General features: G+C 40.3%; 5 protein-coding genes, 2 long non-coding RNA genes, 1 other non-coding gene and 6 pseudogenes across 16 annotated transcripts; 5 read left to right on the top strand and 9 right to left on the bottom strand.

The window, feature by feature from the left end:
* Positions 1-12,241: 12,241 nt before the first annotated feature.
* TRNAA-AGC (transfer RNA alanine (anticodon AGC)) lies at positions 12,242-12,313 on the bottom strand. Its single transcript has one exon. It is a non-coding gene; the product is annotated as a tRNA-Ala (tRNA).
* Positions 12,314-74,842: 62,529 nt separating this feature from the next.
* Positions 74,843-921,018, top strand: DLGAP1 (DLG associated protein 1). 5 transcript variants are annotated; one of them, XM_068562839.1, is made up of 13 exons: positions 74,843-75,132; positions 193,057-193,218; positions 376,202-376,319; positions 600,764-601,792; positions 667,531-667,745; positions 750,611-750,788; positions 760,180-760,420; positions 866,785-867,164; positions 872,192-872,283; positions 897,787-898,208; positions 913,796-913,887; positions 917,899-918,051; positions 920,809-921,018. In XM_068562839.1, exons 4-13 carry the CDS (start codon positions 600,836-600,838, stop codon positions 921,016-921,018), a joined length of 2,940 nt encoding a protein of 979 aa, XP_068418940.1. In that variant the 5' UTR covers positions 74,843-75,132; positions 193,057-193,218; positions 376,202-376,319; positions 600,764-600,835. The 5 variants fall into 5 exon arrangements, with proteins under 5 accessions (XP_068418940.1, XP_068418941.1, XP_068418942.1 ...); XM_068562840.1 differs by having other exon boundaries at positions 376,207-376,319; XM_068562841.1 differs by lacking the exon at positions 193,057-193,218.
* On the bottom strand, positions 93,110-94,039 carry LOC137776500 (serine/threonine-protein phosphatase 2A catalytic subunit beta isoform pseudogene; annotated as a pseudogene).
* On the bottom strand, positions 111,432-112,218 carry LOC137776553 (serine/arginine-rich splicing factor 10 pseudogene; annotated as a pseudogene).
* LOC137776795 (large ribosomal subunit protein eL28 pseudogene) lies at positions 305,287-305,692 on the top strand (annotated as a pseudogene).
* On the top strand, positions 485,431-488,862 carry LOC137776401 (PX domain-containing protein kinase-like protein; annotated as a pseudogene).
* Positions 630,470-631,229, bottom strand: LOC137776400 (cytochrome c oxidase assembly protein COX11, mitochondrial-like; annotated as a pseudogene).
* Positions 842,736-859,111, bottom strand: LOC137776402 (uncharacterized). 2 transcript variants are annotated; one of them, XR_011076209.1, is made up of 4 exons: positions 858,673-859,111; positions 850,875-851,346; positions 845,068-845,206; positions 842,736-843,557 (listed from the first exon to the last, which is right to left on the bottom strand). It is a non-coding gene; the product is annotated as an uncharacterized lncRNA (long non-coding RNA). The 2 variants fall into 2 exon arrangements; XR_011076210.1 differs by having other exon boundaries at positions 845,068-845,209.
* LOC137776399 (large ribosomal subunit protein uL10 pseudogene) lies at positions 882,466-883,560 on the top strand (annotated as a pseudogene).
* Positions 921,019-951,306: 30,288 nt separating the features above from the next.
* Positions 951,307-959,525, bottom strand: TGIF1 (TGFB induced factor homeobox 1). Of its 2 annotated transcripts, XM_068563017.1 has the most exons (4): positions 959,129-959,525; positions 958,693-958,877; positions 953,116-953,342; positions 951,307-952,298 (listed from the first exon to the last, which is right to left on the bottom strand). In XM_068563017.1, the coding sequence occupies exons 2-4, from the start codon at positions 958,706-958,708 to the stop codon at positions 951,723-951,725; spliced, it is 819 nt and encodes a 272-aa protein (XP_068419118.1). In that variant the 5' UTR covers positions 958,709-958,877; positions 959,129-959,525; the 3' UTR covers positions 951,307-951,722. The 2 variants fall into 2 exon arrangements, with proteins under 2 accessions (XP_068419118.1, XP_068419117.1); XM_068563016.1 differs by lacking the exons at positions 958,693-958,877; positions 959,129-959,525 and adding an exon at positions 957,470-957,699.
* A 1,428-nt stretch (positions 959,526-960,953) lies between these two features.
* LOC137776841 (uncharacterized) lies at positions 960,954-968,387 on the top strand. The gene is made up of 3 exons (XR_011076334.1): positions 960,954-961,229; positions 964,899-965,005; positions 968,310-968,387. It is a non-coding gene; the product is annotated as an uncharacterized lncRNA (long non-coding RNA).
* A 132,787-nt stretch (positions 968,388-1,101,174) lies between these two features.
* Positions 1,101,175-1,101,483, bottom strand: LOC137776718 (large ribosomal subunit protein eL31-like). Its single transcript, XM_068563391.1, has one exon. The coding sequence runs from the start codon at positions 1,101,481-1,101,483 to the stop codon at positions 1,101,175-1,101,177; it is 309 nt and encodes a 102-aa protein (XP_068419492.1).
* An 8,616-nt stretch (positions 1,101,484-1,110,099) lies between these two features.
* LOC137776101 (myosin regulatory light chain 12B) lies at positions 1,110,100-1,124,502 on the bottom strand. Of its 3 annotated transcripts, none has more exons than XM_068562219.1 (4): positions 1,124,342-1,124,502; positions 1,115,446-1,115,641; positions 1,111,462-1,111,623; positions 1,110,100-1,110,591 (listed from the first exon to the last, which is right to left on the bottom strand). In XM_068562219.1, exons 2-4 carry the CDS (start codon positions 1,115,624-1,115,626, stop codon positions 1,110,419-1,110,421), a joined length of 516 nt encoding a protein of 171 aa, XP_068418320.1. In that variant the 5' UTR covers positions 1,115,627-1,115,641; positions 1,124,342-1,124,502; the 3' UTR covers positions 1,110,100-1,110,418. The 3 variants fall into 3 exon arrangements, with proteins under 3 accessions (XP_068418320.1, XP_068418322.1, XP_068418321.1); XM_068562221.1 differs by lacking the exon at positions 1,124,342-1,124,502 and adding an exon at positions 1,124,158-1,124,169; XM_068562220.1 differs by lacking the exon at positions 1,124,342-1,124,502 and adding an exon at positions 1,119,026-1,119,205.
* A 5,476-nt stretch (positions 1,124,503-1,129,978) lies between these two features.
* LOC137776842 (myosin regulatory light polypeptide 9) lies at positions 1,129,979-1,139,689 on the bottom strand. Its single transcript, XM_068563538.1, has 4 exons — positions 1,139,531-1,139,689; positions 1,133,679-1,133,877; positions 1,133,031-1,133,192; positions 1,129,979-1,130,483 (listed from the first exon to the last, which is right to left on the bottom strand). Exons 2-4 carry the CDS (start codon positions 1,133,860-1,133,862, stop codon positions 1,130,311-1,130,313), a joined length of 519 nt encoding a protein of 172 aa, XP_068419639.1. The 5' UTR covers positions 1,133,863-1,133,877; positions 1,139,531-1,139,689; the 3' UTR covers positions 1,129,979-1,130,310.
* Between the last annotated feature and the right edge of the window lie 13,744 nt (positions 1,139,690-1,153,433).

Raw genomic sequence — 1,153,433 nt, forward strand, 5'->3', positions numbered from 1 at the left:
CGGAACTCATGGAAATATAAAGTAGAATGGTGGTGACCAGGGCTTGGGGAAATGGGGAGATGTTGGTCAAAGAGCACAAATTTCCAATTAGAAGATGATTAAGTTCTGGAAATTTTAGGCACAACATTTTGATTACAGTTAATAATAAGGTATTATATACCTGAAAGTTTTTAAGAGAATAGATCTTAAATGTTCTCACCACAAAAAAAATAATGGTAATTATGTGACATGATGAAGGTATTAGCTAACACTATTGTAATCATTTTGCAATAAAAGTATATCAATTCAGCAAACAGTACACCTTAAACTTACACAATGTTATATATCAATTGCATCTCAGTAAAGCTGGAAATAATTTTAATTAAGAAATACAACATATTTAGAAATGTAAATATATTTAGATAATATTTAGAAATGTAAACATATTTAGATTATATTAGCATATATTAATATTTCTATAAATTTTAGGCAGATAGCTATATGCTATCTATATAATATATTGCATTATGTGTAGTGATATAGTATTTATGTATAAATAACATAGCATGTATTGTTTTAATATTGTATGTTATATTGTATTAAATAAATGGTATTTCCGTATAGTTAATTAGTCTGGCCCGTGAAAAAGCAGAGAGTGTATAGTGGATAATGGTGCAAAAAAGAAGTGTAACAAAGTTGGATCCCTAATCACAGATGTTGTGATAGGTGCAATATCTTTGCAGATCAATGTAGCCTCTGAAATTCATATGTGGCCACATGCATTCTTTTTAACTCATAACCAGAAAGAGGATCAAAGCAGTTTGCATTCCCTTAAGATACCCAACAATATATATTTATTGTCTTGCCCCAGGGCCATGTCTTTCCTCAGTGACTTGTGCTCTCTCTCCTAATATTGACTGAAAGGAACTTAATTTTCTGGATATTCTGCAGAACATAACATGTGTTCACTGTATCAGTTGACCTCAGAGTAATAGAGGTGTCCTTAAATAAGACCCTAAAATATACCCCCCCAAAATGATACATTGATGCATTTTAAAGCATTAAAATTAAAAGACAAAAATGACTGTAATTTCATTATCACAATTATCTAATTTTGGGGAATGAGAGAGGAGAAGTATACCAAGACCTTAAAGATTGGTTTGGTTCTATTTCTTAAGTAAAATGGCTGGTACTTGGTGTTTTTACTATCAGTATTATTATTTAAATTGTGCATTCGTGTGTTAAATTGTCATTTTATGTATGATGCATTGCTCATTAATTTTTTATGAGCTGGAAGAGCGGATAAAAGAAATGAACATAAAATTAAATCATTATAAAAATGAATGATACATCAAAAGCAATAAAAAGGAGTTTGACATCATTGGAAACAGAGATCTGAAGGATAGGTTTTAGATATTCAAGCAAAATAGAATAGAGAAGAACATAATGTTTAAAGAGTTAAGAGAAAAAAATGGAGATATGACCAAAATATAATCAACATCTGCTGTTATAAACGCAATAGAACAAATGGAAAATAAACATGTTTTAAACACATAAAGGAAAACTTCCCTGATATAGAGGAAGAGAGAATAAAAGGTACAAAGATACAGAATAATGAACACCAGCAGATAAATTAGTAAAATTACTGGACTTTAAAGAAATAATTGTATTGGCATCTGAACAAAATACTAGGTTAGTCTCATACTTCTTCACTGCCATATTGAATGAGATAATAATTAAATGCCTAAAATTCTAATGAAAGACACTTTTATCCAGAAAGTTGCCATTTAAGAATCAAACCAAGAGATACAAATTCTCAAACATTAAATAATTAAGGACTTGTAGCATCTGTTAATCTACATCTAGAAAAATTCTTGTTGAGAATAAATGCCAATCAACACAAAAGTTGACTGGAAAAGCTATGATTAAGAGATTATTAGCATTTAATAATTTTCATATGAAACAGGCTAACAACTGTGAAGCTATGGTTAAATAATGGAATATAAATGTTATAAATCTGCATATTATAATAATGATGGTAATATAACTAACTATGAATCTGCAGGGGATAGAGAAATGGGAAATAGGTTATCTTACTTCTTTCTTAATGGAATAATGCTCATATCCATGAGAACAGGGAAATGAAGATGATTTAAATTTAGCCAGTGGTGGCTAGTGTTCCATTTTACCAGTTGGGAAAGAGTTTAGTCACACATTCTATACTTCATAAAAATTATTTCTGTCAAGTATTCTGCTTTTTAGCCTAAATAATTATATTTCCATAGCTACTAATTATTTGTTTTTCAAACATTTTCATTGAAATATATCTAACCTACTGAAAAGCCCATATCATACATATACAAGTTGATGAATTATACAAAGTGAAAATATCAATGAGACAACCACTAACTAGGTCAAGAAATAGAACAATATTAGAATCCTAGAGGTCTCTTTTTGTCCCTATCCAACCACATCCCCCTACCTCCTTCCCAAATGTAGCAGCTAGGCTGACTTCCAACATCACAAAGTTTTGGAAATTTACGTAAAGAAAAAGAAACTGCTTTGTGGCTTGCTTCTTTTGCCCAGGGATATGCTGATGTTGTCAGTCTTTTCCACTTTACCTGTTGTGGCTCAAATTAGCAATTCCCTGATGACTCATGAAGTTTCTCAATTCTTTATGTTTATCAGCTATTTGGATATGTTCTTTTGTGAATGACTATTCATGTCTTTTCCCATTTTTTCATCATCTATTTGTTATATTGGTTTGAAGAAGTTCTTTATATTTTCAAGATACAAGCCTTCTGTGGGTTTTACGTATATTAAATATCTTCTCCCACTTGGTGTCTTGCCTTGTTGCTTCATGATGTTCTCTTTTGATTACACCTAATTTTGGATCAGTGCATTTATCAACATCTTTTCTTACAGTGATTTTTGTGTCCTTTTGAAGAAGACTTTGACTATTCCATGTTTGCAGAGATATTCTCCTATCTTATCTTCAAGAAGCTTCATTCTTTTGCCTTTCACATACTGTACTAACATCTAATTGGAATGGAGGTTTGTGAAGGAGGTATTGAAATAGTTTGAAGGTGTAAGGGCTGATATTTTTAACAGCTTTATTGAGATATAATTGATATCCAAAAAACTGCACATGTTTAATGTATGCAATTTAATGAATTTGAACATATCAATACACTCATAATTCTATCAGCACAATCAAGGTAATAAATATATCCATCACCTCTAAGACTTTCCTTGTGTCCCTTTTTAATTGTGGTAAGAGAACTTAATGTGTGACCTACCTTCTTAACAAGCTTACTATACTGTGTTGATAACTATAGGTGCTATGTGTACAATGGATCTCTAGAATTTATTCACCCTGCAAAACTGAAACTTTATACCCATTGAACAATTCCCCATTTCCTCCTACCCACATCCCCTGGAAACCACCATTCTTTTCTCTGCTTCTATGAATCCAACTATTTTAGATACCTTATGTGAGTGGAATCACACTGTATTTGTCCTTTTAAGACTGGCTTATTTTACTTAGCATAAAATGTCTTCTAGGTTCATCCATGTTTTCACAAATGGTAGGATAACGTTCACTTGTAAGGCTGTATAATATTCCATTTTATGTATATGACACATTTTGTTTATCCGTTCTTCTGTCAATGGACATTTGTCTTGTTTTCATATCTTGGCTATTGTGAATAATGCTGTAGTGAACATGGGTGTGCAGATATCTCTTCAAGATACTGATTTTAATTTCTTTGGATATATACCCAGAAGTGGGATTGCTAGATCATATCATAATTCTATTTTACTTTTTTGAGGAACTTCCATAATGTTTTCCATAGTGGCTGCACCATTTTACATTTCTACCAACAGTGACAAGTGTTCTAATTTCTCCACATCCTTGCCAACACTTATCTTTTTATTTATCCACATATTCACTCTTTCCATTGCTCTTTCTTCCTTCTAACATCCCCATACTTTAATCTGGGGTAATTTTCCTTCTGCCTTAAAAATTTTTCCTCTACTATTCCCTTATAGTGGGTCTACTGGTGACACATAACTTCAGTTTTCCTTTGTCTGAAATTTCTTTGTTTTTCCTTCATTTTTAATGATTTTACTGGGATAAATTTTAGGTTAGTAGGGTTTTTATTTTTCTTTCAGCGTTTGAAGATGTAATTCAATCGTTCTCTGCTCTCATTGTCTTTTAGTTGATAATTAAGTTAGCTGTCTTATTTTTGCATCTTTGAAGGCAAGATATTTTGAATCTCCTGTTGTTTTTAAGATTTTTCTTTGTCTTAGATTTTCAACAGTGTAACTATGTACCTAGTTGTAATTTTCTCAGATTTTTATCACTTGAAATACATTTTAATTTTTTAACATATAATTTGTTGCCTTTTATAAGTTTTGGAAAATGCTCACCAATTATTTGTTCAAAAACTGTTTTTGTTCCATTCTTTCTGTACGCTTTTGTGAAATCCAATTACATGTGTATTAGGACAATTCACTGTGTTACATATGACTCATAAATACTTTTTCATGTTTTCCTTTTTTTTTTTGTCTCTATAAATTCTGTCTGGATATGTTTTTCTGGCCTATTTTCCATTCTACTAATTCTTTCTTCAACTGTAGCTAATAAGCTACTGAACACAATAGTTGAATTTTTAAGTCCAGTTTTGTGTTTTGAATTCTAAAACTTCCATTTGGTTCTTTTTTAATAGTTTCATTTTCTCTTCTAAAATCTCCATCCTGTCTTCAAATTTCTGAGTATATTAATCACACATACTTAATATTATAGTCTATTTCTGATAACTACAAGGTCTGGATCTCCTGTGGATCTCTCTCTCTCTCTCTCTCTCTCTCTCCTTTTTTTTGGTCATTTATTCTTATTTCCTGATATATCTGGCAATGTCTAATTGAATGCCACTCATTGTGTATGAACAACTGTAAAGATAAATTTAGGCTCTGCCTGATATTGTCTTCCTCCAGAAGGAACTTGATTTTACAGGCATACCTGGGATATTTTGTAGGTTCAGTTCCAGACAACCATAATAAAGCAAATATCACGATAAAATGAGTCACACGAATTTTTTTGGTTTCTCAGTGCATATAAAAGTTGTTTACACTATACTGTAATCTATTAAGTGTGCAATAGCATTATGTGTAAAAAACCTGACATACATACCTTAATTTAAAAAAATTTCTTGCTAAAAATACTGACCATAATCTGAGGCTTCAGCAAGTCATAATCTTTTTGCAATAGTAACATCAAAGATCACTGATCACACATCACCATACCAAATATAATAATAATGGAAAAGTTTGAAATATTGTGAGAATTACTAAAGTGTGACACAGAGATGCAAAAATGAGCAAATACTGTTGGGAAAATGGTGTCAATAGACTTGCTCGATACAGGGTTGCCACAAACTTTCAATTTGTAAAACATGCAGTATCTGCAAAGCCCAATAAAGGGAAGCACGATTTAAAGAGGTATGCCTTTACTTTTGGCAAGCAGTTATGCAGGGGCAGAGATTGAGTTAACTTTATGGTATGCTTTAGGCTTTGTGGAAGCTGGATTTAGCTGTGATTCACTCTTATTTTTGGAGTGTAGCCAGCTTTTCAGTGATTGTAATGAAAAAATTCTTTCCCTTCAACTTTTGAATGTCAAGCTATTACGACTTTGGAATCAGTGCTGAGCTTTTTGGCCTCTCCTTGGGAATTTGCAAATGGCCAGATTAAAAGGTATGTCAAATGGCGGTTCATCCCTTCTCTCTGGGACCTTTACACTTTAAGCACTTGCTGCCTTTTGTTAGCTTTTTGATGGAAACACTTATGTTTTTCATTTCCAGCAATTAGAGTTGATCTCAGTGGGAGAATTGTTCAGCAGGAAGCTAGTCTGCCTTTATTGGAAATGTTAACACTTCTAATTATATTTTAAAGACCATGTTTTTTTAATATAAGAAGATACGAGGAAACATTTTTTTCAGCAATTAGGAGTTTGGAGAGGGTCCTCTTACTCTTTGTTAATTGCAAAACCAGTACATTTTTGTCCAAGTTGTTGAAGAAGGCACTTGGGCAGAAAGAAAAAGAAAGCAGTTGGTAGGGCTCTTGGTCTTATATTTGTTCTGATTTGACTTCATCTTGCTTTTATGTTCCATGAATTGTTTCAGACTTCAGTCTAGATTTATGGAGTCATAGAAACATAAAATATTTGAATTGAACTTAGACTTCATCCTTAACATTTTCCCTTATTAAATCATCTACTTCCACTTTTGTCATTATATCCTATCATATCTTCTTTCCAGGGTTTTTAAAGTTTACTCTCTACTATCTTTATTTCCATTATCATCATCTTTATCATGTCAGGTATGAAACACACTTTATACCCTGTATTTCTAAGGGAGGTAGTTTAAATTTTCTAGCTTTGCCTCTACTGTAATGAAGGAAATTAGAATTGTTACTTCATAGATATTATCAAGAGTACCACTAACCCCATCTAAGACTAGAGTGTTGGTAAAAGACCTGAGGAAATATCCCAAGGAAACAATGAATCTCAGATTACAGAGGCCAAAGATACAATTTGTACCTGCTGTTCCATATGTAGAAAATTTCTATTTATTTTCAGTGAGCTTAATATAATTGAGGAAACTCATTTCCTTATAGTCTATACCTGAATCATTTTCCAACTAGTCTCATCATTTTCAAACTCATCCTTCTGGTACCTGCTGAAGTGAGCTATCTAAAACACAAATATGAGCATATTAATATATTACTATATTATACATATTGTATTTTAAATTATTGTATATTAATATTCTTCTTCCAACCTTTCAATGGGCCTCTATCACTTAAACACAAAGTTCAGATTCCTTGGGCTTTCCATGGTTCGTCTCATACCTATACCTCCCGTCTATCTAAATCTAAACTTTTCCACCTTGCATATGTATTAATGCACTTTGGCCATATTTACAGGTATTCTTCAAATGCATGTGATTACATTACATAGGAATTGAACAACCATCTTGTGAGGAGACCCTCTCTCTTGCTGGCATGATAAAGTAAGCAGCCTGTTGGGGGATCCCATATGGTTAAGAAGTGGGTAGGCCTCTAGAAAGGGAAGGCCACCTCCAGAAACAGCCAGCCCGGACCTGGTGTCCTCAGTTCTGTAGCAACAAATGAATGAATTCTGCCAAAAACTGGAGTGAGTTTGGAAGTGGATCTTTCCCTAGTCGAGCTTCTGATGAAACTGCAGTGCTTGCTGATAAGATTGAGACTCTGAAGCTAAGAACCCAGGTAAACCATCCCCAGACTCCTGTGCCACCAAAGCTGTGAGCTAATAAATGAGTGGAATTTTAGGCTGCTAATTGTGTGATGATACTGTTGTACAGAGGTAGAAAACGAGCGCTCCCATCATGCTGTTTCTCACATTCGTATTTTGCATTCGCTTGGCCTTGATGCTGTACCCTACCCACCTTTGTTCAACCAACACACTACTATTTGTCATTGACGAGACAATTCATCACTTCGACAAAACTTGTGAATTCTTGGCTAATGCTGCCTTTTGTGAAATACAAATCGTCATTCATCTTGCTCCTTAACCTAATTAATTTTCAACTTTAATTTTGCACACTTCACACTATATTAGGTGGGAATATTTTCCATAGACTAAACTTGAGGACAGAGACTGTGTCATATTCATCTTTGTAACCACAGCATCTATCACTGTGCCTGTTATGTAGGCCCCCAAACATTTCTTGTTCCACTCTTTTCAAGCCTATGACTATTGCTCTGACTTTACTCTTATTATTATTCCCTTTCTTAGACTGCCCTTTCTGTTTCCTCCCCTTCATGTAAATAGAAATCATTATTCAAGGTCAACTGCAATCGTACCACCTCTGATTATCTTTGAATATGCTTGACAGTCTAAAAATTCTTAACAAAGACTAAGTGTACATTTGATTGCAGAAGACAGGGCAGTGGCCTGGCTTCCTTATCATGCCTCACTGCTCAGAACTACTTCCTGTTCTCCACTGGATGCTAGACAGAAACTGCCTCTTACAGTGAAACCAGGCATCAATTAAAAACGAACTGATTCTGTGTCCTTAATGTACTTTGGTCTAAACTTTCTATGTTTAATCATTCATATTTTTGAGGGGCGTCAAAAGTAGGATTGTTTTAGCTTAATAGGGTTTCAGGGGGGGAAAAGCTTGCAACAAACGAGAAACGAATGATTTATAGCAGTACTCTGAAAAAAAAAGTACATACTTTCATAAGAAAATTTCAAAAGTACTGATGAATAATGAATAAAGTACATAGTGAATGAACAGAAAAAAAATTTTTGGCTACTAATTATAATGCTTTCTCTTTGTTTTGGTATAGTGCTAAAATGTTTTACATATGGATACTGTCTCATTTAAGCCTTCCAGCAGTCCTGTGGGGCAGCATGTTATAGGGGTTAACAGGGTAAATCGTGGTGTAATAGGAATGCCCTTTTCTCATGGAGTTGTGGAGGTTACCTGAATTGATATATAAAGTGCTCTTAGAATAGTGACGGCATTTTGTAAATGTTAGCTACCGTTATTATAATAGAAGAAACAGGCTAAAAGAGGTTAACGTTACTAGTCAAAGGAACATTACAAGTAGGTGGAGCTGCTGAGTTTAAACCCAATGTGTCTGACTCCAAATCCTGCAGTCTTAACCACTCAACTATATTGCACAGTAATAATTTTTTTAAATTAATTAATTAATCTATTTATGTTTGGCTGCATTAGGTCCTCGTTGCTGCACGTGGGCTTTCTCTAGCTGCGGCGAGTGGGGGCTACTCTTCGTTGCGGTGCGCAGGCTTCTCAATGCGGTGGCTTCTCTTGTTGTGGAGCTTCAGTAGTTGTGGTACATGGGCTCAGTAATTGTGACTCGCAGGCTCTAGAGCACAGGCTCAGGAGTGGTGGCGCACAGGCTTAGTTGCTCTGTGGCATGTGGGATCTTCCCAGACCGGGGCTTGAACCCACGTCCCCTGCATTGGCAGGCTGATTCTTAACCACTGCACCACCAAGGAAGGCCCTATGAAACCATTGAAATGATCAGTCTTATCTATTGGTGGCAGGAATTTAATGGTTAGACTCAGAATAAAAACTAACTCTATAGTATTACTACTTAATAATCTATTATTATTCTACTATTTCATAATATATTTAATAATTCCCATTCTATGGATCTATCCTAAGTGGGGAAAACAAAACAAATAATTAGGTACAAAGATCTTGATCACTGAATTATTTATAATATCCTTGACTGTTGAAGAATAGTACAATGGTTAAATACATTATATTTTTATATTATTGAATATTTTATTTCCATATATTTATAATTGAATATCATATGCATGTTTTTAAATAATGCTATTATATAGCTAGACAAAATTCTATTTTAAAATAGAATTATTTTGATACATTTTATAAAAGAATTGCCTAAGAAAGAAATCTAATATACAAAATGAAGTCTAAAGGGAAATAAAATCATAAATGAAAATAGCTCTCATATATGAGTAGAATAAATGAGTGACATTTTAGTTTTCTATTTGAACAGTTATTTACCATACACACCTCTATAATGAGCATGTGTTATGTTTAAAACCAGGAAAAGAACAATAAGTTTGATTTTTAAAACAAACTAAAAGCCTGATTCTCGTTTATGGGTTATAGGAGAAATAAAAATAAAAGATTTTTAATAGGTTCAAAATATTAAGTATTGATAAGATCACAAAAGCAGTATTTGCTCTAGATAAGCTACCAATTGATATAGTAATACTATGCTTTTGCTGCCCAAATACGACTATTTCGGTAATAGAGGTATTATAACTTGGAATGAATCTCACTGCATTTCCACTCATGTCATGATTCTGTGAATTACCAGCAGTACTACCAGAGGAAGGAAAAACACCCAGCCCAGGTCCATGTCCCATACTCCTGATCATTTCTTTCCATATTCTTGTGGTGATGGCTAACGTTCAGCCATGGCCAAGCATGTCCCTTTATAATCACTGCAAGAGCCTCATAGCCTATAAGGTCCTATCAGCAGGGAACCCTACTTATATTGTCTGTGTTGAACATATCTCACAGTTGAGTTTTTAACTTTAGCAACGATGGTCCTCAGGAGAAAAGGAGATGCAAAATATTCACGTCTTAGCAAAATGTCAGTTATCAGCATGTACATGTTGCATCTCCCTAATGACTTGGTTTAGTAAGCGAGCAGAAAACACCACCTTGTTACTGTGAAATAGGAAAACTATGAACCAAAGCCTGACCTTTTGCATTCCCTCCACGGGAAGCCTGGCTGTGTGGCTCCTTTATGACAGCATTTAAGCATATTTAAGTATCTCTAATAGTTACAAATAGGCTTCCTAGAACCAACATCCCCCTTTATTTCTCCTCCCCCTTACCATCAAACTTCTTGAACAATTGCACTCTCCACTTTCCCATTTCTTTCTTTTATCCAAAAAAAAAAAACAAAACACAATTTACACTGGCTTCCATCCTTAACACTCTACTGAAAGACATCTTCACGGTTACCAATAATCTTCTCATTGCTGTAACACATGGCTGACTTAAAGTTATTACTTAACATGATCTTTTTCCCCAGTTTTATTAAGAAGTAATTGACAAACATGAGTGTATAAGTTTAAGGTATACAGCATGATGATTTGGTTTACATATGGGTTTTTTTTTGAAGTATAGTTGATTTACAGTGTTGTGTTGGTTTCTGCTGTACAGCAATAGTATATACATTCTTTTTCAGATTCTTTTCCCTTATAGGTTATTACAAGATACTGAATATAGTTCCCTGTGCTATACAGTAGGCCCTTGTTGTTTATCTGTATTATATGTAGTAGTGTGTATCTGTTAATCCCAAGCTCCTAATTTATCCCTCCCCTCTCTTTCCCCTTTGGTAACCATAAGTTTGTTTTCTGTGTCTGTGAGCCTGTTTCTGTTTTGTAAATAAGTTCATTTGTATCTTTTTTTTAAGATTCCATATATAAGTGATATCATATGATATTAGTCTTTCTTCATCTGATTAACTTCACATAGTATGATAATCTCTAGGTCCATCCATGTTGCTGCAAATGGCATTATTTCATTCTTTTTTATGGCTGAGTAATAATCCATTGTATATATGTACCACATCTTCTTTATCCATGCACCTGTTTTTTTAATAAATTTATTTATTTATTTTTATTTTGGCTGCGTTGGGTCTTCGTCGCTGCACGTAGTTGCGGCAAGCAGGGGCTACTCTTCTTTACGATGCGTGGGCTTCTCATTGCGGTGGCTTCTCTTGTCGCGGGACACGGGCTCTGGGCACACGGGCTTCAGTAGTTGTGGCACACAGGCTTAGTTGCTCCACGGCATGTGAGATCTTCCCGGACCAGGGCTCGAACCCGTGTCCCCTACATTGGCAAGCAGATTCTTAACTACTGCACTGCCAGGGAACTCCCTATCCATTCACCTGTTGATGGACATTTAGGTAGTTTGTATGTCTTGGCTACTGTAAATAGTGTTGCTATGAACATTGGGGTGCAGATTTACATATGTTTTGAAATGACTATCACAGTAGGCTTAGTTAACATCTATCATCTCATATAGATACAATAAAAACAAAAGAAAAAAATTCTCCTTGTGATGAGAACGCTTAGGATCCACTCTCTAAACAACTTTCCTATACATCATGCAGCAGTGTAAATTATAGGCATTTGACACTGAAGACTTCCTTTAAAATTTGTCTATTTTCCTGGCTTCTATGACACACTGCTGTTTCTTGTTCAATTCCTTTTTATGGTTGCCTTTTCTCTGTCTTCTCTGTGAACTCTCTATCCCCTACTCTGTTTATGGCTCAGCACTCTATGTTGGACTCTGCATCTTCTCACTCTCCATGGACAGACATTCATGACCATCGAGTCACATTTACAAATTATATTGTCTCCCTCCTAAGCTCAAAATCTGAAATCGCCCGTTTTCCTACTTTGACATTTTCATTTTCAGATTGTACTGGGACCTCAAGCTCAAAACATAGAAAGCTAGTGAAAAACAAAAAGAGGCTGGGCTTCTGAGTTTGAATCTCACTTTCCCAATTTACCAGCTGTGTCACACTGGACGTATTATTTAAATAAACTCTCTGAGGCTCAGTTTCCTTATTTGAGTTTTTGGGAAGATTGACTAAGACAATGGTTTTTTTTTTTGTTTTTTTAATCAATCAAAAATGGAGGTGCTGGAAATTGAAACCAGAGCCTCATGCATGCTGAGCATGTGCTCTACCACTGAGCTACACCCCCTCCTCCCTCATCTATTGTACCTGATTTGGGCCTTTTAGTGAGACCTTGCCTATGCCAACCATGGTTTGCCATTCACAGTACATTTCTAAAATGTAAACTTTCAGTTGGTAGGGACTGCTGTTGCCAGAATATGCCATGTTTTCTCACTTACTATCATTTTGTACACTGTTTTCTTGCTTTGAATATTCTTTCCTGTTCTTAAGCTCTTTTCTTTAAATTCTACCCATCCTTCATGTCACATAACCTCCGGAAAGGCTGCTCTGAAGTCTTAACACTTGGTCTGGTTCCCTTTCTGTGTCTTGTCCTGTGGTTGCACTTCTCACCCTGACGTGTGATCACCTCATTCTTGTATGTGTCCCTGTTATACTGTCATCTCTGTAAGGTGAGGGACCTTTACTGATTCATCACTGTATGCCCAGAAGCTAGCAGAGTTCTGCCTGCCTTTTAAGAAGAGCTCAAAATACATTTGGAATCACACATTTAATACTTTTAAAAGGTGCAAGTCAAGAATCAGTGTTAAAAATCCTCTGCTTTCCTATAGAACCATTTTTTTAAATGTTTTCTATTTTCAATAATTTTCTCTAGCCAATGTTAATAAATGCTCTATTTGAAAATTAGTCCTATGACTAATTAGTCCAATGACACCTCTTTCAATAATGGGCTTAGTGCACTCAGGAGGCTGTCAGCAAATTCTTCTCTCATAATGAAGATCCCTTTCCTCATATGGGGACCTGTTTTGATTTTGGTGTTGCTTTCCTCATTCAATATTTTTCTCTTCCTAATTTCCTTTTAATTTTATTTCTTTATCATCTTGTCATCACCAAAGCATCCATTTTCTTTGTGCTGTTGTTTTCAGGGTGAAGGGAAATGACCTTCTTGTTAACACTTCTCTGGTGCCCGACAGCAGTCACTTCTCCTAGTGATTATGCTGGTAGCCGTGGGCCAGTCACTATCAAATATGAGGGTGCTGAAATTTTATGTAGAAGAGCACGATGGTAGTTTATCACTCCAAAGAACTGATGAATGTTTTTAGGCAATTAAAAAATCTGTTAAGCTTCTGGAATCTTCTTGAAGCTTTTATAGTCATAATTATCTGCCCAAAAGTTACTGCCATAAAAAAGCATTTTATCATAATTTACGGAAGTTACCTTAAAATTAGATTTTATTCTGTTTTTACAGTGAAAAAATAATAATCTGGCTATAGAATGATAAAAGTATAAGAGGAAATACAAATTGACATAAGAAGAGAAAAAAGACATTCTCTTGCCTTTAAGGAGTTTCCAGTGTGCTGGAAAAAACAGACACATATAGATAGAAATAATCAGAGTTTACTCACATGTGTGGTATAATAAAGCCAGGCATGGTGTGGAATTTCAGAGTGTGAGAATGACCCTAGACACGAAGATCTGTGTTTCCATCCTGTCAATAGTTTAGCGTTATAAACTCATGTACATTTATTAACCTTTTATTAAAGTCTTGGTTTCTTCATTTTGAAAAATCGGGTTATTAATGTACTTTACCTCACAAGAAGTATTTGAGGATTAAATGAGACAACATATATGCCTGATATATTGAACGTATAGCAAATGTTCAGTTCATGATAACTATTATTTTAATTTGCAAAGCGCTATAAACAGAGGAATGGATAAAGAAGATGTGGTACATATACACAATGGAATATTACTCAGCCATAGAGAAGAACAAAATAATGCCATTTGCAGCAACATGGATGGACCTACAGATTGTCATACTAAGTGAAGTAAGTCAGATAGAGAAAGACAAATATATCACTCATATGTGGAAACTAAAAAAAAAGGGTACAAATGAACTTATCTACAAAATAGAAATAGAGTTACAGATGTAGAAAACAAACTTACGGTTGCCAGGGGGTAAGGGTGGGGGAAGAATAAATTGGGAGATTGGGACTGACATGTACACACTACTATATATAAAATAGATAACTAATAAGGATCTGCTGTATAGCACAGGGAACTCTACTCAATACTCTGTTATGACCTTTATGGGAAAAGAATTGAAAAAAGAGTGGATATATGTAGTATATGTATAACTGAGTCACTTTGCTGTATACCTGAAACTAGCACAACATTGTAAATCAACTATACACCAATAAAAAATTTTTTAAAAGACAAAATAAGGGCTATAAAGAGAATACAGAGGAGAAACTTTTAACCATACCTGCAAAGGACAACTGAGGAAAAGACTCAGCCACAAGGGATGCCCTTGCGCTACTTGGAAGGCAGAAAGTAAGCAGCAACACTGTGTAGTTCATACGCATTGTTGCAGATCTGCTGACTGACCTTGTTGGCGTGAGAAGTAGCTGAATCTACCATTGCTTCACCTTTTCTTGCAACCTCCTTTAGCTCTCTGCCTCCTGTGCTACATGTCTTAGCTTCACGACAAAGGGGATGACTTCTGTGCTCATCGCCAAGGGCAGAGCCAACAGGACATGGGTTCAGCCCATCCATGTGGGTTTCCAGCTCATGCGTATGGATTCTATCCTGCTTTTGGTCTTCTCCATTTGCCTCCATACTCCTTTTGATTGCCTGCCTTGCTAACTTCAAGATCTAGCATTATATGAGGAGACACTGGTCTTACAGAGATGCTTAATAAGCCCCCACAATTGTGTAAGCCAATCCCCCAAAACAAATCCATATGGGCACACACTCACTCACACTCTCACCTACTGGTTCTTCTTCCCTGATTGTACCCTGACTGATATGTGTTCTGCTCTGCCAGTCTTCCAGTTTTTCTTTCTCTGCTTGATGGTCTTGTCTTCCATTGCATGTAAATATCATGCCCAGAACAAAATCATGACAAATTTCCCATTCGTGTCTCTGAACACAATAGCAAACTTGTACCATGACATTAGACATATATACATTTATTTCAGAATTTCATTATCCTTTTATAACATTAATCTATGAAATAAATGAAAATATAAATGTATAAATGAAATATTTAACAATAGAGCTGAATGACTGGTTGATATCATTTCTTCAAAAGCAAGATTACAGTATTTGTGTTTGCACTAAAACAAACAATACGTAACATTGAAGGAGCATACCATTTGTAAGACTGGTTATTCTAAAGGACAGCACGTGTGTCTTCTAATCAGTTCTGTAAACATTAGAGGTTTTTACAAATTGACGAAAAGAAAGGATCAAAATAGGATAGAATGCAAATAGCTGTTAATATTGCTTCTATCAAGCTCTTTTTCTGCTTCTGCTAGGAGGGACTTTGACATTTAAAAAGATCAGAGACTGAAACAAAAGAAAAACTCAGAAAATTGCAAGTAAATAATTATCTTTCAGAAATACATACTTTATATAAAGATACTATTCTTGGTTCTCATAATTTTTTTTCTCCCACTCATGATTTTCTGTACTGCACTGGTGTCCATGGTAACATCCGTAGTTAATGAGTAGATTACCACTAATGTCCTATAACTGCCAATCACTATTTTATTTTTTTTCTCAAATCATCATATTTTAAGCTTTACTTATTTATTTTTACATCTTTATTGGAGTATAATTGCTTTACAATGTTGTGTTAGTTTCTGCTGTGTAACAAACTGAATCAGCTATACATATACATATATCCCCATATCCCCTCCCTGTTGCATCTGCCTCCCACCCCCCCAACCCACCCCTCTAGGTGGACACAAAGCACTGAGCTGATCTCCCTGTGCTATACGGCTGCTTCCCACTAGCTATCTAGTTTACATTTGGTAGTATATACATGTCAGTGCTACTCTCTCACTTCATCCCAGCTTACCCTTCCTCCTCCCCATGTCCTCAAGTCCATTCTCTATGTCTGTGTCTTTATTCCCGTTCTGCCCCTAGGTTCTTCAGAATCTTTTTTTTTTTTTTCTTTTTTAGATTCCATATATATATGTGTTAGCATATGGTATTTGTTTTTCTCTTTCTGACTTACTTCACTCTGTATGACACTCTCCAGGTCCATCCACCTAGCTACAAATAACTCAATTTCATTTCTTTTTATCACTGAGTAATATTCCATTGCATATATGTGCCACGTCTTCTTTATCCATGCATCTGTTGATGGATATTTAGGTTGCTTCCATGTCCTGGCTATTGTAAGTAGAGCTACACTGAAAGTTGTAGTACACAACTCTTTTTGAATTATGGTTTTTTCAAGGTATATGCCCAGTAGTGGGATGGCTGGGTCATATGGTAGTTCTATTTTTAGCTTTTTGAGGAACCTCCATACTGTTCTCCATAGTGGCTGTATCAATTTACATTCCCACCAACAGTGCAAGCGGGTCCCCTTTTCTCCACACCCTCTCCAGCATTTATTGTTTGTAGATTTTTTTGATGATGGCCATTCTGACTGGTGTGAGGTGATACCTCATTGTAGTTTTGATTTGCATTTCTCTAATGATTAGTGATGTTGAGCATCCTTTCGTGTGTTTGTTGGCAATCTGTATATCTTCTTTGGAGAAATATCTCTTTAGATCTTCTAACCATTTCTGGATTGGGTTGTTTGTTTTTTTTTAATATTGATCTGCCTGCGCTGCTTGTATATTTTGGAGATTAATCCTTTGTCACTTGCTTCATTTGCAAATATTTTCTCCCATTCTGAGGGATGCCTTTTCATCTTGTTTATGATTTCCTTTGCTGTGCAAAAGCTTTTAAGTTTCATTAGGTCCCATTTGTTTATTTTTGTTTTTATTTCCATTTCTCTAGGAGGTGGGTCAGAAGGGGTCTTGCTGTGGTTTATATCATGGAGTGTTCTGCCTATGTTTTCCTCTAAGAGTTTTATAGTGTCTGGCCTTACATTTAGGTCTTTAATCCATTTTGAGTTTATTTTTGTGCATGGTGTTAGAGAGTGTTCTAATTTCATTCTTTTACATGTAGCTGTCCAGTTTTCCCAGCACCACTTATTGAAGAGGCTGTCTTTTCTCCATTGTATACTCTTGCCTCCTTTATCAAAGATAAGGTGACCATATGTACATGGGTTTATCTCTGGGCTTTCTATCCTGTTCCATTGATCTATATTTCTGTTTTTGTGCCAGTACCATACTGTCTTGATTACTGTAGCTTTGTAGTATAGTCTAAACTCAGGGAGCCTGATTTGTCCAGCTCCATTATTCTTTCTCAAGATTGCTTTAGCTATTCGGGTTCTTTTGTGTTTCCATACAAATTGTGAAATTTTTTGTTCTAGTTCTTTGAAAAATGCCATTGGTAGTTTGATAGGGATTGCATTGAATCTGCAGATTGCTTGGGTAATATATTCATTTTCACAATGTTGATTCTTCCAATCCAAGAACATGTTCTATCTCTCCATCTATTTGTATCATCTTTAATTTCTTTCATCAGTGTCTTATAGTTTTCTGAGTACAGGTCTTTTGTCTCCTTAGGTAGGTTTATTTCTAGGTATTTTATTCTTTTGGTTGCAGTGGTAAATAGAAGGGTTTCCTTAATTTCTCTTTCAGATTTTTCATCATTAGTGTATAAGAATGCAAGAGATTTCTGTGCATTAATTTTGTATCCTGCTACTTTACCAAATTCATTGATTAGCTCTAGTAGTTTTCTAGTAGCATCTTTAGGATTTTCCATGTATAGTATCCTGTCATCTACAAACAGTGACAGTTTTACTTCTTCTTTTCCGATTTAGATTCCTTTTATTTCTTTTTCTTCTCTTCTTGCTGTGGTTAAAACTTCCAAAACTATGTTGAATAATAGTGGTGAGAAAGGACAAACTTGTCCTGTTCCTGATCTTAGTGGAAATGGTTTCAGTTTTTCACCATTGAGAACGATGTTGGCTGTGCATTTGTCATAAATGGAATTTGTTATGTTGAGGTAAGTTCCCTCTATGCCTCCTTTCTGGAGACATTTTATCATAAATTGGTGTTGAATTTTGTCAAAAGCTTTTTCTGCATCGATTGAGATGATCATATGGTTTTTCTCCTTCAATTTGTTAATATGGTGTATCACATTAACTGACTTGCGCATATTGAAGAATCCTTGCTTTCCTGGGATAAACCCCATTTGATCATGGTGTATGGCCCTTTTAATGTGCTGCTGGATTCTGTTTACTAGTATTTTGTTGAGGAATTTTGCATCTATGTTATTCAGTGATATTAGCTTGTAGTTTTCTTTTTTTGTGACATCTTTGTCTGGTTTTGGTATCAGGGTGATGGTGGCCTCATAAAATGAGTTTGGGAGTGTTCCTCCCTCTGCTATATTTTGGAAGAATTTGAGAAGGATAGGTGTTAGCTCTTCTCTAAATTTTTGATGGAATTCGCCTGTGAGGCCATCTGGTCCTGGGTTTTTGTGTGTTGGAAGATTTATAATCACAGTTTCAATTTCAGTGCTTGTGATTGGTCTGTTTATATTTTCTATTTTTTCCTGGTTCAGTCTCAAAGGTTGTGCTTTTCTAAGAATTTGTCCATTTCTTCCAGGTTGTCCATTTTATTGGCATAGAGTTGCTTGTAGTAATCTCTCACGATCCTTTGTATTTCTGCAGTGTCAGCTGTTACTTCTTTTTCATTTCTAATTCTGTTGATTTGAGTCTTCTCCCTTTTTTTCTTGATGAGTCTGGCTAATGGTTTATTAATTTTATCCTCTCAAAGAACTAGTTTTTAGTTTTATTGATCTTTGCTATTGTTTCTTCATTTCTTTTTCATTTATTTCTGATCTGATTTTTATGATTTCTTTCCTTCTGCTAACTTTGGGTTTTTTTTGTTCTTCTTTCTCTAATAACTTTAGGTGTAAGGTTAGGTTGTTTATTTGAGGTGTTTCTTGAGGTAGGATTGTATTGCTATAAACTTCCCTCTTAGAACTGCTTTTGCTGCATCCCATAGGATTTCGTTCATCATGTTTTCACTGTCATTTGTTTCAGGTATTTTTTGATTAACTCTTTGATATCTTCAGTGATCTCTTGGTTATTTAGTAGCGTATTATTTAGCCTCCATGTGTTTGTATTTTTTACAATTTTTTTCCTGTAATTGATGTCTAGTCTCATAGTGTTGTGGTTGGAAAAGATACTTGATATGATTACAGTTTTCCCAAGTTTACCAAGGCTTGATTTGTGTCCCAGGATATGATCTATCCTGGAGAATGGTCCATGAGCACTTGAGAAGAAAGTGTATTCTGTTGTTTTTGGATGGAATGTCCTATAAATATCAATTAATTCCATCTTGTTTAATGTATCATTTAATGCTTGTGTTTCCTTATTTATTTTCCTTTTGGATGATCTGTCCATTGGTGAAAGTGGGGTGTTAAAGTCCCCTACTATGACTGTGTTATTGTCGATTTCCCCTTTCATGGCTGTTAACATTTGCCTTATGTATTGAGGTGCTCATATGTTGGGTGCATAAATATTTACAATTGTTATATCTTCTTCTTGGATTGATCCCTTGATCATTATGTAGTGTCCTTCTTTGTCTCTTGTAATAATCTTTATTTTAAAGTCTATTTTGTCTGATATGAGAATTGCTACTCCACCTTTCTTTTGCTTTCCATTTGCATGGAATGTCTTCTTCCATCCCCTCACTTTCAGTCTGTATGTGTCCCTAGGTCTGAAGTGGTTCTCTTGTAGACAGCATATATACAGGTCTTGTTTTTGTATCCATTCAGCCAGTCTGTGTCTTTTGATGGGAGCATTTAATCCATTTACATTTAAGGTAGTTATCGATATGTATGTTCCTGTTACCATTTTCTTAATTGTTTTGGGTTTGTTATTGTAGGTGTTTTCCTTCTCTTGTGTTTCTTGCCTAGAGAAGTTCCTTTAGCATTTGTTGTAAAGCTGGTTTTGTGGTGCTGAACTCTCTCAGCTTTTGCTTGTCTGTAAAGGTTTTAATTTCTCCATCACATCTGAATGAGATCCTTGCTGGGTAGAGTAATCTTGGCTGTAGGTTTTTCTCCTTCATCACTTTAAGTATATCCTGCCACTCCCTTCTGGCTTGCAGAGTTTCTGCTGAAAGATCAGCTGTTAACCTTATGGGGATTCCCTTGTATATTATTTGTTGTTTTTCCCTTGCTGCTTTTAATATTTTTTCTTTGTAATTAATTTTTGATAGTTCAATTAATATGTGTCTTGACGTGTTTCTCCTTGGATTTATCCTGTATGGTACTCTCTCTGCTTCCTGGACTTAACTATTTCCTTTCCCATGTTAGGGAAGTTTTCAACTATAATCTCTTCAAATATTTTCTCAGACCGTTTCTTTTTCTCTTCTTCTTCTGGACCCCTGTAATTCGAATGATGGTATGATTAATGTTGTCCCAGAGGTCTCTGAGACTGTCCTTAACTCTTTACATTCTTTTTTCTTTATTCTGCTCTGTGGTAGTTATTTCCACTATTTTATCTTCCAGCTCACTTATCCGTTCTTCTGCTATTGATTCCTCCTAGAGAATTTTTAATTTCATTTATTGTGTTGTTCATCATTGTTTGTTGGCTCTTTAGTTCTTCTAGGTCCTTGTTAAATGTTTCTTTTATTTTCTCAATTCTGTTTCCTAAATTTTGGATCATATTTACTATCATTACTCTGAATTCTTTTTCCGGTAGACTTCCTATTTCCTCTTCATTTGTTTGTTCTGGTGGGTGTTTACCTTGCTCCTTCATCTGCTATATATTTGTCTGTCTTCTCATTTTGCTTAACTTACTGTGTTTGGGGTATCCTTTTCACAGGCTGCAGGTTCGTAGTTTCTCTTCTTTTTGTATCTGCCCCCCAGTGGGTAAGGTTGGTTCAGTGGGTTGTGTAGGCTTCCTGGAGGGGAAGGGGGACTGGTGCCTGTGTTCTGGTGGGTGGGGCTGGAACTTGTCTTTCTGGTGGGCAAGGTGGCATACAGTGATGTGTTTTGGGTTGTCTGTGAACTTAGTATGATTTTAGGTAGCTTCTCTGCTAATGGGTGGGGTTGTGTTCCTGTCTTGCTAGTTGTTTGGCATGGCGTGTCCAGCATGGTCTTTGAGTGGAGCTGGGTCTTAGTATTGAGATGGAGATCTCTGGGAGAGGTCTCGCTGATTGATATTACGTGGGGCCGGGTGGTCTCTGGTGGTCCAATGTCCTGAACTCGGCTCTCCCACCTTAGAGGCTCAGGCCTGATACCAGTGTGGAGCTCAAGACCCTGTCACCCACATGGCTCAGAAGAAGAGGGAGGAAAAAAAGAAAGAAAATATATTAATTAATTAAAAAATAAAAATAAAATAAAATAATTAAAAGAAAAAATAATTATTAAAATAAAAAAGGTTTTAAAAAGTAAAAAAAAAAAGAAAATGAAGAGAGCAACCAAACCTAGTAAATAAACCCACCAATGATATTAAGTGCTAAAAACTGTACTAAGATAAAGATAAAAATCAGAAACAAGTCAGTTGCAGACAGCAAACCTTAAGTCTACAGTTACTCCCAAGGTCCACCGCCTCAATTTTCAGATGATTCGTTGTCTATTCAGGTATTCCACATATGAAGGGTACATCGAGTTGACTGTGGGGATTTAATCTGCTTCCCCTGAGGCTGCACGGAGAAATTTCCCTTTCTCTTCTTTGTTCGAACAGCTCCTGGCGTTCAGCTTTGGGTTCAGCCCTGCGTCTGCATGTAGGTCGCCTGAGGACGTTTGTTCCTGCCCAGACAGGAGGGGGTTAAAGGAGTGGCTGATTAGGGGACTCTGGCTCACTCAGGCTGGGGGGTGGGAGGGGTATGGAATGAGGGGCTAGCCTGTGGCGGCAGAGGCCAGCATGATGTTGGAACCACCTGGGGTGCACCGTTTGTTGTCCCGGGTTAGTTCTCCTTGGATCACGGGACCCTGGCAGTGGCGGGCTACATAGGCTCCTGGGAGGGGAGGTGTGGGTAGTGACCTGTGCTTGCACACAGACTTTTTGGTGGCTGCAGCAGCAGCGTTAGCATTTCATGCCTGTCTCTGGTTTCTGCGCTGATAGCCACGGCTTGAGCCCGTCTCTGAAGTTCGTTTAGGCGGGGCTCTGAATCCCCTCTCCTTGCGCACCCGGAAACAATGGTCTCTTGACTCCTATGGTCTCCAGACTTTTTCCCGGGCTCCCTCCCAGTTAGCTGTGGAGCACTAGCCCCCTTCAGGCTGTGTTCATGCAGCTAACCCCAGTCCTCTCCCTGGGAAATTACCTCCAAAGCTGGAGCCTCAGCTCCCAGTCCCCACCCGCCCCGGCAGGTGAGCAGACAAGTCTCTCAGGCTGGTGAGTGTTGGTCGGCACTGATCTTCTGTGCAGGAGTCTGTCTGCTTTGCCCTCTGCACCCCTGTTGCTGCGCTCTCCTCTGTGGCTCCGAAGCTTCCCCCCTGCCCGCTCCCCATCTCCGCCAGTGAAGGGACTTCCTAGTGTGTGGAAACTTTTCCTCCTTCACAGCTCCCTCCCCGAGGTGCAGGTCCCATCCCTATTCTTTTGTCTCTGTTTTTTCTTTTTTCTTTTGTCCTACCCAGGTACGTGGGGAGTTGCTTGCTTTTTGGGAAGTCTGAGGTCTTCTGCCAGTGTTCAGTAGGTGTTCTGTACGAGTTGTTCTACCTGTAGATGTAGTTTTGATATATTTGTGGGGAGGAAGGTAATCTCCACATCTTCCTCCTCTGCCAACTTGAAGAACCCCGTCCAGTCACTATTTTCTTAAAGTCAATGCAAATTCTCTCTAATTTCAGTGGTTTTCTCATTCGCTCTTTCCATGATAAACAAGAGCTGAATCTGTACCAGGAATGCATGGCATCAACACATGGCTATCTTCTGCCTTATCTGTTTTAGCACCTTGGAGAGTTTTATCAAGATAATAACATTTATTCATAAACACTTGGACAGATTGAAAACCTCCCTGTTCTCTTTATATAATGAACATGAAAATAATAGATGATCATATGTCAAATTATTCATGAAATGCACTGTGCCTTAGGTACCATATTGATGAGTATACCTCAATATTTTTCTATTAAAAGACTGTTTATAGTATTAAGAGCAACAGACAAGAGAAAAATATAATTTAAGAAACGGCAGCCATGTTTATTTCTAGTGAAGTACAGACTCCTTTTGGCTCTACTTCTAGTGAAGTACAGACTCCTTTTGGCTGAGCCAAAAGGAGTCTGTACTTCACTAGAAATAAATAGTGTAAGAAAGTTAGGGAGTGTGAGAAAGTTAGGGAGTGCTAGAGTAGCATTTTCCATACACACTACTTTCCAGAAATTGATTCACGAAATCAGCTTGGTTGGTCATGGTCATCCCTCTTTTATGACATAAAAGAGAATAGGATAGGATAGGACAGAACAGGATACACAAGTCAGATTGTATCATGTGCAGTAGGAGTTAATATTTTGTGAAATTTAATTTAATTTGAAATTAAATGTAAAATGTATTCGTCACCACTGTTTTTGTCCCCTAAAAGAATAATATCACACTTTCTCTTGATTCTGTGAGATTTTAAGTTAAATTTTTTTTAATTTTAAAAATATGTCATTTATTTCCTGGAATTATCATAAGAATAGGCAGGGAATAAAAAGACATGTCTGAAAAATATAAACAATTTCTACCATAAGAATTCTACTTATTTATGAACTTATTAAAAAATTAAAAGTTAACCAAAATTCTTCTCATGGACAAAATTGTCTTTGTTTATGACAACATGTTTATAAGCTGCTTGGGCTAGATGACGAAACCTTGATTGTATGGATTTACAGAAGAGAAGCCAAAAAGAGAATTAAACTGCTCAGCTTGGGAAAAAATGAGAGAATTAAGTTAACTTTTATTCCTTGAGATTATAGTCTGGATACCAACTGGATGTTCACATACCAACTGGATATTCATATGTGTAAGATGTTGCCTAATGGCTTCTAGATTCAAATCTATTTTTCTGAAGAATTCTAATTTCTTCATCACCATAAAATTTCTTGTATTCATTTCCTAGGGCTGCCATAACAAATTACTACAAACTAGGGAACTTAAAACAACAAAAATGTTTTTCACTGTTTTGAAGGCTACAGGTTTAAAATCAACGTGTTGGCATGCCCGTGTTCTCTATTCTCACTTCTGCTGGTTGCTGGCAGTGCTTGGTATCCCTGGGCTTGTATTTGAATAGCATCACAGGGCTGTGTGACCACATTGCATGTCCTCACTGTATGCATCTCTTCCGCTGTTAGTCCAAGCTGGCAGTGTTTCTGCTGAGATGGTTGATGGACCTATGCGTCACGTGCCTAATCTCTTCACCAAAAGATTAACCAGACATAACCTTGGCTCTATTTTCAGCTCTCTGAATAGGCTTAGAATATTCCCAGCCATCAAATTCTGGTTCCTTTTTGCTTAGCAGTTCCTTCCTCAAGTTATCTGTTTCCCCTAACTTTTTACTATGAGCAGCAAGAAGAAAGAAGACTGCACCTTCTACACTTTTCTTGGAAATCTCAGCTAAATATCCAGGTTCATCCCTTACAAATTCTACTTTTCACCCAACAGCAGAAGAGAATGTAGTCAAGTTCTCTGCCACTTTATAAATAGCATCATCTTTGATTCAGTTTCCAATAACATGTTACTCATCTCCACCTGAGACCTTACCAGAAGCACTTTGAATATTTCTAGACATATTCTGTTCATGTTGATATATGAGTTTGCCAACATAAAAGCTTTTTCTATAGTTCTCACTTCTTTCTGAGCCTTCACCAAAATCACCATTTATGTCTATATTTCTAACAACAGTCACTTCAAGGCAATCTAAGTTTTTCTATCATGCACCACAAAATTTTTCCAGTCCCTACCCATTATTCAATTCCAAAACATTTCACCATTTTTAGGTATTTGTTAGAGCAGCCTCCCACTCCTGGCACCAAAATCTATATCAGTTTCTTAGGGCTTCCATAACAAAGTACTACCTGGATTTAATATAATGCTACAGTAATCAGGACAGTGTGGTATTGGTGAAAGAATAGACACATAGATCAATGGAACAGAATAGAGCCCGGATATTGTCAACATATCTTTGACAAAGAAGCAAAGGAAATTCAATGGAGAAAGGATAGTTTTTTCAATAAGTTTTGCTATAATAAATGCACATGAACATGCAGAAAAATGAATCTAGACACAGACTTTTCTCCTTTCACAAAAATTAGCTCAAAATAAATCATTAGCCTAAATGTAAAATACAAAACTACACAACTTCTAGAAGATAACATAGGGGAAAATCTGTAGTGACCTTGGGTTGGGTGATAACTTTTTAGATACGACACTGAAATGTGATCCAAGAAAGAAAAAATTGATTGATAAGTTAGCTTCATTAAAATTAGGAAGTCATCTGGAACATGAACAAAAGTGTTAGGGTTTGCTAAAGTTGGGTGGTGGGCACATGGTTTGTTATGTTCTCATTGTACTTTATTGGGTGTCTGAAATTCTTAGTATTAAAAATAATTTAAACTAAAAAATAAGAAAATTCTGATATTTTTCCTGTATAACATTTCCTGAAAATATTTTATTTAACTCTGTACATTCTTTTTTTAAAAATGTATCTTCATCATCACTAAAAATGTGTTTTGAATGATCTAACATGATTATTGCTTGACATGCAGATGTTTGACCCAGGTATAGTATTGTAACTGAAAACTTGAGGACTCAAAGACTCATTTGCACAGCACTTCAACAGTTCTTCTTTCTTTAATTCTTCCTGTGGATGTAGATTTGTGGTCTCCACAGATAATTATTCCCTCTGTTGTTTTCATAATGACATTCAATACTCAAAACCATGATAACACCCCCAAGAATAATTAGCAAATTTGCATTAAATTTCTTTGCCCACTTTTACTTTAGAGAGATGACCTCTCTAAGAAGCCAAAGAGACTGTTGACAGTTTGGGTGGCGCCTTCCTTAAGTGTCAACTTTCAAAATAAAGTCATTGAGAGAGTGTTCTCTAATATGGAAGTCTATATCAGGGCTCAAATATAAAATTATTACACTTCTTCTGAAAGACAGTAAGGAGGGGACAATCCCATGTTTTATACTCAGATATAAGTTATTACCAGGTAAGCTTTTCCAGCAGAGACTAGGCTCCTTCATTTATGAGCTGTCCTGGGCATTCAAATACTCTAGTACCTAGAATTGTGCGTGGCTTATAGTATATGTTAAGTAAATGCTTGTGAATGAATGAATGAACGAAATAGAATTTGCATTAGTTAAGTATGAGTGTACATGAGGGTTGTGTGCTGTACAATACTCAGGGGTAAAACACATCACTGACAACATAATTGTCTGTTGAGTATGTCTTTTTTTCTGGTACTTGGCAAGCAAGTGTCTTGTTTTAACAAGTTAAGTATACATTAAGAGAAATTTCTGACAAGAAATAAGAAAACGTTGAACAGAGGTACAGTTACTATGGACTACGACCAGCAATAACGTTGGTATTGGTGCTAAAAACTACAAACTAGGTTCTGAAACAGTTTACTTCCTTGTGCATGAAAAGCATCCCAGAAAGAATTTTTGCTGTTGAAGAGAAAAGGATTATGTAAAATAGTTAAATTAAAAATATTTAAACATCAAAATTATGCAAAAATTTAAATATTTAAATATGGAGTCATATTATGAATCACTTGACTTTAAGAAAAAAAACCTTGATAAAATTAATAATTATATGTATTATGTAGCTTGAAATGTAGTAGCCATTATTGTCAATAGCAAATCAACACAAGAGTTGCATTTTGCAACAGTAATAGCTTACTTGGCACCTCTATTTACAAAAAATTCACTTTTGGTGAAACTTAATTATGTGTTTTGAAGACATATTACAAATATTCTCTTTCAGCTGCCTGGCATATTTGTTGTCTTCTGTAAAGCTGATTTTAAAATGGTATTTTACTTCAAACAGCAAAATAAATGGGCTTCAGGCAATTTCATACCTATTTTGTAAAGCTGTGTAAAGAAGCATATTACTCTGTTACAAATAAATTATTGTCATACGTATTTTCCACTCTATTCTTAACCAATAGATATCACTCACTTCTCTCTTCAGATTATTGAGTGCCCCTGAACTCTCTTAAAGAAGATTTTGACAGTCTGTCTAAACCATTTTTTATCACATTGCTTGCGGGAGACTACTCTGTTTTGACTAGAATATGAAGTGTCTGCAGCACAATAAGAAAAAAGGCAATTCATTAATAACTATAAAATCTTTGAAAAGGTAGTTAAATCATTTCATGCTACATTGTACTATTTAAATTGCCCTAAATGTTTATTACTGGTTTTGGTGATTCTAGGTAAATATACGACACAATGGTAACACCGGTAAACAAATGTTCCCCAAAGAGTAAATTGCATACCACTGGTGAAGCAAAATATTATTTTAGGTAACACAGAGACCAACATTGTCTAATAGTAACACATTTATATTAACACGTATGGTAGCTCGTCTACAAAAATGATCCCCAATGAACCATTCTTTCCTGTTTTCAAGCCATTTTTAGTTACCTGCCACATTGAGTCTAAGTGAGTTGCTTTAACCAGTAGGATGTGGCAGAAGTGATGTTGTGCCATTTTCAGACCTAATCTTTAAGGAGACCTGACCCCTTCAACTTTTTGTGATTTAGGAAGGTCTGAGCCACCAATTAAGGAATCTGGTTTCCATGCTAGACTATGGGACAAGACCATGAAAAAAAGCCATTTGGAGGGGAGAAGATCTGGAACCACATGCAGAGAGAGACAGAGGTCCAGCCACCTCAGTGTCCCAACTGAGCCCAGAGTTCCATCTGTCCCAAGAACAGAGTCACAGTCACATGAATAAAGACATCCTGGAGGTTCCAGCCTCAGCACCATCTAACTGCAGCAACAAAACAGACCCAGACCAGACCCAGATCAGCAGAAGAACCATCCAGCTGAGTTCTAGTCAATTCTTAAATCATGAGAGATAGTAAAATTGTGTGTGTGTGTGTGTTTTTAAAGGATACAAAGTTTTGGGGTGGTTTATTACACTGCAGCAGACAATCAAAATGGAAACTGATAGCAGAAGTGGGTACTGCCATAGCAAAAAAAAAAATGTGGTATTGGTTTTGTTATTACGCAGCAGGTAGAGACTGGAAGGGCCTGAAGGTATTGTTAATGGAACCTGGAAAGTATGGACATCAGGATGAGAGGCTGAAGAAAAGGGAACTCGAGTTGTATAACAATAGGAAATTCATAAAACAGCTGCCTGAGATGATGTGGAAGATAGAAGAGACATCTAAGGAACTTGTCATTTTAGCTATGGAGATTTCCAGACAGAAAGTTGAAAGTGCCTGTGGACTTATTTTGGCCCCCTTTGATGAAGTATGGGAGGCCTGAGATGAGCTAAAGAATTCAATTTGCAAACAGAATTTAGAGGAATGTAATGAAATCAAGGCTTGCTAAGTCTGAAAATACAACGGTTTCTCACCCCACGTATCTCCTTTAAAAAGACTCTCAAAAATAATAATAGACCTCAGTGCTAAGATCACATCTATAGCAAAATGTAACCTCAGGTAAAGATCAAGTACAGGTTACACCTGTAAGACCCTTTGTGAAAACCTCAGGAAAATGTAAGGCAAGTGTGCAGGCCATATCATCTAGACAAAAGATTTCTAAAAATCTGAGGGCATTCCTTATAGACCACCTCTGATAGATAATAGGGTGTCTAAGAGAACATCTAAGAATCTTAAGGGTGTTGTTCCATAGCAAGCTGACCCATGGCCCAAGTAGAGAGGGGCTTCTCTTGAAGAGATTTGTGCTTATGGCTTCTGTCTAGTGGAGCGAGTTATACCATAATACCTAGATGGCTTAAAAGTTCATTTAGGGGCTCTACTAGCTCAGACTAAAGGGTAAAGAGACAGTTGAATAAGAAAAGAGACCTCTGAGCCCTTGAACTACAAGAATAGAAAGCAGACAGAAATTTCCTTAAGTTGCCCACTCAGGCCATTTCTCATGGAAAAAGAAGAATAAGCACAGAAATTAGAACCAAGAGTCCAGAGGACAGAGCTGAGTGATTAGAAGAATCACTCTCAGGAAGCAAAATTTGGTCTAAATAAATATTCACTCCCTGGCCCAGAGCCAGGGCAATTGGAAACACGTATCTGTCTAGATTTCATAACTGCTATGGTCCAGTGTCTGTTACATACCTTCCCAAATCTTTTTGAATGAATTGTCTCTTTCAGTACTCCTGTTTCTGTCTCATCTTTGTTATATTTTGCCAATTCCAGGCCTAAGCCTTAAAAACTCTTTGTTATCTTCTGTTTTTTGCACTTTTGTAAGTCCTGAAAGACCACACAGGACATCCAGCTGCCCTGCTGAAGAGAACAATGTAGAGGCCTAGTGGAGAGGGAGAGACCCCAAGACTACATTGAGAGAGAGAGGCCCAGCCATCCCATTGCTACGGCTGAGCCCTGTCTTCTAGAACCATCCACATCAGGCCACCAGACATATCAGTGAAGCCACCTTGGACATTCCAGCCCAACCAGCAGTAAATGCTGCTACCTGGGGGTCCTCAAATAAGAAGAGCAAAAAATTCATCCAGGTGAACCATAGCCAAACCAGAGGATTTTGAAGAAAATAGAATGGTGGTTATTTTAAGATAATAGGCATTGGAGTGCCTTATTATGAACCAATAAAACGATGTGTTTTGGAAACAAATGTAGTGATTACATAACACCTGTGATCCCCAGCAGATTGCTGCCTTTAGTGGATCCACCCAGACAGTGGATTCACCATAACATTTCAAGCCTGCCCCCTGAATGCCTCAAACCTACAGAAATTGAAATGTCAATCATAATTTTTTAGAAGGATGCAAAGTATAAACAATGTGGGTTTTAACTGTGGATTTTTAAAAATTTTATTTTTTATTGAAGTATAGTTGATTCACAATGTTGTATTAATTTGTGCTGTACAAGAAAGTGACTAAGTTATACACATATATACATACTTTTTCATATTCTTTTCCATTATGGTTTATCACAGGATATTGACTATAGTTCCCTGTGCTATGCAGTAGGACCTCGTTGTTTATCCATTCTATTTATACCAGTTTGCATCTGTGAATCCCAAACTCCCAATCCATCCCTCTCCCACCCTCCTCCCCCTTGACAACTACAAGTCTATTCTCTCTTCCTGATTCTGTTTCATAATTAGGTTCATTTGTGTCATATTTTAGATTCCACATATAAGTGACATCATATGGTATTTATCTTTCTCTTTCTGACTTACTTCACTTAATATGGTAATCTCTAGGTCCATCCATGTTGCTGCAAAAGGCATTATTTCATTCTTTTTATGGCTGAGTAGTATTCCTACTGTGGATTATTAAATATTAAGTCTATAAGCACATCATTACATTTTTTCCCAGCAGTACTTTATTTTTTTTTTATTATTTTTTTTAAACAACTTTATTGAAGTATAATTGCTTTACAATGGTGTGTTAGTTTCTGCTTTATAACAAAGTGAATCAGTTATACATATACATATGTTCCCATATCTCTTCCCTCTTGCATCTCCCTCCCTCCCACCCTCCCCATCCCACCCCTCTAGGTGGTCACAAAGCACCGAGCTGATCTCCCTGTGCTATGCGGCTGCTTCCCAATAGCTATCTATTTTACATTTGGTAGTGTATATATGTCCATGACACTCTCTCACCCTGTCACATCTCACCCGTCCCCCTCCCTATATCCTCAAGTCCATTCTCTAGTAGGTCTGTGTCTCTATTCCCGTCTTGCCACTAGGTTCTTCACGGCCTTTTTTTTTTTTTTTTTCCCTTAGATTCCATATACATGTGTTAGCATACTGTATTTGTTTTTCTCTTTCTGACCTACTTCACTCTGTATGACAGACTCTAGGTCCATCCACCTCATTACAAATACCTCCATTTCATTTCTTTTTATGGCTGAGTAATATTCCATTGTATATATGTGCCACATCTTCTTTATCCATTCATCTGTCGATGGACATTTAGGTTGCTTCCATGTCCTGGCTATTGTAAATAGAGCTGCAATGAACATTTTGATACATGACTCTTTTTGAACTATGGTTTTCTCAGGGTATATGCCCAGTAGTGGGATTGCTGGGTCGTATGGTAGTTCTATTTGTAGTTTTTTAAGGAACCTCCATACTGTTCTCCATAGTGGCTGTATCAATTTACATTCCCACCAACAGTGCAAGAGTGTTCCCTTTCCTCCACACCCTCTCCAGCATTTATTGTTTCTAGATTTTTTGATGATGGCCATTCTGACAGGTGTGAGAAGATATCTCATTGTACTTTTGATTTGCATTTCTCTAATGATTAATGATGTTGAGCATTCTTTCATGTGTCTGTTGGAAATCTGTATATCTTCTTTGGAGAAATGTCTATTTAGGTCTTCTGCCCATTTTTGGATTGGGTTGTTCGTTTTTTTGTTATTGAGCTGCATGAGCTGCTTGTAAATCTTGGAGATTAATCCTTTGTCAGTTGCTTCATTTGCAAATATTTTCTCCCATTCTGATGGTTGTCTTTTGGTCTTGTTTATGGTTTCCTTTGCTGTGCAAAAGCTTTTAAGTTTCATTAGGTCCCATTTGTTTATTTGTGCTCTTATTTCCATTTCTCTAGGAGCTGGGTCAAAAAGAATCTTGCTGTGATGTATGTCATAGAGTGTTCTGCCTATGTTTTCTTCTAAGAGTTTGATAGTGTCTGGCCTTACACTTAGGTCTTTAATCCATTTTGAGTTTATTTTTGTGCATGGTGTCAGGGAGTGTTCTAATTTCATACTTTTACATGTATCCGTCCAATTTTCCCAGCACCACTTATTGAAGAGGCTGTCTTTTCTCCACTGTATATGCTTGCCTCCTTTATCAAAGATAAGGTGACCATATGTGTGTGGGTTTATCTCTGGGCTTTCTATCCTGTTCCATTGATCTCTATTTCTGTTTTTGTGCCAGTACCAAACTGTCTTGGTTACTGTAGCTTTGTAATATAGTCTGAAGTCAGGAAGCCTGATTCCCCCAGCTCCATTTTTCATTCTCAAGATTGCTTTGGCTATTCGGGGTCTTTTGTGTTTCCATACAAATTGTGAAATTTTTTGTTCTAGTTCTGTGAAAAATGCCAGTGGTAGTTTGATAGGGATTGCATTGAATTTGTAGATTGCTTTGGGTAGTAGAGTCATTTTCACAATGTTGATTCTTCCAATCCAAGAACATGGTATATCTCTCCATTTTTTGTATCATCTTTAATTTCTTTCATCAGTGTCTTATAATTTTCTGCATACAGGTCTTTTGTCTCCTTAGGTAGGTTTATTCCTAGATATTTTATTCTTTTTGTTGCAATGGTAAACGGGAGTGTTTTCTTAATTTCACTTTCAGATTTTTCGTCATTAGTGTATAGAAATGCAAGAGATTTCTGTGCATTAATTTTGTATCCTGCTACATTACCAAATTCATTGATTAGCTCTAGTAGTTTTCTGGTGGCAGTTTTAGGATTCTCTATGTATAGTATCATGTCATCTGCAAACAGTGACAGCTTTACTTCTTCTTTTCCGATTTGGATTCCTTTTATTTCTTTGTCTTCTCTGATTGCTGTGGCTAACACTTCCAAAACTATGTTGAATAATAGTGGTGAGAGTGGGCAACCTTGTCTTGTTCCTGATCTTAGTGGAAATGGTTTCAGTTTTTCACCATTGAGGACAATGTTGGTTGTGGGTTTGTCATCTATGGCCTTTATTATGTTGGGGAAAGTTCCCTCTATGCCTACTTTCTGCAGGGCTTTTATCATAAATGGGTGTTGAATTTTGTTGAAAGCTTTCGCTGCATCTATTGAGATGATCATATGGTTTTTCTCCTTCAATTTGTTAATATGGTGTATCACATTGATTGATTTGCGTATATTGAAGAATCCTTGCATTCCTGGGATAAACCCCACTTGATCATGGTGTATGATCCTTTTAATGTGCTGTTGGATTCTGTTTGCTAGTATTTTGTTGAGGATTTTTGCATCTATGTTCATCAGTGATATTGGCCTGTAGTTTTCTTTCTTTGTGACATCTTTGTCTGGTTTTGGTATCAGGGTGATGGTGGCCTCGTAGAATGAGTTTGGGAGTGTTCCTCCCTCTGCAATATTTTGGAAGAGTTTGAGAAGGATAGGTGTTAGCTCTTCTCTAGATGTTTGATAGAATTCACCTGTGAAGCCATCTTGTCCTGGGCTTTTGTTTGTTGGAAGGTTTTTAATCACAGTTTCAATTTCAGTGCTTGTGATTGGTCTGTTCATATTTTCTATTTCTTCCCGGTTCAGTCTCGGCAGGTCGTGCATTTCTAAGAATCTGTCCATTTCTTCCAGGTTGTCCATTTTATTGGCATAGAGTTGCTTGTAGTAATCTCTCATGATCTTTTGTATTTCTGCAGTGTCAGTGGTTACTTCTCCTTTTTCATTTCTAATTCTATTGATTTGAGTCTTCTCCCTTTTTCTCTTGATGAGTCTGGCTAATGGTTTATCAATTTTGTTTATCTTCTCAAAGAACCAGCTTTTAGTTTCATTGATTTTTGCTATTGTTTCCTTCATTTCTTTTTCATTTATTTCTGACCTGATCTTGATGATTTCTTTCCTTCTGCTAGCTTTGGGGTTTTTTGTTCTTTTTTCTCTAATTGCTTTAGGTGCAAGGTTAATTTGTTTATTCGAGATGTTTCCTGTTTCTTGAGGTAGGCTTGTATTGCTATAAACTTCCCTCTTAGCACTGCTTTTGCTGCGTCCCATAGGTTTTGTGTCATCGTGTCTCCATTGTCATTTGTTTCTAGGTATTTTTTGATTTCCCCTTTGATTTCTTCAGTGATCACTTCGTTATTAAGTAGTGTATTGTGTAGCCTCCATGTGTTTGTATTTTTTACAGATCTTTTCCTGTAATTGATATCTAGTCTCATAGCGTTGTGGTCGGAAAAGATACTTGATACGATTTCAATTTTCTTAATTTTACCAAGGCTTGATTTGTGACCCAAGATATGATCTATCCTGCAGAATGTTCCATGAGCACTTGAGAAAAATGTGTATTCTGTTGTTTTTGGGTGGAATGTCCTACAAATATCAATTAAGTCCATCTTGTTTAATGTATCATTTAAAGCTTGTGTTTCCTTATTTATTTTCATTTTGGATGATCTGTCCATTGGTGAAAGTGGGGTGTTAAAGTCCCCTACTATGATTGTGTTGCTGTCGATTTCCCCTTTTATGGCTGTTAGTATTTGCCTTAGGTATTGAGGTGCTCCTATGTTGGGTGCATAAATATTTACAACTGTTATACCTTCCTCTTGGATCGATCCCTTGATCATTATATAGTGTCCTTCTTTGTCTCTTGTAATAGTCTTTATTTTAAAGTCTATTTTGTCTGATATGAGAATTGCTACTCCAGCTTTCTTTTGATTTCCATTTGCATGGAATATCTTTTTCCATCCCCTCACTTTCAGTCTGTATGTGTCTCTAGGTCTGAAGTGGGTCTCTTGTAGACAGCATATATATGGGTCTTGTTATTGTATCCGTTCAGCCAGTCTGTGTCTTTTGGTGGGAGCATTTAATCCATTTACATTCAAGGTAATTATCGATATGTATGTTCCTATTCCCATTTTCTTAAATGTTTTGGGTTTGTTATTGTAGGTGTTTTCCTTCTCTTGTGTTTCTTGCCTAGAGAAGTTCCTTTAGCATTTGTTGTAAAGCTGGTTTTGTGGTGCTGAACTCTCTCAGCTTTTGCTTGTCTGTAAAGGTTTTAATTTCTCCATCACATCTGAATGAGATCCTTGCTGGGTAGAGTAATCTTGGCTGTAGGTTTTTCTCCTTCATCACTTTAAGTATATCCTGCCACTCCCTTCTGGCTTGCAGAGTTTCTGCTGAAAGATCAGATGTTAACCTTATGGGGATTCCCTTGTGTGTTATTTGTTGTTTTTCCCTTGCTGCTTTTAATATGTTTTCTTTATATTTAATTTTTGACAGTTTGATTAATATGTGTCTTGGCGTGTTTCTCCTTGGATTTATCCTGTATGGGACTCTCTGTGCTTCCAGGACTTGATTAACTATTTCCTTTCCCATATTAGGGAAGTTTTCAACTATAATCTCTTCAAATATTTTCTCAGTCCCTTTCTTTTTCTCTTCTTCTTCTGGGACCCCTATAGTTCGAATGTTGGTGCGTTTAATGTTGTCCCAGAGGTCTCTGAGACTGTCCTCAGTTCTTTTCATTCTTTTTTCTTTATCCTGCTCTGCAGTAGTTATTTCCACCATTTTATCTTCCAGGTCACTTATCCGTTCTTCTGCCTCAGTTATTCTGCTATTGATCCCATCTAGAGTATTTTTAATTTCATTTATTGTGTTTTTCATCGTTCCTTGGTTCCTCTTTAGTTCTTCTACGTCCTTGTTAAATGTTTCTTGCATTTTGTCTATTCTATTTCCCAGATTTTGGATCATCCTTACTATCATTATTCTGGATTCTTTTTCAGGTAGACTACCTATTTCCTCTTCATTTGTTAGGTCTGGTGTGTTTTGACCCTTCTCCTTTATCTGCTGTGTGTTTTTCTGTCGTCTCATTTTGCTTATCTTACTGTGTTTGGGGTCTCCTTTTCACAGTCTGCAGGTTCGCAGTTCCCGTTGTTTTTGGTATCTGTCCCCAGTGGCTAAGGTTGGTTCAGTGGGTTGTGTAGGCTTCCTGGTGGAGGGAACTAGTGCCTGAGTTCTGGTGGATGAGGCTGGATCTTGTCTTTCTGGTGGGCACGTCCACGTCTGGTGGTGTATTTTGGGGTGTCTGTGGCCTTATTATGATTTTAGGCAGCCTCTCTGCTAATGGATGGGGCTGTGTTCCTGTCTTGCTAGTTGTTTGGCATAGGGTGTCCTGCACTGTAGCTTGCTGGTCGTTGAGTGAAGCTGGGTCTTGATGTTGAGATGGAGATCTCTGAGAGATTTTCGCTGTTTGGTATTACGTGGAGCTGGGAGGTCTCTTGTGGACCAGTGTCCTGAAGTTGGCTCTCCCACCTCAGAGGCACAGCCCTGATGCCTGGCTGGAGCACCAAGAGCCTTTCATCCACACGGCTCAGCGTAAAAGGGAGAAAAAATAGAAAGAAAGATAGAAAGAGGCTATAATATAGTGAAGTAAAATAAAGGTATTATAAAGCAAAGCTATACAGACAAAATCTCACCCAGAAGCATATACATATACACTCACAAAAAAAGGAAAAGGGGAAGAATTAATATATCCTGCTCCCAAAGTCCACCTCCTGAATTTGGGATGATTCGTTGTCTATTCAGGTATTCCAGAGATGCCAGGTACATCAAGTTGATTGTGGAGCTTTAATCCGCTGCTTCTGAGGCTGCTGGGAGAGATTTCCCTTTCTCTTCTTTGTTCGCAGAGCTCCCAGGGTTCAGCTTTGGATTTGGACCCGCCTCTGCGTGTAGGTCGCCTGAGGGCGTCTCTTCCTCGCCCAGACAGGACGGGGTTAAAGGAGCAGCTGCTTTGGGGGCTCTGGCTCACCCAGGCTGCGGGAAGGGAGGGGTACAGAGGAGGCGGGGCGAGCCTGCGGCGGCAGAGGCGTCGTGACGTTGCAGCAGCCTGAGGCGTGCCGTGCGTTCTCCCGGGGAAGTTGTCCCCGGATCACGGGAGCCTGGCAGTGGCGGGCTGCACCAGCTCCTGGGAGGGGCAGTGTGGAGAGTGACCTGTGCTCGCACACAGGCTTCTTGGTGGCGGCAGCAGCAGCAGCCTTAGCGTCTCCTACCAGTCTCTGGGGTCCGCGCTGATGGCCGCGGCTCGCGCCGTCTCTGGAGTTCGTTTAGGCGGTGCTATGAATACCCTCTCCTCGCGCGCCGGGAAACAAAGAGGCAAGCAAAAGTCTCTTGCCTCTCCGGCAGCTGCAGGCTTTTTCCCGGTCTCCCTCCCAGCCAGCTGTGGTGCGCTAACCCCTTCAGGCTGTGTTCACGCCGCCAACCCCAGTCCTCTCCCTGCGATCCGACCAAAGCCCAACCCTCAGCTCCCAGCCCCGCCCGCCCCGGCAGGTGAGCAGACAAGCCTCTCGGCCTAGTGAGTGCTGCTCGGCATCGATCCTCTGTGCGGGAGTCTCTCCGCTTTGCCCTCCGCACCCCTGTGGCTGCGCTCTCCTCCGTGGCTCCGAAGCTTCCCCCCTCCGCCACCCGCAGTCTCTGCCCACGAAGGGGCTTCCTAGTGTGTGGACACCTTTCCTCCTTCACGGCTCCCTCCCACTGGTGCAGGTCCCGTCCCTATTCTTTTGTCTCTGTTATTTCTTTTTTCTTTTGCCCTACCCAAGTACGTGGGGAGTTTCTTGCCTTTTGGGAGGTCTGACGTTTTCTGCCAGCGTTCAGTGGGTGTTCTGTAGGAGCAGTTCCACGCGTAGATGTATTTCTACTGTATCTGTGGGAAGGAAGGTGATCTCCGCGTCTTACCTTTCCGCCATCTTCTCCGAGACCCCAGCAGTACTTTAAATCGTCACTTCTGGGGGTTGGCACCTATTGATTATTTAAAAATTCCTATAATTAAACATAATCGTGAATTGGAATAAGATCTGTCATTGGTATTTTTTTTGGTTTTCGTTTTTTATTTTGTTGTTGGTTATCCCATCATGGATGAATAATTTAAAAGAGAATTTTTAAAGCGTAATGACAAAGAGACTGATAGAAATGTGAGTAATATTACTGTTAGCAATACAGCCATACGTCTTCAAAGAGTTATGAAGACTAAGTAAATAAATTACTTAGTGTTTCATAAATATTATCTACAAAAGAACCCCAAAATATCATTAAAATGTATAAAATAGTTGACTACATCAAAGTAAAAATCTTCTGCACAGCAAAGGAAATCATTAACAAAATGAAACGGCAACATACTGAATGGGAGAAAATATTTGCAAATCGTATACCTGATGAGTGGTTAATATCCAAAATATAGAAAGAGCTTATATAACTCAATAGCCAAAAAAATCCAATTAAAAATGGGCAGAGGATCTGAAGAAGACATACACATGGCTTATAGGTACATGAAAAGATACTCAACATCACTAATCATCAGGGAAATGCAAATCAAAATCACAAAGAGGTATTACATCACACCTGTTAGAATGGCTCTTATCACAAAGATAAGAAATAAGTGTTAATGAGGTTGTGGAGAAAAGGGAACTCTGTGCACCTTTGATGGGAATGTAAATTTGTGCAGCCACTATGGAGAACAGTACAGAGGTTCCTCAAAAAAATTAAGAATAAAACTACCATATGAGCCAGCAATTCCACTTCAGGGTATTTATGGGAAGAAAACAAAAATACTAATTTGAAAAGATTTATGCACCCACATGTTCATTCCAGTATTATTATTTATAATATCTAAGACATGGAAACAACCTCAGTGTGCACCAATAGGTGAATGGATAAGAAGATGCGGCATACCTATACAAGGGAATACTATTCAGCCATAAAAAATGAAATATTGCCATTTGTGACAGCATGGATGGAACTTGAGAGTATTATGCTAAGTGAAATAGGTCAGAGAAAGACAAATACTATATGATCTCATTTATATTTAGAATTTAAAAAACAAACAAAAACAAGCCATAGATACTGATAACAGAATGGTGGTTGCCAGAGGCAGGGGATAGGAGGTGGGCAAAATGGGTGAAGGGAGTCAAAATGTCCAACCCAGTTAGAAAATAAGTAAATCATAGGGATACAACATGCAGCATGGTGACTGTAGTTAATAATCCTGTATTGCATATTTGAAAGTTGCTAAGAGAGTAGATCTTATAAGACCTCACCACAAGGAAAAAAATTTATTTTTTAACTATTTATGGTGACAGATGTTAACTAGACTAATTGTGGTGATCATTTCACAATATATACACATATTGAATCATTATGTTGTACACCTGAAACTAATGTAATGTTATATGTCAATTTTATCTCAATACAAATTTTTACATAAAATATATAGAAATATTTGATGTTTCTTATTTTGATGAACTGGCAATAAAATTTGTTCTGTTCCATTCTGAACCATAGATTTAGAGACACACATTAAACTAATCAACCTCAAGAATAATTTTGAAGTACCCGAAGTATGCCAAGCAGAATCTATCAAAATATTCAAAATTAAGTATAAAGATATTCAAATATGTCTCAAAAATTAATGTCTGTTGTGCCAGGGGACAAATGCAAAAGCTTCGGAATACTTGCGTTCAGTGTCACATTTAAACACAAGGTTAGAGATGCTGAACTTTTGGCAGGTTCTTTATTAAATTTGCCATTAAGACGTGATAAAAATCACGTTTGTGAACGGAATAAATACAGTGATCGATAAAGTGCTTTCATCAAAAAATTAAGTTTATTTTAATATTCTAGATATGGCAGAAACCAAAGAAATGATTACTATCTTAAGTGTGGCCATGTACAGTTCATTAACAACTGTTTTGCAGATATGAGTGAATAAAGAATTCCATGAAGACTTTTTTCATTCAACCATTGCAAATAGCTATGATTAGAGATTTCTAAATAATTTGACAGCTCCTTCCCAACTGGTGACATAGACTAAACGTGATAAACTGAGTTAAGCACTGACACTAAAGATGTATTTGGTCTTAGGCTAAGAAAACCTGTTTCAGGCATTTAAGTTGTTACAACAGAAGCAAATTATATTCTGTGCTGAACACACAAGCAATTTTTGGTCCCATTAGTTATACACAATTTTTTAGGAAAAGTATTTTTTCATCTGTTAAAATTTTCATCTACATTAAGGGTAGACCTCCAAATTCTTGACTGTTTGTGAAGAGATAGGGAATGTTTACAAAAAACTGTTCTTTCAGACTGAATTATGTTGACTCTCAGAAAATATTGAGTGTTTTATCTGGTAATTAGGTCTTTACCTTTCTCTGGAAGAAATATTTAATCAGTAAGATTTTTATGCAGGAATTTGCAAATTAATTTTGTACAAATAATGGCTCATTCGAAAAGTCTGAATGGATGAGGATTAGTCAGGATGGGTTAGATGAAGCTGTGGTGATAAATAGTCCCCCATATTCTTTGACTTGCAAAACATGAGTCTGTGTCCTACTCAGTTTGGCTAGAACCCAGGTCCACAACAGTGGCCTTCATTTTATTTTTTATTTTTTTGCTTTGAAGACGTATCTTTTAATAGGTGAGCAGGGGCCATTAGAGAGGAAAGTACCTATGTGGTGCCTTCCACAGTGCCAGCATTGGCATTCCAAGGCTGGTGAAAATGACTTTCTTTCTTTCTCTCTGTGTGTGTGTGTGTGTCATTTTTTTTTTTTTAAGTGAAGTATAGTTGATTTACAATGTTGTGTTAGTTTCAGGTGTACAGCACAGTGATTCAGTTACACTGTTTTTCAGATTCTTTTCGCATATAGGTTATTACAAGATATTGAGTATAGTTCCCTGTGCTATACAGTAGGTACTTGTTGATTATCTATTTTATATATAGTGATGTGTATCTGTTAATCCCAAATTTCTAATTTATCCCTCCTCCCCACCTTTCCCTTTTGGTGACCATAAGTTTGTTTTCTATGTCTGTGAGTCTGTTTCTATTTTGTAAATAAGTTCATTTGTATCATTTTTTTTAGATTCCATGTATAAATGATAGCATATGGTATTTATCTTTTTCTGTCTGACTTACTTCATTTAGTATGATAATCTCTAGGTCCATCTATGTTACTGCAAATGGCATTATTTCATTCTTTTTATGGCTGAGTAGTATTCCATTGTGTGTGTGTATATATATATACACGTATATATATATATACATATATATGTATATATATATATATACTTATGTGTATATATACCACATCTTCTTTATCCATTCATCTGTAGATGGACATTTCGGTTGCTTCCATGTCTTGACTATTGTAAATAGTGCTGTTTTAGAACCTGATGGGACAGATTGTCACTATCAAAGCACTGCCATTTGCCATGGGAGGGGCAAGAAAATATAAGGAATTGGGCACTGACTCTTAAAGCTTCTACCAGGAAGTGACCCACATCATTCCATTCACCAAAGCAAGTCACATGGTGAATTTCAAGAAGGCAGTGAAGTGCAAGCTTACTGTGGGCCAGGAATCATGAGAACTAGAATATTGTTAGCTTCCTAACGGCACCATAACTTCTTTACAAGTTAAGTTTGCTTAAGTATGAAGTCAAAAAGAATGTAAGCATCACATAATTAGAAGTACACCTACCTCCTTGATCAGATTGATATCTTGTCTAATCTGCTTACTTATGAAATTTTTTGAAGAGTTTGCTAAAAACCATTTGAATTATTATAAAAAGACACTTGAAATTTTTGGAAAAAGTGCTTGATAAACATTTTTCTCAGTCAGAAGGCACTGGTGAGTGGAGGATGAATCCTCTTCTTACCATGTGTGGGCAAAGTACTGATATAAGTGCATTCATTCACTCTGTAGATTACTTCAGATGACAATTCGAAATAAAAGTCTAACAAAGGTCACATATCTTCTCAGGAACTAACCCTCAGTATCCAACTATGTTAGAGAAAAAAGTAGTTATTTTGCTTTCTGATCCCATATGCAAAGTTTTGATTCTTTATTTAACATAAAAACTTTAAAAAGCAAAAGTATTTTATTCAGGAACCTCATCTTCACCTTATGCTAAACCAAATGTGCCTTTATCACTGACTAATCAAAAACATTATCATTTTTTCTCACTGAGCAACGTAATTTTTGATGTGCAGTTTTGCAAATTGACTAGATTTAGCATTACTTATGTAGTCTTTAACATAAAAGCTTGTTTTTAATCATATTTACATTTATAATCACTCTACTTAGGGCAAGTGAGATCATTTTAAATGCATGGCAGTGATACAAAATTATTTTAAATACATGTATTTTAATACAGGGTAACAAAGTATCACTTAAGCAAAAGTATAGGTGGGACACACATACAGCCAAAAACTGTGGAAGAGTTATGCAAATGCTGATGTTTAGAAAGCAGTAATGCAGGGCTTCCCGGGTGGCGCAGTGGTTAAGAATCCACCTGCCAATGCGCGGGACATGGGTTCGAGCCCTGGTCCGGGAAGATCCCACATGCCGGGGAGCAACTAAGCCTGTGTGCTACAACTGAGCCTGTGCTCTAGAGCCCGAGAGCCACAACTACTAAAGCCCTCGAGACTAGAGCCCGTGCTCCGCAACAAGAGAAGCCACTGCAACGAGAAGCCCGCACAACCCAACGAAGACCCAATGCAGCCAAAAGTAAATAAATAAATAAATTATAAAAAAAAAAAAAGAAAGCAGTAATACAATAAATGGATTATAAATAATTGTTTGAATTAAAATAGAAAAATAATTGGCTTAAGTTTGTTCTGAGTTAAAAGTTATCTTACTTTCTTTGGGACTTTCAATCATGAATAAATTTTGGAAGTGCTGAAGATTTAAAAGTACTACTTCCAATTTTAAAAAACCTGATTTTCTAAGGCTACTTATTAATAAACTTTCAAAAATCTGAAAAAAAAATGTACTGTGAAAAATAATTTACCTAAAGTTATTTGAATATGTACATATTGTTGCCTTTTTAGTATAAAATATTTGCAGTTACATAAATAAGTAAAGCATTTTCAGACCCACAGTGATAGTTATACTGTGACATTTTTCGCCCCACTCTAAATGGCTTTTTGAGTATATATAAGAATAGCAAACATTTCTTACCAAATGATTTACTGCTGTGAAAGTTTACTCTTAACCACAACTGGCTTAAGATAGGACAGGCAACTGCTTGGGTGAGGCAATTTTAGAGATGTCGAAAAGCCATCTAACTGCCATGAAACTTTACCAAAAACTTCACTTTGTTTGGTTTATGGTGTGAATTCTTATTAAAACCTAAGTAATCCTAAAAAGGACATAATATTCTCACCTGTTAGTTATTGTTTGTGATTTCAAGCCTCTGAAAACAAACTTTGATTAGGAAGGAGTAAGGGCTGATGTTTTAACTGAATATTTGAGAGAAAAGTGAGGAATGTAAGGATGAGGAGGAACATAGATTAAAAAGTTGAAAATGTCATGACTTTATTCAGGGCTGGCCCTGACAGTTAATCTAAAATCAGTAGCTAATGATATGCCACCAACCCCTTGCAGATACTTGAGATTCAAATCCAGAACCTATGCTAATTATTAAAGAACTGCAAATCAAAACTACAGTGAGGTTTCACCTCACATCAGTCAGAATGGCCATCATCAAAAAATCTACAAACTATAAATGCTTTAGAGGGTGTGGAAAAAAGGGAACCCTCTTGCACTGTTGGTGGGAATGTAAATTGATACAGTCACTATGGAGAACAGTATGGAGGTTCCTTAAAAAACTAAAAATAGAGTTGCTATATGATTCAGCAATCCCAATCCTGGGCATATATTTGGAAAAAATGAAAACTCTAATTCGAAAAGATACACTGGCATCTTTTTTTAAAAAAATACTTTTGTCAGTTTCATGTATTCATGTACCTCATAGTTTATTCAGGAAGATTTTTAAATAACAATTTAGATAAATCCTAACAAAGCATGCATTACTCCATCAAACAATTTTCAGTGACCTCCTATTTTGATACCAGTTGGTGATCATTTTTTTGTATGTGTATATGTGTCTTTTAATTTAGAAATGTTTCCATTTTGTATTGCCTTGGTATTTCATTTCTGTGGAAAGTCTAGTGGAGCCTTGAAAGTCCTCAGCTCAGTTTTTGGATTATTTTTTACTTTATTTTTGTTTTTGTTTAGCTATCTCTGATTTTTTCCCCTCCAATTAAACTTTCAATAGTTCAGATGTGTAATATATTTTAAATTACAAATCTAACCGTGTCCTACAATGTCCTAGAAATGGTAAGTGATTCGTTTTGTCCAGAAGCAATATCACCATGAAATCAGAATCTTCTTTTGTTTATTCCTGGGTTCTAAGGACACTAATAAAAAAGCTAGAGTTTTCCAAGCAGCAGTAATCACGGAAGGAGGGTTTTTCTTTAGTGTTTTATATACACAAAGTTTTCTATTTCTCTTATATATAATAATATATATATTATTATGACTTTATGAAATATCACAACCACAATTTGAATTTTAGACAGAAACTTAAAAGAGTATTTTTGAGGGTATGAAAAGTAAAACTTTCAGTTGTTTGGTTTGTTTAGTTGTTTCCTTTCTTCAAATTTCTCCTTTATCCCCAGAGAAAACCCCAAACAAAACTCTAATAATTTATTTTTCTTATATCAGTGTAGGTGTTCTATTACTAACCTACACAGTTCAGGTGATTAAAAAAAAAAACCAGCAAACTTCTAAGGACACACCAACTACTTCCAAGTTGCCTTGCTCCCAGATGAGTGCGAAACTGACCATTCACTTGAGTTTCTATGATGGTGGAACCACACAAGCCAGGAAACAGGGTCAGGAGCTGAGGCCATAGGATAGAGGATGTATAATAGCTTCCCTGTACCTTTAGCTACGCAATCTGAAGGAAGGCTTTAAAAGAGCTGAGGGTTTGATGCCAAAGAAGAAACTCTTTCAGATGCATTTACCAAATGTTAGCTTAACATTCTTGGTGTGGTTTTCTGTTAATTAAATTACATCATAAAAATTCCCATGATCTCATTAATTTCAGTCGTTGGGTAGAAGAAAACCCAAATAAACTACTAACTTGTCATTCACTTCTTTCAGCAGACGGAAACTCAGTTGGAAAATGCAGACACAAGATGAGCTACTGGAATATAAAGAGGTTGGATGGAGTAGGAGCCATAATGGAGACACGCATGACCTTCCTTGTGTGAAAGAGGAGACTGGCCAGGAGACAAACAACAGGAAAAAGCAAGAATGAAGGACTCTTGGCAGTGATCCAAGTAACAACCTAGGCTGGAGGAAAGAGAAAATCGGCTCCTCTAGACAGAACAAGGAATGATAGGTAAGTGCTTGGAGTGCAACCAGTGCTTCCAATGACAAGTTGGTATAGGAGAGTCAGGTGTTATAAAAAGGGCCAGGGACCGAGCAGGTATGAGAGAGAATCCAAACAGAAAAGTATAAAATAAACTTTTTAAAAAATGGAGCACTTTGCAATTAAGTATTGAGAAGCATATCTGATTTGTACTTAAAAGTTTTTGGTTTTTGTTTTGAGTGCTTGCTCTGATGGGGCATCTAAAGCTGTTTATAGATAAAAATAGAAAATATAGCTCTCTGCTTTTAAACCAGTAAAGGCACTTTTATGAAATCAAAAACAACTAATAAAATTGCCATGCAAAATAGATCGCGAACGAATTGCAAGAAACAGCACTTACTTTAATGGTTCCATCGATTTCATGGGGGTGATCCTAACACACAATTTGGCTAGCCCAGCTGTTAAAAAAGAAAATTCAACTGAGTAAATTTGAAGATCTAGCTGGCTTTATTGAGAGATTCATGGATCCGGCAGCATCCCATCCAATAAGTAGAAGGGTGATCCAAGGGGTTGTACAAAAGGGAAGGTATTTGTAGGCAGAAGGAGGGTGGGGCAAGGAAGGTATTAGCAAAATAAAGGACCTTTCAGGCCAGAAGTCACCTTCTTTGGGGAGAAGGGTGAGTGTCTTTCACCACACAGATTACTTCTCCTTCCTTTGGAGAGGGTCCATGTGGCAAATTACCTCACTGGTGCTGACCAGAAAATTCCACACCGACCAATTAAGATTACATTCCTGGGGAAGGTTGAAACTACAGTGAGGTCAAGTATTAAATCTAAGTTTAGTTTCATAGGTTTTAGCACAAGTGATGCCATCTTAGGCCTGTGGTTTTCTCCTTAACAAAGCTTAAATAAACTTTGATAAATACTCCCGTGTAGGCAGCGTATGACTCAAGGGGTTACAAAACAAAGAGAAAATAGCATATCCAAATTAAGGAATTTAAGGTTTGGGGATAATTGCAGTTTTCAAGATAATGATTAACGACAGTATACTCCCTGGCAATATCTGTTGCTAAGAAAACCCTGTGCTGGGACTTTGCTGAGAATCCACCAGCCAATGCAGGGGACACGGGTTCGAGCCCTGGTCCGGGAAGATTCCACATGCCGTGGAGCAACTAAGCCCATGCACCACAACTACGGAGCCTGCCCTCTAGGGCCCGCGAGCCACAACTGCTGAGCCCGTGCACCACAACTACTGAAGCCTGCATGCCTAGAGCCCATGCTCCACAACAATAGAAGCCACTGCAATGAGAAGCCCGCGTACCGCAACGAAGACCCAATGCAGCCAAAAATAAATAAATAATTTTATTAAAAAAAAGAAAGAAAACTGTGCTGTTGTTGGAGGCCACTAAGAGAGGAGGAAGGACAAGGTGGAGAGAATCACTCTATCAATTTGCTTTTTTTTCTGTTAATGAAGTAAAATTTAATAGCTGTCGTATCATCAAAGGTTTGTTAATGCAATTGTAAAGAATTACAGTTTTTTTTCCAGTGAAAAATTTATTGGATAGCATTTATAGAGTGCAAACGATATGCCACATATGATTCTATCATCTTATGCTCTGTGCTCTCTTATGCTCTGGGAACCCAGATGGAAGCTTGTCAGACCACAGTTCAAGTTCCCATAGGTGTTTATTCACATGCATTTTGAGGAAAATTTGTACGGAGAACCTAACCTAGCTACAAAACCTCAGACCACATCAGTGTTTTTGGAAAGTACAGAACCACAGAGACAATTTAACATGGAGGAATGTGTAAAAAGAAAGGAATTTTCCAACGATTTCCATTTAGCCAGTAATGGCAAACATGTTCGGATTTCCTTGGTTCCTTTGCAGAGCCGCTCCACTGGGGACAACTGCCCTCACGGCAGTGGCAGTGGCAGTGGTAAGGAATCAAACTTCCAGTGGTCCCCCCGCTTCACCTCTTGGAGGCAACAACATTAAGACACAGGATAGTCAAGACTCAGCTCATTTTCCCCTACTGTGCTTGTTCTCTGGTCTTTTCAGTAATGATGGCACCATCCACCTTTTCACAGAATCCAGAAACTTAGAACTTAGCAGAGACTGTCCTCAGGCTTTAACATCGCATTGTAATAAGCCTGTACATACTGTTGACTCAAGCTAATTAATATCCTAATCATCCATCCCCTTTGTTTGATTCCCCCGCCATATGACAAGCTTTATTTTCCCAGTCTGGACCCGACCATGGCTTCTTTCAACCTCCAGGCTTGACTGCCTTCAAAATGTCTGCTTTTTAAAGATTACCAGAGTAATCTTATAAAACTACAGATATTCTTCTGATTCTCTTGCTTAAAATGCAACATAGTTCCTTGGTGCCTATGAGTCAAGTCTCAATGTCTCAACTCCTTAGCAAGTATCTAAGGCCTAACTTAATCAGACTCCTTATTTCTTCAGTTGTATCCCCAAGTTCTTTATGCTCCAAAAATAGCAAATGACTTACATTTTCTTGTACGTATGTATTAGGTTTTATACTATGGGGAGTTCTCTCTGCCAGGACTTCTCCTGTTCTTCATATCGGCCTTGCAAAGTCTTATTCACCCTCTACAAACCTTCAATTTCCTATTCAAATGTGTCTTCCTCTCTGAGCCCCTCCCTACCTAAAAACAAAACAAAAAAATGTTCACTTTTTTCCTTGTCCACTTCCCTGCCTTTTATATACCTTTGTTAGGACACATATTTTTAGATTTTTTTTTTTTTTTTTTGGATTGCTTCTTTCTACTGTAGTGTGAAAACATACTTAATCTTAGTACTTGCAGTATTTTAAACACTCATATGCATGAAGTTCTCAGCATCTGTTTATAGAATTAAAGATTTGTCTTAGAGCTCACAAGAGAAAAAAAGGGTCATTACTGACAGCTGAAATGCAGGGAGTTATAAAAGAGTTCAGTATATCCTGGGAACGGTGGTTAGTTTTGTGTAACTGGAGCATATGGTCATATGTAATAGGAAGTGGTGGTATTCGTTGGGGACAGATTATAAAAGATCTCATATGAGAAATGTAGGCGGCTCTTGAAATAATCTAGAAATAATCTGGAATAATCTTGCAATAATCTAGAGCCTGATTTTAGCAGTGGCAGATTGGAGGGAATTTCCTAGACATTTCTGGGAATAGTGTCCATATTGGATGTGTGACATGAAGGAGAGTGAATAATGGGAGATCCCTCTGTGGTTTCAGCTTGAGAAACTGGGTAGATTGTGACACCATTATTTGAGATAAAGAATATAGAAGGCTGACCAAAATTAGGAGACATTCTTTTTTTTTTTTTTTTTTTTTTCCAGATAGGGGATTTCAGGTACTTGAAGTATAGAACACGGTTATTATCTGCATAAAAATTAAGGTTGAGTATGTTCGGACCTTACTGTCCCTGAGACAATTTCAGTCTAGAATGGCACCAAGATTAAATTCCCTGAATACCAGGAGGAATTTTGAAGAGGAGTAGCATATTGCCACCTCTGCCCTAATATCACCCTTCTCTGCCTTCTTGAAAAATGTCAAAATAAACAAACAATATATATTTTGTTTTTGACGACAGAAAAAAAGTCTCTCTTTGTGCATCTCCAGAGCACCTAAAAAACAGTAAGAACTTTACGTCTGGGCTAAGAGAAATAATGGAATGAACATGCTTTTGTGAATACATCTGGGAATGCCGTCAAATAGAGTCCTTGTTACCAAATACTTAACTAAAGGATATAAACACCAAACAACATCATGAACATTCAAGTCCCAGACAAGTGCCTTTATTTTAGTTAAAGGCCAATCTGATAAATTAATTCTGAATAATATTGTGTGGACAAAGTTTCAACTGTTTGTTCATGGTATCACTTTCCAGAAAGTTTACTTGGTGAGATTGTTTATAAAAACCATGCTTCTTTGTAAAGTTTGACTCACTTTTAAGTGCCCAAGACAAAGGAAATAATGTTTGAGGTATCACAAAAGGGTAGATCTCAATGCAAGGCAAGGAGCAAAAGCCCATTTGTATGTGACATATTTATATGTAAAACAGACCTCTTTGTCTTAGAGGAATGTAATCGCTCTTGTATATACCTTTGTATTATGCACAACGATTTAATCTTTCCATGAGCATTTACTGACAACTTTATTAGCAACGGAAAATACAAGATGAACAAATTCTCTACCTTCTTGGCTAACTGGTCGCTGTGTTTTCAACTTTTTCTTATGTAGTATGGATGCTAGTTTCTGTATCATTCTCCTTGTCCTACTCTGGACATATTCCATTTTCTTATCAGTGAACTCGAAATATAACTAGCAGATTGAATTTTAACCCTTCAGCCATTGACTGAGATAAGCTATAAATACTAAAAGGCTCAATTCCCCAGATCAAAGAGCTATTATGTCTGCTAATGAAATTTTATCTTACATTAAATTTTAAGGTTGGCATGCCTACTTTGGCTTCACATTGAGCTGATATTAAGCTTGTCACTTTTTAAAAATAAACTGTCAGTATAATTTCCCCATCTGCTTACTCAAGTGATCTTTTAAAATTTTAAGAAAAAACATTCTAACAAGAGGCCCTAAGATTTATTCCTATTAAGTTTCATGTTGTTGTAGCTCATTGTCTGAGCATGCCAGGACTTTATGAGTAGTTCATCGGTCCTCTGATGCAGCGCCTATCCTAACAGCATTGTGGCTTTGCAGACTTAAACAGCTTGGCTTCTTTATTCAGTGCAGTGACAAAATCCAGTTGTAAAAACGACATGGGAGAACCCTTTTCTATGTAACTATAGATTTTTCTGCCTGTCATCTTCAGTGACTGATAAATTGCATTCATCAACACTTTTCCGGATAATATTGTTCAGTTAAATATGATCTCAACTAATCGGACTATAGTATAGGCCACAGTTTTCAATATTGTCCACAGGCTATGAGTGATGTACTGAAGGGGAGCAGACTATGCCACCCCAAAATAAGCCACTTTGGCATGTTGATTATTTTTTATTCTTTATTTTTAAAATTTTATTGGCATATAGTTGATTTACAATGTTTTGTTAGTTTCAGGTGTAAAGTGGCTCAGTTATGCATATACATATATTCATTCTTTTTCAGATTCCTTCCTCATGTAGGTTATCACAGAATACTGAGTGGAGTTCCCTGTGCTGTACAGTAGATCCTTGTTAATTATCTATCTTATATTTAGTAGTGTGTATATGTTAATCCCAAGCTCCTGATTTATCCCTCCCTGCCACATTTTCCCTTTGGTAACCATAAGCTTCTTTTTGATATCTGTAAATCTGTTTCTCTTTTGTAAGTAAGTTCATTCGTATCATCTTTTTAAAAATTAGATTCCACATATGAGTGATATTATATGATATTTGTCTTTGTCTGACTTACTTAGTATGAAAATGTCTAGGTCCATCCACGTTGCTGCAAATGGCATTATTTTGTTCTTTTTTATGGCTGAGTAATATTCCATTGATTATTTTAAAGTTACTTAAGAAACAACCAGTGCAAGATGGACACGCTGACTTCCTTTGCCCCTCCCTGGAAGCATGAAATAAATCTCCCACGTGAAGGGTATCCTCCCTATACCAGGAGGTAGAAGGCATCCTTCTCACCAGAGATATTGAATTTAGGGCCAAGAAAGTTGTATAAAAACACCTTGTTACTTCTTCACTAACTTGGTACCCCAAGCTCAAACCCCTTTTACTTGTCAGTTCCTCACAGATTTATTTTTTCCTTGTCTAAAAGGTGTAAAAGCTGCCTGCTTGGGTCACTTTTTTTAGTCGCATTTTATAGATTCTGTACATACAAAATTAAATTTGTTTTTCTCCTGCTAATCTGTCTTATGTCAACTTAGTTATTAGACCAGCCAAAGAACCTAGAAGGGAAGAAGAAAAGTTTTCCTCCCCTACAGTACTTACATGAATTACTGAAAATTAAGATAACTTTCCCAGTATTTGTAAGTTTCTTTTGATCTAGTCAATAATCCTATCTTATTACATGTTAGTCCATGAGAATTTATGCCTTATGCCTTATGCATGTATATTTGTTTATATTGATGATCAACTTCTTAAGTGACTTATTAAATCATCTTTTTCACAGTCCTTTGTAGAATTTTCCTGGGGACCGATGTGAAATTTGGCAATATTTAATATCACAACTTTTTTTTATCCCCTTTTGAAAAAATACTATGGTGACATTGGTAAATCTAAAGTCACCCAACACTTCTCTCTATATCCAGGATTTTTTTTAAAACAAAGATTACTGACAATATTTCTTCACTTGTATCTGAAAGTTCCCTCAGTATATTTTACTTTAACACATTTTAAGTATCTAAGGATGACTTACTGTATCTCATCTTCATTAGACTTCAGCTCTCACTTAATAAAGTTTTAAAAACTTCTGTGTTACAGACCTTTCTCTTTGATTAAAAAATATTAGTAACGACAGAAAGGACACTGAAAATAAGACAAGTAGTTTGGTAACATTATGCCATCTACCTAAATGATTGTGCTTAGGCCATCTTTGGTCTTATTCCAATTTTTCTGTTTCCCTTATACTAAAATCATAAAAATGGAGTCTGGACCATGCTTTCGTAGATCCTTGGTTCTGTGCTTTACTTCATAGCATTTAAAATTGTAATTTTCAAAATCTGAGCTCAACACAAAGCCTGCTTTGAAACTCATTTTGTTTCTTTAGAAGCTTTGCTCTGTCAATTCAGAATAATTTGTGACTGTACTAATGTTAGAATGTTTCATCCCCATTGAATATTAGTTCATTGAAGAGTTTCTCACTATTAGATCATATCTATTTTCTCCAGGTTTTTGGAAATGAGGGAGTCATGTTTGATTGCAGTCATCTTTCCTACCTTTATAATTACTTCCTATGTCATTTTTACTTACAATTCATTCCAAATTTTGCTTATTGTTTGATTTTTCCAAACTAACCCATATACATGATAAAAATTAAATAGTATTAAAGAATTTATAACATTTCATCTTATTCCCCACCATTTCCAATCCTGCTACTGACAAGCAAGCATTTTGTAAATTTCTTCTAGTGTCTCTTCTGGTGGTTCTACCTGTAACTATTAATAATATAAAAACATTTCTCGATTTATTAAACAAAATTTTGATTCTCCTACAAATGAGTAAGAGTTAGTTAAAATTCAAATACCCCCATCTAGCTGTCTCATAATATTCTCAATTTTATTAGTTATATTATTACAGGCATACCTTGTTTTATTGGGCTTCACTTTCTTGCACTTCACATGTACTGTGTTTTTTACAAAATGATGGTTGTGGCAGCACTGCTTTGAGCAAGTCTATTTGTGCCATTTGTCAACCGTATTTGCTCACTGTGGGTCTATGTCATGTTTTAGTAATTCTCACAATATTTCAAGCATTTTCATTGTTATGATATTTGCTTTATTGTGGTGGTCTGGAATCGAACCGCACTATTTCTAATGTATGCCTCTCTTTTAGTTCAGTCATTGCTTGATTTTGTAATCTTGATCAATTAATTTCAGACAGTCTCTCCTTCAGTTGAAGGTACTAGCTCTCCTCACCTTCCTTACATCCACCTTCTAAATTCTGTCAGGTATAGCTTTATCTTTACAAAGGAAATACCAATGGTATACATATATATATATAGTTATATATATAGTTATGTGTATGTAGTTATATATATAGTTATATGTTGTGTAAGTTGATCCTTGAAACTCAATAAATAGCATGTAATGACAGCTATGTAACTACTGCCCAGGAAAGAACACTGTGGTCTATGATACCACTTTAATCTCTTCATGTCCAATGTCACATACCCAGGACCACTTGAGAAGAATGCTGCTTAAATCCCAAACAAATGTACTTTTTATATACTTCTTAAGTTGCCTGAAATCATGCCTTATTTTATTTTGTTTCATAAATTCACCATGGCTTTTTAGTATAGTTCTATTTTTTTTTTAGAATTTTTCACTTTCCCTACATTTTTGTGGCTGAGAGAGTAAATATATGCATTCTTCAATATAACACTAAGAATATCCAGTTACCTATTATTTCATCTGTTAATTGGAATGTATCCCATTCTTTTAAAAGATGTCTTTCTTGGAGTTCATTGTCTTAGGGATCTAATTTGAACCAATTTCTTTCTAGGCTTTTTACAAGCAAGTCATTCCAATATTTGTTTCACTGCATTCCTAACACAATTGCAGTGCTTCTCTTCCTTGATCTTTACCCTTGTTTTGTGGAGAACAACCTCAAGAAATTTCCTCAGAAAGGGAACATCAAAAGTGAACAGCAGGGAGATTCCTTAAAAAACTAGAAAAAGAGTTACCATATTATCCAGAGATCCCACTTCTGGGCATAGATCTGGAGAAAACTATAATTTGAAAAGATACATGCACCCCAGTGTTCATAGCAGCACTGTTTACAATAGCCAAGACATGAAAATAACCTAAATGTCCATTGACAGAGGAATGGATAAAGATGTGGTATATATACACAATGGAATATTACTCAGCCATAGAAAAGAATGAAATAATGCCACTTGCAGCAACGTGGATGACGCTAGAGATTATCCAACTAAGTGAAATAAGTCAGACAAAGACAAATATATGATACTGCTTATATGTGGAATTTAAAAAAATGATAGAAATGTACTCACTTACAAAACAGAAATAGACTCACAGACATAGAAAACAAACTTACGGTTACCAAAGGGGAGCGGGGGAGGGATAAATTAGGAGCTTGGGATTAACAGATACATACTACTATATATAAAATAGATAAACAATGAGGACCTACTATATAGCACAGGGAACTATACTCAATATGTTATAATAACCTATAATGGAAAAGAGTCTAAAAAAGAAGATATATACATATATATGTATAACTGAATCACTTTGCTGTACACCTGAAACTAACACAACATTGTAAATCAACTATATTTCAAAAAAAAAATTAAGTGCCAATATAAAATAAAAATTAAAAAAGACTTTAAAAAAGTGAACTGTCATTGTAGCTTATATTATCTTTATTTTATACCCACAACTGAGTAACAGATTGATCAGGTATAGGACTATATGTTAATTGTTTATAAACCTACCGTCAGTGGGATTTTGCTTGTTTTGTAAGTTTGATATCCTCTCTCTTTCTCTGCCTCTGTCTTTCTCAGACTTAAATTTGTTTATTTTTAGTGTTATGAGATTTCACAAGAATGTATATCTGTGTGGATTTTTTTAGCACCCATCTTTCTATGAATTGTACGGATCCTTTTTATTTGTATGTTTTAACCAAACCAAATAGTTTATGGTGTTTTTTATCTTTCTCTTCACTGTTTTTGGTGTTGCCATTTTCATTTTCATAACTATAATTGACTTTGGTGTAAAATTCTTTGAGTTTTGATAAAAGTGTAAACAAGACAAGATACTAAATGGTTCCATTATCCCCAAATATTCCCTGTGCTGCCTCTTTGCAGCCAACTCCTCCCCCTCTCCCCAATTCCTGGTAACTTCTGATGTGTTCACATTTCCTATAGATTTGTCAGGTAAATAGAATCATACAATATGTAGAGTTTGAATCTAGCTTCTCTCACTTAGTTTAATGTCATTGGGATTCATTTGTGTTGCGTGTATCACGAGTTCGTTCTATTACTGAGCACTATTCCTCTGTATGGATGTACCACAGTTTGCTTATCCCTTCACCAGCTAAAGAACATTGGCTTATTTTTATTTTGGACAATTATGAATATAGCCAATAAGCATTCACATATTAGCTATGGTGTGAACATAGGTTTTCATTTTATTTGGATAAATACTTAGGATGAGGGTTGCTCTGTACATGGCAAGTGTATATTTGAATATATAAGAAACCACTACACACTTTTCTGAAGTGCTGTAACATTTTGCATTTCTACCAGCCACACATGAAAGTTCCACTTGTTCCACATCCTCATTATCATTTGGTATTGTTCATTGTTCTTGGTCCTTGGCATTTTGGTGGTATCACATTGTGTTTTTAATTTTCATTTCCCTTATGAATAATGATATTGAAATTTTATTTATGGGTGAATTTACCATCTGTATATCTTCTTTAGTGAAGGGTCTGTTCAAATATTTTATACAGTTTGTAATCGGGTTGTTTCTTTTCTTATTGAGTTTTAAGTGTTCGGCAGGCATTTTAGATACAATTCCTTGGTCAGATATGTGATGTGCAAAAAATCTTTTCTAGGCTCTGTCTTTTGTTTTCATTCACATGATAGTGTTGTTTACAGAGCAAAAGTTTTAAACTTTGATGAAGTAAAGTGTGTGTGTGTGTGGGTGTGTGTATATATATATATATGTATATATATATATGGATTGTGCTTTTGGTGTATAACTAAGAATTCTTCACATAACTCCAGGTCCCAAAGACTTTCTCCTCTGTTTTTGTCTAGAATTTTTATAGTTTTAGGTTTTATAGTTAGTTCTGTGATTCATTTTGAGTTCATTGTTACGTGTGGTGTGAAGCATATAACAAACTTTTGAGGGTTTGGTTTTTTGTTTGTTTTTTTGCCTGTGAGCATCTACATTAAGTCCTTTAACAGGACTCATTTGGGAGTCAGTGCTCTACTGTCTTCTTCAAGGGTTGCCATTTTAGAAGGGCAGTGCCAATCTGAGTCTAAGACATGTTTCTTTTTTTCTCCAGAGAATACTGAGATTCTTCTTTTACCAACAGTGTTTTAAGATTTTATGATGATATACCCTAGTTTGAGACTTTCTATTCAATGTACTTGTTGGGGACATCAATACAAATGATAACTCAACCAAGAAATGTTGGCAGATGAAATGGATTCCAGGAAGCTCTGGGCCAGCATATGCAAAAGTATTAAGAGCAAAGAAGGGAAGAGGCAACAAACAAGGGAAATGAAAATAAGATGGATGGTTAACCTGGCACTTGGAGCAGCTGTGCTAGACAATAAACTTCCCAGAAGAAAACACCTAGGCTCTTCTCAAAAGAATTGGACCACATTCTATAGGAGAATTCAAGCAGCTTATCTGCATGTTAGTGACGTAGGAACCATTACTCTTTATTCCAGAATTTTGCAGAGTGGGGGAAAGTGTTGTGCAGAACCCAATCAAATGGTCATTTCCTGACTGTTGTAATCTCTAGTCATCTGGGGATCTGGTTAATGTAGGGTGGTGAGAGAACAACAGGTAAATGTAGTAGAATAACTGGGCAGCAGTAAGGACCAACTGTGCTTAGTGGTCTTCAGCATCTTCAGAGATGGGGCAGCATGGCTATGTGTCCATCTCTAGACTCATACATCTGCCTAGTGTGGGTACAGAGTAGGTGGAAGGTGGGAGTTTTGCCCAGAGCCATTACGTATACTAACTTATGAAATCTCACAATCATCCATTGCCATCATCTACTTAGTTCTCATCACAAAGCTTTCACTCCAGTTATTACCCAATCCCCATTTCAGGATTTCCTCAAAGCCAGTGCTTTTCAAACACAAGGATCTAGAACTCTCCACGAATGAATAACCCTCTTATCTGTCCATGCCTTTTGTGCCCTCGTCCCTCACTTGATTATCTTCTTATGTCGTGGATCCCCTTCTGAAGAGAAAGGAAAAGAATATGGTAAATAACCACTGCCTCCAAGGTGAGGATACCTACTAGACATGTCTAGTTGGACCGGCCAATGGAAAACTCTTTAAGACCATGTCTCCAGCAACGTTTGAAACACACCAGCAATCATGCAGAAGAGCAAGGTCCTGGAAGAAGCCAGCTCCATCTCCAACCTGCCAAAGGCACCAAGGTTGACAGGCTGATTATCTGAGGAGGGGCCACTCAAAGACAAGTGGCCTCCAATAGTTCACTGATGCCAGAGTGCCATTTGAGGAATACTAAAAGCAGAAATAGATGAGAGGCTAGATGGTGTCCCAGGATATGTGGCCTCCTTTGCACTCTGGTAGACCACTTGACCTCTAATATGTAGATGACTAAACCCTTGACCCTTGATTCTCTTTCTCAAATTCTATAAAGAGACTGTGGGCTGGAGCTGGACTGCAAAATATTTGCTGTTGGTCTCTGGGGAGATGAGTACTGAAAATGAGTAAACATTTAAAAACTCTTCTAGAAATGTAACATTGCTGTGACCTTTGAGCACATTTTGTATTTTATAAATGTATTGGTTCTTGACAGATTAGGATTTTTAAAAATTAAATCTGGCCTTTCTGAAATTCTGCTCCATGGAACATAATACACATAAAAAATTAGTGCATTTCTCAGGCTATTGTAAATGTGAAATAATGCTCTTTTATACTTTCTCAAAGAATATTTTTTAATTTTAATATTCCCACCCTCACCCCCTCCCAAACAAAAGCAAAAAAAGGAAAAATATTCTGCCAAAATGACAAACTATTTAAAATGACCAAATCTGTTCCATTTTTTCCTTAAGCTAAAGTATGACCGCCAGTCAGAAATGGGCTTCCCTCTGGTTGGTGTCATGTTTCAGTCCTACCAGGATCATGTCAGGAGTGAGAAGGTCTTCAAAACTCCCCCGTTTCTTCGTTTTATTCTTCCGATTCTCCATTTTCTATTTCCCTGAATTTTCCTGTTATTGATTTCAAGAGCAAGCAAGTTGAATATTTTGCAGGACTTTATTTAAATAGAAACAACCCTGGGGACTTCCCTGGTGGTCCAGTGGTTAAGACTCTGTACTTCCACTGCAGGGGGCACGGTTTGATCCCTGGTTGGGGAACTAAGATCCTGCATGCCACGAGGCATGGCAGATAGGTAGGTAGGTAGATAGATAGATAGATAGATAGATAGATAGATAGATAGATAGGAACAACCCTAAAGAATGTTACTTTCTAAAAATTTGATTTCTCACTTCTTTTGTTACTGCCATCCACAATATCTGATTTTTTTTAGTGTCCCTCGTTGTTGACCAAAACATCCCAGTGGCTCCCTGTTGCCAGCTCCATCAAAGCTCACTGCATCTTGCTCACAGAAGCTGAGTTGGTGGCCTTCCTTGCACTGTGCTGAGTGCGTGTGCGCACTTTCGCACCTCCACAACTTGACCCTCTTGTTTCCCAGGGGTGTGAAACGTTGAGCACTGCCCTGCAAAGCAGACTCAAAGGTGTTATGTTGTGAAATAAAATTTGAAGAGCTGAGCTTTGAAACAGAACATATTCACATCTCTACCTGAAATCTCTTTCCGAATGCCTGCACAGTATCAGGAAGTCCAAGATGAGAGCTGTGCTGACGTCTACATTCTACCAGCTCTAATGAGGTGGTAATTTTTGTGACCACCTCATTATTCTTCACTTGACTGTTATCAACTGGAAAAAAGAAAAGAAAAAGAATTGGCTGAAATATCAGGAGACTCTGTTTTAATTTCACACCGGTGAAGAACATAAATCTATGCTGCTCATTCCAGACTTGATAGGAACAGGTGTCTGAATTTCAAAACTAAATAGTCAAGGGGACAGGAAAGCAGCACATAAGGGATGGGATACTCTTTACAAGTGTAATGCACTTACTTCATTGGTCTTTTTAAACAGAAACTTTTCCATGGGGAAAAATTCCTCCATTTATCACAGGACTAATTAAGTGAAAATTACCAAATTTCCAGTAAACTAGCAACATTTATCTAGCACCTACTTCATATAGATTATCATCTTAGCACTCAGAGGGAGGCTTCCCTACTAAATTTAATTACTCCTTTTTTTTTTTAACAGTGATAAAATATACTTTTATTTACTTCATTGAGTAAGAGGGTCGTAAAAAAAATTATTGCTAAAGTAGATACCAGGCAAACAGAACGGTGCTTTAGAAGCCCAGTTACCTTGGAGTTTATTTAAACTAAGAGAAAAAGGTCATAATGTTTTCATGCAATACATACTTCGTTCTTTAAATAACAATTGTGACAAATAACAGAAAGAATTAAGGAATGCTGTTTTTGTAATCCATACAAAACACCAACATTTCGGGTTATACATAATTTAAAGAAATGTCCCAAACACTTTTCAAAATTCTGTAGTAGCCAATACGTAGAGGCATGCCTTAGGTGGCCATAGGAATGCAGTTTAGAAAATAAAGAAAAAAAATCAAACTGAAGCGCCTCAATATCTTCAAAATCACTGAGCAAGAAAAGCAACAATGAACTTCCATACTGATTTTACATAACTTCTACACAGTACCTTGACTTAAATCCAAGAGCAAAAGTTAAGGCTCTCCTCCTCTATTTTTGGTAAACAACTGCATGGTAAACTTAGATGACTTTTCCCCCAGATTTTACCTGGGAGTGGCCTTTAAAATTTTTTTATTTAAAAGAGGGCAGTTTGGCACTTTTATACTGATGTCACCAATGTTAATATTTCTTGGGATCTCAGGAAGATCTCCTGTACAATCAGAAAAGAACAAGAGATTTCTGTGGAAAAACATGACTTTGGGACAACCTGACACATAAAAACACATATCTGCCACCTATGAAGTTTTAAGGCCTTATATTAGACATAAAATCCCAAATAAGCTGGCTGTGCATATTAGTTCTTTGTGTTTGAATATTTCTCTTCCTTGAAATTTATATAAGTATAAATAATTTTTATCTATGTCTAAATGACTATACTGATAAGTTTTGCCATACACTTACAGAAGAAATATCATTTCTACACAAAAAATCTCAGAAAATTGAAACTCAACTCACCTTATGAGGCTGGTATTACTCTGATATCATAACCAGAAAAGACATACAAAGAAAATTACAGACTAATATACCTTGTGAATATAAAATTTTGAAAATTAATGAAATTTTAGCAAATTGAATCCAGCAATATTACAATAGGATCATAAATCATGACCAAATCAAGTTTTTCACTGGAAAGCAGGGTTGGTTTAACATTGCAAAATCAGTGTAATTCACTATTAATTGAGTTAAGAAAGGTGGGAAATGTGATCATCTCAGCTGATTCAGAGAAAACATCTGATAAAATACAGCATCCATTACTGATAAAAATTCTCACCAAGCTAGAAATTGCAGGAATATTACTTAACCTTATAAAAAGCATCTGTGAAAATACTATACCAACATCACAATCAATGACGAAGGAATTAATATTTCTGTGCTAAGTTCAGGACTGCAAGAAGAATGTCCTCTCTCACCACATATATTTAATGTTGTACTGGAGTTTCTAGCCAAGGACACAAGACAAGAAAAAGAAATAAAAGGAATCAAGATTACAGGAGAAGTGAAACTGTATTTATTCACAGATGACATCGTTACCTATTTAGAAAATCCTTTGGAATATACAAAAAGTTATTAAAACTAATAAGTGAGTTTAACAAGTTTGCAGGATAGAATATTAATATACAGATATCAACTGTATTTCTATATACTTTCAATGAACAATTAGAAATTGATATCAAAAGAGTACCATTTTAATAGTATCAAAAGTATGAAATGCTTCAGATAAATTTAAAAATAGATATCAAAATTTGTGTGCTGAAAACTACAGAACATTGATGAGAGAAACTAAAGACCTAAGTAAACGGAGAACTATATGGTGTTCATGTTAGGATGTCATTTATGCCCAAGTTGATCTTCAGATTCAAAGAGATCTTAATTGAAATCCCAGCAGTCTCTTTTGTAGACGCTGATGCTCTGACTCTAAAATTCATATGGAAGAGCAAAATACCAAGAATAGCAAAATAGCTTTTTAAAAAATAAACAAAGTTGAAGGATTTATACAACCTAATTTCAAGATTTATAGTAAAGCCATGGTAATCAAGGCAGTGCCGTATTGGCATAAAGACAGACACACAGATCAATGTAAAAGAATACAAAATCCAGAAATAGACCCACGCATATATGGTCAATTCATTTTTGAAAAAGTTGCAAAGGTAACGTGGTGGAGAGAGGATCGATTATTTTTTCAACAAATGGCACTGAAGCAAGTGCATATGTGTATGCAAAAAATACACTTTGATCCTCATACTATATACAAAAACTAACTCAAAATGCATCATAGGTCTCAGTATAAAATCTAAAACTGTAAGAATTCTTGACTAAAACGAAGGAGGAAAACCTTTGTGACCTTCGTTTAAGCAAAGATTTCTTTTTCATATAAATTTATTTATTTATTTATTTATTGGCTGCGTTAGGTCTTTGTTGCTGCTCGCGGGCTTTCTCTAGTTGCGGCGAATGGGGGCCACTCTTCCTTGCAGTGCACGGGCTTCTCATTGCAGTGGCTTCTCTTGTTGTGGAACACGGGCTCTAGGCGCTCCAGCTTCAGTAGGTGTGGCACATGGGCTCAGTAGTTGTGGCTTGTGGGCTCTAGAGCGCAGGCTCAGTAGTTGTGGCGCACGGGCTTAGTTGCTCCGCGGCATGTGGGATCTTCCTGGATTGGCAGGGAAGCCAGTGTGTCCCCTGCACTGGCAGGCGGATTCTTAACCACTGTGCCACCAGGGAAGCCCAAGCAAAGATTTCTTAGATCTAACATCAAGTGCATGATCCATAAGTGAAAAAAATAATAAACTGTATTTCATAGAAATTAATGACTTCTCCTCTTGCAAAGGCACTGTTTAGAATGAAAAGACAAGCCACAGTTTAGGAGAAAATATTTGCAAGTAACATATAAAGGACTAGTGCCCACAATATATAAAGAACTCTCAAAACTGAATAATAAAAAAGCAACCAATTAAAAATAGGCAAAAATTTAAAGATATGTTACTAAAGAAGATATTTGAATGGCAAATAAGCACATTAAAAATATGTTCAACATCTATAGATAAATGCAAATTAAAGCCACACCACAAGGGAATAACTCTACACATGGATTAGAATGCCTAAAACTAAAAAGATTGACCATACCAAGTATTAGTGAGGATGTGGAGGAATTTGAATTCTCATACACTTACGGTAGAAATGTAAAATGGTCCAAAAATGTTGGAAACAGTATGATGGTTTCTTGAAAATTAAAGACACACTTAACATATGATCAGTGATCACTCTCCTGTATATTTATCCAGAGAACATGTTCATACAAAGCATATGTCCAAACAAAGACTTGCACATAAGTGTTCATAAAAGATTATTTTGTAATAGCCAAAAAGTGGAGAAAAATATACATCAAGATGAGAATGGATAACCAAATTGTGGTATGTACACACAATGGAACACTACTCAGGAACAAAAAGGAGTAAGTTAGCGCCAGCAGTAAAGACAACAGCACAGATGACTCTCAGATACACTATAGTGAGTGAAATAAGCCAGAGGAGGAAAAATACATACTATATGCTTCCATTTCTACAAAATTTTAGAAATAATCTATTATTAGAACAGAAAGAGTAGGTTTGATAACTGGTAGGAGGGAGATTTTGGAGAGGATGCATATGTTCATTATCTTGATTATGGTGATGGTTTCATGATGGTCTCACATACTGATACATTCCACATACACACGCGTGTGCACAGACATACATATGTAAAAATTTACCAAATCGTGCAATTTAACGTGCAGTTTATTGTATATTATATTTCAACAAAGCTGTTTAATATAACTGCATCATTTTCTTCCATCTTAAACATTGTATACAAATCACATTTCCTTTTCCTTTCTAACTCAGGATAATTGTTTGGTATATTAACTGCATTTTTGAACCAAAGTGTACAAATAATGTCACTATCTGTTAGTTAATTAAGCCCGTTTACCCACACAAGTGGCCCTGGGCTTCTGTGTTTTGTGAAATTTTGTTTTAGCTTTTTAGAGTTTGTTATCGGTGGTTTCAAATATCAAAAATTTTGTCTTTTGATTTATTGCTTTAAACCTGTCATAGAATGTAACCCTTATCATCCAGTTAGAAGTCAACCAAAGATTATAGGAAGATGTGTTATAAAAATACCATCTCTGAAGTCAATAAACTCAGGTTCACATTCTGACTCTGCTGCTAACTGGCTGTGGATCCAAGGAAAGTTATTTTTAGTCAAGCCTCAGTCACCCCGTCATGAAATGGGACTGCTACTGGCTAATTCATTGGTTTAGTTTAGAGAATAAATAAAACATTGTATTTATATACAAGGTCTAGTACACAGTAGACACATCAAATTTTTGCATTCCTTTCTCTCTTTTTTAAAGTAATACCTGTTATTTACTTATTTTAAATGTTTGTTTATTTATTTGGCTGCGCCGGATCTTAGTTGTGGCACGCGGGATCTTCGCTGCGTGTGGGATCTTTGTTGCGACATGCGGGATCTTCACTGCGACACGCGGGATCTTTAGTTGTGGCATGTGGGATCTAGTTCCCTGACCAGAGATCAAACCTGGGCCCCCTGCATTGGGAGCACGGAGTCTTAGCCACTGGACCACCAGGGAAGTCCCTTGCATTCCTTTCTTCATTGTATTAGGTTAATTAACACTAACTCTCTAGCTGATAAAGCCCCAAAACCTCAGTGGCTAAGTGCCATAGAAATTTATTTCTTGCTCATGGAATGTCCAATTGGTAGCAGGGAGTGCGGGGGGGTAGCTTTTGGGGTCTTGACCATTCAATACAAGGCACACTGCAAGCATCGATATCCAGCCAGCCATGCAGAGAGAGTTAGTGCAGGATATTTTGAGAGGTTTCTATGGTCCAGGCTTGGAAGTAGCATATGTCATTTCTAGCAACATTCACTTCACCAGGACACAGTCTTGTGACCATAGCCTAGGAAGAAGTGGAAACCAAATTTTGGTGAATAGCTAGCATGTTTCTACCACATTCCCTGTGTCAATCAAGAATGGAAGTCTGAGAAACACTCAAATGAGCTTTAGGATATAGCGTTAGTAATATCCATTTGTTGTACAGAGCCCATGTCAGGGCTGTATTTTAGAATTGAGGTTGCTGATATGTGAATTTTTATGTGAGGTGTTATCACTCTAAATACTAATGGTTATAAAATTGTAATCATCATCATCCCTGTGGATGTCCTCAGCTACCAGTTCTTGAATGCCAGCTTTCCAACAAGCAGCAAACTCTGCATTTTACCAATATTATTTCATTAATTGCTGTTTTAGAGTGGAGAATTCTTAAAGACAGAAGGCATATCTTGTTTTTTTCCTGCAAGTATTCTGATGCTGAGTACAGTAAAAACAGACTATGATTGATATTTTTTGAAAGAATGAATATTAGAAACAGAATTTTCAAACCTAGGAAATCTACCTCAGTTGTTCAAGCTTCCCAGACACGAATGTATGCTCACCATATTTTTAAGTGTATCTTAAAATGTCTTAGAATGGACATATCAATGTTAATAATGCCTGTCTGGGAACTATGCTTCTGAGGATTCAATAAATTATATCTTATGACAAATTTGTATCTACAAAAACTGACAGAAAGTGATTCTCAAGAGAATATGGCTTATTTACAGAATTTTTTGTGTGTAATTTATTCAGCTATCCACACGAATACTGGAAATTCATTGCTGACTTTTCTTAAATTACACATTCTTTCACTAAGAAAGGAAGTTGTTTTGCTTTTTTTTGTTTGTTTTGTTTTGCTTTTGAATACAGCAATAAAAACAAAATAGAATTCTGCAAAAGTGTGTATGCTTATTGCTGATTTATTTGCTGGTTTATGCTAATTTGAGGTCATTTCAGTTTTACAAATTATTCTTTAATCTAGATTCTCTTTCACAGGGATAATGTTTAAAATGGCACTTTTCCTCTAGACATATCAAGTTCATATCTATCTTTATTATGAAAAAGTTAAATACAAACTGGAGTTGAAAAAGGCAGTCAAATTAAGTGTAATGCAAAAAAGAATTATTGAGACTAACGATGTAATGATGTATTCTTTCAGTTGACTGGATATTTTGCATGTAAAATTAAAAGTTAAATTCTAATCCTATTATTTGTTTTTAAACAATTTTACTTAATGTAGTCTGTCAAGAACATTTATGTCTCTGGAGATATTAGAAGACTTCATAATTATAAGCGATTTCCCAAAAGGGTAAAATGTCTTGCTCAATTAAAATACTTAAGGGAGAACTATTGTTTTCAGCTTTATTGAGGTATAATTGGCAAATAAAATTGTAAGATATTTAAAGTACACATTGTGATGATCTGATACATGGGTACGTTGTGAAAGGATCTCCCCCCTTCATTGAGTTAATTAACACATCCATCACCTCACATATTTATCATTTTATTTATTTAATTTTTTTGGTGAGAATGTTTCAGTTCTACTCACTTAGCAGATTTCAATTATACAGAGTGGTGGTATCAACTGTAGTCACCCCATTTTACATTAGATCCTCAGATCTTATTCATCATATAGCTGAAAGTTTATTCCTTTTTACCAACCTCTCTCGATTTCTCCCATCCCCCAGACTCTGGCAACCACTTTTCTACGCTGTTTCTATGAGTTTGACTGTTTTTTGGGTTTTTTTAAAGATTCCACACAGAAGTGATATCATGCAGTATTTTTCATCTTCTGTTGAGCTTATTTCACTTAGTATAAGGCTCTGCAATTTCATCCATGTTGTTGCAAATGGCAGGATTTCCTTTTTAAAGGCTGAATAATCTTCCACTGTATATCTGTACCACACTTTTAAAAAATCCATTCGTCTGTGGATGGACACGTAAGTCGCCTCCGTACATCTGCTATTGCAAACAGTGCTGCAGTCAGTCTGGCCCAACCTCAGAGCTGCCTCTCAGACTTCCGTGATTTCCGAGGCTCCTTCTTTGTTCTCGGTGGCCCCTGGCAGTCAGGGCTGTGCGAAGGGGAGGCTTGTAGTCCACACCTAGATGCAGGCTGATTGGAAGCTGGACCCGCAGGCTGCAGCTGGGAAAACAGGTGGTGGAGTCCCTTCCAGGAGGAAACCGGGATGGGCATTTTTGCCTGCCCCCTCTCTGCTGGGCCTACGTGTAGAGCTGCAGTGTCGGGGTGCTCCTAGGCCCATTAAGAACTGTTTCTTTGTTTGCTAGAGTCCTAGGGGACTCATGGATGCAAGCCCCATTGACTACCTGGGCCAGGAAATCCAGGCCACTCCCTCCGGTGGCAGCAACAAAAGCTGGAGCCACAGACATGTATACGATCTCCTTCCAGGATGATACTGGCACCTGGGTAGTGTTATTGGAGGAGGCTGGAGGGAGGAAGTGGGAGAGGTGTCCACCGGCTTCCCTGGCCTCAGGGGAGGACCACAGCCAACCCTTAGTACCTGCTAAGTTAGAAGCCTGACCCTCAGGCAGCAGCTTTTAAAGTATGCAGATAAACCTCTTTCAGGGAAATACTGGAAATGGGTGATTTTGCCTGCTTCCTCTGCGCTGAGCCCTCAGGGCGATAGGCCAGGTGCCTATCAGGAATTGTTGCTTTGCTATAGTCTTGCGGGTCTCCAGACACAAGCATGTTGGCCTTCACAGCTAGGTGTTTTGCGAGTCCTCCCTCCCGGTGGTTGTCTTAAATGCTGGAGTGATGATATATGTATATGTATAACTAAATCACTTTGCTGTACACCTGACACTAACACAACATTGTAGATCAACTCTACTCCAATATAAAATAAAAATGAAAGCTAAAAAATGAAAAAAAGAATACATGTAGATGTGTAACTGAATCACTTTGCTGTACAGTAGAAATTAACATAACATTGTCAATCAACTGTCCCTCAATAGAATAAATTTTTTTAAATGTTGGATTGGTAGATGTGGGGTCCAAAGCCTTCACTCCTCAGGGAGATGCTGGGAGTTAGGGGTTCCCTCCCGACTGTGTGGTGCTGTGCCAGGGGTGGGGCTTATTGCAAGTGTGTGTCTCAGTCTTTCCTACCATTTTGATGGGTATATTTTCTCATCCGTCCAGTGTGCACGAATTGCTCAGCTGGTTTCTGGCTCCTTTGGAGGCAGTTGCTCCATGTGTAGCTGTACATTCAATGCATCCATGGGAGGAGGGGGCTTCGAGAGCCTCCTACATAACCATCTTGGTGGACTCTTTCAATCTATTCTTTATTCTCTATTTTTTATTTTTTTAAAATATTAATTAATTACTTATTATTTATTATTTTGGGCCGCGTTGGGTCTTCTTTGCTGTGCGCAGGCTTTCTCTAGTTGTGGTGAGTGGGGGCTGCTCTTCGTTGCGGTGCGTGGGATTCTCATCGCGGTGGCTTCTCTTGTTGCAGAGCATGGGCTCTAGGCACACGGGCTTCAGTAGTTGTGGCTCGTGGGCTCTAGAGCGCAGGCTCAGTAGTTGTGGCGCACGGGCTTAGTTGCTCCGCAGCATGTGGGATCTTCCCGGACCAGGGCTCGAAACCGTATCCCCTGCATTGGCAGGCGGATTCTGAACCGCTGAGCCACCAGGGAAATCCTCTTTATTCTCTATTTTTAATTTCTTGAGGAACCTCCATACTCTTCCCTAGTGACTGTAACAGTTTACATTCCCACCAACAGTGTAAAAGGGATCACTTTTCTCCACATTCTCACCAGCATTTGTTATCTCTTGTCTTTTTGGTAATAGACATCTTAACAGGTCCTTTGCACACTTTTAAATCGGATTATTTGTGGGTTTTGTTTTAGTTTTTTGTTTTCTATTGAGTTGTATTGAGTTCCTTGTATATTTTGGATATTAATCCCTTATCCAATATGTGGTTTGCAAATATTTCCTCCCATTCCGTAGGTTGTCTTTTCGTTTTGTTGATGGTTCCCTTTGCTGTGTGGAAGCTTTCAAGTCTGATGTAGTCCCAGTTCTTTATCTGTGCTTTTGTTGCCTTTGTTTTTAGTGTCAAATCCAAAAAATCATTTCCAAGACCAATGTCAAGGAGTTTACCTCCTGTGTTTTCCTCTCTAAGTTTTATGGTTTCAGGTTCTAAATTCAAGTCTTTAATCCATTTGGAGTTGATTTTTGTGTTTGGTATAAGATAATGGTCCTGTTTCATTCTTTTTCATGTGTATATCCAGTTTTCCCAACACCATTTATTGATGAGAGTAGCCTTTCCCCTGTGAGTAGTCTTGGCTCCTTTGCTGTAAATCAACTGACCATATATGCTTGGATTTATTTCTGGGGTCTCGGTTCTATTCCATTGGTTTATTTGTCTGTTTTTATGCCAGTACCATACTATTTTGCTTACTATAGCTTTGTAATATGGTGTGGAATCAGGCAGTGTGATGTCTCCAGCTTTGTTCTTCTTTCTCAAGATTGCTTTAGCTATTCAGGGTTTTTTGTGTTTCCATACAAATTTTAGGATTGTTTTATCTATTTCTGGGAAAAATGCTATTGGAATTTTGATAGGGATTACATTAAACCTGTAGAGAGCTTTGGGTAGTGTGGACATTTTAACAATATTAATTCTTCCAAACTATGAGCACAGAAACTCTTTCCATTTATTTGTGTCTTCAGTTTCCTTCATCAGTGTCTTATAGTTTTCAGTGTACAGGTGTTTCACCTCCTTGGTTAAATTTCTTCCTAAGTATTTTAGGGATTGGGATTGTTTTAAAGGGAACTCTTAAATACAATACTTCTGAACAAAAAAATCTGTAGTAGGTCTTTTCTCAAAATGTATACAATAATATATTAATTTTTTTGTTATCAAGATATTCTGATTCTTTCTCTCCCTTTTACTATATGATGATATATAGTTTGCCCAGGGTCATTACTGTATATATTAGCAGTCTCTAGAATATATGGGTGAACATATGTTCTTTTTTGCGTTTATTGTTCTTGGTTTCATTTATTTTTATTTTTAACTATAAGTTTCAATTTCTAAACCGTTAAAAATTTTTTAAATAAAGTTTTCAATCCAGTATGTGAAAAGCCAATCCACTCAAATAAATTAGTTTGATAATTTAATGAAGAAAGAATCAGATTGTGAAGGGCTTTGGTTGTTATACATAAGCTTTCAGGTTTTTTCTTGAAGACAAGGAGGATGTACGGAATAATTTTAAACAGTAGCGTGAAATAGCTTATTGTTTTAGGAATTTGATAAAACTTGGTGACTAATTAGAGTAGATAAGGGAGGAGAAAGAGTATCAGAATGACTTCTAAATGTCTGGCTTCAGGGTCTGGGTATATGGTGGAGGGGATCATCAGGGAATACTGTGTGGGAAAGAGCTAACGCTGGATGGAAGGTGGACTGTTTGGTTTGTATCTACTGAATTGGTGATGTCTGTACATTTCTTGCAGGTGGAGATGTTACATGTATAGAAGTGCTAGTTTAAAATTCAGCATCAAATCCTATCTCCTAAAATGCTGTCATTCTTTGGTTTCCATGGAACCTGTCTTTTCATGGCACTGCTGTTCTGAGTCTCTTCCCACCTCTAACGTTGGCCTCTTCCTCTTTCACCAGTGGATATTGCAGAGACTCCCCAGGGTCCTGACCAAGGGCCCTTTCTCTTCAGAGACCTCACTCTCACCAGTGGTCTCAGCTACTATCTTGGGGGCACAATAATTACAGTTTAGGAGAGGTAGTAGGAAAGTTTGGGAGCAGCTAGAAGGGAAACCAGAAGACAGTAAAATAATGGACATTTCTAGTGGAAATTTTGAAAAATCACATATCCACTGCATAAAATTCTAATTAGGAGATCAAGGAAATAGGAACTACAAAGGGGCTTCTTGTTGGGAAAATTACACCACGTTTACCAGAACAAAGCCAGATTGCAATGCACAGGGCTCACACTGTATTGCAATGGATGAAAGAGTAAATGGGGGTGTTTGGGAGGTGACAGGAAGGGGACACAGTGTATATAGATTAACGTGTAAACAAGAATGATAGGGTATAAAAGTAGAGTTGGGACAGAAGCTAAATCAATTGTATTCCAGCATTTATATCTTTAATAAAAAAAATCACATAAAACATAAAGCAAAAATGTTCATTGAAAACCGTTTGAGGATAACAAGACCATTTCCTTTCACTGGATTGGCTCTTAAAAGGAAAAACGAGACATGACGTCTTCATATGTCTTTCCTCAGTTTTTTTTTGGCATTTGTTTAGCATGAAAAAGAACACTTTCCATTTATTAAACCTGTAAGTGATGGGTTCTAAAATTTGGCTACAGGTTATATTACATCACACACGGCCTTCTACTACCTAATATTAAGATATATTACAGACATCACAAAATATTCTCAAAGCCATTCAGGTTAATTCAGTCCCACAAATATATATTGATATTCTATTGAGAGGCAGTTACTATGCTAGGTATTGGGGATCCCTATAGGGATAGCTACAGTCTCAAAAATACAACCCAGATAACCTGAAAAACTTAATATAATGTCATAAAAACTAAGATAGTAGTAGGTTCAGTGAGCGTGGGCACGACTTAATCCAACCTAATGATTCAGGCATGAGGACCACTGAAGCAAGCCTTGAAGGAGAAATAAATACTAGCCAGCAAAATCAGAGAGAGGGCAGGCAAGACAGAAAGAATAGTATGAGAGAGTTACAGAAATATTCTAGAGCATGTTGCATGAATGGCATTATAAGCAGCAGTCTGATTTACTGAAGCATAATGTATAAATCATGAGAGCAAAGGCCTAAGAAAGAGATAAAAGCAGGAGAGCCTTGTATACCATTCTAAGGAACTGAACTTTATAAATTTATAAGGCGCTAAACCATAGCTTTAACGTGTGACGTGTAACGTGGTCTGAGTTGTATTTTTATAAGCCCATTCTTGCTTCAATGAAAAGGAGGCAAGCCTGGGGGAAAGGAAAGACGTTAAGAGGATAATAACCCAGAGGTGAGATGACAAAGCCTTATAGGGGCATACTGTTATAGAAATGGAAATATAGGAGGGAGTCAAGATCAGTTCAGATGGTGGGAGAAGTCAACAGTGTTTGGTGATGGATTAGAGGTGACTGGTGGGTGTAGAAGTCTAGGATAGCTCATGGGTTTCTGGTGTTGGTGACTTGGTGGATGACTGTGCCATGAATTCATATAGTATAACAGGAAAAGGAATAAAAATTTGAACAGATGGAAAGGGCAGAAATCGATGAGTTTAATTTGGATCTGTCACGTTTGGAGTGCCAGTGGAAGTTGTAAGTGGATTTGTCTAGCAGGTCTTTGGATTCCCAAATATGAAACCTAGCTGAGAGGTCAAGGCTGAAGATATAGATCTGGAATCACCATTTAAATGTTACTTAAAACCATGAGAATGAGTGAGAAGGCTTTGTTAAATGCAGAAGCAAACGTGTACGTCTTTCACACTTACCATTCAGGTTGTCCTTCGAGTTCTTTCTTCTTTCACAAGTATACTTCATTCTAATGGGATTTTATTGGTTTGACCATGTTGTGGTCTAGGGGGAGTGCCGCCACATTGATTTAACCAGAGAAATGGAAACGCCTGAATAGGAACCCTATCTGTTCATGGTTTCTAATTTCCTCTTCTTACCAACTTATTGCTGACTTAGCCTCCTTTGAGTTGTTCTCTTCAGAAGGAGCTATGCCTTTCTGTGTTTCTTCTACAGTAAAGGCTCTCACGCCACCTGCTACCAACATGTGCTTTGGGGAGGATGTTCCCAAGGGTTGGGTAAGTTGTCTATATTTGTTTCCTCTAGCTGCTGTTATTGCAACTTGGTGGCTTAAAGCAACATGAATTTACTATCTTAACAGTTCTGGAGATCAGAAATCGGAAATCAGTTTAACTGGGCTAAAATCAAGATAGTAGCAGACTGGCATGAGTTCTGGAGGCTCTAGGAGAGAATCTTTATCTTTTCTAGCTTCTGTATCCCTTGGCTCATGACCTCCTTCCTCCATCTTCAAAATGCATCGCTCCAACCTCTGCTTCCATCATTCCATCTTTTTCTTCTGCCTTTGACTTTCTTGTTTCCCTCTTATAAGGGCCTTTTTGATTACATTGGGCCCATTGAGGTAATCTGGGATAAACTTCCCATCTCAAGACCCTTTACTTAATCACACCTGCAAATTGTCATGCAAGATAACCATTCACTGGTTCGTGGGATTAGGACATGGTCACCTTTCCAGGGCGATTATTCCACTACTATACCGTCCATGACAAGAAATGAACACAGCTGCTCGCCCTGGCTTGCAGTAGTGCTTATAATAGGCACTATGCTTATTTAAATAAGATAACTGGCCATACATACAGTATTTAAACAGCATTCTTTTTTTTTTTTTTTAATAAACTTATTTATTTATTTATTTTTGGGTGTGTTGGGTTTTCATTTCTGTGCGAGGGCTTTCCCTAGTTGCGGCGAGTGGGGGCCACTCGTCATCGCGGTGCGCAGGCCTCTCACTGTCGCGGCCTCTCCCATTGCGGAGCACAGGCTCCAGACACGCAGGCTCAGTAGTTGTGGCTCACGGGCCCAGCTGCTCCGCGGCATGTGGGATCTTCCCAGACCAGGGCTCGAACCCGTGTGCCCTGCATTGGCAGGCAGATTCTCAACCACTGCGCCAGCAGGGAAGCCCCCTAAACAGCATTCTTTAAGTGAAACAAACTTGCGGTTTCACTTGTACTGCTCATTTCCAAACAACTCTAAGCATTACAGTGTAAATTTCACCGCCAGTCAATGTAACAGACATTGATCTTTTTTTGACCTCGGCATCAAATTCTCCTTCTTTATAGTTCCCTGAACTTGTTTTGAGGAATCACCTATCTCCAATCATGTGCACTTTTGGAAGCATGATAAATCCAGGTGCCTGCCTTACATTCTGGAAGTCAAAGAACCAAATGTTTCCTCTCCCTCTCCTGGCACAGCCAGGGAGTGGGAAACTGAAGTTTGGCCAGTCAGATGTTCTCCTTTGTGACTTGAATCTTGATCCAGTAACGTGAACTTTGAAGAAATAGTTGACATTTACTGACTGTAAACTGTACATTTTAGTGCAACACCAAACAGACCTGCTTCTGTCTTTCTGACTTTCTAGAGCTACAGTATTGCCACAAATCCTGCCTGTTTCAAGACTGCAAAGCTTTCAATATCTTTCCAATAAATAACTTTCTCTTCAGTTCACCAAATTTGGTTTCTGTCACTTACAGTCAGCAAACCCTAACAATAGCAGTGTTACATAGATATTATTGTTGTCTGGTTGAATCGACCATAAGAATTTTTAAGAAAATGATTTTCTGCTTCAAGCAAATTTATTCACTAAAGTCACCTAATTTGATTTAGGGTCTGACAGTTATAATGACCTTATTTATGTGACCTCATTAAAAATTCTATGGATTAGACACAGTTACAAATCTGGAAAGGCAAGGTAGTTGCTCTCTCCAGATTATGAAGGCTATTTTTCCTATATCAGTACTTTGCCTTTTCATGGAATCTTATTTGAAGAATAAGTGCCCCTATACAGTCACTCTTGAATTGGCTGGGGATAATTTTTAGAGCTTTGTTAAAGCATTATAATCACTGCTGAGGATTTACCTCCATTTCTTGGAGTGTTTCATGGTTTACAGATTTTTTTTCCCTCTTTAAAGGAAAATCACTCAGTGAAATTGCGGAAAAGCGATTATTTATCTGAGTCATATTTTTATGGAAACTGTTTTTCACTTCTCTATTTTTAGAAGGGTTTTCTTTAAAAAGGATATTCTATTAATATTTATAATTAGATATCACACAAAGCAGATGCTAAATCTTATGCTATAACTTTATGGGTACAATTACAGAAAGAAGATTGTATACTCTTTAGCATAATGTTCTCTCTGGGAGCTGTAGAACAAAGGGCAGACATTCTCCATGAAGATGCCCATTCTTTTTTGAGTGGAGGGAAACTGGAAGATGGTGATTAACCACTATTTAACTATTATCATCCATAGTATTGATACTTAAGTGGGTAGAGCAGAAGCTCAATAAACACTTAATTGATTGACTCTTTTCTCTCTTTGACCCAAATCTTAGTTCATCTATTCACACAATATTTATTTCTATTCTTACTTTGAAGCCTTACGGGTGCTTCCTACTTTCAGAGCACGTTGACTTGTGGTCCTCAGCCTGTGTGAATGGGCGTGGCTTCCAAATGCAGTTGGGATGGAGAGCGGGGAGTTTTCTGAGGTCAGAGGATAGGAAGAAAAGGGATTCGTTTTTCTAGTTACCTTTAGGCCAATACCTTGAGAAGCTGGTGGTAAAAATATTGTATAATCTAATCCACAAGAGCCTTCGTTGTACAAATGGGGAAACTGAGGCTCTGGGGGAGGTAATGGCACCGGGTGTGAACGTCAGTCCGGGTGAGTCTAGACTCTTTCCACGACCCCGGCTCCTCCCTGGCGATTGCTTCTTCAAAAATTCTACTAGGGATCCCGAGGATGGAGAGAGAGAAAGGCAAACCCTCTGCCCGTCAACATGAGTTCCTGTGATAGTGTTGAGCGCTCCCGATGACAAGGTTGGGAACGAGAGCTGTCAGGTGAGGAGGGACAGGTGCACTTCTCCGCGGACGCTGCGCCGGGGAACGCACGGGACACGCCCACTAACGCGCGGGCGCCTCGCGGTTCCTTCGAGGGGATGCGGGGCTTTCCCCTCCGCGTGGTGTGAGCGCACTTGCGGCCCGGAGCTGCGCGGGCATCACCCGCAGGACGCCGGGCGCCTCCCTGCGGCCCGGGCGCACGTGCCTGGGCTGGGTCAGGGCTGGTGGCCCGCCGTAGTAGCCGGGGCGGGTGGGAGTGCTGGCTCCGGGCCGCGGCCGCCGCCCGCCCGCCGGCTCCCGCGGTTGGGCGGAGGAAGCGCGGGACTCCTCCTCCCCACCGTATTAACATGCACCCAGGGGCGGGTGACCAGCCCAGCCTCGCCGCCCCAGCCCGCCGCGTCCCGGCGTTCAGCAGCCGCGCCAGAGGCGAGCGCTGCGCTCCGGGCCCCGCAATCCCGAGGACACGGCCTCTCCGACACCTCCGGCCCGGGGGCATCGGCGGCATCCGCGGCGGGAGCGGCCGTAGCCGCCTCGGCTCCTCACTCGAGTCCTTCCCATCGCCTCGCTGGGAGCCTGTCCCGGCCACGGGGACACCTCTTTCGTCCTCCCTCCAAGGCTCGCGGGACCGACGGACGGCCGCGGCGACCGAGGGCCGGACTGCGGGCAGTGGCAAGGTAACGCCGGGCTGCTCCGGGGGCTGGGGCGTGCGCTCGCGGCGGCGGCCACCGGAGCCCGGGCCGCCGCCACCGCCGCCGCCACCGCCGCGCGGCTCTTGCCCGCCGCGCGGTCACCGCTTCTGTCGCGGGCGGAGGGACTCTGAACTGGGCTCCCCTAGCCGCCGGCCGGCTTCTCCTTCGCCTTCCACCGCCCGGGGCGCACTCCAGCGACCCCCGGGGTACTCCGGGAACCCGGGGATCGGCGCGCCCCTCTCCGGCGTGCGGTTCTCGCGGTTCCCCCCGGGGCCTGAGGAGAGGACGGATTTCTAATTGCGACAGGGTCCCGGAAGGGGGAGGGGAGGAGAACAACAGTCCCCGTCACGTCCACCGGCCAAATTCCCACCCCTCCCCCCCCCCGACCCCAACCCCCGATGCACCTTGCAGGGAAGGAGGGGGCTGCTCCCTGCAGGGCATTTCTCGACTGGCTCCTGGGTCTTTGGCGAGGCAAGTTGTTGCACTTGTTTTTTAGGTGACATTTTGGCATTGGTAGTGGAGATAGCCCCCTCCCCTGTGTGTGTGCGCGCGTGTATGTATATGTGTGTGTGCGCGCGCGCGCGAGCGCGCAAGAGAGAGAAAGCCAGAGAAGCAGAGACAAAGAGAGACAGAGGCACGCAGGGAGAGACCGAGATACAGAAAGAGAGACGCACGGAGAGAACGGGGTCCAAGGGAGCGATCACGGGAGGGTCGACCCCCGCCCGCGGCCGAGGCCAAGGCCGATTCCCGGCCACTCGCGGCGCGGGCGGTGAGACCCGATATTCAGCCAGCTGAACAATCGAGGCTGAGCCGGGACCAGGCAGGGACACCCCTCCTCCGGGCCGGGAGGGATAACAAATTGCACTTTCATTGGGGGGGCGGCCGCAGCTGCAGGCGGGACTTCGGGGGCCGCGCGGAGATGGAGATCCTGCCTGCAGGGCTCGGGAGGCTGCGCCGCTCGCGGGAGGCGAGCCAGCCCAGCCTGGCGCGGTGGCCCCGGGAAGCGGTGGGAAGGGGCTGCTCAGGTGCCTGCGCCCGCGACACTGTCTGTGCCGGCGCGCCGTTCCCGCCCAGGGCTCTCAGGCTCGCCTCCCTCCCGGCCAGGAGGCTGCGGAATTTTCTGTCGGAGAAGGGGAGGGGGTTTGAGGCGGCGAGGAGGCTGGGACAGGACCCTCCGTGGGGGGGGCGGGGGCGGTGAGATGTTATCTCCTTTATGGACTCCTGCGAGACTGTCCCCTCTTGACACCGTGAGCTTGGCTCCGTTCTTGAGAGATCGATGCTCCTTCTCCCCCACCCTCCACCCCCAGCATAACACATGAAGTTATGGAATTACAGTGATGAAAAACATCATAAAAGTAACAATTCAAGGCAGATCTTTAGCTTTTAAAGTCTTCGAGAATGGCTTTGTAAACTGGTGATGGATCAGTCTGACTTGTAGTCAGATCCTGGGATGAGGAATGTTCAGAACTAGGAAAGCAGTTTTAGGACCAAATGCAAACATCTTGCAAATTATTTTTTACCAGGAAGGAGCTAACTGCCTTTTGACGGTTATTTATAGCCGAATTTCAGCTTCAGGAAGCAACTTTCTATTGGCCTAGGTAATTTTGCATGTAGAGCAGTAATCTTTATCCCAACTTGAACCAAAATGACAGGAAGGCAAGAGATGTTACAAGTATCCTAATTTATCCAATGTCAAAAGGATAAAGTTTTCTTTGTTTACATTTTTAAGAAGGAGATCCAAAGTCATAAAGAAATATCGAATAACTTTGCAAAACATTTGAAATTTAACTGTTTAGGTTACAAAAACTACCCTTGGTTCAGAAAATTCATATTGTGGCGTGAAATAGGAAAGTTCATAGAAATCTGGTATCAATGGCCTTGTTATTAATTTCCTTTGGGTGTATTAGTTCAGTTTAAAGTTGCTGCAGTAAAGTCACTTCCTTGAAATATTCCTAATTCTAGATCTAAAATTCCATGACTATTAAAAAAAACAACAACAACTGACTCACTTAAGAGAAAGTATTAGCTACTTTGTATGAAAAGAGACTTGAATGGCTTCACAAATATAGACTATTTTAAAAATTACGTCTGCTATTTCTCTATTTCTATCCCAAGGTTAGTTCGCTGAATAAAATATTTGATCTCAAAAATTATAGACAATATAAATATTGGCAAAATGAACTGGTAAACAGATTCTTTAAAAAATTATGAAGTAATTTTATGACTAAACTCTTCAAGTCACACACTAGCAATTGTGCTTTGCGGTGGGGGGAGGGGAATAATACTTGAGTTTTCCTTATGGGGAATTTTCATGGTTTAGAATCTGTAATTTCTCCTTCAATGTAAACTTCATTCTGCCAGGACTAAAACCTTGATATGAGTGATTATTGAAATCAAGACCTTCTTCTCAAAATATTATGTAGCCCATGCAGAGAAATAGCCTAAACTAACTATAAGTTGTTCTACTTTCTAAGTCCTTCTAAGCATAAACGTTCTATTGAATCAAATTTGGAAATACAGATTGCATGCACTTTGATTTAACTTCTACTAGGTTATGTATGCCTTTGTTCTATATGGCTGTCTAGACTGATTAATATTTATTTATTTATTTTTTAGATTACTTTTTGTTGTTGTTATTTTTTGGCTACGCAGCGCGGCTCACGGGATCTTAGTTCCCCGACCAGGAATCGAACCCGACCCCCTGCAACGGAAGCGTGGTGTCCTAATCAGTGGACCACCAGGGAATTCCCTAGATTGATTAATTTTTAAATATAAATTTAAAACTGGGAAGAGGGGAAATGAAGTTTTACTAACTACTCATTTAGAGATTTGTAGCATAGTAACAATTTCATGTACAACTCAGTTGAGACAAGTAACATTCTTTGAATAGCAACTTCTTCTGGAAACAAAGAGTTCAGTGTTCTGATTTGGATCTCATGTAATATTTCAAATTCAGAAAGAATAGTAATATGCCACCTAAATGCGTGTTTTCATAGTGAAGTTTCTATGACAGATTCACATTATGGTATCTTCTGGATCATTCCCACAAATTGTTCTCCCCTTATTCAGAGCAGCTCTGCTCCGTGCAGAAGGATCTGTTTCCTCTTAGGAAGCATTCCATTGGAAGACTGTCATGAAGATTTCATCTCTGTAGAAAGCACGCTTGCCTCTCATGATTAATCTAAGGAAACAATGTAGTTGTAAGTTCTTTTGTTTCCTTTTCTCCTTTATCCCGCTAAAGGAGCACCCTTAAAGCAGGAGCATCGTGAAAGGACTTTTGAAAAATCTGAGCACTTGTCTCCAATCCTCACCTCCCACACTTACAATCTATGCCTTACCGTCTATGAGATGTTGTTTTCTTTGTACATTTTTATTTTAAAGAAACACAATCACAAGAAGACCCTTTGTCTAGAATTCTAAACATTTTGTGCCACAGATACACTTGGAGGTTCAAAAGCACCCCATCATGTCTTGTGCCATCTCTTATTTCCAGAAGATCCTCAGGGCTTGTAATTCTTCATTTTCAAAGAAAGGAATCATTTCTTCTTTGACTTTCTTCCTTCTTTTTTTTTTTTTTAAATCATGGGGAATGTGTAGCCTGCTTCCTGTTACTCCCCAATGAAGGTGACTTTCATTGTGTGGTCTCTCAGGAATTGCCAAAGATGTTGTTCCTAGGAAGGTCTAAACCGTTCTTCTACCACAGAGGAGGATTTAGAACTAATCATCAGTCTTTCACTTTAATTTATTAAACATCCACTGACAACTCATTGTATGAGATACCAGGTACCAGTTCCTTTTCTTCTAACACATACCTCTTTGGCTTATGCAAAATGTATATTTGCTATGTATAATATACCATTAATGCATACCAAAATTTGTGACTTCTTTTTTTTTGTAACCCTGCAACACACAAACCACCTGCTAAGGAAAACGTGTGGTTGAGGGCAGAAAAAATGGGATGTGGATATAAGGTGGTTAAAATGGTGAATGGCTTTTCTTTGAGGTCTTTTCTTCCTTTCTCTGATTGCACAGAGGTTGGTATTGCATGTGAGCTGTGCTGACCCACAAATTTTCCATCTTTTAGTCTAGACAGTGGTAGGGCCAGACAGCTGGTGTACCGGTGAGAAACTGGAGATCTTCTCTGCCTTTATTGACCTAAGGTTTTTCCTGGATGGTGTTTATTGTTTTCTCCTTCCTGCAGGAGGTAATGATTACTGGGTAACAAGTGACAGCCCACTTGGGAGCCCAGCTCACACCCAGGAAACCCTCTGGATATGTGGCCACGGATCTTTGGCTCAGATTCTTGGGCCTTTTCTTTCCTGGGTAGGTGAGAACCTGCATAGCGGGGGATATCATTGCCCAGTTTGGGGTTGTTGTGAACTAGATATCAGTGCTCTGGGTCTTCTCTGAAGATGCAGACCCACCCTCCTCCTGGGATTTGCCTGACACTATACTGTTCATTTTCACATTCATTTATCATGGTTTGCTTCTCCGTCGTCATGGACAATTTCTATATCTTCTCCCAACGTTTCTTGTCGGATTTGTAAGCAACAGCACAAAAGCAAGCGTAAAGAGTGTGGTTTGGCAGGGCATTAACTGCCCGATCCTGCCAGGACTTCTTAGGATTCAGCAGACTGGTAGTCTCATTGGAGCCATGGATGAGCAATTAGGAGAGGGGGATTTGTGCTGGGACCTGAGTATCTCCTCGCTCCTGCATCCCCATCTGCACCGGGAGGGCTCAGAGGCATTTCAGTGGCTCCATCAGGCTGCTTGTGGGAAGGTCTCTCTTTCTCTCTCTCTCTCTCTGGGCGCATTTCCAGCTCTGCTACTCTACTCCCTGACATGGTTTTGGCTAATTTGGAAACATCTGCTAGAGTAACTTCCCTTTTAATTCTACTACAGGAGAACGTTTATGAGTATTCTGACAGGAGGACTGGCATTAACCCTCACTCTAACCTCCAGATTACATCCTTGCCCTGGGGACCCTTGCTTTCTGGGTTTCAGTTTCAGTGGAAACTCAGTGTGATATCTTTTTCCGGGCTAGAAATTGCCCCTGGTAGATAGCATGGAGATTTCTTTGCAAGACACAGGCTGCCGTTGAAGAGGAAAATGGCATTTTGATCTTGTCTCAGACTTTGCGAGCAGCTCTTCTTTGATATGATTCATCAGACTAGTCTAGCAAGAAGGCAAGGCACAGTCACTCTCCTCGAAGCTCTTTACCCAGACACGAATGCAGAAGCAAAGTCACCTTTTCTATCAGACAGGGATGAGCTTTCCCACTTGGAGCTGGGAAGGGGCAGCAGGGGAACCCTGAAGCAGTAACACATTTAGAAGTTTCCTGTGTGAACTCCCTGGAACATGTTTCTTACATTATTTCCACTTCCCTAGACCTCAGCTGAAAGGTCATTTAATCAGTGAAGCTGTCCGGTTGCAGGCAACTTAGTTGCCTTGATACTTTTTACCATGGTCCTTTTACAGTTAATAATGATGCCTTGACTTCTGTGATTATCTGATCGATTGTCTTCCCCACTGAACTATGCATTCCCTGAGATCAAGGACTAAAATCGCATGTTCACAAAGTATCACTGACGCCTAGCACGGCACCTGGGACTTAGTAAGTGGTCAGTAGACATTGACTGAGTGAATGAATGAATAATGAGTGCATGCAAATCTGCATTCCAACTGTGTAAGGACCGTAACTCTGAAGGTAGTATTACATGGCTTTTGCATGGCCCTCCTTGCAGTCTCAAACTCTGCCTCCTTTGGTCCTAAGCTTCTTCTGATAACACCTGGTAAACACAGGGCTGATCCCAGCATGGCCAGCATGTGATGGGTTAGGTTGTGCTCTGTTTCCAGCTACAGAAACTACAGTCTTCTGGTCAACAGAGGGAGGTTCTGAAATAAGATACGGATTTAAAAAACAAAGCAATACAAACCCCTCCCCCCCTGAAAAAAAACCCTCTTGCCCCTTTTCCTTTCTCCTCCTTCTCACTCACACATACAAATGGCTTAACCACCCCACTTGCCTTTATCAGATTCCACCCCCTCGCCCCGCCCTTTGATGCTAAACACAAACTTCTTTCCCACCCTTTACCCCCAAAGGATCAAGCATTCCTTCCTGTGTCTCCACTGAATCTGATGCACATTTATTTATTTTAAAACATTTATTTATTGATTGATTCGGCTGCGTCATGATTTATTTATTAGTTTCAATGTGCGGGATCTTTTGCTGCGGCGCAGGGCTCTAGAGCTCACGGGCTCAGTAGTTGCGGTGGGTGGGTTTAGTTGTCCTATGGCGTGTGGGACCTTAGTTCCCCGACCAGGGATCGAACCCAAGTTCCCTGCATTGTAAGGTGGATTCTTAACCAGAGGACTGCCAGGGAAGTCCTTGATGCATATTTATATTCCATTTTCTGTTGATGTGCTTGTCAACCTCTATGAGACCGTAAACTCAAGGGACAACAGAGATAGGGGCTAGGAGAGGGGTTGCTGATGGAAGGGATGCAAATGTTCACTGAAGATTGAAAGGTTGAATCAGATCACAGGGATGAGAGGTATGAAGTGGGAGGGGGAGAAGTGGCTACAACTGACTTTCTTGCTGGAGGTTGATTTCTGTAGAGGTACCTACTTAGAACCTATGTGGGGTGGCTCTTGATCATAGGGGATGTTGGAATCTACCATTTTAAATTATATGGGTTCACAGCCTCCTTGGTATTTCCATGACTTTCTTATACTAGTTTCTGGCCAGGCAAGTAGTATATTCTGTCCGATCTACACTGCTGAGACACTGGAACGATGAGGTGTGGTGGGCCAGCGGCATGGGTGTGCTAACCTGCCCTTCCCCCCGCCCCCAGCTTTAGATGTTACACCATTGCTCAGCCTTACAGATCTGCGAGGCAATGAAAGACTTAGCATGGACATGACCCACGTGTTTATAATAATGCATCACCATTTTTCTAGATTTGCCTCTACTTTATCGGTAACTTAAAATATTCTGCTTTGATGCTAAGAATACCAAGGGGTTTAGATGATCCATGGCAGATATTTGGCATGGATATAGCCTTTCCAAGGACGGGCGAACGAGCAAATGAAATCGTATGATCTTCCTTGTATTCATGAGTACGGAGACTGTCGAAGTGCAAAATATAGTTCAAATCCTTGGGCAGCTGAAAATCGAGCCCAAAGGAGTGGGATCGTTTTGGAATGCTTCCTAAAGAGGACGGTCTTACGTTGGACTTGCCTAGATGGTAAGAGTTAAGTAGGAGGAAGGGATGACTTTTCAGATAAAGCAAAACTTTGACAAAGACATGGAGATGCAAACCAACTTGGCAGATTGCTGGCTCAGGGAGATGGTCTTCTGCACCAGCTTCTCTAGTGCATTTTAATTAGACCTGGAAATGAATTTGACTGAGAAGGATGGAGGCACACTCTGGATGGTTTTACTGATGATTCAAGAATGTTTAGCGTTGATAGGAGCATTGAAGGACTTTGTATAGACAGTGACATGGAGAAGTGGCGTCTGGGACGGATGGAAGTGGATCAGTCTGCCACCAGATGGGGACAGAGGGACGCCTTAGGGGGCTATTGTGCTAATTCAGGTGTAAATGATGGGCTCCAGGTGGAGGGAAGTCGGAATGGGAGAAGAGAAGACATGAAATATTTTGGAAAATTCTCAAGTAATAGTCAACTCTTTTCTTTCTCTGTTACTGTGTACCTGTGCCTCAAACTACTTTTCAGTTCTTCATTACAAATTGAGAATTATTGTGAAATGTTTCAGCAACACGAAAAATTAAATATTATGGTAAACACACATGTACCCAATCACTGCACATGCTGTTGATACTCTCAGAGTCTCTCCAAGGCTATGTCCCCTCAGTGGTACCCTGTACACTGAATTTTGTGTTTATCATTGCCACACATTTCCTCATCCTTTGCTAGGTATGTAGGTATATGTGTGTACTACACAGTAGTCTTGTTTTGCTGTTTTAAAACTCTATAAATAGGAACACCATGCTCTTTGTAGTCTTCTTTACCCAACTTTAATTGATTACTATTTTGTTGATATGAATAGGTATTACTTACTCATTCTTACTACCCTATGGTATTCCATTGTATAATATATAGTGATTAATGTATTGATGGACATTCTATTTATTTTCCAACAAGGCTGCTACGAATGCTCATACACACATCTCCTTGTGCTAACAAAGGACCTTTCCTTGGGGTATATTCTTAGGAGAATTGTTAGGAGGGATTTGTACCTTCCCATTTAGCAGATAATGCCAAATTACCAAAAAGAGTTTTGTCTATTTATCCTCCCACCAGCCATCTATAAGAGCTCCTTTTGTTCTGTATCGTTGTCAACACTTAGTGGTATATGTTATTTTTTGCCAGCCTTTGGGATGTGAAATTTTATCTCCTTGCAGTTTTAATGTGTTGTTTCCTGACCGCTAATGTTGTTGACCATTTTTTTGCTCTCTTAACATTCAGATTTCTTTGGAATGTGTAGGCGTACATGTTGTCCACTCTGCCACTGCATAAAAAAACTCATTGATTTGTGAGAGTTATTTATATATTCTGGATATCAGAGTTTTTTCTGTAATTTCATTCCAGAAATGAAATGAAGCTCCTTTCAATGGGCTTCTCCCAACTGGTGGCTTGTCTTTTCATTTTTAGGACATCTTTGGGTGAAAAGATTCTTTTTAAAATTTAAAATAGATGCATTTTTGATTCTTCTTGTTATGGTATAGCTATCTTGTTTAAGAAATCTTTTCCATTTCTAAGTGGTAAAAGTATCACCCTTTTATATCTCATAAACTATTTTTTTTTTTTTTAATTTTTATTTTTGGCTGTGTTGGGTCTTCATCGTTGCTTGCGGGCTTTCTCTAGTTGCAGCGAGCGAGGGCTACTCTTCATTGTGGTGCGCGGGCTTTTCATTGCGGTGGCTTCTCCTGTTGCGGAGCACGGGCTCTAGGTGCGCGGGCTTCAGTAGTTGTGGCACGCGGGCTCAGTAGTTGTGGCTCGCGGGCTCTAGAGCACAGGCTCAGTAGTTGTGGCGCGTGGGCTTAGTTGCTCCGCGGCATGTGGGATCTTCCCGGACCAGAGCCCGAACCTGTGTCCCCTGCATTGGCAGGCGGATTCTTAACCACTGAGCCACCAGGGAAGCCCTCTCATAAACTATTAAAGTGTTATTTTCACATTTAGTTCTTCAAGACTTTCTTATCAAAGGTTATTTTATAAAGCCCTTAATTACATTCCAAATTTGGGCACAGTATATAACTTCTCTTGGTCTTAATTTCTTCCTCATGAAGTTAGACTTTGAAGCAGTTGTACTGTATGGATTCTGCTGCCGCCCCTCCACTTCAAGACTTCATCATGTTACGTCGGGAATGTACAGAGTCTCTTAATGGAACTTCTTGCCTCCAGGGTCTCCTTCTGATTCAACTTGCATCTAGATTTACTTTTCTAAAGACCTATCAAAGTCACTGTGAGACTCCTCAAACTCTGACCTTGAGACCATGAGGGCAGCAGCCACGACCATTTTTACTTCCCTGCATCCCCCAGACTCCAGCACAAACCTGGAACATGGCTGGTTGGTCCTCAGGTGTGTGAGTGAGAGAAGGCACAGCTGGCTCCCTTCGTGGCTCAGCTCCATTTCTTTTTCTTTTTAAAATTTTTATTGAAATATAGCTGCTTTACAATATTGTATTAGTTTCAGATATACAGCAAAGTGATTCAGTTATACATATATTTTATATAAAATATATATATATATATATATATATACACTTTTTTAGATTCTTTTCCTTTATAGGTTATTACAAGATATTGAGTAGAGTTCCCTGTAGGAGTTCCCAGTAGGTCCTTGTTGTTTGTCTCTTTTATATACAGTAGTGTGTACATGCTAATCCCAAACTCCTAATTTATCCCTCCCCCCCTCCATTTCTTAGCCTCTTACATCAAAACTCTTCTCCACCATGACCACCTCTGCTTGTCAGGACTGTGCTATTCTGGCCCTTCTTTCTTCCTCTTCCTTTGTTTCTTTTTCCTTCATGTATTTAAATTCTGTCGAATTGACAGATCGCCAGCAGCACATTCTCCTCGGGCCTAGAGAAGAGGAGTCTGGAATTTACTCTTCCCTTCATGTCCTTCTGTACAGTTTGAGTGTTTTACCATGAGCAAGAATTTCTTTTAAAATCATTGTTTCAATGCTTCCTCTATCCTTCAAGGCCCAGTCAAATCTCGCCTCTCACATGAAGCGTTTTATGACTATTCCAGCCCAGGGTAAACTGTCCTCTGAGTTCCAGTTGCGTTTTTCTGGATCATTTACTTCATGATTTACATTTTAAACATTTTATGTGAATACTGCTAGATTTTAAGCTCCTTCAGGTGATGAATTGGCTAATGTGCTTTTTGTCTGTCTTCTAGGCCTAAACCCAGTAGCCAGCAGAGTGGGTTTTTTTTTAGGAGGTGGCAGCTGCTTTCTTGATGATTGTAATTAGTTATTGGAGATGGCTTGGGCTGAGTGGAGACTTGGAGTGTGAGGACATTGGGAATAGTGACATTACTGGAACATGTAAGGATCTGGAATAAGAGGCTAAATTGTGGTGATAAAAATTTGAGCTCTATTTTGGTTATGTTGACTTTTGATATGACCTGTCCCATCAGCAACTTGGGAAACATTAAACCTGAGTTTTAAGAATTGATAAAGATTTGAGGTTGTTGATTAGGGTGTTCTCTGCTGGAAGTCGATCATTAGATTCAGGATACTAGCAGCTGTTTCTATGTTCCAGACAGGAATCTTACTCCTCACCACCCCCAGTCCTGATTCTACTATTCTGATATCTAACTAACTAGATGGCTCTGGGCAAGTTCATTCATTTTTCGGAGTTCAGTTTTCTCATGTGAACAAGGAGGGTAACTAAACTTACATATCAGAGGTTTTGAAAGGACTCAGTGAGCCAACCTTTGTAAAGTATCTCGCTCAGTGGTGGGCTTATGGTGGGCAAATAATAAATGCTGTTATTAACAATACATTTTTATCTGCAAGAACTCATCTGCCAACCATCTTTTTATAACAAAGTAGCACCTTGGTTTAAAAGGTGCTATTTTAAAAGAATTTAAAAATTATTTAGTCATGAAAGGTTTTTTTCTCCTAGTGAAAATTCCTAGATCTGCTTTCATTTTCCCTAATTATCTGATGAAAGTGAGAGCACTTCACTGAACAAGTGCAATAATAGCTAATATTTATTGAGCAACCCCGGTCTTTGGACTCCGGCAGTAGTGCCTTTAGGCTCCACAGGCAGCATTTACAGGGAAAGAGGCCCACAGCCCCTACAGTTCAGCCCTGTCTGATGTGGTACCATATGCTGTGAGGAGAGTACAAAAGAAATCAAAGTCATGTCTTTCTCCCCAAGGAAGATTTAATTGTCAAAAAATTAATGCAGCTAAAGCAACATGCAAAGTGTACATTTTAATTTACTCTGACCAGAATGCATATTTATTAAGGCAAGATGGGATATGGAAAAGGTCTCTAAGCTAACCAGAAAGAGGCAGTTATGCTTGACCCTAACAGAGGAGCATCTCTTAACGGTCACGGTGAGCCCCGGGTCCATTGTACTTTGGCAGGTGGGGTACTTGTCTTCTGATTGCATCCACCTTTTTCTGCTGCGTGTGGCTTATCTTCTGCCTCCGAGTCATGTGTCTTCACGCAGCTCACAGTGAAGACTCAGCTGTGTCTTCACAGCTTCTCTCTTAGAAGGGGCTCAGCAGATAAAAACCAATACTAAACAGAATGAGAACTTTACTGATTGATTAGATGGGAAAATTCCATTGTTTTTTCATTAAGGGAAGGGTTTCTGGACAGTTACATCTAGATTATTTGGGTTTTGTAGGATTTTTATGTGTTAGAGCAGCATGATATTTCATGTCTTTGTGATTTAGGTTTAAAACCCCATACACCCAAATACAAAATACTTTTTCACGTCCTTAATCTCACATCCTTAATTCTTTCAGGGAGTCCTCTTGGGTAGAAATGTTGGTACACACAAACTGGCTTGAGGTGATCCAAAGAGAGCTGATAAACACACATTAAATGTGAGAAATATTGGCAATACTAATTTACCAAGAGGTTGTGTTCCATAGGTGTGCTTATAAGCTGATTATTTTTGGACACCCAACAGAATTATCCCATAGAAATTATGTATCTGATAGTGGCTGGCTTCTAAAGTTAAATTTCTAGAGTCCTTTTTCACCCATTTTCTACAAGCAAATGAGTATTACTGTAATGAAAACCATAGCTATTTAAAATTCTGGACCCTATATCTATGAAAAAAAGGAATTCTCAGTTGTGACTAGGAACACATACCACCCTTTCTGCCACAGAATTAAGAAGTCTCTCGCTCTGCCAGGGGTCAGGTGCTGAACCATGTTCAGGCAGCAGCCGCTGCTAACACGGCGGTGTGATTTCCCCTTGATCCAGGACCAGACTGGTGAGGGGATGAGGGAACCAAGAGGCCCACTGATGGGCGCTAATAATTGTTAACGAGCTACATTTATATAAACCACTTCTCTTTATTTGAATATTTGAATGAAAGAAGAAAACTCTAGTATAGCTCAATTACCCATATTATGTCCTGCATTGAGAACCAAGATATGTAGGTGATTTCTAAGTCAGATGTCAATAAGGGAGTGATGGGTAGAAATGTATTCCTTTGTACTTAGTTCATTTTTCCAGATTTTTATTTTCCTATGCATTTCAGATCCTAAAGATGCCCACAGTTGGATGATAGGAATTACTGATTCATTCATTGATTCATTCAACTAACAACAGTTTATTGAGTAACTAGTACATGCCAGGCACTATTCTAGGTACTTTGAATTCGGTCCTGAGCAACAGCAAGAACGAAAGACAAAAGGCATCCCCTGTGGCGTTTACGTTCAAGTGTGAGGAAACAGACAGCAAACAATAAACATCAGACTTCTTTTCGCGTGTTAGAAGGAATAACAACTATGAAAAAAATAGAACCAGATGAGAGGGATTATTGAAGTACCGTTCTTTGATAGATTTCCAGTATAGAAGGAAATAAGCTTTTTTATTATTTTTATTTATTTATTTATTTAAAGACTTAAATAATAAATTTATTTTTAATTTATTTATTTTTGGCTGCGTTGGGTCTTTGTTGCTGTGCGCGGGCTTTCTCTAGTTGCGTTGAGCAGGGGCTACTCTTCGTTGCAGTGCGCGGGCTTCTGTTTGCGGTGGCTTCTCATTGCGGTGGCTTCTCTTGCTGCGGAGCATGGGCTCTAGGTGCGCGGGCTTCAGTAGTTGTGGCACGCGGGCTCACTAGTTGTGGCTCACGGCCCTAGAGCGCAGGCTCAGTAGTTGTGGCGCACGGGCTGTGGGATCTTCCCGGACCAGGGATCGAACCCGTGTCCCCTGTGTTGGCAGGCAGATTCCTAACCACTGCGCCACCAGGGAAGTCCAAGCTTTTTTATTTTTATTTTTTAAATTCAGACCTTCTCTTGAAAGGTTCTAGCTTTGGGATTTGGCAAGGCTCTTGGAGAGGTGTGGGGTGATGTTCACTGCTATGTAGTTCTTTTATCCTTTCTGTCTTAACAGCAGTCTGTATACTTTTCAGATATAGTATCTACCATATTGCATTGTAGCTGCTTGTGGTTTTTAATCTCCTGCTAGATTATGCACTGTAACAACATAGGGCATGCTTCTTAAGAACATATCCCTGTAATAATACTGCTAGTAATAATCATAGTTATTATATATCTTACTGAATGCTTTCTATGCACTAAGTGTATTATGCTGCCCCTAAATAGAAAGTGATATCATGCTTTAGAGAATATATTCTCAGACTGCAGAACTCTCACGGGTAGAGCTGATCATAGAACCGAGTTCTGTTAGCACCAGCCTCTGTACCCCTCTGGTGCCTAACCCAGTGCCTGGCATTTGGTTGGCATCCAAGAAGTATGGAGTGAAATGGGAATCAAGTAAGTGGCCATACTGTGAAACTGATAACTCTCAGAAATGTGTCTCCAGCTGCCTACAAGATATACCCTCTTGTTTTCAATTGTTTCACTTGACAGCGTAGCTGGCCCAGGAGGTGGTTCTTTGGAAATTTCTTGAAGTGACCCTTGTTTTATTTTTCTTGAATTCCTTCCTTCTGTTTCCACTCATCTCATTTGTGGAGAACTTGATGGAAATAGAAATATTTCTGCTAAAATCATAACCCTGTAGTCTGAAGGTAAAGCTTTTTGTTCTGTAATGTCTGTTATATGAGGGAATCTCCACATATCCTTTTTATGAGTTTTACCTTGCTGCTGACTGGGGCCTGCTCTGATGGGTTCTTTCAGGACGTAGGTGTTTCAATGGCACCAGGAACCAAGGGCCTCAATACCTTGTGTTTGGCTCACCTTCCACTTTCCACCTGCCTCTTCCCACTTGTCAGAGAAATTTTGTGTGACAGAGGTGAGTCTCTGCGGAATCTTCTGGGGGTGGGACCATCTGCTTGCTCCGAAGAAAGTCAGTTCCTTCTTTCCAGGAAAGGATCTGTCAGCTGTAGGAGAAATGTTAGCTTCTTTTTTTTTTTATTTTTTAACATCTTTATTGGAGTATAATTGCTTTACAATGGTGTGTTAGTTTCTGCTTTATAACGAAGTGAATCAGCTATACGTATACATATATCCCCATATCTCCTCCCTCTTACGTCTCCCTCCCATCCTCCCTATCCCACCTCTCTAGGTGGTCACAAAGCACCGAGCTGATCTCCCTGTGCTATGTGGCTGCTTCCCACTAGCTATCTATTTTATGTTTGGTAGTGTATATATGTCCATGCCACTCTCTCACTTTGTCCCAGCTTACCCTTCCCTCTCCCCGTGTCCTCAAGTCCATTCTCTAAGTCTGCGTCTTTACTCCTGTCCTACCCCTAGCTTCCGCTTCCCATCGAGTAATCTATTGGAAAGGACATTTAGAGCATCCCTCCAAGACAAAGCAGCACACACACAGGTGACATCGGCAATAAAGACAGAATTTAGGGAACACAGTGAACGAACCTGACACACCTTTGGCAACATTCAGATAAGGACTTTAATGGCAAGTGGGAAAAAAAAGATGTTAGATTGTCCTCCTAAGAAATCCCAGCAGAAAAGTGCTCATTGGCTGTTGGGATTCTTTGCGATTGAGCCTGATGGAATTAAACACTTCAATCTGTTTAAACAGACATTGACAAATCAACACTGTTGTATCCTTAACTCAAGTGCAAGGTAATTCAAGTGGCCTATAAAATACTAGCATGCTGCTATAGTTGTTTTTTAACTTTAATATTTTAAGAAAAAGGCAGGTTGACTGTATAAGCATCTCTATCTCAAATAAATATTGGTACGGGATGTTTGGCTCATGTAAGTTATCAGAAGCTGAAATGAAGATGGATATATGTCAAACTGGTAGAACAGTGAGCACCCTTTATAAAGTCCCTGCTGCCATAGTGTCACAGAAAACAAATGCATTTTATAAGTGCAATGTCTTCCATCTTTCTTTGCGTGTTTCTACATGTATTATTTCTGATGCTTTTGTTTGGGATTGCTTTACGTTCCTTATGTAAAATAAATTTGAGTGTTGAATTGCCTAGGGCATAAACTTAGTGAAAGTTCTAGAAAGGTACTAGTAAAAGTAATGTACTAATAGTAATACATTAATTTCTTGAAGACAGGAAATATATGGCCAAAGGCTTGGCAAGTTTTCAATCTATGAGTGTCCTACGTTGAAATTGAAATTCAATTTTTTTGATATTAGACACGTTCTTAAAATTAACTTGTATACACATGTATGGAGTGCACATGAGTCAAAACGTTTTATTAGAAATTATATCATTGAAATTGAGTAGTCTACCTCACACAGTCATATATGTTTAGGTGTAAAATGGAAGGATAACTAATCTTTTCTAAGATATTTTATTCCATCTGCCTGGAATTTTGCTCGCTCCCTCCTCCCAACTCGTTTTGCACATGACTGTTTTGTTTTGTTTTGTTTTCTCATTAATGCCACTCTTTCCCACCATTTGCAAAGTAGTTCAACTTATCACCATATTCTCTTCCCAGCATCCTGGTTAGCATAGAGATTCTTAATAAATAAATATTGCTTCCTAATAAATATTTATCCAAAGAATGATTGTGAATGAAGTTCTCAATGACTTAACATTTTTTTTTATAATAATGAGCCATCTTTGAACCATTATTTACTTCACACCTGACACAAAATTGATAAACAAAACCAAGATCATACAGCATGATTTGTTCCATTAGTTATTGTTAACTGATCAATTATTCAGTAATTCTGAAAAATGAGAAAGAGGTTGAAAACATTATCCTTGCATTCAAGCATCTCGCTTGGCTAGAATGTTCCAAGAGATTTGATTGCTTTCCCTATAAGGTGGCATTAAATAAACATTTGTCAATGTTTCAGTTCATCGATATTCTTCATAAAATTTCAGAAAGGAACCAGTCCATCTGTTCTTAGAGCACTGTCATTCCTTGGCAATTTTATTGGATTTTCCTCTTGGCTGCTTTATTGTTGTTTTGGAAAACTTGTTTTTCTTCTAAGTCCTGGCAGTGTGGATGGAGAAAACCAAAGTCTTCCTTCCATTGTTAGTGATTTCTCCTTTGTTTCCGAAAGATAAATTGAGCCTTCTATGATGGTTTATAAATTTTTGATGATGTTACCTAAACACTTTATTGGCATAAATAGGATTTTGGTTGAGCAGGAGCTGTAAGTGCTTTAGTTAAACATAACCATTATTGGACCCCATGAAGAGTTTAAGCCCATAGGATATTTGTCTTTCTCTGTCTGACTTACTAGGTCCATCTATGTTGCCGCAAATGGCATTATTTAGTTCTTTTTAAAAAATTTTTTTATGGCTGAGTAATATTCCATTGCATGTTTATACCACATGTCAGTCATTTTTTAAAAAAATTTATTTATTTTAGGCTGCGTTGGGTCTTTGTTGCTGTGTGCAGGCTTTCTCTAGTTGCGGCAAGCGGGGGCTACTCTTCTTTGCTGTGTGCAGGCTTCTCATTGTGGTGGCTTCTCTTGTTGCAGAGCACGGGCTTCAGTAGTTGTGGTACGTGGGCTCAGTAGTTGTGGCTTGCGGGCTCTAGAGCGCAGGCTCAGTAGTTGTGGCACACGGGCTTAGTTGCTCCGTGGCATGTGGGATCTTCCCGGACCAGGGCTCGAACCTCTGTCCCCTGCATTGGTAGGCGGATTCTTAACCACTGCGCCACCAGGGAAGCCCCCCCTCGCCTTTATTTTTGTTTAAAATGGAAAGTTTATTTGCTCAGTACACCAAATAGAATGCAAGCACTGTCATGACAAATATACAGAAATATGCAAATCAACATAAAATAGTAATTTAGTTTAAATGAAGGGAAATCTCTTTAAATGTTATGACAACGTACTCCTAAGAATCTGTTTTTCAGTTAATTATACATTTCAATAAAATAAACGGTAATGAATTAAGTGGAAGTTAGCTTGTAAATTTTTCTTAAAAATAAAAATCCAACCCTATTAATCCATGTCAGTTAAACACTCTAACTAAAATTTCCAAGTAAGTGCAAAAATAGATGGAGTTAGTTACCTTTTTTGCTTGAACAGTCCCAAGGAAAATGGTTCCTACAAATACAGCAGACAAACTGTTAAGACCGACCGATCTAGAACATAGTGTTGAACTAATTTCAGTCTCAAGTTGTGCTAAATGCTCATCATTAGTATGGCACAGTTTGGTCCATGATGTGGTTTAATGCCAAGACTGATCCCAATTTGTTACAGAAACACATAGATTACTGTTGCTTTATATATATATATGTATATATATATATATATATATATATTTTTTTTTTTTTTTTTTTTTTTTAAGCCAGGTATACTTCCATATACAAAGGCAGGTTTCCCAAGAGGAATTTACAGAAAGTAGTCTGGGGTGCTGTGGATCACATGAGGCTCTCCATGACGAGGTGCTGGGTCAAACTGAAGGAAGGAATATTTCAAAGTGTCATCTAATCCCATGATAGCAGCCTGGTTCCCACAACGATAACAGTAATTGGGTGCACTGAAAATGGTAACCACATTCCGATCGTGACACCAATTGTATCCCTCCGTCACAAGTTGGTGAGCATGAGAAACCAGTGTGAGACCATTGGCATGGTTAAATGTTTCAGAAATATCTTGTCCAAATGTGTAGCCAGCCCCGAGTGGTGAAATACCCCACCCACCATGATCATCTGGATCTGACCATAACAGATCACACATTGGGCCCTCATGTGGAACTTCTTGTAAACGATCCAGGGCTCTTATATGATCCAGTGTATCTATGGATGGGGAGAGGCCACCGTGGAGGCAGAATATCTGTCCATCTACTAAAGCTGTAAGTGGCAGATAATCAAACAGATCTGTAAAATATTTCCAAACATCGGCATTTCCATACTTTCGCAGACATTCATCATAAAAGCCATATACTTGGGTAACTTGTTGGCTTTCGTGGTTTCCTCTCAATCTTGTAATATGTTCTGGATAACGCACCTTTAATGCCACATGAAGAGTCACAGTCTCCACAGAATAATAACCTCTGTCTACATAGTCACCCATGAATAGATAGTTTGTATCTGGTGATCTCCCACCAATTTTAAAGAGTTCCATAAGATCATGGAATTGACCATGCACATCTTGACAGATGGTAACAGGACAACGGACCTCTTGCACATTTGATTCTTTTGTTAAAATTTCCTTAGCCTTTTTGCACAGGGTCCGCACCTGGTTCTCGGTAAGTTGTTTACACTCGTTCAGCTGCTCGACCCATTGGTCCAGCTCCTTGGTGAATGCCTTGTCGTCCATGGTGGCCCGAGTCCCTCCCCCACTGCCCCTGCCCAGGGCGCCGGTCCCTTCACCCGGCGCCACCACCGCCACCAGATCCCAGCTCCCAGCTCCCACATATCAGTCATATGTGGAATCTAATTTTTTAAAAAATGATATAAATGAACTTATTTACAAAACAGAAACAGAGTCACAGATTTCTAAAACAAACTTACAGTTACCAAAGGGGAAACATGGTGGGGAGGGATAAATTAGGAGCTTGGGAGTAACATACACACACTACTAAATATGAAATAGATAACTAAAAAGGACCTACTGTATAGCACAGGGAACTCTACCCAATATTCTGTAATAACCTATATGGGAAAAGAATCTGAAAAAAGAATGAATATATGCATAACTAAATCACTTTCCTGTATGCCTGAAATGAACACAACATTGTAAATCAACTATATTCCAGTAAAATTTTAAAAAATATGTTAATGAAAGAAAAAGAGTTTAAGCCCCTAGGTTTAAAGAGAGAAGCCAGCTTCCTTTCAGAAAGATACCCCAAACAGAACTAGTTTGTCATCATTTAACTTTATATCCCCACGTAGCAGTAATTCTCAACCTCGGGTAGGCATTGGAAACATCTAGGGAACTTTGGAAACATACCGATCTCAGGCTGTGTCCTAGATCACCTCATCTTCACCTCTAGGGTGGGTTCAGGTGTGAGCATTTACAAAGCTTGCCAAATGATTCTAGGGCACGTCTAAGGATGAGAACTGAGGACCCATGGCACTGGTTCTCAAAGTATGGTCTCTGGACCAGCAGCACCACATCATCTGGGAACTTGTCAGAGATGCAAATACTTGGGCCCAACTCGGACTTACTGAATCAGAAATTCTGGAGGTAGGGCTCAGAAGTCACATTTTAACAAGCTCTCCAGGTGATTATCACGCACATTAAAATTTCAGAATGATTGGCCTTTAGGTTCCTACCTCCAGCCAAATACTTACGTTTGTATGTCTCTGCCGAGAGTTCCCAGGCAATCACGCTTGGGAATTGGTACTTTTCATGGAGGGAGAAACATAAAACATCACTGCTTGAAACAAGGGATTGTTGCTCGAGTTTTCCTAACTTGGCCATGTTTGCCTGCTTTCCAGACCACTTCCCTGGGAGCTTTCCACCCTTGCCTACTGCTAGAAATGTTTCTCTGAGCTTCTGACTTTCTCCTTGCTCCCAAAGTCATCGTGCATGTTTTGAGCTTCTGGGCTGCTTGTTCTGGCCACCTTTCCTGGAGTTTGCTGGTTTCTAACCACCTAGCTGTGTGTGTCTGTGTGTCCATCTACTTGGCTCTGAGCCCATGAGCCCCTCCCAGCTCTTCTGCATTCCAAGCCTGTCCGCAACTTTCCTGGTTGTAATTCCTGTCTCTGTGACCTGCCGCTATCCAGGCTCTGGGTGCAAGTTTAATCTTTTCATGTTTTGGGAGAGGGAAGTGAAACAAAGACTTCAGAATTGAAGCAGCTAGCTTTCATCGCTCCAGAATGACATTTTTATTGAGTGATATTATGACTGTGATTAAAGAGTTATGAATTCGTAGAACATCTGGAGCGATTGCATTCAAATACCCAAACTCTTTTCAGAGTTCAGTGATGGATGCAGCTGAATCATGGTGATTTTCCATCAGTGCCCTCCCTCCTTTGATGTGGGGATTGAGAGATGACTGACTGCCGTGACCTCTCTTGTGACCATTTGAACTTTATCGACTTGGGAACTTCTCTTCTACCTTGTCCGTTGTTTTCTGGGATTGTGGGAGTTATCTTTCCAGACCCCTAGTCCTTCCCTTTTCATTTTACAAGAATACATGTCCATTATTCTGAAGTTTATGTCAGTGTTTTTATGTGACTGTATTTTTTGTTGCATGTACATTATCTTCCTAGTTACTGCTCAAGTCCGAAACCTGGGCGATTTCTGAGGTAGCTTTCAGGTGAGTGAAAAGAGAAGTGGCTTCTATTTTGACTTCTTCACATCCACTCGTAAATTTTACTAACCGCCCACCTTTATTCTCTGTTATTCTCTAACTGCCGACCTATTATTCTCACAAATCAACTTCCCTTCCACAAGTCAGCAACCTCCAGCCTACCTGGTCTCGTCACCGTCTATTTTTCTTTGCTAATCCAAGAGCCTCCTTTCCTGCTCATTCTGTTTTCCCATTCACCCTCCTCCAAACAATCCTCTGAAGTTATATTAGATAAATCATTTTGAAATGTTTCTTTTAGCTGAATTTCCAAATTAATTCATTTGATGTCTTGCCCTCATGACCTATTAGATGAAGTTCAACTCTGCAGTATGGCATTTAAGGTCTCTTATGACCTGGTCAGGTATACTTTCCCAGCCTTAACTCTTTAATTTGTAATTTTTGTACAATTTTAAGGTTATTTTCTATCTACAGTTATTACAAAATATTGGCTGTATTCCCCGTGTTGTACAATACATCCTTGAGCCCATCTTACACCCAGTAGTTTGTGCCTTCCCTCCCCCACCCCTATATTGCCCCTCCCCCCATCTCCCCACTGGTAACCACTAGTTTGTTCTCCTTATCTGTGAGTCTGCTTCTTTTTTGTTATATTCACTATTTTGTTGACTTTTTTAGATTCAACATATAAGTGATATCATACAGTATTTGTCTTTCTCTGTCTGACTTATTTCACTTAGCATAATGCCTTCCAAGTCCATCCATGTTGTTGCAAATGCAGAATTTTATTCTTTTTTATGGCTGAGTCATATTCCATCATATATATATATATATATATATATACACACACACACACCCCTACATCTTCTTTATCCAGTCTTCTGTCGATGGACATTTAGCTTGTTTCCATGTCTTGGCAATTGTAAATAGTGCTGCAGTGAACATTGAGGTGAATGTATCTTCTTGAATTAGTGTTTTTGGTTTTTTCAGATACATACCCAGGAGTGGGATTGCTGGGTCATATGGTGGCTCTATTTTTAGTTTTTTGAGAAACCTCCATTCAGTTCACCATAGTGTCTCAGTCTTAACTCTCAATCCTCTACCTCACGTACGTAGTTGTATGCTTCAGGCTGCCTTATGTGTAATTCCTCAAATCATGTTATCTCTTATCACGTTTCTGTCTCTGTGTTGCCTCTGTGGTTTCCTCATCTTGGTATGCCGTTACTTACTTTTCTGCCTGGCAGACATCTAAGCATTGCTCAGGATGGCTCAAGTTTCCCTCCCACAGCTTCCCGGGAAGTTTTACACACCACTTCCTCTGGTTCCAACAGTATCTTACGTGTACTTACTACAACATAGTGTAAGACTTTGTCGCCATGCTGGTCTCTTCATGAGCTGGTTGAGAAGAACTGACTTCTTGCAGGACCAACAGAAGAAGCATTCATCCCCCAGATAAGTGGAGAATTGGGAACACCAGACGATGCTGTTGGAACAAATGGAAAGCATGTGGGTCCCAGGGTGGGTGAACTGGGTGATGGAGGCCCAGTGGTATGAGAGTGATGTGCAGACTGTTTCTATAATCTGGACAGATTCAGGAAAAATGAGGGTTTGGGGAAAAAGTTCAAAAACCAGATTATAGCTCAAAAAACAAAGTGAGAGAGAGGAAGAGTTAGCATGACTGTTATCTTTTCTTGCTTAGCCAATCACTCACTACAAAACTTAGTGATACAAAATAACCATTTTATCACGCTTACAGATTCTGTGGGTCAAGAATTCAGACAGGGCATAACACACTTGTTGGAGAGACGTGTGTAGATGAGTGTCTGTGACATAAAGCAGCAGAGGAAAATGCTGTTGTATACGGACATGATGCTTTGGGGGGAAGGCACCTGCTTTAATTCCTAAAATAGAAAATAGGATGGAGAAGATGATGGAAGAGATACCTTTGGGGTTGGGCTCTGTAAGAGACGTCTCATAGCCAGGCTCAAGTTCTAGGGCTGGGTGAGGAAACAAAATGGGTAAACGTGATTAGATAGTGGTGAATAATTTGTGATGGTTGGAATGAAAGGCGTGTGGCAAGATATACATTGTAGAGAAGTTTTGGGACATAAACTAAAGAGCTTAATTTTATTTATTATTATATGCAGCAAAGGATCATTGACTTTGTTTGTTTGTTTCTTTAGCAGAGCTCTCTTTCTAGAGCCCAACCAGACGTTGATACTAGCATATACTAGAAATGTCTGGAGAAGGAATAGGTGAGTCAAGTAGATGGGTGTAGGGGTTTGTGTCGCCAGATCTCTAACAGATAAGATGCTTTCAGGTTCTGTTGTGATTATAGACTAAATGGTCAAAGAGATAGAGTATCCTTGCCCTTGGCTCACCGGGAATCTTTCAGAATAGGTACTTACTTGGTTGTGACAGGGAAGGAAGGTCTGTGAGGGCTGCTCTATTTACAGTGGTTAGAATAATGTCTAGTTTATTTATAAAAATCAGATTAATAAATGAATATGATAATTTTTGTACGTGTCTCAATCAGTCTATGTACCCATTTTCCTTTAACCCCTTCAAAAACAAGGTATTCCTGGTGGAACTTAGTGGTTTTCAGAAGTTTGGGTTTGGTACCTGATTTCTACAAGCTATTTGAATACTTTTTGTTAACAGTTGATTATTAGGTCAAAAAGTTGTTCCCAAGAGGAAACTTAAATTAGGTAGAATTATACTATGCTGGAACAGAAAATGTTTCCAGAGAGCTTTGATCCACTTCTGGTGCTTTACTACAGATGAATAAATTGAGGTCTAGAGAAGTTAAGTGACTTAACCACAGTCATCTAACTGGTAAATGTTGAAGCCAAGATTAGGAGTTGACTTCTAATAGACGGTTGGTATTATTTCCGTTGTGTAAAGCTGCACGCCACTTTGATTTTTCAAGTCAAATCTTAGCTTGAACTGTAGGAGAAAAAATTCTCCATCTGGCTCTGCTAAATTCCCAGAGGGAAATTTAAATCCTAGGGTGGCAGAACTCAGGAATGGAGAGGAAATTAACATTGTGTTTAGTTAAATAAGTGAGTGTTTAGAAAAGACACATGTGGACGCTTGTACATTTAACTTCTTGCGGGTTTGTTTTCAAGAATTAAATTCAGGTAGACTGGACACTGCCTAAGGTAGAAGGCTTGGAGATTTATACAATTGTAAGAATATTCTGTAGAAAAGCCCTAAGAGATTGTTACTTACGACCTGTATTTTCAGGTTGAAAGAAGAAGATCCTCAGAGAGATTAAGTGACATGTCCAAGGTCACAGAACAATGAGTGACTCTTTCAGAAATGGAAACCAGAACTCTTAATTTGGGAGAAGTGAATATTGCTCTTCAGGTATAAAATGCGTAGCCTTAAAGGAAATATTTGGGTTTAAAGTGGTGCATTTAAAAAATATTTTAATTGTTAAATGTCTATTTATAATATGAAACATAGCAGCGTAACACATCCCACAAACATGGCATCCACGTACAGGAAGAACCTCATCACCAGCCATGAGATGCTCCCCATGCCCTCGGCTTCCTACATTCGGTCCCCATCCTCCATCCTCCACCGTGAACTACTCTGTGGAGCTTTCCTCTCTGTCGTTCTCTGTTCTTTATTCTTTGACCATTATATGCATTATTGGTAAAAATCTATTTCTTAAAAATTGTGCTTGCTTTTGAACTTGATCAAAATGGCAGCAAAGTGTTCGTATTCTTCTGCACCTTGCTTTTTCTATCCAGCGGTATGCTTTGAAGATCCGGCCATGCTGACGGACATGGTCAATCTATTGCAGTGATGTGCAAGCTCCAGTTATGCACAGTTCATTCATCTCTTGTCTCATTTTTGTGTATTTGGTTTATTTGACAGTCGCTTTTGTTTGTTTGTTTTTGCTGTCACCAACCAGGCTGCCCCAGACATTCTTAGGCATGTCTCGTGATAAATCTCTGGGAAAGGCTGGGCTGGGCAGTGTCCCACCTTTTCCAGATGATGCCCAGCTGTTTTGCAAAGTGGCTGTGCCACTTGGGACTCCCAGCAGTGGCATCTCAGAGTCCCCAGTGTTCTAAGTCCTTGCCAACACTTAGTGTCACCAGCCTTCTTAATTTTTGCCAATCTGGTGGGTGGATATTAGCATTCAAAGGTGATTTTTATTGTGATTTGGGGTCTAATATTTTTCTGTTAGAAATAAATGGACAATATTGCAAGGGGATGTCAAAATAAGGCATTTTATAAATACTCACTTTAGGCAAAATGACTAAGAAAAACTTACAACACAGTCACATGAAGAAAGTCTAAAATGCGAGAAGAGAGATACTTTCGCACATTTAGCGTGATGGCTGTTGATATATTCAGCAATCACACTTTCATGTTTGTTAATATTTAATGATAGTCTTGAATTAATTAAGTGAAGTTCAATTTATTCATAGTTATTCATTTTATCCTGATGTTTTAACTCATCCTGGAAGAGAATATAGTAAGGTGGGATTTATATATATATATATATATATATATATATATATATATATATATATATACACATTAACATTTATATATATGTAAATGACTCAGGATGAAATCATATACTGACCTAAATAGATTACATTGCAAGGTTTGCAGAAGTAATAACACTGTAACTCTTTGGGCTGTTTTCAGATTTTCACAGTTTAATTTTTTAAAAACCCTCTTAGATCCTTGGTTGAAAAGTGTCCTGCCTGTGCTTATTATGTGACATTTGATGACCCCAGTGATGTGACACAGGATCTCTTGGTTCATGTTATAGACTGTTTTCTACCCCAGTGGGATCTGATCAGGTAGCACCAACTTCCTGTTTTAATATGATGGTAAAATTATGGAATCCCTGGTACCCATTTCTACCCTCTACTGATTAAGTAAGAGCAGTTTTGCTATAATAACTTGTTACCAAAGATAGATGATCAAACTCAGAGAAGTGGAACATCTTTTGATAAAGATCCAATAAATGCCCAAAGTTAAATGAGTTTTAATAAATGTCTCCCTCTATGATCACAGATCTGCACAGTTTATATTCCTGTTTGACAGAAAAGATCCTCTTTGTATTGTGAAGTTATTTTGTAATAAGACATTGAGCATGGACACAATGGGGTCACTTCAGGTGTTACTGTCGCCTTAAGGACTTGGGATGGTTACCTAGCAAGAATCAGAAGGGACAGAGTTAGGAGACCAAGTTTATTTTAGGATCCGCTCGGAGCTCAGCGTTTAACCTGTGACCGTCCTAGAGTTTCTAAAGCAGTGGACCCAAGCAGCAGATGGTTTTTCTATCTGAAGTTGGATTGAACAGGCATAGGCATGCTGGATTCCCACCCACCCCTCCTACTCTCTTTAGGTTGGGTCTCACCCTTTGGTGGCAGCAAGAGACATGATCCAAATTTCAAGATGTGAAAATTGCCAGAAGCCATCCAACTGACAAAAGCCGCCGAAAGAATAAGCTCTCCTAATCCTAGCTGCCTTCATTGCATCTTGAGGCCTAGCAGAAAAGCTGAGGTGATGTGGATTCCCAAACACCTATCTTACTTTTGTTGGCAGGTCTGCAGGATTCCAGAAGGTTCGGAGTTGACAAGTTGAGTATAGCCAAGGGTGTCCCTTGGGGTTCTGTCCTTTGTTGATTGCATAACTCCCTTCCCAACTCCACCACCAACCTTCACCCAAGGTGGACCTAACCCATCTGCTTGTTGCTCTGTCCCCATTTATTCTTTGCTTCCTCTGCATGTGGCTTTGCTCCATATGGTATCCCGAGCCTGGGAAAGCCGTCTCTGCTCCATTTGGTTAATTAGTCTCCGACTGTGTCTATGGCTCACCTTGTTCTTATGTTTACAAGATTATAAAAACTCTGAAACTTTCCCTTCCTAGTTTTCCTGCATCTTCAGGTATAACACCAAACCACAATTTCCCAAATCCACTACATTAAGGCATTCTATTTCCAGTAACTCAAAATCTGTAGTGATAGTTCTATAATCTATAATAACATTAATCATCTCATAATCATTTCTCAACAAATGATCTTCTTAACCAAATACATTTTGTATGCTTCTCATTTAATCTAATATCTTTCCTTTCTCATTATATTTCCCTTCTGATTACTGCTACTCGGTATTCTTGAAAGTACCCCATCACATTTTGTTGGTTTTGCATGATTTCAGATCTAATTGAGGAGATAATGCATATGTAAGAGGAAAACATAGCAATTTATTAATACCTAGAAAATTTACTGAGCTCTTATTTTGTCCTAGGAAGATGATAGTTTGCTCTGTGTGTGATGTGTATTATCATTTAATTCTTACAGTGAGTCACTGATGCAGTAACGTTATTATCCCCACCTTATAGATATGGAAACTGAGGCATGTAATGGTCCACGGTCACCCAGGAAGTAGCTTGTAGAACCAGTAGGGAGAGGGTGCAAATATGAGATATCTGTCCACGTCCCAACATTCTTCATCTCTGGTCTCTACTTCTTTATCAATATGATACATATTTCATCCTCTTTAAACCTTTTCTGAACAAGACAGGTCTTTTAATTTTTGAAACCTTTTTTCGTTGAACTATAGTTGATTTACAATACTGTATTAGTTGCAGATGTACAGCGAAGTGGTTCAGTTTTATATATATATATAATCTTTTTCAGATTCTTTTCCATGATAGGTTATTATAAGATATTGAATATAGTTCCTGTGCTATACAGTAGGTCCTTGTTTTTATCTATTGTATATGTAGTGGTGTGTATCTGTTAATCCCATATCCCTAATGTATCCCTCCCCTTTTCCCCTTAAGATGGGTCTTTTAAATAAATCAGTCTGTTCCTTGGTCTGAGAGAATGGCAGAAAGTAGTATAAGAATTCAAAAGCAGAAGCAATCACAGCCAGCACTTATATGTAAAAAGAGGCTTTCTGGACCCTAGCTCAAAGGCATGAGTAGGACGGGACTTTCAAATGCCTTATCAAGACCACTTGGGGCGAGACTTTGAAGTGGAAGACGTCTTCTCCTACAGTGGCCTCAAATCCGGCCATCCTGCTGTCCTACTTGTATTGGGGGTGTGGAGATGGAGTTAGGGTAGTTGGGGGACCAGAAAGGCTCAGCAGTTTGTGTGCACGTAGAGTGTCAGTTGTGTTGTCCCGTGACCAACACAACCATCATCCAGGCACCCTGCTCCTTTGAGAACCTGGATCTTATCTATGCTTCATCGGGTTCTGGGTGCTGTGATTTCCTTTTGCTATTCCGTTTCCCCGGAAGTGAATACGATCTTACCCATTTTGCAGGAAAAATGCTGGGTCAAGGTGAACCACTGGGCAATTGGGTGTTTGAGGAAGTCGTACAAATTCCTGTGATGTCCAGTTTCTGCCCTCAAGGAATTTACTATCATGTTAGAGAGAAAAGACGGGCATAACCAAATTCACTAGAGAAAACCCGCAAAACAAACTTAATAGAAATAACTATGAAATCATTATGAAGTAATGGCTTTGTGGAAATAACTATCGAATGATAATAATATGGAGGTGTTAGGGGTTTGCAGATGGAGGGAGGTAAGGAGTAGGTGTTTCCTGTGGTTTAGATTTCAGGAAGGCAGTGGTCATGTCTATCCTGGTCACTGCAATGCCATCAGCACCTGGCATAGTGCCTAGCCTGTAGCAGATGTTCAATACGTGTTTGATTGTATGAGTGAAAAGGCATTTGGGGCTGAAGAACATAGGGAAAACATTTTCTGCATCCCAAAAGCAAATTCCAGAGAACTAACTTTGTGTCTTTAAGCAGGCAGGTAAGCATCCTTGGCTCAGGTTCAATTCTGTTTGTGTCAAGTGCATCCTGTCGTAGAGGCTGGACCACGGAGCTGGTCCCTGGAAATCAGAGCTGACACCCTCCTTCGTCTTAACCTCAGCAGTGGGACAATAGGAGCCTGAGCTGAGATCAGGCCCAAACAAAAGCGTGAGTGTGGTTAGTCCTTGGTGGCCACCTTCAGTACTGGTGGCCAAATATTAAATAAACAGTCAGTTTTACACTTGGATTTCAAGAATGTTGTACGGTATATTATTTTGCTCAAATATAAATGAACTCTTCTGTTAACTCTCTTGTGATTTGTGGAACTACTTATTTTGTTTATTCTTTTTAACTTAATACTTCTGCTAGTTTTGAAATTGTTTTGAGCTTGAAAAAATAACAGCAGAAAAAGTAAAGAGAATGCAAATCAACTTTTAGCCCACCGAAGAATATGTAGCTGTGTTTCATTTCCCTAGACACTTGCACAGAGTTTGGTGTCTACTCGGCATTACATACGTGTTGGAGTGAATGGGTAGATGGACCTAACTGTATTTTAGATTTAAAAGCAGTTTCTTCCAGTAGAATAAACAGTAACAGTAAATGTCAGATTCATGCTGCTAGGGAAATCTACCGATAAATTGGTTTTGGAAAAGTAAATGAAGAATGAGGTGCAAATTCAGTAGTTAACTTCACCGTCTCTTGTATTTGCACTTTCCTTCCAAAAAAGGAGAAAAAGATAAAAGCAATCTAAGAAATAACTACTTAAGCCAAACTACTGCTTCTTTTTCTTTCCCCCAATTTGTGATGAATAGCTCTGCACTTTCAGATATGCCATGAATTAAATCAGATTCCCACAGAGAACAGTATGTTCAATACTTGGTCACAGTTTGAAGGCATCCCCAGATGGTTTTAAAGAAAAACTAATTTTACGGGAATGCAGGATAAATGACTGATTTTATCCTTGACATTACAAAGGTCCCTCTATCCCAGTGACTATGATCACTTTTTCTTATCTTTATATCAAATGTACATGAATTGAAATTTATATTTTAAAAAGTTGTTAATGCTGAAACTGGGAAGATGACATAACCAGCAGAAACAGAAGAGACGAATTCTAGCAAATGTGTGTTAATCTTTTACACTTTCTCTCAACTGGAATGAGGAACCTGGGGTCCTCAGATAGGGGATGCAGCATGTTATCAACTCAGTTGTTTAACTGGAGTCCTGTAAAATTAGAAAGGAGGACAAGTTTGCCTAGGTTCCCTCCCCATCTGCAAGGATCCTACTGCATCCTTTTAAGACTCTCCACCAACCTTCACCGAGTGCCTCGTAAATTCATGTGGTTTCAAATTCTCTGCCCTCTGCTTCCCCAGGCAGCCATAAGATCTTCTCTGACCACCTCCACTGACGTATTGTCCCCTGCCCTCAGGGTCCCTGCAGTCTGTCACCTTCCCAGGACGTCTGTAAACGTTGCTCTGGAATAGGCAACCTTTAAAGCATCTTCTGAACCGACAGAATTGAAGCAGCTTTTCCATGATGAGTTTCTGTATTTGAAGCTCATTCAGGAAGCACTGAGTTCTCATCCAGAACAAACAGCGGTATGAATGAGCACATCTGCCCTGTTTTCTAGCAAATTCTGTTGAGAAAATATGTATTTGGAAAATTTTCTCTTAGATTGTTTGTGATGTGAGCGAAGTTGAATCATTTTACTACACTTTGTTGTACAAAGCTGAGGGTTCCAACCTACAGTACGATCTAGGAAAACCATTCCTGTAGCTTGATGTGAAAGACCTTGCACTTAGTAGGCAAACAGATGGTCATAGTGAATTTAGAAAAAAATAGCTGCCTAATCACTGTCATAGTTAAATGAATTGTGAACTACTTCTCACCTTAATATTGATGCAAATGTTCTGCCAGTGAACATGGCACAACTTTCATTATTCATTTTTTTTTAACATCTTTATTGCAGTATAATTACTTTACAATGGTGTGTTAGTTTCTGCTTTATAACAAAGTGAATCAGTTATACATATACATATGTTCCCATATCTCTTCCCTCTTGCATCTCCCTCCCTCCCACCCTCCCTATCCCACCCCTCTAGGTGGTCACAAAGCACAGAGCTGATCTCCCTGTGCTATGCGGTTGCTTCCCACTAGCTATCTATTTTACGTTTGGTAGAGTATATATGTCCATGCCACTCTCTCACTTTGTCACAACTTACCCCCCCTCCCCATATCCTCAAGTCCATTCTCTAGTAGGTCTGCGTCTTTATTCCCATCTTGCCACTGGGTTCTTCATGACCTTTTTTTTTTTTTTTTTTCCTTAGATTCCATATATATGTGTTAGCATAAAGTTCTCCATAAAAACTCTAAGAGGACATTTTTTGATTAATCCATTTTCCAGATGAGGAAGCAAATACCCATAGAAGTGAATATGTACTGGTTTTGGAAGAATTGGTGGGTCACATTTAATGATAGCAAAAGAGCAATTTCATGATATTTTTTTAGGTTTGAGCTATAAAGTGTACTCTGTCCTAGTAGTGTATAAAAGATCACTCTTTTACGAGTTAGATATCAATCAAAATAAATCTTGAAAGATGCATTTTGTGGGCAATAACGTCACTAATCATGATGCTTAATAAGATTAGAACCTCTTCCAGAAACAATTAAATTTTATAATTTATGTGTATAAGTTTGTACGTGTAATTCATTCACAGTCTCATTTACCAAGCATACATACACATAATTGGCTTTTTAAAATGGCTTGTAGAGTATATTCACAGCTATAGGCTAGTATTTTCTTAAATAGTGAATGTTTACTACACTTAGGAATAAACGTTTTATTCTCACTTATTATATAAATAGATAATGCTAGTATTAATATTTTTACTTAAGTGGCTCAAGTTTCTTTCACATTTGGACTTTGCTTTATTTAGCAAACAGATATTTGGCTTTTATCCCCAAATTCATTTGTATATATTACTTTATAGTTTTCTTTTTTATCTATCAAAAGATAGATATCTATCAAAAGAAAATTTATGGCTAATTTACCAGTGAAATGTCTGAAACTTTGAGGGTTATAAATATATTTGAAGAAAAGTTAATATGTGTCTGATACATTAATTCACTTTTCAGTTATTTAAAAATATTATAAGTAAGCTCACTGAAGAAAAAATTCAAAATTATAAATAAAATGAATTGATAAAATCCCAGTGATTCTATTAATATTAATATTTGTATGATCAACTCATTGAGATTATTTTAGATGTACCTTTTTATTTACTAAAATACCATGCATGTCATTTAAAAAACTTTTTATTTGAGGATATTGCGAATCCTTTTACATGCTATAAACATGGAATTATATTACCAATTTTGATGGCTATACATGTCATTGATTCAATATATATATGTATATATGCATGTGTGTTATATATATATATATATACACACATATATATATATATATACACACACACACACATACACACACGCACACACACATAATTTAAATCCTATTTAAGCCCCTATTGTTGAGCATTTTAGGCTAGATCCAGGTTTTCTTTTCAAATAATAAAAAGACAGTGGTGAACATACTTGCACATTAATATATGAACCACATCTCTTTTGGGGATAAAGTTCTAAACTTGCAATTGTTTTACTAAAGGCAATATGCACATTTTCAAGCCTGTTTTTTTTCCTTAGCTTTGCCAAATTGTTTTCCAAAGAGGTCATGCCAATGTAACTTTTGTTAATAGTGTGTGAATATCCTTTCCCCAATCCCTTGCTAACAGTGAGTCTTATTATTTTATATTTTTGACGGAGTGCTTGTAGTGAGCTGAGTGGTGGCCCCCCAAAAGATATGTCCACGTTCTAACTCCAGAACCTGTCAATAACACCTAAAATGGCAAAAGAATGAACATGGCCTTATAATGCAAGGATGTGGCTAAGTTAACAATCTTGAGAGGAGGAGTGTATTCTAGATATCTGTCTGGGCCCTAAATGCCATCACATAAGAAAGAGGCAGAGGGAGTTTTGAGAGGGATACTGAGGAGGAGAAAGTACTGGGAAGACAGAGCAGAGGTGCTGCCACAAGCCAAGGAGTGCTGACAACTGTTAGAATTTGGAAGAGGGAAGGAATAGATTCTCCCCTAGAAGCTCCCTAGGAATGTGGCCCTTTCAACACTTTGATTTCAGACTTCTGGCCTCCAGAACTGTGACGGTATACATTTCAGTTGTTTTAAGCCGTGAAGTGTGTGATGATTTGCTACATCAGCCCCAGGAAGTTAGTCCAGTGCTGTACAGAATTCACTGTTTATGAAGAGGTATTATTACAGTTTGAAGGGAACATTTCTGAACCAAATGCTCAAACATCATCAATAACCTGGTCAAGTTCCCACTTCATCTTTAATACCTGCTTATAATTCTCTCTTATCACCTCGGTTGTCTTCAGTAGGTACCAGAGCCTTGGGTCACCTCTTTGGCTCTGTCCACAACTAAGTTCTTCTCCCTCAGAAAGAATCACCTGTGCCTGAGATGTCAGTTACTTCTCTGCACTAAGACCCAAATTCTTCTTTCTTCCTCACATGTCACTGCTGAGCTGTGACTAGACGGTGGCTTTCTGGAAAGCTTATTAGCACCTCAAAACCAGCGTACCTACTGCTAAACTCCCTGTCTTGCTCCGCGTAATATATTGTCTACCGTGGTGATTCATACGTTTCTCCACCCAGATGTTTAAGCCAGAATCATGCGTCTTAATTATCACTTCCATGTGGAATCGCTCACAAGGCACTCTTTTTTTTTTTTTTTTTCCACAAGGCACTCTTGATAAGCATTCTTAATATCTCTGTCCGTTCCATCTGGATTACATGATGAGACACCATCATGTATCGTATCTGTCAGAGTTGCCATCTTGATCCGTTGTACTGCCCCCAGCCCCAGACACCTAGTAAATATCCTGTATAGTGAAACCAGAAACTTGTAACAAAAACTGGCTGTGTCACTTTGTCATTCAGCACCTCGTTACAAGATAAAATATAAACTCTTATAAAATGTGGTCTTTGCATCTCTTCTTCCTGCCATCATACCTACCTGTCTTTGGAAAACTGTGCTCTAATAATCTGAACGAACTGCAGCTTCCCAGTTTGCATGCCACAGCTTCCAGCTTTGCTCAAGCCGTTCTGTCCTTGGAATGTCTCCTTTAATTTAGATAACTACTAATTCCTTAAACCTTGATAAGAGGTCTCCTATATCTGAGAAGCTTGCTTAATTCCCCCACTTTGGTATAGCGGCATTTCCCTGTGGTCCCAGTTTGATACTGGGAGTGGTAACTTTGATAAATCTGTTTGTCTCCCCATTAAATTGTGAGGTTCTTGAGGGTAAGGGCTGTTTGTCATCCTTATCTCCAGTTCTACCAAGATGTCTACTAATTATTAGAAATTAACAAAAAATTAGCTGATATATATTAAGTACTTAATTTATGCCAGACATTGTGCTAAGAGTTCTACATAATCACATCTAATCTTACAACACCCCTAGGAAGTTCCCTTCATCTTGTAGGTGAGGAGTTTGATCCACTGAGAAGTTAAGTGAATTGCCTGATACACATTTAGTATAAAGTGGGCCCATATTTGAATACTGGTGGTCTGACTTCAGAGTCATTTTTCTAATATAATCCTTTCAATACCATAAATTTCCTTCTAAGCATCGCTTTAGCTGCATCCCACAAAATTTGGTATGTTGGGTTTTCATTTTCTTTCAGTTCAAAATATTTAAAATGTTCCCTGACATTTCCTATTTGGCTCATAGGTTATTTAGAGGATATACTTTATATTATTAATATTTTTTGTCCTTTACTGATACATTATATATTTTTTATTTTTTTTAACTTATTTTTTTCCTTCACTTTGTTTTTATTATAGCATGTTTGCTTAATTTACAGCAAGCAGAAAATAGGCTGGGTCTTGTTTTGATCCAAACATTCATGTTTTAAAGGTTGTACACACTATTGGTTAAAAAGAACATACAAAAATACCTTTTTAGAAGCTTCTGTAAGAAAGAAAATACAAAGTTTAACCCCACAACTTTCCTCTTTGCTAGAACTGCAAACTACTGCTGCCGTTTTAAATAGACTTTTTGTTGTTTAAACTATACGTCCAGGAAAATCTAAAAAAATTAAAGAAACGTGCATATAAATGATTGCATAGCAGAGTATGAACATTAACTGCAGACAGTAAAGAAATGAACATTGGAAATACTATCAAATATACCAAGGTTCTAGAATCAATCCTTTAAACACATTCCACAAACAGTATTTAAAACCACCTTTTGTTCTTTACAGGCAAGGCCTAGATTACTAAAACCAAAATTGAAAAAAGTAATCCTGTAAAAGGAATGGTTTTCCCACAACACTTTTTACTTATTATGCCTGTAAGCAAGCAATCTAAAAAATTTAAAGATACCAGCTTTTATTCTGAAATGAGATTGGACACGTCAAGTCACTTTTTATTGCCCCCAAATGATCTCGTAGAGCGATGTTAGAAATTATAAAGAGTTAGGGTATTATTTTCATCAGGTACTACACTGATAATCAAAAACTCAAGAGATGTGACTTTCTTAAAATTAATTTTTTCCAGAATTATTTTAAATCTCATGGCACCACAGAATCACTTAGAATGGGAGTATTGTCTTTTAACTTGCCTCACATTAAATAAACTGAGGTGTGAAGAACAAGCCTCCTTCATAAACATATGGGCAAATTTTGATACAAATGCACACACCAAGTGCTTTAAGCATCAAAATTCAGTCCTTTTACACTATGCGCACACACAAACAAAACCTACTTTGAAACACTTTACTTGCTTTTAACAGCAGTAAGAAAACTAAGCGATATTATGGTCAACAATGCTCCTTAAAGTTTAGAGTAACTGCGTAAGAGCATTCTCTTCCCTTAAAATTATTTCTGCCATCATCAACCTGCCCAAAATTTAAGGTGAAGTTTTTCCAACGTTTGTATGGTTCCAAATCTTCACAGAAACCAGGAAAGTGAAGGCTCCGTGTTTCAATCAAAAACTCTATCTCCCTGAAGATGCTACTTAACCCAGTTAACGTCATTTCCCAAGACAGTGGGGTTAACAAAAGAACTATTCCACACTGTGCCAAAAATTATCATCGTGGGTCTAGACATCTTGACGAGACCAAAAGGTCCACCCTGAACCTAAATGTGTCTGGTCGGTCAGTGTTTTACGGTGGCTACAACTTCACTTTTGTATCATTCTACCTTATTGGCAAGCTACATTTCTAGGTTAACAGTTCTACCAAATATGGATATGAAAGGTTATTTTTAATAAGACAATGTTGCAAATTATGGTCAACCAACATCTTTTCACCAATACCTCAAGTATTAAAAAATGAGAATCATTACAAAAATATACAGAGACACCACAAATTGGTAGCTGCCCATAACATTAAACAAACTGGACTCTTAAGAGTGGCTTCTCAACAGCATTTCATTTTAATAATAACCATTGCCTGGTACAGGGAAAACTGACAAGTGTTTTTTAAGCATCATTGCAACACTGTATTCCTGATAATTTAAGTCAACCAAACTGGGAGTAAATGAATGATACATGCCTAAAAATATCATGGTTTCTACTATCAGTGGCCACTGGACTTAGGACTAGTCCAAGACCTTGATCTAGATTTTGACCTAGACCTAGACTGTGATCTTGACTGAGATTTGGATCTAGGTGGTTCTTTTTTCCTTGATTCCTTTTCATATCTTGAGCCAGACGTATAATGTGTTTTGGAATCTGTTTTAGAGGTGCCTCTAGTTTTGGTGTGAGATGCAGACCTAGAACGTGATTTAGCCTTCATTTCTTTCTTGGGCTGGGACTTGGACCGTGATCTTGAATTGGATTTGGATCTTGAAAAAGATTGATTTCGGTGTTTGAATCTATCATTGTCGGAATGGCTTCTGCTACGCCGTGGTCTTCCAGTCGGTCTACTGTTTCTAGGACTATAAGATCTTCTATAGTTGTAATCAAAGGAAGGACTTCTTGATCTCCTTCTTTCAGTAACTTCGGCTTCTAGAACGTCTGTATCTGTCATAATCATCGTAGCGTGCAGAACTATACACATTCCTCCCTTCCTTGGCTTCATCTGATTTGGAGTCTTTTGATCCCCCTGTGCAAATGTATTTCAGTTTGGCGTCCACAAATCCATTTTCTGTCCAAATTATGTAAAGCATCTTCTGCATCACGAACATCCTCAAATTGAACATATGCAAATCCTCTTGGACGGCGAGTGTAGAAATCAAGTGGAACATACACATCAACTATAGGACCATAACGACCGAATTTACGTCGCAAATCTTCAGACCTGGTATCGTCCGCAAGTTCCTTACAAAGAGCGACGTGTTGGGGGGACACAGGTACGGGGACATGACGGCGGCGTGAGTCTCAGCAGGGACACTAAGGGACTCAGCAAACCGTCTGCACCTCCGGCGCCGGATCCTCAAGACACACACAGCCAGAGAGCTGCGCTACGACCTATTTTATTTATTTTTTATGGAAGTGTAGTTAATTTACAATGTTGTGTTAGTTTCAAGCATACAGCAAAGTGATTCTATTATACAGATAAATACATATGTATTCTTTTTCATATTCTTTTCCATCATAGGTTATTACAAGGTATTGAGTATAGTTCCCTGTTCTATACAGTAGGTCCTACTTTATATTATTTTTATTATTTCAAAATTTTAAGTTTTCTTAATAAGCCAGCATATAGTATATGTTGGTGAATGTTTCATGTGAAATTGAAAAGATTATGTGTTCTGCTGTTGTCCAGAGGGGTGTTCTGTAAATGTAAACAGAAATTACGTCAAATAAGTTGATTGCATTGTTTAGGTCTTCTGTGATCTTACTAATGTACTCTGTACTTGTTCTACCCCTTCGAGAAGAATGGTGAAGTCTTCAACTGTAATTGTGGATTTGTCTGTTTCTCTTTTCAATTTTGCTTCATGTATCTTGACGTTCTATTGTAAGGTGCATGTGCATTTAGGATTGTTGTGTCTTTTTGGAGAATTAACCCCTTTATCGTGCCACGATGTCCCTCTTTATGACTAATAATATTCCTTTTTCTGAAGTCTACTTTATCTGTTATTAATATAGCAACTTCAGTTTTCTTTTGGTTAGTGTTTACATAGTTCATTTTTTAATTCTTTGTAAACTATCTGTATCTTTATATTTGAAGTGTGTTTCTTGCAGACGGCATATATTTGGGTCTTATTTTTTATTTTTTACTATCTTTTAAGCTGCTTTCTATTTGTTCCATCTGTTGTTTCTTCTTTTTTCTTTTATATTGTCTAATAAACAGCATGTTTTATAATTTCATTTTATCTGATATTAGCTTCTTTATTCATTTGTGTTAATGTTTTAGTGTTTGCCCTATGATTTGCAATACACTGTACATCTTTAATTAATTAGAGCCGCCCATCAAATGTCATTTTATCACTTCACACATGTTATGTAAGGTCTTTCAAGGCTCTTACAACAATATATTCTCTATTCCTCTGTCCCATCTTTTGTGCTTTTTTTCCCATAAATTTTACTTTTATGTATGCTATAAACATACAATATGTTGCTACTGTTTTTTTACTTTAGACAGTTTTATTTTCAATCAATTAAAAATAAGAAAAATATTTTATGTTATACTCACTGATTCCATTTTCAACACCATTTATTTGTGTCGATCCAAATTTGTTTCCTCTCATATTCCTTCTGCACGAAGAACTTCCCTTACCACTATTTGTAGGGAAGGTCTGCTGACAATGAATTGTCTCAGTTTTTCTTTTTATGAGAGTGTTTTTACTTTTTCATTTTTGAAAAATATTTTCACTGGGCGTAGAATTTTGGGTTGACTTTTTTTTCCTCTTTCAGCATTGCATTGTCTTCTAGCTACAATAAGTCCACTGTAATTTTAATCTTTGTTCCTCTGCATAGAATGTGCCTTTTTCTATAGCTGCTGTCAAGATTTCCTTTTTTTTCTAAAGTCGAATTTGTTTACTTTTTATCCTGCCTGTGTTCTCTGAATTTCTTGGATCTGTGTTTGCTTAGTGTCTTGGTTTTTTGTGTGTGTGTGAATATTATTTTTTAAAAATTTAATTATTATTTTATATTGGAGTATAGTTGATTTACATTGTTGAGTTAGTTTCAGGTGTACGGCAAAGCGATTCAGTTATACGTATACATATATCCATTCTTTTTCAGTTTCTTTTCCCATATAGGTTATTACAGAATATTGAGTAGAGTTTCCTGTGCTATAGAGTAGGTCCTTATTGTTTATCTATTTTATATATAATAGTGTGTATATGTTAACCCCAAACTCCTAATTTATCCCTCCTTCACCCCCCACATTTCCTTTGGTAACCAAAAGTTTGTTTTCCAAGTCTGTGAGTCTGTTTCTGTTTTGTAAATAGGTTCATTTGTATCATTTTTTTTTTAGATTCTGCATATGAGTGATATCATATGATATTTGTCTTTCTCTGTCTGACTTACTTCACTTAGTATGATAATCTTTAAGTCCATCCATGTTGCTGCAAATGGCATTATTTTATTCTTTTTTATGGCTAATATTCCTTAGTGTCCATTTTTAATTTTGGAAAATTCTTGACCATTATTTCCTCCAATATTAGTTCTGCCCTGGGAACTAATATTTCCTTCTGGGATTCTACTTCTGGGATATTTCCTTCTGGGATTCTCCTTCTGGGATTCCAATTACATAGTGTATTAAACCATTGGATATTGTCTCACCACTCTTGGATACCCTGTTACGTCCCTCATGCACATGTGCGCACGTGCACGCACACACACACACACACACACACACACACTCGTCTTTCTTTCTGTATTCTGGTTTGAGAATTTCCTATTGATGTATCTTCAAGTTCCTTGATTTTTTCTTCGGCTATGTTGAGTGAATCTGTTGACGGCATTCCTCACCTATTTTACTGTGGATTTTTAAAATTCTGGCATTTTCATTTGGTTTTTTCTTATAGTTTCCACCCTTCTGCTGAACCTTGTAATCTGAGCTTACATGCAATCCTCCTTTTTCAGTAGATTCTTTGACATATCAATCATAGTTATTTTAAATTTCCTATCAGGAAGTTTCACCGTCTGTGTCATAGTTGAGTCTGGTTCTACCAATTGCTTTGTCTATTGGGAGTGTGTTGTTTTTTCTTGCGTTTTCATATGCCCTGTATTTTTTGTTGTTGTTGAAATTTGGGTACCTTGTGTAGTTCAGTAGAGACTGAGGTAAACAGTTTTCATGCTTAGAAACAGGCATGTCTTTCCTTTCTTCTAGCCCTTTCATGTGAGAGTTTGAGAAATCTAGTTAGGATGTAGCTTACGCTTGAAGTTTGTTGTCTCTATCATGGACCTCAGTGAACCATGAGCTTCAAATTCCTCTAGTGGTACCTTGTGTTCAGGATCAGGTTAGGCTGTCAGAGGTGTTTTGTTTTTCCTCAATGTCTGCTCTGTTCTCAGCTTGAGATTTCTTCTTAGCTGAACCTCATATCAGGTCTCCTTCCATATTTTTTTCCTCTCTGAGCAGTGTTCTCTATGACTTGAGCTCTGTTAGCATTTAGTGTCACTACTGAGTGGAGAATGTATCCCTGGGTGTTTGGGGCGTGGCCTCCTGAGATCTCCTGCCCCTTCCCCATCTGTAATTCTGAGCCCAGCGTGTATTCTTTCTCCTCCCTCAAGAGTAGGTTGTTGGTTGTTCTGTTTCATTTGTTTTCTTCCCATGGCTGCAGTGCGTTTTCTCCAGTACTCAAGGCTGGTGGGGTTAGTTCCTCTACCTCCAGAAGATGAATGCTTTAGTTCTGTAGGAGAGATAGAGGGGAAGGTTCCAGGTGGAGTTCTGTGTGCTTCCCGTGGGAGTTGCTATTCCCTTTTCCCAGGTATGCATTACAAGGGATGCTTTACTTAGACATTTTCTCAGCTTTTCTGTGAGCACTTGGTGGGGATTTGTGGAGACATTGACCTGAAGGTGGCTGGACTCCTCTAATTTCTGTGACCTCCAGGGGCTTCTAAATCTCTTGCCACTTCACCCCTAGCTTCCGCCCTGACTGAAGTCTTCTTCCTGGTGCCTGGATGTGTCTCTCACAAGTACGCACAGCTCATTATTTCTCCCTGCAGTCAGCTGTCTTTCCTCAGATGTGAGGCCAGTTGTTTGCCTCACAACCTCAGCTCTCCTGTGGGTACAAAACAGTCATGAATTTTCAGTGTGTCCAGGTTTTTACTGTAAGTGTGGCAGTACTCTTTTTCTTCCTTTCCATATCCCTGAGTGGAAATTAAAAGTCCCCAGAGCTCTTATTTTCTTACTAAATCATTAAACTAAGGCAACATTTACCAACCCTTAAAGTTTCAGGACGCTGTTACATAAAATTTATTGAAAACCCCAAAGGTCTTTCATTTCTGTAATAGGTGATAGATAGATAGATAGATATTTACTGTATTAGAAATTAAAACATATTTTAAAATAATTTATTAATTAATTTAAAAATAAAAACAATAAACCCATTATATATTAACCTAACTTTTTTGGAAAATTAAACACATTTATAGAACAAAATATATTTAGTGATAAATATTTTACTGATTGTTTTATAATGTTCCAAATCTATTTGCTGCTTGGTTTAAGAGACAGTGCAGTTGGAATTTCATATCTCCTTTCTGCATTCAGTGGGTTGCTGTGTGACATCATATAACCTCTGGAAAATTCCACTGTAAACTCATGAAGGAATGAGAGTGAAAAGTAGAAATGATGTTTTAGCATTATTATGAAAATAGGTTTGACTTTGCAGACCCTCTGAACAAGATGGGATTGACCTCCCCCAATGGGAGGAAATGAAACTATACCCCTCACACAAATGAATATTTATCAAGTCCCAGTGTGTTAGAAGGTTCAGTTTTCTTATAACATACTACACTTCTGAGATCTTAGGAAAGAGAAAAATATAAAGGCAAATGTGGATCTAGTAAAGGACTGAAGTCATGTTTGAACCTAGGTCTACCTGACTCTAAGCCTATGTTCTGTCTCCCATGCCCTTCTGTCTTGGATGGATTGGAAAACAGGCACACCAAAGTGCACTCCACAGTTAGCACCTGTTTCCTATAGCATCTACATTGGTCTTCCCCAAACTGGGAACAGCATCTTGCACCCTCTATAGCTACAAATAATGTTTAGAAGATTGTTGGATCTTCTAGAAAGGTAAGTCATGAGCATTACCTTTGGATATTTAGAATTGTATAGGTCTATATGTATATAGTCAATTCATAGGTTTCTTACTGTTTCATATATTAACCAAGCATGTTTAATACTTTTTAAAAGTTCCCCTTGTATGTTGTTTTACAAATATCTCATGGATATCAACGTGTAACTTTTATTTTTCATGAGTGAAAGGAATTCAAAATCTGGAATTTGTTATCAATAAAATGCGCCTGTTTTGATATTAGCAGCCTGTTAGCAGTCTAACCTTGGTACAGTTCATCTTTGGAACTTGCAATTATTATAAGTTATTCACGAAGGATGTAATTGTCAGGGCACCTGATAATAAAGAGTGAGAGGACAGACAACATTATATGATGGAGTGTGAACATATGCTTTGTTCTTTCTTCAAGTCTGCTGCATCTTTGTTGAATTTCATGATGTATTAATATGTCACTACACATTTAGGTCCTGAAGCATGAAATATATTCTAGCCAGAATGCTTGCCAAGATACTAGTGCCAGAATTGGAATGCTGGCGTGTGTTTATTGAACAGCACTAACATACTAAATAGGGTTGCAGGTTTATATTTTACCGTGAAGCCTCAAAGTGATTAAATGAGGAGAGAAGGAAAGAGAACTGACAGGTTCTGTAAAAACTAAAATGGAATCAATTCTCAGGCACACACCAATATCATTCATAATGCAAATGTCCATGATATAAATAGCCTGCTTTATTGAACTCCTACTGTATTTCATTGTGTTAGGCTCTTTCCTGACATTGTTTCTGTCCTTCACAACTACCCTTGAGGTGGGTGATGCTCCCATTTTACAGATGAAAAAACTGAGGTTCAGAGACATAAGAAACTTAGTCCCAAACGCCAAATTAGTAAGTGACAGAGCTTATATTTGAGCTTGTATCAGCTGAGGTGCAAAATCTGTACATGTCACTTACATTCCACCAAGCTTTTGTTTTTTGCAACAGTAGAGGAAAGGTAAGCCAAATTTATAGTCGAAATATTAATATTTGTGCTTAGAAACTTGAGTTGTTAATTCTCTATTAAAAGGCAATTCATTATGCAGCATTATATCCTAAGGATTTGACAAATCTGTAACCTGATTCATTGCATACAAGTTTTCTGATTTAAAAAATTTAATTTACTAAGGCTTTTCAGGGGGTATGAGACAGAGACAGGGTACTTGATTTAAAAGCTCTTTGAAAATTATTAATTGAGTAAAAATTGTTCCTCTAATATTAACAGCTGTTATGTAAACATCATGTCCTTGGCCATAAGCGGGAGGAGGAGTGGGAAATTGTATTTCAGTGGACCCAGTGTTCAATCTTGTTTTGTATAATGTCACAAAATCCTGTACAGTGAGCATTATCTTTTCTTTAGAGACAAAGAGCTATAGATTGAGATGAGAACCAACTTGTGCAAATTGATGCAGCTCATAATTGGCAAAGTCAGAATTCATATATGAGAATATCACACGTTCATCTGACAATAAGAAGATGCCAGCAGCCCTCACTTTGCTGAGAGGGACTATCGTCTCTACGTTACTTATTACGATTTTTGTAACAGAGTAAACATTTGTCATAATCACATTGATTATATACTATACTAAGCATCCCGTAAACGTAACTCTTTCATGTACTCCAAGTCAAAACAATTAGGTAACTTTATGTACTTTTTTATGAGTAAAACAAAATAAACTATTTCATCTTTATTTTGAAAGGCAATTTCCAGGACATGTCCTGGCAGTAGTTTAAATTTACTTTAATGTCTTCATAAAAAAGGAACCAAAATAACCATGTTATTGAATATTTTCTGTATTCTATCTTAGCGTTGTCTTAGGTCTTTAAATGGATTTTCTTATTTGATAATTACAAAAATTCCATTCGGTACTGTTTTCAGTCATATTAGAGATTGAAGAAATGAGGTCCATAGAGTTGTAACTCTGACCACCTTCACATGGTTAGTCTAAGTCTGGCATTGAACACACAGTGTCAGATTCAGAGCCTAAGGATGAAGAATGGTAATTGGTACTCATTTTGATGATCTTGTGGCACCTCAAAAGAGAAATCCTTTCTGGATTGTCAAGAAGGATTGTGAAATGTAGGTTTCTAAAAAACATATTCTTGAAGTATAGAATATATAAACAATGCAGTAAACACAGTTTCCAGCTGGATGTATTTTCAGTGATCACATCCATGTCAATAGCCCCCAGATAAAAAGCAGAGCATTATTAGTTCTCTGGGAGCCCCTTATTCCCTCTTTGAGCCATTGCCACCCTTCCAAGGAAACCTCTGTCCCATACCTAACACTATGTTTGTTCTGCCTGAGTTTGAACTTTATAAAAAACATACTGTGTGTGTTCTTTTGTATTTTTTTTTCTGGAAATCTTATACTTTATTTTTATTTTTTTAATACCTTTATTGGAATATAATTGCTTTACAGTGTTGTGTTAGTTTCTGTTGTGCAACAAAGTGAATCAACTATATGTATACATATATCCCCATATCCCCTCCCTCTTGAGCCTCCCTCCCACCCTCCCTATCCCACCCCTCTAGGTCATCACAGAGCACTGAGCTGATCTCCCTGTGCTATGCGGCTGCTTCCCACTAGCCATTCTTTTTACATTTGGTAGTGTATATATGTCAGTGCTACTCTCTCACTTCGTCCCAGCTTCCCCTTCACCCCCTGTGTCCTCAAGTCTGTTCTCTATGTCTGCGTCTTTATTCCTGCCCTGCAACTAGTTTCATCAGTACCGTTCTTTTAGATTCCATGTATGTGCGTTAGCATACGGTATTTGTTTTTCTCTTTCTGACTTACTTCACTCTGTATGACAGACTCTAGGTCCATCCACCTCATTACAAATAACTCAGTTTTGTTCCTTTTTATGGCTAATATTCCATTGTATATATGTACCACATCTTCTTTATCCATTCATCTGTCGATGGACATTTAGGTTGCTTCCATGTCCTGGCTATTGTAAATAGAGCTGCAATGAACATTGTGGTACATGACTCTTTTTGAATTATGGTTTTCTCAGGGTATATGCCCAGTAGTGGGATTGCTGGGTCATATGGTAGTTCTGTTTTTCATTTTTTAAGGAACCTCCATACTGTTCTCCATAGTGGCTGCACCAATTTACATTCCCCCCAAAAGTGAAGGAGGGTTCCTGTTCTTTTGTATTTGGCTTCTAACTTAGAAACTGACCCTGAGATGCAGATTCACATGCTGGAAGTGTACTGGGAAGTCCTCTTGGCAACCACCTGGAGGGAGTAGGTGAAGGAGGTTTCAGCAAGAGGAAACTGAATTGAGATGCAGTTGCACCAAGGACCTGAGCCAGTCCCACACGGAACTCCAGGGCTGGGTGGCCAGAATGTGCAAGGGGCCTGGGTCCCTGTACCTCCACCTTGGCCATCTCAGTCTTGAAGCGGGGACTGGGGACTCTTAGAGTGCACCCACTGGGCCATTGAGATTCGCTCCATTCATTTACCCTTGTGGGGAAAAGCTCCCCAAGGGGAAAGGGGGGATAAATTGGAAATTTGGGATTAACAGATACACACAACCATGCATAAAATAGATAAACAACAAGGACCTTCTGTATAGCACAGGGAACTATACTCAGCATCTTGTAATAGCCTATGATGGAAAAGAGTCTGAAAAAGAATATATGTATATGAATCACTTTGCTGTATACCTGAAACGTTGTAAATCAACTATACTTTAAAAAGAGAGAAGGTGGAAAATCAGAGGTTAAAAAACAGATTCACTTTGCTATAAAGCAGAAACTAACACACCATTGTAAAGCAATTATACTCCAATGAAGATGTTAAAAAAGCAAACAAACAAAAAAAAAACAAAAAAAAAACCTAAGCAATAATAAACTTAAAAAAAAAAAACCTCCTCCAGGATTTTGGTTGGTCTGTTTCCTCAAGAAAACTTGCAAGAGGAGGTCTAGTGGGGTAAAATGAAGCCGTTGCTTCAGCAGCTGGTCTCTGGGCCACAACTCGTCATCCCCTTCCTCTCCTACCAATTCTAGAGCCCCTCACTCACAGTTACAGCACCTCTGCTTGTCTGGACAGATAACCGAGTAGAGTGATCCAAATCATCATCTCTAAAGGGTCTGCGTTCCTGAACACCATGCCCTTCTCAGGCTGCAGCACTTGTCCATCTACCACCACAGTTGGTCAGGAGGATATAAAAAAATGCCCTGCAGGGACTTCCCTGGCGGTCCAGTGTTTGAGACTTCGCCCTCCAATGCAGGGGGCACGGGTTCGATCCCTGGTCGGGAAACTAAGATCCCACGTGCCTCGCAGCCAAAAAACCAAACTATAAAAACAGAAACAATATTGTAACAAATTCAATAAAGATTTAAAAAATGGTCCAAATCAAAAAAAAAAAACTTTAAACAAAAATTTTAAAAAAAATGCCCTGCAAATTACCTGAGTGCTAAATATGTCCTTCACTGCCCTGTTGAGATACATCCACTTATCTTCCCCTAATGTTCAGAATCAAGTATTGCTGCCAGAATTGTGACTTCTTTCCAGGTTTGCTAGTCTCTTGATACAAGGTGCTCAGAGTGACTGGGGGGTAGCTATAGTTTAAAGTTTCATTTTTCCCTTGATGTGTCCCCTTTGGAAGTGTTTCCTCTCTGGGAACCAGCCCTTTAGACCTTTGGTACCTACAGTTTTGAGTACAGGAAGCACAAGTTTCCCAAATGGGTCACTGGGAGAAATTTTAAATGAGTCACTCTTACATCCACCTCCTGGTTCCTAAACAATCATCATAATTTAGGGTATAGCTTGCATCCTAGAAATATGGTGCCCCGTGCTGGCACGCTCCCATACCCAAGCAGGGACCTCAATTGCAAGTTCAAAAGGCCATTCCATCCTCTGTTGGGCTAGCAGCTTTTGGGTGGTGTGACATGTGATAGGACTGGTGGATCCTCATAGCTATGTGTCTGCTTCCATCCATCATTTGATATAGGTGGTCCTCTGGTCCAATGTGATATTACCCAGCCTCCTTTACCTGTGGAGTAAATACAAGCCCATGGACAGTGGTTCTCTCTGAGATCCTTTGGGCACTGAAAGCAGACTCATACTTGGAGTAGGTATCAATTCAGTTGAGATGAATCACTGCCTTTTCCAGAGTGTAAGGTTTCCAGTGTATTTCAGCTGGCCAAGCATCTGGTGATTCTCCCAGAGGGATAATGCCCTATTAGGGTATCAGTGTTACTTTCTGTTGCTGGCAAATTTGACAAGTGGCTGGGCAGTCGGTAGATCACGAGGATGTTGGCCCTGTGCACAGCATCCAGGTCCACTACCACGGCCTCTCTGTTCACGTACCCATTGTACTACCGCTGGAGTGATCAAGGGGCTGCTGGCTGATGTCAGTTGACCAGATCATCTGTCTGCCTGGTTGTGTCTGCCTCTTCTGTAGTGGCTGTTCCCTGGAGGGCTCTAACATAGGTTAACAAGTCCTTCAAGCTCTTCATACTTCGTGCTCACTCCCATGGTCTTTCCAAGACCCTCTTCCCAGACCTCCTTCCTCTCAATCTTTTTTTTTTTTTAATTTTATTGAAGTATAGTTGATTTACAATGTTGCGCTAATTTCTGCTCTACAGCAAAGTGACTCGGTTATACATATATATATATTCTTTTTCATATTCTTTTCCATTATGGTTTATCACAGGATGTTGGGTATGGTTCCCTTGCTATACAGTAGGACTTCACTTCCTCCCAATTTTCCAGTCATTCTCCTTCCATGTAGCACTGCCTGGAATTTTGCATCCTGTATCCAACAGTCCTTGACACCTCTAAGTATTCCCCTTTCCCTAGTCTCTGGGTACTGAGTAAATGGTTGTAGACCGCTTTGTGGAAGGACTGGGTGAATCATTAACATACATACTTGCCATGGGTTTCTGGGTCCTTCTTAGGAACCCAGTTTTTCCGTTAGTTAATGGGCTTGGTGTCCGAAAACTGGCTCAGGTCCAGACGTTAGGCAAAGGATCGTGAATTTTTGTTGAGGCAGCCCTTCTCAACTTCCTGATTATCCACCTTTGATTTGTTTTTTTTTAAAATTTTTATTTATTTATTTATTTATTTATGGCTGTGTTGGGTCTTCGTTTCTGTGTGAGGGCTTTCTCTAGTTGCAGCAAGTGGGGGCCACTCTTCATCGCAGTGCGCAGGCCTCTCACTATCGTGGCCTCTCCCGTTGCGGAGCACAGGCTTCAGACGCGCAGGCTCAGCAATTGTGGCTCACGGGCTTAGTCGCTCCGCGGCATGTGGGATCTTCCCAGACCAGGGCTCGAACCCGTGTCCCCTGCATTGGCAGGCAGATTCTCAACCACTGCGCCACCAGGGAAGCCCTTTTGATTTGTTTTGATCATATAATTGGACAGTATCGTTGTTGGCTGCCCATCTTTTTTTCCACAGAGAACGCTGAATTTGATTGACCGTCCCCATTACCCTGAAAGGGTCACCAATTCCTGGCTGCCATTCTTGATGATAATCATGCTCATCTTTGCTGCCAGGAGCATTGCTCGGTAATAGCATCTCCTACAGTCAGCCCTGGCGTAGGAAAACGGCACCACCAAGCATGTCAACGTAGTCTGTACCTATCTAACTAGTACATTTCTTATGACTTTGGTAAGCTGTGTGTCCTCCAGGACCTCCCACAGAATGTGGTCACCTGGTAGGTTTTCTGGCCTTAGTACATCCTGGAAAATATACTCTACCATGCCCACTTGTCTGTACATTTTGGTCCTTTTTTTTTCATTGTCTGCCATGGTGTGGACATTGCTTCCTCCAAATTTCTGAGAACTATTTTAGCAACACGTTTGCACTGTCTTCTAGGTTCATGTTTAGGGAGTTACATCCTATATCGTGGATGGTTGTTCCCATATCAGTAAACTGTTCCTTATTAAACTGTATGTCCCTCCCCACTAGGTCTGGGACTCTCAGCATCCTACCTGGACCCATCCTCTCAGCTCTGGCCATGCGCGTTTGTTTGGTCCCACAGCTCCTTCTAGTATTCTAGACTCTCTGCTCCCCCAGCAGACCCAGCACTTACCCAGCCAGGTTGTGTCGTGACTTGACCTAGTAATTTTTCTGGCAGATCAGAGGGGAAGTGGACTGAGTTGTAATGGTGACATTTGTTGTCTTGCAAGGAGAGGCCTCAACATCATCTTTATCCAGGGACTGGTGCCAGCCTTAGAGAAGGGAGTGGCCCGCTTTGTTAGGCCAAGGAGGTTCAGGGCAATCTCGTGATACAATATTTTCAAGTGCATTGACTGAGATGTTCTTATCTTGAATCTCAGGGTCCCTCTCGTTCCCGACAAGGGACCTGAGCTTGGCGCAGCAGACTTGCTGGGGCCGGCTGAGCAGTCAAGTTTCCTCTTATTTAAGCCCAGATTCTCTGACTGCAGGAGCTGAGAGTCTCTGTATACATTCACCAAGGAGGCTGTGTAGTGCCTCTTGCAAGATGAGGATACCTGCCACCCCTGCCGATTCTCCCCGTATAAGCGTGACCCGTCAAGAAATGGCACTTATTTCTGCTCTCCTTGAATGTGGGCTGAGTTTGTGACTGGCTCTGACCAATAGGATGTGGCAGAAGTGATGGTTATGTTCCTGGACTTCTGAGCCCATTAGAGGCCTGGCAGCTTTCTCTTTCTCCTCTTGGAACCCAGCCACTGTGCTATGAGGAGCCCAAGCCACAGGGAGAGGTCACATGAAAGACAAGTGAGGCTCTCAAGTGGAAATTCTAAGCCGATGTCTTAGGCACAAGCCAGAATCCAACGCCAGCGTAGGAGTGAACCACATTTCATGGGCCCTGAGATGACTCCAGGCAACACGACGTGAAGAAGCAAAGCTGACCAGCTGAGCCCAGTCAACCCACAGATCACAAGAGATAATAAAATGGCCATTGTATTAAGCCACTAAGGTTGGGGTGGTTTATTATGCGTCAGTGGAGATCAGAGAGAGTTCGCCTAAGCTTTACGCTGCGCTGTACATTGGTGGCCTCAGTTTTTCATTGTCTTTCTCTAGTGTATCCTTAGCAAGAGCTAGCTGATCCCATTGCCCTTATAATGACTAGTTCACCCAAATCTGTCAAACAGCCATGATATTGTACAGTGTCTTCCCTTCTGCCAGTAGAAGTTTTAATAATTGTACCATTATCGCATCCCAGGGGCTGTCAGTTCTCTACTGGTGATGGGTCCTCCTTGTTAGTTGTTGGGTGGGCGTTGTTATGCTATTCCTGGTATTAACCCTCTTAACTCGAGTCCACCAGGAAACACTGAACCTCAGAGGTTTGCAGGAAACAACAACATCTATAAGGGAAAGAGAGGAGCAGGTGAGGCAGGGGGAGAATTTGAACTGAGAGGTAGCGACACTAAGGGCCTCAGCCAAACCTGTGGGATGCTTGGGACCAAGACCAGCCCTTCAGAGATGTCCTGCATTGAAGCAATAGTGCCAGGGCCACATCACAGCCATTCATGGGATGCCGTTGATCCCTTTGACAGAGGAATCCAGGCATGAGCCTTCAGCGGTCAACACTCTGGGCAGCCAGGAAAATGAATGCCTTGGGTGTTGGGGGGATTCTGTGTGGTACACCAGACCAGCCACTACAGTTTCTTTTGTTGATTGTAATGGTGAGATTCATCCATGTGGTTGAGTGTAGCTGTTAATTGTCTGTCCTCATTGTGTGACTATACTGAAATGTATTGATGGGTTCTATTGCTCTGAACATTCTTGATCAGATCTTTTGATGAATGTGTGTCTATATGTAGGTATATGTGTATATATTTGGGGGGATTATATACCTGAGAGCAAAATTGCTGGATCAGAGTAGATATGAATTTCCAGCTTTAGCAAATACAGTTTTCCAAGATGTTGTAACCAACTTATACTTCTATCAGGAATGCATGAGGGTTCCGTTATATATAGTTTCATATTTCCTTTTAATTTTTGGAAATGTGATACTTTTATATACATATATGAGTATTTCTAATAATTCTTAACTAGAATGATACATTATTTAGAAATCTTGGGAGTTCACTAACGTTTAAAAAAGTCAAAGTTAATTTTATTTGGTTGTTTTGATATATTGGTATTGAAAATCTAGCTAGATTTATTGAATTTTTCTACCAATTTGATTTTTATCTGCTTAAAGCTTTAGCATATATAATTGGAGGATTGATTTCCTTTTACCAATCTTAATTTTGTGTGTCTGGATCCCTTCAAAAGGAGATAAATCTGTAGTTATTAAATTTTCTAAATTTGTATATTCTTTGATAGAGGTAGGAAGACCAAAGTGTTATCATTTCTCAACATGATGTCTATCTTTGAGGGGCCCAGATTCATGGCTATCTTGCTGTGCTTGACTGCCTTCCACACATGAACTTCCCTAAAGATTTTAACCACCTTGGAAAGAAACAAATAAAAAATTTAACCATAGTCTAAGGTGTCGTCTTTTTTTTTTTTTTTTTTTTTGGCTGCATGGTATGTGGGATCTTAGTTCTCTGACCAGGGATTGAACCCGCACCCCCTGAAGTGGAAGCATGGAGGCTTAACCACCGGACCACGAGGGAAGTCCCTGTCATCTTTTTTTTTAGCATCATTTTTTAAATGAACACTGTCAGTATACCAGAGTCAGGTGCCTTTTCTCACCTAGTATTTTATTATGGTTATTTTCCTTGTCAAAAGAAATCTGCATCATCATTTCATTTTATATATTCATGGTTTAGATATATCAGAATTTATTTAAATAACAGTGCTGAACATTTGGATTGTTTTCATTTTCTTGGCTCTTGTAAATAATGCTAATTATATATAAAAATATAGCTTTTCATGCTATTTTATCAATTAAGCTTAAATTTTGGAAGGAATTATTAGCTTGGGTTAGAGAGTTCTTCTAGATATTGTCAAATTACCTCCAGAAATATTCTTATTTGCTAATGTGTTACCTCTGCTGTTGGGTCTACAATTTTCCTACACTTTTGCTGCTGACACAGTATTTACAGTGTATCACTTTTGCCAGTCTGATATATGAATAATATATGTTGTTGCTTTAAATTTCATTGCTTGTTTAGTAGTGAGATGGAATATTTTAGCATATTTTCATTGGACATTTTACTATTTCTTTTGCAAATTGTCTTTCATCTGTTTTTAATTGGTTCATCTTTTATCAATTACTACCAACTATAAACCCTTTGCTTTCCTATATGCCAATATGGCCTATATGCCATATCCTATATGTCAATGTCATGTTTGTATCTTGCCTTTGCTTTTCAACTCTTCCTGTAATTTTGACAAATTTCTTTTTTTGTTTATGGTTTATGCTTTATGGTTTAACCTGATGCTTTTAGGACCTTTCCAGCCCCCAGGTTTTCCTCTGATTTAGATCTCAAATTAGACATGTCAGCCAGAGTGAGATGCTTACTGGTCTAGTTCTGTGGTTTTTCATGGTATTTTCTATGCCTGGCATAGCACTCCACCCCCAGATGTACAAATATACACACCACTATAACTGCTATAAAGAATTATCACCTGGTAAATATCAACCCTTTTGTCAAGACTTTGGTCAAAGATGACCGTCTCTTGGAGCCTTCCCTGAGTCTCCTCCCTTCCTCCTCTCTGTAAAGTTGATTGTTCTTTTCTCCTTGTTTCCTCTATCATCCTCAAAGTAACTATTATGAGACCTCCAACACTTTAAGCCTTGCATGCTCTTACTGAACTGTAAATTTTTTTGGACAAAATTTGTATTATGTCCATCTCCATACTCCCAGCAATGTAGGATACTTACACAGCAGATGTCTGTTGGGTACTTTCAGATACACGATTGATTGAAATGATTTGCCCAGGCTTGGAGGGCTGCTAAGAAGCACAGCCCAGCCTAATCCCAACATTCTGTTCACTTTTAAAAAGTTTTTTATTGAAGTATGGTTGATTTACAATGTTGTATAAGTTTCAGGTGTACAGCATAGCTGAATATACATATATATATATATATATATAGATTCTTTTCAGATTCTTTTCCCTTATAGGTTATTACATAATGTTGAGTAAAGTTCCCTGTGTTATACAGTAGATCCTTGTTAGTTATCTATTTTATACATAGTAGTGTGTGTATGTTAATTCCAGCCTCCTAGTTTATCCCTCGCCCCCACCCCCTTTCCCCTTTGGTAACCATAAGTTTGTTTTCTGTGTCTGGGAGTCTCTTTCTCTTTTGGAAATAAGATCATTTGTGTCTTTTTTTTATTTTTATTTTTACTGTACCCCATTGCCACTGTTCTGCTTGTGAGGTAGTGAGGACCAGGAATGGTTATCTTCTGCACAGATAATTCAATTCAGAAAGTTCACATCCTAATCCTTTCTTTTTCTTACCTAGTTTACACCCAGCTAGAACTTATTTAATTTACTTGTGTAAAGAAGAGATCTTTTTCTCCTTAAAGGGAAAAACTTGAGCAGCCAAATAATACTTTGGGATGGTTTTATGGAAGACTTGTCCATTTTCTTTAGACTTAAAAGTCCTCCCGCCTCCAGATTTTTTGTTTCTTACTGCAAATGTTACTTTTTTTTCCTTTTAACTAAATTGTGTTTTGCCCATTATTTTTTCTGGTTAGTAAAATTCGTATTGCTAAAGTGAGATTAAATTGAACGATTATTGTTTTGTGGCTAGAATTGCATGGAATAAGCCACCTTCTTCCATAAAGTAAATGGATTTCATGGTTCAGCAACTAACACAAAACTCATTTAATGTGACAGGAGAACATGATTTTAAAAGTTAAGATCCAGATGATCACAAAATCATTGACTTCTTTTGAGCTGGAAGTGACCACAGAAATTGTTCTTTCTTCAAATCACCAAAGTCAACATCGTAGAAATGTATTGATCTAGCTTTTGACTAAATTGCCTCTATTTGCATCCTCTCATAAGGCCACTAATTTTATATGGTTCTCATTTTTGTAAGGTTTCTTCCTATATCAAGTTCTGTTGGCCCCTTATCTCTCCATTGAATGCCTATTTGTTGGGAACCTACTAACCTTCTCTGTTATTTGGACTACTGCAGTAGTCTAACTGGCCTCTTGTTCCCGTCCAACTCACTCTGTCCCACAACCACTCCCAATCCACATCCACACTAATTCTAATGTGCTTGGGGTTGCCAAAGGACATCTGCTTACCATTGCCTGTCTTCCTACCTGGTGAAAAGTTACCTGCCACTTCCTGGCAGTGTGAACTTGGATATTCACTAAACCTCTGTTACTCGATATTCTCAGCTATATAGGCTAATAATAGGTCGCCCACCTCACTGAGTGGTTTTACAGGTTAAATGGTGTGCACAACAGCCACTATTACAACCACACCAGACCTTGTGGTCAGTGGCACAAGGTCCCAGACCTCTACATCTCTTCCATGGACCGTCCCAGGGAAGGTCTAATCCCATCTCAACAAGCCTCCTGAATGGTATAGCCCCGCTGGTGTGTCTTGAGTCCTCTTCCTCATCAACTATCCCTTGGAACTGAACACTTGCAGACGATTATTTGCTCATGTGCTACTTATTGAAACTCTATTTATTCTTGTGCTAGTTACTGAAACTCTATTTGTTCTCTGTTTATTCTATTTGTTCTTGTTTCTGCTCCCTGAGAGCAGGTGCATTTTGTTTGATTTCCTGTTCTCTTCAGCAGCAGAACAGTGCCCTTTGTAGCGGAAACTCAGGATGTGAGTGCTGTCATTTTCTCAACCCCCTGTCACCTTCCTTGGAGGCCAGTCTATTATTTCAAGCTAGTTTTGGTTCCCTGGGAGGGACACCATTGATCCTAATGCCATCAGGGAAGCCACTGGACCCAGTCTCTGTCCTGAGGAAAAGTCTTCTAAACACATAAGCCAATTAGGTGAGACACAGTGAAAAAGCCACTTTGTATTAGATGTGAGAGTGAGAAAGGTCACAGGAAAAAATAGGAAGCTGTTATATGCCATCCCCACCACCCGTGTCTGTGGTTATATTTTTAAATTCTCAGATGGCAACACATTTTCTGAGACAGAGAAAGTTGGCACTTTGAAAAATATTTATTTTCTTGTTTTTTGAGTAGTGCTTGAGGCAGTGCTGGCCTGAAAGAAATATGGGGCTTTCTTCCTCCCTTTCCTTCTCAGTTAATGGTGGGTGTTTCTATGCTGTGTCCAGATCACAGGAAGTATCCAGAGGAAATGAGCTAAATCCACCACACGTGTTGACCACCCTTGGGAAATAGGCCCGGCGTTGGCCTGTGACTTCACCATTAGCAAATATCTGTGGCATTAGCACTGCTGCTTGGCTACAGCTTCTTTCTAGGTACTGATGACCAGTTTCAAGTTGTAGTTAGTAATTGTGTGGAAACTCCCTTTTCTTTTTCAACCACTAACTGCACCAAGTGCCGAAAGTCCACTTATGAATGTGAATGTTTTTCCAGCTGTGTGGAGCTGAATATATTTCACGTTAAGTAGATCTCTGATATTCTTGTTCTTTTTCTAGAGAGCAAAGGTACCCTTCTCCACCACGGTTATTCTGTATCTCAGCAATTTGCCCAAAGAACTGGTAGGATATCGTTGTTCCTATTTTCAGCTTTTATTTCAGGATCATAGGAATGCATGGGGAGAAGATTTTTTTTAGTTTTATTGTATGTAAATTTTTTACATCCTTTTTTAAAAATATTCTTTTCCATTATGGTTTATCACAGGACATTGAATATAGTTCCCTGTGCTATACAGTAGGACCTTGTTGTTTATCCATTCTGTATATAATAGTTTGCATCTGCTAATCCCAAACTCCCAATCTTTCCTTTCCCCATCCCCATACCCCTGGGCAACCACAAGTCTGTTCTCTATGGAGAAGACTTTTTCTAATCATACGATGGATACCCTACATAATTGTCCCCCATAAACCATGTGGGGATGTTTCCTTCTGATGAATCTTCTGTGACTTTGCTATGTTTGCCAATCCCTTCTATGTTTTCCACATATTATTGCATCCTCTGATTTAATAGGATTCGATGTTTATATCGCTATTTTTCCTTTGAAAGAATTAGAAAAGAAAGAGATATATGACAAAATTATGTAGACTGAGAAAATAGAGTCCATTCCAACTCATTAGATTTATTTTAACCCTAAAAGCTGTTTCCTGGTAATGTATGTGAAAGTATACATTATATGTAGCAGTCAATTCATGATATCTATACTTCTATTACCACCTTGTGTATTAACTATGGTGAATATATGTATAGGTAACATCTTATGGAAAAACCCGAACAAACTTTTTGGCCAACCCTATATATTTGTTTGTTTATTTATTTATTTTATAAGCTTTATCCTCATTTCTTCCTTCTACCTGCCACATTTTCCATTTTATTACTATCTCACAGAGCAGTTGGACTGTGCCCACTAAATGCAAACTCATTTACATAATTATTAGAAAGGAAAACTGTCTTCATAGGAAAACAATCAAAATGTATTTCCAACTAAGCAGGAACTGACTTCTGTGTTATCTAATGCTGTTAAATGAGATTTCATTTGCTCACACTGCTTACTGCATGTCATTAAGCGTTGTCTGTTCTTTCCAAGTAAAATGTCCTGGAATATCGATAGGCTTGTAGAAATAAACCGCTGGATAGGGCTTCCCTGGTGACGCGGTGGTTAAGAATCCGCCTGCCAGTGCAGGGGACACAGGTTCGAACCCTGGTCCGGGAAGATCCCACATGCCACGGAGCAAGTAAGCCCATGTGCCACAACTACTGAGCCCGCGCTCTAGAGCCTGTGAGCCACAACTACTGAGCCTGCGCTCTAGAGCCCGTGAGCCACAACTACTGAGCCCACGTGCCACAATTACTGAAGCCCGCGCACCTAGAGCCCGTGCTGCGCAACAAGAGAAGCCACCGCAATGAGAAGCCCGCACGCCGCAATGAAGAGTAGCCCCCGCTCGCTGCAACTAGAGAAAGCCCACACAGCAATGAAGACCCAATGCAGCCAAAAATAAATAATATAATAAATTTATATATAAAAAAAAGAAACCGTTGGATAAAAAACATTTTCATCACCGTCTCCAAACCTCTGCCCCTTTCCTCCCTCTAGAGTCGTACGACTTTGGTGTCTGGCAAGAAGCCTCCCTCATTCAACAGTGGCCATCTGTGGGGTCTCTACAGGCCCCAATCTTGAGAGCCATTTAGCAGAGGAGGAGTTTTGACTGGAATTGGGATGTTTAGAGGTTGATGACCGGATAGTGTGGGAAGTTGCAGCCGGGACCGAGCAAGTGGGAAGAAGGGGCTGCAGAAGGGAGCCAGAGAGAAAAAAGGAAAGTGAGATTCAGTTCTCTGTAATATTGCAGAACCTAACATGTATACACACAACATTTTCTCTCAGAATATCAAATCGATCCTACAAATCAGCCATGGCCTCTCAACTAGAGTTTGGCAAGAAGAAAGGAAGAAAGAAAGAAGGGAGGGAGGAAGAAGGAAAGAAGGGAGGAAGGAAGGAAGGAGGAAAGAAGGGATGAAGGAGGGAGCGAGGATGGAGGAAGGAAGGAAGGAAGGAGGAGGAAGGAAGGAAGGAGGAACGAAGGGAGGAGGAAAGAAGGGATGAAGCGGGGAGGGAGGGAGGGAGAGAGGAAGGCAGGCTATGTCCATTCCAAGAGACAACCTCAGCCTTTTTTGTAAATTTTTTTTTAATTTTCATGAGCATGAGAACAAGGTTCCTTATTTTAAAATGTAAGAAAACATTGGTTTGCATAATTGAAACATTTCTGAAAACGTAATTTAGAATTTGGCAGGAATATAGACTTCACAGGGGAATGAAACTTTATCATCAGAATTTTTATATCTTGAAGAAATGCATGGTGAAGTATTGCCTATCATTTCAAAAAAAAATTCTTTTTTAAATTGTTTTCTTAAGGAGAATTTTTAGCTAAAGACCTTGCTTTTTTTTCTTTTAAAACACGGGTAGCATTAAACATCATTTTTATATTACTGAGTTTGAAAGATGAATTAAATAATTAGAATTGCCATTATCTTGGTCAAATTATATTTTCCGAATTTTAAAAATTCAGCCCCTATTTTCTGGGTATATTCTAGTTGATCATAAATGAGTGGCCTTTGTGGCAGAACTTCAGTACTTTGTTTACAGACCAGGTAAACATTACATTCCATTAATCCCCACTAGTGACTAACTACTCACATATGATAATGGAGACTTCTAAACAGCCATAGTCTTTATATTATAAATTGTAAAGTAAATTAAGCTACTTTGAAATTTGCTGACATTTCCAAACCAGTACTAATAATACCTCACGTCAATTTATTTAGAAAATAAGCCTTTAGTTTACAATATTATTCAGAAAAAAAGAAAAACAAAAGGTAAAGCTACTTTTTAATCTGATATTAGCCAGGGCCAGGGTTCTGCCATAACTGATAGATTGATCCATTATCTTTTGCAATATGATACTAAGTGAGGATTCCAAAATATGCAATATTGTTGGAGATAAAAACATCTATAAATCTGTACAGTTTCCATCAAAGCTGGCTTGACCTATAAGCATTCTAAATGATTACTTTGGGAGAGAAACAGGGAAATTTTGGTGGGAGCTGTGCGGAGAACAGTGGGCCAGACCCCATAATTTGCTGGCTACAGACCTCATTATGGCAGGCCTTTTGACTTTCTCTAATATTGCCTGTGGAATTTTGCCCATGGTTTGCCTATGGGAAACCTCTTTAAAACTGAAATATTGCCTAGAAAATGTGAGTAGGAGTAAAGTGAAAAGTGAATATAATTTACAGCATAAAAAAGTCCTACCTGAAAGGTACACAAAATGGCAACATTTAGTAGGAACTTCAAGTATTTGAGGATAAATCCTCCCTAGGCAAGTAGATAACTGAAAATAATTATAATTATTTTATTTGTTTTAGACAGGTTAATCCTTTTAATTAATCCTTTTACTAATCCTTAACTTTTTTTTTTGTTTACCAATTCAGTGCTTTTTAGTAATAACAAAATAGTACGCTATAGTGGTCAAGTCTTAAAGTCAGAAAACGTGGCTTTACTCTCCGATTCTGATGTTCATGGGCCATGTGACCTTGGAAATGTCATTTTGATCCACCTGCATCTTTCTTATCTGTAAAATAGAATTAACCATGCTTGCCCTGCCTGCCTCCCCTTGTTTTCTTGAAAAGCGGATAAGGTAATAAATATTAGTTATTTTGTTTTTTGTTTTTTATTGAGGTATAATTGACATAGAACATTATATTAGCTTCAGGTGTACAGCATAATGATTCAGTATTTGTATTTATTGCAAAACCACCATAAGCTTAGTTACCCATCACCGCATTATTTATTATTTTGAAAATGACTGTTTTAAATGAATGTATGGGATTATTTATGATTTTAGTTCCTAACATTAATAATATAAATGGAAGAGTCTCCTTCTGATTAACCTATTTTGTTCATAAATATAAAAATAATTTCCTCACATTTAGTGGATTTAATAAAACATTTAAAATATATAGTTACGAGTTCAACTTTGATCCCTCATATATCTTAATGTCCTAAAGGAATTTTAAACTTAATATCTGTTTTCACAGTTGGATAACACAAAGTTATTGATTGCTGTTTAGGTACTTATTGGCCACAGAGTAGACTGCAGCTGTTGCTACCCGGCACAATAAATCTTCCTTCTCTCGAAAAGCTACAATCAGTAGTCCACTCTGTTGGTTTAAATCTGTGATTCCTTTCTTTCAGGGACCCCTGTACACATTACTCTGTCTGTGCTCCTGTGATGCTTAAGTCACACTTGTTAAAATACAGATTCCCGGTCATTTCACCTGTGTGGTCTTAGGATTATGCTTTTCGAATAAGATCTCCAGGTGCTACTGATGTACACTAAATAATTCCATATCACTTTCTTGGCCACTAAATTCTCAATGTCTGACAAATTAGTAAGTGTAATTAATTCTTCTCAATTTTATATAAGGAAAACTCAAGGGGGAAAAAAAGACTTTTATCATGCCTAAGATAATAATCGGCACTTTCATTTTAGATTTTCTTTTTTACCAGCAGCTATGGCTAGCTTTTTTGTTCTATCTAGGATAGGCAGCATTATTTTTGCAAAAAAATTAAAAAATTAAAAAAACACAAAGATGAGGTTTAAAGATTTCAACTTCTTTCCCACCTTTCGTCCAACCAAAGCCTGTGAATGTCAACTAAGAAACCGCAGTATCTGTTTCAGCAGAAGAGTGTTGTGTTGCCAGCCATAATGGGCATCAGTTGGGCTCAACCTACAGCTGAAATAAATGGTTGAAATTTTTAATCTGACTGTTGATCATTTGGGAATGCTTCCACTGCCATTAGTAACAGTGTATAACTTGATTTCCGGCTTTTTACATGATTTACCCAACCTGATGTTAGTCTTGATACCCTGATAATGTCTAGGCTTCAAAGGAATTTAGAAGATTTTGCCATTTTTTTAAGCTATCTAAGAGAAGAGTTAATTTATGGTAGAATATGGAAAAAAAGGACATCCATTGCTCTCAAAAATAGTAAACTTTGGTAGGTGCCTGAGATGGAGGAAAGGAAACCTTCAAACCTTTGAAGCCAGAGTACATTGTTCTACAGCAGTGTTCTTAATGTGTTGTCCCTCGCCAGCAGGATCAGGACACAGGGAGCTTGTCAAAAATGCAAATTTTCAGGTCCCACCCCAGATCGACTGAATCAGAAACAATGCGGGTGGGCCCAGCAGTCTGTGCATTAACAGGCCCTCCAGGTGGTTCTTATGGGGGCTAGAGTTTGAGAACCATTTCTCTGAAGCATCGTTTGTGAACCCTGAGATGCAGTCCAACTATGCATTCTTTCAGTACCCCTAATGTAACACCTGATGATTTATTTCCATTGATCTAGATCAGTGCTTCTAGCCCAGCCCTTCTGAGAAGCACCAGGCTGCCATCCGCCACCAGCAGATGCTGAAGCAGCAGGCTAGACACCTCTGTCTGTCCTTTCTCTGTTCAGGACAACAGCAGGAGAATTGTCCTTGATGATACACGTAGGGCAAAGCTGGAATGTTTCTGCAAAATAATCCAGGTCAGCTTCTCTCTAGCTAAAATTCACCAGATCAGCCAGATGTTAATATCTCGTCAAGATCTTTGTTGGTTTCCTCTAGTCCTGAATGCGACACCTGCACCGTTCTTGGCTGCCCGTGTAGATGAGGCAGGTCCTGGGTTTGTTGGCATACCAGTGCCTTCTGTAGACAGGGCTTTGACAGTGATGCTCTCAGGGCCGTTCTGAGACTCGACCTATGTCGCTTTTTTGCCCATATCAAATTGCTACTTAGAATGCATAATAACTAGGCTGTACTTACACACAATTATGCACAGAAGGAGAAGAGGCAGGTCCTGGGAAATACAAGATGCTTACAGAATAGGTGCTTTAGCTACACACACCTTGAAGGTTTCTTTCCATTTTTTAAAATCCCTTTCCAATAGCTGGCTTGCTCTATGCCAACCTGCTTCTCCACCTGTCTCTCAACAAAACCTGCTCCTACACCTGTAATTTGAAAAAGGTAAGCATCACATACTTTGGGGTTAATTGTGCTGTCAGAGTGTTGGCTTTACTTTCAACAGCCTCAACAAAGGATTTCTGAGAAAAGATGGGGAAAAAACTTTACTAAACATCCTAGCATAGAGGAAGAAAAACCTCAAAACACTCGGCATCATTTATTATGTTTACATTTTTGTTTCTCTACTCATTAGGTGTTTAACTTTGGACAAATAGCTTCTGACCTTTAGTTTCATCACCTGTAAAATAGGATCATACTACCTATTTTTACAGGGTTATTTTGTGTGGTAGATATAATTAATGCAAGGTGAATGTACATAAGTGGATGCTTAAAAGCTGGTAACTATCATTTGTTACTTGTTATTTTTAGGGCTTCATGTTAGGAGTAGAAGATTAACTTTATTTGCAATGCAGAAATGCTAAGAAAGTGGTTTTTAAAAATAGAAATATATCCTTTCTTTTTAACAGTTTGACATTGAAATGAGTTATCAAAAAGATGTTTTGAAATCACCTCCCCTGAAGGTCTTTAAGATAGGTCACACTGGATGTGGAAGAGGCTGGCTTGTCTTAGATGACTAAACTCTAAAAATTCTTCCCCATTTTGAAATTTAGTGAGTTTATCCTTGGCCTGATGGACACATAGAAAATTGATTTAAGTGACACAGATGAAAGCAAAGAAATAACAGTTGTTCTCCATTGACCAATTTTAGTGTTTGTGAAGTGGTTTGTATAGTTATCTTTTAGTAGCAGCAATAATGCTTTTAACTTCCATACCCATCATCATCTTGCATCAGTTTCAACACATTTTCTGTAATAGCTATTAAGTCAATAGACACTGCAGCCTGCTAGACTCCGAGTTGGTAAACAATTTGTCCAGGATAGAGAGGGGCCAGGCCTGTGTAATTTCAGGTTAATATATCTGCTAAACCTACATGCAGTTTCCCCTTTCACTATGTTTGACTTCAACTCGTAAGGTAATTGGGAAAATTGAAAAGTAACATTTCCAGTAATGAAAAAAATCAATTTATTAAAATCTTTTTTTCCCTTTATTCTTGCAGAAGAGCAGAGGGAACTGTGATATAAGAAATATATATTTGGCGTTTGACCCCTTTAAGATACAGAGCTGCTAAAACCCTTGGAATTTCCTAAATGCAGCGAGCAATAAAGGTGTCCTTTGTTACATTAATGAAGTGACTTATGGAAAGCACCTGAGGATGGGGGCTGGTTGCCAGGGGCGCCAACCACGTGATTAGAGGGTGGGACCTTCCAGTCCCACCCCCTGACTTCCTGGGAGGGGAGAGGGGCTGGAGATTGAGTTCAATCGCCAATGACCAGTGATAGTCAATCATTCCTAAGTAAGGACGCTTCCTTAAAAACCCAGAAGAGCAGCATTCAGAGAACTTCCAGGAGAGTGAACGTAGGCAGGCGCTGCAAGAGTGATGCCCTCAGAGAGATGGAAGCTTCCAGCTCTTTCCCTGTGTGCCTTGCCTGTGCGTCTCTCCCATCTGGCTGTTCCGTGAGTTACATCCGTTGTAAGAAACAGGTAATCTAGTGAGTTAAATATTTACCTGGGTTCTGTGAGTTGCTCTAGCAAAATAATTGAACCCAAGGAGGGGGTCGGGGGAACCTCCAATTTAGAGCCCGTTGGTCAGAAGCACAGGTGACAACTTGTGATTGTCTGAAGCCCGGCGGTGGGGGCAGGGAAGCCTTGCGTGTTTGAGCCTCTAACCTGTGGCACCTGATGCTACCTCCAGGTAGATAGTGTTAGAATTGAGTTGAATTGTAGGGCACCCAGCTGGTGTTGGCAAATTGCGGGAAAAATCCACCGCACATTGGAATTGGGTGCAGAATCTTAGGGACAAATCGAAACGTGCAGGAATTCACATTGGATGTTGCCTATTGTTAAAAGACAAAATTCAACCGAGTGAGTTTTAAAGATTTTACTGGCTTTGTTCAACAGTTTATGAATCGGGTAGCATCCATTCTGGCAGAAGGAATGGAGCTCCAAGGAGCTGTACAAAATGAAAGACTTAACAGGCAAAAGGGAGCAAGACTAAAGAAGTTATACTGGGCAAAAATGTGGGTTGGTTATTGCATCTTTCCTTTAGAAGATGGCAGGGGTCTATCAGGATGATTTCCTAACTAGCGCTTATCAGGCTTTTCCGGATTGACTGGTTAAAGATTCCATTTCTGGGAGAGCCAGAAACCATAATGAAGTCTCAACTTGGTGACCTGGGGCTTAGCATAAGCAACTACATTTTAGGCCTGTTGGCTTGTTTTTAACACAACTCTATATGCTTAAAATGCTTAAATATAACATTTTTTCACTGCTTGCTTCCCATGAATGTGCCTTATCTCCGATATGATTTTATATGTCCTGTGGTTCTGAACACACAGTAGGCATTTATAAATATTCATTGAATTTAATTAGTATTAGGTATACACTGATATTTCTAAGAAATGTATATGGCAGAAATAACACACACCTGACTGTACTCCATTAACTAATATCATGCCATATGCCTCATTCTCTGTTTAGAATGAATGCCTTAGGAAGTCACTAAATCTTAAAAGCACACGGTAAATTAGAGTAACATATTAATGAATGGTCTGTAAAACAGCTTTATTCACTCATCAGCTCTGCTTAATAGCCAGATAAACATGTCCTGAATAAAAGTAGGATTAAGAAATCTTTACTTCTATCTGAATACCTTAAATGTTAAATACCACTGGTTCCCAAGATGTGGTTAAGATTGAGCTACAGAATTACCAGTTTGTCCTCATGTATCTTAACATTTTATTAACTGGAAATGTAATAATGGGTGAAATTGACTAATTTTGGCTCTAATAGTTCCAGATTTGTGATAGTTTCACCCCACTAAAAATTGCAGGACTTCTGTCTGTGCTGTTTATGAAAAAAGGACTTGTTAATGCCTGTAAGTGTAATTAAGAGCAATGAACGTAACAGTATTTGAGAAAAACTCCTTGGACTTTAACGTGTTTCCTTAAAATATACAAATGGACGCTGAGAATTTCAACTGAATGTTATCTGTTCAAAGAAGGTGGACGTGGGCTCCATTTTTTTTTTTGATGTAAATAAAGGGTGGCTTCTAAGAACATATAGAAGTAATAAAATTTTAAATTGTTATGTAGACTTTAGTAACGTAAATGCCTTGTCTTAAGATTAGTACTAGCTCTGACTTTGACATCAAATAATTACAGTGAACCAAAATCAGCCTTGTGAAGCCAAACTAAGGAAATACAGCTCTTTAATGACTAAGTCATGATTATTAAGAAAACTACTACTCATAATAATGATTACAAAGACTTGTTATACTTTTTATCGACTAGGTATTGTGCTAAGCAATAGAACAATAGAATAAGTGATTTATTTTCTTCTCAAAATTACTCTATGGCGAATGCTTTACCATACGCATTTGACAGGTGATGGCACAGAGGCTCGGAGAATTTAAGTGAACTGACTTGGTCATACAGGATCAGACCTCAGGTGTGTCTGGCTCTAGAGCCCATGTTATTAATGTTCGGCTCTAATTTAACAACTCGGCAGCTTTCCCTCTTATTTTCAGTTCTTCCCCCACCGTGAAGTATCACACAGATGATACTCCAAAGAGCTCGGAGAACAAATCAGTACAAATTACGCAGTATAGGTTTCAGAAATAATGTGTAAAACCCAGCCAGGACCCCTTAATTCAGTAAATGTCAAGCCCCACCCTCCAGCCCATGGGCCCGCTTCACCTATCCAGAAAGTACTCCTTCAGCCTCTTGTTGCAAGAAAGATGTAGGAGGTTCTTCTCTCTATTGGGCCTCTTTAGGCCACTCAGCCCTAGCGTGAGTTCCTGCCTTCCCAAATGAACCAGCCAGGTTGTTCTTGAAAGGGGAGAACATTTTGCTTTCTCTCAGAGACATCAGGTACCAATGCTTCTGTCCACTCCACATGGTTTGCTGTATGGAAAACTACCTTGATCTTTTATTCCTGGGAAAGGCTCTTCCTCACTCTCTCGGGCCTCAGAGTAGCAGAAGAAGAACATCGTAATTGAGAATAGCACAGTTTCCTTACTTAACTTTGCTATTTTGGAGGAATTCTTGGTCCTCACCATCATGAAGGACACTTAACTCTACAGAGGGGCTCCTGCCCCGTCCTTGGGGTGGAGATGGAATTCCCTGTTGGGTTTCCTGGTGGTCTTACCTTTGAAGGTAATGGACCATATAATGGCACTGTCTTTGTATCTTTGTAGAGCAGACTTTGGATCTGGAAGCTTTGTCAGTTTGCTCTCTTCCTTTCTTCACTCTCTTTTTCCTCAGACTTGGAATCAGGAGTTAAATTTTTATTTTCTCTTACTGAGTAATAGAGGCAAAAATCACCTGGAAAAGACTAATTCAGCATCTTTCACGTGTTTACAACTCAAGCTCTCCTTGCGAAACCTATGGGGTAGAAACTTCTCTTTGTGTATCTAAGTTAAGCTCAGGGTGGCGTCTCCATATGCCTTCTTTTGCAGGATGCGTGTTTCTTGAGTCGAATAGACCCTGAATCGCCCACAGAATCTGTCACTTTTCCAGTAGTCTGAGGTCAGAGTGCACGTGATCATGAATTTGTCTTTATCCCAGGATTTAGAAACATTATGTTAATTCAAGCTCACACATACAGTGTTAGTTGGGCAATTGACTACCCAGTGTTTTTGTATTCCTTTTTGGTATTCAGGAGAGGCTGCAGATTGTGTTTTCTCTCCTACAAATCAGGAGTTTTATAATTAATGGTTATTGACTTAAGCAGTTTGTTATAAACTCTTCTGGTATTCAAAAATCATTAGGTTGTAAAAAAAAAAAAAATGCTATTTGGCCCTCAAAATATACATTGTATCTATCTACATTTACCAGAATAATTCACCTTTTCATCTTTCCTGCGTCTTTTTCCATCCCTACTCTTAATTAATGGCAGATATTTATAGAGTCCCTACTATATGCCTAGTAGATTTACTAGGTTAAGAAATCACCAGCAGCTGGCCAGAGGTAATGCACTGAGTTCTCTCACTGAGATAGACATTACTATTTAAAAATAATGATTTTAAAAATGAGACCAAAGTCTTAATTTCGTTTTAAATTTGCTACTTGATTCCAAATGAGTTTATCTTGATTTCTTTGGACCCAAGAGACTGCAATACTTACTGCCCTAATTTTTTAGAGACAGTAACAGCAATATAAAAAGAAAAAATATCAGATTAAATAGAAGTTAGTGCTCATTTGGAATTTCATCTTCTTTATTTTATATGCTGATAGGAAAAAATGTGAGCTTAGATAAGGAATGCCAAATGCAGTATGCTATCTCTTTTACAACATGTGTTCTGCGTTGGAACACTTCAAAATTTTACATAAAATTCAAATGAAAGACTGAAAATCAGGAACTGGAATCTTAACATTGGCATTTCTCTGTAAGTAAATAGGATTCTTCCTTCTTTGACACTAATATTATTCTTTGACTATTCTGAGGAAGATTTAATTTTAACTAATGGCTTATTTCAGCATAGCTGGGCCTAATGAAGATATTCCCCATGTGTGTCTCATGTTCACTTCCTGGAACCAAATGCTCTTTATCCTCAACAGATGAGGACTGAAACCCCCATAAAGCAATTTCTAGAATCCTTGAAGAGAAAAGAAATCTTAAAATGTCACTGTTGACATCACAACCTTGCTAAATTCTCTGATCATCAAAATCTTGATTTCTAAAAATAGATTTGTTCCCACCTGCTTAAAATCATCTGATTCACTGAGGGAGGAATTTGTGTTTCAAAGAAGGAGTATTTTAACAATAAAACTGAAGTTTTCATGTACGAGCTACATTTTTATGAATAATTAAATTCTTTCAAAAAGCAATTGAAGCCAGAGATATGAGGGCTTTCCATTTGGGGGATTTTTTTCTTCAATTCTTCTCCAAGAGAATATTTCCATTTACAAGGGCATCTTTATGTGCTGTTGCTTGATTGTTTAGATGTTATCATATGTAGATTGAAGTAAGTTCTTTTTGAAATGCCAATGAAATAGGGAATGAAGAAAAAGGAAATTAATTTTTAAATTCTTACACCTTCAATAGCTCCTTGTTTCCTCCTGATTAAGAACAGTAGACATTTGATGATTGATATTTACTAAAATTTCAACAGTTTATACCAACAGCAAAATCCATGTCATCTAGTAAATGGATACTTTTTGAGGCTCACGGAGCCCCTAGTAGGACTTACTGTGGCTTTCTTTTTCTGATTTTCTTTGCATATACAGAAACTTTGTTGTCACATTACCCTATTCAGCCACATAGCTACTTTTGTATTCATTTATTCAATAAGTATTTATTGCAAACCTTCTATGTATTGTAAATACTAGGGCTTGGAGACGCAAGGGTGAGTAAAACGTCGTGTTTACCCGTAGTTCATCAGCTAGCAAGAGAGATGCACAGAAACAAACAAATGCAGACAAACATGTAATTACAAATTGTGTCACTAAGTAAAAAAACTGTGGATTGAGATGAAGAATAATGGGAGGGGACCTGGTTTAAATAGATTGGCCAAGGAAGGCCTTGAAGGAAATTGCATTTGAGATGGGATCTAGATGTTGAGGGTCAACCTTATGTATAATTGGAGGCAGAGTGCATTCCAGGTTTGTGCAAATATGTGCAGAAGCATTTGGGCGGAAAAGAAATTGACATGTTCAGGAAATGGGGGGAAAGACTGCTGTGGTTGAAGCAGAGAGAGAAGGGCACGGGATAAGATAGAAGCGTCTCCGTAGGCAAATAAATAGGAGTCCAGACATACTTTTCCAAGGTCACAGTAAGGAGTTAGGGTTTTAAATGCAAAGGGCAATCACCAAAATTGTTTAAGCATGCAAATGACAAAATCTAATTGATGCCTTAGGGTTGTTTCTTCTACTTCCAGGAAACCCCACCGATGGGAGTTTGATTTGACAGTCATTTTGGGGTCTGTTCTAAGTTTTAAGAGGTGATGAATGTCTTGTTCAAGGTGGTAGCAGAGGACATGCAGAAAAGTAAATCCATTCCTTAGCGTTTTGGAGCTTGAGTAGACATGACTTGCTGATGGATTAGGGATGGGGCATGTGGGAGAAGGAAGAAACAAGGGCAGCTGTTATGTTTGTGGAAGCACAGGTGCCCCCTGGTACCTTATCCTGAGAAGGAGAAACTTGGAAGCAGAGATGTCAGGATTCCGGTGTTTTCTCTTGGTCGGTCTCAGTTTGAAACAGCCTTGAAATACCAAAGTTAAGATGCCAGATAGGCAGCTTGAAATGTGAGGCTGGGCCTCAGAACCGAGACTTGGCCTGAGGCATATAAATGTGAGAATCATAAAACAAAGATGATTTTTATCCATGGGCCTGAGTAAGATCACCTTAGACTGTATGGTTATTATAGAGAGATGGGTAGATTATAAAATATCTTTTTTTAAAATTTTTTATTTATTATTTATTTATTATTTTTATTTTTGGCTGTGTTGGGTCTTTGTTTCTGTGTGAGGGCTTTCTCCAGTTGTGGCGAGCGGGGGCCACTCTTCATCGCGGTGCGCGGGCCTCTCACTGTCGCGGCCTCTCTTGTTGCGGAGCAGAGGCTCCAGACGCCCAGGCTCAGCAGTTGTGGCTCATGGGCCCAGTTGCTCCGTGGCATGTGGGATTCTCCCAGACCAGGGCTCGAACCCGTGTCCCCTGCATTGGCAGGCAGATTCCCAACCACTGCACCACCAGGGAAGCCCATAAAATATCTTCTCGTATATTAGCCCTTAAAATATAAGTAGGCACATCAGCCAGGATAAGATATCCACCAGCATTCTCGTTTGTGGTCCTCAGGAAGGCATGTTTCAGTGTATTGTGACAAGAGGCTAAATTCCTTTTCTTCCTGGAACACCTAAAGCTTGGGTACAGACTCAGAATAAATACTCTAGTAAATGATCTACATCGAGGACCCCTGGATCCTTGTTAACTTTTAGTTAGAAAACTCTGATGTATTTTCACTCTGATTTTTTTAAGGATCCAATCAAGCAATAAGTGAAAGAATCGCAGAGCTTCCAAAGGGAAGGTGCATAAGCCCCACCTGGGTGTAGACGCTCTTTTCCTAACATACCATAATGACGTGAGGTATAAGGTCTTTGTCAGTGGATCCAGGTTGTGCTCCCACCGCTTGTCTGTAAACAGGTTTGGAGCTGCCCATCTGGGTTGCTTCCGGCATTGCTGGCCCCAGGCCCCATTTTTGTACGACATCTGACTAAAGAAGGAGTAGGCTCCAATTTCCTTGACCCAGCTTACCAAAAGAATAAATTCACTTATTAGCATCTCCTCCTGAGTCAGCAGTTCATTTTCTCCCTTTAAGAGTTTCTAACCCAAAACAAATACACGAACGACAGTATATCAGTAACAACAACAAAAACCAATTACCTTAATCTTTTTCCGTACAAAATTTTTAAAATTTATTTTTAGATCAGGTAAAGAGGGCCTAGTATCAAAGCAACACACAGATGTGGTGGGATCACAGCCAGATTGCTTGTCCATTTCGGTGAACTACTCTCTGGCGATATTCAGAAAGGCCTCTGGTGCCAGGGGGATGATTGTTCTGCCTGAGAACATCTGTTTTTGGGAGCATCCCTTAACAAAGGCTATACCTCTTCTTGACCATGACACAACGTAAGAGCCAGTATTTGTACTTGAGCAACTCTAAAGATCGCTGCTGCTACGGAAGATCAGTTTATCTAAGTTGCAAGTCATCATCCCAAGGTGCTGCTGTGGACTATGGGGTGGTTTCTTCACTTGCCCTCAAGCTAAGGGGCCCTTCATCAATTAGTGCCATACGTGTCATCGAAAATAGATGACAGCCTGTGATTGGTTGGGGCTGACGTCACTCAGCATTCCAAGTTGCAAAGAAATAACCAGTGACTCCACTCAAGACTATTGTGTTATGGGAAAACAAGGATCTTCATTGAGCAAGGCATTGAGATCCCAGAAATGCAAGAAAACCCAATGTGGTTGAAGTTGGCCCAAGGCAAAAGTGTGATGAAGAAAGAAGATTTTTCTGAGCACATTCTCAGCAACTGGACTCTGTCATTTTTCTGGCATGAAAGGAGGGTGGGGAAAGTAACCTAGTTAAATTTCCCTAGTTTCAGAAGTCTCCTGCCCAGTGCTGTTGAAAAACAAGTGCCTGCATTTTAGAAAGTGATCACAGGAGGAGTCTTCTTCCCTAGGAAGTACTTTGTTTTGTTGCCTAGACAGATATATCTCCTTGAAGTTGATGTATATCTAGTTTAAAGCAAACTGATATACAAGCTTGACTTGACCAACTCTGTCAGTGGGAGTAGGCTAAGTTAAGTTGAGGTAATAAATAATGTTGCTTATGATTGATGTTCATTTTGGACGACTTATAGTCCTGCACCAAGCTGCTTTCTTCCAGGATACGTGCAGGCTAATGTAGCTGGCCCAATGGTAAGCTCTCCAGGTATAGGTCAGAGAAAAAAGAAAACTTGGAGGAACCGTGAAAGAGGTTTGAAAGGAGATGTGCTCAAAGGGGGCAAACACACCTGTACAGGGATGTTTAGGGCAGTTTTATTTGCAATTGCCAAAACTTGAAACCAACCAAGGTATCCTTCAGTAGGTGAATGGATAAATAAACTGTGGTACATTCAGACGATGGAGTGTTCAATGCTAAGAAAAAGTGAGCTATCAAGTCATGAAAAGACAGGGAGAGAAGATACTTAAATGCATATTACTCTGTGAAAGAAGCTATTTTGAAAAGGCTATCTACTGTATGATCCGAATTATATAACATTCTGGGAAAGGCATAACTATGGAGACAGAAGAAAGATTAATGGTTGCCAGGGATAAGGAAGGTGGGAGAGATGAGATGAGTAGGTGCAACACAGGATTCTTAGGGCAGTGAAACTATTAGATATGATATGGTATGGTACACAGCTCAGTAGTGTTAAGTACTTTCAATTATTGTGCAGCCAATTCCCAGCAATTTTTCATCTTGCAAAACTGAATCTTGGTCCCCATTAAACAACAGCAAATCCCCATTTCCCTGTCCCCTTAGCCCCTGGTAACCACCATTCTGCATTCTGTTTCTATGAATTTGACTACGCCAGGTACCTTATGTAAGTGGAATCATAACAATATTTGGCCTTTTGTGACTGGCTTATCTCACTTAGCATAATGTCCTCAAGGTGCATCCATGTTGTAGCATGTGTAAGAATTTCCTTCCTTTTTACGGCTAAATAATATTCCATTGTGTGCTATACCACATTTCGTTTATCCATTCATCTGTTGATAGACACTTGGGTTTCTTCCACCGTTTGCCTCTTGTGAATAATGCAGCTATGAACGTGGGTGTACAAATATCTCTTTGAGACACGGCTTTCAGTTCTTTTGGGTATATACCCAGAAGTGAAATTACTGTATCATATGGTAATTCATTTTTAACTTTTTGAAGAACTGCACTACTGTTTCCCATATTGGCTGCACCATTTTACATTCCCCCCAATAGTGCACAAGTGTTGCAGTTTCTCTACATCTTTGCCAATGCTTATTTTCTGTTTTTTTTTTTTTTTTTTATAGTAGACTTCCTGATGGGTGTGAGGTGATGTCTCATAGAGATACATTTTTGAGGTAATTTTGACATACGATGTAGTTTTTATTTATTTTTAAAAATTTTTGTTGAAACATAGTTATTTACAATGTTTTTCAGGTGTACAGCAGAGTGATTCAGTTATATATATATATATATATATATATATATATATAAATATATATATTTTATATTCTCTTCCATTATAGGTTATTATAAGATTGAGTATAGGTCCCTGTGCTATACAGTAGGTCCTTGTTGGTTATCTATTTTATATATAGTAGTGTGTATATTTTAATCCCAAACTCCTCAATTCTTTAATGGTTAAAATGTCTTTGGCTGCAGGTGACATATAACTTCCTTTCAAATTCACTGAAACAGAGAAGTCTAAGTATTTTGAGAGAATCCCATATTACATTTTGGAGAATTTCTGCATTGAAAAACTCTGTTTTAACATATTATACAGATAGCGTGAATGATGTATGTTTCAGGGAATACACTTTAAGAAGTGCTCTTGTAAGGGAGTAGAATGGGTTGTAGAGTTAGGAACATCAGGATTCAAATCCCAATTTTATCTCTTATAAACTGACTGGCCCACAGATAAATGCACTGACTGCAGCAGACCATAAAATATTATTATTCTGCAAGAGGCAATTTACACTTATCCAATGTCTTATCCAAAGATTTTTACCAGTGTTGGTTATTCCTGGGATTAGTAAATATTATCATCTCTGGGTTCTGATTCAGGCACCATTTCTGTGATATTTGCTAGCTATCACTAGCTAGCAAACGTCTTCTCTGAAACATCCTGTTATCTTCTTAAAATTTTTTCATGTTGCAATCATCACTGTGTCATCTACTGCTCACAAGAATGAGTAGTTGTTGCCGTGTGCCCAAATCTGTTGCCTTCTCTCATGAAAAAACATGATGTTTCAGGGGAACTCTCAGCTTTCTAGAATGCTATTATTATAGAGTGAGAGATGAGAGTGAAGAAGAGGTGAAACAGTGGGGGTTAAGTAAGGAACGAACTAGATAATGAAGTGTGTCGTGTGTCAAGTTCAGGGGGTTGGACCTTTTTTCTATAGGGATTGAATGGCTTGCAGTAAGTATTAGGGTAAACAGTATGGAGGATGGATTGGAGACTAGTTACCAACATCAAGATTAGGTCATAGATCTTTGCAGTGTTACAAGAGAGAAAGGAGGCTCTGTGTTGTAGTAATAGCAATGCTAAGGAGCCATTGCAAAATGGAACAGACAGGACGAGGTGAAGTAGGATAGGGAGAAAGAGAATTCTAGAATGACTTCCACGTTTCTGATCAGGGGAGAGTGAAGCTAATAACTCAGAAGGAGAAGATTTTGGAGGAAAGAAAATGACTTCCGTTTTGGACATGGATCCATGGAACAGCCCTTTGGAGATGTATAGGAGATAGATGAGTAGGCAGTTTTGGAACCTGGGAGGACTTGACCTGGGGATCGAGAGCTAGGAGTCTTCCGTGAAGAGATGGTGATAGGTTGCATCCATGACCTGGCTATTGTAAATAGTGCTGCAGTGAACATTGGGGTGCATGTGTCTTTTTGAATTATAGTTTTCTCAGGGTATATGCTCAGCAGTGGGATATGCTCAGCATGTGTCTTTTTGAATTATAGTTTTCTCAGGGTATATGCTCAGCAGTGGGATTGCTGGGTCATATGGTAGCTCTATTTTTAGTTTTTTAAGGCATCTCCATACTGTTCTCCATAGTGGCTGCACCAATTTACATTCCCTTCGCTGTACAGCAGAAACCAGCACAACATTGTGAAGCAACTGTACCCCAATAAAAAAAAAAAAAAAGAGTTGGTGATAGGAGCCATGGGGAAGGATGAGCTTGCCTAGTGAGAGCTTGTAATTCAGGAACAGAACCGTGAGGTCAGTAGCATCTCAGGGGTGGGCCAAGGCAGAGAAGATGGTGGAGAGAAATAAGAAGGAGTAACGAAATACCGAAATGATGGCAGGAGAGATGGCCAATTTTTTCTTTAACAAGGTCTGCATTAACTTTTTTGTAAATTTTTTTTAAAGATTTTTTTTTTTTTTGATGTGGACCATTTTTAAAGTCTTTATTGAATTTTTGTTACAATATTGCTTCTGTTTTATGTTTTGGTTTTTTGGCCCTGAGGCATGTGGCAATCTTAGCTCCCCGACCAGGGTTCAAACCTGCACCCCCTGCATTGGAAGGCAGAGCCTTAACCACTGGACCGCCAGGGAAATCCCTGCACTAACTTTAGATATCACATTAGCAAGGAAAAAGCTACTTTCCCCAACCTTTTTCAAGTGATAACTCAAAACTTGTATGAATTTGGCTCTTGGTATGACTCTCCCTATCTGGTTGTAATAAGAAGTATTATGATCTAACTGAAATCAACAATCTCAAGGTAAGAGACAGAACTGAACAAAAATTGACCCAGAAGAGTGACAGATGCTGGTGGTGGAAACTGCTTGAGAGAGTTGAAGTTCTGGGTGCTAGTTCAGATTTTTTGCTACGGAATAGCTGTGTGATCTTGAACTTCCAATTTAACTTATCAGGGACTCAGTTTTACCATCTGAAAATTAGTCTCTTCATTTCCTTCCTGCTGTAAAATTTTATTACTTTTAAAGCAAAGTCATACATTTTGCTCATTCAAGGTCAGAGAAGTCTTCCCTAGAATAAATGGTATATAGCATTCATTAATTTAAAATAAGGTACATTTATTTCATTTATGAATTAAATTTCCATCACAATTACTTTCAATAACATTTTAAAATCATCATCTGGTCAATGATACGGCCTTGCTTTAATCTTTATTACATAGATTTGTAAATTATGGCCTTGTTTTTCATCCACATCTCTTATTTCCCAATTAGGCCATTAAATTCTTTTTCACTCCCCAAATCATCAGACAAAATGCCTTGTAGATGTGTTTGTAATAAAGGCTCAATACATAGCTTTCAGTTGATTAATATCATTTACCTTTCCACTCCAACTTGACCCATCATTTCTTCTTTCTACCCTTTTCATCCATTCCCATTTACCATTCCAAAAAGGATTTGAGTAGTTAGAGCACTGTGGGTGTTTAATAAATAATAAGAACAGCATACTTCCCATTTTAACTTAAATCCTGTTTCGTTTACAAGACACATTAGAATAGGTAGTTTGATATCTCTGAGTGTTACAGAGGCAACACTTCTTTTACCCCAAACACTCTTGCTCCACAGACTTTATACCCTAATTTTACCTATTATGCAACTCTGATGCTTCACTATTTTCTTTCTTTGCCTCATTTCCTTTGTTGTAACTGGCATCTCCTTCATTCTAAATGTAGCCCTACTCTGTGTGCTTCTTTTCATTCTTGCATTTCTAGGTCTTACGTGTTGAGATCCCAGTTAATGATCTTCTAATGGTCTCTAAAATAGTTACTGCCTGCTACTCCATTTCCTCACAAACGCTATGCATGTATGATCCTTCTCATTAATACAAGAATCTGAAAAGACTCTTGCCCATATTTTCCCAGTACCACCTGTGTTCTTTTTAAATTTTTTTGAGTTTTATTGAAGTATAGTTGGTGTACAATATTATGTAAGTTACAGGTGTGTACATACCTGCGTTAACTCTTAACCAGCTCTTTGACCTTGGACAGGTGTATTGGCCTACCCAGGTGTGGCTAACTTACAAACGGGTGATACCTGCAACTGTTGCTTCTACATATTGCTAATGTAGTATTAAATCATGATGAACTGTATATCTGGTGATTTGCCGTATCTAGGGAACCATAAGCTCCTGAAGGGATGCTTTAGTTGCCAAAGGAGGTCATAGCTATCGTTACAGTCACCCTACAGCCCACCCATGGGCACAAATGTACTAAATATTTTCTTGAGTAACTTTCCTTTAGACACTTTGTCAGCCCACATCAATACATGTTCTAAATCTTCGTGGCAGTTTTTTTAAAGTCATGGTTTGTATTCTACGCATTTCTTTGTGCTTTTCTATGCTTGGAAAGCTTTCATATAATTTCCTCTAAAAACCTACAAAAACTTCATGTTCTCTACAAAAATGATTTGAACAACAGTATAACATTATTGTCAGTTTAGGGGCATGTTTACCCTAACTCTATTCTAACATTGTACCCTAATTAATATGGGATTATTCATAACTGAAGTGATAAAAGTAAAATGTGAAAAATAAATCTACTTTCCTTTTATTATATGTGTGTATATTTGTTTTTTTTTTTATTGTGTATCTTGTTTTAAAAGTCTCCGGATGGCAAGAGCCCTGAATATGTAGATTTCTTTTACTGGAACAGCCTGTCAGTTGTATGATACCCCGCGGTTTTTTGAGGTCCATATGCTAATTCCCAGGGCTCTTCTTTTATTTATTTATATAATGTGGTAAATTATTCCTTGCAGCAAGAAGCAATCTGCATCTCTCAAATCAGATGTGATTAGCAACAGAAGGGCTTTCTGCTAAGGTATGGACCAGTGACAAAATGAATGTATGTCACTAACTGAAACAGAATGAAAAATGAATGAAAAATAAATATCTAATCTACTTGACACCAGTTTGACCCAGATTTTAGGGGTTCTGAGGAAGGCATTTTAAGAGCTAATATCCTGAATAAAGTGGCTATGTAGCAGATGATAATCTCAAGTAATCAGAGAACAAGCTTCATTGTCTCACCATGACTTTGGCATTCTCTTGATTCAAAATCTGTGTGCTGCCTGATACCGTCTGGGAATACATGTATGAAAATGAGAGTGGAAAAAGGAAAGGGAAGTCTAGTGGTCTAATGGCTGGATCAAGGCAGTAGTTGTTCGTGTCAGGAAGGCTGAGTTCCACTTCTGGCTCTCTCCTCCCTTCCTGGCTACAGTACCGGCTGCCGAAGCTGTCGTTATTACTTATTGTATTGTTTTTTAAAGTGATTATTTCCATGGCAACGAGGCACCGTTCCAGGCATCAGGGAGGCGTGACAGCCACAGTGGAGTTGAGAATCAGCAAAGATAAAGGTATGTAGAACTTTGAGGGCAAAGATGTAGGATGGACCTGGCAAAGCAGCAAAGTTAGTCTAATTTCAAATGTCAGTTAATGGAAAATTTTGGTTCATGCTGACTAAGGCAAGCAAATAAGTAGCTCTTTTTATTTTTCTAAGAGTAAAAAAAAAAAACAAACCAATAGAAGACTCTTCTGAGAGGAAAACTGCGGGTGAAATTACAAGATCTAACCTGGAGATATCAACAGGTAGTCTTTCTTGGTCTGGCCATCAGTCTTATCTTTTTATGGATGTCCAATTGATTAATGGTGATGGGATAATTTTAGCGACGTCAGAATGAGGGAATAGAGAGAAAGAGTACTTGATCTGGAGGCTGCCTTGATATTAAAATATATGTTCCCACTATTGCTGTTAAGGTTCAACTTGTTTTCCAGAGATTAACAAATAAAATTATTTTTATGAATAAGACATGGTATGTGAAAATAGATTAATCCCTGCCATTCCATTCTGTCATCAGAGTGGGCTGCCTTGCTTCCACAGGAAAACAAAAACAGTTACCAGATCAGTAATAATAATCCTAAGGATCTCAACTTTTTGAGCACTTAATAAAATCCAGGTGCTGATCTAATCAATTTCAGTATGCTAGTTACTTCTCTGACAAGAGGGAGATCTTTTGAAATCCTATTTAGTGTGGATAGTTACCTTCTTAATGCAATTTAGCCCTTAAAATGTCCTCACTGGACCCAAGAAACCTAGATAAAGCTGATATTAGGTAGGTTAGGTAGTTACTTCTCATTATATGTCAGATACAATATTGAAGGACACATTTGATTGTGTTATTAATACTCGCCTTGGGAGGAAGCGCCTCAGCTCCTGTTGACCAAAGCCATTTTGGGGGATGCAAACTGCTTGTTGCCTCGAGGAATAATTTACCATTTTATGGCATTACCATATTGTCGGGAAGCTTTATTGACTTTTGCCCATTTTATTAGCGGAGTGAAAGAGCATTTTGGACTAATCTTTTCCAAGTCACTGAGTTTCAGAGAACTGATCTAGAGTTATTTTACTGAATAGGTAGGAGCCATTGAAATGATCTCAGTTAACTTTATTCTCAAAATTGCAGGTTGGATGTAGGTTCAAATGGGGATGGAAATACGTAGCTTCTTCTCTTCACTATCAAGATGCGTAGGTTTTCTCCATTTGGTTGCTTAAGAAGGCCACCTGGTCACATTACATGGGTTAAAAAGAAGGCAGGATAATAATCCATTATATTTGAGCACTTTGTACCTACATAGCATAGTCCCCAAACAATCCCACTTGATCCTCATGAGTAAACATTCCTTTGAAGTATATATTTTCCTTGTTTTATGTCTAGGGGTGCTTAGTTCTGTACAAATCCATACAAAGTTTAGTGACTAAGTTTAGAACCCAGACCTCTTAACTACCCGCCTCGTGTTATTTCTAGCATAGCCTCCTCCCGTTAAACCAGAGAGAGATATCTTACATTTTAATTTTATTAGGATTATCTTTTCAAAATTTAATTATATAAGAAAGAAGAATACTAATGGAAATATGAAAATCTCCTTAACATACTGAGTACTTGGGGTTTAAGTACATAATATGTTACTCGTTAGTAGATGTGCTTGCACAGTAGTTGAATTTTAAAAGTTGAAACTCCAAAGATAATGACCTTTCAATTAGATGAATATTAGAACATGATTCCCCAGGTTATGTTTTAACGTTTTGTTTGTGCTTCTGTACTGTCTGGAAGATGATGCTGTAATTCTTAGGACATTTAGCCTTTGTAAGAAAAGGGAGTGAAGGTAATTAACCTCTGATTTCTTTGCTAAACTCTGTTAGCAGGCAGGTGGGTCCTGTGACCTCTACAGGGCAAAATTATGTGAGGGAAAGACATGGCCAGGAATCACCTGCTAATTCTAAATACTGTTACTGAAATGCCCACTGGCCCTATACATGTTACTTGGTTTTCAAGGTATGTAGTTGCCCTGGCTTTGAACCCAATGTTGCTGAAATGTGTCAAATTCATGTTTGATTTAAAGAACTTCAGGAGAGCCGTTCAACAATCCTTATTAAATCCTTGCTGTCTTAATTACTATGCTTGACGTGAGAACTATATATATGTGAGAGAGCACAAAGTATAAAGTCAGTGATACAGGAGACCTTTCATTTTTCATATAGCCTTTTCTAAAAATGGATTAGCATTCCTACCCTTGAGGGTTAGCAAGTAAATATTTTATTTAAACCCAGGAGTTAAAAACCAGAAATCTACAAAAGAGAAGATTTATTTTAAATTGGAAAAATAATTGATTCTCCTCCACAGAAGTGCTATAGTTATATTCATCATATAGGAAGAAACTTTTCAAAAGCAACTTCATACCAAGATGTAATATTTCTCTCAAAAAGGAGCACAATGCTATGTTTTTATTGTCCCCAGAGTTGTTAAATCTTATTTCTGTGTTCTGAAATTTTGCCTACCGGGAAAATCTATTAATTGACCATGAGAAAAATAATAATGAAAATAATAACTGTAATGCAAAATACAAATAATCTAGTAATGGCTAATCCTTCATTGAGGTCTTAATATTTTGAAAGTGCTGCAAGCCTAAGAGATGACTTCTACAACTATCCTTTTATATACATAAATAAAATTGGTATATAAATAAAATTTATGATATTTATAACACATATATAAAAATTCATATATGAATTAAAGTTTAGTGAAGTTAGCTTGGAAATGGAATCCTGGTGAATCTGACCAGAGCCTGGGCTGAGTCACTGTATTCCACTGTGTGAGGTAAGAAAAATTAGAAAGAAACAAGTACCTGGAAGTGTAGAGTAAGAAGAGATCCCCTCAGTATAAAGCAATTGAGAAAGACTTCACAGAAACAGTGGTGCCTTAGTGGGACTTTGGAGGATGAACTGGATTTGAACACACTAGGGTTAAAAATAACATCAGATCAATTAAAATTTTAGTTAAGAGTTTATTGTGCGTAAAAGAACAGTTCATGAACTGGGAATCTTCAGACTGAAAGGGGAACGAAACTCAAAGGTGCATTGTGATAGGTCAGCTTATAAAGTGAAAATGAGGAAGCTGTTTAACCTTTACCATGACTGGTCACACAGTGGAGGTTCATGGATGGAAGGAGGTTGGTGAAAAGTGATTATCTTATACCATTTTAGGATAATGATTTAAGTTCTGTTTATGATTACTGGAGGCATTTGCAAGAAATAACCTAAATTTCGCTGTGTCACAGAATAAGGTAGATTGGGTTTTACTTGCACGGTTTACCGGTTTTGTCAGTGTAGGGAATTCTCAGGTCAGGTATCCATTTAATTTTCACCCTAGTGAGTGGAGAAGGTGAAATGCCAAAGGAATAGGAAATGGGGGACTCTTGTCTAGCCCCTTCCTATCTGTTGGAACGTGAAATGAAAATCGAGACAGATTGTTAGAGAGAAGATGAGAAACATGTTGTGGAAGACCTTAAATATGAAATTAATAGAAACGCATAATAATGCCACAGAGCCAGATCCTTTCACTTGGCTCCATGAAAGATGACTTTTGAAGATTGGGAGAGAAGAATCAGATTCATCAAATATTACCAGTGAACTGACTCTTTCAAAACGTGCTCCCAATCGTTTCTAGCAATTGGACATCATTGTGATTGTATTTTATGGTATAAATGTGCCTCTGAATATTTATCAGATTAGTCTTCATTTTTTATGTCTGTCTGTCTATCTACCTACCTGTCTGCCTACCTGCTTGTCTCTGAAGATAATTGTAGGCCCACTCTAATAGATACAATAATGGCCATACAAGGTCTCAAAATTCTAGGCCTTAGAGAGTAGAAGCACAATAATTTTAACATGAGAAAACTTTTCAGTAAGTCATATGTCAACCATTTCAAATTGTGTGTGTATATATATATATGCACACAAAGTACATACATATACTACTTAGATATACATATACACATATACTAGTACATATCATATACAATAGTATTGTATATATATAGGTATATCTTTGAGTAGTATATGGATAGACATATATAAATACTATTCTATGTATTTTTATATGTATAATATATACTATATGTATATTATGTGTATATATATAAGTGTATATATATATATATGTGTGTGTGTGTGTATGTATATATATGTATATCATTGAGTAGTATTTACCACTTGAGAAATGCTACATGACAGGCTGGTTGGAAATTAATGATTATTTGTGGGAAATTAATTAAGGAAATAGTATTCTTGATTGTTGTCTAACGCCCCTTAAATGTTAAATTAGGGTGTGCCTCACACTTGAACCATCTGTTTTAATCAGGTCAGTGGTGAGGTATATTGTGTGTGTGGCAGAGTCGAACTCAGCTGGTACCTGCGTTGCTAAGTTGCCCTCAGGAGTACATCCCCAGAGCGGCTGAGTCCTGACACCAGAACAGTGGATCGAAGACAGAGACATCTCATGGGCACTGTGTCTGAGCAGAGGAGATGAGATTGGTAAACTCATATAGAGAAGTGAGTTGAAATCCTGGGAAACAACATATTAATGATAAGGGAGAGCTTAAATGGGCTGGACAAACAGAAAGTCAAAGGTTTGTAAAGACGAAGAGATAGCTGATGCTGAGTATCTGTTAGATTAGATTCTACTCTCAATGGCATCGCTTAATGCTCAGCTTATGTGCTTCTGGGACTGGGAGCAGGTCTGTCACCTGCACGTAGATCATCTCTCTAGTAAATGGGAAGAGGGAGTGCTTTGGGAGAGGAAGGAAAGGGAGAAAGATGGAGATGTGTTAAAGTACGTCTTATTTTCTTTCTTCTATGACTCCTTACCCCCCATTTTTATTCTATCGGTAGTCACTTCTCCAGCCAAAGACAAATGCTTGTCCTCCTTTTCTGCTTGTTGAATTGGCAGATGTTTAAATGTTATTGTTATTTTGAACGGGTAGTTATTTTAGTATGTTGTAGTGAAAATTAGAACAATAATAATTTTCAAAATTGAGATATATTCCCTTTACTTTCTAGTGAATAATATTTGGGAAGTTATTAAGAATTGTATCTTATGCCTTGTGTTACCCGTTAGACTCCAACTCCTTTTAATAGTCATGAGTGTAATTTTACTTAAGATTTTCATCAATCTCATTTATTCTGTTCCTAGAGGAATATGTGTGTATAAGGGATGCAACACATCAACAATATTTTATTTGCCTTCTTTCTTTTTCTGTGAGATTACATCTGGGTTTTGAACATGAAATTGGCACTTGTACATGTACTTAAACTAACTCTAAATGTCTAAGCAGTGTATATTGGTTTATTCATTTTTTCAAAATTGTCTCCCATTTTCTAGTATATATCTCTTTAGGGACCTCTTCTTTCATTTAAATATTTTTATTAGATCTCAGTGGTGGAATACGTGCCTTAATTACTTAACTTGAGTGAGCTTCAGTTATATTTTTGGAACATAGGCACAGCAACTTAGTCAACATACTTCTTGAACGTATACTGAGTGTTCAATATACAGAAACTATTGAAGAAATGGAGCACTTTACCTCTGCCTAAAGAAGGCCCAGTCAAGTCAGCTTTACTAAGAAAATATTTACTAAAAGATGAGAGTGGTATCTAGTAGAACCGAAGGAGATGAAGACCCACTGGTTTGTCTCAGGGGTAGAATTAAAAAGCCCTTGGGGAGAAGGGAGCTATGTCTGTCCCCTCTACTCTGTTCTTTTCCTTCTCTGCACTCTTGTTCTCGCTGTTCATCCTCTGGTTCTTGTTTCTGCCTCTAAGTGCCTACAGTCTCTCTCTGTTTAGAAATTAGCACAAGTAGCCCCAGGAGCTTCCATGGCTCCTGATCCTACATGATTTTCTAGCCCCAAGAACAAGTAGTAATTTATTCAGTCTTGGAGCCTATGACTATGTTGGTGAAATGCTTAAGAAAGAGAGGACCTAATCACCCAACTTAGATGATGGGTAGGGAGTGGAGACAGGAGATGACATGCTAGGAACATGGAAGCAGGGACCCGCCCTCTCTGTGGAGGGGAGTGTGATGGGTGTGTAGTTGTCAAAAGACTCTCAGAAAAGGGAATGTTTGCTGAGGTGGCACCTCAAGTGCATCAAATGCAGAGGTACATAGGAAGAATGTGAAATACAAGATGTAAAATGTGGAAGTCTCTGTTCTTACCTCATTCCTGGCCTACCCATTTCCTACTCTTCCCCAATCTACTGTCTACACTGTAGATAACCATAGTTTGTAGCACTTTCAGACTTTGTTCTAATATACACACCCACTCACCCACACAAACGCATGGATGGATGGATGGATAAGTAGATAGATACAGAGTTTTAGTTTTTACATAAGTGAGGTCATGTTGGATACATTATTAATCTTGGCCTTTTATTTTTCTTTTAACAATGCATCTTTCTATATTCAGTGCCTGTGACTCTATTTTTCTATATTTAACTGCTGCATATTATTCTGCATATTATTCCATAATACAGGTATGGATTTAATTTAGTCATTCCCTAAGTTCACACCCAATAGAAGTTAAGGAATTATACTCTCAGGTTTATGCAATAATAAACTATCTTATACATATTTCTGTGCATATGTAATTATACTTAATATGATGGATTCCAAATTGTAGAATTTTTGGATCAAAGCCTAGGTACTCTTTAAATTTTGATACAGCCAAGATGCCTTCCGAAAAGACTGTACTAACTTACACTCCCACCAACAGTGTGTGAGATTACTTGTTTTCTATTCTCTCAGCAGCTCTATGAAGAATGTTTTCTTGGTACCCTTTCAAAGTGAATCATGACTGTGTTTATATTACCTCAGTGGTGTGGATTATATATTTTATAAGAAAGGTCTCGTACATGTCACAATATAAGGACAATGTAAGAGAATTAAGTGTGATTGAAGATGAAGTTAATTTAAAAACCCTAAGCAATGTCATCTCTTCACTAAAACTTGTTTATCCTTTAAAAGGAAATGTTGATTACACCCAAATCATTGTGATCAAAATATGCTCCATATTCTCTTAAACAAGAAAAACATGGCCAATGACTAAAGGTTTTAGAGCTTTTTATAAGTACTTGACATTTTCAAGCAATGTCTTTGCCTGAGAAAAATTAGCTCAGAGTCTGGGAATAATGAATTTAGAGGAATACGCCACTTCTTGTCTATTCTGAACTTGATTCTCTCCTTGAGATGATTAGAACGGTAGAAAATGATCTCTCCGAATTGCTAAAGGCAGAATGCATCATTCTCCTTTCCTTTGCCTCTTCTGTATTCATATCTGGAGGGAGTATTAGCTACAAATGCAACCATCATGCCTGAACTCTGCACACACACGTGTGCATGTGTGTGTGTGTGTGTGTATGAATGGGGAATGAATAGCAGACACCCAGAATAGCCCTCTGAAATCCTTGAAATGCATGGGTTGCATGGCAAAATCCAGACCTTTGAAGGTCCCTTATTTTGGGAAGAGAACAGTTCCTCCCATTGATTCACTGGATAGAGTCAAAATGTATGGAATCAGAAAGCTCTATCACAGTTATACTCACTTTGGGAACTCCCTGGTGGTCCAGTGGTTAGGACTCGGTGCTCTCACTGCCGAGGGCCTGGGTTCAATCCCTGGTCGGGGAACTAAGATCCCACAAGCCATGCGTTGCAGCCAAAAAATACAGAAAAAAAAAGTTATACTCATTTTAAATGACCTAATCAATAAGTAATCTAGGCAACAACCGTTGTCGAGGAAATAGTGTTTTAAGTATGCTCTGGATGGTTGTGGGTTAGTCTTGTTAAGTGCCCTGATGCACATGCCAGATTCCAAACACCTGAAAACCCAGGACATTGTTTTGTGTCCAATAAGCCCTTGATGCATCTGTTAAATAAAATTTGTTTCACCTCTACCTTCGACTAAAGAAGAGAAATATTGCCAACTAAGAATTACTGACCAAGTGCTCAGAATCTTTCTTCAACTAAACCCAGACTTTGTTGTAAGACTCTCCTTTTGTTACAGAACCAAAACTTGGGCCGCTCGCCCATACGCAGCAAAGCCAATCTACTGATACCAGATTGTGGTGAAGGAAAGTACAGTGGAGTCTGAGACAGCTAGCGCTCAAAAAGCCCAAACTCCCCGAGGAGTTTCTGCAAAGCGAGCGTGAGCGTTTTTAAAGGCGAGGCAAGGCAGGGGTATCCCAGCGTATGTGATCAGGTCATGCATAATTCTCTGACTGGTTGATGGTTAGATAAAGTAAAAAGGCGATAAATTGTTACAAATATTTCCTGGTTCCAGCCAGACTCCAGAGGGGTTGTGTTAATTTCTTCCAGTTGGTGGCGGTTTTAGCATCTGCAAAACTCAGGAAATGTGCATCAGGTACTGTTATCTAGGTACTTCAGAGGAGCTACAGCAGAGGATGGGGGGAGGGATCTGTCCCAGGAAGGCCCCATAGGGTCCTACTTGGTTATACTTTTAAGACTAAAGATGATTTACGCTTCTGACTTAGAAAGTTTCCTGTTGACACTATCTTGGCTAAAACTAATATTTCCTAAATTGATGGATATTCCTTGATAAGTGACGGCAAAGGTCACAGTCCTCAGATAGGAACAGTAGAGTTCTGATTGATTGAGATTGTGGTAAGGATACATCACTTTGGTTTCCACTGAAATTCAAGTAACCATTTCTAACAGTGTTAAGGCTACATGATGGAAAAGCAGAGGGAGAAAGGACAGAACTCAGCTGTTGCTACTTGGATCCCAGTAAGGGAGTTGTGGTTTTACATTATGGAAAACGTAATCAGATTGAAAGCTCTTGAGATAGAAGACAAGTTATGCAACTCAAGTATGTGCCAAAAGTAATTATTGGATATACTGAAAAACAAGTAAGTTGCGTAGGAGAGCCTAGTGACATCAACAGCTGGTTATTGCATTGGACCACATACACTATTTGAAATAATGCCAGAATATATGCCAAGCGTTATTTATGCTTGGGATGGTTTTAGGTAGCTATTTGCTATTTTCTATGATCAAATATGATTCAGTGTTTTTCGTTTGTTTTCATACTCTTCTGGAATGTTTTTCTTATTTTAGAATCTACAGATTTTCCTTTTTATAGCAGTATATCACATGTAAGTGTATTATAAATGAAAACTACCTGTGTTTGCCAAATTTCTCTACATCAACATTTATAAACTGAGTTTAAACTGATGAAGAGAAAAAAGTTGGTTTTGTATAGTTAGAAGCAGTAGGACTCATATATACGCGTAAATATTAACTGGACATAAGGGTTTGCTCTGTTTGAAAAAAGCACTCAGTATGATAAATTCAACTCTCAAGTCATAATCTAAAGGATTTTATTCTACTGCTTCTTCTTCAGCCTAGGACTTGGCACAGGTACATATTCGGATCCCGTTACATGCCAGGTGCCGTGCCCGGTGCAAGGCTGCGCGTGGAGGGTCAGGAGCCCAGGTTGGGCTGCTTACCACTCATAAGCCAATAATTCGAGAGGCAAGTGTCCGTAGGAAGAAAAGGTGCTTTAATAAGAAAAGCTGGCAATGTGGGGAGAAGGTGGACTCGTGTTCAGAGACCAACTCCAAAGATTCTGCTCAGCCATGACAGCTTTCAAAAGGAAGAATGGGGTGGGGTTTGGGGGGGAAGAATCTCAGTGAATCATCCAGGCAGGAGGTGGGGGTCTGCTTCATTCTCCACTGAGTGCAGACTGGCTGACTCTCTCTTCAGATGTTATCTCACCTTGTAATCTGCCTGCAGGATTGCTTAGTGGGCTGTTGCAGGTAGAGAGCTAGTCATTTTTGAACTGCTTAATTCTTTGTCCTTACTTCTTTTTATCTAGGAAAAGAATCAGCAGGTTAAACAAGGCATTGGTGTGCATTCAGGAGAGCATAAGTCAGGAGTTAGTTTCAATTGCTTAGTGATCTCATTCCTGTAATTAGATTCTTTTAAGATTAGAGGGGAACAGAAATGGGCAAACAGGAAACGGGAAAAAGAGGTGCTGTCACTCATGGCGTGTACAGGCTAGTATGAAACCTGAGGCTTACAGTAAAGACAGTAGAATAATACTGTTCCATTGCTTTTTTAAAAATTAATTATTTATTTTTGGTTGCATTGGGTCGGTTGCTGTGCGCGGGCTTTCTCTAGTTGCGGTGAGCAGGGGCTACTCTTCTTCGCGGTGTGTGGGCTTCTCATTGTGGTGGCTTCTCTTGTTGCGGAGCACGGGCTCTAGGCACGCGGGCTTCAGTAGTTGTGGCTCGCAGGCACTAGAGCACAGGCTCAGTAGTTGTGGCTCATGGGCTTAGTTGCTCCGTGGCATGTGGGATCTTCCCGGACCAGGGCTCGAACCCATGTCCCCTGCATTGGCAGGCAGATTCTCAACCACTTCGCCACGAGGGAAGCCCTGTTCCATTGCTTTTTAAATGTAATGTTGAATCAAATCAATCTTGGGGGCTCTTAGAAGTAAAACAATGCTTAGAAAACCATTTGCTCTAGAAAGAACTCAGTTTTGGTCTTGGGTTGGTTGGTCTCAGTTTGAATATCTAAATGTATTTCTCACAAAGGAGACCGTTGAATTCTGGAATTGCATATTGCTGTGGAAGGGTACTGAGCAAATAAAGAATATATGATATGTTTGCTTATCATCTGACTGAATGCTAGCAATAAACTCCTCTTCTTGTTGAAGCTCAGATTGGGTGAACAGTATCAACAAGATTTAAATTTGGGGACTAATCCACTTAATCCAAATGCTGCTGTATGACCTTGGAATACCATTCTGTAACTTCCTTTGGTTCCTTATCAGCATCCATGTATTAATATTTCTTTAAAAGACATGTTTGAGGCCTTCCCTGGTGGTGCAGTGGTTAAGAATCTGCCTGCCAATGCAGGGGACGTGGGTTCGAGCCCTGGTCCGGGAAGATCCCACATGCCACGGAGCAACTAAGCCTGTGCGCCGCAACTACTGAGCCTGCGCTCTAGAGCCCGCGAGCCACAACTACTGAGACCGCATGCCACAACCACTGGAGCCCGCGCACCTAGAGCCCATGCTCCGCAGCAAGGGAAGCCACCGCAATGAGAAGCCCGTGCACTGCAACGAAGAGTAGTCCCTGCTCGCTGCAACTACAGAGAGCCCACGTGCAGCAATGAAGACCGAACGCAAAAAAAAAAGAAAAGAGACATGTTTGAAACTCTTGGATCAGTGGGAAATATTGATAAAATGGTAAAATGGTAAATGGTAAAATGATAAAATTATATCCGATAAAAGAAGAGCTCATAATTATGAAGCACTTAAACACAAGTTCTGAATTTTCTCCCCAAATTATGGATCAGATTTCTTTTCTGGCAATTATGCAGAAATTGTTGTTGGTTTGAAAAGTATTAAATCCTCTAAGTTACTAGAAGAGAAAAAGTGCTATTTTAATTTTTTTCTGATCAATTTTTCTATTAATAATAGTTAAAAGTTATCTATTTCCTGTTCTTTATTTCCAATCTAGTAGTTACATTGAAAATACAGATTTACATTCTACCCATATGTCCCAAATAGTACTTTTAACTCCCTAGTATGAATTGATGTTGAAATCACTGTATTTTCTATTCTTTACTTCATAACCCTTTTCCCATCACTTGATTATGTTTCTTGACATTTACCTTTTTACTGGTAAATACACTTAAAGCCACCATGGTTTGATTTATCAGATTCAAGTGATGTATCGCTGAGCTCTAAAGGAAAGGAAATGAGAATCTTTAGGCTACATCCCATTTTTTTTTAACTTTCTCTCTACTTTGGTGAAAGTATTTTAAGCTTCTCCTCATCCTAATCCTGCATTTGTTTTAGTCTCAGTTCTGCTGTTGAACAGATTCAGTGCTCACTGCCAATCTGTTGCCATAGTCTTTCCGTTCGTCTCCTGATGGCTCTAGTAGTTTCGATTATAAGTGCTCATGGGAAAAATATTACTAAATATTTTTGCATATTAAAACATATTTGTATATGGGTTTTTTACCCACATGCCATCTTGGCAGAGTATAAACGCCAAATCATAGTTTCTTTCTTCGTGTGTGTGTGTGTGTGTTTACTGAATTTTGCAAGCGTCGTTCTCTTGTCCTCTGGACAGTGATCTGAAGTAGTCAGTGGGCAGCCTCACCATGTTTTCCCTTAGAAGTCTTTCTGCCTAGCTTCCCAACTACTCTTTTCCATATATTTTATTTTTGTTTTTATAGCTTATATTTTATATTTTAGAGTTTTCCTGGTTTTTTTAAATTTTATTTATTATTTATTTTATCTTTAGCTGTGTTGGGTCTTCGTTTCTGTGCGAGGGCTTTCTCTAGTTGCGGCAAGCAGCGGCCACTCTTCATCGCGGTGCGCGGGCCTCTCAGTATTGCGGCCTCTCTTGTGGCGGAGCACAGGCTCCAGACGCGCAGGCTCAGTAGTTGTGGCTCACAGGCCCAGCTGCTCCGCGGCATGTGGGATCTTCCCAGACCAGGGCTCGAACCCGTGTCCCCTGCATTGGCAGGCAGATTCTCAACCACTGTGCCACCAGGGAAGCCCAGAGTTTTCCTCTTTTAAAGTAACTTTATTAGGTCCTGTCTCAGGGTTGACCATTTCAATGAGTAGTTTTCTGAGAAAGGAGGGTGCCCTTTGAACCTATGGAGTCAAATGTTATTTAAAATTTTTTCTTTAAAATTTCCTTGACTTACATTGTTAAATACTTTCTGGTTCTTTTTTTTTTTTTTTTTGGCTGCACCGTGCAGCATGTGGGATCTCAGTTCCCTGACCAGGGATTGAACCCGCACCGCCTGCATTGGAAGCATGGAGTCTTAACCACTGTACCACCAGGGAAGTCCCTGGTTCTTTTTAAAAATTTTTTTTCTTTTAGAGATTCCTGTTACTGCCTACTTGAAACAAAATGCCCCAAACAGAAATACTTGTCTTTCCTTACACACTTGTTCCTTTTTATCTCCACTGACTTGACAAGATAAATGTGTTAAATCAAGTAGTTACACTGACTTCTTAACTCCCCAGACGTGCAAGAAAGGCAGACCTAAGGAGGTTCTATCTGCTCTTTGGACGAGCAGGGTGATGGGAGACAAATTGAAGAAAAGAAAAAAAGGCTAATAAATCATTCTACATAAGACAAGTGTAAACAGAAAATTCCAGACTGTTGGAGAGGTTTAAAGTTGTAAAGAAGAAGATAGATGTGAGAGAAAAGGAGAGACATAGTGACCCTGTGTGTCTGTGTGTGTGTGTGTCTGTGTGTGTGTGTGCGTGCACGCACTCATGTGCGCATGTGCGCACGCCCTGATGCAGTGATGTGCAAGGCTGGCCTGGAGGTGGCGCTATGTGTGAGCAGGGGAGGCATGAGATGGCCTGGGTACATTTCACTCCTAGGTCCTTGGATTTCCTTTCACACCCAAGTTAGAACCCTGGGAGGCTCCTTGGGTTCCTCCCATTTCCTCACCTTATTTTCTTACATCCATTGCCCCATGAATATTAGCCTCCATTATCTGTTGATTCTGCTTCTGATCTGGCCTTTCCCATCCATCACCACTGCTTGTCTTCAATTCCTGCCTTAGTCTGGCCTTCAGCCTGTCCCCTTAGTTTGTTCCTGTAGCTATTCTATTTCCTCTTCCTCTGTAATCAATTTTAGCACTATTATTAGAGTGATCTTGCCGAAATTCACATGCATCTGTCTCCCGATGAAGTTTTCTAGGTGGTTCCCTACTGTCTGTACTAAACAGGATAAAGGCCGGCTTCTTGAACGTGGCGTGGGACCTGTCAGCAGGTTCTTCTCTGACCATCTCCCACGCACGCCCTGTGTTCCAGCCATCCACAATCCCATGCATTATTTTCCTATTTCATATATTCTTTCTTTGTACCTTTTCTAGTGATGTGTCCTGCTGCCTCCCCCTCCCCCTAGCCTCAGTCCCTGTTTCTTCAAGACTCAGCTTCAGCAGCACTGGGATTGTCCCTTCGTGTTGGAACACGTGCCCCCGCCCCCACCCTCCACCGCATGTATCTTTTCGAAGTATAGTTTTGTCTGGATATATGCTCAGGAGTGGGATTGCTGGATCGTATGGCAATTGAGTACATTGTTGATGTCCAACTTGCACTGCTGCTAGAAGTGTGTGCTCTGGTGTGATTTCAAGGAAGAGGTTATTTTCTGTACCTGAGAACAGCGACCTGGGCTTAAAATTCTGTCTTTACAGAGATGCATTATGTCAGGTTAAGAATTAACACCCGTTCATGGACTTCCCTGGTGGCGCAGTGGTTAAGAACCCTCCTGCCAATGCAGGGGACCTGGGTTTGAGCCCTGGGCTGGGAAGGTCCCACGTGCCTCGGGGCAACTAAGCCCGTGTGCCACAACTACTGAGCCTGCGCTCTAGAGCCCGTGCTCCGCAACAAGAACAGCCACCGCAATGAGAAGCCCGCGCACCACAATGAAGAGTATCCCCTGCTCGCTGCAACTAGAGAAAGCCCGCGCTCAGCAACGAAAACCCAACACAGCCGAAGAAAAATTATTTAAAAAAAAAAATGAATTAACACCTGTTCTTGTGTCCTCCTTCATGATAGGAAATTAAAACAGCAGAACCTTGATCAGAATTGGACTGTCAAGGTCTTGGATCAGCCCAAGGTCAAACACAGCTCCCTGTGCATGCAGAAGGCTTGCTAAAAGGACAGAGAAGGAGGAGGATGTAGTCACAAACCAAGATTTTGCCTGCTTTGCTATTTTGCCTTAGGCTCATTCCGAAGACCAAAATATTTGCTCTCTGTGTGAAAGCCTCATGCATTTGTAATCTTCCTGCATTTTCTATTCCTGGCTGAAATAGGTGCACAAAGCCCAGTTTTAACAGACAATGATTAAGGACTGAAAAATCAAAACTAGAAGTTACAAGGGTGATTACAAAAAGCTTAGAGCAGTGCTGAAATCAAGCAGGAGATCATAGTAACATCTGAAGTGAGATGGGGTTTGAGTCATCAGAGCCTTTGTGGGTTAAGAGGGCTGTCTGTTTAAATCACAAATGCATGTGATGTGATCTGCCTTAATATACATTCCATGGATAGGTGAAAAACTGCAAGTTTTAAAGCTGAGATGCTTAAATGCAGGCTTTCTTAGTGCCATGCTTTTGTGCGGTAGAGGTCATGGAGTTTTCTTACGCTTCTCTCTGTCTGCCTCACGCCCCGGCCCTGCACTTAGCTGTATACATTGTACTTAACAAAGTCTATTTTTTAATTTTATTTTTCTTATTGGGGTATAGTTGCTTTACACTGTTGTTAGTTTCTGCTGTACAGCGAAGTCTATTTTAATTGCCTATTTGTCCGTTTCCCTTGCTAGACTGTAAACTCCTCAAGGACACTGACAGTCTTATTGACATTCTCTTTCTCTCTCTCTGTACCTAGCAACTACCTAATACAAGTTGTTTTTGAATGAATGAAAGGGACAACTGCTTATGCAATCTTTGAAGTTTCCTGAGTCTTTCTGTTTCATTTTTGTTGAGTGTGATTGTGTATGTGTGCTGTATTGTGTTGTTACATTGTTATTTTTGTCTAAAAAAGTACACTAGGCTGACTATTGGGAAATAATATGTTATTAAATAGACTTAGTTGATTACCTCCCATGAGGGTAGAAGGGGAGATGATTAGCATTTTCTTAATTTTCTGGGCATTGTTTCAGGTGGGTATCACAAGCATGCTTAGTTTTGAAAAAGATCAAAAATACACATGCGTATACACACACAACAGAATTGGGATATAGAGAAGCAGAGAATTGGGGATAAGAAATAAAAAGCTTGTACTTAGAGCCATCTTTTCACCTTTCTTCCTTAGGATCGTTAACAATTCTATCATCCACGTTTTTCTAGGGGAGATAGGAATCTAAGCTTTGCTTCATTTTCCTGTCCGGAGACATGAGACTGGAATTAGTTCTTAGTGCCATTAAATCCTAAAGCAAGACTAGGTAGATGATGTTGATTAAAAAGAAAAAAATATTGAGGACAAGAGAAAAACTCAAGAAAAAGCCATTCCACTTAAAAATGGTGCTTTGCCTGAGCCCTCATTAATGACTGTGGTTTCAGTTACTTGTGCACCGTTGATTCTCAAATTCCTATTTCCACCTCAACTTCTTCCATGGGCCTCCAACTTCAGTAGATGAATGATCATCTCCATGTGAATATCCCACAAGAACTTTGTATTCGTGATGTTACCATCTCCCGCCTCCACTTTCCTCTCCCCCAGATATGTTTTCCTGTGCCCCTTCTCTAGCTTAACTAAAATATTTAGACCATTCTTTACTCTGGCATCTTTCTCCTCCACATTCGAAACATTCAGTAGGTCTCGCTGCTTTTGCCTCCTGACTAGTTGTTCAAATCCACCCCCTCCCTCTAGTGTTACTACCTTCTTCCTAAGACTTAAGTCCTTGCCTTTGCCTTTCTCACCTGGTCTACAGTGCTGGCCCCTTAATTACAGTCGGCCTTTGGTGCCCACAGGTTCCAGATTTTGGTACCCGTGGCGAGTCCTGGAACCAATGCCCCATGGATCCCAAGGGACGACTGTGGTTTCCAGCCTCCATGATGCTCACTGCTTCCACTCCTGTAACAGTAATAGGTACAACAAAGTGTTCCTAATTGCATCACTCTCCGACTCAAGGATGCTCCCCCTTGATCACCTGCCTGGTCCTTTGTGTCTCCATCACTGAATTGCTTCAGTCCATTGCCTTGAGCACCATTCTCTTTTTTTTTTTTAAACTAAGGCAAGAGTTGTACCAGATTTTCTCCCCTAATCCCATTAGCCAATCCCCCAACTCCATCCACACGCTTCTATTCTCTTTCCCTCTGGGCAGAATTCCTGTCCTCTCTATTCCCCAAGAGCCTGGACTTGTCTTTCTGTCCAACACTCACTGTGGCATCAAAGTGAGGCATGTGTTTCTACTGCCTGGCATTGTACCTGGTTGTTCAGTAGGTATTTTAATTTGTCTGTAGAAAGACTAAGGCAGGGTCCTTAGACGGATATCATAATTCTAGGGAAAACAGACAATGTAAAATTACTTGAATTAGGAAAAAAGAAAGAAAAGTTGTGGGTAAGTAAGGAATTGCATAATGTTTGCAGTTCTTGATGATAATTCAAATCAGAAGATAAAACTGGAGAGGTTCTTGTCAGCTAGAGACAAGGTAGAATAACAAATATTTGTTCTTAATGAAATACACACACACGAAAAAAAAATTAGGGAGAATTATTCCAACTGATGACTACATCTCAGATATAGGGACAGGCAGTTCTATTTCTGGCTGTCCCATCAGATGATGTTGTGACCTTAGAGATTTGTCTTTGCTTATCTGAATGTTTCCTTCCATTGGAAAAATAGCTACATATCTCTAATGTAGGATGGGGGTCAGCTGTATTGCTTAAAATTTTGTACTAGTCTTTAATTTACTTTATTCCACAGTCACTGCTTCATCAGTGTTTGCAATAGAGAAATAGAGGGGATGAGAGAAATAGCACTTTTTTGCCCTCTGTTCTCTCTGTCTCTTATCAACTGAGAGAGAAGTATGAATTTTAATAACAGTTTTATTTCAAATAGCATTCCACGGGTGAGTTAATCATTCCTCTATTAAAAACCTTTCAGTAATATTATACCACCTTTAAAATTAAGAAAGTATTATAAATCTGTAGTAGTCAGGGTGCTCCAAAGAAATAGAACCAATAGGATATGAAATGTATATAGATACAGATATAATCTATCTACCGAGTGATTTATTTTAAGCACTTGGGGGCTGGCAAGTCCACAATCTGCAGGGCTGGCTAGCAGTCCAGAGACCCAGGGAAGTGTTAACATTGCAGTTGAAGTTTGAAGGCAGTCTGATGGCAGAATTCCCTCTTCCTTGGGGCAAATCAAGTCTTTTTCTAAAGGCCTTCAACTGATTGGATGAGGCCCATCCACATTATGGAGGAGAATCTGCTTTCTATGCTAATCTCATCTAAAAATACCTTCACAGCACCATCCAGGTGTGTTTGACCAAATACCTGGATACTGTGGCCTAGCCAAGCTGATACATACAATTAACCCTCACAATATCTGAGTCATAAAAATTAAATACCATTGGCCAAATTGGGAGAGAAAATTGTGAGGAATAGGAAGGAAAGATTTGTTAGAAAATGCTTAACGTTTCAGAACAAAATTTTAACCATGGTGATGCCTGTGATTTACCAACATTAAATCTATGTCTTAGGTATTATATTTAAATTGTTCTTTTCTCCTGAGAATCTTGAATTTACCCCAGTGCAGTCATACCATATGTGTATTGCTGTTTGTTTTGGAGGTCATTAAAATGAGTACATTCCTTATATCCTTTGTACAAATGTATGTTGACAAAACAAGATTCATTAAGATTTTTTAGCATTTTGAGAAAAATAGGTAACCAACTAAATATTAAAGTAGTATCATTTTAAAAAACCACTTAAGTTTCCTGAAGAAGCTAATTTACTATTTCTGAGTGTTCCCTCTGTCCCTGTAAATCATTTTATTTTTGTGTAACATTTGAAAGAATTGCTAAATTTCTTAAGGAAGAATTTGATTTCTTAGTACTTCTGAAAGAAGTAGATGCATTGAATTTGAAAGTTTGCAATTTTTTGTTGTAAAAGAAAGCTTATTTGGTAAGACAAAGTGAAAGCAATTTAAAGAGGATAAAATTAGGAAAGTGATCATAAAGAATACATTTTTGATTCTAAAAATATTGAATCAAATCATTAACCAGATGATTTTTTACAGAGTTCTGAAAGCCACGTGCCAACTGATTTCTCTGAAATTATACTATGCCAGTCCCTCTGATGTATCTACATTGGTACTCCTCTGAATAACTGACTGTATTATGTGTTAGATGTAATTGGTGTTTAAAATTAGCTTGCTTGGATCGTCTTGAAGCAAGTGCTTTATAATTTAGGTCATCAAAGAAAATGCAGTGTACTAGATTAGCACAGTTCTAGCCGTTTTTGTTCAGCAGCTGCAGAATAAGAAAACTTGACTATAAGATTCCCTCCCTCCCCGACTGACAAAGCAATGTACTACATTATTACATAGCATTTACGTCTTACGAAAGTGAAGAGCAAAGAATCAATTTTTCTGTGGGATTACTTTGCTACCTGTCTATATATTTGTCTAGAGTATGTTTGATTTATGGCGTGAAAGATCACAAGCACTGTTGACTCTTTGGATCTTGCCTCTAGAAATATGCATGGAAAGTGTTTGCGTGTGCTTAATGTTATCTCACAATATGAGGCAGGAAGAGTTCACTTTTGTAAGGGTGACTGACAGGTTCTTACTACAGTGAGAATCTTTAAAAATTAGGAGTTAGGGGAGAGCCAGATAAATTATTTTGAAATCATCCATACAGGTCTCATCTATAGCAGTGTTTCTTAGCTTCTTTTCATTATTGCCCCATTAAAGATCCTACATGGACATTTTTTTTCCTAAGCACTCCTGCGTGAAACTTTAATACATGGATAGATACTCTATTCCATTTATGTACTCTGGCTCTTGGAACAAAATAGCTAAGATTTTTCACTTCCTGCAAGAAACAGTCCTCGTGTTAATACATGACTTCCTCTTTATTAGTACTTTTCTATCAGATTTGCAAATGAAGTTTTATATTAAAGGGATTCAGATTTTTTTCCTCAGAACCCTAATTTCCAAGAAAAATTCAACTCCCCAACCTCCCGTAAAATGGTTCAAAATTTTCAATTTTTGATAGTTTGATTTAACATAGATTTATTTACAACTAAGCATATTTTAAGAGATGATTATTTGGGACCCAGATAGACTGTCTTAGATTTCAGGATGATTTAAATTCATTTTATTTTATTTTATTTATTTTTTATTTTTTAGGAGAAACATTCAGCAAACAAGAGCAGTGAGGGCCTTTGTTCTTGTAGGCATTACTTTTTTTTTTTTAACATCTTTATTGGAGTATAATTGCTTTACAATGGTGTGTTAGTTTTTGCTTTATAACGAAGTGAATCAGTTATACATATATAAATTCATTTTATATTGGAACTTTGCTAAGTAGAATCCAGATCTAGGGGAGTTTTATTGCAGAATGTGGTCCCTGACTACATCGGATGAATATATATTTGAATCATTTTGACAATATCTATATGTTTATAGATTTTTGGCCAAAATTATCATAATTTGTTGCAATCTTAATGTAAGTCCACTTGAAAAAAATCAGAGTATTTTGCTAAAGAGGAAAGACAAGATATATACATACTGATGCAAAAAAAAAAAAAAATCTTCAACTAATTACAAGCTATCACATTTTTGTGGGACTAGAGATACAGCTTTTGACTTAATATTAACTTTTTTTTTTGACATCTTTATTGGAGTATAATTGCTAATATTAACTTCTGAAATTTAAATTTATAGTTAAGACAACAGCCAAATAGTTATTTAAATATTTCATTTCTAATGGATAAAACTAGAAGAGGGTATTTTATTGACAATAAAATTGTAAAGACAGGATTAAATGAATTTTTTAGAAAATCTCTGCCTGTGAGTAGCACTGGATAACTCAATTTAGTAATACAGAATTTCATTTATTCGTGCAATTCTCATGCATATTTTCCCACTGCCAATCAGGTCATTTGTATTTTAATAGCTTTATTGAGGTATACATTACCTAGTCAGATTCATTCATTTTAGTTGTATAATTCACTGATTTAAAGTACACCTGTAGGGTTCCACAGTCATCATTCCGATCCACTTTTAGGACTTTTTCTGTCACATCAAAAAGACCATTGAGGCTTTTGGCAGTCAATTCTTGTTCCTTCCTCCAAGCCCCAGGCAGCCACTAATATGCTTTCTGTCTCTGTAAATTTGCCTTTTCTAAACTTTTCCTAATTATGGAATCTGCTTGCTATGGGTTTAGTTTGCTGTTCTGTTTCTAGTTTTTTTAAAAAAATGATGTCAAAGTTCTTAGACAGCTAGATCATAGGCCTGATTACTGATGCCCTGCTCTTTGTTCTTTTTTTTTAAAATTAAAAAAAATTTTTTCCTTTATAAATTTATTTATTTTACTTATTTTTGGCTGCGTTGGGTCTTCGTTGTTGGGCTTGGGCTTTCTCTAGTTGTGGTGAGCAGGGGCTACTCTCCGTTGCGGTGCGCGGGCTTCTCACTGGGTGGCTTCCCTTGTCGCAGAGCACGGGCTCTAGGTGCGCAGACTTCAGTAGTTGTGGCACGCAGGCTCTAGAGCGCAGGCTCAGTAGTTGTGGCACACGGGCTTAGTGGGGCATGTGGGATCTTCCCGCACCAGGGCTCGAACCCACGTCCCCTGCACTGGCAGGCGGATTCTTAAGCACTGCGCCACCAGGGAAGCCCTGTTTCTAGTGTTTTAAGGGGGAAACTTTATTGCAATATGGCTACATTTCTTTCCATCTCCTTGTGTTACTACTGTCATATTTTTACATCTTTATCTGCTATAAATCCAACAATAGAGATGTACAATGCTTATTTTATGCCGTTAGCTTTAAATCAGTTGAAGAAAAAACGTATTTACACAGCTTTTATATATTATCCTATGAATTTTTCTTTTTTTGGCACTGCATTTCTTCTTGTGGATTTAAGTTACCATCTGGTGTAATTTCCTTTCAGCTAAAGGACTTTCTTTAGAATTTCTTTTAGGGCAGGTCTGCTAGCAGTGAAGTATCTCAGCCCTTGCTTATCTTTTCTTCATCTTCATTTCTGAAGGGAAATCTTGCTAGATATAAGATTCTCAGTTGATAGTTGGTTTTTTTATCCCCAGCCCTTTACTAAATATGTTATCCTTCTGATTTCCCTGTAATACATCATTTTTTTCCGTTGTCTTTCAAGATTTTATATTTATATCGGCATTTCAACCATTTGTCCATGACGTTCCTGGGTGTACCTATTTCTGTTTGTTGGAATCCTTTGGGCTTTTTGTGGATTAATGTTTTTCATCAAATTTGAGAAGTTTTCGGGCACTATTATTTCTTCAAAAAACAGTCTATTCCTTTTTCTCTCTCATCTCCTCTGGGACCCTCATTTGCACATATGTTAGTGTGCTTGTTGGTATTCTGTAGGCGTCTGTTTACTCCCCATTCTTTTCTTTCTGTTTTTAATATTGTACAATTTCTATTGATCCTATGTTTAAGTTTGCTGATTCTTTCTTCTGCCAACTCAAACATGCTTTTGAGCCCTTCATGATTTTATTTCAGTTATTGTATTTTTAAACTCTAGAACTTTTCTTCTTCTTTATAATTTCTCTTTATTTATATTCTCTATTTGAAATTTCATTGTCATCATACTTTCCTTTAATTCTTTGAATTTGGTTTCCTTTAGTTCCTTGAATATATTTATAATATATTTGCAGTCTCTTTCTACTGAATCCCACATCTGGGCTCACTCAGACAGTTTCTGTTTTCTGCCCTTTTCCTGACTGTGGATCACAATTTCCTGTTTCTTTGCATGTCTCGTAAATTCTTTGTTGAAAACTGGACATCTTAGATAATATAGCAACCTTGGACTCTTCCCCACACCCACCACTCCCCCTTCCCTGGTTTTATTGCTATTGCTGTTTGGTGATTGGTTTAATTTGTTGCCTGAGCTAACTTTGTAACATCTGTATTTCCAGACTTCAGAAATGGTTGTTTTTGATAATTTTGTCAAGTTTTCTTATTGCTTTTGGGGGACAGGATTTGCAGAACCCCTCACTCCTTCATTTTAGAATTTCTGCCTCCAGTCTCTGTGTTTGTCAGTGTAATTTCTGCTCTCACTCATCTGTCTAATCTGTACTTGGAAATGTGAGTGTATTTTCTTTTGTATCTTCCTATTATCATATGTTTAAATAACTATATTGATTTAAGAATAGAATACATAAAAGACTATACATTGAACTTTACAGAATGATTTTTTTCTTTGTCCCTACTTCTTAAGGCTGTCATTTGAGAGGACTGTACTACATTTGGTGTTAGAAGGCCAGAAAATTCATTATTATATTTTGTACAATTAGTTTTAATATGGAAAAATTTAAGTCTTCAGTTCCTTTTGGGCATACCATCAATAAAACAGACTACTAATAATGTTTCTATTAATTAACATAATCTATTACTATATTAGATACTCCCTGAAAAACTCTTCTGATCCAAAGTCCTGATAGAAAAACTACAATTTCTGTTGGTTTTCTCTCTGCAGGAGGTAGCTTTAACTAAAGTTTAGGTTTAATGTTAATGTCTCATCATTTAACTCTTCTCACAAACAAGAGACAAATAGAAACAACTTTTATTGGTTCTTCTTTCATTCCACAGAAATTCTCCCCTTTTCATGCCCAGGAGTAAATCCTTTGACTACGAAGTGCTGTGATCCTAACACTGGATTGTAGACTTCTCATTTCCAACCAGCCTATCCAAATTTACTTCATTTATCTCATTCATCATCTTTTTTGTGTTTGAAAACTATTTCATTTGCAGAACTTCATTGAAGATGAAGTTTTCCTTTGCTCTCACTGTCATGAGGCCCACCTGTTCTTCCATTCATGTTTCTCTTCCATTTTGGTCTGCTCCAACATCCTAATCACTTAGCTTCTGCTTCATAACATTTCTGGTTGCTCCTTTTTTGTTGTCTCAATCTTTCCCTTTTTCTAACATAATCTTTTATGAATGAAATAAATTCCTGTCTCTGGTTTAATTAACCTCCAAGCACACATATCCAATTCCATCCTTTCTAGAATCATAGCATTACACCAACGTTGGCATTTCCCATACTTTTGTCCTCAGCGCTCCTCTCTTTTCTATCAGTATCCTCTCCCCAGGTACTCTATCTCTTATAATCCCAATGAATTTAAGCACAGCTGAAAACTCCCAAATTTATACTTTCTTCCTGACCTCTCTACTGGACTCCAAAGTTGTCTACCCTGCCTGAGAGCCACACTTGGATTATAGCTATTCCTTACCCACAGCCACTCAAGTTAGAAACCTGGAAGTCATATTTGATGCTGACTTGTTCTGAGCCCCACACCTAATTTACCAAATCTCTTTGGTTCCGACTTGAATATATATTCCAATTATTTCTCTCTCCCTGTCTACTATTCCCATTCCTAGTCCAAGCCACCACCATCTTTACCCTGAATAACCACTGCCATGCCCTCCCTGGTCCCTCTTCATTTTTCCTCTCTATAATCCAGTCTCCAAATAGAAGCCAGAGTAATCGTTCTAAAACATAAATTAGATCCCTGTATCTGTTGTTACAGACAGACAAACAAAACCTGTTGGAGTTTGAGAGGGCTAATGAGTTACATCCTCCTCCTCGCCACCAGAGTTTTAAAGCAACTGAAGGAGACAGAGGTATCAAACATGGAGACCAGAGTGTCAGCCAGTGATGAACTGGCCCAGGCAGTCACAGGCAGGGCTGAATACCTGCAAGCGAGGAGCTCCAGGGATAAAGACGTTACCACAAAGCTCAACTCTGGGCCCAAAGCAGACCAGAGCCTTGCTTTCTGCAGGCAAGAGGAAGGGGCTGCCTATTCACGGCTGGCTTTTCCTTCCAAACTCGCCACTCAAAGGTGTGAGAACATGAGAGAAGCCCCTAGTGATCATCTCACAGGTTTCCCTTCACATGAAGAAAACATTAAGAGTCAAGAGTCAGTATTCCAAAGTAATATCTCTAACGCTTTTCCCTGCACTTAGATTAAAATACAAACTGTTTGAATATACTTGCAAACCATATATCTGATTAGGAGTTAATATCCAAAATATACAAGGGACTCACACAGTTCAATAGCAAATAAACAACCTGATTAAAAAAATGTACCAAAGACCTGAATATATATTCTTCCAAAGAAGACACCCAAATGGCCAACAGGTACATGAAAAGATGCTCAACATCACTCATCATCAGAGAAATGCAAATCAAAACCACAATGAGATATCACCTCATATCTGTTAGAATGGCTATTACCGAAAAGACAAGAGACAGCAAGTATTAGTAAGGATGTGGAGAAAAAGAAACCTTTGTGCACTGTTGGTGGGAATGTAAATTGGGACAGCCACTGTGGAAAACAGTATGGTGGTTCCTCAGAAAATTGAAACTAGAACTCTACCATATGATCCAGCAATTCTTATCATTACTTCTGGGTGTACATCCAAAGGAAATGAAATCAGTATTTTAAAGAAACTCTGCACTCCCATGTTCATTACAGCGTTATTCACAATAGTCAAGATATAGAAATAACCAAAGTGTCTACTGACATTAATGGATAAGGAAAATGTGATATGTATATTTAATCCTATATATGTACATATTTTTATATTATACATATGTATAATATAAAATGAATATTATGCAGCCTTAAAAAAAGGAAATTCTGCCATATGCAACAACAGGATGAACCTGGAGCACATTATGCTAAGTGAAATAAGCCAGTCACAGAATGACAAATACGGCATGATCTCCCTTAGATAAGGAATCTACAAAAGTCGAACTCATAGAAGCCGAGAGTAAAATGGTGGTTGCCAGAAACTGGAATATGGGGGAAATGGGAAGTTACTGGTCACAGGATACAAACTTCCAGTCATAAGATGAATAAGTTCTGAGCGTCTAATTTACAGCATAGTGACCATAGTACATGTAATGAATTGTACACTTGAAAGTTGCCAAGATCTTAGATCTTGTGTTCTTCCCACATACACACAAAAATGGTAACTATGTGAGGTGACGAATGTGTTAATTAGCTTGATTGTGGTAATCATTTCACACTGTATACATATGTCAAATCACATTGTGTACCTTAAAGATAGACAATTTTAATTTGATAGTTAGACCTCGATAAAGCTGGGAAAAGACCCAAACCCTCCTTTCCTGGGGTTCCTAGGATTGAGTGGGTAGTACCTGCTTCTCTATTGTCAGCTTCTAGAACTTCCCCTCCCACTCCCTATGCTGCAGACATTCTGGCTTTCATTGTTTATTTCTCAAACACACCACACTAGTTAGTCCCTGAAGGCCTTTTAACTTTTTCTTCTTTTAGAAGCATTCTGCCCTCAGCTTTTGCATGACTAGTTCTTTTTAATTATTCACATTTGTGCTCAAAGGTCACCTCAGAGTAATAACATGACCACCCAATTTAAAGGAAATGCTTGAGCAATTTATCATCCCATTTTATTGTCTTCACAGAACCAATCATTATCTGAACTTAAATTGTTCATTCGTTTGCCTGTATAGTGTTTGTTGCTCTCTGACTCTGGAATATCAACTTCATGGGGTTAGAAGTATGGCCTGTTTTGTGCCTTACTTTATCCCAAGGGTCTAGAACAGTGTGTGATTCCAGTAGGCCGTTTGCAAAGATTTGTTGGATGAATGGACAGATTATTCTTTCTGTTATTCTGATGCTTTCAACAGACAAACATTTAATGGAAAGTTCCAGTCCTGGGCAAGCACATATGTAGATGTTTGTAACCTACATATGGTATTGGCTGCACTGGAGTTCATGTTTTAGATGACCTGGGATGAGAGGGAGCTAGTAGTGCAGGTCAATGCTTTCTACCAGCTATTGGGTTGGCCAAAAAGTTTGGTCGGGTTTTCCCAAACAGAAAAACCCAAATAAACTTTTTGGCCAATCCAATATATCCCTTGCTGCCCTGGGGCTGTGGAATCCCTGGCAATAAGGAGCAGATAGGTCCTGGCTCCAGGGGGTTCTGTTGGTTGCCCAGTGGAGAGGTGCTGTGACTGTGGCGTACTTGGCCATCAGACTGGCCGACCTTGCAGAAATCAGGGGATTGCCAGAGCTATCGGTCATAGAGCAGATGGGGTTCTCTGTGGTTTTTCAGGTCTTACGGAATTCTTAGAGCGCGTGCTGCTCTAACTACTCCATTTCTCATCCTGTCTGAAAGTAGAGCATTACTTGCATAATTGGTTAAATAATTCATTTGTACCACAGTTACTTACTGAGAGCCTTATTTGTTCCAGGCATGATTTGGAAACTGGCAATACAGAAGTGACAAAACACAAAATCTCATTTCCTATGAAGTTTGCCTTCTAATGGGGAAAGTACAGATAATAAAGAAAGAAATGGTATTTCATATAGATGATGAGGTGGTGGTGAGTCCAGTGGAACAGAGTAAGTCATGGGATGATAGGGATCTATTTACATGGTAACGTTTGAGTACCTGAATTGGGAAAAGGGAGCGTTATCCTTATGGCTATCCAGGCTGGGGAATGACAAATGCAAAGGCTCTGTGTCAGGGACTTGATATGTTCCAGAAGGGGCAAGGAGGCTAGTGGACTACAGCAGAGTGAACAAAGGGGATAATAATAGTAAGGTATGAATCCAGAAAGAATAGGGTATTTGGGGGCAGAGGAATGTCATGATCTAATTTATGATTTAAAAGGATTCCTGGCGCAGATGTAGAGAATGGACTTGAGGACACGGGGAGGGGGAAGGGTAAGCTGGGATGAAGTGAGAGAATAGCAATGACATATATACACTGTCAAATGTAAAATAGATAGCTAGTGGGAAGCAGCTGCATAGCACAGGGAGATCAGATCCGTGCTTTGCGACCACCTAGAGGAGGTGGGATAAGGGAGGGTGGGAGGGAGGCCCAAGAGGGGGAGGGGATATGGGGATATATGTATACATATAGCTGATTCACTTCGTTATACAGCAGAAACTAACACAACAATGTAAAGCAATTATACTTCAATAAAGATGTTAAAAAATAAATAAATAAAAAATAAAAGGATTCCTGGGACTTTTCCCGGTGGGGCAGTGGATAAGAATACTCCTGCCAGTGCAGGGGACACGGGTTTGATCCCTGGTCCGGGAAGATCCCACATGCCTCGGAGCAACTAAGCCTATGCGCCACAAGTACTGAGCCTGCGCTCTAGAGCCTGCGAGCCACAACTACTGAAACCCGCGTGCCTAGAGCCCGTGCTCTGCAACAAGAGAAGCCACTGCAATGAGAAGCCTGAGCACCACAACAGAGTAGCCTCTGCTCGCCGCAACTAGAGAAAGCCCGCGCGCAGCAACAAAGACCCAACACAGCCAAAAATAAATAAAATTAAATCTTAGAAAAAAAGAAAAGGATTCCTTAGGCCACTGCACTGAGCATATACTATAGGGAGCAAGGCCAGAGGAGAGAGGACACTGTTGGAAGAATACAGGCCAAAGATAATAGTGGACTAGATTAGGATGGTAACAGTGAAGGTGGTGGGAAGTGCTTAGATTCAGGATGTATTGGGTTGGCCAAAAAGTTCGTTCAGGTTTTTCCATAACATCTTACGGAATTCTCTGATAGATTGGACATGATGCGTGAGAGAGTGAGAGGAGAAAATGATGACATCATTATTTTTGGGTTGTGTTACAAGAAATAAGGAGTTGTCAATGTTTGATGTAGGGAAAAAATGGGAATAGGCAGATTTGGTGGGCTGTCAGGTGTTTGGTTTGGGGCATGTAACGTTGAAGATGCCTGTAAGTTGTCTACATAGAGATTTGCCAGGGCTGTTGGATACAAATCTGAAATTCAGGGAAGAGGACTGGGCAGGAGATACAAATTTGGGAGTTGTCAGTGGTTAGGTACTAGTTGAACCTAGGAGACTGGACGGGTTTACCAAAGGAATGGGTAGACAGAGAAGAGTTTCTTGGATCTAAGGAAGAAGCTCCAAATGAGACTGAGCATGAGACACTCAGGAGAGAGAAGGAAGAGTGGGGGAGGGCTCACGATGTAAGAAAGAGTACCAAGGACCAGTGTGAGCTCACTTCCGTCACAGGTGGTCCTTGGGTCAGGAGGGCGGGTCTACGATGCAGATGAAAGGCTGACCTGGGACCCAGGAATGTGGGCGTCACTGGTCACCTTGACGAGAGCAGTTTCCACGGAGCTGGTGGAGAAGTCGGAGCTGTGATTGGAGCAGATTTAAGATAGTGTAAGAAAGATATTAGAGATAGCAAACAGACGATTTTTGAGGCATCGCTGTAGGGAGAGTAGAAAGGGAAGCAGAAAAGTAGCTAGAGAAATATGGGGGACTCCCGAAAAGGTTTCTTTCTCTTTGTAACTTTTATTTTGAACTGATAGATTCACAGAAAATTGCAAAATGTACGGGGCGGGGGGAGGTTCTCTGTATTCTTAACCCAGTTTCCTGCAAAGGTAACAACTTGCATGACTATAGTAAAAATCACAACCAGGAAATAGACATTGGCACCAGGAAATAGACATTAAAGATTTTACTAGTTGTATATGCACTCGTGTGTGTGGGTATTCTATATGATTTTTATCACATGTATACATTTGTATAACCACCAGATCAAGATCCAGAACTTTCCATAACCACATGGCTCCCTTGTGCTACCCCTTTAAAGCCACACATTCCCCCTCCCTAACCCTGTCAACCACTAATCCATTCCTCACCTCTAAAATTTTACTTCAAGAATGTTACATAAATGGAATCATACCTATAACCTTAGGGGACTGACTTTTTACACTCAGCATCATTGCCTTGAGGTTCATCCAAGCCGTTGTACCTCTCAGGGTTTAGCTCCTTTTTATTGCTGAATAGTATTCCATGGTATTATGGACCCATTGAGAGACATCTGGTCTATTTCCAGTCATTGGTTATTAGGAATAAGTTGCTGTGAACAGTTGTGTACAGGGTTTATGTGAACAGAAGTTTCATTTCCCTGGGGCCAGATGCCCAAGAGTACATTACTAGGTTGTCTGTTAAATGCATGTGTACTTTTATAAGACACTGCCACGCTGTTCTCCAGAGTGGCTGCACCATTTTCCATTCCCACCAGCAGTGTGTAAGGGACCCAGGTCCTCCACATCCTGGCCAGTATCTTGTGTTGTTTCTCTCTTTTATTTTAGCCATTCTAATGCATGCATAGGCATAGAGATTTCTTGTTAAGAAGAGAGAAATTGCAGAGAAGTCGGAACCCTACTTATATCGCCAGCCTCTTGTTAGGTAGTTTGAGGACTGTTAAAAAATCCAGCCCATATTTTAAAGTATTGAGTGGCCGCTGTGACATGTATGACCGTAGAAGTCATGTTTCTTTAAAAGAAGTTCATGCCCCAACCTGGAAGCTGATTCACCTAAGTTATACACATCTGGGCACTAGGGTAAAATTTATGGTAGTTTTCAGCAACCTAGGAATTACAAATTTGAGCTTTTGTATTTTTTTAATCTATTCATGTGTTTGTCAGAGGGACAGTATGTAACTTCAATGTTCCTAAAAGTTGATTTAAGCTTATTAAACACAGGTGAGTAGGACAAATAAAAAACCTTGAAAACAGAGTGGAGGAAAATATATATTTAAATATAAATATACAGGCAGACCTCATTTTCTTGAGCCAGAATTGTCACCCAAATGCTCTCTTTCTTTCCCCTTGGTCACTGTACTTGATAGATAGCCTTAAGGCCTGCGTTTCTGCTTGAAAGTCTCTTTGGAGTGAGTGAAGGAGCTTCTATAATTCTGGGTTGATCATTGTCATAATCACAGAAGACATTAGTGTTTAATTGTGCTGACAGCTCAAAAAGTCGAGAGTTGATCTCTCTTCTCTAGGGATTTACAGTCACCCGTGCAAAGGTAGTGGAGAGTCACACATAGAGAATCACCTGTAAAGAAGCATCAAGTCAGATAAGAATAAAGGCTTAGATATTCCCCAAAAATACTGCCATGAGTATATGTTTCCAGGGGGGAGGGTGTACAGAATTAAGGGTGGTGGTAGAGGGGGGAGGGGGATGCTGGCTTTTCTTCATTCGAATGGAAACACTTATGGAAAAGACAAGATGACAGGTGTGGATAAGTGGATGAGAGTTTGTTTGGCTGCTAGGACAGGGAGGACGTGCCAGGCGTCAGGAGCTGCCTTATAAAACAGGAATCGCAGGACATTTATCTTTGTTGAAGGAAAGCCACGCCGTGGCCTGTGTGTATGTGTGTCCTTACAGCAAGTAGAACTGTGACTTTCACTTAGCAGGTGCTGAGTAAATGTCATTAGCTTGATCAATAGAACTTTAAAAAGGCTGAGGGGATGCTTTTCTAAGCCATGGTGAGAGAAAGCAGTGCTGTGAAACTGCAAACTTTGCACAAACACGGGGTGCTGAGGAAAGGGAGAGATTTGGGAGCATTTTTCTCCAAAGGCCAGAATTCTTGGCAGGTATAATAAAATGGGCCTGTCATGTGACAGATATGTCACCAAAAGCAAGTTTGTGTGCCCAGCGCACAGTGAAGCCAAGTAATGCCAAAACGTTGGAGTTTGGAGCAGAGAAAGGTTTATTGCAGGGCCATGCAAGGAGACTGGTGGCTCGTGCCCCACAAACCCCGAACTCCTGGAAGGGTTTCAGCAAACCATTGTTAAAGGCCAGGAGAGGGAGGGGCATGGTTGGTTGTTGCAGATTTCTTGGTGTTGGAATCCTTTGTTCTTGCATCTGTCCAGGTAGGTCAGGTCACGATGTTCTTGTAAATCTCCAAGACAAATGTTATTCTTTGTTTTGCAACCTTTTATCTCTGTATGAATGGAAAAGTGTTATACCTTTAAAGGTCAGAGCCTTGAGAATGGGCTATCCTGCATATTTCAGGCTATAGGCAACTTTCTTAACTCCAAGCAGAAGCAATAGAATACAAAGGTTAAAGTAAAAGAAACAGATCCAATATGGAGTCAGGTTTGTTCCTCCCTATTACATATAGAATCTAGAAGCCTGAAAGTTCCTTTCTTTGAGGTTGCAGGAAAGTACAAAGTCAGGGAAGAAAGAAATTTGGCATGAGATAGGGAGGTGTATCCTCATTTTGATGAAGTTGGCAAATGCCTCTGAGTGATTAAATCAGTGGTTTGGTGTTATCGCAGGAGTTGTGCAAACTTTTCTAGAAACTACTGTGAATATTTTTCTTCAATGAGGATCTTACTCTATGACTCATTTCAGTAACTCATAGTTTTATTCCACATTTGTAAATTAAGTTTGGCCGGGCAATCTGTATGATTCTCATGGCAAAACTACATGTTTGCATTTAAATGTATCAAATATGCCAAAACAGACTTCTAACTAAAGAAGGATCATTAGTTTTACATTTTAGCATAGTTCAAACAAAATGTATATAACAAACAAAATAAATTTGAACCCGGTATGACTTAAATTCATGGTTCTATTTGTGCATCAAATCTAGGTTATTCATGATGAAACACTAATATTTTGATGAGTGATTAGGTACTCAGACTTATCTTTATTCAAAAGGAGTCAGAATAAACCGAAGTAGAAGTCTATGGTTTTAGATATTGATTTTTTTCTGTTTATTTTCATATGCTGTAGATTTAAAAGTATTTTATTGTGCTGTGTGTATATATGTGTGTTTTAAGGTTAGAAACAAAAGTCTATTCACCTAAGAGAATGAACTAAGCATTTAGCACGTGTAATAAAATTGTTTATCTCAGAGCTGCTAAGAACTTACAAATGTGACCCTGTAATAAATAAGTATAGCTATTTTTGTAAGTTCTTACAAACCAGAAAACTCCTCCCCCAAAGATGTCAGGCTTAATTTTCTGCTCTATGGAGCACAGCTAGTAGGATAGCAAAACCCAGTGACATTTTCCACAGTGTGAGTTGCCAACCACTAGTAGCCTGTGGCAGTGTTTAAATCTACAGCAAACAAGCTAACAATTGGTGTTATGTAATAACACCAATTATGGATTATGTAATTCTTAAGATTCCTTTCTGTGGTGTTTACATCACTGTCGGAATCATAAAGGCAGAACTAGGGACTTTCTACTAAGGTAACATTTTCTTACACCCATGAGTCCGTATAATCTTTACGCTTCTCTGCAGGTTTTTTTGGGTTAACCTCTCCATCTTTTGCTGAACTCCTAATGAAATGGACTATATTTGAGTGTGCTCCCTTATGTGTGTGTTAGGGCTGTGATTTCAGTGGTCATTATTTTTGCAGAATGGCCTATATTAATTCCAAAGTCTCCTGGGGAGCATTAATTAGTAAGATAATAACATGCTGCTACCTGGGTTCTAATAAATGCTTCAGCAATTAGATCCAGCCTGCAAATTGAAACGTTGGTAATAGCAGTAGGAAGAGTTGAATTCAGAGGAACTGAGAAACTATTTATTGTATGAATAGAGCAGAGCAAAAGTCAAAAGAGGAGCATTACAATATAATGGACCAAAATATCTGTAGGTTATGAAACACTGTCAAAGTTCTAGCGGAAATAAGATTATCTAAATGGTCCTATTACAGTTCCTTTTTTTCCCCTGGATCTGTAAATGACATTTTATGAATAGACAGTAATACTTCAATTACCTGACAATGGTGTTGAACAGAAGGGTGATAAATAAGTAAAATTTCTAGATAATGGGAACACATCCCAACTGCCAGATTGAGTTTATTTTATTATTTTGCTTTTTATAATTGAATATGTATGTGTTTCCTGGTCATCTCTTAGAAGATATTGCTCATAATTGAAATTTTTCTTTTTGCCTTAAGTATTTAGCTTAATGGAATTTAGAAAAAAAAATATTGGTACCCAGCTGTGTTCAAGACACTGTGTTATAGGCCTTGTGAGTAGTATAGAGGCTAATAGAGACCCTGAACATCTCACGTGCTATTGGTGGAAATCAGTACTTGGGCAACTAGTCCTCACATTTCATATGTCAAGTACGTAGTTAGTTATATTGTAATACTCTGTCGTCCAGGACAGAATGTGAAATCCTGAAGGAAAGGGACTGTATATTATTCATTTTTTTAAAGTATAACTTTCAGAGAAAAAATCAGGGACGACTGCAGTTTAAGAGATTTCAAAGTAATGTTAGTTGAGTGGAGTTGGTGGAGATGGAAAATTCTAGAAATTTTACAATTATTGAGGGAAAATGTGATTATACTTACTTTTCATGTTGAGGAAAATTGAAATACGCTGTTTTGTATTAATACCTTTATATAGCTAGAAGTATTTTGTTTAGAAAAATATAATGCCTTATTTCATTTTATAATGCCTTATTTTAAACTGGTTTTTTCTTAAACAATCAGATTTGGTACACATAAGTTAACATATTTTTCTAAGATGTCCCAGAGAGCTGAACTGTACAGTATCCAATAACATTTCCCTCCATTTTTTGAGAAGAAATAAACACTTTGAACAGATGGGATAATCAGCTTTTATTGTAAAAGCCAGGATATTATCTCTTCTCACTCTACAGAGTAATGAACAGACAGCTAAAGCATCCATTTTCATCAAAGGAGTTGGACAATAAAAACTGTTTTTTCCTTTTTTATGTTATATGATGGAGAAATGCATTCTCAGAAATTAATACTTGGTTTTAATTGCATCCCTTGGAAAGCTGTCTGATAAGGTGGAATATTGAACTGTGAAAATGAAGACAAGAGGATTCATTCAAGAAAAAAATCTTTTCTCTTAATTTCCACTGATTTATAACCTACATACAATATAGCACATGAATCTTAAATGTACAGCTTAATGAAAAAGAGGTGAATACACCTGTATAACCCCTACTCATAGGAAGATACAGAATAACATCAGCCCAAAGAACTCCCTTGTTGCGCTTCCTAATTAATACCTCCCACAGGTAACCATTATGATGCATTTTTTTTTTTTACTATAAATTAGTGTTATTAGTTTCTTGAGTTTTATATAAATGGAATAATAGATTATGTTCTCTTGATTTTTTTTTATCCATATTATCTGTAGGATTGATTGATCCATGTTGTAGGCAACAGTTGTTCATCCTTCTTTGTGGCTATAGAGCAGTCAATTTTATAAATATAGCATAATTTATTAACTGATTCTATTATTGATGGACATTGCCTTATTGCTGGGTTTTGGCTTTTATGAATAAAACAGCTATTATGATTCTGGTACATGTCATTTGGTGCATATACCTACTCATCCCCTTGGCTATATCCCTGGAGTGCAATGTTGGTCAAAAGCTCTGTATTTGTTCAGCTTTAGCCCCACAATCTTTCAAGATGATTGAACCAATTTACACCTGGACCAGTCAAGTATGAATTGCACTTCCTCTGTATCTTTGTCAACACTTTGTATTGTTTTTTGTAATTTTAGCCATTTTTTTCCTAAAAGCTATCTTGTTTTACGTTTCATGTTAGTCTACAATCCATCTGGAATTATTGTTATGTTTTGCATACAGTGTGAGGAAGTAGTCAAGACTCATTTTTTTCCACATGCATTTTCAATTTATCAAGCACCATTTATTGAAAAGAACTAATTCATTGTTTTCCCTGCTTATTGAGTTGGCATGTTTGTCATAAACTAGGTGGCAATGCATGTGGGTTCTTCACTCTTTGTTCTGTTTTATAGGTTACTAGCATAAAGCTATTTCTAACATCATTTAATTTACTGTAGCGATGCCCTCATTTTCATGTGGTATTGCTCAATTTCATTTTTCTTCTTTTCTTAATGTCTTATGAAGAGTTTCTAGAAACAACTTTTGACATAGTTGGGTTTTTCCATTATATATCTTGCTTCAACTCAATTGTTTTCATACTCAATTTTGTTCATTTCTTTCATCTATTATTTTTGAATTTAGTTTGCTATTCATTTTCCAAGTACTTTTGAAATCTGTTTAAACTTTCATTTTGAAGTAAGTTGAGTTGCAAAACATTTGCAAGACTGTGACAAAGAGATCCGATGAACTCATCGCCCAGCTTTGCTAAATGTGGACATCTTATGTAACTGTAGTACAATTATAAAATCATGAAATTAATATTAGCTATAAAAATTGGTACCATTTATAAACCTTCTTTAAATTTTGCCAATTGTGCCGCAAATATTTTTTTTCCTAGTTCAGGATCAAATCCAGGATGACACATTGTATTTAGTTGTCATGTTTTTTTTTTTTGGTGCAGAAAAATGCTATTTATTTATTTATTTTTTAACATCTTTATTGTAGTATAATTGCTTTACAATGTTGTGTTACTTTCTGCTGTATAATAAAGTGAATCAGCTATATGTATACATATATCCCCATATCCTCTCCCTCTTGTGTCTCCCTCCCACCCTCCCTATCCCACCTCTCTAGGTGGTCCCAAAGCAGTGAGCTGATCTCCCTGTGCTATGCAGTGCTTCCCACTAGCTATCTGTTTTACATTTGGTAGTGTATATATGTCAGTGCTACCTCTCTCACTTCATCCCAGCTTACCCTTCCCCTCCCCGTGTCCTCAAGTCCATTCTCTGCATCTGTGTCTTTATCCCTGTCCTGCCCTAGGTTCATCAGAACCTTTTTTTTATTTCTTAGATTCCATATATGTGTGTTAGCATACGGTATTTGTTTTTCTGACTTCACTCTGTGTGACAGACTCTAGGTCCATCCACCTCACTGTAAATAACTCAATTATGTTTCTTTTTATGGCTGAGTAATATTACATTGTATATATGTGCCACGTCTTCTTTATCCATTCATCTGTCTATGGACACTTAGGTTGCTTCCATGTCCTGGCTATTGTAAATAGTGCTGCAGTGAACATTGTGGTACATGACTCATTTTGAATTTTGGTTTTCTCAGGGTATATGCCCAGTAGTGGGATTGCTGGGTCATATGGCAGTTCTATTTTTAGTTTTTTTAAGGAACCTCCATGCTGTTCTCCATAGTGGCTGTATCAATTTACATTCCCACCAGCAGTGCAAGAGGGTTCCCTTTTCTCCACACCCTCTCCAGCATTTTTTGTTTGTTTGTTTGTTTTTTGGGTTTTTTTATGTTTATCTTTTATCTATTTATTTTTTCTTATTAGTCACCCATTTTATACACATCAGTACATGTCAATCCCAGTCTCCCAATTCATCACACCACAATCCAGCATTTATTGTTTGTAGAGTTTTTGACGATGGCCATTCTGACCAGTATGAGGTGATACCTCATTGTGGTTTTGATTTGCATTTCTCTAATGATTAGTGATGTTGATCATCCTTTCATGTGTTTTTGGGCAATCTGTATATCTTCTTTGGAGAAATGTCTGTTTAGGTCTTCTGCCCATTTTTGGATTGGCTTGTTTGGTTTTTTGATATTGAGCTGCTGGAGCTGCTTGTATATTTTGGAGATTAATCCTTTGTCAGTTGCTTTGTTTGCAAATATTTTCTCCCATTCTGAGAGTTGTCTTTTTGTCTTGTTTATGGTTTCCTTTGCTGTGCAGAAGCTTTTAAGTTTCATTAGGTCCCATTTGTTTATTTTTGTTTTATTTCCATTTCTCTAGGAGGTGGGTCAAAAAGGATCTTGCTGTGATTTATGTCATAGAGTGTTCTGCCTGTGTTTTCCTCTAAGAGTTGTATAGTGTCTGGCCTTAGGTCTTTAATCCATTGTCATGTCTCTTTATTCTCCTTTCACTTGAGGAACATCTTTAGACTTTGTCTGTCTTCATGACCTTGACATTTTTGAAGAGTGCTGGCCAGGTAATTTGGGGAATGTCCCTCAATTTGGATTTGTCTGATGTTTCTTCATGATTAAATTCGGATTATTCATTCTTGGCAAGAATACCCCAGAAGCAATGATGTGACCTCAGTGAGTCATATAAGGAGGTAAACGATGTTGACACACCTCATTTCTGGTGTTGTTAAGTTTGATCACTTGATTGAAGTGGAGTCTGTCAGTTTTCTCCACTTTAAATTTATGGGTTTTTTTCCTTTGTAGTTAATAAGTATCTTGTGGGAAGACAGTCTGAGAATACGCAAGTATCCTGTTTTCTCATATACCTCTGCCCACTAATTTTATCCTCCATCACTGATTCAGGCCTCTGCAACAGTTATTATGGTGCTGGTTGTGAGATGGTGATTTTCCTTTGCCTCATTCCTTCTGTATTTATTAATTTGATTTCTACTCTAAGGATGAGCTATCTCATCCTTATTTATTCATTCAACCACTTTATCTGTAGTATGAACTCAAGCATATTTGTTTTATTCCATGAGATAAAATTCATTATTATTATCTGGTCATCGGGAGCGCCTTCAGGCTGGCTCCTCAGTCCTTTCGACTTGCCATCAAAGTTTGAGCACTTGCTTACTTTCTGGCCCCAAAAGATGGGGCTCATCTTGCTCCATCCCCTCACCATGCTCATCTCTGCCTCGTTCCTGAGATCAACCATTCCTCCCAGGATTTTTCATTCCTTTTATTGAAGAAGGATATTTGGAAACCAAGTTCTGGGTGCTAGGTGTGTTCATTAAACTTCTACAGTTGCTTCTAGGTTCTCTCTCATCTGACAGAGCTAGGACATAGGTGTATATATACAAACACACACACATCTATATCTATTTTATATCTATTTGTGTATATACACACACACATATAATCATGAGTTTATATTGATGCATCTGATTCCAGTCCGTCATCACAGGGTTCACTCAAGTCAACTTCCTTCTATTTCTAGTAACTTTAGCGCTGAGCAACCTCACTCTTATTATCATCAATGTATTTAAATTATTTACTCAATCTGGAAAATGCACATAGTTTCACAATTGCAATTTTATACCTCTGTAAAAATATCTTTAACTACAGTACAATATGTGTACAGTTCTTTTTGTCTTTAGCCTTAAAGTATGCAATCAAAACACTGTTTCTGAAGGTTACTTAGGTTAGCTCTGTTCTTTCCCATCCTCTTCAGTGTGGGTTATGTTATTTATTTATAATGCAATGTCTATGGAAGGTGTTCATTTCTGAGTATTAATTTCATATTCTGTTGCCTTAAAAAAAACCTCTTTTGTTGTTTGAGGTACTGTTTTTATTGATTCTGTAGAATTTTCCATTTTCCACTTTAGCGTCCACAAGTAGGAATAGTTTTACCTCTTACTTATTCTATAATTGATTTATTTCTTCTGATTGCATTTGCTAATAAAGTGAATAATAATGGAGATACTGGACCCCTTCCCCTTGTTCCTGATCTGAGTAGAAGTGCTTCTAGTGTTTTCCCATTAAGTAAGATATTGGTTTTAGGATTGAGGAATATAAATATTTTTCATGTTAAGAAAGTGTCCTTTCTTTTGTTTTCTTGACGGTTTTTATGATGAGTGAATGTTGAAATTTTTTTAGGCTTTTCAGCATGTATGGTAATATATATGGTTTATGATATTAATAGATTTTCTAATATGAACCAACCTTGCATTTCTGGAATAAGTCCTACTTGATTGTGTGTGATGTTGTATTCTGTTTGCTAAAATTTCTTTAGTACTTTTGTGTTGATATTCATAGACAACTATGGTCTGTAATTTCTTTTTTTGAACAAAGTTTTTTAGGTTTAGGTATCAACATTATACTGGCTTAAGAAGAAACAGAGGTTTTTCTATCACTTACAATTTATAGTGTGTTGGAACTAAGGGACAGGACCCCATAATCAAACCCATGGGTGTTTCTATTGTAAATTGTAGGAATATTCATATTAAGCGTCATAAATAATGATGATAAGTGACCTCACATCAGTTCAGGTCAGATCAGGTTTTCCTGACAAATAAGACACAAGACAATCTTATCTTCAAGAGACTTTTTGGGAGTTTGATATTGTCAGTAAGGGGTTTATTTATTATTCCATAATAATAAAAATATTAAAATTTTTATATAAAATGTATATTGCATTATTTAATAAGAAAATTGTTTACAAACTATTAAAACCTTGACCAGTTTATGCTATCTTAGGAAAATAAACAAGATTTAGTATTGTGTTATATATCTAGAAAAAAGCTAACCATAGGAAAATAGTCTAGAAGAAAATGCACCATATTAGTAGCAATGACTATGATGTGGTGGTTTAAATATTTTTATAAATATTTTATAAATTTTATATTTTAAATATTTTTATTTTATACTCTGCAGATTTTTAATGAAGATAGTAATTTTACAATGAAAATAATTTTTTTGTCAAATCGACTTTAGTACATAGTCTTCATTGTTCTGTAAGTTTGACTATAAGCAATTTGAAAAAGTCGCCTTTTGTTATCTTTTCATGGTGGTAAATTCCACTCTAAATCAGGTCCTTCATGATAGAGAGGGAGAGAAATTTCTTTGAATATTGTTTTAATGTGTTTGTTTCATGTGCTGAATTTTACTGGCTAATTTCATTCTCAGTCTGTCTCCTAAAACATGATAAATAAACTTGGGATGAGTTTATAAAAAACAGTTTTATATTAAACCAGTAGAGTTTAATCTGGCATATTGTCTGCTTTGCTGTGGAGAGCATCAAGATATAACAAATAGTCCCTCAAATATGAAAGAGTTCAGATGCAACAAGAACTTTGAAGAGCAGACATCTTTTAAGTGCTAACACTACTTTCTTGTAGTCTAACTTCAGCAAATTGCTAATTCCTGAATCTCAGTCTCCTTATTTATAAAACAGAAGGAAGAACACCTCATCTGAGGATGAAGTGAGGTCATTTCTATAAAGCACCAACCCAGTGCTTTATATTATGTGCTCCCTAAATGGACATCCTATCTTCCTAAGTTTTAACCAAGAACAGCAAAGAAAGAGGGAAAGAATAAAATACCTACTCTTCATCAAGCACTGTTAAAAGCACTTTATTTGTATTAATTTCATTATTCTTTTCATAGCCCTCTGTGGAGGGCGCACATAGCTTCCCAAAGAGGCAGGGTAGGTGGCTGGTCTGTGATGTCAAGTCCGTTCCTCTGACCCAGAGCCCACACTCTTGATGACTAGACAAGCCTGCCTCTGAACAATTAGTGTAAAAATGAGAGTAAGGCTGCTATTCGTGTGGTTTAGTATGTATAAGTAATATTGGAAAAGTAACTCTGAAGCTCAGTTAACAGATTGGTATTTCTTTTTTGTCCCCTTCTGTGTTTCAGCACACAGTGAATGGTGCTTTTGAGCGCCTACTGTGATTACCATTCACACCTTTTCTGGGGACACTTTCTTAAAAGAACCAGCAAGCATCCAGTTTACTGAGATATAATCCCAGATTCATGGAGTTGTTGCAGACCAGATACCGCTTGTCTCACTGAGACTGGGTAAGCGTTTAAAAATTCATTTACTGTTATGGATGATGTTGGGTGTGATGACCTCTTCTGAAATATTTCTGCTTTGATATAAATCGGAAAGTTTCAATAACTAGACACATGGTGGAGGGAAAAAGTAGGCTACCGTAAAAAGGCATTGGTATTTGATTGATGCATTTATTATTATATAAACATATGCTGATGTATTTGAAGATATTTTTATTACTTAATGTGAAGTATGATGTGTTAACATTGCAAGGGGAATTTCACGACAAGCATTCTTTTAAAATATAACTGCAGACTGGTTTTATGAAACCTGTGATTGCTACAATCTATGTTGTTTCTACCGCTATAAAATCGATAACTAAATTGGAGAGGCTATCTCCTTGAAATTGGTTATGATGAAAATGTACCTACTATGATTATCATCTATGCAAATCCTGCCCTGACTGTGAGCTTTCCTTACCTGTACTTCTAGTGCGTATAATTTTACTTCTGCGTACCTTTTCCTCAACGTTAAAATTTTCTGTTCCAATATACTAAATTGCCAGTCAGTCCATTTGGGGTTAATCATCGAAACAGAATTGAGGCTGGGAAAAGGTAGTGAAATCGAAGCAGATGGCAGAATAGGAGTAGTTGCTGCAGGGAGTTTGGGGGAGATGAAGAAGATGAGCAAGGTGACTCTGCATCACTTAGAAGGATGTTCCAGTGGCCTCCGTAAGGGCAGAAGTGAAGGGATGAAATAGGTGCTTCGGTCATGACATGAAGTTATCTTGGGTGGATAGATGTTGAGAAATAAAGGTCATCCAAAGGTTTTCCTTCTCAAGTTTCCTTCTCAAGAGTTGTTCTGCATCTCAAGTACCTGAGATTCAATGTGGGTCAGTACCTCTGAGACTGAAATAGAAAGATATTTACATGAACTAGACCTCTTGGAATGCATATTCATGTGCCACGTGTAAAAACTTTTCAAGTATTTCGTATACAGTGTAGGGAAGGGATATCAAGAAAGTTTCCCAGTGAACAAAGCCTGGGAAATGGAAATTAGTAAGCCTGAAGGTGTGAAAATGCCCCTGGTGATAGCACAGTGGCTGAGAACGTGGGCTTTGGGGAACAGATCAGTTTCTCTGATTTGAATCCTGATTCTGCCACCTTTTGGCAACCACTCCTGTGGTAGTTGTGAAAATTAAATAAACTAAATTACCAATTAGCACAAAGTAAGTGTTCAAAAATGGGTATGATTATGTTAGGTGATAGTGCACATATTTGTAAGGACTTTTTTTGTTTGGTAAGGACTTTTACAGTTTCACCAATTCTTGATCTTAATACCGTTTTCTCTATGAGGACTTAAATTTCTCATCTGTAAACCCTCCTACTATGTTGAATTTTCCTTAATCTCACCTAGCCAGCACAGTTAGGAAGACATTACTACATTTTTCAAGACGAGATTGTTGGCTTTCAAATCTGGCATATATTATATTTCTCACGATCATTGGTATTTTAAATTTTATGATATTAAATCTGCCACTTTCTAGCATCTTAATATAGGGTAAACTAACTTTTCTAAATAGTCTCATCTTTGAAATGGGAACAGTACAATATCTATGAGAGTTTTTGTGCGGAATAAATAATGTAAGATACAGTGCATGACACAGAAGTACTCGATACATATGGCTACTGTGACTATTACTAGCATTATTGTAATTATTCTTCTTAAACTCATTTACTAATGATGTGATTGCTGATGTTGTCAGTCTTTAATTTGTGGAACTCGAAGCAGGAAATTCTACAGTTTTTTCATTTTTATAAATTATTATACATGAAAAATCTTACACCACTTTTACACTTTTGAAAACATTATTCACCATCATCATTTTGTACCCTCTAAATACAGTATATTTCGTTTAAACACAAATCTCATTTCATGATGCTACTAAATTATCTCTAAGAACAACTGCTTTTAAAACTCCCCAAACTTGTTTCTTTCTAGAGGGAATTATAAAACTTCCATTTTACATTTTTCACATTTTGATGATTCTTAATATCAGAGTTTGGCTGTTTCACCCTTAACTTTAGACTGCTGACCCAACCTCCTAAGTCTGTAAAAATCGTAAAGTAAATACTAGGTAATCAGGATACTCTTTACTACTTACTCCGTCCAGCCGTTCTAACTTTGTACTCTGTCTTATCTCCATGGTTCTGAATGCTTAGAACTTGATTCCATAATCCAGCCTTAATGTCCAGCTCTGACTCAGATTATATTTGCCCCAGTGCAGTACTGGGTTTGAAATAACCAGTGAATTTTAGGAAACTGAAAAATGTGCCTCCTTCTTTCATATTAAGATCTGGTATTGACCATGCAAAGCTGTGTACCAGGGTTCCTGATAATGTTCTTATGAACTGTTGTAAATAATAAACAAAATTTTTTTTAGTTTTTCTCCATTTTATTTATTTTTCTGGTTTATTTCCAAAATGTTTTAAAGTAAGTTGTGTGAGCAAGTAGGAATGAGAATATATCAAATGTTTCGATATGTAGCTAAAAACTTATGGCATATGTAGGATTAACCAATAAAGTAAATTTTCAATAGAGCTAATTTATTTTTTTATGTAATCTGGGCCTAAACCAGATTTTTGACAATAACAGTGTAATTATTTCACTAAAGCTTTTACAGGTAGGTAGATCATAAGATCTTTCAGAGTGGGCAGCAAGGTAACATTAGACCATTTGAATACATTTTATAACTTTTTTATTTGCCACTTAAAGTATCTGGATAAACAAAAGGACTTATGCAATTATATATAAAAGTTAGAAACTGTTTTTATTGAAAAGACAGCAAAATTTTAAAACCACTTAGTCTTAGTGGTATAAAATATTTCCTTCCTAATTTTTAAAATAGAAGATCTTTGAGAGCGTTTATCCAAAAATTTAGCATTATTTTCTACTTATATCTTTGAACATAATTCTTATAGTTCAAAAACAAGAAATTTAAAGAATTCTCATTGCCTACCATTAAATTCCAAACATCATCAAGTGCAGGGTATTTGTTTTAGGTGATCTCAGTGTTACTGGTAACGCTCAGTGTTTCTAGAAAGACTCCACTGCCAAATTAGGTGATCAGAGAAGACTGTCACTTTTGGAGTGTTGTTCATTCCCAGGTGTTTAGTCTTGCCTTTCATTTTATCATGTTTTCCACTTCACTATTCTATCAAAGACTTTTTGAGGAAAAAAGCATCTTCCCAAGTAAGGTCTACAATAATTTCTCTTGCGTTTGATGTCTAACAGAAATAAGCAATGTCAAATACATCATTACCACTTCCTTAAAGTTTCTGGATAATCTGTCCTATTTCTCATATAGTTTCTGAGGACTGTTTCGATTGTTTCCTGGGAAGGGCAGGGGTGGAAGTAGGGGATTTTTGTAGAATGGGGAAGGTGTAAGGAGAAACTTGGGATGTCTGAGTACATAATCCTAGTGCATCCCAGGACAGTTCCTGAGAAGAAAAATCCTGTTACTTCTCCAATGTTCTGAAGGAAATGAAACATTTGGTATTGATATTGGTGGTTAATGAAAATTTAAGGCCAACTTTAATTGATATGACCTCTCATTAAGTCAATACTTAGTCATATTTATATTGTTTACTACAGTATTCACTGATAACCCAGATGTGTCATTTCATTAATTTAAATTGGGTTGGGAAATCTGCAGAGTCAAAAAGCACTTAATACTTAAGATTTTTTTTTCCCAAAGGGTATAATGTATTATTAGTATTTAGTCTAAGTTTGTATTTATTTTTATTTCTACTTTATAAGAAAACTGGTACTTTTCCCCTTATGCACATTTGCCTTATTGATTTTACTTATATAGCCTCATTCTGAAAGTATATGGATAATAGCAGTAATTCATAATTCTTGGTATGAATTGTAAGGAAAGAGCATAGAGTTTCATACCGATCTGGAATTATCGATAAACAGATTATATTTATGAAACATTTAAGTTCGCCTTAGTTCTTAAATAGTATCAAAACTCCAGTTGTTTTTACATTGTAGAGATTTTTCTAAATGAGTCATTTCATATGTAATTTCTTATTCAGGTTCAGTTTTATAATATGATTTTAAGAAGGTCGTGATCTAGTGAATTTTCCTTTTATATTGTTTGTAAAAGTCAATTTTATCTAGGAATGACAAAATGTTTATTTCTTGGCAAATTTGCTAAAAGAGATCTACTCAGGTGTATTGAAAATTTGACTGTATAATTAAGAAGTCAGGATTGTTGTCAGGCAAAGAATAAAGTGGGTCCACAAATACCTTCCAGCTTTTTATATTTGCCCTGAAACTAAATCTGTGTGAGGGAAAGCGCACTGGACATGAAGTCAGAAGACCAGGTTGTTTACTGTGATTTTAGGCCACTCACTTTCTTGGCCTCTTAAGATTTAGTTTACTTTTTTCTTAACAAACAAACAAACACACTTCTTTGGGTTATTGGGGAATTAAATGAGCTAATATTTGTGAAAGTGTTTTTGAACTTTAAGGCTCTATAAAAATGGTGCCTGTGAATGTTGCAGTTACCAGTGGTGTAATATGAAAACTTTTATTATAAATAGTTTAAAGAGTCTAAATGTGAAATTCTGTTAAATCTTTTAATTTAAAGAATTTCGAAAGGTAAGCATTTTCAACGGATTTGACGTCACACTTACTGTTACATGTCTCCTTTCATTTAGCACGTGATGATTTCTGTTCCTTTCATTGATTGAACATGTACATTCAGAGTAAATGGTATATATTGACATTTAATATTTTATTTTTGTTACATATTAAACCCTTGTTGGATTATTCAGAAGATTCAGAGTTCCCTGTCATTGGTGTCAGAGAAATGTTAAGCAAGGAATAATAAAGATTGTATAAATTTAGCAGTTCTGATGAAGTAAATTAAATTTATTTATGTTCCATAATATAAATTGGGAACTGGAGTGAAATATAGGTCCTTTTCTGATCATGTTATATGTGATAAGGAAAGACAGGTAATTTATAAGAAGCATAAATTTGCCTCTATGAACTATGTGTCTAGATACCAAGTAGATAGTTTTTCCAGTGTAGGTGAAAACTTGGTCCTGACTTACTAAGGTAGATGACATGGGAATTCATGGGGGTGGAGTCAAAACACAGTTTTGTCTAAGTCCGAAGTCAGGACTCAGCACCTAGCTACACCTTCTTCATGTATATTATAAAAGAAATCATTGATCTGCAGTGTGACACATATAGCTGATTCACTTCGTTGTACAGCAGAAACTAACACAACATTGTAAAGCAACTATACTCCAATTAAAAAAAAAAAAAAGACTATTTTGTCCCCATCAGTTGCACACAGAGTCTCAGTGCTATATAAACTGTGAAAGTGCTTATAGTAAGTTGTTTTAAAGGAAATTTTTAATACATGAGCAAGAAAGATATTTTTGAAGCTCTTCTACTAATTTTAGACCGTTTACATCTAATAAATGACCATTTTAATGTCCTGATAGGTACCTTCGTGACCTGTAGAATGATTCATAGATGACTACATAGGGGAAACAGTTTATCTGCATAGTCTTATTCTAAGAAATAAGTAGCTCCCTGCTCTAGGTTCATTTAACATTTTATTTATTCAACTTCTGTCCTACTTATCATCTTGTCCTGCAAAGAATGCACACTTGGCAGTTGACCCTTTCATCATGAGCTCCTAGAGAGAACAGTCTGTGATCTATTCATCGTGGTGTTCTTGCTCCCAGCCAGAGTTCCTGACAAATAATAGGCACTCAATAAATATTTAGGAAATGAAAGCTGGATAAAAATAATCAAGTACACATCTGGGGTCCTGTAACAAGTCGCTGTTGTAATTGATTGTGAAAGTCTTGTTTTTTTATTTCATGTACTAACACATTCTGTGACTCATTTATTTATTCAAGAAGCATTTATTAGATATATACTGTGTGCCCAGCCCTTCTCTGGATACCAAGGATACATCAATAAGCAAAATAGGTGAAAAGCCTGACCCTCAAATGTTAACATAGAAATCAATGTGAAATAGAATGTTATTCTTTGAATTAACCATTGACCTGACCCCTTATATGAGCAAAGAGGAGATTAGATGTCATAGGATCATTTTGTTATAAGGAATAGAATCCCTTTCTAGCTAGCTTAGATGGAGGGGATTTACTGGGGTGACACACGAGGAGTATTTTATGTAGGTTTGCTGTATGAGTTCGGCCTGGCCTACAGGCAGCCGTTACTTTCTTGAGTTGACAGTCTTTGTGGGTCTCATGGCCTCTCCTCTTCCGTTCTTCCTTTAAATCTACTTCATTGTCATCTTTCTACCTTCAGACCTGCTCCTTCCACACTTGCCTGTGGCCAGCACACTGGCCCCCAAAGGGTACTTTACACAGACTTTCCAGAGCAGCTGTCCAGAGCTGAGTCCATCTCTGTGGACCAGATTCCATTTCTGGAGTGGATCTGATTGGTCCACCTTGATCAGTTATTCATTTAAACCCAATAAGCAGTAGTTAGAAGAATGGAGTTACCTGGTGCATATATAAGCTCCCTCTACGCCAGAGGGCAGCAAAAGGACCCAAAAATGGGATGTGCGCACAAGCTGGCTTCTGTATAGTAATAGGCGAGTCACATCGTGTTAATAGTGATTATAGGTGGATTGGCATTTATGGTTTATTTTGGTGCTTCTTATGCGATAAATAGAAAGCATATATTCTGATACATCACTTTGTGCCCAAAGTAGCAGTGGCAACCAACCAATAGTCTTATATTTCTACATTATAAAAATGTCACAGATGATTCATGGCATATATTTAATATGCATACTTTACATGCCTGAATGTGATAAATTATTGGTAGGATTTTTAATTTAAAGGTTCAGTGGAGTTCACACTTTTTCTAACACCATAGCGTTTCAGTTCCGTGACGTTGCTGATTGTCTCCTTTCAAATACATCTTGCACCAAAAATCTAGTATATTTGGTTCTTGACGACTTCAAGCAGGATATGGGTCATTTTTACTTTTCTTACGTTCTCAGGTTTAGTATGTAAGCTTTGATGTCCAGACCTGGAGTTGGCCACATCCCTTAGTAAAAGGACCTTATTTCTTCCAGGCAGTACCTCCTTACCTTTCCTTCCTTTACCAGAGCCATGCCAAACTCTAGGACCTCCCATTTCAGCCCCAATCATTTGAATTTTCAACTAACATATAAACCCATGAATCCAAGTCCAACTAAAACAAGCTTAAGTGACTGTTTAATGAGGCTGCTTGGCTTTTTGAACTATTGAATTATGTATTCAGTAGTGTTTATTACTTTTATTGTGCAGAGCTCTGAGTTCAATGCTGGGGACCTAGCAGTGATCCTTGTTCTTTTTCTCCAGCAGTGGATGGTGTTGTGGGCAGTAGGGCAGGATAAAAAGCAACTTTCTTATTTGATACATTTTTGCCATTTAGTTCGATATTCCTGCTTGTTCTTCGAGATGACTTTAAAGCCCACCATGTAAGAATTACTGCTTCTACTCTGGACATTCTCACCCATAAGAAATTCGCCCCTATTCGGATAATTGTTTACTGCCCAGTTAACTGTTTTTTGAGGAATTAACTGTTTACTGCATTATTGTATCATCCTGTAGCCATTTGGTCTACAAGGCATAAAGAGGTTCTTGAACCAATTTGTTTTCAATAGTATTAGAGTCTTCATACATCTGTTGCATTAAATAATATACTAATTTGCACTCAGTTTTAATACTTGTTCAAAGTCTAATGTAAACACTATTGAGCTTTTAAAGTTCCTCGTGGGGCTTTCTTCACTGATTTTTCCCGCAGATTTAGAGTACCGCTATAATGTATTGCTACTGCCGTATTTCCTATAATTTAGGTAAAGTCAAAACTCAAAGGAACGTATTGCTTCTATTTAAAAGTCTGGATTTTTATCTTAAGAATGCTAAGACAGAGGTGGGCCTGAAAGTGAGAAATGGTATTAGTGGCTGTAGTTTCAAACTCTTCCCACCCTCCCCTAAAGAGACAGAAACCTTCTGCTCTGTCCTGCACCTAATATTCCTACAGAACTGACCCCTCTATTGAATGCGGTTTGAAGCTCACCTGTTTGACTTGAGGCTGTGAAGACACATCTCTAAACTCAGGCTGGGACCTTTTTTTTTTTTTTTTTTTATTTTAAACAAACTCTTTTGCAAACTGAGGTCCAGAAACTTTCAGTCATCATTAGAGCTGGTGGACTCATTTGCTACATACAGTAACAGGGAGATGCTTCTGCAACAAGCAAATTAGGCCAGGAAATCCTTGGTATTTCTCAGGTTTCATGTTATCCAATCAAGAACTTGTTACCCATTTCTTTCTTTCTTTCTTTCTTTTTTTTAAATTTATTTATTTTTGGCTGCGCATGGGCTTTCTCTAGTTGCGGCTACTCTTCGTTGCAGTGCACAGGCTTCTCATTGTGGTGGCTTCTCTTGTTGCAGAGCACGGGCTCTAGGCGCATGGGCTCAGTAGTTGTGGCGCACGGGCTTAGTTGCTCTGCGGCATATGGGATCTTCTTGGACCAGGGCTTGAACCCGTGTCCCCTGCATTGGCAGGTGGATTCTTAACCACTGCGCCACCAGGGAAGTCCTACCCCATTTCTTCGGATCATCTTGTATACAAATGGCATTAAACATAAAATGTCAATTGATACTTAAATTGTCACAGAGGCTGAGATATGAAATGAACTGAAGTGGGGAGCTTTTCACCCATCTATTCATTCAGTTAAGTGTTCAGTTGGAAATGCATTTTGAGAGCCTTTCTTACATGAGTGGAACTGATGTGGGGATTCAAAGGAAATGCTTATTGTTGTTTTAATCTGAGGATGTGGTCAGTTACAAATATGACCACACATTTCTCGCTCCTGGGATTGATGGTGAAGTTACAGATGTTCCCATCTAAAAGTAGTTTGCTTTGGTCAATGGGACATTAGCAAAAGTGATGCAAACAGTCTTGAAAAGTGCTTGCATGGTGCAGCTTGCCCTCTTGATGCTTTTTGTACCTGGTGTCCGTGGGAAGCAGCACAGGGCAGCTTGTTAGATGATTAGAAGCACATGCTGCCAGAGCCCTGAGTGAGGACGTGTAGGCCCCGCAGGCCCAGCTGACACTCAAACTGATCTCAGATGCATGAGCTGACCTAGCTGAGATCAATGGAACCTGACCCAGAACAGAATTTTGAGCTAAATAAATGGTGGGTGTATTCACACATTGGATCTGGGGGTGGTTTATTAAACAGCAAGGGTTAACTGAACCAGGATGGAAAGTAATACACCTTTAAGACAGTTACACTGGAAGGCAGGGGTAACTTACAACTAAATATTCTCAAGCTTAGATTACCAGAATTTGCAGGCAGAGAAACTTTTATAAAGATGGCAGAAGTTGGGGAAGAAGAGTTTAGTTTTAAGGTCAACTTTAAAATCTAAGTAGGCTTTGGGTAAATATAAGTAAGCAGAAAGGACAGTATAAATGAGGAGACACAGCTGAGAGGACAGTAGGAAACATGGGACTTGAATGTAAAATCTTACTTTTCAGTCAACTTGATGGAATATATCCAATGACGTCATACCTCTATGAAAGTACTAGCTTTACCTCGAACCCAGGCCATTTGAGGCGACCGCCCCGGAAACAAATCTGAAATATTCTAATGTTTCTGTCCCTTATATTCATCTGTTATGCCTCTAGCTTTAAGTTCAGGTCAGAAGAAGAGTTGAATTGGGTTGAGAAATTTGGGTGAGGCCTAAAAAATGTGCTTTTGGAAAAGGAAGTACTTCTTCTTTTTACTAAATTAATCTCTCCAGTCATGTAAATATGCTTTATTTTGCTAACTTTACAAATTAGGAATCAGAAGTTTGTTAAAAAGCATTCTATTTACTCTTTTTTAGTTCTTCTATCTCACCGTGCACAAAATATCGTTCCTCTCCATTTGAAATGATAAACCCATAATTTTGCTTTTAGATGTATGACAAGATTGTGCCAAATTGAGAGTTGTTATAACTAATTACTAATCATGGTGTGTCTAATCAAAATTGTCATATCTTGTTAATGGTACATGTATATGAGCTGAAATTTCAATTAATATGCTTTCTATCTCTACTGAATTCACAATATGCTATATAACACTATTTCTCCTTCAGATCATGGTCAAAGAACCCTTCCTCAAAGAGAGCTTATTTATAAATTCAGTCTATTTCAGTTTTACTAGGGTTTCATAGAGCTGAGCTCATTTTCTTTACGGGACTTCTTTCAGTCTTTGTTTGCACTTTGATTGAATGAAGTCTGTCATCTTCACTGAATGGTAAGCTCCTTAAGAGCAATGACCAAATGTCTTTAGACTTACTGTTTTGTTCTTGGCATGGAGCTCAGTGGCTGGCATCTAATAGGCACTGAACAAATATTTGTTGAAAGAATGTATTAATGAAGAGATAGCTCTTTTGCTCTATGAGGTCTCAGTTTCAATGCTAACAATAGAAAGGTGAGGTGAATTTATTCTAGTCAGAGACAACAGCTGAGGTCCTAAATGGAAAAGAGTTTCGTAGAGTCAAGAAACAGAAAGAGCAGGTGAAACCAAAGCTGGGTGGTCCACAGGGAGAGATGGCTTCAGAGAGGGAGTCAGGGCACCAATCAGATGGGGACTTCTAGGTCATGGTAAGAGCTTGGGTTTTGTTTTAAGTGCAGTGGGAGAAATTGTAGGATTTAAAACAGGGTAGTGATGTCGTGTATGCTGAGAAACCCTTGCTACTGTGCAGAGAATGGGCAGGAGTGGGAGCTTAGGAGGTAGGTCAGAAGCTCTAAAGTAGTGAGGATTTTGAACTCTTTGTTTCATGCTGAGGGTATGGAGAAAAGTAGATGAATATGTGATATTTTCTGAAGCATCATTAGGATGTGCTTGACAGATAAAGAGGAATTGCAATATTTCCCACGTTTCTGTCCTCACTGATCAAGTGTCTGGTGTTTCATTCACTGACGTGCAGAAAGCCTATGGATGGGGTGCAGGTGCATTGGTAGAGGGGTGGAGAAAACACAATCCTGTGAGTGAAAAGGTGGAAATCAGCATACCATGCAGGCACTAATCAAAAGAAAGCTAAGATGGCTTTATTACTGTCAAACAAGGAGATTTTAGAACTAGAAATATCAATATTACCAGGGGAAATAGGGATATTTCACAGTGATTAAGAGGTCAGTTCATCAAGGGTCCTAAATGTGTCTGCACCTGATAACAGAACCTCGCATCACAAGAAGCAAAGTTTAATGGAACCAAAAGGAGAAATAGACAAGTGCACAACCATAGTTGGATATTTTAACACTCTGCTGTCTGTAACTGATGAAACAGGTGGAGGAGGTGGGTAAGGTGTAGAAAACCAGAACAAAACTACCATGGTACATGACCTGCTTGAATATTTCACACAGCAGCAGAGAATATACACCCAGAACATTCACTGGGAGAGATCATATGCTGGGCTATAAAACAAGTCTCAAGAAATTAAAGAGGATTGAAGTCTTGCAAAGGATGGTCTCTGAACACAAAGGAATTAAACTGTATCTTAGTAAGACTTTCTTAAAATTTGGTAAATATTTGGAGATCAAACAACACTTATAAATAATCCATATTTCAAAGATGAAATCATAAGGGGAATTAGAAAATATTTTGAACTGACTGAGAATGAAATCATTTCAGATCAAAATGGGTAAGATGCAGCTAAGCAATAATTAGAAGGAATTGTTTCTGTATTAAGTCCTTATATTAGAAAAGAAGTATCAAATTAATGGGCTAAGCTAGTGCCTAATGAGACTATAGAAATATGAGACAATTAAACCCAAAGCGAGCAGAAGCAAGCATAAATCAAGGAGCATAAATCAAGAACTCAGTGAAATAGAAAAAAAAAACCAAAACACAAAAAGACAGGTTTTTAAAAATATTAGTGAAACTGGCAAATCTTTAGCCAGACTGACCAGAAAACAGAGAATAAACAGGTTAATATTAGGAAAGACAGATAATATAAAACAACTGAGTTTCATTCCAACGATGAGGTTTATTTAACATTCAGAAGTCAATGTAATTCATCATATTAACAATTCTAAAAATATGACTCATGTGATTATCTCAGTAAATGCAAAAAAATTATTTAACAGAATCCATAATAAAACTTGCAGCAGATAAAAGGGAAATTCTTCAGCCTGATAAAGGACATCAGATTTAACAATAATCATTTTTCATTGTTAAATCAGAAACAAGGCAAAGCTGTTTACTCTCACAAATTTTATTTAACGTTTTACTTGAGGTCCCTGGCAGTACAATAAAGCAAAAAAAAAAAAAAAAAAAAAAAAGGCATGTACATTGAAAATGAAGAAGTAAAACTGTTTTAATCAGAGATGAAGTGATAGTCTTTTTATTTTTTTTATTTTTTTATTTTTTTTAATTTTTTTTGTTTTTTTTTGATAGTCTTTTTAGAAAACCTTTTAAAATGTGCCAAAAAAGCTTTAGAACTAATAGACGAGTTCTGCAAGTTTGCAGGACACAAAAAAATCAATTGTATTTTTCTATACTAACAACAAACAATTGGAAATTGAAATTTAAAAAATTAATTTATAGTAGCGTAAGAATATTAAATATTTAGGAATAAATTTAACAATATATTCAGGATGTGTAGGCTGAAAAGTTCAAAATACAATTGAGAGAAATTGAAAAAACAAAATAAATGGAGCAACAGCCCCTGTTCATAGATTAGAAAACTCAATATTGTTAAACTTTCATTATCTCCGAAGTGTTCTGTAATTTCAATGTAAGCCCAGTGAAAATCCCATAAAACATCTTAGTAGATTGACCAGTTGATTAAACAATGTACACGAAATTTAAAAAAAAAGACTAGCCAAGACAAACTTTTAGTAAAAATGTAGTTGCAGAACTTGTATTACTTGATTTCATGCCTTACTATATGCTACAGGAGTACATTATATACTACAGAGGTACATCATATACTGCAGGGGTACATGATATACTAAGGCGTACATCATGTACTACAGGGGTACATCATGTACTACAGGGGTACGTCATGTACTACGGGGGTACGTCATGTACTACAGGGGTACATCATGTACTCCAGGGGTACATCAGTTACTCCAGGGGTACATCAGGTACTCCAGGGGTACATGATGTACTACAGGGGTACATTATATACTACAGTAGTCAAGACACTGTGGTGTTCAAGTAAGGATATTTTTATAGATCAATGAAAAAAATAGGAAGTCTACAAATATGATGAATTGACTTTTGACAAAGAAGCCAAAATAATTCAATATAGAAATGCTAGTTTCTTCAACAAATGACGTTAGAACAATTAGATATCCACACAGGAAAAAAATAAACCTCAACCATCACCTCACATCCTACACAGAAATTGATTCAAACTGGATGATAGACCTATGAACTGCATATAGACCTATAAATCATAAAATGAAGGGGAAAAACAGGAGATTATCTTTGTGACTTTGAGTGAGGCAAAAAGCACAAGTCATAAAAGGAAAACAAATTAATAAATTGGACTCTTAAAAATTAAAATATATTGCTTACAATATATTTGTGAATATATTGTATCACAGTACACTACTTAGAAAATTAAAAGACAAGCCACAGACTGGGAGAATATATTTGTAAAATATAGACAAAGATAACCTGATTTTTTTAATGCATAGGTTATTTGAGTAGATACTTCACCATGGAAGATAAAGAAATAGCAAATAAGCACATGAATAGATGCTCAACATCATTAGTAATCAGCGAAACACAAATGAAAATCACAATGATACACCCTTTCATTCCTGCTAGGATAGCTAAAGTGGAAACAGAATAACAAATGCTGTCAAGGATGCAAGGCAACTAGAAATATCATCCATCACTGGTAGAAATGCATAATGATACAGCTTCTTTGGAAGACATTATCACTGTATGTGTGCAGTTGATGAATTTTATTGTATGTAAAAGTATATGTATCATATAATCAGTAAATTATGAATATTATTATATTTCAGTAAAATGCATAAGGAAATGTTTATTCTACAGAGACCATAAGCGTAATCCAGTATAATTACAACTTGAGTAATTTCTAAATCTATTACTCGATCACTAGATTGAACCCAAAATTCCAGAATTTAAAAGCTCTTGATTACCTAAAACTTTGAAGAATGGAAAATATTGGCCAAATAGAATTGCTTATAACAACATTGGACTGCATACATAAAGAAAATATTCATGAAAAATTGTTTCATAGTGTACACGTAATGCCTGGTTACGTCCTCATTTTATTACATAATACCTAGAATCGAGGAGTGTCGTCAGTCGTAAAACATAGAATGTTCTTGCACTAGTTTCTAAATTACCTTTATTGTTTTCAATCATCAGTCTGAATTGGTTTAGTATTTTCCCCAGATGATCTATTGGTCTGCTCTGGCTTTTCTTGGGGTGTTCGAAAGCTGTCTCCAGTGTCTACGTGGATAGACACTGTTTAGGAATCATTAGTGACCTTAGAGGCTGATTTTAAAGAGAGTGTGGTCTGTGGGGTGGAGGCTACTTGAATTTGGAAGTTGCTAGAGATAAACTCTCAAGTACTATGTACAGCAGCTCTGCTATTTTCCACCGTAATTAAAGGGTCAGTGACAAATCATCCTCAACCCCAGACTGGAGCTACTGAGTGCTTTGCTCTAGCTGCCTCTCCTTTTCAATGACTGAGTGCTTTCCATGACCATGACACCCAGTGACTGGTCAAATGTTCATGATTATCCATCATAATACTTATAATTATGTAATATTTTGTATGGCTAACACAGATCGATCCTGTGTAAATTATTTCCACCATTTTATCTTAATATTGATCTCGTGTTTATAAATTTAGAATGATTATAAATGCTGACAGCACTGAAGAATCTAGGTTCTGCATATTGAGAATAGCATTTTTCTGTATTTGACTGCATAGTACTCAAACTAAGAGATGAGAAAAAGGTATTGATGACACTGCTTTTTAAAACGTTTTTCTTTTCCGACCGATGACAAAATAAAAAACTTTTTTTTCAATTGTGTCTAGTGCTATTTATTCAAAAAGATCTACTTTTCCATCCTGAAATTCTAGAAGTAAAAGTTTTAGAAAGGTTATTTTAATGTTAGCACCCAGAAAGGCTTCATTAAATTTCATCACGCATTAGAGATACAAAGATGGCAATGGTCCTGGGTATGTTTTCACTTCCTTTAAGCAACATATGAGAATTACAAGTTAGTCTTTTTCAGTCTTACGGGTTTGTTTGTTTGTTTGCAGTTGTTACGTGCATGTGTGTGTGTGTGTGTGTGTGTGTGTGTGTAAAATCGTAATTAGGGTTTCCACCACAGATTTAATGAAAGCTTGGAAAGGGCAACTTTAATCCATTATAAACGAGAGCAAGAATGAATTAAAATCATAGCTTTGGATCGTGTTGACAGGAGAGACAATGGGGGGACTTCGGCCCATTGAGTGTACAGTCCCCCATTTGAAAGGTTTCCTGTTGGTTTTATGTATTTGCCTCCTACTCAGTTTTGCTACTGCTTTGGCTAAGAATGTACTGTGGGGGGGTGTGTTGAAGAGAAAAAGAGAATTACAACTCTTTAGACTGTGACAGAATATACCATTTATTGAGCTAAAATTAAAAAAATAAATATATTTAATTCAACAAACCTTTAAAACATACAACCAGTTTAGCTGTTCAGCTTGAATGCATCTAGAAAGAAAAACAGAGTTCATCAACTAGGCATAGTCTTCCATATTTGGAGTTGTTATGGTCACTTCCCCCAGCCCGCCAGCTAAGATGACGCCAATAGCTGTAAAATCGTGAGAGGAACAAACGGTAGAGATGTGAGCAATTATACAGTATCTCACTCTGTTTTTCTCATAACTGCCTCCTTTCAATAGCATGCTGTGTTTAGGGGGAAATGCCCCTAGGACCTCCTACTTTGTTTCCATAATATTTTTGAAAGTGATTCTTCTGGAATTTAATTAACACTTGATACTGAAATTCTTATGAGGAAGTGTTAATGGCAAAGACAGGGTTGAAGGGAGAAGAGAGAGGAGACCAGTGATGGGTCACATTCCCTCTGGGAGTGGGAGGGCTGAGATCTGAGAAAGGTGGATGGAATGGCCTCAGGATTGAAGAGGAAAAAGGCAAAGATGTAAGTCAAGGAGTGGGAGTTCCTCCAAGTCCTGCCAAGTTCTGTTTCCAAAGTTCAATTGTTATTTCCTACTCAGAAAATTTCAATATACATAGACCAAATGGAGATTTAAGGTCACAAACGGCCGATCAGTCTCCTCTCTCATCAACTTTTCCTCATCCTTATGTTAATCCTGTCCCTTGAAATGCTGTATCCTCCATGCACCCAAGAAGATTTGAGCCTTTTCAAGAATATCTTTCCCTACCTTGTATTCCTGTTGTACCCAGTTGAAATGTTTCCACCTTTCATAATATTCTGTAACTCCCTGCAACAGTTAATTTCTCTTTTGGAACCTTCCTTCTGGTTTGTTAATGTACCTATAGTAGAGCTTGTTTCATGTACTAGGTTCATCCATTTTGGTCACCAAACCGGACTATGCACTGCTTTGTCTTTTTGTCTTCACATTCTTAGCATTTGTTGTGTAGCATGATTAGATACCCACTAAATGTTTAAATTTGAATATATAGAAGAAAATAATTTAAGATGTATGTTTAGAAAATAATCACAAAAAAGCATTAAGGCTACGTAAGATACTGTTACTGTTCTTTGCTGTTCTAAGATGATACATATATAATTTTTAAAACTTTTATGACAGATGCAAGTATTGGTAAGACAAGCAGAGCTAGGAATTTTGTGAAAAAAACCTCAAAAGACTCATATATGTCTCGAGATGAAAAATTCTAAGTTACATTAATCAGAAGTCCTGTGAAATATTTTTGATATGAATAATAACAAACATAAGATACTTCAAGACTTAAATATAAAAGATTATCTTCAGGGTGATGTTCTTATTTAGGCAGGTAAATACACTTTTTAAAATCATGGAAATATGGTACCTTAAGCTGGCATTTAGTTCTTAGTGGACTTGTAAATCGAAAATGACATTTTTGAAAAATAAAGAGAGCTAGCTCTTACCAGTTTTCTTTGCCGTAAGATGGAACTCAAGTATCTTCTCCAGGAAAGCCTTTGTGAGTATATTCTACTGATACTCTCCCCCTGACCTGTTCTGTCCTACATGGAAGGCAATTCCACATTGGGTAAGTGAAAACTCGTACTGAGAATTGGCTTAGTGCGTTGTTTTAGATTTTGCCTGCACTTGAGTTGGGCTTTGACTTTGACATCATGTTACAACTTTTAGATTTCCTACCACCTTTCAGACAGTGCAGTTTTATGGTCCAGCAGTTCACATCCTAATAATTCTTATTCTCTCTAAAGATTTGTAAATTTTTCTGTGTCAAGCAATCGAAATGCACTGCATTTTCTTTCAAATTAAGATTGGTGAAACCATAAGTGAAACATTCTTGTTTTAATGATGTCTGAAATAAAAAGAATCCTAGGAAGTGTGTGAACCATTTGCTATATCTAGATGCTATGCTATGTCTTTCTTTTTAAGTAGGTCTTTCCTTTTTCATATCACTTTCTCATAAGCAGAGTAATATCCCTATTAAAAAGCCAATTTTTATTTTAATATATTTTAGTCACTCTTCTGTACATTCCCAGTTGCAACAGCTGCTAAAGTTTGTGTTTGATCATTTGGGGATCAAATTCTAATTATTCTTCAGCTCTCTTTCTCCTCCATCCCATATCTGTACTTGAGATTCTGGAGGGAAGCAGACAGGTACTTAAATAGAAACAAAATCAGGCATGAATAGGGAGTATGCAACTCGCTTTTGGGAGCTTGTTAACTTTCAGACTTTTCAATATCAGTGAATTCAGTCAAGAATTATTCACAAAACAGTGACTTCAGAGCCCTGGAAAACTTATTTTCCTTACAATCCTTTACTCTTAACTTAAGGAGGAGAAAATAGAACAAGAAATATGCTCCTTTATTGTTAGAGTTTATAGGAAACTACACTGAGTAAATTTTCAAAGGTAATTCTGTGCCATGATACCTGAAAAATTATACTACTACTTGAAAACAATTACCATGTATCTTTTTCTATGTCATGTTATCGCTGATCATTGTCTGGCAAATGTTATTAGAGAAGAGCAAATTCATTAATAAATTGAGCCCAGTGAGTGGACCAAGTAATTCAGAAATGATGGTAACAAATTAAGAATTGTATGTCAATAACAGAAGTCCAACAGCAAGTCATCAGTAGGTGTCCCCACAGGAGGGAGGGCAGAGTAGTGAGGAATCTGTGGTCTGTAGTATGACTGTGACCATGTGTATGAAACAGGAAAGCATACAGAGTTATCTTTATCCCCTATACTCTTTTGTTTGGAAATATTAAAACCTGGCCAGGTATCAAAATCCATCCATCCCAGCTGGGTATTATTTCACGTCTAGGGTATCTCTCAGTGTGGATCTAGCCAGCAGGCTTGGGTTTAGGACATGCGGTGAGATTGGCAGGGTTAGGAAAGGGTAGAAAATGCCAGAAAAACCCAGAAAGAGACAAAACATCGAATCCCTGGAAGGGGTGGCAATAACAAGTCAAGTTCCCTACCCTCAATAAACTGGGATCTCAGCAAGGATGTAGACATGAGGCAGAAGTCATGCATCTGGTGACCAGATTGTGACACACGGTAAACAACAGGTGTTAGAAAAGGTTGATCCTGATATTCTCATCATAACTGGGGCACAGAGTAGTTCCAGAACTGCCACCCTAGTCCTGCCCGATTCCCTCTTCCCCATCCACCCTGTAACAGCACTTTTCCGTAGGATGAGGATAGAGATAAAAGCCACTTGTTTCCTATATTGTGCACCTGTGCATGGTAAACAGAACTTGTGGTATTTTCATATCCAATGTAGTGTAAACAGTACATTATTTCTTGTGATGCCCATGTGAGATTATTATTACTTTCAGAGAGTGCAATGCTATGTAATACATAGACAAACATTAGCTGTCCTACGTCGATGAAAAATATTTAGACGAGAAAATCAGTATGATGGATCCAGTTGGGCATAGGAAATGAACAGCTTCTGATTGCCATTTAATCTATGACATTTTCAACTGGTAGAAAAAGAAGTCCGAGATAGCAATGGAAGAAGATTGGAAAAATTATTTTTTCTCTGTGAGTCTGTTTCTCTTTCGTAGATAAGTTCATTTGTGTCATGCTTTAGATTCCATATAGTATAAGTGATATCATATAGTATTTATCTTTCTCTTCCTGTCTTACTTCACTTAGTATGATAATCTGTAGTTCCATCCATGTTGCTGCAAATGGCATTATTTCATTCTTTTTTATGGCTGAGTAGTATTCCATTGTACATATGCACCACATCTTCTTTATCCATTCATCTATTGGGGGAGAGATGGATTAGGAGTTTGAGATTAGCAGATGCAAACTATTATATATAGGATGGATAAACAACAAGGTCCCACTGTAGAGCACAGGGAACTATATTCAATATCCTGTGATAAACCACAATGGAAAAGGAGATGAAAAAAAATGTATATATGTATAGCTGAATCACTTTTTTGTACAGTAGAAATTAATACAACATTGTAAATCAGCTATACTATGATAAAATAAATTAAAACATTTTTTTTCTGTGTCAGTTCTTCCATGTTCTTCCTTACGTGCCAAGTGCCTGTGGCACAGCTGTGGGTAACATGCTTAGTAGGTGATGAATCATGCCAGTCATTCTGTGAGCTCCTTGTGATGCCTGTGTGAGATTATTATTGCTTTCAGAGGGTGTAATGCTATGTAATACATAGACAAACATTAGCAGTCACATATGAAATCTCATCAGTTCAAACCTTCATTCATTCAGTCAACATTCATTGAGTGCTTACTGTGTACTAAATTTTGTACTTCTTTACTCATTCCTACTTCAGAGTAAGACAATTAATATGATATGTCACGCAAATATTAGAAATAAATTTGATTATTATGAAGTATATTTGAAAGATTTGTGTAGGTTAATTATTTTTTCTTTAATAACTGGTACCTGGGCTGAATTAACTCTTATTAATTTAACTTTGAAAATCACTTTATTTTAAAATTAGGTGACCTTCAGCCTAATTTCAAAGATGTAATTGTAACAGATTTGGTAATTATAAGCATAATGAATAGCACTCAATGCATACTACCTAAAAGATTATAACTTTTCCCTTGTCTACTTCTACAAAGAATTTTAAGTAATTTACTGTTTTAAAACTCCTGTAAATAAATATAATTAGACACTAAGGGGGGAACATGGCGGGGGGATGGTGGTGGTGGTGTGATGAATTGGGAGATTGGGATTGACATATACACTAATATGTATAAAATGGATAACTAATAAGAACCTGCTGTATAAAAAAATAAAATAAAATTCAAATTTTATATATATATATATATATATATATATATATATAAAATTAGAGACTGTTCAAAAGAGTTATCAAAAGCGAATTAACTGGAGAAAGAATTTCTTGGTACCAGGGATTTTTTTTTATGGCAAAGAAGCATTTAATTCATTGCAAAATGTCTAAAAAGTAACATGGTAGCCTGTATAGTCCACATTATTATACTAAATACTAAATAAATTATAAATACTAAAAGTATTTATTTAATAATGATAGCAATAAATGTATACACCACTTAATTACCATATGGCAGGTACTAATATAGGCACTTTACATACATAATTATGTTCTTACACCTCTAAGGTTCAGTTTACGGTTACTAACCCAATTTTGTGGATGAGGAATTTGAAATGAAGCTAGTTGCCCATATAGTAAGTGATGTAGCTGGGACACCACCCTAGCAGTTTGAGCTCAGGGTCCGTGCTCACAAACCCTTCCTCAGATTACTAAGTTAATGACTGTATTATGGATAATACATTTAAATTTAATTCTTAAAATTTAATTTTGGGGAAAAGCTTGATGTTCTTCAGATAAATGTTTATGTTGTCCCTCTGTAAACCATGAAGGTATACCTGTTTTAACTTGTTGAAATCAGCACATTACCTTTGTTTCTGTAGACCCTGGGTATTTCATTATCTCCTCTTATCAACTGGCTAGTCAAACCTCTTTGATTTTTTCTTCTTTCTTCATCATATGCCTGTGCTCCATTGCACTAAAATAAGTGACTGCATTTTATGCTATAATCACTCCCGAGGCTCTGTTTTCAGGGTGTCCTCATTCATTTATTTGAACATTTATTGCGTGTTTCGTTTATCCAGGCACTGGGCTAGGTACTGGGGAAACAATGGGGAATGAGACCAGCAAACCTGATTCTTGCTCTTATGAAACTTAGAGGGAGAGTCATGCTATAAATCACTGTTGTATGATCAATCATTTAATTACAATTATAGGAGTCCTATGAGATTCTAAAGCCAGGCAACTTGATGTAGTAGGGGATTTGTGAAGCCTTCTTTGAGGAAGTAATATTTGAGTTGAGAAGTAAATGAGAATAACAAAAATTAGAAATTTGCAATTTGGGAAATCACAGAGGTTCATGAAATTGTATTCAATCCTCAGAGCACGTATTGCTCGGTTTCTCCTTCCAGGCATCCTTTCTCGGATCCCCGGGCATTATTATGTAGTGGGTGGTGTCTTCCGGGCATAGTTTCTAGAATCAGAATCTGCTTACCCACCTCTGAGTCAGTTTGATGCCAGCATTTGGCTAAAGCTCGGGCATTTGAAAAATCAGCTTCCAGAGGTTTTCCTAGATGCAGTTCTAGATTTGCCCCATTTATGTCCGCATGAGGAAGATAGGTCTCTCTCTACCCCACAGACTCCCCTTCTCTCTCCACTCTTGTGGGGACTGCAGATTTTGAAGCTGGCTTCTGAAACTCACTATCTTTATACCTGGCTGTAACCTTTGGTGAAGTTCAACTTGTTCCGTCTTCTTTTTAACTTTATTCCAATAAGAGATGCCATCATTTCAGGAGTCTGCTTGCTGATGGTCTTCTTGCTCTCCCAGTTCCAAGTTGGTGACCTCTCTCTTTGTTCAGACGAAAGCCTCGTGAATTTCTCTTCCTTATCTCAGAAATGCTCCTAAGTCAGAACCCACTTGTAAAGGAGAGATGAAGACTGTCTTGGGCTGTTAAATGATCCATCTGGTCCTTTACAGCTCAACTTTTCACTCTCAACGAACCGCCAAAGTTTTCTCTTCTGCTCCTATTCACAAGAGTTAGTTTTTACAATCAGTTTTAAGTGAAAGAGGTATCCTCAACTCACCAGAATAAACTTCCCTCGTAGAGCTGCAAGGCTCATGGCCTCTCTTAGGTAAGTCTTTTCTTCTGATGGGCTTTTCTCCATGGTACCTACTCAGACCACCCTATGCAATGTCACGGTTACCTCCACTTCCATTCCCAAGCACTTTCTGTCAACTAACCCAGCACTATTTTTTTCTTTATCCCACAGCACATAGCACCTTCTAACCTACTATAAAAGTCCCTTATTTATCACAGCAATTGTTTGTTGTCTGTCTTCTGGTCTATGGTGTAAACGCCACGTGGCAGATATTTTCTGTTTGTTGACTGATGTATTTCAAGCGCCATGAACAGTGCAACCAACAAATAGTTGCTGGATGGTTGAATATAACATCCAGAAAATGTTACAAGCAGAATTCTTCAGTAGAAGAATAAGTCCGTCGTTTTTTCATAGCCTTTAGAAATATAGGAAGGAAGTGAAGAGATAACATGGAAAAGCAAAGCTTCCACGAGTTTGTGTGTGCATACGTGGGCACTCATGCTGGTGGAATTTATACCAAGCGGTTATTACGGAGATTTGATTCATAAATAATTTTTACTTCTCCTAAACAGATTTTCCAGGGACATTATTATATTTCAAAGGCATTTATATTTTAGCAAAAACTAGACATAATAAGAAAATTCTGTATGTTGGTACAGAATTTAGTATATCATGAAATTATGAAGTATGAGAGAGTAATAAATATGAGATTAGTAATAAAAAGCGTTAATATAAAACTGATAGAGAAATCTAAGACTGAAAATAATAAATTGAGTGTAATAGCTTTTGTCAGGAATTTTATGATTCAACTCCATTTTTCAAAATTGGAGTTCTTCCTCAGTGGAGTATAAACTGTGTGGGTTGCAGTGGTAAAGACCATGGACTCCGGAGTCAATCTGTGTTCAAATCCCAGATTTGCATCTTAGCTGTATGACATGGAACAAGTTTTAAAATATTTTTCAATTTTTTGTATGTGAAGCACTTTATTTTTTTTTATAAATTTATTTATTTTATTTATTTATTTTTGGCTGCATTGGGTCTTCGTTGTTGTGTGCAGGCTTTCTCTAGTTGTGGTGAGCGAGGGCTATTCTTCCTTGTGCCGTGCGGGCTCCTCATTGCAGTGGCTTCTCTTGTTGTGGAGCACGGGCTCTAGGCACGCGGGCTTCAGTAGTTGTGGCATGTGGGCTCAGTAGTTGTGGCTCGCGGGCTCTAGAGCGCAGGCTCAGTAGTTGTGGCGCACGGGCTTAGTTGCTCCGTGGCATGTGGGATCTTCCCGGACCAGGGCTCCAACCCATGTTCCCTGCATTGGCAGGTGGATTCTTAACCACTGCGCCACCAGGGAAGTCCTAAAGCACTTTAAAAAGTGCCTGACAAAGTGTCAGCACTAAGAACACTCATTATTGAGTGTCCCTTAGAAAAAAATTTTAATGCAATTCTTGGCATTGGATCTAGAGGAAACCATATGTATGATTTAAATATAGCATTAAGCGTACCAATATTACGCAGCGTACCAATAATATGCTGCTAAAAATGTTCGAGAAGAAAAAATTCTAAATGGACACTAATGGCCTATAATTTCTTGGGTTGGAATCTATGTAGAAATCTCAAGAAGGAAGTAAACAGAACTTGACTCTAATATGGTCCCTGGACTGTTCAAAAGGATTTGTTACTGAAAGATGTTAAAACCTAGCATTGTTATTTCACAAATGTTGTTCACATATATTGTATTCAATGATATAGATAGAAACTGGAAAGATATCCCTGGCCTTTGGGGCTTATTATCTAAATAAAGCAGACAGGAGTGAAAGAACCACTATAATTATCCCAGTGGGCACTTTAAAAAAGTGAGGCTGATGTATAAATTAGGAGGTTTTATGATTTTGAGGGTAAAAAGATTTTGCCTTTGTCAAGGTTTAGCTGATGTAATAAAATGCTGAATAGTTACTGCCCAGGGGCCCTGATGCAGATGGATTTTGCCCAGAGGGAGAAGACTTCTTTAATCAAATAGGATGCTTGGGCCTAATGCATTAGAATTGTACTTTGACTAATACCTAGGCTTCCTTTGTTTAATGCTGTAGAATTTTGGATTTGTTTTTCTCTTTGGACCTAGACTTTAGAGGGAGAAATAAGTCAGCATTGTTTACATGTGAGCATAGAGTAAATGTGCATTTACTGGCCTAAGTAGAGAAGAACTTGAAAGAATTGAATCCAAGAGAGAATTACTAAGATGGTCTGTCGGTCATGGGATTGGAGAACTGCTTGCATTTGTAAAGAGCCAGGACAGGGAATCTTATATTCCAGAGTGACTTGGAGAAGCATGGAAGCAAGAATGAATGAAACCTTTCCCTTTGGATATGTGGAATAATATTTACTATTTTAATAGTACAGGAGAAGTTGACATTTTTGTTGCTTCGAGAGAAGTATCTTGTGTTCTTACCTACTGAGTGCCTGGTTACATGCCTGGGAACTAAACCCAGGATACACAGGGGAATCAGATGTTTCCTGCCGTCAGAGAACTCGCAGCCTGGTGTAGGAAAGAATATAAAAACAGATATGCTATGGGAAGCACAGTACTAAAGATGTGTTCAAGATATTATGAAATGAAAGAGACATCTAACCTGATTGGAGTAGAGGAGTGGGTTAGGGGAGCCCTTGAAGTAGTGACAGATGAACTAGTAAAGAATGAGATGGGAACCAAAGGGGAAAGACGGGGGTGGGAGGAGGGATAAATTAAGAGTTGGGGATTAACCTATACACACTACTATACATGAAATAGATGACCAACAATGACCTATTGTATAGCACAGGGAACTATACTCAATATTTTATAATAACCTATAAGGGAAAAGAATCTGAAAAAGAATATCTATCTATCTACATATCTATCTGTCTGTCTATGTATGTATGTATGTATCTATCTATCTGTCTCTGAATCACTGTGCTGTATACCTGAACCGAACACGACATTGTAAATCAACTATACTTCAATTAAAAAAAAATAAAAAGAATGAGATGGGAAACTTCCTGGGGAAGATGACAATTGAAACTTCATTGTAGATTTATAACTTGAAAAACACCAAATTAACTGCACATACCTGTGTACACTCATTACACACACATAAACACAACAGTGCTAAAAAGAGGATGAAAACAAAAAGAAAGTGTATAGTTGAATGCAATTAAAAGAAACTGGCAGCCAAGGAAATGAGAAGTATCTTCTGAATGAGGACTAGCATTTCCCATAGGAATGATTCTAGGCAGACCAACCCCTGGTGTAAGATTTTTAGCGAAGTGTCTCATAAGTGAGGACAGAGGAATTCTAATAAGGATGGCAAAGTGCTTCATCTGAGGCTTCCCCTTTTCTCCTGCCTTTTAATTAGATGATAAAATATGGATAAATCACAAAATATTTAGCTTGCAAGTGTAGCTTAGAAGAAAAGAAAACTGATTTCATGGATCGTTACAGAAATCCAAGAAGCCATTCATACTATCTCAGAGCAAACACTCTGGTCTTCCTTTTCTAGATTTTGAGAAGTGGTGTGAAGAGAAAGGAGTTAAACCTTATGGTAAGAATTTCATTTTCCAAAACCCTATGAATGGAGTTTTATCACCCCCATCTATGGAAAAAAAACTGAGGTTTAGAAATGCTAAATAACTTGTATGTTGCGGAAGGAAGAAAGTTCTGGAGTGAGGATTTGCCTTCATTCCTAAGGAGCCAAGGCTGTTGGTTTTTGTGACCTACCATGTTGCCTCCGCCATGCTGCCTCCGCCATGTTGCCTCCTTGGTTTTCATAATTGTCTTCTCTTCTCCACTAATCCTGAAGACATTGGGCTAAGGAAGAAAGAATGAGCTAAACTGAAATTCTTTCATATCTCTTTGGCGCTCAGTTCTGATTAAAGTTTTGGAGAAGGCAGAGGCTACCATTTAGAAGGAAGTGCTTAGTTCATGGTGATATTCCACCTTTCAGAGTTGACCTCCTTGTCCACGCCTGCTCTGGTAACTCTTCAAATTTCCATCCAAACTGCAAAACTCAGTGCAAATTCCCTTGTTCTCTCTTGCTTTTGACACTTACCTCAACGTTCTAAAACTTTTCTTTTTCTGACCTACAAAATTCAACACTGGCTCATATCCTCCCATGTATGTCGCATTATTTCTGTGTGCACTATTTTCATTTCCCTACGTGGTTAAAGGCCCAGTGTACATGGATGATGCTGTAACTTTCTCCTTCAGACCCCAAAGCACAATGCTGATCACACTGTGCATTTTCAGTGAAAGCTTTTGTCAGAAAGTGTACCGGTAACCAAGTCCCGAATTGAACATTGAAATCATTTATGTTGTCATATCTTGGTTACTGACATCTAGCCTGATCATATACAGGTCTGTAGTTTATGGGATATCGCCATATGCATTGTATTATTTGACACTGCATCAAATGTATTTATATGACTTAATTGTTATAATGATCAGAAAATGTTTGCTTTTCAACTCACTTGTTAATGAATGAAGCAATCACACTTGTTCTTCTGGCCTTTCTATCATTAAGAGCCTTGGATTTCACATGTATTACTGTTTAATAACTTATTTTAGCTTGGTTGGAGCTTTTAAAAGGTGAAGTTGATCTTATTTGGCAAAGCATGTGAGAGCAGTTCCTTAGCATGAGGCTTCCTGTTTTGTTAATTACGGTTGCTGCCAGCTTTTCACATAGAAATTGAAGTTGTCCTTTAGCGTTTTCCTCCTTTTTTTTTTCCCCTCCTGGAGGTTCACCAATAGATCTATTACTATTTGTACAAATGTGTATCTTTTAATTTATGAACACAGCCTGATCTTTCCTTTGGAATTCTTTGTCCGGTAACTACAGGGGCAGTCCCTGCATTTTTTTTTTAACATGTTTATTGGAGTATAATTGTTTTACAATGGTGTGTTAGTTTCTGCTGTATAACAAAATGAATCAGCTATATGTATACATATATCCCCATATCCTCTCCCTCTTGCGTCTCCCTCCCACCCTCCCTGTCCCACCCCTCTAGGTGGTCACAAAGCACCGAGCTCATCTCCCACTAGATATCTATTTTACATTTGTTAGTGTATATATGTCAGTGCTTCCCCCTCCCCGTGGCCTCAAGTCCATTCTCTACGTCTGTGTCTTTATTGCTGTCCTGCCCCTAGGATCATCAAAACCATTTTATTTTTTATGTTCCATATATATGTGTTAGCATACGGTATTTGTTTTTCTCTTTCTGACTTACTTCACTCTGTATGACAGACTCTAGGCCCATCCACCTCACGACAAATAACTCAATTTCATTTCTTTTTATGGCTGAGTAATATTACATTGTATATATGTGCCACATCTTCTTTTTCTATTCATCAATCAGTGAACACTTTGGTTGCTTCCATGTCCTGGCTAGTGTAAATAGTGCTGCAGTGAATACTGAGGTACATGACTCTTTTTATTTTTTTAATAAATTTATTTATTTTATTTATTTTTGGCTGCATTGGGTCTTTGTTGCTGCATGCGGGCTTTCTCTAGTTGTGGTGACCAGGGGCTACTCTTCGTTGCGGTACGTGGACTTCTCATTGCGGTGGCTGCTCTTGGTGCGGAACACGGGCTTTAGGCACGCGGGCTTCAGTAGTTGTGGCTCGCAGGCTCTAGAGCATAGGCTCAGTAGTTGTGACGCACAAGCTTAGTTGCTCTGCGGCATGTGAGATCTTCCCACACCAGGGCTCAACCCTGTATCCCCTGCATTGGCAGGCGAATTCTTAACCACTGCGCCACCAGGGAAGCCCCATGACTCTTTCTGAATTATGGTTTTTTCAGGGTATATACCCAGTAGTGGGATTGCTGGGTCATATGGTAGTTTTATTTTTAGTTTTTTAAGGAACCTCCATACTGTTCTCCATAGTGGCTGTATCAATTTACATTCACACCAACGGTGCAAGCCGGTCCCCTTTTCTCCACACCCTCTCCGGCATTTATTGTTTGTAGATTTTTTGATGATGGCCATTCTGACCGGTGTGAGGTGATACCTCATTGTAGTTTTGATTTGCATTTCTCTAATGATTAGTGATGTTGAGCATCCTTTCATATGTGTGTTGGCAATCTGTATATCTTTAGGTCTTCTGCCCATTTTTGGATTGGGTGGTTTGTTTTTTTGATATTGAGCTGCCTGAGCTGCTTGTATATTTTGGAGATTAATCCCTTGTCAGTTGCTTCGTTTGCAAATATTTTCTCCCATTCTAAGGGTTGTCTTTTCGTCTTGATCATGGTTTCCTTTGCTGTGCAAAAGCTTTTAAGTTTCATTAGGTCCCGTTTGTTTATTTTTGTTTTTATTTCCATTTCTCTAGGAGGTGGGTCAAAAAGGATCTTGCTGTGATTTATGTCTGTATGTGATTTATTCTGCCTGTGTTTCCCTCTAAGAGTTTTATAGTGTCTGGCCTTACATTTAGGTCTTTAATCCATTTTGATTTTAGTTTTGTGTATGGTAGTAGGAAGTGTTCTAGTTTCATTCTTTCACATGTAGTGGTCCAGTTTCCCCAGCACCAGTTATTGAAGAGGCTGTCTTTTCTCCATTGTATATTCTTGCCTCCTTTATCAAATATAAGGTGATCATATGTGTGTGGGTTTATCTCTGGGCTTTCTATCCTGTTCCATTGATCTGTATATCTGTTTTTGTGCCAGTACCATACTGTCTTGATGACTGTAGCTTTGTAGTATAGTCTGAAGTCAGGGAGCCTGATTTCTCCAGCTCCGTTTTTCTTTCTCAAGATTGCTTTGGCTATCCAGGGTCTTTTGTGTTTCCATACAAATCGTGAAATATTTTGTTCCAGTTCTGTGAAAAATGCCATTGGTAGTTTGATAGGAATTGCATTGAATCTGTAGATTGCTTTGGGTAGTAGAGTCATTTTCACAATGTTGATTCTTCCAATCCAAAAACATGGTATATCTCTCCATCTGTTTGTGTCATCTTTAATTTCTTTCATCAGTCTCTTATAGTTTTCTGAGTGTAGGTCTTTTACCTCCTTAGGTAGGTTTATTCCTAGGTATATTATTCTTTTTGTTGAAGTGGTAAATGGGAGTGTTTCCTTAATTTCTCTTTCAGATTTTTCATCAGTAGTGTATAGGAATGCAAGAGATTTCTGTGCATTAATTTTGTATCCTGCTACTTTACCAAATTCATTGATTAGCTCTAGGAGTTTTCTAGTAGCATCTTTAGGATTCTCCATGTATAGTATCATGTCATCTGCAAACAGTGACAGCTTTACTTCTTCTTTTCCGATGTGGATTCCTTTTATTTCTTTTTGTTCTCTGATTGCTGTGGCTAAAACTTCCAAAACTGTGTTGAATAGTGGTGAGAGTGGACAACCTTCTCTTGTTCCTGATCTTAGAGGAAATGGTTTCAGTTCTTTACCATTGAGAATGATGTTGGCTGTGGGTTTGTCATATATGGCCTTTATTATGTTGAGGTAAGTTCCCTCTATGCCTACTTTCTGGAGAGTTTTTATCATAAATGGGTGTTGAATTTTGTCAGAAGCTTTTTCTGCATCTATTGAGATGATCATATGGTTTTTATCCTGCAATTTGTTAATGTGGTGTATCACATTGATTGATTGGCATATACTGAAGAATCTTGCATTCCTGGGATAAACCCCACTTGTGCATGGTGTATGATCCTTTTAATGTGCTGTTGGATTCTGTTTACTAGTATTTTGTGGAGGATTTTTGCATCTATGTTCATCAGTGATATTGGCTTGTAGTTTTCTTTTTTTGTGACATCTTTGTCTGGTTTTGGTATCGGGGTGATGGTGGCCTTGTAGAATGAGTTTGGGAGTGTTCCTCCCTCTGCTGTATTTTGGAAGAGTTTGAGAAGGATAGGTGTTAACTCTTCTCTAAATGTTTGATAGAATTCGACTGTGAAGCCATCTGGTCCTGGGCTTTTCTTTCTTGGAAGGTTTTTAATCACAGTTTCAATTTCAGTGCTTGTGATTGGTCTGTGTATATTTTCTATTTCTTCCTGGTTCAGTCTCAGAAGGTTGTGCTTTTGTAAGAATTTGTCCATTTCTTCCAGGTTGTCCATTTTATTGGCATATGGGTGATTGTAGTAATCTCTCATGATCCTTTGTATTTCTGCAGTGTCAGTTGTTACTTCTCCTTTTTCATTTCTAATTCTGTTGATATGAGTCTTCTCCCTTTTTTTATTGATGAGTCTGGTTAGCTGTTTATCAATTTTGTTTATCTTCTCAAAGGACCACCTTTTAGTTTTATTGATCTTTGCTATTTCCTTCATTTCTTTTTCATTTATTTCTTATCTGATCTTTATGATTTCTTTCCTTCTGCTACCTTTAGGGGTTTTTTGTTGTTGTTGTTCTTCTTTCTCTAATTGCTTTAGGTGTAAGGTTAGGTTCTTTATTTGAGATTTTTCTTGTCTCTTGAGGTAGGATTGTATTGCTATAAACATCCCTCTTAGAACAGCTTTTGCTGCATCCCATAGGTTTGGGGTCATGTTTTCCTTGTCATTTGTTTCTAAGTATTTTTGATTTCCTCTTTGGTTTCTTCAGTGATCTCTTGGTTATTTAGTAGCATATTGTTTAGCCTCCATATGTTTGTATTTTTTATAGTTTCTTTCCTGTAATTAATATCTAGTCTCATAGCGTGGTGGTTGGAAAAGATACGTGATATGATTTCACTTTTCTTAAATTTACCAAGGGTTTTTTGTGATCCAAGATATGATTTATCCTGGAGAATGTTCCATGAGCACTTGAGAAGAAAGTGTATTCTGTTTTTTTGGATGGAATGCCATATTAATATCAATTAAGTCCATCTTTTCAATGTGTCATTTAAAACTTGTTTTTCCTTCTTTATTTTCATTTTGGATGATCTGTCCATTGTTGAAAGTAGGGTGTTAAAATCCCCTACTCTGATTGTGTTACTGACGATTTCCCCTTTTATGGCTGTTAGCATTTGCCTTATGTATTGAGGTGCGCCTGTGTTGGGTGCGTAAATATTTACAATTGTTATATCGTCTTCTTGGATTGAACCCTTGATCATTATGTAGTATCCTTCTTTGTCTCTTGTAATAGTCTTTGTTTTAAAGTCTATTTTGTCTGATATGAGAATTGCTACTCCAGCTTTCTTTTGATTTCCATTTGCATTGAATATCTTTTTCCATCCCTTCACTTTCAGTCTTTATGTGTCCCTAGGTCTGAAGTGGGTCTCTTGTAGACAGCATATATATGGGTCTTGTTTTTGTATCCATTCAGACAGTCTGTGTCTTTTGGTTGGAGCATTTAATCCATTTACATTTAAGGTGGTTATCAATATGTTTGTTCCTATTACCATTTTCTTAATTGTTTTGCATTTGTTATTGTAGCTCTTTTCCTTCTCTTGTGTTTCCTGCCTAGAGAAGTTCCTTTAGCATTTGTTGTAAAGCTGGTTTAGTGGTGCTGAATTCTTTTAGCTTTTGCTTGTCTGTAATGGTTTTAATTTCTCCGTCGAATCTGAATGAGATCCTTGCTAGGTAGAGTAATCTTGGTTGTAGGTTTTTCCCTTTCATCACTTTAAATATGTCCTGCCACTCCCTTCTGGCTTGCAGAGTTTCTGCTGATAGTTCAGCTGTTAACCTTATGGGGATTCCCTTGTATGTTATTTATTGTTTTTCCCTTGCTGCTTTTAATATTTTTTCTTTGTATTTAAGTTTTGATAGTTTGATTAATATGTGTCTTGGCATGTTTCTCCTTGGATTTATCCTGTATGGGACTCTCTGTGCTTCCTCGACTTGATTGACTATTTCCTTTCCCATTTTAGGGAAGTTTTCAACTATAATCTCCAAATATTTTCTCAGACCCTTTCTTTTTCTTGGACCCCTATAATTTGAATATTGGTGTGTTTTATGTTGTCCCAGAGGTATCTGAGACTGTCCACAATTCTTTTCATTCTTTTTTCTTTATTCTGCTCTGCGGTAGTTATTTCCACTATTTTATTTCTCAAGTCACTTATCCATTCTTCTGCCTCAGTTATTCTGCTATTGATTCCTTCTAGAGAATTTTTAATTCATTTATTGTGTTGTTCATCATTGTTTGTTTGCTCTTTAGTTCTTCTAGGTCCTTGCTAAACATTTCTTGTATTTTCTCCATTCTATTTCCAAGATTTTGGATTATCCTTACTATCATTACTGTGAATTCTTTTTCAGGCAGACTTCCTATTTCCTCTTCATTTGTTCGGTCTGGTGGGTTTTTACCTTGCTCTTTCATCTGTTGCGTATTTGTGTCTTCTCATTTTGCTTAACTTACTGTGTTTGGGGTCTCCTTTTCACAGTCTGTAGTTTCGTAGTTCCCATTGTTTTTGGTGTCTGCCCCCAGTGGGTAAGGTTGGTTCAGTGGATTGTGTAGGATTCCTGGTGGAGGGGACTGGTGCCTGTGTTCTGGTGGATGGGGCTGGATCTTGTCTTTCTGCTTGGCAGGGCTGTGTCCAGTAATGTGTTTTGGGGTGTGTGTGAACTTAGTATGATTTTAGGCAGCCTCTCTGATCATGGGTGGGGTTGTGTTCCTGTTTTGCTAGTTATTTGGCACGGGGTCTCCAGCACCAGAGCTTGCTGGCTGTTGGGTAGAGCTGGGTCTTAGCAGTGAGGCAGAGATCTCTTGGAGAGCTCTTGCTAATTGATATTATGGGAGAGCTCTTGCTAATTGATATTATGTGTGGCCCGGAGGTCTCTGGTGGTCCAGTGTCCTGAACTCGGCTCTCCCACCTCAGAGGCTCAAGCGTGACACCAGGTCGGAGCACCAAGACCCTGTCAGCCACACAGCTCAGAAGAAAAGGGAGAAAAAAGGAAAGAAAGAAAGAAAATAAATAAATAAATAAAATTATTTTTAAAATAAATATAATTATTAAAATTAAAAAATTTTAAAAGTAATAATAAATTTTTAAAAAAGAAGAGAGCAACCAAACCAATAAACAAATCCAGGAATGATAACAAGCACTAAAAACTATACTAAGATAAACATAAAAATCAGAAACAAGTCAGTCGCAGACAACAAACCCCAAGTCTACAGTTGTTCTTAAGGTCCACCACCTCACTTTTGGGTTGATTTGTTGTCTATTCAAGTATTCCACAGATGCAGGGTACATCAAGTTGATTGTGGGGATTTAGTCTGCTGCCCCTGAGGCTGCATGGAGAAATTTCCCTTTCTCTTTGTTCGCACACTACTGGGTTTCAGCTTTGGTTTCAGCCCCACCTCTGCATGTAGGTTGCTCTCAGGCATCTTTTCCTGCCCAGACAGGACGGGGTTAAAGGAGCAGCTGATTCGGGGGCTCTGGCTCACTCAGGTCGAGGGGAGGGAGGGGTACAGATGTGGGGCGAGCCTGCGGCGGCAGAGGGCAGCATGATGTTGCAGCAGCCTGAGGCACGCCGTGTGTTCTCCCGGGGAAGTTGTCCCTGGATCACGGGACCCTGGCAGTGGCGGGCTGCACAGGCTTCCGGGAGGGGAGGTGTGGATAGTGACCTGTGCTTGCACACAGGCTTCTTGGTGGCTGCAGCAGCAGCGTTAGGGTTTCATACCCATCTCTGGTGTCCGCGCTTATAGCCGAGGTTCGCGCCCATCTCTGGAGCTCGTTTAGGTGGTGCTCTGAATCCCCTCTCCTTGCACACCAGGAAACAATGGTCTCTTGCCTCTTAGGCAGGTCCAGACTTTTTCCCAACTCCCTCCTGGCTAGCTGTGGTGCACTAGCCCCCTTCAGGCTGTGTTCACGCAGCCAACCCCAGTTCTCTCCCTGGGATCTGACCTCCGAAGCCTGAGCCTCAGCTCCCAGCCCCCGCTCACCCCGGTGGGTGAGCAGACAAGCCTGTCGGGCTGGTGAATGCTGGTCGGCACCAATCCTCTGTGCGGGAATGTCTCTGCTTTGCCCTCCACACCCCTGTTGCTGCGCTCTCCTCCGTGGCTCCGAAGCTTCCCCCCCCGCCACCCCCAGTCTCCGCCAGTGAAGGGGTTTCCTAGTGTGTGGAAACCTTTCCTCCTTCACAGCTCCCTCCCAGAGGTGCAGGTCCCGTCCCTATTCTTTTGTCTCTGTTCTTTCTTTTTTCTTTTGCCCTACCCAGGTAGGTGAGGAGTTTCTTGCCTTTTGGGAAGTCTGAGGTTTTCTGCCAGTGTTCAGTAGGTGTTCTGTAGGAGTTGTTCCACATGTAGATGTATTTTTGATGTATTTGTGGGGAGGAAGGTGATCTCCATATCTTACGCCTCCGCCATCTTGAAGGTTCTCCGCCTGCATTTTTCTTGTTAATCTGATGGAAAGGTTTGATGATTTTCCTACACCTGAAAAAAAGAAAAAGATGTTTAAAGTTATACATATAGTACCAAAGTAGCGAATTCTCTTTTTACTTAGGGTTTTCTAGGTCAGTTTATCTTCCATAAAATTGCAAACATCATAGGAGGCTAACTATTACAGTGTACAGTCGATGAATTAAAGAGAAGCTGTTAGATATGGTAGTTTTGATCCCTATTTCATGTTTCTGGTATATCTATTAGCTGCTTTTTATGTGGCTCCAAAGAAATTAATATTTATTAAGTGTTTAGTGGAAATCAGCACATGGTTATAGGGTACCTGTGTTTGGCTACAGATATTTATGCAGCAATCAGTTTAAACATTAGAGCAAAGGCATCAGCCCAATAGGGAGGAACTCGGGCTCAGGACAGGACAGTCCTGGGGTCACATCACATGCCCACTTGGCCACTTGTCAGATGCACAGTCTTCCTCAAGTTACTTAGTCTCCGTAAGGCTCAGTTTCCTCATGTGCGTACGTGAGTAATGTGAATGAAGAATGTTGCCTGCCATATCAGTAAACAAAGATGTTGCATCCATCAAGCCATTACATTACAGCTGCCCCACTCCATGATGAACCCTGAGGGAAGTCAGAATGGAAAGGGGATGCCCATCCTTAAGGCCTCAGCCACTGCAGCCATCCCCCCACCAACGGTGCACCCTGAGGAGACTCAGGATGGGAAAGCACAGTGTACTGGCCCCAGACACACACACAAACACACACACAGAGACACTCTCTCGCGCTCTCTCTCTCTCTCTCTCTCTTAATTCTTATATCCTTCTAATATAATTATGTTAAAATTTGTGAAGGGACAGTCGTCTGATTGTTTGAAAAAGGAAAACCAACTGCAGTCTCCCTGCTTCCAGTGTAGGGTCTGTATCAACCACTCCACATGTACCCCTCTTGAAGTTCACTTTCCTGAGAACCTGGGGGATCAGACATGTGTAAATTCACTTGCCAGTGAGCTTCCTTCACTTAGAGCTTAGGCAGTGCCTTCCATAATCTGATTATGCCTTTATCAGTCATCCATCACTTTCCGGATTCGAAATTTCCTTGCTATCATCCCCATTTCTGTAATTCCCTCTATATGATGTTTCAGAAGTGGCATCATTCCTGAGACTATCACTGTACTCAGCAACTTCCCCCAAAACAAAACCTAAAATTCCCCTGACAAGTAAACAGTCATTATGTCACGTTTCCCTGGACTCTCCTCCCAGTTTTCACACACTGTCTTCTTCTTCCTTTGGTAGGTTGCTTTGTTTTGTTTTAACATTGGAAGTGATAGGTAATGTTGTGAAGTGATTAAAAACATGGGCTTTGGAGTCAGAAAGACAGAAATGGATACTTCAAATTACTGACTCTCAGATACTGACAATGTTATTGTATCTCTCTGAGCATGATTTTATTGTTTGTAAAGTTGGAATAACTACTTTACTTCACTTAGAAAATTGTTGGGAGTCTTATCTGGGAACAGCGTATATATAAAACTTATATCCTTCTGGACTCCATGTGACCTCGGGGGGGGGGGTTATTGTTGTTATTGTTTCTTGTTGTTGTTGTTATCGTAACTGCTGGTCTTCCTCCCTTCTTCCATTCCTATCCCCTCCCCCCCACTCACCCCCTCATCTGGCCCTACATGCACACTCAGACCAGGAGCTTCTTGACTTCAGTGTCTGTTCCTTTTCAATATTTATTGAATTAATTGAATTTATGAATGCATTTATTTAATAGTGTTAAGGCTGAATAGAAAAAAAACCTTTCTTGTTTCGGCTCAGAAAGACAGAAATGATCAGAAGCCACTCAAATGTCTTGCCGGTATTGGACCAACTGGACTCCATTCATTCCTTCATTCATTTTTTTCCATGGCCCCTATGGACCAGTCACTATTCCGGGAGCTGAGAATCCAGCAGTCAACAGAAAAGGTTCCAGCTCTTAAAATTCTAGTGGGTGGAAATAACCTATAAACAGATACATAAATGAGATCATTTTACTTAGTGGTAAGCGCCACCAAGAAAATTAAACAGGACAAAATGATCGAGTCATTGAATATCTTTGGTGACCTTTGATCTGAGAATTGAATGATCAAAAAATGCCTAACTTTGGAAGTGGGGGAGTGCTTTCTCCAAAGGAAATTGCACAAAGACCCTAATGTGCAAGAATATAGAAAGAATTCTTACAGATCAATAATGAACGTATCATTCAGGGGGCGATGACAGAACAAAACATGTTTCCACATGTCAGGACTCAGAATGTATCACATCTCCATATATATGTCATGGAGAAGACACTTGAACTATTCGATCTAAATTCTCTGGAAGGGAAGACATTTTAGAGCAAAAATAGTGGTGAGCAGTAACAATATTAGAGCTCAGAGTCAAGTCTAGACTATTGTTGTTAATATGGGTGTGACGTTTAATGCAAATATTAAAAAAGGATTTATGGAGAAAAAAATACAGGATTTTTTAAATTGTAAAATCAGGAGGAGCATGAGATATGTGTTTGTGGGTGTGTTTGTATGTGGTGTGGGAATAGGTGTTGGAAAACAATGAGGGAAATTCTGCTCGAGGTTTTGTCTTGCGTTTGACATTGATAGAAGGACGTAAAAATTTATAGGAAAACCATAGTAGAATACAGTTGGTAGGCATAACTTATAAATGGTTAAGGACTTTTTAAAAACTATTATTTTCGCAAAATCAGTCAAGAAGTGCTATAATAATAATATCAACAAAGTCATAAATAAAAAGGAAGAATAAGATGAACTATTGTTACCATTGTGGATTAAAGTCTCTCTTGAAAGACAGACCCTTTTAGAATGAATCAAAAAGCAATATTTATCTATATGCTTTATGTAAAAGTCTAACCTGAAGTGAAAGGTTCCACTTTTTTTTTTTTTTTTTTTTTTTACAAATAAAGACACGGGCAAAGCTTTATCACAAGAATGAGAAAGAAACTTTGCTATTACAAATGAGATTGTGTTTCTTTTGAAGGTTCTGAGTGGATTTGTTGGTACACAGGAAAGCTATGGATTGTTTGTAATTAAACATTTAGTGATCTCTTATTAGTTTTAATAATTTTCTGAATGAAGTTATCTTAAGAAATTACTTCTACCCCTGGACAATATTTTTTGCAATAAAAGTTTAAAAAATATAAATTTTTCTATCATACAGTAGAGGATGGATTGGTTATAAACAAATTATAGTTCAGAAGAAAACTGTACAGCCATTAAAACCTGGTATCTGATATTATCCTTAGGTAATCTTTTTTGGCAAAAACATTCTGGAAGAATATAGAGCAGATGTTAATAGCGTTTAGTTTTTTCATTCTTTTTATATACTCTGAGCTTTGTATGATGAACCATCACAATTTTAAAAAATCAATAATTATATTTTGAAAAGCAAGACATTTCTGCTTAGAAACAGTATGACAAAATGAGCTTTTCATTTTCATAGATGCTCAATACGGATTCTTTTTGGCTCGACTAAGTAATAAATTTAGAGTTGAGGCAATTCTTTGACTAGTGCTAAATCATGGTCATGAAGGTAGCGTTTGTACTACATTAGGGAATTTTCAAATAACAACTCAAAACACATAGGAGTGATTTACACATAGGAGTGATTTCTTCCAAGAAATCCAAAGTGCTTTAAAGATAGACCTGTTGGGTGTTCTTTCAAAATAAATTTATGTGAGCAGGGCACTTTTTTTTTTTTTTAAATTTTTTTTATTTTTTATTTTTTTTAGCAGGGCACTTTTAAATGGAATTACTATGACTAGAAATATATGAATAAAGTATATTTCAGAGGTTCATAAATTTTATTGTGTATCAGAGTCCTTGAATGGCTTATTAAAGAAGAAATTGTGAAGCTTCAACCCCAGAGTTACTGATTCCAGTAGATCTGGGCTAAGGCCCAATCATTTGCTTCTGTAACAAGTTTCCAAGCGATGCTAATGCAGCTGGTCTAGGAGCCCACTTTAAGAACCTCTGGTGTTAATTCAGAAACTGGGAAGGCTCTCAAAGTACCCTGCTTGCAAGCTAACAGTTGAGCCTGCCACAGTTTCATGCACATATATCAATACTAATAGAAGACACTATACCCTAGGTTAGAGACATAGATGGTTTATTACAGCAAAAGTGGCAGCCAGAGAACTGTCTTCATTCTGGTGCCTGCTCCACACACCCGAGTCTGCACAGGGCAGTGCTGTGAGGCTGGATGTTTACCTGTGCTTTTGCAATACGTTTGCATCATAGGAGAGGAACACCTCAGTTAGGAGACTCTGAGCTTTTATTGGTTGCTGGGCCATCTGCCTGCCCTCTATTACAGAGAGAGAAAGAGATTGATTTTCCCTTATCCTAGAATGTAAGCAAATCTCTTCCAGAGACTTAGGAAGGAGCTGGCTTTGTCTCCAGGGCTCTCTATCCTAATGGAGATCCTATCTCTAGCTTCTCAGGCTGTCTGAGATGCAAAGATCCCCACAGTAGCCTTTGCTCAGAAGGCTCGGGACCCTATGGAAGTGTGAAAATAACCAGGGATAATAAAATAACCAGAGACTATTGTTTCCCCACAGTGGGTATAGTGGATACGTGAAAATGACAGCCATTAACTATTTCTAATTAAGTCTTTTTTTATTTTCTCTTCATGAATGAGTTTTAATAAGGAGTTGCTCATTTTCCCATGTGTACTTCCCATATTATACTTCCATAATCTTTTGCCCACAGCACAGAGCTTCTTAGGCGCTATTAGGCAGAGCTGCGTCTTCTCCAGGTCACGAAGCTGCGTGGTATAAAGCGAGGGCATCCTCGCGGTCAGATTCACCGGCCTGGGAGTTTCTCCTTCGCTATTTGGTAGCATCTTCTCTGGATGCTAAACCTTAGTTAACCTCTTGGAGCTCCTGATTCCTTGCTTGTAATATCGGCACACATTCCTTGTTCTCTTAGCAGATAAAAATAATATATACCTAGTGCTTTGTATGACACCTACTATATAAAAGGTGTTCAAAAATTGTAATTATAATGATTATTAGGTGTGCCATAGCCAGCCAGAGTCCCCAGCTAATCCAAACTAATACACATAACCTATCCCACACTGAGTTGAGGTGAAATACGAGTGCCGTTACTTGGAGAATAACTCCAGATGACGCACCACTTATGGCGAAGTGCTCTTTGGGGATTAAAGATGTTGGAAGTTCAAAGCCCTCCATTGTCTGAGCAGGAAGTGGCTGCTTTGCCAGGCACAGGGAGCCGCTCGGGCAGATGCCACCCGTTCTACCCATTAGTCCACAGGTGATGGGGGAAGATAGGAAAAGAGGGTTTCTAAGGGCCGTAGCCTGTCCTCAGGAATGTGGTCTCAGGTAGTTATTTATTCTTCTGAAGCTGAGGTTGCCAACATCTAATGGTAAAGAATTATTTTTGGAACACGAAATGTTTCATCCGACAGAGAATGTAGATATCACAGAGCTATTCATCAAGGCAGCCATGCTGAAAGTGGTATGAACTGCAGGATTTAGGAGAGAAAGAAACTGGAATTAAACTATGAAATGATTCAAGATGCAAGGTGGAAGAACTAACTGAGTTCCAGATTGTAGAAATTCAAGTAATTGTACCGGAGAATGTGTAACTCTGAATGTGTTCCATTTGGGTGGTCTAGTTTATTTGCCCATTGCTAGTGTGGTTCTGAGGTCAGGCTTTCCTTTAGTTTGCTGAGTTTTTTCCACCAGAATGGAGCTCATCTTTCACCTTGTCTTCTGCATTTGTGTGTTGTATGCCTGTGGGTCCACGTGTGTGTGTACTCCAGTTTTGGGAGGGCTATAAAGGTGAGTGACACAATCTCTGTCCTCAGTGAGTTTATAATTAATAAGGAATGGAAAGAAAGGTAATGCATACAATAATAATAAGGCAAAGTCTAAGCAAAATCAAGACAAGAGGAGACTGGGCCATAATGTGTGTCTGTCTTCACAAAAGTTGGCTTGAGTGTTGCATATTTGCTGAGAGCCCAGATTATGAAGTGAGAATCTCAGTTTTTACTCTTTCTTCCTGATTAACCTTGCACCCGTTGTTTTCCTTTTAGCGTGTTTCCTCACAGCTAAAATTGTATAATGCAATAAAGATAAATGAAATGATGGATGACTAGACCATAGTAAACACTCAGTAAATACTGGCTCAGTTGACTCTCCTGCTTTAACCATTAGCATCTTTAAACACACTTAAGAAAGGCCTTTCTTGAGTACAGGAAGAGGTCTCTCAGAAATATATGTGATAATAGTAACTAACAGTGATTAAGCATAAACTTATGTTGCAGGTATGCTAAGTACTTTACCTACCTTTATTTAGTTTTATGAACATACCTAAGAGCTGAGTGCCTTTTTTACCCCCACTTTACAGATAATGAAATAGAAGATTAGAGAGTTTATGTAATTTTCCTAAAGCGTGTAAGTGATAGAGCCAGATGAAGTGGTACCAGCTCACTTAGTATTATGGTTCCTTGACCTTTATTCATTTGTTCCTTTGTCTGAAATCTATCTATCTGTCTGTCTATCTATCTATCTATCTGTCATCTTACTATTCTGTCCCCACCCCTGAACAGTGCTAGAAAAATCAGTCTTCTGAATATTTTACTCATTCACTATCTCAAGAATCATTTTTTGTGCTCCTACTAAGTATTAGACAGTGTGCTCTGGGGAATAAGGCACGATCTGTCTTTTGGAAGCATAATACAGCACAACCCAACAAATGTTTGTTGACACCCATCTAAGAATCGGGCACTGGGGCCACCATTAATCTATAGGGGAAGCCAGTCATATAACCAGATAACTCCGGTGCAGTGTGGTGGGTGCTGTCATGCAGGTGAACGTGGATTCCTTTGGAACCACAGGGGCAGAAAGAAGACAGACACGGAGATATTTCAGTATCTGCACCATGCTGGATGCCATGCATACCTCGTCCTATCCACGCCTTGCAGCAGCTCTGAATGATCCCAGAGGACATGTGTGGTTTTCTCACTAAACCCTGACTCCTAGCTTGTGGGATCAAGGATGCCATCAGGGAGATTGGGACATTCATGTTGTGTCTAGAAGGATAAGTGTTAAACGTCTGGGAAGACATCTTAGCTGGGAATAGAATGTAGAAAGCGTGGTCCATCTGGGAGGAATGTATAGTTTGGCCTGATTAGAAAATAGGATATTTTCAGAAGGATGAACAGGAAGTGAGGTGAGGAGAGTTATTTAGAATCAACTGATAAAAGGCTGTGAATGTGATGCCAAGGAGAGTTCTTGACTCACAAGTGAAAAACAAAGGCATGTCTCAAAGGATAAAAACTGTGGGTATGAGATACTCCAACGTTTGGCTCGATTTAAACCCTTGGAATTTATAACTCGCCGATTTGCTTGTAGTTGGGGATGGGAGGGAACAGGATGGAGACAAAGAAATAGAAGATACAAAGTTTAAAAGACATACATTTTTGGCATACCCCCAAGTTAAATTATTCTGTAACCTGAGAGAATACCCAATGCACCTGATTTGCTCTAATTTTAGACAGTTGGCAGAATAAGAGTATAATTATATAATTTCTAAGTAAATGATGATTTGTCCAACCAGTATTCCTAAAGTGGATCAAGCCCTTAATAAGTTTGTATTTGATCTATCCTTGCAGATAGACTATTAGTTTTACCTGTTCACCTACTATAATGAAATCATAACTTTTATGCATTAAATTTTAAGTCTGTTCTCTCCTGGGAGAGAATCTCCTAAACATGTATTAAATTCAGGAAATGAAGTAGGAATGTGTTTTTTTAAAGTGATCAACATTATTCTTAAAACATTGAATTCTCTCTTTGCTAGGGTGTAGGGGTACAGGTGGGAAATGGGCTGCAGAAAACCATTGAAATGCTACTTTTGTGATTTTAAATGCTATAAGGGTTTTTCTGAGCTAAAGCTTTTTGTCATAGGGATATTGATTCTGAATTCAGGAAAACACATGCAAACATAACCTCTTTAACAAATGCCAAATGGTTTTATCCATGTCTGAATAAAAATGAATCTTAATAATGACATAAGGTCTAGAGAATTTGGTGTTCTGTGACCTAATGGTTTTGTCTTTGCATGTGGAAACCTCCAAGAGGGACACTCTGCTCTTAAATCAATCAGTGTCGTTTGGGAGTGTAGTTTAATCTGATTTTGCCTGAAGTAGTGTTCTTATTTTAATCGTAGCTGTGATCTCTGTTGATATTATTGAATTTAACATGTAGACTGGATCTTACCTATCCCTTCTCCTGGAAATGAAGAGACTTGTTTCTGAGCCAAATTGGATTGTCCACTAACTGACTCCATCACAGGCATTTTTCGGAAGTATATTTGCAGGCAGTGTTTTCTCTGTTCCCGAATGCGTATGTGTGATAATCACATGCTTCATTATTGGAGTCAGTTCCTGCTTTTCTCATTTGCTTCTATCATCTTGTTCTAGTCAGAGAAGGAAGACATGTACATGGCAGCTTCCAGGCATTAGAATCATAATTACCTTTGTCCTTCAATAGCACCTTGACCCACCATAGATTCCATCTCCTTTTTCCTGTGTTCTTTGGAATACTGCGTGTATTGTAAGTACAGCTTTATCTAATTGAGTAAGTGATAATATTCAAAATTCCAAAGCTATCCCTTCCATAGGAATTCGTGTGTGGGCTACAGGATCTTCTCTGCCCACCCAGGCCTTTGTTAGTCCCTTGGAAGATGGGGACAGACATCAGCTGGTGTTGAAAGCAATGATGGGCCTCGTCTACTAGGCATTTGGTCCCATCTCACACTGTTCCTCACTGTCTTTTTAGCCTGTTTCTCCCTTCCATGGCTTCTGTTTCCCAGTTGGGGAAAAAAGGTTGTCCTGAAAATTCTATCTGGCCTAATTTTTACTTAGGCAAGAAAATGTGATACAATTGTGTATGTGTGTGTGTGTACTTAACCTCCAAGCCCATTCCTGGAAATATATAGGGAAATATTTATTGTTAAGGACATAATCAAAGAGCACTATTTATCGTAGATATTTTTCTTCTAATTTTTTCAATAATGAGAAACTAGTGAAGTGTTCTATTGCATGAACAAAGATAAATCACGAAAATATGAGGCTGACAACAGACAAAATGTTCATTTGTTGCTACATAAAAATCTTGTTAGAACAACTCTAATGATCTGATTTAAAAACATATATATTCAAACAGCAAAAAAATGCATATAAATCAACTATAATCCAATAAAATTTAAAAAAACACAAAAAAATAAAATTTCACGGTAGTGGCAGTTAATGAACATTTTGATAATGGGTGATTAGGCTTTTTGCTTTTACTTCTATTTTCCAAAACCAATCATTTATTGTCTATGTAATTAAAACATTAAACAAACAATGAGAAAAATTAATAATTTCGATAAAAAGGATAAGTTTCTCATTGCTCAGACCCATTTTTATGATTGCTAGCTCTGCTTGATTAGGGCAATTCCATATTACTTGTGCTATTCAGCTTTGAACCTTGAGCTCATTAATGGCAGAAAATGGATGGAAAACACCTATTTGTAATGTTTTAGATGAAAGCCATCTAAGAGTGATTTCTGTACATTGCTGGGATTTTAGCAAAAATATTTGTCACCTACTGAGTCAGAGTCTGTATGTAGGGCTCTGACAAATGTATTTTAAACAGTGCCCCCAGCAATTCTAACATACAGCTCAAATTTGGGAACTGCTAGCCTGGAGGCAGCTTTTCCAAAATACTTTCCCTTTCTAATTTTATTTTTTTGCAATTTGAACTTTTTGGCGTTTGTGATGCTCTTCCTTTAAGATCAGTGCTTCATAGTTTTTTTCTCACATCTATAATTTTCAGTATTCATTAAATTTCTCGGTGTGTATAGGGCTAGTACCTTCTTGGGCTTGCTTTTGCCAGGAAAAGATTTCAACTATCGGGAATTCCCTGGTGGTCCAGTGGTTAGGACTCCGCACTTCCACTGCCAGGGGCCCGGGTTTGATCCCTGGTCAGGGAACTAAGATCCTGCAAGTCACACAGCGTGGCCAAAAAAAAAAGGTTTTAACTATCAACTCAGTGTGAATTAATAGCGAGACATAAAGTACTACATAACATCATACCTTGTGTTTCTTATGGTAGATACAACTGTACCTCCCTTGTTGTAATGCCTGAGACCTGTTGTTGGCATTAAATTTGTTTGTGTGTATATGAGAAATAATCCAAAATGTATTTTTTAAGGAGTATATACCTATCACACCAGGTAATAGCTGTAATTTGGAAAGCTAGTTTTTAGTACGTCATTGGGCCATCTGGTTTGGAAAGTTCTGTAGACACTGTGCTTAAGTGAATATTTAATAGTTTTTTATGGTAAAGTCCACACCTAAGGGTATAACACCAAGAAAAAAAAGTCACGGCCTCCCAGGGGCACCTCTTCCCTAGGCCAAACCAGAGAAATGCCAGCAGCTCTGTTGTTAGTTGTATAAATACCTTCCACTGCATGTCTAATGAAGGCTGACATCATCTCAGTCTGTATTTTGGTTTCCATTTATATTATCTACCTGCACAGGACTGAGGGCAAGAAGCCTAGATATCATCACACATTGTGTAAATTTTCGAATTAGATTCCTTGTATTGTCAAAATCCAGCATCTCGGGATAAGAGGAAATATTTGTTTCAAAATGAAGCCCACATTCCCCTGTCTTCCTATTCCTCCGCTTACTATGCTTTTGAGTTTTTACAAGATTAATAAGATCTGAATAATAACTGAAACACAACTGTGTTACAGTTTCTCTTGTCAAATATTCATTTTGTTATTCATAGAAATAAGAAATATCAAAACATTTTGACTACTTCCTGCAGGGCAATTTGGGTTAGGGCTATAGAAAGTACATCATAGATCGAAAAAGTTAATAAGACCATGTATGTAGTTTTCTTGTTTTCTTAGAAAATTTTCATTTGTCTCTCCCCTTTCAAAACTCATTATTTGATGTTTAAATAATACATTTTTAGAGTTATAAATGTTAACCCTAAAAATCTGGGTGATCACTGATTGACAGCACAAGTAAATGATCTTCTGTTTGTTTTACTTTTCTTGGATTTTAATTTGCAATTTACATCAGCACCCTTGGGAAACCCAAATGTATTCCTTAGACAGGCTGTCTTTACTGAGTTCTAGAAGGTGGTTCAAAACAGACTGAACTTCACTTCTACAGTGACTGGCAGCTTTTCTCTGCGACATCACATTCAGAGACGTTGTCTGCTTTGTCAGCTGGTGCCCATGTTGTGTTTGATCTCCACACAAATGTACTCAGCTATTGTGTCTTGCTAACTAAGCAAGAACGGCTGATGGTTAGATTTCATAGATGATCCCAACTAAAATTAAAGTTATACATAATGTTCAAGTCTCTGTTTTATACTTACTTTTTTACTTCTATAAAGTTCACCTACAGAATACTTTTTCATATTAGTAGCTTTTATAATTTATGTAATTCTTCTAATACTTATTGTATTTCTTCATTTATTTTATTTTTTTAGTTTAAAAATTTTTTGATGTAGACCATTTTTTTTTTAAAGTCTTTATTGAACTTGTTACAATATACAATATTGCCTCTGTTCCACTCTCGGGCCTTTGGCCCCGAGGCATGTGGGATCCCAGCTCCCCGACCAGGGATCCAACCCACACCCCCTGCATTAGAAGGCGAAACCTCAACCACTGGACCACCAGGGAAGTCCCTTCATTGATTTTAGAAATTGTATGCACGTAGTGTATAAATACTACCTAGTATATACATACTAACTAATAAAAACTGAACACCTAGTATATAAACATTAATGAATAGAAATATTTTTGCAAGTTTTAAAAAATCTGACTGGCCTCAGTTTCCTCCTTTGGCCTAATGTTTCGCTCATGTGTGTAAAATGTTCACTCTGTTTCTGGTACCCCAAGCCTATCTCTGCATTATGACAGCCTTCACTGCCGTCAGTAGCAGGGCGCCCCTCTATCTTAACATAACGTTCAATTCTGTCCTGCTCTTGGACCTATTGGAATCAGACTTCCCAGTGTCCATCTGGCTGCACCCTCAATTGTTATAAAAAACTCCCCTCTTGGGCTTCCCTGGTGGCACAGAGGTTAAGAATCCGCCTGCCAATGCAGGGGACACGGGTTTGATCCCTGGTCTGGGAAGATCCCACATGCCGCGGAACAACTAAGCCCGTGCGCCACAACTACTGAGCCTGCAGTCTAGAGCCCACGAGCCACAACTACTGAAGCCCGTGCGCCACAACTGCTGAAGTCCATGCTCCTAGAGCCCATGCTCCACAACAAGAGAAGCCACCGCAGTGAGAAGCCCGTGCACCGCAACGAAGAGTAGCCCCCACTCACTGCAACTAGAGAAAGCCCACGCGCAGCAGCAAAGACCCAACACAGCCAAAAATAAATAAATAAATAAATAAGTTTATTTATTAAAAAAAGAAAAATACTCCCCTCTTTGCCTGGCCACCATATTTCAGCCCTCAACCTCTGTACTTTATTTATTTATTTTTTTAAAAATAAATATATTTATTTTATTTTTGGCTGTGTTGGGTCTTCCTTGCTGCAAGCAGGCTTTCTCCAGTTGCAGAGAGCAGGCTTCTCACTGCAGTGGCTTCTCTTGTTGCAGAGCACGGGCTCTAGGCGTGCAGGCTTCAGTAGTTGTGGCTCGCAGGCTCTAGAGCGCAGGCTCAGTAGTTGTAGCGCACGGGCTTAGTTGCTCCGCGGCATGTGGGATCTTCCCAGACCGGGCTCGAACCTGTGTCTCCTGCATCGGCAGGCGGATTCTTAACTACTGTGCCACCAGGGAAGCCCCCCCGAGTACTTTATTTAAAAAAAATTTTTTTAATTGAAGTATAGTTGATTCACAATTTTGTGTTAGTTTCAGGTGTACAGCACAGTAATTCAATTATATATATATTCTTTTTCAGATTATTTTCCCTTATAGGTTATTACAAAATATTGAATGTAGTTCCCTGTGCTATACAGTAGGTCCTTGTTGGTTATCTGTTTTATGTATAGTAGTGTGTATACGTTAATTCCAACCTCCTAGTTTTTCCCTTCCCCAGCCTTTCCCCTTTGGCAACCGCAAGTCTGTTCTCTATGTCTGTGAGTCTTTTTCTGTTTCATAGATAAGTTCATTGTGTCATATTTTAGATTCCACATATAAGTGACATCATATGGTATTTGTCTTTCTCTTTCTGACTTCACTTAGTATGATAATCTCTAGGTCCATCCATGTTGCTGCAAATGGCATTATTTCATTCTTTTTTATGGCTGAGTAATATTCCATTGTGTATATATATCACATCTCCTTTATCCAGTCATCTGTCGGTGGACATTGAGGTTGTTTCCATGTCTTGGCTATTGTGAGTAATGCTGCTATGAACATTAACCCTCGTACTTTATACCCTCCTTCCCTGCTTACTTTTTTCGTTTAAGATCCTCCCTCACATAAGATGATGTCACTCATTTATCTTGTTTATTTTCTTTCACCTTCCCTAGATTGTAAGTCCTACAAAGGCAACGTTTCCTGTCGGTTTTGTTCTTTTCTGTACCCTTAGCATCGTGCACAGGGATGCCAGCTGACCTCACTAGATATTTCTTGAATGAGTGATGAGGCCTGGATTTCCCAATCCTCCTCTTCTTTCTGTCTCTCTCCATCCGCAGCAAGATCCCACAGTAATCGTAGTTCTGTGTCAAATGGCACTGTGCTCTTCTCGCCCTGAATCCTCAAGGCCAGAGAATCCAGCCTCCTGGGGTGGCTTCCTCTTGGGCCCCGTAGCTTGAGAGTCATTTCTGGTCCCTGAATGGAGTCATGTGTGGATGTGTTTCCCTGCTTGTGCCCTGAGGGCCCTCAAACATGGTCTTTTCTCAGCTTCGAATCCTCCAGGCTTTGGGGAGTCATCCTTTTTGCCCTGTTTCTACTCCTCATGAGGGACCAGCCTGATGCTCTATCTGGTTCCTTTCTAACAGGCTTAGCTGGGTTTGCTTGCCTGCTTTCAGGTGTAGTTGTTTGTTTGCGTTTATTACATGCAGCTTAATTCGGCCCATCTTCCCTCTACCCTACTACACTCTTGGCCTCACGGTAATTTCGTTATTCTTCCTTCTTGGTTTCTAGATCCTGACATTGTTTTTGTCAACATTTTTGTCCAGACTCTGTCCCTCAAAGTATCCCCGAGTAAGAGATATAAAGTTACTGTGTTCTGAGTTTGCCAAAGCATCATTTTGTTTTTCAAATCAGTTTTTTCCACATTCCTCTCTCTGAGTATGGTAATTCTACCATCAGTCCAGGCTACTTTAAAAGTCATCAGGAGGTACAGAGTTATTTTTCCCCTGAAATCTGGCTGAACTGCCCTGTGGGTTCTTCACATTCTCCTAAAGTAATTTCTCTTTTCCTTCCACCGACATCTTATCTTTTCAGTTCTCTTCTCTACCTCTGTTCTTCCTATAGACTTTTGAGTTTTTTTTAAAGTATAGTTGATTTACAATGTGTTAGTTTCAGGTGTACAGGAAAATGATTCAGTTTTATATATATATATATATATATATATATATATATATATATATATATATATATATGCTACAGAGTAGGTCCTTGTTGTTTATCTATTTAATATATAGTAGTCTGTATATGTTAATCCCAACCTCCTAATTTATCCCTCCCTGCCTCCTTTCCCCTTTGGTAACCATAAGTTTGTTTTCTATTAGACTTTCAGTTTTAACTAGTCTAATTCTCTTTGAGCTTTGGGATTCTAGATTTGAAAGATAACTTACAGCATGATAGCTTTCAATTTCCATCCTATCTTCTAATTTGTGATAATTGCACCAAACTTTCCTCTGTGTGTACTTACATAGAAAATATTGATGAGATACGCCCCTTAGCCTACTTTGTTTTTTTTTAGCAATTAGGTCTACCACCCACAGTCTGGGTTCCTGGTATCCAAATGAGGATCAAGACCTAGGTGTGAACAGCAGTATCCCTGGAGACCTGTGAGACCATCACTCCAGAAACCCCATGGATCCAAACCACCTCCTTAGTTGTACGCCATTGAAAACAGAGCAGGGCAGCCCATTGGGTGGCAAACATCAGTGCTAGAGACCTGTGCTTGTAAAATTGAAGAATACCAGATTCAACGGCACAGGGAATGTAATAATTCTGCTACAGCCATAGGTCAAAGACAGCAGGTTCATTGACACCAAATTTTAGCCCTGGTGATTAAATTCAAGATTTGCTTGCTCAGAAACCTTTGGTGGGGTACTTTGTTGTATGTATTAAGTGGTTCCTCTTTCCACTATTATTTTTTGTTTCCTCCTCTGTCATCCCACTCCTACCCTACTCCACCCACATTCAGCTTGCACTTAGGGGACCTCTTCCCTCTAGGAAGAGCTGGCATTTATACATCTGCCCCTGAAGGGCTTCTCTCCACTTGGATGGCCATACTTAATCTTTAATTGAAAGTGACCTGTGTCCAATGAATTTGAATTCCACTCATATGTTCTCTTATGTGTTTCTTTTGGCTAGAGGATCATCATTGTGTTTGTTCCCACATCCAAGCCTTGACCTTCATTTAATTCTGTTGACCCATTAGGACTTTGGGTCCCAGCTTTCCTGGATCAGACAGAAGCATATTTGGCAGCTTGGCTGTGACTATATTCTGCTTGAAATTAAACTTATAAACAGTTTGATTAGAAATAGTGCTTTTTTACTTACGTGTTAACATCATTGAATAAAATGTGTGCAAGTGTGTGGATAACTTCATGGCAATGTCTGTTTCCCAATTATGTCTCCATTATCACATTTAGTAGGTTTCAAAAAATTCTTTACTCCACATTGCTTCATCTTTTGAAAATTTACTTTATAAGCTCTGCCGATGATAAAGTCTTGCATATTCTGCCGTTTAAAGTTGTACACAGGTTTCTTGAGGAAAAGGATGTGTAGACAGAAATATAATGAAATTATTTTCACCAGAGTTGGCGATCCATCTCAGTTTTTATTTTAATTCTCATATTGATTTTGTAGGGCTCTTAACCGGTATGTAGCAACTAATATATTTAGGTGTTAGTACTGGCTCAGTAAGTCTAAGTAAATCTAATCCTTCTGCTAGACAATAGCTCTTAAAATAGTTAAAGACCCAAATAGTTTCCTAACTATCCCATTTTACATGTTAAACATTCTCACTTTCTTTAACTATCACTCATATTGCCAGGTTTCGGGAGCACTTAATTCAGAAAGCACTTGAACTCATCAGTGTTCCTTTTGAAAAATGACTGCCAGAAATCCGCATTATACCTCTGATGGGGTCCAATTTGTGCATTATACATCTGATGGAGTCCAATGAGATTATCATGTTCTTATTGGGTTTACTACTTGGGTTAGGCAGGCAGATATTTCATTAGCTTCTTTTGACAGCCATGTATGCAGTAGATAGTATTGAGCCCTAAAGCCACGTCCATTTGCTTGTCCCATTCACTTTGTCATTTTTCACCTGACCCACTGTCAAAACAGTTTTCCCCATCCTATGTGGCTGGGGATGAGTTTGCTTTTTTTTTTTTGTAAACAAACTCATTACAATTTTTGAAAGTAAATATTATCAAAAAACGTGACTGAGACAAATACTCAAGAGAGTTTATTATGGTGTAGGCTGACTTACGACATATTTCCTATAATTATTTGCTGTGATCATATCTATATTCTATACAATTTAAGTTAGAGGCAGCTGCCCTGGCAGAACTGGAGAGAATGCTCTTTCCTTTCAATGCTGGGCCAGTTCCACCACCACAGATCACACTGATTCTACTTTTTCAGTGCATAAATTTTGTAAGGCTTTGCTTTCTTAACAAATACAGTTAAATATTTGTTAATGCTTTAATGATGACATTAACCCCTTCCATGGCAAACCCCTTTTTTGAGGTCTAAAGCATTTTACTGTTTTCTGAAATGCTGGCAATATTGAACATACATCAGATATATTCCTTTAGTTGGATTGCAGTGAAAATTGCTGAGTTTAGTTAAGATTAATTTATGGCTTTGTACACACTGTTTTCATTTCTACAGGGGGCTAATTTATGAGTATATGTTATCCTCAGATACCTTATCTGTACCAACTCTATTCACAAATCATTTTGTCTCACCATCGGAAAAATCTATCATATTTATTCTTTTGTCAAAAAGAATAAATTATAGATATTTATAGCAATTAGGTATACTGATCATGTAGATTATTAATGACAAGTTTTAGACATGTCTTAGTGACACAAGTACTCGTGACAAAGTAGAATGAGTTTTAGAGTTCATTAAGTTGACTACCCTTCTTATATTATAGGACTTTCACTCAGAAAAAAATCATCTCTATGATATACTAAATCATAGCTATAGGAATTATATATATATTTATTTATATGTGTTATATTTATTTATATGTATTTGTGCATTTATCCATTTTTAAATTTTTATTTCTGTGTAGCGTGTGTGTGTGTGTGTGTGTATAAGCCTAAGGAATTTAAGAAGTGTGCTCAACTTTGTGTTTTCCAGAGAAACCCTGAATACTTACCTTACAGAAGAATAGCTATGATATGAGAAACAACATAAAACAATAACTAACACATAGGAGTGAATGAAAGCTAATTATGGTAAATGTAACCAGTATCAATGCAAGCTTTTTAGATGGACCACATTTTCTAAAATTTCAAAGCATGAAAACACAAACTTACAGCTATGTGACTCTTAACATTCCTCCAACTTTTATACATCTCAGAAGTAGCTGCCTTCAGGCCGTTGATATAATATAGACATTAATGTTAACACCTAACAGGCATTCCTTTTGGGAATTTCAAATGATGAAAGCTGAAGCTAGAATAAAGTTAGGTTGATAGTTTATTTCAAAATTAGCAGGCAGAATTAATATATTTCTCATAGGCTTTGTCACGATTTAACCAAAGACAATTTTTTGGTTAGAGAGAAATGTTTATTTCTACCAAGGCCATAAAAAGGAAAATAGGCTTATTTTGGAAGAATACAGAGGATGGAATTAGTAATGATAGCTTAAAGTTTTTCTCATAATTCTGTATCAGAGGTAATCCATCATCAGGTATGTCCTGTCAATTCTCAGTGCCCGGTACTGTCAGACTCGCAAGTATAAGATGGGATCGTTGCTTACTTCATAATTGTCAGCATAAGACACATGGAACGTTCTCCACAGAAAGATATCTAAAGGGAAATGTGTCATTGCAAAGGCGGAAAGTTGTATTGTTTTCATCAGACTGTGGAAGAGTCTATATCAACATTTGATTAATTACTGTAAAAGCTTAATACAAACCCATAAGGGGTTGGTGGGATGGGAAGAGGGGGATGCAGTGTGGAATTGTGGGAATATCCCTAGCCTGGGACATAGGACCCATGGGTTTTGAGCCCAGATCTACCGTTAACTAGGTATATGATGGTTTGAAGGCAGGAAATAAACACTTAAAAAATAGACTAATCATATGCTTTGAACAGGTAATTTATTCATGCTGGGCCTCAGCTTCCTCATCTGTTTTAAGTGAAGCCATGAATCAGAGATTTTACCTGTTTTGTTCATTGATGCATTCCAAGAACTAGGAACAGCACTTGGCAAGATTGTTTCTCCATAAACATTTGTTGGATAGATGAATGAATGAATGAATAATTGCCAGAGTAGCTAGATGGATTCATATTATATACTTTAATTAACTTTTGCCTTGAAGAGTTGCCAGGACTTACACATGATTAAAAAATCTGAAAACTAACTTATACAGGTATTAAGATTTCATTCAGTATCAGGAATGTGAAGGTCATGTTGAGGTTAAATAGAAGCCAAAACCAGTGTTCGTTATTTGATAAAATCCATGAAAAAGAACGTAAATGTCAGAAAAATGTTAGCAATATTTCAAAAACAATACGTACTAAGAACAGTGCCTGGCAATTATAAAATGACAACTTATTTTTATTCATTGTAATGGAAAAGAAATTGGGCAAACTGTGATATAGTGACTTTTTTATGAATAAACCAACTTTTTGATTAAAAAGCAGTCACAGGCATACCTTGATAATTTTCATTAGAGCAAGATGAATTAACATCAGTAAAATTGTCTGGCATGTTTAGTCGAATATATAAAATACAAAATTAGTGGGAACCACAATATTGAGATTATATACTTAAGTTTTATCCATCTTTGAACAGTTGAAAAATCATTTTTTCATATTAGTAAATTTGATTTAAAATAATAGGGTTTCCCTGCTTTGTATGAAATATTTAGTTCAGAAAAATAGCTAATTAATAATAGTTTTCTTAATATTTAGAATGTCAAATATATTTAAATCATTTTTAAACTAAAGATACAGGCATTCAAGTATTTTTTAGGCTATGGGGAGACCAGATAATTTGTTTACCTACAGTTATGTCTGAATTTTACCCATCATGCTACTTCATCACTAGGACCAAGATTCAGTCAACATTTTATTTTTAAAGCCCATGAAATCTTTCCCAAATCAAAGGGCCCTTTGACTATTACCTTAAACTTAGCCTAACTTACAATCTCTTGTGCTAACTAAACTTATTATGGTAGACATTTCACAACATATACATATATCAGATGATCACCTTGTATACCTTAAACTTACACAATGTTATACGTCAAATCTCAATAAAGCTGGGGGAAAATAAATAAATAAATAAATAAATATTCGCAGCCTCTTGCAATCACAGTAAAAAGACATTATTACTTGGTGTATCTAAAATGCCCAAGATAAGGGATATTGGCCAAATAAAAATGAGTAAATACCAGTGCCACTTTTGTACTTAACCTAATGTTGAAAGTCAAAACCTCACGGATGTTTAAGGTTTTTCATTTCATAATCTAGTTTCACAAATGTTACACTTGACTCTGTGAAGTGTTATTATTTCTATTTCATGAAAGAAGCAGCACAGAAAATTTAAGTGACCTAAATAGAGTTACACAGCTACAAAGAACAATTAAGAACTTAAATCCAGGTCTGCTGTTTCCTACTTCAGTGCTTGTTCCCCGCATCACCACTCCCCATGTCACTGTGGCCATGTCACCTCTGCCCATGTCACCACGGCCCTCACCATCATTACCTTCACATATGGCAGCTTCCAGTAGGATTCTAGCTTGTTTGCGCAGCAAGTAGACAAACTGTACTAGTGTTTACAACTGCATCCAGGGTTAAGGGATACTTTTATGCTTGTTTTGGGGAGAAGAGGTAAAGATTTTTCTTGTTGTTGTTCACTTAAGAGAACCATATCACTCTTACAGATCAGCATTCTGAGAATGGAAGTACTATGTCAATGCAAAAATAACCCTCTCATGTACGTATATATCTTCTATAACGTGCCATATTGTATAAACTGTAGTTTGCAATGAGAACATTATTACAAATACTGAACGACAGCAACAGCAAAAGAATAACAAAGAACCAAAGGTAAGGAGGGCCTTTTTTATCGCCTAAATCAATTTGAACATGTCAAGAGTCCAAAAAATCAAAAGCTCTCTCCCATTATCAGATCCCCTAACTAAAGGGCTGTTTGATAGTAGGTTTGTAAGATAAAGAAGGTGGGGAGGAGGCTTTTAGAGGGCTGGGTGTCCAGTGAGGGCAGACACTGTATTTGCAATGACTGAAACTCCGTGAAGAATAGGGTTTAATGCCAATGTATTGCTGTTTGGGCAAATGAAAGTTCAGGCAGCCAAACTCTCACTACAGTGAGAGTTAAAGGCAGCTTTGTGCTACCCGTGCTGAGTTCTGTCACAGTAGTATCTCTGGAAACCGTCTGGGTTACAGTAATATGTGATAACAACCCACAAAACATAATTAGCACTAAATAACCCAGAAAGGATAGTTATAGCAGCAAGTGCAATTACAAAATGGCTTTTTACATAAAGCTAGCTTGGAGCAGTTCTCTTTTAAGATGCAAAAAATAGTCTATGGTTCATATACAAATCTACTAGACATCCTTCATGGAACACATGACGTATATCTTCCCCCACATAAAACCCACACAAACTATTCTTACTTTCAGAATACGAACATGCCTTGGGTTCAAAGTCATCATGACATCCTAAAATTATCAGACTTGGAATTATAGCTAAACTGTGCACACTGGCTTACACACTTACAAACACAGACACACACACGCACATTCCCCATGTGTGAAGTTGAGTTGTAAATAAAAACTGAGGGATTCTGTAAGCAAGTTTTAAATTGTGCAGTTCCATGCATTTATTGAAGTTTCTTTCTGATTGAAGAAACTTGCAGCATTGTTGGACCACGAGGACCTCCATTCTACATAATCCCCGATCAAAGCCTGCCTATTTTTCATAATCCTCTGTGTCACTTACATGCACAGAAGATGATCAAAAAACCACTACACCAAGGGGGGAGAGAAAGCTCCCACTGTTTTGGTGACAACATTTTATTTCGACTTTTTTTCCTTTTTAAAAATCAGCATGAACTAACTTGCTAAGGAAATTTATTTATGGTTAGAAACTATATTCCAAGTCTAATAAGCAACGAAAATGTGTAATGAGGCTAAGACCAATATTTATGAGTATTTAATAAATAAGATATTCATTTCTTTAAATATTACATATATATTTATATTTATGCATATATATATATATACACACACATATATATATAGTCAGATACATAGAAACTATATTTCTTTTTAAAGCCTTGCTTTTTAAATTAATTAATTAATTAATTAATTTTTAAATTTTGGCTGCGTTGGGTCTTCGTTGCTGTGCGCGGGCTTTTCTCTAGTTGCAGAGAGCGGGGGCTACTCTTCGTTGTGGTGCGTGGGCTTCTCACTGCGGTGGCTGCTCTTGTTGCAGAGCACGGGCTTTAGGCACACGGGCTTCAGTAGTCGTGGCACGTGGGCTCAGTAGTTGTGGCTCGCAGGCTCTAGAGTGCAGGCTCAGTAGTTGTGGCGCACGGGCTCAGTTGCTCCGCGGCATGTGGGATCTTCCTGGACCAGGGCTCGAACCCGTGTCCCCTGCCTTGGCAGGCAGATTCTTAACCACTGCGTCACCAGGGACGTCCTAAAGCCGTACTTTTAGGTTAATGGTGTCACATAGAATTTAGATGCCATACATTTGTTACATGATTTTTTTCCTCTGGCCTTATAAAATAGAGAATTTGAAAATTACCTATTGGTAGAATCATACTATAAGACATATTGTAATTTTACCATGAAATACTTCTAATTATGGGAAAATACAATTGTTTAATTTATTTTAACCTCTGTCTATAAACAGAACATCAAAAAGATCTCAAATAATCAAAAGAGCTCACTATGACTCCTCACGCTATAACCAAAGTCATCTCACCATAACATAATTACGGTCATGTCTCTCATGCTTCCTCACTCCTCACCCCCCACCAAATCCCCAAATGTCTGTGGTTTCACGTTATACTTGGATAATGACCGAAGCCATCTCATAGCCCACAAGGGCCTGTCTGGCTGGGCTCTTCCTCCCCTCCTGCTCCCCAACTTAAACCTTTCCCTTTGTTCCCACTGCTTAAAGGATATTTGCATGTGCTCGCTCTGGGACAGTCTCTCCTTTACTGTCTTTCCCTGAGATTTTATTGAATTGCAGCAAGGTTTTGCCCTGACTTAAAATGAAGAGTGCTGGCATGAATGAGTTGTCTATAGCTACGTGAACCTTGTAGACAGTCCTTTAAATTTGAGTAAAGTCAGCCAGATCTTAGCACCATAGCCTTTAATGCAAATCATATCCCAATGGAGAATTGGTGATAAATTACTTATGTTTTAACGTACACTAAAGATATTGAGTAAATTTTTGACTATCCAAAGTGACAGGAAAATGGATCATTTTCTAGAACAGATCATAAGCTAGGCCATAAAGCAAACCTCAGTAGTTTTGAAAGGATGTAAACAGTACAAAGTATGTTCTCTGATCACAGTGGAATGAAATTATAGAAATAAATAGCAGGAAAAAACATGGGGAACTCACAAATATATGGCAACTATACAACATATTACTAAATAACCAATGGGTCAAAGAAGAAATCAAAAGGGAAACCAGAAAATACTTTGAAGATGAATGAAAATGAAGGTACAACAAACTAAAATTGATAGAATGCAGATGAAGTGTTATTTAGGGAAATGTTTAGCCATAAATGCTTAAGAAAGATAAAAGAGTTTAAATCAATCAAAATAGATCACAGACCTAAATATAAGAGCTAAAACATGATACTCTTAGAAGAAAACAGGGGTAAATATTTATGACATGGGATTTGGCAAAGGATTCTTAGATAAGACACCAAAAGCATAAGCCGTAACAACAAAATAGGTAAATTAGACTTCACCAAAATTAAAAATTTTGTGCTTCAATGGACACCATAAATTAACTAAAAGTACAACCTGCAGAATGGAAAAAATGTTTGCAAGTCATATATTTGACAGGGGACTTGGATCTAGAATATATAAAGAACTCTTACAACTCAATAATAAAAAGACTAAGCAATGTAAACTTGGGCAAAAGATATAGCCAAGGCAGGTATACAAATGGCCAATAAGCACATAAAAAGATGTTCAATATCACTGGTCGTGAGAGAATTGCAGATCAAAAGCACAGTCAGATTATACTTCCCATCTACTAGGATGTCAGGTGAATAACAAGTCAGATAATAGGTGTAAGCTAGGATATGGAGAAATCTAAACTCTCATAAACTGCTGGTGGGGATGTAAAATGGTGTAGCTGCTTTGGAAAATAGTCTGATGGTTCCTTAAATGATTAAATGTAGAGTTACTTTATGATCCAGCAACCCCACTCCTATTTGTATGCCCAAGAGAATTGAAAACCTGTCTGCGCAGAAACTTGTGCAGCTATGTTTATAGCAGCATTTTTCATAATAGCCAAAAGATGGAAACAACTCAAGTGTCTGTCAGCTGACAATGGATAAAGAAAAAATGTGGTATGTCCATAGAATGGAATGTTAATTTGACCATGAAAAGAAATGCAGTATTGCTACATGCTACAATGTGGAAGAATCTTGCAAACATTATGCTAAGTATAAGAAGCTAATCACAAATGACCACATATTATATGATTCCACTCATGAAATAGCCAGAATAAAGAAACCCATAGAGAGAGAAGGTAGGTTAATGGTTGCTTATGGCTGGGGGGCATGGGCATGACAGGAGGATGGATTTGAATGCTAGCTAAAGGGTAAAGGGTACAGGGTTTCTTTTAGAAGTGGTGAAAATGTTCTAAAATTGACTGTGGTGACAGTTACATATAGCTGTGAATATGCTAAAAATCATTGAATTGTACAATATAAATGGGTGAATTGTATGGTATGTGAATTATATCTTAAGAAAGCTGTTTTTTTTAAGGTGATAGGGGAAAATATTAGCATAGGTAAGAGCTACCAAATAGCAGCGAATCTTAGTTTAGCCATCATCTTTTTCAAAGTTAGATTGGGGGCTATGGAATAAAACATTGTGTCTGAGTTTCATTCTCTGGAAGAGAATCTAATGAACAGCGTAAAGGAAAAAGGATCAGTCGGTAGATATAGAAAGAAAGAAGAGAGAGGGTCTACCAGTCTCCATCAGTCCAGTATAATTGTCAGTCATCTGTATACAGCTAGTGAAAGCCTGTCTTCCTCTGATCAAGGGCCACCTGGTCCTGCAGAAGACATCTCCTGTAGTGAATCATGGGGGAAAATCCGTGCTACTAACCAGCTGGGTAATGCCCAGACAATCTCAGTTCAGCTAAGTAAGTGTGCGTTTTTGGTAAACCTGTTCTGAATGCTAATGTTTTTGTAATGGAATATATTCTTAATAGCCGTTTGTATAAATTTGTGTGTAACCACCAAGAAGTACTATCTAGAAGATCCATTCATTGTCTCAGAAGAAATTTCTCATAGAATCTGGGGTCAGGCATGCCCCATAGGGTAGTCTGTGTTCCATCCCATTGGTGGGCAGTCTTTTTCTGCATAATGGCCAAGCTAAGAAAACGAAAAGTGTTTACTGGCAGTACTTTTATTTCAAATCACAAAGTGCAGAATCTGCGATCAGACTTCCATATAATTTTATTATCACTAAAGGATTTCTTTTTCTGGGGAAAAAAATCCATAAACCGTAAAAACAGCACGCATAGCATGATTACAGTGCTGTGCTTTTGAACATATATGTCAGGTAGGAACTGGTGGTGCTGGGTGAAGTGTTGGTGGGATTTCTTGGTTCAGTCAAAACCAGAACAAGAAAAGTGAGCACCAAGAACAGACCTGTGGGTGCTGGGGAGGCAGGAGGGGAAAGGATGGTTGAAGAGATCAAGTCATTTCCCAACACAGTGGGAGGTTAACAAGTGATTGCTTTTCTTCTCCACTCCCATTTGTTAAATGGAAAATTTTTGTTTTCATGCTGTATCAGTTTCTTAGGGCCGCCATAACAAATCACCACAAACTGGGGAGCTTAAAACAACAGAAACTGATTCTCTCATTTCTGAAGCTAGAAGTTCAAAATCAAAATCAGGGTGTTGGCAAGATCACTTTCTCTCTGACACTTCCTGGCTTCTGGTAGCTCCTGACAATCCTTACTATTTCTTGCCTTGGGGCTGCAATCTCTTCCTTTGTCTTCACATGGCCTTCTTGTAAAGACACCAGTGACTGAATTTAGAGGCTACCATAATCCAGTGTCATCTCATCATAACTAATTATCTCTACCCAGTGCCCCAGTCTGCCCTTTGGATGACGGCATATCCAGTTGACAGCTTGCCTGGAACCCCATGAGAGATCCTGAGCTAAACAGGTGCCAGATTCCTGAACCTCAGAAAGATAACACATGATTGTTGTTTTAAGCTGCTAAGTTTTGAAGTCATTTGTTCTGTAGCTCTCGATAAGTAACACACCATCTGACAGGAATACTTCCTTTGGGTGCAAAATTGGATTTTATGGTTTCAACATATCTTACAAACCTAGTAGTTTTTTCTTAAAAAATGTAAGTGAGGAGAAGTTCCTTGTTACACATGATAAGCAGACAATGTAATGGTAGAATTTAGCTGAAGTGATTTTATGGTAAATAAAATGTTTCTGAAAGGGAAAGATAAATAGTAAGAAATCTTTACAGTTTCTTACCGATAGCCTCTTCATCTCTGCTACAAATTAGAAGTTCCAAAGATTAGGAGAGCTAGTGTGCAGGTAGCCTTGCATTAATCATAGTATCCAGACAGCAGATGACTGAAATATTAGATTCATAAGATATATATATATGTGTATATATATGTATATATATACATTTACCTTACATTACAGTGATAGAAACAGATATTGATCTCTTATCTCACTAGGAGTCTTGTGTTTGTGTAAAGCTACTGTCATAAAATGTCCCGAACCAATATATAAAGATAAGAAAAATTCAAGCAAAAGGGGAAAATAAAGGAGAGTAGAGGCAGTAGGGTAAGTAAGGGTTGTTCAGGTAATTCACATAGTGAGTGAGTGAGCACATTGGCAAACCCATGCCTGACATGAGTCTCTGGTTATCAGACTTGCCCAGAATGTCAAATTTATATGAAGTTTACTCGGGTTTTTTGTTTTTGTTACCTAATAAATGACTAAAGGTTATACATATAACCCACATGCTGATGTCAGAAGTCTTCATTTAAAAATATCCCAGAGCGCTTTTTTGCCTGGAAGGCAGTTGATCCTTGATGGCTGTTGTCGTAATACATAGATATGTGTGATCTTCTGAAATTCACTTAAATAGTGTTTAGTTTGGTTTTAACTTTCTCCCCACGTGGGTTCTTGGAAGTGTGAAAAAGCAATTGAAATCATTACCTTGACTTCCTTCTTCTTTAAGCCTTTTGATGGACATGCCCATGGGCAGTGAAATAGGGAACAAAATGAGCAGACCAACAAAGAAGCCAAGGACCTGGTCTAGTCAGCCCTGAACAGTTCTACGCTGACCATTTAACTAGTCAGACACTCAGACATGGTTAGCACAGTAGGAGTCCTCCAGTTCTTAAGGTGAGCGGTTGTTGTACCCTCGTTGCCAGTGTGTTGACTTTCTAGGCTCCCTACCTCCATGTCATGGTTTTCTTGACCATCCAAGCAAGCACTTAGTGGAATCTCTTTATGCTTTATCTGTGGCAAACTCAAATTCACCCTCTTTCCTAAATCAAGAGCTGTTTATTTTACAGTTAGGTGGAAAGTAGAGGTACTTACGGAGAGAAGTGCTGGGAATTGGTGCTGATGGGGTAGTTACAGTCAATGTCATTTATTTTAGAAAATCAGCTGAAAGAAAAATTAACTCCCTCGTCAAAACGATCTCTCATGTATTCTACAAATTTCACATTCCATTAAGTCATTGAGATTAGTAATCACATTGTAGGAAGCAAAATGTCACAGGAGAGTTCTACATACAGAACAATTTAGTGTTAATTGTATTAAGCCGATTAAGACTTACCCAAAAATCTATCATTCTTTGAGAGAGAGGGTTATACCTGATGCCCAGGGGAAAGGAGGGGGAATCTGAGAAGTTCTAGTTAGGTATTTATTGCACAGCCAGAGGAGCATTGGGAAGCAAGTGAAAAGCACAAAAGGAAATTCAAAGGTGAGAATGGAAGATTCCATAGACAAATTCTGCCTTCTTCATGGTTTTGCCTTGGGCCATGGTGGCAGTTGGTTATACCTGGAGAAATCCCGGCCATCTGCTGCCTCCCGCTGCTTCCAGTTTGCCTCTGCAGGAGGTGAGCTTCCAGAACCAGTTGGAAAGACTCAGAATCTTAGGTTCTGTCAGTTCAGCTCAAAGTCCCCAAGGACTAGCATGGTTCATCTAGATCTACGAGATTCACCTGCATTTCTTGTGTATTCCAATCCTTCACTGCAAAAAGCTGAAGTATAAATGATCAAGTGAGAGTAACGAGTAGTATCAGGATTTGGCCCAAGGTGGGGATTCTGAGAAGCCAAGTGGCAGGCAGCCTGGGCAGAGGTCCAGACTAGGGGGAGGCAGGGGTGAGGCAAAGGGAGAATGCAGAGTTGAAGTGTAGGTGTAAGTGGGGGATGAATCTTATGAACCAGTTATTATTACAAGGGCAGTTATCCGGCGCTGATGGGAAGATCACCAAGGACCAAGAGTGAGGCTTATCCAGTACTTCCCAGAAAACAGTGCAGCTGGAATCCCTTCTTCTTGCTGGATTGGATCTCACAATCTGAGCTCATGGTGGGAGCTGAACCTGGCACAGACATTTGATGGCTTAAAGGGGACCTGGGTATGGGGATGAGGAATGATTACAGCACTTGGATGGACTCCCCGCCTCTTCTTTTTTTCCCTTTTTATTTTTAGTTCAATGTATAAGGATTTCCCTGGATTCAGGGAGTCTTAACACCTTTCCCTAAAAATATAAGAACCTGCTGGATGGACTTTATGAGCTTTCTATCTTTGTAATTGATTTTCCTACCACAACCATGCCCTCCAGAATGTAATTTAACAAAGCACATATGACGCATTTATAAGAAGTTGTGGGAAAATATCTTCATGTGTGCTGTGTAAAGAAACTTTCATTGGAAAATGACTCTTAGCTTCCATTATGATATACTATGTCTTAGGCAGTTCTGCAATAACAGAGAACCATGGACAGGGTGGCTTATAAACAACACAAATTTATTTTTGACAATTCTGAAGGCTGGGAAGCCCAAGACCAAGGTGCTGGCAGATTCTGTGTCTGGTGAGGACCCACTCTCTAGCTCACAGGTGGCCGTCTTCTCACTGTGTCCTTACATGGCAGAAGGGGTGAGGGAGCTCTGTGGGGTCTCTGTTATAAAGGCACTAATCTCATTCCTGAGGGCTCCACCCTCATGACCTAATCACCACCTCCCCAAAGGCTACATCACTAAATACCATCACATTGGGAATTAGGTTTCAATATAAGAATTTTGGTCAGATACGAACATTTAGTCTATAGCATAACACTGATTCAATCAATATTAATGAAACTTTTTAATGAGCAGGGGGTTGTTTATGTTTGTAAAACATGTCTTCTTGTTTATAAAGTTTAATATTCTAAAGTAACTGCAGTCTATTTCAAAGAAAAATCATTAAAAAATAGAAAAGACAGTGTACAAGGAACACCTTTCAAATTTGATAATAACCCCCTTTTCATAGTATATGTGGCGATAAACTATGATTGATTAATTGTACATCCATTCATTTATTTATATTAAAGTTCTAAGCACCAGTTCTACCAAGTTAAAGTGAGTGAAACAGATACAGGTCCTGCCCTTACTGAACTTAGAATTCCAGTGGAAATTATTTTTCATCTAAAATTTTCTTTGCCATCTTAGGCCATATATTTTGCACTTGGTCAGATTTTAGAACCATTTATAAAATCATTCTTTATGCTTTTCTTTAATTTTGCACTTCATATTTATTTTATTTAAATATATTTAAATGTAACACTTGAAACATTTTAATAAGAATTCATTAAAACTAATGTAAGACTTTATTAAATCTCATGAGGCATCCCTGCATTTCAGATAATGAAAAACTATGTATTGTAGAAAGATGCCTGTTGTGTTAGTTTTCTGTCACTGTTATAACAAATAACCACAAACTGAGTGGCTTAATACAATGCAAATTATCATCCAGTTCAGGAGGTCAGAAGTCTGACATGAGTCTGATTGGGCTAAAACAAAGGTATCAGCAGGGTTGTATACCTTTCTGGAAGGTCTAAGGGAGAATCCATTTCCTTACCTTCCTCACCTTCTAGAGGCCGCCCTCATTCCTTGGCTTATGGTCCTCCCGTCTTCAAAGTCAGCGGTGACCGGCTGAGTTCTCCTCATCCTGCCATCTCTCTGCGTCCCTCTTCCACTTTTCAGGACCCTTGTGATTTGTCCAACCTGGATAATCCAGAATCATCTCCCTATGTGAAGATAGGCTGGTTAGTGACCATAATTCTGTTTGCAACCTTAATTCCCCTTTGCCATGTAACCTAAAATATCCACAAGTCCTGAGCATTAGGACATGGGCACCTTTAGAGCTGTTATTCTGCCTCCCGTTTCTACTGTCAGTGTAAGAAATGACCACCCCGTCCAGCCAAGCACATGTCAGTTCTCTTCAGGAGGAGATTTCACTGTCTCTTTGAGTTACCTGTTGCAGTTTCTGTTAACATTTGCCTGATTGCCTGTGTGTAATCTCAAGCTCACCTTGCACTATTTGAGCCCTTTCCCTCTTCTCTGCAGCTCTGGGAGCCACTAGCCATTATTCTTCTCCATTTGAAAACAGTTCATTTCCAGAAACCATCACTGCATTCAGGCTTAGTTATTGATAGACATAGAAGAGATTAGCTTTACCTACAGTATTAAATACGTTTGTCTTACATGTTTGATAAGTGGGAAGAATAATAATGACAGCAGCTAAGCTCTTTGTCATTAGTAATTCATTTCATTGTTCTAACGGTGCTATGAGGTAGATTCTTACCCTGAGAATGAAAAGCTTGATGGGAAGGAATGTAATTTACACGTATCGAACAATCATGATTCTGTAACCTTTGAATCTAGTCCTGTAAATAAACACTCGTAAACAATAACATTTTACTTTGGCTTTTTTGTTTATTTTTCATTTTTTATTATTTTTTTATTGAAGTATAGTTGATTTACAATATTTTGTTTCAGGTGTACAGAACAGCGATTCAGTTATACATATACACATTTTTTCTTTTTCAGATTCTCTTCCCTTACAGGTTATGACAAAATATTGAGTATAGTTCCCTGTGCTATACAGTAGGTCCTTGTTGGTTATCTATCTTATATATAGTAGTGTGTATCTGTTAATCCCATACTCCTAATTTGTGTCTTTCCCCTTTGGCACCATAAATTTCTCTTTTATATCTGTGAGTCTCTTTCTGTTTGGAAATAATTTCATTTGTATTATTTTTTAGATTCCACATATAAGTGATATCATTTAATCTCTGTCTTTCTCTGTCTTACTTCACTTAGTATGATAATCTCTAGGTCCATCCATGTTGCTGCAAATGGCATCATTTCATTCTTTTTTGTGTCTGAGTAATCTTCCATTGTGTATACGTACCACATCTTCTTTATCCATTCATCTGTCGATGGACATTTAGGTTGCTTCCATGTCTTGGCTATTGTAAATAGTGCTGCAATGAATATAACATTTCACTTTGTATTGATAACTGTGGATCCACTAGTTTGAAAATGTGTCTTGGTACAATCATGACAGCTTACATTTGTGAATCCTTACCATGTGTCAACACTGTTCTTAGTGCTTTACAGGGCTTATCTCATTCAGTGCTCCTCAAATATCTATTAGGTAGGTGATATTATCCTCATTTTACAGTTATGGAAACTGAGGTAGACTGGAGTTAAGTAAGTTGCCCAGGAGCACACAGCTGTAGGTCACTGGTCCCAGCCCGGGAGACTGGGCACACAGTGCTTGCTTATTACCACCCTGCTCTGCTGCCCACAAATTGCCTGCATACTGCTGCATCTGTGAGGGTTTTGAAATCTATTCGCTTTCTTATTTGGACCCTGAGTCAGTAGTTCATTTGAACAATGGCCAGTTTTGTTCCTGTTTCACTGCATGTCATTAAATGCTAATAGTTATTCAATTTAGTGTCACTTAGTACAAAATGCATTCTCTCCTTTTATTTGTTCTAAAATGTGGCCACTTTTGATGATAATGCAGGAGTACATTCCAAGTGTGCAGTATTTTGTCTTCTGTAATTTCTGATAATAGAACCTAGACAAACATTTAACTGCATGTTTGCACACACAGATGGTGCACACACACGTACACAGAAATTGCACAGGAAATGCTTTTACTTCATTAGTTTAGGAAATTAGAAGTGCTAAGTACTAGCTCACATTTTAGCAGTTTGTTTTCTGGCTGTATCGTGACGCCCTGCAGCAAAAGCTTTCTTTGAGTACTTTAGTTAACTAAATGTAGAACTGCATAGCTTAAAAAAAAAAAAAAAAAAAAAAAAAAGAACTGCATAGCTATTGCTATGTTATTGAAAGATGCAAATGGATATGTTTCTCTCACCTTTGACAAGAAGTATAGCAGAAGACACTATAGCATCTTAGTGTTGGGAGGGCTCTTAGAAAGTTCCTAATGCTCTAATACAGCCTCCCAATTATGAAATAATTTTTATGTGGTGTTCCTGACACTTTCAATGATGGTGAACAAACTTCTTTACTAGGTGTTCTATTCCATTTCCAAGCAGATCTCCTTATTTAAAAGTTGTTCCAGGGACTTCTCTGGCGGTCCAGTGGTTAACACTCTGTGCTTCAGATGCAGGGGGCGCGGGTTTGATCCCTGGTCGGGGAACTAAGATCCCACCTGCTGCGTGGCATGGCCAAATAAATAAATAAGTGTTTGATTCTGGTAAAAAAAAAAAAAATTATAAAAAAAAAAGTTGTTGCATTACTGAGATGAGTATCTACTCGCTTTCTTTGTCTCTGGTATTAGCTAACTTAGCCCACTGCCTCACTGCTTGGCCCTTAATAGGAATTCAATATATATTTGTGTTTGATGGAAGCTCATTCACCTTTTAATATCATGGACATTCAGCTCAATTCAGCTAAAGTCATTCACAGCCATTAGAAGTTAGATTGAATCTCTGCTTTCCAGTTCTGCTAACAGAGAAGTTATACGTGGATCATTATAATTAAGTATATGCTATACATGTGCTCAGGATGCTGTAGAATCACAGAGGAGAGACTCTGGATGGGGCAGGGAGATGGAAAGTAGAGGAGGGGGCGAAAATGTTTTCAAGAGTAAATAAGTTTGATCTGAGTCTTAAAGATGAGGAGGAGTTATCCCAGGAAGAAGGAATGCAGAGGTGAAAGGGCACCTTAAGAAGAGAAATAGTAGCACAAAAGCAGGGAAGCATCCTGCTGTGTGTTGGCTCCATAATGCAGGAGTTATAGTTGAAGCGGAGAGGAGAGCAGAGGACTGGGGTGGAAATGGGGGGGTGGGGGGGCGTGGAGGGGGTAAAGTCATGAAGGCCCTGAGTGCTGTGTGTGGTCACTTTATATTTGTGGAAGTTGGGGATCAAGGGAGGCACAGAGTCACACTCGGATGCTCTCTTATTTTCCTGAATTTGGCTCCTTTTCAGACTAAGCAGCTACTCCCTTTCTTCCCCACCCCCGATGACATATTTTCAGTCCTGTCCCCATCATGCACATCCTCTGAATGTCTTCTAGATTTCAATGCACCACTTGAAATGGGAGTCCAAAAACTGAACTGAATATCCTGGTTGCTTCCTGAAAAAAATCAGGGTACCTAGAGATTAGTGTTTTTCTTTTTACTTTCCGCACTCTCATTCCATTAACACCGTCTATCTGTGCTACCTTTTTGGTAAGTCATGTTATACCTTTGATGCATTTGAGTGTGTAGCCAATTAAAATGCTCGGTCTTTTTCAGATGGCCTACTTTGTAGCCAAGACTTTCCAATCCTTTCTTAATGCTTTTTTATTTTGCTTAATCTCTGTGCATTCCTTGGCAATATGAGATATCACCCAGTTCACCATGCCTCATCACGACTGCTTGATGAGATCATTGGAATCCAGACTTTGCCTCTAGTGTAATCATAAATTTAGCCTTTTGCCATTTACCTATCTGCTGAGGATGTTATTGCATCTTGGGGCAAAGCAGCACAGATCTGTTTGCTCCTGAGAATATGATGTTTTGTAAAAGGCAAGAGAAAGATTCTCACTCACCTCCCCCATATAAAATATATAGCTGATATTTATTTCAAAATACAACTATTAAGTAACAAAAGCAACTTAACCATATCAAATATTCATTTATATTTAATATGTCTACTCATAGCAAAATAAACTAGAACACATGTTCCTAAAGAAGGTAATGTCAATTTATTTTCTTTTCTATTTCAGACAAAGGTAAATGCATTATTAGATAGTTAATGACAAAATAAATACCCCTTTTTTTCAACTTATATGATCCTGAAATTGTACATTGTTTCCTTGGTTTTCAAGATCACGTTCTTGTTATTATATAAAATTGTTTTCATCTTCAAAGGAGTTCTTGTCCTCAGTATTATAGGCTGGCACCTGTAGAAAAGTAACAGAGAATAGGCATAAAATAGAACAATAAAAGACAGCAGTAGACCTAATAGAGATTATTCTGATGGGCAGTAGATGTTTTGTTTGGGGAAATGTCTGGTTCACTAATGCACCTGTCTACTTGCTAAGAGTGCCATCAGCCCTTTGACAAAAGTTGACTGTTTAGATTATTTTTGTTCTTTATATTATTATTTCTATCATTTATATTATCTATCAAAGTGCATTAACCTTGATGCTAAATATCAGGTGTTATGCTGTGTAAGCACATACAGGTCAAGTACCCAACCCAGGAAATCTCAAGAGGATACTTACATTTCAGTGGAAATTGGTTTATTTTTAGAGATCACTTTCCTCCTCCTCCTGAGTGATGCAGGCCCAGAAACTGAGCCTGTCCACTACTGCCACCGAATAGGTAATATCAGTAGAAATTTTCAGACCAAAATCTTCTCTCCACCATTTATAGGGAGAAAGTTGACAGACTTAATTAATGAATCATTTGTCTCTTTCTTCTGTACCCCAAAGTATCCAACTTGTTTGTGATTTAGGCACAGGTCTAATTTACTGTCTTCTAAATTATATTTTTTAAATGTGGACTTTTAAAAAATTTTGATTTTGATTTCCAATGTGTTAATTTCTATTGTATAGCAAAGTGATTCAGTTATACATATATATAATATTCTTTTTCATATTCTTTTCCATTATGGTTTATCACAGGATATTGAATATAGTTCCTTGTGCTGCACAGTAGGACCCTGTTGTTTATCCATCCTATATATAATAGTTTGCATTTGCTAACCCCAAACTCCCAATCCTTCCCTCCCCCAACCCCCCCTTGGCAATCACAAGTCTGTTCTCTATGTCTGTGAGTCTGTTTCTGTTTTGTAGATAAGTCCAATTGTGTCATATTTTAGATTCCATATATAAGTGATATCATATGATATTTGTCTTTCTGTTTCTGGCTTAGTATGATAATCTCTAGGTCTATCCGTGTTGCTACAAATGGCATTATTTCATTCTTTTTTATGGCTGAGTAGTATTCCATTGTATATATGTACCACATCTTAAATGAGGACTTTTAAGATCTTTTGTCTAAATGACTTGTTAAAGAGATCTTGCAGATGAAAACAGTAAAGGACTATTTCTTTGGACTTATTCCACGTTCCACACTCATATACCTTAGACTCCTCTCGCCAGTGCCCTCTCTGTTTCCCTTGCTTCTCTCTCCTGCATTTCCTCCTCTGCTTTTCCTCCTTCCAACCTCAGCCCCTGCTGCTGGGCTCAGCTCCACACCCTATGGAGGGTGAATGATTGCTAGGAGTCCTTGAATGCAGTTGTGGCCCAGACATTGTCTGAAAAAATCTGTAAAAAATACAAACACATGGAGGGTAAACAATACGCTACTTAATAATCAAGAGATCACTGAAGAAATCAAAGAGGAAATCAAAAAACATCTAGAAACAAATGACAATGAAAACACGATGACCCAAAACCTATGGGATGCAGCAAAAGCAGTTCTAACAGGGAAGTTTATAGCAATACAATCCTACCTTAAGAAACAAGAAACATCTCAAACAACCTAACCTTACACCTAAAGCAATTAGATAAAGAAGAACAAACTAACCCCAAAGTTAGCAGAAGGAAAGAAATCATAAAGATCAGATCAGAAATAAATGAAAAAGAAATGAAGGAAATGATAGGAAAGATCAATAAAACTAAAAGCTGATTCTATGAGAAGATAAACAAAATTGATAAACCATTAGCCAGACTCATCAAGAAAAAAAGGGAGAAGACCCAAATCAATAGAAATAGAAATGAAAAAGGAGAGGTAACAACTGACACTGCAGAAATACAAAGGATCATGAGAGATTACTACAAGCAACTCTATGCCAATAAAATGGACAACCTGGAAGAAATGGACAAATTCTTAGAAATGCACAATCTTCCAAGACTGAACCAGGAAGAAATAGAAAATATGAACAGACCAGTCACAAGCACTGAAATTGAAACTGTGATTAAAAATCTTCCAACAAACAAAAGCCCAGGACCAGCTGGCTTCACAGGCAAATTCTATCAAACATTTAGAGAAGAGCTAACACCTATCCTTCTCAAACTCTTCCAAAATATAGCAGAGGGAGGAACACTCCCAAACTCATTCTACGAGGCCACCATCATCCTGATACCAAAACCAGACAAAGATGTCACAAAGAAAGAAAACTACAGGCCAATATCACTGATGAACATAGATGCAAAAATCCTCAACAAAATACTAGCAAACAGAATCCAACAGCACATTAAAAGAATCATACACCATGATCAAGTGGGGTTTATCCCAGGAATGCAAGGATTCTTCAATATACGCAAATCAATCAATGTGATACACCATGTTATCAAATTGAAGGAGAAAAACCATATGATCATCTCAATCGATGCAGAGAAAGCTTTCGACAAAATTCAACACCCATTTATGATAAAAACCCTCCAGAAAGTAGGCACAGAGGGAACTTTCCTCAACATAATAAAGGCCATATATGACAAACCCACAGCCAACATCGTCCTCAGTGGTGAAAAGCTGAAACCATTTCCACTCAGATCAGGAACAAGACAAGGTTGCCTACTCTCACCACTATTATTGAACATAGTTTTGGAAGTGTTAGCCACAGCAATCAGAGAAGAAAAAGAAAGGAATCCAAATTGCAAAAGAAGAAGTAAAGCTGTCACTGTTTGCAGATGACATGATACTATACATAGAGAATCCTAAAGATGCTACCAGAAAACTGCTAGAGCTAATCAATGAATTTGGTGAAGTAGCAGGATACAAAATTAATGCACAGAAATCTCTAGCATTCCTATACACTAATGATGAAAAATCTGAAAGTGAAATTAAGAAATCACTCCCATTTACCATTGCAAAAAAAGAATAAAATATCTAGGAATAAACCTACCCAAGGAGACAAAAGACCTGTATGCAGAAAATTGTAAGACACTGATGAAGGAAATTAAAGCTGATACATACAGATGGAGAGATATACCATGTTCTTGGATTGGAAGAATCAACATTGTGAAAATGACTCTACTACCCAAAGCAATCTACAGATTCAATTCAATCCCTATCAAACTACCACTGGCATTTTTCACAGAACTAGAACAAAAAATTTCACAATTTGTATGGAAACACAAAAGACCCCGAATAGCCAGAGCCATCTTGAGAAAGAAAAATGGAGCTGCAGGAATCAGGCTCCCTGAATTCAGACTGTATTACAAAGCTACAGTAATCAAGACAGTTTGGTACTGGCACAAAAACAGAAATATAGATCAATGGAACAGGATAGAAAGCCCAGAGATAAACCCACGCACATATGGTCACCTTATCTTTGATAAAGGAGGCAAGCATATACAGTGGAGTAAAGACAGCCTCTTCAATAAGTGGTGCTGGGAAAATTGGACAGATACATGTAAAAGTATGAAATTAGAACACTCCCTGACACCATACACAAAAATAAACTCAAAATGTATTAAAGACCTAAGTGTAAGGCCAGACACTATCAAACTCTTAGAGGAAGACATAGGCAGAACACTCTATGATGTAAATCACAGCAAGATCCTTTTTGACCCACCTCCTAGAGAAATGTTAATACAATCCAACATACTTTTTCAAGGCTTTGGTATAAAAGACACGTAATTGTAAAATGAAAACCTTAGTTAATCATGATGTGTGTGCCTGTGTACAAACACACACACACACACACACACACTCACTCTTCGCCTAAGAATTCTAAGTTGAGTAAGTCACAATAAATTTTACAGAACATATTGAAGTAAAATGAGTCCTTTTGAAGTAGTAGAACTTGGGTACAGAAGTATGATTTTTATTGCTAGGATTGCTTTTGACAAGGTGTTGCCACAGGGCTGGTCAGAAGGGCAGAGCATCAAATGATTTGCTTGAGTAATGTGGAAAGTCAGGGGTTCAACTTGCATTAGCATCTGCATGCTTGTGTGTTGCCTTGAGTTGTCAGAGCACACTGTTCTTTCCTCCAGTCTGTGTTCTTACACGTGAATATTAAGGTGAATCATTGGGTGGCACAGTAGAATCTAATCTTTCATTCTTTTACCAAAGAAACTAAATAAGGACAATTGATGGTGAATTTCCTTAGAATTAGTTGAAATTTTCTAGATAAAAGTCTATAACATTTTACATTAAACATGGTGGCTTTTGTATTTTCTTTTTCTTTGGCAAAATTTTTTTTTTAAACTTATGTTTATGTTTAGTTTCTTTGGGGAAAACCTTAATTTACATCACCCCAACTGAGATTTAAGTAGTAACATCTCTCAGCCTTGCCTTTACACCTGAGGCATGTGGAAATGATTTATGCGAAATGACCCGGACTTCAGGGTAGGTCAGACTGTGGCGGGAAGATGCTGAGTTTCATTGACGGTGCGCTTCTTTTCATGCTCAAAGCTGAAACTTTGCAGAATAGGGAAAACAATGGTCACTAATGAGTTTAGTGTAAAAAAGAAAAATATATGTGTATAAACAGTTGAAGTCAATTTGAAAGAAAATCAGAACAAAAGGTAAGAAAAAAACCCAATTTCCTTGGCAAGATGATGGAGAAGAAATATTTTGTTGAATAAAGGCATGAATTAAAAACTCAGAAATCTGCAGTTTAGGACTCATGAAAACAAGTTTTTGTTTTCACTTGTCACCTCCCTGGTTTCCACCTCTGCTTCCCAAACAGGTTCAATAAATTGTGGCAGAGGTCAATCTAAAGGATTGATAAACTTGGACGTGTACTCTATTCCGTAATGTATTAAATCTCAATCCCTGCTCTGAGGTTTCTGTCTGGAACGCCTGAAACAAATTCCTGCATTATCTCCCAGGCTGCCTCAGCACCTCTTCTCTGTTTTGTCCAGCTCAGTTTGATTTCCTCACTGGTCCGTCCTGCTAATTTGGGGCCTTTGTTTATGGTTTCTCCCTGTCTGCCTTTCAGAGGCTCTGCCTGTCTTCCTAGATCTTGTTCCACTGAACTGCTTTCTATTCCTGGAAGTTTAGCACTTGACTGCAGACTGTCATGATTCATGCTTTTGTATGTTACTATTCCTGCATGTAAGCTATTTTAGGTCACGTCTTATTCATTTGTGCTTCTACAGCTGTCAAAAAATCAAGGGTCACTACAAAACATTCCTTGATTCAAGGTGTTTCTGTGAGAATTAGGACGTAGAGTCAAGATGGGAAAAATTTTTTTAACTTCAACTGTTCCCCAATGTCCATAGACTGGAACAGGCCAAGATGTGCATATTTATGTAAAAATATGCTAAATTTTTTATGATTTCTTGCTTATGGACCTCAGAATGTGGTCTCATAGTCTGTCTTTTAAACAATGTGAAAATATAAACAATGTGATTGACAAGCATTATTTTAGATTCTGGATGTGTTCCCAAATGCAGGACAAGTTGACTAGAGGTAAGAGTGATGTCTTGGATGGGTCATGGTTGAGTCTAGTAATATGTAGATATTAGATCGGACTCAATTACCAGCAGTTGGGTATCTCAGAATTAAAATCTTGAGCTATCAGTTTTCTGCTAACAAGCTGGACGATCATGGGCATGGTATTTACCTTCTCTGCATATAAACATCCTTGACTTCAAGACAGTTTGGACCAGTTGACCAGTTGGCCCATCTCTAATCAACCTTGCAGCTCCAAAGTTTTGGTTTCCATTTAATTGTTGGTAACTGGGACCGTCAACAGAAGTACCTCTTTGTGCAAAAATAGGGTACCTGTGAATCATGGCACTTAGAGAGAAGAATAATTTCTAGGAATTAGGATTCCAACTTGCAGGTCTTGAGAAGAAGGAATCTCCTGGGCAACATTTGCCATGGATAAGCCTTCCCTCTCTCCTGTGAACTGTCTCTGCCTTATGTAGCACAGTGGGGGACACATTACATAGGTCTGGATCTTCAAACTTGTTGTGCATCAAGGGATGAGAAAGAAGGGGAGGCAGGATGAAATGTGAGATGTTACCTCCCAGAGACTTATTTTTATCTTCTCTGAAGCATACAAATTTTAGAAAGGGAAGGGAGGAAGGGAGGGGCTGACCCAGAGGTGGTAGATAGAGTGCCGACCCTGAGAACAAAAGAAGGTAGAAACACGCTTATATGTGGAATCTAAAAAAAAAATGATACAAATGAAGTTATTTATAATACAGAAAAAGACCCACAGACATCGAAAACAAACTTGTGGTTACCAAAGGGGAAAGCGGGGGGGAGGGATAAATTAGGAGTTTGGGATTAACATATACACACTACTATATATAAGGCAGATAAACAACAAGGACCTTCTGTATAGCACAGGGAACTATATTCAATATCTTGTAATAACCTAAAATGGAAAAGACTCTGAAAAAGAATAGATTTATATATATGTGTGTATAACTGAACCACTTTGCTGTATACCTGAAACTAACGCAACATTGTAAATCGACTACACTTCAATTAAAAAGTAAATAAAGACCCCAAAACATTATTTTTATAAGGTAGAAATGGTGTACAAAATACAAATGGAAGGAATTATTGGAATTTAGTTGAATTCCAAAGGAATGTAGTCTTGGGTTTAGCAAAATCAACCAGGGATTGGATCAGTATTTATGCTTATTCTGGTCCAAAGTCATTAGTATCAAGAGCCTGAACCAAAATCATCTTAGAATCAGGAAAAATGTCTTTTGATAATAAGAATTCTAAGAACTATCTCTTTTGTTTGCAATGTTTGAATGTTTCATAATATCATTTTCCTTTTCTCACTGAAACTTATCTTTTGCTTCTTCTTTTGTAACTCTTCATAGCATTCTGGAAAAGGTTAGTTTAGGGCTGGATGGATGGAGTTGAATGGCCATAAAAATCCTACTGCACAGCCCATGACTGTGTTTCCTAGGATTTTTCTTTTATGAGACTTTAGTGCGTTAATGAACGGTCCTTTGCTACTTCCCTGGAAGCAGAGCAAGTGGGTGAGTCTCTGCTGACACATAACCGCACACGGTGCTTACTGCGTCAGTTTCCTGCCTTTCTCTTCTCCCAGGGATTTCAAATGCCAGCCACCAGCGCTGGGCTTGTTGATAAAAATCTTTAACTGCTATGGTACTTTGAATCTGAAAATCAATCTCCCGGTGTCTTGAAAGCATTCAGCCTCAAAAATTCTCAAAAGTGAGGAAAATATGAGTTTGTTTAAGAAAAAAAAAAGGTGGCTTACGATTAGGGGCACAGCTATGCTATGGTGAGATGTGAATTGGTTTCTGATATTCAGCTCTCCGGCGATAAATAACACTGACATCTGGGGCAATGTGCTCCCGACTCACCAGCAGCAAATGTTTTATCTTCCGTGGCTGCATTTGAATTCTGCAAAAACTGTTCTTTTTGAATTTGAAGGTAAACCTGACTGCTTTGTTTTGTTTTGAACATTCACCTTCCCATTCTTAGCTACTGGTTTACAGCAAAAGCACAAATGTTTTAAAAGCCCACTGCTGTAAGAGCTAGGAGTGCTCTTTTGTGTTAAACAAAGGAGTCTAGAATACAGTGTTTCAGGAGAATATTGCCAATTTTTTCTTTCTTTGTTTTCTGACTCGCCTCAATATAAGTGATCACAAAGTTTATTTTCAGTGGATGCAGTGAAGCCACGGCCAGCTGCAACTTCAGATACTTTTCCCAGACCCCCCTATTGATACTAAACGGGGTTTTATTTATTTTCATAAGAATATTACCCACCCCCCCCAATTGCTCTTATGTCATGTTCCTATTTACAGTGTCCTGAATGCATAGATATGATTTGCACATTCACAGTTTCAGAATGAGACAGTGAGTTCTTAGTCTTTTTCAGCTCTAAGCAAATTCTGGAATTCTGCAAAGAGAGTGTGGTAAGGCAGGTTGTCTCCAACTTTGGTTACCGAGAAAAACGCAGGACGAAGTTGGAGGCCCCACTTGTCCCATCTGCTTGACCATGACTTGTTCTTCTCCCTCAGAGCTCAATGCTCCCATCTGTAAGGTCAAGTTCTTGGACTAAATGAACTTGACAGACCTTCCAGCTTTAAAAGTTATATAATCCCACGTCTGGAAAATTTTCCTAAAAGATAAACAATTTATAGGATATATGTCTATGAGGATTTTGGAGAGAAAGATAAACACTCATCCTCCCTCTCTCCCTCTCTCCCTCTCTCCCTCTCTCCCTCTCTCCCTCTCTCCCTCTCTCCCTCTCTCCCTCTCTGTCTCTCTGTCTGTCTCTCTGTCTCTCTGTCTCTCTCTCTCTCTCTCTCTCTCTCTATGCATCTAAGTGTATTTTACTGGAGGCTGCATTCCTCTGAGAATCCCTTTTACTTCCATGTTTCTAAAAGTGTTTAGTGCCCTAACATTCTGGTTTAACTTGGTTTCCTGGGGCATAATAGACTTTTTGTTTTTTTTGAGTATTGAATGAATCAGATATGATACCTGATTCAACTTATGTGGGTATATTCCTCCTAAGTCCATACTTTAGGATTTTGTTTTCTCTTTTCAGTATGTGAATCTGCTCTTAAATAAATTATTTAAGCAGTCAAATGTTTTTTAAAAGTCTTGTTTTATAGTCAGCTGTACATGGAGAGTCTGTAGGAAGGAAGTGACACGTTGTCACTCCATTCATAGTAGGAAGTCACGTGGTACAGGTCTGAAGACTCAGCTTTTATCCTTAAAGTGAAGTTTCCGAGTAAAAATCTTGCTTAAGAATGGTGGTGACAGGCATGAGAAGGTACAAGGTTACTAAATATAAACATAAAATTATAAGAACAAGCGTTCCTGAGCTGAAAAATTATTAGCCCCTCAGTAATCTAATTAACCATGAACTATAAAGCAGTAGCAAAATACTCTTTCATGGTGATCTTCTAAGTTGTTGGCATGAGGACTTTCTCAGGTACAGAGAAACAATGTGACACCAAAGCTGCGGAGTAGTTGTTGTTTTTGTTTTTTTGTTTTTTTTGTTCCTGTTAACTACACGGGGAGGTGACAGCTGTGGGTGTTGGACCTAATAGCAGAAGTGAGCTTACCACCAATTATAAATACCAAGGTGAATGGAGTGATAACTTCTCCCTCCTAAATGTTTTGCCCTCTTAGATAACAAGGCCTTTGATTTCTTCTAAGGGGTACCTTGTCTTCTGAAATGACTGTGGGCCAAAGGCAAAGAACGGATCTTAGAGTAGAAGGGAAAAGAGTGGTCCCCCCCTTCCCCAGCATCTGCAGGTTCCATCCCGTCTCTGGGGAGGTTCCAGAGGAATATCTGCTAGACTTTGGAAGTGCGATTTGCTTGGTGGAAACCAAATTATTCTTTTCCCTGTAAAGAGGCACAGAAAGGTGAAGTTACCTGCCCACAGACACCTGGCTGAAGGATATGAGCTTAGAGTCTATTGGATGTAACTATGGGCAGTGGAATAGAAGGATGGAGACGAGGAACGTTTACAAATGGCCTGTGGATCTGGGGAAATTGAAAGTTGAGAAACAAATACTAAAGTCTGTCTTTACTGCATGGCTACTATACTTCCTCAGGGTAAACATCATGCCTGGTTCCTTTGGGCCAGCATATCTAGAACCAATTTCACTGTTATTTATCTTTGCCAGAGCATCTGACCACATCAGGCCGTTCATGTGCATCAGGCTTCCAAATCAGGCTGTTGTGCATCCGACCGCATCAGGATTCTTACTGTCCCCACATAGCCAAGTGCATAGTTGGTCATTCCATCTAGTCTCTTTTCCTTATTTTGCAAAATGAAATTCTGTTTGTCATTCATTCATTCATTCCTTTAGTCATTGATTCAAGAAATACACATTGAGCACCTGCTACGTGCCCGGTGGTGTTCTATGCATTGGAAATTGAGTGCGGACAGAACAGACTCAGACTTGTCCTCATGCCATTCACGCTGCAGAGAGAGCATCTATACAGCCATGAACAGAGTACGTTATGACAGTAGATACAGTGTATGACATGGGGACAGGTGCAAGGGAGAGAAATAGAGCAGGGAGGTGAATGGAATGGCAGGGGACAAAGCTGCCATTCTCAGTAGGGGAGGGAAGGAAAGGAAACCTCACCAAGCAGGTCACGTTCACCTAACAATGGGAAGTAGATGAGTGCCACACGGGTGTCTGGATGCTCCAGATGGCGCCCAGGGCCCCGAGGTGGGAGAGTGTTCAGCGAACTTGAGGAACTGCCCGCAGACCAGTGCACTGATGCAGCAGAGGAGGCTGAGGCCAGAGGGGCCCTAACATCATGCAGGACCTGGATTCCACTGTGGTGACTTCAGCTTTACACTGAGAGAGAGAGGAAGCCACTTGGTAGGTTTTGAGAAATGTGATTTGATTTTTTTTCTTTGAGGTGTAGTTGACATATAAGATGATATTCATTTCAGATATAATTGACTGACTTTTTAAGAGGATCGCTCTGGCTGCTGGGCTGAAAATAGACTGAAAGGGAGAAGTGAGGAGGTCTTCTGTAAGCTTGAGAAGTGCAATAAACATCCAGGTGGAGATGACGAGGGGCAGCCTGATGGATGAGCCCAGGGTTCCGGGGCTGCCCACGGATACTTCCAGCTCTCCTTTTTCTGCATTCTTGGTAATGTGTCTACATGTCTTCCCTCTGCCCCCTTGAATAATTAACCAGATTCAGCAACTACAGTAAGTAAATGATATAAAAGGCAGTTAATTAAAGTAGAGAGCCATTCGTGAGGCTGATAGGCTGGAAAATAATGAGAAAGTTTGATTTCAGGAGAAAATAAGTCCTTACGCGGTGAAATCTTCACAAATGTAGACTTGAAGCAGTAAATATCCTGAAGGAATTGAAATATCCTGAAGGAATATGGTTAGAGCTCCTGCGTTGTGTTCTTTATTTCACCGCAAAGGTCATTGTTCATTTTTCCTTTGAGTTTTAAAGTCAACACCCCTGCTTGCTGCTTCAAGTTATTTTTTTCCTAGTAAGCTAATTAATGCCATTATATAGGAACCCCAGGACAGGCTCGCGGAGGTCAGCACGGGGCCTGTGGCTGGAGCTCCTGCAGGAAGGGCCAGGGAGCCAGGAGGCCACGTCTCACTCTTGCCATCTGAGGGTGACTTGGAGCAAAATCACCAAAGTTTTGTTCACCTCTCCATCCCCGGTGCCGTGTTAATACCCAGGGAATTAAAATGATTTTGCTGTGTCTGTCACTGGCATATTGAATTTTAGATCTCAGTATATACCGAGTTCTTAGATGATAGGGATTTAATTATATAGCAGAAACAGAGTGAAAACTTAGCTTGCATTCCCATCTCGCTCCTTTAGTAACCTTGGTAAAGGTGTCAGTCCTCTTAACTGCAGTGTCTTTATCTGTCAAACCTTTGCTGTGAAAAACATACAGGATAACATTTCTAAGGATGCTTTTTGCAGTAACAGGGCATAGAAATAAGGCAGCATTAGTGTAGTCATTGAAAAGCTGAGGCTGGCCTACGAGGATTCGATTTATGGTTCTATTCCTTCCTAGCCAGGTGAACTAGGCCAAGTTTCTTAACCCCTTTTTTCAGTTTCCTCATCGGAAAAATGGGACTGAGAGTATTCTGCCTCATATCCCAGGTGGTTCTGAAGATGAAATGCCTTAATCCATAAAAAATGCTTCCAACAGTGCCAAACTCACGAATGCACGCGGCCGTGATTTACGATAAGCCTCACTGCTGTGACTGTCAGGGGGACTCCTGTTGTTCCTTGTACCTTCCTCCCTGGCTCTGTGCTGCTACTGTAAGTGAAATTCTAAACCTTCCAAAGCTGCTTCACTACCAGGATCCCAGGACATGTTTTTGAAATAAGAGACCTTATCTCATGGGGCTTCACAGCTTTGAAACAAGATATGATGAAAGAATTAGTATCACTCTCTCCCTCTCTTTTATTTCTGAATGGAGAAATAAAGGTCAAATGAGTGAACAAACGTCATGAGGAATTGAAAAGAAGCCTAACTAACTAGGATGGAGCCCTCTCACTCCGCATCCGTGAAATCGTGCGCGGTGCTGTCACCTGTTGTGCGGACTGCAATTCCTAGACAAACTCTGTTGTCTTGTCTTTGTTACTCTTTTCCATCCTGTGATAAACTAGAAGAATCTTGTTTTCTAAAGAATTACCCTTAAGGGCTTCCCAGGTGGCGCAGCCGTTAAGAATCCGTCTGCCAATGCGGGGGACACGGGTTCGTGCCCTGGTCCGGGAAGATCCCACGTGCCGCGGAGCAACTAAGCCCGTGCGCCACAACTACTGAGCCTGCGCTCTAGACCCCGCGAGCCACAACTACTGCAGCCCACGTGCCTAGAGCCCGTGCTCCGCAGCAAGAGAAGCCACCGCAATGAGAAGCCCGCGCACCGCAGGGAAGAGTAGACCCTGCTCGCCGCAACTAGAGAAAAGCCCACACGCCACAACAAAGACCCAACTCAGCCAAAAATAAATAAATAAACTTATTAAGAAAAGAATTACCCTTAGGACTGAAGTCTTGGTAACCGAGGAGGTGTGGTGTAGGTAAATGGGGAGACTGGGGGGATATATCCTGTAGACTGTTGGAACAGGTACCCTGGCCCCGGGAGGATGGATGACGCCTCGCTGGAACAAGATGTTATGACCTGTTTTGTTCTTCGCTGCATCCTCAGCAACCCCCGAAGTGCCTTGTGTACACCGGACACGCAGTGGAGGAAGATGAAGTTAGAGGGGTGGCAATGTCCTAGATACAGCTTTAACATCCCATTGATATAAATGCTCTCAAAGGTCAGTGCTTAGGAAACAACACCCACTTTAAAACAAGGTTGTTTTCTAATTGAAATGTAGTTGATTTACAATATTGTGTTAGTTTCAGGTGTATAGCACAGCCGTATATATATATACACACACATATATATATATACACATATATATATATATATATATACACACACACACACACGTATACATAAACACACATATTCTTTTTCAGATTATTTTCTCTTATAGGTTATTACAAAATATTGAGTATAGTTCCCTGTGCTATACTAAAACAAACTTTTAAAAATCAGAAATCACCCCTTAACAGAACTTGATAATAGAGGCATTCTATGTCAATGGGTAACACAGAACAAGGATGGAATAGTTTGAAGCAATAGATATATAATACTTATTTACTTAAAGTTAAGTGTATATTTTATGGAGTACCTATAGACATACAAATGCTAACAATACAATTAGTTGGTACCTCTCTGTTACTGCCAGATCATCCAGTTTCATTGCATATAAAAGTGTTACACAGGAACACTTTGTCACCGAAATTCTGAAAACAATTTGTTCAATCTTCTGAAATAATACCTCATGAGAGTGAAGAAAATCATTTAGGACATTTCCTTAATATTGTTAAAAAAGCAAAGTTCCACTGAGTGAATTATAAAGATCTTATGGACTGTATTCAACGATTCCTGAATCTGGCAACATCCCAGGTAGTAAACAGAAGGGAGCTCCGAGGAGTTGTACAAAATGAAAGACTTTTAAGGTAGAAGGGAACAGGAACAAGGAAGTTATGCTAGCAAAAAGTGGACTGACTGGGGCAAGGTCACTTTCCTTTAGGGGATGGCAGGGGTCCATCAGGCCAATAACGTCACTAGCGTCGCCCAGGCAATTTCTGAGTGACTGGTTTAAGATTCCATTTCTGGCAGAGCCAAAACTGTTATTAAGTCTGGGTTTGGTGACGAGGGGCCTGGCATAAGTGACTCCATTTTGGGCCAGTTGTCTTGTTTTTAACATTATCTATGTGAAGAACTTGGTAAAACCTAATTATACTTTATTACATTTTATAATTGTATCGTGCTCTGCTTCTTCTGGGGAACATCAGGTAAGTATCTCCAAGATACATGCCCGCGCCCTCCCCCTCCTTCCAATAATAACGAACTCATACTCATAAACCCTTCAATAATAACTGAGACAAAAATATACATGAGGGTTTCTTTCTCATCAGCAAGTGGTGCTAAAAATTATAGGTTTTCAGTGTTAATGTTTGAACGTGTACTTAAGGCATTGGATTTTTATGAAAGGTTCCCCCTTCCATAAAGATGACTTGAAGTGGAACCGTGCATATGAAAAAAAAGAAACTGATGGATCTGAGCCCTGCCCCCAACCTCTTTGCTTTCTCTTCAGCACGTAGGTGTGATCATGTTAGGTGAATAAAGAACATGTGTGCATTCATTGATATAAATGCTCTCAAGCTCTCTAGAAATAGCAAAATCAAATCTGACTTGAAAAGGAAGCGTAATGCTTCTCAGCAAAGTGATACTGTCCCAGAGGATTCTGATGATACATCATTATTTCCTGCTGTAAGGTCAGTGAATTGCTCTGGGACTCTGTGTATTATCTCTGCACTGCTGTTGTCTGGGACTTACTGCTCCTTTCACAATGTGGGCCTATTGCTTATAAAGAAGAAAAACTGCTCGGATTAAGACTTTTGAGAGATTGAATGTTTGTTTTACTGCATTTTAAAAAAATAGCAGTAAAGCTGCTAAAACAGCAAGCTTTGCCTTTTTTTTTTTTTTCTGAAACGCTTTACTAAAGAAATGCGCTGAAAAATCTCTTCGTAACATAAGCTTCCAAACGTGAGCATATGTCTTTTGTGGATGACAGGTCATATCTGTAACTCATCACAATATATATATTTGCAATACCGATGGAAGAAAGGGTATGCATAAAATGTTAGAGCTTCAGTGGCAGTTAATATGGAAATATTTGGACTTTAGAGAATTAGTAGACAGAGTCACAGCCCTCATGAGTGTGCCAGGCGTTCTCCTAAGCACATAGAGGAGCTTATACAATTTGAATATCAGAGTAATAGCAGTAGTCATCGGAAGAGTAGTAGAATGTAGCTATTGCAACTGCCACGTTGAATGTTACGAAATTGCTAATGCTGGGTCATTTTTAATCTATAGGGTGATAATTTCATAGGACTTAACATTACTATGGTTATAAGAATAAAGACGAGCTAAAAGTTTATGGAATTTTACAGACTGTTCAGAAAATGTCTTACCAGACATTTGCTGCATTATAAGAAAAGTTCTACCAGTGTGGTATGCTATCACAGTGTACTTGGCTAAGACCCACTCCGTGACACTGAACTACAGCAGACATCATTGAAACGCACGTACCTGGGATTTATGATACGCCCTATCACGTATGAACTAAAAGCAATTTTATCCTGTATTCTTTAGCCTCTTAGTATCCTTGTGATGTGGATAGTGATAAAAACCTTTCCTATTTTGTGGTGGAAAACAATGATGCAGAGACCCAAGAACTCCTCTGTAGTCACTTAAATATTCTGGCTTGGGAGAGGGACAGCCTTTGGCACAGAATCAACAAAGAATGACCAGTGATATTTATTTTTGTGTTATTGCCATTTCTCCTATCACTAACTTGATGACTCATATAAATAAGAATCATATAAATATGATTACTGTCACATTTAAAGCAGTATTTACTCCAAAATAGGTACCACATGATTTTGTATAAATCGTATTAACTAGGCAGTTTTTATTTTCAAAAGATAAATTTAATGTGTTATGGCGATGTTGAAAATCTAAAAAAATCTCAAAAATCTAGAAAAAAAAAGAATGTTGTTTAATGCATAATTTTTTTAAATTAGAAAGTTAAAGTCATTGGTTAGATTCTTAAGAAGTGGCCCATTAATCGATCAAAGCATGGTCATCTTAAATATCTTCCCCTCCTACAGAGGACTTGGTGGGAGAAGCAGGACTTTGTTAGCCAGATATCCTGCTGGCACTCTTACCTATGGAAATGCATTTCAAATTATTAATAGAATGGACTGCATATTAGGTAATATTAGGGTATTAAAGTGACATTTTTGGGTGTACTTAAGGTAGGATGGTTATGTAGGAGAATGTCTTAGTTCTTAAGACATGCATGCTGATGTATGTAGGGTTCAAACATCATGATAACTTCAAATGGCATAGCACAGAAGAAAGAAAAAGATAACAAGGATGAGCAAAATAATAACAATTGATGAAATTAGGTGATGGGCACACAGATGTTTATTGTATTGCTATTAATTTTTTTGAAGGCCCGAACAATTTGGCAATATAAAGGTAGAGAGAAAATATTCCAACATATAGAGATCCTAAAGTCCATTTTTAAAGTCCACTTGGATGTTGCTTACCTTTGAGCCACAGTGTAGGGTAGCCCAGCTAGGAAAAAATAAAGTGGGTTTCCATTTTTCTAAAGCTACACCTGAATGAAATATCCAACTTTTCTTTTTTTAAAAAAATAGTGAACATTTCTGACACCAAGGGGAAATCCCCAGGAGATAATATTTATCATCCAAGTCAATGGACTTAGAAGTAAACATCGTGGGGCATGAAGATAGCATGGAATAGCCCATTGCTGTGAAACGGTTGTGTTTGGTATTCAATTTTGTTTGTGTTCTTGTGGGTTTCATAGTGAAATCTAAAACATACCATCATGGACTCTAAAGTGACCTTGAATTAGCTCTTGATCTGACAAGGTCATGGATGATGAATATCTCTGCCCATGGGAATGAATTCTCCTCTCATGATGACTCAGGGATGCCAAGTCTTGGGAATACCTGGCAGTAAGTTCACCGAAGCAAAACTGGGGCAAGAGTGTCCTAGTCCTCAGTGCCCATCAGTTGTAAGTCTGTGTTCCTACCTGAGAGATGACAACAAAGTTGCTCTTAAGGAACACTTACTATGTGCCAGGCACGGTACTAGGAACAGGCACTTCCTACGAGAAAGGAACTATTATTATATCCATCTCACAGATGGGGAAATGAAAACTTACAAAGATTGCAAGTAACATGGTTCAAGAAACAGTTTTTTGAAAATTTATTTTATTGAAGTATAGCTGATTCACAATGTTGTGTTAGTTTCTGCTGACAGCAAAGTGATTCAGTTGTACATATGTATTTGTTCTTTTTCATATTCTTCTCCATTATGGTTTATCACAGGGTATGCAATATAGCTCCCTGTGCTATACACTAGGACCTTGTTATTTACCCATTCTCTATATAATAGTTTGCATGTTCTAACCCCCAACTCCCAGTCTTCCTTCCCCCACCCCCTTTGGCAACCACAAGTCTTTTCTCTGTGTCTGTGAGTCTGTTTCGTAGATAAGTTCATTTGTGTCATATTTTAGATTCCACATATAAGTGATATCCTATGGTATTTGTCAAGAAACATAGTTTTTTTAAGTGTCCAAGGCCAACCATTTACGCAAATGACTGTGACTCCAGAACTCCCTACTTTGCCCCCCACTGCAGTGCACAAGCCTCACAAAGTGTTGCCTAAGGGCAGCTTCCTCCACCAAATTAGCTCTGGGTTTGGGGCAGCTGGGAGGGGAGGTGTGTGGCAGGTGTGTGTACACTCTCCCCGTGTCTGATGTACTGTCACCACGCTCATGTGACCTGCAGCAGCCTGAGCAGCTGAGGGCATGCTGCGTGAGTGCATCCCTAGCCCCAGTTGTGTATATGACACGCACCATCGCAGGCAGTACCAGCTGCCTGACTCCTACTGCTTCTGTCTACCCTTCTCCCCTGGTTGCCGCCCTGTTGTCCTCACGTTTCTGAAAAGAACTTCTGAATGCGCAAGTTAGCAAAATCTCTTTGCTCTGCCACTTCTCAGAGGAAATTGTGACTGTTTTTGAAGCTAAAAGTCCTTTGTATAAGTTCGTACTTCCAAGGCCAGCTTTAGCCCCAGATCTCCTTCACATCTGGCCACTTGTGTGTGCCTTCATTTCAGGTCTGTCTCCCGGAATGCTGGGCATACGGGCTTGCAGATGCTGGTGCAATCAGCTGCGAGACAGATAGTGTCCTTGAAAAGGTGATCCACACGAGCCAAGTTAATTCCCATGGCTTAAAAAAAAATGGAATGCATAAAATAGTTCAGGATGAGTCTTGGTAAAGTTGTCATAAGGGCAGTACTCCTTTGGCCTCTGAAAAGACTGGGGAGGAAGCTATAAAATGGAGTGCATTTTGTTGTTATGGAAAGCCACATTCTATAAAAAAAAAAATCAAAATTATGCAAGAATCGATTGAAGGCTCTGAGGATAAAGGGGAACCGTTTTTGAGTAGCAGATATGTTGGCATCTTATGGTTTCCATGAAGGAAGCATGTTAGCACATCATTATTCTACATAATGGCAGATGACCACCCCAGGTAAATAACTGTAAGGGAGAAAGTCCCCAGATAGTATCACTGGCTACTCAATATGCTAACAGAATCATTGCCTGGGCTTCTTTCCAAAATATTCAGGATCATACCAATGTGTAGCAATGTAATGGCAGTGCACAAAACCTATGTTTTTAAAAAATTGAATGAAGGGAGGAATGAGGCGCCATACTTTTTTTTTGCTGGTATTATCCCATATCTTACAGCCGGGGCTTTGGGATTTTGCATTTCTGTTTGTTTCAGATTGTTGACAAATTATTTCCTTTTTCTCATTCATCCATTCAACAAAGAGTTACCTCTTTGTAGGCGCTGTGTAATTTCTATTGTATTTTATATGAAACCATTCTTTTTAATTTTTTCGATTAAAGTATAGTTGATTTACAATATTACATTAATTTCAGGTATACAAAATTGTGATTCAATATTTTTATAAATTATACTCCATTTGAAGTTACTATAAAATATTGGCTATATTCCCTGTGCTGTACAATATGTCCTTGTGTCTTATTTCGTTTATACATAGTAGTTTGTACCTCTTAATCCGCTACCCCGTGTTGCCCCTCCCCCATCCTTCTCCCCACTGGTAACCACTAGTTGGTTCTTTATATCTGTGAGCCTGCTTCTTTTTCGTTATATTCACTAGTTTGTCATACTTTTTAGATTCTACATGTAAGTGATATCCTACGGTGTCTGTCTTTCTCTGACTTATTTCACTAAGCATAATACCCTCCAGGTCCATCCATGTTGTTTTAAATGGCAAAATTTCATTCTTTTATGGCTTCGTAATATTCTTCTATGTGTGTGTGTGTGTATCATCTTCTTTATCCATTCATGTGATGATGGATACTTAGGTTGCTTTCATGTCTGGGCTATTGTAAATAATGCTGCTATGAACATTGGGGTGCACATATCTTTTTGAATTAGAGTTTTCCTTCTCTTCAGCTATATGCCCAGGAGTGGGTTGTTTTGGTAGTTCTATTTTTAGTCTTTCGAGGAAACTTCATACTCCTGGTGGTTCTATTTTTAGTCTTTTTGAGGAACCTTCATACTTCACCTTTTCCACGGCGACTGCACCAATTTATATTTCTAGCAACAGCGTAGTAGGGTTTAAATACAACCATTCTTTGTAAGAGTTGTATTTTAAGCTGATGTGGTATATTCTTGTCTGGTTGCATCTATAGATTTATGGTGAAGTTTCATCATAATAACTTAATGCAATGAGAGGCACTCTAGGAAGATTCACAGACTGGTTTCACTCATCGATTCTGCAACCAGAGCTTGCTTCCCAGGCAGTAGCTTCAGGATCACCTGGAAACTTGTTAGAAATGCAAATTGGGGGGGCCTGACCTGCTGCATTGGACATCAACAATCAGTATTTGAATAATCACCATGCATCAGAATCCCCTGGAGGTTTGCTCAGTCACGCAGGCTGAACCCCATTCTCAGGAATCCTAACAGAAACAACTAGTAACAGGGGAGTTTTGAACAGTGGTGAAAGACATGACCCTGGGCCTGGTAACTTACTGCTTTGACTTTTTTTTTTTTTTTTTTAAAACATCTTTATTGAAGTATAATTGCCTTACAATGGTGTGTTAGCTTCTGCTTTATAACAAAGTGAATCAGTTATACATATACAATATGTTCCCATTTCTCTTCCCTCTTGCATCTCTCTCCCTCCCACCCTCCCCATCCCACCCCTCTAGGTGGTCACAAAGCACCGAGCTGATCTCCCTGTGCTATGCGGCTGCTTCCCACTAGCTATCTATTTTACATTTGGTAGTGTATATATGTCCATGACACTCTCTCACCCTGTCACATCTCACCCCACCCCCTCCCCATATCCTCAAGTCCATTCTCTAGTAGGCCTGTGTCTTTATTCCCGTCTTGCCACTAGGTTCTTCATGGCCTTTTTTTTTTTTGCCTTAGATTCCATATATATGTGTTAGCATATTGTATTTGTTTTTCTCTTTCTGACTTACCTCACTCTGTATGACAGACTCTAACTCCATCCACCTCGTTACAAATACCTCCATTTCATTTCTTTTTATGGCTGAGTAATATTCCATTGTATATATGTGCCACATCTTCTTTATCCATTCATCTGTCGATGGACATTTAGGTTGCTTCCATGTCCTGGCTATTGTAAATAGAGCTGCAATGAACATTTTGGTACATGACTCTTTTTGACCTATGGTTTTCTCAGGGTATATGCCCAGTAGTGGGATTGCTGGGTCGTGTGGTAGTTCTATTTGTAGTTTTTTAAGGAACCTCCATACTGTTCTCCATAGTGGCTGTATCAATTTACATTCCCACCAACAGTGCAAGAGTGTTCCCTTTCCTCCACACCCTCTCCAGCATTTATTGTTTCTAGATTTTTTGATGATGGCCATTCTGACCGGTGTGAGATGATATCTCATTGTAGTTTTGATTTGCATTTCTCTAATGATTAATGATGTTGAGCATTCTTTCATGTGTCTGTAGGCCATCTGTATATCTTCTTTGGAGAAATGTCTATTTAGGTCTTCTGCCCATTTTTGGATTGGGTTGTTCGTTTTTTTGTTATTGAGCTGCATGAGCTGCTTGTAAATCTTGGAGATTAATCCTTTGTCAGTTGCTTCATTTGCAAATATTTTCTCCCATTCTGAGGGTTGTCTTTTGGTCTTGTTTATGGTTTCCTTTGCTGTGCAAAAGCTTTTAAGTTTCATTAGGTCCCATTTGTTTATTTGTGTTCTTACTTCCATTTCTCTGGGAGCTGGGTCAAAAAGAATCTTGCTGTGATGTATGTCATAGAGTGTTCTGCCTATGTTTTCCTCTAAGAGTTTGATAGTGTCTGGCCTTACACTTAGGTCTTTAATCCATTTTGAGTTTATTTTTGTGCATGGTGTCAGGGAGTGTTCTAATTTCATACTTTTACATGTACCTGTCCAATTTTCCCAGCACCACTTATTGAAGAGGCTGTCTTTTCTCCACTGTATATGCTTGCCTCCTTTATCAAAGATAGGGTGACCATATGTGTGTGGGTTTATCTCTGGGCTTTCTATCCTGTTCCATTGATCTCTATTTCTGTTTTTGTGCCAGTACCAAACTGTCTTGATTACTGAAGCTTTGTAATATAGTCTGAAGTCAGGGAGCCTGATTCCCCCAGCTCCATTTTTCGTTCTCAAGATTGCTTTGGCTATTCGGGGTCTTTTGTGTTTCCATACAAATTGTGAAATTTTTTGTTCTAGTTCTGTGAAAAATGCCAGTGGTAGTTTGATAGGGATTGCATTGAATCTGTAGATTGCTTTGGGTAGTAGAGTCATTTTCACAATGTTGATTCTTCCAATCCAGGAACATGGTATATCTCTCCATCTACTTGTATCATCTTTAATTTCTTTCATCAGTGTCTTATAATTTTCTGCATACAGGTCTTTTGTCTCGTTAGGTAGGTTTATTCCTAGATATTTTATTCTTTTTGTTGCAATGGTAAATGGGAGTGTTTTCTTAATTTCACTTTCAGATTTTTCATCATTAGTGTATAGAAATGCAAGAGATTTCTGTGCATTAATTTTGTATCCTGCTACTTTACCAAATTCATTGATTAGCTCTAGGAGTTTTCTGGTAGCATCTTTAGGATTCTCTGTGTATAGTATCATGTCATCTGCAAATAGTGACAGCTTTACTTCTTCTTTTCCGATTTGGATTCCTTTTATTTCTTTGTCTTCTCTGATTGCTGTGGCTAACACTTCCAAAACTATGTTGAATAATAGTGGTGAGAGTGGGCAACCTTGTCTTGTTCCTGATCTTAGTGGAAATGGTTTCAGTTTTTCACCATTGAGGACAATGTTGGCTGTGGGTTTGTCATCTATGGCCTTTATTATGTTGAGGAAAGTTCCCTCTATGCCTACTTTCTGCAGGGCTTTTATCATAAATGGGTGTTGAATTTTGTCGAAAGCTTTCTCTGCATCTATTGAGATGATCATATGGTTTTTCTCCTTCAATTTGTTAATATGGTGTATCACATTGATTGATTTGCGTATGTTGAAGAATCCTTGCATTCCTGGGATAAACCCCACTTGATCATGGTGTATGATCCTTTTACTGTGCTGTTGGATTCTGTTTGCTAGTATTTTGTTGAGGATTTTTGCATCTATGTTCATCAGTGATATTGGCCTGTAGTTTTCTTTCTTTGTGACATCTTTGTCTGGTTTTGGTATCAGGGTGATGGTGGCCTCGTAGAATGAGTTTGGGAGTGTTCCTCCCTCTGCAATATTTTGGAAGAGTTTGAGAAGGATAGGTGTTAGCTCTTCTCTAAATGTTTGATAGAATTCGCCTGTGAAGCCATCTGGTCCTGGGCTTTTGTTTGTTGGAAGGTTTTTAATCACAGTTTCAATTTCAGTGCTTGTGATTGGTCTGTTCATATTTTCTATTTCTTCCCGGTTCAGTCTCGGCAGTTTGTGCATTTCTAAGAATCTGTCCATTTCTTCCAGGTTGTCCATTTTATTGGCATAGAGTTGCTTGTAGTAATCTCTCATGATCTTTTGTATTTCTGCAGTGTCAGTGGTTACTTCTCCTTTTTCATTTCTAATTCTATTGATTTGAGTCTTCTCCCTTTTTCTCTTGATGAGTCTGGCTAATGGTTTATCAATTTTGTTTATCTTCTCAAAGAACCAGCTTTTAGTTTCATTGATTTTTGCTATTGTTTCCTTCATTTCTTTTTCATTTATTTCTGACCTAATCTTTATGATTTCTTTCCTTCTGCTGGCTTTGGGGTTTTTTTGTTCTTCTTTCTCTAATTGCTTTAGGTGCAAGGTTAGGTTGTTTATTCGAGATGTTTCCTGTTTCTTGAGGTAGGCTTGTATTGCTATAAACTTCCCTCTTAGCACTGCTTTTGCTGCGTCCCATAGGTTTTGGGTCGTCGTGTCTCCATTGTCATTTGTTTCTAGGTATTTTTTGATTTCCCCTTTGATTTCTTCAGTGATCACTTCGTTATTAAGTAGTGTATTGTGTAGCCTCCATGTGTTTGTATTTTTTACAGATCTTTTCCTGTAATTGATATCTAGTCTCATAGCGTTGTGGTCGGAAAAGATACTTGATACGATTTCAATTTTCTTAAATTTACCAAGGCTTGATTTGTGACCCAAGATATGATCTATCCTGGAGAATGTTCCATGAGCACTTGAGAAAAATGTGTATTCTGTTGTTTTTGGGTGGAATGTCCTATAAATATCAATTAAGTCCATCTTGTTTAATGTATCATTTAAAGCTTGTGTTTCCTTATTTATTTTCATTTTGGATGATCTGTCCATTGGTGAAAGTGGGGTGTTAAAGTCCCCTACTATGATTGTGTTGCTGTCGATTTCCCCTTTTATGGCTGTTAGTATTTGCCTTATGTATTGAGGTGCCCCTATGTTGGGTGCATAAATATTTACAATAGTTATACCTTCCTCTTGGATCGATCCCTTGATCATTATATAGTGTCCTTCTTTGTCTCTTGTAATAGTCTTCATTTTAAAGTCTATTTTGTCTGATATGAGAATTGCTACTCCAGCTTTCTTTTGATTTCCATTTGCATGGAATATCTTTTTCCATCCCCTCACTTTCAGTCTGTATGTGTCTCTAGGTCTGAAGTGGGTCTCTTGTAGACAGCATATATATGGGTCTTGTTTTTGTATCCATTCAGCCAGCCTGTGTCTTTTGGTGGGAGCATTTAATCCATTTACATTCAAGGTAATTATCGATATGTATGTTCCTATTCCCATTTTCTTAAATATTTTGGGTTTGTTATTGTAGGTGTTTTCCTTCTCTTGTGTTTCTTGCCTAGAGAAGTTCCTTTAGCATTTGTTGTAAAGCTGGTTTGGTGGTGCTGAACTCTCTCAGCTTTTGCTTGTCTGTAAAGGTTTTAATTTCTCTATCGAATCTGAATGAGATCCTTGCTGGGTAGAGTAATCTTGGTTGTAGGTTTTTCTCCTTCATCACTTTAAGTATATCCTGCCACTCCCTTCTGGCTTGCCGAGTTTCTGCTGAAAGATCAGATGTTAACCTTATGGGGATTCCCTTGTGTGTTATTTATTTTTTTTCCCTTGCTGCCTTTAATATGTTTTCCTTATATTTAATTTTTGACAGTTTGATTAATATGTGTCTTGGCGTGTTTCTCCTTGGATTTATCCTGTATGGGACTCTCTGTGCTTCCAGGACTTGATTAACTATTTCCTTTCCCATATTAGGGAAGTTTTCAACCATAATCTCTTCAAATATTTTCTCAGTCCCTTTCTTTTTCTCTTCTTCTTCTGGGACCCCTATAATTCGAATGTTGGTGCGTTTAATGTTGTCCCAGAGGTCTCTGAGACTGTCCTCAGTTCTTTTCATTCTTTTTTCTTTATCCTGCTCTGCAGTAGTTATTTCCACCATTTTATCTTCCAGGTCACTTATCCTTTCTTCTGCCTCAGTTATTCTGCTATTGATCCCATCTAGAGTATTTTTAATTTCATTTATTGTGTTTTTCATCATTGCTTGGTTCCTCTTTAGTTCTTCTACGTCCTTGTTAAATGTTTCTTGCGTTTTGTCTATTCTATTTCCCAGATTTTGGATCATCCTTACTATCATTATTCTGAATTCTTTTTCAGGTATACTACCTATTTCCTCTTCATTTGTTAAGTCTGGTGTGTTTTGACCCTGCTCCTTCATCTGCTGTGTGTTTTTCTGTCATCTCATTTTGCTTATCTTCCTGAGTTTGGGGTCTCCTTTTCACAGGCTGCAGGTTCGTTGTTCCCGTTGTTTTTGGTATCTGTCCCCAGTGGCTAAGGTTGGTTCAGTGGGTTGTGTAGGCTTCCTGGTGGAGTGAACTAGTGCCTGAGTTCTGGTGGATGAGGCTGGATCTTGTCTTTCTGGTGGGCACGTCCACGTCTGGTGGTGTATTTTGGGGTGTCTGTGGCCTTATTATGATTTTAGGCAGCCTCTCTGCTAATGGATGGGGCTGTGTTCCTGTCTTGCTAGTTGTTTGGCATAGGGTGTCCAGCACTGTAGCTTGCTGGTCATTGAGTGATGCTGGGTCTTGATGTTGAGATGGAGATCTCTGAGAGATTTTCGCTGTTTGGTATTACGTGGAGCTGGGAGGTCTCTTGTGGACCAGTGTCCTGAAGTTGGCTCTCCCACCTCAGAGGCACAGCCTTGATGCCTGGCTGGAGCACCAAGAGCCTTTCGTCCACACGGCTCAGAGTAAACGGGAGAAAAAATAGAAAGAAAGAAAGAAAGAGGCTATAATATAGTGAAGTAAAATAAAGGTATTATAAAGCAAAGCTATACAGACAAAATCTCACCCAGAAGCATATACATATACACTCACAAAAAAAGGAAAAGGGGAAGAATTAATATATCCTGCTCCCAAAGTCCACCTCCTGAATTTGGGATGATTCGTTGTCTATTCAGGTATTCAGCAGATGCAGGCACATCAAGTTGTTTGTGGAGTTTTAATCCGCTGCTTCTGAGGCTGCTGGGAGAGACTTCCCCTTCTCTTCTCTGTTCGCACAGCTCCTGGGGATCAGCTTTGGATTTGGACCCGCCTCTGCGTGTAGGTCACCTGAGGGCGTCTGTTCCCCGCCCAGACAGGACGGGGTTAAAGGAGCAGCTGCTTCGGGGGTTCTGGCTCACCCAGGCCGCGGGGAGGGAGGGGTACAGAGGAGGCGGGGCGAGCCTGCGGCGTCAGAGGCGTTGTGACGTTGCACCACCCCGAGGCGCGCCGTGCGTTCTCCCGGGGAAGTTGTCCCTGGATCACGGGACCCTGGCAGTGGCGGGCTGCACAGGCTCCCGGGAGGGGCGGTGTAGAGAGTGACCTGTGCTCGCACACAGGATTTTTGGAGGCGGCAGCAGCAGCCCCAGCGTCTCACGCCCGTCTCTGGGGTCCGCGCTGATAGCCGCGGCTCGCGCCCGTCTGTGGAGCTTGTTTAGGCGGCGCTCTGAATCCCCTCTCCTTGCGCGCCGTGAAACAAAGAGGCAAGAAAAAATCTCTTGCCTCTCTGGCAGCTGCAGACTTTTTCCCGGTCTCCCTCCCGGCTAGCTGTGGTGCGCCAACCCCTTCAGGCTGTGTTCACGCTGCCAACCCCAGTCCTCTCCCTGCGATCCGACCGAAGCTGAGCCTCAGCTCCCAGCCCCGCCCGCCCCGGCGGGTGAGCAGACAAGCCTCTCCGGCTGGTGAGTGCTGCTCGCGCCGAGCCTCTGTGCGGGAGTCTCTCCGTTTTTTCCTCTGCGCCCCTTTTGCTGTGGGGTCTGCGCTGATAGCCGCGCCTCGCGCCTGTCTCTGGAGTTCGTTTAGGCGGCGCTCTGAATCCCCTCTCCTCGCGCACCAGGAAACAAAGAGGGAAGAAAAAGTCTCTTGCCTCTTCGGCAGCTGCAGACTTTTTCCTGGACTCCCTCCCGGCTAGCTGTGGTGCACTAACCCCTTCAGGCTGTGTTCACGCCGCCAACCCCAGTCCTCTCCCTGCGATCCAACCGAAGCCCGAGCCTCAGCTCCCAGCCCCACCCGCCCTGGCGGGTGAGCAGATAAGCCTCTCGGGCTGGTGAGTGCTGCTCGTTGCCGATCCTCCGTGCGGGAACCTCTCTGCTTTGCCCTCTGCACCCCTGTGGCTGCGCTCTCCTCCGTGGCTCCGAAGCTTCCCCCCTCTGCCACCTGCAGTCTCTGCCCGCGAAGGGGCTTCCTAGTGTGTGGAAATCTTTCCTGCTTCACAGCTCCCTCCCACTGGTGCAGGTCCCGTCCCTATTCTTTTGTCTCTGTTATTTCTTTTTTCTTTTGCCCTACCCAAGTACGTGGGGATTTTCTTGCCTTTTGGGAGGTCGGACGTTTTCTGCCAGCGTTCAGTGGGTGTTCTGTAGGAGCAGTTCCACGTGTAGATGTATTTCTACTGTATCTGTGGGAAGGAAGGTGATCTCCGCGTCTTACTCTTCCGCCATCTTCTCTCCTCCCCCTGCTTTGACTTTTAATAGAACAAAAAATGAATTTCTCAAGGTAACCAAGAAAAGAGGTGGAAAGGCCATTGTTTTTTTTTCCTCTAGTTCTCAGCATCTCCATTAAAATCGGGGAAAAAGTGATAGTAAACGATGGCCTCAGGAACAGCGAGATCAGAGGGCATGTGCATCTTATGGTATATTTGGTATCCATCATCACTGAGCCAAAATGGAATTAGGTTTGATGTTTGCCGGGAAACCACATGGGACTTATAAGAAACCCATCAGTTGTTGATCTTTTCAATAGGAACGTAGCATGCCTTGAAATATTAGATCCAAAAATGTTGCCAATTTCCAACAGAAAACTTTTTACATTCCAGTGCTCTGAGCAACTCAGTTTACATCATAAAAGATAAAGTTATTTCTATGATCATACCTGGAATTATCCAGAAGGCTCCGATTTTGTGAGTCATGTTAGAACACCTATGATTTTATTCGAATTGTTTCATTTTCACGTTTATCCATATATAGGAAGAAAAAATTATCGCATGGCTTAATCTTTTTTCTTTAGATTTTCAGTCATTTTACGGAAGTTCTACTTTCATCACAAAATCTGATTACAAGATTATTCGTTTGATATTATTTATTATTAGTCTGATGTTATAGTCTGATATAATTGTTATTAGTCTGATGTTGATTTTCTAGAAACTGTCTATCATTGAAAATGTTATTCTCTGAGGGTCTTAAATCCTTTTCCTCTCAATTCTCAATTTTTTTCCTAAGATAATATTTTATCATAACTATTTTTTCTGTAATAGTATATTAAATCTAATAATATTTAAATATATTATAGTAATATTTAAATCCAAATAGCATATTTGTAATAGTATATAAAAAAGTTACGGCATCATGGTGCTTATTCTTACTGATAAAATATACCAACTAGATTTTGATGCATAAGTACCTATGTGATAAAAATACATTGCCAGGGCTATAGGGAAAAAAACTACACGTTTTTTATTAAAAAAAAAATATATATATGTATATATATATATATATATATATATACATATATATAAATACTGTGGAAACCAAGGAAACAGTTAATCATTTCCTGGGATTTCCTTATCTGTTAAAAACAACAACTTGTGTCTGGTAACTGGTACTGCATTTCAGTAAAGGACTATTTGGCTACCTGAGAATTTCTAACACAAGTAAAGTACAAGATAAAGGAAGTATCACTTTAGAGGGCAAACTTGACATGCTTGAAGGACTAAGAAGATGAAACAAGATATTTAAGTAAACAGAGCGTGTAAAAAGAGGATAAAATATATGGGTGAGGAAACGATATGAAGGAGGTCCTAACAGATTCAGTCTCTATTATTGAAAATAACCATGAACATGCAGATAACCAGGAAGACTTATGTAGTTTGATTTTAAATGGAAGATACTTTGCTTAGCCTTTGATTTGAGAAAAATAGTTGTTGGGATGCTGCAATTCTGACTGTAGCTCTGAGAGCCATGAGCCTGATTATCACTTAACCACTGGCTAATTTTTCTAATGTGAGACTATTTATTAAAGAAGCAAATCGGGTTTTGGTACTTTTTTCAAAAGAAGAAATGTATTTTTAAAATAGATTTTTTTTTTTCTCTTCAGGGATCTTCTAAGTGTATACTGAAGAAGTATAGACTAAAGACTGATCATTCCCATTAGCTAAGATTGCTTAACCGATACTTTAATGGTCAAAATTTTCTAACAAAATATTTTTGTTTCTCTAGCTCCTTGTTTTAAAAACCTAGATTCCATGAAATAAATGATGGAACAAATTGAATTTTCCAAATGATGTCAATAGTTTATTTAACATATAGGGGGTAGATCAAAATGCAACCCTTCATACATCTCATACTTAATGACACTGATAACCGAGGCTTTGGAAAATGCAAATGGGGTGGATTCTCTGAGTTGCTATTTTGGTCACTACTTTTTGGCCGTTATTAGATATGACTTAAGTCTTGCAGTCAGAGCTGCTGTACTATAGACTGTAATATCAACAGTCTATATCAACTCCCCCAAAGCTGTCCAGTGTACCACTCTCCCACATCACATCATGGCCCTACTTTGCCGTCTGTCTGCTCGGTGATAAAGTCTGTCCCACGTGACCTACACTATAGTTCTCAAATTTTGATGTTCATGAAAATACATGGGTCATTTGGTATCAATGTTCATTCCTGTTTCTACTCCTCAAGAAATTGTAATTTAGTAAGTCAGAGGGTTGGGGGACATTTCACACATCTACTCCGCTAAAAAGTTACTCCAAGTAATTTAGATGCAGGGGGTCCATGGATTATTCTCAGAGATCTTTACCTAAAGGTTACCCATTTCTAGCAATCTGAAAACAAGCAGCTTCCATTGCCAGCTCATTTGCTTTCAGTAGCCTGAAAGGGAAGCTACATACTTTGATTAGAATTAATGGTGCTACTGTAAATGTATAATCCTTCAGTATGTTGTATCATCATGTTCTTTTTTACTATAGAAACCTTCTCAATAGTTACTGAATATGTTATTTTGAAGGAAGCATACCGAAAAAAGGAGTGAGAGGAGATAATTTTTCAAACTTCTACTGTATATTTGAACAGTTGAAAAATTTTTTTCAACACTGAGAAGGTTTTTCTGCTTCTATTTAATTAAAGGAAAACACAGTCCATCAAAACGTTGTCTGAAAATTGTCAAATTGACTTAAATTAAAAAGCTAGCTTTATTCGTTTTTAGGATCTAAATAACTTCAGATGTCAGCCCCTTTTTTTTCTACTTAACAAAGGCATAAACTTAACCTTAGGTTATCAATAGAAAATAGTTTAGAATTGTTATGTAGATTTGGGTCATAATTTATGGAGGGTCTTCTAAGAACTTTTATAGATATAATCTCATTTAACTCATGATACTTTGAGGAAAGTGGCATTCTCTTTTACAAATGATGAAACAGACTGACAGGAAATGTACCTGCTATAAATAGAGGTATGACATACCTGAAATACTCTAAATGGCATGTGTCATCTACAGATTGTTTTTGCAGGTGAGGAATCCTAATGAATTTTTTATTTTGCGTATACAATAATATTGCATCATAATATTTTCATTATAGCTTTACAACTCATAACTCATTTCACGCTAGTCATGATCAGTGACAGGAAGTAATTACAAAGTGATTCATGTTAACATAACTTAGTTTACGTTTCATAATTTATGCTATCACTGGAGCCATTTGTACATATTGAATTTCATCTACTCAAAACTCAGGCAACAATTGCTTCCTCCCCCCCCCACATGGAGTTTTGCACACACATATGCAAACATACAGGCATACACATGTACATGCACACACACATGCAAATGCACACATACATGTATGCACACATAAACATTCATACACACACATAAACACACACACACATAAACAGAGAAATCAAAAGTGACAGTGTCACCTCTTTAAGTCACAGTATAGTTTACAGCCAGTGGGCCTTGCCAGCCTCCCCTCTTAATGAGACAGACTCACACGTAGATACTCTAGATACTCGCGCAGCTGTGAGCTCCAGTGCCTCCACGGGTGGCCCCGACCAAATGGCAGCATGCAGACCAGTACGAAGCCTCCTCCCTGGCAGGCAAACCCAAAAGAAAGAAGGGGCAGAGGCCAATCTGAGCCTGCTCTGTTCCTTCTCTCACATCGCCCACTAAAATGTCAACCCTTTGACATGGGGAGGCATGCGGAAAAAGACCAGAGGTTATTATTCTAGCAGAAGTCTTTTCACCAAGACCTGAGGTCATGGAATTTGGGGCCACCCACCAAACATTATCCATTATAACTTTAATTTTTTGTATCATATAAGTGATTCTTGCACAGTGTAAAATTCAAGTCAATAAAGAAAAGTACAAATAACAAAATTAAACTTTCTCGTAACACCACCATCCCCTAAAAAAACACTTAACATTTTGATGCTCGTGCTTCTTTCATTTTAGACATTTATGTACATATGCATGCCTACATATATTTACTTATATTTTAACACACATCTTAACACATACACACATGTATGTCTCCATCTTCATAGGCATAATTCTAACATGACCCTAGTAATTCTTACTGCCGTAGAATCCACACTTTTGTGTAATCCCCTCTCCTTGAGTGTGGGCAGACTTTGTGACTTACTTCTTTTTTTCAACCATTTTAAAAAATTGAAGTGTAGTTAATTTACAATGTTTTGTTAGTTTCAGGTGTATAGCAAAGTGATTCAGTTATACGTGTGTGTATATATATACGTGTGTGTGTGTGTGTGAATATAAATATTCTTCTTCAGATTCTTTTCCATTTTAGGTTATTATAAGATACTCAATATAGTTCCCTGTGCTATACAGTAGGTCTTTGTTGGTTATTTATTTTATATATAGTGGTGTGTGTATGTTAATCCCAAACTCCTTTGGTCTACTTCTCTTTTTTAAATAAGTTCATTTATATTAGTTTTTTCGATTCCACATAAAAGTTGTTACGTGAGCTGACGCGGGTTGTGAAAGAATTCACAGAAGTATTAAGAAGGGAAGCAAAGAAAGTTTTTATTCACTTTCCAAGGAAGGAAAGGGGCCAGACACATAGAGTGGCATTAGCACTGAAGGGTGGGGTTTTGAGTCTTTTACTGAGTTTCAAAGGGCAAGATGCAGGAAAAGGGGGTGGGTTCATGTCTCTTCTGGTCCACAGCAGTACCCAGGCTGGCTGTGTCTCTATAGGATGTGGTTTTGTGGAGAATAAACTTGCAGTCTTCAGTATTTTCCAGTCTTTGGGTGTCTGAAAGAGACTCGATAGTGGCCCTTGACAGGCGCTACTCTATTGTGAACAATGTTAGATGGGTTTACGTAAGTGGTATCATATGATACTTGTCTTTCTCAGTCTGATGTACTTCACTTCATATGGGAATCTCTAAGTCCATGCATGTTGCTACAAATGGCATTATTTCATTCTTTTCATGGCTCAGTAGTATTCCATTGTGTATATATATCACATCTTCTTTATCTATTCATCTGTTGAGGGACACTTAAGTTGCTTCCATGAGCATAGTTTTATTATATGTAGGGGTAAATACGTCTGGACCCAAAGGAGCCATGGATGTGGTTTATTGAGTTTTCAAGAATAGGAAGAGTGCTTATGTATTGGTCTCTCCTGCTGAAGTATGCCACCAAGCACATTCCTTGGAATTTCTCAATAAATAGTTGCTAAATAAAAATGAGAGGGAAAGAATAAAAGAGTTAAATGTAAACAGTTGTTATTCAGCATTCTAAAAATCGGTAGGGATATAAGTCTTATAGGTTTTAAATCAGCTAGACCAGACAACTGTGTAGATAGTATTATTTACTTTTATGTAGTAAATCTCATCTCCTCGAGGATAAATATCAATGAAAATAGGGAAATAAACAGCATTGCATTAAAGTGTTAAGATAATTCATTTAGGGGGAGAAACATGCCACAATTTATTTATAAACCTTAGGGGATCTGAGCTATAAAATGCAGCTTGGGAATCAGAGAATCATTTCTGACTGGTCTTTGAAAACATTAGCTCAGTGTACCACTGTAGCATATGAGCCAACAGATTTCCTGAGCCTTATTAGGAAGATATATGAAAACAGAGGTGAAAATATTTCAGTGTTCTTATAACATTCCAAGCTTCACCATCATAAATATTATGTGTGATTTGCACACTGTCCCTCCAAGAGACCTAATGGACTTGATGAAGACCCAGAGAATGACCAGAGGGATCATGGCACTTCTATTAAAAATAATATTAAAAATAAATATTATTAAAAATAGATTATATTGAAAATAATTAAAATAAGAATATCCAGCACTGCTTCAGCTCTTACTCCAGTCCAAGTGGGAGTTTCTCTGCGTGTATTTACAGATCGAATCCTCACAAAATCTACTTGGGCAGGTAATATTATTTCATGCCCATTTTACAGATGAGGTTACCAAGGATCAGAGGATTTAAGTGACTCACCCAAGTTAGACAGCTAGTAAGTGGCTGAAGCAAAATTTGAACCCAGGAAATCTGGTCCTAAAATCCATGCTCTTAACCATGACACTCAACAGGGAACATCATATATTCTGTTCTGGGAAGTGGAAGGCAGGGACAAAGTATTATGGACATGTACAAAACAGAAAACCATGCCGAGAGACTGAACTTGGATTTGTCCTCCGTTTACCAAAATACTGAAAATAGGTTATATTTTCAGATGAATAAGAAAAAGTGTTACTTTGGACAGTACAGGCAAAAACAAGCAAAAAAACACACTTTTATTTAACACATTATTCCAAATAATGCTAGGAATAAAATAACCGGTTCAAAAAAGGCTTAGATAGTTTTATGGCTTATAGCACCAGAACTAGAATAACTGCTATTTCACCTACAAACATGAACAATTTTCATGTGGTTCACGTGATTATTAATCTCATGCTGGTGTCATGATGTCACCCCTGGCCTCCAGGTCACTTCCTCACATTTGGGGGTGGGGGGAAATGCACCAGACTCATTTCCTCCCCTAATGGGTGACTAGCACAGGTGATAGTGTCACAGTTACTTTTCCTTTATTCCGCATATTTTAGCAATTTCCCCATATTGGCGCACCTTGAACTTTGCTGTTACCCAAACCTCTCCATGTGTGAAACGTTTCATTGACAGTAAACCCATTCTTATATTAATCCTCTCCTTTTTAAAATTTGAGGCCGCCCTCCCCCTGCCCCGCCCCATCCCCCCGTCACTCTGATTCTTACTTTTCTGGACTCTGTCTCTCCTGGATAATTTCATTTCCTCCCTGACCAGTCATCATTTCATTAAGATTTGCAACACCCTCAATTCCTTTACCCCATAGTTATTGGACTCGTCCTGTCCTGATCCTAATCTTAAATCCAACCACATTTTTCCTTCCACTTCTGTTTTTAAACAGCTAGAGAGTGTCTAACATATGCATTTCCTAATATTTGTCAGGGAGATATTAAATATATGATTCATGAGTCAATAAATGCATGAGAAATACAACAGCTTTCCTAATTGGCTGTCACACATTCATGATTTCCAACCTCAGATGGTTCATTAATATCCATTGACAAGTGGCACTTAAAACCCTTTACAGTATACACGGTGGATGAGAAACTGACACTGGAGCCACATCCTTGGGCCACATAACATCTCTAAGCCTCAATTTCCACATCTGTAAAAGGGGATAACAATATTAGCCACCTTATAATTTTTTTCTTTTTTTTTCCTAATGGTGCTTCATTATTTTTCTTCATTAAATATGTGTGATTTTGAATTTTTAAAAGAAAAGATATTTTTAAAATTCCGTTGAACACATACTTAATGGGGTGTCCACTGTGTTTTGGACACCATGAGAGCACAAGATGAATGTGCTGTGCCCTCTGGTTTCAAGGAGCGCTTCATCAAGTCACAGAAGATGTGCTTCCAGTGAGCTGGAAAATAGGCTTGACTAGGATAAGTCTTAGAAGAGAAGGACAAAAATGTCCTGGGTGAGCTCAGTGAAGGGAACAGCTCTGACCTGTGCAGAAGTCAGGTTACTGTCAGCAAATGAGGTAAAATAGGCTCTGAAATTTTCTTTTTCGATCCAAAACAACAAAAAAAAAAGTTTAAAGAATAAGTTCTAGGATCCACTTGCTTTTCTGTTCCTTCTGCAGTAAACATCCTAACTCTTCTTTTAGATTCATTTTTATGAATCAATAAGAAAGGAGACAAAGAATGTCAAGATGTATTCAAATTGCCATGAGGAGAGAGGGGTGTAATTACTAGTTATAAGAGCAGCCCTAAATTCATTCACTTATTGTAATTCTTCTAAAGGAATATATATTGAATATTTTGAAACATATTGTTAAAATATGATTCAAAGAAGGGCGACTGTTTTGATAATTTATAAAACAGAAGGACTGCATTATATAAAATGTTTTCCATTTGATATAGTCTTTCAATCAAAGTTAAAAACCTAAAGAAATCTTCCAAAGGAAATTATTGTTCTCAGAAGGAAGGGTGGACAAGTTTGTGATTTGGAAATTAAATTGGCTGGGTGAATAAGTAAGAGCGGACTGAAAACTTAGAGCCCTTGTATTGGGAGGCATTAGCGTTGGGTTGAATCCCAAGTTTTCCTTGGTTACTGTCAAATGGAAATAGAAATTAAATGTAAGCAGAGCTTATTAAGAATTGTTAGTCTGAAGAGCACTTCATCAGTTCTAAAGTATATGTAAGTGTCATGGCTAATTAAAATTGAATTTTAGTGCTGCTAATATAATTTGCAGTCTTAAGAATCTGCTCTCTGGAAACCTCTCCAGTACTTGGTCGAGATATTCTTGGTACGGTAGTTAGTATTCATTTGGGACCAGTCTAGTTATGTCTAGTTGACCTTCCATCCAAGAAACAAACAAACAAACAAAAAACAAAGCAAAACAAAAAACTTTACATATCTTGGGTTTGGAGAAGAGTTTTTTGGTGTAATTGTTTATAGATACGTTGAATTCTTCTCAAATAGAATCAGGAGTGAAAGCTGAGATACGTAGGCTTTGAAACCATGCTTATCAAAGCATTTTAAAAAATTTTAGTGGAGTCATGACAGGAGGAAGATATAATTTATGTGGACTTTGTTTACTCATATTAAAATAAGAATAGGAATAAAGAAACGGTGACAGGCTACGAGTAGTCAAAAAGAGTAGAAATATTTTCCCAGATGTCCTATGGTGTTATCTATTTCCTATGCAGTTCTCTATCTCCACCAAAAATGGAGATACTCCTTATCTTCTATATTCCCACATTTGTATACATCCCTTTCATACTGAATCAGGACTGACCTGTGTACCACGATACTGCAAAAGGGTGGTTTGTGCTTTCTGAGCCTGGGTCCTCAAAGGCTGTTGTGACTTTCACCTTGGCCTGTTGGGTCACTTGCTATGGGAGCAAGTTGGCCTCTATGCTGTGAGGACTCTTTACAGACCTGTGGGAAGTCCCATGTAGAAAGGAATAAGACCTCTGGCTAATAGGCAGCACCAGCCTACTAGCATGTGTGTGAACCACCTAGTAAATGATCTTCTAGCCTCAGTTAGGCCTTCAGGTGGCCAGAGTCCAGTCAACATCTGTCTTTATAATCTCACGAGTGACCTTGCATCAAAAATTGATAATAATTATTGCTTTAGGCTATTAATCTTTGGAGTATTTGGTTATGCATTAATTGATTATCAATACAGTTGCTTACACTGTATGTATAATTTCATCAAATGCCATTCTGACCAAGGAGATGATACCACATATTATAAACAACTGTTGTAGCCATTTAATGCTACTTAGAATGTTTTAGAACTTACATCAGATGATCAACAATATCAGTTGCTACCAAATTTGGAGCTGAATGATTAATGAAACATCTGCTTATATTCCAGATAGTTGTAAGAGTAAGCCAGTGGAGGCCATGATCTACCAAGCTGAAGGATAATTAAATATTTGCCCCTATTTGAAACTACTTCTGTTTTTTCCACATTACTGTGAATAGCATGCATTCCTATTTTTTGAAGAGTAAAACTTGGCTAAACCTGAGACTTTAGATCTACCGAAGACTCAGCCTCCAAAGAAAACTCATAATAGTTTCACAAATCATCAGGTACGGTTAATGTCACTTTTTTGGTGACTCTTTCACATTTATTGGCTGTTATGTGTTTTTTTCAATGAGCTATATCAGGAATTTATCCTTGACCATCCCCTTGCACTGAGTAACTCTCTTGAACTCCAAAAACCAGAAATTGCAAAATTTCTCACATTTGTTATGTTAGCACATTGTTTTCCTACTCGAAATATCGGACTTTTATTTTATCTTATTTTTTTTAACATCTTTATTGGAGTATAATTGCTTTACAATGGTGTGTTAGTTTCTGCTGTATAACAAAATGAATCAGCTATATGTATACATATATCCCCATATCCCCTCCCTCTTGCGTCTCCCTCCCACCCTCCCTATCCCACCCCTCTAGATGGTCACAAAGCACCGAGCTGATCTCCCTGTGCTATGCGGCTGCTTCCCACTAGCTATCTATTTTACATTTGGTAGTGTATATATGTCCATGCCACTCTCTCACTTCTTCCCAGCTTACCCTTCCCCCTCCCCGTGTCCTCAAGTCCATTTTCTACATCTGTGTCTTTATTCCTATCCTGCCCCTAGGTTCTTCAGAACCATTTTTTTGTTTTTTGTTTTGATTCCATATGTATGTGTTAGCATACGGTATTTGTTTTCCTCTTTCTGACTTACTTCACTCTGTATGACAGACTCTAGGTCCATCCACCTCACTGCAAATAACTCAATTTCGTTTATTTTTATGGCTGAGTAATATTCCATTGTATATATGTGCTGCATCTTCTTTATCCATTCATCTGTCAGTGGACACTTAGGTTGCTTCCATGTCCTGGCTATTGTAAATAGAGCTGCAATGAACATTGTGGTACACTGACTTTTAAAGTTGATGGTGAATTCCAGGCTCTTACACTTATTTCTGCAAAAATGGCCATTACAGCAACCTTGTCCTCTTAATTCTTTTGCACTATTATAGTCTTTAGGCCTTCATTCATATAAAGGAACGCCTTCAGGGTGCTGATTTCTTGCAGGAAGATCATTACTGAGAAGACAAGTCTAACCTGTTACAATTTCTCTCTTCTATATGCCCTGGCCCATCAATTAGTACATTTGCATCTCCTATTAAGTATGAACACCTTAAACTGCATATAACCTTAAACTGAGCTGCTTTCAAGTATGAAGAATTTTCAAAAATGTTGATGACCTATCAATAGAGCAAGAGATCAGATAAATGTTTTCTGTAACTAATGTTGCATTCTTGACCAATGGCATCTATTTATGTGTTGGTGGCAGGAATTCTGGGGGTAGTCTTTGGGTTTTATGCCCAATTTTTTTCTCTTTCTGAAACTAATGAGTAAAATTAATAAGCTTAAGTATGACTAAAGGAATCCTTGATTTTAGTAATACTGTATTCTAAAATTTTGAGCTAACTCCATAGTAAACTCCAAATATTTAAAAAAATATTTATTGATACCTACTATTAATAATGGATGCATGAGTCAATCTTCAATTACATAGAAAAGTAGCCATGTATTTGCGTTCACAGTGCTTATAGCCCGTTCCCTTCTGACTTGTATATTTTATGGGCTTTTAATGTTAAGAGTAGTAATGTTCTACTATTCTGTCTTCTCAATTGAATATATTAGTTATGGTTCAAACACTTTCTGTATCACTCACGGACCTGGCAGGAAGTAAGTTGCACTCAGATGGTTTAAATGAAGAAAGTTTTTTAAAGGAGGGTTGACTTACAGAGTGGTTGGGAGGACTAAGAAAACAAACAAAAGATGTTGAAGCACCAGAGAATAGCAACGGTAGGAAGAAGTTATATCTATTAAAAACTAAGAAACAAGGGGATGAGCCCAGGAGAGCTAGAGCCCTAAACGAGATCATTTGGTAGATGTGCTAGTCTTCAAAAGTTATAATTATTCCTGAAAAACTGCCACAGCAGTGAATATGCAGCGAGGAAATATCTCAATCTCTCCCACCCTACCTGCTGATCTGCTGTCCTGCAGATGCTTCTTACAGGCATTTTCCATTCAGAAGCTAGTGTAACAATATGTCCTAGAGATCAGCCACCCAGGTCTGCAAAGCAGAGCAGAGAAGTATGGAGATCTTGGAAAGGGAATAAGGGAGAAAAACCAGCATACCTCCATATGAAAATGCATTTTTGGTAGCAGGCCTTCTGATCTTAGGTCATACTTAAAATGCACTTAAATATAAGGAAAAATTAGTAGTTGCTTGAAATTTTATTCAAATAGTAATATAAATTGAAGTAATTACAATATCCCTGAATGTGGCACGTTTCTTCTCAAAGGTAATATCAGACAATAAATAAGTAATAAAAAGTAACTGATAATCTTGAAATTAATTTATGTATCTGTTGACCATACAATTAACAAACCCCAGTGGGTGGCCTCTTCAGGACCATGGACAGATTTCACCTGGCTGTTCTGTAGTTCTCAACAGTATATTGTGCTTTTGCTACTTCCCTAGCTAAAACTTCCCAAGTTGTACTGAAATGATTGAAGCTGTTATCTGACTGATTTTATAAAGATGTTATGAGATTACAGCTAAAAACTTAGTTAAAATGATTAGGCACTTCGTGGTAGAAATTTTCGCTCGTATGGCAGGATCTACGAGCATCTGCCGTGATGACTCTCTTAAGGCTAATTCTCTCCTCTGTAGAAGCTGTGAAGGGTGATGTTTTGTGTTACAGAGCAGGATGCCGGAAAAAGTTAGTATTTTACCGCTACAGCTTCAAGAAGATTTGCATTTCTGGCACAGTAATGTAATAATTCAGAGTAGCTTTTAGAACTACAGTAATGCCTTTACATAGCAAGTGACCTTCAGCTGTTGTTACATAATCTTGAGATTTATTAAGATCATTATAGATAATGAAATTCCAGATGACCTCACTAATCACATTTTTCCAGCTACATCAACTAGATCATTTCCTTTATTATTTATTTACTTATTATAAATTCATTTATTTATTTTTGGCTGCATTGGGTCTTCGTTGCTGCGCGTGGGCTTTCTCTAGTTGCGGCGAGCAGGGGCTACTCTTCGTTGTGGTGCAAGGGCTTCTCATTGCGGTGGCTTCTCTTGTTGTGGAGCACGGGCTCTAGGCACGCGGGCTTCAGTAGTTGTGGCGTGTGGGTTTCAGTAGTTGTGGCTCACGGGCTCTAGAGCGGAAGCTCAGTAGTTGTGGCGCACGGGCTTAGTTGCTCCGCAGCATGTGGGATCTTCCCGGACCAGGGCTTGAACCCGTGTCCCCTGCATTGGCAGGCGGATTCTTAACCACTGCGCCACCAGGGAAGCCCGATCATTTCCTTTAAAACAAAAATCATAGTACTGTGGTTTTTTGTACTTAGCCCATCTTGTCCAGATGTCAGAAGCACCCACTAATACCTCAGAGGACTACATAGAAGGCTGCAACTACTTTGGTGCAGAATTATAGACTAAGCCACTAAACTAAAGGGTTTCAAAACATGGATCAGTTCTTGGAATACTTCTATAATTTAGGAAATATGAGGAATAGTGAACTAGGCTGGTCTTACTTTCTAATGAATTATAGATTTTACTTCTCCATAAACATGTTTCATACTCAGCTGGAGATAAGAAAATGCATTTTTATATTTTTATTAAATATTAGTTAATGCAATATTTATAAAACATCTGTAGGGTATAAAGAAAAATAGTACACTAAATACATAACCTACACACAGTTTTAAAAGAAAATGGTAACAGTATCCTGAATATGTATTATTCCCTTGATATTCTTTGTCGCTCCAATCTTGAATTATGTCCTTTCATTTTCCTTCTGTGTTTCAAAATTACACATTATGGTTTTATTCAGTAAATGTTTGTATAGATTTACCCACATATTGGCCACTCTCCTGTCCTGCATTATTCTTGCATCTCAGATTTCCATCTGGTATCATTTTTCTTCTGCCTAAAGTATATCTTTTGGGATTCTCTTTAGAGAGGAGCCACTGGCACTACATGCTCTTCAGTTTTTAATTTAGGTGAAAAAGTCTCTAATTCTGTTTCATTCTTGAAAGATCTTTTCATTGAATATACAATTCTAGATTGAGAGTGTGTTCTTGCAGCCTCTTAAATATACTATTCCACTAACTTCTGGCTTTCTCTGTCAGTTCTAAGAAGTCAGCTGTCTGACTATAGTCAATCCTCGAATGAAAAATACCTTTTCTTTTCACTTTAAACATTGTATCTTTATCTTCAGTTTCACCCTGATATGTATAATTGTTATTTTTAAAATTTATCATGCTTGGAATTTTTGCACCTTCTCAAAGGTACTGTAAGAGTCAAAAACAGACGTGGGCTCTGTCTTATGAAGCTTGTGAGGAAATGAGAGAAAATGAAATAAATGCTAGAAACAAACCTGGTTTTAGATATATTGAATGTGATGCATCTTGAAAGTATTTAAGTGGAGGTACTAAGTAGACAATATATATATTCTATATATATATAAACTCAGAAACTCAGAGAAATTTGGATTGAACATATAAGTTTGGACATCAGATAGATAAAGGAAGAAAATAGTATCATAGATCTGTTGAGACTTTTTAAGATTATAATGTAGAGTGAGAAGGGATGAAGTCTTAGGATAGATCTTGAGAAATTCTAGTATTCAATGGCCAAGGAAATGGGGACTGAGGACTGAGAGGAAGCAACAAGGGACTAGGGAGAAGTCAGGAAGAGTCTATGTTTGCAGATTGCAATATAATCTTTAAATGAGATAGCCCTGAAATCAGACTTAAGTGGGTCAAGGGTAATGGAGAGAGAGAAAATGGAGGCAAAAAGTCATGTACAAGTCAATGTAGACTATAGTATGAGGCAATAAAGAACAACTTTGAAATTTCTATGGGCATATGATTGCAAAGGTTGATTTGGTGCTCAGCCAGTATCCATTGTAGATTAACATCAGCCCTTCTGATGTCCTGAATCATTCAGAACCAGAATGAAGTGAGAGCCATTATCTGGGACATTATTGGTCTCATAGTGGTTAAAAAAAAAAAAAAAAAGCGGCAGGACCATGCAATTACTCTAAAAGCTTCTTCTTAGAAGTGACACGTATCACTCTCACATATAATTTCATTAACTAAAGAAAGTCACATGGCCAGACCTAATGTGAATGGGGGTAGCAATGGGGAGGGGATATTTTAATTAGATATACAATCTAATATGGTTAAGGTCTCATAGGTAGAGAGAGATTTTTTTTTCATTATTTTCATTGTAAATGAGGAGAATGGGAAATGAGAGGCCCTGTGAGTTGAGAGATTTTTTTTAAGGGAGATAATTAATGATGTTTAACTATGATGGGGGTGAATCTAGCTGTAAGAGAATTATTGACCGTATTGGGAGAATAGGGTCTAGTTGATATTTTGAGGTTTCCAAGAAATAGAATCCAATTTAGGAAGGGTAGCCCTGGTCCTAGATAGGAAGACCTTCTCCCTCACTAGTGAAATGTTTTAAAGAAGGGATAAGAGCTCCACTAAATATATTTGTAGGTTTGTTAGAGGGTACTAGATAGAATTCCAATATGTATGATGGTTTCTCTTTGCTCTGTGAAGTAGAACACAAGAAATATACTAAGACAATGGAGAAAAGTAAGGAAGGTGTCCTAGGTCGAAGAAAGCTAGGAATATAGAGAAATTCTTCAACTTGATAAAGAACATCTACAAACATCCTACAACTAAAGTTATACTTAATGGTGAGAAACTAGAAGCTTTTCCCTCTAAGATCAAGAACAAGGCAACGATGTCCCATATCACCACTCCCATTCAACACTGTACTGGAAGTCCTAGCTAATGCGATAAGACTAAAAAGGAAATAAAATTTGTACAGCTTGAGGAAGATGAAATAAAGCTGTCTGTTCACAGATGACATGATTGTCTATGTAGAAAAAGAATTGACAAAAACACTAGTGGAACTAATATGCAATTATATCAAGGTTACAGGGCACAAAATTAATATATAAAAGTCAATTTTTCTTATATACCAGAAATGAAACATTGGAATTTGAAACTAAAAACACAGTAACATTTATATTATTAGCACCAAAAAATTAAAATACTTAGATGTAAATCTAAAAAATATGTACAGGATCTGTATGAGGAAAACTACAAACTCTGATGAAAGAAATCAAAGAAGATCTAAATAGGTGGATATTCCATGTCCATGGATAGGAAGAGTCACTATGATTCAGGTGTCAATCCTTCCTAATTTAATCAGTAGATTTAACAGAATCTAAATAAAATTCCCAGCAAGTTTTTTGGCACTGTCAACCAACTGATTCTGAAGTATATGTGGAATGGCAAAAGGCTAAGAATAGCCAATATAATACTAAAGAAAAACAACAAAGCCAGAGGCCTTTCCGTCTCTGGCTGCCGCCAGGAGAGGAGCTGCCGCTGTCCGCGCATCTGCAGTGGATGGTCGTGAGGACCTGCTGCAGTTACTTGATCAAGAGGAACAAGCAGACGTACAGCACCAAACCCAATAACCTCAAGGCTCGCAACTCCTTCCACTACAACCGGCTCATTCACCGCAAGACTGTGGGCGTGGAGACAGCGGCGGACGGCAAAGGGGTCGTGGTGGCCAGGAAGAGAAGATCCGGCCAGGGAAAGCCAGCCACTTCCTACGTGCGGACCACCATCAACGAGAATGCCCAGGCCACCCTCAGCAGCAACCGACACATGATCCGAAAGAACAAGTACCGCCCAGATTTGCGCATGGCCGCCCTCCACAGAGCCAGCTGCCATCCTGCGCAGCCAGAAGCCTGAGATGGTGAAGAGGAAGTGGACCCGGCCCACCAAGAGCTCCTGAGCGATCTATCCCCTTCCCTCATGCAATAAAACTGTCAGCTGACATGCCACACACACACAAAAAAAAAAACCCAGAGAACTGACAACTAATACTACTTGACTTCAAGACTTAATATAAAGCTACAGTTAGTAAGATGGCATAGTAGTGGTGAAAGAATAGAAATAATACAACAGTGGAATAGAGAGCCCAGAAATAGACTCATACATTTATAATCAACTGATGTTTTACAAGGGAGAAAAGGCAATTCAATGGAGAAAGGATTGACTTTTCAACAAATGCTGTTTGAACAATTGGACATTCATACACAAAAATAATTTATACAGACCTTACACTTTTCACAAAGATTAAATCAAAACGGATCATAGACAAAAATGTAAATCACAAATCTATAAAACTTCGAGAAGATAGCAAGAGAATAAGCTAGGTGACCTTGGGTTTGATGGTGAATTTTTAGATACGGTACCAAAAGCACCATCTATGAAAGAAAATATTAAGTTGGGATTTACTAAAATGAAAAACTTCTGCTCTGTGGAAGACACTGTCAAGAGAAACAGAAGAAAAGCCACAGACTGGGAGAAAATATTTGCAAAAGACATATCTAAAGAACTGCTATCCAAAATATCCAAAGAGCTCTTAAAATCCAACAGTAGGAAAACACACACACACACACACACACACACAATCTGATTAAAAAATGAGGAAAAAACTTGAACAGATACTTCATGAAAGAAGATATGCTGATGGCAAATAACCTTAAAAAAGGTGCTCCATGTCTTACATCATCCCTTAGGGAAATGCAAATTAAAACAACAGTTACCACTATGTCTTAAAATGCCCAAAATCCAAAACACTAACAACACCAAACGCTGGCAAGGATATGGAACAGCATAAACAATTATCCATTGCTAGTGGGAATGCAAAGTGGTACAGCCACTTTGAAAGACAATTGGGCAGTTTTTTATAAAAATAAACATTTTTAGCATGCGATCCAGCAGTTGTGCTCCCTGGTATTTACCCAAATGAGTAGAAAACTAATGTCCACACAAAAACCTGCCACAGATATTTACAGCAGCTTTGTTAATAATTGCCAAAACTTGGAAGCAATCAAGATGTCCTTCAGTAGTGAATGGATAAATAAATGGTAGTATATCCAGACAATAAAATAATATTCAGTACTAAAAATATATGAGCTATTAAGCCATGAAAAGACATGGAGGAACAGGGGTTCCCTGGTGGCACAGTGGTTAAGAATCCGCCTGCCAGTGCAGGGGACACAGGTTGGAGCCCTGGTCTGGGAATATCCCACATGCTGCGGAGCAACTAAGCCCATGCGCCACAACTACTGAGCATGCGCTCCAGAGCCTGCGAGCCACAACTACTGAGGCTGCGTGCCGCAACTGCTGAAGCCTGCATGCCTGGAGCCTGTGCTCCACAGCAAGAGAAGCCACTTGCATCACAACGAAGAGTAGACCCCGCTCACCACAACTAAAGAAAGCCCACGCGCAGCAGTGAAGACGGAACACAGCCAAAAATAAATAAATTAATTAATTAAATTAAAAAAAATTTTCTTTTAAAGATATGGAGGAACATTAAATACATATTACTAAGTCAAAGAAGCCAGTCTGAAAAGGCTACATACTGTATAATTCCAATTATAGTTGGCTCTTGAACAAAGCAGGGGTTAGGGTTGACCCTCTATGAAGTCAAAAATCTGTGTATAACATAGTTGGTCCTCCATATATACAGTTCGTCCCTCTATATCTGCAGTTCCATATCCATGGATTCAGCCAATGGTGGATCGTGTAGTACTGTAGTATTTACTACTGAAAAAAATCTGTGTGTAAGTGGACCCATGCGGTTCAAACCTGTGTTGTCCAAGGGTCAACTGTATATGATGTTCTCGAAAAGGCAAAACTGTGGAGACAGTAAAAAAGATCAGTGGTTGACAGGGATTCCTGGGGAGTGAGGGAAAAGTGAGTAATACGGAGCACAGGCAATATTTAGGGCAGGGAAACTATTCTGCATGATACTGTAATGGTGGATGCATGCCATTAGACATTTGTCAAAACCCATAGACTGTACAACACAAAGAGTGAACCCTAATGCAAACTATGGGCTTTCATTAATAATAATAAGTCAACATTGGTTCATCAACTGTAACAAATGAATGGACCATACTAATGCAAGATGTTAATAATAGGGGAAACCGTAGAGGGTAAGAAGGGTATATGGGGACTTTCTATACTTTCTGTTGAATTTTTCTACGAACCTTAAACTGTTCTAACAATAAAGTCTATTAATATAAAAAATCGATATTAATCTAATTCCTTAACCCAACCCTTTGGAGGAATCAGATAGATGTTATCTACGCTTAAGCGTTTTGTACTTTTCTCAAAAACCAATGCCTACGATGATAGATGCAAGGTACAGCCACAGACTCATTCATTGTATGTACTAAGCTATGATATATTTATTAACGCTTAGCCAAATAAACATGAATGTGTCTAGAGCTGTGTTTGTGTATGCCATGCACATGTCTCTCCTAAGCATTCAAAATATTATTTAAATAGTTTGTGAATATGGATAAAATATAATAAGGAAGAAAAGTAAAGAGAAAGAGAGGGCAACTAATTTAACATCAGTTGATAAGAGGTACTGAATTTGTCGGAAGCAACGTGTTCTAAAATTGCTCCATGCTTACTCCTTTTTGTCTTTCCTTCTTTGGTGTAAACCTTGACACGTTCCAGTGAATTCCCAATGTCCCTCCTCCTTCCAAAACCTATTCCTACTCACACTTTTGGTGAGGAAAAGCTACACTGACCTGAAGAGAAGCTGCCGTGCCAGTGATGTGATGTTTTACCTTTGCTGTGGAAACTGCATTAGTTCTTGTTTTAAGGACACACCAAGCCTTTATTTATGTCTTTAATATCTGCAAACATCCTTGGCAGAGAGAGGATGCTCCAGATTAGAGTTGATCCTCCTCACTTTTGGCCAGTAAATGAGCCAGTCTGTTTTAATGAAGAGGTGGGCCAGGGAAATGTTCCTTTTACTTGCCACACAGAACCAGAAATTCTGACTGAAATATCAGAGTGGAGGCTTTGCTTCCGAGAGTATTTACTTTTAAGGTTCATTTGCTAAGTTAATTCAATAAAAGCACAGCAGGGAAGTCAGCTGAAACCTGGATTGTACGAACGTATTGAATACAAAGGATGAGACTCTGTTTGACCCCTTCAATATCTGTTCGCCCCCTTCAATATCTGTTCGTATGTTAACTCTTTGTCTTGAAAATCTTGGAAGTTGTATGAATTTATCTTTGAATATTGACATAGGTCATTGGTAACAACATATATGCTATGTTAACTAGCATTTTGTCCTACCTAGCCTTTATTTTAAGATATTTCATTGTGATCTCTCTCAGTTGATGTACATCTAGATAACATCATTGTGTTTTCACTTTGAAGTTTAAAAAAAAAAAAAAACTAAGGGTGCTATTTAAATGTATACAATAAAAATTTATGGGGGCTTCCCTGGTGGTGCAGTGGTTAAGAATCCGCCTGCCAATGCAGGGGACACAGGTTCAAGCCCTGGTCCAGGAAGATCGCACATGCCGCGGAGCAGTTAGGCCTGTGCGCCACAACTACTGAGCCTGCGCTCTAGAGCCTGTGAGCCACAACTACTGAGCCCACGTGCCACAACTACTGAAGCCCGTGTGCCTAGAGCCTGTGCTCCGCAACAAGAAAAGCCACTGCAATGAGAAGCCCACGCACCGCAACGAAGGGTAGCCCCCACTTGCCACAACTAGAGAAAGCCCATGCACAGCAACGAAGACCCAACGCAGCCAAAAATAAAATAAATATTTTTTTAAAAAAATTAAAAAATAAATTTATGCATTCTCCAAAAATGGCAGAATTTTGAAGTATTTTAGAAGAGTTTATAATATTCTTCTCTATTAGATATAGTAGGATATTAATAGCACAAAATTATCTTGCATCTCACATAAAGGGTAGCTGGAGCAAAATACAATGAAATAAAGTGAATGAAAAGAATGCATTTGATATTATAGTAAAATAAATCGCAGCTTTCCTGACAACGTAACCCAAATTTTCCACTTCTCTTTCCTTAACTATTTATAGATCTAAACTGTTGTCTTTATTTTACCGTGCATTTTTTTTATCAGAGAAAAGACACACTATCAAAAATGCATTATAATCTTAATAATCAAGGTAAAAATTCTGGTGTGTGTTTGTATGCTTTGTTCTGTTAGGGTTCCTTCCCTGAATGAACCAGATAATTAATCATGTTCTCCAGAGTGGAAAATTGGCCTGATTAGACCAAAGTCAAAATGCAGTTCATTGCTAAGGTTAATTAATTCCAGTACCCTGGCTAGATTAATAAGTAATCTAGCCATCCAGTGGTCAATATGTACGAGATTGTGATTTGCATTTCTATTCGAGTGGTGGACGCAGAGATAGAAAGGTATATAGGGCTTTTCTGTACTCATTGCAAGCTATAAATCAATGCTAAATTCATCACAGATTGCCTTGAAATTAGAAATGTCCGTGTGCACACTCTGCCTCCACCTGTTACTGGACCAAACGTGGGTCTCCTCCCCTGTGTGCAGTAAAGCCAATCTACTGACACCAGCTTGTGGTGAAGGAAAGTGCAGCATTTATTGCAGGGCGCCAAGCAAGGGAATGGGCAGCTTATGCTCAAAAGACCCAAATGCTCAGATGGCTTGCAGGGAAGGAGTTTTAAAGGCAGTGTGAGGGAGGGGGCTGCAGGGTACGTGATCGGCTTGTGCACAATTCTTGGATTGGTTGGCATCAAGGTGAAGTTTCAAGCATATCACAGCCTTCTGGTTTCAAGCAGTCTATGTTCTTGCAGTCAGCAGTTTTCATCTGGAGGGGGTCTGCTTCCTGTAAAAACAACTCAGAAATGTGTGTCAGGCCTTTATCTATCTCTTTCAGGGAACTGGGAGTTCAGTGTTTCTGCTGTGTGGTGGATTCATAGTCTAAATTGTACCACTTTCCTGGCCCGACAGCTATTCTTTGTTTCTACATCTTCACGTTCCTAATCATTATCTCTTGAGCCAGCCTTTTGAGACTCAAGAGAGGCCTGGGAAACTAAAGCAAAAGTCTTTTCCTTCAAAGAATAGGGACACAGGGGCATGCATATGGTTTGAATACCCCCTTTTCTTTGGTACTCCTCAATCTGGAAGGGAACATGTTCAGGAAAAGAAAGGGAATAAAGTTTGGGATAGAGAGGTTAATCATAAACTGAGCAGAGGAACTCAGTTTTAGGGGGACTCGGTTTCACACCCCACCACTAAAGCAGTGAGTTCCTTGTGGGGAGGGACCTTGTTTGATTTCCCACCATAACCTCTGTGTGCCTAGCACAGCATTGGGACAAGATTGACCTTCAATAAATCTTACTAAATGAATCTGAAAAATTGACTCTCTTTGGGGGAAATCAGGGTCACATGTGAGGTTTTACAATGAATGCTTTCCCAAATAAAACAAATAAAGGAAAACGCTGCCTCCTTAGGCTGCATCTTTATGCTCTGAGTTATCACTAGTTATCAGAACTCCAATTCCCATTCCCATCAGCCTCTTCCTTCTTCATCAGTTTCTCTTCCATTTTTTTTTTTAACATCCTTATTGGAGTATAATTGCTTTACAATATTGTGTTAGTTTCTGCTGTATAACAAAGTGAATCAGCTATACATATACATATATCCCCATATCTCCTCCCTCTTGCATCTCCCTCCCATACTCCCTGACCCACCACTCTAGGTGGACACAAAGCACCGAGCTGATCTCCCTCTGCTATGTCGCTGTGTCCCATTAGCTATCTGTTTTACATTTGGTAGTGTATGTATGTCCATGCCACTCTCTCACTTCATCCCAGCTTACCCTTCCCCCTCCCCGTATCCTCAAGTCCATTCTCTACGTCTGGGTTTTTATTCCTGTCCTGCCCCTAGGTTCTTCAGAAACATTTTATTTTGTTTTACATTCCATATATATGTATATTTGTATTTGTTTTTCTCTTTTTGACTTACTTCACTCTGTATGACAGACTCTAGGTTCATCCACCTCATGACAAATAACTCAATTTTGTTTCTTTTTATGGCTGAGTAAAATTCCATTGTATATATGTGACACATCTTCTTTATCCATTCATCTGTCAGTGGACATTTAGGTGCTTCCATGTCCCGGCTATTGTAAATAGAGCTGCAATGAACATTGTGGTACATGACTCTTTTTGAATTATGGTTTTCTAAAGGTATATGTCCAGTAGTGGGATTGCTGGGTCATATGGTAGTTCTATTTTTAGTTTTTTAAGGAACCTCCATACTGTTCTCCATAGTGGCTGTATCAATTTACATTCCCACCAACAGTGCAAGAGGGTTCCCTTTTCTCCAAATCCTCTCCAGCATTTATTGTTTGTAGATTTATTGATGATGGCCATTCTGACCGGTGTGAGGTGATACCTCATTGTACATTTGATTTGCATTTCTCTAATTATTAATGATGCCGAGCATCCTTTCATGTGTTTGTTGGCAATCTGTATATCTTCTTTGGAGAAATGTCTATTTAGGTCTTCTGCCCACTTTTGGATTGGGTTTTTGTTTTTTTCATGTTGAGCTGCATGAGCTGCTTGTGAATTTTGGAGATTAATCCTTTGTCAGTTGCTTCATTTGCAAATATTTTCTCCCATTCTGAGGGTTGTCTTTTGGTCTTGTTTATGGTTTCCTGTGCTGTGCAAAAGCTTTTAAGTTTCATTAGGTCCCATTTGTTTATTTTTGTTTTTATTTCCATTTCTCTAGGCATTGGGTCAAAAAGGATCTTGCTGTGATTTACATCATAGAGTGTTCTGCCTATGTTTTCCTCTAAGAGTTTGATAGTGTCTGGCCTTACATTTAGGTCTTTAATCCATTTTGAGTTTATTTTTGTGTATGGTGTTAGGGAGTGATCTAATTTCATACTTTTACATGTAGCTGTCCAGTTTTCCCAGCACCACTTATTGAAGAGGTGATCTTTTCTCCATTCTATATTCTTGCCTCCTTTATCAAAAATACGGTGACCATATGTGCGTGGGTTTATCTCTGGGCTTTCTATCCTGTTTCATTGATTTATATTTCTGTTTTTGTGCCAGTACCATACTGTCTTCATTACTGTAGCCTTGTGGTATAGTCTGAAGTCCAGGAGCCTGATTCCTCCAGCTCTGTTTTTCTTTCTCAAGATTGCTTTGGCTATTCGGGGTCTTTTGTGTTTCCATACAAATTGTGAAATATTTTGTTCTAGTTCTGTGAAAAATGCCATTGGTAGTTTGATAGGGATTGCCTTGAATCTCTAGATTGCTTTGGGTAGTAGAGTCATTTTCACAATGTTGATTCTTCCAATCTAAGAACATGGTATATCTCTCCATCTGTTTGTATCATCTTTAATTTCTTTCATCAGTGTCTTATAGTTCTCTGCATACAGGTCTTTTGTCTCCTTAGGTAGGTTTATTCCTAGATATTTTGTTCTTTTTGATGCAGTCGTAAATGGGAGTGTTTCCTTAATTTCTCTTTCAGATTTTTCATCATTAGTGTATAGGAATGCAAGAGATTTCTGTGCATTAATTTTGTGTCCTGCTACTTTACCAAATTCATTGATTAGCTCTAGTAGTTTTCTGGTAGCATCTTTAGGATTCTCTATGTATAGTATCATGTCATCTGCAAACTGTGACAGCTTTACTTCTTTTCCAATTTGGATTCCTTTTATTTCTTTTTCTTCTCTGATTGTTGTGGCTAAAACATCCAAAACTATGTTAAATAATAGTGGCGAGAATGGATAACCTTCTCTTCTTCCTGATGTTAGAGGAAATGGTTTCAGTTTTTCACCACTGAGAACGATGTTGGCTGTGGATTTGTCATATATGGCCTTTATTATGTTGACGTAAGTTCCCTCTATGCCTACTTTCTGGAGGGCTTTTATCATAAATGGTGTTGAATTTTGTCAAAAGCTTTTTCTGCATCTATTGAGATGATCATATGGTTTTTCTCCAATTTGTTAATATGGTTTATCACATTGATTTATTTGCATATATCGAAGAATCCTTGCATTCCTGGGATAAACCCCACTTGATCATGGTGTATGATCCTTTTAATGTGCTGTTGGATTCTGTTTGCTAGTATTTTGTTGAGGATTTTTGCATCTATGTTCATCAGTGATATTGGCCTGTAGTTTTCTTCTTTTGCAACATCTTTGTCTGGTTTTGGTATCAGGGTGATGGTGGCCTCATAGAATGAGTTTGGGAGTGTTGCTCCCTCTGCAATATTTTGGAAGAGTTTGAGAAGGATAGGTGTTAACTCTTCTCTAAATGTTTGGTAGAATTCGCCTGTGAAGCCATCTGGTCCTGGGTTTTTGTTTGTTGGAAGATTTTTAATCACAGTTTCAATTTCAGTGCTTGTGATTTGTCTGTTTATATTTTCTATTTCTTCCTGGTTCAGTCTTAGAAGGTTGTGCTTTTCTAAGAATTTGCCCATTTCTTCTGGGTTGTCCATTTCATTGGCATATAGTTGCTTGTAGTAATCTCTCACGATCCTTTGTATTTCTGCCATGTCAGTTGTTATTTCTTTTTCATTTCTAATTCTATTGATTTGAGTCTTCTCCCTTTTTTTCTTGATGAGTGTGGCTAATGGTTTATCAATTTTGTTTATCTTCTCAAAGAACCAGCTTTTAGTTTTATTGATCTTTGCTATCGTTTCCTTCTTTTCTTTTTGATTTATTTCTGATCTGGTCTTTATGATTTCTTTCCTTCTGCTAACTTTGCAGTTTTTTTGTTCTTTCTCTAATTGCTTTAGGTGTAAGGTTACGTTGTTTATTTGAGATGTTTCTTGTTTCCTGAGGTAGGATTGTATTGCTATAAAGTTCCCTCTTAGAACTGCTTTTGCTGCGTCCCATAGGTTTTGGGTCGTCGTGTTTTCATTGTCATGTGTTTCTAGGTATTTTTGATTTCCTCTTGGATTTCTTCAGTGATCTCTTGGTTTTTTTTACAGTTTTTTTTCTGTAATTGATATCCAGTCTCATAGCTTTGTGGTCAGAAAAGTTACTTGATACGATTTCAATTTTCTTAAATTTACCAAGGCTTGATTTGTGACCCAAAATATGATCTATCCTGGAGAATGTTCCATGAGCATTTGAGAATAAAGTGTATTCTGTTGTTTTTGGATGGAATGTCGTATAAATATCAATTAAGTCCGTCTGGTTTAATGTATCATTTAAAGCTTCTGTTTCCTTATTTATTTTCATTTTGGATGATCTGTCCATTGGTGAAAGTGGGGTGTTAAAGTCCCCTAGTATGATTGTGTTAATGTCGATTTCCCCTTTTATGGCCGTTAGCATTTGCCTTATGTATTGAGGTGCTCCTATGTTGGGTGCATAAATATTTACAATTGTTATATCTTCTTCTTGGATCGATCCCTTGATCATTATGTAGTGTCCTTCTTTGTCTCTTGTAATAGTCTTTATTTTAAAGTCTATTTTGTGTGATATGAGAATTGCTACTCCAGCTTTCCTTTGCTTTCCATTTGCATGGAATATCTTTTTCCATCCCCTCACTTTCAGTCTGTATGTGTCCCTAGGTCTGAAGTGGGTCTCTTGTAGACAGCATATATATGGGTCTTGTTTTTGTATACCTTCAGCCAGTATATGTCTTTTGGTTGGAACATTTGATCCATTTACATTTAAGGTAGTTAATGATATGTATGTTCCTATTACCATTTCAAACATTATTTTGGGTTTGTTATTGTAGGTCTTTTCCTTCTCTTGTGTTTCCTGCCTAGAGAAGTTCCTTTAGCATTTGTTGTAAAGCTGGTTGGTGGTGCTGAATTTTCTTAGCTTTTCTTGTCTGCAGAGGTTTTAATTTCTCTATCGAATCTGAATGAGATCCTTGCTGGGTAGAGTGATCTTGATTGTAGGTTTTTCCCTTTCATCACTTTAAATATGTCCTGCCACTCCCTTCTGGCTTGCAGAGTTTCTGCTGAAAGATCAGCTGTTAACTTTGTGGGGATTCCCTTGTATGTTATTTGTTGTTTTTCCCTTGCTGCTTTTAATATTTTTTCTTTGTATTTAATTTTTGATAGTTTGATTAATATGTGTCTTGGCATGTTTCTCCTTGAATTTTTCCTGTATGGGACTCTCTGTGCTTCCTGGACTTGATTGACTCTTTCCTTTCCCATATTAGGGATGTTTTCAACTATAATCTCTTCAAATATTTTTTCAGTCCCTTTCTTTTTCTCTTCTTCTTCTGGGACCCCTATAATTCAAATGTTGGTGCATTTAATGTTGTCCCAGAGGTCTGTAAGACTGTCCTCAATTCTTTTCATTCTTTTTTCTTTATTCTGCTCTGCGGTAGTTATTTCCACTATTTTATCTTCCAGGTCACTTATCCATTCTTCTCTGTCAGTTATTCTGCTGTTGATTCCTCCTAGAGAATTTTTATTCATCATTGTTGTTATTCATCATTGTTTGTTTGCTCTTTAGTTCTTCTAGGTCCTTGTTAAACGTTTCTTTTAGTTTCTCCATTCTATTTCCATGATTTTGGATCATCTTTACTTTGATTACTCTGAATCCTTCTTCAGGTAGACTGCCTATTTCCTGTTCATTTGTTTGGTCTGGTGGGTTTTTACCTTGCTCCTTCTTCTGCCGTGTGTTTCTCTGTCTTCTCATTTTGCTTAACTTACTGTGTTTGGGGTCTCCTTTTCGCAGGCTGCAGGGTCGTAGTCCCCTTTGTTTTAGGGGTCTGCCCCCAGTGGCTAAGGTTGGTTCAGTGGGTTGTGTAGTCTTCCTGGTGGAGGGTACTGGTGCCTATGTTCTGGTGGATGGGGCTGGATCTTGTGTTTTTGGTGGGCAGGACTGTGTTCGGTGGTGTGTTTTGGGGTGTCTCTGAATTTATTATGATTTTAGGCAGCCTCTCTGCTAATGGCTGTGTTCCTGTCTTGCTAGTTGTTTGGTGTAGGATGTCCAGCACTGTAGTTTTCTGATCATTGAGTGGAGCTGGGTCTTAGCGTTGAGATGGAGATCTCTGGGAGAGTTTTTGCCTTATGATATTACATGGAGCCAGGAGGTCTCTGGTGGACCAACGTCCTGAACTCAGCTCTCCCAGCTTAGAGGCACAGGCCTGATACCCAGACAGAGCATGAAGACCCTGTCAGCCACACGGCCAGGTACATGGGGAGTTTCTTGCCTTTTGGGAAGTCTGAGGTCTCTGCCAGCGTTCAGTAGGTGTTCTTTAGGAGTTGTTCCACATGTAGATGTATTTGTGGGGAGGAAGGTGATCTCCATGTCTTACTCCTCCGCCATCTTGAAGGTCTCTCTCTTTCGTTCTTTTGAGGCTCTGATATTTCTCTCTTGGCTCTTGAAACATCTCTGTCTTCAGACACACACAAATCAAAGCACCCTTTTGAGCCCTCATCCATCTTCATACTTTCTCGTAGCCTATAGTGTTAGCTGAGCTTCATGGAGGCATTGCCTTCATGTCATGACTCCCCCTTCCCACCTTCTGTGTCACCTGCTCCTCATTCCTGCGCTCCTGGACTCCACCAAGCTTCTCTGGTTGAAGACCCAGAAGACTCTCTGGAGCCAAATCAAGAGGTCTTCCTACCTGGACTCTGAATCACCCTACGCCATGTCCTCTTTCTTTACCTTTGGTTTCCAGGGCATTCCCACCACTCACTACTTTGAGTTTTCTCCTGCTGGTCTGGCTAATTTCTAGTCTTCTTGTCAGGATGATTCCTACCTAAATCTTCAGAGCCCAATACTTGTTCTTTGTTTTGATAAACTCTAAAAACATTTTCTGAATGGGGGAGGGGGTTTCTTAACATTTTCTGTAGCTATTAGAGACTATTGATGCCTCTGTGTGTGTGTATATATGTACATATATATGTATGTACACATATACACCTCCCACTTTAGAATCTCCCCTGAGCTTCAAAGAAAGCCATTTCTACTGGAATTTCCCACTGAGATTTCCAGTGTAATATGCCCAAAATGCATCTCATCATTTCCACAAGATTACACCCGCTCTTCTTCCTGTGTTAAGCATCTCTGTGATTGGCACCATCATCTCTCCAGAGACTCAAAGTTTGGGAATATGGACTTCCTTGGTGGTCCAGTAGTAGTTAAGACTCCATGCTCCCAGTGCAGGGGTCACAGGTTCTATCCCTGGTCAGAGAACTAAGATCCCACATGCTGTGCAGTGCGGCCAAAACAAAAACAAAAACAAAAACAAACCACAGATTAAAAAAAAAAGTTTGGGATAACCTCCACCTCATTAAACCTCAAACTAGTGGATTTTATGTTCTTAATATCTCTCCAGTGTATGTACTTCTCTCCATTTTTCCCGCCAACTCTGTGATGTCCGCCTGGCATCATTTCATGCCTGAATTACTGCAGTGGCCTCCCAGCTGGTCCCCTCTAATCATTTCTCATACCAATCTCAATGCAGAGCTGATTGTATCACTTCCCTCCTCCACGCCCTTCCACAGTGGTTTGTTGCACTCAGAGTAAAGATGGAATGCCTTAGGATAAACGCTTATGTTTAGACCCTATTTACTGTGGAATCTGCTTCACAGAAGGGCAGACATTGTTTCTCATTAATTTGTATACCCTCAAAAATCTAACTTAGTGACTTGTACTTAATTAATGCCCAAAACATATTTGCTTAATACATAAGCAAACAGATAAAGATACAAATAAGTGTTATCAGTATATTTTAATACAAGGAAGAGAAAGTACTTTATGGAATAATATAGTTTGTCACTTTATCATCCATAGATTTCTCTTAACTTGGTTTTCCTCACTGATGATAAATACGATAAGTGTTTGCGTCAATAATGTTGAGTTATTTGGGAAATAACGTTTTGAAAATTGTTTTAAATAGTCAGAAATTAAGTTACCTAAAATAGGATTTCAGTGATGGGGTACTTTTTATATCCATTAAAAATTAATGATCCATATATGATATAGATCCTATTAACCAGAATATCTGTATTATTAATGATATTATTAAAGGCATATGACATACCCATTAGGCTATATAATTTTCATAAAGGTCCTATGAACATGGTATAATTATTATTTCTACTTTAAAAAGTGAAATCACCCTCTTCCCTTCTCTTACATTTCCAGATTAATAGCAGAGTCAGTCAGTTTGGGAGTTATTGACACTGATGATGTGTTTGAAGGACTAAATGGCTCTGGCAGCATCCTAGGATCCAGCAAGAGCATCTCAAAGTCATCATGTTTGATGACATTTAGAGTTCAGTGTCCCCTGCCCTCCTGTGGGTACCACTCATTAGGCACGAGCTGCCTGCCTCCCTGTCACAGAGTTAAGTGACATATGATTGGACCTATGTAGATTCTAATTCTGCAGGGAAAATGTATTCCTATTGGAATATCTGCTTTTGCAAAAAGAAACACAGGAAAGAAGCAGTATCTACCAAGTGTGGTAAATTAATAACTTTTCAACAATGTACACCAAACACGTATATATTTATATTTTTAAAAATACTTTCCTATAACTGCTGAAAACATGAGAACATGCTTGCGTTCTGTCCTTACCTGGGTGAATGAACTGTGAAAGAATGACCAAAAAAACCAAGAATGGGTAGAAAGTGAAGCTAAAATATAATTCAGAAAAGCCTCTTTAATACAGTGACTTATGTTGCCATCGTAGAAATAGCATCCCATCACTCATGTATAGTGATTCAGTCATTTTACATAGTGATGTGTTGCTTTATCCTTGTCTCAAGAAATTAAAGGAAGGTCTTTACCATTGTTTCGCTGAAGAAGCATATTGAGTGATTGCTGATATTTCTGGGTAAAATGAAGGAAATAGTGATTTACCACCAAAACTTTCAAACAGGGTCTGGGCCAACTTATACTAATTCTGTTGGGGACAGTCTAGGCTGTTCTACTGAGGAAACACTTAAAAGGCTAGAGGTCTTACTGGGCTCTACTGAGACATCAACTCATATCACCCTCCACCATGTGCAGTGAATAGGTTTAATGCCTTCCAGATTTAGACTAAAAATCCCACCAAAAAGGACAATTAAGCAATCTCCCTTGATAACTCTAACACTTAGTAATGAACAGAGTTAATGCATACCTACTCCAAGTCTATAACACTAAAATGTTGGTCCATCTTTTTTCTCCTGTAGTTAGGCATTATGAACAACAGATCTTTATTGTCTTCTACCAGTGGCTCGTGATTAATGCCATTAATAACTCACCCCTCGGTGTAAAACACCCTGCCATCTGCAGATGCTTTGTCGTCACAGGTCTAGAGAATCTGTGAGATTTATTGTGATCAGAGTTCCCTAAACATAGTGGTTGCATTGTACTGTGTGGTCCCTTCTCACCCGTGTGGCTCAGTGCTCAGATGGAATAAAGTACAGTCTACTTTAACCTCAAAAATGTATTATTACAAGTGAATGAAGCTACATGATCTCTTTGGATTTTATTCTTCCAACTTCTGGCCAACTCTTGTGCTTCCTTAGATTTAATGCTATGGGCTCTGGCCTCAAGGTCAAGAGACTGGTCTTAGAGTCCTAGTTCTGCCAGTAACGGCTTAGCAATGGCAACATGTCTCTTCTGAGGTCAGTTTCCTTATGTGCAGATGAAAGAGTTGAACTAGATCAGAGGTTTTCTTTGCACATCAGGGTTGCCTGAAGGGCTCTCAGTAGATTTTTAGGCCTCACCCTAGTGAATTAGAATCTTCTGGGACTGGAATCTTCTGAGTTTTCCCAGGTTCCCTATCTTGGAGTCACTGGGGTAGATAAACTTCATGTCCACTCCAGCTCTTCAATCTCATGTACATTCTCTGAGAGGCTAGCACCCCACTTCCATCTGCAAAGTTTTCCGTTCCCCTGGCCCATTTTCCTGACTGGTGTCATATGTACAGTAAATACTGCATCAGTCAAGACAGCAAAAATCATGTTTAAAAGTCTCTTCCACTGGAATCATCTTTTCCTTTTCCTAGCCCAGTACGTAGGGGACATTAATGTTAACTGTTGAGTCGAATTCTCCATCAGTGATGTCCCACCTCAACAAAAAGACACCCATGTCACTCGATGAGCTGACTTCCGCTACATCTTCACCCTCATCCACAACCACTCTCTGCTTTGAACTTCTACTTATGGTCATAGACTCAGTCTTCCATTCATTTACTCTTTCTTCATTTGTAAACACTTAGCCCACACCTTGTAATTACCATACACTTGATAGGGAAATGAATCCCATGGCGAACCTGGCTGAAATGGTGACAGTCCTCAGGGAGCTAACAGGCCATGAAGTATATGGACAGATAATGGATCAACATTAAAAAATGTGTGAGGAGCGATAGAGGTCATAGAGCAGGCCATGGGAACACCTGGGAGGGTTCGTTGCCCTGTCTACACAATTAGGAATGGTCTTCCAAAGAAAGGAATTTTAAGCTCACGCAGAACTGCTAAAGAGAATTTAATTAAGCTGAAGGAGAGCATGTTCAAGTCCAATGTAAAACTGCCTCTGAAGATTCAGGGAGAGAAGTTCTAATGGAGTAGAGCTGAAGTCATATTGTAATAAATTAAGGAGCTGGTGGGGGGCCAGGAACTATAGATATTGAGTATTTTGTGTATTTTCCTAGAAATCTACCCCCTCTGCTCTCTCCCCTGGGCATTGGCAAGTCCTCTCATAGCACCCTGTGCACCAGCCTCAGTAATACACTGACTATGTTATACTGGCCAATTGCTATTATCCATCTTCCCTGACTACCAAACTCTTTGAAGACAAAGACTATCTTATTCTTGGTATCTTCAACCTCTAACACAGTGCAGTACACCTAGTAAGTGTACAATTACCTTTTAAACTGATCTGAACCAACATCCACCTCCTGCATTTCAGTATAGGCAATTTCCTGTTTTCCTGTCTCTTCTGATATGCTTTATCTTTCAAGAGGACAGAGAATATATCTTTCTTATATCGTTATATTCACTCTACCTAACATAGGCCCTGACACCAATGTGCACCCAATAAAATTTTGTTTGATGGATTACCTTTATAAATTATAGTTAAATTTCGAATAAACACATATTAAGTAATGTAGTATTCTGCTTAATAATGTATTTTATACACATTATTGTTCCAAAAATGGATTTAAGTTTGATATAATGTAGCCATCATAAGTATATTTAAATATGAGGCATGCAATCTTTTTTAAAACTTAAATAAAACAAGAGTGAGCACCTCAATGTTGGATGGCTGTATCAATTTAAATTTCTCAAGTTGAAGACATTAAAGAGTCCTTTAATCACGGTAGATGTGTGTCTCTAATCAGGATTAAAATAGAAGTCTCTTATTTAAGGACACATACCTGACTACTGTCCTTTAAATGAAATGGTGTTTCTCTCTGTGAACCTCCTTCTATTGGGCAAGAACAACTTGAGTTTGCCTGTTTGGGTGTATTTTTATGGCTTCAGTTCTTTCTTGCTGAGGTGATTCACCACTGCTGTAACCCTAACCCTCACCCCTCGGGCACCAAAGCCAAAGAGCCTCCGGCCCCCTGTCTTCTTTTACTGGTGGATGTGGGGCCGCCATTACCAGCAACTCCCCTGACCTCACTCAGTCCACTCATTCTTACCCTTTCCTCTCTTCCCTTTGATAGAGGGGGCAGCTTTTTTTTTTCCCTCAGGTTTTCCTCACTTTAGAATGGTTACTGTAGTTTATTTCTCTTCCCACTACTTGGCAACTTAATCGCCACTGACACCTGCTCTGGTTGTGTGGGAGCTCTCTCCTCTCTGCCTGTTGTAACTGCCATTTTGTCTTCCACCTGAGGGCAGGCCTGGAGAGGTGCCTTGTTCTCACAGCCCTCATACTCTCTGTCTCTCTCTCCACTCCCACCCAACTGGCGAGATGGGACCATCTTCATTATTGGCGTTTTAAGGTTTGCAGAAATCAAAATTACTTCTCTTATTGTCCCATTCCTCCTAAATTCCAATAACGTATTATGTTACTGGCATATTGAAAATAGGCCCAAGTGAGCTCCCAACTCCACCTGTGACTAAGACTCCAGCATTCAATTAGTCAAGCTAAGGAAACACTGTTCTTTGCATTGGTTCAAAAAGTGTTTTCATGTATGTAAAGGAAAACAAACTCTGATTCCATATGCTCTTTTCTATTGTTTCATGCAAATGTATCGTATTTCAAGTATATTGTGTCTCAAATTTGCTTGTCTGAGTTGGCTTGGAAACCAAATTATAATTTGTAATATTTTTTTCTATGGAAATCATGTTCTCTGTTCCAAACACACAATTTATAAGGGAAATTCCAATCACAGCAACTCAGGTGGAGACAGCCTGTACAGCAAATCATAACTGCAGTGATTGTATGTCTTACTTCCTCTCGGATTGTAGTATCGAGAATCAATAGAGCCATTTTCCTTTTAGATTTTAAGCGTGTAAAAGTTTTCTTTATGTAGCTGAACGTTCACGGAAAATTATGCAAAATAATTTACAGATAAAGATCCTCAGAGTTGGTTGAAATTCTAAGTATCAGAACTGAAATGGATACATGTTCATTCCTTCAGAAAATGTTTATGATTTCTGGTTAAAAAAAAAAAAAAAAACACCAACCACCTCACAGTTTGAGGCATCTATTCTCTCCTACATACGTCAATGATTTTAAAAACAGAAAAAAAAGAAAGTTTAAAAGACAGACCTAGGATCCAAACCAAGATAGAAACACAAATCTGGGATATGGGTCCCCAAAACAGGCAATGGTGAATGACAGTTGGCTCTTTGGGGGTCCCAAGGACTAAAGCATTCTGTGTGGAGGAGGGGTGGACCCAGAGCCGGGCTCTGCATTCGGCCTCTCCCGAGGCTACAGAATCTGCTTCCAAGCACTCCCTGGAGCCATGACTTAGATGGAGCCATATGAATCAGGAAGCAAGCTGTAGGCAGGCTCGGTGACTGTCTCTAATGGGTAATTCCTTTGATGCCTTCAGGATCAGGTTAGATGTTGTCTCCTCCAGGGTCTTCATTCTTGCTTCCTTTCCTTCTGTGATGACGGAACGGTGGTCCTTGCCCCACTCCAGTGCAAATCCACCCCCTGCACTTTAATCACATCTACTCCAGCCTTTTATGAGACCTCATCAAGGAATTTTTCTCTTCTGTATCTTTAACGTTTTGGCCTTTACTGTCTCTTTTACATGAATATTTAAACATTCAACTGACCACCATCCTAAAGAAATTCTGTCTCACCTCTCTGTCTCTCTGTATCGTTAACCAGTTGGACCGTATGCCTTCTGTGACTCTTTTTTGCAAACCAGCAAATAGATAGGGATGCCTTCCTGTGAAATAAGCAGGAAAGTAGAGATGCAGGAAGGTGGCAGGAACCTTGGAATTGGCATGTACTTCTGTGTTCTTTAGGAAGTCGGAGGCATATTCATTTGCTAAGAATAACGAGGAGGGGAATGAGAATTTTGGGGTGCAGACGTAGCATGAGGAAGTAAGAAGTAGAGTACCAAAGCCACTTTGAAGTGGTGCAAGAAGAATTTCCTTTTCTGATGGTAGGTAGACCCTTGAGCGGTGAGGTGGACCCTCTCCAGGCTTGTGGGTAGTAAATGCTGGAAGGCACAGTTTCCTTCCTCTGACCTGAGTCCCACAGGAATGGGCACTACACATCCTCAGACTTGGGAACTAAGGTTGCATCAGAGAGCAGTCGCCACTTCCTAGTATCCTTAGTTGGCGTATATCTTTGCCTGCTTATTTGCAGGTTTGGTAGCAAAATGAAGTGAAAGCAGCTTTAAACCTAGTCTCAGTCATTATTTTTGCCAGTTTGAGCCTCAACTCTCCTTTCTTCTTTAACCTACTTTATTTTTTTGTTTGTTTATGTTTTTTCTTAACATCTTTATTGGAGTATAATTGCTTTATATTGTTGTGTTAGTTGCTGCTGTATAACAAAGTGAATCAATTATATGTATACATATATCCGCATATCCCCTCCCTCTTGCATCTCCCTCCCACCCTCCCTATCCCACCCCTGCAGGTGGTCACAAAGCACTGAGCTTATCTCCCTGTGGGATGCAGCTGCTTCCCACTAGCTATCTATTTTACATTTGGTAGTATATATATTTCAGTGCTACTCTCTCACTTCGTCCCAGCTTACCCTTCCCCCTCCCCCTGTCCTCAAGTCCATTCTCTACGTCTGCGTCTTTATTCCTGTCCTGCCCCTAGGTTCTTCAGAACCACTTTTTTTTTCTTTTAGATTCCATATATATGTGTTAGCATACGGTATTTGTTTTTCTCTTTCTGACTTACTTCACTCTGTATGACAGACTCTAGGTCCATCCACCTCATGACAAATAACTCAATTCTGTTTCTTTTTATGGCTGAGTAATATTCCATTGTATATATGTGCCATATCTTCTTTATCCATTCATCTGTTGATGGACACTTAGGTTGCTTCCATGTCCTGGCTATTGTAAATAGTGCTGCAGTGAACACTGTGGTACATGACTCTTTCTGAATTATGGTTTTCTCAGGGTATATGCCCAGTAGTGGGATTGCTGGGTCATATGGTAGTTCTATTTTTAGTTTTTTAACGAACCTCCATACTGTTCTCCATAGTGGCTGTATCAATTTACATTCCCACCGACAGTGCAAGAGGGTTCCCTTTTCTCCACACCCTCTCCAGCATTTATTGTTTGTAGATTATTTGATGATGGCCATTCTGACCGCTGTGAGGTGATACCTCATTGTAGTTTTGATTTGCATTTAAAAACTATAGGAGCCATGTGACAGCTTAGAATGCTTGTTTTAGGCAATTGTGAAAGGAAGTCTACTGTAAAGGAAAAATGGCAAGAAATTACTTTTGAGACCTATTGACCCAAACCTCCTAAGTTCCAGGCACCTACATCTCAACGGGTCAAAAAGTTAACTCCTCTCCACCCCACTGAATTCCTCTGGCATCTTCTAGATAAGGCATCACCATCTTCCCAGTCATCTCCACTAGAAACTTAGCATGGTTCTCTTGGTTCTGCCCCTCCAAATCTACTGAAATAGGCAACTTCCCTCCACTTTCCCACAACTACTATTTTAGTTCAGACACTAGACAACTTCCTTCTTTTGGCACTCTGTCTCCAGTCCCACCAACTCTATGCCGATTTTTCACACTCTACTTTTTAATCAAGCACAGTTTTAAACAGGACGGTCTCTTGCTTTGTAATTAGCAGTTAGATGTGGTTTCTCCTAATGTAAGGCACCGCTGTCCAGTTGGACCTTCAGTGATAAACATTCTGTATCTGTCTATCCAATATGGTAGCCACTAGTTACACTACTGAGCACTTGGAATGTGGCTAGGGCAACTGAGCAATTGAAATTTTGCTTGTGTTTACTTTTCATTTAAGTAACCACATGTGGATAGTGGCTGTTATATTGGAGAATGAAAGTTGAAGGAATAAAATCCAAAATCCTTGGCATGGTGTGTAAGAGCGTTCACAGACCAACCACAGCTTTCCCACCTCCCGTCTCATCCATTCGGTACCTATGCTGTAGGTACTTCTTATCTCCTCAGAACTCCAAAAAGACCTCATATTCTGACTCGTTCTGTATGTGTCTTGGTTTGTGGGGTTTTTTGTCTGGTACATTCTTTCTCTTCTTAACCTCCTGTGAGCACCTATAAATCCTGTAAGGATGCTCAGATGTGACTTCTGAAAAGCCTCCTTCTACCTTCTCAGGCATCAGTTAACTTCTTTTTTCAGGGCTCCCATAACAATATGTATATCCTTTAATAAAGCATTTAACTACTGATTGGCAATTATTTGTTTCCTTAGCCATTATCCTAAATTTCATTTTCTCCTTAAGCAGTCAATTAGAAAGCAGGTTCCAAAATTATTACATATGATAGATAACTAATATGTTGAGGAAAAAAAAGATTCAAGCTAAATTTCAAGTGAATTATGAAAGGGCACAATGAAAAATAAAGTGGGAAGAGGATCACCCCCAGTTACCACCACTGCATGCTCTATGCATAGAAGTCTGTTGAGGGAATTTAAGGGAATTAGTTGGCTTTGAGCTTTATAGAACATCTAACATTTTCCTTTACAATTCCAAACTGTATTCTTTTACTTCTTACTTTGCCTATATTTCAGATGTGTTCCTGCTTGATGTCAAATCTCTAAAAGCTAATTAAGTGATAGATTTTCCATTGAGCACACCATATATCTTTCAAGGTTAAGCAAGAATAAAACACTTTGCCTGGATTTTCCATTGTGAAATTGATGGGGGGGAGGGGGGAGGGAGGATATTTTTAAAATGATGCGCGGCAGCACAGGAAAAAAAACAATGCTGTCAATTAAAACTGATAGATACAGCCAGCCTTATCAATGTTTTATAATCACTAAAAAAAAATCAAAGTGAATTAATGATATTTTTGAAATTTCCTGGGAAAATGACTTCCTGCTCATTGAATTATCTTGGCAACATTCCCACCTTTTGAGCTCACTGGAGGGTGAAGAGAATAGCATACTTTTTGTCCTGATTTTATGGAAAGCAAAGCAATCTGCTCTGTTTTTGAGGATGCTATTATTACCATTTAAAATAAATGAGTATTTAAATGAATCTGTTCCTTAGTACCTATTCAAACTCTTCTAGTTTCATTGACACTATTATGTACAGACAGTTGAAAGAATTATGGCTATTAAGCAGAGCTGAATATTATAGAAAGTGAATACATAATGACTGGGTTTCTGTTACTTCCTATTTTTATTATGAAGAGTTTTATAGTCAACCAGATTTTAAATTATGAACCATTTCTGGGCTGACAGTTGAATCTAGAAATGGTGGTAATCTTAAGCCTCTTGTTTTCGTGGGAATGGTATCAGGAATGACTTTTGAGAAAGAGTTTAAGTGTTAACCAAGCTACTTCCTCCTTTATTCCTTTCTGACCTCCGTGGACTCAGTGGAAACACTTTCCTCTCTGCTCCAAAGCACTCTGTGTAGACATGTATGTATCACTGAGTTTACCGGGTTATATTGTAATTAGATGTGTATATTTCTGCATCCCCACTGGCCTGGGTTCATCCACCCAGCGCCTTGCACATGGCCTTACACTAGATAGAGACTCAGTAAATGTGTCAGGGAGGAAGAACAGGAAGAAGAGAGGAAGGACAGTTATTTTCTGGGCAAAATGAATGATGAAAATATTCTCATTAAATTACACGAGACCTAAAAGCCTGAAAGCTTTAAAGTGTGTTAAAGTAGAAGCCTAAATAAAAACTCGTGGCAAAACAACAAATTTATATGTTAACAGAATAATTGATAGTTGCTTCTATATTGAAAATCTGAAAAATGGAACTAGATTCTACCCGTTCCTAAAGTATTTCCCCAAGACAAATCTGAGCCCTTTGGAAATGTTTAATATTTAAGCAAAAATATTATAACGAATGAGAAAACTAAAGTAACTCAATATATGAATGGTCATAGACAGGGACACTTAATAAACAGAAACTATGATCCAACAAATATGTGGGAAGTTATTCAACTTTCTAATTAATTAAAGAAGTGAAGTTAGGCTTAATTTATCATCTATTAAAAAACTCACAATAAAAGTAGAGCTAATCAACATCGCTAACTAGAGGAGAGTGCATATAATATCTGTACTATTATAAATAATATACAAGTAACTAGTATATTTGTTATACAAAAGTCTCAATAAAGTGAGTACCCACTGACATCCTAAATCTTGTGTCTTAAAGTCTGCCTAAATATTTCAAAATACATGAATCTTATAGCTTTTTGGAAACAATAGGGAAAATCTCATGTAAGATACAGTACATTCGTTTAAGAAAGTATTATGCAGCCCTTAAAGGTGGCAATTAACAAAGTCTGGATACCACTCAGTAAATACTTGTAATCCAGTTTTAACTAAATAGACACAAGATACAAACTTTTATATACATACAATAACAAAGTACAATTATGATTATGCAAGAAGACCAGAAGGATACACATTCATAATATTAACAGTTGTGTTTGAATAATGGACTCTAATTTTATAACTTTGACAACTGAAAATATATTGAAATGAAGGGCCTTCTGAAGAATGGCGTTATCTACCCAGGTAGTCAAACTATCACTATGCAGCATGATCTCCTGGAAATCTCTTGGGAAAATGTTTTTTAACCACAGCAAGACTCTTAACATCCTCTTTATAACATGAGGATGTCAACATTCTCAGAAAGAACTACCCCTGAGAATTAAAATACCCTGCTTCACCATTTTTCCATGGTCCTGATAAAGCTGACCTGTCAAGACTGTTTTCCCATAGAGTAGTTTTCCAAAGTTGGCTTCATTCCTAAAGAATGAAACCCAGAAATCAGAGATTCTCTATGTGTTTGTGGTGATTATTTGAAGTCAGTGGTTAAATGGGAGAACACTTCCCCCCCAGTTCACACATGCCAGATAATATTAACACAGATGACAGACACATTCCTGTTGGCATGACCAGAATTATTCATAATTATCTTAATTCACCACATCTGATACCAGTTGTAAAACACATCATATGTACCCTATGAGTCAGAAAAAAATGTTTATATGTAAACTATGACATGCTACTAATTGTAAGAAGCATCCTATTTCATAGATGTTAAAATGTTTCTAAAATGCATATTAACATTGATGAAAACAATGATTCTAGCTTGCTGACAGTCACTCTTCCTTTACCCTGCTCTGGAAAGGATGTCTTGAATGCTAGCAACAGAAGACAAAGATGTTTGCCTACACGGTGGGCAGGAGGCCCGACCTCCGTAAGGGTGGAAGGCCAGGTCAGGGTTATCAGAGCTTCTGTGCTGCTTCCCTGAGCGGTTTGCATAGGGCTTGAATTGCTTTTCCACTGTTTTCCACTCATAAATACCCCATCAGCGTTCATTGCCAATAAAACGCAGGGTAGGTGCAAAGTCGGACCCCTTGTTGAGAGCTCCACCCAGGCGTGCAGCTGCACCTTGCTTGGGGTGATGAGCACGTGGAGGGTGGAGCCTGCCTCTCGCCGATCTACTACCTTTTCGTTTCCGGTTCCTCCTCCCACCAAAACACTTGCTTTTCTTGAGTCCCAAGATGCCGCGGTGTTTGCGCCTCAGTCCATCACTCCAGAGCAAGTAAGTGAGGATGACTTTCTTCTAAGGATAACGTTGAATGTATCTTAATTGATTTTAAGTATACCATTGAAAAACTTCAGTGGGTAACAAATCATATGATATGTACCAATAAGGAGCTTGGGGAGAAAGGTGAATTGTAGCTTGAGGCCAAACACCATAAATATCTTGTCCTAATTCATGTGGTCATGTTAAAGAGGTAATTTTAAAAAACTGCAAATTTGGAGCGTTTTACAATACCATGGTAACTCAGAGTCTAGCAGTTTGCTGACATTCCTGGCAACTCTTTTATCTTAAGAAATTTGAGGCACTTCACTTTTGAGGTTACAGAGTTTTATAATACTATCAACGACAATCCAAGTATAATTTTTAAAGATTACTGACAAAGGATTAATCTCCAAAATATACAAGCAGCTCATGCAGCTCAATATCAAAAAAACAAACAACCCAATCCAAAAATGGGTGGAAGACCTAAATAGACGTTTCTCCAAAGAAGATATACAGATTGCCAACAAACACATGAAAGGATGCTCAACATCACTAATCATTAGAGAAATGCAAATCAAAACCACAATGAGGTATCACCTCACACCGGTCAGAGTGGCCATCATCAAAAAAATCTATAAAACAATAAATGCTGGAGAGGGTGTGGAGAAAAGGGAACCCTCTTGCACTGCTGTTGGAAATGTAAATTGATACAGCCACTATGGAGAACAGTATGGAGGTTCCTTAAAAAACTAAAAATAGAACTACCATATGACCCAGCAATCCCACTACTGGGCATATACCTTGAGAAAACCATAATTCAAAAAGAGTCATGTAAAACAATGTTCATTGCAGCACTATTTACAATAGCCAGGACATGGAAGCAACCTAAGTGTCCATTGACAGATGAATGGATAAAGAAGATGTGGCACATATATACAATGGAATATTACTCAGCCATAAAAAAGAAACGAAATTGAGTTATTTGTAGTGAGGTGGATGGACCTAGAGTCTGTCATACAGAGTGAAGTAAGTCAGAAAGAGAAAAACAAATACCATATGCTAACACATATGTATGGAATCTAAAAAAAAAAAGGATCTGAAGAACCTAGGGGCAGGACAGGAATAAAGATGCAGACATAGAGAATGGACTTGAGGACACGGGGAGGGGGAAGAGTAAGCGGGGATGAAGTGAGAGAGTGACATTGACATTTTACACACTACCAAATGTAAAATAGCTAGTGGGAAGCAGCTGCATAGCACAGAGAGATCAGCTCGGTGCTTTGTGTCCACCTAGAGGGGTGGGATGGGGCGTTGGGAGGGAGACGCAAGAGGGAGGAGATACGGGGATATATGTATCCGTATAGCTGATTCACTTTGTTATACAGCAGAAACTAACACAACATTGTAAAACAATTATAATCCCATAAAGATGTGAAAAAAAAATAGAACGGGTGACATCTGTCTGATGCATTATTTAAATATGCATTATCCAAATATGTTCTCTGATATCTACTAACTGTTTAGTGGGCACACTATTTGTTTTAGTACTTAAAGAAAAAGAAATATACAGTTTCATGTCATTTGTGGAGACAGAAGCTGATTGCTTTCATTGATAAAAGCCTCATTTGAGAAGTTCTGGGATTCCGGTTTTGTCTCCAGATGTGGCGTGTATCTCAAATAGGTCGTGACCTTCTCTTAGGAATCTAAGAATCATTTTCAGCATGTTTCTCCACGAAGCTTTGCAGTTTCCCATGTATTGAAGCAGCTATGAGGGCTCTGGGAAAGCAGTGCTGGTTCCCTACGCGTCTCAGTCAATATGTTCTCCCTACTTAATCTCCAATATTGAAGAGGTTTCAGCTGACCCCGGAATGTAAATGATTTCCAAACCTTTGCATCCTAACTTCTTCCAGAAATTCTAGTCCTGGATATTCTGCTGGCAGCTTGAACTCTGCATGAGTAAAGTGGAACCGATCAACCCTCTCCATACCTGCCCCTACTCTATTTTGTGTCTCATGGGAAACATTCCTATTTTCTCAGTAATCCAGGCTGGAAACATTGGGACCTTCTTTAACTTCATGCTCCCTCTCGTTCCCCATGTTTAATTAATTGCAAATCCTATCAATTTCATAGGGATTTTTGCAGTCTTTTATACTGTATGTCTCATGAACCTTGGATGGGAATGGCTTAATTTAGTAGTCTTCAAGTGCACGTAGACTGTCTGTGATAAAACTTTCTACTTTCCTATATTCCTGCTTTTCTAAAAGAGTAGTCATTAGGGATGGCAATTTCAATTTTTTTTGTTTTTTATCCTTCAAATGATCTTTGAGTTAAAGTGATAAATCTCTATTAAATAATAGAAGGTATCCTAACATTTCAAAACTGGCATAAAATATACTTAAATTTTCTTAAATATAAAGGCAGAATTAGTAACTCTATAGGTAGAGTTCTTTCATTGCTAGGTTTTAGCTCAAAAATAATTTATAAATCTGGAAAATATTAAGTGAAACACTAGGACATGTTTTAAATATGTATATAATTATTAATATGAACTCTTTCTTTATTGGTGTTAGTTCAAAACAATTCAGTATATCTTTGGTCTTGAATTTACTATTATAACTTGATAAGATTTTTCATCTGTAGCTAAGCTAATGATTTAAAGCTTGAAGAGTATATATATATATATTAATCCCTTTATCTCTGTATTTTTCAACAATCTTAAGAACTATTTCAAAATTTCAACTTTAGTTTCCACATTAGAAAAATAGAGACCAAGAAAATCTTTAAAGTAACAGCTGCTGGAAATTAATCTTTTCTGCTAATCTTTTCTACACCTAAGCTATTCAGTTAAACTTCCATGTTTTCCCATGAACTTTTGGATCTGAGCCATTGAGAATCCTCTTTATTGCGGGGGGTGGGGGGGAGTGTTATTGAATTCACCTGCACTTCAAAAATACATTCTAAGCAGAAAAGTCAAGGAACCAATGTAGAGGAGAGTATACAGACTCTGGGTTTTGGCTTTATTTCTCTTAATTTCCTGTCTCACATTCATTCATTATTTCATTTAACCAATATTTATAAAACACTAACGAGACATATTTTTCTCCAAACATCATCAAAAATTTACAAAATCCTACAAGATATAGTCATTGCTAGAATCCTGTCCTTTTAAAAATCAAAAACCATAAAGCTGTTCCATTTGATTTGTTGTTAAATTAATCTTCTCATAGATTCCAGGATTAAATTTGTGTTAGTCCAGGGTCTGACTCTTTTTTCCATAAAGCTGTGGTGTTTTGGACCATTTCACAAAGTCATGATGTTGGCCACACTTTAGTATGACTACAGACCTTCCCTAAGCTTTTATATTTGTGTAGGGCAAATTGCAAAGGTGAATTATTAAGTCTACTTAGCTGATGATTTCGTGTTTGACCTAGTTTCAATAATGTATGCATAATTTGGAAAATATAGAGAAAACACATTAGAAATGAGATCAAAAATGGATTCTTGCCAGAGCTGACTGTTTCCCAGTCCTGAAATCCAGGCCAGGCCGGCGTCTAGCTCAGCATTTTCTCTGCAGCACGTTCCAGAGAAGCCATGTTGTCATAGCAGAGGGCGTGGAGACAGTCAGGTCCTCAGTACCTCTCCCCTGAGTGTGAGGACGGTTTTGATGGCCCTGGCTTCCAATTCTGTTTGATGGCTGCCTTGGCAGCCTGCAGACATGACACACATCAGAAATTGAAAGTGAACATCCACAAGGGGAAGTATGAAAATCTACCATACTATGTAGTTTTCTGTCACCCTTCCCAGCGTAAGCTGAGTGAGATGTCTTTTCCTAGGACCTGGACCATCAGTGCCTTTCTTCAATCAGAAGTTGTTTCCTACCTTCGCCTCCCTTCTCACATGCAATTCATCAGCAACTTGTGTCCTCTCTTCTTTTTTTTTTTTTTTTTAACTTTTTATTTTATACTGGAGTCTAGTTGATTAACAATGTTGTGTTAGCTTCAGGTGTACAGCAAAGTGATTCAGTTATACATATACATGTATCTATTCTTTTTCAAATTCTTTTCCCAGTTAGGTTGTTACAGAATATTGAGCAGAGTTCCCTGTGCTATACAGTAGGTCCTTGTTGGTCATCCATTTTAAATATGGCAGTGTGTACATGACTCTTTAAACAAAACATAGCCTGAATTCCTCCCAAGCCCACAAAACCCATGACTTGATCTGCCCACAGCTTTCACCTCATCCCTCAATCTGCAACAGCCACATGGGTCACCTTGGGTCCATTTTCCCAGCTTAGGGAACACTCGCTCTTTCCGTTGCCTGGAATTTGCTTCCTCTAGATTTTCACTTGGATGCCTCCTCTTGGCTTAAATGTTTCTTCCTCTCAGAGGCACGTAATATTGTTACGCCATCAGAGAAATAGGAAACATCAACAGTCTACCTTTACCAAGTCTGTTCCAGTTGTGTCCCTCTGATAGGATGCCTGAAAGAGCAGTGCAGAGAGCAAAGTTCAAATTAGTTGAGGCTACAGGGTAAATGTGTTCCGTGATAGCTTCTGCTTTGTCGGATTAAATTATTGTACTTCATTTTATTCCAGTACCACTTCTCAGGACTGGCTGTTTTGGGGGAAAGAATAAGTTGCAGATGTTATCAAATCACATGCTTGGAATATCCCCATCCTTCTTTGGTAGGCACACTTGTACAATCCATGATTGTTCTCTCTGAGGACCACCCTACTTTCTTTTATGCAATGGACTCACCAGGCACTTTAGAACAGAATAGAAATTCAAACCAGGGTTTTGGGATACTTTTAATATTTTTCTGAGGATAATGGGAGACAGATTGTGACAAATTGAATCCCCTTCCCTCACCCTTAGGAAATTTTATAAATAAGAGCTTTTTGGTGGTCAGGGAAAAAGTGGTGTCCCAAACTAAATGTATTGTTGATGATTCTTTCCACATTTAGTTAAGTATGTTATCTAAATTTGATTATCCTTCCCCTTCTGTCATCTCTTTACAGTGAATCCTTGTGTTGCTTTTTGTTTCTGTTGATGATGAGTTAGTCATTCAAGAAATACGTATTGGGCATATATGTGCTGGGCCCTGTGCTGGATTTGGGGGATAAATACAAATCTTGTGCACCCATGGAACTTACTTTCCATTGGAAGAGATGAGTTCTACAGATCACTGTATCCTTACACTTGGACAAGTGCTCTGGAGGAAACATACAGCATCATCTGATGAGACTGTAAGAGGTGTCCTAACCTACTCTGGAGCTCAGAATGCACCTCCTTAAGAAAGTCCCATGTGAGCTGAGTTCTGAAGAATGAGAGACAATTAGCCACAGAGGTGGGGAGAAAAGAGTAAACTTTGTGCTTGGAGCCTTTGAAGGATTTTAAGCACAAATGTGACGTGATCAGATTACACTTAAGCAAGATCACTATGGTACTCTGTGGAGAATGGATTAGAGAGGAAGAAAATGAAAACAGAACAGTTAGAAGGCTATTAAAGTTGCCAAGGAAAGAAAGAGTTGTTGCTTAGATAAGGTACGGGTATTGAAGACGGAGAGAGTAGATATATTTTTGAGTTATAATTAAATCTTACGTAAGTACTATATGGGGACTTGCAAAATTCTGATTAATAGTACATCTGTGGTTTTCATCATGTAGCAGTCAGGCTTTATTTAAAGTAAAGTTTATATAAAGGTTTCTTTGGTATGAATTGTTAGATTGAAAAAACATTGAGAAATATGCTTGGTTTATCTGATCTCATAGAATAATCAAAAATTCATGATGCAGTCATAAAAGGTGTAGAAATAAATGTAAAACTGTAGGAAAATGTCACTTCATCTGTCATCAAGGCAAGCATATTTTGATGTGCTAAATACAACAAAACAGTTTTTTAAAGGAAAGAGTGGCAATTTTAAATTTGTAACTTTTGATAAGAGGGTATGTATGAAGTACGTTCTTTCTAGATAATTTTTCTTTCTAAATCAGAAGATTATAATAAAAAAGACTTTTAAGCCATTAGTTTCTTATTTAATATACATCACATGAGATTAATATGTTAATTTTTATGGCTGAGTAATATTCCATCTGTCGATGGACATGTAGATTGTTTTCATATCTTGGCTATTGTAAATAGTGCTTCTATGAACATAGGTGTGCATGTATCTTTTTGAATTATAGTTTTGTCTGGATGTATGCCCAGGAGTGGGATTGCTGGATCATATAGCAACACTATTTTTAGTGTTTTGAGGAACCTCCATACTGTTTTCCATAGTGACTGCACCAATTTACATTCCCACCAACAGTGTAAGAGGGTTCCCTTTTCTCCATACCCTCTGCAACATTTATTATTTGTAGACTTTTTAATGATGGCCATTCTGACTGTTGTGTGGTGGTACCTCATTGTAAACTACCACTATTTTTAAGTAATATTCTCTAGTCATCAAAACAAAAGCAAAAGGTGCAGCATCTGGGACGGTCTTAATAAAATAAAAATAAGACTGACATCAATAACAACTAGGAATTAACAAGAAACATAATTTTTATAAGTAAAATGATTCCTGGATGTTTATAATATTTGCTCCTCTACAAATTAGAAAGGAACCTGAAAAAAAGTAATAGTTCATAGTTATTGAGGGTCTTCCCACTGAGACAGATGAACTTTAATATGACTAAATGTGAAATAATAAACCACTGATGATATTATTGAAAAATAATATCTGCAAAGATATTATTTCTGCGAAAGAACTTCAGTAATGAAAAGTTCCATTTATTTGAGTTAACTTAATCTATCAATGACTTTAAATGATGCTTTGCTCTGTTACAAAGAGAATCTGAGGTAACTTAAGTGAATGAATCCACTTGGAAAATATTACCTATAGTGTAGTTGGTTTTCAATACAGGTTTTGAAACTGAATAAGTGACTGCATTCTAAAGTGAATAAATTAACAAGTAAATAGGGACAAGGAGAAAGTACTGACAGTTTTTAAGATGAAAATAGTACAGAAAAAAAAACAGAAAAATACATAACAAATTTTTGAAAAATCACTAGAATTATCTGATCAATCAAAACAAGGAGGGAAAGATAATCAGATACCACTGTCCTTTAGATATAAATTCTAGTTATACAATTTATTTGAAAAGGAACACAATTGAATAGCTGATTTAAGTTTTAAATAATGTAATTATTTCAAAAGAGAGATGCCTCTTTGTAGTCACATTTTCAGCAAATTAATTTTGTATAGGAATAGCCCAAATCTCACAGCAATAATACAGAAAATGGTTGATAATAATCACACTTTGGTTTTCATCTAAGTGAATTCATATATCTGTGTGTGTGCATTGTGTCTGTGTATACATAATAAATTATATATATGGTATGAGTATGTATATTATGTGTAGTATAATATATGCACAATATTAATGTGCTAAGAATTGAAAAGTGATTTTCTTAAAAGTGGTTTTAGTTCTTAATACTTTGTCATCTAAAATCTCCATATAATATATCAAGTAAGACATTTTAAAGAGAAATTCAACTTTAAAAACAAATACTTGTTTGGTACATATTTTGGAGCATTTAGAAGAGCATTCACTCTGCGTTATATATTCACTAAACACTTAGATAACAGTATCTAAGGGGCACTGTCCAGGGCCTGGGAATGAAAAGATGAAAAATGTAAGGATGACTAGGGAGTCTAGTGGGCAGGCAGGAATGTGTGCAGATCATAGTATTCCACTATGGAGACAGAACTACCATACAACCCAGCAATTCCACTACTGGGCATATACCCTGAGAAAACCATAATTCAAAAAGAGTCATGTACCGCAATGTTCAATGCAGCACTATTTACAATAGCCAAGACATGGAAGCAACCTAAGTGTCCATCGACAGATAAATGGATAAAGAAGATGTGGCACATATATACAATGGAATATTACTCAGCCATAAAAAGAAACAGAATTGAGTTATTTGTCATGAGGTGGATGGACCTAGAGTCTGTCATACCGAGTGAAGTAAGTCAGAAAGAGAAAAACAAATACCGTATGCTAACACATATATATGGAATCTAAAAAAAAAAAGGTTCTGAAGAACCTAGGGGCAGGACAGGAGTAAAGACACAGACATAGACAATGGACTTGAGGACATGGGGAGGGGGAAGAGTAAGCTGGGATGAAGTGAGAGAGTAGCATGGACATATATACACTACCAAATGTAAAATAGATAGCTAGTGGGAAGCAGCTGCATAGCACAGGGAGATCAGCTCGGTGCTTTGTGACCCCTAGAGGGGTGGGATAAGGAGGGTGGGAGGGAGGTGCAAGAGGGAGGGGATATGCGGATATATGTATATGTATAGCTGATTCACTTTGTTATACAGCAGAAACTAACACAAAACTGTAAAAGCAATGATACTCCAATAAAGATGTTAAGAATAAATAAACTGTATTAAGTGATCTGATGTACATATGTTTACAGAACATCAAGGGAACCGGGAAGTCAGCTGGGGAGAGGGAAGAATCTCTGAGTTGGGGTGCTGGACACAGGGCACATATATTCAGGCCTTAAAATATAAATGGCTTTTGGAAGGTTCTTAGAGGAAAACATTCCTCCATTAAAGCTGGATACACATGGTAACTTGCATAAAAGCATGATGGGATCCCAGAATTACAGTTCTGTGTGGCAAAATGGGCAGATTTCTAGCAATAAGAAAAGCACATGAGATTTACCTTTTATATTAAAAAAAAAAGAGGCATAGGACTGTTAATAGTTAGAAACATCACCATTGAACAAAAACAGTGTGTAATGTGTAATTCCAGTTTATTGAATCAATTTAGAATAATGACCCTACCTCCACACTGAGAGATTTGTCTTTTCTGGGTAAAGTAAAAGTATGGGTTGCCAAAGCCCAATGGGAGAATTCCTGGCTTTTGAAACAGTAACTTTTAATACAGCATTAACCAGTAGAGACCTAGTTATCTTGGCTCCCCCCAAATGATCTTTGTCTCTGTATTAACAAATGTAAACAATTCTTCTGCCATTTGATACTACTAGGATGGCTATGGATTTTCTTTCCCCAGGGCTTTGGTTGTGGTGCGTAACACAGCCCTATAAACTGTGCAGAAGCAAATTTAGATCCTGATCAATATAGGTCATTACAAAGTCTTTGTAAAGTGGCTCAGTCTTCGATTTCATTTAATTATTTTAGATCCAATGTGGGAAAAGCAAAGGTTACTTTTAACATTTATCCAGAATTGTTTCAAATATTTGAAGATCCTTTCACAGCACAGATTTGCTTTGCGTAAACTAGTTCGATTAGTCTAAAAATAGACTCTGGGTAGAGTATTATTAACTTACCTGTGTGGGCATTTATGAACATTTTGTTCTGTCACTGTAACAAGATGAGAAAATACCCTCAGGTCTCTTTTTTACTGTGAAAAGTTTTCTGGAAAAATAAAATGGAAAACTACTTAGACCATACTTGATGGGAAGAAAACTAAAGTGTTTTGCAGATCTTAGTAGGAAACTACCAGGCAGAATGAACTTACAGGTGTGACTAACACTTTGCATTGTTAAATGATTCTGCATGCACCTTATGTAGAGATTATTCGATGGTCTTTCAAGGGAAACTACATGGAACTTAGTTCTTGGCTTTTAGAAGTGAAATCCATGAATCTTACCTTTCTGAAGGAAAGAGGATATGGGCCACCCTAAAGTAGCCATGTAACTTATAAGGAGTAGTGAGATGAGACTTTTGTTGATAATGTGGTTTTTATTGTGAAATAATTATTTCTCTAAACTGCCTACTTTTGGTAAACATTATAATTTACACACACAGACACACACACACGAATCTTCTTTTTGATCTGTCTAGTTTCACATCATCTAAGAAATCCTGATATATCCTTCTTCTTTCTAAATCTTTATTTACTTAATTTGCCTTTCACATTAAATCAGTTGTCATTGTGTTTTGTGCTAGAATTAAACTTGGTCTACAATTTGCTCCATAGACACTAAGTTATGCAGAAAAGAAACTGATATTGTGTATTCAACTTTTTTGCATAATCAGAGGCCAAGAATTTTATTTAATGTACTTTTTTTATTTCTAAAGAGAATTTTTGGTTCTTGTTTTCTTTTAGTCTATCTTGGCAGCTCGTGCCTCTGTAACCATCACCCATTAGACTGTCTGTGAAGTAATAGAGATTTGTTTATAAAGAATCTGAAAAAATATCTATATATATATGTATAACTGAATCACTTTGCTGTATACCTGAAACTAACACAACATTGTAAATCAACTCTACTTCAATAAAAAGAAAAAAAATCATACCATCCTACACACACACACACACACACACACACACACACACACACACACACACACACACACACACACACACACACACACACACACTTGCTATTTCTAAGGAGCCCACCTATGATCATCCTTCACTGAAAATACCTTCTTTCCTTGTCCAGAATCCTCTCAAGCCTTGTTCTCTTTCTCCTGGCCTTTACAAGGTAGATTTAGTGCTATCAACTCTTGACAGACAACACTTAATTAAACTCAGTGCATTTTTATTTCTCTCAGTTCTACATGTCCTTGGTTTGGTATTTATAAAACCAGAGTCATCAGCCAAAGATCTTTTGTAGGCAGTGGTGTGCTGGTGATGTTTAATATTTAATAACCAGCTTTCAGAATAAGGTGTGTGATATTTATCCGTTGCTGTGGTGTGTTATACTTTCTCCATGGCCAACTTCAAGCTACCAGCAAGTCTTCGCTGACCCCAGCACAACCCTCTAAAATAATACCGAGCACGAGTTTCTGCAAATCCCTACATCATCTCCTCTTAAATTGGCTGCATTTAGCGCTGCAGATTGGGATACATGTGTTGCTACTGGTGTTTCTTCTCGTATTTATTAGAACTACTGCTGCTGCTTTCTCAGTAAGATCTCCCCTAATTTCTTTCCCTGGAGCAAGTAGAGCAAAATCAACCCAAAGTGTCAGCTGTAGATATGTTTGTTTGTTAGAACAACCCATACATAAGGCCCATGTGAGAAGTGAAAGTGCCAAATACTAGATGCTTTTTTTTAAAAAAAGAGAAGAAATCCAAAGAGATTTTTAACAAGGGAGCAATAAGGTAAATGAAAGGTTGATTTTTGTCCAGATATAGCAGTAAAAAAACAAAACAAAACACCACAAAGTGGATCCTTGAGGTTGTACAAGAAGATTAGGTAGAGAAACTTTAGGTTTTGTTTTGTATAAAAGTGTTTTCAATCAGGATGCTAGTGCTTCTAATTTTCTGATGTATATTCTTGTATCACAGGTGGTAGCCCTTGCTGAATTTACTCTTTTATACTGCGATAGTATATTTTTCAACCAACTGTGAAATTAAAAAATTCTTCCTGTAGCAGTTGGGTACAGTTTGTTAGTTTGTATCTTATCAAAAACTGCTTAAATGCACCTCTGGTGGCATTTCAGTGATAATTAAAAGCAGAATTCCAATGTTTCAGGAGTGAAGGATATTTTCAGTTACTACTTAACTCACCCCCATGTCACTCTGCCAGGAAACTAGTCCATCACACGAAATAACAGGGGCCTGATTCTTTGTTTGGTCCTTCATTTCGTCGCTCCATTTCTCAGTAGCCAGGGTGAGAAAATGGCTGTGATAAATGGGTCTCTGTTTCTTAACAGAAATGTGAAAAAACTTAGACATAAGTCGTCTTAGTAAGTCAGGTCAAATAGTCAAGGAAATGTGAGGCACTATTATCTAACTTGGGCAGAGAGAGAATATGATTTCATTTTCACGCCAACCCAGCAGTAGCTTCTGTCCGTGAGCAAAGTTCCTCGGCAAAGGAACTGCTGAGCTTTCTACTGACTAATCTGTTTCCAGATTTTTTTTCTTTCTAGACATTACTAGACACCCTTGCAATCGTTATCTTCCTAAAGCAGAACTGGGAACTTTTAACCTCCCAATAACTCTTCGTTTATGGCCAGTTCCTTCTGGTTAGAAGTGATTTCTCCTGTCTCTGAACCTATCTACACTATGTTAAACATTTTTTAATCCCCTACCATCTAAAAAAAACTAAAAGAATATTATATGTGACAGAGAGAGAGGGAACACATATGATAAAGGGGTAAAACATATTAACGTGTATCCAGGTGAATCTGGGTAAAAGGTCCGTGAGTATTCTTTGTACAGTCAGCCCCCCGTATCTGCAGTTTCTGTATCCACAGATTCAACCACCTGGGGATAGAAAATATTGGGAGAAAGAAAATCCAGAAAGTTCCAAAGAGCAAAACTTGAATTTGCTGCACTGGCAACTATTTATATAGCATTTACATTGTATTTACAACTATATACATAGCATTTACATTGTTTTTACAACTGCAGTTGACCCTTGAACAGTGGCAAGGTTAGGGGCACTGACCCTCCTTGAAGTCAAAAATCCGAGGATAACTTTACAGTCTGCCCTCTGTATCCACGGTTCCACATGTTTGGCTTCAACCAACTTAGGATCGTGTAGTTCTGTGTACAGTATTTAATGAAAAAAATTCTCATATAAGTGGACCCTTGCAGTTGTTATTAAAAGGGTCAGCTGTATTTACATATCATTTACATTGTATCATGTATTATAAGTAATCTAGAGATGATTTAAAGTAGGTATAACAGGTTATATGCAAATACTATGCCATGTATGTTTATATAAGGGACTTGAACATCCGTGGACTTTGGTTCTAGGACCCCCAAAGATACCAATCCCACGTGGATGCCAGGAGATTACTGTATTATACTTATTCTTGCAACTTTTTTGTATTTAAATTTTATTTACAAGTAAATAGAAGAAAAACAATTTCAGTATTTGATCTCAATCTATCAAACCCAGTGATAATCCTCCTGTAGGGGCCATCTGCTTCGGTTACCCCAGGTGATCCACATGATTACGGTGTTGTGTTTGGATTAAGCCTTGCAAGGTGTGCCCTGCCTGATAAAGCAACACAGGGGAAAAGTCACGTATGGGGAAATTTGGGAAAGTGGAATGCCTCTGAGGGAGGGTGACCAACTCTCCCAGTTTCCTTGGGACAGAGGGGTTTTCCAGGCGTAAGAGTTTCAGTGCTAGAAGTATGAAATCGCAGGCAAATCAGGATGAGTTGGTCATCCTATTTTAAGGGGACTCTGAACAGATGAATACAGCTGATGCTAAAAGCTGGGGTCAGGAGAGCTGGGAGAGGAGGCTTGAGCAGAACCGTAAATTCCAAGCGAAGGCCTTTCAGCTTCATTCCATGCACAGTGGGAGACGCGACGAGCTTGAACTACAACAGGAGAGAGTTGTGTTGTAGGAAGGGTAAGCTGTATTAAAGGAAAAGTAATCTTTGATTCGCAGGATTCTTCCGAGAGGGAGACCAGGTCAAAGATCTCTGTTGCTCCATTGTTCAAAGATTCCCAGTGAAGCCCAGGCTCCTTAGCTCAGAAGGAAAGACTTGTTTATAAGAACTGCTGTGTATCCAGGACTATTTAGTTGACTCTGCTTCACCACCCACCAAACTTAACCTTGTAAGGTTAGTGTTATTATGCCCAGTTTGCAGATATGGAAACTGGAAGATCAGAGAGATGAAGTGCCTATGGCCAAGGGCACTCAACTGCTCCTGGAAGAATTAGAAATCACACCACTGTCTGCCTCCAGATTCTTGCTTTTCTGTTCCAGGTTTATGGGTCACACCGTCCCCATAGGAGGCCCTGTGCTTGCCACCCAGTGCTCACCACTTCCTAGATGGGCTGCAGCCTTTTCCTGGGGTCGTGTCCTCCTCAGGTTCCACCCACCAAAAGTCTACCCAGCCTTTAATGATACTCCCTCCATGCAAATTCTGATACTAATGCAGCTAGAAATGATTTCTCTGCCCTTGAACACCTGGCATAGTTTGTAGCATACACGTAGTCCTTCCCTTTTAGATAGTTACTTGAAAAACAATATAATGGGTTAGAAATATGGAGTGTATTTTCAGGGGACCATTTGGTTAAATTCACAATCTACCCCATCACAGGTGTAGCATGTGGTCTTGGTCTGAGACCCCGTGCTATTAGAGCCTCCAGTCTCTCATATGTAAAATTGATACAATTTTATGTTATTTATACGATTAGCATAAAAAAATAACAAATATATAAAAGATGACTTAACATGGTATCTGACCATTGCCACCAATGAAATTATAAAGCTATGAAGGGCAAAAATTTGTCATGCTTTTATTTTTCTTTTTTTGAGTTCAAGCCCTGTTTTGAACATGTAAGGCACTCAGTGAGTATTTAATAAATAAGGGTTAATATAGAGTGGGACATTGGAATAGATATGAAGAAAGAAGTTTCAGGAAGAATAAAAGTGATTTAATAAATGGTTAGGGCTTCCCTGGTGGCGCAGTGGTTGAGCATCTGCCTGCCAATGCAGGGGACACGGGTTCGAGCCCTGGTCTGGGAAGATCCCACATGCCGCGGAGCAACTGGGCCCGTGAGCCACAATTACTGAGCCTGCGTGTCTGGAGCCTGTGCTCCGCAACAAGAGAGGCCGCGATAATGAGAGGCCTGCGCACCGCGATGAAGAGTGGCCCCCACTAGCCGCAACTAGAGAAAGCCCTCACACAGAAACGAAGACCCAACACAGCCATAAATAAATAAATAAATAAACCCAAAGTTTAAAAAAAATAAAATAAAATAAAATAAATGGTTAGCTATATGTTTGGTGAGGCCACTGCGGGGAAGATTCAAAATGCGTGAAGCTTTGAGTCAAAGATTCAGGTTCTAAAAGGAGGTGGGACAGAGCTGTCATTAATGTTTATTTAATTAAAAATAAAATTATCAAGCCATTGAAGCCACGTAAGAGAGAGTGAGGGTTCTAGAGGTTAGAGCTTGGGTGGATGTGTCAGTCTAGGCCAAAGTGCCAGTTCCACAAGCTGTATGGCATTGAAAAAATTACCTCACGTTTCATTTTCCTCGACTCGTGGAATGATAATAATCCTCTGTAATGAATGTAAAACATTCACCACAGTACCTGGTGGGCAGTAAGCACTAAATCACTGAGCACAATAGCAGAAGTAGTCAGGACTGTTTTAATGTTAAAAAGAAATGATCTATGAATTTTAACTGACGCGGAAGCTAGCTGTGCGTATTTGATGAACAGTGAACCTCACTGCCTGTGGAGAACCCTCAGGGCCATTGCTTCTGACAGCTGTTACAGCTGCTGATGTCATTTAGCAGAATACAGAGCACTCACAGATAATTCCTAGGAATAATGACAACCTCGCTTAACGTGTGGTGACATTTTTATGTTCCATACTCCCTATCAGTTTGAAGGCTAAAACAAATAACAGATGTAGCTGATAAATTAAAAACATACTACTTTTTCTTAAGTTTAAAGGCAGGGTTTGTCTTTTAGTCCACGCTTTGTTGGCTGCTGGTTGACTGTTAGCAAAGATAAAGTCAGTGGAGGTACCTTTACACAGATCGCTCTTAAGATGCAAATATTTTATAGTTTTAGTGATGGGAACCAGGTTTCTAACATACCATGAATTTTTGAAATAGACATAGTGTCTTTTTTGTCAGTGTTGATTTAGAAGAACATGTCATAAGAAACAAACAAAAAAAATCAGGTGGTACAAGCTTCTGACCCAGGTTTACCTGGAGAACCCAGACACTGGTAAAATTAAAGAACGAGTCCAGGCAGCTCAGGGCAGCCTTCAGTCCCTGACATAAGGACTGGACTTCTAGGCACAGACCGGAAGCCTCTTCCTGGGAGAAAGACAGGCCCCCCGGGGTGGGATAGGATATGGTGAGGGTTAAGATTGTTAGGAGCGTTGCGGGTACTCTGAGGCACCTAGAACTAGCACCCTGGGGACACTGGATCAAATGTCTGGTTGATCCAAAGAGGACTGGGGGTGAGGGTAGAGACTGGGTGGAATCTTGGTTCTAAGAGAATAACTTATTCCTAACTTACAGGGCGGGAGGTGGGGGAAATGGAAGTTAGACAGAGGTAGGGATGCAGAAAGGAAAGTGGAATTTATACAAATACTGACACAGGTTTTCCTCTGTGAATAAAGGAGCTAGAGATATCCCAGAAACCCAGAAGAAACCCTGAGTGGATCCAGTTGGGTGCAGTCATGGGAGAAGGGAGGAGAAGGACCACATACTTGAAATTGCCTTCTTATCAGGGAGGGCGCTCTCAGCAGCCATTAACGTGGCTCACATTCCCAACAGGTCTGTTCACTTCATTATCTTGTCTTTCATCAGCTCACAGAAGGTATTCCAGGCTCACGGTCTCGCTGGATTCATGTGTGCCTTCTTTTCCTCCTTTTGGTTGAGACTTTGTGCTCTGTGCTTGGACTGGGCTGTAGGATCACGCTTCACAGGAAGAGTACTTGAGGTACTCTTCCAACTTCAGTAAGTAGAACTTGGGTTTATTAATTTTCAGATAGAAAACAAGGAAAATGAGTTGATTAAAATGACGGACGCCTGAAGTGGTTGGACATCTTCCCACTTTCTACCCTTAATAATATATACATAGGTCAAAGGCCATTTACTTATTAACCCTGGCAAGAGAGGCATTCCATGGCCACCTCACCTCCACCAGTGAGAAAGGACTTGATCCACTTCAGAGACAAGTTCAGAAGTCTACCTTGACTCCCTGTAATCATATAGGCTTCTAGAAAAAGCCAGCATGGAATCCCTTTATACCTAGTTATAGGTCTGTATACCTAGTTACATCCTGAGACGGGGGCTCTGCAGAGGACCTTGAGCTCCGCACAGCCCAGGCCGATGTGATGGTCCATCCAAGTGTTAGGCTCGTTCCGCTCTTGGCTCTTCCAGCTTCTGTTGTCCTACCTCAAGACTCACTGCACTCCTCAGGATGACATCTTTACCCAATCTCAGAAAAGAGCTGGTGTTCACGGGAGTGGTTCCTTTCAAGATTTAGACCCTATTATGGGTGGTTGCATTGGCCTTTGAGTCACAAGGGAAAGGATCAGGTTCGCCCACCCTCTGGAAATGTCCAGGGATCAAATTCTTATGTGAAATGTGCCCAATATAGGTGCATAATGCCAGCTCATAGGCCTGTAACACCAAATTCACCCAATTTTAATGTTAATGACATTTTAGAATACTGATTTTAATCAACATATTTCATTTTAGATGTTAATATTCCTCAAGTGCTGATGAAGTAGATTTGTAACTACAGTAAATTTTTCTTTCAAATGATCCATTTAAAAATTATGGAAAACCTTTTATCTTAACAAAGTAAATAAAAGATTGTCTCTAACTTTTCAAGGAACATAACAGTTTGGCTGAGAACAACCTAGGAAGTTTGCACTTCAAAGCACTTGGCCTTGAGTGCTGTCATCAAAGTGGCTTTCACCCTGCACTGGAGCATTTACAGTTGCTAAGGAATAGTATCATTTAACATATGCACTCTCAGTAGGGATTTTGTTGTTGTTGTTGAAGAAAAATGTCATATTTGACTTTAATGTGGATTACACTTTTTTCTGAGAATATTTCTTCTAATTTTTCTGTGGTGAACCAGCTGCTGTTGCTATGCCATCAGCTCTGTTGCTATGGGGGATGCCTTGGGTGTTTGCCAGACTAGGATTGGTTATTTCAGCACCCTTATGTTCATCAGTTGACATTTTTCTGTGTTGAATCATGCTATTTTATCTTAATTCGATGGGTAGGCTCAATAGTGTTGATCAGCTTTGAAAGAACTGAAATTAGATATAAAGGAATCTGCCTATTTCTCTCCTCAGAAAACTTATTAAGAATTCAAGTGGTATGTGTAGGACACATGCACATATACACACACATGCAGCGCTAAATGGGGCTATATTTAGAAACAGGCCTGTTTACATGACATGTGACTCTTTAAGTCATGAGATTCAGAGAGATAAAAAGGGATGAATATTGGCATTTATGTAGTTATCCTGCACAGAGAAGTTATTTCAAATCGGAGGGGACCACATCCTGTCGACTTCATTGACAACTGTCAAAATGAATACAACAACTGCTATTTGGGATTTATTCTCCATAAATGCGGTTCTCCGCTCTCCTCTCTGCCTTCAAGATAATGTCTTTGGTAAATCTTTTCTACTATCAGATCAGATTTCTAATGAGCTGTCCTTATCTCTGTGATGTGGTGACATTAATTGAATATTTCAGACAAGTGCCAAACTTCAAATTGTCAAAATTTGAAACTCTTTGAAGAGGAAAAAAAAAAAAAAGAAACTCATTTTGATGATGATTGTCTCCCTTCTTGATCTTTTTCTCAAGTGCCGGGAGAAATAACCTTTGGAAAAAAAGATCTAGGAGCTTCTGTGCCCTGGTTGCTTAGTCACTAGTCTATTAGAACAGGACAGGACCCGAATGTGTAATTTTTCTCAATATACGTTCACAAGTAGGCTTTTATAAAAGGGATATAACTAAATGGGCTTAATACTGAGGAATCTAGATTTTACTTCTTAGAAGCATAGAATGACCGTGTCTTGTAATTACTATTTCTGTGGCCTTTTTACTCTTCAACGTTAGAGAACACTGGAAGCTACATTTATGAGTGAATTTGACATTTCCAAAATAAAATTTATTTTAGCAAATACTTTGAATCATTTCCTGAAAGCATTGATTCTCAACTGCTGAGTGGATTTTTAATCTCAATAATTACCCCCCGTCTAAAATTACTTTCTGTCTTTAACAGTTAAAGAGGCTGTGTGCATTTGGGTTTCAGAGAACACAATTTAACATTAATTTCAAGGAATTTTTTATACATATAGGTCTTTTCAGACTAGTGAGATATATACGTATATATAAATACATATAAAATTTTTACAATCAAAAATACTGTATTTTTGAATAAAAGGTATGTTTTTTGTATTCTAGATAGAAAATGATAACTGAAGAGAGCTTCAGAATGTGAATAATTTCCATGTCCAATTCATGATGGTATAATACATTTACTCTTCTGCATATTTAAAATTATGGTATATTTAGAAACAGAACTCAGTGAAGGAATAAGAACAGAAGCATATGTTGGTCTCAAGCTGTGTCCTCATCTCCCCCTTCCATATACCCTCCCCCCAAAAGCAAACAAAGAAATGTAAAACCTGGATGAACACTAGTATTCTATTTCAAGATTTGCAAAATAATTTGAATTATTCTTTTGGGGGGGCAACATTTGGGAGGGAAGGACATAATGTTATTCTTAGTTACCTCTATAAATGCTTTTAGATGGCATGAAGTTTGAGATGTGTAACATGGCAGAATAACGCTGGCAGAACTAAAAACAGGGATAAGCAATTTGCTTAATGTCATATTCCACAGGCATTTCAAACCCAGCTCCTTCATAAATGTGACCCCCATATCACTCATACATACCTCAGTTTTTACACATACAACACTCTGTTCTTTCTGTCATCACTTCCATGGGAGCTTCTCCATGGTTGGGTCTGTACTTGATTTAAGTTTTATCTGAATGACCTCAATTACTGATTGCTATGTAGCTTAACTCATCTTTGGCCTTTCACATTTGCCCCTTCTCCCACACTCTGTTGAACTGTCAATCTAAATGTCCCAGGCCAGACATCCTGGGGTCATCCAGGAGCCCTCCCTTTCTCCTTTATCGCACTTCCAATTGCCCATCAAGACCTGTTCAATTATACTACTTTATTTTTTATTTTTTAAATTTTATTTATTTACTTTTGGCTGTGTTGGGTCTTGGTTGCTGCATGCTGACTTTCTCTAGTTGCAGCAAGCAGGGGCTACTCTTCATTGCGGTGCACAGGCTTCTCATTGCGGTGGCTTCTCTTGTTGTGGAGCACAGGCTCTAGGGGCGCAGGCTTCAGTAGTTGTGGCACGAGGGCTCAGTAGTTGTGGCTCACAGGCTCTAGATCGCAGGCTCAGTAGTTGTGGCTCATGGGCTTAGTTGCTCTGCCGCATGTGCGATCTTCCTGGACCAGGGATCGAACCCATGTCCCCTGCATTGGCAGGCGGATTCTTAACCCCTGCGCCACCAGGGAAGTCCCTATAATACTTTAAATCCCTTCCTCATTCCATCCCCGCCGCCACCGAATTAGTTCACACCCTAACTCATTCTTGCTCAGACCATACCAGTAACTTCTGTCTGGTCCCTAGGTCCAATCTTGCTCTTTCCTAAGAATTTTTATAAAACACAAATCAGGTGTCTTACTCACCATACTTATTTGCATGTCTAGTAGACATTTTATAAACTTGTCCAAACCTAACATTTGAGCTTCCCTAACACCCAAAACTTTTTCAAACTCAATCTTCATCAAAGTAAATGGACCGAATCATTTCTTTTTTGTTTGTTTGTTTCCCAGTTTTATTGAGATATAATTGACATATAACACTGTATAAGTTTAAAGTGTAAAACATAGTGATCTGAGAACTGTATACATTGTGAAATGATCACCACAATAAGTTTAGTTAACATCCATCACCTCACATGGTTACATCCTGTGATGAGAACTTTTAAGATCTACTTTCTTAGCTACTTTCAAATATCCAAAACAACATTGTCCCCATGTTGTACATTACATCCCCAGAACTTATAACCGGCTATTAAGTCTTCTTTTCTTTCTTTAACGTTATGGTTTATTACAGGATATTGAATATATTTCCCTATGCTATACAGTAGGACCTTGTTGTCTATCCATTCTCTATATAATTGCTTGCATTTGCTAATCCCAAACTCCCAATCCATCCCTCCCCCACCTCCTCTCCCACTTGGCAACCACAAGTCTGTCTCTATGTCTGTGAGTCTGTTTCTGTTTTGTAGATAAGATCATTTGTGTCATATTTTAGATTCCACATATAAGTGAGATCATATATTGTCTTTCTCTCTGACTTACTTCACTTAGTATGATAATCTCTAGGTCCATCCATGTTGTTGCAAATGGCATTATTTCATTCTTTTTTATGAGTAAGTAGTATTCCATTGTATGTATATACCACACTATTTACAGTAGCCATGATGTGGAAACAACCTAAATGTCCATCAACAGATGAATGGATTGAATAATTTCTAAGGCCCAAAACCTTGGAGTCTTTCTCAACTCTTTTCTTTCATGCCCAACATTCAGTCAAACAGCAAATCCTATTGGCTTTGCCTTGAAGATATGTGTAGAATCTCACCATTTCTTCCCCCTTGCCCAGCCACCAGCCTGCTCTAAACCATCATCCCCTGATGCCCAGGCCTTTGCAATGGTTCCCAGCAGTCTGCCTGCATCCCTGTCTCCTGCAGTACCTTACTGGGTTCTGACAAAGAGGTGACTGTCAGGTGCAGTGAGTGGATTATTTTCACATTTTATAGCTAAAGATTCTGAGACTGTAAATGTTTGAGTGGAGCAGGGACTTGCCTCAGGTTCTGATTCCTAAGCTCAGGTTCTCTTCACCCACGACAGCTGTGTCTCGTAAAGCTTGAAGTGACTGGTTTACGGTGAGACAATTACAGAAGAATAAAGCCTGGAACTCGACTCAGTACTCTGCCCATCCAAGTACTGTATAATTCATACAAGGGAAACACTAATGATGCATTTATTTTGACAAATAACATTTTGAATTGAAAATACTCCTGGGAGTTTAGCAAATTGAGCTTTAGTTAATTCTTCAGGGAAACATGAAACTTTCCTTTGAGAGCTGAGATCAGGGCATTGAAGGACCTGGAGTTTTTAAAGTACATTCACAATTATATGTGAATGATTACACATGATAACTGCAACAACAGATACTTTTAACTGGCTGTATATGTTATATGAGGTTATCTTCCTTGAGTATAACTAATTTATGCACGTTTATTCCATAAGATTCATAGTAATATATTTTGGGGGTCATAACGGGTGGAACAGGTTGTATTCTTTTCATGCTTAAATAAATGTGTCTTTCTAAAATTATTATCTGCATTAGGGAAATGCAAACCAAAGCCACAGTGAGGTACTACTTCATACCCATTACGTTGGCTGTTAAAAAAAATAAAAATAGCAAGTGTGGGGCTTCCCTGGTGGCGCAGTGGTTAGAAATCCGCCTGCCAATGCAGGGGACACGGGTTCGTGCCCTGGTCCGGGAAGATCCCACATGCCGCGGAGCGGCTAGGCCTGTGAGCCACAACTACTGAGCCTGCGCGTCTGGAGCCTGTGCTCCGCAACAAGAGAGGCCGCGACAGTGAGAGGCCCGCGCACCGCGATGAAGAGTGGCTCCCGCTCGCCGCAACTGGAGAAAGCCCTTGCACAGAAACTAAGACCCAACACATCCAAAAATAAATAAATAAATAAATTTATAAAAAAAAAAAAAAATAGCAAGTGTGTTGTTTGTTGAGGATGTGGAGATATTGGACCTCTTGTGTATTGCTGGTGGGAGTTTAGATCAGTCACTGTGGCAAACAGTATGGTGGTTCCTCAAAAAGTTCAACAGAATTATCACATGAGCCAGCAAATCCATTCTAGGTACATACACAGAAGAATTGAAAGCAGGGACTCAAAGAGGTACTTGTACATCAGTGTTCCTAGCAGCATTAGTCACAATAACCAAAAGGTATAATCAACCCGTGTGTCCTTGAGCAGGTGATTAGATAAACATAATGTGGTTTATCCCCACATTGGGACATTACCCAGCTTTAAAATGGAATGAAATTCTGATACATGCTACAACATGGATGGACCTTGAAAATATTCTAAATAAAATAAGCCAGACATAATAGGACAAATATTATATGTTTCACCTCTAGGAGATATCTAAAATAAACAAATTCATAGAGACAAAGTAGAAGAGTGGTTACCAGGGACTGAGGAGAGGAGGAATGTGGAGTTACTGTTGAATGGGTACAGAATTTCTGTTTGGGATCATGAAAATGTTCTGGAAATGGAGAGTGGTGATGGTTGTACAACACTGTGAATGTAGTTAATGCCGATGAATTGTATAGTTAAAAATGGTTGGAAATGATGATTTTATGTTACATGTGTTTTACTGAAAAATTCTTATCCAAGAAAGAAATTAAAATGTAAATCATAGAGTGATTTTCTGATGAGCTTAGGACATACTATGTTGGAAATATAAGTTGTTCTGTTGTTTTGTGTTATCTTTCATGAATATTATGATTTTCATTGAACGTTAAATTTAAAGGGAGTTTATTCTCTTAGAGGAAAACATAGGCAGAACACTCTATGACATAAATCACAGCAAGATCCTTTTTGACCCATCTCCTAGAAAAATGGAAATAAAAACAAAAATAAACAAATGGGACGTAATTAAACTTAAAAGCTTTTACACAGCAAAGGAAAACATAAAGAAGACGAAAAGACAACCCTCAGAATGGGAGAAAATATTTGCAAACGAAGCAACTGACAAAGGATTAATCTCCAAAATATACAAGCAGCACATGCAGCTCAATATCAAAAAAACAAACAGCCCAATCCAAAAATGGGCAGAAGACCTAAACAGACATTTCTCCAAAGAAGATATACAGATTGCCAACAAACACATGAGAGGATGCTTAACATCACTAATCATTAGAGAAATGCAAATCAAAACCACAATGTGGGATCACCTCACACCAGTCAGAATGGCCATCATCAAAAAATCTAGAAACAATAAATGCTGGAGAGGGTGTGGAGAAAAGGGAACCCTCTTGCACTGTTGGTGGGAATGTAAATTGATACAGCCACTATGGAGAACAGTATGGAGGTTCCTCAAAAAACTAGAAATAGAACTACCGTCTGACCCAGCAATCCCACTACTGGGCATATACCCAGAAAAAACCATAATTCAAAAAGAGTCATGTACCAAAATGTTCATTGCAGCTCTATTTACAACAGCCAGGACATGGAAGCAACCTAAGTGTCCATCAACAGATGAATGGATAAAGAAGATGTGGCACATATATACAGTGGAATATTACTCAGCCATAAAAAGAAACGAAATTGAGTTATTTGTAGTGAGGTGGATGGACCTAGGGTCTGTCATACAGAGTAAGTCAGAAAGAGAAAAACAAATACCGAATGCTAACACATATGTATGTAATCAAAAAAAAAATAGTACTGAAGAACCTAGGGGCAGGACAGGAATAAAGACACAGATGTAGAGAATGGACTTGAGGACGTGGGGTGGGGGGAAGGGTAAGCTGGGACGAAGTGAGAGAGTGGCATGGACATATATACACTACCAAATGTAAAACAGATAGCTAGTGGGAAGCAGCTGCATAGCACAGGGAGATCAGCTCAGTGCTTTGTGACCACCTAGAGGGGTGGGATAGGGAGGGTGGGAGGGAGATGCAAGAGGGAGGGGATGTGGGGATAGCTGATTCACTTTGTTATATAGCAGCAACTAATACAACATTGTAAAGCAATTATACTCCAATAAAGATGTTAAGAAAAACAAAAAACAAAAAGATAAAGTGAGTTTATTGCTTTTTTGAAATTCTTATGGAGATAATTGTAGGTTCACATGCAGTTGTTTTTTTTTTAAGATTTTTTTTTTTAAAGTTTTATTTATTGATTGATTGCTTGATTGCTATGTTGGGTCTTTGTTTCCGTGCTAGGGCTTTCTTTAGTTGCGGCAAGCGGGGGCCACTCTTCATCGTGGTGCGCGGGCCTCTCACTATCGTGGCCTCTCTCGTTGCGGAGCATAGGCTCCAGACGCGCAGGCTCAGTAGTTGTGGCTCACGGGTCTAGTTGCTCCGCGGCATGTGGGATCTTCCCAGACCAGGGCGCGAAGCCGTGTCCCCTGCATTAGCAGGCAGATTCCCAACCACTGCGCCACCAGGGAAGCCCCACATGCAGTTTTAAGAAATAATGTATACTGCATATACTTTACCCAGTTTCTTCCAATAGTAACATTTTGAAAAACTATAGTATATCACAACTAGGATATTGGCATTGATAAAAATCCACTAGTCTTATTAAAATTCCACGGTTTTACGTGTACTCATTTGTAGGGATCTGTGTGTGTAGGTGTGTGCATATGTGCAGTGGACTCTCTGTATCTGCGGGTTCCACATCCACGGGTTCAACCAACCTCGGATTGTGTATCATGTTTATCTGAGGTTGATTTAACCCGTACTTGCGGATCCTGCAGATACAGAGGGGAAGGGCGACGTTGGGACATGAGCAAACATGCATTTTGGTATCCTCATGGGATCCTAGAACCAATCCCCCTTGGATACTGAGGGAGGATTGTTCTTAGTTGTACGCAATTTTATAACATGTATTTAGGTTCACGTATTTACCATCAGTATCAGGACCGGTTCCACTGCCACAAGGATCCCTAGTGAGACCCTTTCAGGGGCACACTCACCTCCCTCCAGCACCAGCCTTCCCCTCTTACCCACCTCATCCTACCACCCCACCCTCAGTCCCTAACTCTGGCTGGCACTAATCTGTTCTCTGCCTCCATAATTTTGTCATTTCGAAAATGTTGTATAAATGACATCATTTATAAATGTTATGTAACTTTTTTAGGATTGGCTTTTTTCACTCACATAATTCCTTAGAGATTAATCCAAGCCCTTGCTTGTATCCGTAGTTCATTTTTGTTTGTTTTAAGTTGCAGAGTGGAATTCCATTGTATGTAGATTTAACAGTTCATCTCTTGAACATCTGGTCTTTTTCCAGGTTTTGGCTATTATGAATAAAGCTGCTATAAATAAACATAAGTACTGGTTTCTTGTGTAAACATAATTTTTCACTTTTCTGCAGTAAACATACATGGATGCAATTTCTGAGTCATATTGTAATTGCATGTTTAGTTTTATAAGAAACTGCCAAACTGTTTGCTGGAGTGGCTATGTCATTTTACATTCCTACCAGCCATACACGAGTGATCCATTTTCTCTGCATTGTAATCAGCATTTGGTGTTTTCTCTATCATTTCTTTTAGCCATTCTCATAGGTATGTATTAATATTATGATTTTAATTTGGATTTCTCTGGCCAATGATGTTGAACATCTTTTTTTATGTACTTATTTACTGTCTGTATACCCTCTCTGATGAAATGTCTACTCAAGGCTTTTGTACATTTTCTAATTTGTTTGTTTTATTACTATTGAATCTGAGAGTTCTTTACTTACCGTAAATACTAGTCCTTTGTTGTATGTGTGATTTTGCTAATATTTTCTCCTGCTCTGTAGCTTTTCATCCTCTTTCCATGGATGTTCACAGAGCAATAGTTTTTTTTTTTTAATATATATATATACATCTTTATTGGAGTATAATTCCTTCACAATGCTGTGCTAGTTTCTGTTGTACAACGAAGTGAATCAGCCGTATGCATACATATATCCCCATATCCCCTCCCTCTTGAACCTCCCTCCCAGCCTCCCTATCCCACCCCTCTAGGTGGACACAAAGCACCAAGCTGATCTCCCTGTGCTATGCGGCTGCTTCCCACTAGCTAGCTATTATACATTTGGTAGTGTATATATGTCCATGCCACTCTCTCACTTCGTCCCAGGTTCCCCTTCCCCCTCTCCGTGTCCTCAAGTCCATTCTCTTTGTCTGCATCTTTATCCCTGCCCTGCCACTAGGTTCGTCAGTACCATTTTTTTTTCGATTCCACATATATGCGTTAGTGTACGGTATTTGTTTTTCTCTTTCTGACTTACTTCACTCTGTATGACAGACTCTAGGTCCATCCACCTCTCTACAAATAACTCAGTTTCGTTTCTTTTTATGGCTGAGTAACATTCCATTGTATATATGTGCCACATCTTCTTTATCTGATCATCTGTGGATGGACATTTAGTTATGACAAAGGAGGCAAGAACATACACTGGAGAAAAGATACCCTCTTCAATAAGTGGTGCTGGGAAAACTGGACGGCTACGTGTAAAAGAATGAAATTAGAACGCTACCTAGGACTGTATACAAAAATAAACTCCAGATGGACTAAAGACCTAAATGGAAGACCGGACACTATGAAACTCTTGGAGGAAAACGTAGGAAAAACACTCTTGGGCATAAACCACAGCAAGATCTTTTTTGACCCACCTCCTAGAGTAATGAAAATAAAAACAAAAATAAACAAATGGAACCTAATTAAACTTAAAAGCTTTTGCACAGCAAAGGAAACCATAAATAAGATGAAAAGACAACCCTCAGAATGAGAGAAAATATTTGCAAATGAAACAACAGACAAAGGATTAATGTCCAAAATATACAAACAACTCATGGAGCTCAATATCAAAAAAAAACAATAGTTTTTCATTTTGATGAAGTCAGGTTTTTTTTTCTTTTATGGGTCATGCTTTAGTGTCAAGTCCAATAACTCTTGTTTAGTCCTAGATCCCAGTGATTTTTTTGTTTGTTTTTTTCCTGCAAGTTTTATAGTTTTGCATTTTATACTTGAGTTCATGATTCATTCTGGCTTCATTTTTTTAATAAGGTGTGAGGTTTAGGTCGAGTTTTTTTCTTAGTTTTTGGGTTTTGCCTATAATGTTCGATTGCTCCAACACTATTTGTTGAAAGGCTATCCCTTCCTTCACTGAATTGCTCTTGCACCTTTGTCAAAAGCCAGTTGAGTATATTTGTGCGGGTCTGTTTTTGGATTCTGCCTTCTGATCCATAGAATTGTCTATACATCCACCAACACCAGTGTCTTTACTGCAGCCGTATACTAAGCCTCCGTATGATTGGATTGATTTCTCATTTTTATTTCTCTTTGTCATGATTATTTTAGCTATTCTGGGGTCTTTTTTCTTTCCATATAAACTTTAGACAAAGCTTCTCTATGTCTATGAAAGACCTGACCAAGATTTTAATAGGAATTGAGTTAAGCCTATAGATCAGTTTGGGCAGAATTGACATCTTTACTATGTTGAGTCTTCCAATCTATGAAGGCAGTATGTATTTCCATTTATTTTGATCATCCTTGATATCTTCATCAGTATTTTGTCATTTTCAACATATAGATTTTGCACATACTTTCTTAATTATTTAATTTGCAGTAGTTTTAAATGGCATTGTGTTTTTGTTTCCACATGTTCCTTGTTAGTATATTGAAATGTGATTGGTCATTGTGGCTTGACCTTGTTTTCTGCAAAATTGCTGAAGTCACTTATTGGTTCTGGGAGTTTTTTGTAGAGTCCTTGGAATCTTCCATATGTAATACAGTCATAACATATTTAAATAGAGGTGATTTTATCTCTTCTTTTCCAATCTGTATGCTGTTTATTTCTTTTTCCTGCCTTAATGCAGTGGCTAAAACTTCCAATACTATGTCAGTTAGAGAGTGGTGAAGGCAGATATCCTTGCCTTGTTCTGATCTGAGGGGAAAGCAGTCAGTATTTAAGTAGGATATTTAAGTATGATATTAGCTGTAGATTTTTTCTAGGTACTCTTTATCAGGTGGAGGTAATTTCTCTTTATCCCTAACTTGCAGAGAGTCATTATCATAAATGTATGTTGGATTTTATTAAATGATTTTTCTGTATCAATTGATATAATCATGTGATGTTTTTCTTCTTTAGCTTTTTCATGCATTGTATTACATTGACTGATTTTAGAATGTTGAACCAAGCTTGCACAATTGGTCATGGTGTATAATTCTGTTTATACATTGTTGGATTCAATTTACTACTGTTTTGTCGAGGACTTTTGCATTTATATTCATGAGGGGTACTGGTCTGAAGTTTTATTATTTTGTGTTTTCTTGTTTTGGTTTTGGTATTATAAAATGAGTTGAGACTTCTTCCTTGTGTTTCTGTTTTCTAGAAAAGATTGTGAAAGTTGGTTAGAGTAAGTCTTTAAATGTTTGGTATAATTCTCCAAGGAATCTATCTGGATTTGGTGATTTCTTTTTTAGTAGTTTTAGATTATGAACTGAATTCCTTTGATGGTTATAGGGCTATTCATATTATTTATCCCCTCTTAGTTGCTTTGTTAGCTTGTGGTTTTCGAGGAATTGGTCCTTTTTTACCAAGCTCTCATTTTTTAGCATAAAATTTTGCATTGTATTCTTTTATTATGTTTTTAACAGTTGCAGAATTTGTAATGATATTCCTTGTTTCATTTACAAAATTGGTGATGTGCATCCTCTCTTTATCTTTGTTGGTCTTGTTAAAGCTTTTTAAGTGTTGTTGATTTTCATTTTTTTGCAAAGAACAAGCTTTCTGTTTCACTGTTTCTCTATTTCTGCTTTGGGTTTATTTTGCTCATCTTTTTCTAGTTTCTCTTGTGGGAACTTAGATTATTGATTTGAGACCTTTCCTCATTTCTAGTGAGGAAATAGAAATTTCTCTCTGAGCATGGCTTTAACTGCATCCGTGTATTTTAAGTTTTCATTTTTATTCATTCTGATATTTTTTTAAATTTCTTTGAGACTTGCTCTTTGACACATGGATTACTTAGAAGTCTGTATTTTTTTAAATTTACTTATTTTATTTATTTTTGGCTGCGTTGGGTCTTTGTTGCTGCGCACAGACTTTCTCTAGTTGCAGTGAGCAGGGGCTACTCTTCGTTGCGGTGTGCGGACTTCTCATTGTGGTGGCTTCTCTTGTTGCAGAGCACGGGCTCTAGGCACATGGGCTTCAGTAGTGTGGCTCATGGTCTCTAGAGCGCAGGCTCAGTAGTTGTGGCGCGTGGGCTTAGTTGCTCTGCGGCATGTGGGATCTTCCCAGACCAGGGCTCGAACCCGTGTCCCCTGCATTGGCAGGCCGATTCTTAACCACTGTGCCACCAGGGAAGCCCTAGAAGTCTGTATTTTAATATTGACATATTTAGAAATTTTGTAAGCTTTCTATTATTAATTTCTAGTTTGATTCCATATGGTCAGAGAACACCTTATGTATGAGTTCAGTACTTTTAATTTTGTTGAGGTTTGTTTTATGGCTTAGGAGCTGTTGAGTCTTGGTGAAGGTTCAATGGGTGTTTGGAGAAAAAACTGTGTACTCTGCTATTGTTGGGTGTAGTGTTCTCATATGTCAGTGTGGTTCAGTTAGTTGACTGTGTTGTTCAGATCTTCTATAACTTTGCTGATTTTCTGTCTAGTCGTTTTATCAGTTTTTAAGGGGAGGATATTGAAGTCCTCAACCATAATGTGGATTTCTGTATTTTTCTTTACAGTAACATCAGTTTCCATTTCATGTATTCAGGCTCATGTTTTCAGGCTCTATTTGTTGAGTACAGATATAGGATTAGTGTTGTTATGTCTTCCTATCAGATTGGTCTTTGTGCCATTGTGTTATGTCTCTCTTTTTCTCTAGTAATAGTCCTTGTTCTGACGACTACTTTATCTGATATCAATATAGCCACACCTGTTTGTTAAAATTAATGTTTGCATGCTGTACTTTTTCTATTGAATTTGAAGTGGGTTTCTTGCAAAGGGCATTTAGTTGGGCCATGTATTCATTCACTCTGCCAATCTCTGTCTTTTAATTGGTGTATTGGACCATGTATACTTAAGATACTTGCTGAAATGTTAGTGTATAAATTGGCCATTTCATTATTTGTTTTCTGTTTGTTTCCTCTAGTTCTTGTTCTTCTGTTTGTCTTTTCTTGCCTTTCTGTGTGTCTTTTCTTGCCTTTCTGTGTATTACTCAAATAGTTTTGAGTTTTTCTTGATTTATTTATAATTTTTTTATTGTGATAAAATGTATATAACATTCACCATTTTAACCACTTTTAAGTGTATACAGTTCAGTGGCATTAAGTACATTCACATTGTTGTGGAACCATCACCACTGTCTTGTCCAGAACTTTTTCATTATCCCAAACTGAAACTCTGTGTCTATTAAACTCTCCCTTCCTCTCTGCTTCCAATCCCTGGTAACACTATTCTTTCTCTCTCTGTGAATTTGCTTGTTCTAGGAACCTCATATAAGTGGAATCACGTGATATGTGTCATTTTGTGTCTGGCTTATTTCACTTAGCATAATGTCTTCTAGGTATACCCATGTTATAGCATGCATCAGGATTTCATAAGGCTGAATAATATTCCATTTTATGTATACCATGTTTGTTTATTCATTCATTTTTAATAAATCTGTGGGTTATTTCCACCTTTTGGCTTTTGTGAGTAATGCTGCTGTGAACATAGGTGTATAAATATCTCTTTGAGTCCCTGCTTTCAATTCTTTTGCATATATACTTAAAGTAGCATTACTGGATCACATAGTAATTCAATCTTTAAGTTTTTGAGGAGCCGCCATACTGTTTTCCACAGTGGCTGCACCATTTTATGTTATTTTGTTTCCAACTTTATTGAGATATAATTACATATAACATTGTGTAAATTTAAGTTCTACAGTGGGTTGATTTGATACACTTATATATTACAGAATGGTTACCAGCATAACATTAACTGACACTTCTATCTTGTCACATTATTACCATTTCTTTTTTGTGGTAGGAACATTTAAGATCTACTCTCTTAGCAACTTTCAAATATGCAACACAGTATTATTGACAATAATAATCATACTGTACATTAGATGCCCAGAACTTACTCATCTTTTAAGTGGAGGTTTGGTCTCTTTGACCAACATCTCCCTATTTCCCCTACCCTTCAGCCCCTGGCAACTACTAATCTACTCTCTGTTTCTATGAGTTCAGTTATTTTAGATTCCATATATACGTGATATCATGTAGTATTTGTGTTTCTCTGTCTGACTTATTTCACTTAGCACAATGTCCTCAAGGTCCATCCATGTTTTTACTAGTGGCAAGATTTTCTTCTTTCTCATGATTGAATAATATTCCATTTGTGTGTGTGTGTATGCATTCATCCATTGATGGACACTTAGGTAGTCTCCATATTATGATTATTGTGAATTATGCTGCAGTGAACTTGGGAGTGCAGATATCTCTTTGCAATCCTGCTTTCATTTCTTTGGATATATATCCAGAGGTGGGACTCCTGGATCATATGGAAGTTCTGTGTTTAATATTTTCAAGAATCTCCATACTGTTTCCATAACAACTGCATCAATTTACATTTCCATCAACAGTGCACAAAGGTTCCCTTTTCTCCGTATCCTCACCAACACTTATCTCTTGTATTTTTATGATTGCCATTCTAACAGATTTGAGGTGGTATCTCATTGTGGTTTTATTTGCATTTCCCTGATGATTAGTGATGTTGAGCACCTTTTTCATGTGCCTGTTGACCATCTATATGTCTTCTTTGGAAAAATGTATATTCAGTTCTTCTGCCCATTTTTAAGCAAATTTCTTGGTGTTTCACTATTGAGTCCCACCAACCATGCACAACAGTTCCAATTTCTCCACATTATCGCCAACACTTGTCATTTTCTGGGGTTTTGTTTTGCTTTCTTTTGTTTATAATGTCCATCCTAATGGATGTGAAGTGATATCTTACTGTGGCTTTTACTTGCATTTCCCTAATGATTAGTAATGTTGGTCATCTTTTTATGTGCTTACTGTCCATTTGTATATATACTTGGAGAAATGTCTGTTCAAGTCCTTGACCATTTTTTAATTGGGTTGTTAGTTTTTTGTCATTGTTGAGTTGTGGGAGTTCTTTCCATGTTCCAAATATAAATCCCTTATCAGATATAAGGTTTAAAAATATTTTCTCTAGTGGTTTTGAGTATATCTTTTTGCATAGTTTTCATAGTGGCTGCTCTGTGTATTACAGCATACATACATTTCTTATCACAGTGTATTAATACCAACAGTTATCACATTAAGTAAAATTTGGAAACCATAGCCATTAGATCCCTTTACCTTCCAAACTTTTAGATATCATTGTCTTAAGTACTGGATTGCATTCTGTTTTTTTAATCATCAAATATATTTTATGAAACTCTTTAAATTAAAAGATTGCATATACCTGTCTTTCTGTTCATTTCCTTGTTCCTTTCCTTATGTTCCATGAGTCTTTTTTTTTTTTCTTTTTTTTTAATTTCCTTTCCATTCAAAGAACTTCCTTTAGCTAGTCTTTAAGATTAGGTTTGCCAGTGACATATTCTTTTTTTATTTTTTATTTTTTTAATAAATTTATTTATTTATTTATTTTATTTTTGGCTGTGTTGGGTCTTCGTTTCTGTGCAAGGGCTTTCCCTAGTTGTGGCAAGCGGGGGCCACTCTTCATCGCGGTGCGCAGGACTCTCACTGTTGCGGCCTCTCTTGTTGCGGAGCACAAGCTCCAGACGCGCAGGCTCAGTAGTTGTGGCTCACGGGCCTAGTTGCTCCGCGACATGTGGGATCTTCCCAGACCAGGGCTCAAACCCGTGTCCCCCGCATTGGCAGGCAGATTCTCAACCACTGAGCTACCAGGGAAGCCCGACATATTCTTTTACTTTTTCTTTGTGTAAGAATGTTTTCATTTCTTCTTCATTCCTGAAGGATCATTTTGATGAATATTAAACTTGCAACTGACAGTTATTTTCTTTTGTCATTTGAAAAATGCTTTACCACTTCCTTCTGGCCTCCAGAGTTTGAAGTGAGAAGTCTTCTGTTACTCACATTGGTCTTCCTCCATAGAAATGCTTGTTTCTCTTTGGCTGCTTTCAGATATTTTCTCTGTCTTTTATTTTCACAAGTTTTATTATAATGTGTTGGTGTCTACTTCTTTGCGTTTATCCTGTTTGGATTTTCCTCAGCTCCTTGGGTCTGCAGATGTGTGTATTTTACCAAATTTGAGAAGCATCCAGCCACTGTTTCTTTGAATATTCTCTCAGGCCCACTTTTTCTTTTTCTGAGACTCCGATGAAGTGAAATTTGGATCTTTTGCTATTGCCTTGCACACCCCTGAACTTTCTATTTATTTTTAAAATATTCTGTTTTCTCCCTGTTGTTCAGATGGGGTGAATTCAATGATACGTCCTTTGTCTGCTCCACCCCTCTTTTCATCCACCCACCAAGTTGTTTTCTTCTACTATTTCTGTTATTGTATTTTTCAATTCTATTAATTTCAGTTTGGTCCTTTATTATAACTTCTGTTTCTCTGCTGAAGTTTCTTTTGTTTCATATGTTCCAAAAGAATTTGCAGTTGATTGTTGAAACGTTGATCTGATGGCTGTTTAAAATTCTTGTTAGATAATTCAACCATCTGACTCCTCTCAGTATTGCCATCAGTTGGTTATTCTTACTTAAGTTGTGACTTCTCTTGAATTTTGGTATGACACGTGGTTTTTTATTGTATCCTGGACATTTTGTCTTTTAAATTAGGAGACTTTGGATCCTATTTAAGTATTTCATTGTAGCAGTAGTCACACTGCTGGAGTTTGGTATGAAGTCCTGGCCTACATATCTGGGCCATGGTTCCAATGGCAATTGAGTTTTCAGTGCCTTTCCATTTTTATTTCAGTTGGCTGGGTTTTTTCACCAGTCCGTGCTGGCATCACCTGAGGGAGCAGAATGGGCTTTTGATGGCCATGCCTCTGGATGCCTCTCAGTGAGAGAAGAGTGTCTCAAGTCTGTGTGGACAACGAGTCTTTCTTGGCTTACTACTTGTCAGGTATAGGAGTTTTAATGAAGGGACACTTGAAAAATGGTATCTGAGAAAAAGATACAAAATTGGTAAAGAGGTATACAAGATATATTCCCAAGAGTGGGGTTGCTGGATCATATGGCAACTCTATTTTTATTTTTTTTGAGGAACCTCCGTACTGTTCTCCATAGTGGCTGCACCAATTTACATTCCCACCAACAACGTAGGAGGGTTCCCTTTTCTCCACACCCTCTCCAGCATTTGTTATTTGTAGAGTTTTTTAATGATGGCCATCTGACCAATGTGAGGTGGTACCTCACTGTAGTTTTGATTTGCATTTTTCTAATAATTAGTGATGATGAGCATCTTTTCATGTGTCTGTTGGCCATCTGTATTATGTCTTCTTCGGAGAATGTATTACTGAATCACTTTGCTGTGCGGCAGAAACTATACAACATCGTATAGTTGTATGTTATATAGTTGTATGTTGTAATACAGCATTGTAGATCAGCTATACTTCAATAAAATAACTTTTAAAAAAGGAGGTATACAGGAAAAGGTCATAGAACTGTGCTGAAGACACAGCATTTTCTAGAGATGACCCTACATACTTTCCATCTGTGATGGAGGTAAAGGAAATAAAAAGAGGCTCCCTGTCTTTCTGTTCACTGCCTTTGCCTCTGGAACTGAGCATATCACCTAATTACCATAAAAATTAGCATCATTGCCTTCTATTTTAGCAGACATTTGATTGGGGTGGCATTGGCCATGGTAAGTAAGTACATAATTTACTTCTACTGAATCTGCTGCCCAGTGTGAACCGTGAGGGAACTGTAGAAATTAAGTTACAGCAAATTGCATTATTTGGGCACTCGACAGTTGCAGCATGGTTCCACGTAGATTAGCCAGGCTTGCCCCCGAGACATATTTCCCTTGCTGGGTCTTCTTTTAAAGGCACCGTGAGCAATGTAGGAACAAATGATAAAAGTTAGTTCAACTACAATTGCTAACCCTTTAGATTTTTCTCCAAAAGTTGCCATTCAGGATGTTTTCTGAGTGTGAATTCTTGTACGTTTACCCCTCAGAAGGGTGAATAAGGAATGCATGAGAGATGAAAATACTTGTGAATAGTGCGTTCTCAGCAGCTCAGCACGTATGCTGGCTTAACGAGCAAAGACACTTATGAATTGGTAATGATAAATTATATACCAGCTTCTCATGTCTTACTGTTGCTGGAATTTAATCAAGATGTTTTAGTATCGACCCTCCATGTCAGAGACTTCAAGGTAACATGATATCAGCCACATCTACTCAACATACTTAAGTGGGAGAGTCGGACTGAAGCATTTAATATCTTGGAAGACAACTAAAGCCTAGTTTGTGATCGAAACATAACTGTATTATATATTTTTTAATCCCTGGTTACTGCAGATAATGGTGTGTATTGACATTGCAAAATATTGTAATTAAAGAATAGGCTTAAAAAAAAAAAAAAGAATAGGCTTAGTATAGAACTTTAAACTGCACTGCTTTTTGTTTTCCATTATCGAAATAGCTTTAGGGTGGCCGTTTCTTTTCAGACTATTAGCAAATGCAGCCAGCCTTTGTGACTAAGAGCTCAGTTTTGTCACTTCGTTATCATTATTATTGACAAGAGAAAGAGGTTGGTTGTATGTTGATTTCAAGGCAAATTTACATTTTTTTAATTGTTATCTCTCTGCCACTGGACAAGTTGACACAAAATAAGGTATTCAGCATTTAAAAAGACTTTAAATAGATCAATTTCAGAAAATTTAACTGGGGCTTTGGGATTTCAGATTATTTGCTTAAGTATAGCTGTAATTCTCCGCAGCTATAGAGGGTGATTTTAAATTGTTACGGAGTAAAAGATAAGTTTGGAATGTTGTGGAATTTGCTTGAAGAGGTTTAATTTTAGGGGAAACCCTCTCCTCTAATCGACGTGACGCATGCTTCTTCCTTAAACTCCTTGAGGGCAGGCACCTTATCTTCTCCATCTCTCTGTTGATGCTGCAAAACCCACACCACCCCTATTTATGTGTAATGACCGGACTTTGATTATATATACAAAATAGTAGATATAACAATAGGCTCTAGGGCTTCCCTGGTGGCGCGGTGGTTGGGAGTCCGCCTGCCAATGCAGGGGACATGGGTTCGAGCCTTGGTCCGAGAGGATCCCGCATGCCGCGGAGCGGCTGGGCCTGTGAGCCGCAGTTACTGAGCCTGCGCGTCTGGAGCCTGTGCTCCGCGGCAAGAGAGGCCGCGATAGTGAGAGGCCCGCGCACTGCGATGAAGAGTGGCCCCCACTTGCCACAACTGGAGGGAGCCCTGGCGCAGAAACGAAGACCCAACACAGCCATAAATAAATAAAATTTAAAACAAAAACAAAAAACCAATAGGCTCTACCATCTCTTATGGCTTTGGACCATCCATATTTCAAGCCAGTGCTTCTTAAATAATCACTTTTTTTAAAAAAAAACAGTGATTAAATTCAAAGTAACTTAAATATAGATGCATTACGTTGTACCATTACAATGCTAGGTGGTAAAGCTCCTTGAGGGCAGGAATTTTTCTTTTTTATTTACAACCCCATTCCCAGTACCTGGAACAGTGTCTGGCACATAGTAGCCCCTCAATCTTTGTTGAATGCATGAAGGTATTTTTAAGACACTGTGAAAAATAGCCAGTTAGGCTGCCTTTGTATGGGAAGAAAACCCCAGTTTTCATGTCAGGAAATCTAAATTATTGTCCCATCTCTGCTACTAAACTGCTGTGTGATCTCAGTTATGACACCTAACCTCTCTGTGCCTTTCTTATCTATGAAATGAAGAAATTAGATTTTATGAATGATAAAGTCCAGTCCATGTTTAAAAGTGCATAATTCACTGATTGATGATTCTCAGCATGCATTGGGAAGTGGTGCTTGGAAACAAATTTACAATTTGTGGCCATGGAACCAGTGTTGCCAACTGGCATATCTGGGGGTTGGAACTAAGACTTGGGTCCCTGGCTATTAAAATATTGGCTCTAACAATTGAACTAACCATCAGCTAAATAAATAAATGAATGAATGAATGAATGAATGAATGAATGAATGAATGAATAAAGAAAGGAAGGAAGGAAGAAAGGAAGAAAGAAAGAAAGAAAGAGAAAGAAAGAAGGAAGGAAAGAAAGAAAGAAAAGGAAAGAAGGAAAGAAAAGACAGAAAAGTCAAAAGCTTTTCTATACTCTGGCATGGAAAAGTGATTTTTAAGAATAAGGAAAACTAAATCTAACAGAGAAGAGTAAAATGTCACACAGTGATAAAAAAGAACTAGATTTAAATCCTAACTCCAATATTTTCTGTGACCTTGGCCAAGTAATTTAATTTCTGTGCCTCTATTTTGGCATCTATAAAAATGAAATAATGATAATATCGAAATGAAGTCATTTATTTATAGTTTCTGGGACATCGTAGGCTTTGAAATCCTTACAGTCAGCCTGATATAAAGGAATTAGGTAGGTGGATGGAAATGAATTTGACGAAAGGTAAATCTGTATATTTGGCTTGAGGCAGACACCAAGAGGTGAAATAGTGGTTGAGTGCATGGCTGAGATCAGACTGTCTAGGTCTGATATAAATAAAGCTGGTACCTTCACTCACCAGCATTAATAATTTGGTCATTTTCTTACCATCTCTGCGTCTCAGTTTTCTCATCTGTAAAATGGCGCTAATAACAGTACCTCCCTCATAGGGTTATTGTGAATTTTCAATGAAGCAATCCATGTAATGTGCTTAGAACAATGCCTGGTGTATAGCCAGCACTCAATAAATGAGGCTCTTCTTATTATGTTCCATTAAGTTCATCCAGAGGGGGGCGAAATTGAAAGGGATGTAGAAGCCTGCCAGCCCAGTGAACGAAGAGAAAGCAATGGGGATTCAGTAGGACCAAAGAGATTATCATAGTCTAGTGGGTTTGGGGAGGGGAGTTGTTTGTTGTTTTTTTAGAAAACTATTTATAAACATATTAAGTTTTGAGATTTTAGGAAAGAAAGGCTGTGTAAATCCAAGACGTTGGGAGTTCCCACTTAAGTCATTGACAGTAAATATCACAGTCTCCTATTTATTCTTGGGTGGTGAAACTTCTTTTAAGAAATCTGCCATAGGGAAAAGGTCTTTTAGTCTTCAGCCACATGGGTTAAAAGGTATCACTAAATCGTGCTCCAACAGTTGTAAGTAGTCAGTCTTTTTATAACAGGGCAACAGCTGAGGTATCAGTGAGTCATTACGTACCCTGTGTCCACCAGGGAGCCCAAATCATTCTGTCTGTAGAGAAGTGAGTCAGGTGGGAGGCAGTACCTGTACATTTCAGCACAGAGGGTCCTCTAACCAAACTCTTGAAGCTGCGAAGCTGCCACAGATAAACTGAGATATGAGGACAGGATGGAAAGAATACAGGTCAAATTTAAAAAGACAATAAAATAGAGGCTAAGTTTCCAACTAGCACTACACATCTTAAAGTGCATTTCTTTGTGGTGAGCTTTAAAGAGACATGAAATAAGCCTGTGTGTTTCATGACTGTGAAACCTTTTTCAATTGATTGGGAAAATTTGGGTATGTCTGAGCACACATTACCTCATTTTTTTAAAAATTGTGTGCAAAAACAAACAACCTGATTAAAAAATGGGTAGAAGGAGTGAACAGACATTTTTCCAAAGAGGGCATGCAGATGGCCAACAGGCACAGGAAAAGATACTCAACATCACTAATCATCAGGAAAATGCAAATCAAAACCACAATGTGATAGCACCTCACACCTGTCAGAATGGCTGTCATCAAAAAGGACACAAATAACAAATGATGGCGAGGATGTGGAGAAAAAGAAATCCTTGTACACTGTTGCTGGGAATGTAAATTGGTGCAGCCACTGTGGAAAACAGTGTGGAGGTTTCTCAAAAGACTAAAAATAGAACTACCATATGACCCAGCAATTCAATTCCTGGCTATATATCAAAAAAAACCCAAAAACACTAATTCAAGAAAGATACATGCACCCCAGTGTTCATAGCAGCATTATTTGCAATAGCCAAGATATAGAAGCAACCTAGGTGTCCATCAACAGATGAATGGATAAAGAAGATGTGGTATATGGGTGTATATGTGCATATATATAATATATATATATATGCACATATACAAAGTGGAATACTACTCAGCCATAAAAAATGAAATCTTGCCATTTGCAGCAACATGGATGGGCTTGGAGGGCATTATGCTAAGTGAAATAAGTCAGAGAAAGACAAATACTGTATGATATCACTTATATATGAAATCTTAAAAATACAACACACTAGTGAATATAACAAAAAAGAAGCAGATTCACAGATATAGAGAACAAACTAGTGGTTAGCAGTGGGGAGAGGGAAGTGGGGAGGGGAAATAGAGGGGTGAGGGATTAAGAGGTAGAAACTTAGGTATAAAATAAGCTACAAGGATAGATTGTACAACATGGGGAGGATAACAAATATTTTACAATAACTATAAATGGAGTATAACCTCTAAAACTTGTGTATCACTGTATTGTATACCTGCAACTTACATAGTATTGTGCAGCAACTATACTTCAACTAAAAAAAAAAAAAAAGTGAACTTGTTCAGAAGTAGGTTAAGACTCATTATATCAAGTGGATTGGGGTAGAAGGGCCTTCTTAACAGAGAGTAATAGAAAGATTTCTCCCTTAGAAGCGTTGTTTCTTACACATTAAGGTCATCTAGACAGTATGAAGTGCATCTTTAAAATGTAAATATCCCTTGAAAGTGTCAGGTGTCTGCATTGTTTACACTTCAAAGTAAATCACTTTTATCACTGACTTTTCTCTCTTCCCCGGTTGAGGATTTGACCTTTAAGGCAATGAAGTTTCAAATGGAAGATAGACATTAAATTAAATTAGAAATTAAATTAAACACTGAGGGACTTCGGAGATAAGTTGGCTTGAGGTAGGACCTTTGATTAAATGTTCAAGTAGTCAGCTGGTAAAGAAGAAGACATTGAGGCATTTGAGAAGAACAGAGACTAGATTAATTTAGTTCACATTTACACCAGGATTTTCAGAAGTAGGTGGTCCAGTTCCAAAATTCTATATACAGTGCTTAAACTGTAATTTAGTAAGGCTTGAAGCTCTTGCTACAGTCTATGCCAGTTCATTACAACAGGGTGAATGTTAATGACTATATAATTAGCAGGGCTCAGGGCAAAATGAAAGGGCAGGCCCTTTGTTCAAAAAGCAGGACAAAGGGTTATTACATGTGCATAAATCTAAAACCATTTCTTTTCTTCCACCATCTCTCTCTCAACTTGTAGCATTTTTTATTGGCTATTTAATGTAGTTCCAGGTAAAGAAAAGCAAAAGTTTAAATTATTAGCATGACTTTAACCATTCATCTTTATATTGTGCAATACAAATATAAGAATATCTAACTTTCATGCAGAATCACCAAAATCATGCAATTTGTATGTCATAGATCATGCATACATACGTCATTCTTACCAGAACAGTGGAAACACTACACAAAACTTAGTCTACCATTTTTATTTCACTTATTGATACGTGTACCAACATGTACCAATAGTCTCCCTTTGGCTTTCTGATGAGTGAAGGAGAAAAAGAACTCTGATTGCCCTTCCTTTCTCTTCCTTTTTATGTTATCATCTTCAGCATAAGCAGCTGGCTAATACAATGGAAAACATGCAAGAAATAAAGGATATGATAGGGTTTCTTGGTCATCTGTGTTTCTTAGAACACCAACGTCTTCTTGCAAAGTTGGAACCAAATTCTGGTTCCCATGGAACGCATGGCCTCTTGGGACTGTCAGCCATAGACATAGCATACTCAGCAAATCTCACTGACCTCCCAGGAATTGTGGGTCTACCAGAATTCACATTCACGCATGTTATATGCAGATGAGGCAGCAAGGGATGTCTGGGGACAGGCATGTTATTCAGGTACCCCCGATCACACACGTGCTCCATTATCCTGTTGGACTGTACCCACAGAACACTGACTCAAATATAAAAGCATTAAACAGCACAGGGCTGTTCCGTGCATGGAGCCCCATGGAGCTGCCCAGGTGGGCACGCCCATGCATCCAGCCCTGCTTTGAAGTTTCTTACACACAAATGAGGAATCAATCAGCAAAGAGGTTTGCAAAGGAAGTGGCAACTGGCTAGTCTTCCTTTTTTTGCTTTTTATTTGATCTAAGGCTGCCTCAGGCATATGGGAAGTAGCAGAATAATTGCAGACCTTGTTGTGAAATTGATTCTTACTCTAAGACCTGCAGGGGTGAGAGCATCAGGAGGCTGGTAGCTAGTTTAACTTTTGGTCTTCAAACAAACACAGTGTGTTATGGACCATAAATGTGAGTAACATTTTAGGAGAAAACTTGAGATTTCAAAAACTGATGCTGCTTATTTGGTAAAAGAGGTAATTGGGTTAAAAAAAAAAAAGAAAAATTAAGAGAAACTATTTGAGTGGAAGGACAACTATACTGAAAGTTAGGAGGCCTATGGGCTAGCTCTGGCTTTGTTATCTACTAACTGTGACCTCAGGTAAAACAGGTCACCTCACTAGTACTCATTAACCTCATCTATAAAACAGGGATTGACCTTATGGGGTTTCTATTTTAAACTGTGTTTAGTTGAAGAGGCGTTTATAAATCAACAAACTCATTTTAAAGATACAATTGTAGACTTCAAAGAATTCTTTCTAGAATTTCCAGATCTCCCCTCTGTGCTTCCTCGGCTGTGCATGAGGACCTGTGGTTGAATGATCATCTCTCCCACATTTCTGCATCTTCTTTATCCCGAAGGACAATTAATCATTGCTAAAAATCAAGGGGGATTTGAGAGAATTCGAGTGACTTTTTAGGTCTGTGGATTTATTCCAGTTCTGTTTTTATTTTTACTTTAGATCTTTCAGCTCGTGCCCCAACCAAAATTTACCTTGCTCCCTGAAAGTTCTGCTTTATGACTTACTGAGTAGCATTATTAATATTTCATCCGGTGATTATTTTCACTGTATTTTAGAAAGGACTGCCAAAATGTAGAGCATGGTTTTTATTACGTCTTGCAGAAAATTGATTTTTTCACACAAAGGTAGACTTAATCTTTTTTTTAATCTTAATTTAATTTAATTTTTAACATCTTTATTGGAGTATAATTGCTTTACGATGGTGTGTTAGTTTCTGCTTTATAGCAAAGTGAGTCAGCTATACGTATACATATATCCCCATATCCCCTCCCTCTTGCGTCTCCCTCCCACTCTCCCTATCCCACCCCTCTAGGTGGTCACAAAGCACAGAGCTGATCTCCCTGTGCTATGCGGCTGCTTCCCACTAGCTATCTATTTTACATTTGGTAGTGTATATATGTCCATGCCACTCTCTCACTTCATCCCAGCATACCCTTCCCCCTTCCTGTGTCCTCAAGTCCATTCTCTATGTCTGCTAGACTTAATCTTATAGTCAACAGAGAAATAAATATTTGAAAATAAAAGCAGGAAACAGAAGGGAATTAAAATGTGCTGAGTTCTGTTATGTACCAGTTACTGTGTTTTACATGTGTTATTGCGTTTAATATCCACATAATCATCTGTAGTAGGTAATAATAAGAATACTACCAGTTTTCCATGGGAGGCCAGAAAGTCTTCTGGGAGCTTCCATTCCAATATTATATGTCCAACCTCCTGCATGAGAAGCCCACTTGGTACTGACCTCTCAAAGTCAATATGGCCAAATTAAGCTCATCCTTTTTCCCCAGAAGTCTTCTCTAGCCACAGGCTTTCTCGTCTAAGTGATAGATAGTAATGTCCTCTTCCGGTTGTGTGGGCTAGAAACCTTGAGGTCATCCTTGCCTCCCTCATTCCTTACCCCCTCCACCCACTCCATCAGGAAATCCTGTTGACTCTCCTTCAAAAGATGCCCAGCCTGGATCTGATGCCTCCTCACCAGCACTACGTTGAGTCTGAGCCAACATCTCCTCTCGCCAGGAAGGCGAGCTTTCCACCTGCCTCCATCCTGGCCTCCCCTGTGGTCTCTTCCCAACCAGCAGCCAGGATGAGGCTACTGAAACAGAAGCTGTGTCAGTTCTGAGCTCAAGCTCCTGTGGTGGCCCCCATCTCACTCTCAGAGTAAAAGCTAAAAAGCCTTGAGCTGCCCTGGATCCGTCCTTCCCTCCACCTCCCCACGGTACCACCCGCTGCCCCTCCATTTCTCTGCTACTAATCCTGTAGTAGCCAGCGCTACTCCATCCCCACGACCCCCTAGCAATTCCAGGAACAGCCCCTGGGAACACTCCTGCCTCAGGGCCCTAACCTTGGCCATTCCCTCTGCCTGGAACACGCTTCTCGTGCACATGACTAACCCCCTCACATCTTTCAAGATTTTGGTTACATGTCACTTTCTTAGTGAGCTCCCCTTACCGCCCCACAGCCAACGATGGCCATGGATGAGGATTCAATGACACACAATGGACAGAGGGCACCTCTGAAGGTTGGGGAAGGTGGTGGAAGGCTGGGCAGATCCTAGAGGACAGGGCTAAGCAGACACCCCAAAGTAGTGACTCTAGCACAACCCAGTGCGGTAGGGAAGAGCACACTATTGAAGCAGACTACTTAAGTTCAGATTCCTGTGTGTGTGTGTCAGGGTGTTTTGTTTTGTTTGTTGTTTTTTGGGTTTTGTTTATTTTTTTGTTTGTATTTTTGTTTTATACCTTTCCTTTGCTCTCATTCTTTCGCAGATATAGAGACTAAATATTGTTACTCGGTGATAGAAACAGGGCAGGAAGAAAAAGTTTAAAAGGGACTGTTGGGGTGAGGGAAGGGAAAAAAATACCCACAAATCACGAATTCTGCATTCTAATCTCAGTTCTGTCACCAAACAAATGCCTTGGGCAAGTCATTCCTTAGTTTCAGTTCCCTCATCTCTAGAATAAGGAAATTAGGCAAGAATCAGTAAGTTTCCCAAACCTGCTTGATCAGGAGAATGAACCTGGGAGCGTTTGCAAAATGCAGATTACCCTGAATCTACCCATGAATAGTCTGATTTAATAGGTCTTGCATGAAATTCTATAGTTTGTATTTTTCACGAACTTTCCAGACAATTGTGATGATCAACCACACTTGGGAACTGCTAGATTAGATGACATTTAAGACACCTCCCATTGTTTAAGATATTCATTTACCTAAATATTATTTAATTCAGAAAACATCCCAATTGTAATAAAATTGATTTTTAGTGTATATGTGGGTGTCTCTGTCAAAAACTGCATAATATTTTCATTTTTTTCTATGGAAAATTAAGAACAATATCTAGCACAAAATAGATTCTCAATACTTATAAATGAATAAATGGTCAGTTCCAAATGTTTAGAAAGTAAACATTGTTTAGTATCTCCTTGAGTAACCTATTTCTCATATATGTAGGGAAAAATTCAGAGTTTGTCTAGTGTCCTTCAATATTAAGAATATTTAACACAATAATCATACATAAACCAGGGCTCATAATGATAGTTATAACTGTAAGTTTTTGACAATGGAAAACCATTTTTATCTTTTATAACATAGGTAAATGAGATACACGTGAAAATATAATATTCCCAAGGTGCTTTATGTGCTATGAAAATACATGATATTTTTGTGCTACTGTTGTTCTAGCTTTTTACCACCCACAGCATCCTAATTCTTAACCTGTCAACTTTGCCAGCCTCAAATTATTGCTGGAACAACTTCTGCAGAGAATTGTATTAACCCCGAATTTTTTGAATGACCAGTGTTCTTTTTGGAAACAAATACAGTGTTGCGGGTTTTGAAAGGGGTTGAACTTTGAGGCAGAGAATCTGAGATGTCATTCTGTCTTTATGTCTCTTAACTTAATAAAATTAGGCAAGCCCTGTCACCTCTTCTGGCCTCTGATTCCTCTTCTGTGAAATGATTTCTCCATTTATTCAAGCACTATCATTCTTGTAAATAATTAGGAGGTAAGAAATTACTCACCCCCAGGTTCAATTCTGAATATCCCTCCACCTCTGCCTAATACTTAGATCGACTGTTTTTCTCATTCCCTCTGATGCTATTTGAATGTGCTACCGAGGGCCACAAAATCATATTGCTTAGAAGCAAACAGAAACAGAATTCTGTTGATACCTTCATTTTTCAACACCAGTCATTTGTGCATGTCCTTGTCTCCGTGACACAAGTCCTTGTCTCCGTGACCCTTCAGAAAGGAAAATGACAGCTCAGCATAAAGCATGTGATGTGGTCATACTAGGTACCCCCTCCTTAAGTCTGGGCCCAATTAGAAGTTCCATTTTATCGCTTTCATGAGAAAGTATTGTTACTAATTTGGGGTAATGCTTTGGTTTAGGCATCAGCCAGCACCTAGTAATGCCCTTGGAAAGATTCTGCCATAATTGGTGTCCTCCTGTGATATCAAAAGAACTACCCTGGAAAGAATATTTTTTAACCCCTTTTTTTAGTCACAGCTGCTTAGTTGCAGTGTTGTTAAAACAAATAATGCACAGGAAGTGAACACAGTCTTGTGTGTGTAATATGTCTTACAAAATCACATGATCAATGCTTGCATTTTATTGCTTTTTAAAGAGGATATAAATGTTAATAGTAGAAAAGTAGACTGTAGAAAAGCAAGCCTATTTATTACGGTGATATTGTTTTTTATTTGTATAGTTGATTTTCTTTTCTGAAAAGCATAAAAATAAAGTGTAACATCGTGCAAGAGCCCTGCCACACGAATTCTCTGTGAAACGCTCTTCTCACATCACTGAAGTTAATGGCTGCCCGGGTGGTTCTTAGGCAATCTTCTTAAGTATCTTTTTGTTGCAGGGTAGTTACTGCATCTAATTATTGCATTCCGTTGTGTTTCAGAACAGTTGAGCATCACATACCAAGAGGGACATCGGGTTAAAAAAAAAAAAAGAAAACTGCAACGTTTGGATCTTTTCCTGCTTTAGAAGCAAGAGGAATGGAAAATTGATAATCAAAGGTAAAACTGTCTCCTTTTCCCTTAAATCACATATCCCTACAGCTTCCTTTTCAGTCACCCTACGTAAAGCAACTTTTTTTTTTTTTCTTTTTTGATTGCATGGTGGAGTTTAATGAAAGTATTTCTGGCTTGTAATTCCAGGCATATTAATAGGCTGCTGACATATTCAAGTCTGTGTTGTTTTAACTCATTAGTTGCCTGTTCAGAATCTGGACCAGATGTGTTTTATATGTTTCATCTTTATTCTTGGTGTTGATCTGCAGCGGCAGAGCGGGCGGATGCCGTTTTCGTAAATCTGCGGGCTGAAATGTTGTGCTTTAGGTTCAGGCATGGAATTGTGGGAGTAGATGACATAGTATCAGCTTCTTTTTTCTTGGAGTGTTGGACAGGTTTGAATTTATCACCAGAGACGTGATCAGCTTGATCTGTGTGAGGTAAGAAAGGCAATGGAAACACTTGAGGCAATGCTATGATCTCTGCTCCTTTCATTTTATTGTGTAGTTTATGGAAAGAAAAAAGAAAGGTCTCGACAATGGAAAAATCAAAAATACTACATATGTGGTGTCAGATCTAAAGGGGATTGATACTGCTGAATATATTAACAATAGATCGTGTTTGTTTTGGTTGCTTGCCTGGGACAACTACTTGGGCATGATCCTTTATTGGGGAGCTGATCCCGAGCATTGGGGAGAGTGAATGGGGGAAGAAGCAAAGACCAAAGTAAGAGCAGGTGAATGAGTTCTCCACGGTGGACATGGGAACGTGGTCCCCCTGGGACTTCCAAGAGGATCTGGGATCCCTCCTGGAATTTCTGCCTGAAGGATGTGTGGCCAAAGGTTTATCCACTGGCTTTTTCCCCTTGGTTGTGGATTGCTCCTGGGTCATTAACTCCCCCACAGTTCTGGGCTGTGCTGGCACTTGTCATTTGTGGTAGACACTGCAAAGGCAAAGAGAATCTGAGTTGGCACAGAACCGTCCATCTGTGCAGCCATGGCTGAAATCAGAGGTGAACCAAGGGGGTGTGATGCAGGGAACCAGAGGTGTCTGTTGTAGTTCTTTTTACTTTATTTTCAATCATCAAATAAATCACATGATCCTCCTAAATGAACTATTTCCAGGAAGAAAATGTTTTGTGTTTTAAAGATATTGAAGCGTGATATCCAAATGGCATAGAACCAAAGGGAACTCTGTTTCAAAACTAACTTCTTCATCAATAAATTGTCCATGTTCAGAGTGAAAAGTACGTCTTGGCCCACGTGTGCATTGGATATTATATATAGTAAGATTTGAAGTATGACCAAAATATTGGAACAGAGATAATAGAATAATATTTTATAGTACCTGTACTTATTACTCACCGTATATTGATTTATGTACAAGAAGGTATCTGTGGAAACACAAAAATATAATTATTGTCCTTCCTATTTGGAAACAACCTCATTAGCAGTGTCATTATTTGTGTGAAAGGCGTGACAAATTATGCACGTCCGAGCATAAAGTTACAAGGATGGTCAGCTGGCAACATAGATTTAACATGTTAAAGTGAATCAGGGTTCGTTAGTTTGTTTTCGGCACGAGGATATTCAACAGATGAAAATGAAGCCAGGTAAAGGCTATGGTTGTGTTGTGACCTAGAAGATCCTTTGTGCAGAGGAGGAATGTAATCCATGGGCTCTCTAAGGAGCAGTTGTGAAAACAAATGAACAAGCAAACATTTCAACCGATGCAATTAACATGCAAATTCCTAATGAAGGAAATGAAAATGGGGGGGAGGAAGGAAAAGGGTAGCAGAAAGAGGCCGGGCAGGGGAACCCAGGAAGCAGTGACAGGTGGCAAGGCAGAAATCCCCAAACTGGACAGAATCAAACTATAGAATGAAGAGAATCCCACCAACAGTGGAGAGATACTTCTTAGAGCAGACCTCATCCTGAGCTCAGGATGCAGACTGAGCGAATGGTCCCAGTTCATTTGAGGCCTGATAAATTCCTGGGTCATCAGAGAAAGAATCAATGACTGTGTCTTCTCACCTGAACAATGCCGTCGCCTCTCATTTGTCTTCCTTTCTGTGGTCTCATGAGACTCCAAGGTCTCCTAAATAAAAGTTCTGACCATATCTGCTCTTTGCTCAGAAAATATTTCCTAATTGACCCAACTCATCATTGTCCAAACTTCTTAATCAAATATTTAAAACCTGCCACTCTAAGTTTTCAACTTATTTCTTATTCCTTGACTTCACTCACCAGTGGTCTAGACCCTTGGTTAGTACTGCAAATTCTGTGATGTGTCAAGTCTTCCAAGTGATTTGGATGCACTTGGGTTCTCAAACATAAGTTGATCTAGGACAAGGCCCAAGAATTTGCATTGCTAAGAAGTTCCCAGGCTGTGTTGCTGCTGTTGGTGCAGGAACCTTACTTTGAGAACCATTCCGTAAAACAAATGATCCAGTCTGGCACTACAGTTCCTACATTGCAGTTTGAACTCAAAGACTGCAATAAAAGGACTCACTTGCCAGCATCCACCATTGTGGAGAGGTGTACTAGGTTAAGTACAGGGTCTGTCTTCTGGTCAGAGACCATCTTAGCGTCATAAAGTCCCCAAGAGTAAGCTTTTTGATACATTTTTATATCCCCCACTGTGTTATAGACTCATAAATATTTGTTGGATGGATGGATGGACAGATGGATGGATAGAAGTGAAGGGAGGGAGGGAAGGTGGGAGGAACAGATAGACAGGTTTGGCAGGCAATGGTTGGTTTCAGCAGGGAACTTAACGCCTACAAAGAAACTGCTCTACAAAGAAACTGCCGTTAGGGAAAGACTAATTGACATCACATGAAAACCTCCTTATTGTGTAAGACCATAGTCAATATATCAGGCATTTGATTAGGTGGAATAACTATGTATTCAGAGCCTGAGTGTCTGCATATCAATAGTATTTTGCTCTTTAGTAAGCAGAGTCTTTCAAAAAAGACTTTTTGCCATTTGGTTGGGTACAACGGGGGGAGATATCGTTTCTATCAAGACAAATTGTACGTTTTGCTTTATAAAAGAGCCACTGGCTATGTGAAACCGGGAAATCACATCCAGTTAATAAATTCCTTTGCAAATGTCTCTTCCTGGAGTTTAAATTTTGCAGCTGCAACATCATTTGAATGTTTATTCACATTTCGGACAATTGTGCCTTCTGGTTTTTTGCTTTCTTGCATTCAAATGTGTTCGTGTATCAATGTTGCAGATTTTCTCTCTGAATCTTTTATCTGCACACATCATCCCATGATTGGCTTGGTAAATTTATCCTACTTTTCGTGCTAAAATAACTGTTCCTCCTGTCTGTTTTCTGCCTGCTCTTTGATTTTTTCCAGAAATTGGGCTGAAGGCCTGCTTTTAGAGCTCAGTGTGAAATTTATTCTGTATGTTTTTAAACCAAGTTCCCACATATTTCCTTCTGCTGTAGGTTCTGTAGTGGCATCAACTTCAAAACGCACCCTTGAAAGAGCCTCTTATAATTGTGTATTAGCATAAATAATAACAATGAATGAAAACTGGAATCTCAAAAATTTATTGCATCATTCACTTTAACGGTAGAAAATTAAAATTGTCACGTCCTCCTATGGCATGCCTCATGTTAAGCTTCAAGAAAAGAATCTAGTTCCAACTTTGTTATTACCTTGATGTACATCCTTGGTTGAGTCCTTAGGCCTCAGCTACCTCCATTATAAAAAGAAGGATTTAGGATAAATGTCCCTAAAGGACTATTCTAGTTACTTATCTTGCAATCTCAGGATGCAGGTCATATGAAATGCTACTTAAAATCAGGTGTGACAGTATGAGTGAGTCAATGCATCAACTAATATGTCACCTATTTGGCAGTGAAGTTGAAAGAGCAGGGTTTTGGATACAGAAAAATCTGTGCTCAAAACCCAGCTCTTTCACTTGTTAACAGTATGAGCTTGGAGAATTTAGTGCACCCCTCTATGTACCTTAGTATCTTCATCTGTAAAATGGGGACAGTGTGGTTACCATCTGCCAGGTTGCTTTAAAGACTAGGGTTAATCTGAAAAATATCCAGCACTTATCTGCTGAGCATGGTGATCTCTAAAGACCTCTCCAGGCCTCTAAGCCGACCAGAACCCAAACCATGGTTTTAGAGGTTAATGGAGATTCCATTCTTCTTCTCCACTATAATTCTACAAGGCTAAGAAATGTTTATCTGTGACTCTAAAAGATGAACCCAGTTTGGAAAATGTATCTGTAATTTAGTCATCTGAGACTTGGCAAGACTAATGGGAAAATTCAACCGTAGGCTTTCAGCTAGACAGGATATCTGGTTCCATGCATTGTGAGTGATTTACATAGAGCAAACAAGGCCCTTTTCATCATCAAGACCGACTCCCTCAGTGTCAAAGCTCAAAGTTTGCAAATCGCATTCTGGCTGTGTCTTGTTATGTGGCCACAGTTAGGGCAGAAGTGAAAAATTCTTCAAGACATCGGTTGAGTCTGAATAAATATTTATATGCTCTTGATTTGTATATGATTCCAGTAAGTTCAAAGGTATTCCTTATTTTTTTCTTTCTCGTCCTCTGAAAAATTATGTTTATAGCCAATTTGTCTGATGCAGCCTTATACCCAGAGGCAAAAGAAATTAAATTTTGGTCATTAGATGATTCGTTTACTACAGAATTCATATTGTATATTTTTCTGCTCTTTAAATTTATTCATTTCTTTTGAGGTTGAATTGTCACTTCGATATTGGTTAACCCCAGTCCTACCTCAGCAGAAATCCAGAGCTTTCTCCTTAATAGGGGTAGATCAATAAAGTTTTGGTGGACTATTTCATCTATCTTAGCAGAGGATTTCATCCTGTTGTCTTCTTTACTCTTTCAGTATTTTATAAATCCTCTGCAAGGTAATGTCTTTTGCGATAAAGCTTACTATATTTTATTCTTCTATACTTTTTCATCAGAAGTAATTTAGAGCCAAGAACTGCTGGTGCCATTTGAGTACATTGGTTATTTTAGACACCTGTAAGATAACTAAAATCTAATTGTGGAATATTGTGTTTGTCATGTCTCAGAGACATATGACCGTCAAGATGAAAATCATACTGATGAAGCAGTTTCAAACTCTAGGATATATATATATATATATATATATATATATATATATATATATATATATATATATACACACACACACATACACATTCAGTGCTTGTTGATGGTAGTGGTGGAGGTGATGGTGTGATATTGTTTATTTGGACAACCCAGTCATTCACAATAGTATAGTTATTTCTACATAGACCAATTATTACCAAAATTGGCCTTTTTTTAATGAAAAGATCTATTAAATACTGTCTGAAAGACACATATTCTCTGTTGTATGATAGAGTAATTCCTTTATTAAACAGAATATAATAGAGTTTATCACAACTCACATTTTTTTAGTATTTGTTGACACTTTAAGAATACCCAAGGACAACATTTACTATGTAGTAAAAAGACCTCAGCTTGATGAGAATTATAAGAAAAAAAGAAAAGAATGAAAGGCATGTTGGCCGAGTTTATTTCATTCTCACTGCATTTTCATCATGTGCTAGGAATTTTCACCTAAAATATTTATTTAAAAGCTACGTTTACAGAAAAGATGATACCACTTTAAACAACCAGCATTAGTGCTGGCATTTTTTTTACCATCCCAAGAGGATCTGGGAATTATAAATCAAATAATGTACAAATCTGACAAAATAATTGTAGTGATACACAATGCGTTTCTCTCTGGCACTTCAAATATTTGAGGTCTTTGTTTGTATTTATTTATGATTAAAAACGTAATAGCAAACATATGTTAAATACTTAGGTTTGTGCCCATTCAGGGGAGATATAATTTTATGTCAGCCCTTTTAGGGTCTTTGGCTGGGCCTGAAAATTAAATTGATGTAAGAAAGATCAACAGCAGAAAATTACACAAATTTATTTAATACAAGTTTTCTGTGACATGGGGTCTTCATAAGGAAATAAAGACCCAAAGAAGTAGCAGGACCTTCATGTTTATATACTAGGTTGAACAAAGAGGCAGAATTGTGGCAACCTAACTAAAATACACAGGGAGGCTAAAGGAGGATGAGTTATTTTGATAAGATCTCTTTGTACAGAATTCTCTCATCCTCCACTCTGGTGATAACAATGTTTCTTTCCTCCTAGTACAGGGAGGACATCTTTCACATGGGAGGTTTATCTCCTGCTTTTAGGAAGCAAAGGGGACAGTCAAAACACAATGTTCTACTTGTACCTGCTGTTTTTCAAATGCCTTTGACTCTAAATAATCCTCATGCCAAAGTGGCATATTTTGGGGTGGCGTATTCTGCTACCCTCCAGGCATTGTTTTGAGCACCTTCTCTGAGTTTACCTCCCTTATTCCTTACTCTAAACTTTGAGAACATTTTATACAACTTAAGGGAGAAATTGACAAATCCACCATCACAGTGGGTAGATGTCAAGATATTTTTCTCCAGGATAGAGGAAACTCACAAAAAACTCACTGAAGACATAGAAGACATGAACACACACTAAGAAGCTTCATTTGATGGTCATAAGTGGACTTTTTCAATCAACAATTGGAGAATACCGATTCTTCTGAAGTTCCTGTATAATATTTTAAAATTATGTACAGAGCCATAAACCAAGACTGAAACGTACTCTCCATTTCACAGATGAAGAAACTGAGGCATAAAGAAGCTAAAGAACTTGCCAAAGAACACAAAGCTAGTACATGGCAGAGCAGGGCACAGACCCATGGCAATCAGAGCCATCTGACTGCTGCATGACCTCTCCTTACTGGTCGTCCTACAGGGGAAAAGCAAAGAGCTGGTCTTTAAGAGATAATTTAAACTTATTTATCAGGGCAAGAGGGCCAGGATTACCCCAATTTTATAGATTATATTTGAAAGCAAGGATGTGGCCAATTTGAGATGATCCAGTTGGAGTGATAGTGACACTAGATTTAGGAGAAAATTCAAACCATAAGTTAAAGTAGATTTAGATAATTGCTAGATGTTTAAATAGCAAAAGCGAAGCAAAAATGACATAGTTTGAATTATTACTGTAAATTCATTCCCTTTAATAACCCAGCCCTGAATTATTGATCACATTTAGGTTCCTGTGTATGAAATAAGAAGACATCCCACTGGTGTTTCACGGTCACATCAAACTCTTTATTTCCAGCACTCAGCCCATAAACGCCCCTTCCCATCTTCTCCTCCTTCCTCTGCTGCTCTCTGTCCCCATCTATGTCACCATGACCCACACACCCAATTGCTTAAGTTGGAAACCTGGGAGTCATCTATGAAATCACTCCTCCCCCACCCACCACCATCTTTGGTAAATTTGAATGAACTTGTTGAATGAAGTTCCATATTACCCATCTAATACGTGAATGCCCAGCTAGTCGGGTGATTGCAGTCAGATTGTGGCGATCAGGCATTATGCTCTGATGTCTAACGTGTTCGGGTTTGTGGCCACACTATTCAATTCCCCGTATGGTTTTGGTTTTTTTTTTTTTTGCATTTTGTCGTGCGTGGTGGTGTGTCGTAGGTGTTGCATGTAATGACATGCAGGGACCATCCACTGTAGAACAGCTGAGATGTTCTCTCCTCTCCATGAAGGCATTGGATTTGTTGACAAATACAGCGTATTGCCTTTGGCACACACAGCTCTCAGCAGTACTGCCCTCTTTAATTTTGTCTCCTGGGGAAACAAAAATCACTTTCCTGGCAAGGCAGCTTTCCTAATCAAAGACTTCCTGGGTCTTAAGTAATAAGAAACTCAAATGTTTCAAACAGCAACTTACAGTGGGACTTAACTGGGCATGTATTTTAATCTCCTTTGGGGATCAAGAAACTCTAAATGTTACACATAAGAAAATATTTCATGAGGGGACACATGGATGGTTTCATATATTTTGGTCCATTTTTATTTAAGAAAAGTTACTGGCAAAATAACGTGTGCATTGGTATTAAAAGCTTGAGTAATGTATCTCTTTCTTGACCTGTAAATTACTGCTTCTCTCCTGATAATTTTATTGTCATTATTTTTCACTTGAACCTATTTCTAGGTATGGGAAATTTTGCATAGTTAGAATATGAAGGAAGGTGCCTTGGGCAGGTAAACGGAAGGCCTGAGTTCCAATAGGATTTTAATAAGATGAACCCTGCCCCCCAACCTCCCACCCCAGGGAGACGGTTAACAGAAAAAGAGAAGAATTATGGACTGAACTCCATGGAAGGCCCTCATTTAGGAGGCAGGAGAAGAAGGAATTAGCTGGGAAGTTCAAAGAAAATCAGAGCTAGACAGTGGTTAAAGCAGTTTAAAACACATCTATTCAGGACTATTGCAACAGGGCCAAACAGACCTCAGTAACGAACTGGTTTCAATTCCAAATAAAACATGGACAAGTAGGGATTTATAGCCAAGGAGCAGGTGGGAGTCAGTGGATGGAAATTACTAAGAGGAAACATCAGGAGCAAGAGAAGATTCTGGTTAAACAGACCTAATAGGATTCTTGCTAAAGGCAGACCAGGGTGATGAGGTACCAAGGGTGGAAGGTGAAGAATTTGATCAGATATCAAGGGTGATCAGTTATGGAGGGTGGGGAGTTCTGTCTAAACTGACTTAGCAAGATTCTTGGTACAACTGGATGGTGCAAGTCCAACCAGGGTGAACCTAAGGGGGAGGCCCTGAGGCTTCGAGGAGCCGGACTCCTTAATCAAACAGAGTCTTGGTCAGAAGGGTGCAAAGAGAGCCAGGAGAACAGGGATGGTTTTCGTCATGAAGGCGAAAAAGAAAGTTCCAGCATTCAGTCTAGCAAATGTAATTAATGTGCTTATGTCCTAATTCTAAATTTAGCAATTTCTTTTAAATATGGCATCTATTTTATAAGCCTGTATAACTACAAGTTGTGAAATGATAAAGTCAGTCAGCCCATCTCACGTGACTTATTCATTCTTTAAAAACTGGACCACCATTTGCTCAGTATCAAGATCTTGGCGTCATCTTTCCAGTCCTACTTATCTAGCCCATCCCTAGGTCCTGGTTGTTTTTTCCTTGGTTGTTTCGAATCCCTGCAGCCCTGACATGCTCTCCACCATCACTGGTCTGCCTCACGCCTCAGCCCCTGAAGAAGCACCGTTACCAAGCTTTGTGCCTCACGCTGACCTCATTCCCAAATTCCATTTTGCAAGCCGTCCTTAGATTAACCTCACAATACCATTCCTGATATATTTTTAATAGTTGCTGTTCGCTGAGTCCTTATGGACCCGATGCCATGTTAAGTACGCTGTTTCATTTAATTACTATAACCAATTTCAAATGGTAGGTGCTACTATTACTCCTCCTTTGCAAGTGAGAAAAATGGATCTTTCAAGAGTTTGAATAACTCACCGAAGGTCACAGCAACTAAGTAGAAAATTCTGTCTAACTCCAAAACCTGAACCCTTCACCACTCTGTGGCCGTGTGTAAAAGAGGTGATGGTAATCAGACAGCTGGGTAAACTGCGATTAGATTGTGAAAGATTCCATTGATCTCACCCAGTGGACAGAAGCTTATTCAAGATTCTTAAGCAGGGGGTGGGGAGAAACACGATCAGATGGTGAGTAGAGTAGAGGGTGAGGGATGTGAATTGCTCCCCTTCCTGAGCCCTGGCCGTGTTGCATTTCCTGCCCTCTCTGCATGGCATGTCCTTACTGCATTTCTCTGCCTCACAAATCTCCTTCTAGACAGTCCTCTGGTGTCATCTTCCTGGAAGAGTATGCCTCTCCTCCATACCCTTATGGCCTCTGCTCAAAGCTCTTAGGGTATCGATACTCTGTTATATTTCAGATCACTGTGCAGTGATTCACATATGATTCTCAGAAAATCTTCTTGGGGTGTTTCTAACTCCATCTCAAAGATGGGAAAGGAAGGCTCACAGAGTTGATGTTAGGTAAAATCATCTTTGCGTTACCAATGCCTGGTACCTAGTAAACGCTCAATAGATACGTAATGAGTACGTCAGCTACCTTTAACTGTGCATATATTTTACTGTATTAAAAAATTTAAACTCTTAGATAACAGGAATGAGTCTTTCCCATGTTTTTGTATCCCTCATAGTACCTCAGAATGCAGAGTGTATTGCACAAAGCAAATAAAAGTACTTGATTTATTCATCTTAATAGGTCTTCATTTTATGTTATAGGCAGACCTCAGAGACATTGAGGGTTTGGTTCCAGACCACTGCAATAAAGAAAATACCGTGATGAAGTGAGTCACATGAGGTTTTGGTTTCCCAGTGCATATAAAAGTTACATACACTATACTGTAGTCTAGTAAGTGTGCAATAGCATTATGTCTAAAAAAAAAAAAAAAAAAAAAAAAAGTACAGACCTTAATAAAAGAAATACTTTATTGCTAAAAAAAAAATGGCTAATCATCATCTGAGCCTTCAGCAAGGTGTAGTAATAACATCAAAAATCACTGATCACAGATCACCCTAACAAATGTGACAATAATGAAAATGTTAGAAATACCACCATTGTGAGAATTCCCACAATGTGACACAGAGACCCGAAGTGAGCAAATGCTATTGGAAAAATGGCACCAGTAGACTCGCTCAGCTCGGGTTGACACAAATGTTCAATTTGTAAAAAAAAAAAAAAAAAAAAAAAAAGAACACAATATCTGGGAAGTGCAATAAAGCAAAGCACAATAAAACGAGATATGCCTGTATTTTCTTCATTTCATTTTGAATGCAGGATACTTTAAAGTAGGGTTTTAAGTGAGTACTTTTTCCCAGAAATTAATACAATGCCTGGCTCTCTTGGAAGGCCATTTTTGCCCTAGAATTATATGAGGTTTGTATGCTCGATAACTATCAGACCTGGTAGAATGAAAATAGAAATGGAAATAATATTATCAACTTTTTTTGAAACTTGACCATGTAGCAGGCTCTATGCCATTCACTTTATAGACTATATTATTTTATTCTCATAGTGCCCTATGGAGGAGTAGGTGTTATTTTTAGCCCCATTTTACCAATGAGCAAGGAAGGCACAGAAAAGTTAAGTAAATTACCCAAGGTCACACAGCTAGTAAATGGCAGAGCTGGAAATTGAACCCTGGCACCATGATGCAGAGTCTATGCTCATTCCCTCAATTAATGAGTATTTTTATACCCTAGACTACATCAGTCTTGGTTTTAGGTTCTAATAGTTGGTCAGTGAATGTGTTCTTAATGATCGTGTGAGGTGTAGTTGAGGGTATTCACTGGCTGACGTATAAAAGTAGAATTATTATTTAGTGGTGGTTGACTCATTTCAATGAAAAAATCATTTTTCGAAAGCGCTTGTTCTTAGTTTTCAGATTTTACATGCTGTACTGATTCATCTGCAATTAAAAGAAAGCAATTGCAAAGTGACTAGGAAATAGTCAATTATTGTTCAAACTGCCAAGCTTCAGGAATTAGCATTCTAGAATTTGCACAAATGTTAAGCCAGGAAAAAGAAGTCATAAAACACCATTTCAACTGCTTTTGAAATTCTTCCACGTATTAGTAATTGTAGTATAATTTAAATTTTGGAATCACAGAATTTTAGACCTGGCTGGGAACATTGGGATCCTCTGGGCCAGCTTTCTATTTAATGCCAGAAGTGTTCACACACATTTAGAAAATAAGACATTTGACAAATATTCCTCTAACATTGATGTAGAGCCCATAGAAACAGTTAGTGGATTTTTTTACACTGTGGCATTACTTTGTGCCTGTGGCTAGTAAGATATTAGAATATTTAGCCAGTCCAGTCCAGCGGGATCTCTTGTCACTCTTTCCTGGGACTTTCCCATGCCACCATCTGGCCCTTGGAGAAAAAACTTACCACCCTCTATCTAAAGTATTGCAGCTCTTTATATATTTTATTTTTAAATCTCAAAATTATTTCTTCTTTCATTTGTCACGTGGAATAAAATGATTGTGACCGACTAAACAACACAAACACAAAGAGCCTACATATGGTTTCCATGTCTAATAAGTAATTCTTTTCCTCCCTCCCTCCCTCTCGCTCTCCCTCCCTCCCTCCCTCCCTCTCTCCCTCCCTCCCTCCCTCTCCCTCCCTCTCTCTCTCTCTCTCTCTCTCTCTCTCTCTCTCTCACACACACGCACACGCACACACACACACACACAACACACGCATGCACGCAGTTGTTCCTGAAGGTGATAAACTGGGCACCATAATGGTCTTTCTGTGCAAAATCTGAGTGTTGGCAGTTGCCCTAAGATACAAACAATGTTGCATAATGTATTTGTGAGGAAAGACATAGTAGTGTTGTTTATGATCATTTAAAGACATAATTTATTAGTATCCCATAGACTTGTGACTATGGTTTTTGAATAGAATCAGATGCAAATAGTCCCTTCTTCAGTAAATCCTTCCCCATGTGGCCCCTGCCCTCTCGCCACCCTTTCTCCTGATCCCTCCCACTGGCTACCTCCTCATCGACCAGGGCGACCATTTCCTCACAGGTTTTACCAAGGGCCAACTTCTTGCCACTCCTTCTTCCCAGACACTCCCTGGTCTTTTTCCTGCCTCCAGTGTCCTCCTTTAGGTCTTTGTTAAAATGCTGTCTTCTCAGAGTAGCCTTCCCTGACCACCCTTTAATGTCTACGTCAGCTCCCTTTTTGTTGACATTTGTGACACTCATCACAATATGCAGTTCTCCCGTTGTCCACCTATGTGTTACGTGTGTTTGCATATGTGTGTGTGCGTGCATGTGTGCAGGGGTCGTACCTTCTTTTCTACTTGGATGTAAATTTCCGAAGGTCAAGGACGGAATCTGTCTTGTTCACCAGTGTTTTTCTAGTTTCTAATATAGTGCTCAATCAATAAATATCAAATAAATGAATGTCCTGAAATTAGAAGTGTTGAAATGGTTAGAGGTATTAATGAGCATTCAAATGTCATTGGGATCTTTACCCAATTTCGCTGACACCAATTATGCATTCATTTATTAACTGATCACTTATCATTGAATAATCGTTATTCCAGGTGCTGTGTACGTATGTCCCTCTCCTTCTTCACGAGCAGTGATGTGGGTGTGTATTTGTGTCAGTGATGCCTCTGCAATTATACTTATTCGGAAAATTTGGGAAATAAGAAATAATTGTGTAACTGAGGACGGTGTTTTAGATTACATACTTTAAGAGCAGCCTGAAAGACCAACAGGGAGGGAAGGCGTTTGATGTTCTTAAAATGAAATCAGATGGACTCTAGTGGTGGAAGTCCCAGCGTTTGAGGATGTTTAGACATGATAGAAAGGCACCTGAATGACGGTGTGATTAAACATTTCCAAGCAGATACAATGAGGCTTCTGTTTAGCATGCTGTGGAGAGTGCCCAGAACGTCCTATTCGGATATGGAATAAATAGTTCAGGATGGTACTGATCATGTTGTATCATTAAGTGTCGGAAATAATTGTTTACCTGGCGGTCAGAACACTTTGAAACATGATTTTAGAGATTCTTACATCATCTCTTCCAATCACTATCTCAGAAAGAAATGATTTGCCTAAGGAATCGCACCTGTTATGAAATTGCCATAGACTGAATCCCGTAGTCCTAGCACTCTTCATGAAGCCAGTGCCAAAGTGGGCGGCGGGTGGAAGGCTCATCAGGTAGAGTGGTCAGAGGCAATTTAAAATGGTCCACAACTTCCACTGATCCTTCCTCACATTCCTGTGAGCCAGACGTCTCAGGGGAGGCTGGACAGCATCCTTGTGGTCACGGAGACCTGTGTGTGTCTGTGAAGATACAGACTGGCCTGTGTGGGTGATGGACCAGTGTACATGACACCTCATCCCAGGAGGCACCACTATTTCCCACCCTCTTCTTCAAGATTAGGGAAAAAGGAGAAGAGTTGCCCAACGTGGCCTCACAGGATTTTTGCAGAGCAGACAAGAGACAGACCGCTGAGATGTTAGTTACTGCAAGTGGTCCTCTTTCTGTCCGCTGCATGCTTGCCCGGCCCGTACATACAGTAGCTCTAAAGGCTCTTCCTTTCTTCATGCCCTCATTTCCCTGTTAGTTTTTCTTTCTGTGGAACTTACTGAAGGGACAGATTCGTTTCTTGTGCTGCATGCAGTGAGTCGTAATTTAGCCGTCACATTTCGGCTAAATTTGGAGAGCACAGTTGTGCTACAGGATGGCCTTTGACAGCAAATGCCTCTCCATCCCTTCCCCTACCAAGCCAAGAAACTTCTGCCGAAGCTATAGGCTCTTTATTCTGAACATAGCCTTCAAATGCCGAGCATAACCTTTAGATGGAAAATTTGGAAGCATTTTGGGAAAACTCAAAAGAAGACTTATTTCCACTTTTTACCACCACTTAGCAATTCAGTTGGGTCATTGGCGCACCATCATCTTCCGTGGCCCAAAATGTCAAGTTGAAAGTCAAGAGCTCTTCCATTTGTTTCTTGTGTGCCCATTGACTGTGCTTGACCTTGGGCATGTATTTTGCCCACCCCTTTAGTAAATGTGCCTGGCTGCAGAGGTTTTGTGAATTAACTTGGATTTTTTGCTGATGTCACGCTCTGTTTTCCTGCTTTTCCATGGCAATATTGTCTTTTAAGGCTCTGCTTGTCTTTGTGAGGACTCAGCCATTTCTCTTGTTCCCATTTATCATGCTTTTCTTCTCTACTCATTTGAATAACATGAGACTGTAAAGCATTTAGAAAACAGAAAGTGACCTAAATGGTAAGTAGTTATAGTCATGTTTTTCATGTGTGAAATCAGCAGTTACAGGAGATACGTAATTGCCTCTAGTGCCTGAGAATGCTGTTGTTACAAGAAACCCAGTGGTGGTCTTGGGGGAAAATACTAGGCAGCTAACAAAGGAGAAAATTTCCCATTAAAAATAAGGTTTATCCCAAACTCAACATGCTTTTGAAAAAACTCGGTCTTGCTGTGAACTATTGTATGATGATTTCTTTTAACACTTGAAGTTCTTTTATGCCATCTTGAACCATGCCAAATGAATTTTCTAGATGTGTTTCTCTTCACGGTGATTAGATAATTTAAGGCAATAAGCCAAGAAATTACATATGAAAACTTACCACAGCTGGTACCATATGTGGGATTAGAATCTTTAAAATCTATCTCTCAGGTCGTATTTTTTTTTTTTTGAGGTCTTAATTTACTATTATATTAGAAGAGAAATTAGCAACAAAATAGTATTTTTTTTAATTTATTTATTTATTTTTGGCTGTGTTGGGTCTTTGTTTCTGTGCGAGGGCTTTCTCTAGTTGCGGCGAGTGGGGGCCACTCTCAATCGCGGTGCGCGGGCCTCTCACCCTTCGCGGCCTCTCTTGTTGCGGAGCACAGGCTCCAGACGCACAGGCTCAGTAGTTGTGGCTCACGGGCTCAGTTGCTCCGCGGCATGTGGGATCTTCCCAGACCAGGGCTCGAACCCGTGTCCCCTGCATTGGCAGGCAGATTCTTAACCACTGCGCCACCAGGGAAGCCCCAACAAAATAGTATTTTAATATCTGTTTTTCTATTTTATAGCAAATACATGATCCTCACAATTGTGCTCAATTATGCTCTTCAGATAAAACATTTTTTTTTCCTGAAAAACCATCAAGTTGATTGCTAGCGAGCTACACGAGTCCGGTAATACCAATCTTGCTCTGTGATGTCAGTTGACATTTTTTGTTTCATCAATGAATCAAATAAATAAATGCTTCCAAATGTTTCTTCTGTTCTCATTTCTCTGAATCCAAGATCTTCTTTTTACCTACTTTCCCCCCTCCCTCTTTCCCCTGTTGCATTTCTCTCCCCCTCCATTTTTACAGTAAAATTTGACTAATGATTACGAGAAGGGTGTCAATAGTCAACATCCTGATAGGTTAGTAAGAAGAAATTAAATATGTTTTTCCTTTTGGACAAATATTTTTTTCTTTTTAAAATGTACTGGTGGCTACAAATCTATTTTCTATACAGTACCACATCCTACTTTGCACAGAGTGAATGTAGGTAGGTACCTGGCTTTTGAATAACCTTGAGGCCCGTGTTGATGATCAAAATTTCCACCTTTATATTTTCAACTCAGATGGCTTCTTCTAGATCCTTTCCTGAAACAATATAATTGTTCCTAGAAGTTTCAGCTGATACTAGAGTATTCTGGGTCAAATGACTAGGAATACAGAAGTATTATTATGCAAATCTTTGTCTTTAAAGTGGAGCCAAAAGGCAGCTGCTGTAAACGGACAGAAAAATCAAGCAAAGAAAATTCATCTTCTGGACATACTGTTAGGCTCCCTTTTGCTATTTCTTGTAGGATGTTTCTGTTTTTCTCTTGAGGGGGGAAAATGGTTTCATTAATCTGGGACAGCTCTCTGTAGAGGTTTTATCCTTTTTAGAGGTTGCCTTTGAAAAGTTGCTTTGATATCTATATATTTGGGTTTCTATGACTTAAAACTAAAAAAAATTTTCAGCACCGTATGTAACCCGTTAAGAGTCATAGGGTTGCTACTGTGAGCTTACACAACAGATTCATGGCAGGTCAGGGAAAAAGCTATTTTATGGGTTTTAAGCACCTTATATATCCTTAAAAGGAACTTCCAAAAAGACACACATCTCTATTTTTTAGAACTATAAATGCACGGATAAAATACATAGGCACATATACTATATATTTACACTATATGTGTATATGTTTATTTGTATGTGTGTGTATCATATATGTATTTGGGCAACTATATAATCAAAAGAAATAAGTGTGGAGATGTCTAAAAATATGCTATTGCAAGTGCTTTATGTCTTTTTGCATGGTATTTAACAGGTTAACCCTGGGCTTTTATGAGCTTCGTATTTTACAGAGATGATCGTAGACGCTGTCCCTTTGTAATTGTGAGCCAATGAGGTCGTGCACAGCCAAGATGCCTACTGCAATCTCTGCACTTAAAGGCAATGCAAAGTCAGCTCAGAGACAGTTTAATAATGGCAGAGAGATCCGCTCTATCCATCTTTGCAATCAGTTTTATTTATTTTTTAATGTGATCCCCGCCCCCATCCATGAGAGGATTCACTTACAGAAAGTTACAGCTGTGTCCGCGCTCTGCGTGCACTATCTTGGCCAGGTGCTTCTAATTGCAGGCTTCCGAGGAGAAGCCCAAGCCCAGCTGTGCTGGGATTGATTCCTGCCACCATGGGAAACTGGAGAGAAAGCCTGAACTAGGTCAGAAAATGGCTTCCCTCAGCAAGTCTCACTGACTCTGGCTGGTGCCCTTGTTTCCTGGTTTGCTGCTGCCTTGTCCCTTGGTCTCCGTGGTTCCTGGCCTCGTGATTCCAGTCACGCTGGCCCTGTAGACCTGATAGCACCCACCTGTGGACCCAACTCCCTGCTCTTGACTTTGAGAGAAATTCTTGGCCCCAGACCAAGACATACAAAGCAGTAAATCTCCGGCCAGGAAACAAGTCGCTCTGTATCTAGTCTCATTTACTTGGCAGCTTGAATCGAGTTTCTTCAGTGTCCCTCAGTTTTCCCTGTGATTAGGGTTCATGCCCTGGGATTAGTGATTTTTCTGAGTTCCCGGCTCAGCCTTCCTGGGTGACTGCATTTCCTGGCTCTGTCCATAGTCCTTAAAGACCTTGCCCTTGAGTCTCCATTATTCCAGTCCTATTTCTGCACAGCCAGATACAGGGGCTGGGTTTTTGCTAATACTGTTTGGGTCTCTGCGATCCTTAACAACACAATTTGAGACCAGCCTGTTGTCCCTAATGCTTGGAATGTTCTTTTTTTTTTTTTTTTTTTTTGTGGTCTGGTCAGTTGCTCTGTATCTGTTATGACTCAGCTCGGGCATCAGTGCATGAAGCCTTCTCTGGCCTCTCTCTGTACCCCACATCCCTACTGCTAGACTAGGCTAGGTGCTCTTTGCCTGTGCCCTCCTCATGGCCTGTGCACACTTCAAACATGGGCTGTGGTTTATATTATAATCACTTATTTACATGTTTTTCACTTCCCTGCCACACACACTGGTCTGTGTGTCTCCTGGTGCCAGGGACAAGGATGTGATTTTTAAATGTGTCTTGAGTGAATGAATAAATCTTCAGATGTGTGTTTCTGTGCGCTAAGTCTATATACCATAGCGGACCCTTTGCCTCGCTCCTATATATTGACCTCCAAGCTTCATCCAACTATCACTAGCCTTTGCTGGCCATCATCTGTACTTAAGCTATGACACTTGAGCACCAACTTAGACCACATGCTTGCTTGTCTGATGCCCTATGACCCAATTCCCATGTGCCTTGTCTTGCCCATTCTGGCTAGTTGTGGATGGTCTCCACAAGGTCCGTTGAAGTTCCTACTTCTGTTGACAGTAGCTAAACACCTGGGACTGACGCTTTCTCTGTCTCAGGCTAGGAAATAATCCATATCAGGATAATATGATTCTTGTGAACTCTGAACCCTTGAAAGAACATGCCAAGCCCTAGACCTTCCTCTTCAATCAGAAAATAAAAAGTATTGAATGAATCACCTTTAACAGTGATTATTGAGATAGCAAAATATTTTATGGCAAATAGTTTCTGAAAATTCAGGACCATTATTTCAAAGTGAGCAACGGTGTCAGCTAAGACCCAGGTTCTCTCTGGGGTCATAAGCTGTTTTGGTTCTTGCGAGCCAGAGGCCCTGCTCTGTCATTGCTTCAAGATCTGGGACCCAAAATACCAGAGATCTTCCTTTCCTCAACCACACCAAAATTCCATATCCTAAGCGACTTACAGTTGGTGAGAGATAAGACTACCTTTAGAGACAGATTCAAACATTTTTCCCAATAATATTACATTTTGACTATGTTCCTTTTGGGGACAAAAATCAACCCACACCTTGTCATCAGGAATCTTCCTTGTACCTAGCATTCTGTTGGGATTTGGCCCAAAATCTCTGTGAAAAGTTGACTTAGATGTAGGCACTGAGGAAGGGACAGTTTACCTTGACTTTTTGTGAAGATCAGTGGCTGACGAGTTTCCAGAACCTCTTTGGTCATAATCTGTTCAGTCAGTGACTCTAGGTATTTCCTTTGAGGTTCAAGAGCAGCGTCACCGTTTCTAATTGCTCTGCCCACCTGGGCACTTAGGATCCCTCGGTGATAAGAGGTAGACATTACTTGAGATTCTCACTTTGATGTGTTCCTGCCACAACATGGTTTCTCTCCCACATTCTGAGTTGATTCTAATAAAATCTACCCGTTTTTCCTTCAGTGCACTTCGAGGATTCTGCTTTTGCTGTTTCCTCAGCCCAGAATGTTCTCACTGGCAATTCCTTCTCATGCTCAGGTCTCGGGTGAACGTCTCCAAGAAAGCTTCCCATAATGGCCCAACTACAGTGCCCCCGCCCCCCGACTCTCCACCCCAACTCACCCCAGCCCTGCTTTAGACACGTTCAGTCACATCATCCTGCTGACTTTTTTCCTAACACTTATCAAAACGTGAAATCATCTTGTGTTTACTTGTTAACTGCCTGTCCATACCTCCTCCAACCACCACTATTAGAATGTGAGTGCTGAGAATGGGAAGCATGTTTATCTTGTCTTCTGTGATATACCCAGTTTCTACCAAAGTGCCCAGCCTACTGTAATCATTCAATGTGTACGTATTGAATGAATAAAAGAAATAAATAAAGGGGGGTAGGGTAAGAGGAGGGAGAGAGACAGAGATGAAGGGAGGGAGGGAGGGAGGAAGGAAGGAAGGAAGGAAGGAAGGAAGGAAGGAAGGAAGGAAGGAAGGAAGGAATTATGAATGTTTTGTTTTCATGACTGAGGATTTTGTATTTGGAAGAAAAAGAACCTGTGGAAATGACAACCAATTGCTCTACCATTTGTTGATGTCTTCTTTTGTTGGGGGGAATCTTCAGCCCTCCCTAGCTGCTTGGAGCACAGATCTCATTCTTAAATGTCCATCATTGCTGAACTAACACTGCATATCTTACAATTACCAGTTATCTCTCAGTGATTCACTTCAAGATTCATCTGTGGACAACGAGTTTGAAAAGTTAGGAGTGATGTGAAATTCACCTCTCTTACTGGCTTTCTGTCATGACATGGTTACACACAGAACCATGTGTAACCATGTATTGTCTGATCGTTTCCTTTGCCATGAAGCCTTTAACTTCAGCCTTTCTACCAGTCAGTGACCGGATGACCTGTAGCAATTTAATGGGGCATGCTGACATATTTAGTAGCAGCTCACTGCTCTTTTTAACAATTGGTAACATTGTGTGAACAACTAGAGGCTTAATTTTATGGGTGGTTTTCAAACAAGTGATGGTTTTTAAAGGTCTCTTAAAAAATAGTATTATAATTAATCTTCATTAGTTTTTAGTCAAGATAAATATCCATTTTCGAGCTAGTGACTGTATTGAAGAGAACCCTTCAGCTAAAAATGAACTGTGTGTAATTCAGCACATTTTCTTTATTAATTCGGCCAGCCCCCTCTGCTGTTTAAAAGGTATTTTTTTTTTCATTTTCAATAGCTTTTTTTTTTTTAACCTCAAAAAGATACTTAAAATTCAGTCATTGTATCAAATAAAGAACAGGTGCGGATGTCAAGTAATTTCACCAGTGAGAATATTTATATATCCAGATGATGTCTCATTTCATAGGAAATCTTATCAAAAGCCCAGGTTTCACCACATTGTTACTGAATTAAAATACAGAAAGAGAAAATTTCCAGTTTAATAATGATCTAATCTTTGTGGGTAGATAAGTAGACAGAAAATAAACAGATTTTTTAAGAGCACTCTTTCTAATGAAAAGAATGAGCGTTGGAAGTCGGGGACCCTGGATTCTAGTCTAGCTCTGCCACCAACACTTGTGTGCCCTTAGACAATCATCCTCACTGTCTGTCCATATTGTTAAGAACATTCCAGCCACTTTCCAGGGAGTTCAAAGTGCTATTATAATTTCAGTAGCATTGTGAAACAGTAAAATGCCACTTAAATGTAAACCAATTTGAGAGTGCATGAGCTTTTCTTTGTTCTATGATGCACTAATTATTGGTGGCTCTATCATTTAAAATACTGAGATAAAATTATTGGTATATACACACTACTATATATAAAATAGGTAATCAACCAGGACCTACTGTATAGCACAGGGAACTATACTCGGTACTCTGTAATAACCTATATGGGAAAAGAATCTGAAAAAGAATAGATATATGTATATGTATAACTGAATCACTTTGCTGTGTATCTGAAACTAACACAACATGGGAAATCAACTGTACTCCAATATAAAATAAAATTTTTTTTTAATTTACTGGTATGTAAAAACATGTATAATAGTAATAGAAGATACCATCTTTGTCATGAAAAAAAATAGGTTATCCACAAGAAGGAGTCATTTGTGTTTGCATGATATATAATGCAAAGGAAAAGATGACTTCCAGAATGGGGAGTGAAAAACACTGTAGATTCTCTTCCCAACAAACCATCACTTAACTGGGTACAATTTTTTTAAAAAAATTAATCATTTAAAGAGAATTGTCCTAAGGACATATAGCAAATAGAGAAAGACTCATTCAAAAAAATGAGAGGAAATCTACTAAATTTCCTTTAAGGCAAGAGTCTGTAGCATTTGAACTATGACCCCACCTCCCACCCCAAGTTCCAGGTGCTCTAATCAAGGCAGGTGCAACCAAGAAGATTGGGCTCCCTCATTCCCCACCTCCCAGTCAGGAGCGAGTTCCACCCAGGGAAGGACAGGTTGCCAGCTTTCTCATGTCTCCCCATTTTACAAAAACTATTCCAGGCAGGTGTGCCTAAGAGGTCCAGGACTCCTTTTCTCCACTTAACCCCCATTTGTAGGACAGAAACTCTCCCCCAGGCATAGAAAACCAAGGATATGAGGACCCAATTACTCTCACCCCAGCTCACTTGTAAACCCAAGGTTCCAGATGGGGAAAGGCAAGCCAAGAAGAGGGGGACCATCTCTGCCACCCCACCTGCTGGTGAGGCAAGGTGTCACTCTGGGAAAAGCGAGCCAATGTGTTCTGCCCCCAGCTCTTGTGTGGTGGTACAGAGGTTCTACCAGGGGAAGAGGTAGGACTCAAGGATGATGGACTCCACAGCTCTGCCTGAAGGAGCTGACTCTACTGGAAACAGTGCATGGAAAATTCCGTACCTAAGGACATTGTCAAAAGCAACAGACATCTTGTTAGAGAACAGTTAAGAAGGAGCTCATAGCTCCATGATAACAAGCAAAGTGGCAGAGCAGGCAGAAGTTTAACAGAGAAAAACAATAGAAAAAAACGAAGAAGAACCCTCCTGAGATCATGGTGGTCAGGAAGGCTGTGCACAAGTGCTAAACTGCACTCACTCAGGAGCAATCAGAGCTGGATGTGGACAGACCTGAAACCATCCCCTAAACCATCCACAGATCAATCAACAAAGGGCAGAAGCCTCACGGGCACTAGGGGTTTTACCAAAAACTGGCTGAACACCAATCTACCTTGACCCAGAGGCAAAACTCCTAGGAAAGCGGGCTTAAAAACAAAATCACACCTACCCCTGGCAGTCAGTGTGCATGCCTGAGACTGCACCTTCTCAGGGATGCTGGGAGAGGAAAAACCCACGCTGGTATTCCCTTACTAAATGTGGAGGCAACCACATAAACCACTTAAACTGTGATAGCAGCCTGCAAGCCACACACACACATCAAATGGCAAAGAGTAAAAAATATAACTGGCTAACAGAGCTTAAGCACAACCTTTGGCCAATAAGTGGCTTATGCTGTCCCAGGAGAAATTCCTAGGTAGCTAGGCTGAAACATAAAACAAGAGGCTTCACACAGTGGGGTGGGGGGGAGAGTAGATTTCAAGTCACTAAATGTATAAATAAATGACTGAGAAAACAAAACAAAAACAGTATCAGCCTGTGGAGGAAAAGGGGGCAGTCAGTATGTGTTCTAAACAGCTGACTTAAAAATGAACTTTGGGACAACCTGGAAGAAATATGGACAAATTCTCAGCAAAGCACAACCTTCCAAGACTGAACCAGGAAGAAACAGAAAATATAAAGAGACCAATCAAAAGCACTGAAATTGAAACTGTGATTAAAAATCTTCCAACAAACAAAAACCCAGGACCACATGGCTTCACAGGCGAATTCTATCAAACATTTAGAGAAGAGCTAACACCTATCCTTCTTAAACTCTTCCAAAATACAGCAGAGGGAGGAACACTCCCAAACTCATTCTACGAGGCCACCATCACCGTGATACCAAAACCCAACAAAGATGTCATAGAAAAAGAAAACTACAAGCCAATATCACTGATGAACATAGATGAAAAAATTCTCAACAAAATACTAGCAAACAGAATCCAACAGCATATTAAAAGGATCATACACCATGATCAAGTGGGGTTTAGCCCAGGAATGCAAGAATTCTTCCATATATGCAAATCAATCAATGTGATAAACCATATTAACAAATTGAACATATGATCATCTCAATAGATGCAGAAAAAGCTTTCGACAAAATTTAACACCCATTTATGATAAAAACTCTCCAGAAAGTAGGCATAGAGGGGACTTATGTCAACATAATAAAGGCCATATATGACAAATCCACAGCCAACATCGTTCTCAATGGTGAAAAACTGAAACCATTTCCTCTAAGATCAGGAACAAGAGAAGGTTGTCCACTCTCACCTCTATTATTCAACATAGTTTTGGATGTTTTAGCCACAGCAATCAGAGAAGAAGAAGAAATAAAAGAAATCCAAATTGGAAAAGAAGAAGTAAAGCTGTCACTGTTTGCCAATCACGTGATACTATACATAGAGAATCCTAAAGATGCTACCAGAAAACTAAAGCTAATCAATGAATTTGGTAAAGTAGCAGGATACAAAATTAATGCACAGAAACCTCTTGCATTCCTATACAGTAATGATGAAAAATCTGAAAGAGAAATTAAGGAAACACTCCCGTTTACCACTGCAACAAAAAGAATAAAATATCTAGGAATAAACCTACCTAAGGAGACAAAAGACCTGTATGCAGAAAACTATAAGACACTGATGAAAGAAATTAAAGATGACACAAACAGATGGAGAGAGATACCATGTTCTTGGATTGGAAGAATCAACATTGTGAAAATGACTCTACTACCCAAAGCAATCTACAGATTCAATGCAATCCCTATCAAACTACCAATGGCATTTTTCACAGAACTAGAACAAAACATTTCACAATTTGTATGGAAACACAAAAGACCCTGAATAGCCAAAGCAATCTTGAGAAGAAAAACGGAGCTGGAGGACTCAGGCTCCCTGGCTTCAGACTATACTACAAAGCTATAGTAATCAAGACAGTATGGTAGTGGCACCAAAACAAAAATATAGATCAATGGAACAGGATAGAAAGCCCAGAGATAAACCCACGCACACATGGTCACCTTATCTTTGATAAAGGAGGCAAGAATATACAATGGAGAAAAGACAGCCTCTCCAATAAGTGGTGCTGGGAAAACTGGACAGCTACATGTAAAAGAATGAAATTAGAACACTCCCTAACACCATACCCAAAAATAAACTCAAAATGGATTAAAGACCTAAATGTTAGGCCAGACACTATCAAACTCTTAGAGGAAAACATAGGCAGGACACTCTATGACATAAATCACAGCAAGATCCTTTTTGACCCACCTCCTAGAGTAATAGAAATAAAAACAAAAATAAACAAATGGGTCCTAATGAAACTTAAAAGATTTGCACAGCAAAGGAAACCATAAACAAGACCAAAAGACAACCGTCAGAATGGGAGAAAATATTTGCAAACAAAGCAACTGACAAAGGATTAATCTCCAAAATATACAAGCAGCTCATGCAGCTCAATATCAAAAAAACAAACAATCCAAAAATGGGCAGAAGACCTAAATAGACATTTCTCTAAAGAAGACATACAGATTGCCAACAAACAGTCAAAACTACAGTGAGGCATCATCACCTCACACCAGTCAGAATGGCCATCATCAAAAAGTCTACAAACGATAAATGCTGGAGAGGGTGTGGAGAAAAGGGAACACTCTTGCACTGTTGATGGGAATGTAAATTGATACAGCCACTATGGAGAACAGTATGGAGGTTCCTTAAAAAATGAAAAATAGAACTACCATATGACCTAGCAATCCCACTACTGGGCATATACCCTGAGAAAACCGTAATTCAATCAGAGTCATGTACCACAGTGTTCATTGCAGCACTATTTACAATAGCCAGGACATGGAAGCAACCTAAGTGTCCATCAACAGATGAATGGATAAAGAAGATGTGGTACATATATACAATGGAATATTACTCAGCCATAAAAAGAAACGAAGTTGAGTTATTTGTAGTGAGGTGGAGGGACCTAGAGTTTGTCATACAGAGTGAAGTAAGTCAGAAGGAGAAAAACAAATACCGTATGCTAACACATATATATGGAATCTAAAAAAAAAAAAAAAAACTGATTGTAAAGAACCTAGTGGCACGACAGGAATAAAGATGCAGACGTAGAGAATGGACTTGAGGACACGGGGAGGGGGAAGGGTAAGTTGGGACGAAGTGAGAGAGTGTCGTGGACATATTTACACTACCAAATGTAAAATAGATAGCTAGTGGGAAGCAGCCGCATAGCACAGGGAGATCAGCTCGGTGCTTTGTGACCACCTAGAGGGGTGGGATAGGGAGGGTGGGAGGGAGACGCAAGAGGGAGGGGATATGGGGTATATGTATACATATAGCTGATTCACTTTGTGATACAGCAGAAACTAACACACCATTGTAAAGCAATTATACTCCAATAAAGATGTTAAAAAAAACCCCAAAACTTTGGGGACCTGAAATAACCATAATTTGGAGATCACCTATACACAATTTTTTTTACACATGATTTATTTTCCTAATTACAGTTTATTAAACTTAATTCTGCAGTCAGTTTCCCTTCCCTGGATACACACTGGGGGAATTAGATGGCTTGAGAATAACCACCATAGCCCGATATATATGCTTTCTTTTTCTGGACACAAGAGAAATCCTCTAAATATGTCATGTGTATATATATTTATATTTTTATATATATATATACACACACACACACACACATATGTGTGTGTGTGTATATTATATGTATATGTGTATGTATATAGAGATTTTATAACATATATTTTTTATATTTAACATTCCAAGAGTTAAATGATCTCCCCAACAACAAGCTAGGAAAGGAAAAATGAATTAAAGGCTGAGGATTTAAGAAGAAAATTAATTTTTGGAATGGTCTGAGTTAGGATGAATGGTAATTAGATTTGTTAGCATTGGACTGGGTTCGGCTCTGAACTTGACGTAGGCTGCGGTCCTAGAGCAAAGATGCCAGGAGTGAACCTAGGGAGGAGAGGAATGGTTTCAGGAGTAGTGGCTCAGGAGATCCCTGCTGGCTAGTACCTAGAGATTTTTTCATTATGTGGAAAGGGCCTTCTTCACGGATCAGGAACAGAAAAACAATAACAGTGTCGGTAGCCAGGTAGGGAAGCAGGGGTCTAAAGTCAGTTGGCATTTGAGCCGCATCCAAACATCACAGTAACCATGAACTGTTTTAACACCAGTCACCCTGTGACAGGCAAAATTCTGAGAATGACCCCCAGTAGACCTCTATCTTGTATAATCTCCTCCTCTTTGAGTGAGGGTGGAACCTATGAAGATGAGGAGGTATCATCATCCTAATGTAGCAAAAGGGAGATGATTTCAGCTGGCCCTGTCTGATCACATGAACCCTTTCAGGGCATCATGGGTGTGCTCTGAGCCCCAAGTAGTAGGGGCTAACTCTAAACCCCACAGCTATTCCCCTAAAGTCCACCCAGTGTCATTGTGGATGCTGCAGGAAGATTTCCAGCTCTTAGTCATCAGGCGGGCCTGGGGTTAGCACATCCTTTTCTACAACATAATTATTGATGCTGAGCCCAGGTCATGAAACCAGACTCCTCAGATAGGAACTCAGCGGTTCAGGAAGCAACTCAATCCTGTCGGACAGCACCAAATATTGCAGAACTCTTCATGGGTCTCCCTCTAACTTATAGCTGTTGTACTCTTTGTACAACACAAACAGTTTTGCACAATAAGGTTATGTGCAAAAGTCTAGTTGTTCTTTCACTTGACAGCCCTTCATTTATTTAAAGGAGGGATAGTTTTCTCCTGAGTTTTCCCTGGGCTCTTTCTCTTTCCTGTGGAAGTATTCCAGGCCACAGTGTTGCTGAAAGCTGAACACAAAGCCTAGGTGTGTCTGACCAGCACCCAGCCGTGTCCTTCCTCAGTCTCAGCACCTTTCTTTAATAAAAGCTGCCTAAGATGGCTTTAAAATCTTTTGCTGCTGCATCATATAAATAGGAGCTTATTTCCATGTACCAGAAAGTGATCCCCAACCTCGTTCTGCATATAGACACACAGTAAATGTCATTAGTTAATAAATAACGTTTTAAAATAAAACAAATACAAGATGCTGTTGGATTCTCTTTGATTTGTGTAATACAGTTTTTCAATTCTTTGCTTCTAAAGAAACAAGAAACAAGACTGACTTTTAATCAGACCAGATGCTTTCAAAGGAAAATCTAGAAAGAAAATCACACACATATATATACACACACAAACACACATACAACACATGGAAACATAACAAAATGTAAAGGAAATGGAATCCAGTAGCCAAATTATGTTAATTTGACTCTCATTTTAGTTGAAAAGCAAGAGAGGTCAGACATTGCTATCTAAATTCGTAACTTACAGAGAAATTCCTTTTTTTAACAGCTTTATTGAGAAATAACTCACATACCATACAATTCACGCATTTAAAATGTATTCCTCAGTAGTTTTTAGTATATTCATTCACAGTGTTATGTAACCATCACCATAATCTAATGTTAGATTCCCCCCCACCCCGAAAGAAACCCCTAAATCCCTTTATCCATCATGGTGAGGTAGAAGGCATTGTCATCCATTGGGAGTCATGGAGAGCAAGTAATCTGGGAAAGGGGAGGAAAAAAGAGTAAGAGATGGGTAAAGGAATGTCTATATTCTCTGAAGATCGCCCTGGACTCCTGGGATTCTACTAGAAGGCAGACATCTTCACAACAATTTTGCCTGGGAAATTGAGCTTGTGGAAGATTCGCTGTGTGATTCCATTTAACCCTCATGGAAGTATCAGGGCTTGGATAAAGGCTGCATTGTGAATTACATTCCTCACCGCTGGGCTTGCCCTTTCCTTTCCAAAGGGGTTCAGGCTGAAGTAGAATCTGAGCATAGTGTGTGTTTTGCTTCAGCAAAGAGGCAATTGTCATCAAGTGGTGCTGTTTTCACTAGGAAACTGAGAAACAAATATTTGTACTGGGTTGCTTTTCATAATGCCTATGTGATTTCCTTTCATTTTCTGCCTTTTTAAGTTCCAGGGGCCAGTGTGTTAAAGAAAATCTAGTGCATTTTATTTTTAAATGATCGGAATGTGAATAGAATGTTCATTAAAGTCCACCAGCTGTAACCAAATGCAAGAGTCTTTTCCTTCCTGCGAGTTATAAACTCTGAATTGATCTAAGAATGGACTCAAACGTGAATGATGGCAGAAATGGCTGTTTATCCTGTTTACCTCATCTCAGCCCGAGGTTGGGTGTATCTGGAACTTTTTACATCAGAAACACCAACTGCTAAATTAGATATTGTTCTGATATGAAAAGCCTTGGTAAGCAGCCTTGTTCAAAAGTGCTATTTTTCTATATACTATTTTTCTAAAGCCACCAAGGGGAAACAGAGTTGTTGGTTTTGTGTTTTTTGCCCGTTGAGATAAGCATTATGTTACTGGGTGTCTGGAGTTCTGTTCCTTTGTTCCCTCTGCCGGCTGAAGAGAAGTATTACTGGCGCTCGAGGGTTTGATTTTTGCAAGCCTGGGAGCACATTTTCTCCTCCGCCACAATTAGAAGAGCTAAAAAAAAAAAAAAAAAAAAATGCAACGGTCCATATTAAAATTTCCAAAAGCAAATGAAATTTCTCCCACTTTCTCCTCTTCTTGGTCTCTTCCGTCACCCTCAGATCGTGAAAAAGTGGTCCACACAGGGCTTGGGGACCTGAGAGCTGAAAAGACAGCCTTGTGTCAGGCAGTGAGACAGTCATGTGTGTGTGGTTGTAAAAAGAAGTGAATTCCAGAGGAGGAAGTCTTGTGTGTGGGGAGTCCTCAGGAAGGATCTAGGATTCTGTGTGACTGATAGTTATGTCAGTTATTTTACCATATTGTAGGTATCTTGGCACTGAATATGCCTGTGCTCTGAGTTCAGGACATGAGAAATCTGTCTCTTTTCCCTGCCATGTATTATCTCTAAACTAGACATAGTTAGTAAACAACTGCTTCTGCTTTAAAAAATTGGGTCTTATTTAAGTTAAGCAGTTTTATGTTTAATTACTGCTTTTAAATACTCCTTTCCCTTGATACTTGAATATTGGGGTTAAAGAAGCAATGAACATTTTTCAAAATCGATTGCACTGAAATTATTTTAAATAGCAGTGCATTTCTATCATCTCCCTGTTTCTGTGGGTTAACCCCGAAGTTCAAAGCTGAATCAAATTTGCTAGTCTAATTCCTTCACAAACTCAGTGATAAATGTATACTATGACTCCAGGTGACGTTTACTAAGATAATTTAAAACTTGAGATTTAGACCAGATTTGCAGCTTAATTTCAGATGGTCTTTCTACTTCTGAAATCAGACTTCTTTTATTTCCTATTATATATTCTTGGCAGGAATGAGGGAATGTGGTCAAAGGTACAAACTTTCAGTTAAATGCTGAATGAGGTCTGGGGATGTGATGTACAGCATGGTGACTACAGGTAACAACAGTGTATTGTGTATTTGAAAGTTGCTGAGAGAGTACATCTTTAAAGTTCTCACCAAAACAATGAAAAGTAACTGTGAAAATGGTTGTGTTAACTAACCTTATTGTCCTTATCGTGGGAATCATTTTGCAATATATACATACATGAAATCATCACATAGTACACCTTAAACTTACACAATATTATGTGTCCATTATATCTCAAAGCTGGAATAGGAAAAAACCCGCTACTAAATAACCCATAGGTCAAAGAAAATGTCACAGTGGAAATTTTAGAATATTTTGAATGGGATGAAAATGAAAGCAATACACATCAAAACTTGGGAAGCATTTAAAGCAGTATTTACAGGAAAATTTATAGCACTCAATGCTTTTAGTAAGTGAAGGATTAAGTTATAGGTTAACTTAGTTAACTAAGTTAATTAGTAAGAATGTCACTTTTATTTAGCACTTTAGAGAGCAGCTTTATTCATACTTGTTTGGTCTTTGCTCTGAGGAGACCAAGACTGAGAAAGCTGTGAAATGATTAAATTCAAACCGGATGTAGTGAATGGCAGACAGCCTACACTTCAAAACGCAGTGCTCTCTGGAATGCCTTCTCAGCCCTCTTTTTCTACAGTTTGATCCAGCGGCTTCCCCAGGTTCTTCTCCCCCACCACCCACGTGGTATCACACACTACCCTTGCACTGGTTCCCAGGTCTAAACTTTCCCATTGCTTAGCTAGTCCCCACCAAGGAGAAGCAGACCTGAGCATTCTGCAATCTCCACCTGATGCCAAAAATCTTGGCTCCCTGTGCACCAATGCCAAATAGAAATACGGAGACAGAGATTTGGAGGGAAAGAGAGATGGCTTTATTCCTTTGCCAGGCAGAGGGGAAAATACAGCAGGCTAGTGCCCCAAGAACTGTGCCCCCCTCCCTGGGGAATTGAGAGCGGTTATATAGCCCTGGTCTATGGTAGGTCATAAGGCTCAAAGTAATGAAGGTCTTGCATTCTTCTTCCTGCCTTATTTCAAAATGGTTACGGGCAGCCCCGCTAATTGGGTCCGTTTGTCTCCGGGTTATTGGCCTGCGACCTTCTTTCTGAAATGCAAATACTACAAGGGAGTGCAGGATGTAATTCACATAGTGTTAAGGAGTGATAGGTTAGCTTCCTGAAGTACAAATCTAGTTACTGACACTACAGATTAGTAACAGTTAAAATAAAACTAGGCGTGATTAAGTCTTTCAGGCCATTTTATGTTTCTTCTCTAGCCTGTTCACTGTTCCCTTGTTTTCTTTGTTTATCAGAAAAGAAAAGTCTCATTTCTATTTTTGCTGCACACCTTTCAAATAAGTGACGACCTTCTCTTCCCATTTCTGCCCAGCTTAAGTTTCACATTATTCAGTCAAACCAAGGTGATGGCAAAGTCAATAATCACTTTGAAAAGAAGTTCCCACAGTGAGCAAAATAGAGATAATTGGGAATTCAAAAGAGAAGGAAAATAAAAAGACCTTTGAAACATGGAAGGAAGAAGGTGTCAGGTCAGAGAAATGTGCAGAACTTAATTTCTGATCGTTTGACTGGAGCAGGTAATTATATTCTGAGTTATCTAAGGAAATCCCTCTGTGTTTAAAGTGGAAAAACACATTTTGTTTTCATTTGGGGCAGGAACTGAGATCAGACAAGGTGAGCTGCCAGTACAAAGCCCTGTGATTTAAAAGCTACATCAAAGGAGCACAACCTTGTAAAGTTGGTAAAACGAAAATTGACAGAAAGTTTTGCTCTCAAGCTACCGCCATATGTTATTAAATTGAGGTATAAAAATACAACTTGACGACTCTAGATCTAGACTAAGTATTAACTGACAGTCTTGTCCTAAATGTGAAAGAAGTTTTCTCCTGTTAAAGATAAAGAGAGGATAGGAGGGAGACACAAGAGGGAGGAGATATGGGGATATAGGTATCCATATAGCTGATTCACTGCCTTGGTGAGTTGTCTGTGCAGTAAATAATTAGTTTCTTGATTTAAAGAGGTTGACATTTGGATAGATTCTGCAAAGAGTATTTTCCCTCTCCTTTTTCTTTTACCCATTTAATTCTACCATTCACTTGCGCCAAGACAGCCTGGTCTGCCTCAGTAATTTTCTTCTGGTATATATAGAACAATATAGAATGATCTGTTCTAAATTTATGTCCTGTAAGTACAGAAAACCCTCCTGATTCATAGACTTACAATCTGCAGTTTTGAGTATGCAACGTGTTCTCCGTTAACCATCCTGAATGTAATTGATACCTGCTCCTTGCCTTCAGAGTCAATTATAAAAACAACTTTTAAAAAGAAAGAGAACAAATCTAATTTTTAACCATAGATTGTTAAACAGGTTCTTGTAAAGAATCCTTTCTCCCCATAAGGGAACTCCTTAGAATAAATTAAATGAAAAAAGAAAACCACAGGATTCAAATTGAAACCATAAATTCTGTGATTCCAGGTAGATAGATGATAGATCAAGCCCTTAGTTGATCGATCAATAGACAGACATCAGTAAAAATAAAAATGTGTACCTAGACACATATCGATTCCTAAGAAAAAATGATATGTAACAAAATATTTTCTCCACTTAGCTAATTATGGGTGATTCTTTTTCTTCATATTTTCCACAAGAAACATGCCTTACTTTTATTATCAAAAAAAAGGTACATTGTTTTTACAGAAAGAGAAAGATGAGCTCCTAGTAGGAATGCTCTGTCCCTATTGTAACCAGAAGATGTTAAAAGCCAGTATTACGAAGCGAAATAAAATTAGAACTAAGTCACTTGGCCAGAAACTTAAACAGCAGAATTTATCAGGAGATCAAATCTTTATTAGTGATAAATCCTTACCAACACTTAGGTGGACTATTCCAGGCGTTTTTGCCCTGAGCAGCTTCCTACTCTGCCCCTCATTTATAGTGGGGATCATATGTACATTTATTCCTTCTTAGTAGAACTTTATCAGAATTTCTAGCTTCGAGTTTGAAATGTTTGGGGGATCCCAGGCTGAAGCAGGCCATGGAAATGAAATGAGCTACATAATTTGCAGGGCTGAGTGCAAAATGAAAATATAGAGCCCTGTGTTCAAAAGTTATTAAGCATTTCAAGGCAGCTACAGCAGAGCATTAGACCAAGCAGGGGGCACTTCCAAGCACGGGGTCCTGTGCAACCGTGCAAGTTGCCCATGCAGTGAAGCCAGCCCCAAAGAGAGTATGCGCTCGGGAGGGAAGAAGGTCTCCATTGGAATCTTGTTCTGACACCAGCTGTACCTGTCAGAGCCTCATTTCCCCCTTCTGCAAAAATGGAGGTCCTCTAAAGGGGTCTTCAGAGGGTAAAAGATCCGGTGCAGTGCCTGGTGTCAAACAAAGCCAGAGGCTAAAGTGGTAAAGACAGATTTTACTCAGTAGTACACTATTGTAATAGGGACAAGAATCCAGTGTGAACCAAACTCTAACTCACTTTGTACCAAGGTGACTGGTCATTTTAAAGGGAGGATGAGGTGGTAGGGAGTGGGGGGCAAGCTGGGGCTTTGTAGAGTCAGGCAAGTGAAAATTTACAAAAAGTACAAAGGGAAGGGTTGGTCCACGTGACACCATCTGGTTTGCTACCTGGCGCTTATCGAAATTAGGCTCCTCCCCTCCTGCAGAGGCAAACAACCATCTAGAAAATTCCTGTTCATTTCCTTAATTTACCTTTTACTTTGGATAGCTCCCGTTATCAAAAATAAGGTATTTCATGACGAGCAACAGTGTGGCGCAGTGAAATAGGATTTAAAATTAAATCCTTGTTCCACAGAGGAAAGCACTACACAGTGTCTAATTTGGGGCATAAAGAAGAACTTCGAATCAATTGTTCCCTCACTTCACATTCTTGGTAAATAGGAGTGTGACTCTTTGAAAAAATGTCATAAAGCCTTTTTAATAGAACAAACTCGAACTTGAAATTTTCTTTAAACGTGGAAATTACCCAGCAAAAGGAGAAGAAATGGCTCCTAGGCAGCTTATAATACCAATTTTATTGTTGACTTATTTCTGAACATTCTTAACTGAGAAGAATTTGATGAACAAACACTTTAGTATCCTGAATTAAACCATGACAGAAATTTATTTTCAGAGGTACATCTGCTGGTTAATGGGTGGTTCGGGCCACTGTTTTCTCCAAGAGTGTGTAAGTTTCACTAGAGGGAAATTGTTTAAATTACAGATTCCTGGCTTCACTCTGGATTTACTGAATCAGAGACTCTGGCATTGGGTCTCTGAAATCTTATTGTTAACAGGCTAGTGATTCTTATGCACATTGAAATTGGACAGACACACTCAATTAACCTCATATTCATGTGGAAATAGATGAGCATTTTGTAAGGTCTCCAATGTGTAAAGATCAGAAGCACAGCTTTCTTTTTACTTGTTTTCTCTCCCCTGGTCAGGAGATCTACCTCTGTTCCTATGACTCTACTGTATACGCAAGATATTTTTTTCACCTGAGCCAAGTACTAAATCCTGGATCTGGAATAAAAATGAAAACTGAAAGTGGCCCCTTGGCTCACATCCATGGGAAAAATTCCAACACACCCCCTCCCACCAACTCTTTCCTAGTTCCCTTCTCTCCACAAGCTGATGGGGGATGGTTGGTGAGTGTATGCCTCGTGGGGCTCAGAGCTCAACCCTGCCCCATCCACCTTCCTTTGCCTTGAATTTACATGGGAAATTGATGTTTCTAACTGGCCCTTTTCCGTACGTGGGGTCTTCCGGCAATAATGATGGTCTCTGAATCATCAGACCACACTCTCATCACCTAAGCTTTATGAACAGGAGAACATGTCTGTAAAACAGTCAAAGTTTAGGAATCTGATCTGTGGCCAGAAAGTAGAGAACGGCTAACTGGTCCACATGGGGACTAAATCACAGGGCATAAATCTGGACGTGACAAACTGTGTTACCTAAGAATTCTCAGGTTTTAAGGAAACACAAATCTATTTCTGTGTTCATCCGTATCTTCACCTTCCTCGCTCAAACCCTCCATTTTTCCACCCAGGAAACATTATTGAGTTTCAAGGTTAGGTGAAGTGACTTCAAAGTAAATGAGACAGACTATTGGTGTTTTGTAATATTGTGGCACTCATGCTACCATGTACGTTTATATAACCTCCTTGTGCACCAGTTTTGTTTTTTTTTTTTTTAAAGTAGGCTACAACACTACTTCTTTTTTTTTTCCTTCAGTTTTTCACTTTATTTATTTATTTATTTATTTGGCTGTGTTGGGTCTTCGTTACTGTGCAAGGGCTTTCTCTAGTTGCGGCAAGTGGGGGCCACTCTTCATCGCGGTGCGCGGGCCTCTCATTATCGCGGCCTCTCTTGCTGCAGAGCACAGGCTCCAGACGCGCAGGCTCAGTAGCTGTGGCTCACGGGCCCAGTTGCTCCGCGGCATGTGGGATCTTCCCAGACCAGGGCTCGAACCTGTGTCCCCTGCATTGGCAGGCGGATTCTTAACCACTGCGCCACCAGGGAAGCCCCGCACCAGTTTTTTCATCTGCAAAATGGAGATTTTGAGGGTTTAATCAGTTCCAGTGTCTGAAGCATCTACTGCTTCACTCCATATTTATACTTTCAGCTGCACTGGAGATTGTCAACCCTGGTTTCACTGGAGTTGTCATGGGGAGTTATGTCCCTCCCCGGAGATCCTGAGTGCCCTTTATGACCACTTGTCTTAAACTGGGCCAGCTATTCATTGAACCCACTTATTTAAAAAGCTTTGAACTAGGGGCCAATAGATGTGGATTCCAGATCTAGTTCTACTAACTGCCCAAACTAGGATAAGTTTATTCACCTCTCTGTGCATCAGCGACTTTTTTTTGGATCACATTATTGGATAGACATATTATTTACGAGGTTCTTTTTACTTCTAATACTCTAGTTAGACACACTGTTTAATTATATGGTATCTCAGGGGTTGAAGGCGTTCAGCAAGCTTCTCTCACTTAAATTTTCATAAAAATGGGTGAAGGGAGGGAGAATCTTTTAAATATAAGTGGGTGGAACTTTGAAAATGTGTCCTGCAGAGTTTTATGAGTCACATCAGCTGATCTAATGCTGGCCCTGCTTCCCTCAGTTTTCGATTGTAGGCGCTTTAATCTTCTAATATTTCAGTGTCAATTTATTAGTTACACGGAATAGCCTCTCTAGAAGCATATATGTGAGGATATTAGATTCCACTGTAACTCTGTCAAGTCTCTTAAGCCTTAAATAACTGACTTCCCTGAGGAAAGATGTGGTTTACCTTAAACTTTGAAAACTAAAAAGGCACCTAGGGAAGTATCTAGGTTTTTCAATGAATAGGAAAACTCCTAACATTGAAAACTTCGTGACATTTTTCACAGCAGTCAGACCATTGCCCTCAATGTCTAGTCCATATTCTATCATGAGTGTTGGCATCTGCGAGTTTACATGGCCTGTTTAAATTCCTATTAGGTGGACTTGTCACTTCTGTGGTTCAGAGCTCTTGAGTACCACATGCTTACTTTTACAGAATGCCTAAATGCAGAAATGACCTAATAGATAGTTTAAATTTACATAGTGCTTTGGCACCTTTAAACTTCTAAATAGCTTACTTTTCCTAGCATCATCTTTAAGATTTAGGAAGGTAAACATCAATGGGAATGTTGATTTCAAACATGGCTCTTCTCTACTTAGAGTTGAATGCCTATAAAATTAATGTCATTTAAAAAAATCATTGGATATTTAACCTATTTACTTAATCCATTTCCTTAACATTTTTGCATTACCTAAACGCATTTAGAAGATAAAATAATCAAAGGACAAAATCGGATTCTTTAACCATGACCCTTTGGATAGCATAGCATGAAGGTAATCCATTCATAAATTAATTGAACCAGAATCTATTGGAGACCTATTCTGAGCAGAATCAATTCCTGCCCTTGTGGCCTCCTTCAGTCTGTAAAGGAAACAAACATCCAGCAAACAGGCACTTATTATAGAATAACAAATAGTGGTAAACACGATGAAGAAAGAAAGAAAACAGGGTGTGTGGGAGACAAAAAATGGGAGGACAGCTTAATGGAAGTGCAGAGGGCAAAGTATTTCTATCAAGGCAAAAGCATTAGTGATGGTGCCACCGTATACAACATGCAAACCTTCGTTTTCCAAAACTTAGCTCTTTCACATTAGGGTGTCTTGTTTTGTTTTTCTCTCCTTCGTTGGGTTAATTCCTCATTTTAAGTCAAGCCCACGCATGAAAATACAGTTTCAACACTTACAAGGTATGGATGAGGTAGATGAGGCTCTTATCAGACCTTTGTCAACTTTCAGTTCTAGAAAGTTTATGCCAGATCCAGTCAGATGAACCAACTGTAGTGAGCTCTCTCCATGACACATAATTTCTAAAAAATAAGATATATGGTGTCATGCTAACAAGACAAGAAAAACAGCATATGTGGGGGAAACTGAGTTGAGAACTAAAAAACGTGAAGCTCAGCTCCAGGCACGCTGGAGAGGAGAGAGCCATCAGAAGACAAGAGTCTCAGGAATGTACTAGCATTGGGGGTGGTGATGGGGAAGGAACAGGAGGAGGAGGAAGGAGAAGAAAGAGATGACATAAGGTGAGATATTGACAGTTAACTCTGGAAGGAACCCCAGAGCTCTAGTGGGTCTGATCTTGGGGGGTGTGGGCATGGGGTGCAGCAACTTGAAGCAGGATCTTATTTCCCTGACCAGGAATTGAACCCAAGCTGTGGCAGTGAGAGCACTGAATCCTAACCCCTAGACTATGAGGGCCGGCAGGCTTGAAACAGGACCTCGGTCCTTGTCCTCTTTGAAGAAAGAATTCAGCAAAGAGATGGAGGTAGTGAAACAGGAGAAGTGTTTATCAGAAGCAAAGTGTGTGTGGAAGAACACACGGGCAGGCTTGGAGTGAGCTGCATGCTTTTGGAATGGCTTAAATTGCTTATGTGGGGGCAGTTCTCCAGGTTCCCTCTGGCCAATCATCTTGCTTGTTGCCCATATCTGGTCTGACTCAGGGCCCTTCCTGATGTGCATGCACACCTTTTAGCCACGATGGATTCCAGTACGAGGGTTTCTGGGAGGTTGGCAGGACGTATTATGGGCTGGCGACCCCTCCCTTCCCTGACCCCTGAGGATCTTTTCTGCACATGTGTGGTCTGGGAGATCTCCTTGATCCCAAGAAAAATATGGCCTCCTTATCTTTTACTCAAGCAGAACTCTGCTCCTGCCATTGTCTTTCTCTTGAAGTACCAGCAGGAGACAAGTTCCAGCTGCTCAGCCTGGGGCCCTGCTCTCTCCTGTCTCAGGTCCAGATCTGACAATAAGCTCCATTCTTAGATTACAGACAATAGATTCTGATCTTTTTCTGATCTTTACATTCTTTTCTGGATAATCAGCATGTCTCTTGTAAAGCATTGCAAATTCAGGTTGCATTTAAATACAACTGAACAAGTTGTTTGTGATGGTGAGAAGTAGTGCTTGGCTTATTGCTGTTGGAAAGAAATATCAATATTGAATCTGTTATTGTCTTACTTAATGCTGTTATTAATACTTATGTTCTAGATCGTTGAATAGCATTCTGTGCTTGCCGTCATTTCCCAGACCAGTCACGCCAGACAAAACAAGCTGTCCGATTTTGTTCAATGAGATTGTTGTCACTCACCATTTACTGTCTGTACTTTGGGAACAGTGTACCTGCGACTGAAATAATCAAAGGAATTGGGAGCCCAGTCCCATTTTTCCGATCTCATTGTAGCCATAAAAAAGTATGGGTGCCTTCAAATGGAGTGGAGTTGCTAAAATTTTTTCTAGTGATTTGAGATTCAGGTCATTTTCTGTTCCACTTGGTTGAATGGTTTTTAGTTTGTTATATGTGTTAAAGGAAGGAAAAGGAAGTATTTTCATTTCTTTCCTAGTTATTTCTTTTCACACAGTAAAGAAAGGTTGACCCAGTCATAGCTCAGAAGTCTAGAATTAGCAATCATATTAAAACATTCGAAGATTTCTTGCTATTAGTTTCTTGCTATTAGGTTTTCAGAAAACTGTTTGTTGTATTTGATCAGTTAGGAGTTTATGATATTGATTAAGCTTGGTGAACGTAGATTAGCTATGATTTGATACTTTAAATAAAATGTTAAAAACTAAAAACAAAAAGCTCCTTGGGCCCTAGGCAAGAAGACATTGGCATGATAATATAAGTGGCTGAACTATTTTTAAATCATACATTAACATCTTTTTTTTTTTTTTTGGCAATTGATTTGCCTTCCAAAATTAAGGCTAATGTTAAAATGAGTTTCTGGAGGTCATGCTGAAATTATGGAAAATTGACAATGGTGAAACTTTAGAATATATTTATTTCTGTGAAGCAGATTCTCCCTCCCTTCAGCCATTTTTATGAAAGTTTAAGTGAGAGAAGCTTGCTGAACCCCTTCAACCCCTGAGATACCATATAATTAAACAGTGTGTCTAACTAGAGTATTAGAAGTAGAAAGAACCTCATAAATAATATGTCCATCCAATAATGTGATCCAAAAAAAAGTCGCTGATGCACAGAGAGGTGAATAAACTTATCCTAGTTTGGACAGTTAGTGGAACTAGATCTGGAATCCACATCTATTGGCCTCTAGTTCAAAGCTCTTTATTTGACATGAAGCATTCTCATATCTTCTGCATGCATATCTCTTTTTTTTAATTGAGGTACAGTTGATGTACAATATTATGTAAGTTTCAGGTGTACAACATAGTGATTCACAATTTTAAAAGGTTATACTTCATTTATAGTTACTATAAAATATCGGCTATATTCCCTGTGTTGTACAGTATATTCTTGTAGCTTACTTGTTTTATACATAGTAGTTTGTACCTCTTAATCTCTTACCCCTTTCTTGCCCCTTCCCCCTTTCCCTCTCCCCACTGGTAACCACTAGTTCATTGTCTATATCTGTGAATCTCTTTCTTTTTTGTCATATTCACTAGTTTGTTGTAATTTTTAGATTCCACATATAAATGTTATCATACAGTATTTGGCTTTCTCTTTCTGACTTATTTCACTTATTAGCATAATGCCCTCCAAGTCCATTCATATTGTTGCAAATGGGGAGATTTCATTCCTTTTTATGGCTGAGTAGTATTCCATTTTGTGTGTGTGTGTGTGTGTGTGTGTGTGTGTGTCTGTGTGTCTGTGTACACACACACACCATAGCTTCTTTATCCATTCATCTGTTGATGGACACTTAGGTTGCTTCCATATCTTGGCTATTGTAAATAATGTTGCTGTGAACATTGGGGTGCATGTTACTTTTTTAATTAGCATTTTTGTTTTCTTCAGATATATGGATAAGTGGAATTTCTGGGTCATATGGTAGTTCTGTTTTTATTTTTTCTGAAAAACCTCCATACTGTTTTCCACAGTGGCTACACCACTTACATTCCCACCAACAGTGTACAAGGGTTCCCTTTTCTCTGCATCCTTGCCAACATTGTTATTTTTGGTCTTTTTGATGATAGCCGTTCTGACAGGTGTGAGATGATATCTCATCATGGTTTTGATTTGCATTTCCCTGATGATCAATGTGATGTTGAGCAGCTTTTCATGTACCTGTTGGCCATTTGAATATCTTCTTTGGAAAATTTTCTATTCAGGTCTTCTGCCCATATTTTAATTGGGTTGTTTTTGTTTTTTTACTGTTGAGTTGTTTGAGCTGTTTATATACGTTGGATATTAACCACTTATCGGTCATATCATTTACAAATATTTTCTCCCATTTAGTAGGTTGTCTTTTCACTTTATCAATGGTTTCCTTTGTTGTGCAAAAGCTTTTAAGTTTGATTAGGTCCCATTTGTTTATTTTTGCTTCCTTTGCATATCTCTTGATGAGTAAGTATTTCAAGTTTTATAAAGTATTGGTTGTGGGGAAAAGATGAATTTCAGTTATTTTCTTCAAAATAATCTATTCCTATAAATAAGGATATCAGCTCATAAGTTAAGTTAGAAAGAACTTATTTGTTCTTCAGTGGCTTCTCCATCACCTTATACCTTTTGGTTGAAAACATTGACTTTGTTTCATTCTTTTTGTTTTCATTTTATCTCCAGAAAGTCTTACTAGATTAGTAGTTCGTGGTGTTTAAATTATCAGAGTTTAAGTTGTGAACTAAGAAAATCTTTGCTATAAATAATCTGACTTTCATTGACTCATCTGACTAAGGAGCTACAAAACAGAAAGATTGTTAGTATCTAAATGTTGTTTCCTCCCAGTGTCAACAGAGTTGGGTTTTTTTTTTTTTTTTCTATTTCTTATTGAGCAGCTGATGTTGAAAGAAAATCACTCATAGGAAGTTTCTAGAACTTCTGTCTACTTAGTTTGTTAAGTGTGTAAAGAACCGCTTTGCTTATTTAGTTTGTTTCCGGCTAACATTAAAATAAGGTCACTTCGAGTTAGGCATTAAAACACTTGTGTCAGAATTTTTAGATTTGCTTCTTTCTTTTTTTTCCACCTTCATTATCCTCAGATAGCACTGCCTGAAGGTGACTTTCCTAATTTGAAAGTGTGAAGTTGGCGGATTAAAATGAATTCATCTTCTTTCTGGAAGAACGTGCTATGTTAGTGACAACAGGACATTTTAATATCTTCGTTCTCTCCTTACCAAAGTGTGAACTCTTAATTCCATTTGCCTCTTAGATAAACAGCTGTGTCTTCTAGGGTTTGTGTAGATTTTTACCTTCGAATCTACTTTGCATCAGAAACTGGCATTTGCCAAACCCTGCTTTTATTTGTGTAATTTGGTTATGGGTTAAGAGCTGGGTTACTTAGACATCTATAAGTAACAGCATAAATATAAAAAATGGTGAATAATAATGCGAGCTTATGCCATCCAGTTTGCCCAGTCTTCCGTCTTTCTACAGTTCATAGTCTCCCTGTTCCCCATCCCATCTTAACCTCCGTGGTCCATTATCGTGCACCGTTTTTACAGAAGAGCAAACTGAGCTTCAGGGAAGTTAAGAAACCTCCCTGCCATTACACTGTTTGTCCTGGGGGAGCCAGATTTTGAATCCAAGCAGACTCACTCCAAAACCCAAGTTCTGACTCGAGCATTTCTAACTCTGACCGTATGCAACTTACTTAAACTCCCCTGCCTTCGTCTCTTCGCATGTCAACTCACGATGTAATAATAATACTCGCCTCATGGGGTTGAGAGGGTTAACTGAGTTAATTAACACTGACATGTAACTCATAGCAGTATAAATAACTATAAAGATAATAGTGATGAAAATGGTGATGATGATGATGATGATGAAGATGAAGAACGTTGATTTCTAATAGGATTGATACACTGACTATTTAGGGCAGATCACATCTAAGAGAAGCCAATCTCAATCTATGAAAAAAAGTTTCACCTTCCCAATGGTGTCAGATTTCAACTAAAAATGCAGGAGGGGCTTCTTGCTTTGTGCCTCTAAACTATCTGGGCTCAAAAGAATTGTTCTAAAGAAAAAGTCTACAGAAAAACATAGATTTGGAGTCTTTGCTCCACGACGCTGAACGTCTACACAGAACCTATGTTACCTGTTTAATATTCATCACCCGTTGTACTGGGGCGTGTAACACAGCCAGGCACAGCAGATGCTCTCTGTTCTTAGAAGGCAGCTGGAGGAACTACGAGATAATTGAAATTGAGACACACATATGTGAGCACATTCTTTATCCTCTGTGTAAAGAAATACTTTTCAATGGCAGAGAAAGATACCACCTTAAGTCAGACGAAAACTCTTCTCTCGTACTACAGCTGTAGGGGCTGCAGTATACTTAAGGAACAATGGGAATTTTGAATTACAGAGTTGACATTCTCTCTGTAACATGAATGGATATTTGAACAGAGTTCAGAAATCATAATGACAGCCTGCAGGCAAGAAGGCTCTCATTGTCTCTTGCCCTTCGCCTTCAAGATGGCTCAGACAAGCAAGCCCATCTTTTGGACATATTACAATGTCACAGGAGAACTTTTTTGTAGTCGGGGATTTCAAAATAGTGTAATTGTTATACATTATGAAATAGGAATCACTAAAATAATGGGACTATTATTAGAGGTACTTCTGCCTTAAAATGATAGCCACATCGTTTTCCTGAAAGAACACTGGCGTGTATTTCTTTTTTTTTTTTTTTTTTTGAATTTCCTTTTATTTTTATTTTTTAACATTTAAAAAAATTTTTTATTGGAGTATAGTTGATTTACAATGTTGTGTCAGTTCCAGGTGTACAGCAAAGTGAATCAGTTATACATATACATATATTCATTCTTTTTCAGACTCTTTTCCCATATAGGTTATTACAGAATATTGAGTATAGTTCCCTGTGCTATACAGTAGGTCCTTGTTGGTTATCTACTTTATATATAGTAGTGTGTGTATGTTAATCCCAAGCTCCTAATTTATCCCTCCACTCCATGTTTCCCCTTTGGTAACCATAAGTTTGTTTTTGAAATCTGTGAGTCTGTTTCTATTTTATAAATAAGTTCATATACATCATTTTTAAAAACTAGATCCCACATGAGTGATATCATATGGTATTTGTCTTTCTCTTTCTGACTTCACTTAGTATGATAATCTCTGGGTCCATCCATGTTGCTGCAAATAACATTTTTCATTCTTTTTTATGGTTGAGTAATATTTCATTGTCTATATGTACCACATCTTCTGTATCCATTTCTCGGTCAATGGACATTTAGGTTGCTTCCATGACCTGGCTATTGTACATAGTGCTGCAATGAACATTGGGGTGCATGTATCTTTTTGAATTATGGTTTTCTTCAGACATATGCCCAGGTGGCGTGTATTTCTTGAGAGATATGGGAATGAACGTTGTGCCAGGTGGTCTGAGAGTTGATTAGCTGTATTTCACATCATTAAATTATAAAGCATTTTAAATAGCAAATGGACAACTGACCAGGAGAAGTGTAAACAATTATAAGATTTATCAGTTTATCATTTTGATGTGTATATTATCTCCTTATGAGAAAGTGTTAATATTTAAATCATCCCAAGGAAAGATTCACATAGGGACCAAGGATTTCTCAATAATTTTGCTTTTTCAAGAAATATTTTAATCAGGTTTAGGAATATATATACAGATGTATATTCAAATATAAAATATGCATACACACGTGTAAATATTATATTTACCCTTTAGGTTTTAGATAAGTATTTTCCCTTTTCTAAAAATCCTAATAAGTCAAATATTGATGTTCACAGTTACAGAATTATGTTATAATAGTAAAATTTTGAAATACCTAAAATTGACCAAAATTATCATGTAGTCCATCTCCCACGTTAGCTTGGGTTATCTCTGATAAAAAATACATTCTTTACAAACTATCAGGGGTTCCTAAAGAAGTATATCTTGGTTAAATAGAGATGTGAATAAAGATTACGACCTTACAGTAACACCAGTATTTTATGTAGGGCTCGTTTCTGATGATTTTTGTGGTCACTAAAGTCTAAGAAACAGTACTTCAATCCTCAACTTTAAAAAAATTTTTAAATCACTTAATAAGTAGATTTCTGAGGGGGCATGTAGTAAAGTCTCCCAACATGATTTTTGATCCCTTATGCCTATTATTTTTGCTTCAGATATTTAAGAAGGTATGTTGTTCTATATGTTTATGATTATTTTATCTTCTTTGTGGATTAAATAAACCTTGTTATCTATATGGAAATATCTCTTTCAGTCAGCAGGAAAGAAGGAAGGAAGGAAAGAAGTCACATTTAATTCTCATATAAATCATATAGTGTAAATATTATTCATCCCAAAAGGACAATAAAACTCAGAAAGTCTTAAGTAACTTGCTTAAGGCCATGCAGCTAAAATGCTAAACTAAGCCTATCTGATTCCAGAATGCGTGTTTTTGCCACTAAACAGCACTTCCTCCACATTCTGCTCTGCTGGTAACAAGACAACAACAAATGTGCAAGTCACTTAATTTCTCACATCCCTCTTTCTCACCTGTACCTGTAGAAGTTGGTTTGGATGGTTTCTAAAGTCCTTCCCAGCTCTCAGGTTTTAGACATTTGACACGTTTTGTTGCTGTTTTACCAACACACAGCAGATGGCAGTACAGATCAAAGACCAGCTCTTCCACTTCCCTCTATTCAGACTCTTTGATTCCCTAAATAATGATTCCTTTTCATTTCCATTATTAGTTATTACACAGTCACTACAAAATAAAAACATTCTTAGGCTACAATGTATATTGTAAAGTATATTTTATCATATATGTTTAAAAAATACATATTTGTGCATCATGTTTATCAGTACCTGCAAATACCTAAACATCTAAATCAGTCCGCATTATTGTTGATATTTAAAATATCTGGAAATCAGAAGATTAAAGTTACAGCTTCAAAACGTAAACATATATAAAAATACATAACATCTCTCACTATGTATTATACATACAGTATAGATATACATACAAAAACATACATAACATTAATATACCTGATTTAAAATTTATACCAAAACACAAAGTGTATAATTCACTCATTCAGTTAATATGTACTGAACACCTATTAAGTGAAACATAATTGCAAGCCTAGAGATCTGGTAGTAAACAGACAACTAATCCTGCCCTCCTGGAGTCTGTATTACATTGATTACATTTAATCATTTACAACAATTAAATGAAAAGAGAGTAAATATATACAGTATGTCAGATAGTGATAAATGCAAAATAGGAAAAATCAGAAGAGGAATATGTTTATGTGAGGATGGAGGGTGCGCTTATATCTTATTTATGTATATATTAGCATATGCATTATTTATATTATAGATTAACATATCATCGCTTTATTATAAAAGCTGATTGGAAAGTGTAACATATGACAGATACTATCCTGTAATCCAGAAAGTGGGGATATATGTATACATATAACTGATTCACTTTGCTGTACAGTAGAAAATAGCACAACATTGTAAAGCAACTACACTCAAATTTTAAAAAAAGGATAGAAAGATACTGTCCTTTTGGGACTTCCCTGGTGGTCTAGTGGTTAAGACTCCATGCTTGCAATGAAGGGGCCTCGAGTTCGATCCCTGATTGGGGAACTAAGATCCCTCATGCCATGGCACAGCCAAAAATTTTTTTAAAATAAATAAAATAAAAGCTAAAGCGATGCTCATTAAAAAAGAAAAAAAAAAGATATTATCCTTTTAATCCAAATGAGAATCGGTTAGTGAGAAAACCAAGGTAGAACCTAAGGACTAGATTGTGGTATAGAAAATCTCTGTAGAATATCAATCCTATAGAATATCAGATCAAGGGCACCAGGGCTTTGGAACGCTGATGCTAGACCTTAAAAGACTGGATAGTTGTTCGATCCATAAGGGTGTTTCAGGTGGGTGAAATTAAATGAGAAATGGTTTGTACTTGAAATTAAATACAGAATCCTCTCTCTTCTGCATCTTATATATTCAGATAAATAAAGGCGACTTTCCTCTTACGCAGGATTGCCTTAGCCAAGTTTATGTGCATCCTGACAACACAAGGACTCAGATTGCAGTCCCAGATGACAGTGCTTTGGTTTCAATGATGAATTAACATTCCTTAACCTCTAAAGTTTGCTTATGAGTGCACCAGTTGTTAACTTCCTTTGTACTCTCCAAGTAAGACCAGCGCTAATATTGGAATCGACAAGCTCTGAGCACCAAGTGTGGTGGCCTTAAAAACACACCATTCACGTTGTTACTGAGTCCAAGCTTGTACTGGTCACCATATGACAGGTCAATAAATGGAGAGACAAGTTGTTGGGACAAGGAATAGCAACTTTATTTGGAAAGCCAGCAGACCTAGAAGATGGTGGACTAGTGTCCCAAAGAACCATCTTCCCCGAGTTAGAATTCAGGCTTCTTTTGTACTCAAAGGGGAGGAGGTGTGGTTGGTTGTTTCAGACTTCTTGGTATCAGAATCCTTTGTTCTTGCAGCTGTCCATGTAGGTCAGGTCATGATGTTCCTGTAAACCTCCAACAAGACAAATGTTGTTCTCTGTTCTGCAACTTTTTATCTCTATATGAATGGAAAAGTGTTATACCTTTAAAGGTCAGAGCCTTAAGAATGGGCTGTTCTGTATATTTCCGGCTATAGGCAACATTCTTGTAGCAAAAGCAATAGAATACAAAGGTTAAAGGGAAAGAAACAGATCCAGTATGAAGTCAGATTTGTTCTTCCCTTTTACAGCATCTCTTACTGTAGGTGCGTCATTGTCTGAGGGCCCAGCTCTCTACGTTGGCTCTCGCACCACAGCTGTGCCAAGTCCTATTTCCCCTGTGCTGCTTTCAGCCAGTGACTAAGCACATCAGGACCGTGAAGACAGGCCCAACCAGTGAACAGGGGAGGACCCTCCTGCGAGTGGCTTTGGCTTGTGGACCTCCCATCAGCCTGCCCAAACCCTTCTTAGAAATGCATTGCACTCTAAGACTCCTCCTCCCTTTCCTCTGTCCTTCCTCAGTCATCAGGCCTACTTTGAAGTCCACACACCCTCCCCATCTTTTTTAGCTCCCTCTTCCATAAATCTCTTGCACAGTTAATCTCATCTTTGGCCTCTGCTTCACAGCAGACCCAGCTCAACATACCATGTGACTATGTATCTATCTTTAATGTGAAGACCACCCTCTGTTTTCCCATCTTCCCTGTATTTACACACCTTCTATCAGAGCACGGTCCGCCTCTGTGAGAGTCATCATCTTGATACCGACCAGGGTTCTTGACCTTCTCCAATCAATAGAAATTGATAAGAGGCCAGTCAAGAAATTCAGGCAAAGCTTTACTGGGGCTCCTGCGGCCACAGGAGGGAGCGAAAACAAGTAACAGGTTCCCTTGCTCGCTCGCCGAGTCGGGGCGAGCTGGTTCCTTATATGGGGTGAGTGTAGGGATGTGTCCAGGGGTCAGATCGGAGGGGTGGCTTAGGTCGTCTGCCCACCCCTTTGGTGGTGTTGAGTTCAGGGGGCATGTGCAGTACCCTGTTTTTGCTCCCGGCTCTTCAGAAGTGGCAGTTGGGGGGTTTTTTGTTTGGTTTGGCTTGGTTTGGGTCTTTTTGTATCTTGTTGTCCAGAATTTGCCCCAGCTGCACATGCACTCAGTTATTTTTAGCCCCTTATAGTTTCTTTGCACTTTGTTGCTCAAGAGGACGTTTGTCCAGGTGCAAGCACTGCAGAAAAGGGTCCCAGGTCCCAGCCTGTCTCAATCTCTGACTGACATTTAGAGAATCAGCCCTGGTAACACGGGGTGAAGGTGATGCATCCATCTGTTACTCCCCACCTCTCTTCTTTATGACAATGTAATTCTAAGCGAATCAGGGCATTCTGATGTCTTTCTTAAAACTTTGAGATGGCCCATTTCACTGGACTCTCTGATGGCGTGAGGGACACTGGGGTGGCCCACACATTCTGGTTGTGTCTCATCATTCTGCTGTAACATTAGTGCTGGTTATCAGATATCACTAACTCTTCTTCTGAGCACATGGTAGAGTCACACGTGTCCTCTTTAAAGTTAGATGTGACTATAGGACTTGCTTTGGCCAAAATTATGAACAGAGATGCCATGTCACTGCTGAGAAGAAACTTCAGGAGCCAGTGTGCAGCCCCCAGTCTCTTCCCACTGCCCTGGTGAACTCAGAAACCTGCGTCCAGATGAAACCTTTGTGAGCCTGTGCCCTCAGTGACTGCAGTAAACAGAGCCCCCCTGGCAACTCCTCTGGTCATATCATGTGAGCAAGAAATAAGCTTGCGTTCTGTTGTCACTGGGACGTTTAGAATTATTTGCTGTCAGAACATAGGCTGACACATACCGCTTCCCACTAAAAACTCCTTGAGAACAGAAAATATCCTATCAACTTTCTGTTCCCAAACCCCATAATACAATGTTGCAGGATAAATACTTACTGAGAGAGTGTTTAAATCATAAAATGTGATCTCAATTTGATTCAAGGTTTTGGTGCCTGCTTCCTAAATATAAAAAGAGAATTTTCTTTTAACCACTCTAAGAGAATGCATTTCCAAAGATGGTGCTCAAATAATGAACATACTGTTCATTTTCTTTGAGTCAAATGTTTTTAAAGAAGGGATATTATGAAGGATGTGATATTGTGGCTGAAACTTGAGCTAAATTTTAAATGTTACCAAATCTGAACAATCTCAACTCAGATTATCATCATCTAGCGTCATCATTTTGGGTGTGTTTGGGTCTTCTTACACTTTCAGTGTAATAGTTGAGAAAACAGAAAGAGTAAAGTTAGAGGGAATTTTCATTTCATTAAATTTATGCTAATGTTTGAACCAGTGTTTGCTTCTCTTCCTAAAGGAATGATATATCTCTTTTGTTTCTCTGTGTATACTATTGTATAGTTATGATTTATACTTGTTGATTTTCTATAGTTATTTTCATGAAGCTGTTCTATGAACTAATCTAATCCACACAGAATAGGGATTCTTTTCAGTGTGGAAGAACTATGCGCTCTTCAAAGACCAGATCAGTGGCTTACATGCCATCCTGAGGAGGCTTTTGATTAAATGCCTTGAGAAAAAAAATTTAATTTTAAAATAACCCACATCATTAGAGATTTGGGTTCCCCACCCCCGTGAGTTTGGTATCATTCATGGGTCTCCCTTGGGGACAATTTCTTAATAGTACCACTCAGAAACTCTTCAGAGAATGGATATTTATACCTGAAGGATCAGAGAGCAGGTGAGAACCATCAGGAGAATGTTCTCCATTCTACAAAACCAAGTGACAAAAATCACCTGAGGGCAAATGGCATAGAAGTAAGAGGGTGGCAATCACACTTCCCTTTGACCTCACCCCAATAGTTGTCAGGTTGCTTTCTGCTTAAGAGAATTCAAGAGTTATAAAACGACTTTTAAAATTTCTATAATATTCTTACTTCAAAGTAATCATGGCATCATAAAATCACTTGAAGTTTTATCTGCAGATACAGATTCCACATAAAAATTTAAAATTCCGTATTTTAACGATATTTCAACTATGTGATGTCAACTGCCAGACTTTTACCATCATTCTAGAAATAAAGTATACAGAAGAATGGATTAGCCAAAATATGATGGTGTGGAACACCTTTGAATTTTGCCTAGTAGCTTAGCATCTTAAAAATTTTACTGACTCTTGTGGATTGAAGGAGGCTGACCCTGAAAGGAAACTTTTTTAACTGAAGTTTCAAGAATGCAGGCTGTTTGGAGAAATGAATATTGGTATGTGAAGGGGAAAAAATGGAAAAGAAGAAGCAAACAACATATAACAATACATTCTGCTGACTCTAATTAAATATGGCAACAGGTGGTAAAAGGGTGTGTCTTCACCAATAGGGGTGATGGAGAGGAAGATGCCATAGTACAGCTTCAGCCTGAATCAACGTCTCCAAGTGTTCTTTGGAAAAGGTCTCAAGAGCTACCTGCTGTTTCTGTGAGGGTGTGGTGGTGATTTCACATCTTTCAAAGACAAGTTATTTCATCTTCCCACCTCCCCACTTGGGTTCACAGGTTGAAGTACTAAACATTTAATGGAGGATAGATCAACACTTTAGAGTTCCGTGTGCATTCTCTTTTCTCACTTTTCCAGAACAGGTGACATACAAGGCTATCCTGTGAGCATTAACCTGTTTAAAAATATAGATAGTAATACCTCCAACTGCCATTACTAAGATTTTAGAAACTGTACAAGTTTCTACTGAATTATTTTAAAAATGGATAGAATTTAATGTTAGCAATATTAAACCTTGTTTTAGCTTCAGCTCTAAACTTTATCAAAGCTATTTTACCTTCTAGGAACCTTAGTTTCTTTTCTATAAAATGAGGATGAAAATAATGCCTATCCTGCCTGTACCTCACAGGTGTGCTCTGAAGATCGAATAAGATCTGTAAATAAAAGGATTTGCATATTGTAAAACTCCATGCAAATCTAGGGGGTTCTTATATAAATATGCATATAATATTAATGTTTGCTCTCCTGACTTGAAATTATTTTCCCCCTAAACTTCTCAATAAGAGAACTGAAAATATTAGCCTGTTTGGCCTCAGCAGGATATAGCTTTGTGCTCACAGGGCAATAAAGAGCATGTGGGAACTTGGCATTGACCCTACCTACTCAGGAAGATGAGTGGAGAACCACTTATCACATTGTATTGCAATTGTTTAATTATCTGTCTCTCCTGCTAGTGCAGGGATAATGTCTGTCTTAGGAAGCATTGTTTCTCCAGCAGTAAGCATAGGGTCTGGATGGATGAATGGATGGATGGATGGATGGATGATCTCAGAGGCAATTAGCACTACAGTCAGGGGGAAAAGTCAAAACCTAGTCCAAACCCATGATTACAATGGGATATCCTAAAAGAGAGTACAGGCCTGGAACTCAGTAGTACGGCCCACCTGGCAGACCACATCTGGGAAGTCTGTTCTTGGGTAGCATGTTGAAGACAGTGACAAGAGCTAGGCAGTCAGATCATAGGTTAGCAGAAATCAGTGGGTCTAAGGCAGAAGATGTCTTAGCTCCCAGAATGGAGCTGGAATGCTTATCAGTTTACCAAAAAAAAAAAAAAAAAAAAAAGAAATTCCATAAGGGGCCTGGGACAAAAAATCTCAGACTTAGGAATTAAAGCCCAGAGGGGGATCAGATTTGGGCCAAGCAAGACCATCATTTTAAGAACAGGGAAATGATGGGAGGCTGGACCAGGGGAATCCTTTCAGGAGCACAGATGTGACAATCAGCATGAGTGAGTGTGTTGGCCAAATAGGAGGAGGAGACCCAAAGCCACCCAGCCAAGAGTGACTTTGGAATTGGGGCAGAACAGAGTTGGCATGAGGGCAACGTGAGTGAGAACAGAGCCACACAGCTAAACGGAGCCCAGGCATTGGCTGCCATCTGTGCGTCACGACCATCTATCCCCACGGGTATCAAGTTTTAAATTCTGATATGAGATTAAAGGTTACATGCAGACTAATGGTTTGCAAAGGGTAAAAGCATTTTACAGAACTGTGTAGGGAAGTAGTTACCAGGTTATACGGTGTGCCTTACTCTGAGCAGGGTGTTGTTCTAGAGACAGTGACTAACGTCAGCTCTTTTTCAATCCCAAGGCATTTTATTGCTGCTTCTACCTTGGCAACTACTATTCAGATTTTCCATAATTCTTGGCACTTAACAGCCAAAATTTTCCCCATGCTCTCCCCTGGTTTGGTATGGGATTAACCTAGCAGAGACCACAAATTTATTAGGTCATAATTTCCAGTTTCTATCCATCCCCCTACACTCTAGGATTTGTTTGCCTAGAAGAAAGGGAAGAAAGAATAAAATTATTAAAATTCCTCCTAAGTCTAGCTCAGATTATTACACTGCATGGGTGAGTGGGCATTGCTTGACTGACAGGACTCAAGATAAATGCTACTTCTGACCAAAAAAAGATTTGGCAAACTGCACGCTTCATGCTTTGTCATGCTGTGAAAAACGCCATGTGATTTAGAATCAATATGGTACAAGATAAGTATAAAAAGCCAGATTTGAATTTCATTACTTTAAAATGTCAAGAATGGGCTTTGATGGCTTAGATTAGTGTTTCGATTCTTCCTCCTAAATCTGAGCAATTACTTTTCTTCAAGAACTAACATATTTCTTGAAAATGGCTGATCAGCGTGTGTACGTACTCTTTGGTATGATACCATACACAATTTTCACATTTTATTTGTTTTTCTAATAATCTATTCAGATGAACATGGGATAGTTGGGTCGGACAGTTTCCTTCTCATTCAAACAGAAGCTTTTGTTCCTCCTTAAACCTCAGCAGTGTAATGGGAGAAGCCATTTGATAGGTGGGGAGCAAATGCACCCACCACAGAACAAGTCAGTTCTTGATTTGGATGCAAGTCATTGACCAAGGTTTTTTCCTCAGGGTAGTGTATGTCTTGAGACATCTGATACAAATGGACTAAAATTGTTAGCAAACTCAAGCTTGTGTGCCTGACACACCAGTGAGGCCAAACACTACCGAAACGTCACCTTATATTAATTAAATGGTAGGAGGGAAATGTGGTGATAAGATTATGACAACAAAAATTGTTTTTTAAAATTATGTAGCCTTTGCTACAATCTGACCTCTATTTCCTAGAAACTCAAAATGTGGATAGTTCTGAACATTGAAAGCCAATGATCAGGAATTATTGAAAGAGACCAAGGAGTTATCAGTTCCTTTTTTTCCCTTCATTTTGGATGCATATGAATCTAATATATATTTTTTTCAAATGGAGGAAGGAGATGATTAGAAGAGGTATCCGTGGAGCGTGATTAAGGGGCTAAGACCTTATGATAAGGAGAGACTCTGGAACCTGAGTGAGCAGAGCAATTAATTCAGTACAAGATGAGAATGGCTAGCCTTGGAATAGCTGTGCCCACGAGAACAGACCCATGCCTTAGCAGGGATGCACATGTAACATGGACTTGGGAAATCAATCTGGGTCAGTCTTCATAACTTGTCTTGAGTCATTCATTTCTTATGGATATATTTATTTCATGTATATTTATGTTTGTTGCTGTTTGTTTGCTTTGTGGGGAAGGGAGTTGGGAACATGCAATATTTCCTGAAGCTTCCCAACGGTAAGACTCAACAAGCACCTCGTGCTCATGCAGATTACCAGAATTCCTTCTTGGAGACACTCCTCATTTTAACCTGAGGTCAGGACTGGGGACCTCAACACTGGCCCATCTGGGGAGATGTCTACTTGTTTAATAATGTGCTGATTGATGGCAGTGTTCCAAATAGGGGTATGTGGAGAGATTCTTCATGCTTTTTTACTATGGCAAGTTACACTTATGTGAGGCCCTAAACAGCATTCAGACTGAGCCCCTTCACTGTGGGGTGACCCAATTATGAATGGGCCCAAAACCAGTCGTTAGGTGAAGTGACAGGCCTCTGTAGGAAGGAGAAATCAGACTTTAGTAGACTCTAAAAGAAATACCAAAAAAAGAAAGGAAAAGAAATATCACTTGTCGTATGTACTTTGCCTTTGCCTCTTGTAAGAAACGTGCTGTCCTTTGATTTTAAATTTTTTGAAAGAATTCTGGTTTGCCAGAGATGAACTTTGCATTTCTTCACGTTTTTTATTCACTTATCCTGATTTTCTGCCCTGTCACTGACGGTGCTCATTTAGTGTCTTGGTAATTATCTTTGCAGTTCCTGCATTCAATACACAGTGTAGAAGAAATAATCTATACTACTTAGCTTACATTCAGTGCTAATTGTAAATGCTTTTTAAATGTACAGTTGTGATATTTACCAGTCTTCGTTATTCACTGTTAAGACTGTTCAAAACTAGTATTGATTTCCCCCCGACACACACACTCAGTTTTCATTTACTAACACTTGAGATACTTTAGAATCTCACCACCAAGTTTCTGACTCAGCTTTTTCTTTCTCTCAGTAAATTTCTCCTGAGATTTGGTAGTCCTGGTGCGCTGGTGTATCCTTGAAAGATACACACAAAGGGAAAAACAAATTGCTTCTGTGGATATTATAAATCAGAGTATTGGTCTGTAAAGTTTTGTGTACTTGGCTGCTCTAACTTACGAAATCAAGCTGAGGATGTTGAATTATAAAAGACAAAATGTGTCTGTCTTTCCAAGACGATCTTCAGAGATGAACAGCAAAAAATAAGATCTAGGTTACATATAAACTGATCATCCTTTTGAAATCTTCCACATAGAGAACGTTCTCCCCCTGGAGATTTTATATGACTGAGCTAAATATAAGTCATGGTCTCTTGGAGGGTTTCAATATAAATAAGTGCAAATTTCATCAGATTACAGAAGAGGAATCTGCCCAAGAACCATGGAATTAGATACTGTTATGACTCATACATTCCTGCCTTGACAAATTTCTGTTTTGATGTCAGACAGTTGGTGAGTAATTCCAGGTTTGTCATCTTCTATATTTGCAGAAGGTCCAGCCAGAGTGACTATGCAAATGCTTTCCTTTAATTAAATGTCATTGTATTGCCGATAGTGGTATAGAAATTATATTTGTAGTAAATATTTCCAATAGAAATTAAATATGTGCAAATATTACTATAGTGATGAAAAATCACATAAGGAGCTCTACTCTTCCCTCTGCTTCCACAGAAAAAGGTCAAGAGAAACGTTAAAGTCTAAATTTTTGGTGGGTAGAGATATAAACATATTTTTTAGTGGTTGGAATGTAAAATATTACATTTTATGTCAAATGATTTGAATGCTACAAATGAATCTTTTAGAAGAGAAAAATTACCCTCTGTTCTACTGTTAACTATTAATCATACATAAGCTTTGAATATTTTAGGATATTTGTTTTAGCCAATGAGGACGATCTTTGGGGGGAATTGGGATGTTTTAGTCCAAAAACTATTAAAAATTAAAAGAAGTTTTCTGCATTGCTGCTTTGAACCATATTTTTAAAATAGATTAACTAATAATCAAAGGAGTGTCAGAACCTGTATTGGTATTCTGTAGCTGCATAACAGATAACCTCAAACTTAGTGGCTTAAAAAATAACATCCATTTATCTCAGAGTTCTGTAGGTCAGAAGTCCAGGCAGCTTGGCTGGGTTCTCAGCTTAGGGTACCACATGGTTGAAATCAAGGTGTCACCTGGCCTGGGCTCTCAGCTTAGGGTACCACATGGTTGAAATCAAGGTGTCACCTGGCCTGGGCTCTTATCTGACTCCGCTGGGGGAGAATCTGCTTACAGGCTCATTCAGGTTGTTGCCGTATTTTCGTTCCCTGCAGCTATAGGACTGAGGTTTCTGCTTCCTTGCTAACTGTTGGCCAGTGGTTTTCTCAGCTTCTGGAGGCTAACTACATTCCTTGACTTGTGACCCCTCCATCTTCAAAAATAGTAATGACACATCGAACCCCTCTTGTGCTTTTGGTCTCTCTGACTTCCCCTTCTGCCTACCTCTTCTGCCTTTTAAAGGGTTCGTGTGATTAGATCAAGTCAACATGATAATGTTCATAGCCTAAGGTCACCCTAGTTGGGACTTTAATTACAACTGCCTACTTTTTTTTTTTACAGCACCACCTAGATTGTTGAATGACTGAATAACCGTGGGGCCATCTTTAGAATTCTGCCTACCATAGAACTCTTGTAATACAGCTATCTGAAGGCTGTCTTCATCTTGGTGAAAAATAAACTGCCTGTGAATTCTAGTCTTGCAGATACAAACTTCATAGTTTCAGCAAATATCATGCAATACATTATTTAAAAGGAATTTGGAAAAGTTTGATGTTTTTAATTAAACCACAAATGTGAAATAAGTTACATTTTATGGGGAATGAAGAAGAGACTATTACTTATGGTAACTAGGACTTTTAAGGCATTTGATTTTTGCAACCTTTCCAAGTGACTTGAATGATTATGATAATACTTTATGAAATTCACCAACCCAAAACTGTCTACTCTAGTATTATAGGAAGAATGGCAAATCTGTTTTGAAAAAAATTGGTACATCAATCTTAGAAACATTTATTTCCTCTATTGTTCTTCTTTAAAGGGACACATGATTGTTAGAAATGTAGGTCTCATCAAGACATTTATATAAGACAATGGAATGAAGAAAACTCTTTTCTATAAAAATCAGCTTATTGTTTGTGCCATTCAACACCTCTACCCAAGGCCACAGTTAGATCAACCTGAGATTTCCAGCATTTTCTTTTAAAAGAGATTCGCAAAATGAGATTTCTTTAAACCTTGATTGTTAACCTCTTTGTATCTTGTTTAATATGGTCAAAAATTATTGTTTAAATCCCTAACAGAGACGAAGAGCAATTGGTCACCATCCTTTGTAGAAGGCACCTAGGGGAGGAAAAATCTTTCCCATGAGTAGAATCTCTCAGCAGTGGAACTAGTGGGTCCACCATTGCTAATGGTCTAGGTGCAATGGTGAACTATTAAGAAAGGATGGTTCCATGAGTGAAAGGTCCGTATAGCCCCACCCTTACTTATTCTTTAGTTCTATTTTGTCATAATAGCTTTGCTAATCTGAGAATGTCTCTTTTGGGAGGGTCAGCAAAAGTACAGAAGACACTCTCAAGTTAGAAATAGGCCAATTGTAAGAGAACATTGCTCAAACTAAACATGGACCATTACCAAGACCCCCTGGCCAGGGATTCCCCAAGGATGCCACATTTTGACATTGAGAATGTTTCTTAATCCTGTAACAATTTGACCTCTGTAACTGTAGCCTGAGGAGGGATACTTCCCACCTATATTGTTCATCTGTGAAAGGTGTTCTGAGGACGGATATGACAAGCCTGGATTGGCCTTCATCCTTCAGATAGAAGAGGATTAATAAATACAGTGTAACATGTGATGATCCTGGTGAACATTGATAAGCATCCTAACAAAGCCCATTGGATGTCTCCATTTCCTTCCCCTAAATGCGTCATTGACTCAACAAACTACAGGGAAATAGGACATATTTTACACTGACATCTCCCCACGATTTTATATAAAGGCAGACTTCTCTATAGTTGGAGGAACTTTTGGGGGCTACGTTTGGTCCCTATTCTGGCTGCTCTTATTACTATACTGCTTCTGAGTGTGAACCAAGGACACCAAGGACAGTGGAAATGTAGCTCCCATGTCTATTCAGGCTTTGCTTTATTTCCTTTCAAAGTTCCTCTATAGGCTGCTATATTGTGGAGTAAGAAATTGGGTTCAATCTCGTAAGCGAAGGTGTGGAGCTCGAAGGTTTACAACTGTAGCACTGTTAACACCTGGTCTCCAGGGAGCAGGTCTGGGGGAGGCGGATCACTGCAAACATGCATAGGTACTTTCAGCCGCAGTAGGAAAGCTGCCCCTTGACCCAAGGAGCTAAGCAGCTCCTTATGTTGTCAAAATTTGCCTACAAAGAATGCAGTGTTGAAACCTCAAGCCCAGGTAGCACACCACCACATTCATATGTCAGTTTCCAAAACAATAGACATTTTCTTCTTGAACATCATCTCCCAGACATTCTGCTGTTGAGCACAGCGTGTTACCAATCTGTGATTTCTTGGCTGAAATGAGTCAAGTTACTCCAGTTGTTTATGGCATGTCAGGATATGTGTGATGGGAGGAAAAGAAAAAAGAACCTATACGTATAGCCTCACTTAGTAGTTTTTCACCCCGTTGTGAAAATGGGATATTTCATTTTTTTCCTCTCTCTTTATTTGCGTAAAGATAGAAATCTCTCTGCTCTGAAATGGATGCCTAGACCTTGTTATGGATAAAATGTTTGGAGAACTGTATAGAAAAACTGAATATGACTCCATTTATATTTTATACATTATATTTTTTCAACCATAAAATCCTACTTTATTTTTTTAATTTCATTGTGATAAGAACACCTTACATGAAATCTTGCCTCTTAATGTATTTTGAATATACAGTACATTGTTGTTGACAATAGGTACAATGCTGTACGTCAGCTCTCTAGACCTTATTCATCTTATTTAACTGAAACTTTATGCCTCTTGATTATAACTCCTTATTTCTCCATCTCCCCGCCCCAGCCCCTGGTAACCACCATTCCAGTCTTTGATTTTATAAATTGAACTATTTTAAACCTCATGTAAGTGATGTCATAGACTTTTCTTTCTGTGTCTGGCTTATTTCACTTAGCATAATGTCCTCAAAGTCCATCCGTATCACATATTGCAGAATTTCTTTCTTTTTTAAGACTGAATCAGATTCCACTGTGTGTATTCACCACGTTTTCTTTGTCCATTCATCTGTTGATAGGCATTTAAGTTGTTTGGCTATTGTGAATAGTGCTGCAGGGAATATGGGTGCTAACATCTCTTCAAGATCCTGATTTCAATTTTTTCAGATATATACCCTGCAGTGGAATTGCTGGATCATATAGTAGTTCCAATTTTAATCTTGTGAGGAACCTTCATACTGGTTTCCATAGTGGCTGCACCAATTTACATTCCCACCAACAATATGCAAAGGTTCCAATTTCTCTACATCCTCACCACCAATACTTGTTGTCTTTTGTTTTTGGATAACAGCCCTCCTGCCAGGTTGGAGGTGATATCTCACTGCAGTTCTGATTTGCATTTCCCTGATGGTTAGTGATGATGAGTATTATTTTTTTTCCATATACCATTTGTTTTTCTTGTTGATGTAAAACCTCAGGAGTTCCCTGGGTGAAAGTCAACACTGTCCCCTATACACAGAGGCAAGGAGTGACGGAAGAAAGGCAGGTCACTCCAGATTAGTAGGTGGCAGTTTTAGTATGCAAGGAATTTACTTAAGAGGCCTGTTTGGGGTGGCCTCAAGATTGGTAGACCTCCGCACCCGCCAGCCAGAATTTTAGGAGTTTATTTAGAGGCCTTAATGGGGTTCAGTCACATGTACAGTCTAGATGGTCTCAGTAACATGTTAGTCTTTCAAAGCCGTGTCCTTGAAGTGGCTCCTAGTGTGGGAACAGTGGTCAGAACGTCCATTCCAAGGACCGGGAGTGGGAAGGAGCCTCTGATCACCCAGGTCCAGTTCCCAAGTCAACTAGTGGTCACGTCCTCACCATGGTCTCCTCCAACAGCTCTTTGGAGAAATGTCTGTTCAAGTACTTAGCCCATTTTAAAATCAAGTTATTAGGTGGGCTTTTTTGTTGTTTGTTTGTTTCTGGTTGTTATTGAGTTATGTGAGTTATATTTTGGAGAATTACCTCTTATCAGATATATGATTTACAAATATTTTCTCCCATTCCATAGGTTGCCTTTTCACTCTGTTGATTGTTTCTTTCACTGTGCAGAAGTTTTAGTTTGATAAAGTCCACTTGTCTTTGTAGCCTGTGCTTTTGGTGTCATATCCATGAAATCCAAGATCAAAGTCATGAAGTTTTTTCCCTGTGATTTCTTCAAGGAGTTTTATAGATTCAGGTCTTATGTTTAAGTCCTTAATCCATTTTGAATTTATTTTTGTGTATAGTGTAAGTGTCCAGTTTCATTCTGTTACTTGTAGATATTCAGTTTTCCCAACACCTTTTGTTGAAAAGACTATCCTTTCCCAACTGTGTATTCTTGGCACTTTTGTGGAAGATTAGTTGACTATATATAAAACCCAACTATATTTTACAATGACTATAATTATAATAGCTGATAGTGTGTGTTTACTCATACTGGTCTAAGCTCTTATACTACCCTATATAATCCTCACAGCCACATATGAGATATTATTATCTCCATTTGATAGATGAGGAAACTGAGGCACACAGAGGTTAAGGAACACAGCTGGCTAGTCGTAAATGAGTGTTTGAACCTAAAGAGTCTGAACTCTTGACTACTATGCTATAGCTCTTCTGAAATGCGTATTATTTTAAATGTCTTTAGAAAACAGGAATTGGTGCTCATTTGCCCCAGTTGGGAGTCCATGAATACAAAGCTCTTCTCTAGGTCGATGGAAAGGCGCTAACATGAAGGAAGCCATTTTTCCAAATTTTATTGTGTCCTCAACACGTAAATTTATGGCACTAGCTCAAAAGTAGTCTATCTTTGATAATTATAACTAATATTTTTGACAACATACAAAGAGATTTTGCATATAATCCTCTTAATACTATGAGACTTGAAATACTAAATGCATGTAAAATGGCGTACAGGTTACAAATATTGGTTCTTATTGTTTTGTCATTGCTTCTTTTGTATAGTATTTAACCATCTCAACAGATAAGTAAATTAGTGTTATCACCATCACCATTTTACATTTGAAGGGTCATACTCTAAGAAGTTAAAAGACTCACCCATGTTTACAGTATCTGATAACGAACCTCAATGATGGGAAGGAAAAAGGGAGAAAAAGTAAGTTACCAAAAGGAAAAACAACCTACAGAGCATTTCGAAAATATTTTCTGTGTTGTTTCTTGGTTATTCAATCAACGTTAGTTACTATTCGTGAACTATCTAGACCCGTAACTACTCTTCAGACCCGTAACTACTCTTTTTCTCTATTTTCAAACTCATTTATTTTTCTCTATTTTACAGCTTATTAAAGAGAATGAGAAAATGAAAAGTTTAAATAAGCCTACTTTATAAAATGGAGGGAGATTTGAAATGGAGGGAGATAAAAATTAGAACTGTCTTCAGGCTTTTTCATTCTTGCTCTCTGTTACTGCTCTCTTATAGGCTTCTGCTATTGGCTGTGAAATATGGACTGAATTATTCATAAGCCCTGTAGAAGGAAGGCCCACACATATGCCTTTAAGGGTGTGTGTTTATGTGAGTCTATATGAAAATAAATTACTAAAAGTTATCAACACTGGCTGAAAGAATGGCTCAAAACCAGTACTTTAAAAAAAAATAAATCACAAGTATTTGAGTATCTGGAAGTCCAAGTGATAAACGAGTAAATATTTAGAACCCAAGCAGGGCAACCTGGTATCAAACCATAACCAGACTATCCTCCACAGGGAGTGTGGTGAGCCAGCAGGTATTCAGGAACTCAGAGATGCTGACACAGCCAACTAAAAATCAGGTGATACTAGAGGACAGAGAAAGTAGTAAGTCCTTGATAAAGACTCAGGTCAAGAAGCATACTAAGGTTCCTCAGCCTCAGCGCCATATATGAGGTGTGGTCATCAAGGCATGAGGCAATAGCCAGAATCAACCCCAGAATCAACCGAATGCATCATAAGTTAGATTTAATACATGTTTGAATCATTGTTTAATGTTGGTTGAAATGTATTATCAAGTCTATTGCTCTGATGTAGGATCAATTCGCTTCTTTGTAGCTGTGGTATCCACAGTGAGAAATCACTCTTTAGATCTATGGGGAATTATGCCTGCATTGCTTAATTATGTATCTGGAGTTATCAGCAAATTTACCACTGAAAGACTATCAAAGGAAAAACCAAAAAAAAAACTTAAGGATATGCTAGCCGTGTCTTTCCCTCTCCAACTAAAGGGTAAATTCAGTCTGTGTTCTCTGCATTTAAAAGCTCTATCCAGGGGCTTCCCTGGTGGTGCAGTGGTTTAGAATCCGCCTGCCAATGCAGGGGACATGGGTTTGAGCCCTGGTCCGGGAAGATTCCACATGCTGCGGAGCAACTAAGCCCGTGTGCCACAACTACTGAGCCTGCACTCTAGAGCCCACGAGCCACAACTACTGAAGCTCATGCACCTAGAGCCCGTGCTCCACAACACGAGAAGCCACCGCAATGAGAAGCCCGCGCACCACAACGAAGAGTAGCCCCTGCTCGCCGCAACTGGAGAAAGCCCGTGCGCAGCAACAAAGACCCAACGCAGCCAAAAATAAATAAATAAAATAAATAATTTTTAAAAATAAAATAAAAACCTCTATCCAAAGTCTCTTAAGCCTTATCTTTTTCCCACATAGCCCCCCCAAAAGAGAAAGTACGGCTCAACTCAGAACAAAAGGCAAAGTTGGGTAAGAGGTGAGCTGCCGCCTTTCCAAAAGCCATGTTCAGATGTGATACAGTGACACAATAGGTATCAACTAGTGCGGATTTAACCAAGTCTAAGAAGTTTTAACGTGAAGTCTCCATATAATACATAGAAATGAAAGTTAGACCAACTGGCTATGGATAGTAATTGAAACACTGGATACCACCCTCTCTTCTTTTTCCCACAAGCTGACCATTTTTCTTAGCATAGATTCCATAGTCATATATTCATATTCATAATATACAGTATAAAATGTCTGTAGCCACAAGTGGAGTAATATACTTTTCAAATTGACCCTAAAATGGTGTTTCAGATCCCCTGACATGTTGGATACGAAATTTTACAAATGACACCTTGTTGCTCTTTTTCTATACCCTCTCTCCTTTCTTCTTTTTTTTTAAAAATCTTTATTGGAGTATAATTGCTTTACATTGTTGTGTTAGCTTATGCTTTATAACAAAGTGAATCAGCTATACGTATACATATGTCCCCATATCCCCTCCCTCTTGAGTCTCCCTCCCACCCTCCCTATCCCACCCCTCTAGGTGGTCACAGAGCACTGAGCTGATCTCCCTGTGCTATGCAGCTGCTTCCCACTAGCTAGCTATTTTACATTTGGTAGTGTATATATGTCATCTCTCCTTTCTTCTGAAGTACAACTTTGCCTTCTAGTATTTTAGTGCCAGCCAATGATCAGTTCTCACAAGTCAGTAGGCAAAGAGAATTTGTTATACTGTCCAACGTGGAATCTCTTCGTATGAAGTGACAGAACTCAGGTTTACAAGTTATAGAATTCTCAAGGGAATTCCATCATGCCAAAGAAGTTTCATGCCAATTTGCCCATATTAACGAAGAAAATGTTGCTAGAGTTTGAAAGATAAGAAGATACTGAAGAGAAAGCAACGCCACTTTTACTGAATACTTCTATTGAGCTTTATTTGTTTTGGTACTGAATTGTATTCTGGATTTTTTTCCTTCTCCTTTTCAAGCCTGAGAAATTTCAACATCCCTTTTCCCTCTACTTCACCTCCTGAAAAAAATGTTAAATTATAGTGGACTGAACGGTACCCAGCTGAGGCTTAAAATGTGTAATCTGTATCGAGAGAGCAAAGCAAGCTAAACACGAGCTCTGCGTCAATGTGACCATCTTCAATTTATCTTGAAAAAGTATATAGAACAAAGATGCACAGTGATGCAAATACTCGTGTGTTTTTTGGTAAAGAATCTCTGAGGTCACATCCCTGTATTCTCTAAGGGTTCTCGGGCGAGAAAATGCTGGTAGGGAAATGAGGAATATTCTACTCGAATAGAATGAGCTATAAGGTCTGGGGGTGGAGCCACCACAGCCAATGTTTCCGTCTCTGTAATCACATCAGGACTCAGTTTCTTCACCCAGGCTGCTGCATTTCGAAATGCAGTGCTTTTCCACTGAGACTCATTTTCAAATTCTCCTTGCACCTGCTTTGGCTTTTAACACATCTGCTTTTAAAAGACGCCTGAATTGGGGACCAGCTGTGCTCCTTCTAGCGTTACCTCCTGCCAAGGACTCGGTTTGTACAATAGTATCTAATCGGCTTAATAAAAATCTTTCAAAGCTGTCATAGAGAGCTACTAGCATTAAAGGTATCTGGCCTGTTTTTTCCTAACTGAAAAATAAATAGCTAAACTATAATCTTTCCCAAAGGGCATATGATTGTTACCTTTGGGTTTTTCCAGCAATATCTGTCCAAGAAGTGGACGTGAGTTGTAAATATTGAATCAGTTGTCACTGAAATTGGATTGATGGTATGCTTAAGGATTTTCAAAACAGAACTGAGAACTGCACTTTAGAACCAGATTAGCCAGTGGGCTGTGATCGATTTGGAAAGAGGTGATCCCTTGGTGATTAAGACAAAGAAAATCCTTAGCCAGAAACCATTAGCAACCGATACAATGTCGAGTGAGTAGGTGGCTTTGTGGCAGCATGAAAGCTTTTTAAAGCATGTAAGTGGCAATTTCCTTTTGTTCTCAGCTCAACAGTTTTATTTCGGGAACATTCCTATGACCCAGAACCTGGTGATGTGAAAGTTTATTATCTCCCCTAATCTAAGATATTATTTTCTGTAAATGATCAATTTTTGTGTCTTTCCATCCCTGGAATTTTTTTTTTTAATTAATTTATTTATTTATTTATGGCTGTGTTGGGTCTTCGTTTCTGTGCGAGGGCTTTCTCTAGTTGCGGCAAGCGGGGCCCACTCTTCATCGCGATGCGCGGGCCTCTCACTGTCGCGGCCTCTCTTGTTGCGGAGCACAGGCTCCAGATGTGCAGGCTCAGTAATTGTGGCTCACGGGCCTAGCCGCTCCGTGGCATGTGGGATCTTCCCAGACCAGGGCTCGAACCCGTGTCCCCTGCATTGGCAGGCAGATTCTCAACCACTGTGCCACCAGGGAAGCCCCTTGGAAAATTTTTAATTCATTTTGTTTTCAATAGCATAAAATATGAAACACCCTCAGAACAAAGCATCTGACTTACATTCTTTCATTTACTGACATTTCAGTATCTTTAACACTGACTCAGATACCTTATAACCTGTAATTTAATAGGTATTCTTTTCTCTGTAGTTGTAAAGAAAGAAAATCTTAGTCCGATAGAGTAAGACAGCTAAGTGGAAATTTGTACAGGTAACAGAAACAGCCTTGTTCCAATTACATTTTGGTGACTATAGGTACAATTTTGAGGGTTAGATATTTGATTATATGGCATATTTCAAAATACCCAAAGTGAGTGAGGTAGGCACAATAGGATGATAAATAGGAAATAATGGTGGAGTAGAAGCCCTGTTAACAGAAGCTGGAGTTAAAAACTGGTTTCTAAGAGCCAACATACTTCAAAATCTGAGAATAGAAAATATTAAATGGCCCTGTAGCTTCTTACTAAAAAATAATAGTTAGATTTATGTTATTCAAGTACATATTTCTGTGATCTTGCGAGAAATGCCTTGAGTGGAGGCTAGAGTTACTAGACTTACAGAGACACGTACTGTTCCTTCTTGCGAATTTCATCTCAAATATATTAAGGCTATTTCTATCTGAAAACTTAATGTTTCTAAAGCTTCTTCAAGTCACTGTTCCTTATTTAAGTGCTAACTAAAACTGTTCAGAATTTTACAGCTCCCTATTAATACCTAATAAAAAATAACATAAATTTCTTCAAGTGGATATAAAGGCATAATTATCAATTGGTGAGGATTTCTTCAGCTCCTGGACCTTCCTTCTTCATTGTTACCCAACATTCTATTCCTTTAAATACCTAACTTTTCACCTGTTTCAAAGCCGCCATCCTGCCTTCAGTGTTCAAGTTTTCCTTTTGCCTCTGGTCAGGATTTTTTTTAAAAAAACCTTTTTTTCAAAGTCTGTCTTTGAAGCCAAGCAGATTATTTAATTTCTCTGGACATCTGTGTGATTTATGTAAAATGGAGTTTCATAAAATGAATCCCAGAAACAGGCTCCAAACTTCCTCTGCACAACAGCAACTGTGTAGCTCAGGCTCTGCCACCTCACCGTGGGGCTCTGCTTGACAGCGAGCTGGCGCATCATCACAGGCTGGGGTATGTAGAAGCCTTGGCTAAGTGGGGAGCTGGACAGGATTGGTCCCCAGCTGCCTGCATGAGCCAGAAAGAACCCAGACTCCCTGCACCTATTAAAGCAGCCTTGTAGAGAAAGAAGATGGCTGAAATATCAAGTACCAGGAAGGTGAGGAACAAAATCAAAATCAAAGGCGTGTTAACAAACCGAACTTGGGTCTGCTCACTCATGCGCAGTAAAGCCAATCTACTGACACCAGGTTACGGTGAAAGAAAGTGCAGCATTTACTGTAAGGCACCAATAAAAGGAGAATGGGTGGCTGGAGCTCAAAAACCCCGAACTCCCTGAAGGGATTCAGCAAAGCGTTTTTAAAGGCAAGATGTGGGAGAGGGGTTGCAGGGTAGGTGATCAGCTGGTGCACAGTTCTCTGATTGGTTGATGGTGAGGTAACAGAGTGGTTAACAGTATCAATCCTTAGGTGCCAGTAGGTCTGGGGGCTACATGCTCATGGTCATCAAGTAGTTAATTTCTTCCATTTGGTGGGGGTTTTAGCATCTGTAAAACAACTCAGGAAGTGTGCATCAGTTACTGTTATCTAGGTACTTCAGAGAGGCGCTGAGTCTCTAGGGGAGAGAAGAGGCAGACGTGAGATGCTGAGTCAATTTGGACCCATTGATCACGAGTCTTTACTGATATCTCACCAGTAAGTCCTTTGGGACCTCAACCTTTGGCATTTTAGAACATGGAGGCTCTTTAGACTTTCCTCCAGCCCTTAGTTTAACTTTCAAATGAGTGTAGGGTCTACAGTGCATAAAAATAAATCAGGAAGGCCAGGTGACGCTACGTGAACTGGGATGTCTGTGGCCGAGTGGACAGTGGTGCCTCAGCTCCAGCTGGTGGTTAAAATGTAGGATTGATGGACCGGCATTGCCAGATCACCCAGGATTTCAAGAAGCACTTGAAATACTTGTCTTTGTGTGAAATCTCTAGTTTGTTTTTGTTTTTTCCCTGTTGGAAGGCAAATCAAGGAAATGGAGTTGGCATCCCTCAATCTAGATAAATCCCTTGTTTTGTTCAATAAGACACCAAAATTCAGAAAAATAATCACAAGAATTGCCCATTGTCGCATGGATGTTTAGTGGCAGGGACCAGATCTGAAGGCAGTCTCCTGATTCTCAGTTTAAGCTTTTTCACACATGATTATGAAATTCAGGGAGGTTGTTTATAAGTGAAAGAGGATGGAAGAATTTCAAGTTATATTATTCATTGAGCTAAAGTAAACTATAGTTCTTTAAAAATACTTCAAGTACTTAAAACAAGTTTTCCTGAATCTGAAACTATCTCATTTATTTTCACCAAGTCAGTGAATAATGAGCAGTATATATTGAAAATTTTATTCATACTTAGCCATTGAAAAGTTACTTTGACAGAACATAAACAGAGTCTAAACATTAATTTCAGTGCAATGGGAATTTGCTTTCTCCTTATCCATGATCTTTTATTTAAATAAAAGCAAACCCATTTTTAAAAAATTATAGAATTGTTCAGGACAAATATAGTTTGAAAAAATGAAGAACTTTTGTAATAATTTTCTTACCTTAATAATCCCTGTTCCAAAAATTATTAGTTCAAAAAATACCCAGCATTATACCATTCAGGATGTGTGTGTGTGTGTGTGTGTGTGTATATTTAAAATATCTTGACTAATACCTTTGTGTTTCCACTTATTCTCTTATACCCAATCACTATCTACACCATTCACTTTTTTAAAATTAATTAATTAATTAATTTATTTATTGGCTGTGTTGGGTCTTCGTTGCTATGTGCGGCCTTTCTCTAGTTGTGGTGAGCGGGGGCTACTCTTCGTTGTGGTGCGCAGGCTTCTCATTACAGTGGCTTCTCTTTGTTGCGAAGCACGGGCTCTAGGCACGCGGGCTCAGTAGTTGTGGTGCATGGGCTTAGTTGCTCCACGGCATGCAGGATCTTCCCAGACCAGGGCTCGAACCCGTGTCTCCTGCATTGGCAGGTGGATTCTTAACCACTGCGCTACCAGGGAAGTCCCCCCATTCACCTCTGCCTATTAAAAAAAAAAGAGATTTTTACGTGCCATAATGATCAGATAATTCAACTGATAATTTTTTACCCTTTGATCATAGTAGTCTTTTCGACTTATGATTTTGCTACTTGACAGCATAGGAAGGCTTGGCCATTTTTTTTCAAACAATGGTAGAATTAGAGTTTAGGGTAGGGAAAAGCAGCGTGAGAATGTGGTTTCTAGCATTTGAAAGTTTTTGTTATGCCTAGATGGCTAAATCTATAACAACTGTAATAGGTTTGTTCTCAGTGTACCAAAGCTCTGTGCTAGGCCTAAAGGCTGCAGAAGTAGACACGTAGTCTCTATCCATGAGACAGTAACGTGAGTGAGGGGAGATTCACTTAGAAAGTGGAAGAAGTGATGTTGTCTTGAAGTAAGAATTGTCCAGAAAGGTGACCAAATTTTCTGTAACGTATTGAAGGATTGCAGCCTCCCAGTGAGGAAGATTCTAAAACCTGGAGCACTGGCGATCTTTCAGCACCACATGAATAGATAATTGTATTTTTGTGAAGAGTTTAAAGGTTCAGTCTTACTTACAATAAGGCAATAAGGCTGGATAATTTATAGTGATGACATGGTTTTCGTATTTTTAATATAATTCAAAATATATTAACTGAAAATATAATAGTGACAAATTCTATATAAAAAACTTGCTAAGCTTCAGCAGTTATCTGAGAACTGCAAAATAATGCACTGTTTTTCACTCAAATTATTAGAAAAAATTTAATTCGATAAAAATATTTTGGTACAAGTATAGAAAATGCATATGGTCTACATTGCTGGCAGCAATGTAAATTTAATGAGGCATTTTGGGGGATGACAATTTGGCAGTATTTCAAATTTATGATAAAACAATTTCGTTTCTCAATCTCATCTAGAATACATTTCCCATAATAGCAAATCGTGTTAACCCCCTAAATGTCCATCCGTAGGGGAAAATTAACTTACAGTACAACCATTTCATGGAATCCTCTGCAGCCACAAAAAATAATGTAAGTAATCCATATTTCCTAAAATAGAAAGACCTCAAAGACAACCATTTTGCATGCCAAACCAACTACACAGTTTCCAGCACCATGGCTGATAGGTGATTTAGCTTTATCTCAAATGTTTGCATGTTCTACAATGTCATGCATTATGAAATCAGTAATAAATATGAATTTTAAACTAACGAGCAAAGCAGAAATTGGGGAAAGGTTAAGAACAATTATTCTAGTACTTTCTAATCTGATGAAAATATGGAACGTTAAGGACTTTTAAAATATATTTATTTATTTATTTATTTTTGGCTGCGTTAGGTCTTCTTTGCTGCGTGGGCTTTCTCTAGTTGTGGCGAGCGGGGGCTACTCTTCGTTGCAGTGCGCAGGTTTCTCATTGCAGTGGCTTCTCGTGTTGCGGAGCACGGGCTTTAGGCGCACAGGCTTCAGTAGTTGCGGCTCGTGGGCTCTAGAGTGCAGGCTCAGTAGTTGTGGTGCATGGACTTAGTTGCTCTGTGGCATGCGGGATCTTCCCGGACCAGGGCTCGAACCTGTGTCCCCTGAATTGGCAGGCGGATTCTTAACCACTGTGCCACCAGGGAAGCCCAAGGACTATTTTATTAAAGAGCTGCAGTTGGAAAAAAAACGAGTTCATCTGGTCCAATATTCTGTAGAGCACAAGAACATTCATTCATTCACTCTTTCTATTGTTCATTCAATGTATATTTATTCAACACCACTGTGGATACAAAAGTGACCATAATGCTTGCTGCCATCAAGAAGCTTACAGGGGGCAGTGGGTGGGAGGAAGGGAGGAGCTTACAATGATTCCTAAGAAATGGATAATGCTCTAATTGTGATGAGTACAGAGTATGATGGGAGTACATGGGTTCCAGAACCTTCCTTGTAGCTCCTAACTCTGTTCTGTAATCTCTAAGATGTTGACTTCCAAGTGGCTCATCTCCCAACTGTGTGACATGATCATCTGCCTCTGGAACTGACTGCCTCAGCCCTGCTACAAAAGGTCTCTATGGATGGGTTTTTATTTGGCTCTTTTTTTCAGAGGGAAGTTTCCTCTTTGCCTCCCGACTCCAACAATTAACTGTAAGGCCAGTCTTTCTCAGACCCCCTGCAAGGATAAAGCAACCTAGACCCAACTACTACTCAGCCACTTCTCTTTTTTTTTTTTCCCCTTGATTTCTTCTATGTTTTCTTGTATTTGAAACTTCACTGGAGGAAAACCTAGGTAGCTCTGTGCTTAATGTGCACTTCCCCAGCTGTGCTGTGCTGGGGAAGTGGTCCTTCTCAGGATATCCATAGGTAGAATAGGGAAAAAAAAATGGCATTTGGTCAAATGATTGATTGAGGGGAAAAATAATGTGTACTAAATCATTTATCTTAGTACAGAAATTTTCAGAGCCTTTAGTTAATAGTTGTATCGTGAATCTCCAATAGGGGTAAAATCTCATTTAATGACACATTCCTTTTTTTTAAATTGAAGTAGAGTTGATTTACAATGTTGTGTTAGTTTCTGGTGTACAGCAAAGCGATTGAGTTATACTCATATATATTCTTTTTCATTTTCTTTTCAATCTGGTTTATCACAGGATATTGAATGTAGTTCCCTGTGCTAAACAGTAGGACCTGTTGTTTATCCATCCTATATATACTAGTTTGCATTTGCTAATTCCAAACTCCCACTCCAACCTTCCCCCACACCCCCTCCCCCTTGCCAACCACAAGTCTGTTCTCTATGTCTATGAATCTGTTTCTGTTTCATAGATAAGTTCATTTGTCTCACGTCCCTTTTGTGTGTGGGCAATACAGCTATTATTATCTGGAAAATTCTGAACACAGTTTGGGAAATCACTTTCAAATGTCAGTCCAAACATGTCAGTAATTGCCTTCCACGTGAACCAATTTTTCCTTAGTTACCTTAGGAACTGCTGTCACTTATGCTCCATAATCAATATATTTCTCTTATTATTATTCTATTAGTTATAAAGTATCAAAGCTGGGAGATGAAGAAATCACTTTGCTTATTATTCATAATGTCACCTTCAAGTTTGTCCACATGCATATTTTTACATGGCTGCAGTCACCACATGTGGTTTCAAATATGTAAAGAATTTAATATTATTTTTAAAAATTTATTTGATTTATTTTTATTTTTGGCTGTGTTGGGTCTTCATTGCTGCACATGGGCTTTCTCTAGTTGAGGCAAGCAGGGGCTACTCTTCATTGCAGTGTGCGGGCTTTTCATTGTGGTGGCTTCTCTTGTTGCGGAGCATGGGCTCTAGGTGCATGGGCTTCAGTAGTTGTGGCACGCGGGCTCGGTAGTTGTGGCTCATGGGCTCTAGAGCCCAGGCTCAATAGTTGTGGCGCACGGGCTTAGTTGCTCCGTGGCATGTGGGATCTTCCTGGACCATTGATCAAACCTGTGTCCCCTGCATTGGCAGGCGGATTCTTAACCACTGCACCACCAGGGAAGTCCCGAGAATTTAATATTATTTCATAGGATTTTTCTAAGTTGCTCTCTGGTCTTTTTAGTTACCATTTTAACTGAAGCACCATTTTCCAGTCAGCAATTTACTTATTTCCCTACGGTTAAACAGTTAAGTTCCTTCCAATCCTCCCCTACAATAAAACCACAAAGTACATCTTAACTTAATTCATTATATTTTTCATTATTTTCAGACAAATTTCTCAAAGACTCATTCTCCTTTGAAACTCACTGCTATAAAGCTCTTTTATGTCCCTTATTGAAGATTATTCTTTAAAGTACCCAGCAACCCCTAGGGTTTTTACAAATAGTGATTTGACAAACACTGTTGTTGATTTCCCATCAACTAGCTCTAAAGTAGCCATATGACCTCCCTACCAAACAAGCAAGACCATTTTGGGGCAAAAATGGTCTGAAACACTGTGTACCTACTGGGTGCACTTATAGAGGATTTTCCTAAGTAGGTCATCATTTTATTTTCATTGATGGCACAGTCATCAGTGCTTTCAGTAGTTTGGTGGAAGTATATTTGTAAATGCAACATATATTTTATTCTATCATCTAAAAAGAAATTGTATGCTACAGATCAACCAGCTAAAACTCAACTTTACTTTTTTTTGTAACCATAGGACTTTGCTTAACAAATAATTTGGTTTTTTTAAACAATTTCTTAACCTTCTTCACCAACAAGTAGAGATAATAACTCAGAAACCCCCATATTGCAAACATTGTAACACCAGACTTATTCAGTTATCAAACTTCTGTGAAGTTTTAATCATTCAGACTAGTGACTTACTTGACAAATATTCACTGAGCACCTATTATTGGCCAGACATTGTTATAGAATACAGTCATGAACAAAAGAGACAAATACCCTTTCTTCACAAAGATGTCATTCTAGTGGTAGGAAGAGAAAGACAATAAAATAAAATAAGGTAGATTGCATATATAGAAGGTTAGAATGTGACAAATGATGTAGACAAAAAAGAAATCAGAGAAAAGTGAAAATAATGCCAGAGAACAGAGAGAGGGTTGCAAATTTAAATAGAGCCATCAGGGAGGACCTTACTGAAAAGGTAACAATTGAGGACAAACCCTGAAGGAGGTGAGAGAGTGAGGTATACGTGAACCTGAGGGTAGAATATGACAGGCAAGGGAAAGGGCACATAGCAAAAATCCAATATAATTGGGATTTACTGTGTACGAGAAAGAGCCCCGAAATTTGGAATTAGGGAACCTAGATTTTAGGGTGAGCTCCTGTAATATCTACCTACGTGACATTAATTAGCAAGTCACTCAGCATCTCTGAAGTTCAAGTAAAAAATATAGGGATGGGCTTGGGGAACGGAATCATTCCTGAATTTCTTCCCTACTCTAAAATTCCATAGCTATTTGTTCATGAATAACTGAGTCATTAAGAGGAGGTTAGATGGCATTTATTAGCACATCTAATTCACAAGGCAGGGAAACACAGGGAGCATTTAAGAAAACTCGACATGGCAGATGCCTCCAGTGAAAGGGTTCAGTGCTTCAGTGTTAAACATCAGTAATCTGGAAATCATAATTACACCAAATACCTCATTCTCTGAAACAGAGCAATATGCTGATTCTAGGAGTGATGAGGATAAAGGGATGAAAGGCTAATAGGTTTCACCTGCTGGTAGCACTATTAGTCTCATGAAAGTTCCTATTTAGTTTGATATGATGTATCATTTCAACATGTGGTATGGTATGTTCTGTCCATGCATTTTGAAAACTGTCCAAGGTCTGACGGTTATTTATCTGCTGCCAATCAGAGTGCCCAAGCAAGTTAGGACACTGGCATCCCATGGAACAAACCAAAGCAATGCCGTTCTCAGCATGTTCATTTTATGATTTGTCACGTGCTTTCATTTTTCCTTAAAACTACACTTTGCATAGAACCACGAATAAAAGTAATTGGTAGCTGTGTGATAGATATCCACACAGAGAGATGGTTCCCTGTATATTTACATGCTTTGGGTGACCTTTGGTGATTAAAAATTCATATGCCTGAGACAGTTTTTGCACTAATAGCACCTCATCAGGGAAAGAATGAGCGGAATTTTTAGCATCTTCCCAGCAGCCTTGCGTTTATTTCTAGATTTTTCTATTTAGGTCCACTTTACAGCTGTTTCTAGGGAAGAAGCATACCTGATTTTTCTCCAGCTTGGAATGTTTTTTTTTGTTTTGTTTTGTTTTTCTTTTTCATTTTTATTGAAGTAGATGAGACTGAAACTGATTGGCTCACCAAGGGCCCTTTAGGGAGGATATTGCCATTGTGCGCTATTTAAGCAAAACTGTCATGAAGATACCACAAAGAATGGTTTTAAATTTCAGCTCTTAGTGAAGTAAATCAGATTCAAGGTCATTTATGCCTCAAGCTCTGCCCAGGGCTGCTGAGCTGGAGACTCATGACCCGAGTCACCGTAAACAGAGGTATGTTTTATCTTCTCTTTTGCTACGGCTCTGTTTTTGCAGCAATGCTATTCTAAATTGACCTCAAATCAATGAAAATGTTATATAGCAAGTGGTCCTATGTGAACAAGAGCTGTAGAACTTACCTCCTCCTATGGAGACGGGAGGGAATGTGAGGGAACGAACATTTTTTTTTGAATACTTACTATGCTCCAGATTCTGGACTACATAGTAAAACATACCATTTCATTTAACCTTAGTACTGTAGATCGTTATTCCTATTTTTAAACAGGGAAACTGAGACTCGGGCAAATCTCACAGGTAGTACATAGTAAAAGACTTCCAAAATCTCTACACTTTCCCCCAAAAAAGCATGCTGACTCCCATTAGCTAGCCACTGATTGATTGCACTGGTCCAGTAGTCGTCTGACTTTGAACCCCAGAGCAGCACCGTGGCTGCCCCAGATGCAGGGGGGGGACTCCAGGAAGCAGGCGCCGTCTGTTGCCAGGGGACGTGGCTGGGGCAGCAGCTGATTCAGGCTGTGTCACTGGGGGCTGAGCCACCACCCCTAGAATTCATATCTTAATAACGACAGGTAGCTCCTGAACGTTGGGAAGTACCAAAACCCTCAGCCTGACTCACAGGACCTAATGCCAACTGATACATTTATTTTGTGAGACATTGCAGGACTGAGACCAAGGAACAGATTTTTGCATCCCCTTTCTGATAGATGGTTTCCCTGAGGAGTCTCTCTTGTAACCCAGAAAGTCACAGAAGAATCAGAGATAGGGACTTAGGCACTACTAAATGGATACCTGTCTAGCTAATCGAGTATGGGCTGATCTTCTGGTGCTTTTTCTAACCTCCAGAACTAGAAATGATTGTTTAGAATCAGAGCTTCATTCTTCTAGAAGGTGTTGTAGACTCAGAAGATTCTATTCTCTCAACTGTTCTCTTTTGGTACTTTTTTTTTTTTTACATCCTCTGGTAACACCCAACCCCTGTGTATTTATGACCCAGTATACTCTGAGGTTTCAGCATTCTACCCTGAAAAGTGAAAAAACCATCCTAAACTAGAGAAGAAAAATTTGGCCTCGTTATTTTCTTAAGGCAGCACTTTTTAATCCTCTTTTCTTCAGGCTCAGAGTGGCGCATGAGACTCTGGATGCCTCACAATGAAAGAGCGAGGGACATTTGTGCGACTCTCTTAGTCAAGAAGAACCACTAACACCTGGAATAGTTTTCAATGGTTTAGAAGCCTTTTTCTAGCACTGCTTAAACTAAATTCAGTTTAGCCTAACTAGTGTGTGTGGGGGGCGGGGGGGATGGCAGAGGTCAAGGGGAATCGACTTAAGAAGCACCTTTGTCTTTTGTAAATGGAAGTACCATTGCAGCCACAAGAACCCGACAGCAGTTTTTGACATAATGTTGTCGATGCTCTTCTGGGAAGAGCGGGCACCGTTTTGACCTTAAGGCTCACCTCCCACCACGAGGAAGCAGATTCGGATTCACTCATCTTAAGGCATCTGTGTTGGGCTGTTTTCTAGATAAGACCACTTGTATCCTGGCAAGAGATTGTTTCAAAGCAAAGTAACCGTTTTCTAAAACTGCTTGGCAATGTAAAATGTCAATTTGAGGAATTCCTTGAGGGTCATGGAAAGAATCCAAGAAGTGTCCTGTGTCTATGGTTAGATTAACATTCTGTTTACATTTGTAATCACAGCAAATAGGACTCAGGTGCAAAATGCCAATCTTAGAAAGTAAAGAGCTACGCTCAGGAAACTTTTCATTTGGTATTTGTGTTCTGGTGAGAATGGCAGCATCACAGTCTAAAAGTAAGATGAAAGGGGACTTTGGAGTCAGAGAACCGAGTCCTGGATCAGTTGTGTGATCGGGGGTCAGTGGCTTTACCTAATGCCCTGAAGGACCGTCACCACGTTCGTGGAATGGTTATGACAGTGATACCTCATTGAGTTGTCACAGGTATCAGATGCAACGTGTGCAAGAAATGCTCCGGGAAATGAAGGGTGCACGCACCTGACCTTGGACCGGGTCAGCGCTGTGTCCCTGCACACACTCCAGACTCCGTGTCCTTTATAATTACTGTGCACCCTCCAGCCGTCTCATTTCCTTCTAAATCCCCAGAACGCAGAATTGTGCTTGTAGCTTGGTCAGCGCACAAGAGGCAGTTGTGGCTGGCAGGCAGGCAGGTAGGCGGGTAAGTTCCCGCTCTTATCCGAGTTGCCCAGCATCCAGGTCTTTCTCTCTCCGTCTGGTCCCTTCATGCCACCTGGTTTCTTTTTCACTCCTGGATTATTGTCTCCTGGGTCAGCCATCTGAGTCTTGGAGACAACAGCCTGAGATCAGGCCCCATCACCCTCCCAGGTCAAGTCCATGCTCCACAGAAGTTGTCCCCACCTCCAGATCTGCCCTGGGTGCCTTTTAATGAGACATAGCAATACTCTGCAGAGAAAAAGAGGTTGTGCTCAGGACGCCCACCCAAAGGGAGGCTTTCAGAGTGTGGTCGTCAAGGATGCTCTTCACCAGGTATGTCTAGTCTCCCCATTTCTGGTTCATAAAGAACTGCACTCCCCCGACCCCTCTAGTTAGCTGTGGCCACGTGAGTTGCTTTGGCCAAGGACATGTGAGCGCGAATGGTTTTGCCGCTTCTGAGCACAGGCCCTCGGAGACAGAGGAGAATTTGACACGTCCCTTTTCTTGCCTTAGTGAAAACGGAAGCCAGTGTCCAGTCAAAAGCCTTAGTATTGGCATTGCTGGGGGTAATAGTCACTTGATCCAACTCAGAAAGACTGGAATCCTGCCCAGCGGTATTGCTCCCTGTCTGCCAGGCCTCATCGGGGAAGCTGGGATTCCACAAGGACATGAGGTCAGGGCTCCATCCTCTGAAGCTCCCGCCTCAACTGCAACTTTTCCTTCCAGTCCTAAAGCTGAGAGACTTCTTTTTTGTTGTTTTTTAATTGAAGTAGAGTTGATTTACAATGTTGTGTTAGTTTCTGCTGGACAGCCAAATGATTCAGTTATACATATACATTTTTTATATTCTTTTCCATTACAGTTTATCACAGGCTATTGAATATAGTTCCCTGTGCTATACAGTAGGACCTTGTTGTTTATCCATCCTATATATACCAGTTTGCATCTGCTAACCCCAAACTCCTACTCCATCCCTCCCCCGCCTCACCTGAGAGAGACTCTGATGCTGATACTTAATCTAGAAAAAGTTTTAGGCTTTCCTGAAAGCTATACGACTATCATGGGGAACAGTTTTGCCATGGCTTTCAGGAAACTTATAGCCATATTTGACATGTAATCACTGTTATTTTTCCCCTTTCGGTGAGTACATTTGCATTCTCTTTGAACCCCATTTTTTATTCCAATGTTGGTATTAACTTTTTTAAAAACATCTCTTATCATCACCTAACTAAAACATGTTTTGAAGGAGTCAAAAAGTTTATTTTTTTTTTCAAAAAACTTGCTTATCTGAGGTCCGTATTTTTTTGTGTGTTTTATTGAAGTATAGTTAATTTACAATGTTGTGTTAGTTTCAAGTGTACGGCAAAATGATTCAGTTATACACATATATATTCTTTTTCAGATTCTTTTCCATTATAGGTTATTACAAAACATTGAGTAGAGTTAAAAACATGTGGCGGTCACATCAGGTGAGGACAGGAACTGCATCTCATTCATTTGAGGGTCCCCCACCCCAGCATGGGACCCGGCATACAACAAGTACCCAAGAGTACTCTGTAGAGTGAATGAATTAGCATTTTAAAAACAAGTATTATTATTCTTGTAGCTAAGCCTTGGGGCAAATCTGAAAACAGGAGAAAGGTTCTTCCATTAAGTAAACAGGAACAGCTATGTCAATTGGACTCAATCCTGAAAATATGATTCAGACTCATCATGACATTCACTGCAAATAGAGACTAGTGCTGTTGTTTGTGCCCTGATTTATATTATGGGTCAAAATTTCAAAATAGGAATCCAGATTATTTTTCTTCCTTTAGACGGAAGCTGGATTAAAAGCAAGGTTTAGCCAAGCAGTGACTTCATTTATGGCTTCAAGAGAGGAATGGTTCTATTTTAAGACTGTCACTCTCACACTTGAAAGTAAAGTGAAGGTTACTGATGATAGTAGAAAAGGGAAACCATCTGCAGAATCATTAATGAAGGCACAGTGCTGTGTTGACTCTTATCTTTTATCCCTGGCTTTAAAAAAAAAAAAAAAAAAAAAATGTATGCCTTAGGTAGTGCCTGTCAGTAAATAAAATGTTAAATTTTCCATTATTATTTTTGAATTATTCTGAATTTTTTTTCAGGCTGATTCATGCATCAGACATACATCTGGGCAAAATTTAGCAATTCTTCCCTCTAACACAACAAAAGACATATTCCTCTACCTCTGTTTCTCCCCATCATCTTATTGATAACCCCGTTTAGGAATATTTTAACGGGAGACCATGAGAAGCACTAATCTTTACAGAAAGGGTATATAATTTGCCGTTGGTGGAATTTCAAGCTTCGGGGGAGACCCATGTGCACACGTGGCAGGTGTGCACGTGTGTCGCCTGTGTGTCTCCTGTCCCAGATTCCCTGCACAGGCATAGGCGTGATCCCGGCTGACTGGTCAGTTCTGCCAGATAGAGGTATCTTGTTTAATAATTCTTACCGTTAGAGCAAAAACTCCTGGAAAAGACCTGATAATCTCTTAAACTAAGCTAATATAAACTAATTCATAGGATGACCAAAAAGTTACATTCGTATTATGTAAACAGAATATTCTTTTTTTTTTTTTTTTTTTAACTTCTTTCATCCTTGAAATTCAATTACTTTGTCAGGATATGTCTCCTTTTGTAAAAAATATTTATTTATTTATTTATTTGGTGTGGCAAGCAGGCTCCCGGGCTCCTTAGGTGCGGCTTGCCATCTCCCCAGTTGCAGCACATGGGCTCCTTAGTTGTGGCATGGGAACTCTTAGTTGCGACATGCATGTGGGATCTAGTTCCCTGACCTGGGATTGAACCCAGGCCCCCTGCATTGGGAGCACAGGGTCCTATCCACTGTGCCACCAGGGAAGTCCCTAGACAGAATATTCTTCCCCAAATGCATTGAATTGAAGAGTCAAACAGGCTGATCTGGAAAATGCACATTTACCTAATAAAAATTAAAAGCAGTTTAAGAGAAAACTTGCTCTTTGGCATAAAAAATCGGTTGTCCTAAATATATTTAAATATTTATTTTTAAGTATGTTTTTTAAAAAAAATTTGTCAGTTTACTTGCTCTATCAGGATTCTTTTAAAGTAGGTATTAAGCTGGGACAAAGTGAGAGAGTGGCATGGACATATATACACTACCAAAGGTAAAATAGATAGCTAGTGGGAAGCAGCCGCATAGCACAGGGAGATCAGCTTGGTGCTTTTTGACCACCTAGAGGGGTGGGATAGGGAGGGTGGGAGGGAGGGAGACGCAAGAGGGAGGAGATATGGGGATACATGTATATGTATAGCTGATTCACTTTGTTATATAGCAGAAACTAACACACCATTGTAAAGCAATTATACTCCAATAAAGATTTTTTTTAAAAAAGTATGAAATAAAAAATATCTCTGAACTTTTAAAAAAAATAAAGTAGGTAGAGATGGCAGGATCATTTGGGATCCGTACAAAAATGATTTCATCTTAACAGGAACAGATCAGTGAGTCATAGTAAAAATTTACAGTTAGCACATTGGATTTATGCATTTTTGTTACAGTATCATGATAGTTTAAAGATATTTGATAAGTTATCTTTAAGTCTTTAATCAGATAAATCTTGGGGGGCAGAAATGCTTATGGGCTAAGAAAACCTAGTTTGAAGGCAACTGAAAATAAAAGGTGAAGTGTTTTTGAAATCACCATAGAAGTCACGGGATAAAACGGATTCACTGCAACATCTAATTTATATATCTCTTTTTTTAAATGTGGATGTTGAGTAAAGGACATCATCTAATGTAGGAATGCATAATGTTGGGAAAGTGCCTTTGTGATTAAATTGCTGGCTGCAAGGTGAGCAGGTCTAAACACTCAGAGAAAAGGGTGCTGGACCATTAGACAGCAGCATAGGCTGTGCCCAGAAATGACCTTCACAAAGAGCTTTAGATGATGATTACGTTAGTTGAAAGGGCTCCAAGCAGGAAGAGTCATTAATTTTGGGAGGAGTTGATCAGTGATGCTTTTCATTTCTCTCTGCTGCTTCACACAAGACTAATTATTTGTTTTTTAAAGATGTGACGTTTTCTGTCAAACTCTTATGTAGTGGAATAATCGCTATTTTACAGTGAAAGGGGGGGAGGGGTACCCTCACTTGTGGTAACTTGATTCCCCAAGTTCCTTTTTGGAACTTTTCTCTCTACCTTCTCCCCAAGGCTTACTAAATGCAGAATCTGAATAATTTTAATAATTCAGTCAAATGGCAAAGTACATTACAGATACCTGAGCTGGAGCTTTTCCTGGTTTCTGAGTGGATTCTGTATTTTCCTGTAGCCTCATTTTACATCCCTTCTGATGAAGTTTAAATCCAATGCTTATCATTCTTCCCTCATAATAACTACTCATTCACCCATTCAACAAATATTTACTAAATGTCCTTTCTGTGCAAATCATGAGTCAGTTACGCTGACTTAAATATAGGGTTGGCCAAAAAGTCCGTTCGGGTTTTTCCATAAGATCATATGGAGAAACCCAAACGAAGTTTTTGACCAGCCCAATATATTGTTATTTAAACCTGCCAGTTTCAGTGGCTGCTGTAATTGGCCATCCAGACACCCATTTAGGACCAAAGTATTTATTGCACCCGCTGCTGGGCGTGTTGGCAGCTGATGGCTCTCAGGTGCATCCCTTCTGAGGCATTTGGTTGAAAGGAGCTGCCTCACTCAAGGTTAAGCTTCTTCCCCAGGGCAGCCCACATCCAAGGACTAGTCAGTGATGGCGCTACAAAGGCTCAACTCCCTTGCCTCAATCTGGGACAATTCTGAAGGGCTATCTGAGCTCCAGAGCTCAGCATTTTCCTCCACCCAATCCTTCTTCCATGGCTACTTTAGTGATGGTTCTCCCCAGTGTACCCGCCACTGCATCCTGCTCTCAAATCTCCATCTCTGAGTCTGTCTCCATGGAACCCAACCTAAGACACGATAAACCATAGAGCATCACCTGTCCAAGCCATTCTTCACAGTTCCCTCTATTGTTTCCATCATCTCTCTTCATATTCAGAGCAGCACTGTATTTTTGGTTACCACAGTAGCCATTGCTTATCAGATTCTAGCCATCAAAACAGAATGCTCTGATATTTTCCCCCAAAACTTTGCAGTCTAACCAGTGGCAGGTGAATGATGCCGGGTGTCCAGACTCTGCTTAAAGAGAGTGGTAAGATTGATGCTCGGTGCCAGTCTGTTTTGAAAAGCAAACTGAATCATTAGCTCATCTGGCAGAATATTTTCAATTGACTCCCATTAACCTAACTTTCTTGTGTAGCACATTATGCTTTAAGTAGATTTCATTGTATATTGTTTCGCCCATCAGGAGAGCAAACAGTAGGAACTAGCAAAATTAGGTCCCATTTGTTTGTTTTTGTTTTTATTTCCATTACTCTACTCTAGGAGACAAATCCAAAAGATATTGCTGTGATTTATGTCAAAGAGTGTCTTGCCTATGTTTTCCTCTAGGGGTGTTAGAGTATGCAGTCTTACATTTAGGTCTTTAATCCATTTTGAGTTTATTTTTGTGTACAGGGTTAGAGAATGTTCTAATTTCATTCTTTTTTACATGTAACTGTCTAATTTTCCCAGCACCACTTATTGAAGAGACTGTCTTTTCTCCATTGTATATTCTTGCCTCCTTTGTCATAGATTAATTGACCATAGGGTGAGTGGGTTTACCATTTCTGGGCTTTCTATCCTGTCCCACTGATCTATATTTCTGTTTTTGTGCCAGTACTATACTGTTTTGATGACTGTAGCTTTGTGGTATAGTCTGAAGTCAGGGCACCTGATTCCTCCAGCTCTGTTTTTCTTTCTCAAGATTGCTTTGGCTATTCAGGGTCTTTTTTTTGTGAAACTTACATGAAACTGTAAATCAACTAATTTGTTCAGTTATCATGCAGGTGAACTACTTTGTCTCAGCCTTTGCACCTTTTACTTAAATTTGGGCTGTGTCAGAAGAGGGCGGGGGCCTCCTAATGGAAGAGGCATCAACTTTAGCAGGGCTTCTGTATGCTGGATTTATAACCTGTTACACTGGGGTTCCTGAGGCAGTTCACTGATGCTTTTTGCATGTACTTGAGGAAAATGAACAAGATCAAGCATCTTTTCTGTGGTGGAAACTTAAAGACTTCTTTCTGTTTTCTGATAGAAATCGTTACTTTCATCCCTGAACTCCAAGGAAAATAGGAACAGTCTAGGACTTGATATTCTATTTTCTTCCTCACTATTCAGTTCTCTATATCAAATATTTATGAAGCACCAAGTCCATATGAGAGGATGCTGACCTTCACACTTGGGACACATCAGGGAACAAAACAGGCACTGTCCCCACCCTAAGTTCCTACCTTTGTCCACCTTCTTTATCCCACTACCTATGGGAGGGAGGAGCTAGGAAAGGAAGCAGTGATTTTATGGAACATATTTCCAGATTTTCACACAGGCCTTCTTTCAGTTATTCTGTTCTATTATCAGATCATGTGGCTCACTTATTTGCTTAGATTTATTTTCTTGAACTATAGTTGATTTACAATGTTGTATTAATTTCTGCTGTACAGCAAAATGTATATATACATTCTTTTTCATATTCTTTTCCATTATGGTTTATCACAGGAGAGTGAATCTAGTTCCCTGTGCTATACACTAGGACCTTGTTGGTTTATCCATCCTATGTATAATAGTGTGCATCTGCTAACCCTAAACTCCCAATCCATCCCTCCCCAACCCCTTGGCAACTACAAGTCTGATCTCTACGTCTGTGAGTCTGTTTCTGTTTTGTAGATAAGTCCAATTGTGTGTCCTGTTTTAGATTCCACATATAAGTAAGTGATATCATATGGTATTTGTCTTTCTCTGACTTACATCACTCAGTATGATAATCTCTAGGTCCATCCATGTTGCTGCAGATGGCATTATTTCATTCTTTTTTATGGCTGTGTATATATATATTCCATTATATATACGTAGGTTATATGGTCACTTTTATTTTGACTACCAGAATGCGATTTTTGGTGTGAATAAGACTGAAAGCTCTCACCCTCCTCTACATCACCTGTAAATATTGCTGGAGTGATGAGGGGCTGGGAAGGTGAAGGGAGGGTATGTTTATTTAGTGTTTAGGATACTCCATGCACTTTACATAAGATGTGGCATGTGATCCGCACGGTGAATCTGAGAGTGGGATACTCTCTTTATCCCTATGTTCCGTATAAGAAAGCTGAGCCTTAGAGATGGACTCCGTAACTTTCTGGAGAGGACACAGATGGTGGGGGACTGAGCCAGGACTGATCCCAGGTCCACCTGCCTCTCCCTCCTGTGCTGATTCTGTAGGGAGAAACATCACACTCTGGTCTACCGGCCTTATCATTATACCCAGAGCTAGAGAAACCATTCCCCAATACAGTAAGCGTGTTTTCACATTTTGAAACAAACATGCTTTAAAATGAGTTTGAGCAATAGAGCCTCGTGGGCATAAGACATTCAGAAGAAGAGGACGTGTTACAAAGATGGGTGTGACATTTGAGGCGTCCCTCATGATGGCCGCCACATCTACAGAAATCTGTTAAGAGTATGTGTTTATTACTCTTCAATCCTAAAGTTGTAAACTTCATGAATTGTCTGAAGCCAAAGGAGGAGAGTTTGTGTTTCATGGAGGATTTAAAATAATGACACAGAAAATATTACTTGTTTGTTTCTATATATCCTGCTTTGTTTTGCAAAGGATGCGGAGTGGCCTGTAAGGGTAGTTATCAGTGGATCAATAAGGATATAAATAAAAATTAGTATCAATGTAGGTGGACTTTAAGGCCCTGAATAATTACTTACATTGAGCTGATATTCTTAAAGCAAAAAGGAAAACTGTATATTAGTTTGTTGGTAGTCTACCTTAATTGCCAGGACAAGGATGCCAAAAACACAGCCCAGCACCTGGCCTGGCACTTTCCTCACCCACACACAGTGTGAATGAGGTCATAGAGCTCTTTTGTGCAAAGGCCAAACGGGGTTCAGGTTCATTTAAAACAGTGCTCTTGGCCGGCACTACCAATGGATTACAATTGGCAAAAATGGAAGCCTCTTTTTGTCATCGTGGACTGGCTTCTCTAGGGTCAGTACGTGCTTCAGAGAGTACTCAGGCCTCTGAAAGGCTGAAATGGTGAAACACACCATTTGATGTGTGTTTCTCTATTTTTCTAGGGAGAGACTTCTGAGCTTTTGATCCATGAAAGGGTCACAGTCAGGAATGCATTGATCTTGGGTCCTTTAAACCCCCCTTCAATATTTCTGTCAAGGGCTTCAATAAAAGGTGAGCAGCACATAGTTCAAAGGCCCACTTCTCTGGCAAGGGCCTGGGGCCAGTGTTCTGTGTCACTGATTAAAGCAGGGCCGTATACGCTAAATGATCAAAGCCACCGTCAGCCAGCACCGTCTTGGGAGAACTGAGAGCCTCGTCCAGGCTGGCTCGGACACCCACCTGGGCAGGGAAAGGGTGAGGCAGAACCGATCAGATATGCTTCTTGAGGGTCTTCTCTGTGTCAGAAAATGAGGACACACTGTTAGATCAGGCTTATTCTCATGATCACACTATAATTAATTACTATTTTTGTTATTTGTTGCAAAGGACAGAAGGGCTGGAATTGTCCGTAAAATTGAGATGAGTATCTCCCAGAACAAACATATCTCCAAAATTTCCACCACGTATTTATTTTCAGAGTCTTTTAAAGGTCTAAAACTATCATGTCAGTTTAGGGATACACGAATATGCTTATAAGAAACAGATCTAAATTCATCTTGCTGGTTTAGGACTTATAGAAATCTACTGTTTATAACTCTGGCCATTGAAATAGTTTTTTGGTGCGTTAGATTCAGAGACTAGATTACTCAGGCAATACCGAGTAGATTTGTTAAATTTACACTGAAATATTTAATGCTCACCATCAAGAATTGATCATGTTTTAAGGAATTTAGTGTTTCTTAATTTTACGATTATTAGAAGGATCCTGTAGAAATGGGATGGAAGTTTGCACTCATCTGATGGCTTCAGTTTCTCCATGAATTAGGGGAAAGTTGCACAGGAGAGAAATGTCAGGTTTGAGGAGAACGTATTAGAAATGAACATTGTGGTTTGTTTTCCTACAAGCCAAGAAAATATTTGTCAACTTCATTTTTAACCATGCACAGATATCCAAAATGCACTACTCATTTGAAAAGTAGTCTACCATACAATTCTACGGTCGGATTATCTGGATTTGGATCCAGCTAACTTAGTTGTGTGATGTTGGGCAAGTAACACGCTGTGCCTGTTTCCTCATTTGCATAATGGGGAAGTAACAGGACCTACCTTAGAGAAGTGTCGTATATATTCGGTGTGATTGCTGTAGGTAAATGCTTACCTCTATGTCAGTAGTATCAATATCTGATACACAGTAAGCAAGTGCTGGCAATCATTATTTAAGGAAAACCGACAGCACCAGAGACAAGCTAAAATGAACATTCCAAATAAAGGACCCCGATGGAAAAAGAATTTTTAAAAAAGCATTAGAATTAGAGATTAGAATTTAAAATTGCTCATACAGAACATTGAGAAGCTATTGCAATCATGCAATAGAAGTGATTTGTTAATAAGATAGTCAAAGAAAATTTAGAGCATGAAAAGTGAAAGGACAAAGCTATAAAACAAACAAGAGCAGTTCAGGAGCTCCATGGCAGACTGCTCAACAAAATTGGCTTTCTCTTCTTCTGCCACAGCCCGACTGCAGTTCCAGCCTCCCTTGCAATTTGGTGTGGCCAAAAGCATGAGTTCTGGCCAGTGGAACCTGGGAAGTGATGTGTGTCACTCCCGAGCGCAGCCCTTTGTGCTGTGAGACAGTGGCCGGGATCGCACAGGAGCCAGGGTCTTGCTTTTGTCTGTGGCCACGGCAGAGAGGAGACTGGGCAGGTAGGCAGAGGGAACAGTGAAGTTCAGTGCTGCACTAGGAGTCTGAACTTTACCTTGGCGCTGGGAGTATCTACTGAAGTGTTGGTTTCCTATAGACGGGAGTATAATCAGCAGATGTACATTTCCAAAAATCCACTCCTTGGGCTGGTGGAGGAGATCTAAGGGGGGGTGGGTGGGATGGACGGCGGGGAGTGAAGGCTGAGACTTAACCCTTTCACCTGGGTGGTTACTTAAGTCCGATAGAGGCAGTGTTGGAGGAAGGACGACAAGTGAAATTTTGGCAGGTAGCAGCAGCAGTTGTGTTGGGCATGGGCTTGAGATGCCAGGGTAGGAAACAGAGGTGGTCACAAATGTCATAGCTCTGGGGGTGCTTGTGCCTCGGTCCTCTCCCCCATCACCTCCTGCAGTCTGTCTCAAACAATTTTCGGGCTGTTTTCTATCTGGAATATACAACCTCCCCCACCTGGACAGTCTAGAAAGTTCCTGAACTGCCTTTTCCCCCACATCACCTCTTCCGTGAAGGGCTTCTCTCTCCCCCAGACAAGACTGACTGCTCATCCTTTGCCCCTTCTCTCCCTTCATGACCTCTCCTCTCTTGTAGCATGTATGGAAAGGTGGTCATCATGTGCACCGGACGTTTTTCCCACTAGATGGAGAGCTTTGGGATGGTAGAGATTTTTCATCATCTTTATGACTAGCAGAGGACCTATGACATAATAGGTGCTCAGTAGAATGACATAATAGGTGCTCAGTAGATGTTTGAGCTAATTAATAAAATAAGGGGACAGGAAAAGGTATGAACCTTGAACTGGTACCATGCTCGCTTGCCTTCTCATACAGTCTACCCAATTGTATGATTCCTATTCTTATAAGGAAACTCTGCTTAGGAGCATGTGAACACACTTGCACTGGGGGAAGAGAAAGACAATTACTCCTGCCTTTCTTTTATTTATTTGTTTTTGGCTGCATTGGGTCTTCGTTGCGGCGCGCAGGCTTCAGTAGTTGTGGTGCACGGGCTTAGTTGCTCCGCAGCATGTGGGATCCTCCCGGACCAGGGCTTGAACCCGTGTCCCCTGCATTGGCAGGTGGATTCTTAACTACTGCGCCACCAGGGAAGCCCACTCCTGCCTTTCTAACAGCCAGAGTTTTCCAGAATTGTACATTACAGCATACTCAAGTGAATATATCATTCACATAGTGAAATGGTTAATGGTAACTTTAACTCTTAGGACATACATAGTTTTTCGTGAGTTGTTTACCCAATACATATTCTTTCCTTTCTCTTAGTATCAGAACTCCAGTTTTAGTTGGAGTAGCAATGTGAACAACTGAAAGACCACATTTCCCAGCCAACAGTACACCAAGATGTGGCCATTTACATAAAAAGAAACGAAATTGAGTTCATTGTTTGTCGTGAGGTGGATGGACCTAGAGTCTGTCATACAGAGTGAAGTAAGTCAGAAAGAGAAAAATAGATACCGTATGCTAACGCATATATATGGAATCTAAAAAAAGAAAAAAAAAATGGTTCTGAAGAACCTAGGGGCAGGACAGGAATAAAGACGCAGACCTACTAGAGAATGGACTTGAGGGGAGGGGGAAGGGTAAGCTGGGACGAAGTGAGAGAGTGGCATGGACATATATACACTACCAAATGTAAAATAGATAGCTAGTGGGAAGCAGCCGCATAGCACAGGGAGATCAGCTCTGTGCTTTGTGACCACCTAGAGGGGAGGGAGACGCAAGAGGGAGGGGATATGGGGATATACGTACGCATATAGCTGATTCACTTTGTTATACAGCAGAAACTAACACACCATTGTAAAGCAATTATACTCCAATAAAGGTTAAAAAAAAGAAAGATGTGGCCATTTAAATCAGTCCTGGCTAATGAGATGGTAGTGAAAAGGTAGTATGGAAGTTTACATGGCTCTTCAAAAAGAACTGACGTGCCTGGAAGATTTGTCCCTTTAACCTCCTTCTTCTGACCCTGATGGCTGGCACCCTAGCAGCTGTCTTGGAACAAGAGGTGACCTTAAATTTGGAGAGTAGTTAGTTGTAGAAGAGCATTAATCTAGTAAGCATCTGAATCTGGACTACCAAATGCAAGCAGAGGATGGGGTGTCTACTATTGTAGAAACCTAATACTATCTAGCATGGCTTCAACGTTTGGTAATTAATAGAAGTGCCCTAATGATTCTTAATTTTATTATGATTTCCACATTGTTTTGTGTATGCTCAGGAGGTAACAAATTTTCATCTCAGTGGAAAAATTAGAGAGATGATATGTAACACTGCAATGTGTCCTGAGACATCTGGAAGGGCCTGCAGCTAGAGCCCATTATGGAAAACAGCATAATCGTACTCCTTGTTGATTACACAACTCACAGTACTAACCACTCTGTGCTCACAGCTCCATGCTGATTACAAACACACACAAATTCTAGGATGTGCTGCAAATCACTGTTTGCCTTTTCTACATCTTTCTTTAGTCTTTAACAAGTCAGTCAGATAGGGTGGTCCAGAAATCCTTTTGTCCCTTGGCGTGCTGCTCTTCTTTTCCACTGCCCTGTTCTCCCCCCACCATAACCCAGCCCATCTCACTGCTGCTCCTTGTGGCCTGGCGAAGGGACTCATTCACCCAGTGGTTCTTGTTCCTGGGAGGGTGAGGATGGACACTGTCATTCTTTTTTTCCCTCAGCTGTAATGAGCTGTAAATTAACGTTGTGTAGGTTTAAAGTGTACAGCATGATGATTTGATACACATATATATTGCAAAATGATGAAGGTTAGTTAATATATACATCACCTCACTTAGTTACCATGTGCATATGTGTGTGTGGTTAGAACATTTACTCTTGGGGTAGCTTTCTAGTATTATTATTATTATTATAGTATTATTAACTATAGTCACCATGCTGTACCTTACATCCCCAGGGTACAACTGACAGTCTGTAGCCTTTGACCAGCATCTCCCCATTTCCCAGCCCCTGGCAACCACCATTCTACTCTCTATTTCTATGAGTTCAACTTCTTTAGATTCCACACATAAATGTTGTAATAATCTCACTTATTTCATTCAGTAAAATGGTCTTGAGGTCCCTCCATGTTGTTACAAAAGGTAGGATTTTTTCCTCCTTTTGATGGCTGAATAATATTCCGTTATGTATATATATTTATACCACCGTCTCTTTATCCATTCATCTGGTTCGGGACACTTAGGTTGTTTCTATGTCTTGGCTACTGTAAATAATGCTGCCGTGCACAGGGGCGTGCAGATACTGCTTCAAGACAGTGATTTCACTTCCTTCAGATACATACCCAGGAGTGGGATTGCTAGATCATGCTATTTTTAATTATTTGAGGGACCACCTTACTGTTTTCCATAATGGCTGAACCAATTTACATTCCTGCCAAGAGACACTGTCATTCTTTAATCACACTCATACCATAACTGCCGTGGGTTATTATGCTAAAAATTTCCATTCCCAATAGAACAAGGAGAGGAAGGGAAACAAAGTAACAAAGAGAAGAGAAAACGCCATCCTGCCATGGGCACGTGATGGTCTCCTCCACTCTTATCCCCAGTCTTATGCCTGGTACTCTCCTTATTTTAACAATTTTGTCATTAATTTGTTGAATGAGTGAATATGTAATGACTAAGCAAACGTTTGGTGCTGCCATGGTGGTTGTCCCAACATCAGCTGAAATACTAATGGGATCTCAAAGGAATGTTTGGTTAATACTGGCCACAAAGGATTGATTGATAATGCCAGACAGTAAAGCAAAAACCTGGCCACCTGCACCCACTCATTCAGGGAAAGAGGCATAAGTCAAAAGAAAACTGGCAGATATCACTCCCTTCCTATTTCCTGTATCAAGGCTTCACAGTATTTGTTCTTCTACTTTTGCCTTTGAATAACCTTGTTTCCCTTTTGTGCATTGGTTCAAAAGTCAGAAAAATATAACCCCCTAAAAGCAGCATATTGAGCACTTGTGCTACTTGAATAAAAAGCTATGGTAATTGTAGAGAAATGGAGATCATTATTTTTCCGCATCATTGGCTTTGGTTTGTCCGTCTTTCATAGTATGAGAATAAAACACTTTCTGCATTGTTCTGTGAAAGTTAGAAAATGCTGGGCATGAAAAATGATTTTCATTTTTGGACAGACGTGATATATCTTCAGAAGCTATTTCTATCCAACAGCTTACCTGTCTTTTTGAAAACCTTGACTCTGAAAATACCTCTAGCATGATGAAAACCTCTTCAGCTTTCTGCATGGAGTCTTTGTTGCTTGTATTTAAAGATAAAAACTAAGAACATACAAACACCTTGTAACCATAGGTGTCTTTGTTTATGTAACTGTACTTGAAAACTTACAGCTAGGTGTGTGATTTTGTAAAGGGATGACAACTTGATATTTTCATTTGCCAGAGTAGCTGGACAAGGTAACATTGTTGTTTCTATGTCATAAAATTCTACTAAAAAATCCTAATGGGTGGGCTGCCCAGATAGCTACTAACGAATCCTGGTGGGTGGGTGCTCTAACTCCATTTTTAAAAATGGTTTATGTGATAGTTAAGGAAGTAAAATTTGGAAAATTTGACTTCTTAGCTTGCATTGCCAGAAAAGGGAAAACCATCATAGAATAACAAACTTAAGACAATCTAAAACTAAAGATAGGGAATAACCTCAAAAAAATTCAGCCTACGTGAATGTTGACTAGTGTCCGTGTGGCTTATGCAATAAGCATGTAAATCCTTGAGACGTGTCACCACATAAGGACAGGAGAGCAAACCAATACAGAAACACAGAGTATCTAACTCACAATGATGAAGACAGGTGGTAATATAATGGTTTGTTCTATTGAGTGCTTAACACGAGCCCAGTGATATGCTGTATCCTATTTATTCCTCAGCACAGCCCTATTTCGATACAATCACCTTGGTTTTTTTTAGAGTTAAACATTGCCATACCTGCATTTCACGGAGGAGGGAACAGAGAGGAAATTCCAGTTCAAGATGGTCATAGGAGGATCCTAAACTCACCTGCTCCCACAGAACCCTGAATCTACATACTGAACAATTTCCTCTGAAAAAACGCCCAGAAACTTAGCTGAGTGACTCCTACACATTGGAGGAAAAAAAATGTCGAAGCACACAGGAGAGGCCATAAACCCCACGCACGGCAACTCCTAATCAAGAGGGAACTCATAACCTTGAGCTTTTCCCTAAAGAGGGAAGGGTTTGAACCCCACATTGGGTGCCCCAACATTTAAGAGCTGCACCTGAGAGATGAGCCCCAAGACATCGAACTTTGAAAGGCACTGAGGCTTCATCCACAAGACCCACAAGTCTATAGTGAAGTGAGAAATAGCTCTTCAAGGGCTGGTACAGGTTCACCTCTCCAGGTCCCAGAGCAGAGGCAGCCAAGTGAAAAGTGCGCAGTCTTTCTGTGAAAGAGGCTTATTTCCTTATCCTAAAGCTTCAGCCTTGAGGGGCAGGCATGTAATTTAACACTCATCCAGGGGCCTGTGAAATATTCTTCACAGAGGAGGCCAGCAGGTACCATTTTGCACCCTTCCTTGCCCCAGCTTGTCAGCACCTCTCAGAAAGGAGGATGGATATTTCACTGGCACCCTGAAGCTTGTGGCTGCTGACCAGGGGACACCACTATATTGCCAGGTTCTGGTGGCCAGTGAGGCTTTCACTCACAGGCCCTGCAGGACTGTTGCAAATGGAGAACAAGTTCTTAATTGGCTACCCCACCCAAGGCACAGCACGGAGAGAGCAGACTGCAACACACCCCAGCCTTTCTGTGAAAGAGGCTTATTTTCATAGCTGTGGCCCAAGGGGAAGGCTTGTAATTAAACACACAGGAAGGGGCCAATTACAATCCTAGCCAGAGGAGAAAGGCATAGGCCATCTTTGCGCCCTCCCTGACCTCAGGTCATCAGTGTGTCCAAGAAAGGAGACTTGTGTACATGTCAGGCACACTGGCTCTTGTGTCTGCCACCCAGAGGCCATAGTTCTTGTTATCCTGGCTCAGTGACCAGCAAGGCTTGTGTTCACAAGTTCAATGTGATGGTAGCAAAGACAAAAAAAAAAAAACAGTTCTTAACTATCACCCCAGGGCTCAGTGTAGAGAGAGCAGACAGAAACATCCGTCTGCCAGTCTTCCCCTGAAAAAGGTATATTTGCATACTTTAAGCTACTGCCTAAGGGTATGGCTTCCAGTCAGCCTAAATCTAAGTGTTTATTGAGCTCCTCACCTTTGGAACAGTTGGTTGATCATGGCATGCCCTAAAGTAGGGAACCTTTAAAAATCCAGTAGGCTACTTGAACAATCACGAAGGTTTGAGAGAAAACCAAGAGCTGGGGCAGGGTTGAATGATAAGTTTCATCCCCTATATGAGGTCACTCCAAAAATGGGAGAGGTGGCAGTTTTAGCTAATGCATAGAAACCAACAAGAGTCAAGCAAAATAAAGAAACAGAGGAATACGTTCCAAATGGAAGAACAAGATAAAACCTCAGGGAAAAATCCTTCATGAAATGGAGATAAGTGATTTACTTAATAAAGAGTCAATATAATAGTCATAAAGATGCTCACAGAGCTCATGCAAAGAATGGATGAACAAAGTGAGAATTTCAACAACGAAATGAAAAATATAAGAAAGCACAAACAGAAGTCACAGAGCTGAAGAATATAGTAACAACTGAAAAGTGCTCTAGAGGAGTCCAGAAGAAGAGAAAGGGGCAGAAAATTTATTTGAAGAAATAATGGCTGACAACGTCCCTAACCTGGGAAAGGAAACAGTCATTCAGATCCAGGAAGCCCTGGGAGTTTCAATGAGATAAACCAATCATTTCAAGACATTTTATAATTCGAGAATCTTAAAAGCAGGAAGAGAAAAAAAACTCATTTTGTACAAGGGAACCCCTACAAGACTATTAGCAGTTTTCTCAGGTGAAACATTGCAGGCCAGAAGGGAGTAGTATGATATATTCAAAGTGCTGAAAGGAAAAAAAACTGCCAATCAAGAATACTCTACCCACCAAAGTTTTCCTTCGATTTGAAGGACAGATAAAGAGTTTTCCTAACAAGCAGAAGCTGAAGGAGTACATCACCACTAGAGCAGCCTTACTAGAAATGTTAAAAGGACTTCTTTACTGATAGTAAAGGGCTCTAATTAGTAACAAAACATATGACAGTATAAATTTCACTGGTAAATATATAGTAAAATTCAGAATACTCTAATGATGTATAAAGGTGATTGGTTAATCATTTATAAATCTAGTATGAAGGTTAAAAGGCAGAAAAGGTAAAAACAACTGTAATTACAATAATTTGTTAATGGATACACAAGATAGATAAACAACGTAAATGGTGACATCAAAAACACAAAACATGGGGTGTGGGGCAAAAATGTAAAGCTTTAGAATGCATTCAAACTTAAGCTGCCATCAACTTATAACAGTCTATTTTATGTCAGCCTCATGGTGAACACTAAGCAAAAATTTTCGGTAGATACACAAAATATAAAGGCATCTATGCATAACACTATAGAAAATCATCAAGTCACAAAAGAAGAGAGCAAGATAAGGAACAAAGGAATTTCAACACAGCCAGAAAAAAAAAAAAAAGAAAACTTTAATGGCAATAAGCACATACCTATCAATACTCAAATGTAAATGGATTAAATGCTCCAATCCAAAGACAGAGAGTGGCTGAATGGATTATAAAAAACAAGACACATCTCTATCCTGCCTAAAGGAGACTCACTTCAGATGTAAGGGCACATGCAGAATGTAAGTGAAGGGATGGAAAAAGATAATCCATGCAAATGGAAACCAAAAGAAAGCTGGAGTAGTTGTACTTAGATCAAACAAAATAGACTTCTAGAGAAAGACTGTAATAAGGAATCGAGGAAGTCATTATATAATGATAAAGTGGTCAATCCAACAAGAGAATTTAACATTTGTAAATATTTATGCACCCAAAAGAGGAGCACCTAATTATATAAAGCAAATATTAACAGACCTAAGGGGAGAAATAGACAGCAATACAATCAGAGTAGGGATGTTAATCAGTGGATAGATCATCCCAGAGAATCAGTAAGGAAATATCAGCCTTAAATGACATTAATTAAGTCTGGTGTTAACTACATCAGTGACCTTAACGGACATGTCCAGAACATACCATCTAAAAAAGCAACAGAATACACAATCTTCTCAAGCATACATGGGACATTCTTCACAATAGGTCATATGTTAAAACAAGTCTTATGAAATTTAAGAAGGGTGAAATCATATCAAGCATATTTTCCATCCATAACAGTATGAAACTAGAAATCAATTAGGAGAATACAACTGAAAAGTTGCAAATATGTGGAGATTACACAACATGTTACTGACCAATCAATGGGTCAAAAAACAGATCAAAATATACCTCGAGGCAAGTAAAAATACAACATAACAAAACTTATGGGAAAAGTTCGAAGAGGGAAGCAAAAGGAGTTGGAAGAGGGAATTTCACAATGATAAATGCCTACATCAAGAAGCAAGAAACATCTCAAATAAACCACCTCACTTTACACCTCAAGAACTCAAAACAGAAGAAGAAATGACATCCGGTGTTAGTACACAGAGAGAAAATGACAAAGTTCAGAGTGGAATTAAATGAAATAGAGACTAAAAATGATCAATGAAACTAAGTCACTTGTTTTTTTAGAAAAGAAACAAAATTGACAAACCTTTAGCTAGTATCACCAAGGAAAAAAAGAGGGGCTCAAAATCAGAAATCAAAGAGGAGACATTACAGCTGATTACCACAGAAATACAAAAGATCAAGGAGACTATGAACAATTTTACTATAAACAAGTATACACTAACAACTTAGAAGAAATCGATAAATTTCTAGAAATGTACAGATAGTCCCTGAATGATGATGGTGCAAAAGTGACATGCATTTAGTAGAAACTATACTTCAAATCTGAATGTAAATCTTCTGTATGATTCTCTCTTGTGGTGCTGGACAGCAGCAGCAAGCTACAGTCAACCATGTAATCACAGGGTAAACAACCAGTGCACTTAACAACCATTCTGTTTTTCACTTTCAGTAGAATCTCAATAAATTACATTTTATTTTAAAATAGACTATGGGTTAGATGATTTTGCCCAACTGTAGGCGAATGTAAGTGGTGTGAGCATGTTTAAGGTAGGCTAGGCTAAGCTACGATGTTCAGTAGGTTAGCTGTATTAAATATATTTTCAATTTCTACAAAGAATTAGAAAATCTGAACAGACCAATTACCAGTAAGGAGATTGAATCAATAATCAAAAACCTCCCAACAAACCAAAATCCAGGACCAGGCAGCCACACGGGTAAATTCTACTAAATATTTAAAGAATTAGTATCAATTCTTCACAAACTCTTCCCCAAAAAACAGAAGAGGAAACACTTCCAAACAAGGTTTTAAAATGACTTTTTAAAAATGACTTGCCCTCATTTTACAAGGTCAGAATTACCCTGATACCAAAATCAAACAAGGATGCCACACACAAATACCACCCCCCCACACACACAAATTATAGGCCAATATCCCTGATGAATATAGATGCAAAAATCCTCAACAAAATACTAGCAAACTGAATTCAACAATACATTAAGAGGACCTTCAAGATGGCGGACGAGTAAGACGTGGACATCACCTTCCTCCCCACAAATACATCAGAAGTACATCTACATGTGGACCAACTCCTACAGAACACCTACTGAATGCTGACAGAAGACCTCAGACCTCCCAAAAGGCAAGAAACTCCCCACGTACCTGGGTAGGGCAAAAGAAAAAAGAAAAAACAGAGACAAAAGAACAGGGACAGGACCTGCACCAGTGGGAGAGAGCTGTGAAGGAGGAAAGGTTTCCACACACTAGGAAGCCCCTTCACGGGCGGAGACTGCGGGTGGCAGAGGGGGGAAGCTTCGGGGCCACAGAGGAGAGCGCAGACACAGGGGTGCAGTGGGCAAAGCAGAGAGATTTCTGCACAGAGGATGGGTGCCGACCAGCACTCACCACCCCAAGAGGCTTGTCTGCTCACCCGCCAGGGCAGGTGGGGGCTGGGAGCAGAGGCTCAGGCTTTAGAGGTCGGATCCCAGGGAGAGGACTGGGGTTGGCTGCATGAACACAGCCTGAAGGGGGCTAGTGCACCATAGCTAGCCAGAAGGGAGTCTGGGAAAAAGGCTGGACCTGCCTAAGACGCAAGAGACCATTGTTTTGGGGTGCATGAGGAGAGGAGGTTCAGAGCACCACCTAAACGAGCTTCAGAGACGGGCGCAAGCTGCGACTATCAGCGTGGACACCAGAGACAGGCATGAAACCCTAACGCTGCTGCTGCAGCCACCAAGAATCCTATGGGCAAGCACAGGTCACTATCCACACCTCCCCTCCTGGGAGCCAGTGCAGCCCACCACTGCCCAGGGTCCTGTGATCCAGGGACAACTTCCCCAGGAGAACACACGGCACGCCCCAGGCTGTTGCAACGTCATGTGGGCCTCTGCCGCTGCAGGCTCACCCCTCCTTCTGTACCCCTCCCTTCCCCCAGCTGAGTGAGACAGAGACCCCTAATCAGCCACTCCTTTAACCCCGTCCTGTCTGGGCAGGGAACAGACGCCCTCAGGCGACCTACACGCAGAGGAGGGGCCAATCCAAAGCTGAACCTCAGGAGCTGTGTGAACAAAGAACAGAAAGGGAAATTTCTCCATGCAGCCTCAAGAGCAATGGATTAAATCTCCACAATAAACTTGATGTACCCTGCATCTGTGGAATTCCTGAATAGACAACGAATCATCCCAAAATTGAGGCGGTGGACTTTGGGAGCAACTATAGACTTGGGGTTTGCTGTATGCGGCAGACTAGTTTCTGATTTTTATGTTTATCTTAGTTTAGTTTTTAATGCTTATCATTGGTGGATTTGTTTATTGGTTTGGTTGCTCTCTTTTTTAATTACTTCTTTATTTTAATAACTTTATTTCTTTTATTTTATTTATTTATTTTTCTCCCTTTTCTTCTGAGCCGTGTGGCTGACAGGGTCTTGGTGCTCCGGCCAGGTGTCAGGCCTGAGCCTCTGAAGTGGGAGAGCTGAGTTCAGGACATGACCAGAGGACACCTCCCAGCCCCACATATTAGTCAGCAAGAGCTCTCCCAGAGATCTCCGTCTCAATGCTAAGACCCAGCTCCACTCAACGAGCAGCAAGCTACAGTGCTGGACACCCCATGCCACACAACTAGCAACACAGGAACACAACCCCACCCATTAGCAGAGAGGCTGCCTAAAATCATAAGTTCACAGACACCCCAAAACACACCACCAGACATGGTCCTGCCCCACCAGAAAGACAAGATGCAGCCTCATCCACCAGAACACAGGCACCAGTCCCCTCCACCAGGAAACCTACACAACCCACTGAACCAACCTTACCCATTGGGGGCAGACACAAAAAGAACAGGAACTACAAACCTGCAGCCAGTGAAAAGAAGACCTCAAACACAGTAAGTTAAGCAAAATGACAGACAGATACACAGCAGATAAAGGAGCAAGGTAAAAACCCACCAGACCAAACAAATGAAGAAGAAATAGGCAGTCTACCTGAAAAAGAATTCAGAGTAATGATAGTAAAGATGATCCAAAATCTTAGGAAATAGAATGGAGAAAATACAAGAAACATTTAACAAGGACCTAGAAGAACTAAAGGGCCAACAAACAATGATGAACAACACAAATGAAATTAACAATCCTCTAGAAGGGATCAATAGCAGAATAACTGAGGCAGAAGAACAGATAAGTGACCTGGAAGATAAAATAGTGGAAATAACTACTGTAGAGCAGAATAAAGAAAAAAGAATGAAAATAATTGAGGACAGTCTCAGAGACCTCTGGGACAACATTAAACACACCAACACTCGAATTATAGGGGTCCCAGAAAAAGAAGAGGAATAAAATGGGACAGAGGAAATATTTGAAGAGATTATAGTTGAAAACTCCTCTAATATGGGACAGGAAATAAGTCCAGGAAGCCCAGAGAGTCCCATACAGGATAAATCCAAGGAGAAACACGCCAAGACACATTATCAAACTAGCAAAAATTAAATACAAAGAAAACATATTAAAAGCAGCTAGGGAAAAGCAACAAATAACATACAAGGGAATCCCCAATAAACTTAACAGCTGATGTTTCAGCAGAAACTCTGCAAGCCAGAAGGGAGTGGCAGGACATATTTAAAGTGATGAAAGGGAAAAACCTAAAACCAAGATTACTCTACCCAACAAGGATCTCATTCAGATTCAACAGAGAAATTAAAACCTTAACAGACAACCAAAAGCTAAGAGAATTCAGCACCACCAAACCAGCTTTACAACAAATGCTAAAGGAACTTCTCTAGGCAGGAAACACAAGAAGGAAAAGACCTACAATAAAAAACCCAAAACAATTAAGAAAATGGGAATAGGGACATACATATTGATAACCACCTTAAATGTAAATGGATTAAATGCTCCAACCAAAAGACATAGACTGGCTGAATGGATACAAAAACAAGACCTGTATATATGCTGTCTACAAGAGACCCACTTCAAACCTAGGGGCACATACGGACTGAAAGTGAAAGGATGGAAAAAGATATTCCATGCAAATGGAAATCAAAAGAAAGCTGGACTAGCAATTCTCATATCAGACAAAATAGACTTTAAAATAAAGAATATTATAAGAGACAAAGAAGGACACTATATAATGATCAAGGGATCGATCCAAGAGGAAGGTATAACAATTGTAAATATTTATGCACCCAACATAGGAGCACCTCAATACATAAGGCAAATACTAACAGCCATAAAAGGGGAAATTGACAGTAACACGATAATAGTAGGGAACTTTAACACCCCACTTTCACCAATGGACAGATCAACCATAATCAAAATAAATAAGGAAACACAAACTTTAAATGATACATTAAACAAGATGGACTTAATTGATATTCATAGGACATTCCATCCAAAAACAACAGAATACACTTTCTTCTCAAGTGCTCATGGAACATTCTCCAGGATAGATCATATCTTGAGTTACAAATCAACCCTTGATAAATTTAAGAAAATTGAAAACACATCAAGTATCTTTTCCGACCACAACACTATGAGACTAGATATCAATTACAGGAAAAAAAATGTAAAAAATACAAACACATGGAGGCTAAACAATACACTACTTAATAACCAGGAGATCACTGAAGAAATCAAAGAGGAAATAAAAAATTCATTGTCATTTGTTTCTAGGTAAACACGATGGCCCAAAACCCATGGGATGCAGCAAAAGCAGGTCTAAGAGGGAATTTTATAACAATACAATCCTACCTCAAGAAACAAGAAACATCTCAAATAAACAACCTAACCATACACCAAAAGCAATTAGAGAAAGAAGAACAAAAAACCCCCAAAATTAGCAGAAGGAAAGAAATCATAAAGATCAGATCAGAAATAAATGAAAAAGAAATGAAGGCAACGATAGCAAAGATCAATAAAACTAAGAGCTGGTTTTTTGAGAAAATAAACAAAATTGATAAAACTTTAGCCAGACTCATCAAGAAAAAGAGGGAGAAGACTCAAATCAACAGAATTAGAAATGAAAATGAAGTAACAAATGATACTGCAGAAAAAGAAGCGATCATGAGAGATTACCACAAGCAACTATATGCCAATAAAATGGACAATCTGGAAGAAATGGACAACTTCTTAGAAAAGCACAACCTTCCAAGACTGAACCAGGAAGAAATAGAAAATATAAACAGACCAATCACAAGCACTGAAATTGAAACTGTGATTAAAAATCTTCCAACAAACAAAAATCCAGGACCAGATGGCTGCACAGGCAAATTCTATCAAACATTTAGAGAAGAGCTAACACCTATCCTTCTCAAACTCTTCCAAAATATAGCAGAGGGAGGAAAACTCCCAAACTCATTCTACGAGGCCACCATCACCATGATACCAAAACCAGACAAAGATGTCACACACAATAAAAACTACCGGCCAATATCACTGATGAACATAGATGCAAAAGTCCTCAACAAAGTACTAGCAAACAAAATCCAACAGCACATTAAACGGATCATAAACCATGATCAAATGGGGTTTATCCCAGGAATGCAAGGATTCTTCAATATATGCAAATCAATCAATGTGATACACCATATTAACAAATTGAAGGATAAAACCCATATGATAATCTCACAGAAAAAGCTTTTGACAAAATTCAACACCCATTCATGATTTAAAAAACTCTCCAGAAAATAGGCAAAGAGGGAACTTACCTCAACATAATACAGGCCACATATGACAAACCCACAGCCAACATCGTTCTCAATGGTGAAAAACTGAAACCATTTCCACTAAGATCAGGAACAAGACAAGGTTGCCCACTCTCACCACTATTATTCAACATAGTTTTGGAAGTTTTATCCACAGCAATCAGAGAAGAAAAGAAATAAAGGGAATCAAAATCAGAAAAGAAGAAAAACTGTCACTGTTTGCAGATGACATGATACTATACAAAGAGAATCCTAAAGATGCTACCAGAAAACTACTAGAGCTAATCAATGACTTTGGTAAAGTAGCAGGATACAAAATTAACGCACAGAAATCTCTTGCATTCCTATACTCTAATGATGAAAAATCTGAAAGAGAAATTAAGGAAACACTCCCATTTACCACTGCAACAAAAAGAATAAAATATCTAGGAATAAACCTACCTAAGGAGACAAAAGACCTGTATGCAGAAAATTATAAGACACTGATGAAAGAAATTAAAGATGATACAAATAGATGGAGAGATATACCATGTTCTTGGATTGGAAGAATCAACATTGTGAAAATAACTATACTACCCAAAGCAATCTACAGATTCAATGCAATCCCTATCAAACTACCAATGGCATTTTTCACAGACCTACAACAAAAAATTTCACAATTTGTATGGAAACACAAAAGACCCCGAATAGCCAAAGCAATGTTGAGAAAAAAACGGAGCTGGAGGACTCAGGCTCCCTGACTTCAGACTATACTAGAAAGCTACAGTAATCAAGACAGTATGGTAGTGGCACCAAAACAGAAATATAGATCAATGGAACAGGATAGAAAGCCTAGAGATAAACCCACCCATATATGGTCACCTTATTTTTGATAAAGGAGGCAAGAATACACAATGGAGAAAAGAAAAACCTCTTCAATAAGTGGTGCTGGGAAAACTGGACAACTACATGTAAGAGAATGAAGTTAGAACACTTCCTAACACCATACACAAAAATAAACTCAAAATGGATTAAAGACCTCAATGTAAGGCCAGACACTATAAAACTCTTAGAGGAAAACATAGGCAGAACACATCTATGACATAAATCACAGCAAGATCCTCTTTGACCCACCTTCTAGAGAAATGGAAATAAGAACAAAAATAAACAAATGGGACCTAATGAAACTTAAAAGCTTTTGTACAGCAAAGGAAATGATAAACAAGATTAAAAGACAAGACACAGAATGGGAGAAAATATTTGCAAACAAAGCAACTGACAAAGGATTAATCTCCAAAATATACAAGCAGCTCATGCAGCTCAATATCAAAAAAACAAACAACCCAATCCAAAAATGGGCAGAAGACCTAAATAGACATTTTTCCAAAAAGATATACAGATTGCCAACAAACACATGAAAGGATGCTCAACATCACTAATCATTAGAGAAATGCAACTCAATACTACAGTGAGGTATCACCTCACACCAATCAGAATGGCCATCAACCAAAAATCTACAAACAATAAATGCTGGAGAGGGTGTGGAGAAAAGGGAACCCTCTTGCACTGTCAGTGGGAATGTAAATTGATAACAGCCACTGTGGAGAACAGTATGGAGGTTCCTTAAAAAACTAGAAATAGAACTACCATACGACCCAGCAATCCCACTACTGGGCATATACCCTGACAAAACCATAATTCAAAAAGAGTCATGTCCCACAATGTTCATTGCAGCACTATTTACAATAGCCAGGACATGGAAGCAACCTAAGTGTCCATCGACAGATGAATGGATAAAGAAGATGTGGCACATATATACAATGGAATATTACTCAGCCATAAAAGGAAACGAAACTGAGTTATTTGTAGTGAGGTGGATGGACCTAGAGTCTGTCATACAGAGTGAAGTAAGTCAGAGAGAGAAAAACGAATACTGTGTGCTAACACATATATATGCAATCTAAAAAAAAAATGGTTCTGAAGAACCTCGGGGCAGGACAGGAATAAAGATGCAGGCATAGAGAATGGACTTGAGGACACAGGGAGGGGGAAAGGTAAGCTGGGACGAAGTGAGAGAGTGGCATGAGCATATATACACTACCAAATGTAAAATAGCTAGCTAGTGGGAAGCAGCTGCATAGCACAAGGAGACTAGCTCAGTGCTTTGTGACCACCTAGAGCCGTGGGAGGGAGATGCAAGAGGGAGGGAGGGGATATGGGGATATATGTATACATATAGCTGATTCACTTTGTTATACAGCAGAAACTAACACAACAATGTAAAGCAATTATACTCCAATAAAGATGTTTTAAAATAAATAAATAACAAAAGGTGTATTTACTAGTAAAAAAAAAAAAATACATTAAAAGGGTCATACACTGTGATCAAGTGGGATTTATTCCAGGAATGCAAGGATGGGTCAACATCTGCAAATTAATCAATGTGATACACCACATTAACAGAATGAAAGATAAAAATCATATGATCATTTCAACAGAGACAGAAAAAGCATTTGACACAATTCAATATCCATTTATGATAAAAACTCTCCACACAGTGGGTATAGAGGGAACATACATGAACATAATAAAGGCCACATATGATAAGCACACAGCTAATATCATAACAGTGAAAAAAGCTGAAAGATTTTTCTCTAACATCAGGAAAAGACAAGGGTGCCCACTCTCATCACTTATATTTAACATAGTTTGTAAGTCCTAGCCAGAACAATTAGGCAAAAAAACCCCAATACATATAGGATTGGAATGGAATCTCTGGAATAGTCTAGGGCAATTAATGTATTAAAAATCTATATTTAAGAATAGAATGAATTTCAATAGAAAAAATAAATACATATAAAAAACCCTAAAGACTATCAAAAGTCTGTTAGAACTAATAAATTCAGTAAAGTTGCAGGATACAAAATCAATGTACAAAAATGTGTTGCATTTCTGTACACTAGCAAGAAAGTAAGGATACAATGCCATTTACATTTACCTAAGAATTAATTTAACCAAGGAGATAAAAGACCTGTACACGGAAAATTATAAGATCTTGATGCAAGAACTTGAAGACAAAAACAAATGTGTGCTCATGGATTGAAAGAATTAATGTTGTTAAAATGTTCATACTATTCAAAACAATCTGTGGAATCAATGCATTTCTTGGCCTCTAGGCTCTCGCGGTCTAGCAGAAAAGAGCGAGGCATACAGGAATGCCAACGCAGTCAATAAGAGGTAAGTACAAAGGACTACAGATGCAGAGAGGAGTGAATAACTGTCTTCTGTCTAGAAGCTCAGGGAAGGCATTGTTCAGAGATTACATGTGAACCAGCCCTAAGGTGAGTGAGGTTTCTCCAGATGAAGAAAGGGGGCAAGGCGTTCTAAAAGGAGCAGTACCATAAGGGCATATGGATGTGACAGAAGCAAGGTGCATTCTGAGAGCAGTACCTAAATAATGGGAGCATCTTTTGCTTGTGAAGAAATGACAGAGATGATACTGAAACAAAAGATGGGATCCAGATTTTAAGAGGCCTTGGGCATCACCTTGGAATTGTTCTTTATCTGTAATCACTGGGCACCATCACAGGCTTCTTCTGGGGTGGGGGTGGGGGTGAGTCCTGTCATGATACAATTGTTTTAGAAAAATTAACTCTGGCAGGAGAAGGAAGAGAGACTGAGAAGAATGTGGTGAAATGGTGGGGGGAGAGGGGCAGGAGCGCAGTGGGGGGCTGGAGGCTGCAGGCTGCCATCCTCTCCTCCAGGCCACCATGCAGCTGCCACATAACAGACTCTATAGCAAATCTGTAAAAGTCTTAGATGAAAACATAGGAAGTACATTCTTTGACATAAATCACAGCAATGTCCCTTTTGATCCATCTCCTAGAGTAATGGAAATAAAAATAAACAGGTGGGACATAATTAAACTGAAAAGCTTTTGCACAGCAAAGGAAACCATAAACAAAACTAAAACACAACCCACAGAATGGGAGAAAATATTTGCAAATGATCCAAACGATGGGATTAATCTTCAAAATCTACAAACAGCTCATGCAGCTCAATATCAAAATGAAAACAAGCAACCCAATCAAAAAATGGGAAGAAGACCTAAATAAACATTTCTCCAAAGAAGACATACAGATGGCCAAGAGGCACATGAAAAGATGCTCAACATCGCTAATTATTAGAGAAATTCAAATCAGAACTAAAATGCAATATCACCTCACACCAGTCAGAATGGCCATCATCAAAACAATCTACAAACAATAAATGCTGGAGAGGGTGTGGAGAAAAGGGAACTCTCCTACACTGTTGGCAGGAATGTAAATCAGTACAGCCACTACAGAGAACAATATGGAGGTTCCTTAAAAAACTAAAAACAGAGCTAACATATGATCCAGCAATCCCACTCCTGGGCATATATCTGGAGAAGACCATGGTTCGAAAGGATACACGCATCCCAGTGTTCACTGCAGCCTACTTACAGTAGCCAAGACATGGAAGCAACCTAAATGTCCATCAGCAGAGGAATGGATAAAGAAGATGGGGTATATGTATACAGTGGAATATTACTCAGCCGTAAAAAAGAATGAAATAATGCCATTTGCAGCAATATGGATGGACCTGGAGATATCATACTAACTGAAGTAAGTCAGAGAAAGACAAATGTCATATGATATCGCTTATGTGAAATCTTAAAAAGATACAAATGAACTTATTTACAAAACAGAAGCAGACGCACAGACTTAGAAAACAAATGTATGGTTACCAAAGGGGAAGGGTTGGGGGGAGGGATAAATTATGAGGTTGGGATTAACATATACACACTGCTATATATAAAATAGATAACCAACAAGGACCTACTGTATAGCACATGGAACTCTGCTCAATATTCTGTAATAACCTAAATGGGAAGAGAATCTGAAGAAGAATAGAGACATGTATATGTATAACTGAATCACTTTGCTGTAATCTGAAAATAACACAACATTGTTAATCAACTGTACCCCAATATAAAATAAAAGTTTTGGACTTCCCTGGTGGCGCAGTGGTTAAGAATCCGCCTGCCAATGCAGGGGACATGGGTTCGAGGCCTAGTCCAGGAAGATTCCACATGCCATGGAGCAGCTAAGCCACAACTACTGAGCCTGCGCACCACAACTACTGAAGCCCATGCACCTAGAGCCCGTGCTCCGCAACAAAAGAAGACACTGCAATGAGAAGCCCGTGCACCCCAACAAAGAGTAGCCCCTGCTCGACACAACTAGAGAGAAGCCCGCACACAGCAACGAAGACCCAATTCAGCCAAAAATAAATAAATTTATTAAAAAATAAAATAAAATAGAAATTTTTTTAAAAAAAGAGGCTGCTGAAGACTTAAAACCTGAAATATGAAGACTTAAATATGAGGGGGGGGATCGAAGCTGAGTCATGCGTGTGTAGGCAAGAAAGACTTTCCCTCTACTCTCCCACGTTCAATAGCTGGGTCTATGAAATAAACTAACAACACAGACTAACAGGAGAAAAAGTATACAAATGCACTAACTTTTTTTTTTTTTTTAAAACATCTTTACTGGAGTATAATTGCTTTACAACGGTGTGTTAGTTTCTGCTTTATAACAAAGTGAATCAGTTATACATATACATATTTCCCCACATCTCTTCCCTCTTGTGTCTGCCTCCCTCCCGCCCTCCCTATCCCACCTCTCTAGGTGGTCACAAAGCACCGAGCTGATCTCCCTGTGCTATATGGCTGCTTCCCACTAGCTATCTATTTTGCGTTTGGTAGTGTATATATGTCCATGCCACTCTCTCACCCTGTCACATCTTACCCCTCCCCCTCCCCATATCCTCAAGTCCATTCTCTACTAGGTCTGTGTCTTTATTCCCGTCTTGCCCCTAGGTTCTTCATGACCACTTTTTTTTTTTTTTTTTTAAGATTCCATATATATGTGTTAGCATACAGTATTTGTTTTCCTCTTTCTGACTTACTTCACTCTGTATGACAGACTCTAGGTCCATCCACCTCACTACAAATAACTCAATTTCGTTTCTTTTTATGGCTGAGTAATATTCCACTGTATACATGTGCCACATCTTCTTTATCCATTCATCTGTTGATGGACACTTAGGTTGCTTCCATGTCCTGGCTATTGTAAATAGAGCACAAATGCAATAACTTTTAATGTTATATCCATGGGGGCATCCCCGGGGGAAAAAAAGTGAATACCCAAAAGAGATGTGAGATTTGAGCATTTATATACCATACTGTTTTAATAGGGGAAGTGGAAGGGGGATGTAGGCCACTTCAAGGAGAGTGAATGATTTTTAGGAAAGATGGATGGGGCCTTGGAAGGGTAGATGGGAGACGTGATGGTTGTGACAGAGCCTGTCTGGCTGTGATGGGGACTTCCAGTGCCCTCTCCTTTGTTAACAGTCAGTCTTCCCTGGGTGATGAAACTCCCAGGAAGGGATGGATGAGAGTTGAGTTCCTTTGGGAGGATCTGTATGTCGGGGAATTCAGAGAAGACCTTTCCCTGCATTTGCATTTTTAGCTCGAAATTAGCCTTACACCAATGAGGCATATTTTAGGGTGGCGTATTCTGCCGCCCTTCACATTCAATAAATAATTCTTAATTGTTGGGAAAGTCAAAGATGAATATGGCATGGCATTTGCCATTAGGACTTGGAGCGAGAATTTAGGGCTCTGATAAGGGGAGAAACATTAGCTTCAGAGTAGAATGAAGAGCCAGAGGCAGGGGTGTGTGTGACATTTTTGAAGAATGGTGATTTTAGATCTGTTTAGCCTGCACAAGGTGAAGGTTTAGGTAGGTGACAAGTAAGAGAGTAAGTCTTTTCCAACCTGGCTCCGCATCAGCTCCAAGGGGAACTTTACTGACTCACCTACTTTCCAGGTGCTTCCTGGACATATGTGTTGCAAACAAATAACCAAGTAAAATTACCAATAGAACTTGATGCACGACTAGGGTTGAGAACTACTGGAACAGGTCAGATATTAGGAACTGGATTATGGATGCTCTGAGTTTTAGAGAAGACAGTGAGCAGTGGATTGCTGTGGACCAGGCATGATGGAGGGGGATCCCTGTCCGAGTGGCTAAGCAGGGATGAGAAGGAAGAAACGAGGCACAAAGATACACTGATAGTCATGGAGGCGTGGACAGAAGGGAGAGAGTAGGCAAACAGAAGTCTGCTGCATCGTAAAGTCTTGAGAACATGGCAATGTTCACTGCCCCACCCAGAGTACCCAGTATCTTGACTCACAGCATGGGAATGGAGTAGGTATTTGTTGAATAAATGACTGAATCAAGTAAACACATGGGAAAAAAACCCAGGAAGACTGAGGGGTTGTGGAATATGGTATCACCAAAACATAATTCAGAAGAATGAATGTTTAGTGGAAAAACCTGAATCCAATTTTAGACTTAGTAGGTTTAAGTAAACAGACATGATGATAGAGGTTCAAATGTTTGACAAGCCAGTGTACAAAAGGAAGCCGTCGGGCTCCTAAGTTTCTATAAGTTTCCATCACTCCCTCCTGTTTCGTTTGTATTTGACTAGGGGACTAAAATATGCATAATGTTTCTAACAGGCAAAATCTACCCTGGGATCCACTGAGTGCCACTAGAGTGTCTGGTATCTGCTCTAGCAAAATCCTGATTGAATGACAAAGACGCTAAGAACAGTAAGTCACGATGGAGGAGCAAGGTGGGAAGAATGGAGCCTGTGAACCGCAGATATTCCAAAGGAGGGAAGGATTAAGGTTGTAGGGAATGTCTGTCTATATTTCAAAGCCAACTGCCAGCTTCCCACTACGCCTCCCCAATCCAGCACACCCCACTCAACAACAAGCACGTGCGCGCGTGCGCACACACACCCCCAATTGCTTGGGCAGTTAGGGACCCAGAGAGTCTGTTGAGCAGGGTCTTGGCTTTTTTGGAACCACAATATAGAAAGAAATGCCTGAGGCAAAAGGTTAATGCACCGCCAGAAATCACGGCCACCTTCCATTTATCCAAGCTCAACGCTAACATTTTAACTTCAAAAATATGCCCCATTATTTCCAGCTTGATCTCCTAGTGATTTTATGTAGGTTATTTTGATGAAAGCTGAAAATCTTTCACACGCTGGTTGTTCTATACTGTGTAGCCAAAATTAATAGACCAGAAACACCTTCCTTTTAGTGACTCACTCTCTTTCCTTTTCTGATTCATATAGTTTACCTTTTTTTGTTTTTTTCACAGTACAGATCAGTGAGTATTCTGGTAGTCTAATTGATGTATATTTCAGGGCGAACAACAGAACATTAACATTGGCTGAGGGCAGGACTGGAGAATATTCACCTTACCTTCTGCGAAGAACAGGCTAACAAGGTTAGAAGGGAAAAGGGGGTTACTGAGGAGGAGGAGGAGGGAAGTCCTCCTAGCGTTTTGGTATTAACCTACCTGCTCCATCCATGATACCCAGGAAACAAGACAAAAAGTTTCAAAAAATATTAATACCATAGAGAGGAAAATAGAGTTTCAATTACCTCAAGTCCATTGATCCTTCTTCAATGATGAAAGAAACAGCATCTGAAACAGAGAACACATAAGTGGCTCAGAAATAGAAAGCTGCCCCTCTCTCTGAAGTCAACGTGACAAATCTTGCTTAAGGCAGACAAGTCTACTTACTTGAACCATACAGCTTAAACCATATATAAGAATTCTTTAATTATGATATGACCTTAAGTTAAATTCCCTGGAATTTCTGTGGATTCCTCAAAATTCATCCTGAATATTCAATGCTCTTAAGCTCTTAAATCATCCACTGGGACTCCAATCAGGCTGTCAGTTCTTTGAACTTCTCCACCTTTAGACCCTGTTACCCAGTCCTTGCTGGACTTCCTTCCCAGAGCCTGAGGCTGTGCCAGCACCGGCACCCACACCGAACACAGATGCACCCACACAGAACACGGACGCACCCACACGGAACACGGATGCACCCACACAGCACGTGAATGCACCCACACACCCTTTAACTGTGAACAAATGAAGATGAAAGCATTGATGAAACTGGCAGAACTAATGACCCCTTCCAGTGTCTGCTGGCTGGTCCCTGTCCTCCTGTTGGGAATTTTCTCCGTATCTATGACATCCCTCTCTCCAACCTCTCTGCCTCTCTTCTTCTCTCCTCTATTAAAACAGCAACAGATTTGATACCATCAGTTTGTCTTTGATAGAAACACTTTCACACAAAATGCCATGTCTTTCAAACGTTCCCATTGGATGCCTGTTTGTGTCAATCTCTATCTGTAAAATGAAAGATTTTCTGTTTCAAGTTGAAAGAGTTTCTAAGCTGAACATTAAGCAGGGATAACTTTAAATGCCTTGAAGATAAATCTGCTTCCGATGTTAAGCTGCCTGAACAAGAAGAAAATGGACCCCCAGAGAAATTAGATCCTTGGGCTACTGTCTTTCTTTCTTTTTTTTTCTATCTCTTAAGAGTCATTCTCTTCCCATTTCTCTGCCCAAGGCGTCTGGACCCAGGGCTAATTCTTAGGGCATCCTCTCTCTCTCCACCACCCAGAGTAGAGACTCCAAACACAACCCTAACAGATGTCTAATCGTCCCTTGGGAAGCTTTCTGTCCAACTACTGAATGCTTCCAGTGTATTTCCCTCATCTTTCTATCTTCCCACTGGGGTCACACTTCTCTAAGCCTCATCCTCTACCACCCTCATTAAGAATCAGTGCTAACACCAAAGGAAACCATAAACTAAATGAAAAGACAACCTACAGAATGGGAGAAAATATTTGCAAACGATGCAACCAACAAGGGCTTAATCTCCAAAATACACAAACAGCTCATACAATTCAACAACATAAAAAGCAAACAATCCAATAGAAAAATGGGCAGAAGACCTAAATGGACATTTCTCCAAAGAAGAAATACAGATGGCCAATAGGCACATGAAAAGATGCTCAACATTGCTAATTATTAGAGAAATGCAAATCAAAATTAGAATGAGATATCACCTCAGACCAGCTAGAATGGCCATCATTAAAAAGTCTGGGCAGTGGCAGCGGATCCCGGCAGGTGATGGGAGTCGGTGCCTCTGGACCTGCCCCTGGTCCCAAGGCGTTGGTGGTGGATGGGCACTCCGGGATGGCCTTCATGGAGAAGCCACCGGCCAGCAAGGTCCTGCTGGACAACACGGTGCCGCTGACAGCAGCCATCGAGGCAAGCCAGAGCCTGCAGTCCCACATGGAATATATCATTTGAGTACAAAGAGGAATTTCTGTAGAAAATAGCTGGCAGATTGTTAGGAGATACAGTGACTTTGATTTGCTGAACAACAGCTTGCAGACTGCAGGCCTAAGTCTACCTCTTCCTCCGAAAAAACTGATCGGTAACATGGATCGTGAATTCATAGCTGGGAGACAGAAAGGTCTTCAGAACTATCTCAACATTATCACCACAAATCATATCTTGTCTAATTGTGAGCTGTTTAAGAAGCTTTTAGATCCAAACAACTATTCTGCAGACTATACTGAGATTGCCTTACAACAGGTTTCCATGTTCTTCCAATCAGAACCAAAGTGGGAGATGGCGGAACCATTGAAATGCATAGGTTGGAGGATAAGGAAGAAATATTTCTTGATGAAGATTAAAAATCAGCCAAAGGAGCGGCTAGTGTTAAGCTGGGCTGACCTCGGTCCTGACAAGTATCTGTCAGATGAAGATTTTCAGTGTCTAATCGAACTTCTGTCGTCCTGTTTGCACCCTTACATCTATCATGTTACCTTTGCCACAGCTAACAAATCCTCAGCATTGCTAATTAGAATGTTTAATGAAAAAGGAACTTTGAAGGACCTGATCTACAAGGCAAAACCAAAAGACCCATTCCTAAGGTACTACTGCAACCCTAAGAAGATTCAAGGCCTTGAACTCCAGCAAATAAAAACATACGGGCAACAAATATTAGCAGTACTGAAGTTTCTCCTTGACAAGGGATTCCCTTATGGGCATCTTCATGCTTCCAACGTGTTGCTGGAAGGGGACACTTGCCAGCTGCTGGACCTTGAGAATTCCTTGTTGGGCCTTCCTTCTTTCTACTGATCTTATTTCTCACAATTCAGGAAAATCAATACATTGGAGAGTGTGGACGTCCACTGCTTTGGCCACTTACTGTATGAGATGACGACCGCCAGACTCGGTGCCTATAGACTCCTTCTCTCCTGCACTGTCTATGGTTGTGGTGGCCATGTTGGAGTCTATGCTGTCTTGTGAAGCCTGTAAAGATGGCAGGTCCACCATTTCCTGTCTCTTACAGATGCCATTATTCAGTGATGTTCTGCTAACTACTTCCAAAAAGCCACAGTTTAAGATCCCCACAAAGTTAAAAGAGGCATCGAGCATTGCCAAAGAATGTATAGAAAATAGGGTAACTGATGAACAGAAACAGGTGCACCAGCATCAAAGACTGATGAGAGCTCAGCCTCACCATGGATCTGAAGAAGAAAGAAAACAGAGGAAGATTATAGCTTGAAAGAAGTCAAAACAATCTGCTGTTGAAAATAGTGAAGAGCATTCAGCAAAATATAGCAACTCCAATAATTCAGCAGGATCTAGGGCCAGCTCACCTCTCACATCCCCGTCATCACCGACTCCCCTCCACAGCAGGGATGCCCGCATTACCTCCTCCTCCTCCACCTCCTCCTCCTCCACCTCCTCCCTCCTCCTCCTCCTCCACCTCCTCCACCTCCTCCACCTCCTCCTCCACCTCCTCCTCCGCCACCAGCAGCTCTCTTGCCTCCTGAGAGCACAGAGGCACCCACACAGCTTCTGCCCCAGGCTGTGAATGGCATGAGCCAAGGGGCCTTACTCAGCTCCATCCAGAATTTCCGAAAAGGAACTTTGAGGAAAGCCAAAACCTGTGATCATAGCGCCCCTAAGATCGGCTAAAGCTTTGTGTGTACACTTGGAGGGAAAAGTTCTTTTTTTTCCTTCCACCTCCAACCCCTAAAGTACCCTCTTTCTGGATGAATAATTGCTGAGCCAGTACAGCAACATATGACTTTGCAGATGCTCGTGTAAGAGGCTTTTTCAAGAGGGAAATAGTCTTCAATAGAGTAAAGTAAGGCTAGCATTGCTGCCTTAAGAAATATTTTGCTCCTTTGTTACTGTTGAAAAGGAATCTTGTTCATCCTCTAATGGTCATCTTTTGGTGGCAGCAGCATATTGGAATCAATTATTTCCAGCAACAGAAGGAAATGGACAAAAAACAAAAACAATGACAATATACAGTCACAGCAGTGAATGGCCTTTGTGTTGCAGTCCCTCCTGTCCTGTCAGATAGCTCCTAGAAATGTTCCTCTCATAGTTCATTTCTCTATCTAAAGCATTTTCTGGTTATTTCTTAGATAACTCCCATTTTTGCTACCTTAATTTCATCCTAGACATTAACGCTGTAGCCCAAAGCACAGTTATGCCGCTGAGAGTCAGAGAAGCAACTGAGTTCTTCATTTTCCCCTCAAATAGAACGGGGAAAGTTCATAACAGTCTCTTAAGTTCAAACAGGAGCTCCACTGTGGTTATAGAACTCAGGGCTGCTAAAGGAACTACTCTAGACTCTTAGTTCACTTTAGTTAGTATGTATCGAACAGACAAAAAAATGTTAACATCAGAAAAAGCTCTTTAGGGGCTTCCCTGGTGGCGAAGTGGTTGAGAGTCTGCCTGCTAATGCAGGGGACACAGGTTCGAGCCCTGGTCTGGGAAGATCCCACATGCCGCGGAGCAGCTGGGCCCGTGAGCCACAACTACTGAGCCTGCGCGTCTGGAGTCTGTGCTCCACAACAAGAGAGGCCACAATAGTGAGAGGCCCGCACACCGCGATGAAGAGTGGCCCCTGCTTGCCGCAACTAGAGAAAGCCCTCGCACAGAAACGAAGACCCAACACAGCCATAAATAAATAAATTAATTAATTAATTAATTAATTTTAAAAAAGAAAGAAAGAAAAAGCTCTTTAGAGGATCTTCTTAATCCTCAGCAATTAAGTCAAGTTTGGGGTTTGCCAGGGGAGGGTGTTATTATTACAACACAAGTACATTTGGCAAAATGAGTTCTGATTTTCGAAAGATTTATCCAAATATATCATCTTTTTAATGTTACTCATTTATTAGAAAGGTCCTTTATCCTATGATATGCTTAAACCCTTAAATAAATTGCACTTTAAAGGATTATAAATAATCCATCTAAAAATTCAAGTTACACACATCAGTGTTGGTTACGATGCAGAGAGAATGTCATTGTGTATAGTTTCATATAATCTGTGATAAATGTTCAGCTGTATTTTTTATTAAAATAAACCATATCACAAAAAAAAAGTCTACAAGTAACAAATGTGGAGAAAAGGGAACCCTCATACACTGTTGGTGAGAATGTAAGTTGGTGCAGCCACTGTGGAAAACAGTATGCAGGTTCCTCAGAAAACTAAAAATAGAGTTGCCATATGATCCAGCAATCCCACTCCTCGGCATATATCCAGACAAAACTATAATTCTAAAAGATATATGCACCTCTATGTTCATAGCAGCACTATTCACGATAGCCAAGACATGGAAACAACCTAAATGTCCATTGACAGATGAATGGATAAAGAAGATGTGGCAATATATATACAAAGGAATATTACTCAGCCATAAAAAAATGAAATAATGCCATTTGCAGCAACATGGATGCAACTAGAGATTATTATACTAAGTGAAGTCAGAAAGACAAAGACAAATATATGATATCATTTATTTGTGGAATCTAAAATATGACACAAATGAACCTATGAAACAGAAACAGAATCACAGACAATAGAGAATAGACTTCTGGTTGCCAAGGGGGAGGGGGGTGGGAGAGGGAAGGATTGGGAGTTTGGGATTAGCAGATGCAAACTATTATATGTAAAATAGATAAACAACAAAGTCCTACTGTATAGCACAGAGAACTAGATTCAATATCCTGAGATAAACCATAATGGAAAAGAATGTGAAAAAGAATGTATGTATATATATAACTGAGTCACTTTGCTGTACAGCAGAAATTAACACAACATTATAAATCAACTATACTTCAATTTAAAAAAAAAAAGGAATCATTGCTAATACCCTGTTGCAGGGTATTTCCTACTGTCCCAAGGCCCGGTGATCACGAAGGGGCACTTCTGAAGGGCGACCCGTGTTCTACTGGCCTCAGTGTCGGCGTCCAGGACACTCGGGACCGCAGTGGGATTCTTCCCAGACTGGAGAGGGGGGCATTAGATAGGGTCCTGGCAGTGTGAAAAGACATCAACAGATCCCCGAACTGCAGAGATTTCACTGCTGAAGATTCGAGTGTTAACATGCGTGGCTGATGATGGGACCAGGATGATGAAACAGTGTAGCGCATCAGAAAAACTGTTACCGTAGACAGAGGCAGAGAGATGCTCACCAACCACGTAAAACAGAAGCATCCAAACTTTTAGTCTTTTTAACAGTAATCTGGAAAATGGCAGCAAGCTGGCATCATTTTTGAACTCCCCAAATCACCCCATACAAACAGAGCAACTAGGAGAGCAAAAGCAAAACCTCACAGGCCACATCTACAGTCAAGTGGTGGGAAAACATATCCCTGTGAACCCCCGGTATATGTGTGGGTTGGAATCAATGACTGGTGATGTTAAGATATGCGTGTTACAGGAAACAGAAAGAAGGAGGCAGAAGGGCCTCCTGTGGCCCCAGGAGCCTGTAGAGTCTTGTTGGCTCCAGTTTGTGGGTGAACACAGAGCACCACTGTGGGTGGTGCTGGAGCAGCCTGGGCCCCATGGACCCTCAACAGAGACCCGTAACAGACGTAACCAACGTCCCCTCTGAGACAAAGCCCTGCACTGAGGAGAAAATGCTGGGGATGGAATCCGTATTGAGCAGGAAAGAGACAATAGGGGCAAAGGAGACAAGAGAAAGAGAAGATCCAGATAAAAGTAGGGGAGGGGGAAAGAGTAGCTACCAGACACTGTGAGGCTGTCATTGTGAACGCTTCCCAAGACAGATGCGGGGTGCTAGAGCTGTGAAGCCAGGGCGCTCTCCTGATCCCACCTTCCCTCCTAAGAGTAAAGAAAACTCATGCCAGTTAAACATTAGTACAGAAAACAATTGCGGTCAAAGCCATAAGGGAAAATGGACCTGTGAAACACAATAATGTCCCTACAGACATGAAACGTGTGCTGGCAAGACAGGCCGACCCAAAAATGACAGTTTAATAATTCATATCAAGCTAAAGAAAAGGGAAATAAATGATAGAAGCCTTGAAAGAACAGCATAACCCCAAATTTAAAAAACTCAAGAAGATGCTAATTAGAGAAAACACAGACTTGAAAAGCAAGTCTATAAAATTTGGGAAACTACTAGAGAAGAAAGAAAAATTCACTTTAAAATCTCAGACTAAATAAGAACAACCAAAGCCGTGAGTGAACACCACAGAAAAATGCTTTAAGAAAAATAGAATGGGAAAGAATGACTATCTTTTAAATAAAAGGATAAAATATATATACATACTTATATATATACATATATGTAAAAAAGATATAGACAACAGGAAAGGAGATCTAGTATCATAGAAGTACCTAAAAAAGAGAATCAGTGTAATGAAAGAGAACATATATTATCAATTATAATTCAAGAATATTTTTCTGAAATTAAAAAAAAATACTTGCACTACATATTGAAAGGACATACCTGGCAAAATTGACCCAGAATGGCCTGCACCTAAACATAGTCTAGTAAAACTACTGATCTTTAAATAAAAAGAAAAAATTCTTTCTGGTGCCAAATTTAAAGATTAATATCCCTTATAAAGAAAGAAAATGAGACTGTCATCAGATTTGGCAATAGCAGTGCTTTATGCCAGAGGACAACAGGGTAACGTTTAAGAAATACAAGGAAAGCAAACCTGAGCTAAGGAGTTTATATCCAGCTACACTGATCTTTAAATGTAATGGTCACAATTGTTTATGCCCATGTAAGAACCCAGAGTATAGTTCCTATGAGTCTTTCCTGGGAAATTTACCGGAGAACAAGCTTCAGACAACCAAAATGATGGAAGAGACATCAACAGTAGTAGTGGTAGTGAGCACTAAATACAGTGTATTTGTTTGTATAAGTTGGAGTCCCTGTAGGTTCTAAGGGAGAGGGTGTAAGAGGAAATGGCCAAAGGATGGAGGGTAGATGAGAAAGAGGATATGAGATGTAGAGGAAAGCCCTCTGATTGTCTCACAGGTATCAATGGGGAGCAAAAAGGTACTCGTTGAAAGTAGATTCTGGGGAATGGGAAACAGGGAGAAGAAGGGGTCACTAGCTAATGTCAATTTCGTTCATAGTAGGATGTTAGGAGGAAGTAGTAAAAGGGGGATTAAAGGTATCATACACAGATATTAGTAAGTTCATACATCATATTAGCTCATGTCAAAATATTAATAAAAAGGCATCAGAACAAAGAAACACAAACCTTTCTAAATACAAAAAGATATGCAAAAGGGAGAGAGCAAGCAAACATTGTAGACCAGTACTTCTCAAACTATTGGTCGGGAAGGACCAGTAGTTTTGTTTGTTTGTTTGCTTTTTGTTTTTTGTCCCCCCCCCCCCCCGAACAATGGCAAACCGCTATTTTTGTAAAATACACAGTCATATGCTTGGACTTTACAGCAGATTGCCTAAACATTTCTAAATGTGTTCTTTTGCTTTCTGTACATATGCCATGGCTTAGTAACAAACAGTTCATGGATCAGACTGGTAAAGACCATCCAGTGAAAGAATAGGAATGTAAAGCAATAAGATTAGGGGTGCGTGTATATATTATATATATGGAAATATACATAACATTAATGTGACAAAACTGATGCCTGTTAAATTAATTAAACAAGGAGGCCATTAGACTCATGCCCTGATGCCACAGAACCCTGTGTAAGCAAACCAAAACCTAAGACAGTAAATGCTTCCAGGTTACAAAATTAAGACCTAAGGACAACCCATCACAAAGAGCCAACTGGGCTTTAAGCTGCAGCTGATCAGTAATTTCCTTACTTCGCTTCCACCTTTTCTCTGTAACTTTCTCCCCAGGCTTCCGTCAGTGGAGCTATTAGAAAGTTCCAGTTTGGCACTGCCCTTTTGAATCAATTTTTGCTCAGATCTTAAATTTTTAAAGATCTTTTAACATGTCAAACATTTAGATCCTATTAATAAATGTAAAAGGGCTTAATTCACCAATTTCTTAGAAAGGATTTTCAGATTACTTAACAAAGCAAAATCCAACACTCCAGGTTAATATATTGATATATTATTTATGTATATTTTATATCTGTATACTTTCCTCCACTTGGAATAATACATGTAGTTTTTTCAGATGCAGGGAAGTCTGAAAATTACGCTAACACTTGTCTAATAAAGAGGAAGGGGATAAAAATAGATATGATCTAGGTGCATATGTAAAATTAATACATATATAAGTAAACATTACCCTTAATGAAAGGATAAAAATCAGAGCCTTTAAAAATAAAATAGTACCCAAAAGGTAGAGGTAGGAAATAGGACAGAGGGGAAGAGGGGATAAGAATAAAAACTAGATTTGTTTTCTAAATTTGACTTTAGAGTCATATAAAAATTTACATAATTATAAAATTAAATTTAACATAAAGCAATCTCTAAACATCAAAATGTGACAGCTGAGCCTTATGTCCAGCAGGTGGCATAACAACACCAGGAGTACCCTTTCCAAGTGTCTCTGAAACAGAGACTTGACTGTTGTCCTAAGTGGAATGTTACCATGAGAACAAAAACAACTACAGAGAAACCTAGCCTGATATTTTCATCATTTTCTTGGTGGTATCTTAATATTTATTCTGAGACCATGTGTGTGTATTATGGATAAAAGCAAATGGGTAATTATACTCATATCATTGAAAACCTGAATATTTGACATAAGGAAAGTACACGGCAAAAAATAAAATCCTCTACTACTGAATTTGAATAACAAGTATTTTATGATGCACATTATTTTATTAAACTAAATAATTCCTAGCTTTGTCCTCTGAAAAGACTTAGAAACAAGTGCTCGATCTCACACACTGAGATCATGGTCTCCACATACCATTTTCTACTAAAAGGAATCAAGTGCTCCTTGAAGAAACAGCTGATTACAGATCTGTGGCAGGAAATATATAAGATGATATCAGAATATCAAAGGCAGCTTTGATGATATCAGAATGCTGAAATTAAGTTAAAGAAGCTCCCAGCAGCCAAAGGTGAGAAAACTTAAACAATAATAAACACAGTAACTGCAATAAGTTGAAACACTTCAAGTGTGCTAAACTTCGTGTATTCCTAATGATAACTATGAAAATAAAATACTACTGACCATCCTTGAAAATGCAGGGAAACCAAAGTCATTACAAACTAGCAAAGAGGAAAGATCAGGGAGGATGGAGGAGGGATGGAATGGGAGTTTGGGGCTAGCAGATGCAAACTAGTATATAGGATGGGTAAACAACAAGGTCCTACTGTATAGCACAGGGGACTATATTTAATATCCTGTGATAAACCATAATGGAAAAGAATATGAAAAAGAATATATATATATATGTATAACTGAATCACTTTGCTGTACAGAAATTAACACAACATTTTAAATCAACTATACTTCGATTTAAAAAATTACAAATAAAAAATAAAGGGGAGAGATCAAATATTTATCCTGCTTTCTCTATACAAACTATTCCAAGTAACCAAGTAGTAGATGAGATGTTTCTTTTCATAGAAGTATTTCATCTAATAAATGAAGAAGGAATTTTAAAATGTCAATGCCACCATTTTACAACCTTTAATGAATCATCAGATTCAGACAATGGTAATCACTGACTGCCGATATCACCAAAAAGCCATTAGGCATGTGCTTCTGGATGGAGGTATACCCCACCACCTATGGGATATTTTTGCCAGAAACTGAACCTTAATCTGATGACATCGCTATTCAATACTAGTTCTCTGGAGCGATCGAGCATTTGAAATGTGCCGAAGCCAAATGGAGATGCGCTTTAAATGTAAAATACACACCAGATAGCAAAAACTTAGTATGAAAAAAAGAATGTAAACTACTTCAATAATATTTGTTATTGACTACAAGCTAAAATAATATATGCATATGTTAGATTTTTTTAAATTATATCATTAAAATGAATTTCAGCTAATTGTCTTCCTTTTTTAAATGTCATTATAAAATTTAAAAGTACATCGATGGTTAAAATAAGTGTATAAAAGGTAAAATAAAATTATGTTTATGGCTAATATTATATTTCTATTTGGACAGTCTTGCTCTAGTTGTAACTACAGCTTACAGGAAATACCTTGGACAAAGGAACATGTTACATGGCACCAGAAGAACGGAAATAGCAAAATCCAGGCTTTTGGAATCACTGTAATTCATATTTCTAATCCATTTTAACGAGAGTCAAATTTAACACAAATGTATGTGCCTGAGCATTATAATTCATGTAGAGGTAGTCATGAATATTAATATCTATGAAATCATAGATTTGGTTTCTCAGTTATATTCTCACTGTTGCTCATAAAAATAAATGTATAACAATTAAAAACTTATAAAACTTTGCATTGCCTAAAGTAATTTATTACCAGTGGTATGTGAACTGCCCTATGCAAAACAATGATGTATAATTTGTTCCTCCTGAAATTTTTAATTTTTAAATAAACGGAAAACTTACTATCTCAGTTTTATAAGCTATATACATACATAATTATTATCTCTATACTAGTAGAAAGCCTTGGTTTAAAATTTACTATGTCCTTAAGCCTCCAAATAGCATTCCTATAGCTCATGAGAACTTAATTTAAAATAATTTTCTCGATTAAAATGCAACACAAAACCAAATTAGACGTGAAATTTTAAAATCCTTTCCATCCTCTCTTCCATCTTTACTGTTGTCCCCAAAGTTAGACATTAAATGAATAAATGTACTATAAAATGTCAGAATAGGTACTGACTTAACGTTTGCTCATACTTCAATGTTAATGACTTTTTTACATACTTGATATAATAGGCAACGAAAAATATTAGGTAATTTGTGTCTCTGTTTATTAAATCAGAAATAATTTAATGGTATCTTAACTTCTATTTTTACTCATTTATGAAAAAAACTATGAAAATTTAGCATGCTTTAATCTTTTACCAGGACAGAAATGTCTAGCCAACTCACAGAAAGATATCTTACACACTCATACAGCAATGCACTGATAAAATACTGTATATATATTGAAAATCTTGGAATTTTTTTTCTTTACTCACGCTGCACCAAAGCAAGCAACCACTAGGGGGCAGTGCTGTTAAGGCAACGGTCTCTTGGGGATTGCAAAGGACAGCTCAGATCAAGCTACCAAAGGCTAATGAGATAAATAGCAACAAAGGCATGTGTTTGTTTCACCTTCCTTTTCTGAAGTTATAGGGACAATACGCAAATTCATCACAACCTCTTGGAAGAGACGTTTTGCTGAAAGCCTGAGCCCTTTAGCTTAGTGACAGTCTTTTGGTGACATCTTCAATTCAATTAAAATCAGCTGAATTCCAAGCAACAAAAGCATAGTAAGTAACTAACCCTATCGTTTCTCCGTTTTTTGGCTAAGATTGAAAGTAGTAATTAACCCATAAAGCCGCCCACTACCTACAAAAAGAATAGGGTCAAAACTTAAAAATCCAAAGCTATGAAAATCTTTTTACAGTTTCTAAGATTATATTTTTGCCTTTTATAAGGGCATAAAGTTCTTGTGAGCAGTTACTTGACAGTACATTTCTCAGAGTATTGGACATAGTCTATAAATCCTTAATCTGTGATAATGAGATAATCATTTATATGTCAGATGCAGAATAAGCAGACTGCTAAGTTCCAGTGCCTTTTACTATGATGTGAATTTTCTAATATTCAAGCAACAAATCACTTTTTTTTCATTTAGAATATTAGAAATCTAAGTATTATATAAGCTATACTTTGAATCATGGGTTTGACTTACTTATATTTTAATAAACTATTCTAGAGAGTTCACATTATTTAGTTTTGAACAATTCTTGAAGTCTCTTTGGAATATATAATTTCACAGCAGGTAGTTCAGGTGATCATAAAAGTGCATGATTAATATAATTAATCCTAGTTGACTTTGATTTATTTCTTCAGATCTTTTTGGCTTTGAAATTGTGCCTAGAATTTCTATAGCCTGTTTGTCTTGAGGTTTTTATAAACAGTAAATGCTTTGCTCCTCTCAATGTGGTGGCCATCATCTGGCTTTTGGCAACTAGAAATTGCAGCTCGCCGGGGTTTCTGTCAGGTTGGAGATATTTTTACTCTTACCGTATCGGTCAGCATCCCATTGCACAGAGACCTCGCTTCAAAGGGTTGAAAAGAGAATGTAAAGCAGCAGCTGTTTACAGAGCACTGGGCAGGTTAACAGAAAGCAACCAGAGAGGCTGAATTACCCAGAAATCAGCACAGTGAGAAGTGGTCCCCACCCTAGACGTGAAGGGATGGAAGCAAGGAAGAGTGTTTCCAGAGCCTGAGAGCACTGGAGCTGCCATCCTCGAGGGACCACTGCTGACACACGGATGCTGGGAGAAAGCACGCCAGACAGACCCACCCTCTGTCCGTCCTCCCACCCTCTACTCTCCACCAGTGCCTCACTTGACCACCCAGAGCTAGGCAGAGAGGGGTGGACCACAGGGAGAGAGGTGGCCACAGCAAATGGGGAAGAAACAGGACCACTGAAGGGACCGACTCAAAAGACAGTCTCACTACTGAAACTTGTCTGTATGGCTCCCCCCTGAGCTTTTTACTTCACTCCCCACATTCTTGCCAAACCAAAGCAGAAACAGTATTTTAGGGAAACGCTTCCTTACACACGCCAGGCTTTTAGACAAACGTTTTGTTCCCTACTGCCTGTCTCCCATCTTTTGTGCGATTCAAGAGGAAGCACTGTTTGTGCTAGAAAAGCCTAGAATTATTTCTTTTCAACATCTCACCATGACAAGCTTTTGAGTAGATTCAGTGAAGTCAGTGCTCCTTGAGTTTGGGGAGCTCAGTCAGCGATCCCCAGAGAAGGGAGACTGGATTAATTCCCTTCTGTATCTCTAAGGAGTTGCCATGAAAGACCCAGCTCAACTCAGCACCCCCAACTGAACCATTGGAATCTCACCTTGTTTGGCTGATTTTCAGTGTTTCCTTTCCTTCTTATAATCTATTTGAAACTCCAGCAGGAAAAAAAATTCAAATGCAAAACATGTCACTTTCATAAAATATGGCTCTCATTGTATCCTACCCCTTCCTTACCCTACCTCCCCTTCTTTTTTTAAAAAATTTATTTATTTATTTATTTATTTATGGCTGCGTTGGGTCTTCATTGTGGCGAGTGGGGGCTACTCTTTGTTGCAGTGCACGGGCTTCTCATCGTGGTGGCTTCTCTTGCTGCGGAGCACGGGCTCTAGGCACGCGGGCTTCAGTAGTTGTGGCACGCGGGCTTCAGTAGTTGTGGCTTGCGGGCTTTAGAGCGCAGGCTCAGTAGTTGTGGCTCACGAGCTTAGTTGCTCCTCGGCATGTGGGATCTTCCCAGACCAGGGCTCGAACCCGTGTCCCCTGCATTGGCAGGTGGATTCTTAACCACTGCGCCACCAGGGAAGTCCCCCTACCTCCCCTTCTGATCTTTCCTGAAAGGACGAAAGAAAAGGAAATCTCTATGGTTTCACTCTAATTACACTATCATTAAATGACTGATGATTTTGTCACACAAGTATGGGCAAAGCTCTGTAAGAAAGCAACTGATTAAAGCTGATGACTTTCTTTCAAAAAGCATATTCTGAAATTCAATCAGTGAATAAAAATTTATTCTTTTTTTTTCCCTTCTTTCCTCAGAGTCCTCTGCATTATGCAAAGGAAACCTCATCTTATTTTGTTTCCAAACCCCTTTTCTTTCTCTTTCGCCTGCACTATTGGCTCCCATCTTATTCCCACTTACATCACTGCTATACTGAGTGGTCCCAGGTGTGTGGGCTTTGTACAAGCAAGCTGTATCTCTTCATCTACTTGCTTCTGAAGATAAATCCTTGGCAGAAATGCAAACAAATGGAATGGGCTGTACCCTTCTGTCAGGGGCAAGGCCTTCCTATAGCAACCCAATCACAAAACTGACTTGATTTTCTTCTAACAGTTCTGAGCAAAATTAAAAACTGGATACCGCTACCTACATTGGGGCAGATTTAATATTGCTGGATTCTCTTGTGATTACAGGGTGCGTACACTCTCTCACACCTTTTCCAAATAGGTCTTACAAGTCTTCAAGGGACCTGTGTCAGCTAAATAATCTTGAGAGTTATTACAAAGAAAGTTTAATTGTTTTTTAAATATTTGTACATTTATCGATGCCAGTATTTATAGTTCAGTTTATTTGTACAGGTTGTACCACTTACTAACAATGAGACCTAATTAAAATAGGTAGCTTTTATGTCAATTTTGGGGGGAAAAAAAAAGGAAGAGAAAAGCTAACAGATCTATGCCTTAAAAATACAGATCTTATAATTTCAGTTCAAAGGAGCCAGTTGGGCCACCAGACTTCCCCACTTCACAAAAGAGCTGCTTGGCTAAGGGTGTTCCAAACAAGACATCTTTTTTTTTTTTTTTTAATGCTTTAAATCATTAAAAATAGAGGGGACAAATCTAAGAAGGTAAACCAATTAAGTAGGAACTTTTTAATGAACATTTTTTTAGGCATATAGAAATTGCAAATAGTAAGAGGATTTTTCTGCAGGCACTGTCTTATTAGGCTAGATTTATCCTGTTTATTGTGGAACCACATGACTGGATGTGCCATCCAGGGAGAGGAGTATTCTATGATGTAGAGAAACATCCAGTTTCTCTTCAATTTGTCATTTTTAGAAATAATCACAAAGAAGTGCATTTTTCCATAGTCTTCCATATACAAAGTATGTCAAGGCAGGACAAATATTATGATTTCGATTCCATTAAATAGTCATTGTAGGGTTATTACCTTTGAATAAATTATGACCTCAAATGTATCTAAGGAAATTATAAAAGTGAAAATAAATGTATCTGAACGCACTTTTTAAACTTTAATACTTAAAGGATAATTAAAACACTAGCACCTAGTGTTGTTCTATAGACTGAGTTTAAATACGCAAAGCACTTGGAACAAGACCTGGCAGAGGTCAATATAAGAACTCGCTATTATTATAGAGTTTTTAAAATAATTATGGTTATAATTGAATTTTAGAATTTTAAAATAGGATGAAAGAATTAGCGTTCAAGTCAGTGGTTTTCAACCTTTTTTTAAGCAGCAAAATCTAATTTTTCAAAAATTCTTTCTGCAAACACAAAAGGTCGAGTGCACCCCAATGAGTAGGCCAGATAAAAAGGAGTCTCTGCTTGAAGTGGGGCCCAGATTCCCGGCATCAGCTGAATCCCCCGAGGCAACTCCGGAACCCAGTCTGAAAGCTAAGCCAAGGCACCCCACCATTTCACAGATGAGGAAAATAAACCCTAGGGAGGGAGATGCCCTCATTCCCAAAGCCAGCACATTCAGATTGCTTCCCAGAAAATAACTAATACCTGGTCTACCTGAAAACAAATGCTTTTTGCAGGAGATACTCAAAGTAGTTAACCAGTAACCAACCAGAATATCTCTGCCTAGCTGGAGCCTCTCATAATCAGTATTAACTTGTTAGTTACTAAATTATAAGGCATTTTTGTGGGAGGCAGGATGTCACAGTGGAAAGACAGGGGAGCCAGGCCTTTAGTATCAAAGTGATGTTAACAACTGGTGATTTCCTGTTGATGGGAATGTAAATTGGTGCAGCCACTACAGAAAACAGTATGGAGGTTCCTCAAAAAACTAAAAATAGAGTTGCCGTATGATCCAGCAATCCCACTCCTGGGCATATACACAGACAAAACTATAATTTGAAGATACATGCACCCCTATGTTCATAGCAGCACTATTTACAATAGCCAAGACATAGAAACAACCTAAATGTCCATTGACAGATGAATGGATAAAGAAGATGTAGCGTGTGTACACACACACACACACACACACACACACACACAGGAATATTACTTAGCCATAAAAAAGAACGAAATAATGCCATTTGCAGCCACATGGATGGACCTAAAGATTATCATACTAAGTAAAGTAAGTCAAAAAGAGAAAGACAAATACCATATGATATAACTTATATGTGGAATCTAAAATACGACACAAATCAACATATCTATGAAACAAAAACAGACTCATAGATATAGAGAACAGACTTGTTTGTGGTCGCCAACGGGGTAGGAGAGAGAAGGAATGGGAGTTTGGGATTAGCAGAGGCACACTATTGTATATAGGATGGATAAACAACAAGGTCCTACTGTATAGCACAGGGAACTATATTCAATATTCTGTGACAAATCATAATGGAAAAGAATATGAAAAAATATATATGTATAACTGAGTGCTGTACAGTAGAAAGTAACACAACATTGTAAATCAACCATACTTCAGTAATTTTTTTAAAAATCTATATTAAAAAAAAAAGAACTGGTGATTTCAACAATGTATAGTCATACTGAATGCACACCAGCTAAATGTCAGCTCTGGGTGTTTGAGATGTCCTCTGCTGGAAAAAATCCACGTCAGATTGGAATCCTGTTGAGAATAGCTATTCTACAGATGGAAACTCCAGAGAACGGTTATCTATTTCCTCTCATTTGGTCTCTTTAGAAATTAAAGTTTTGTTCTCCTCTGGCCTTTTCCAAAACATTTAGGCATATTGTCATCCAAAAGAAGGAACTACTGATGATGTTCACCATTTTTAAAGAAAGTAACAGTATAAATCACCTCTCTTACATGGGAGAGAGTAATGTGAACCAAATATCCATTGCCATAAATGAATTTGTCTGTGATAAAGAACTACTGTGAAGTTAAAATTCTTAAACCCAGGTCATTGCAGAAAGTTGACAGTAGTTGTCTGGGATAGAAATTGCAAATGATTGCTTTGTATTTATCATTCAGAATAAGTTGAACAGTCCAAATAGCTGAGAGCTACTAATTGCAGAAGTGGATCCATCTTAACAGAAGAATTTACAAAAATACTTGTCGTTCCCTTGTAATTATTGAAATAAATGACTGTTGCCAGTGGTTCTTGACACAAAACGTTACCTGCATAATAGGCAGGTGATAGTGACAGGAGGTAAAAAAGAACACAGACCAGCCTGGTGCCCCAGATGGGAGAACTGGTATGCTGGATTGAACGGGAGGAGGGTGCGGGGAGAGATGTGTGCAGGGAGAGATGGGAATGGGAGACTGTGTGTGTGTGAGAAACCAGCAAAGCGGGTACAAACAGCTTCTTAACTTGAACTCGGATGGATTCCTGCGACTTTGTGAAGTTTAGACTAGACTCCCCTATGTCAAAAACAGGTCTGGCCCTCTGTCATATGCCAGAAAAATATCTCTGCATCACTTTTCTGGCTCCTGGAGGAAGGAAGGAGGGAGGCACAGGAGCAAATTCGTTTACGTGTGTGACTTCAAGGGAAGAGCATTTGGCTAATGAGTCAGCAGCTGTTTGGTTAAGCTAATGACTCATCCTGGGATATTCATGGAGCACAGCTATTTTTCAAGCTTGTAAAAATGTAAAGGAAAAAAAAAAAAAAGCTCCCTAAGACCCCAAAAGCAGATGTTTCTGCTATTATGAACAAAGTATACTGTTCATACAGTAAGAACTGTAAGCTCTTCCTCCAGATTCATCAGTTTATCTGTGAAAACATGCGAGTCTTCTTAAGAGGTGCTAGATTTATTGCCAGTGAACAGAGAACGTCTACCGATTACTTATTTTATGCCAAGCATTGTTCTGTGCAAAAGAAAGCATAAGACAGAAGCCCCAGCCTTTAAGGAGTAAAGTATGATAAGAAAGTTATATACCCCAAAAACATAACTAATAATGAAAAGTGATCTTTTTAATGATAACATGAGTGTCATGGGCTATAATTGGCATAACTTCTCATCTGCTTATAATAAATATATATTACATACTGGTTATATATAACTATATATTATATAATTACATTGTGTTATATATCAATTATATTAATGTGTATTAATATGGAATCTATTACAATCTATTATTGTTATATGATAATTACTATATAATTATTAATAGCTTATAATTAATAGTTGTTATCTATTGAAACCTTACTATGATCCAGGCCTTGTGCATCTGAGGCCTCCTGTCAGAAAAGCATGTATTCCAAAGAGAGTTTAAAATTGGACTAAAAGAAATAGCATAAACCCCACTGAGAGGAGACAGGTGAGTGTGACAGAGGCCTAAGAGATGGCTGTCGGGACGGTCATCACATTTGGCTCAGAGGTACTTGCTAATCAAGAAAGGGAAACTGGATATGTTACAGAAACTCAAGGAGGTGCTTCATCCAGCTGGTGTCTCTGAATAAGCGTTCGCGCAGGAATTAGATCTGAAATTGCCTTTGAAGCATGGGTAAGATTCATTTACTAATGGAAGGAATTTCCCAGCAGGAAAATGGCTTGAACAAAAACAGTGAGGCAGACACAGGACAGTCACAACTCGCTGCCTGAACAGCCACGCTCCGATCAGTACATAAACCCGTTTGATTAGAATGAAGGACACACGTGGGGAAGAGTGGGCAGGAATCCGGGGCTCCTGGGCTGGAGAAAGGCTCAAAGGCCGAAGTGGATTAGTAGCAGGAAGATTACTCTGGGCCGAGTGCAACGTGCGCGAGGCTGGCAGCGGGAATCTGGGTAGGGGTTTGCTCTAGACTGGCCTAGGGAAAATGAGACAGGACCTGCCACGCAGAGAGAATGCCAAAGAAAGGAAAAGGAAGCCACAGCGAAGGTAGGTGAGGACTACTCAACTGTGAGAAGCAACCAGAGAAAAAAACTAAAGATGGCTCTAGAGTCTGAAGCCGGGGTGACCGGATGAAAGCGGTGAGAGTAGACCTGTCTCGTCGGACAAGAAGTTCTTTTAGACACAGCACTGAGCTTAGAGTGCTGGCCGAGCTCATGCTAGTGATGGACACAAGAAACAAATCTCGCCCGCATCTAAAATACAGGGAACTGCAGCCAGGAGCTAAGTGGGGACCTGCGATTTCTATTTGAACAGTCAGGTCCAGGTGACACTCGGGTGATTGACTGATGAGATCTCAGGGAAAGTTGAGAAAAAAGCATCCTGATTGGGGGGGGAGGGGGGGTGATAGGTACCTGCGCTTAGAAGGCATATTAGTTTGGGTGGTTTAAAGGACATAAATTTTTCCCACAGTTTTGGAGGCTGGAAGTTCAAGATCAAGGTGTCAGTTTCTCCTGGGGCCTCTTCTCCTTGGCCTGCAGATAGCTGTCTTCTCCCTGTGTCCTCACATGGTCACCCCTCTGTACATGTCTATGTCCTAATCTCCTCTTCTTATAAGGGCCCCAGTCATATTGGATTAGGTCCCACCCATAGGACCTTACTTTAAACTTCATAATGTATTTAAAGGCCCTGCTTCCAAATACAGTCATAGTCTGCAATACCTGGGGGCTTAGGACTTCCACATATCAAATTTGAAGGGACACAATTCAGCCCATAACAGAAGATAAGAAAACTCGTAAATGGGGAAGAGAATGAGCATTAAAGCTTCAACAGACACAAAGGGCCCGGGAATTAAGGACTCCTCTTTTTGTTTGTATGTTAGGTGGTACCAGAACTGGCATTCTCTGAGATCTTGCCCAAACATCTCCCATTACACAGTAACATTACAAAGTGAATTTTCAATGCCGCATCTTTTCAGTTGTGCACACCTGAGAGCATGGTGCCTAGAGAGTCAAAAAAATGACCTAAATAAACCCAGTTAGTTAAGAAGCGTAAATGACGTCTAGGTGGTGTTGATTTTTTTTAATTAATTAATTAATTAATTTATTTATTTTTGGCTGTGTTGGGTCTTCGTTTCTGTGCGAGGGCTTTCTCTAGTTGCGGCAAGTGGGGGCCACTCTTCATCACGGTGCGCGGTCCTCTCACTGTCACAGCCTCTCTTGTTGCGGAGCACAGGCTCCAGACGCGCAGGCTCAGTAGTTGTGGCTCACGGGCCTAGTTGCTCCGTGGCATGTGGGATCTTCCCAGACCAGGGCTTGAACCCGTGTCCCCTGCATTGGCAGGCAGATTCTCAACCACTGCGCCACCAGGGAAGCCCTGATTTTTTTATATCAATAAATGCATCACAAAAGCAAGGTGAAAATCACAAGGAAGATGGTTGAGACACTGCACCGTTTTGTCTTATGATTTTCTGATTTTTGTTCTTTCAAAAGACTACTGGAGAAGTTTTCCAAGCTTTCCCATTCGGTGAGGGTGCTTATTTTCTTCTTTCTGTTCACAGGAGACTTCTCTTCTCTTCTTTCCATTACTTCTGACCAAATAGGGCTGTCTGTGCCTTTCTTTCCATTTAGAATTCCAAATTACCTGTCTTTTCATCTCTCCCCGTAAAGTCCAAGCTCCGGGCTCCGGTGGTAGCATTTCAGTGTTACCTGCTATCATTCTAGGGGCTGTTTGCTGGAAACCTGCCCAGCTGTAAGCTTCCTGCACATACTAATATCTCTTCAGAAAATAACACAGACTTTAGAGCAGGCTAATGATTTATTTCCCCATCCTGATAAGTTTTGCAAATGCTTCACTCACAATGGAAGACTATGGGTGGGGCTGGAATTTATATTTTTGTTCTCGGCAGGAGGGTGGGGTGTAAGAAACACCATAATCTCACATTGTGGTGTCAATCATTCTTTACTCAGTTTATGTTCTTTTACAGGTTTATTCTGGTATTTACTTTCAGTAGAGGACCCAAAGCATTTTTTTAAACCTAAATATGTCTCAGGTAAACTCTAGTACTCCAGAGACAGCTCACTTTGCACATGACTTAGTGGAACATATATTTTCAACCCCCCGTAACCAGCTAGTGGGAACTTGGCAAGTGACACATCCTTTGTCGGTCTGAGCTACCTCATCTAACAGCAGAGATTGTTACGGTGCTGAGTGCATCAGGAAAATGAGTTTTATTTTGGAAATACTGAGTTTAGGGTCCTGTTCGAACATACACGTATCCCTGTCCTTCTGGGACTGCTGTGAGACTAAATGAGTACTTGGTATAAAGTTAATTCAAGAAATGGCAGCCAGTGAGATTATTAATTCAAGGTAGCTTTTGCCTTTTCCTGATGAATAACCCCTAAACTCTCGCAAATATGAGATTAATGAGTAAGAAACAGATGTGCTCATAACTTTGCTCTGAAATCTCAAATAAGGCAAAAATAAATCTAAGTAACAAATATTCTTTTCTTTTTTTGTGGGTAAGAACAATTAACATGAGACCTACACTTAACGCACTTTTAACTGCACAATACTGTTAACTACAGATCTAATATTATACAGATCTCTTGAACTTAATCATCTAGCATAATTGAAACTTTGTACTCCTTGAACAGAAACTCCCCATTCTCCCTGCACCCCGGCCCCTGGCAACTACCATTCTACTCTCTGTTTCTGTGAGTTTGACTATTTTAGAGACCTCATATAAGTAGAATCATGCCATATTTATTCTTCTGTAACTGGTTTATTTTATTTAACATGATGTTCTCCAGATTCATCCATGGTGTCACATAGAGTAGGGTTTTCTTCTTAAAAGACAAATATATATCTGTATTCCTTTGATTTCTCTAATGTTTTCTGTAAGTAAATTTTATAGGAACTTGTTTCTGATGGGTGATCGTAACTCTTTAGATACGAACATGAGTGATTCCATTTTACTCTTCAAAGTTATCATATTAAAGTTTAATAATTGTAGAAAATTACCTTTAAGAAAAAAATTCTAACAAATCTCTTAAAATACAAGCAATTGAGGCTTCTCATTTTATCCTTTACTTTTCCATCATATTCTCAAACCAAATTAATAAGTAACTATTAATCACCTAAACTCTGTAAGGCACTGTGCTAGACTGCTGTAGAATATACTGAAAAGCACAAAATCAGCTGCTTTCCAACCATCTGGGAAGAAAAGGCATAATGATGAGGGAAAAGACGGATATAAATGCAATACATGTCTGAAGGGCCTACTGTGTGTCAGGCACATAGGGAGTAAGAACTACTGTAGACCATCTCATCGAAACCTCACCACATCCCCAAGATGTGCCTGACCCACTGATGTTCAGAGGAGGTAAATTGCCAGCCCTACGTCACAGGTCTGTCTTGCTCTAAAAGCCTAAGTATTTCCTATATCATAATACCCATCATGAAAAGTTAAACGGTAGCCAACAACATACTAACAATAAACAACTGTCAAAATAATTGCACAAGAGTTGTCATATGGTACTAGCGATGAAAAGTATGTGTTTTAAGAGATCAGAGGAGGCAAGAATCATTGGATTAAAATGATCAAGGAAAGTCCTACAAAATATAACCCGACACTATACCCTACATATCTATGTGGTTCAGTACCCCACAAATTCTCTATAACCCAGTCCAGTCCATCATGGGACAACCAGACAATATTCAATCAGCTCTCTATTTTAATTTCAAGCATTTTATTCCAAGCCATACAGAACTGAAGGGCACTGGAGATTTGGGGTGACCTTCCCTTATGTTGCCAGCTCTTCTCTAAGCTCCTTTGAGGCCCCTGCCCTTAGCTACTGGACCTTCTGGAGCAGGAGAAGCCACCACTTTGCAATGAGCACAGAACATTCCCAGGAACTCTTCCTTCCTTTCCTTCCCCTATGGTCCCTAAATCCTTTCGTTACCTTTTAACACCCCCAGGCCAAAGCCCTGCCTCCTGTTGTATATGACTCCGCCGTAGGTTGTCATCTCAGCCATGTCTGAGTTATGCTAGTGTGTCTACCTCCTTGCTGGCTTTGAGTCATATCACAAAAGGTGACAGAGGAGAAACTGGGGAGGAAAACCAAGCCTTCTCCAAATATAACTATGATCCAAGTCTTTTTAAAAGGTGTTCTGATTTAATAAATAAAGTACATTTTCCCCCTTAGGGACAAATACTCTGCATTCTGCCTGGCCAGAAATATGGACCTTTTGTAGGCGGGCATTTCTAATTTTTAATTTTCTTGTATTTTGAAGTTCTGCTGTTTCCAGTGCATTTGTTATTTGAGAATCCTTTAAAAATAGGAATCTACATAAAAACAAACTAGGATCTTGTCTTTAAAAAGTAACCTCTGAAAATGGGTGGCAGTGAGCATATGGATGTATTATCTGGACCCTAGAGAAAGAACAGTACAATGAAAATTGAATAATTTTGTTTCTTTCCAGAGAGGAATAAGAAAGATATGTGGCAGTCACACCTGCACAGCTAGTGCAAAGCTTAATTATTTCTGCTAGAAATTAGAAAAACATCCTTCCTTTTGCAAATACAATCTAAATCACACTGAACAAAATTACCATTGGCAAAGATGAAAATCCCACCTCATTTTGGACAGAAATTATTAGTTAGCCCATAAGTACTTCCTACTGATCGAGCACTGCTCCAAAACCTGATATCTCGAATTTGGCAAAGTCTTTCTTATCTAGCTGATGTTCCTGGTAAAAGTTGGGCCACTGCTCCCGTGTCCTCCAACCCCGCAATTAGCCAAGACCCATTGAGGCAGCATGTATCACCGGTGGGTAGACCATGCTGCATCAGATTCTTCTCCTTTCTTGCCGTTTCTACCCCTCATTATATCATCATGACTCAGTGCAATGACTTCACTCAGACAAGTGGATTATTCTTGCACTTCCCGCATACTCTTCATTTAATTCTACTTCTAAAATGTTGTTGTGCTTTTCCCCTAGTTTTTATGTCCTCCTCCTCCTCCACCTCACTGCCAGTCAAAATCTGGCCTATACACCCCAGAAAATTCCAAATGGAAGAGGAGCTGACTGCAAAATCCAACCGTTAGACAACTAGAGGGAAAAGAAGGAAATGGTCTTTAAAAAGTTCTAGAATGGGAAGAACTTTTAAGCTTTGGAACAATAAAAGAAACCATAAAAGAATCAATACAATTGATTGCATAACATTTTAAAATTTTGATATGGCTTTAAAGTAAATAAAATGAAAACCATTAACAAAAAGCTATATAGAAGTATCAGTAGATGTGTGTTAAGACACTTTTAAAGAGAAAAGAGGTAACTACTAAAGAGTCATAGAGACATGACTATGATTTAATGTCAGTTTAAATTATGAGAGGCAAGTTTTTTTCTATTAAATTAACATATTTTAATATTTCATCAGAGATTAGGTCATGATGATAATAGCACTTTTAATGTGTTGCTGATAGCATTATTATTTAATACAGATCTCTTGAAAAGCAATTTTAATCAAACATTAAAAGCTGAGAATAGACTCATGCCTTTGACTCAATGATTCCATTAAAAGAAATTATCCTAAGAAAACAATACAGCATCTTCAATAAATGGTGTTGGGAAAACTGGACAGCAACAGGCAAGAGAATGAAACTGGACCACTATCTTACATGGTACTCAAAATCATCAAAATGGGTTAAGGACTTGAACCATAAAACCTGAAACCCAAAATGATAAAACTCCTAGAAAAAATACATAAGGGGTAAGCTCTTAGACATCAGTCTTGGCAGTGATATTTTGGATTTGACACCAAAAGCAAAGGCAACAAACGCAAAAAATAAACAAGTGGAACTGCAAAAAAAATAAATAGCTTCTGTGCAGCAAAAGAAACCTTCAACAAAATGAAAAGACAACCTATGGAAAGGGAGAAAATGTTTGCATATCATATATTTGGTAAGAAGTTAATATAAAAAAATATATAAATAACTCTTAATACTCAATAGCAAAAAAAAAAAAGCAAACAACCCAATTAAAAAATGGGAAAAAGATCTGAATAGACAGTTTTCCAAAAAAGACACAGATGTCCAACAGGCACATGAAAAGATGCTCAACAGCAGTAATCATCAGGAAAGTACAAATCAAAACCACAATGAGACATCACCTCACACCTGTTAAAATAGCTACTATCAAAAAGACAAAAAATTGTAAGTGCTAGGAAGGATGTGGAGAAAGGGAACCCCTGTGCACTTTTGGTGGGAATGAAAATTGGTGTAGCCATTATTAAAAATAGTCTGGAGGTTCCTCAAACAATTATAAGTAGAAATACCATATAATCCAGCAATTCAACTTCTGAGTATTTTTCCAAAGCAAACAAAATCACTATGTCAAAACTGTATCTGTATCCCTATGTTCGCTGAAGCATTATTTACAATAGCCAAGACATGAAAGCAACCTAAGTGCCCACTGACAGATGAACGGATAAAGAAAATGTGATACACACACACACACACACACACACACACACACACACACACAATGGAATATCATTCAGCCATACAAAAGGAAATCCTGCCATTTGCAACATTTATACACTAACAATGAACTATCATAAAGAGAAATTAAGAAAGCACTGCATTTACAATGCATTAAAAAGAATGAGATACCTAGGAATAAATTTAACTGAGGTGAAAGACCTGTACTCTGAAAATTATAAGACATTGATGAAAGAAATTGAAGACAAATAAATGGAAAGATAGACCATCCTCATGGATTGGAAGACTTAATATTGTAAAAATGTCCATATTACCTCAAGCAGTCTACAGATTCAAAGCAATTTCCATCAAAATTCCAATGGCATTTTTCACAGAAATAGAACAAACGATTCTAAAATTTGTATGGAACCACCAAAGATCCCCAAGTAGCCAAAGCAGTCTTGAGATGCAAGAACAAAGCTGGACACATCATGCTCCCAGTTTTCAAATTATATTACAAAGCTACAGTAATCCAAACAGTATGGTATTGGCATAAAAACAGACACATAGATCAGTGGAACAGAATGGAGAGCCCAGAAATAAGCCCACGCATATATGACCAATTAATTTATGACACAGGAAGCAAGAATGTACAATGGGAAAAAACAGTCTCTTCAATAAGCCATGCTGGGAAAACTGGACGGCTACATTTAAAAGAATGAAACTGGACCACTATCTTACCCAATACACAAAAGTTAACTCAAAATGCATTAAAGACTTGACTGTAAGACTAGAAACTCTAAAACTCCTAGAAGAAAACGTAGGCAGTAAGCTCCTTGACATCACACTTAGCAATATTTTTTTTTATCTGACCTCAAAGGTGAGAAAAGCAACAAAAACAAAAATACACTAATGAGACTTCATCAAACTAAAAGGCTCCTGCACAGCAAAGGAAAATATCAACAAAAATAAAACGGCAACCTACTGAATGGGAGAAGAAATTTGCAAATCACGTATCTAATAAGGGGTTAATATCCAAAATATATAAAGAATTTGTATAGCTTAATAACAAAAAATAATAATTTGATTTAAAAATTGGCAGAGGATCTGAATATTTTTCCAAAGACATACAGATGGCCAACAGGCAAGTGAAAAGATGTTCAACATTGCTAATCATAAGGGAAATACAAATACAAATACAAATCACAGTGAGATATTACATCATAGCTGTCAGAATGGCTATCAAAAGGACTAGAAGTAACAAGTGTTGGCAGGGATATGGGGTAAAGGGAACCCTAGACACTGTTGGTGGGAATGTAAATGGGTGCAGCCACTATAGAAAATTATATGGAAGGTCCTAAAAAAATTTAAAAATGGAACTACCTTATGATCCAGCAATTCTATTTCTGGGTATTTATCCAAAGAAAATAAAAACACTAATTCAAAAAGATACATGCACCCTGTATTCATTGCAGCATTATTTACAGTAGCTAAGGTATAGAAACAACCTATGTGTCCACTGATGGATGAATGGATAAAGAAGGTATGGTATATATACCCAATGGAATACTACTCAGCAATAAAAAAGGAATGAAATCTTGCCTTTGCAACAACATAGATGGACCCTGAGGGTATCATGCTAAGTGAAGTAAGTCAGACAAAGAAAGACAAATACCATATGGTTTCACTTATGTGTGTAGTGGAATCTAAAAGACAAAACAAACAAACAAAACAAAACTCACAGCTACAGAGAACAGAATGGTGGTTGCCAGAGGTGAAGGGAGTTTGCCGATGGACAAAATGGGTGAAGGGAAATAAAAGGAACAACCTTCCAGTTATAAATAAGTAAGTCATGTGGATGTAACATACAGCATGATGAGTAGGGTCAATGATAATACTTTACTGCAAATTTGAAAGTTGCTCTCATTACAAGAAAAAAATTTTTTTGTAACTTGGTGACAGATAGTAACTAAACTTATTGTGGTGATCATTTCACAATGTATACAAATGTTGAATCACTGTGTTGTACACCTGAAACTAATGGCATGTTGTATGTCAGTTATCCTTCAATTAAATGAAATGAACAAAGCAATTTTCTGATACTATAGGTCCAGTTTTAAAAGACTTAAAGACCTCACAGTACCATGAAGAAAATAAATAATATATAAAAACATGCATGGAGAAGAAAACACCAAAAGGGAAGTGTAACAGTGATGTGAGAGGGTGGTAAGAATTATGGGTGTTGCTTATTTCATTTTGTCAATTCTCTACATTTTCTACAATGTATTTTTTCATTGTGATAAAATATACATAATATAAACTTTACCATTTTAACCATTAAGTGTACAGTTCATAAGCATTGAGTACATTCACATTGTTGTGTAATGGATCTCCAGAACTTTTTCACTTTGCAAAACGGAAACTCCATACCCCTTAAACACTAACTCCCCATCCCCCAGCAATGACCATTCTACTTTCTGTCTCTGGATTTGACTACTTGAGTCACCTCATACAAGTGCAATCAGACAATATTTGTCTTTTTGTGACCAGTTTATTTTACTTAGCATAATGTTCTCAAGGTTCATCCATGTTGTAGAATGTGACAGGATTTCCTTCCTTCTTAAGGCCATATTCCATTGTATGTATTGTATTGCTTTTATATTTTTTATTTACAAATTTTAAAATCCTACCCTACCATATGAATCTCATATTGACCTCTTCTCTGTTCAACCACCTAGAGCCCCTTTTCTACAGTAGGCCTTTTGACATTGAATTTATTCAGTGTCAAGCTCTCATTTACCTGCTTCATAGTAAGTTCTTTATATCTCACTTTTAAATGAAAGCAGAAGCCCTAGGACAGTTAACCCCATAAAAAAGAAAAGCATTCAGTGGCTGTGCTGGGAGAGACAAACCCCTGATGTATTATAGGAGAGGCTGGCCTTTTTGTCTCCTCCTATAGTGAGGTCTTTTTGGTTGAAGGATGTTGAAATCTGAAGCTCCCCTTAGGAAGCTGAAAAGTTTTTCAGAAAATATTTAAAAGTCCTGACTTGAAAGATCCTAATACATTATCTTCTATCTTCTCCTATGGACTCTGGGCCTTCCTTGAAACTTTCCAGCCTAGATTCATTTTGTCAGGTTTCAGAAAGAACAAAATTACCTAAAATAGAGAAAAAAAAAAAAAATTGGCAGGCAATTTGGCCAAAGCTCAGATGTGGTCAGCTAACAACTCTGGCAGAAGGAAATGCTATAAAGCCAGAAGCATGTTCCCCATGGGATGCTCACTCAGGAAGCCACAGGCCAACCAGGGAAGCCAATAGCTCCTGACACCTGAGCCAGGGCCACATAAGCTCTTGCAGCATCACTCCCTCTCCCAAAAGAAGGATCAATTCCCAAACCAGGCTATTTGATCCCCAGTAAAAGGGGCACAAGGTAACAGAGCTCTTCCTGAGATGAACTGCAGCTTCCAGGAGTGAAAAAACTGGTAGCTTATTATTTGTTATTGGCTCTAGAAAAATCTTACAGCCTCATTAAAAACAAATTTATTGACTGTTTTCTGCAAAGGGCAATGTAATAGTTAATTTGATATGTCAACTTGCCTAGGTGATGTTGTCTAGGTATTTGGTCAAACCCCAGCCTAAACGATGCTGTGAACACATTCTTTAGATGAGATTAACAGTTAAGTCAGTTGACATTAGAGCAGATTACCCTCCATGGTATGGGTGGGCCTCGTCTAATCAGTTGAAGTCCTTAAGAGAAAAAAGCTGGAGGTCCCCAGAGGAAGAGGGAATTCTGCCTCCAGACTGCTTTCAAACCTAAGCTGTAACATTCCCTGGGTCTCCAGCCTGCTGGCCTCTTCTGCAGATTTGGGACTTGTCATCCCCCACAATCACATGAGCCGATTCACTCCTTATTGGTTCCATTCCCTGGAGAGCCCTGAATAATGCAGGCAAGAAAAACCAGGTAATTCTCTATTTGCTTTGCCTAGTCTCTTTTACTGAATGTTGTTTTTTCTAATTAGATATAGGCAGCTTAAAGGCTGGATCTTTTATTATATTTCCCTGTGTCCCTTAAAGAATCTTGAAAAGTGCTTTGTAGATAGTAGGTATTCAATAAATATTTGATTTCTTAATTTGAATAAAAAGCCAGATGATAATACTGTCAAAATGAAGTCTTCCTGGGCAGTGATTTGTTGAGATTTTTAAAAATTAACTGTTAGACATGACAAGCCTGCAGCAAAAGACTTTGCTTCCATCAGTTGTCCTTTTTCTTGTTATCCTTTTGGAGCTCCAAACCTAATTAATGTAGAGGCCCAGAGTCTGGTTCCTATTCTGGGTCAGTGCTAACAATTGAAATCTAGGTAGGGAAACGTGACCTCAAGGTTATGCTCTAGCTACTGAAAGAGGCAGGTGGGGATGCTGGTTCTTTGGGACAGATGTGGGGTGCTGGTGGGGGCAGTTGTGGAATCAAAGGTTAATACAGCTGTCTCAATGCTTGATTGTTCCTTAGGCCTGTATTCCAGCATTCCTGGCTTCAGGAAGTAAACATACCACAGCTGGACTGGAACCTTGGCCAGAAGCAGACCACATAGGCCCCAGGGTGTAGGGCTTCTATGGTGTCCTCAGAGCAAGGGAGCAGGCTTATGCTCACTTCCTGAATCCCACTTAATATATTAAAGTGGGTTTACAAACCCACAGCCAACATCGTCCTCAATGGTGAAAAACTGAAACCATTTCCACTAAGATCAGGAACAAGACAAGGTTGCCCACTCTCACCACTATTATTCAACATAGTTTTGGAAGTGTTAGCCACAGCAATCAGAGAAGAAAAAGAAATAAAAGGAATCCAAATCGGAAAAGAAGAAGTAAAGCTGTCACTGTTTGCAGATGACATGATACTATACATACAGAATCCTAAAACTGCCACCAGAAAACTACTAGAGCTAATCAATGAATTTGGTACAGTAGCAGGATACAAAATTAATGCACAGAAATCTCTTGCATTCCTATATACTAATGATGAAAAATCTGAAAGTGAAATTAAGAAAACACTCCCGTTTACCATTGCAACAAAAAGAATAAAATATCTAGGAATAAACCTACCTAAGGAGACAAAAGACCTGTATGCAGAAAATTATAGGACACTGATGAAAGAAATTAAAGATGATACAAACAGATGGAGAGATATACCATGTTCTTGGATTGGAAGAATCAACACTGTGAAAATGACTCTACTACCCAAAGCAATCTACAGATTCAATGCAATCCCTATCAAACTACCACTGGCATTTTTTCACAGAACTAGAACAAAAAATTTCACAATTTGTATGGAAACACAAAAGACCCCGAATAGCCAAAGCAATCTTGAGAAAGAAAAACCAAGCTGGAGGAATCAGGCTCCCTGACTTAAGACTATACTACAAAGCTACAGTAATCAAGACAGTATGGTAGTGGCACCAAAACAGAAATATAGATCAATGGAACAGGATAGAAAGCCCAGAGATAAACCCATGCACATATGGTCACCTTATCTTTGATAAAGGAGGCAAGAATATAAAGTGGAGAAAAGACAGCCTCTTCAATAAGTGGTGCTGGGAAAACTGGACAGTTACATGTAAAAGAATGAAATTAGAACACTCCCTAACACCATATACAAAAATAAACTCAAAATAGATTAAAGACCTAAGTGTAAGGCCAGGCTCCATCAAACTCTTAGAGGAAAACATAGGCAGAACACTCTATGACATCACAGCAAGATCCTTTTTGACCCACCTCCTAGAGAAATGGAAATAAAAACAAAAATAAACAAATGGGACCTAATGAAACTTAAAAGCTTTTGCACAGCAAAGGAAACCATAAACAAGATGAAAAGACAGCCCTCAGAATGGGAGAAAATATTTGCAAATGAAGCAACTGACAAAGGATTAATCTCCATAACATACAATCAACTCATGCAGCTCAATATCAAAAAAACAAACAACCCAATCCAAAAATGGGCAGAAGACTTAAATAGACATTTCTCCAAAGAAGATATACAGATTGCCAACAAACACATGAAAGAATGCTCAACGTCATTAATCATTATAGAAATGCAAATCAAAACTACAATGAGATATCATCTCACACTGGTCAGATGGCCATCATCAAAAAATCTACAAACAATAAATGCTGGAGAGGGTGTGGAGAAAAGGGAACCCTCTTGCACTGTCAGTGGGAATGTAAATTGATACAGCCATTATGGAGAACAGTATGGAGGTTCCTTAAAAAACTAAAAATAGAACTACCATACAACCCAGCAATCCCACTACTGGGCATATACCCTGAGAAAACCATAATTCAAAAAGAGTCATGTACCAAAATGTTCATTGCAGCTCTATTTACAATAGCCAGGACATGGAAGCAACCTAAGTGTCCATCGACAGATGAATGGATAAAGAAGATGTGGCACATATATACAATGGAATATTACTCAGCCATAAAAAGGAACGAAACTGAGTTATTTGTAGTGAGGTGGATGGACCTAGAGACTGTCATACAGAGTGAAGTGAATCAGAAAGAGAAAAACAAATACCATATGCTAACACATATATATGGAATCTAAAAAAAGAAAAAAAAATGGTCAGAAGAACCTAGGGGCAAGACAGGAATAAAGATGCAGACCTACTAGAGAATGGACTTGAGGACACAGGGAGGGGGAAGGGTAAGCTGTGGCAAAGTGAGAGAGTGGCATGGACATATATACACTACCAAACGTAAAATAGCTAGTGGGAAGCAGCCGCGTAGCACAGGGAGATCAGCTCAGTGCTTTGTGACCACCTAGAGGGGTGGGATAGAGAGGGTGAGAGGGAGGGAGATGCAAGAGGTAAGAGATATGGGGACATATGTATATGTATAACTGATTCACTTTGTTATAAAGCAGAAATTTACACACCATTGTAAAGCAATTATACTCTAATAAAGATGTTAAAAATAAATAAAGTGGGTTTTAGTTACATTAGGAGAAAAAAATTTCTTATGCTTATCTTTAATGTTAATAGTAATCCTAAGATACCTCTAATATGACTTAATAAAATATCATTGGTTCTATTTGTAGTTTTGACTTGCATTTCTCTAATAATTAGCAATGTTGAGCATCTTTTCATGTGCCTCCTGGCCATCTGTATGTCTTCTTTGGGGAAATGTCTATTTAGATCTTCTGCCCAGTTTTTGATTGTTTTTTTTTTTTTTTGATATTGAGCTGTATAAGCTGTTTGTATATTTTGGAAATCCATCCCTTGTCAGTCACATGGTTAGCAAATATTTTCTTCCAGTCTGTAGGTTCTAGATTTTGTAACTGAGGGTTAACTGAGAGTAAAAACTATGACTGTTTTGCAGCCTCATAACAGGTCAAGATGTTTATTTCCATCTTTGTTTCCACTTTTTAAAAAATTCCCTAAAAGGTACATCACTTGTTTTATTGATTAGTCCAGTATTTCTCCCTCACCTCCCATATGTTTGTAATACATATTCGCTATGATTTGTAGCAATGACATATGTTGTAATACAGCATTTAACAGTTATACCTAAGTACAAAGTATGTTCATTACCAAGGCATTCTTTCTTTGGAGGACTTTTTATAGTTATTGGAGCCATTAGGATCAAGTTATGTAGCAATAAGAAACCTAGGATGAAATCTCTTTTTTAAGCTACCCTATTTTCCTAGAGCCCCAGGGTTTGAAAAATGCAAACAAATCATCTCATATGTTCTCTATGAGATTTAAAATGAAATCTCTGATCAGTTAGTGAAATTAATTTTTATATGAAATAAGGGAGGGATAAATTGTTTGAGTACAATAGAATTCTACTCATCTTAAATTCTGAATTTTCACTTTTGTGATATGTTTGCTTTATCCTGCTCTGAAAAACTATGTTCTGTTGCTCTACCTACAATGACAAGCATTAATCAAACTTACCATTATTATTAAGCACTGATTAAACGTCCACACCCTAACACAACAAATCTGCTAGCTTCTTTGCATGTGCCTTCCACCTTAATGCAGACAAGACAGACAAGAGGGCCTCTTTTTTTTTTTTTTTGGTCACACTGCACGGCATATGGGATCTTAGTTTTATCAAAGATATTTAATCCTGGAGTCTTCCTTTACATAATCTATATGTAAAAGGCCCTTTAGATGAGGCACATTAAAACATTAAATAAACACCAGCTTCGGATAGAGCCTCCTTAGCGGCAAGCTGACAGACGTGGAAGAGTTGGCAGAAGGAAGTTGGCGCTCTTATTAAGGGCAATAATTTTGATTTTTTCATAGTTTTGTGGCTATTCACAGCTAAAGTAAAAACCCGAAGAGCTTCATCTGTGCTGATTTCTTTGTTAGAATTTTTTTAAAGGACATTCTGAAAATTCTGTACTTGGGCCATGGTCCTCCTTTTCTGTGAATATGGGTATCTTTACTTGATTCCAGGTATCTTTTATAAATTAGGTCCTGGGCCACTCTCTTCTTTCTATACTTATTTTTTGGAGAGCATGCACCCTTATATTATTTTCCTAAAGTTGGAGTGTGTCAGTGGTGTAACATGTGGAGAAGAATGTGCAGGATATTTTGCAAAAACCAATGGTCACTATGTAATAGGAGACCTCCCTGTGCTCCTCTGCCATTTAATCTTCAAGAAGAAATGACTAAAGACTAATTTAAAGAATTACTGGATGTGTTGATTGGCCAACTGATAATCAGCGAGATTTCTAATAGAGCTCCATAATATTAGGGTACTGTAAAGTTTGGTACATGTAAATTCAAGTATTTCGACCTGGAGAGAGAAACCACCTTAATCTTCATAATTTTTCCTCTAAACACTTGCAGAGCAACACAATGCATAATCATCATATTCTTTGAATATTGTTAGTGAAAGTAGTATTCCTCTTTCAGAATAGACTCCTGTCTTCCCAGTGCTTTTCATTCATTAGTTACCTCTTTCTCCTTTTTGTCTCATCAGCCTGTTAACACCTGCAGTGGATGTCTTTTAGAAGGAAGTTGGAGGAACAATGCTCTTCCCCCCAAAATCAGTTGTTTTATCACTAGTTGTTTGTTGTTATGATTATTCTCTCCATAAAGTTGGGCAGGAAGAAGGAGAAATTAAAAAGCTCCTTTCTATGGTATCACTTGTGAGCTGTTCCAACAGAGGTTTGATGGAGTAGGATGATTTAAAGTAGTAAGAAAAGGTATTTCCCTTGAATTTCAATTATCTCTGCTTTTTCTAGGTAACATTTGCACAAATAATTGACTGCCAGTTCTAAATCATCCTGCAAACATTACTGTGCTCTTTCTAAAACTTCATAAGACAATTATTTGTCTTTTGAGGACCAGGAATATAAAGATGCTTGCTGTTTAAAACTTCCATGATGGTTTTCTCTAGGTAAAGAGATGATGCTTGATACACATTTTTTGTTAACTTTCTGTATTTTCAAGTTTTCTTTAAGGTGTACATTCAGCCATTTTATTCATCCAGTGTTAGTCAACTGACTGCCCTGAGACAAACGACATGCTGGTTGATGGGATTATAAAGAGAACAAGACAGACACGTACTAGAAATTTTGCTGCACAAAATAAAAGATTGAGATCAATAGCTTGAAAGTGATATGAAATTGAGACAAGATTCAGCTTTTCCTTTTAAGATGAAAGAGCCTCTTAACCATGATTAAATGCTGATGGAAAGATACTGATAGAGAGTGAAGGGCTTAAGATACAAAAGAAGAGGAGGCGAAGATGGGAGCCTGGTGAACTTATAGCTCCTTCCTCTAAGCATGGTCAAAGGAGGAAAGATGTGGTGGAGTTAGGTACATTTTCGGGACCAGTGTCAGGAAAATTTTCCAGTAAGTTATTTTACCAGAAAATAAAGAGTAAGAGGTAAGATTGATTGTTGGGAATGATTAACAAGTAGGCAGAAAGAACGTTCAGAACAGCTACCGGGAGAACATGAGGGAGCAGTGACAAGGAAGACGTGGGCCTCCACCTGGCATCTGGTGCCCAATGCAGCTGAGAGCTATACATTTATACTGGGACCAATCTGTACAGTTGGGTGATTTTCTCAGAAGTGCTCAACAGTCTTACTTACATAATGGAAATAAATAACCCCCCCCCCAACTTTTAAATAGCTTCACATAGTCTGAAGCCAAAAGTAGACTCAAATATGCCTTAAGCCAAAATAACCAAGGACGGGTTTCAGAAATGGAACGGAGAGTGACAAACACCACCATTAACCTCTGTATAGTCGTCCCTCAGTAGCCGTGGGGGATTGGGTCCAGGACCCCAGCGGATACCAAAATCCATGGATGCTCGAGTCCCGTATATAAAATGGCACAGTATTTGCATAGAACCTACACACATCCTCTCATGTACTTTAAATCATCTCCAGATTACTTGTAATACCTAATACAACGTAAGTGCTATGTAAATAGTTGCTGGCACGTGGCAAATTCAAGTTTTGCTTTTTGGAACTTTCTGGAATTTTTTTTAAGAATACTTTTGACCTGCGGTTGGTTGAATCCATCAGTGCGGAGCCCCCAGACATGGAGGGCTGACTGTGTGTGATGTCTTCTCCTTAGATACTGTCATTTTCAGATGGAGCTTAGATGATGGGGGGATTTCCAGGGTGATAGACTGCCTCCGTCCTTGCCAGTGATTCTCAAAGTTGAGCGTGCATCAGGATCACCTGCAGGGCTTGTTCCAACATGGACTGCTGATTCAGTTTCTGACTCAGTAGGTCTACGCTGGGGCCCTACAATTTGCATATCTAATAAGTTCCAGGGTGCCGCTGACACTGCTGGTCGGACACCACTGCTCTAAGTCAAACCCTGCAACAGGATGAATACGTGCAGTGGTTAAAGTTACCAGAGCTGCTATGTTCAGGGTCTATTTCTCATTCACTGCTGGTTCTCTGTGTACCTACCGCAGTGCCTGGCACGTAACTGACACCCAGTAACTGCTTTGAGGAAGGCACGCAAACCAGCATTACTTGAAATGCCCTCCACGAATGTGGCTGGCACATTGCTCTGTGGATGCCGAGAGGCACTTTCACATACACAGAAATATCAACTCATTGATAACTTCTCTTTGGCAAAGGAATAAAATGCCAAGTTACTGACATAGCCTAAGCTCCTAAACTAATAGCATTTATTTCAGGCTATGATCTTAGTTCTGTATAAATAGAAGGTCACAACTAACCACAAGTACAGATCTTTGCAAACTAGAAAATTTCAAAAAGTATATTATTTTCTCCTTTGACCCTATAAGCAAGGCATTATATTTAGCACCATAATCCCCACTTTAGGGAAAATCTTCAGAAACTTCTGCCTAGCTACTGACAGAACTAGGACCACAGTCTCTTAATTCTTGTGATGTCACCACTGACCTATGCCTTGCCAGGTCCCGTGGTCAGTCTTCTCTGCATCTTAGTCGGTCAGCAGTTTGAACCAGCTGACTAGTCCTTTTTCAAACCACTGTCTTCTCTAGGCCCCGTGCTGCCTGGTTTCCCTTCCGCTTCCTTCAGAAACTCTTGCTCTCTCATCCTCTCCTGGACCTTGGAATGTCAGAAGGCCCCGGGGAGCTCTTGCCCTGACTGCCTTCTCCTCTGTCCCTCGATGATCTCACCCAGCCCCAGGACTGCGGACAGCATGCTGAGGTCACCTGGGTCTGCATCCCCAGCCCAGACTTCCCTCTCGCCTTCACACTCATTTATTCAACTGCCAGCCTGGCATCTCCACCTGAATACCTAATACGCATCTCAAATGTCAGAGGTCCAAAACAGAATCCTCACCTGCCTCAAACCTACTTCTCCCCAGTCTTCCTCGTTTCAGGAGATGTCACCCCTGTATATCAGTTCCTCAGGCCAAAATCTTGGGCACCATCTTGGATTTCTTTCCTGCGCTAACTTTCCACAAACCCCTTTGATCAGCTTTTGCTCCCACACTCTTTCTGAAGCAACTCCTTTGTACCATCTCCCCTGCTGTAACCACAGTTGAAACTACTTTCTCTCTTCCTTTAATCCATGGCAAGAGCTTCATAACTTCCCACTCACCTCCACTGGTCCATGCTCCACCAAGCCACTGGAGTGATTTTGTTTTAAGGTGAGTCAGACCATAACAGTTCTCTGATTGTAACCTGCCAAAGGCTTCACCCCACAAGTAGAATAAATCCAAGTCTCTTACCATGACTATACGATGCTATTTCCCTATCCTCATCTTCCACCACTACCCTACCCAGCCAGCCCCATGGAATCCCAGCCACCCTGGCCTTCCTTCTCCCTCTTGAACATAACAAGCTTGTCCTGCCTCTGGGCTTTCCCCCTTTACAGCTGCTGTTCCCTCTGCCTGTACTGTCCTTTTCCAACCCCTTTCCTAACCACATTCGCCACAGTGGTTCCCCACCACCCCATCACTCTATCCCATTTTTATTTCCTTCTGAGCACTTACTTGAAATTATTTAAATAATTGTTTGTTTAAATATTTACCTGTATCTGGCAACTGGAATATAAACTCCAAGCAGGCAGGGATTTTGTCTTTTCCATCCCAGATCATTTAGAGCATTACTTAGAACATTGCACACCACACAAGCACGTTGAATTGACGAACTTTAAATCTGTTCTTCCTCTACAATGCCATGCTGGTGCCTCTGAATGTATTATTTCATAATTTGATCAGAATCTACTCCAATATCCAGAAGATAGGTTGTTCCAATCAATGGTAAAGCCACATACTCAAATCTCTTCTTGAATCCCAAAAGTCATTATTCCAAAGATAGATGCTTGGGCAGCTTAACAGAAATCTCACGCCATGGTCTTTATATAGTCCTCAATGTTTACTTTTAACCCAGACCATAGACTATGTTTTAAACTCCACATAAACTCCTTCTGACTAGTATTTTTCAAAATGCTACAAACAAGATCAAGTTTTTCATTCAAGTCCTGCAGAATATTCTAGATAGACTTTAATTTGAGAATTAGTTGAAGTTCCCATATTGACTCTATGCCCTAGCTCAAAACTATTTGACAGTGATTATCTGCTTTTTGGTGTCATTCAGCATTTTGTGTTCTGAATTTAGGCCACAGAAAAGAAATAAAGAGAATCCGTGCCTCAGGATGTTCACAGAGTTGTGGGTTTTTTCCCTCCATGTTTCAATTCTATTACTTTAGCATTAAAAACAACAGGAATCTCCCTTTGGCCAAGTACTTAGGATTTAAAACCACCTTGTGCTCTGCTTTAGATTAGGAGTTAACCTAAATTTGGTTACATTTCCTACCACAGCCAGTTAATTCTCTTAATAGAATCATTATAAACCTGCAGGAATAGAAGCAAGATTAATTCATCCCAAGTAGAGTGTACCAAGGTGAGACTCCCTTATTTCCACGCCAAACTCCCTTTGCCCACAGGTTTGTACTTTCTTCTTATATTTATGTACCACCTCCTGAAATCCCTTGACTGACAATAGCTTCCACTGGTTAAAACGTACGTCATGCTCTAGTAACTGCTGAAACACTAAGTGTATCGAAAGCTACTGTTAACACTTTGAGAGTAAGTTACGTTACACAAGTGTCCACCTGAGGCCTGTCTTGTACCTTTGCAATGCTAGGTGTCAGAGTATAGAAGTTGGTCAAGGTTCCTTTGGCTAATAGTCCCTTTTCCTTCAAGGCTCTTCCTCATCAGACCACACTTACCTCGTAGGTTTCCCAAAGCGCCAGCACTGAGGTATGTGCCCCGGGTGATTTCATCCACTGTACTGATGACCCCCATGTTTACCCCTAGCCGCATGCTCCTAGCATTGCTCACGCTGTCATCCGTCTATGGGGACATGTGGATGCCCAGGGACACCTCACACATCACAAATCTGAAACCAAACTCATTATTTTCCTACCTTCACTGACACGTCTGCTCTCCTTTCTTCCTGTATGACATCCCGATTCACATGATCGACAGGGCTATGACTGACCATCGTCCCCAGCTTGAAACACTGAATTTCTTCCTGAGCTCTGTACTCATAATAAATTGATCCCTAAATCACATAGGTTCTACTGAAGAATATGGTGCCTCTGGCCTGACCTCTCCTTTCCACCCACACTGCCAATTTTATGAGCATAATTTATCTCACTCTTTTGTGTCTTTGATGAGATTTGGGGGTGGATGGGTAGTCTACATCTCCATTTATATCTTGACCTCCTCCTCCTAATTTTATCTAAGGAATGACTCTTGCAGCAATGTGAGTAGCATTGTCCGATGGGAATACAATGAGCCACACATGAAATTTTACATTTTCTAGTAGCCATGTTGTAAGAGAACAAAGAAACCAGTGACATTAATTTTGAGACTGTATTCAATTTAAACCAGTACATCCAAAATATTACAATTTCAAACTATAATTTAGATTAAAATTTTCAGTAGATATTTCACAGTCCTTTTTCTTGGTTCAAAGTCAAGTGCTCAATGGCCTTATGTGGCCAGTGGCTGCCATATTCCATAATATTATTCTAGGTGGTGAACTGGAGTGGTGCTAACACTCATAGAGAAGGATATACCTATAGCATCAGTGAGCCGTAAGGCCATATAATGAGATACTGGTGATGGAAACAAAAAAATAACCCATAACTACACTGAAACATATGAAGGTAGCCATCAGGAGAGAACTCATAAAGCAGATGGAATCAAACTGAGGATAAAACCACAGCCCAAATTAGGGAGAGGGTCAAAGGGAAAACTTTGCAACCAGAAGATAAATAGGTCCTGGAGATCTAACGCACAGAACCCTGATTTTAGTCAAGCATACTGTATTACATGCCAGAATTGCTAAGGAACCAGATCTTAAATATTCTCACCACGAAAAAGAAATGATCATTATCTGATGTGAGAGAGGCGTTAATGAACATCAAGGTGGTAATCATCTTGCAATGTGTAAGTGGATCAAATCAACACACTGTACACCTTGAACTTACACAATGTTGCATGTCAATAATATCTCAAGTCAAAACAGAACATCACAGCCTAAAATACACAGAAGAGAATGGACCTTCAAGAATAAAGTTTCCTAAACAAATCCCACTAGAGAGCTAGAGGCACACTGTATCAGGCACTAGAAAGGGCCCTGGGGCAGATGAGTCGGTAATTAAGAGATGGCCTTGGGAAGAGCAAGGTAAGTAGGGCACCTCACCCTCATGCACCTGTGAGCCCAGGCAGCTGTGACTCTCTCCTCCAGACTAAATGGCTCAAAAACTATTGTTTGACCTAAGTGAAAGCTCTTCTGCTGGTTTTTCTTTAAGGGAAGCAGACAAGAACCTGGGGGAATGAAATGGGGCCAGTGAGGCTGGTGTCGGCCCCCAGGGTAGAGCACTGAGGGTGTATTTGGAGGTGGGGACTCCCAACAGGAGGGGCCCCTAGGCTTTGCTGCAGGTAAGGAGAAATGCCTCTCACCCATCCTGCCCTCCCCACAATGATAGAAGACAGACTGCTGAGATCAGAACGCACATTAATAGAAAAATTAATAGGGTTTCTTATTTCAGCTGAGGCAATTCAGACTTCAGTCCTGTCCTTGACCATAAGTGTGAACAGAAAGCCAAGAATCATCTAACTTTGAAAGAAAACACTTCAAAGAGAAACATCAAATTCAACAAAGTGAAGAACTCACTCCAAGGAAACAGTGTCAATAGAAAACTAAGGCAACTTGAAAATAAATATGAAAATAACATAATCCTCCTCCTCAAATATTCAATAATATTTATAAAAATAGAACAAGCTACTATTTTTTAAATGTCTGGGAATTAACCATATGACCAAACAACAAATATACAGTCTCAGCCTAAAGTCTGGAGAGCAGAATGAAACCGACTCAAAGAATGAATACTCTGGAAGGAACCTCTAAAATATCATGTAAACAAATGCAGGGATGGATAGAATGGGATGAGTCAGGACACGTAAGAATTGAAAATAGAGCCAAATCTTAAACATCTGTCTAATAGGAGTTTTAGAAGAGCAGAAACTGGAGGAGAGAAAATACTGAGCGACTTTGAAGAAAATTTCCCTGAGCTGAAGGGCACAGCACGGTTCACCTCCAGAATATTCAGATATAAATCAACTTATGCACGTATAACATCTTCCAGGCAGAGGGAGGGGTGGGCACAGATTAATTACAAGGGAGTGAGGACGAGGTGGGCCAGACTTGTCATCAGTAGTGCTGTGTGCCAGCACGCCTGGGGCCAACCTTCCCAAGTGCGGAGGGAAAACGAATAGTAGTTTGTATCTAGTTCATACTCAAATTTAATGTGGGAAAACAGAGTGTTTTGAATAAAGTTTACTAAATGAGGTCCTTTCTGAAAAAATAACTAGAGAATTTATTTCAGCAAATACATCCAAGGAAAAAGAAGGAATAAGGGTATCAGAAATAATACAATAGGGAAAATCTTACCACTAAGGTTTAAATGCCTGATTGTACATAGTACAATAAAATATAAAACCTCAAACAAAAATTCCCAGATCTTTTCACAAAATCAATATGCTAGGGTACTATCATGTTCCAAAGCAGGATCAAAGCGTTAGATGTGACACATTCCTGTGCAGCCGCGGAAGCCTTTACTGGATGTGACTCAAAGAGTCCAAGAATCGGCTCAATCACATCACATCGGCATCCTTCATCCATTTCTGACACCTGAGCAGCTGGGGCCACTGCCCCGGGCGCCCTGGATTAGAGGGCCCACTGTGGCCTTCCTCTGGCCATGCCCCCCACAGCAGCATGAGGTGTCTGTGGGCTCCCTGAAGTCCATGCCTCCCATCGCCCCACCTGTAGACCACGCTCCTCGTACCTGGGAAGCTGCAGTTCCCAATCAAGCGTCCCTGAGCCGACTTCCAATCCCTGCCTAGCTCTTCCTGAGGTCGCCCTCCTGTGGCTGACCAGGCACCGGGGTCCTCAATCCTCTGACGGGGATGGCCAGGGGGTGGGGAGTTAGGGCAGAGCCTGGACTCACACGCAGGTGCCCACATGCATCCCACTCCCGGCATGGGCTGCATCCAGGTGTGGGAAGAGAGACGCGCGAGGACCCTCCATTTGTGTTCCTGTTCTAAGCCCCCAAAATGTTAGGGACTGGCCTCCCCTCATCTTTGGCAGAGGAAGAAAGGCAGGGAGGGGAGAGAGAATTCAGTCCAGGAAGAAGTGGAGTTGAGAGCGGACTTCAGGAAATCACCAACCAGACATAGCGATTAGAGAGGGAAGAGATGAAAGCCCTCAGATGGAGTGTCAGGAGGTTTCCTGCACGAAGTTAAAAGTGGCCTAAACAACGTGTATACTTACTGCCGCACACAGCACGGGAGGGAGGCCCCAGGACGGTTTCTTCCGGTGGCTGTGTGACATCCTTCATAACCTGCTCCCTTCCATCTCTCCTCTCTGTGTCTGTAGTCAGTGCAAGCTTGACCTCTTCGGCCGTTGCCCTCAGGGGCCCAGCATGCTGACTCTAGCCCTAAGGGACGCAGCTAGGCAACAATGTCCAGAAGCAGAAAAATAACCAGCCTGTCTTGGGTCCCTTTTACAAAGCATGAGAAGTTCCTAGAAGCTCCGCCATCCCCCGCATCTCACTCGCCAGAACCCATCGCTGGCCAGAGAAAGTGCCTTTACCCTTGGCCAGGACTGACTCAGGCTGATGCCAGGTGGCCCTGAAGCACAGCCCACCTTGGGGCTCTGTGGGCCAGAAAAGGGGGTGTGGCTGCAGGGGAGGCACCTCCTGGGGGAAAGGCCAGAGGGCCAAGGACTGACACTTAGGGGATCTCCAAGCAGGGTTCCCAGACCAACAGCACCACCTGGGGACTTATTAGAAATGCAGATCTCCAGCTTCACCCCAGATCTCTGGAATCTGCAGCTCTGGAAGTGGGCCCAGCAGTATGTTAACATGTCCTCTGGGGGCTCTGAGGTGCTCAGGTTGGAGAACCACTGCCTGTACCCATCCCCCTCTATTGGGATGAATCTGCAAAGGCGAAGAAAAGAGGGAATGTGCAGGCAGCTGTGAAAGCACCCCAGGAGGGAAGGAGAGAGTTGTCAGCAACGTCTAAGGCAGTGAAGAGACCTAGGTTTTACTTACAGAGCTTATGGGGAACAGGAAATTGATCAATTGCACCCAAAGCAGTTACATGCAAGCCAAGGGCTTTCAGGAAGGCCTGTGCAGTTTAAAGGAAGACAAAAAGAATCCAATGGAAAACTCAAGACACTGGAAATGAAGTAATTCTCAGGGGAGGACTTTCCTGGGGGCTGTGAAGGGAGAGAAATTAGCGCCATGTGCTTTAACACCTGAACCACTTCTCAAGAGCGGCTGTTGAGCGTTTGGAATGAGGCTCATCTGAACTGAAATGTGCCATTGACATAAAATGCACACTGGATCTCAAGCCTCAGTATAAAAAGAGAAAATGGACCATAATCCCTTACTAATTTTATACTGATTACATGTAAAAAGAATAATACTTTTTGATAGATTGTTTTAAATATATTCCTAAAATTAATTGCACCTCTTTGTTTTTTAATGAGGCTACTAGAATTTTCACTTACATTTGTGGCTAACATATTGTTTCTGATGGAGAACTCTGGTCTAGAGCAAAAGGGAGTCTAATGTGTTTGGAGAAAAACTGGATGAAAAAGTTTAGAGAAGGGTTTAGAAGTTTCAGGTCAACATAAGGATCTAAGGAAAACACTACATGCAGTTGTTTCAAGATTCTTCTCATGTTAAATTGTGTCTTACAATATTGAGAGAGGAAAATGTTTCTGCCCCTTGAAAAGAAAAAAAAAAAAAACCTGAGGAGATTAAGAAGATACAGAAGTTCACCTATAAAAGACTGGCTACTCATTTTAAGCTGTCAAGGAAGAGCTGAGTTCATTGAGTGAAGATATAATTTGGTGCTGAAATTTCTCCCATGTTTGAAAGAAACCTCCAACTAGTAGGTTGAACTAAACTACTGGTGGAGAAAAGAAGAAAAAATACCAAAGGTCATCCCTGGCTTTTTTGGGTTCATGCTCGAGCAGAAAGATCAAGCTATAAGAATAAGAGGTCTGACAGTGTTCCTTGAGATGTTATAACTGAGTCCATCTCAGAAGTGCCTCAAACATCTAAACAGAGGACTTGCTTAGGAAGAGTCTGGTACCAACGACTACAGCAAACAGGAGGACAGTGCTAACTGGGGGCTTTTTTTTTAAAATTTTTTGGCTGTGTTGGGTCTTCGTTTCTGTGCGAGGGCTTTCTCCAGTTGTGGCAAGCGGGGGCCACTCTTCATCACGGTGCGCGGTCCTCTCACTGTCACAGCCTCTCTTGTTGCGGAGCACAGGCTCCAGACGCGCAGGCTCAGTAGTTGTGGCTCACGGGCCCAGTTGCTCCGCGGCATGTGGGATCTTCCCAGACCAGGGCTCGAACCTGTGTGCCCTGCACTGGCAGGCAGATTCTCAACCACTGCGCCACCAGGGAAGCCCCTGGGGGCTTTTTAAAAAAGCAACATGTTGCCTCCTGAGAAGCTGTCACTCAAAACCTTCCTCTCAGTGCTTGGAGGCCACACAGGGGAGAGAAAAGATGCTACAGAAAATATCCTTATTTATAACTCCATATCCTCAAATTCCACAGAACCTACAAACGCTTTTTTCCTCCACAGGCTTCAACTACAGCAACATGGATGGACCTAGAGATTGTCATACTAAGTCAGACAAAGAAAGACGAATATCATATGATATCACTTATATGTGGAACTTACAAAAAAGATACAAATGAACTTATATACAAAACAGAAATAGACTCACCAGACATAGAAAACAAACTTACGGTTACCAAAGGGGAAGGGGGGGAGGAGGGATAAATTAGGAATTTGGGATTAACAAATACACACTACTATATATAAAATAGGTAAACAACTAGGACCTACTGTATAGCACAGGGAACTATATTCAATATCTTGTAATAGCCTATGATGGAAAAGAATCTGAAAAATATATATGTATATATAGATATGTATAGAGAGACAGGTAACTGAATCACTTTGCTGTACACGTGCCACATTGTAAATTAACTATACTTCCAAAAAACCAGGATTAAACTGTCTTAGACTTTGTTTCTCAAATTGTGAACTCTCTTAACTTCCTTTTCTCAACCTTCATGTGTTTTCTTGGCCGATGCTAAGTACTTGACTTGGCTAGGAGACTACTTCTTGTTCATTCTGTAGCTTCTTTTTTTTTTTTTTTTGCCTCCCTCAGATTGCATTTTCTCTTAACAGTAGCACTGAAGTTCCAGCTACAACACCAGACAGTCCCCACTCTCCTTCTTATTATTGTTTAAAAAAATATGAAATGGGGAAAAAGTAAAAATGACCCCACTGGAGAATGTAGTCCCATCAAATACAGACTCTGAGATTCCCATACTGGGTTCTGCATGATTTACTATAAAAGAGAGATGAATGGCTAGGACCATAAGAAAGACATTCTTCAGAGAGAGAGAACTATAGATCTAAGTGCTTTGCTTCCAACGGCAAAGTTTTAACAACCAGAGGTTTTATGTGGTACATACGCACAATGGAATACTTCTCAGCCATAAAAAAGAATGAAATAATGCCATTTGCAGCAACATGGGTGGATCTAGAGATTATCATACTAAATGAAGTCAGTCAGAGAAAGACATACCATCTGATGCCTCTTATATATGGAATCTAAAAATATGACACGAATTTATCTACAAAACAGACTCACAGACATAGAGAACAGACTTGTGGTTGCCAAGCTGGGGGCTTGGGGGAGGGATGGAGTGGGAATTTGGGGTTAGAAGATGCAAACTATTATATATAGAGTGGATAAACAAGGTCCTACTGTATCCACAGGGAACTGTGTTCAATAGCCTGTGATAAACCATAATAGAAAATAATATAAAAAAGAATATATATATATAACAATCACTTTGCTGTACAGCAGAAATTAACACAACATTGTTTTTTTTTAGTTGAAGTATAGTTGATTTACAATCAGAATTTTTAAATTTTCAAGTAACCAATGTCTAAAATACTTTTGAAGCAGAAAAATGTTGAATACATTTTCAAGGTTAACCAAACAAAGGAATTATCAGTGTGGTCATCAACAAATAGATAAAGTTTTGAAAATATCTGACACGTGTAAAATCGACCTCCTTGGTCAATGAGAACACAAATGTCATCCCCTGAATGTGAGTATATTAAATTCCTATTGCTGCTATAACAAATTACCACCAACGTAGGGGCTTAAAACAGCACACATTTGTTAGCCTACATTTCTGGAAGCCAGAAGTCCAAAATGGGTGTCAGTGGGCTAAAGTCAAGGTGTTGGCAGGGCTGTATTCCTTCTGGAGGCTCTAGGGGAGAGGTTTCCCTTTCTTTTTCAGCTTCTGGAGACCCCCCCCCCCCAACAAAAAAACATTCCTTGGCTCATGGCCCCTCCTTCATCTTCAAATCAGTCTCTGGCTCTGACTCCCCTGTTTTCCTCTCACTTATAAGGACCCCTGTAATTACCTTTGACCTACCTAATTAGGATAATCTCCTGATCTCAAGATTTTTATCTCAATCACTCCTGCAAAGTCCCTTTTGCCACATAAGCTACCTTATGGACTGAATGTTTGTTTTCCCTTCAGAATTCATATGTTGAAATCCTAACCCCCAAGGTGATGGTATTAGGAGGCAGGGCCTTTGGGAGGTGCCTAAATCATGAGAGTGGAGCCCTCCAGGGTGGGATTAGTGCCCTCATACGGGAGACCCCACAGAGCTCTCCAGCTGTCCTTCCACCATGTGAGGGTACAAGGGTGAGCGGACAGTCTGCTCTCACAGAACCCGACCACCCCGGCACCCTGATCTCAGACTTCCATTCTCTAAAACTGAGAAATAAATGTTTGTTGTTTAAGCCTCCCAGTCTGTGGTACTTGTTATAGCAGCCTGAACTGACTGTATCCTATTCACAGATTCTGGAGATTAGGACATTGCCATCTTTGGGGGCCATCATTCTGCCTATTCAGTAGACCTCTAACGATTTGCACTTTCTGGAAAAGAAAAGAAATGAGATGTTAGAGGAATTCCTTCAGAGTGAAACATCTTTATTTCACCTTCGCTTTTGAGAGATAGTTTCCCCAGGTATAGATTTCTAGGTTGATAGGACTTTTTCTTCTTTAGGTACTATAAAGATAGATCTTTTTGGTTACATTGCTTCTGTGAGAAATCTGCCATTCTCATCTTTCTTCCTCTGTAAACAACATCCTCTTTCTTTGGCTGCTTTTAAGATTTCCCCTTTGTTACCAGCTCTATACAGTTAGATTATGCCTTGGTATAGTTGTCCTCATATTTCTCATGTTTGCAATTCATTGCGCTTCTTAGATTAGTAGATTTAATAGTTTTCACCAAATTTCAGCCATTATTTCTTCAGTAACCCCTTCAGGGGCTCCAACTACACAAATATTAGGCTGCTTAACATAGTCCCAGCTCACCAATGCTCTTTTGTCTTTCAGGGATTCTTTTTTCTCTATTTCATTTCAGATAGTTTCTATTTCTGTGTCTTGAAATCTACTCATCTTTCCTTCTGCAATATCTAGTCTTCCATTCATCCCATCCAGTGTATTTTTCATCTCACACATATTAATTTTCTCTCTATTCAGTTTGGGGCCCTTTTATATCTTCAGTGTCTCTACTGATCTTCTTGATTGGTTACTAGACACTGTGAATTTTACCTTGTTGAGTGCTGGATATTTTTGTATTTCTAAAGGAGATTCTTGAGCTTTGTTCTGTGATATAAATAAATCACTTGGAAACAGCTTGATTTTTTTTCTGAGTCGTGCTTTTATGATTTGTTAGATGGGTCCAGAGCAGCACTAGCTAGTTCTTCCCACTACTGAAGTTAAGACCTTCCTGAGGACTCCACCCAGCGTCCCATGAATTCTGAACTGTTCCAATCTGCCTGGTAAGGACAAGTGCTATTCTCGGCTCTGAATGGGCACCACATGTTGTTTGCTAATCTTTTCAGATGTGTTTTCCCCCAGACTTGGGTAGTTTCTTCACATGCATTTGCTGGTCAGACCCTCTGCACCTCTCTGGGATTCTCTCTGTATAGCTCTCCCCTCTTGGGTACTCTGTCCTGAGAACTCCATCTGCCTCGGTCTCCTTGGACTTTGTCTCCTACACTCATGCAGTCAGCTCAGCTGGGCTCTGCCTGGATTTTCCCCTCCCTGTGCCGTAGCCTGGAAACTCTCTTTGGAATAAGTGAGTGAAATCGACAGGTTTTCCTCATTTCTTTCCCATCTCTCAGGAATCACTGGTTTTCATTGCCTGATGTCTAGTGCTTTGAAAACTGTTGTTTCATATATTTTGTCCAGTGTTTTTGGTTGTTTCAGGCAGGAGATAAATCTGGTCCCTTGTGACTCTACCTTGGGCAGAAGTACCTCAACCCTTTAGCAATTTATAGACCCTTTGAGAATTTCCTAATCTTGTATTTATCATTATCTCAAACAGTTCTTTCACGTGTTTCTCGTAAACAATTCTGAGACTTTCCATTTATTTGAACACAAGGCTGTGGCACTAGGGACATAAGTCAAATAACTTTTTGCTTTAAAATCATTAAGTGTGACTGAACTGTCTAGTGTGAAATAGTTTTCTTATTTTACTTATTAGAATATTGTTCAACTTTCATTGAAGTACATTCACTGATCTTTCACTCATCCTATTACTCATCTTCCAATGTGTCAGTTAAAATAAAACCTGTTCACACCACTTAACATCAAATATCATGTTTTGACAGTTTGGTATCAGAGGCTTTTGAGCAGAGACTGTGCCCTACAGGGCCTTTTATTCCCATCCCTTGAGTGGCATCATATAAACATGGTTCTAATGTATGATAAGAAAGGAAGTGTTTCTAAGATAGTATCTTTTTAGGAAGATAGCTTTATTCTAAACTATGTTTGATCTTTTTATGTTTTCGACATTTGACCATTTCCTTCCTTAAAATAAAATACCTATGCATTCGCAAGTGATAAACCACTGCCTATAGCTTTTGTATATTGAGAAAAACAAAACAAATATGTACCTAATGTTAAGGGCAAGAGATGAAGTGTCTTCTCATAATAATAATGTTGAAAATAGTTTTCCTTCTTCAGTACAGTCTGACAGGGATGAAAATAAAAAGTCCCAAGCAAAAAGTCTTGGATGAAATAACTTCATCTAAGCCATAGAGTCCCCTCAGCCATTTTTTTTTTTTTTCCATCTTACTAGAGCCTAGTTTATGAGAATCCCAAAGAGATAACTAAAAAGGGTTCTGAACCCAATTCCAAGCGGTCGGGGGATGGCTGTTTCCCTATACCATCGAGCAATTTTCAATCCCCAAGTCAGGGTCCTACAGTTTAACTTAGTTCTGACACTGTCTACCTGGAGATAGAGTCAGACCACACAGGTTAAGGGCTCAGTCCTTCAAGACTGCCACCCTCCCTCCCCCACTTCAGATGCCAATCTCAAATCCAGGTTGTCACCTACATTTCTGACCAGACTATAAATCAGAGGTTCCCACAACCCCTCCTTGGGTGCAGTTAATTTGTCAGAGGCTCACAGAACTCAGGAAGCCAGTTTACTCACTAGATTGCTGATTTATTACAAAGGATACAAAAGGATACCCACCAATGGCTACATGAAGTGACAGATGGACAAGGTATGAGGCACAGAGCTTCCACGCCCTCTCCAGGCACGCCTCCCCACATCTCCCTGTGCTCACCAACCCTGAAGCTCTCCAAACCCCGTCCTTTTGGGGTCTTATGGGGGCTTCATTACATAGGCACAATTGATTAAAACATTGGCCATTGGTGACTGAACTCAACCTCAGCCTTCTCCCCTCCCCAGAGGTCAGGAAGTGGGACTGTAAGTTCCAGCCCTCTCATGTCTTGGCTGGTTTTCCTGCCAACCAGCCCCCATCCTTAGGTTCAGTCCAAAAGGCACCTTATTAACATAACAAAAGACACCTTTATTGCTCTCATCACTTAGGAAATTCCAAGAGTTTTGGAAGCTCTGTGCCAGAGTCACAATGACATAAAAGCTTAGTGTGTGTGACTGAAATATCAGACATCTTACTATCATCATTTAAGCATCCATATTTCAATGGTTTAAATATTTCCATTTGGAAAATTTAGAGTAGAACTCTTGGACATACCATTGCAGGAGCTAAGGAAGTTTAAAGGATTGTTTACTCAAAAATCTGAGCTAAAGCAATTTCTTATGACTTTTAATTTTTTAAAGAATTAGCTTATTTTCTATGCTGTATATCTGGTTTACAGCTAATAGACTTGGAGAGGACCTTCAGTCTCCTAAGGGCTGACCATAGAACCTAACTTTGGTGGGAACACAGTAGTATACGTAGACGAACCCTTCCATGGTTAAGTAGGCAAACGGCCCCAGACATCAAGAGAGCAACACGTCACAATCTGTCTTGAATGGTTTAAAGAGATTCCAAGTGCTTATTTACTTATTGTAAACTCTCTCTTACCTGTAATTTTATTCCGTTGCTTATGGTTCTGTGGCAATAAAGATAAATTGCTCAGCATCCTCCAAAATTGTTCGTATACTTAAAAATTATTCACCCAATCACCATCTTTCTTTATGTAAGACGATATCACTGAAGTTTGATAAATGAGTATGTGTTAAGGGATTAATATTAATTTATCCTATTCTCTGTGAACATTTGCAATGGTTTTGCTTCTAATCTCAGCACGCCCTTTTGTGTCACCTCTCGCCTGGCTCAGTCCGTTGAAACACAAGGCTAGTGGGGTCAAGGCTGCAGGTTGAGGATAAGAGTTGGCCAGTTCACTCGAGGAAAACCAACCCCTTGCAATGGTCAGAAGCCACCCAGGTATCTCCATTCAGGTAACTGGTTAATGAGTATCACAAGGGAAACCGGTCAGTGGTGTGAAGTTAACTCAGAACAGCCTTTGCACCAATCGGAAAACCTGCTCCGAGGCTGTATATAGGCTTGGTCACAGTGCCAGAGCACCATGATTTGATACAACGTATTAAAGAGCCAAGGAGTTTAAAGGAAATTAAAAAAATAAAAGCAGTAAAAGTCATCTCTGAAAGGGGAAATTTTTTTTTTCTTCCCAAGTAGGTCTGATCTGAGTTCAAGGTTAGTTGACTTTGGTCACATGCTCTACAGATGGAGCATCTTAAAAACCAACGAATCACTAACAAGAATGTAAAATGCCATGGGGAACCACTTCCCTCTAGTAGAGCAATTTCCGTATGTTTTTCTACCGTCTTGCATTTCCCATAAAATATCTCGATAATTCTAATAACCTAAATCTTCAAGAAAATGAACATTCAGTTAATCGGTCAACTTTTCTTCTTTGTAAACCAAAGAGGTTGTGGAATTACCAGAGATTTTAGTGGATACATTTAAAATTAAAGTCAGAGAGTTAGGCCAAACAATAAATCAGTAAACAAAAGAAAAATGAAAATGAAGAACCCGTATACCAATTTCAAGATACTTGGATAACTACTCTCCAAAAGTTTTCTGATACATTCATCAAAAGACACATTTTCCACCAAAATTTAAAACTCAACCATTTGAGACTTGTAAAATACCAACTTATTAGATGTCCATTTCTACTCTATTATAGTGATTTCCTCCCCCAGAAATATCTTTATGTATGCATTTGTCTATGTGTGTATTTGACGCTTTTGAGTGCTGAAATTAAAAACCACTTTGAGAAAACTACTGGCCATCACATTCTAATTCACTTATTTTATTCTAATTAGAGTATTAATGCTTGAATAAGCTCTAGACAAATGACATTAGTCCTACAGCATAGGCTACACACGTAGAAATAAGATGAGCTTTCTTCATTTGCTGTCTAGGGTCTGCTGACCCAAAAATGCTTTTTTTTTTTTTTTTTTTTTTAATACGAAGGGCAGATATGGTAACTTCTTACTTGATTGACAGTTTGCTTCTTGTGCTGCAGTTTAAGGAAAACTTTCTCACCTTTTCTTCCATGTTGGATTCCCCCTTCAGTCTTTCCATTCCTTGAACTTGGATTACTGTCATCCCATGTAATTCATTCACCTTGATATAGCTATACTTTTCTTTTAAAATGTCGACCTATCAAAATCCTCTGTTTTATAATACTACAATTAGAAAAACACCATGAACAAACAGTCCCTTTTGAGGGCTGGTAGGGATGAAATAATTGGCCAAGTGAATTTGCCTCAGACTAGGACAAATGCAAGCAGAGGTCAGAAGAATCACTTCGCACAGAAATTGGGGCCAGTTCCAGTGCCATGGCTACTTCCTCAGCTTGAGAAGTTCTGTGTCTATTCTTTACTCATTCACTCGGCTTGCATTAAGTATTGATGATGTGCTATCCACTAGGAAAATAAAAATAAGCAACATTAGAAACGGTTCCTGCCCTCACGTGGCTTTCTATGCAGTGGGAGAGAGAGATGCTTCTAATAATTCAGCAGACACGTGTGGACTTAAGTGTGATATGCAGCTGAGGGCAGGCGGGGTCTGTGAGACTTGACTGTAACAGAGAGGATTTGATTCCCTGAGGAGGCGCCGATTGACCGCAGCTTTGAAGGATAAGAGCAGTTATCTCCAGAATGTAAATTTAAATCGTGCCATGACTTTCCACAAATGATGAAATATTGGCTTGTGCCTCTTTTTCAGAGTTCCTGTCCTGTTAGGTTTATTAACTAGTCCTGTAAGGTTTGTAGGGATGCTCAAGCAATTGTACATTGATTGGTAAATCTAATAGGCAAAGCACCTTGGTCAGCCTGTTCCTGAACATGGAGATATTTGATTGGTGGCATGGAAAATCTTTGTATAATGTGAAATTCACTTCTCTGATATTGTTGTAAAGCTGCATCTCTTCTGATGCTTTTCCTAGCATATACCATCTGTGTTTTAGGAGTTCAGTAAATGAATTTGTTTTCCTTAAAAAAAAAAAACAAAATATCATGTGGACCACAAAAAGTGTAGACCGGTGGTCTTCGGTAAGACACATTTTCTTCCAATGTGATTTATACTACTATTTAGTCTAATAATTACTAACACCTCACCCATCTTAAAATGATCTTCTTAGAAAGATAGAAAATAGCAGATTTCTTTTTGAGAACAAAGAATAAACTGGTACTTATGCCAAATGTTTTATCTATGTGATATTCAATACAATCAATTATATATTATATTGAGTCAACCACACACACTCAACTCAACTCAACATTAACTCAGAGATGATGATGTCCTATGTAGAAAAAAAAAGTGTTGTTTAATAAAGAAAAAGTTGTTCTGACCAGTAAAATTATCTAGAGCAAGATAATGGAGCTATAACAGCCATAGTCCTGTGAGGAAAACAGAACCCATGCCACGTGATTCAATAGAGGTAATTTCATATAGGGAATTAGTTATAAAGATGGTGGCAAGAGCTGAAAAACAGAGTAGCAGCAGGAAACCTACACCACCCTGGAGCTGGGGGGTGGAGACACAGGGGAAAAGCTGTGTAACTAGGACCCAAAGCCACAGCTGCATCACTCCTACAACCACTGAGGTAACTGCAGCAGAGAGAGGGAGAAATACCCTGGCTTCTCCCTTCATTTTCCCACCAAGCTTCCCACCCACTCAACCTAACTCAAGCCAATTGTACAGGAGGCTGACATGGAGTTTGCAAATAGCCCCATGATGCAGAGCAGAGGAAGGGCAAAGAATAAACCTGAAGGCAGACAGACAGATGACTGGCACAGAGCCAGGAAATGATGCTGAATGGTCCCATGCCTAAGGATTCCAGACCCTAGGACTGTCAGTGCTTCTTTTTCTTAACCTTTTCCTTGAAACTGTCTTTCCTTAGAGCCACTTTTAACTGTTCCTTAACGAATGTGTTATTTTTTCCTTCTATACTTTGACCAATGTAGGCGTTGATGCTTGGCTATTCCCCTGTAAAAAAAAAAAAAAAAAACAAAAACGCCAGACTAACTAGATCCACTCATCTGCAGAGCTTGAAAAGCCAGGCTGTAGACATAGCCAGGCAGTGTAGACAGCCACGTGTGAAGCACAAAGAAAGAATTCTGTGAAACCCTAACAGCAGTGGGGGGAGCGGAGGGGGGAGCGGAGGGGGGACTAGTCTATACCCAACCCAAGTGTATAGACTGGAATGTAGTGGTTATCATGGGAAAAAATGGTGGGTTTAGGAAGTGGGGGGAGTGGAGCATGGTGGCCCAAGCGGCCCACCCTCCAGCCTACCTTCTCTATTGTTGGAGATCCACCCAAGGAATCAAGCAAGGAGCTATATCCCATTCATCATATAAGGCTGCCCCCTAACAATATCAAGAACTTAGTGGAAACATCTTATAAATACATCTTCAAATTAAGGTACGAAGTTCCAAAGCATCATGTCCGGGTTTAAATGAAATGAGACAAATGTGATTAGTTCTTTCGTTCAATCAAAATTCGGTGTTAATTTTAGCAGTGACTCAGATCATTTCTGGTATCCTTTATTAGCAACAAGTCAGAACCTTTAATTATGAGTAACTTGAGTCCACAAAGAAAATGATACTTTTCCAAAAAGGTTTTCATCAGAGACCAAATTATTGTAATACTTGATAGTTTTCTTCAGAGGAAATACTCTGCGTTTAAGATTTGTTGTTGTCGTTTATGTGTTTTAGATTTGGAAAATTCGCAGTAAAATCTTTTTACTGATATAATATAATGTAAATAACTTGACCAGGTAATAAAGCATATTTATAGTTGATCGAATCTATTTTGAATTGGCTTGGGAGATAACTTAATTTCTTAATGTTTGGCTTTATAGGGAAGCTGTTGATTTTTTAACTTTTTATCTTATATTGGAGTATAGTTGATTTACAGTGTTGTGTTAGTTTCAGGTGTACAGCAAAGTGATTCAGTTGTACATATACATATATCCATTCTTTTTCAGATTCTTTTCCCGTATAGGCCATTACAGAATATTGAGTAGAGTTCCCTATGCTATACAGATGTTGATTTTTAAAAAATTGATCCCTGTTGCTATGGAAACCATACCACTGACACATTAGTCAAGGCCCTGGAGCGATCTGGTTCAATAACTAATATGAAGCACAGAGAACAAATGCACCAAACCACAGTCTTCTTGCCTCGTAACTACCCCCCATATTGACAGGCTGGGCCGTCCATGGGTCAGAGCAAAGTCACAGTGGCCCTGCCATCTGAGACAGCAATGGAGAATAAGGACGCTTTTATGGGAGAAGCTCATTATTTTTCATGCTTTTAAAATTATTTGTGCAACTAAAAGATTTAAGAAACAAACAAGGGAATAAAGTAATCTAAGCCATGAAATCCCTAATCAGACAAATGTTGCTATTAAGTACACCTGCTGTAGCTTTCTACCAGAATCAAAACCATTGCTCGGCATCATTAAGATCAAAGTTTTGAGACGCAATTTCCTAGAAGACGAGGTGGCCAAGAGTATCATCCCTGGGCTTGGCTTATCTAATAATTTTCATCCACAGAGATTCTAAATATGTAGTCTAAGATTATCTTGGGTATCTATTATTGGAACTGTATGTTAATATTTTCATTATATTGGAAGGACACCTCATTATTTGAAACCATTGCTTTATGGAAGATATTAACTCTTGAAATCCCATAAGAAGATGCTCTTATCTTTCTTTTACAGGAAAGGTATTGAGCAAGTAAGTTTAAGAATTCTTGGTGGTGGTTCTTTTCTCTTCGAAAAATTTACTTTGACCTTCACGTTCACCTTTTTTATTTCTACTGAAATGTTAGAACCAACCATACTGCTCAGGGATACTTCCAAGCCCTACATCCTGCTCCAAACCAAACTATCTTTTAAATATTATTATATATTCCCAAACTATGAGACATGAAGAGGTCAAAGAGTAGTATATGTTTTTTCTTCAAGTTTGCTTCTATCTTATCAGGTGGTGCATACTTTGGCTGGTAAGTCCTATTTTCTTCCTCAATCACATTATTAGGTACAACTGGAGATATTCTAATAAGTAATGTTTCTGAGCTCACCACCAGGCACTGTGAAAGATTTTACATGTATTAACTCTCTTAATATCTGCATCAATCTGACAACGTAAATATTCTTATTATTCCCATTTTCGAGATAGGGAAACTGAAAAGCACAGAGAGGTTAGTTAAGGGCATGTGAGGTTCAGACCCAGGCTCTATGGCCCCAGAGCCTGGCTTTCAATGGCTCTGCTGCCTCTGAGATTTATACCCCAGATGTAACGAATTCAAAGAGTTTTTGAAAAGAAAACAAATATGATAAAAGGGCACCCCATTGTTTGTTAAATGCAACCAAACTCAACTGTTAGAATGAGAGCCACTTCCACTGTTTCCTCTGGGAATACTGTGGACAGGTTCCAATCCCTCGGTGCCTAGGCAGAAGGCTTGGTGGGTCCCTCTGTTCACCACAAAGGTGCAAGGTAGAAGCACACCAGGGACCCTCTCAATGACAAGGTGATTCTTACAGATGGCCAATAGGCACATGAAAAGATGTTCAACATTGCTAATTATTAGAGAAATGCACATCAAAACTATGATGAGGTACCACCTCACACTGGTCAGAATGGCCATCATCAAAAAGTCTACAAATAATAAATGCTAGAGAAGGTGTGGAGACAAAGGAACCCTCCTACACTGTTGGTGGGAATGTAAATTGGTACAACCACTAGAGAACAGTATGGAAGTTCCTTAAAAAACTAAAAACAGAGCTACCATATGATCCTGCAATCCCACTCCTGGGCATATATCTGGAGAAAACCATAAATCAAAAAGATACATGCACCCCAATGTTCATTGCACTACTATTTACAATAGCCAAGACATGGAAGCAACTGAAGTGTCCTTAACTGATGAATGGATAAAGAAGATGTGGTATATATACACAATGGAATATTACTCAGCCATTAAAAAGAATGAAATAATGCCATTTGCAGCAACACGGATTGACCTAGCGATTATCATACTAAGTGAAGTAAGCCAGACAAAGACAAATATCATATGATATCACTTATATGTGGAATCTAAAAAAAATGATACAAATGAACATATATAGAAAACAGAAATAGACCCACAGACATAGAAAAAAAAAAAAACTCACGGTTACCAAAGTGGGAGGACGGAAGGGATAAACTAGGAGGCTGGGACTGACATATACATACTACTATATATAAAATAGATAACCAACAAGGACCTACTGTATAGCACAGGGAACTCTACTCAGTACTCTGTAATGACCTATGAGGGAAAAGAATATGAAAAAAGATAAATATGTATATATTACTGAATCACTTTGCTGTACACCTGAAACTAATACAACATTGTAAATCAACTATACTTCAATTTTTTTAAAAAAGACCCTATCTCCAAAAAGAGTTACCTCCTGAGGTATTGGGGGTTAGGACTTCAACATATGATTTTGAAAGGGACACAATTTACCCACAACAGAGACCTAAATCCAAGGACTGTGATACCTTGGAGATAAGAGCTGCACATATAAGCTTATGTATATAAACATATGTATAAAGTGTACAATGTCACTTTACTTGCTGTATTATAGTAAATAGTTGGAATCATTCAGAAAGAAGAAAATTGGGATGTGGGTTACATTAATGGAATTTGGGTTTATTTCTAATGCCTGTTTTTCTTAGGTATGGTTTGCAGTCCCTGAGCTAATTCCTCTTTTCTAAGGTTGACCAGTCCTACTGATTTTTACACTCACAAAGGGAGTGATCCTCTGTGAGACCCAGACTATCTCCTGGCAGCAATGTTCTTTTTCTCACACCAGAAAAAAAAAAATCTCTTTCACAGTAGATAACCCTCTATCTTTGTAGTTTATCGCTTTTGAAACCTTGACATGAGTAAGCTCTCTGATGATGCCAAAATCAAAATAGTGTTTCATCATTACGTGAATGAAGCCTGGCATTCTATGAAGCCAAACTTTTAAATATCCAAGTAAAGTTTTTTTTTTCCTTTTTTCCTTCCTCCTAAAATATATATTGATCAATTTAACCTCTTTGACCCTTGGAAAATGACAGGCGAACAGCTTCAGAAGTGGGGGGGAGACCATAGGACTCAGTGAAATTACGACAGAAGATTGATCCCAGAAAACTAAATAACCAGAAAAGAGATGTGAAATAGGAAACTGAATGGAGAGCAAGAAAGAAAATGGGAACCAATTTCCTTTGAAAGTGAACGGTGAAAAAAGCTGAAAATGAAACCACTCCTTGCTTATTTTTAATAGCTGCATCAAGAGAGAGTTTCGGTAGAAAAAGCCTTAAAATGTTACTGGTCCTGATTCTCATCCTTAAGCTGACTCCCTCCTCACCAGGCGCCCCATCTCCCAAATTCTATCCAAACCACCACCCCCATATCTAATCCCTAGAGGGTATATTAGGTACAGGAACACAATGAATTCTCTTCATGGTGTGAACAAACCAAAGAATTTTCCATAAGAATTGTGAAAACAAATGATTTCAACTCAAGAAATATTAAGGATCTACTATTTATTAGGTACTGTATAAAATAAATTTCTGCCCTCAAGGGGGGGGGGGCGGAAAAAAAGCCCAGAACAGATAAAGGTTTCTGGTCTTGACTCTGGCTACAGACTGGCTTGGTTCCATGAAGGGGCACCTACACCCCATCATGTTCTGTTCCCTTCATCCTGTTCAGGATGAATGTGAGACTAAGATATAAAGGGACAAAGATAAGCCCTCTCCTAAGGCAAATGTGGTTGTCACAGATTCAGAACTAACAGATGTGTTCATCCTTCCGAGAACTCGCTTCCGAATCTGAATGAGATTTCCCCAGGTCATCTCTTCAGTCTCCGGAACCGGCGTGACACGTCTGCTACCCTGCAGTGTCGCCCTCCCGGGGAGGAAGTCATCTCATGCAGAGATGGAGAGCTCGGCCCGCGATCAGATGCCTGCCTTCTGCCACCAGCACTTTTAGTTCCGAGGCCTCGGCCAAGTGATTTAGCCTCTCTTTGGGCCGCAGTTTCTTCATTCAGGAAGGATAATAACACCGAGGATCATTGTTAGGGCCGTGTGTACACATCACTGGGCACAGGGCCTGGCACTCAGCGAAGGCTGTAAGTATTCACTTCTGTTAGCGTTCAGCGGATGGGGTGACCCCGGACGACTCCTCTCTTGCATAAAAAAGACATTTCTCTTTCTCTCTGAATCCCAAGACTCTTCCAGGCTTCTGAACTTACAGTTTTGCCCTCTGCCCTTTCTGGAATTCTCTGTCTCAGATTCCGGGAATGAACCTCTGTCTCGGCCCTTTTTTTCTCCAGCCTGTTCTGTTTGTCATCAAGACCCCTTCCTCCTCTGCTCAGCCGTGGCTGCGTCCCCAGGGCCCTCTCCAGCATCTCAGTTTAGGCGGAGTGGCCCCATGGGAGAAGTCACACATCCCTGAGCTCACGCCAGAGGCCAGGACACGTTTCTCTCCTGTCTTAACTGGTTCCACATCCATTTTGAGCCTGGTGTCCTGCACCATGTCCCCCGTCTGGCAAGTGCAAATCATAGATCACTGGCCAATTCTGAACTCCGTCAAAGGTAAATGTGTTTGCCCCAGGTTACATGTTCCATTCACATCCTGGTCTTCTGATTTACCAGAATTTAATCATTACAGTTTTGCGTTTACTGTACATTTAAAGTATTGTGGTAAACTAGCAGACATCGCTTCCAACAGGGAAGAAAATGCTATACTGGCTTCATCACCTTGGCTTTCTCCTCCGTGATGCACTAAGGTGTTCATTTGCTCCTGTCAAGTTCCTTAACAGCCTAAAGGACCTGTCACATGCCATTCTCTGCCCCCCTTCTCGCCTGTGGGAAATTTTTAAGTACTTACTAAAAGTCAGGAAATACAAGTCATTTCACTCATTTCAGTTCATCTGTTTATTATGTGTACTGCACATCTGTCTTTAAAAACTCTGTAAAGAGAACAAACAGGAGAGGTTTCCAAGCAAGGTGATGCTTTTTCAGAAGTCTGGATGATGAAGAAAAGGGAGCTTTAATGAAAACAACCATGTAACCTTAGGACTAATTGGTCTGTTTAAAGATGCAGCTAAGCCTGCCTGCAGTGCCAGCACTTGATTTTGCAAGGGCTGATTTTATAGGACTTGATTTTACCTGAACCAGGTGGTTACTTATCCTGACGTAAGTTATTGCATTTAGCACCTTTACCGATAGGTGAGGAATCAATCCCAAACTGAGCAAAGCTCTTATGCCCCAGCACCTCTCAGGAAGGCAGTTCTGGGGCAGAGTTCAAAGTACTGACTTAAATGGGGCCCATTTAATCTATCGTTGTGGAACAAATTACCCCAAAATTTAGCAACTTAAAACAATAACCATTTATTATCCACACAGTTTCTGTGAGCCAGGAATTCTGGGAGTGGTTTACGGTTGACTCTTGAACAATGCAGGGGGTTAAGGGCGCAGACCCTCTGCCCCCAGTTGAAAATCCACTATAACATACAGTCAGCCCTCTGTATCCGTGGTCCCACATCCTTGGATCCAACCAACCGCAGATCGGGCAGTACTTGCTGTAGTATTTGCTATTGAAAAAAATCCACTGATGAGTGGACGGACGCAGTTCAAACCCGTGTTGGTCAAGAGTCAACTGTGTTCACATGTTCTGGCTCAGAGACTCTCATGAGGTGGCACCGAAGATGTGGCCAGAGGGGTAAGTCTCCCATAAACCTCCAGCCCCCCTCGGAACCATTCCGAGATGGTTCACTCACGTGCCCGGCAAGTCTACTCTGGTTGTTGGCAGGAGGCCTCAGTTCCCGGCCACGTGGACCTCTCCACAGAGCTGCTCCCCCAACAGCAAGTGACCGAGAGCAGGGCACAAGCCAAAACGTCACTGATGACCCAGGCTCAAAGTCCCGCACGGCCAAGGAACCTCTGTAACATCCCACTGGTTCACAGGTCAACCCTGTTTCATGTGAGAAAGGACTAAACACGCAAACATCAGGAATCAGTGATGGTTGAGGGCCATCTTGGAGACTAGGGACCACAAAAGGAAAAAGACTTTCTAAATTATACACGTTTATAGAAAAATTGGTCATTGGAGGCTGAGGGTGTTATTTGTGTTTGAGCCTCAGGAGCCAAGATCCTTTACTCTCTTGAGTTTGGCATGTTTCTTGATTCATGGCACGTTACCACCACTGGCCTGGCACAGACTCTTTTGTTTGATTATTATTCCACTTCTTTGAAAATGGAAAATTTCCATTCTTCTTCCTCTAGTAGGCATCAGCTCAAAAGACCTTGATGTCTATCCTTAGATATACATGTATGTATGTATGCATCCCTATAAGATACATGAGGTCTGAGGGTTAATTTTAAATATACATAAATGGGATTGTGCCATAGGTGTTTGTCTTTCTGAAATGTATGCTCCACACCATGTTTTAAATGTCTATTCCTGTCTCTATCTGTGGATCTAGTTCATTGCTGCACAATTCTCAGTAATATTCAGTGGTCACATTTTACCCATCTCCTCCCTTCCTGCTGGTTACCTCGTCCTCCAATTGCCCACTTCTTCCAGTTATACAGTCATGAACACAGTGTACACCCAGAACCTGGCCACTGATTGCCACCTCTGCCTTCACTGTCCAGGTTCCAGCCCATCACCTCCAGCCTGGATTACCCTGCTACCTGGTCTCTCCATTTCCATTCTGTCCCCTGTAGTATATCCTCACCTGGCAGCCAGCATGATGCTTTTAAAAAGTGAGTCATCTCACATCATCCACTTGCTCCAAGCCCTGAGGGGCCTCCCATAGATCTCAGAGTGACATCTGACTGCTCACCTTAGGCCACAGGGCCAGGGCCTGGTCTGGACCCCACTGTCCTGCTGACCACTTCCTCCGGCTCTCTTGCTTCCAATGCTGCAGCTACACGGATCTCCCTGCATTCATTCTTCATTCCAGCACATTAACTGAGCAAATACTATCCGCCCAGCATCCTTCTAGGTACCTGGGGTACAGCAGTGACTACAACAGGCCAGCCTTGGGGAGCTTTCATTCCAATGTCGGCCACCCACCAAGCACACCCAGGCTCCCGGCCTGGCCCCTGCTGTTCCCTCTCCCAGCAGTACTCTTCCCCACATTTCCACATGGGTCGCTCCCCAGCATGTGGGTCTCAGCCCAGGCTCTTCCCCAGAGAGGCTTTCTCTGACCTCCTCCCCACGCGCCGCTTTATTTTCCCTCAAATCCCCATCATAGCTGACATGATAGGTTCAGCTGTTTAACCTCAGCTCCCTGGTCAGACTGAAAGATGCAAGAGGACGGCGCATTTTTTATTGTTTCAAGTTACTGGGTCAACAGCCCCAAAGTACCAGACTTTTTATATTTGTGTTTATGTTCTGACGCCTGTGTTGCTGCCAGGAGCTCAGCTGACGCGGCTCTCAGCACACCAGCCTCTGTAGCACCAGCCCATCTGCTGTTTCTAATCCATTCCGAGCTTGGAAACTAAATAACCACACCTCATAATAACAGCCAGTGTCCGCCCAGCGCTTTCATCCTCACGACAGCCCCGTCAGTTATGGTCTATTATTATCCCCACTGTTCAGTTCAAGAAACTGAGGCTCAGAGAGTATAAATACTGTGTTTCTGGTGACTCAGATAATAAATGTCAGAGCCAAATTAGAATCCATGCAGCCTGGCTCCAAAGCCCTCACGCTTAACCACTGTAATACAAGCCTATCCCTTCCTAGAACTGCAGGTCAAGAAAGAAAAACTGGCTGTGAGTAGTGCCTGAGGGGGCTTCCTATGAGGAAGGGACATAAATTTTGACACACCCATTTTGGTGACTTTGTACCTCAGAGAGGTCAAAGTATTAGGGGGAGGGGCTATGCAAAATAGATAGTACAGCACAGAGAACTATACTCAGTATTTTGTAATAAGCTATAGGGGAAAAGAATCTGAAAAAAAGATATATATGCATATATATGTATAACTGAATCACTTTGCTGTACACCTGAAACTAACACTACATTGTAAATCAACTATACTTCAATTAAAAAAAAAGAAAGAAAGAAAAAATAAAACACAAAGTATCAGGGGGCTAAATTCTAGACGTATGAGTTATATCCTATAAGCAGCGGAGTTGCAGTACATTGCAGGATAGTAACTTGAAAGCATGTGTAAATTCATGTGATCTAGAGCATCCCCTCCATCTCCTCCATGTATTCCGAAGCTGGCTTCTCCTGGGGGTACCCACGTTTAGCCTCCATTCACAGCTCATTCTCTCTCTGCCTCATAAGCACTCCATGTGCTCTCTCCATGAATCCCCTACAAACTGGTTTTTAATAAGAGCTGAGGCAGGCAGCTTATGTGTCAGAGCTGACTTCAAATGCCCACACAAGATCACTGTCTCTCTCTCTCCATCCAAATTCATTGGCTTTCAACATGAGGATTAGGACTTCTGAGTGGTGGGTCATCACTCCTGATTCTTTGCTCTTGGCTACGCTGACAGTTGCCACATTACCCTACGTGGGTCTCCAAATTGTGAATAGTTTTGTGGCTGTTGGAGGGCTGGAACTTTTCTCGAAGGCTATTCAACAGCATTTCGTCCACTCATGCACTCATTCAAACGTCATATTTAGACTCCTACTGTAGACCAGAAATCCTGCAAGTGTGATCAGACAGACCCCAGGGCCTTTGCTCAAGCCATTCACAGTCTAATAGGCAAGAATATACCCAGATGATTGTAATAGTGTTGCTAGGGAAATCATGGCAAAATGCCTATGGAATTATGGAGATGCTTGTTGGGAGTGGAGTACCTATCCTGAACAAGGGGAGAATCTCTTCCTTTTCAAATGCTAGACCAACTAAGAAGAACTGGCCACATGGAAAGGCCAAGATACAGGGAAGGGAAAAGCTCAGCTCCAGCCAGAAATGACATAATCTGTAGGGAAAACCTAGAATTGGTATGTCATTGGAGTAGTGAGGGGAGACCACAGAACAAGGAGGAAACAGGAGTGGAGCTGAGAGGGGCAGGGTCGTGCCGGCCTCGGTTATGGTGAAGGTTCGGGAATTGATTCACGTCAGGATGCGATCACAGCTTAAACAGAGCAAAGTCTGCGTGGAGATTGGACTGGCAAGAGGAGAGTGGGTTGGGGGCACCTAGCAAGTGTGAGGGATTCAGTCTGTAGCCCCGTAACAAGGTAGGACTAAAAGATGGTGGCTTGACCTCTAGAGGATGACCCCAGGATGGCTGCAAGGAGAGAGCTGTGTATTATGGGCTAAGTCTTTTATTAGAAGCAATGAGTGAAGCCAGGATCGGGGATTTGACTCTTATACAGGATTTGTATGAACAGGATATTTTCTTTCCCCTGGGAAAAGACAACCTCTCAAACCCTGAAGGCAGAGTGGAACAAGCTTGGACTTTGGAAGGAGAGCAGATTCAAATCTGTATTCTAGCACTAGCTGTGTGACCCTAGACAAGTTATCAAACCTCTCTGATCATAACAGCCCTCGCCTGCAATGTCTTACCATCTCCACACAGTTCTGACCCACTGTTGGGACTCAGACCCAGGAGCTATTAGCCGTGCGCATTGCTGTCCTCATGATCGTCATTGCTTTGCAAAGAAGAGGTAGACAGGACAGCAGATGGACGGCTGCGCCTGTCTTGTTGATGACGAAACCGTGTCAGCTCGTGTCATCAGCCCATCGTTGGGCACAGTGACCTGACACCCCTGTAAACAGCAGCAGCACCCAAAACACTTGCTTTGAGGCACACCTGAATAAGTTTTTTTTTTTTTTTTTCAACCCAATTTGCCCACCACTACCAGACTAACCTTCCCAAAATACTGTAGTTTAGAATTTTCTATTTAGAAGCTAACCATGGAGCACTGTTCCATTTCTACTTCCCTGAGGAAGAGTGGAAGAAATCTGCCAGGACCTGGAGAAGGAGAACGTCTACACCTGCTTTATCCACCTCACGAGGTTGCGGTGAGGATCAAAGTGGGTAGTCCCTGTGACGGGCTGTGCGTGTTACAAAGCTCTATACGGTAAGTCCCCTACATACGAACCTTCAAGCTGCGAACTTTCAAAAATGCGAATGTGCATACCAGGCCCTGTATGCCAGCTGTTGTACTGTACTACCGTACTTTTCAAGGTACTGTACTGTAAGATTTAAAATGTTTTCTTTATTTTTTGGTGTTTGTTTTTTATGTACGTATTATTTGTGTGAAAAGTATTATAAACCTATTACAGTACAGTACTACATAGCCGACTGTGTTAATTGGGTACCTAGGCTAACTTTGTTGGACTTAACGAGCAAATTGGACTTAACACACACACTCTTGGAATGGAACTCGTTCGTATGTAGGGGAGTTACTGTACAGAAAAGGGACATAGTGTTTACTGATGGCCTGCTATATGCCCAGTGAGTAAGTAGTCTTTCTTAGAGCCATTACGGTAACTCTTCTAGGTATTTTTAGTCCATTTTCAAAGATTAAGAATATCTGAGGCTTAGCAAGGTCAAGTCCCTTGGGCAAAGGTACACAGCTCTCAGGAACGAACAGGGTTGGGATTCAGAACTGTGCTTTGGATTCCTCGTTGGGTGCCCCATGCTCTTTCTAAAAGGACCCCCTCCCTCCAGGCAGACCGATCTAGCTAGCGCTCCATGGACACCTTCTCTTCGCTGTTATCCAATTTTATCCCCTCTGCACGGCCCCACTTAGGACCTGCCCTGGCTGCACCTCCATCCATCTGTCCCTTCCCCGAGATGCTTTACTTGGCATTAAATCATAACACAGAGAGCACGAGGGGTTTTTGCACTACTGTCTGGTTTAACTCTTAATTCTGAAAATTTCACTCTATGTATAGTTTTATGTCACCAATAGGTCTGAAAGTTTTCGGAAGGCAGAGACTACCCATTCTCTATCATGCCTAGATTGATTCTATCGATTGATCCATCTACACCCACATGTAGTAGATATCCCTAGATATTTTAATAGAAATACGGTCGACATACAATATTATGTTAGTTCCAGGTGTACTACGTAGTGATTTGATATTTGCATACATTATGAAATGATCACCACAATCAGTCTAGGAACCACCTGCCCCCATACAAAGTTATTATATTGATAGTATTACTAGTATTGATAGTATTACTGACCATACTGTATATTACATCCCTGTGGCTTAATGATCTGAGGTTTGGACCTCTTAACCCCCTTCACCTATTTTGCCCTCCCCCCACATCCCCTCTGGCAACCACCTGTTGTTCTCTGTCTCTATGAGTCTGTTTTCATTTTGTTTTTTAGATTCCACGTATAAGTGAGATCATACAGTGCTTGTCTTTCTCTGTCTGACTTATTTCATTGAGCGTACTCTCCCCTCTAGATCCGTCCATGTTGTTGCAAATGGCAAGATTTCATTTTTTAAATGGCTGCGTCGTATTCCATTGCAGGTATATATATAACATACACACATACACATATATAAGCCACAGCTTCTTGGTCCATTCATCTATAGATGGAAGCTTAGGTTGCTTCCACATCTTGGCTATCGTAAAGAATGCTGTGTATATCTTTTCGAATTAGTGCTTTTGTTTCCTTGGGGTAGATACCCAGACGTGGAATTGCTGGATCATATGGCAGTTTTATTTTTAGTTTTTTGAGGAACCTCCACACTGCTTTTCACAGTGGCTGCACCAATTTACACCAATTGATAGTCTTTTCAAAACAGATGGTATCTTCCTGCACAATATTCCAAAACAGTCTCCCATAGACACTCTGGTATGAAGGCAACAGCTTGCTGGGTCCCGGGTCAGTCAGGGTCTTTGAAAGTAGTCAAGTGGGCTCTTAAACACTAACTTATTGATCTGATCTTTGAGTCGCCCCAGGCAATGCATGAGGGTAGATACCCCTGGACATTTAAACATGTATTGAATGAATGAGTCAGTGAAGACTCATTCATTCAATACATGTTTAAAGAGGCCTCCTCTTTCCACGAGCCTCCTGGCTTGTTTACTGTGTATAGGCCTTGAAAGCGTTCTGTTCAGGCCCAACACCCTTAGGGAAATTCACACAACTGCAATCTCCTCTTACAGTGTCACGTGTATGGTCACTAATCAAAATGAAGAAACTGTAATGGAAGTGCCTGTACTTTGTCAATATTTTTTTTTTTTTCCAGTAAATGGAGTTTTGTTTTTAGTGACTAGGCAAAGTCACTAAATAAAAGTAACACTTAGTTAGCAGATCCTCGCAGAGAGACTTGTCTTTCCACATGACTGCTCCCTGCCTGGGGCAACAAGCAGCCAGAAGAAGCAGGCCCCCGCCCAGGGCTGTGCGTCTCTGCTCCTTCTGGCTGCCTTCTCTGCTCCTGGGTTCGAACCCAGAGAGGAAGATTGGGAGGATCAATTCTGGACAATGAGTTGAAACTCTGAATCAGTCCAACTTGATTTCCAAATTGACTGTGAAATTACCCAAAAAGTTATGAAAAAGACTCCTTCAACTCCTTAGCAGAAATGGGGTCTTGGGGCTTCCCTGGTGGCGCAGTGGTTGAGAATCTGCCTGCCAATGCAGGGGACACGGGTTCGAGCCCTGGTCTGGGAAGATCCCACATGCCGTGGAGCAACTAGACCCGTGAGCCACAACTACTGAGCCTGCGCGTCTGGAGCCTGTGCTCCGCAACAAGAGAGGCCGCGATAGTGAGAGGCCCGCGCACCGCGATGAAGAGTGGCCCCTGCTTGCCACAACTAGAGAAAGCCCTCGCACAGAAACGAAGACCCAACACAGGCAAAAATAAATAAATAAAATAAATAAACTCCAATCTCTAAAAAAAAAAAAAAAAAAAAAAAGGAAATGGGGTCTTGAGAACAAATGGAGTTCAGATATGGAACAACAGAGAACACTCCCTTTCTGCCACTTGAATTGTGACTAGAGATTCTGACCCCAATGCATGTATTTGGTCACTATTTCATTCATGTCCATTTGCCTCACTGGACGGGAAGCTACAAGAAGGCAGAGGCCATCTGTCTTTTCCTCTCATTTTATCCTCAACTCCAAGTTCAATGAGTGCCTTACTGAGTAGCAAGAGGCAGAGGTGTAAAGTGGGAAGAGTCCAGCCTCTGAAGCTGGGAGACCTGAGTCCTACAACATCAGTTGCATAAGTGAATGAATTCCCAAGTGCAACGCACCCCGCAGCGATCCACCACCTTGAACGCAGCCCAACTCCCAAGGTCAAATGTCTTCCCGTTCACCATCTGTAAGTTGCAGAGCCCCCTTGGACAGCAAGCTGAACCCCTAACCCCTGTCCCCTCCCCCCCTCCCCCTCGCCCGTCTGCCCTTCAGATGTCCCTCCAGTAGGAACCCGGCTGAGCCCAGCTTGCCCTACCTGGCTTCCACACAGCACAGGTGCGTGTTCTCAAAACTGAATCTTGTTTTTCTAATGACCTAGACAGCAACTGGCTTAAGTGTTTTCTACTTCTGGCCGGTCAGTGCCTAGCATCAAGTGGTCAAGTGCGTATGGAATGACAGTTCAGGGAGAGGAGAAGCCAATTCTAAGGCGACTGGTCCTTTCATGTTTCAGTCATGCCTCTGATTCAGTCGTTATCTGCGAGATGCTCTGAGCAGCGATGAAACCAGCCTCCTCCCAAGGTGGCTCCATCCCCGCTGCCTTTGTCACATCCTGCATGTTGACCTCATGGTCAGCCACGCCCCTTGAGCCCCTCAGGGTTCCCAGGAGGTGGAGATGTTCCTTCTGCTGGCGAGCAGGCCCTGAGCTCTTCCCGAGGGCACGTCTGCATGGTCCATCTTAGAGGCTGACTCCACATCTTCCTTCTGGCACAAACCTTGTGGCGGAGGTGGGGGAGTGTTGGGGGAGGTATTGTTCCTGTCTGCCACTGAGCTTCAGAAGATGCCCACGAGGCACTTTTTGTTGTCAGTGGCTAGATCTCCAGAGGGGAAAAAAGTGCCCAAGAGGATTTTTGGACCCCATACCCTGTGGGAGACCGGATGTCAGGACATCTTTGGTTTGGGCTCTACCCGTTCACGCATCTACCCACCGCAAGCTGCTGTGACAAGCCCCGTCTGCCCCGCGCCCTTCAAGTGGCCCTTCCCAAATGGCCAGAGCTCTTTAGAGCCCCCCATGTGGGCAAGTTGGGCAGGAGCGTTATTGGGCTGTTTAAGTACATTCCGGACACCCTGACATGGCCTTTCTACTTCTGTGACCGGGCCTGTGGTGGCCAGCATCTGCCGCAGCAGTCCTCGTCACAGGAGAGGTACAGGTCAGGGGTCAGTCCAAGCAGCAGGGTGGGAGGGAACGTGCAGAGACCCAGAGATCGGCCGCTCTCCTGAGGGCACGCAGGCTGGAGGCCGGCAGATGCACCCATCTTGCCACTGCTGGAAGAGGAGATGCATCAATCAAGGCCAAGATGATGCAGACAGCAAAATGTGACCCCAGTGCCTCCCTGGATGCTCTATTTGCAAAAAGCCGTCTTCTTTAAGTGGGCTTAATTATTGCCATAATTACTTTGTCTTTTGAAAAATAATCCTCTGTCCAAAAGTAACACTGAGCTGCTATTGAGATTTGTGGGAAGGAGCACGTTGAAAGGGATGCACCTTTAGATTGTTTTGGCCGAGACCAGTGACTGCTTCCTGTAGTCCTGCCAGGTGGGCTGGGTTAGAATTACCTTGGGCATAATGAATTAATTACAAGCACAGACTCCCAGGCCCTACCTTGTCCTACTGAGTCAGAGGGGATCAGGGCCCAGGAATCTAGATTTTAACAAGCATCCCAATTCATTAGGAATCATATCCAGACCTGAAAACCACTACCTGGCCATTGTCTGGCTCTGCACCTCACCTCCAGTCCCCGAGGAAGGCAGGTGCCTAGACAGGAAGCCAACAACATCTCGTTTCCAGACCCAAAGTCGGGGGCCAGGGCAGAAGTGCATGAAGGGCTCCTTCTCCGAGTTCCATCAGCCTAAAGGGCCAGAGCCAAAGTCAACGGAAAGACCACTTTGGCCTATTTCGACGCCAGCTCCCACACCCAAAGCTTACATCTCACCTCTCCATGCAGGGGAAGGCGAGAACGACCACGTAGATGCCAGCCAGAGGCTGAAGGGCGGTGACAGTATGTTTGCCAACAAGCCAGGCCTTGGTGGAGTGGGCAGGGGGAGTGGGGAGCACTTAGCGGGGCTGCCCCACCTTCAGCAAGGCACAGCCTCTGCACCCAGAATGATGCTGTGTCCTTCGGGCCTTCTTAAGGGAGAGAAGGGGCGGGCAGTAGAGAAAACGGTGGAGTCAGTACTTAGGCCCTGCTCAGAAGCTACCTTAGGGCCATTTTAGACCAGCTTTCACGTAACCATGACAACAAGGTAGACAACTCCCAAACCCACAAAAGGGATGCATCTGTTTCAGGATGTTTCAAGGGCCAACGGGTCATTCCTGTTCTTCCTCAATCCTAGCGCTGTGTGGTTTCCCACAGGTGCTTGGATAAATGTCCAAGAGCTCCCTGGACTGTTATGACCCCACCTTTCAGGGTCACTGGACAACGGTGTCATTGTCACCTCATCACGCCTACTCTCATGGTTCTGCCTCTTAGGAGTTGGTGGAAAGAGGAGGCAGGGGGCACAGAGGGATCCCCGCTGAGTCCCAGGGACCTAATTCTGATGTCACCACCAAGAGTCCCAGGCCAGAGCACCTGGGGGAGTGACCATGTGGACACCCCGTCAGGCTGGGGTCTTTCTAATGGAGGAGGGTCTCAGAGCCGCACAGACTCAGGGGCAGCCTACACAGGCTCTGCGCGTCTGTCCCCCACTCAAGACGTTAAATGCTAAAAATGAACTAATGCGGACTTCTAAAACAGACTGCTCCCAAAACCGCCTCGAGAAATAGGAGTGATGATTTCATTAGGAAAGTATTTTAAAATGCAAACCGCCTGGGAAAATATTTGCTGCGTATTTGATAGCAGTGGGCTCAGCCCAATGCCAGGCACAGTAGCTACTTGACAAGTTGTAGCTGTATTGTCGTCATTAAAATAGAGCTTCCTACAAGTTGATACAAAAATAAGAAAGTGCTCATAGCAGACAGGTCACAAAAGATGAGGTTTAGCTGGCCCACAAAGGGTATAAAATATCCTCCTCATTAAAAATCAAATAGTAAGTTAATAAAAGAACTTTCCCCCACACATTGAATTGACAAACTTTGCTTTTCTAGTTGTTATATTTTCAGATAATACCCAGTTCATTGCAGCCCGACACTCATCACCTTTCCATAGAGTGACCTGCCAGTTCATCTTATGAGATTACAAACTCTAGAAATGTTCGTATATACTTTGGTGCAATAATTCCATGTGTGGAGAATTCATTCTAAGAAAAAGAACATGCACAAATACTTATCTGCAGAATGTTCCTTACACTGTTGTTTATTAAAGCAAAACATGTTACGAATTATCTAAATATTTAACAATAGAGGTTGATGAAAAATATCACTGTACAATATAAAGATATTCAGACATATGTATGATGTTGCAGACCACCTTTCTGTTATCATGCAAAGACGGTCAGGATATCCAATATTGGGAAAGGGAACTTGCAAAACCTGAATGAAAGTGTAGAAAAATATAATGCGTGCTAACAATGATTGCCTATGCATGGTGGAATTATAAATTTTTTATTGTTTGGTTCTGCTTCACAGCATTTTCTAGTTTTTCTGTAGTGTATAAACATTGCTTCTATATTAAGAAAAGCAATAAACAATTTTGACTTTTAAGACTTCAGGACATAGTCCCAGACTTACACACATGTCTGAACTGGGATCCCTCTTTCATCTTGCTAATATTTATAGAGAACTTATATATGCCAGACTCTGCTGGTGCTGGGAAGAAAAGCATACATGTTAGCTGTTAACTATTGGCTTAGTACTTGTTTTACTATTAGCACGATTATTAGTATTGGTACTAGCATCCGTATCAGTATTGGCATTATTAGGGGAGTGAGTATAGATGAGAAAACAGGTCATTGCAGGATAGTATATTCAAGCACAGGGAGATATAGGAGGGGTCGCTAACCCAGACTTCAGGTGCCAGAGAAGGGAGGGCTTCCTGGAGGAAGGGGTAAGTTTAAGTCAAGAGAGCTGCTAAGGAAAAGGAAAGGGACGTGTTGCTGGCAGAAGGAATAGCACAGGCAGAGAATTCACTAAGAGAGCCATGGTGCAAAGAACCCAGGTCCTGGTTGAGTCATCCTTACCCACAGCTGTACACCCCCTTTGCAGAAAAATTTGACAAACACACTAAGGGACCTTTGTTCTGAGGAGACGATAAAAATCCACAGCAGAGAATTTAAAGTTCAGCAGAGAGAAATAAATTTAGTCTATATTACTCCTTCTTCTGCTAAAATACACATATCATAAGCATAGAAAATGTTTAGGTGGATTCATCTGCCCCCAAGGAGCAATCAATGGACTCATTTCTCAGCACACACCAGAGCCTGGGTAGGTCTGGAGGTGACCTCCAAGTGACAGGCAGCGGGGTCCCTCATGGCCTCTGAATGTCATCATTGGACTAGATGCGGTTAGGAGAGCACTTCCCAGTGTTGCCATGAGTGTTTGCACTAAGGCAGAAAACCACAAATGTAGCTTTGACTTAGATGAACCACACACCTCGGCCCCGCAGGGTCTCCTCTCTTCCGACACAGACACAGTGACCCAAAGCCATCGCTGGAACGGTCAGAACAGTGGGATTTGCTTTGCCAACTTATTCAAATTCACTTGCAAATCCACGGGAAGAATATGCTTTAGATTTGAAAGTCTTGGCTTAGGGAGTGATTAGATTAGGTAAGCAACCTTACTTTACTCTTAAGTTCCTTCCATCTAAAAATGAAAAACTGAAAATAGAGCTACCATATGATCCTACAGTCCCACTCCTGGACATATATCTAGAGAGAACCATAATTTGAAAAGATACATGCACCACAATGTTCATTGCAGCACTATTTACAATAGCCAAGACATGGAAGCAAACTAAATGTCCATCAACAGAGGAATGAATAAAGAAAATGTAGTACATATATACAAGGGAATACTACTCAGCCATAAAAAAGAATGAAATAATGCCATTTGCAGCAACGTGGATGGAACTAGCCATTATCATACTAAGTGAAGTCAGAGAAAAACAAATATCATATGATATTGCTTATATGTGGAATCTAAAAAAAATGATACAAATGAACTTATTTACAAAACAGAAATAGACCCACAGACATAGAAAACAAACTTATGGTTACCAAATGGGAAAGGGGGGGAGGGATAAATTAGGAGTTTGGGATTAACATATACACACTACTATATATAAAATACATAACCAATAAGGACCTGCTATATATCACGGGGAACTATATTCAATATTTTGTAATAACCTATATGGGAAAAGAATCTGAAAAAGAATAGATATGTATAACTGAATCACTTTGCTGTACATCTGAAACTAACATTGAAAATCAACTATACTTCAATAAAAAATAACAAAGTGAACCGCTAAAATAAGATTCCTTATGTAATTATTACATTAATATTTATCTCAAAAATAGAATACATGTTAACATACAAAATGTGTTAATACAATTAAATGTTCATAACAAAATTTTTTTTTAATTGTAAATGAAATCATCCAAAAGAACAAGAAAAGAAAATTGTACATGGAAATCGTAAGGCATAGATGGAGAAGAGTGGGTGGGTGAGGGCCCACACTCTGGCACCAGACCCTTGTATTTGGCCCTGTTTCCAAGATTTACCAGTTTCTTACCTTGAACAAATTATTTAACCTTTTCGTGGCTCTATTTCTTCATCTGAAAGTGGGGGGATCATTGTACCTACTCCACAGTATTGTCCTCAAGGTTCCATAAGCTAATGTATCTGAAGGACTTGGAACCATGCCTGAATGATGCATGGTTCCATATACAAGCCAACTATGGCTTGAGATGGTAGTAAGGTCCATATGTAAGCTCCATATACAAGCCGACTATTATCATCATCATTATTAAGTATTATTCATGTATCCCTTTACTTCTCTATTTATTTTTGTTGAAAATAATAAATTAGAGCACTTAATTCCAACCTCCTTTCCTGCCTCTTTAAAAATATTTTTAAGGAGCACAATGGACTTCGAGCATATGACTGATGTGAGAAATATGCCTCTGTGTTCAAATGCTCCTCCAAGGAGAAATGCTCAACAACTTAACTGCCCAGGGAGTTGTCAAAAGGTCTCATTCCAAAAACTGGATGCCTAGCTTCTTAACAATGAAAAACTGTATTACGTCCTTATCATCAGATAAGCTCAAAAAACCTCTTGGGAGCCAGTTGCTGTGCTGGACACAAATACAAATAGAAGACGGTACAGATGGATGCCATGAAGAAACAGGGAAAATAGTGATGTGGATGGGGTGGGAGGGAGGGGAGGTCCAAAAACTTCACACACAGGACCATGAGCTGCTTAGTGAGAGAGAAACCACCAATGGCAGGGGTGGGTGGGGGGACGCCATGTAGGAAGGGAAAATCCCTAAGCAGGTCTATCTCCAAGGTCGTCTTCTGTATGTAACTGGTTTGCAAGTCAGATTATCTCAGCTTTGTGAAAAATATCCTAATGGGGAGAAACTTTTTTACTGGCGTACAAGTACAAACCTAAACGATTCTAACATTTTTAAAATGAATTCATACTGTTTAATGACCTAATGTACCATGTACCTGTTACAATTTGCCTTCCTTAACAAATTCACCGGCTGGTATCCCATCAGTTTACTCCAGTGGACTTCATATTAAAAGACAATGAATGTAAAAGAACAATTCAGTTTTGCCTTCCTTATCTCACTAGTAGAAATGGTTTTTTTCAGCATCAAAACGCTAAATCATATGCATAGCTGAAGGCCTAACATTTAAAACTTCTCTGATGATGTAATAAACATTTATTTAGGCTAAGAAAATTGCAACTGGCTGCTTTCCTCCTATGTCACAATAGCACATTTACGATTCTTACACTGACATAACAGCCATTTATCATACTTAATGGGGTACATCATTCATTCAAATATTTATTTTTCTAGGCACTGATGCTGATAAGTATAATTATATATGCTCATTTGAATATGGAATGTACCATAATTTAGAGTTCTTTCAATCTTTCAATAAAGGCATTTATACAAGAATAATATGCCCTTCAATCAGGCCATTGGTTTTCCCCAAAATTTTAAGATGTAAATACACTGTTACTCATCTACTCTCGCCCGCTGCTTTTAGCATATATTAATTATTCTTGCCTGAATCAGTTATTAACCAGCCTATGTGATCTTCTGATAGAATCATCATCATTTCTAGATTCATTAGTTGATAGTCTACTGTAAAAAAAAGAGCTCTCATTTATTTAGCATGGACTGTGTATACTTATTTTATTCAATTCTATTCATTTTGCTGCTCAAATTTTTCTGCCCCAGATTTGGTCAGAGGGAGCACCTTCAAGTAAACTCCTATGACATTTGATATTTCCCAATGTTTCTTGAGATTTTCCTTACTTTATGACATAACAAGAAGTTCCAGGATCATCTTATATTTTCCCAGCCCCAGTATTGGATTTCACAGAGAAGCCATTTCCCCAAGGAGCCCTGATTCCTTTTAGTCAAGAACGGTAGTTAGAACCCAAGACGTGGGTGCTGGAGATACTCGTGGCTACAGTGGTGTCACTGCTTCCAAGTCCTCTCAGTACAACTAGGAAATATGTGTGTGTGTGTGTGTGTGTGTGTGCACACACACACGCACACACACACACCTCTATCTACATCTATTAGAAACCATTCGCTTAGACCAGTGGTTCTCCACCAGGGAGATTTTGCCCCCAAGGGACATTTGGCAATGTCTGCAGACAATTCTGACTGTCAGAGCTGGGGTTGGGTGGTGGGTACTACTCCCATCTACTAAGCAGAAGCCACAGTTACTGCTAAATATCCTACAAAGCACAGGACAGCCCCTCACAACGAAGAATTATCTGACCCAAAATGTCAGTAGTGCTGAAGTCGAGAAACCCTGCTTTACACTGTTATCTCGGATGTCAATCCGGCAACAGTGTTGGCTCTTGCATTTCCTGTGACAGTGAGGAACACGGCCACCTCCAGACACAGCGTGCTTACTTATGTGATCAATCCGCGAATACACAGAAAGTATCTTTCCGAATTGCTGTCCCATCTCTCTGCAGAGAAACAAACCTACGTACTGAAACAGTATTTGTCTAGGTGGGATTTCTTTTGTTTTAGTTTTTGGGTTTTTTTGTTTTTCTTTTTTGGTCTTTAGCCTAAAGATAGTCAAAGTACTGTATTCACAAGTTACTTGGGTTGGTTTTTTTTTCCTGAATCTAATTAATGCAGGAGAACAATCTGAGCTTTATTGCTTTGCTCTTCTCTATACTTGTAGCTCTGAAAATAAACTGTATTTTACTTAGATCCATATGTCCTGGAGTATGAAAGTCTTTAAATGTATGAGCCCTATTGGCCTGTGTGATTTTCTGGCTAAATTTCTTATACCAAAAGAGGTTATTTTCATAATATTGTTTTTTCCTTACACATTAGTCTTAAAAGAGCACGTTAAAATTTGAGTTATGACAACTCCGGGAATGCCAGGGCTGTAACAGGAGAGGCCAGGGCCTGAAAGTGACTTGCTCAGCGTTAAAAACGGTGCTCAGCCTTCACATCTAAGTTAGAGATAGATGGGCACTTCTCAGCATAGACACACTACTGTTAGGGGTACTAACAGAGGTAGTGCAAATTAAAATTTCTGCATTTGAAGATGACACATTCTTTGGAATCTTAAAAGTGAAAGAAAAAAAAACATCCCACGAATCTGTCACTAAATGGAAATACAACAAAAACGGGTTTATGTAAGGTAAATGCCACCAGACCACTTTACTCAGGGATGATGTATTTTGAACTCCCATTTACAACTCAAGAGCAGATTTTAGGTGATATCGTAGAGTATAATCAAAAGGTAGCAAAACAAACAGACGAAAAAACCAGTAACAAGATGTCTTTACTTCCAAGTCTAGATCTCTAAATAGAGCACTCTTCTGAGCTCCAGAACCTTGAATCCAACTCTCTGCTGGGCATTACCTCCTCCTAGGGACCACAGTCACCTACCCTCATCAAGTCCGAAGTAGATTTTATTACAGTTAACTCCAATTACTGGTGAACTGTTTTGATGCTGACCAGTGAACTGGGACTGTTCATCCCCATAGCCGGGCTCAGAAACTAGGGAAGGAGGTAGTCGCCTCTGAGCTATTTAATTTACCAGCTGCACGTCCTTACGACCCTAAGAAAGGCGTACTTGAGCTGTTCTATTTATTCTGACATTGACATATTACTTTACACTTTACAGTGTGGTTTGGCAAACATTTTTATTCGATCGTCGCGACAATCCTCTCCTACTAACCCCCTGCCTTTTTTTTAAGCAAAAAAATTCAACTTTAATAACATTCTCAAATGCACACTCATAGAAATGGATAGACCCAAGCTTCAAACCTGTATCTTCTGGCTCTAAACTCATGCTTTCTCAATTGTGTAGGAATTGCAGACACTAAGTTTCTCTCGTGGTGATGTTTCCACTGTGCACAGAGAAACAATGTGTGCACACACTTCCATATTTTTTTTTCTCAAACTCTTGCATTACACTGAAGTAGTCTTCCCATTATATAATTGGGGAAACTGTGTCTCAGAGTACTGAATGATCTTGCCCAATATTACCCAGATTGGAAATGGCAAAGCTAGAACAAGACAGCAGATATCAGAGTTCCTAGTTTAATTTTTTCTTTACATTTGTGGATCATAAAAGAATGCTTCCCTGAAAATGCTTTCTACTCCTGTTGAGCTATAGAATCAATCCAAATTGTATCAGTATATTAGGAAATTAAATAATCCCTTTTACCACGTAGTGACTATAAGTGTAGCAGAACTACAGTTTTATAAACTTACAAGTTGAATTTTTAATGGTTAAGGCTGTAGTTGCCGGGCAAAAAATTAATAATCCTTTCTAGCAGTTATCAGCACTGAAAGTTTCATTTTCGCCAGAGGAATGTAGAAAACTGACCTAAAATTACTCATATGAGTCAGAATGTAGCACTCACCATTCAGGAAAACTGTTGGGAAGGGGAAGCAATTGCCAAGAAGTGATCTCATCCTTGAAAGAGGGCATGACTATTGATTGCTGTCTGGTCAACAAGACCTCCTACATCAATAGACATTGCTTTGTGGATACTTTGACATGTCTCCTTGGGTGGGGTGGAGCGAGCCATGCTCTAAATGAAAGCCCAATACAACACAACACATTATAACACAACACAAACATTCATTTCATAGCTATCAAGGAAAAGTTGAAGGGTGAGGTATATGGCAGTAGGCAGCACTCAGTATACCCTGGGAAAGAAATGGTGCCTAAATTGGTCACGCCAGGTGGTGGCAGAAGGAAGGTAGAAACTTGAAACTGTGGCACAAAAATCAGAAATATAGATCAACGGAACAGATTAGAAAGCCCAGAGATAAACCCACGCACCTATGGTCAACTAATCCATGACAAAGGAGGCAAGGATGTACAATGGAGAAAAGACAGCCTCTTCAGTAAGTGGTGCTGGGAAAACTGGACAGCTACATGTAAAAGAATGAAATTAGAACACTCCCTAACACCATACACAAAAATAAACTCAAAATGGATTAAAGACCTAAATGTAAGGCCAGACACTATAAAACTCTTAGAGGAAAACATAGGCAGAACACTCTGTGACATAAATCACAGCAAGATCTTTTGACCCACCTCCTAGAGTAATGAAAATAAAAACAAAAATAAACAAATGGGACCTAATTAAACCCAAAAGCTTTTGCACAGCAAAAGAAACCATAAACAAAACAAAAAGACAACCTACAGAATGGGAGAAAATATTTGCAAACAAAGCAACTGACAAGGGATTAATCTCCAAAATATACAAACAGCTCGTGCAGATCAATAACAAAAAAAACCCAAACAACCCAATCAAAAAATGAGTGGAAGATCTAAATAGACATTTCTCCAAAGAAGATATACAGATGGCCAAAAAGCACATGAAAAGATGCTCAACATCACTGATTATTAGAGAAATGCAAATCAAAACTACAGTGAGGTATCACCTCACACCTGTCAGAATGGCCATCATCAAAAAATCTACAAACAATAAATGCTGGAGAGGGTGTGGAGAAAAGGGTTACCCTCCTACACTGTTGGTGGGAATGTAAATTGGTGCAGCCACTATGGAGAACAGTATGGAGGTTCTTTAAAAAACTAAAAATAGAGCTACCATATGATCCAGCAATCCCACTCCTGGGCATATATCCGGATAATTCAGAAAGATACATGCAACCCAATGTTCATCGCAGCACTACTTACAATAGCCAGGACATGGAAGCAACCTAAATGGAATGGATAAAGGACAGAGGAATGGATAAAGATGTGGTACATATACACAATGGACTATTACTCAGCCATAAAAAAGAATGAAATAATGCCATTTGCAGCAACATGGATGGACCTAGAGATTATCATACTGAGTGAAGTAAGTAAGGCAGAGAAGGACAACTATCATATGATATCACTTATATGTGGAATCTAAAAAAATGGTACAAATGGACTTATTTACAAAACAAAAATAGAGTTAAAGATGTAGAAAACAATCTCATGGTTACCAGGGGAAAAGCGGGGGAGGGATAAATTGGGAGACTGGGATTGACATATACACACTACTATATATAAAATAGGTAACTAATAAGGACCTACTGTGTAGCACAGGGAACTCTACTCAATACTCTGTAATGACCTATATGGGAAAAGAATCTAAAAGAGTGGATATATGTGTATGAATAACTGATTCACTTTGCTGTACACGTGAAACTAACACAACATTGTAAATCAACTATACTCCAATAAAAATTTTTTTAAAAAAGAAACTTGAAAGTGATGCATTGCAATTTCAGTGAACTCAGTGGTAGCCTGGCTTAGAACCAACCCATCAGAGGCATGGTGAGAGCAGCCAGCATGACAGATCGATCCCATCCTACTAGTTCTGCCTCCAAGCGTTTGTGAATTCCTTCTTACGTTCAAAGTGACTGATGTAAAAAGGAAGATTTCTTTTCTCAGGCTCATAACATCTGCAGAAAATCATCAGGCAATGACTCTCCCCTCCCAGGCAGCTTTATCTAACCATATGCCCACTATTTCACAGTGGGTCTTACACCAGCTCTTCCTTACTAGTGTCATTTTCTTAGTTTACTGGTTCTGAGCACAGGTTTGAAATCAGATGGGTCTTTGTTCAAAGCTGGCTTTGTCACTTACTAGCTGTGTGGCCTTAGGCAAGTGCCCTAGATTTTCTGAGCTTCTATGTATACTTCTGGAAAATGAAAGTGATAACATTGTAGCGTTGCTGTAAGGATTAAGTGAGATAATACAGGTCAAGCACTTTATTTAGCACCGTGCCTGGCATATCACAGTGGCTATTACAGTTGTATCGCCTTATATCTAGTACATTCCAGCAGGTTCCTATTTGATAGCATGACTCAAGAACCCTACTTTAATGGATCCATTTTTCCACTGCCTCCATATTAACTTGGTAAAGCAGTACGATGACTGTGGTACCCCTTATGCAGAAACCATCAGTAGCTCCCCCTTATCAATCCAGTAACTTAAAAACGTAAAGTCATTCCCAGTCTAGCCTCAACCTAACTCTCCAGCCTTAACTCCCAATTAAACCCATCGGGAATCTCCAGTCTGCCCCTGATGCATTGTAGTGAGCTACCCTTGAACATGAAAACTTGGTAACATCAGTGGATGGTATGGAGTTCCCTTAATAACTCCCAAGGAAGAGATACAGATTTGCCAAGGGGAACCTTCAAACAAAGCTAAGGATGTGAGATGTGGGAATTGCAGGTCTTTCCCAAGTGCCTACCAAGGAGATTAAAATTACTCAAGATGCTTGTGAAACCGAGGACCAGAGAAGGGGTAAGGCCTTCAGCAATCTTGCTAGTGGATCAACTCTACGTTCAGGAATCTTTGATACGGCATGTGTGTTATCTTGGCCAAACTCTCACTGGGCTGTGCATGTCTTAGACTATCCGAATGTTTCCTCCATCCCTTTGCATAGCTGGCCTGTGCTTCACTCTTGGAAACCTGTAAGCACCTGTGCTGAATGGTTGGGACCCCCAAGTGCTGCCTGCCACTCCTTTTCTGAGCCCTGCCTTCCTCCTCAATTCGGTTCCTCCATTTTCCTTCCATCTGCCCCTTCCTTTCCAGCCCTCCACCACCAGCAGTTCAGGGCACCATCACTGCTCCTTCTGTTTCAATAGACACCCGCTGGTTCTCCTCCTTCCACGTTCCCTTACTGCTCTTGTCCCCCCGAGGAACGGTAGTCTCCTCTCTGAATGCCAGTCCCTGGAGCAGCCGTAACCCTGGTAGAAACCATGCTTTCAGCAGAGAAAATGTGTGGGGGAAGGGCTCCAGAAACATATTTAATGGCCTAACGGGCTGCACCTCTAGTTCCTGAATCAAAACTTCTGAGATACAGTCCCTGAATGTCATTTGATTACTTTTCCCCCTTTAATGCCTGTGTTAGGCCTGTTGTTTAGTCACTTTCCACTGACTCTTCGAGGCTGCAGAGAGCCTGGAAAACATCTAACAGAGCATTGCTTATTTCAAAGAAACTGAGGCTCAGAGAGATGAAGTGACTGCTTTGACGTAGATGCGCTCAAAACGAGAATTATTCTGCGTGCCAATGTCTCCTGTAGCCAGCGTGTGTATTTCAAACCTTCCTCAGGAGTGTTTCATTTTCGTAGCAACAGACATGATATTTAAGCAACAACAAGAAAGCACACAGCCGGTCCAAGAGCCCGGTAATAACAGGTAAGGCATGCCTCACAGCTCAGCTTGAACAGAGATGATTGAGAGGAACCAGGACAACACAGATATGCCAGCAGCATCTCCATCCTTCAGAATGTTAATATCCCAGCACTTCCTTCTCTACCAGACCCTCTCCCCCTTGTCAGACATGAGAAAACCCGTAAAAGTGTTTCCTTCCTCTTTAAGGCAGCTTAAAGGTGGAGGGGGAGGGGAAGCAAGCTCCTTGAACCTGATTTCCTTTTTTTACCTTCTTCCCACAATTCGTGCTACCACCACAATCCCATATCCTCAGTCTGAGGGAGAATGTGTTATTTGTTCACTGTGATGTTGTTATCCGACATTTTCCCTTTCTCCCCACGTACTGACTTTCCCATATACACAATTTTCACAATATAAGTTTAGTGTGATTATTATTTACTGTAGCAGAGTATTTACTCCATATCCTTACGTACATAATGCTGCTTTGAGAACCACCCAGAATATGCTCAACGACTGTCAAAGCCCAAGTCTTCTCTTACTTATGCCACCATTTATTTAGTAGCGAATGACAGGTGAATGGGGCAGACCCTTGAGATTGGCCAGGTATATGTCTAATGACTTGACAAACATCCACATTTATAAATACTAGTGTCGCTCGTTACTCTATTATATGATGTAAAATATTTAGGTGACTGTTCCAGAAATGAGGACATAAAGATAACAATGATGGAGAAAGATATTAGGCTCCTTGGACCGCAGCCATCACTCTTAGACTGACCTCCGGCTTCTTCTGGTTCTTATCTACTGGCGCAAAGGCAGCATGCTGCTGCCCCCTGTCTGCAAGTCCTTCAGCCCCGAATGCAAACCCCTGCCTCTCTAATGGACACTGCAGCCATTCTCTGGGCAGTTCACTACAGTGCACTTGAAACAGCTTCTATGCTCCTTCCACCCATCCTACCCTCTCCTGCATCCACACTCCCCACTGCAGTGACCAACTAGTTCCTCCCACCCCTCTGCAAGCATCAGCTCCTAGATTAGGGGGAGGCAGTGATGGCTAGTGGTTACAAACACAGACTCCAGAGCCAGCCTTTCTTCACTGGTCTCCTGGCCCCCACAGTTTACAATCTGTATTACTTGGGGGTAAATTATCCTGTTTCTTTGTGCCACACTTTCCTCATTTGTAAAAGGGGGACATTAATAATACCTACACTGTAAAATTCTTAATAGGATTTGATGATTTGGAATATATAAAGAACTTAAACAGGGCATCTGAAACAGACGTTTAGTCTTCCAGGGTATCCTGCTCAATAAATAAACTGTTGGCAGACAGGTTGAAAGAATAACTCTGGAGTTTCAACGTACACAGTGATAAGTTTGGACAAGTTTTGAATCGGAAACTACCATGGTAACCTCATTGGACCATCCATCTCCTTACATAGGGTAGTCATATTAACTGTATGTTTTGTATTGTTTCATTTTGTAGATGTTGGTCCAAGTTAGGAGAAAAGGTAAGATTTTCAGAGTGATAAAGGACGATGCTAGAAAGGTCAGAATTCCGAGTTTTTTAAATAAAATTAATTCTCACTGCCATTTTTTTTTTTTTTTTTCTTTTTTGGCCGCGTGCACGCCTTGTGGGATCTTAGTTCCCCAGCCAGGAAACGAACCCATGCCCCCTACTGTGGCAACACAGAGTCCTAACCACCGGACCACCAGGGAGGTCCCTGCTATTTTCATACCTTACTTGTCAGGAACACAGGTAGATATGGAAGAGTGGTCCACAGGTCTCAGTTTCACTCATGAGGACATCACACGGTGCAAGTTCTTAGAAGTTAAAGGGAAGAGTTTCTGGGCAGCAGTTCAGTAAATGTTGTTATTATTTACAGTAATGTGATGATGATATTCTATAGCATGTGAATGAATGTTCAAGCTCAGGACAAACTAAGCAGGGTGTGAGGATTTTCTCCCCTCAAAGTTCTATCGATTAACCCATGAGAGCTTGGGGTAGATCTGAGAGAAGAACAAGAGTTGTTTCTGTTTCGTGGCTTCTCCCCGTCCCCATCTGAAAACTGTTCTTATCTGAGGGCAGCAGACCCTCACTATGGAAATTATCATCTCCCAAGCATCGGTGCAGATTGGCAATGCATGTGCCAGCTTGCCCACTCTCGACAGATGTCAAGGATCCCGAACGTTCCATATGCTCCTCTGTTCTCCGGGAAGGCACGGGGGCACAAGCAGATTTGGCTGGTGCAGCCGTGACCGTGGGTGTCTCTCAGGCAACGTCACTGTCCTTGGGCTATTTAGCACCAGACAAGTTTCCAGCAAGTTGAACATATTCCATGGTGGACAGCACGGGGAGCTAGTCAAGCTCTCAGATGTTTGGCTATAAGTCTACGGATATCTCTGGGGTTTCTAATTAGCTCACTTGAACAAGGGCGATATGGTTTGGTGAAGCATCATTTCTACAGGCTGTTGGGCATCTTGCTATAATAGAGAGCAGGGACTCTTCTGTTTTCATTGACGTTTCTTCTCACCAAAGGTCTCAGACTTGTCAGAGCTCACTCTTCTTTCTAAAGGCAGCAAAATGTCTTCAAAAATGACATTCTGCCAACAGAAAGAATTTACAAATATTGCATCCAACTGTAACTGGTATTTCAGAAGTAGCCCGTTCTGGGCTGGTCTGCTGTTTTCCTTATCTTTTCTTCCCCCTTGTGATCGTTATTTTCAAAATCAAAGGCTTAGTTGATTTTGAAACTCTCCAAGCTTACAAAAGCATTCCTAAGAACGGGTCAATCACATCCTCTCTTTGAGATTCGGTTCTAAAATGCCTTTTTCAGTTGCAACTAGCAGTTTCCATCTTTGTTTCTTTTCCTTTCCAATTTTCTTGGTTCCTTTTTAATCTTCTTGATCACCTCCTTAGGTCCTAACGGGGGCTACTTCTTCCCTGAGCTCTGGTGCAGAGACTTGGCATCTTCCTACCAGGTCTCTATGAGGTTCACTGCCAAGGCCTCTGACTGCGGCTCATTCCGTGTGCTTTAAGTATTCTCAGTTATTCTTGTACATAATTGTCACAGCTGAGCTTATTACACTCAGCTTATAATAAAACTATTAAAATTCTTTTTTAGGGACTCCCCTGGCGGTCCAGCGGTTAGGGCTCCCCACTTACACTGCAGGGAGGCACGGGTTCAATCCCTGGTCAGGGAACTAAGATTCCGAATGCCATGCGGCACAGCCAAAAAAAAAAAAACTCTTTTTTAAAAGAAGCCATAGTGAGCGTTGGAAGGGCTTTTAATTAAGACAGAGTTGGTAAATTGCTATGAAAGTAAAACATAAGTTTTCCAGTCCAAACTAGCTATGCATTTCCCATTTGTCATTTACTGCGTACTACTCTCCTGGTTTCTGCTTGAGGAAAAAATGTCATCTTTATTATAATGGTTTTAAGCTAGCAAGACATATGGCAGTGGATTAGGGAGGGAACATAATTTCAGTCACTGATTATTCATGAATAGACTAACTGAAGAGGGGAATTTAGTTTAAGGAGAAATAATGAGAACTTGAACTCTATGAAATTTTTCTTCCTTCAGTTGAGATTTTGATCTCTTTTGAAATTTTGGTCCAAGTCCAAAAGGGTCTGTATTTCAGTCCTGCCATAGAAGTCATTCTCTGTTCTTAAATCAGGATAGAAAACAGAAAAAGTAATTATATGCCTCTTAAGGAAAATTCAGGAATTCACTACTTTTATATCCCACTTCGAGTAATAAACAGAAGCTGTGTTTGACAGGAATATTATTTCACCTTGTAGTTCCATAACAATTTCCCTCAAATAATTCAGGGTACCTCTTCCTACTACTGAGTCCTCCCAGAACCTTATAGAGAAGTAGAGGCCACAGAACTGCAGAGCTGGAACAAACCTAACATCATCGAGTCTGGGGATTATTTTTTCTTCAGCTGTGAAACTTTTTGTTTCCAAACAAAAACTTACACTGGGGTCTGATAGACAAACAGACACAAGTTGCTGTTCTGGTTGAAGCGGAAGAGATAACAGAGTTGCCCCGACTCAGCTTCCCCCAACTCCCAACCCCTCCAAGTCAGCAAGGGGCCTTTCCAAATCCAATTCTAGCCCCACCTCAGACTGTTCTAGAAGCAAAGAAACAAGGGCACAGAAAGGGGGCTCGCCTTGGCTTGGCCAGGCTCACCGGCATCCCACAGCACCACCTGTTTCTGTTTGAGCTCAACCCCTGTCCCCTCCCTGGCTTTGCATTTCTCCAGGGAGCTTATGCGATGCTGTATATTTATATCATGTGTTTATGCATTTAAATAGATATATGGATATGTATAACTGAATCACTTTATTGTACACCTGAAACTAACAACACTGTAAATCAACTATACGCCAATGTAAGATAAAAATTTTTTTTAATAAATTAAAAAATACCCCCAGTTGATTGTAAGACCCTGGAAGGAAAGAGCTCGTCTGATTCCTTCATGCCACCCGACAGCCCCTCGGCATCCAGTGCCGAGCTTTACATGAAGCAGGTGCTCGGGCCACAGTGACTGGTGTGAACTGAAGTTGCCCCCCACCCTTAAAGATGGGCCACATTAGGTAAAGCGCTAGAGCTATTAGGAGTACAAGAAGTTCAGTTTTGGCTTGTTGAAGTTTCAATATCCAAGTTCATATGGAATGTAATATTTTATTTTCTGAATCAAAGTGGGCCTTAGTTGTGCATCAGAGTATTAAGTATCAGAGATCAGGGGTTTCAAAACATCAGCAGGTATCAGAATCACCTGAAGCACTTGTTTAAACGGCTTGATTCACTAGGCCTGGGGTCTGAGAATCTGCATCTTTAACAAGGTCCCAGGTGATACGGATGCGGCAGGTCCAGGTCCTCTTTGAGAACAAACTACCATTGACCTTACACAAAGATACTAATTTGGCATTAAGTACATTTTCAACCCCTGGCATAGGCTGAGCCTGGAGCAGCTAAGTAGACGTTATCAATTAACCTCTCCTTCTGCAGCTGGGCTGCCAAAGAGGCAAGGGAAGTGCTATGATTCAGTAAAAGGAATCAGGATTTACTTCAGTTCTGGCTAAATATTTCACCGAGGAGCCATTACTCAGCTCATTAGGTTGCCGTGTTGTAGGGTTGAAAATTTATGTCATTTCCTTGCCAGGTGATTCAGTGAGCTATCACATGCCATGTCACTGTATACCCCACCGTGAGCAATCCTCTAGTCACTGGACATCTTGAAGGTGAGCAACTTCCTACTTATTCTGAGTTCGAATCCATCTACTGACAGTGTGCGGGGAATACATTTCTCCTGATCACCTTAGAAAATGAAGGGAAATTCAGAAATAATGCCGTTTGCAGCAACATGGATGGACCTGGAGATTATCATACTAAGTAAGTCAGAAAGAGAAAGACAAACATCAGTACCATATGATATCACTTACACGTGTAATCTAAAGTATAACACAAATGAACCTATGTACGAAACAGAAACAGACTCACAGACATAGAGAACAGACTTGTGGTCGCCAAGGGGGAGGGGGTGTGAGGGAGGGAAGGGCTGGGAGTTTGAGATTAGCGGATGCAAACTATTATGTATAGGATGGATAAACAACAAGGTCCTACTGTATAGCACAGAGAACTGTATTCAATATCCTGTGATAAACCATAATGTAAAAGAATATGAAAAATTATATATATAGGTATAACTGAATCACTTTGCTGTACAGCAGAAATTAACACAACACTGTAAATCAACTATACTTCAATAAAATTTTTTTAAAATACAAAAATAAAATGAAGGGAAATTCAGTCATACTATCCTTTTTCATAAGGATCCAATCTTGACCTTCTTTGCATGATTACTACCACCATCCACTTCACCTACCATCAGAAGAAACTTTTTCCCTAATTTGTATGAGATAATTTATGCAAAATCAATTCAGTTCCACAAACACTGAGTACCGTAAGCCAACCACTGTACTGAGAAAAATCAGGTATGTGTAAGATCCAGGCTTCATCCTAGAGGCCTGCATAGTTCATGTAAAACAAGGAATGTGGCCCAAATGGACTCAAAACTAGGTGCCCAGTAAACTTTTTTTTTGTCTTCAGAGAGAGAGCCATTTGACCTGGTAGGCATTTACCATCCAGAACTTTCTAGGACTTACCTATTTGCTCTATTTGTACTCGCCTAATTAAGCCAGGGCTTTCTCAGCTCACAGCTGGAGAAATTAAACTCGGGAGGGTTTCAATGTCTTATCCTCAAGCAAATTCGTGCACCAAAACCAGGATTAGAACTCTGACTCCTTCTAATTCCCAGCAAGCAATCATCCTCGCAGGTTTTGCAGAAATTCTCCCACCTCCACCCAGGCTTTTGTTAGCATTCACGGTTTTTAGACACTACTGATGACATCAGAAAGATTCCTATTCTAATTTTCTTCAATATTTTCATATATTTAGAAAATGAGGCATCCCTTCTCAATCCTTTATTTCTATCCAGGAGAGGAGGTGAATCACTTCATTGAGGCTGGCAATGGATCCCGCTTCACCATTGACGGCCCCCAGATGCTGCCAAGGCGGCAGGCGCTAGCAGATGGCAGTGATTTCTAATCACCAATTTTGCCTTATTCTAGGGAGTTATTTATAGAGTTTTCATTGCTCTAGAGTCCACTAAGAAGGCAGTAAAAACCTTAGTCCACCTGAGGTCACTTACCCAAAGGTTGTGTTTTGTTCTAAGTTGTTATCCAATTTGAATTTTGGCTGATAGGAAACAGTAGGTTTTAATGGATGAAATTTTTGGTCTGGAACTTCTTGACTTTCTTTTTTAAAGCCAAACCCAACTCTGCGTGCCTTGTCTTAAAATCACTTGTGGTGGATCATACCAACATCGAAACTGCCAGCAAACACATTACATTTTCACCTCTTTAAAAACGGGGTTATGGAGAGAAAGCTGTCCTGCTGATAACAGATAACATCTTCCAATTACTGCCTGTTCCAATTACTGCACATTCTCATTGGAAAGATATTTTAATGATTCCTTAATATTAGCTAGGAATACTAGGTAATCTGTAAAAAGTTTTTAACTGTGAAAGAATAGCAAATGATTTCTTCCTGTTCCTTGGCCACCAGAAGGGCATTCTCAAGAACCTCTCATTAAACCCATCAGAAATAATGCTGGATCAAGAAAGCTGAAGTTTGTCAATATAAGCCCTGAACTTAACTTAAAAATAGGAGGCTTAAAAATAGGAGGAAAAAGTATTTCTTCTAGAAAACTCAAAACCACTTGAACATACCATAGTTAGATATCTAGGCAAGAGAAAATCATGTATGGGCTATATACTTCTCATAGAGTTTTCTAGCATTCTAGGTAAATAGAAAAGTGAATATACACAGAAGGTGTCTCAGGCAGGCAGTCAATAAGTGAACACCTTCTGTGTGCCGTACACCAAAGAGACGGCAAAAATGGAGACGTATGGTCCTTGCTGTTCAAGGAATTTACCCACGATTAACACTGTCTACTTGGAAGAACCAAGAGAAAGAGAAACCTATAAAGTTTTGCAGTTCCAAGTGTTTTTTTTATTCAACCACTCTCCCAGTGAAATAGAAGTAATTATCACTAATAAAAAGAAATCAAAAGCAGGAAGAAAAGATCCATGGTCATTAATAGCAGACTAGCATCCAGGGTTCATTAGGTGTCACCTGTAGACAGCTGGTCCCTTTTAAAACTCAGCCTGAGAATACAAGTTGCAGTTAATGGTCCATCAAGGTGATGTAACCCATGACATGAATTTAATACAAAAGTACAGATGAACTTATGACTAGTCAAGGACTAAACCTCAACTTCCATCCAGCCATTTGGTTTATGTGGTCTCAGGTCCTGAATGAGAAAACTTAGGTGCTAAATACCTGGAAGCTATGACTTCAAAAGTCTTTCTTGCCTGCAATCGAAAATTTCAGTCACATGCTACTAAATGGATGAACCTTGAGGACCTTATACTAAGTGAAATAAGCCAGCCATAAAAGGACAAATACTGTATGATTCCACTTACATGAGGCATCTAAAGTAGTCGAATTTATAAATAAAGAGAATAGAATGGAGGTTGGGGGGAGGGGGCTTGGGGGAGAGGGCAAGGGGGAGTTGTCGAATTGCTATAGAGTTTCAGTGCTGCCAGATGAAAAGGTTCTGGAGGTCTGTTTCACAACAATGTAAATATACCAAACACTACTAAACTGTGTACTTAAAAAATGTTCAAGGTGGTAAATTTTATGATATGTGTATTCTATCACAATAAAAAAGTTTTAATGACATGAAAAAAAGAGAACACCTCACTTAGGAAAGATCTTCAGCAATTGCTTTCAGCTGTTTAAGCCAGAACTTTTACCACTGCCCTTTGCCTTGTATAGCAAAAGGCTATCGTCGCAGTAAACAAGCAGCCAGGTGGTCTTGAGTATAGAATTATCACTGTTACTGAGATTTTTCCAAGCAGACAGAAGTTCATTTCTAACTTAAAAGTCCATATTCTAACCAAACACCACCACCTACTTTTAGATAGTATGCTTTGCATCTACTGATTTCAGCAACTCAAGCTAGAATTTCCTCAACACACACACCTTGCCACCCGAACTATGAAGAACAAAATCAGTGAGGCACCCATGACTGCGGCTCAAGCATCTTAAAAACTAAAATATCCAGACCTTCGCCTCAGACAAAATTTATTGTTCAAGAGTTAGGAATACGCTGTCCCTAGCATGACGCTTCAAACACATTTTTGTAAGTTACTTTTCACAAAGTTTATTAAAAGTGTATGCTAATTAATGCAAAATTGGATGCTACATGATAACGTTCTGTTTAAGGATATTTTCTCACTGAGAAATCATATTTGTGAGATAGCCTAAATGTTTCCTCCCCTCTTACGAATGCCACATAAAAGAATAATCAGGCATAAATAGAGAATCTCTTAAAAAAAAAAAAACACATAACCTTCCATGGCAGTGGCTACCAATGGGAGCAGCACAGCAGAATCGCCAAGGGAACATTCTGAAAAAACAGACGGCCAGGCCAAACCCCAGGTTTTCACGAGTGGGGGACCCGAAATCTTTTCTCAAGGGTGCCGCTGACGATCCTGAATCACAGCCAGAGTTAAGAGCAAACTTCGATAGTTATACACTCCTGAGATGTTTAATCAATGACTTAGGAGGGCACAGCTTTCGTCCCATGTAAGTTACCCCTAAATAACACGTCAGGAGATTTTTTATTCGTACTTCCTAATTATGTCACATTCATAACCACGCATCTAACCTGTTTCCCATCACACTCTTGGTATATTGTGTTCTCATTTTGCCCGTGAGCCAAACGAACAGGGATTTACGTCTGACTCAATGTTCAGTACAGTGTCTAGAACACTGGCACCGAGGTGTTAAAGTAGGAACTTAAAAAATTTTTTAAAAATAATAAAAAGTAGGAACTACGTGTGGCTTTCATACACCCAAAATTCTTTCATGTAGGTATATCAGGTTTAAAATCTACCCTTACACATCACGTGTGCAGGAACGTAACTTTTTCTTCTTTGCTGCAAGTAAATTAAGCTTACCTTTGAGACCCCCGGCTCCAGTCCAAATGGAGAACTTGGGATACTTGTGCCGTGAAAGTTAACAGTCACGCTGCGTGAGGTTCTCTCTTTTAGAGAGAGATTTGGTCAAATGAGGTGTTCTTTCTTCACGCGGGGAGGCTTACGCAGCGTCCCACGCGGGGCTGCCTCTGCCTCCTCCTCCTCCTCCTCCTCCTCCTCCTTGGCGTCTTCTCCCCGGCCCTCGGGGCCTCCGTGCTATCAAGTGTTGCTAACACCTGTGGTCCGCACCGCAGCCTCTGGTCATGAAGTGGGAGCACCTGTGTCCTCCCCGCCCGCACCTCGGGCCTCTGGTCCTTTCAGCACGTCTGCAACTACTCGGCACTGTTCCTTCCTCTCCTGGCTAGGGAGGGAGGGGCGTTCTGAGGTCGCCCGTCCACCGAGTCAGCCCTGGACCCTCACCAATCCCAGCGTGAATCAAACCTATGAGGCCTCTCTAGTAGGCTTGCCATCTTTCCAAGCGTGGGATGCAGGCAGAGATCTGTGACACTCCCAGGCCTGTCTCACCTGAGCCCACGCCAGGTTTCGACCCTAGGGGTTGATAGGGTGAGCGGTGAGCCTCCTTTCCAAATCTGTCTGGAAACACAAAAGACCCCGAAGAGCCAAAACAATCTCGAGAAAGAAGAACAGAGCTGGAGACACCACACTCCCTGACTTCACACTGGTCTTTTTTTACACACTGTTTTCTAAACTGTAGGTCAAGAAATAATTTAGTGTTCACAGCCAGCATTTTTAAATTACATGGGAGCCAATAGGATAGGGTCAACTAGAAGAGAACATTTGCTGTATTTCTTTTTTATATATACTGGATCAAGAAGTAAACTCTATTTTTTTTACTGTCAGTAAAGGATCAGAAACTCTGGTCTCTCATTCTGTCACCTTTTAAACTCTCTGGTGTCCCAATAAGATCTTTTATCTCTGCTATCTCTGGCTTTCCCAGTAAGAAAACACTTCCGTAGAATCACCCTTCAAGCTCTCTCCTCTCGGATTTATTTTGTAAACTGTACTCTAAGCGTTGCAGACTCTCCTGTGTCTGGCTTTTCTCCCTCCTGTGTCTGGTCCCATCAATGTCCAGTCAAGACGTTCCTAATGACCCCTTCTGAGCTGAGGACGTTTTCATTCCTGCTTTCTCTGTGTCCCCTTGTGTCCTTCCTCCCCTGGGGCCATTAGCTTCACCCTCGCCTAGTTTTAATGGTCAGAGGAGCCAGGGAATCAAGAGAGAGAAAATACAACACAGAGCAATTCGAAAATTTAACCTGCCACACAGGAATGTGGCGGTTTCCTAGCACTTTAAATAAGTATTTTTTTTAATGCCTAGATGCATAATAACAATCCCTCTAAACTGTTTGATTTGTTTATACTGGTAGTCACCTATTTTACAAGGCTAGATAAAGCAAAGAGTCATTTAAAAACGCTGCCCTCAAACATTTAGGTTTGAGCAATTATACTCCAATAAAGATGTTAAAAAAAAAAAAAAAGTAAAACACTGAAAACAACAGCTGATATGCAAGGTGCAGGCATGGAGGCCAGGTATATAAGAGAAAGCAAAAGTAGCTGGACCAGAATCAGAGTACAAAGTATGAAAAGCAACTTAATCTGGGATGAGAGAGGAACATACTACACACTTTGTCATTTATTTTACTGCTATAGTCTACACCGTAGTTTTGCTTTAGAGGCCAAAGTAACTAACTCTGAATATAATTGCATAAATTACCCTATTATAGTCTCATATCCCATTGTGCTACCTCCTCCACTCTCTGTCTTCCAGCCACTTTGGCTTTCTTTCAATTCCTTGGACTTGCCATGCTCCCTCCTGCCAAACAGCCTTTGCACATCTTTTCCCTTGCTTCTTTGCTGAGTTTGTCCCTACTTATCCTACAGCTCTCAGTTTAAGCGTCACTTCTGAGAAGTCTTCCTGGTGACTCCAATATAAATTGAATTCCTTTGTGGGGTTTTTTGTTTGTTTGTTTAAATTTCTTTTATTGAAGCATAGTTGATTTACAATGTTGTGTTAATTTCTGCTATACAGCAAAGTGATTCAGTTATGTGTGTGTCTGTGTATACACACACACACATTCTTTTTCATATTCTTTTCCATTATGGTTTATAATAGAATTTTGAATATAGTTTCCTGTGTTATACAGTAGGACCTTGTTGTTTACCCATTTTATATATAATAGTTTGCACCTGCTAATCCTAAACTCCCAATCCATCCCTCCCCCACTCCCTCTCCGCCTTGGCAACCATAAGTCTGTTCTCTATATCTGTCTGTTTCTGTTTCGTAGATAAGTTCATTTGTGTCATATTTTAGATTCCACATACAGGTGATATCATATGAAAAAAAACCATTTAGTTTTGACTTAAAACATGTAAATGGTTATTCATTCACTAACCTTTCATGAGGCATCAAGGCCTTTTTTTAAATGAATCTGTTGATTGAAGTTCCAAGCCGTCTTTCCTGCATGAGCCACATTCATGACGTATTACCTACAAATTCTGGTTTCGGTTTTCTTTAGGTTGGGATGTGCAAAACCATCTGAACGCAGCATCCTTCTAAGCTGTCATTATTTTTTCCATGATTTACACTTGTCTCACCCACAACTACTTTGGCAGCAATTTTTAACAACACTTTGTCTTGTCAACCTTCGCAAAGCTTTCTAAATTGAAAGAGAAACAATTTCTTTAAACTCTTTTTTGAAGAGATTTTAGAGAAATGGCTTTTCTGCACTCATAGTTCAACACTCTTTGTAATACTTAATTGAACTAAGTAATCGTAATGCCACGTTAGACTGACATAAATAGATTTGAGGAAGAGTCTAGAAAAGCTCTAAAGTAGCTTGATAGTATGAGCGTTCCTTGTGCCATGGGCAGCCTAGCTGTTTCTCCAGAGAGGATGAAGAGGGTCCATTAAGCTGGGAAGCGAGTTAGGTGTTTTGTGAAAAGGGTTTCTGGTGCACTAAGAAAAAAGATTCACCCTAAGATAAAGCAAAATGCAAGGTATGATAATTTCAGAAAAATGTCCTCATGTAGCGAAAAGAGCACTTTTTGATGGGGGAAGGAGAAAGCGGAAGTGAGGAAATTCTAGATTCTAGACACGGACACTGCTTCATTCGTGACTTTGCGTAAATCAAGTAAACTTCCTAGAGTTCAAGGTTTTTTAAATTTTTTTTTTGTTTTTCTTTTATTTTTTTAATGAAGCTAGACTAAGTCCTCTTCAGCTTCGAATCCTATTGTCCATACTCACCCAAAGTTCTCGTGGGTCAACGTGGTTTAGGTGGAAAAGGGGTGAATTGTGCTCAGTTTCTTCTTCCGTGAAATGGGGGACTTGGCATCCCCCCACCCCCGATTCCTCAGGTCTGCTCTGCAGGATGATCATTCTGAAAAATGGCAAGAGGTAGTCTTTTTTTTTTTTTTTTTTTAAACATCTTTATTGGAGTATAACTGCTTTACAATGGTATGTTAGTTTCTGCTGTATAACGAAGTGAATCAGCTATACATATACATATATCCCCATATCTCCTCCCTCTTGCGTTTCCCTCCCACCCTCTCTATCCCACCCCTCTAGGTGGTCACAAAGCACCGAGCTGATCTCCCTGTGCTATGCAAGAGGTAGTCTTCAAAAGATTCAGTGACCAGACAGTTTTACAAAATGCTGGGGTAAAAATGTTTAAAAGGTTTCTTTACTGAAAAACTTCACAGCCTTTAATAGGCTAAAGGGTTTGTGAATGTCTAAAAAGAGGATATAATAGCCAGCTTCCCCCAAATATATTGCACCAAATCTCTCTTTTTTTCTTTTCTTTTTTTCCTCATAGAATCTCTCTCAGGATTAGAGATCCACAGAAAACAACTTCGGGGAAATTCTAGCCCAGCTATTTCTGTGGTCCTTTCTATCTCCAAATTCCCTAGCCCACATCGTTGGCTAATTGAGGCTTTTAACAAACAAGGTATTGGAAATGGCCAGAGAAGCAATGGGGATTATTTTTAAAAGACAAAAGCTTGAACAGAGTCAGGAAGGGTATGGAAATTTACCAGAATCTTCTTTTTTATTTTTTAATTTTTATTAGAGTATAGTTGATTTGTAATGTTGTTAGCAGGACCTCCTTTTGATGTTTTCCCTGGCACCAAGAAATGACCACCAATAAACTACAATTACTTAAAAAATTGTGTACAATATTTGTATTGGTAGAAGTGATTTCCAAATTATCTCTATTAGTTCTTTGGTCCCTCCCTTGATGCATATACATTTCAACTCTCTTGATTTATTTTTATAATGTCAGTGATGAGACTATCCAGAGAAAATGGAACAGAGATTAAAGATGGTACTAGGAGTGAATAATAATAAAGAATAACAGAGTTGGGTCTTTCTACCAGGAAACCTTGCAAATTCATGTACAGAATTTGTCCAGAAAACGCATTTACCTCTATCTACCAAGTGAATAAGGCTCATGTTTTTATTCCTCTTTTATTTTATGTGCAAGGGATAAGTGAGCAAGAACCAAAGTGTATCTTGAAAGACTAATCTCAAGTCTTTTTAAGGAGTGACTAACATTAAATGTATTAACAGCTAAGAATTATAGAAATTATACTCTTTTGTAAGAACAAAATATTTAGTCTTGACAGCTTTGCTTTAATTATGAGGTCCGTCTCTTCCTCAAGTGCTGATTCATTAAGTGGTTAAACTATAAAAAGATCAAGTGCATTTTCTCCCAATTTGAATGGATTGTTTAATCATCACTGAAAACTCACTGAATGGCAGCTCCAAGAGTGCATATGATCAATGCCATTACAGTCTGACTCTACAGACTGAAGTTTGGAGGCAGGACCAGATGAAATCCACGGACTCCATTTTTCCATCAGCATCCTCAGAGGCCCAGCCTAACCTTGGCTTAACCCCAAGCTTGAGGACCCCAGAAGAATAAATAAAATTCCTAAAATTATATTTCCTTAAAGTTTGAGGTCATTCTGAAGCCAAGCCAGCATTGCTGCAGTGTTTGTAGATTTCACCAGGTCTAGTGCCACCTACTGGACCATATTACCACTGTTGACCCCAGAGCAACCCAAATCTGTTCTGGATCTTACCCTGCACTGCTTAGTCCCATGGCTATGGAGCAAGATGCCCTGTTTAGCATCTGTCTGGGTAGCACCCTGCAAAAAGGATTCTGATCTCATATGTCATCCTTCACAGCCTTTGGTTACTGAGAGAATTTGTCAACACGTAACCTAAACGCTGTGCCTGAGAGTGGATCCCCTCAATTCTGTTGGTATAAAGTGGAGCGAAAGGGAATTCTCACCAGATGAGGGTCAGGAAGGAAAACTTTTCCTCCAGCTCAGGGCTGTAGGCTTTATTACTGGTGTTTCCTTGTAAAAGGCACCCATCTCTCTGGGAAATCATGTCAGTAAAATTTCACTAAGTCCAATAGTCAGTCACAGGATAATCTCTTTTTTTTTGTCTTGTGTGTTTTTTGCTGAATAGTTCTTGACCTACGAATGTTACTTAATGTTACCTCTGCCATTTCAGGATCGCTGTTTTCCTGATGAGGCATCTGGTATGAAACAAAGCAACAATTAAAGGTCAGAGGCAGCTATTATACAAGGGTTTTCTTTGAAATGTGTTCCGTGATAATATCACTCCACCTGGAAGGAATGGTGAGCGTAATGAGCCCAGTGTTCCTATAAACAGCCAACAATATCAGACCCAGAGGAGCAGGCCGAGTAGTACAAATACAGCTCTTATTGTTTATGGCTGTATCTAGGTTAAGGGAATTTTAAAGGGTGTGATTCCTCTGCGGTTTGAGACACATTCTGCAAAGAACCAACGGGCCATTTTTCCCTGTGCATATTTGCAGTGTGAACTCTGGGCTGGTCATATATAAGTTTATATATGTCCGTATATTATATTCATAGTGTTATCTCAATTTTCTTGCCTCTAAAATGGAAAGATTTGGACTAGATTATATTGAATAAATAATGTTCAGTGGAAAAATTATTTTTAATATTATTACATATCATTTTTTTAAAGGAGGCAGATTTAGACAAATTGGCTGGATTGCCACATTCAAATTCCTAGTGAGCTTTCCCTTCTGCTGAGTTTGCATTTACTCAGTGGAGTAAGCAGTGCGCTGATTTTCTGCATTTCCTTACTTCGGCATATTCCCAGATATCCCCATTTATTTATTAATTTCAGTCAGTAAGGTATTTAGTCAACAAAAATAGGGCGGGGACAGAAAGATGCCTAAGAATCGGCTCTTGCCTTCTGAGAGCCTGCAATCCGAAAGAGAAAACAGGGCACTTAGGAAAACACTGAACGAATACCTTAAATATAATGTACACATACAGCAAAGTGCTGTCAGAGCTCAGAGAAGAGGCAGATCACCCCCGGACGGAATGAACAAAGAGGGCTTCATGGAGGGAGGAGAGTTGGAATGGGTCTTAAAAGATGAGTAGGAATCTGAGGGTTTTCCACTTAGAGTCTTCAGGCCAAGAAGATACCAAGCATATTCCAGGAATAACAAATACCCACACAGTTTATGCAGGGGAGCTTGGGCTGATGCGTTTGGAAAATAGATTTGAGCGAGGTTATCAAGGATCTTGAATGTCTGAAGTCAAGGCTTTATAAGCAAGAAGGAACCATGGAACGTTTGTGAGTAGGTGAGGCTTGCGCATGGGGGAGCTGAGCAGAGGCTAGAGGCAGGAATAGAGCTCAGAATAGGAGATCATTGTCGTCATACAAACTAGAGACAGAGCCAGATCTGGCGTGGAAGTTAGAGAAGTCAAAAGAAGAGGGGAGATGTGAGAGAGGTCCATTTATCCATTAAATTAACAATTACCGAGCATTAGCTGTATGCCACCGTTTTCCAAACATCCATCATTTGTATACCACCATCATGATTTTTGCCACATCTGCTTCTCCTGGTGTTATTTTTTTACTTAATATTGTTTTACAAGTAGACTCATTTTCAGTTTAAATACATTATCTTTTTCAAAAGAAGTTTGATGTCACTTCCACTTGCCTTGCCTCCAACAGAAGTTAACCATGAAACTAAGAATAAGCAACACAAAACAAGTTAATCACTTAGGTAGATGCTGTGTCTGCTGAAGCCTGCTTAAAAGGGAGGAAAAGCAAAAAAGAGATTTAAAAACATACCATCAATAAGCAGAGACGTTTCTGCTTTGACTAAACTCAATGGATTGTAAGAGAATTGAAATGGAAATAACTTTCTCATTATATGCCAGTACTGGGGTACTGTGCTCTGAGCCAGCTCCAGTGCTGGGTCCTAGGGATGCAAAGATGAACGTCATCCTCTGTTCTCAGAGGGCTTGGCTGAGCAGAAAGATAGGAAGCCCACAAATGAATCCCGACAGAGCAAGAAGAAAGCCCATAGTGGGCGGTGGATGCCCTAGGACACTGCTGGCCCATTGGGAGCTTGGGGCGCCCCTCTCAGACTTCTTCCTCAGCCCATGATTCCTTGGCAATTGAATCCTAGTTCTAGCGTTTAATTCCTATTTCATATGTGTGGGCTGCTTCCATCTAGTTGCTAAGAACAAGCATAACAACCTGCCCTTATTTTCTAAGATAACAAAACAAAGGGGGAGATTTCTTAGGCTGAGCAGAAAAGTTAAAATAGGGTGGGAAACACCCCAGGTAAGCGGTAAACTATTGCCACATAGGAGGATCCACAGGAGGCTGTCAGATCCTTCGCCCCTGTCAGAGCTACACCCTGAGATGAATCAACCTCTTAGATAGCCCGAGATCACGGGTCTGAGAGCCAGGGGCATGGAGCCCACTATCCCTCGGCAACCAGCTCCTAACTTCCTCCATGTGGTTCAGCTTTTATATTTTTAGGAGATTATAAAGCTCACTGTGGATGAACACTAGGCTGGCTGTAAACTGGAACGTGTATTGGCCTTAAGAGTAACGGAAGCCACCCCAGAGAGGGAGAGGCGGTAACTAGAAAGATGGCTGCAGAAACAATGGCTGAGCTCCATCAATATGATGCTGTGCGAGGTGAATAAGATGGTGGGGTAGGGAAGCAGTCGACTTCTGAAGGATGAATAGGAATTACTAGGCATTGAAGGGCATTCCGCAAGTGGAGGAAGTAAGCACCACGCAAACGTCATAAAGAACAGAAGAGCAGGATGGGTAAGGAAAACCACAGGTGGTCTGGGGGTTGTAGCCCAGAGCCTGGGGGATGGCGAGAGGGGATAGAAGTGAGGCTGGGGGATATTCATATCAAGGCCCCTAGGGGCTGTGCAGGCAGGCTACACGAGGGGTCAGGCTTTATGTTGATGGGAATGGAGACAGTTTTGGGCAGGGAAGGTGCGTGATCAGATTAGGAGGTGAGAAGATCATTCTGGAGGAATAGGAAGAGGAGGTGGAGGCAGTGAATGGAAGAGGCAGTGGGACTTGAAAATCATTTTTACCATTTCTAAATCTCTTTCTCCTTTGCCCGTTTTGCCGTTCTCAGCACCCACAAGCCGAATAAGGGATGTCCAAGGCAGGATTGCATTATAACAAACTCCCACACTGGAGAAAATAGTTTTCCGAAATCAAATTTCTTTTTTCTTCTAACCCATCATCTAATCTGTGTCGTTCCTCCTGCTTCCCGGAGGCGTACCGTTCCTCTTTCACAAGTCTTGGAGTATCCACTCAAATGCATTTATGGGACATGTAAGTGAGCCAGCAAACTGATGGGGTTTTCCCCCACCTTCTGTTTTATCCATTCAACATTTATTGAGCACTTACTCCGTGCGTGGCATTGGGTTAGATGCCGAGCAGTCAGATCCCTTGAGGAGTTCACATTATGGCGGAAGACAGAATAATGTGCAAATAAGGAGTCTTCAGTGAGGTGAATGCTTAGAAAGCACTAAAATGCGGTTCTTTCCAAGGGGCCATGAGTTGCCCAGGTCCAGGACTCAGTGGTGGAGGGAGGAGAGATGGTGAGGTCCCTGGGCAGGGCACCTGTGGGCTCAGATGAAGAACAGCAGTGTCCTGTGCTGGTACTTACCCAAGTGCCGTAAGTTACCTCGAATTTCCAGGAACCCACAGGAGAGACAAACTGTGTTGCCTGTAAAAGATTCCCTGTCCATCTCGCATTCCTGCACTCTTATCCCTTGGGCATAGAGAAGACGATTTCCCCAGGGCAGCCCTCCATTACCCATGGATCCAGTTTTACGCTGTGATTAGTTGCCATTGGATTCCAACCCTTTTCATAGAATTCATGTTCGTCCTTATAAACGTGTTTCTCCACTGCTTAATTTTTCAGGTTTTTTCATTTACATTCAGTGACCCAGAGCAATGCTCAGGGTCTATAAATAAAAGTAAATCTTGATAGAAAACTTAAACAATTCTAAAGGGATTTCCTCATCCAAAGGACACAGGATGTTGACCATGTTGAAAACCAGTTATGTGGCTGCCAGTTGTAGACCAAGGACCATAACAGGTGAACTCTTATAATTTATAGAGCTGTGTTGTCCTAAAATAGCCTTCTCTAAAGGAGAGGCAAAAAAAGAAAGAGGAAAAAAAATAATACATTGCTAAGCCCACACAAGCAAAAAAAGCAAAAAGTGGGATAGTAAGAGAAGACGCCCTGTTTCTAGTTAAACATTCTACGTGCTAGAAGCTCAAGGCAACAGCAAGGATGTTTTCTGAAATCTGACCAACCCTGGGCATCTTGGGTCCAGAGAATAAGTAGTAGGGCAAAAGCATCCCCGTTTTGAATCTCATTTCATCCAAAAGTTTTCTTGGAATCTAAAATGAACGATTTTCCTGCAAGCAGCATCCTTTTAACATTCCTATTCCCATTTGAAGCCACTTCCCACCTGACTTACACAGTTGGGTCTCACACTCACCACCCTTGCTCATTCTCAGATCTGCTGGGCTGGAATTTTAAGCTGCCCGTTTATTTGGCTGGAAAGTGAAACTTACAGTCCTCCTTCAGTGGAATTGTGTCTTGACACAGATTCAGGTAGAGGAAACGACACCCCTCAGTGATCAGAAGGAAAGCTGCCATGGGCGGTGGTTACAGCAGGGACCACTCATGGGATGCCAGTCCAGTGAAGTGTTGATTGTGAGTTCTCTCCCCTACTCTGATTTCCTTCATTTGTCTTTCGGGTCTTTACTTACCACTGTAGCGTAGGCTGCCTCCCTGAATGAAGGGAATTACGGCCCCCAGCCCCGTTAGCAGATGGTGAGGAGAAGCAGCCATACAGAAATTGAAAATTTCCAGGCTAAGTTTAGACATGTGAAGAGAAAAAAGGCGTCTTTCATGAAGAAGTTCGTAAATTCTCCTAGGTTTCTCGCATTTTTCCCTTTCAATGGCCTATCTACAAGTATAGGTAATATATATGTTAAGTATATGTCTATGTCTCTGAAATCTGTATGCAATTTCCATGGTTGAAATTATTGTCTTATTAGATAATAACAACAGATGAACAATCATACTTCTATATGATGCTGGAACATGTGATTTTTCTCCTGGGTCCTCTTTTTAAGTATGCTTATGTGACTATGTATTTAAATAAAAGTGCATCAGTGATGGCAAAGCGACAGGACTGCCACACTGCACGACATCAGCTTGCCCCCTGCAGGTGTGCTGCTGTACACAATGTGTGCATATGCTGCAGCCTTGGTGACATCCCATCGCTGTGGTTGAGTGACAAAGACGAACTTTGTCATTGACAGCGTAGGGGTGCACAGTGCAAGTGCTGGGATTCAACTTCCTGGATTAACTCTGAGTAAATGATTTAACCTCTCTGTGCCTCATTTTCCTCCTCTGGGAAATGCAGTCAATAAGAGCACCTACTTGCTAGGGCTGCTGTGATAACTAAGTAGACGATGCCTCTAAAGTGCCCAGGGCAGGGTCTGGCACATAGACCTATCTGCCTAATGCTTGCTGAAATATACTAACAGGTATAAACTTAACTGAACTACCTCTTTAATAAATAAGCCAGTGTCTTATACATCATCGCCTAACGGATAATATAATACAATTACCACTATTTTAAACATTATATATTGTCTCCCAACACAAGAATGTACTTTCCATGAAGGAATGGACATTTTGAGTTGTGTTCATGACGGAATCCTTGGTTCCTAGAACTATACCATCATTTAGTATATACTCAACAAATATTTGTTGGGAAAAAAGGAATACGTGAATGTTAGCTCTTTTATTAGCTTCTAGAGATAACTGAGAAGTGATTGTCTACACGGGCTCACTTCTGTATTGAGGCTGAAGACATTATCCACATAATATACAGAGGCCTAGGTGAGGTGGGGAGAAGGGGGCACGGGTAGTCGGGGCCCTGGGGTCAGCACATTCACAGGCTGACATCTATGATGTGTATAAAGTTGCTGAGTCCTGAACAAGATCTCAGGGCCACCTAGTCATACCTGAGGATGTGCATTCCCAAGGGGCAGTTTCCTCATTAGCTTATTAAATGCTTATTAGATGTTTAAGCTGGATGGGTCTTCTTATATAAAAAAAAAATTGATATGATGAAGTATGATAGTAGGTATTATCTTTTTTCTTTTCATTTTTTTCTTTTAGCAGCTAAACTTTTCTTCAAAGGAAAGTCCAAAAGCTGTGGAGGTCCACTGATGGCAGGCTGGTCCCTGCTGTGCTGCCCCCCGCATCCTAAAGTTTCTTGGAGCTGTCAATAGGGCCGGAAGCACAAGTGCTTTAAGTCTCACAGCCCCGGGGTCAAGTGTTAGCTTAGCTGCTTACTAGCTGTGCTCCCTGGGCAAGCCATTCAACTTCTGTAAACCTCAGTGTCTTCATCTGTGGGAAGGGGAGAAATCATGCCAAGCTTGCAAGGGTTCAAAAGGGATCTGTACTGAGTTCCTGCCCCATCATAGGCCTCTATAAAGTGCAGCTTGTATTTCACAGAATTCAGAAATACCAGTGAGATCATTCTGTAGCTTATTGAGTCCCTTGTAGGCCACCTCAGCAAGAGAAAAGGACTTCCCCTCGTGACATCGATGTATCGGCAGCCAGGTTCTAACCAGAAAGTTCTCCCATCTTCAAGATGTGCAGAGAATTTGACATGGAGTCTCCCAACATTTTCTCCCATCATTGTCATGGTAGCTCAAGAGCCTCTAATTGCTGAGAAGGTCAAGGAGGATGCCTGAGCCGCAGGATGGATGCAGCCCCTGTGCCGTGGATGGGACAGCAAAGTAGGCATCCATCCGCAATCTTCATGAGACTCCACTCACAGAACGATTAGCACAGTGCCCACACACAGACACGTTATTCCCAGGACAAAGAGAGTCATTTTATTTATAAATTACCACCTTTTTTACATAAAAATATTGTGTTTCTGAATTTCCCTGGTGGCACAGTGGTTAAGTATCTGCCTGCCAATGCAGGGGACATGGGTTTGATCCCTGGTCTGGGAAGATCCCACATGCCATGAAGCAACTAAACCCATGAGCCACAACTACTGAGCCTGTGCACCACAACTACTGAGCCTGTGCGCCACAACTACTGAGCCCACGTGCTGCAACTACTGAAGCCTGCGTGCCTAGAGCCTGTGCTCTGCAACAACAGAAACCACCTCAGTGAAGCCCGAGCACCATAACAAAGAGCAGCCCCCGCTTGTAGCAACTAGAGAAAGCCCACACACAGCAACGAAGACCCAACGCAGCCAAAAACAAATAAATAAAAAAAAATACAGATTGCCAAATGCAATGTGGTACCCTGGACTGGAAAAAAAAAATATTGTGTTTCTAAATTAGGAGGCTGGGATTAACATATACACACTACTATGTATAAAATAGATAACCAACAAGGACCAACTGTATAGCACAGGAAACTGTATTCAATATCTTGTAATAATCTATAAGGGAAAAGAATCTGAAAAGAAAATATATGTGTGTGTGTGTGTGTGTGTGTGTGTGTGTTTATAACTGAATCGCTGTGCTGTACACCTGAAGCTTACACAACACTGTAAATCAACTATACTTCAATTAAAAAATTTTAAAAAATATATTGTGTTTCTCAAAATTGAGAAAAAATATATTGTGTTTCCGAAGCAGGAGACCTGCCATTCATGTATTTATTCAGCTAACATTTACTGAGTACGTCCTATGGAACGGGGACTTTCCAGGAAATGGTTATACGAAAATGAGCGAGACCCCTTATGCCCACTAGAATCCCGTGGTCTCCTGGGAGAGATCCGCATAAAAGGCAATAAATGACCACAGACATTTCCAGTGCCTGGTGGCAGTTTGGATGATGTGCGTGAGAAAACACATGAGGCAGCTGTCAATTCTGCCCCCCTGGGTTCAGCAAAGGCGTCACCAAAGAAGTGACAACAGGGCTGGGGCTTGAAGAAAAAGTTTGAGTTTAGTCTAATGGAGGGAAGGACCATGTGCATCCCAGGAAGAATCACAGATGTAAGAAACAGAGCGTCTAGTTGAGTGGTTCTCACTGTGATTCCTCAACCAGCATCAACATCATCAGGGAATTTGTTAGAAATGCAAATTCTTGGGAACCACCCCTGAAACTCAGGATTGCGTCCAGCAATCTGTCTTAACAAGCCCTCCGGCTGATTCCCTGCACACCCAACTTTGAGAAGCATTGGTACAGTCAGTTGATGGTATCAAGGGAAAGAAAAAAATATATTAGCCAAGTATTTGTATTTTACATAATACAGAGATACCTAGCTATAGATTTTCCATCCCCCCAAAAGATTGAAGCAGGCTACATGATTACATACATCATCATTAAAAGGGATAAGGTACACAGCCAGAGAAAACAATGAAAGTAGAAAAAAAGTAGAAAAGCAATAACCATTACTATTTTATTGCAAATTTCCCAATAAACTTCCCGGGATTCAAATATAGATGGAAAGGCATTTATCTGACAAGAATAGCAGTACCTGCAAGATGTTAACAGTACCTGGCAGTTGTTAAACACACAGTTTTGCTAATACTAAGACCTGAGAGGGATTTCCTCATCACACCGCACTCAGAAGACAAGTTTTGCAGAGGTGGATGACATCCCAACAGTAAAAACCACACACGTACACATATCAGCTTCTTATAACTTCCTTACACAGGCTGAATATCAAAGAGAGTTCAGTGAAAGGAGTCCAGTGGGAGGCCTTAACAATGAGGTCAAGTTTGTAGCTCTCAGACGATCTGACTCACATCTGGATCGTATCCTCAGAGACGAACGACAAGGAAGCATTAAAAAGCCAAAGGAGAAATGGAATGGTTAGACCTCAACGAAACACAGGGCAGGCTTTACACATCATCCTAAGAGCCTCAGCTTTGAAGACTGTGCTGCTCTGGACTCTCCAAACCTCCCAAATTGAGACGTCTTTGCGTCCCTTAACTTTTGCACCTTCTAGACTTGTTTTTTTTCCAAAAGCTTTTTACCTGATGCATTACATATGGAACACAGACCACACAATCTAGGGCCTGATTAGATTCCAATTTGTACTATTCTTGATTATTTTATATTTATGTGGTTTATTTTCTCAACTAGACCATAAATTAGATAAGGCCGCTCATTTCCACGTGTCCTTTGGCGCAGGGAACATTTAAGAGGAGGCTTTATTGGTTTATTTTTTTATGGAAGTATAGTTGATTTACCATGTTGTGTTAGTTTCTGCTGTACCTCAAAGGGATTCAATTATACGTATATATACACTCTTTTTCATATGCTTTTCCATTATGGTTTGTCACAGGATATTGAATATAGTTCTCTGTGCTCTATAGTAGGACCTTGTTGTTTATCCATCCTATATATAAAAGCTTACATCTGCTAACCCCAACCTCCCACTCCATCCCTCCCCCAACCCCCTCCCCCTTGGCAACCACCAGTCTGTTCTCTATGTCCATGATTCCGTTTCTGTTTCATAGATAGGTTCATTTGTGTCATATTTTAGATTCCACATATAAATGATATCATATGGTATTTGTCTTTCTCTTTCTGACTTACTTCACTTAGTATGATAATCTCTAGGTTCGTCCCTGTTGCTACAAATGGCATTATTTCATTCCTTTTTATGGCTGAGTAGTATCCCACTGTATATATGTGCCACATCTTCTTTATCCATGCCTCTGTCGATGGACATCTAGGTTGTTTCCATGTCTTACTATTGTGAATAGTGCTGCTGTGAACATAGGGGTGCATGTATCTTTCTGAATTATAGTTTTGTCTGGTTATATGCCCAGGAGTGGGATTGCTGGATCCTATGGTAGTTCTATTTTTAGTTTCTTGAGGAACCTCCATAGTGTTCTCCATAGTGACTGTAGCAGTTTACATTCCCACCAACAGTGTAGGAGGGTTCCCTTTTCTCCTAGGTGGTGGTTCTAATACGCTTGCAGCTGCCCAGCTGGGCAGAAGGGTAAACTTTACTCGGATGAGTAAGCTTTAGTGGGCCTCCCATGGTTCCGCCACAGACAGTACAGGGTCTCAAGCCACTGAGGCCAGGGAGCTGGGCCTGGCCAGGCCTAGGAAGTTGATAGGCAGCCTCTGTGTTTCTTTCCCGGGGCTACGTGGAGTCTGGATCTGTTTCTCCCTGTATGTTTGCTCCTCTCTCTTCTCACATGCTCCCTCTGTAGGACCCTTGTTTCTGCTGCCCCACAGTCTGAAAGAGCACATGACTCTGGCTTCCGGTGGTGCCAACATTGACCCTTCCTGTACTTGACCTTGCGGATTAGCTCACCAGGGTTCAGTGACTCTAGGAACATCCTCATTTAAATTTCCAGGAGCCAGCATCTGATTGATTCAGCCAAGCCTCCACATGGATGCCCCTGAGCTGGGGTCTGCAAACCCAGCTCAATCAGCTCAGAGGATGTGGTGATCGCCTCAACATTCCTGGCCAGGACAGCGTCAGAAGATGCTGAGCTCAGGGGGAGAAATTCCCCAGAGCAGGTGTCAGCTGAACAGCTACCACAAAAGGGGGCCACTCTAGGTACTTTCTGGGCCTTAGCACTTGGTAAAGTAGATTTGTACAGCAAACTTGGTAAGAAAAGCAACAGCATTTAAAAGAAAGGAATTTATGAAAGGAAACTTTTGATTCAGGTAAAAAATACATAGATAGATAGATAGATAGATAGATAGATAGATAGATAGATAGATAGATAGATAGGTGATAGATAGGGAGTCGGGCTGTGAAGCAAGTTGTCTAGAATGTGCCAGAACATGTTCACGGGACTATTCAGCTAGTGACAAGAGATGTAGACAAAAATAACTCCGTTTTCATCAGAGGCTATTTCCACTGCTTCTTTTCAAGTTGTCTTGTGTTGTATCAGTCGTTATGTTTTCCATCATGGTTGTCTTTATATCCCATTAAACAGTTTAATTCTATCATCATTCCTGTTTCTCCTAGATTAGTCAATGGCTTGCATGTTTTTCTCAGCCTTTTTTTTTTTTGGAGTAGACACTCATGGTTTGTGCTCTTTTCTGTGAAAATTCTGCAGATTATCTGTTTTATCCCCATAAGGGTAGGGCGTCCCCCTGCCCACAGTGCCTCCTAAAGAGCTGATGGCCATGGCTGGTCAAGGTGACCACATTCTCTTAGCGACTCCCAGGGGAATCCATCTGCAGGCTTAGCTGAGATAATCACACCCTCTTCTAGAATGATCCAAATGAGGGTAATCCCATGGGGAGCACATCTCCAAAGTCACATAGAGTCAGGACAGCTACCGTCCCACCTGTGTCAATGCAAAATAATGTTAGGAAGTTTTATAATGTACTGCTTCAGTTACCTCCACATAAAAATCCTCTCCTAAGCCCTGTGTTCTTTTACCCAACCAGCAGTAAGTATAGACCAATAATAATGACGACTTACTAACCATTTCTCAAGGAACACTACTCTTCACCTTTTTATTCTCAAAAACCATAATGAAACCACTTTTGAAAGCTTTGTATGAAGACAAAGGCAATGGCAATTGTGCTACCAATGTGACCAAATTGGAAGAGGTCTGAGTTCTTGTTTCATTTGTTTTGTTTTTTGTATAACACCATATCTTTTGAAAGGGAACTGTTCCAACGGCATTTATTTGTAGCAGCAGCCTGATTGAAGGAGGTATTCACAAACAAAATCAAACTACAGATGATTAGGATAGCAATTAATGTTCATGAAAAGCCAAAATACATTCTGCATATATAAAACGGCTTAGCCTTATGCTTTGAGTAATAGAACTGGTGTATTTCAGCCTGTGCTTATACAAAGGTGCTCTAATGGTATTTGTACAGTTTTAAGTACTGATACATAGTACATGAAAATCATTGAGTGGGGAAGCCTGAAAAAGTGAAAGAAAATGGCATTCAGTTATCTTCTGCAGCTACAAATTCAGAAAGTGAGAAAATATCCCCAAAGTGGGCCTTTGGGCAAAGTTAACTCACATACGTTTTCTGTTTATTTTACCCTAAAATGGCATGACTTCATTTGTTAGTAGTATGTTAATGAGAACCATTCCCTATTTAAAAAAAAAAAAATTATTTAAAATCATGCACCTGTTAAACATTCATATCAGTCTTTATTCTCAATCTCCATAGAATGGGGGTTTATTAGTAGTAGAGGAAAACATTACTAATAAAAAATCTGCATCCATGTTGCATAGAATTTTGTTCTGCCTGGAAAAAGCGCCCTGTGTGTTTAGTCTGTAGTGGAAACACATGTGGGCGGAAGGTCTGAAGTGGGAGACACTGCCCCCATCGGCCAGGACATTCTCACCCTTTTGGGGGTTACTGTTAACTCCCTTTTAGTCTTCTCTCATGAACTGCCCAAGCAAGAAATAATTGCTTCTTTTAGATCTTCTTGCTCCTCCCCACCCCTAAACCTATCCTCTAACTACAGCCAGGGAAATCCCTAGTATAAGCATGGCTGTGTCGTTGCCTGGTTTGAATGGCTCTCACGGATGACCACCACCAGCAAAGTCAAGTCCTGTGTATTACAGCATAGCTGACAAATCTCTCCAGGATTCAGCCCTGACTACGCGTCTCACTTAGGACTTGGTTCAAATGCAAGGGTCAGAAAACAAATCACAGTGGTGTAGACAAAGATAAAGGTCCATTCCCTCCCCCATAAACAAGATGCCGGGTCCTTTATCTTGTGCTTCTACCATCCTCAGACTGTAACTTCCACCTCATGGTCCAAGATCACTGCTCCCCAAGCTCTCAAGTCTGAACCCCAGCCAGGGAAGGGGTAAAGAAGGTATGCCCTTCCCTTTAGAGTCATTTTCCAGAAATTGCATCTGCCATTTTCAATTATACTCCATTAGCCAGAATTAGTCACCTGTGCACATCTAGGGAGACTAGGAAACGAGTCATTAGTCTGGGACTGCTTTATACTCTTCAGTAAGAGAATCCTTTCTTTCTCTGCAGTTGAATGTTGTAACCTGGCACGGGCAGGTCACAGGTAAATGGGGGGAGGCAAAAAAGTGACTTGACCCTGAAAACATTCATGGAGATTTCTTCTTCCTGGCATCTCCTTAAACCAGATACAGTGCTCCCTGTTCTCCTGGGCAGGGTCCCCCACGTTGTCCTTTCTAAAGCAAGTTGTGATTGTCCAGCTGTCCTTCCCGATCGAGGGAGAGAGTGGACACCCTTCGGGTGGGTCTCCTCTCTCTGCATGTAAAGAGAAATGAAGCACAGCAGCTCTAAACAAAGACATGCACAGAAGTCAAAATAAGAACTTGCCAGCTTTGCAAGACTGTTTTCCATCTTGTCAGCATCTTCTAACATGTGGTTTGTTTGTTTTTCCCTTGGTGCTAATGAATGACCTGCCTTGAGAATTGCCTTTACAGTGCTGGATTGTTCTCGCTTTAGTCATCATCTGGACAGCAATGCGTCTGCTCCAGGTGTGAGAACTCTGTAAAAAGCGGTACATCTCACACTCAGAGCTCATCTCACAGTAGCCAATATAGGCAACATATTTTCCAAGCCAACAATCGGGACATGTCATCTGATGGTAAAATCGAACTTAGGAGGATAACAAAACATAATTTTGAAGTCATAGTGAACAAGAAAAAATGAGAGATGATCACCGTCGTCATAGAAACCCTTACGAAGGCATGTTGACTCACACTCCCCACCCTGGCTCAGAGAGGAAGGCACAAAAGACAATTTCCCTTTCTATTTTCAGAAATCTTTTACGGCCGCTTAAAACCTTATTCCGGGGCTAGCAGCTTCCTTTTCCAAGAATGTGGAAGGTAACAAGAATTGTTCTTTATCTTTTCTCATGACTAGGTCACATCTCTCTGAGCACATCACAAGCCCTTTGGCCATTAGGGATTTGCTGGTTGCATTTGGTTGTCTGCAGCAGCAAACGCTGAGCCCTGCAAGGGGGGGATGCTCAGTTAATTCTTCCCGGGATGGTGTTAGTCACACCGTGGGCTGCAGCAAGTGATGTCCATGGTTGCCACTTATGAACATGAATTAGGAGAGGGAAAAAAAGAAGTGACAGAAAGAAGTAGGCTGGGAAGGGAGTTCATGAGTAACAAAAGAAGAAAATAAAGAATGAGGGGAATACACATATGGACACCAAGGGGGGGAAGGGGGGGGGTGGGATGAATTGGGAGATTGGGATTGACATATATACACTAATATGTATAAAATAGATAACTAATGAGAACCTGCTGTTATAGCACAGGGAACTCTACTTAATGCTCTGTGGTGACCTAAACAGGAAGGAAATCCAAAAAAGAGGGGATCTATGTATATGTATAGCTGATTCACTTCGCTGTGTGGCAGAAACTAACACAACACTGTAAAGCAACCATACCCCAATTTAAGGGAAAAAAAAAAAAAAAACAACGAAGGGAGGAAGAGCAGGACTTCCATGGTAGGTGCCACAGCTATTATTTAGCCATTGAGGGTTTTAGATCATCTGCCCTCGCTCACCAGGAAGTCACTGAATGCGTTGCTTTAATTTATAATCACAAATTAATCAATTTTCCTTTTTAAAAGACAAGAGAGTAGAAGAGACTGTAAGATTTTCCCTAGAAAGAGCCAGAAAGTTAGATGGAGCATCTAGAAATGTTTACGATTATTTATTGCCATTTTTTTCATGACCTTATTTGCCTGCATCACAGAGGAAAAAGATCAAGATTTCAATATCCTTTTACAAATATTGAGTAAAGAAGGACCAAAGTTAACTTACTTATTCTTGATGCAATTTATTACTCTCTATGAAAATGTAAGTGCTTGCCACTAGGCTGAAAATAGCCCACTTAAGTTGTAGTAGAAATCACACTGTGCCTGTTTAACTTACAAAAATGATCATCAGTTACATCATTTAACAAATTTATCATTAATGGCCTTAAAAACCCTCTTCGTTTGTGTGTCCTCAGGCAACATCATCTTACATGAAATGCCATTCACAGATTAAAGATAATTACATAAATATTGAATACATGATTTCAAATAATCTTCTACGTTTTGGAGTAAATATGTGTAATTCATGTTTTCAGCTCTTGCCAGCTCCACATTTTATTTAGCAAAAAATATCCACCCAAGACCTAGATGCTTCAGAAGGAAAGGTTGAAGCATTATTTCATATTATTTTATATATTGAGATATATGTAATCATAAAACTTAGTATGTGACCATAATCCAACTGGTTTGCTATTTTTGTCTTTTATTTTTAAGTCTATATTTAAAAGGCAAAAATGTCTTCAGTGGGACCTGTTTTATCCAGAGAAACTTTCTCATGCAATGAATGTTTCCACCTTAATTAGTTTGTGCCACAGTTTTGCTGAAAACATGTATTTCATCTTTCTGGATCCCTCTTTGCCACAGCCTACTCTTGGTATTGTAACTTCATACAAAGTGGTCCCAAGGTATTTTATGCTAAAATTTCCTTTATATTAGTGTCCTCAGTGGGCAAGTTTTGATTTACAGGTTCTTCCTGAACCACAGGTGTCATGAGTCCTGCTTTTCCTTTTTGTCTCTTCAGGTGTCATTTTCCTTCTCTCCTTCCAACAGTTTGTCCTCAGTCTAGACATCCTGTAGTCAGCAGGCCAGGCAAACTCCCAGATTTTAACTCCAAGGCAGGGAGAACTTTGAGAGGTGAGATATTCATTGGTGGGTCGTGGAGAGGCAGAAGGGAAGGCTAACGGGTAGCAAAAGGCACATTCACCTGTATGCCTCCTGCCTCACCTTGAAAACCACTGGTCCCTAAAATGCCTGAGAGATGGTCCCTTCCTTCCTTCCTTGGCCCTTCCCTTGTCACACAGTCCTGTTCTCACTCAGTAGATGTGACTTGAACCACAGGATGGACCACCCTGGGAAATTTTGCACTGATGCATTAATTCACTGACTAAATGCTTTACTGAGTTCCCACCATCAGCCAAGCACTTTGCTGGCCACTGGATGCATAAAACATAGCCTCTACCGTCAAGAAGCTCCTAATTTAGTAGACTAACCAAGTTCAAAAGTTTCCAGTGATTAAAACCTCCCATCAGTTTTCCCGAGCAATGAATCCAGAAACTGAGAGCCTAGGAGGAGAAAAGGAGCTTCATAAAACATGGTTAGAGATTTTCGTCAGGAGCTCCCACACACAGTATGTCCCATGGAACAGACAAGTCCTGACCCCACAAAACTCTGTGTTTTTCTTCATTAGGCCATATGTGGGTGTTTCATTCTGTTTTTTTAATTAAACCAATTTCTCTCCCCGTCTGAATATCTGAAATGACGTTTGTGATATTTTTGGAAAGTCACATTGGCTTTTCCGGACAAATCTCTATATGACAATTTTTGTATTGTAGGAAGCTTTAAAAAAAAAAAAAATCTGGCTGTCAGGAGAATTGCATTCAGCTACTGAAGAACTCTCTCTGTTAGAGTCCAAAGAAGGTACTATACCCAGGAGAACAGCAGCCTCCAGTACTAAAGCGCGGGGAAGGCTTGGAATGACCTGATTTCCCACAGGTGGATCTGTAGAATGCCCTTCTCTCCCAGGCAGACATGACCCTTAGGTTCAGGCCCTTCATGTCCTCAGGAACATTTCAAGAGCCTTTCCTTTGGCCATCTTGCCATCACTTGTAAATATTTACCAGAAACTTTTAAACCAGCAAAAGGAGATGCCCTGATATTCAAATTAGCCAATTCAAGCTTATTTGTTCTTCATCGGCTCTCAGTTTGTTGACAGGAAGCTCTTAATTCTCTGATGACAGAAATACACGGGCAGATTTTCTCTACAGCTCTGATTTATTTGCCACACCATTAGTTTTTCCAACTCTAATTACCATGGGGAGATTGTTTGCTGTAATTGTTACCACGGAATTCTAACGGGAAAGTATGTGAAAGAAGATACAGAGATATATCCTAAAGTTATAAGGTGCCGGTAGCCTCTTTTATTTATGTTTTTCACTCACATTTATGGGGTGTTTACTGTGTGTCTGTGTGGCCCACCTGGTACAAGGTAGGGAGATGTAAAGGATGTAAAGGTGGCTAAGAGGTAAGCTAGCCTCAAGGAGCTTGAGCTAGCAGGGAAAGCATGAGACAAAGCATTCCAGAGGAGCTGGAGAGTGTGCAGTAGATGCCCTGCGAGCACAGAGGGGAACTAATTCTCTCTGCAGGGGGCGGATCAGCAAAAGCTTCCCAGATTAAGTGAGCCCTTCCGGTCTGCTAGCTTGACGATTAACATACAGTTAAGATTAAAAGGAGAGCAGCAGGGGAAAGATACAGTTATTGGAATCCTGGAGGGAGGGGCAGTTTTTCTCCCAAGTCATTTAAAAATAGTTTAGCATTTTTATACGTTCTTTTCCGGGTTTACTAGCTTTCACCCCTACTGTCTCTCCTATAGGACTGGCATGGGCTTTCCTGGCCTACAGAGGTAACAGGGCTTTTCCAACAATGCATTAAAGCTGCTTTTAGGGAGAGTCATGAGTTCTGCCAGAAAACCAACTCAGTAGCAGACACACGTGGAAAGAGAGCAATATCTATTGACCAAGCGAAGCGTTAACCATTGTCCCCCTCTCCTTCATTCCCCCAGGTCCTTGCGGGAGACGGGTCTGGAACCTAACCACCGGGTGTCCATGACCCCCGTGGTTGCACCCCATCAGCGATGAAAGGATTATCAGGCAGCCGCAGCCATCACCACGGAGTCACCTGCGATTCGGCCTGTGACTCGCTGTCGCACCACGCAGACCGCAAGCCATACCTGCTGAGCCCGGTGGAGCACCACCCGGCCGACCACCCCTACTACACTCAGCGTACCTCCTTCCAGGCGGAGTGCGTGGGCCCCTTCAGCGACCCGCTGGCCAGCAGCACCTTCCCACGCCGACACTACACCTCACAGCAGGAGCTGAAGGACGAGTGTGCCCTGGTGCCTCGCACCCTGGCCACCAAGGCCAACCGCATCCCCGCCAACCTCCTGGACCAGTTTGAGAGGCAGCTGCCTCTCAACAGGGATGGCTACCACACATTGCAGTACAAGCGCACGGCCGTGGAGCACCGCAGCGACAGCCCCGGCCGCATCCGCCACCTGGTCCACTCGGTCCAGAAACTCTTCACCAAATCGCACTCCCTGGAGGGGCCGTCCAAGGGCAGCGTCAACGGGGGCAAGGCCAGCCCCGACGAGACGCAGACCGTGAGGTACGGCAAGCGAAGCAAGAGTAAGGAGCGCCGCCCCGAGGCCAAGCCCCGCACCAACACTTCCCCGGGCTGGTGGAGCTCCGAAGACAACCTCGACGGCGACATGTGCATCTACCACGCCCCCTCGGGCGTGATGACCATGGGCAGGTGCCCGGACCGCTCGGCCTCACAGTACTTCATGGAGGCCTACAACACCATCAGCGAGCAGGCTGTGAAGGCCTCCCGGAGTAACAACGATGTCAAGTGCTCCACCTGTGCCAATCTGCCCGTCACCCTAGACGCGCCACTGCTGAAGAAGAGTGCCTGGTCCTCCACGCTGACCGTGAGTCGAGCCCGAGAGGTTTACCAGAAAGCCTCAGTTAACATGGACCAGGCCATGGTGAAGTCAGAGTCGTGTCAACAAGAACGTTCCTGCCAGTACCTTCAGGTACCATTTATGTGGAGGGATGGATGCTTAGATGTTGTACCTGCTGATTGTGTGGTATTTTCTCCTGGGTCCTAGTCTTGGCTCTACTATGAATTGCCTATATGAACCTGAGCGAATTACTTAGCATTTCTGGGGCTGAGGGCTCCTATCAGGAAACAAGCCTGCTAGCAACCACATCCAGTTATCTTGAGATACTATATATAAACGTGCTTTGAAAAGCATGCCTACCTAAAGGCAAGGAGTTATTAATGTTTTGTGTTCCTCTTTTGTCTGAAGGATCGTGGGATAGGGAGGAGAGAAAAGGGGAGTTTACACAGAATTTTAAAATAAATCCACCTTTTTACAAAAGTCAACAATGATCTTTGGAATTCTGGAAAGAGTTTAATTAGATCTATTCAGTTTTATTATTATTATTATTATTTTAAATTCTGCCTGAAGCTATTAGTTTGGAAAAATTAATCTACATCTTCACCATTGCAATTTTCGTACCACCACCAACACTAATCACACTCCCACCCAAGTCCCCAACCCCCAGAGCACAGGGAGTCGGGGTGATGCCCTGCGCCCTGAGGAGGTGGAGATGGAGCCAGTTTGGGGACCTGACAGGCACAGCTCCAGAGACTCAGGACAACAGAGAAGAGGAGGAAAAGAAGGGGAAGCATCTGCACGATAAAATACAATTAGTGTCAGAATGTAAATCCCACACACGTACAGACCCAAGACCACTCCTCCCCTTCCACGGTCTCCTATTTTTCCTACTGCCCTCCAATCCACTTAAAACAGATTTCACCTGGATAATAATATCAGGGGAAGAGTCTTTTTCTTCCCTACCTCCTCCTTCTAGTATTGTCATTTTTCCCAAGACACAACCTTCCATAAGAGGGATCCTCATATTTTTCCTTTTCAAAGTGTCTTTCTCCGCCCTCCCTTGCTATCCTCATCTTTTTAAAAAAGGTTTTACTGAACTATAAAATCATGACATAATCATTTCCCACTCTTAAGAATAAATGCAAGGGAAAAAGTCTTCCAGCAAGACATTCATCTTTTTGCTCTCTTTGGATTTCTTCTGACAAAGCTGACTCCCTTGGGAATGCCTTCACCAAGCCCTGAAAATATTCCAGTCACTGGACAGTCAATGGCAGTCACTGGACAAGGACAGTGCCAGAGCCCATTCCCAGAGTTCAGAAGAGGCCACTATTATGTGGATAGTTTTCACAAACAACACAGTATTTCCTACTGAAGGTGGCATCGTTTAATTTACTATAAGGTTGTTACATGTGTTAATTAAGTCATCAAGAACCACTAACAGAACTTTAGAGCTAAAGGGATCATCTAATCCAACCTCTTCATTCATTTAGCATATAAAAAACTAGACTCAAAGAAAGGTAAAGGCCTAGTGGGTCATACTGTTAGTATGTGGCAGAGGTAGGACCAGAACCCAAGTCTCTTAACTTATAGAAAAGACCATTACAAGGGTTACAACTGAAAGCTTTAGCAATTCTTTAAGCACATAAATCTCATCCACTATTGAGGATAAAGTATTTTGATAAGATATCTGTCTTGAAGAAAGGATGTGTAATGAGATAGAAAACCTAGGATACATTTTTGTCTCTGAAGGTTTTGTGACTAGCGGCAAAAACAAAACAAATTCAATTTTTTAAAAAAACTTGAACTTTAATAAGTAGTGATGCGATTAGATAAGAAATATCTAATTTAAAAGGATACTGTACATGGATCTAGGACCAGCCTTTGTTAGTAACAAAATGCTTTCATGATACTAGCATAATTGCCTGCTTCCTACCTTAAGTTCATTTTCTTTTCCTTTTTATAACCTTTTTGAAGTTAAAAGCTCAAGTAGTGGTGAAAAGTGGAAGGATAAGGAAAGGAAGAAGGAAAATGATATTAACTGAAAATCTACTATGTACCAGATACTGTAGCAAACATTTTCACATTTGTTATTTCATTTAATCCTCATAATAGTCCTGAGAGCTACAGATAATAACACTCAGTTTTTGCAAGAGAGGAAACCGAGGCTTAGAACTATCAAGTGACGTAATGCTGTGTGGCCAGTAAGTTGTAGAATTGAGATTTAGACTTAGATCTATCTGATGCAAAATAGCTCTTTCCAAAACACCCCAGCACAACTCCGGAATCAAGGACATGAAATGGTGAGCAAGGAGGAGGAAAAATCTTTAAAGTAAACATATTATTATTCAAGTTCTTCAGTAAAATAAGAATGAAAGCTTGAAGATTTAAGTATGGGATTTAGTATAGTAGCATTATTGGATCTCATAAAGATTTGGAAATTCTATTTTCAAATTGCTTGCCTTCTTTTAAGCTAGTTTTCTTTTTTAACATCTTTATTGGAGTATAATTGCTTTATAATGTTGTGTTAGTTTCTGCTGTATAACAAAGTGAATCAGCTATACGTATACATATATCCCCATCTCCCTTCCCTCTTGTGTCTCCCTCCCACCCTCCCTATCCCACCCCTCTAGGTGGTCACAAAGCACCAAGCTGATCTCCCTGTGCTATGAGGCTGCTTCCCACTTAAGCTAGTTTCTTTTAATGAAATATTTGAGGCTTACAGAAAGATACCAAGAAAAAAATAAATACCCATTTATACATCACCCAGCTAGAGAAATAAAACATTAATTACAATGGATCACACAGGTACCCTCCTCAATCCCATTTCCTTCCCTTCCTCCCGAGAGTAATAGCTAATGTGACTTGATACCAGAAGCACCTTTGTCTTTAATTCCGGAGTTACTGAAAGACTGAAAGAAATGTAGTATTTTCTGTTCTTCATTGAGCAATAATTAACTCTAAGACAAGCTAGTTCAACACTTGAAATATAAACTGAGCGCCAAGTCATATCTTCTTTAGCACTAACTCCAAGTCATATCTTCTTTAGCAAATATTGACATTTATTGAGCTCCTATTCTGTGCAAGACTTTCAAACTGAAAAAAAAATCCTATATTTCAAAGTGGGGACATAGTATGTTTAATAAATAAACTAAATGTAGAGCAGTGTGTTCTTCCTGACCAGTGTGCTGAGATGAAGAGCTCATATAAAGAAAGGGAAGAAGAAGCTGGACATTCACAAGGGGAGAGAGGAGATGGGAAACTCCTAAGAACTGGACGTCCTTCCAGCTCTCTTCTTGCTTTATAGGGAAGGGAGAATCTATGTCCTGCAGAAGCTCCCCTTAGGAAGATAGGTTTAGCCAGTCCCTGTCAGCTCCTATAGAATAATTTCATTTATAAGCTCATTCTTAGAAGCAAATTCGGGAACAAATAGGTTCTTTTTTTTTTTCTAGTTGTATTGCTTTAATTATCAACTAATATTGAAACTGGATGTACAAATGTGTTTGATTTCAATGTCACAAAGTTTAGTGGACAAAGCCTTGAACTTTAAATAAGAGGGTCTATGTTTTAGTTCCTATTTGCCGCTAACTAGTTGGTGATCACTCACTAATGATAGGGCTTAGAACCATCATTTCAGCTCTCCGGGTCTCCTTCTTCTACTATAAAGTAGGGCACTTGGTCAAGAAGGCCTGGGATCTCAGTCCACATCTTCAAACTCCTAAGTTACATATGCAGAGCACTAATTAGAGCCATTTTCAAGAGTTATAAAGCCTGGAGCTACCATTTAATACATGCTTAAAGTAGATGCTTTTCCAATGTTATCTAATTTGCTCTCTGAAACTCTACGAGATATTTTATAGTTGAAGAAACTGAGATTTAGTAAATTAGATTAAGTCACTTGCCCAAGGATACACAGCTAGTACATGGCAACACAGAGGATCAAACCTGATTTGTCTGCCTTCAAAGCCTGGATTTCTCCATTTACTTGCCTGATCCCTACCCATTCCAAATATAAAACAGAAGGAGGAAGCGACATATACTATATACCTATTATGTTCCAGAAATCATACAATAGCTCATTTAGGACCCAAAACACCTTTGCAAAATTAGTATTACTATTTACTCCAATTTTATGGATGACAAAACTGAGGCACAAAAGATGAAATCATTTGTCCAAGAACTCATGGATAGTCATTGGGAGAGCTAAAACTTGACTGTGGATCCGTCTGAGTCTATAATGTGCTTCAGAAATAGAAATAAATGCATTTTTTTCATATTAATATTTGTCTTATTCTGTAGCAAATGTATGCATTCATTTGACCTCCTCTGGGTGCACACAGTTAAGAATGCATGTCCATGAAATGTGACCCATCTCAGATGAGCAACGGAATGGCTGGAATGTCCCTAATTTAATTTGACTGAGCATAGGTTAATATTCACCAATAATGGAATTCTAAATACTAAAAAGTTCTGATCTGCTCTTTGTAGAATTATCACTTAGAAATCATTTAACTTAGGGCACTGCCACGATTATATAGAAAATGAGAGGTCTGTAGGTATTGGGTCTCCGTCTGACATTGATTTAAAAATAAAATACTGTAGCTTGAAATCGTTGCAAGTTCCAGTTAATACAATTGGTGAGATGTGCTTCCTCACAAGCTGTTTGTAGTTAATTTTAAAAAGACTCCCTTTTTTTTTTTTCCAATATTGTTATTTTTAAATGTCAAGAATCAGATGTCTGCTGTTTAGAACTACTGTACGGCTGCCAGTGACTGTCTGTGTCAGGATTTGTAGCAGAGACATGGATTTGAAGACATTAAAACTGTTTAATTCTCAGTTGAGATGTGGTTGGCTTTTGTATATTTGGAATAGAGCATTTATGGCACATCTCAGGGTAAGTGCTAATCGTTAAGTAAATAAAATAGGAAGGGGGTCAAAGGAGTAAAGGGAGTTTTGGTTGTTGATTTGTTTTCGCTTTAAGAAAGCAGGATTCTTGGTTCTGTATATGCCTCTTTACGTAAATGGGTGTTGAGTGACTGGCATAATAAGCTATTCAGAAGAGCAAGATTTTAGATTTCCAACCGTTAGCCTTAAAAAAAAAAAAAATTCCTTCAAACCCGTGTATTTTGCATTCATCCAGCGGCAGACACAGGAAAAAGGAAACAAAGCGCTCTTCGGTAAAAGTAGAGAGAGAGAGACACGGAGAGAGAGGGAGAGAGAGGGAGAGAGAGCGCGCGCGTACAAGACAGACAAGAAAGCAAGCACCCTCAGAGATGAAATTTTAGGAGAGCAAAATGATCGACCTTTTTAAGGCTGAGTGGGTTTCTTCAGTTTGTGTGCAAGTTTCAAGAAATGGAAGGACTGACCAGGTTTGAGTATAACTCTTTTATTACTTTGTATTTGGTGATAGTGTGTTGTTTGTTTAGGTGGGAGGTTTTTTTTTGGGGGGGGGGTAGTTTTTGTTATTTTATTTTTTCTCTAAATAATGGCTAGCACAACTGAAAGGGCTAAAATCTGATGTGTGTACAGATGGTAAGAAAACAGGTAGAGACATCAGATACCTACACATCTGTGTCTGCAAGAGGCTGCATAAAATCTTTAATTGACAGAGGATCTAAGGTGCTAGATGCCATGAGAGGACATTGTGTGTCTTAATGGTTGAAATGTGATCCGTTGTTTTCCATGACAACAATCCTGAATACTTACTGTTCCTTTGCAAAAGTAACATTTCTGGATGGTTGGGGTTTTTGTGGATTTTCTTGTGGCTTTTTTTCCCTGTTGGTTAAATAAGACTCCACAAAAGATCACTGAAGAATCATTCATAACAAGCATGAACCCAGAGTTATTTTTTCAATGCAGGTACAACTATTTTTCAAAATTTTGTTCAAGACTACGTCAGCCTTTGCCCAGTGGGGTTTTCTTTCTCCAGCTGAGGTTTTCCTTCCTCTTATTTTAGGACAATTTAAATTATGTTAAATCAGTTTAAAAAAAACTATGTGAAATGTGTGACAGGGCCGAGCAGTTCTGCTAGTGACTTTGGTTACTGTGATGTTTCCTTGCTGCCTTTTAAAAAAAAAAAAAAGTTAACCACATTGACGATTTTCTTTATTTTCAATTTAAATTGCCTTAATAATCCAGCAAAAAGTGTCAAGATTCTTGAATATATTCCCTACTTGGCTTGTACAATCTTCTCCCTATTTTTTCCCTGATCTTAGTAGAGATGTTCCTCTTTCTTGATAGAAAAATGAGGTTACTTCTGCCTGATCCTACTTTGAATGTAGAATCAGTGATTCTGGTAATTCTCTCTCTGATTCTCTATAACTCTCTCTGTTACTCATATCCCAGTATTGGGCAGGGGAGACAATTGGCAAAATATTCTGAGAAAGCAGGGGTCCAGAAAGAGTCAGTGGTAGTAAAAGAAAGATCAAAAATCCTTCCTGAAAGTTGTTCAACTTTATTATTCTTGGTCTGCAGTTTCATTATGCTAAAGACATTTTCGGCTATACCAAAAGTGCTTGGTTAGCCGCAATCACAGTTTTCATGGCACAGACTTTCAGATCCCACAGAGTCCAATCTACTAATGGAAGGTATAGCATTGCTTAGCACAGAGTAAAAAAGAAAAACCAGCTTTGGATCGCTGAGTGGCCGGTGGACTTCATCTCCTCTTTCTCCATTCTCCTTAGAGGACAGTTTGCTTGGTTGAAAATTAAATACAAGAGCCCAGGGTAAATATTTACCATTCAGTAAAGAAGCATTCATCGATAATCTCTGGTCCATTTGAGATCATGCCTTTACATGACCTAACACAAACAGTGATTTGTGAATGGTAGAACACATTGGTTTTTTGCTTACGGTTTTATAGGGGTCACTAAAATATATATGCAGTATGGCCAGCTGGCTTTGACTCGAGGGTTAGACTAGGTTTTTTACCATTTTAGTTTTAGGTTCAAAAGCAACAACCTCTCTTGGTGGATTACTGTGCTCATTGGTGAGTTGAATCATGGAAAAATTCCATCTTTATTGTTCCAAACAGCTGAAATCAGAAACTTCATATGGTTCAAACTGTAGTACCTCTGAACAGTCAGATTTTTTTTCTGTCATTTGCCAGGATAGCTTGGTAGAGAAAAAAAAAACTTGGCCTTTTCAGGTCAAATCAGGTTACTATTACTGAAATCCATAAGGAGTTATAAGACCTTACTATGATTTATGTTACTCATTTGAAATTTTGAATCCGTAAGTTTTCCTGTTGGCTAAAAATAACATGCATTTGGGACTTCACATGAACGGTTCACTTATCTGCTTCTCAAAACCATCTCGCCTCATTCCCCACCAGCAGGCTGTGTCCCTAGTAACTGCCATTTGGAACACATTAGGACACAGGGAAAAATCGTTTTACTCAATTTTTGTAAATGCATATTTAAGTGTTTTAATAAATTCTTGGACAGAAACCACGGTACGGTAAGGGGGGGGGTTAATTTTTTTTCAGTGAATGATTTATTCTCCTTCAGCCCAATCCTGTTTGTAACTAAAAGGTAAAGATAAGAGCTAATTACTGTTAAACAATTAGCAAAGGTAAAGGAGGGAATAGAGTGTAAGGAGATGCCCACCAGCTCATTCCTTCATTTGCCGTGACCAATTTCTTACTTCTATTGTCTAACACTTTTATTTCTTGGGGAACACTCATATGACCAAGGAACGACCTCTTCTGATTCTCTGATCTTTTAAGTTTAAGAATATAAACGATTATCTTGTAAAAAAAAAAAAATTGTTTTTTTCCACCTGTTAAAGTTTAGCAATATTCCCTGCCTTGTTTCCATTTCTAAAATAGACTTCTAATTACACTCACAAAATGGGCTTTCTAGGTAAGTATACCTTTTCTTTCATGTACATTGCCACTCTTCTCTATCAGTTGGAGCTTCTACTCCTTGTTCTCCCAGAATTTGGAAACTTCCTACAAAATTCAGGCTTGTGCTATCACAGAACTGTCTAGAAAGCAGAGTTATGTGGAGTCTAGAGTTACTGTATGTTGTACGCATGTGTCTAGGTCCATATATACACATTACATCTGCATAGGCATTCCTGTACCCATACTTCTAAAATATGCATTTATACTTATGCTTTCTTTGATTTCTGATTCATGACATAAGATCTATTTCAAACGTACCATTTCAGAAAGTCCACGAAGGAAGAATGACTATAAAGTGGGGAAACAGACTTTTCATAGATCCTGCTAAAAAAACACCTTGCCTTGCTTTTAAAGTGATTATTTTAAATCTCAGACCACTAGTATAAACCAGCTAGGGGGGTCCTGCTTCCTTAGTGTAAGGATAAATCCCTTTCATACAAAGAGACATCCAACAACAATGAAAGGAAATGACTTCTGTTCCTCTCATTTTTTTTAACCACTGTTAATTATATACTTGCAGGATTGTCAAACTCCTCGATGGTTTTACTCTCCAAGTCTCTAAAACTTTAAGGTGTGTAATTAAAGAAGCAGGCAGGCTTTATTTTCTGTTTTTCAGAAAAATGATGGGTTTTAGCGTTCTTGAGCCTCCTCATTGCAAGGCCGTCCGTTATACCTTCTCATTCACAAACTCTTCCCTGGAAGGTGGGCGTAGCATCTTTCCACCTACCTATTTCTCACCTAATAATCCCCTTACAGAACAATTGTTTGAGATTATTTAGTGCAACCTACTCTCTCTAAAAGTGGGAAAAATAAACCCTAAGGAAATACCTTGACTGACAAAGATGAGTAATCTCATCAGTAGCAGGCTGAGACTAGCACACAAACTGCCCAGCTACAGCCCTGTTCTTTTTCCCACTATGTCTTTCACATCTATGAAAACTTTTAAGGCTCTTTTCAAAGACTAACTCATCCTTTCTTACTCCATCCATTTAAGGCAGTGGGGTCAAGGTACAGGGAGGCAAAGAACTGATCTGAAAATGAGATTTGAAGCATGGTTTTGGCTTAAAAGGTTCACAAGAGATGAAGACAGTTGTTAACTAAATAATTACCTGAAGTTTGTAATTCTGTGGTTACAAATGGCAGGGTACGATTTTTAACTTCTAAATTAAAGAAATGGGTATGTTTCTCCTGTTATCCCTGTCGATCCCTCCTGCATCCCAATGGTTTTATTATGAGGAAACCCTGTACCAACGGAGGACAAAGTGAGCAGAACGGCTCCAAGTTCGGGTGTGTAATCTCTAGGCATTACACTCAGAGCCCTGGGACTGGATTGTGAGGACGACATGATTCTTTCTGGCATCTTCCACTATCTTGGCAGCCAGCTCCTCTCATCTCTCACCTCACTTTCCTAGGATAAAAATTATTAACATAGCTGTAACCATATTTTTCAAAGCAATGTGTGTGTGTGGGTGTGTGTGTGTATGTAATATGTGACACATAGGACATGCTATATTGGGATAATGGGAGCAAATATATTAAATCAGGGTAAGTCTAGAAAATGTGAAACAAATAATGCATAGGAGACATCAAGGGCTACAGGTTGATCTCTTGGTCATTGCTTTTGAAATTCAAAAGTGAGAAAACAGAAGATCTAGCTCTAAAGTTGAAAATGCTGTATGAAACGTTATATAGTGGCATCCATGTGGGTAAAAATGAGCGCAATGATACCACATTCGTCTGCATGTGTAGTCATATATGTGTGTGGCCACTTGCTCTGTCATTGAATATTTAGGGCAATATTTCCTTAACTTTGTGTGTGCAAGAACCACCTTGAGGGTGTCTATTAAATGAGGATTTGTGGCATCGATCCAAGAGATTCTGATTCTGTAGCTCTGGGATGAGCCCAGTACAGAGATCAATCTAAGGGCCACACTTGAACCTGATGCTAGGGAACTATCAGACTAGATTCATCATTGTATTTACTGAAGGGGGCAGTAGAGTCTAACAGATGAAAACATTGGCTTTACTATCACTACTGACCTCCCACGTGACTTTGGGCTCCCTCTACTTAGTACTTCCATTTCTATATCTGCAAAATGGGCATAATGATATGACTCTTGTGTTTGTTAAGGTCTTAGAAAAATATTTCATTTCAAATTTGGGAAAGAAGTAAAAACTATAATGTGAAATGTTTTGAGTTTACAAATCCTCAGATGTTAGCATGCTTCACTGCTTCTTCATGTGTTTCATATACCACTTTTTCTGTTACATTTTGCTTGATCGAACTTTCGTTACACCAAGGTTAGCCTGAACACATCCGATCCTGGGAAAGGAAAGCAGTCTCCCGATGTCGGATGACAAGTCTTCATCACAACGTAGATTTAAGGCTTCCTCGCCCCATGTGCCAACTAAACACATAAAGCTTTTGTCTGCAGATGAAAAGATCACAAAGGGTCAATCTTTTGATAGCTCAGCGTGGGTCAGGTTTCCCCCATGGCTCGATATTTGCTAATGGAACACAATTTTTCTGGTCTCCTCAAGCTTTCGTGTGTGTTTAGACAAAACCTGCTTTTGTTTTCAGATCCTAAGTCTGTCAAGACCTGCTGCCTTATTCCAGGCAGCTTTGGTAAGTCCACAGGGCAAGTCTAATTAAGAGCAACAGCTATGGGGCTTGTGTACAAGGGGACTCTATCCACTCACCTCCTTTCTTGGGTCTCTGTTGGGTGTTTCTACCAAGGCGGCTTCAGTGCGTGGGAGTTCTTCCACCGTTGCTGGCAGATGACAATAGGTCCTTGTCCATCACTCTTTTTTGCTCGTGTCTAAAGTCCCTTATCACTCCTGTTCATTCTCAGAAGCCAGCTCCATCACAGGCCACCTGCTGGCCCAGGTTGTACTCCAGGCATCAGTCTGACTGGTGGCCCCCAGCAGTAAATACATACAGAGAGACGCCCCTTTTAAGTCCCTTAAAGGATCCCGACTACTTGTAATCCTTGGATAATTCATCTTTTTTTCTTCTTCTTCTTCTTCTTCTCTCCTAACTAGTAGAAGTTCAGCGGGCTTTTCGGTAACTCAGGGGGTGTCAGTGCAAGTAACTGTCATTTGTTTGCAAATGAACCTGAGCTTTCTGAAAATGATTCCCCTGTAAAATCTTCCCCCCATCACACTCCTCCAGGCTTCTCGTTGATTTGAGATTGTTTCCTGTTCTCCCACCTCTTGGAAGTATTTCATGGCACGCTGAACAGACACTTTTAGTCAAAAACGCCTATAAATAACTGATTTTCCTGCTTGCTGCCTTCTCTCTAAGGCTTTCACAAAGGAGGTGAACAAATCCACTAGAAACAAGAACTCTCTGTGAGGGCTGCGTGGTGACGCTTATGAAAAATCCGATCTACAGGCCAACAATTATCGTGTGGGTCACTTTGCCATATTTGACTTAGGCAATCACTGCCCAGAAAAAGAAACATTTTATTTCATGCCAGCTGTTCTCATGAACTGAACAATCAATCAAAAATGTCTCATATGAGCTTTCCTGCTTCTTTAAAAACGTTTATTTTGACTTTCACGCTGCTTTAAAAAAAAAAAAATCCCAAAGCCAACAGCTGTTTCTTAGATTCTATTGGTAAATCTAGGTGACCAATTCCTATGGCTATTCTGTGGTAGGAAATGTGAAACTACTTCCACGTTCCTCCTCCAAACTGGCCTTGCTTATAGAGAGTTGCACTGTCTGGCCTGTCTTTGCTCTGTCTCCTATGTCACCCATCATCAGCACCCCCACATCTCCCAGGGTGGTGTCATGGAACTCCCTGGAAGACTGCACTCAGCTAGGCAAGGCCATAATACCAGCCTTCACTGACCTCACTGAAATGACCCTTAGAAATCAGACACATGACATTAATTATACTCCTTCCCTTCCTCCACACCTTACTGAGCAAAGGAGAATTGGGCTTAGCTATTTTATTATATAATTTGGAATGGGAAACTGTCCCAAAACCATGTTTACACCTGGGGAAACTGAGGCCTGGAGAGATTAACCAGCATTCCCTTGGCTCTTTGGTTGTAGGGGGGTGGGTGTCTTCTTCAGTCCTCTCACCCCACCTGTTAGCGGTCCTCAGTCATGGAACATGAGATCATCATTGATCTTGGTGTTCTGTCTACTCAAGAAATTCTGCCACCAGCCCTGCTCCCGGCTTTTTCTACTCTAGGCACTGGGTCTAATGTGGTTTGGGTTTAGTCTGTTGCTAAGATTTCTAGAAAGTACATCTCGTTAAGGCTTTCCTCTTTGTGAACTGAACACGCACAGTCAACACAATATGGGAAAGAACTTCAAAGGACAGTTAGCTCAGTGCTTTTGACATTTTTAACCATGGAATTCCTTGTTCATATAAAGCAGAATATATTAAACATAGAGCAGTCCCCACTCTGTATCCATGGGTTCCGCAAATGGAAAATATTAGAAAAATAAATAAATTTCAGAAAGTTCCAAAAAGGAAGCTTGAATTTGCCGTGTGCCAGCAACTATTTCCATAGCATTTCCATTGCATTTACAACTATTTTCAGAACATTTACACTGTATTAGGTATTATAAGTAATCTAGAGATGATTTAAAGTACACGAAGATGTGCATAGGTTATATGCAAATACTGCACCATTTCAAAGAAGGGACTTGAGCGTGCCTGGATACCAAGAGATGATTGCAGTACTCACACTGAAGCAAGACTAGGAGAATTCAAATCCAAATCCCCTTCCCTCCCATCCACTGCCCTGCATCCAAGTTTCCCTGAAGGTGGGGGGGGCTTCCAAAGCACAGTTTGAAACTTGTTGCCCATTCCTTAAGCAGATCTAAGCTAAGGAAGAGTTTAATGATTGGTGGGGGCGGAGGAGACACAGGAATGGGAAGGACCAGGATGGGGCAGAGGAGGGGAGTCTGTATCCACTCTTGATAAACCAACTCTTGACAAGTCAGAAAAATCAGAAAACCCTGATGAAGTCCAAAAACTGGCAGTTAACTGTCCCAAGCTTGGTAAATTTAATTGGCAGCTCTCCCAGGCTGCAGTCCAGCTGCCCTGTCTTTCCTGAAAACGACAACTGATCATAGGTGCCAAGAGTTCCTGATTGGCTCACAGTATGAAAGCACTTCTTGACTCCAACAGACTAGTTCTTACGTCACCTTCATTCCTTTTCCTCAGCTGTGACCCAGAGAGAGGGACTGACTTTTCTACGAACAGGCAGGCCTTTCAGCCCCAGGCCAGTGCTCAGTCCGTACACCATACTGAACACTTCCATATCTTCATCACATGCTTGATGTACTTACACGGGATAATGAACGATGGCAATGATAATAAGCCAATGATGAAAGAGAAGGAGAAAAAAGGGAGAAAAAGAAGGACGATAATTTACTGAGAAATTTCAATAGGCCTATGCTTAACATATATTATCCCTATTTCTGAAAGATACTAGAGTAGCAGTTCATACCCTCATTTTATACAAAATGGAGGTAATTAATTTGCCCAAGATTATACTGCTGGTAAGTGACAGAATGGAGATTTAAACCTTGATCTGTCTGATTCCATAATCTGTTCACTTCCCATCATACCATGCTGCCTCTGCTTGGTAAATATTCCCTCTGATCTTTTCCTGACGAATTGTTTCTCAATGAGAATTTATTTTAATGACAATTTTTTAAATGATTAACTATAATTAAAAAACAGATTCTACCTCTATGATTAGGTATAGTTTGGAAAGTGGCCATGTTAGAAAGTAACATATGAGATTCATTTGCAAAGTTAGATGTATAGTGTAAATTGGAGTAGAACAATATTATTTCATATAACTGGAAAATTACATCTCAGCCTATGAAAGAACCATCACTCAAAGCTGTTGTACTTATTCTTTTTTCAATGAGAAACAATACAGTTTATCCCTTGAGACTGCCAACCTGATTCTAGTTGTAACATTGTTAAAACACCATAAGGTTATGTCCCAATTAGAATTGTCTGCCCATTTAATATCCTTTGCTTGTATTAATTTGGGGATGTTTTCTTCCACAAGAATTAACTTCGCTGAAATGGTGAGGAAGGAAACGAGGAATCCCCAAACCCAGTATCTCTATAACAGTGTGACTTTATACTTTTGTCCTTTGGGGAGACCAGATAGTTATCTCCAAGGCATGTTTTGAGCCAGAATTCTACTGGGTGCATGAGCTCCACACATCCCAAATTGTTAACTAAATATTTGGGAAGTTCACAAACCTCACTATTTGTTAAATTATCACAGGTTCAAAGGAAAAGATATGTTTCCCTAAAGGTCAACCTTTAGAATGCTTCTTAATTACTTATATAACTGAAACAAGTAAGCCATGTAATTAATACCCAGTGCAGAGGACTCATGTGTATCAGTTGAAGGTGGCCGGGGGCTACAGATATCCAATAAATAGTGCTGTTAGGGAATGTTAGCAGAGTTTAAACTAAATTTCTATGATAGATAATACAGAACGTTCAGGCTTTTGAAATCCATCAGGATAAAAGGTGCCATACTCAGTTATGAATTTGGAAGTCGTGGAGTCCTCAGTATCCTACTTTTCAGCTCATTTTGGATTTTTCCTCACGTACATGTATCTCATCACAGAGAATTCAGTGTTCTAGCAATCCCTTATTTAATGCCCTCCTCCTTTGCTTAAGCCCAGATGAAGTTCGTTTAAAGTAATGGATACAGTCTTAATGTTTCCACAGCCTCCACTTTCTCTTGGTTCAATATTTTATAAAATATCCCCATGCATAAGAAGGAAATGTTAATTATTCACTTCACAGGGACATGTAAGTAACTAAGAAATGAAAGAGTTCACTAAAATTAAACCACGCCAATTTCATCTCATTGATGTTTTTGAACACTGTATTTCTTAGAGTCAACCAGCGATGATTTCACCCAACTGTCATAATATGTAGTCTCTTCGCGTTATCTAGATCGTGAGTGTATAATGAAAGATTCTGTTAAATCATTTACAAGGACAGCCTTCTCAACATCTTTCATTCAACCAAGATTTATTTAGCACCTCTTTGACCCACACTGAACTCTGGGAGAGGTGACTACATAAAAGTGGGAAAGGGAAAGACCGGTGTGGGGAAAGGAACAGCACAGACGGGGTAATGACCACCCAGCTGGAGAGAATAAGGAAATGGAGGACAGGATTGAGTCTCTAGTTGATGAGATGATATGGAATATGTTTTTTCTAAAACACTCAAGTTTCCCAAAGATGGAGGATACGGTCTAGTCTGGAGGCCAAGCACCAGCAGTTTAACTCTCTGTGCAGTATCTCTAAGGACAAGCAATGGTGAGGACGAGACAGAGCAGGGCCAGGCACCCCAGAAGGACATGGGAGGCATCAGACAACAAGCAAGCTGAGTCCAACAGCCAGGCTTCCGGCCCCGGAGGCAGTGGGGCTGCCCAGGGCCCTGAGAAGAAATCTGGGCAGACAGCAAACCTGCTGTGGGGAAACCATCCTCGCGTTCACGTAGCATCGCGTGCTCGTCCAGCAGCAGGCCGGTAGGATGGGACCGCCTGGATTCTGTGGGGGGCAGCACCACCCTGTACCCCCAGAGAACTGAGATGCCGCTGGGGCACCATAAGTTCACAGGCACGAGAACAGCAGAGGGACAGCAAATCGGGAGATAACCCCAGGGAATAACAGATGGGTTTCTCACACCAAAACCCAACTGTATCCCCAGCTCATACCCCTGATCAGGCAACTGTTAGGTAGGAAGATATTTCCTAACAAAGGCATCAGATCCCAAGTCAGGTGAAGACCTTCTTGCTATTAAAAATATGTAACGAGAGGCTGGCTGAACATGTCAGGGACAGAGCGAAGGAAATTTCCGTATTTGGGGAAAGGAGGGCAGGTGGCCCCCAGGGTTCCTTTCAAATCAAATAGTCTCAGCACATAGTGCTGTGCAATACGGTAGCCACTGGTCACGTGTGGCTATTTAAATTTACATTAATTAAAGTTAAATAAAAGGAAAGATTCAGCCCTTCGGTCACCATAGCCACATTTCTAGCGCTCAGTAGTCACATGTGACTGGTGTTTACCATATTGAACAACAAAGATATAAAACCTGCTCGTCACTACAGAAAGTTCTGTTGGACTGTGTGATTCTAGTTGTTTCTTGTCTATTTTAATATATTGAGTTCTACTAGATTTGGGCTTTGTCCCAAGAAGGTAACATCCTGTTGTGATGTCCCAGCGCTTACAGGTGTCAGAAGCAGGCACTACCTGTCCTGTGTGTCCCGGTGAGCGTGAGGGCTGCCGTGGGAATGCCTGTTTTCCGCCACTTACTCCTGACAAGGCATCAAATAAACCACTTCACCACTCATATCTTCTAGTTCTTCCTTTAGAAAAATATCTTGCCGAGTTATTGTGAAGAGTAAATTCTTTAAAGTACCTAGCGTTCAAAAAGCACAACTCATTTTTTACTAGAAACACAAGAACTAGCGTGGGATTTTGCCCAGATTCTCACCCACCATTTATCAGTACTTGCCATGCCTGGGGCCTTGCTCTGGGCGCAGAACGCACAGTGTTTCCCTGGGTCTTCCCATCCGCCCTGGAGCTGGCCCCTCCAAGGAGCCTGCTTGGCTCCCACTCTGCCTTTTGTACCTGACTAACCATGAGCTGCCCAGGCAGTACCCAGCCCAGCACTTCCACTCATACTCTGAGCTTTGGGCCGAAGCTCTCGCTCAGACAGTAACCCTCACCTGTGATTCTCATTTATGAAAGAGGGCTGCCAAAATTTTCTCCTACTCACATTGATTTGTAAATTACAATGTTGTGGCACCTCTGGGAGCTGCCGCTGGGTGCCAATGGACTCAGAAGTTGGCGATGCATGGTATTATCTGCTACAGCCAGCCACACGGCTGGTGCCAATCAGACGGGCCCCCCTCCCCCCGACAACAGGTACCGTTTGCACGTTACCTGAGACACTCCTGCATCCCTCACCTTCTCCTGCCTTTGACCAAATGGCAAGAGCTTTCTAGAGAGGCCCTTGGAGTATTGACTACGGGTTATTTGGGGGCAGTGTTTACTTCAGCCCTATTCACTGAGAAGAGTGGGCACCTTCCTGCTGCCCATGAAAAAAATCAATGTACCAATGGATGGGTGTCAGTGAGAGACTTAGCACACCATTCTGAGTTGGAAATAAGAGTCACCTGATTAGATAAGAGGCAGTAATCTCATGGAACAATAACCAGCACGTACGTTGTAGTCTTCTGTTTTAAGGTAACCGGTATTACCAAAAACATGCCGTCTGGCCACATTTGTTTACTTTCCAAACGTCAAAAGCCGTATTTTCTCACATTGTTCTCTGAAACCAAGTGTTCTTTGGCCAACTCTGAGGCCTAGAAAGAGATTGCTTCAGCCCCACAAGCCAGAAAAATGTCATTGGTGGCAGGCCAGTTGGAAAGCTTGCTTTCCAGAAAAGGCCTTTCTAGAAAAGCTTACAAGCCAGGGCTCCCTAACACAGACCCTCAGAGGAAGAGGGTTTCCAGGCCTGGAGTATCTCAGGAAGGTTACTTATAGCGCCGGGGCTGCCCGGAAGCAGAAGTGACAAGCTTGCACGTCTGACTGACTTTGGAAGTAATCCTACCTTGAGAAGACCGTTTGATGGGGTGGAGGAGAACTCAGATGCAGGAAGGCAGGGCACACCCATCCACCTAATTCAAGTGCTCTTAGCCTGCGACTGTGGACAGATAGGACACGTAGTCCCCAAGAATGGACTCTAGGGGGTCGTGAACTCCTGAACTTAACACATTAAGGAGGGGGTTGTGTGTATTCATCCTGCTCTGGAGAAAAGTCCTTAGCTTTTAGCATGTCCCCAAAAGACATAAAGGGCTACTAACAAGTTTAAATTATGATATCCTTAAAATTAGGTAGCTTTTTCCCCAGATGATCCAGCAATCCCACTCCTAGGCATATATCTGGAGAAAAACGTAATTCAAAAAGATACACACACCCCAGTGTTCATTGCAGCACTATTTACAATAGCCAAGACATGGCAGCAACCTAAATGTCCATCCACAGATGAATGGATAAAGAAGATGTGATACATACATACAATGGAATATTACACAGCCATATAAAAGAATGAAATAATGCCATTTGCAGCAACATGGATGGACCTAGAGATGATCATACTAAGTGAAGTAAGCCAGACAAAGACAAATATCTGCTATCTCTTATATGTGGCATCTAAAAAAAGGATACAAATGAACTTATTTATAAAACAGAAATAGACTCACAGAGATAGAAAGAAAACTTATGGTTACCAAAAGGGACGGGGGGAGAGGGATAAATTAGGAGTTTGGGATTAAAATATACACACTACCATATGTAAAATAGATAACCAACAAGGACCTACTGTATAGCACAGGGAACTAATATTCAATATCTTGTAATAACCTATAGTGGAAGACAATGTAAAAAAAGAATAGATAGATAGATATAATTGAATCACTTTACTGTACACCTGAAACTAACACAACATTGTAAACCAACTATATTTCAAGAAAAAAATTTTTTAAATTAGCTTTTTCTTAAAACCTTAAAGTTGATGACTTTCCTTCTTCCTTGTAACGTCTCATTAGAAAAGCATTTTGGGTTGCAACCTTAGAATACTTTGAGAAATGGGCAATTTTTAAAGAATTATTATTGTGGGTGCCTATTACCTGAAATAGATAGATCCTGTGTTGGAACTTGGAGATCCTGTTACAAAGTAAAGTGTGTAATAGGATTTATCGTAAAGGAGCTCTTCCTGAGTGATCAATTCAAGTAACAAAAAGTGATGTTCTGCTGTGTACAAGGGCTGAAGCTGAGAGGAGAGGGGAATTCAAAGATTTGTAAAATAACTCGTACTCTTAGAGAGTTTGTAGTCTAGTGGGACACTGGGTGGTTAGATAAATAGAATACAAGGCAAAGTAAGAAGCAGTATGAAGATACCTGAACAAGGAATATGGAGGTTGATAGGAAGAAAAATTCCAACCTGGAGTTTAGGAAAGGGAGGATAAAGAAGAAAGGTTTCCCCATTTGAAACAGTATGTCTCTGAAGCTTTGGTATCATTTCTTTGGAAGCATATTGGTAGGGATTTCTCTTAGCTTTTTCCCATTTTTACTAATCTCTCAGTAATTTAGCTCTGTATCTCCCATGCCTGACTTAGTGCCTAACAAACACCATTTATGTATGGATGGATGGATGGATGGACGGATGGGTGATGGATGGGTGGGTGGATAGGTGAGTGGGTGGATAGATGGATGAATTAATAGGCGAGTGGGTGGGTGGGTGAGTGGATTGATGGATGGATGGATGGATGGATGGATGGATCACAGGCAGGAGAGAGGAAAGGCACAGAGAGAGGGAGAGAAGAAGAAATAGAATTCACAGCATCATAGTAGTTATTTCACCAGCCAGCTCAGTTCAGAGTCTTGTGGGAGAGGAGTTTAGAAAGGTAAACATCTCCATGGATCAGGAGTCTGGACACAGTCTAGCTCAGCTGAGTGGCATGCTCAAGGCCTTCCAAGGCTGAAATGAAGATATCAGCTGGGCTGGGCTCTCATCTGCAGGCTCTGGGGAAGATTCTACTTCCAAATGAATTTAGGCAGATAGCAGAATTCAGTTCCCTGCAGCTGTACAACTGAGGTCCTTTCATCTGCAAGCCAACAAACGTCGTATCAAACCTTTGATCAAACTTTGAATCCCTCTGACTCTCTCTGCCACATCTCTCTGACTTCCTCTTCTGCACTCAGCCAGGAGAAAACTCTTCTTTTACTTTTTAATTTTATTTTATTATGGTAACATAGACATAACATAACACCCCTCTTCTTTTAAGGGCTCATGTGATTACACTGGGTCCACCCAGATTAATCCAGTATAATCTACCTATTTTAAGATCACCTATTGACATCTGCAAAGTCCCTTTTGCCATGAAACAGAACATATTCATGGGTGTGACAGCAGGGGTTAGAGATCATGGGAGTCAAAATTATGTCTACCACAATAGTTAACAACAGAGTGCATATAAATAGTAAATTGGTGAGGAGGGCACTTTCAGTGACAGTCATGCCATTCAAAGGCATGCAGTCAGTTTTAGGAAGATAAAGTACAGCTTTGGATCCAGACAGCTGTGTTCAAACCCTGTGTTTTACAGATTAGGCAACTCTGAGTGAGTTATTTAACCTCTCTCTGCCATGGGCTCCTCCTTTGTAATATGGTGGTAATAACAATCCTATCATGTAGGGGTCTTGAGAGGATTAAATGGGTGAATGTAATATAAAAGATGTAGAACAACGCTTGGAAAGGGAGCATTATATATTATATAATGCCTCAATGAATGCTATTATTATTACTATTAAGTGTGAAAACATGGTGGTACCAACATGAACTGAAACAAGGCAGCAGATTTAAGAGACATTGCAGAAGTTACTGTTAGAGGACACAATTTCATTTAGTCAGGCTTTTGAGGAAGTGAAATCCTACAGCATCTGTACTCGTTTCCTATTGCTGCTATAACAAGTAACCGCAAATCTAGTGGCTTAAACACAAATTTATTATCTTACAGCTCTGGGGATCAGAAGTCTGAAATGGGTCTCACTGAGCTAAAATCATAATATCAGCAGGGCTGTGTCCCTTCTGGAGGCTCTAGGGGAAAATGCATTTTCTTGACAATTTTCCAGCTTCTAGAGGCTGCCTGTATTCCTTGATGCCTGGCTCCCCCTTCATCTTCAGAGCCGGCAATCACATCACTCTGATCTCTGCTTCTGTGGTCACATCGTCTTCTCTGACTTTCCTGCCTCCCTCTTTCACTTACAAAGACCCCTGTAATCACATTGGGTTCATCTGGACAATCCAGGATAATCTCCCATCTCAAAATCATTAACCTAATCACCTCTGCAAAGTCCCTTTTGCCATGTAAGGTAACATTGTCACAGTTTCCCTGGCTTAAAACATGGGCATCTTTGGCGAGCCATTATGCCACCTGCCACAGAATCTACCACCTCATCTGTGATAATGTTTTTTTAACCTAATCATTTTTGAAACTTTGTATGAAAAGTGTGTGAAATCATCTGCCCAGAGCATATCAGCTAAATGAGATCGATGTACGCATTCAGTGGTCCTGGAGACTTCTTTCACGTGGAGATGGACTAAAAAGGGCATCAGTTTCTGTGTTTGTTAGATTATTTTAAACTATTTGACTATTTAGACTATTTAAACTATGTTAGTCTATTTTAAGCCATTTTAAACTATTTTAAACTATTGGGTCTAGATTCCTCTTTGCCTATGTGTTATATATTTGCTGCTTTTTTAAAATTTAGAATGTTTAATATTCACTTAAACTTACACTAAAATGCCAATTCTTCATATCACTTGAAGACATCTTTCCAATATCTATATGTAAATACATACATTTTACACATTTGCAATTAACATGTTGCATGTATTTTTGCCTTTTGTTGTACATAATATAATTTTTAAATCAAATACTTGTGAGCACTAAGTACATGTCAGGCACTCTGTTCAAGACTGGGCATACAAAGTTGAAAAATACAACTTCTATGCTCAAGGATTTCTTACCATAGTGGGAGAGAGGAGGGATGCTGATGGTAAGAATTTTTATTTTTTATTTTTATTGGAGTATAATTGCGTTACAATGTTGGGTTAGTTTCTGCTGTACCATGAAGTGAATCAGCTATATGTATGCATATATCCCCTCCCTCTTGGACCTCCCTCCCACCCCACCCCCCATCCCACCCATCTAGGTCATCACAGAGCACTGAGCTGAGCTCCCTGTGCTATACAGCAGTTTCCCACTAGCTAGCTATTTTACACATGGTAGTGTATTTATGTCAAACCTAATCTCCCAATTCATCCCACCCTCCCCTTCCCTGCTGTGTCCACATGTCCACTCTCTACATCTACATCTCTATTCCTACCCTACAAATAGGTTCATCTGTACCATTTTTCTAGATTCCCCATATATGCGTTAATATACGGTATTTGTTTTTCTCTTTCTGGCTTACTTCACTCTGTGTGACAGACTCTAGGTCCCTCCACATCTCTACAAATGACCCAGTTTCGTTCCTTTTTATGGCTGAGTAATATTCCCTTATATATATGTACCACATCTTCTTTACCCATTCAAAAGGAAAAAACATGTTTAAAATATATAGAATTGCCTAGGCTTGGAGGTTGAATGATTAGGTTGTCAGGAAAGAGAAGAGTAGAAATGAAGACCAATTCATGGTTTGAAAAATTGGATGCATGTCAGTATCTCCAATTGAGATAGGTAATCTGGGAGAAAAAATATGCTGGGATGGAAAAGATGATTTAGTTCTAGACATCCTGAATCTGATGTGCCTATAGAATATCCAGTTGAAGGTGTCCCATAGGCAAGCCTTCACTTATCTGAATATTATTTAGGAGGATATTACAATAATTCAGACAAGAGATGATTGTGGTTCAGACTAAGCTAGAAGCAATAAAGATGGAGAGAAGTAAATGTATCTTTCTACCATATCTTTAAGGTGCCAGGTTGGTCGAAAGTCCTCAGGTGAGGAAGACAGAGAAGTGAAGCCAGCTGAATTTATGAGTCTGGAGTTCAGGAAGCTGTCAGGGCTGGAGAAAAGTTAGCTGGGAATTATCACGTAGAAGGTAGAGGAAAGTTTGAGTGAATGAGATCACATTGGGACATGTATGTTAGAAGGTGGGGCAGCACAGACCAGTTTCCTAGGTTACACAGATATTTAAGCACAGACAGGTAGCAAAGGAAAACCATGCTAAAGAGTCAGCAAGATCAAAACAGCGTGGAAGTAAAGGGAGATCAGGATTTCAAGAAATAGGAAAAGTTGAACAAGGTCAACTACCAAAGAGGGGTCGAGTTAGACCTGGAATGAAAAGTCTATCAATGAATCTGGCAATTAAGAAGTAACTATTTAATTTGCCAGTAGTTTCATAATTATCATAACGTATCATTTTGTATATATACATTGTATGCCTATATAGCTTATCATTTTAATAAATGCTTATTATTTTTAATGTCTAGCATTTTAATAAAAATATTGTGGCTATTAACGTATGCTAACACACCATGGTTAGAATACTGATTTCTCAATTATTTCACATTTGAATGTTTTTTACATTTTTCTCCATTATGAATAATGCCTTAAATGTCTTTTTCAATAAAATGTGGACAGTTTTTTCTGGTTAGTATTCCCAAATATTATGCACTCCTCTTAAATTCAAAAAAAAAAAAAAAGACGTGCAAGTAAATCTTAGTATCTTCAAATAGTTTAAAAATTCTGATTTTGAATAATTATTCTGCAGAGACTTGTTTGCCCTTTCCGTTGTTTTCAGATGGAGACAATCACAAACATTTGGACTATGGTCTAGCACAGAAAGCACACTTCCAAAGCCAGCATTTCCTCAGTATATTACATCCTGAAGTCCTCTATTGATGTAGCATTATAGTGACTAATCTCCAGAGGAATCTGTTTCCTTTCTCTACATTACAAACCATTTAACACCCATTAGTAATAGGTTTCTTCACTTGCAAATGACTAAAGTAATTTCCCATTTATTAGCTATTTTTGTTGACCTCACTTCACTAGAGATCCTCAATCTAAGTTTTATTTTAGCAATCACAATTCTCTCATCTAATTAACAAAAAAATTGGGCCACTGCCTCAGTGGCCTGCATTCAACCCTATTTTGACTGGCGATTTTCTAATAATATCTCATGCTCCTTTCCACCCCTGTACTTGTAACAGTAGTTTCTGTTCCATTGAGTTCATTCTCTTTCCCTAATTCTCTTTGCCCCCATTCTGCTCTGTTTGGTTTTTTTCCCCTCACATTTCTTTTTTTCTTTTCCTTTATTTACTTAGTAACCTATCCAAATCTTTCACTGTTACAAATGCCTCAAGAAGCATCCAATTACTTATTCAGTAGGAATTCCTGGATTCGCTGGGCCAATGGGAATGCCAAATGGTAAGGCTTTTTGCACGTTACCAAATGACCTCTAGAAAGGGTCCCTGAATTTTCACCCCAGAAGCAGTTTCCATTCTTGACACCCTTTTTAGTAGATTCTTCTCTATTGTGAGTCCAAGCCCACCTCTCTTTCTTTAACTTGGATGTAGAACTATGTGAAATAAATCAAATTTTTCTTCTACAAGGCAGTCCTTCAAATGTTTGATTAAAACTATTGTTCGCCCATAAGTCTTCATTGTTCTATCTTCAAAAGACCTAGTTCCTTCAGCAATTCTCTGAGAATAGGACATCAAGCTCTTTTAGCTGACAACAGACAAATTGTATTTTGTTCCAAGAAAAGCAGCATCTCTCTTAACTTATGGTATTATTTTGTGAACAATATTTCAGTTGAATTTGGACTTCACAGCACCCATTGAAAATCTTTGGATATGAATACCCTACTTCTATCAAGGTACCAGCTCGTCTGATAGCCATGCCAACCTGTCTCACACTCAGATAAAAATTGTGAGCCATTCATTCACGTGAAATCATTTTGACATGTTTCTCTTACCTTGTACTATGCGCTTAGGTGGTTTAACATAATGTAGACTATTATGTTTATCTTTATTAAATGTCATCTTATAAATACAAATGTGTCTTTCTAGCCCAGGGTCACTCCTTACTATTGTGCACAGTCTAATTCTAGAGAACATCATTTATATTAGTAGTTATCTTAGTTATTTATTTATTACCATAATTTTCCAGAAAATGACAGTAGAGTCTTGAGGACGGGACAGCTTGTTTCTAATTCACCCACCTAAAAGTGCCATTTGGATGACCAGAAAGAATGCTTCTGCTGTCAAAATTGAAGAAATATTAAATCTGAAATCCAGTATTTTAAATATTTTCCCAAGATGTATTATATTGTATATTGTATTATATTGTAAATGTATATTGTATTATATTAGACATAATAGTGTCTAATATATCATCATGGAAGTTGATGATTAAAAAACTGTTCAGAATAGGGCCAAAAAGAAAGGCTTATGCATACCACTAAAGACCATTCTCCAGTTTTTCTTGAAATTATTTATATACCATTTAGGAAAAGCCATTCAACCAGTTGTGAATCTCCTATTCAGTCCACATTTTTTATTTTGTTCAAAAGTGTGTCACTTTATTACAGGTATTATTGGGAAGGTTCATAATATACGTTTATTGGGGAAATTTTGTAAAATACATAAGAAAATAAAGAAGATAATCAAAATCACCCAGGGATAATCAATGTAAAGATTTTTGTGTTAATTGCTGTTCTTTGAAAATACTGATATCACTAAACCGCTGAATAAGCTCGCCAAAAAGAGAAAAAGAAAGCATAATATAAACACTATTAGGAATGAAGACAGGAACAGGGATAAATTTACAGTAGATATTAAATCTATCATAGGAATAGAACAGAAATAGATTTTATACCAATATATTGAAAACTTAAGTGGATAATTTCTTAGAAAAATAAATTATTCAAAACTCAGTGAAAACAAGAACCTTGAATACATCCATAACAATTTAAGAAATTGACACATTAGTTTAACATTTACTCAGAAAAAGAAAGACCAGACCCAAATAGTTTCATGAAACCAGCGAGAAAAAGGTAATCCCTGTCATATAAAAATTCTTCTAGAGATCTGAACAAAGAAAAGGTGCCCAGTTCATTTTAGGATTTCGTATAATCTTAAATAGATGACGGCAGTCTGAGAAAGGAAAATTGTAATGCAATTTCTCTCATGAACCTGATGCAAAAATTCTTAATAAATATTTCAATAAAATTAAATAATTATAAATAATGTAAAATAATATGACCAGACAGGATTTATTTGCTAATGAAAGGAGCCTTAGCATTAGAAAAAAAATATTCATATAATTCACAGCAACTAGGAGATTAAAGGAGAAAACACACGTGACTATCTCAATATACGCATAAAAGACATTTTATAATATTCAACAGCCATTAAGGATTTAGAAAAAAAGTAAAACAAACTAGTAATAGAAAAAAATTCTTAAAGTATATGTACATATGTATAGCTATAGAAACTTCATGTCATATCAGATCATAAAGGTATTCCTTTTAAATCCATGAAAATGATATACCTCTTCTAAAATGTGTTGAGCTAGATTCTGGCCACTGGTTCTTTTTTTTATTGTTATTGAGGTATAACTGACATATAACGTTATATTAGTTTGAGGCATACGACATAATGATTCAGTATTTGTATATACTGCAAAAATGATCACCACCAGAAATAGAGACACAGATGTGGAGGACAAACATATGGACACCAAGGGGGGAAAGCAGGGGCGGGGGTGGGGGATGGTGGTGGTGTTGGGATGAATTGGGAGATTGGGATTGACATGTATACACTAATATGTATAAAATAGATAACCAATAAGAACCTGCTGTATAAAAATAAATAAATTAAATTAAATTTAAAAAAAAAAGATGATCACCACCGTAAGTCTAGTTTACATCTGTCACCATACACAGTTAAAAAAATTTTTTTCTTGTGATGAGAACTTTTAAGATCTACTCTCTTAGCAACTTTCAAATATGCAGTGCAGGATTATTAACTATAATCACCATGCTGTACATTACACCCCAGGACTTATTTATTTTATAACCGGAAGTTTGTACGTTTTGACCATCTTCACCATTTCACACAACCACCACCCCCCGCCTCTGGCAACCATCAATCTGTTCTCTGTATCTATAAGCTCAGGTTTTTTTTTTTTCAATTCCACACGTAAGTGAGATCATACAGTATTTGTCTTTCTCTGTCTGACTTGTTTCACGTAGCATAATGCCCTCAAGGTCCACCCATGTCACAAATGGCAATATTTCATTATTTTTATGGCTGAGTAATATTCCATTTCATATACACACACACACACACACACACACACACACACATATATATATATGCATGCCACATCTTCCTTATCCATTCATCCATCAATGGACACCTAGGTTGCTTCCATGTCTTGGCTATTGTGAATAGTGCTGTAATGAACATGGGGGTGTTGGCCACTGGTTCTTTGATGACATTTTTCTGTTGACATTTTCTGTTTCATGTCTGTCTACAGCCCATCCTCTAGGATTTTCCCCTAGAAAGTTTCATTTGAGCAATAGTACCCAAATTCTGGCATGTCCAAAGCTCTTTTTACCTGAGTCTTTACATTGGAAAGAGCTTAACTAGACAGAGAATCGTTGGCTCCTGCTTTCTTGGCTCAATCTCTTATAGATGCTGCTCTGTTCTGCGCTCAGCTTACATGTTTCTGCAGGTAAGTCTAATGTCCACCTCATTTTCTCTCCCTTAACCTCATTTTATCTTTTTGCTTGACCACCTAAAGGATTCTTTTCAAAACTTTTTCTGAGACATTTCTTTACATTGACCATTCTGAATGACTTCTCACCGATAAAATGGTTACCTTTTCATTAAATAGATTTTAGACTTTTTATTTCAGAAAAGCTCTCTTGCATTATATTTTAAGATAATTATTCTATTCCATTGGTTTGACTTCCTTTGCGAATCACAGCTATGCCTATGTTGGCTATATTGCCTTGTTTCTCTAATCCTTCTTTATCCTTTTTATCTCTGCACCATTTCTTTGCTCTTTTCATTCTTGTTTTTTGTGTCCCTTTATTTACCTTCCTTTCCTTCAATTCTGCCAGTTCCTATTTCACATCCTCCAGCTGTCTACCAGCAACCTTCGTTTTCTCACTTTTTTCCCTGAGTTCTTATAATTCTGCTTTGTGATCTTCCTTTATAGCTGTAACTGCTTCATGAATTACTGTTTCTAATTTGGGTTACGCTTTTAAACTTTGTGGCCACATATTTTCCTGGTACATTTTCATTATTTATAAGAAATTTGTGGCTGCTGTTTTCCATATTCCCTATAGGACCTGCATGCATGTTCCTTTTATGTTACTCTTATTTGAACAAGTTTTTTGGTTTTTTGGTGTGTTTTTTTTTTTTTTACTATTCAAACAGTTTAATAAATCTTTTTTCAGAAGAACTCTGCTGGCTGTAAATCTTCACAATCGCACTTACATTTTAAAATTCAGAGACTTGGAACTATCACAAGAAATGCTAGAAGCCTACTAGATATACATTTTATTTCAATTTCATGGTACTGAAATTTCAAAGTACTTGTTTAGTACTCTCAATGTAAAATAGCCCTAGATCTTAAAGGAAAAATACAGTCAAATTTGAAATCAGAATGTAATCTTTGGGCAAGCTGTTAGGGCTTTAGTGATTCCTCTTCCATTTTGAGCTTTTAAAAGAGTGACTGTTTGTAATGAAAGTAGTAACCAACTAGTTCAGAAATAATAATAAAAATTCATTGCTACAAGTATGAAGTGCTCATAATTTGAAAGGGGACCAGTGAATTAAGCTGAACCAAGTCCGTGCCAACATATTTAAGAAACAAAGCAGTTTCTTCTAATACTACTTAAACTCTAAGTATGATTTTACACAGTTATACATTCTAAGTAGGGTAAATTCGTTGGGTAAATTAGTGGGTAAATTAGTTGGGAAAATTAGTTATACATTCTAAGTAGGGTAAATTAGTTGGGTAAACTAGTTGGAAAATTAGTTATACATTCTAAGTAGGGTAAATTCGTTGGGAAATTAGTTGGGAAAATTAGTTGAACAGTTATACATTCTAAGTAGGGTAAATTAGTTGGAAAAGAACCATAAGGATATAACATTTAAAATAGAAGCCTTCACATTATTGTAAATATTTCTCCTCTGAGAAGACAAGATACATGATTTTTCAAAAATCACAAATCTGAAGCAGGACTTAGTTCTGACTTCAATGATAGCCTGGGAGCGGCAACCTATGACCCTCTTTTGCTTCAAAAAAAAGTATAAGAAAGAGTGATGAGATCAACATTCACCGTTCTTGGATCTTCAGCAAATTCAGGATCAATGTAGAAAAATACTGGCATATCTACTCCCTCTTGTGGATTAAGCCTTTGTTCTTCAAAACAGAAGCACTGTGTTTTATTGAAATACTGTCCAGCTTCAAATGGTACAACATTGTATGTAGAAATTCCGATTACTGGTTTGTCAGCAGGAGTCTTAGCTTTATAAAACGCCAGTGCAGTCTCCCCTGGCCCTACATATATTTCTGTTTGCTGAGGTCTAAAGTTGCACTGGAGACTTGCATGCACATCTGCATTAAAGGTGACTTCAGTGATGCGATCCTTAACAGGTACCATGTTTTCAGTCTGGTCTGATGCATGACCTGCTACTGCCGATTCTCCAGGTCCAGCAGTCTGGCAGTAGAGCCGGTAGAGGGGCACGGCGGCGTGGGACTCCCCCAGCATGCCCACGGCCGCCGCGGCCACGTTAGTGAGTGTCTCGTTCCGCCGCCGTCAATCCTCCTCCTGTGCGCGCGTGAGGGGCTTCGTGCTCTTCGGCCGCCGCCGCGGCTGCACCGCCAGCCTCGGGCGCCTCCCTGTCCCGAGCCGTCTCAGCTCCCTCTCAGCGGCCCCTGTCCCGCTCCTCCCCGACCTGAGACAAGGTTCTACCCTCTCCGCAGCCCTGGTCCGGTTCCCAGGGCCACCCGCAGAGAGCGACGCGCCTTCATCCCGGAGGCCAGAGCCCTCCCATGGCCTGAACAAGTTTTTTTTTTTTTTAAGAGAATCAGAAGAAGGTTGGCAGTCATTTTTCAAGCATTCATGAACCAAGGGCTTCCTTTGCTGTTGCTACAGTTACACTGTTTCTTTATAGCATGGTGTATCTGTGTACTCACACATCCTCTGACTCTCAGACAAAACCTAGTTCTTTCCTCCCTCAGTTACTTCATGGATGACCTCGCAGGTTGCCAGTCACGTGGGGACAGAAATGATACAGTCATTTTTAGAAAGAATCTTTCTGGCCCTTAGTGAGATTTGCTCATTCACCCTCCACCACTTACATTAGTCCCTGCCCTTCCACAGTGCAATGCTCTCAGACTGAGGTCCTCACTTCGGGGGACGGTGTATTTGTCAGAGCGTTCTGAGCTCTGCTACTGCTAGGTCCCCTTCATACCTCTCATTTACCTGCCACATTACTATCCCTTTTCTCCTTGGCTTTCTGCCTGACTCCGATTTGGGAGTTTGTGGAGGTTCTGCTGGGTTTGCTGAAAATGTGATTTGTGGGTGATTCTCTTTGTTTTGTTGTATTATTGTTTTTTGTTGTTTGGAACGGCTGCCAGGAAGAGAAGTGAGAAAATTCAGTGGAAACCAGTCCTGTTAACATTTAGAAGTATTTTCCTCCTGTTTTCTTTCTATAAAGATGAGTTTGCATAAGGAAGCTCAGGTTATATGTATACCCATCGACCAAGTTAATCTTCAAAAAATAAAAGTAAAACAGAGTCAGCTTAGCATACTACTTCTTCATAAACCCAAGCTGCTTCTTCCGATGCTCAGAGATCTTCCTTTTAACAGCCTGTTCTAGGATACTGCTGCTTTGTAAACTCAAGCCCATCAAGCTGTTATCTTTTGGATGATTCAAAAGACTTGTCCATCGTCCTCTTTCCCCATCACATTTTCTTTGACAGTTTTTAATTACCCACCTTGATTCTGGGGTCCTACCGAAAGCTCTTTGTGTGCACAAAGATGTAATTTTGTAATTGAGCACAGCAACTTAAGTTGATTGTTTTTAGGTGTGCCCTCCTTTAAAAAGGAAGATGTCTTCACTGGGAAAATTAAATTATGAATTTAATAAATCTTATGATATTTTAAAACATTCTGCATGCTAATTTTCTAGGCAAAATGCTTAATAGTGGATCTTCATGCAGTAGGGAGATCACAGCTGTGATGACAAGGGAACGATATAAAACGGTCAGATTTTATAAACAAGAAGACTAGTCCTGACACCCAACATAGAACACATGCTTTAAATGATTTCGCTAGTAGCAATTACGCTATCATTACCCTCCCACCACAGCCTGCCAATTTAAGAGCGCTTTCATTGATTCATTCAGAAACGATTTATTAAATGCCTACTTTTGCCAGGCCCTGTGTAGATGCAAAGGATTCAGTGATGATCAGAAACAGACCTGATTCCTACTCTCATGCTCCTTATTATCAGTGGGGAGATAAATATTACTCAAATCAATCACACAAATAAATTTAAATTTACTACCATGGCAGGGGCTACTGTTGAATTATGCTGGGAACTCTTCCCTGTCTGCAGTCCTGGTTGTCCCTTTCTTTGCTGGCAGGAACTGTGGCTGACTTCAGATTTCCATAGGACTAGGGCCCCTTTAGATTCTAGGGGATGGGCAACTAGTATTTCTTAGCACTACCCTAAACATCTTGCGCCTAAGATCAGACTGCTGGGTCCCTGAGCCAAAAATGCTTATTCCCTGCCTTCCCTCCATGCAATACATCCCTCGTCCCTGCCCTGTTAGAAGAGTGACCAGTGGGAAGGCAGGTCTCTCCATAGTGAGTTTAAAACTAAGAGGCAACCCAAGCAAGTGTCTTCAAAGATACCAAGAGTGTAGTAGCCCAAGCACCTTCTGAACCCTCTGCTCGTAAGTAAAAGCCTATTCCAAGTGATCAGTTTGCTCAGTACCTACAAAGGAGATTATGATACTGTGATAGCAGATTGACTTAAGAAGTTGGGGGAAACAGTGGTTGGGATTGGGTCTGAAGGAAGACTTAAAGTCAATTAGACAATGAGCCAGGGGAATCAGGCAAAGGCAGGGAGAAACAAAAGGGTCAGAAATAAATCTAGTGTGGTTAGGTCACCAAGGTGGTGCAAAATGAGTCTGGGAAGATATGCAGGACTCTATCAGTCAGGGTCCTGGAGGTAGTGTCTAAAATTTGAATCTTTATATCCTTGTTTGTGTGCGTAGAACAGCAGGAGTGGGGAGAGATGATATCCACGTTGCCTTCTGAAAACATCCCTTTAGAGGAAGTGAAAAGATAAATAAAATGAAAGAAGGAGAACCAGTTAGAAGACAAGTATAGCATCTCAGGTGAAAGAAAATGGTGACTGGGGCTAGGATGGTGACGGTTATGTTGAGGCAGGTGGATAGTTTCCAGAGATTCCCAGTCTATAGGACTTGGCGATGTGGAGGGAAAAGGAAGTGTCCGGAATGGTACCTATGTCTCTGACTTGCATAAAAGATGGTGTTCCCATTCACTGAAGTAGGGAGTTCGAGAAGAGCTACAGTGGGGTGTGGGCAGGAAAGGGGGAGGAGAAAATGAGTTTGATTTTGAAGGTGCTGCGTGTGAAGTGCTTCAAAGAATCTAAGTAAAGTTGTCAGGTACCTGAAGTTCATGTGGGAGATCTGGAATGAAAATACAAATTTATTTTGAGAAAACAGAATTTTTTTGAGGTATGGTTGATTTACAATGTCGTATTAGTTTTAGGTGTTCAGCACAGTGATTCAGTTTTATATATATATATATATATCAGTTTATATATATATATATATATATCAGTTTATATATATATATATATATTCTTTTTCAGATTCTTTTCCCTTATAGGTTATTACAAAATCTTGACTATAGCTCTCTGTGCTGTACAGTAGGTCCTTGTTGATTATCTGTTTTATATCTAGTACTATGTATGCGTTAATCCCAACCTCCTAATTTGTCCCCCCTCCTTCCCCTTTGGTAACCATAAGCTTGTTTTCTCTGTCTGTGGGTCTATTTCTGTTTTGTAAATAAGTTAATTTGTATCTTTTTTTTTTTTTTTAGATTCCACATATAAGCAATATCATATGATATTTGTCTTTGACTGGCTTACTTCACTTAGTATGATAATCTCTAGGTCCATCCATCTTGCTATAAATGACATTATTTTATTCTTTTTATGGCTGAGTAATATTCCATTGCATAAATACACCACATCTTCTTTATCCATTCCTCTGTCGATGGACATTTAGGTTGCTTCCATGACCTGGCTATTGTAAATAGTGCAGCTATGAACATTGGGGTATATGTATCTTCTCAAATTGTAGTTTTCTCCAGATCTATGCCCAGGAGTGGGATTGCTGGATCATATGGTAGCTCTGTTTTTAGTTTTGAAAATACAAATGTATGAGTCATCTGCATACAAGAGGTTTTCCTGGAATTCAGATTTCTCTTCACCGTGCTTCTTTTTCTAACCTTTCCAATTTGCAGATCCTTTTCTTTGATAGAGAAAATGGTAAAGTTTGAGAGTTTGATGTTTAGTCCTCCTCCTCCCCTTTCTCCTCCTTCATCATCATCTGTTCACATTACACCATCTGGACCACGTCTCAGGATTGTCCCTGTTCTTCTGTTTGTTCCAATTCATATCTTTCAAAAAGCCTTTTTTTTTTTTTTTTTTTTTTTTTTTTTTTACTGTCCCTGGCTTTTTTATCGCTTTTATTATTTTTTAATTCAAACTTCATTTAATTCTGGGTTTTAGCACTCTTGGTGCAATTCCTGTAGATGCTCATCACTTACGTGTATTCTCCCTTGATTGTGAACCCATCTCTCTTGTTAGAAACAAGTTCCTTTAATTTGAGCACTTCAAAACCCTCCTTGTTCAATTCTTTTGGTCTCTTTAAAGGCTTTCTTCTTTTATTCTCATCTCAACCATTTGCTGTTATATCATCAAAATTAAGGTTTGGGATCCTACTTTCCCTCTTGAATCACCTGTCCTTTCATACTATCTAATCAAAAACAAGTCTCCCCTTGTTAATCAACTATACTCCAATATAAAATTAAAAGTTAAATAAATAAAAATACTAGTCTCCCCCTTCCTCTCTTCCTCCTTCTTTCCCTTCCTCTTTCTTCTCTTCTTCTTCATCTTCTTCCTCTTGCTCTCACTCTCTCTGATTTGGGGGGTTTTTCTTACTGAAAATTAGCCATGATTAAAAACCAGCACAAATGGTTCTTCAGGTACGTCTACAGTCCATGAGTCCTCAAGGATTTTCCAAGTTTGGGGTTATCTTTACACTTTCCCCACCTCTCCCTATCTACCTTTTACAGAATTTATTATATATAACAAATTCTTATAGTTGCAACCATTATATGACAATATTTCTATGACAACTTAATAATTTTATTAAGATTTATTAAGATATCTGCAAACCATAAAATTCACCTATTTAAAATATACAATTCAGTGGTTTTAGTGTATTCACAGAGTTGTGCAAACATCACCACCATCTAAGATAAGAACATTTTCATCACTCCAGTAAGAGACCCATTTGTATTCACTTCCTAGTACACTGCCCACAAGCCTAGGGCAACCACCGAGCTACTTTCTGTCTCCATAGATTCTGCCTGTTCTGGACATTTCATATAAATGGGATCATACACTCTGTGATGACTTCTGTCAATCAGCATGCTGTTTGCAAAATTCATCCATGGTATAGCATGTGTCAATACTCGATTTTTAATGCCAAATCATATTCCATTATATGGCTATATCACATTTTTACATCCATTCATCAGCTTATGAACATTAGGACTGTTTCCACTTTTGTGTTTGGGCTCTTGTAAGACTGGTTCCACTTTTTTGTTTGGGGCTCTTGTAAATAATGGTGCTGTGAACATTTGTGTGCAAGTTTTCGTGTGGACACGTGTTTTCATTTCTCCTGAGTATATGCCTAAGAGCGAAATTGCTGAGTCATATGGTAACTCTATGTTTAACATTTTGAGGCAAATCAATCATTATTGCTTTTTCTTTATCATTTCTCATTAGAGGCAGCCATGCTCTCATTAATTCAGGAGGGGAGAACTGGGGGCTTGATTTTGCATGGTGACAAAGTCAAGGAAAGCTTAAACAGTCTTTAAGCTAAAATTGCTTTGCTCAGTAACACTGTCCTTGTCTATTGATTATCCAAGACTTGTGTCGCTGTTGTGATTGCATATTTTACTTGGTAAAGCTGGATTTTAGTAAATGAGACTGCTCGAATTCTGTGAAGTAAAACGCTTGAGAGAGGAAGCTGCAACACTTCCTTTGCCCATCTTGGAAATGAGACACTTTCACTAAATAAGGTTCTTCTGGGATGTTTTCTATGGAAGTCATTTTTTAAGAAAGAAAAGGTGTTTGCCCAAAGCTTTCTAAAACATGTTTAATTCATTTGAAGAAAATTAATCGATTATTAAAGAATGTGACTTTTTTTTCTGAAAGAGAATTTGATGACCCGAGGACAGATATCTATTGCTATCTTGCTTCTGGGTCTCCGTCTGTGGGAGCTACCAGAATGTTGTATCCAACACAATGTTGTGTGTGTCTGCACACTTATCTTCAAAATTGTAAAATGCATCTATCTTTCCATTCACTGGTCAGACAAGCAGGTTTTCTTTTTAAAGAAAATTGCAGAGATCGCTCCCCCACGTGGATTTCTCCTTGACAAAATATATATTATCCACTAATGTGCTGCAAAGTGAATCAATAGCCCAAGAATCCACCAAGCTAAAGAAAGACAGCAAGGTAATTTTGCGGGGACCGTGAACAGGCAGGACATTATCATTGCAACTGCCCTGCCTACTGAAACTTCGGTGATAAGATCTCTTTGGTGATAAGATCTGAGTTTGTTAACTGTCTTCATATGAAAGAAACTGTAAAGTTGCAGGTCTAGAGTTGTGAGCCATGGGCCAACCGCTCCCCACCTCCCAAGTTCTGTGTTTACTGCCTTACTCACACACTTTGCATCGGCAAATCACAGGGAGAAGCCAAATGCTCTCAGCTGCGCTAGACCAAATCAAAGCTGAGATGAATAATGAACTTACTTTTCCATAAAGACATTCTGTTTGGCATTTCAGCTAATAAGGTAAGCTAATGGCAATTCTGGGCTATGGAAAAGAAGATAAATAGTCTCTTTGTGTTTGTTTTCTGTGCTAATCCATAATTTTTCTTTTAACATACTGGAGTTAATGTCATGTTTCATGATGTCTGCGAATTTGGGATGAACAATTTCATAAAGAGTACCCACCCACCCCCATCAGTGTGCCCTTTTCCTTTGATTTGGTTGCTTATGGTACCGGAGGGGATGAGGGAGAAATCCAGCTTTTTAGTAAGAACGGCATCTGTATAATAATATTGTTATCATGTATAATGCAAAGTGAATTTAGCTTAAGAGCAGAATAGGTAGAGGCAGCAAAGACAGATAAAATGATATAAGCCCTGATCATTGAATGTAGTTAGCGTGATATATTGTAAATTAAATGTTGAATACGCTCCAAGGAAAGCAGCATACATACTTCGTGTTGGTTTCTGAGTCATTTCATTTCTAAGTACATGTTATTCTAGAGAAGGTAGTAATTTTCAATTGCTAAAATTATTCCACAGCTTCGGTTTAGGTGGGTTTTATTTTGTAAGACTGTTTTAAAAATAGCAGCATGCCGGTAATGTGCATTTTCCTTATTACTTTCTTGATTTACTGTGGCTGCAAGGATTTCAGTTCGTGTGGAAAACGTACTTGTTTGTCCACTGAAGTTCAGGGAATAAAAAAACATCAGACCTCTGTGAGACTTTCATGGCTACCTTGGCTACTATATCTTAAAAACAAAATGTGATGAAACAGCTATGAGATTGGGATTTCTTTTTGTGATCCAGCTTTTCAGGGTTTAACACGGAGATTTTTCTTTTAGTCATATCGGAGCACAAATCCCTGAGACTGGCAAAAGCTTAGCAAGATGGGGTGGGGAAGAAATTACCATCTTTTCTTTTCAATAAGAATGACAAAAATGAAAAATAAGATTTCTGTTTTCTGGGCTCATTGCTATGTCACCTGAAAATCAGAGACTCTGTTCTCTCAAAGTAGGTGACCTCAAAAGATATTTCAGAAGATCTATTCAAAACAGCCAAAGTATGTGGGAAATTTCGGAGAAATGGAAAGGAAATGGTTCTCCTTTTCCTAGCTAATTTTCCCATTTTGTTTTTATGCATGGGAGGTGAGCTGTGACACCAGATATTTTTGTTTCGTGGAAACCTTTAAACATTGCAATCAGACTCCCATAGAAAAGGAAGAATTTTTCTTCTCCCTTCCTCTAAATTGTTCACAGTATCTGTTTTTCCTAGAAGCATAAGGAGATACTAAGTTTGAGCAAAAGGACCAGCCACTGCTAAAGACTTAGTTCCACTTACATGTCCCCCATGTGCCACCTACAAATTTTAGGCATTTCTCTGGAGAAACCTCTAATTTAGCAAACCTATGAGAAGTAGGAGTGTAGCATTTTAGTCTACCACAGCTCATTTTTAAGAACATATGTTACCTATTCATACTTCAAGGTTTTAAAATATGTCCATTTCACGGCTTTTCCCTGTGTGGGGGACTGTTGGAAGCTCAAACATGGCGGACTGCTTGGGGTTTGTAAAGGTGTTTGTCTTCTTTTCCTCTTTCTCCCCTTCCCCTCTCAGACCTCATTACTCCAGACCATCCTTGACTGTCCCATGCACTTTTACTGCTTCTTTATTTCTGACATTTTCCCCCCATTTCCCTTCTCCCCAGCACCACTGACCCAGAGCCTGTGGGTTGCACTGTGTCCATTTGGAAGTTGGAAGAAATGAACAAACTAGAAAGCAAACTTTGATGACCCCCAAGTTGTTGTCTTCTATTTCCTGTCATTTATACAATAAGAAAACTTTGATACCAGCCTGACTTTTTTATCCACCACTGCCACCTAAAACCAACCCGATGATTTCAATATGCAGGGTTTTTGACCAGCATCCTCTTGGTGATTCTTTTTGTCTACAGTGGTCAACCCACTCACCCTTCACCATGAGATGCAAAGTTCCTAGTCCTTCCAGGCACTCTTAGTGATGCCAGATGAAGGCAGGTGTTACAGACTGACTCATTAACTCTTTGTGTTAATTAATGGAGAAAATCTAGAGAAAGCAGCGCCTCTGCCTTCCCTTCACACACACACACACACACACACACACACACACACACACACACACGTGGCAAAGACCACGAAGCAGCCATCCACGGAGGGCAGTGGTAACCGAGGCAACAGTGTGGTCACAGATGGCCCGCCATCCTAACAAGTTCTTGGCACACGGCGAGGAGGCTTAAGCAGAAGGCAGCAAACAGATTTGTTCCCAAATACATGTGAAGCCCATTTGTGGGGACAGTCAGGATTAAGTGGAGGAGGAGCAAAGATGAGAGGCGACTGGAACATCTCTAGACTTGGTCATGATCGCTAAGGTTACCTCGTTGACGCACACAGGCGGGAAGACCCGAGGGTATCTGCGTTGTAAAAGTAAAGGCATTACTGAAAAGCCAACATCTCTCAAACTGGGCTCACTATCTTCCCCACAAGACTTCTTAACCTGCGTTTCCTACTCCTGTAACTAGGACCACTGTCTACCCATTTTTTCAGCCTAGAAACAGAGGGGGAAACCTTGATTTTCCCCTCTACCTCCCCTCACATCTCTAAGGTAGACTCCTAAGAGTTGGTTGGATGGATGAATGAATGGATGGGAAAATCACCAAGTCCTACAGATTTTATTTCTATTCACTTCTCTTCAGCCCCTCTGCCACTATCCTTGTTGAACCTCCATAGTTTCTCACCTAGATTAGTATTAATTCCTCCTAAGTGTTCTTCCTGCCTCTAGGTTTCCTTTAATCCAGTTCATTCTATATATTGGGTTGGCCAAAAAAGTTTGCTCGGATTTTGCCGTAAGATGTTATGGAAAAACACGAGCGAACATCTTGGCCAACCCAATACTAGCGTCCAAATGACATTTCTGAAATACAGATAGAATCGGTAAATCTTCTGCTTTTACATCCTTCAATGGTTCCTCCATACTCCCAGTGGCAAAGTCCAGACTTCTTACCATGACTTACAGGGCATGACATACTTGGGGACCTTTTTCCTTCACAGCCTGATTTCTCAACACTCCCTCTGTCCACTCTGCATTTCATCCACACTGATGTACTTTTAACTTTCTCATATCCATTCACGCCAAACTCCTCTCTTCCCTACTTACGCCTTGTGAACTTTTTAGTCTTGGCTGAGATGACACTTCCTCCAAGAAGCCCTCTCTGACTGGCCATGTTTGTGTCCAGTCTCTCCCCATAGTTCTCATCGCATCCATTATTTCCTTATCACGCTCCTTCTGTTTTACATGGGGTTGCCTATTCCACTCAGTTTCATGAAGGTAGATATCTGGTCTCTTATTCACAGTCGTGGCCACAAACAAGCCCAAAGAAAATTCTATCCGACTGCATGAATAGAAACTTGGACTCCTTAACGACTTTATTACCTTTTGTTTTGATGAGGTTGCAGAAATCAAATGCAATGATTCTTTATGTTACTCATTCCTGCAAAGAATTGTGCTAAAGCCATTCATGTAAATTCTTTAATCTTCATGTGCTTATTCCCATTTTATAAATGAGATGACTGAGGCTCAAGTTGCCATGAGTAACACTGATATTAACGAATGGGCCCCCTGGTCTGTTTGATCCCAGGAGCCAGCTCTTTCTGTCCTCCACGTGGCCCACTGCTGCCCTGGAGTGAGAGAAAATTTTAATCTTAAAAATGAATAGTGGATGGTAGAAAAATCCTTGATTTTTCACCACCTGCCTGTTCCTTTGCTTTCTGACCTCCCCTAGTGCACCCCGAGCGTATTCTTCCCTTATTGTTAACCTGAAAGTACCTTTCTTTGTGCTGTATTCTTTCTTCTCCAGCCTCAGTGCCTTTTTCTGCCTTTCTTGTTCTCTCCATGGTGAGAGTAGCTGGGCCTCATGTTTCTGTTCTATTTCCATTGTCCTTTTCAACATGAATTTCTTTCCCGGTCCCGCTCTGTGATTACTCTTTCCACAGCGCTTTTGCCTGAGCTCAGTTAGATCTTAACATTCATCAGTCATAGCATGACATCAGACTACTCAGGGGGCTTCCAGTGGCCTTTCAGGGGGAAGCAAATTGCTGCTGTTACCACCCAACCGCTTAATTAGTGGTGCTCTCTGTGGGAGAAATCTCTAGAAGTGCAGCTAGAAAAGGGGCATCTACAACTTCTGGACAACGATCCACGTTGTGTTGACCGTGATTGTCTTTAGGGTCCTTGTGATCCAAACCAACCCATGGACGCACATGGTCCCAAAAGAGAGACAATAGTACAGCATCGTGTGAGGACCACACACTTTTAAGGTGGATGGACCTCGGTTTCTCTATCTATGTGGCCTCGAGACATCAGTTTACCTTTCTGTGCCTGTTTCTTCATCTGTAAAACAGAGATAATAACGGTGCCCACCTCGTAAACTGTCGCCCAGCACAGAGTAAGTCCTCTTCCACGTTGGTAGTGTTGGTGGATGGGGTATATGAAAAAATGGCTCTGAATATGGCCCATCCTCATCCTAGAAAATTGTGAATGTGACTGTTCATGGCAAATGTGACTTTGCAGGTGGGACTGAGCTAAGGATCTTGGGATGGGAAAATGATCCTGGATTATCTGGGTGAGCCCTCAATGGAATCACAAGGGTCCTTGTAAGAGGGAAGCAGAGGGAGACTTGACCACAGGGGAAGGCCATGTGACCATGGAAACAGAGAGAGATTTGAAGATGCTGTGCTGCTAGTTTTGAAGTGGAGGAAAGATGGGCAAGGCAAGGACATGGACCCTCCCCTAGAGCTTCCAGAGGGAGCTCAGGGCTGCTGATAACCTTGGTTTCAGCCCAGGAAACCAACTTTAGACTTCTGGCCTCCAGAACTGTAAGGGAAGAAATGTGAGTTGTTTGAAGCCACTAAATGTGTACAATTTGATACAGCAGCCCCAGGAAACTAATACAGCGGTGATATTTTAGGAAACGAAAGATGACTCCAAATGAGCTGATAGTGTAAGAAAGGGGATATTACAAAGGCTGCTGCATGGGGGGCTGGAGGGGGCAGGTGGGGATTGGGGAGGCCCTCTGAGCCTTAGATGTGTGCCCGACAGGTGGTTGGAGGTACCGCAGTGCCGTGTGTTGGAGGAAGGGCAGAAGGAGAAAGTGGAAGGGTGCTGCCTGGGTGGGGATTTTAGGCAGAACCAGAAGGGAGGTCTTGTGGAGGTGGGAGCTGGTGAGTGGTGGTTGAGGCTGGGATGTGGCAGGGAGGGTGCCGAGCCAAGGGTAGAATGCCCTGCTCGGCAAGGAGTGATCAGTTCAGAAGAAAGGATGGTTTGGGGGATTTCCTTGAGGAGGGAAAAGAAATGTGGACTTAGAAAAGACCCACAGAAACCAAAGGACCCATTTTCTATTGTTCCCAGCTCCCTATTACTCATAGAAAAAAGGCAATCCAAGAAAAGGCGTTTTGAAAAAGACCTGTTGTGCTTTAAACCAAGTCAAGACTATTAGCAAGAGATTGAGTGCCTTCAGCTTAATCTATAAAGCGGTCCCGTCCAGAGAGGCTGAGTCTGGAGTGAAGTTTGTTTTGAACTCTCCATGTATTGTACGTAATCTGGTGTTTCCTGTAGAACACACTGCCCTTTCTCAAGGCCATGCCTCCACATATGCTGTTTCCTCTCGTGTAATACCCTCTTTTTCTCCCCGGGTCCAGCTGGCAGTCTGGACCACCATCCAAGTCTCAAGTCAAGTATGACCTCCTTGAAGTAGTTTCCATGGTAACTGCACTATCTAGTATGTATTTTCCAGCAATGTCGTCACTTCATTGCAACCACACCTGAGTGCTTCTCGCTCCCCTCCCGCTACAAATTCTACCTCTCCCTCCACAGATTGAGATCCCTGGGGGCAAATACCAATCTATTAGTACTTGTGTCTTCTGCTTCCATAGTGCATGGCATATAGGAAGCCCTCAATAAATGTGAATCGTTGCTAAGAGAGTAGATCTTAAACATTCTCAGCGTAAAAAAAAGAAAAAATGGCACTGAAGTGATGTGGTGAGGTGTTAGCTATGTTAAGTTATGGTGGTCATCATTTTACACTATATAAGTGTATAAAGTCAATAGGTGGTACCCCTTAAATTAACACAGTGTTATATATCAATTATAGCTCAGTAAAGCTGGAAACAGCACACACACAAAAATGTATAAGGGGGCTTCAAGAACAAAAAATAAATGTGAATGGATGGATGGATGGATGGATGGATGGATGGATGGATTCATGAATTTTATCCTGTGGGCAGAGTTATCGTGGAATAAAGAAAACAATACAGTTCATGAATCCTAATATCAGTGTCTTGAGAAAGTAAGGCCTTCTACACTATTCTTTCAAAAGCAGGAAATTATAAAACGAAATAACACCAGAACTGCATGAAACAAGTATTAATTAATTCCTTTATCATCTATTGTATAGTTCAAACAACAACTCAAAATCAGAGCTAGAATTTAAGAACAAGTTTTCTGGACTTCCAGATCTAATTCACCATCCCTCCTATGACATGATTTTTTTTTTTTTAACTGAGGCAGTCTATCAAAGGAGAACAACAAAATACCATGTTAAATGCACACTGATTTATTTTCAAGTGCAATAAAACCGCAGGTGGGTTTTTACCTATTGTATTTCACAATTGAGGAAAACTTGCCTAAAATTCACAATTTTTTTCTTAAAAAAGATAAATATGTCATGTTCAGTGCATGCTACTATCATTAATGGTTGCTACTATTATCTTTTTTTTATAAAAATGGATAGTAAGAGCAGTAGTCAAACATGTCATGTTCATATTGGGAATAAAATTATATGAACTGACTCACAGATAAAGAAAACAAACTTATAGTTACCAAAGGGGAGAGGGATAAATTAGGGGTATGGGATTAACAGATACAAACTGCTCTATGTAAAATAGATAAGCAACAAGGATATGCTGCATAGGACAGGGAATTATACCCATTATCTTGTAATAACCTATAATGGAGTATAATCTGCTAAAACACTGAATCACTATGCTCTACACCTGCAACTAACACAATATTGTAAATCAACTATTCTTCAATTTTAAAAGTTATCTTATAGTAATTAAATGCATCACTAATAAATTATCAAGTGATTAAATACCTACAGTCTCTGCCCACAGCAAGCAACTCAAAGGGCCCAATTAGTATGTTGAAGTCTCAGGAATAAATTATAAACACTTTATCCTCATTCTACATCCTTTTTTTTAAATTTATTTAGGCTGTGCCGGGTCTTAGTTGGGGCATGCGGAATCTTCATTGTGGCATGTGGGATCTTTAGTTGTGGCATGTGGGATCTTTAGTTGTGGCATGCAGACTCTTAGTTGTGGCATGCATGTGGGATCCAGTTCCCCAACCAGGGATAGAACCCAGGTCCCCTGCATTGGTAGTGTGGAGTCTTACCCACTGGACCACCAGGGCAGTCCCTGAAGTATTTTGTAAACTTTGAATTACATAGTTAACAAGCTCTAAGAGTTTATTCATTACTGTGAACAGGAAAAAGTTGCAGCTCGCTACCAGATTGGGTGATACATACCTACATCATACATCAAACATGTAGAATTTGAACACTTTCCGCCTGTAAAAGGCACGATGCCTGCCATTGTAGGCGATACAGATATGTGTACCAACCATGCCCAGTTCTGTGCTTTATAACTGCTGAGAATTTCTAGTCTTATTTGTTTATAAACCAAGCAATGGGCTGTTTCTTAACATCTGAAAGACCCTGACCGGCGTGATTAAAACTGATCAATTGCTTTAAAGAAAATTGCCTTGAAGAAAGAACAACTAGCATTTTAATATTTCCTGACTTCAAGTAAGCTAGTAACAGTTTTACTCCCTCTTATTACTCTGTAATTAAGTCCTGTGTTTGTGGCAGGAGAATAATTTTGTTGGGCTAAAACATCAGGAAAACTCAGTTCTTTTACCCACTCACTGAAGCTTTAAACGGTTGGCTGTTATTCTGACACAGTTCCAATCTTCTCTCTCTCCTTTCCATGGTTTTAATTTTGTGGCTCTATCCCAATCTACATTATTTTAAAATTACTAAGAAATTAGATGTCATCAACTAGTAATGTACTGGTCTTTTCAAAAATTGTCTCTTTTCTAAACTACCATGTAATCTAGAGAGAGGACAAAAAGTGTAGTGTCTGCATTCATCACTGCACATGACTTTTATAAGCTGGCATATTTTGCTTTCTCAAAACAAAATTCTAAATCAAGTCTAAGGTTTTTTAAAAATGTAGTATTTTTGAAAGTTTTGTTTATGAGGAGGATACATTTGTATAAGATATAAAATTAATATTGTTCATTGCTTGATTAAATTAATGTATTCACACAGAGTCAAAAATCGCATACAAATCAAGCTGAAGGGACCATAGGAGGGAATATACTTAAATATCACCTATGTCTAAGTGCTTCGTTTTTATAGAAAAAACATAAACACTCTAAGTTACTGAGGAGGGAGAGCTAATTCATTATAGTGGAAGTTTGAACATAAAAGGGAAAGAAGAAAGAAAATAACATGTTTGGATTTTGAAATCTTGTTACATCATAACACCCCAAATTGGGAAGAAGATGGAAAACACATCTTAAAAACATGTGCACATGTTTTTCAGATGTTAATGTGCAAAAACTAGTCCACTCATGCATGCCTCCCCTCACAAAATCCCAGCCCTATTTTATTGACACATTTTCACATGGAACAGTTGGATCTAATGAGAGGCTAGATCTTGCCTTTGTGTCCGAAACTGACTTATTTCTCCCCTCATTCTGAGTTCTCCTGTAGCCAGCCCCAGAGCCTGGAGAGCCTGCTTCGTTGTTCATCGTTAGCGTTTATCATTTTTACAGAATGCCACGGGGCGCTCGGAACTATACCTTGCTATTCAAGAGAAAACACAAAATCCCTGCACTTGGCGGGGAGGGTGACCCCAACCATTAAAAGCATTCACAGAGTCTAAGAAAAGGAAACTACAAGAGTGATGAAACCATGCATCTGGTAGGCTGCCTCTGAGAGGTGGATTCCCAGGGGCCATGGATGAATGGGTGCCTGAGAATTCTTTCTCCCGCTTAACCTGACCACCGACTGCGATGGCTCAGGGCAACAGGCTACCTTGGAGCAGGGGCAGGTGGCAGTCCCGCAGTGGAGCAAGCCAGGTATTCAAGTCACATAACAGGCAGGCGAAAGTGCCCTTCCTCCCCAGTGGGCAAACACCATTCACCTGCCATCTGTGTGACAGCATTCAGGGTCGGGGGAACACCTGACAAAGGGTGAAAGAGAACCTTCTCCCGTTACTTTTATGATCATGCAGAGAAAACTTCCATAAAAACCGAGGATTAGAATGTGCCATGGTCCATTTGCAGCAACATGGATGGACCTAGAGATTGTCATTCTGAGTGAAGTAACTCAGGCAGAGAAAGAGAAATATCGTATGATATCGCTCATGTGTGGAATCTAAAAAAAAAAAAAAAAAAAATGATACAAATGAACTTATTTACAAAACAGAAACAGACTCACAGACTTAGAGAAAGAACTTATGGTTACGAGGGGGGAAGGGTGGTGGGGGGGAAGGGATAGTTAGGGAGTTTGGGATTGACATGTACACACTGCTGTATTTAAAATGGATAACCAACAAGCACCTACTCTATAGCACAGGGAACTCTGCTCAATATTCTGTAACAACCTAATTGGGAAAAGAATTTGAAAAAGAATAGATACATGTATATGCATAACTGAAAAAAAAAAAAAAAAAGAATGCGGCATGGTGATGACATACACCCCTGCCCTCACACAGACCTGATTTCCTCTTTCATATTACCCAATAAATGCAATTTCCTCCTAAAGTACATTTTTAAATAAATAAGAGCGGTAGGATTCTGACAAAGGTATATTTTTCTGGGTGGGAAAGTGATGCATTTGGTTTCATTTCCTCCTGGTGTCATAATCCTTTGTCACATCAGCAATGCTACCAAGACTGGAACACTGATTTTAATATTTCATACTTTAATTGACTAGAGTTCTCCTGTATATCTACTCGGTTTGAAATTTGGGGTGACAGTATATTTTCAGCTCAACCTATTTTAATTCTTATCCTAGACTCCATGGAATCAGATGACAGCAGGTTTAAGGTAACATTCACCACTTCTTATTCTTGGCAGGTTGGTAAAAATTATTAAATTTTAATTATTAAATCGGTCTATAAAGTCAAGTAAAATGCACTCAAAATCATCTTTATATTCATTATTGTAACCACAGAGCCTGCCACATAGCAGGCACTCAATAGATAGCTGATGAAAGAATGATGGGGGGAAAGCACATCATTAGAAGGGTGAAAAGAGAAATCTCCATATGCAATCAGAAGGAACTCTTTCTAACCATATTTGAGGTTTCCGTTAAATGAATTTCAATCACCAAAAAGTAAAACTCAGGTGAGATGCCCTTAGACGTCCAATGATAGTGACTGGTTTCAAAAGAGCTATAGTTTGTTTGTTAGAAAGGAGAATAAGGTACATGAAGTCCTCATAACATAAAATTTGCCTTTCTTACATAATGGAAATGGTAAAAGTGGCATTAGAGTTCTGCTGCTTTCTCCAAAGGATATTTTTTTAAAAGCACCCACAAATGTCATCCCATCTATTTTTAAGCAAAGTGCTGCTGGATAAACAGCTGAATCGTCTCAACCCAATGGGAAAATTCAACTTTAATAAGCTATTTTATCTCATTGAAAATAACTGACACAGACCTATACAGAACATATGGGTTTTTGCATATGATTACATGTACATTTTCTTAACTTTAAGTACAAAATTCTAACCCAAGCTGAAAATATAGGAAAGCAAAATATCTTTAACAATAGTTCTTGAAAGATTCTAATTGCTGATTCTCTCACCCATCTTTCATCAGTTTCCAGTTAAAACCTGTTCCTTAGGTTTTCTTTGCAAGTGATGGAATAGAATCTGTAGACTGAGATCATGTGAAGATGACACAAATTCTAAAAGGCCAGACCTATATGGGCTGTAAATTTGTGGACTTTTCACAGATTTCGTTTTTTTAAAGAAAAGTGGGTTTGGGGTTTTTCTGCAGAATTCATTTTGTAATGAAATTGATACATGTTAATTCTGAAAAAATACAGACAGTACGGAATGGTACCGAGTTAAAAGTAAAAGCCCCCTGCTTCCCAGGCTCCCCGCTCCTACTTCCTAAAGATAACCACCACTATTATCATTTTAGTGTTCTCTTCTGATATTTCTTGCATGTACTCAAACACAAAAATATATGCGTATGTATGAGTGTTATACTGTAAATACTATTCAGCACGTGGCCCTTTTACTTTATTATATATGCAGTTGACCCTTGGACAACACGGGGGTTGGGATGCCAACCCCCCATGAAGAAGAAAATTTGCATATAATTTATAGTTAGCTCTTCCTATAGGCGGTCCCTCCATATCTAAGGTTCTAGATCCTCGGATTCAACCAATCAGGATCATGTAGTTCTGTAACATTTACTATTGAAAAAAAATCCACATATAAGTGGGCCCACGCAGTTCAAACCCACATTGTTCAAAAGTCAACTGTGTTGGTCTTCTCTCCATGTCAGTAAATAGATCCACCCCATTCTTTTTAGTAGCTGTGAGATGCTTCATTACATGGCAGTGTTCCTTCCTTTAGCAATTGTTTAATGCTCATCTGCCATATGCCGGGCACACTTCCAGATACTGAGAATACAGAACTAAACAAAACAAAATCGCTGCCTTCAGGAAGATCACATTCTACATATTGAGGAACTAGGATGTTTAGCAATGCATATCGACAACCGTCATTCACTATCCCATTGTTAGCTTTTTACAAATGATGCCAAAATAAATCGCCCAGTAATTAAATCTTTAAACCAATTCATCAGTTGAATAACTTGCAGATATTATTTTTATATATTCAGTCTTTCAGTCAGTGCTTTCTTTATGTTATCAACTGAGAAATGAGTTGTGAATTTTTCATTAATTAAAGTAATGCAATAATAGAATTTTTATGAATCACTCTATCTTCTGTAAATCTACATCCTCAAGTACCTTAATAAAGATATTAAAATTTTATCTGAATTGAATCCACCTGGGCTAGCCTATGTTAATGCTTCAAAGGGGAAGCTGGTCAGATGCCCTAGTTTCCCTCTACTTTTACTGATCCATGTGCTAGAAACTTCTGATTTAATTATTTCATGATCCCCAAATGCCTCCCAGATACAATTTTTATGTCTCCTTTTGGTTTCTGTATAACATAAGAACAAAGGAAGGATGTTTTGTAAATCAAAACAAATAAATGTACCTCTCCATAGGAAATTCAAGAAAATTATGTCTCCTACAAAATTGGACAGAAAAATCAATTGTTACTTATGTGATTCTTGTTCAGAAAGCCATCCCTAAAACACCAGATAGGGAAAACCACTTCTGAGTGTCTGTTGCCTCTGTGTCACATATGTTCATTACAACTGAAATCAGGTCAAATTTTACATGTAGAAGCACTTTGGACAGAAGAAGAGAAGAAATCCTCCCCTTTCCTGTCTCATCCTACCCCACAGTGTCCTACCCACCCCCCAAAAGTATTTTCTGTTTGGGACTTCTTACAGTGATATCGGAACATTTGACTAGTTTGTCTAGAAGCTAGGAAGCACTTAATTTTTTTTTCTGATTTAAGAACTATGTCCTCCTTAAAAAAAAAAAAAAAAATTCCCTGTGGACATTCTGACACAAAAGAGTTTGTTTTCTGGATGTTGTCCAACTCTGTCTCAAGAAAAAAGAAAATAATTACTTTTTGCCAGATGGGATATCATAAGTGGAGCTTAATTTAACACTTTTCTATTAATTCAAAATTTTTTCCTCTGCACAAACAATTGCAAACTTGAGTGGGAGGTTAAGTGCCCCCTCATCCAGCAGCAGTGAGGTGTATATGAATTACAGCAGGCCAGCCTTATTACTAGGAGGAAGCTTGAATAGCTGAAGAACCCAAATCAGGTCAGTTTGACTCATTACCGAAAAGGTAAAGAAAGGGGAAAAAAGACCCAAAAAATGCCTTTCTCAAATGAAATACATCTGTGTTGTTACTGTTTGTAGGAGTTCACAACTTCTGTACTGGAAAAACATCATCGTTGAATATGAAATGTGGGTATGTGTCCATGTATGTGTGAGAGAGAGAATTCTAAAGACAGAATATTCCAGAATTCCAGTCAATATTGGGGGATAGAAGGAATCATGGAGCATGCCATTAGCAAAGACTCTTCTACAAAGATAATCATTCATTATCTTGAATAAGATTCCTACCTCATGACAGTTTTTATCATAAAAAGTTGGCACGGTCTAGGTTCATGATACAATGCAAGACGTGACACATACTTATTTTTATAAGCCAATGTCACGTTCATGTCTCTATTTGCTATATTTCATTTGCACAGATTCCTTTGAGTGAAACAAGTGTTGGTATAAGCTTTACAAAAATTATAAGTTCCCAAAGACTGCGTTTTGTTGTGGTTTTTCCCATCTACACATAGGAGCCACCCTCCATTTTTGTTCTCTGCATATCCAGAGAGGAGATCAAAACAGTTTTGCAAATTGTGAAAAGAAGTCATGAAGATGAATCATTTTCTCATTTTGTTGAGTTCAGAGGATAAGTAGTTGCAGTATGACGAAGCTGAAAGCACACGGGTCCTAGAGAGAAGAGATCTGAATTCTAGCCCAATTCTGCCACTTATTAGCCGTATAAACTGTAATTTACATTCAGGGTGTCAGTTTCTTCATTTGTAAATGATGGCATTTATCAAAGCATGATGTAAATAGATGTTCATCTGAAGAGAAGGAATTGAATTTGACAAACCGAGTGATATACTCAGGTTTCTTCATTGGTAGGCCTCCACACAAACACCCAATTGCAGCTCCCTAGAGGCCACCAACGACTCTCTCCTGGATGCTGGCTATGCATCCAATTCCCCAAAGCCACCGCCATGATACTGCACCCCGCCACCAGCTCCTGCATGCACAGGGCACTCCCTACCTCTGCATATCACACGGCAGACTTCTTCCCTGCTATTCATAGAGGAAAATCCAGGACTGAAGGTTCCCACACTTGCATCCCAACTGATCCAAACATCAGGTATAACTCAGGTGATGTAATAAACGATTTCATGAGCACTTTTATCTCATTTTATTTTTTAAGCTTATTTGATAATCTGCTTGGAACTGGAAATGCAGGCAGGAATCAGACATAATCTCAGCCAGAGGAATGATGTCATCCTGCCTCTCAAGTTGCTTACAGATGGGTGCGTGAGACGGATTTGTCAACAAGTGGTTTTAAAATATTGTGATAGTGTTACATTAGTAGTATGGGCAGGTTGTCAGAGCAGTTCTTTATTTTTTTAGGTGAGCTCTATATTTGTTCCATGAAGGCAGGTCATTATGGAATTCTTGGTCTTTTAGAATGTAGAAGGGCTTAAACAAAAGATAGGTCGCTGAGAATCCTGTGTATTTCGTGTGGTGTGATGTGTAGATTTTCCTCTTCATTTGTCAACAAGAAACAAAAATCTCACAAATGACCCTCTCGCCCTTAAAAGCTTGTCAATTAAATTCACGAGCCCGGCGGGTGCTCTGCTAGGCGCTGGGTCTGAAGTCCAAACAGCAGAGGTTCCCTCTGCTTGGACAGCCTTTGTGGGGCTCCTGAGCGGCCGGTTAGGGAGCTGGTATTTACATGTAGGTTTTGACCCAAACTTACTCCTAGAGAATGAACAGAGCACATACAGCTCATGACTGAAGAGAGCCTGCCTATCACCCAACACTGGGGGGTCCTGTCTGCACCTGGAGTCTCGCGCCCACCGCCCCGGAAGCCGCCACCTGTGATGGTTGGTTCTGGGCGTCCCACCTGGTTAGGCTAGAGGACCCAGTTATTTACTTAAACACTAATCTAGGCATCCCTGGGAAGGAATTGTGTCGACTAAAATCTACAATCAGTTGACAAAGGAAAGGAGCTGACCCCTGATAATGTGGGTGGGCCTCGTCCAATCAGGTGAAAGGCCTAAGAGCAAAGCACTTCTTCCAGGAGAAGCAGCAGCTCTGCCTGCAGATGGCAGCATCAGCTCTGGCCTGAGTTTCCAGCCTACCAGCCTGCCCACCAGATTTCATACTTGCCATCCCCCAAAACCAAAACCATGTGCCAATTCCTTCAAAGAAATCTCTGTTCATTCTGTTCTGCTCTCAGAACGCTGACTGATCCACTGTCCCTTACTCACAGGCCACTGAAGATTCCCCCAAGTGCATGGAACTTCCCACTCCAAGCCCCTCCCACCCCCAGGCTCAAAGAGCCTTGAACTATTCCACAGTCCACCACGGTTCAGCTCTATTATGAATCAAATAGGCTGTAGGGGGTTGGCTCCCCGTGGGAACTTAATCATCACTTACAACATGATTTCTACACAAAAATACTTCCTGAATTCCAAAAACACGCTTTTGTTTAATAGACATTTTATATATACATACATACATCCATATATATATATATATATATATATATATATATATATATATATATATATATATATATATATATATAATACTTATATGTAAGTTCATATCTTCTTTATCCTTACAGTAAGGCCCTGAGTATGTGTTCCTGTCCTCATTTGATGTTTGAGAACACTGAGGTTAAAAGAGATTAAGGTCACTGTGCCAAAATCACACCTGGTAAGTCGTAGAGTCAGATCTGAACCCGGGTTTACCTGATTCCAAACTCTATACTATATTCATTTCACTATGATCCTTCCCCGTACATGAAAAACTACCTGGGTAAGAATTGCATAGTGGCAAAACATTCCATTTTCTTCTGTGCCACGTTTGTAGGTGTGCTGTGTGGAGAAGGGTTTAGACATTACCTAACATTTACTGAGAGCTTACTATGTGCCAGGTGCTTATTTTAAAGATTCCTTTAATGAAACGTCTAGGTTGAATAATATATCATTTCTATACTTGGACACTTCAAGATTCTAAAACATGTTATTCCAATGATTTTTTGTCCCAATCCGTCTATTTTGGTCATAGATATTTAATGGGTTTTTCTCTCTTGTTCTTAAATGACAGAGGTTTCACATTGACATCAAGTACCATATAAATTAGAATAAAAAGACAGGGCTGTTCTAAGGTGAATGAAAGCCTTTTAATTTATTTATTAATAACATGCAAATGCCTTTTCATTTTGTTAATGGTCTCCTTCACTGTGCAAAACTTTTAAGTTTGATTAGGTCCCATTTGCTTATTTTTTTGGTTTCCTTTGCCTGAGGAAACAGATCCAAAAAAATTATTGCTAAGACAATGTCAGAGTGTACTGCCTATGCTTTCTTCTAGGAGTTTTGTGATTTCAGGTGTTACATTTAGAGGTTCAAACAACTAGGTATAAAATAAGTTACAAGGGTGTAATGTACATCTCAGGGAATATAGCCAATATTTTATAATAACTTTATATGGAGTATAATCTATAAAACTACTGAATCACTATGTTGTACACCTGAAACTAATATACTATTGTAAGTCAAGTATATGTCAATTTTTAGAAAAACAACATTCAAATACATTCAAGCATCAGGCTGCCTACTCTTGCTTTTGCACATGTCGTACCAACCCAGCTGATGGACTGACTCCTTCTGGGAGGGCATCTCCAACCCTGGCCAGTGCGTTCTCTGACTCTCGGCTACACAGGATCCCATTCAGAAAGGCACTCCTGTCTGTCCTTATTCTGAAGATAGAGAGCCATTTAGAAATATTCTTCTACAAAAACACAATCAGTAAACATAAAGGTAACTGAGAGCCAGAGCACTCAATTCAAGGATTATTACTTTAGGGTCTCATAGCTATTCATCCAACAAGCAAGCACGTCTTAAGCATTTACTTTATCGAAGGTGCTTTGGGAGAAACGAAGATGAATCACATTGTATCTCTGATGAATAATGAGTGTGGCGGCGCTCGGTACTGGATGCTCCAAAAATCAATGTTTTTCAAACCAATGGCCGCAACCAAGTAGTGGTTAGTGAAATCAGTCCAGTGGGTCACAAACAACATTATTTTTAATTAAGTAGAATACAATAGAAGAAAATAGGAGAGTGCATGGCATGCAGAGAGGTTAAGTAGTTCTTTCTTTCAGTGGTGTATGTACATGTACCTGTTTCCAAAGTAAGATGTATTTCTGTGAAACATAGTTAAAAGACTGTTCAAAAGCTCCTGCTTTAGAGAGAGAGAGAAAGAAGAAAACAAAAGCCTTGGACTCAAGAAGCTTGAAGCTTTCTGGGAAGATAAAGCTGATTAACGAACACAGAACCCTTCAGATAAAGCAGCTCAGGACTCGGGGCTAAAATGAACCTTGCTGATCTCGTGCCCCAGTGGGATTAAGACCAAGGAAAAATCACCGTGACAGTTCAGTACTCCTTCCTCCTCAACAAACCCTCCACACTCAGCCTTCAGGACCACACCTCGGTGACCCTTCTCAGACAGCCTTGCTTGTTCCTGCCCAGCTCCCCAGCTCCTGTGGTTGGATCGGTGCCCAATGGGCACGTCTCTTGGGCCACTTCTCTCTTTTACATTTCTTAGATCACCTCATTGTTCTCAGAGTTTTAAATACCATGGGACTGCCCACGTTTGTTTTTCCAGCCACATTACCTGAACTCCCAGGTTTGGATACCCACATCCCCATTCCGTCTCTCTACTGAGATGTCTCGTGGGCATCTCAAACTGAATACGTCCCCAACTGAACTCCTAAGCTTTGCCCCCCATCTCTGCACCTCCCTTGGGCCTCCTCATCTCAGCTAATGGGAATTCACTCCATCCCACTGATGAGGCCAAAAGCCTTGGAGTCTTTCATGACTCCTCTCTTACCTGCAATACGCATGTCCCGATCATCGTTAAGAAACCTGCTGGCCCTATCTTCTCCCCATCTCCTCCTCCACCACCAGCAGCCCTCACCTCCACTCTAGTCTGGATCACTGCATAAGCCCCCCCACACTGCCCCTCTGATCCTACCCTTACCCCCTTCTAGCCATTCTCAACCAGCACCGGAAGTGATCCTCTTAAGCCAGAAAGTGTCACATCTCTCATCAAAACCTCCGATCTATGCCCATCTCACCCTGAGTCAAAGCCACAGTCATCGCCATGGCCTGCAAAGCCCACATGATCTGCACCCCACACCTGACTGCCATCATGCCCACCATCACACACAGCTGCGCTCACCTACAGTCTCCTCTCCCTCCCACCTGGCCTCCCCTCAGGACCTTCTCACTCTTCTTTCAGCCTCGAGCGCTCACCCTACAGATCTCAGGGCTAACCCCTCACCCCCCACCATGCTGATCTTTACTCGGAGGTCTCTTTTTCAATGAGACCTTCCTGGTCTGTGCACACCCTTCAACACTGCACATCCCGCCAGGATCCCTCCTCCACACGTACTCTCTGGTCACCCTCCCCGGCTTTCTTTTTCTCCATAGCACATTCGCCATGTAACGTACATTTTATTTATCTTATGAATGTCCTTTTCCTCCTTCCCCGTGAAGGCAAATTTTTTTTCTGTTTATACATTGCCGTGTCCCCTGTGGCTAAAGCAGCAGCTATTTCACAATAATATACATTGAATAACAAATATGTATTGGATAAGTGAATGAGTACTTTTACAGTATTTTGAAAACATCACAAAAGAAATGGTATTGTACTTTTACCTCCAGCCTAACCACTAAGCAAAGGAAAAGAATACCGTCATAAAGTTTGGTCTAAGAAACCTTACCTCAAATCCTACAATGAATACTCCAGGTGGGACATGCCCTCTCACTGGAGCTTGAGCTAGTTTGGAAATCCTGGTTCAGGTAGCTGTTGGGTGTATCACTCATCTGTGCCCAGGCTTTAGTGACAACCCCTGTTAGTTCTAGATATCATGCTGCCTAGAGGAAGTGGGTTGAAATATAGGCTTAAAGTACAAATCCTCAAGAGACAGTTTCCCCATACAAGGATTATTAACGTGGAATTTTGTGTTACACGTGTGCAAAGGACACTCAAAATATTATTCAGTTCTTTCTAGATTCACGTAATTTGAAAGATGATGGTATGGTTGTATTAGAGTGTGGTATTCAGGAAGGAAAGAGTCTATTTTTGTCCATTTGAATGCAATACACTTTCAGATGTTGTAAGTGTAACTTGGAATAAAAAGTCCAAACATCACCAAGATGCAGTAGTAATCATATGATAGCGATGAAAAGCAGGAAATTTTTACTTGGGTCTCTTCTTAAATCTGTTGAGTTTTTTTTAATAGATGCCAAATACCTAAGTGAATGATTCACAAGTATAATAATTCATAGCATCATTTGAGAAACTTAATATCCCCAAATTAATGATAAAGGAAAATATTTGCTGAAATTCATTTCAAAGTTCGTAATTTGGAAATTAACTATTAATACTGGAGATGATGGTCTTGATATTTTTTAGACTCTAAACGAGCTTTAACAGTTGTTCCTAATAAGATTATCAGACTTTACGTTCTAAGGAGAAAGATCCACGCTCATAAGCATTTGACAAGGACTGGGGTCTCCATACATGCTGGGAGATTCATAAAATTTTAGCCAACACTGAAGTTTACTTTTGATTAGTGGTATCTCTACACCTGGCCTTCTATTGACCCCAGGAGGAAGCTCACTAACCTTCTATCCACATCGCTGCTTCTGAACACCAGACACAGGGGTCTAGTTTGCCTCAGGGGATTCAAGTCATGGAATTATAGTACAGAAACCTACATGACTAGTGACTGCAAAAATAATGGAAAAATATGATGGCTCAGCTAGCCACGGCAAGCCAACAGACATGCCTCCAATATGTCAGAAAGACATGTTAGACATGAACAGTTGCATTAAAAACTAAGGACTCTAATTTAGCTTATCTTCTGTATAGTCAGTGGAAATACATATATTTACCATAGACCTAAACCTCTGGTGTTTTCATCTTGCTATCTATTAGAATGTTTGTGTTCTTGGTCATATTTCACTAAAACTTGTAGCCAGCTATAACTGCTGGGTGACGGGTGTTCTGTGGGCATTACTTTTTAAAGTCTTTTGGTTCTTCCAAGCAGCTAACCCTCACTACTTGCTACAGGTTTCAAAATGTTATAGGGTTGTATCTCCCAGCAACTTAATGCTTGAGTTTTATGTTTAATGGAAAATTACTAAGTTTTGAAGCTTACAGACAGAATGATATGATGATATGATGAAAAGAGCATAGAAATCTGAGTGAGACAAATGTGGCTTTCAATTCTGACTACGGTTTACTAGCTATACATTTTCGAGGATGTTATTTAAAGCATAAGTTTCAATTCTCTCATCTTTTCAGTGGAATGACTAACAGCGTTGGGGTTGTGTATTACATGAGATAATGTTTGTGCAGCAGGGAATATAAAATGGCTGCCAGCAGGTCCTAAAGCTAATTGCTTCCCTATAGATATACTGAAGGAGAGGAACGATCTTTGTCCCAGCTTCCAAGCAAAGGTCCAGAGATGCTTGCTGATAGAACAGCCTGAGATCACACGCTCGGCCATGAGACAAGCCATAGAGCTGGGGAACGTGATAAGCCAAGTCCTCTGCTACTCCTGAAACATACGGAGACCTCAAGTTGGGGGGAGCAAGGTTTCCCCAAAGCAAAATCGTGGGGATGTGACAACAAGAATCAGAAATAGAACCGGGTAGCAAAAGCCACAGATGTTCACTACAATCCAAATACAGGGTAGACAATGAATAAAATGCGTTTTCCTCCCCTCTCCTCATATTATACTGGAATATAGTACCGTAGTTACTATTTCTTGTTCTGGTATCACAAGGGTATCTTCCCAATAGATCGTGCCCCCTTTGACATGAGCATCACCTGAGCAATATTTTCTGCCAGCCCCCAAAGGCCCACGGATCCTTCCCCTCCTTTGAGGGGTCACAGACCTTGCCCCTCCACATCTCTCCTGCAGTGCCATTTCCCAATGGCAATGTGCTTTGCACAGATACGTTCAACTCCAAAGGAGCAGTTTTAGCACCAAGAAGGGGATTCATAAGAACAAACTACAAAGCCAGTAGGTAATTCGGAGGTACTGAAATTTAATACTCAACTTAGCTTGATTCGCTTTAAAGCTATTTTTACTCTTTCCCTTCATCCATCCCCCCAGATTTGCCTGATCCACTTAAAACTTGTAAACCCCTTTGAGACCAGACTGTGTTTTGTGAAATGTCTTTGGTGTATCGCCCTGGCACCTGCTACGGTGCAAGGTACCCTGTAGATACCTGTAAACGTACGTGGGTGAGAATAATTCCATAGGGTAGCAGTGAGTGAATCACCATCAAATAGCATTGTTTACAAAGTTCTATTCAAGGGTATTTTAAATTGTTATTTGGAGAAAGATGTGGCAAAGGGTATTAGCCCTATTTAAAAAGAGGTAGGTATTTACTCTTGTCCTTGATAGGTAATTTTTAAGCAATCTGAAGCAAATTAACTTTTACACCAGCTTCAGGATTCAAGGGGAGTTAGAAAGGGTGGTTGCCAGGGAAATCGGTCCTTGGGATCTACACATCGTGTAATTGTAATTTTCCTATTCTTGCTCTTTTTTTTTTTTTCTGCTTTTGCTCTGAAAAGAGCAAGCTAAAAAGGCTACAGGGACATTTATGCCAAGTCGCATTTGTCAAGTTGAAAGCTGTATGGAGCAGAAAAGCAGTTCTCCCAGCTGCAAAGAAGATGCAAAGGAGGCGAGTGAGTAGGGAATCTGAGAGCTCACTAAAAGTGCTTAGAACGCCGATGCATTACAGCCATTTCTGTACAGAGTGCCAGGCAGGACCTTGACATCCAGGGCACAGCCTTCTTACAAGTGCTGAAAAACCACCGGAGTGCTTGGAGGCCCTCACAACACCCTTGAAAGTGTGGCAGTCATGCAGGTCTTCTGATTCCTCACAAACTGTCCATGTACGTTTAAGCAAAAATTGAGAACAACAGTTGTTAAGGGCACCACGCGATGGTGAGACAGCAAGCGCTGCTTTATCTCACAATTATTTTCCATATTTATTATTTTAAACCCTCTTTATCCGTGCTAGCCAATTAGGGACAAGCTACTGGGTGTGCTTATTTCAATAGTTACATTTTATTTTTAAAAAGTACAGAGCATGGGAGCACGCACTCCATTTTTTTTAAAGTTAATTTGTTCACACCCTCAATCAACATATCAGAGGCAGCGTGATATCCTCAAAGGCTTTGGTATCAGATAAATGCAGACTCCTACTCGTTATGATGAGCTTGGGCAAGTCAGTCCAGCTTTTTGAGCTCCGTTTTGCGGCAGTAAAATGGAAACAGGAGCGTCTATTTCATAGGACTGCTAGAGGGATTAAAATAAAGTCACATTGGTATCACTTCCAGCCCTTGAGATTACTCTATAAATGTCAGCTTATTCTGTAATTATCTCAGATCCCCAGCTTTCCTTTCCTAAGTACAGGTTTGCCTCCTCCTATTTACCCTTCCTTATCAAGCTCGGGAAAGGCCAAATAGGTTGACCCCCTTCAGCTATAGCCAAGTGCCCTCACTTACCTGGTTGCTTCAATTGAAATGCTCAATTGTTGAAGAAATCAACAGCTGCTAATGGGTAGCCTTGCAAATACAAGCCTAGCATTGATACCCACGATTTTAATCACAGCTCTCCCTTGCTATATTGTCTTTATTTCTACCTAATGAACCAAATGCCTAAGTTATTTCTCCCAGCTTCTTTGGCTACTGACGAAATAGAAACTGGCTCTAAACCTCACCTATGCCTTAGGTTTATGCGTTTTCTTCCCAAATCTCTGCAGCCCAGAACTGCTCACAGAATTACCCCGGCCTCCCGTGGTATATTTCAGGACACATGCCCCATTTCGGCTGTCCCGGCTTTCTAAGTGTCTGCATTCCTTTTGTGGCTCTCAGATTTCCCCAAATCTCACGCATTTTCATTACTCCAAACCTCACCATCCAACTTCCCATCCTGAGATAATCTGCTGTCAAGGAGTCACTCACACATGGCTTCATCTCCCAGCCCTCGGCTCCCAGACCATCCCTGGCACAGAATGTCTGACTCTGTCTATATGGAGTTATACTCTATGACAGCAGCTCTGCCAAACCCCGTGTGCATTGGAAGGGCCTTTTCAAAGTAAGCCTTCCCATGTCTGCAATAGTATGTCTTATTTTAATTTCAAGGCATGCAATTCTTTGTTTATGAATTTTTTTTTTCCCTCCAGACAGACTTTAAAACTCTCAGAAGTTGTTTTCTTATCTGAACTCTGTGTTCTTTAGATGATCATAAAATGACAATTGTTACTCCTAAAACAACCAAGATCTAAATACGAAGAAAAAAAATCCCCGGACTGTGTATGGCAAACCCCTCCCAGCTTGGGCACGGTGTCACTCTGACCTAGCTACTAACCTCTCTGGACTTCAGTTTCTTTATTTGATAAGCTGAGATGATAATATTTACTCTTCCTATCCTTCAAGGCGGTTGTAAAGATCATGAGACAATTGTGTAAACTTATGTTTTTGGCCAAAGCGTGACATAGATGAATGCTAACTGTTATTAATCTGGTCACTAAGGAATACAAACATTCAGTTCTATAATTGCTATCCCAGAATACATCCATTCGTGTTCTGATTTTTGCACATATTCTTTAAAAAGCTGTTTGATAGATTCCTGAGCTCCATATTTTTCACATTTTAGCATCTTTGATACTGGAATGTATCATTTAATCTATGGAGTGTCAGAGCTTAATTGGTGGTGTTTCTTTCTTAGTGGTACAAGAATGTATTGAGGAGTTTGCATCGGTATCTTGGATTCAGGAAAATGCAGCATTTGGAGCTTAGGGGAAAGCTGAGGAAGTGTAAAAGTAGGGGTACCTTGTCTATTCAGAATAGAATAGAAATTCTAGTAACCAAGAGGACAATAGGATAACCTCCCCCCGACCAAAAAAAAAAAAAAAAAAAAAAAGCAATTAGCAAAGAGTTTGAGACATTCAGACAGAAGGAATTACCTTGAATGATGCCACTTGAAGGTTCCCTATGGGAAACCTTTTATATATATATAAAATATATATAATATACATTATATTATACATTATAAATTACATATATTATAAATAGAAAATATATAATAATATATTTTACTTATATTTATAATTTTCATATATATGAGATTTTTCTATTTTTACATAGGGTTACATATACATATTCCCTTTGCTTTTATATCTTTATACTAGAATATCTACTTTAATGACTAGAAGGATGTTAGTTAAAACACCACTGCTTTTTAATCCCAAGATATTTATAGCTCGCCATACTTTAAAAGTAGCCACGAGGAGACAGATCTGTAACATTTATTCTCAGATTTTTAATGGTGCTTTGAAGTTCACAAGCTATATTCACACACATTATCTCTATTCATTATACATCTATTATCATCCCCATTTTACAGATGGAAAAATTGAATCAAAGAGGTGAAGTGACTCATTCCAGGTCACACACAGTGAGTGAAAGCAAAATTGGTGTTGGAATTAATTAGTTCTTCTTTTCCAGCCTCTCCCCACCACAGTGACTAAGCGCTGCACAGAGCAGACACTTCGTGCAGCCCAGCACCTCCCTGACCACTGGCTGTTGGCCTTAACCGTCCTCAGACATCTGGAATGCATAGGTCTTGAGTCAAGGTTTCTAAAAGAAAAATAGCTTCTCCAAATACAAAAATATCTCCCATGGAGTTTTCTTTTTCCTTAAGATTTCTGCTTTATGAACAAAAAGGAGTCATGTGAGATTCGATCACTGGGAAGCCAGGCCAGCTTCAGGTGGCCCAAGGAAGCAGGCTCCCCCCTCGGTCCTACAGAATAGAGATGAGTCCCCAGGACAGAGAATGTAGAGTATTTCCTGATGGGTCAGTCTCACTTAAAATTGATGGGCGTAGGCAGTATATTAGAAATTTAAGTTTTTGCTTAATATATTTCAATTATTTCTGCCCCTCCATTATCAAAGAAATTGAAAGCAAGGCATGAGAGTCTTCTTGGAAAGCCAACGTCATCCACCATGAGGGAGCATCTGTGTGCCGAGTGCAGAACTCCCATAAAACATACCTTTATTGAGCACTTCCTGTGTGCTCGTGGTCATTACCTCATTTAATCCATGTATAACTTTATGGGGTAGGAAACAGACAAGGAAACTGAGGCACAGAGAATTTAATTAATGAGCCCATGGATGTCCCTATTTAGTGGTCCAGCGGAAACCCAAACCTGGAAAAGCCGGTTGCAGAGCCCAAGCCCCTAACCCTTCAGCAGTACGGCTTCCCCCAGTTTCAGCAGGCTTCCTGAGCCACTGGAGAGATGACACAAAGACACAGAAAACAAGTCATGTATATAAATGCCATTGTAGGATTATGCAACTTAAGTACTTAGAAGGAATCTGTGGATCAGGTTAGGGGCCATACCGTCTCCATCACAACCATACAACTCTGCCCTTCTCATTTAAAACCAGCCACAGTCAATACGTAATGAGTGAGCATGACTGTGTGCCAATAAAACTTTATTTACAAATGCAGATGGCAAGCTGGATTTCACCTGTGAGCTACAGTTGGCTGACCCCTTATGTAGATGGTACATGCTATAGATTTCACAAAGGAGTTGAATTTAGGCTGGAGCAGTTGGAGGGAGCTTTGGGATTGCTGAGTTCAGCTTGAAGGAAGATTTGAGATGGGTTTACAAGAGCCTGTGTGACCTGGTCCCACCTCCCAAGCCTCTCCTGGCATTTCCCTCTTGGTCAGGACTCTCCCGCCACAATGGCGTCTTCTTCCTAGGCTTCAGTTACACACAAAGCTTATCCCTACTCTAGAGACTTCGCACTGGCTGATCCTGCTGCCCGGAAGCGCCTCCCCAGCTCTCCTCCAGGTTGGCTCCTTTGGTCGGAACTGATCTCCTCTTAGATGTTACCTCTTCCCAGTGGCTTCGCTGAGGAACAAGTTAAAGGGGTTCTCCTCCAACCCCTTTGTCACATCACCCCATCTTACTTTCCTAATGGCATTTATGGTTTCTGAAATCGTCTTGTTCATTTATGGGTATACTTGTCTATCATCCGTCTCTTCCTGCTCTCCTTCTGCAATGTGAGCGCCACAACTTGGGATCAACATTTGTATGGTTCACTGCCTGCACATTCCCGGCACCCGGACCATGGCTGGAAAACGAACAAGCAAAAACTACTTGCAGAGACACCGCTTTGGGAAAGCAGGTGTTTTCCTTACTTGCTGCAAGTAATAAATCCTGCCTTCTCTGGAAAGAAAAAAGAAAAAAGAAAAAGAACCTTGCAAAAGTGAAGGAAGAAGGGAGGCAGACAAGGAGAGAGGCAAAGAGGGAGACAGAAAATGTAAGCATGCCACCATTAGGTGGTATTAATTTTCTCTTGTTGCGTTAGGATGGCCCATCATTCAGTGCCCGTGACACTATTTCAACTAAGAAAGCATCTTCATCCTGTAATTAGAGGATGATAGCACCTGGTTATGGTCATTCCTTGTCAGAGACAGGTCTTTTTACTCCTGAACCATGACATATGGTTTAAGTTATAGCCTGGCTATCCCCCAAATAGAAAAATGCACACTAATCCTCATTTTGTTCTCTCAAAAATAAAGTTCTCCACTGGAGTTTCATGCTTAAACATACGCATTAAAAAACAAATAATCCTCTTTTTCTCTAACCCATACTGTTGTTAAACCCTAAGCTTTATTAGACTGATTTTATTGCTATTTCTTTAACGAAGCTCGTGCAGGCAAGCAGGACATCTGGCTTGCCTGTCATCAACAAGTGCCCAGGCTGCTCCTTTATCTGCTCCAGCTTCCCTTTCTTACAAAGACTTCCATTCCCCTAACCACTAGGACCAGTAATAGGAAGGTTTTCGCAGACAGCTGCAAGGTTAGTTTTTTCTTTGGATTTGCCTAAATCTTTTCTCTCTGTGCAACTGACACAGAAAGACACAGCAACCTTGACTAGATCACAATAGTAGCTGCAGCACATGACTCTCCTTTCTTTTCAATGGAAAGGGAGTAACATTTCATGCCCTGGCCCCTAAACAAACTGGTATGCTTTCCTTGAAAACAATGTAACCAACCACTGCCTCCTCTTTTGCTTTCAAATTTAAGAGACATAATAAAAACTGTGGCTCAAATTATAGCGACTTTGCTGGCCCTTATTGTTCAGCAACAGTATTTTTCTTCTCCAAAGTCTTGAGGTTCTGTTTCTTTACGTTTTTCCTGGAGCTAATTTCTGTATTATTTTACATGTAATTTATTGTAGGCTACTTTTCAGTGTATGAATAATGTATTGATTTTTAAAATCCATTCCAAAGCAAATCACTTCCATAAACTTCTTAGCTGCTATCATTTGAAAAATATGTTTAATTGAAACATATACGCATTAAATACTTCCCAGCTGGTTCCCTTAGCAACAGTTGCAGCCTGTTTCTAGTATAAGACCAAGTTTCTACCATAAACTAAATTTGGGGGAAAAAAAACACCTAAACAAAAATTTGCCATGTTTTGTTTCATAAGCAATATGAGCTAATAAGTTGTCATTGGTCTCTGACATAGTTCAGAGAGCAACACTTATGAGCTGTGCATCAGTACTGAGAAATGGCAAGCGTTGGCTGCCTCCTCTGTGACCCTCAGCTGTACCAACTTAATTTATAAGATGTAATTACTGAGCCAATAATGAGGTTCTGAGTATGATCATATCTTTGCAGTGACTCACCTGCCAATGGAAGGAAAACAAGACTGTTCTCAGCATTTATAATTTCCCTAAGAAGTCTCCCTGTTGCTATGGTGATGTGGATGGGTTTTTAGCGAAAAAAGCAAAAACTCTACATTGCTACTACCATAATTAATAAATGGCAAATGGATCAGACGTGATGGATGACGAAGGTGTCATGGGACTATAGTTGTTCAGTTCTATAGGTGCCACAAGATCATACAGAGCGAGACAGCATCAAATATGGTCACAGCAAGACCCCAAGAGCTGCTGGGCTGGAACTCTGCCCCTTCGTAGCTGGGATGTTGGGCGAGTTACATAACCTCAGTTTCCTCATTTGTAAAATGGGGATAATAATAGTGCCCTTAGCTGTGTGGATCAAATGAGTTAACATTTATAAAGCATTTAGAACAGTGCCTGCACATAGGAAGCATGATTTAAGAGTCTGTTAAATAAAATAAGCTGCATAGTGAAGCTTAACCAAACTTTATTGGTAGTTTTCAGCATTAGAACCTACAAACCACTGTTTTCAGGTCCAGGAATAGTAGCATCTCTTCAGTCTGATGTTTCTAGATATACGTTTTCAAATTATATAGATAAATGTATAAATTAAGGAGGAAAGAATAGTGCTTTTAGTGGAATGTCTGTTCTCAGGTCCTAGAACCGATAATGTTTAAAAATCTATGTCTACTCTGTGTGTGTATCATTGTGGACAGTTAACACTTTAGATTTAAAATTTGTATGTTATTAATCATAAATTTTAGATTAAGTACACACTTATCTTTGAGTTAAGCCAAAAATGCTTTGGACCCTAGTGCCGCCATTTATTAGTTGTGTGTTCTTTGGCAAATTTCTTAAGCTCTCTGAGCTTCTGCTTCTCATCCGAGAAATACAGAAAAATACATAGAGTTGTTGTATCGATGAAGCAAGATCCTATAAGCAAATTTCTTAGCATAGTTAAATGTTGATAATGAAACATGGCATTATTTAATGGATAATCAGTGAATAGTTAGCATGAAAATATTCAATACCTTTTTACCTTCTCAGTGCAAACCTGGCCAGTTCTAGGGAGTGCTTCCTGGATCCTCCTTCCCCATCACCATTACTGATAACTCCTGTTCCTAGTGTCTCCTTAGTGCATAGTCCATCTACGGCACCACATCTGAAACTTGCTAACATGTTGACTTGGAACTGTTCCCAAATTTTCGTATGCTCTGTCTTCTCATCTCTATTATCAGCTTGTTGAGGGCAAGAACCAGCCTCCCCATTTTCTGGTCTCTTTTAATTAAGCCCTGCGCAGTGTTCTGTGCACAGTACGTAGGATGTTCGTTACTTCTTAATGGATACAAAGAGTGGCCATTATTATGCATTTCTCTTACCAAATGGAGGAGATACGAGACCCTAGGTTGGGTCCATGTTGAACTGGGGAATCTAAGAACTGAAGATAAGGTCAGAAAGAAGCCCTCTGTAGCATAGGGTGGTGCCCTGCTGAACTCAAAGGAAATGATTGTAGAAAGAAAAACGAACAGCGTGCTGAGAACATTGTCTTGAGGGGTCCCCACAATTAGGGACTTGGAGTAGGATCCAGCAAAGCTAGAGGGAAAAAGAACAATGCAGATAAGTAGTGGATAAATCAGGTAAGTAGAGTAACCAGAAAGCCAAAAGGGGGGAGACTCTTAAGAGGTGTTTTGAGTGTGTGTGTGTGTGTGTGTGTGTGTGTGTGTGAAGAGGCCAAGAAAAATTTAAATTAAGAAGATGCCACTAGCTTTCATGAGGAGATCATTGGAAACCTTCAAAGAGTGTTTTGAGCACTCTATGGAGGCTGAATCCAAATTAAGAGGATTCAGAAAGAATCGGTGCTTGGGAAGTGAATGCAGCTGGTGTAGACCACTGGTTTAGGAGGAAGCACTATGGATACAAGATGCTAGAGATGGAAGATGCAGGGAAGGTAAAAGAGAAATATTCCTGAATTTTAAATAACAACTGAAAACAAATCATTGAAAAACTCAAATAAAACCGCTTTCCAACGGCATCCGTATGCCTGACAATTATTTTCAGCGTGAGAAAATGGAGAAGTGAATCAAATGGTTATAATTTTTCCTAGTACACAGGTTCTTTCAAAGCTTGAGACATAGATTTGCATGTATTCAAAATATTTTCAGACCAATTATGGTAAAACACTATTATTGAAAAGTTAATGTCTAAAGTTTTACATAATTACCTGTATTATCCATATTCACAGTCAGGACAGAAAAGAAGAAGATAGACTTTTATAAAGCAGGAACTATCTGTTTTGTATCTGCATAGGTCCCACAGGATGAATGGACAGGGTACACCCCTCGAGGTAAAGATGATGAAATTCCCTGCCGTAGAATGCGGAGCGGCAGCTACATCAAGGCCATGGGAGATGAAGACAGCGGGGACTCGGACACCAGCCCGAAGCCTTCTCCCAAAGTTGCTGCGCGAAGGGAAAGCTATCTCAAGGCTACTCAGCCATCCCTTACAGAACTCACCACACTCAAGTAAGTGTTTCCAATGCTCTACTTCCGGTAGCCCCACCCCCTGTATAATCACCTACAATCCGATCTTGCAACTTCTAGCGTAAATGGGGCAGAAAACATCCCACAGATGGAGCACTGTGATGTATTGAATATTCTATTGATCTTGACCTTGGGTCTGACTCATACATCCCAGTGCCTTCAAAGACATAGGCATCCAGGTGCGCCCTGCATAGAGCATAAGCTGAACCCCCAACCTTCCAAAAGAGTTTGCAACAATCCAGAATGGCCTCTAAAAAGAAGATTTCTGACCAATGAGGATGTCTGTGTATCCCCACTCTTGGACGTTGTTTAGCCACTAAATCTATGGGGCAACACTTCCTTAAAAAACTCTTGAATTTTTCAGATGATTGAGTAATAAAATAGAGTAGATTATCTTGGAGAAGGTTATAGAATGTGGCTATGCTTAAAAATTGGGTAGTATGTGAAAATTCTTGACAGATGTTTTTAAACTTGGACACTCGATACGTATTATAATTTGTAAGACCTTAAAAAAATTTTTTTTTGTTTTGAGAAGTATGATTCTAAGTAGCCCTTACTTCAGTTTGTGCTATTTGTAAACAGAGAACAGCATTACAAAAGAAACTACTGAAACTGATTATTGTAAGGGCTGATTTAATTGTTAATATTATTTCTGGAGAGCAAATCAGAGCCTTGGAACAGATCATCATGTGGATCATCATTTGGACTAAAAAAAGTATTATGGGTAATTAGTATTTTTAAGTGCCTTTGATTCCATATTTTGAGGAAATACATATTACTATTCATGCATTTATATTGCATTACAAAATAAAATATTAAAAGGCAAAGTTAATAAAACAGAAAAAAGACCAAATCCATCAGATTGAGAAGAAACTAGATTATTAAACCTAGAATACTAAAAAACAGCTGACTTCTATCATGAAAAATGTATTCAAATAGCAAACTATCAAATATTATATCTTAAAGAAGTGACAGAGAGGGTCCCCTCATGAATTTTTTTTCAGAGGATCATGTGGAACCACTGTGGATCATTTCAATGAGAAATGAATACCAATGACATTAGTAAACCAATCCAAGAAAAGCAGCTCTTTCTTTCCTTCGGCTTCTGGTTGCCCTTCCTCTTTGCCTTTATTACTGCAGGTGATAGTTTCCTAGTGTTGCCATGACCAAGTACCATGAACTTGAAACAGTACAGATTTATTATCTCACAGTTCTGGAAGCTGGAAGTCTGAAATCAAGGTATTGTCAGGGCCACGCTCCTTCTGAAGCCTGGAAAGAATAATACCTCGTTGCCTCTTCCTAGCTTCTGGCTGTGTCCGGCCGCCCTTGGCATTCCTTGGCTCGCAACTATGGCACTTTGATCTCTGCCTCTGTCGTCACCTGGGCTTCTCCTTTCCGTGTCTTCGCGTGGTTGTCTTCTTATGACGTCAGTCATATTGGATCATATAGGATCAATAATGACCTCATTTTTAACTTGATTAAATCTGCAAAGACTCTATTTCCAGGCAAGGTCATATTCACAGGTATTAAATTTAGGACTTTGACATATCAGTGTGGGAAACACAATGTAACCCCTAACTGCCACACAAGGTAAAAGTTGATCACAGAAATGGAAAATACAATCGGGTCTTCATTGCACTGTGGCACCCCTCACAGAGGCTCAGAAAAGAACCTGAGCCAGTCTGCAAAGAACTGGATTTGTAATAATGGCAGTGGGCCGAGGTGGTAGGAAAATTGGGGGCGCCAAGGAACCTTCTGGGAAGTATCTTCTATGAACTTTAGAATATCTCTCCCCTAGAGACAATCAAAGGTAGTCACAGCCGTGGTGTTAACTGACATCTTCTAGAAGATGCAAAAAAAACGGGGATGCTTTGGGCAAGAAATTCACTTGGACCCTCAAGATCTCAGTGTCCTCAAATGCAAACCAAGCAGTGGGATTCTGCAACTTCCAGAGTCCCTTCCACCCCCTTTATATCCCATTCATTTACCTATTGGGACGCATGTCACTTCAGATGCATGATGCTTTGGGTCGTGGGGGATGAGATACAATGACTCCTGCTGCTCGAGTCCTACCAGGGACAAGGAGAAGAGAAAAGAGCAGAGCCACAGGGGAGGGTGCGGGGAGTGCTCTAAGGAGGCTGAGGACAGGGGAGGCGCAGAAATCAACTTTAACCGTTGAGTCTTGGACCCATCTCCTTATTAGCTTCAGGGCTGTGGGGAATCTGCTCTGAAGTCACTGGAACTCTTTCATTTTGCTTCCACCTGATGTTATCTTCCTTTAATGTCCTAGAGCCTGTTTTTACAACCATCCTACATATATATTTTTTACTGTTCAGAAGTTTGAAGAGCAGAAAAAGGTGAATACACAGATAGTGGCTAAACTGATGGTAGAAAGGTCAGGTACCTGAGTATCAGAGTAGTGACTGCACCTTTCTTCCTCCAAACCTGTGGAAATTCCAAATGGTACCCAATTTACTAGGGGACACCTACTACACTGAAAAATGTTTTTCTTTTCTAAGGATGGAGTTTCACCAAACCATCTCTGTCACCCTCCATTCTTCAGTACGCAAGACAACAGCTCACTGTCATTCACACACGCCTTTCTTCCCTGTGCTACCATCACCTCTCCCAGACTTATTTGTCATAGTCTGTTTGTCTCCATTCATTTCTCCCTCATCTGCTCCAGGAGCTCCCTTTCCCCTTACAGTCCACATATTAAGCTTCCATCATACTCAACGACATAGGTGTCTTAGTGATGTCTAGTTTAATGAGATTTCAAGAGGTACACAAGGGAAAGAAGGGGAACACATTAGGAAAGCAAAAATTCGGACATGACATAACTCATAATCCATTCTTTTCTTTCTTGACGATGTTTTGACTGGAGCTCATTATTTTTCTAGTTCGAAGTATTCCATCCCTCATAAGAAAAAAAGATCCCCATGTCCTGGAATTCTAGTTCCCCAAAAAAGAAAACTATATTTTTGTTCCTACTTCTTTGACATTTAAGTCCATTTTTTTTCCTCCTTCCTCCTCAGCAATTCACAGCTTTAGGGATGAATCATAGCCATGAACCAAGATAACCAAAATTAGCCAAGTGAGATGGGGCAAACATTTTGTTTGAGGTTTTCAACTCCCATCTTCTCTCAGGAGTGTTGGAGAAGAGGCACTCCTACACTTTCTTACATTGTTTTTCTTCTTTCTTTTCTGTTTTCCAAAGGCATCTTGAGAGCTTACTTCTGAGGCTGGTTTTCATCAGCTACTTAATGTCAATGATTGTGTCTTCAGGTAGATAAGGCCTAAAGTCAGTTGAACATTCTGGAGTCAGAAGGAGTCTTGAGACAATGAACTCCATCTTTGGGCTGCAAAACTTCTGTAGCTACTCTCTGGGGACCATTATCTCTCCCACTCCCTTCTCTTCTCCCACAGATAGTAACAAATCCCTTCCCCTCACCACTAGCTTTTCCTTCTTTCTTCATTATTAACTAACAACGAATTTGAAATGGCATATCACCCAAGAATATTAGTATTTTCAGAAAGAACTTCTGAATGTTTAATAGTAAATTCTCAGGCAAGTAGGAGAGAGGTTTGGAGGCCCAAGTTCCCTCAAAGCAGGTCACCACATCTTGGCTCTGATGAGGGATTTAAGTCTTTTACTTGGATTTGCTATAGTATGCTATTTATTCTGGAAAGGAGACTCCTGTCTGCTTCCATGATTAGTTAAAGCCATGTCCAAATCCCATCGTGGACTTTCATTCAATAGACTGTAAAAAGGACTTTTAAAAAATGACATTAAGTGAGCTGTCATGTAAAAGATTCTAAAGTTAAATTCAAATAAATGTCCATTAATCCTAAGCAAATAACACTCTAAAATCTCTTCGTAGTTCTTTATCCCTTCATCCAAGCACTAAGAAAAATTTTCTCCTGGAAGAAATAGTCAGCCTCTGATATTATAGACTTTGAAACTCCTCTGAAATCGGTGAGATGGGCCCCAGGCTTCTGTGCATGCTTGGCTCTGGAGAGCTCCCAGCAATGTGGATAATGTATCTAACAAAAGCCTTCAGGAAGATTTATTTTCAATCCTAAATGCTAATTTATTTTCAGGACGGTTAATCCTCAAAATCATCATTCTTTTTCTAATCCTGAAACTTTTTTAAAAAATAAATGGCTCTGTGGCTTTTGGCAACTGGTTTGATGTCTCTGAGTCCCACCACCCCCCTCCCAAATTAAATGAGAGTCTCATGCTCTTAGCTTGGATGGTGCCACTTAGATTGCTCCCTCTCAGCCCCACCCCAGCCCCATGCAGACAGCATTAGCTGATCCCAGAATTAATGGATCCCAGCACCCTCCCAACTGAGTACAGACTAGGCCTCGGATCCCTTCTCAACAGAGCTTCAACCACACTTCTCATTGACCAGCCATGACACAAGGTGCTATCCCTCGTCTACATGGTCTCTGAGGAAACTTTCAGCACTAATGTGTATAATTATAAGGATGAAGCACAAAGCACTGGCAGTTCACAGTCTGAAGACAAAAGAAGGTAGTATTGGTAAACGAAATAACTTGAGAAGAGACAGATGGGGTTGTTCTCCTTCAGCTTTAATTCTGGAGATTTAAAATGAGTCAGTTCTACATCAGGAACCCAAAACTGTAGCCTCTTGCTGGAGTGTCTTGTTTTGCTTATCTATGTAGAAGTTTCCTTCTCCCTTTTTTCTCTCTAGACACACTACGTCCTCTGCTGTTTCTTCACATTCCATATGCCCCTCCCACCCACCTACAGCTCCTTGTATTCCTTTTCTTCCCAGAAAAAAGAGGGGGCACGGGCTATGAAGATGGAAGCATGGCGATTTTTTTTTTCCTAAGGATGTGAACCATATTGAAGAACATAGCCACGTACATCTTTCCTTCTTTGTCTTAAGTGGAGGGAAATGTCTCTGTTTTCCTTTGTTGTCTGTTTCCCCCAAATGCTTTGATATTCCGCTCCTGTCCCTCAGTAACTGTAACATATAGAAGCAGATGCCCCTTCCAATGGGAGGATGAACAGACTAGCATAACCCAACACTACAAAATTGTGAGTTTACATCCTCAGTGACATAAACTCAGGATAGTCTCCCATCTTTCCCGACCATAACACTGTCTTCTTATATCCTCTATCCTCCCAACCCCTTCCCCCCCAAAACAAGAAGAAATGGGAAAAAGTTTAAAACAGGGAAACTCATTCATTTACTCATAGACAAATTATCTAAATACCTTTCAACCCACTGCTAGAAAAAAAAGCCTGGTTAAAAGACAAAATAAACAAACAAAACCACTGGTACAAGAAATTGCCTATTATATTCAGCCCCTGTCACCATGCCCAGCTTAAAAAAAATAGGTCTCTCTTTGGGGTGTGAATACCCTCCTCCAAATGAGATGGGCGTGTAAGTATCATAGTCTGTATCCTGGTCTCTTGCTCTTTAGCAAAGACCATTTTGGAAAGGAACCTGCATTGACTGCACTGTCCCTGCAATGATCACAGCCTCAGAGAGGAACGAATTGTCTGTGTGTCTTTGAGGGAGGTGAAGGAATGAAAGGAAATTCAGATGCCTTTTAGAGAGAAGGAATGGAAAGTTTAAAACACAGGAGAGAGATTTCAGTTTTAATGAGGTTCTAAGTGCCTGAATGAGTGCTCAGGGCTTACATTTCTTTGTCTTGCTTTGTTTTGATTGTTTAATCACCATAACTCCATACATGAGATTTTCCCCACTTTACAAATGAGGAATCTCTGTCTTAGGGAGATTAAATAACTTGTCTGAGGTTACATGTCAACTAAGATATGAGGCCAGGGGTTGAAAGCAGAAAGAATAAAAGGCTGGTTGGAATGATGGACTCACTGAGACTGCAGAGATGAGCAAAAGATATGAAAGAGGGTCCAAAATGGAAGAGAAAAGGAAGATCAACTGGGTGCCCAGGAAAAGGAGCCATTCAAGGCAGATACGGAGAATTCAGAGCAGATTTGAGGGGGATGTCAGAGGTTGCAGTGAAATAAGTTCTGACCTGGAAGTGCAAGCAGGAAGACATGCAGCTGAAACAGGAAGGGCCTTGAGAACATCTTGACTCAGGCTTGGCCGGGGGTAAAGAAAGGAAAGGTCAAATGACCAAAGGATTGAGGAGATTAAGAGTTAAGTAGGCATTGGCTGATGGGGTCATGGGGAGAAATGATGGCCTCTTGGGAGCCTGGGTTCAGCCCAGTCGGGACAAGTGTAGTAGCAAACCCGGGACCTGTGTGTGCTCTTTGTCTGTACAGTGTGTCAGCTGGGCCTTCCTCACATGCCCGGCCAGGTGTGGCAGTGTCAGCAAGGCCCTAGAGACAATGGAGAGATGGGGGCAAGGGAAGACCCCAAAGAGGGTTCTGGAAATGAAAAGTCCTCACTCCTTTAAGGCTATACTACTTACTATCCTGCCAGGGAGACTTCTGTTTGCAAAGAGTGTTAAAACTCCTTTCCTTTGCCCATCTGTTTGCAACCATTCCCTCAATTTCATATCTGTGTTCCCTGTTAAAAGTGCAGACAACCAGGTATAAAGAACATGCTAATAATAGTCAGAAATTTTATTCGTGTTTCACTCACTCATTTATTCATATAACAAACATTTATTCAGCACCTTTAATATTAAAGTACTGTGTGAGGCATGTACACCTTGGTTTCAATAAATTTATTAAATGCTTTACTAAAATCTGGTTTTCCAGGGTCAAGTAGGAGTAAATATATATATATACATATATATATATATATGTATATATATATATATGTATATATATATATATGTATATATATATACGTATATATATATATATGTATATATATAGCTGGATATACTCTCAAATCTAAAAAGGGCAAAGGCAGGCACAGTAGAAATGAAAGGAATTAAAATTCAGAGGCTGGTAGTACTAAAGTTGATCATTTTGTTCAGAATTTTTCTCTGATCAGAAAAATCCACTTTACCTGGCACAGGGAGGGTTTTGTTGTTGTTGTTTTGGGTTTTTTGTTTTTGTTTTTGTTTTTGTTTTTTTACAGTTTACTATTTTGTCAGGATAGTTCAAGTTATTAGCTTTGCTGTCATTTTATATCATTAAGGAAATCTCCTCATGGGCCTCAGATGGCAGGAATGAAAACAGTTCCTTGAAAAGGACCTCTAAGCAGACGTATTAGAAGCTGCCTCTCATCCTTTTTGAGGGAGGCTGGGCGTTAAGTCCCAAGTACATTTACCTTTACAGAGGATGCGTATGAATAACAAAACCATCAACATCCCTATATATAAAACAGAAAGAAATGAGATCAAAACTGCAGCCCAAGGAATTTAGGTTAACTGCAGGGAGGAACTTCTAACGGCAAAGTTTTTAATTATTGCATAAATTAATTTGGGAATTTTGAGAGCAACTTTCCCAGGCATCTTTTAAAACAACCTGAACTCCCTTTCTCTGAGCACATTGATAACTCTGCTTGGAAATTTGGGTGGAACAGACCAAATCTCTATATCAGATTTTTCCAGCCTGTGGAGTCTAAGCCTTATCATGTACACTGATCCTATATTTTTAAGATAAGCATGCAGGAAGATGAGATTTCAAGGTGCCCACATAATTCACTGCTTTGTAAGTACATCACTTCTCTTCCTGACTCTTCTGCTTCAATCAACTAAATTACCATTTTCCTAAATTCAGTCTTGAAATGTTGTGGTTCACCTCTCACCTCCTCAAGCTTTAGGGCTTCCCTTCACTCACGTGGATGACTGCAATGGACCAGTTTGTCTAGCTGCCTCTAGCCTCTCTTGGCAACCACTCTTCCCAGAGACTTTCTACCAGGTCACCGCGAAATCATTTCTGAACCCCATGTGTCTCTTCATATGGTCCCCAACAGCGTTGAGTTTCTCTCTCCTTTGAGAGCTTCTTCCCTGCTTCCCTCTTACAAGGATTCTATGCTTCTATCAAATGGAGCTCCTAATTGTTCTTAGGATCTATTTTGCTGGCTTCAGGCCTGTCCTAGTTGGAATAGGCTACATTATACTGGGAGTGAAAAACAACCCCTAAATCAGAGAGGCTTCTAACAGCAAAACTTTATTTCTTGCTCATGCTACCTGACCATCTTGGGTCAGTAGGGAACTCTGCTCGCCTTGGTCACCCAGGACCAAGTTATGGATACAAAACATCAACAAAGGCTCCCAGAGTCACCAAGGCAGGGCACGAGCACAGGGTCTTAACGCTTCCTCTCGCAAGTGGGACAGGTCTCCTCCGTTCCTGTTTATGGGCAAAAGCTAGTGAGATGGCAATGTCTATCTTCAAAGAGGGCAACAAAGGCAATCTTACCATGTGCCCAGGACATGGATGCACAAAACAATATTTGGCAAGCAGCACCAATGACTATCAAAGTCTGTCTGGACACAAAATTTTTGGCTTACTGTCTCTCCCACAAGCAAAATATATTCATGCCCCACCACCATCAAGGGGAGAAAACCCAAAAGCCCTGTCCTGGTCCTATCATAGCCCCATCAACCTCAAAATGTATGGTCTGTGGGTGATGTGTGATAGCCTATAGAGCAGGGAATGATGCACTATAATAGCTACATCTGGTCCAGATGTGGCTCCTCTGCATCTGGAGACCTGCAGACTCAAAACGATAAACGATTTGCCTCCCATACACCCCATACATAATGACAGGAGAAGGTCAAACCATCCACAATAAACATTCCCATTCAAAAAGGAGATGGGAGCTAACAGTAGTCACTGGTCCATAGCAATTCTGAAATCCCACTGGGTAGGATGCTCTCAGCTCTGGGGGAGGGGATGTTTCTTGATTAGGCTGCAATTCTGCTCCTTGGAGCAACTTCTCTGGTCTTTGTCCCCCATGTCATCCAGCTCCCTGGGAGACTGTTCCATTTCTATTATCCTCCATGACCATATCCAAAGTACACATCAGGGAACATGTTCTCCTTGGAGCCAAGAGACATTTTAGGACTTCTCTCATTGCCGTGTCTTTTAATTTAGGCTTGTGATGCTTTGGGAAGTACGGCTCTCTCCAGACCATAGTCAACTTCTTACCTATTGGTTCCAGTGAGTTCCATGTAGCAACCATCACACAGAACCCTTGGAGGTGCAATGGCCATTTTTGCTCTATTTGTTTGCCTTCCTACCCTGATGCCTCTCTCTATCTCAGATACTCTCAGCTTATCAACTTATTAGCCGCTCTTCCCTGCAGCATTTTAATCTAATTAAAAAGATTCACTTAACTGTATCTTCATTCTAAATCATTTGACTCCATTCAGAAGCGTGAACAATGGAGTGAGGGGACCATGTCCTTGATTTGAACGGTGCCACACAGGGTGGTTTTCATCATGTCTTCTTTACTCAAAGGCTTTCTTGGGTTTACTTTTTACAAATCGGGTTGAGATCAGTTGCTTCTTCCAATCCCACAAGTCCACAAATGTCTAGACTCTTCTTATTCCCTTTCATTATTGCTTGTATTTAACCAATTCTTTTCTGAGTTTTTTTCAAAGTACGTAACACCTTGTTGAAGGCTGCCAAGAGCAACCAACACATTTTATTAACAATGTGTTTTGCAACTACTTCCCCTAGAGTTATGAGTTCATTTGTTACATCATCTGCCTTCCTAGTTGTTGTAGACAACAATTTACCAAATGACTCACCACTGTGTAACATGGATCAGTATGTTTCCAGACTCTGATAATTATCTTGCTTCCTGTTACCAAATCCTATAACCATAGCCACATATTTTAGGTTATTTTGTTGTTGTTGCTGTTGCTGTTACATGAGTACCCAATTTCTAGTACTAATTTATATACAAGCTAGGATAGGCCAGGTTAAGCTTTGTTAATAAACAACCCCAAATTGCCAAAGCTTATTTCTTGCTTACAAATTTATTTGTTGGACAAAATTTCTTGTGTCCATCATGAGTTAGCAGGAGGCTCTGTTCATTGTATTCACTCAGATACCCAGAAAGTATATCTGAAGGTATATCTCAATCAGTGCTCCCGTGGTTATTGAATCAGAGAAAGGGGATGCAGTGAATAGGAAACTATTTCCTGGAAGTGATGCACATCGCTTGTGTTCACATTTCATTGCTAAAGCCACCTACATGACCACACTAATTTCAAAGAGGCAGAGAAGTGCAACATTGCCACGTGCCCAGAAATGGAGAGCTGGATGTACATGACGAACAGCAGTAATGGTCCTCAAAGCCTTTGTTTATGCCGTTCCCCACCCTATACCCCAGGCATGCCATCTCCTCTTCATCTGTTCATTCAAAATAGGCTTACGATAGCATGTTGCTCAAGAGCGCAGGCTCTGAGGCAAGACTATCTGGGTTCAAAACCATAGCTCTGTCACTTCTAGATGGGTTACTGTGGGAAAATTATTTAACCATTCTGAGTCTCAACTTCCTCACCAGTTATACAGGGATGGTAATATTTCCTACCTCAAGAGTAATTGTGAAGCTTGGGAAAGGTAGCGTATGTGAAACTCTTAGAACAGTGCCTAGCAATGGTCAGTGCCCCATTCATGTTAGCTATTACACCATTATTATTATCATTGGCCACCTACTACTATGAGCTAAGCACTGGGATATATCAGTAGTCAGGGTTCCTAGTATATTAGAACTTACAATCTATTGGTGGAGAAGAGTAGAAGGAAGTCTCCATTCTTTTCATTCTTCCTATTAAATTTAACCCCTCCCTGTTGGCTGTTATTTCTTCCTCCTAAGAACTCCGGAAGCACTGTGTTGAAAACTTTCTCACGGTAATTACAGCCTTCTCACACACTTGCCTATTTTCTCTGTTCCCCATGCCAAAGGGGGTTCAAATGCTATCTGAAGATGATTGTGGGGACTTCCCTGGCGGTCCAGCGGTTAAGACTCTGCGCTTCCACGGCAGCACGTGTTCGATCCCTGGTAGGGGAACTAAGATCCCACGTGATGCACGGTGCAGCCAAAAATAAAATAAAGCTGGTTGTGAAGCCCATGGCACAATCCCAAGGAGATGCAAACAACGCTAACTCACCATTACACCGTCCCTACCTGCTCACGGGGCCTTGATCAACAGCTTCCTGGAGTAGCTTTCACCTGTAGTTGCTGAGATGAATTGTGATCTCACATCTGCCCTCCACCCTTTGGCTGTGTCTCTGCTCGCTCAGACTCTTCATCCTCCCTCTGCCTCTGAATCTGTGGTTCTCAGAAAGCTCCCTGTTCTTTCCCAACCCCGCTGAGCATCGTCAGCCCACCTGGAGGCTGGAAGCTCAGCCTGGCAGGTACACATTAGCGTGTTAAAAATATGATGCAGCCATGCCTCGTACTGTCATCCACGCTGAACATGGGCATATTTCCCTCAGTTCATCTGGGGAATCCCGTCCTTTCTAGTTCTGGGAGGAGGAGGGGAGTGGATGTAACAAATCAGCCTTAACTACTCCTTTTAGAATTGGAGAAGGGTTCTCTTCAGTGATCGCGGTAACTGTTTTGTACCCTGTCCAACTTATCTGTAAACCCAAATAAACCAGTGAGGAGGAGATATATTTGCTCATCTATCCTGATAACTAGAAATATCTTAATATGCTTCCAAGCCTACTTTTCAGGATAAATAATTGTAGATAACAGTTTACCAAGTGTTTTCAGTATATCTCATTTGATCCTCCCAATGGCCTCAGAAGGAATTTGGAATTGATTTTAAACAACACTTTACAGATAAACGAAGGGTTTCGCGTGGTTATGAACTTCACGAGATAGAGCCGGGTTCTGCTTTCCACTCCAGCTTTCTTCCTCCCACTGCCTAGTGGAACTCTGGTCACTTTTCCCCCAGCAAGACTGTCCTCGCCATCTGGACACCATTCCTGACTTCCAGCTCAGAAACTTCTTTTAGTTCTTTGCACAACTTCTCTTTCCCAGAAAAAGCAGAGCTGAGAACTCAAGGCATAGATCCAGGATACCAACTGCCTATGAAACTGCCACCACCATGGTATCATCACCCCTGGGCCAGGTTTCAAGAAAGATGGGCACTTGGCTGTGAGTGCAGGTACCTGAGAAGATCGGGCTGGTCCTAGAGATCGTGTCTGGAGAGGCTGGGATTAAAAAGCCAAGATGGGACTCTTTCCCTGGTTGTTTCCCTTGTTTCCTCCACTCAGTGAAGAAAGGTTGTGTCAGAGTTTCAGAGTGAGAGAAGTCAAGGATTAGAAGGGCTGGCTATGTTCTTTAAGCCTGAGACTGTGCACTTCCTCATTTTAAGGAATCACTCAGAGGTGTCGTCTGGGTCCAACTGGCCAATGAGAGCCGAGGGTTCACATCTCCTCCCAGCTCCACTCTTGGTTTTGTCACCCTGGTAACTTGATATTGGCCATGATGGGAATATTTATACCATGGAAATCAACAAACCCTACCAATCAGATATTCTTCCTCTCAGAGAGCCAGTTTTTAAACATTTTCCTCTATGCCACTGCACATTATCTTCATGGAGTCTTGATTCTGAGATAAGATGAAAGAAAAATCTTAGAAGCAAGGCTGGAAAGAACTTTAGAGATGATTCCCACCCTGTTATATTACAAATGAGGTGGAGGCCCAGAGAAGATCAGTGACTTGCTTAAATTATGGGGCAAGTTTTAGGACCCAGGTTTTAGGACCCAAGTTTTCTCATGCTCAGCCAAGAATTCTTTCCAGAGAAATCAAAGTTTTCAGCGGCTACATTCCCTGAGGGAGACAAGAGAAATATAAAATTCGGTCTGTACTGCAAATATCTGATTAAGCACCACCAAGAGTGATGAAAACTATTTTGTAGCATTATTTGTAAGTTTCAAAATTACATTATGTATGTTACCTCAGACTATAAGTGCTAGAATTGTTCAGGAAATAGGAAATTATTAGGAAGTAGAAATAGCAAGGGGTGGCTTCCTAAAACAGAAAGGATTCAGCCTGGAATTTGAATTATTACTCAGAAGTAATAGACTGGGGAGGGGAAAGGTGTCTGAATATAAAGAAACCAAGCTGATTGATGCATGAGGAGTATTTAAAAATGGGAAACTGTCTTTGGAAAGATAGTGAAGACTTTTATAAGCAAGATCCTTAAATATCCAGAGAATTCATTTTGTTTTAATCCAGTTAGTGAGAGTGAATTGTTGGTGACAGAGAAGGGGAATTAAGTGATGTTTTGTTTCAGAAAGATGGCCTGTACAGTGTGGAGTGGAAAGTCAATTATAGGAGGGTTTTTCTCCCATTTAGATGAAAGGATAGCTTACTATTTTCACGGGTATCTACATCTAGATGGATGTTTTCTGACATCTCAGTGTTCGTTCTTTCTGTAGGGAGGCTTTATGGGTGATTTCCTTTTCTTTCTTGTGCTTTTCTCTATTTCTGTTGTTTTTTTATTATTTGTGTTTTTTGTTAGTGTGCATTTAATTTTTTTAATTGAAGTATAGTTGGTTTACAATGTTGTGTTAGTTTCAGGTGCACAGCAAAGTGATTCAGATTATATATATATATATATATATATATATATATATATATATATATATATATATATATATATATATATATATATATATATATATGTATATATATGTGTATATATATATATATATATATATATATATATATATATATATATATATATATGTTTCTTTTCAGATTCTTTTCCACATAGGTAGTGTATATTTAATTTTAACCCAAAAACTGATCTCAAAGAATAATAATGACTAACACCTAGAAGCACACCCTACACGCCAGTACATATAATAATATTAATGGTAATGGAAAAGAATATGAAAAAGAACATATATATGTATAACTGAATCACTTTGCTGTACAGCAGGAATTAACACATTGTAAATCAACTATACTTCAATAAAACAAATTTTTAAAAACTAATAATTCTAATGGTACCTATAAGACAGAAATTATTATAGTACTGGATTACTCAATGAGGAAACTGGAACACAGGCGGTTAACTGACTTGTCGAAGGGTACAGAATTGGAGCTCCACAGCCAGTATTTCAATCCAGAGCCCATACCATGAACCACTATACTACGCTGCCTCTGGATGTAATCCAGAGACAAATCATACGCAGAGAGTTTGAAATCAAGTAAAGGAAGTTTCACTGATCCAGACACGAAATGCTAGAAGTGCAGACCAGGGTGATAGCAGAAGAGGTGATATGCAGTTAAACAGGTAAATAAAAATATCAAAAGTCAACCAGGAATGGGTCATCTCCCTCTGTATTGCTATTTTCTCTTGTTTGTCACAGTGATAAACCTACATCACAACCAATGCCATGCCTACGCACCTCTCCTTTCTGTTTAGGAATAATGGGAAGGTTTCCTTTTTTATTATTGTAAAAATAACACTCGTAAAAATTTCAACAGCACCAAAGAGTGTTTTAATAGTATGGAAAAGTCTTCCCTCCCTCTCCAATCCCTTTTTACCCCTCCTTAGAGGTAAGAATTGTAACCATTTCTTGTGTATCCTTTCAGAAATGTTCTATGCATATACTACATATACATATCTACACTTTCTTTACACACACTGTTCTACAATTTGTTCTTTTCACTTAAAATTATTTCTTAAACACTGTTTTATATAAGTGCATGTAGATTAACTTTTAAAAATTCTTTTTAACAACTGCAAAGTATCCCATTGTATGTGTATACAATAATTTAGGTAACCACTTCCCTCTTTTTTCAAAAATATTTTTAATATTTATTTAAATAAATAAATTTTAAAAATTTTAAAATATTTATTTATTTGGCTGCATCGGATCTTAGTTGCGGCACATGGGATCTTTTGTTGCAGCACGTGGGCTTCTCTCTAGTGTGGCACACGCTCCAGGGCACGCCGGCTCTCTAGTTGTGGCATGCGGGCTCTAGAATGCATGGGCTTAGTTGCCCCGTGGAATGTGGGATCTTAGTTCCCCGACCAGGGATTGAACCCGCATCCCCTGCTTTGGAAGGCGGATTCTTAACCACTGGACCACCAGGGGAGTCCCTCATGGGGAATATTCTGTATGCAAAGCTATAGAAGGTTAAAAGGGCTTAGTTATAAGAAAAAGAGCTATTTCTCTTTGGTTATGGGATTATAAATCTAGGGCAAGAGTGCAGTGTAATGAGCTAAGAGTTTAAACGTAATTTTAATAAACATGAGGTCTTAGGATCTCAAAGCACTTGATCATTTGAAGAGAATGAAAAGGAAGCAAAAAGCATGATATAAAGTGAAATACGTTCCCAGCTACCGAAATCAAAAGGTATAATCATAAAGCCTGCTTTTTCAATTCTTTGCATGCAGGACTGGGTTCTAAGACTATGCCACTCAGGGCTTGAATATAAACAACCTACCACTGGGAAAACAATCCAGGGGCCATTGTAAAAAGAAGTAGATGTTTGGTTTTGGGTTTTTAACTGACAGTCATGGTGATATTTTATCAACAGCTAGAAATTTCCAGCTTATTTTCCTTTCTGAATATATTGAGATTGGCTGAGCTGTTTGGAAGATAAGTTAAGATCTTTCTTCCCACTCCTCTGGCACTGGCTGTTTTGAAAAACACAACTATCATCTTACGTAAGGGAAATACTTAGTATTAGCTGGAGGGAGAAGTGACCCTTAGGGCAAAAAAATCTTAGGTTGTTTTGCCTTGTTTTCCCAAAATAAGGTAAAGCTATTAAATGCCTGTACTACTCAACACCCTGGACCTTCCCTGAGTTTGGTTAAGTAATTGCCCATAGCAACCACCGACTCTGGAGGAAGCTGAGCTGAGTATTGTGGGGAAAAAAGGTGGTGAGCATCTGTCCACCTTCCCTGATCCTTTCCTGTGCCCCGAAGGTAACTACGTTAAATCTAAATGATAATTTAAATACATTAATAATGTTTTCTGTGCTCCTTTATTTAAAAAACAAAAGCAAAAAACACCTCTACTCATTCAATGGCATGATAAAATACTGAAAATGTAACAACTGTCCTTTGAGTCTGCTGGCTGCCCTGGACTCTGCTAAAGGCGGAGTACCAGGAAGCAGAGGAAGGCTGGGAAGAAACCCCACAGAAGGGGCAGCTCACTCGGCCACCCCGCTCTGTCTTCTTCCCTCTCCCATCATCGCCATGTCCACTCCTCAGGGGCCCACTCGTGACAATTAGATCGCAGACCTGACGATGTATAAGCGGCACAAAATACTGAGAAAAGGCAGACCCGAGTACAGATCTGCACTTCACCGCTCTGCAACCTTAAACCAGTTACTTAACTTCTCTGAGTTCAGGGTCTTTTTTTTTTTTTTTTTTCATTTTTAAAATGGTTCAATTATAATTAAGTGAATATTGTGAGGATTAAATGAGCTAACATATGGAAGCACCTAATCTGAAATGCTTTATCCAGAAAGCTCGTATTCATTGTCTCCAACGTGCAAGACACAAATTTTACTTTAAAACCAACCAACCAACCTAGAGGGAGAAAGACAACGGAAAACCACAGAAACAGATACGTTTACAGAGAATAGATGCCTCAACCCACCCCCACCCCCATATACCAAGCCAATTGGGCGGATCCCTGTGGGATTCTTTCCACACAACCGGAATTCTAGTCTCCCCCTCAAGTGGAGGACTGGCCCTGGACTGTTTTTCTTCTACTCTGTGGCTGCCCTTGGCCTTTGATCCCTGTAGGTTCACTCCCTGGTCCCTATCCCCAGAAGGAAGGTACGTCCTTGGCTGCCTCTCCAGTTGTGCCTTCTGACTGCGGGTCTATACGGGGTCCCTGGAAGCCCTGTCTTTGTCCTTTATCCATCCTCACCGATTCGTTGCCTCTGTTGGGAGACTTCATGGGCAGGTTGCTGAGACCGATCTGTGGTTTGGTGCAGCCAAGTGTTTTCTTTGCTGTTCTAAACCGGTATCTTTGCCTGTGTTTCCAGGAAGTCACTGGTTGGGGAGCAGGGCTTGCACTGGACCAGATCCTTCTGCTGAAACTTGTAATACACTAATTCCTTGACTCACTTGACCAATTTGGGTGAAACACATGCCTCTGATAAGGTACAAGGTCACCTACCTGATCCACCACTAAAAATGTTAAGATTACCCTGTTTTCTTGCTCACTAGCCTTTAATGATGGAAAGCTTTCTTTCTTCTCTTATTCTTCGTATTTTTCATTCTTTGATCTACATCTGCCAGTATTGACCATTTTCTGTCTCTGAGAACAATGGCTCAAGAAAGGGTGGTGAGGGGCTTCCCTGGTGGCGCAGTGGTTAAGAATCCGCCTGCCAATGCAGGGGACACGGGTTCGAGCCCTGGCCCGGGCAGATCCCACATGCCTCGGAGCAACTAAGCCCGTGCGCCACAACTAGTGAGCCTGCGCTCTAGAGCCCGCGAGCCACAACTACTGAGCCCGCCTGCTGCAACTACTGAAGCCCGCGTGCCTAGAGCCCTTGCTCTGCAACGAGAGAAGCCACCACAATAAGAAGCCCACACACCGCAACGAAGAGTAGCCCCCGCTTGCCGCAACTAGAGAAAGCCCGCGCGCAGCAACGAAGACCCACAGCAGCCAAAAATAAGTAAATCTGAAAATATAAATTAAAAACAAACAAAAAAAGAGTGGTGGTGCACCATAGGAAGGAAAAATAACTACATGATTAAAAATGAATTCTGGTGATTATCTGTACCAACAAAGTGCCTGTTACTGGAACTTGCTTGGACAGCACCTGCTCCCAGCCCCTGTGTGACGTCATCCCTGAGCTCAGTGGCTGAGCATTTGGGACTGAAGGGTCTGCAGCACGTTCACGGATCAAAGTCAGGGTATGCATTATTGACTTCCTCCCAGGTTTTTGTGGGATGGGCTGTCACTCAGTGCATGCTCCTCTCCTCCAGGCCCCTCAAGAGAGCACATGGCCTAAATACTTCCGACGGAGTATTATGACTATTGGAAACACTTCTCATGTGCAGTGGTTATGAGACTTATTTCATTTTTATGTAGCTTTTACGCTTGTAAAGGTCTGTCATTATATCTCATGTGATCATTAAACAGCCCTCCTTCTCTGCAGGAGAATCTGCTCCACCAGTTACAGGTCACGAGCAGAACTGGAGCTCAAGCCAGGTCTCCTTACTCTTCAGCCAGAATGTTCTTCAAAATACTAAATGCCAGTGAGGAATGGCTAAAGGACACAATTTTTTTTTTTTTTTTTTTTTTAATTTATTATTTATTTATTATTATTATTTTTTTTATTTTTGGCTGTTTTGGGTCTTCGTTTCTGTGTGAGGGCTTTCTCCAGTTGCGGCGAGTGGGGGCCACTCTTCATCGCGGTGCGCGGGCCTCTCACTATCGTGGCCTCTCTTGTTGTGGAGCAGAGGCTCCAGACGCTCAGGCTCAGTAGTTGTGGCTCACGGGCCCAGTTGCTCCGCGGCATGTGGGATCTTCCCAGACCAGGGCTCAAACCCGTGTCCCCTGCACCGGCAGGCAGACTCTCAACCACTGCGCCACCAGGGAAGCCCGGACACAATTTTTAAGAAGAGAAAACGAGAGTTGTTTCCTCCACACCTTCACTATGGAATTTCTTGGGTCTAGAGTTCTAAGTGCCGTGCTTATCTTTATCACAAATTAATTTCTCTCTATCTCTATCTCTACACTAGGACCCAGGACAGATTTAAAGAAATGATACCAGTAGTCAACCCCAGTGATAATATTTGCCTGAGGTTTCTGGGAAAAACCACCCTGTGGGAGGTGTTGATTCTCACATCCTTAATCACGTCAACCCTTCTTATCATCAGATGACACCTCTCTGCGATGGACCCAGACCTTAGCTCCGCTCACTCCACTTAGCCTTTTAGCGCTGCCAGATGCTTAGAGAGATCATACAATGAGAGGATAATCCATTTTGTTGTGGGTTTTGGGTGGTGTGGACCAATAGAATATCTGTGTTTTATTTGGGTGATTTGCACTTAACAAGCCATGCAACTCTAAGAAAACTGGTAAGAATAATGTAGAAAATATTTTTTAATGAGTATCTAGCTTATCTCCCAATAAGAAAAGCCCTTTGTTACAAGGAATTTGGGGACCTCTTCCTGGCTTCTCATGACATCCAGCTCCCCTGTTGCTTATGACACCCAGTAAATGACTCTGTGATTCTCCTGATCCCGGTCAGTTACACATGTCTCGAGTATCAGGGTCATGCCAATTTGGAAATAAGTGGCCAACTCATTTCCCAGCAAGGGAAATTACTTTCTCCCTTAACAATAAGTAAGTTTTAATTGGATCATCTTACGATCTCTAAGATATCAGTCTTTGCTAAGATACCGATTCTAGGGACTTCCCTGGTGGCGCAGTGGTTAAGAATCCGCCTGCCAATGCAGGGGACACGGGTTCGAGCCCTGGTCCAGGAACATCCCACATGCCGAGGAGCGACTAAGCCTGTGCACCACAGCTACAGAGCCTGGGCTCTAGAGCCCGCGAGCCACAACTACTGAGCCCACGTGCCGCAACTACTGAAGTCCGCGCGCCTAGAGCCCGTGCTCCACAACAAGAGAAGCCACCGCAATGAGAAGCCCACGCACAGCAACGAAGACCCAATGCAGACAAAAATAAAATAAATTAATTTAAAAAAAAAAAGATACCGATTCCATTGCACAGAGATGAATGCACGGGGCCTCATACAGGGAGGCAAGGAGACAGCAGCTTGCAGAAGTCAGCTGTGGGGGGGAAGGAAACAAGTGACGCACTTCCTCCCCACCATATGTTATCAGCTTAGCCCGATCCTGTGTGCGGAGGGTTGGCAGAGCTCCCTCTGCTGCTGGATCACTTGGACAGTAGCTCACAGCCACGCAGCTACCTTGATAATTAGGTGGAGTCCCTGCCAACTTCTGCAATCTGCCCTCTAGGAGGCAGCTGGCCAAGCCATGCCTTTGCGGCCGTGCGTGATCCCACGTGGATGATTCAACCCTGTTGTCCTATGTCAGCCTTTCCCACCTCCACACAAAACCCTGAAGTGGGAGAAGCTCTCTCCACAGAGACGAACCTTCTGCGTTCAGCATAATGTAAATGCCGAACAGGGCACGCTGGCTTGGTTATTACCGGGCCCTCCTCACGCATCACTTCCCATTGCCATGGTCAGGTTCAACAAGGAATTAGGAGCAAGCAACACGGAGAGTTCTGAAGTCAGAAGAAAATGAATGGGCGCCTATAACTGAGATGGGCTTTGAATGTGTGTCACAATAATGCAAGTTGGCGACTACATGGTCTTTTATTTATATATTAGGTCCCAGTTGACAAGCTTCCCATCTTATTGCTGGGTCCTGAGATGTCACCTTCCATGTTGCCATGGTTAAGGAAGGATTAAAGGAGGAGGAACAGCCAGATAGGGGTGTGAGGGCAGGTGGTACTAACAGACCCCCTGGGACCTGGTCAGCCACGCCCAACCCTTCAAAGGAGAAAGGGGATGTATACAGTTAGACTCGAAACATGGAAATGCATGTGACAGCCTGGCTTGTTCATTTATCCATCTATTCAACAAGTACTAAATGCTTGCTGTGTACCAGGGACTATTCTAGGCCCCAGGAGTACCATAGTGAACAAGACAGACAGCAGCCCTGCCCTCGTAGAGACCTTGCAATCCAGCAGAGAAGACAAAAATAAGCGACATGGATAAATGAAGTAGAGTGTAGGTCAGATGGGGATAAAGTGTCAGGGGCAGAGCACTGGGCTTTGGATGGGGATGAAGTGCTGGGAAGGAAAAAATTAAGCAGGGGAGGGCCACACCGAGAAGGGGATACATGGGTGAAGGCCTGAAGGAGGTGAGGGCGTCAGGCCTGCAGTGGTAGGAAGGGAGAGGATTCAGGTAGGGAACCATACGTGCAAAGTCCCTGAGGTCACCTGGTATGTGTGAGGCCCAGCATGAGGCCTGTGTGGCCAGAGCAGAGTGGGCGAGGGGAGAGCAGAAGAAGGGTCCCAGAGAGAAAGGAGCCACACTCACAACAGGCCTGCAGGCCATGTGAGGACTCCGGGTTTTACTGAGTGAGATGGGAAGATATTAGAAAGCTTTTAGGTAGAGAAGTGGCATATTAAGAGGATTACACCAGCTGCGTTTTTTTAGAAGAAACTACAGGGAGACAAGGATGGAGGCAGGGAGGACGCTATGGCAGCATTCCAGGGTAGCAACAGTGGGGCCTGGACGGGTGGCAGCATCAGGGGTGGGAGCAGAGCCCGTGGGTGTGTGAAGCATCACATGTGGGCTGTGAAGGGAGGGGCCAGGCAAGGGTTCTGGCTGAGGTTGGGGGCAGGGGGGTGATCGTGAGAGGAGCAGATTTGGGAAGAAAGGACAGAAGGTCCTTTCTGGATATTTAGGTGTTTAAAAAGATAAAATCAGAAATCCAAAAAGAAGTTTCCTGGGGCGTCCTTGTTAAAGGCCCCTGCACCTTTGCTGTGACTTGGGAAGGGGGAGGGGTGGGTCTAACAGTTGCCCTCCTACCGAGAGTTCTGAAGGTTTAGGTTCATTTCTTTGATATCAGGTAAATTTTAAACATTTTTTTAACATCTTTATTAGAGTATAACTGCTCTACCATGTTGTGTTACTTTCTGCTGTATAACAAACTGAATCAGCTCTATGTATACATATATCCCCATATCCCCTCCCTCTTGCATCTCCTTCCCACCTTCCCTATGCCACCCCTCTAGGTGGTCACAAAGCACCGAGCTGATCTCCCTGTGCTATGCGGCTGCTTCCCACTAGCTATCTATTTTGCATTTGGTAGTGTATATATGTCCATGCCACTCTCTCACTTCCCCGTCCCCCCCCTCCATGTCCTCAAGTCCCTTCCCTTTGTCTGCGTCTTTATCCCTGCCCTGCCACTAGGGTCATCAGTACCATTTTTTTTAGATTCCATATATATGCGTTAGCGTACGGTATTTGTTTTTCTCTTTCTGACTTAACTTGACTCTGTATGACACTCTAGGTCCATCCACCTCACTACAAATAACTCAATTTCGTTTCTTTTCATGGCTGAGTAATATTGCATTGTATATATGTGCCACATCTTCTTTATCCATTCATCTGTCGATGGACACTCAGGTTGCTTCCATGTCCTGGCTATTGTAAATAGTGCTGCAATGAACATTGTGGTACATGACTCTTTTTGAATTATGGTTTTCTCAGGGTATATGCCCAGTAGTGGCATTGCTGGGTCGTATGGTAATTCTATTTGTAGTTTTTTAAGGAACCTCCATACTGTTCTCCATAGTGGCTGTATCAATTTACATTCCCACCAACAGCGCAGGAGGGTTCCCTTTTCTCCACACCCTCTCCAGCATTTATTGTTTCTAGATTTTTTGATGATGGCCATTCTGACCAGTGTGAGATAATACCTCATTGTAGTTTTGATTTGCATTTCTCTAATGATTAGTGATGTTGAGCATCCTTTCATGTGTTTGTTGGCAATCTGTATATCTTTTTGGAGAAATGTCTATTTAGGTCTTCTGCCCATTTTTGGATTGGGTTGTTTGTTTTTTGATATTGAGCTGCATGAGCTGCTTGTATATTTTGGAGATTAATCCTTTGTCAGTTGTTTCATTTGCAAATATTTTCTCCCATTCTGAGGGTTGTCTTTTCGTCTTGTTTATGGTTTCCTTTGCTGTGCAAAAGCTTTTAAGTTTCATTAGGTCCCATTTGTTTATTTTTGTTTTTATTTCCATTTCTCTAGGAGGTGGGTTAAAAAGGATCTTGCTGTGATTCATGTCATAGAGTTTTCTGCCTATGTTTTCCTCTAAGAGTTTTTTAGTGTCTGGCCTTACATTTAGGTCTTTAATCCATTTTGAGTTTATTTTTGTGTATGGTGTTGGGGTGTGTTCTAATTTCATTCTTTTACATGTAGCTGTCCAGTTTTCCCAGCACCACTTATTGAAGAGGCGGTCTTTTCTCCATTGTATGTTCTTGCCTCCTTTATCAAAGATAAGGTGACCATGTGCACGTGGGTTTATCTCTGGGCTTTCTATCCTGTTGCATTGATCTATATTTCTGTTTTTGTGCCAGTACCATACTGTCTTGTTTACTGTAGCTTTGTAGTATAGTCTGAAGTCAGGGAGCCTGATTCCTCCAGCTCTGTTTTTCTTTCTCAAGATTGCTTTGGCTATTCGGCATCTCTTGTGTTTCCATACAAGTTGTGAAATATTTTGTTCTAGTTCTGTGAAAAATGCCATTGGTAGTTTGATAGGGATTGCATTGAATCTGTAGGTTGCTTTGGGTAGTATAGTCATTTTCACAATGTTGATTCTTCCAATCTAAGAACATGGTATATCCCTCCATCTGTTGGTATCATCTTTAATTTCTTTCATCAGTGTCTTATAGTTTTCTGCATACAGGTCTTTTGTCTCCTTAGGTAGGTTTATTCCTAGGTATTTTATTCTTTTTGTTGCAATGGTAAATGGGAGTCTTTCCTTAACTTCTCTTTCAGATTTTTCATCGTTCGTGTATAGGAATGCAAGAGATTTCTGTGCATTAATTCTGTATCCTACTACTTTACCAAATTCATTGATTAACTCTAGTAGTTTTCTGGTAGCATCTTTAGGATTCTCTTTGTATAGTATCATGTCATCTGCAAACAGTGACAATTTTACTTTTTCTTTTCCGATTTGGATTCCTTTTATTTCTTTTTTGTCTCTGATTGCTGTGGCTAAAACTTCCAAAACTGTGTTGAATAATAGGGGTGAGAGTGGGCAACGCTGTCTTGTTCCTGATCTTAGTGGAAATGGTTTCAGTTTTTCACCATTGAGAACGATGTTGGCTGCGGGTTTGTCATATATGGGCTTTATTATGTTGAGGTAAGTTCCCTCTATGCCTACTTTCTGGAGAGTTTTTATCATAAATGGGTGTTGAATTTTGTCGAAAGCTTTTTCTGCATCTATTGAGATGATCATATGGTTTTTATCCATCAATTTGTTAATATGGTATATCACATTGATTGATTTGCATATATTGAAGAATCCTTCCATTCCTGGGAAAAACCCCACTTGATCATGGTGTATGATCCTTTTAATGTGCTGTTGGATTCTATTTGCTAGTATTTTGTTGAGGACTTTTGTGTCTATGTTGATTAGTGATATTGGCCTGTAGTTTTTTTGTGTGTGACATCTTTGTCTGGTTTTGGTATCAGGTTGATGGTGGCCTCGTAGAATGAGTTTGGGAGTGTTCCTCCCTCTGCTATATTTTGGAAGAGTTTGAGAAGGATAGGTGTTAGCTCTTCTCTAAATGTTTGATAGAATTCGCCTGTGAAGCCATCCGGTCCTGGGCTTTTGTTTGTTGGAAGATTTTTAATCACAGTTTCAATTTCAGTGCTTGTGATTGGTCTGTTTGTATTTTCTATTTCTTCCTGGTTCATTCTTGGAAGTTTCTAAGAATTTGTCCAGTTCTTCCAGGTTGTCCATTTTATTGACATACAGTTGCTTGTAGTAATCTCTTATGATCCTTTGTATTTCTGCAGTGTCAGTTGTTACTTCTCCTTTTTCATTTCTAATTCTGTTGATTTGAGTCTTCTCCCTTTTTTTCTTGGTAAGTCTGGCTAATGGTTTATCAATTTTGTTTATCTTCTCAAAGAACCAGCTTTTAGTTTTGTTGATCTTTGCTATCATTTCCTTCATTTCTTTTTCATTTATTTCTGATCTGATCTTTATGATTTCTTACCTTCTGCTAACTTTGGGGTTTTTTTGTACTTCTTTCTCTAATTGCTTTAGATGTAAGGTTAAGTTGTTTATTTGAGATTTTTCTTGTTTCTTGAGGTAGGATTGTATTGCTATAAACTTCCCTCTTAGGCCTGCTTTTGCTGCATCCCATGGGTTTTGAGTCATTGTGTTTTCATTGTCATTTGTTTCTAGGTATTTTTTGATTTCCTCTTTGATTTCTTCAGTGATCTCTTGGTTATTTAGTAGTGTATTGTTTAGCCTCCATGTGTTTGTATTTTTTACAGTTTCTTTCCTGTAACTGATATCTAGTCTCATAGCATTGTGGTTGGGAAAGATACTTGATACAATTTCAATTTTCTTAAATTTACCAAGGCTTGATTTGTGACCCAAGATATGATCTATCCTGGAGAATGGCCCATGAGCACTTGAGAAGAAAGTGTATCCTGTTGTTTTTGGATGGAACGTCCTATAAATATCAGTTAAGTCCATCTTGTTTAATGTATTATTTAAAGCTTGTGTTTCCTTATTTATTTTCATTATGGTTCATCTGTCCATTGGTGAAAGTGGGGTGTTAAAGACCCCTACTATGATTGTGTTACTGTCAATTTCCCCTTTTATGGCTGTTAGCATTTGCCTTATGTATTGAGGTGTTCCTGTGTTGGGTGCATAAATATTTACAATTGTTATATCTTCTTCTTGGATTGATCCCTTCATCATTATGTAGTGTCCTTCCTTGTCTCTTGTAATAGTCTTTATTTTAAAGTCTATTTTGTCTGATATGAGAATTGCTACTCCAGCTTTCTTTTGATTTCTATTTGCATGGAATATCTTTTTCCATCCCCTCACTTTCAGTCTGTATGTGTCCCTTGGTCTGAAGTGGGTCTCTTGTAGACAGCACATATATGGGTCTTGTTTTTGTATCCATTCAGACAGTCTGTGTCTTTTGGTTGGAGCATTTAATCCATTTACATTTAAGGTAGTTATCAATATGTTTGTTCCTATTACCATTTTCTTAATTGTTTTGGGTTTGTTATTGTAGTTTTTTTCCTTCTCTTGTGTTTCCTGCCTAGAGAAGTTCCTTTAGTATTTGTTGTAAAGCTGGTTTGGTGGTGTTGAATTCTCTTAGCTTTTGCTTGTCTGTAAAGGCTTTAATTTCTCCATCAAATGAATGAGATCCTTGCTGGGTAGAGTAATCTTGGTTGTAGCTTTTTCCCTTTCATCACTTTAAATATGTCCTGCCACTCCCTTCTGGCTTGCAGAGTTTCTGCTGAAAGATCAACTGTTAACCTTATGGGGATTCCCTTGTATGTTATTTGTTGCTTTTCCCTTGCTCTTTTAATATTTTTTCTTTGTATTTAATTTTTGATAGTTTGATTAATATGTGTCTTGGCATGTTTCTCCTTGGATTTATCCTGTATGGGACTCTGCATTTCCTGGACTTGATTGGTTACTTCCTTACCCATATTAGGGAAGTTTTCAACTATAATCTCTTCAACTATCTTCTCAATCCCTTTCTTTTTCTCTTCTTCTACTGGTACCCCTATAATTCGAGTGTTGGTGCTTTTAACATTGTCCCAGAAGTCTCTGAGACTGTCCTCAATTCTTTTCATTCTTTTTTCTTTATTTTGCTCTGCGGTAGTTATTTCCACTATTTTATCTTCCAGGTCACTTATCCGTCCTTCTGCCTCAGTTATTCTGCTATTGATCCCTTCTACAGAATTTTTAATTTCATTTATTGTGTTGGTCATCATTGTTTGTTTGCTCTTTAGTTCTTGTAGGTCCTTGTTAAACATTTCTTGTATTTTCTCCATTCTATTTCCAAGATTTTGGATCATCTTCACTATCATTACTCTGAATTCTTTTTCAGGTAGACTGCCTACTTCCTCTTCATTTGTTTGGTCTGGTGGGTTTTTACCTTGCTTCTTCATCTGCTGTATGTTTCTCTGTCTTCTCATTTTGCTTAACTTACCGTGTTTGGGGTCTCCTTTTCACAGGTTGCAGGTTCGTAGTTCCTGTTGTTTTTGGTGTCTGCCCCCAGTGGCTAAGGTTGGTTCCGTGGGTTGTGTAGGCTTCCTGGTGGAGGCAACTGGTGCCTCTGTTCTGGTGCATGAGGCTGCTTGTCCTTCTGGTGTGCAGGAACGCATCCGGTGGTGTGTTTTTGGGTGTCTGTGAACTTAGTATGATTTTAGGCAGGCCTCTCTGCTAATGGGTGGGGTTGTGTTCCTGTCTTGCTAGTTGTTTGGCATGGGGTGTCCAGCACTGGAGCTTGCTGGTCGTTGAGCTGGGTCTTAGCGTTGAGATGGAGATCTCTGGGAGAGCTCTTGCCAATTGATACTATTTGGGGCCAGGAGGTCTCTGATGGTCCAATATCCTGAACACGGCTCTCCCACCTCAGAGGCTCAGGCCTGACATCCGGCCAGAGCACCAAGACCCTGTCAGCCACATGGCCAGGTATGTGGGGAGTTTCTTGCCTTTTGGGAAGTCTGAGGTCTTCTGCCAGCATTCAGTAGGTATTCTGTAGGAGTTGTTCCACATGTAGATGTATTTTTGATGAATTTGTGGGGAGGAAGGTGATCTCCACGTCTTACTCCTCCGCCATCTTGAAGGTCCAGGATCTAAACATTTATTTTATTAGGCCAAGGATTGATTCTTTAAGCATTTATTTATTTATTTAGGCACATGCCCTTTTGAGGAGCCAATGGAAACCATGAACATTCTCCCCAAACAGCATGCACACACACATTGTATCTTGCTCGCAGTATCTGGAAATCCATGAGCCCCCAGCCTATATGCAGCGTTTTGAGGCAAAGACATACCCACTTTTAGTGAAGAGTGGGGGTGGTCCCCAAGGACCATTTCAGTGGGGTTTCATCTATGCTCTTATTTCACAAAATTGCCCTTGTAATATTGCCCTTGTAACAGGAATAATACTACAACCTTTAAAAATGCGAACTGGTTAAGAAAAATAAATGCTGTAAATATGTTTTCACAGAATCAGTCCTCATGCAAAATCAAGCCTGTGCATCAGTGCCTCTTACTGTCTTCCCAAGGGTGGTCACCAGCCCAAGGTTGAGCTTCTCTACAAGGGTGTCACTAACTCACCACTCGTAACAGGACCTATTGTACTTGGGACTGCTAAAACTTATAAATGTTAAGCCAAAACCTCTTTTCCTGTTTCTAGGCCCCAAAACACATGGCCATACAGAACAATTCCCAAAATATCCAAGAATCCATCCATTTTTACGGTAACCTACTTGGCCACTGGGGTGACACAGACTTGAACTTTAACCACAGGGACCAGAGAAGTTATGAGTGGGTGGAGTGGAGCCTAGGGTGGCTGGCCTGTGAGCGGACCCTCCTTCTGCCAGGGCATCTTGCCATCCAGGTCATGTTGTCTGTCTCAACCCAGTTCCCCAGAAATGGCACCCGAGATAGAGCCTCCATGCTCTTCCTCAAAGGAAAAGGAGGCCAGACAGGGAGGGTGATGTCAGGCTGGGCAGAAGGCAGAGCAGGTGCAAGGTGGGACATTACCAAGCTGGCTGGGGCTTTGCAGGAAAACATAGCTGATTATTTGGTTACAAGGGATGTCTCCAAGGAGACCATATGGAACCACTGCTTTCTGGAACATTCCATCAGAGAGTGAAAGGACAAGCAGTTTGTCTGCAAGTTCCTTCCAGTTTCCTGTCTCTCCTTGGTCAAAACTTGCTCCCACAGGGTATTAATTGGGCCACACTTTGGAGTTGTGACATTTGGTCCCTCCAGTCACCCAGTAAGGAAGCCTGAGGCTTCACAGGCCCAGCCGCTCCCTGGGGCTGAGTCCGAGGGGTCAGGCAGGACCAAAAGGACCTGGGAGGTGCGCAAACTGCATCCAGTATGTTATCTTGGCAGCTGCAGGTGCTGGTGACACACACTGTCAGGTCAGAGAATCATCTGGTTCCTTCTGGTCTGTGGTGGACGCTGAGCCAGCAGGGGAAATGCAGAGTCAGGGTCCCACCTCCACGGTGGACGGGTTGAGAGGAGGAAAGCGAGAGGTCAGGGTCTCCGTCTGAGAGGTCAGCATGACACCAAAGCAGAATAGAATGTCCCATCATAACGCCTGCAGTAGCCCCAGCTCAGCATAGGGCAGGAGGCCACTGCTGGGCAGGCGAGTGAGGATCCAGGACCGAGCGGCTGGGGCTCCCAGGATAAAATGCAGGTTGGACATGGAGTGGGTTAAGGCTCGAGCCAGCCGGCCGTAGGTGGAGGGTCTACCGCATGGAGGTGGGAGCAGATGGGGGTCGACACGTGACTTTGCCATTAAAAATGACAGATTGCCTACTTGCCTATTTTAATAGTGCTTTGTTTGTGTTGCTCACCCTGAGTATCAAGCTTTGAAATGCAGAGATTGTTACACTTTTTAGGAAAATATATTTTAATTCACATACAGTACACAGCTATCTATGTATACCATATACATTACATAATGATGACCATTGACACCTAAATAGATATGTGTGTGTTTTGTCTCAAGCTCTCTCTCTCTCTCTCACACACACACACACACACCTTGCTTCAGTAAACAGCATCATGCAACCCAGACTAGACTTCAACAGCTCTGGATTTGAGCCAGCTTTATGAATCCAGAGCCCATTGTTCTTACGAGCTGCTTTGAGTTTTCTGACCCCATTGTAGTTAACAAAACATGTATGACATAACAAGGGAAAAGAAAAAAACGCTGTTTTTTACAAGCTTTCCCATCTCTGCTGATTTCCGGTGAGTACTGCTATGCTAAATTGAGCCAATTTTGATTAGTAATTATCATCGTGCCTTGCAAAGTTGCTAGAAGATATGGTGCTTGTCAAGTGTATTATGACATTGCACCTACTTTTCCGAGGGACATCATTTCTCATAGCCCGGTGAGCTGTCACCTCTTCCCCACCTGTTCTCCATCATCATAGTTGACAGGTCTTTATTGCCTCAGTCCCAAAAGTCCTGCCCATGGCATCCCGTGAAGGTGAACCTGCACTAATTGATTCTGCCATTTCTAAGAGGCAGAAACCACATCTGTGGGGGCCTGGTTGGTTCTTTTGTTTTAAAGAAGCAAAAGTAGCCTCCATGTTTGTCTGTGCCTGTCTGCAAAGTGACAGTGATTTATCTCAGGCTGAAAGCAAGTTCAGGGCCCTCCTTGGGAAGCACATAAATCTCCCAGCCTTCTTGTGACAGATGCTGATGCCCTGCCAAATACCCTCACGATGATTCCCTCAGAGGGACCCGTCCCTCTTCCCAAAGCCAAAAACTTAGTGTCCACGGCCCTATAAACCATCGAGCTCTCCCCTTCTCCTCTGATTCTGTCTTGGACGCATCGCATTTAAAAGAAACACAGGCAAGTACTCTTCCTTCGGTTAAATCTAGTGTCTGTTCCCTGCTTTTCTGGAATAAACCAGATAATGAAAATCACAATTTAATCCCACTTCCTCATGTGAGAGACAAGAAAAACAAAGACTCAGGGAGACTCTGGAACTGTCCATACAAAGAAAGAGCACCGTTTGCCGGGGATCTGCTTGTTTTACAACTAAACAAAGAGTCCTTCTCATTCTAGCTCATTCTAAAATCTTTTTGTAGACTTTGAATTTTTTAATTTTCCACTGATTCTGACATGTAATCTGGGGGCCAATAAGCATTTCCCCAAACTAAAACTCAACAGTACTTAGTTGATCCTTGAAAGCCAAGAAGACCTTATCAACACTTGCCCCCATTTAGGCTACAAGAATCTTCTTTGACTCTGAAATAATTTATGTACCAGACCTACTGCTTCCAACAATAGACCCTCTGACAATTAAAACTATTATTGCTGATTACCTTAGTATGGTGCCTAAGTTCTGGTATTTCCTTTTATTGTTTTTTTATTCTTTCAAACCTAAATTTCTCTTTTTAAAATGTGACACTATCACTTCTTTTGTATTTTTCATGAACACTTAAGATCACTCATGTCCTCCCAAATGCTTCAGCCAAGGGCATTATGGAGTTCTCACCTTTGTTGACCTGTCTGTACATTTTATCTGTTGACCACTGTCTTCCTGAAACTCTTCTGTTGGCTCCCCTCTCTCTTTGCTCTCGTCCTAAACATCAGACCATCCCCTCTCCCTGTCTTGTAGGTGCCCCCATTCTTCGCCATCTCTTTAGATACTTGGTCTTTGTCTCTTCTCGTTTGATGCTGCCTCTGTAGACAAGCTCATCCACTTTTGCAGAGTCATCTATTGTCTGCTTGGTTTTAACTCTCAAATCGACCTCTTCAGCCCAGGCCTTTCAACTGAGCTCCACATCTTCTAGAAGGTTCCAACTACCTCTGAATGACACACTGGCACCTTGGTATTGAAAGATGTCACAACGGGACACTTCACTCTCTTCCTACCTGTTTCCTCTTCTCCATTTCCTGCCTCAGGGAGTGACATCATGATCTAAACCCTGCCTGAGTGGGCTCCCTGGGTTCCCCTCTGTCACCTCCATTTTCTTCAGCCTCTACTTCAGCAGGTCTTTAAAGTCTATTAATTATGTCTCCTAAATATTTCTCTAATAAATTCTCTTCTTCATCAGATTCTTCAAGGACTTATCTCACTATGTCTTGCTATTGTTGTTGTTTTGCTTTACTTTCTTCTCTTTTTCCCCCCCTAGGGTCTTAGTTCCCTGACTAGGGATCGAACCCATGCCCCCTGCAGTGGAAGTGTGGAGTCCTACCCACTGAACCACCAGGGAATTCCCTTTTCTTTTTTTTTAATTGAAATATAGTGGATTTACAATAGTGTGTTAGCTTCAGGTGTACAGCAAAGGGATTCAGTTACATATATTTTTTCAGATTATTTTCCAGGCTATTACAGGCTATTACAAGATATTGAATAGAGTTCCCTGTGCTATACAGTAAATCCTTGTTGCTCATCTATTTTATATATAGTAGTGTGTATCTGTTAAGTCCGTACTATTAATTTTCCCCACCCCACCTCCCTTTCCCCTTAGAAAACCAACTTATGGTTACCAATGTGAGTTTATATCTGTTTTGGAAGTAAATTCATTTATATATTTAATTTTTTAAATTGAAGTATAGTTGATTTACAATGTTGTGTTAGTTTCATTGGTACAGCAAAATGATTCAGTTATACATACATGTATTTCTATTTTTTTCAGATTCTTTTCCCTTATAGGTTATTACAAAATATTGAATAGAGTTCCCTGAGCTCTACAGTAGGTCCTTATTGTTTATCTATTTTATATATAGTGGTGTGTATCTGTTAATCCCAAACTCCTAATTCATCCCTCTCTCCTCTTTCTCCTTTGGTAACCATAAGTTTGCTTTCTATGTCTGATATCTCACTGTGTCTTAACCGTCTGTCTACATATTACTCTCTGCTAAACTAGGGGCCGGACTAGATTGAGAACTAGACTTTCATAGCCATCTGTCTCTTCAGTGACCAGCACTGTAGGTATTGGCACATAGTAGGTGCCAATAAATTAATTCTCATGTGAATGAAAAAAACAGTAAATGTATAAATGACCTACAACATTAAAAGAGTTTTGAACAGAAAAATTAGCTATAATATCACATCACAGGGGTGGTTTGGTTGTTGTTGCTTGTTTTTAGCAGGTCTTTTCAGTGCTTTGTCTATAGGCATACATTTTTTTAGATAGTTATAATAAAAATAATGGACATATAATTTTCTGTTCTGCTTTTTTCTACTTAAGCATTGATTTGTAGCCGTTTCTCCACGTGCTTATGTGGGCTTTATAGTTCTCCTTTGTAATGGCTACATTATATGGCAAAAGTAATTCCAGGACGATAGGGGTAGGATTGCCAAGCCAGCGCTGGAAGGATTACATCTGATACACAGCACTGAGTGCCAGGGGAACCTGCCAAAGTGTGATAACTTTGAAAACCTCTTTAACTCAAAGCCCAAATTTTCCCATTTGCCAAATAACCCTAATCATAGCTGTTTGTAATCCTCAGAGAAAGGGTGTTGTACAAGTGGAAATTATTTTTAGCATCTTATAGGTTTGAAATATGTTTGTAGACTAGAAATAACTTGCTTTCCTTTGTCTCTACCTTTGAAGGCAGAGCAGGTTAATGATAACCTACCTTCCCAGAGCAGCCAGGGTTGAGAAGAGTAAGCGGGGAAGGCCAGGCAGAAATATTTCACTTCCTTTGTTGTTCTGGACTCACCTATTTTCATCTTTTAAAAAGTTTCCTCCCTGCCTTTCTCCCATAATATGATCATCTTTGCCTGAAATGATCAAATTTTAGCACTGATGAATTATCCCTAGCCCAACTCTCATGTTTCAGATGAAGAAAGAGAGTTCTGGAAAAGCTAAGCAACTTCAAAGTCCTCATGTCCTTGGCTTCTCCTTGCCCCTTCCAGAGTGACCCATTTCTGGAAGAATTTTGGAGTCAAAAGAAATCCCAAACTTTGGGTGACTTTCCATTAATTTTTCAGAAGAAATGAAGACCAGCAAGAACGAAAACCACCTCCCAGAAGATAGTGAAGTCCCCTTTGTCCTCATGTAATGCTATGTTTTTATGACTCATCAATTAAACAATACTAACCACAGTGAAATCATAGGAAATCTACCATATAAATATATGCTCATTTTCCTCTCATTCACTTTAATGTGACAATATTTCCATGCCCAAAAAAGACAAGCCCATTTTGTGATGTTCCTGTTTTGATTATCGTTAACATTTTTCCTAAACTTTGTTTCAGAAGCATAAATTGTCGTGCAATGCTCTTTACCTCTGCTTGTTGCATAAATAACCATTGCTAAATCTCCCATTTTTTGTCTCAAAATCCACCATTTGATAATGGCCATTTTCATTTATGACAATGTAAAAAGGCAAATGATACACTCCATGAAATCTCTTTTGAGTTGTTTTCCCCACTGAAGTACATTCATTTGCCATTCTTTTTTTAAAATAAAAATTGTATATATTTAAGGCATAAGCATGATGATGTGATATACATGTACATCGTAAAATGATTGCTACAGTCAAACTGATGGTGTTAACACATCAGTGCCTCACATAATTACTATTTTTTTTGTGTTGAGAACATTTGAAATCTACCCTGTTAGCACATTTCCGGTATGAAACACAGTATTATTAACTGCAGTCATCATGCTGTACATTCAATCTGTAGACTTATGTATCCTACATAACTGCAACTTTGTACCTTTTGACCAACATCTCCCCTTTTCCCCCACCCTCATCCCCTGGTAATCACTGTTCCACTCTCTGCTTCTATGAGTTGGGCTTCTCTACATTCCACATTAAGGGGATCATGAGGTATTTGTCTTTCTCTGCCTGTTTTGCCACTAAACTTTAACTCTGAGTTCCAAGCCAGAGTTCATTATTAATATCAATCTTTTAGTAAATGAACGAGACCTCATTGAAAAACTTCTTGAGCTCAAATGCCTTATTTTATACAACACATGCAGTGCTTGAAAGTCATTTACAAATGAAAACTGTATTAATCACCCATGCTGTCCATTCACTTAGCTTATTTTTGAGGTTCACTTAAAAGGTTTGGTCTTTGTTCAGTGAGAACCCCATACTCTCACCTGTGACAGCAGATTGCCCAAATGCTGAGACTTCCTTGTTAGAATCAAGGACTGTTAAAGTCTGAGGGTTCTCTGTTAGCATCCAGGATATTTAGTCCAAACTTTTGCTTACATTTCTCCAGTCTGAGGGTACACATACCTCTGATAGCCTTTTCCACTGATACCTCTCTTGATCAGAAAGATATTTATTCACTGAACTCACATCTACTTCTTTGCTATTTTTACTCATTTATTCTCCTTAGATATTTTAATATAGCCACACCAAAAAAAAAATCATTCTAAAATCTTTCAGAAAATGAGTTACTACCATGCTCTACTTTTCTATAAGTTCAAGTTAAAGGAAACATATCAGACATCAGTAACTCAGGCTCTCACCCTTCCCATAAAACCTATCAGACAAATATAAATAATATAAATCCATTTTCCTATATCTGGGATTCAACACTGAAGTTTGTTCCTGAGGTTCCTTCTGGGTTTTTTCTATTATCTGTAGCTACTTTATCTCTTCTGGCCCTAAATATGTGACTATCTAATCATCATCATAAAAGCCAAATGGAAGTATTTGGCCTATAAAGTAATGCATTGGAACCATGTAAGCCATTAGCCTCTGTGGAAAGTAGAATAATGACCCCACACACACAAAAAAAAGTCCACATGATAATCCCCAGAACGCGTGCATATGTTACCTTACATGGCAGATGGACTTTGCAAATGTGATTAAGGATCTTAAGATGGAAATGCAATCACAAGCTATCATATAAAAGGGAGGCAGAAGGGTCAGAATCAGAGAAGGAGATGATGACAGATGCAGAGGCCAGAGAAGGAGAGACTGGATGATGCTACATTGCTGGCTTTGGAGGTGAAGGAAGGGGCTACAAGCTAAGGAATGCAGACTGCCTCTAGAAGGGAAAAGACAAGGGAATAGATTCTCCCCTGGAACATCCATAGGCAACTCAGCCCTACTGACTCTTTGATTGTGGCCATAAGACCCATTTTGGACTTCCTATGCCCAGAACTGTAAGATAATAAATTGGGGCGGGGGGTGGGGGACAGTTTAGATCATTTACATTTAATACAATTATGGATATGACTGGACATCAGTTTACAATGTTAATGTCATTTTCTGTTTGTCTCCATGATTTTTGTTCCTCTGTGTCCTCTTTCCTGTCTTCCTTTGAATTATTCAAATAGCACTCATATTCCATTTTAATTTTTCTATTGGCTCTGTGACTCTCTCTCTTTGTATAGATGTTTGAGTGGTTATTTTCAGGATTACTTAGTACATACCTAACTTTCCACAGTCTACCTGGAGTTAATATTTCCCCCAACAATATAACACCATTTTCTCTCTCCCCTTTTTGTTATAATCATCATATATATTTTCACATACCAAAAATCCCATTAAATGATGTTCTGCATTTGCTTTCCACAGCTTACATATTTTAAAGAACTTGAGAGATGTAAAATAACCTCTTTAGCCAGATATTTACCATTTCAGTTGTTTTTCCTGAATTCCTCATGTTCTAGTTTTCCCTCTGGTATCATTATCTTTCCATCTGAGAACCTACCTCTAGCATTTTTTTGTCTTAAAGCAGATCTACTGGGGATGGATTCTAAATCTGTGTGTTTTTAAGCCTCAGTTCGAGGTTGTATGTTACAGCAGCGATAGGAAACCAATACACCTCTCCTTCAGAACTCCTTACATCAGTGAGCGGATATTTACAGACGCAAATAAAATGAATACACCAATGCTGCACAGGCTATTAAAAACCATGAGAAGGGAAGTGGACATTATTTTCTCAGTCCATAAAGCGAGGCGGATATTTAAAAGGGGGACTTGGGTGGCATTTTACAAATCTGGAGAAAGCCTTGAGGCAGGAGTGTGGTTGTCGGATGGAAGGAACAGCAGGAAGGCAGGTGAGTGGCAGGGAGTGGGCGAGGGGCTAGTGGCAGAAGATGTGGCCAAGGAGGTGGCAGAGCCCTGGCCTGTGAAGTTTACAGGTTTCACCCAAAACATTGAACTTGAGAGTACTTCTAGAGCTCATTTTTGTTTCCTTGATTTCGTCTTTAGCAAGATAGGCTTTCCAGGATGCCCCTTCCCCTGGCTGTGGCTCCAGAACCAGCCCGAGCGTCGCACATCTTCCTTGTGGCAGCAGCTGGAGTGGGCGCAGTGAAGAGCAGCCTGGTGGCGGTGGAGCCGGGCAGGAGGGGGGCCCATCAAAGGAGCCTAATCACAGAACACACTGACACTGCGGCTGGGTTGCCGCCGATGGGGAGAAAATATCTCCATCGTTTGGACACCTGAGCAGAGGAGTAAAAATAGAATCCCCAGGATTTAAAAATAAAATAACATACACACACAGAAAGCAGACCCAAATCTCTCCTGAGACTAGAACAGTTTGAAGGGGGGAAAAAAAGAAGAAAATGGAGCACCAATTTTGATAGAAAAGAGAACTGGGAAAGAGGATGGTGAGTAAATCCAGGAAGCCCGGTTGCTGGGGCACAGAGACCCAACCCCTGGGGGCTGGAGGAGGAAGCAGCCCAGGTCAGGCATCTTGTTCTGGTGCCTGAAACTGTGGACCCAGCCACCTTCCAGGAAGCCCTGGCATGGCGCCCAGGGACACACTATGGCTGGAAGGCTGGTGCTTCTCCCTTAATCCACCTCTCCCCTTACACGTGTGTGTGCAAGCATACACACAAACACTGTTTGTTTCCACTCTAGTCTTCCAAATGACTCCTGCTGTGGATGAAAGACCACATGCTCAATATTTTGAAATTAGGGGGTTTTTTTGACACTCAAAATCTGTACCGGGAAAGAAATGAGCATTCTCCTGGGTGGGAATAACCTTACCTCAGTGCTTACAAATGAAAATACAAAGGATTCCCAACTCCATCACTATTACCACCACTTCCAGAAATTGCTTCAGGATCCAGGATCCACAGGAAGGGAAAAGCTTTTTATTCAGAAGCAAGCACCTTCAAAAGGATATTACTTTCTTTTTATTACAGCTTTATGGAGATAAAATGTACATGCCATGCAATTCATCCATTTAAAGTAGACAGTAAAATGGTTGTTGGCATCTCCACAGTTAAGCAAACACTAACTACTACAATCAATTTTAGAACATTTTCATCACCCCAAAAACCCCTATGCCTCTTTTCCATATTTCCCCTCAACCCCTCCTCCAGCCCTAGACAACCCTCAATCTACTTTCTGTCTCTATGGACTCATCTTTTCTGGACATTTATTTCATAAATGTGGTCCTTTGTGATTGACTTAGCACGTTTTCAAGGCTAATCCATGTTGTAGCATGTATAAGTACTTCATTTCTTTTTATGGCTCAATAATATTCCATTGTATGAATGTACCACATTGTATTTATCCATTCTTCAGTTGAAGGACATTTGGATTGTTTCCACGTGTTGACTATTATGAATAATGCTGCTATGGATTATGTGGCCTGTTTTCATTTCTCCTGGGTACACACCTAGGAGTGGACTTGCTGCGTCATATGACAACTTTATGTTTAACCTTCTGAGGAACTGCCAGAGTGTTTTCCAAAGCGGTTGCACCATTTTACATTCCCACCACACGTGGTGGGTTCCAATTTCTCCACATCCTGGCCAACCCTTGTTATTACCTATATTATTAATTATAGCCATCCTAGTGGTATTTCGTTGTGGTTCTGCTTTGCATTTCCCTGATAGCTAATGATATTGAGCATCTTTCCATGTGCTTATTGGTCACTTGTATATCTTCTCTGGAGAAATATCTATTCAGAACCTTTACTCATTTTTCAGTGGGTTATTTGTCTTTCAATTATTGAGTTGGTTGTAGGAGTTCTTACAGATATAAGTTCCTCATCAGAGATATGATATGCAAAAATGTTTAGCCCGTTCTGCGAGTTTTCCTTTCATTCTCTTGACAGTGTCCTTAGAATTGCAAATGTTTTTAATTTTGATGAAATCCAATTTATCTATGTTTTCTTTAGTTGCTATCTTCATTACTGCAACTTTTGTAGTAAGCTTTGAAACTGGGAAATGTGAGCCCTCCAATTTTGTTCTTTTTACAGATTGTTTTGGCTATTCTGGGTCCCTTGAATTTCCATAGGAATTTTAGGATAAGCTTGTCAATTTCTGCAAAGATGCCAGCTTGGATTTTGATAGGGATGTACTGAATCTATAGATCAGTTTGGGGAGTACTGCCATCTTAAAATATTAAGTCTCCCAATCAATGTCTTGAATTTCTTTCCATGACTTTGTAGTTTTGTGGTTTTCAGAGTATAAGATTGGCACTTTTTTTTTGCTAAATACGGTCCTAAGTATTTTATTCTTTTTGATGCTATTGTAAATAGAGTTGTTTCCTTAATTTAATTTTCACTTTGTCCGCAGCTACTATGCAGAAATCTAATTGATTTTTATATATTGATCTTATACCCTGCAACCTTTCTGAACAAAAGGAACTGGGATTAAAATATACAATTAAAAAAAAAAACCACACAGGTCGCAATAAAAGAGGTCAAAAACATTTTAAAAGAAATTCAATTATAAGTTTGAAAAGAAGGTAAGTCGTGTTCTTATCCAGAGGAATAAAGGGACATAGGACCCTTGAAGTCTGTAAAGAGGTAAGACAGTTTGTCAGGGGAGTAAGAACATCGCAGGTGTTTTTGTTAGTTGAGATTTTAACTTTTAGAATATTTAACATAAAGTTTCTCTTGGTGTGGAAGGGACTCATTTCCTTGTCACCTCAACACTCATACTTGGCATAAGCCAAGTTTCCAGACTTAGCATCCTTGGGAAGAGGCCACCTTACAGTGGTACAGTCGCTGTACAACTAATCTAATGACCACAAGAAAGGCAAGATTGGTGGACCTTTGTGAGTCATTGCCAGCATTTTCTTTTTTTTCTCAAAATCAAGCTAGGCCATTAAAGGGATTCTGGGTCTTTGCCCACATTCTCCCCAAGTTGTCTGACACAATGACCATAAACACCAGCAGAGTCCCTCCTTGCATGACTAGTCTGGTCCAGTTGGTTTGTACCTAATATTTCATACTAAAATCTTGGAGCGAAAGTGAATTTTAATGACCCTTGAGGCATCCTTTTCACCTCCCAACCAAGATGGTTACTGAGAACAGCTTGGGATACAGAGATTCTATCCAGAAATCTCCTACCCGGTTTTTTAAACAAATAAACAGGCAACAGTAACTATGACAATACCTGTGTTTTAATAAAATCAAGTTACATGGATGCATACTTGGCACACAGATGAGTAGCAGTTGAATCAATCAATTAGTCAAAAAAAGGAAAGATGTAAACTTACCGAGTTTTTAAGAATTTGAACAGTAAATAATCTTCTGTTTTTAAACTTCTACAGTATTTAATGGTATGTAATTGGCAAATATGGTTTAAAACTTTAAATAAAATTTTTAAATGCCCTTTGAAAAAATATATATGTTCTTTGCTCCCAAAGGATCCACTTATGGACATGTGTGCTGTAGTCAGTCTTGTTTAAGGGCACAGATATATACATGCAAGGGTAAAAAATTTAAAGCTGCCTTAAATGTCCATTAATAGGAAAATGTTTAAATAAACTATGGGATACTATGCAATCATTAAAAAGTGTCAGCCTCCAAAAGAACTGACCCCCAAAAATGTGTACAAGATAAATTACTTATTGAGAAAATCAAAATATATAATATCACATATATATATATGATATCTCACACTTTTAAAAATCACATATTAGAAAATAAATATTTCTCCATAACAATATTGATCTATGAATATAAAAGAAGAAAAATACATGGAAGGATCCTGTGATAAGCAGAATAATAGCCCACAAAGAGGTCCACATCCTAATCCCAGAACCTGTGAATACGTTATTTGGTGACGAGAGTTTAGCGCAGATGAAATTAAGGTTATGAACCAGCTGACTTTAAAATAGGGAGATTAGGACTTCCCCGGTGGTCCAATGGTTAAGAATACTCCTTCCAATGCAGGGGACACGGGTTCGATCCATGGTCGGGGAACTAAGATCCCACATGCCGCAGGGCAACTAAGTCCACGCGCCACAACTAGAGAGGAGCCAACGGGCCTCGACGAAAGATCCCTCATGCCTCAACTAAGACCCGACACACCAAATAACTATTTTTTTTTTAATAATAATGAAATAGGGAGATTGTCCTGGATTATCTGGATGGGCTTAATATACTCACAAGGGTCCTTACAAGTGAGAGGGGGAGACAGACGTGTCAGAATCAGAATCGGAGGGGCGCAGCGGAGAAAGACTTGACTGGTCATTGCTGGTTTTGGAGGTGGAGGAAGGGCCATGATTCCAGGACACAGCTGCCTCTAGAAGCTGGAAAAGGAAACCCATTCTTCACTAGAGCCTAGAGAAAACTATCCTTTTGACACCTTGATCTTAGCCCAGTGAGACCTGTTTCATACTTATGACCTCCACAACCATAAGATAATAAATTTGTGTTGTCTTTATCCACTGATAAAGACAGTAATTTTTTACAGCAGCAACAGGAAATGAATAAAGATGCATAACAAACTAAATAGTAAGTTATGTTCAGTGGAGTAGAATTAAAGTGCAATGAGAGGACACCTTTATTTTTTACACTTTACAGTTATTGACTATGTTTTTTATATGAACACATGTACCTTTTGTAATTTAAAAGATTTTTTTAAAACCTGTGGGGTTGTCTATGAGAGAAGAGTAGACAGATGGACAACTATAATAAAGAGTAGACAGACTGACAACTATAAGGATGTTGAGAAAGGAAAGGATAGTCCTTTCTGTTTGCATAACAGCAACTTTCTGTTTGCATCACAGCAACTGGAGGAGGTGGGATTTAAAGTGGATCTTAAATCAACAGGATATTGACAAGCAAAGATAGAGGCGATCAAAATGAAGAGGCAGGGTGAACAAAGGGATGGTCCAAGCACGTGGGAAGACTAGCGGGTGTAATTTACATGATATTCAGCAGAGCACAGTGGGACTTAAACCATCTACAAGAGCTTTAATCCCTGATCCCAGAGGCTTGGACGGGTTACTGCGGGTTTGGGCTTCATGTGGTAGGTGATGGAAACCTATGAAGGTTTTGGCATTGTGGAAAACACTAAATGTGTTACTTTTTCAGATTAATCCTTCAGTGCAGAGAGATAAAGGGAGACAGAGAGGTACACCCCACCACAGCTAGGCCCTGAGATCAGAACAGAAGGGAAGAGGGCAATGCAGAGAGGAATTTGGGAGCTGCTGTGGAAGCCAGTTCTGGAAAGCTTCATCACTCAGCAGCTGTGGGCTGGCAGGAGAAGGAAGCAGAGCAGTAGGAAATGTGAGGGTGAGAAAGGGTTGGGAATAAACTGAGTTTTAGATGCCAGGGGAGTCTCCTGTGTAGGTGCCAGGTGGCAGCGGGATAGGGGTGACTTGTAAGGCTCCAGGACAGGGGGGTGCCATGGAGAGTGGGCACAGGGCCACAGCCAGAGCCTGGACAGCACCCATCTGCGTCTCCAAGGCAAGATCCATCTTTCTGTCACATCTTCGTCCCTTCTCTTTAACCCATACGCTTCCCCTGCCTGCCCTCCCAGGGAACTTTTATACCTGGCATAGTGATCATTTGTTCTTCTTTCCCATAGCCATACTTAGCCTTTCTAAATATTTCACAAACATAGTGGTTCAGCACCAGAAGTCTTGCACTCTGCATATTCTCAGGGGTGAGTGTGTGTCTCTCCACACGCTGCTGATGTGCACGGGTCTCTCTCTGCTGAGATTCTAGTGACAGATTCCCCAGCAGCCCTGAGAAACCCGGGCCCACAGCCCACACTGTTAGGAAACCTGTTTTTACTGCTGACCTAGACCTTTCCATCAGAAAGGTCTTTTCTTCCCGAGATCTGCCAAAACAAGAGGCGTGACCTGCTTTTTATGTGCATCGTAAAAGGTAATTAGTTCAAGACCCTGATGTGCACAGTTAAACTTTTCTCTTATATATACTAAGTATTTCATCAGAAATTCTTCTCGAATAAGTCTCACTGGCAATCGTGCGAAGTGAGGGACTGGCAAAGAGCAAAAATAAAAGAAAGGACCACTTGCTTTGGGGGGATTCATGCCATTTGAGTTTTACAGACACACACATCAACCACTCCCCCTGGTCTCAAAAGAGGTGTCCGCACCCCAGGAATCCTACGTTAGATCTGAAGAACTAGCTTCTGGTCAGCTTTTTCCTCTTAATACCCAGGAAGCCAAGGGACCAACATTATTAGCTTAATTGTTCTATTGTATTGAAAGGAAACAGTATTTAACATCAAAAGGCAAGACATTTTTCTGATCTGGTCTTGCTGATCCACTCAAACTTATCACTGATTTGAAACACCTTTCAGAATCAAAACATAACTCTCTACCCCAGATATCCTGGGAATGACATTTACATCTCTCTTTTCTTTTTTTTTTTAAGAGGAGATGACCATAACAATATTCTATGAACAATCCCAAGTACAAAGGCTGAGAATTGCTTTCTTTCCCTTATGTTCAATGTGAAACAATACGCAACAGGACTCTAAGGAATTTATTTTATGATAGGCGCTTGTATCACCCCTGCTCGCCCGTCCCCCAGCCACTATGCATATTTTCTACCACCTCCACTTTTACGGAATTATCTACTTTCTTTTCTTCATCATATTCCCTTCAGTTTGTTCCTTGAAATGATCACTTTGGATACCACATGGGTTGATACTGAAATGGCCCCTCCCTGGTGAGGAGCTCCTGGTCACTGGGGAATATTTCAGAATTTCCCTGTGAACGTCCATGTTAAGTCCCCACCCCCACTCTGCCAAATACCCAGTCCCATTTATGGATGGGTATTTAAAGAGAAACTTTGAACTGTCATTGAAATAGATTTTTTTAAAATTTATTTATTTATTATTTATTTATTTTTGGCTGCATTGGGTCTTCGTTGCTGCGCGTGGGCTTTCTCTAGTTGTGGCGAGCAGGGGCTACTCTTCGTTGCAGCGTGTGGGCTTCTCTTTGCGGTGGCTTCTCTGTGTTGCCGAGCATGAGCTCTATGCGCACAGGCTTCAGTAGTTGTGGCATGCAGGCTCAGTAGTTGCAGCTCACAGGCTCTAGAGCGCAGGCTTCAGTAGTTGTGGCATGCGGGCTCAGTAGTTGCAGCTCACGGGCTCTAGAGCACAGCCTCAGTAGTTGTGGCACACGGGCTTAGTTGCTCCACAGCATGTGGGATCTTCCCGGACCAGGGCTCAAACCCGTGTCCCCTGCATTGGCAGGTGGCTTCTTAACCACTGCGCTACCAGGGAAGTCCAGGTTTTTAAAATGTAGAAGGCCTTGACTTCCCTGGTGGTCCAGTGGTTAAGACTCCACTCTTCCACTGCAGGGGGCATGGGTTCAATCCCTGATCAGGGAACTAAGATCCCACGTGCTACATGGCCAAAAAAGAAAAAAATTTTTTTAAATGTAGAAGGCCTTGAAAATGATTTTATAAACACACATATAAAATAATTTTCCCAAGAATCTCTCTGAATTGGCTTCTTGAAATGGCAGCTGAGCAAATGTTACATAATTTCCCCTTTTATCACACTCAGGGTGAGAGAAACAGTGCAATGTCCCCAAAGAAACATGCAGGTGCTGGGGCGGGGATGGGGTAGAAAAAGCATTTTCACTTTTAGGTTATGACGGAGAGTCGGCTTAGCCCCAAACGTGGCCAAGGTCCCTAAGCAAAGAAGCCAAGAACTGAGTCGAAGTGAAAAGTTAATCGTGCATTTGCTCCTCCCAGAGGCCAGGCACTGGGATCCAGGTTGAGGCCACTGTAGCATGGTGATACCAAAAACCGTGAGACCGCTGGATTTCTGAGCATTCGTTTCATCTGAGCTCTACTAACACACATCCATGCCCCCCTCCTGACCTTCTAGAACTGAGTTCCCCGGAGACAGAGAGCTCCAGGTCATGATGATGAGAACCTTTAAAAGGCAAAATTAACTTTTCTTTTAAAACTAGCCACACATACTCTTCTCGGTTTCCGAGGATCTACATTCCCTTTCTGAACGCAATTTTATAGTCAGGGCATGATCTGTTATTCGGAGGCTGATGTGCCGGTAGAAGAATGAGACAAACTTTCCATTCTCCTCCCTCTCTTTTCACTCTGCCTCATCACTGGTCATTTCACTGGTCATTTCACTGATCATTAAATCATTCGCCAATAGGAAACACAAACAGGGTGACAGTCGTTCAGGGGGTTGAGGTGTCTCAGCAAAATGGACGGTGAAGTGAGCACCAGTTCTGGATTCTGAGGACGTGGGTTCAAGCACATACCAGATCTAGGCCACAGATGTGATGGCCAGAGGTGGGTCTCACCTTGGATTGAAACCTTGAAACCTCAGCTCTGCCACCGACCGTGTGACTGAACATGTGAATGCACTTTATTGCATGTCGATTCATTGGTCTAGTCATTGGGAATGACTGTAATACCTATGTCGTAGTGCTGTAATGAAACGACTCACGTACAAAGCACCCAACACAGGGGCTGATAGGCAATAGGTAACTCTTGTTATATGTGATGGTAACTCTCGTTGTCCTAGTTGTATAAAATCAAATGTGTTCCTTAACTTTCTGTCTTCAGTGCCCTAAACTATAAAATAATGCCAACCTCACAGAGCTGTAAGAATTATCCTATTGTATAATATGAAAGTATCATGCACATAATCACCAGTAAAATACTAGTTATAGAAAAGTCTTAAAAATTGGGGTCAGCTGTTTACAATAGCCAAGACATGAAAGCAACCTAAATGTGCATAGACAGAGGAATGGATAAAGAAGATGCGGTATATATATATACAATATATATTGTATGGAATATTACGCAGCCATAAAAAAGAATGAAATAATGCCATTTGTAGCAACATGGATGAACCTAGAGATTATCATATTAAGTGAAGTAAGTCAGACAGAGAAAGACAAATATCATATGATATCACTTATATGTGGACTCTAAAAAAATGATACAAATGAACTTGTTTACAAAGCAGAAATAGACTTACAGACAGAAAAGAAACTTATGGTTACCAAAGGGGAAAGGGAGGGGGAGGATACATTAGGAGTTTGGGATTAACATACACTACTATATACAAAATAGGTAAACAACAAGGACCTACCATATAGCACAGGGAACTGTACTCAATATCTTTAATAATCTGTAATGGAAAAGAATCTGAAAATGTGTGTGTGTATATATATACATATATAACTGAATCACTTTGCTGTACACTTGAAACTAACACAACATTATAAATTAACTATACTTCAGTTTAAAAACTGGGGGTCAGAAGACCAATAAGAAATCTCACGTACTACCTTGGGAAACGATTTCACATGACCCACTCCAGCTGAAGGAGCTCTGTCAGGGAGGAACCCCAGCCTCGTAGGCAAGCAAGGGGTAATAAGACCCCAAAGGAGATGCCTGGGTGACAAGCAGGGCGGGTTGCCACACCCCACAGTAGCCCAAAGGGGACTCTGAAATGTAATAAATCAGAGCCAGACAGTTTATTACGCACAGCACAGCAAATGGCAGGAACATCAGGTGGTGGTGCTGGTTCCCCCGCCTCCCAAGCCCCCCGGGCAACATGGTGGGTCCAGATGGAAGCCGGTCACACAGCAGGCTGTGCTGCAGCCGAGGAACATGTGGCCCAGAACTCAGCACCTTTGGTAGCAAGCGGCAAACAAGCCAGTCTTCCCGCTTCCACTGAGGAGCGGGTAGTAGCCACACCATGCTCACCTTGACCTACCTTGTTTTTACATGACCAGCTACAGGAACTGCTCAGTAGCAGGGATGTATGGCTTGAAGTCTGCACTCTCGAGAAGGACATTCAGGGATGCTTGGGGCCCATGGTGGACTGTCCCTCCCCCAAAATGCATAGCATATAAGCCAGTCATTACAGTAATTATTCCATCCTGGGTATATACACAACCGAAATGCAAGCCCATGCCACCAAAAGACATACAAAATATTCATAGCAGTGTTACTTTTTAACAGTCCCCAAGTGCAAAGGACTAAAATGTCCATCGACAACAGAATGGATAAATACATGATAGGACAGGCATACAATGGGATACTTACACAGTTAAACAAACAATAGCTACACCGAACAACCGGGCCGAATCTCGTAAACATCATGTTGAGTGAAAGGACCCAGACACACAAAAGGACACACCCTTTATGATTCCATTTATCTAGAGTTAAAAGCAAGCCAAACCAATCCACGGGCTTGGACGCCAGCGGGGCGGGAACCTCTGGGGAGGGGAGGAGGTGGTGACAGGCAGACAGCCTCTGGGACACTCATGATGCTCTCTTCCTTGAAGGAGAGGTGTTTCCATGGGTGTATTCACTTTGGGACAAGGCATCCGGCTATAAACTTATAACTCACATCCTTTTTGCCTATATGTTATATTTCAGTAAAACTTTTTTTTTTTAAAGAAGTTGGGCCAAGTAGAGAGAATGGAATGATAGGGCCCGCGGCCACCATCCCTTTAATGACGAGCCTTACTGCCAGCAGCGAGAGGAAGAGAAGCCATTAGCAGGCCAGCTCTTCTAACAAGGGACAGCATCGCAGACAGAGACTCCTAAGTGAGCCTTAAACAGGTGACATCACCAACATTCCACAGCATTCCAGAGAATAATCATACCACAAATGACTGCTCAGAACTATTGCTTCTAAGAGCCCCCAATTACCACAAGTCCTTCTATCACTGACCATTACATATTCTTCCTGATTAAGTACCTTGTCACTAGGAGGAAAGGGAAGATGAAGCTTTTGGTGTCTGGCAGACTGAGCCGTTGCCCTGGCTTTTATTAAGGCTTAAACAGGAGATCTGAGCTTCTTGTACCTGAGCACACGCCCACAGGAAAATTCTGGCACTGAGTTATTGGAACAGCTTACGGATGCTACCAAAATCCCGAAGTTGGCAGTCTTTGCAGAACTTTCCTCAGACAGCGGCTGAAAATTATTTCTAATAGTAGGAGGATGGAGGTGGGGTGCCAGCTGCTGGGAGATAGTGGGAGAGGTAAGCAGCCTAATTTTGGGGTAGAAAGAAGTCTTATTTCTCAGCTTGGATTCCCAGTAACAGAAAAATATATTTTGGTTCTTTCTGTTACTTTTTAACTTGGCAATTTATAACTCCTAACATCTGACTGTCAGGCTACACAGAAATATTAGCAGAGTGCGGATCTGTTTCCCTCTCAGTCTGCTTAAGTTAATGTAGCACCAATGTCTGGTATTCCCAGAACAGAGTAGAATATATTTACTAACATATAGCATATAAGGTCAGTTAAAAATAAATAACATTTAGTGATCAATTAAAATGAATTTGGCTAGACTTTTATCAGCAGGGGAAGAAGTTATTCAAGAGATCTGCAGTTAGTTACACCAGAAGGTGACGACCAGATCTAACCTTCACCTCTAAGCATCTAACCTGAAAGCAAACAGGAGAGCTGGAATCATCAATCCAAATTGTCAGTACAGAATTGTACTAGAAACCCAGTTTAATAATTTCTGGTAGAAATCTTTATCCTAGTATTATCATCAGGATTTTTATTGTCCAACTATTTGTTTCCTCTGATGACCCTGGGCTTCCTTAAGCCACAGATTTCTTTATATGTCACAGGCTCTGGCATAGTACCGGGCACATGGCTGGTAGTCAATGTGTTTTGTTGAATGAACAAATAAACTTGCTTGGCTGGTATTATGGGGAGAGAACAGGAGTGCTTACTGATCAGCTCAGCCCATCTGAGGTTCTCTCATCAGCTAGACCCACCAAGTCTCAGAACACAGTGACCCCATTTCCAAGCTTTGTCATACTTTTCATTTTTTAAAATAGATTTTATCTTTTTAGAGTAGTTCTGTGTTTACAGCAAAATTGGGTGGAAAGTACAGAGATTTCCCTTATACCCCATCTCCACATGCACAGCCTCCCCTGTGATCAACATCCCCACCAGATGGTCCATTTGTTACAACTGAGGAGCCTACACTGACACATCTTCATCACCCAGAGTACAGAGTTGACATTACAGTTCACTGTGTTGCACATTCTATGCATTGTGACCAAATCGTAATAACCCACCACTGTAGTATCATACAGAAAAGCTTCCCTGCCCTAGAAGTCCTCTGTGGTCTGCCTCTTCATCCCTCCCTCCCCACTAACCCCAGGCCACCAGGGATCTTCTCAGTGTCTCCATAGTTCTGTCTTTCCCAGAATGTCATAGAGTTGGAATCACACAGTATGTAGCCTTTTCCAATTGGTTTCCTTCACTTTGTAATATGCATTTAAGGTTCTTCCTATCTTTTCATGGCTTGATTGGTTTGGTTTTAGTGCTTTCTATATTTTTTTTAATTTATTTATTTACTTATATTTTTTTTTATTTTTGGCTGCAGTGGGTCTTCGTTACTGCACATGGGCTTTCTCTAGCTGCGGCGAGCAGGGGCTACTCTTCGTTGCGATGTGCCAGCTTCCCATTGCGGTAGCTTCTCTTGTTGCGGAGCACAGACTCTAGGCTCACAGCTTCAGTAGTTGCGGCACACGGGCTTAGTTGCTCCGCGGCATGTGGGATCTTCCCAGACCAGGGCTCGAACCCATGGTCCCCTGCATTGGCAGATGGATTCTTAACCACTGCACCACCAAGGAAGTTCCTGCTTTCTATATTTTTAAGATGACACTTTTTTTTTAATGCAACTGTTTTTTATTTTTATATTTTTAACATCTTTATTAGAGTATAATTGCTCTACCATGTTGTGTTAGTTTCTGCTGTATAACAAACTGAATCAGCTCTATGTATACATATATCCCCATACCCCTCCCTCTTGCATCTTCCTCCCACCCTCCCTATCCCACCCCTCTAGGTGGTCACAAAGCACCAAGCTGATCTCCCTGTGCTATGCAGCTGCTTCCCACTAGCTATCTATTTTACATTTGGTAGTGTATATATGTCAATGCTACTCCCTCACTTCATCCCAGCTTACCCTTCCCCCTGCCCGTGTCCTCAAGACCATTCTCTACATCTGCGTCTTTATTCCTGTCCTTCCCCTAGGTTCGTCAGAACCTTTTTTTTTTTTTTAGATTCCATATATATGTGTTAGCATATGGTATTGGTTCTTCTCTTTCTGACTTACTTCACTCTGTATGACAGACTCTAGGTCCATCCACCTCACTACAAATAACTCAATTTCATTTCTTTTTATGGCTGAGTAATACTCCATTGTATATATGTGCCACATCTTCTTTATCCACTCATCCGTCGATGGACACTTAGCTTGCTTCCATGTCCTGGCTATTGTAAATAGTGCTGCCATGAACATTGTGGTACATGACTCTTTTTGAGTTAGGTTTTCTCAGGGTATATGCCCAGTAGTGGGATTGCTGGGTCGTATGGTAGTTCTATTTCTAGTTTTTTAAGGAACCTCCATACTGTTCTCCATAGTGGCTGTATCAATTTACATTCCCACCAACAGTGCAAGAGGGTTCCCTTTTCTCCACACCCTCTCCAGCATTTATTGTTTGTAGATTTTTTGATGATGGCCATTCTGACCGGTGTGAGGTGATACCTCATTGTAGTTTTGATTTGCATTTCTCTAATGATCAGTGATGTTGAGCACCCTTTCACATGTTTGTTGGCAATCTGTATATCTTCTCTGGAAAAATGTCTATTTAGGTCTTCTGCCCATTTTTGGATTGGGTTGTTTGTTTTTCTGATATTGAGCTGCATGAGCTGCTTGTATATTTTGGGGATTAATCCTTTGTCAGTTGCTTTGTTTGCAAATATTTTCTCCCATTCTGAGGATTGTCTTTTTGTCTTGTTTATGGTTTCCTTTGCTGTGCAAAAGCTTTTAAGTTTCATTAGGTCCCATTTGTTTATTTTTGTTTTTATTTCTATTTCTCTAGGAGGTGGGTCAAAATGGATCTTGCTGTGATTTATGTCATGGAGTGTTCTGCCTATGTTTTCCTCTAAGAGTTTGATAGTGTCTGGCCTTACATTTAGGTCTTTAATCCATTTTGAGTTTATTTTTGTGTATGGTGTTAGGGAGTGTTCTAATATCATTCTTTAACATGTAGCTATCCAGTTTTCCCAGCACCACTTATTGAAGAGACTGTCTTTTCTCCATTGTATACTCTTGCCTCCTTTATCAAAGATAAGGTGACCATATGTACGTGGGTTTATCTCTGGGCTTTCTATCCTGTTCCATTGATCTATATTTCTGTTTTTGCACCAGTACCATACTGTCTTGATTACTGTAGCTTTGTAGTATAGTCTAAACTCAGGGAGCCTGATTTGTGCAGCTCTGTTATTCTTTCTCAAGATTGCTTTGGCTATTCGGGGTCTTTTGTGTTTCCATACAAATTGTGAAATATTTTGTTCTAGCTCTGTGAAAAATGCCATTGGTAGTTTGATAGGGATTGCATTGAATCTGTAGGTTGCTTTGGGTAGTATAGTCATTTTCAAAATATTGATTCTTCCAATCCAAGAACATGGTATATCTCTCCACTTGTTTGTATCATCTTTAATTTCTTTCATCAGTGTCTTACAGTTTTCTGCATACAGTTCTTTTGTCTCCTTAGGTAGGTTTATTCCTAGGTATTTTATTCTTTTTGTCGCAATGGTAAATGGAAGTGTTTCCTTAATTTCTCTTTCAGATTTTTCATCGTTCGTGTATAGGAATGCAAGAGATTTCTGTGCATTAATTTTGTATCCTGCTACTTTACCAAATTCATTGATTAGCTTTAGTAGTTTTCTGGTAGCATCTTTAGGATTCTCTTTGTATAGTATCATGTCATCTGCAAACAGTGACAGTTTTACTTCTTCTTTTCTGAATTGGATTCCTTTTATTTCTTTTTTGTCTCTGATTGCTGTGGCTAAAACTTCCAAAACTATGTTGAATAATAGGGGTGAGAGTGGGCAACCCTGTCTTGCTCCTGATCTTAGTGGAAATGGTTTCAGTTTTTCACCATTGAGAACGATGTTGGCTGCGGGTTTGTTATATATGGGCTGTATTATGTTGAGGTAAGTTCCCTCTATGCCTACTTTCTGGAGAGTTTTTATCATAAATAGGTGTTGAATTTTGTCAAAAGCTTTTTCTGCATCTATTGAGATGATCATATGGTTTTTCTCCTTCAATTTGTTAATATGGTGTATCACATTGATTGATTTGTGTATATTGAAGAATCCTTGCATTACTTGGATAAACCTCACTTGGTCATGGTGCATGATCCTTTTAATGTGCTGCTGGATTCTGTTTGCTAGTATTTTGTTGAGGATTTTTGCATCTATGTTCATCAGTGATATTGGCCTGTAGTTTTCTTTCTTTGTGACATCTTTGTCTGGTTTTGGTATCAGAGTGATGGTGCCCTCATAGAATGAGTTTGGGAGTGTTGCTCCCTCTGCTAAATTTTGGAAGAGTTTGAGAAGGATAGGTGTTAGCTCTTCTTTAAATGTTTGATAGAATTCACCTGTGAAGCCACCTGGTCCTGGGCTTTTGTCTGTTGGAAGATTTTTAATCACAGTTTCAATTTCAGTGCTTGTGATTGGTCTGTTCATATTTTCTATTTCTTCCTGGTTCATTCTTGGAAGTTTGTCCTTTTGTAAGAATTTGTCCAGTTCTTCCAGGTTGTCCATTTTTTTTGGCATATAGTTTCTTGTAGTAATCGCTCATGATCCTTTGTATTTCTGCAGTGTCAGTTGTTACTTTTTCTTTTCCATTTCTAATTCTGTTGATTTGAGTCTTCTCCCTTGTTTTCTTCATGAGTCTGTCTAATGGTTTATCATTTTTGTTTATCTTCTCAAAGAACCAGCTTTTAGTTTTATTGATCTTTGCTATCTTTTCCTTCACTTCTTTCTTAGTTATTTCTGATCGGATCTTTACGATTTCTTTCCTTCTGCTAACTTTGGGGTTTTTTGTTCTTCTTTCTCTAATTGCTTTAGGTGTAAGGTTAGGTTATTTATTTGAGATTTTTCTTGTTTCTTAAGGTAGGATTGTATTGCTATAAACTTCCCTCTTAGAACTGCTTTTGCTGCATCCCATAGGTTTTGAGTCATTGTGTTTTCATTGTCATTTGTTTCTAGGTATTTTTTGATTTCCTCTTTGATTTCTTCAGTGATCTCTTGGTTATTTAGTAGCGTATTGTTTAGCCTCCATGTGTTTGTATTTTTTGCAGTTCTTTTTTCCTATAATTGATATAAGATGACACTTCTGATGATCTAAATTAGTTCTCATTATTTCTGGGGGAGAACCCACAAATCCATTGTCCCAATCCTGACCGCAATTAAACTCATCAGGGGAGATAGAATCAGAGGCCCAAACACTTGCTCAAGACTTTGAATTTTAACCAGTCTAGGGCGGGGTCTAGGCATCAATACCATGTAGTATGTCCCTAAGTGATATGACCAGAGTTGAGGACCGTTGCTGTAGTTGGTACATTTATTATAAATACCTTAGAGTTGCTGAATGTCTTTAATAATAAGAGGCTACAATTTCATCCGCCACATGCCCCACAAGAAATAATTTATTTTAATATAATCAGCAAAGTCATTGTTACATGTCATATCTAGCATTACCATATTTTTTTCTTTTTTTGGCCTCTGCCAGCTTGTTGCTTCATTAAGAGTGCAGGTGACTTAAGATGCACTATTCTGGTTTTTTAATGCTATGATTATCTCATAATCTAACTCCAGATTCAGAGCACTCTTGGACATAAACTTGGGCCTCTGATTTTAAATAGTCTAGAACTATGACACCATAAAACTCATAGAAGAGAACACAGGCAAAACATTCTCTGACATAAATCATACCAATGTTTTCTTAGGTCAGTCTCCCAAGGTAATAAAAATAAGAGCAAAAATAAACAAATGGAATCTAATCAAACTTATAAGCTTTTGCACAGCAAAGGAAACCACAAACAAAACAAAAAGACAACCTACAGACTGGGAGAAAATATTTGCAAATGATATGACCAACAAGGGCTTAATTTCCAAAATATACAAACAACTCATACAACTCAATAACAAAAAAACGAACAACCCAATCAAAAAATGGGCAGAAGACCTAAATAGGCATTTCTCCAAAGAAGACATACAGATGACCAAGAGGCACATGAAAAGATGCTCATCATCGCTAATTATTAGAGAAATGCAAATCAAAACTACAACGAGGTATCACCTCACACCAGTCAGAATGGCCATCATCAGAAAGTCTATAAATAATAAATGCTGGAGAGGGTGTGGAAAAAGTGAACCCTCCTACACTGTTGATGGGAATGTAAATTGGTGCAGCCACTACAGAGAGCAGTATGGAGGTTCCTCAAAAAGCTAAAATAGCCTAGAACTGGAAGGTCAGTTCTGCCTTCGTTATCACCCTGGATGGATAAACGTGCAGCAAACCTCAGGAGATTTGTATGGAGAGAAATCGCATAAGTATTACTTTTAAATGTGAGTGCCATATATGATGATCCTTTCCTCATTAAGGACTCCAAGCACTTCTGTGGTATATACTAAATAACTAATGAATCACTTAGAAATGGAATCAAAGTCTAGTTTCACATAAGCAAGTCTGACAGCCTCTCATAACACCCTGGCAGGACTTCGTCCTTCTGCCAATTCTCAGCAAGTGTCAAAGTTGAGTGAGGTTTCCTCTGCCAGGTCCCCTGCTGGGATGATTGCCAACAGGCAGAAAGAGATCATACTGGGGCAAAGATTAATATCTGACCCCCGGGTGAGATTACCTTTCAGTAATGAATCAGCAAGGTTTCTTTGAAATCAGCAGAAATATGAGAGGAAGCATCATTTACCATGAATAACCGTCACCAAGGAATTAGGAGAGTGACCTTTGGGTAAACTACTTAAACCCGTGGGTTCCATGTTATCATTTTTTAGAGCAAAGGCATGTTCATTTTAAATGCCAGCACTGTGCCCATGACCTTCCCCCCACCCCATGGGTCACCAGAAGCTCTAAGAGGTGTGACAACCTAACCACTCCAGCCTGGACTCTCCTCTCCCACCCACACTGCCCTGCTCTAGACCTCACTTCTCCCTCTTGCTCTCGCCCCTTTTCTCCCCCACTTCCCAGCAAAAGTCCTTGAAAGTGTTCTGTGTCCTCCCTGCCACCAGTGGCCTCCCCCAACCCTCCCCCAAGCCCACCGTGCTCTCCTGAGGTCACTGGTGACCCCACCCCCGGGGCCAAATCCAGTCTCCGCTCTCAGCGCTTATCATGCCCGACCCCCCAGCGGCATTTGATCGCTGACAGGTAGCCAGTCACAGACATCGTCCTCTCCTGGCTTTCCTCCTCCTCCTCCTCCCTCACAGAAAGCTTCTCTCCATCTCATTTGCTGCTGCATCCTCCTCTCCAGCCTCTCCCCACGTGAGCGCCTCAGGGCTGTGTCCCCCTCCCATGGGGGCCTCAGCGACGGCCAAGGCTTTAAATATTATCATCACTGCCTAGACTCCAAAATGGGTACCTGTAGCCGTGACTTCACTCCTGGACTCTAGACTGAGACCCCCATCTTCCTCAACATCTCAACACCTGGATTCTCAAACTCAGCAGGTCCCGTCTCCTCCCCACACCTGCTCCTCCCTTGTCCTCCCACCTTATTTAATAGCCTCTAGAGCTGTCCAGTTGTTTAGACCAAAGGCTTTGAGGTCATCCTCCACTCTCCTTTTTTTTCTCACATTCCACATCCAATTCATGAGCAAGTCTAACTGGTCCTCTTGTCAGAATGTATCTAGAATCCGACCACTCTGAACACGTCTACTGCCAACACCCTAGAGCCAGCCACCATCATTACTTGCCTGAATGACTGCAGTCACCTTCAGACCAGTCCCCCCCACCACCACTCCTGGCTCCTGCAGTCACCCTCCACACAGCCACCAGACCAATTCTGTAAAACCCTGAGTCACATGGTGCTTCTGTCTGATTGGAACCCTCCAGTACCTTCCCATCTCAATCAAAGATAAAGCCAAAGACCTAACAAAGGCCAACGTGATCTCACACACACACACACACACACATACACACATACACCCATCTCCTCCTGATTCTGTCTCCTGTGAGTCTCCTCTGTCCCCTCCACTCCAGCCACACTTCCCTCCCCGCTGCTCCTGGAACAGGCCGGACACACACCCAGATCAGGACACTTGCACCTGCCCTTCCCTCCATCTCAATGCTCCATCCACAGTCATCACTCTACCCGGTCACTCAAGCCAGGGGTCCATAGACTCTCCATCTATTTTCTATCTCAGCATCCGCTTATTTCCTTTATAATATATACCATTATTAGGGACTTTTTTATTAGGTTTTCCCCCTTTTTTTGTTTGATTGCGCTCAGGCGTTTGCTCCCCCACTAAATTATAAGTACCATGATGAACTTATTCCCTATTATCCCCAGCACCTAGCCCGGTACCTAGTATATAGCAGGCACTCAATACATAATTGTTAAATAAGTAAATGAATGAATGAATTAGATAAATGAGCGGCTCAATCTGCCCTAAACTGATTGTGAGTAGGATTATACAGCTGCTCCATCACCACACTGGGAGCATGGCAATAGGGCACACTGCACCTGTGGCTTGGAAATAAGGGAACAAGGCAGAGGGGAAGTTGTAGCATCAGGTACCTGAGGTGGTGCCCTGGAATATGTAGGGAGGCACCAAAGGGGAGAGCAGAGGTTTGGTACAGCTTCCTCCAGAGCCTGAGTCCTGGCAGCCAGGAAAGTCGTCCTCTGCTGCCTTTTCAAAAGCTAGAACCATTCGAGGCTGCCTGCATAAGCCGTTCTCCCCCTGGAATAGATTCTTTGTGTTTCAAGGTGACTTCATGGACCTGATAAGGTTTTCTCATTGTCCGTATCATTTGACAGAAAAATACCTGTCTCCTGATAAAGAGAGAGATTTAACAGCAATCTGAATGCTTTGAGAATGTTAAGCTTGTGTTCAATTTAACAACTAATGTCTTTTGCAGTTCTAACTCAAAACTTTAGGACAAATGGACAAACTAAATGGACATGTAATTTTTATTTTAACATATGAGATGCAAAAGCCTCCACAAGGGGTGTGTGTGTGTGTGTGTGTGTCTCCCCTTTCCATCATTTGTAATTACTGTACATTTATGAACAAACTTAGGGTTACATTAACCCTGATAAATTCACAGAGCAAGGACAGCCGCTTCTTTTTATAAAACTATTCCAGATCAATCAATTTTTATGGATATTTCATATGCAACCCAAAGATGTTGCACTTTTGCCTGTTGAGATAATCCGTGGGATTTTTTTTTCTTCAACTTTTTGATTGAGCAGTTAGAGATATCAACCTACTGTCCTCATTTATGGCATCTGGTATATGCCCAGTCCCTCATATGGCCATGTTCCTACCTTGATGGAAAAACTCAAGTCCTAATCAAAGTCATTTTGGGGTTGATTGAGTGGAAAGTCTGTTTTCTCACGTGACTTTTGAGTCCAGAATGCCTAATGAGCTGATGCCATGTTATATTAGGAGATCTGTGAGGCAAGGGTCTACGTAGAGAAATATCTTCGAATAGGCTACTCTGCTTAAACTCACCTTTTGGTTGAACCTTCTGTTCACATTTATTTCTTCATTGGTCCTCATCATAAAAAGGTTTCTAACTCAACATTAAAACAATCATTACGGAAGATCTTAATTAATACCAAAATGCCACCATCGTTGCAGATATTATTTGTTTGTGATACCATATCTCTGCGTTTAATATGAGCATTTAAAATGTTATTCATTCAATGTGGAATCTTACAAAATAACATAAATCAACTCATTTACAAAACAGACACAGACTCACAGACATAGAAAAAGAAACTTACGGTTACCAAAGGAGAAAGGGGAGAGGGAGGGATAAATTAGGGGTATGGGATTAACAGATACACACCACTATATATAAAATAGATAACCAACAAGGATTTACTGTAGAGCACAAGGAACTATATTCAATATCTTGTAACAACATATAACGGAAAAGAATCTGACAAAGAATATATATATACACTTATATATATATTCAATATATAACTGAATCATTCTGCTGTACACTTGGAACACAATATTGTAAATCAACTATAGTTCAATTAAAAATAAAAAATAAACTGTTATTCATTCATAGTTGTATCATCCATCTCTCTCAACTTCAGAACAGGACACAGTGGACCTTCCTTCCATCATTGCTCTCAAGGACCCTAAACAGATGGCCGCTGGTGCTCCACACCTGGAGGTCTCTGAGCTGTACTGGCGGGGCTGGTGAGAGTGTCTGTTTAGGCTCCCCTCCACCCCCCAAACTAGGGCTCCCAAAGGAGGAGCCTGAAACTGGCAGCCCGCCAGGAGAACTGGCAAGTGAGGATTTGAGTGGCTCTGGAAAATCCCAGTCTACTATTAGGAAACATCTAGACAGATGATTTCTAAAGTCTCCAGCACTAAAACTCCCAAGAATTGAATAAAGTAACGTGTTAAAACACAGTTCTAAAGTGTATTCTTTTAAGCACTCCAACATTTACATCATCAATTTTTTGAACATCGAATAGACAAACTAGCATGCAGTTAGTTCCACAAATTCCAAAATGCTTAAGTTTAATAGCACTGCCATATAGTAACTCATCTGTCCCCCAAATGGATAACTCCCTGGAAATACGTGAAGAAGCAAACGGATGTGACTTTATGTGTAGAATAAGGTCATCAGAGCGGCTCATCCAAAGATGTCCTTCTACCTACACCCTTCCATCGATAGCAATACAACATCAGCTATTTTAACTAATTAGGAAAACATTTTGATCCAAGACAGTACTTTATGCAAGGGTCGGGGGGTGCCATTGGCAAGGATAGTTAGGCACATGTTGAATGCAGAATACAATTTTAGACTTGGTGGTAGAAAGAAAGAAAAACCATGAGAAGCTACCGTCTCTGCGAATACTAGTTTACCACCACGTGTCCTTCTAGCTTGGGAGCCGACAGAGATTATGTGCCTGTTGGGACCCTAACTCATTACCAGTGAGTGAGTCAAGCACTGGGACTCAAGCCCACCAAGAAACTGGCTTGTTAGCTTCCATGAGTTTCCATGAGAACTTTTAAACCTTCCTTGTATATTATCAACGTAGTGCCCTTACACATAAAAAAAAAGTCCCGGGGAGGAATCCACAGGGAACTCGTTACAAACTCCTCCACTCCATTATTCTTCCCGCCTGATTTTAAAGCACAAGTAGTGCTCTTCTTTTAAATGTAAGATGCTAAAGATCATTCTTGGCAGGAACACCGAGGTAAACCAGGAGCCCAGGTCAGCTTAAGGTACAAAGGGGGTGGGTGGAGCCTGCCAGGTGGTACTGGAGTGGTACAGGCCTTAGCGTTGTTCTCTCCAAACTGTCATGCACGTAAGACCCACCTGGGAATCCTGTTAACATGCAGGTGCTGATGCGGCAGGCCTGAAATGGGGCCTGGGATTTTGCATTTCTAACAAGCTCCCGGGTGATGCTGGTCCTAGGACCAAATTTTGAGCAGCTTGCTTTTGAAAATACCCTGAGAGCCTAAATTAATTGTGCTGCAGTGGAGCTCAGAAAGAGAGGAGGTGGTGAAAATAATACAAACGTTCCCCAAATGATCCCATGAATGTGTGATGCACCAGAAAAGACTCCTTGTTTAAACATATGTGAAGAAAACAGGCAGATACAGCTAATTTTAAAAAAACAAAACAAAACCTAGCTTATTAACTTTTTTACCGTCAGAGCCTACGGCTGTTATAACATAGATACTGCAATGTATTCATAATTCTACCTTACTTCAAATTTGTGCTTGTTTCCCCCTAATGAGCTCCGCCACTTCCAGCTTAAATCCTAGAAATGCTAACTCAGAAGTGGGGAATGTTCTTTTCACGTTAGATATTTATCTTGTAAATAAACCTGGCAGGGGCCACCTGGAGTTGTTTTTTTTTTTTTAAGATTTTTTTTTTGATGTGGACCATTTTTAAAGTCTTTATTGAATTTGTTACAATACTGCTTCTGTCTATGTTTTGGTTTTTTGGCTGGAAGCGTGTAGGATCTTAGCTCCCCAATCAGGGATCGAACCCCCACCCCCTGCATTGGAAGGCGAAGTCTTAACCACTGCACTGACAGGGAAGTCCCCATCTGGAGTTTTTTAAAGGGCCCAGGGCAGGCTGTTAGTAAACCTCAGCTCTAGCATCAGCTGTGCCACTAACTAGCTGGTTAGACCACAGACCTCCTCTGAGCCTGAATTCCACATCTGTGAAATGAGAGCCTTAGAAAAAATGACTCCATCAATCCAGGCCCCTGACCTCCTTTGATTATTTAAGTCACCAATGGCAAATATTTAACAACTTGATTTGAGCGGATTACCCTGGATCTTCCAGAAGTCCCCCTTCCTTGCAGATTTGTCTCATGCTTGTCCTCCAAGAGGTGCAGAACCTCCCAGCCAGCCAGAGCCTTCTGGAGCCTCATTCCACGGTGTCGACCGCCCCCTGCAGGCGCTCCCCGGGACTGACTCGCCCGGTGATCGGGGCACGTCTCCTTGGAAACAGACTCAGTCTTACCACCACATAGACACAGAGCATACGTGTCTTTTTCATTAGAGGAGCGACAAAGGCTAATTCATAAAGACCCAGAGGAGAGGAAGGGCCCTCAGGGGTTGGAAAGGGGAAGGACAAGGGGCAAGTCTTAGCTGTCCCGACAGCAGCATCTGAAAAGGGAGCTTTATTTATTGTCTAATCCCTTAGCTCTCTAGCTCATGTTTCATACACATTACTTATCAGAATCTTGGGATTTTCCACAGCAGAATATGTATAATCTATTATGTTGCTACCATAATAGAGTACATTTTGACCAGACAGCTTTTATCCCTTTTTATGTGTTAGTAAATGATTGTTCAGTGCTTCTCTATAGAAAAGTTAAACCATCCTCAGTAAGATGAATATTACCTTTGCATTCTCTCTCACTCAAAGCATAAGAAATTACTATAATTCACTGCTGCGCACAGGTAATAAAAGTGGGTAGAAGTCGTCTTTTCAACATCTAAGCACATTTCTGGAAAAGCTTTTGACTGCCAATAGTCCTAATGATTACCGTACCTAATTGACTTAGTAGCAGTACATGCGGTCATTTGAATACTATTTGATCCTGGTGATAATGGATTAATGGGCCGTGTCTCCATTTTACTCACAATGCTTTAGAGTATGTTTCTGCCTTGTATTGTAGGCAATTATACTTTCTTTTCAGAATCTGTGATGTTAATGATTCTTCACATTTCCTGAAAAACCTTTTCTTTCCTTTTTGTTCAGATGAGGGGGTACTTTCTCTCTAAATATGAGTTTTAGAACCGCTGCGTTTCTACAGTTTAAGCTGATGTAAAACCTAGCCAATTAATGTGCATTCCTGTGTGTTTCGTGGCACATCAAGATTGTATTTTAAATGCCTTTTCCTATGGTCACCTCATCTTTTCATGCCTTAATTAAGGCATCAGGGTGGCTATAAGGAGCTGCAGTAGCCAGCGATGTGTTGGAAAGGCAGCGGGCAGAGGAGTAAAGTCCAGGCCCTAGGAACCACCTGCATTTCCCGGAGAATCAGAGAACAAGGGGACAGCCCCACCACCCCTTGGCTCCTGCTTGCCTTCCTTTCCTGTGACAACAGCGCTGACCCATTGGGCAGGGAAATGGAATATTCAGGAAGCCTCATACAGTGGTGGCTAACCAAGCCTTCAAGCTCACACCCATGAGTACATTCTTGACATTTATATACATTACAAATTGATCACCACGGTAAGTCTAGTAACCACCTCTCACCATACAAAGTTATTACAGTATTATCGACTATATTCCCTATGCCGTACGTTAGATCCCCGTGACTTACTTATTTTATAACTGGAAGTCTGTACTCTTAATCCCCTTCACTTTTGTCACCCAACCCCTCACTCCCCTCCCCTCTGGCGACCACCCATTTGTTCTCTGTATCTATGCGTCTGTCGCTGTTTCGTTTGTTCCTTTGTTTTGTTTTTTAGATTCCACATATAAATGAAACCAGATGGTATGTGCCTTTCTCTGTCTGACTTATTTCACTTAGCATAGTATACTCTAGATCCATCCATTTTGTGGCAGATGGCAGGATTTCATTCCTTTTTATGGCTGAGTAATATTCTAGTGTGTGTTCCAGTGTGTGTGTGTGTGTGTGTGTGTGTGTGTGTATAACACATCTTCTTTATCCATTCATCTGCTGATGGACACTTAGGTCATATTGGAAATAATGCTGCAATAAACATAGGTGTGCAGATATCTTTTCAAATTAATGTTTTCATTTTATTTGGATATATACCGAGAAGTGGGCTTTCTGGGTCATGAATATATGCTTAAAGCATCCATTACTCACTGCCACAGACACAGACCCTGCTTCATCGTGGCAGAAGTTTAAAAATTTGGAGATTAACTTGGTTCTGCTTATTCTCAGGCATGAATGCAGTTCCAACACCCAGCTTTGGACTAGGTGAGGAATCATGTTATTAGTTTTCTTCTACATTCTAACCTGTTCATTGTCTGAGGGTAGACTTATTTTTTAATTAAATTTTTACTTTGGTATAATTGTAGATTCCCATGTAGTCATAAAAATAATGCAGAGAGATCCCACTGGCAACGTCTTGCAGAACTACAGTACAGTATCGCAGGCAGGATGCTGACACAGTCAAGATACAAAACCTTTCATCACACAAATATCCCTCATGTTGCCTTTTTAGAGGCACATTCACTCCCCATGCACCCATACCCCTTTCTATACCCCTGGCAACTACCAACCTGTCCTCCATTTCTATGAATTTGTCATGTCAAGATGGTTATGTAAGTGGAACCATACAGTACGTAACCTTTTGGGAACTACTTTTATTGCTCAGCATTATTTTCTGGGGATTCATCCAGGCTGTGCCGAGTAGTCTTGCATGGTATGGATGTACCACAGTTTCTTTAGCCATTCAACTGTTGAAGGACATCTGTTCCCAATTTATTATGAATAAGGCTGCTGTAACACTCCTGTGGAGGTTTTGCAGCGAACAGAGGCTTCATTTCTCTAAGATTAATTTCCAGAAGTACAATGGCTGGTCATGTAATAGTTGCCTGTTTCATTTTTTAAGGAGCTGTCATATTATTTTTTAGAGTGGCTGCACCATTTTACATTCCCACCAGCAATCCATGAGTGATTCTGTTTCTCTAAATCCTCATCAACATTTATGGTCATTATTTTTTCCGTTTAGCCATTCAGATAGATGTGTAATGGTATCTCATTGTGGGTCTCATTTGCGTTTCCCCAGTGGCTAATGATGTTGAATATTTTTTCATGTGCTTATTTGTGAAACGTCTCTTCCCATCTTTTGGCCATTTTCGAATTGGATTTTTTTTTGGGGGGGGGTTGGGTTTTAAAGGTGCTTTGTTTATAGAAGCTACTAGTTCTTTGTCACATGTGTGATATTCAGGTATCTTCTCCAGTGTCTAGCTTGTTTTTTTCATCTTCTTAATAGTCTTTCACAGAGGAAAAGCTTTCAATGAAGTCAAATTTATCAAGTTTCCCTTTTATGGATCATTCTTCGTGTCAAATCTAAGAACCTAGTTTAGAATCCCAAAGATTTTCTTTAATGTTTTTTCTGAGTCTATTTTACATTGAAGTCCATGACCCATTTTTAGTTTATTCTTGTACAAGGTGTGAGACTTAGAGTTCATTTTGTTTGTGTATGGATGTTTACTCCAATACCATTTATGAAAAAGCCATCTTTTCTCCATGAATTGCACTTGCACTTTTGTCAATAATCAGTTGAGCATATTCATGTGGGTTTAGTTCTAGATTCTCCATTCTGTTCCATTGATCTGTGTGTCTATCCCCCCACTAACACCACACAGCTTTTTTTTTTTTTTAAACAAAAATAAGTATTTATTCAGGAAGTGGTAGCATAAGTTTAAATCAGGAGTAATTATAGCAGTTTTTTTTTTCTTTTCTTTTTTTTTATTAATTTATTTTATTGGTTTTTTTATTGGAATAAAATTGCTTTACAATGTTGTGTTAGTTTCTGCTGCACAATGAAGCGAATCAGCTATATGTAGAGCTATATCCCCTCCCTCTTGGACCTCCCTCCCACACCCCCCAAATCCCACCCATCTCGGTCATCACAGAGCACTGAGCTGAGCTCCCTGTGCTGTACAGCAGGTTCCCACTAGCTATCTGGGTTTTTTGTTTGTTTGTTTTGTTTTGGCTGCATTGGGTCTTCGTTGCTGCGCATGGGCTTTCTCTAGTTGCAGCAAGTGGGGCTACCCTTCATTGCGGCGCACAGACTTCTCCTTGCGGTGGCTTCTCCTGCTGCGGAGCACGGGCTCTAGGCATGCAGGCTCAGTAGTTGTGGCACGCAGGCTTGGTAGTTGTGGCTCGTAGGCTCTAGAGTGCAGGCTCAGTAAATTGTGGCACACAGGCTTAGTTGCTCCGCAGCATGTGGGATCTTCCCGGATCAGGGCTCGAACCCATGTCCTATGCATGGGCAGGCGGATTCTTAACCATTGTGCCACCAGGGAAGCCCTAGCTATCTGTTTTACACATGGTAGTGTATTTATGTCAAACCTAATCTCCCAATTCGTCCCACCCTCCCCTCCCCCCTCTGTGTCCTCATGTCCGTTCTCTATATCTACGTCTCTCTTCCTGCCTTACAAATAGGTTCATCTGTACCATTTTTCTAAATTCCACATATATGCGTTAATATATGGTATTTGTTTTTCTCTTTCTGACTTACTTCACTCTGTATGACAGACTCTAGGTCCATCCACATCTCTACAAATGACCCAATCTTGTTCCTTTTTATGGCTGAGTAATATTCTATTGTATATATGTGCCACATCTTTTTTATCCATTCATCTATCATTGGACATTTAGGTTGTTTCCATGTCCTGGCTATTGTAAATAGAGCTGCAATGAACATTGGGGTACATGTGTCCTTTTGAATTATGGTTTTCTCAGGGTATATGCCCAGTAGTGGGATTGCTGGGTCATATGGTAGTTCTATTTTTAGTTTTTTAAGGAACCTCCATACTGTTCTCCACAGTGGCTGTATCAATTTAGATTCCCACCAACAGTGCAAAAGGGTTCCCTTTTCTCCACACCCTCTCCAGCATTTATTGTTTGTAGATTTTTGATGATGGCCATTCTGACCAGTGTGAGGTGATACCTCATTGTAGTTTTGATTTGCCTTTCTCTAATAATTAGTGATGTTGAGCATCTTTTCATGTGCCTCTTGGCCATCTGTATGTCAGGACTCTTTAGTTTTCAAAAGAGCCCTGGGTTGACTCTGATGCCAGTGGTCCACAAGTGGTGCTTTGAAAAACATCAGGATCTACAATCTGGCTTCGTCCCCATAACTCATAACACTAACCTCACCAAAATGTTGTCACTAACTTGACAACATTTTCCACTCGACCAAAGGGTGACGTGAGTGAGGCAGAGTCAGATCCTAGCTTTATTTAAAACTTTGATATTTTATTCATCGTGGATTTTTGTATTATTTTTTCTTTTTTTAATAATGCAGGAAATATTATTTAGTTACTGAGATTTTGATGCCCCCTTAAATTTCGTACCTGAGGGAATTCCCTGACGGTCCAGTGGCTAGGACTCCTCGCTTTCACTGCCAAGGGCCCGGGTTCAGTCCCAGGTCAGGGAACTAAGATACCACAAGCCACGCGGCCAAAAAAAAAAGGAAAAATTTCACACCTGAAGCAAGTGAGTCACTCGCCTCACACCCTAGTCCCAGCCCTGCTTGACCACTGCCCTTTCTAAAGCTCTCCTCTCTGGACTTCCTTGGTGGTCCATTGGTTGAGACTCCACACTCCCAATGCAGGGGGCCCGGGCTCGATCCCCGGTCAGGGAACTAGATCCTGTATGCATGCTGCAACCAAGAGTCTGCCTGCCACAACCAAGAAGTCCACACGCCACAACTAAAAAGATCCCACTTGCAGCAACTAAAGATCCCACACCACCACACAGCTTTGATTACTATAACTATATAGTAAGTCTTTAAATTGAGTAGAGTGAATCCTCCCACTTTATTTTTCAGAATTATTTTAGCTATTCTAGTTACTTTGACTTTCCATGTAAATTTTAGAATAGTCTACTTCTATAAAAATATGTGATTTTGGGCTTCCCTGGTGGCGCAGTGGTTGAGAATCTGCCTGCCAATGCAGGGGACACGGGTTCGAGCCCTGGTCTGGGAAGATCCCACATGCCGCGAAGCAACTAGGCCCATGAGCCACAACTACTGAGCCTGCACGTCTGGAGCCTGTGCTCCGCAACAAGAAAGGCCGCGATAGTGAGAGGCCCGCGCACCGCGATGAAGAGTGGCCCCCACTTGCCGCAACAAGAGAAAGCCCTCGCACAGAAACTAAGACCCAACACAACCAAAAATAAATAAATAAATAAATAAATAAATAAATAAATAAATAAATAAATAAATAAATAAAGGAGTTCCTTTAAAAAAAAATGTGATTTTGATAGGAAATGCGTTAAACTTGCGTATCAATTTGGGGAAAATTGACACTTTTACTATGTTGTGTATTCCAACTCATAAACATGGTATGCATCTCCATTTATCTAGCTCTTCTTTGATTTCTTTCATCAGTGTTGCATACTTTTCAGTATACAAGTCCTGCATATGTTTTGTTTATAACATGTAATTAGATTACAACTAAGTATTTTTTAAGTGATTTTTTTAAAGGAGGCAACACTTATTTTTTAAAAAATTATTTATTTACTTATTAATTTTTGGCTGGGTTGGGTCTTCATTGCTGCACATGGGCCTTTTCTCTAGTTGCGGCGAGCGGGGGCTACTCTTTGTTGCGGTGCGTGGGCTCCTCAATGCGGCAGCTTCTCTTGTTGCAGAGCACAGACTCTAGGCACGCAGGCTTCAGTAGTTGCAGCTCACGGGCTTAGTAGTTGTGGCTCGCACACTGTAGAGCACAGGCTCAGTAGTTGTGGCGCACGGGCTTAGTTGCTCTGCGGCACGTGGGATCTTCCCGGACCAGGGCTCGAACCCGTGTCCCCTGCGTTGGCAGGTGGGTTCTTAACCACTGCACCACCAGGGAAGTCCCTTTAAGTGATTATAAATGGTGTTGCATATCTAATTTCAGTGTCCATGTCTTCATGCTGGTATACAGAAATACAGTTGATTTTTGTATAATCTTATATCCCGTGACTTTGCTGAATTGCTAGTTCAGGAATTTTTTGCAGATTCCTTGGAATTTTCTATGTTGGCAACCGTGTCACCTACAAATAGGGACAGTTTTATTTCTTCCTTCCCAATCTGTATGCTTTTTGTTTCCTTATTGCCCTAGCTAGGACTTCTAGCACGATGTTGAATAAGGGTGGTGAGAATCGACGTCCTTGCCTTGTTGTTAGCTGTAGGTTTTTTGTAGATAATCTTTAACAAATTGAGGAAGTTCCCTTCTATTTCTATTTTTCTGAGAGCTTTTATTAAGAATGAGTTGTCAAGACAGTATGGTACTGGCACAAAAACAGAAATATAGATCAATGGAACAGGATAGAAAGCCCAGAGATAAACCCACGCACATATGGTCACCTTATCTTTGATAAAGGAGGCAAGCATATACAGTGGAGAAAAGACAACCTCTTCAATAAGTGGTGCTGGGAAAACTGGACAGGTACATGTACCAGTATGAAATTAGAACACTCCCTAACACCATACACAAAAATAAACTCAAAATGGATTAAAGACCTAAATGTAAGGCCAGACACTATCAAACTCTTAGAGGAAAACATAGGCAGAACACTCTATGACATACATCACAGCAAGATCCTTTTTGACCCAGCTCCTACAGAAATGGAAATAAAAACAAAAATAAACAAATGGGACCTAATGAAACTTAAAAGCTTTTGCACAGCAAAGGAAACCGTAAACAAGACCAAAAGACAACCCTCAGAATGGGAGAAAATACTTGCAAATGAAGCAACTGACAAAGGATTAATTTCCAAAATTTACAAGCAGCTCATGTAGCTCAATATCAAAAAAACAAACAACCCAATCCAAAAATGGGCAGAAGACCTAAATAGACATTTCTCCAAAGATGATATACAGATTGCCAACAAACACATGAAAGAATGCTCAACATCATTAATCATTAGAGAAATGCAAATCAAAACTACAATGAGATATCATCTCACACCGGTCAGAATGGCCATCATCAAAAAATCTACAAACAATAAATGCTGGAGAGGGTGTGGAGAAAAGGGAACCCTTTTGCACTGTTGGTGGGAATCTAAATTGATACAGCCACTGTGGAGAACAGTATGGAGGTTCCTTAAAAAACTAAAAATAGAACTACCATATGACCCAGCAATCCCACTACTGGGCATATACCCTGAGAAAACCATAATTCAAAAAGAGTCATGTACCAAAATGTTCATTGCAGCTCTATTTACAATAGCCAGGACATGGAAGCAACCTAAGTGTCCATCATCGGATGAATGGATAAAGAAGATGTGGCACCTATATACAATGGAATATTACTCAGCCATAAAAAGAAACAAAATTGAGTTATTTGTAGTGAGGTGGATGGAGTTAGAGTCTGTCATACAGAGTGAAGTAAGTCAGAAAGAGAAAAACAAATACAGTATGCTAACACATATATATGGAATCTAAGGAAAAAAAAAAAAGTCATGAGGAACCTAGGGGCAAGACTGGAATAAAGACACAGACCTACTAGAGAATGGACTTGAGGATATGGGGAGGGGGAGGGGTAAGCTGTGACAAAGTGAGAGAGTGGCATGGACATATATACACTACCAAATGTAAAGTGGATAGCTAGTGGGAAGCAACTGCATAGCACAGGGAGATCAGCTCAGTGCTTTCTGACCACCTAGAGGGGTGGGATAGGGAGGGTGGGAGGGAGGGAGATGCAAGAGGGAGGGGATATGGGAACATATGTATATGTATAACTGATTCACTTTGTTATAAAAACAGAAACTAACACACCATTGTAAAGCAATTATACTCCAATAAAGATGTTAAAAAAAAAAAAAGAATGAGTTGTTGAATTTTGTCAAATGCATTTTCTTCATCAATCGATAAGATCATTTAATTTTTCTTCTTTAGCCTATTAATATGGTATTACATTGATTGATTTTCAAATTTTGAACCAGCCTTGCATCTCTGCAAGTGGAATACCCCATCCAAGTAGAATAAACTATTACATATTGGGAAATTATCTTGTAACCTAATGTAAACATGACTCCTAGACATTCAAGGCTGCTGCTAGCCTATGTAGTACTTTTGCACAGATTAGAAAAAGGTGTCCCTTCCTCAAATAAAGAATATGGCCAACTACCTAAGCCCAACTTAGAACCAAAACCAGGTAACTGCCACAAATAAGAAGAAGACGCCTAAAGCCCTGAAAATTTAGTTTCCATCGAAAGGAACTCAAGATATAATTGTAGAATCATTATTGGTAATATTTTAGGAACCATGGGAAAAGTGCCAAGAAAAATGTAAATATTATCTCAGTTTTTCCAAAGAGAGGATTCTAAAAATTGAAAATAGTTAATCTAACGTAAATCCTTGGGGAGATTTCAGAATGAATTTTTAAACAGCTGGTCTGTGATGATTTAGAAAATAGGGAGCCAGCATAGATTTACTAAAAAGGAATATATAGGACTGTCTATATTTTCCTCTCTGAAATGGTTGAGACATGTCAGAGGAATGTAACTGCATTTAGAATAGCATTTAAAACATTTAAAGAGTAGATCCCGATAGGCTTGCAGGCAAAAATTGAAATCAGAGAAGCATGGGCTGGGAAATAGAGGTATATGATAAAGAGCCTAACAGGAAAGACTGTATTGTTAATGGACTGAGCCAACTCAAAAGATCATGGATTTGCCCAGTACTAGTCAATAATTTTACAGGTGATTAGGTAAGAAAATACATGGCATGCTTATGGGGAAGGCACAAGGTATTTAAGACTACAGAAATTAGATAGATCGAGCTTCCAGTTCTAAGTTTACAAACTCATCAGCCTCAGTTTCCTCATCTATAAAATAGGAATAATAATGCTTCATAACTGTTATAATGATTCATAATATTGGTGTGCTAACTAAATAAGATATTATAGGTAAAGCACAGAGCCTTGTAGCACTCACGGATTTGGGGTTTTGTTATGTTTGCTTCTGTTATCACATTTGCTGGTGACACAACTGGCAAGAATAGCTGAACACAATATATCTATTGTGTATATTGTATGGGGATGACAGGATTAGCCTTTGGTTTCAATTTCTCAGGAACAAAAGGGTCAAAAATCGTAATGACTTAACATCTTTTGAGGTGAAGATCTAAAAGTTGCCCAAAGGGAGCTTACCAGAAGCTAACAGCGTGACTATATGCCAAACAATCCAAAGCTTTCTCAGACTGCACCCCAAGATGATTTTCTACAGAACAGACAGTAATAGCCATTCTGTATTCCACACTTGTCAGTCTATATTTGAAAAGCTGAGTTTGGTTCTAGATGCTCTGTTGTCAAAGAGAAAGTAACAAATTGGACCAACCTTAGGGACGAGTCATCAAGTTAACAGAGATCCTACAAATCTTGACCTAAGAGAACCAGATAAAGGGGGTGTGTCACCAGGAGGCTTAGCTGGGGCACGACAGCTGTGTTCTAATCAATTGAAGACTGTTAACACGGAAGACATGTCTTCTTTGAGATCTTTTGATATGCCCGTAGTGAGTGTAGACACAGAGCATTTGACAATGAGGAGTAGAAGAAAACCAACATTAAAAGAATTATTTAAGACTCTGTCTTTAGTTGCTTTTTTGTCTTCCTAAAGTTAAGTCAGAATATGAAGCACTTTATGAAAAATCTATCAAAGTACTTTCACACAGGCTTTAACGGCTCCAATGTGTCAATGTCAACTTACATCTGTGTAAGTACATCTGTTCTGCCCTGACACTTTTTAAATTGAAAGAAACACTCTGCCTTCAGCTCAAAGCAGCATTTATACCCCTCCTAAGAATTATCACTGTGGGCTCTTTACTAACTAGTACATTTGAATTGTCATCCCATCTTCCTTAGTGATGACATTCTTTCTTTCCTTAACCAGTTCATAAACTGACACTCCTGTCAACAGTCTTTCTGCAATCTCTAACTGCTTATAGAATCATTTTCCAGGATGTGTTAATCATGGCAATAGCATTTATTCTCAATAATACTGTATCAAGTTTTAATTACATTACTATTTTGCAATCACTAGAGCAGTAAAATTATACTCAGATTTATTACTATACTTTCCACCAAATAATAGAAGTATCATTTTTCTGTTTTCAGCCATAGCAATAATAGTTAGTTCCTGAAATACTACTATATTATTTGTGTCCCAGAAACTTACCATAAATGATCAACAGAGTGTCTTTTCAGCGGAAAAAAGTGACAGTTTGTTTTCATTATGTTGGTCCCCAAATTTGTTGGTAGCTTAATTGCTAATAAATGAAATAGAAGAGGTTAAATACTTCTGATAAAGTGAGATTTCTACTTTGGAGCATATACTCAAAAGAATTGAAAGCGGGGACTCAAACAGCTATTTGTACACTTAGGATTATAGCAGTGTTATTCACAATAGCTAACAGGTGGAAGCAATCCAAGTATCTGTTGATGGATGAATGGATAAACAAAATGTGGCATATATATATATATGATGGAATATTATTAAATAACATTAAAACAAGGAAATTCTGACCCATGCTGCAGCATGGATGAACCTTGAAGACATTATGCTAAGCAAAACAAGCCAGACAAAACACTGTCTGATTCTACTTATGTGAGGTACTTAGAGCCATCAGACTCATAGAGACAGAAAGTAAAGTGGTCATTGCCAGGGAAGGAAGGGTGGGGAGTTAGTGTTGAATGGGTACAGAGTTTCAGTTTGGGATGATGAAAAAGTTTTGTGGTTGGAGGATGGTGATAACGGCACAACACTGTGAATGTTCTTAATGCCACTTAAAAATGGTTGGAATGGTGGATTTTATGTTATGTGTATTTGCCACAGTAAGAGAGAGAGAGATGCTTATTATGCAGTAAATTCTCCAAGCTCTATAAGGTGGGTATTGCTATCTCTACTTTAAACAAGAAGTAAGTGTGGCTTGCCCAGTACCACGGAGCCAACTGAGATGTGAAGCCAAGTTCATAGCACACAGAGCCAAGTTCAGCAGCGCAAGCTCCCTGCTGTGAAACTGCTTGTACTAAGGGCAACTACTCCTCCACAACAAATCTCATGTCTCTCTGAGTTATTTTAATTGATTTCGTGATCATTTTGGTCCTAAGCCAACTAAAAGGAAGAGAATTGCAGGAATTATTTTGAGGTAATACGTAAGAATTGCTTTTGTAAAACTGGTTACCCTGGAGCAGAACAAAGACAGAGAAGCCCCACTACTAAGCTGCAGCTGTTGTTCATTTCTAGGTGGGATCTGCCCACGTGGATACGCAGCATGTGTACTCGCGCGGACCTCCTTGGATGCTAAAAGCATGCTGTAGCCCCCAAATTCCGTCATGGGGATCTTTGGAAACAATTCTTTGCGTACTAAGTGCTGTATCCTCAGCCAGCCATCAATAAAACTCTGCTGGGCACATCTGAGTATTAAGAAAGGTTCTTTCCTTACTGCTACCAAAGAGAGAAACAAATTCCCTTGGGCCTGACTATAGTCTATATATCGTGGTGAGAGGCGTCACCCAGGAACGGAACTCCACAGGTCATCCCTGAGGGACCTACACACCCCCTCGGGCCTTCACCTTCCATGGTGCCCTGATTCTCTTCAGGTTCTCATCAGGGTCTTACTGGGGGTCTTGTCATAATGCCTTGGGGGGGCTTCAGACCCCATCACCCCTCTCCTCTCACACTTATTTGACAAATATTTAAGGAGGTCTAATATATGCCGGTCACTGTGCTGGGCTTTGGGAATGCAGTGATGGATTCCATATAATCCCATGACCCCAGATGTGGTTGCTGGCTTCAGGAACCCATAGTTTTAGGGGGGAGACTGGCCAGCAGGCGATTATGACTTCAATAAGCCTCTGACGAGAGCAGTCTCGGCCCTGTTCACCCCAGCATCCTGGGTATCAGCCATCCCGAGCACTGTCCTGCGCCCTGTGCCTCCAAGTCTTTGCTCCCTGGGTCTGGAATGCCTTCTGTCTGGCTCACTTTTACTTAGTGACAATCTACCAGAGTCTAACTCCAAGCCGTCTTCTCTCCAAAGCTCTTCCTAATGCCTCCACTCCAAAAGAGTCTCCGTTTCCTACCCTCTTCTTGAACATCTATTATAAGCACAGCACAGATTCTCTTGAAGTTCTGCATATTTGTCTCTGTCTGGAGACTGACGTTATCAAAGGCAGGAATCTTGTGTCCTCCATAGCCTCTAGCACAAGCATTACGAATAGTTGGCATCTGATTCGTATGGTTTTAAATCTAATGTTGCACAGTCTAGAGAATCTAGGGGAAAGAATGTTTGAATTCCAAGTGTCAGAAGAGTCTAAATGTGATAGATAGACATATTTGGCACACTGGAAGAATTGCATTTTATGTTGAAAATTTCCGTGGCTGATGAATTATTGTGAAAAGACCTGCACCTTTATTTTGCACAAGACCCACTTTATAACTGAAATGAATTATCCCAGCTTATAGCAGATGGCTTTGCAGAGAGTTAGCCTGTGGCTCTTTGATAATCTTCCCATAGAACAAGTCAACAATCCCAACCCTTATCGGGTTTTTTTCTACAGAGCGAAGCTAATGGAGCAAAGAGAAATCCCCAAGATTATTTCCTCATCTCCCTTTTACTGCACCCTGTACTTCTAAGAGATAGAAAGGTCCAGAACACTTGACAATGCCATGTCTCCCAGAAATAAGGCTGACATTCATCCCCCATGTCAAACATTTATGGAAGAAGAACAACAAAGAATATAGCAAGGGACCTATAGGAGTTTGTTCCTTCAGTTTGTATCTTAAACTATAAAAGTTGCGCCTGTGTCTAAGCTGTGCTCTTCTGATAGGGCTAATCAGATGGTAAAATGGATTGCTTTATGAATTTACAATTCTAAGAAATAGAAGGAAAATGAAATGTTTAGGGAACAACATGGTGTTGCAAAAGAAGTTTGAAAAAAGGACTCTATGTGGCTCGCAATGAATCTCTCAGTCTGTTTTTCTGGAAATGTCTTAACTTCTTTTTTGAACGATGGTTTTTCGTATATAGATTTCTTTGTTGACAATCTTTATCTTTCAGCACTTTGAATATTTCATCTGAATGCCTTCTAGCGTCCATAGTTTATGATGAGAAGTCAGCTTTTAATCTTATTGATGATTCCTTGTAAGTGGTGAGTCATTTCTTTCTGCTTTCAAGATTTCCTCATTGTCTTTGCCTTCTGACGCTATGACAAGGATATGGTTAGGTGTGGATCTCATTGAGTTTATAGTATTTTAAGTGTTTTAAGCTTCTTAGGTATGTAGATTAGTGTTTTCATCAAATTTGGGAAGTTTTTGACCACTAATTCTTCAAATATATTTTCTACCTTTTCTTCTGGAACTCCAATTACATGTATGTTGATGTGTTTGATGGTGTCCCACAAGTCTTTGAAACTGTTTATTTTTCTTTATTCTTTTCCTGTTTCTCAGGCTGCATAATCTCTCTTCAGGTTTGATTCTTCTTCGAGGGGCTTGCTGTGAGTCTCTTGAGTAAATTTTTCATTTGAGTTATTATTAAGTAGTTATCACTGGGAATGAGAATTTATTACTTATTTATTTCATTTCAGAAAATAATCATTATTTTCAACTCCAAATTTATGTGATTCTTTTTTTGTTATATCTGTCTCTTTATTGATAGTCTCAATTTGGTGATACATAGTTGTCATGCTTTCCTTTAAATCTTTACACATAGTGCCTTTAGTTCTCTGAAAATATTCATCACTGATTTAAGGTCTTTGTCTATTAAGTCCAACATCTGGCTCCCTTCAAGGACATATTTTATTAGCTGCTTTTTCTCTGTATTTGATCCATAATTTCTCATTTGTTTGCAGGTCGCATTATTTTTTGTGGAAAATCGTACATTTTAGATATTATAGCAACTCTTGAACCAGATATTCCCCAATTCCTTTTTATTTAAATCTTTATATTGAAAAATAAAACACATATACAAAAATCACACAAAATACATGACTTAATGAATTATCATAAGGCAAATGAATTATCATAAGGCAAATACCCTTGAAACTACCATCCAGATCAAGTGTCTCCCTCTCCTAAAAAGTAGCCACTATCCGGACTTTTATGGTAATCATTACCTTGCCTTTGTTTATGGTTTTATCGTCCAAAGTATCCTTCCCTTAATACTATACTTCATGTTTCCCACTTCCTGAATTTGATATATATTTTGAGTTTCTTAATCTACAAATTTCCCCCTCCATCCTTTCTCTCCCTCCCACCCCAGTTTATTTTATTCATGTTGTTTGTTTGTTCTACCTTGCTACTGCTTATTCTTTAGCAACTTTCCTGGACTAGCTCTTTAGATTCTGGATTCCGTACAACATATATCTACTGACTTCTCTGCTTCCTTTTTTTAAATTCTTGCTTTTATTTTTAAACCTGGCTTCCTTGGGTTCACCCTGGGGTCATCATAGTTTAGTGATTAGCCAGTGATTGGTCAGAATATTTTCTAAATACTTTAAACCAATAAGTCTTCCACCTTTTGCCAATGGCATCTGTCTATGAAGGCACACTTTCAAATTTCAGGAAGTTTACAAATCAGCCTTAGCTTTCAATTCCTGCTTATGCAGGGTTTCAAGGTCAGCCACAGGTGAGTGACCAAAGTCCTTTCTTTTCTTAGGTCTTTTCTGGGCATGTGCACAGCCTTGTGCATACATGAAGCCTTCTAGGTTCTTAAGCAGCACATAAAAACTTTTAAATATCCTCTATAGCCATCAAATTTTCCAGGTCTTTCTTTTAAATTTTGGGCCAGGCTCTTGTTTTGCTCCAACTGAAATTATAACCTCAGGTAGCTATGATGTTAGCAATTTCAGCCAATTACTGCTGTTTTGGGTAACAACCTGGGATAGGGATTTTTCCACAGAATTGAGCTCCCAGTCAGATCAAATAGTATCAACACTCTGGGGATGGGGCTTTTCCAGGGAGGTGAGAGACCAGTCAAAACATCACCATGCACTGAAGATGATGCATTCAACTGAGCTCCATGAGTGCATCCCCTGTGTTGGATTTGAGGCTTCCGTGGTTTGTGGCTGCTATGCCAAGGAGCTGAGGAGCATGGGAATGCGGGTATCTACATTCAACACTTTTTCTTGCATAAACAATTTTCAGTTTGTTCTCTGAGTTCAATTTCCAGAGTTCTGTAATGGTTGATGTTGCCAGTAGTTCTGCAATTGCTTTTGTGTAGAATAGGACTCACTGAGGTCCTTCCTCTGTCATTCCAGAAGTCCCACCTCATATGTGAAGTTTCTTGCTCTGTTATCTTGAATAATATTTTCCTATAAACCTTTACGGTCATGAGAATTGAAAAAACCTATGCCAACACAAAAATTTGAACATGATTGTTCATATCGGCATAATTCATAAAAGCCAAAAAGTGGAAACAAACCAAGTGTCTGTCAACTGATGAATGGACAAACAAATTAAGGTATAAATCCATGCCATGAAATATTATTCAGCCATAAAAAGGAATGAAGTACTGATACATATTACAACATGGATGAACCTTGAAAACATCATGATAAGTGAAAGAAGCCAGTGGGAAAAAGCCACAGATATATGATTCCATATGTATCAAATGTCCTGAACAGACAAAGACATAGAGACAAGAGGTAGATTAGTGGTTTCCAAGGGTTAGTAGTAAGGAGGAATAGAGAGAGACTAGTAATGGGTACAGGAATGTGGACAGGGAGGGGGAATGAAAACATTCTAAAATTAGTGGTTACGGTTGCACAACTCTGTGAATATACTAAAAACTACTGAACTGTACATGTTAAAAGGGTGAATTTTATGGTGTATGAATTTTATCGCAATAAAGCTTTTTAAAATCCTTTATAGGGTCTTTACCTATAAGTAAGAGAATTTTGAAATTTTGGAAACTATTTCAGGTCTAGAGTAGTGATCAACTGAGTTACCCTCTCATTCATTTATGTATTCATTCATCTATTTCATGGGGTGATTCATGCACAGTGCCTGGCATAAAGGACGCACTCAAGTAGGTGTTAGTCATCATTAGTCATTTTAAAAATGTAAGGGCTAGTGTACCACTGCGTAACAAAATGAATGAAATACTGACTCCACCTTCTAAGAACTCAAAAATCTAAGGAGTACACAAACATATAAACAAAAAACTATAACAATGGGAAAAGTGTGTGGCAGAGAAATATAAAAGACACTACAGGAGTACAGATGGAGAAGTAGTTTATTTATTCAGGGAGAACAAAGGAGGCTTTCTAAAGAGAACTGACTGGAATCCCATTAGACTCAGGGATCTGGAATCATGATTCCAGATTCTCCCGGCAATAGGTGCTCTAACACCTAGTGACCTGATAAATGAGTTGAAGTAAGAGTTCTGTGGGTAGAAAGTGGAGGAAGAAGTGTATTCCAAGCAAAAAACAAAAACAAAAAAACCAGCATGTGCAGAGATAAAGAAGCATGAGAGTGTATGCATGGTACATGTGAGGAAGTAGCAAAAGGTGATACTAGAAAAGTAAGTACAGAGTTTAGACTTTCTCCCACCGATGAAGAGGATTCACAGAGGACTTTTAAGCAAGAGAGTGTCCTAATCACTAGCAGGAGAAGAGAGATGCACTGGAGGGGACAAGACCGGCCATAGGGAGCCTGGTTTGGGAGGATCAAGATGAAGGCTGAACTAAGGAAGTAATGAAGCAAGAAGGGTGAGGAAGACATGGAGGAAAGGAATTGTAAGTGTATCCAGGAAGTAAAACTGAGAAAATTTGATCATCAACTGGACTTGGACAGTTAAGAGGGAAACAGGATAAACACCTGGATATTTGGTTTGGTTGACAGGATAGATTTCAATGCCATTCATCTCAATGTGGAATAAGTAAAAAGGAGCAAATTTGAGGGAAAAGGTAACATGTTCATTTGGGGGTTGTGATGAGTATTTGATACCTGTGGAACACCTGGGTAGAAATGCATAGTTAATTGGAAGTTTAGTTTTGAAGTTTAAGAGCTATGGGCTACAAATAGATCTGTGAGTTGTCAGGATAAAGTTAGTAGTAGAAGCCACTGAGCAGATGAGGTTGTCCAAGGAGAGAATGTAGAAAAAATGAGAATATAAAGAACTGTAAAATCTTAGGGAATAAGAACATTTGAGGGCAAAGGAGAGGAATAGGAAACCCCATGTGAGTGCCGGCAAGATTCCCCAAGAAATAGGAGATGGGAAGAGAATACAGAAGTCAGGGAAAGACCAAGCTTCCGTCTCAATTACCTTGAACACGACATAACTTCTCAAAACCATGGTTTCCTTATCTGCAGGTTGGTATTAATAATAACTAAGTGGTTTGTAAATGGTAATAAATGTCAGCTATTATTATAAAGTAGAAATAACTCAAGAGTTCAGAGCTGCCAAAGTGAACAACTTGAATGCAAGTTATACTTTCAGAAGGACTATAAAGGCATCATACATGAAGTTGCTGAGAAGAAAGCTGGGCTCGGTTTTACCAAAGCAGGTTGACCAAAAGAACACCCTGCATTAGATTCCCCAAAACTAGTAACTGAGTGGTGTCACCCACTAAGTACCATTTTCCACACTGAGGCCCAAGGAATCAAAGCCTCTCAGTTGACGCCATGAATGCTTGTGAGAGTGAATTGATAACAGAGTCATGACCAAGGACAAAATACTTTCATCTTCAAAACAGAGCAATTGGATTAACCCCAGAGTCAATAAAATGTTTCCTCTGAGTCCTATCGAATAACCTGACATTTCAATGCTTTTATAAGTCGGAGTCAAGGCAAAGTGGGAGAAAAAAAAAAAAAAAACAGAAATTAGGATACAGATCAATCAGTAAGATAGTCCATCACCTCCAGAAATTCTCCCATTAGACTCACAGAGTCATGAAGCATTTCCTTCTCTGGAGGAAAAAAAATTCAAACCTAGCTACCTAGCTACCATGCTGTACATTAGTTCCCCAGAGCTTATTCATCTTGTGGAATTATAACTTTAGTGACATATTACAGGGTTAATCATTTTCTCTGGGGACATTGATTTAAAATGTTGTGTTCCGGACAGAGAAAACAGACTTGTGGTCCCCAAGGGAGAGGGATGGTAGAGGAGAGGGTTAGTAGTTGGATTGGAAGTTTGGGATTAGCAGAGGCAAACTATTATATAGAGAGTGGATAAACAACAAGGTCCTACTGTATAGTGCAGGGAACTATATTCAACATCCTGTGATAAACCATAATGAAAAAGAATGTGTATATATATATATATGTGTGTGTGTGTATGTGTGTGTGTATATATATATATACACACATTTATATATATATATATAGAGAGAGAGAGAGAGAGAGAACTGAATCACTTTGCTGTACAGCAGAAATTAACACAACATTGTAAATCAACTATACTTCATATAGGTTATTATCACTATTCTTTTCCATTGTGGTAAATCAACTATACTCCAATAAAATTAAAATATTTTAAAACATTTAAAAAAACTATACTTCAATAAAATAAAAATTTTGTTTAAATGTTGTGTTCCAAGTATTATTGCATTTTCTCTTTTTGCAGTGGCACTCTTACTGATACACTAGCCAAGTGTGTTTGTCTAGCTGATCCACAGCCACCTAAGGGCGTCGTCCCACCTTTGGGTGCAGTTAAAGGACAAGATAATGAATGGGGCTCAACCAGGCCAAAATCTCAGTTCAGTTGGGTTAAGCCATGAGAGGTTAACTTAGCATAAGCAATCTGGGGAGAAAGTGAAAAATGATGGATGTCATTTGAATAGGCTAACATTGATAAATAATTAATCTTACACGAGAGCTAATATTTCTGAATAGGCACACTCCTTTCCTTCCTAGCAAATCAACTTCCTCTTGAGGTGAAAATAATCACTGCATTCTTTTTTGGAATTTCTTTCATGACTGTTTCAGCATCAGGAGCACATGTACATACTGTACCCTTTATATTGACAGCTGTGGGCTCTGCTCTCTGAGTGGACAAGATAAATGAGTTCATTTCCTTATATTCAGTGTATCATTAAAGAATGCATTGTTTTATCAGGAATGACTCACCAAAGTAGAACTATTCAATCTCTTCTGAATGATTTTTCAGTTTGGAATTTGGGAATTATGCCTTATTTCATAACAAGTGGCCAGGGTGAATGATTATTTCAATGATGCTTCATTTCTCCATCTCAGCCAGCAGACAGACACTCATTTCTCAAAACATTGGGTTTTCACTTCTTCTTTTGAATGGAGATCATTTACAAAACAGCCACCCCCAATGCTGCCCTGATAACCGCTTGGAAGAGCAGCATTATTTATGTTGGCAATATCATTGCTCTGGGTCAGGTTACAAAATAGCCAAAGAAACACATTTGTCACCTCTCAAGTTCTATGTGAAAGTGAACTTCAGGTTATAAATGCTTCTAGCTAAGTCTCTCTTTTCCTAGAAGAAATCTCAAAGGGAAAATTTATTCTTCAGTTTACTTGTTTTTTGGCTGGGATTTTTGGCATGGGCATTTATAAAGTGGTCCATGGGGAATCTCCATAATGACACAGGATCCAAAGGGAACACTGCTAGAACAATCAATTTCTCTTTTGTGGTAGTAAAATACATAAGAGGTTTCCTTTTGATGTTAAATTCTAGATCTGTTCTAATTTGTCCCCTCCTTCAGTGTAGCTGCAAAAAGTGGCTGTTAATCAAATTCTCAGCTTTTAGTATAAAATTTATAGATTAATTTAGGGAAAATTTAATTTTTTTACAAAATTGAGTTTTCCCTCCAGGAAATTTGTTTTCCTCTATTATTAGTACTTGTTTATTGCCCTCCATAAACTTTTTTTTTTTTTTTTTTTTTTTTGGCTGCGTTGGGTCTTCGTTGCTGCGCTCGGGCTTTCTCTAGCTGCGGTGAGCGGGGGCTACTCTTCCTTGCGGTGCGCTGGCTTCTCATTGCGGTGGCTTCTCTTGTTGCAGAGCACGGGCTCTAGGCTCGCAGGCTCAGTAGTTGTGGCGCACGGGCTTAGTTCTCCGCTGCATGTGGATCTTCCTGGACCAGGGCTCGAACCTGTGTCCCCTGAATTGGCAGGTGGATTCTTTTCTTTTTTCTTTCTTTTTTTTTTTCTTTTTTAACATCTTTATTGGAGTATAATTGCTTTACAATGTTGTGTTAGTTTCTCCTGTACAACAAAGTGAATCAGCTATACATATATATATATCCCCATATCCCCTCCCTCTTGCGTCTCCCTCCCACCCTCCCTATCCCACCCCTCTAGGTGGTGACAAAGCACCGAGCTGATCTCCCTGTGCTATGCAGCTGCTTCCCACTAGTTATCTATTTTACATTTGGCAGTGTATATATGTCCATGCCACTCTCTCACTTCGTCCCAGTTTACCCTCCCCGCTCCCCGTGTCCTCAAGTCCATTCTCTACATCTGGCAGACAGATTCTTAACCACTGAGCCACCAGGGAAACCCTGCCCTCCATAAAGTTTTATCACTTTTTTCAAAAATTTCTGGTGCATTTCTTTTTTGTAATTTCTACTTATTTTATAATGTTTTGCCATTTTGAATGGGATTTTTAAATTAAAATTTCTACTTGGTGGTGGAAGTATATAGAAAAATTATTAATTTCTCTATTTTTACCCTGTATGTAACTATTTGGGGGATCACTCTTATTAGTTCTCATAGATTTTCAGTTGATTTTCTTTTACCTTCCAGCTAATTAATTGTATAATCTGTAAATACTCAAAGTTCACCTTTTCTTCCCAATATTTATATTCGTATTTCTTTTTTTTTTTTTTCTAATTTCATTAGTTAGGATCTCCAGAATAATGATAAATAATAGCAGCTATATTGGGCCTACGTCTATCTCCTTATCAACTTTAATTTTTAATTGCAAGCAATGTTACAGCAAAAATTTTTTTAATTTAATAATGAAAGAAAACTCACCCTGAATCCCACGTGAAAACAAACTTTAAAAATTAGTAATAAACACAGACATAGAAAACAAACTTGTGGTTACCAAAGGGGAAAGAGGGGGAGGGGATACATTAGGACTTTGGGATTAAAACATACAAACTACTATACATAAAATAGATAAACAACAAGGACCTACTGTATAGCACAGGGAACTGTATTCAATATCTTGTAATAACATAGAAAAGAATATGAAAAAGAATAGATATATATGTATAACTGAATCACTTTGCTGTACACCTGAAACTAACACAACATTGTAAATCAACTGTATTTCAGTAAAATTTTTTTTAATTACTAAAAAAATAATTGTTTGTACATGTATAGAAAGGGTAAGGAAGGACATACACTGAGCTGCTCTGGGTAGTTCTTTCAAGGGAGTGGAATTCTGGAACAGGAAGAAGGGGATTGGAGACCCACTTTCTGCTTTGAGCACCTATGGATAGCTTGGCTTTTTGCAAGGAGCAATTTCTACTTTTATAATTTTAAAATGCATCTGGGACACAACATTGTAAATCAACTATACTCCAATAAAAATTTTTTAAAAAAAGACTAATGTCAAATAGCAAAAATAAATTAATTAATTAATTAAATATATTGGGAAATTTATTAATACAGTTGAATAGTTCTGAATTTAATATATCAAATATGAATACATTTAATAAACAGATTTATTACCTTAAGTATAAAGATATTGTATGCTAAGGCTTTTTTCATTTTGCAAAAGATATTGACTTAATAAAGAAATATATGTTCATAAAAAATAAAATAAAATAAAAAATGCATCTTGGAAACAATTTGAAGAGTATAAAGTATGTAAAGACTTGTCTTTGGATATCAAGATTTAGAGATGCACACATTTTTAATGTCTAAAATTTAAGTTTTGTTCACTAAGTTAAATCTCAACTAAATGAGATCAAGATTAGTTAGAGAGATAAATAGATGATAGAAAGATTGATATAGTTATAGATATATAACCACTTGCTGTTACTAGAAAGTCCAAAAACAAAAAGATGGCACAGAAAAGAATTGGGTACAAAGGAAAATCTTGCAAGTTACACAGGGCAGAAGTCCAGGGCAGGGCAGTAGCAGCTCTACTCTCCTCCCCAGGCTGCCTAGGAAAATATGATTGAGGAAATTATTTCCTGGGCTGAAAAAATTATAATTGCTCTCTGATGTCATCAGATCTCAATGATTTCCCATCAAACGTTTTCTTTCCTAGACCCCACGGGGGAGTTTAGCAACCATGGGAGGGCATCTCTAGTATTTGCCCCCGTGTGTAGGGTGCCACATCAATCACCATCCTACCCTGTCTTATTACTGCCTGCGTGTTAGAACAGGACTAAACACACACTCTTCGTTGTTCTCTTCCAGGATTTCCAATGAGCACTCCCCCAAACTCCAGATCCGGAGTCACAGTTACTTGAGGGCGGTCAGTGAGGTCTCCATCAACCGAAGCCTAGACAGCCTTGACCCTGCGGGCCTGCTCACATCACCAAAGTTCCGCTCCAGGAATGAGAGCTACATGCGAGCCATGAGCACCATCAGCCAGGTGAGCCCTGTGGCTGCATCTGTGAACTGTACGAGGGTTGGTGGAAAACAAGAGGGCATGACGTGAGGAGGTTGACACCCCCCGGAATGATGCTGATGGGTCCGGCAGGAGGTCAGGTCTAAATGCTGCCTGGTTTGGCCACAGGGGGCTCCTGGTACCAACAGTCTACCAGCAGGGGAGGGGTCCTTGGCAGATGGATAAAGCACATCAGGGGAGTCCTTGGAAATTCATTAGCAGTCAGATGGCACCAACAAATTAGTCATTAAGGAGTTGTTGGATGAGGCTTCGGTTGTAAAGATGTTTGAAGGATAGAAGGACAGAGTAGACATCATTCGCAAAACCAAGGCAGTGTCAAATCATAAAAGTATTAAGCAGGTAATCAAGACAGGGACCCAGGCACGGGAAATGAGATACGATCTATTTACCCCAACTGGGTCCTAGGTGAATACTGCGTCTTGGTTATAAGACACAAGCCCACTTCTAAGAACTGGTACCCAGAACTAGGGATGAAGACTCAGTAAAGGTGACTTAATGTTGCATCCGAAATATTCAGCTAAAGTTTCTTGATGGCTCCCACTGATGGTCTCAGAGAATGTGGGAGAGGGTTAGGCTGCCCAGACCAAGGGAGGGTTGAACCTAGGACTCCTGGAGGGCCTGACCCTGCAGCTTTCAGGGGCCACCAGGCGAGCAGGAGGTGGCTCCAGGGCTTCCTCTGGGAGGACAAAAAAAAAAGGGGTATTTTTTTGAAATAATGTTTAGGAGCTCTGAATTTTAATTTATATCACAATTTTTAAAACTAAGCACCATACTATTAACTCAGCTCATATGCAGTGAGCAAAACACTGGGCCAGATTTTGCCAGCTAGTCAATGGTGAATAATGCCTAATTCCTGCTCCCCAAGTGTACAGTCTAATGCAGAGCATACAAAAAACATAAAAGTGCTGTAAATAACAAACGTTAATTACTTGAACAAAAACACTCTGAGGTATGGGCTTCCCTGGTGACGCAGTGGTTAAGAATCCGCCTGCCAATGCAGGGGACACAGGTTCGATCCCTGGTCCAGGAAGATCCCACATGCTGTGAAGCAACTAAGCCCATGAGCCACAACTATGGAGCCTGTGCTCTAGAGCCTGCGAGCCACAACTACTGAGCCCACGTGCCACAACTACTGAAGCCAGCGAGCCACAACTACCGAGCCCACGTGCCACAACTACTGAAGCCAGCAAGCCACAACTACTGAGCCCACGTGCCACAACTACTGAAGCCAGCGAGCCACAACTACTGAGCCCATGTGCCTCAACTCCTGAAGCCAGCGAGCCATAACTACTGAAGTCCTCGTGCCTGGAGCCTGTGCTCTGCAACAAGAGAAGCCACCAAAATGAGAAGCCCATGTGCAGCAACGAAGACCCAATGCAGCTAAAAATTAATTAATTAATTAATTTTTTTAAAGCTGCTTTTATTGGGTCAGGCACTATGCCAACTGCTTCATATTTTCACAATCTTAGTTCTTATAAACACACTGTAAGATATGTAAGTAACCAGAAGTTAAATGGGACTTTCTTTGTGGTCACAAAATTGTCACCAAGATCCCAAAGTGACTGAGTAAAAGGTGTTCAGTACCCAGGATTCTAAAGAGAGAGCTTCTAGGCATGGGGTCTAGGAATATGCATTTTAACAAATATTCCAAGTGATTCTAATAAAGCAATACATTAATAAAGAAGAATTTATTAACATAGTATATATCTGAACTTTGAAAATGCGGGCCTAAAGCATATTCAAGGAATAATGAATTCTCAAGTGTAGTTAGAGCTCAGAATACTTACAGCAATGCGAAATCTGTTCTGAATTTTGTCCTGGGGACATTTTTTGTACATGGCCTTCCATGCAGGACCCAGGGGACTGGACTTTATTCATTAGGAATGGGACTGACTGAAGATTAATTAAAACTTCAGCTTTTAAGCAGGCAAAAGATATGATCAGAACTTTGATGGAGGATAATTAATCCAGCAAAAAAAATGTAGGAAAGATTGGAGAGGATGAGAAAGAGGCTAGAGGCAGAGAAGCTAGTTTGAAAGACATTGTGATCATCAAGGTGAGAATTACTACTACTGCTGGTGCTGCTGCTGATGGTGGTGGTAGTGGTGAGGATAGTGGTGGAGATGGTGGTGAGGTGGTAATGATGGTGGTGGTAGAGTTGGTGGTAGTGGTGGTGGTAGTGGTGATGGTGAAGGTGGTAATGCTGGTGGTGGTGATAGACTAAGCACTGAAGCATCTCTGATCTGTCAGAGTGAGACCCCGAAATAGGACCACTGCTCTCATTTTGTCCCTACCATCAAAATAGAGCTCCCTGCTCTAAATGGGTTCTTGAAAAGCAAAGGCAGGGACCACAGCAAGGCTCCAAAAGCAGGGTAGGGCAGGAGTCAGGGAAAGCTGACATACTAGATTCCAGTATTTGCCTACTGTACATTTCCTCACTTTAAAGTAATCTCCAAAGGGAATTCCCTGGCGGTCCAGTGGTTAGGACTCTGCACTTCCACTGCCAGGGGCCAGGGTTCGATCCCTGGTCAGGGAACTAAGATCCCCCATGCCGCACAGAGCAGTATGCAAAAATGAATGAATGAATGAATAAATAAATGTAATCTCCAAGAGTATGCACACTTATCTGTGCTAGGTACTGCTGTCCAGTGATACCCTCTATCCCAACTCTTAGGTAAATATTTGGCGCCTCATTTGGTGAAATTTGGACTTGCCTTGTTCTTACGTTTTTCACAGTAAACAATATAATATTTAAAACGTTTTTAAGCTTATCTTTATTCTGGACAGGCTCATGGTCACATAGCCTTCCAGAATTGCAAAATAGTCTACAAATCCCAGGTGTCATACCTGCAGAATACTTCGGTGGGTTTAGAATATTTTGTTGGAAAATGTTCATACACACTTAACAGCTTTCATAATTTTACATGGTTAAAACAGGAGAGCAGGTCACGTCCCCATCAGGACATGCGTCTACACAGCTGCCTGCTTTTAGTCCCTACGCTGTAGATCTGACCTTCCTAGAGACAGTGTCACTTCCTGGTGACAACTTAGTAAAGTATCAACCAATCACTGAAGAGGCACATGTGGGCCTTGATCCAGGGGCGGGTCAAGTCTGCAATTCAGTGGCGTGATCATTTCACCTTAAGCAAAATACAGAAAGCAGAGCCATCCTAAGTGGATTCCTAATGACACACCATTTTTCTAGTTCCATATTCAATTTTCAAGTAATAGAGCATCGTGATGGATAATTTCAAACTTTCTATCGCAATCCCAACGTTGTCATTATTCAAAGGGAATGCTTTCTTCTTCAAAGCAATCCTACCATATATACTCTAGGCTTTTCAAAAAGTAGTTGGTTTTTGTGATGTCGGAGATATTCTCTCTTATAGATCTTTAGTAGCAGCTCTAGTAGTATAGAATTTAAGTACATTGTATCCTATTCCTCCTTAAAACCTGATATATTATTGATATATTATTCATCAAAGGCTCCTAGAAAGATCAAAGTAAAATGTTGTAAGCCAAGAAATTGGTCTAGAATAACTAAATTGTTTGTTTCTGCCATTCATACCTTATAGAAATAAAAAATTCCTAAAAACAGACTGTGCTTGGATGATAGAGAAAAACTGAACACCTTGTTATATGTTTATAACCTTTCTATATTTTTTTACTATATATACATCTAATAAAACAGGGGCTTTTAAAGTAAGACTTGAGAAGAAAGAATTATAGAAAGTCACATTTAAAAAAATATTTGGTATAATAACTGTCATTTCCAAATGAGTTTAATTTACATCTTAATTTATTTCAAGTCCAAACCTCAAATATCTTCATCTGGAATCATAAACTAGAAGCTCACAGACATATTTTGTCCAGTAACATGTTGAGTTTCCACATCATTTTTATTTTTTTATTTTTTTTAAGAGGGACTCCATTATCTTTATTTATTTTTTAACAGTTTTTTGGCCACATTGGGTCTTTGTTGCTGTGCTCAGGCTTTCTCTAGCTGCAGCGAGCAGGGGCTACTCTTCGTTGCGGTGCGCAGGCTTCTCATCATGGTGGCTTTTCTTGTTGAGGAGCACAGGCTCTAGGAGTGCAGGCTTCAGTAGTTGCAGCACGTGGGCTCAGTAGTTGCAGCACATGGGCCATAGGGTACGCAGACTTCAGTAGTTGTGGCCCGTGGGCTCTAGAGCGCAGGCTCAGTAGTTGTGGCGCACAGGCTTAGTTGCTCCACAGCATGTGGGATCCTCCCGGACCAGGGATTGAACCCGTGTCCCCTGCATTGGCAGGCAGACTCTTAACCACTGCACCACCAAGGAAGTCCCACATCATTTTTAAAACACGAATGTAATAGGTAGTTATTGTGCTTGGTGGTAATACCAGCAGTTTAGCTGTGACTTTTGACCTAGATCATCCCTTCACTTTATATATACAAAGAAATGGAAACTCAAATAAATTAAGCATCTGTCAGCACACAGCTAGTCAGTGACAGAACCTAGAAAACCCAGGTGTCCTGACTCCTAACTGGTAAGCTTCTCCAATGTCTGCTGGAATTGGGGTATGTGTGGCAATAATAATGCCAATAATAGTAGTAGTAATAATGAAAATGAGAATAATGGAATAGTTACCATGTATTGCTTACCTGATATAAGCTATAAGCTTTGCATATTATCTCATTAATTTCATAGCAACTGTAAGAAAGATCATTTTTTTAATTTATGAAACTCAGTCTTAGAGAATTAGAGTAACTTGTCTCATTCTTCCCACTACACTATCTCACAAAATAATATCTAGTATTTATCGAATGCCTACCATGTGCCTTGAAATGTGCACTTGTATATTTCATTTTTTTTATCCTTAAAGCATCCCTATGAGGTAGGTATTATTATATGCATTTTAAAGATTAGGAAAATGAGGCTCAGAGAATTCAAGCGAATTGCCCATGATATAGTAGAAAGAGCATTAAACTACTCCTTCTTTCCATATAGAAAATAAATCCAAACAAATTTAAAATCGGAGCACTAACACAAAGTGACAAAAAATTTTAAATTAGGGGAATATGTGTATGATATTATGGTGAGAATTATAACTTTTAATAAAATAAGAATTATAGAAAACATAAAATAAAAGATAGACATCTAATCTAACTAAAAATCAAATATTTCTGTGTAGCAAAAGACATCTTAAAGTTAAAATTGACAGGGGGAACATTTAAACACATCAAGAAAAAAGCTTAATGTTCCAGTTGCCTAAAGTGTTTCTACCAATTAGTATGAAAAGATAAACAACGTAAAAGAATTTGGGGCAAAGCTTATGAAATAGCAAATCAAAAGGGAAAAAAGTACCAAGTCCAATAAATATAGGAAAAGATGTTCATATACACTAGTAGGCTGGTAAAGATAAACTGAAACAGCACAATATCACTCTTGACCTATCAGGCAGCAAAAACAGCTAATACCCAGTACTGGTGACCATGTTGAGAAATGAGCTCTGACTTACTTGCTATTTGGGATGAATTGCTACAATTGTTTTTGAAAGTAATGTGGTAAAATCTACAAAAGCTAAAATAAATCTTTTGGCACGGGAATCCCACTTGTGGAACTTTATAATACAGAAATGAAAGTACCAGAATATAAAGATAAACAAACAAGGAAGTTGGTCATAGCATGGCCTCCAAGGACATACTTGAATCATCATCCACAAAGCAGTGGTTAAATAAATTATGGTCCAATCATACTATACAATATCATGGAGGTGGTGGCTTAGTGTCTGAATCTCCCTGAGTCTCTGTATAAAAGCAGACAGAGCAACTAGATAGAAAATCTAAAAACTCATGGACAACATTTACAACAAAATCAGATGGCAAGATATTCCGTGAACCCAAAATGTAAGTAGATAGGAACAAACTACCAGTAGCCATAAGCCTGTGTTGCATCCACATCTGTGCTGGAGAACACAGAGGAAAACAATGACTTTCTTGATGGATGTGAGTAAAGCAGAAGGAAACCAGCAGCAGGTAGTTTGTGGGGGTCGGGTATGTATTTGAGAATAGCAGCTGAAACTGGGAAGGATTTGCCTTCTCTAAGAGCAGGTAAATTCAAGGGGCCTGCAGTAAAATCAGGAGAGGTTGGGGAAATCTGAGCCTATGTGTACACTGGAAACCAACCAACCAGTTTTTCCTTCAAGAAGAGGGCCCAGTTCTGAGAAGAAACAGTTGGGAACAGAATCAAATACGAGCAAGATAGAGACAATAGCAAAGAGGAAAAGAGAAGGTTCAGGTAAAAGTTGGGGGAAGGAACAAGAGAATCAGGAAATCTTGGAAAGCAACACGATGCTAAAACAATAGAAGAGGAAGCCCTGTGGAAAATTCAGGGGGAAAATTCTGAATGTATCACCCTCTCAAGATCAGAAAAACTAACTTTACTGAGAAATGAGGAACAAAAAAATATCCACTTTAAATCACAGTCAAAGTCACTATAATAAAGAAAAGAGAATAAGGAGCAGAATAACATTCCTACAGAAAATGAAAGCATGCCAGAAAGACACACCCACAAAATAGGTCAAAACTGTAACACACTCTTTCAAAATAAGCTAAAAAACATTAAGAAAATGACATAAGACATGGGAGGAAAAGATATATCTGAATTTTCAAAAACTTAAAAATGATGTCACAGAACTCAGGAAAGAATTAGAAGTAAAAGAAAAATCATTTCAGAAATGAAGATTAGACTGAGGGAATAGAGGAGCAAGTGAATGAGACATTTTATACACTGAGAAAAATAGAACCTGAAAACGAGGAAGAGTTTTTAAATCAAGAAAAAAGAAGAGTTAAAAAGAATTCAAGAGAAATTGATAAATATGGAAGATAGGCAAAGATTGACCATAGAGATAATAGAAGTCTCTGAAGAAGATAATCAAAGCAAAGGACCAGAACAAATAATAAAACATTGGCTTTATTATAATTCACAAGCTATGCATTTATTTTGCATGGTTTTCTGTATCTGTATATAATAAAAACAAAAAGTTAAAAGAGAATGAAGGGGCTTCCCTGGTGGCGCAGTGGTTAAGAATCCACCTGCCAATGCAGGGGACACAGGTTCGAGCCCTGGTCGGGGAAGATCCCACTTGCCGCGGAGCAACTAAGCCCGTGCGCCACAACTACTGAGCCTGTACTCTAGAGCCCGCGAGACACAACTACTGAAGCCCGTGCGCCTAGAGCCCATGCTCCTCAACAAAAGAAGCCACCACAATAAGAAGCCCGTGCACGCCAATGAAGAGTAGCCCCTGCTCAACGCAACTAGAGAAAGCCTGCGCCCAGCAACGAAGACCCAACACAGCCAAAAATAAAGAGATATATAAATAAATTTATGAAAAAAAAAAGAGAGAGGGGCTTCCCTGGTGGTGCAGTGGTTGAGACTCTGCCTGCCAATGCAGGGGACACGGGTTCGAGCCCTGGTCTGGGAAGATCCCACATGCCGCAGAGCAACGAGGCCCGTGAGCCACAACTACTGAGCCTGCGCGTCTGGAGCCTGTGCTCCGCAACGAGAGGCCGCGATAGTGAGAGGCGTGCGCACCGTGATGAAGAGTGGTCCCCGCTTGCTGCAACTAGAGAAAGCCCTCGCACAGAAACGAAGACCCAACACAGCCAAAAATAAATAAATAAATAAATAAATTTTAAAAAAAGAGAGAATAAAGAAGGAGAATCCTATTAAGAATATAAATATAAAATAGAAGGTTAAGTGGAAAAAAACAGGTTGCAGAATTATTCAATATATTTACTTTCTGATTCATTTTTTATGAAAAATAGGGTAGGGGGCACTAATACCCTCTGAAAGGTAATCATCCAAGTTTAATTGTTGTTACCTTGATAGGGATAGATACTTTACTATTTCTTTGTGATGTTTGATTAATAGGGGAAAATCTAATAATAATAATAAATATATATATATAGTTTGTTTTACTTTTTTACTTTGAAATCATTCCAAACTGACAAAAGAGTCACATGTAAAATAAAAAGACCTCCTGTACATCACTGACCCAGATTCATACTCATTGATTATTAAAGTTTTGGCTCATTTGCTCACTCTCTCTATATTTGACAATTGGTTGCAAATATCATGTCCCTTCACCTCTAAATGCACCTCCAACTATCTCCTAAAAACAAGTATATATTATATATATAATTTTTAAATATGGACATATATAATTATTAGCCTTGAAAATGTGCAGGGATCTTATATCAAATTAGATAAAGTATATGAAAATACTACTTTAAACTGTAAAGAATTATTATTAAGAAATGTATGTCTCCTTTCCACTTGATATGCTTTAAGGTAATTGAAGTTTAAAGAAATTAGCCATTATTGGACTGCATCTTCATATAACACAAAATGAAGACAGGCAAAAATTGCCATCATTTTCAGTATATGCTCTAAGCTTAATTATAGTTTAATCTGTTAAATTTTCAATTACTCATGAATTTGATATTAAGGAAATTTGACATACGAAGTTCTAGAAGGTAGCAGAACTTTGAAGAATGCTGCCACACCTCTATCAAATCAGCTGCAAAGTGAGAAATTGACAGAAGCACCTGCTCTGGCTTTTTTTTTTTTTAAGGTGCTGCTCAAATCCAATGTAAATTATGTACAGAGGAATATAATAATAAAAACTGATTCTTCAAAAAGGGAAGACCTCATTTGGAAGAATATTAAAACACATTTATAAACAATTTGTGGACCATATCAGCTTTTATAGAGAAGAGTGAAACCTTCTTTAAATAGTATGTAGATAGTTCGAAAATCTCAATAGTGCCTTTCAAGATTTTGACATCTGGGTTTGGTCTATTTTTGTGCATGATGTGGGTATCTTGCCAGAAAATATAGGGCCTGTTTTTATACTTTGCACTAAATTAAGTTTCAGTTGATGCAAATTATTTGACAAACTAGTCACTTCCAAAGGCACAATAAAAATACTAGTTTCTAAAACGTTTGTGCTAAAATTACAGCCCCACTGAAATATACGAACTCTGGCCGTAGGCCTATAAAATTGGCCCCTAGGTTTGCATTGATAAATAAGGAAGAATTAGCACCTTGGCGTGCCCTGATGTAAGATTTCCCTACACCACGCTTCCTTCCATTCTAAAAACAAAGTTCTTTTTCTTTAGAATTTAATTGACTATTTGGGATCATAAACTAGATACCATTCTACTTTAGTCTGTCAGGTAGAGGAAATAAAATGCGCTGGAGTTTACTGCAATCGGACGGGGCGTTCTTCTGGGGGATGCACTTTGGAGACTCTCCGAGGCGAGGCGGCTTCTCCCCCGGAGCAGCGCGGTGTTACGGTCCCGTCTCGCCCGCAGGTGAGCGAGATGGAAGTGAACGGGCAGTTCGAGTCGGTGTGCGAGTCGGTGTTCAGCGAGCTGGAGTCACAGGCGGTGGAGGCCCTGGACCTGCCGATGCCCGGCTGCTTCCGCATGCGGAGCCACAGCTACGTGCGCGCCATCGAGAAGGGCTGCTCGCAGGACGACGAGTGCGTGTCGCTGAGGTCTTCCTCCCCGCCGCGCACCACCACCACCGTGAGGACCATCCAGAGCAGCACGGGTGAGTGGGCAGAGCTGGCCCCGCGCCCGGGGGGCGGCACGACTGCCCCCAGACACTGCACGTGGTCCCCTCGCTGTTATCACACGGTCACCCGTCACCAAACCCCACCCACACCCCGGGAGGCAGCGCCTCTGCTTCCCTGCCCGCCTCTATCCCCAGCCTCCGGCCACATCCACGCACCCCCTTCTTCCTCCATCTCCATCTCTGGTACCAACAGACGAGACTGCAACTGTGGGACCAAGAGGGATGGCACAGGGGGAAGATCTTCCCAAAACGCCCACACAACATCCTAGGACCAGCACACTCATCCCACCCAACTCCTACTCTCCATCATCAGGCCCCGACTTTTAGGGGTGTGACCCCTCCAGGAATCAGACACCCTGATTGTTGAGCATCACAGAGTTGGAAAGCTTTTTAAATTCCAAGATATCCACAAAATGACTCTCCCAAAAGACCTGAAGAACCACTGTGACAAAATTAGAAATGGCTGATGCAGTAATATTGATTGCACAGTTTATGAGTTTTCTTTCCTTATAACAGAAGGCAGATTTATTTCATCATTTTAAAACCTCCTGACTATACGCATACAGAACCTCCTTTTCCCTCTAAACTGAATTTAGGTTTATGCTGCTACACTGTCTTTTGATCTGATTTTAGTCAGAGAGGCACAGCAGAGCTTAACTGGTTTCCATGACACTGGACCTACATTGGAACATAGCCATAGATTGTGTGTGACAGTGTACGTGTGTTTTTTGGGTTCTGGGGTGCTTTTTTAATAACATTTGGGTCCAAGAAGAAAATACCCTCCATAGTTAACTAGTCTTAACTTTGATGGAATTCAGCATTACTCCAATAAAGACTAATTCTACAAAAAGATCATCAAACCAAGAGTCAAGATAAATAATGATGAATTAATTAGAAGGAAGAGTCTGTGCTAGACTATTGTATCCTTCAGTTTTTGTTCTAGGTGCCTCAAGTGTAATTATCATTCAGCCTAGAACTTTTGCAGGCTTGAGAATTAATAGGTTCTCAAACCTGAATTAAAATCCTACTAACTAGAAAGACAGGGTTGAGATAGAATTTGCAAATAACCATTAGAGGTGAAACAATAGGCATTCCTTCTGGACCAATGCAAATTGGGATCTCAGGATTAGGGGAAAGATGCTTCTAGACGTTACCCTGGCTCAGCAGCCCCGCCAGAGCCCAGTAGCTCTGGCCCTGGCTGGCTGTCTCCCACCAGAGATGGGGGGTGTGCATTCTTGCTCACTAGGAAATTTCGCAAGAACAGCCCAGACAAGGTTAATAAGTTAAATAAGGTTGATTCAGGAAATGAACACATTTTAAAATTCATTCATGGGCACATTTATGTGTGTTTACATTTGTGCACTAAGTGTGGCTTGAAGGTCTGTCTGCGCCTCTAGCTCCTCACTGCGTCTTTGGTGTTTCCTTGTTTCCCTGTCCCTACCTCCAACTCCCCCCCAGCCCTCTTCCGTGTCTGGTCCGTTCTCTGTATAGCGGCCTCGTCACCCACCAGCTACTCTTCTGTGCTGCAGTTACTCCTTAAACATGCAAAATGCAGATCCTTGCCCAGAAGGGCCGAGGGAAGGAAAAGGGCTACTGGTTCACCTCCACCTCCACCACCCCTGCAGGGAGCAGTGTTGTGGGTAAAGTGACAAGGACTCCAGAATGGCTGTTTTCAGATCAACTAAGAGGCGTTTGTGTTTCGTCCTTTAAGAGAGAATTTACTTACTCTTTGTACTGTGCTCTTCACCCCAAATACCCTATTCTGACCTTCCTAAGACCCTTCCCAGCTGCTCTGGGGGTTTGCAGAGTTCAAACAATAAAAATCCAGATAAAATCCAGGTTGCCAGTTACATCATAATTGCAGATCAACAGTGAATACTTCTGTAGTGTAAGTATATCCCAAATATTGCATGGGACCTACTTATACAACAGAATTATCTGTAGTGTCTGTAGTGTTTGCTAAATCTGACAAGCCTATCAGAGAAGGAAGTGAGCAAGGCCTAGGAGGGCGTCCTGTGCTGTTCCATTTAGAATGTAAATTAAGGGACTTCCCTGGTGGCACAATGGTTAAGAATCTGCCTGCCAATGCAGGGGACACAGGTTCCATCCCTGGTCAGGGAAGATCCCACATGCTGCAGAGCAACTAAGCCCGTGTGCCACAACTACTGAGCCTGCGCTCTAGAGCCCTTGAGCCACAACTACTGAGCCTGCGTGCCACAACTACTGAAGCCCGCGCGCCTAGAGCCCATGCTCTGCAACAAGAGAAGCCACTGCAATGAGAAGCCCATGCACCGCAACGAAGAGTAGCCCCCGTTCGCCGCAACTAGAGAAAGCCCACATGAAGCAATGAAGACCCAACACAGCCAATAAAATAAAATAAAATAGAATGTAAATTAAATTGGAGGGGTTTTAGCCAGAGGCCCTATGTGGGAGAACAGCCAAATAATAAAAGAAATAAATGAAAACATCACGGAGATGACAGCAACTGCTCCATCTTGGGCTCCACATGCCTTGTCCTAAGTCCTGGACCCCGTCCACCTGCAGCCTTCTAGATGGGAAGGCTCCAGGCTTGGCTGCAGCTGCAGGGGTTTAGGGGCAGGAAGATATCACAGGGAATGGTGAAGCATAAAATATCAGAGTTTTGTACAGGACAGCCAGTGACTTCACCCTTCATCATCCAAGTCAACATTATGATATATCATTTTTACAGTCGGGGAAAAGTAAGCAAACTATTTAAGGGCTAAATATTACAGTAGATTCTAAGTAAAGCCTTTAGAATTCTAATTTCACTTTTCACAATTTCTCTATGCCATGAATTGGTTCTTTTTAAAAAGTCACTTTAGGATATAATAAGATTCTGTGCCCTTCATTCTACTGCTCTCATAATTCCTGGGTTTCCTCCTTACCCCTCTTCTTTCTCTCTCTCTCTCTCTCTCTCTCTCTCTCTCTCTCTCTCTCTCTCACACACACACACACACACACACAATTTTCCCTTTCTCTGTCACGTGATGTCAGTACCATCATATTTTCTTCTACTGGTTTCCTTCCATAGAAAATCTACTTTCTCATAGGACCTACTAATTTTTGAAAGCGTGCGCTCATCTGTGTTAATCAGGAACTGACTTTGCTCTAATTTTAACCATTTCCCCACGTACACAGGTCAGATTTACATCCGCGTTGGGACATGACGTAGATTTCTCCTTTGCTCATTATTCTTGGGACATTTACAACAGATTCCATTTGTCTTAAACTTCCCTTTGCCTGAAAAACAATGCTTCGTTTTTGTCAAATGCAGTTAATAGCTATACCTTTTCTCCCCACGACAGTCCGCATTCTGAGTCTTTGATTTTTGTGTCAGCCCATTTTGAATGGTTCAGATTTTCAACAAAATAGACTATTAAGCTTTTCTCCTCCAGCCTTGTCCATTGTTCATCTGAGCAAAATGACACCACCGACAAAGGTCCACAACAGTGTCTACTGCCACGTGGGAGAATCAGGAAGATGGGCTTGGCTCTAAATGGCCCTAAGGAGCCCCGAGTAAAATGATCAAGGATTAATGGAGCCTCAGGGGCCAACTAGGAGCTGAGTTAGGGAGTGATTTATAGTTATGCTTCTTTTGGTTTATTGACTTTTCAGTTTATCTAACTATGATACAGTCCTATGTTATCTCAGCTTATCATCTGCTTCAGGCACGCAGATAATCTCTCCATCTAATAGATTCAACAGGTTTTTATATAATCATCGCACCTGGGACTATTTGCTGAGGATTAGAGCTACTGTAGGAAAGTAAAAATTTTAAGAGGGCAGTTAGCCCTATGACTGTGGGAAAACAAGCACCCTTACCTCAATCGTCTGAATATTTTAGGTGAAAGTAGAACTTGGTGTTAGAAACAGACCCAGACCTCCACTTCAGAGTATTGGATTCGACTGGCCTCCTCGTGGAATATACAAATGCAATTGTATGCGTTTAAGGATGAGGTTTCTTTTTACTTCCTACGCTAAGCATCCAGGATCTATCAAAAGCATTACCACATTGCAGCTAGACAGACTTCAATATGGTGACACCAGGAGCCTGAATAAGCAAAAATAGTGTATCATCGTCAGTGGATCTACTCATACAGATACACAGACACACACGTGGTCAGAAGAGACAAAATACATCGTTTGTAGTTGTTACCCAGCAAGTAGTAGGCAGGAGGGTCAGTGGGTATGGACAGAGGGAGTTTTCAATAAGCACATATTGCTTTTCATGATTTTAAAAGCCAATATAATATTTGAATTAAAATAATACTCTTTGACAGAAATAGGCAGACTATCATGATATATGCTTCTCTGATCTTTTAAGAAGTTTTCCCTTTGAAATTACAAGTTTTTGAAGGAAGCTTTATGTAGCAATAATATAATATTTATAAAGAGTAAGTATATGCCACACTGTTGCTCCTCAAGTTTGGCCTGTGTGCTATATTCTTTTATTAGCGGAAGCTCTTAGAAATGGATGGGGTTGAACTGGTCTCCTGTTCTTGATGGAGCCCCCAGGAAGGGCAGCGAGGGCCCAGGACAGAGCGTCACCCTGGCGAGGAGCCAGGGCCCTCCAGCAGGGAGCCAACACACTTTGCCCTCTTGAGTGCGGCTTGGGGCCGCGGTGATCACAGCATGTTTTTCCAGTTTGATTTTTCTAACAAGAGAGATCGCATTTTCCTTTAAATGGAGACACGCTCTTCCATAATCTTAACCTCACACACTTTCCCAGCTCCAGATACAAACGCAGTTACCTTTTTGAGCACCTGAGGTCGGGGCTAATGTCCCAGGAGTTCTCAAAGGTTTGGGTCATCACATGCAGGCAGCCATCCCATCTAGAAGACCACACCAAACCTGCCTTCCAGCATCCTACACTCCGATCCCATACAGCCTGCTTCCCCCCCCACACCCAGCAACAGCAACAAACCCTAAACACACAAGATCTTAAGCAGAATAACATTAAGGTAGTAATTTACATTTATAACACACATGCTAGGCATTCAATAATGGAGGAAAAAAAGGTAAGAGAAGATGCAGAAAAATACTTGTTTTACTCCGATATAATTGACATACTACATTGTCTAAGTTCAAGTAACTGTGATTTTAAAACTCCCAACAAACAAAAGTCCAGGACCGGAGGGATTCATAGGCGAATTCTATCAAACATTTACAGAGGGATTAACACCTATCCTTCTGAAACTATTCCAGAAAATTGCAGAGGAAGAAACCCTCCCAAGCTCATTCTATGAGGTCACCATCACCCTGATGCTAAAACTGGACAAAGATACCACACTGTGTACGTTTAAGGTGTAGAATGAGTTGATCGGATACATTCATATGATTAGCACCACAGTGTTAGCTAACACCTCCATCACAGCACATAATTATCACCTCTTTTCTGTGGTGAGAACATTTAAGACCTAGTCTCTCAGCCACTTTGAATGTAATACAGTATTGTTGACTATAATCACAGTTCTGTGCATTCGATCTCCAGAACTTATTCATCTTCTAAATGGAAGTTTGTTCTTTTGACCACTGTCTTCCCCTTTCCCCCACCCTCCCGCCCCTAGTAACCACCACTCTACTCTCTCTTTCTAAGAGTGCAGCTTTTTTAGATTCCACATATAAGTGAGCTTATGCAGTATTTCTCTTTCTCTGACTTATTTCACTTAATATAATGACCTCAAGGTCCACCCATGTTGTCACAAATGGCAGGGTTTCCTCCCTTTTTGTGGCTGAATAATGTTCCATTGTGTATCTATATACCACATCTTCATCCATCCATCCCTCCATGAACACTTATGTTGTTTCCATATCTTGGCTATTGTGAATAATGCTGCAGTAATTAGCAAAAAAAAAAAAAACTTAAGTACCTCACCAACTCCATACTCAACAACTGTTTGGGGACTTCCCTGGTGGTCCAGTGGTAAAGAATCCACCTTCCAATGCAGGGGACGTGGGTTCGATCCCTGCTCAGGGAACTAAGATCCCACATGCTGCGGGGCAACAAAGCCCACATGCCACAACTACTGAGCCCTCGCACCATAACTAGAGAGAAACCCACGTGTCTCAGCTAAGACCCAATGCAGCCAAAAATAAATAAATAAAAAATAAATCATTTAAAAGTTTGGATAATCAAGGTGACTTTCCCAGGGAAATAGCATTGCTGTTAAAACAAGTTGAATCATAAAATATTAGCAATAGAAACTTCTACATCATCCAATCCAGGGATCTGAAACTACAGCCTATGAGCCAAATCTAACCTGCTGCCTATTTCTGTAAAAAAAATTTTATGGGCACAAAATCACATCCATTTGTTGACACACTGTCTGTGGCTTGAGTAGTTGCTCCAGAGACCGTATGGTCCAGAAAGCCAAAAATGTTTACGCTCTGGCCCTTTACCGAAAGAGGCTGCCACCCCTGATCTAATCCACAGAGCCCATTTTAAGGTAGGAAAAGCAAGGCCCAAAGTGGTGGGCTTCTAGCTGGAGGCAAAGTCAGAATAAAACCCCAGGTGAGCCATAGCCCTTTGCCTGTTTGAGCCCCAGCTGTACAAATTCATGGAGAATCCTAAGAGTTCAGAGGAAGCTCACTTCTTTCTAACAGGCGCAAAGTTAATTAACAGGTTGTTTTTATAAAGCAATGAGGGAAAAGTTCAGAAGTTCAAAGGACACACAGCGGCCAGCAATTTTTTTAAACGAAGAGCCTTTTTTTTCTATTCAAGATAAGAACAAGTAATAAATTTCAGATCTTGCCTGGACTGGTTCCTTTTCCCTCTGCTTATGAAGCTCCCTTCCTTGAATTTCTCCAAACATCCAAGTAGAACTGGAGATTTCCACTTCCTCCCATCTTAGAAGGCCTAAACCAAAAAAAAAAAAAGGCAAGATTTGTAGTCCAACTTATGCCTCTTGTGAGGCAACTGCTCTGTTTTTTACATCTGAGAAAACTGACAGTGATGACTTTTGGAAGAATTTTGGTTATAACGTTTCTTCTTTGGGGCCCTCAAGGTGACATTCTTCTGCACTCTAAGTAGAAATATTATGAAGTCATAAAATGCAGAAGTCCTGTCGACACTGAGGAAGACAGAGGGTCTGAAGAGTGTCTTCTGCTTTCATCTCCTCCAGTGGTTTTGCTGCATATAAATCACCTCTCGGGGGTGTGGAGAGAAGGGAACCCTCTGACACTGTTGGTGGGGAATGTAAATTGGTGTAGCCACTATGGAGAACAGTATGGAGGTTCCTCAAAAAACTGAAAATAGAGTTGCCATATGATCCTGCGATCCCACCCCGGGCATATACCCAGACAAAACTATAATTAAAAAAGATGCATGTACCCCTATGTTCATAGCAGCACTATTCACAATAGCCAAGACATAGAAACAACCTAAATGTCCATAGACAGACGAATGTATAAAAAAGACGTAGTGTATATATATATATATATATATATATATACACACACACACACAATGGAACACTACTCAGCCATAATAAAGAATGAAATAATGCCATTTGCAGCAACATGGAATGAGTTAGAGATTATCATACTAAGCGACATAAGTCAGACCGAGAAAGACAAATACCATATGATATCACTTATATGTGGAATCTAAAATATGACACAAATGAACTTATATAAGAAACAGAAACAGACTCACAGACATAGAGAACAGTCTTGTGGTTGCCAAGGGGGCCAGAGGGGGTCGGGGGAAGGATGGATTGGGAGCTTGGGATTAGCAGATGCAAACTATTGTATATGGAATGGATAAACAACAAGGTCCTACTGCAGAGCACAGGGAACTATATTCAATATCCTGTAATAAACCATAATGGAAAAGAATATATATATATATGAATCACTTTGCTGTACAGCAGAAATTAACACATTGTTAAATCAACTACAATTCAATAAAATAAATTTTTTAAAAAATTGCCTCTCGTATAACTGATTCACTTTGTTATAAAGCAGAAACTAACACACCATTGTAAAGCAATTATACTCCAATAAAAACGTTAAAAAAAAAAAAAATTGCCTCTCAGGACCAAAGCGCCAAGCCTGGAGGTATCATGCACCGTAGACAGCACTCAAATCTGCCTTTGCCCATCGGAGGGGTTGTCACAGGGCCAATAGTGATGGGGCCCCAGGGTCTTCCAGCCTTTAGGGTTGTTGTGAGGTTCAAATGAGATCATTAATAAGGAAGCACTATGTAAATTACACATCAGAATGCCTCTACCTTGGCTTTCATTTTAATCTCTCAATCTCGCTTAGTTTAATAACAGAGATAATGGCTAATCCTGGAGCACGTACACCTTGACAAGCATTATGAACCAGTTGCATAGATTATCTTGTGTAATCCTCACAAATACTCTGTGACATGTATGGGATATGATATCATCGTTTTCATCACGCAGGAAAAAATATTAAGGGTTAGCGAGTTTAAACAGCTGGACCAAGCTAGTAAGTGACAGAGCAGGCTCGTAAATTCTCTTTACTCATCAATAAATGCTTAGTAAAGTATAGTATACCCTGAACTAATTTATTACAAATCTGTCTACAGAATGAGAGGCTCAGGAACTCTTTTCTTTCATTTTTCTTCCCACAAATATTCATTTAGTTCCTGCCATGTTTGAAACCTGTGTTTTCCATTAAAATTTCTGAAAATCCCTCTTTAAAAGAAACTGTTTTGATCACATATTAGTGACGTGGTTTTTCATGCTGGTTTGTCTAACCCTGGAATATCTGTTTAAAGTGAAATTAAAGATGTTAAAAAGAAAGAGAAATGACAATGAATAAAGAAAAAGCCTCAAAGAAGAAAATACTCTTTGGGTTTAAATTTTCATATTACACTTCGTCATTTTGAGATGAAGGTGGATTTAAAAGATCAAATATCCAACCCTTGATCTAGTTATAGTGCTCAGACAGCACTGAATGGAAAAAAGAATTTGTACCAACTCACGTGTAAAGTAAGCAGGCGGTAAAGTCTGTGTTGTGGCTGATGAAATCATCAGAGGTCTCTACCTTGCATTAAGCAAAAAAATACTATGATAATTTAATCTTGATCTGGCTGGTCTCTTGGCTGGGTTAAGCATTCACAACCCAGTTACCAAGGTCAATCAGAAAACACAAATTAGAAAGTCAGACTTCTTTCATGTGAATATGGGAAATTTCTCAAAAAAATTAATGACATGACAACACGGAACCTAAAAATTCACTTTTTTATCTGTCCGATACCTCCGTAGACACTGTTTTGTAATGGAATAAGTGGACATTTTTAAAAGCCTTCATTAAGTCCAACGTTGTCTGATCCAATTCGTATTGAACTTTAACAAATATAGTAAAATAATAGCAACTGAAAACCATATGTGTGATTAATGCTGGCACTTGGACAAGCCTACACAGCTCCAGCTAGTAAATCCAACAGCCAAGGTTTTATATTTCTCTCTGTTCCTCTTGCCATTGACTTTCTGTCAAGCATTCAGGGTAACCCTTTACTGCTGCCAAGTGTCCTTACTTAAAAAAGAGAGAAGACCAAGATGAATAGTACCATGATTTTACTATATTAGCAACTATATAAGAAATAGTCTTATATTTATTGTAATGAGAAAGCAATGATCATGTCACTATTAACACTGAAAGTTTTCTCTGCCATCTGCTGGTGTCCTACTGACATGTAAGTTCCACCAGCATACAAGATAACTTTTTCTTTTTCACCCTTTTCTTTTTATTGCCATTTTTTTAACTGAAGTATATTTGATTTACAATGTTGTGTTAATTTCCGCAGTACAGCAAAGTGACTCAGTTGTACACATGTACACATTCTTTTTCATATTCTTTTCCATGATGGTTTATCACAGGATATTGAATATAGTTCCCTGTGCTATGCAGTAGGACCTTGTTGTTTACCCATTCTTTATGTAATAGTTTGCTTCTACCAACCCCAAACTCCCACTCCATCCTTTCCCCTCCCCCACCCTTGGCAACCGCAAGTCTGTTCTCTATGTCTGTGAGTCTGTTTCTGTTTCATAGATAAGTTCATTTGTGTCATATTTTAGATTCCACATATAAGTGATATCATATGGTATTTGTCTTTCTCTTTCTGACTTATTTCACTTAGTATGATAATCTCTAGTTGTATCCATGTTGCGGCTCTTTTTTACGCTTTTCTATTAATTATCAGTATTGCTGAGAATACTCATAACTTCTAATTTAACTTGCAGAAGAAAATAACTAGTCTAAATTATCTCTAAAAAATACAACAAACTGTCAAAATTTAATTAGTGTTTACCCCTACAATATTTTTTCAGTTTTATGGTTTCAAGGGGATATATAATATTATTAAAATTAACTTTGCTGAACCAGTTTTATACTTTACAGGTATATCCCTGACAAGGAATATCAGATCTGATGAAATCAGAAGCTCACTCTGAATTTCTGAGTAGGATTACCATCCTTTGCCTCTTAAAATCCAAACTTGAACTTCTTTTTCATCTGATATCCTTATCCCATTACATACTTTCCCCCACAATTAAATTATATAATTTAAGAAAATCAGTGAGTCCATGTCATCCACTGCTTTGCCTCTAAACTACCTTATTCTCTTCCAAAATGTTGATGACGGCCAGAGAATTATGACGAGATATGAAATGTTGGCTTTTATCATTTTCAAGGAACTTCTTTCCATCATCTTTTATTTTTAACTTTTTGTTTAGAAATAATTATGTATTTACAGGAAATTACAAAGATAGTACAGAAGTCACTTATACCCCTCACTCAGTCTCCCCCAATGGTTACATTGTAGATAACAATACAATATCAAAACCAGGAAATTGACTTTGGCACAATGTATATGGGTAGATATCACAAGCGCAGATTCTTGCAACTACCACTGCCCTCGAGATACAGAACCATACCATCACGACAAAGATCTACTCTTGGCCACATTTTACCACTTTGAATCAAGTATAGAAACCTAACCTCCCTACAAGTCCCTTTGCCTGCTCTCATTTATAATATAATTATCTTAAATATTTTCTCCACATACATTGAGAGCCACATCACACAACGTTATACTTTTTGCTTCAAACGTCAAATATAATGTACAAAATGTCGGAGGCTAGAGAAAGTCTACTGTATTTACCCATATTTTTTTGCCAAATTGCCAAGTCTGGGAAATTTTCAGCCATTATTTCGGTGACCACTTTTTCATCCCCACCCTCCTTCTCCCATCCTTCTGGGACTCCAGTGACCCAGGAGCCACGACTTCTTCAATGCGTGGTTTGAGCAGGGTTTCCTTCGAAGAGGACACGGGTGGGCTGGCACTATCTTTTTAAAATCTCTATCATACGACTTCTTCTGCCTGTCAAATGTCGAAACTATTCTTTCCACACACAGAGATGCCCCACGTAACGTGACCCAACTTTCACACAGGGGCGACCACCCAAAATTACGTTTCACGCTGCACCCTATGCTCAGTGCCTCGTATCACTGTCAGAGTCCAGTATCCCCCTTCCCAGTCCTGTCCGAATACTTTTCCTCACCATTCTGCAACCTATGGGGTAAATTGTACACTCTTTAAAAATGCTCAACTACTCAAAGCAAACACTCAACAATCTTGATCGAGAAAAAGGTGAAGACAAAGAATGCTCAAGGACAGCAGTATCCATTGTCCTTCAAACCATCTAGGATGACTTTAGTGGCATATCCTGTCACAGTGGCATTTTAATAAAGCACAACGTGTCTTAAAAAGTAGTGCAAACACCTGACATTCTCTGTTTATTTAGCCTTTGGAATTGCCATGTGTTTGCTCAATTCGGATGGCAGCTACATCAATATCTTTTCCAGTTTTATTGACAGCACATTTACTGTACCCCATTAAATAAAAAGAATGTTTAAAGAAGCTTTCTTTTCGGAATTCCCTGGTGGTCCAGTGGTTAGGTCTCCGTGCTCTCACTGCCGAGGGCCCAGGTTCAATCCCTGTTTGGGGAACTAAGATCCCACAAGCTGTGTAGCACAGCCAATAAAATAAAATAAAATAAAGTAACTTAACGAAAAAAGAAATTCTCTTTTCATTTAAAAATTAGTTACCTGGGGGCTTCCCTGGTGGCACAGTGGTTGAGAATCTGCCTGCCAATGCAGAGAACACGGGTTCGAGCCCTGGTCTGGGAAGATTCCACATGCCGCGGAGCAACTAAGCCCGTGCGCCACAACTACTGAGCCTGCGCGTCTGGAGCCTGTGCGCCGCAACAAGAGAGGCCGCGATAGTGAGAGGCCCACGCACCGCGATGAAGAGTGGCCCCCGCTCGCCGCAACTAGAGGAAGCTCTCGCACAGAAATGAAGACCCAGCACAGCCATAAATAAGTAAATAAATAAATTAATTTAAAAAAAAAAACAGCTACAATATAAAAAAAAAAATTAGTTACCTGATACAGCCACTATGGAAAACAGTACGGAGTATCGTCAAAAAATTAAAAATATAACTACCATATGATCCAGCAATTCCATTCCTGGGTATTTTTCCAAAGAAAATAAAAACACTAATTCAAAAAGATATATGCTGGGACTTCCCTGGTGGCGCAGTGGTTAAGAATCCACGTGCCAATGCAGGGGACACAGGTTCGAGCCCTGGTCCAGGAAGATCCCACATGCTGTGGAGCAACTAAGCCCATGCACCTGTGGGTGAGCCTGTGCTCTGGATCCTGTGAGTCACAACTACTGAGCCCACATGCCACAACTACTGAAGCCTGCACACCAAGAGCCCATGCTCTGCAACAAGAGAAACCACTGCAATGAGAAGCCTGTGCACCGCAATGAAGATTAGCCCCTGCTCATCGTAACTAGAGAAAGCCCTGCACAACAACGAAGACCCAATGCAGCCAAAAATAAATAAATAAAAATAAAATAAATTTTAAAAAAACAAACAAAAAGATATATGCACACCTATGTTCATTGCAGCACTATTTACAATAGCCAAAATATGGAAGCACACTAAGTGTCCGTCAACAGATAAATAGATAAAGGAGATGTGCTGTACACACACGTAATGGAATATTACTCAGCCATAAAAAAGAATGAAATCTTGCAATTTGCAACAACAAGGATGGATCTAGAGAGTATTAAGCTTAGTGTAATGTCAGACAGAGAAAGACAAATACTATATGATTTCACTTATATGTGGAATCTAGAAAGCAAATTAACAAACAGAAAAAGACTCCCAGACACAGAGAACAAACAGCTGGCTGCCAAAGGGAAGTGGAGTGAGGGGATGAGTGAAGTAAGTGAGGGAGATTGAGGCACAAACTTCCAGTTATAAAATAAGTCACAGTGTGTAATGTACAACATAGGAAATATAGTCAATAATATTGTAGTAACTTTATATGGTGACAGTTGGTAACTAGACTTATGGTGATGATCATTTTGTAATATATAAAAATATCAAATCACTATGTTGTACACCTGAAACTAATATAATCTTGTAAGTCAATTATACTTCAATTAAAATTTTTCTTCTTTTGTAACTAATAAAAAGTTCAAAATAAAAAAATTTTAAATAATAAAATCAGAATTAGTTACCTAAAACATAAATAGCTGTCTATCAGAAAAAAAGAAAACCACGTTCCACAAGTCCTTAGTACTTTCGTAATTGCTTAAATCAAAAGAATGCAAGCTTTTAACTTGGGCCTTTGGCAGTCTTGAGGTCTCTACTAGTCTTATATGGTATAAGATCTCTATTAGTACCTTGTGACCCAAACTATAGGTTAAAAATTTTAAATACCACTTAATTTATCACTTTGCAGCTGTTTCAACAATTAGCCTTCAAAACACAAAGCTACAGTTCTGACATACAAGATTTGCCCCATGAATATTTGGTGATAGTTGATTGATAGGTGCAAATGTAAGATTTCCTCAGGAAATTTTCTACTTCACTGAATTCTCTAAGTTTCTAGGATGACTCCGACATCTATACAGAAGCAGAAAGTTCTTTACTTTTTTCTCATGCACCTGAAAATAAACCACTTCATTTTAGAAAGAGTGGGATGGTCACATGTCTCTCGCACACCATCTTGAGAAACAAAGTTTCAATCATTTTTTATTTGGGGAAAGGACTTCCCAAAATGGGTAAAATAGTGAGATTCAAGGAGACTGGTAAATGTTAACTTCTGCAAATAAAGGCTTCCGTTTATTCTTAGGCTGTTAGTTTCTACTTTATGTTCTTTCCCCACCTTGTCCTAGCCAAAGCCCTATGGAGGTAACACCCCTACCTCTTCCCTCTCTTATCTGTAAATTTAAAAATTATACTAATATTATTAGCCTCAGTCCTGAGCTGGCCTCAAATCTCTGTTTAACTCATGAATAGCTGAGTAAGGGGGACTTCATGGACGGCTGATCCCATCTCTGGAATAAATTTTAAACTATGAGAAAATCTATAAAAGATTTGTATCAACATTCTTTTTTTTCTAGCTTTCTCTTAAAATGCATCATATTATTCAGCCCCCAAAGTACTAAAGTACCATGAAAGGCCAGAAAAAATACTGATAAGCCCTAAAGGTGCTAGGAACATGGAATTTCTTCCTTATTTTGAACCTCCGTTAAAAACCAAAAAACAGCAAAACTCCCACTCTTTGCAACCATCCAAGCCATAAGATACAACCCAAGCAGTGTGTTGAAATCTCTAAAAACTTTTTGAATGTTCATTATTTTTGACCTCTACTTCCCTTCAATGAAACTGTTCTGCAGAAACAATCCGACACAGAGAAAATTTTATAAAGATGTTCACCACAGCATTATTTATGATGGTGAAAGATTTGAACCACCTTTGTTGGTGGTGAACATTTGTCTACCGGTAGGGAAACGTTAGGTAAATTATGGAACATTCACTTCAATAAACTATTATGCCAACCATAAAAATTATATTTAGGAAGAACTTATGATAACATTTAGGGGAAGAACTTCTGATATTATATCAAGCTAGAAATCTACAGTACATTGAAGCACTGTCCAAAATTGTGTGTTTGTATATGCGTTGTGTACACACAAACCTGCATACATAGTGCAGAACTATGTTAAGAAATTGCACCCAGGAAAAAAAAAAACTGGGAGGAAATAAATGCACTAGAATGTTAAACAGTGATTACCTTTGCTATTGGAGCCAAAGATGGTTTGGGTTTTTCTTTTTATATATATATAAATTTATTTATTTATTTTTGGCTGCGTTGGGTCTTCGCTGATGCGCATAGGCTTCCTTTAGTTGCGGCAAGCGGGGGCTATATTCGTTGCGGTGCACGGGCTTCTCGTTGCAGTGGCTTCTCTTGTTGCAGAGCACGGGCTCTAGGTGCGCGGGCTTCAGTGGTTTTGGCTCGCAGGCTCAGTAGTTGTGGCGCACGGGCTTAGTTGCTCCACGGCATGTGGGATCTTCCCGGACCAGGGCTCGAACCCGTATTCCCTGCATGGGCAGGAAGATTCTTAACCACTGCACCACCAGGGAAGCCCTGGGTTTTTCTTTATACTTTATTTTCCAAATATTCTGTAGTGGGCATGTTTTACTTTCATAATACAGAAAATGAATTTTATTTTTAAAACAGAAATAGCTAACATTTCAGGGTTAGGGCTCCATTTGGAACACTAAATTAAATTTTAAAATTAAATCAAATTAAACCCTAAATTAAATTTTTTAAGGATCCTTTGATTTGTCTTCCCCACCTCTCATAGGGGTAGCAAGTGAGCTTTCTGTAGATTTTGCAAGTTTTCTTTTTTGCCTTCAGATGTCAGAGGCAGTTCATTTGCAAACGGCAGTTGCAGGTGGTTTTTGAAGAGAAGGGCATTTAGGACAAAGGCATAAAGCTACATAAAACCAGCTTAAGGGGTCTTTGGAAACATAAATCCATGCCTTTGTAGTTCTTATGCTGACAGAGCTAAACGCTCAGAGGCACACTGTCAGCTTTCACCTGTGTTCCAGCCTGAAAAGCTCCCCAAGCAATTATGGGGAGAGAAAAGGTTTCTGCCACCACCACGATCTAACACAGCAGAGGAGGCCACCTCTTTCTGTTTTTAGAAAGGCGAGAACTCTTTAGAAAGTAGAAACAGTGGAGTGCTGGATGGAATTGTGCAGAGTCCCGGAAGATAATCATCATCCTTATTCATTAAGAAAGAAAGTCATGTTGACAAATTTACACCAAAAAAGGATTAAGAACTCTTGCTTCATGAGAAGTGTCAAAGCCACAAAACAAAGGCCAGTGCTTTTGGGGATTCCTGTGACCCTCAGCACAGCGCTGGCTCTGGAAATGAACATCCCTGGGCTCATGGGTGGCACTCATCACAGCATCTGCCTTTTCCTTTCCCAAACCTTTTCCTTTGTCTACACCTCCTCTTTTCATTATTCTTTTCCAGAGAGAACTCAAAAGCACTTGGCCTTTTCTCACCCATTCCAACAACGCCAGGGGAAACTTTAGGAAAGGTGAATATTGCCACGCTAACCAATTCTCTCTCTTCTCACCTATGTTCTCCTGGAACTCTGTTTGAGGGAACACGGCACGAATGAGGCCCAGAAACAAGCAGTTGAGTTCCCTTCGTTCACATGGTCACACGGCTTTGGACAAAACTATTAATACTGTGGGCTGGCGATTCCCAATCATTATTGTGTAGAACACGTTAATTACATCAGAAGCATTGTGAAGCCTTCGTCTAGGGAGTGAAAGAGATAACTCTGCTGTGTTATCTACTGAATTTTAAAACCTGTATACGTTAATTCATACCTTTCAACCTGGTAGTAGATCTATATAGTATTCGAGCTGAACACGTGAAACAGGAGGATTTTATCCAGATGATGAGTGGACCGAAGCTTACTTCCTGCCTGTGCTTTACAGGTTTGCCATGAACTTTAATGATAACTGTATGTGTTCATTTGCAGCCTTCCTTCTGGGCTTGTACCTCCATCCACCTATTTACAGCCTCTGGTTCTGTTTGAAAACCAATGGACTCTTTGAACCTGTGTGTCGTTTGTGACAGTCCATTCCAAATACAGTCCTCCGGGTTTCAATTACATAATAGGGAAGCCCTAAACCATCTTAGAAAATCACACATGGTTTTGTTTTGCTTCCAAAGAAAGACTTAATAGGATTACATTACAGAACAAGACACCCACACTTCTCTCCCCTCAAACTGGCTCTGAATCAAAATTACGGATTTTTTTTTAAAAGAGCAGGGGGAGATTAAGAAACTTGTGGTCCTCGGATAAAGTTCTTTCTTAAGGAGCTATTTCTGATGTTAACACACCTCCAGAAGCACTTGGACGATTCAGAATAGGGCAGAATCTTCATAGTGTCCCCGCCTGCTTGCCTATGTTTTTCTGTGTAATTCAGAATGGTAAATCATCGTCAAAACCTTTTATTTTTGGACGCCCCATATGTTCGTTTTCTCTCTTTCCAAATAGTCTGACGAAAAGGCACAAGCAAATAACTGAAGCCTTAATGAAATAGGCATATTGATCAATTCTGCTTCCTGGGCACTTCCTGGGAATGTGCCTGGAGCAAATGTGGACCTGTGGTTGCCCACTAAACATCTGCAGGATGCCAGGCTTCCTGCGTGCTCTGTTTCACAGGCCGCTGTTTGTATATTGCACGTGTCACACTGCGTATCAGAGGAAGAACCACCAAATATTTATGTACTGAAGGTTATGATCAAGTGAAAGACTAAAAGCAAACTCTGAGTTCTGAGAATAGAAATGTGAGCAAAAACATAATTATCAATTCGCTGCTCAATTCTCCCTCCACAGAGCATGCTTCTACCCCATACCATATGCCTTCATTTTATCCCCAAAGGCAATTTGCACATCCTCATACGTCTAACTCCTAACAAGCTACTGGAACATTGACTCGTCTCACCTTTTCAGCTAAAGCCTCCCCCAACTTGACAAATCTTTCCAATTACTGCATAAGCCTCGACTGTCTGAACTTACGTGTCCACAGGTTCCCAACCCCATCCATCTTGGATTTACCCCGTCCTCATCCTTATTTCTCCTTCCTCCTAATCTTCTCTCACACACGGTTAATATCAGCTGTTGTCAGTTTCAGTGCCTAGTAAATATTCTGGGAAAGGTGATTGAAGTTCAATCAGTTGCAGCTGTGCCAAACTCCGCTGATAAAGTGGTGGATGGTGGGGAAAAGCTGGGAGAGGGAGAACTGGCTGAATTACCTTGATTCAGAATTCACCCTGATTGTATTTGGTGGTGGTTCAGGTTCTGCCTTGTGTGTACAGATTTCCCAATAGCCAGTGTCGGATTTGGCACCAAGGCACTGTTTTATGAGGATTCATTGACGATACTGGCAGCTCTAAATGCCGATAATTGATTTTTCAGAAATATTCCCTGTACCTTCCCCGCCCCAGCCCTCTCTTTACCCATCCCACCCCCATCTATCTGAGCACATCTGAAGGATCATTCCGGAAAGAAAAGAAAAGCAATAGGACCACTTCACTATCTTATGTTTGGCTTTCAAACTGGGGAGCTGATGGTAAGAGGACTGGTCCTGTTGAGACAGAGTTTCTTCTATCTTTGCTACACAAACGTGTAGTTCTGCAAGCTGCAAAGGGTGGCAACTTAAGCATTTTAACTAAAATTGTCATCGCCTCCTTTACCCGCCCTTTTTCTCTGCTCCAGTCCCCTACGACTTCAGCTGCAGTTGGCAGGCAGTTATTGAAAGAGCAAGCCTGAGATGTGATAAGCCTTTGCCAACAAGCTCCTGACCCACCTGCCACTGGACACCCCAACTTTAGTTCCCTTCAGTGGGCCTGCTCAAAATCACAGCCTGTTGTTACTCGAAGGAAATAACACCCCGGGCAGTTATCAGCTCTTAATAACTGAGGTTGAATAAGGTGGTCAGATATTTCCCGAAGGAGAGCCCCAGGGTAAGACGTTCTCATGGAAAACCCTGGGTAAACAGGAGATTGAAGCCCTTTTCCATGTGAAACGGAGACCAAGGAAAAGGGAGCCAGCCCCACGCCTATCACTTCCCCTGCCCCCAAAGTCCAGCCCGCTCGGTGCCTCAGAGGCCACCTGTCTGAACCCCGCTACAGACCCTGCTGTCACCCACACACTAGGAGAATCAGGAGATGGGAAGGGGGAGCGCATTTCTCAAGAGGGACCAAGAGGGCAGTAAGAACGCTGAGATTCCCCCATTTAGTAAATGTCCATTTGGGGTTGCAACCTCAGGCTTTAGGACAGAGCAGAATGAAACCCAAAACTTCTAGCCATTAACCGGTCCTTCCTTTTCCCCCCCCTGGACCCAGTGTGAACTCACCAAAAAGGCCTCTGACGGGGACGCAGGCACAGCCTGTGAGGACCCTGCAGTGCACACCTCCACGTCCTTCTCCACGCTCAGCCCCTCTGCCCATCCTTCAGCCGCCTCATCACTACCAGGTGGGCTTAGTTCTGCCTCTCAACCCCAGTCAACACGGCTGATTGTCTGCGTGGGCTCCACGAACCGCTTTTCAGGTCTATCTCACCTGGGTGGCCCTTTCTCCTTTTCTTGTCTTATATTTCATTTTCGTTCCAATAGACCAACTGGACATAAACATTTCGCCTGGCTCTTCTCTAACTCACTTTTTATACTTCGTAGTGATGTGATCTGATTCACTTTTATGATGGAAGAATTGATCACTGGAGTCATTATGGGAGGCATTGGGCTGTGGCGTTTAATAGACCCCCAGGTATCGGTTCTTATCAGATGTCAGTTCCTGAAAGAAAACGTGATACGCTGGTTGGTGTTTTGCTTCCTTTTGCGTTACCCTCTTACAAGCAGGGGCTGGGCTCACTGGCCGTACAGCCCAGGCCTTGCCCCATACGGCCCCTCCCACCTCTTGGCCTGCTTCTCTCCCAGGCACACAGCCTTCTGGCTACCCCTGGTCCACAGCACATCCCAGCTTTATCCCATCACATCCCAGCTTTACCCCATCATGGCTGTCCTCCGGCCTGAGCATCCCGCCTTCTTGGGACACCTGTAACCTATTAGCTGCTCACAGGGCACTTTGACCCACGCAATGGGGAGCTCTGACCTCCTGAACCTCGGCAAGCTCATTCCTGCCTCAGGCTCTGGTGCCTCTGCCTGGACTCCTCCCCCGCCACCCACCCCATGATCCTCGTCCCTCTGGGCTCTGTCTCAGGACCACCTGCCCCGCCCCATGGCGCTCTCCTATCCCTTGCTATGCTTTCTTTTTCTTCACTTACTGCTAGGGGTCATGAAATTCAATGTTTACTTGGGTATTTGTTATTTAATTCTAGACGACTTTCTGTGTCTTATTCACTACTGTGTCCCCAGCTCTTAGAACAGGGACATCTATAACAGATGCTTTTAAAAGATCTGCAGAATGACTATGAGAGAGAGCCGTGCTTCTCTCCCCATAGATATGACCCTCATGGAGACAATGTGAACCCATCAGACCATAATCTTCAGCCTTTTGAACCCATGCCCCCTTTTGATAAAGGAAAAAAAATCTCATGTCCCCCTGCAGGGCCTGTGAGCTAGGGGTGCAGTGGGATGGGTGGGGGGGGGGGTGAGGTCAGTGAGAGTTTTCGGATTACCAAAAGAAAGAATGAGCCACAAACCCTTCAAATCACCTTTCCTAAATATACCTTCTCTCAACCAGGGATTTGGTGGGAGTAGGGAAGATACGGTTTGAGACGGTCTTGGTTTAGGGGAGGTGGTCTCTCCTAGTGTAAAATGAAGGACCATAGGGTATTCGTGGAGAGAGCCCACTGCACACAGAAGCACAGATCCATCCATGCCCCGAGCTGGCTGTCCTACCCTATTTAAAACACCTGTGCTGCCTCTCCTGTGTTAGAGGGATAGCAGTGATTCACTGTCAGTGGACTTAAGCTGTAGTTTGTGTGCTGATCTACCTAAAAAACCCAGATCCGGGCTGATCCTGGGAAGGGTCCCTTGGATCTCAGAGGCAGGACAGCATCCCTGCTATTCCCGTACCACCTACCTCTGATTTCTGTACCAGTGAAGCGTGGCAGCAGTGGAAATGAGGAGAAAAGAGGACTGTCTAGTATTGTCTGATCCTTTGGTCCAGAAAACACTTCTCTGTGCCAAATCTGAGTTCAGGGCCAGGAACACCAACATGATAAGAAAGCATCCTTGCCTGGAGGACTTCCCAGTCTAGCAAGGAAACCAACACTTTTCATTTCAATGCCATTTGCAAAATGCCCAATTTTTGCATTGCTTTTACAGTGGCAGAATTTTCTAGGATTGGGTGCAAATATACATGTTCTCTGCAGACTGAAAAGAGGCTGAAAACCCTGGTGTAATCTGTCTCCCTGAATTATTACAGGATTTTAGAAAGTTGACATGTACAGTAACTTTGAACTCCTCAGGCATCTCATTGGGAATTCAGTTCCAGCTCAAAAGTGCTAACGGTACAGCTTACATCCAAATGGAGCTTCTCAGATCGGAAGAGTTGGTTCAGTACTTGAATTCAGCTCTTGATTCGTCCATGTACAGGGAATGATTCCTAAAATGCGTCCTTTGGAGTCAAGGACTTCTAAAGGGGTGTTTTTTGGTGACTGGCTGGAGGCTGAATGGACCAGCCCAGAATGAAGGAAGGTGTCGGGGGATTGGCATAGATGTCAGGGTACAATGCAGTTTTCTAATTTTATTTAAGCCAGGATTTGGATTTGAGTTTACTTGTGGGTTGCATTTCCTTCATAGCATGTACCATCGTTTGCTATAAACACCTTGAGAAAATGTGCTACATTTGTTTACCCATCATTGTATACCCAGTGCCTGGCATAGACTAAATGCTTAATAGATATTTGTTGGATAAATTAAACAAATAGACTTTGTACAGTTTCTGCATCCCATTCTCTCTGGAGAGTGGATTCAACCATATTAAAAGCTTCCCAAGTGGTTGAAGGCATCCCATTACTCCACTTAAAGAAACCTGGTCCCTCTCTCCTCTCTTCCTTTCACCTGATAAAAAACAAAAAAAAGGAAAAATGCCGTATCTGAGTTCCGGATGAAAGGTCCAGGGTGAAAGGTCTCCTTTGCAAGTACTGTCCAGTGTGCTCTTGAGATTTTTTTTCTTTCCTTTGGGAAAGCTCATTGGAGTCCTTTTGTATCCTTTTGTTCCTTCCACATTTCCAAGCTTTAGATCCCTTATGGTTAAATTCCTTAAACTTGTAAATTTCCTTGTAAATTCTTGTTAGAGAGCAGGCAGCAAGATTAAAAGCCATTTAAGTCCAGATGCCTGTCACAAAGAGGCCCCTTCCCCTCTGCCCTTCCTGAAGGTGTCCTTGGAGGGGGAGGGCCCTTGACAGTCAGGTGGGATCCTGGGCTCTGGGGTGACCAGCCAGGACTCAGCTGCCCCCAGTACTTCTCAGGCTAAATGAGTCAAGACGACCCTGTATAATCTTCAAGTTGGTGAATCCGCAGCTCTGACAATAAAGGCATTGGTTTACCACGTCAGATCTGTGTTCTGTCTCAGGAATTACAAAGAATGAGTCATAGAAGGTATTTCTGCCATTTTCTCACAGATTGAACGATGCCATTCGGAATCTCAAAGGAGGCTGAGGGCCTGGCGCTTCACTCCGTGAGGGTCCCCTGCTCTAAGCACTCGGTGGCCCCAGCATCCATTCTTTCTAAGGACCTTATTTCCGTGCCTCTTTAACGTGGCCGAAGGGCTCTAAAGGGCCCCTTTCAATCAGACTGATATAGTCCTTGCCTTCACAGAAGATAGGAATCCCACCTTCCAGAAATGCAACAACCAACGCAGGAGAACAGACAAAGATGTCAGTGATTACAATGCACCATTGTAAGCACAATGATATATACACATGTATAAGGATCTCTTTTCTTCTGCCTCCATCAAAAGCAAGTGACAAAGTGCTCTTCCAGGGACGGAAGCCTGAATACCACCGTCTCTCTCCTTTCACCGTCTCTCTCCTTTTCTTTTCTCAGACTGACACATAGTTACAGTGAGAGAACTCGCAGAGTCGTGAAATCCTAAGATACAAACCGTATCCAGATGGGTGGGTATTCAGATACATGGGTATATAAGAGGTCAGCAGGCAGATGCTAGATCTCTGCTTACTAATTCATCAGGCTTTTAGCAACCTGTTTCTCCATTTCAGTCCCATAGAGCTAACCCACAACATCATCCGTAATGCCTGGTGATACTCATTTCTCTCTTTCTGAACTCGGGTCTTCTCTTAAATTTCGTATCAAAATTCCTTTTTTCCCCCAATTCCTAAACTCATTGGTACCAGCGTCCTCTGGATTCTTATGAATACCTCACTATCGAGTTCTCATTGGGGGGATTTTTCTGCCAGGTTATACGACTCAAGTGCTTCACTGCTCCCAATGTTTCTTGCTTACTTGTCCCTGGTAAGTTCCCATCCTCCTCGGACGGCAGTAGCCCTCTGATCTGTATCACATCATTCCGTCAGCTCCTGTTTCTCTCTGCGTCCAGCTCATAACACCACTCGACCAATCGCTGTCACACATACTGCCTTCACTGGGCCTTTTCTTCAATGGTCAGAATCAACATTTACATCTTCAGAGCCCACTTAGGTTCTCATACCTGCCAGCACTTTGAGCGAGAGAATTTCTATCATGTTTTCCATCATCTGTCCTCGCCCTGGAGCTGTTGCTGTGTGAACTCTGCAGGGGTGATGAAGGGAAGAGATGCGGCCCGTGCCCATGGAGGCGTCAGTACTGTACCTGAGTGTGAAGACGGAACGCCCACCTCTGCTCACCACCCACGTGCTCGGGGACTGGTATTAAATGTACGGTGGCCATTTAATGTATGGCCGAAACTGGGTCCCTTTGGAGAGTGAAAAAGGCACCAGTAATATTTACACTGAGATATATGGTCACCCTATTGAAATGGCATTTTGAGTCAGAAAGTGTGTTTAAGCCCAGGACCCTAGAGGAAGCTGTGTCCTAATGCTCCTTTGCTGATGGTTCGGGCAGAGCAGCCTCGTAGAAAGGATGACACTGTGATCACTGAAGGGTGATACGTCTGAGAGGCAAACACAAATCACTCATTCCAGCTGCAATATTTACACAAGTACAACACAGTACAGTACCAGGAGGTGGATAAAGCACAACAAAGCTGCATTCCCTACCCCCCACCGAAGTTTCCTGAGAAGTAGTCTGAGAAGTTTAAAATATTTCTTTCCAAAAAGAAACCCTGAAATAACCCCTTCATTTATTTTAGATTCCTTTCAGATAGCCTCGCAGATGGTTTGCTGAAATCATCACACCAACAAAATCTGTTTGGCTCAAAAAAGTAAAATAACCCTACCAAATTATCTGCATTTCTCTGTAATAAAAAGCTGAATTTCTAAAACAAAAACCTGCATTTCTTATTTCCATCTATTAAACTTATCCCTGCTCTGCATTTTGTCAACTGAACTACAGAAATAATTCCTTAAAGAGCCACACGTTTTTCTCTTTCTTACTGAATTCTGGAACCCCAAAATGTAGTGTTATAAATGCTGACTCTTTCCCTGTTTGCTTTTTTTCTACATATTCATGTCTTTTCTCTTGACACAAGCCTCGTATCAAAACATCCAAAAGACGTTAAATACTAATACATCCAGGAGGTGTTCTTTCTTACGCTAATTGCAGGCATCCATCCAGTTGCCATGGCATCAGCTCAGGAACAAACAGACAAAGCTCGGATTAAAAATACTTCCCTCCAGGAAAGATACCTATGACCAAACAGGCCAGTCAGTGGGACAGCTGGGGAGCAGAGTCCCATGTTCTCTCAGAGGTTTTAGTTCAAAGTGGTTTTGAGAAGATTTGAGGAAATAATTGCCCCTCCCCACCAATGGTCTCGATGCAAAGACAAGCATGCCAGCCCCCCAGGGTCCCTGGTACCCAGGACACAGCCCCTCCCGTGGGCTCTGCACAGCTTCCTCCTCACGAATAGGATGTGAGGAGATGCAGTGAGGTGACTCAGTTTCCGAGATCCTATCTGCTGTCACTGCAGTCTTGTTTTCACATTTTTTAAAGCATCTGCTCCTGGGTGCTTATGGTTTTACAAAGCAGTCTTAATGTTCCCAGTAGTATAATTGTCCAGATAGAGCCATGCCTGCGGCTGCTCTGGGAACCGTCAAGATTAGAGGCTCAGCATGGGAAGGCGACTTTGGGGAGGAATTTGTCTAATGTAGGGCATATTCATCCCCAAGGGGATTCTCCACGGAGCGCTGTTGGGTGACGTCTCCCCCTGGCGGCTGCTGACGTGCGCACAGGGGACAGACCGATCGGCAGCTGGGATGCCTTTCCAGGAAGTTGCAACTATATACTTAGAGCTGATTCACTTTGTTGTACAACAAAAACTAACACAACATTGTAAAGCAATTATACTCCAATAAAGATATTAAATAAATAAATAAATAAATAAATAAATAAATAAATAAATAAATAAAATTTTAAAAAATAAAATATTTCAAGAAAACAGAGAATTTTTCCACATTGAATGAAATTTTTTTTTTTTTTTTTTGGCCACGGCTTGTGGGATCTTAGTTCCCTACCAGGGATTGATCCCGTGCCCTTGGCAGTGAAAGTGCAGAGTCCTAACTACTGGACCACTGGGGAATTCCCTCGAGTGAACTTTCAAATAAATATCCCTTCATCTTCTAAAGGGAAACAAGTGAAAAGCAGCCACTGGCTCTCTGGACACACACCCCTCCTCATGTTTCCATTTCTTCATCAGAGGTGGGGACCACCATCCTCTCACACTTAAAGCCATTCTGGCAATTTCTCTCCTCCGTTTTCTCTGATTGGTTCGCTACCAGCCCCGTTTGCCCTTTATAACATTTCTCAAGTGCCCTATTCATCAGTTCCTCCAACCGATAGACATACAACTGCCCAATAGCATTTGAAGGAAAAGTGATAAAATTCAGAGCCCAGAACTCAAAGGCTCCCGCTGACAGGGAGTTCTGATTCCTCTTTGGGACAGCTCCAGACTTTCACCCCCGGGAACAGCTATTTCTGGTGACTCAGAGTCACAGCCTTCACGCTGGTTCAGAGATTCTGGACTAAGCGGTTTCTATTCCCATAATGTGCCTGAGTCCCCATCCTCCTTCCTAGTCCTTCTTTTCTCCAGATGGTCTTGTGACCAGCTGGCACCACCAAGCTCTACACCCTCACAGCCTCGGGGTGGATCCTACCTTCACAGAATTTAAAACACCCGATACCCCGTTGCTTCTCTTTGTCCTACTAAGTAATTCTCCTGCCTGTTTCTAAGACCAAATTCCCATCTTATACTCTTTTCTAGGACTTGGATCCCTGTCCTCTGACTTCTCACCCAGTCACTTATTGCTTCCTGGGTGAGACAGAAGGTCCATTCCCCTGCTGGGCTCTACCCTCGGGGTCCACTGTGCCTCTCAGGAACTTTTCAATTGCCTTCCCATAAGGAGCATAAAGAGAAGGCAATTTGCACACCCCTAGTCTTGACTTCTGGGGTCCACACCAGGGAAGTACTCACAGCTGAGCACATAAAACACACCGCTATTTTGCAATTCGAGGCCGTCTCAGGAAACTCATAGATCAAGAATAAAATAAATGTGTACATCTCAATGTCACCCCAGCATCCTGGCACACACTGAATATCTGAAACAGTCACTTGTAGGAGCTCTGTCTCTCTCACCCCACGACTCTGCTGTGATTCTTGATTTCGTATTGCCTTATCCCTCTCTACATCCGTCTGTCAGATCCTGGCTGAATTACCTCCATTTATCCTATGGAAACAGATCACTTTTTGCTCTGGGCTCGAAATATACCAACACAGATTCAGAAGGAATCTTTTCGCCATCACACTAAGTCCAAGGTACTCCTGGGCTCATCCCCTACCCCGTCTCTGCATCAGCCGCTTCTCCACTCTGGCCCAACTGGCCAACCCAAACCCAGCTTCCCTACAACCTCCGGCCCCTCAGGATCCCCAGCTCAACTCGCCCGCACAGATTTCATCCCATAGGTGTGTTTAGAATCCTTCTCCCACCTTGCTCTATTGTTTTCTTTGACTTCGCAGCATTGTCTTTCTCCTAATCCCATGTTATGATTTTCACCTTCTTAAAGTCCTCACCGACTTGTGGGGCCGGGGGGGGGGGAATTGCTTCAGAGCCCCCAACACAGGCCCTGCCCTACCTTCTCACCGTCAACCAGAACGCCACACACTGACGTGGCTGGATGAAGAATAACTCCAGAATGCCTTCACCCTGGAGACCCGAGGACAGTGGTTATTTCTCCCTGCTTCATGGAGTGTTTTGCCCCTCTGATGAGATCAGACCATTTGTACGTCTAAAAAGCCATCATCCCCTTTCCATGAAAATAAATAAATAAATGTAATTTTTACATATCACAAAAACATAAAATAAAAAGCCATCATCCGCTTACATCAGCAGCTGATGCAGGCGGTACCAACACTGAACACCGATCAGTAGAGATGCAAAGACAAAATGCACCCCCTAGCAGCCTCCTTGCCCAACGTATGCTCCCTTTTGTCCTTTCCAAATAAACAGATTTTCAGTGGAGGAAGAAACTTCATTTTAAATGTATCGGGACACTCTGACTTCAGCTGTAAAATCACAGAGGTATTCGTGGCCCTGCAGATAATTATATACCAAGTTGCACTGAGTCAATTACCCTGAGTATCTGAGTTTCCCTTTTCTCTTTATCTAATCATAGTCGGCAAGGAGCTATCCCACTAATCTGACTGGCGTACATTTATGCAGCGTTGGCCTTCATATTAAAATAGATTTTCTGACAAGTTTCTGCCTGGGCATCGTGTAATTAGATATTTTGCTTCTCTTCAACATGCAGATTAGCGTAGGTAGACAAGAGAAAATCAGGAATGGCTTTTGTGGTGATCTGGGGGCTGGCTTCCTGATGGCCATAGAGTTGAGCAAGGCCAGGATTAGTAACCTAGATCCCAGCTCTGCATCGCCAGCAGGCCTACCTCCTTCCCTACTTGTGGAACACTAGAGAAGCCAGTTGAATTTCCAGGGACAGAGTGTCTTGATTTCCCAGTGGAGGAAAAAAGTTAATAAAGAAGATGGTTGATGACAGTAATTCAGAGCTAATGTCCATCTCCCCAAGAGTGTAACAGGAGAACTCATAACAGGAGAGCACTTGGAAGCTTTAAAGTGCTGAATAGTTAGCAAACAGCTGCCATATGCAGATCTCAGACCAACTGGATCATCTGGCCCTCACTTATAGAAACAAAGTTGGCTTCCCAGGGCCTGAACCACTGCCAACATCAATAAATGGGGAAAGATGCTGAGCGACCTTGGAGAGCTAATGCCTCCGATTTCACTGTCAATTGGGAGTGGGGGTGGGCTGTGGTGTGCTCTGATGCCTGGTAAAAGAATACATTGCTAATTAAAATGATAAAATTGCTTTTGAACTCTGGAGACCAGGAGAACTTTATAATTGACTCTTATAATGTGTTTTTGGATGCCTAAACACAACTACTAATTGTTGGGAGTTGGGAGGGTAGGGGGTGGGTAGGGGAGGGCATCCATTTCATTTTGTATTAACAATAAAAACACTCCAAAAAATGTACATAAAGGAAATGATTACTTCTCTCCTCTGTAAGAGTCAACCTTTGCTCTTGAGCTAAATTCCATTACCAGAGGCAGCTTATAAAACAGCCAGGAATTTGTTTCCCTTGATGTAGTTTTGGTGATATGTTGAAATGATTAGTAAATTGCTCAGACTTCTCCTAAGGATAACTCCTTATACACTGAGGTGAACTAAAACAAACACTGACTTGAGCAAATACAGAGAAAAATATGGGCCACCATTGTGTCATTTTCGGCATTTTCCCCTTATCTTTTCTTATGTGAAATATTAAACTAATTCCCCAACTCTTCTTAAAAATAGTATTGTATGGTGGAATTATGGAACTATTTAGGCCAGTATTTTATCATTACATTGTTACAATCATAAATGTAGGGCTTCCCTGGTGGCGCAGTGGTTGAGAATCTGCCTGCCAATGCAGGGGACACGGGTTCGAGCCCTGGTCTGGGAAGATCCCACATGCCGCGGAGCAACTAGGCCCGTGAGCCACAACTACTGAGCCTGCGCATCTGGAGCCTGTGCTCTGCAACAAGATAGGCCGCAATAGTGAGAGGCCCGCGCACCGCGATGAAGAGTGGCCCCCGCTTGCCACAACTAGAGAAAGCCCTCGCACAGAAACGAAGACCCAACACAGTCAAAAAAAATTAATTAATTAATTAATTTAAAAAAAATAGTCTGTTAAAAAAAAAAAGAAAAAAAATCATAAATGTAAATACAGGCCAATAAATTTAAAGATTTTTTAAAAGTTTACTTGCTAAAGCCACACTCACATTACTATAACTTTTCAGAGTAAATTTTGTTCATCCAACTCATGTTTTTTTAAAGTAGCCCATTAACTATGGAAATTGTCTGGCCCAAATATAATAGGGAGCTTCCTTTATCAGTTATGTGGCTACTCCTGAGGGTCCCTACTAAACCAAACCTCCATATGTGCCTTTGGTCTATACCAAATCCTGTTCTGTGTGGCTAGCCGATTTTGTCCCATTTTCCTAAGTTATATTTGCTTCTTCCTGACATTATTAGAAACCAGCCACCCTGAGCACCTCTTGGTCTCAGCAAACAGTGACATGAGATGCAGAGTCTAATTCTGGTGTTGGTGGTTAAAAAAACAAACAAACAAACAAAACAAAACAAAAAAACTAATAGGACCGTTGAAGGGGAAAAACATGAAAAATAAAAAAGAATAGAAATTATAAGAAAATTCCCTTAAAAAGAAATACTTGAGGAGGAAATGGGGAAACCAAAAGATCAATCACTTCCCTTCTTAAAACTCCCTTTTCGGGACTTCCCTGGCGGTCCAGTGGTTAAGGCTCCACACTTCCACTGCAAGGGGCATGGGTTTGATCCCTGGTCAGTGAACTAAGATCCTGAAAGCCATGCAGCCAAAAAACAAATAAATAAATACAAATTTTAAAAATAATAATACAATTTAAAGTCTCAAAGAAATTTAAAAAAAAAACAAAACCACTGCCTTCTCCAATGTTCTTCTATCAGCCTTCCCTTCCTCTGGGCACTTGGACTACCTCATCCCAGAACCCACCCTCAAAGATCCTGGAACTAGCAGGCATCCCAGGCCATTCAAAGACCATGGAGCTTCAGAGTCAAAGGCCCCAGGTCATCTTGGAATCCCCAAAACTTCTCCAAGAGCTAAACCAAGGCCAAGTAAATCTCTCCTTCCTTGGTATTGCCCACTCAAATCCTGACCCAGCCCTCAGGATACCACTAATAATCCTAGAGTTTATAAATTCTCAACAATCTTAGGAATTTCACCCAAAAAGGTGCAGGGTCGGGGGAGGCTTGTTAGCTTTTCTCAAACTGTATTCCAGGATTTCATGAGGTTTTCTAGAAAAAAAAAAAATTTTAACAAAAAAATCTATATCCCACCTATGGAGATATGTTTGAATATAACACATATTTCAAACCTCTTAAGAAGTCACAGTGCTTGTTTCCATACTGAAAACTCTAAGAAACCCTACAGTAAAGCAATCTCTTCCATTGTAATTGATCCAGAATTTTACAAATTGCTTTAATCACAAAATCATTTTTTTTCCCCTCAAAACCTATTTTTATATCTCTCAGAACTGGTCTTCCAAGGCTTACATTTGGGAAATATTTGAACACAAACTATGCCATGTTAAACTGGGTGTATTTGTGTGGGTCCGAACCCTAGACACAGGAAAATGTACCATTATATCCATCACCCATGTTTTGGTTTTCTGAGGTGGGTAGCAAGTCTCAACATGTATCAGCTCCCCCTTGAAATGGTTGATTACCTTTTCTTTTTAATGACGATGCTTAGAGGAGGAAGATGATAGGGCCACTACAAAAGGATACATGATGCCTGTTGTCTGATATATACAAGGACTTAGATGATTTTTCAGACATTCAGAGCATCACAAAAATGAGGGCAACCTGACCCTGACTGATGGGGAATCTAAAATTACATTTCTGAAATCCGTTAAAAGTTGAATGGAGAATAGAGTTTATTCGGCAGCTAGGTTTTCCTCTTTGTTATCTAGCTGATGAAAGGGTTTGTTGTTTGAGGAGCTCAATTATAATCTGAGGTTTGGGGAGCAGTTTGGAGCATTTAACCTGAGCAGGGAAATAAATGAACGTAAGTTCTGCCAGAAACCACTGATCCTGCTTTGCAAATAATACACTAATGCCATAATAATACAAAGACTCTTCTTCAAAGCTTCTTTGTCAGTTTAGTAGACATTTGTCCAGTTTATAGTCTGCAAAAACATTGTGCTAAGGGGTAGGACCTTAAAATCTTTCTCGAGAGACAGATATATGCACATAACAGGGAACACATGAAACCTGGGGCAAAGTAGGGGGCTGCTAAAGGTGTGCTGGGTGTGAATGAGCTGAATGGCTTTAAACTGCAACATTTCTGTTTTCTAATCTGTTTCTCATAAATACTTCCCTGCAATGGAGTCAATAGTGAAGGGCCTTGGAGGATCTGGAGACCAGAAAGGAGGATGGGTGAAAGAGGCCACAGGCTCACATATCAATGAAATTTGTGCAAACATGTGAAGAATCCACAAGGGGGCTGGGGAGTGGGGCTGCAGACACTGCCAGATGTTTCCAAACCATCCCAGTCTACCCTTTAACCCATTCCTTACTTAGCCTGTTTGTCATCTTTAAGTAGAACACATTTTCGCTTATTTTTCTTTTGTCTTGCTCTTTTTTTTTTTACATACCTAGAATAAAATGCCTTAAACTAATGGGAGAAAAGCAAAGATTACCAACAGCAACATTCTAAAGTTTGTTCTAAGACACTGTAGTAGCCTTACATGAACAGGTATTTAACATCTTTCTTTTTGTTTATGACTTTTCAGAATTACATTGATCTTTCTCTTAGGTCGCCAAGATGCCCCAAAAGGTTGCATCTATTCCATTTCCAAGGATAATCTCTCTCTGCTTCCCTTCCCCATGTTGGATTTCTACTTTGTATCTCATGCCTCTGTCTGATTTTAAGTCACACAGATTCCTTCCTATGAATCAAGAAATTGGGAGGTGATAACCATGAACCACATACATTTTGGATGGAAAATAATTCTGTCTTATAATGTGATTAAATTTTAAATACATCTTTGAGGTTCGGAATCATTGTACTCATTATGCGAGAGCTGCTATTTGTTCAGAATTTCTCTTTTCATATGATAGGTTGGTCATTTGTCTTCTCTGGCCATTTTTATCATTACCATACATGCTTAGCTTCCTAGCATAACATTTGTTTTGCCTTTTTTTTTTTTTTTGGCATTAAATTCCCAGTTTTTTTCTATGAAAAGATTATATATGCTTCTGCAAGTCATTTTTTTATTCCTACCTACACCTTCAATACTTTCAGCATTTCTAAAAGCACCTTTCCATTATAATGACTTTACATAATTAGTTAATATTCTCAAACCTTGATATATTTAGAGCTCGTTCCTCATTTTTTTTTTTTTTTTTTTTTTTGGCCATGCCACGTGGCTTGCAGGATCTTAATTCCCTGACCAGGGATTGAACCCAGGCCCCAGCAGTGAAAGTGCCGAGTCCTAACCATTGGACTGCCAGGGAATTCCCTCAGTTCCTCATTTTTAACAGCAAACGTTCTTCATTATTTTTGATAATTCTAAATTTGGGAGCCAACTTCTTACCAGCTCTGATAAGATCATCACCCTGTTTAATCTATAAAGTGATTAACGATGATTAGCAAAGTACTGTAGCAAAGCAAGTCAACTTTTCTATTACGTTGTTTGCTATGCTCATATGATTAGTATTGTCCTTAATTTTTTAAACCATCTGTCCATTTTATGAAGGCTAATTCAGTGAAAACTAGATAATATTATCAGAAAATCCTCCTAAATGGGCACTCATCAGCTGAAGCACCTGAAGGTACCCTTAATTGAGGGAAGGTGCCTGTGTCCGTTTCCTATAGCTACTGTAATAAATTATCAAAAACTTGGCGACTTAACACTAATATATTATCTTAGAGCTCTGAGAGGCTAGAAGTACGAAATGGGGTCACTGTGCTAAAATCTAGCTGTCGGCAGATACTGAGCACCTTCTGGGGGTCTAGGGAAGAACCCATTTGCTTGCTTTTTTCATCTCTTAGAAGCTGCCCAGGGACTTCCTTGGTGGCGCGGTGGTTAAGAATCCGCCTGCCAATGCAGGGGACAGGGGTTCGAGCCCTGGTCCAGGAAGATCCCACATGCCGCAGAGCAACTAAGCCCATGCACCACAACTACTGAGCCTGCACTCTAGAGCCCACGAGCCACAAGTACTGAGCCCGTGCGCCACAACTACTGAAGCTGGCATGCCTAGAGCCCGTACTCCACAACAAGAGAAGCCACTGCAATGAGAAGCCCGCACACCGGGACGAAGAGTAGCCCCCACTCGCCGCGACTAGAGAAAGCCCGCGCGCAGCAATGAAGACCCAACGCAGCCAAAAATAAATAAAAATAAAAAGTAAATAAATTTTAAAAGAAAAAAGAAGCTGCCCACATTCCTGGGCTCATGGCCTCTTCCTCCATCTTCAAGCCAGCAGTGCCAGTCCAGTCCTTCCCACTCTCCATCACTCTGCCTCTGACCCTCCTGCCTCCCTCTTTTACTTATAAAGACCCTCGGAATTACCTTGCCGCCCCCCCAACCCCGGATATTCCAGAATTATCTCCTCATCTCAAGATGCTTCCTCACTTCTGCAAAGTCCCTTTTCCCAAATAAAACAACATTTATAGGTTGCAGGGATTAGGACTTGGACATCTTTGCTGGGGAGGGGGATGGGCATTATTCTGCCTACCACGGTGCCTCTGACATCTGTTCCCCAAAGAGGAGCCCATGCTCCTACCCACTCTTGCGGGGAGGGTGGTGTGCACCCTTCTTAACAGACTCTAAAAGGTTACTTAGAACCTGACCAATGAGCTCTAGCCTGGCTGGAACTCCTCTCTTCCTGAGACAATTGAAGTCTGTTTCCATGGTGAAGACCTGCCTGTAGGGCAAAAGTCACAGGAAAGAAATACCTGCATATAAAACCTCCATTATTATCTACAGCATTAATATAAGGAAACATGGTATTTGCCCTACAAACTGAATAAAAATATGCAATATGTATCACTATCATAACCAACGCATTTATGCATGAAAGTGGAGGATCTCCAACTTTCAAGAAAATTATGGGGACTTCCCTGGTGGCGCAGTGGTTAAGAATCTGCCTGCCAATGCAGGGGACACAGGTTCGATCCTGGTCCAGGACATGCCATGGAGCAACTAAGCCCGTGTCCCACAACTACTGAAGCCCGCACGCCTAGAGCCCATGCTCCACAACAAGAGAAGCCACCACAATGAGAAACCCACGCACCACAACGAAGAGTAGCCCCGGCTCGCCGCAACTGGAGAAAGCCTGCGCACAGCAACGAAGACCCAAAGCAGCCAAAACATTAAAAAAAAAAAAATTTTTTTTTTAAAAAGGAGGCCTTCCCTGGTGGCGCAGTGGTTGATAATCTGCCTGCCAATGCAGGGGACACGGGTTCAAGCCCTGGCTGGGAAGATCCCACATGCCGCGGAGCAACTGGGCCCATGAGCCACAATTACTGAGCCTGCGCGTCTGGAGCCTGTGCTCCGCAACAAGAGAAGCCACGATAGTGAGAGGCCCGCGCACCGCGATGAAGAGTGGCCCCCGCTCGCCGCAACTAGAGAAAGCCCTCGCACAGAAACGAAGACCCAACACAGCCAAAAATAAATAAATAAATAAATTTATAAAAAAAAAAAAAAAAGGAAATTATGGCTTGAATAAAAAGTCTTCCTCGGGCATACTGTTTATATAGTGTATCTTAACGAGCTGTCACCTCTCTCGGAGAACATCTTCCATATCAGTGTTAGAATACAATTATTTGACCAGGTGGATCAAATATCACCTCTTTCTAGAATAATAGGCACCAATTATTGACACACACACCCTTTTTATTTTTGGCCACACGGCTTGTGGGATCTTGTTTCCCTGACCAGGGATTGAACCCGGCCCCTTGGCAGTGAAAGCTAGGAGTCCTAACCACTGGACCACCAGGGAACTCCCCTATTGACCCCTTTTACGTTTCAGAAACATCATTTTGTGCTTCAGTTTTGTGACCTTATTTAATCATTTTGTCACTCCAGTGAGGGTGATATTACTTGCTCTACTATACAGGGGAAAAAATTTAAAATGTTGGAGAATAAGCAATTTGCCAAAAAGCATACACCTAGTAAGAGATCATGATACTGCATTCCCTCCCTAACACTAATTTCATTTCATTCACATTTTCTTACCATAATTTCTCAACAATATGGCTAGCAGGGTTTGCCTTTTACGGCCCTTGCAAGTATTCTCCGAGATGATTTAATACTCCTTAATTATTTGCTTACCACCTCATCTCCTGTCTGTGATGATAATTCGTTGTCTGATCTTCATTATTGCTGTACGTTCCTCACATGGGGAAAGATGCAGCTCTGTTTATTTCTAGCCACATAAGCACTTATTATTTCATCCTTGATTTTTCACTGGGCCTCTAGAACTGAAAAGCATCATTTATCATCTCAAATAGAGATGAAGAAAAAAAGTTTCTCTCTTAACAGATTTGGAGGCTTTCTAGTCTAATCTTCTCTCCATAAAACCTCAGGCTAAGTTTCAGTAAAGCTATTTCTGTTTATAGCGTTGTATCAGGACAGTTCTTATTTATTGTTGACATATTGGGTTGTTTATTATAAAGAGAAACTAAATTGATCTCTTGGTCTTTTCTGAATATTTGGCCTTTTCTCACCTCATTTCAGCTAACATCAGCATCTTCTCCATATTTTATCAGTCAGAGCACTCAATGTACTTTTTTATCAAAGTTTTGGACACTAGTCTTCAATCATATGATGCACATAAATAATGGAGAATGCACCTAGGAGGTCCATATTATGAGAGCTTTTCCTAGAACCCAGTAAGAAGTCCTGTGTTTAAACATCACACCGGTCCTCTGAGAGTTACCAAATTCTACAGCTGAAAGGGACTTTGAGTTCATCTAGAGTAGCTGCCTCCTTACAGGATAGGCAACAAAGATCAACTAACTTAACGGTAGTCAAACATCTTAGAGAAGAGTCAGGATTCAAATCCAGGCCTTCTGAGTCATAAATTATTAATCACATCTTTAGAAAAATTACAAACGTAGAGAAGATCAGGCCCAACTTCTTCTCCTGTATCTTCTTCACTACATCTCTGAAAACTGGTCTTCTGGCCTTGGACTTTATATCTAGAACATTTTCCAAAGTATCATGGTCTCCCGGTAATAACATACTGGCTTTTAGAGGAGGAAAGGAAACAAATATGAACCCAAGCAGAAGGAATCTGCCGTTTATCCAGCAGTATCCATTTATGTAAATACTTTAGAGGCTGCTCTTGGAGGAGACAAATAAGCATTTCATTTAGTCGTTATCATTGATCATATAAGGCAACTAGAGATCAGAGTTCTTTGAAGAAGGTGGTTATAAAATATACCATTGAATTTTTTAAATGCTTCACATTATTATTAGCATCACACAGTGAGTATATGTCAGTCTGCAGACCTGGAAGCATAGTTTTCTCCCTGAGGATGCCATCAAGAGAAATTCTTTCCTATAGATACTCCTGGGTCACAAATCAATGTGAGAAACGCCCTTTAATGAATCCCTCCCAGACATCATCTCTGACCCTAAGAAATCACTGAAAATAATGACAGGATAGTGTTGTTTTCAAGTGCATTTAAACCTCTTGAAATTTCTCTAAAATAATGCCAATTCCTAGCCCCTTCTCTGGTGCTAGAAACAGTGGTTGAATGGAATCCTAATAAGCCTCCATTTTATGTGGAAGATGTTTGTGCCGGTACATTGAGTTGAAATGATCCCCTCTTCTTTCTCCAAGGCAGCTAGTCCCACACTTTTTCAGGTCTCAGCAGATCAACAGTGATTCCAAGACCACTCCTCCCTGTGACCAAACCTTCTTAGCTTTCTCTAGTCATCTTTCCATAGGACTGTGGAAAGCACAGCTGGTAGCATAGCTTCAACAGAGACCTTCTTATTCTTCCTAAACCTGTGTGAATGGTAGTGGTTGTGTGTGTGTGTGTGTGTGTGTGTGTGTGTAGAACACTACCATGGGTAAAAAATATATTTTCCCCTAAATTCTCAATGACTAAGCTTTGAGGATTAAAGAACAGAACACGTGTAACAACAGAATAGAATATTTAAAATCAGGACTTTCTCAGAAAATTTAGACTCTGTGATCACTGCAACAACCTGTACTTCTTTCTTCTGCCCTTAAGCCTGTGGACATCACTGCCATCCTTTCTAGATCCCAGATAGACCCTGAGGGCTGAGTTCATAGCTGGTCCTTTTGTGGTCTTCTTCTTTCAGCCCTAAGCAATCTGGACTGACGTTGTTGGTTTTGGTTTGCTCCTGTTCTGCTGTGACAATCATACAGAGAGAACAGCTGGGGAGCTCTAGCCAGTCTCTCCTGTCATGCTACTGGCCTGCCACTACCAGAGAACTTGAGTATTTTACCATCAACTAGAGCTAGGAAAGCCACAAAGTTTCTACAACCTCAGCTGAGATGTCCTGTGAGGACCTGCTGTGCTATTCTCTTGGGAAATAGCTCCGCAACCTAATAGAAGTCAGAAGACCACAGTGATACCCCACATCCCTAAGTTGGGTTTCTTAAGGAACCAAAGCAGCCTCAAGCTCATAGGCTGTATCTATGGTCCCATGTCATCTATAACACCTGCAGCTCGTGGGTCGTATCGTGATCACTAAGGGACTGAGCACACGGGGACTGAGGTGGGGAAGTAATAAAAACTGTGGATGGTCATAACATGCTCTTTTTGGGTGGTTTATACTTAGTCATTCCCAGCTACATTCCACGGGTCAAGTGCAGCCATCCAGAGCTGTGTTTTTCTGGAAGTAAAAGTTGATATTCATTCTTGCAACAGAAAGAATGATAATATTGTCACACAAGCACTTTTATGATTACAGAGGCCTCACTCTGAGTTTGGCTGAAGCCTTGGATCCATGAAGTGGATGGTTCCAGACACACTAGAAACATGGACCTCCTCAGATCATGGAATGACTTGCTGTTTAGCAGGGAATTCTGGATTGAAACCCTGGGAAGCCACTGATGGTTTTTAAGCACAGAAATGTCTTCATATCTGTCCCAGGATATAAAGGTGATGAGTAATATTAGAATAGATATAAGAGGTAGTGGGGCAAGAGGACAGAGATTTCTCTGGTCAAATCAGGGTCCAGACCAGGAAGGACAACACCTAAAACCAGTAGGGCGCTGATTCACTGGGGCAAAATGGGGAAGTTCCGGGGGTCACAAATGGCCCTAGGGCAGATTCATTTGTACTGAAGAGGTGATTCAGGTGGAAGATAAGGGATCATGACCCAAGGAATAATTTTACTATTACTTAGAGGCAGAGTTGATTTGAGAAATGGTGATGTCTGAGGGATGACTGGGCTGGTGATGGAGGAACTGGAGTAGAGATAAGGTTACTAAAGTTGGGGAAATTGTGTGAGACCCTAAACCTGGATGTTGGAATCTCAGAGGATAGGATGGAAAAGTTCATGAATCAGGGGTTAAAGTTGCTACGGAAAAGGAGGAATATCCTGGAAGTTAGTCGATACAGACAGAGAAAATGGTGAAAGTGCATTTTAGCCTCAAAACAAGAGAGTCTATAGGGTGGTGGGAACAAACGATCTACAAATGGCAGCGGGAATGGAAAAGTACAGTGGTCCACGCAAAACCTGAGATGGATGATTATAGTCAGGGACAGACACCTGGTGATTGGGAACACGGGTAAGAAAGAGACTTTTCTGTGGCTACCCTGCTGGATTTTGAATTTTTAACCATGAAAATGTGGTATCTTTTCTCATTAATTTTTTTAATAAGTTACTTAAACTCTATGGCCTTAAGGCTTTCACGGGTAAAAAGAGCTCTTAATGTCACCCATCTCATTGAATTGTTATAAAGATTAAATGAGTAATGTACGTAAAGTTGTTAGGATAATACTTGAAACAGTAATTTTTCATTAATTGTTAATGATCTACACCATCACATATCATAATCATTTAATTAATCTCAAAATGTAGAGAAAACAGCATCTAATAACAATGCCTGGGGCTTCATCTGGAAAAACTCAAAGCTTTTTTCTTTTTCTTTTTTTTTTTCTTTGTATGCTGACCTTAGCATCTCTTCTCGAGAAAGGGTGAGAAGTGGCCTCAAATTGGCAAGGGCTTGAGGGCAATGGGATTATCAAGGAAAAGTCTTTTTCCTTAAGGTCGAGGTGGGGAAAGAAGGTTTCACTCACAATACAAAGGGAACCCACAGAATTTGGGGTGCACTGGCACCAGCTCATACTGGCTCGTGAGAACTGATTGTGACATTTTCAAGAATTTTTCCAGCTGGTAGGTGTCAAGTTGGCAGCTTCCCAACAGCCATATGGCAGAATTTGCACCATAAAAATCAGCAAATGTTTCAAATCAGAAGGCCCTTCAGAGAGCCGACTGCTAAACTTGACCAGCACACCCCTGCATATGCATCGTGGAAAGCACTGTAAGAGAATAAATGACAGAGTGGGTCCAAGGGAGGTGGGAATGTGCAGCCTGGGTGAGACAGCTGCAGGGGATGGAAGTGAGCAAAGATACCAGGAGTGGAGGAAACAAGAAATGGTGACATAAACAGCAGTATCTTATTAGTAACAGGGAAGAGCTGATTTTCTAGCCCGAGTTTCCATAGAAATGCTAGCCTTCTGACCAACCCTCTGCAAATTTGCCTTCCTAATATAAAATGCTGTCTGACCATTGCTTGCAGCTTGGAAAATCAAGCAAAGACAGGTGATCTAATTGTTCTTTGCAACAGATTTTCTCACTAGAGTTCTAAGTGAAAACAAAAGCACATATGACTCCTTTTGCATAGATTGTACAATTTACAGGGCACCAGGGGACATATACAAGACTCAGTATTTTCCCTTCAGCTCCTTCTGTACTTTTGATCTTTCCCTTCTAGTCTTCTTTCATAATCACATTCTTAGACCTAGGTATCTTCAGTGGGTATTGAGATTACCCTTGCCCTTGCCTTCCTGTCTTAAACCAAAAATAAAATGTCTTGGATTTAAAAGGAGGAGCAAAATAGATTAAAAGCCAGATTACTGTTTTTGAAATGGAGACTTGATGAAGACTATCCAGGCCAATTATTCATGGTATGATATGCCTTTTTAATTAACACAGGCACACTCGATAAGCAAGTTGGGTGTCAATTAGGCTACCAAATTTTGCATCCAGGATTGAATTTCAACATTTATTGCATTCTCACCATGTGAAAAGCACTGAAAGAAGAGCTGCAAAGGAAGTAAAATGCATGGTCTCTGTCCCCAAGTAGTTTGGAATATAGGAAGGAGACTGGAGATGAAGAATTCAGACTCTGACAGAAAGAGAAAAACAAATACAGTATGCTAACACATATATACGGAATCTAAGGAAAAAAAAAAAAAAAGGCCATGAAGAACCTAGTGGCAAGACGGGAATAAAGACACAGACCTACTAGAGAATGGACTTGAGGCTATGGGGAGGGGGTGGGGTGAGATGTGACAGGGTAAGAGAGTGTCATGGACATATATACACTACCAAATGTAAAATAGATAGCTAGTGGGAAGCAGCCGCATAGCACAGGGAGATCAGCTCGGTGCTTTGTGACCACCTAGAGGGGTGGGATGGGGAGGGTGGGAGGGAGGGAGATGCAAGAGGGAAGAGATATGGGAACATATTGTATATGTATAACTGATTCACTTTGTTATAAAGCAGAAGCTAACACACCATTGTAAGGCAATTATACTTCAATAAAGATGTTTAAAAAAAAAAAAAAAGAATTCAGACTCTGAGGTCAGAGAGTCACAATTTATAATCCAAACTCTTCCACCTGGAGTTGTGTAATCACAAGATTTTACTTAACCTCTCTGGGCTTCAGTTTTCTCATTGTCTTAGTCAATTCAGGCTGCTATAACGAAATATCACAAACTGAGTGGCCTAGGAACAACAGAAATTTACTTCTCACAGTTCTGGAGGCTAGAGGTCTGAGATCAGAGTGCCCACATGGTCAGGTTCTGTGTCTGATGAGGTTTCTGCTTCCTGGTTCATAAATGGCCTCACATGTAACTTCACGTGGAGGAAGGGGCAAGGGAGCTTCCTTGAGCCTCTTTTATAAGGGTACTAATCCCATTCATGAGGGTTCCACCCTCATAACCTAATCACCTCCTAAATGCCCCACCTCCTAAGACCATCACATTGAGCGTTAGGATACCAGCATGTGAATTTTAGGGGGATACAAACATATAGGCCATCTTTATTCAGTTTGCAGAGATGAAGTGAGAGAATGCATATAAAAGTTAACCTACTGCCTGGTACTTGGCAGTGCTAAATATTAATGGGTGGGGATGATGTTGATAGTGGTGGACTTGGTGAAAATGATAAAAGTGATGAAAGTAATGGAAGTGGGGGAAATAGAGGTGATGATGGTGGAAGTGGTAGAGGTGGTGGAGGTGATGATGGTGGAGGTGATGATGGTGGAGGTGATGGTGGGAGGTGATGATCGTGGAGGTGATGGTGGTGAAGGTGATGGTGGTGGAGGTGATGATGGTGGAGCTGATGGTGGTGGAGGTGATGATGGTGGAGGTGATGGTGGTGAAGGTGATGGTGGTGGAGGTGATGATGGGGGAGGTGGTGATGGGGGAGGTAATGATGGTGGTGGTGGCAGCAGTTTTCATTGTAAGAGTCATCTTCCTCTTCATCATAATAGCAATTTGTATACTAACAATAGTTATTACAATAGTCTTTTTAATAGAATTGTTTAGGAGTATCCCATCAACAGGGGTTTTCTTTCGATTAGTACTTCTAGAGAGCAAAAGTATAAGAGAACCAATGGGAGCAATGCTGTAGTAGAATGCACAGGTCACTAAGGGCAACAGAAATGTAATTAATTATAATGCTGTGTACTAAGGGCCATAACAACAATATACCGAGTGGTAAAAGAATGCAATCGGGGGATAGATTTGTGCCTCAAGAGGATTGTGAAGGCTTCACTGCAAAAGGCAGTGAGCTGAGCCCAGAAAGTGAAAAGAAATTGTCCACATGGAAAACTGGGGAAGGGTGTCCAAGTCAAGAGCGTAGCACATGTATAGGAACAGAGACCCAGAAGTACATGGTGTATGAAGGAAAGAGTGGACCACAGAATAGGGTACACAGAGGAAGTGATGGAAGAAGAGGTTGGATCTGGGCCTTGAACTTTATCCTTCAGGCGGTAGAGAGCTAGTACCTGTTTTTAGGTAAGGAAGTCACTCTTATGGAGAATGAATTAAAGAGAAAAATGCCTAAGACAGAAAGACCAGTTGGAAGACAGCTGAAAGGGTCCAGACAAGAGGACACAGTGCTGGCCCAGGCGTGGAACTGGGGACAGAGAGAAGAGAACGGGTGTGAGAGCCTACCCCGGAGATGGAGGGGAAATAGGAACAAAGGAAAAGGAGTGTGTTTGAAGTAAGTTCTCCCCAGCTTCTCTGCATTTAGGCTGCCCTGATACGGGAGGTGTGCTTGCCACACTATTGATAAGCATCTGAAATTGAGCCTAGAAAGAGGAAGAACACAGTGGCTGCAAAAGTAATACAGATTAAGAACAAGTACTTCAGTAGCAAGCGGTCTCTAAAACACTCCCTGGTGTTACCTAGTTCTCATTAACTTTTAAGGATAAGAAATGTAGAAGGAGAAACGTAGAAGTCAAATTCTATCTAATGTGTGTGTGTCTCTCTAATCAGCAATGAGTGACTAAAGAGTAGTGATCATGTTTCCCCCCAAAAAAAAAATCTGGAAAAATCTGGAATCTTCATAACTGATTTTTAACAGAAAAGAAAAAATATTAACTCACCAAGGCTCCTTTCTGAATGTCACTGTTCTATTTTTAATAATGCTTCTGTATTTCCTGAACAAAAATATGTCTCGTAGAAAATTCTGAAGGAGAGAATAACATGAAATTCATAAATAACATGAATAACGCAGGACTTTGCTGTCAATTGGAAGGATTCGGCTTCTGCTCTAAGTGAAACAGGAGCCATTTCTGAGTTCTAGCAAATGGGTTACATGATCTTGGTTTTTAAAGAATTCTTCTTATTGCTCTGCTGGGACTAAGACTATATGGAAACAAGGGTAAAAGCATCTATGATCATTTCTTCAAAATAAATTCTAAAAAATGGAAAGTAGAATTATTTCATCAAGCCTATATTTGTATAGGTTCTCTTACAAATTATAATCCCATCAGCGGTGCATGAGGAAATGTGGGAGAAAATATCTGTTTAGAAAGTTAGGGCTTCCCTGGTGGCGCAGTGGTTGAGAATCTGCCTGCCAATGCAGGGGACACGGGTTCAAGCCCTGGCTGGGAAGATCCCACATGCCGCGGAGCAACTGGGCCCATGAGCCACAATTACTGAGCCTGCGCGTCTGGAGCCTGTGCTCCGCAAGAAGAGAGGCCGCGATAGTGAGAGGCCCGCGCACCGCGATGAAGAGTGGCCCCCGCTTGCCGCAACTAGAGAGAGCCCTCGCACAGAAACGAAGACCCAACACAGTCAAAAAAAAAAAATTAATTAATTAATTAATTAAAAAAAAAACCAAGAATATGTGAGTAGATGAACAGATTTGGAGTTATAAAAAAAAAAAAAAAAAGAAGAAGAAGAAAGTTAGCTCCTGGGGAGTTCAAGTTCCAAATCTGTTTTCTACCTTTGGAAAATAACTAGCTCCATCTAGGACTTAAATAATCTATTTCCATGACACGGTTATCGTTTCTGCTCAAGTACAGTCATGAAGCAGGAAAGCATGAATTATCAATTTAAGAGTAGGTAGATTAAGAATTGCTTCCCAAGCAGCCACATAGCACAGGGAGATCAGCTCGGTGCTTTGTGACCACCTAGAGGGGTGGGATAGGGAGGGTGGGAGGGAGACCCAAGAGGGAGGAGATATGGGGATATATATATATGTATAGCTGATTCACTTTGTTATAAAGCAGACACTAACAGACCATTGTAAAGCAATTATACTCCAATAAAGATGTTTAAAAAAAAAAAAGAATTGCTTCCCATGTTTATCAAACATTTATTGAGCACCTACTGTGTGCCAGGCACTGGACTGCTCCTGAGGACACAGCAGTAACACCCACCCAGGAACTGCCCCGACTTCAAGGAGCAGATAATCTGAGATTTTTTGATTTTTTGTAATGCTTATGCATATAATTGCTTACTATGGTTATAGGGTGCTAAAAAGAGAGAAATAACGGTGTTAAGATTCTAGGTCAACTATGAAATGTGTGGTCAGGGAAAGTTCATTGCCCCTTCCTCAAGGAAATCTTCCTTGAGTTCCAGGTGAGGGAACAGCAAAGGACAAAGGCCAGGAATGAGAAGAAAAAGTTAACTAAAAAAAGCCAGCATCGCTGGAACACAGAGATTAGTAGTGGGGAGAGAGGGGAGGAGGGATGTGAGTGGTCTAAGTTAAAAAAAAGAAGCAGTAAGGACCCAGATAACCCAGAATGTCATACACCATCTGAAGGATTTTGAAAGTTTTGTAATGGGAGGCTAGTAAACGGTTTCAACCAAGAGTCAAGCAGCTTAACCTTTTCAGATGTCCTTTTCTGAGGTATAATTGATATATAACATGTTAGTTCCAGGTGTACAATGTAATGATTCAATACTCGTATATATGGCTGAATGATCACCACAATAAGTCTAGTTAATATCCGTCACCACACATAGATGTTCTTAATTTAAAAACCTAACATATGGGACTTCCCTGGTGGTGCAGTGGTTAGGAATCCTTCTGCCAATGCAGGGGACACAGGTTCAAGCCCTGGTCTGGGAAGATCCCATATGCCACGGAGCCACTAAGCCCGTGCACCACAACTACTGAAGCCCGCGCGCCTAGAGCCCATGCTCTGCACAAGAGAAGCCACCTCAATGAGAAGCCCGCAATGAAGAGTAGCCCCTGCTTACCACAACTAGAGAAAGCCCGCGCACAGCAACAAAGACCCAATGCAGCCAAAAATAAATAACTAAATAAATTCATTAAAAAAAAAAAAAACCTAACATAAAACTAATAGACTGACCTTGATCTCAATGTGCTTAGTTATGGAAAAGTTAATGTTAGATGGTTTATAGACCAAATATGGACCATTTCGCTTACCGGACACTTGTCAGTCATTAACTTCAGGATATGGTTAATATAAGCAGAATTGTTCTATACATTTGGAGACATTGAAATAGAAATGACTTAGAAATTTCTCCCAAACATAACACAATGTTATGCTCGATTGCACTTGTAGAAACCATACCCTTGCATTTTCACTGTAGGCTTTGAGAATGACAATCAGAATTTTTGCACATCACTTACCAAATGAAAATGAAAACCTCTAAGACAAATTTGTTTCTGCAGGGCGGCTATTGCACTCACATAAAGATTTAGCTGACAACTAACAAAAAAGAATTTGGGGAATAGATGGGAGAAACAGCTGTCCAGGAAGCTATCAGTTGCCAGGTTTGCCTGGAATGCAGTGGAATTCCCTGGAAGCCCCATTTAGCTCACTGATGATCATACGCCTTTAGAAATCACATTAGAGGCCCAATTTTCTGTCTCATCTCCTCTTGAAAAAGAACGTACATTTCCAGGCTCCCCCAGGATGCATAATTTTGCACCATATTTAGTGGTTATTACCACCATTTATCTCTCCAGTCATCCCCGCAGTCCATTTTGTGTAAGTCTGAATATGCCTTGCACACGTTTAAAAATGACACTCTCAGTTAGACTTCAAAAGGCAGAAGTTAGCTAAAATGAGCTCACTTTGATTATCTTATTCCAACAATAAAAAAGTTGTAGCTTTCTTGGATTTCCCTGGTGGCACAGTGGTTAAGAATCAGCCTGCCAATGCAGGGGACATGGGTTTGAACCCTGGTCCGGGAAGATCCCACATGCCGCAGAGCAACTTAGCTCGTGCACCACAACTACTGAGCCTGCGCTATACAGCCCGCGAGCCACAACTACTGAGCCCGTGTGCCACAACTACTGAAGCCCGTGCACCTAAAGCCCATGCTCCACAACACAAGAAGCCACTGCAATGAGAAGCCCTCACACTGCAACAGAGAGCAGCCCCCGCTCTCCACAACTAGAGAAAGCCCACGCACAGCAACGAAGACCCAACGCAGTGAATAATAAATAAGTAAATTTATTTAAAAAAAAAAAACAAGTTTTAGCTTTCTTAACAGTATTCACTTTTTTACATCATCATATGTGGGAGATTATAAAGATGCAGCGCAAAATGAAAAAAAAATATCTAGAAGGCTTGGAACACTAGAATTAGTCTGCCTTGCTTTGTCTTAAAGACTGGGATTGTACAATCTAGTGAATATTTTTCCTTAACCGTTACCTAGCACTTGCATTTGTCAGCTGTTGTTCAAAGAGGCTTTATAAATATTAACACATCAAATATTACATGTGTAATATTTGATGTGTACTATTTGCGTAATAACACATCATGGGGCATTCTGTGTCTCATTTATGGTGGACAGCTCCTTAAACTGAGAATATCCTGATGAAAGGTGCCAAGCTAGCTCTGAGGATCTGAGTAGATATTTAGCGGAGCAGAGTCCAATATTTGGCCAAAGCCATGTAAGAATGTGTTGGGGAGGAAATATTTTCCCTCTACCCTCTTATGTTCTTTCCTTGGGGGCCTGCAAATTAAACTGACAAAAGACAGATTAGCCAGAGAAAACACAGAGTTTAATTCAGGTACATATAGGATTTCATAGAAAAATATAACTCAAGGAGGTAGTTAGAATTTGAGGCTTATATACCCTCTTACTAGGGGAAGGGGAGGAAAAAGCACGTAACCAATGACTCAGGAAAGATAAATGGGCCCTGGGGAGGATAGATAAGAGATATGATAGTTTTATGACAATATCTGCTTAAACGTGGTGACATTTCTCTTTGGTGGTGAATCAGTCTTACCTGGTTGCAGGAACTCCTGGAGAGTGAATTTATGACAACCGAGCTGGCTCTACTTTTAAGCAGATAAGAGAGTTCAAAAAAAGAAACCCATTCTCAAATGTCATCAGCTCAAAATAATTTTATTCCACAGCAGCATATTCTGGATGCCTTTGGAAAGGACCAGGGCCAAAGAAGACTGCCCTTGACCCCCACTGCTAGCAGCCATTCGGGTTCTGAGCTAGCCCTGAGGGCAGAGCTCTGTACTGGAATGAGGCGAGAATGGACAATCTCGAGTCCCAACATACTCCAGAGGCCCAGTCACGCTGGTCTAGAAGTGTCAGAGATGTGCTGAAGTCCAGGTTTGCACTGAGGCCATCCTCAGGGACAAGACCAGCGCTGGAGAAGCCTCACTACCTAGAACATTCCTCTGTATTTTGGGGTTTTAATGATGTCTCATAGAATGGACTTTTTCAAGAGTACAGAATTTTTTTTAATCTCCCCTTAGTCGATCATAGTGGGAAACTCACGTAGTCCTCCTCACCAACAAACACCACAGACATTTACCAACACCAGACAGTCTATGCTATTAGTGGCATCCTCGTTTTGACCGTTGAGGAAACTGAGACACAGAAAAGTTTAATGACCTTTCCAAGGGTCAAATGGCTGGTCAGTGATGCAGTCAATATTTGTATCTGTTCAGTTTGACTCCAAAATTGAAGGTCTTAGAAATTCCCTGGTGGTCCAGTGGTTAGGACTCTGCACCGGGGGGCTGGGTTCGATCCCTGTTCAGGGAACGAAGATCCCCACAAGCCGCGTAGTGCGGCCAAAGAATAATAATAATAATAATAATAAAGTCACTAGCATGTGATAATTAAAAAAAAAAATTCAAGCTCTTAACAACCATGAATCGTGCCTCTACTGTGAGGGCTTCCTTGAAATTTTTTATTTTAACTAAATACAAGCATAATAAGTGACTTCAAGGAGCTTTTATGGATAGTATTGTGACAATATTATAACCTAAAAAGCAGTCTTGCTAATAATATCACTCTCTCGACCCATCCTAATGTAATAGATTCTTCAGATCTGGTCATTTCTCTGCCCTAAGATGATATCTAAAGCAGAATAACACCATACACATTATACATAGGTATAGGTACCCTTCATTCACAGTTTCTGTTCCTTTGCAGAGTGCCTCTCGATACTCATAAACTGCCCTAGACCCCAATGTTTCCCTCTCATTATCAGCTCAGGAACGATGGACTCAGTCAGCGTGCCCCAGTATCTTCAATAGTATCATTCAGAAGCTTTACACTTACTCCCAGAAATGTCTGCCCCAAAGAAATTTGTGATTGAATTGGTGATAATGAATATACTCATGATCTTTTTAGAGTAGAGGTTCACTGGGGGAGGAAACAGAAGTATGAACCATTGTATAGATTTCTAGATTGTTAGCGGTAGATATATTCTAATTTTAGATTATTCTAACCATTCTCCTCCATAATTGGACATGGTGCCTGCACAGTTTCAGGGGGCTTCAGGACCCCCCCTAAGTCCCATCCAAGGACCATGTTCTCCTGCCTCCAATTCTGTGGCCACATTGACTTTCAGCTGCTGTTGATTAGGAAGTGTATTTGATCCTTTTGTGAACGGCATTGTTACATGCAACCAACAAACAACAAATATTCATTGTACACATACTCTCTGCCAGGCACTGTGCACTGTGCTAGTCACGGCGGATACAAATATAAATCAGGTATAATCCTCGCTTTCAAGTTTCCATCAGAGAGAGAAGCATGAAGGCAGAGAGAGGCAGGCCAGTTTGGGTGTGTACGAAATGCAGAGGAGGGCTTCCCTGGTGGCGCAGTGATTGAGAATCCGCCTGCCAATGCAGGGCACACGGGTTCGAGCCCTGGTCTGGGAAGATCCCACATGCCGCGGAGCAACTGGGCCCGTGAGCCACAACTACTGAGCCCGCGCGTCTGGAGCCTGTGCTCCGCAACAAGAGAGGCCGCGACAGTGAGAGGCCCGCGCACCGCGATGAAGAATGGCCCCCGCTCGCCGCAACTAGAGGAAGCCCTCGCACAGAAACGAAGACCCAAGACAGCCAAAAATAAATAAATTAATTTTTTAAAAAAAAAATGCAGAGGAGACGTCAGGAAAGGTTTTACAACACAGGAGATATTTGAGTTGGTTCTGAAAAATGGGTAAGTGTGCAGCAGCTACTCACATGACCACTTAAAAAAAAACTGGCAGATTAGAATCTGATCAATTTCTTTTAAAAGCTATTTGGAAGTCTCGAAGATTCCGCAGAGGGTGCAGAAGAAAAGAATCTGAATTTTAAAATTTCATTCCATGTTTTGTCAAACCATGTCTATATTCTGTGACCCCAGATAAGACTGCAAGCAGCATCTTTGCACAGCTTGATGGGCATTCTCCGGGCTTTCCATGTGATGGTGTAAAACAGCATGCAAGCACCAGGGGGCAATGCGGTTTCACCAAAAATCACAGGAAACGCTCCAGATCTTGTTTTGACTACGAACTTTTAAAGCATCCTGGTGCAAAGGTGAAATCCTTAATAAAAAGAGAGTTTCGCTAAGGAAAAAAGAAACTTTTAAAAATCGTTTCTTCGAAAGCTTTCCCGAATTGCCATCAAAATTGCCTTTCAGCATTTGCGCACAGCTGAACATTTTGCAATATTATTCGCAAAAGAATTACTTCAAATTTTTTCTCAGTACAGCTGCCTGATCTTCCCCATACTCTGCCTAAGAAATCTAACCAGCCCCCAGCTAGCCCGAATTCACACGGCTGGGACTCTATTGCGTCCTCAGCCCATCGTGGGCTCTCCTCCCTCCGCGTCCTTGCAGCGTACCCAGCTGCCTCTTTGGCGGAGCTGCGGCTCCCTTGAAGGTAATTCCAATCGGGCCTGCGTTTTGTTTCCGGCTCAGCAGCCGCCAGGTGTGTGCCCTCCCTTAACCCCCAAGGATGAGAGATCAAAGGTGTGTCTACATCTGCCTCCTGCCCGGCTCTTTAATCTGTTACATGTTCAAAAGGGACAAGTACGGTATTGTGTGCCTAGGGAGGGAGGACAAATCAGAGCCATGGAAATGGACAACGTCCCAGAGTGTGTGGACGAGCTCAGAGGATATGGGTTATGTCGGTCTACATAGTAACCCTGCCATTTGGGGAGTGTTTTCTTTTAAATTATATTATGAATATTATGCGTAAATGGAGGTCTTCCTTTCTCTGATTGGAGCCCTACTAAACCCTCTTAAAAAATATATTGTAGGGAATTCCCTGCTGGTCCAGTGGTTAAGACTCGGGTTTTCACTGCCTTGGATGAGGGTTCAATCCCTGGTCGGGGAAAGAAGATACCGCAAGCTGCGCAGCATGGCCAAAAATTAATTTTAAAAAAATTTTAATATTGTACATAGGCCCATTTGGAGACTACTGTTAAGAGAACTATAACGAGGCAAAGGAAAATCCTTTTAAAATTATGAAATGGACATTTTAAGGACATTTATAGGGACCTTATTTCACATACAGCAAAAACGACAGACTAAGGACTTAAGGAAACAGCAGAAAAATTTTAAGAAAGACAGTTTCCTGTGGACCCATCTATTTTCCACATGAACAAGACTCAATAAGTACGGAAATACATTTTTTAAAAAACAGTAGACTGCAAATTAGATATTAAGAAAATAGTCTTGGAAGCAGAGGTAATGGACGGTATGGAATCTACCCAAACATCAGCCCTCCTGCAGTTCTTTCCGGCCACAGTTTTGGATGAAGGGGTAGGGCAGAAAAGAACTCACAATCTAGTAAGAAATTATTTCTAAACTTAAATTTAGAAATCATTTAGAAAGTTGAGTACCAACAACTTTCTTTAGATTCTCAGGAGAGCTCCCTAATTTCCAGCAAAAACATAAATGTGAGAACACGGACAGTTTTCTTTCCTCTGCTCTCCTGTGCCCACACACACACAGAAGCAATTTTCAGCTTCCTCTTCTCTGCACAGCGGTGACCAAAAGGAACTTCAACAACTTCAGATGTGCTGAGCTGCTGTCACAGACAGATATTAAGTCACGTTGTCTTTCCTCAATTACAACAACTTTGAATCCAAAAGTTCACAATGTGTGAGAGAGAAGAATAGTGACACAGTTATTAGATTCTCCGGTGAGGAGGGAGTCCTTATCAGCTGCATCAAATATTTCCATTCATCTACTTAAATATTTATTCAGCACTGTGTCCAGACACACTACTTGACTCTGGAAATCGTTGATCAAAGTGTCTTGCTCGCAATCTAGAAGTGGAAGCTGGCATTCATGAAATAATCACAGAGATAATTGCTCTGAAAGAAACACAGTTCTTGCAGGAGAATCTACTGTAACAAAGGAACTAATTTAGAGGGTCAGGGAGAACTTCCCTGAGAAAATCCTCATAAGCTAAGAGCTGGAAGATCAGGAAGAGTGACAGAGGGCACATGTTAATATTCAGAGACCTAAAGGGTGGTGTGACCGGAGTACCGATTGCTAAGGGCTGAGATGCCAGGTAAGGTCAGAGAATTTGGGCTCAGGTTCAGTTACCTGTTGCTACATAACATATGACTCCAAAACATAGCAAAGGAACTTTAAAACAACTGCTTTAGTATACCCTACGATCTTATGGGACATGAACTTAGACAGGGTTCACCTGGATGATTCTTCTGTTGCATATTCAGCTGGAGGTTGGGCTGGTCTAAGAGATCCTGGATGGCATTATTCACATGGTACCTTAGTTTCAATGTCGGGGGGTGTGTGCTCAGCTGGGGCCGTTGAACAGAGCACCTGTAAGTGGCCCCTCCAGCACTGCAGCTTTAAGACGTCTTACAGGGTAGCTCAGGGCTCCCAGAGAGAGTGCCCGGGGGGCAAGAACTATTAAGGTTGGGCCAAGATAGCATCATTTTCACCATATTCTATTGGTTAGAGCAGTCACAGAGCCCACCAAGGTCAAGAGGAACAACTGTTCTCAATGGGAACAGTTTCAAATAATTTGTGGCTATCTTCAGTGAGCCATGGTTCACCATTGGACACAAACTATTTACATTCCCCTGTAGGCAAAATGTACTCACTCCTAAAGCTGTCCAGAAAAGTCATCTTATTATGGCATTAAGTTCAAGTTTGAGGTCCAGGTTCTTACCATCTAAATAAGGGTCAAGTGCTGATAAGGCATCTTTGATATAGCTCTCTAGTACAGCTGCTCTCACTATGAAGACTTGTGAACTGAAATGAAAAGTATAATACCCCCCCACCATACACACACACATACCAACCCAGCATATACGGATGATACAGAGGTGAGATCAATGCAGTGAGCATTCTCATTCAAAGAGTGGAGGAACAGGAGGCACAGAGCAATCACTGGCCTGTAGCAGTTCTGAAATCTACATACTGCCAGTTCCTCGACTTGGAGGGCCCAGTCCTGCTCCCTGACTCTCTGCAGCTCTGGTTGCCACCCTGAAAACTCTTGGTCATACCTCCTAAGTTATCCTGTTTCCATAATGTCTTAGTTAGCTCGAGCTGCCATAACAAAATACCATAGACTGGATGGCTTAAACAACAGATATTTATTTCTTACACTTCTGAAGCCTGGAAGTCTGAAATCAGGGTGCCAGCATGGTCAGGATCTGGTGAGGACTCTCTTCCTGTCTTGTAAATGGACACCTGGCTGTGTGCTCACAGGGCCTTTCCTCAGTGCATACATGTGGAGAGGAAGAGCAATATATTTCTCTTCCTCTTCTTTCAAGGGCACTAATCCCATCATGGGAGCCCCACCCTCATGACCTTATCTAGAGCTAAGTAACTGCCAAAGGCCCTATCTCCAAATGCCATCACATTAGGGGTTAGTTAGGGCGTCGTCAACGTATGAACTTGGGGAAGAGGCGAGGGGAACACAATTTAGTCCTTAGTACATAAGAAATGGCATTTGCCACTGAATAATCGTCTCAGCCTATTTCCTGCCCATAGACGTTTGGGGGTTTTAAAGACTCTTCCACTTTGAGCTACCTCTGCCCATTTTTATCCAAGCTGATAATGTGTACACTAATACACTCCTCTTGAAATCTTTGTGGGCCTCCTATGAATCTTATTAGACTTCACTCTGTTAGACAAAACACACATCCACAATTCTCCTCAAGACAATCCCTTCTTTGGCCTGGGCTCAGAGTCAGGGTGCCGTGGGAAAACACCCTTAGGATTCTTAGAAGAATTTTTGTCTCTTTTAGAAGCTTGAGGCACACTTAAGTCTTTCTGAAGGCATAAAAAAGGGTCTTATGGCCACACCCTTGAGATGATCTCCACCATCAGTCAATTTCTAAGTTGAGAGCCTCTTGCCTTTGAAAAAACTAGGAATGTGAAACCGTTTTATCTTTTTTTAAACCAACAAGTACTAGCTCTATATATTTCTTCTAAATTTTGCTTGAAAACTGAACAGTTCCTTTCTTTAACTCATCTTTCTTTATACATTATCATATGCAACTTTTTTTAAAGAACCAACTGGCACTTTAAGCATTCTACCTGCAAATCTCCTTACTAAAATCTATGAATTCATCAGGTATTTTTTTATTTTCCATGTTACTACAGGTGACAACGTTGCCAAGCGTTCTGTCTCTACATCAAAAGAGTTGCCTTTTCTCTAGTCTCCCAGTTTGGGAGGACGGTGGCAATTTTTCCCTGTCCTCCTAGCTTTCACCAGCAGTCTCCTCAAGGCCTTCTAGCTTCTTCCCTCAGCTGATGTTGTTTGTCAGAATGTCTAAACCTGGTCTCTCCATCACAGCAGTCTTAGGACTTCCAACCTGGTATGTCAGGGTTTCCAGAGACAGAAAAAAGAGGCTGCCTGTTTCATAAAGCCTGGGCACAGACATTGGGAGAGCATCACTTCCACTGTACTTTAATGGTCAAAGCAGTCTCAGAGCTGGCCCTGATTCAAGAAGAGGGGACATAGCCCACATCTCTCTATGGGAGGTGTATGGAAGAATTTGTGACCATTTTTATTCCACTACGGGTGACATCATGTAGGGCTTTGCAAGTCATGTTAAGGTTTTTGAATAAAGGCTTTTATCTTAAAAGTAATGAAAAGCCATTTAAGAATTTTAAAAGGGAGAGGATATCACATAATTGGACTTGCCTTTTGAAAAGATCACTCCAGCTGCAGTATAAGAATGCACTGGGGGACTTCCTTGATGGTCCAGTGGTTAAGACTCTGTGCTTCCAATGCAGGGAGCACAGGGTTCAATCCCTGTTCGGGGGAACTGAGATCCCACATGCCACAAGGCACGGCCAAACAAAAGAATGCATTGGAAGAAGGTTATTAAAATCAGAATGGCTCTTTCTTAGTTCCTCTTTCTCAATCCATATCTTATCATACAGATTCCTGTGAACATTACTACGGCAATTTGGCCTGGGGTAATGACAGTAGAGGCAAGAAAACTGCAGATTCTAGAGATATTTGGATATAAAATCAATTAGCTAATACTCCTTGAAGTCCACTTAGGGCATAATCTTGCTTCCAACCCTAACCCTAACCATAGCCCTAACCCTAACCCTAAACCTAACCCTAACCCTAACCCTAAACCTAACCCTAACCGTAACCCTAAACCTAACATTGCTAAACTTACTTCTTGGGGACTTTTTACATTATAATCCTGAAACCTAATCTCTACTGTAATTTATGTATATTAACTCCACACATCAATGTTCACTAATCTCCATGAAGACCAGCCTCTGAATAGAAATAGTCAGTGGTCAACAGAATAAAATCTAGGATTCTGCTCAACGATATCCACAATTAAGATAACCTGTTTGAATTACACTTGCTGGGATTGATCAGATTTTCTTTTAAGACACCTGGAAACACTTGGGAAATATCACTTATTCGTTTGATAAATATTGATTAAGTATGTACTGTATGCCAGGCACTGTTCTGGTCAAGGGAGTTACAGCAGCAAGCAAGAAAGACCAGGTTCCTGTTCTCATTCTGCTTACGTTCTAATGAGGAAGAACAGCCCAAAACAAAGAACCAAATAATAAATCAATGAGATAATTTTTAAGTAGTGATAACTGCTATAAAAAAAAAAATAAAAGAGAGAGATGGGCCAGAGAATTCTTACTGGGACTGCTCTAAATACAGTAATCAAGGAAGGATTCTTCGAGAAAGTGACATTTGAAGTAAAAGCTGAATGAAGAGAAAGAGCTAGCTGTGAGAAGATCCAGCAGTTTGGGGGAGAGCATTCAGGCCGGAGGGAGCAGCAAGTAGGGGTGGAGGGGGGACAAAAAGGAATTAGCACTGCAAAGTACAGAGAGAAAACCAAGTGGCTAAAGCATTTGAGTGAGGGAGAAAGTCACCTGAAATGAAGTAGAAGAAATAAGAAAATAAGCAGGAATACATCACATAGGGCCTCAAAGGCCAGGGTTAAAAATTTGACGAGTATTTTAACAACAATGAGATGTCATTGCAGGGTTTTAGTGAGCCCTAGTCATTCACACTTTAGCATGAATTATTTTAACCTGACCCTTTCTCCTAAGAATTACTTTAGATCAACTGAGGTGAGTCATTAGGTGGAAAAAACATTTCGGTAGACTATGAAGATTTAAATGGGGCAGAGGGGATGGGTAGGCTCCACTGTGTGTATATATACATATATGTATGTGTTCTGGTTCACCCTGAATTCCAGGCAATGTCAATGTCAGCCAGTCACCAGATAATGTCTACTGTGTGTCCTAGAAGTCAGCAGTGCTACATGTAGATTTTCAGCACCAACATCAATCATTTCTTAAATATTCATATTTTTTTAATATTTCTATTTTAAGATAAAGGAAATATCTTCTCATTCTATAAATTTTTGTATGATGTTAATAGTAGCTACCTAACCAGATTTAGCCAATTCTAGATTTTCACTATAACATAGTTAACCTTGCAATATAAAAGCCTATCCTGCTATAGGGAAAAGCTTGATTTGGGGTTCAAAAAAATAAGAGAAGTACATATGGAGTAACAGATCACTAATGTTTTTGTTAAAATAATGTTTACAATTAGAGTTCTAAAGTCCGAATTTTGTTTTTTAATGGACCTTTTTATCCCTTACTCTATAAATGCATTCCTGGGCTCCCATCCACCACCACTCACATCTCCCATAAGAAATTCTTTAGACTTTCTTGCTTTACTTGCATCAAGCCTGTTTCTACACACTGATTAGATCGCACTGTTGTCCTTTCATCTGAGTGACAGTTGCTGACACCATAGTTGAGCACAAAAATAAATATGGCTGGAAAAAAAAATCAATATTCTGACCTGGCTTCCTGCATAAAGATTCCACAGTTTAAAAAAGACAGGATCATTGCTTACTAAGCCAATGACTCGTACCTCTTGGCATGGTTGCCTGACCAAAAGAACGCCAAAACCGTTTAGCTTGTGTTCTTAGCTGATGGTCAATGAACTGTTATTTCCAAGGTGACCTATGTATAGTATATTTTTACATATGACAGGTTTAAGAGGTTGTGAAATTACTGGCAAAATAATAGTAAATGCTCAGCTTATTCACATTTGGCTTGTTTGGTTAAATTACAACCCCTTTTGTGAATATCTCAGAAAGTATTTGGAAGGTCAAGATTTTCTTCTCTGGGCCTGAGTAGAAAGAAACATCAGTTATGGCCATGGTGTGCCAGACCTGGTTCATACCAGCTGGCAAGAGCCAATTGTTACATTGTCAGGAATTTTCTGTCCATTATTAAACATAGCCATTATTACAAATCAAATTACACAAACTTCCAATTATAATTATGTTAAAAAACGAAGGTAATAAATACCTAAAACTCTTTACTTCCTAATAGTTTGACTACATTTTACTATCCATGCTCTTGGGGTTCTTTATGTCTCCTGTGCGTGTGTGGTGAAATACTACATGATGGTTTTCCTACCACCCATCTCTTCCCAAAGCCACGTTCGGTGACATCAAAGCTGGTACCTCGACATAGGCCTTAGTGGGAGTATTTACATAGTGTTGATGTTGAAAGAGTTTTAATTTAATGAAAATAATTTATACAAAAGTGAAAAATAGTTTAACAGCAGATCACATAAAAGATATAATGATAATGAATTTATTGGGAAAAGAGCAAACTGGGATGAAATTCAGTGCATGATTTTGTCAAATCATGATTGATTTGCTGGCTGTGAATACAAGAGTTTGGCCCAAATCAACAAAAGTATTCTGTGAGAATCTATTGGCTATATGGAACGTGCAATATAGAAGATGGTATATTTTATTATTATGTATAGTTTGTGTACATCATTTATATCAGTAAAACTCATAATATATACACATAATACAGGCACACTTTTTCCTCTGGAGGGTTCCTTGTTAAACATTGACCAGACATTACTGGTTCCACAGGAAAGATGAAATTCAACTGGTAACTTAAAAGCAGTTTTTTTCAGAAAGTTATAAAGGATAGCGAGTTTGTCTCTTTGTGAACATAATCTTAAAATCAGTGTGTGTTCAAGCTGATAGCAGTTCGGTTTACCAGTAATGAAAAAGGGTTTTGTTTCCATTTTTCATTTAAGACTCCTCCTGTTTGCAAGAGAACCAGAATTTCAACCCAATGAAACTGTAGACTTTTTTTTTTCAGCCTAAGGTATCATGGCTATCACATAGGGTTTGGGAAATATTGTTTACTTATAATTATGACTTATAAAAAAAAACTTTCAAAATCAAACTATTGGACCAGGTCTAATTTAGTTTGGTATTTTCACCTTTCAATTCACCAAAAAGGCACATGAATATCCAGTCAAGGGTAGTGTCTATTTGCTTCATGAAAAATTTGACAAGCTCAACCCCTCCACTGACCTACAGTGGATGGGAACACTGAACACAGGAGACCAGAAATGGCCTCTGGTCCAACCACCCCAGAAAAGGAAGTTGCCAGATCACACCATGATTTTTAACCACCTATTATGTACTTCAACAGAAACCCTGTCCCAACACGTATCAAATGATTTCTAAACACAATTTAAGTAGGAAATATTAGACCTTGGTGTCTTTTTGAGTGAAGTTTTATCAATCCATCATCCAGCATGATTTATCTACAGACACAGTCGTTCAGACTATTGAGACTTGGCCTTTGTTTCATCCAAACACACGTCAGATCCCTTATTTAAGTGAAAAACGCTCCCAAATGGTACTAGTGGGGAGATGAAGACACTCATGAGGTCTAATCAACGACTGAAAATTACTTCGTTTCTGAAGTTGATATCTGTTAACTTGAATTCTCAAAAAGCCAGGAAAAAAAAAAAAAGCAGATCTGAAGCATGTATGTATTGTGAGAAGCCTGGCAAAGGTAATTTGGATCCATTCTATAACTGCCACTTTTTGTTTTTATTCAAGGTGTCATAAAACTGAGTTCTGCAGTTGAAGGTACGTCTTTACAACCACAAAATCAATAACGTTTTGCTTCGAGGTTGCACCGCGTGGCTTTGTAGCTACACCGCTTCTGTGGCCGTGGTGTCTGAAGCCATGTTCTAATTGCCAGCTACCGCCATTCCATCTGTGTTTCTCCTCGTCCTGGTCCCTTTATGCCACGCGTCTCTCAGCGCCCCCATGAGTGGCCTTAACACTGACCCCAGAGGCAGCATTGATGAGAGCAAATGTGTTTGGTTCTGTCCCTGATGGGACGGTCTCGGGCCCAGTGCTCCTTAGAGAGCCCCTCCCTCTGCAGCATCCTTATCTGAGGCTGGACCTTGAGTCTTGTCAGGAACCTTGCCCCCCTCCTTTCAGTAGGACCTTTTCTAGAGGGTTTTGGTCTCTTATCCCAACGTAGCAGACATGTTTGCCCAGGATGTCTGCAGGCATGGAGTCATTATAGCTTCCTGATGAGAAAATTAAGTGGTTAAGGCATTTGCCAGTCTCCAAACATGAGGTACCACCCAGGAGGTATTGCAAGAACCAGCTTCCTTGAGTGTCACCCACGTCACCCACACTGGGCAGTCGCCTGGAATTGTGCATTCGAGAAACTGAGAAGAAAATGAAGAGGGATTTAAAGAAAAAGGAGGGTCGGTGGGGGGAGAGAAGACACAGCCGTGTTTCACTGAGTAACCCCCAAAATGATGTTAAAAGCACCTCATTGGTTGAAATGACTTACTAGTTATTGGTATAAAATTGACCATCTTTCCCTCAGAGGAGCCTACATTTCGCAAGTAGGGAATGTGTCATTTTCTCTCTTTGTGAGTGTCTGTTTGTTGTGGGGTGTGTGTGTGTTCTCGTTTATTGGGGATTTGTCAGTCATGCTTTGGAGGGTTCTTCATCCCCACTTAATCAGGGGAGGCTCCTTGGAAGAGGTGGTGGGCTTTAAGGTGAGTTTTCAAATTTCAGAAGAGATGTGGCTTCACGAATGGGCAACACATGGAGGTGGGGAGCGGGAAAATGCCACGGGGGTTGGAGTGGTGAGACCACCTGCTAGACTCAAGCAAAGGGACCGTGTGGGCTGGAGTTGGTAGGTTGGGAGATGAGAGAGGGACTCGGGAATGTCCCCACGGGGCTGGCACATCCAAAGTGGGGGGCTCTGTCCTTTTAGTGGATTTAGTACCATCATATTTTGCAAAACACATTAAAAAGGCAATAATTCTGACATTCATGGCAGAAAGTGCACTGCTCTCTCAAGTAAGGAAGGGATCAGGAGATGGTGCAGGCAGTGGCGTTTCAGGGTCAAGAGAGGAGCTAAACAATGTCCCTCAAGGAACGAGGGAGGGCACAGTGCATGTGTCAGGCCCCTGCAAGGCCAAGCAGGGATTCAAGTTTCCTCTGCACGGAAACACGGAATTTTATTGAGAGATGATCCAAACCTCACCCTGGCTAACAAAACAGAAGACACAGCAACGAAAGCAAGCAGGACCATGAGAATGACTTTGCCTGTGGAAACTCCCAGTGGCAAGTCAAGCCGTGTTTCAGTTAATTATCTGTAGAATTCCAGATAACAGTGGGTCCACACTGGGCTGTGTGGATGTGTTATCGCAGAATGGCTTTGAAGTCAGAGCTTTTAATATTGCCTGCTTGGCCTAAGCGCAGTATTCCACTTACAACAGAAGGATGGAAAAACACATTTTTTAAAAAGCCAGAAAGCCAAGAGAACATTAGATAATGTAAAAACTATTGTTCTGCTAGAACAATGGCCCCATCATCATTTTGCTCGTAACTATGGTTACTCCTGGTCATATCTGAACCCCCAAACAGGTTTATGGTCTTCAGAGAAAAAGAAGAGTGAGGAAAAAGAAGGGCAGGGAGCAGAATGACTGCCTGGGGCTTTTTCAGGAGTACCTTCATCACTCTGAGTTCCTGGGGCTCACAGGGAGTGGCCGTGGGTACCAGAGGTCAGGACTACTTCGACTGCTGCTTGAGCATCTTTTTGGCAGCTTCTTGGCTGGGGGCTGTACTAGCTTGAAGGCTTGGGAGCATGCTGTGTTGTAGCTGTGTTAGAACCTGTGTGTCTGGGGGCCCCCGGGGCGCCGTTGTTGAGTGGAGGGGGTGTTCCACGCATGCGCTCTCCGTGCATCTGGAAGGGGAGAGTTTGACAAGCATGCTTTGTGGGATGTACATTGGACACTGTTGTCTCGATTCGAAATCAAACCTCAGATGGTGGTGCTTGTGAATGCTTAGCTCTTTACTGGCTATTTTCCACCTGCGGAATGGACTCAAGGTGGCTTCTACAGCTTATGAAGGCAAGAAATATGCAAATCAGTGGACGGCATCCACTGCCAGAAATGAAACCTATTTCCTTTTCTTTAAAAATGACTCTGTTCTGGATTATCCTAGAACTCTGAAAATGGCACTAAGGTTTTAGGTAGGTTATCCTTTTCTTTTTCTCTTCTTTTTAAGGAAAAACAATTGTCAAATCATAAGAGAACGTCAACAAAGATTCCACGTGCTACTTCCTACTGAGTATTTTTGTTATGCAGGTCTGTCCGTTCTCTTTTTCTGAAGCAGGGGTGCCCCCTTCAGCATTTTGCAGCTTCACGTAAGCTTCTAAAATCAGCAGAAAGGAAAAAGCTATTTATATCACGGGAATGGTAAGGTTAAAAGTGAATGGGCCTTTCACATTTTAAAGACTTAAAATTACGGTGAAAGAGAAACTCATCAATACTTTCTTTTGAGATGAACAAAAAATATTTGAACAGGAAAAAATTTAGGTTTGAAAGAAATAATTGCAAAGTTTTGTTGATAACACTGATGAGTTCTGGACTCTAATTTCAGATTGATAACCCCAAACTCAGAAAATTGGGGGGAATTCCCTGGCTGTGCAGTGGTTAGGACTCTGTGCTCACTGCCGAGGGCCCGGGTTCGATCCCTGGTCAGGGAACTAAGATCCCACAAGACACGTGGCCAAAAAAAAAAAAAAAAGAAAAGAAAAGAAAATTGGGGTAAGAGAGAAACATCCAGACAGCTAACTGGGGAGAAGGAGAGATAGTTGGGGCAATAGCAAGATTTCCATGACAGAATCTTCTAAATATTCCTCTTAAAAGGGATTTTTCCCTCTTGAAATTGGAGCAGGAAGAGGCACATATTTCCACAAGTAGGACCAACGTACCAGCCTGTCCAAGCAAAATGAGAAGGGAGGTCATGGAAGCACTGAGTCATGCCTGAGTTAGAATCGCCCTGACATCCTGCAGGCATCTTTCCAGGGAGAGAGCGGGGGAGAGAGGGTCCAGCCCCAGCCAGAAGCTCCTTATCCGACTCCCAGCTCACTTGGGGCTGGGAGGCTGCAAGCCTGGAGGCTGAGGACAGGCCCTTTGCAACTGATAACCAGGTGCACTCTGTGAGGAGACTTGCCTCAAAGGCGACTTGTTTATCCCTTGTAGGTAGGTGACAATCCGAAATTTCAAAATGATGTCAAATTCTTCTGAAAGCCTCTACGAGGGAATGAAGTTTGGCTTCTCTGGAAAAGTTCCATGTCTTTCAAAATGGGAACAGATGAGCCTCTAGGAAGAAATCTAAGAGGCGAGATGGTGACCCAAGCCCCCACTGTCGATGGCCCCTTTGGAGGGGAGGCTGGGTTTTCAGTTAACACCGGAGGTAACATTTTGATTGTGAATCCCCTGTCTCCATGAACAGCTTCGATTTCATAAACAAAAGCTCTGCTGGGCTTGTGGAGCTTTTGTTTTCCTTTTTTCTTCTTGTCACTTCATTTTATTTAGATAATTTTTTTCTTCCAATGTTATTGAGATAATTGACATACGGCACTCTATAAGCTTAAGGTGGACAGCGTAAGGATTTGATTTACGTACATCATGAAATGATCATCACAGTAAGTTAATGAACATCCATCATCTCATATAGTTAGAAAATAAAAAAATTTTCCTTGTGGTGAGAACTTTTAGGATTTACTCTCTTAATAACTTTCATATATAACATACAGCAGTGTTCATATTTATCATGTTGTACTTAACATCCTTAGTACTTATTTATCTTATAACTGCAAGTTTGTACCTTTTCATCACCTTCTTCCAATTCCCCCCTCCTAACCCCCCATCCCCACTCCCCAACCCCTAACCCACCACCACCTCCCCACCTCTGATAACCACAAATCTGATTTCTTTTTCTTTGAGTTTGTTTTTGAAGTATAATTGACCTACAACACAATGTTAGTCCCTGGTGCACATCATGATTCAATATCTCTATACATTACAAAACAGTCACCACTAGATACTTCAAAAGTGTCTTTCTTCATGGTAATGACTTGTGTACCACAAACCCCACAGAGCAGGGCACTTAGGACTGTTGTCACATCCAAGGTGATGTTCTCTGTGGCCTCAAGGCCTCAGACCCAGTGAATGGAATGACTCCTCAAGAATAGGTAAAAATAAAATAAGGAAAAACGTGACTCAATCTTTGTTCCCATTTTCAAAATTTGCAGCACCCACAGCTTCATGTCTGTATTGTAAATCTGTAAAAATAGAGCTGCTTTTCAGTTATGAAGAGTTGATCTGACCTTTCATGTGTATTGAGGAATGAGATAATTTTGCTTAAGAAATTCTGTTTTCCATAATATGACATGCAGTGTTTCCAAAAATGCCCCAGTCTCAGTATGTTTGGGCTGCTATAACAAATTACCATAGATTGGGTGGTTTAAACAACAGAAATTTCTCTCTCACAGTTCTGGAGCCTGAAAGTCCAAGATCAAGTCCCTGGCAGGTTCCTTGTCTGGTGAGGGCCCCTTGCTGGGTTGCAGACAGCTGACTAGGGAGCTCTCTTGTGTCCCTTTCATAAGGGCACTAATCCCATTCACAAGGGCTCCTCCTTCATGACTTATTCACCTCCCAAGACCCCACCTCTTAATACCTTGGTGGTTAAGATTTCAACATATGAATTTTGGGGGGACATAAATATTAAGTCTGTAGCAACACCAAATGAATTTAACATTTAAAAAATATTTCAAATATATTGATATCATTCCCTCCCTAGATGAATTTTGTTCTTGTCATTGTACCTTTCTTTTTTTGAGCAAAGCCATATACGCGATACATCAGGTTAGACAGTGGTAGATCCATTAACAAATAGATAGCTGATGGGACCTCTTTCTAGTAATAAATTTAGGATGAAGATTCAATATGTTTACTACTGGAAATCAAAGCAAAACAGCTTTACAGACCTTCAAGTCAGAGAGCTATAGAGATAAGGAAGGGCTGCCTCCAGGGAAAGAATCCCTCCTCGTTCAACCAGAGTGAAGGAGGGCAGTGTGTCAGGGATCTAAAAACAGAACATTGTAGAAACTGAAATCAAGACTCAAGAAAGTTGTTTCTGCAAAGACACCCAGACCCTCTGCCTGCAGGGCTAACCTGGACTCTGGATCAACTGTACTGAGCAATCAGGGTTCTCTCCTCAAATGTATTTTGCAGAGCATTGTTATACTTTTGGTGAAATTGTACTATTAAATAACAACGTCTCTGGGAAGAATGAGCTCTGAGCTGAGAATTTACCAAGTAGCTTCCAAAAACTAGGACCCTCCTGAAATGGCAGAGATAGAGTCATGTGACCCATAAAATGGAAGTTGAATTTTGCCTAAATTGCAGTCTTTGTCAGGATGACCCTCACCTTGGGAAGAGTTCACCTCGGATAACCAGTGGCAGCATTTCAGAACTTTCTCACAGTCACCTTTTTGTTTTGTGTTGTTTTCCTTTTTCCCCTTCTCTCCTTCCCTCTCCCTCCTCCTCTATTCCAGCTGCACTTCTGTTTCTGCTGTGTCACAGAAAGCAAAGTAGACGGCCCTTCAGGCAACAGAAGGCCAACCACTAACTGGATGGGTTTGGCAAGTAACTACTTGCCTAGTTATCCAATAAGATGGAGATCTCTATTGCCTGGGGCAGCTGAAAAGACCAAACAAGCTGATGTATGTAAAGGACTTAACCTAGTGTATGGTATACAGTAGGTGCTTCTAAGCTCTTGTTCTCTTCTCTACCTTTCCCTCTCTCTGCTGACTTCCCAAGCCGCCCTGCAGCCCTCCCTCTCGCCAGGGTCCAAAGATCTAGCCAACAAGTGATCACTTCCACTGGATTATATGGTGGCACACCGCTGAAAGTGTCATTTTTGGGCAAAGCCATAGAAAACAACCAGAATAAACCTTTGCTTCTCTGCTTTGAGAGAGTTTTGAGGGAAGCAGCTCCTCAGATGGGAATAGAGCTCCTTGATCACCTCACGGGAGCTCCGTGCCCAAGTGAACAGGGCTGGGGTCCAATTGCAACCCCACTTGGAGGTGTTCCCATCAGTTGGGATCATTCCCTTACCTGCTCATCCAGCCCTGGGTGGGGTGGGGAGGAGAGGAAAGGTTTCAGCTGGTCCAACAAACAAAGTGTTAGGTAAACACTGATTTTATCAATATTAATAATGTTTTCTTATGAACTAGTTTATAAGGTCACAGTGTTCCTGAGTGTGCCATTTGTCAACACCAACCAAAAATATGGAAATTTTTGAATAAAGAAAACTAAAGAGACAACAATCACAGCCATCCAAAGAGCAGCCTTCTATAAATCTTTACATCTATAGCCAAAAACTAATAAAGTCTGTGCTGAATAAGCAGCCTTGAGCACCTAGCAAGAGATTAGCATAACTCAGAAGACAGTTTGCTTCCAAAGCACCAAAACATACCCTTCACCACCCTCCCTGGGGCAGGAAATAGAAATTTATAAATCAAAGGCAAGCTGTAAAGGAAAATCTGCCAGTTTAAGTCACTGATTTATTTCCTTGCTTTCCTTTTTGTTTTTTGAGAGAGTAAGTTTCAGTGCTTATGTGTTGACTATTTTTAGCAATCTTCTGGAATTTTTCAGTGTACACAAAGCTCTTACCTAAAAAAATAACCAACTCTATTATGCTGCATTAAGAAGGCAGCTTTTAAGGACAGTGGTCTAATTTGCAGTCTTTGAAGTCAATTCAATAGTGATTTCAAAGCCACTTCTAGCATTTTGGTTCCAAATTTAGAAAATGGTCTTTACGTTTTCAATCTAAAATTGTGGTCTGACCTTACTATTAATTTTGGAACACACCGTAATTTAGACAACTGCTGAAATCACTTAAGGCTTTGGTTTGGAGTATGAAGCTGGAAAATCACACCCTCTTAAATTACCCATCACATCCATTAAAATTAACTGTGAAATCAACTTGATGTTGATCCTGTGTGCATTTGGTATTCAACTAAGATGCCTACCTATCTAAATATTGCCACAGCTGTATATACAACTGTTTTGTTGAAGCCATTAATGCTTTAAGTTGGAAGAATACACATTATGACTTTAGTTTGGTTTCACTGAGGAAAAAGCCAAAGCATTTTTACAATAATACGTCAGTGAAATGCAAAATCAGATACCAGTCCCAAAAGCTTTGTGGATCTGAAATGTTTTGGAGATATGTATGGATTTTCAGGTGTTTCCTAGTTTTAACCAACATGTATGCTTAGGTGGAAACAGAAAGCTAATGGTTACAGCTCTCTTGAGTACAGTGTTTCTTGAACATATGCCTGTTACGAGATACAGAGGCAAGTTTAATTTCCTTTTAAGCCTTCTGTATACCATGGTTGATTTTATAGATGGCCTCCTCAAGTGTAAACTCCTAACACTGAGTTTGGAACACACTCTATTGGAGGAAAGTATTAAGCAGTATAAAGGACATTCCTAGGTTCAAACTTTGTCCCCATTAACTCCTTGGCTGTGTTGTAATCTGAAGCAAGTTACTCTCTCTGAATCACACTTTCCTCATCTATAAAATGGGCTTAAAAGTACTGAGCAATCCAGATGATTAAGAGGCCTAAATAAAATGAGATCCTGTTGAAGTACCTAGTAAAGTGTTTGGTACATAGGTATTCAATATATTTTAGATGTTTATATATATTGTTTTGTTACTGTCTTTATTTTTATCGCATTGGCTCAAAAACTGAATTCTCAAAATCAGTGCTTCTACTTTTGCTTGATGTTATTTCATAAGTTTTTAAGAGTAATGATCGTGTGCCTAAGTAATTATGAATTTTTTTTTTTACTAAATTGAATATAATTTTATTGCACGTAACCTAATGGAAATCTAACCAAAGTTAGATACAATCAAAATCACATGGTACTTAGGAAAAATGATCAGCATGTCTCCAAATATCCTTTACTCCACTGTTTTCCTTTCTTCATCTGGTTGTTAATGTGGTTTAAGTTTGGAGCATTTTTGTTTTGTTTTAATATTGCTTTGGAATAACATTACTCCAGTAAATGTTCCTCAAATTAAAAATAGAACACTTTAAAAAATATCACCCTAGAATGATTTAGAACATACTAGCCTTTTCAATATCCCAGCACTTGTAGAATATTATATTTATGAGGCACATTGAGGGAAAGAATTCAGCCTGCTTGAGGCCTATGGCAGCTGGCACAGAAAGACTATTTCCAAACATATTTTATTACTTTATTGTTCTTAACCTATTAAGACAAAATTAGTAAAGTTATTAAATGCCTGCATTATGCCATGTCTCATACGAGGCCATGAGGAAAGACAGATGAACCAGACATAGTTCTCCTATCTAGAAAAGGTGGCATCTATGGAAACGGATCATTACAATTTCATATAATAAAAATGGAGTAGTAGGAGTAGATTAAAGGAGTTACATGAACATAGAAGTCAGCCTGGGAACTCTGCCTGGGGACAGAAAGATGCCCCAGCGAAAGACATACAGAAGGCAAATCGGAAGCGGTGTATCTGCAGGTGTCCTGAACCCCAGTGCAGACAGATCCCGGCCGACACCTCCAGGAATCAGATGCGGCCGCTCCCAGGCACGATCTCGCCAGATGGCAGGAGGGAGCGGCTGGGATCCTTAGAATGGGACACATATAAGTGAACATCCTCCAGAATGTGTGTCTACAGTGAGGACCTCTGGTCTCCGTGATCCCACTGAGGACGGGGGGTCTAGGTGCTAGTGGAAACAGCTCTCAGAGAACGCTGAGCAAGCAGCCCTGTACCCTGGAGGTGAAGCTGTGAGTTTCCCCCGTGCACTTGGCTTTTGCCTTAGGCCAATCTTGTGCTCGACCTGCATAGAGCCTCACAGGCTCCTTTAGAAAATTCACCCTATATCATTTAAAATATACCACAATGATCCACATCCCCTGTTTTCGGTTGTTGTTTTGTGGTTTGTTGTTGGGTTTTTTTGTTGTTTTTGTTTGTTTGTTTGGTCGGTTGGTTGGTTGATTTTTTTGGCCAAGCTGCACAGCTTGCGAGATCTCAGTTCCCTGGTGTGGACTGAACGCAGGCCACGGCAGTGAAAGCCTAGAATCCTAACCACTAGGCCACCAGGGATCTCCCAACATCCCCTTTAGATAAATTTGTCTTCTTTAAAAATCTTTTAAAGAATTTTTATCATTTTTTAATCTACGATTAAGTATGTAAAACTCATTCAGTTTATGATTAGCTATGATTCCTTGGTAATCATACATATTTAGTATGTATGAAAGTATTTTCAAATGTAATGGAATTTTGTGAATGGTAAGTTTAACAATTAGTGATGCTAACATAATGTTAGTTTATAATAACATTCAATTAAATTTTTATTAGTTTTGATTTTGCAATTTTTTAATCCATGGTTTAGTGCCAGTAACTTTTTTCAAGACTCAAATATTTTATATCCTCTTGAAAGGCTCATAAGCTGAGGCCTGGTGCCTCACAGGACATAATCATTGTAATAGCTGTTCTGTGCCCTTATGGGATTGCTGTGGGGTTAAGTAGGGTGAGGGACTGAAAGTACTCCTGAATTTAGAGTGAAATATAAATATTTGTTATCATGAATATATTGCTATGTATAGAAAATCAGTCTACTGTTGATACCACAGAGGAGAGTATGTGTGTATATACATATATATATATGTATTGTCTTATTTTTATGGAATAACTGCCCCTAGAAACTTGGTAATATACATTAATCATTATTTATTAATACATTTGTTATTTATAATTAGTAAAAATATATACGTATATATACACAGAGTAGTATTATCTATAAATACATTGTCTTACTTTTTCGGAACATCCGTGCAATCTTGTTTGCTGCCTTCATGAAGGATATGTTTCCCTATAGCATAGTTGTTCAGAGTTCAGTTCTAGAGTCTGACTGCCTAGGTTTGAATCCTGGCTTTCCTGCTTATTAGCTGTGTGACTGTGGGCAAGTTAACTAACTTCTCTGGACCTCTCTTGCCTCACTAAAAATTGGAGTGACAATAATAGTTAATGATTAAGTTGTTTAATCCATGATAAGTTCGTGGAACCGTGTATGTCACATAGTATGCACTCGATAAACGATGATGGCTGTAGTAAAAATAACATTAGCCTTACTAGGAATAAAGGAGGTGTGAACAATTCTCCAGCTAGGAGAGGTCTTTAATTTACACACGCGGTATAGGAAGAACACAGGTGTGGACATATGTTCGGTTTCCATCACTGCTGTGTCCTCAGTGGAGAATGTAGTACAGGGACCACGACTGGGGGCTGACTAGCCCACCTCTCCATGTGCTGGGTTCTCTGTGTGGGAACTTTGTCAGTTTCCATTACTTGTTCAAGCGAGGATTCATTTCAGCCCCAAGTCCAAGGGCTCACTGCTCTGTTTCCTGCCATGGCACGTCCTGACTTTCCTGGATGCTTTGAAGTGCTTTTGAAGATCACATTCTATTACCACACATTACAAAGAATTCTGGTTTTGATCCTGGGAGTGGGCCATACTGCATTGCTTGGCCCAGAAATCAAGGATTTCAGTGTGAGGTTTGGAGTAAGAGCCCGTGGCTTTGCAAACAAGGCGGCCTGGCTCTTAGCCCAGAGCAGGCCTTCAGCAGGACTTCATGCCAAGTTACCCTGTTTCTCTTGCTCTATACCTTTTTTTTTTTTTCCCAGCAAATACTTATTAAGCATCTATTGTCTGAAAGACACTATCATAAGAGCTGTGAGAGATACAAAAAAAAAAAAAAAAAAATCATCGTGAACCTATCTCATTAGTCTAATCAACTTAAAAGACAAGTTTAGGGGACTTCCCTGGTGGTCCAGTGGTAAAGAATCCGCCTTACAATGCAGGGGACACAGGTTCGATCCCTGGTCGGGGAACTAAGATCCCGCATGCCGCGGGGCAACTAAGCCCACGAGCCACAACTACTGAGCTCGCGCACCTCAACAAGAGCCCACGTGCCGCCCACTACAGAGCCCACGCGCTCTGGAACCCATGAACCACAACTAGAGAGAGGAAAAATGCGCACGCCACTGCTAGAGAGAAGTCCGAGTGCCACAGAAAAAGATTCCGCATGCCGCAACAAAGATCCCGCGTGCCACAACTAAGACCTGATGCAGCCAAAAATAAATAAAATAAATAAGTAAAAAAAAAAAAAAAAAAAGCAAGTCTATGAATAGCAATAGTGGGAGTCAGCCAAATGATATATTGTATTTCTTTTATTCATCAAACTGATGTTTTATCATTATGTGCATTTGAGATTTAAGAGGCTTCCTGCCTGGGTCTCTATGGTAGATACCATATGCCAAGCTGGCTCTACAGGCATCACATCTGTGGGCAGATTTTAAGCAAAGGGGCTGCTTTACAAAATTCTATACAAAATTCTAGTCCTGTAACAGCCCATGACCTTGTGCTGTCTTCACAAAGCAGCACATTCATGTTCTTCCTTGCTTTTGTAAGGGATCCTCTGGCCGCAGCCGAGAGCACTTAGGCCATGGGGGGACTTTTCTATTCGAAACCAATGGGTGTAGAAAGCTCTATCAGGAAACCGAAGGTTAGTTTTTTTGAGTTCTTGTGGCCTTATCATGGAAGATGGTCAGATAAAATAGATTAAACAAAATGAGACTTATTATACAACCATCGAGGCCCATCTAATATCCACTTTGATACCATAAATGGATGTGACAACTTTAGGACCTTGGTGAACTTTATGCTACAAACAGGCTCATTTAGAGCTGTTCTCCAGATAAAAACAGGACTCAGAGACTGATGGTATCAAGGACTGACGGAATCAAATGTTTCTGCTAAAAACAGCAAATATACAACACCTCGGGGGCTTAATATTATTCTTTAAATGTTCCTACTCTTAAAAATGTAAGATTAACAGACGAGTCATTGTGATCTTTATAAAGTATAAAATTATTCCATTAACAAGATGACATTCAAAGCAGTGAAATACACATTAATGTAGCTGAAAGAAGAATATGAAAGTATGAGATCAGGAGATGAAAGAAAAAAAAAAAAGCTGCCCAGAAGAAAAACAAACAAAAAACCTAGAAATGATAGTGAAATACCAGTTGATTTATGAATGGAAAATATTAAAGGGCTAGCATGATGGAAGGGTCACGTGGTAGTCTTTCTACCTACCATATTTGGAATTGGTCCTTACCAAAACTCTATAATATTAATATATTTTTGAAAGAACTAGAAAACATTTTTAAAAGCGTCATCAAAATCACAGATACAGGAAAGCGGCCCCGGAAGCAAAGCATGGCTACCTCTACCCAATAAGCTGAGCATATTTCTACAGGGAGACAAGAGGAAAGACTTAGACAGAGACCTTTCTAGAATCTGCAGTTCATTCATTTTATTTTACCAGAGCGTGGCACTTAAAATGAGGAAGTGAAATTCCTTGATTAGCCTTTGCCTCTTTCTTGCTTTTTAACTATCCCTACAAATATCCGTAAACATATACACGCAAAATTACAAAACAGTAATAATAAGGACAGGGTACCCCAGCTGCCCATTAGGTAATCAGGCTCATTCTGAGGTCCTCTGTCTGATAGTCTAGTTTTGTTCTTAGAGAAAGATCAGTTTCCTTAGAAAGACATATGAACTGGTTTAAGATGTGTAAAACTATAATTTTTTAAAAAATTCTACTGAGCCAAGTACTGTGGAGGTACAGGGTTAGAGATGGTCAAGACAGGGGGTCTGACGTCTTGGGAAGACAGAAATCCATAATCACAGTGCGGGGATGAGAGGTGTGTGAGGCACCTTCTAAGGGCTAAGAGGTCACAGGGATAGTGTGGATAATTCAGGAAGTTTTCACAAGAGAGGTGATAGCAGACAGGACACGTGAAAGATGAGTAGGAGTTTGCCAGGTAAAGAAAGGGAGGGTGGAAATTACAGGCAGAAGGAACAGTGTGTGTCAAGTCAAAGAGCAGGAAATATGTCAATTATATTATATTTGAAAAAAGGCGCCAATGCTGTATAGGGAGAGAATAGGAAGCAGCAGAAGAGAAAGGGTTAAGTTATAAGAATCCCAACAAGGGGTTTGGGTATCATCCTTTAGGAAGGGAAGAACCACTGAAGACCTTTCAGGCAGGGAATACAGTGATCAAGTTTGCCTCTTCAAGAGATAACTCAGAGGATAGTGTAGGTTTTGACTGGAGACAGAGAATCCTGTAATTATTAGGGAAGGCCTGTCAAGACCAAGGCAATCCATGAGATGGAGGAGATTGGATTCATGGAATTGACAACTATGTAAACATACCTATGAGGGAGGGGAATGTGGGGTTACAAATTGGATATTGCCAATTTCTTTATTTTTGAACGTTAGAATCAAATGTAAGGGGGTTCCATTAAGCAAAAAAGAGTTGGATTGAACATAAGAAAGTTGTTAACAGATAGCCAGCTGCAAGATGAAGTTCTTAATCTGGGTCAATGAATGAACTTCAGAGAGTCCCTACAACCATCTGAAATTAAAATCACACTTTGTACATGTGTGCATATGTGAATTATTTCTGGAGAAGAGTGTCTATAGCTTTCAACAGATAATCTAAGGAGTCAATGACCCAAGATGTAAAACAACCTCTTCATTACAAAATTTGTAGAATTGCAATTTCAATGAAGTTTTAGAAAACAGGGTTGAATACAGTTATGGATTGTGTTTCTAAACTTTTAAAAAATCCATACCCCCTTTTGATATCCTATAGGTATATATACACAGTCACTCCTGGCGTAAACAACCTCCTTCCACTCTGAAAGGCTGATAGATTCTCCTAAGGGAAATATGCAAAGCATCCCCCTTCCCTGCCTTACCCCTGTCTTCCCCCTGCTCCACCACCCAAATCGCGCTGAGCGTCCTTCACAGTAGCACCCTCCGGCCAAAAAGATATGGTTAGGTTTTAATTTCTGTCTGTAATATACAAACCAATAGATATTTCATTTTCCTAATTTAAAATTATGTTCTGATAGGGTTTCGCTTCTAGTAATATGACAGGATATATACACACGTATGCACACACACACACATATATATAAGCATACGTATATATTCTTAAAAACATCAAAGATCTAATGAGTTAGTAAGGAGTTATAGGAAAGCAGGAAGTGGAAGAGGTAACCAAAACAGTAAAGGTGCTCCTGCCCTGAGGGCATTTGCTGAATCAGTTTGATCATAAATTCAGGTTTTGATGGTCCCCTATAGTAGGAAGAAGCAGACAGACATTAAAGTCCAGAGCCTGCCCAAGGAGAAATCTAACAGGAAAACCCTATCCCATACAACATGCAACCCAAAAGCTTATACCCTATATAGGTAAGGATGAATCAGAATGTAACCATCTCCACATGAGACACTTCCCAACCCCAGCTCCAAACGAAACAAAATACACATGTACAAAAAACTCCTGTGGTGGTACGAAGGCAGGGGATTATCCGTTCATGAGAAGTTGTAACAATATATATACTTCTTTCATGCCCTTGGCCCAAATTCACATCAACTGAGCGGTTCAAACGCCCTCAATCCATGAATAGTTCAAATGATAATCCTCTACAGAAAAAGGAATATTTTCCTAGGCCACAAATAGCTTTCCAAAATAATTCTCCAAGGAAAGTGATCTGTTCACTGTCAAAAATAACCAAATGGGGCTTCCCTGGTGGTGCAGTGCTTAAGAATCCGCCTGCCAATGCAGGGGACACGGGTTCGATCCCTGGTCTGGGAAGATCCCACATGCCACATGCCGTGGGGCAACTAAGCCCATGCGCCACAACTACTGAGCCCGCGAGCCACAACTGCTGAAGCCCGCACACCTAGAGCCCGTGCTCCACAACAAGAGAAGCCACCACAGTGAGAAGCCCACGCACCGCAACAAAGAGTAGACCCCGCTCGCCACAACTAGAGAAAGCCTGCATGCAGCAACGAAGACCCAACACAGCCAAAAATAAAAAACAAACAAATAAATTTCTTTTTAATTGACTTTAAAAATAACCAAGCACACAAAGAAACAGGGCATCATGAGCAAGAAGAGAACAGACCCTCTAAGGATTAAGATGTTAGATTATTAGCATTGTTACAACACAGATATACATGCCATGTGTAAAGAAATAAAAGATAAGCTTTAGAAGATCTGCGAGGAAAAAAAACTATTTGTACATGACTAGGAGATTCGAAAAAGTGTTACTTCTGCGATGGGCAGAGCTTTATCACGGGGAAAAGACGTACAGGGGGTGTGAACTGGGTGCTTCTGGGGTGCTGACAGCATTCTATATCTTGGCCTAGATGGTGGTTACAGGATGTTCATTTTGTAATTATTCTTTAAGAATATTATACACACAGAGAGAGAATATTTAACAAAATATTCTATTACAAGGCAAACTATGCTTTTTCAAATTACAAAAACAATCCCCCTCCACATCTCTCCCCCGAGCCCCCAGGATTCTGATATGCCCTCCTGTTGGAGAATCAACAGGATGACATTTAGGGCTATAGAGTATAGAGGAAGGACTGTAGAGATAGGGTATGAGGAACCACACGTGCTCCAGTGGCACCTTCTACCCCATGGGTCTGTACTGGAGGGAGGAGCGTAGGGGAAGATTGACCAATGCTTGGGATCTGGTCAGTGTCTTCCCTGAGCTCTGATGCCTTATAACTTCTTTAATCTGTTCTTCTCAAGAGCATATGTAACCTAAAGTTTTAGTAATAACACACCAGAAAAATTTGGTTACAAAAAAAATTACTAACACTAATAAAATATTAGGGCTATTTTTATGAGACCATGACATTGTTTCAGAATTAAATGTTTGACAGCTTTCAAAATTGAATTCACATACCATGAAATCCACCCATTTAAAGTATATAATTAGATTATTATTATTATTTTTTTTTTTTTAGGATATTCACAGAGTTGTGCAACCATCACCCACAATCTAAGTTTGGAACATTTCCATCACCCCAATTAGTCACTCTCCACCCTCTGACCCCAAACCTAGGCAAGCACTAACTGACTTTCTGTTCCTCAGAATTAAAATGTACGCTTTTAGTTTAACTGCCTTAAAGCAAACTATTTTCTATTATGAATGCTTGAAATTGTCCCAAATCTAATCTCCTGAAAAGAATCGCTAATTCATCCTATGACTGTTTTCTGTTGGGGGCAGCGTTTAAGTGGCGCTACCTTGGGGAACTGTGCAGATGCCTAGCATCTCCAGGGCAACATGCTTGACCTGAAGATGGTCTCTCCTCACCACTGTGACCCACTCACCCCCCAAACACACATGCAACCTCAAACAGGGTGTGATGATCAAAAATGCCAGCACAACTGCATGTAGGTCTTGGCCACCAAAGATAGTAGGTGGCAATGTGCCCAAATCTTTACATAACCTCTGAATTGTTGTAAGATTTAACCGTCACAAAATCATTAGGCATGTACTGTAAAGATTTCCATGAAGGGAGAGGCAAAGCCTGGTAGAAGTCGCTGCCAGGAGCCCCGAGGCAGTAGAGGCAGTGGTGTAACCGAATCAAACTTGGGTCCACTTGGCCGATGTAAAGCCAGTCTACTGACACCAAGTGGTGGTGAAGGAAAGTACAACATTTATCGTAAGGTGCCATACAAGGAGTTTGGGACAGCTAGTACTCAAAAAGCCTGAACTCCCCAGCAAAGCATTTTAAAGGCAAGGTGAGGGAGGGGCATCCCAGCTTGTGTACAATTCTCTGATTGGTTGACGGTGAGGTAACAGGATGGTTAACAGTGTCAATCCTTAGGCACCAGTAGGTCTGGGGCTACATGCTCATGGTCATCAAGTAGTTAATTTCTTCCATTTGGTGGCATTTTAGCATCTGTAAAGCAACTCAGGAAATGTGCATCAGATACCATTCTCTAGGTACTTCAGAGAGGAGCTACAGCTGAGGATGTGGGGAGGGGTCTGTCCTGGGAAGGCCCCGTAGGGTCCTGCTCGGTTCATAGGCTCTATGAGGCAGGCACCAGGCAGATTCAAGGGCTCATCACTTTGGTTCTTCCCTTTTGCAGGTTCTCTGAGTGGTGGGTAGACTTTGCTTCTCGGAACATCTGTGGGGGACCATCTATATGGGACCGTTATGTATTTTGTCTTTTAGGACAGGTGGGAGGGGCATTCAGTGAAATCCACCTGGGTCTTTGTGGTCTATTTCTTGGAGTTTAGATTATTTTGCTCTTGAGGTCCTATCTTAGTCTTATCAGGCTGCTCTCACAAAATATCACAGGCTGGAAAGCTTAAACAACAGACATGTGTTTTCTCATGGTTTCGGAGGCTGGAAAGTCCAAGATCAAAATGCCAGCAGGGTAGATGTCTGGAGAAAGTTCCCCTCCTGGATTCTAGACACTGTCTTCTCACCCTGTCCTCACATGGCCTTTCCATGTGAGGAGAGAGAAGGGGACAGAGAGATGGAGACATCTCCCTGGTACCCTCTCTTCTTATAAGGGCACTAATCCCATCACCAGGGTCCCACCCTCTGCACCTCATCTAAGCCTAATTACCTCCGCATCTCCAAATACCAACACAACAGGGTTGAGCCTTCAACATATGAAGCCTCGGGGGAAGGGGGTGCAGACATTCAGTCCATAACAGATTCCCTTAGGTGCATAAGGTAATATTAGGACCAATCCCTCCCTTTAAACAGAACAAATAGGATAAAATTTGAATTAAAAGGGGGTGGGGTAGTCTTCCTCTGTTAGTTTCCCCTATTCTTGTAAATAGTCTTTATCGTGACCTGTTTATCATGAACTGTTTCTGTGAAGGAAAAATAAACTGGCCCTTCCCTTCTAAGAAAGGTACATCTTAATGTTTGTGGGATTCAGGTGCTAAGTGAATGGCTACAAAGTGCTTGCTGCTCAGAGAAAGTGACACGGCAGAAACCAGCCGCCAGCCAAGCTGTTTCCTTTGACATTCCAGAGGCCCGCCCAGCCCTTCTGGTTTCGCGGAATGTTGTCCCTCGGTCATCACGGGGTGGCTGAGGAAAAACCCTGCAGCCTCCCCGGTGAGCTGGAATAAGACCTCATTCGCCAACAGGGACAGATACTCTGAGTGGCCCCCACGGAGCCCGACGCAAGCTCGGGGGCACGGTCACGGCGGCCAGTCCCCATGTGGCCCAGCGCGTGCAGAGTGTCCCAGACCCACTGCCCCAAAGGGACAGTTCACACCCGGGTCACCAAAGCCCACCGTCTCACAGAAGAGGTGGACGTGACCGGATCGCACAGACGAACATCCGACAGGCTCTGACAGGCTCAGTTTAGGCGGCACGAGAGAGGTGGGCGGAGGTGACTGGGGAGAGTCTGGTTCCTCTCAGCACTGGCGTTTTATCAATTGCATCTCAAATGCTGTCACTCACCCGGAAAGGTCCTAAAACACCCCTTGCTTCCGCTTCTGAAGCAGAGGGATGTAGCGGCAGCTGTCTGGGGGAGATGGGGCTGGGCCTGAGGGGGAGGAAGGAAAATTACCAGATGGGACTGGACCAGACGGAGGAAAGCAGGCAGTGAGGGAAGGTGGGAATATCCCCACTGATGTCCAGCCAGCATCCCCCCACTGGAGGCCCAGGGGCTGCATAGAAAAGCTCCATCAGCTGGGAAGCTAGGAGAAATGCCCTCATTTTATAGGGAGGAAGAATTTTCCTTTTCACAGAGCCTTGAAGAAGCTCAAGGAGAGATGTCAGCAGAACTTAAAAGGGACTGAATCCCTTACATAAGTGAACTTGTGTATTGGATCCATTATATACATGAAGCCTGGAAACAGGGGATTAATATCAGGGCTGGTGTAAATAATAGCTATTAATTGCAATTAATAACATGAACTACAATTAATTACAATTCACCACAGTAGTATTAAGCACTTACTTTGTTCTAAGTCCTGCACTGGGAACTTTACCTGTATTATCTCACTTAACCCCTCAACAACCCTATCAGAGAAGTACTTTTCAGCATGCCCACTTTACAGACAAGGACACCAAGACTCGGTGAAATTAAGCTCCCAAGATCACCCAGCTAACAGGAGGCTGACCTAGGACTGAAATCATTGTGTGATTCCATAACTTTAAGCTCTGGCAGGAAGGAATGACCTCACTCATGTTTCTAAAGTGAGTATCTTTCCAACTAGCCAGTTTGGGATTGCCTTCAGGCAGGCAAGGAGTTGGGAAAAGAAGAGAGGAAACAGCCACCCCTTAGGCCGCCCCAGGCTGGGGCAAATGTACAAGATCTCGCAGGGGCTCTGTAACCACAATCTAGCCTTCTTCCCAGTCTCTTTAGCACAGCACAGGCTATGAAGGGGGTGGGGACCTGTAGCCCCAGGGAGACTGAATTCTAGGCCAGCCTTCTCCCACATTTCCCTGCAGAGCCCATCTTGGAGGGATACCTGTACCCATCATTCCCAGATTCCAAGCCAAGCAGTGTACAGCAGGAAACGAGTTTAACTGTAGATTCGTTAGGAACACACACACATCCGAGGGTCCACGAGTACCCTTCACTCCTGAAGAGCCAGCCCAGGTCACTTATTTTGAAGGTGAACCTTAGTGTGTATCAGAATCACCTGAAGGGCTTTTAAAAGCACAGATTGCTGGGCTCCACCCCCAGCGCTTCTGAATCCTGGGTCTGGGTGGAGCCTGAGAACTTGACCCACAGGTTCCCGGTGCTGCTGACACCGCTGGTTGGGGGACCACCTTTGAAAACCAACATTTTAACTGATGGAAGCCTTAGCTTTGTCTGTGACTTCATTTCTGGGCACGTATCTCTGCATGTTGAAATGCGATAGCAGCTGTTCAAGGACGTTCATCCTTACCACCTGTGTTGATTTCCTATTGCTGCTGTAACATTACCACACACTTAAGGGCTTAAAACAACACCAGTCATCTTACAGTTCTGGAAATCAGAAGTCTAAAATGGGTCTGCAAGGGCCGCAATCCGTTGTGGAGCCTCCAGGGGAGAATCGGTTTCCTACCTTTTGCAGCTGCCAGAGGACGCCTGCACTTCCTGGCTCGTGGCCCCTTCCTCTGTCCTCAAAAACAGCAGCAGAGTAGCATCTTCAAACCTCTCCCTCTCTCTCACTCACTCACACACACACACACACACACACCCCTCTGCTTCTAGAGTCACCTCTTCTTCTCTGACTAACCCTCTTAGAAGAATCCTTGTGATTTCATTGGCCCACCCCAGTTGAGCCCACCTAAATAATCCAGAGCAATCTTTCCATTTTAAGACCATCGGGACTTCCCTGGCGGTCCAACGGTTAAGACTCCACGCTCCCACTGCAGGGGGCACGGGTTCAATCCCTGGCTGGGAACTAAGATCCCACGTGCCACGTGGCATGGCCAAAAAAAAAAAAAAAAAAAAGACCCTTAACTTAATCACATCTGAAATCCCCCTTTGCGATGGAAGGGAACATATGCACAGATTTTGAACATTAGGACGTGGGCATCTTTAGGGGCCTTCATTCTGTTCACCACCCCCGTCATCCGACAGCTGCTTACCCTCCTATATCACAGTGCCCTTCCCACACAAGAAAAACCGAAACCGTATCAGGATTTGCATGATGCAATCCCTCCTTCGGACTCTCCTGGTAATGAAGCATCTTGCAGGGAGAGAGGACGGGGTAGTGGGGGGAGGAAGGCAGGAGCCCTGAGGGAGGGAGTTAGCCAAGTGCCTCTTAGACCAGGCCCCAAACACCCACTAAGTCTCCCCACGCTTGCCAGACTTTCTAGAATCTAGCGCCTTGGTGCCTCTCCCTCTGAGCCAGAAGCCTCCAGGCTCCCCACTGGGCCTCACCCCAGGTCAGTGCTCACCCCAGGCTCAGCCACCAGCACCGCCTCCCAAACCTGCCAGCAGGAGCTTGTGAAAGATGCAGAAAGAGGAACTCTACTCAAAGCCTTCTTGCCTTTTGAGTTTCCGATGATTACCTTCAGAACTTTTCTGGGCTGAAGTCCCAGCCTCCAGGCTGTGAACTTTCTGTTGGTGCATTAATTTGCTCGGGCTGCTGTAACAAACTACCACAACAGACTGGGTGGCTTAAACAACAGAAATACAGAAACATACCTTCTCACAGTTCTTGGGCCTGGAAGTCTGAGGTCAAGGTGCGTAGGCAGGCTGTTTCTCCTGAAGCCTCTCTTGTTGGCTTGCAGACGGCTGTATCCTCTCTGCATCCTCACCTGACCCTTCCTCTGTGAGACGCCCCTGGTGTCTCTCTCTCTCTTTTTATAAGGACCCAGTCCTATTGGATTCCAGCCCACCCTCATTTTACCTCATTTTAACTTAATCACCTCTTTAAAGACCTTATCTCCACCTCTCTGTGTAACAGGTGGGCCAGGTGCAACTCAGGGCAGGCATAGGGAAGGGTAGGCCAAGCTGGGACTGTCACCGTGTGCACCTGGGCCCAGGTCTGCCTTTTGGTCTTAGGTCAGGGATGGAAGGAAGGTGGAGGAGGTCAAAGAAGCCCCCGCAGGCTGAGGCTTAGTCTCTATAAGCAAGAAGCAGTATTTAAGGCTCACGCTCCCGAGAGCCGACTCCCTGCAGAAAGTTTTTTGCTTGATACACAATTTACAGCAAGTCACAGACATTCCACCAAGTCAATACACACCCTGGACCCAGAGGAAATAAAGGAGCAGACAGTGAGGGCTTGTGTTTGACGGTCTTTGCAGGGGCTGTGTGGTAGAAAATGATTTCATCCTCAAGGCATGGCTCTGAGAAGGAAGTCAGCCAGCAAGTTGAAACAAAGCAAACAGCCTTATCTTGTTCTTGATTCATGGGTTCCTCTGTCTTCAAAGCCCTTCAGAGGCAGGACACTGAATTGTCACTGTCAGAGTAACTGCTGATGCAAAGTCCCCCCTGGGACCTTGCATCTGTGACTTATAAGACCTGGGGTCTCTGACATTTTTCTTTGACAAACCTTTGCTGCTCGCTGGTCAGACCCACTACCCAACATGGGCTTAAAATATACACATATAAAATACACATATGTATATACTAAGTGAAATCAGCCGGTCACAAAAATCACAAACACTGTATGATTCCACTTACAGTATAAGAGGGACCTAGAGTTGTCAAATTCATAGAGACAGAAAGTAGAAGCGTGGTTTCCGGGGGCTGGGGGTGAGGGAGGGGAAGCTCTTGTTTAATGGGTAGAGTTTCAGTTTTGCAAGATGAAAAGGGTCTGGAGATATGTTGCACAACAGTGTGAATGTACTTATTGAACTGTACACTTAAAGATGGTTAACACAGTAAGTTTTATGCTACATATATTTTAGCACCATTTTTTAAAAAGGCTGCTGTAAGCAATCATGTAATAGAATGATTAATGATCATGTAATAGAATGTCAAGCCAACCTAGGTTTGAATCCCATATCTGCCACTCACTAGTTTTGGGACAGTGTTCTAAGTTTTTTGTTTAGTGCCTTAAAACCACAGCAATCGTGTTATTATTTCCCAGTTTCTATGGGGCAGGAATTCGGGAAGAGCTTCAGCTGGGTAGTTCTGGCTCAGGGTCTCTTCCGAGCTTGCAGTTGGGTGGGTGTGGAGGGATGGATCACTGGGGGCTGCTGAACACCTCTCCCTCTTCCTAAGAGTCTCCAGGCTTCTTCATGTGGTCTTTCCACGTGGCTGACTTGGGCTTCCTTACAGCATGGCGGCCTCAGGAAAATTGGATGCTTCTGTGGTGGCTCAGGGCTCCAAGCAGGCAGATGTCCCAGGGACTAAGGGAGAAACAGCATCACCTTTTCTGATCTAGCCTTGGAGGTCATGCACTGTCAGTTCCTTCCTACTCTCTCGGTCACGAGCAAATCACACACTTCCCCAAGTTCAAGGGGAGGGGTATCAGACTCCACCTCACCATGGGAAGTGGCAAAGTTCTAGAGCAGGGTTGGCAAATTACGACCCTTGGAACAAATCAGGCTCACCTCTCCAAGGCAGCCATGTCCATGCATTTACATATTGTCTCTGGCTTTGCCACAATGTCAAAGTTGAGTGTTTGGGACAGAGACTGCATGGTCTGCAAAATCAAAAATATTTACTGTACAGCTCTTTATAGAGGACCCCTGTTCTAGAAGACCATGTGGGATGGACAATATTGTTTTAGCCACCTTTGGAATATGCCGTTGGCTGCAGGCAGGTTACGAGCTGCTCTGAACTTTACCTGGGTCTCCAACTCTGTAAAAAGGAATGATGATCATATGTAAAAAGTACTCAGCACAATTCCACACCTGTAACAGGTAAAGTATACAATTTAGTTCTTCCCCTTCTAGGCTTAATTATGATTTGACAGTCGCGGAAAGTTGTTTACTGCCACTGTAGGTCTATTAGCAGTCAGAAATTCCCAATTTTAGACCCTCCTTGGAATTAAGGCAGACTTTACAGAGACCCTCTTTTTTTTAAAAAAAAAAAAAACTCTTTATTTTATATTGGAGTACAGTTGATTAACAATGTTGTGATAGTTTCGGGTGAACAGCAAAGTGATTCAGTTATACATATATTACATGTAACTATTCTCTTTTTTTTTTTTTTTTAAAGATTGATTGATTGATTGATTGATTGATTGATTGCTATGTTGGGTCTTCGTTTCTGTGCTAGGGCTTTCTCTAGTTGCGGCAAGCGGGGGCCACTCTTCATCGCGGTGCGCGGGCCTCTCAGTATCGCGGCCTCTCTTGTTGCGGAGCACAGGCTCCAGACGCGCAGGCTCAGTAGTTGTGGCTCACGGGCCTAGTTGCTCCGCGGCATGTGGGATCTTCCCAGACCAGGGCTCGAACCCGTGTCCCCTGCATTAGCAGGCAGATTCTCAACCACTGCGCCACCAGGGAAGCCCCTAATACATGTATCTATTCTTTTTTTAAATTCTTTTCCCATCTAGATTGTTACATAATATTGAGCAGGGTTCCCTGTGCTATACAGTAGGTCCTTGTTTGTTACCCGTTTTAAATCTAGCAGTGTGTACATGTCAATCCCAAACTCCTTAACTATCCCTTCCCCCCCACCTTTCCCTGCTGATAACCATAAGTTCGTCAGAGACCCTCTTTTTAAACACATATTTATTACTCTGGAGGAAGGAAATGTTTGCAAGAATTCTTTTAAAAATGCAATCCCCCCTCCCCCCCAGCCATCCTCCAATGCATTATTTTATCAGACTAGCTACATTTTTACCTTTCAGAGAACAAATACCTAAGGGACTGAGGCAATCTCATAAATTTGGAACTGAGTGACCGGGGAACAGCTTGGTGGTGGCAGGTCTCCGATGCCCTAGGGAGAGAAAGACACAAGAAATTTGACCTACTTCACAGCTGTGCTCAGGGCTGCCTCAGCCTCAGACAAAGCAATGAAAAATGTTTTCTTGGCCTCCCCTTAGCCATCGCCTCCCTTTCCTATTGCCCAGACTTGTTATCTCCGCCCCGACCTCCTCCACCGGCCAAGATCGCCCTTGGATTTTTTCCTCTCCTCCCCTGGATGCTTCCAAGGCCCATCCTCCAGCAGCTCCCGGAGATTATCTGCTTGTGACCCTGCTTTCCTCCCTGCTCCAAATTCAAGCAGGGTCCTTATGGAGCCTAGTTATTCAGTGCTTCTGAACTCTTTCTCTCTAGAAGAAAGCTTCTATCCAAGAAAATAGAGACCCCTAACAGGCACTTACTGGGGTAACATTAGACCTGCCAGTCCCAATTCTCCCACTCATTTACTCAAAAACCACCAAAATTAACAACTGTTAATTTGTGCATCATTTAAACAAACCATGTTCTGTCTCCTCTCCAAATTACGTTTGACTCCAATCACTTTTAAAATCTACTTAGCTTCACCCTGAGCTGTGTTGGAAGAATAGTTCCTTTTTATTGCAGCTGTATGTCGCCATGTTATTTTTATATCAAATATTATGAGTGTTTGGGGGGGGCAGTTGGGAGGGGAAGTGTGTAACTAGATGATTAGAGAACACCCCCGCTGGCCCTATGAATTTTTACAGCATTTTTCCCTCCTATTTTGCTTAGATTTGCAACTTTATGCAAATTTGATAAAACATTTTGTGGTATCCCCAGAGCCCCAGCTCAGTATCAGCCAAAGGCCAGCTCAATTTACGCTGCTCCAGGAAGAGTTGTGGTTTGGAAAAATTACTCAGCTGGCTGCCAAAAAGTAAAAATTGTTACTACTACGCCTGGTGCTGCTCCCAGATTGTTGCAAAATGAACAGAAAGTAGTTAAGCGCATTGCCCTAGGTCACAGACCTACTCATTTATGGACCTGGAATTCCAAAGACTTCTGGCTTTTCCAAGCATTCCGTTCATTCATAAATTCATACTCCCTAAGTGTACCAGGCACTGGGCCCTTTCAACCAATATTGCTTCCTTTACTCCGTTCTCCAGAATGCTTTTTTAAATTTTATATCCAATATCACTTATAAAATAACGTGCTGCCAACCGTTCTCTTAAGCTCAAACAAATTTTTTTGACAACATACTTTCTAATCTATCCTTAGGTTAGCGATAGAAAAATGGACTAAAATGACAGACATTGAGATATGTTTAGTAGAAAAGCTTTGGTTGTTTTGCTTATTTTTATCTCAGGTAAACATCTGGGAAGTAACTAAAAATAAAAGTATGTCTGAGATGGTCAATGTTTCTGAAGTACTTTTAGGACTAAAACCGTGAATGTAAAGGTCACATGAAATCAGAATTTTGAGTGTGTCTGTAACAGGAGCACTGCTGGTGGATGTACTGAACAATAGAGTTTTAGCCTGAGATTCAGTTTGTTTCATCACCTACCCCTTACCTGGCACCAGACTAGATAACTGAGACACCTGGTTGCCATGGAGATGAGATGGCATCATCGGATCACGTCTGTGTACAGGTATAGCTTCAGAGTTTCACAGGCCTTTTGCACAGGAGCAGGGGTACACCCGGCTTACTAGCTGCTAAGACAAAACAAAGGGATTTCCCTTATGAAATGGTTGATGTTGTTGTTACATGTACTATTTATTGAGCACTTACTATGTGTCAGGTGATATTCTGAGCATTTCTCAGATATTACTTCATTTCATCCTCCCACCAAGCCTGCAAGGGTTACTATTCCCATTTCACATCGTAAAAAACTGATGTTTAAACAGAATTAAACATACTTCCCTAGGTCTGCCTCCAAAACTTATATTCTGAAACATCATGCATTATTGCCTCTCAGGCATGGAAAGCAAAGTTATTGCTGTTTGCTTGATAGGTTTTTAGTAATTTAAGTGCATCATTTTAGGGCTAGTATCCTACCTAGCTACTTTGGCAAACTAGGGAGATTTAGTTGACAGGCCTTAAGCAGTGCTTGGAGAGGGTCTGTGCTTCTAAATTCTCAAGTACTTGAACTTAAACAGTGAGCTGGTCCCATTCACATCCTGCCCTACAGCCCCCTCTAGCTGGAAGTTATTACTGTTGACCACGAGGGCAAAGGAAAACATACTTGAAAATGTTTTGGGTTTGTTTTTGTCTCTTCTGAACTGAGTGGTAATATAGAAAGTAGGAAGACAGTTTTAAACCACTGACAGGGATCCATCCCGCAAGACCGCAGAAATTCGTGGCAATTTCTGCATTTTCCAAGATACAAGACAGCAGAGGCTGGGGCCAGTCATCCGTGTGATTTAAGGAGATGGGGGCTGCAGAGGGTGGGATGGGGTACAATGGCACAAAGCTGATAAAGACGGACGGGGCAAGCCACAACTCCCAACCCGAGGGGAGGGCTTGAGCTTAGGAAAGATGCAACACCTTCATAGGCCATTTTATTTTCTCCCCGCATCGCCTCCTCTCAGTAGGTGGCTCCATGGCTGGGAGGGCAGAATGTGGGGCTGCTCGAAGCTGGGTGGTGAAGGAAGGCCTCTCTAAGGAGAGGATTTATGAGCTGAGACCAGAGGGATGAGATGAAATTTTAACATTAAGCACTAGGGACAGGTATCTTAAAATGTGCTCTCACACACGGAACTTCTGCGTAGGGCTCTTCATGCTGTAGAAACCCCAACATGTGAAAAGGATAGGATCTCCCCACCTCCAGTAAAATCTCCTCGGGAGTTTTCAAGATGGTTTTTGTATTATTGGAATTTTGTTGTAACAAATAACGTAGGAAGGAAAGAAAAGAGAGCCTCCTTCCTGTGTTTGAGATATAAGTGCCACACCATGTCCCCTTACATCATATTAACTACATCATCCGTCTCATGACACTGTGAGGTTACCGAGGCTGTTACCCAAACTCAACAGATGAGGAAACGAGATGAGAGCTGAGTCATCTGAGGTCCTGCAGCCAGTAAGTGGCAGGTCAGGATTTCACCAGGTCTGGTTGCCTTCAAGGCACTGCCTTTTCCAGACACCACTGGAGGAAGCTGGGCCACCATGGCTGAGCACCTCTTTGAAATACAGTCAGTCTGGTTTGGTGAGATCTTGTATAATAGCATTTGCCATACAGAATCATTTAATCCAACAAATAAGTATAATAGGAAACAAAGATCTACCTTATCACTAATTTCCCTCTGCTTTCATACCAGAGCATCAGCATAACAGGAACGAGCAAAGTGTGATGAATTCTATAGGAACATCTGTAGGAGGGGCTCACAGAACACAGGATCTTGAAGCATGAACAGGAGTTTTCCAAGCCAGGAAGGAGGCTTAGCATCTGTAAAGTCATTGCATAAGTGCCAGGCCAAACAGATCAATAAGCAAATCAGTAAAATTTTTAAAAATAAAATTAGAGTGGACTTCCCTGGTGGCGCAGTGGTTAAGAATCCGCCTGCCAATGCAGGGGACAAGGGTTCGAGCCCTGGTCCGGGAAGATCCCACATGCCACGGAGCAACTAAGCCCGTGCACCACAACTACTGAGCCTGCGCTCTAGAGCCCATGAGCCACAACTACTGAGCCTGCGTGCTGCAACTACTGAAGCCCACACGCCTAGAGCCCATGCTCTGCAACAAGAGAAGCCACTGCAGTGAGAAGCCCGGGCACCACAACAAAGAGTAGCCCCCGCTCGCTGCAACTAGAGAAAGCCCGCGTGCAGCAACGAAGACCCAACACAGCCAAAAATAAAATAAAATAGATAAATAAAATTAGAGTGACTTAGATGGTAAAGGCGTTTATTTTCTCCAATAATAGCAAGTCTAGAGGTAGGGCAGCCAATGAATGTACCAAAATCAGCTTTGTGCCATCCTTCTGTCTTCTGGAGTAGGGGCTCCCTGTGGTCCCCAGATGGCAGCCGCAGTTCAGGGTATCCCTTGCTGATGACAATGTCCGGGGGAAGAAAAGGGATGTCCCTGACTTGTGTCACTTTAAAAAGGGAGGTAAACTTGCCATGAAGCACTCGCATCAGAATTCCCTCCTCATCCCTGTCTTGTAGAACAATGAAGATTCAGCCTCCAAATCTAGGGAGGGGCCCACCTCCCCAAAAAGTCATGGCTGCTTGGAAGGGCCCTGTTAGCAAGGAGGGTGGTTACGAGAAAGCAAACAACACTTGCCACAGGCATAAAGGCATGAAAAAAGATGATATTCTGGAAGTAAGTTGTTAGGTGTGAAAATGTCAGGAGAAACTAATAATTCACACTGCAGCCAGGTGGTAAAGGAGTTATATGCCAGTGTTTGGCTGTATCTCCAAAGTCCATGTTCCTAAAGCTTTTAAAGACAGTAAAATATCAACAGTGTTAAGAGGTTTTTGTTATTTTTTTTTAAATAATTTCCTTCAAAAACAAATGGTTAAAAAAAAAGACAAAATACACAGCAACATATATGGTAAAAATAAAGCTATTTAATTTAGTCAGGCATCATAGCATTGTAGAAATAATAGTGTATCTGGTCTTTATTTTGACATTTGTACTTTTTTATGATTACAATAGTAACACGTATTCATTTTTTTTAAATCAGAAAATTCCAAGAAGCCCAAAAAATAAAGTAAAAATCATCCATAAGCCCACGGCTTGGCTATAACGACTTGGTGTACATGGCGTCCTCATATACATAGTGGTTTTATACAGAGTTGCAGTAGAAAGTGACAAATTTTCTGTCAAATGAAGGCAAGCTACTGCTGGTCTGTTTAGAAGGGAAAAAGCAACAAATAAAACAAATGTACATGCTGACTTACATTATAGAATAAAACATAGCACGTAACATGGGGGGAAAAGTAGTATAGCTATTGTTTTTGTTTCTTTTTCTTCCTAAAGGGGTGTATTTCTGGTTTGTTGACTTTCTATTTTACAGAGCAGCTTATCTAACCCCCAAACTCTGTAACTAAGGAAATAACACAAGTCTGTCCATGAAAGCAGGGACTGCGTGGTGGTCCTGGCCGGGAGGGATGGGGGATGGGGTACAGGAACTGAGGACAAGTCTCATCCTGGTGAGTTACAGCTTTGGTCCTCAGAATGGCATCAGGTCAAGGCACGGGGGCCTCAGCACTAAAAAAGCCACGGGGATGCTCAAATCGGCACCTTGAGGAAGGCTGTGTCCATCTGTGCCTCTGCAGAAGGGCCTCTACAAGGGGTCAGGATGCAAAAGATTCTTGAATTTTTCACTTCCAGTTTTTAAAAGGAAATCTGAACATCTCTGCATCTAACAGCAAGATTGTTTTTTAAAATGCTGGGACCTGCCTGGGCAGGAATCCATTATGAATGCTGTTGGCTTTTGGGTTTTTTTGTCCCCTATTTCTTTAATTTTATTTATTTATTATTTAAAAATATTTATTTGTTTATTTGGTCGCGCTGGGTCTTAGTTGCAGCAGATGGGCTCCTTTAGTTGCAGCTCAAGGGCTCCTTAGTTGTGGGATCTAGCTCCCTGGCCAGGGATCGAACCTGGGCCCCTGGCATTGGGAGCACGGAGTCTTAACCGCTGCACCACCTGGGAAGTCCCTTCTTTAATTTTATGATTCTCTTTCAGGCACACTTTTTAGTGGCACTACCGATTTCTGGGTAGAAGGTTTTTTTGTTTGCGGCTTGCTGTTAAAAATCTATAGAAAGACAGACAATATCCTGCCACTAGAGAGCTGTTAGACCTTGGGAAAGTCACTTAGCCTCTCTGGTCCTTAGAAAGTGCAAGCCAGAGGTTCAGAGTGGCAGCTCTGCTCCTCTGTATTATCTGAGGCTCAGAGAGGGTGAGTGACCAGCCAGGGGTACAACAGCTTTCCCCGCATTTTATTATTTTGATTTTTAAGAGGAGGAGTCCAGTGAATTCGGAAGTTAATTAGGTTGTGTTTGAAGAGCAAATGAACAAGAGACACTTCAGTGTAAAAGAATGAAAACTAAAGCTTTGAGAAATAGAGATACAATATTTTATAACTATCCAAATGGGTTTGTAGGAAGGAAGTGTGAACTGTGTAAGATGTGACACATTCGATGCACACTATTTACCCCCAACAAATATTTACTGGCTGCCCCTTGGAGCTTAAAGTTCTGTAAGGAACTGAGAAGATAATCATGATGCAATAAGTGCTCTGTCAGATAAAACATGAGGGGTTCTCATGAGAACTAAGAGGAGGCATTTAGAGGGACTTCCGGAAGCCTTCCTGGAAAAGGCGACACCTCAGCTGATACCTGAAGGAGAAAGAGGACAGAACGTTCCTATAGGGAAATTCCATCTGCAAAGGCCAGGGAACTTGGTGGCTTGAACAGCTAAAAGGAAAAGTGGTCGGGAGGACGTGGAGTTCTGAAACCTGAAAGGATGAGGAGGAACTAAGTAATTAGAATCTCCAAAGCCCCAGACCCACGTCTTTATCCCGAGGGCAGAGCTGTCAGCTGGATCCGTTCATAATCTCCCCCTCCTGCTCTGAGCGTGTATAACAGTTTGGAGCCAGGGACAAGACAGAGCCCGTGAGACCAATTAGAAAAGTATTTCTCAAACTCCTGACAGACAAGATACATTCTACCTGTTAACCCAGAATGTACACAGATCTCGGGACACACACTGACACAGGCGTCCCGAAACCAAATTACTTTTCCTTTGTTTGACGCACACTTATGTTTTCTAATCTATTCCTTTTTTTTTTTTTTTTTTGATGGTGAAACTGCATGACCCACCTCAACTGATTTCGTGACCCGTTAATAAGTCACAAGTAGTTTGAGGAACGCTGAGGTAGGAAGCTGCTGTCATCCTCCAGAGAGGAAACAATAGCATCTAGGGAAGCAGAAAGGTGGATTGTAGGATGTGGAAGGGTTCCAGAAGGATTTAAGAGATAGGAGGGAAGGACCCAAAGGAATTAGAGGTGATGCCCAGAGTTGTGGCTTGAACTCTGGGTAGAAAAAGGAGTTACTTGCTAAGATAGGGAAAGTGAACTTGAAGATCTACTAGGAGGGTAAAGACACTGAGTCTTTGAGAAATGCCCATTTTGTTTGGTCAACACAAATGTACCTCTTCATTTGAGGCCTATCTGAAGAAAAAGCGTCTAAAGGCTACATTATGTAATTGCAGAAAGTGGTCAGGTTTTACTGAAAGAGGGAGCAAAATGGTGGTGTTGAAAAGGAGGAAACCATTCGTCGTGGGGCGGGGGGTAGGTTCTGCAGCGAGCCTCAAAATCCTACTTAGAAAGGACAGTCAAGCTATAAATCCCAAGGAAACAACCCAGATCGAATACTCACCTGGTGCTTTGCTGCGGCTGCCATCAGGGCTTTTGTAAGACAGAGAATAGGGTAAGTAGAGCCTTTGACTTTTCAGGTGCCAAACCCGATGGCAGGAGTTAACTTCTTTACAAAGTTGGCACCGCTTTTAGAATCCCCGATCACTAGTTCAGGAAGGGAGCGGGCGTTGCTTATGCACTTCTTGTAAAAATGAAAATCCATTAACTTTATTCTTCATGCACGTTCTCCAACAGCATCGGGTCAAAGGGACTTTATTCCTTCCTCTTTTCAGAGCTTCCAAGTCCCAATCTGGCTCCTTCTAAATCTTTTCTTTTACAAAACAATAGGGAGTGGTGGTAGCCTGTGGCTAGTTGAAGATTTTGAACAATAGGTGTTTCTGAGCCGGGTTTATTGAAATGGTCCTGTCTGTGTCCTGGGGGTAGATTGTAAATGAGATGTCGACAGGAGCTCTTTTGTGTGGATGGCATTCGGCCTGAAAGAGAGGAATTTCCTTACTGTGCTAGTATTTAAAGTAGATTTGTTGCTGCTTTTGCTAAAACTTTTTATCCAGCTGCTGGAGCTAACAGCACTGAATGAGTCACTCGGTAAGACTGAGACTTCCTGCCCTCCCTAGCAGGGCTCCGACTCTGTCATTTACATTTAGAAAGGACAGACTCCTAAGAAGATTGCTTAGATTTTCATCAGCTTGAGCCTCTTTTTCAGATCGTCACGGGGACCTGAGCCGCCAGCAATCCGTTACCCCCAGGAGAGGGTGGCCAAGCCGGGCTGTTTTCTCACTCCCTGGAAAACTTCTGGCTGTTTTGCTCGCTTTCTTTTTAAAATCCAAGGAGAGAGACAAACACCGTCTCCCGCCTTACGCCTTCCCTTTTTTGTAAACGACAGGCAATTTCAGTTTACTGTAATTACCTCGGGCTGAGGTTGAACCAACTCCACACTTAGAAGATAAGGCAACAGTTTTATTACCTCTCAGCCCGGTGCCTGGGGGTGACAAGGCTGGCTTTTATCTGGAGACGTCGCAAGGTTATCAGTAACTGAAAGGGGCTGAACCTTTGAGCGGTGGCCATTAACATGCTTCCCTTCCCTGTGATCAATTTCCTAACTCTTTATTGGTAATTAATTTTGATCCAAAGGCCAGCACTGGTCTCCTCCAGTGTTTCCGCATTCCGGCACTCAGCACTTCGGCAATCCTACTGATAAATGGTGTAAATTGCAACCACAGGCCAGTCCCGTAACATGAGCTTGAAATTCCAAACAAGGTCCCAAACCTACAGCCCACTGAATAGCTTAACATCCTCTCATTTGGTAGGTTTGCAGTGGGTACAGTTGGTTTTTCAAAGAATTGATTAATAAAACCTTTCACCTACGACAGTAGAAATCCAGAAGAATCAAACTGATTTTGCTTTACTATCCATGGTTCTTTTTGAAAAGTAAAATGTAATCCACACCAGGAGGCAGTGTGGGGCTTGTTCTAGATTAAAAAAAAAAATTCTAGTGCTTGATCTTTTTCTGTCTACAGTTCACGGACATGTCTAGCCACACAACGGTTTATTCTTTAATTCAAGCTATTTTACATGGAGTCTCTCTGTTATCTCTTGGATTGGAAATGTGGGATAAAAACTTGTGTTCTGAAAATGATTTTCCAACTGTGTCCTGGGTAGAGCTTTAATGAATGAGGAATGCCCTTAGGGATCAACTTTTAGGTGAGTGTCCTGGGCTGCATCAAATTAGCGCAGCAGCCAGCCGGGACCTAGCGTGGAACCACCCTCCCATCAGTACAAAGTCCGGTGGGCCAAGAAGAATGTTACTTTTATCTCTTTGGCTGTGAAGTCAGATCATAGTTTTAGGGTACAGGATGAGAATGCGGAAGAGAATGATGGAAGGGATGGCTCACAACACACACACACACACACACACACACACACACACAAGCACACAACCTGGCAGATATGAAGTGTTTATCTCCAAGCGTTTATCTTCAGACTACGCATTCTGTAATTTATATAGACAGCATTCCACACTGTGAGAAGAGGCCAGTTAAAAGCCCCTACAAGTACCCCTATTACCATTATAACAAAAACCAACAAAGGTGCTTCTGCCGATGGTGTGTGAAACACAGTGACAAACCAATGAACACCCAGAACTCACATGGTCGAGGAAAGAGAGACAATGTCAGAAGTAATATCGAATTTGAAATCAGATTCCTCTTTTCCGTAAAGATGTAGAAACCTCGCCCACCCACCAGGCCAAGCCCACCACCTCCCAGTCACTACCCATCCCCCATTCTCCTCCTGGGCCAGGCTGGGACAGCGCTCCGTCCAGGACCAGAGATGCCCTGGAGGAGGAGGCCCCTGGCGGAGGTTCTGACGCACCGAGGCACCTGAAGGGGTGGGTGGCCACCATCCTTCAGCTGCAGCTCTGAAAGCCATAGGCCAAAACCTGACCTTGCAACTACTTGCAGTGTGACTGTTTCACCTTTTCCTGCAGACAGACAGGCCCCCCTGGGTGTGTCATGCAAATCAGCTTTCTACAATCCAAAAAGTTCTGAATTCCAAGCACGTTTGACCAAGAGATTCAGAAAAAGGCTTTTGGACATTGCTCTCGTGAGGGTTCAAAGGAGAATCTTAATGACAGAAGTATAAGGCAACTCTTTAAAAGAAGAGAAAGGGGGCTTCCCTGGTGGCGCAGTGGTTGAGTCTGCCTGCCAATGCAGGGGACACGGGTTCGAGCCCTGGTCTGGGAGGATCCCACATGCCGCGGAGCGGCTAGGCCCGTGAGCCACAACTACTGAGCCTGCGCGTCTGGAGCCTGTGCTCCGCAACAACAGAGGCCCCGAGAGTGAGAGGCCCGCGCACCGCGATGGAGAGTGGCCCCCGCTTGCCGCAACTAGAGAGAAAGCCCTCGCACAGAAACGAAGACCCAACACAGCCAAAAATAAATAAATTTTAAAAAATAAAGGAATTCCTTTAAAAAAAAGAAGAGAAAGGAGGCTTAGATGAGAAGAACCCAGGTTCCAATCGGACCCCACGCTGCAGAAGGTGGGCAACCCAAACTCTCTTGCCTCCAGTCACTTGTGGAGTTGGGATTACAGGGCCAGGCACCTGGCTCCAGGAAACACAGTGAATGAGGATGCTGGTGGGCAGTAGGTAGAGTAAACTGATAGATTTTAGTGCTGGCCTCACCAGTTTGCTGGGATTTTTAAAAACGTTTTATTGGAGTAGAGTTGATTTACAACGTTGTGTTAGTTTCAGGTGTACGGCAAAGTGAATTAGTTATACATATACATATATTCATTCTTTTTCAGATTCTTTTCCCTATAGGTTATCACAGAAGATTGAGTAGAGTTCCCTGTGCTATACAGGAGGCCCTTGTTGGTTATCTATCTTATATATATAGTAGTGTGGGTATGTTCATCTCAAACTCCTGATTCATCCCTCCCCACCACGTTTCCTCTTTGGTAACCTTAGGTTTTTTGTTTTTTGTTTTTTTTAATATTTATTTATTTATTTGGTTGCGCCAGGTCTTATTTATTTATTTATTTTTATTTTTATTTTTGGCTGTGTTGGGTCTTCGTTTCTGTGCGAGGGCTTTCTCCAGTTGTGGCAAGCGGGGGCCACTCATCATCGCGGTGCGCGGGCCTCTTCACTATCGCGGCCTCTCTTGTTGCGGAGCACAGGCTCCAGACGCGCAGGCTCAGTAGCTGTGGCTCACGGGCCCAGTTGCTCCGCAGCATGTGGGATCTTCCCAGACCAGGGCTCGAACCCACGTCCCCTGCATTAGCAGGCAGATTCTCAACCACTGCGCCACCAGGGAAGCCCCCAGTAACCTTAAGTTTGTTTTCGAAAACTGTAAGTCTGTTTCTGTTTTGTAAATAAGTTCATTTGTGTCATTTTTGAAAAATTAGATTCCATAGGGAATTCCCTGGTGGTCCAGAGGTTAAGACTCCATGCTTTCACTGCCATGGGCCTGGGTTCAATCCCTGGTCAGGGAACTAAGATCTCACCAGCCACGTGGCATGGCCAAAAAAAAAAAAAACATAGATTCCACATATAAGTGATATCACATGATATTTGTCTTTCTCTGGCTTACTTCACTCAGTATGACAATCTCTAGGTCCATCCATGTTGCTGCAAATGGCATTATTTCGTTCTTTTTTAGGGCTGAGTAATATTCCATAGCATATACATACCACATCTTCTTTATCCATTCCTCTGTTGATGGACATTTAGGTTGCTTCATGTCTTGGCTATTGTAAATAGTGTTTCAATGAACATTGGCGTGCATGTGTCTTTTTGATTTTTTTATGGATTTCTCCAGATATATGCCCAGGAGTGGGATTGCTGGGTGATACGGTAGTTCTATTTTTAGTTTCTTCAGGAAACCCCATACTGTTCTCCATAGTGGTTGTACTAATTTACATTCCCACCAACAGTGTAGGAGGGTTCCTTGATATTTTTATTTAATTCTGGCAAATGACGAAAACCCAACTGTATAGTGGAATTGTTAATGCAGTCTGAAGTGGACCTTTATGAACCCACTGTAAAGTCTGATGGTGTTTGCTGTGTGGTGCAGACAGAAGAAAACTGGGGGACCCTGGCCAAGTTCTTCTCTGGACCTGTGTCCTCATCTGTCAGTGACACAGTTGGATAATGAGGTGTCATTTTGAAGCACTGATCCTGTCATCTGAGAGTCAGTCAGGGGCTGGTGTCCTTTCTGGGCCCAGCGGGCTGGTAGACGGTATTCCACAGCTTAACCCACAAAGTCTGTCCTGTTTTTCCTTTGAGGAGGGGGGTTTCAGGGAGGAAAGCGGAAAGGAGTCGGACGAATAATTAACTGCCTCACTGCACAGATCAGGCCCCCCTACATGCCTTGCTCTCCAGACACAGGTAATTATTTCTCATCGTGCTCCAACTGACAGGAAGACATGCTGGATACATTTTCTTTCTTCTTTGCTTCCTCATATATCCTGTTTCCCCCAGTTTGTCTGATGCAGAAGCTCTGCTCCAGGTGGAGCCAGCCCACCAAGCCCTCTGTCCACAGGGCAGCAGCACCAGGCTGCTTTGACACAAAGTCTGCCTTCTCTCCAAAGCCCAGGGTGTTGGCCAGAGAGCAGAGGCTCCTGATCGATCCAGCCAGAGGTTTCAGTGAGGACTCAGCCCGATGGACCATCATGAGACGTGACCTCACCGGGTTTGGACACAGCACCCTCGCTCTGCATGGCCAGCTCACCATTTCAAGGGAGACCAGTGGGCAGTGTGTGCCCGAGACCCTGCTCCCACCTGGAGCCAGTCAGCCACTCCATCTGGCCTCAGAGCTCAGTACCCCCTGAGGTCCGCTGTGTGTCCCAGACACAGCCCCATGGCAGAGAGTCCTGCTGGGCTGTGTGGTTGCATTCCAGGTTTCCCTTGCTTTCCAGGTCCATGGTACAGGTGTCATGAAATGAGACCAGGAAGTCAAAGAATAATAAGGAGTGGAAGGAACTGAGGAGGAAAGGCAGCTGCTCTGGGGAAAGGGCAGTGAGCATCACAGCCCCACATGGATAAAGCCCAGCAGAGAGGGTGGAGGAAGTTAGGTGGATAATCCATAGGACTAACTGCTTCCAGCTGATACGAGGTGGGCCTTTCACATTCTAACTCCATGTCAAAAGCTGGCCAATCGGGCTTCCCTGGTGGCGCAGTGGTTAAGAATCCACCTGCTAATGCAGGGACAGGTTCGAGCCCTGGTCCGGGAAGATCCCACATTAAAAAAAAAAAAAAAAAAAAAGAAAAGCTGGCCAATCACAGCTGCATTTGGCCAGCACTTGACCAAGGCCAAACAGAAGTGGGCATCAGTGATGGGAGATTATGTTGCAACATCCAAGGTCACAGAGACTAGCTTTGCTGAGTATTCATTTTCCTTCTACCCTGGTGACCTTGCTTTCCTAATTATTAGTCCCTTGTTCTGCTTCTCCAGGAAATCCCTTCTCATCCCTGTTCCTTCCTTCACGGAACAAGTATTTACCACCATACTACTACGTGCCATGCATGGTCTAAGTACTGTGGTCGGCATGAATACAATGGACAACAATGCCTGACCTTGTGATTCTTACATCCTTAACTAATTCCTTTCTCTCAGCTTGGTCAGGAAAAAATAAAAAATTTCACCTAACAGGGAACATAGGCAAGTATTGCTAAGAAGTGACATCTAACAAGAAATGAAAGCTAGCTGATGAGAAGCTTAAAAGCAAAATGTCCTTCCCCACTCCTGGCACCATCCCTACCCCAGGTATCCCAGGCCTGTTATCTTCCAACAAGACCCAGTCTGCCCGAACCTGAGGAGGTGGGACCAGCTGCCCAAACAGGAAACCTTATTTCATTCTGTAACCCTGACCTTGGGTCCTGAATCTTCCCCTCCTGTAAACAGTCCATTCAACCCAGGAAGACCTGCTGACTCGGCTGGGACAAATTCTGAAAAATTCACATAATGTTACAAACATTAAAAAAGAAAAAAAAATCCCTAGATCCTAGAGGAAGTGGTATATCTGATTCAATCGTTAGAAATTGCTTTATAAAGTCATGGAACAAATGGAAATTTAATCCTAACAGATGACACTGCCAGGGCAGTCACTTGTGTGCCTGGATGACTCAGTAGCATCTGTTGCAGTGGCTGGGAAAATGAGCCATGAAATCCTGAAGGCATTCCCTGCTGGAAGCAACGGCCCCGCCTCGCAAATTAGTAAGCCAGGCGTTCTCAACATCCTGCTGTGAACCTTTGTGCCTAGTTCTGTGAAGGTTATGACTCACCTGAGCTACCGGTCAAATGATTCTTACTCAGAGCCCTCAGTTTTTAATCTTTACTATTAAATGATCAAGGCAACAACCAGCCGAATGTCTGTCTACTTTCAAGATGTTCCTTTGAAATGACTGATTTTAGGCAACAACTGGTTTTACATAGGGTAACCCTCAAATTCTCATATTAACTGGTTGCCAAGCTTCATTAAAGGGTCACATTAGAGGCTTTAGACCTCCGTCCCTGGACCTGGGCCTTCTAAAATGACTTTCCTCCAAACAGCACTTAACTTCCTTTAATTTAGTTAATTAATGGAACTTTTTGAAGAGAATGGTTACTTTGATCTAAACCCCTTTCTTAGTTTCTGGTTAACATTTCCAGAGAAGGACAAAGAGGGATGCCCTCACGCCTGGCAGAAGCTACCAGCAGCTCACAACTGCAGTCCTTCCTCCAAATCAGAGACCACGGAGGGCGGGAGAAGCCCTGAGAGGAAGAAGGCTGGTTAAAACTTCTGCCCTTGGCATTTTCGTGGGTGTTTGCCCCAGACAGAGAGAAAAGAGCTAGGGTGGGGCTGCAAAGCACGCTCTCTGGGAAGCTGGGTCTGCAGTTCGGAAATCCTCAGTCATCCTTGCAAATCAACTAACTGGAAGCAAGCGACAGGAATTAGAAATGCTTCTACCTGCAAGCTTCCTGCAAAACAACCAACAGATTCAGATAAAAATGGAAAATGCAAGTCCCACCCACCAGGAATCCTCAGTTTCCTGGCTGTTCATCCTCACTGCCATCCACCTAACCAAATGGCCACAGCAGTTTTTGCTTTTCAGCTTGCCAAGGAAAGAAAAACTGTTGTCCTAGCGGCTGCTTTGGAAAAAAAAAAAGGTCAGCAACCTCAACCCAGAGATCTTACCCTGCAGCACGGGTAAAATTTTTGTTGAGGTGATAAGTTAAAAAGCAAGACTTCTGACTCTTGACTTCCACTCTGCGTTTTATGGTCAAACGCAGCCCGGACGTCCCGCGTCCCAGCGTGACTTACCTGGGAGCCGAGCCTCGGACTGAAGTTGTACCTTGAAAGGTACATCGGTGATGTTCCGAGCTTGGTCACAAGGGGGCGCTCGAGAGCCGGGCTGCCGCAGCAATACTTTGTTTTCTCAGACTTGGTGTGGCGAAGGGGGAGGGCGTGGGGAGGGGGAGGGGGGTGGCGAGGGAGATGCAGCTGGCTTTCAAAAAATCCTTTTGTTCTCTGAAATCCTGCCGCTTGCCGTTTTAGAAGGCAAAGGTTGCCACGTTACCTGTTGCCAGGGTCCTGAGAGTGCTTGGGGAAAATGTGGGCGACAAAGGTAGCGTACAAAGTCCTGGGCTCGGTGGCCTTCCAGCCCTTTGGCCGGGCTTGGCGCTGACATTTGGAGAGCAGCTGCCGCGATCGCCGAGCATTGTTTGGTTGTAGTTCTAACAGAGGAGTGGCTGCGTGTTACATCATTTCCAAGCATGAAGTGCCTGGGGTTTTTTTTTTTTTTTTTTTTAATGACTAATTTTCGGATCCCTCCCTCCCTGGAGTTTGGGACAGAACATGCACTGTGCACGACAGCCTCACCTCAGGAAGCCCAAGTTTTGTAGCAACTTGTTAAAATAACTCGGGTGCCTCAAAAGGAAAAAAAAAAAAAAGCTATGTTTCTGAAACAAACCTTTCCATTCTTCCTTCTGAGAACAATGCTGTGTTTGATTAGCCATGGAGGCTGCTCCCTGAAAGATCTGCTCTCCCCACCAGGGCCGGGCTGCTATCGGCTGAATAGATCTCTGAGCCAGACAAGCCTGGGCTCCGGGCATTTGTCTGGCATTAGGAAGTGTCTGGAATACTAGTAACTACCAACTGGCGAGCCTTATGACTACAAGAGTTCTTACACCACCCTTCCCTCTCCGTCCACATCCCTCTCCGCCCACCTCCACCGGCACACAAGCCTGCTTTTCTCTACTTCGAGGGAGGAAAGGTTAGCTCGTTTCTGTGGTTTCCGTGGCGGATGGCTCTGGTGGTAATCAGTCCCGTAGCCACGTACCTGGAGCCAAAACTAACCAGGACAGAGGCCAGCAGAAGCCCTGGGCCCCCCCAGGAGCCCCGCGTCCCATCCCGCAGCCCTCTGATCACCGCCTCCTCACCATGGGGCCAGCAGGCTGCGGACCGCTGACCACCACACTTTGGGTGGCCTGTAAATGTTAAGCTGCAAATATTTTGAAACAAGGGAGCGATTTTTCCATGTGTATTTTGTTTCGTGGAGTTTCTCTCCTTTTGCAGAATTTTTCAAGTTGCAGCTGGGCACCCCTTGCTGACCACTCCAAATGCATTCATCCTCCAGACCTTTGCGCTCCTAGCTCAGTCCTCTGGGTCAAAGGACTCCCAGAGGACTGAGCTAGGAGCAGTTTCCTGGAATTCCTCGTGGAGAGCATTATCTTCTACTGGACGCGGTGTTTCAGGGAAGGCTTACTAGGCGGATGAATACAAGTGGTTTGGCTGAACAGAAGAGGTGGGACTGGAAGCCCTGTGAACGTCTAGGAGCTGCATGACTTAGAGAAGTCAGTTACCTACCCTGAGCCTCAGTCTTACCATCAAACAAATGGGTTAGTGAGATCTAGCTGGGTCGTGAGACCATGTCTATTAAATTCTTTTTCTTCTATATTAATTTATTTATTTTTGGCTGCGTTGGGTCTTCACTGCTGCTCTCGGGCTTTCTCTAGTTGCGGCCAGCAGGGCCTACTCTTCGTTGTGGTGAACGGGCTTCTCACAGCGGTGGCTTCTCTTGTTGTGGAGCATGGGCTCTAGGTGCGAGGGCTTCAGTAGTTGTCGCAGCGGGCTTAGTAGTTGTGGCTCACGGGCTCTAGAGCACAGGCTCAGTAGTTGTGGCGCACAGGCTTAGTTACTCCGTGGCATGTGGGATCTTCCCGGACCAGGGATCGAACCCATGTCCCCTGCATTTGCAGGCGGATTCTTAACCACTGGGCCACCAGGGAAGTCCTATTAAATTCTTAGCACAGCGTGTGTTAACGGAGGAAAGATGGACTCTCCGGTGATTCAGATGATCTAAGGGCAGGTGAAGCATCTGGACTCATTCTCCATCTCATCATCTTTGTTTTCACCTGGGTTTGTGCTTTTATCATGTGAAGGACTCCAGCTAGATCACAGATTTGTTTGGCGTTTGGTGGGGCAGTCCAGACTGGGGAGCATGTCACCCCGGGGAGGATGATCTCCACCGTTCATTGTAAATTCAGCACTTCTGGGCCTGCTTGCCCAGAAGTGGCAGCAGCAAACTTCTCAATTAAGAGTTTTGTCTTCATCGGTGCCAATATGTGCTCCCAGGATGCCAGAACATTCCTCAATGCTACCAACAGCCTGCTGGTAACTCTCCCTGGCCTCCTCTCTTAGCATCCTTGTCAATGGGTCCCTACTTCTCAGACAGAGAGCTCGCTCCCCAGCGAGGGCCCCATATTCCATCCTTGGATGACCGACTCCTAGAAAAGTATTCTTTATGCCTCTCTGAGCTTTTCCTTTTGTGGTTTCCCTGAGGGCCTCATACGGCCTGAGTCCATGCCATCCTTTACACAATAGCCTTCGAAATAATGGGAAACCCCTCCATCTACCTTCTCTTGCAAACGAAACACCCTCTCTTCTTAAACCATTCCTTATAAGACATGGTTTTCCTCTCCTCAGAAAACCCTGTGATTTCCCCTTAAAGGGAGGGCAGAAAGGCGGCAAGGCAATCCTTCCCTCATTCTAGATATCACACATGTACGCAGACATGCCTTCATAGAAACAGACAAGTTACCTGACATTAAAACCACAAGTCTACTCTTCCCGTCCTGTATTTGTGCAGTCCTCCCTTTATGTCCCAAGTTTAGGTCCTCCCACATTTCTTTCCTTTGGCCTCTCCACATCGTTTTGCTTTCTAAAGTAGCCTGTAGTTTCAAGTTACCTCTCTAGTCTCTCAATCTCATGTGCAATACCACTGCCCTGTCCCCTGGATTTGCGAACGTTCCAAAACCGGTGCTTCTCAAACTATCTCTGGTGATGGACAGTTTGTTTGCTTATTTGATGTCCAATCTGTTGCAGATCAACATTTTGGTAAAATGCAATAAAAATGAATTACTAGAAGAAAGAAATTAAAAAAACAAAAACATGCAAAAAACAAGCCATCACCTTTCTAATGGATTCAACTGACAGAATCTCTGTAGAATTGCTATAAAGTTTCTAAATGCTTCCTCTGGATGTTTTCATGACCTATCTCACGGTGCACTCATCAGATACTTTGTGAATCCAAACCTGTCTGTGGGTTACACTTTGTATAGCACGGCGACTGTGTCATAGGTGTGCTGGAAATGCTTAACAACCAGCTCTCTGGGAGGATGCCTACTGAGTCACAGCACTTGCCAATTTCCGTGGCGTAAACACTCACACCAAGGTCAGTTTCAAGCTAGCAAGGAAATGTCACTGAACACAGACTTGGGAGGGATTTGCACAGTTGAATCTAGCAAGCTGGTAAGAGCCAGCTCCAGCGCCCCACTGTTAACCTCATTCCATTTTTTAAATCTCTTTTCCAATAAAGCACTTCCTTTTGAGGGCTTGTTAACCTCCTGTTCAGCTGGACCAAATCACTCAAATCAGGAGACCTTTGTCCTCGATAGAAACTAGACCGTGGTTCCAGGCAGCCCTTCTCTCTCTGGTGGTCTGGGCTCAGCAAGAGCAGACCATCTGATACGACTCACTGCAAAGCCAAAGTTGCTCTGACTAGTAAAAGCAGATCAAATCACAGCCTGCTTTGTGGTTAAGAACAAGGTAGGACAACTTGTTTACACCTACGAAGTCAGCCATGTACTTGTATATTTTGGAATTCTTCTGTTGATCTTTTGTGTTTTTATTTGTAGTTCCTTATGGGCTTGTTCTCGTATCTGAAAGCGTTTCTAACATTCAGCAACCAGGAACTGCTAAATAATTCCTCAACATAGCTTTAGAGTATGTGACCCATTAGCTCAGCCAGTAAGTCCATATTAATAAGAAGAAATAAAAAGTAGGTTTGCTCCTACATCCGTTTTGTGTCCAGCTGACATACATAGGATAACCGGAATGAAAGGAGAGTCCAGGTAGTTTTCCAGAAATCCTTCACCACTCCAGACAAAAATAATCCCTGGCTCTGGTCTTCCTGAGACTTACAACAGCATTATCTTTCTATGCAAATGGAGAAAATATTGAAGAATCAGCTACAAACTGAAATAGGGTAGGAATTTGTTCTCATTTGTTTTTCTCCATAAGTTCTTCTTTAAAAAAAAAAATTTTTCTGAACTCAAATGTAAAAACCAGTCTCTGGTCTCTTGATGCATTACACTATTATGTGAATGAAAGTAATGACAGTGAAATCTGGAAACCTGCTCCTTCTGACTCTTCTTGTAAATGGATAGGAGACTTTTCAGCCAACTTTGAGCTGGGATAGCACATCACCAGGACCCAAAGAAGGACAAAAATCAGTTTATCTGCAATGAACAAATAAACCTATGCGACAAAGGAAAGCAGTAATAATGATTAAACCAACAACATCATTTCTTTTTCAAGTTCCACTTGAGTAAAAGGAGCACTTGAGTTTTTTAATCAGCGTTTTTGAGAATGTTCCTCTTAAACAAATGAAGTGTTTCCCTTACTGCATGTAAGCCCCTCATTTTTTGTTTCTGTCTTGACCAGACAAGATTTATTAACTTGTGTTTCACCGTCCTTGGGCCCCACTCTACCACATGCCTCCTGGTGCTCAGACCTCAGTGGATTCTAAATCATTCGTGGTGCTGAATCACGAGAGCAGAATTTTAAAAACAAAACAACAACAACAACAAAGAGAGAAGAGAAGTGTTCAGGGCTTAGCCTGCAAAACTAAGAAAGCGTGATGCTGGGAAAAATTGGGGGATTTAGTTGTCTTGAGTTTTTGGAGCAGCCTCAGATGCACAAGAACTGGGGCATGAGGAGGAAGGGAATTTTGAGAAGTGTGAGTTGTGTGTTGGGTCTCCTTTCTTCGCCCTCAAAGTGCAATCTTAAAGATTTGAATTCCTTTAAAATTCCTATTTGATGACTAACAGGTGGTGCTTCTTTGAGTTTGACTGGGATGGCCCTGGCAGAATTGTGCCGAGCTCTAAACGCTAGTAAAATCTCATAGTAAAGCCCCTGGGATGTAACCCCATGGCGATGGTCCCCTAATTCAGAGTGAGCCAATCTCAAATTCCTACCTCCTTTGGGCATCGGGGCTGGGCCAGCCTGTTGAGGAAGCCACGTCCCCAGGGTCCTCCCTGTCCAGTCTAACCCTAGCGGATGCCTAGCATTGCTGCTGCTGTCCTGAAAGTCCCCGGCGATCCAAGTCCCCAGAATTATCCCTATTGATATCGAAGAGGAAATGATAACAGCCACCAGATGGCGCCAAATTGCACTCGGCCCCGGGGGTGCGTAGTCAACCACGACATCACACTGGAAATAATGTGACACCCCCACCCCCAAATCACCGGTATCACATCGTGCTGTAAATCTCAGCAAATGATACGATACTGTATTTGGCCGCGTTGTCCGGTTTTGATTATCCACACCGAAGGAGGAAACTGGGGGTAGCTAACAAGGAGCAGTAAACAATCCAAAGGATCAGACATTTGATGTTGGAAAGTGGCACTTCATTTCTTTGGAATATAGGTGGGCTGAATGTCCTGAGAACCCATTTCGAACAAAATACAGTAAGTCCCCTACATAGGAACGAGTTCTGTTCTGAGAGCACATTCATAAGTTCAATTGTTCATAAGTCCAACGAAGTTAGCCTAGGTACCCAACTAACACAATCGGCTATGTAGTACTGTACTGTAATAGGGTTATAATACTTTTCACACAAATAATACACTAAAAAAAAACAAACACAAAAAATAAAGAAAACATTTTTATTCTTACAGTACAGTACCTTGAAAAGTACAGTAGTACAGCACAACAGCTGGCACAGTCACATCTCTGAAAGTTCGCAATGTAAGGACTTACTGTAATGAGTTCACATTGTAGGAGAAGTCATCAAATGATCTAGTTTCTTAGATTCGAATAGATAGATTGATTCTATCCTAATGATGGTCCCTCCCCGGCCCACCCACTCTGGTCTGCAGCTGAGTAACTGACACCGAGCATTATCCCCTTCAAATTTCCTGGGAAGCGGAAGGTAGCTCCTCAGTGGTTACAATGCATGAAACTCAATCAAGTGAGGGGAAACATCAACGATGCATGTGTCTGCATCCCTTGGCTTCCCTGTGGCTGGTGGGATAACCTGAGCCCGGGCTGGTCCTGCTCCAGCTCTGCCTCCACCAGCGCTGTGAGCCTCCCTCTGCTGGTCCCGTTACCGTTAACTCTCAGGCTCGTTAGCTAAAAGCTGCGGAGTTTGGAGCGTGTGCTGCTGAGCTCTGTTCATATTTAAAGATGTGTGATTCACGCACAGCTGAGATGGAAGGTTTTCCTGGGGGAGCCTCTGCCAGTCCCAGGTAACTGAGAGGAGGCTACATTTCTATTATTCAGGTTACCCTCACCTCCAGAGCACATGTGATACTGTAACGTGACATCTGTGCGTTTCTTTTCGTTCAACTCTTGGGCAAGCCCTGGGAAGTAGCCAAACATTTCTGTCCCCATCTTTTATGGTTAAGGAAATTACACCAAATCACAGGGCAGTGGAACAGCAGGGCAGAGAAATGCGATCCTTCTGTTCATTGTTCGTTATAGGATGCTTTTTTTGAGTGACCTCAGGAAACACCCTGAATATCGAAGTGAGTATTTCATTCAGCGAGATGGCCTGAGTGACAACTAGAACCATGGGTAACTAGCTAGCATTGTGTGGTCAGGACTAGCCGATTTGGTGTTAACAACAGTCCCAAAAGGAAAGGCTGAGGGTGGGGCTGGGAATGAGGTGGGGGAGAAAGTGATGGAAACACAATAGTTTGAACCATTTTTTAAGGGGACTCAACAAGTCTTTAGAAAGCTGGTTAAGGAATCATTCTTTACCAGGGGGCGGTTCCCACGTGGAAACTTCATTCTTTTCAGTCTGTGTTTTCCTGCATCGTGCTCCACAAATACGGAGTGCTGAGAAGCAGTGCGTACAGCTTCTTCAAGACCCTGGGTTTATCCTCAGATTTTTGCAGAGAGGGGCTGCAGGCTGCTCCAGTGGGAACCGCCAAAAGGGGCGCCTCACTGTGCAGAACCTTGGGCTGATCACGTCGCCCTGAAGGACAGCACTTTGGGGAGTGGGTTCCTACAGGCCACACGCAGGCTGACCTCCCAACTAGCGCGTACATTTATTTTACAGTAGGAGACGTGTGTGTGGTGTCCTCCCTCTCAGAGGACGGATCTGCTGGGAAACAGCAACACAATTCAGAACTAAAGTTTATAGAGTGAGCACATACCCAGAAAAAGGAAGGAAGGAAGGAAAGAGGGAGGGAGGGAGGAAGGAAGCAAGAGAAAGAAAGAAAAAGAAAAGGAGGGAGGAGAAATGGAATGAAGATAAAAGCAAGGTGCAAGAAGTTAAGACAGTGGGTTGAGCTCAGCCCCCCACCGGCGCCCTGCTCCCTCCCCATCCCCTCCCCCTCCCCCATAGGCACTTTGCCCTGTTCTTAGGATTAGAACACACAGGCTCACAACCTCTTTGCTTTCTTCTTTTTTTCAGTGTTCTTTATTGACCCCCAGAATCTTCTCCAATGAGTTACTTTGTTCAGCATTAGCTGTGGTTAATATTTCCCTGAGAAGGCAAAGATTTCCCAAGTCTTTTCTGTGTTATACATTATCTCTCAGGGTGCCCTGTTGCCCCGGAAGATTTCTACAGATGGCTAGTCCTGTCTGTTTTCTGTCAGTTCATATTAATCTCCATTTCAGAAACTTCCATCTCAGAGGTCAGTGTTTTTCAGTCTCTTTCCCCCTCAGTCGTATGGGGGTGTCGCCTTAGAGGAGGCCCAAATATGCCCCCTAAGCAGAAATCTCACTTAGTCTATCAACAGACCTGTTTTCACGTTCAATGTCTTGGTGTGTTTCATGGGCCCTAATTTCCAATGGATGTCAGTTACAATATTGGCAATTAAAACCCATGCAGAAATCAGTGTCTTTGTTTTCGCTGTCTTCCAGTGTCATCTTGCATTACAACATATAAGAAGACACCACCTCCAGTCCCACCCAGAACTACCACGAAACCTTTCATTTCTATCACAGCCCAGAGTAGCACAGAGTCGGCCCAGGACGCCTACATGGATGGACAGGGCCAGCGAGGGGATATTATCAGCCAGTCTGGACTGAGCAACTCCACGGAGAGCCTGGACAGTATGAAGGCTCTGACAGCCGCCATCGAAGCCGCCAATGCCCAGATCCACGGCCCAGCGAGTCAACACATGGGCAACAATGCTGCCACCGTCACCACCACCACCACCACCGCCATGGCCACCATCACTGCAGAGGACAGGAAGAAGGACCACTTCAAGAAGAATCGATGCCTGTCCATTGGGATACAGGTAACAGCCTCCCCTTCTGTCCTTTGAAATAGGAGCCCAGGGAGTTCCCTGGTGGTCTAGGGGTTAGGACTCGGCGCTTTCACTGTCACGGCCTGCGTTCAATCCCTGGTCGGCGAACTGAGGTCCCACAAGCTGAGTGCCTCAGCCAAAAAAATAAATAAATTTGTTAAAAAAAAAAAAAAAAAAAAAAGAAATAGGAACCCCAAATGAAGAAATGTACCCCCCCCCCTTTTTTTTTCCAGAAGATTCACTATCTTGCCATTTTGGATGATGTAGCTATTGTAGGACCAGACTTTCAAATTACTGGCTCTGGGCTCCTGTATGTTGTGAAATGTGATTTTTAAAAATTACGAAGGTGTTTTGTCTATAGACATTATCAGCATCTTTTTTTTCCGCCCAAAATTCCAATCTTTTAAAATTGAAGTATAGTTGATTAGCAGCTTTTATTTTTGCTCTCGAAATTGAATGTGGTGAGACAAGGGGAGGATAATTAAACAAACATGAACACAATCAAACATAAAGTGTCCTCAATTCCTAATGCACATTTTGATTCTCAAAAAAGGAGTGGGCATCCAAGAACAACGTGGATGATTGGATGGTGTTACAGTGTGTTCAACGCTATTGAGTAACCATACGAGAACAAAAATGTGAACCACTTCGCACAAACGTGGGAGTGATGGCCAGTGAGACCAAAGGGAAGGAGAGCGTGGAAAGCAGTAACTCCCATCACAGCATCATGAGGAAAGAATGTGCACCAGGGTCAGCGTAACTGTGGGCTATTTAATCATGCATTTCATTCAAAAGGTAGATACTTCGGCAGGCTTCTCAGTTTAGCTCTGTTTTCTGTTGCCCAATGATAAGATCAGACTGATTCTTGGTTGTTAGATGGGTTCAGCTTGGCTTACCCTGCTAGAAATTTCCTCCCATCCATGGAGAAGAGTCATTCTTTCCCCCCATTTTTGTTGTGCTGTACCGTTCTGCAGGCGCCCTTTGAATAATAACTTCCTGACGTGATGGCCCATAAATCTATCCATGCTGAACCAACTCTAAGGCACGTCTAAGCACCAGGCGTGGGGTACGTTTTCACAACGATGATGGATGTTCACCATCCATTCTGCAGAGTCCACTTTGAAAGGACAATTAAACTTTCTCTGGTAGCAATGAGTCAATGCTTTTTTATAACCAACAGGTTACCATGGCACGACTTGTCAAGTTTCCTAAAAGAACTTGTAGCACGGGTGCTTAGGACCAGATGACCCAGCGGGAGGTCCCGGGCCGGAAGCCAGCCTCCACCCACCCTCACCCCATCCCCAATCCCAGGAGTTAATTCCCTCCCACCGCCCAGAGGATTTCGAGGGGTGGGAAAGAGCAGAGGTCGGTCTTCTGTGTCGTCCCAGGCAAATTATTTAATCTTCCTGAGACTGTCTTCTCATCGAGCCCACGTAGGATTATTTGAAGGAGGGAGTTTACAAAATCCAGCTTCCTGTAAGGCTTTCAGTTTGGGATGATGAAAAAATTCTGGGGCTGGATAGTGCTGATAGTAGCACAGTAATGGGAATGTACTTAATGCCACTGGAACTGTACACTTAAAAAGGGTTAAATGGAGAATTTTATGTCTGTTTTACCATAATTTAAAAAAAATTCCACCTTTCTTATCTGGCACATAATTGGCACCCAGTAATGTTAGCTTTCTTCTACTTCCTTAATGTTTAAATTTTTTTCTTTATTTTACATTATTTTTTCAATAGATAATATATTCCTATGGCTCAAAATTCAAAAGTTATAAAAAGACATACAGTGACCAGCCTCTCTCCCCCTGCTATTCAATAGCCAGTCAGTTCTCCTTTCCGGAGAAAATCAATATAACCAATATTTGCATCTCCCTGTAGGGATATTTTGCACATATTCAAGCAAATATATATTTATTCCCCTTTTTACCCAGACAGTAGCAGCATATACCTCACACTAGTCTATATCTTGCCTCTTTTCACTTAACAATGTATTTTAAAGGTAATTATCTGTCTTACTGTTCGTTTTATTTAAAAGCTTCTATCTATCTTAATCACCTCCCAGGTCTGCTGGTTGGTTAGGTTACTCTCTAAATAATTCTTAGAATAAAGCATTCACATACTGTATGACATCCAACTTACATTATTATTATTTTTCACCCAGTAAGACGGAACTACTCTGAAATTCACTAATAATGCTGGGGAGAAAGTCTGTTTCAGAGGCCACCCTGCTTCTTGAATATTTGGATATTTTAGTGAGCTAAAGAATTGTTCTTACTCTTCCTCCAATCATTGTTCACAGCTATGGAAATTATATGAGAGCACTGCGTGCTTTATATGGTTGTCCCATTCTGCCTCTACAGCAGCCCTATGGCATAGGTGGTATTATTATCTCTCCCCCAGAAGTGAGAACCCAAGGTCATACATCTTATGTTGACAGAGCCTAGATTGTACCTTGACATCTAATGTGACCACATTATGCTGCTTCTTTGATGGAGAATAATAAGTAAATTTAAATTTAGGATACAAAATAGTCATCAAATTTCATTACACTGTAATCTAATTTAAATCCTAATCCCCCAAATATGTGATACTAGGACCTTGGACTCTTTCTCACAGTTTACCTTTTTAGAGTCAGAGTTTTCAAGCCTTTCCCAACATTTTAAATTTAATCTGTATCTAACAGTTAATATTATAATTATTTACTTTACAGCCTGCGTGAACTTAGGCCAATTACTTAATGGTTTCCTCATCTAGAAAATGAGAATAATAATAGTTGCTATTGCATCGGGTACTTTATATATTGTAATAAAAACTGATGGATAGGGACTTCCCTGGTGGCACAGTGGTTAAGAATCTGCCTGTCAATGCAGGGGACACGGGTTCAATCTCTGGTCCAGGAAGGTCCCACAAGCCGCGGAGCAACTAAGCCCGTGCGCCACAACTACTGAGCCCGTGCTCTAGAGCCCACGAGCCACAACTACTGAGCCCGCGTGCCACAACTACTGAAGCCCATGCACCTAGAGCCCGTGCTCCACAACAAGAGAAGCCACCACAACGAAAAGCCTGCGTGCCACAACAAAGACCCAACGCAGCCAAAAATAAAAAAATAAATAAATTTATTTTAAAAAAAAAAGAATTACAAGGGGAGACTTGTCACAGAAAATATCAAGATTTATTACAAAATTATATCAGGAATAAAAGAGAGGGAGGCGCAATAAGACCAATAGATCAATAGACCCAAAACACATTTTTATATATGAGAATGTTTGGGTAAATATATATGGGTAAAATTTGGTATAAGATAAAGTTGGCATCTCAAACCAAAGAGATGAATTAGTTAATAAAAAGAGCCAGGTCAATTGATGATTCATGTGCAGAAAAAATATTAAATATCTGCATCTTCTACACAAACATTTCAGGATAGTGGATTGAAGAACTAAATATGAAAAAAAAAATGAAAGCATAAAAACAAATATAAGAGAACTTTTGGTCTTTCCCAACCATAAAAGCTAGATTGACTTACATAGTAATTTAAGATTCTCTACAATGAAGGACAAAATTTAAAAGACAAATGATAAACTGGGAAAAAATATTTACAGTATATATAGCCAAGAAAGGGTTTAAGGGTCGTAAGATATAAAGAGATCCTATAAAGAAGAAAATAAACAACTCAATAAGAAAAAAAAACCCACAATAACTAGCAAAGGATATAAATAGGCAATTTACAGATAAAAATACAAGAGGCTAATAGATATTTTTCACCTGTGATATTAGCAAAAATTTTAGTTTGCCAATATTTAACATTGGTGAACATTTGGAAAATGGATATTCCCATACACTGATAAATGCTTTGAAGAGCAGTTTGTCAATATCCCTTACAGTTGAATATGCTCAGTACTTCCATCTAACATTTCTACTCCTAAGAATTTTTCTCATACGATATTTGCAGAATTGTTCTAAAGATACATATGAAATATTAATTATAATACTAAATGTAATAACAGCAGAGAGAAAATTACCCTGATGCCCACGTTGCTTACATAATCATTAAAAGTATTTATGTAGCCAACAAAAGGATTGAGTTAGAGCTATATTTACTAACATGATAAAATGTCCAAAAGATAGCAGTTAATGAATAAAGCAAATTGCACACAAAAAATATATAGTATAATCTCATTTGTGTAAATTTAGTATTAATAATTATTTTTATATATAATATATTCTACATATGTTAAAAGATGGTCAAATATGCATCAAAGGATTGACAGTGATTCGTGGGGAACTTTTGCTTTCTACATTATATACTTCTGTGTTTTAGTTTTATACAACTTATGTTAAATTGCTTTCTATTTAGAAAAAAATAATTTATTAAAAACGTAGAGAAAAAAGAGGAATAAATCTAACTGCTCTGAATAGTCATTAAATTTATTTCAAATTTGGGTTGGGCCTAATCTGTCACATAAGCTATCAGTTATATACAGATACATTTTCTATATGAACTATATAATATATGCATAGCTATTTAGAAACTATGGAGTGATATCCAAAGCCAATTCCTTAATTTAAGGGGAAAACAAAATGAAGATACTCTATAGTTATATTAATAAGGTTAATACCTAAATCTCCTAATGTCAACAATTCTAACTACAATAAATGAAATTTCTTTCTTCTTTTGCATTTTGTTATCTGCAAATTCAAAACTTTCAACAACACAATCCCATGAGGTGCTCCCTTCTAATACAGAACTCACAGGTAAGTACATCCTCACAAATCCATGCAGGAATCACAGACATTTATTAGGCACTTTGGAAATGAACAAAACTGCATTTTACTAAGATCAGCAGGGTCAAAGTGCATGATAATGAAGTTGCTCATCAAACACATAAACATTGAACAAAAAGGTTATAAATCACAAAACATTCCAATAATATTATAGAGGTTTCTAATGAAATGTGACTTTGTTTTTCAAGCAAGATGACTAAAATAGAGCACCTCTACTTTTGGTTATTTCTTCAGGTGGATGATGCTGAAGAACCTAACAAAACAGGGGAAAATAAAGCACCCAGTAAGTTCCAGTCCATAGGAGTGCAAGTAGAAGAAGAGAAATGGTGAGTCCACATGCATTTGTCCCCTTTCGTCTTGATGTTGGCAAGTATGGTACAAGTATTTTTTCCCTATGATAAACCTTCAAGATACAGTGTTATTTCTCATGAACTTCTGGGAGCATTCAGAGGGTGAGCCTGAGTCAATATTAGCTGATTCCTTCCTCTACTTTAATACTGGAGACCATTCCATTTAAATGTTAGCTAGAATAGTAGTGTTGGGGCCCAAAATATGACTCAATGGCATGTTGATTATTTTGAATTAAAACTACTTAAGAAAGAGTCAATGCAAGAGGGATACTTTTACCCTCCTCTCTGTCTCCCTGAAAGCAGGAAATAAATTTCCCATATGAAAGGTGCTCTCCTCGTACTGGGAGGTAGAAAGACACCATTATCACCAGAGATAGGGGACTCAGGGCTGAGAAGCCTGCATACTTGTTACTTCTTTACTAATTTACTACCTAAGCCCAAACTTTGCTTAAATTCCTTACTAATTAAACACCCAAAGCTAAGTTTCTTTGTCCTGTCAATCCCTCTCATATTTATCGCTTCTTTGTCTAAAAAATATAAAAGCTATCTGCTTTGGCCCATTCTTAGGTCCCATTTCTATGCGACCTCTATGTGCACACAAATTAAATGGGTTTCTTTTTCTCTAGTCCACGGGACACAATCTGTCTTGTGTCAATTTTATGATTGGTCCAGCCACAGGAACTCAAGAGGAGAAAAGGGGAAATTTCCCCTCCCTGACAGTAGAATAAGTGGATCCCACTCACACACACATAAACACTGTGTTGCCGAAGTATTCCTCTTCAAAAAACCGTCGCATTTTTGACTATAGACTTTCTAAGAGAAGAGGACTTATCTTATTGGTATTTTTATTTCTAGAGCTTAATAGTGTCTCATGTTTAGTATGTGCTCAATGAATGATGAATGAATGAACAAACAAATGAGGAGTAGGAAGGGGAGAAGACTCCCTGTCACTATCCAGAATCACCAGTTTCTTTAGATTGTTCTTTAAGATAAGCTTACTTTAGTCTTAGTATCTAGAAGTAGGAAATTTAGAGTTTGAGAAGATCACAGAATCCAGAAGCTGGAAAGGACTTCTGAGGTCAGTACATTCATTTTATAAATGAGAATTTGATCTGGAGAGGTATGTGAGTTTCCCAGTCAAACTGTGCGGACCCTGATGGATGGAACTATGTTTTATTGATAGTAATACCCCCAGCTTCCAGGCTGTGCTTTTCATATACTAAGTATGTAGTGAATGTTGGCTGAATGAAGTAAAACTGCAGTTATAGTGGGAGAAAGAACTCTATACTCTAAATCAGGATATCATTTCAACTTTGCCACTAACTTTTTATGTGTTAATAAGGAGAAATCAGTTGGATGTCATCCATCCATCCGTTCATCACCCATCCATTCAATAAATATCTATGGAATGTCTCCTATATACAAGGCCCCATGTAACATAAACTTAAAATCTGAGAATAAGTCATGCATCAGTTCATGGAACAGGTCCTATTTTACAGCCTCCTGTTATTGACACTGCCTTTGTATCTAAAAGATTTTCAATATACATATATATAGCATTTTGATGCTACTATATCTGATATAATTATACAATGCTGGAAGCCCAGAAAATTGGTACAACCCTAATGTGGAAACTAATATGACAAAAATTAGCAATAATTATACAACTATCCAAATCCATTGACCCAGTAATCCCATTCATGGGGCTATCCTGAATGAAATCACTCAGTGAAAGGGAAAAAATTGTGGAACATTACCTATCATTGTAAAAGAAAAATGTCAATCATCAAATGTCAAGCAACAAGAGAATGCTTTTGTAAATTATAGCATGTCACCAGGATAGACTATTATACAGCTATTAAATGTGATTATAAAGAAGATGTGGAAACATGGGAGAAATTCCCATGATACAATGTTAAGTGAAAAAGAGGACATAATACCCACATATAATATTCACAAAGAAGAACAAGGACTGAAGTGTAATCTGTAAAAATGGTAGGTTTAGGAGTGATTTTTTTTTTCTTTTACTCTAAAATGTTTACTTATTGTATCTACTTCAAGTTTTAGTAATCATTATTTTCAAACCAACCCTTCTGGCACATGTTCCTTTCATTGTTTTAGAAAATGTTTTGAAAATGTAAACTTAGTAGATACGAAAGATCTCATGGTAAGAAAACATATTCTTCCTTCCCCTACAAGCCCAACTTGCTTGTTTTCCTCAATGATGTAGTGGTTAAGAACACAGACTCCTGAGCCAAGGCACCCATATTCAAATTCTGACTCTTCCACCTACTAGCTGGGAGGCCTTGATCAAATTACTAAATATCATTTTGCCTTGGTTTCCTTATCTGTAAAAAGAAGATAACAGGCAATTTCTGGTCCAGCAGGTAAAGAAGAGCTTAGACGTCACCATTCTGTCTTAGCAACAAGTAAAAAAGCTGTTCAAACTGAAAAATCAACAACTCTTCTTAAACCAGTCAGAGAAGTGAGGCCACAAGACAAATCAGTGCTCTAGGTACTGCAGAGACTGACAGACACAGAGAATCACAACTTTCTGGAGTAGAAACCCACAAGAGAAAGCCCCATGGGAACCAGTACCAGGGTAGGAAAACATGAACTGTAATTGATGAATTGCTGGCAGCTCAGTGAGGACAAGTCTGAGAGTTGAAATTTTTACCGGGACCCAGTCATAGGGGGGCCTCCATACTTTCATGAGTTTTACCTGCAGAAGATCTACCAGGTCCTCACAGTGGAAATCAGAGAAGACTCCTCTCATGCTTCTGACGGAGAGAGGGGAAAGGAACCATTCTGAAATATGCCAGAGCATTCTGTTCTTAACAAGATCTGCCTGCAGGAGAAACTAATTTACCAGAGCCTTATCTGCTGGGTTTCTAATCAGAGCCTAAATCTACCTGGGAGAAGGGAAATACCTAACCCCAGCCCCTTCTTGCCATCCTGTCCTGCAGTGGGGGGAAGTGGGGGAGAGATTGAGAAACACTGTTGAAGTTCACAGTCCAAGGGCGCACAGGCTCCTTGAAAGACTAAGACCTAATCGTAGGAGTAGAGAATGCTTCCCATCCCCACCACCTCACCACCGCATTTATTAAAAGCCCATTATTCACCACAGTTGTTTTACCCAGTACATCATGTCCATCTTTCAACAATGACTTACAAGGCATACTAAAAGGTAAAAAACCCAGCTTGCAGAGACTGAACAAGCCCTAGACACAGAGTCATCTATGACAAGAATGTTGGAAGTCTGGGTGTACTCTGATGCTTTTGCAAAAATGTTCCTATAAAAGGGTTTCATCTTCAAGGAATTCATGGAAAAGACTCTGACAAGTACAGGTTTCTGGTAACTGACTATACTGCTGAACTGAATGAATAAGCATTTTCAGAACTCTAATGAAAAACTGATGAACTCATAAAAGTGCTAACAAAAGATCAAGATGAAAAACAAAATTAATTACATGGGACTGAGTGAACTGATGAGGATGATTATAATTTTTGTGACTTTCTGTTTGAATAAAAAAAAAAAAATCCCACAAGGACTCAGAGGCAAAAAATATACAAATCAATTTTCACTGCAAGGTAAAGGAGCTGTTACAGTGGAGGATTACTGGACTGAATGTCAATATTATGACATAGTATGAGTGTGTTTCGTGTTTGGTAATTGCAATCATTGTTGCTTTTGTTGTGGTCATCCATTTACAATGCTTGGTGTCAGTTTATTTATCTCTTGTAAAAATATAATACAGTGTGTGTGTGAAAAAAATAAATAAGTAAAAGATTTAAAAAGTTAAAAAAATACTAAAAGCAGGAAAAAAAAAAGCTTGGATGGATGGCTGGGTAGATGGAGAGATAATAGGAAGTATTCATAAATTCACTGGTGAAATTTGGTAGGTTGAATCAATTGAATCTAAATCAAATATTTCTTTAGAGGGTGTGGAGACACGCAGCTTTTAGGTTAAATGACAGTTTAGAGAAGTGGCAAGTAAATAAAGGTTTTGTACATTAAAATAAAGATCTGGGTTACACAGTTTGATAGCAATTTAAAAAAAAAAAGAATGTTGGAAGTAACAGATGAGGAATTTTTTTACACTATGATTAAAACGCTAAAGGCTTTAATAGAAACAGCAGACAGCATATAAGAACAGATGAATAATGTAAGCAGAAAAATGGAAATTCTAAGAAAAAATAAAAGACAAATGCTAGAGATTGGAAACACTGTACCAGAAATGAAGAATGCTTTTGATGGGCTCATTAGTAGACTAGGCATGGCTGAGGAAAGAATCTCTGAGCTTGTGGATACAACAGTAGAAACCTCCAAAACTGGAAGCAAAGAGGAAACAAAACCTGAAAAAAATCAGAACAGAATATCCAGAAACTCTGGGACAATTACAGAAGGTGAACATATGCATAATGAGAATACCAGAAGGAAAAGACAGAAAGGAACAGAAGCAACATTTGAAGCAACAGTGACTGAAAATTGCCCCAAATTAGTGTCAGACACCAAACTACAGATTTAGGAAGCTCATAGAAGGCCAAGCAGGATAAATGCCCAATACAATACACCTAGACATGTCATATTCAAAGAAAACCAAGGAAAAATTCCTGAAACAAGCCAGAAGGAAAAGACATCTTTCCTATTGAGGGGCAAAAATAAGGATTATATGTGACTTTTCCTCAGAAACCATGCAAATAAGAAGAGAATAGAGTGAAATATTTAATATTTGAGAGAAAAAAACACCAGCCTAGAATCCTACACTCTGTGAAATTATCCTTCAAAAGGGAAGAAAAAATAAAGACTTTCTCAGACAAACAAAAATTGAGGGAATTTGTAGCTGGTAGATCCAACTTGTGGAAATGTTAAAAGAAGTTCTTCAGAGAGAAGGAAAATGATATAGGCCAGAAACTCAGATCTACATGAAGAAAGGAAGAGCATCAGAGAAGGAAAAAGTGAAGGTAAAAGAAAAACTTTCATTTATCTTATTCTTAATGGATCTAACAGATAACAGTTTGTTCAAAATAATAATAGGAACAATATATATGAATATATTATACTCTTGAGTATAAGTGAATTGAATAACAGCAATGATACAAAGGATGAAAGGTAAGAATTAGGGCTACTTAATTATTATAAGGTACTTGCACTACTCTTGAAGTGATATAGTATTATTTGAAAATGAACTTGGATTAGTTGTAAAATGTACAGTGAAAACTCTAGGGCAACCACTAAAAAGAGTGAAAAAGAAGTATAACTTACATGCTAAGAAAAGAGGGAAATGTGTGGAAGACAAAACTAGGACAACAAATAGAAAACAGTAACAAATATGGTAGATATTATCCAACGATATCAATAATCACTTTAAACGTCAATTGTCTAAATATACCAATTAGAAGACAGACGTTGTCAGAATGGATTAAAAACAATACCCAATTTTATGTTTTCTACAAGGAACCCACGTTAAATATAAAGACACATACAGATGAAAAGTAAGGGGATCAGACTTCCCTGGTGGTGCAGTGGTTAAGAATCCACCTGCCGGTGCAGGGGACATGGGTTCAAGCCCTGGTCTGGGAAGATCCCACATGCTGCAGAGCAACTAAGCCTGTGCACCACAACTACTGAGCCTGAGCTCTAGAGCCCGCAAGCCACAACTACTGAGCCCATGTGCCACAACTACTGAAGCCCGTGCGCCTAAAGCCTGAGCTCCGCAACAAAGAGAAGCCACCGCAATGAGAAGCCCGTGCACCACAGCAAAGAGTAGCCCCCCCGCTCGCCGCAACTAGAGAAAGCCCGTGTGGAGCAACGAAGACCCAACACAGACAAAAATAAATAAATTTATTTAAAAAATAAGAATAAAAGTAAGGGGATCAGAGTGAAGTAAGTCAGAAAGAGAAAAACAAATACTGTATGCTAACACATATATATGGAATCTAAAACAAAAAAAAAATGGTTCTGAAGAACCTAGGGGCAGCACAGGAATAAAGATGCAGACGTAGAGAATGGACTTGAGGATACGGGGATGGGGAAGGGTAAGCTGGGACGAAGTGAGAGAGTAACAATGACATATATACACTACCAAACGTAAAATAGATAGCTAGTGGGAAGCAGCTGCATAGCACAAGGAGATCAGCTCGCTGCTTTGTGACCACCTAGAGGGGTGGGATAGGGAGGGTGGGAGGGAGATGCAAGAGGGAGGGGATATGGGGATATATGTATACATATAGCTGATTCACTTTGTTATACAGCAGAAACTAACACAACATTGTAAAGCAATTATACCCCAATAAAGATGTTAAAAAAAAAATTTTTTTAAAGTAAGGGAATGGAGAAAGATATACCATATTTACACTAGTCAAAAGAAAGCAGATGTGGCTATATTAATTTCAGACAGCAGACTCTGGAGTAAGGAAAATTATCAGAGATAAGGAGGGATATTACATAATGATAAAGCATTCAGTTCTCCAAAAAGACATAACAATCTTTAATGTTTATATGCCTAATAAGAGCATCAAAATACATGAGGCAAAAACTGAGAGTATTGCAAGGAAAAACAGATGAATCCACTCTTATATTTGAAGACTTCAACCCCCTCTATCAAAAATAGACAGATCCAGAAAGCCAAAAATCAGAAAAGACATAAATGAACTCAACAGCACCACCAATCATCTGAATATAATTGACATCTGTAGACTACTTCATCTAACAGCAGCAGATTACACATTCTTCTCAAATTCACATGGAACATTCACCAAGATAGACCACATTCTGGGCAACAAAACATATCTTGATACATTTTAAAGAATAAAAGTTGTACAATGTCTGCTCTCAGACCACAGTGGAATTAAACTAGAAATCAATAACAGAAAGATGGCTGGAAATTGCCAAAATATTTAGAGATTAAACAATACATTTCCAAATGACACATGAGTCAAAGAAGAACTCTCAATAGAAATTTTTAAATATTTTGAACTGAATGAAAATAAAAACACAACTTATCAAAACTTGTGTGATGCAGCAAAAATAGCACTTAGAGCAAAATTTATAGCATTGAATGCATATGTTAGAAAGGAAGAAAGATCTAAAGTCAATTGCCTATGCTTCCACCTTACCAGACTAGAAGAAGAAGAGCAATTAAATCCAAAGTAAGCAGAAGAAAAGAAACAATAAAAATTAGAGCAGAAATTAATGAAATTGAAAATAGCAAATCAATATAGAATATCCACAAAACCAAAAGCTTATTCTTTGAAAAGACCAATAAAATTGATAAGCCTCCAGCCAGGCTAACTAAGGAAAAAAAGAAAGAAGACACAAATTACTAATATCAGAAATTAAGGGACTTCCCTGGTGGTACAGTGGTTAAGAATCCGCCTGCCAATGCAGGGGACATGGGTTTGATCCCTGGTCCAGGAGGATCCCACATGTCGTGGAGCAACTAAGCCCGTGCACCATGACTACTGAGTCTGCGCTCTAGAGCCCACAAGCCACAACTACTGAGCCTGCATGCCACAACTACTGAAGCCTGCACGCCTAGAGCCTGTGCCCTGCAACAAGAGAAGCCACCGCAATGAGATGCCTGCACACCTCAATGAAAGAGTAGCCCACGCTCACCACAACTAGAGAAAGCCTGTGCACAGCAGTGAAAACCCAACACAGCCAAAAATAAATAAATAAAATAAATTAAAAAAAAAAAAGAAATTAGAGGGGGACATCACACAAATCCCATGGAAATTAAAAGGATAATAAAGGAATATTATGAACAACTCTATGTCCACAAATAATAACCTAGATAAAATGGACCAATTCCTTAAAATATATAATCTGCCAAAACTCACACCAGAAGAAATAGACAATCTGAATAGGCCTATATCTATTAAAGAAATTGAATCAATAAATAATAATCATCCAAAGGAGAAATCACCAGGCCCAGATGGGCTCACTGGTGAATTCTACAAAATATTTAAGGAATGACATATCAATCCTCTATAATCTCTTCCAAAGATAGAAGCAGATGGAATACTTCCTAAATCATTCTATGAGGCCAGCATTACGCTAATACCAAAACCAGAAAAAGACATGATGAGAAAAGAGAACTACAGTCCAATATCTCTCATGAACATAGATGCAAAAATTCTCAAGTATTAACAGGTCAAATTCAACAATATATAAAACAAATTGTACACCATGACCAAGTAGGTTTTATCTCAGATATGCAAGGCTGGTTCAACATTTGAAAATCAATTAATGTAATCCATCACATCAACTGGCTAAGAAGAAAAACCACATGATCACATCAGTAAATGCAGAAAAAGCATTTGACAAAATCCAACACTAAATCCTGATCAAAAATTCTCAGCAAACTAGGAATAGAGGGGAACTTTCTCAACTTGATAAGGAATATCTATGAAAAACCTACAGCCAACATATTAGTTAATGGTGAGGACCTTGAAGCTTTTGTGCTAAGATCAGGAACAAGGCAAGAATGTTCCCTCTTACCACTGCTTTTCAGTATCATACTGGAAGTCTTGGTTAATGCAATAAGGCAGGAAAAGGAAATAACAGGTATACAGATTGGAAAGGAAGAAACAAAACTGTCTGTGTTCACAGATAACACGATTGTCTACATATAAAATCTGAATGAATTGACAAAAAAACTCCTGGAACTAACAAATAATTATACCAAGTTTGCAGTATACAAGGTGAATATACAAAAGTTAGTCACTATCCTGTATACCAGCAATGAAATAAGAAAAAGAAATAAGCTATCAAGCCACAAAAAAGACAAGGAGGAAACTTTACTGCAGGTTATTAAGTAAAAGAAGCCAATGTGCAAAGACTACATACTGTATGATTCCAACTATACAACATTCTGGAAAAGGCAAAACTATAGAGACAGTAGAAAAAAAGTGTTTGGGGGAAGGGACGGGTAAATAAGCAGAGCACAGATGATTTTTAGGGCATTAAGACTATTCTGTATGATACTACAGTGGTGTCATTTTACATCTGTGCAAACCCACACAATATACCACACCAAGAGTGAACTTTAATGTGAACTGTGAACCTTGGATGGTAATGATATGTCAATGTGGGCTCATCACTAGTAACAAATGTATCACTCCAGTGGGAGATGGTGATGGTGGGGAGGCTGTATATGTCAGGGCATAGGAGGTATATGGGAAATCACTGTACTTTCTGCTCAGTTTTGCTGTGAACCTAAAACTTCTCTAAAATGTATTAATTCAAAAAAAAGAGAAAGGGTACACAATAGGGTAAACATCAGTGTTGTCCTGGGGTGTTTTGTTTAATATATGTAAAACGTTTAGAAAAATACTTGACACACAGGAAGCACTATGTAAGTGTTTCCTATTCTATTAGGTACCTAAATAGAATCTCTCTAAAGACTGACATCTCAAGAAAGCAATTATACCATCTTTTCTTAAAAAATAAGAGAAAATTGAGACTTCCCTGGAGGTCCAGTGGTTAAGACTCTGTGCTCCCGATGCAGGGGGTACGGGTTGGCCCCTGATCCCTGGTCAAGGCCAAAAGTAAAAATAAAAAAAATAATAAAATATAAAATGAAAATAAGAGAAAATCATCTGAATTTTTTTAATGTACTTCAAACATTTCCCCTGCAGTCAACAATTCTATATCACCAAATTCATGCCCTGACACTTGTCCATCTACAGGAGTGTTTAATATTACATTATTTGGACATGCCTAATAGCAACCCCCAAACTTCAAATGAGCTACTTTCATCATGTTATTAAAAAGTTGAATAATTAATAAATTATTGAAGTTTGTAGGATGCTCAGTTCCTCAGTAAACTGAGTGATTTCTTTTAAATTCATCCCCCAAAAGGGCTAGCAGCCCCAATTTTGCTGCTTAACCTTCCAAAATATACCCGTCCTCAAAGGTCACTTTGTAGTTAACCGCTATGAAGTAAATAAGCATTAAAAATTGATGTTAATGATTGTTTTGAGCCTTTCCAAAAGAAACCCACTGTCAAACAAGCAGGGATTACTTGTTTCTTCTGTTTCTAATTATAATTCTTTTTATAATTTTGCTGGTAGTCATTCATTTAGATAGGATCTTAAAACACAAAATTGGGCAGATGAGATTTCTTAAAGACAGCTGTGGGTTCTCGCCAGGTGTCCTGGAGTGAGTGACATCGTCTTTAAACCCTGCGTGGCAATCCCTGACGCACCAAAGTGATGCCCAGAGAAGACAGGGCGACCTGGAAGTCCAATTATTTCCTTAAGATCATCCAACTTCTGGATGATTATCCGAAATGCTTCATTGTGGGAGCAGACAATGTGGGCTCCAAGCAGATGCAGCAGATCCGCATGTCTCTCCGAGGGAAGGCCGTGGTACTGATGGGCAAGAATACAATGATGTGCAAGGCCATCCGAGGGCATCTGGAGAACAGCCCAGCTTTGGAGAAACTGTTGCCTCACATCCGGGGGAATGCGGGCTTTGTGTTCACCAAGGAGGACCTCACTGAGATCAGGGACATGCTGCTGGCCAATGACGTGCCAGCTGCCGCCCGTGCTGGTGCCATAGCCCCACGCGAAGTCACTGTGCCTGCCCAGAACACTGGTCTGGGGCCTGAGAAGACCTCCTTCTTCCAGGCTTTAGGCATCACCACTAAAATCTCCAGGGGCACCATCGAAATCCTGAGTGATGTGCAGCTGATTAAGACTGGAGACAAAGTGGGAGCCAGTGAAGCCACGTGCTGAACATGCTGAACATCTCCCCCTTCTCCTTTGGGCTGGTCATCCAGCAGGTGTTTGACAATGGCAGCAACTACAACCCTGAAGTACTTGACATCACAGAGGAAACTCTGCATTCTCGCTTCCTGGAGGGTGTCCGCAATGTTGCCAGCATATGTCTGCAGATTGGTTACCCAACTGTTGCATCTGTACCCCATTCTATCATCAGTGGGTACAAGCGGGTCCTGGCTTTGTCTGTGGAGACTGATTACACCTTCCCACTTGCTGAAAAGGTCAAGGCCTTCTTGGCTGGTCCATCTGCATTTGTGGCTGCTGCCCCCGTGGCAGCTGCCAGCACCGCTTCTCCTGCTGCTGCTGCCGCAGCCCCAGCCAAGGTTGAAGCAAAGGAAGAGTCGGAGAAGTCGGACGAGGACATGGGATTTGGTCTCTTTGACTAATCACCAAAAAGCAGCCAACTCAGCCAGCTTTATTTGTGAAACAAGGAAATAAAGGCTTACTTCTCTTACAAAAAAAAAAAAAAAAAGACAGCTGTGGGATTTTTAAAAAAAAATTATCCAGTGATAAAGATGAGACTTATTTTCGCATTGAATGGCCATTACAATCCATCTTTTCCTTCCCCAAATAAACAGACTGATAAACAACACTAACCTAACAAAAAGTGAAAAAAGAACGAAAATAGAGCCAGAGAAAGAAAGAGATAGTGCAAAGAGAGGAAGATTAAAAGACTTTGGAAGAGGCCCAGAGACTCCTCATCACCTTTTGAAATCATCACAATTTAGGAACCAAATCTGACATAACAAAGTGTATCTGGCTGATCCATCTATTCAGAGGTAGACTTGTACATTCAGGGTGCTCTTCAGTGTTCCCTATCCAAACAAAAGGAAAATTAATGACTCATTAGTAAAAAAAATAAAATGCACTGCGTAACCAATCTACTTCAAGAAAAAGAATCGAAACGGAGTATCACAAATCTTCCTGGTATATTTGCAGGCAGCCATCACATCCTGAAAATGCCATTGGTAGCAGAAGTGCCACGTCCATTCTCCAGAGCGGCCTCACCGTGGGGACTGGGCAGAGAGGAAGGCTGCCTAAAGATCACTAGTTTAAATGCCATGGCAGCACCAAGCCAGGGTCAATGAATGCATGTGGTTTTGAAGCCAGACTGCTTTCTTAAGCCAATAAAGAAATGCCTCCGGGACTTCCCTGGTGGCGCAGTGGTTAAGAATCCGCCTGCCAATGCAGGGGACACAGGTTCGAGCCCTGGTCCGGGAAGATCCCACATGCCGCGGAGCAACTAAGCCCGTGCACCACAACTACTGGGCCTGCGCTCTAGAGCCCGCGAGCCACAACTACTGAGCCTGCGTGCCACAACTACTGAAGCCCATGTGCCTAGAGCCCGTGCTCTGCAACAAGAGAAGCCACCGCAATGAGAAGCCCGCGCACCACAACGAAGAGTAGCCCCAGCTCACCGCAACCAGAGAAAGCCCATGCCCAGCAATGAAAACCCAACGCAGCCAAAATAAATAAATTAAAAAAAAAAAAAAAGAGTTTAAAAAAAAAAAAGAAATGCCTCCTCTCCATCCAACATTAGCTAGCTGTCCCCAATTCCTGTTTCACGGGTCAGCTAGTAGGATTATTCGATAGGATCCACATGGCATATTTTTGCTGCTCTGCAGGACTGATCCTAAGCAAAGCAGGCATGTCTTGCCAACCCCTCGCCCAGGGACACTCCCCTCAGCTGCTGCTCTATCCCAGGGCCTCCAAGCATCCCACCCCCATTCCCTCCCATCCTTTGGACTGCTCCCCAGGAGTTTGCATGAGGTCTTCTTGTCTTTCAAGCTGATAATTAGCAAATCTAGTAAACCAACCCTTTCTATTGACTAAGGTGAAAAAGCTAAAAGACTCCCAGGGATCTCCTCTTTCCTTCCAAGTAACAATTGTATTTCAACAGTAGTTCAAACTAGACTTTCTTACATTAGCCCACTAAGTGACTCCAAGACTCTTAACAGTGGACACAAAGAGGAAGAATATCATCATTTTTGTTATAAAAATAGCATGCAGATTTACTTGCAGGAAAACATACAGCAGTGTGTTAACAGTTTATATAAGTCTCTGATGGACTTTGGAGCAATTGAAAAAACTGTGATTATACGTGTGGACGGAGAGATAGATATCTTTTTAAGTGTTATCTATCTTTTCTATAACAATTGTGTATTATTAATATACTTAATGATAAGAAAAGATAGTATTTATACATTATGAAAATTTATAAATTACAGAAATAAAATAAAATTTCCCATAATCCCATCCATTAACCATGAACTAATAAAGGGGTATATTTTCACCCATGCTTTTTCCATGAACATTTTGAAAGTTGCTGAAATCATCCTATGTATAAAATTCAGTAATGTTTTGAAAACCAGCTAGTACAAGAGCTTTATCATTATTAAAAATTCATGACAAATACTTCTTTTAATGGTTACACAATATTCAAGAATATGGGTGGACCATAATTTGCTTCCCCTTTCTCTCCCTGTTGAATATCTACATTATTTCTAGATTGACTTTTGATTAAAGGTGGCAAAAAAAATATACACATCGATCTTTGAGACCTTCTGAAACTAAATGACAGTAAAAGGATTTTGTGTTTGTTTTGGCACAAACTGTCAAGGATGAAGAGAACAAGAGAGGAAAAAATACAACAGCAAAATTGTGAAAGCTGGAAGGCAGACAGACAAGTGATATCTGACTTAGGCGACCAGAAACAGCTGAATCTAAAGCCAGTGATGCAGAAATCTAAGATGTAATTCAATTTAAGTTTCAGAACCCACAAAAGGCATGGGCATTGACAGCACTGGATGTAGGGGTGAAGGTGGAGCTAAAAGCTGCCTGAATCTGCAGTCAAGTGACAGACAGCCCTTCCCCACTCTGGCAGCAGACTGGAGGCTTCCCTTCAGAGGCTAAAACAAAGGGTCCTGGGTCTGGAGGACAGCGGCACAGTTGAGGGCAGTTTGCTGTAATGAAAATAGGAGGATAAATGAAAATTCACAAACATAATGTTGAGGCACCTGCCCTAAGCGTTCTATGTTCACTCAGCTCCCAGAATCCCGGCAGCCACGTTCCCGCTATGCGGGCATATGGAACAGTCTATGGTGGGAGAGCGGACCAGTCTGAGCCCAAAGACCCAAAGAAACCACCATCAGGGATTTTGCAGGTGAAAGCCCAGTCAGATCACCTGACACTGAGGATGGCAGTGGATGAGCCCCTCACCAAGGCACAGACTTCTCCGGAGGCTTTTACTATGCCTTTCAAGGAGGCATGTGGTAGAGTGGGGCCCAAGGATGGTGAAACACAAGTTAATAAATCTTGTCTGGTCAAGACAGAAACAAAAAATGAGGGGCTTACATGCAGTAAGGGAAACACTTCATTTGTTTAAGAGGAACATTTTCAAAAAGACTGATTAAAAAATGCAATTGCTCCTTTTACTCAAGTGGAACTTGAAAAAGAAATGATGTTGTTGATTTAATCATTATTACTGCTTTCCTTTGTCACATAGGTTTATTTGTTCATTGCAGATAAACTGATTTTTGTCCTTCTTTGGGTCCTGGTGATGTGCTATCCCAGCTCAAAGTTGGCTGAAAAGTCTCCTATCTGGGACTTCCCTGGTTGTGCAGTGGTTAAGAATCCGCCTGCCAATGCAGGGGACACAGGTTCGAGCCCTGGTCCGGGGAGATCCCACATGCCGCAGAGCAACTAAGCCCAGTGCGCCACAACTACTGAGCCCGCGTGCCACAACTACTGAAGCCCATGCACCGAGAGCCCGTGCTCCACAACTGAAGAGTAGCCCCCACTCGCCGCAACTAGAGAAAGCCCGTGTGCAGCAACGAAGACCCAACGCAGCCAAAAATAAATAAATAAATAAATTTATATTAAAAAAAATTAAAAACAGAGAACTGGAAAACCCAACAGAAGAGTTGGAAGGTATACGTGAAGACATTTCTAGAAAAACGTACAAAAAGGAGAAAAGCAAAGAAAGAAGTAAATATAGAACTCAGGAAACACATCCAGAACAAGAAAGGGGGAAAGGGAAGGATGATGGAGAAAAGGAATCCCCAGACAATGGTGGTGCAGCAGGTCTGGGGAGTGACCAGGTGAGAGGGAGCAGGTCAGAAGCTGTGAAAGATTTCTTCAGGAAGACTGGTAGAATTCCTAATCTGTTTCAATGCATGGAGGGGACATTTACATACCTGGAGGAATTTTGAGGATTAAGTGCTAAGTACATAAAATTTAAGCAAATTTTTAAAAGGAAAAAAATGTGCAGAAAGTAGAATTTAATATGGCATATTTGTTTGCTAGGGCTGCCATAACAAAGTATCACAGACTGGGTGGCTTAAACAACAGAAATTTATTTCCTCACAGTTCTGGAGGCTAGAAGTCCAAGATCAAGGTGTCGGGAAGGTTGGTTTCTTCTGCAGCCTTTGGTTTGTAGATGGCCATCTCCTTCCTGTCTTCAGATGTTCTTCCCTCTGTGTCTGTCTGTGTCAAAATTTCCTCTTCGTATGAGGATATCAGTTACACTGAATTAAGGCCCAACCATATGACTTCCTTTTACTTTAATTACCTCTTTAAAGGCCCTATCTCCAAATACAGTCACATTCTGAGGTACGGGGAATTAGAACTTCAACAGGAATTTGTGGGAGGAGCACACAATTCAGCCCATAACACATGGTCAGCTGTGAATACTATTTTCTGGTCATAATAATGTGGCCATAAAAGGCAAGGTCTGAATACTGGCCCAAATTTACAATGCAAGTATATCAGGAGAATGGAAAAATACAGGAACAGACCAGAAATGCATTTATGTGTTTGTGTGTGTGTGTGTGTGTGTGTGTGTGTGTGTGTGTGTGTGTGTGTGTGTATGAGAGAGAGAGAGACAGAGACAGAGACAGAGAGACAGAGACAGAGACACTGAGAGAGGAAGGAAGAATGATGATGAGGTGAGAAATCTAAATCTTCATCTTTCCTAGGGACAAATGCTGAATATAAAAAAAGAATAGCAATTTTTGTTATTTAGAAATAGTGTTTATAAGTGGCTGACTCTGGAGCAGTAAATTGTTACATAAGTGGGCCAGGAATTTCTATTTTTCATAGCCAGCCTTGTAAAACCATTTGATATTTTAAAACTGTGCATGTATAAACATAAAAAGTGGACTGATCAAAATAATAATATATAATATTGTGATAAATATCTTTGTACAGTATGTATTTTCACTATTTCAGATGACCCCATTTCCTGAAATGGAATTCCTGGGTCTAAGAATTATAACATTTTTTAATGTTCTTGATATCCATTTGCAAATAGCTCCTAAAAAAAAATCTGTACCACTTTACACTGAGAGGGAGGCACTTGAGAGCACAGATACCTCCCCAAATCCCATCATGTACTTTTTTTGTTTTAACAGCTTTACTGAAGTTAATGAACATACAGTAAACTGTACATATGTAAAGTGTACACTTTGATAAATTTTGACATATATTTGTCAAATCTATATATATATGTGAAATGAAACTATCACCACCACCAAAATAGAGAACACATCCATCACTCCCACAAGTCTCCTCCTATATAGTCACTCCCTCCTTCCCACCCACTCCTCCTCCCCTACCACTTTCCCCACTTGCTGTCACTTGTTTGCATTTTCCAGAATTTTATTGAAATAAAATCTTGCAGTACATAATTCTTTTTGGCCTGGTTCCTCTCAGTTGGCATAAGGACTTTGAGGTTCATCCATGCTTTGCATGTATCAATAGTCTGAACCTTTTACTGCAAATTAGGATTCCAATGTATGGATATACCAGATTTGTTTATTCAGTGACCTGTTGATGAACACTTAGATCATCTCCAGTTTGGAGTTATTCAGTAAAGCTGCTATGAACATTGTGTACTAATCTAACATATGCTTTCATTTCTCTTAGGTAAAAACCTAGGAGTGGGTTGGGTCTAACGGGATGTGAACATTTAATGTTTTAAAAAACAGCCAAAGAGTTTTCCAAAGTGGTATACATTTTACATTCCTACTGTGTGCAAGTTCCTTTGTTTCATATTATCCCTACCATGTAAGAGTTCCAGTTGCTCCGTATTATTGTCAATATTTGGTATGGTCGGTCTTTTTAATTTTAGAAATGTTAATAGATAACGTGGTATTCTCTCACTGTGGTTTTAATTTGCATTTCCCTAATGCATAATGATGTTGAACATCTTTTCATGAGCTTATTTTCTATCCATATATCTTCTTTAGTGAAATGTCTTTTCAAATCTTTAAAAACAGAGCTGGTTTTATATATATTATTATTGAGTTGTGAGAGTACTTTACCTTCTGGATGCACATTCTTTATCAGACAGGAGATTTGCAAATATTTTCTCCTTGTCTGTGGCTTGTCTTTTCATTCTCTCAGAGTTGAAAAGCAGTAATTCATAATTTTAACAAAGTCCCGTTTTTCTTTTATGGATTGTGCTTTCAGTGTCATATCTAAGAAATCTTTGGCTAATTCAAGGTGACAAAGTTTTTCTATGTTTTCTTCCAGAATGTTTATAGTTTTAGATTTCATGGTCTATGACCTATATTTGAGTTAATTTTTATATATGGTGCAAGGTATGGATAAAATTTTTTGCATATGAATATCCTTTGTACCTTTTCTCAAATATTTATTTATAAAAATGGATATATTTTTGCATTCTCTATGTTGTTCCATTGATCTAAGTGTCCATCTTTATGCCAATGCCACACTGTCTTGACTATTGTAGCTTTATAATAAGTCTTGAAATCAGGTAGTGTAAGACCACCAACTTCCTTCTTTTTAAAGCTCTTTTTTTACAGCTATTTTAGGTCCTGCACACATTCTGTCAGCTTTGCTCACTGATATTTCGTATTTTTCTTGCTGTTGTAAATGGTATTATTTTAATGTCAGCTTCCAATTATCCACTGATAGATCATATAAATACCAGTTTTTTGGTATGTAAATCTTCTTTTACAGTTGTTTCAGATAGAAGTGTAAATAAATTCAGTCATTCTTACTCCATCTTGGCCAGAAGCAGAAATCATCAATGTAGGTTTTATTTGTCTTGTAGGTAGGGTAAGCCCTGTCATTTAGCACTATTCTCTGGTTGGAAGGTCAAGGAATGTACTGGAATGTATGGAAATCATGGGGAAAGAAAGAGCATTCCAATCAAAGAGATCCAAATTAAAAGTAACTTCACCTTTCCATATCTAAAGTTTACAAGTTGGATACAATGAACACCAGTAGCCTCTTTTAGGCATATGTTCTCTGATTCAACATTCCAGCAGTGTTCCCTCAATTTTAAAGTAGCATTACACGCAGATGGAGACTTTTAGTTGAAGGTCTAGGCCCAGTCTCCTGGGTCTTGCCTTTCTGCTTGTTGCCCTATTTCCCAGGTTGCTATATTGCTCGCATAATCTCTAGTTCAGAAACAAGAGATAAATGTGGATAAGTGTGTGGTATGTGTTCTGGCTTCCTGCCCCCATCCCCACTCAAATATCTTTTATAAGGTTAGATATTTATATGTGTTTTGGAACAATTTATAAAGCAATAATTTTTGGTCTTCACAATTGAAAGGGTTAAGGGGAGCTAGAAGCTTTACAATGGTGTACTTTTGCGTTATTTATTAACATTGTCAAGTTGATAAAGCGACATGTCTTTAGTGGTTGTACAGAGAGAATCTACTGGTCTCACAGCAATTTTCTGGCAAGAAGACTCCAGAATGTTATTTTCCTAGTGTATGTGTATTTAATACTTCCATTTATGTCTTCGTAAACTACTTCTTAACTGTCTGGCCTATTTATCTGGAGCTCATCCAAGTGAGAGTCATTGTTACTGCAAGGACTATTTACCTTCAGAGACCAGGGAATTAGAGGAGAAAACTCATCCCGGAATAAATGGATAGTAAGTCACTCTGTGGTCTTTTGCTCCCTCTTCAACTCCCTCACCCCCCCCCCATTCCTTTGTTAAACAGATGAAGTTGGAAAACAGTGAACGCCTAGAGCAGGATGTGCATGTTTGGAGGTGTGGATATGCAAAGGGAAAGCCAAGATCTTTTCATCTATGTTTCATTTATGGGATGGGGATGAGAGCAGATGGATATTTTGGTGATTTGCATAATAGCTTCTGGTCTTTCTTATCCCCAATTGGTGGAACCATCTCCTTCTATCCCATGTTACAAAATAATGCACAGACCTCGAGGACACACTTAATGGTTAGGGGGGTAAATGCTGGCATCAAAATGTGCTTGTGGGGAATTCCCTGGCGGTCCAGTGGTTAGGACTCAGTGCTTTCACTGCCGGGGCCCTGGGTTCAATCCCTCGTGGGGGAACTAAGATCCCGCAAGCCGTACGGTGTGGCAAAAAGGAAAAAATGTGCTTGTGAATGACACCTGCCGTGTCAGCAGGTTTGTGAATGCAGAGATTGAGTCACAGGTGTGGAAGGAAAGCACTAGCATCTATTACGAGAGCTGCTCCCCATTTCTAGAAACAATAGCCTACTTTTGATTTTTCACCAAAATTACCTCTACTTCCATACAATTCTGAGTTTTTAACATCTCCCTTGCTTCACACGTTAAAGCTTGTGGCCTCATAACTGGGTGGAACAAGCATGTGGAAAGGGAGCATTGTTTTCTCTTTTAACACCATGTCAACTGCTACAAAAGATCTCTTTTGATTGTAAGTGACTTAAATACGTAAACATTTGGGCTTGTAGTGATTTGTGCCTTTTCAACTAAGCAGAATGTTAAAAACAAAAAGCCAAAATGGAGGCAGCATCTTCTGACAGCCAGTTCAGGGACCAGAGACTTGGCAAGAACTTCGGCAGTCAAAAACATCCAGGCTTTGCCAACCCAGAAGCTTTGGATCAATCCCACTCCTCACAGCTTCCTTGGAGTATGACAAAGCCTAGCACTCACTCTCCATATTATACTTGACAAACAATCGCTTTTCTTTGCCAAGTTAACAATACCATAACCTAGCCAAATAGTTCTTCCAGTACACCTGACTTTTAAAGGTGTGGCATTCATGCAATTCAAATTTCAAAAGCCTGAAACTTGGCATAATTCCTGATATGCCTCATACATCTTTTCTTTCTTTCTTTTCTTTCTTTGTTTCTTTCTTTCTTTCTCTCTCCTTCCTTCCTTCCCTCCTTCCTTCCTTCTTTCCTTCTTTCCTTCCTTCTGTCCTTCTTTCCTTCCTTCCTTCCCTCTTCACTCTCTCCCTCCCTCCCTTTCTCCTCCTCCTCCCTCCCTCTTTCTTTCTTTCTTCCTTTTTACATGCTTTTCAAGATAATTTAGTTGGCAAAAAGAAAAATAACCATCTTACTCACAAGCCTATGGCCCCCCTTTGACCCCAAAACAAGACTCAATAACAGAGAATTGTGAGTGAGACTTCTCAGGCTTTTGTTCGTTACCTGGGGTCAGGAGCCATCGAATGACCTAATGTTCTGGTTGCTGAGGGAAAGCCCTTCCTTCTGGGGCACAGTCAGCTCAAGGATGTTTTGTTGAGGCTCCCAACCAAGGTTCCCATAGTGACACCCATCAAGGATACAGCACCTGCCCCGTTGGTATTAAGGGGAGAATGGCCAAATGTTGGGCCCTCGCAGACACTATCAGGTGATACCAAGCCCGCTCTCATCACTTTCCATTCCCTCCCTTTCTTTTATTTGACAAATGCATTACAATTATTTGGCCTAGAGAGAGTCTTCATGTAGAAAACCTATTCTAATTTTCTTTGCTTAAAGAGAGCTTCAGGCAAAAGTATGATGAACGTGGAGGGTTTTAAATAACCAATGGATGCTTGTGTTGAGGCAGTTTTACCATCTGTCAATAGGACAGTGCTAACCACATACAAATAAGCAGCAGGATGGTTTTTTCCCACTGAACTTGTGAGCAGGGTTGCATGACATGCAGGTTCCTCTGTGCTCTGTTCTAACTGGGAAGCTCGTCTGACAGAGTGAACCTCTTTGTTAGGAAAAGTCTTAATTCTTGATCTCAATCTCCTCACCCCCCTTGCCTACCTTTTGATCTATCTTTCGTTTTATGTAATGAGACATACTGGATTTTTACATCAGTTAAGTGCCATTTCCCAAAAGAGCAAGATGGCGCACTTTTGAAGAAAAGCATTTTCGAATTCCACATATATTCAGCCTTGACAGCAGGCATGGGGAAAATGTCTAAAGAAGAAAGAACAGCGTAGAACTAGCGTTTTTTTCTTTGAAACTAGATTTAGCCCTGAAAAGCAACCATTATGTGGATGAGAGGGATGGAGAAGAGAACCAGGAGCCAGAGGATTCTGTAACGGGTGTGACTGAGGGAGTCTCCCTCAGATAAGTTTATGGCTTGAGTCTCAGATAGTTGAACTTGCAGGAACAAAGCATGTGCGTTCTAAAGATATAGACTGTGCTTAGTTTTCATTCATGACTTATTTTGTTTAAATACAGCCCCATCAGACAGGGGGGATGAGAATGGGCCTCCGAGGTTTACCCTCTGTTCACTGATTTGTAATCTGCTGGACAGAAAAGTGGTGGGAGCAGGGCACAAAATCCTCTCATCAGAAATATAAACTCGGGCTTCCCTGGTGGCGCCGTGGTTAAGAATCCGCCTGCCAATGCAGGGGACACGGGTTCGAGCCCTGGTCCGGGAAGACCCCACATGCCGCGGAGCAACTAAGCCCGTGTGCCACAAGTACTGAGCCTGCGCTCTAGAGCCCACAAGCCACAACTACTGAGCCCACGTGCCACAACTACTGAAGCCCGCATGCCTAGAGCCCGTGCTCTGCGACAAGAGAAGCCACCGCAATAAGCAGCCTGTGCACCGTAACAAAGAGTAGCCCCGGCTCGCCACACCTAGAGAAAGCCCGCGCGCAGCAACAAAGACCCAATGCAGCAATCAATCAATCAATCAATCAATCAATAAATAAATAAATACTCGTTTCATAGAAAGAGCACAAAGCAACAGCAGAGGTGAATGCCCACAAGTGCCTTTCCTCTTGCCTTCAGAACAGACAAGGTATTGTACCCCGTAGTGGTTGGTCCAGGCTTTGGTTTCATGGTTTTCTGCTCCTTTGCCCAGAATATTGGCCAGTCCTTTTCAGAAGTTGTAATTATCACACATTTTGCCTTCAGGGCATGAAGGACCAAAGAAGCTTCAAGACTGGAAATTGTGGGTTTGCAAACAGCAGGCCACGGGGTTCAGCTTTCAGGTTTATACCATCCACCAGCAACTGATCTATTCTCTTCAGAAACACAGAAGTGAACCCAATGACTCCCTCTGTGTTCCTATCAAAACTTTTAAACAACAACAACTTGATTGCACCCTTCACCCATAAGGAACTCTGCACATGAAAGACATAAAGCGTTTCGTAGAGCAGAACATTCTTTGAAAACTCAGGGTAGAAGAAAGCGCTTGCTTAAGGAACTTAATTGAGAGAAACAGTGTAGCCCGGACAGGGCTGCCTGAGTTCAAAGGCACCGCTTTTAATCCCAAACCATTTTAATTTTACTTAACTTTTCTTTCTTTCTGGGTGACTAACCTGGAAACTTCTACTCATCTCCTGCCAAGTAATTTTTCTGAAGAAGGTGGATACTTTACAAGATTCATATAGCCAGGAGCCCTCTGTCAGGAATGCTGGTGGTACGGTTTTGTGTAGATAAAAACAGAGGCACAAGGAAAGTGGGTCACTGTGATTTGCGTGTGGAACAGACTCGGTCTCTGGCTAGTTTGCTCCGACTGGAAACAATAAGGCGCTGGGCCTTCCTTAAGTTTGGAAATGGAATGCCTCTGGCAGCCCATGATCTTGGAGAGGGGAGCCGAGTGTTTTCGTAGCTGGGATTTTGTGTTAGTGGAACAGGCAGAATGTCAACTGTTGTGAGGAAAGTCAACCAATTCGCACACATGCAGCTGGAGAGAAAGCTCAGCTTCAGATGTCATTTAACGTGTTGGTGGATGAACAAGAAGAAGGCAGAAATGGCCTCTCGCAGCCAAGAAGCCGGTGGTTATTGGAAGAATCACGGTAGCACAATTGTTCTTGCTTTCACTGCTAGTACAAGGAAGGACATTCTTTCAGACTTTCACACTGAGCGATTTTTCCTATGACCCATTTCAGAGTTAAAGAACTTATAAAATGGCCACGCCTGATACCTTCCACAGAAGTAACTTCTTGCAAACAGCAACAGTGAGATGGGCCGGCCTTTTGTGGCGGGCCTATCTTCATAAAATGAATGGTGAGAATCACAACGTATATTATTGTGATCATCCTAATAATGAACACAGATCAATTGTGCAGTCATTTACTTTCTTGGTATTTATTCTCTAGGGGGAAAACATGGACTGATTAAGATGATTGTACCCTCTCCTTTTTGTGACTTCCAGTCTGTTCATTCTTTATTTTTGAGGGACCAGAATATTAGTATTAATTGGCTCTGATAGAGTGTTCCACGAGAGTTAAGAAAAAAACATATAATCTGGTTTATTAAATGTTGTATGGACATTATTCAGTGCATTCTCCTTTAAGGCTGGCATTATTGAATATTAACTGAAAATCAACTAGCAAATAAACCATCTTAACATGGCATAATCATGAGCCAGTCAAGAAAATATATCACCTCACACCCGTTAGGATGGCTACTATCGAAAAAGTCACAGACATAGAGAACAAACATATGGATACCAAGGGGGAAGGGGGGGGATGAATTGGGAGATTGGGATTGACATATATACACTATTGATACTATGTATACAATAGATAACTAATGAGAACCTACTGTATAGCACAGGAAACTACTCAGTGCTCTGTGGTGACCTAAATGGGAAAGAAATCCAAAAAAGTGGGGATATAAGTATATGTATAGCTGATTCACTGTGCTGTACAGTAGAAACTAACACAATATTGTAAAGCAACTATACTCCAATAAAAATTTTTAAAAAAACCAAAAGAAAAGAAAAAGTCAGAAAATCACTGTTGGCAAGGATGTGGAGAAATTGGAAAACATGTATTGTTGGTGGGAATATAAAATGGTACAACTGCTAGGGAAAACAGCTCCTTAAAAAATTAAAAACAGAATTAGCACATAATTCAACAATTCTACTTCTGGGTATATACCCAGAAGAATTGAAAGCAGAGTCTCAAAGAGTTATTTGTACACCCATGTTCATAGCAGAATTATTCACAATAGCCAAAAGGTGGAACCAACCCAAATGTCTACTGATGGATGAAAAAATAATTATTATATACATATATAATATCCCATTATATACATATAATGGGATATTATTCAGCCTTAAATAGGAAGGAAATTCCGACATATGCTACAATATGGATGAACCTTGAAGACATCATGCTAAGTGAAATAAGCCAGCGACAGAAAGACACATACTGTATGACTCAACTTACATGAAGGACCTAGAGTAGTCAAATTCAGAGAGACAGAAAGTGGAACTGTGGTTGCCAGAGGCTGGAAGGAAGGGGGAATGGGGAGTTGTTTAACGGGTACAGAGTTTCAACTGGGGAAGATGAAAAGGTTCTGGAGATGGATGGTGGTGATGGTTGTACAACAGTGTGAATGTATTTAACGCCACTGAACCATACACTTAAAAATGGTTAAAATAGTAAATTTTATGTTACGTATATTTCTTCAGAATAAAAAATAAATAAAATATTAGATCAGGAAGTTACCTTAAAAACAAAAGAAGTATAAAGTGGGGGTAACAGATACCTGATGCTGCCTTCAGTAGACATATTCTCTTATATCCTGTTAAATCATCATTTCCTGTCTGCTCTAGGAGCCAATGAAGCTCTCTGGTGGTGTGTTTTAAATTACTTCAGGCCCACACCTTCCCTTGCCCCTTGTCTGAGAAAGAATTCACTGCTCGCCTGTCCTTCCCCACACCTCCCTCCTTCCATACATCCTCACCTTTGCGGTAGGGGTCAACAAGAGACATCTAGAACCATTTGGTTGTATGTCCATATAAAATGGTGTCAACAAGTTGTCTTTTATCACCTCGGTAGAAGAACTATGGAGAGGGAAATTAAAGGCGCAGGGAAGGATGATACCGGAAAACTCTAGAACCTTGAGCTGATTTTGCCCCAAAGGCTTTGTATCAAATTATCACAATGATTTCTACGATCAAGAGACAGGTGAAGCCTTCCCAGGGAAAGGACCTTTAATCTTAAGGGGAGCTTAATAACATTTTAGTTTGCTTTCAGGTAAGAGCTGTCCCTGGGAAATGTGGTTATGTGGGATTCAAGATAGTTTTGGCCCAGGTGGGGTTTTTTTTTTTTTTTTTCCTCCTCTTGTTTCAAAGGAAATTACGCAGACTAAGAGATAACTGAATTGTTTCCTTATCCCTCATCAAACTTACCCCTCACTGAATGTCAGGATTCAAGCCACTGCCGATTTGGGGAGGAAGTTGAACCCCGGACATCATTCTGGCTTTGAGAGCGGTGCCTGTGGTCCACTTCTAAACCTTCTCTAGATACGCTTTCGTATTCCATATTGAACAGAGATGAGGGCTCTGTGTTCTTTACACTAGAGCCAGGGCAATCGATGCGCTGGCGTCAAGGGCTACCTCTGCAGACTGAGAAGATGAGACCCCCCCTCTTGCACACCCACGAAGAGACGCAGAATGTAGTTCTGCTTCGAGAAACATCCTTGAACTAACATGTCTCTCTCTATCCCTCCAAGCTTCCGCAGGTTCACTCGATCCAACAGTGTGACGACGGCCGTGCAGGCCGACCTGGACTTCCACGATAACCTGGAGAACTCTCTGGAGTCTATAGAGGACAATTCGTGCCCCGGCCCGGTGGCCAGACAGTTCTCCCGGGACGCCAGCACCTCCACGGTCAGCATCCAGGGCTCAGGAAACCACTACCACGCCTGCGCGGCCGACGAGGACTTCGATGCGGATTTCGACCCTTCCATTCTGCCGCCCCCAGACCCCTGGATTGACTCAATCACCGAAGACCCCCTGGAGGCCGTGCAGAGGTCAGTGTGCCACCGGGACGGCCACTGGTTTCTGAAGCTTCTCCAGGCGGAGCGGGACCGCATGGAAGGCTGGTGCCAGCAAATGGAGAGAGAGGAGCGCGAGAACAGCCTGCCCGAGGACAGTAAGTGCGGCGGCGCAGCGCCTGCGCACGCGCCCGGGGTCGGATCCCCGGGGCCGGGGGCGGGGTTGGGGGGGGTGGGTGGGGGATGCTTTCGTAGCGCTGGGCAGGCCCTGCAGGTCCCCATCCCAAACGGGAACGTGTGGAAGAGCTGGGCGATTCGGGCCGAGTCCACACGCCCCTGGTGCCCAATAAAGATACCCCCCCACCCCCCGCCAGGCAGCTGTAACACCTTCTCTACCTCTGCCTCCGCGACCTCCACCTCTGGACCAACTTGGGGTGGACTCATGCTTCCGACACGGTTTCTCTTCCCCAAGATGCTCCCGCAGTGGTGCTGCTTCTCAGGGAATGAACAGAAATTCTAACTAGTTTCAAGATCCCCAGATACGCGTGCCTTGGGCATTTATAATCTTCCAGGCGTATTACTTTCATTAACATACAGGATTAAAACAAGGCCGGTCGTGTCTAGGCCTGTAGACGCCAAGCTTATTGACATCCTTAGACCTGGTTAGCCCGCACTTTCGCCCTTAGGTTTTAGGAAGGCAAACCTTCAGCCGCTGAAGCAATTAACCCAATTTAATGGGTTAAAATAAATGATCAAATAAAGGATGGTTAAGTTAAATAAATAACGGAGACCCCGCACACCGTTCTTTTCAGACTTGGCCTTGCAACAACAACGATTCCTTTTTTTTTTTTTTTTTTTTAATTTATTTATTTATTTTTGGCTGTGTTGGGTCTTTGTTTCTGTGCAAGGGCTTCCCCTAGTTGCGGCAAGCGGGGGCCACTCTTCATCGCGGTGCGCGGGCCTCTCACTATCGCGGCCTCTCCTGTTGCGGAGCACAGGCTCCAGACGCGCAGGCTCAGCAGTTGTGGCTCACGGGCCTAGTTGCTCCGCGGCATGTGGGATCTTCCCAGACCAGGGCTCGAACCCGTGTCCCCTGCATCGGCAGGCAGACTCTCAACCACTGCGCCACCAGGGAAGCCCCAACGATTCCTATTTAACAGTTGACAAAGAAGTTGCCAGATTACTGCAGTCCGGTTGCACATTAACAACAATTTTGAAATTGGAATAGAATTTATAATGTGTGTATTTCATTGTTGCGTGTTTATTTCCCTCCGAAAAACGATTATTAAATGAATGGTGGATCTTCCAACCGATGATATTTTTGAATCAGAGAAATTCAGTGGTAGGCATCAAAGCCTGCCTTCATTTTTGTGTGGGAACCACCTGGAAGAGTATTATCGTGATGTGGTTTTAGACCTATTTTAAAAATCATTTAACTTTTTATTGTGAACATTTAAAAACACTTGCAAAAGTAGAGAGTTTACTGTAATGAACCCCCATATTCCCATCACCCAGCTCAACTACTGGCTGGTCTCATCTTCCCCCCCTTGTCATCATTTTTGCCAGAGGACCTTAAAGAAAATCCAACGCATCCCGTCACTTCACTACGTATCTCTGATAAGGACTTTATATATATGTATATAACCATCGTGCATTATCATCCCTAACAAAAACAATAATAATTTCTTAATAATTAGATCGAGAGCTTTCTGTAAATCATGTTCAGTTGACTTACTAAGTGAACCAAACTAATTGTGTCAGGGAGCAGCAAGTTTTCCCGTAAAGGAAGTACTTTTGTGAGAACGGAGACAGTTTGCAGGTTGTGGGATTTCTGCTCTGTGTCTTGCTTACAGCTCTTCTCTGCTTTTTCTTGCTCCTGACCCCTATCCCCTCGCTGACTAACTTATTTGTTGCCTTTCTGAGCAGGTTAGAAAATCCATCAATGGGTTTCTGTAACGTTCCTTTTGTTCTTGCATGTTATGAGTGCAAACAACTTAGCAGTGGAAAAGTAAACCTCCTTGACACTTGACCCAACCGTTGGTGCCACTGCAGGCTCACCCAGGTGTGGATCCACAGGGAGAATATGCTCTGTGCCTAGGTGACAGGGGTGTGAAGAAGCACAGCCCGGCAGCAGTGGGCGGGGGAAGGTTCCAGTAAGAAATTCTTAGCAGTTGCATCTTCTTATTCTCCTTTCCCCGTGGGTATACCCGAAGCCTAGTAGCTTTTCCTGGGAAAAATGCCCATGTCTAAGGAGCAATGGCCTCGGGTGCACAGCTCAACAGGGCAAGCTGTCTTGCAGATTTTAGTTCATTCAATGCATTGATTCGAACTTGTTCTAGCTTCCCTGCTTGGCTTCCAATAAGACCTGGGGAAGCTGCTCATCTGGTGTTTTCTTTTAATCTGATGCTTTCTTCCCATCTGAGACTAGATCTACTTCTCTCAACCCAGCTTTATAATGATGCATGAGGATAGTCATTGTATAAATATTTAGAAAAATCTTCCTTAACACTTAAGGAGCTATGAAAACAAGTCAATGTATTTTGATACAAGCACATATATTTGAAAGGTGAAAATCTTGTTAGAAACTCAGGTTCTCATCCTGTGTTTGAGACGAAAGAGAAGCATATTTGTATCTTGCACATGAAGGAACTGCTCGTTCATTCACTGTTCCAGAATTTTACTTCAGATGTTATTTGAAATATTGATTTATAAATAGGACTTATAAACCTATTCCATATGAAGGTATTTTGTTATAACAAGATTTGTTCTAATAATAATTTGCTGTCTTTGTACGCAAAGGTGCCTCTGTCCCACCATGAATAAGCCGTCTTCTTAAGGACGTTGTCTTTAGAGTAGTGATAAATTTTCTCAGATCTGCCTCTGTTTTACGAGGTTGCTGCCTGAGGGCGGTAGGGGGGTGTGACGGTCATGACTGCAGAACAGACAAAGATAACTTAGAGTGGGAGTATTTTTGGTGCTTTGCTTAAAGTATTCAACTGAGTAAATTAATCTTAGATGACAAGTATGCAATGAGACCCGCTGCACTGGGGAGTGAGTCTCCCTCTGTAGTTTGAAACGCATTTCGATATCAGAGCCCCTTTTTTCTAAGTTAAAAAAAAAAAATTACACACAACACCAATAAATATAATAGGAAGAACGGTGAAGCTCTTTGGTGAGGGCCTGGAGTCCTATCTGCTCAGCCTCTACCACTGTCTGGACAGAGGTCCCTAGAAACCCTCCCTGCCACCAAAAAAAATCCCAGGATTCCTAGAATACAGTTTGAAAGCCAATGGTCTATAGTGAAAAGTCCAACTTACTAATTTTTTTAAATACAATTTTATAACTTTAGATCAAACAGCTAACACAAAGATCAGAGGTAAATGCCTTTCCTACATGGTTTTTTAAAGGTACAAAACTGATTCAGATTAGAAACATCTATTTGTGTAAGCCTATCTAACCTACAAAAATGGCTCTTCCTTCAAGTCTCAGCTTGGGCCTCACCTTCTAGAAGTCTTTGCAGAATGCATCCCTTCAGGCTGAATTGGGTGTGCCTCCCTGGTGCTTCTGTAATAGCCTGCACATTTGTCTAGCAGGTATTTCCAACTTTATTTGATGATAATCTATGTATCTCTCTCCTCCGCTGAAAAGTGAGGTCTAAGGACAGAAATTAACTCTTGTCTAATTCATCTTCACATCCGCTGCCCCTCTGACGGTTCTTGGCACAGAGTAGGGGATCAGTGAATATGTATTTGAGTCCTGGGACTATCTTGGAAATACTGTTTTACAAAAGTATTTTCCTTGGCAAAACCTTTCTTCCTAAGTAGTTACAAAATATTCAACAGGTAGCTCACCCGCTATTGTTGCCGAAAGCTGGAAGGGGCGCTCCCTTGTGAGGTAGGGAGCCCTGCTGATCAGAACGGGGGATTTGGCAAGGACATGAGCACCTGCCACAGAAAGGCTAGAAAGGACTTGTGTGTCTGTCAGCTGCATGGGCTAGATGAACCTTCGTGTCCCTTCCAGCTCTTGGGACGCGATTCCATCCCAGAAGCACTTGAAAGCTTTCTCTATCTTTCATGCCCTGGATGGGACAAAACAGAAGCTTCCACCCACTAGCATTCCAGAATTCTAAACAGCGCAGAGGTACACACACATGCCCGGTCAAAGAGTCGCCAATTTCAAATGAGGCAAATGGAAATCAGTGAGGATCTGATCAGAAAGCCGGGAGGAAGGGAGAATATAAACCCATGAACGAACACCCATCTTGTCCTCACAATCCCCTGGGCCGTGGGCTATAGGCTTTGACAGGTGTTGTTTTATTTGCCCTCAGAACAGCTCTCTGGCAGTCTCTCGTCCAAGGTCACAGAACACAGAAGCGCCTGATGGAATAGATACAACAGGAATAACATTTGACAAGATAATGATACTTTGTGTGTGCTTGGCTGCTCTAAAGCTCTGCATACATATCTGTCCCTGCTTCCTTGGCAACCGCAGTCCTGTTCTGATAAGTGGGCCTGGGGTTGCAGAGGGCCTTTGTTTTTACTAATTCTCTCATTTAACCTTCGCTTTTTTTATAAGGCGGGGGGGGGGGGGGGGGGGGGGCGGGTGGTAAGGAAGAGGGGCCAATCCCGTTTGGCAGGCAGAGCCAATGTCTGAGTAACCAGCTTAAAAAAAAAGAAAAAAAAAATCTGTGTACACTCAGAAAAATAGCTTTGATAAATGGGTCAAATGCAGATCTGTCTCTTGGCCAGGCCACCTTATGTGTCCTTTGGGTCCTAGATAGGAAGGTCTCTCTTCAGGGTACATGACGACGGTGGCTCCGTGACAGATTCCTCCCAGGAGAGCTGGTCTTCATCCTCGGTAGGGAAAGATAAGCAGGATAGGGTGGAAGAAAGGAATGAGTCTAACCACACCTGCTTAATTTATTTCGTGGGGCCCCGGAATTATTCCAAATTTTCAATATTTTTAAACGTTTGGTGACTGTGCTTAATGCCTCTGAACGGCCCACTTAAAAACGGTTAAAATGGTAGATCTTACGTACGTTTTACCACAGACACAAAAATATCCACCCCCACTGCCCCCCCAAAAAAGTCTGCAGCAGCTGAAGGTAGCTGGGTCAGGCTTGCTCTCTTCACGTCCAGAGTTATTCATCATGCTTATAAGAATGTAAGGTATTTTGTTAAATATCTTCCTGAGTTCAAAATACAACATGTCCACTGGCAGGGGTGGGGCGAGAAGTTAGGAAGAGAACTCATCTGCTACATGGGAACCTGAGGTTCAGACCTGGGGCACGGGGTGGCTGCGATCACCTTTCTCTATCACAGAGTTGAAGGAAAAAAAAAAACAAAAACAGCCATCCAGTCTTCAGGAATTATTCAGTGATCACTTATTTTATGCTGCAATCATCCTGATTCTGACTGCTGCTTCCTAGGGATCTTGTTTGTGGTCTTCCAGGACTGGAAAACATTGCTTTCCCCAAAACTGGACAAAGTGCTCCAGGAAGCACAGAGAGGAAACAAGCACTCACAGTCACCCGGTCACCTCCAGCCAGCTTTCCAAAAGTGCATCTATAAATTCTTTGGGTGTGTGGGTCTATTGTTTTCCCTGCTAAAATAAAAGCAGCGAGAGGACTTCAGTTCTTGGGTGAAACCTTGCTCCCTAACAGTCGATGGTAGGTTTTTGGCTCGATAACAGAAGGGAAATCTGCAGTGAGCGAGGTTTCCTCGCGGCCGCGGCAGCTGACAGAACGTTCCCGCAGCTCTCGAAGTAAACCGATCCGAGCTTGTCTCAGACAATGGGGCCTTGTGTGAAACAGCTGTCTCAGGGAGATGGCTCGGTGCTGTTGGCCGGGGCCTGCCTGTTACAGAGATCCGTCTGGTATTATCTGACTGGGACGAAACGCCCAGATGGAGCGCAGGGCTCCCACCAGGAATGCGGTCCAGCACGGACGGCTCGAAACACGGGCTCGGGTTTCAGTGGCCCCAGGATGAAATACTGGTTGATTGTGCTTGGAAATCTAGCAGTGCCTCCTGAATTGTGGACAACTTATTTGTGGAATTTTCAGGCTTTATCTGAAACGAACTGATAAACCCAAAGCGTGTGCGGGATGGAGGCAGATTAATTCCACTTTAATTTTGCCCGGTAATAGCATCCCCGTTAGTGAAACTTGGCCTTGAGTCCCCCAGACGGCCTGGGACCCTTGGCAGCGAACGTGGGGCTGGTAACGAAACCCGAAATGGGGTTTGCCCGGTTTCAGGTTGAGTTATGGGAAGCTGTGCACAGTCATTGCTGCGACCGTTGATGGGTGCCATGCCCAGGCTGGCTCTGCCCAGGGTCTCTGCAGCCTGAGGACTGGTGGGTGGGTGGCAGGCCGACCAGCGCTCTGTGATTTCCTCAGCTCAGTTGCCTCAAGCCTTGTGTGCTTCTAAGCGGGGCAAGGTGGGTGCATCCTAGCTCCTTCCGGTTTTATTCTCATCTTTCTTTTGCAATGACCCTCAAAAGGTCCCTCCCGGGCTTCCCTGATGGCGCAGTGGTTAAGAATCCGCCTGCCAATGCAGGAGACACGGGTTCGAGCCCTGGTCTGGGAAGATCCCACATGCCGCGGAGCAACTAAGCCCGTGCGCCACAACTGCTGAGCCTGTGCTCTAGAGCCCACGAGCCACAACTGCTGAGCCCGAGCGCCACAACTACTGAAGCCTGCACGCCTAGAGCGCGTGCTCCGCAACAAAATAAGCCACCGCAATGAGAAGCCTGCGCACCACAACAAAGAGTAGGCCCCGCTCGCCGCAACTAGAGAAAGCCCGCACGCCGCAAGGAAGACCCGACGCAGCCAATACATACATACATACATATATACATAAATAAATAAAATTTATTTTTAAAAAAAAGGTCCCTCCCCGCCCCCACGCCCCAAGACACACAACACGCGCGCACACACACACACACACATGCACATACACTGCATAGTCTCTTTGTTAAGGTCTGGCCAACCTGAAATTAGTGACCAGGAAGTGGCAGGAATGAAAAGAAAACTGTGTGCAATGTGCCTTATGTTTAACCTTCTAGAACGCTGGCTGCATTTTGCTTTGCACAGCACTGGGCACAAGGAGAAAGGTGTTGCTGCTGGAAGGTCATTTCCGAGCATCCCTTCTGTGGGTGTGTTTCACTGGGAGTGGTCTGAGGCTGAGGGGCGTGGAGGCGTGGAGAGGCGAAGATGGGCAGAGGGAAGGCAGGATGCCCGGAAGCAGCTCTCCAGGTCCCTGGGCCAGTGCTGTTCCCGGTATTCCAGACACTTCTGCGCTGCAGAGAGGCAGAGATTGCAGGGAGAGGGCCTGACTCATGGAGCGTGGTCCCGGATCACTTTCTCTAACAATCACCAGCAATTTCTGTGAAAGATCATTGCAATGGCCTTCAAATGCAGTATTTAGGCCTTCCATATTCCCAAGGGAAATGTTAACTCATTTCATCTCACTCAGCTCTCAAAGGCTCAAAAGCTGTATTTATCTATGTGATGTAGATGCTGTTACTATTTCATGGCTGATGTAAATGGAGATGTGGATCGAAGCGTAACCATCTTTTATGAGTGAGACTCCTGGAGTAGGGACTGGGGAAAAAAACTTAGCTGCAAGTTTTGAAAACTTGCTCTTCACAAACAAAATAATATTTCCCCCATGGTTTAGCCCCGTGGAAGCTCTGGTTTTAGTCCGTGGGATAATTTCTACTGGAGAATTCTATTCTTTATTCATTAGCTTTTAATAAATTCATAAATTCATCATTCCTTGTTCATTTAAGTTTTGGCTCCTTTAAGGGGGGAAAAAAAAAGTGCTCTTGTTACATTCAGAGCAGCCCTTGTCAGCCAGGAGAGAAACAGATCCATGTTTTCTGTGGAGACCTTTTTACTGACAACAGCTCTGGATCACAAATGTATTTGAGAAGCAGCTGGGCAGTTGGTTGGAGAAATTCTTTGCCACGAGGACAAACTCGTGAATAAAAATGTCTCCACTTGGATAATCCCGACTTGAAATCACACAGATTTCGTCTGACAAATCCACATGACTTTGGAGTAAGTGGGTGGATCCACTTTTTAAAAAATTCCTTTTTCCTCCTCATTCCTAAAGTCTACGACATTCCCCCGGGGTGGGGGGGGGGGAGGCCAGGTGAGTAAAAAGTCAAAAGTTGAGGATAAGGAGGTTTAATTCACCCACAAACTCGTTCAACTTTTCCCAAATGGCTTGATTCTTCCAGCCTGAGTAAGCACAACTAGTATTCTAAACAGAAAACCAAGAGGAAGAATAGCCCCGCCAAGACTATCTTAGCTAATTAATCAGTCAAGACTGTAAGGAAAAAGTGGTGCTAGGCACGGTAAAACCTTAAAGAAGCAGAATCTTAGGCCTGGAATCTTGCCGTTAATTAATTTTTCTGGTTAACGTAGAGTTTATTGATGAGTCAGTTCACTTCAAAACTTCTTCCAACAGGATAATTGCGAGTTACATCAGCACAGTCTATGCCATGCCTGCTTATAAAGTCAGACATATAAATAGATGGTGCTGGAAAGAATGCGGAGAGGGCAGAGACAGAGCTGTGCATGGGAATTTGAGGAGCAAAGCGAGGGACAGGTGAAATGGGATAGGCCTTTCTGGAGGATGCACACCTGCGCACATGGGGCGGGGCCAGTGTGGGGGCGGGGCCAGTGTGGGGCGGGGCCAGTGTGGGAGCCAAGGCAGGAGGCACCCCAGCTCAGTGTTTAGACTGAGCAAAGGCACTGCGGAGAGACCAGCTTTTGGATTTGGGAAACTGAGGGCCCAGGGCACTGAGGGAGTGGGCAGAGGTGAGGCTGGACAGGTGGGCCATTGAAGGGAGTTTCCCGCTTATCCCAGGGATGATAGGGGAGCATGGAAAAGTTTTAAGCGTGAGAATTATATGAGATAAGAAGACCCTCCAGTTAATAGGACCAAACCTCCCAATTGGCAATGGAGGGAGAACATTCATGCTGTGGAAGGGGTGATGGAGCCTTGTAGCCCTAATCGTAAGCAACCAGGGACTCCTGAGAGGAATGTGGATGTGGGGAGACAAGAGGTGTCCAGCGGTTGCTCAGACGTGCTGCACGAAGGGTTGGTATACACCAGAGTTACAAATTTGAGCAAAATAAACCTATTTTACAGAATAGTCGAACCCAGGAGCATGGATGGGATCACTCGAGGGGACTGAGGGAAGGGGGCTCAGGACCGAGTTTTGTGTTCAACATTCTCGAGGTGGAGGGAAGAAGAGGAAAACGAGGTCAGGGCCAGAGAGCACTGTGGGCGCCCAGGGGGCTGAGATTCCTTTGTGCCAAACGCAGAGGTCCAGGAGGGGGCAGGGGAGGGGAGAGCCAGACCGCAGGGAGGGGGGACCACTGGGAGCTGAGGATGTAGAGAGAGCAAAGGAGTCTGCCCTTTGGAGAATCCAGCGTTTAAGGGAATGTGTTGGTAAGCTCCGGCTGCCATAACAAAGTACCATCCGTGGCCTCAGCAACAGAAATTTCTTTTCTCACAGCTTTGTAGGCTAGAAGGCTGAGCTCAAGGTGCCCGTTTGTCCCTAGGCCTCTCCCCTTGGCTTGGTCTTCCCTCTGTGTGTATCTACATCCTGATCCCATCGTCTTATAAGGACACCAGTTCTGTTGGGTGAGGACTCACCCTAATGACCTCGCTTTAACTTAATTACCGACGTAAAGGCCCTGGTCCAAATACAGTCACGGTCGGAGGTCCTGGAGGTCAGGACTTCAACAGATGAATCTGGGGAGGACACAATTCAGCCCATAACAGGGGAGAAGAGGAATTTTATTTTAGTTAGAGGGGATCACGAGATGGGGGAGGATTTTCCCCTTAGAATGGGAGAGACTTGAGAATGGTGGCAGCCCTCTCAAGTAAGGCTGCAGAGAAGGGCAGAGGTGGCAGAGAGGGAGTAGGTTCTCCGAGCAGCCAGGAGGGAGGCGGGCCAAGGACACAGGTAGATGGGAAGGGTGGGCGTAGAGAGCTGTTTAGGACGGGGGCAGTTATCGGTCGTGGGCTGATTCCGTTAGGAAGCAATGGCAGTAACTCCAGGCACCTGACGTCTCTGATGCCGGCCACGTCACTGCTCGCCCATCACTCATTAGAGCTTTAGGGAACTGCGTGGGGGGCAAGTGTCAGGAGAGGGCAGAACACTGAGAGTGTTCATGCCTGAGCCCCCTGTTTACTTCATCTCATAGGAGGCAAAGCTATGGTTGAAGATGAGGTAGCAGGGGTCTAGTTGTGAGTGAATGAGAGTCAGAAAAGGAGGGTCAGGGAGGGAGGTGACCAAGACCATCTTGAAGGACTAATGAAAGGCTGCAAGAGACGGGCTGAGTTTGGAGCCCATGGATTTGAATGGCTCTAAACCACATGGCAAAACACGGCTCACAGAGCATCGGGTGGGCCCAGCGCCCTGCAGGCCAGATGTGTCTGGCCTACTGTGAACCTGAAGATGGACCTTGTTTTGCTGGAGCATCTGTGGCTCCCGGGGAGGGTCTGACCCTTGATTTTGCAGCGAGTCTGTTTTCTGCACAGGCTCCGGCAGGACGGTCTAGGCATCCAGCCTTGGTTAAGGTCCTGTCTTCTCCGTGTGTCTCTGTCATCCAGCAGCCAGTTGGCCACTGTTCTAGCTCTGTTAGGTGGGGAGCTATGCCAGACTCTACAGATAGGCACGAAAATCTGGGGCCCTGAAGAATTGTTGTGGATTCCTTATGCACACAGACCAAAGGCATGATTCACCCACGCACTGACGCTTGTCTAAGTCTGCCTGCATGAAAGCCACCAAAAAAAGAGGACATTCAGTCAGCTCACACTGTTGGGGAGAGACGACGGAGCGTGAAGATTAGCAGGAGAAATAATTCCCTGTTTGGGATCATGTCACCTTTTAGTTTCCCAGGTGAATGACCAAGAGCTAAAGAATGTCGATAGGATATAGGAGTTACAATTCCTGCTACATCCTTACAATTTTCATATACGATTTCATTAAATAATCAGCAATCCTATGAAGATAGTATTATGATCGCTTGACAGACAAAGAAAACAGAGTCTGAGAGTACAATAAATTCTCCCAAGATCCGCAGCTGATAAGTGGTATTTCTGACTCCAGTGCCTAGTCTCTTCCTTGTATGTTACACAGAGAGGAAGTTAGGAAAGGAAGCAGACCAGGTGAATTAGGTGTGGGCGGCAGGGCCTGGGACGTGTTCCACCCAGCCTGCCCACTGTAGAAGCTTCACCACTGGTGGGACAGCCAGACGGACTCCTTTGTGTTGATAGGTAGTGTCCAGGTTGAAGATATAAAAAAATATGTCTGTTCTGCTCTGTTTCAGAGGCCTAGCATGCTGATGGTGGAGCCGGCATAGTCTGTAAGAAATGGAAGCAGTCAAACCAACCAGTGCTTCTGGCTTGTCAGCTCTAGAGGCCTAACACTTCCTGGAACATTCAATGCGTATGTTAGTTATGCTTAAGGATATTTTTCTCAAACAAAGGGTCGCACATATTTATTCCTGAACCAACCTACTCATGCAGAAACGTAGAAACAAAGAAAAAAATCATTTTCCCAATAAAACACCTCCAACTGTCTAGATAGTGGGGATGTTTTCAGCTTGACATGGTAAGATGCTGGTGCCTTTGATACAGTATAAATATGTGCGTCATCTCCCATGCGGTTCCTTATAGACCCAGCTCAGTCTCATCCAGTGTCTCCGATTGGAGCTGGACCAGATTTTATTACCAGTTTTTATCCAAATCCACTGGGAAAGGGGATGATTCTGCTTTTGTTTCATGGCCAGGAATCCCTTGATCCTGAAAGTCTTGTGACAAACAGATTCAACCACACAGATCGTGATGGCAGAGATAGGGAGCTAGGCCTATGGATATACAGTAAGGGTTTTGACTCAGCCAAAAGTCAGACACGTCCCCAGAGGAGATGGCCTTTGTTTCACTCGGCTACCACTCACTGAACACTTGAGAGAAACTGTTCATTGCCTTCACTCCTGTGCCTTTTATACCACCTCCTTCTTCCCAAAATAAAAATGGTACCTTGTGGGGGTCAGTGGGAAGGAGGAGGTGCGCTCTTTTCTAGATGTCTGGGGTTTTGATTGAATGTAGCGAGGAAATTTTAAATCGTAGTTTTCATAAAAGACTATTTTTTCTTTCTCTGCTTCTCATTACGATGCATAGTCTTTCAAAGAAAAACCAAAACTTGAACCTTACACCCGCCATCTCTTTCAAGTGATCCCTGGTTCCTGCATTCTTTTCACGACTGAGATTTCTTTGTGCGACAATCATTTTCGGTAGACGTGCTTTGCCCTCCTGCCCTGATGTAGGACAGGAATCAGACTTGCCGAACTTCTGCAAATTCCCCCACTGACTGGTTACAGCTGCCCCCCTTCTCTCCACTGGCCGTGGCTAGAAAGTGTGGATAAAGGAAAGAAATCACCCTCAGAGGCCTTCAGTTGAGTAGATTCAGAACCAGTTCTCAGTAAGTGTTGAGGGAAAAGGGCACAGCTGGACCAGGGCCCCAGGGAAGGCACTTCATACTTTGAGCCCAGCTTTTCTCAACTAAAATGATGACATTGGCCCTGCCCCACGGGGTCCTGTGAGGATCACATTAGATGTGCGTGTGAAAGTGCTTTGAGGGGTCTGGGAAAGATGGCGGAAGAGTAAGACGCGGAGATCACCTTCCTTCCCACAGATACATTACAAATACATCTACACGTGGAACTGCTCCTACAGAACACCCACTGAACACTGGCAGAAGACATCAGACCTCCCAAAAGGCAAGAAACTCCCCACGTACTTGGGTAGGGCAAAAGAAAGTGCTTTGAAATACAAGGTAATAGTAATATAAATAGGCAGGTTTTTGCAAAAACCAAACAGTGATGGCCTTGCCGATCTTCCTGGTTTTGTGTGGTGAACTAACCCAGGCCTGTCCTCTCTGCTATGATCCCCCAGAGCCACCCATTCATCGTGGGATGAGAGGTCTCTAGGCTTATAAGTGGGGGAGTTAATAAAGAGATGCCCACTTCTTACATAGAAGGAATTCAGTTCAACAGCGTTTTGGGTTGTTGTTCTGTAGTCCCACTGGGGGATAGACTAACACAGGAGCTGGGAGGAAAGGAAAGGGAGAAAGGAACCTAAAAAATTCACCATCAGGGTTCTTTTAGGCATGCAGGGAAACCAGGCTTCCCTACATGCAAAGAGCGGCAAAGCAAGACAAGGCCTATTCTGTGATTACATGTGACACAAATAGATGGAATAAATCATGGTTAAATGGCATGCCTGGGGTGATACAGCAGAGATTATTATTCTGGAAGAGGCAGGGAATGGGCCCTAAGGGAAATGGATGGTAAAAACTATTAACTACATTTGGATGGAACAATCTGGAAAGACTGTGTGGACCAGAGTGTGAGAAAAAAGCAACTAAAGGAAACCCCAGAGGCACATCTTCCTCCTGGATGGACAGAGCCTTAAACTGCCCATTCTAGGCCGTGGGGTCTCAGCTGTGCCAGAGGGGTCACCCCAATCTAACACTCTCCTTTGCTCTCAAGAAGGCCCTTAGCTGTCACCTTTCTAGGACCAAAGGAGACACCTTCATAAACTCAGGGGTGGGACTGGGATGTTGGTTGTCTGGTGTGGTGGTTTTCTTTAGGGAGGGAGGCAAAGGGGACAGAAGTAGAGAACAAATACTTTATCCATAGGCCTTCCTTTCACTGGAGAGGGAGAGGGGAAAAAAAGAAAGAAGAAGAAGTTCAGAAGCAAATTTGAAATAAATTAACATTTGATCCTTTGAGGGAGAGCACATCCATGGATGTTTGCTCTCTTGCCCTTTTTGTACTTTCATGTATTTTAACTTTTTTCCAAAATAAAAAACAGTGACATTTTCAAATAATGATTACTATAACAGTTTTTGGGTTTTTTTTTTCTCTTCTCTTCTGGGCAGAGCAAGTGTGGGGCCCACAGTCGCACACCCACAGAGGAAGTGTGGAGTCCTGGTCCTCAATAATAAACATTTATTGAGCACTTGCTGTATAATCAGATCCAGTCCTAAGCAATTCACACACATTGCCGCTTTTAACCTCCACAACAACCCTGCCAGTAAGTAGGTACCCTTAGCCCCATTTTACATATAAGAAAACAGAGATTAGGTGACTTGTCCAGGGCAGTGGCTAGGAAGTGTTCCAGCAAGGATCCTTGGCCAGTCAGGGCCAGTACTCTTAACTTCTGTGGTGCCCCGTGCTGTCTTTTCTGCTTTGGGGTGTTGAGAAAAGGAGGGAGACCTCACACAAGTGATTGATCTGTTAAAGAGGAAAAGGTAATTAATCATCCCCAAAGATTTTACAAGCAGATTGAAAAAAAGTCAACTCCTAGGCCTGAAAAATTGCTGCCTGGTGGCTCTCAAGGGGGACCCCCGCTATCCCTGGGGAGGTAATCTCTGCACTTCAGCTCTGGTGTGACTGGTGACTTCTATAGTTCAGAGATGCCCTGGTCACATGTGTGGGAAGGCTGAAATATTTGGGTAGTGCCCAGGGCGTGGGCAGCCGAAATCATTATCCAGCCTGGCAGCCTTCAACAGAGTAGCAGATGACTACAAACCCCAAAATGAAGTTGCTTTTCGTTGTCTTCTCAGTCTTTGTGGGGAATGAGGTCAGGAAAGGGAGATCTAATTCCACTCCGAGTCTCAGGCTCGGTAAATTCAGAACAAAACTACAGCAGCAAAAACACTGCTTCAGTCCCATAAAATCTCTCCCTGTGAAGATCTCCAAGCGGGCAAGCCCCCCTCGGAGGCTCCCCCGCTCTGGCTTTCTCTGTGGGCGCCGTCTCCCCTTCCTTCCTGCCCGGTGCCCAGTGCCGGGTGGCCGGGCTCCAGCCGCGCAGCTGCCGGGACCCCACCGGCGTAGGGAGCGCCTCTGGGATAACGCGGAGCTCGGGATGCCCGGGATGCTGGGGCCGAGGCTCCTTTCTGCTCAGCTCGCCCGTCCGCTGAAAGGCTCTCCCCTTCGACTGCACCGGAGGCAAGAAGTAGCTTGCAACGGGGAGGATTTTCAGCACAGTGCACAGGGAATTAAACCTCTATGAACAATAACGTTGGTCCGTGGAGTGGAAAAGCAGGGGCGGTGCTGGCGTCCCCTAGGCAACGGGCTGACAATGTTCACTCCTTAGACAATCTTGCAACTGGCCATGGCTCTTTCCTGACAGTACCAGTGGCTGAACTCCGGAAAAATAATGAAGGCTATGGATGGGATATGGTGAGTGCCACGAGATTCCCCGCTCCAAGTTAGGGCTGCTTTTCTTGTGTTTGGACTAGGATTAGAAAAACAAGCTAGCAGACCATGACTGTTGACACAAATAAATCCATAACTGTACTGGTAAACACTTGAAATTCATCCTTGCAGTAAAAGGAAAAAAAAAAAAAAAAAGCAGAACTATTTGCCTCCTTTCCTGGTAACATCCAGGGCTGTGATGGAAAACTCCGTTATTCCTAAGAAAGATGCATGATGAGCATGTGGTTTTCTCCAGGTTGGTTTTCTGCTTTAACCCAGGACCGTCTGTTCCATGGACCGCAGAGCAACGGCCACGACCGGGCTGTGTGCGTGTGCGCGCGTGCGGTGTGCATATCGTTTTCCCTAATTACTACAGCATAACTTCCTCTTTGCTTTACCAGACTAAGTCTCAGCAATGAGACATCACGTGTAAACTTCTTGTCTGTTTGCTTTTTTCAGTTCTAGGGAAAATCCGAACCGCAGTTGGCAGTGCCCAACTTCTTATGGCCCAGAAATTCTACCAGTTCAGAGAACTGTGTGAAGAAAACCTGGTAGGTACCCTTACCCATCACTACCATTTTCCCTGCTAGTACCACGAGACGAACCTGTTGTCAAGACCGGTCCAACTAAAGTAGAACCGAGTCAGAGCCCATCGGACTCTCTTACCTGGAATAGAGAGTTTTCTGATGAATCATGTATTTCCTGCTTTTCTTAAAATTAAAAATATTTATGTTATACTTAAGTAATCTTTGAAGAAAGGATCCAATCAAGTTAAAACTCCATTCCCCCGCCCCCCAGCCTTTTTTTTTTTTCGGTAACTGAAGACTTTCCATTTTCCTGGCCTTCTGATTTCATTATTCTTACCAAACTATGGAGCAGACTGATACGTAAAAAATAATATTACAGCAAAAAAATCATTTTCGATAATGAGTTTCTTTCTGAAATGGCCATCAGGGCCTATTTTCTTATCAGAGGTCTCTGTTTTAATTCAAGAATCAAAAGTGGAAGGTGTCATAAAGTATAGATTTGATCTCCCTGAGACCAATGAATCATTCATCCTTCTTGGACATACAGAAACAAAATAAACCAGAATAAAGAGACAAAACCAATACTAGCATCAACAACATTTAAAAAAATTACCAGCAAAATACAAGGGCAAGAGCTTCCTCACAGAATTTTTTTTTTAATGCTACCATCTCTACAAGTGTCATTCCACAAAAATAGCTTTTATTGGTCAATGAATGATCAAGTTGGATCTAAATAAAGAAAATGAAAAGCAACTCATTTATCTCCTGGAAGGTTAAAAACACGAATCATTTGCAATCTGATTGACCCAAACTATGATTTTAGAGTTCTAACCACATCTTGTTAACAAGGACAAATACAGTCTGAATGGAATTTATCTAGACAGGGCTCAACCAAGAGCAGATATAAAGCCTGCAAAAGTTGGTGCTCTCCGTCCCTCTTCACCAGGCTTTTCTTTTTGAACCCTCCCCTTGGGGCTATCCTTTCCTTCCTCCTCACCCCCACCCCTGACATCTATAGTTTGTTTTCTCCTCCCTCAGCAAAAATTACCTGACCCTTCTTTCACCTTCTCAGAAATTCTATTCTGAATTATGAGCTAATATATATTAGTAGATGTGTTGATAAGTGATTCAACCAATATCTTATTGAGCTTCACTACATGCAAGGTACAGAATTCCTGCTAATCTGTAAACTTGCAGATGTGTCACAGATCTTAATTAATATGACTCTTTGCTCTTTAAATGTAAAAAAGTTCATATAAAGCCATATTTCTCAAACTGGCCAGAAGACACAGGTAGAGACCAATAAGTACACACTACAGGGCAAACACAGCACACCTTTGAAAAGAATTATAGAAGGAGGAGGAGAAGCGCACCGTGTCCTCAGAGCTTTTAAGTTTATGATCTGGTTAAATCCTCAAAGCAACGGTCTGGAGAATATGGTGACATTATTTTTATGACGGTTTTACAGTTGAGGAAAACGGGCCTGGAAGAGCTCAGTGACTTGCTAGGGCTGCATGGTAAGAGGCAGAGCCAAGGTTCAAATCCCAGTGTGTTCGACTTCAATCCCTGTAAATCCCCCCCAGGATTTGAGTCCCCTCCTCACCCTGATCGCTCAGCTCCATCTCCTCCGCAGCAGGAAGCACGGTGGCCTGGTGATGGCACCACTTAGGTCTACAAAGCTGCATAAAAGCAGCACGGAGATTGGTCGCAACCAGGCCCAGCTCTCCTTGCTTGAGTTCTTACTCTGAGGAGGACACCTGAAAACACTTGCACCTTGTCTCCTACTTGACTCTCAGGCATAGAATAAATGGATTGCAACAAAAGTCAACCCAGGGACCTGGCCCTCCTTATCCTTCTCAACCTCTACCACCTCTGACCTCCAAGTGGCCTGGTTCAGACTGAAGCGGGTTGTGCATCTCCTTCTGTGCTGGGGTGTCACAGGAGCCTCTGATTCGGAGACTGGCTGAGCGCCCAGGCTCTTTCTCTCTGCTTCCCCATCCATCCCCTGGATGATGTGGCAGCAAAGAGAGTCTTGGTGGGAAAGGAACAAATTGCCCGTGTTACAGAGTTAAACGACCTCTATCATTTCATCTACTGATGCACTAAAACAGTTTAGCCAACAGGGCTTGTGACCTAAAAGACTTTGGTGAACTTCAAAGTATGAGCAATTTAGCTTTTAGTTACCAATAAGATAAAGAAATATATTGCGAGATCATAAAACTCCATTTGACAAGCTCTTTGTCAAAGCTATTATCTGTCTATTCTGAACCTAGATATTAAGAAACTTTCTTTTTAGTTTACTAAATCAAAGTACTACAGAGAAACCCTCTTGTTAATTCAGATGTCATTAGAGTTTAACACTGACCCAAATACTCGCAAATTTTAGAACTTACTTATTCCAATGATCTATGGGTAGTTTTTAAAGTGTAAGTTTATAAATATATTCTTTACTTGTATTTATTTTGAAGCCAGACCAATAATGCTAGTCCATGAAAGGGCTAAAACATTCTTTCCAACTTATTAACTTTGATGGTCACCAACCTTGCGCTTCCTGAAATTCTGATGATATTTTCATAGGGTTGGTTTTAAAAGTACGAACTGGCCTCCAGTTATTATATGGCATGAGACTTCACAGTCTTTCCAATTGCCCAGATTCCCAGAGGTAACCAAAACGGACCCCTGCTAGAAACTTTTGGCAAATGGGAGTCCCACCCATCTTCCCATGAATGCCTTTAGCTACTGTTGCAGGTAGTAACCAACACCTTCAGTCTTTAGTTGTTTTTCCTGTCTCAGACCATATAAATGAGTGGTTCGTACTTTCTAGTACTTGTCAGGGATATGTGAATGAGGGCAAAGAAAGTCAATCCACAAACCAAAGGATGTTTAATATTATCTAGCAAATGGGTCACTACAGACATCTATGTGTATGTGTAGACAAGTGTTCTCACATTTGCCGTGTTACGTTATGGTCAATTTAAAACTAATTCGTTTCCAAATGATTTTGTCCAAGTACTTATATGATAAAATGACTTCCTACATTAGAGATATCTTAATTGTTAAACACACAGTACTTTGAAAATCCAGTTCTTTTATTACTTATCACTTGTTTGCCCTAGTATTTTCACTCAACATGAGTATTAAAATGAATCTTACTTTAGATTCCTTATATGTTCTCTGAGTATATTGGATGGCATGGAGTTGAATACTGACTCTAGTACCAATACACTGTATTTTTTTTTTTTTTTTTTTTTGCAAGAAGGTATTTTCATTTAAATATAGCTTTAAATGCATCTTGTCATAGATCATACATTCTGGGATTTTTCAAATGTTTAGACTCCCTGCCATAGCGTACTGATGGATGTTATATTAACAAAAGAAGAATTTTACTTTGACATTGAGAATCACTGACTCAAATGTGTACAAGATGAGTGTATAAACTTATAATTTGCAGTGGAATCTTTTTTTAAAAACCAAACTCATAGAAAGAGAGAGTATAAACGTGGTTGCCAGGGGCTTGGGTGTGGGGGAAATAGGGAGAGGTTGGTAACATGGTACAGATTTTCAGCTATAAAATGAATAAGGTCTGAAGATCTAATGAGAACATGGTGACTATAGTTGATAGCAGTGTATTATATAACTGGGCTTCGCCAAGAGAGTAGAACATAAATGTTCTCACACACACAAAAAGATAAATACATGTGGTGATGATGTGTTACTTAACTCAATGGGGGAGTCCTTTCACAATGTGTGTATATATCAAATCATCACGTTGTACACTCTAAATATTTTGCAGTTTATTTGTCAATTAGTCCTTAATAAAGGTGAATATGTATATAAGACATATATACATATAAAATATAAAATAAATAAATAAAAGGGCCATCTATAGCCTCACTTTTCTCTCCTATCTGAAAACCAAAAGGAACTCATCCTCCTTGCGTTATTTGAAATATTTGAAAATGCCACCTTGGTCCTGTGCTTATTGTACTAGATCATCACCTCTAAAGCGTGAATGTTTTTCTTTCTCTTGTACAGAATCCCAATGCTCATCCAAGGCCCACCTCCCAGGATTTGGCGGGGTTCTGGGACATGCTGCAGTTGTCCATAGAAAATATTAGTATGAAATTTGATGAACTTCATCAGTTAAAGGCCAATAATTGGAAACAGATGGATCCTCTTGACAAGAAGGTAGAACAATGTAGATTTTGTATGGTTCATTTAAAAACCTGCACAAACACTGGACAGTCTAAATAGGCTTCTGCTTTCAGTCTTGCTGTTTACAATGTGAAATGGAGCTGATATCATATTAATTTCATTGTAATGACAATGTTTACATAGTAATCATTTGGGATATTATCTGTAATATGTTTCAGGCATATTTTTAAAGAAAAACCTGTCTTTGTGAATTGGAAAATGGGAATGTGGCTTTTTTTTGTTAATTAAACTTTAAGTTAAACCATTTTAGTCACTGGAAGGAACTGCCTCCATTTTGCTTTTTAAACTAAAATAAATGACATCTTCAGTGCATGATTACATACAGCAAGAGTTCAACTTCCTTACACCCCTAGAATGTGTTTCCGAGAAAATAGGAAGCCCTGCAAACTAACCGACTTTGATAATCATTTCATAAATATAGTAATAAAGAAACCACTGTTGTTCAAGTCTAAAAATATACACACCGTAAAGTTTCACAGTAATCATAAATGTTGGGATTTTTTTAAGAGTTTTACTATTGGTTGATTTGCCTTGGGGAATATTGCTCACTGGGTTCCTCATGCAAGAGCTTAGAAATAAAGACTCAAATTCTTTTACTTGAATTAATAAATGGCAATTTTCACATTTGATTATGGCGGGTCCACCAGGCTTGCCCAGGTATCCAATGTCCACCTCCCTAGGCTGGCCAGGCATGCATGACTTTTTTAACCCTTTGCTTTCCTATGGCCTGAGGTCAGATGTCTCTGAGAGATTCAACTTCTAAATATTAGGCACAGCTATACTTGTGATGCCCTTTTCTGATCCCTTCACCTATCAGAGAGCGAGCAGCAGTCCAATCCATTCTGCTGCTGCCCATTATAATACCAGGGTTCTTGGAGTCCATGGATTCCCAGGAGAAATCCAGTGCCAACAGCCAGTGCATAATCAAAGGGGCCACCGCTCTCGTCACTGTCGCGCATCTCTAATTCTGTCACCATCCACCTGTGGGGTTTTGGTGCGAAGCATCAAAGTACCATTGATGTCTGTGTGGCCTCTCGCTGAGGGAGCCAAACATTTGCACTCAATCTAGTTTTCTTTAATCTGGGTTTAAAACTGTCTGCTAAATAAGCTTTTAAATTGGTCTGATTTTAAGAAAACACTACAGATGTACACACATACTGGTAACTGAGTTTCTAGAGCTGATCCATCTAATTTCTCACTCATGGATTTTTAAAAATTATAGCTAAAAAAATAAAATGTGCAAGGAAAGGAAAATATGACTAAAAAGTTTCCAACACTCATACTTGCAAAAATATCTACTGAGTTACCCAACAATGAAGATTTTAAACGTCCAAAAGGAGCGAAGCTAAGAATTGATATATGTAACCTATTGACACAGTAAACCATTAGTTAACTTGATTTCTAAATCTTCATGCACGTTGTCTGTGATCAGAGCTTTGCATCACCCCATGAACTGGAAGGGGAACAATGAACAAGACAATCAGAGTTGGTGGAATATGGTTTGCACTCTGTGCTTCCCTTTTTTATCCACACAAGACTCCACCTTAAACAGCCGGCGGGCAACTCCAGTGCAATACGTTAACTAGGTGCTTCACCCAGGCAAGGAAGGAGGAACACAGAGAACGCCCTTTGGAGAATCATGGAATCCCTAATTTAAGATACTTTTCACATTTAGTTTTATGAGAATTTAGGGTATTTTATTAAAAAACGAAATCATCAGATTCACGTGGACCTTTTTGCAGCCTGAAAACTCATCGTCTTTTTCCTAAAAATCCTTTGTGGTTTAGGTTCCCTTCTTTCCCACTGTACTTCTTTTTCCAGCCCAAGTGATGAACGGCTTTTGTTTTTGCAGCGGCATTTAAAAATAGCCACCCGTTTTCTAGTTTGCTGCTGCTAGGGGGATGAACTCTTTCAGTCTTGTGTTCAGTTTTCATGGCACAGTGTCTGTCCCTGTGATGGAATTGCCTTCTGGGCCGCCACAGTCGCCCCGAGGTCCCTAAGGCGTGACGGTCCAGCAGGATGTTTTAGGAGCTGACTGCACTACCCTCGAGGGTAAGGAACTGTCCAAGTCCTCCCTCCAGGGTGACCCTGCCCAGTACATTGCTGTGTGTTTGTGTGTGATGTGCAAACGCGTGTAACTCACTGTGGCATCAGCAAAGCTAAACGAACGCAGGCTTACAATCTGCTTCCTCGTTTGGTTGTTTAGGTTTGGGTGGGCTCGAGGAGAGGGCGGGGAGGCTTTTAAACTCTGAACCGAGCTCGCACCCGCCGCCTCCCTCCTTAGGGGGGATGCAGAGTTCTAAGACGCGCCCACTGCCACCCTTTCCCATCTCTGGCACCCGGAACAGTCTGGAGCCTCCAGAGAAAAACCGCAGTAAATGTGCTGGGAGCCGCAGCCTTTCAGCAGGCGGGGGGCATTTTAAATACCCACATCCTTCCCTTGGAGAGACCTAGTTCTGCCATCCAGCTTTACCCTTGGCCTTAAACTTACCGGTATATCTTTCCCCCTGCATCTTTTGAATACGCAAGCCAGAATAATGAAGAAAAAAATATATACATATCTATACATGTAAATATATGTATATACAGTGTGCAGATCAGAACTAACCTAACCACCCTTAGGCTTTAAAAAAAAAAAAAAAAAAGTGTGCTAACTACTGACCTATCCCAGTTTTTCCCAAGCTTGTCCTGAGAAGCTGTGTAATGTCCTGAACCTTCTGCTTTGATCAGGAGCGAAGGGCCCCTCCTCCAGTACCCAAGAAGCCGGCGAAGGGCCCCGCGCCGCTGATCCGGGAGCGCTCGCTGGAGAGCTCGCAGCGCCAGGAGGCCCGCAAGCGCCTGATGGCCGCCAAGCGCGCCGCGTCCGTCCGCCAGAACTCGGCCACCGAGAGCGCCGAGAGCATCGAGATCTACATCCCCGAGGCGCAGACCCGGCTCTGAGGCCCCCGGCCGCCGCGCCCCCGCCCGCCTCCTCCCCGGCGCCCGCCCTTCGCCTTCTTGGCCCGCCCACCCGTGTAGACGCGGCCCCTCTAGGTCACCCGCCATCCTCCGTTCTCTCGAGCTTGTCTGTCCCTAGATTCCAGCAATATCGAACCATAGGGTATCTCAGAAATCCAGGATCCCGGGGCGGGGGGGGGGGGTCCCCGGGGGGGGGTCCCCTCGGGACCTCGCGGACTTCCACCCGAAAAGAAACTAGGAAACTAGGGCTCCGATCCCCCTGATTTCCCCGACACGCTTCCTATTTGGGCAAGCAGATGGAACGCTTGATTTCCAACCTCAGAAATCACACACCCTGTCACCGGAGTCGGGAAGTGACACACCGAGAGGGGACGCAGAGGGGCTGGGGGGCGGGGGACCAGGATGCGGAGTGGGGGAAAGAGAAGCAAACCCTGCGGGTGCCGGGGGTACCTGCGTCGCTCACAGCTGCACAAACTGCCTCACTCTTGTGTCATCAGTCACTGCTTCAGATGTCTCAATCAGCAGAAGATTGTCAATCCGATCTTTCAGGGATATCCATCTATTCTGAAAGGCAATAAAATGAAGACAGGCAAGGCACGGCAAAGGAAGCACTGCTAGTTTAAAAGACTACATAAGGGATTTTTTCTTTTGTCCTATTCTTAAGAAAAGTTAGACCTGAAGTGTTTTATCAGCTTTTCTTGTACTGTGTATATTATATTGTTGTGATGGTGGTGGTGGGGTCTTTAGGGGAAAGTGTTGGTTCTATTAATTTGTTAGTGTCCATCCTGGGGGCCTACCTAATTACACAGAGCTAAGTACATCTCTGCTTACGGAGTGCTGTACATGGCAGCCGGGCTGCTTTCTGCGAAAAGTTGGGATTTTCCTAGCATCCCCTTGGAATGCTACACATCCGTCTCTTTTAACCCAGTAGTTCATACGGCAGACGTCTGTCTCCATCAGTCTTTTCTCACTGCTCCAGAGAGTCCTAACACACCCCCGAATAAGGATTTTGTCCCGTGTCAAACCGGTAAAATAAGCTTTCTGTCCCAGTAGACATGCTGCCTCGTTCCAAAGAGCGGCCACTTGTCTTGAGGTCCCAGGTAGAGAGAGAAGAAATTTGACCTGCGAGGTTCAGCAGCCACATAGGGGGGGACAGTGTCATGATTCCTAAACACTGAAAGAAACCCAGGCTTTTGGCAGAGAATGTTGATTTCCATTTTTAGTCCTGATGGATGGCCAGTATGACCTTTGCATCCAGCTCAAGTTATCTTTAAATGCCCTTACTCATAGCAGTTTAAGCACTTAGAATGAGGTGATCTTAAATGATCACTGGCGTTTTATCCAGCTCCCTAAAGCGTTAGAAATTACCATTGAAAAATGAAAGACTTTTAAAAACATACATCAAATACTCTTGCACCAGAGACGCTTTTAAAAAAAAAAAATACACTCTCATAGCCAGGTGCTAATTTAATTTTATTTAAGAAATTAAGAGAGGTGATGGGTTCTGGCAACAACTATTTTCATGGACATATTCTAAAACCACTAGAGAATTCGCTACCTCTCAGAGCCATTGATGCTTTGAGCTATCTTTATAAACAGGGCACAAATGTTTACTGCTGTGGTTTACAAGACAAGGGCTACTAACATTTAAAAACCAACCAACCAACTTTTAACTAGGGTGAACAGAGCACCTTTGAGTGCTTTATAAAATTGGAGCAGACAGAGAATTTGAGCTTCAAGTTTTGCTGGTTTTAAAAAGAATACACCTTTTCTTTACTCTGTAGCAGCCAAGGAAGGTCACACAAAGTTTGCATCAAGTAAGGCCAACTGCCACCTTGGGTAGCCTATGGTCTCATTCAATCCTGACGGTGACTCGGAACTCACAGATTAACGTGAAGGAAGCCACATCCATTTGAAGACCAGGTGTCCCCATCCACAGCTCTGTGCCCTGAGGTAGAGATAGGATTTGGATTAAGAAATAGATTTCTAATACGATTCAAGATCATCCTACAATATTTTCTTTGGAAACTGGTTTAGCCCAGGATATTTTAAAGAGAGACAAGAGATGGCCTATTTATCTTGTCTATGTGAATGGTATTTGTATATTCATAAGCTATTTTTGGTAAGAATTTTAAATCTTTTAGCCGAAGGCCTCCAGGCACCATGACCTTTGCCTTCCTTGAAAACACCAATTGTACAAACACTTTATAAAAGGCTAATTACTGATGTTAAGACACGATCCCACATAAAGCTGCCTGTTAATCACTTGCCCCCTTAAGCTGACATCCATGACCATAACCTTTGTTACATTGTTCTTCTGATGTAATTTGTAGAAATGTTTTTTAGTTCATATTGGAAAATGTATGTACCCTGAAAAATTACTTATTTTGTTTAACTTTGGTATAAAGGTGTTTGGGCATTTTCTCGGGGAGGGGGGGATTACAAAAGAAGTTTGTCTCCCACATCAAAAAACGTTAAAAGAAATTAAGTATTTATTATATTTTTTGCAGATGTTTCCATACAACTCACATAACCTTTTTGTAAAGAGAGATGAAGAAATGGATTAAAGATTTTTAATATTTGAAATGGTAAATAGAACTAATTTATTTGTACTATATTTCTGTTATTTATAGATGTTTCCTTAATGTTTTACTGTGCTTTACCACTTTAATTTAAGCCTTATCCTTGTGAATTTACCATTTCTTTTTTAAAACATGTCTAGATGCATATTTTAAATAACTGGAATGTAAATCACTAGCATATCTGAATTCCCAAATGTAATTTTTAAAAATTATTTTGGTTTGGAAAAAAAAAAAGATTCATTTGAAAGCCTTCAGATGGAGGGGTGGGGAACATTTTTATGGCTTTATGAATTGGAATTTCATAGGCTTATCTACCTAGATTGTGTGTGGACAAAAAATAAATTGTAAATAGATGAATGTTTCCCATAATGTAAAAAGAAATTAATAAAATACTTAATGCACTGCTTTCAGGTCTGTGTGTTTTCACTACAGAGTCCTACTTCTTCTAAAATATAAGTAATTGTCTTGGGGGGGGTGAATAATTAAGCAGTTAAGAAGCATATCATTGTGACTTTCATTGTAACAACACATGTAACTAGTCCCCGTGAGCTGGTGGGTAGGCCTTGCACCCTGTGGAAGGGCTTTTAGTACCAAGAACTAAAAGTCCTTTTATTGTGATGATTACATGCACCTGAAAGTTTCAGGTCAGGAGCTGTATGTTTTATGAAAGATGTTATTAGCTTCTCAAACATGTTCAAATCTGTATAGATTTTTTACCCACGTGGATTTCTTTGAAAACATTTCATCAGTTTTGTTTCCTACACGGTTCTCTGGGGTAGGGAAAATCAGAATGATGCATTGTGGTTTTCATTTCATCCTCACAGTACTGAAAAACTTCTCCCTGAGGTTCGGTCACTCGCCCAGCGTGACACAATTATTAAGTGACAGATTTGAGTCCAAAATCCAAGCCTGCGTTCAGCTTTGTCTTCAGTGAGGTCTTTATCATTCTTCTCACATTTAGAATTGGTAATTGCCACTGTCAATTTCCCCTGGTTTTCATCTAGGTCATATTTGTAAGCCTTACTTTATACACAAAAATACAGACTCACCAAAAACAACAACAAAAAAGTAAATTAGAACACTTTATAAAGTGGGCTTACATTGATCTGAAAATGCCACAACCCTGAGACCTGTGTCCACAGTACTTCCTCCCACCAAGTTCTTGGGCAAAGCCATCCATCTATATGCAACAAACTTGGAAACTGTTAAGCAGATAAGCCACTTTGTCCGATTTTTATACATAAGCAAGACCTGTGCCAGTCACCAAAATAACACAATGTACTTTTGAAAGTGCTTCCAAAGAGCAATGATCAAGTGGCCGGACACAGGCGAGGCTGCAAAGATCTCGTTACTTTGGCTCATGCCCTGACCGTTCACGTAGTCTGAACTGTGATTATACTTCTTGACTTTTAGCAAATTAATTCTTATATTTCATCGGGGCTCCTTAAACATTTCAGCCAATCCTAAAACAGAATGAGTTAGTTTTTGCACACAGAAATTTGAATTTCAGTGAAGCAATTTCCCATGTTACAGGGTGCACTCCCGCCCCACCCATAGCAAAAAGTGACTTCATTTTTTATAGATATCGAACAAAATGGTTTGAATTTCTTTTTGTATCTTTGAAATCCACACCTTTGAAAATATAAACTGATTTTGGTTTAAATAAATGACATATGGCAAATCCTACTGTCTGAATGTGTTCATTCTCGAATGCCACTGTTACCGAAGGGTACCGAAATCCACCTGGGGTTTGTTCAATAGGCTGTTTAACTTTCAGCTACTAAACTAAGATCAGATTAACTCCTTTTGCAAACAGAAACTAGTGGCCCAGCCTGAAAACCTTCTCTGGTCCTAACGCATTTACTAATGCAAGTTTACAGAATAGGTCTTAAATTCCTCTGCAAGTCACTCATTTCCCCTGAAGCAGAGAGAGGAAATAGTGTGCTCTTCCCTGTCTGGGCTTCCTGCTGGCCCAGGGAGGCATCATCAGAAAACCACAGGGATGGGAAGCCCCAGTGCAAGAGTCAATGGATTATTATGATATGTCCTCTATGCAAATGAGCACAACCCTGAATTTAGAGAATATGGCGGAAAACAAGAAAACACTTTAATAAACACCAAAAGTCAAAGCTGGTCACGTAGCTGATTGAACTGTTGCTATTCATCAAATGTTTTCACTAGAACAGATGAAAAAAATGCCATTCTTCTGCTTCACACTTCTAGACTGCCTTCAGGGAGAAGTAGATGCTAATGTCCTCTTTCCAGATTACTCGATAGGTAAATCAGTGTCACGAGGGAGCTTCTATAGAGACCTCAATAAAGAAATTCTTCCATAGAAAAACCCTCCTTGGGACTTTCCTGCTGGCACAGTGGTTAAGAATCCACCTGCCAATGCAGGGGACACGGGTTCGATCCCTGGTCCAGGAAGATCCCACATGCCTTGGAGCAACTAAGCCCGTGCACCACAACTACTGAGCCTGCACTCTAGAGCCCATGAGCCACAACTACTGAGCCTGAGTGCCACAACTACTGAAGACTGCGTGCCTAGAGCCCGTGCTCTGCAACAAGAGAAGCCACCGCAATGAAAAGCCCGCGCACTGCAACAAAGAGTAGCCCCCGCTCGCGGCAGCTAGAGAAAGCCCGCCTGCAGCAATGAAGACCCAACGCAGCCAAAGGAAGAAAAGAAAAGAAAAACTCTCTTTTTCACTTTGGAAAGGAGGAAGGGGAAAGCAAATAGAGTGTTAGTTTTCTCTTGTGATATAAAGAGGGAAAATCCATTCTTTCTACTGAGTCTAGTATGAGGAGGTTATAAACAATTACAGGTTTTGTAGTCTTAAATCCTGGTGCTTTCACTACCTCTGAAGACCAATGCTCTGCAAACAGAAAACATTCCTGCATAGCTAGCCTTCTGAGATCTACACCCATAACGATCAGTTGATGAGTCCTTCCTTCTTTCTAGGACATTCAAGTCCAGTGCCTACTAGCAATTTCTATTATGAAAAAATGAAGAGAAACATCTAGGGAGTTAGATAATACTGTGGATGTCCCCATAAAGTACATTGGAAGAAACATCTCTGAAGATTAAAATATTCTATTCACTGAAAAAAAATGGGGGGGTACATTTTAGAGGGGTTTTAGTCTTAGGGAATAATCTCTTGCTATAGAAAATGTTTACTTCTATAAGTGACATTCTTTAAAACACCAGCTTCCTCACTTCATTTCCTTTCTAGAATAAGACCTAATGTACTTTGCAATCTCAGCCAATACAATGTCTGTTTGTAATTCCCAAGTGTGAGAAGAGGCAGATCTTAAACAAAGGTGAGAAGGAGTTTAAATAATTTACTCTTAGAGTCCTTTGGAGGGAAGAGACCCTCGCTGCCTTCACTGCCTTTGCCGGTGGGAGTTGACAGTTTTCTTCTCTGCAGCCTGGCCCCTGGCCAGGAGCAGGACCTGGGAGGTCAGAGTGAGCCTGGTACTTCTAACGTTGAATTGGACAAACTTGAAAGAGCAGCTCAAGGGCTCCTGACTTGTTTCTTACATTAATCAAGCAAGGTAATGAGTCTGGAATGTCTGAAAGGGAATCCTTTCCAAGGAGCTGGTGTCTGTTTCCATCTTGAGTCGATGCCCCAAAGATCCCTTGACTAGCAGGTTGTTCAAAATGACATCATAAAGAAAGAAAGCAGTCTTACAGAGAGAGTGAAAAATTGATCAGTAGTTTGGAAAATTGGAACAGAGGAGAGATGCTGGCACAGGACAATAGGGATTTCCAAACTGACTGAGCATGCCTGTTAAGCACTTTGGAAATAGTGGTGAAGTGAGGAATAGTTATTCAGATAACTCTGAGTAATCCTGGACACAAGGAAAGAAAAACACCCTACTAATGGGGACCTAAGCCACCTGTCAGTGGCTGAATTCTTCATGTATTTGTTCTCAAGGGCACTTCATTTAAAGACAGATTTTGAGGAGGCCAAAGACCAGCTGTTCTTCTAGCAAAAGGCAACACGTTACAGTTAGGTTAAATATTCAACTGAGAGAACCTGAGTTAAATATTAAGGTAACGCTGACCTACAGAAATACGAGGTCTTGACCACACTCGGAAAGTTGGTATACCGTCCCCAGAGACAGTCATTCTGACGGAACTGCATCACCTGAATGATCCTCGTGAAAGAGAGCAGGTCCTCCACCACTCCTAGTATTAAAATGTGTTCATTAGATAATAGACACAGAAAAGACAGGTCTCTCCACCCCTTCTACGCCCCGGGATCCCTGTTGGCTTCATCATGCCGTAAAGATTTCCCAGCAGGATTCCTGTCAGGGACTCCAGATTCACAGGCAGAGAGGATCCAGCTGGGATAAAACAGAGGCAGAGGGAAAAGTCCCCGCACACTCCAGCGGAAACACCCACGTGTCACCTTGATTGTAACATTCTGACATGGGGTTGGTCAGAAAGCCTTGCCATAAGCTTATAAGACATTTACAGATATTCTCAGCATTTCTCTTAGAAACTGGACCGACCCTCTCATCAGCCTCATGCTGCCCCAAGTAGACCTGTCTGCCCAGCAGGGACAGAGCCGTTGGGTAAGTGGGGAAAAGCTTGGGCTATGGAGCCAGACTGCCTGGGTTTGAATCCTTTGCACTACCATTTACTAGCTGTGTCTTCTCAGGCAAGGTACTTAGACTCTCTGTGCCTCAGTTTCTCCATCTGTACAATTAGGATGAAAATAGTACTTGTTTCATAGGGTTGGTTTAAGGATTAAATGAATTAATATATGTAAAGTTCTTAATACAGTGCCTTGCACATGGTAAGCATTCAATAAATGTCCACTAGCATCATCATTATTACACATTTACGTTTACTAAGAGAATACTGTTTGATATGCATTCTGTAACTTAATCCTCACAGCAGCCCCGTGAGATAGTCACTACAGGTAAATTAGGGAGCACCTTGAGGTCACAGGTAAGTGACAGAGCTAGTATTTGAATCCATCTAACTCTAGATGCTTTGTACGTGCGAGACTTTTGTGCAAGACAAAGCAATGCATCTTTTTCTTTTTTTTTTTTCTGGTGAAAAATGTACCCATATGAAAATTTCAAACAGAATAAGAGTGTATATAATGAAAATAAGCCTCCTTTCACTCCAGTTCTTTTCTGCAATATTCAACATCTTTGAACACTTTACTGTATACCCTCCCAAAATTTTTCTATACACATTCAAGTATATATTTTTCCTTTTCCCACAGACTGGAAGCATACTACACACATTCCTCTACTGTTTGCTTTTTCATTTAGTAATGAATGCTCCATTTCAGAACATTCTGACCCACCCATTCTCTTTAATGGCTCCATAGCATTCCAGTTTATGAATGAACCATAAAACATTGTTAGTCCCCCTACTGATGGACTATTAGGCTGTTTCCACCACTTGCTATGACAAACAAAATCTGCGGTGAAAATCGTTTTACAATGTATCTTCAGTACACCTGGAAGTGTATCTAAGGGTTATAGTCGTAGACAAATGGACGTGCACTTTTGTTTTTAAATGTTGCCAATTGGCTTTCCAACAGGGCTGCCTTGATTTTCACTTCACCAAGCAGGTATGAGTTTTAGCACCTACCTTTGCAAACAAGGAAACAAAGCATTCAGAAAGTAAATTCAGAGGCATGCTTAAAACAGCAACCACAAATGCAGGCACCTTCCAGTTGACTTTCAACAAGGAAGGAAAAAAGTCTCTAGAAATGTGGAGGCAGATTTAATGTAACATCAGCCCCAAGGTGTGAACTCCTCCAGGAACTGGGTTTATTTGCACAGCCCTTACTTAGATGGCAGCCTAAGATCCCAACGGGTTCCTGCAGCAGAGTCTAGGCTAACCCTGGGACTCGATCCAGGACAGGAGCAGAGCGGAAACACTTTGATGGTCAGTAGGTTTATACCCGGACTCCAGTGCCGATGCATGGTAGTTCTGTTTTTTAATTATTAGTTTTTTAAAAAGTAAAACTCCAGGGACTTCCCTGGTGGCGCAGTGGTTAAGAATCTGCCTTCCAATGCAGGGGACGGGGGTTCAGTCCCTGGTCAGGGAACTAGATCCCACATGCACGCCGCAACTAAGGAGCCCGAGAGCCACAACTAAGACCCGGCGCAACCAAAAAAAAAAAAAAAAAAGTAAAACTCCACATCTAAAAAGGCTTTAAGGTGATTTACAGAATTAAATCATAAAACACTGAACAGTTTTAAAATAAAAAAAAAGAAATAAGAAAAAGAAAATTGCTAGATAAGTAAATTCACCAAGCTCCCAGGGTCCTGAGTTGTGAATCCTAAGTTTCTTTCTAAGTTTCCTCATAGTCAGGGCAAAGCAGTCAGCGTTTTTTTACAGTCTGTTTTCATTCAGTTTGGAGACACCAGAAGTTTAAAAATCCCCCTTCCATGCTCAAAGAGCTACAAAACTGATTTTGCAAACCTAACGTGTGAGCACAACCGCCTCGCAAATCACAGCGCTGACAAGTGACCACGTAGAACGAAGTATGATGACTGTGTCTTTAAAACCATCCCCCTTTTATTTAAGTGGTTTGAGTGATTTTTTGGTTCTTGGCAAACAAACGGCCCCAGAATAAGACAGAGTTAACTGACATCCTTGTTGAGCCCGACATCCTTTGAGTTCAATCCAAGAATGTGTCCTTCCTCCTAGGAAGTAAGCAATATTTCAGTGGGTCTTTTTTTTCTTTTTCCCCCCCTCTTTTCTTTTCAAGCAGACCTCCTGACAAATAAGAGGTCCTCCTTTTCCTGTTCAGACGGGCCTACATCAGAGCGTGTGACTGTTGAGACCTATTTGTCTATGAGCAGGAAATCTTCGTTTCCCAAACACATCCCTTTGTCACGCTAAAGGCTGCAACCCTTTCAGCCCAGCAGTCTCAGCGGGAAGACACTGCTGTCCCTTGGGGCTGTCACCACCCAACACTGGTATCTGTGCTGTGACCCGGAGGGGCAGTTTCAGCTGCACTTAGGCAAACAGTCCTGTACCTTTTAACACACGTCAGGACAGTAGATTCTTCCTCCGTGTCGGGATGCACATAGAGGACTTCACACAGCAGTTAGGGTCTGAAGGTCTGGTTAATAGTTCAGCCCCGGACCTGAAAAGATGGCTTTGAGGTTGAATTTATTTAGCCCTCCCCCCACCACCCACAAGCAGATTCTGACTCGGTAGGTCTGCTCTGAGAGCCAATTTGCATTTCTAACAAATTCACCAGGGGAGTCTACTGCCAGAGTCCACAGGCACGTCCCACAGCAGCTTTCAACCTGGGAAGAAATCTGCACAGCAAATCAATTACATCAGGATGGGGGAGGCAGGAAGGGCCAAAGGCATCTGTGTTTGGGTGCAGCCAAGGTTGAGAACCTCCACTGTAGAGGCATCTTAAGCAAAAGGAATGGGTTGATCAAAGGCACGGAGGAGAGACGGAGCAGTGACGTAGGGGTCAATCGCCAAAGTACATAGGTATAGCTAGAATGACAGGTGCTTCGCGGGGGTTGTACTTTAACTCATACGCCAAGGCAAGGACAGATAAGAATTCGTGTGCTATGCACACATACAAATTCTATCGTTACCTAAATCATGACTAGGAATCTTATGACCCACTTGCTAGTGGAGCACAATTTCTCCATTTGTATCTAAGGGGACTTAGTCTGGGGCATAAGTGAGCATGTCTGATGAGCGTGAGGCTTCCCATTGAGGTTAAACATCTCTGTCAGTCTGGCTCTCATTCTGAGAATTAGAACCCAGAAAGTTCAACATCATACAGAGTATTTATATGAAGTGACTAGCTTGCATCAGTTTATTTTCCAAAATATACTTTGCAATAAAAGGTGAATCAATTACTACACACCTGAGAGTTTTCCACAGTCACCCAGCACAGACAATCACATATTGTAAGGAATCACTTAAGATGACAGTTTTCTGGGAGACACAAGAGGGAAGAGATATGGGAACATATGTATATGTATAACTGATTCACTTTGTTATAAAGCAGAAACTAACACACCATTGTAAAGCAATTATACTCCAATAAAGATGTTAAAAAAAAATGACAGTTTTCTCATCTATCACAATTTTAGTTCATTGAGACTATTATAACAAAAATACCATAGACTGGGTGGCTTAAGCAACATTTATTTCTCACAGTTCTGGATGCTGGCAAGTTGAAGATCAAAGCTCTGGTAGATTTGGTGTCTGGTGAGGGTCTGCTCCCTAGTTCATAGATGGCTAAGGGAGCTCTCTGGGGTCTCTTTTATAAGGGCACTGATCCCATTCACGAGGGCCCCACCCTCATGATCTAATCACCCCCCCCCAAAGACTCCACCTCCAAATACATTGGCAATTAGGCTTCAGCATAGGAATTGGTGGTCAACACAAATATTCAGTCTATAGCAGCCACTTTCCTGCTCTTGAATAACTCCAGAATCTCGAGAATATTGGTCATGTGTACTCAATTATTTACATAGTAATCAGTGTTATTCTCCCACAGGGGCTTAAAGCCTGAGAGTTCATATCCTACACAACAAAAAGACAGTGCCAGTTTGTGTCACAAAAATATCCTCAAGCTTTGGTCTGTGATCAGACTCCTTACGTTAATCAACCTTCACTACAATGAACTTCCTGTACAGTCATATTTTAGACTCTCTCTGGATATTTTATATAAGAAAGAGATTTGAACTATAAGGATGAAACCACAGATACTGAACTTTCCAAGACAATTTAGATGTTAGAGATTTTGTATTTAGATGTTGATATCGATGGATATACAAATCAGAAAAAAAAAAAAAGTCCTTTGTCAGACTATGTGCCTCATACTTGGTTCCAAAGCATACTGTTCTCCACTTCATCAAATTCCTGCTCCCCGCTCCTCCCTCACCCAGAAATCTATGCAGATTTTTCTACAGATGATAATTTGCAAATCTGACTTCCAGTGTCATCCTACTTTTAAAAGAGCTCTCAAGCCTGTTGGTCATGCAGACATTATGCATATAGAAATATCAGAGATTGTGTGGGCTTTCCATGGCCCTGGAAACTCAATTATTTTGAGTTATCCTTTCTGTTTTCCCTCCTCCCCATTCCAACCCCTAGCTGGGGAAGCCTCAAGTAACTGCCCCCAGGATTTCTACTAATTCTCAGGTAAGAGCTTAACGTCTGTGGTCTTTTTAGGTCTTTGGGTTCCTGCTACATAATGTTTATATTCTGTATCATGTTGAATTGGCCTCAGACTCAGTCTCTTTTCTATACACACACTCACACCCACACCCACACCCACACACAAATCTCACAGCATGATATGGTTCTTAGGGTCTGTCAGGGGACTTCCCTGGTGGTCCAGTGGGTAAGACTCCATGCTCCCAATGCAGGGGGCCCGGGTTCGATCCCTGGTTGGGGAACTAGATCCCACACGCATGCCGCAATAAAGAGTCCGCATGCCGCAACTAAGACCCGGTGCAGCCAAAATAAATTAATTTAATTTAATTTAATTTAATAATTTAAAAAAAAAAAAGGTCCGGCAGGATTCTGAGTGCATCCTTCAGCCATCCCTCCTCCGTGGAGCACCTGGGACCAGCTTCATTGCACTGACTTTCCGTAGCTCCCCACCTTGCTCATCTCCCTCCCTCCCTCAGGCAAAATATTGAAGTGTCTCTCCCTGGCCACAAATGGGACAATTTGAGCATCAATAAGAAAATAACTGCAATGGATTAAAACACATCAAATATGTAAAATCCAGGAGTTCATCACGATACTCGACACTTCAAGCTCTCAGCCCAGCACTCACAGAGTCTTTGCAGTGACGGAAGTGTCTGTGTCTGACTGGAGCATCCTGCCTGCAGATTTCCACAGCATTGGTTCCTCTGTCCTCCCAGGTATCCTCCTAAGTGGGTCCTTTCCTATCACCCTCTTTAAAATCGCACACTCCCACATCCACCCGACCTGCAGGCACCTCTCTCTCTTCCCTCCTTGCTTTTCTCCACCTCTTCTCACCATCCAAAGTACAATAGACAATCAACAAAATACATAAATAAAAGGTCCTCTTCCCTTCTCCCAACTAGAAAGTAAACCTGAGGAGGGTAGGGATTTTTCTCTTCTGGTCTGTTTTAATCATTTTGATATTTCCAGCACCAGAACAATGCCTGGCGTATAAGAGGCACTCAATCAATATTAGTCGAATGGATGAATGACAGTTGAAGTTATTTCTCACCTCTTCTGTTAATAATCCCTCACTATTCTCATTTCTTCTATAAAAAGTTGTTGCAGGGCTTCCCTGGTGGCACAGTGGTTGAGAATCTGCCTGCCAATGCGGGGGACACGGGTTCGATCCCTGGTCTGGGAAGATCCCACATGCCACGGAGCAACTAAGCCCGTGAGCCACAACTACTGAGCCTGTGCGTCTGGAGCCTGTGCTCCGCAACAAGAGAGGCCGCGACAGTGAGAGGCCCGCGCACCGCGATGAAGAGTGGCCCCCGCTCGCCGCAACCAGAGAAAGCCCTCGCACAGAAACGAAGACCCAACACAGCCAAAAATAAATAAATAAATAAATAAATATTTTAAATTATTAAAAAAAAAAAAAGTTGTTGCAGTTGTTTGTGTTTTCCTGTTAGGTTAAATATAGAGGAATTAAAGTCAAAAGGGCCTGGGGCAACTCAGGATGGAGTGAGCATATTTACTGCAGGAGGCAAGTAAGGTAAAATCGCTAATTCAGAGTAAAAGATGCTGATGAAAACGTAAGCCTGTCCCCTGATACTCTCGGAAATATTGGGCAGGGGCAGGGGTGGATGTTAAACTCCCCTCATAGGATGAGACGGGAGCTACAGTGCTTTGGGAAAGATTTTTTTTTTTTAAGATGACAGATGACTGCACACAGGAAGCAGAAAGATTTGGAGTTTGAGGTTACACAAAAAGGGGGACACACCCCAGTACCTCAGAGCTGGCACACTGAGAATTCACAGGATGAGAGAAATATCACAAAGCAAAAAGCAAACTTGTCCATGAAGTCAAAATGTTACTAAGTGCTCTGTGGAGCAATCCGCCTGAAATCCGCCTCCATTCACACATGAAGACACTGAGGTGCGGAATCTCAGGTGTCTTGGGCAAGTTCACAGCCAAGCCCATGACACGTGGCTGAACTGGATTTCGACTATAGCTTTGTACCCATCGACTGTGTGCCTAGCGGCCCGCCAGGATTGACTCATATACTGTGTGTGTATAAAACCCTAACTTTCCTGTCGAGTTCATGAGTAAATGTCAGTAAGATTGAAGCAGCAGGCGGAGCAGAATCCAATACCCTGAAGAGCTGTCTTGTCTGGGAGATCATGCAGCTCAGAACTCGCATCCCAGCTCTGTCAGGTCCCAGCTCCATGGCCTTGGATAAGCTCATCCAGCCTCAGTTTTCTTGTCTGTCAAAGACATAGGACGATACCTATTTTACCTACTTCATTGACTGCTGTGAGGATTCAGTGGGATGACATTTCATAGGAAACCTTCAGCAGAGTCCTGGCACATGGTTAGCACTCAATAATTGGTACCGTAACATTTTTGCAATAGCAGAAGTTTTGAATTTTTGTTTCTTGCACAAAGGCTTGAAATTGGTTTAGTTACAACATCTTAGATTAGCTATTAAATCTAACAGGTTTTTAACCAGTTGGACAGGTTACTTCGTGTTGTTGTTCATTTTTTCTGCATTAGTCATGAAGACTGGATGCCAAAGCACTCATTTTATCCTCTAACATTTCTCAGTGTATAATCTCAAACTTGCAGCCAAATTGAAAGACTTTGACAGTGGTCACCCCCACATATACCCACTGCCCAGCTCCTACCATTAACATCTTCCTGGACCGGCGGTATCACCCATCTATCCATTACTCATCCCTCTCCCAGCCGGCCATCTCTCTTTTTTTTATGCATTTCAAAGTAAGTTTCAGACATTTACATCTGAATACTTCAGCATCCCTGTCTCTAATTAGAGTTTAATGTTTGTTTACATTTTTTAATCCCTGAATTTTGACATAGAAGGTACATTGGAGATCATTCAGTCTTATTCCCTTTATTCCATAGATGTGGAAACTGAGCCAGTATGTGTGTTTTCTGGAAATGGCATTAGCTTTGAGAGTGATGATCCCCAGCAACATTCAGAACCAAGTTTTAGGATTTTCTCCATTTCATTTTTCAGATAGTCTTTTTTTTCAAGACTTTGTTTTTGCAGAGCATGTTTTACAACAACATTGATGCACCAACTGCCTTAGCAGAGTCCTGTGGTCACCTCTGAGCCAGGGGTAGTATCACCTTTCCCTAAATCACGCAGTTCCCCTAATGGAACTAACAAAGGTTACCACTGCAGAGCTTCCCTCGCAGGGCACCTGGGCCTGCGGAGTGATGGGGTTAAGGTCTGCTGAGAGCAAGGCGGGGGCAGCTGGGTATTCCCAGGCAGGGCCCTCCAGCCTTGAGCTGCCACAAACACTATACAAGTGTGACCACTTTCCACGTCTGTGGTGGCGAGAAAGGATTGGGAAGTAGGGCCCTACCAAGCCATTTGACTGTTCTCACTCCACGAAAGCAACGCATTAACAGACTCAGGCAACCTTCTCCTGACGGTACCACTTTTGTGAACTACTCTTCTATCTTAAATTTCCCTTTCCAGAAAAGGTTGTGGAAAAACTAGTTTGGATGCCACCTAGTCTAAATGGGGTGTCTGAATATAGGGTAAAGTACACGCCAGCTTTGACGGCAGGGATAGCTTGAGTGTTCCTCACCAACCTTCTGGGGGGAGGGGCGGTGTCGGGTTAGGATTAATCCAGTTTGGTTTTTTTGTTTTTATTTTCTTTTTTTGGGGTGTGGGGTGTGGTGGGGCCCACGCTGCCTGGCTTGTGGGATCTTAGTTCCCCAACCAGGGGTCGAACCCGGCCCCGGAAGTGCCAGGGAATTCCCAAGACTGATCCAGTTAGGTTGATTGTAGACGACAGTTGAGTGCTAGCTTCCCCCCCCCCCAAAGAACACGGGTTCCTATTTGGGGTCTGACAGAGGAGCCCCTGGTCTCAGCCTGGCTTCTGTCACGGCCCTTTGGCTTCCAAGGGCTGAAGGCCAAATTCAGGGTTGGAGGAAGGACACATCCTTCGCGAAAGCCACAGGTGGCCCCACGTGGCTCCAATGCTTAGGATTACACGATGTTGGCCCCGTTGGTCGTTTCTCCCGTGCTGGCCTGCGGCTTAGTTGTGTGAACACTTTAATGTACGCTTACAGTGACAATAGGGACAGAAAGGGCAACCCAGTGTTCCTTTCCCTTCTGCCTCTTCACCCAGACCTTTAGCCACACCGATGGGGCCTGGCTGGTCCTCACTTTCCCTTCGTTTCAGAGGCCCTCGGCATGGAACCTGGATCATTGACCAGCAAGAAGTCAAGTCTGGGGTGGGAAATACTGAAGCAGAGCCAGGGCCATTCAGGGGCGCATAACCGGAAGTCCCACAGGGCTCCAGGCTCAGAAGGGTCCTGTGCTTGGTTTAACACTCTGCTATAACCATTTACAATTCCTGATCATCGTACCTTCCAATCTGTGTTTTGTCAGTGAAGACCAATGGGACGGTGGTGGGTGGGTGTGCATGAGTGGAGGGGATAGGCATCGTGTGTGTGTGTGTGTGTGTGTGTGTGTGTGTGTGTGTCTACAGCTATTCCCAGCTGCCCCATCCTCACATCGCAGTCCACACGCCCATGAGCACAGGACTCCAATGGACCCATGATGCCTGGGGGATCGGCGAGACTCAAAGTGGGCGCCAGGTAAGGTGCTAGACCTACACCCGAATCATCAGAGGAGCTGATGGCGCCAAGCAGCCATCCTTTCCATTCGAACCAGAAAGAAAGCAGTGACATTCTAAGAAACATGAACAAACAAGGAACTCCATCATATTCTTTCCTGCTCTCATGACTTCCCTGTATTAGCCAACTACTTATACCCACAAGGATGACAGAAAAGGAAAGGGAAATAAAGGGCAGTCCATGGTTCCTCCTCCTCCCTCCAGCCCCTCTGCACTCTGTGAGCTGAGAGAATGTTGGGGAACGTTGGTAGGATGTGAGCATATTAAGTGAAAAAACAAGTAAACAAGAATTTACTTTTATGTACTGTTTCCACTGTTCTAGTAAGAACAAAACGTACATGTAGGAACAAGCTACGAAATAGAAAGTGTGTAATTTGGGTGATTTTGTATGTGTTACATGCTGTTATATTTAAAACTGGCATTGCACAATATAAAGATGGATGGTAAAAATTCATGCTATTGGGGCTTCCCTGGTGGCGCAGTGGTTGAGAATCTGCCTGCCAATGCAGGGGACGTGGGTTCGAGCCCTGGTCTGGGAAGATCCCACATGCCGCGGAGCAACTGGGCCCGTGAGCCACAACTACTGAGCCTGCGCGTTTGGAGCCTGTGCTCCGCAACAAGAGAGGCCGCGACAGCGAGAGGCTCGCGCACTGCGATGAAGAGTGGCCCCCGCTTGACGCAACTAGAGAAAGACCTCGCACAGAAACGAAGACCCAACACAGCCAAAAATAAAAATAACTAAATAAAATTTTTTAAAAAATCATGCTATTAATTTAAAATGGTAGTTTTTCTTTCCTGAAAACAATAAATAATAGAAAACACCATGACAAGTTGACAGAAAGGAGAAAGCTTTACATTTTAGTACCTTTAATGGTACTTTTTTCCTGTTTTTTGAAGTGGTCCCACATGTGTATTTTGCACCAGGCCCTGCAAATTACAGAGCCAGCCCTGAATTTGAATTATGGAGCCTAGACACCTGTATTTGAAAGCCTCCTGCTGAGACATTCTGAAGCAGCCAGAATCTAGAAGCTGGGTGCTATTTCAAAAGCTTCCCAGGGCTCTCTTCCCACCACCCACCCTGCCCCTCTTCCCTTTGGCCAGCAGAGTCCTGAACACAAAGGTTCTCTGAGCACAAAAAGTATCAGCCTTGCATAGCTGTGGCTCCCTCAAATGACACTTAAAACTATTCTTCAGATGTTCTCAGTGTTAAGCATACAGTTGCCCAGCTACTCTGAAAAGACTGCTCAGTTTTAAATGCACTACATCTTGACTTCAGAGGCTACACATTTTTATTCCTTGGAGTCATAAGGTTCTTTCCTATCCAGTTTCTAAATGCCCCTCTGATTTCTAAGTTTACAATTAGTCATTTTCCTAATCAACTCCAGGTTTTCTTGGAGCTCTGTCCTCAAGAAATCTCAGGGGCCCTTAAGCTGCTCCCCTGTTCTGTCTCCAGTGAAGGCCAACACACCTGGTCCTGGCAGGACCAGCTGGCACTCCGCAGCCACAAGGCCACGGTCCCCCTCTCCCGCCTCCGTCTCCTACTTGTGGAAACACCTCGTCTTCCCCCCCTTCCCTGTCCCCTCCGCCCACCCTGCATCCTCTTCATCAATTCCCATTCCTTCTACCTGAAGCAAAACACTTGGGACTCTCCAATTTGTGTGTCTGTGTGTGTGGCCATGCCACACGGCTTGTGGGATCTTAGTTCCCCGACCAGGGATGGAACCTATGCCCCCTGCAGTGGAAGTGCGGAGTCCTAACCATTGGACTGCCAGGGAATTCCCTCCAAAATTTTAACACAGACTCTTCTCTTCCCTGGACTGAAGTGTCATCCCTAAAGTTTAGTCATCCTTTTGATAGTTTTGCCCAGAGAAAGTAGTCATTTCATCATTTGCAGACCCCTATATTAAACTTTTTACTTACATTCTGTCACACAGTAAACATTTTACTTAAGTTTATGATGATACGATTTTAGGGGACTTTCAAACAACCTACAGTTATCAGATCTATATGTATTAGTATTTATGTCCTTAGAAAGTTAGAGCTTTCAGAGGCTGAAGAGGTAGATTTAACCCAACCTTTTAGCTTTACTGGTGAGAAAACCAACCTGGAGAAGTTACGGTCACCCTGGCCTAGTATCACTCTTAGTTCTTCTGAAGTAAAGCTCAACGCTCTTCCTTCTTCATCAGGCGGCAGCTTCAGTTATAAAGTTTTTACTGAACCAGGTTTGTTCTGCCCTACTCGCAGCGAGCCAAACACTAAGACACCAAGCTCTGCAGCAGAGAGGGTTTATGCATAAGACAGCCTAACGCAGAAACAGGAGAAGGAAGTCTCAAAACCACCTCCCAGAAGGCTGAGGGCCTGGGGTATTTATGGGATGAGTTGACGTCCCAGGCGTGGGGATCGCGGAGAAAGGTGATGGGAAACAGGTGGTTCATCCTCGTTCTGCGCAGGCGCAACTCAGCCGCCGCCTGTGTACTTTCAAAGGCGAAGGCGCTTGGCACGATCTGAGGGTGGGGTTTTCGGCCCTCTGACGTCAAAAGGTTACCGAGCACACACTAGAGCATGCCAAGATGGAGGGTCAGTGGTCCCATTGTCTTTTTTCTTGCAATTCTTATTGGAGTATAGTTGATCTACAGTGTTGTGTCAGTTTCAGGTGCACAGCAAAATGAATCAGCCACATATACCTACATCTACTCTTTTTCCTTCTTTCCCTATCCAGTCTTAACCAGCTCAGCTCCGACTAGACACAGCTGATCCAGGTTCTTGGAAAACATCTTATTGTTTAGGCTCCCGAGCGGCTTAGAAGACAAGCAAGGTTTTTGCAGCAACATTTAAAAGGACCTTGATCAGTGAAGGCAGGTTACAGGTGAAACGGATTTAACTAATGATTACCCACGGTATCGCAGTCACCCCTCAGTTTCCCTGGGGGGTTGGTTTCAGGGCCCCGTGGATGCTCAAGTCCCTCATATAAACTGGCCGTAATACAGTGAATACAGTTGGCCCTCCGTATCCGGGGTTCACATCTGCAGATTCAGAGGGCTGAGTGTATATCAAAACCACAGAAGGCAGGAAGCTTCTGGGTTCACGAAAGCATTCACGTGCAGGGAGGGTGGAGTACCCAGTTCCATGGAGACAGAAGCTCCTGTGCTGGGGACCCTTCCGGACCTCACCCAATGTACCTCTTCATCTGGCTACTGTATCCTTTATAATCTCCTTCACAATAAACTGGTAAAGGGATTTAAAAAGGGATAAAGAAAGAAAAAAGGAGGGCAAAGAGTGAAGGAAGAGGAGAGTTGAAGGAGAGAAATTTTCCTTGAGTAATGAGGGAAGGAAGCAAAGGCAAAACATCCAAGAATGGACTCGTGAGATTCTCTTCAGCCAGTTCCTGTTTCTGGTTAAAAGACTGTGATGTGTGATAAATAGTCTCTGGAGTATAAAACAGACAGATGAAGAAACTGAGGCTTGGACAAGTAACTTGAAAAGGTTAAGAGACAAACGCAGTTTTCTTATCTAAATAATCCCCAAAGAGCCCTCCAAGAAGAAGTGAAAAAAATTTTTCTGTCATAATAAATTTAGCATCTTTCAGAAGAATGGGGAAAAAAATATCACAAAAGGCACAATGAGATCTCTTCAGAGGATTCCTCTTAAGTGAGCCCAGAGGGAGCAGGAGAAAGCAAGTCAGAGGCTCTGGATGGTCAGCCCTTTAGTAACTAAGAACCAGTGTTATTTTGAACTTTGCAGGAATGATGCCAGTGGTAAAACTTCAAACAGCTAGTTTGAGAGAGATGATGATTACCTAGTCTTCAGCATAACGGCCACCACTCTCTCCAACGTACAACCCGTTTCTGAAGCCCTCATACCCCTGTTTTGTAGAACAGCCTCAGAGAGAAGGCAGTAGGCACAGCATTAGGGGTGGGGGACCTGAACTGCTGCCGTTGTGAAGACAGGCTGGAGGCAGGAAGAACTGGTGGGGCCAAGCCTGGCAGGACAAGATCAAAGGCTGAAGCTGGATTAGGAAACTGCCAGGCTGGCTGTGTCAGGCAGGACTCTGCACCTGGCCAGGTAATGGTGGGTGTGTGGAGGTAGATTCATTCTATCTAAGATGCAACAACATTTGTAGGTCAATCTGCTTTGCTCTAAAACTTTTAAGGCGTTTTCCCCTCGTTACTTCATTTAATCATCTCAACAACATTGAGATTTAGGTTTTATTTTCACCAAATTTAGAGAAGCAGCAGCCAGGCTTAGAGATGACAAAAAAACTTGCTTGAGGCTACATAAATTCAAATCTCTTTCACCTGTGCCCCCAGTTCTAAAATACCTCCCGAAGCAATGTAAAAAATAAAGCTTTTTCTTTTTCTTTTTCTTTGACTGGGCTGCGTGGCTTGTGGGATCTCAGGCTTGCAGTATCTCAGTTCCCTGATCAGGGACTGAATCTGGGCCACGGCACTGAAAGCCCAGAATCCTAACCACTAGGTCACCAGGGAACTCCCTAAAGCATTTTTGAAAATCCAAATACAGATGTATAAAATCCTGGAGGCCAAAATTGCATGGGCCTTGAAAGGGAAATAAAGCCTAAGGACTAGTATTGACTTGTAATTGACTGTAGAATTTAATTAAAAATTTTAAAAAGACTGGATGTAATCTAACCTATCACCCTTGAATATAAATGTGTCTTGGTAAGGAACAGTGCTGTATGTTTGTAACTCAGAATTTCCAATCCATTGACAGAGTCCATATTACCCTCACCCACACCCGTTGAGTGCCATCGTGATGGACAGAATATATAGCACTTAATAGCTGCTGTACTGATAAGAGTTCCTCTACACTGAACTGTTTCTCCTGGTTACTCAGCATCAGGCCAGCAGACATTAATTTAGGTACCCGCATAAATGTCCTTGTAAGTGAGCCTAAGAGCCCTAATCCTCCATTGGCAGAGATTTGAGTTACAAAGAGGGACACCCCTGGATGCCCCTGCCCCTAACCTGTCCATTTAACATTGTGACACCAAGTATTATCATGGAAAATGCCCTTTAACTGAAGAAAACATGCTGTTGTGTGAACCCAGTAGGCAGATGGAGAAACAGGAAGGCTGAGATTAGGGTCTGCTTTACAGTTCTTTTGATGTTTCCCAAGCCAACTGGGGAAGCCGGTGAGGCTCTGAGAGTGATCAAAGGCGCCTCTGCAGGTTCAGATTAACAGGGAGTTGGCGAATCAGGGCAGCACCTGCCTGCGAATAGCAATACACCTCACCAAATAAAGTTAATCTTTTAGTCAAGCTTGGAGGTGACAATCCTTTTAGAAAACTTACTCAGGCTAAGTTTATTCTTGCTGTGTCTTAGGTCTCTGAAGGGAAAATAATGCTCTGCTTTGTTTCTTCCCATAGAGGTATTTATTTATTTTAAAGCTGATCTTTGCCCCGGGTGTATACCATTTAACACCTCTGGCTCTGGTTTCACAAAAGGTGGATGTTTGGGGGTTCGGAGGAGAGGGGTGGAAAGGCACTGCCACAAATCTTTACTTGCCTTTAAAACTTCAAGTGTTAGGAATTCCCTGGCGGTCCAGTGGTTGGAACTCTGAGTTCTCACTGCTGAGGGCCCAGGTTCAATCCCTGGTCTGAGAACTAAAATCCCACAAGCTGTGCAGTGTGGCCAAAAAGAGAAAAAAAGAAAAAGAAAAAACTTAGCGTGTTATTCGATGAAGCTGTACCTCTGTCCCAGAGCAGTTCCTTCATCTCTATTTGGGGAAATATTGCTTAAAAGACATATTTTTTTTGTACAGAGGAAATTGAAAGGAGCAGCACAGAGTAACTATAGCCACTAGAACAAGTCTAAAAATTCTCAATCAAAATAAAAAACAGAAACATACTAAAAAAGGTAGTAGGCCAAGGTCACAGGCTCAGAAAGCCAATACTTAGGGAAATGAAATGCACTGAATAGTAGATTAAGTGTTAAGACTTAGCACAGAGAAACTACAAAACAGATTTCTTGGCCTTGGAGAGTTCATTATTCCAGGCCCTGGCTCATCATAAGGTTTAGGAAACCAAGAGGATGTGTCACATTCTGCAAGTCTCCGTGGCCAAAAGGAAATGGAGTGGTGGAGGGAAGGGGGAGTTTGATAGCAGAAAAATAAGTGGAGGTACTTGAAAGAGAAAACTTGCATATGATCATCTGCCAAAGCGACCATCAAATCTTTACTGAACAGTCTGATAAAAGTGGGACGGTTCCAAGTTGTTTCATTTCAGGCATAGTACGTGGAAAGTGAACTTGCAGAATCTCGCAGGGAACGTGGCTCTCTTACGGCTGGTACCCACACACAAGCTGAGCTCAGATGAGTCTCAGTTTCCTCAGCTACACAATGGGAATAACATCTCTCATCCGGGTTGTGAGGAGTAAATGAGATATGCACCCAAAGTGTTCAAGAACTGTTGTAATAATAATATAACAAATAATAAAGTCCTCAATAAATACTATAGCTTTTCTTTTCCAAATCACTCTAACATTTTTCATTTCAGTACTGGACTTACAGATGCTACCAGAAAACCACGTTACAATTGGAAGGACCGTTGATGAGAGAATTTAAAGTACGTGATGTTCCAGATTGTGGAGATTGACTGTACGAATAGGCTGGAGGAAAAGAAAAGTTAGCTAACGTAAATATACACATAGGCATTTCACAAACTCATTTGAATAAATCAAATTCCAAAACAAAAATCACTGGAAATAACTTTTTACTTTTTTTATTATTATTATTTTTTTTGCCACACAGCGCGGCTTGTGGGATCTTAGTTCCCCCACCAGGGATTGAACCCAGGCCCTCGGCAGTGAGAGCACGGAGTCCTAACCACTGGACTGCCAGGGAATTCCCTAGAAAGAACTTTAAAGCAACAAAACATTAGTGATCAGATTAGGTAACAAGCCAAAAGGTAACAAAATTTTATTTAAAGGGTTAAAAGTTAAAAAGACTATCTTTTACTGTATTTCAATCTATTTACAGTCTCTAAAAGCCCTATCCTCATATTAAAATGTATACGAAAAGAATACATGCCTTGGCTTCCCTGGTGGCGCAGTGGTTGAGAATCTGCCTGCTAATGCGGGGGACACGGGTTCGAGCCCTGGTCTGGGAAGATCCCACATGCCGCGGAGCAACTAGGCCCGTGAGCCACAATTACTGAGCCTGCGCGTCTGAAGCCTGTGCTCCGCAACAAGAGAGGCCGCGATAGTGAGAGGCCCGCGCACCGCGATGAAGAGTGGCCCCCGCTTGCCTCAACTAGAGAAAGCCCTCGCACAGAAACGAAGACCCAACACAGCCAAAAATAAATAAATAAATTTAAAAAAAAAAGTTACTTAAAAAAAAAAATACACGGCTTTAGTGTATTAAATATATATATATTAGCAATAATTTGAGGCAAGATAGAAAAGCTGAATTTGTCCTAAGATCATAAATTTGAGTGATCCAATCAAATGTGACCATGTTCAAGTTTCAGTAATTTATTTATAAAGACAAGCTTGGAATATTAAAAAAAAAACAAGAAAACCAAGTTGGCAAGGCTTCTTAGGATAAAAATTTACCTTCTAGAAAAACCCCTCTGTTGTTTCATTTTCCGTATCTCTATGCTGTTACTTAAATGTCTGTTCTCTGCAAGTCTGAGTACATTCCTATCATGGGATTTGATTCCATTTGTAAGTCACTGACTCAGTGCTTCAGAGTTTGTACATTCTCCAGTGTCTATAAAACATTTCATTCAAGAACTGTTTCCTTGACATTTGGTGAAATCCTTGTAGTTGTGGTCTCCATCGCTTTATCATGCTGCCCTTATTTGTCAGCTGTCCTCTTGTGACCGTCAACCTTAAGTTACTCCTTTTCTTCAGCCACAAGGTATCTGTTGAATATTTTCTGCTTTCAGTCTCTGAATCATAAAACCCATCTCAGATGGCAGTCTGTTTTTAGTGAGAGGTCAAGACTTGACACATTCTCCTCTCACTGAGACTTGTTTAAACCTTGATCTCTGAATACTGCTTTTTACTCTCTGGCCGGGTTCCAGATATAAACTTTATTTTTTGGTTAGATCCAAACCCACGTTTACCTTCCTGCAGTGTTAGGTCTATTTGTTAGTGTCTTGGTTTTACATATTGTATGGGCTATAGGTATACCACAGTATGAGCTCAGTGCCAAATTAAACTCTCATTGGTTAAGCTGACCTGGGTGATAATTCTACAGCAAATTGCATTTCTTTTACAAAAACTGTCAAATGCCCCAAAAGACTACAAAAGCAAATTTTTATAGGTCTGCAAAGAGAATAAATTGTCAACTCCCAGTGTTCTACTTACGAAGAGACACAGTGGCTAAAGAATAGTTTAGGGCAGTGGTTCCCAAATTTGTTTATGTATTAGAATCACCAGGGGATCTTTAAAAAATTCCTAAATCCAAGCCACAGTTGTTTTTAAAGCTTTCCAGGTGATTCCAATGTGTAGATAAGTTTGAGAACTCCTGATTCAGAGTTTAAAAGTAACTAGAGGGGTCAGTCATCCACTTTCAAAAGAAGGGAACTTCGAGGGGGTAAGACGTGCAAGTTTGTACCTTGATACCTGAGGGCACACCTCATTCTTCAGAAGACTAAGGGTGGCAGAGAGCTGCAGCCTTAATGGCTTGAGATATCAAGGACAGAGTTGGGGTTGGTAGTGCAGATGAAGTTAGGAGAGGAATCCTGGAAAGGAAGGAGCAGCAGAAGGAGCAAACCTCAAACTCTGAACCCCAGTGAGTCCATTGAAAGGCAGCAGCTGGAAGCTGAAAGAACTCATCAGAGATCTGAGCTACTACCTACTACAGGCGAGAAGGAGACTGAGGTTTCAGTCCAGCCAAATGACTGGCTGCCAGAACACAAATTAACACTCTTCAGAGGAATGTAGCAGAATCCAGAGTCCTTATTAATGTATCATCCATAACGTCCACTGTATAGTAAAACATCATCAGACAAGAAAAAAGTATCAATACGTGACTCCTACTGAAGCAAAATGCAGTCAAAAACTTTAAGGAAGCTATTATAAATAACTTATAGGAAAACATACTCTTATTTAATAGACTGACGGGGAATCTCAGCAGAGAAATAGCAATGATAAAAAAAGGACTAATTGGGAATTCTACATGTGACAAATACGATAACTGATGTCAAAATTCACTGGATGGCCTCAACAGCACTTTAGAGACAGTGGAAGAGTTGGTGAATTAAAAATTAATACAAACGATCCAATCTGAAGATTAGAGAGAAGCAAGATTAAAGAAAAGGGACTTCCCTGGTGGCACAGTGGTTAAGAATCTGCCTGCCAGTGCAGGGGACACGGGTTCGAGCTCTGGTCCAGGAAGATCCCACATGCTGTGGAGCCACTAAGCCTGTGCACCACAACTACTGAACCTGCACTCTAGAGCCCGTGAGCCACAACTACTGAGCCCACATGCCACAACTACTGAAGCCCATGTGCCTAGAGTCCGTGCTCCGCAACAAGAGAAGCCACTTCAATGAGTAGCCCCTGCTCACCCCAACTAGAGAAAGCCCGTGTGCAGCAACAAAGACCCAACGCAGCCAAAAGTAAATAAATAAAATAAATAATTTATTTTTAAAAAAGATGAAAGAAAAACATGATAATCTCAGATAGTGTACTGGAGTTCTAGAGATCTACTGGAGTTCTAGAAGGAGAGGAGAAAAGAGAAAAAATTTTTGAAGAAATAATGGCCAATATTTCCCAAATTTGGTAAAAAACAAAACAAAACAAAACATAAACTTACAGATCCAAGCTCAACAAACCCCAAGCAGGATAACTACAATTATACCTAGGCACATCATAGCCAAACTGCTGAAATACAAAGATGAAAGAGCCAGAGAAAGACATTACATACAAGAGAACAACGATACAAGTGACAACTGATGTCTCTTCAGAAACAGTGGAAGCCAGACAATAAATGCCTTTGAAGTGATGGAAAAAAACAACCCAGAATTCTATCTTTAGCGAAACTATCCTTCAAAGATGAAAGTAAAATAAAAGTCATATTCAGTGAACAAAAATAGATTATTAGTCACCAGCAGGCCTCCATGATTCTCAAGAAAATTCAAGCTGAAGAGAAATGACATGTCATTCAGACTCACAAAGAATGAAGAACATCAGAAATAGTAGATATTTAGCAAATATAGAAGGCTATAGGGACTTCCCTGGTGGCACAGGGGTTAAGAATCTGCCTGCCAATGCAGGGGACACGGGTTCGAGCCCTGGTCCAGGAAGATCCCACATGCTGTGGAGCAACTAAGCCTGTGTGCCACAGCTACTGAAGCCCATGCGCCTAGAGCCCATGCCCTGCAATAAGAGAGGCCACCACAATGAGAAGCCCGCGCACAGCAATGAAGAGTAGCCCACTCACCGCAACTAGAGAAAGCTCACGCACAGCAATGAAGACTCAATGCAGCCATAAATAAATAAATTTATATTAAAAAAAAAAGACTATATACAGGCATACCTTGTCTTATTGCACTCTGCTTTATTGTGCTTTGCAGATGTTGTTTTTTACAAAATTGAAGGTTTGTGGCAACTCTGTGTCAAGTCTATTGGTGCCACAGCATTTGTTCACTTCATGTCTGTGCCACATTTTGGTAATTCTCACCCTATTTCAAACTGTTTCATTTTTATTCTATTTGTTACAGTGATCTGTAATCAGTGAGTTTTCTTTTTTTTCTTTTTTCTTTTTTTGCCACGCTGTGTGGCTTGTGGGATCTTAGTTCCCCAACCAGGGATCGAAACCACACCCTCGGCAGTGAAAGCCCAGAGTCCTAACCACTGGACCGCCAGGGCATTCCCTCAGTGATCTGTGATGTTATTAAGTATTGCAAAAAGATTATGACTTGCTGAAGGCTGAGATGATGGTTAGTACTTTTTATCAAATAAAGGATTTTAAAATTAAGGTATGTACATTTTTTTATTGCACATTTAATAGACTACAGTATAATGTAAACATAACTTCTATATGGACTGGGAACCAAAAAACTTGTGTGACTCACTTCGTGATATTCACTTCATTGTGGTGGTTTGGAACCAAACCCACAATATCTCCAATGTATGCCTTTATACATTCTCTTTTCTCTTAATTTTTAAAAAAGACACATGCCTGTTTCAAACAAAAATTATAACATTATACTGTTGGATTTATCAGGTATAGCTATTATATATGAAAAACAACAAAAAAAGAAGAGAGTAAATGGAACCATACTGTTCCAAGTTTCTATATTTTGTATGAGGTTGTATAATATTAATTCTAAGTTGACTGTGATAAATTAAAGATGTATACTGTAATCCCCTAGAACAACCATTAAAAACAATATAGTGGGCTTCCCTGGTGGCGCAGTGGTTGAGAATCTGCCTGCCAATGCAGGGGACACGGGTTCGAGCCCTGGTCTGGGAAGATCCCACATGCCGCGGAGCAACTAGGCCCGTGAGCCACAATTACTGAGCCTGCACATCTGGAGCCTGCGCTCCACAATAAGAGAGGCCGTGATAGTGAGAGGCTGGCGCACCGCGATGAAGAGTGGTCCCCACTTGCCACAACTAGAGAAAGCCCTCGCACAGAAACGAAGACCCAACACAGCCATAAATAAAATAAATAAATAAATAAATAATTTAAAAAAAAAAAAAACAAAAACAACAATATAGTTTGAAAGCCAATAGAAAAATTACAACAAAATATTAAAAATATTCAACTAACCCAAAAAAAGGCAAGAAAAGAGGAACAGAGGGAGGAAAAAATCCAAATGGTAAACTGAATCCAAACATATCAGTAGTTATATTAAATATAAACCAACTAAACACACCAAGTAAAAGGCAGAGATTGTTAGGCCAGTTAAAAAAGCACGACCCAACTACATGTTATCTTAAAGAGATGAACTTTAAACACAAATTAAGTTAGGGCTTCCCTGGTGGCACAGTGGTTAAGAATCCACCTGCCAGTGCAGGGGACATAGGTTCAAGCCTTGGTCCAGGAAGATCCCACATGCCATGGAGCAACTAAGCCCGTGTACCACAACTACTGAGCCTGCACTCTAGAGCCTGCGAGCCACAACTACTGAGCCCACGAGCCACAACTACTGAAGCCCGCGCGCCTAGAGCCCATGCTGTGCAACGAGAAGCCACCGCAATAAGAAGCCCCAACGAAGAGTAGCCCCCACTTGCCACAACTAGAGAAAGCCCGTGTGCAGCAATGAAGACGCAATGCAGCCAAAAATAAATAAATTTTAAAAAACCACAAGTTAAAAGTAAACAAATGAAAAAAGATATTTCATGCAAATACTAAGCATAACAATTATTTCTATTTGGCTCCAATTTGAATAAACACTTTTTTACATGTACCTTTCCGATTACATTTGTTACACACCAGTTATTTATCAACCTGGATCCATTTGGGGTGATTCTTTTTTTTTAATGTTTGGGTTTCATTTGACCCTTGACATTTTTCTTTTAAATCACTCACATGACTGCTTTCTCCCCTCCGCCCCCCCCCCCCAGTATGATTAATGAAATGAAATGTCTTATCAAGGGAAGCCTTTCAGGATTTGCTGGTCTCCCTTATCTGTACTCAAAGGATTTGGGCATTTGATCTAGCTATTAAAGCAGGTAATGATTCTTAATCCCCTTTGATTTTTCATTTTTATTTGTTTACTTTGCTCCTTTTATATACATTATTTCATTTTTGGTTTTGTCTATTTCTGCAACTCTGAGGTGGGGCTAGCCCACTGGAGGCTGATGAGCCCTTCAAAGCTGCCCCCCTCACAGGCTAGAGGCACCACCTTCTCCTCCCTTGTTTTTTCTTCCAATTCCCGGTTGTCCTCATCAATTTTTCTCTTCCACTTAGAGAAGTCTTTGAGTTTAGCTCTTTCTACAGTAGGCACTTTCTCAACAGAATTTCAAAATTAGACAAACTTAAGTTTGGAAAAATTTTCCTACATTCTTAAACAATACTGAAGCTCTAATGCCCCCTCAAGCTTAGACAATTCATAGCTGGGGCAGGGCTGGAAAGAACATGACTATAATAACAAAGAAACCTCATACTAAGCATGACTACAAAGAATGGTTTTGTGGCATGTGACAAATCTGCTCAACCATGTAAGTGAAAGGAACACCACCAATTCCCTTCTAGCCATCCTGGCTTCATAAAGAATTGCCTGTCCCAACAAACTCCACTTGTGTATGGCACCACTTTTCACAAACCGTGACCTTAGGAAAGAAACCTAATAAACTAACAGTCCCATGGGAGACAGAACTCCACTGCTTTAACCACTTTAGACAATGTTTTAAAAGATGCTTTTAAATGTAAAGGCCTTACCTAACTGGACCACTGAACAAAAATTATTTTAGACGGTAACATGCAAGAGGCAACACTAAGAACTGCTTGGGTTGTTGTTTACTTCTGAAAACTTGAGCCATGATCAGGTGCTTTGAGATCTTCCTTTTCAACGTGGGTCATGTCTTAAAATACGCAGACCAGGTCACCAAGGGATTTAGTGGTTAGCTAAACACCGATGGAAATGATTCATTCCAATTTACAGCTTTAAGTAAAGATTTAAGGGCCTGCTATGCCTCCTATCAAGAGTAAATTATCACACATCCTGTTTATACAGACTGGCTTGTCCACAGTTCTTCAAAGAGCTGGTGACACCCCCCTAACTCACACTCCACCCTACCCCCAACTTCCTGCTCATTGGGGTGCTATATTCCTACTCATTTTTAAGAAGCGCCTCCCTCAACAAAATACTCTGCATTACAGTACTTTTTAAAGAAAATACTTTATTACGTCATGAAAAAAATGCATCAATCAACTAGATTCATACTTGTTTGAAAAAAAACTGAAAATTTATTAATTAGACAGTATGGGCATCCTGTTCCACATGGGAATGAGAAGATGCTATAGGTTCTCTAAGTATTGCACAGTCTGAAAAAGACACCAACAAAAAAAGGGGGAGAAAAAAAAAAAATCACATGATCTTGGGAACCACCTCACATTATGAATAACCTACCAAGAAACATTTAAAAAAGAAAACCCTTTGTTTCTACAGTAGCTTTGAGTTTATAGTTCTTGGAATGACTGTATTCCATTGACAACATCTCAGTAACAGGAAGCTTCATTTTAGCAATCCCATGTGCAAATATTAATACAAAAATATATAAAATAATGCAATTCATCTCTTGCCATCATCCCAGCAATCATAACATTTCTGAGAACTGTTTTGCTTGAAAAAAGGGGTTAAGCCATAAGTTTTGCCTGAAGCTCCATTTCTGCAGCCCGTTTGAGTGCAACATCTACCAGAAGCTGAAATCCACTAAAATCTTGGTTGAGGTCCGGTGGAGTAGGGGGAGGAGTGTTGAAAAGACCACTCTGTGTGTGTGCACTTGGTCCAGATTTACACGTGTCCTCTGGGTACATGAGGGAGGTGTCTGTAAAGCTGCTGGCTGCCATCTGCTGTATATCTGTGTTTTGTCCCACACCAACTGACTGGCAGAGAGAGAAAGGCACATCTTTCAGTGCAGTCACAGTGGTATGACAGATAACGGATGGACGAGCCAAAATGGATCCTGGGGATGATGGCTTAGGAGACAGTGGCCTCCCTAGGGCTGGGTTGGGTCCAGCTGTACAGGAGTGAAAAGGGCTCTCCTCTAGAGCCGGCATGAAGTTTTTGATGCCTGTCGCTGACTCCACAGAGCTGGCTTCAGATATCTTGGCCCCTCGGCGGGAAATTGTGAACTGATTTGGATCTTTGCCATCCTTTCTCAGCATGTCGGGGAGGAGCCTGCGCCGGGCGTTGATAAACCAGTTACAGACCTGAAATCACACGGGGATGTTTTAAACGCTTTAATGCTCCGCCAACGCGCCCGAGAGCCTTCTTGGGGGCGCCTTACCGCTCTCTCTCTTTGCATTAAAGGAGGCATGAAAAGGCTTATCGGGACCTACAAAGTTATTTAGAGGTATTTGAGCCCGGCCGAGAAAAGAGAGGTGTTTCCTGTCATAAACTTCCTCTTTTCCTAATACAAATCCCCTTTTTGGTCTCTCATCATCCTTAAACCTTTTCAGGAGGAAGGAAAAGAAAGGTATACATTCTCAAACGTTTGAAAATGATTTTAGAGAGGGAATTTTACCTTTTAACTCTCCCCATATTAACTGTTATCTACCGCCCCGGCATTTAAGTTAATCAACTACAGGAAAACCTTTCCTGTATGAAAAGAGCCACTCCTCCCAGTTACTGATTTTTCCCAGTTCAAATGACTATGTCAACAGACAGAACATGAATTACCTCACTGAAGTCTGAACTTGTTTAAATATCAAACCAGTTTCCTGGGCAATAGAATAAGATTTAACCTCCTTCTTATGTTTGTTGCATAAAGGAAGGCTCTTTTAGGCATTAAAGGAAATGCTTTTTGACAGATAACTGTCAAGTGTTTCTGTTTCTCTATATAGCCAGTTATTAGCTGTTAGCACTATAAAGTTTACAAGAAAAAGATATGCCCCCTTTTTTTTTTTTTTTTTTTTTTTTGAGTGGGGAGGTACTTAAAGGCTTGCTATACAGGAATGCTGTAAAGCGACTTTGGGGAAAAAACCCACCACACCCCCAGGGAATACAGCTGGCGTTCCTTTCCCTTACCTGTAGTGTTGAGAGGTGTGTTTGTTGGGACAGTAACGCTTTTTCTTGCTCTGAGGGGTAGGCATTGTATCGGTGTTCATACAGCCAATCGCGGAGAATCTGAACGGACTCCTTGGGCAGGTTGCCCCTCCGCCTTCTCTTGCCTGAGCCAGCAGAAGAGGAGAGGTCCAGGGGGCTGTCCATGCTGTCATCTTCCTCGGTCTCACTGCCAGACGCGGCAACAACACCTAGGAGAGGACAGAGGCCAGCCGTCAGACACTTTTATCAGCAAAGCTCACCTCTTTTGACCACTCAGCACAACTGTGTTTTCTCAACTCCTGAGAGCCAAACAAGCGAAGAACCGGTGTTTTCCGTCCTGAAGCACCAGAACTCATGCGAAATCTCAACAGTAATTCGACTAGCAGCATATTCTAGATTCCCAGCCCACTGGCAGATTCCCTTTTGTACCCACTTTCCTATAGGATTCAACATCTCACATTCCTTTTGAATGATGCTCAGAAATGTCTAATCCAGCAAGTGAGACAAAGCTGCACCTAAAGCGAATAGCTTGCCACGTGTGAAACAGGAAAGGTGTCATAAGCAGACGGGATGTGTCTGACAACCTTCTTCGTGAGGTCATTGCTAACTAGGAAAAACAATCCAACGGGTAAACTAATGTACCTTTGAAACACTGTTCTTCCTCCCTCTTCCACTGAAGGTTTTGAAATAAAAGGGAAGATTTTTTCCACTGATGTAAGCAAAGAAAATTACACTTGTAACCCAGTTAGTATTCTAAGGATAAAATGCATGGCAGAATTTTCTGCCAATTCCTTTTCTTTTCCTGTTCATTGCTACCTCCATTTATTCAAAACTAGACACCTACTTTTAATGGACAGTACTAGTCACTTTTTACTAAATACAAACAACCACTGAAGTTTTCAGTTTCACTGCATAAAAATATTTTTCAATTTTTAGTACTTAATGTAAGAGGTCAAAAGATGCCTAGTAGTGAATAAATTTTAAAACTTCCGTAAATTTCAACTGCCAGTTTAATCCGAACCCAGGATACTACATATCAATAAGCAGAGATCAGCTTTAAATCGTTACATGACAAAGAAAACTGAATATGCAACCCCCAGAGGAAACTCTTTTGTTTACAAGCGCTTTAATCCTACCAGAAATTTTTAAAAAGTCACACCCATAGGGAATATTTAAATCACACATAGACTGGGTTCTACAAAACTTCAGACTTGGCCCTTTTAGACATTTAAAGATAATTTTGAACTTTAACCCTTCCCCGTTTCAAAACTACAAAAGGCTACTCTGACTAAAGACGTATATTCTCGTTTTTGAAGACAATTTAGAATATTTTAAACATAAATAAATTACAAACTATAGTATGCTTGAAAAACCAGTATTTCTATATAAAGGAAATTAAAGTAGCATGACATTTAAAGGTAGGCATTCTTAACTTTGTTGACACAAGCTCAAGTGGTTTACCTTGATAGGAAATAAAAACAGAATATTCCTCAGAGTGATAAACCATTCAACGTATCTTAAAGGAACTTTTCCCAAACCCCATCCTTTCAAAGCATTTTAACACAATGAGACTCAAAAAGCTACTCATTCAAAGATTTGTTGATGAGCTAGCTCGTCAGTTAATTGAGTCTAACTCTTCTTGGTAACACATTTTCAGTTTTGGACTGCAGGGGGCAGAAGATGCTGGAGGGAGTGTCCACAGAAAAGGCAGAACCTTCCAAAGACAAAGTAAAGCAAGTTCTAACAAAAGAGTAGGATGATCTTGCAAATTCACTTTGGCTCAAGGCTTAATTAACAAACAGCCATCAATAAAAGGCCCAGCAATCCTAAATTTTAACCACAGCTGTGTATCTGATGTTTCTCTACCCAGATTTCATTAAACTGCTTAAAAAAAAAGGAGGCACATTTAAAACTGAAAGTGCTTTCACTGTTGAGAAGATGAGAAACTTTTAAAACCTGTGTTGAAACTTGGGTGAAGAACTATTAACAAAAAAACCTTAAGAAATTATAAATGTTCCTGTTTTACATTTGCTCTGATAAAGAAATCTTAACTTTTAAAAACGTGTCAAGTAACTGAAAGACTAAAGCAAATGTGAATAAAGCAATCTGTTTAAACTCTTCAAAAAGTCTGAAAAGCCAGAACTTTTTCTCTAGGCTATTAACCCCACCTCCCCTTTTAACGTTTTAGAAACAGTGTGAAAGTCTGCTCACTGAACAGTGAATTCCCAACTGTAAATTGATAATCACAAATAGTTTGAAACAAACAAAAAACCCCTAAAGCCTGTCCTTTGATCTGCTTACTTAGTTTGACAAGAAGCCTGATCTTTCAAAACAGGTTAGTGACACAAAAGCAGGTTTCAGTTAAGCAACACCAAACTGCAGCGACTTTACTCTGTTCTCAGTTCATTTAAATGAAAGAGCGGCCAGGCCTCCGGACCTCTTAACAAATATTTCCAATATGTGCACAAAAGCTGACGGAACAGGAAGTTAAGACTTCAGTTCCTTGGCTGTGCCAGCTGATATTTCACTACAGCAAACCACGTTTGCTGCTGTCAGGACTGTTTTCATTAAAACTCTCCCTCCGGATTGTGGCTCAACTTGGAAAAACAAAAAGACTTTTCCAAGTTACTCATTTCCTATTGTAACAGAGCTTTGGAACACTTTCCCGGTTACGACTTGTTTCCAAACGTCTTACTCTGCTCACACTTTAAAAAATGTGGTGGTCGGGGGCGGGGGGATCACAAGCCTCTTTTACTCCATCCACATACAAGGAAATTTGTTTAGAAAGCCACAAGATGGCCTATGAATCCCACAGCCCTAAAAAGCATTTTTTTCCCCCCGAATAGTAACAGGGGGAGGGGCAGAGCCCGGGGGAGGGCCAGAGAGACAGTGGTTGTGAAGTTGAACTCTTAAAAAAGAAAATCTGGAAGAGGCTACAAAAGGATCTGGGAATAAGAATAACCGAAGGCAACGCTTAAGGGTATAAATAGGAAAAAGCAAACCTAACCTAACGGGTTTCCTGATTAGAACATCTCAGGAGAAGCGACGGGAAACGTACTTAACCCCCCAGGCACTAAATCCAAGGAGCGCTGGGATGAACCCAACCGCAGAAGTCTGAAGCAAGAATCCCACATCGTCAGAAACCGGGAGCAAAGAGACTTAGGGGATTCTCCTCAACGATTCTTCTGCTTGTTTGAAAATCTTTTGGGGAGGTCTTTTGGGCATTCTCAGTTTTCTAAGACGAGACACTATTGTCACAAACCAGTCTTACCAAATCCCCGGCTCCGCGATTGAGTTTTTAAGTGCTTTTGTTTTCAACAAAACTTTTAAAGATTTTCACAGACTTTTATAAAACGGACAGTCCAACTCGGCGAGCCAGGCGGGCCAGATCTCTTCCGGAGCCCTAGCGGAGGCCACTGGGCGCGGGGCCCCCAGGTGGCTGGAGGCCGGGGCGGGGGCGGGCAGGACCTAGAGGGACTCGCCGAGGGAGGAGCCCGGCCCGGCCGGCCCGGGAGCTTTTGTTCCGCCAACTCCTCGGCCCCCGCTGAAGTCGCCCCTCCGACCGCACGAGTGAGAGCAAACCCAGGCCTTGGAGTTTCAGATTACAAGAAGAAACTGAAAACGGGGCCGTGAATCTCAACCTCCTCAGGGGCCTGCCCACCCGCAGAGGATTTGCCAGGAAAACCTAAAAAGGGAAAGAAACCCGGGCAACCTCGGCAGTCTCCGCTCCCCCGCAAGGGCTCCGAACCAGTCGCGAAGTTTCTCCTCCAACACGTCACCTTTCATTGTTTCCATGAGTCGGCGCGGTAGCAGTACCTCGCGCCCCGGGGCAGCGCGCCCCGAAGATTCCCCAGGGACCGGCGGGTTCCTGCCCCGTCCCCTGGCTGGGGTGGGGGGAGGGCGCCGAGAGAGGGGAGCCGGGAAGGACGGTGGGGCACCGGTACAACAGCGGGGGGGGGGGGTGTACCCCAGAGCCTTGCGGGTGGTCAGGGAGGATCATCACTGCCTTCCCCGCCAGAGCCCGAACAATGGGGGGAGCCCGCCCCGGCGCAAGCCCAGCTCTCGTCTCGGATCACAAGACGCACCCGTCAAAAACAACCCAACTTGTTCCAGTCAGTTCACCAGGAGGGAGAGAACGCCTCCCAGGGACGATCTGGACCTGTCAGCCTTCCACGAGTTGACCTGGTCTCCCTGGGCGCCCCCGGGCACTCCCCGCGCGCCTTTGCTCGCCGAGCCCAGTTAAACGTCCAAACCTCTGAGCCCCCGCTCTCGCCCTTCAGGGTCCGCGGGGAGTTAGTTCCACTACAACTACCAAGGCCCCGGGGTGGACGTTTACTTTGACTCCCGCCCGCAAAGCGGGAGGTGGGGAGCTCCGCGTGTTTCAAAGGCATCAGCCCAGGATCAAACGAACAGAAGTCCAAGGTGAAAATGTGGCCGAGGGAACCCTCTCGGCTTCGAGGCTGCCCCACTCTAACGGGAGTCTGTTCTAACCGTATTCGCTCGACGAGTCTGAAAGAATGTGGAGCTGGAGAAACTCTGGCCGCAGCTGGGCATGCGCAGTAGTCACCCCTCCCCCCACCCCGCCCGCGCTGGCTTCCCCGAGCGATTAACTTCTGTTTTGAACCACTCGACATAAATCACAACAGAAAAGCCAACTCCGGCCCACGACGGAACATTCGGGGGTACCTCCCTGCTAGGGACTGAAAAGTTAACTTCAAAAGGGAGTTAACATTCTTTGACCTTTCGTGGTGGTCTTTTTTTTTCCTTTTTCTTTCTGTGTATTTTGTTTTTAAACCAGACTGACGGCAAGTTTTAGTTATAAAGCTTCCAGAACGCTTCGTGGAAACAATGACAGACTCACTCTTTGCATGTCACACTTGAACTCATTCTGACTGCACGCCGCTTGCCATCAGTTCTAACTCTTCCTCTTGCCCCAGATACATCGTGGGAAAACTTGTAGAGGCTGGGAATTCTGAAAAGTCTAGCTTTCCAAAGGGACCGACACCCGGGGGCGACCTGGGGTCCAGAGTCGCCTTCCTCCGAAGGTGTAAACGCCCCATCCCTGGAGAAGACGTGCCCGGCCCAGCCGGGAGTGAGAGGGGGCCCAGGAGCCCAATTTTGAGACAAAGGAGCCGCGGCTCCGCCGGCCGGGCCGCCCAGGGTCCCGACGGGGAAAAGCGGGGCAGGGGTGCCCCCGACCCGGACCCCACTCCCCCACCCGCGAGAAAGAGCAAGAAGCCACGCGGCGAGCGTGGGGTGTCGGCGGAGACAATGAAACTTGGAGGCGCACAAACAAGGCGGCGAGCGTGTTTCTTGACAACGTGCCAGCAGCGTGGAGAGGCCCGTCTCCCCACAACAGCCCCTCGTGTTGTGTCTAGAAGGAAAACAACAACTGCCATTTCAGACGCAGCCTCAACAAAGAAAACGGCCGCCACTCGGGCCTGCGAGCCCCGGGGCGGAAAAGTCCACCAAGTCACTCTCGCCCCGAGCCCAGCGCCGCCCCTCACGCACGTTTCCCTGGTACTCGCGTCCACGGCGCGCGCAGCCCGCGAGCCTTACCTTTCTTGCTTTTCATTCTGGAGCTCCCCTTCCAGCGCGAGGCGACGCTGGGGTCTCGAGGGGCTAGGAGCGAGGGCGGAGGGGCCGAGCGATTGTCCTCCTTCCCGGCCGACTCTCCCGTAACTTGTAGGACGCGCTCCAGCCGTTATTGCTAAACAAGGCGCTCGGATCCCAGGCTCCCGCTCCTTGGGTGGAATTCAAGTGACACTTGGGCTTCCTCCTGCCGGGATCTTCTGGCAGCCGGCCGGGGGCTCTCCCTCGCCCAACTCGCTCCCCTCCCCACTCCGCTCCTTTGTTCCCCGCTCCTGCTCGGCGCACCTCAGCGCTGTCAGAGTGAGCGAGGCGAGGAGGGAAGGTACAGGAGGTCCTGCCTCCGCCCCCAGCCGCCCGCCCCGTCCCCCGCCCGCCCCGCCGCTCCTCCGCCCCTCCCCCGCACCTTCCAGCCGCGGAGGACGGCACCGAGCGCCGCGGCCGCGCCGCCTCAGCCTGCGTCCCCGGACCGCTGTCACCCGTCCCTCGTGGGGGCGGCCGAGCCCAGAAACGCGATCGCTGCTCCCCACTGCGCGCACGCCGCCTGCATCCCCGGCTCGGCGGCGGCGACACCAGCCGAGCGCCCCGAGTTACTACTTTAGGCCTTTCTTCCCGGGGCTGGCGAGGGTGCGTTTGGTTAGGAAATTGCAACAGATGGAAAAGAGGCCTTCTCCTCCTCCCCCTCCTCCACCCCAGGGAAGAAAAGGCTCCCCTTTCGTTTTTGACAGCTGCCCCAACTCCACCGTCCCCGTTCTGGCCGCAGGAGAAGACAGCGGCTGCTGGTTCAAGGCGCGGGGCTCCGTAGGAAAAGTATTCGGGACAAGAACCAACTTCTTCCAGAATGCGCGGCTGCCATTGACACGCGGGCGCGGCGCGGCGCACCCTTCTCCTCCGGGGGCTCTTCCTCCACAGCAACAGTGGGGGGCGGGGGGGGGGAGGATGAGACACAGACACCCCGGGCGAAAGTCTGTTTCCCCCGGCTAAAGCTGCGAGTTCCGGACTGGATTGCAAGGCAGTTTCGAAATCTAACATGTTGCGGACAGACACTTGTCATACTCACATGCTCTTTAAAAGTCTCTGCCTGGGGACGGCCCGGACGCGCGCCCGCCCCGCCGAGACTCGGCCTGACATCCGCACCCCCGGACCCGGGCAGCTGTGCCGCCTTTACGGGAAGGGGGCTACCACCCCGGGGGCGCTCATCTGTTTCGGTGAACAGAGTCTACTTTTAGGACTTTTATCCTGCTAGGGGACCCTTCTCCCCACCCCCCCACCCCCGGTACTTCAAACAGAAACAAACCATTAAGTAAATACATGTTCCTGTTGCTTTATTTTGGTTGAGAGGAGGACTCCAGTAGGAGTTCCTAGATGAAATTACCCTTTAAAAAGACCAGATGCTTTAGGCTCATTTCAAGAAACGCGTGCCCCCTCCCCGCCTTCTCCTCTGCGTGTAGTTTTCGCGTGTTTGTCCCCTTCGTTGTTTTGAAGTAAACGAACTGTCACATGCCACACTAAGACTTTCCCCATCACTTAAAAAAAAAAAAAAACCCAAACGTAAATAATTTAGCCTAATAGAGACGTCCGTCAGCTCCCGAGTCTGCCTCCAGTTTCTGCTCTGTGCTGTTTTTGTTTTGTAATCTCTGTGAAGAACCCGGCAGAAGCTCCGTGGAAATAAGGTTCAACCCAAGGAGGAATAAGGCAGCCAAACGATGACTAACTAGATTTTGGAGCCTCTGTTTTAGGATTACACTGAAAATTAAAGCCAGCCTCCCACCCACTCACCCTCCCAAAAAAAAAGACACCCCCGCCCCGAGAGTGAATAAGGCCAGAGTTTACAAAGCTTGGGTGGTTTTTTCCAATTACAGGACTTAAAATGAATAAACAAGGAAAACAGCGTCACTCTAAGAAGGGAGCGACCTTACGATTTTTTTTTTTTTTCCTGTGGTGTGCCGACGGCTCGGCACCTAAGAGAACACACATCTAAAACGGCCAAGGGGGTAACATGGTCCTGGGGGAAACCACCAGCCTGGAAGGGCTCCCCTGCAACTTGCCGGTGCGCAGTTCCTTCCCGGCCTGGCTGCAGATGAATCAGCGGCTGCGCCCGCGCGCAGGACAGATGTGGGGCGGGGAGGGGCCCGTTAGAGGGCCGCTCCGCTCCCGCGTTTGAAGGGTTGTTTGTTGCTGGGATTGGTGGCTCACATCCGTTGGGGACCGGGAGAAGGGGGGAGGAGGGACGCAGGAGGAGGAGCCGGAGCGCCGGCGCTGCGCCTCAGCGGTCGGAGTGGCAGGAGCCTTGTCTGGAGCCGGGCGGTTACTGGGGAGACGCTTTGTTTGCTAACTTCGAAAGCCGCTTCGGCTGCCTCGGCCGCTTTCGAAGCCGGTCCACGAAACCCGCCTTCGGGTCGGCTTAACCCTCCTCCTGGCCGTTTGCACCAGCGCGAGACAAAACTGTTTCCTTCTTCCGCGTGGTTCTCCGCGGCCACGCGGTGGCTCTCATTATGTACACAAAGGTATCTTTTCCTTCGTCTAATGAACTTGGCTGATTATTGCGATTCTCAAGCAACCGAGATGGAAACCGAGGGTTGCAGGGAGTTTATAGCTGGAAAACAAACTTTACCGGAGAAGGGGAAGGGGCGCCGAGAATTAAAAGCCTCTTTTCAAATGGCCAGGAGGAGAGAGTCGAACTTTCAACTCTCTCGCTGGAGGTCCGGCTTGATCCGGGCAATGCTCACCTTTGGCTCGAGCGAGTCACACCGAAGCAGTTATTAAAGCTGGCGAGATGCTCCCGAGAGGAACACGGGCCCCCTCCCCCGGGTCGATGTCCTCCCTCCCACATCCCCAAGGCCCGTCCCAAACTTGTTTGAAGCTTTGGATTGTTGGTGCATTCTGGGAAGAAAGTGCCTGGAGTCTGCGTAACACAGGCCAGGAAAACAACCCGAAAGAGTGGGCTTGAAAAACCAGCAATTGCTTAGGATATTTTTGTTTATTTGCTTTTCTCAAGGTGGAAAAACAAGTTTCAGTTCTGGCTCTGTGAGTCCCTAAATGTCCCAGGTAGGGCCTCTCGGTGAAACTGATCCAGTGTCCTTTAAGATTCTTCCCGGGTGCTTGTGGGGAAAAAATGTGGATTCACATTTTACTATGTATTATTTGCTGAATTCATATGGATGTTAATTATATTGGAAAATTGCATGAATGAAATGTGAGAAAGTGTTCGGTACTTGATCATCGTTTTACACCACTATTTTTTCCCTCCAGGCACACAGTACCATTTGGTGTCTTATCTTCCCAGGCTGCCTCAAGGCCAAGAAAAGACACAGAGTTAAGTTACTTTTCACAGCTGCAAACCCTTCAAAAGCAAAAACTCAAAAAGAAACTTGGAAAGGCACATAAGCCAGAAAAGTGTATCAATACTTGCAGTTATTATTATTTTGATACCTGGTCCATCAAGTGATTGGAGACTATTTATTTCCTTCATCTCAGTGACGGTTGATAAAGTCTGATTCCACGCGGCACTGTCTTACACGGAGGAATGATGACTCACAGTCACTGGATCCCTTTTGCTTCTCCTCTCTGGGGAACAGATATTTTTATAAAATATGCAGACTGCGGGGCTCCAAGCACTGCACAAGCATTCTATAATCATCTCTTGACATCTCAGGTCAGGGGGTCCTAGGCTGCTTAAGGAGAAGCCAACCATTGTCTTTTCAAGGGCCTGGGGCTGGGCTACAACCATCTTGTGGTGATTTTTATCTGTCCCATCAACATGACTCTCCTCCCCTTAGTTACATGAATAATGTAACTTGTGCTACTACTTTTGTTTGTAATCACTTTTCTCCTGGCCTGCATTTCCCTTCCCAGCCCTTTTTTCCCTGTGTAGCCCAGGCCTTTTTCTTTTCCTTTCCCTAGAGGGGATTTGAACTCAACAGGACAAAGCAGAAAGATAATTGTTGAGCACAGCCTCTAACCTCTCTATTCTCAACATCATGATCTGTACTGTGTTTTACAGTTTACGAAACAATGTAAATGACCTCATTTAATACTCAAACTAGTAAGCTAGGTTATTATTTTTTTCCTAAAGTCAAGATAACACATCCAAATATAACAAAGCTAAAAGGTATAAAACCATGTACTGGACATAAATTACCTGGCTGTAAATCAAGTGTTCTCCGGCATCATCTGTGGAGGGTCTGGTGGATGTGGAAGGCAGTATAGGGCAGAGACTGACCACAGATTATGACACCAGGGCCACCTGGACACATGGAGGTTGCTCTAAAACTTGTCTCTTCTCTGAAATCTACCTGGAGTTTTACCAGAGGCTCTCTTCCAACCTGCCTGCTTTTTGTGCTTTTTTTCTTTCCTCATTTTTTTAATTACAAAAAAAGGGGCGGGGTGGGGTGGAAAGTAGACTGTTCTCAAAAATCCAAGCAAGAAAGAAGTATACATAGTGAAATAGGAAAGACCTCTTAACTGACCCCTTCACTCTCCATATGCGCATATGTATACTACACTCAAATGTAAGGGGGTTTTCATTGTTATTTGCTGTTTTCAAGTCCCCTCTGCCTGGGATGGCCCCATAGCATTTGCTGCCTATCTGGCTTTTTCTCACCAGTCAGAATTTGGCCTAAATATCATCTTCTCAGAGGAGTCTTCTGTGACCACTTGACCTAAATCTAGTTACCTTTGCTGCCACCATCTAGCTCAGGGGTTCTCAACCGCAGTCCTGTTTGGGGCTGGATAATTCTCGGTTGTGGGGGGCTGTCCTGCGCATTGTAGGATGTTTACCAGCATCCCTGAGGGCTAACCAATACTGGCTGGTAACACCCTCCCCCCAAGTTGTGACAAACATCTCCAGACATTACCAATGTCCTCCAGAGGGGACAGAAATTGGGGTAGGGGGACACCTCTGGTAGAGAACCACAGGTCTCGCTCAACCCTTTATTTCTTTCTTCCATAGCCCCACAATTTTTTTTTTTTGGCTGCGCAGGCTCTTAGTTGCTGTGGGCGGGCTGTTCACTGTGGCGTGCAGGCTTCTCTCTAGTTGTGGTGCGCGGGCTCTGTAGTTGCGGCATGAGGGCTTACTTGCCCTGTGGCATGGGGGATCTTAGCTCCCCGACTAGGGATCGAACCCACGTCCCCTGCATTGGAAGGCGGATTCTTAACCACTGGATGGCCAGGGAAGCCCCATAACACTGCAAGTTTTAATTATTTTGCTCATTTGACTGTTAGTGTGTTCGTTGTCCTTTGACCCCCCCCCCCAATAAAATGTGTGCTCATTGTTAAATATTCCTGCACTTGGGACAAGGCCTCAACCATAAAGGGACCCAATAAATATTTCTCAAACAAAATAATGCATGAAAATGAGACTGTAAGAATCATTAATGAGAATACAATCCGTTATTGTAAATAACATGCCAGGCAGCGTTAAATACTTCACATATTTTAATCTTTATTCCTGAAAACATCCTAAGAAGCACGCCTTATTATTATCCCCATCTGACAGACGAAGAAGGGCAGTTCAATCATTTGTCCCGCCATTCTGACCCCTGGTCCATGATCCAAACAATAATGATATTCTGCAGCTTGCTTTTTTCATTTATGTTTAGTGCTGAGCATTTAAATAGTGTCTAATTTGTAACTAAGCACAAAAAGAAAGTGCAATTATAGTTAAAATATTCAACAATTGATAAAACATAGGCACCAACCAAGGCCAGGAGCTCCTTTGGATTGTAAACGAGGGCAAACTAAACCAGTGTGTCTCAGCAGAATGTCAGCTTGTATGCAGATTTTTGGGGGCTTGTGTGAGTATATTTGTAGGAGTCCCTGGAAGGTAGACTAGCTGAGTCAAAGGGCTGTGCATTCAAAATTTTCACAGATGTTGCCAAATTGCCCTCCAAATCATCTTACATATTTAAAACCTCTTTCTCTACACCCTTGCTAACACTGCACATTATCAATCAATTTCATATTTGTCAATCTCCTAGGGAAATACATGACACCTAATTTTTATAAGGTTTGCATGTCTTGGTTTGAGAAGGTGAGAGCACGTTCTTGTGTTTTTTGTGCATTTATTTCTTCTTTTCACCTATTCATAACTTTCGTCAAGTTTTCTACTGTGTTCATTGTTTTTCCTGTTCTTTTTTTCTTCTTTTTTTTTTTTCTTTTGGCTGCTCTGCTTCCAGGATCTTAGCTGCCTGACCAGGGATTGAACCTGGGCCCTCAGCAGTGGAAGCACGGAGTCCTAACCACTGGACCACCAGGGAATTCCCTTTCTTCCCTTTTTAAAATGGTGAGAACCAGCCTGTTTTTGTATTAGCCTAAAAGCATTTGACAGAGAATTAAAGGAACAAGGTTAGATGGGCCAATAATGAAGGCGGGGGGGGGGGGGGGTGATGTGTCCTGATTTAAAAAAAAAGAAAAAAAAATATAGTTTGGAATAGTACCATATTTGTGGGGTAAAAGTAAGACCTTCAGAATACTGTACCAGTTTTTTTTTTTTTTTTAATTTATTTATTGATTTTATTTTATTTATTTTTGGCTTCGTTGGGTCTTTGTTGCTGAGCACAGGCTTTCTCTAGTTGGGTGAGCGGGGGCTACTCTTCATTGCGTTGCGTGGGCTTCTCATTGCGGTGGCTTCTCTTGTTGTGGAGCATGGGCTCTAGGTGCACGGGCTCAGTAGTTGTGGCGCACGAGCTTATTTGCTCCGCGGCATGTGGGATCTTCCCAGACAAGGGCTCGAACCTGTGTACCCTGCATTGGCAGGCGGATTCTTAGCCACTGCACCACTAGGGAAGTCCCTGTACCAGTTTTTAACTGAGTCCCTTTCTCCTCTTTCCATCAAAGGGTTAATCCACTCATATGTTTCCATTTATCACCATTACCTCGTCTCAAAGCTGTAGAGGACCCATTTATAACAGCAATAAAACGATGAAATATCTAGGAATAAAATTAACAAGAAATATGTGCAAGTTTTATGAAGAAAACTTTAAAACCCTACTGAGGGACATAAAGGAAGACTTAAGTAAAAAAGAAGATATAATTTATCCTTTCCTGCAAGATTCAATGGCAAAAGCATAAAGATGTTTATCTTCCCCAAATCGATCTTTAAATTCAAAGCAATTTCTATTAAAATTCCAACAGGATATTTGTTTTTAAATTGCTACACTTCATCAAAATTAAACAACCACACAATAGCCTGGGAAATTCTGAAAGAAGTTGTTGGGGAATGGGAGGAGGGCAGGGGAAACCCCTTCAGATATTAAAGTGTATTTTGAAGTTAATAATAATTAAAATGTAAGTGTTCTGTACTGAGAATAAATAAAGAGGAAACAAAGAACAATGAGAGTTTAGAATATGATATGGACATTTAGATTTTGGCAAAGGTGACTTTTCAGATCGGGGTAAATTGAATTGGGACAATTGACTACTTTTAGTTAAAAATCAAGCTGGATCTCTATCTCACTCCTTTAACAAAAATAAAACTCATCTGAATCAAAGACTGAAATGTTAGAGGTTGACATGTTAATTAAAAATGCACCCCTGTATGTTCTAGAACAGTGGTTCTCCAGGCAGGATGTATGTGGCAACTTTGCCTCCCAGGGGACATTTGACAATGCCTGGCGACATTTTTGGTGATCACAGCTAGAGAGGAGGGCATGCTACTGGCATCTAGTGGATAGAGGCCAGGGACGCTGCTATTTTACCGCACACAGAACAGACCTCCCCAGAAAACTCATCCTGTCTGGAGGGTCAGTGGTGCTGAGGTTGAGACCACTTGTTCTGGAAGGAGGCATGAATATGATCGTGGAGTGGAGAGGCCTTTCTAACCAGGACACAAAATTGAGACCCAGTAAAAGAGATCCATGTGTATAAGCATTTTGTGTTTTTAAAAAACTTGTGTATGGGGCTTCCCTGGTGGCGCAGTGGTTGAGAATCTGCCTGCCAATGCAGGGCACACGGGTTCGAGCCCTGGTCTGGGAAGATCCCACGTGCCGCGGAGCAACTGGACCCGTGGGCCACAACTACTGAGCCTGCGCGTCTGGAGCTTGTGCTCCGCAACAAGAGAGGCCGCGATAGTGAGAGACCCGCGCACCGCGATGAAGAGTGGCCCCCACTCGCCGCAACTAGAGAAAGCCCTCGCACAGAAACGAAGACCCAACACAGCCAAAAATAAATAAATAAATAAATAAAAAATAAAAATAAAGGAATTCCTTTAAAAAAAAAACAAACAAAAAAACTTGTGTCTGAGGAAAAAAATCATAAAATTTTCAAAAGCAAAAAAACTGGGAAAAAATAACTGGCAGCACATGTCAGGCACAAGACCTATTTACCGAACTTATGGAGAGCTGATACAAATCAGAGGAAAAAAACCCTGTTTTTAAAAAGTAAAGTTGGGCAAAGTCTATAGATAAGCAGTTCAAAAAAAAAGAAAAAGAAATCCAAATAAACAGAAACATGAAAAAAAAAAAAAGCCACCATGAAAACTTTATTTTGCAGTCATTACAGCAACAAAGTAAATCAGACTGAGCTGATATAGAAAGATTACTAATATATGTTGATAAGCTTTTTTGTTTTTGTTTCTTGGGGGGTTTTTGGGAGCACTGTGAGGCTTGTGGGATCTTAGTTCCCCCACAGGGAATTAAACCTGGGCCCTCGGCAGTGAGAGCTTAGAGTCCTAACCACTGGACTGCCAGGGAATTCCGTGGTATGTTGTTTTTAAGCAAGGCGAAGAACATTATAGTATTACCCCCTTTTAAAAAAATTATTTATTTGGTTGCTCTGGGTCTTAGTTGCGGCTCTCTGGCTCCTTAGTTGTGTCATGCGAACTCTTAGTTGCGGCCTGCATGTGGGATCTAGTTCCCTGACCAGGGATTGAACCCTGGCCCCCTGCATCGGGAGCTCAGAGTCTTAACCACTGTGCCACCAGGGAAGTCCCTAGTATTGCCCTTTTGCGTAAAATGTTTTATGCCTATATTTTTTGGAAGGATACTCAAGGAAACATTAACAATGGCTACCTTTGGAGGAAGAGAAGGGTAGAAAGGAATGAGATGCATGGCAAGGAGGGTTTTTTTAATCTTATACTTTTTTGTACAAGTCTGAGAAATGAGAGAGAGACAGACAGAGACAGAGGAAGAATATGAGCTGGAGTTGGAGAAGGCAGGTGCCCAGTCTAGACTGGTCATCATCATTTTATTTTACCTTCACTTATTCCTTCTTCCCAGCTCTTCCTTTTTTTTAATGGAGATCTGAGTTTCTGGCTTAGTTTCCTTCTCTCCAGAGAACTTTTAACGATTCTTACAAGGCAGGTTTACTATCATCATTTTTGATGACTAAATAATAGTTCGTTGTAACTATGGATATAATTTATGTACCAATCCCCATTTATTGGACACTTAGGTTTCGTTCTGGATTGAGTTAGAAGGGATTTTCAAAACTCATATAAAAACCTGAGCAGGGGTCTAAAATAGGATGAGCTATATTTGGGGCCTTGAAGTCTGGTTCTACAGTTCAGGAGCCAGGGGTGGTTAATCATTAGCAAGTGTGAATAACCCCCAGTGACACCCTGGGAGTTCATTATTCACTGCTATTTACAGGAAGTATCAAAGGCTGTCAAACCATTTGAATTGGATTGCCAAATCTGCAAAACTGGAAAGGTTGATCCTGATGCAGGTAATTTTTACAGAAAATTGGGCCAAGCATTATAATATGTAAAAAGAGAGCAAGATACTTTCCTCAGAATGAATGAATAAAAGCTGTCGATGTATGGATGGAGTCCGCATACCCCCCGAAAGGCACGCAACATTTAAGGAAAGGCTTTCTCTTCTATTGGTGTGTTCTTACTAGGGGACAATCTGCTTCCTAAAGTGTTTTATCAGGCCTCCACAGGATGTCATGCAAAAGCCAAAACGATTATTCCGTATTACCTTAAAAGGGAGGAAAACATATTCACTTCCAAGCTACTTGGATAAACTTTATCTTTAAAACTTAGGTATATTTTATTTTATTTCTCCAACCCATTTTGGAAGCTCTCCTCAGCAACACACTTACAGAGTAGATTAGCGGGGGCAAAATAAATTTCTAAATCAGTCCATATTTGTCTCTCCCCTTCCGCTTGTGCTTGGCAGCAATTCATACACATATCCACTAGTCTTGAATACATTTTATTTTTTAAAAAAACCTTAAAAATAGCCAGGTGACCTCACAAACAAGGGCTTTGTCCTGCCTAGAATGTCTTTGTTTTTGTTTTTTTCACTTTTTTTGATGTAAAAATGTAAATATATCTAATAGTGGAGATCCTAGTGTAATAAATCCCCAAATATTCATCACCCAGCTTCAACAATTATCAACCCATGGCCACTCTTGCTTCATCTATACCCTCACATACTTCCTTCTCTCCTATATTATTTTGAAGCAAATCCCAGACGTCCTGTCCCTTCTGGATAAGCTCTCGTAGTTAATGCTCTGCTTGCCTGGCAGTAACACCTTCCTCCCTAGGCTAGATGGTTTATTTACTAAAGGAGCTAAGAAGTCCCAGAATTATGCCCTATTGTATTTTCCTTTCTAGCTATTTCTCTTCCTGTGGTTAAGCATTTTCTTCTTGCCAGAGAGAACAATTACATTTTATCTTTAGATGGGGCTTTAAAGCTTTTAGTTCTACTAGCCTCTGTTAGACCAATAACTGAGGTACATTTTCTCTTTTGCACAGTTCTACCCTCAAACATTTATATCAGTTTCTCCCATTTGAACTTGTCAGACAATTGCCCTGATTTTTTTTTTTTCCCTTGGTTCAGGAAGCATGTTCACCAAATCAGTATCTCACTTTGAGGTCCCTAGAAATATTGTTCTACTTTACTGACAAAGAAAAACATTACTTTAAAAATTCACGGCTACAAATGACTTTAAGGCAAATTATTTCCTTCTCGTGTGTGTGTGTGTGTGTGTGTGTGTGAGAGAGAGAGAGAGAGAGAGAGAGAGACAGACAGACAGAGGAATAGGAAGATGGGGGAGTAAAGTCTAGAAAGATTTGATACATCTAGTATGGAGTTGTTTTCAGCCTGAACAGCCAGATGGTTAACATTAGAACACAAACAGGCCTTATTTAAGTTTTAAAACATAATATTCTGACCATTAGGTTTGAAAAAAGTAGAATCATCAATAGCTTATCTGAATGCTTTCCCTCTCTCCTCTTCCTCCCTTCCTTCCTTCTTTCCTTCCTCTCTCCCTCTCTTTCTGTCTCTCTCTCTCTCATAATTCTTGGACACATTATCCCTCATTGGAAATCACAAATCTGTGACTAATCCTAAATATTTTATACTTCACAAGAATCCCATTTAGTTGTTAAAACTAAACAAACCAACTATTCCCAAAAATGGTGTCTAGATTTCTTGAGTTAGGTACACTTTGCCTTCATCTAATAAAATATGTTCATCCTACCAGCTTTTTTATGGGAAAGAATAAACCCATACCTACACAAACTTCTATTTGATTAGTCATTTGTCACTTATTTGTTTGCTTGAAAAGTACATTTTCCAAACGTTCTGCAACCACAGTGCTTTGCCTTCTGTCATTTTTTTGAGCCTCCAAGAATTCTTGAGACATCATCACCCCAGTCTAAAATATAAGCCCCTCCATGGAGCTTTGAAATCCAATTCACAAAGTAACCTACCTATTTTTCAAACTAAGGATGCTGTTTAGACAAAGTTTCCTCTCACTCACCTAACCCCCAAATTCTTATTATTTTGCAAACTGCCCTCAAATCATTTCTGCTCAGAAAATGCAAAATCAACTTTAGTCCAGGAAAAAAATAACGTAAATTTTGTTTGTTGGACTTCAAGTTGTGTTAAGAAGATTTGAGTAAGTTACTGTTAAGGAATCCTTATCTGGTAACAGGCGGTCTAAACTGGAAACAAACAAACAAACTGAAAATACTGGAGTGGGAAGTTTACACTCATTCCTCATTGATTAGCTGTGGGATTAGAATGCCTCACCTCCACCGGCACCGCCCCCTCTCACAGAGCAGACGGCCGTTATCAATTGTTCTCAAGAAGTACAGGGGAGAAGGTTTGCAAGACATGCAAAAAGAGTTTATACTCTTACTTCCGGGATAATGAAATTGAAGGTTTACTTCCTTTTACCTGGGGGTCTCGAAATCTACACTCTAACCTACATCCACTCCAGACCTTATTTGAATGTCCACAGAAATAAAACAAAACTAAACTAAACTAAATTTCTGTGCTTCTCTTCCAGGATTCAGCTTTGTCTATTGCAAAATTTGACAGTTTGTAGCCTTAAATGTCAATGCCTGTGCCCGAGTTGGTGGGATTTTGCTTCCCCATTCTCTTGCAAATTTTCTGCAATGAGCTTGGATTCCCTTACTTTTAATCAGCATAAAAAGCAATACGTCTATTTTTTAAGTTTTAAAAAAAAGCTGCCTATCCTTGGCACCAGAGTATAGATACAATTACAGGTTCTACATGTGAACTGAAAGAGTGATATTATGCATTTGACAAATATTGGCAGTGATTCTTGAGTGCTCACTATGTGTCAAGTTTTTAAGCTGGTTGGCGTGAAAATAAAATAAGTAAGCAAAGAACAATAGATGAATGTGCCCAGGGCGACAAAGTACGAGAAAAGATAAGTAGTTCAGGGCATTTCAAAAACTGGAGGAAGCAGAGTTTGCAAGGATTTAAGGAAACGGAGGCCTGTTGCTCAAAGCCAGTGACAGAGCAACTCACCAAAGTACATCTACAGTCTAGAAAAGGGGTGTATTCTTTGATCCAGCAACTATACTTTGGGAGATTTTTTCTAAGGTTTGGTGGTCTGATTTGGCAGATACAGAAGGGAGTCATGGAAGGTAAACCTCAAAAAGTATGGATATATCGAGGGACTTCCCTGGCGGTCCAGTGGTTAAGACTCTGTGCTTCCACTGCAGGGGGTGCAGGTTCGATCCCTGGTCAGGGAACTACGATCCCACATGCCGCATGGTGTGGCCAAAAAAACCCACAAAAAACAAAAAATATACTAAAAAAAAATGTATATTGAGGTCAAATTACCAGCCTGAGGTGGGGTCAGGCCTTATTCTGTAGGAAATGATGACTATTGGGCCATACTTCACGGAGATGAAGTTTGCCGTTTTCTCTAGAATGAGTTAGAGGCAAACAGCCTGCTTAATACGGTTTTAAAAGATTAAAGGCCCAAAATTTCATTGTGCCTGTGAGAATGGGAATGATTTTTTTCACTTGGCAGTTTTAAGTTTCTAAAAATAAAATTTACTGAGCCTATCTGATAGCCTATTTATTACAAACACTTAAAATATAGAAAACACTTTACCATCGTTTATACTGTAAAAAGATAATGAGTAACCTAGATAATGCGAACCACTTCAGGCCAGGCTGGAGCCAGAATTTTGACTGCATAAGTCAGCTGTGTTACGTGGCTTTATTTTTCCTGTTCACACTGCAGAGGTCAAAGGGTGTGAAAGGCTTGCAAAAGGCTAGATTTCTCAGCTTCTCCAAGCATCCTTGGGAGGTGTCAGCCTGCAAACAGGCGGTTGGCTAATTACTGTGGTTATGAAGTGCCTCCTGGGCCTGCTCATAACTATTTTTTAAATAGGCTGTTTCTCACCTTGATTGGCAAGATGTTACCAGATCTCTGATGGAAAGGAGGCTGTTCCTTAACTGTTTTTGCAGAATGAAACTGCAGAATCAGTTCTGGGGAAGTCGAGCTGATGTGGGGTTGAAGCATTTAAATCTGGGGCTGCCAACCCTCATTTTTTTTTTTTTTTTTTTTTGTATGTGCGGTAAAATATATATAACATGAAATTTACCATTTTAGCCATTTTTAAGTGCATGGTTCATTGACATTAAGTACATTTGCATTGTTGTGCAACCATCACCACCATCCAATTCCAGAACCTTTTAATCTTCCCAAACTGAAACTCTGTTCCCATTAAACACTAACTCTCTCTCCCCTCTCCTCAGCCCCTGGTAACCTCTATTCTACTTCCTGTCTCTATGCATCTGACCATTCTAGGTCCCTAATATAAGTTGAATCATACAATATTTGTCCTTTTGAGTTTGGCCTATTTCACTCAGCATGATGTCTTCAAGGTCCCCCCTGTTACAACATGTGTCAGAATTTCATTACTTTCTCATTTACCTTTGTTTTGGAACTTTTTATTTTAATATAATTTCAGCCTTACCAAAAAAGTGGTCAGAATAGTATAAAGAAATCCCATATACTCTTTACTACCCAGATTCCCCAGATTTGGTTCATTATTTTACACACATACACAAGCATTTCTCACGTACACCCTTTTTTCCAAGTTGCAGATATGTTGCCCCTTGAGCCCTAAACACTTCAGTGTGTATTTCCTAAGAATGAGGACATCCTCTTACATCATACAATTATCAAAATTAGGAAACTAACGTTGATAGAATGCTATTACCCAATATTCAAACCAGATTCATATTTTGCTAGTTGTCAAATAATGTTCTTCATAAACAAGCAAAAATTTCCTTCAGAAGAAAGCAAAAATGTCTAGACTAAGATCTGATCTAGGAGCACGCTTTGTATTTAGTCAGTGTATCTCTTTAGTCTCCTTTAATCTGGAACAGTCTCTTTGTCATTCACGACCTTGGCATTTTGGAAGAGTAAACCCCTGTTATTCTACAGAATGACCCTCACTTTGGCATTGTCTCCAGCTTCTTCCGTTAGATTGAGGCTGTGCATTTTTGACAGATAGATCACAACAGTGACATCAGGCCCTTCTCAGTGCATCATATTAGGTGGCAAATGATTTCAATGTTCACATGTCCCGTTACAAGTGAATGTTACATTTGATCACTCTGTTAAGGTTGTGTCTGCTGGGCTTCTCCACAATAAAGGTATTATTTTTCCCTTTGTAATTAATAAAGAAAGGTCGATGTCCTATTCGTAACTTTTACCCTTTAGCTTTATAATCCATTATGATTCTAGCTTGAATCGGATATTACTATCATATTTATCAACTGGTGATTTCTAACACCATCATTTCTCTTACATTTATTTGTTGGCATTCTACTGTATGGAAGAGCTTTTCTTTCCCCATTTCTTTCTTTGCTTGTTTATTTACATCAGTATGGATTTGTGGAGTTATTATTATTATTTGTGGAGTATGTTATTCAGTGGGTTATAACTAGTTACCATTTTTTTTAAACATCATAAAATTTAATTGTATCAATTGTGCACTCATCATCTGGTTGATAAATGATTACTTAATAGCCATGTTGTATATGGCCTTAGCTCCTCATTATGAATGGGCCAATTTGATATTTTATGACTTGCAGAGTAGCTGCAAAAGAGATACGGATGTTGTATAGTATTTCTCTTTCCAATATTTCTCACATTTGTTAATAATTGCAGCCTCTCAAAAATCCCTCAAGTGAAGAAGTGCAGACATATTGAAATACTTATTTAAATAAATAAATTAGAGAGGATGCCTTTGAAATACTGTTACTCCATTCTTTGAGGACTTTCTTATTTTCTGGTACAACAAAATGTTCCAGGCTCATATTGGCTTTCCCTGCCTAACCCTGGAATCTATCATTTTTCCAAGAAGCCCTAGTTACTTTCAGTGAAGAAGGATATATAGACACCAAGATCTGGGCTCTAAATGTGCAATGTGCATATTACTACTGGAGTGTCATTGCTTCTAGGTCCTCTCAGTAGACAGAGGTAGAACACACACACACACACACACACACACACAATATCCAGTTGAAAACCATAAATTCACACTAATACCTCTGATTTCAATCCAATACCACAGGCTTTATTTCAGTCTTCCTATTTTTCATGGTTGTAACTCTTCTCTGACAGTAAGAAACCTGTTTCCCATTACTCCCAAGATAGTGACTACTTGTTCAATTGTAGAATATACCAGCCGTGCCTCTACATGGCACGACTTATAATTCAATATTCCTTCGTTTCTTTTCTTTAATCTGAGGTTATAAGGTCAAAATACCATGTTCAAAAGTTACTTGAGAGTTTCCTTGGTGGCGCAGTGGTTAAGAATCCGCCTGCCAGTGCAAGGGACACGGGTTCGAGCCCTGGTCTGGGAAGATCCCACATGCCGTGGAGCAACTATGCCCGTGTGCCACAGCTACCAAGCCTGTGCTCTAGAGCCCGCAAGCCACAACTACTGAGCCCACGTGCCACAACTATTGAAGCCCGCACGCCTAGAGCCTGTGCTTCGCAACAAGAGAAGGCACCGCAAGGAGAAGCCCACACACCACAATGAAGAGCAGCCCCTGCTCGCTGCAACTAGAGAAAGCCCGCACGCAGCAACGAAGACCCAACGCAGCCAAGAGTAAATAAATAAATAAATTAATTAATTAATAAAAAAGATTTCTACAAAAGTTACTTGAGTCAGCTCTTCCTTCTGTCCTCTCCAGTGTGACTGTAATTCTTTTGAAATACATTTAGGTTTATTTTTTAAATGTATATTCCCTTCTATGGTTGCCCCACATTCTTTTGATTTTATCAGTATTATGATAATGATGACTTTTTTGGTATGCAAAACGTTAGCGTGATTCCAAAATCAATACTGAGTGGAAGGCTCACGCAGAGAAGTGTCAGTCCTTCAGGTCACTGACAACATATACTATCAATTGTTTTGCTTGAAGAGATAGGCTCACCTCACTCATATTTGAGAAAAAAACTGTCAAATACCCATGTCTGAATAACAAGTTTGTCAATCAGCTGTTCTTTGAAGTAAAAATGGTGTTCCATTAAAAACTGGCTACTTCAGCTTGTAACTCAAACAGCAGAAGTACTTCATGGGTATTTCCCATTTAGTCACACAGAATATTAAAAAGACACGTACTCAGGTCAAGTTTGATAACATTACTAATTTTTACAGCTGCTTCAAGAATATTCTTAAGGGAAACTGTCTTTTTTTTTTTAATTTATTTATTATATTTATTTTTGTCTGTGTTGGGTCTTCATTTCTGTGCCAGGGTTTTCTCCAGTTGCGGAGAGCGGGGGCCACTCTTCATTGCGGTGTGCGGGCCTGTCAGTGTCGCGGCCTCTCTTGTTGCGAAGCACAGGCTCCAGACGCGCAGGCTCAGTAGCTGTAGCTCACGGGCTTAGTTGCTCCGCGGCATGCGGGATCTTCCCAGACCAGGGCTCGAACCCGTGTCCCCTGCATTGGAGACAGATTCTTAACCACTGCGCCACCAAGGAAGCCCTCTTTTTTTTTTTTAAACCAAGAGTGTGTGTCACTAAACAGTACGTGCCACAGCCTTGATTTGTGGTGGCCCCTGCAGTTTTACCTCCATTGCTTTTGCACCATCAGTGTCAATGTCACCTCTCTGAAAAAAAGGCAAATAAATGGCTTCATATTATTAGGAAAATAGTTTTGATCTCATGGACCACCTGAAAGTGTCTCAGGGACCCCTAGGTGTGTGTGGACCACAGTTTGAGAACTGCTACCATAGATAGATTTTTGTATTTTCCTTTTTTTCACTTAATATATTCTGGAAATTATTCCATATCAGTTTATAGAGATCATCCTTATTATTGTTATTTAATAGTGTCATAGTATTCCACTGTATGGATAATACCATCCTTCAATTACTTTCTTATGTTTGGACATTTAGACTGCAATTACAAACAATGTTGCAATGAACAATCTCGTGCATACATATTTTCATATTGCTGAATGTGTTTCCTGGGACAGCTTCCTAGAAGTGCAAGTGCTATGTCAAAAACAAACACGTGTGTGGTTTTGTTAGATGTTCCAAACTCCACTTCACAATGGTTGTACCAATTTGCATATCTACCAGCAATGAATAGGAGTTCCTGTTTCTCCACGGCTTTAGCAACAAAGTATAATATGGGGGATAGACATGTAAATTAATCAGACATTAAATGACCCATAGGCTATCTATAAAGGGGATAGCAGCCTTTTCTGGGAACTTTCTCCTCCAATACCAGTCTGTGGGTTGATAGAATTAACTGGACCCTAGCCAAAGCTGGGCCAGATTCCCTATGCTGGGAACTCTGAAATTAGGACTGATGTCCCACTCTGTCTCTGTTAGGAAATGATGTAAGCTTGGGGTCCGTTTTATCATATTTGGTCATATACCAACTAAAGTAGAGAAAACCAGTTTGCAGAAGCAGAGGTGAGACTAACCTCAGTTCCTGATGGCTCCTCTAATTCCTATGCTAGCTCCTGCAAGGCTTGCCTGAACTTCCAGCCCTTGGATTACAGTCGAGACTTGCTACATGTTATTATTTGACGATACTCTTCTTATTATCACTAATTAGCTACTTATAATAAAAAGAAGCATAATTAAGAAAAATAGTTACAATACAACGAGATGTGACACTTGATCATAAGCCTATATTAATTAGATTATAAGCTTGAGTTGCTCTAACAAAGACCCGAATCAACATGAAAGAACTTTATTTCTCTCTGTGTCACAGACTGAACATAAGCACTCCAGGGCCAATATGGCAGCTCTGAGATTTGGGGGACCCAGACCCTTTCTATTTTATTGCTCCACCATGGCTACTCCCTTGTAACCTAAGAAGGCTGCTTTAGATCTTACTACCTATCAACCTCTTGGCCACTGAGAAAGGAGAAAGGAACAAGGCGAGGCATGTCTGTTTCTTTTAATAACCCAAGAATATTTGGTACATATGATTTCTTCTCACATCCCATTAGCTACTACCAAGTTACATGGTCCAACCCAGATGCTAAGGAGGCTGAGAAATACAGCCTTTGGCTGAATGGCCATGGGCTGATCTAAAATTCAGGTAATTCTATTGCTAGCAGAAGAGGGAAGAATGCATTCAGAGAGGCAACTGGCAGCCTCAGCTACAGTGCACCCCTTGATCACTCACATATTTCTGCTCATCCTTCTTCCTAGATATAAAGCACACTTTTCCCCGTTCCAGTGAGGCAACACAATGTTCCACCTGGCTGCTGCATTCATTTCAAAGTCTAGGACCTCTGAGTGATATGCATTCCCCTCATCAGGACCACCTGTGACTCTCACGTGCATCTTCTGAAAAACAAGTCATCTGTCCTCCCAACCTCCGCCCACCAGAAACATAGTGGTAAATGAGGAACAGGATCATAAAAACGCTCTTTCAGAAAAGGAAAGAAAGGGAGGGAAACAGCAGTCACTGGACCACTGCAATGACGTTAACGCCCACTGAGATTAGAGGCTCCCTAACCTGGCAACAAAGTGTGTTTCTCCACTGGACCCTGGCTCTGCCAAGGAATTTCCCTGTTCATTCATTATCATCTGTGGCCTTTGGCTTTGCCTCTGGGAGGTTCTTCCATCAATTATCCTCCATAACTACATCTGAAGTGGTATTGATAAGTATGCTGTCACATAGATTCAGTTGTGAGGACCCTGAGGATTGCATGAGGGGGTTAAAGAATTACAGGTTCTTGAAGGATTCTTAATATGTTTCTGGTATATTTCCTTCTATTTAGTTCCTTGGTATAAAGGTTCCTTTGTAACTGCAGCCATATATCTTGTCTGGAAAAAGTTCTTAAGCCTGAGGAATCTCCTCTTTTACTCACTGGCTGGCACATGGCACAAACCCACACGTGAAATATTGTGATGGATACCCCGAGGCCATGTGAAGTAACAGGCTTGGGTTGGAAAGGAACCAAACTTTATTAATCTATCTGGCTCCCATTGTCTGGTAAAGAGCGCTCAAGAAAAAGACTTTCCAAAACCTCCTTAGCAGAAATGTATTCCGTTCCACCGTGCTAACTCTTGCCTGGACTCATCTCTCTCATAGAACTTAGCTAAAGGCAGAAAAAAGCAGCCAACATACATAAACATTCCAACTTTTCTCAAACACTTCTCTTAGAGCTATGGACCTGATTGGCATAAGCACTATATTCCAAGATAGTGCAGGAGATAGTTTATCTAAACTAATTTAGCTACTGCAGCTTTCTTTTAGTCAGTGTAGCATGGTTTATCTGTCTCCATCCCTTTACTTTTTAAAAAAAATTATTAATTAATTAATTTTTATTTTTGGCTGCGTTGGGTCTTTGTTGCTGTGCGTGGGCTTTCTCTAGTTGCGGTGAGCAGGGGCTACTCTTTGTTGTGGTGCATGGGCTTCTCATTGTGGTGGCTTCTCTTGTTGTGCAGCACGGGCTCTAGGCACATGGGCTTCAGTAGTTGTGGCACATGGGCTCAGCAGTTCTGGCTCATGGGCTTAGTTGCTCCACGGCATGTGGGATCTTCCCAGACCAGGGCTCAAACCCATGTCCCCTGCATTGGCAGGCAGATTCTTAACCACTGCGGCACCAGAGAAGTCCCTCCATCCCTTTACTTTTGATCTGTGTCTTTATATTTACATCGGATTTCCTATAGACAACATATAGTTGGGTCATTATTTTATCCATTCTTATAGTCTCTGTTTTTTAATTGGTATATTTAGACCATTCACATTTAAAGTAATTATTGATATGGTTGGATTAGTATCGACCATAGTTATAACTGTTTTTGGTTCATTGCTGTCCTTCTTTGTTTCTTGTTGTCCACTCGTTTCCTGCCTTCTCTGATTTTTTTTTTCTACCACGCAGTGTGGCATGTGGGATCTTAGTTCCCTGACCAGGGATTGAACCTGTAACCCCTGCATTGGAAGCAAGGAGTCTTAACCACTGGACCGCCAGGGAAGTCCCTCTCTGGTTTTAATTGAGCATTTTGTATGATTCAATTTTCTTTCCTTTATTTTTTTCTTTTTTTTTAATAGGACAAGGGAGTTATTAAAATATTTTATGTATTTATTTATTTATTTATTTATTTTATTTTTGGCTGTGTTGGGTCTTAGTTGTGGCACCGGGATCTTTGTTGCAGTGCACGGGCTTCTCTCTAGTTGTGGCACGCGGGCTCTGTAGTTGTGGCACATGGGTTTAGTTGCCCCGCAGCTTGTGGGATCTTAGTTCCCTGACCAGGGATTGAACCTGCATCCCCTGCATTGGAAGGCGGATTCTTTACCACTGGACCACTGGCGAAGTCCCTCTTTCCTTTCTTTGTATATCAATTATACTTCTTTAAAAAATTTTTATTCATTGCCCTACAGTTTGTAATATACTTTGACGACTAATCTAAGTCTCCTTTCAAATAACATTATACCATTTCATGGGTAGTACAGGTACTGTGTAACAGAATAGTTCCAATACCTCCATCCCATCTCTTACAACATTGCTGTCATGCACTTCACTTATCTATAAGCTATAATCATCTAATATATTGTTGCTACTATTACTTTAAACTAATGGTTAACTGTTAAATCCGCTAAGAATAAGAAAAATAAAAGATTTTATTTTACCTTCACTTCTCAATGCTTCATTTCGCAAACTTTCTTTTGTTATGTAGATCTGAGTTTCTGACCTATATCATTTTCCTTCTCTCTGAAGAAATTCTTTCAACATTTCTTACAAGACAGGCCTACTGGAGACAAATTCCGTCAATTTTTCCTTGTTTGAAAAAGTCTGTATTTCTCCTTTGCTTCTGAAGGATAATTTTGCTAGATACATAATTCTAGGTTGCTGATTTTTCTTTCAGTGCTGTAAATATTTTACTCCACTCTTCTTTTGCTTGCATGGTGTCTGAAGAAAAGGATGATATAATTCTTATTCTTGTTCCTCTATAGCTAAGGTGAGTTTTTCCACCCTCTCTGGCTTCTTTCAAGATTTTCTCCTTGTCTCAGATTTTCTGCAGTTTGAATATGATATGCCCAGATGTATACTTTTGTTATTTATGCTGGGTGGTATTCTCTGAGTTTCCTGAATCTGTGGCTTGGTCATTAATTTTAATCTGATTAATTTTGGAAAATTCTCAGCCATTATCGTTTCAAATATTTCTTTTGTTCTTCTCTCTCTCTTCTTCTTCAGGTATTCCAAACACTCATATGTCACACTTTCTGTCACTGTCCCACAGTCCTTGGATTTTCTGTTGCAACCTTTTTTTTTTTTTTTTTTTGTGGCCACACCACCCAGCATGTGGGATCTTAGTTCCCTGACCAGGGATCGAACTTGTGCCCCCTGCAGTGGAAGCACAGAGTCTTAACCACTGGCCCACCAGGAAGTCCCTGTTGCATCTTTTTCATTCTTTTCTTCTCTTTGTTTTTTAGCTTGCGAATTTTCTACTCATATCTTCAAACTCATTGATTCTTTTTTCACTATGTCTAGTCCACTGATGAGCCCATCAAAAGCATTCCTCATTTCTGCCACAGTGCATTTGATTCCTTTTTTTTTAAATTAATTAATTTATTTTTGGCTGCGATGGGTCTTTGTTGCTGTGCATGGGCTTTCTCTAGTTGCAGTGAGTGGGGGCTACTCTTCGTTGTGGTGCGTGGGCTTCTCATTGCGGTGGCTTCTATTGTTGCAGAGCGCAGGCCCTAGGCACGTGGGCTTTGGTAGTTGCAGCGTGTGGGCTCACAAGTTGCTCCGCGGCATGTGGGATCTTCCCGGACCAGGGCTCGAACCCGTGTCCCCTGAATTGGCAGGTGGATTCTTAACCACTGCACCACCAGGGAAGTCCCAGTGCTTTTGATTTCTAGCACTTCCTTTTGATTCTTTCTCAGAGTTTCCGTCTCTCTGCTTATATTACCTGTTTTTGCATGTTGTCCATTTTCTGCATTAGATCTCCTAACATATTATTCATAGTTATTTTAAATTTCTGGTCTGATAATTCCAAAATCTCTGCCAAATTTAGTGGCCCTATCAAAAAAAGTAAAAGTGAAAAGAAACAGGTGATATATTAATTTTAATAATATATTTTACTTAACCTAATATGTCTAACATATTATCATTCAACATGTAATCAACATAAATTAGATATTAAAAACTTTTTGCACTAGGTCTTCGAACCCCAGTGTGTATTTTTTTGTTTGTTTGTTTTAACGTATTTTTTAAATTAATTAATTTATTTATTTTTGTCTGTGTTGGGTCTTTGTTGCTGCATGCAGGCTTTTTCTAGTTGCGGCGAGTGGGGGCTACTCTTTGCTGTGGGGTGCGGGCTTCTCACTGCGGTGGCTTCTCTTGTTGCAGAGCACGGGCTCTAGGTGCGCAGGCTTCAGTAGTTGTGGCACGCGGGCTTAGTTGCTCCGCAGCATGTGGGATCTTCCCAGACCAGGGCTCAAACCCATGTCCCCTGCATTGGCAGGCAGATTCTTAACCACTGCGCCACCAGAGAAGTCCCGTATTTTTTTTTAATTATAGCACATCTCAATTAGTACTAATCACATTTCAAGTGCTCCATAGCTACCTGTGGCTGGTGGCTACCATGTTGCTGGTGGCTACCAGCTCAGGTATAAGAAATCCCTATCTCTGATTCTGAAAGCACAAACACTGTGATAAGACTTATATATATATATATATTTTTTTTTTTTTTTACTTTTAACTGTGGCAAAAAACCATATAACATAAAATTTACCACCTTAACCATTTTAAGTGTACAGTTCAGTGGAAGTATATTAACACTGTCGTGCAAACAATCTCTAGACCTCTTTTCATCTTGCAAAACTGAAACTCTGTACCCATTAAATAGCAACTCTCCATTTACCTCTCCTCCCAGCCCCTGGCAACCACCATTCTACTTCCTGTTTCTATGAATTTGACTACTTTAGATGTCTTATGTAAGTAGAATCATACAGTATTTGTCTCAGAAATGGGATTGCTGGATCATATGGTATTTCTGTTTTTATTACTTTCTGAGGAACCACTCTGCTGTTTCCTATAGCAGCTACACCATTTTACATTCCCACTAAACAGTGCACAAAGGTTCTAATTTCTCCACATCCTTGCCAAAACTTTTATTTCTGTATTTTTTTTTTTAAATAGTAACCACCTTACAATCAACAGGTAGAATATGGTGTAATGTGATATCTCATCATGATTTTGATTTGCATTTCTCTAATGATTAGTGATGTTGAGCATCTTTTCATATGTTTGTTGGCCATTTGTATATCACCTTTAGAGAAATGTCTGTTCAAGTCATTTGCCCATTTTTTAGTCAGGTTATTTTTTTGCAGCAAATACAATCAGATACACACCTAGGTAGTCCAGGATGGGAATTAGAAGACATTACTTGGATCACTATCGTACTTAGCAACACATAAGATCAACATAAAGAAAACTACTTCATAACAAAGGATACAAAAAACAAACAAACAAACAAAATTGAAAGTACTCTCCTGACCTAATATAAATACAGCCCTCTGCATGTGGTATATGGTTTGCGGTTCTGGTTGAAGGTCAATGAAGATATAATTAAGCTCAATAAGGTACAGAGATCTGTGGAATGGGGAACCAACTAAAGCAGAAGTTACAGTCTAGCGGCCATTTTCATCGATATTTCCCTATAGACGTTTCAGTCTTTAAGACATCTGGAATATGTTTTGTTATTTAATCTGACTTTTTTTTTTTTTTTTCCAAATGGTTATCCAGTTCTCAACATCATTGACTGAATAATTCACTTTTTCACCTACCTGAATTTGAAAAGCTACCTTTTTTTACATGCTTAAATCTTATATGAATTTGAGGCAGTTTTTGTTTTTCCTAGTCTACTCCATTATTTATTTATTCCTGTACCTGGATCATGGTATTCTAACTATTGTAGCTTTATAATACCTGGGGAAAGAGTCTATGAATTGATCCCCACTATTCACTCCTCCTTCTTCCTTTTAGCAAGAATCCCTTCACTCTAAATTTTAGCTGAACATAGATATATGGCTGAGAGCTGGGAATTATAGATCACAGCCTGCTCTGCAGACTGGTGTGGTCACATGACTAGACTGAAGCCCATGATGAGTGAAAATGAAGCGTTTAACTTCCAAGTCATCCCCTTAAAGACAAATCTACTTGGTCCAGACTCTCCTATGGGCTAGAATGTGGATGTGGAAGTGAGCCAGCTTCCATGTGAAAAGGACAACAACCTAGATAGTAGCAGCAGGAGACAGAAGAAATCAAGATCCCTAAATAACGTCCTGGAGTACAGCTTCATTGTAACACTGGACCATTCACCTCTAGACAGTTTGGGGAAATTAAAAAAAAACCTTCTATCTTATTGGAGCCCTATATCTGGTGTCTCTTTGCCTATAACCTAAATAACAAAAAGCTGTTAAGAATAACTTTTTTTCCCATTTTAAATATAATAAAGTGTAGGGACTTCCCTGGTGGTCTAGTGGTAGAGAGTCCGCCTCCCAATTCAGGGGACGCAGGTTCGATCCCTGATCGGGGAACTAAGATCCCACGTGCTGCGGGGCAACTAAGCCCCCGAGCCGCAACTACTGAGCCTGTGCACCTCAACTAGAGAGCCCGTCTGCCACAAACTACAGAGCTCATGTGCTCTGGAGTCTGCGCGCCGCAACTAGAGAGAAGCCAGCGCCGCAATGAAGATCCCGCGTGTTGCAACTAAGACCCAACACAGCCAAAAATAAATAAATAAATAAATAAATATTTAAAAAAATAAATGTAATAAAGTGTATGTCAACTACAGAAAATTCAGAAAACAATGAGCAAAAAGAAGAAACACACCATATTTCTTCATAATTACACCATCAAGAGGTGGATATTTGAGGATATATATTTGTTTTCTGTGATTTCTATACTGACAGACAGAAAGAGATTTATAGTCACATACTTATATAGAAATGGATATATCTATCTATAACAAAAACAGAATTATACTCTATATTTTGAGTTGTGATACACTATTTCACGTAACAGTGTATATTATGAACTTTGCCATATTATGAAATATTCTTTTGGATGTAGTATAATTTATTTAACAAACTGCCCATTGTTGGACATCTAAATTGCTACCAATTTTTAACCATCATAAATAACATTGAAATAAATAACGTAAAAAAATATATTTGTGTTTGTCCATGATGACTTACTTAGGATGAATTCCAACAAGTGAGATTTCTGGGTCAGGGAATATGCAAAATTCTATGTTTTTTTATATGCATTTTCAAACTGCCCTTTAGAAAGAATATAGAAGTGTAGTGCAGAAGACTATCACCTTCTCCAGCCTTTCTGACATTAGGTATTGTGGGGTTTTAATTAACAAAAACGTTTGCCAATTCCTCATTTTCTTTGTTTTCAAAGATATTTTAAAGGGAATTTGGGAGAGACTTCAATGTGGTGTGTTGGTAAAAGGAAACCGTGAGCTTCAATAGGATGGGGTCCTGAGGCCTAAAGAGGACACGGAGATGAGGCACCTCTTTTTAAAACTTCATTGTTAGAGTCAAGAGGCATCACTGGAAGCAGCATCATAAGGAAGTACCAGGTAAGATCCAGGGTTAACAGAATCACCCATCCAACTGGGTCTAGACTTAGAGCTGAAGCTGGCTACAAAGCCTGGAAAACTTAGGGGAGGTGGTAAAGGAGAAGGCATTACTGTTAGTTGATTACAGCACCACATACTCTTGTGCACTGAGAGTATGAGGGTTCAGGAACATTTAAGAGATGACAGTTGTTATTTAAAGTTTTACTATAATTTTGACCAGTTCAGTGTAGCATGAAACAAAAATAGAAGGAAAGGAGTAGATAAAATTATCATTTTGTATAAATGATTTGATCGTGCATCTAGAAAATGTGAGAGAATTAAAGTGCTCAGTAATGAACTGTGTGACCTTGGGCAATTAATCTCTCTGAGCTTCAGTTTTTTCATCTTTAAATTAGGATAATAATGATAATTAACTTACAGGGTTATTATGAAGAGTCAATGGGAAAATACATAAACACATAGCACAGTGACTGCCATTTGGAAACTGATCAATACTGCTACAATTATACCACTTATTTTTATTGTAGCAGTTAGAGACAAATTTTTAAAAATCAGTAACTTTCTTGTAAAGCACCTATAAACAGCTAAAATATGATGAACAGAAATCTCATTTATAGTAGGAAAAAAACCCTCATACAATTCTTAAGAATAATCTTAGTAAAAAAATATATTTACTAAACTCTATGAAGAAAACTCCAAAATGCACTCAAAGAAAAATAATAACTTGAATAAGTTAATGAAACAACCATCTTCCTGAATGGGAAGTCTCAGTACTACAAAGATGTCAGGTTTCACTTTTCCAAAGAGGAAATGCAGATAAATCTGTCCAACAGGCACATGAAAAGATGCTCAATGTCAGTAATCATCAGGAAAATGCAAATCAAAACCACAATGAGATATCACCTATCAGAATGGTTATCATCAAAAAACCCCCACAAATAACAAATATTGGCAAGGATGTGGAAAAAAGGGAACTCTTGTACATTGTTGGTGGGAATGTAAATTGGTGCAGCCACTATGTAAAACAGTATGAAGATTTCTCAAAAAACTAAAAATAGAACTACCATATGACCCAGCAATTCCACTCTTGGGTATATATCTGAAAAAAACAAAAACACGAATTTGAAAAGATAACATGCACCCCAATGTTCATAGCAGCACTATTTATAATTGCCAAGATATGGAAACAACCTAAGTGTCCATCAACAGATGAAAGGATAAAGAAGATGTGGTATATATACAAAATGGAATACTACTCAGCCATAAAAAAGGATGAACTTTTGCCATGTGCAGCAATATGGATGGACTTGGAGGGTGTTATGCTAGGTGAAATAAGTCAGTCAGAGAAAGACAAGTACTGTAGGATATCACTTTTATGTGGAATCTAAAAAAAATTGATACAAATGAACTCATTTACAAAACAGAAATAGACTCACAGACATAGAAAACAAACTTATGGTTACCAAAGGGGAAAGCAGGGGGAGGGATAAAATTTGGAATTCGGGATTAACCAGTACAGACTACTATATAAAATAGATAAACAGGGCTTCCCTGGTGGCGCAGTGGTTGAGAATCTGCCTGCCAATGCAGCGGACACTGGTTCGAGCCCTGGTCTGGGAAGATCCCACATGCCGCGGAACAACTAGGCCCGTGAGCCACAATTACTGAGCCTGCGCGTCTGGAGCCTGTGCTCCGCAACAAGAAAGGCCGCGATAATGAGAGGCCCGCACATCGCGATGAAGAGTGGCCCCCACTTGCCGCAACTAGAGAAAGCCCTCGCACAGAAACGAAGACCCAACACAGCCATAAATAAATAAATAAATAAATAAATAAATAAATAAATAAATAAATAAATAAACCCAAAGCTTAAAAAAAGAAAAACCTGCTCATTCTTTTTAAAAAAAAAAAAAAAGATAAACAACAAGGACATACTGTACAGTGTAGGGAACTATATTCAATATCTTGTAATAACCTATAATGGAAAGGAATCTGAAGAATATATGTGTGTGTGTGTGTGTGTGTATATATATATATATATATATATGTATGTATATAAAACTGAATCACTTTTCTGTATACCTGAAACATTGTAAATCAACTATACTTCATTAAAAATATTTTTTTAAAGAAAATAACCTTTACAAATTGTATAAAAAATTTAAAAATATATATATATTTTAAAGCCAAAAATAAATAAAGATGTCAGGTTTAACAAAATTCCAATCAAATCTCAATTCCAGTTTGAGAATTGGAATTGAGAACTTTACCTAATGATTCTAAACTAATCTCTTGGGAAGAACGAGTGGCAAACAAGATGACTTTAGGTCAACAATTAGTAAACTTGATTGCACAAGAGCCAGGTCAAGAAGAATAAAATGTTCATTGGCTACATTTGCCTTTTTCAACATGAAAATAGTTTCACTGATTCCATGAAAAAAAAAATTCTTATTTTTTCTACTCTAAAATCATGCCAATGAGACAATGAACATTCCTTTTTAGTCACTGAAGTGTTAATACCTGGGGGTACTGAGTAACTAGAAATCTTTTACCCCCTACATTTCTGAGTTCACCAAGGGACATTCAATACATTCTCTTTTTCACACTCGAAGAATCCTTGTGAGGTAGGTTTTATTCGTTATCAGCTCTACTTTATAGAGGGAAAAACTGAGACTTGGGCAAGGAAGCTTGCCAAGGTCGAAGAGTGAGTCACTGGCAAAGGCCTGAATGAGTCCATTCCGCTCAATACAACATTCTGAGAATCTAATGAGCCAGATCCAACCCGGGTGCTGGGGATGCAGAGCGGGTAGGATGAAGCCACGCCCCTCTCCTACCTGGGTCCTCCAGGCCCGGGGCTCCTCCCACCTGCGGACAAGGGCAGGGCGGCGGGCCCAGGCCACAAGCTGGACCCTGGCTTCATCCATGAAGGCTGGTCTCTTCCTCCAGGCCTGGCCTTTCCCAGCTGATCATTGTTGATCAAATCATTGTTGGCAAATGATTGTTTTGCCAATCATTGTTGTCCTAGAGACTTCTTTCCCCCTTGTAAACAGGTAAGATGTTTTTGAAGGATTCCTGGCTGTGTTTCCTTACGAGAAGCTGGTTTCTATTTCCTAAAGCCTTTCTACCCCGGGGCAAGGGCAGGAGTCCCCTCTGGAAGAAAGAGGATGTGATGAAGGGGGATGGTCTTCAGGGCAGGAAGAGGAGGGGAAAGCCTGCCCTGCTTCCTAAGGCCGCTGCCGAGACCAGCGCGGAGCCAGAGGTAAGGGAGTGGGCGGCCAGGCGGGATCATTCCTCTTTCTGGGCTGGGATGAGGTCGCACGCTGGGGCGGGGGCGGAGGAGAGTGGATGTTTCCCAGGCTGCTCTTGGTTCCCAGGGAGTAACACCAGACCCAGAAGCTCCCCCAGGCAGGTCTCAAGGATCAGGGAGACACAAAGGTGGCCGGCTTGAGAACCACGGGACCGTGCGAGGATAAAGGGGACAGGGACCAAAGGACCTGACAGCAGAGGCTTGGGGGGCGAAGGCCTGTGGGGCGGTGTGTGGCACAGACTCAGGGGGTGACTGCAGGAGCAGCCATTCATTCCTCCAGCAGCCACTTCACCCAGCAGATGTGGGACACAGCCCTGAGGCCAGGGCAGGCCTGGGCACAGCGCCCTCCAAGCCCCTTTCATCTCAAAGCCATCGAGGATAAGCCCCACCCATTCCCCTAGATCCAGGGAGAGAAGGAAAATTTCAGAGTATTTTATCTAAAGACCACTCAAGTAGATAAAAATTTTAATCAGCCCAAATGAGACGATGAACTTTGAATGAATGGAATGTTTACACTGAAATATACCTGTACAAATGGGAAGAAATGGAAATACTGTAAAGGAACCAAATTGCTGTTCTCTTGATACCTGAGAAGTGAAGCGCGGGTGTGGGAGAGGGAGGTGTGCTGGTCTATGAGCCATCAGGGGGAAAAGGGTTCCTCCTCTATGTGGCCATAAATTTCCAAAGGAGGCCAGCTTCACCTTCAGCCAGAGAGAGTGGATCCAGCATGGGCTACTCAGTGTTCCTCACACTTGGGTATGTTATCAGAATGGCCTGGAAGTGAGACAGGAAGGGGGCAGGGCACAACCTTAAAAGAACGACATAGCCCGAGGACACGACATAAACTGATTAGAACCAAACAGGTCCAAGATGGTGGACAAGTCTACTTCTACTAGACCTTGAGCCGCAGGATACACTCGTTGTAACACATCAGCAAGCTAAATGACACACCCACAGGCGCCATGACAGTTCCAAGGTGGACCGTAAGGGTCAAAAAGTGGGCGGTGGCCCAATTCCTGGAAATCCCCACCCCTTTCCCAAAATAGCTGGAATACTCCTCCCACTCATTAGCCTATGAAATTACCCACCCCTATAAAAACTGACAACCCCATACTCTGGGGCCACTCTCCCCTTCTGAGATGGCCCACACTGTCTGTGGAGTGTGTTTCTCTCTAAATAAATCCACTTCTTACCGTCACTTTGTCTCTCACTGAATTCTTTCTGCAATGAGACATCAAGAACCTGAGCTTCATTAAGTCCTGAGACCAGGTGTGATCTCCGTTAAAAGACCGTGGGTTCAAGTCCCAATCTGGGTTGCAGGGTTTCAGAAGGCTTGTTTTTTTTTTTTTTTTTTGGCTGCGTGGCATGTGGGATCCTAGTTCCCCGACCAGGGACTGAACTGGAGCTCCCTGCATTGGGAGCGCAGAGTCTTAAACACTGACCCACCAGGGAAGTCCCTGGAAGGCTTGTTAGACCAGACTACATTCACAGGTATTCTGACTCATTATGTCTGGGATGAGGCCCAAAAATTTGCCTTTCCGACAAGCTTCTAGGTGATGCTGATTCTGCCGTTATGGGGACCATACTTAGAGAACCACTGGTCTAAGTGAAGCATGGCCACTGCAGTAATTAGAATATTGCTCTGGCTGCTTTAATAGTGATCAAAATAAATGGACAGAAGTTTCTCTCTCTGTCATGCAAAATGCAAAACTAGTAGGAGCGGAAGAGGGTAGTGCAGCTCAGCTTCACAAAAATGTCTTGGGTGCCAGGTTTGTTCTACCTGTTTTCGTCACCCCCTAAGTAATTGCCCTCATCTTCATGTTTGAAGCTGACTCAGTACCACCAAACCTTCATGCCAGCAGAGGGGAGGACCTGAGACGGTGGAGAGCACGCTTCTTCTCCTTCTTTTTTTTTTTTAAAAAATATTTATTTATTTATTTGGCTGCCCTGGGTCTTAGTTGCCGTACTCGGGATCTTCATTGCAGCATGCGGGATCTTTAGTTGTGGAATGCGGGCTCTTAGTTGCGGCATGCAGGATCTAGTTCCCTGACCAGGGATAGAACCTGGTTCCCCTGCATTGGGAGTGCGGAGTCTTAACCACTGCACCACCAGGGAAGTCCCAGAGAGCACACTTTTAAAGGAATAACGCAGGGACTTCCCTGGTGGTCCAGCGGTTGAGAATCCACCCCCCAATGCAGAGGATGTGGGTTCGATCCCTGGTCAGGGAACTAAGATCCCACATGCTTCGGGGCAACTAAGACTGTGCGCCACAACTACTGAGCCCGCATGCCTCAACTAGAGAGCCCATGTGCCACAAACTATAGAGCCCACGTGCTCTGGAGCCCACGCGCCACAACGAAGAACCCGCATGCTGCAACTAAGACCTGACACAGCCAAAAAATAAAAATTAAAAATTAAAAAAATAAATAAATAAAGGAATAATGCAGAAATGGCCCACATCATCCCCAGTCACATCCTAATGGCCAGGACTTAGCCACATGGCTACACCCAAGTGGCTTCTAGCTTGGTGATTATATTTCCAGATAAAATTCAGAGGAGTTCTCTACAGAAAGGAAGAAAGAAGAGAGTGGATATCTGGGAGCAATTAACAGTCTCTGGTTCCATTCTCCTTTCCAGCAATTGTTTAAAGGTGCACATAACACAGTTTTAGCCAATGAGGAGGGGATGCCTACAGAGGGCTTCTGGGAACAGTTTTCCTCTCTCCAAGAGAGACATAGTATCCTCTTCAGGGTTGTGTCATTTTGGATGTGAACCCTGAAAGAGCAGGGGAGCCAGCCTTTAGACAAAGCTTACAAGGCAAAGACGACAGAGAGAAAGATGGAAAGACCCTATATGCTTGATGAAGACCCAGAACCACGGAATTAAGTCAACCCGGAAGCTTCCCTGCTTGTAGAGCCCTTGTTGTGTCAGATAACAAATTTCTTATTCTTTAGGCCACAGTGAATTGGTTTTCCTGTTGTTCGCAGCCAAATCATCTTAATGAATAAGGTGACTCTTTAAGTGGCTTTCTTTCTTTTTACTTTTGCATTGAGGGCCTCTTTATATTATCCTAAAATCTCAAAGTTAGTGTGAGATTTAAGAATACACAACCTCTTCCCTTTTTTCTCCAGATAACGTCTTCTGAGCGTCTGTTGCTTGCTGGCTGAGACTCCCCTAATTGTTTACCTCATTTGAGACCACTGTTTCCCGGCTGCCATTGTCTTTTCTCTGGTTTGTTCCTTCATCTTGCTGGGGCGTATCGCCACACTCCTTCTCAGATGTGGCTTCTCCTCCCATCCTTCAGGCTGGGGTTGCCCCCACTCCGTGTTTCTCTAGTTACCACTTCCTTCTCTGTCTTCCAGAAATTTATTGAGAATGAGATCACTGATGGCCCCTTCCTCATCTCTTGATTGGTCCTTGATTATTCCTTTTTATTTCTTTACTATCATTTCAATGGGGTCTCAGGAAGCAGATCACATCAATATGTCTTTCCATCATCTTGAACCAGAAGTTTCATGCCCTTTTTTTTAAAATTTTTTTTAATTTATTTTTTATTTTTTATTTTTTTAATGCTATTCTTGTCTGCTTACATTCTTTTTATGTATGTATGTATGGCTGTGTTGGGTCTTCGTTTCTGTGCGAGGGCTTTCTCTAGTTGCGGCAAGTGGGGGCCACTTTTCATCGCGGTGCGCGGGCCTCTCACTGTCGCGGCCTCAGCCTCCAGACGCGCAGGCTCAGTAATTGTGGCTCACGGGCCGAGTTGCTCCGCGGCATGTGGGATCTTCCCAGACCAGGGCTCGAACCCGTGTCCCCTGCATTGGCAGGCAGATTCTCAACCACTGCGCCACCAGGGAAGCCCTCATGCCCTTTTAATAAGACATATATCATTCAGACTTGGAAACCGAGTCATTAGGTTGGGTAATTAACATTTCATAATCTCTGAAACAACACCATCTTTCTATTTCTCAAAAAAAGAAAAAAAATTTTTTTTTAGCATATTCAAGATATACTTAGGGGACTTCCCTGGTGGGCCAGTGGTTAGGACTCTGTGCTTCCACTGCAGGGGGCGTGGGTTTGATCCCTGGTTGGGGAACTAAGATCCCGCATGCCGCGTGGCTCAGTTTTAAAAAAAAAGCTATAATTAGATGAACAACCATTGTATTTGCCTAGGAATTTTCACCCACCACATCTACCATATGGGATACTGCCTTTTCTAAGCATTCTTTTTTTTTTTTTTTTAAATCTATTATTTATTTATTTATTTATTTTGGCTGTGTTGGGTCTTCGTTGCTGCAAGCAGGCTTTCTCTAGTTGCAGCGAGCGGGCTTCTCATTGCAGTGGCTTCTCTTGTTGCAGAGCACGGGCTTTACGCGCGCGGGCTTCAGTACTTGTGGCTCGCAGGCCCTAGAGCACAGGCTCAGTAGTTGTAGCGCACGGGCCCAGTTGTTCCACGGCATGTGGGATCCTCCCGGACCAGGGCTCGAACCCATGTCCCCTGCATTGGCAGGTGGACTCTTAACCACTGTGCCACCAGGGAAGCCCCCCTAAGTGTTCTTTGAACTGCAGTGAGGGAACTAGAGTTTCTATGGCTGAACAAAACTGTACAGCATATATTAGAAGTTGTCTATTTTCCATTAATTATGAAAAATTCCTTTTTTTATCATTACTGCCAAAAGTGTGACTGAACATGCAGGTCGCTAGAAATCGACAGTTCTCAAAGAAGTTTTTTTTTTTAATTATTGAAAAGAAACAGATCTTAATTCAAGTACAATGGAAAAAGCATGTAAACAATAACATCCAAAGGACTGAATATTAATGGACCACTTAAATATGCTCATATGTAAGAGATGCAAATTAGGCTTTCTTGAGAGCCTACTATGTGCCTTGTAACTTTCCTATATGTAATAATTAATGCCCCCAACAATCTTGTGAAGATCTTATTTCTATCTAATGCTGAGGAAACCAGTTAATTTCCACTTAGGCTGAACCCCCAAGTCTGTGCCCTTTGCCCTTCATCACCCCACAAGGCAGTGGGGGAGCATCCACTCCCATCCGTCTCCTAGGGCTGCTGTAACAGTCCACAGCTGGGTGGCTTAAACCCACAGAATGTCATTGTCTCCATTCTGGAGGCTAGCCGTCAGGAACACAGGGTGTCACAGGGCCATGTGCTCTCGAAGGCTCCAGGGGAGAATCTGTTCCATGCCTTTTCTTCGTTCCTGGAGTCATGGGAAAGCCCTGGGGCTCCTTGGCTTGCATTGCAATACTCCAGTCTCTGCGTCTGTGGTCACATGGTGGTGGTGGTGTGTGTGTGTGTGTGTGTGTGTGTGTGTGTGTCTTCAGATGCTGTCTTCTTGTAAGGATATCAGTCATAATGGATCAGGGCCCCCTTGCGCAGTATGACCTCATCTTAACTAGTTATATTTTCAATGACCCTATTTCCAAATAAGGTCACTTTCTGAGGCCCTGGGAGTTAAGACTTCAACATATCTTTTTTGGGGTAACACAGTTCAACCCATAACACCATCTTAATTGGGTTTCCTTCTCTACAAGGGCTCCATTTCAACCACTTCCTGATGAATGAAGGTATTGTTAGTGAAAAATTCTCTGAATTAGCTTACACAAATACCTACACAGTATCCTAAAAAGATGGTAAAATTCCTTTCAAATGCAACCTGATTTTTAAAATCTTGAAGCTATATTAGAATCATATTATTGAAATATTTTACTTCAATGGATGATTTTTATTTGCGCTAAATTTTTTCACACATTACAATACTCCCAGGAATTATCATTATCACATTAGAAGTAATGGAACTACATTCATTCCTCCAAAAGCAATTTCAGGGTATTAAATAATGCACTGTGGCCTGTGAGCCGCAACTACTGAAGCCCACGCACAACAACTACTGAAGCCCGTGTGCCTAGATCCTGTGCTCCGCAACAAGAGAAGCCACTGCAATGAGAAGCCCGCGCACTGCAACGAAGAATAGCCCCTGCTCGCCGCAACTAGAGAAAGCCCGTGTGCAGCAACGAACACCCAACACAGCCAAAAATAAATAAATAAAATAAAATAAAAATAAATGTAAAAAAAAAATGCACTGTGTTGAAAACTAGGTCTTTTTAGAATGCAAAGATTACCTTCAGAGGACTGCTTTTTTTGTAGACTCTGAAGTGTAACAATGACTAAAATAAATGTGGAGCTCATCTTAATGCCAAATCTCATTATTGTCACTTAAATATTTACATTATTACTGTTTCATTGCTGATGGTTCTTCCAGAAACATCTAGATGCTCATTAAGACTAGAGGTACTGTGTACTAATGTTTTATTTCTTTTAATAGACAGTAGGTTATATCAAAGATATAATTAGGACTATTTCACAAATGCAAATAATGAAAGGCTGTTTTGGATGACTAAGATCCCTACTGTATTCTTTATAAAAATGTATGTCAACAGAATCTGAATTCTGGCTGGAACAGAGATCTATCTAGGCTATACAGCACCAGGCCCCTTTTAAGTGTCTAAAATCATCAAGAGGGACAAAGTCGGATTTGCAAAAAGGCACACATTTACATGTGGCTTGCATAAATCACTTTTCTCATAGTTGCAGTTCTGTTACTTCTGTGGTTTCATTTCCCTTAACTTACTGTGGATCACCGGCCCCCCATCTTCCACAGAGACAGTTTTAGTGCGAGGCGGTATCATTTTCTGGGTTTCCACGTTAGTCTTCTAAGATTCAGGACATATGGAAGTTCATTCATTCGACAAAAGTAACCCGAGGCCTCCCCAGGCCCTCCGGCTTTCCAGTGTGCTCACATGTGTGTGCTTAGGCGTGCGTGTGACGGGGAAGGAACGCTTCTACTTACAACCTACATAAGCAGCTGCAGCGCCCACCCTGCTTGGCGGCAGGTCCGAGCTCCCCCCACAACCATTGCTGGGGAGCCCTGGGGTGGGGGATGGGTGCTCGTCCCATGTCCGCACTTCCGTCCTGGGTGTCGTCTCACCTTTCTCCCCGCCACGCTTCAGGCTCCTCTGTCATTCACCTCCGGCTGTTTCATAAGCATTTCTCTACACAGCTGCTTCTCCCTCATCTCTTCCCCTCTTACACCACATGCAGAGCCCTTTCTCTTATTTCCCAAAGGATGTAGGCAAGGCTGCTGTGTTTAACAGACTTGCCCAAGGTCTGAAACTAACACAAGGGAACTGTTCTGCAGAAAAGGCTGCATTATCTGTCATCACTGTAAGTGGCATCCACTGGCCACACCCCTTCAGTTGCGGTCCCTTTGGGCCATCTGTTCTCTACCCCCAGCCTACCGTACCGCCATCTTGTTGGGGCTCAGTTCCTCCTTTTCTACTGCCTCACCTCCACCACCTTTAGGTAAAGGAGCACAAATCCCCTAAGGATTAAAAAAACAACCCAGCTCTCTGCTTGAAACAAAGACCCTCCACTGTTACATTACTGAAAGGCGCAATAACAGCAGCATTGCAGTATTAAACAGCACCTACCGTCCCATCCTGGTCTGAAACCCGTGCAGGTGGATTGCTCAACTGCTAGGCTTCCCTGAGAACAAGGGACAGAAAGGACTCAGGAAAGGTCCCTCCTGGAACAAACTGAAAGGTCTCATTCAAGCTTCTCTGCCGAACGCAGACACTGTTCCAGTTTTACACGAGCCCTTGAAAATTCTTCCTCCTACCAAAAGCTTTCAACACTATCTACTGAAGACCTGTTATGGGTTACAAATTGCCACATTAGTGATGGGAGAGATCGCAAAGAACAGGGACTTCCCTGGCCTCCAGAGGCTCCATCATGTGGGGGACCACGTGAACATGGTTTCTAGGCCTGGTTGTCACATGTTAACTACGTTCCTTGGACAAGTCACCTGAACTCTCAGAACTTTACTTATCCCACCTTTAGGATGGGGAGAATAGTACTAGCCTTGACATGCTTTCAGGATTTCCCAAGAAATGAGAACATTTGTAAAAAAGTAAATACTTACAAAATTGTTTACGCACGCACATTGTTCTAATTACTAAATCTTAATCCATTCTAAGAGATTCTTGTGATGAGCAGACATAATTGTGGAAAGTGTTTTTAAGGATTCTGAGATGTTTCTGGAAGCTGGTTGGAAGCTAGAAGGAAGAAAGGGACACTTTTGAATGCAGAATCATTTATAATATTCAAAGGTATTATGCCAAGCTCCTGGGCAGATGGAGGTATTATTATAAACTCAAAAAGGGAAGGCCAAGGAGTGAGCTCTAGAGGTGAGTCTGTGGCGGGAATATTGGAGCCTCCTGGGTAGCAGTCAGGTTTCCTGGGTTCACAACTGTCCACTGACACTTACTAGCAGTAAGGCCTTGGCCGAGGTACTTAACTTGTCTGTGTCTCACTTTCCCATCTGTAAGATGAGGCGGTAAGAGCTCCCATTTCAGAGTGTTTCTGTGAGGATGAAGTAAGCTACTAATGTAGGCCCTTAGAAGGGTATGTAGGAAATGTCATAACACAACAGGGTTGAACCACTATTATATCTGGATAGCCCACTGATGGAATGTATCCCAGATTTGAAGAGACTTTTCTCATCTACTTAAGTTCAGAATGCTTAACTGAAACAGTTGAGTTTGATGATTGTACTTGAGCTTCTGCTAAGGAATGGTGTGAACTAACCCCCATAATCCTTCCCTTCTCACTCTTCCTCACTATTTCTTTACGTGTCAGCCCTTGGGTATTTATTGATTACTGCTGCACTTCAATAAAACATCTTCGCTGTTATTCACTCTCTCCTCATAGTTTGTTTTCCAGATTTCATGCTGTCATTGTGGCTCTCTTTACAACAGTATTGCACTTGTGTCTTCACTAGAGGGGACCAAAGAAAGAGGTAGAATTGTCTTACAAACAATGCTTTCATTGAACATTCTCAAATGGGGTGTGTGTGTGTGTGTGTGTGTGTGTGTGGGTGTGTGTGTGTGTGTTCTGTTGCTTTGTTGACTCATATCCAGCTTGTGGTCTGCTTTCTTCCCTGGTTGCATCTAACCAATGGTTTCCCAGTTTCTGTTTATGAAATTTATTCCTTCCTTATCCACAAGAATCTACCTCCATAACCTCGAATATATGTGGGTGTGCCTGTCAGGGACAGACAGCCCGAGGCGAGGTGTCTTTGAGACAACCTCTGTGCTGTATGAGATCCTGAGACATGAGCCTTTACTTTGGGCCAGATGTCAGTTACAAATACAAAGAGCTGGTCCTGTAGTTGAATGATCTCAGAGCTCTCTGGGGTGAGGAAGTGGGAAAGGTAGGCGGGCAGTTTCAGGCTGAACCTGTTTGGCTTCTTTTTGCTGCACCCAGGTGATCACATTTAGGGTTTGCTTTCTCTGCTCTGAAGTTGCAGAGCTTCCCTGCTGAACCTGGAGGTGAATGAGGTAACTGTCTCACTTTGTCCAGACAGGGGCTGCTTTGTAAACCAGACAGCAGCCTAGTATTCCAGCAAGACGGGGGCCTGTTCTGAAGAAGACAGACACACTTGGGAGGGCATCACCTTCCCTTTGCTGAAGCTTCCGAATCCTAAGTTGGCTTTGTAGGAGCCCAACAAGGAGAGCTAACTCTGTTATCTAATATTTTTTACCAGAATGTAAGAACCTATGATGTGTTTGTCTGCTCTGGGATCGTCTGCCCCCTGGTCTGAAACCCTCTTCCCCAACACAGATGCAGAGAAGCATTTTTTTTTTTTCCCTTCCTTTTTTGTTTCTAGAACTCCTTTGATTGGCACTTTCCAGGACAACACTGCACATCTTTTCTCTTTCTCTTCAGTTTTAACTTCATATTTCCTTCTCATCATCTAAAAATGCACATTATGTTCCTTTAATATACAATGTGTTTAGAATTTTTATACTGCTTTTTTTTTCACTTCGTATATTTTGGGCATTTCCCCATGTTATTAAATTCTTTTGGAAACATAACTCTTGATGTTATACAATATTACTACTTACGTACTATGGTTGCTTAACCTTTTCTTTTGACATTTGGGGTGTCATTTTTCAATACTGCATCTAATTCAGAGGTTGGCTAGCCCTCTCGTCTGTATGGTATGACTCTGGGCGATTCCCTGCCAACTATGACACAAAATTCAATAAAGTCATATTGGTTAATAAATTAATAAAAGCATACCATTCAGGTGTGTCTGCTGGAGGGGAGGGAAAAATGTTTTTCCTCTATGCATCTTAGGTTCATCTTGGGGCCTGCGAATCAGACAAACAAGACAGATTAACAAGAGACACAAACAGAATCTCATTTAATGCATGTGGGTATGTACACAGGGAAGCAGCCACTGATGAGTAACTCAAAGCAGGTGGTTCAAACTTGGGCTTATATAGCATCTTAACAAAAGAATAATAATTTTGTAGAAAAGTGACAAGACAAAGGAACACAACTGAGCTTCTAGGGATGGCCAGGTGTGGGGAGGCAAATATATGGGGAAACTAAGGAAGACAAGGCCTGGGACTTCCCTAGTGGTCCAGTGGTTAAGACTCCACACTGCCACTGCAGGGGACGTGGGTTCAATCCCTGGTTGGGTAACTAAGATCCCGCAAAACAAACAAACAAACAAGGAAGACAAGGGCTAGTTAGCAAAGTTTGTTACATCAGTTCCTCAGTGCCAACTCAGGGCTGATAGGGTCTGTTGTCAGTTGTCTCTGGTAGTTAACTTCTGTGCTTCCTGGTAGAGAGGGGGAGGGGAGACACCTTTAAAAATTGATGACCTGAGTTTTGGCAAATATGGGAGGGCGGAGGGCTTTTCTTTTTTTTTTTTTTAATTTTTATTTATTTATTTTTTATTTATGGCTGTGTTGAGTCTTCATTTCTGTGCGAGGGCTTTCTCTAGTTGTGGCAAGCGGGGGCCACTCTTCATCGCGGTGCGCGGGCCTCTCACTATCGCGGCCTCTCTTGTTGCGGAGCACAGGCTCCAGTCGCGCAGGCTCAGCAGTTGCGGCTCACGGGCCCAGTCGCTCCGCGGCATGTGGGATCCTCCCAGACCAGGGCTCGAACCCATGTCCCCTGCATTGGCAGGCAGATTCTCAACCACTGCGCCACCAGGGAAGCCCCGGAGGGCTTTTCTTGTGTCTGCTTCTTCTCAGCTATCTTCAGCTCAGAATATCCTTGTGCCAAAGTGGCATATTTTGGGGTGCCACATTTTGCTACCCTTCACTGTGTTGAAGGCTGGTCATCTTCACTGATGCTCGAACCCTATTCTAAGGGGACTTCTGCCTCTGAAGGCCACTGCAGTGGAGGCCAACTTCAGGGGGCATTATGTGAACCCCATGAGCCCTCCTGCACCGGTCACAACTGACTGGCCCAGGGGTGGACACCGACCCTAGGGCAGGCCAGAGACAATGGTGTGGGCCAGTGGGGAAGGACCACTGGGTCAAACTGAGAAACTGTGTGAGCAGAAAGCAGTTACCCGAGGGAGGCAAAGATGAGAAGATGCAGAGAAAAGCCTTGAGGGAGAAAGCACAGTGGGAGATAGAGACTGGAGATTTGAGTTCCAAACCTGGCTGTGCCCCTTGACCCTGAGGAATTTACTTAACCCCTTTAGACCTCCGTGTTTTCATCTGTACATTGGAGATAATCATACTTACCTCACAGGGTTTTGGGGAGGATTAGAGATAGCGTATATAAAGTGTATGTAACATAATAGGACCTCTTCCAACGGTAGCTCTTATTACAGTAAAAGTATTTTTTAAATGGAAATCAATACAGTAACATCTTCTAAAATCATCACTTATAATGAAGCCCATGGAGGAAGTAAAGACTTATACAACACCAGTGCTAGATTTTATACTCTTAAGAAACAGTCTGTTTTAATCACCCATGTTTACACTCAGTACTTAGCCCAGTGCCTGACAAATCTTAATGCTCAATAAATGTAAACTGCTTTCAGTAAATAGCTTCAGGGCAGGATTTTTCTTTGTCTCTAGCACCACTCAGATACCTAGATGCTGGTGCATTTTCATCACAAGTGCCTTGTCAGGACTGGCCTCCGTGTAACTCACTGAGCCCCCTGTATATGGAACCACCTCGGCAACTACAACTTCCCTTTGAAAGGCTGGGATTTATGAGACCGTTCCTCTGCATCTTTTTCCCTTTTCTTATTACTTCTCACTTGCTCTTCAGTATCCACATTTCACAGGCAAGCAAACACAAACAAAAGACGGTTCATAAAAGTAACTTCCTCCTCTAATCTACTGGGGAGACAAAAAACAATCGCAAAGAGAAGAAAACACAGGCTGATGTTAGTTCCCCAAACCTTTAATAGGAGGTAAATATTGATATTTAAGTGAAAAGGTTCTGAAAGGCCCAGGAAGTGATCCTTAACGAAAGTCAGGATGAGCCACGGGAGAGAAAAGGAGCATGGCAGGGGCACATTTCCATACCAAAGCGTATGAGGTGTGGAGGACATCTGTCGCTTTTTTTGTCTCCTCAACACAAAACTCCTCTTTACACGGGGGAATCGGTCTTCACAGAGCCCAGAGGATTCCCAAGGGACTGGCTACGGGGCTGGGTACACCATCCACCCCATCCAATCATGACACCCCAGCCATGTCTGCACAATGCAACTGGGCACTGACCCAAGCAAGTCCAATCATATTTCTTCCAAGAGATCTGGTACATGAAATGTCGGAAAAGAGAGAGTGTCTCATTCTTGTACCATGAGTTTGAGGGTTATCCATAGGATTGGGGCTACCAGTAGCCGTATTTCCTGCCACATCCAATGAACATAGTTGCATCAGAAGAGAATTGGGCCACATACAAAAAGAAAACAAAAGCGAAAACAAAAAGCAGAGACAAACATAACCTGAGAGGAAGAGTGGGAAATATGATCTTGATGACATCATTTGAACCCCTGAATGCACCTGTGACTAAAGCCTTTGTTCGGCTGAACAGATTGTAAGAGTAGAAAATGACTTCTAATGTCCCCACGCCCACCACACTCCCATCTCCAGGCTTGGCAAGTTGGTAAGAAGGTTTTCAAGAAAGAGGGAGGTTACTGTGCAAAAAGTCAGGAGAAGAATTTGGTCCTGGAGTAGCCATCCAGGATGGACGGCATGAGGAGAAGTGGGAGGAGCTGCAGAGAGAGAATGAGGGAGATGACAGGCCACACCCCTGTGATATAACCCCTCCTCGAATCTTTTCAAATCTTAAGTAAATTCAACTAAAAATCACTATTGATTTTTTGGGAAAATCAATTTTTTAAAAAAAGGTATGTAGTTGTGTATGCTCATAGTTTTCTATCTCTGAGCATACAGAGGGAAACAGAGACATGAAATTTGGTTGGTATTGTGGGGTCTTTGGTCTTTTATAGGTCCTGGAATTGGCTGGGGACTAAACCAGTTATTTAGATCTTCAAAGGGCCAAGACACCTTAGCTAACATCTGAGTTATGGATGTGAAAAGAAACAGGGAAGATTCAACACACACATAATAGGTGATCATAGAGAAGAGAATTTTGAAAAAAAAAAGAAAGAAACAATTTTTCCAAGAGTTAATAAAAGGAGATTTTCCTGAAAGAAATGATCTTAAATCTTCAGGTTCAAAGAAATTAAGGAAAAAAGTGATGAGTTCCACTAAGATCAAGACATATCCTGACGAAGTAACCGAATTTCAAGGATGAAAAAAGTTTTACAAGCATCTAGGCAAAAGAAACTTGTCACCTTTACAGAAAAGTAATATATATCAGGCAGGCCTTAAACTTCTATCCATAGCTACACCAGATGAGCAAGATAATGCAGCAATGCTGAGAAGAGTATGAATCAGAATTCCTTCCCTAGCCAGGATATCTTTCAAATATAAAGGCATGAGAAACACATTCTTCAATATGTAAGAACTTTATGATTTTAGCATTAATAAAATCTTCCTGAAAAATCCACTTGGAAGAATAACGCTGTGTCTGAAAGAAGAATCAAATTTAGAATTTATAAGTGGAGAAGCTGGGATAGTGATATATTAGCCATAAACATTGGATTCTGCTAGACAAAATTAATCATTACCACTGTGGTACCTATTGCTTCTGATAATGTGATTATTATGGCTTCAGAAAGAAATATATTTTTATTATTTTACACAATGAATATATAATAATGATTTGGCAATAACAGACTGAGATTTTTTAAAATCCAGAACACGCCAAAAAAAGCAAAAGATTTGGAGCTGGTTCATGACGGCAGACTAAAGAGATATGTTCCCTGCCCCACTCCTCAGGGTCCATGGCCCACAATGTTTGAAGTAATCATGGAAGATAGTGGACACGTTTGCAGGGACAGAAAAGGGGTCAATACCACAGCCCAGAATATCAGATGTACGAGATTGTTCCCAGGATGCTCCTGAGAAGCTCTTAGGTCAGAGTCAACAAGCGTCTCCAACACGCTGAAGAGGGACTGACGTCACGCCAGCTCCAGCCTCGCCTCTGAGAGGACGGGTGGCTTTCCTGTCTTCCCCTCGAAATTCTTGGAACTCAGCGGCCACCCCGTGAGAAGCACAGGCCACAGGGAAAGGCCGAGCGAAGGTGGCCTTTCAGTCAACAGCCTGAAGGAGCATCACTCGCAGGTGGATAACGTGGCCTCGGGGAGGCCTTGCTGGATGCGGCTCAGCCCACGGAGTCCCTGGAGATGATACAATTGTATGTAATGTTTCATACTGATCATGCAAAAGATTACTATAGTTTAAAATACTGAGAGCTGAAGAGGGAAGGGGACATGAGAGGTCAAGTGTAAAGCCCTCGGCCTTCATGGGAGAAATCAGGACACAGCAATAGAATTTAAAGTGCTAATTGTAACCACCAGAAAAACAAAACACAGAAAATCTTAAGTTACTTCCGGGAAGTGGGACTAAGGGTAGGAATAATTCAGAAGGCAACTTATATTTCCATTTTATACTTTTCGTTAGGTTTTTATTTATTTATTTTTAATAAAAATATAATTTTTATTTATTTATTTATTTATTTATTTTTGCCATATATATATATGTGTGTGTGTATGTATATAAGACTGGGTGAAAATATAAAGCCTAACATATGCACAAGAGACACACTGAAGATAAAAGACTTCAGAAAGAATAAAAATAAAAGAATGAACAAAGCTGTAGCCAGTCAATTCAATAGAAAGCAAGTAATGGTAAGATATTTAAGGCAAAAGAAGTAAATTGGACAAAGAGGTTCACATAGTAATAAAGGTATTTATACACAATTAATGCATAAATGTCATGAAACTTTACACACCAAGTAAAGCATTAAAATATATGAAGCACAAACTTCAAGAAACAGAAGCAACAAAAATATAAACACTGAAAAATTAATACTTTTCTCAGGTAGTTTTAAGAAAAACTGAGAAAAGAGGATAAAATAATATAATTTAAAAGGATAAACATGCATGTGTTAAAGATTACATGTGAAAAAATGGAAGGATCCTTCTCTTGCTCTTAATAGCAGTTTGGGGAGAGGGGTAAGGACCCGATGGGCCTAGCATTAGACATCTTTACTGTATTGTCATACTTAATCTAGCAAGTATTACTTTGGCAATATGAAAAACATCAAATAAAGAAAATGTGTAACAATTTATAAACCTGGATATATTTTGAAATTCATATCCTGAACACACCTTCTTTGCCAACACTAACAATTAGTTACCGTAATTTACTGTAAATATTTCACCACAAAGAACACCTCAAAAATATCCCCAAAGAAGAGAGTATAATCTACTTTTCTCTGACAGCAATGCAATAAAAAGTGTAATAAAAGAGAAAAATCAGCAATAAAAGTGAGGAGGCAAAACAAACCTTCATAACTTGGAAGTTTTATGATGACTAGTACAAAAGAATAAGATGATGATAACGGTAACACAGATCGAAACTCAACAGGCAAAGTTAAGGTTATACTGAGAGAAAAATTCCTGACCCCCAATGTCTTCATTCCTTATCAAGGGAAAAGAAGAATTCAATAAGCAAATACTAAACAAGTTTTTAAAAGAATGACAACAACATTCTAAAGAAAGTAGAAAGAAAGACTAGCAACAAAACAAATTCATGAATTAGAAGACTTGTTAAATATCAGTAACTCTAACCAGTTCTTGGAACACAAGAACTAAAACAAAATCTTTCCTATAAAACGGAATAAATGCTAGCTAGACTAGTCATGGGGAAAATTGGAGAAGGCATAAATAGACAAAAAAAAACAAGGAAGAAGGAAACCCCAGACTGGTCCCACCATTCGACCTCATTAGTCTGTGACTCATGGAAAGGACTTCATTTCTTCAGGTGTTTCGTTTGTGAAAGTTACAACCCAGGAGACTCTGGAATTAACCCCCGATGGGTGAAATTTCACAGAAATGAGTGTAGACTAAAACGACAATCATATTAATATGAAGTCCTCAGGGCAGGGTGTTTCTGTGCTGCAGTGTGAGATTAAGAGGCACAGCAGTTAGTGAAAAGCTGACTCCAAGCCACAGGTTTTATCATGGAGAAAGATCAAATTCTCACTTGATTGACTGTCAATCAGTAATACCCATGTACCATTTGAAACAGAAGATAAAGCTACAATTGACGGGACTCAAGAGTAGATAAGAGATGTCTACTCAAAATCAAACAGAACCCCTGCTAATTCTCTATTCCAGACCATGATGTCCTAATAATATTCTTATGTTGGCAAAGTATGATTTAATTCAGCCATATCTTGGCAGGTTTCTCTATTCATTGGTTCTCCCATATCTTCTATTTCTTTGTAGTTGGCAAATTATCTGGCATATGTGTGTAAGTAAGCAAAATGCTTGCTATTCCATTTCTTTTATTGATTTCAGTGGTCATGATGGTAAAGATGAGCAAAAAAACAAAACCATTCTAGAAAAATATCACTTTCTTCTATGAGTAGCAAGCTCATTTAAGTTTTATAATTTCATTGAGGTTAACAACAAAATGTATGTGCTTTTCTTCACAAGACAAAAATTGATGTTTTTCTTGTATCATTGTAAAACTAGGGTTCAATTCATATTTTGTGTGTGTGTGTGTGTGAAACCCTGGACCTCAGATTGGGACTTGAACCCATGGTCTTTTAACTGAGATCACACCTGGGCTCAGGACTTAATGAAGCTCAGGTTCTTAATGTCTCACTGCAGAAAGAATTCAGTGAGAGACAAAGTGATAGGTAAGAAGTGGATTTATTTAGAGAGAAACACACTCCACAGACAGTGTGGGCCATCTCAGAAGGCAAGAGGCCCCGAAATATGGGGTGGTTAGTCTTTATGGGCTGGGTAATTTCACAGGCTAATGAGCGGGAAGATTTTTCCAACTATTTTGGGGGAGGGGCAGAGATTTCTAGGAATTGGGCCACTGCCCACTTTTTGATCTTTGATGGTTGGCCTCAGAACTGTCATGGCGCTGGTGGGTGTGTCACTTAGCTTATGCTAATGTATTACAATGAGTGTGTACTGAGTCTCAAGGTCCACTGGAAGTCAAATCTTCCACCATCTTGGACCTAGTTGGTTCTAACCAGTTTTTGTCATGTCCTATGGCTATGTCATTCTTTTAAAGGTGCCCTGCCCCCTTCCCTCCTGTTTCATGTGTATGGGTCTTTCTATGTGAAAAAAACACTTGAAGGAAATTGATTCTAGAATCTGGATAGTTCTGCATCTTCATGTATAAATACATTTTTACTTAAAATTCCAAGTATTTTGATTATTTCAAATTTAAAATTTCATTACTAATTTTTTGTGTTAGAGCACTGTGCTCAGAGAATGTGCTCTATATAATTTTTGCTCTTAAATTTTATATTTTCTTTGTTGTCTAATAATAAATTCTGTTGACAATGGAAAAAAGCATATTATCTATGTGAAAGGTATAACATTTGATATGCAGCTATTAAGATAACGTTGTTACTTTTACTATTCTAGCCTCCATAGTCTAGCTTATTTGTTGCCTGTGTGATTTGTGAAAGGCTGAGAACAGTGTATTAAAATATCCTATGTTACCAATATTATATCTATTAATTTCATTTTTGGTTTTTATATTTGGACATCTTATTCACAGTTTATAGGAACATGAATTGTAACCTTTATTAATATAAATGACAGTGGGTTTCCTTTCAGGAGCAGAAATATGTTCGTAACTGGAGCAAAGGCAAAATTAAACTTTTAATTTTATAACATTCTGTATTATCTCTGCTTCCCAACCCTGTCCATGGATTATTTCTATTTTTTAAAGATAAAGAAATAAGCAAGGACTTCCCTGGTGGTGCAGCAGTTAAGAATCCACCTGCCAGTGCAGGGGACATGGGTTCGAGCCCTGGTCCAGAAAGATCCCACATGCCACAGAGCAGCTAAGCCCGTGCACCCCAACTACTGAGCCCGCATGCCACAACTACTGAAGCCCATGCGCCTAGAGCCCGTGCTCCACAACAAGAGAAGCCACCACAACAAGAAGCCCGCGCACCACAACAGTGTAGCCCCCGCTCGCCGCAACTAGAGAAAGCCCACGTGCAGCAATGAAGACCCAATGCAGCCAACCAAAAAAAAAAAAAAAGAAATAAGCAAAATATAAAGTAAAATAGCCATTTGTATCTCAATCTCTACTTTGTATGGTATTATTATTATTATCCTTTCTTTATATATTTTGTTGTTGTTGTTGTTTAGGGCTGCCTGATAAATATTTGGCTGGTATTTTCTTTTAGTGTTTATATCAGAAACTTTTTAGGATCATTCAATATTAGAAAATTAATTACTTTAATATTATAGTGAAATTAATTAAACAAAGAGGCCATTAGACAGAGGTAGCTCTAATGCCGCAGAGCCCTGTGTAAGCAAACCAAAACCCAGGCTTATAAATTCCTCTAGGTTACAAAATTGAAACCTAAAGGCAACCCATCACAAAGAGCCAGCTGGGCTTTAAGCTACAGCCTATCAATAATTTCTTTTCTTTGCTTCCACACTTTCTCTATATGTCTTTCCCCGAGTTCCTGTCGGTGGAGCAGTCCTAACCATTTCTTGTTTGGAGCGGTTTGATTTGAATTGATTTTTGCTCAAATAAACTCTTAAAATGTTTAATATGCCTCAGTTTATCATTTAACAATATTAATAAGTCTGGTGAGTCTTTTAAAAGCAGTGTGTGCTGGAAGGCACTGAATAAAATTCAACATACCTAGCGTCAGAAAACTAGGGAAAAAAAGACACTATCAATTATTTTACCTTTACTCTTTTCTGCAGCTTATTTTTCAGGGTGTCTCTAGAAATCCCATCAAGTTGGAGTCGGATATTGTGTCTGATTCAGTCTGAGGATCTTTGCCTTTTCAGAGGAAGTTTGACCTATTTATATTCTTCGTTGTAACAGATACAGTGACCTTTCTAGAGTTATTTTGTTTCATAACTTATTTTTAAATTCTACTAGTGATAACCTTTAGGCTATTTGAACAAATCTGCATTTCTCTAAATGATAAAACCAAAGGCTCTCCTCAATGCCCCGCGCCCATTCAAGCAAGGTAAGAGGCACAGCAGACTAATGACTTTCTTAGACCAAGTGTTCCTCGGTCTCGGTCTTTGCTACTATACCAAATCCAGATTATTGTTAAATATTTTTACATTACATATCTTTCCTTCAATATCTCCATGAACAGAGGTGCAAAAGTCATTCTTAAAACATTAGCAAATAGAATCCAACAATAAACAAAAAGGATAGTATATCATCACCACGATATGCAAGAATGGTCTAGCACTCAAAAGGTGAATCAATGTAATTCACCACATTAACAACAACGCAGAGAGGAGAAATATCATATGAATGTTTCAAAAGATGCAAAAAAACGGCAAATGTTTCATCTTTATGATAGTCCCACTGACACCTGAAGCTCTGGTTTTTGTTTTAGTCTATTTTCTCTCTCTTCAGATTGGTCATTTCTTTTGTTCTATCTTCAAGTTCACTGTCATCCTCATCCTGCTACTGAGCCCATCTGTGAGTTTTAAATTTTTGGTTATTGTATATTTCAGTGCTTCCAGCTAAAATAACAATACAGGAATGAAAAGACTGCAACTAGCAAGGACAAAAGGACGGGAGAGGAGCCATCGACAGACAACAGAGATCCACAAATATTTATGTAAGCAGACAGGGTAGGAGATCCCTGGAGAAAGAGAACCAGGCATGGCTTTCTTGACAGAAGAGAAGCCATTCTGGGCCTAAGCCATTTTTAGATCTAAGCCCAGCCACAAGGCTTGCCCTTGAACAGGTCTCAGTAATTAATGATCTTAAGGGAAGTAAGGAAATGCAGGAACAAAGAAAAAGCAGTCAAGAAACAATAGTTCAGGGACTTCCCTGGTGGCGCAGTGGTTAAGAATCTGCCTGCCAATGCAGGGGACACGGGCTCCAGCCCTGGTCCGGGAAGATCCCACATGCCACGGAGCAACTAAGCCCGTGTGCCACAATTACTGAGCCTGCGCTCTAGAGCCCACGAGCCACAACTACTGAGCCTGAGAGCCACAACTACTAAAGCCCGTGCGCCTAGAGCCCGTGCTCCACAACAAGAGAAGCCACCGCAATGAGAAGACCACATGCCGCAACTAGAGAAAGCCCGTGCACAGCAACGAAGACCCAACGTAGCCATAAATAAATAAATAAATAAATAAATAAATAAATAAATAAAATTTAAAAAAAAAAGAAACAATAGTTCAGCAATAAAGCAGAATCCTAGTTCCTCCTCAAGAGATATACATAACAATCTGACACATATCTTTGAGTTGTTCTGCAGGATCTAAGGCCCCCTCCCAGGTGGAGGATGGAAATGATGATGTTGACCCTCCGATTTCCATCAACTAAAGCTTGGACTCTCTTGACCTTTGTCCCAATTCTATGCTGAATTTTCCTCTGCTCAGGCCCCTTCACAAACATGCATGGAACTGCCCAAGCCCCTTCATGAATACGCATGTACTCTTATTAAAAACTTCTCCAATTTTGCTGGTCAGGGAGACACTGCTTTGGGGAAGGTCCCCGGTGTTCTCCTTACTCACTGCAGGTAATGAATCCTTCCTTCTCCTGCTCTTTGGCTTGTTTGTGTCTTTGGCTTGACACTCACCAAGAGGCGAACCCTGTGTTCGGGTAACACAACACGGTAAGCTCATAATGGAGTTTCACTGCCTTAGCTGAGAAGGGTTTGCTCCTAATCATGCAGAGCAGGATGTCCGTAAGAAGTGAGATGATTCTCTCTGTAGAAACTGAGAGGGTCGTGGCTCCCAGGCACCAAGTAAGGTCTGTAGAAGGTGGGTATCTTCAAGCAGAGCCTGAGAAATGTGCTTGGATGCAGACCGTTTGTTTGGGGAAGTGATCCCAGTAGCGGGAGGTACTGAAAAGAGTGAAATAGGGGGACAATTGCATTTTCAAACCGTTCAGTGCTCTGGGGAGCTGGACTTCAATCCTGCTGGAAAGTCTGGGAGCAGCCATGTACAGATAACTCACCCCAGAACTGTCCACTGCAAGGATAGAAGGATATTCATCAAGGAGCTCCCCCCCCACCACCCCTGCTCCGTGTGCTACCTCTGTCCTTCCAGGTAGCTCGTGTGTCTTAAGGGCCACGCAGCCTCCCACCGTCCCCTCACTCACTGATTGTTGCAGGTATTTGAGGCACGTAAGAGCAACAAAAGTCATGACAGACTCATAACCCTTCAGATTGCTCCCAGCCTTAAATTCCATGACGCCAACTTCATCTTCCCATTCGCCATCCAACCACATGAAATGACGACCCCAGGTGGAATGTTTGCTCTTTACTGGTAAACAACTTCCTTAGAAAACCTAAAGTGTGGCACTTAGATGATTCCTTTTCCATTGCCTTTTACCAAAAGGATGATCTTCAGGTAGGAAGACTCTAACTGTATTAATTATCTATTTCACGTGGTCCAACATACCTAGTGATTAAAGTACGAGGAAATAAGTTATGAGTCTGAATACAGACTCCTACAAGACTAGATAATAACAAGCAAAGACATGAATAAATGAAAGGATGGTAAGGACCCTTTAGTGGAGTTTTGTTAATGCAATTTTCCCCAACTTTTTATTTTGAAAACTTTCAAGTCTACAGAAAAGTTAAAAGAATAGCCCAAAGAACTTCCATGTACCCATTCCCTTGATTCACAAATCCCTAACACTGGGCACTTTTACTTTCTATCTTCCTCTCTCTGAATCATTTGAAAGCACCCTTGCAGACATCATTACACTATATTCCTAACTACTTAATCACTAACTCCTAAGCAAAAGGACCTTTTTTACATAACCACAATACCATGATCTTATTCAGGAAATTTAACATTGGTATATTATCTAATATTCACTTATTATCAAAATATTAAAAATAAGAGCTATAAGGAGAGGGAAAAAAAACTTTTCCTCTACCCATCTTAGGTTCTCCAGGTTGGAGGGACTGGCTTGTTATTAGACTGGCCAAAGGCAGATCAACAAGAGAAAAACAAACAGAGGTTTATTAACATGTGCATCAGGCATGTACACATGGCAGCCACGAGTAATCCAAAGGCATGTTTAGAACTTGGGTTTGTATATCACCTTAGGCTAAACAAAGGAAAAGGGGCTTTGGGCCTTTCAGCAGGGGAGGCAAGTTATGAGAAGGTGACCAAGAAAAGTATGGTAAATATGGACTGTATAGTAAGGTTTATTATGCAGATTTAAGTAAGTGCCTTCTTTTTGGATAACAGCTGGAAGAGACTTCTTCTTCCTGGTACTGGGAGAGCAAGACATCTTCACAAATGGAATTTCCATTTCTTTACAAAAGGAAAACTCACGCTCTTTTTTTAGGGCTTTTCCTGCATCTTCATTTGCTTAAAATAATCCATATGCCAAAATAGGTATCTTTTGGGGTGGCATATTCTGGTACCCTTCACAGCCAATAATCAAATTTCCCCAGCTGTCCCAAAATGCTGTTCATAGGTGTTTTTCTTGTTTTCTTTTTCTTTCTTTCTTTTTTTTTTTTTTTTTTTGCCACACCTCCAGTATGCAGGATCTTAGTTCCAGATCAGGGATCACACCCATGCCCCCCTGCAGTGGAAGCTCAGAGTCTTAACCACTGGACCACCAGGGAAGTCCTTTCTTTTTTTATTTTTCAATCCAGGAGCCAATCTAGAATTGTGTATTGCATTTATTTGTGTGTGTGTGTGTGTGTGTGTGTGTGTGTATTGCACTTAATTGTTATGTAGCTTTAGTCTCCTTTGATCTCAGTTTACTGCCTCCCCCACCCCTTTTAAGATACATGTAAGGAGTCCACGCCTGTTGTTTCAAATGTATTAGAGTAAAATTCATATTACTCACTTAGGTCTGAGCATCCTTGTGTCCTTCTCAGTGCATTGTATCAGCAGGTGTGTAATGTAGTTGGTCTGAACATCAGGATGTCATGTTTGACCATCTGGCTAAGGTGGGTGTCAGAGGGCTCCATTTCCTCTTTGCAATTAATTAATAAACAATTTGGGGGTGGTGATACTTGGATATAGTGTAAATCTTGTTTCCCAGCAGTTTTCACCTGTGGTTTTAGCATCCATTGTTCATACCTGTTTGAATCAGTCATTAAATTGTTGAAGTAATGATGATTTTTAAATCAATCACTCCTTTTAAATTTTTATTTATTTATTTATTTATTTGGCTGTGTTGGGTCTTCGTTTCTGTGCGAGGGCTTTCTCTAGTTGCAGAGAGCGGGGGCCACTCTTCATCGCGGTGCGCGGGCCTCTCACTGTCGCGGCCTCTCTTGTTGGGGAGCACAGGCTCCAGATGCGCAGGCTCAGTAGTTGTGGCTCAAGGGCCCAGCTGCTCCGCGGCATGTGGGATCTTCCCGGACCGGGGCACGAACCCGTGTCCCCTGCACTGGCAGGCAGATTCTCAACCACTGTGCCACCAGGGAAGCCCAATCACTCCTTTTATTTCGGAGCTGGGATTCATCTGTAAATAAAAGCCTCTCCCACTACCACTTTTTGTTGGAGGATCCTAGACTCCTAGATTCTGTTTCAATTCAATTTGCTTTAATCTGTGGCCATCCTTATTTTTTAGATGTTCAAACTATCCCAACTTGGCCAGTAGAAGCCTCTTTTAGGAGATGCCTATGCTTTTTGATTTGTCCCCCCTAAAACCAAGTTCCCCTGCCGAGTTTATGATTAACCTCTCTATCCAAAACTGTGGAGCCCTCCCAGGTACAAAAGCCCCTCCTCATTTCTTGTTTGTGGAAAAAAGCTTTAGTCTCTGAGGCCTTCCTCAGTTCCAAAGATCAGACTAAACCTGTTACTAATTAGGGAAGTGAGGGAATGCAGAAACAAAGGAAAAGCAGTTAAACAAGAAAAGTAATGACAACAGTTGAGCAATAAAACAGAGTCCTAGTTCCTTCTCAAGGGGCATACACAACAATCAAACACACATCTTTAAGGTGTGTTTAAGGAACTAAGACCCCCCCCCACACCCAGGTGGAGGTTGGTGACTACAAGCTGAACTCAAGCACATAGACCCCAGACTGGTTGGAAGCAGAAGGTTGATGACTGAGATTCCTGACACATCACCCAGTTACCTCACCACCAATCAATCAGAAGAAAGGTACGCCCCTTGCAGCCCTTACCCTAAATGTTGCCTTTAAAAACCTTTCCCTGAAAACCATCAGGGAGTTCAGGTCCACTGAGCATGAGCTGCTCGTACTCCTTGCTTGGTGCCCTGCAAACAAATGCTCTACTTTCCTTCACCACAACCCAGTGTCAATAAATTGGCTTCGCGGGGCAGTGGGCAAGCCCGCCCAAGTTTGGTTCAGTAACACCCAAGCATTTTTTTTTTTAACACTTTCTTAATTTCTGAAACAGTAAGATGAAGATGATTCAGGCCCACCCTGTGCTTTCCCTGCCCCAAACCTGAAATCGGCCAGCGACCCCTGGTTCCTTTTACTGGGAATAGTATTTAATTACTGTGTTTTAATATACAGCATTTTTATGTTTTTTTTTAAAAAAGTACCCCTGGATAGTTTGGAGAATTCTGATAATTTATCCCACGATTTACTTTTCCCAACCAATATCAATTACTTTATTGTTGTTAGTTATAGAAACAATTTCTGACAATTGGTATTTTAAAAGATTATCACCATCCATGTTAAATTAATAAAATAGGGAGGCCAGTAGCTCAAGGTGGCTTTAATGCCTCAGAAGTCCAGTAAGCAAACCAAAACCTAAGCTTGAAATACCTCAAGGTTAAGAAATCGAAACCTAAGGATAGCCAATCACAAACAGCCAACAATGCTTTCCCAAATAAGGCAACCGAAAGCTGCAGCCAACCAGTAATTTCCTTGCTTTGCTTCCCATCCTCTCTGTAGAAGTCTTGCCCCCCAGCTCCTGTCCATGGAGCGCTCCTAACAATTCCGGTTTGGTGCTGCCTGATTCACTGGATTTTTGCTCAAATAGACTCTTAAAAATCTTAATATGCTTTTAACAGCCATCTGTTGTCCTTAAAGTAGTCTGTATAACATAAAATACTGGTCCACAGGTTTTAAATAGATGATCAAAAGCGATGAGGTACAAAGGAAGTGTTAAAAAATAATTTGTATTCCGAATGAATAATCTTAGTTTATGATCTTAAAGTTTTCTTCTAAATCAATATTATATGATTTTTCAGTGAATGGCAGTGACCGCTACTGGGATTGGTTATGTGACTGTTTACTTAATTGAATGATTCATTGACTGACACATGAGACAATTATTTCTGTTACAGTATGTTGTCCGTCTAACATAGTGACTGAGCTGTAGGCAATGCATGAGAAATCTGTAAGTGCTGAGTCATGAGAGCAATTGTACAAACTCTTGTAATTATTTTAATGGTCTGACTACTTAAACATTTAATCATAAATTTCAGAAAATGGCCCATGTACCCACTTTACATTTGTCCTTTTTAGGGGGTTGGGGAGGTATTGATTTCTTAATGCATGGAGAAATTAGGAAAAAATAAACCATTTTCAAGAGAAGATTCTACTTTAACGACACCACTGCTGGATACACAGGGAATCTTTTCACTACAAAAACTTTTTAGAAAATTTGTTTCTGCTAGAGATGCTTATGAATCTATAATCCTGCTCTTTTATGGTCCACTTAAGCTTGGAAAGGTATGCTTTTGTTTTATTGTGGTAAAATAAACATGAAATTTACTATTTTAACCATATTTAGGTGTATAATTCAGTGGCATTAAGTGCATTCACATTGTTATGCAATGAAGAAGATCTGGCTGTAAACTGTGGCCTTTGCCTGTTCAGGTCTGTTTTGGATTGTGTCAATCACAAGGGGCAGACTGTTCGAATATTATGTTATTACAGTCTACATAGAGCAGAGACAAGAGTCGAGGTTCATAGCATCCCATCTTTTAGTGAGAACAAAACTATACATACATACATATATATATATATATACACACATATATATATGGAAATCTTAAATAGAAATAACTTTTTATTATAGAAACCCACATAAAAAATAAAGGCTTTTTGAAACTAATATAATGGACATAATATATAATGGAAATAATATATTGGAATATGTATATACTAATATAATATAATAGAAACTAATATAGTATAAATGGGCAAATGATATAGACTATCTACAAAATATAATTATAATAATAATAACAGTAATATGAATAACAAAAGAGCAAAACCTTATTGTGCTTAATTATATGTCAAGCACTGTTTCGGCAAAGAAGCACTTTATTTGTATTACTTAATCGTCAAAACAATCCTACGGGGTAGACACTAGTATATCCAAGCAGCTGTGCAGTGTTAAGAACATTGCTACTAGAACTAGAGTTTAGAACCTGGGCTTAAATCTTGATCTGTCATTTACTTGTTGTGTGGCCTTGGGAGAATAACTTAACGTTTCTGTGCCTTAGTTTCCCTATTAGAAAAATGGGGACTATGCCAATAATAGTATTGTACCTACCTTATAGGACTGTTATGAAGATTAAATAAATCACTATGTGTAAAGCACTTGGAAACATGAACCAGATTTGTATGACCTGAAAGCGCTTAACCACTCCACCGTGTGCTGCTACTCATTCACTCCACAATTATTTACTGAGGACTTGCTGCAGTGCTAGGCACCATGCTAGGTGCTGCAGATGCAGAAGTGCTTAAGAAAGCCCCAAATCCTTCCCATCCTAAAATTTACAATATGGAAAATTGTTCAGCCAATAACATATTGTTTTAATATATTCAGAAATAGGGGCTTCCCTGGTGGAGCAGTGGTTGAGAATCTGCCTGCCAATGCAGGGGACACGGGTTCGAGCCCTGGTCTGAGAAGATCCCACATGCCGCGGAGCAACTGGGCCCGTGAGCCACAACTACTGAGCCTGCGCGTCTGGAGCCTGTGCTCCGCAACAAGAGAGGCCACGATAGTGAGAGGCCCGCGCACCGCGATGAAGAGTGGCCCCCGCTGGAGAAAGCCCTCGCACAGAAACAAAGACCCAACACAGCCATAAATAAATAAAATTAATTAATTAATTAATTTAAAAAAATAAAATTAATTAATTAATTAATTTTAAAAAAAAAAGTGGGATCTTCCCAGACCGGGGCTCGAACCCGTGTCCCCTGCATTGGCAGGCAGACTCTCAACCACTGCGCCACCAGGGAAGCCCCTGGAGCCCCTGGAACTTTTGATCTCTCCCTCTTCGTGGCTCAAAAAACGTACAGGTTTTCCAGGGCAGCCTTGTGGATTGGAACCACTTCCCTCATGATCCTGGTGCTTCCGGTCGTCTTTGAGAAGTTGCAGCTGCAGCAACGGCAGATACTTCTAGGGCCTAATTCAAGGCTGTCAGGAGGAATGCCCGGGGCTCTACCTTCACTTCCTGGAAAGATCTAGATTGTTACTGCTATGTTTGACCTGTCTTGGTGGGAGAAGTTTGAAAATTCAATAGTGTTTGAACTGCTGATTATGGGAAATTTTTTAATTTTTCTTTTCTTTTTTTTTTAAACTTTGGCACATTGATCTATCTAAACCTGGTGGGGAGAATTCTCCCCACATTGTCTGGTGGAGAGACTCCTCACTTGCAACTGTGCCCTCCATGCTGTCCTGACTTATTTCTTCTGTCCTCACTCTGATACCAGAGAGCAGCAATGCAGACGGTTACTCCAGCTCTGGCCATCCCACCCCTTTCACTAAATTACTCCCGCCGGAAGATCTCCTCACTATCCCATCGTGGGGTAGGAACTGATGCCATCGGGAAGGATGTGCCCCTGACCATTAACAACTGTTTGGTTTTTAAGAATGGGGATGTTGGGGAGGGAAGCGCACACGAGATAAAATGCATTACAGCTGTGCTGTGAATTTCTGTGTATGTTGGAAAGGATGGAGGGAGGGTCGGCAACAGCTTAAATCACAGATGGGGACTGTGGAGGACAGAGCAGGAGCTCATTTCCTCTGCATGTTTCGGCTGACAGACGTGTGTGTGTCTAAAAGAGAAAAAAAAAGTCAGTGCTCACTTTTTCTATTTAAATATGAAAAAATGATTCCAACCAAACAAACAAAAAAAAGGTTTATTGAAAGGGAAATTTTAAATAAATGATGATGCATGCACTCCTTACAGGAGTGTCATGAAGCAATAAAAAAATTCAACAGGGCTTCCCTGGTGGCGCAGTGGTTGAGAATCTGCCTGCCAATGCAGGGGACATGGGTTCGAGCCCTGGTCTGGGAAGATCCCACATGCCGCAGAGCAACTAGGCCCGTGAGCCACAACTACTGAGCCTGCGTGTCTGGAGCCTGTGCTCCACAACAAGAGAGGCCGCGATAATGAGAGGCCCGCGCACCGCGATGAAGAGTGGCCCCCACTTGCCGCAACTAGAGAAAGCCCTCACACAGAAACTAAGACCCAACACAGCCATAAATAAATAAATAAATAAATAAATAAATAAAAAAGCTCCATGTAACATATGTCAATTATTAAAAAAAAAAAAAAAGAAATATTTAGGTTACACTTGTGCTCAAGTAATAAAAAAAAAAAAAAAATTTCAACAGAATAACTGTGGTAGGCAGAATACCAACTTCCCAAAGATGTCCACATCCTAGCCACAGAAACTGTGAGATGTTAGGTGACATGACAACAGGGAATTAAAGTGGCTAATCAGGTGACTTTAAAGTGGGGGGATTATGCTGGGTTGTTCAGGTGGGCCCAATGTAATCATAAAGGTTCTTAAAATTAGAAGCCAGGAGAGACAGTGTCAGGGGGACACATTGTGAGAAATATTTGACCTGCCATTGCTGGCTTTGAGGATGAAAGAGGCGCCATTAGCCAAGGAATATGGGCAGCCTCTAGACGCTGGAAAAGGTAAGGAGACATTCTCCCCTAGAGCCTCCACAATGGAATGCAGCCCTGCCAACCTCTTGATTCTAGCCCAGCAAGACCCATTTTGGACTTCTGACCTCCAGAATAAAAGATAATTAATTTGTGTGTGTGTGTGTTTTAATAAATTTAATTAATTTATTTTATTTTTATTTATTTTTGGCTGCGTTGGGTCTTCGTTGCTGCGTGCAGGCTTTCTCTAGTTGTGGCGAGCGGGGGCTACTCTTCGTTGCAGCGTGCGGGCTTCTCATTGCAGAGCACGGGCTCTAGGCGCACGGGCTCAGTAGTTGTGGCTCGTGGGCTCTAGAGCACAGGCTCGGTAGCTGTGGCGCACAGGCATAGTTGCTCCGCGGCATGTGGGATCTTCCCAGACCAGGGCTGGAACCCGTGTCCCCTGCATTGGCAGGCGGATTCTTAACCACTGAGCCACCAGGGAAGCCCCTTTTTGTGTGGTTTTAAGCCACTAAATTTGTGACAATTTTTTACAGCAGCAATAGGAAACTAATATGATAATCTTGGGTGGGAAGATGTCAAAAATGTGGTCCATGCTCCCAGGCTGCACTGGAATTGAGTTTTCACAGTGAGCGCAGTCATTCTCTATGGGAGGGGAGCTGTGGGGATGGGAAGATGGCTGGCTCCTGGGATCCAGCTTTATCTTTCGATAACTCCTCCAGGGTCCTCCCTTTAGTCTGACAGATAATTTGGCTTTTCAAATTCTGGCAGGCTTCAGACAACCAGATATGCAACAATTTTGGATTTCCTTTTGCAGGCAGAAAGGACATCTGTAAGGAAAGCTCTGTGACTTCTTCTCTCTTTTCTTTCAGATGATCCTCCTTCAGCTAAATGTGTGTCTTTACTGTAGCTCTTTTCTGAAGGCTAAAGATGTATGCAACAGCTTGAGATTTTCCTACTAATGTCACAAATGCTCCAGTCACCATATACAACAGGCCTCAGTTTAACCAACAGTCCTGCTCCCGTGTGCCAAGGAAGGCCACCTTCCCAGCCCAGGACACTGGGGCCCCCAGTACTTTCCGGCCTACCCCCCAGCTCACCCAATTCCACAATCAGGTCTGCGGCCTGCCACACTCCATTCCCTGATGCCAAATTCTATATAGATTAGGATTCAACTAAGAATATATATTAATGCAACTATCTTTACATATATATATATAAAATATTACATATAAAGAACCTACATATTAGGGACCTTAATTACAATAGAGGTGACAGTACAGATAAATATCACGAAGGCTCCTTCAACAGGATATGGACTTTTTTTTTGGCCGCACTACAAGGCATGCGGGATCTTAGTTCCCCAACAAGGGATCCAACCCGTGCCCCTTGCAGTGGAAGCATGGAGCCTTAACCACTGGACCACCAGGGAAGTCCTTATTTGCTTTTTTCTTTTTTGGATATGGACTTTTTAAATAAATATTTTTAAGACAGTTGGTTTATCCATGTGGAAATTTAAAAAAGCAAACCAAAACAAGTCCCTACGTCATACCATATACAAAAAGTGAATTCCAAGTGAACTAAACCTAAATGTAAAAAAGCAAAATTTAAATTAAAAAAAAAATTTTATTAGGTATAGTTGATTTACAATGTTGTGTTAGTTTCTGCTATTCAGCAAACTGAATCAGTTATACATATACATATATCCACTCTTTTTTAGATTCTTTTCCCATATAGGTCATTACAGAGTATTGAGTAGAGCTCTCTGTGCTATACAATAGGTCCTTGTTGTTTATCTATTTTATATATAGTAGTGTGTATATATTAATCCCAAACTCCTAATTTATCCCTCCCCCCAACCATTCCTCTTTGGTAACCATAAGTAGTTTGTTTTCTATGGCTGTGAGTCTGTTTCTGTTTTGTAAATAAGTTCATTTGTATCATTTTTTTAGATTCCACATGTAAGTGATATCATATGATATCTGTCTTTCTCTGACTTACTTCACTTACTATGATAATCTCTAGGTCCCTCCATGTTGCTGTACATGGCATTATTTCACTTTTTTCTATGGCTGAGTAATATTCCATTGTGTGTGTATGTGTGTGTGTGTGTGTGTGTGTGTGTGTGTGTGTATGTCTCACATCTTTATCCATTCATCTGTTGATGGACATTTAGTTTGCTTCCATGTCTTGGCTATTGTAAATAAATTATTTATTTTATATGTAGTAGTGTGTATATGTCAATCCCAATCTTCCAATTTATCCTGCTCCCCCTAAAATTTTTAAATTGTTGAACAAAATAGAGAATTTCTTACTTGAGATATTAAAATCATAAACCATAAAGGAAAAGAGTGATACATTTGATTTCATTAAAATTTTAAAAACTTCTGTTCAACAAAAGGATATTTTTAAAAATATTTAATGTATGTTTTCTTAAAAAAATAAAACAAAACAAGCCCCAAATGGGATAAGATCAGATCCATATATTTAGCTTACAAAGAATCAGTACATAGAATATATTGAAAAAAAAATCTCAGCAATTAATGAGAAAAAGACAAATAATCCACAGAAAAGTAAGCAAAAGACATGAGTAAAGATTCACAGATGAGGAAACCTACATGACTGATAAATGTATGAAAAGATGTTCAGCCTCAAGGTAACCAGAGAAACACACATTTAAAAACCGAAGATTCTATTTTATGCTGGTGGAATTGGCACAAATTTTGGTTCTGATGATACCAAGTGTTGGTGAGGAGGTGGAGCCACTAGAACTCTCACAGATTCTTGTTGGGAGTGTAAGACCAGAGTTTAGCAGAGGTGGGCAAAGGTTGAGGGTGGGCAAAGCCTACCGCTGGCACAGTAATTCTTAGCTTAGTTCGGGATGGCTCCCCTCAGCACAAGAGAGGAATGGTAGCAGAAACCGGTTTTGTGCTTCTGTTTTAAAATCAAATGGTGGGGACTCCCCTGGTGGTCCAGTGGTCAGGACTCTGTGCTTCCACTGCAGGGGGCACGGGTTCAATCCCTGGTTGGGGAACTAAGATTCTGCATGCCTGCTGGAGTGGCCTAAATAAATAAATAAACCATTAAAAAATAAAATAAAATAAAATAAAATGGTAGGGAATGGTACAGAGAACAGAAAAAAAGACCTCTTTCTTCCACTGTCTATTTATAAATGTAGGCATGAACTCTCCTTGGCCCTGCTTGAGTCACATGCCTTCTCCAGGTATGTTACCAGCGGGATGGGGTTACTGTTATCAGCTCAGTCAGGGTCCCTTTGATCAGAGAGAGAGAGGCATCATCTCTGACAGACTCAGGGAGAGGCAGACTCCCAGAGGGAAAGGGGGTTTTGGGAAAATCCAAATCACAGATGTCCATTGTGGGATCAAACTGAGCGTGCTGATTTGTGGTCTTTTTTCCTTTACCCCCAATTATTAGTATTACACAAAATTTCTCAGGGATGGGGGGATTTATCTTTAATTTTTTTTATTGAGCTCATCGGGAAGGAAAAACTTTTCTTCTACCCTTTTAGGTTCAGTAAGCAGGGACTTGTGAATTAAACCAACAAAAGGCAGATTAACAGGAGAAAAGGCAAACAATTTAATATTCACATGCACAGAAAAGCAGTGAAATTCAAGTAAGTGATTAGACTCAGAACTTATACACCCTTTCAAGAAGGGAAAGAGGGTTTGGGCTTCAAGGGGTGATAAATCATGGACAAGTAACTAGCAACTATATGGGGGAAATAATGGAAGATAAAGGTTATTTTCAGTAAGGTATGTTTACGCAGACTCATCGCAGTGCCAACTTCTCATCTACAGTGATAAGAGCCCCTCTTCTCTTTCTGGTGGAGGGGAGGAAGACACCTTCACAAAGGGAAATTTATGCCCTGCTTCTAGGCAGATAAGGGAAGGGCAAGAACTCTTCCTGCATCTGTTGATTCTCAAAGTCTTTAGCTAAAAATCATCCTTATGCCAAAGTGGCATATTTTGATCCTCTTCAAGGTATAATTGACAGACCATAAAATTCACCATTTTCAGTATTCAGTTCTGTGAGTTTTGACAAAGGCATACCATGGTAACCACCGCCACAATTAAGATATAGAAAGTTGCAGCATACCTCCCCCCTCCAAATTCTACACTCCCTATTGTAAACAACCCCTGGCCCCATCTCTCAGAATTCTGAACACAGCATTTTCAGTTTGAGAGAATCAAACCCCTGAAGTAAACAGATCCTGTTTCCTAAATCATCATAAATAATCCTAGAAATAGTCACTAAAATTTAAATTGGAAGCATGAATATAGTGCAGGTACTAGAAACAAACATAAAAACCTAATTGATCTAAGGCTAAACCAACTTCAGTTTAGTGGTATGACGTGGTCTTGTGAAATCAGTAGATCCTGCCTCATGGTCCCCCTTTATAATCACCCTTACTGGTGGGTGGTGTACCCTGACTGTAGTACCTCCCCCTCCTGGGGTCACCTCAGGGGCACTGAGTAAAGAGAGGCGGTTCCTTCAAAGACAGAGATGCAGGGCAGAAGGAAGTTACAGCTCCCATGACAGTGTCCAGGGCAACATTTAATGTAAGTAAACTCTTGTGAACTTAAACAGGGCCCTTCAGATCTCTGGGTCCAATTTTCTCCTTGGTAAAAGAATGATCAGAAGTCTATACTCACTTTAAGGAGTATTTATCTAACAAGCATAAATCTTCAAATCCGACAGCCTTTGTGAACTCAGCTCAGAGAAAACTCCATGCCTATGTGTTTTATTCCAAAAAATGCCCCACCACTCTCTCATTAAAGAAGTTACAGTTAGAAGAATAAATATTCTGTTAATCATTTGGAGACCTCCGGATATAATAAGGTGGTGTTCTAAAAAGGGAAATTTTATGATAAATGTCTGGTGTACAATACAGCCCCCTGCTTGGGAGGGAGTCATCACCATGCGCCCACGGCAGGCAGGCTGAAACACAGGGGGGTAACCTCTGATCCAGAGGGGGAGCATCCTAGGATCAAGGCCACCACTCACATAGCACCTCTGCTTCATGATGGACCGTCTGAGATGCAGGAACAGGCGGCACAGGGAGAGTCTTTCCAGGTGCAAATCGAGGGCTCGGGCAGCAACAGGAAAGCCCCGTAAAAGAGGAGTTCAGTTGCTGTGTCCCCAAGGAGGCTTTGAGGGATAAAGAAAATACCTGGATATGGACAGCTAGGCAGGCTCTTTGCTTTGGGCACACTGAGCCCCGGACAGCATGCTGTTGGCAGTGACTCTGCTATGTGGATTAAAACCCAGCTCAAAGTAGTTTGTCCAAAAAAAGCTTCCTGGAATTTGGATGTCGAAGATGTCTCCAACTTCAGACAAATCTGGACATCAGGACCCTGACAATGTCATCAGAGTGCCTTTTTTTCTTTTCCCCAAATGCCAACATCCTCAGATTCACTCTCTCCCAGTTTGGTGACCAGAACAGCATAGAAACCCAGTTCCAAGTAGCCTAAGTACCTTCAGCCAAATGAGCTGTCAACACGTAGGGTAGAAGGTGGTTGCCAAAACCAATAATAATCATTATTTATAATTACTGAAAAAAAATTTCAATAGTAATATAATATATTGCGTTCTTACCACTGTTACTGAACCAGGTTCATCTTGCCCAACGCTCAGCAGCCAAAACGCTGAGAGGTCGAAGTTTGCAGCAGAGAGAGGATTTATTCCCAAAGCAGCCAAACGAGGAGATGGAAGAACAAACCCCAGATCTGCCTCCCTTAAGGCGAGGGGCTGGGGTATTTATGGGAGAAAGAATAAAGCAGCAGGGCAGTCGCGGGCACGGGGAGCATGGGGAAACGTGATGGGGAAAAGGTAAGGTAATTGTCGTTCTGCGCATGCGTGAGGAGTATACAGGCGGCTGCACGTTCAAAAGGTCACCGTGCAGACACGCGCGCAAGCCCAGTTGGAGGGTCGGTGGTCCTATCCAGTCTTAGCCGGCTCAACGTGAAGTAGACGCAGCTGACTCCAAGTTCCTGGAAAACAACTCGGGCGGACATTGTTAAGGCTACATGCCGCTTGGGGGACCTTGAATAGTGAAGACAGGTGAAGTGGATTTAGCCCAGGGTTTCACCAATACCAGGCGCCGTCCTTTACAATGATTCTCTCATTTAGTTCCCACAGCCCAACAGGTAGGTATCACTCCCATTTCACAGATGACAAACCTGTTCCACCCTACGTTCTGCATCTCTAAGCCTGTCAGATGCAATGGCTTTCTCACGTGTGTGTGGTTCTCAGCGCTCACTCTCCAGCCCCGTTTCTATCAATCATGTATCTATTTTATAATATATCCTGGTCATCAGCCCTTGATTCAGAGGCTACCGATCAGCAGGCTCCTCCCAGGGGAGTTGCTCTTACACCAAACTTATGAGTTGACTTAGGAAGTTTTGTTTCAGAGGCTGACTTTTTAACAACCTTGTCTTCAAGCTCTGTGCATGGAAAGAGGCTAGTGCTAAAGATGAGTAACTCTGAGACTGCCCCACGGAAGAGAGGGAGAGGGACGTGTCAATGAAAACGATAAATAAACTATCTATAATAGGACTAGAAAACAGTTTTATTTGAGCCAAACTAAGGGCTAGCCCGGAAGCTGTCTTCCCAGATTATGCTGAGAAGCGGCTCCAGAGAAGCAGGGTTTTCAGCACAGTTTTATGTCTTGGCAGAAGAAGGAACATTAAACAATTCATGGTTACATTTCTTCAGTGTTACAAAAAAAAGAATAGACCGGCACATACACAGCAAGTCAGCATGGCCTTGGCACCTGCGAATGGAGTCTTACCATCAAAGGGGTACTGGCATTGGTGTCCCAGGAAGAGGGGCATTTAATCTTTATTTTTAACATGGACATTCTTGACTTCTGATCAATGTGCCCTTTTCTTAAATAATGAAAGCAGATGTACAATGCACATATGATAGGCCACAGGCTATTTTAGTTAGCATAAAATTCAAGTTAACTCATGCGTAAGCCAGAATGACTTCCCTGTATCTCAATATGTGAAAATTTCTTTTATCAGACATCTCAGCAAGTGGCTGTCCTGCAGTCGGCTTAATAAAAGTGAGCCACTTAGGAGGGAAGGACCTCATTCTGTAGAGGAAATCAGGAAAGTGAGGTCCATGAGGGCAGCAATTTGATCTGCTTGTTCACTGCCGTATCCCAGCAGTGAACAGTGCCTGCACCTGGGAGAGATCGATCTACAGAACCAGCAAAGCAAGTTGCATTTGACTTGACTCTGGACCCATGAGGACTGTTCCAGGTAGGATCAGCATTTGCAAAGGCACAACAGTATTAAGACCCTCAGGTGTCTGATGTGGTTCCCCCGCCCTTAGCCCCCTACACAAACATGGGAGAAAACCCTGCTTAAAATGCTATCTCTGGTGGGTAGAATGGACTACAGAACTGAGTTCTTCAGAAAGTTAGTAAAAATGCTTATTAGAGTAGTTGTTCTGATTTAGTCCTTCATGATGTTCATCAAGTATTTCCTGCTCTCCACCTATCAGATGCACAGTAGGATTGCAATTCTTCACTCCCACTAAAGTTTAGGTGTGGCTACATAACCTACTTTGCCCCCCCCAAATGTAAAATGACATAATAGAAATTTTAAGAATCCCCACCCTGAATGTAAATAGGTGCAGCCACTATGAAAAACAGTAAGGAGGTTCCTTAAAAAACTAAAAATAGAGTTACCATATGATCCAGCAAACCCACTCCTGGGCATATCTGGAGAAAACCATAATTCAAAAAGATACACGCACCCCAATGTTCATAGCTGCACTATTTACAATAGCCAAGGCATGGAAGCAACCTAAGTGTCCATCGACAGATGAATGGATAAACATGTGGTATGTGTGTGTATATGTGTGTGTGTGTATATATATATATATATATATATATATATATATAATGGAATATTACTCATATACGATGGAATATTACTCATCCATGAAAAAGAATGAAATAATGCCATTTGCAGCAACATGGGTGGACCTAGAGATTATCGTACTAAGTGAAGTAAGCCAGACAAAGACAAATACCATATGATATCACTTATATGTGGAATCTAAAAAAAAATGATACAAATGAACTCAACTTTTTTTTTTTTTGGCTGCACCAGGTCTTAGTTGTGGCACGTGGGATCTTTGTTGCCACATGCAGGATCTTTAGTTGTGGCATACAGGCTCTTTAGTTGCAGCATGAGAGGTCTAGTTCCTTGACCAGGGATCGAACCCAGGACCCCTGCATTGGGAGCACGGAATCTTAACCACTGGACCACCAGGGAAGTCCCTCAACTTCTGTTAAAAAACAGAAACAGACTCACAGACATAGAAAACAAACTTAGGGTTACCAAAGGGGAAAGGTGGAGGGAAGAATAAATTATGAGTTTGGGATTAACAGATGCACACTACTATGTATAAAATAGGTAAACAACAAGGACCTACTGTATAGCACAGGGAACTATATTGAATATCTTGTAATAACCTATAATGGAAAAGAATCTGAAAAAGAACATATATGTATTATATATATATTTATATATATATATAAAACTGAATCACCTTGCTATACACCTGAAACTAACACAACATTGTAAATCAACTATCCTTCAATTTAAAAAAAAAATCTTAAAAAAAAGAATCCCCACTCTGCTCAGTGGATGTGTAGCATAGCAAGAAATTAGCCTTTGTGTTACACGCCACCATACATCTTCACACCCCATTGTTTCAGTTAATCCTCACAGAGGCCGTATGACGGAGGTACTATTCCAATTTTCCCAATTAGGAAATCAAGGCTTTATCATAGTTAACACGCCTCTGGAGCTGTGTTCTCCACCACGATGGTGACCAGCCCCACGAGCACTTGAACAGTGGCAGGTCCAAACTGAGATGTGCTACAGGTGTAAAATACACGTCAGATTCAAAACCAATAAGAAAAAAAAAGAATGTAAAATATATCAGTAATAGTTGATATTGATTATATGATGAATGATATTTTAGACACATTGGGTAAGATAAAATATATTATTAAAATTTATTTTACCTATTTTTACTTTTAAAAATAGAGCTATTAAAATTTTTAAATTACATAGGCAGCCTGTGTTAGTAACTTGCACTATATTTCTAGTGTGTTTCCATACAAATTAAAATTTTTTTTGTTCTAGTTCTAAGAAAAATGTCATTGGTAATTTGATAGGGATTATACTTCTATTGGATCACAGATTACAGATGGAGGAAGCAGAGACTGGTTCGGCTGATTCTAAATTCAGTGCTCTTTCTAGGATACATTCCTTCCGCTTCCAAGCTGTTTTATTTGGTGAAGGTGGTTTGACTGACTGCTCATCTACATTTATTTATTCATGGATTCAAACAACAAATACTTATTGAACAGTTACTGTATGCAAAGCATGTGGGAGAATGGTATGATTCTGCTCTGCCCAGAACTCACAGTCCTGCTGAGGATAAAAGTCTTGTGCTTGCAAAACTGATAAATGGCCAAGTTGGAAGGTAAATGAGATACTAAGATGAATGCTGTTCAGGAAGGGAAATATAAACCGGGTTGGAGCAATAAAAAAAAAAAAAGCTTTAAAATGCAATTTTGCTCCTTGAACTTGCCTTAATAATCACAACCTATGTGGACTAAGCAAGTCTGTACATTAACCCATTTCTATTCTTCTACTCGTTGATACTTTAAAAAGAACTCAATCTGTGCACTTTAGATGCAAATACTTCCCACTAAGGGGGAAAAAAAACCCACTAAGGAATTCTTCATTTTGTCTCAATTAGGCTGATTGAAATAACAAAACTGATGCCCTATCTCACAAGTGAAAATAACTGAGCCATTCAAAATTTTTAATCTTAAATGATTAATTACTGCAGGGAATATTAAATCTAAAATGTGAGTCGATGAACCATGGTCACATTCTCATTTCTTAACGATTCAATGCTCATGTCAAACCCTTTGATTTTCATATTGTCTTTTAATTCAGTCTTGTATGTAATCAGCCATTTTCTTTATCTTTTATAGGCAAGTACCTACCCTCTGCCAGTAATTTTCACAGTGTGACTTATAGTCAATATTGTCAATTGTCAATATTGGAGATAATTTGCTCCAGCCCACATCTATGGAGTCAGAATTTCCGGGCGTGTGACCTAAGAATCTGTATTTTTACAGGTGATTCTACTGTACACTGACATTGGAGACACACTGAAGCTAGTCTAGGGTATAAACAACTTGATATCTTGCATTCTCCCTGACAAGATCAAAGTACAGGAGGGATGAGGGCTAAGAAATATTTTGAAAGGCCTCCAATAGTCAAGGGGAGTGGAGAGGATTATTCATGACCCTTTGGTGCCAAGAAATGTGGAACTTCTAAAGCTAAGGGCTAATGCATCTTGCATTAGTGACTTTGCATGCAGGAAACTCCTCCACCCACCATACCCAGGGGCACAAGGAGTCTTGGCATCTCTCTCTTTTTTTTTTTTTTTTTTTTAAGTCTTTATTGAATTTGTTACCATATTGCTTCTGTCTTATGTTTTGGTTTTTTGGCTACAGGGCATGTGGGATCTTAGTTCCCCGACCAAGGATCAAACCTGCACCCCCTGCATTGGAAGGCGCAGTCTTAACCACTGGACCACCGGGGAAGTTCCTTGGCATCTCGTAAGTAAAATTAAGTTGGGTTTTTTTTCACATTACCCAGGGACTTCTGATTTCCTACTTTGTTATTGGAAAGTAAGCAAAATGACGCTACTCATTTCCTTCTTCAAGGTAGATGAATGTACCTGGTAATTTTTCTTAATGGCAGACATAAAATAGTAGTTTGAGGGGAGATACTGAGCAAATGGTTGGGGGAAAAAGGCTCTGGTGAAAGACCATTCCTTCTTTGCAAGAACAAGTAGCTTGTAAGGGTGTTGATACTGCAATTCCTTGCAGTACAATCCAGTGTTCTTGTAGGATTCACACCCCTCTAACATTCCAGATGTAGTTTGGGTTCTCTTTCATTTGGGGCATTAGTTGGGTCTGGATACTTTTATCTTTAAACTTTTTAAAAAAAATTAATCTTAAACTCACAAGATGTCACAAAAATAGTGCAGTGAATTCCTGGGTACCCTTCACCCAGCTTCCCCCAGTGGTAACATCTTACATGACCATAGTGTATTATCAAAATCAGACAATTGAAATTCATACAATGTTGTTAACTATACCCCAGACTTGGCCATTTTTGTGTGTTATTTAGGCAAGATGGCCTAGGAGGCACCTCAGGACACATCTGACGGCACACTCTGGGCATGTACCCAGCACACACCATGAAACGCTAGCTTGGCTTCAAACTCCACGAACATTCATAGGAGTAGCTTAGTGCCCTGTGAGAGGAAGCAATGTTTTATTTTCCATAAGGACTAGGTCTGGCATCTCTGCATGGCAGTGATTTTAGGTTCAAGTTTTCTGAGGGGCTGCAAACAAGATCAAAGAGCCAGCTGTTTATTGGTAGCTAGTTTTCTTAAGCTGCATTTTGCCTCATGCACTTAATAAATTCCTTACATTTCTATGGTGTTTTAAATTTACAAAACCTTTACACACACCTGGCCATACTTATTCCTTGCAATCAATCCAGGACATTAGGGTCCATAATTTATATTTTATAGGTGAGGAAACTGAGTGCAGAGAGGTTAAAAGACTTGGACTCAGGCCTCTATTCTGGTCACCATCTCAGAATAATAACTCTTATTTTTCAGGATGTGATGCTTCTGTCCCCATGCTCTCCTTTACTTAGACCAGTGCTGCCACTTTCCCAGCTGTCTGGTGCTCTTTCCAGAAAAGCAGGCTTCTTTCTGTGGAGGGCTAAGTCAGTTCACCACTCTGTCTTCTGCTTTCTGCCTTCCAAAATGTTGTTGCTGTCATCTTCGCTCCTGTCCTCTTTGTTCTGCTGGTTCATGGCTTTCGTTTGTCCCTTGGCCATAATTTTGGTGGTGTTTCTGGAAGGAGAAGCAGTGAATGTGTGTGTTCTGTCTTTAAACAGGAATCTCCCCATGTTTTCCTGCCTAACCGGAATATTTTCAAATTAAATTATATAATTTTCTTTCATGTTAATATTTCTAGATTTTTTTTTTCCTCCTCACTTTATTCTCTCCAAACCATAATCATTTTTGTTTTGTTTTGCTTAGAGCAGAGAAAATAATTTAATTTTGGAAAGGGGAGAAGGAAATGGACAGAAACCCAACGTTAAGTGGTACTTCATTTAATTCCCACAAAAACCCAGCAAGACAGGCACAAGCATCCTATCACGTGGGAGAGGAAGGTCAGAGAGGTTACGTACCTGGCTCAGCAGATCCTGGGGTAACTCTAAGCCCTGACTCTGACTCCCCTTGCTCTTTCTGTCACCCTGTGCCGAGAAAAGATGACAACTATTAGAAGCACAAGGTCTTTGGTATCTTAGACAACATTCTTCTTCAGGCCACTTTTTAGATCCTTCCTTTCATCCACAGCTATGGCAGAACACATTTCCTTCTTCCCTCAACCTGAGGCCACTCCCACCTCAGGTATTTTACCAGCCCTCACCACCCACCAACCCCTAATACCAACCAGCTGTAGACCAGTCTTGGCCAAGACCATTTATGGTGGAAACCCCTTTCGGTTTTGTTCCCCAACTGAGAAATGCAAGTGTTGATGTGTAGTCATTTCTAGTGATCAATACAGGTGAAAGTCTGCCCTGACTGGTCAGCCTACAAGGGAGTCTTTCATTCTGATTATCAACCTCAATGTGAGCTGGGTCAGTGAGTTCTGGAGCTGGGCTGTCCTCACGCGACGGTTGAGAGTGGAGTACGACAAAGGCTGGGCCTGAGGGACACAGCCCAACGAACTGAGGTCTGAAGAGGGAAGAATTGCTGCTAAAGGCAAAAGGGCCAATCCCCGCAGAGGGGTCAGTTATACAGTGTGTACACTGTCGGCTCATTGGGAGTAGGCCTGGACCGCCAGATAAACTACAGGGCACAGTTAAATTTGAATTTCAGATAAACAACCAATCATTCTTTAATATGAGTATGTCCCGTACAATATATGGGTCACACTTGTACTAAAAAGGGTTTTTGTTGTGTAAGTATACCCCATGTGATATGTGGGATATACTTATACTAAAGATTTTTTTGTTGTTTGTCTGAAATTCAAATGTAATTGGATATCGTATATTTTTTTTCTCTAAACCTAGGAACCTTTAGTAGGGGCAGATGTGAACAGCCTCCAGAGCTGCCTATTACTACAAACTATCTTGAAGGCCTTCTTGAAACAAAATCTTACGAGGAGGCCAAATATACAAAAAAGCAATGAATCTCCTCAAGTTGAAGCAGGGACAAAAGGGTCTCTCTCCTTTTAGCCTGCTCCGCATTCCCCCGTTCCTTGCAGTGAGCCCGAGGCGCCACAGCCATATGGGAAAATTTACTGGAGAACATGCACAACTTCTTCCATTTGAGGGGAGAGGCACTTCAGGTAGCAGAGGAGCCCTCAGCGTCAGTGCCAGCTAGCAGGACTCTATCCCCCGAGGAGCTGGGGCTCAGGTGGGCAGTGCAGGTTTTCCGTTGGCTCGGTCCTGGAGGGGGCCAATGTGTACAGTTTTGCAGGCCGCCTCTGATATCTAGGGGATCTGATAGATGAACCATTGGAAGGGGTCTAGGTAAGACCAGCGTGGAAGCATGTTCACTGTGCAAGATGCATGGAGGGAAAGAAGTACATACTTTCCTAAACTGGCATCATTTAATGATGAACAACATGGTATGACCTAGTACATGACATTCATTACTTCGAATACTTACATTTTTAAAAGTTTTGTTTGTAATATATGACAAAGACTCCGGATTAGTTCAAGACTTAAAGGAGTAGGGGAAAGATAGAACTATATTTGAAATTCCTGAGTACATTTATAATAATACAAATTACTGTATCATATCAATGGATCTTATAGTCCGCAGGGGAATCATTGCAGCTCTGGATAGTATATCTCGAGTTAAACTGATATCTACGTAATGAGATTTTTGGAGTATAAAGGATATTTGTGACAGTGAATAAAAGTGTGCACTGACAGAACCAGGAAAGACAAAAAAGAAAAATGATCAATGTAAATGAAAAAAAGTGCAGTGTGTATGATAAAACAGCACAAATGATAACGCTTTTGTCTTCTCTGTCAAGCAGAACGATCTTCAAACCAAGACAGACGCAAAGGGAGCATCTAGCTGCTTACAATGAGGGCAGGACTGTTAGTTTAGATAAATGACACCCCAGGGCCCTGAAAGAACTTGCAGATGTGATCACAGGACTATCCGAACGGGAGGGGTCAGGGGAACGGAGAGACGGCAAAGACTGGAGATGGTCAAATGAGTTCCAGATTTTCCAGCACAACAGGAAAGGTGACTTAGGGGTCCGCACACTGGTTAAGTTTAATGCGGAGCCTCAGCAGAGCCCCAGAATGGATGATGAAAGGGGCTTTGTGCGTGTTTATTGAAGAAAGTGGTGACGGCCAGGCCTTCTCCTGCATTCCCTGAAATCTGAGCTCGCCCCTAACAACCTTGTTTCCATTCTGTAGCACTTGACTAGAGGAATAAGAAGAAATCATAGTCAGAAGTGCTATTTTAGCAAAACATTTGCCAGAGGTCTCTCATGACATCCTTGTGGACCACAGAGAAATGTGGATTGTGATTCCAGGGTGCTCCAGATTCCAGCATTCATCATATGAAACCTCAGTGAAAGGGCGCAAGGGAAGGAAAATGACCATAACAGAAATACTTAATGAACCTTTTAAAACTAATGACTTTTTTTTTTTTTTTTTTTTTTAATTTGTGGCTGTGTTGGGTCTTCGTTTCTGTGCGAGGGCTTTCTCTAGCTGCGGCGAGTGGGGGCCACTCTTCATCGTGGTGCGCGGGCCTCTCTTGTTGCGGAGCACAGGCTCCAGACGCGCAGGCTCAGTAGTTGTGGCTCACGGGTCTAGTTGCTCCGCGGCATGTGGGATCTTCCCAGACCAGGGCTCGAACCCGTGTCCCCTGCATTGGCAGGCAGATTCTCAACCACTGCGCCACCAGGGAAGCCCCCACTAATGACTGTTTAAAGTAAGATAGTCGCACTCAGATATTCCTCTCCACTTGTGGAAGTTTGCTAGGCCTCCCATAACAAAACACCACGGACTGGGTGTCTGAACAACAGAAATGTATTTTCTCACAGCTCTGGAGGCTAGGAGTACAAGGTCAAGGTGTCAACAGAGTTGCTTTCTTCTGAGGCTCTTTCCTTGCCTGGAGGCTGGCTGTCTTCTCCCTGTGTCTTCACATGATCTTTTCTCCGTGTATCTGTGTCCTAATTTTCTCTTCTTATAAGGACACCAGTCATATTGGATTAGACCCCATCCTAATGACCTCTTTTTAACTTCCCAGAAGGGTCTTTTTAAAGCCTCTATCTCCAGATTGATATATACACACTACCGTATGTAAAATAGATAACTAATAATAACCTGCTGTATAGCACAGGGAACTCTGCTAAATACTCTGTAATGGCCTACATGGGAAAAGAATCTTAAAAAAAAAAAAAAAAAAAGTGGATATATGTGTATGTATAACTGATTCACTGTGCTGTACACCTGAAACTAACACAACATTGTAAATCAACTATACTCCAATAAAAATTTTTTAAAAAGCAAGTAAATATTAAAAAAAAAAAAAAAAGCCCCTAGCTCCAAAGATAGTCATAATCTGAGGTACAAGCGTTTAGGACTTCAACATACGAAGTCTGGGAGACACAATTCAGCTCATGAAATCACTTTATACCAGCATCTGTCTCAGTCCAAGGCATCAGTTTCTTTGTCTGTTGATGGCTGGCTGATTTTCTTGTACAATATAAGAATAAAAATACGTACTACGGTATTGAATGCTTACTATGTGCCAGACACAGTTTTATGTGCTTTACCTATATGAACTCACTCAATACTCATTAAAACTCTATAAGGCAAATATTATTATGAATCCATTTTACAGATGAGGAAATTGAGGCTCCAGGTCAAGTGAGTGAAAGAGCAGGATTTCAACCAGGATGAGCTGTATCCAGAACCTGTGTTAATAGCTATCTTATTTGCAGGAATTCAAGTCAATTGCAAACTGAAATTATAAATCTTGCAGAGAAGTAGGATTTCACAGAATTGCTTGAATGAAACCCAAAATAAAAAACAACGGAGGATCTGGAAGAGTCAGACTAGTTGAGGAAGAAAAAAACTCATGTAGACATCAAAGGACCACAGAAGTGAATTATTTTAATATAAAAGGGAAAGTAAGGACCTTCGGAAAATTATTAAAGCCTTCTAATATTTTTTCAGAAATAAGTCTTTATGATTGTCATCTGAATGTCAAAAGTAAAACGAAGGCTGTCACATCTTGCTATCATACAGTTTTGTCAGAAAATCCACCCACTCCTAAAAGATAACAGAATTGATCCGTTCTTTTTTTCATTCTCAGAATTGATGCATGATTGCAGTCATAACTGAAAATTTGTTAACTCTGAAGTAAAATAAATTCATTTGCAAAATTTTTGGTTTTATTTTTTAAGATCAATTCCAAGAAAACATTATTTTCAAGATTTAATTTTTTTTTTTTCTGTTTTAGATGATTTTGCTTTAAGTGGTTGTTTTCAGCATTAATTATGCTCAGCTAATGACCCTCTATACTATTTCAGCTGATTGAACAACAGGACCCAAAGAATATTAATTGATTACATCAACCTGGAAATAGGGAATTTCCTGATGGTCCAGTGGCTAGGACTCTGTTCTTCTACTGCATGGGGCATGGGTTCCATCCCTGGTGGGGGAACTAAGATCCTGCAAGCCGTGCGGCCAAAAAAAAAAAACCAAAAACAACAACAACAACAAAAAAAACGGGAGATAAATTTCTGGTTATGTACCTTGGGGTTCTTGTTTTATATTTGAATGTTAAATTTGGTGAAGAGCTATCAGACATGCTTATTTCATAAACTGGTGTCAAAAATCTGGGAGGGATAGCTTATATGATGAATAACAGAGCAAGGTTCACAAAGACTGCAGGGGCTAGAACATGACTTAAAACCATAAGAAGAATTTTAACTAGAAAAATTGCATTTAGGTTAAGAAGTACCTATTTCATGAATACAGGAGAGAAGAGAACTGGCCAGATTGCAGAAGCAAAAGCATGATTTAGATGTTTGATAACATTCCTAGATTAAGCTAAGTAACCTTAGTCTCTCATGTTCTAGCTAGACTCATCTGGGGTCTATTTAAAAAAAAAAGCTAGTGTAAACTTGAGGGTGAACAGGATGTCAAAATATTTAAAAAGCAATGTCTTATAGGAAATGGTAAAGAAACTAAGAATGTTATATCCTTAAGCAGTGATACAAAGGGAATATATAGGAGCCATTTTCAGATATTTGGAATGTGAAGGAGGTAGCTTGTTGTGGATTGTTCCCAGGAACCCAAGGGTAAAAGTAGTAACGAGGTTTATTTTGGTTTAACATATTAGAAGAGCCCTATAACAATCAGAGGAGTTCAGTAAGTGCCCAGGAAATAGCGATCTTTTTCTCCCTGGAAGTGTTTAAGCAGCTGATTCTAACACTACCTGTCAGACAAGTTCTTGGAGGAGTTTCTGCATTAGACAGGAAACTAGTTTATTCTAATCTAAGAAACTAAGATGAACTTAGCTACTATATTTTTTAAAGTTGTATCTTTTAGAATGTGTTTAGTTGCAAATTAAATACTGAACTATCAACAACTTTAATTAAAGGTATTCAGTTATTCCACATAACATGAACCTGGAAGTAGGAAGTTGCAGGCTTGGTTCAACAACTAAGTGATGCCTTTGAGGACCCAGGCTCTTTCCACGATTCATTCCATCATCCTGTTGGCTTGTCTCCCCAGGTTAGAGAAAACCTCATGGTCTCAAGATGCCTGCTGAAGTGCCAGGTATCATGGCCTCCCATTACCAAGGTCAAAGGCAGAATGCACAGCAAAGCCTGAGGGGTGAGGGAGTCTTGTTTATGATTCTGTTTTTTTTCACTCCAGAAAAAAATCTTATGAAGAAGAGACTCTACCCCTGGCAGAATTCTTCTCAGATCTCATTGGCCAGAGCTGCATTCCATGGACATTCCAAGCTGCAGTGGAGGCTAGAAAGCTATCTCAGCAGTTTCAGCCTTTCTTGGGAGTCAGGCTTTGTCAGGAAGAAAGAGAAGGAGAGCAATGGCTGTTAGGTGGGCAAGTAGTCACAGTACTCAAGTTCTACTCTCATAGAAGTAGCATCTTGACTTTTTAATTCATACATTTCAGAGGTAAATTTTTCACAGTAAAAAGTGGGAAAACTTTATCTCTAAAATTTGACTCACATTTTATTGTGAAAAATTTCAAAACTAGAGAAAAGGAGAAAGACTTGCACAATGAACACCCATATACCCACAACCTGGAACTCTACTGTTGACATTTTACTATATTTGCTTTGTCACATATTTATCCATCCATCAGTCCATTTTATGTTTCGACTAATTTCAAAGTAAGTTGCAAGCATCAGTAACTTCATCTCTAAACACTTCAGCATGTATATCATTAAGTAGAGTTCAAAATATTTTTATGGTTTTTTTGTTAAACTCTCAATGAATACCCTCAAATCAGGAACAAGACAAGGATGCTGCCTTTGCCATTTCTACTTAACATAATATTTGAAGTCCTAGACAGAACAATTAGATAAGAAATAGAAATAAAAGTCATTCCAATTGGAAAGGAAGAAGTAAAATTATCTCTGTTCACAGATGATATGACCTTATATGTAGAAATCCCTAAAGATTCCACACAAATATTGTTAGAACTAATAAATAAATTCAGTAAAGTTGCAGGATATGAAATCAACACACAAAAATCTGTTGCATTTCTATACACTAATAATAGACAAGCTAAAAAAGAAATTAAGGAAACAATTCCATTTATCATAACATCAAAAACAATAAAATACTCAGGAATAAACTCAACCAAAGAGGCAAAAGACTTATAAAACTAAACACTACAAATTATTGCTGAAACAAATTCAAGAAAAAAACAGAAAAATGGAAAAACACCTTGTGTTCATGGATTGGAAGATTAATATTGTTAAGACGATAATAGTACCCAAAGCAATTTATAGATTCAATGCCATTCCTATCAAAATCAATAATATTTTTTGAAAAAAATAGAAAAGTTCATCCTAAGATTGATATGGAGTTGCAAGGGATCCTGAATAACCAAAACAATCTTGAAAAGAAGATCAGGGCTTCCCTGGTGGCGCAGTGGTTGAGAATCTGCCTGCCAATGCAGGGGACACGGGTTCGAGCCCTGGTCTGGGAGGATCCCACATGCCGTGGAGCAACTGGGCCCGTGAGCCACAGCTACTGAGCCTGCACGTCTGGAGCCTGTGCTCCGCAACAAGAGAGGCCACGATAGTGAGAGGCCCGCGCACCGCGATGAAGAGTGGCCCCCACTTGCCGCGGCTAGGGGAAGCCCTCGCGCAGAAACGAAGACCCAACACAGCCAAAAGTTAATAATAATAATTAATAAATAAATAAAATTTAAAAAAAAAAAAAAAGATCAAAGTTAGAGGAATCCCACTTTCTGATTTCAAAACTTACTACAAAGCTACAATAATCAGAACAATGTGGTAATGGCATACAAACCAATGGAATAAAATAGAGAGCCAGACATAAACCCTCAAATATATGGTCAAATGATTTTCAACAAGGGTGCCAAAACCATTCAGTGAAGAAAGGATAGTTTTTCAACAAATGGTTCTGGGCACACTGATATCCACATGCAAAAGAATGAAGTTGGACCCTTATCTGACACCATATACAAAAAAAAAAAAAAAAGTCAAAATGGATCAAATTTAAGAGCTAAAAGAGCTAAAAGTATAACACTCTGAGGAAAAAAATAGGGATAAATCTTCATGAAACTGGATTTGACAATGATTTCTTGGATATGACACCAAAAGTTCAAGCAACAAAAGAAAAAACATAAATTGGACTTCATCAAAATTTAAAACTCTATGTATCAAAGGACACTATCAAGAAAGTAAAAAAGCAACACATAGAATAAGATGAAATACTTGCAAATCATATTTCTGATAAAAGATTTATATCTAGATTACATACAGGATACCTACAACTCAACAACAACAAAAAACTGAGCAAAGGACATGAAGAGAGCTCCAAAAAAGACATATAAATGGCTAATAAGCACATGAAAAGATGCTCAACACCACTAATCATTAGGGAAATGCAAATAAAAACCATAAGATACTACTTCACACCTATTGGAATGGCTATTATAAAAACAAACAGGGCAAACAGAAAATAACAAGTGTTAGTAATGTGGAGAAATTGGAACCCTCGTGCATGTAAGGAATACATTCCTTGTGGGAATGTAAAATGGTAGTTGCTGTAAAAAAAAGGTTCCTCAAAAAATTAAACAGAATTACCGTATGATCCAGTAATTCCACTTCTAGATATATACCCAAAAAGTTGAAAGCAGGAACTTGAACAGCTATTTGTACACCAATGTTCACAGCAGCACTGAATAAATATATATACAAAATGTGGTATTTACATACAATGAAATGTTATTCAGCCTTAAAAAGAAATGAATTTCTGACACATGCCGCAACATGGATGAACCTTGAAAACATTATGTTATATGAAATAAGCCATACTCAAAAGGACAAATATTGTATGATTCCTCGTACATGAAGGACATAGAATAGTCAAGTCCATAAAGAATAGTGGATTAGTGGTTACGACGGACTAGGGGGAGAGGGTGATGGGGAGTTATTATTAATTGGTATAGAGTTTCAATTTGGAATGATGAAAAAATTCTGGAGATGGGGAGTAGTGCTGGTTGCACAAAAACATGAATGTACTTAATGCCACTGAACCAGATGCTTAAAAATGATTAAAATAGCAAATTTTATATTATGTGTATTTTACCACAGTTAAAAAATTTCATTGAAGTGAACAAATCTTAAGCGCACCACTGAATGTTTGGCAAATACATAAACCTGAATTACAGAAAACAGATTCAGAATGTGTGTCATCTCCTGCTCCTTCCCAGTCAGTTCTTGCCTCTAACCACCACAGAAAGCTGTTTCTAATTTTTTTCTACCAAAGATTAGTTTTGCCTGTTCTAGAATTTCATATAAAAGTAACCATACAGCGTGAACTCTTGCGCAAGGCTTCTTTCTCTGTGCATGATTTCTTTGAGTTGCATCCATATTGTATCAGTAATTCATTGCTTTTTACTGCTTAGTAGAAATGCATTGAATGAATATACCAGAGTTCAGCGAGTCCCATCATGATGGACACCGGGCTGTTTCCAGTTTGTGGCTATTATGAATAAAGCTGCTGTAAACATTCTTGTACAAGGTTTTCTGTGGACATATGTTTTCAACTCTTTTGGGCAAATACCTAGGAGTGGACTTACTGGGTCATAGGGTAGATGTAGGCTGTTTATAAAGAAACTGCCAGACCTTTTCCCAAAAGTGATTGAGGTAAGTGTATTTTTAAAATTTTATCAATGTCTTCTTCAGTTACGTAAGGTGGGGTCTCTTAATGGTCACCACCAGCCAGCCAGCACCTGCTGCAGCCTGGTGAGTTTTAGCTCTTTTGCCAGGGAAAGAAGCCACTGGTCCCATGGAAAGTGAAGCTTGGATGCAGCCCCTCAGAGGAGGGTTTCTGGTCACAAAGGTCATTGTCCAGGTGACTCAGGGGTCCTCCCAGGCTCATTTCACGCACCTCTGCCCCCTGGCCTCATCTTCCTTCTCTTTTGGTCTGAATTGCCTTTAGGGCACTTTCCCGTTCAAAGACATGTTCTAAAGGATCAAGGGAACCCTTTTCATTATGAATGAGAGAGCAGATGCAGCTCTGTGCATCATGATGTTTCACGGGATGAAGCAGGAAAAGGACATTTTAATTTTTAACTTCAAATCTTAAAGAAAGTGAAATATAGTCTGAAACTCTAATCTATGTAACTGACATTTTTTCACCCACTGGAGCACAGGGCAGTAAGTAGGTCATTTCAAGGGATGGAGATACAGTGATTCTGTTTCTTTTTCAAAGAGGCTGTTAACCAGCTATGAGACCACTCCCTTCTCGAAGTTATTCAGTAAGTCAAAAGGGTCTTTGTGAGTGTAGACCCTTCCAACATCTCTGGAGGAGGGACCACAGTAAGATAAGACCCTGGGGAGGGCATTGCCACAGAGGATTTTCCCAGGCTTCTGCTACTTGCTGCGACTGATTTTGTTGTCGGCTAAAACCACCTTACAGAAGTGCGTCAGTTAAGATTAGGCCCAGAAAGAGCTCAAAATATCAATAGCTGAAATAAGGCAGAAGTTTATTTCTCTCTTACACAGGAGTCCACAGGCCTGCAGCCCAGGGCTATGACAGCTCCATGACGGCATTCCAAGGCTCATAACGACAGACGAAGGAAGGCCAAGAACGCCCTTCTCCCCACCCCAGAGCTCCAGAGGAAACCTGAGTTTACCCTCGCTTTTTAAAGATTTTTTTTTTTTTTTATCTCAAGCCAGATGTTCAACATGGGTAGAGTTAACAAAGAATACATGCCTTTGCCGCATAAGAAGACTTCTTAGTGGTACTGGATATTGTATCTCATTGGCCTGAACTTGATTACCACACTGTACTGCAGGGGAGTCTGAGAAATAAAACCCCCAAATTGGCGTTCTATATTAAACTAAAAGGGGAAAGTGAATGTTGGGAGGTAATTATCAATCTCTGCCACAGCAGCACTGGGGCAGACACATTAGCCCCCATGCGTGCACTGTCCAGTATGGCAGCCACCAACCACAGAGGGCTTGTGGGCATTGAAAGGTGGCAGGTCCAAATCGCGATATGCTGTAAGTGTGAAATATACACGGGATTTCAAAAACTTCATAAGAAAAAAAGGATGTAAAAGGGAATTCCCTGGTGATCCAGTGGGTTAGACTCTGTGCTTCCACTGCAGAGGGCATGGGTTCAATCCCGGGTGGGGGAACTAAGATCCCGCAAGCCCCTTGCAGCCAAAAAATGACAAATAAAATAAAAGGGTGAACTAAAAAAAAAAAAGAAAAAGAATGTAAAATACCTCTGTTTTTATATTGATTACATATTGAAATGATGCCATTTTGAATATACTGGGTTAAATAAATTATGTTATTAAAATTAATTTCACCTGTTTCATTTTACTTCTCTTTAAATGCAGCTACTAGAAAATTTTAAATTATACACGTGCCTCACATTATATTTCTATTCCATAGTGCTGCTCTAGAAAATCAGGTAAGGGTCTTCTGACAGGCTCCAGGCTTGGGAAGTGAGATTGACGTGTGAAGTTTAGCCAGGGCAGAAGGAAAGAAAGAGAAACAAAAAGTTCAGAAGAGAAAGCAGGGGAGGAAAGAGGGAGAGAAGGAGGGAGGGAGAGGCAAAGGGGGAGAGGGTTGATTTTCCCCAGGGTGAGCCAAGGAAGAATTTGGAGACACCCCGCGTGATACAGAAGTGTTGAAAAGTGGCTGCATCAAGTGAACCAAAAGGACACCATTTTTCTGATGTTTCTGGCCTGAGAGGCAAAGGGCTGAGCTCTGGGCACTGCACAGAGGAAATCCAGGACCCAAGCTCTGGCACTCGAGGACCTTTTGGAGTGGTCTCAGTAACTCTTGTGTACCCTTTAACCAGAGGCAGTGGCCCTAGGAGACTCGGGCAGCAGGCAGAGCAGGGAACCTCTGCAGTAGCCTGGCCCCTTGTCACAGACGCCTGAGTGCCTCTGCCGGAAGATGCCGGTGCCCGCACTGGGAGGGCCCCTCAGCACACTGGGTGAGGGCTAGGACTGCCGCAGTGGTCTCGGGACCCGGGGATGGTCAGACAGAAACCTGGCTCCACAGGAAGACCTGGCGACAGATGAAGGAAGGCAAAGAACGCGTTTCTCCGCCCAGAGTGCCCGGGGAAAGAGCTGAGCTTACTCTCTTTAACGGTATTTTTATCCCAAGCCAGATGTTAAGCACGGTAGAGTTGGAAAAGAATATAGGAGAGTTGGCAGTTATTTGCTGAATTCAAGCTGGGTAGAGAGCTACCCTAGATCTGCTTTGGGAACTAATTTATCTTGGTTAGTTATCCATATTGATTCATAAGGAAAGTAGAGAAAGAAGTTCTTCCCCGGCGTTTTGAGCCCTGCTATGTAGCTAGAGCGACCCCAAAGTCTCTCTGTTCCTTTATAATAGTTTCCACCATCCATAGGTCTTATTGTCATGAGGACAAGTGGAATACAGCATATCGTTAAGTATGTCAGGTTACTGGAAGAAAGGGATGCTTTAAGACCCAAACTTTTTTATAATACATAATCATCATCATAATATTTTTATTATTATTAATGCCACTGTAATCCAGTTTCTCTAACTTGAAGTCTTTCATTTGCTATTTAGTAACTTTTAAAAGTCCTATTAAGGGAGTTCCCTGGTGGTCTAGTGGTTAGGATTCTGTGTGTTCACCACTGTGGCCCAGGTTCAATCCCTGGTCAGGGAACTGAGCAGGGCACAGCCAAAATAAATAAATAAATAACGTAAAAGTGCTATTAAAAATATAATTTTCAGATGAAAACTCTAATTGGAAAAGATACATGCACCCCAATGTTCACAGCAGTGCCATTTACAACAGCCAAGACGTGGAAGCAACCTAAGTGTGCAGGGACAGCGGAATGGATAAAGAAGATGTGTTACATATATACAGTGGAATATTATTCATCCATAAAAACGAATGAAATATTGCCATTTGCAGCAACATGGATGGACTTAGAGATTATCATACTAAGTGAAGTAAGTCAGACAGAGAAAGACAAATACCATATGATATCACTTATATGTGGAATCTTAAAAAATGATACAAATGAAATTATTTACAAAACAGAAACAGACTCACAGATGTAGAAAACAAACTTATGGTTACCAAGAGGAAAAGGGGGTGGGAGGGATAAATTAGGAGTTTGGGATTAGCAGATACAAACTGCTATATATAAAATAGATAAACAACAAGGTCCTACTGTATAGCACAGGGAACTATATTCAACATTTTGTAATAACCTATAATGGAAGAGAATCTGAAAAAGATATATATATCTGAATCACTTTGCTGTATACCTGAAACTAACACAATGTTGTAAACCAACTATACCTCCATAAATATATACTTTTCTAAGATTTGGAATTTTGAAACAAAAGTTTTAAGTTTAGATTCTCTAGAAGTTCGAATACACAACACAGCTGTATTTGGCTATGCCTGGCCATTTAAAAAAATTAGTTACTTATTTATTTGATTGCACCGGGTCTTAGTTGTGCCACATGGGATCTTCATTACTGTGTACAGGGATCTTAGTTGCGGCATGCGGGATCTAGTTCCCTGATCAGGGATTGAACCCAGGGCCCTCTGCGTTGGGAGCGCAGAGTCTTAACCACTGGACCACCAGGGAAGTCCCTGCCTGGCCACATTTAAATAGGCATTATGGGGCTTCCCTGGTGGCACAGTGGTTAGGAATCTGCCTGCCAATGCAGGGGACATGGGTTCGAGCCCTGGTCCGGGAAGATCCCACATGCCGCGGAGCAACAAAGCCCGTGCGCCACAACTACCGAGCCTGCGCTCTAGAGCCCGCCAGCCACAACTACAGAGCCCACATGCCACAACTACTGAAGCCCATGTGCCTAGAGCCCTGCTCCACAACAAGAGAAGCTACCGCAATGAGAAGCTCACGCACCACGACGAAGAGTAGCCCCCGTTCGTCCCAACTCGAGAAAGCCTGCGCGCAGCAACGAAGACTCATAGTTCAAAATAAACAGGAGTTACAGGATTTCTACCAATTTCAGCCGTCTACTAATGGACCTTCTTGATATTTAGAGTTAAATAATCAAGATATAAAATATAAATATGGGTAAGAGAATTACTGCTTGTCCAACGACAGTCATCGGTTGGAGGTCTAAGTACTTTTTCGATGGAAGCTTGGGGCCCACTGTGATTACTGATAGTGATCAAGTAAGCACAGCAATTGTGTGCAAATCTTTTCACACCTGGGAAATGGTCCCCAAAGGAGTAATTTCAGAATCCCCCAAACCTGCTTAGACAGTTAGGGGTGGAAAGTTTATGATTATCGTTTATTACTCCTTTCACACTTAGAATGTGACTGTGCTTATTTGAGGACTCAAAAGGGTTAATTTTCTTTTAAAAGGAGGCTGGTGAGCAAGGATCTGGAGGCGACTGCCTTTTAACAACTGCTCCTCAGGCAAGTTGAGCTAGTGCAGGAGAATGAATGCCAGTATTATTTAACATGGATTTTTTTTTTAAAGCCTAAGGTTCAGTCCTTTTCATTTTATATGGTGATTATTCAGTAGTAAAGCTGGAGCTATTCTGTCCCTTAGCTGAAACTAGCTAAGTAGCCATGTTAATTCCCTCTTCTGGGTTACGAAATTCCTGCAGGTAACAAAAGCCCATTGAGGAACTGTCACATCAAAGAGTTCTAGAACAGGAAGCGACCTCGAAGATCTTCATTCCAGCTTTGCTCCAGCTTTGCGTGTCAAACGTGAAGAATCTGACGCTGGGAAAAACACCTGCCGCTGGGAACTAACCAGAGGCAGGGCGAGACTGACTCGCATTTCTCTCAGCTCTCTTCTGTGACAGACGTGTATAATTTTTATTTTTAACAAAAACAGCAGGCACTTATATTATGGATATAATAGCTAAAATATCTGGTTATTTTAATTAAATAAACGTGCACTTTTAAATATTAAGCTATAGTTTGTTGCCGACCTGCAAGTCGCACAAACATGCACAAATCCTCCCATCTCTACTCCTCTTCCTCAAGTCTCCTCCACGAAGTGAGCGCCTGCCACCAAGTGAAAGAAATTCAGCGCTTCCAGGATCTGAGTTTAGAGGGGAAGGACAGAAGCCGTGGGAATCAGGGGAGCTGACTGGAGGGTAGGGCCCCTAGAACCCCGGTTCTCTTCATTCCCAGACCTGCAGTTTTTTGCACAACTTTTGTTTTTTTCCCCCCCTACTGAGAAAGAACACTAACCGTAATAAAGTCCACTCTAGGCCCCTTGTATCCTGGTTTGATTTCTATCAGATATGTTTAAATTCCCTACACCATTTCAACTACAATTTTCCTCTTTAGTGAAAGAAGTTTAGCTCTGCTGGGGTATACCGAGGCAGGAAGGCTAATGCACCTAGGAGAAATTATACCATGCACGTTTCTTTTAGTGTTGGGAGTAGAGTTACCAGAAAAAATAGAGAACGCCGAGTTAAATGTAAATGGATAAACAACAAGGATGTACTTGTAAAAAAAAACATTATTCATTGTTTATCCTACATGCAAATGTCCCTGGACATCCTGTGTTGCTATTGGCTGACCCTCGGCAGCCCCCATTGGGCGGTAACCAGCTGAGCTCCTCTCCCTGGAGCCCGGCTCAGCTTCCGGCAGCAGAGTTATTGCCAGGCTTGCTTTAGGAGTTGGTTTGAAGTTATTTGGATTTGGTGACCTTCTCTCTTTTTCCTTTGTGCAGGAATTCACTTACCAAGACAACTAGAGGAAGTGGTAATCAGATACTGCTTTCTAGAAACTCTGTTTAATAAGCTAAGCAGTGGCAATCTCTTTTTCTCCACCGTCCTTCCGCCTTGGGGATGAGATCATTGGGATAAAGTCATTCTACCTCCTTATTTTAAAATTCTGTTTTCATGCCCTTTAGTGGAATATCATTCTTTAGCGTGGTATTTAGTCAAAGGTCCCATTTTTTAGTTATATTAAGCACTTACTTTCTGTTTTCTTTCTGGGACTTGGGAGCAGGAGGTAAAGGGCAGTCTCTCTCTCATGTAGCAGCTGGGATTCGGTGCATTTCTGTAGAGAAAGGTGGGGCCCTTCCAGCTGTCTCCCTGGTATTCCCAGCTGGGCACCCAGTGAGGCTGGGTAGTAACAAGCCGGTGGGTCCAGCATCTGACTGCTCTGCCACCTGCTACTCGTGTGTCCAAATGCAGTGAGTGACTTAACCTCTCCGTAACTCATGTTCACATCTATAAAATGAGGTTGATGTTGTTACTATGAGGATCACACAGTCAATACAGGCCAAGCCCTCAGAACAGCGCTCAGTAAATATCTGTTAAACAAATCAGTAGATCAGCCTTCCATCCTGGGCAGTTTCTTCTTCTCTTGAGAAGCCATCTGTTACGTGGTTGTAATTGTTCCACCTAACCTACAAGATTTCTAAAGGGATGAATTAATAACCCTCAAGGAGTGCAGGTTTTAGAGAAAGTGGTCATTCTGTATGGGAAAATATAAGTTGTTATCATCAGGGAAGAATGCTTTAAAAAATCTGGGAATTTTTCTAAGTCACAAGAAGGATGGAGGGGAGATGGAAGTACCCTTTGCGTTCCTTGGTAACACAGGGAAACAGGCAACTCCAAAGTATGGAGACCCCGAGCTATTCTGGGCGAGTGGTCCAGGGCGGCTACTCCCAGGCAGGAGTATCCTGCTTCTCCTGCAGAGCTGATTACACCTTCCTTTCTTGCCTCCATGATATTATCACTAAATTGGCAAAGAGAGGATTTGACAACAAGTAAATCTGAAAAAGCAACGACCACAGCACTAATATAAAAGACCGGGCGTGTTGTTAAGTGCCAGCAGGTGTGGAGAGATGGGAGCAGCAAGCTTCTCTATCAGGATAAGTGCAACGCAGATAACGGCAAAAAGTAGCAAGAACACAGAAGCACTAAATTAAGAAAGGAGTTTCACACTAATACTTGGTGTGAATGCCTGCTTGGAACAACAGGAGGCATCACTCTCAAGCCCTTAGAAGGGTGGTCGAGTCCGAGCATGAATAGATTTTAAAAGCTCTAGGGGTGGGAGTTCCCTGGTGGCCTAATGGTTATGATTCCAGGCTTTCGTTGCTGTGGACTGGGTTGAATCCCTGGTCGGGGAACTGAGATCCCACAAGCCGCACAACCAAAAAAAAGCTCTAGGGGTTAAGAGTAACTTAGTTGGTATATTCTACATCCCACACTTATTTTACTTAATCCTAGCAAAAACCCTACTGCGTAGTTAGTATCTGTTTCTTAACTATAGGAAACTGAGATCCAAGGACACTGATAGCTGGCTCAAGGTCACAGCCAGCGAGGGTGGGTCCTCTCTGTGAGCCCAGGTCTGTGCGGCTCCAAAGACCAGATTCTTTCTGTTATACTCAGTTGTTTCCATCTCCTAAGGCTTCTAGATGCTCAAAGAGAGTTCGAAGATCTCTGCCCTACCTTGGGGTTCTCCCTTAAAAATTTGTTTTTTAAATTGCATAATATACATATAAAATTTTACCATTTTAACCATTTTTTAGCTATATCTCTCTGCATTATTTTTTTAAATTGAAGTATAGTTGATTTACAATATTGTGTTAGTTTCAGGTGTATAGCAAAGTGATTCAGTTATACAGATCATTTTAACCACATTTAAGGACACAATTCAGTGGCATTAAGTATTGGGTTGGCCAAGAAGTTCATTCAGGATTTTTCCGTACACGCATACAGAAAAACCCGAACGAACTTTTTGGCCAACCCAATACATTCACAATGCTATGCAACCATCGTCATTATTCATTTCAGAATGTTTAAAAATCATCCCAGGGCTTCCCTGGTGGCACAGTGGTTGAGAATCTGCCTGCCAATGCAGGGGACACGGGTTCAAGCCCTGGTCTGGGAGGATCCCACATGCCGCGGAGCAGCTGGGCCCGTGAGCCACAACTACTGAGCCTGCGCATCTGGAGCCCGTGCTCCGCAACAAGAGAGGCCGCGATAGTGAGAGGTCCGCGCACCGCGATGAAGAGTGGCCCCCGCTCGCCGCAACTAGAGAAAGCCCTCGCACAGAAACAAAGACCCAACACAGCCATAAATAAATAAATTAATTAATTAATTAAAAAAAATATATGTATATATAAAAGCACCAAATATTAAAAAAAAAAAAAAAAATCATCCCAAGCAGAAGAGTCTTCCTCCTTAATAGGAATTTTCTGGCCACCAATAATGAAACATGTGGTCTGGTGAGAGAGTGTTTTTGTTTTATTTTATTTTGTTGTTTTGTTTATAAAAATCCAATGAAGAAACAAAATGAAACAAAAACAAATCACACTTTAGTGATACCTTTAGAATTATAGGGTTACATATAATTTAGAATTATTACTCAATAAAAAAGTGAGATAAATTAGATTTGTGCTTTACACAGTTCTCAAACTAATTTCACCCCAAACCTGGCAGCTATCTGTTGGCATTTCTTCAGGCTGTTTGACCTGAGTGTGGCAGGATGTCTCCCAGGCAGAGCACAGCCTCACGGCCCCTCTCAGTTCCACTCAAAACTCCCCTCCCCTGGGAGCCTCCACTAACCAAGAGAAATGTGAATTATCGCAGGCAACACACACCAAAGGAGTCCTGTCCCAAGAGATTCCTTGTGAGATGGCGACATGAAATTCCTGGGTTTCCCACTCTGTAACCCAGTTTTGGTCCAGACAGGGGCTGAAGGAAGAAGACTGGGGTGCTGTGTACATGAGGCTCAGGGCCGGAGGGTAAATGGACTCCTCGCTTCACTTTGGCAAAACGGGCCCCAGTCGTGGGTGCAGAGGAAACGCTAGGCACTCAGGACTGATGGTGGAGAAAGCCATTCACTGCTTGGGCCCCGTCTAGACAATTCTCCCCACATCAAGAAGACTATACAAACGTCCATCCTGTTATACTTCGGGGCAAAGCTCAGAGGTGGCTGAGAGAGACCTCGGAGAGAGGCCAAGAGCTGCAGGGCAGGAAACAGAGAGCCGGTTCCCAGGCAGTAGGAAGGAAGGCAGGCATCCTACAAAAGCTTCACCAGAGTAGTTTATGAACCACTTAAAACCTACACTTTGAGCAGTTGTAAACAGAGATGGACAATTAGGGACATAAGGAAACAATTTTTCAACGGTCGACAGTAGGACATTGTGACATAATAGAAAAAATATATATTGGTCTCTGCCCCCAGTCCCTGGCACAGAGCTCCTAAAACCCTGATAATTTCCTAAATGATAAGAGCACTAGAACATCTTTTGTCCTAATGTTTGGTCTTTGACTGGGTTCCTGACACACAGCTCCTAAATCCCTTGGAATTTCCTGGGTGATAGAAGCATCTTGTGTTCTAATGAGGCAACTCTTTTTTTTTTTAATCACAGTATAGTTGATTTACAATATTGTGCCAACATGGAGGCAACTCTTGACGGGCTCCTGGATACTGTCAAGATGGGGGCTGGTCACCAGAAAGACCAAGTCAAGATTAGAAGCTTGGAACTTTCAGCCCCACCTCCCATCCTCCTGGAAGGGGAAAGGGGCAGGAGATTGAGTTCATGATAGGTCATGCCTATGTGATGAAGCCTCCATAAAAATCCCCAAAGTATGGGGTTGGGAGAGCTTCCAGGTTAGTGAATGCATCTTACATGCCTGGAGGGTGACACACCCCAACTCCAAGGGGATAGAAGCTCTTGGGCTCAGAACCCTTCCAGAGCTCGCCCTGTGTACCTCTCCATCTTGCTGTTCATTTGTATCTTTTGAAATGTCCTTTATCATAAATCAGCAGTAGTAAGTAAACTGTTTTCCTGGGTTCTGTGAGCTACTGTAGCAAGTTATTCAGCCGGAGGAGAGGGTCATGGGAACCTCTGATTTGTAGCCAAGCTGGACAGAAGTTGTGGGGACCTGGAGACCTACTCCTTGCAATTAGCATCTGAGGTGGGGGCAGTCTTGTGGGACTGAGCCCTTAACCTGTGGGACCTGGACTAACTCCACTGAGATTCAGACGTGAAGTGAGGGCTTCCCTGGTGGCACAGTGGTTAAGAATCTGCCTGCCAATTCAGGGGACACGGGTTCGAGCCCTGGTCCAGGAAGATCCCACATGCCGCGGAGCAACTAAGCCCGTGCGCCACAACTACTGAGCCTGCACTCTAGAGCCTGCGAGCCACAACTACTGAGCCCTCGTGCCACAACTACTGAAGCCCAAGCGCCTAGAGCCGGTGCTCCAAAACAAAGAGAAGCCACCGCAATGAGAAGCCCCTGCTCGCCGCAACTAGCGAAAGCCCGCGTGCAGCAACGAAGACCCAATGCAGCCAGAAATAAAATAAATAAAATAAATAAATTTAAAAAAAAAAAAAGAAGTGAAGTGAATGGTAGGATACCCAGCTGGTGCCAAGAAAATCAGTCGGCATGGGAAAAAACCCACGCATCTGGAATCAGATGTATTGTGTGTGAGAGGAGAGGAAAACACAGTGCATTTTTCCTAGACAGACACAAAGAAGTAGCTGAACAGAACCTTGACGACAGAAGAAAAATTAAAAGGACAGAGGATACTTTGTTCTACTTTGTCATATAACAAAGACGACTCTCCTGGATTAACTTTAGTGAACAGAAATTGGAAGTTGGCACAAGAACTCACTCTGGGGGATTCCCTGGCGGTCCAGTGGTTAGGAGTCCGTGCTCTCACTGCCGAGGGCCCGGTTTCAATCCCTGGTCGGGGAACTAAGATCCCACAAGCCGTATGGCACGGCCAAAAACGAAACAAAACAAAAAAACAAAAAACAAACGCTGTGTTATTTACGGTGTCTTGCGTGTTTGTATTAACTCTCCGGTAGGCTGTGGGTCATGCTCACTCCTGGTGAACTCCTTCTGTTGCTTTATCAAGTGTTGATTTAAAGTCCGTGCAGATATTCGATCTACGTAACTCTTTGGATCAAATGGCTCCCTCTAACTACAAGAGCCAAGAGAACAGTTTTGAGAGTGGGAGGTGTAAGCAGCTCGGCTTACATTCTGCTGAGTCAGCAGATTTCTTTCTTTCCATGTGGACCATAGGAGATGCGTGGTTGGAAGGATGGGTAGGCTTAGGAGCAGGTCTTCAGCACGTTGGGACAAATTCGAGAGCATGCCAGGCATCGTAAAGGTTGGGAACCCTCGAGAAAAAGACCAGCATGTTCAAATGTTAATGTGAAACCATACAAAGAGAGCTGACCCCCTGGTAGGAAGGCTGGAACTTAAAGCATCATTCTTCCATTTACTGAGTAGGGGACCTTGGGTGGAGTAAGCCTTCAGAGCCACGTTGTAATGGCGCCCCTCCTAACTTCCTCAAGAAACAAGTGAGCCTGCACACGTTTGGAACCCGTAAAGCCCTATCGCACTGCCGTGCAGTCTTAAATAAGCACATGTGAAACCGTGCAACTCCAACTGGGACTTGAACCCCAGGAGATCACACACCTGGTCTCAGGACTTAATGAAGCTCAGGTTCTTGATGTCTCATTGCAGAAAGAATTCAGCGAGAGACAAAGTGATAGGTAAGAAGTGGATTTATTTAGCGAGAAACACACTCCACAGATGGAGTGTGGGTCATCTCGGAAGGCAAGAGGCCCCAAAATACGGCATGGTTAGTTTTTATGTGCTGGATAATTTCATAGGCTAATGAGTGGGAAGATTATTACAATTATTTTGGGGAAGGGGCAGGGATTTCCAGGAATTGGGCCACTGCCCACTTTTTGACCTTTTATGGTTAGCCTCAGAACTGTCATGGCACTGGTGGGTATGTCATTTAGCTAATGTATTACAGTGAGCGTATAATGAGGCTCAAGGTCTACTGGAAGTCGAATCTTCCGCCATCTTGGATCTAGTTGGTTTTAACCAGTTTTTGTCACGTGCTATGGCTATGCCATTCTTTTAAATGTTGTGCCCTGTCCCCTTCCTTCCTGTTTCACATGCACATGGGGCTATATTGTTTAGGGCTAGCTTGCCCTGGGGGTTGGATTTATTATAGCCCCCAAGGGCAAGGACTCATGATCCGAGACATGAGACTTATGTGTGTTATGTATGAATCAGCTGAAAGTGATCCCATAATTGTTCCCCCCACCAAGGACAAGCGCTCTGAGTGAATTTTGTAAAACAAACTTTAAGTCTGTCATCTCTATAAAACTCTTATTTGGGTAAACAGAGAGGCTTACAAAGGATTTCACAATAAAGTCAGTGCCAGTATCCAGAAAGATCTTCGTTGTCTATGTAAACTGCTCTGAGTAATAGGCTGCCCTCACAGCATCACAGAACTGGCTGCCCTCTGTGCAGTCTAGGGTCCTTTCTTTGCAGAATATGACATTGTCAGGGCATCCAGAAGTGAACAGTTTCTGAGCTTCCGACTCACACTAATTGAAGTCACAAGAGAGAGGTGTATATAATAGAATACCAATTAAGATCAAATGATTAATTAAAACAGGATATCAATTAACTGATAGAAATATCAGTGGGGCAGATACTCCTGTCTGCTGATTGGCACATTCATTCCCTGAAGGCAAATCCATGAAGAAACCTCGTTAAAATGCTCAGCATCCCAGGCAGAACTCAGGTCAGGATGAAGGAGGGTAGGAAGAGACTTGTGCCATTGAGCTCTGCCAGCCTGGGGCTTCCACCTTCAGCTGGGGGTGACCCCATCACACCTACCACTGGGAGCCCACTCCCTCCCCCCTGCCCTCCCGCCCTCCCTGGGAGGTTGTTAAATGAGTAGAGTAGGTCAGAGCCAGAATGTTTGTCAAAAGGAAACAGAAGATTAAAATGCCAGAACACATTTATCTAGCAAGATTTGTTTCATAAAACTTTTGTTTTAGATACTAGCTAGCTAGCTAGCTAGCTGGCTAGATAGTAGATAGATAGAGATAGATAGAATGTGATTACTGGTTCCTATGTGAAAATAATATGTTTCTTGCAGTGATTACTTTCTAAAACAAATGTATAAATGTTGCTTCTGTCACGACCCTGATAACTTTTATTTAATAAACACTGGTTGAGTGCTTACTCTGTACCAACAACTCTTCTCGTAGGGCTTACAGTGAGAGGAAGGAATCTGGGAGAGATTAACGCAGGTAATAAGCAAAGAACAATACCCTTTTTCTGGTCCCAGTACATCTGATGACACAGTTACACTTCACACAGATATAGCTTTAGATGGGCTCATCTGGTTCCACTGCCCTGGGATGATGCCAAGCCTTGGAGCTGGCCTGTTGCTGACATGTGGTCTCTTAGATGTATCTTTTGCCCGGACGCCTGCTTTCAGCCACTGCCTGTCCAGTTTTCCCCTTACTGTCTGTTTCAGCTCCTCATGGTGTATGTTACCCAAACACATTCTTCAAATAGCCCTGCGGGATTTTTATTCTCTAGTGAAGTATCTAAAGACAGCTAGGCAAAATATCACATAAGTGTACAGTCCAAGGGCCTGAATGAAGGAGACTACCGAAGATGATAGCTGGAAGAGATCCTGGAAGTTATCTTTTTGAACTCCCTTATTTTTAGGTGAAGAAACTGAGATCCAAGAAAGCTGTGACTTGTTCAAGGTCAAAGTCATTCAGTAACAGATCTGGCAGTAAAAATCTGGGTCTTCAGATGCTCTGTCCAATACTCTGTCTCTCTGCCATGCAGCCTGTCCATTATGGACAGAATGCTTGTCCCCCTTCCCCACCAAATTCATACGTGGAGGCCCTAACACCTAATGTGATGGTATTTGGAGGTGGGGCCTTTGGGAGATTATTAGAGTTAGATGATGTCATGAAGGTGGGGCCCTCATGATGGGATTAGCGGCCTTATAAGAAGAAAAATTGATCTTTCTTTCTCCATATTCATGCACTGAAGAAAGGCCATGTGAGGATGCAGCAAGAAGGAGGTTGCCTGCAAGCCTGGAAGAAAGCTCTCACCAGGAACTGAATAAGCCAGCACTTTAACCCTGACTTCCAGCCTCCAAAACTATGAGAAATTAAACTTCTGTTGTTTAAATATATCCATCTATGGTATTTTGTTATGGCAGCCTGAGCAGACTAAGACACTGTCCAAAACAAAATCTGACTGAAGAGAATGCTTCTTTTCTGGTTGTTATGCACCATCATTTTGTTATTACATGGTTCCAGGAGATAACAGAAGTGGGGAAATTAATGAAGACATTTTCATGATGAAACACTGAAGGAGTTCTATTATTCCTTTGGAGAACACTTTTTTTTAAAATAAAGTTGTTTATTTATTTTTTATTATTTATTTTTTGGTTGCATTGGGTCTTTGTTGTTGCGTGTGGCTTTCTCTAGTTGCAATGAGCAGAGGCTACTCTTAGTTGCGGTGCGCGGGCTTCTCATTGTGGTGTCTTCTCTTGTTGCGGAGCTTGGGCTCTAGGCGTGTGGGCTTCAGTAGCTGTGGCTCATGGGCTCTAGAGCACAGGCTCAGTAGCTGTGGTGCATGGGCTTAGTTGCTCCGCGGCATGTGGGATCTTCCTGGACCAGGGTTCAAACCTGTGTCCCCTGCATTGGCAGGCGGATTCTTAATCACTGCGCCACCAGGGAAGCCCCATTTGGAGAACATTTTTAAAGCATCATTTCACTCATAGTCTTAATCAAGTCTCCAATCTAATCCAATTTCCTTCTTTCTTTCTTTCCTTATTTCATTCATTCATTCATTCATTCAACCAACAATGAGCCCTATTCTGAACCAGGCAGCCTTCTAAGTGCTGGTGATATATCAGTGATTATTAGAGACTAAGCCCCTGCCCTCATGGAACTTCATTACAACAGGGGTGGGGGGATGGGTGGTAGGCACCAAGATGCCCCCCTCAGATCCCCTACACCCCAAACTCTGTCTCGGGGTCTGCCTCCAGGAAACCCAACTTGTCACAAGGACTATTTCATATAAGAGTGTCAGTGAAGCGTTTTTGAAAACTAAGGTGATGTTTGAGCATCTGAGTAAAGACCTGGAGAATGTCAGGGAGAAAGTCCCAGAGATCTCAGGAAAGTGCATCCAGGGCAGAGGGAATGAAACCAAGCAGGACCCTGCAGTGCCCTCCCAGCTGCAAAGCCCCTCCTTCTACCCTCCCCACCCTGTTTCTTGTTTGTAGGAAAAGGCTTTAGTCTCCTAGGCCTTCCCTGAGTTCCAAAGAGCAGATTCAAGCAGTTACTAATTAGGGAAGTGAGGGAATGCAGAAACAAAGGAAAAGCAGTCAAGAAACAATGGTTCAATGATAAAATGGAGTCCTAGTTCTGCCTCAAGGGATAACTATCTGATACATATCTTTGAGTAGTTCTGCAGGAACTAAGGCCCCCACCCATGTAGAGGATGGTGACTACGTGCTGACATCCCGGACTGGTCAGAACCAGAAGGCTGATGGTTGAGATTCCTACAGCACCACCCTGTTACCTCACTACTAACCAATCAGAAGAAGGTCATGCACCCTGCAGCCCTTATCCTGAATGTTGTCTTTAAAAACCCTTCCCTGGAAACCATCAGGCAGTTTGCGTCTTTTGAGCACAAGCCACCTGTTCTCCTTGCTTGGCCCTGCAATAACCCTTTCTCTGCTCTAAACTATGATGTTTAGGTTTGTTTGGCCTCACTGTGGGTCGGGCACATGGACTTGGGTTCAAAAACATGAAGGCAAAGGCCCTGAGGCAGGGGTGTGTCTGGCAGGTTTCAGGAACAGCAAAGGGGCCAAAAGAGTAAACGGAGCAAATGGAAGAGAAGGGAGGCAGGAAATTAGATGCAAAAGGCATGAGGGGTTGGGGGTGGGGGAATGATATTGTCCCGTTGTGTAGGTATATTTCACAAACAAGTAGCTGGGTTGATTACTGTGGAGAAAGGACTCTGGTTAGAAGTTGTGAGGTAAGACATCTACAAAGGGAAAGGACATAGATCAAATGAATATGAAAAAAATCAAACCTAAACACATTGCCCCACAATTTGCTGAAGGAGTCTCCCAGTCCAGGGCATTTAACAAAGGGTATTTCTATGGAAACAAAAAGGAAAACAAAAGATTAATGGTGGGAGCAGGCTATAATCCCAGTTTTTGAGTCCAAGGTGCAGCCAGTCAAGATTTCTAAACATTGTGAAACCATGTAACTCAGATTGGGACTTGAACCCATGGTCTTTTAACTGAGATCACACCTGGTCTCAGGACTTAATGAAGCTCAGGTTCTTGATGTCTCATTACAGAAAGAATTCAGTGAGAGACAAAGTGATGGTAAGAAGTGGATTTATTTAGAGAGAAACACACTCCACAGACAGAGTGTGGGCCATCTCAGAAGGCAAGAGTGGCCCCAGGGTATGGGGTTGTCAGGTTTTATAGGGGTGGGTAATGTCATAGGCTAATGAGTGGGAGGAATATTCCGGCTGTTTTGGGGAAGGGGTGGGGATTTCCAGGAATTGGGCCACCACCCACTTTTTGACCTTTTATGGTCAGCCTTGGAACTGTCATGGTAACTGTAGATGTGTCATATAGCATGTGCTAATGTATTACAGTGAGCATATAATGAGGCTCAAGGTCTACTGGAAGTCATATCTTCCGCCATCTTGGACTTAGTTGGTTCTAACCAGTTTTTTTTTTTTTTTGGTTCTAACCAGTTTACGTCATTCTTTTAAAGGTTGTGCCCTGCCCCTTTCCTCCTGTTTCAATTGGACTCAGAACACCTTTAGATGGTGGGGTCAGGATGGCAGTGACAATCTGGCAGATTTCTTGGTTTGCAGTTTGGATGTTTTTTTGGTGATGGCATGGACATCATTCATAATCATTTCCCAGAGCAGAAATTGGAAGACACAGCCCAGACTGTTGTGGTGATGATTTCTTGAGGTTTATATCAAGTCATCAAGCTTCAGCATGCAGGGCTTCAGAAAGAGGGCAACTTCAAGGCAACCTAGTGCACCAATAAGGATCTGGGTGGTTGAGTTCTAGTTTCTGGTGACACCAAGTCAGAAGGGTGGGAGAAAATTGGAAATTTAACTTGGTGTGTTGTAGCCTGATATTGAAGGAAACTCAAAGAACTGAGAATTTGGTAAGGAATGACAAAACGTGCACAATGGCAGGATTCAGTCCAGTTCACAGGTAGATAATTAAGCCTCAAAGGCAATGAACAGGACTAGAATCTGATCAGCCACAAGGATGGGTTACAGATTTCCACTGACAAATGAAATTTATCTCTGTAGTCAGCCCCCCCCCCTTTTGGTCAAAGATAATCAAAGTAAGATTATTTTTGTTTGCAAAATAAGTCGTCTCATTAAATTTGGTCATATTATTTACGTAAGTGCAGCAAGAATGGTAATTGACCACATAGGCCCGTGAAAGGGAATGCTGCCTGCCATTCCAGTGAACAATGACCGCTGCCCACCATCAAGGCATCAGCCACCTCAGCCATCCCTCCCCTGTGCCCCACCATGGTGTGCCCTGAGGGGAATTCAGGATGGAGAAAAACAGGATGCTGGCCCTAGACAGTTAAGATGCATATCAAAGGAATAATTTCAATGAGCCCATACTCTTGAATCTTCTCATACATAGAAAAGCGCTAAAATCATTAACTTGAGATATCTGTTTTTTGTGATTAGCAGTCATCTTTTGATGTTCGACTACATGGTTTCTTTGTTTTTGCCTCTCAGCAAAAGCTCCTATATATCCTGGCTCCTCCCTCACCTCTTTGGAACAGATCCTTAGAGCTATCTGAGAGGCTGTCTCCCGGGCTATTGTCCTCAGTAAGGTCCCCAAGTAAAACATAACTCACAACTTTTGGGTTGTGTGTTCTTCTTCAGTTGACAGGCCTTTTAAAGTTTGCTTTGCTGGAACTTTTCATAAGGAATCTCAGATTGGGCTTTTAAGTGCCTCTCAATGGCAGGAAGCTAAGAACTTGCCACAATACTTCACCTGCAGTACCTATAGATTTGGGTGAATTCTTTTCTTTTCAAGTTTCCCAGAGTATCCTAAGGTTCCTGCACCAGCCAGGAAGTGACCTTCCTCACTCACCTGTAAGCCTGGGAACTCCATAATCCAGGCTGGTGTTTCCAAGAGAGATTTGTAAGCACTGACTCCATAAACTCATCTTAGTTCCTTAAAAATGTCTTTCATGTCTGATTCTATGTATATCATTCTTAAATATGACATTCCAGTCAAAGCCTTGGCTATATAACTGATGTTTCCAATTATGTCCTGTTATAGGGAGAAAGATTCTTATTACACTCGTGTAATTATATTTCTATGAAAATAAGAATACTCAAAGACAGTTTCTGAATTCTGGAGGGAATCAGGCAGAGAGAAAGATAAATGTTTCATTTCTGTTTACAAAAGTATAATCTGTTAAATTGTCATGCGCTATAGATAACTTAAGAGAAAAGAGAAAGGAGTTCCTTGAATCCAGGGTACAGAACATTAAACAAACAGCACTGTTACAAACAAAAGCCATGATTCTCCTTCATCAGTTCATTTAGTTCCATGTAATTATTTCATGTTCTGCTTGATCTTGGTTGGTGGTTTTATGAACTCATCAGCTTCTCCACTACGGTTCTGGCAATCTTTACTCAGTTCCAGGGTATGATCTCAAAGTTATTTAAGCAATGTTATCAGAAGCCTGTACCCCAGAGCATCTTATGTAGCCCTTTCCATAGATCTCCAAGACAGTCCCTGTCGGAAAGCAGAATTTGCCACCCCAAAATATGTCTCTTTGGCCTATTAAGCTGGTTATTTTCTCAGAAACAGCAGATGTGGGGAAAACTCTGAAAACCAAGTAGGAGTTACCCTTTTGCAAGAAACATCGACATTTGTAAGGGAAATCTCCCTTTGTAAGGGTGTTTCCCTCATTGTACCAAGAAGAGGAGGATGACCAAATCTCTAGAAACTTACCAATGGAAAAGGCAAAGACTTAAATCTGCATCACTACCTTACCCTTGTTTACTGTGCTTTTCCTGGTAGCCGCCCATAACTGACTCTCCATCCTCAACATCCTCTTCTGTCTTTAGCTGAGGATGGTATTTAAGGTGAGGGTTTCAGCCATTTTGGTGAGTTACTCAGTTTTTCTGGGTCTCTCCCATGTACAAATGTTATTAAACTTTTGTTTGATTTTCTCCTGTTAATCTATCTCATGTCAATTTAATTCTCTGCCAGCCACAAGAACCTAGAAGCATAGATGAAAATTTCCTCTGTGATACCCCTGTTGTTGAAGAAAAGCGCCTTGGCTGATAGCTAATTGGAAGAGCTTTCAGGAAGCATGAGAGTAAAACAATGATTGTTTGCAAATGACAAAAGACTTAAAATGGCCATGGGTAAAGATCTGATGAGACTTCACTATAAAAATAATGCATTTTCACAAGGAAATTTCGTTGGATTTGTGACATACATCATTTAAAAAAAAATAACCGGAATTATGGCTGATAACATTATACTGTGGTTGTTGTCTGCTACCAGTGAAGGCAGTAACAGGACACGTCATGGACACTGACAAATTTCTAGGAATTTCATACAATTCCTGAAATATTTATATTAATAACATTTACCCATACAAATATAACCTAGGGAAGGTTAAGCATCTCTCCATATTTGACAAAGCTTTTCATACAATTCAACATATCAAATAAACCTAATTATTTTTAACATTTCTCTTTTTACAGGGTGAAAGAGCAAACCCTTTGGAATTTTCCAGGGGAGCCTCTGGGAAATCTCAAAGTCAGTTTAAGAACAAGATTTCATTTAGGATTTGATTTTTCAAAAGGCAAAAATATCAAAGGTTGTTTGAAATGTCAAAAAGTTTGAACACTTGATTAAATATGTTCAGAGATCAATGTGAAACAATACTTAGTTATGTATTTAACCAAAGTGACAATAAAAAACTTCAAAAATAAGTGTAGGAGGTAACGTAACTACAAGACAAACATCTGTTTTGAAAGTGAAAAGACTTTCTTTTCTTAAATAATCAAGGACATGATAAAGACAACAGAGGAAATTATTCTAAGACACAGAATCTTTGCTTCCTAGGCAGATTACGTAAAAGGTTAAAACAAAACAAAAAAGTATTATAATCTCTTATTAAGAGCAGACCAATAGTCCATAAAACCGTGGTCATTTTAACAGAAAGAGAAAATTAAACTCTAGTTTTACATTTAGGTATATTAACACTAAAACTCATTTTTGAAAACCTTGTATGTAAACCCATCCATCCTTAGACAGCTTTGACCATGCAACATAAAATTCCTTTTCCACAAACACTACAACTTTTCATATCTATTCAAGTTTTGCCCTACTCTTTCTCCCTCTGGCACAGCCAGTCATTTTAAGACAAAATCGCTCTCCTTTTTTTTTCTTAACAAAAACACATCCTGTACTACTTGCATACTTTTCATACAAAATTGTTTCCCTTCACTCTTATTATTTCTAGTAGTTTCGTTTACATATATTGATTACAATTAAGTTTTGTCATTAGTAACTTTTACAGAAAACTAAGTAGAAAATTCTGAACTTAATTCAGAAAGCCAACATTCTGTAGCAGAATAGCAAAGTTTAGGAATATACCATCTCACAATTTTTATATGCTTCCTCGTAATACAATTCTTCACTGTGGCAAAAAGGACATGTTTATTAATAGACCCGAATATCGTTCGTCTCTGTAAAAATAAGAAGCCAGAAGTATATAAACTTTAACTTATGTTTAATAATGAATATTTCAGGAATTTCTTGCATAGAAATGGTCTAGATTTTTAATGACTATCTATTGCTTAACTTAGTCTAACTCTAAGGTTGCAAGTTACCAGAAAGATTTTGGAAATTATTTTAAGGCAGACATATTACAAAACATAACTATTGCTGAAAAGTCCATTTATAAAACTGTTATCCCAATTCTATGCATTTAATATCTGTGTTCTTAACAATCATGCTTGGAGTATTTACAAAAATTTTGTAAGACATTAAACAAAGCCAGCCATCACCTCAAGTTATTTTCCTGTTAACTAATCTTACTACACATGCATGCTAGGCAAGTATCCAGAAGAAAAAGAAAATCACAAAAGCAAAAAACCTAAAAAATTTAAATACGTTTGTTTTTTTCATTTTTATTGCACCTTTACTTGTACTTTATTCTTTAAGTTGAATTTATATTTTTTTATAATTTTCAACATCTAGCAGATATAGTATAAATTCACTTGACAAGAAAACCCAAGTAGAATAAAATGAATGCTTAATGCTGATAACTCAGAAGACATACCTATTTTTATTAAACCAACAATACCAAAACGGTCTTATTTACCAAAGATTCACCCAAATTATTTGAACTTGAAAAACATATGGGTTAGTTCCAACACTTCTAGGACTATTAGGAATATTTTAACTCATATAAGTGCTTATTACCTCTCTACAATTAATTAGAATTAAGCTCCTTTAAGGGATTTTACAAATGAATTTGGCAATACCATCCACAGGTAGGAAAATATCACCTATACATAAATACACACATAAACATACAGGCAGATGCAAATAGAGATCGTATGTCTTTTATTCTAAAATTTTAACCATGAGTCAGGCATAAACACAGTAATACAAAGTTCATTAGTTTTTACATAAAGTTTACATCTTATCTTTGCTTCACTTTATATTTCATCCAAATTGTGTTTCTGGCAAATGGGACAAGTTGAGGTTATCTGTTCAATATGAGGGTTAAAACTTCCCACCAATATTTAAGGGAGAGACTTTTAAGATTTTCTTTTGCCCTGACGTATAATCTTATGGAGGCTGTGGACTAAGTTTTATTTTAGGCAAGGGACTAAGGAGCTATCTGGATAAAATCTCCAGTCTGTTTCCAATCAGCCTTTATACCTTCAGGTGGTTCCTTCTGGGGATCCCCGAGTCCCTCAAGAGCCCCTAATGGGGGCAGGGGGCCTAAAGCTCGAGTGACCATAGGGAGATGAGAGGCTGGAGAGGAAGGGAAAGGTCTGGCAGTGATGGGCAGAGGAATGGAGGAGGTAGGAGTCTGAAGGGGGACATAGCAAAGGAGCTTGAAGGGAACCTTGAAAGTGGTAAAAAGATGGAGGAGGAATGGAGATAATACGAAGGAAGAGGTCTTAGAGGAGCCAATTTGGGGAGGTCTAAGTTTCACAAAGGGGCCATCGAAGTTCCAAACTATCCTTTGCAAAATCATACCAATAAGAAGCCAATAAGTTAGGGCCGTACTGGTGAAGCATGTGGTCAGCAGAAGGGGTGAGGGTTTCAGTCGACTGAGAAGTGACAGTGACAGGGGTCTCCAAAAAAGTTAGGAAGAACTTCCAGTCCAAGAATTACATTCCAAACAAATAAGCCTGGGAGTCTAACTGAACTTCAAAGAGTATACTTATTCCAATAAGCTCTTTTTAATGGCTTAAATGTGGATGCAAGAGGCACCCCCAAAGAGGGTGCAGAAGATGCAGCCTCCATATCCAAAGATAGCCAAGGAGAAAGAAATCAAAGACCCCCACTGCTTCAGGCAGTAAGAGTGCTATTTAGGTATTCATGTCTCCAATCTCCTATAAAAGGGACACACCTCTGATCACAGACCTACTCATCCATGGTACTGCACAGGTAATACCGAGACAGGAATCTTAGCACTAAACAGGCAATGGGAAAATAGACGACAAGGGTCTTTACAGGCTGAGATCCTTTAGGATTCGGACTCAGACAAACCTCCTGAGAGCAAGCAACAATTGGTAGAAAGTGTTGCTTGTGTATCTCAAGTCTCAGCCCCTAAACTGATGACTGGTTGCCTCTAAGGACAGACCCAACAATCTGCACACACACCCCTCCCCCCGGCAGGTAGATGCTCTCTGGATCCAAGCCAGGCTCTCAGGATGTAAAGTTAAGTCAGAAGGAGAACCCCACCCAGTTTCACTGGTGATCCACATCACAGTTTGTCTAAGTGGACACCAGTCTGGTAAAAACCATAAATTCACTTTTCTGTGAGACCAGCTCAAACAACAGGCTTCTAGGACCTATGCTTGTGTTCCACCCTCTGATTCTTCTCCTTATGAGAAACAAAAACACAAAAGACAGAAATAGGTGGACAGGACACAATGGCTATTTATAACAAGAGTCATAATGCCCAAAGATCTAGTTCTAATCAAAAAGTTTTCTCCTGTAGAAAACTCTAATTCAAAAAGATACATGCACCCCAATGTTCACAGCAACACTATTTACAATAGCCAAGATATGGAAGCAACCTAAATGCCCATCTACAGATGAATGGATAAAGAAGATGTGGTACACTGGCACAAACACAGAAATATAGATCAATGGAACAGAATAGAAAGCCCAGAGATAAAGCCATGCACATATGGTCACCTTATCTTTGATAAAGGAGGCGAGAATATACAGTGGAGAAAAGACAGCCTCTTCAATAAGTGGTGCTGGGAAAACTGGACAGCTACACATAAAAGAATGAAATTAGAACACTTCCTAACACCACACACAAAAATAAACTCAAAATGGATTAAAGACCTAAATGTAAGGCCAGACACTATAAAACTCTTACAGGAAAACACAGGAAGAACCCTCTTTGACATAAATCACAGCAAGATCCTTTTTGACCCACCTCCTAGAGAAATGGAAATAAAAACAAAAATAAACAAATGGGACCTAATGAAACTTAAAAGCTTTTGCACAGCAAAGGAAGCCATAAACAAGACGAAAAGACAGCCCTCAGAATGGGGGAAAATATTTGCAAACGAATCGACAGACAAAGGATTAATCTCCAAAATATAAAAATAGCTCATGCAGCTCAATATTAAAAAAACAAACAACCCAATCCAAAAATGGGCAGAAGACCTAAATAGACATTTCTCCAAAGAAGACATACAGATGGCCAAGAAGCACATGAAAAGCTGCTCAACATCACTAATTATTAGAGAAATGCAAATCAAAACTACAGTGAGGTATCACCTCACACTAGTTAGAATGGGCTTCATCAGAAAATCTACAAACAACAAATGCTGGAGAGGGTGTGGAGAAAAGGGAACCCTCTTGCACTGTTGGTGGGAATGTAAATTGATATAGCCACTATCGAGAACAGTATGGAGGTGCCTTAAAAAACTAAAAATAGAACTACCATATGACCCAGCAATCCCACTACTGGCATGTATCCTGAGAAAACCATAATTCAAAAAGAATACCACAATGTTAATGGCAGCACTATTTACAATAGCCAGGACATAGAAGCAACCTAACTGTCCACTGACAGATGAATGGATAAAGAAGATGTGGCACATATATACAATGGAATATTACTCAGCCATAAAAAGAAATGAAATTGAGTTATTTGTAGTGAGGTGGATGGACCTAGAGACTGTCATACAGAGTGATACCATATGCTAACACATATACATGGAATCTAAAAAATATGGTTCTGAAGAACCTAGGGGCCAGACAGGAATAAAGACGCAGATGTAGAGAATAGACTTGAGGACACAGGGAGGGGGAAGGGTAATCTGGGACAAAGTGAGAGAGTGGCATGAACATATATACACTACAAAATGTAAAATAGATAGCTAGTGGGAAGCAGCTGCATAGCACAGGGAGATCAGCTCGGTGCTTTGCGACCACCTAGAGCGGTGGGATAGGGAGGGTGGTGGGGAGACGCAAGAGGGAGGAGATATGGGGATATATGTATATGTACAGCTGATTCAATTTGTCATACAGCAGAAACTAACACACCATTGTAAAGCAATTATACTCCAATAAAGCTGTTTAAAAAATAAATAAATAAAATAAAATAAAGAATAGCTGTCAGTCACCATGTTAAAAAAAAAAGATGTGGTACATATGCACAATGGAATATTACTCAGCCATAAAAAAAATGCTATTTGCAGCAACATGGATGGACCTAGGTCATACTAAGTGAAGTAAGTAATACTAAGTGAAGTAAGTGAAACAGAAAGACAAATATCATACAATATCATTTGTATGTGGAATTTTAAAAAAATGATAGAAATGAACTTATTTACAAAACAGAAACAGACTCACAGATATAGAAAATAAACTTATGGCTACCAAAGGGGAAAGTGGGAGGAGAGATAAATTAGGAGTTTGGGATTAGCAGACACAAACTATTATATATAAAAAAGATAAACAATAAGGTCCGAGCTTCCCTGATGGGGCGGTGGTTAGGAATCCGCCTGCCAATGCAGGGGACACGGGTTCGTGCCCCGGTCTGAGAAGATCCCACAAGCCGCAGAGCGGCTAGGCCCGTGAGCCACAACTACTGAGCCTGCGCGGCTGGAGCCTGTGCTCCGCAACGGGAGAGGCTGCGACAGTGAGAGGCCCGCGCACTGCGATGAAGAGTGGCCCCCGCTCGCAGCAACTGGAGAAAGCCCTTGCACAGAAACGAAGACCCAATACAGCCAAAAATAAATAAATTAATTAATTAATTAAAAAAAACAAAAAAAACAAAAAAAACCACAATAAGGTCCTACTGTATAGCACAGGGAACTATATTCAATATCTTATAATAAACTAGAAGGGGAATGAATCTGGTAAAGAATATATATATATATATATATACACACACATATATATATATGTAACTGAATCACTTTGCTGTACAGCAGAAACTAACACAACACTGTAAATCAACTATACTTCAATTTTTTTAAAAAATGAAAAAAAGAGTTTTCTCCTGTAAATCTAAAGTTTGGAAAATCCCTTTTAGAAAAGACACGGAAAGTCTCTTAACACCCTCACTCAACTGGACCCTGAACAGAGATATGGGAATTTGAGTGGTGAGTTTATCTTTGCTGGCTTGCTTAGAGGTCCTGAGATCTCAGCTACCATCTCCAGAGCAGGAGTCCCAACCATACCATCCTCATGCCCAAAACTTACAGAAGGAAAAATTTTCCTCTACCGCTTAAGTTCAAATGGTCATGGGGCCTGAGAATTAATTGATGATAGACAGATTAACAGGAGAAATGGCTAGTGCACATGGGAATATTCATAATGAGTAACTCAGTGAATAGCCAGAGGTAAAGGTTTATACACCAACTTAACAAAAAAAGAGGTGAGGCATTGGGCTTCAATGGGAAATTACAGAAGGTTCTATTAGACTTTCTGATGCTAATGGTGGCTGAATTTGCACTTCCTGGTGCTAAAGGTCAGTCTTCTCCCAAACTGGAAATTCCATCAGAGGGAGGGGTCAATGGCAGCTGTATTTTCAAGAGACTCTGCTTAAGTTCAGATAATGTTTTTCTGGGGTTGCTGATTGTTCAGATGTTTTAAGTTTAAAGCAATTTTCAAATCACTTTGGTAGGGTGTTAATCCCTTCACTGGCAAGCTATGTGAGTTGGGTGGGACTGTTCTCTAGCCAGGAGCAAGAGTCATTGGACACAGAAGGCTTGCTCTGAGAGAAAAGGACCCCATAGAGTTGAGAGCCCAACCACATGATTTCCAGGGAACTTGTCTAGCACAAAGCATGTCAGTTGAATTACCTTGGAAGTTATATATCAATAGTCACAAACACAGAATTCAAATGGATATCACTTTCATAGCCCACAAGAGTTAAGAGAGTGTAAGAATAAGAAAGAATGTAAGAATCAAAGAAAATCCAAAATTCTTTTGAGAGTCAATGAAAATACTATTATAGGGACTTCCCTGGTGGTGCAGTGGTTAAGAATCCACCTGCCAATGCAGGGGACACAGGTTCGATCCCTGGTCCGGGAAGATCCCACATGCTGCAGAGCAACTAAGTCCATCAGCCACAACTACTTAACCTGCGTGCCACAACTACTGAAGCCCACACGCCCAGAGCCCGTGCTCTGCAACAAGAGAAGCCACCGCAATAAGAAGCCTGTGCACCGAAACGAAGAGTAGCTCCTGCTCGCTGCAACTAGAGAAAGCCCGCGCACAGCAACGAAGACCCAACACAACCAAAAAAATAAATTAAATAAATAAATTTATTTTTTAAAAAAAGAAAATACTATTATATATATTTTGCAAAGAAATGCAAAATCAAATCAAGTGATATGACACCGGCAGATTCCTCCAAGGCAAGAATAAGAGGAGTCTTGGTCTTGGGCTATTTGACCCATTTGGCTAATGCTTTCTTGCAGTTAAGGAGTAATTAGCATAGCAACTGCAAATAGAATTCAGTTCCTCACAAATGAGAATGCAGTTAGCATCCTGGTTGAAATATTTGGTGATTATACAACTTCAAGCCATAACTACATGGGAAAATTGTAGCTTGAGTGGGAAGTGCCTTGTAACCCTAAGAAGATTTGAGGAAACCAAACTCATGGTATTTGTATTTTTTTTTTTTTTTAAATTATTAGCACCTTTAATTATTATTTATTTATTTATTTATTTGGCTGTGTTGGGTCTTCGTTTCTGTGCGAGGGCTTTCTCTAGCTGCGGCAAGCGGGGGCCACTCTTCATCGCGGTGCGCGGGCCTCTCACTATCGTGGCCTCTCTTGTTGCGGAGCACAGGCTCCAGACGCGCAGGCTCAGTAGTTGTGGCTCACGGGCCTAGTTGCTCCGCGGCATGTGGGATCTTCCCAGACCAGGGCTTGAACCCGTGTCCCCTGCATTAGCAGGCAGATTCTCAACCACTGCGCCACCAGGGAAGCCCTGGTATTTGTATTTTTGCCTTAAGGAATTTGTACATATTTGGTGTTTTATATAGTTGTCATGTTATAAGATGATTGACGTATTATAGTAACTGCCTTGTAAATCCAATTTAAGATGTGTAAATACATAATTGATTCAGACACATAAGTTTAGATCCAGAACTGATTTAAGAGAACTTCACATTCAACAAATTATAAGTTTAATTTAACATATCATATTTATAAGAATTATATAGTGGGCTCACTCCCTCTTGTGAGAACACCAGAATCACAAGTAGCTGCTGGACAATCATCAACAGGAAGACACTGGAATTCACCAAAAAAGATACCCCACGTCCAAAGAGAAAGGAGAAGCCACAATGAGACAGTAGGAGGGGTGTAATCACAGCAAAATCTAATCCCATAACTGCTGAGTGGGTGACTCACAGACTGGAGAACACTTATACCACAGAAGTCCACCCACTGGAGTGAAGGTTCTGAGCCCCACGTCAGGCTTCCCAATCTCGGGGTCTGGCAATGGGAGGAGGAATTCCTAGAGAATCAGACTTTGACAGCTAGTAGGATTTGACTGCAGGACTTCGACAGGACTGGGGGAAACAGAGACTCCACTCTTGGAGGGCACACACAAAGTAGTGTGCGCATCGGGACCCAGGGAAAGGAGCAGTGACCCCAGGGGAGACTGAACCAGACCTACCTGCTAGTGTTGGAGGGTCTCCTGCAGAGGTGGGGGGTGGTTGTGGCTCACTGTGGGGACAAGGACACTGGCAGCAGAAGTTCTGGGAAGTACTCCTTGGTGTGAGCCCTCCCAGAGTCTGCCATTAGCCCCAGAAAGAGCCCAGGTGGGCTCCAGTGTTGGGTTGCCTCAGGCCAAACAACCAACAGGGAGGGAAGCCAGCCCCACCCATCAGCAGTCAAGCGGGTTAAAGTTTTACTGAGCTCTTCTCACCAGAGCAACAGTCAGCTCTACCCACCACCAATCCCTCCCATCAGGAAACCTGCACAAGCCTCTTAGATAGCCTCATCTACCAGAGGGCAGACAGCAGAAGCAAGAAGAACTACAATCCTGCAGCCTGTGGAACAAAAACCACATTCACAGAAAGATAGACAAGATGAAAAGGCAGAGGGTTATGTACCAGATGAAGGAACAAGATAAAACCCCAGAAAAACAACTAAATGAAGTGGAGATAGGCAACTTTCCAGAAAAAGAATTCAGAATAATGATAGTCAAGATGATCCAGGACCTCGGAAAAAGAATGGAGGCAAAGATTGAGAAGATGCAAGAAATGTTTAACAAAGACCTAGAAGAATTAAAGAACAAACAAACAGAGATGAACAATACAATAACTGAAATGAAAACTACACTAGAAGGAACCAACAGCAGAATAACTGAGGCAGAAGAACAGATAAGTGGCCTGGAAGACAGAATGGTGAAATTCACTGCTGCAGAACAGAATAAAGAAAAAAGAATGAAAAGAAATGAAGAGAGCCTAAGACACCTCTGGGACAACATCAAACACAACAACATTCGCATTATAGGGGTCCCAGAAGGAGAAGTGAGAGAGAAAGGACCAGAGAAGATACTTGAAGAGATTATAGTCGAAAACTTCCCTAACATGGGAAAGGAAATAGCCACCCAAGTCCAGGAAGTGCAGAGAGTCCCATACAGGATAAACCCAAGGAGAAACACACTAAGACACATAGTAATCAAACTGTCAAAAATCAAAAACAAAGAAAAATTATTGAAAGCAGCAAGGGAAAAACGACAAATAACATACAAGGGAACTCCCATAAGGTTTACAGTTGATTTCTCAGCAGAAACTCTACAAGCCAGAAGGGAGTGGCATGATATACTTAAAGTGATGAAAGGGAAGAAACTACAACCAAGATTACTCTACCCGGCAAGGATCTCATTCAGATTCGATGGAGAAATCAAAAGCTTTAGAGACAAGCAAAAGCTAAGAGAATTCAGCACCACCAAATCAGCTCTACAACAAATGCTAAAGGAACTTCTCTAAGTGGGAAACACAAGAGAAGAAAAGGACCTACAAAAACAAACCCAAAACAATTAAGAAAATGGTAATAGGAACATACATATCGATAATTACCTTAAACATGAATGGATTAAATGCTCCAACCAAAAGACACAGGCTTGCTGAATGGATACAAAAACAAGACCCATATATATGCTGTCTAAAGAGACCCACTTCAGACCTAGGGACACATACAGACTGAAAGTGAGGGGATGGAAAAAGATATTCCATGCAAATGGGAATCAAAAGAAAGCTGGAGTAACAATACTCATATCAGATAAAATAGACTTTAAAATAAAGAATGTTACAAGAGACAAGGAAGGACACTACGTAATGATCAAGGGATCAATCCAAGAAGAAGATATAACAATTATAAATATATACGTGCCCAACATAGGAGCACCTCAATACATAAGTCAACTGCTAACAGCTGTAAAGGAGGAAATCGACAGTAACACAATAATAGTGGGGGACTTTAACACCTCACTTACACCAATGGACAGATCATCCAAAATGAAAATAAATAAGGAAACAGAAGCTTTAAGTGACACAATAGACCAGATAGATTTAATTGATATTAATAGGACATTCCATCTAAAAACAGCAGATTACACTTTCTTCTCAAGTGCACACGGAACATTCTCCAGGATAGATCACATCTTGGGTCACAAATCAAGCCTCAGTAAATTTAAGAAAATTGAAATCAGATCAAGCGTCTTTCCTGACCACAATGCTGTGAGATTAGAAATGAATTACAGGGGAGAAAACGTAAAAAACACAAACACATGGAGGCTAAACACTACATTACTAAATAACCAAGAGATCACTGAAGAAATCGAAGAGGAAATCAAAAAATACCTAGAGAAAAATGACAATGAAAACACGACAATCCAAAACCTATGGGATGCAGCAAAAGCAGTTCTAAGAGGGAAGTTTATAGCTATACAAGTCTACCTAAAGAAACAAGAAAAATCTCAAATAAACAATCGAACCTTATACCTAAAGGAACTAGAGAAAGAAGAACAAACAAAACCCAAAGTTAGCAGAAGGAAAGAAATCATAAAGATCACAGCAGAAATAAATGAAATAGAAACAAAGAAAACAACAGCAAAGATCAATAAAACTAAAAGCTGGTTCTTTGAGAAGATAAACAAAATTGATAAACCATTAGCAAGACTCATCAAGAAAAAGAGGCAGAGGACTCAAATCAATAAAATTGGAAATGAAAAAGGAGAAGTTACAACAGACACCACAGAAATACAAAGCATCGTAAGAGACTAGTACAAGCAACTCTATGTCAATAAAATAGACAACCTGGAAGAAATGGACAAATTCTTAGAAAGGTATAACATTCCCAGACGGAACCAGGAAGAAATAGAAAATATGAACAGACAAATCACAAGTAATGAAATTGAAACTGTGATTAAAAATCTTCCAACAAACAAAAGTCCAGGATCAGATGGCTTCACAGGTGAATTCTATCAAACATGTAGAGAATAGCTAACACCCATCCTTCTCAAACTCTTCCAAAAAATTGCAGAGGAAGGAACCCTCCCAAATTCATTCTACGAAGCCACCATCACCCTGATACCAAAACCAGACAAAGGTACTACAAAAAAAGAAAATTACAGGCCAATATCACTGATGAACATAGATGCAAAAATCCTCAACAAAATATTAGCAAACAGAATCCAACAACACATTAAAAGGATCATACACCATGATCAAGTGGGATTTATCCCAGGGAGGCAAGTATTCTTCAATATACGCAAATCAATCAATGTGATACACCATATTAACAAATTGAAGAATAAAAACCATGTGATCATCTCAATAGATGCAGAAAAAGCTTTTGACAAAATTCAACACCCATTTATGATAAAAACTCTCCAGAAAGTGGGCATAGAGGGAACCTACCTCAACATAATAAAGGCCATATATGACAAACCCACAGCAAACATCATTCTCAATGGTGAAAAACTGAAAGCATTTCCTCTAAGATCAGGAACAAGACAAGGATGTCCACTCTCACCACTATTATTCAACATAGTTTTGGAAGTCCTAGCCATGACAATCAGAGAAGAAAAAGAAATAAAAGGAACACAAATTGGAAAAGAAGAAGTAAAACTGTCACTGTTTGCAGATGACATGATACTATACATAGAGAATAATAAAGATGCTACCAGAAAACTACTAGAGCTAATCAATGAATTTTTGTCAAGTTGCAGGATACAAAATTAATGCACAGGAATCTCTTGCATTCCTATACACTAATGATGAAAAATCTGAAAGAGAAATTAAGGGAACACTCCCATTTACCATTGCAACAAAAAGAATAAAATACCTAGGACTAAACCTACCTAGGGAGACAAAAGACCTGTATGCAGAAAACTATAAGACACTGATGAAAGAAATTAAAGATGATACCAACAGATGGAGAGATATACCATGTTCTTGGATTGGAAGAATCAATATTGTGAAAATGACTATACTACCCAAAGCAATGTACAGATTCAATGCAATCCCTATCAAATTACCAATGGCATTTTTTACAGAACTAGAACAAAAAATCTTAAAATTTGTATGGAGACACAAAAGATGCCGAAAAGCCAAAGCAGTCTTGAGGGAAAAGCATGGAGCTGGAGGAATCAGACTCCCTGACTTCAGACTATACTACAAAGATACAGTAATCAAGACAATATGGTACTGGCACAAAAACAGAAACATAGATCAATGGAACAAGATAGAAAGCCCAGAGGTAAACCCACACACCTATGGTCAACTAATCCATGACAAAGGAGGCAAGGATACACAATGGAGAAAAGACAGTATTTTCAACAAGTGGTGCTGGGAAAACTGGACAGCTGCATGTAAAAGAATGAAATTAGAACACTCCCTAACACCATACACAGAAATAAACTCAGAATGGATTAAAGACCTAAATGTAAGATCGGACACTATAAAACTCTTAGAGGAAAACATAGGAAGAACACCCTTTGACATAAATCACAGCAAGATCTTTTTTGATCCACCTCCTAGAGTAATGGAAATAAAAACAAAAATAAACAAGTGGGACCTAATGAAACTTAAAAATTTTTGCACAGCAAAGGAAACCATAAACAAGACGAAAAGACAGCCCTCAGAATGGGGGAAAATATTTACAAACGAATCGACAGACAAAGGATTAATCTCCAAAATATAAAAATAGCTCATGCAGCTCAATATTAAAAAAACAAACAACCCAATCCAAAAATGGGCAGAAGACCTAAATAGACATTTCTCCAAAGAAGACATACAGATGGCCAAGAAGCACATGAAAAGCTGCTCAACATCACTAATTATTAGAGAAATGCAAATCAAAACTACAGTGAGGTATCACCTCACACTAGTTAGAATGGGCTTCATCAGAAAATCTACAAACAACAAATGCTGGAGAGGGTGTGGAGAAAAGGGAACCCTCTTGCACTGTTGGTGGGAATGTAAATTGATACAGCCACTATGGAGAACAGTATGGAGGTTCCTTAAAAAACTAAAAAGAGAATTACCATATGATCCAGCAATCCCACTACTGGGCATATACCCAGAGAAAACCACAATTCAAAAAGACACATGCGGGCTTCCCTGGTGGTGCAGTGGTTGAGAATCTGCCTGCCAATGCAGGGGACATGGGTTCAAGCCCTGGTCTGGGATGATCTCACGTGCCGTGGAGCAACTAGGCCCGTGAGCCACAACTACTGAGCCTGCGCGTCTGGAGCCTGTGCTCTGCAACAAGAGAGGCCGCAATAGTGAGAGGCCTGCGCACCATGATGAAGAGTGGTCCCTGCTCGCCGCAGCTGGAGAAGGCCCTTGCACAGAAACGAAGAACCAACACAGCCAAAAATAAAATATAAAAAATTAATTAAAAAATAAAATATAAATTAATTAATTAATTAATTAATTAAAGAAAAAGACACATGCACCCCAATGTTCATTGCAGCACTATTTACAATAGCCAGGTCATAGAAGCAACCTAAATGCCCATCGACAGAGGAATGGATAAAGAAGAAGTGGTACATATATACAATGGAATATTACTCAACCATAAAAAGGAACGAAATTGGGTCATTTGTTGAGACGTGGATGGATCTAGAGACTGTCATACAGAGTGAAGTAAGTCAGAAAGAGAAAAACAAATATTGTATATTAACACATATATGTGGAACCTAGAAAAATGGTACAGATGAACCGGTTTGCAGGGCAGAAATTAAGACACAGATGTAGAGAACAAACGTATGGTGACCAAGGGGGGAAAGCCGTGGGGGGGTGGGGGGGTGGTGGTGGGGGTGGTTGTGTGATGAATTGGGTGATTGGGATTGACATGTATACACTGATGTGTATAAAACTGATGACTAATAAGAACCTGCTGTATAAAAAAATAAATAAAATAAAATTCAAAAAAAAAAAAAAAAGAATTATATAGTGGGACTTCCCTGATGGCTCAGTGGTTAAGAATCTGCCGCCAATGCAGGGGACACGGGCTTGATCCCTGGTCCGGGAAGATCCCACATGCTGCAGAGCAACTGAGCCCGTGCGCCACAGCTACTGAGCCTGCGCTCTAGAGCCTGCGAGCCACAACTATTGAGCTTGCGAGTTGCAACTACTGAAGCCCGCGTGCCTAGAGCCCATGCTCCACAACAAGAGAAGCCACTGTAATGATAAGCTCGCACACTGCGACTAAGAGTAGCCCCCGCTTGCTGCAACTAGAGAAAGCCCACATGCAGCAATGAAGGCCCAATGCAGCCAAAAATTAAAAAGTAAATAAAATAAATTAATTAATTTAAAAAAAAGAATTATATAGTGTTCAGGAAGGTTTTATTTATTTATTTTATTATTTTTTTTATTATGGAAAATTCCAAACATACACAAAAGTGGAAGGAGTAGTGTAATAAATCCCCACGAATCCATCAGTTAGCTTCAAGAATTATCAACACATGGCCAGTCTCATCTCATCTGTGTCATTCTCTTGTCCCCTCTCCATTTTTTTTTTAAACAGTAGGTCCTTGTTGTTTATTTATTTTAAATATAGCAATGTGTATATGTCAATCCCAAACTTCCTAACTATCCCTCCCCCTGCAGGTAAGGAAGGTTTTATTTATTAAGTCAGACAATTATTTAATGAAATCAGATATATATTAAATTTATAGGTGCAGTATAGAAAGTCCTAAAACATTTGATTATGCTTATAAATAGGACCATTTTAATTAATGATCTCTTTTAAAAAATTGCCAAATTTGTTAGATTTATAAGAATAGAATGTGTAAGCTAAACTTAAAAGCATAAGGAAACATTAAAGTGTACTTTAAGATACTGAATATTAATATTAAAATTTAACCTTTTCCTGCATACAAAACTACCCTGAGGACAACCCAAAACTCACATTTCACACAGGTTGTTGTGAAAATCAAAAGCAATAACCACCATGAAAGAATTCTGAAAACTCAAACATGTACTGCAAACAAAAAGAGTGATGGAGACAGCAGTTGGCTCTCCAGCACCCATTCTATTCCTCCATTTGACCATGGCTATGCCACCCCCTTGGAAATGATCAATGAGCAAAAAGCCTGTTGTCATGTCTGCATGTGATGCCAGGGATTTCTGTGGCCATCTGGTGAGAGGACCCAACCCCCGGATTAAGCCCACGCAATGTGGAGGGAAGAGCAGAGAAAGAGAAGGAAGCAGAAGCACCACCTGCAGATCAGGCCCAGTGCAAACATATCGCAGATTTCTTTTTATGAAAAATAACACATTTCTTCATTGTTTAACTGGATCTGGATGGTAGTTTTCTATTATTTGCAGCCCAAAGCATCTCATGGACATAAGAGGTTATTAAAATCCGCAGGGCAGTGCTTCCAACATTTCAACAAGTAAGTATCAGAGCTGATTGGATTCCACTTACTAGCCTTGGGACCTTGGGTTGCTTGATCCCTGAGCTTCACTCTTCTACAGGGTTGTTGCAAATAGGAAGTAAAACAGGTTAGATTTTATTGTCGATTTCTTTAACTATAAGATGAGGATATTATTAGTATCTAGCTAATCATCAGGGAAATGCAAATCAGAACCACAGTGCCCTATCACCTCACACCTGTTAGAGTGGCTATTTATCAAAAAGAAAAACAACAGACAGTGTTGACGAGGATATGGAGAAATTGGAACCCTTGCACACAAGTGGTGAGACTACAAAATGGTCCAATAGCTGTGGAAAACAGTATGAAAGTTCCTCAGAAAAATAAAAACTAGGACTACTATATGATCCAGCAATCCCACTTCCTGGTATATATCCAAAAAAAACCGAAGTCAGAATTAGCATTCCCATGTTCACTGCAGCACTAATCACAATAGCTAAGATGTGGAAAAAACCTAAATGTCCATCAACAGATGAATGGATAAAGAAAATGTGGTTTATATACACAATGGAACATTATTCAGTCTTAAAAAAAAAAAAGAAGAAAAAATCCTGTCTTTTCAGACAACATGGATAAACCTGGGGGCTATTATGCTAAGTGAAATAAATCAGACACAGAAAGACAAATACTGCATGATCTCACTCATGCGGAATCTTAAAAAGTAAAGCTCATAGAAGCAGAGAGTAGAATGGTGGTTGCCAGGGGCTGGGGAGAGGGGGAAGTGGGGAGATGTTGGTCAAAGGGTACAAAGTTTCAGTCAAGCAGTATAAATACATTCCGGAGATCGAAATTACAGCATAATGACTACAGTTAATAATACTGTGTTGAGGGCTTCCCTGGTGGCGCAGTGGTTGAGAATCTGCCTGCCAATGCAGGGGACACGGGTTCGAGCCCTAGTCTGGGAAGATCCCACATGCCGCGGAGCGACTGGGCCCGTGAGCCACAATTACTGAGCCTGTGCGTCTGGAGCCTGTGCTCCGCAACAAGAGAGGCCGCGATAGTGAGAGGCCCGCGCGCACCGCGATGAAAGAGTGGCCCCCGCTCGCCGCAACTAGAGAAAGCCCTCGCACAGAAACGAAGACCCAACACAACCATAAAAAAAAAAAAAAAAAAAAAATACTGTGTTTAATACTTGAAATTTGCTAACAGAATAGATCTCATCACACACACACACACACACACACACACACAAGATAACTATAGGAGATGATGTATTAGCTGGACTGTAGGAATCATTTCACCATGTATACATATATCAGAGCATCACCTTGTACACTGTAAATATATACAATTTTTATCTGTCAATTATACCTCAGTAAAGCTGGGGAAAAAACAAGATCTTAGAACAGTGGCTGGTACATAGCCATTCTATTACTGTTATTTCCAGAATACCAAAATGGAAAGACCCTAAGACGGTATGTTCCAGCAGTTGGGCCTAAAGGTGCCTTTTTAAAGCCTTGGCCATTCCCTCCCCCACTCCCTCTCACTTATCTCCACGGACAGATCTGCAGTGGGGAATCTGGAGAATATACGGGTCTTTGGAATACCAGTAATCTTGGAACTATTCCCCCAGGGGATTCTGCAGGTTTAAACGAGAGAAGATGGAGTTCTCTAAGTAGTTTGTATTTGTCCTTCATTACTCCTGGCAACGCTTATTGACTGAACCCTACATTCGCAAACTCACCGTCCAGCGGAAGCAGAGACGCGTCCAGGGAGAAGTTCGTTAACTAACTCCAGGTGCATTGATGGAATTCGGCTGAGTGCATAACGGGGCACCGAGGAGAGAGGGTTTTCTTCCTGGGGAAGTCGGGAAGTGACTCAGAGGTGAGGTGATGCCAGGGACCGCTGTGGAATGTGGAGCAGGAGCTTGAGAGGTGGATGCGAAGTCGGGGAGGGGCAGCGGACGGGTTCGGGCAGAGGAGGCGGGATTGAAGGCTTTCAACGCTGGCTGCACATGAGAGCCACCTGGGGAAATTAGACTCCATGAGGGTGGGCCCAGTCATTATGTTTATATTTTTTTTTCACGTGATTCTCACTTGTAGCCAGGCTTAAGAAACAACCATCTAAGCCAGGATTTTAAATAGGAGTGGGCATGATGTGAGGCTGGAGAGCATTTAAGGAGAGACAGGTTTGGGGTGGTAAAACTGGCAGAAGTCCCATCACGGACAATGGTAAAGCATGTGCAGGGAGCTTTCTTCCTGATTTAAAAAAAAGGAAACACCACTGGTCAAGAGGGAGCTGCTTTCCTGGAGATGGGAGGGTCAGCAACTCCAGGAGACACTTCATTTATTGAAGGAGTAAATAATCCAGAAGCCGAGTCTTTATAAATTGGATTATTTTTAGGGCTCTCTTTAGAATCTTTAGCAGTTTCTCCGTTCTTCCAAATTCCCAATCAAAAGTCTGGCCAGCTTTTCTGTGATAGTGATCACTGAACAGTATACAGAATTTTGTTTATTCTACTTTCTCAACAACCCCTAACCCTGCATGAGGCTCTAGCTACTCCTGATTTCAGCAGATTTCAAAGGTCTCTGAGTAAGTAATATTCTCCTTTTGTTAACATTCCCCAAATCTTCCTCAGGAGAAATCAGCACTTCTGGCACCTTGATTTTGGACTTCCAGCTTCCAGACTTGTGAGAAAATAAGTTCGTGTCGTCTAAGCTGAGGCAGGAGATAGATGGGCCCCAAGCTGAGCAGATAGAGTTCGTCCCCTGTGGACAGAAACTCCATAATAGCAGGATAATTGAGGAGGCCGGGCCCTTATAAAAGATAAGACACCACATATTTCTCATTCTCGAAGTCAAGGAGACCTTCCCGACTATAAAGCTCCTTGGAGGCCAAAAGCAGAGTGATGTCAATCTACCCATAGGCCTCTTTGCTGGAATCCATCTTGGCTAAGAGATGCGCGTGCACACATGGGAGGTTCTTGAGATCTACCAAATACGGACTCAGAACCAAGCAAATCAAAACGATTGGCCAAAGGAAACCCGGAAGAAATGCCCCATACAAGTAATTTAAACTACCATGGGGGTGCAACTCTCTCTCTGAGTCCGCCCATGTGTCTACCCAGACGTACTCTTCTTCCTCCTAATAAACACTTTACTTGTTTCATGACTTTCTGTCTTTGTGGGAATTCTTTTTTCTGCAAAGCCATAGGGCCAGGACCTTGCCACTGACCACTGGTGTAGTGGCTAGGATTCAGCGCTCTCACCGCCGCAACCCGACCTCAATCACTGGCCGGGAACCAAACCCTGCTTCAAGCCGCTGCAGGCCGAGGCCACCCGAGATCAAAGCCACAGAAAAACAAAAAAACAAAAAAATTCCCCAAATCTCCTAGGACTAGTGTGTAATGTGTGAAAGGAGTTGGGCTTTCCAAGTGCTTGGCAGACCTCCTGTCTAATTAATATTTTAGTACTTTCAGTAGCCCTTCAAAATTGGCAGTTCTCTCTCTAAAGATTCATTCAAGTACATGTGATAATTCGAAATTAAAATGCTGCCAGACTTTGCGTTTGCGTTTGTAAATTTGATAGTACAATACCAACAAATGGATTTTGTCAGCCACGAATGGATAAACACAGCTGTTTTCTTTGCTCATGAGAAGGATAGGAAACAAAAATTATAGGGTAGCCTATGGGCATATGATTTGAATTATTATACAGACTCTACTTAAAATCTAAATAAATCAATTACACTTTATTGAGTTAAATAAAATACATTACACTCTGTGGTATAAAGATCAAAGGTTTTAAAGTAAGTGGTCCTAATAACTTCCTGGAATAGTCAATATTGTTCGATAAAAGAAGTGCCCAAAGCTATTTATTTTAAGTCTTTTATTGAGTAAAGAGAAAAACCCACAGAGCTCTGTAATTCACAAAATCGTAAGGCATTCTCTATTTTGTTTTGTATTTACTACTACTCAATTCATACAAAAAGGAGAGTATCTTCAAAATTTAATCTGTAAACCTAGTGGGAAAATCTCTCCTGATTAAGTAGCAGATAGATAAATTTGCGTACAGTAATTAGAAATAGTCCCTGGAAGCAGTAAGTCCAAAAGAGGAGTGAAACGTATACTAAACACACATTCGTTTCAGTTCTGTCTTCATATACTGCACTATTTTCTAATTTCAGCTTAGTAGGAAATCAGCTTATTCAGTAAGATATTAGCAACTCATACCTATTCATTTTTTTTAACATCTTTATTGGAGTATAATTGCTTTACAATGGTGTGTTAGTTTCTGCTGTATAACAAAGTGAGTCAGCTATACGTATACATATATCCCCATATCCCCTCCCTCTGCGTCTCCCTCCCACCCTCCCTATCCCACCCCTCTAGGTGGTCACAAAGCACGGAGCTGATCTCCCTGTGCTATGCGGCTGCTTCCCACTAGCTATCTATTTTACATTTGATTGCCTATTCATTTTTACATTTATGTTTCCTAATTTTTTTGTTTTGTTTTGTTTTGTTTTTTTGGCCACACTGCGTGGCATGCAGGATCTTAGTTCCCTAACCAGGGATTGAACCTGTGTCCCCTGCAGTTGAAGTGCAGAGTCTTAACCACTGGACCACCAGGGAAGTCCCTTTAATGTGTTTATTTGACTTTTATCTGTATAAGATGAGGGTGGACTTTCATTTATTCATTTGTTCATTTATTTATTCTTCCATTTATCCATTGAAGGTTTTCTTGCTTTCCAGGACTATGAGACACATGATCAAGTTAAAGTCCTGTCTTGGATCACATCACAATTTATCAGGGAAGACAGACATGAAATAAATAATGATAGGGAAGTATGGTAAGGACTATAGAAAAGATATGTTCAAAGAACTACTAAATTACTGGGAAAGAGTTGGCATTTAAAAACCAGTGTCTCTGGGTTCTTCTAGAGGAGATGATGTTAGGACTAGTCTTTGAAGGAGTAGGTCCTACTTCTTAGGCAGGTCCTACACTCTTACAGAGATATGCTGAAATGTCTTCCAAATCTCTATCCTCAGACCGGATCTCTTCCCTGGGCTTCAGGCTTGTCACCATATATAAATGCCTACTGGATGCCTACATCTAGATGTTCCACAGGCATCTCAATGTCCAGAACTAGACTTATTTCTCCGACACAAACCTACTTTTTCTCCACACTGTCTGTCTCAGTCAGGGTATCATTATTCATCCAGTCCCCCAAGCTCCAAACTGTTGGGTTATCTTTGTGTTCTGGTTATCTATTGCTGTGTAACAAACCTCCGCAAAACTTAGTGGCATAACAATTTATTACTATCTTCCGCAGTTCTGTGGGTTAACTGGGCTCAGGCGGGTACTACTTGTGGGTTCTCTTAGGTGAAGTCAGATATTGACTGAGACTGCAGTCATCTGGTGGCTCTATTGGACTAGACACCCAAGATACCTCCCGCGTGTGGCTGCAGGTGGTGTGGCTATTAGTCGTGAGCTCAGCTGGGTGGCTTGGACTTCTCCAGTATGAGAGCTGGGTTCTCATGCCAAGAGACCCAGGCAAACCTTCCTCTGATCTAGCCTTGGAAATCAGGTAGTGCCATTTCTACCTCATTCCATCAGTTTTAATGGACCATCCCAGAATCCATGTGGGACTACACTACTGGGGGTGTGATTCATTAGGCGCCATCTTTAGAGACTGGTTACCACATCTTGACTTTTCCTCTGCCTCCATTTACTTTCAGTCTTCTCTAATTGCTGTTCTCCATCCCAATTATTAATTTCCTAGTCCTGCTTCTTGTCATCTCATACTTAGAGTATTGCAGTAGCAACCTTCCCTCCCCCACCTCAACTCCTCTCCCCAATTTCTATCTTGGCTCCTCTTCTATTCATACAAGTTACCCTTCCCAAAGAAGACGAGCAATCTTTTTTAAAAAGAAAACTTTACATTGGACTTCCCTGGTGGCTCAGTGGTTAAGAATCCATCTACCAATGCAGGGGATACGGGTTTGATCCCTGGTCCAGGAAGATCCCACGTGCAGTGGAGCAACTAAGCCCGTGCGCCACAACTACTGAGCCTGCGCTCTAGAGTCCGTGAGCCACAACTACTGAGCCCACGTGCCACAACTGCTGAAACCTGTGCACCTAGAGCCTGTGCTCCGCAACAAAGAGAAGCCACCTCAATGAGAAGGCCGTGCAATGCAACAAAGAGTAGCCCCCGCGCACCGCAACTAGAGAAAGCCCGCACGTAGCAGCAAAGATCTAACGCAGCCAAAAATAAATAAATAAATAAATAAACAACTTTACATTGAAAAAGTGCAATATGTATATAGAAAAGTGCATAAAATATAAATGTACAGCTTAAGACATTAGTATAAAGCACACTTTCTATAATTACAAGAAATTAAATACATAAAATAGTGCAAACACCCCCAGAAACCCCCTCATATCTCTTGTCCTCCCGCCAGAAGTAACTGCTTTCTTGACTTTTATGGAAACCATTTCCTTGCTTTGTTTTATACTTTATTATACATTATTATACTATATTATTTAGGGATAAATACCATCTAAGTATTTATCCCTAAATAATATAGTTTACATTTGCCTGCTTTAAAATTATATATATATGGAATCACACCATGTATAGTCTTTTGTGTCTGGCTTGTTCACCCTAAAGTAGATAATTCTAATAGATTCATTCATCTCATGCCTGTATCTGTAGTTTATTCATTCATTGATGTATAGTATTCCATGGTATGAATATGCCACATTTTATTTCTTTAACAATTCAACTGTTAATAGAAATTGGGTAACCTGAGTCCCTCTGCTTTATTCTTATTTTTCAAAATCGTTTCAGCAATTCTAGCTCCTTTGCCTTTCCATATAAATTTTAGACTGATCTTGTCTATATGTACAAAAATCATACTGAGATTTTGATAAGAATTGTGTTACACCTGTGTATCAATTCGAGAAGAACTAAGGCTTGTACTATGCTGAGTGTTCCAATCCATGAACACAGTATGTGTTCTAGAGTGTTTGACTGAACCAGAGTGGTTGTTTTCTAAAAGTGTTCTGTCTTCTGAGGCGACTCCTTACCTGGTCCTTTGACTGGAAAGAACAGGCTTTTGTTGCTGTTGCTGTTTTTGTCTGTGTCTGTTGGTACTTCTTCAGCTCCAAGTCTTGGCTATGTGAGGGAAAAAGCAAACCAGGGAACTCACCACCTGTTGTTCCTTGTGTCTCGAGGTCCCTAAGTGGTCCACCTTCTCCTCTCCACTTTTGAGTTTTCTTGTATGTTTTATATATAATGTCCAGGGTTTTGGATTCTACTTAATGAGAGAATAGGTAAAAGTACCTCTGCTCCATATTCCCCAAAGTGATTATTTCTCTCCCATATGTTAGCATGTATTCCAAGTGTTCTCTAAATATATTGGTAGTAATATGAATTCCATTTTACAGATCTAATAATACTGGTAGGTATCTGTTGATGCAAATAATCAGTAAACAATAGGAATAGAAAAGAGCTTTATTCGAGCCAAACTGAGGACTATAGTGTGGGAAACAGATTAAGAAGCACTTGAATCATGTTCCTCCAGACCACAAAATGAGAGAGGATATGTAGGTAAAACACACAAAGTTACATAAGCTGTTTGTCAAGAATTAGGATTGGAGCTGGCAAGAAGTTAAGGGCACTCGTTAAGCAAGGATTAGTTGGGATCCAGTTGCATAGTTACAAGGGGAGACCTTGAGACCATAAGTTTGCAGCTGGCAGCTGCTAGCAGATATTGTTTTGAAAACGGCTGGTGGTGTCCTTGAATTTGATACAGTTCAGAAAATTCAAGTTCCCAGTGATGCAGGAATGTGTCTGAAACTACACCCACAATGGCTACTTAGCTCCATTTTGGATGCCTGAACCATAGTTACTCCATTTTGATTTTTAAAACATTCTTTTCTTTAATGGTTAAAGCAGATGTACAATGTGTGCTTGACAGGCCATAACACAGGCTGTTCTAGTGAACAGAAAGTTTAAGCCAAGTCTGGGATAAGCCAGAATGACTTCCCCATACCTCAATATGTGAAAATTTCTTCCATCATGTCCTAAGAGAACCTTCTAAATCGACACTCGTGACCTTGTATAACTGGAGAAAAAAGTTAGGCTGGACCAACAGCAATTTGAACATAATTCTACCCTCTCACCCTTGACCCCTGGCTGACCTTGCACTCTTCAGTTGCACCGTCACCATTTCCCTTTCCTTCCTTCCTTCTCTGTCTCTTCTCTTTTCCTTTATCTCTTCTTTCCCAGGTTTCACTGTGGTTGTTTTAAAAACCATGCCTGTGGCAGATATACTCTCAGATACTTTTTAGAGGGCTTAAACGACACACAGCATTTATCAGTGAACTCTGGAGATTTGTTCATGCATGGCAGATAGATGCTTATTTTTGTAGCTCAAAGGAAAGTTGTAAAAACTTCTAGAGATTATTAGAATTTTCTTATGGGAGTAGTGCAAGTTAGTTGTGTGTGATAACTTTCAAAGTACTGAAGGTTGTCAAGTCTGAAACTGTATTTCAGTTGTATCCCAATGTAATGCCTTTGAATTCATCACTGATTGTTGCTAAGTGTCATTTTTCCTTTCTGTAAACAGACATATTCCTACCAACTGTGTTCACGGAAGTCTGGGAAGCTAGATGCAAAATAGCATGGGGGATAATCAACACATATTTTTGCCTGAAGCAATATCAAGATAAAGTATGGTACTCTGCCCTTTTTGAAGGAGTAGCAAGTAGCTGTTAGGATGAACTCTACTAGATCAGAGAGAAAATCTACAAGGAGATTTTAACCTGAGAAATCTGTTAAGCAGATCAGTGCATGATCTGTTTTTCCCTTTAACCTGGGTTTTCTGGGAGCTGCCCTATCATTCACTGTTCAAGTCTCAGGACACAATGTAGTGAGTGAAGTATCCATTGTGTCTTCAACTATATCAGTTAAATCACAGAAGATGGCCCCATTAGGGCAAATTTTCTGAAATTAAATGAGGGCCTGAAACCCAATGCAACTGGAAGGTGGGTCTTGATGGTCCTTAGCAGCATAAGTAAATCTGGTTAATTGTTAAACTTCCAAAGTTATCATAGAATTAAATCAACAGGCTGATAAATGCAAAACATCAAACACTTAAAGATGAAAGGAACCTCTCTGTTGAGCTAAATACAAGGAAATACATAAAGATTGATAATCTTACATCATTTAATTCTGACCTTCAAATCTACCCCTCACCATATTTTTATGTACAACTGACAAAAAATGTAAAAGATTGGTAATGCCTAGTGTTGGTAAGGGTAGGAAGAAATAGGCACTTGAACACAGCCTTGGTTGAAAGATAAATTGGTAAACCTTTAGGAAGAGTAATTTCAGAGTCTACCAAAATTTAAAATGCACTTACCATTTGATCTGGTAATTCTACTACTGGAAATTTACCTATGGGATATATTATATTTGCAAAAGTCTGCTTCTTTATATGCATAGACAGATGTTCATTATAGCATGAATTGCAATGACATATTCTGGCAATAACCCAGAAACCTATTAGTAGGAGACTGATTAAATAAATTATGATGAACAATGAAATAACGTGCAGCTGTTAAAAAGAATGAGGTAAGTTTGTATGTTTCATGTGAAAGATCTCCAAGATATGTTATTAAGCAGAAAAAAAGGGAAAATATAAACAGTAGTCAGTATGCCATTTGTGTAAACATTTTAAAGTCTGTATACATATACATTGATACTTGCATAAAAATTTCTTGGAGGATAGGTAATTATACTAAGGATATTTGCTCAGTATAGGCTAGGGGCCTAGAAGTTGGTGGAGAGGGAGATTTCATTTTATATCTTTCTGTGCTATTTGAAGTTTTTGTTTTTTTATCATGTACATCTTTATTTTTTTTTTAATCACCTTTCCCTTAGTTAACTGTCCAATACAGCCAATCAGAGTGTTTATAAAATTCAAAATTGTAAAGTCTCATAATTTTAGAGTTGTGACCCCTTTTCATAAATAAGAAAATTGAGGGCCAGAAATCGAGAGTCCAGGTGACTTAGGCAAAGTGACTGAGCAAGCTGGTGACAGGGCCAGGAGAAGTCTAGTTCCCTGGCCCCTGGTCAAGTGACTGACCATTGCACTTTGCTACTTTGATGTTGTCTCTGGGGAATTGCTCCAAAAGCACCTGAAAATTCAATCAATTTAGGTCTCTGTTAAATAACCACTTCCTGAAAAACATCATACTTCACATATGTTGAATAATGGCCTCATAGCTATTAAAAGTTTTTTACTTAATAATTTGGAAGTGGCCTAAATGCATTGAAACAAACAATCCCCAGCAAACTGAGGTCACTGCTGGTAGCCAGACACCCACCTGATTCCCTAGCCTCTAGATATTCCCGCAACGTACAATGTAGGGTGTGGGTCCCTGTCGTACCCACCAAACACACCATGTGAATCGTCAGGCAGCATGATGCATTACACCAAGGAGACTAGAAACGGTCTTTGGACCTATTAATAAGCTGGGTTAGGGCAAATCTTCACTGATTTTAAAATTATTTTTTACGGAGGTGTAAATTACATTTAGTAATGGGCTCAAGTCATAAATGCTCGGCTTGATGAATTTTCACACACACACACCCTGTAGCGACCACCCAGCTCAAGCACCCAGCAGGCTCCCCTGTGCTAACTCCATCAATAGTCCACAGAGGTAACTACTGGCCTCTAACACCGAAGATTAGTTTTCAAGTCTTCATTATTAAAAACAGAAAAAAAAAAAAGAAAAGCAGCTGATGATATGGGGGGTGGGCTGGATAAGAAAGAGGGATCAAGAGTGTTCTAATCTATTCCATTTTTTAAAAATCCTCTTATTATCTTCCTCCTTCACTGTGTTTTCTTAAAAATTATTGTTGAGCTTTCACTTAATACCTCTCTTCTAAAAGGAGAATTTTTCTCAGCTTCTCTTTTTATAGTTTATTTGTGCTTGAACTTTTGGCATGCCCTAGAGATCAGAGAAAACTACACGGAAGGAGGAAAAGCATTACAGAGGGCCATTGTTTGTTTTTTTTTTAAGTCTTAAGGTCTATGTTCCCTACCTGCTGTATTTCCCACTGCTTTTACTTGGAATCAATGCCTACCTTTACGTAGTCACCAAAATGGGTGTATAGCATATAACATCTAAGAATACACATATTGAAACATTATTTTTCTTATTTAACACTAAAGAATAAATGCAGTAAGATTGTAGAGTTGAGTATAAAGACTTTAGGGAGAAAAGCAGACCTTGAAATGGATTTTTGTTTAAAGTTTGGGGGCAATTACAGTGGGGTCCCAAAGCACCAACTTAAAGGATGCTGAAAATGAACCGTCTTCCAAAGGGAGTGCCTCGTATGGGATGCCAGTGGATTAGGGGTAGGGGAGTTCCCAATCGGGTACAGCCCGGCCCAGAGTCCTGATGTTGTTTCCAGCCGGCCATCGGCTGACCTCGTGTGATTCCACCTACCTAGAGCAGATGTCTTCTCCGGGTGTGGGGATGTGGGCATGGAGAAAATTCCAACTTGCTGAAGGAAGCTAAGGGGGCTGGAGGTGGCAGTGGAGACAGCTGTGCCTCTTGCAGACAGTGACCCTATCCCCAGCCTCTTAGGGTCAGAGAGCTGGGACTTGAATAAAAAAGCTTAAGAAGCACTTGGATACAAACTTCCTGCAGTGTTGTAGTGAATGATAAAGATCAAATTCACCATTGATCTGGTGTAAACCTATAACATCAAAAGCCCAAAAGGTTGAAGCAAAAATGACAATTAATATTATTTATTTAAAATCTATAATTTCCCCACTGCACTACACCCTTTAAACTACTCTTTACAAATATTTTTTGACACTGCTTAACAACAAATACAAACATTCCAGGAGTGGTCAAAGAAAATCAGAATGCTCACGATTAGAGATGAAACCTCAGGTTGACACAAAATGATGTTTTGCTCTAGAAATGAGAATTAGGAGTGATAGGCAAATGCTGAAAAGCCACGTCTTGTCTTTTTCTTTTTTTTTTAATTTTTTTATACAGCAGGTTCTTATTAGTTATCCATTTTATACATATTAGTGTATATATGTCAATCCCAAAGGCCACGTCTTTTCATAGTGAGCCCGCAAGGTGCAGGAACTGGCTTGCAGCAGGGAGCAGAGCTGCCCTCCTGCTTCTGCTGTCACAGAGGTACGAAGTCTCCCCAGATCAAGGTTGACCATTGCAAGGCTCGAACTAATCACAGCTCTTCTTGCTATTCAATTTCCTGTAAATTGGGATTTCTGAGTTTGAGACAAAACAAAGACTTCAACTCATCTCTCATGACCGGGGTCGGCATTCAGATGAAAACCAGAATCACCAATACATTCCCTGAGAATTTACATTTTCTGGATAAAGGGTGAAAAAAGAAAAGAAAGAGCTCTGCCTACCTCTACACATCCAAAAGATGGATATAAAGTGACAGCCCTACCCAACCACCCAAAAAAAAGCAAAGCTACTGAACAATGTTAGTGAAAAATCAAATTGCTGTGGTCACCAACCACATTTTGGTACATCTGAGTGACCAACCCAAAGCATAGTAGAGGTAAGAGAAGCAGAGAGACACCACAGGAAGGTACAATTTTGTGCATCTCCTCAGGATTGTGGGCAAGAAAGTGAGTAAGCAATATTTGACCGCTGTTTGGACGCTGAGGCAAGTATTATAATTTGGGGAGCGGAATGTGTGTCCCATTAAAAAGAGGAGGGCAGGACTTCCCTGGCAGTCCAGTGGTTAAGACCCCGTGCTTCCAGTGCATGGGGCGCAGGTTCGATCCCTAGTCAGGGAACTAAGATCCCACATTCAGCCAGGCACGGCCAAAAAAAAAAAAAAAAAAAAAAGCAGGGGCAGGCGGGGGAGCAAAGGAAGGAAATTTTCATGCTAAAGTGGAGTCTAATTTTGAAATAAATATCTCTACTTCTGTGTAGTGCTTACCTGTGTTTAAGCAAGGGTTATTATTAGTTAGGGCTCAATAAACGTTTGTTATAATTATTATATTTACTAGTATTAGTACTCTAATCCAGCCTTTGAAATGAGCCAGATTATCATTACAGGCCAGTCTGATTTTTTTTTAGGGGATGGCTGTCTAAGGAGGAAAATATGAAAGATGAGTATCATGCAATAAAATCCATCGGAAAAATAGTTTTTGAAGCGTCCCTGAAGGTCTATTTTAAAGTGTCATAAATGTCTTTATTTATTGAGTAAAAATACTTATGGATCACCATAACTGACAGAGTTAGGAGCTGAAAAACAGCCGACAGCACAAGAGAAGAGGATGTTATTACATTTGGTAAAATTTTAACTTTATAAATGATCCGGTAATTAGTTTCCTAAGAAAAATTTAATTGTGTATCTTCGGACACGTAAGAGTCATGAGATGTCAGCCTGGATGGCCAGAGCTTCCAGGAGGGGGACGTGGGGGCCATAAAGAGATGGGTTTTTCTTATTCTGATAAATTTATCCAAACAGTTTGCAATGACATATTTTGTCTCTATCTAGGGTTATTTGAAGGAGACTTTAGAATAAGATGAAAAACTTGTGAAGATAGGTCCCAGAATCTCCCCGCAAATTAAATGAAGTAAACAAAGAGAAGAAAGACACAGAAAGCTGTATTTGAAGCCCCTCCTTCCCTACTGCAGGTTTTCCCAACCCAGGTGTCTCACTTATCTTTTTGTTCCTCCATCGGTAGGGGTGAGGCCTGGGTGCCAGGGAGAGGCGATCAGCCGACGGAGCAGAGATGAAGAGGGGGAAATAAATGTCTACATTTTTCCTGGGTCAGAAGCAAAAGCTTCATGGATCTACTCTGAACTGGAGAGCATCTAGAATCCAAGAGTAAATATACTCTGCCAGTAAAGTGTAATGAATTTTGGTGCAGGAGTTTTAACCCAAGGACAGCAAAAAAAAGCCACCACCAGCGCCACCAGCATGAGAGCCTGAGGCCCCAGGTGAAGCTCCTCTGCTTCTCCCACCACTGCCCCCCCTCCAAATATTAAGTATTTTGAGGTGATAAAAATCTCAAGAGTGGGACAAGAGTGATTATTCAATAAATGATGTTAATTCAACCAGCTAAGTAATTAGGGGAAAAAAATAAGTTTCAATTTCTGCCTTATTCCAAACTAAATTCAAGACAGAATTTTATGTAGAATATAAAGCAATAAAAATGCTAGAATAAAACATGTGTGAAAATTGTAAATATATAATTTTGAAGTAGGGATTCTTTCTGAGCAGAGCACAGTAGCACAAGCCAAAAACATAGAAGACAGGCATTTAATTTGATAAAAATGTAAGGTTTCTATTTGGCTACAAATCACATACAGTTTTTTTAAAAAAAGGAACAAAATTAAGGAAATATTTGCCACACACGTTACTGAAAATGGCTAATGTCATCAACAGATATAAAAATTATTACTTTTTAAAAGCTTGACAAATGTGGGTTTGTGGAATGTGTGAGTAACCACACTACCAACTCCTAAAAATGTTTTTTGTTTTGTTTTGTTTTTTAACAGCTTTATGGATATATAGTTGACATATAATAAACTGCATATATTTAAACAATTTGATCAGTTTTTAAAAAATTTTTTATTGGGGTGTAATTTACAATGTTGTATTAGTTCCAGGTGTACAGCAAAGTGAATCAGTTATACATATACATATATCCACTCTTTTTTAGATTCTTTTCCCATATAGGCCATTACAGAGTATTGAATAGAGTTCCCTGTGCTACACAGTAGGTCCGTATTAGTTATCTATTTTATATATAGTACTGTGTATGTGTTAATCCCAATCTTCCAATTTATCCCTCCCCCGCTTACTCCCCAGTAACCATGAATTTATTTTTTACATCTGTAACTCCATTTCTGTTTTGTAGATAAGTTCATTTGTAGCCTGATCAGTTTTGACACAGTCTAAACTCATGAAACCGTGACCACATGAAAATAGTGAAGATACCTGTCACATCCAAAGTTTCTTGTGTCTCTGTAACTTCTCCCTCCCTTATTCTTCCTCCCCTTTCCCAGTCCCCAGGCAACCAGCAGTTTGTTTTTTCTTCCTATAGATTAGTTTGCATTTTTATAATTTTATATAAATTGAATTAAACAATAGATACACTTTGTTGTCTGGCTTCTTTAACTCTGCATAAATATTTTGAGATTCATCTATGTTGTTATTTGTATCAATAGTTCATTCTTTTTTTTATTGTTGATTTGTGTTCCATTGTACAAATGCTATACACATTGTTTAGCCATTCACCTGTTGCTAGTCACTGGGTGGTGTTTCCAGTTTGGAGCTATTACAAATGGTGCTGTGAATGTCGGTTTACAAGTCTGGTGTGGACACAGGATTTATTTCTCTTGGATAAATACCTCTGGGTGGTATATCCTGATATGGAAGGATATCCAAGGTATATGACTCATTAAAAAATAAATATAACATGAATACTTTGGTCTCATTCATGTACATTTAAAAAATACACATGATTTTATGTATGTTTCAACACCAACTTCATAGTTTGGCTGAATTCCAAAAGGAGGGCTGTTAAAAATCAGTATTCAGTTAAAACTAAGACTGGAACAGATTATACCATCATAGAATGAACTTCATTCCAGACTTATTTTTATAACTTCAAATATTGTTAAAACTGTACTAGTCACATCTTTAAAGATTGCCATCGTGGTACATGAACAGTGGTTCCACAGCACGGTCAGCTGGTGAGCAACTCCTGTGGTCATTGTATTGCACATTTCCAACAGGTAAATAGCTCTTTCAACCAGCATCTTTAATGACATCTTTCCTTCCCTCCTCTCCTTCCTTCCTCCCTCCCTCCCTCCCTCCCTTCCTTCCTTCCTTCCTTCCTTCCTTTTTTCATCACAGTAGAATACAATTCAGGAAGTCATTTTTCAGTAACATGTTTTCTAGAAGGAACTTTGTGCCTAAGATTTATAGATTGGTCAACTTTCCAGAATCTTTCTACTTCAGTTATTGAAAATGGTTGGCAATGAATAGGAGTTATTTCAACAAGCTTCTGTTTAAGTTTTTGAGTTCGATAGACTCAAAGCTGTAAAGGATTGTCTTCTTAAAGTAGTCTCATAGAATCTTTTTAAAATGGTGGTAAAACACACATAACATAAAGTTTACTAGCTTAGCCATTTGTGTAAGGATACAGTTCAGTGGCCTTAAGTACATTCACATTGTTGTGCAACCATCACCACTATCCATCTCCAGAATTTTATCATCTTGTAAAACTGAAACTCTGTAACTGATTAAACAATAACATCCCAATCCTCTTTCCTCACAGCCCCTGGCAACCAGGGTTCTACTTCCTATCTCTGTGAATATCTCTACTCTAGGGACTTCACCATATAAATGAAATAGTACAGTATTTGTCTTTTTGTGGCTGGCTTATTTCACTGAGGGTAATGGTCTCAGGGTTCATCCATGGAGTCTGCCCTGTTGAATTAGAAGAGTGAGAACAAAATTTGGGGTCCCTCCTTTTTCTTATACTTGTATACACTCTTTCTTATGTCTGAATATATACTTCTATACACTCTTTCTTATGTCTAAATATATATGGCTATTGTTACATGTGATTTTGGAGTTTTTCTTCTTTGGAAAGTCTGAACTGATAACAAAGCTAACATTCTGCATTTGATTCATTTTTAGAAGATGTGAGGAATTCCCAAATGAATTTTTTTTTTCTTGAAATGATCATGGCCCAATTGGAATTAAATAACAAATAATTAAAATTCTTAAGGGATATTTTGTTCATTTACTTCAAACAAGTCTACAGATGGTAGAATTCTGACACTCTAATCTCCATTGCTGTCCTTGTATTGATACTTAATTTTTAAATAAACATTTGTGAACTCAAAAAGGACTTTTTAATCTTCCTAAAGTTATTGAACTCTGTCTTAGTATTTGCCCTGATGATCTATTGTCTCATTTACTTAAGTATTTGAAAATTCTAAATGATGGCTTTTGTTCACAAACTTAACAGCTTTTACATTAGTTATTTCAACATTTTTCTTTTGCAATGGTAAATTCAAACTTATACTTTAAGTGAAAGAATTTCAACATAAAACACTTGGGGTGACAGTTCTCTCTAAATTACATCTAGAATGCCTCCTATGTTTAAAAGTGATTGTTCAGATGAAAACAATCAATGACTTGCCTTGTGTGGATGGATGGTCTTATGCTGATTAGTTAGCTGTGGTGATAGCCTAATCATAGATGGACAAAATTTTCCATAAAAGGCCAGACAGGAAGTATTTTAGGCTTTGCAGGCCAGTTTCTATTGCAACTACTCAACTCTGCCACCTAGTTTAAAAGCAGCTATCGACAATTACCTGAACAAATGGGTGTGATAGGTTGCAATAAAACTTTATTTACAAAAACAGAAAAGAAGCCAGACTTGGCTTGAAGGTGGTAAATTGCAGACCCCCTGATGTAGATGATAATTGATCACGCACAAGACTAAGCATGCCAGGACTGACAGTAAGTTGGCATTTGACTATTCAGTCTTCCACAGGCCAAAGATGAAGCCAAATAGCAGAATTTGTCAGAACACTGAGGCCAAACTGAACTACAGAGCTTCCAGAATATAAACCAGAATGTGCATTACAAAACATTTGGGAAGATAAACAAATAATTGTCAGTCTTAATTCCCTCTGGGAGTGGAAAGGAGGCAGGGGTAGGGAAACTTTTCCTTCTGCTTTTACATCCTTATTTACTCTGTGAATCTTCTATCACGTGCATTTTATTACTTTAAATTTAAGACATTTTCCTCACTCAGTGATTTGGGATACATAGAATCAGAGTTTGATACTTTGAATCAAACAAATACTTGCTGTTGTGACACTTTCTTTTTAAGTAGAAGATTAAAATTAGCAGACTTTCTGAAATTCTCCTGTGATGATCATAGGTGGCAACTCATATCAGGATAATATGACTTAGTCTTTTTTCTGGCACATGGCGGTCATTGCAAGATCAACCTATGATGCCAGTCTATGTGCTCAAAAGGCTAGAAGATGTATAAGCAAGGAACATATTGGACTAAATAATATCAAAAGCCATGAAATGTTTAATTTGATTCATTGATTCTGTTTTTAGTCTTCTCTTACCACAGTGATCACATTCTTGACAACAGATTTTTTCCAAAAATGACATTATAATTCATGATAATATTGTGCTATGAGGCAGAATATTTATCAACAAACCTTGGAGAAATATTAGTGACTGAAGTGTCTTGAGTACTTATAAATGATGCTATGCTAAGTGCTTACCATGGATTATAATAATCAATGCTCACAACGTCCTTACAAAGTGGGTGCTAATATTATCCCCATTTTACAGATGGTAAAAATGAGGCTTAAAGAGGTTTACAATTTTGTGGAAAATGGCACAGTAGTGATTTCTGAGATTCGAACCTAAGGAGTCTGATTTGAGTCCTTCCTCTTACCCTTGATATTTGACCCAACGGGAGAGGATAGAGTGAATCATTCAGAAAACATTTCATCATGGCCGTGGAATGTACTCTATGACTTCCCAGTGGGTAAGGAGGTGGGAAGATGACACCAGAGTCACCTCCCTACATGTTATCGCCTTAGAATATTGACAAAAATTGGCATTCTATTTCTGCCCAAATGCCATCTGGGCTCAAGGGGAAAACAGTTAGTACTTTTCAGAGCATCTGTAAAACTTGTGCAGGCTTTAAAATTCACTGGTGTTACTGCACCCGCTAACTGAAGAGTAATTGTATTGAAAAAAATCAACATCCTCAATTCAATTCCTCCTGTAACCTCAATGTTCTAATGCAGCAGAAACACTACACGTTTTCTGAAAATGCTTGGGAATGCCAATAAACACACGATTAGAAGCAGGCTGAACTGGTGTGAGGGCCAGATGTGACAAAGGAAAAGAAACAGGCAAGATAAGAAGGAAGTGACGAGTGGCCAGGCCAAGGAAAGAGGAACAGGAATCTTATTGGCAGAGGATGAAGCAGCATGTGTGGTTGGCATGTGTAGCTGAAAGAGGAACTAATGTGAACATTCTAACAAGGAGGGTCCCTCAAATCCTTGAAAGTCCATGTTTGCCCTCTGGATGACTCAGCCCATATAAGGATAATATTCACAACCAAGCCAAGTTGCTGCTAACTAGAGCTGTGTGAGACAGCCAAGCCAATGAGACAGGAAGGTCAAGCCCATGACGGCCCAGCAAACTCTCACCGTTGTGCTCGAAGGTTCCTCTGTCTTTACTTTTTTCTCTTTTTGGTGAGGTCTGGCTGAAAACAGAGTAGTGAAACTTGTAAATAATTTACAAAATTTATTTCCATTTTTCTTGTCTGAAGTCCAATTCCTTCAGAGCCTGGCAACTCTATGGTCATCTAATTAATCTGAAAATCCAGCATAATTCATATGTGAATGGTGCCATGTATAGGAGTGTAAACACCACACTTTTCAGAGTTTAAATTCGTCAGAATTCTTAACCACTGGGCTTTAATGTCTCAGCCATTAAATGAAACATCATGTAATCAGACGACCACGTGCCCACCGAGAATGAAAGCACTAGGTGATATTTTAGGCTAGGGCTACCTAGCATTTGGTCAATGAGTACTTCAGAGCATTCACTGGCAAGAAAGATGGCAAAAAAAAATATATATATATATATACACACACACACACACACACACACATACAGCAATGTGTGGCATCCGATATAGTTCAGTGGTTTCTAGATCCACTCTACATCAGAGTCTCCAGAGGGTGCCTGCCAAGCATATTCCAAGGCTCTTTCTCCAGAGATTGTGATTTGATGTGTCGGAACAGGAAACTAATTTTAGCAAGCCCCCATGTGCTTCTGGGATTTTGGACTGGCTTTTGAGAATGGCTGTGTGCAACGGATCTTCACAACCTCTGCCCCACTCTTATCACCCAGCCTCACCCAGCCTCATTCCCCTATCCAAGGGCCCTTACTTCTACCCAAGTCAGTCTTGCAGCTGCTTCTCTTCTTGTCTTCCGCCTAATCTAGGCTGTCTTCCATGTCATGTTGGTATGTCCTCCAACTTTACAACCACTGGATATATTCCCTCCTTTCCCTAAAAAGTATTTTTACTGAGTGCCATTGGAATACATTGGGCATAAACTTTAAATGGGAGAGAACATAGAAAAGGGTTGGGAGGGTGAGAAAAATACTACTGGAAAACTTTCAGATTGCTTAAGTATACATTTTTGAAGGAGCATTAAAAGTTACACAAGAGGTTGCTTCACACACAACGGGCTTCCCCTTAATCCAGATGGTCTGACCACCAGTTGAGAGGGGATGGAGAAACATGGTTATGACATCATGGGGATGCAATCATCAAAATCCAGACTGTAGAGAGCTCCAGAGTTTGCTAGTCTGAGTGTGGTTCACAGACCAGCAGCATCCACTTCACCTGGGGGCTTGCTGGAAATGCAGAATCTTGGGACCCACACCAAATTTTCTTTTTTTAAAAATAAATTTATTTATTTATTTGTTTGTTTTTATTTTTGGCTGCTTTGGGTCGTCGTTGCTGTGCGGGCTTTCTCTAGTTGTGGTGAGCGGGGGCTACTCTTCGTTGCGTTGCACAGGCTTCTCATTGCGGTGGCTTCTCTCGTTGCGGAGCACGGGCTCTAGGTGCGCAGGCTTCAGTAGTTGTGGCACGCTGGCTCAGCAGTTGTGGCTCGTGGGCTCTAGAGCACAGGCTCAGTAGTTGTGGCACACGTTGCTCTGCGGCATGTGGGATCTTCCCGGGCCAGGGCTCGAACCTGTGTCCCTTGCATTGGCAGGCGGATTCTTAACCACTGAACCACCAGGGAAGCCCCCAAATTTTCTTTCTAAAGCAGAATCTACTTTTAAAATAAGATGCCCTAGGTGGAGGGTGGGATGAATTGGGAGATTGGGATTGACATATATACACTATTGATACTATGTATAAAATAGATAACAAATGAGAACCTACTGTATAGCACAGGGAACTCTACTCAGTGCTCTATGGTGACCTAAATGGGAAGGAAATCCAAAAAAGAGGGGATATATGTATATGTATAACTGATTCACTTTGCTGTACAGCAGAAACTAACACAATATTGTAAAGCAACTATAGTCCAATAAAAATTAATTTAAGAATTTTAAAAATTAAAAAATTTAAAATGCATTTATATAAGCAAAAAAAAAATCCCCTAGTGATTTGTGTATACTTTAAAGTGTGAGAATACAACTCTACTGGAAAAGACACTCAGTATCTTTTATAAATAAATTGCAAGAAAAGAGAGAGAGAGAGAAGGAGACATACAGATGAAAAGAGATTAAGAGGTCTGTTGACAAGATGCAATGTGGGGACTTGTTTGGATTTGAACAAACCAGATATAAAATTTTTTTTTGAGATGGTAGGGGAAATTTGAACACTGACTATTAGTATGCAATAATATTAGGGAATCACTGTCAATTTTTAAAAATAAATGAATGGTATTGTAGTTATTAGCAAGAAAGAAGAGGCTTATCTTTTAGAGATATCTACTTTAATATTTATGGATGAAATCATATCACAACAGGGTTTTGCTTCAAAGTAATCCCACAATGGAGGTTATGGATGAAACAAGATTGGCCATGAGTTGATTACTGTTGTACCTAGGTGATGCCCACATGGGAGGTTACTATATTATTTTCTCTTTGCAGTGCAATCCTAACACTGAGTACCTGAATTTAGGTTAAATTTCACAGTGTAAGGGCACAGTCCTTCACAAGACACCCCCTCACTTCAGACACCAGCCATAAGGTCCAGGGTCCCCAGGTCACCCATGCTCCTGACCACTGGCTACAAATTCAAGGGTTTCCACTACCCCCTCAGATTCAATAATTTGCTAGAATGACTCAGCGCTCAGGAAAGCACTATAATTATGATTACAGTTTTATGATAAAAGATACAACTCAAGACCAGCCAAATGAGGAGACACACAGGGCAATGTCGGGAGGGCCTTGAATGCAAAGCTTCCATGTCCTTAGGAAGCAACACCCTCCTGGCTCATTGATACAGAATTACCAACCAGGAAAGTCACCAGAGCTTCCATGTGCAAAGCTTTTATTGGGGTTTCATTTTGTAGGCATGATTGATTGAATCACTGGCCATGTGGTTGAACTCGGTCTTCAGCCCTCCTCACCCTCCCGGGAGGTCAAATGTTGGGTTGATATCATGTGGCTCAAAGCCCTAACCCTCTAATCATAAGGCTGATCTTTCTGGCGTGGACAGTCCCTGTCCTGAGTCATGTCATTAGCATAAACTCAAGCATGGTCTCCGGAGATTATATTATAGGAGTTTGGCCTTACACATTTGTTGGGACTGGTTAAACAATCTCTGTAAGTCTTCTCACCTGATACTGGAGCCTGGAGTCTAGATGGTGGGGAGTTATGAAGAGAAAATGGATGTAAATTGAGGAAGATCAAGAACATGCTGGAACCCAGGACAGACTGAAAACCATGATGATTGACATTGCCCTTCCTCATGGAACTGAACATAGGCACCTGGTCCAGGGGTCAGAGAAGGTGAGGGAGGATCCAGGGGAAGTAGAGCTGGTGCCGCTGCTGCTTCACGTTGATGAGGTGAGTTAGCACATTGGCAGCAACGTGTGTGAGCTACGGAACGGCTGCCCTTTCCCATCTGCCTTCCAAATCTCACAAGAATCTCCCTTGGGACCCACCATAACCCAAAATATACATGAAATGAAATTCTGGGGAAAGTAGTTCAGCATAGCCAAATTGATACATTACAAAGCCACCACACCTAAAAAAAAAGTAAATATTTGTAAATCAACCAGTGCCTGGAAATAATTGTTTAATGGCCAAACTACTTCACAAAGAAAACTAAGACATACGTGGTAAACCCAGTCCATCACTGGAAACACACTTGTCTTGTCCACTATTATTCCTTCTCCCCTCTAGTCTAAGAGGATGAGATCTCCCACCAATGCTCCACCTGATCTGGAGTCCATCCTTTTATACTCTCCCAAGGATCATGCTCTGTCAATTAACTTCTCATGTCTCTGGTTGAAACACCTTATGTTCTGACTTGGTGACTTCAGTTAATTAAAAAAATTTTTTCTCATGATTCTCTAAATCCCTCTAGTAAATACTCTTTTTTCACAACAGCCAAGTTTCGAGAATGAAAAGTCTACTGGTGCTATTGTCACTTCTATAATATGATTTTACCACGTTATTTGAGAATATTCAATTGTGCTGTAAATAACAAGGGAAACAAACAAGTAGAATAACAGATGAAACTCATAAAGCATGTTGAGGAATGATAGCAAATGTGCTAAGTTAGAAATCTGTTACATTAAATATAAATATAAACAGAGCATATGTTTGATAAACATAGACGAAAAGGATGGAACAAACCAGAGTGCTACTTGTAGATAGGAAGGGATAGAAGGACCACTCAAACCTAAAACATTAATAAAGCACAGATCATGTATCATCCTTATGCCACATGTAACCTCTGCCCAAGATACACAGATAAATCCATAGCTCTTCAGCAACTTATTGGTGAGTTTCAGTTGCGTCCAAGCTATTTGTCCCTCCATCTCTTGGAAAGAGTAAGCATGTGTTGGCTCCAGATACTTTCAGTCTGCTGAGTCCCCTCGCTCACCCTCAACTCTGGACCTTGTGACCATACTGGCAGCAGGGAATGAAGACGAGAGAGAGACAGACAGGGACACAGAGAGAGAGCTGTGGCTCATACACCCAACTTGCACCCTATTCTCATGGTGATAGCATCCTTCATCTCTTTCCCTTTGTTTCTTGCTGTGTGTTTTAAATTTATTCAGTAAACCTTGTGATTCAAGCATCTTAATTTTTTTTTTTTTTGGCCACGCCACACGGCTTGTGGGATCTTAGTTCCCCAGCCAGGGATTGAACCCGGGCCCAAAGCAGTGAAAGTGCCAAGTCTTAACCACTGGACCACCAGGGAATTCCCTCAAGCATCTTAATTTTTTTGTTTTTAATAAATTTATTTATTTATTTTTGGCTGCATTGGGTCTTCATTGCTGCACGCGGGCTTTCTCTGGTTGCGGCAAGAGGGAGCTACTCTTCGTTGCGGTGCACGGGCTTCTTATTAAGGTGGCTTCTCTTTGTTGCAGAGCACGGGCTGTAGGTGCGGGGGCTTCAGTAGTTGTGGCACGCGGGCTCAGTAGTTGTGGTGCATGGGCTTAGTTGCTCCGTGGCATGTGGGATCTTCCCGGACCAGGGCTTGAACCCGTGTCCCCTGCATTGGCAGGCCGATTCTTAACCACTGCGCCACCAGGGAAGTCCCAAGCATCTTAATTTTATCTCAGCCTATTTCATGAACTCTCGGACAGCCTTTCTGGTAGTGGGATTGAAGGCAGGGTGACCAATCTGTTCTGCTTGCCCAAGGACTTTCTCAGTTTTAGCGCTAAAAGTCCAGCATCCTGGGAATCCACTCAGTCCTGGGCAAACAGGGACGGTTGGTCACCTGATTGGAGGTAAGCATTTCATCAAACTGACTTCCCACTGCAACAACCTTCTCTCCTCTCCCTTAGGTCCTCAGCGGAGGTGATCTGGTAATCTACTTTCTAACACCATGCTACCAAAAAACATTCTCACTAAGATCATTGGTTACTTTCCTTTTGTCAAATCAGATGGACACCTATTTTATTTCACTGAAGCAATGGACATTTTCATTGTTTTTTCTTTCTTGAGACTCTTTTCTCTTAGCTTCCGTCACATCTCTTGCATTACCTAGATGCTTTCCAGAGTGAATGTGGCTCAGATGGACATCACGCACCTAAAATCCAAAAAGCTCAAAACTGAACTCTTTATCTTCTTCCCAAAAGTCTTTCTTCCCGAACTTTCTACCTTTCACTGCTGTATCTCCACCCACCCAGCTACTCAAGCCAGGAAGTAAGTGACCCTAGACCCCTCCCCACCCCCATATATGTGTTCCGTATTGGTTCCTTTAGGGCTTCTGGAACACTCACCAGCAGCTGCAAGGGTCCCACTAAATCAGGTTCCTATGGTATCTATCTGCTTGCACTTTCTCCCTACACTCTCCATCCCAGCCGGCCTTATCCCTTACCTGCCTCCTCTTGGTTAACTTTGAGCTACTTACTTACCTAGACATTGGTCTGACACGTGCTTGGATACTGTCTGGTCATTTCTCCTAAGCTCCTTTCAGGTAGACCTGCAATGACATCCTAATCCCGTTGTGTCAGGGAAGGAAGGTCACAGAGTTGCCCCTGCTGTTGGTTTCACCTTTGTTCTTCTCTTTTCCTGTAACTGCCACCCCACTTCACCACCTCATCCCTCCTTGGCTGAAATGCCGCAGAAGCCACTTAACTGGTCTCCCGCCTCTAACATTTCCCACCCCCAATACAGTCCCTCTACTGGCCTTCAATTATCTTTGAAAACGCATATCTTGTTAAATCTTGTCATTCTCCCACTTTGATCCTTTCAAAAATGCCTTAGCCGGACATGTAAAGCCCTTCCTCTTCCCTCTATACTCCCTACCCTGTCTCAGACTTTATGCTTCTGCCATGCTGGCAATTTGCAGTTCCTGATGAGCTGTGGTCATTTCTCACTTTATGTTATTATCTCATCGGGAAATGCCCTACACCCCTCACAGCTGCCACTCTCCTGTCACCAACCAGCAATAACACACTCAGTCCCCATCTCCCATGTGGCCCACGGGCAGTCTCCTGCATGCCCTTTCAGTCCCAACTTGGTCACCTGTGTGATCAGCACCACCTCTAGTCTGGTTTGGATGCCCTGGTAGATGCTCCCATGTTACCTTGGCCTTAGGTTACATTAACACTCATCAGACTATCACAGTCATATATTAAAAAAAAAATAATAGTCTATCTTTCCCACTAGATTGTGAACTTCTTGAGGTCTTGCATCTCCAGAGCAAGTTTTCGGCCTATGGTAGGTTTTCCATACATTTTTGTTTGTTTGTTTGTTTTTGTTTTTGGCCGTTCTATAACTTTATTGGACAATCAGCAGTTAGTTCTCATCTACATCAACTAGCTGTAGATTTTTGAAAAGTGGTGACAGGTACATAGGTAACCAACGTTTAGAGCTTGTTTGGTGAATCTTCATCGTTGTCATACTTTCTGGACAGCCGCACATGGATACGGTATGGAATATTCCTTATTCCTTTGGCCCAGATGGCTTTGTTGAGCCTGGTGTCAATGCGTACATCTGGAGTTCCCGTCTCCTTCATTGCAAATTTCCGGATTTCTCTGAGTGCCCGAGAGGCACGCTCCTTGAAACCCATTCCGTGGAAGCACCTGTGAATGTTGATGGTGTATTCTCTGGTCACCACCTCGTTGATGGTGAAGCGGCCCTTCTTCTTCTCACCTCCCTTCTTTGTGGGAGCCATCCTGCCAGGCCCAGGTTGGAAAGGAACCCATACATGTTTATTAAATGAATAAGTAAGTAAGCAACCTGATTAGATAAATTATATGAGAGATATGCTATCTGCATTCTGTCCTCTCACTGGTCTATTTGTTCTGTGCCGGGTGCAAAGAGAGAGAAGGAATCATGCTGGAGACCCTGGGAGGAATTAGAGAGAGCCCTAGATCCGTGTCCCAGGAAACAGATGAGTGTCCATCTAGTGGTGGCAGCAAGGAGTGAACCAAGATGGCACAACCAAAGGGTCCTGTGCATCTGGATGTTTCACCTGCCCTGGATGCCTGAGCAGGGGGCAGAAAGAAGGTCTCTACAAACTGCTGCTGCAGTATCTTCTTCCAAGTCATTCATTTTCTCAATCCCCACTATTCCAGCCTTAGTTCAGTTACTTCCAAGAACATGGGCCTCCCAGCAACAGGGGAAGGAACGTGTAATCCAAGCCCAAATGACACAAACACCAAAATCCCCACCGTCTTTTCCATAGCACGGTTATCCGGATTCAAGAGCCATTTGCCTATGTGGTAACACATCGTTAGCACTTACACATCTCTGCAGTAAAACCATAGTAAATATTCAAGCCACATTAATCTCCCTTCAAGCTGAGGTGACAGGTAGGACTTTATTCCTCATGCAAAGGGAGAAATTGCTTTAGGAGACTACTTTTAGGTGTGCCCAGTCTCGTGGAATATATTCTTTTGTTATGATGATTATCCAATGTTTTAATTTTTAATGGGAAATACAAGCACAAGTTCCAAATTTTAAGAAGAAAGTGTTTACAGTGAAATTAGGTCTCCCTCTCACCCCTGGCCCATGGCTACCAAATTCTCATCTCGACAGCAACCAACTTCCTGTATGTTTTGCCAGAGACGTTTAATGCATTTATGTTGGCATGAATACACCTGTGCACGTGTAGAACACACGCATGTACATGAATTGATTTCTCAATAGGGTATGGACTCTATCTGGACTCTGCTTTAAACTGAGGCCACAGATTTCCTTATTCTCTTGTCATTCCTGGCCTCTGTGACATAATGAAGCACAAAGGTTGGGGACATGCACTTGGCCTCACCTGCACCATCCCGGCTGCCACTTCTCCGCAGTCAGCAGACGGCTGTGGTGAGTATCTCTTCCACTAGTCAGGAGGTAACCCATTTTGCTGCCTACTTCCAATTTAGCCCCAATGCAAAGAAAGTAGGGCAATGTCTTTGTATTTTCTAAATCAAACACATCTTTTCAAAAAAAAGAGAGGGCTTCCTTGGTGGCGCAGTGGTTGAGAGTCTGCCTGCTAATGCAGGGGACACGGGTTCGCGCCCTGGCCTGGGAAGATCCCACATGCCGCGGAGCAGCTAGGCCCGTGAGCCACAACTACTGAGCCTGCGCGTCTGGAGCCTGTGCTCCGCAACAAGAGAAGCCACAACAGTGAGAGGCCCGCGCACCGCGATGAAGAGTAGCCCCCGCTTGCCACAACTACAGGAAGCCCTAGCACAGAAACGAAGACCCAACATAGTAATCAATCAATCAATAAATAAATCTTTAAAAAAAAAAAAAAAAAAAGAGAAATATGCCACAGAAGAGTTTCAAAATTGAGGTCTGTTTTGAAATCTTCAAGCAAAGCAGCAAAATGATGAAGTTGACAAGACATCTGGAACACAGGTGGTATAAACGAAGAAAATCACAACAAAAACCATATGCATCAAAAGATGGATCTACACCAAAGAGAAAAGATGAGCAAGAATACTAACATTTTCAATCCCTATGACTGTGGAGGGCGTAGAAATGCTTATTTTTCGTCTCTTTAAAGCAACCTTGCCTGTTCCCTCTTTGTAATAATTCGATTGCATCCATTTACCTTCCATTTCACTTTATTCACTCAGTTCTCAGCCAGCCCCATCAGCTTGAAGGGCCAGCCTGGATTTGCACATCTTTCCATCATGACCATCGTGGGCTGGCAATGGGTTTGCCTTCCTCCCTTCCCTGAGGAGTACATGAGGGATTTGCTTTGGATCAGCCCGTCAGCTGCTGTTCATGGATTGCCGGCTCTGCATGGCCAGACTTTTAGATAAAGGCAGGTTCCTGCTCTAGTTGGGTTGACGTTATATAAAGAGGTCGGGGCTGTAGATTCTTAACAGGGAAAGAAATGGCCAGGCTCACATGCAAGGTAGGGGAAAAAAAGTTGCATGAATGTGATATAGTTCAGGAAGGAGATTGCTGCAAACACTTAGAGCTGGAACTAAGACCTGAAATGAGGGGGACCTCTCTGGTGGTCCAGTGGTTAAGACTTCACTCTTCCACTGCAGGGGGCATGGGTTCTATCCCTGGTCAGGGAACTAAGATCCCACATGCCTCTCGGGGCGGCAAAAAAATAAAAAAATAAATAAAAATGAAAATGTAACATTAAAAAAAAAAGACATGAAATGAGGGTAGAGCAAGACTGGGACACAAATCTTTCTTGCTTGGGAAGTTTCTGAGTCACTGATTAAAATTTGTCATCATGATTGGTGTTTTTTTTTTGTGTGTTTTTAAAAATTTATTTATTTATTTTTGGCTGCACTGGGTCTTCATTGCTGCGCGCGGGCTTTCTCTAGTTGCGTCGAGCAGGGGCTACTCTTCGTTGCGGTGTGCTGGCTTCTCATTGCAGTGGCTTCTCTTGTTGCGGAGCACGGGCTCTAGGCATGCGGGCTTCGGTAGTTGTGGCACATGGGCTCAGTAGTTGTGGCGCACGGGCTTAGTTGCTCTGCGGCATGTGGGATCTTCCCGGACCAGGGCTTGAACCTGTGTCCCTCCCATTGGTGGGCGGATTCTTAACCACTGCACCACCAGGGAAGCCCCATGATTGTTTTTTTGAGATTGCTGTTATTCCCATGAATGTGGGCATCGTTCTGTTTACAGATGCCTGTCTTTGTGTTTACCTTCAAGGTTTGGGCACCAAAGGTGTAAAAACACTGGGTGGGGAAAAGGGAGTGGAAGGGAGCTGAATTCAAGGGCAATTTTAAAACAAAGGGAAAAGCTCTGGAGTTGGGCAGAGCAGCCAATCCTGCTGCCTGATGACCTGGGTGAGGAGGAGGCTGTGGAGGCTAGAAGGAGCCCGGAGTGGGAGGCTGTGATGCCCCCACCGGCTGTGACACCTCAAGGGACACTTGAGAGATGAGGGGCCTTCCTCTTCGAATCCGAGAAGCGGGAGTTTCTCTCTCAAGGCACCTTTCAGCAAGTGGACCCTCCTCTCAACTGTTTATAATCTGGTAGGGACCTGACGTGGATAAAACACTGGATTTCTTTCACTGTCCCTAAAATAAGCAGGAAATCTTGAATATTTTCAATAAAACTTTTAAAATCGAGGCTTTTCTTTTTCATGTGTTTGCTTGAGTTCTGAGCTATGTGAGTGGTTGACAGGAAGGCAAACAATGGTAGCTCTGAGACGCGAGCGCCATTGTCAGAGCAGGCATTTTTTAGGAAACCATCTTTGACCTCCTCAGTGAGCTGTTAGGACATCAGCTGCAGTGGCTCCCGCATAGATAGAGAGCACAGTTGTGTTGGGATTCTGGCCAAAGGAGAAACCTAACTTTTATTACTCGCATCCAAAGGGCTGGGCAGTATAACACTTACGGCGAGTAATAGAATCAGAATCTCTGTATCACCCGTAACACTCGGACATGATATCCACTTCCATAAATAAGAACTGAATAAACAGATCACACATAAAAAGGGAACTTGAGTAAAGTACAGTGAGCACAACCTCCTAAATGAGCCATTGTCAATTTACACCCTGATTATTACAAAATGTGAATAAAGTTTTCAGGTTTATTTTTGCTGTGCTGCTTAGCAACGTCCGGGAGTAAATATGCATCGTCATCATGTTCATTCAGAATGAGCGTCTGAAAGGAAGTACTGGGCACTGGGAGCAAAACCAACTGCAGGGGAAGCGAGGCTGGTAAGAGATGAGGTTGGCTTCCTGCAAGGTGTGTTGAAACAATTTTTTATATATAAACACACCCATTCGTTCACACCCCAAACACACTTCTAGTATCCTTCTGCCAAATCTTCGGATCTATCTGCTTCATTTTGATTCTGATGGTATTTCCAAGACATATGTTGAGGCAGGGAAGAGCTGCACTGAGAAACTGTCTCATGGTCACTTGTGTTGAGGCTGATCTTCTTTTTTAAAATAATGTTTTCTTTTTTTTTTAGCATATATATATATATTTTTTTAATTAATTAATTAATTTTATCTTTGGCTGCGTTGGGTCTTCGTTGCTGCGCGTGGGCTTTCTCTAGTTGTAGCGAGCGGGGGCTGCTCTTTGTTGCCGGGCACGGGCCTCTCATTGCGGTGTCTTGTTGCAGAGCACGAGTTCTAGGAGCGCAGGCTTCAGTAGTTGTGGCACGGGGCTCAGTAGTTGTGGCTCATGGGCTCTAGAGCGCAGGCTCAGTAGTTGTGGTACACGGGCTTAGTTGCTCCGCGGCATGTGGGATCTTCCTGGACCAGGGCTCAAACCTGTGTCCCCTGCATTGGCAGGCGGATTCTTAACCACTGTGCCACCACGGAAGTCCCGAGGCTGATCTTAATAAGCTTAGATTGCGTGATTTAATAGTCTATTATGTAAATAGAACTACTACTAGAAATAGTCCTCAACATTCTTGAGGTAGTAATAGTATTCACATAGAAAGCATGATTTTACAAAGTATTTCCATCCACAGCCACTGGCTCTGTGCCTTACTCTTCTCATCTCAAAAATAGAAGTTATAATAATAATAAGGGCTTACGTGATGACCCAGTAAGCGGAGGATTCAGGTCTTACTAGTGCAAAGTCTGCGCTCTTACTTGAAAAAAAAAGTCATTACTTCAGTGTGAAAATAACCAGGGCTTCACTGAGATCCTGGCACTTTCAAAACACTCAATAAATATTTGTAAGTGAACGAATGACTGAATGAATAACAAATGAATGCTGCATTGTAAAAAGGAGTCCTAGAGATCGCTCCCTGCATTTTGGAGTTCACAAAATAGTATGAATTTCATTGTAACAGACTTTATCATCAATTCTTTCCTTTTAAGAAACAATTTTGACAAAGTTACAGCATTATTGGACTAATGCTCTCTGCATATTCATGCTTTGTCACTCTCAAGTTCACTAAGGAATAGGTTACTACAGTACTAAGAATAATAGTGCCATCTAGTGACCCTTCTACTTATTGTCTCTAAAAGTGCGTATGACAACATCCCTTGCTCTAAAAACGATTGACCCGAGATTAAGTACAGAGTGATGCATGCCATTTGTAATCTTCGCCATTTTTCTGTCCAAGAAAACTTTTCCCAAAATTTCAGTATGTGATAAACTTTCTCATCCTCGTTCATATTTCCCAGATGACAGAGCCTATTCATACCAGATTTTTCAGTAGTTTATATATGTATATTCCAAAGAATGTTTTTTATCTTTTAAGACCCTTCATTCATTTTTTTTTTTAGACCTTTCAATTTTGAGATGCAACACTGATGCAATTATTTTTAAGGATAAACAATATTAAATATATACATTGATTGTAAGACATTTTGTTTTCAAAAACACTAAAATGTTAAAAAAAATTACAATCAAGAAAATTCTTATTCAAGTATTTATTCATATATATGCTGAATTTAAAACTTCATTTTTATGCAATTATTTTATCAGGAAAGATGATTGATTAAATGTATAACTAAACATAATTTCAATTTTATAAATATTAATGGCTTTCATATATATGATATATAGTATATACACATTTATAAATGAGAAAAAGATGTTGATCAGGCTACAGGTATTAATTATCTAATTAGGAATTATAGGTTTAATGAGAAGCACCCTCACTCAAAAAGCTTAAAAGCTAGTCATGGCTCAGACACTGTCTACTTTATATATAAAGTTGAGCAAGTGCGGTAACGTCTATAACTCAGTATTCTCACCTGTAAAATGGGATAATAATGCCTACCTTATCCACCTCCTAGAGTTCTGAGGATCAAATGCAATAATGAATGCTTTTAAAATTCCTGTACAATGGTAAGAAACTAGTGGTGTTACTTTCAATAATTATTTTCCTGAGAGGGCAGGTTCGGGAGCTCGACTGACTGGACTCAAATTATGGTCCCATTGGTTCCTACCTGTGTAACCTTGGGAAGTTACTTCTCTGCGCCTCAGTGCTTTATCTGTAGAACAAGGATAATTAAAACAAAACAAAACAAAAACCTACCTCAAAGGCCAGTAGTGTACATGCTTAGTACAGAGCAACCATTCAGCATAGTTTTAACTACCTGAGTACAAACACACACACATTCCTATTGTGATGGCCAAGGCATCAATTTTCAATTTTAGAGATCATTACTAAGTTGTCCTCAAAAAAGGAAAGATACTAAAATAGAGTTTTCATCATCATCAGTAATATTTATTGAACCAGAGAGGAACAAGGTCCTAGCTGAGGTGCCTTATAGTGCTGGATTCCACTACTCTCTTTATAGATACTATGGATGAAACAGAATGGGTTATGTCAGGTCAACATAAGGCATTCAAGAGACAGTTTTTGTTTTTAATCTTGAAAACTTTTTCAACCTCCCAATCTTCTCAAATCTGCCTTTAAGCAGAGCAAAAGAATAAATGCAGTTAAAATGATGCCAGACAGCTGGTGACAAGAAAAGGCTGGAGCAGAGTAAATAGGTCAGGCAGGAGAGCCACCTCCGCAACCATCTGGAGAGACCAAGCCACCCTCTTGACTTGCCTGGACCATAGTGACAGCCTCCTAACTGGAAGTCTTCTTGCTGCTACTCTTGCCCTCCATTCTATACTCAGCAGCAAGGTTGAGTTTTTAAAACATAATTCACATTTCTTCCCTGCCCAATGCCCTATGATTCTGCACTTAGACCACGCAGCAAACACCATCCTTATGTCCTTCCCTTGAGCTCTCCCAGTGCTCCTGCCAGCGCCTGCCTTGGAAGGACCGTCCTGTGAGTGGAACATCCTCCCTGATCTCCACACGGGGACCCCCTTCTCGTGATTCAGATTTCAGCTTAAACGTGCCACCTCAGAGGCCCTCTCTGCTTGCTCAGTTCTGCGTCCCATGATACTTAGAGGTGCCTTCCTGATCTCCTACTAAGGAGCTGAGCCCCAGAAGGGTTGCGTCCTTGTTTGTCCTGCCCCCCCAGTTATCCCCAACAGAGAACAGTGCCTGGCACATAACAGGTGACTGATAAGTATTTGTTAATGACAGTCAAGATGATCCCAGTACACTTCCCCTTCTCCTTCTACACACAGTGATTCTGGTTTTGACACTGCATATGACTTTACGCTTGGAAGTAGAAAAGGGAGCCAGATGTGGATTCTTATGCTTGTGGGATCTCGGACAGGTGCTTTCGCTGTTCTAAACGTCAGCTCTCATATAAAAAGCAGGGATATTACTTGCCCTACTTACCTCATGGGCGGTGAGGGTTAGGTCATAAGTGCGAAAGCTCTTATGAACTGCAAAGCACTTCTCGTGTACTAGACCACGAGAGTGGAACTGCTCTTTTTAAAGATGATGAAAAACCTAGAAAAATTAATTGATAGCAAGGATTTGCCTACCACAGCAAGCTTGGAAGCACAAATGTTAAACAACGTGTAAATGCATCGATTTTAAGGAGATAAAATATCAATACAACACATTTAAGAGGGAATAGGTGTTGAACAACGTTGGGAAACTTTTTTTTTTTAATGGATTTTTTTTTTCGTTGTTTAGGTTTTTCTCTCCTACTTCTCATATTGCTTGGCCTTGAGGATGTTAAGCGAGCTCACAGCAGCCTTGTCTGTATGGTTTTCAGACCTTCCATCCAGTCTACACTCTACACTATGTGAACCACCTTCAAACTGAAGGCGGTTGGAAGATTATATTGCTTATAATCTTTGGTCCTCTATTTTTCACCTGGATAGAATTTTCTGAAATTCTGTTCCAACAATCAATGTCCCCAAGTTATTTTAAATTTCAATAATGACTACAAAACCATGTTAGAATGTAATGGAAATATCTTGACGTTTTATGAATTTGGGGCTTTTCAGAGACAGCACAGTGGTCCCAGAATCCACACCCTGGAGTGGGGTGCCCTGGCCTGGAGTCCCAGCTCTGACAGAGACTCAGATCAATCACTCAACTCCCCGGTGCTCAGTTCTTCCCCTTGAAATACAGGGCTAATAAAATTCTATCCCACAAGGGTGCTGGGAAGAGTCAATGAAAACCGTCTACATGCAATGCTTTTACACACCGTAAATGTTCAATAACTATTCTTTTCTTCAGAATTTTGCCTCATGTTCCTAGACTCAAATCAGTAAAACATTCAGTGTTTTCTCATATACATTCTATATTTATCATTCAATAATTTAAACATCTGACTTACCAGAAGCATGAAAGAAACTAAGGTATAACTAGTTTTTACTGTATAATGATGTTAACTTATAGTGAAGAACACTGTCCCATACATGTGAACAATCAGTTTTACTATGGAATCTGAATTATACGAACTTGAAAATCTAAAAGAAGGACTGCCCCCAACTACCAGTTATTTAACTTTCCATTATATTACATTTGAGTCAGCATAATCTTTATTTCAAAATAGCATTTTTATTATATAAAAATGTAAAAATCCAGCAAAACCAGAAATACCGGATATATTTTCCTGGGCTTTCACATTTGTTGATTTTTATTCGCAATCCCTTTTCTCAATACAATTTACAACCTCATCCCCATTTGCAGTCTGATTATACAAGTGCTAAGTGGCAGAGAGGTCTAGAATAAATACACCGAAAAAGAGGCAAAGCTGTGAAACTAAGTTGCATGCAACAGGTCTATGAGGGGGGAAGTGTCTGGGAAATAAAACAGAGTAAGACAAAGTAATTGGAAAGTTTTAGCTCAAGTTCTTTTCAATCATCTTTGTCTTTTGCTCCATGTTTAAGGATGCGCGTGAACTCAATGTAATTGAAATTCCCCTTTTTGTCAATAGGTGCTTCTCTGTACAGCTCATCCACTTCCTCATCCGTAAACCGATCTCCCATCGTGGTGAGCAGCTCTCGCAGGTAATCCTCCTGAATGGTGCCTGGAAGGCAGCGGAAAAAGGGGAGTTGTGAACACCTCCCGGCACTTTAATGATTTGGTTCTCAACTAGGTCAATCTTACAAGGTATTTCAGAACATACATATTTACCTGAACAAAATAAAGCAATATATAACCATATCATTATCTTTTCCTATTATTTTTAGAGTTCTTTATTAATATTAGATTAAATCATTTAAAAAGTCAGTTAGTAGATCATACGCTTACAAAATTAATTTGAAGTATTTTCCAGAGGAGAAAAAAATACCTTGTATTTCAGAGATATTAAAAAAAAAAAAAAAGGCAGATACCCAGAATAAAAGGGCAGCATTGCCAACACCAAACGTGCACGAAGGACGGTGCAGTTTTAATAGGTAGCAAGGGGGAAGCAGGAAGGAGGATGCGAGCTGTATGTGAGGAGGCGGTGCGGGTGGCTGAGCAGAGGGTTAACGCAGAAGCAAAGGGGAAAACGAGTGAAGTCAGAAAACGGAGCAGCCGGGCTTTCTTCACACATTTTTAAATAATAAGGGAAAAAAACGAAGATTTTAATTGTTCAAGTTAGTTAACTATACTTTCTGGTGAAACTTAAAGTCTCTTGAAGCAGTACATTGTCTAAGAAACACTATTTAAAAGACAATTCTCCCTTTGGCTTTCAGGAAGCTCGGAACCAGATTCAAAGATTAACACCACAAACCGTGTAGCTTTATGACCTACATACCTGTGTTCTAGCCATTCTTGGTCGACTGTCCTATCGTAAAGGATAGTTTCCCTCTACTCATTTTAAAAAATTTATATTTTTACTGATCTTTCTCATTCCCTAAAAAGTGTTTCACATAGTCTGGAATGAGGCTGGGCATAAACAAAGAGTGCTCACCAGTTGCTTCTTCATCAAAGCAAGCAAAAGCATTTCTGATGACATCTTCTGGGTCTGTGCCATTCAGCTTCTCCCCAAACATGGTGAGGAACATGGTGAAGTTTATGGGCCCTGGAGCCTCATTCATCATGGCTTCAAGGTACGCGTCAGTTGGATTCTTCCCTAGAAAATTGCACATTTTAACATTTAAGGACAAAGAACTCATTTCAATAAATAATTATTCTGTTATTGTTATGTTCCCCAACATATTTTTAAAAGTTACATCACCATCACACGAAACTAATTTTTCTATTAACTTACATTAAGAACATTTGAAAAAGACAATTTTTAACAACATAAAAAAATCTTTGCTACATCATAAATAAAATGCATTCTGGGGGCTTCCCTGGTGGCGCAGTGGTTGAGAATCCGCCTGCCAATGCAGGGGACACGGGTTCGAGCCCTGGTCTGGGAAGATCCCACATGCCGCGGAGCAACTGGGCCCGTGTGCCACAACTACTGAGCCTGCGCATCTGGAGCCTGTGCTCCGCAACAAGAGAGGCCGCGATAGTGAGAGGCCCGCGCACTGCGATGAAGAGTGGTCCCCGCTCGCCGCAACTAGAGAAAGCCCTCACGCAGAAACGAAGACCCAACACAGCCATAAATAAATAAATAAATTTATATATTAAAAAAAAAAAAATGCATTCTGGGCTTAGGTTGAATACTGTCCATTCACTGATACTTTCTACAACTTTTCCTGCACTATTTTTCATTAAAAATAAAATAAACACATGAAACTATGAACCAGGTAATGCCACATTATTACATCTTGAATGCTGATAACATTAAAGACCCATCAGGGCATTTCAATACTGGTTATTTTAAAAATCTAAATATTCATATTTCTAACTGTGGTGCAGTTGCCTATAATTGGTATGCTTCAAAAAATTTATTTATAAGTTGGTCATTTAAGCTGAAACTATTAGGTTGGTTTAAAACTGGGAGCTCATTTTATTTATTTACTATTTAAAATTAATTAATTAATTAATTGATCTATTTATTATTTATTTATGGCTGCATTGGGTCTTCGTTGCTGCACGCGGGCTTTCTCTAGTTGCGGCGAGCGGGGGGTACTCTTCGTTGCGGTGTGCTGGCTTCTCACTGCAGTGGCTTCTCTTGTTGCGGAGCACAGGCTCTAGGCACGCAGGCTTCAGTAGTTGTGGCACGCGGGCTCTAGAGCGCAGGCTCAGTAGTTGTGGTGCATGGGCTTAGTTGCTCCACGGCATGTGGGATCTTCCCAGACCAGGGCTCGAACCCGTGTCCCCTGCACTGGCAGGAGGATTCTTAACCACTGCGCTGCCAGGGAAGCCCCTGGGAGCTCATTTTAAACAATGTTATGTTCTATTTGGTTGTCAGACATATCCCCAGATGTTGTTTACTTGTGTTGCTGAAATATAGTCTTGTTTAGTATTGTTCATGATGGGAAATCTTAATCTCAGTTCCAACCAAGGACACTTGTCCCTCTTCTGGTACGGTGGTGAGGGAACTCCCCTGACCCTCCCCTCGAAGTTCCCCTGGAATGGCCACATATGGTGGGAGTAACAAAGGCTTCTCTTTGTCCTGGCATTTGTGAGGTCCACATGGTGCAGAAAAGCAGCACTGAACGAAGGGTCTGGAATAGTGGGTTTGAATCCCAGTTCCGCCACTGACTGTGTGCCCTGGGACAAGGTGGAAACTGTCTAGGGCTTACTTTTTATCTATAAAATGGACTAGTTAAACTTGGTATCTGGAAGGTCCCTTCCAACATTAAGTTTGTATGATTCTCCATGAAAAGAGCATCTATGTCAGCATCTCACTATTATACCCAACTAAGTGCTAATGACAGTCAAATCTAGAATTATGGTTCATATGTAAGTTTTACTCCCAGGAATTTGGGTGAAATTTAAGTGCCAAGTTGGCATCTGTCTTACTGCATTACAACCTTCACTCATTATACCTATTCAACATATCGATACAAAATGAGCCCAAAATGAATTTCAAGATTCTTCGAGTAAGTGAAAGTAGCTAAAAAGGAACTACTTTTCTACCTCCAGATTTAACCCGACTCTCTTGCAGCAATTTTTGGGTGTAAAAAGTGTAACCCAAAGGTGTCAAGAGAACATGGGTATGAAAAAGACACAGGGATTTAAAATGAATTGGCTTAGGCTAAGCACCTATGGACCCATTCAAGGCATCTAATATAATTTGTTGATTTAAAAGGTAAATATGTATCTCTAAAGGCATGGCATTCCCCAAAATGGAAGTCCCCAAAGTCAGTCTCTTACTCTACCATCACTCATTCATCCAACAAAAATTAACTGAGCATCTACTAGGACCAGGGGACAGGCTTTAGTGTTCGATCTTTGTGATACAACTCAGGCCCTCAATTCTCCTTGGCGGCCTTCTTCAGTAGTGACCTGCTCCCCAAAGGACACTTAGTACTTAGCTGTTCAGAGTGTGGAAAACACTGGGATCCACCCCACCTGCAAGTCAACAAGTCAGATCAGTATCTTGACTCAACTCTCACTCTGAATAAAGGCAATGTTGCAAAATGTTAACAGCTCGTGAATCCCGGTAAAGGATGGATGCGTGTTCATTATACCGTTCTTTCAACTTTTTACAGGCTTAAAAAATTTCAAAATAACATGCTAGGAGAAAAAAATAAAAATAAAGGAGAGGAACAAAATCATGTGGTTACTAAAAAGAAAAAAGTAACAACTTCTCTCTCTTTGTTGTCTGGCCCTTGAACTGCCCTTTCTGGCTCATGGTCAGAACAGAAATGTTCGAGTGCAGAGCCTAACTGTGGGCCATCCTTGACCTGTGCCCCTTCCCTGCCCGTCATTCTGGCCTATCAAGAACCCGCTGACTTGATACTCCTTTCTTCCAACTGTAAAATCACTGCCAACTCAGGCAGGACGTGGAGGACTTTGTCCTCCTTCCTTAAGATCAAAACAGCAAAATCATATAAGGAATAGTAAATTAACACCGACATAGCCAGAATGACAAAGGGCAGTTTATGTTTGCTTTAAATCTTGTTATCTTTAAATGAAATATTGCCATTTGCAGCAACATGGATGGGCCTAGAGATTATCATACTAAGTGAAGTAAGTCAGGCAGGCAAAGACAAATGTTATATGATTATCACTTGTATGTGGAATCTAAAAAAAAAATTACAAATCAACTTATTTACAAAACAGAAACAGACTCACAGACATAGAAAACAAACTTATGGTTACCAAAGGGGAAAGGTGTGGGGGGAGGGATAAATTAGGGGTCTGGGATTAATAGATACATACCACTATACAAAAAATAGATAAACAACAGGATTTACTGTATAGCACAAGGAACTATACTCAGTATCTTGTAATAATCTACAGTGGAAAATAATCTGAATCTGTACACCTGAAACTAACACAATATTGTAAATCAACTATAGCTAAATAATGTGTAAAAATAAATCGATAAATCTTCTATCTTTACATTTTCTTTTCTTTAATTATAAAAAAAATATATAAATTGTGGAAGCCCCCTTCCCTGTGTTCCCTTTTTTTAGGAGCACTGCCCTTCCTCCCTGAGATGGTCGTTATCACTTATGACTGTCACCTCTGTCACATAACCTGTCCTCAACATTTATTACTTAGTACATTATATTATTGTCCACACTTCTTGTTTAAGATTCTGGCATCTTGCCACCTAGTCATGCCCTGGCTTTTCACCTTGTAGACCTATCATATTTAGCTAACAGGAACGGAAGCCTGCCTAGCCACAGTGGCAGCCAGGCCCCTACCCCTGAAGGCGTATCCTCTTGAGATGGGCCAAGCCTCAGTGTGGTGCCTCCCACCCAACATCTCTCAAGAGGCCTTTGAGACCAGGAGATAAATATCTGTACATCACACAAAAAATAATTCATAAAACGCTGACTAATTATTTTGGGGAAGCAGGAATATTAAGAACATAAAAGTCTACCTAGAGAAGCAAGCATATCATGCAAGTCTTCCTTGTCGATGAAACCATCTCTATTCTGATCGATCATGTTGAAGGCCTCCTTAAACTCCTGAATCTGTGACTGGTCAAACATGGCGAACACGTTGGAGGTTGCGCGCTGGGGGCGCTTCTTGGTCTTGGTCTTTGCCTTTTTGCTAGACATGGTGGCGGTTTAATCCTAGAGTTAAAAAGAAAAGAACATAAAGCAAAACACAATGCATAAAAACATAAAGCAAAAAAAAAGAACTCACAACACCTAAAGTTAGTGAGTAAAAATATTTCAATGTATTGTAGAATTATTACTTTATTTGGGTGGGAATATACATATAAACTTTATTTCCAATGTCACAATTAAACAGCTAGGACAAAAGCAGTTTTGAAGAAACAGAATAGAAATTATTGATGTGGTTTCACCCCAAATTTCATGAACCTCATTTTTATTAAATGTGAATGAGTTTTAAAGCACGTAGCAATAGATCGCATTTACCGAGTGCTACTACGTGCCAAGCACTGTTATGAGGGCAGGGGGCTCCTCTAAAGAGAAAGGCTCCAAAGCGGACATCTTACTTTCACAAGGATTGTCCCATTTAACCCTCACAACAATCCTATGCAGTAGGTACACTTTTTAAATTCATTTTACTACCAATATTGCGTAACCTCTCTGAGCTTTGGTTTTTTCCAAAAAATGGTCTGAAAACCAGGGAACCTCACTCGACCCTCAGTTTTACAGCAAAACACAATACCTACTCTAATGCAAGTTGAGAATTAAATGAGATAACATATGCAAAGAGACTAGTATAGTTACTATAAGGTACATGCTCAAAGGGCTCTCATTTAAAAAAAAACATCAATGGAACTTCCCTGGTGGTCCAGTGGATAAGACTCTGCACTCCCAATGCAGAGGGCCCAGGTTCCATCCCTGGTCAGGGAACTAGATCCCACATGCATGCCGCAACTAAGAAATCCGTATGCTGCAACTAAAGATCCCACGTGCCACAACTAAATATCCCACATGCCACAACTAAGACCCAGTGCAGCCAAAATAAATAAATATTTTTTAAAAAAAACCATCAAAATGTATCTTTTAGTCTTGTATCCCTTCTAGCTACATCCTCATTTCCCCTTTCCCTTGACAAAACTTTTAGAATAGTATTCTACTACTCAACTCTCTCCATTTTCTCATCTTCCCAATCACTCCTCAATTCTCTGTAATACACCTTTAGTGGTAGCCCCTGATACCCTACTGAAAGCCACCAATGTTTTGAATGTCAAATAGAATGGACACTTCTCATTCCATTTTTTTTGGCCCATCACGTGGCTTGCAGGATCTTAGTTTCCCAACCAGGGACTGAACCCGGGCCCTGGCTGTGAAAGCTCTGAGTCCTAACCACTGGACCGCCAGGGAATTCTCTTCTCATTCCATTTTTATTTGCAGTTTTAAATGATGTAAATAAATACAACACAAAAATACTCCTGGCTTTGGAATCGGAAAAATCTTGAGTCTGAATCTCAGCTTCACCATTTCTTGAAAACCCATGGACACCATTATAATTTTTTGCTCCACTGTCTTATTCAATGTTCACAACTGTCCTATGAGGTAGGTACTACCTAGGTTAAAAAAAAAAAAAAATCAATGGCCCTTGTGTAGTAAAGAATTTAATTCTGCCCAAAGAGAGGTCTGGCCTCTGTCCTCAGCTCCTGGGAGGTAATCTCTAAGCCCTTAGAATGTTCTGCCTGGTATATCTGGGGTCTTGGGTCACACCAGGTAGTCTAACAATGTGATTTATCATGGGGGCTCTGGGTCAGGTGTTAATCAGCTTGGCCTCTAGAGGAACTGGAGACTGAAGTCAGCCTAGGAGTGGGGACAGTATCTAGGGGACAGAGCTGCAGTAAAAACTATGGCTATGAAGGGACAAGCGAGCTCTCTGGCAGGCCATAGTCCATGCTCACCGTCACGCCTTGCTGCCAGGAGAGGTCAACACTGCCCATGGAAAGGACCACTGGAAGCTAAGCATTTGGAATTCTCCTGGACTCTATACCACGAGTCTCTTCCCTTGGTTGACTTTAATCTGAATCCTTTTACTGTAGTAAACCATAACCATAGGTGTAACAGCTTTCAGTGAGTTCTGTAAGTCCTAGCGAATTACTGAACCTGAGGGTCGTCTTGGGGAACGAAACTTGGAATTGGTGTCAGAAATGAGGGTGGCCTTGGGGACTGTTCTCTAACTCTGCAGCCTTGCAGTGTGAAAGCAGATGACTGGTGAGGGCAGCGGCTGGGCAAGGGAATTCTGGACCTGGGTCTCCGGGACTTCCGGTCTTGGACTTTTAACCTACATTGTTTTAGTTTGTTTGCAGTTTTGAAGCACATCAGCCTTAGAGTCCTTACTTTAACATTTCAACTCCTTCCCCTCCCAGCACACATGGCCTGAGTAAATGTTAATTTCTTCTCCTTCCTGTAACTAGCTAGTCATGTGACCTTAGTTATATTGAAGGTTAAATCGGAGACAGAATGTGGTCCACTAGCAAGGCACTTGACTCTGCTTTAATTCTTCCTCACATTCCAAAACTGTTGGATTAAAATTCTTTCTCATGCTAAAAATTCTATGATTCTATTTCTTCAAGATTCAAAAGATATAAAAGACAGTCGATCTGAAGCCAAGAATTAGTTCTCTCCCTCAGTATCAGCAAACTATGTTCGCAATATAGTCATTTAGAAAAACCTCCCAAAGAGAAAATCTTTATTTTTAAAAAATAATCAATTGTTTCATGCTAACGCTACAGCTAACCCAAAAGTATATTATATTTAAACATTTTTGAAGCTTAGTTGGAGTTCTCCAAGAAGCTGATGCCAAGAAGGGATTGCACACGCAAGGATCTTTATTACGGAAAATGCCCGTGAGAGAGAATGAGGAGGTAACCCAATAAGGCTAGAAAAGCCATTATACTGTGAGCAAGTTTGAGCCCCCATTCAAAACCTGTTACAGAGCAGGTATGGCTCAATGAAATGACACCATGATCTCTTTAAAAAGAAAAAAAGTTTACGTTTCCTGTGTACTTCATTTAAAACCAGTGCACATTTATATTTGTTTATAAATATACAAAGTACACACATAAAATATCAACTGATAATAAAACCTCAGCTGAAAAGTGAGGCAAGGTTGTAGCAAAACAGTCAACCTAAAGAGAACTCTGGCCCCCAAAGAAACTACCACCCTCTCTGTCCTTACCTTCTGAGATAAATATCTTGGCTTTCTCCACTTTCTCACTTCCCACTCATCACAATCTGGCTTTCTCTTCTCTATTTGCAAGTGCTTTCCAATTGCCAAATCTGGTCTAAGTCTCCTTGGACCATTCTGCTATATTTGACACCATTTTATCCCTCTTCTCTTTGGGCCTCAACAACTCTTGGCCTTGATTAACTGTAACAGTAGAAATGAACTGTCCCAAATGGAACGAGAGCCCAAGGTTCCCAGCCTTTAAGCCTTTACACTCTAACAAGGGAGACTCCTGAAGATCACATTTAGCTTCAGTGAAATGCTGTATTTGACTTGGTGACACCAACCTCCTCTCAGTTCTGTTTCTATGCCTGGTCCTCCTCCATTTTCTTGTTAGGCTCTTATCTTCTCCACTCACTTAAATATTCACGTTTCCGAGTATTCTCACAGTCCATGGCTTATTAAATTCTTTTCACTCTGTGTTCCTTGGATGATCTCATCAGCTCTCACTGTTCTGACAACACCTATGACTCCCACGTCTGTATCCTCAGGGCTGACCCTTCCCTTGAGCTGTGGAATCAAACAGCCAATTGTGCTTGTGAAAGGCACCCATTTTGATATCCCAGACATTCAGAATCAACGTGTTAGAAACAGAATTCATTATCTTCCCCTCCTAAACTTGCTCAACTTTCTGTTTCCTGTCAGTTAATGGCACCATCGTTTACGCCCTCACCAAGCCAGAAACGTGCAAGTCATCCCCGACTCATCCCTCTCACTGATGAACCAAGCCTGCCTCTTAAATATTCATCAGATTTGCTCATCTTCCTCATTCTTCTGCCACCACCCTATGCTGGGCCCTCATCACCTCTTTGTGTAGAATATTTCGTTGGCCAACTAACCAACCTCCTTGCTTTTTCGTCCCCTCTAGACTATCCTTTATCTTCCAGCCAGAGGTGTGTAAAACATGAATATGACCATATCATTCCCTTTTGAGAAATCGTCGGCTCTCCACTGCCTATAGGCCAAAGTACAAGTTCTTGAGCATGGCACACCTTTCCCTGCCCTAGAATGACCTTTCAGCCTCATCTCTAGCCATTCTCTGCTCTGTACTTTTCCTTCAGCAACACCAAACTATTGGTACTAGTATATGCCCAAGGCACCATGCAGTTTAACTCATGTATTTGTTCTCGCTATTTTTCTAGCACCCAAGTGCTTAGGACCAGAGAGAATTAAAAGTCTACTCAACTTATGGTTACTACCATTTGCTGAGTGACTCCTATGCTAGGTACTCGGGTGCACTAAATTCAACACGTCTGCTTTACACATGGATGAACTGAATATCAAAATATGTTAAACAACTTGCCCAAGGTCACCTGGTGGCAGAGCTAGAATTCAACCCCATTTGTTAAAGGTGATTTTACCTATATATTTTTTACCTCATACAATTCTGCTAGTTATTTTTTTTACCACAAAAAATTTCTTATAAACTTTCAGTACTTACCAATATAGTCCAACACTGATTTCTGAGCAGCTACTTTCCTCTATATTTAATTCCTAGTGAAACTGAGTTTTCAAATAAATTCAAACTATGCTGGGGAAACCAATGTACAGACTAGAAGTGCACAGTGGAATGGGAAGAGAATAAGATATGAATGGCCCTCCCTGCAACCGTGCAATGTTGCAGCCCTGGTTTTGGGTTTATCAAATGGCAGTACTTCCTATCAGTCATGGTTTTGGTTTGACATGGTAGGTAAAGGCTTGAAATCTTTACCTATGACTGTGAAATTACTACTTGACCTATAAATATTAAAGGAAAAAAACCCACCAAACCCCATCCTTAGTTAGAAAAAATATCCATTTAGAACATAGCATATAAGGTAATGAATAAGCCTTAATGGGAATAAACAAAAGTCTTACTTCCTCTTCAAAATTTTTATTTCATTATTTTTGTAAATTTCTGATATAGAGTGAACTAAAGGTTATATGTAGTATTTTTAGAGGTTAAAGAAGGGCAGGGATATAGGAATACTGGTATTATAGGTGGTTGTGGCGTCAACATATTTAGGTCATAATCTAAATTTCTGCAAAATCACCTGCTATACTGATGTGCAAATCAAAACATGGGCACTATAATCATTAATAAGCAGAAACTGCTTGTGAACTTCATCCAGCCTATATGGCTTTATTGGAAGCCTGGAAAAGATGCTCATGGAGCATATGCTATTAGCTACCTATGAAGCATCTAAGTCAGCTAGGTGCCGCTACCATGTGGCGGGTAAATATGGCTCTCACAGAAGTTAACCTCTGGTTTCAACCTTGGCTGCACATTAGAATCATCTTGGAAGTTGTTTTTTTTTTTTAAGTCTTTGTTACAATATTGCTTCTGTTTTTTTATGTTTTTTGGACAGGAGGCATGTGGGATCTTAGCTACCTGACCAGGGATTGAACCCACACCCCTTGCATTGGAAGGCGAAGTCTTAACCACTGGACTACCAGGGAAAAGTCCCATCTTGGAAGTTTTTAAAAAGTGATGTCCAGGTCCTGGTCTAGTACACCTGAAACTGAATGTCTACAGGTGAAGTCTATGAATCTGTATTTTTAAAATGCAGCAGGTGATTCCAATATACAGTGACAGTTGAGAACCACTGAGTTAAACACTTAGAAGGCACTGACCGTGGTTCTGAGTTCTTGGCTGATGCCTTGTAATAACAGATTAATAACAGAAAAACAAACACACGTTTATTAACATGTATACCTCATGTATACATGGGGAGATACCCAGGGAAAATCCAACTCTCAGAGGTGGCTTAGAACTCTGGCTTAAATATCATCTTCAGCTGAAGCCAAAAGAAGAAAGGCATGTGTGCAGGGGAGAGGCTAGGTATAGAAGGTTAAAAGCACAGTATAAACAAGGGTAAGGCTTCTCTTGTAGATTTAAGTCACGGCCTTCTCCATTAAGAGTCTAAAGTTGTCTCCAGAGAGTAACCTTTGTCCTGCCTGGTAGAGAGGGAAAGAAGAACACCTTTGTAAATTTGTGTCCTGCTTTTAGGTACATTGGTGGAGGGCAAAGAGCCTTTCTTGTGTCTGCTTCTTCTCAATTGCCTTCAGCTCAAAATAATCTTCATGCCAAAGTGGCATATCTTGGGGTGGCATATTCTGCCACCCTTCATAACTAATAGGATATTGTGAAAATGATGGAGTGCGACTTTGTCATAATATTGTAGATGTTGCAGGTTCTACCATGCTCTCTCTCAGATCACTCAATCTGGGGAAAGCCAGCACCAGGTCTACAGGGTACTACACAACCCCACGGAGAGGTCCATGTGGCAGGGAACTGAGGCCTCCTGCCAACAGCCAGCACCAACTTGCCAGCCAGGTGAGTCAGCCATCTTGGAGGTTGATCCTCCTTCAAATGACTGCAAACCCAGCTGACATCCGGATTGCAACTCCAGGAGATCCTGAGCCAGAACCAGAGCTGCCCAGCCAAGCTGCCCTGGAATTCCTGACCCTCAGAAGCTCTTTATTGTTTTCTTAAGGTGCTAAGTTTGGGGATAATTTGTTATATAGCTATAGAAAACTAATAAAGCCGTTGTGTTTCCTTGGCGTCTTTAATATTTAATAGGGCAATGCCTTTATTTCAGAACTATAGCCAAAGAATTTTTAAAACCTCAAAGGGGCCACAGCCAAGTTTGCACTGGGTAGGGAAATTTTCTGTTCCTGGTTAGCAAATTTTAATTCCTTCTATTCGATTTCTCTCCAAGTTCTGTGGGTTCCTCTTTTAAGTGCAACAGAGTCACCCCTTCTTCAACATTCCCATCACCCCCTGGATATGACTCCCCAAAATATGGCTTTTCTCTATGGTCTACCCATGGTTCAGCATAAACTCCACTGGACTCTCCGCAAGAAATCCATAACAAAAAGTACCTGGAACAAAGAGTACTAATAAGAGTGTTAAATATGTGCTAGGCACTGGTCTAAGCATTTCATATGTATTAACATATGTAATTCTCACAACAACTTATTACATAGGCACTGTTATTATCCCCATTTCTCAGATGAAAAATTAGGGCAAAGAGAATAAATAATCTGTCTGCAGCCACAGCTAGAAAAAGGTAGAGCTTAGATGCAGGATCATACTCAGGAAGTCTAGCCCAGAGCTTGCACCACTAGCTCCTAACATCCTGCATGTAGGCAGGCGGCAGAATTTCTCCACCATGAAAATGAGGAGAGCTGGTTGGGGGTGAGAAGCAAACCCACCACATCTAAAGTGCGGAACGAGGAAGGAAGACCCCAAAGCTGCCGGCAATGAAAATCATCCCTAGATATATGCTGTCTTCGAATCTTGGGAGAGGGACAACCGGCTCCATTTAGGGGATCCCAGTCCTTTTATCTTTCCTAAGCCCAGCAACCCTCACCTGGGACCTGTCCTTCGGAAGTTGCAGTTCCTCTTGTCCACACTGAGTCTCATTAAAGCATAAACGAGTATCGAGTAGGTCATCACAGAAGCTGTTTTACTCAACAGAGCCAGAACAAACAAGAAGCCGTGCACTTAACCATGAGGAACGTCCATCTAACGCTCAGAGAAAATGGGTGGCAGCAGGTGAACGCCTCAAGTGACCTTGGGCACATTATCTCACCTCGCTGGGTTTCAATTATAAAACGAAAGATAACCTGTAAGTTTTTTGAATTCTAAAATGCTACAATTCTTTTCTTACCAAAGGACCATTGCAAATCCGTCCGAAACCAAGGCTGCCAAACTAATCCTCTAGACACCCCTTTCTTCATCTCACTCCCTTAGTGAAGAATCCAAAATGACTCCCGAATGTCTCTTACATAATCTTTCATTTCTCATCAAGTTTGCAAGACATCCGTGAAAAAGCCCCACTGATCTACCTATTTCCAGCTATTATTCATTACAGTTCTGTTCCGTTCGGGCTGGTCTCCCCATCGTCTCCTTTTCACACGACACAATTCACACCTTTTGAGCTTTTGGTCTTGTTACCTCCTACCACAGATACAGCCAGAAATACTAAGTTCTCCCCACCAGGGCTAAGTCCAAGGCCTTCAATGAGGTCACGATTCTCTTTTTCAGAAACCTTTCCTGATCTTTGCTATTTGTCCTCTTCTTCAGTCAGCACGAATGAAGTAAGTCTTTACAAGATGCAAGGTGCTGCGAAGAGTCACAACTCCTACGGAAATCGTTACATTTAGCCGGTACCAACTCGGCGCTCCGGGCAAGAGCCACGCACCAGCGGACCCCTGTGCCCCCAAAGCATCCAGCCCTGTGGGCGAAGCAGACACCCAAACCCACCGACCGGGCCGGCGGGGAGCGGGTCTGCGGCCGCCGAGGCGCCAGGTGTGTGAAGCCGTCGGGTGACGCAGCGCAGGGGACAGGCCGACTCGGCCAGCAGGGCGGTTCCCCAGCCCGGTTCCATCCGCCCCAGCCTCCCGTACCCTCGACGTCCAGGCCCGGGCTGGCCGCGGCCGGACCTCCTCGCCGACCCTCCCTACACCACCGACAGGTCCCGCAGCCCCCGCCCCGCCCCGCCCGCCCGCCGGCCGGCCGGCACGGTAGCCGGGGTCTGGCGGCAGCGAGCGATCGGAGGGGCGGGGCACCGGGGCGGCCCCAGGCGTGTCGCGCGCGGGGGGCGAACGCCACTCACCGCGGCCGGACACCAGCACCAGAAGCCGGACTGCCTGCTCGAGACGAACGAGGCGAAGAACCCGGGGCTGCGGCGAGAGTGCAGCGCTAGAGCGGCGGCACCCGCACTTCCTGCCTCGGGAGGCGGACCGGAAGTCGCCCCGGAAGTCGCGGCGGGATCCAACTCCGGGCGGGGGGATGCGCCGCGGTTCTCGCTCCGCTGGAGGCCGAGTCCACCTTGTCCACCCCGGCGCGGGGCTGGGGCCGACGACCACGGCCTGGGATTTCGTGGTGTTTCTCGGCCCTGCGGTCTGAGGCAGGCGCAGCGCGGCCGGGGCGCCGCAGCCCGCTCTCCTCCCCTGCCGCTCGCGGCGTGTCCCGCGGCCCTTCCGCATTCCCGGGCCGGCTCGGGGCCGGCCTGGAATTTGACCCGGCTGGGCGGGCGCGAGCCCTCGGGGCTTGGGGGTCTCCGGGCACCGCCCACCCAGGGCTGCCCGAGTTAGCAGATGAAAGTAGACCTCGCCTGGTTACACTTGAACTTCAGATAAATCGAGCAATTTTTTAGGTTCCGTCTCGCGCCACACTGGGGAAGGTAAGAGGGCTGCGGCCGGGCCGTCTCCGCCTGCTTTACAGACTGCACGCCCAGACCGAGTTCTATCATTTATCCCTGCCCCTCCTGTTTTACCCCTCAGATTATCAGGTTTACGCCCTTACCAGGCCACGGCTGGTGACGGTTTCCCCTTTCAACCACAGGAAAGCTTTATTCAAGTTATTTGCTTTCCTTTGGTTCGTTAAAGACAATGCAGATTTACACACACACAAACGCGCACACATTATATAATGCTCTTGGTCAAAACAAAAGAAACCACGAAGCTACATAATTCCGTTTTTGTTCTAGATATTGTTTGTGCCTATAACCTTCAAGTTCCCTCGCCTTGGAATATTACAGATAGATACTACTATTTCCGGATAATGGAAGATAGTCAACTTAATAGCAAACCTTCGTTGAGCACTTGTGATTGCCTGAACGTGTGCGGGATGCAGGGAGATGAACGAATAATCCAGTCTTTTATATTCTAGAAAAGTTTGATGAGAAATCTAGATATCTTTGATCAGGAATCCCTAGATGGTAGGAACCATGTGTTCAACACTCTATAGCAGTAGTTCTTAAACAGTGGCACCAATAAGAAAAACCTGGGGGCTTCGTAAAAGATTCTGGAGCCCAGCCCCAGGTATTCAGATTCAGTAGGTCGAGGGTGGGGCAAGAATCTGCATTCCTAATAAGCCCCAGGTGATTCTGATACCGTGGTCCTCCTCGGAGTTAGCACTGTCCCAAGGTCCTTAACTGAATGCATTTTCTCAAGAGTTTGAAACCAATTGCTGAGAAGTCATATCTGGTTCTAAAATATTTACTCTTTTCCTTAGCTGCAGTGTGCCCTTTGGTCCAATAATTTAAGTAAATATTTTTCCACTCCTGAGAACATTTTGGCTTCTGAGGTCTTTGTCAGAGAGCTCTTCCAAGTATGGTCTATTACTATACCACATAAGCCCTCACCCTGGCCACCTTAATTAAGATCATAGCCGAGACACTCTGTACTTTGACTTTGATCTCCATATTTGTTTCTAGAACTGCTTTTCAACACAATGGTCACTAACCACATGTGACTATTTAAATGTAAATTAAAAACTGTTACATTAGACACATTTTAAGTGCTCAATAGTCACACGTGACCTAGTGTCCTTATCGGACAGCACAGAGAGCATTTCCATCATCACAGAAAATTCTACTGGCTAGCACTGTTATAGGAAAATAATCCTAGGGTATAGTGTTCTCTCTAGATTCAAAAGAAAAACTTACTAATATTTATTAATGAAAAGCTGAATATCTAAATACCAGATAATTGTTTATTGTGGTCATTAAAAAGCATGGTTTAAAAAAAGGTAATATACTTAAAACTCAAAACAAAAATGGTGGGTATGCCAAAACATGACAATTTAAGATACATTAAACTAAAAAACAAGTTGTATATTCACTACAACTACAAGATGTATGTAGATAAATGTGGAAGAGAAGTTATGATGCCTATTATTTGAGCAGGCACATATAAACCTAGGATAAAAAGATACAGGGACTTGGGAAAACTGGCTGTTTCTTCAATACGGGATTAGCTTCAGCAATGCCATACAGGCCAGCAAAGATAACCAGAGTTGCAGGGCAATCAAGAAATAGTACACTTAAGGACCTAAAAAGACACAAACTATTCTGGCATATTGGACCTACTCAGGAAATCTAAAATAACCTGTTTGAGGATCTACTTGGTACCACACATTTTTATGTACATTCTCATTAAATGCTCGTAACAACCCTTTAATTAAATTCTAGTTTGAGACAATTTACTATCAAACCACTATGGGCCTTGCTCCTAACCTCAGCTTTTAATTTCCAACTACGATTAAACTCCTATCACCTACCCTTTCCCGTTTTCAGAGGGAGCAGTATCCATTTTTGCTTTTCTAAGAATAATCTTACAACATGTGATCTAGGTTCTATCTCTTCCTAGCTCCTGCACATCATTCCTTCGGTTTCACTCATTTGCTTACACTCCTTTGGTTTTACTCATTTGCCTTCTTCTTCTGCCTACAGACAGGCTTGAAATCTCTACAGAAACGCTCTTTGGTCCTGCCTTCCCTTCAAGCCTCTCCTCACTGCCCAACAGCCCCTGCTGGTAAACAGAATAACCACTATTTGAATACCGACTGTGCGCCAGACCCATTTAGCTTTAGTGTTTCTATTTTCACAACAAACATGGAGGGCACTGTCCCTGTTAAACAGGTGAGGAAACTGACACTTAGGGCTGGGCGACCTGCCCAAGGACACAAAGCTCATCAAATAACAGGCATTATTCACTCAACCACGTCTGGCTCTAAAACCCATACTGCTCCTAGTCACGAAAATGCTGCTTTATATATTAATAGATTATGTTCCTATTATGAACCAGAGCATTACTTCAATTTTACAAATGAACAGAGGTCGAGCGAGGTTAAATAACTTTCTTAAGGTTATAAAGCCATGATGTAGCACGAATGAGATTAAAATGCAGCTGGCCTGACCCCCAAACCCAGGCATTGTCCCTGTCTCCTGCTACACTATGGATTCTGCACTCAAAACTCTACCTTAACAGCTCCGGCAGAAGTGACCGACTTGCCAAATCCAGTGGCCTCATTTAAACTTTCCTGTGTCCGATTTTTCTGTGGTTTAACACTACTGACTAACTTCCTCACTCTTGAAATTATTCACTTGGTTTCCATAACACTGTTGTGGCTCTATCTACTAAGCTCTTTTACCATCTTCTATCTGATCCTTCTTACAACTTGCCTGCACTTCTCAAAGTCTAGTACATCTCTTGCTGTCGTTTCCCCCTCATACTTTGTAAAGAAAAAATAGTTGCCTTTCCTTTCCAGAATTTGCTTTTACTTGTCTCATATAGTCTGGCCTGCTCCCTTTTCCCCAGTAGCACTCATAAATTCCTGCTCTCATGCAATCATAGAGGCTCCTTGATTAAATAAAATTTGGGCCCTGGAGTCCAAATGACAATGTAATCATAAGCAGGTGGGTAAGGAGGCTGCCCCCATTAGGCTGGTTTCATCACAACTTTTGAAATGGTTTATTTCAAGTCTGGCTTTCATCATGGAGACCAGTTTTTCTATCAAATGCACTGTTGGAGTAGATGCTTTAGCTTTTTACTGTCAATCATCTTTACTTAAGCAAAGCCTACTTACTACATATAGAATGCTATTACTAAATGAGGAGACATTTCATTCAGGGGAGACTATCCACTGTTTCTAATGGCGGCTGGTTCTTTGAGCAGTTATCTGAAATGGAAGTGGAGATACTGCAAGAGAAATTTTAGTAGATGAGGCTACCTTTTTTTCAGTACGGAAACAATGTTATTTGTTCTTGACTGGAAATTTGTTAACAAAGCAGAAGTTTTTTTTTCAGTTGAAATGTAAATTTAGTTCAACAATTTCAGCATCATGGCTATACCCTGGAAAAAGTACTTTGCTTAAACCACTGAAGGAAATTCAGGAACACATTAAAGGCAGAGTTAAGGCAGGTGCTAAGATTCTAATCTTGAAAGGGCCAAGAGCAGTCTTGTTATTAGTCCTTCTACTCCTATTTTAAGCTGGTCTCCTGAGGTTAAAGAATCTAGCTCACCTATCCTGTTGAGTGTAAAGGTCTGCTGCTCTGAAGGCATTCAGTAATTGCATATTCAATGAGGTAATAGTTTTGTCTAAGGACAGTCTTGTTAATAGTAGTATAAAACATAAAGTTATAGTAATTATCAATTATTCATCTTCACAGGTTAATTGTCAACCGTCTTCACCCAACTTTTCCCCACAGTGTTTCAAGATCTTTCTTAAACTTATGTATCCTTGAAAGTCAGATTTTTGAAGCCCAAAGTGAATGAAACTGTCTACCATTTCCTGATTAACTCTGAAAACAGTCCTGCGTTCCTGCAAATAGCATAAGTTATTTTTAGGATTGAAATAATGACCTCACTTTCCCAGGCATGTAGCTTCAGCTGTTCTGACCATGGGCAGGTCAGGAATGTCAAAGATTCACAAATGAACTCATGTGAATCTCTGCATAAACACGGTACTTCAATGAGGACTGTGTGATAAAAAGAAACTATACCAAAAAACCCAAGAACAAACCAACAACCATATTGTGTTTCCAACACTTTGAAATACAATACAAAAAATCCGCCTTTTTGGTAGAAGCATTCCATAGAACCTTTGGGGCTAAAATAGTTTTAAAAATTAGGACAAATTAAAATTACACTCAGTGGCCTGGTCTAATTTTAAATGACATGAAGTTATGTACAAAAGATTAGAACAGACATGGGGTGATGTTGGCAGGTATGTTATACTTTAGGATTTAAAGCTACCAAAGCTATCATATACATGTAAATTTTACAGGAAATTATTTTTAAAATTGGAAGGCAAGGCAAAGTGCAGGAAACTCAATAAAGGCAGTTAAAATTGGATTTCTTTAAAAAGGGGGAAGAATGAATAGTAGAGGAGCAGGATTGTTAGGAAAACTGGCAGGAGTAAAGGGGAGGTCTAACAACCGTATTATTTTCTAGGATTTGCCTCACTACCATTCTTTCTTTATTTTTGGCCGCGCCACGTATCTTGTGGGATCTTAGTTCCCTTACCAGGGGTTGAACCCAGGCCCTTGGCAATGAAAGTGCAGGTGGAGTCCTAACTACTGGACCGCCAGGGAATTCCCACTACCTTTCTTTAGAAGTTGCAACCAAGGGCTTCCTTGGTGACACAGTGGTTAAGAATCCGCCTGCCAATGCAGGAGACACGGGTTCAAGCCCTGGTCGGGGAAGATCCCACATGCTGCGGGGCAACTAAGCCCGTGCGCCACAACTACTGAGCCTGTGCTCTAGAGCCTTTGAGCCACAGCTACTGAAGCCCACATGCCTAGAGCCCATGCTCTGCAACACGAGAAGCCACTTCAATGAGAAGCCCGCGCACAGCAACAAAGACCCAGCGCAGCCAAAAATAAATTAATTAATTAATTAAAAAAAAAAATTGCAACCAAGACCAACAAAAGCCAATTTTGGTAAATAAAGAAGTTTTAAACAAGTAAGTTTCTATCATAAAGTTTAATTATGGTTCAGAAAAAATTGAGTGAATAACTTTCTCTGAAAAAATATATCGACTCTTTGTAGACTGCAGTTATTGGGGGAGGGGAAGGTAGGGGTAAGTTAAACTACCCTATTTTCTATTCTGAAAATGACAAAAAGTCCCATTTCCAGTCTGAATTATAGAGATGCATGTGCCCCAAATGGTTGAGAATAAATACAACAAGAAAGGCAAAAGCTGTAAAGCTAAGGGCATGCAATAGGCTCTAAGAGAAAGTCTCAGAAATACCCAAAGTAGCAACAAGGAAAGTTTGGCTGGAATTTGAAGTTCTTTTCAGTCATCTTTGTCTTTCGCTCCATGTTTAAGGATGCGCGTGAACTCAATGTAATTGAAATTCCCCTTTTTGTCAATAGGTGCTTCTCTATACAGCTCGTCCACTTCCTCATCCGTAAACCGATCTCCCATTGTGGTGAGCAGCTCTCGCAGGTAATCCTCCTGAATGGTGCCTAAAGACAAAAGAAGCAGGGATCAGAAGACACACTACTCTGAGGAGTAACTGCAAGGGGCACCTACGCTTGACTAAGCGTGGGCTGTATGTTAAGAACTAGAAGCATGCAAATGTATGAAGTATGAGGTCTTGACATGCTAAAGCCAGCCTCAGCAGACAGCTGCCTAGAAAATGCCCTGTTGCTTAGTGACATTAACCTGCTCTGCTCTACTGACCTCACCTGACATCCATCTCCTGATCTCTTGATAACAGTGGCTAAGCCTATGCCTAACCACAAGCCATAAAGTATGATTAAGGAATCTAAGCCTCATGGTTCCTTAGAATAGCATGGTCACACTTATTCTACAAGTAAATACACTAAAATCATCATAAACATCGATAAAGTGCTTCAGTGGAAAGAATACTGAAGTCTTGAGGTCCAGTTTTAACAAGCTATGTTACTTCAGGCATTTCACTTTACCTCCCTTCTTTTTCTTTATATGTAAAATGAGATTAAAAAAAATTTTTTTAAACAAATCCAATTTTAGATTCAGTAACAAATATGTTCAGGCCCAGGATGTGCAAAAACACTGAGTAGATATTTGAGCATTAACTATGTTGCAGACACTGGGATAGGCAATGGGGGTATAGTGGTGAGCTGAGAGGAATGCTTTCTACTCTGGACTCGTGAAAGCAGGGTTCTCATAAAGCCTGACTGCACATAAGAATCATCCAGGCAGCTCAAAACAAAACAACCCCAGAGGCCACCCTTGACTTATTATCTGTTACTGATATTTTTAAAAGGCTCCCCAGTAAATCCCATGAGCAATCATGATTGAGACCCACTAATGCAGTAATCCAAAGGTAATAAATGACCATTCAAGCACAGAAATTCTGAAATTCATAAAGTAAAAAAAGAAAAATCTGACAACTTCCTTGTATGTGAAATTAAGCTAAAACATTGATAATATATTTCCTATGAGTTTAAAGTGTAAGGTCAGTTCACAAAAGAAACTCTAGATTTATGGACTGTTTTTGCTAATTCAATCCTAGATTAAAAAAAAAAAGTTCTTCAAATCTTAGCCTTTTAGCTTGTAGAAATAAATCCTCATCTCCAGCCAAGTCGTTCAACTATCATGTAAAATCATCATTGGCTGTGTGCAAGGGACTGTGGTAGGAGCTGGGAGGGGTTACGAAGATGGGAATGTAACGCTGGTGAAGACACAGCCATTATCCTGGGAGCAGGGAGAGACTGATTAGAAATAAGCACACAACTAAAGTAGAAGCTCAGGTAGAGTACGTGCCAGTAGAGACATACATAAAATACTTTGGAGAGGGAAAGGGAGAGCTTTTAAGTTTTCCCAGAGGTCAGGACAAAATAGTATGAAAACACAGGTAAGGCTCTATAAAGAATGTGACCATTGAGATGACTTTGAAGAATAAATAAGACACTTTACTCTTTTATGGTTTTATTCCCTTCCACTAAAAAAGTAATACCCATTGACTGTAAAAAATTCAATCAATACACAAATGTTTTTAGCAGGAAAAAAGTCTCTTCTGCCTGCCCCTTCCCTACGCCTTCCAGAAATAACTGTTCAGAGTCTTGATTTCAAGGGGAAGGAGGAAGGAGGTGGTATAAGGAGGAAAGGCAGAGGCAGAAATGGTGGAGGTAAGTCAGGGCAACAACGCATGGACGAGTCTGGAAGGAGGTTAGGAAGAGTTGAGGGTGGTCTACTTGAACAGGCCAAATGAGGTTCTATCGTGTGGAGCCTTGAAAGCCAGAGTGGGGAGACTATGCTTCCATGCCCAAACTATGCTTGGACTGTTTAGTCCAAGTAATGTGTAACCAGAGGGTGTACCTTCCTTCTTAAAAACTTGCCATGAGTTACCCCCTTATCAGGCATGTATTTAGTTAACCTTTTGGGTGTCTTTGAGAGTTCACTCCATGCAGGCAGTAAGCTACTATCTCATTTCCTCATTTAATCCTCACAACAACCCTATGAGGTAGGTAATATTACTGTCCATCTTACAAATAAGAAAACAGAGGCTTAGAGAAGTTAAGTAACTCGCCTGAAATCACACAGCTATTAATGCAGAATAGGATTATGAAAGCGGGGCACCTGATTCCAGAGGGAAAGGTTAGATACCAGATCTAAACACTCTCAGAGCTGAGAGGTGCCTGATAAACAAACATAGGATTGTACTGGTATCACCGCCTACAGCAATTTAAACTTTTTCCAAGATTGCTCCAGTAAAAGATATTCGTTTGACACACATTTACTGAGTGCCTGACCCTTGTGGAATTATTCTAGTAAAGGAGTAACGTAAGTTTCCTAAAGAAGTTTCAAATATACCTATTAAATTGTAAATTAAATATTTAAGGGCAGAGGCAGTGAAGTGAGTGACTAACAAGGCATAAGCAAAACCTGTCCCCCAAAATCCCCCAAAACAGGTATGGTATAAACCTGAGGGTATTATATGTCATCATATTTCAAGTTATTATATATTTTAGTTGCCATAACCAAAAATTAAATCACTTGGTAATTAAAGGTTACCTCAGACTTACCAGTTGCTTCTTCATCAAAGCAAGCAAAAGCGTTTCTGATGACATCTTCTGGATCGGTGCCATTTAACTTTTCACCAAACATCGTGAGAAACATGGTAAAATTTATGGGACCTGGAGCCTCATTCATCATGGCATCCAGATACTCATCAGTTGGATTTTTCCCTAAACAAAAAAGAGGGTCGTATTTTAAGAGGGTGATAATTACACCACAAAACGCATCAACAATTCATCATGGTAAACATTTTGACAAGATGATCATTTAAACAGTTTGCTATTTGCGTTCAAGATAGCAAAACTATTTGGAAAAAAGTCTTCTCAATGAATAGGATCCGTTTTAAGAGTCTGGAGACTGTGTGCTGTTCCACTGGGATGTCAGGAGGAATAACACTGCTCTCATAATCAAGATCAGTGTTTGCAGTGCATGCACGTACACGGCTGGCCCCCAGCCTAACCCGGAGACTTGGCCAGAAATCTGCAGGTTGTCTGGGGACCACGCTTTGGGAAACAATGCTCCAGACTTTGAATCTCAGTGAACTGTAACATCATTAGATTGGCTTCACAAAGCATCATTAGATTGGCTTAAGAAATAAACATAAAAGGTGTTATAGAAATTCTATTTGATTTATTAATGTTAAAACTGATCATTACCCAGGGAGGCAAGCATATCATGCAAGTCTTCCTTGTCGATGAAACCATCTCTGTTCTGATCGATCATGTTGAAGGCCTCCTTGAACTCCTGAATCTGTGACTGGTCAAACATGGCAAACACATTGGAGGTTGCGCGTTGGGGGCGCTTCTTGGTGGTCTTGGTCTTCGCTCTTTTGCTCGACATGGTGGCGGTTAAATCCTAACAAAGAAGGGAAATACAAGAAATAACAAAAAGTAAACTGAACCAACCTTCCTGATATGTTTGAGCCACTTAGAGATATGTCTAAAGACTATTCCACAGGATAGTATCACTTGGCAAAAATCTCTCTCAACTAATCGATACCATTATGCAGAGAATCAATCTACAAAGAGAAAAACCAGACTCATGCTTTGAGTTCACTCATCCTTAGCAGTTGTGACGAAACTACGACCAACATTAATTCAAAGCTCAGAGAATTATCAACAAGATTTCCTGTCCCCAGTACTACTGGACAGCAGATTAAGGACCAATAACCCAATCTACTAGCTTAATAACAATACAGAAAACAAGAAACAAAAAACGTTGGGTTCTGTACATCAGTGCTATGGAGTACTGAGGGACACTAACTCATCTTCAACAGGTCTATCCTTCTGCAGCCCTAGCTGAAACCAGCCTCCCATTCTAACGTGGACAGAAGGAAGGAGGATTAACTGATGCGACAGGTCTTCATCTCCTAATCTTACTGCCAAATACCATTCTTCCACTCGCAACTAACATTTCTTATCGCACCCTCACTCCTGGAATCAAAGTACTTCAGGAAAGATACCTGTTAAAAGGCTAACTGAAAAAGTATAGAAAACTCCAAAGGCAATTCATCAATAATTAAGTTTTGTAAGTATTTCCACTCTATCCTAACCAATTTGTTGCACAGAGCTAAGCTAAATCACTTGAGGTGACTAAGTCCTCTAAACAAAAATCAGAGCACAATAAAAATTTTTAAAGCAATTTAGTTTTTAAAAAGTTTTAGAAAGCATTTTAAGAGGTATGGAAACTACCTTTGCTCTCTAATCTAAATTTATCCCTGTAAAATTTAAGTTAAAAATAACGTTTAATAATACGTAAGATGAAGAGGTAATTTTCCTTTCAACACAATCTTTAATACTATAAAAATTTGTTTGAAGTTAAAAATCCCAGAGTCATCAGATAATAAAATTTTACCATACCATCTTTCAGAGCTGAGGTGGCAATGGCAGTCTGCAAGACCTCTAACCCACAAGACTAAGACACTGTATTCAGTTATATTCTTTGAAGCAGGTCTAAAATAGGCACTACTGATTTCACTCTCTGACCAGGACAACAATTTTAAAGCTTACGTTCTGAAAACAACATTTAACTATGATGTAGCAAAACACTATGCCCTTACTCTAAAAATAAGTCTGTGGATTGCAAAGAATGAAGTACTACCTAGACGTCAGTACTGCAAAGTGGCTTTAGAACACAACGCTCCACATGAGTTTAAAAACTTCTTACATTCTTTCCTTGATTACACCACATCAGCGAGGCTAAATTCAATTATGGAAATAATTAGAAAAGCTCTGACTCTGCCTCAGATTTTTTTTTTTTAAGCTAAATTTTAGAAGGAAAGCTCAGATTTTAGAAGGAAATTCCACAAAGGAGAGTCACAAATTCCAGTCCATTAAATATAGCACTCCTAGGATACACTGGAATGTGTTGCTGGTAAGATATACCCTACGTGACATAGCAGTTATGATATATACTCTTCCCTAGTTTCCAAGTTTCCTTTAATTACCCTTTCATGAATGCATATTTTCACTCTGTAACACCTCTGGATGCAGTAAATCCCACTATTATCTAAACTATATGGAACTGTAATGTCCCCCTCTATTCTAAATGTAGTTTTAAAAACTACAAGGAGTTATAGCATATATGTATTATTCTTCCATCTCTTAAATGGACTCCAGGACTTGGGTTAGCGGTTGAGACCCAATGAGTGGCATATATTTACCAGTCCACATCTCTTTAATATTTTAGGTATGCCATGTCTTTGCAAAACAAAGCACATCTTTAAAAACAGTCTATTTTGTTTGACTACATTATATTCCCCTAATGATGCACAAATGCCAGTTATTTTAAGAACAAAGAAACTGATGAAAATTATAGGTCAAATGGTTGATACAACTGATTTTTTTAATCTACGACACCTCATAGGGCTTCCCTGGTGGCGCAGTGGTTAAGAATCCGCCTGCCAATGCAGGGGACATGGGTTTGAGCCCTGGTCTGGGAAGATCCCACATGCCATGGAGCAACTAAGCCTGTGCGCCACAACTACTGATCCTGCACTCTAGAGCCCATGAGCCACAACTACTGAAGCCCACGCACCTAGAGCCTGTGCTCCGCAATGAGAAGCCACCACAATGAGAAGCCCGCGCACCACAACGAAGAGTAGCCCCCGCTCGCCACAAGTAGAGAAAGCCCGTGCACAGCAACGAAGACCTAACACTACCAAACATAAATAAATAAATTTATAAAAAACAAAACAAAAAAACTCATAATACTCAATTCGGTGCGGGTCCTCTATACACCTTTTTAAAACTTAGTCTGGATTATAAAGTAACACACACCCACTCTCATTCTTGAATTTTGATGTATTTCCTATTTAGCCTTTTTACAGCTGCTTTTTTTTTTTAATAAATAAATATATTTATTATTTTTGCCTGTGTTGGGTCTTTGTTGCTGCGTGCGGGCTTTCTCTAGTTGCGGCGAGTGGGGGCTACTCTTCATTGGGTTGGGCGGCTTCTCATCGCGGTGGCTTCTCTTTGTTGCGAAGCACAGGCTCTAGGTGCGTGGGCTTCAGTAGTTGTGGCACGAGGGCTCAGTAGTTGTGGCCCGCGGGCTCTGGAGTGCAGGCTCAGTAGTTCTGGTGCACGGGCTTAGCTGCTCCACGGCCATGTGGGATCTTCCCGGACCAGGGCTCGAACCCGTGTCTCCTGCACTGGCAGGCGGATTCTTAACCACTGTGCCACCAGGGAAGTCCCCTATTTAGCCTTTTTAAAATCATGCATTCTTTAAATTTGTAAATGCATTCTAACATAGTTTTTAAACACTATAAAGGTATTTTTGGGGTCAGCACTGACAGTGGTCTCACAGAATTTTTCTTTAGCCCATTCGATACTTAACCATCGACCTTTAATATGATCAGTAGAATTACATTCATGTGCATTAAATGTCATAAGCGCTGATTATTATTTAAGAATTAAGAAATGTAAGGTAGGTGTGCTATCTTCAAGGAGCTTAAAATATAGTTGGGGAGGCAACTTTAAAGAAATGAGATGATTGGTTCAACTTATGAAATGAGTCACATAGTTTTCATTCCAGGAGTATGGCTCTCAAGTTAAAACAATGCGTAACAAAAATGAAAAATAACTCAAAGGTGGTACATGATTATCAAATATTGTGAGTTCAGAAAAGATCTTTGTTTCTAAAAGATTAAGGCGGGGGGAGAAGACTGAAAAATCCTAAAAGCTACAAGATGTCCTTAGAATTAAGAGACTTAAATGTTAGTCTTAATTCTAACAAATTAGGGTAGCTAATTCTACCAAAAACTGGTAGTATACCGTTGGGCAAGTTACTACATGGGCCTTTACTTTTTCAAGGAGGTTGGATTCTGATCTGTTTCCCACCAGAAACCCAGATCCTTTTAGTGATAGGGAGTTCAGCTTTGCAGTCAGTTATTTCAAAATAAGCAAAAGGTGTTTTTTATTTTCCCCTACCAAACTGAAAGTATGGGTGGAATAAACACTGGCGGAGAAGGAGCCAAATGAGGAACAGTGCTATGATCCGAAGGAGATCACTGATGATAGATACTGTCATTGTCCTCCTAGCTACGATTCTAGTATGCTGTCCACTTTTACTCTCCCCAAACGAGTCAACCTGTAACCCTCTTCATGTAACAAGCCTTCAGCAAACACACAACTCTCATAAGCTAGGGCAAAATAAAATTGAAAATATTTTATTCATCAATGTAACTATTCTTTATTTAGGGTGGGAAGATTGCCATGAAGGAACCTGAGATTTCCGAGTTATGTCCTCACTCATCCTAAGTTATAGTCTAGAGTGTATTTTTGAAGCATTTAATTAAAGATCTTTGGCATGAAGGGCTGTGTTTGGAACTTGAAAACCCACAGACTTGCAGAGCCAGCTTCTATTAAATATATAGAAGAGATTCAGTCAAGGAGATTCAGTTTACAGATCTGAAGGAGTATAATCTTGTCTTAATCAGGGAAGGGGAGTGTTGGTGGTAATGAATTTCTAGATTTATCCTTTTAGCTTGATCAAATAGGAAGAGAATCATTCAGTGTTATGACAAAAGGAGGGATACAAACTATGTAAGGAAGATGTTAGACTAGATTAAGTGATGGGGGAAATGGAAAATAAAGATCCTCAAAGAGGCTTTCCTCACACATCAAGGGCAACCAGAAGATTTTTCAGAATTTCTAGATACTTTGGTTTCATTTATAAAATGGGATTAATCCATACCAATATTACATTAGATTACCCTAGTTAGAATCCTAGAGTCCAGCGTTTGTAGTGGTAATAAATGTAAACTAATCCGAAGACTTTTTCTACAGAACTAACACTCAAATTGATAGTATTCTGGAAATATGATTATATTCTTTAAGGAAGAACTCCCATTTTAGAAAACACTTCCTAATGTGAGAGCACGTAGTATCTGCTTTCCAAATCCAGACCAAATCTACCGTCTCATTTAATCAATGCACTTCTTTTTTTAAAGCTAAGTATATGTAATTTTTTGGTGGTAACCACGGCTTTTTAAAAGTACATTTTCAGGCTGGTGCTTCCGTTCCAACTAAAACAAGTTTTCAATTCCTACGCAAACTTCCGGTAGAAGGTAGGATTAGTTCCCTCAGACTGCCACACCCAAAAAGTTATCAGCACTTGACAAAGGCAATTCTTTGTCGTGGTTCACTTGCCAGTAAAGCCTCACTTTTTTAAATAAAAAGCTTTTTCTGGTTAAGTCTTATCAAAAGCCTTCCAGAACATGAAACAAATCGTAGTAATTTTAGGAAACATTCACTTTCTTCACCTTCAGATATAAAACTTTTTGCACTTAAGTTAAAATCTCAACCTAACGCTTATTTCTGTTCCAAAGTTCTGTAAAGAACTGATACACTCTTTGATAAACCAATTCAACTACTTTAAAAGGAAACACTTTGGGAAATTGACTTAACCCCGAGTCTCCACCCAAGAGTAACACGGTATTGTATTTTGGAGTTTTTCTGGAGCCGCAAACTAAACCCCGAACTCCTCTTTGTCCAAATATCACTTAAAAATAAAACGCTAATTACAAAAGTGGACACTGAGCTGAGGAAGTTGCTAATTTGAGGTGGTTATTCCCACTAAACGTAGCCACACAGCTGCAACAACAGCTGCAGCGAGGGGGAGGGGGGCGCACTGGGCTACAGTTTTTACGCAAACTCTCTTGAATCGGACAAGTTTACGTTATAAACTAAACTTAGTCCCAGAGTCAGCTCCGCGGGGCTCGGGTTTCGCAGGCCTGCTGCCGCCCAAGCTCGCGGCGCCAGCAGACTAAGCCACACTTCCCGAGCTCCTAGTTTGGGCAAAGGAACGAAGTCGGCGTCTGAGCCGCTTCCGGCCGCGGCCTACGATGCTGGAGCTGGCACTGGGGCTCGAAACCCAGGGACCGGCTGGCACACCTACCCAGGTGCGCTCCCGGCGCCCGGGGAGCGCCACTGCCCCCCCCACCCCAAGCCGTCCCGAGGGGATGCGCCCCGGCATGGGCCTCACGCGCCCGACCGCGAGCACCACTTACCTTGCTCAGCCGCGAGAACCCGAGCGCTTCAGGGAACCCCTCGCTGCCCTGACTGCCGCTACCGACTCCCTTCCACTCCCAGAGACGCTGCAAACAACACTTCCGGCCTCCGCTTAGCGGACCGGAAGGAAGCGAGTCACCATTCTCTGCTAACAGTGTGAGCCTGGCTTAATGGAAGGGTGACGGGGCGGGGGAGTTGCCGGTGTGCTTAAAGGGCGCAGTTTTGACCAAGTGCACGGGAAGGACGTCTCAAGCGGGCAACTTAGAACGTAGAAGAAGGTGTAATGGTTCTCCCGGTCTGATGACTGAGTTTTCCTTTTTTTTAATACCTCTTCTTACAATGTAAGCTTTTCTTTCCCCCTTTCCTCTTGGCAAATGGTTGGCTCTGTCCTGTGGGTTTGCCCCTCCGCACATTCCAGGGCCAGGCCAGGGGCGGGGCCCGACAGCCCAAGTCCTTGTAGGGAAATCGCGGAGAGGGCTTCGTGGCCCACGTGAGTGGCCTTCGCCCCGCCCCAGAGCGCCCCGCCCTTGCCGCCGAGTAGTCGTGCGCCTGCGCGTGTGGCTCACCTCAGGGTGACTCAGGAGGTTCGGAGGTTGGCCCGCGTATCCCGAGAGGAGGCCTTTGGGCAAAAGATTTGCTGTGTACCGTGTTATTTTATGAAGAGTCCCGCCCCTCCCCACAGGAGCAGACATTTAGTCCGGAGGGCCCTCAGACAAGAGGCCACTATTTATTCGGCCCAGAAGGATTTCCTCAGGCCACGGGCGGCCGAAGACCTCTTCCCTGTTCAAAAACTTTCGCAGTTAGGTTTCCCACCAGAGCCCCTCAGACCCCGTGAACAAGATAGCCTGACTGCGTCCGGCTCAAAAGGAAGACGCGCGACCAGCAGCGAGAGCTTCCTAACTTCGCCCCCGCCTCTGACTGTGGTGCGGGCGTGCGCCTGGTGGAAAGGGGGCCAGAAAGTGGGGCCTATTGTGCTCCGCTCTCCTTGCCCCGGGCTGGTTCAGCCAGTGCGTCTCGTTAAAGGAAAGCCCTCCCCAATTGTCTTCCTGCGTCCAGACTCCGGCGAGAGAGCCTGTGCTGCAGGTCCCCTCGGAGGAAGGGGTGGGCTGCGGCCGATGCCACTCCAGGGTCATCCTGGCGCCGGGGTCACGTGCCTGGTCTGGCTCACGTGGCCGGAACAGTTCTGAGGTTTGGGGTCGCCCTCGAAAGCCGCCCTCTCTCCAGTCACCCTGCTGCTGACAAGGAAGGTAAAAGGTGCAGGATAATATACTCGAAATACGAATAAGCTACACCTTCAAGGACCTCAGGAGCGTTTCGTCTCTTAACCAATAATATATTCCCAAGTTCACTTAGAGGTAAAGTCACTGAAAAATAAACAACTGCCCTAATTCTACAGCGTGAGTGAAACGAAGATGATTAGTTTACCAAACAGCCTTGGTAGTGAGAATCACTTGGGGTACTAGTTAAAAATACACAATCTTGGGGGCCTCATCTCCAACCCGCTGAATCAGAATCTTGCAGGGCGGGTCCTGGGAAGCCATCAGTTTAACAGGGATCCTAAGTGAGTCTTATCACCGAAGGTGGGGACACAGAGCGAGGACAGTTTAGGGTCTAAGACTAGGCAGTGAGGGCACAAACTCCAGATGGCTGAGTCGGGGGGGGAATGCAGATGGTTCTTGGAGCCTGGCTTGGGCAGCAGGGCGAGCCGCCTGCAGTGCTCACACCCCCACCTGCCACCAGGGGGCGCTAGAGCTCCCACTGCTGTCCTCCGGGAAGAAAACTCATCCCATAGGGTGAAATGGACGGTATAGTTGTCCCCTCAGGGCGGCAGGGAGCAGCAACAGTCTTTTGCTTCCATAGTATGAGATAATTGCTTTGTCTGTCTGCTTTCCTTCCATTCAGGCAACAGGTATTAAACAGCAACTGCATTGCCAAGCACTGTGGTGAGTGCTGTGGTTTATTTGGTTTTTGAAATAAGAGCATAGTTTCTACCTCTGGGATGACAGGGGAGAGAGTAAAGGCACAGGGAGTTATCAAGGAACAAACGTGGAACAGAAAATTACAGCATAATTTGGTAAGGTTTATGGAAGGAGCACAGAGGAGGAAATCAGCCTGTCTGGGGACTTGTGGCCAGTGTCCCTCGGAGGACTACTGAAGAGCTGATTCTAGAAGTCAGTGGGGAAAGAGAGGAGAGGGAGATTCCAGGCAAAGGGAGCAGCCTGCCTGATTGTCTGGAGGTGATCAGAGGGCCTGGCTGACTGACCACTGGGATTTGTGTGGTCCATGTTCATTCATTAATTTATTCATTCCCCAATTAACTGTGGGTATACAAAGGTTAGCGGTGTGGAAAAATAATATCTTAATAAAATGTTATTCAAATTTCCATCTAACGTTTTGATATTAAATTTTAATGATTGGACCCACCACCAAAGACCTCTCACTCTAATATCTCTTCCCTTGTGGACCCTTCGGGAGATCTTTGCCCTCAGGTGACAATCCCCTTTACACCTTGTCATTAAAAGTTGAGAGACCTGGGTTGGGTTTCACATCTTTCCTTTAGCCTACTGAGTAACCCTGAGGGCAAGTCATTCAACTGATCTGACAGTCAAGTTTCTGATTTGTGAGACAGGATAACATCTGTCCTGCTTATTTTGTAGAGTTTTCTGATTAAATGAGTTTATATGAAAGTTTTCATTGAGTACAGTGGCTTTCAAATTTTTGACCACTCACAGTAAGAAATTTATATCACTAAGCAATACTTGACTGCCTGTAATACTTTCTAAGATTTCTATTCTTGTCAACTTTATGCCATTTAACTTTTTAAAATGCTCAAGACCCACTACATGTGAATTTATGATCCACTAATGTGGAGGTTCACAACCAGGGGTGACTTTCCCCCAAGGGAACACTTGGCAATGTCTGGAGACAGTTTTGATTTTCATAACCAGGGAGCTGCTACTGGCATCTAGTGGGTAGAGGCCGGGGATGCTGCTAAATGCCCCACAATGCACAGGACAGCCCCCTACAACAGAGCATTATTCTGCCAAAAATGTCAGTAGTGCCAGGGCTGGGAAAAACCATGCACTGATGTTTCAGGAACTCAGACTATATAGTATGCAATTATTTGGGGGTGCTGTAATTACACTGAAAGGGCACTATTGCTCCTGCCTCAAGGTGAGGCTCCTTTTTCCCCCCACCCCCCCCCCCACCCCCCGCCCTGAGATCAGATCTAAAGAAAGAAAAAAACACAGAAAGAAAAGGAACACACAGTTACTATATACCTGTTATGTACTAGGTATTCTACATAAGCATTTTTATCATTGAATTCTTACAACTACCCTGTGAGGTAAGTATTATCACCTCTGTTTCCCAGATTAGGAAACCGAGGCTTAAATACTTTAGTGACTTGCACATGCACCAAAAGACAATAAAAGAACCAGGGTTATAGCTCATGTCTCTGCTTGTCCAGGGGTAAGATAGAAGGACAGGGGCCAGTATTTCTTGTTCACGAATCCCTAACTCCTAATAAAGTGCCTAATTATCCATGGGTGCCAATAAATATTCAGTAACTGGTTACTTGTTCAAGGGCACATAACTAGTAAGTGTCCTGACCCAAAGCCCACATTTAATTTTACTATGTTGCGCTCTCTTCTTTGGTCCAAGGAGGGGAACTCCATATCCAAACAACAAAGAAGCATAGCTGACTTGACCCTTGGTGTTTACTACCTAAGTCAATAATTTCGTAATGATCACTTGCAATTTTTATTGCATGTAAGAAACTTTTGAATGTTGAGACATGGCTTACGTTCTGGTTTTACCTACATAAGTGGAATTCTAATTCTCTGTACATGAAGTAGAATGTAACAATTAGCATTAATTCAGTAAAACAGCAGGAGGAGCTTCTTTCTTTTAAATGAAGTAAAGGTGTTTGAGTTAATCTGTATTAACGTTAAAGTTAATAGCTTAAAAGCGCCAAAACTACAAGTAGTATATTAAAAGGGTATAGAAAATTCTACATAAATAAAGAATTGCTTTTTTTTAAAAAAAAAAATCACAATTATTTCTAAATTCAGGAATGATATTAAAAAAATAATGTGAAGTTGAATTAAGAATTTTTGAGGAAAGTTATTACTTCCATACTAGTAAATCTGAAAAAATAAGATAGATAAATGCTTAGGAAAATTAAAATACTAAACAAGATGCAAGAAGAGAGAATATGAATAAACCAAACCAAAATAAGAAATAAGAATTACCTAGAAAATAAGTTACTGGGCTCTGGTAATTAATTGAAGAAATGCTGCTCCAACTACTAAAAGACAAAGATTCCTAATATCATAATATTATGGTTCATAATTTGAAATACATAGCCTAACATAGTTGATTCTAATAATAGTTTGTTAATGAATGAGTATAGTGACCAAATGACATTTTCTGAATTAATCTTATGAGGCAAAAAATTTTTTAAAAATACCCCCAAATAAAACTAATACCTAAACCAAAAATTATGGTTTAGGCTTGCTTCAATTAATTCTTTAGTTTCTTCATCTGGAAAAGAGTATAATAATGGTATTCATTTTATTCAACCATTGTATGGATTAGGTGAGATAGTCCATGTTAATTTCTTAGTGAGAAATCGACTTTGGTTGGTTAAGGCACTGAGATTTGGAATTTGTCGAGCAGTTAACCTAACCTGGCTAATTAATGTACCCATGTTTTGTCTACCTGGCTGGAGGAAACAAGCTGAATGGGCACACTTTAAATAATGACAACAGACATCAAGTGGGCCCTTGATGCTACCTAGGTACTCGTGACATTTCTCTATTTCTTTCATGCTCCTAATCTCTTCGATGTCAGTTTTATAACTTCTGTCTTCTCACACCTTCAACACCTTCCCCCCATCCTTGCTGTCAGTCCATGACCTTGCTTCTGAGTCACTGAGAAAGAAATGACTCCCACGAGCTCCCACACCACCCACATTTACCCACCAGCCAGCATCTGTCCCCATTTGTTGTCTTCTCCTCTTCTGTTAAATTGAGAGGAACCCTCCTTGCTCCTATGGAAAACCAGTTCCTCCATTTGCTCACTCATGTCACTCCAACAATTCTGCCCTCCCCAGCGTCATCAGGTTCTCTCTCTCTTTATTGGGTTATTCCCATGAACAAGTATGCTGTAATGTATCCCATGTATGGCAGGCTCCCCAAAGATGTCCACATCCTAATTCCAGAACCTGTGACTATGTTAGGTTACATAACAGAGGAATTAAGAATGAAATTAAGGTTGCTAACGAGCTGACCTTAAAATAGGGAGTTTATGCTGTGTTATCACGATGGGCACAGTGTAATCACAAGCGTCTTAAAAGTAGAAGAAGGAGGCAGAATATGACAATCAGAGGGAGATGTGACCATGGAAGAATGTTCAGAGTGATGTAACATTGCTGGCTTTAAAGATGGAGGAAGGGGGCCATGAGCCAAGGAATGTGGATGAACTCCAGAAGCTAGAAAAGACAAGAAAACAGATTCTCCCCTAGAGTCTTTAGAAAGGAACATAGTCTTGCTGGCACCCTGATTTTAGCCTAGTGAGACCCAAGTTGGACTTCTAATCTACACAACTGTAAGATAATTAAGTTGTGTTGTTTTAAACCACTAGGTTTGTGGTAATTTGTTATAGCAACAATAGAAAACTGCTATAGTATAACCAAACACCAAAAAACCCCTCTTCCTGATGCACTTTCCTCCTCCAGCTATTGTCCTATTTCTTTGTTCCCCTTTATAAAAGTCCTCAGAAGAGTCACCTATACTCACTGGCTCTAGTTCTCTGTTAAACTCATTATAATAAGGCTTTTTTTTTCCCAGCCACTCCACCAACAAGTGCTTATCAAGGTCACCAAAGACCTCCATGTCATCATGGCCAATTGCCAGAGTGATCACTCCCTCACCTTTGAAATACTTTCTTCTTTGCTTCCAGGATGCCTCACTCTCCTGGTTTTCCTCCCTCCTTATGGCTACTCTTCAATCTCTTTTGCCAATACCTCCTAATTTCCCTAATCCCTCAGTGTAGCCCAGAACTCAGTGCTTGGCTTTCTTTTCTTTTCTGTCGATGCTCCTTCCCTAGCTGATCTTATCTACTTTCATGGCTTTAAATACTACTTAGACATTGATCACTCCCAAGTGTGTATCTCTGGCCAAAACCTCTGCCCAGCACTCCAGACTCATGTATCTAAATATTGACTTGACATTTCCAAGAGGAGGTCTACCAGGCATCTAAACCTTCAGACTCCAAAACCTGCTCTTCCTGTTGTCTTCTCCAGCTTGGTTAATGGCATTTCAATCCTTTAAGTTGCTCAGGTCAAAAACCTTTGACTCATCTATGCCACCTCTTTTTCTTTCATGACCTTCATCCGATCTTTCAGTCAAAGTATCTCCAGGGTCTAGAGCAGTTATTAGCATATACCTATTGGTTAAGCGCTTCAAAATATGTTGGAATATGACTTAGTCTCACCAACTTTACTACCATTTTAGTGCAAGGTAACCTCTCTCAAGCCTGGATTTTTGCAATAGTCTTCTAACTGGTCTCCTTACTTCCACACCGCCAAAGAGTAATCCTTTAAAATGTAAACCAGAACATATTCCCTATTAAGTTCCATGAAGACAGGGTTTTTAGGCTTCTTTGTTTACTGAAGTATCCCCAAGGCCTGGAACAGTGATTATTATTAGCACATTACAGGCACTCAGTAAGTAAAAATACATATTGACTGAATGAAGAGCTGGAAAGTAGAATATAAGGGAAAAATGGTAGAAATGTGAGCTAAAGGAGTAAGCAGAGACTGTATCCCAAATGGCCTCTAAGTCATTTTCTGAAGGTCAATAAGATACCACTGATCTGTCTTAAGTATGGGGTTAATATGAGCAGAATTGTGTTATTTTAAAATTGCTCTGATAGTTCAGAGGAGTAGCAGAGGGTGAGCCTGGGAGAAGGAAGAATTGGGATTTCTGACAGATGACACTGCCAATCACTGGAATGAGGAATATGGGGGAGAAGTAGTTTGGAGTGTGGGGTATGGTGACGGTAGGAAATGACAGACAGTTTTGGACGTTTTGAGGTAGTGGATTAGAAGACAGTACAGAGGCATTCACTAAAACAGCACAAAGAGACAAGAAGATAAAAGTATAAAAGAGCTGTCAAGAGTCAGGGAGGATATATTTTGATAATCCATTGTATATTTAATAGGAAATCCAGAACAAGATAAAAATGGGAATGATGGGAAACAGTATTAAAAGAGACAATGACTAAGAGTTTCCCAGAATTGAAAGAGAGTCAAAAAATCTTTATTCGGGTTGAAAGTGCACTGAATATGAAGCAGGAAAAATAGAAATAAATCTATGCCAAGTCACATCACAGTGAAACTTCAGAACATCAAGGGTAAAGGAAAATAGTAAAAACTTCCAGAGAGAAAAGACAAATGGCCTACAATGGAACAATAATTAGACCGGCAGTATGCTTTCCTCCAGCAACATTACCTGCTGAAGGTGTATTCAAAGTGCTGTGAGAAGAACCACTCACTCCCTACACAATGTGTGTGGAATTGATGCGCAAAATCCTGACACCTCTCTCCAAAGATTTCTGGATGCTGGTCTCTCTAGAAACTCTCAGGTCTAGAGACTGATCTTGCCTCTTATAATTCCTGAGGAGGAACGTTAACTAAGAGTCACAAAATTGATTTCACAGTCTTGTAACATGTCCTGAATAGATATTCTGACAACTAATATTCTCAGCCTCTGGGATGTCTGCCAAAATTCTGAGATATCATGAACCTCACGTTTAATGTCCTATTGCACTCAAAAATATTAGATCATTTTTGATTGTTCTCTGCTTTTTCATGTCTGTTTGACTTGCTTTCCAACTCACTTGTAAACATATCCTATATTAGTTTTACACTAGCTAAGTAGAAGTTTTTCAGTGTATACTTTTAACAAACTAATGAATTGTAATTATTATTATATTTACAGAGCTAGGCACTCTGCTACGTGTTTTATTAACTCTCAGTCATTGCCCTGCAGGGTGGTTACTGTCATTTCCATTTTACAGATGAAGAACTTGAAGCTTAGAGAGGTTAATAACTTGCCCAAGGTCATATTCTGGGGAATAGAAAAGGCAGGAGTATTTATTGTTGACACATGCTAATCATTGATAAGAATGACTGTGTTAATAATTTGGAGTGGGAATATTTACCCCAAATGTTGACTTATTTTTTTTGTTCTTCCCAGGAAAAGAGACTCTAAGGTCTTGTGCAGACTTTTCTGTAAGACCTAATTCCACTGAAGTTAGTGCCTTGGGAAAATAACTGATTTGCCAGCCATCTGTAAGTGTATTGTAACTTTTGATTCTGAGTTCTTCTTTCTCCTGGAGGAATAATGGTAAATGAAAGTAATTTCTATGGGCAGATTCCATTTCATATAACGTGTCAACATTTAACACAGAACACCTCCTTTTGCGTTGCCCCTCAAGTGCTGATTCAGTAAAGCATTAAAGCACTGGTCTGGCAGCACTACCCAGGAATCCCTGACAGGTCGACGAGCCAGAGGTCAAGTTTGAAGGGGCTTTCCCAAAGTCAGTATTCTTTGGTGTCTTACTGTGTGCTACACAACTCATTATTTACTGCTGGACAAAGAAAGAACTATGATAAGAAGGTAGACATACTTCCCAAGAGCGCCTTCTTCTGTTTGTATTCCCAGTACCTCGCACAGTGCCAGACATGTCGTGTGTGCACAGTAAACCTACGTTAAAACTGTAAACCTTATTTAAGAACTATGGGGCAAAGGTATAGAAAAAAATAAGGGAGATTTAGGAAGTGGTTAAATGATGAAAGTAGTCCTGTGTTGAAACTCAACCAGATGAATGTTATCAAACTTCTGTATGGCCTGCTAGGTCCAGAATGAAAAATCTCCTGGGACATAGGTAGTTGAGGTGACCAGATTAGCCACAGACAGGTTAGCTTTTGTTTGGATATATAAACCAATAAAACTTATTGTCCAAGGCAGGGGATAACAATGAATAAAGTCTTTTATGTTACTATATTAATTCTTATAGTAATTCTCTCTATTTAGATGCTTTTTTTTAACATCTTTATTGGAGTATAATTGCTTTACAATGGTGTGTTAGTTTCTGCTGTATTACAAAGTGAATCAGCTATACATAAACATATATCCCCATATCTCCTCCCTCTTGCGTCTCCCTCCCACCCTCCCTATTCCACCCCTCTAGGTGGACACAAAGCTGATCTCCCTGTGCAATGCAGCTGCTTCCCACTAGCTATCTATTTTACATTTGGTAGTGTATATATGTTCATGCCACTCTCTCACTTTGTCCCAGCTTACCCTTCCCCCTCCCTGTGTCCTCAAGTCCATTCTCTACATCTGTGTCTTTATTCCTGTCCTGCCCCTAGGTTCTTCAGAACCATTTTTTTTAGATTCAGTATCTTGAGGGATTGACTCTTGTTTTTCTCTCATGGACCGAATGATCGTTCTCTGAGTGACCTGCTGCTTCTTTAAGAGCATCTACTGTGTTTTCTCTCTACCAACTGCCTTTCTCTGCTAATTTTAGCTTCTGGTCCCTCATAATTTCAGCTTGCCATGGCTTCTCTGACCCCAGATATACCCCTGGCATCTTTTGGTTCAGGCTTTTTTGACTTTTGGTCCTTCTAGTAAGTGTATTGACACTCAGTATTTCCAAAATCAAATTTGTAAGCTAGGAATGTGATTGGCTTGACTCACCTTTTTGGCCCAGGCCATATATCATAGGTTGCTGCCAGGATATACATCAGTAACCTTTGGGTTTGAAATGACCCATCACCTGTGGTCATAGAGTAGGAATCACATGGTGCAAAATATCAGCAGATGCTGTGAGCAGAGCAGGCATTAAGTGCTTTCCTGTCCAGGAAAGAGAATGGAGCATTGAAGCCAGATGGAACTGGGTTCAAGTCCCAGCTCTACTATTTGCTAGCTATGTGACCTTGGGTAACTTGTCTAATGTTATTCTCTGAAACTTAGTTTTCTCATTTATAACTTGGGGATGGTAACTGCTTTGTAGGGTTTTTGTAAGAAATAAATAAAATACTATGTGTAAAGCATGATATAGTATCTAGTACACAGGAGGTTTAATGGTAGTTATTTTATCTTATTTTAAATTTTTATTTACTTTATTATTATATTAACAGATTAATAATGATCTCAAGAAAAATAATCAATCTCCATGTCAAAGGTCAAAAGAAGCTCATACAAGAGGAAAACCAAATAGTTAGCTTATGTTGAAGGAAATGTCTGGCCTCACCATGAATTTTAAAAATGCATTTAAAAATAGCTATGAGATATATTTCACATCTGTTAAACTTGCTGAAATAAAATTGTACGTTCCAATGTTGATGGAGCAATGAAGAAAGAGTGCATTCATATTTGGTAGGTGGCATTATAGATTAGCCTAATATTCCAAATAGCACTCTCACAAAACATTTCCTTCAATTTGTAGTTCCTTTCTGGGGAAATACTTCCCAAGGAGATAATTGAAAGGAAAACTTTATTTGTACAAAATATTTATAGCTCTCTTTTGGATTCAGAGGATTTCATCATTTTAGAACCGAAAGAGACCTAGGAGATTATTTTTCCTCTAGGGCTGCATATTAGAATCATTTAGAAGCTTTTAGAAACACTCATTCTCCCATGCCCAGAGATTCAGAGTTAATTGTCTTGGAATATGGCCTGAGCCTGAGGATGGTTTAAAAACTCCTCAGGTGATTCTGATGTGTAGCCAGGATGGAGAACCACTCTTCCAATCCCACTCCATTAGGAGAACTATGACAGAACAGAACCAGAGGGGTTAAAAGGCTGCCTCCGAAGGGAACACACACATAGATGTGGTAAAAGAGCTGAGGTGAAAATGAAGATACTCCTAATTCTTGGTTCTAACTTCTAGTCTTAGTGAATAACTGGAAATATCCATGTGGCCAACACCTAGAGACTAGGTAACAAATTATGGTGAAATAGTACAATGCATTCATTAATTGTTATTGAAAGGTACCTGTAGACAAAGTAGAACGTAGTGTGTACACACTGATGAGAACCAAGTGTGATAACGTTGTGTCCATTGCTGCCCTCATTGAGAGAGTCCCAACCGGGACTGTTGAGTTCCCCCTTGGGAGGGGCACAGGTCTCCCTTCATGCTCTTCTTCCCCCACCAGGTGGCCAAGTATCACATCTCTGTTGAGGGAATGGGGTTATCAGTGTCCAGGACTGCTGAATGGTGGACTGTCCATGCTGAACAGTGACGAATCAGAAGAATCCATTTTTTTAAATTATGGTGAAATATACCTAGCATAAAATTTATCACCTTAACCATTTTCAAGTGCACAGTTCAGTGGCATTAAGTACATTCACATTGTTGTGCAGCCATCACCACCATCCATCTCCAGAACTTTTTCATCATGCTCAACTGAAACTTTCTAGCCATTAAACAATAACTCCCCATTTCCTCCACTCCACCATCCAAGTCTCTGGCAACTACTGTTCTACCTTGAATTTGACCCCAGTACCTTATATAGGTGGAATCATACAACAGCATTTGTCCATTGTGACTGGCTTCCTTCACTTAGTGTCTCCAAAGTTGAGTTCATTTTTGAAGAAAATTATTCCCTTTCTTTCTCTCTGCTCCCTTGCTCTTTCCATCAAAGGTCCATTTCCTTCCAGGTTGAGGATCACCCCAGCCCTTCTTTTGGTCTTTGCTTTCCTGTTCTAGTAACTACCCTGCCTTTTCCTTCTCCTTTTTTCTAGGCTGTTTTATCTAGTGAGCAGGATAGGAAAAGCTAGCTCTGTAAGCTTGTATCTGAAACTAGTAGTCTGAAACTTTGTTTTATTGTGTTTTTGCATCTTTGTTTCTGCTTCAGTGTAGACTAGGGGAGGAAAGGGGACTCTTATGGTATGAAAGAGAGAATAAGGGAACACAGAACACAATTAATTAATACTTGGAGACATGTGCCTGCATCAAATATAAAAATGGTATCTGCAATATTAAAAGAATTGAGGAAGCTATAGAATTTTTTCAGAGTTGGTTTGTTTTAATTATAAGGGAATATTGTGTACTGGTTAACATATGAACTCTGGATCTGGGTTATCTGAATTTGAATCCTTGCTTTAACACATTTTAGTTGTTTGTCCTGGAACAAGTTACTGAACTTCTCTGTACTCAGTTTTTCTCATTAATGAAAAAGGTATTATAATAATAGTATCTACTTTATAAATTGTTGTCAGGAATAAAGAAGTTAATACATATAAAGCATTTTTAATACCACCTGGCAAATAGTAAGTACTATATAAGTGTTTGGTCAGTGTTTTGATACTTCTGTTATCTATCACACCAACTTTGGTTAACCGTATAAGGAAAAATAGATTTAAAAATTCAAGGTGACATTATTCATACTAGCCCCAAACTGGACACAATGCAAAGTTGATTCGTTGATGAACAGATAAGCAAAACATGGTGTGTCTTTTAATGAAGTACTTCTCAGCAGTAAAAAGAAGCAATCTGCTGAATCATGCAACAACATGGATGAATCTCAAAAACATCTTGCTAGGTTAAAAAAAAACAGACACAAAAGTCTACATATTATATGATTCCATTTGTATGAAATTTCTAGAAAAGGCTAAACTGTAGGGACAAATCAGGTCAGTGGTTGCCCCTCACAGCCTGTAGGTCCTGATGCAAGACGTTGACTGCATTGGCTTAATTTGGCCATTGCCCGGATACAGGCAAAATTAGAACTAGATCTAATTTTAGATCTAGATCTAGTTCATCTAGTTTAGATCGAGCTCATTTAATAACTAGATGAGATTTGGCTTCTGATAAGAGTCCTAGTCCCAGGCTTCCCTGGTGGCACAGTGGATAAGAATCTGCCTGCCATTGTAGGAGACACAGGTTCAATCCCTGGTCTGGGAAGATCCCACATGCCGCGGAGCAACTAAGCCCGTGTGCCACAACTACTGAGCCTGTGCTCTAGAGCCCGTGAGCCACAACTACTGAGCCTGCGTGCCACAAATACTGAAGCCCACGTGCCTAGAGCCTGTGCTCCACAACAAGAGAAGCCACCACAATGAGAAGCCCCCGCTCACTGCAACGAAGAGTAGCCCCCGCTCTCCGCAACTAGAGAAAGCCCGCACGCAGCAATGAAGACCCAACGCAACCAAAAATAAATTAAAGAAAAAAAAAGAGTCCTAGTCCCCTCCTCTAGCCCTTTTCAACGATCACCTCTCCCCTCTGCCTCCTTTCCCACCACTCTACTCATAATAAATCCGAGACTCTGGCCCGTCACGCAAAGACTTAACTGATTACATGCTGAAACATCTTTCTGGATAATTTCTAGTATAATAGGGATTTAAATTCATAAAATGACACTCTCAGGAGAGAGCATTTCAGACATGAGCTAGCAGGTAGAAGCAGAACTCTTGGAGTAAGTAGGATTTACTTTATTCCCCTCAAAATTGCTCCACATAGGATGTTGCTAATCAGCTTACACACCAGGCAAGAAAAAACAGCTGCTTTTTGGATTGATAGCACAGTTATTCAGGCTAGAAAACACCTTAGAGATTATCTGGTTGAACCCTTTATTTTATAGATGAGAAAATGGAGCTTCAGAGAGGGGAAATGATTTTTCAAAGTCACTCAATGAACAACAGGACTAGATGCCAAACGCCAATATATATATATATACATATATATTTTTTAATTAGGCAACTCTGAGATAGGAAGGATACAATTAATTTACAACTTAAAAGAGCTCACCAAATAATCTGGCTGAGCTTTGCCTTCTGTTGAAAGCATTTGTATTGGAGAAATTTCTTAGAATTTAGAAATTCTTGA

The sequence above is a fragment of the Eschrichtius robustus genome, chromosome 14, assembly GCF_028021215.1.
Source record: "Eschrichtius robustus isolate mEscRob2 chromosome 14, mEscRob2.pri, whole genome shotgun sequence".
Classification (NCBI taxonomy): domain Eukaryota; kingdom Metazoa; phylum Chordata; class Mammalia; order Artiodactyla; family Eschrichtiidae; genus Eschrichtius; species Eschrichtius robustus.

Bases quoted from the DNA above. Each gene is read 5' to 3' on its own strand.
- LOC137776101 (XM_068562219.1), bottom strand. From the start codon at position 1,115,626: ATGTCTAGCAAAAAGGCAAAGACCAAGACCAAGAAGCGCCCCCAGCGC. The intron at 1,111,624-1,115,445 runs GTAGACTTTTAT...GCAATTTTCTAG, and splicing joins TGATATGCTTGCTTCTCTAG to GGAAGAATCCAACTGACGCG. The intron at 1,110,592-1,111,461 runs GTGAGCACTCTT...GCTGCCTTCCAG, and splicing joins CTTTGATGAAGAAGCAACTG to GCACCATTCAGGAGGATTAC.
- LOC137776842 (XM_068563538.1), bottom strand. From the start codon at position 1,133,862: ATGTCGAGCAAAAGAGCGAAGACCAAGACCACCAAGAAGCGCCCCCAA. The intron at 1,133,193-1,133,678 runs GTAATGATCAGT...TTTTTTGTTTAG, and splicing joins TGATATGCTTGCCTCCCTGG to GGAAAAATCCAACTGATGAG. The intron at 1,130,484-1,133,030 runs GTAAGTCTGAGG...TTTTGTCTTTAG, and splicing joins CTTTGATGAAGAAGCAACTG to GCACCATTCAGGAGGATTAC.
- TGIF1 (XM_068563016.1), bottom strand. From the start codon at position 957,524: ATGCCTTTGAAACACGCGGAGCTCCCCACCTCCCGCTTTGCGGGCGGG. The intron at 953,343-957,469 runs GTAAACGTCCAC...GTCCTCTCCTAG, and splicing joins CTTTGCGGGCGGGAGTCAAA to GTGTTGTTGCCGCGTCTGGC. The intron at 952,299-953,115 runs GTAAGGGAAAGG...GTGTGATTTCAG, and splicing joins CACACCTCTCAACACTACAG to GTCTGTAACTGGTTTATCAA.
- LOC137776718 (XM_068563391.1), bottom strand. From the start codon at position 1,101,483: ATGGCTCCCACAAAGAAGGGAGGTGAGAAGAAGAAGGGCCGCTTCACC.
- DLGAP1 (XM_068562839.1), top strand. From the start codon at position 600,836: ATGAAAGGATTATCAGGCAGCCGCAGCCATCACCACGGAGTCACCTGC. The intron at 872,284-897,786 runs GTGAGTCCACAT...TATCCCTCCAAG, and splicing joins CAAGTAGAAGAAGAGAAATG to CTTCCGCAGGTTCACTCGAT. The intron at 918,052-920,808 runs GTAGAACAATGT...TGCTTTGATCAG, and splicing joins TGGATCCTCTTGACAAGAAG to GAGCGAAGGGCCCCTCCTCC.